Source organism: Pelobates fuscus, chromosome 10 (assembly GCF_036172605.1).
Source record: "Pelobates fuscus isolate aPelFus1 chromosome 10, aPelFus1.pri, whole genome shotgun sequence".
In the NCBI taxonomy this organism is placed as follows: domain Eukaryota; kingdom Metazoa; phylum Chordata; class Amphibia; order Anura; family Pelobatidae; genus Pelobates; species Pelobates fuscus.
Window position 1 is genome coordinate 32,975,737 of NC_086326.1, and position 1,153,433 is coordinate 34,129,169.

The following is a 1,153,433-nucleotide window of genomic DNA, read 5'->3' on the forward strand; positions in this document are numbered from 1 at the left end:
GTTTGTGAATAGATTTCCACACAATGGTTTGTATTGGCCCCGAATATATTTGTATAATGTTATCATATCCCCTCTCAGGCGACGTTTTTCTAAACTAAATAGGTTTAAATTTGTTAACCTTTCTTCATAGCTGATATGTTCTATTCCTTTTATTAATTTTGTAGCCCGCCTCTGCACTTTTTCTAGTGCCATGATATCCTTCTTTAGAACAGGTGCCCAAAATTGCACAGCATATTCAATATGTGGTCTTACCAGTGATTTATAGAGAGGCAAAATGATATTCTCGTCCCGAGAATGAATGCCCTTTTTCATGCATGACAATACCTTACTGGCCTTGGCCACTGCTGATTGACATTGCACATTGTTGCATAGTTTGTTGTCTATAACAATTCCCAAGTCCTTTTCGTGTGTTGTTATCCCTAATTCGCTTCCATTAAGGGTATACGTTGCTTGTGTATTCTTTACGCCGAAGTGCATAACTTTGCATTTTTCAACATTAAATTTCATCTGCCATTTGAGTGCCCAGTCCTCCAGTCTATCTAAATCCCTCTGCAGCAAAGTAATATCTTGCTCACATTGTATTATTTTACAAAGTTTTGTGTCATCTGCAAACACTGAAACATGACTTTCAATGCTGTCTTCAAGATCATTTATAAAAATGTTAAATAGAAGGGGTCCCAGAACAGACCCCTGAGGGACACCACTTGCCACCTCTGTCCAGCTTGAAAATTTACCATTAACGACAACTCTTTGTATTCTGTTTTTAAGCCAATGTTCTACCCAAGAACAAGCATTTTCATCGAGACCGAGTTCCTTGAGTTTGAACACTAATCTTTTGTGTGGAACTGTATCAAATGCCTTGGCAAAATCCAAATAGATCACATCCACTGCAACACCCTGATCTATACTTCTACTTACTTCTTCGTAGAACGCAATCAAGTTAGTTTGACATGACCTGTGCTTCATAAAACCGTGCTGATTTTTGCTGATAACCATATTCTTCTCAAGGAATTCTTGAATATTATCCCTTAATAACCTTTCAAATATTTTACCAGCCACAGAAGTTAAGCTCACAGGTCTATAATTTCCAGGCAAGGATTTTGAACCCTTTTTGAATATAGGAACCACATCTGCCTTTCTCCAATCCTCCGGAACACTTCCTGAAAGAAAAGAATCTTGAAAGATTAAAAACAGAGGTTCACTTATTTCTACACTTAGTTCCTTAAGTACACGTGGATGGATACCGTCAGGCCCTGGAGCTTTGTTTATATTAACTTTCTTTAGTTGCTGCAGCACATTGTCTTGAGTTAACCAATTACAATTATTCTGCAAGTTTTTAGTAGCAATAATTTGCACATCTATTGCCATGGGTTCTTCTTTAATATATACGGAGGAGAAATAGTTATTTAGAATTCCTGCCTTTTCTTGGTCTTCATTAACTAACACCCCCGTTTCAGTTTTAAGTGTACCTATACTTTCATTTTTGTTTTTTTTGGAATTTATGTACTTAAAAAATGCTTTGGGGTTGGTTTTGCTCTCTTTAGCTATCATTTTTTCATTTTGAAGTTTAGCAAGTTTAATTGCCTTTTTGCACGCATTATTTGCTTTCTTATATCTTTTATAAGATGCATCTGATTTGTCTGATTTAAATGCTTTAAATGCCCTTTTCTTATTTTTAATCTCTTGTTTTACTTCTCTACTAAGCCACATTGGTTTTAATTTGTTTCTTTTATACTTATTTCCCAATGGTACATACTGAGAAATGTACCTTTCTAATATTTGTTGGAAGATGATCCATTTATCCTCAGTGTTCTTTTCACTAAAGAGTTTATGCCAGTCAATATATTGTAAAGCTTCCCTTATCTTATTGAAATTGGCCTTTTTAAAATTATATGTTTTAGTATACCCCATGTGCTTTTGTTTTTTTGAGTTTATTTCAAAGGACACTATATTGTGATCACTATTTCCCAAGTGCTCACCTACTTGAATGTTGGTCAAAAGATCAACGTTGTTTGTTAAAACCAGGTCCAGACAAGCGTCCATTCTAGTTGGTGCTTGTACAAGTTGTGACATGAAGTTGTCATTTAACAAGTTTAAAAACCTAATTCCCTTTGCTGAGCTACTAGTCCCTATGTCCCAATTTATGTCTGGGTAATTAAAATCTCCAATAATTAAAGTGTTACCAAGATTTGCAGCTTTCTCAATTTGCTCAAACAGCTGTTGTTCCTCGTCAATATTAACATTAGGTGGTTTATAACATATCCCAACCAATAGTTGGTTTCCCTTCTTTTCCCCCAAGCAGATATTTACCCATAAAGCTTCCACATTTTCCTCATCGCATTCAATTTGCTTAAGGTTTGGCTTTAAATCATGGTTGACATACCCCACCACCCTTCTTGTTTTTCCTATCCTTCCTAAATAATGTGTACCCATTTAAGTTAACTGCCCAGTCATGTGTCTCATCCCACCATGTTTCAGTTATGCCTATTATATCATATTGTTTAGTGTATGCTAATGCCTCTAGTTCCCCCATTTTGTTATTTAGGCTCCTTGCATTAGTAAGCATACATTTAATATCATGCGTCTCTTGTTTATTTTGTGAATTACCAACATTACATAGCTTCTCTGTTCTGAGCTTGCCCCTCCCCCGTCTCCACCCTCCTTATACTGTTCTAAAGCCCATCTCCTTTCTGTCCTATCTCCATTTTGTAGATTGCTATGACCCTCCCCCCCTACTACTAGTTTAAAATCTCCTCCAACCTTCTAGCCATCCTATCCCCCAGCACTGCAGACCCCCTTCCGTTTAGGTGCAATCCATCACTACTATATAGGTTGTACCCAATCGCAAAGTCGGCCCAGTGCTCTAAAAACCCAAAACCCTCCTTCCTGCACCAAGACTTCAGCCACGCATTAACCTCTCTAATCTCCCGCTGCCTTTCCACTGTAGCACGTGGCACAGGTAATATCTCAGAGAATACCACCTTGGAGGTCCTTTTCTTGAGTTTGCTACCTAATTCCCTGAAATCATTCTTTAGGACCTTCCATCTTACTCTTACTTTGTCAATGGTACCAACATGGACCATGACCGCTGGGTCATCCCCAGCCCCTCCCAATAATCCATCCACTCTGTCAGCAACATGCCGGACCCGAGCACCCGGGAGACAGCAAACTGTCCAGTTGAGCCGATCAGAGTGGCAGATTGCCCTATCTGCTCTCCTAATGATAGAGTCCCCTACCACCACAACCTGTCTTGCCTTCCTTACATTTTGATCCCCACCCGTACTAGAGGGGCTGTCACCTCGGCTGTTAGAAGTAACAGCTTCCTCTAATACAGCTACTCCTGAGCTGATGCTCCCAACATCTTCCCTCAAACGGGCAAATCTGCTAGGTTGCACCAAATCAGGACTAGCTAGCCCTTTCCTCTTCCCTCCCCCCCTGCTTCCTCACCCCACTGTCACCCAGCTACATGCCTGTTCCCCATCTGTCATATCTCCTCCCTCTCCACTACCTGTCCCCACTAAACTCTGCTGAGTCAGCAGCAGACTCCTCTCAAGATTGTCGATCTCCCTCAAAGTTGCGATTTGCTTCTCAAGATTTCCAATCTGAGCTTCCAGAGAAGCCACTCGCACACAACCATCACAGAGGTATGGACCATGGACGGGTACATCCAGGCATCCATACATGCAACAAGATGTGCATTGAGTTAAACTAACAATCTTGCTAACACTCATTTCCCCAGATACAGATAAAATATATATATATGTCCTGACGAAAGCTTGAGGGGATCAAGCTGAAACGTTGACACCTTTGATGTTTTAGTGAGAAAAATAAAAGTTACATTTTATTAAGTCCCTGGAGTGCTATCTTTGAATTGTTCGTTGAATTTTGGCTGACAAGCACCGGGCATTGGACTACGGATCAGGTGGAGTGCAAGATTATTTGGTTTTTTTTTTTTTTTGTTTTTTTTTTATATATATATATATATATATATAAAATTAAAAATTAAAAATTACCTTGATAGTTTAAACCCCTAGTTAGTTCCTGGTTTTCTACTCCTGGTTTTCTAACTCCTACTTGAAAGAGTCTACTTAATAGAGTCTGCTTCCAAATAATGTGAGCAAGCTCAGTGAGTTAGGGGTGTGCCTTTATAGGGATACAAATCCCACACAGGTGCAATTAACCCCTTAACGACGCAGGACGGTTCAGGACCGTCATCGGCATTTTTGCATTGCCGACCGACGACGGTCCTGAACCGTCCTAAATTTAAAATGTACTTACCCGATCGCCGTCGTTCCCCCGGCGGCGATCGGCGGTGCTCCCGTTGTGGGGAGACTGCCTGCAGCCCAGACAGTCTCCCCATGGCGGTTTAGGACCCCTGGGGCCATGTGATCGCCCAACAGGGCGACCACATGGTCACAATAGGTGTCCTAGACTCTGCCTGCAGGGGGACTGTCTGTGCTGACAGGCAGTCTCCCTGCAACTGTAAAATCAAAAAAAAAATTAAAGTTATAGTTAATAAAAAAATATATATTATTATATATGTGTATATATATGATATATAGACATATATTATACCTATATAATATATGTCTATATATCATATATATAATGTCATGCTAAGTGTATTTTTATATTAATATGTACATATATTAATATAAAAATACACTTATAATTAATTTGCACACGTATATATATAATATATATAATAACTATATATATTGTATATATATATTATTATAAAATACGAATAATAAATAATTTAAATTAAATTAAAAAAATTAAAAATAATAATAAAAAATTGAAAAAAAATTATATATCTATACGAAATTTTATTCTAACTGTATTTTGATATTAATATATATATATTTATATCAAAATACACTTAGAATGAAATTGTATATATATCTATGTATATTTAAATAAATAAAAAGAATGCGAACTATTCATATGTCGATATACAAAATTACATAAATAATTATATAAATATACACGTAGACTTCAAATATATAAATATGCATATATATTTAAATTCTACGTGCGTATTTAGGTAATATTTTTACATAATTAAGTTATTTTATTGATTGCAATTTAAGGGACCTGCCTGCCAACCCAGGCCGAAAGACCAGAGAATTTAATTTGATATCACTGTATTTTACCCTGTAACGTTCTACGACACCCTAAAACATGTACATGGGGGGTACTGTTTTACTCGGGAGACTTCGCTGAACACAAATATTAGTGATTCAAAACAGTAAAACATATCACAGCGATGATATTGTCAGTGAAAGTGACTTTTTTTGCATTTTTCACACACAAACAGCACTTTTACTGATGATATAATTGTTGTGATACATTTTCCAGTTTTGAAACACTAATATTTGTGTTCAGCAAAGTCTCCTGAGTAGAACAGGACCCCCCATGTACAGGTTTTATAGCGTTTTTGAAAGTTACAGGGTCAAATATATAGGTCAAATATTTTTACATTGAAAATGGCCAGGTTGGTTACGTTGCCTTTGAGAGCATATGGTAGCCCAGGAATGAGAATTACCCCCATGATGGCATACCATTTGCAAAAGAAGACAACCCAAGGTATTGCAAATGGGGTAAGTCCAGTCGTTTTTAGTAACCACTTAGTCACAAACACTGGCCAAAATTAGCGTTCAATTTAGTTTTTTACTTTTTTCACACACAAACAAATATGAACGCTAACTTTGGCCAGTGTTTGCGACTAAGTGGCTACTAAAAAAGTCTGGACATACCCCATATTGAATACCCTGGGTTGTCTACTTTTAAAAAAATATGTACATGTGGGGTGTTATTTAGCAATTTATGACAGATAACAGTGTTACAATGTCACTATTGATACATTTTAAAAATGTATGTTTTGAAACCGCAATATCCTACTTGTACTTATAGCCCTATAACATGCAAAAAAAAAGCAAAAAGCATGTAAACACTGGGTATTTTTGAACTCAGGACAACATTTTGAATCTATTTAGCAGTTTTTTTCATTCGCTTTTGTAGATGAGTAAAAGATTTTTCACATAAAATTCAAAAAACGTGTATTTTTTTCAATTTTTCATCATATTTTTTCATTTTTTTTAAATTAAATTAGATGAGATTATATAAATAATGGTATGTAAAGAAAGCCCCTTTTGTCCTGAAAAAAACAATATATAATTTGTATGGGAACAGTAAATGAGAGAGCGGAAAATTACAGCTAAACACAAACACCACAAAAGTGTCAAAAAGATGCCTGGTCGCAAATGTACAACATCGCAAAAAAAGTCCAGTCCTTAAGGGGTTAATGAACACTCCCTCCAATCAATCAAGCAGCACAAAAGAATTCATTAGAATTTTCAATCTCTCTCTCTCCTCTGGCACATTTCCTCTACCCTTCAAACATGCAACCGTAAACGGGATTCTGAAAAAGCCCAATCTTGACCCTAATTCCCTGTCGAACTACCGCCCTATCTCGCTACTGCCGTTTGTCTTCAAGATGAGAGTTGTGTATGCAAAATTGACAGACTTCCTCAAATCCATCTCTCTGCTTGACTCGCTTCAATTTGGATTCCACACTCATCACTCTGTTGAAACAGATCAAACAGATCAAATGATCTTATCACTGCAAAATCCAATGGCCACTACTCTATCCTAAATCTCCTCGACCTTCCTAAGAAAATACAACATTTTGGGGAGGATTGTCATCTTAATAGACGCAATCCTCCTCAACCATGAGAGCTCCATCCCGACCCAACTCTCCATCTCTCTTTGTAGGACCGGCCACGCTTTCCCCAGGTTATGGGTATTCATATTTACTAGGTTTTTGCATAAATTGATGCCTAGGTATTCCAGAGATTAGTTTCTCCAATCAAATAAATACAATCTCTTAAGTATTCCAGTATCATTTATATGCGGAAGAAAGCTCCAATTTATCTGTCCTCCCCTCATTTCTCACCACCCCTCTTGACTCGTGTCTCTGGATGCCTCTCTGCTATTTCTAACTGGATGGCTGCTAATTTCCTTAAACTGAACCTGTCCAAAACAGAACTTCTGGTCTTCCCTCCCTCAAGTCTTGCTACACCCTTGTTTATGTCCCTCCAAGTCAATGGCGCTACCATCTATACTGCTATACTGCGAGTAGGGGCATGTCTATTAAACTGCTCACTGCACAAAAAAAAGCCGCCTGAGTGGGGGCTTCTAACCTGAAGGGGGGACCTATTGCCCCACCCGGCACCCACCCCTAAGCGGCAGGTGGGGACCCTAAAGAAGAATAAGGGGGGGGACCTATTGTCCTCCCCCTGGCCCTTACCCCTGAGCGGTGGGTGGGGGCCCTAAGTTAGAATAAGGGGGAGGACCTATTGTCCTCCCCCCTCCCCGGCCCCCACCCCTGAGCTAAGCACCTTGTTTGTGAAAGACAGTGTGTGAAACCCCTTGATTCTGCAGAAGAAGAACCCAATGGCTAACTTAACCAATCACCAGTAAAGCACAGTGCATGGCAGTGGCATTGGCATGGTCACTGCCTTCTATCCCAACAACAACCATATTTTCTACCATTGACATGAATATCTGATTTCTCTCTACTCCCATGGTCTGTGTCAAAAAAATATTGTTTTTATATTGTTTTCGTATTATTTCCTATTACTGTTTCTTTTGGCCATAGTGCTAATTTTTGTTTGGACTTTTAATTAAAATTACATGTGTAAAAATCTGTAAGTGTTTCATACTTTAAACTGTTATACCTTTCAAAATGGTACAAAATAGAAAAAATGAAAAACATTAAAAACATTATTATAGACCCCAAACAATAGGTCTATAAAAAGCTTAAAAAAAACTTCTCTTATACAAGACTTATGCGTGCTAGCACTTTAATTTGGCACGCATTCAGGTTAATTATTCAAACATTTTCTAAAATCAATGCATAAATAATTTGGTTAGGAATATCAGAAAAGCTGCCTGCCTTTAAAGCTGTCTCAGATTGCTCAAAGGTTTTTTTCCTCAAATTGTAGTTAAAAAAAAGAAAAGCAGATTAGTAAAACGCACACCCCTTCCTAGCAATTATTTGTTTGGGCTATTAATTTAGATCGTCCTGATAGGAATTAACACATTTGATTTAAAATAAATGTCCAGCCCACATTATAACATCAAATTCATGTTTTATTTACCGAAATTCATTGTGATATGGGCTTAATTAACAGAATTCTTCATACAATTATGAAGGATTACAAATCAACTCGGTGATACATTCCAAAATGAAATTCAATATATTTGTCAGCAATGCCCAAATGCACTGAACTTGGAGTCCTGCTTCTGCCAACACATCTGATACTCACGCAGGCTATTTGTTGCCCATACACATATACATCCACACATCTGTCAGAATGGCAAAATGCCCACACAAGCTGGCATGCAGCATGCCAGTTCCATTCAGGCACATTTGCCAAATAAAGAAGAATCATGATGGACGGTCAAATTGACTTTTCCTGAGACAGGATATGTCTCTTTTAGAAATCTGGATAAACCGCTAATGAAGCCTCAAGCAAGGGGGACATTAACCTACACCTGTTGATATATTGCTGCCAAAATACAATGATTTTACAAGCAATAAAATGAGGAGGACATGGGATTTACTTGGTGAGGATGGGAAGGATTTATTTAGTAACACGAAAACTGGACATATTTCCAAACAATATATTGACTAACACGGAAATGAAAGCAAGTGTTACAAAATATCAGTGAATATACCATTTAGCCCATGATTTCAATGTGACGAAATCACCAGTGAAGATTTTAAGTTTACTGTTCTTCACATGATTGATTCGGTGAACAAATGAAAGTTTTTTTTTTTTTTTTTTTTAAAAACAACAACATTTTTTAATTGGTTTTGTTTTGCCAAATTTGAGGTTTGAACCAATTTCTTAATTTTTTTGTCTTTACTGAAATATAAGAGGTTTGCAAGCAGATTGTACGAACGTTAACATGCATTTTCATGGTGGCAATTGTCTTCTCACTTGTTCAAAGAATGAAAGGAGCATTTGATAATAAGACACTTTTATATAAAAGAGATATGTCCCAACCTCTTTTCTGACAATTTGCAATCATCCTATCATCTTATGAATTGTAATATTCCATAGCATCAGTGCAGAATAATTTAATGGTGGCCGGTATCATGATCTAATAGACATGTTCCTTATGAATAAAATAAGAGGAGGAATTGCTCATAGTGTTTTTTATTCAAAATAGATGCCTATTACTTACTATTCAGAAATCTGACTGTAGTGCATGTGCTCTGTGTTTTGCTTAATGTGTTTTTTTTGGTCATACTAAGGACAAAATACACAAAGATTCCTTTATGGGCCTTGAAATGATTCATGGTTGATGTTCCACGGGTAAGCCTACTAATGGTGTCTGAATGGGCTTGAATAAAGATGTCCAGTTGAATTTATTACTGATTTGTAGGTGGAAGAGAAAGAATATGCCTAGATAAATTTATCACTGGTTACTGGATGTGCCTGAATGAAGATGCCAAGATTTCTTTATTCCAGTTTTTTTGGATGAACTTGAGGTACCTATATAAACCAGTTATTGAATTAAAAAACTTCCACTAGTTGTTCTTGATAGAATGCATATTGATCTAGATATGTTTAATTTCTCCTGATCAGCATTCTCTTGTTGCATCTATCCTCTGCCTATGTCTCTAAACTCGGAAGTACAAACATTCTGTCTTATTTTTTCTACAATCTTTCACACTCAATGGAACACTGGTGCCCTTTTTGTCTACCTTCCCACATATCTGTCCCAGCAATTCGGTCTTCTCACCTTCTCGGTCAGAAAGACGTTTTTCAGTATTTCTGACCAACTATTCAACCTCTCTGTCATACCACCCCTTATTATAGTCTGTTGGTTTCCTCCCTCTTTCTTGTTACTTGCATTACCCTGTCTCTCCTACCAGTCACTTACTTCATCATTTATGACCAAAGTATCTAACACCCCTTCCACCTGGTCATGCTATATTGATCACATTGTGCTAAGCTTAACACTACATCAAAGTAATCCAATACAGATGAAAACTAATCTAATTGTTACTTCAATTTTTGCTTCACTTGCTCAGTAAGACTTTTCTACCATTTATATGCTTTTAAGGACAGTTATAATGGGACATAAGTGTGCATATCAGTGTTAAGCAGGACAACTGTGCTGCTTAATCGAAAGGGTATGATCATAACTCTAATTATACAAATAAAACAGCAGGAATGGAGAGCACCTCCAATTTCCTACCATTTTATCAACACTTTCCAAACCATGTTTTAGTAAAACATATTGAAAATTGAAAAAATATATAAATGTAAAATTGGATATTATAAAATTTTAAGTTTATGTATATATTTTTCATGTTATATTATTTAATTTTTATATATTTTGTATTAATGAAATAATTTAATCACTAGTAACTGTACATTATATATATATATATATATATATATATATATAGAGAGAGAGAGAGAGAGAGAGAGAGAGAGAGAGGTTGAATTCTATGTCGAGGCAGGTGCTGCAACACTTTTGCAAATGTGTATATATATATATATTTGGAGATTTTCTTTTAACCCCTTAAGGGCACATGACATGTGTGACATGTCATGATTCCCTTTTATTCCAGAAGTTTGGTCCTTAAGGGGTTAAAATGAACAAGTGTAATGTATTTACATTAAGCAATGGTCATGCGTTACAGACATTTACTTGGCTCCAATATTCTGACCCCTATCATATGGAGCAGAATTAATCATTTGGGCCAGTAAGTCTATCTACACTATTAAGCTGCTACTGGGATCAATAGAACCGATAACAAGGTCACGAAAGGCCCATGCAGCTCCTTACCATTAGCTGTTATATTGTGATATATGATTACTAATGAGCTGTAATATGTTGTTTGTTGATATAAAGGATCCTGGCATAATGAGTTCAGCCACATATTTCATCTTGATCGGGCCTCGCTTCCTTCTCTAGTTGCCTTCTGCCAGGGTTACTTGGAAATTAGAAGGAATGAAATATTTTATGTTGCATTTCTCATCTCTCTGAGTAACTAGCAAGGTGAGTAAAACTGCAGGCTCTTTCTTTGTGGAATAATAATGAACTATCTGCATACTATGCTGCGAGCTAGGCTTGGAAAAAGCTATCTCTGATCTTATAATCTTGTTACCTCATGCCCTGCACACTTAGGGAGACAAGAAGATGACATTTTGGCTTAATCCCTCAACATCAGAACCTTGATACACTAAGTGTTTTCCTGGTGAAACTCCTCTAACCTAAACACATCAAATTTGGGGCACTGGGTTACACTCCTGGTACCCGGTAAAACCATCCTGTAAATTACGCACATCCGCGTATATAAGCACACTGTATATAAGGTTATGCACACTGTATATAAGGTAAATACATTCTTACCAGAACATTGGATACTGAAACGATTCCTACAATCTGGGTACCCTATGTGCTTTTTTAAAATTAAATATCCATATCCCATGCTGCAAGCTAGGATTGGCAACTCAATCTCTGATTTTATAATCCTGTTACTTCTTATCCTGTACACTCAGTGAGATAAGGAAATGCTTGTTTGGTTTAATCCTTTGACATCCGAACCTTAATTTTCTGAGTGTTTTCATTATTTATTCCTTTGGTTTTTGGTGTGTATAAACTTGACATATCACAGTCGGGACACATTCCTACACTCCTGGTAGAAATATTCTATAAATTGTCCCATAACATAATTTTCAAAATGGACACGTAGTTGAAATCTCCATTCTGAAAGCTAAAAAAAAGATTCCTGTAATTATCGCCGAGCGCTAGAGTCAGGTGTATTTAAAATAGTCATGGTTTTTGTCATTACAGGTTTTGACTTTTCATCTATAGGAATAATGCCAGCACAAATGGGATTTGGTTGGTTAGCAATAATTCTCGTGTAGTGTAGTTATCCAAAAGGAAAAAAAGGCCCTCGACAAGCCTTACAAGTAGGTTTGCCAAATCCACCATGTTTTTCTAGGCTCACAAACATGCATGATGTTGACTGTCAGGACACACTACCCAGTAATACGCAGGAGTTTAAAAAAAAAAAAGAGTATAATGCACACACTAAAAAAGGGGGAATACTTCCTACAAGGTGCTCCAGAAAGGGAGGGCCAATCCCTGAAGACCGTCAAATGGCACACCCGAGGTTTTTATTTGAAATGAGAAAATGTAGACAATGTTTCGGTTCCTCTCTGAGCCTTTATCAAGGGGTGCAGGATGCATGTGCTACTTATTGACTAATAATCTTATTTACTACCTTCAGCATTTGACTTCTATATACTACAGGACAGCACTTTCTTTCAATCTGTATAACTGATATGTATCCTGTAATTCTTATTGGATATGGTACATTACTTACAAGATGCACTTTCTATTCCCACAACCACCTCTGTATCCATCATCCAGAAAATAGACATTTCATTTTGCAGAAGAATTGGTATCGTTAAACAATGCCACAATTTTGGGAGTTTCCGGAACTGATCAATTATTTATCCTTCTTTTACAATACTTGCAATTTTTTACCATTACCACCATTCACGTAAATAAATATAGAAATTCTCCATATATCAATAATTTATAATGTGTATTTTCTTCTGTATGCCCACATTTAAATGCCAATGACAGGTCTCCTGTGAAATGTTTTGTGTGTACTGTTAGTAGCCTAACAACCTATGAAGGGCTATAAGTGGGCCATCTGTTTCACATTTTGTGTAACATATAACTATAGAATTAAGGCACCCCTAATTTTAGAACACTGGGGGTGCGTTTTGTATCTGATGTTGACCTTCAAACAATGCTGCAACCATAAAAAAAGTTGTCATTCCAAAAATTAATCATGTTGTTGCACAGATCAGCCATCTAATTCAAAATATATATCTGTTTATTATCCTGTAGAAAGATTTGAAATACTGAAAATATATTTATAGACAAGAAGGGCATTTCAAAAACAGAACAGAGAGAAACAGTAAATGAGCTATTATTTTGTCTGAGCGCTGTGCCTTCTTCTCCCATAAACTTGTTCCAAGTCCTAAAATGAAATTGCATTCTCTTTAAATACATTACAAAACTGTACCTTTGGGTATCAATTTTTTTCCCTATTTAAAGTTCAAACACTTTGCAAACTCCTGGTCCCTTTAATGCAATATATATCATATAATATGTATGAATAACATCTGCAAGACTGATCAGGGAGTGTAGCCAGTGCATCCGATTGTGTGTTTTGCAGAGAGCTGATTGATTGAGAAGTAAGTGAGTTTTCTGTTGACAGCTTAAATATGAAACTTTATTAGCCATACCAACAATAAATGCTAATTTCCAGCCCTGCACTATGTAATTCACTTTCTCCGCAGTGTGTAAACAATACAGGGTTATGGAAAAGCTATACATTTGGAAAACATTATACACCTTGCAGAAGTTGTATCTACATAGTGACACCTAGTGGTCAAATTAATGGAGTGTGAAACGTGAAGGCATATGAATAATCTTACTATCATGTCATGATCGAGTACACAAGGTCAGTGGAACAATGTTGCTGCTAACGTGGCATAATATATAAATAAGTAAAATAATCTTTATTTTATAAGCCAGATGTAGTCACGGAGAGTAAACAAACAAGTACTGTGTCCCTGATGTAGCTTAAGTAGGTTTCTCAAACTGCACTTATAAAAGATTGAATAATACAGGTTTTAAAGATAGTTGTGTTTTGCCTCTGTTGGAACAATCTAAATAAACACATCTACAGTTCAAATACGTTGGTGACCAAGCCTGGAGCGTGATGCTAAACTCCTGGGTCAAGACCTAAAATTGGAGACGAGTGCTATTTTAGTAAATCCACATTGGTTGTAACAGGTTGATCATATTTATCTAGAACCCAGGTTGCTGTTCATACAATAAAGACTATAATTAAGTTGATATTTTTAAATTACATTTTAGTATTTATTATTCTAAAATTTAGCAGCCCTTTTTAAAATGCATTCCAATGATCATTTTTTCACACAAACATGGATAATGTGTTTTTTGCATGAAAATACAGATTTAATTTAAAATGGGAAAGAGAATTTGTTTTTCTTCCATACAGTTCTCTTAATTATGCACATAATGAGCAGTCTATATCCATACTACGGAAGCCATCCATACTTCTCACAGTAGTGAAAAGTAGACTTGGAAATTTGATTTAGTATGGGCTGCAATCCACCCATATGTGGGCTGATCGAGTGTCGAATTCCACTAATGTACCAGAATCATGAATCAACAAAAATGCCAATTGCCAAACATGTTTGTATCGGTTTGTGATTCTGAATTCTGCCTATGGTGCCAAAAAAAAGAAGATTGATGCAGAAAAAGATGACTGATGGTTAGGGAACAGTCACAAAATAATGATTTTATTCACAGATCACGTGAGAAGGGCACAATCAATGGAAAAAAGGAGGAACACACCGATTGGCCCATTTGCACACCCTTTTTTGTTTATGTCTGCTAGCCAGCAAGGGTGGAAAAACAATCATCCTAATAAAGATGACCTTAAGATCAGCTCCGCTCCAAAACTAAAATCCACATTGGTGAGATGTTCTATTTCGGGAGTGCTGAAAATGTTGATCCCAGATGTTTTAAAACTACAGCTTCCATGATGCCTTGTCATTGTAAAGGCATTATAAAGGCATGCAAAGCATCCATGGGTGAAGTATCTCTAAAATATCTGGGGTTCTACCTTTTGTGCAGCCTTGCTCTATGTAATACATTTCTGAATTGATCAAAAATCAACTCATCCACTAAAAATATTCAGAGATCACACGTGAGCAAAATTTCTTATTGCTAAAGCAGGAGATTGAGTGCACAAAGCACTGCTTAGGAATATTAATATAAATAACATATAGTTTACTTATAAGCTTACTATATACACTATAGTCACCAAAACAACTTTAGCTTAATGAAGCAGTTTTGGTGTATAGATCGTGGCTCTGCAGTCTCACTGCTCAATTCTCTGCCATTCAGGAGTTAAATCACTTTGTTTATACAGCCCTAGCCACACCTTTTTGCATGTGACTTGCACAGCCTTCCTAAAAACTTCCTATAAAGAGTCATCTAACGTTTACACTTCCTTTACAGGTGGTCCTCATTTTGCGACCTACCTACCTGTTTTACGATGGCTGTCACTTACAACCAGCTCTCTCATCGGGTGGTAAGTGCGAGCTGTTGTGGGAATTAGAGGGAGTCCATGCTTGGCTTCATTTGTCTATGTTCAGGGAAATTTCCCCAAACATATACAAGCGCACCAGAGCAGGGAATCCCTTAGCTCCTCACTTACCAACCAATTCGTTCTATGACCAGGTCACAGGAACTGAACCTGGTCGTTAAGTGAGGAGTACTTATATTGCAAATTCTGATTAACTTAGCAATGTTTATCTCCTGCTCTGTTAATAGCTTGCTGGACCCTGCTGGAGCCTCCTGTATGTATTTAAAGTTAAATTTACAGAACAGTAGATAAACATTTTTAAAGTATGTTACATCTGATGCAGAATGTGTCAGTCACAGCCAGGGAAGTTGTGGCTAGGACTGCATAAACAGAAACAAATATAACAGAGGTGAGATTTCAGAGGCCTGATGTATACACCACATCTGCTTCATTAAGCTAAAGTTGTTTTAGTGACTATAGTGTCCCTTTAAATTGGTATCACCATCAATGATACTGCCAGTCATGAAATGTAACAATGGGTCACAAGCCAATGTTACAACTAAACAATGGGTCTCCGAGCTAATATCATGCACATAGTTTGTGTTTCTGTAAAAAAAAAAAAAAGATTAAAAACCACTGGTTTATAACATAAAGGGGAGATTTATCATGGCAAACTAGTTATACTCTGGAAGCAAAGGGCTAAACATTGAGATGCTCTAATGGTTCCCATGGAGATTGTCCCTTACTTAACACTGCCCCCAATATCACCTGTTACATAAAATATCTCCTTCCACCAATTGATCAATGTGTTAAGCCACAAACATACGGAAGTTGATAAAAAATGTATATTTTGCTTGTTGTAGCACCATTACTGTCATTCCCACAGGAGCATTGACATAAGCCTTCACTCTGAATCACTGCAAACTTGTATCATGTGTTTTTACTGTGTTGGACTCCACATGAATAATTACTCACTTAGATTTACTGAAGTATAAACCCTTGCTTTTTTGTTCCTTGGGTATTCATGTTAAAATTAAGGAATATTTCTTATGTACCAGTTTGTAATGAATTACAAACCAGACTGCAAAATGAAGCCAAAAATAGCTGATTTGTAACATTCTCTAACTCTGTTTAGAATAAGGTGAACCCAAATGTTGCAAATCAAAATTCAAGTCACTAGAATCCTCTGTTTAGTTAATTAACACTGAGCATTTGTACATTTTGAAAACGAGTGACTCATAATTCAACTGTCAGTAGTAGGAAACATTTTTAGCTCAGAAACTAAACACACAAAAAAAAAAAAAAAAAAAAAACTAAAGAAGGATTAAAACTGTCCTTTTCAAATTTTATGGCAGGACAGGAGGCTTCATATTTGCTTTACCTTCTTTACTGAAACCTCCAGCAGCAAAGAAACAGTTAACAGAACTTTTCAAAACAACCAATCAGAACAAAGCAACAGTAGTATAAAACCCCTAAGCAGGCTCTTCCACTTCCTCTTTCTTTGCTGCTGCCTCCAGGTGAGCACTCACCAACTCAGAGTTGTCTCTGCTCTGGGTTGTTTTTTATCCTACATGCTGCTTGCTTATTTGAACAGTCTGTTTAATCAGTCTATTTCATAGGTTTGTTTAAGCAGTTTAATTGCTGGGTTTATTTAGGCAGGTTTCTTGCTGAATTTATTTTAACAGTTTGTCTGCTGTGTTTATCTAGGCAGTCTATTGCTGGCTTTATCTAGGCAGTCTATTGCTGTGTTTAGCTAGGCAGTCTATTGCTGTGTTTAGCTAGGCAGTCTATTGCTGGCTTTCTTTAGGCAGTCTATTGCTGTGTTTATCTAGGCAGTCTATTGCTGGCTTTCTCTAGGCAGTCTATTGCTGTGTTTAGCTAGGCAGTCTATTGCTGGCTTTCTTTAGGCAGTCTATTGCTGTGTTTATCTAGGCAGTCTATTGCTGGCTTTCTTTAGGCAGTCTATTGCTGTGTTTAGCTAGGCAGTCTATTGCTGGCTTTCTCTAGGCAGTCTATTGCTGTGTTTAGCTAGGCAGTTTATTCTGTTATTTCCTATACCACTCCATGCTATGTAGCATGCAGTTTTCTCTCTCTGCTGCATGGGGACTGGATGTCCCTGCTTTAATGCTTTTACTCTGCCTGTACTCTGTTTCTCCTCCCTGGGTCCCCCTGCTGGGCTCTGTCGCCTATACCCTTTCTCCCTTATTCCCCGCGGCCCCTGGCCGCTTGCTGAGCGACTTTTTCAACCGTGGCAGCGCCGCGCTAGGCCTTTTGTGGCCGCGGCAGCCATTTTGTTGGAGCCGCATGGGCTCCATGCGTCGCATACAGCCCGGTCTCACCCACCGAGCTGCCCTTCTGCCTGCTGGCCATGTGGCCAGCCTTCCCTCTCCCTATACAAGGGGAGATGGCCCAATTTTTCAGCTATCCCCCTACTTACTGTGCCTGTCTTACATGCTGCATATGTGACAGATCCTGGATAGCAGGATCTGTCCCAGGCACTCTCTCAGCTCACACTGCAGCTTACTATGATGACTGATGCAATGTGACTAGGTTCTCTATCCTAGCAGTAAACTTGCCACACCTTTTGCTACTAAGGAGAATTTTAGATTTACAGGGGTATTACTGCTCAAATAAATATCTTTGTTTAAAAATCATTGTGTAACAAGACTATGCCACATGTAATATATGCTACTCAAGCCTTTCTCCCAACAAACATTATATGGTCTGTTTTCAGCACCTAGCTCCCCTGCCAAGGTTTTGCTGCCCTTCCTGCAAGGGACTTAAATTTTCCACTATACATACACTTCAAATGTATCCTAATATTATTATGCCTGTGTGGTCTGTAGCTGTGCATCAGCTTCTAGCTGTATGGACCCTTCTACCCCTCAGGGGGGCTAACCGACCCCACATACAGTCCTGTCATAACCGTAATGAGAGTGACCCCCTCTCGCTGACCGCACTACTGGGTGTACAGACCTCTATGATACCACCCTGAGGGTGACCCCCTCTTACCTACAGCTCTGCTGGATCTGCAATGCCCGGTTATGGTTATATGAGGGTGACCCCCTCCTGCCGGCTGCACTGCTGGACTGGCAATGTCTGGCTACTTTTATTTTACAGCTAACCACTATGGCACTACTGTACCTACAGTGTCCGATTATGCTCAGACTGAGGGTGACCCCCTCCCCTGCTGGCCTATACTGCATAGTGTGCTTGTTGGGTGACCCCCTCTTGCACGCTGGGTGACCCCCAGCTGGCCGCACCAGGTATCACTCAGACAGTGTTACCTCTATAGCAGTTATGCAATCATGTCTGAAGGCTAACCACTACGGCACTACTGTACCTACAGTGTCCGATTATGTTCAGACTGAGGGTGACCCCCTCCCCTGCTGGCCTACACTGCATAGTATGCTTGTGCTTGTTGGGTGACCCCCTCCTGCACGCTGGGTGACCCCCAGCTGGCCGCACCAGGTATCACTCAGACAGTGTTACCTCTATGGCAGTTATGCAATCACGTCTGAAGGCCAACCACTACGGCACTACTGTACCTACAGTGTCCGATTATATTCAGACTGAGGGTGACCCCCTCCTCTGTTGGCCTATACTGCATAGTATGCTTGTGCTTGTTGGGTGACCCCCTCTTGCACGCTGGGTGACCCCCAGCTGGCCGCACCAGGTATCACTCAGACAGTGTTACCTCTATGGCAGTTATGCAATCACGTCTGAAGGCCAACCACTACGGCACTACTGTACCTACAGTGTCCGATTATATTCAGACTGAGGGTGACCCCCTCCTCTGTTGGCCTATACTGCATAATATGCTTGTGCTTGTTGGGTGACCCCCTCTTGCACGCTGGGCGACCCCCAGCTGGCCTCACCAGGTATCACTCCAACAGTGTTACCTCTATGACAGTTATGCAATCACGACTAAAGGACAAATCTCCCGTGCCCATAAGGTCACTTGTCCTGTCCTCATGCTACCCCGCTGACCTCACTGCCAGAAACCATCGGTACCCTACAGGGGACACTCCACCGGCCATCCTAGACGCTACACCGAGCACCCCTGGTACGCGTTGGCTAATGAATGGATTCATCTAGAGGATCAGTCTTCATGACAGGGTCCGGAAAGGTCCCCGCAGACACCTGATACAGGGTTTGCACTCTATCCGGGACTAACCACTGGATGTCGACGACACGCGGACACAGATGTTTCCTCGGGACAAATGGCGCGTTACAGCTTGGAAAGCGAATAATATTAAATTCCCTTTTGGAATGTACCTATATGACTTATAGGTATCGCCTAGTTGGTTTCTACCCCTGAGAGCCGCAAAACGGGGATCCTTGGACCGTTCCATGAGCAATACGCATGACCAAAAGAGGCGTCCATTCCGAAGTTGCCAGGCTGGGCGAAGTGTGCGGCGGAGTGGACTCCCGCCCCATTCCCATCCTACATGCTCCCAATGCATATGTCGCCTGTGGACACTTTGAGACGGAGGGCACTCATTCCCTCAGAGCTGCTCGGCGTGGATGATTGGTTCTCTCCCTCGACTGGACATGCGAGAAACCCACATGGATTTTGCCATCAACATAGACATATTGAATCTGACTCACTCCCAGTCAACCCAGTTTCTTGTCTTTCATAGGATATTCGGTCCAGGCAAGCTCCGCCACCCGAGGACCAAGATGTCTGTCTTCAAGGAAAATGCCAGGCATATGCTCCGCAACCTGCGGGTCACACTTAGGGGCCCAACCCGGTCGATTGACCAGTTGTTATTCGCCATCGAGGCCATACCTCCAGGTTCCGGTACTATCAGCCGCTCCAACATGACACTTTCTCGGGTCCTTGGCCTGGTATGGCCGAATCATGTGACCTTCGGACGAAGATCATCTAAAACTTAATTGATGACTCCGACATAGGGGGACCTGGCCTACCTAGGAGTTTCGGACCCCAACCAACTTCGGCCTGGACTCTGGAGTTCAAAGGAGGAACCTCTTCACGCCAACTGCATGGAACTACCTGCAGGTTTGTTCAACGTTTACAGCTTTCCCAGGGGAAGTGGTACTGCTCGCTACCTTCCGGCCTGGACTTATCACTGGTTGCCCACTTTGGACTGCAGTCGGATCTCACGTAGGATCGCTATCTATAGCGTCTGGACAAGTATTCGTCATTTGTGACAATGATTGGTTGCCTCACCCTCCGGGGTCTCGACTACTGGCATGATTAAATTCGGTGCGAACTGCCATACGGAGCGGTTCTCCAGCTGGCTGCTGGACCCTCAGCAAGGCGAGGGACGCGTTTTCCAAGCTTGGTCTCCTTCGGGGCGTACGCATCCTGTTTACTTCCAGGATACTTCGGGCTTTGCTTCAGACCGAATTCTTGGGAGTGTCGTTTCGCCTGGCCACACCACTTCGGAGGAGTCCTCCGTGCTTTCCCCTTTTGCTGGAGTTTGCCATGGGAAGGCAATCTACGTCTCCAGGTCCTGTGTGGGATCCACAGGGGTAGCCTGCCATGACTGGTGTCTGGAGAGATGTTTGGGTCCCTATGGCTGTCCCCATTGTCTGGCTGAGTTGCCCTCTCAGGGTAGGATCGTATGGGGCCATTCACGTCCTATGTCAGCTAGAGGACGACTCATGTGCGTTTTCGCAAGATTCTGGCATTGGTAAGGATCTCGTGGTCTGCAGTCTACCAAGAGGAGTATACCGTACAGGAGCCCTATCTCTTGCTATTCCTCAAGTCTAGTGGTATCGTGTGTTCTGCATTTCCTTGAGGAATGACCTGATGACAAGGACTTGCCTTGCGCCAGTTTTTCCGCTTACGGTTTTCCCCAGTACATCTTGTATTTCATGGCGTTCTGACGTCATGGTATCGACGTAGTGTCTTCTTCCTTCTTGCCGTTCAGTACATCGGTTTCTGCTCCACACATTTCATTTCTATTCGTCCTCTGTGTTGTACCCCTATTCTCCGGATAGGTCACGGCTCTGTTGTACACGACCATGTAGATCCAGGATCTGGTTCTTTCCTCCGTCTACTCATGGACAGCTGTTGATTTCTGCGTACGGACGCTTTGAACTGTTTCTGCATTTTCTATACACCGCTGCTTGGTTTAGGGAATGGGTTTTCCATTCTCCTTTCATTTCAGTCCTCTGTCATATTGCTTCTGGTTCTACTATTTGGGCGTTAAAATTGCAAATATGAAGCCTCCTGTCCTGCCATAAAATTAGGGATTATTATAGCCTCGGTGAGGAAATAATCTAAATTTTATTAAAGACAGGAGGCGAATATTTCCCCCCCCTTTTCTTACGTTCCCTCCCTGGATTTGGGTCTTATAATTAATTGGGGATATTGTTATGTTTTGTGAATGCATTGTTTTACATAATAAAGCTTATTTCTATTATTTAGCGATCGTCTGTGTGCATTTTTATTCATCATGTTTGTGTTGTAATTATGTTTCGTCAATGCCTTTTAGTTTAGGTACATACTAGGTCTTCATAAGATCGGTAGACTTTGTTTATTCATCAGGTATTATAATGTGCAAGTGATATTGTATGGATATGACATCTTGCCTTGACAGTTTACTTTCACGATGTTTTCCTTTTTCTTGCAGTGTAATCTATTTTCTCTCTGGGCTTGACGATTATTTCTCTGGATGTGTCTGCTACAAGGTGGATTCGTTGGTTTCCTTGCTCTCCTGCTCGACCTCATCAAAGAAAGAGGAAGTGGAAGAGCCTGCTTAGGGGTTTTATACTACTGTTGCTTTGTTCTGATTGGTTGTTTTGAAACGTTCTGTTAACTGTTTCTTTGCTGCTGGAGGTTTCAGTAAAGAAGGTAAAGCAAATATTCGCCTCCTGTCTTTAATAAAATTTAGATTATTTCCTCACCGAGGCTATAATAATCCCTAATTATAGTACAACACTGAACTTTTGTAAGAATAATCCAACTAAGCAGATGTATCCAAATAGTTTTGTCGATGTATTCTGTACAGAACAGCTATACATGTAATTCTCATAGCTAGATTTTCTGTGGAAATATGATAAACTCACAACTGTTGATTTAAATGAGCAAAAGTTGATATCTGAACATAATTCACATGCCTTCTGTCAATATCTGCTTATTTAGTGCTCTTTCCCTTAAATAAAAATGTTAACTGCTAAGTGTATTGTCTTGGATTTAATAAATTAGTAGCTATTCAATAAATATTGGCATTACCTAGCTCTGCCAGAAAGTGAACCTGAAATCGTGTAGTTTGAATATTTAATACAATTAGAGTCAGTTGAACTATTTCTTCAATTCAAAGTGCCAAATTATATCAAAGATAACCTAGTATGTGTGGATGTTAATTAGAAACATGTTATGCATAACTAGCATCACAATTAAACAGCAATTTTGCGTTTGGCTGGCCATTCGGGGATCCTATTGTATACCTGATTTTTTATTTTACATGTAAATTTTTCAGAAATATTAGGGAGAATAAAATGTTTTTCAAAATATACAGTATCATTTAAAACTGTCATACATTTTGGTGGAAGAGCAGCAATATATTTGTTTTACTTAGTTTTCACAAAAATAGGTAACTAAAAAAAATGTCAGTTACAGTGTTAATGTGTGTTTGCAAGAGAATTGATTTTCAGTATCCCTCAAAATAATGTCTGTATGTATAGGCAAAATGCCTATCGATAGTACAGTTTCACCACCTCTGTGACATTTTATAATCCCCGCTGCAGACTCAAAAAGGGGTAGAACAAAGACATTAAAGATAAATTTGCGCTTGGGAAAATAAGTGCTTTAAAGATTATGTGTGGAATTCTGGGCTAAATGTAGCTTTCAAATGCAATGTAAAAGGTAGCATAGCTATACATGTTGTTGGGGAGGAATAGGTTAATAATTGCATGCGGTGGTGTGTCGAGAACCAACTTTCGACATTTAGGCCAAGGTAGCAGAGTTGGAAAAAAAATTCAAAAAGTTTAAATTGTTGATGTCTTAATTTATCATAACTCACTGATGGCAGATAGAGATCATTATATGCTTTGTTGTTGTAGTCCCAGGAACTTGGATGTTAGGTGATGTGGGGAATTTAAATTTAGGGCATTTTAATAATGTGTTCAGTATTCAACTGGCTATTGGAACTAGTTTTTGAAAGAGGAAGATTACGGTGCTAAGTATGATGGTTTAATTGATTGGAAGAAGTTCCTTGGAATGTATTCTAACTAAAGATATTTCTTTGTTGTTGAAGAATGCCTGAAATTAGATCTTTCAATGCCAATCTCGACAGGTTTGATTGTAACTAAATACCAACGCTGCCCCCTCACATCCTGCTGAATAGCGAAAACAATATGACAACTAGATCTCAGGGAATTTTGTCAAAAATGAAATAGTGACTAAAAAAAGTTAAATAAAATTTTAAGACAAAGTGTCGCTGTCACTTCGAAGTTCTTCATAAAGATTATTTTCATATTTAATGCTTTTGAATTGAGCTGATATTTCAAAGCAATTAATTGTATGGGCTACTTTGTGTTTTATATTGTACATGACGCCTGATGGGAAAAAGTATCTTCTTGTGAGATGTACAGATATGCTTAAAACATCTTATTGAGAATATGCAAAAAGATGGGTCTCACAAACTCTTTCACAGACCCCAAATGTAGCACTGTTCTTGCACAGGTTTGGCTTCTACTTTTGTACATGCATAAGACTTCAAAAAAAAACAAAAAAAAACCAATCGTGGCATTGAGGGAGGAGAGCTTTAGGTAAGGGCAATTGCAATAAAAAATATTCAACCCCCATTAAAAATGAGGTATAGTGTCAATATTTACTGACTTTCAGCGGTTTGCAATGAACAAATCAAACAAAAGCAATTAAAATAGATCAACACAACAAATGCTTCAAGTGGTTTCCCCAAATTCGACTGAAAATGTATAACTTATACTGACTTCTCCAATTTCAATATTATTCAACCCTTTCATGGCAAGCATCTTTAGTACTTAGTAGAGCACCCTTTTGCTGTTATGACCTGCAACAAATGAGATGTATAGCCAGACACCAGCTTCTGGCAGCATTCCTGAGGAATCTTAGCCCATTGCTCATGAGCAATGGCCTTCAGTTCAGTAATATTCTTGGGGTTTCGTGGTGCAACCGATATATTCTATGGGGTTTAAGTCAGGTGACTGTGATGGCCACTGTACAATTGTTGGAAGGTCCAATTATGCCCAAGCTTCAGCTTTCTCACAGAAGGCATGCCTTTTTCTCCAAGGATTCCCCGATACTTCCATGAATCCATCTTTCCTTCCACACACTGCATGTTTCCATAGTCAGAAAATGCAAAGCAGCCTGAAGCATAAGCGAGCCACCACCATGCTTAACTGTAAGAAGAGTGTCCTTTTCAGCATATGCTTCATTCTTCTTCCTCCAGACATACTGCTGATCCATTGGGCAGAAAAGTTCCAGTTTTGTTTCGTTACTCCATAGAACAGAATCACAGACCTTCTGTGACTTATTTATATGATTTTGAGCATATTAGAGTCAACTTTTCCTGTGATTTTTGGTTGGTACTGGTGTATTTCTTGGAATTCTGGCATGGACACCTTCTGCATTTAGTACACGCCTTACTGTGCTCACTGAAACCTCAGTGCTTGTTGCCTCCAAGTCTTGTTGCAGGTCTTTTGTAGTCACTTGATGGTTTTTCACAACCTGCCTTCTCAGAAACATGGTTGCAACCATTAATAATTTCTTTTTTCTGCCCTGTCCAGGTAGTGTAAACACTGCTCCTTCAACTTTGAACTTGCAAACTATGCTTCCAATTAGTCTCTAGGAGCATTCAGTGTTTTCACTATAATTTTGTATCCTGTTCCTTATTTGAGAAGGTCAATGATCTCTCCTCTCAACTTCCATTCACTTCCAGGAAAATGCATAGGTAGCTGTCTTGCCTGTGCTTTTCTATTGATCTTAGTGTCTTTAAATTAAGGTGGGAATCTTTATATTTTTTTCAGTGTACAAAGATGTCATTATTAAGCATTTTATTTGCTGAATATCTTCATTTAATGTCCTCATATGCAATAAAACCAACTCCTTTCTGATTTTAGCAGAATACATACACGTTATTTGGCTATACTCTTTCAAAACCCTTTCTTTTTTGTTTGCTATTCCTATTACTCCAAGTCTGTAATATCTGATTCCCATGAAACAAAATTGTAAATGCGTGTTATTTCTCCATTCTATGTACAAGTAAGATTATATAATTGGTGACAGTGTGTATACAACAAGGTACTTTATACAGTGTGCTTGTATATATATTCTAATTCCAAATAACACAATGCAGTCTAACTCAAAAGGTCAGACCTTTCATTCAGTTTAAAAAAAATAATTTGATTTGATGAGCTGATCCAAAGATGATTCCTTGAAATTACAGTATACTTGTTATTTAAAATGCCAAGCAAAAAATAACTTAATCTGACTTTTAAAACGCTGGATGAAGTCAACTTTTGAGAACCTTTACATAGTTATACATTTACATAGCTGAAAAGAGACTTGCGTCCATCAAGTTCAGCCTTCCTCACATATGGTTTTGCTGTTGATCTAAAAGAAGGTAAAAAAACCAGTCTGAAGCGCTTCCAATTTTGCAACAAACTAGGAAAAAATTACTTCTTGACCCCAAAACGGCAGTCAGATATCTCCTTGGATCAAGCAGCTATTACCCCACTAATTAGAATTTCTATCCCTGTATGTTATGTTTTTGGAAGTATTTATCCAATTGCTGTTTAAACATCTGTATAGACTCTGATAAAACCACCACCCTTCAAACAGATAATTCCATATCCTTATTGCTCTTACTGTAAAAAAACTTTCCTTTGCCTTAGATTAAATCTCCTTTCTTCTAGCCTAAATGCGTAACCTTGTGTCCTACGTATAACCCTGTTTATGAATAGATTTCCAGATAATTGTTTCTACTGGCCCCGAATATATTTGTATAAATGTTATCATATCCCCTCTGAGGCACAGTTTTTCCAAACTAAACAGATTTAAATTTGTTAACCTTTCTTTGTCTCTGCACTTTTTCTAGTGCCATAATATCATTCTTTAGAACAGGTGCCCAAAATTGCACAACATATTCAAGGTGTGGTCTTACCAGCGATTTATAAAGAGGCAAAATTATATTTTCATCCTGAGAATTTATGCCCCTATTTAGACATGACAAAATCTTACTGGCCTTAGCAACTGCAGATTGACATTGCATATTGCTACCTAATTTGTTGTCTATAACAATTCCCAAATACTTCTCATCTGTGGTTATCCCTAAATCCGTACCATTTAGGGTGTAAGTTTCTTGCGCATTCTTGACCCCGAAGTGCATAACTTTGCATTTCTCTACATTAAATTTCATCTGCCATTTTAGTGCCCAGTCCCCCAATCTATCTAAATCCCTCTGCAGCAAAGCAATATCCTTCTCACATTTTATTAATTTACAAAGTTTTGTGTCATCTGCAAACACTAATTAAAGGGATGAGTGGTGAGTTTGGATATAAACACCCTTGATAAAGGCAGCCAGGTGGTGCCAAAACATTGGGGGGTTATTTTGGATTCGTGTTTCTGCCCTATTAGGCTTGTGAGAAATCTGGCAAACTATTATTGTTCATTATTTACATGTTGCCAATGTTTTTGTCACTCTATATGTTATTTGTATGCTTAAACCTATTGTTGGTTTATTAAACCAAGTTATATATTATTTGTGGTTTCTGGTGTGCATTCTCCTTTTTTGTCTATCTGCAAAATCTAAAACATGGCTTCCAATGCCTATTGCAAGATCATTTATAAATATGTTAAATAAAAGCCGTCCTGAAACAGAACCCTGAGAGATACCACTTACCACTTTTGTCTCGCTTGAAAATTTACCAAAATGTACTGATCTGATTGGTCGACCAATACTACACCTAGTTGTCCAACTAAAATAAGTATGCACTTGGTGCAAATCAGTATAAAAATCATGCAAGGGAGAGAAAGAAAATACCTAAAGGGTTACTCCAAGTGCCAGGGTACTCCTCACATCATAACCATAACAATGAGCTGTAGTGCTTATCATGGTTGGAGAAATTCTTTAAAATAAATCAACTGATTCATATGTGGTAAAAAAAAAAAAAAACCTCTAAAATTCCTCTACACTGTGGATACCTTTAACCACAAGTGTTTTTGTAAAGGAATGGTAAAAGAGGTATATCTCAGGCTACCTACATATGGATAATGAGGTCCTGTTTCCATAAATCCATGAGTTAGAAAATAGGCCATTGGTAATTTATAGGAGATACATGTGGATGTTCCCTTCATTATCCCGTTCTACTGATTCTTGGATAGGGGTATAATATGTGCCCCAATAATCTCTGAGGCCTGCCCTGTGGTCCACCCTGTAAAGCACTGAACAAGCGTATACCCTTTCTTTTGGTCCATAAAAGTGCCAAACCTTCTCAATCATCCAAGTGTCTGAAGGATACTTTTGTAAAAACTAGTTTACCCCCTATCTCTTTTTATTATATCAGGAGTCATGGTAATTAAATGTTAAGGCTCCTAACATCTCCTATGATGTATAGAAATTAACCAAAGCCTACTGAAAGTGGAAAATAACAACAGGTGCAGGATTAAATTAAGCATGAACAAAATTGTCATTTATAACATGGCCAAACAATGTCATTGCATTTTCATCTACTGACCCCTGAAATTGCAACTCTTAAATAAATCCATTTAGAACCTTAATGCAACATTCCAAGCATCACAATGTAGCGGTACTTACCCTCTCCAGGGGCCGGCCGGGGTCCTCTGTTCTCACCGCGCGGTCCTGCTTCTGCACGACCCGCGCGCGGCTCATCCAACGGCGAAATCAGGAAGGCGGGCAGTGACCGCGAGAAGCGGTCACGTGTCCTGCCTGACTCTAAGAGTGCACCGCGTGTCGCGGGCGCGCTTTTGAAGGGACAGTGGGAGCCGAAATTGGAAACGGTCTCCAATTGGCCCCTGTCATGCCACATTCCCCATACACTCACGTTTTGGGGGCGTGGATATGACAGGGGCAAATCAAAGTGAAGTCTAGGGTATTTATACTCACCTGTTCCTTAGTACCTTGCCCTATCGTGGTTTTTGTTCAGTTCCCTTTAGTGCTTGTATCGTTCAGTTGGTTTTTTGGTGCTAGATCTTGGCTTTGTTCCTGACTCCGCTTTCTCCTTATCCTTGCTTGTCTTGTTCGCCGGTTTGCTCTCCTGTGTACCAGTCCTTGGCTTGTTCTAGTTTTCACTGTCTCTCTGTCCCCTTGACCTCGGCTTGTTCTGGACTCTGTCTTTTCTTGTCCTCGTCTAGTCCGGCTATTTTAAGGTCCGGTAAGACGTATCTTATTTTCTTGCCTCTAGACTATCTGGACTATTCTTGCGTGTTGGGGTATATTACCGTGACACACAATCAATATAGTGTTTATGTTGCCAGTAGTCCACTGCCCCCTTATTGTAAGTAGTCAAACCATTTTAAAACAATTTACTTTCTCCTAACAGGAGCTTCCATTAGCTCCTCTGAGTTAGCCCTGCTGTGCAGGTGTAGATCATTGGGTGAGAGTATCGGCTGATTGCTCTAAGCACTGACCGCTTCAAGCTGTATGGGAGTCTGAAGTGGTTATAGTGTTTGGAGTATTACTATAATCAAACGATCACAAACAAAAATAATGATGACTAGCTGTTGACCAGTTTTAAGTGAATTCTGAAGCTGTGCAATTACCAAAAATCATGAACACCACGATTATTAGAAATGTAAATAGCCATAGAAAATACATTTTAAACAAGTCTCATTTATTTTAGTAACTGGTTATAAATGAAATCGCTTCCTTTTGTCTTATATTATAAAGACAAATCTCTCATGTTGCAAATCATCAAATATTTGCACTATGTCTAAATGCCAAAATTACAACTTTGCCTTAATTTAAACTCCTATTCAATTCTATTTATCAGTCCAGGAGATTAGTTTGACAAAATCCATGTTTCATTAAACTCATGTTGATTTGTAAAACCTATTTTTACACCATGTACTGCAGCATCACACCCATTATTATCCTTTCAAACATTGCCCTCGCTTTTGTCATCTATAATTCCCCAGATTGCATTCGTAATTGCATTTTAAATAATTGCTCCTCATTCATTTTTCTTGTGTAACTAAAGCAGAGGAAATGGGAATATTAAAATTTAGGGATATGAAAAAAGTATTTCTGTATGAAAAAAAGTTCTGCAATTTCTCAAAACAAAAAACAAAAAGGGACACTATAGTAACCAGAACAACTACAGCTTATTGTATTTGTTCCGGTGAGTAGAATCATTCCCTTCAGGCTTTTTGCAGTAAACACAGTCTTTTTTAGAGAAATGGCAGTGTTTACATTACAGCCTAGTGATAACTCCACTGACCACTCCTCAGATGGCTACTAGAGGTGCTTCCTGGGGCAGTGCTTTATGTAACATATAAAATAAAACATATAACTATATATAAAAAAGTTTTAAAATATTAAACTATTTTTTGTAATATTAAATAATTTAAAACGTTTATCAAAACATATTATATAATTTGAAAGCCTTATCCAAAAATATAGAAATATAAAAAAAAATAAGTAGTGAAACTGAGACCTGGGAACTGTTAGGAATTAGCAATGAGTGCTAAATGTTCCAACTTCCTGGTTGAAAATGGAGGGGTATAATGAATAGGACAACAGAGGGCAGGTTAAGAGTTTGTAAAAATCACTAACCAACAAACAGATTGTTTTTGATTTGAGGAGATCCAGTAAGATGAGTTGATTGTAATTGAATTCAGTCTAAGACTTGTAAAGTTAAGCTACTACCATACATACGTATGGGCATAATTACAATTACATTATTTTTATAGTGTCCACATACACGCACAATACAATAGATAAACAAGACATTACAATAGTTTCCACTTGTAATAACTTGTCCCCTTTAAATTAATATTAACTCAACAAGTTTACAGGAAAATAGCTTGGCATGTGTTTAATTTGGCACACTTTAAAATGTATCGCACTGATTGTCCTTTAATAAAGTTCAAGAGTTGGATGATGAATTCATACATTCATGTAGAGAATTACAAGAATCTTGTAAAATGAAGTCTTGAGTTTACCTGAAGTTGACTACCCTGAAGACCCGAAGACTAATATGCAACAAGGAAGGGATCTTAATGCATGTGCATATACCCAGCTCCTCCAGGCATGTATTTGATCATGGGACCTTCAGGGAACTGTTAGAATGATGGGCTCTTTCATTCGTGCATTTTCGAAAGCTGCACCAACATATCCTCCATGAGATGCTGACAACATTTTTTTCTAAAATAATAATAAAAAAACAGCAGCATAACTTATCCTTAAATAGCTACTAGCAGTTCTTTTTTACAGCACATTTTTGTTCTATAGAAAAGTACATGTGGAAAACAACTTATTGAAAAATGTGAGTAATTCTGGTCATCAGGGGACAATTTATTGCATTATGTCAAATCTGTACCATAATTTTTTTCTAACTTTTTCAGATTCTTTCTTAGTACATGCAATGCACTAATTTCTTAAAATAATGAAACACAGTTACTTTTCTTGATAAAATGTTATAAGCATGCATAAGGTATTCTGGAAATTGAACATATGGCTGCAATAGAACTAGCTATTAACAGCTTCAGACTCCCTTTAACAGTCTCACGTAACTGTTGTTACTAACCAAAGTTGAGTATTAAGCAACCGAGTGCATCGTCAAGATGAAATACAGCGCCAGAGACAGTTAATAATAATAAAACGTACAGTATCGGTGTAGCTGGGTGAGATATGGATTTGGAGGAGAAATAAGATGATGTTCGCAGTAACAATTCTCATAAATTGCAAGTGACAAAAGCGTGGCTCATACCAGCATATAAGGTAAAAGGATATTATAAGGTACTACGATGAATGGGGAAATATATTAGCATTATAACTGAAAAATACAGAATAAAACTTTTACCTAAGCATACTGTAAGTGTCTATGGAAATAATACAAAAAAAAATCCAATCCTTTTTCAAAACTACTGAAAAACATAGTCCAAAATCATCTGTAAAAAAGTATCATTGGGTTGAAGCCTCTAATCTTTTTAACTCTACACAATGCCTCTGATTTCAAGATATTTACAATAATTTAGTGTAGGATTGTATATGGTGGTTTGCATTTTTTGGGGGTTTGTTTTTTAGTTTAATACATTGTGTTATTTTGTTTTGTGATTAGTTTGATTTTCACATGATAAATCTGGAAAATAAATGCTGGAGGAATTGACTTTAGTTCTTATTTGTTGTATTGTTTTCTCTGTATAGAAAAGACTGATTGTTTTATATTTTTCCCTCTTTGGTTTATACTTGTATATGCTATGTAACTTTGAAAACAACTTAATAAAATGTCAATTTACAAAAACAATAAAAGTAGCTCTGAATAAAAGATGCAATTATTGATGATTTTTGTTTCTTGCAATTAGTTTCTAGAAGAGTATACTAAAGTGAACGAAAATATATACATAAAGGTGGCAAATAACCTTTTTTCCCTTGTAAATTTGATGAATTTGGTTGAAAGTCACTGCATTTTCTATCAACAAAAATAAAGGAAAATTGACAGAAAAAAGCATGAATTAAAGAAAATGTGTACTGGTTTTACCTAACAATTGACCATAATGATCCCAAATTGCAGGTGAATTGGTCAGAAATTGTTCAGAAAATAAATCATGAACAATGTGTAAATTAAATAAATAAATAATGCAGTTGACTAGCTGCGTCAACTTGGGCTGCTACAGTGTAAAACACATACATAAAATAATCCCAAAACAATGTTGTGTTTGTCAAAAGGACCACAATCAACAAAACAGTTCTCATGAAACAACATGGAATGGTTCCTACCACTTACCACAAAATGGGCAATTTATGAAGGGTACAAATGTGCCACTTTTATTGAACCTGACCCGAATGTGCAAAGGAAAAGAGAAGCCGTTGAAAAACACAGTGTTGGGGTTCCCAGGAACTTCCCAGGATACTTGTGGGATGGAGGGATTTAATCAATAAATGAAAGGTGTCCCTATTCCTCTTATGAAGTAGAAAAAAAAAATTCAAGCTTGAAAAAGCCAATGTGGGGGTCAAAGCATTCCTTGTCATTTTTCTCCAATAAATCTGCATATTTGGTTATCCTTGAGTGCCTGAATCATTTTCTACTTCGTAGACTACAAAGTGAGGTTTTGCCTACCTCAGGCCCGGTCACACCTTGAGAACCAAGGGAGAGCGGTGTCTCATGCACTATTGAACCTCTTCCTCTTATAATACACGATGCCTCAAGTTCCCACACAACACATATACGATATGAGGAGTCAGAAAAATGGAATAGGCTCTTGTGCAGCTGTCTAACCAAACAGGTGAAAGAATAGACACCACTCTGCCTCTGTATATAGCACTGGGTAGTATAAGAACACATGTTTTGGTTCCATTGATCCTTTTCTTTAACAATAAATACCAGTTAAAGAATATACACCTTCCTAACAATGTGCAAAGTATGGGGTAGTATAAAATGGCATATCTGAGTTCTCCTATTTTTTTTTCTACCTCTTTAATAACTGCATGTCCTTTTTACCTGTAATAGTAACATTACCCACCTGGCATAAGGATAAACATGCAGGAGGATCACTACATTTATTAAATAACACCATTATTAAAACACATGATAGTGAAACCATGGGTGGTCTAATCCCTAACACAGTCCAATCTCAACAGTAGTGTAGTTGCCAAAAAATAAAAAAGCCTTTATTGAAATCTATTAAAAACCTGGGTTATCAGTGATGGACAGAATAATATAGGGAGAAATATGTATGGTAGGAACAGGGCTAGTCAAGAGCCTAATAGCCAAAAGGAACCCTCACAAAAAACAGAGAGGGGATAGAAGGCAATATGTACCCCCATACATAACTCAGGTAACAAAGCAGTAGGAGAGAACAGGGAAAGGGAGAAACACACACTCCCAACCAAACAGTAGTGCTATGCTAATACCCTATCTCCTATAAAACACCTTCGTGGGTGTTCTAATCTAAATGCTGTCATAACTCTTAAAACGGGGATAGGGGAAGGGGGGGAGTGGAAACAAGAAGGGTAATCATAGATAGGGAAAGAAAGAAAGAGATTGTTTAGTCCCCATGCTATGTTGTACTAGTAGGATGGAGAATACTAAAGTGGATTGGAGGTAAATCAAAGTACACCATATTGCAAGACGGGTTATTGATTGGTTTCCATAACGGACTCCCAGTTATACCAAAGCTATAGGAAAGTGGCCATGTTGCCCCTTTGTGCCCATTCTTTTTCATGGATGTAGGTGGCATTGACTCTGTTTATCACCTCCTGAACAGTGGGACATGTTGCGCTTTTCCAGTGGGCGGCAATACTAATCTTCGCCGCCACAAGGATGTTCAATACCACCGCTCTTGAAGGGAATCTACCTAGATCTGATATTAAATGAAGGAAATAGGTAGCTGGTGAGAGCAAGAGATTATGGTCGCTAATTGAGTTGATTAAATGTTGTATTTTTAACCAGTAATTTTGCAGGGACTCACAGTCCCAGAATATATGCTTTAGTGTACCGTTGGGTTTGGTACATCTCCAGCAGTCCGTAGTTAATCCAGGATATAGTTTTCCAAGCCTAAACGGGGTCATATACCATCTCATTAATATTTTGAAGTATGCTTCCCAGTGAGTAACACACTTTTCCCAGTCTGAAATGGGAAAATTGTTGTCTAGGTCCTTTTCCCAACGAAGCATATAGGGCAATTTGTCATTATCTTTGTTTAACCCCTTAAGGACCAAACTTCCGGAATAAAAGGGAATCATGACATGTCACACATGTCATGTGTCCTTAAGGGGTTAATGACAGGGTTAAGTAGCAAAATGATAGGGATTTTATGGAGGGGGAAGTTTTGTGAGCTATGAAGCAGATATGTCCCAGTTTGCTCAATGGTAAGGGGTTGATATAGTCTATTGACCTGGATTGTAATATGTGTTTTACCCTTAAGTATAAGAAAATGTCTCGTGGTGATAACTTAAAAAGTGCTCTAAGATTTGGGAAAGGAAGTAAACCAGTATTGGAATATAGTGAATAAACATGGGATATACCTTTGGATATCCATTGTTGTATTGGTAAGTCTGGTGAGATAGTCGTGAGGGCTTGTAGTAGTGCTGTGAAAAGCAACTCTTTTTGAGGACTTAATGATGAGCTCCAGGACAACCAAGATTTTAGTAAAAATTTAGTGGTGGACAGCATAACCGATGATGTGGGAACCGATACAGACCAAAGATTGTTATGTAACGATTGTAAGTTCCCGCACTTCTTTTCTAATTGAAGCCACACTGGAGTGGATTTATGTGTTATAATGTCAATTCCTTGAGCCAATACTGTTGTTTTATAGTAATTTTTAATATTAGGAATGTTAAGACCCCCCTTTTTCATGGGGTACCAAAGGGAATGAAAATAAACTCTCGGGGGTTTCCTCTTCCATACATGGGCATTTAAAACCATCTGGAAACGTTTTAGAAGTACGTTCAGAAGAGCGATAGGTAACGTTCTAAACAAATACAATATGTCAGGCATGATCATCATTTTAAGGGAATTGATCCTGCCCAACCAAGAAGCATTTGCTTTATCCCAAGAATCAATTTGTTTTGAAATATTCGATTAGACTACTTCGTGGTTTTCCAGAATAGTTTGTTTTGGGGAGTAGTATTTTAACGCCCAGATAGGAGATTGAGGTTTTACGCCATTCAAATGGGTATTGGATTTTTAGATTGTTTATTGTCTCTGAATTGAGATTGATGTGAAGAATTTGTGTGAAGAATTTGTGAATTGTTTCAATTGGAGCATGATCAGACCATGTACGTTGTCCTATCGTTTGGCTAATTAAATGTGGTAGTGTAGATTTGTCTATTATGCAGAGGTCTATTCGTGTGTAAGTAGTGTGGACTTGTGAAAAATAGGTATAATCTTTTGCCGTAGGATATAAATTTCTCCGGGAGTCATACAAGTCATGTGAGTGAATCAGGTGAGAGAACAGTTTACCTGTGTGTTCGGAGTTTTTACTGGGAGGTTTATTGTGTATATGTTGCGTGTCCAGCTGTGGGTCCAACGTGCAGTTATAATCACCACAAATTATTAGATGACCTTGTTTTATATGTAAGATTTTATTGATGGCTTTTTTTATAAATGAGTATTGGGCTTCATTTGGTGCGTAAAGGGAGGCTAGTGTTAAAGTAATACCATTCAGGTCGCCTACTAGAATCAGCAACCTACCTGCCTGGTCTGCATATTGTTTATGTAAAGTGAAAATCCAGTCTGAGTGTAAAAGTATGGCAACACCTTTAGTTTTATTAGGCACATATGCATGGTACCCTATGGGATAACGTGTCGATTGTAATTTGGGTGCGTTCGTATTAAGAAAATGAGTTTCTTGTAAGCAAACTATTGCTGCATTAGAAGCGTACATATCTTTCAACACTTGTCGTCTTTTGTAAGGGCTATTAAGGCCTTTAACATTGAGAGACAACATTTTCATTGTATTATGCGTCATGATATTGGTCGCGTAGTAACGCGTATGGGATGGTCATTTACTAACATGGGAAAAGGTGATAAAGTATCTGTCCATACAGTGTTCTATACAGCCTTGTGTACTGCTTTCGTTCTTATTATCAGCGATGTGCAATTTTACTAAGTGTATTCCACTGTGAATATCTGTTACCTTCCTTGTTTTGTCGGGTTCAGGAAACGGGACTCTATGGGAATATAGGGGTAAGGAGAAAGATTTTGGGGGAACAAAAAACTAAAGTTTTTCACCTTTGAGGAGATGAAATTCGGTCATTTAGAGAACACTGAGTAGTGAACTCAAGAGGTGACCTGGGATGAGGGAAAAATGTGGAGTTCCTATTGTCCTGATAGTGTATAACCCAAATACAGCCAGATGTGAGAATATGTATACAAATGAAAAATTAAAAATCAACATAACAGAACATAAATTCCGGCTCAGAAATCAGCAATTATGATAATAATAGTTTGATCCTTGGCGTATTTTCAGTAACTTGATGACAAACTAACATGTTAATAGTCTGTGTCCTCGCTGTTGGCGATATTAAACTAGAGTTAACACGTACTTGCCAGGTCGGTGGTTACTAGAAAGGTAAGTAAAAGAAGTTATGACCATACGGTCTAACCTTCCATCTGAACCTTATAAATGCGATGCCACCTATTTGGGAAGCGTGGGGGAGTTTACTGATTAACATATGTCCCTATGTTGTGGGGTAAGATGTACTTCGTGGAAGAGCTTTACTAAACAGCAATCTCAACTTATAGGGAAAAAAAATCTCTGCCTGGCGGAGAATGATGCGCTAATTTGCCCACGTTAATAGATGCGAGGACGTAATACCATTCATGCACCGATTTACAATATGATTTAGCCTTATTCCAGGATCTATAGATTAGCGTATATATGTGTATAAATTACGCACTATAGAGGTGAGCACATCAGCCAAACTAAGTTAAAAAAAATATATATATATATATATTATATGAGAACGAGTTGTTGTGAAACATAACTGAAGTTCAAACGTAACAGTAATCTGGGGAGAAAAACACGGGGAAGTTCAATCTAGTCAAAGTGATAAGTATAAACTATTGTAAGCTTGACCCTACTTATGCTATTACATAGCTGAATGACCTCCTAACAACATGGAACCATGTAGGAATTTGTAAAGCTAAGATAACGCCAACCTATATGACTAATATCAACAGCCAGCTATCTTACCCATACTGCCATTTAGGTTAAGGCATGGATGTCTGCATGAGTTCATTTCTTTTTTTTCTGCGCTCCTGCCATTTGCCAGTCAGCCTGGATTTTCTTCGGGGAGACGTCCATGGAGTCGACTTGATGTTCCCCTGTGTTGCACCATAAACCCCACACAGAGAGTCATTTCAATCCTTCAGTAGGATCACTTATTACTCGGGTTGTACCTTGTCGCCAAATTACCAGTTTAGTCGGGTATCCCCACTTGTAATTCACGTTGTTATTCCGCAGAGTTTTAATAATGGTGATAAATTATCTGTGCTTTGCCATGGTGGCAGCTGATAAATCCGCAAATAATGCGATTTTGTCATGCGGGTCGGGAAGCGTTGAAGTTTTTCTTGCTGCCGACAGTAGTGCATCTTTATGTGCATAATAATGAAATTTGACGATCACATCTCTGGGTACTCCGTTAGTCAGTCGTGACGGTCGTGGAAGACTATGCATTCGGTTGTACGCCCAAGCAGAATCGGGTAGATCAGGGACTAGGGCTTTACATATGGAAAGAATATAGGCTGGGAGAGCGTCCTGGCAGACATCATCAGGAATACCTCGGAATCGGATGTTTTGTCTCCTCGATCTGTCCTCCAGGTCAGCCAATTTTAATTTTCAGATATCGTTTTCTTCTGTTAACTTTTGAAGTTTATCCACTTCATTGTGGGCATTGCATAATTCACCAGTCTTGTTTTCAAGATGGCTAGTTCTTTCACCCATGCTTGCTATTTCTTTTCTGAGGTCACCATCTATGCGGTGGAAGTCTGCTTTTATTGTTGCTCTCAGCTCCTGTAACATCTTAATGAGACTCCTCTCCATAATTGGGGAATCTGAGTATTTAGAAGAAGTCGAGTCCTGGTCAGAAATGCCGTCCAACATATTTTCTAACTCGTCGTCGCCATCTTGGATGTGCTTATGGTGGTCTCTTTTCTTCGATTTGGTCGACTCCGGGGCTTTGAGCTGCTTGGAAGGTGACATCTTATAGCTTTGTTCCATCCGCAGAGTAAAGGGTAGTCTTTCTTTTGAGTTACCGCTATGTGTTGCTTGTTTGTAGCTTATCAGGACGATATATCGCCGGAGCTCCTAATCCATGAGACTGAACGCACCCGAAGCCAGACACGCCCCCATGTTAGAATGTTTCTAATAGTGTTTAAACTACAGCCTCTGTACCCACCAATAAACATGCTTATCATAGAGAAGTACTGAATCATAATGTTGTGTGATAACATCAAATGTGAATACCTTTTATTTTCAAAGGGCTTCAATAAGAAAGTGCCTGTACTTTATGTCAGTTTTTAGACACTAGAGACATAGTTTGGGACAAATCTAGACTTTGCCATTTCTTAGATGGTAGTGTTTTACAATGTCTGAAAAATTGACAAGATCTATGTACCAAAACCACTTCATTAAGGTGAAGTAGTTTTGGAACTAGAGTGTCTCTTTAAATATAATGGATAAGTAAACAAAATATTAAAAATTACTAGTGATTGTCCCTCCTTAAAAATTTCAGTTTCTGAAAGTAGCTTTTTCGGTGCCCTTATTTTACATTTTAAAGGAAAATTTGTAATTTTTTGGTATTTGCAACCAAATCATCAGACATGACTTTAAATGCAATAAGGTTTAGACTGGCAATTGCTTTGCTTTACTAAATTATCTCAGGACTTGTTGCGTTGTCTTCAGTCTCATATTGTTAGACGGGTTGCATTTCTTTATTACAATGTAGTTAAGAGAAAGAGATACAGTTTGTAAGGCAGACTTGGCCCGCAAATGATATGCAGTCTTTGGATTTTAATTTTGTGCTGTTCTGCAACATTTTCATTACAATTTGGAGCGCTTGCCTGGCAACATCTTTTTCTGTGACAGCTTCTCAAGGTACTAGTGACAGCTGGACTGGAAAAATTGAACTGGCCCTGGGGTCTTTCATGTTATTAAGCTGCTAATGATGTGTTGGACAGAGCAAGGGTTTCTGGGAACAGAGCCTTGTAAACTTAAACCATTTTCAGTCTACACAAAATCCCAGTTGCTTGATAGAGCAAAATCTGCATCCTTGTCATTTTTAGATATTTTGCAGCCTTTTTGTTTTCTTGATATAAATCTTTTTTTTTGTCCACGCAAAGGTTCCAACCGTCCTGCAGCAGCTGCTGCTGCCAAATGCACTTCATTACATTCCACAATTAAGCAAAGTATCATATTCATTTTTATTCAGCGGGGGCAAATATTGCTGTATCTCAGTCTTCCTGCAAAGTAAAATTAAAAAGAAATATTCATTTTTCAAACTGAGCAAACAAAAGAGATGAGTCTGGTGGTAAATAAAAATGGACCACAATATGTTCGCTGGCAGCCAGTATGTTACATAGATCATACTCTGCGAGTGTTTCAGCATAAACAGATATGAGACCAGTCAAAGCACAAATACAGATTTAAGTCTCGCTATGTTGCAGTTTTATTTTTTAGAATAATACTCTAATATTGCTATTTGGTGTATTAAACCGGATTTTATTTCGCCACAGGTTTTCTTTACACAGATCAGTTTAAAATATTATTTCTGTGAGAGTCATTTTTTTCCTCTATCCAATTTCTAGTTAATTTGTCTGTTATTACACCTTGAAAATATGGCAGATATTTGTAATAAGGTAATTTTTCTATTATATATGTGAATTACATTGTGGTAAACCACTAAATATAATATATATATATATATATATATATATATATATATATATATATATATATATATATATATATTGAAGGGGTTAAAGTACCTTGACCACTTCAGTGATTTTGCTATCAAATGCTGCACATACAAAGATTTGCTCTTATGCTTCCAGATGTCTCCACCTACATCAGCCTTACAGTGGCTTGCTAATATCAATTCTGTGCAAAATTAACGTCTGGCATCAGCACCAGAAAGCCAATGGTGGCATGGCTATGCATCCATGCTGTCCCTGTCCTACCCTCCGTCCACTTCGAAAAGGGGAGTGACATAAGTGAAGGATTCGGAGAGAATTTGGCCTCCATGCTGCAAAAAGGTAGTAATACCTATCGCCTATGGGACACTATAGTCACCAGTAAAACTACAGCTTATTGTATTTTTTTTTTTTTTGGTGAGTAGAGTAATTATTTTCAGAGAAAATGTTTACATTACAATCTAGGGATAACTCCACTGGCTGAAAAAGAGGTTCAGAGCTACTTTCTTTGGGATCCCCTTGTTTCAAGGGTCTCCTCATTGTATTTATTATTGTTTGGGTTACCCCCTATTTTGTAGCTCTGAGGTAGGCTATTATAAGATAGACTCTACAACTTCCCATGTTTTTGTGACATTGTGGCTCTACCTTGTATCTCTTTTTCATTTTTTATTATCTAGGTGTTATTGCACCATTTAGCCTACCACCATTGTACCCAGTCTTTTTTCGTATCATTAGGTTCCTGTGTATCAACATTTCTAATGGCAGGTTTTCTGTTCAATAAAATGAATGCCCAACAGTGGTGTATAGATGCTGACGTTGTTTTCTCCAATAGTACTTCCTTGCCATCTTCCTTTTCTCCCAATATACATACAAGTTTTAATAAGTTAACCAGGACTTTTAAAAAACAAATTAAGACCAGTTGGGAAATTTCAACACTAAATACGTATATTACTAAAAAAATTATTCCAAGGGGACTAAGAGTTCTTGTACCCCCCTCTAGGAATATAGCAATTTAAGGTTTTAATAAGGAATGGGAGGAGGCAGCATCTAAATGGTCAACCACATTTATGTCCATCATTTGCCAATATGAGAATTTACAACTTACCAAGATACAGCAGGAGTTAGACACTGAAATAGAGGCAGTCCAAAAATTTAATACAGACCCTCTGTTCCAGAGTCTTGAAGTTAAGCTTAAAAACAATCTTGATAAATTATCATACCAAATTAAGACCAAAAAGCACCAGAAATTTTTAAGAGACTGTACTGACTTTGAGAAAAAGAGACTTTTAAAAAAAGAGTAAGGACGGACTCTGACCGATTTAGTACTTCAGAGTATGAGTCAACTGACAATGAGGAGCATGACTTAGCTACCTCCTCAAGCCAAATTCCTTAATCTTCAGCCCCTAAAAGTATATTACGTAAAGGGGTGGATTTCTTAGGCCTAAGACAGGCCGAGGAACTCAAAGGTCCAAATACCAGGCAGTCCCAAAAGAGCAGGGGCCAACGGAGGTACCGAAATTAGGTCCTGACGATTTGAAAATTGTAAATATTTAATCTTTCACTCTATCAGACACAGAAATTTCAGTTCTGCAGAAAGGTCTTACTTTTGTACCTATCCCTCCATTTAACAAATTTATTTGGATCAAGGACTTACATATTTTTGCCCGCAAATTGGCCCTATTCAAATATCACACTATTAGGAAAGAACAGAAACCACAACATTTAGGGTTGACTGTTAAAGATCTGGACTGTCTGGATATGTTGATAGAGTTATTACAATGTAATGAGGATGCGAGACCAGCCAATGTGCCCTTAACAGATTTAAAGCCTAAGAGCACATTTACTCCTCACTTCAAGGATTACAAAAGTGTGGAAGTATTTTTGGAAATGGTATGTAGGGACATTGAACAAAAAAAATCTCAAGATGATCTAGACTTTAAGTCCAATGGAAAAGAAAGCGCTAAAATCCCTACGTACCAATACGAATATAATCATCAAACCCTCCGATAAGGGAGGAAATATAGTTGTAATGGACCGCCCTCATTATATATCCATGGTTGATTGCCTTTTGAGCGATACCAAGACATACCAAACTTTACAGAATGATCCCACCAGTGAATACATTATCGAAGTGAAAAGCTTACTATCTCAAGCACTCAATAATAAACTCATCACTAAAGATGAGTTTGAATTTATGTTCACAAGACATCCTATGACATCCACCTTTTACAGTCTCCCAAAAATTCACAAGTCCATGACTGACCTTGCTGGGTGACCAATAGTCTCTGTAACAGGCAATTTAACTCAAAATATGAGCATATATCTTGACAAGATAATGGGCCCACTTGTGTCAACACTCCCCTCTTTTGTAAGGGATACAAAACAAATTGTACACCTTATGGAGAGCACTACTGCACCCAAAGAGGCACTATTGTGTAGTCTTGATGTAGAAGCTCTCTATAGTTCTATCCCGCACACTTTAGGGATTGAGAACCTTAGACTTATTCTACAACTACAGTCTAAATTTTCTCCAGAGTACATAGACTTCGCCTGTAAAATTCTGAGATTTGTACTTACCAAAAATGTTTTTCTTTTCAATGGTGTGATTTACCATCAGATTATGGGTACGGCAATGGGCACCTCATGCACCCCCTCATATGCAAATCTGTACTTGGGCACATGGGAAAGTAACCTCCAAATTGATGAGCGTTTGGCCCAATATTTGATAAAAATACACTGTTGGAAACGTTACATCGATGATGTGCTCATAGTGTGGCTGGGTTCAGAAGATGACTTTAACGAGTTTGTACGGCTGTTGAATGTGAACAAACTGAATCTACACTTTACCAGCGAGGTTGGGGGTAAACACCTAAACTTTCTGGACATTACCCTGTCACTACAAGAGGATGGTCAAAAACACTGTACCGTAAAAAAACAGCTACAAATAGCTTTCTTAATTGGCACGGTTACCATCCTTACCACTCTAAAGCAGGTATCCCGATTGGGCAATATCTGCGGTTGTGCAGAAATTGCTCAAACCTTGAAGATTTCAAAATAAGCCTACAGAAATCTTTCAAGGATAAAGGGTACCCCAACAGAGTGTTAAAAAGGGCATAGTCTAGGGCACTGAATTCAGATAGAGTGAACCTTCTTCAGGATAAACCTTTACTCCCAAGTCATCAGATTCGATGCATTGGGACATATGACGCAGGTTAGCATACAATGTTGTCAATCCTTGGCAGATATTGGTCAATCCTGACATCAGATGTCCATATCAAGTCAGTGATTTCACCATTACCCTCTGCTACAGCACGAAGAGGGAAGAATTTTAAATATCTATTGCTACCCAGTCATTTTGGTCCCCCCAGTACTTCTCCCAAACTATATTTACCTAAAGGCACATACAGGTGTGGCCATTGTAGTGCCTGCCAACATGTAGCCAGGGAAACTAGGACCTTCTCTGATAGTTTGAACCAGGACTCTCACTCAGTACAGTCCTTCTTCAACTGCCGTACAGAGGGAGTAATCTACCTTTTGATATGTTCCTGCGGAATTAAGTATGTCGGAAAGACCTTCCGTCCTTTTAAGTTCCGTATTAGGGAACATGTAAATTCAGTCAGAAGGAAATTGGAAACTCCCATCTCAAGGCATCTCAAAGCACATCATGCCAATTCATCCCGTAGGATACGCTTTATGGGCATAGAACTCATAAACCAAACCCAACGTAAAGGGGATTGGGTCCGCAAGTTAAAGCAAAGAGAATCTTACTGGATATACAAGTTGAAAACACTTTCACCACAGGGACTAAACAAAGGTTTTTCGTTTACATCATTTCTATAGACTCATAGGTTTTTCCATCAACAGAAAATATGTCTATCCATCTGTCCAACCTCATTTTATTTGCTGTCTGTAAATATGTTTATATGTAAATAATTAAAGTTTTTTTTTTTTTAATTCTTTATTTTTGCAGTGCATATATCACTCACAGGCATGCATTTGGTACCCCAACGGCAATCCATATGCAGGTTCCAAGACATTAGTTACAGTGGGGAATAGACAAACAATGCACTTCTTTTTTTTTTTTTTTTTTTTTTAAAGAGACATATGGTTTGACATCAGGTTGGATATAAACATGGCTTAGGAATAACTTGCTCATTCTTGCAATATGATATGCTAGAATAATTATGAATTTAACTTTGAGAATCAAAGATTGAGCAAACTGTCGCACATAGTGAAAATTGCAAGTCACTTGTAATACATAGGAAGAAAAAATAATAACAAAAGGGGAAATAGCAAAATAGTCAAATGTATGTTTGTGACCAGTTTAAGCTAGAGACATTGACAGTGAGAGCCCATTAGCAGTTCAGGTATGCATATCGCCGATAATCGTAGACTAATATGACCTGCTAAGTTGAGCATGCTTAGGACCATTGGGTCTGCCTGATAATAGGGTGTAACGACTGACCTAACTGGCGATAAGTAGTTATGCTGTGACATAGCTTCAGGTACACTGCCCGTTTTAAAATACCGTTTATGATTAATGCTGCCTAGTTACGACATCATGAATAGGTCTAAATAGCTAGGAGACTTCAGTAAATTACACTAAGCATGTTATCACATGTAGTTGACAGGCTATGGATCTTCAGTGGTTAATCTTTAGGTGTGAGTATGCTAGGCTAGATATTCACGCTACTTTAGTACGCTTAAACGTTATGAGAGTTAAGCTAAGGCTAGGGCACATTATAGGGTATACAAAGAAAGATGATAAGGTTAAATAAAATTTGCACAACGTTATACCCCACATGTATCCAGACTGCTTTATGCGATTCAGCTTATTCCCATGCGGGTCCCACAGCCAAAAAGTCCCAGTCATTATGTGAATAACGCAAAATGTCACAGTGGGACAATAAGTCTTCAACGGAGAGATATGTGCATACATATATAGGCTGGTAGTGGCCTGAGAAGAGTGACCCGATCAGCCGACTCCATCCATTGGTATAGAGCTGCCCCGTCTGGAAGCCCTCAGGGTTCCCCTTTCTGTGCTAGGCTGCAGTGGGGTACCTCGGTCACAGTCTTTGTGTCTTGCGGCGTCCTCTGTTCTCTTTTCAGTCTGCTTGGGGGTCTGTCTCTGGATAATGTGAGTGTGAGCCTCCAATGGGGTCGGGGTCTTCTTCCTCCATGGTCCGTGGGAGTCTCGGGTTGCCTTGTACTGGTTTTGAGTATTTGGTTTTCGTCGCCGTATCTTAGGCAGCGCGGCAGTTTGTTTTGTCTGCTTTGTCTTCGGGCGCCTCGTGGGTTGCTTGACTGTAGGCCAGCTTGGGTCTGCGACTGGTTGTGTGTTATTTTGAGTAATTTTTGCTGTGGTATGCTGCGTTGCACCCCACTGGGTCAGTTCCCGGAATTTTTCCCAGAATGTGTCAAATGCTTGTGCGATGCTGTCTTGCGTGGCTCCCTTCCTGGGAGTTTGGGTGAAGCTGGGTCTCGGTGCGGCGGCCATCTTGGCTCGCGCCACGTGGGATTCCGATTCTGCAGAGCCTCTCCAGTGGATGCTGGACGGGTATGTCTGCCCTTTGGGGGGGACCGGGATGACCCCTGCCGGTCCATAGGGGGGGGTTGGAGCGCTTTTGGTCTCCATAGTCGACCTTAGTGCAGGAAGAGCGGCCGTCTCTCCCCGCCTCGGTCACCAACAGGCATGGCTGCGTCGTCCTGGAGCCGCAGGCTACCGGCAGAATCGCCACAGGCAACATGGTCCCGGGTTGCTCACGGGTGTCCAGCAGGAGTATGAAGCCGTAATTTGTCGTTTTTGGCTCGTTAATTAGTCGATTTGTAGGTCTCGGGCCCGGAGCTCGGGCAGCCTGCGACCATCCACTTCAGCAGTCAGGCTCCGCCCCCCGTTTTTTTGTTTTTTTACTAAATAATTGCATAAATCTCCACCGGCTCTGACCTGATTATATGGCTGATCTAATTGGCTGTCATTATCTAAGACCATAACATTAATATCCTTACCTAAACCCTAATGGTGGTCCTCTTTATATTCTTCTATACTCTGTTGAAGCAAACTATTATATTGTAAATCTTCTCCCCCTTTTTTTTGTCTCACTCTGTATAGTGTGAGTCACATTTAGTCTCGAATTTGGTAATCAATTGATGTCAGTATATATAATACTATATAGGATTCACTATACATAAATCCTTCATTTATATTGGCACATGAATACCTATACAGAGTGACCTTTGGATGGTGGAAGCCTTAGATTGTCTGGCTTCTCACCATCCTAAGTCTAAATGTTTAGGGAACAGTACCTATAGTGTTCTGACAGTAGAGGGTATTTCCATTGTTGCATAGAAGATCTGTGATATGATGGGGTTAAAGCTCTTAACCCCTAACTTTTTCATCACCTTAGGTTTTTACTTTCATTTAGTCTATTTTATGCTCTGGATATTAGTGCTTGGCGAGATGGTTGTGTTTACAACATGTCAATCATCTTTGTGCTAGCCGCGATGTTGAGGGGAGGGATGTTTGACCGTGCACCCTCCCCCTGCAGTGATTGACTCCGCTGTACTCGAATAGCTACATACTTCAAGCTTTGATGTGGCAAGGGGGCGTGGCGACTTCATGTCACTCACCCATCCCCCTCCACACGTCGGATCAGCATTGATTGATTTCGCTGTACTCCAATGGCTACACACTATAAGCTATGACACGGCAAGGGGGCGTGGTGACTTCACGTCATTCACCCACCCCTCTCAACACGTCCGATCAGCTGGAGGGACTTTCTCCCTGATTGAACAGGTACTTAACCGTCATAGTGGGATAGACATGTGTAATTGCTCCTGACGACGGCGTGTATTCACGCTGAAACGTGCGTCGAGCGCTTTCTTTATATATATATATATATATATATTATTTTCACATTAGGTAGCACTTAGGTAGTCAGTATGCTGGGATAAGTTAGTTAGTTTACCAGATTGTTCAGGATTTTTAGGTAGGCAGCTTTAGTCCTGTGTGGTGTTTCTAGACCTTGTATAGGGTTATTTATCTTAGGTCTGTTTAACCCATTTGTCTACAGGATTTCCAGTCTGCCTTATGATAGTGGGGACTCTTCACTTTTTCTTGGGTTATCAGCCCTTATTTAGTCCTTATTTAAGGAACTGTGGGAGGCAGAGGGTGGAGATAGGATTTTTTTCTGTTTACTCCCTTCCACCCTTTCAATCCCTTTACTCATTTATATGTGACTCCCCTCTCTCTTCCTTCTTGTTTTCCTTTCATTATCTGGTACTACATATGTACTTTCTGTGTTCAGAGCTACTTTCTTTGGGATCCCCTTGTTTCAAGGGTCTCCTCGTTGTATGTATAACTCCACTGGCCACTCCCCAAATGGCTACTAGAGGTGCTTCCTGGGGCAGTGACATTCAGTGTCTTCTCCCTCTGCATGGAGACACTGAACTTTCCTCATAGAGTTGCATGTCTATGATTAAATGCATGTCTATGAGGAGATGCTGATTGGCCAGGGCTGTGTTTGGCATGTGCTGACTCTGCCCCTGATCTGCCTCCTTGACAGTCTTAGCCAATTCAGTGCTTTCCTATGGGAAAGCATTGTGATTGGCTTTGATCAACACTTCTGATTATGTCAGGCAAGCAGGCAGATCTGGGGCAGAGCCAACAGCAGCCGACAGCAATAAAGATAAAATGTCACTATATTTAGAGGGGAAAGGGAAGGGAAGGGAAGGGCAGGGGAGGCTAGATTGTGTTTTTAACACTATAGGGTCAGGAATATGTTTGTGTTCCTGACACTATAGTGTTCCTTTAACCCCTTAAGGACCAAACTTCTGGAATAAAAGGGAATCACGACATGTCACACATGTCATGTGTCCTTAAGGGTTTAAGGTTCTAAAATTGCATCTTTTGTAAAACTCTTACTCTCTCTATTCAGAACCATGTAATCTGTTTTGATTAATGGTTATCACAAGTGAAGATAAGCCATAACTTCGGCAAGACTGCAAATGAGTCATTGCAATACACAAGATACTAAAGACACAGTAATGGAATAAAACATTCCCTGTCAGCCTCCTGTATCGATGCATAGCATTTGTTTGTTATGTAAATACAAATAATACAAATAAAACAACTTAATGTAAATCCATATGTTAAAGAAAATACTTTCGCAGTGATCACAATCTTCTCTTTAGTGGTTCCTGAATATCATTTATTTTCTGGTGCTAATTTTGTTTAAGCGGCACTTAGAAAAAAGTGTCAACTCTTGCAAAGAATGGTTAAATAACGGAAAGGAGTAGGGTAGCTATGTAGCAAGCAGTAGTGTCATATTAGAGCGTTCAACTGTGACCCCGAGATTTTCTTCTTATTCTTCTTATTTTATTATTTATATAGCGCCAGCAAATTGCATAGTGCTGTACAATGGGTGGACTAACAGACACGTAATTGTAACCAGACAACTGGACGTACAGGAACAGGGGCCCTGCTCAATGAGCTTACATGCTAGAGGGAGTGGGCTATAGTGACACAAAGGGTATAGGTAGGGGTAACGAAATAGGTTGCTAGAAAAGTTTTCACTGAGAGATTAGTAGGTTATTTTTGACAGTTGCAGGAGAGGAGTCATGGGGGAGGGGGATGAAAACCTGCTGGCAGTATAATTGACACTTTTCTTAGTATATAACATCTAAAATGGTTTGCATGTAGATGGTAGGGAAGTGTAAATGTTGTAATCAAATAAGATCCTTAAGGAGAAAGTAGTTAGAGAAACACTAAAGTGTTATAAATACAAACCGGTATTCCAAGTGTTTTAGTGTCACTGTCCCAGGTAAAATACAGGTCCCACCATAAAAATGAATAACATGAATTATTTTTTAACCTTTTTCATGTGCTGCTTACCTCCCCACCTCCTGAAATGTCATGAAAGAGACATGGATCCTCATAGGGGACATGTTGCCCTCGTATGGGGGCTCCCACATCATGTGACCAAGTTTTACTTGGTCTGATCCACAGAAACGCTTCTAGGGCCTCAGTGTGACAGTAACTAGAGGAGTATTTAAAAAACTTAAAAAAAACTGTTTCTAAAAAACTTTAGGACCACTGACTCCAGGATACCATGTCTGACTTTAGTGGTCTTTTAAGGGCAGTTTATCATTTTGTTTTTTTTAATAGAACTAAGTTGACATATATATATATATATATATATATATATATATATATATATATATATATATATATATATATTAGATGTGCTGCCATTTAAGAATCTCATTTCTACAAAAAAAAAGTTTCAAAACAGTACCCTTGAGGTGAGCATTTAAGCATTTTTTAGCTATTTTATGTGTATAATGCATATTTTTTCCCCAGAATATTTCTGTGATGAATAAATGGTTGGAAGGATTACTTTTCAAGACATAGAGAACCAACACGAAGGGAAAATCTTTGCAGTGAAATGGTTGAGTGCCGCTATGTCACACGTTACTAGACGAGTCAGTTCCATTTCTAATTTAACACACAGCAATAGATACGAGGTGTGTTAACCCAAAGGTTACATCTTTTTAATTACTCTAGTGTATTGATAGAAAGGAGGAGATGTGTTAAATATTTCATTACCAACAGCAATAAAACATTCATTTTGATTTCACAATTAATCCATAATGCATTTATCTTTACCCATGAATTTTAATCATTTATCATTTTTGATTATTTTTACGGTAACCAGACTTCATGAACATTCTTAAATTTTCTGTGTAAGGTCTTGTATTTAAATTCAGTTAATTACATTTCATTTCATAATCTCTCTGGTATCATTTTCTTCTCTTTTTTTTATATTAGTTTTATTTTAAAACCCAATCTCATTATGGAGTGAGCCATCTAAGATTGTTAAATAATGGCAAACAATCAATAGGAGTATTGTGAATTTTAATTAACATAATATACAGGTCACAATTTTTTTTTATTATTATTCGTTTGATCAGTTGGATTGCTTTTCTGAATTCTCATGGGGAATGCAAAAAAAAGATTGCATCTACTGTACTTTTAATTATCAACCATTTCATATTAAAAGCAGATCATTAATCAAAATATATAAGTGCAAAAGCTTTGCATAAGTGCATGTGAATGGGAGATATTCACTTTAGCCAATACTTCATATTTGCTTAGAACCCTAAGACAACTCTTTCTCTAAGTGCCAATTTTCCTCCTCCGGTAATTATACCACATAGGGTAAGCCTGCAGGTGCCAATGAATAATTTTGTAAGTTTATGTTTAAATCTAAATGTTCATAGAAAATATTGATATTAGGGCTATTAGTTTTATGGAAAGTTGTAATTAAGGGTACTTGACTGATAGCATCTTTGCAAGTGGTACTTGGTTGGAAAGAAGTTAAGAGACACTTCGATAAGCAACTGCGCAAACATGCAATTATTACTCTCATCCAAGATGACCCAGCTTCTCTGTCATATTGCCATTCTATCTCCTTGCTCACTTTTACTTGACTCCCTTTCATTTTACTTTGTCTTTAACTTATGTTCAGCTCTGAAACTACTCTTTTAAAGTGACCAGTGATTCCATGGATGTTGACATTCAGTCTACGTTGAGTGCTAAGCAGTATTGAGGTGGGACTATCCCGTAGAGGACTGCGTTAAATCTCATGTCCGTAGGCAGAAAATACAAAAGTTCGTTGCCACCCATCTCACTGTAAAAATATTGAAACAACTATTTAAAAAAATAAAAAGAAATTATGTGATATATAAAATGTATAACATTATCAGCCACAACAAAACAAAAATCAAGTGGATGAACTCCGCTAATCCACAGGCCAAGACACATCAAAAGGGAAAGAAGTACTATGTTCTGAATAGATAGTTATACTTGAAAAAATAGAAAAAATATTTTGCCAAAATAACACTAAGCGGTCGGGTTATGTATACACACGATTAAGACCATTGGGTAATCTTGTATACCAGGTGTCTGTGAGTATGAATAAAATATTTTTACTGCAGACCTTCTATGAGAATGTATTTCTTTTATTTTTAGTAGAAGTCTATTGGGAGAAGGTCCATAGAGGTCCAGATCCATATTTCCTACTCCAATAAAACAAGAGTGGTGCTCATCTACAGACCTACTAGAATATTGACCAGTTCCTAAACAAAAGTGAGAAGGGATTTTATGTGATTGAATGCAAGCTTATGGCAGCTAATTCCTCAATACTTCTGTACCAGTATAAATGTTTCTTATATGTAGAACATGCTGGTGTTATACAAAAAAAATAGGTATTACTTATTTATTTTATTGTTAATGAAGCTAGCATCGTTTCCTAATTTGTATTGTAACTTATGTCTTTTCATGTTGGGATCAATTAATTATCTTTACCTTTTTTTTTTGTTGAATCTGTTTAACGCTGTTACAGCACATTAATAATAAGGAAAGTGAATGAAGAGTTGCACAGTTATTGCATGCATTTAAATGAGAGCTGGACTTCTTTAGTATGCCAAAAGTCAAACATCACTATGTTTATTTACTAAAGTGTGTATTATGACAAAGAGAAAGATCAATCTACAAACTTTAGATAGGGTAGCTAAAATATAAATATTTATGTCAGTTATTCAACTAACATGGCTATTTAAAGTTGTTTTTTCTTCTGCAGAAATGATCATATAATAACAAAGTAACCAGGAAAGGTACATTCAGATTACTCTGGTTTTCAAGTACCCTAACCCAACATCCAGGAGTTGTTACTATTACCAAATTTAATGGGTAATAGAAAGGCTGAATCAACCTTGCCAGGATTTGAACCTGCAACCCAAGGGTTGAACAGATTTTACTGATGATGCATTAACCCACTGAGCTATCTCACCGGCCATTTAGGTAGAATAGAAATTAATATTTAATCCAGCTAATTACTGGAGGTCATCTGAATGCTAACATTACTACTGTCCCAAGTTTGCACAATATTCATTTTAATTTATGTGTCTTTTTCCATCTTTATACTGCACGTTAATTTAAAACCACAAAGTTATGTCCAAATGAAGACAGGATAAAGTGGATCTATTCAAATGTTGAGGTCTCCTCCCTAAAAGTTAAGTCAAAGTACTAACATGAATTAAGACAATTATCTACAAGCATATTGCACGTAGCACGGTCAGTGCTACATTCATGGTAAGTAAATGCATGATCAGGAAGGTAGTTGGAAGAGCAATGTATTTGGTGCATTGCCACATGCTAGTTTGGAGGTTGAAAACATTTAAGGTAATCAATGCACAGTGGGATATAATAATGCACCTGTTTGGTCAACTGTGAATTTTGGCATGTCTGCTGGGCTAAACATATATTCAAAAAGGGGGGTACTATGAAGCTCCATGTGGATGCTACTAGGTACACCTGACATGGAATAGTATGGCACTATCAATATGTTCTGTTGCATGTGAAATAATCTCTGTAGGACAAAGAATGTATATGTTCTGATGGGTGAATTATTTTACTTAAATATAACCACGTTACTCTAAAGGATCTACTTTCAGCTTTCATTCATGAATACACATTACGCAACTACCCTCAATCTCTAAACAAAAAAATTAAATACTTTATTGTTCGGGCTAACAAAGTAAAACTGGGTAGAATTTAAACAAAATAGATGAAATAGACCTTGACATTGTAAAAGTGCAAGGTTGACATCCATCTGTTCTTATTATGGCTTATTGTAAATCCACTGTCCTCAGGCCACACATTAGACATGCGCACACATTTTCTCCGTCGAGATTGTCCAATTCGAATGCCTTTTAATCCATACAGGAATGAATCGTTTCATCCAGGATTTACCTGTGGAGTCTTATTCATAGAACGAGACTTGACAGGCAAATCCCAGATGAAAGATTCATTCTGGCGTGGATTAAAAGACATTTGATTTGGACGAACTGGCCAGAAATATATTTTGCACGAGTCTACTACTCATCAATTCAAAATCACAGAGATCAATGAATGAAAAACTTGTTGCTTGATGCTGAAAAATAGTATTATAATTGTTTCCAACATATTATGTTCTCCTTAGATAGGATAGCTGGCGTGCAAGTAGTATTGGAAGAACAGTTGTTGCTGTGCTGCATTTCATATCAGCCAATTTAATATAATGAAATTGTTATGTGCTTCACTAATAGAGAACAGCAGCATCACTCAGAAATCTGACAAATCACGTCTTTTATCTGAATTAGTCTTCGTCTCTCTTTTCCTGATTCAGCATCACTCACCTCATACAATACAGACTTGGGCTGGCAGCAGGAGGGAGAATTGAGCGCCAGTGAAACGGTACCAACTTCACAGCTCAAACAGTGATTTATCCCATGCCCATTTCGGGATCCTCCTGAAGACAAATCAGTTTCTATTAGACTGATCTTTGCCTGGAATGTGGATCGATAGTTTATTTAAAAATGAAAACGTTGGCTGTGGATGAATATACTTTGTAAACAGCAGCTGTGACAAAGGAGGAAACAAACGCTCAGGGTGACAATTGTGAATGAGGGATCAGAATACAATATCCCTTGAAGGTCGAACACATGATGATTTATGGAAGCAGTACTGAGATATTAACATTGCCTTAGATAGAGCCATATGTATACAGCTCTATCTAAGGCAATGTTACTATATATATATATATATATATATATATATATATATACACACACATATATATATATAAATAGTATTATTGCATTTTTTTAATTTAACGCATGTTTAGCTCACTATTTATTGCTAGTATTTTCACCAATTAACCCTTTTGGTTTCAGCTTGTATCTACAGTGCCAGATTAAGAGCTCCCATGGGCTCAGGGAATTGTAAATAATCATCCATGATGACACAACCCAAAAAGCGCAAAGGAAGACTCGGTGCTGGAGATAAGGTGAATAATTTGTATGTTTTTTATTTAACATAGGGGGCATCAGATATGTATTCTTAAAGTTGAAGTGTTCTTTTAATTAGATTGTGTGCATCTTGAAAAAAAATCTTTGTCTGGGTGTTTGTTCCCATGTTTTTTAATTACTCCTACCTATTGATCCTTTACTAACAGAGAAAAAAGGTAATTAGGGAGCACACTCAGAACATGCAGTAGTAGAGGTGTGTCTGTAAAGACAAAGAAAAATATAATTTACATATTAAGGGAGCAGACAATACAAAATAATGCATATCATTTAAATCATATCATTCTACTTAAAATCACCTATTTTGGTAAATAAATATAGGGATTTGGTCTTACCATATGGCCATATAATGTTAAAGGGACAGTATAGTCACCTGAACAACTTTAGCTAAATGAAGCAGTTTTGGTGTATAGAACATGCCCCTGCAGCCTCATTGCTCAATCCTCTGTCATTTAGGAGTTACATCTCTTTGTTTATGAACCCTAGTCACACCTCCCTGCATGTGACTTGCACAGCCTTCCATAAACACTTCCTGTAAAGAGAGCCCTATTTAGGCTTTCTTTATTGCAAGTTCTGTTTAATTAAGATTTTCTTATCCCCTGCTTTGTTAATAGCTTGCTAGACCATACAAGAGCCTCCTGTATGTGATTAAAGTTCAATTTAGAGATTGAGATACAAATTTAGGTAAATTACATCTGTTTAAGGTAAATTACATCTGTTTGAAAGTGAAACCAGTTTTTTTTTTCATGCAGGCTCTGTCAATCATAGCCAGGGGAGGTGTGGCTAGGGCTGCATAAACAGAAACAAAGTGATCTAACTCCTAAATGACAGTGAGTTGAGCAGTGAAATTGCAGGGGATGATCTATACACTAAAACTGCTTTATTTAGCTAAAGTAATTTAGGTGACTATAGTGTTCCTTTAAGTCCAACACTAAGGCACAGTACACCAAAATCAGGAGGTTCACACTAATTTTAACATGGGAGATGAACATACTAACTGCAATACTAAATGTTGAAACAGATTCCAGAGACTTTTTTTAGTGGTCATTTCAAAGGGACACCTATAGTGGATTAGAAGAGTGCTCAACACAAAAGATATCTGGTCAAGATTCCACATATACATAGAAAAAAGTGTATTGGGAGGCACACCTGGAACATGTATTTCTCAGTAGTGAAGCTAATTTGGCTCATTGGTTCTCAACCAAAACAAAACCTAGAATTTGAGCTGTATATCTGTGTAATCATAATTTACTTCATTCACTTTAAGTGCATCCACACTTATTATATATAATTTTGTTGAGGAGAAATAGGGATTGAATTTCCCATCAAATATGTATATATGAAACATAATTTAAAATAAATAAAATCTAAAAAAAAAAGTGTGAGAAATAAAGAACATTTGCTATTTTCCAAGTTCTGTGAATGTCACAATACCGTCAGCTTTCACTGCAATAAAATATACATATATGTCTTCACAAGTCCCACGAGTATGACTCTACCCCTCATGTACGTGTTTTATGGGGTTTTGGAAAGTTACAGGGTCAAATATGCTTTCCCCTTTTCAGTTTACACACATTGACATTTTCCAAATTGGCTCAAAGGACCTATGTTGCCTTTAAAAAATGTATGTCAGCAAAGGAATGAAACGTACTTCCATCATGGCATAACATTTGCAAATGTAGAAAACCCATAGTATTCAAACTGGGTTATGTCTAGCATTTTTAGTAGCTACTTCGTCACCCTCTGGCCAAAGATAGTGTTCATATTATTTTTTGCCATTTTTCACACACAATCTGCCATTTCACTGATTAGATCATCATCATTATACAGTTTACTGCTCTAAAACACTCATATCTGTGTTCAGCTATGTCTTACAGTTACAACAATACCCCCCATGTACAGGTTGTATGGCGTTTGGAAAGTTATAGGGTCAAATATATAGCTTGCAAATTAAACTTTCTGGACTTTCTGCCTGGGTTGTCATGCAGGTCCCTCAATATATAATTCATAAAATCATATTAATAGAGAATAATAGGTCAGTTGCAGCAATATATACAGACCCTTCTATGATGAGTTACGTTTTCATTTCCATTGCAAACTTAAATATGTGTGGTTGCTGTATGTACAGGTTGCAATATAGAGACATTTAAACTTTATACATTGGTGTCATCTATTTCTAGTCAATGAGAGCATGCCCCTTTCTCGACGTTAACTGATGCGGTTTATATAGAATTTAGAACATTCTTATTTTGTAACAATAATTCTGTTGCATCTTGAGACAGATACATAAGTCTTAAATAGTCTAATGTCCACAATGTAGGATAGTGATTGTTTACTGCCTTTATCTCTGTAAAGAAGACAGAAAAGGGGCATTTTGCCATGCTGCGATGAAAGCTCTTTTTTCATGGATATCGGAAACCATATAAAAATGAAGCTGAAAGTGATTTTGAATGATTTGTACAGCGCTACGGAATTTGATGGCGCTATATAAATAATAAAATTAAAATAAATAATAATAATAATTTGCAGCCTGCTATTTGCATTGATCAAATACCGAAATACTGTATGAATAAATTGATAATTTGGTAATTTATACTAACAATGTATCAGTACTATTTTGATCTTAAATTCTTACAAATGTGTCTCTGTAGTCTTGAAATTAAATACCAGATTTTATTGTAAAGTGTTTGTACAATTACAAGGCATTATTCATGTTTTACAAACTGTTAGTTTAGTGATAATAGAACCAAGTAAGGGCATTTAACACTTTCTGTGTATCCTTTCTGTTCTGCTATGAATGAGGGTAGTGATTAGATGGATTGCTGAGGGTTTCACTTGCTGGTTGATTACGAGCTGATTGAGAGGCGCAGTGAAATCTGCTGTCGCAACAGAAAGCTTAATTTAGTTTAGAAACACAGATCTGTCATGTATAATAAGGTCATTAAAATATAATCAGGTTACAGCATGTTATGTCACAGTACATTATCACTTCGATCGTCAGGGTGGGGTTGGGCAAATTCCACAGGCACCTAACTAGCAAAGGAGAAACAGTTTCACTTCGAACCTGAATTTCAGCAAAATCTTGTAAATAATGGTACGTAAGTTTCCTGATATAATGTAACAAAGGCACTGGACTCCATTAGTGTTCCTTCATAATTTACTACTATTTCTAGTATCTGGGTGAAGTTCAAAGCACTTCTTATGCAGTTAGATGACCAATGGGTAGCTCTGACTCCAACTCAAACTGAAAAGTATAGATCAAAACAAAACGTAAACAAAACTTGGAATTTGCGCTACATGTTGTTCAACCATAATTCACCTCTTTCATATTAAATGCACCCACACTTATTATATATAATTGTGTTCAGGAGAAACAGTGCTTTCCTTTCACATCAGATATTTATATATTAAACATAATTAAATGAGAAAAAAATATAAAAAATGTGAGAAATTAAGATTTTTTTTAGTTCTGCATGGCATTTTAACTGTGAATGTCATAATACTGTTAGCTGTTACTGCAATAAAGTACACGTATTTGAATTCAGTGATGTCTTCTGAGTACAAAGTATCCACCATGTACAGGTTTTATGGTGTTTTGGAAAGTTACAGAGTCAAATATAGCACATTACATTTTTTAGTTTAAACACATTGAAATTTGCCAGACTGGTCATGTTACCTTTGAGACCATATGGTAGCCCAGATATGAAAATTACCCACATGATAGCACACCATTTGCAAAAGAAGACAACCCAAGGTATTACAAATGGGGTATGCCCAGTCTTTTTTAGTAGCCACTTCATTACAAACACTGGCAAAAGTTAGTGTTCATATTTGTGTGTGAAAACGCAGAAAACAGATTTTCACTGACGATGTCATTGTTGTGATACATTTTACTGTTTTGAAACACTAATATTTGTATTCAGTGAAGTCTCCCGAATAAAACAGTCCCCCCCCCCCCCCATAAATCAATATATTTGTAAAATTTAAAAATAGATGTATAAATATTCAACTACTTGTCTAAGCAATTACCTTTGAGGAATAACCAGCTCATTTTATGTATATATTTCTCTCCCTTTGACCCTTACCCTCCCCCCCTTTTTTTTGGTTTGATTATGTGTTACCTATTAAGAGCTGGATACTATCCTAGCTTTTTTACTAATGTATTAAAAGTTAGTTTTTAACTCTATAACAGGCCACTGGACAGAATATTTCTCTCTTGTTTCTCATTTACTTCTAAGGGTTATCCCCTATTGTCTCTGTCCTATTTACACCTTACATGCTTCTATCACTCCTAGTTCATACATTCCAAATAAGTTTGGGATGTTTGTGTAATTTCACCTCCATTTTAGGTACTTTCTGGCAATTGCCTTTATCCAGGATGGCTACTGTAACTTGTATTCCCATAATCCAAGTCATTGGTATTGGGCTGTTTAAAGCACAAACTGTACATGTGCGGGCGTCTTCCAAGTGCATTTGCCGTTTAGAGACTGGGGAGAGAGCTCGGTCTACAGCATAAATGGCCCCTGAACACCCAGGGAACTGGGAATAAATCACTGGGACCAACAGGAAGCATAAGAAATAAAGTAAAAGTGCCTGCAAGGTGAGTTAAACCAGAGTTTAAATAACCAGAGTTAAAAGGCACCACTGCATAAAGGCATCACAGCATAAGGCACAGCTGCATAATGCATCACAGTTTAATGTCATCACAGTTTAAAGGCATCAGAGTGTAAAAGTACCATAGTATAAAAACACCACAGTATAATGGCACCACAGAATAAAGGCACCCTAAAATAGCAAAAACAAATAAAATAATGAAGAGAAAAAACATACATTTCCATAAGTGAAGGGAGCAAAATGCTCACACATTAAAGGAAAAAAGACTATGGGACCTATGCAGGGATACTCCTTTTTTTATTCTTTATTTTTGTTGTGCAAGTTATAACAAACGAGCCCATGTTGCCACAACAGCAGTCACAAGTGTAATATCATTGTACATTGTCAAACATGACAAGGATAAAGTCTGTACACTTTTAGAATGTTAATACTCGAGTGTCGGTCTGATAGGGTATGCGTGTCAGAATAGAACATGCTGTAGTCAAAAAGTAACTGTAACACACGGAGAGTATAAAGATAGGTACACCTAAGGGTCTTCAGGCTGCGTACAGTTAAATATTATAAACACATTTATTTGTCTATTATAATATTAACCTAAAACATAATAATATAGACATGAATAATGTGAGATAAAACAGTTATAGTACTTGTCTAGCTAGGAGGCATATGAGTGGAAGTATAAGCAAGCAATTAACTTAATACAACGATATAGACGTCACTTGATAGACATTTGTATGACAGTGCTGTAAAAAGCAGGGAGATTAATGCTTCAGTGGGGCTTGCTTAGAGTGCATATTCTGATACAGGATACAATGACTCTGTATGTGAAGGAGAGTAAAATAAACATGCTTAACCGAATTAAAAAAAAACTAATAATAACAGGCTCCAACAGGATGGTATACTTTATGACTAGAGGGAAGCACCTCTATCAGCTGAAAGGGGAGGAACTAACCCATATATATATATATATATATATATATATATATATATATATGCTGCCATGACATTAATAGACGTGTTTTGAGTTATTTTGAGGGGACAGCAAATTTACACTGTTATACAGGCTGCACACTTGCTACTTTACATTGTAGCAGAATGCAATTTCTTCACTGTCACATGAAAAGATATAATAGAATATTTACAAAAATGTTAAGGGTGTACTCACGTTTGTGAGATACTGTATAAATAAAGTACTTTTTATTTAATTTAAAAACTGTTTTATAACTTTATTTAACTTTAAAAAACGTTTTTACAGGCATGAGGGGGACAGCCTGAGAGTTCAGGCAGTCCTCCTGCAGGCACTGCATAAGCCAGCTATGCCGGCCATGTGATCGCGAGGACCCTGCAATCACATGGCCCAGGATTGCAACTATTGGCGTGGGATCTGCAGAGACCTGGTAAGTGCCCCAGTAAATGCCCGCTGTCCTTAAGGGGTTTAAATGGGTGTGTTATTGTTCAAGACAAGGGGACCTCCTTAATATAGTTTTCAAAATTGCTAAGCAAACAATGTCATTGCACAAGTCTTTCATTCTATGCATTCATTATACTCATTTAATAGCATTTAATTAAATTCTTTATAATTGAAGTATGTTAACAAAACTTTTAATAAGACTCGTAATTTTGTTGTTGAATGGGAAAGAAGGGAATACAACGGTATCAAGGATTTGATTATCATTGGGTAGTTGGGTGGGGAGATAATATTCCCAAAGTTGGTTGGTTTTGCAATGGCCTGGAGATTTCCACCTGTGTGTTCTGCAAAGGGAATAAAGGCTGGAGCCCTGGACAAAAGTTAAGGAATCTGGTTAAAATTGGAAATATTAGACTCAACATTAATTATTTACAAAGGTGGATTGGGTAAAGGGGGACTGGGCAATGGGCAGAGCTAAAAAACAGATATGTTCCAGAGTCAGTGTGTGTAAGACCCTGAGTAAGTTTATAGTTGAGAAATTGACAGACATGGGAACATATTTGCCAAAACGCTGCTGTTTTTATAACTCTGCATCCAAGTCTACAATTTTTTTAATAGATGGAAGAGCACATGCTCCCACTTGCCATACAAAGGGCTTTCAGGCCAGGGACAAAATTCAGCAAATTAGCAACAAATTAGCAAATTAAATGCTTGATAAAGGCTCCATCTGGAGCTGAAACGTTGCATGGACTATTCCAAGAAATCTGCCTGACACCCATCTTTATGCGCCCAGTGCATTTTCTTAATTTGTTTAAAATCCCATGTTACTAAGGGTGGCAAAAATAAGAAAATTATAGCTCATAATGTGATCGATGTTTTGTAAAAGGTGTTATTTTTTTTTCCTTAGCTCCTTTAATCACATTTGAAGTCCAATGACAAGAACACGTTTTAAGAAACAGAAAAGACAATCAATAAATAATGGTTTAGATGAGAATGCTTTTATTTTCCTAGTATAATGATCGAAAATCAAGATTTTATTAAAGATAGCAGCAAATAATATGTTTATCTAACCAATATAGAAAACAGTTAGGGAAACCAAGCGTGTTACTGCAGAAAACATGCAAAACCTTACAAGGCTCACTCCAAAACAGTCTATAAATTATCCTCACCATATTCAGTATTTCTCTTTATTTGACTTGCAAACAGGGATGCAACTTTTCCAAGAATAATCTTTTTTTACATTTTTTTCTCATTTATTGTTTGTCAAGAAAAAAATTATAGTTTATTAAATATGTATAATAAACATTGTTTTCACCAAGACGTATTCAAATGCAATACATAATTAAAGTTTTTTTTTAGTAATCCTGTAAAATTATTAATAAAGATAATGGTCCAATGTATCAAAACTAGAAATTATATCAATGGCTTTAATAAACTCTTGGCATGACACATAGAAAATCCACCAATTTTAATTAACGTAATTAAAGTCTGGGGGCTTGTATTACTCTAGTTTACGTTTGATTGATTACCAGTGTTGAATTATGTTCAATTGGTTTAAAATTAATGTCTTGAAGGGAGGTTTTTGAGACCAATCATCTGTTTTTTTTTCTTAACAGCTATTTTATTATTATTATTATTGTTAATAATAATTATTATTATATATTCCATTAATCCATCTAGCTCAGTGGTTTCCAAACCAGTCCTCATGACTCACCAACAGTCCATGATTGATGTATTTCATATTTTTATTTAAATAGGGATACTGACAAAACCTTGACTGTTGCTGGGTCATAAGGACTTGTTCGGGAACCACTGATCTAACCAAGTCAGCTGAGAACATTTCCCTTTACATTTTAGTTTTGAAATAAATAAAAAACCATCTCTTAGTTTCCTGTGTTCATATTTTTCAGACAATTAAAAGCCAATAGATTTAGCTTACATTGACAATAAGAGTTAAATAAAGACTTCACTTTATATTATCTAATGCGTTGTCTGTAATAACGTTTCATGATCTATTGCCTGTAATAGTAGACACATAAATTGTCTTTTACTGTATCACCAATCAAATCGAACAAACTATTGATTCTCCAAACACACTAGAATCTTTAGGTATGGGACCTGAACATTTATTTTTCACATCAAATCTGCTTATGACAGCAGATCCTCCTGATAGTGGATATCTTTATAAAATGTAAACCTTCACCTTTATTATATGCCTCAATTCCTCCCCTGTTTTTTCCACTAGCAATAGATTGCTGATTTAGATGAATAATTGAAACTTACTTGACTAATTGCTGTAGAAAATATACTGTTTGGAGCAAGAGGATATATTTGATGTGCATAAAATTCTATTTGATTCGCCAGATCTGTCTGTAGAATCCTGCATCCAGGGTATCTATTTTTAACTCACAGATGAAAATAAAGGGGAGTTTGCAGCTATCGGTTTCAGGGAATAAAACCTAATCTTGGTTCTGCTGTTTAACTTTTAAAACAATTTTGCAACTCTTAGAAGATCTCCATGGATATTGGGTTGGTAACCTTGAGAGGTATCCCAATAATTATGGTGCTACTTAAAATGCCCTAGTAGAAAATATTCTCCACATAGAGAAATAGAACATTATTAGCATTTGTGAAAACAAAACAGTAATACATCTTATTAAAACCTTCTTGAATTCTTAAACCTGTTGCCTCAGCGTAGAGCTCTTGGTCAGTTCTTAACTAAGTAATGTCCTTTGTTCAAAGTTGTGAAATTTGCATTGTCCGTTATAACCATTGCTCTTTCATTTCAATATGGTAAAATGATCAGTAAAGCTATTTCTAACTATTGCCTCCTTCTCTACAAACAGTAGAATTTTATTAGTGGGCCAAGTTTGTATTTTCTTTTCTGAAGATATCTAATTTGTTGCATGTGGATGTCTTATTTTCTTATTTGTAAAGGAAGAGTTAAATGATACACCAGATGAATGAATTCAAATTTTCCAGCCTTATTTACGCCTTGATTTGTTAAAGGAAAACCTACGTCTTAGGAATACAAAGATGTATTCCTAACACTAATGGGTCCCACTGGCCCTATCTCCCCTGCTCCCCAAGATGGCAAGTAAAGGGTTAAATAACCATTTTTTATCTTAACCAATTCCAGCTCCGATGTCGGGCTTCTCCTCCGTTGACGTCAGCCGATCTTTAGGAACTAATGCACATGATTGGCAAGCACTGCGCATGCATTAGGCCTTCCCCATAGGAAAGCATTGAGTGAATCCTTTCCTGTGGGGCTTTAAAAGATGCTGGACATCCTTATCCAAAGCGTGAGGATGTCCAACATTGTTTCACTAAGTCAAAGACAGCTACTAGAGGGTCTGAAATTGCAATGTTTTCAGCTGCAGGGCATAGGGAACAGGGACAAAGCACCCAGCCCACTTCAATGAGGTGAAGTGTTCTGAGCGTTAATGGTGTCCCTTTAAGTTATTATTATTATTATTATTATTATTATTATTATTATTATTGTTGTTGTGAAACATTATTCCAAAAGAGAAAGTTATTGATATATAACCACAATTGTGAATAAATGTTCTGTATTTATTATCAGATGCATTTGGGCTGTGAAGAGTAAAATGGTCAGCCAAAGAAGTAGCAATGGCCTTTTGTTACCATACCTTGACATTTTGGTATATTAAACAATTGTTCTTTCCCTTGATTGTTCTGGCCTTACCTATTAGTTTAGCATGCAGGAAATTAATTTACCCTCCTTTCTAATATTTGATTTTTTTTTTTAGAATATTCCTACTTCTGAAGGAATTCCACAAATCAAGCTGTAAAAAGACCATATGTAGGTGTACTTTCTGTGAGTAACAATGTTTATTTTTACCATTATGCATGGTAACAGCTTGTTGATGAAATGAGAAAAAGGAATGTTTTTTTTTTTTTGTGTGTGTGGTACAAAATGTAAATTATTTAATTTTGAGGTTGTCAAATTATTATGGACTAAAAGTAGAAACAGATGTTTGAATGGTTAAACTTGATGCACTGGAATTTTTTAAAATTACATTTTACCCAGAAACTCTTGCACACAAATGTATATTAATTACTCACAAACCTACACTTTTTTACTTCCACATATTAGATCATTCATTTATTCATTCATTCATTCATTCCAAACTGGTTATACATGTTCTTACAACTTAAAAATATATTTTTTGCTATTACTAAAGTTATCTGACCCCAGAAATAGCATGCAGCATGCTCGGAGAGAGAGAATTTTTGAGCTAAACAGGCCTTATAAGTCTGGACAAAGCGAATGACTCACTTGAGTGTCATTTATTTCCTGTTTCCTACTTTTTCTGGTGATTTTACAACAAGTGTTCAATGAACTAGAAGTAGTTATCCATTTATGGCACACAATGGAGTGTGCTGAAAACATCATGCTTTTCCAAGTGTAAATAAAATGTATTCAGTAGTTTTATTTATCCGTTGTATACATTGGTTAAATAAATGAAATTTTTATACACCTGTATCACTCAGTATTAAACAACTTACAAATTACATTGTTATCTAAATCCATTAACTTTTAAAGCAAACCTTTATAAAGAAAACAATGATGCTATTCCATGTTCTACATTTTCCTTTTTTTATGTTTTTTATTTTTGTTTTGCAGTTACAAAAGCAAAAATATGTACACGGCATCAGGAGAAACACATAAGAGATATTGTTCGATATAGTATACGTGTCAGCAAAAGGGCAAATGTGCATTTTATAAGTAAAGTTGAAGAAATGCACAATGTAAATAAATTATATTATGTACAAACTAGTGTACTTAGATGTCGGAAAACAAGCAAGTATTCTTTAAAATTTAAAATAGACTAACGTGTTTCACCAAATAACCGGCTTTATCAAAACTTTGATAAAGCCTGTTATTTGGCGAAATGCGTTAGTCTGTTTTATAGTTTTCATTTCTAATAAAAGTAATATATTTTTTACTCATTCTTGACCCTCCTGAAATTTACTTAGAAGATTTTATCAAGTGGACTCCTTCAGCAATATCCTTGGTGGGGAACATAGCACCTATGCAATTGGGATTGGGCAAAAAACCTTTTTGCTCTCTCTTTGTGAGTACCTCTTCTTTAATTTTATTTAATTTATGTTTTTTTTACCAGTAAGCACAATTTGCTGTTGTATTCTTTTACATAAACATCTATAACAGTGATTTTCTGCTCCCAAGTTTGGACACTTACACACCGCTACTGTGATCAGATCCAGACACACCATCTGCCAAGGCCCCATTGGACCAACATATCCACAGATGGGGATTGTACCACCCAAGCGCTATCATCTGGAACTGATCTGTAACTCTGTGATTTCCTGTCCTCTTCTTTTACATATCTACTGACTACCATCTGGACGTGAGGACATCTCCTTTTCTACCATATCGAACTATCTTATCTAATGCCTATGTGTAGGATAGGTTGTGTTTTGTCAGTAGCTGCAGTGGGAGTATACACCTGCCAGAAAGCCCAGCAGCATTACTAGAGAGCACATGAGACACCTCTCTGGTACATCATTGCCATCTAGTGGTGACATTTAGTGTGAGCCTGTTCAGAAGAAGCTTCTATCAAGCTTGCTAAAAGGTCAGCTGGTCACTGTAGTACTGATTAGTTCCCACTCTCTGTATACTAATTTGCTTATGTTTTCTCTTCATATAAACAGTATGAACCTTGCAAAGACTCCTCACTGTCTGCTGTTGCAACAACCAAAAGTCTGTTCTGTTTGTAGAAAAAATGCAGGCAATAAAGGACATGAGTCAAACAGGGGGGATAAAGGTTGCGCCAGAAATAATAAAAAAACAGAGTTGTTTAATAACATATATATATATATATATATATATATATATATATATATATATAAAAAATAAAATATATATATAAAAATATATATAGATATATATAGATAGAGATAGATAGAGATAGATAGAGATAGATAGAGATAGGTAGAGATAGGTAGAGATAGGTAGGTAGAGATAGATAGATAGATAGATAGATAGATATAGATAGATAGATATAGATAGATAGATATAGATAGATATAGATAGATAGATATAGATATATATATATATATATATATATATATATATAGAGAGAGAGAGAGAGAGAGAGAGAGAGAGAGAGAGAGAGATATATATATAGATATATGGAGGAAAAAATAGAATGATCAAATAAACAGCAAAACAATATGAATTCACCTGTGTGCAGACAGCAAACACACTTAGTGGGTATTAGGTGAAACAAACACACAAATTACCCTTAGTTAGCTGTATTGTAGATAAAGGATTCCTCTTATATCCTCAAGGCAATAACAACAAAACACCAAAAAATGGCAATCTACAATACAGAAATAATAGAGAGGGACATAGCGCAATATTGTCACAGAGAATAGAAATAAATAATATAGAGGATTGCACTCACAAACATAGTTTGATTGAAGGCATATCAAATATAATGGTGTGGAAACTTCAGGACTGGTTGGACATCAATTTCATGCATAGGAGGAAAAAGAGAAATAATAGTGCAGAGTATCCAAGTAAAAAAGTTACACACTTTATTCACAAATACACTTACAAAATGGAAGTGTCAAACAGGCACATCAGGTTCAGATGGAATAACGAATCCCAATGGAAGAATCCAATGGAGCAGGAAAGCCAGATGTACAAATAAAATAAAATAAATCCCCACTTATAGGATCCCCACTTACAATCCCCACTTATAGGATAAGTGAGATGGTGTAGGTAGGCAGATGTATCACCGGTATGAAGATCATAAAAAATATAAAAGAGACAGCAATAGTGCTCACAGTATAAAAGGTACTAGGAGTAAAGAATAAAGAAAAGGTACTCACATTCAATTGGGCAGACTAACTGCTCAATGTGTAGGCGTAAGTGGTATAATCCTCACTGTGGATTCCTTTGGAGTAGTCCTCACTGGAACTTAAAATCGGAAGCCAGGTAGAAAATAATAAAAAAGTAAAATGGCACACTCACAGTGGAAAGAGGCCAAAATACCTTTATTAAAATACAATTTAAAACAAACAGTTAAAATTTCCACAACGCGTTTCACCAAAGTGGCTTTCTCAAGTGGAGGTAGAAAAATCAAACCTAGCAGGCATAGGTTTGTATAGGGTGTGTGGGTGTGGTTTCTTTACATTTGGTGCCTAAATGACATCATAATTGATTTTATCACATTTTTTTTTAAAGATGAAATAAAGGTCTAGAATGATAGTAGACCAATTTAGGGACTGGTGTATAAAACATGGAAGCAAAAGTACGCTTCTAAAGGGGAGAAAATTACAAAAATAGCAGGTCACGTCAGCAAAATAAAGGATATGCACGTGATCTCACGACTGTCCTGGTCCCACTGTGTCTCTTTTGGTAGTCACCATTTTAAAGTCATCTCAGTTAGATGAAGAAAGGTGTCCATTTTGCTCTGGGCTTGAGTGGACCCTCAGGGTCAGATTACCCTTACCAGCCCAAGTAAATATGAATGCTGAGTGTTAAAGATGTGCAATGTACATGTATGTACTTTTATTAGGACTCACTAACTCTAACACATCCACATAAAAGTATATATTTAAAAAAATGTAGACAAATTTAAACTAAGTATTTATCTTGACTTTTCTGACAATTTCCATGCTTTTTATCAGTAGCATCTCCTCAAAAATGCAGTAAAATCGTGGGCAACCACCATACAATAAGGGACCTTTGCCAATGAATACACAGTCACCAGTGAATATAAAAATTATATACAATTAGAAAGCAGCAACTTAGGCCATTAAATGTACATGTAGTGACACTGTAGTGATAATCACTGTTGAATAAATATCAACGTTTGCATGAAAACCTTAACAGCTCTGCCTTCAGCAGCAGAGTGGGTGGTCCTCCCACGGATATAGCAGCACAGCAAAGTACACATTTCAACAACTTAGGACGCAATCCTATACTGCCAAACACTTTAAAATATTCCAATCTTTATTGAAAAAAATTATGAAAACATCCATTGAATAGCAGTAACATATCTGCTCCGACCATTTATGTGCCAGATGAAAATAGCGAGTCTACGCATTATGTGGGACTGAATCACTTTCTGAAGACCCCAATGTAAAAATGATAATCAAAAAAGATGGAGAAAAGTCTAGAAAAAGTATGGGAATAGGTTTTGCTTTATACATATGCTAGCAATTCTATTGGCTTAATACAAATTATATTGGCTTGTGGTACATTTTAATGTCCTTCTTGGATGGAAAGTATTTCTGCAATTCTGGAACACCATACCATCTGTCAGTAGTATGTAAAAGAAAACAGCATTATTAAAGTTTCTATAAATTCACTAAAAGTACAAATGTGTGATTAAAAGTGACAGGAAGATATGCGATGTGCAACATATGTTTCCAAGTGATTTATTTCTGGTACTACATTAAATAGTTAATATGTCCATCACATATTTAAAGTCATATGATTTCTTCTAACGTCAGTCTGTTGAGATTGTTACTTACAGTAAAGGATAATTGAATTATTTACTTTGCTTTCTGCTACATCTTTTAAGTGCTTTCTGAAGAGTCAACAGGACATATTTTTGTCTCAGAGGAAAAGCTTTGTGGTTATATAGATTTCACCAATACCAATTCACAGCTTCTTTATTTCAGGACACTAATGTTGTGTAGTGATATAATAAGAAGAAAATATTTTAGTTATTTATAAGCTTTTCCCTAGACTTTTCCATTTTCTGATGTTAAGAGTTTTTTTCATGTATGCAAATCAGTTTGCATTCAAAACCGCAGATTCACATTATCCGGGCAACATCGAACCATGACACAAATAACTTATTTGAGATCCTGACGGGGATTTTCCAATTACTAGAACTTGACTTCTCTCTGTATTTACAATCAAACATCCACAGAACATATGATTTAGCTTGTATTTTTAAATTTTCTTCTACAATTTAAAGATTTCTGTGATATGTTTCTTTGGAATTCGTTCTGCCAAACTTAGACTTTTTTTTATTTATTTATTTATTTATTTATTTTTTTTTATTATGTGTAAGTTTATAACATTCGCATGTGAGGTACCCCAAAGGCAATCCTCCAGCGCATGAAAACAGTCAGACAGAGGTATATGTTAAAACAAGCACATTTTTTTTTTGATTAAGCCATAATAATTAAGCCATTTTTTTCATTTTATTGATTTGTCCCTTTATTCACTAGGTCCTTAATTGTTACACTCTGTTGAGTTCATTGTTAAGAGCTGAGAAATAAGCCTAAGGTTCATAAATATCATATTATTGATACTTATGGTTCTAATAAAGAACCATTTTTCATAGGGTATCTACCATCAGTGATTGCTTTGCTTGTTACATTATTAAATGAACTGCAAATAAATGCATAAGAAAAATACCCCAGAAGAAAAGTATTTTGTTATTTTGTTGTTATCTGCACATGTTCTCTACACCTTGCCTTGCATATACAGGATTCATATCAATATCTAGGTCAATGGAAACCCTTCCAAGGCTTTTTATGCAGCAATTATGCTAGGAAATCCACAGCAAATGACATAGGCACCTTATGTTATGTAGACCAAAACCTATCAAATACCCTCTAGGTGTGTTGGAGCTCGGAGTGTCCCTTAAAGGCAACAGGATGCTGATGTCGACATTGCATGGGGATGAGCTTTAGCTACTTGTATGAGCAATCCATGAGTTTATTATTGGTCTTTCTAAATCCATGAAAAATTAATTGGCCATAGGTAGTATATCTGTGTAACTTGGTCAGTTGACTTTGCTTGTTATCTAGTTAGCTAGATGTCCATCACAGAAAGGTTACAAAAAAACATGCTGTCCATACTTCACCATTGCTTTACATGGAAACTGTATTGTATTTATAACGAAAAATATCAAGTCTTATGTATCTTATGTGTTTTCCTCTGCTTGACAATACCTTTAAAAATGAAGAGCTACTTTTGTCAAATGTTTTCACTTCCCTCAGCCGTCACTAGCGATGCCTGGGTGAATGAAGCGTTGCCTTGATGATTGTGAGATAATAACAATGGAGGCACCCGTGGTCTTGCGGTATCCTCCAAAGACATCTGCGCTAAACTCTCATGTATGCATGAGAGTACATTACTGACATTGTCTCCTGGCAGATGAAGCACTACAAGCTGAAAAAGACTCACCTGATGCTGATGGTGGCAATCCTGAGAGACAGGTTCAGGTGAGTAAAGCTAAGTTTCCACTGCACCCCGCAACCACCAGACTCCAAAATGTGACAGAGCCACTTTAATCTGTTTTTCCATTGCCACAAGGTCTTAAGATCTTATCTAAGTTATATGGTATAATATATTAGGCTTTTCATGTTGTAGACTAAATATTTAGACTCACCACTCCAACATTGAGCTGCCTGATTCCTATATTATATTATATACTATATACTTAAAGGGACACTATAGTCACCAGAACAACTACAGCTTAATTTAGTTTGTCTAGTGAGTATAGTCAGTCCCTGCAAGCTTTTTAATGTAAACACTGCCTTTTAACCCCTTAAGGACCGGCCTGTTTTTGCGATGTTTGTACATTAAGGACCAGAGCAGTTTTAACACTTTTGTGGTGTTTGTGTTTAGCTGTAATTTTCCGCTCTCTCATTTACGGTTCCCATACAAGTTATATATTGTTTTTTTCAGGACAAAAGGGGCTTTCTTTACATACCATTATTTGTATTATGTCATATATTGTATTAAAAAAAAAAAAAATATGGTGAAATTTTTTTTTAAAAAAAACATGTTTTTGGACTTTTACTTGAAAAATCTTTTACTTATCTACAAAAGCTAATGAAAAAAACTGCTAAATAGATTCAAAATTTTGTCCCGAGTTTAAAAACACCCAGTGTTTACATGCTTTATTGCTTTTTTTTGCAAGTTATAGGCCTATAAATACAAGTAGGAAATTGCTGTTTCAATATATATATATTTTAAATGTATCAATAGTGACATTGTAACATAACACACGTTATCTGTCATAAATCCCCGAAACACACCTAACATGTACATCATTTTTTTTAAAGTAGACAACCCAGGGTATTCAAAATTGGGTATGTCCAGTTTTTTTTAGTAGCCACCTAGTCACAAACACTGGCCAAAGTTAGCATTTATATTTGTTTGTGTGTTTAAAATGCAAGAAACGCTAACTTTGGCCGGTGTTTTTGACTAAGTGGCTACTAAAATAGGCTGAACATACCCCATTTGCAATACCTTGGGTTGTCTTCTTTTGCAAATGGTATGCCATCATGGGGCTAATTCTCATTCCTTGGCTACCATACGCTCTCAAAGGCAACCTAGCCAATCCGACAAATTTCAATAAAAAAAAAAAAAGTAAAATCAAGCCTTATATTTGACCCTGTAACTTTCACAAACACTATAAAACCTCTACATGTGGGGTACTGTTATACTCAGGAGACTTCGCTGAACACAAATATTAGTGTATCAGAACAGTAAAATGTATCACAGCAATAATATCCTCGGTGAAAGTGCTGTTTGTGTGTGAAAAATGCAAAAAACTTCAGTTTCACTGACAATATCATCGCTGTGATATGTTTTACTGTTTTCAAACACTAATATTTGTGTTCAGCGAAGTCTCTCGAGTAAAACAGTACCCCCATGTACAGGTTTTAGGGTGTCATAGAAAGTTACAGGGTTAAACACAGTGATAGCAAATTAAATTATCTGGACTTTTGGCCCGGGTTAGCAGGCAGGTCCCTCAAATTGCAATCATTAAAATTACTTAATTAGGTAAAAATATTACATAAATACGCACGTAGAATTTTAATATATATACATATTCATATATTTGACGTCTACGTGTATATTTATGAAATTATTTATGTAATTATGTATATGAACATATGTATATTTCGTATTGTTTTTATTTATTTATTTATTTATACATAGATATATATATCATTACATTCTGAGTGTATTTTGATATAAATATATATATATCAATATCAAAATACTGTTAGAATAAAATTGCAGATATATATATATTTTTTTATATTTATTAAAAATTATTTTTATTTTTGTTATTTATTTTTATTAACATATTATTTGTATTTTATAATAATATATATATACCATATATATAGTAATTATATATATTGTATATATTTGTGTGTAATTTAAATATAAGTGTATTTTTATATTAATATACGTATATATAAATATAAAAATACACTTACTATGACATTATATATATATATGATACATATACATATATTATATATAGGTATATATAGATATAATACATGTATATATATCATATATATATACACACATTATTATTTTTTTACACTGATTGCTCTATTTTTTTACTTTATTTTTGATTTTTCACTTGCAGGGAGACTGCCTGTCAGCACAGACAGTCCTCCTGCAGGCAGACACATGGACCCCTATTACGGTCATGTGATCGAGTGATCACGTGGCCGTGGGGTCCTGATCTGCCGAGGGGGGACTGCCCGGGCAGACAGGCAGTCCTCCTGGACCGGGTGGAGCACTGATCGCCGCCGTTGGACCGACGGCGATCAGGTAAGTAGCCCAAGACCGTTATGACGGTTCAGGACCGTCAGCGGTCCAAACGCACGTTTTACCGCTGACGGTCCTGAACCGTCAGCGGTCCTGAAGGGGTTAAAAGAGCAGGCAGTGTTTACATTACAGCCTAGAAAACTCTCAGCCAGTAGAGTGTGTAGCACTGATGTTCAGTGTCTCTTACACTCTGCATGGAGCCACTGAACTTTCCCTATTGGTTCAATGCATCTCTATGAATAGTTGCTGATTGTCCAGGACTGCATTTGACTCCACCGCTACCTCAACCCACCTCAGAATTTACTTTTTCCTATGGAAAAGAATTATGATTGGCTGAGGAGGCAGATCAGGGGCAGGGCCAGACAAAAGGAGTCCTGTGCGGCTCTGGACAAAAGTGATGAAATAACCTTTCTAGCCCCAGGTAAAGCGGTTGAACATAAATGGTGGTTTTAGAACTATATCAGCGGTATATACGTTTTTGTTCCTGACCACTATAGTTCTAAAACTTTTAACCACTGCTAAAATCTGAATAAACTATTTGCCAATATTTGGATTTGTTTTGTTATTCAGCTGAACTTCTACACTGTGTGCATAGTTTCTAAATAAAACTATGTATACACAAATACCACATTTAATTCTGGTGTGATACAAAAATATCTTTCTATGATGCAATTTCCAAGACTTTTCCAGTTTCACTACACCAGGGGTAGGCAACCTTCGGCACTCCAGATGTTGTGCACTACTTCTTCCCTGATGCTTTGCCCGCATTATGGCTGAAGGAGTGTTAAGGGAGACGTAGTCCATAACATCTGGAGTGCGAAGGTTGCCTACCCCTGTCCTATATCAATTAACCTTAAATATAAATTTCTTACAAAACCATATAAGAACGATTGCAAAGAACTTCCACATGCACCGGCATGGGAAAGTCTGTCATACTTCATTTACAATTAAAACTTTGGAAAGCATTTCTATGTTTTAAATGGGAGTTTTGTGCCATTGCTTATTACTCTTTCTGTTCTTGCTTTTTTCAATTTTTGCCCCCCGTTCTGTATATTTCATATTCTCCCGAAATCAACCAAGTAAAAATATTTTGCCCAAATTACTGATCAGATGCTGTTAACATACAAATGTTCAAAATTCTCCTACTGTTTTACATGTTTCAATTGTTACAGTGCGTAAGATACATTTGCAGATACACAGTTTATATGTTATACTGTTGGAAAGGACCTCTACTTCTGTTGATTTTTGATGAGTGGTATAGTTAATCTTTAGTTCAGAGATCTGAAAATAGAGATCTATAATTTACTCAGATATTGTGAACACAAAGGATATATAGTATGCAGTGTTTGACCAATTTCACATAAAGGTAAGTTATTAGAAAAGTAAACTACATAATTGGAATGATTACAGTGAAATAAATCTTTTTTTTTAAATGTAATCTCAGAGGCGTCCAGTGCAATATATCTTTCTCCTGCTGTGAAATAGATAATTAGATTGTAAGTGCATTTAACTGTCATGTGCTGATCACTGGGCATTGCAATGCAGTAAAGCATTTGAAAGTGTCACAAAAAAAAAAAACAGAAGCCACATTCTCTTAATGTTTCCTCTAAATCTTAGGTACATTGCAAATCTTCCTTAACCTTGCCTGCACCCACCAGGAATATAAAAAAGATGGATTAATCTGAGTCAGCCAAAAAGGTACTCTGTGTTGTAATTCATGCCCATATGCAGGGAGGGACATAAAGATGCAGAGAGAAACATAAAGACAGTTTTAATAAAGAACCTTAGCTTGTACTTTGTCTCGTCTCTTTGTTTCATTAAATATAAAGCAACATCTCCTTTGGGATTTTAATTGCAGAATGACACAGCAATGGACAGCTGGCACTGTGCACAACCGAGGTTACTCAGACACCAGAGGGGAATTTACTTAAAAGAACACCATAGTTTTAGGAATACTAAGCTGTATTCCTAAAACTATAGTGTCACTCTGCCTCCTCCCTCTGTCAACACCCTAAACTTCCCGTGGCAAATAAAGGTCTGAAAACCTTTTAAACACTTACCCTCCACTGACATCAACTGATGGGGCGAACCTAATGGTCATGTGTGGCGAGTGATTCAATGGTCTCCTATGGGCATTTAGAAGATGCTGGACATCCTCCTACAAAGTTTCATGGAGTCAAACTTTATGAAAGGTCAGGAAGTGGCACTGATAGCTGTCTGGTAGACAACCACTAGAGGCATGCTTAACCCTGCAATGTAAACATGCATCTGCAAGGCTAAAATGACAGCGATCAATGAGATGAAGAGGTATGTGTGCCTATGGTGTCCTTTTAACGCACTTCTCTACAACCAAAAAATATATAATTATGCTCCATACTAGCATCTGCTATTTATAATACATAAACTTAGATACTGAATGGTACTATGAGATTTTATTTCTCAAAGTCATATTTTTAAAAAGATTTTAAATAAACATTGGCATATTTTAAAACAAAATGAAAATGTAAACATGTACATTGGAGAAAAACCTAAAGTAATATACAGAGGAGGAACTAATCTTAAACGGTGTTTCAAAAGAAAAAATGCATGAAAAATACATTTTGGTACAGAATTAAAAGGTTTTTATAATTATGGGCAATGCAAATATTACATTTAAAGAAATACAAAAACAATTCCTCAAAAGTCACCAATAGAGACTATAATATTAAATATTTTATACTGTGAAATACTAGTTATGTGATATATCTTTAAACACGTGCATATGGTCTACAATATATTAGGAGAACCACAAGGCCACTTAAGATTAGAATGAGTGAACTATCGGAAACATCAAAAATAAGGTTTTAAATCACTGTGTCTCTGCCCATTTAAATCAGGTCCATAATGGAAATGTCAGGTTACTTCATTTTATTGGAACAAAAAAATGGACAAGCATTTGAGGGGGAGGGGACCATTCCCCTTTAATTTTTTATGACATTACTTTTTACTTTTGGTGATTTTCCAAAATGGGCGGCGGATATATTTCGGTGGAATTCAGAATTTAAGGGTGAGTAATTGGGAGGACTAATATGGCCGAGGTGTAGTATGGTGAAGCTACACATCCAGTGAAAGAGGACCGGAATCGTGTCATAGCAGTGCAGTTGTAAGACGGGTGACAAAATTATGAACTACACCCTTGCAAGCAATATGGCTCCCGAGAGTTGTACAACAACAGAAAGCAGAGCCAGACATAATCTGCAAGAGGGGTACAAGAGGGGGCAGGGTTTAGTGAAATTTGGCACAAAAGTTGGCATTTAAAAACTTTGACAGTACCTTATAGATGTATGCGCCTGAGGAAGACATCTGGATGTTGAAACGCGTTGTGCAATACCACTGTTGTGGACTTATACTGTGGCACCTTATTAACCTAAATGTAAGATTTTGTATACTTTGTTTAAATAAATGCTATAATTTGTATCCTAATTTGTGATGCTTTTCTACCATCCACCCTTGAGGAACAAGCTACAATAAATTCCCTACTGGGACATCTTGATCACACTCATACACTCAAGCTGATTTACATAAGCCAGTTTGAAACAGGCTCAATAAGATGTGAGTGTGATTTTACTTGAAGTGCTTTTACCTATATTTATATATTTTATATATCAATTATATTGTGATATGAGAGTATCTGTTTTTTTTTTCCAGTGATATCTCAAGACCATTTACTAAGTACATTTATATATCTGTTCTATATCACTCACCTTATCTCGCAGTGCATGTCAGGTTGTGATTAGGGTTCCATACAAATAGATATATCAACTCTTGTCTATAGAATACTCAGTGAATGCAGCAGCTCACTGGGAGGAAGAAAACTAACTTGGATCAAACACGTTAATATTGTTTATACTAAAGGGTTTATACTGTAAAGCAGAACACATTAACTTAGATCACATCATATCAAAATAAGAATTTTTAATGAGATTACCTCTACAATAAGGCTCTTAAAATAGTCTCTATCTTATGGATTCTAGAAGAAAGCTTGGATTCATCAAAAGACTCATGAACTAGTCGTAATCAAAACATATCCAGAACTCAAAGACATCAATTATATTTTGGTCATTGTAACTTACACAAATCATCAAAAAAAAGAATAAGTGCTTATTAAAAAGAAAATATGTTTTCTTCAGTAAAATACAGTCATTATTTGGATCTCAAAGTTCTGTTTGAGGTCAATTGTCTGTATCCGCTGTAATGTTTGTAGCACAGTTGGGCAAATTGTTTTTTTTGTTTTTTTTTTACTGTAAATTGCTCATGAAAATGAGGCAGAAATGACCAGTCAGTTTGTTTATGTAAGATTTATTACATTGTAATAGATTCCTAGTGAACCTCTTTCATGCAGGCCGGTCATCTAAACTACCAATTACTGCTCAGTATATAATGCTTTGAAAGTTTGATGCCAATCTTATTCCACAGTTTTCTGTAGTTACAGTCTTTCTATGATATGGATAAATAGCTATTAAAAAGGAAAGTAATATTTATATACAAAAACTATACTTAAAGGGACACTATAGTCACCTGAACAACTTTATCTTAATGAAGCAGTTTTGGTGTATAGAACATGCCCCTGCAGGCTCACTGCTCAATCCTCTGTCATTTAGGAGTTAAATCTCTTTGTTTATGAAACCTAGTCACACCTCCCTGCATGTGACTTGCACAGCCTTCCATAAACACTTCCTGTAAAAAGAACCCTATTTAGGATTTCTTTATTGCAAGTTCTGTTCAATTAAGATTTTCTTATTCCCTGCTATGTTAATAGCTTGCTAGACCCTGCAAGAGCCTCCTGTATGTGATTAATGTTCAATTTAGAGATTGAGATACAATTATTTAAGGTAAATTACATCTGTTTGAAAGTTAAACCAGTTTTTTGTTCATGCAGGCTCTGTCAATCATAGCAGCAAACAAAACAACACCGTAGTTTCAGTGCTAATATCGTATAAGTTACTTAGCTTCAATCAATCTGCAGCCTCCCAGGATCGTTATCCACAAAAACGATCTTTACATATGCATAGAACCACAGACAGAAATGGGATACGGCTGTACAGTTTAAGAGGGAACATACAAAGAAAAAACAATAGTGTGATACAGTATATACAGTGAATTGTGCGCTTTAAATGGATGCACTCACAAGATGGTAGAAATAGAAGAGCATTCAAGGTGCCTCCCCAGACAGTGTGGGGGGATGCTGGTTTCCTTTATTAATGTTGAGCAGCCAATGGAACACAGGACTCCAGGTAATTAGTAGTGAAAAAAATGTGATACTTTTATTTTCTTAAAAGGTAAAAAGACACCATAAGAATAAAATTTAAAAGTGCAGCAATAGGTCCAATGCGTTTCGTTCAGACAAGAACTTCATCAGGGACCGCACAGTAAAAGAAATCACAGACAATATCATAGATTGTAAAAAATACATCCTACTCTCCCCTTAACAAAATCATTATAAATAGGGCTTATCTCAGTGTCCCATTGGTCCGTAATGTGGGAGTGTCCAATAGCCAGCTCTTCATAGGTCCAAGGGTGGTGTCCTCCAGCTGATGATATTTTCGGCGTTTAGATGAATCAATTTGGGCGCGTTTGTTAGAGAAACCGGAACCGGAAGTGGACATCATCCTTCACTTCCGCGTTTCATTTGCGTTCCACGTGCGTTCCACGTGCGTTCCACGTGCGTTCCAAAATGCGTTCCACATACGTTCAGTGATGCCATCAATATAAATCATCAAGAAAGAATGACTAGAAGGTCAAAGCATGATTAATAAACCAAATACAGTTAATCTCTAAATAAAGAGAGAAAGGTAAATTAGTGAATGCAATAAACAACCACCTTATTATACTAGTTCCTGTAAAAGTTGAACTTATATTTCAAAAATATGTGTAACAATGTGATACATCATTACCAAATCTATTTAAAGTGACAGACACCTGCTTATTAGGTAGGAGAAAAAAACATGACAAAATTATTCCTGAAAATTTTCCCTCAATACCAGTGATTATAATTTCTAGTCTATAACTTAATTAGTACACATAACTCTATTATATAGAGCATATTTGTTTCATTTTTTAAAATTTTTTTTATTATTTTTTAAAGTTTTTTTGTTTTTTATTGTTTTTTTATACTTGGGTTTTATCCCCCAAAACATACCTCTTTTTCCCCATAGATTTACACTGGTGGTACTACTTATATTCCTAGAGATACAGATGGGAGAAAGAGGGGGGGGGGACACAAAGGTTAATCCAGGAAACACACCAAATCAATCCCAATATTCAAACCCTTTGGTTCAAGGGTCTTCAATTTGTGTATCCAAAAAGTTTCCCTTTGGGATAACTTTTTGACCCTATCACCTCCCCGCCAGTAGGGCAGGACATGTTCAATACCCATACATTTAAATTCTCTAAATGAAAAAAAAGGACAATTGTAGCAATGGGCAGAAACAGAATGGGTTGTAAGTCCCTTACGTATGTTGTTTAGATGTTCCAAAATTCTGACCTTCAGGATACGTTTCGTACGTCCCACGTACTGTTTGCCACATGGACATTGCAGTAAGTATACTACATGGTCCGTGTGGCAACCTATCAGTGATTTAATCTTAAAACTTTCCCCCGTAACAGAACTGATAAATTCCTTAGTTTTCCCCATACGGGCAGTATTGCAGGCTTTGCAGGTACTACATCCCCTGAAACAGCCTGAATCAGGGGGTCCATTAGATCTATTCATTTTGATAGCATAACTGGGAGCTAGCATGTTCTTTAAATTCTTATTCCGCTTGAAGATCACCATCGGACGTTCAGATAGAAAGTTACCCAGAATAGGGTCCTGTTGTAAAATGGGCCAAAACTCACTTAAACTCCTTTTTATCTTGAAATGATCAGTATTGTATTGGGTAACAAAGGAAGACCTAAAATTCCCATTCCCCACCGCCCCAGGGGCTTTATCCTCCAAGATTTTACTCCGCTCGAGGAGACCTATTGATCGAATTTCTTTTTCCAGAGTATTCTTCTTGTAGCCCCTTGCACATAATTTATTTTTTATATGGGCAGATTGGACCTGAAAATCATGAGGGCGAGAGCAATTGCGTCTCAATCTGGTGAATTGGCTCCGTGCTATACCCCTAAGCCAGGGTTTATGGTGACAGCTTCGTTGATGAACGAAGCCGTTAACATCCGTGGGTTTAAAAAAACATTTGGTTTGTATTTGACCCTAATCACAGAAGATCTCGAGATCCAAAAAATGGATCTCATTCTTATTCCACTCCGGGGTAAAAAAGAGATTATATAAATTGGAGTTAAGGTATTGAACATAATCAAAAAAACTAGTAGAGGACCCCTTCCAGATAATTATCACGTCATCAATATAACGCCGCCAGAGCACCAGGCTCTCCCTCCAGTCATGCCTTGACCACACAAACAGTTCCTCCCATCTCCGCATGTAGGTATTGGCATAACTGGGGGCGAACCTGGTGCCCATGGCAGTACCTGTTATCTGTAGGTAATATTGATCGTTAAAAAAGAAAAAATTATGTTCCAGAATAAATTTCACTGAGGTCAATATGAATTCCTTCAGACCTTGGGAAAGGTCCAAATGTCAATCATAGCTAGGGGAGGTGTGGCTAGGGCTGCATAAACAGAAACAAAGTGATTTAACTCCTAAATGACAGTGAATTGAGCAGTGAAATTGCAGGGGAATGATCTATTCACTAAAACTGCTTTATTTAGCTAAAGTAATTTAGGTGACTATAGTGTTCCTTTAATACATGAGTTCAATATACAAATTCCATTGCATAACTCCTATCCAGAAGCTAAATGCATGTTACCAAAATTTGTGCTGAAGATAAGAGTAAACTTAAATAATACAAATACCAGACTAACTAAATTCTAACTGTGACTGGAGACATAGAATTTGCAGCTACATAAGAATAATTTTATAAAATCTTCTTCTTCTTAATGCTGCTTTGGAAACACAAATACAAGGGTGAATTTAACTTGTGGTAGAGAGGGGCAGATATACCTATAATTAAATTCACACTAAACGTAGCTTGTGACATATTTTGCAATTTATAAGATTTTAAGACTACATCATACCATATTGAATGTATTTAAATTAATTCCCCAGTATTTGAGTGATTAAAAAAACAACTTCTGATATTCTCCTATAATGATATGCCTACATGCTACCTGTATCCTGGGAATAACTAGCCTTTGGAGGAGCTACTCTACAGGGAGTGCAGAATTATTATGCAAATGAGTATTTTGACCACATCATCCTCTTTATGCATGTTGTCTTACTCCAAGCTGTATAGGCTCGAAAGCCTACTACCAATTAAGCATATTAGTTGATGTGCATCTCTGTAATGAGAAGGGGTGTGGTCTAATGACATCAACACCCTATATCAGGTGTGCATAATTATTAGGCAACTTCCTTTCCTTTGGCAAAATGGGTCAAAAGAAGGACTTGACAGGCTCAGAAAAGTCAAAAATAGTGAGATATCTTGCAGAGGGATGCAGCACTCTTAAAATTGCAAAGCTTCTGAAGCGTGATCATCGAACAATCAAGCGTTTCATTCAAAATAGTCAACAGGGTCGCAAGAAGCGTGTGGAAAAACCAAGGCGCAAAATAACTGCCCATGAACTGAGAAAAGTGCAACATCACTGGAGTGCCCAAAAGCACAAGGTGTGCAATACTCAGAGACATGGCCAAGGTAAGAAAGGCTGAAAGACGACCACCACTGAACAAGACACACAAGCTGAAACGTCAAGACTGGGCCAAGAAATATCTCAAGACTGATTTTTCTAAGGTTTTATGGACTGATGAAATGAGAGTGAGTCTTGATGGGCCAGATGGATGGGCCCGTGGCTGGATTGGTAAAGGGCAGAGAGCTCCAGTCCGACTCAGACGCCAGCAAGGTGGAGGTGGAGTACTGGTTTGGGCTGGTATCATCAAAGATGAGCTTGTGGGGCCTTTTGGGTTGAGGATGGAGTCAAGCTCAACTCCCAGTCCTACTGCCAGTTTCTGGAAGACACCTTCTTCAAGCAGTTGTACAGGAAGAAGTCTGCATCCTTCAAGAAAAACATGATTTTCATGCAGGACAATGCTCCATCACACGCGTCCAAGTACTCCACAGCGTGGCTGGCAAGAAAGGGTATAAAAGAAGAAAATCTAATGACATGGCCTCCTTGTTCACCTGATCTGAACCCCATTGAGAACCTGTGGTCCATCATCAAATGTGAGATTTACAAGGAGGGAAAAGAGTACACCTCTCTGAACAGTGTCTGGGAGGCTGTGGTTGCTTCTGCACGCAATGTTGATGGTGAACAGATCAAAACACTGACAGAATCCATGGATGGCAGGCTTTTGAGTGTCCTTGCAAAGAAAGGTCACTGATTTGTTTTTGTTTTGTTTTTGAATGTCAGAAATGTATATTTGTGAATGTTGAGATGTTATATTGGTTTCACTGGTAAAAATAAATAATTGAAATGGGTATATATTTGTTTTTTGTTAAGTTGCCTGATAATTATGCACAGTAATAGTCACCTGCATACACAGATATCCCCCTAAAATAGCTCAAACTAAAAACAAACTAAAAACTACTTCCAAAAATATTCAGCTTTGATATTAATGAGTTTTTTGGGTTCATTGAGAACATGGTTGTTGTTCAATAATAAAATTAATCCTCAAAAATACAACTTGCCTAATAATTCTGCACTCCCTGTATATTATATCCCTGGTCGGGATGGTACGACTCAGGCGGTACCTGAGCAAGTGTATATTGCTCCATCAAATGTGAGTAGATTACTTTTACCTTTATAATTACAAGTAAACAGCTTTACAGAGAGCACTAGTTTTTGCCTTTTATATCTTCGTATATACCCACCGATATGCCGAGTGACTGACTCCTAGAACAACATATCCTTCAGTGGGGATTGTACCGCAGCACACTGTTACTCAGAGCTGGTTTTATTGCTCTACTTAATGTGAGTGCTACATCATAGACCTCTTTGTTGTTTGTTCTGCACTTGTTTCTAGATACCCTGCACCATTATCTTTCTTCTTTATTATATATACCTGCTACCATCAGAAGCCTGGACAATTTACAAGTAAAGAATACTCCACGCATCTTATATTCCATTGGACTTTTTATTTTGGGGCAACCTGTACATATATTTTGTATTATCTTGCTCTATATTAATCAGTATGGGGATGAGGGTATCCCTTACTACCAGTGTTCGCTTCCTGCTTACAATTCTATATATATATATTTTTGCCTTTTAGCGCTTATCTTATTTTCTATTATTTATTACTGACATTCTTGTGGAATTTTGAGGCATGTGCATTCCCCAAAAACCACCAGGTTTCTTCCAAAAACTGATAAGCAGAGAATTTACCATTTTCATTAATCTAATTTTTGTCACGCCTGCTGTAAGTGACCATATTATTGTTTTTACTTCTATTTTACTATTTCATTCCCTCTCAGAAATAGTGCAAGACAAAGGATACTTTACCCTGAAAATGTTATACTTAATTTGTAAGGAGTTGACAAACATATTCAAATGTGAAAAAGTGTAAAGATATACAATATTATTTTTAGGTATCCATGAACAGCAGCTTATTTGCAAAACTGCTTTGGATGTGCTAGCTATTTAGCCCATGTTTCAAAAAACTAGTCCATTATTTTTTTAAATGAAAATTTCTCTGCAATGAAAAAATTAAATTCTAAGCAGACACTACAGACAAAAGTTCAAGAAAGTCTGCCTGCCAAGCTGAATACGTGGAGGAAACTGTCAGCTACCAATGCTCTGATATATGGAGCGAAGAAAGAGGTGATATTTTTATATCTTACTCTTTACTCATTTTTATATTTTGCAAAGTACAATTCTTTAGCAATTCCCTCTAAGAGGAGCAAATTATTTTATACATAACATGTCCTTTTTTATAAAACGGTGTACTTACCTGAAAAATACTTGCCCTTCTCATGAAATCAAGCCTGAAATAGATGGATACTGGTAACTATTTTATGATGATTAAATATTTTTATTATTTATTCCTGCCTTTTGTAGAATATGCACATTCCTGCACGAGACATGTCAGGAGACAAACCATCAGTTGTCTCACTAGACACAGGAATCTTGAGGATATAAAATTCATGACAGCTCTGTCTTGCAGCTGTCACATACCGATTCTTTTTTCTTTTCTTACTTTTTTTATTATTTGATTATGTGTCCAGTGTCTTTTAGTGGTGAAATGACATTCTCTTGTTAAACAGATTATCTGTCACTGATTGAATAATGAGGAGGTTGTAAGCAAACATCCTATCCTCGGGTTGTTGAGCGATGTAGAGGAAAGCTTGAGCTATTACCTTTGTAAAAGCAGATATTACTACTATTAATGGCCCATCCCATTTATTATATTAGTGGTTTCATGAAAGGACAGAACTTTGCCACATAACATATTTGACTCTTTCTTGGTCAGTATTTTATTTTTTTATGGTTGCACTGTAGGGAAAACTATCTCCCGTGATCCACAATCTCTCCAAATGTTGACTATCTGTTTCGAAAAAAATCTAATCTCATTCAAAAGACAATCTAGCACCAATTTATTGTTATCTATAAGGTGATATTAGTCACTGAGTGGTCTCTCCAAGTTGCTGGTGATTTTCCCAGCAACCATAGCCAGCCCATCTTCCCCCACACTGGCAATTGCATCAAGTGAAATTTCATCCAACTTGGATGGCAATCCAGTCTGGCTAGCCTATCCACGGCACTCTCAACCTGTCATTGTCATCAATGTTAGATGGAATAACAATTTATATTGTGATAGTTTAGTGTGACAGAATAGAGGGTGAGCTATGGGTTCCATAGAGAGCCAGGATTTTGTTAAACTGCTGCAAAATGATTTGACAGTTACAGTTTTACTAAACTATAACTGCAACAATAAACTGGTTGTGGTTATGGAGCTTAGAGTATTTCTTTAACGTTGCTTAAGATTGGTTGTGCATGTGTTATATCATTATGTGTGTGATTAACATCTACCAAAACAACAATTCAGCTACTTAAGGAGAAATTTCAAAATGAGTCACCATGACAACCCACTATTTAAGGTATAGATCTGTTAGTTTTTACTTTATACACCAATTGAAGACAAATAAGATTTGTGTGAATAAGTTCATTTGAATATTGACAAATAAGTTACTTGGTATCATACATTTTCTCCAGATAGAGTAAGTGTTTTTATTATTCAATTCTTTACTCAGTTTGTTTGTTTTTTTAAAACTATGAATAACATATTCTCCAAAGTGTGTGAGATATGCATATTCTTATTGTTGTTGTCACATCTGCCTCAACAGAGAGGAACACTGTTCACCTATCCTACACCAGTGGGTTCTTTGTTTTTTGTGGAGACACCCTTTCTTAATTCATAGAAATTGCATGGTAAGCTTAATTTTCAGACATTTACAATATCTCATCATTACTGTATTGTTATTTTGTTACATTTACAATATCTCTTTTGACATAAAATCAGCTAGTGAGTTGGAATCCCAACACACCTTTGGTAGCTTTACTTGTGTATTCATTTTCAAACAAATTGCAATTTGTCCAAATTTTGGACGATTGGTTGGTCATCTGAATGTCACAACTTCAAACCTCGAAATGGATATATCACATAACAACCAAAACGGACAATGTGTGAACTACCTGTATTGTTTTGTGAGTTCAAGCACCAAAAAAGAGACAATTGATGGTGGTGATTGGTGGTTAAAGGACAGTTACTAAATGCTGATTTTATTCACAGATCAAGTGAAAAGTGACAAATAGGTGGAAATACGTCATTACACATGGACGGAAGTAGGAAATCCGGAAAGAAAGACGTTAATGTGAAGATATGGCGCCAAATTGAAATGCACTTTGAGAAAGACCAGACGGGTCGAAACACGTCAGTGCTACTATTTTATCTTTGTATGTACTCTAAATTTCCTTTTATATTATATTTTATTCCATTAAAGTTTTTTAACATGCCCACCCTATACCTGTGCTATTATCCTGCTGATTCCTGACACTAGCGGTGGTATCCTAAGGAGTGGAGGAGAGGAGAGAATACCTAAATAAGGAATTTTGAAGAGCCTTTATAGTCAGAGCCTACTATATTTGGCTCTGCAAAGTGTGAGTGTTAAATTGTCACCTTTCTATAATTTTATATAAAAAACAGTATTATGCTATTGATTTTTTTTATATATAGGTGGAATTCACTCCTCTGGATGATCATGTGTGAATAAGTATTTTTTTAATTTCTTATTGCACTTATTTCTGCGCCTGTATCTTTGTTTGTATCATTTTAATATGTGTCTTAAGAGTGGTTTTAGACATTGGGGAAGTCGCACCTATTTATATAACCATAGCGCCACTTTGAGCACCTTGTGTCACTTGTACTTTAGTGTTAAGTTATTTCTTTACAGAATTATTTTGTTTTGTGGTATTTAACCAGCAGTGACAGTTTTCCTGCTGGTAACAGGTCCAAGTATCATTATATACCTGGAAATCTCTCTTTGTCTGCTGGGCCAGAATTAGTGAGCACACCACTCACCTCTTTAAATGGGGCTTAAACCAGGGAAACCCAGGTACCAATCAATATCTGAGGCTCCCATCTGTCAGCTGTTGTTAAGTTGCCACAGACTGAATCATATATCACCAATCATAGGTCCTAGTTTTAAAAAATCATCCACAAGATTTGAGGAAAAATAAATCGTGTCATCCCGGGGGGTCTGTGTCCTTCGGTGGTCTCCAACTTACACATAACCCAAGAAACTCTGAATGTAAAGGTGGCGGTGTTGGGTTTCTCCTCTCCCCTCACTGCTTCTTTAAACCTCTTCCCACCCCCCCTTCCCTCTCTTTCCCGTCATTTGAAATACATTCAATTCGCCTTTTCAAACCCTTCTCTGCTAACATTGCTGTTATTTACCGTCCCCCTGGTTTCCCTCTTCTCTTCCTTGACCACTTTGCTACCCTATTTCCTCTCTTCTAACATTCCATCCCTAATACTCGGGGACTTTAATATTCCTATAAACCCACCTTTGACCTCTGCAGCCACTAAACTACTTTCAATTACTTCTTCCCTCGGGCTATCGCAGTGGGCAAATTCTCCCACCCATGTAGCTGGCAATACCCTTGACCTAATCTTCATTTATGCATGTACAGTATCTAATATCTGCAACACTCCATATCCACTCTCTGATCACCACCTCTTATCATTTGCTCTCGCGTACCCCCTCACCCAACAACCTCAGCCTAACCCCTCTCAACTCAGGAGGGACCTTAATTCTCTTGATCTCCAGCAATTGTCAGCTGACATTGATTCACGACTGCTGTCCATCCCTTCCCTCTCCTGTCCTTCACTGGCCATCTCCACATATAATTCTACTCTTACATCTGCCTTGAACGCTGCAGTGCCACTCCAAACAAGTACCTCGAGGAGGACTTGCCCCCAACCATGGCATACTAAATTAACGCGCTACCTGCAAAGATGCTCCCATTGTGCTGAACGCTCCTGGAGTAAGTCTCGCACCCAATCAGACTTTCTCCATTATAGATTCATATTGTGTTCATACAGTGCAGCCCTTGCCCTTGCCAAACAGTCCTATTTTTCCTCTCTCATTAGTTCATGTTCCCACAATCCCAGGCGTCTCTGTGACACCTTTAATTCTCTTCTTCGCCCTGCTGTGGCCACCCCCCAAACTAACCTTACTGCTGATAACTTTGCATGTTATTTCACTGACAAGATTGAACAACTAAGGAAAGAATTCTCCCCTCCTTGCCATTCTGTTTCTCAACCACACATAGATCATGCCTTTCCTACCCTTCAGACATTCTCCCCAGCTACTGACCAAGAGGTGCTTGCTCTTCTTTGCTCCTCTCGCCCCACCACTTGCCCACTCGATCCTGTCCCATCTCACCTTATCAGATCTCTCTACACTTGTCTCGTGCCTTCTCTAACACACATCTTCAACTGCTCGCTCTCTTCTGGCATCGTCCCTGCTGACCTTAAACATGCCACTGTAGTACCTATACTAAAAAAAACATCCCTCGACCCATCCACCCCCTCTAACTACCGTCCCATATCCCTGCTCCCTGCTCCCTTTTTCCTCAAAGCTGCTGGAAAGACTTGTCTTTACCCGTGTGTCTCATTTCCTCAATTCCAACTCTCTCCTTGACCCCCTTCAATCTGGCTTCCACCCTCTCCACTCTACAGAGACTGCCCTTATCAAAGTTACTAACGACCTAATCGCAGCTAAATCCAAAGGCCACTACTCCATACTAATTCTTCTTGACCTCTCAGCGGCCTTTGACACCATTGATCATGCTCTCCTTCTTCAAACTCTTAAATCGCTTTGTCTCTGTGACTCTGTCCTCTCGTGGTTTTCCTCTTATCTCTCCCAACGCTCATTCAGTGTCTCTTTTTCTAATGACACCTCCTCCCCTCGTCCTGTCTCGGTTGGAGTCCCCCAAAGCTCCGTCCTTGGCCCCCTTCTATTTTCTCTTTATTACCTCTTTTGGATTCCACTACCACCTGTACGCCGATAACACCCAGCTATATATCTCCTCCCCGGACCTCTCCCCTGCCGTCCTGCAACGTGTCACTGCTTGCCTTTCTTCCATCTCTGACTGGATGTCCTCCTGCTTTCTGAAACTCAATCTCTCAAAAACTGAGCTCCTTGTCTTTCCTCCTCCTAATACTGATCCTCCTCTTTCGCTCTTCCTTCAAGTTTGTGGTACCAACATCAGTCCATCCTTACAAGCGCGCTGTCTTGGCATCATACTTGACTCTGGTCTCACCTTTGAGCCTCACATCCAGCATGTTACCAAATCCTGTAGATTCCATCTTAAAAACATAGCCTGCATCCGCCCCTTTATTGCACCAGATACTACCAAGGAGCTTGTCCAGACTCTCCCCTAGTCTTGCATCTTTTAAGAAGTGCCTTAAAACCCATCTCTTTAGGAAAGCTTATGGTCTCCAAGACTAACCCCTAACTCACATACCTGTCTCTTGCCCTCTCCTAAAGGGCAGACCACCTTACTTGATTGCAAATTCCTGTCCTAATGTGTTTTACACCCTACCTCCTATAGAATGTAAGCTCGATTGAGCAGGGTCCTCTTCAACCTATTGTTCTTGTTTATTTGTAATTGTCCTATTTATAGTTAAATCCCCTCTCATAATATTGTAAAGCGCTATGGAATCTGTTGGCGCTATATAAATGGCAATAATAATAATAATAAATAATAATAGTTAAAAAGTTAATAAAGGTGTTCAATGCTTAATTCCTCATTACTCAAATTTCAATATGTTCAATAGCCATGAACCTGACAAGAGGTAATTAATTACCCTAAGGCCAATAAATACTTTGTTACTGATTTATATGATTTGTAATTATTCATCTGTATTCGTGTATCTCTACAATCCAGTAGAACAGTCCACATGGACACATGATGTTGTATATGACATGTCTCTTGATGTATAAACTTTATTTGAATGTGACTGGTTAACGATTTTGCCCATTATCATGTGACTACATGTCACACACCTGAGACATCAAAACAGGTGGGTATTTCTTATATTTACATAGAAACATAGAAACATAGAATGTGACGGCAGATAAGAACCATTCGGCCCATCTAGTCTGCCCAGTTTTCTAAATACTTTCATTAGTCCCTGGCCTTATCTTATAGTTAGGATAGCCTTATGCCTATCCCACGCATGCTTAAACTCCTTTACTGTGTTAACCTCTACCACTTCAGCTGGAAGGCTATTCCACTACCCTCTCAGTAAAGTAATACTTCCTGATATTATTTTTAAACCTTTGTCCCTCTAATTTAAGACTATGTCCTCTTGTTGTGGTAGTTTTTCTTCTTTTAAATATAGTCTCCTCCTTTACTGTGTTGATTCCCTTTATGTATTTAAATGTTTCTATCATATCCCCCCTGTCTTGTCTTTCCTCCAAGCTATACATGTTAAGATCCTTTAACCTTTCCTGGTAAGTTTTATCCTGCAATCCATGAACCAGTTTAGCAGCCCTTCTTTGAACTCTCTCTAAGGTATCAATATCCTTCTGAAGATAGGGTCTCCAGTACTGTGTACAGTACTCCAAGTGAGGTCTCACCAGTGTTCTGTACAATGGCATGAGCACTTCCCTCTTTCTACTGCTAATACCTCTCCCTATACAACCAAGCATTCTGCTAGCATTTCCTGCTGCTCTATTACATTGTCTGCCTACCTTTAAGTCATCAGAAATAATCAGCCCTAAATCCCTTTCCTCAGATGTTGAGGTTAATACTCTATCAAATATTCTGTACTCTGCCCTTGGGTTTTTACTTCCAAGATGCATTATCTTGCACTTATCCACTTATTTGCCTTACAAATCATTCTTTGGACAGGTGTTCAAATTAGGATTGCATTTTTATGCCAAAATCAAGGATGGGCTACACAACTGAGAAGACTTTTGTCTGGTATTCAATGTCTTTTCTTCCCTAGAGGCTCTATTAAAGATCTTTGTAAACATCTTGTCCTTAGATTCATTCTGCTACACATTCATGAGCCGATCTCTTACATGCACATCTCAATGTTTGATCCAAGGTACTTTTCTTATAATCTTGTTCTAGAATTTTTATCACATTTGTAGAATCTACACTTCCCCCATGTGCTGGATCATAGTTATTAAATAATACTCACATGATTTGTGAAATGCACAATGCTTTATTTCTGAGATGAAAGCTGCACACTTCGAGAAAACTATTGAGGTCAGTATCCTTCTGGTACAAACTTTTGGTCTTAAAATTAAAATGACATTTGAGTTGGCATTAGATCTGAAAGTAGAGTGGATATGAAGAATATGATTTAAAGAATTCAACAATCAAATCATACAATTATAGAAACTGGAATGTAAATTTCAGTCACTCACTATACTTGTAAAGCTAAGTTTAAAGATTACTTTGATTATACAAAATTGTGATGACATTCTTTTGAAGTATTACAATGGATCTTCCTTTTTATTTCCTAAAACATTCACGCATTTTGTTCCTCTTGTCTCAATAAACCTACAATAGCTATTGAGTTTCTATGACAAAAGTAACAGCAGAGACTCAAATGTTCTTTTATCTCTTATCAATATGCATTTTTATGGTCCTTGATTAATCCTACCATTCAATGCATTATAAATGCTCCAAGCAGTAATAAAACTATAAACAATAAAATGCCATCCAAACCCTGCTATACTTCATATGAAATGTATGGCCATATGGTGGAACTGAATCCCCATATTTGTTTGCCAAGATAGGTGATTTTAAGTAGCTTTATAAAATGTGAAATTGTATTTTTATGTGTGTGCTGTTCCTTAATCTGTATTATCTATACATTTTGTTCACTACGACAGCACCATTCTTACAAAATGCATGTTTTTTTATGTGCTCCCCCCCCTTTTTGTCTTTACTATATAGGTTTGGAATCCAGACCAATTCCTTTTGGGTTGAGCACTCCGCCCAGCCCCCCCAATTTCAGAGACCACTTTGGAGGTGACCACAGAAAGGTATATGTTTGAGGAGGTTTTGGATAGTATTGTCACTTTTATTATTATGATCATAGAGCAGATATATTATATGCATTGTGAGTATATACATCAAAGCACTATCACTTTAATTGACAGTGTAACAGGTTATATTCAGCAGGAAACAGAGGTAGTCTTTCCAAGCATTATCCAATCCTAATACAATCATCTATCTTATCTTAACATCTTAACCTATAGCAAGCTTGCAGGTGTATCTTCAGGTTCAGGCCTTGCACAAAGCTAAGTTTCCATATAACTACGCACTTAGAATCAATACGCACTTAGTATTAAATATATTAACTACGCAGTTCTAAATTACACATTACTAAGCAGTTATAATCAAAGGGAGATGAGGCCAACGACAGAAACACACAGGATATAACACCATTTACACAATGTTCTATAGCTCTTGTCTAGGGGTATATTCACTAAGCATTGTATATAGATAAAGTATATTATTTCAAATAGCTGACATGGTCCAAGTTAGCCAATTTTATACAGACTGAACATCCGGTCATCTGAAGCTTGAGCCTTGGGTCAGTATAGGCAAAGTCTATTATTCCCAACGTTGGCTTAACACAATATGACCATATGGTGGAACTGAACCCACATATTTGTTTGCCGAGATAGGTGATTTATATATTCCTTATAAAATGTTAAAAAATATTTTTATGTGTGTGCTGTTACTTAATCTGTATTATACTCTATAGTACTGCTATCATGTTAACCCCTTAAGGACCAAACTTCTGGAATAAAAGGGAATCATGACATGTCACACATGTCATCATGTGTCCTTAAGGGGTTAAACTGGTTACAACATCTTGGTATCTTCAATTTTTGTGCTATTCTGCGCTAAGACATTTTGTCATCAATATCCCTTTTTGGTTTGCACAACTTTTTTAGTCAAACAAAATAAAATACATGGTTTAAGTGGCTTTTTTTTAAGTGCCCCTTGGGGGCAGTTGGCCACACTACTCTTCAATGCTACGGATAAAGGATTCTGGTTTTCTAGGTACTTTGCATGAAATTATTCACCGAACTACCCTACAGATATTACATAATTCATTATTACTAAACAAAATTACATTGAAATGCGTATACTAATATTTATATAAAATCCAAGCTCTCTGATTTAACTGTGTATTTATCAACAAAAACAATATATATATATGTTTAGATATTTATTCCAAATGCAGAATGTTTTTATTGTTATAATTTCTACTTATACATAAATGAATATTGTTTATTGACAACTTAATGTATTGGATATTATTCCAAAATGTTCGTACTCATTGGGATTAAGGGTTCTCTGAGTCCCCTACATTTAACAATAGAAATAATCTACTATGGTTTTAGAATAGTGAATGAAAGATAGATGCTGTCACAGAAGAAAAGATTTTAATGCTTTAATACAAGTACCATATTTCATCAAACAGAATGAACACAGGGGAACTACTGTTCACTAGAGAAAAATAAAGGTACCTTTTACTACAACTAGGGCTGTGGAGTAAAGGGCCCAAGTGAACACATGAAACAAAAGCACAACATTCTTTGGCTATCTCATCATAAGGAATAATAGATGGAGATATATGTATATTATAATAATTGTTTTTGTATTTTGTGTTAGCCATTACCCTGGTAGAGGGTGGGGGTTTTGTATTGAGTTTCACTGAGAGTATTATTAAATGTTGTGTTTTTGTGTCTCTTTGCTTTTGCAATAATTGTAACATAACTGTCTTTCCAGCACTGACATGGTTAAAATGTCATGCTTGCAGTCCCTCTTGTTTCTCTCCCTCTCTCCTCCTACCCCTCCCTTTTTGCCTTCTGTGAGACAAGGGAGGGAGGAGGAGGGGGGGGGGTGTGGTTGCGACTCAGTGCGATTCAGATTTGTGTTCCGTAAAGTTATTCAGAACTTAGCAATGGAATTTTTGCTAGAAAATATTCTAATTGTGTATTTTGTTATTTCAATTGAAGTTGATAGGATCGTGTGGGAGACTAGCTCACAAGATTACATTCCACCTTTCTGAGGCTGTATTTCCTTTCGCGGTGCAAAGTATTTTCTCCAAGACTGGTGTACAAGATAGGGAGTCGGGGATGTAGCTCAGTGTTGACTACGAAGGTTAGGAAAGTGAATCTGATGCAGGAATAGAGAATTATTTGGACGAGTTAAAAATGTAAAGGCAAGTGTGATTTGTTGCAATACTATGCAATGTGGATAGAGGGAATATGCAAAGTTGTTAAGTGAGATTGTGAAGAGGAAAAGTGATTAATGGCTGTAGGTAAATTGTTTGAATCCCGTGAGTTTATTTTTTTTGCACCATGTTATTTCAAAGCTTCACGGGCTGTTAAATGTATAATGCTTTCATTTGTCAGCTGAAATGCCCTAAAAGAAATGGCCCCTAGAACAAAAGAAGGTTGTCCTTAAAGAGACACGTCAGTCCTGGCTCCTGCCCTCACTCTGCCCTTAGTGAGGTCATATCCGCCCATATATCGTGAATCCTACTATTAGTTTCCCTATATCAGGAAAGAGTCTGTGACAAGTAATGGTTAATATATATATATATATATAGAAAGAATATATATATATGTCTATCGATTCACGTATAAGTAACAAGTGTGTTTTAACTTTGTATACAAAATTGATAACATGCTGGAAGAGGGGTTATCTTAAAGAACATTTACTAAAAGAAAGTTCTAATAAACCAAGATTTCTTGAACAAATGGTAATACAATTAGGGATTGGTTTCAAAATGTTTTGATCGAATTGAAAAGGAACCAGTTAACATTATAAGCATAACTATTAACAAATGAATAAGCCAAGTTTAAAGACTGACTAACATAATTTTTGTTGTAAGCCCAGATATTTTATTATTGCATATGCATAGGAATTGAGACTTTGGGCATTATAGTATATTAATTCTAGATCTGTTACTAGCAGCAAGTGCCTATCCCACGCATGCTTAAACACTTCTACTGAGTTAACCTCTACCACTCCAGTTAGAAGGCTATTCCATGCATCCACTACCCTCTCAGTAATGTAATACTTCCTGATACTATTTTTAAACCTTTGACCCTCTATTTTTGAGACTATGTCCTCTTGTTATGGTAGTTTTCCTTCTTTTAAATATAGTCTCCACTTTTACTGTGTTGTTTCCCTTTATATATTTAAAATGCTTTTATCATATTTCCCCTGTCTCGTCTTTTCACCAAGCTATACCTGTTAAGATCCTTTAACCTTTCCTGGTGAATTTTACCCTGCAATCCATGAACCAGTTTAGTAGCCCTTCTTTGAACTCTCTCTAAGGTATCCATATCCTTCTGAAGATATGGTCTCCAGTACTGTATCCAGTACTCTAAGTGAGGTCTCACCAGTGTTCTGTACAATGGCATGAGCATTTCCCTCTTCCTACTGCTAATACCTCTCCCTATGCAACCAAGCATTCTGCTAGCATTTTCTGCTGCTCTATTACATTGTACATTGCCATTAACAGCCAGGAACTGGAGAACAAGAAATGTGAATTCAGGTATAGCTGTTTAACAATGCTTAACAAAATCTCCATTATCTTTTTCATTTATTTTGCAGAAGACAATGTTATTTGTCTATTTTGTATGTTTTAAATATACATTATCAGTGAAGAGTAGAATAAATTTTATCCCATTTGCGAGACATAAAATTGTGATAATGTATATTTGTGATATAAGTAGGAATTACATTTTGGGATGTTAGATATAAATTAATAAAATAAAGAATGAGAGTCAGGGATAGTGTCTGTCTCCACGGGCACAAGTCTGGTGTGGGAGATGTGGTGGGCTAGCCGCTGCGGGACACCCACGGAGTGAAACGTTCGAGGCTTGTGGAGACAAGATGAGCATGTTAGCCTTTTATTATTTTTCTCTAGGGAAAGCATAGGGCCAGTTAATAGTTGTTGTACATGGGCTATTTGCAGCCTCCATTGCATTTCTACCTAGTCTTGATTTCTGATGTACCCTCCATTGCTACATCACCTGTCTGCTCCCTTACCTGCCCACCCCTGCTTACTCCTCCCACCGATCCCTCCCCTTCATCTACAGTCCCCCACTTTCTCCTACTACTCCTCCCTCTACTCCACCTTTTCCTCCTCCTACTCCTTCTTCCTGCTCTTACTCCTCCCTCCTCTTCCTACTCCTCCCTCTACTCCACTTTTTCCTCCTACTCCTACCTCTACTCCACCTTCTCCTCTCTCCTCCTACTTCTCCTCTACTCCTCCTCCTACTCCTCCCTCTACTCCACCTTCTCCTCTTTCCTCCTACTTCTCCTCTACTCCTCCTCCTCCTTCCTCCTGCTCTTACTCCTCCCTCCTCTTCCTACTCCTCCCTCTATTTCTCCTTCTCCTCCTCCTACTCCTCCCTCTACTCCACCTTCTCCTCTTTCCTCCTACTTCTCCTCTACTCCTCCTCCTCCTTCCTCCTGCTCTTACTCCTCCCTCCTCTTCCTACTCCTCCCTCTATTTCTCCTTCTCCTCCTCCTACTCCTCCCTCTACTCCACTTTCTCCTTCTACTCCACCTTCTCCTCTATTCCTCCTTCTCCTCCTCCTACTCCTCCCTCTACTCCACCTTCTCCTCCTACTCCACCTTCTTCCCCTCTCACTCTATCCACTACTCATTCTTCCATCTCCCCACCACCATATCTATATCCTTTATATGCTTCCTCCCTTCTTATTCCTTACCAATTTCCTCCGCTCATAGACAACTCTGCCTCTACCTGACAACATTATATTTCGAAGAAAAGTTGCTCTGGCCACTCTTCCGCCACTTCCCAGGGGGGAATACCACACTAACGAAAAATTATTCAGACATGAAAGAACTGTTTTGGGCACTCTCAAGGAAATAGTGCGGTCCTGACCCAGATTCCCATGGAAGTAAGACACCTGTAAGGGAGGTGGCTGTCCCTCATGTTTTTTCTTCACTAAGTCCCCAGAAATCTCATGAAAGGAACCTGACTCATTAGAACAAAACATGAACAATCAATTCACAACTCTCTACAGAGGGGGGTCAGCAAGAGAACTGTAAATAGAAAGACAAATACCCCCCAATCTCACACAGAAATAGGTGAGGAAACCTCTTCTACTGCTCCTCATGGTTGTTTTGAACAGATGAAAGAAGAACCAAGACACCTTTCAACAGAGCATGCAGTAGCTTTACCAGATCCTGACTCCACTCTGTTTGCGGATAAAGAGGAAAGGTACCATACTGGATTTGCTGTTGCTACAGAAGATCAGGTACGTCAAGCATCTTCACTTTCCTCACCCACATCTGCTCAAGACGCTGAATTGACAGCCTTCTCAGTGGCATACAAAATGCCTGAAGGAAGACATGCCAATACCTACACTGACTCAAGATATGCCCTGGGTGCAGCACATTATTTTGGATCAATCTGGAAAATAAGAAGCACCACTCAGCTGACTAAAAGCTGCCAACCAAGCCACAAGTGCACCAAGGGAAGTGGACAGAATGGTGTCCGCTAAAGAAACTTCTATACTCACCATGTAGATCCTACCTGCAGATCTCAAGCTTCTGAAAGAATGACAAGCAGCTGCTGACCCTGAAGAAATACAAAGCTGGAAAAACAGAAAGGGGCAACCCTTGAAGACAGGCTGTACTCCAACACTCTCAAGCTCTGTTTACCCAAAAACATGTACTGGGCAGTGAGCCCATGGAACTTTATACCCATCCAAGACCCTCATGAACTCTCTGATCTCTAAATACTATAAAGTACCTAGAATTACTCCTCTAATCATCAGTTACTACCGATCCTGTGTTATTTGTGCCAAAGACAGCTCAGGCAGAAGAGGAGGAGAATCCTAAGCACCTAGCTAACTCTCACTATCCCTTTCAAGAATCCAGGTGACAAAGAGCTGCTGGGTCAAATATGCACTAGTTATAATATACATTTTGTCAGGATGGCCAGAAGCCTAGCCGGTCATCAATGTGACAACCAAGACCATATACCCAATAGTGCATTGTGAAAGTTGCAGAGATCACTCAGTGGATTCATTGTTCCAGATTCAAGACTCTCTCTCTCTCTGCAACATGAGAAGTGACATTTGTTGATTTTGACACACTTTTGACTCTAAAGAAAAAATGACTTGTTAATAAAAAAAAAAAAAAAAGATACCAACAAGTAGGTGTTTGATGGCCATAATAATGCCTGACCACCTGCCATCGATGGAAAGCCGAGGACCCCAAAAGGAGACCTCGTGAAGCTGAAGAGATCCAAACGCCAAGCTTCCTCAGGATTATTTGTCCATCCTGAGTTTGTGGTGATATTAATATTGACTAAATGATCCGAGTCCACCCACGCTGATGTAGCGTGGGACAGGTTTAATACTACAATGCATAAGCAAATGTGCCCTAGCCAAGGTTATTATGTCCATACACATAATACATGACAAGGTACTCTTGACACACCACATTCATGCTTCAGAACACAAAGAGGAGCACCGCTCTAAAAGGAAAAGTTTGAGTCCATTTTTTTTCCCAACCGTCACTGCTAATAATAATATTTTGATTCGCATTTATTATATCTATTGCAACCAATAACGTTTACCTGTCACCATGACTTGTTGTGCCTATACTCCAGATAACCCAGGTCCATATGATAATGTAAGTTTGTCTATTTATGATGTCCCTCTGAAGAACTAAGAAGACTTTAAGAACCGTTACTTCATAGGGTTTTGTGCCTTTGGGCTAACCTGTCTTCTGAGACTAACCAATAAAGTTTATCTTTTAGAATTTAACATTTCATAGGGGGGACTGATGTAGAATTATTAAAAATCTTTATTGAACTTGTACTGAATTATTGTACTAACTCCATTTTAACCTCACACTGTGACAAACCCTCCATTTTGTCCTCATTACCTGACAGATTCTCCATCTTAAACTACATTACATGACAGAATTTCCCAGTACATTTAATACAATGAACAGAGACTGTATTTTCTATAAAGACATAGCTGACTCCGGAATTATTGAATCTCCTGTAACATGCAACAAAGTATAACCAAGGCCAGAGCCAAGGCCATGAGAACACTGTACTAATGAAATGTTCTATTCATAAAAGAACCTTGCACCTGACCACAAGACCTGACATCACTGACTGTGTAAAATGACGCTCAAGCCCCCCTTTCCACCGAGTAAAACTCATGCTGGGAAAAATGGCGCCTGAGCCTTCTGTCCACACCCTTGTCCAGAACAATACCACCTCCTGGTGGGAGGACACCTAGCTAGTCACTCAAACCCCTGAGCCAATTAATAAAATTGATGGGTGGACACTGATATAGTCACATAACATTTAATCCAATTAATGATGTTTATTTGTTATTATCTGATATTCAATGATGATGTCATTTTGCATTTAAAAAGGTCTGCATAACTGTTTTCCAAGTAGATGCCATTAAATTTTCTGAAGTGCTTTTAACCTGAACTCCATGTGTCAGTGTGAGCTTACTTCTGCGTATACGCAATTTAATCATCTCAGATTTGGACAGGAACAGATAGACATTTAAACATATTTGTTTATTTCTAAATTAATCTACATCACTCCACTACATTAAAGGAAATATACCTGTAGAACAATGTTCTAGCTCTCATTTACTTCAACAATAAACAGTTCCAAAACTTTATCATATTAAGTATAAAAGACTCAAGAACTCTTTTCATTAGTTTAGAGAATTTTCTGCCTAGATTTAAAAAAGCTCCTATCTCTCTTCCGTACCCTAGGTAATGTTCTGAAAAAGGTCCCTCTGTTATCCAATGTGGCCAAAATAAATGCTGGTACCTTTTTAAATTTAGAAACAAACCTTTTTTTTCTCTCTTATACATTTTGTTAACATAATTTCCAAAGAGATACTATACCTTTATCCTTTTGATATGTGACTAATTCATGCTGTCTCCTAATATTTGATTTAAGTAGAGCTAAATAATATGTTGTGAATACATTTTCAAAATACTAATTCAATTTTTATTTTTTATTTTTTTTTGTAGTTGAAGTGGAGTCATTATTAAACATTGTCAGATTCCTGGATAAAATGTTCCTATCATTGGATTTGGAAAACATGTCAATTTTCTCTTTTCTAAAATATATCATGAATGTTTTCTATGCAACTTACAATTTTAAATATGACATTTCATAGCTCTCTTTTGCAGTGTAGTTAGGCAGATTACTGTGTTTAGCTAGATGACCATACTGCGGTGTGGTGTTGAAGACGGAATTTGTCTTACTAAATGCTGTAATCTCTCTTCTACAAGAATAATGAAAAAACTTTCTTACCATTTATTTATTTATTTATTATTGCCATTTATATAGCGCCAACAGATTCAGTAGCGCCATCTGAATAACACAAGGTAAAGACCATGTATTTCAATAAAATTAGGTTAAGACAGTCAGAATTGGAAAATGCTGCATATATATAGAAAACAAGAGATAAGAAGAACACTGTCTTTGACCAAAATGATTGTATTATAGGATAATTAATTTCACATTATTATTTTCTGTAAAAAGACTTTGATATTTTTAATAAAACACAGTGGCTCAGGACTAATTACACTTTTCAGATGAAATGAGCTTCTTTTGCTATAATTGGCATGATGCGCAAGAAACAGTTGGGAAATGTAGATATGAGATGTACAATTAAGAATAAATTTGGCTGTGGAGGATATCTGATATATAGAGTTCACAGCAGGTTGTTATACATTCGAGGTTGTTATTAGGGTTGAAGGAATATAGTAGACATGATTCAATAATTTTTAATTCAGTGTTGTGTTTTCCTTTGCACTTTTTTCCTCAGTACCAGAACATGGGATATGATTCATCAGAACCTTTGAGTTAAAAAAAAAAAAATTATTGTCTGGTTAAAAATGTCCAATAGATCATATATATATATTCCTGAGCACAGCAGTGAAAATGTAATTGGCACATTTTTATGGTTCATAAAATAAGCATCTCAGCACCTTTTCCTTTTTAGATCAAGGGATTTATACAGTGAGGGAAAAAAGTATTTGATCCCCTATTGATATTGAACGTTTGTCCATTGACAAGGAAATTATCAGTCTATAATTTTAATGGTAAGTGTATTTTCCATTTATCAGTTTATTAACGTTTTCGAATACGATAGGGGGTGGGGTGTACAGAAAGAAAAAAAAGGGGGAGGGGAGAAGCAGTGTAGTCCACATAATTGGTGACAGACAATCAGTATGCAAGTACAAACATTTAAGCACCCACATAGTTACAGTGCATAGGCATTTAACCAATCAACTATGGCCTCCACCCAGGTGGGTAAGAAGCTAAGAGGTTCCGTTTGTTGTATGAACAGGTATGTAGTTATAAGACTCCACTTACTCAGACAGGAGATGTTCAGGCCAATTTGCATTAGAGGTTAGTAACATAGTTTATCTCGGTTATTCCGATCTCCTGTTGCGCCAAAGCTCCCAAGCCTCCGCAACAGCTTGTGATGAAGGGAAAACCTTGCTGTAGCAAGTTTCATAAATTTGTTGGGTGTCTAAGTCTTGCAGGAGAGCCTTCATAGATGAGCCTTAGTAGATTTCCAGGCTCTTGCAATTGCACGTTGTGCTGTAAACAATATATGAAATATATTGTTTTAGTTTAGGTTTTGGGATCTTGCGAGTTATGCTCAGCAAGAGGCAAGAGAATGGTTCAAATGGTATAGTTATATTGGTGGTATGATTAATCAACTGGTGGACTGAATCCCCAAATTTTGATATTTGGCTACAGTTCCACCAGATGTAAAGTGTTGTGCCTTCTTCTGCTCCGCATCTCCAACACATAGGTGAGGAGTGGGGAAACATTTTGTGTATTTGAGTTGGTACCATATATCACCTATACAACATTTTTCTCTGTTGTTCTTTTAAGGTCACTGATTTAATCAGTTTCCTAGAGGAAGAGATAATATCTTCCCACTGTGCACGGGACAAACTGCATGGAAGGTACTGAGATCATTGTTGGCTGGGGAAGAGTCTGCAAAGTGTTCGTAAGTCTGTAGGAGCCAGTAGCGCCTGGAGAGTGGCTTACATCAGGGAGGAAGCGAACAATTGATACCAATTTCTTCCCATAACGTGGTCTCTTTCTGAATGTCATCTTGGGCGGGTACCCTTGCACTGTATTTGTGCAGGAATGACTGTAGTTGTGTGTAGGAAAATTGTGAGGTGGGGGCAGTTTGTAGTTATTTCTAAGGGTCGCAAAATCCATCAGTTTGCCTAGTTTGTAAAGGTGGTACAAATGTGTGGCTCGCTTTTCCCTCCACGGTGTGGTGTGGAACGTAGGTATACAATAGGTAATTACTTGTATTGTTGTCGCTAAGGACAAAAGGTCACTACTCTCCAAGTTTTTCCAAGTCCTCTCCCATATTTGTACGACTAGTTTTAATTGTGTCAGCATCAGTGATACTTGTGGTCTAAGATGTTTGGGTAGCCATAGTATGGCGGGAAGGTTAAATGGCTTTATAGCCTGTGTCTCCCAGTGTACCCATTGAGGCTGATTAGCCTGAAGAAAATGTTATTGAGGTCAAAACTACCACTTGGTAATATGCCTTAACAGCAGAGAACATCATGCGCCCCTGTTTCATTGGGGCATTCAACACTCTACTCGATACCCTTGTCCTACCATTCCCCCACACAAATATAACCAATTCATTATGGTTGGCAGTGAAATAGGATTGTGGCAATGGATAGGGAGTGTGCGGATTAAATATTGGAGCCTTCGAAGAATAGACATCTTGATCGCTACGGTAAGTCCTGCCCAAGTTAAGATTAGTGATCACCAAGTCTTTAAGGTGTGCTTACATTCGTTCCAAATTTTTTTATAATTGGCATGAAAAAGATCCTTTGCATTCCTAGTGAATATAAAGCCCAGGTATTTTAGGTATCTTTCCTCCATTGGAACAGGTAGTTTTTCCGGAGGTTTGCCATTATGTGGGGAGGGAGTCTTATGCCCAGCGCTTGCGTTTTGCTTGTGTTGAGAGAGTAGTAAGAAAACTTTAGCAGGTCTGAGTATCACAGCTTTGGGTAGAGGTATACCCCAGTCTTTCAACTTTTGGGTGCCTTGCTCCACGGTTGTGATAGTGTGGAGGGCATAGTGATGAATGACCTGGAGTTTAGCCGGGTAACACCACCTGTAGTTCATCTGATGTGATAAGGCTTTCCTAAACTGCAGTGTCTCTGCCGAAAGGTCCACAAATATTTTAATGTTATGGTACTGTTCTGGCATTTCTGTGTTCCTGCAAGCTCATACGATCTGTTCTTTGGTGTGGAAGAAATAGATCCTTACAATCACACCCCTGGCAGTGGGGATGGGAAGGTGTTTTGGTCTTCTAAGGAGGTGAGCCCTATCCAGAAGGAGCTGATCCGGATGTATCTCGGGGTGAGTGTTTTGAACATGTCCAGGAGGTATTTTAATACGTCTGACGTGTACAAGGCCTTTTTAGGGCCCTACATGATAGGAAGTCCCTCTGGTGGCCGTCTGAGTGACAGCCACTGGAGGTATTCCTATCAATCAACGTAAACACTGTATTTTCTCTGAAAATACAGTGTTTACATTAGATTGCCTGCAGGGGGCTATAGATCTCACCTGAACAAATACAATAAGCTGTAGTTGTTCAGGTGACTATAGTGTCCCTTTAATGAAATTACTGAGGTGACCGGAATCAATGGAAGGTGTCCCTGCCCCCTAAATAAATATATGGTGACAACATTAGGATTATTTGAACAAATGTAGCAGTACTTTGCTCCAGCTATGTTTTCATTGGTTAAGCCCACATTAAAAACTATTTTCTCTTTAAGGATTACACCATTTTAACAGTTTAAGAGATAGGATATATATTTTTTGCTGTCTTCACTCTTATTCACCACACTTTGATTATAATTGTAATATTAATTTTTAAGGACGTAATATCCATACATTCTGAACCAAGAACCAGATAGATGGAGAAGGCATCTAAATGGTGCCAACTTTTGACACCGCTGATCTCTTTTAATCTCCACATGGTTCACTATGTACGTTTCATTTTCATGTTGCTAATTAGGCTTATGTGACAGCTCATTTACATGGTTGTACTTAGCATCTTTCACAATAACAATTTTTTTAACCATGTTTAACACCTTATGATATTGGATGCATATGATGCAGTTAATCCATGTCTTTATACCAGTGGACCAGCAATCACTAAGTCTATATAGACTATCAAAACGAAACTGGTTCTGTAATAGATTGGAGCTAGGCTTCAATAAATAGTAATTTTGTCTCAAATCTCTAATAGTAACCATTGTGTGCTGTTACATATCCTTTAGACACTGGATACTATATATCATCTTACGCCCTTACAAACTTTACTGGTAATATGGCAACTCTGTATCCTGCTATACCGTTGGCCACTCTATATTGATGTTTCCATTTTTTTATTAATATGCAGGATCCCAGGGTCTAGACCCTCTGACCCTTAACTTGGGTGTTCCAGTTCTTTTGGTTTCAAGCTTTTTTGATTTCAAGCTCCTTCAATTGTACCTATTCAGCATCCATCCGCCTAACGTCATAAGACTAGGCGTGGTTACAACCAAATACAGTTTCGGAGGCGGATCCCACCCCTTTAAAAGACCAGGCAGACACCCAGCATGGAAACACTCTTGAAAAAGGCGCCTGAGAGCGCTGAAACACGCGTCGAGTTTACACGTTTTTTCTTTTAAACCAGGTTAGGTTCCTGATGCAGCCTTTTAGTCTTCTGTAGAACTTGGGGACAATTTCAGATAGTTACTTTGGCTTCAGTCTCTGAACTCTCAGCTCTAGGGTTTGGTTACTTAAAGGGACACTCCAGGCACCCAGACCACCTCTGCTCATTGGAGTGGTCTGGGTGCCAACTCCCACTACCCTTAACCCTGCAAGTGTAATTATTGCAGTTTTTCATGAACTGCAATAATTACATTGCAGGGTTAACTCCACCTCTAGTGGATGTCTACTAGACAGACACTAGAGGTCACTTCCTGGGTTCTAGCACAGGAAACCGGTGCTAGAGCATCGCTGGACGTCCTCACGCTGTGTGAGGACCTCCAGCGTCACTCAAAACCCCATAGGAAAGCATTGAAATGATTTTTCAATGCTTTCCTATGGGGAGACGTAATGCGCACGCGCGGCATTTCCACGCATGCGCATTAGGTCTCCTCGGCCGGTGGGCGAGATCAGTCTCGCCCACCGGCCGACGCAATCACAAGGAGGAGGGTCGCGGAGGAGGAGACAGCGGCGAGGGACATTGCCGCTGCCTCAGGTAAGTCACTGAAGGGGTTTTCACCCCTTCAGTAACCGGGGATTTGGGGGTGGGAGGGAGAGGGACCCTCCAGTGCCAGAAAAACTGATCGTTTTTCTGGCACTGGAGTTTCCCTTTAACTGGAGTTTCCCTTTAACTTTGAACAGCCTTTCAGATAAGATAGCTGTCATTTTACTGGCACTTGTACTCACAATAGTACTTATTTAGACAGGGTGGTTGTTATATCTCCCAGCATATTTAAACAGTTAGATAGTGTGTACCAAATGTTTTCTCAGTATCTACCTAGGCAGTTCACTTTTGCTTAACAGCTGTACCTGCAGTGTCTATTCAGATAGACTGACTGGGTCTGATTGTTACACCATCCCTTTGTATCCACTTAAGGAACTTGAATACCTTTTCAAATAGGATTTGACCTCCGGAAGGGATCTATGTTTACTTAGTACTATAATTTTTTTTCTCTATCTCTCCCAAGACTTTAAGCCCTATTTGGGACTATTACAGGTTTGGTACAACCTAGGGCAGTGTAACATTTTCAGCCTGCCTATACATCTCTCCCTAAATCTTTCAAGTGTATTTTCAAACAGACTAGGCTTTTAAGGTGTGTCTATTATATGATGAGGCTTCTTAAGGTTACATACTGGGTTACTGTATGTGTTAACTCTGAGGAATATTTATACATATTTTACATATTTATACATGTTTTCTGTCCTCAAATGTATGCTAGCTACAGTCACCCTAGTAAATCTGTCCTCTAAATAGCACTACCTGTCACCAATAAGCAGCAAGCAAGTTTAGCTTATTTTCATTTAGCTAAACCTTATGCTATCACTGACAATAACACGGTAAGAGAGAGACTGTTTGAATATAGTTCCTTCTACTTACTATAAGTTGAATATATACAGGTTACAATATCCTGAGCTCTTATCATATATTTAGAATCAGAGATTATTTAAACCAATTGTAATATATTGCCAGCTACTAGTTTTTGACTTAAATCCCCCAAGTAAGATATCTGACTATTATGTTGATCGCATAGACCAATTTATTAGTAGTGACTTACAGTTAGCTATATACAAGAGACTATTTAGGCTGCATCGAGCCTTTCCTTTTTAAATTCACTAGCACTGTGTGTTTCACTTATTTCACCATTTTTTGTCCTTAAAGATACCTGCGGGGAGTGTTAGAGGAAAGGCAGGTCGCCCTTCACTCTTTCACCCTCTGAGGCAGTTTTTCTCGGGTCTAGAAAGCTATTAACAGAGCAGGATATAAGACATTATAAATTAAGCAGAATGTGCAATAAAGGAAGTTTAAATATTAGATGTCTCTTTACAGGAAGTGATTAAGAAGGCTATGTAAGTCACAAGCAGTGTGACTAGGGCTGTATAAACAAAGTGATGTAACTTCTTCATGACAGCGAATTGTGCAGGGGCATGATCTATGCACCAAAACCATTTCATTAAGATAAAGTTGTTTTGCTGTTTATGGTGTCCATTTAACCAAACAAGCAGGGTGACAGTATTGTCTTTTAAATATGGTAAATTATTTAAAAAAATAATATGCTAATTTCAGAAAGTATATATCAATAAAAGTAAATGCAAATATAAATATAGTAATTCGAGCCATTTGGGATTATTCTGCATCGAAGCATTATGTTGTATTAAACAGCAACTAAGATATTTTCTTTCTTTTTTTTTTGGTGTGGTAAGTTTGCCTTGGGGACCAGAAAGAAGCCCAGAGTTGGCCCTACCTATTAGTAAATATTCAAACATATTTGTATCCAGAATGTGTGAACCGATCTTGATAAAATAAACACCATGGGTGTTAAACTGCTTTGTGTTGTCTCACATCCTGCATGTCATAAATTAAGTCATATTCTTACACTTAGACTCTCTAATGGAACTAGTATAGAGAGTATAAAGAGTTAAAGTGCATTGTGCAATAAATAGAAAATGATCTGAACATGAGAAAAAAAAGAAATCAGTACCAAATTGTTTGTGAGATTTAACAGCAGGTAGGAAAGAGACAGCTTGTCTGACAAAATCAGATCTCATGTGGCGATTTGCATCAGTAGACGGTTGGAATTGCTCCGTATTTCCCGCAGACAATGCAGATACTGTATAACAGTAAGTTCTATTTTCCAGCTATTTAGTTTCTGTGTTTTTCAATTCAGTTTTCTGACCATAAGTGGTGTGCAACAAACTCAAAACAGGGTTGCACATAAAAATCTCATGGTCATTTTCTTAGCTACAAAAGAAAATTGAGTTACAATAAAAAAATTAATTAAAAGACTGTACTCAATGGCTGCATATGTTTAGACTAATCTGTGTTCACATCTATGGTGATGGCCATGGGTTCTGAAGACCTCATAATGTACTAAAACAAACTACAAGACAAAATGTCTCACGAGATGGTGTTATCATTGTTATGTGCTTTTTATATTATTGGATTTTTATTTTATAAAATTAGGGACAGGGTTGGGGTGAATGCTAAGGTTCCTTTAATCTCAGGACAGCATTGGACATATGTGTCTGCCCTAGAATAATGGGAGTTACATTCTTAGGCAGCAGCTGCTTTTTGAAAAATCCTCTACTAAATCAGTTTCTCCCTGCTACTGGGGAACTTGCAAGAGAGAAAGACACTGGCTCTCCCACCACATCTGTGTTCTTTTTAACTTTAGATTAGAAGAGAGAGGTAGAAGTGATGTATGTCTTTTAAGAGAGATTTTTGTGATTAGAGTGCCCCGCTAAAATGAGTGAAGCTGCAGCGGCTTAACTTACAATAATCTCAGGTAGTTTGGGCATGACCTGATCTCATAAACATCATTTTTAATACATGTTTTTCTTTCACTTTTTTATTATATTATTGCTGTTTATCCAAAAATCAGTTATAGTGTTCACAAAGTTACAAAACATCAAAACATTTCCCTTGTATGAATGCAAAGATATAACCCATTCTTTGAATGAAAGCAATAAATATCTGTCCTCTGACAATCAAAAGCCATTTATCAGGTGCGGGTTGGATGGATACAGCACTATTAACGGCATTCCAGGTTGCACAACACATGTAATTCAGCAAGAACAACACCAATATCATTTTATATTGGGAGAGCAATGAACACACAAGCTGGAGTTATATTATTTTATTTTCATTGCTCTCTGTTACAATACACATTTCTAAATAAAAAAAAATTAAAAAGTGGTTCTCAGTAAAACCAGATTGTCATTGCTTCTAGAACACGCATAATTATATATATTACTTTTTGGGAAGCTATAAGAAGAAAAATGGTTCTTGTCTGAAACTCAACCAGCTGTGATTGTAGTTGTGCACACTGTGCAGCACTGGACTAGGAAGCATCTCTCATGGACGTATGAGTGACAGTCACTAGAGGTGCTACTAGGCAGCAATATAAACAATGTCTTTTCTCTGAATAAACAATGCACTACCATATTGTACAGAGTTAACTGATCCCTTTGGTGTCCACTATATTAACTAAGACTTGGTAGCTAAACCTGAGATATGAGTACTGGTCTATTTCCCAATTCCCTTGCATACATAATATCCAGCTTTACAGGCCATTCTGTAAAAAATATATTTGCCCTGGTGTTTGCCCTCTCTACATCCTCATTGAGTTAGCAGCCTATTTGCATGTAGAAATCTCAGGGGAACCTCTTTCTTGCTGGGTCAGATATAACACTGAGCTACTGTATTTCACTACGGCTACCAGGGCTATTAACGATTACCTAGGCTTTGCCACTAGGTTCAGCTGCTGTGTGCTCTGGTCATTCATGAAGTGACTGCCAATGTCAGTTTGACAGAGTTCCAGTATCACAGTCCTATGTATGATTAGACAAAGAACAAGTCATAGATTAGGCTTCTATTGTAATAGTGTGTAAGGAACTGCACTCACTCCCATCAGTCTTAGCCAGGGTGCTTTTTCTGTACCGGAACCAAAACACCAGATTCCCAAATTTGTAAAGAAATAGAGGTCCAGGCACTCCTTGGTTCAAAAATAGGCACTTCAATGGAACCACAGCAACGTTTCGACCATGAAGGTCTTTTTCAAGCAAGCTAGTTAGCTAGGTAGCTAGTTAGCTAGCTTGAAAAAGACCTTTATGGTCGAAGCGTTGCAGTGGTTCCATTAAAGTGCCTATTTTTGAACCAAGGGGTGCCCGGACCTCTATTTCTTTATAGATTAAGCTTCTAGTCATGAGACATGCATGTTAATCACAAAACTCTTCCTTTTTAAAGTTTAATAGTCTTGAAGATAATTTTTAGATTTATAGTTCAAAAACATGAGGGGGATCTCAGCTTGATATCAATACTTTAGTATAGCAAAATGATTTAATATCTACACAATGAATATTCAAAGTTGTTATTTGTCCAATCACACAAGCATACCCAAGGAACATTTTGTTCTGTAGACATTCAGGTGAAGGATACTTAGTGTAGCTGGCAGTAACTTCTGCAATGCTATTGACCTAAAATTAAGTAAGATACACTACAATTTCAATCATTTACTACCAGTTGTAATTGTTCAAATAGTTATGGTTGATGTAAAATTATTGTGTGGCTCACTTTGGTGTCAAACTTAAAAAAGAGTTTTGGACAGAGAGTTCCCCTTGTATTCTTCAATTTATTGATGACTTTTCTATAATGTGCAAAACAACACTTGTGTCTCATGTCTGCAGACGACACAATAATCTATGCGAGTAAAGCAAATATAACAACTTGAGGCTGTATTACAGGATGATTCTGCAGAGGTTGAAAGAGGAAATACTAAAAAATAACAGCTGTAAAAACATTACCAGATTTATTTAACCAATCATTATTATCAGGAGTAGTCCCAGAAGATTGGAAGTTAGCGAATGTTGTGCCCATTCGCAAGAAAGGTAGTAGGGAGGAGTTGTGCAACTATAGGCCAGTAAGCCTTACTTCAGCAGTGGAGAAAGTAATGGAAACCATGTTAAAGGACAGGAATGTTGAACATCTCAAATCACATGGATTTCAAGATCAGAGGCAACATAAGTTTACTTCACGGAGATCGTACCAAACTAATCTTATTGATTTTATTGATTGGGTAACTAAAATAATAGTTTGGTGTGGGGAAGTAGATATTGCTTACCTAGATTTTAGGTAAGGCTTTTGACACTGTTGCACAGTCAACAAACTACAAATCTTTAAGTTTGGATTCCAATATTGTTTGATTCGTAAGGCAATGGCTGAGTGACAGGCAACAGAGGGTTGTAGTCAATGGAGTATGTTCGAAGCATGGTCTTGTCACTAGTGGGGTACCTCAGGGATCTGTACTTGGACCTATTCTCTTTAATATTTGGATTAGTTATATTGCAGAATGTCTTGATGGTAAGGTATGTATTTTGCTGTTAATACTAAAATATGTAACAGGGTTGATGTTCCAGGAGGGATAAGCCAAATGACAAATGATTCAGGTAAACTAGAAAAATGGTCTAGTTTTGAGTTGTGGCAGCTGACATTTAATGTGGATAAGTGCAAGATAATGCATCTTGGACGTAAAAACCCAAGGGCAGAGTACAGAATATTTGATAGAGTTCTAACCTCAACATCTGAGGAAAGGGTTTTAGGGGTAATTATTTCATATGACTTAAAGGTAGGCAGACAATGTAATAGAGCAGCAGGAAATGCTAGCAGAATGCTTGGTTTTATAGAGAGAGGTATTAGCAGTAGAAAGAGGGAAGTGCTCATACCATTGTACAGAACACTGGTGAGACCTCACTTGGAGTATTGTACGCAGTACTGGAGACTGTATCTCCAGAAGGATATTGATACTTTAGAGAGTTAAGAGAAGGGCTACTAAACTGGTTCATGGATTGCAGGATAAAACTTACAAGGAAAGGTTAAAGGATCTTAACATCTTCAACTGCTCGCTCTCTTCTGGCATCGTCCCTGCTGACCTTAAACATGCCACTGTAGTACCTATACTAAAAAAAACATCCCTCGACCCATCCACCCCCTCTAACTACCGTCCCATATCCCTGCTCCCTTTTTCCTCAAAGCTTCTGGAAAGACTTGTCTTTACCCGTGTGTCTCATTTCCTCAATTCCAACTCTCTCCTTGACCCCCTTCAATCTGACTTCCGCCCTCTCCACTCTACAGAGACTGCCCTTATCAAAGTTACTAACGACCTAATCGCAGCTAAATCCAAAGGCCACTACTCCATACTAATTCTTCTTGACCTCTCAGCGGCCTTTGACACCGTTGATCATGCTCTCCTTCTTCAAACTCTTCAATCGCTTGGTCTCTGTGACTCTGTCCTCTCATGGTTTTCCTCTTATCTCTCCCAATGCTCATTCAGTGTCTCCTTTTCTAATGATACCTCCTCCCCTTGCCCTGTCTCAGTTGGCGTTCCCCAAGGCTCCGTCCTTGGTCCCCTTCTATTTTCTCTTTATACTGCCTCTCTTGGCAAACTTATTACCTCTTTTGGATTTCACTACCACCTGTACGCTGATGACACCCAGCTATATCTCTCCTCCCCGGACCTCTCCCCTGCCGTCCTGCAACGTGTCACTGCTTGCCTTTCTTCCATCTCTGACTGGATGTCCTCCCGCTTTCTGAAACTCAATCTCTCAAAAACTGAGCTCCTTGTCTTTCCTCCTCCTAATACTGATCCTCATCTTTCGCTCTCCCTCCAAGTTTGTGGTACCAACATTAGTCCATCCTTGCAAGCGCGCTGTCTTGGCGTCATACTTGACTCTGGTCTCACCTTTGAGCCTCACATCCAGCATGTTGCCAAATCCTGTAGATTCCATCTTAAAAACATAGCCCGCATCCGCCCCTTTCTTGCACCAGATACTACCAAGGAGCTTGTCCATGCTCTAGTAATTTCCCGCATGGATTATTGTAACCCTCTCCTGATTGGTCTTCCCAATAGCCGTACTGCACCCTTACAGTCCATAATGAATGCTGCTGCTAGATTGATTTTCCTCTCTAGTCGTTTCTCTCACACCTCACCCCTCTGCCAGTCCTTACATTGGCTTCCTGTATGCTATAGGAGTCAATTCAAGGTACTAACTCACACCTATAAAGCACTGAACAACTCTAGCCCCTCTTATATCTCCTCACAGATCCATAGGTATGTCCCTTCTCGGTCTCTCCGTTCTGCCCGTGACCACCTCCTGTCCGTTGTCCGCACTCGTACGGCCAACTCGCGCTTGCAGGACTTCTCACGGGCGGCTCCCTTCCTATGGAATAGCCTGCCTACCGCCATCAGACTCTCCCCTAGTCTTGCATCTTTTAAGAAGTGCCTTAAAACCCATCTCTTTAGGAAAGCTTATTGCCTCCAAGACTAACCCTTACCTCACATACCTGTCTCTTGCCCTCTCCTAAAGGGCAGCCCACCTTATTTGATCGTAAATTCCTGTCCTAATGTGTTTTACACCCCACCTCCTATAGAATGTAAGCTCGTTTGAGCAGGGTCCTCTTCAACCTATTGTTCCTGTAAGTTTATTTGTAATTGTCCTATTTATAGTTAAATCCCCCTCTCATAATATTGTAAAGCGCTACGGAATCTGTTGGCGCTATATAAATGGCAATAATAAATAAATAAATAAATAACATGTATCGCTTGGGGGAAAGACAAGACAGGGGGGATATGATAAACAGAAACATTTAGATACCTAAAAGGAATCAACATAGTAAAGGAGGAGACTTTGTTTAAAAGAAGAAAAACTACCACAACAGGAGGACATAGTCTTACATTACAGGGGCAACGGTTTAAAAATAATATCAGGAAGTATTACTTTACTGAGAGGGTAGTGGATGCATGGAATAGCCTTCCAGCTAAAATGGTAGAGGTAACACAGTAAAGGAGTTTAAGCATGCGTGGGATAGGCATAAGGCTATCCTAACTATAAGATAAGGCCAGGGACTAATGAAAGTATTTAGAAAATTGGGCAGACTAGATGGGCCGAATGCTTCTAATCTGCCATCACATTCTATGTTTCTATTTGTTTTTCTCTCCTTAAGTTTAAAGGGCAATCTAGAGGTCGACCCATTGCTCACGGTGATAAAAGACAAAATAGGAGGGGGTGCTATATATATGAAACCACAGTAATATACTTATATCTGTACATAGATAATTCTGTCAGAGATCTGCCGGATTGATCTAAGAAAAAATAATGTACATAGCATAATACTGTTTAGCAAAATGGTAAATAGATATGGTCTAGTATTGGGTCACTCACGATCTCCAAAGCCTATTATAGCAGGCTTAGACTGTAACGGCTCCTCATAAAGTCATGCAGACTATGTTGTTCAGTATACTCAGCTCTTCGGATTTTCCCCGATCACACCAAAAGCTCCAATAGCCAAGTGGATACGAATAAAGGGATTTATTGGGTAAAATTACAATTTAACAAAGTAATATAAAAAGTAGTATAAAAATACAGGGCACAACGCGTTTCGACTTTCATCTTCTTCCAAGGTGCATACAGTCCGAACGAATTCCATCTCTTTAAATAGGTCCGTTGAGTATACTGAACAACATAGTCTGCATGACTTTATGAGGAGCCGTTACAGTCTAAGCCTGCTATAATAGGCTTTGGAGATCGTGAGTGACCCAATACTAGACCATATCTATTTACCATTTTGCTAAACAGTATTATGCTATGTACATTATTTTTTCTTAGATCAATCCGGCAGATCTCTGACAGAATTATCTATGTACAGATATAAGTATATTACTGTGGTTTCATATATATAGCACCCCCCTCCTGTTTTGTCTTTTATCACTTTTTTGTATTTGTATAGTGCCTTTGGGTGATTTGTTTGGCACTTGGGGGTTGTTGCTGTTTTACATCATCTCTAATAGCGCCAATCCACCCGTATATTTCTTTAACCAGAAATAGTTCTTGTATTTTGCCATTGCTCATGGTGCCTAGAGGGATATTGGCTATACCTCAGTGGTGATACATTACAAGGCTGAAATGGTCATCTGGGGTTTCTGTATCTCTCGTGCAGAAGGAACTTGCTGGCATTTCGGATCTAGACTGCCCATACAGATATGTTCTCTTTAATGGCACAAGATGAGCTAAAATCAGCTTGAGATCTGTGTGGAAACCCACCAAAGGGCATACTAATTGAGCTGTTGTCCATTCTCATGTCTCTTGTTACTTGTTTTTCTCTGATATTTTAATAACCATACTTCTTTATTTTCACTTTAACTTCCAATAATCAATATAGTGTATACCAGGGGTGCCCAAAAGGTAGATCCCCAGATGTTTTAAAACAACAGCTTCCATGATACGTTGGCATTCTAAAGGCATTCCAAAGGAATGCATCGCATTATGAGAGTTATAGTTCTACAACATCTGGGGATCTACCTTTTTTGCACCCCTGGTGTATACAATATTGTTTAGTTATTTTCCAATGTTGTTACATATCTCACTATGTGTTCAATATATTATTTTTTGCAAATTATATTCTATATGCATTGTCTCACTCACATTTTTACAATAGTTTAGCTAAAGTCACATAAAAAAACAATGATCAAGAGCAGTTTATTTCTATAGTTATTTTTTTCAGAGATGGCTGCTTAGCATATGTCTTCTGAAAAATTGTCATTTATTCTAAATAAAAACTAATTTTAACATTGTTTCATTAACAAACAGCTTTTGGGTATTTAAATGTCAGACGCTTCATTTTTCTTTAGTTAGTCTTGCTACAATAAGAAAGGGATTTAAAAAAACTAATTATACATGAATTAAAGAAAAATCTCCCTTGCGCTTTGAACTACACCTCTGGCTATATTGTACTGTAAACGAATGGGGATTCCTATCTCATTAGTGGTTCTTCGGGTTATTGTAGCTAGTTTTAGACAGACGAAGCTGGTTACAGTAGACACGGATCACAGATTTATGGATATTGCTCTGGGAATTGTTTTAATTAGCATTGATTGAGTTTAAATAATTTGACTTTGACACTTATATGAATATGGTTAATGTTACTTAAACAGAGAATATTGTATGTGTACATTTCGCCATCTAAAATAAAATTACATTATATCATCGTTTTTTGACCCTACTCAAATTGCCGCTCTAAAGGAGCTTTTATTAAGGCTGGGAAGCTCATGAGGAAAATATGCATTTTACCTTTTATGGCTAGAATATGTCTTAGTACTGTTTTCTACATGTTTTTCAATGTAGAAATTCTTATCTTTAAATAACACATTTTTAAAAATGTTTATTATTATTATTATTTTATTTTTTTTAATGAAGATCAAGGAATTCAGTAACAAGATTGTATATATTTATACCTCAAATATTTTGTATTTATTTTAAAGCAGATCTCACACATTGCATGTAAAATAAAACAAGTAAAAATAGTTAAATACTTGTAGTATTTATAAGGTAAATTGATAATGATTGATATTTTTTGGCTTTGAAAAGAAGAAAAATATATAAAATATATATATACAGACATCATACTGTATTAAACATTCATCAGAACACTTTATTGACATTAAGTATAAGACAGCGGCCAAGCAAGAGTCATTCTTTTATCATCTTTTATTTTTTTCAGCTGGGGTTTCTGGGGAGAAGACTGCATTTAATCCTGAGACATGTCTTGTAGACACAGTCCTGGCAGAAGTACTCAATTCTGTTACAAATTCTTTGTATAGTGTTTCGCTTGTCAGATGGAGATCATCTAGAGCAAGACTTAAAGATATTTTAGGTTTATGTGACATCACTGAGTGATCTTCTTTCACTGTGTGTGGCAAGAAGCATTGGTTTCTGTGATAGACTTGAGTTATGCTGCTGCTGATATCCCCTCTTCGTTTTGTTGTTCTTCCTAACACAACCAGGTTAAGGAAGGCTATAAGTAGGACCATGCATTCTCACGCTCACTACTTAATTAATTTAATCCAGATTATTTTAGTTTCAAAGAGGTATTAATATTAGAGTGTGTCAAGCTCGCCACAATCATTTCTTTTTCTTTTTCTTTTTTAAAAAATTTAGATTACTCCACCAAATTTAAAAAAAAAAAAAAAAAACTCCTTAAGGATGATGAGGGACAGAATGGCATTGCATTAAATGAATTTGTTTTTCTGCAGATTGAAGAACAGCGGTGGAGCCAAGGGAAAGGTACGTTTGGCTTTACGTTTTCATTTCTTTGCATGTGATCAAATTTATCACATTTAAGAAAAGAAAGGATCAGAAGCAGCTAAATAAACTGTTATTTTTATATTTTGTCTTGTTTTTTTTTTTAAATGTCTTACAGGTTCATTTACTAAAGTGGGAATTCAAAGTGGATTTCAGATCTAAGATCAAATTAGCCAAACTGGAAAAATGATCTCTTTCAGGGAAACTTTCACTTAAAAAAAATGACTTAAAAATATAAATTTCCCTTTGAATTTGCACTTTAGTAAATACATCTGTTTTTATGATACTACAAAAGCAAACCACAAAAAGAGGAGAGATGGGATTATTGGCTTTTTTCACTTATACAAAGAAACATTATTCCCTAATTCACTTTTTTTTTGCATGCATTACAGATTTGTGTAGCAGGTGTATGCATTTATTACTCTAGGGACTCCTATATATAGCAAATTATCATTAAAGTAAAACGTTCTTGCTCCTTTTTTGATTATAGATATTAGAGGATTTGAATGATTGCAGAGAATGCATTCAGAACTAACCATTTATACTACTTTTCCTGATCTCTAACAGTGTAATATGGTGCAATTCAGGAATGTTTTCCATTAAGTTTCAGACCATGCAGTCTCCTTCATTAATGCATCAATGTAGATTCTCTCTACATACCCCCCAAATGTCCATGTTTATGGGACACAATCCCAATATTTTGTATATAACGTTCCTTTTTACTAGAAGTTCCAAATATCTGGTGCATCTGAGTGTACAACGTAACTTCACATCAATAAAACTCACACACTCAAACATTTCAAACTTAAATATTGTGGCTTATAATAAATTAAATCATAAATGGTTATCAATAGGTCACAAAGCCAATTAAATGGTCCAGAATAGGCCTCCATAAATTACCTCCAGTTCCACCCTCTAAAATAAATGTGTCCCTTTTAGGCCAAATTAAATGTTGAAAGAGAAGCATCTGATCAGATTAATAATTATTAAAAATGACTAGCATATATAATTCCGGTCAAGTTGCTGTGAAGCCAGGAATGCAATGGCATTCCAATGTAAATAGTCAAACCCTTTTAGAATGGTTTGCCTTCTTACAAATGGCCCATCAGGATCCGCTGCCACCTCCACTACAGCCTTTAGAAAACCATCTGAGCTACGTCTAGTAGATGCTCTTAGCCAATTATCCTGCCCTGCACTGCATGACATATCTCAGAGGAGCTGAACAAAGCTGTGCAAGTGGTTATGGCACATGAAGTGTTCCTTTAATCAAGAAATATATTGCTGTATGACTTTAACATCATCCAAACACTTATGTCAGTGTCTGTCTAACTCCGCCTAGCAAGCTCACACCTAAAACCAACAAAGCAGGCAAATAAATGTTTTGCAAAAATAGAGATTTTTTTTCAGTTGTTTCAAAGAAATCTCTCTTCAGGAGACAGGTTCATTTCTCTGTAGAGCACATTATTTCAATATCAGCAACATAAACTGCTATTTAAAGAAATTTTGAAATAATGCTAAAATATTCTGACTCAACCACCTGATTATTTTTCTGTAAAGGCCCTGTGCACCGCTTGTCAGTGATTAAAAGCCAGAGATAAAAGCAGCTCACATATGCTTTTCAGAGCTTCTCAGCCTGACAGACGAATCCTGTTTTTATGATTGTAATGAGGAAGTATGCTTAGCGAATACTTCCACGAAAAACTGATTGAAGTGCCTTTAAAAAGTATGGCCATTTTCCTGAGAGAGATACCATGGTAGAGCATTATCATGTAAAGTTATCTAATGGAAGATATATTAAGATTCACATAATAGAAGAAGAAAATGAAAAAAATAACTTTTGTGCATTCATTTTATCTTTAAGAATGTCATACAAAGTGGTCTTTTATAGTCCTTGTCATGACTTGAGTGCTGTCCTCTTATCTGTGGAAGAAAACATAGGTACCTCTCAGATAAAACTGTGTCAAAGAGTTGTGGGAGCTGTTCAGCAAACAGTGAATGTTAGTGATAACAAAACTTACTAGAAAATGAAAAAATGGAAAACAAAATAGCCACATTAGAAAGTAAATGACCACCACAATTGAATTGAAGATTTTATCCTAAAATTACAATTCAGGCTTTACATTTAAGTTATTATTTTCCTGCAAATCACTAGTTTGCTGATTAGTAAGCAAACATCTCCATCTGCTAAATGGAGAACACGAAAAATGTGTTAATAATGGCCCTATTTACTTGTGATTTGCTTTATCATGTTTGTACTTGTATTAGTGGAGATGTGGAATATTTAAAATATAAAGAATGTCACGATAGTTTCATCCCAAAAAAATACATCACAGAAGTTACCAAGAAAAAAATATTGTAAACAGGCCATGGAATTCAAAACTGCAAACATTTTCACACATTTAAAAGACTGGGACGAAAGACCAGTTTATATTCCAAATGCCACCGTGAAAATCTCGCCCTATACCCGCAACCAATGTTGAAATATCTATTTTGGCTTAATTAAGTTGTTTTTAGTTTACACAATACACAATCATGCTTTAACTTATTTAATGATAAAAACAAACCCAACTATCAGCAATGTTAATTTATAATCCCAAGAAGAAGTTAAGGAGAGGACAGCAAGGGACCATGTTCCCTAATACACCATAACAGTAGTGGCATGGACTCTCAGTCTTAGCGACTCTTCCTCTACCACTAGTACAGCTGACATCTCTTCAACTATGAGTATTGCGGAGATCTCTGCTGCCACTGCAGCCACCATCGCCACCACTACCAGAAGTGCCAGCACTAAAAATATTAGTCAGCCTCCGCATGGTTTGAAAAGCATATCTGTTACATCTCATTCACTACCTCTGAAGTGAATGTTTTTTTCTTGGACTTCAGTGTGGACAAAAAAAAAAAAACAATGCTCTAGCAACGTATAACTGTGTCTGCTCAGGTAGTAGGCATATAGTGGTTTTCCCTACCTGGAGTTTTGAAGATGGGAAGAGCCTTAAATTAAAATCCATGGGTTTTTCCATGCTGGAGAATGGCCCTTATGCTACGGACAGTATATATGTGATAGATTTGCTCTTATTTGGGTGGAAAGGGTGGTTGGGCCATTTTTGGAAAATCCCTTTTTTTTAAAAAAAATAAAGTTACTCCTGCTACTGCTGATACCCTTTTTTTACTTAATATAATTTTTATTTTTTTATTTTAACACAGATATGTCATCTAATTTGTCAACTCAGAATTGGCATTACAAAAATGGCTATTAGGATAGGAAATATTGTAGCTGTTATTTTTCTTTTTTTTACGCTACTGGTCATTTTGAATATTCTGAATATTTTGCATGTGTATTTATCTGAGCCAAACCACCACATGGATGAAGAGCGGATTGCCTGAACTAAAAAAAATTTTGGGACGAAAAGATTCTGCCAAACCAAATTGTTCAGCCATGTGCATTCCACAAGGTATTTACTTTAAAGAAACTTAATGGGTAACTTCATATAAACATGCATTTTAAGCACACCATTTCTATGCTCATCTTTGAGAAAAAGTATTAAAAATGTCAAAATAATTAGAATTATGACAAATTAATTAAAACAAAGTAAGCACTGTCCTGAGTTAGATTCCTTTGCAATGTAGTTATTCCTAGCAATTCTCATTGTTTTTTCATTTTTGGTTTGTCAGTCTACTATTTAGCATTGCTTTCACAATTTCAGATGTCCTCAACAACCATAAATGGTGGAATGGACATGGTCACTATCAGGGCCGGCCTTAGGCATTTAGACGCCCTGTGCGAAAAATCTTCACAGCGCCCCCCCGTCATCCATGTATGCTGTAATGTTTGTGTTGTCTGTGTATGTGATAGTAGGTGTGATGACTGTGTGTGATATGTATGCTATGTGTGATATTTGTAATGGGTGTATTAACAGTGTGTGATATGCGTGTATTGGTTGTATGTGACACACACAGTCAGACGGCCACACACACACACACACAGGCAGACAGTCAGTCATACACACAGACACAGACAGTAATACACACAGACACAAACAGAGGCAGTCAGTCATACAGACAGTAATACACACAGACACACACAGAGGCAGACAGTAATACACACAGACACACACACAGTCATACACACAGACACACACAGAGGCAGACAGTCATACACACACACACACACGCAGACAGTCATACACACAGACACACACAGGCAGACATAGGCGTGCGCAGCCTATTGCATTAGGGTGTGCACCCTAAAGCACAAACACACGCCGCGTGTATATGTGTGTGTATATATATATATATATATATATATATATATATATTTATTTATACACACACACACACACTGCTGTGTATGTGTGTGTGTGTGCGTGTAAGGGCGCTGTTTGTGTATGTGTGTGTGTGTGTAAGGGCGCTGTGTGTGTGCTGTGTGTGTGTGTGTGTGCTGTATGTGTGTGGGTGCTGTATGTGGGTGTGGGTGCTGTGTGTGTGCTGTATGTGTGCTGTGTGTGTGGGGGTGCTATATGTGTGTGTGGGTGCTGTATGTGTGTGTGCTGTATGTGTGTAGGTGCTGTGTGTGGGTGCTGTGTGTGTGTGTGCGCTGTGTGAGGGTGCTGTATGTGTGTAGGTGCTGTGTGTGTGGGTGCTGTATGTGTGTGTTTGCGCTGTGTGAGGGTGCTGTATGTGTGAGGGTGCTGTATGTGTGTGGGTGCTGTATGTGTGTGGGTGCTGTATGTGTGTGTGGGTGCTGTATGTGTGTGGGTGCTGTATGTGTGTGGGTGCTGTATGTGTGTGTGGGTGCTGTATGTGTATAGGTGCTGTGTGTGTGGGTGCTGTATGTGTGTAGGTCCTGTGTGTGTGTGTGTGTGTGCTGTATGTGTGTGCTGTATGTGTGAAGGTGCTGTATGTGTGTGTGTGCTGTGTGAGGGTGCTGTATGTGTGAAGGTGCTGTATGTGTGTGTGTGTGCTGTGTGAGGGTGCTGTATGTGTGAAGGTGCTGTATGTGTGTAGGTGTGTGTGCTGTATGTGTGTGGGTGATTGTGGGCTGCGGCAACGCTCAAATCTCGCGAGAGGAACCCGGCGGAGCTGCTGGCAAGAGCTCCGCCGGTCCTCTCCTGCCTCCCTCCCTGCCTGTGGGTCGGTGGGGAGGGAGGCTGAGAGCAGAGCCGGCGCTCGGATAGCGCCGGCTCTGCATGAGCCGACAGTGGAGATCCTGAGATCTCCCCTGCCGGTCTCAATACATAGGCGTGCTGCGGGGATTAGGGTGTGCCCAGGCACACCCGGCACACCCCGTGCGCACGCCTATGCAGGCAGACAGTCATACACACACACACAGACAGTAATACACACACAGAGGCAGACAGTCATACACACACACAGTAATACACACACAGAGGCAGACAGTCATACACACAGACACACACAGGCAGACAGGCATACACACAGACACACACAGGCAGACAGTCATACACAGACACACAGAGGCAGACAGTCATACACACACACACACACAGACAGTAATACACACAGGCAGAGAGTCACACTCACCTGACAATCACAGTTACCTGTGGAGTTCATTGTGGAGGCAGTGCAGCTCCTGGTGACTGTTTGGTGGGGAAGCAGGGACTCCTTCCTGCTTCCCCTGCATCAGTTTTCCGGCGCTTTTAGCTCCGCCCCCGCCGCACGGTAAGCTCCGCCCCCGCTGCAAATGTAAAAAAAAAAAAAATTTTTTTTTTTTTTTTTTTAAACCCGGCCGGCTGTGCGGCCGCACGGCGCCCCCTGCTCCATGGCGCCCTGTGCAGCCGCACAGCTCGCACACCCCTAAGGCCGGCCCTGGTCACTATGTGAGATCAAGAATCCGAGAATCAATTTTAGATTGCTGAGTCTCCTAAAGACTTTGAATCACTGATGCAGGAATTTACAGTCGTATGCAAAAGTTTGGGCACCGCAAACCACACAGCATATCTGTATCATGATATTTTTTCAGTGAAAATAAGTTAACATGACTTCCACGTGGAACAAATGCAAACTCAATATATATCTGTATATTTTAACGGGATACCCCAAACCCCTGAATTTCCTATTCTCTGTACTTTTTTTTTCCAAACCTCTCCCTCTACCTGTGGTCCACTATTAAACCGCACCTCTTACCTAATCACTGATTGATCTTTCGGGTACGTTTATCCATACCATTTATTGGTATGGATTTTCCCATGTACACATTTTCCAGTAGCAGCTAGCAGTAGTATTTTTTTATACATATTTGCAACATCTTTTGAAAATGTGAAGAATTTCTAAAAACTTCCTCTTATTCCAAAATATAGATAAACTTGTTGTGGTTTGTATGCTGTTGCTCTCTCTACTCACTACATTTTAGTGAGTCTAGTCATATTACACATAAAATTGATGTGCCTGCAAAATGTTTATATACAAGGTCTCTCTGGAAAAAGTCCAGCCATTGTTAATAGAGCTAGAATGTTTTGTGCAACATCAATGTAATCTGGCGGGCAAGGAGAGTGGACTGGAATGTGCATGCGTGTGCAATGACATGTACTAGTCAGTTGGGGTGCTAGACGCCATTGAGTGAGTATGTGTACTGTGTGGCCATCACATTCAAAATACCTGAGTGGGTACAGCAACTAATCTGCATCAACTTTTGCATTAAGCTTGAACTTTCTTCGGATGATTCAGAAGGTTTTTGGGGATGATACAATGAGTGCAGTGCAAAACAAAGTGTGGCACAAATTCTTTAAAGATGGTTGATGATCAGTTGATTTATTTATTATTGCCATTTATATAGCGCCAACAAATTCCATAGCGCTTTACAATATTATGAGAAGGAGGATTTAACTATAAATAGGACAATTACAAGAAAACTTACAGGAACGATAGGTTGAAGAGGACCCTGCTCAAACGAGCTTACAGTCTATAGGAGGTAGGGTATAAAACACATTAGGACAGGAAATAGCAATCAATTAAGGTGGGAGTGAAGCAGAGTTGGAGGAGAGAGTAAAGTGCTGTCCTTTAGGTTGGGCAAGATACAGGTATGTAAGGTAGAGGTTACTCTAGTGGGCCATAATCTAAATGTTTTTTAGATTAAAAAGTTTTAAGGCATTTTGTAAATGATTGAAGAATAGGGGAGAGTCTTATGGCGATAGGCAGGCTATTCCATAGAAAGACAGATGGGGAAAGGTAGTGCCACTAAAACAGAAAAATTAAAGAATAAATGGGTGGCAAAATATAACAAAATAAAATAGCAGAATAAATACACAATAATTAAAAAATTCCAAGATAGACAAGAAAAAGTCTATGAGGTAGGGATGTCCAAAGTTAGACCTGTCTATAGAAAGGTGGGCACAATCTTGATAGTAGGAGTATTCCTCACTGTGACATAGGTGAATCCTTGAAGTTCATATGAAATAGATAAGAGATAACAACTAATGGGGCAGTATGTCCCAGATAGGGGCTGGATAAAGTATAGAAGATCTATATGGTCCTACTCATGTTTAATAGAGCTATCTACCTAGCTCTAATGTGGATGGCGTACAGTTGTACAATCCCCACTTATAGGATACATGAAATAGTTGTAGTCTTGCTTGATGTAAGGACCTTATGAAAATATAAAAAAACCAGCAATAGTGCTTACAGTATAAAAACCAGAGATGAAATAATAAAATACCAAGTGGTTACTCACATTTGACTGAGCAGGCTGACTGTTCAATGAATACAGCTTGAGTGATATAATCCCCACCTAGGATTCTTTGGAGTAATATCCTCACTGGAAAATTCAAAAGATCTGCTACCAGGTAAAAAGGATGGTGATACTAACAAAAAAAAAAAAAAAAAAAAATTATAATATGATAAAAAAGTAAAATGGCTAACTCGCAGACAAAAAGTGTCCAAAGTACCTTTATTAAAAATACTGTTATATAAAGTACCACAACGTGTTTCACCCTTACACTTTTTCAAGTGGAGATCAGAAAGTATAACCTGGCAGACAGAAGTATATGTAGGGAATGTACATGTAATTATTTGAAAAAGGCACCAAAATTATGTAATTAATTAATATATAAGACACACAAAAGAATTTAGAAATGACATAAAAAAGTGTTACAGTACATGTAGAGGTTATGTATCACAATATTGTTTAAAAACGAGGCTTATTTACAGATAGAATAATAAAAGATTGCGGTCACTTGTTCACCAGCCGTATTTAATTACAGGCCGGGCCGTGTGATCTATCGCAATGGCTTTTGGGGCTTGTAGTAGTTACGTTTTCATAACGTGTGGCAAGATGCGAGTGGGAGACACGTCCCCACTGACGTGTTTAGGACATGACCGCTGAACGATTGGTCGCGTCCTGAGCACCTAAAATAGGATGCTAGGTTTGCTTTCCAGGGGTCTCATGCTATCTCATACTATGAACTGTTTTATTTAACTTATCCCTTTCTTTATTTGATTTTTTTTTCTTAATTATTTAAACCCTATACAGATCCTCTTGAATGCACTCATAAAACCTTGTGCAAGTATTATTTTACAATTTTAACAAGTGATATATGCATATTTATTTTTTATATACTTCTAATTCCTTATGTTTTCTTGTGACTTAACTTGTATAACTTTCCTTTTTTTCTATTATTTATCATAAGGCATTTCATTTTTCTATTAATGGGCACTACTTTTCCCCCATCTGTTTTCCTCTATTTATGTTATAGGGCCTGTGAGTGAGCTCATTTTTTAGGTGTGCTGCCGCTACCTTGATTTGTGTTGTCTAGATAGAGAGCACTGTTCCTTCTCTGTACTATATTCCATAGGAAGGGGGCGGCCCGTTAGAAGTCCTGCAAGCGTGAGTTAGCCATAGGGGTGCAAGTAGCAGACAGGAGAAGGTCACGGGTGTAGTGGAGTGACCGAGAAGGAGCATAACTATGAATCAGTGAAGAGATGTAGGTGTGTCTCTATTGTTCATATTGCATGGCTGGATACTTTCCAGACAGACCTTGTATATGTATATATGCACTTGCTGTTCCATTGTTTGCTTTGCCTTTCAAACTCAACATTGTTTTATTTACATTTTGTTTTACTCCAGTACAATACATCACATGTATTTTTTCAACATACAACAGTTCATCATTGAGGCTAGATAGATAGTGGACGTAACATTAATAGGGCAACAGAAATTAATCTTTTACTTAAATCCATTCTAACAATGGAAACAATCACTCCTCTGAAAACAAATCCATGTAATGAATCATATAAAGTCAACTAAGCATGCACTTTGCTTTTTCATATGATGCTCTGTTTTCTGTTAAATATATAGGAATGATTTTGTAAATGTTAACACAATCCAGTCCTTCCCTGGCACAGTCAAGGCACTGTACATTGGGAGGACAAACAAAAACATGTTTCAATGTATTCTCCTCTCTATGCTCTTTGATGCTAACGGGTAAAAATCAGTTTTTTGGGAGTTTTGTTTTGGTAAATGACAGCAAAGGACACAGCCCATAACACAAATTGACAGGGAGCCAAGATTCAGTGCCAGGGCATCTTATCTCAATCCAAGATAGAACAATATGGATTACTACATTTAATTTTATTATTCAGACCTCACAATCCCATATTTGTTACTATAGGGATCGAAGTCAGCTAACTCTAAAATCCTAGGAAGTAATATTCAGCATGTATTTTGGCATTCGGAATGGGTAGCTCACATGATACACACTGATACAGTATGCATATCTAAAGTGTTACTAACATTATGTTATTTGTCCCATTTTTAACCTCTTCAATTAGTTCCCGCATTGCAGCATGCTTATTGCGATTGATTTATTTCAATTAAGACTCTCTGTCTCAAGTGCAGTAATTAGCCTTTACCAGAGATCGTTCCTGTCTCCGTAGGGTTTATATACAACCACATGCTCACTTCTGTGCAGGTAGAAACACATCTAACGCAGATGGGAAACAGCAGGAGATCCAATTGCGATGGAATTCACTAGTAATGGAACCTTAAATTGCTCATTCAGAAACGGGATCTCTAACAATGTCACAAACCACCCTCCCTGAAAACAGGCTTCTCTCCAGCTGGTGTTAAACTGACAACTCTCACAAAACTGAATCAGTGAAAAAGCCAAGTGGAAAGGTATGAAAAGGTCTTTGGCTAGTTCAGATTTTTTTGTCTGATTCCGAGTTATCATTTAACAACAGCTGTATAGCTACATTTTGCAAAGGTGCTTCTCTGGAATTCTGTGATTTATGTTGCAAAACAATAAGATTCCACTAATGAAAGCATTGTGATATTTTATGATATCTCAATGTCCTTCTTAGAAACCAACCAGCTGTACAAGTTACTAGTGATGACAATGAAATCCTTTCTCAGTTTATATTGTACCATTTTACAGTCTTGGGGATTTTGCCAAACTCGAAATATCTCACTAAAGATACTGATGAAACAATTATGTTTCTCTGCTTAGTATTCATTTGTCCCGTGTAAACCTTCAAACAATGTTTCCACATGAAATTAACATCTGAATAACAAATTCCTTGTTGCAGCTTAATTAAAATAAGCAAAACAGATATGTCTATCAGATGTGTTGTTCATCTGTGTTTGCAATCAAGCATGAACAGGTACCAAAGGCCAGCACAAGTTATTACCCTTTACCAGAGAAGACATCTGCTGGCTGACAATATCGGGTTATATTGTTACACTTGGCTCTTCCCAAAAGACGTGGAATGATGAATCCAGACAGCATTAGAAGCAGCTGTGGGTTGTTGAAGATAAATTGCATTCCTGTTTTTTCAGCATATACAATGTCAGTTTTGACGAATATAAAAATGAACCGAAAATCCTCCACTATAGCTACAGAATGGGCGGCATGGTTTTTCCGAGTACAAGTACATATCTCAGAGTCATTTATTGGACCTATTCCTACAGATTTCCTCAGCAAATAAATGCTTACACAGCCACTAGGAATTCTGAGTCAACACATGGAACTCTTACTTACAAAGTTACATAGTAATCTAGGGTAATCTTTCACACTTTTGTTTATGTTGTTTATGGTTGCATTGCTTATCTTTAACCTTGGTATACATGTATAAAATTGATACTAAGGTTAAAAATAATACATTTAATTATTTACTTACCTTTTTCCATTGCTCTGCTCTTCACCTCTCAAACTGTCATAGTGGAAGCATGGAGTAGTGCTAGGAGGGAAATTTAGAGCCTAATGAGTATGCGCTTCGAGGCATAGATTGTGCATTGAAGCTTTCTGCAATTTTTACTTAAAAAGACAGGGCCACTGCACCCAGACCACTTCAGTGAGATGACATGATCTGGGTGACTATAGAGTCCATTTAAACAATGTATGTTTCTTTTTTTTAATGAGACATGTTGCGGCCAAAAACCCAAGTGTTCAAAAACAAAAGTCCAAACAGCCATGTATTTTTTAGATTTACATCTGGTTCTTTTCAGTACTTCCTACATATGACTTCATTTTATTTGCTTGCCTTAGAATAGAAATGATTGCATTCCGATAGTATTTTTTTTCTCTCCAGTTTATTAATCTACAGAAGTCTCAGTCAAAGCCTATAGGCTATATAGAATGGAATTATGTTTGACTCTGTTTCAAACAAATTAAATGAAGAATTTAGTTCTGAGATCATTCTCTTAAAAATAGGATGAAAATGTGTATCTACTCCTACTGGACTAGCCACTCCAACAACCTATTTACTTGAATTAATTGTACTTATTATTATATATTTTACATGAAAATGTTGCTAAATTCTGGTAGTATTTTTGGGAGCTTTCATTTCCAGAAATGCCACAGGTTCTTTACAATGTTTAAGAAAAAAAAAAAAAAAGTTTTACCTTCTATTGGGAAACTCAAATCGCCCGTAACATTTATTTTTAGACAAATCTATGTGGACAAAGCAAAATGTTCCACCATGCACAAGTCTACAGATGACTCTGCCTTTTACATCCCCATCCCACCTTCCAAGTATGTCCTATAAATCTCTGGTACCTGCATCTCAAAATATGAAGTGCTCTATATAGCATGATGTCTAGATTTTAGCAAATAAAGAACAGCTCTCATCTTGACATTTATAATAAAATTGCTATTTAGTTACCAGAGACCCATTTACCTCACATGCTTGCATGCGAAAAACCTACCTTAACAACTTTGTGATTAATCCATCCAATCTCTTACAACCGAAAGAGAAATTAAAGATACATGTATCTTTACAGACACACACCTGGAGACAAATTGTCAGGGGTGACTCCATTCCTCAATGTAAACTTAAGTAGAAGATCAGGTACTCCTGTTCCATCCAAAGCAGTTTATTTAACCCCTTAAGGACACAACTTCTAGAATAATAGGGAATCATGACGGAATATATCCGTCATCTGTCCTTAAGGGGTTAAAAACACAAACAATGCTTCAACTCTTTATAAATAAACTGCCCTGGAGAGAGATCTGTAGCACCTGGTCTTCTGATTGAATCCACCCAATCTCCAGACAATGGTCCAACACAAAAACACCTGCAGCTCTATACTAAATCATATTTAATTATTTCATGAAGTATCACAAAAGAGTTTGCTTTCCCCCATATAATGAAGCATGTGCAATGCGATGTCTTTTGATTTCATGCAGTGAATTGCTACCAGGCATCTAAAATTTCAGCAATCGATAAATGCTGCAGGGTATAATTAGCAGGGATTCATTGCTCGCCCTGGATAGTATATATTTCTACTTAGGATTGTTTATTAGAAAAGATTTCACTTGTGAGTTGAATTTATTCAATGTGCAAGTCAATTATTTTGAGTGTTCTTCTGCAAAGGATTGACTCATAATGAATTGGCAATTAGTTAGAACAGACACCTCGTTACTCCACATCTAAATATACATAAATGTAAATAGGATATTCAATAAGCAAATGGGAAACATTACCAAGCAATGACACTGAATGTGTGAGTAACTGTAATTCATCAGGCTTAAGTAACATGGCAGAGTAAATTAGTTTAGAGTGGTTTTACCCAAGCATTACTATGAGTATTCTACATCATTCTAAAAATTTACAAATAGACACTTTAAAAAAAAAGTTCTGAATTTAAGCTACTGGCTTCATGTTAGGGGTTTCAACCATGAATGTTTCCATGTTTATAATTTACAAAAACAAAATGTGATTTTCAGGATTATGATACAAAAATAAAAGATTTTATTATTACTTTCGTAGTGAGGGGTATTCACAAATACCAAATGTTAAAGTCAGTTAAAATAACCATATGTCAACTATGTCAGAATTTGCAATTTTCATATTTACTAAATTCAGAAGGCCAGTAATTTCGACCTTATCAGCACATCCCTTTATTTACCACCCAGTGTCTGGCTTGAAAACGTAACATTTTGCTGGCAAATCCTATAGCAAATATAGGATACACACATATATCAGACTTCATATTTATACCAGATCTTTCCAGAAATCAGTTAAATATGCTAAGTTAATTTGCTTGCATTTTGCATACAAATCGATTAAAATCTGTAATATTAACCTGCTATCAGCACTCTCATCCAGTGGGAAAATATTTAAAAAATAATAGCATATATGGATCATTATAGCTATCTAGTTAATACAATTATCCTTTATTACCCACTCAACAGCCTGCAGCTGCTCAACCATTACCACTCCATCCCATGAATATTGGGATGGGCTATTAATATAAAGTGAATTATATGAAACCAGAAGTAAATGTCATTATCTCCTCTTGCCACCTCCTGTGTGCAGATACTAGGGCCAAATAATAATGGCGTGGGGGATGAGGGGGGGAGTTGAAATATTATGAAGGTGACATGCCATGCCTTTTAGTCCCGGCTTTAAACACCCTAGTGAATGCCAAGACCACCTGGCACTTCTGAGCAAACTTATCTGTTTCCCTGCTTTGCAAGTATGTTTGCATCATCTTTGTAAATATAGACTTGCTGGTTAAACTTTGTCCTTAAAATCTGTCATCTGAAAATCGATGTCCTGAGCTTTAGCCCTTGGAACCTCTCTTCCATAACTAACATTCTGACCTGGATTTAGAGAAGTTCACAAATTATTCTACTGAGCTAAACAAAGTTCTACAACACATCCTAGCAAACCAACAAAGGTATCCTAATTTCCCTGGTAACACTACTGTGCTATACACTCTCAGATCCACCATGCCTCTCGCTTGTCTCATATTTCTTTAGATCCTCATCATAAAACCACCAAACCTGAAATATGAACACATGTGCAAGGGGAATCTTGACTTTATTATAACAATCATCTTAATTATACAAGAAACCATTGATTGTTATCATTTAGGGCTAGTTAATAAAGTGAGAAGTGTTGTGAATTCAAACTGAATTCAAAGTTAATGTTAAAGTTACAATCTTTTTGTAATGGTCTAAATACACAGTTCCCCTTTTTACAGGACTTTATGTCTAAAATATCTTTATTAGGAGTCTTTTACACTTTTGTTTCCTGTACTCTTTTTGGTTGAAACAGCTCCCGGATGATGGTGAATTTCATTGTTTAAACATCCTGCAGTGATAAATGTTTTAATGATTTATATTTCCACAAAGCTTTCATCTCGGGAAATGTTGTGACAACTTATGTGATTTGCCTGAAATAACCTTTTTTTTGTGTTAATATGCACAGCGAGTTTGTCTGCTGGTCCTTAGTGTCAATTTGGGGTTTTCACAGAGCTGCATGAGCCAAAATTACAACGGTTTAACAGTTCTTGGATAATGCAAAGTAATGATTATTGCAATGCACAATACACTAAGAACAGCTGATCAATTGTTACATTTGTACAGCAAGATCCATCTGTCTGTGCAGATGTTGCTAGCATTTCATTGTCAGTTTTTCTGAGAGGCCTTGACTCTGCGACACTAGACTAACAGGAAGACAGCAAGCTGTGATACAATATGGGCTGCTTACTACTCAGTTTGAAGCAACCCTGTCCTCACCCTCGCCGCAGGTTTAATGTAAAGGTTTCCCAGAACACCTTTTTGATGACTCCCAGTAGGCCCACAGTTTTACAGGATGATTTTGCCTCAAATGACTTCAAATAGGTGTTTTTTTTCCCCTGCAAATATCTTCAATGATGTGCTATAATTTAAAATAGTTAGACTGCTTTTAAGAAATATCAAATTTCCTTTAAATGTGCAATCAAACAATTGCTGTTGTGGAACAGGAAGGAACATAAAGAGCTTTGCAAATGGTATTCTCTCTACTTCTCAAGATTGCAGTGACATTCAGCTATAGGAATTTTAAACACTGGAAGTTCTATTAGTCAAAATGAGCACATTATGTTTGAAGTGAGTGGCTTATGAATTATATATTAGTGCATTTTGCACAAAAATTGTTGGTGTTTCAATGTAATTAATATGCATATGTATATGTATATATATATATATATATATATATATATATATATATATATATATATATATATATATATATATATATATATATATATATATACAGTGGGACCTCGGTTTACAAACGCCTCGGTTAACATAATTTTCGGTTTACAAATGAAAATCCATTGAAAATAATGCCTCGGTTTACAATTTTTTTTCGCAATACAAAGCAAGTTTCCCCAGGATGCATTGCACCTGGGAGGTTTATAGCACCGCCCCCTGCATGCTGGAGTCTGTGGGTAGCATGTGGCATCGAGTGTGGAGGTGTTGGAGCGGTTTTTGCATTGAGTTTTGCAGCCATTCTGGAAATAGTTTGCAGTTGTTTGGGGACTTTTTGGTGCATTTCTCAGGCTGTGGAAAGCTAGGGAGCTTGCATGCCTTTTATTGTGTGTTCTGCATTGTGGATTGTTTTCCATGCCAGCTCATTTAGATTTTTTTTCTGACTTCCAGAACGGATTCATTGGTTTTCAATGCATTCCTATGGGAAACCGCGTTTCGGTTTACAAATTTTTCGCAATAAGAAACCCGGAGAACGCATTAGATTTGTAAACCGAGGACCCACTGTATGTATATATATATACAATATTCAAAGTCTGGCACTCTACCCTAAAATGGATTCAAATGCAAAAAAGCCTCGGTGCTGCAGAGCGTGGACATATAGATAAAGACCTTAGGGTCGAAACGTTGATTTTCTTCACCGAATAAATAATTTTGTATAAAGACCTCTGGAGTGCTCTATCTGCTTCCTACACATATATATATATATATATATATATATATGTGTGTGTGGGGGGGAGGGGTGTCTGTATGTATGTGTGTGTGTTTATTGTGGTCTAAAAAAATCACATTATTGTGAATATTATAGCTGTGGGCTCATCAACAATATGGAGAAAAGAGGGACAGAGGTTTTTGACTATCCCTCCTAAATTGTTACATTTGGGAGGTATGTTGTTGAATTTGTGGTTAGGTTTGGCTTCATATTTTGAAGAGGCAATTTAAAACATGAATTAAAACATATATGATTTAGTCTGGGGCTCAAAATTCTACTCTGCTGGAGAGAAACATAGAAACATAGAAACATAGAATGTGACGGCAGATAAGAACCATTCGGCCCATCTAGTCTGCCCAGTTTTCTAAATACTTTCATGAGTCCCTGGCCTTATCTTATAGTTAGGATAGCCTTGTGCCTATCCCACGCATGCTTAAACTCCTTTACTGTGTTAACCTCTACCACTTCAGCTGGAAGGCTATTCCATGCATCCACTACCCTCTCAGTAAAGTAATACTTCCTGATATTATTTTTAAACCTTTGTCCCTCTAATTTAAGACTCTGTCCTCTTGTTGTGGTAGTTTTTCTTCTTTTAAATATAGTCTCCTCCTTTACTGTGTTGATTCCCTTTATGTATTTAGATGTTTCTATCATATCCTCCCTGTCCCGTCTTTCCTCCAAGCTATACATGTTAAGATCCTTTAACCTTTCCTGGTAAGTTTTATCCTGCAATCCATGAACCAGTTTAGTAGCCCTTCTTTGAACTCTCTCTAAGGTATCAATATCCTTCTGAAGATATGGTCTCCAGTACTGTGTACAGTACTCCAAGTGAGGTCTCACTAGTGTTCTGTACAATGGCATGAGCACTTCCCTCTTTCTACTGCTAATACCTTTCCCTATACAACCAAGCATTCTGCTAGCATTTCCTGTTGCTCTATTACATTGTCTGCCTACCTTTAAGTCATCAGAAATAATCACCCCTAAATCCATTTCCTCAGATGTTGAGGTTAATACTCTATCAAATATTCTGTACTCTGCCCTTGGGTTTTTACGTCCAAGATGCATTATCTTGCACTTATCCACATTAAATGTCAGTTGCCACAACTCTGATCATTTTTCTAGTTTACCTAAATCATTTGCCATTTGGCTTATCCCTCCTGGAACATCAACCCTGTTATATATCTTAGTATCATCTGCAAAAAGACACACCTTACCAACAAGACCTTCTGCAATATCACTAATAAAAATATTAAAGAGAATGGTTCCAAGTACAGATCCCTGAGGTACCCCACTGGTGACAAGCCCAAGCTTCGAATATACTCCATTGACTACAACCCTCTGTTGCCTGTCACTCAGCCACTGCCTTACCCATTCCACAATATTGGAATCCAAACTCAAAGATTGCAGTTTATTGATAAGCCTTCTATGTGCAACAGTGTCAAAAGCCTTACTGAAATCTATGTAAGCAATGTCTACTGCACCAACCTGATCTATAATTTTAGTTACCCAATCAACAAAATCAATAAGATTAGTTTGGCATGAACTCCCTGAAGTAAACCCATGTTGTCTCTGATCTTGAAATCCATGTGTTTTTAGATGTTCAACAATTCTATCCTTTAAAATGGTTTCCATCACTTTCCCCACTACTGAAGTAAGGCTTACTGGCCTATAGTTGCCCAACTCCTCCCTATTCCCTTTCTTGTGAATGGGCACAACATTCGCTAACTTCCAATCTTCTGGGACTATTCCTGTTAACAATGATTGGTTAAATAAATCTGTTAATGGTTTTGCTAGTACACCACTAAGCTCTTTTAATAGCTTTGGGTGTATTCCATCAGGTCCCATTGACTTATTTGTCAGTTGAAATAGAACCTCTTCCTCTGTAAACTCACATGTAATAAATTACTCATTTATCCTTTTTCTTAACTGAGGTCCCTTTCCTTCATTTTCATCTGTAAATACTGAACAAAAATATTCACTGAGGCAGTCAGCTAGACCTTTATCCTCATCTACATACTTCCGTTATTTTGTTTTTAATCTAACTAATCCTTGTTCTACTTTTCTTTTCTCATTTATGTATCTAAAAAAAGTTGTCCCCCTTTTTTACTAACTGTGCTATTTTCTCTTCTGTGTGTGATTTGGAAGCTCTTATAACTTGCTTAGCCTCTTTCTGCCTAATCTTATAGGTCATTCTGTCTTCCTCACTCTGTTTTTTTTTATAATTACTAAATGCTAACTCTTTGTTTTTTACTATTTTTGGCCACATCTGCGGAGTACCACAGTGGTTTCTAGAATTGTTTGCTTTTACTGACAAGCCTAATGCAATTTTCTGTTGCCTTCTGTAGTGCAACTTTTAAATAATCCCATTTCTCTTGGACTCCATTTAAATTGCTCCAGTCTGATAATGACTCCTTTACACATATACTAATTTTAGAAAAGTCTGTTTTTCTAAAGTCTAAAACTTTTGTTTTTGTGTGGTGTAACTCAGTCACTGTTCTTATATTAAGCCACACTGACTGATGATCCCTGGATCCTAAACTTTCACCTACAGTAATATCTGATACCAAATCTCCATTTGTTAACACTAAATCTAGTATGGCCTCTTTACGAGTTGGCTCCTCAACGACTTGTTTTAGAGACAATCCCAGTAGGGAGTTTAGAATATGTGTGCTCCTGGCACAAGTAGCTACTTTTGTTTTCCAATTTACATCAGGAAGATTAAAGTCACCCATGATGATAACTTCCCCCTTCATTGTCATTTTAGCTATTTCTTCAACTAGTAGATTATCTAACTCTTCAATTTGTCCTGGAGGCCTATAAATCACACCTACACGAGTAACTGTGTGATTACCAAATTCGAACGTAACCCAAACGGACTCTATGTTCGCCTCACTAACCTTTATTAGGCTAAATTTTATGCTATCCTTCAGATACAGGGCCACCCCTCCCCCTATCTTGCCTTCCCTGTCTTTTCTAGATAAAGAGTACCCTGGTATTGCTATGTCCCAGCCATTTTTCTCATTATACCATGTCTCAGTAACAGCGACTAAATCTACACTATCAGTTGCCATTATTGCCACAAGTTCTTTGATCTTATTCCCTAAACTGCGAGCATTTGTAGACATGACTTTAAGCTTATTTTTTAACACACTTGCTACAGGCACCTTCTGTCCTTGTTTTGGGGGGCAATTGGATTGATGTTGTATCACCCTTTTGCCCCCCCCTCCTAGTTTAAATACATCATAGCAAAACCTCTGAACTGCTCACTGAGAACATTTTTTCCCTTTTGAGAAAGATGCAAACCATCTTTTTTGTACAGTTTATTTCCATTCCAAACAGAGCTACCATGAGAAATAAAGCCAAATCTTTGCTCCCGACACCATTCACCAAGCCACAAGTTATGTCCCTAATATGCATCCGCATGTCATTCTGAGTGTTATGCACAGGCAGAACTTCAGAGAATGACAGTGTGGAAGCAACCTGCTGTATATCATTGGCAAAAACACTAAAAACATCCTTAAGCTCTGAAACCTCATTGCAAGCCAAGTCATTTGTCCCTAAATGGACAAGTACATCCAATTCCTCTTCCTGCTTTGCTTGCTTAAGAATATTACAGATACATCTCCTGTCTCTGTGAGTAGTAGCTCCGGGAAGACACCACACAAGACCACCATTGTCCATCTCCACACCTCTTATGATGGAATCCCCCAACAGCAACTGCATTCTATTAGGCCTCACCATAGTATTCAAGGCTCTCTGCACAACACCACTAGCCTCAGTGCCTCTCTGCACAACACATCTAGCCTCAGTGCCTCTCTGCACAACACCTCTAGCCTCAGTGCCTCTCTGCACAACACCACTAGCCTCAGTGCCTCTCTGCACAACACCTCTAGCCTCAGTGCCTCTCTGCACAACACCACTAGCCTCAGTGCCTCTCTGCACAACACCACTAGCCTCAGTGCCTCTCTCCACAACACCACTAGCCTCAATGCCTCTCTCAACAACACCACTAGCCTCAGTGCCTCTCTCCACAACACCTCTAGCCTCAGTGCCTCTCTCCACAACACCACTAGCCTCAATGCCTCTCTCCACAACACCTCTAGCCTTAGTGCCTCTCTGCACAACACCACTAGCCACAGTGCCTCTCTGCACAACACCACTAGCCTAAGTGCCTCTCTCCACAACACCACTACCCTCAGTGCCTGTCTCCATGACACCATTACACTCTGAAAGTGCAGAAAATGAATTATGTAGAGCAACAGACTGTGCAATATGCCTTTTATCCACAACTCTAAGTCTACCAGATCCTACAGTGATCCATCTGCCATTCCTAGTATGTCTCTGCAGCATTGGCTTTGCAGCAGTTCCAGCCTGAGTTTGTTTACCAGATAATTTACAAATCTCAGACTTCAAAAATACAATCTCCTGCCACAAGATAGAGAACTGTCTACAGATTAGACAACAACCAAACCTCCAAAAAGTGGAACGTGAAACAAATGCATAGCAACTATTACACTGAACTAAGTCTGCCATTCCAATGAGGTAAATAATTTAAATCAAACAAATCTTAACTTTTTATTTATCTTCCTGAATACCTCAGATTACCTCCAGTTTATCTCCAGAATATCTCCAACCACACACACTTAGAAGCAACACTCTCCAGAATATCTCCAACCACACACACTTAGAAGCAACACTCTCCAGAATATCTCCAACCACACACACTTAGAAGCAACACTCTCCAGAATATCTCCAACCACACACACTTAGAAGCAACACTCTCCAGAATATCTCCAACCACACACACTTAGAAGCAACACTTAGATGAAGCAATCAAGCTACATTAGCCAAGCTAATGACAACAACCCTTATATACTCCTAAAATCACCTCCCACTAGGAATGTTTAACACCTGGGTAGGCCTCTGCTTATTTGCAAACAATAGCTAATTTAAACAGCAATCAATAGCAAGTAGCTAACTAATCAAATCAAATGCCTTATAATTACCAACAGGAACTCAAACCTTGTGCAATCAGTAACCTTTTCCTACAGATGAATCTTACCTGTAACAGTAAAAAAGAAAACTCTTAGCACAAATCTTAGACAGTTGAAGCTTCTGTAAAACTCTCCAGAATATCTCCAACCACTCACATATGAAGAAACACTTAGATGAAGCAACCAAGCAACCAAGAGGCTTCAAAGTAACTCACCATTGCAAGACTGAAGGGTCCAATGCTCCCACCAAGAGTGTTTCTTATGTCCAAGGCTGAATTTGTACTCACCAGTTGCTAATTGGCAAGTGGATATTCTGGTTTTAATTTAACCGATTGATAAAATGTTTAACAGCTTAATTTTGTTTTAAGTCTAAAAGTAAAGCAATAGTTATAGATAGTTGAAATATTATGTCTGATTTTATTTTTTGTAAATCTAAGAAACAATATATTTCTTTGAAAGACTAATCCTTTTCAACTGCCCCAAGTTGCTTGTATGAGCAAAAAGAAAACAAAACAAAGTTGTTTTTTTATGTTGATATGAACTGCTTCTGTTTGGAAAGGCTGCAGGGTAATAGACCTACAAATGATTAGAAACATTACAGCAGAGATCTGTATTACACAAGACTTTTGGCTCCATCTCTAAACTATTTACCCAACATCACAACGTTCTATATTTCTTTTTTCAGCCTAAAATGTATTTTATGTCTTTTAATTTTTTCAAATTCCTATAGAATATGATCTCTAGATGAAAGTCTCTTGCCGAGGTGTGCGGAACTGCTCTGTGAGATCACCAGATGTTAAATTACTTTCAAAGTAGGAAAATGAAACACCTTAAATTTAGGAGCAAGAAATATAAACGATAAGTTCTTGTGAGATTCAATATTGTTTTGTGGCAATTTTTCTGAAAGGTGTACAACCTTAAGAGTTTCTGCTGTATCTTTTTCTTAAATCTGAATTTATAACATATAGTTATCATATAGGCGTTAAAAAAAGAAAAATGGTTAATTGTCACAAAACTAAAACTTTTCCACCTTTTCCATTTTCATATTATTGTAATTTTTTTTATAATTTTATAGGTATTCCATGAAGAATATATTTTAATCTTACTAGACCTTTACTGATAAACATTGTTACTTGGTTATTGTTATTGGTTGCAGACAGTTGAGCCTGATATTCTGCTTTTTCCCAATGGTAAGCTGCCTATTCCCCTCTTCACCTTGAGATTTAGAAAAAAAATTATTACTCTCTGTTACAAAGATCATATGTGTACTAGTAATCTCAGTTGGCATGCATTGGTTTCAGAAACAATTGAACATAAAGGAAACTCAATGACCTACACTAACGGAGAGGTGGAGATGTGTCTTGACATATCCACACTTTTCTATGTCTTATGTCCTCTTGTCTCTACCCATGAACATCATGCTGCTGATGCTCTCTGTTATTTCAAAAAAGCAATGTGAGGGCACCTACCTCTTCCCCTAGGTAGCCTGAGAAAGCACTGACAGAGCACTGTACTACAAATATCTATTTTTTAATTGTTGGCAGAAGCTATCTGATGTAAAATAAAAAATAAAAAAGAACTTTTCAGCTTACTTACATTGCTTAAATTAAGTTCAAAATGTAATTCCAGCAAAGGAATGTTAGACTACCACACTAATCGGATTTATTGGGGACCAAAAAAAAAGCATATAGGGTTGCTTTTTCACTTGCGCAGAAAAGGCTTGCCTATCATGTCGTCAGTTCTGGATTTTCCATGTAGGTGAAATACAATCTGATGTGCTAATATCATTGAAAAAGTCCTTCTGGGTGAAACACAAATGGTGCAGTTTCCTGAAGCTCGTTTGCATTATTTTAATGTTATATGTATTATTTTGAGTGGTTCTATTGATTGTTGTTACTTACTTTTAAAGCTACTGGTAATATATTATTAACAGGTTATTTTTTTTATTCATATAATTATATTATTTGTCCCAAGACCCAAAAAGTCTAGTTTTGCGCTAACATCCAGATGATTAATCCTGCAATCATGATAATCCACTCGATCTCCATAAATAGATGTCTATTTATCTAGAGATGTCCCAAATAGTTCACTGGCGAATAGTTCCTGGCGAACAAAGCTTGTTCGCGTTCGCCATGGCGGGCGAACATATGCGATGTTCAGTCCGCCCCCTATTCGTCATCATTGAGTAAACTTTTACCCTGTACCTCACAGTAAGCAAACACATTCCAGCCAATCAGCAGCAGACCCTCCCTCCCAGACCCTCCCACCTCCTGGACAGCATCCATTTTCGATTCATTCGGAAGCTGCATTCTTTTTTTTTTTTATTCTTTTTTTTTGAAGTGCAGTGAACATACACGTAGTGACAATGACATATGGTGCAATGCAAAATGTTGGAATACAGACTTAGAGTTAGGAAACAAAATGTCAAGAGGAACTGCACATTTTTAAAATATAAAACAATCATGCTAGGTAAACTTGTCTTGATATAAGTGAAAAGCATGGCATAGGGAAATCGTCAGACATGTTGAGAGTGTTCGTAAGTTTGAATACACATGCTTGAACTGAAGAGGGGTAAGGGGACTAACACCACCAGTTATAGATCAACATGTGTGAATCAGAATATCAAAACTAGAAATAAGTAGACTAAATAACCTCTTAGTGAGTGCTGTTAAATGCTAGACAACTTACAGCCCGAACGACCAACAGCGCAACTTTTTACACAAAGTTCTTAGCAAAATACCAATAGAGGAGACGACCCCCATGATCATATGTGGAGATCTCAATCACACCATGGATTCACGGGCAGACTCAACAATACCTAGCGACTCTGCCAGACATCCTAAATTGAAAAATGCTAACAAAGCCCTGATCAAACTCACGCAAGAATACGGCCTCTATGACACATGGCGAACAATACACCCTACAGCCAGAGAATACACATTCTTCTCACAACCACACAAAACATACTCCAGAATTGACCATATATTTATATCAGGCACACTACTCCCACAAGTGGAAGATTGCACCATAGGGAACATAGTATGGTCTGACCATGCCCCAGTGACCTTATCTGTGCATAACCAATACCAACACAGGGGAAAACCACCATGGCGTCTCAACGACACACTTCTGTACGACAAATCGTACGTAACGAAGCTAGCGGAAAGCCTGGAGACCTATTTCCAGCTAAACGACACCACGGAAACCTCCATACTCTCTATCTGGCAAGCCCACAAGACAGTCATAAGAGGTCAACTGATCAGCCGCGCCTCATATCTCCACCGCCAACATAACATCTCATACCTGAACCTGCTCAGGAGGCTGAGAGACACCACAACGGCACATCTTCTCAAACCGACGGACACGCATGCAGAAACTATCAAAGATCTCACCACGCAACTCAACACCAGGGCGCTTGAAAAGACGGCCCACACCCTCAGGAAACTGAGATTGAAATCCTATACACAAGGCAACAAAGCGGGGAAACACTTAGCCAACATGCTTAGGAAAAAACAGGCACACTCAAAAATCCCATTCCTGCTTACGCACTCAGGCTTGAAGCTACATAACCCACAAGACATTAATGACACAATGGCAGACTATTACCATGGCCTTTACAACCTCAATACAGACCCAACACTCCACCAACCCGAGGCACGAGAGATAGCTGACTTCCTCACATCTACTAGGCTGCCTGCCCTTACGGCCGACCAACGAACAACCCTTGACAATCCCATAACTGTAAAAGAAATACTAGATACCATCGACTCCCTACCACCAGGAAAGTCACCGGGCCCTGACGGACTGACTAACCTCTATTACAAACAATTTGCCCCCAACATAGCCCCCTACCTACAAAGAGTCTTCCACCACGCTCTGCAAGAAGGGACACTACCAACTGAGATGCTTATGGCACATGTCGCCACCCTCCCCAAGCCAGGGAAACCACCGAACAAATATCAGAACCTAAGACCTATATCCCTGTTAAATACGGACATAAAAATATTAGCAAAAATCTTCTCCAACAGACTCACACATATAATCCCCACGATAATAGGAAGCGACCAAGTGGGATTTGTGGGGGGCCGCCAGGGAGCAGATGGCACAAGAAAGACTCTAAACCTACTATATGAGATGCAAAATAACAAAAGCCCTGGGGTTTTGCTTTCACTAGATGCAGAGAAAGCCTTTGATAGGCTACACTGGCCCTTCCTGCTCGCAGTCCTGCGAAAATTCGACTTCCCAGACCAATTTTTATCACTGGTGGAAGCACTGTACTCAGCACCAACAGCCCGGGTAGTAAATGGGGGTTTTATATCAAAGCCATTTACTATCTCCAATGGCTCCAGGCAAGGCTGCCCACTCTCCCCGTTACTCTACATATTGGCACTAGAACCCCTAGCACACCTCATACGGGAACACCCTGCCATTCATGGGATTAAGGTGGGAGCACGGGAATACAAAATGTCCCTGTTTGCTGATGACATTCTTTTAACACTTACGCACCCACACATATCACTGTCCAACTTCCACAAACTCCTTGCCCAATACAGCAAATGCTCCTACTATAAGCTAAATATTACAAAAACCCTAGCACTCGGCATCAACATCCGACACACAGACCTGACAACCCTGAAAAGGGATTTCACTTATGACTGGAGAAAAGAACACATCAAGTTTCTAGGGATAAACTTCACTCCTAAGACAAACGCGTTACATGCAGCAAACTATACCAAACTAAAAACAGAGGTTCACAACATTCTGCAAAGCTGGAGAGGCAAATACATTTCATGGACAGGCCGTATAGCATCGGTGAAAATGGTTATTCTGCCGAAAATCCAATATTTATTCCGCACCCTGCCAATCAAACTCTCCAAACAATACCTCCTAGACATGCAAAACACTATAAACAACTATGTCTGGGACTACAAAAAACCAAGAGTTGCCAAGACAACCTTGTACAAACCGCCTGCCCAGGGCGGAATGGGACTTCCAAACATTACAGGATATTATAATGCTGCCCACGTTACTCCTTTGGTAATGATCTCCAACCGACCAGAACCTGCAGCTTGGGTCGAAATAGAAAGAAACCATACACAAGGGATACCACTCCCGACCCTGGCATGGCTACCCAAATCCCACAGACCAAAATCTTCAGACCTATTACCAACAACAGCATTGACCCTTGCGACTTGGGACAAATTTCGGAAGAAAATGGGAACAACAGAAACGCTCTCAACAGCACTTCCAATAGACGCGTTTCAGGTATTGATACCGGATTTTAATCATTCACTATGGAGAAGACATGGTGTGCACACTGTCTCCCAAATCATGCGAAACAATATACTTAAACCATTACAAGACCTCCAGACAGAATTCAAACTCTCGGGCACGGCAACCTTCTCTTACAGACAGCTGAGCTCATGGATACGCGCCCAACCACCCTCACAGCCATTGCTACCACCAAACGCACAATGGACAACAATAATTAACTTTTGTACAAAAACGAAACCTGCTGCGAAATTAATCTCCACAACATACGCCTCTGAACACACGCAACCACAAGCCTCACCACCCACTTTCATCAAAGCCTGGGAACGAGATATAGGCCGTCAGCTGACCGCAGAGCACTGGCAATCAATCTATAACGCCAACAAACGAATGACCCTCTCTACGACACATATGGAGCTATCCCGCAAAATTCTATACAGATGGTACCTGGTACCTACCAGACTAAAACATAGCCTCCCAAACGAGTCAGAAACATGCTGGAGATGCACGGCGAACAGGGGAACCATGATACATATATGGTGGCATTGCCCGTCACTTACACATTTCTGGTCACAAATCTCCACACTAATAGTCCAATGCACAGGTGTGCAACTACCGAACACACCAGAAACATTCCTACTCCTCCTGTTCCCGCAGTCACCGAGCATGCACAAACGGTACTTAATATACCACATAGTCATAGCAGCCCTCACCATCATTAGTAGACACTGGAAGAAAGCAACCTCTCCCACAATAAACCAATGTATAGAAGCAATAGACACAACCAAAACATATGAACTCCTGGCAAGAAAACCACAGCGAGGAAGACCCTACTGGATCGAAGCATGGGAACTATGGGACACAACCCAACACAGCTGCCCAAACACGATAGACACGTATAAGTCACAACCATAAGTTATACACTGCAAGATACTCCCCCGAGAGGAGAACCACATCATAGACGACACGACCATATAGGGACCTGTGCAGAGACACCCGCAAACACAGCACATTGCAACAATGACTACACTCCCAGCTTCCCTTTTACTCCCCGCCATTCCCCTTCAACCCCCCCTCTACACTACCACCCCGTCCCCACCCCACGCAAGAACCACAAGTACCAGTTGCTGAAAGCCTGCACAATACCCATCCCACTTCCAAACGCACCCATCATTGCCACACTTATATGGACACAAATCTACGTGTCTCACGGGTGCCAGGGCACTGGGAAAATTTAAAATTTATAATTGTCAATTGGTTAAACGACTGTATTCTCACCTGCATGTTTGGTATGTGCAACACCTAATATCTGATGATAGAATCCACTGTGTAACATGTTCATGTCATATTAAACATTGTTCCCTCACCCTTTTCTCTTCTGTACCCCCCCTCATATTTTTCCTTTACGAAAATAAAAATTGTCAAATTAAAAAAAAAAATGCTAGACAACTGACTACACCTCATAACAAGGGCATTTTAGATTCTCAGCAGCAGAGATGTTTTAGACAATTCCTCTGACATGCTTCAGAGAGTGGTCGTCTCTACTCGCATCCATGTGCCGCTTAGTAGTGCTTCCACCGCCTGCCGGGTGCACCAGAGGATCGCTCAGACCACGAGGGTCAGCAGGTCGGCGCATCAGCACCCTTGCTACCCGAGCCCAGTCCACTGTGGAAGAAGATGCCTGGTCACCTCCCAGCCCTCCAGCTTCAGTATAAGTAACCTGTGAGGTTCTGGGATCGGTCCTGTTCAGTTGTGGGCGGCTTGTCGGCGTGCCATCCCCCCTGGCTCTCTGTTCCGAAGGAGAGCACAATGCTCTCCATCCTAGGTGAGGTGAGTAGCAAAGCCCTCTGCCGTGATTCAATCCGATTCCAGAAGGCTGCACAGAGAGCATCAAAGGCTGCATGGAACTTAGCTTCCCAGTGTGGGCTTGATTGCTCTGTCGGAGTGGCAGCCATCTTAGCTGTGACACGATGGCTCGTTTTGTCAGGGTGAGTAGTGGCCATTTAGCCTTGTGGGTTACTTTAGCCTTTCCCTGGTGGGGACCGGGATAACCCCAACCGGTCCAGAGGGGGGGGAAGGGGGCTGTAGATATGAGGTGCAGACAAGATGAGAGCTCCAGGCCGGGAGATCGGCCGCTTCTCCCTGCCACAGAACCCCCAGAGCAGATAGGCCGCAGGACAGTGCGTAGTCATAGGCTGCTACAAACTTGATCGGGTAAGCTCCCTGGTGTTCAGCAACAGGTAAGTGTTCAGTGAGCAACCTCCAAAGGTATTATTCCCTCTGTGGGTCTCACTTTGCAGGCTGTATGCAGGGAGCTCACTTCATGCACGTCCGTCCGCCATGCTGGCCAGGCCCCGCCCCCCCGGAAGCTGCATTCTTAGTGAGAGGAAGGACAGTGTAGCTGCTGCTGATTTAATAGGGAAATCGATAGCTAGGCTTGTGTTTTCAGTGTCCACTACAGTCCTGAAGGACTCATCTGTTCTCTGCTGTAAGGACAGCACCACGAAAAGCCCTTTTTAGGGCTAGAACATCAGTCTGCTTTTTTTTTTTCAGTTGCAGTTATTGCAGTTGCCTGTCTGCCAGCGTGTGTGTCAGGCTCACAGCGTATACTGTGCCCACTTGCCCAGTGCCACCACTCATATCTGGTGTCACAATAGCTTGCATTTAAAAAAATCAAAACTTTTTTGACTGTAATATAATAGCAGTCAGTTTCCTTCACATGTGTGCGTTTCAGGGCCTGCCAGGGCACAGTGTCACAATAGTGCAACTCATATCTGATGTAACAGTAGTGTACATTAAAAAAAAATAAAAAAACTAAATTTGACTGTGAAATAATAGCAGCCAGTTTCCTTCACACATGTGCGTTTCAGGGCCTGTCAGGGCACAGTGTCACACCAGTGCAACTCATATCTGGTGTAACAGTAGTGTACATTTAAAAAAAAAAAAAAAAAACTTTTTTGACTGTGAAATAATAGCAGTCAGTTTCCTTCATGCGTGTGCATTTCAGGGCCTGCCAGGGCACAGTGTCACACCAGTGCAACTCATATCTGGTGTAACAGTAGTGTACATTAAAAAAAAACCTAGAAATTTGACTGTGAAATAATAGCAGTCAGTTTCCTTCACACGTATGCGTTTCAGGGACTGCCAGGGCACAGTGTCACACCAGTGCAACTCATATCTGGTGTAACAGTAGTGTACATTTAAAAAAAATACAATTTTGACTGTAATAGATTGAATAGCAGGTAGTTGTCTGCAAGCGTGTGTGTCAGGCCTACAGCGTCTACTCTGCCAACTTCTGCCAGTGCACAGTGCCACTCATATCTGTTGTCACAGTAGCTTGCACGCATAGTACCACTAATCGAAAAAAGAGGCAGGCCACCCCGCAGGGGCCGTCGTGGTCGTGGTGCTGTGATTCCCTTAGGCCCTAGAATAATGCCCAGTGTTCAGAGGCCACGTACCCTGAACTCGAAAAGTTCTGAGGACATAGTTGACTGGCTAACACAGGACACCCAATCTTCTACAGCTTCCGCTCGGAACCTTGATGCACCATCCTCCTCCAGCTTAGCTTCGGGCACCTCTCAAGTTACCACTCGCCCGCCTGCCGCCACCACCAACACTGGCACCACAGCCGCTTGATGCGCAACCATTATTGCCAGAGGATGTAGATAACAGGGATATGTCTCAGTCAGGCAGCATTACACACATGGACGTACGGTGTGATGATGATGATGTTGTACCCGCTGCTGCTTTCTTTGCTAAGTTGTCAGATACAAGTGAAGCGGTTGATGATGACGATGCGTCCGTGGATGTCACGTGGGTGCCCGCTAAAAGAGAAGAACAGGGGAAAAGTTCAGATGGGGAGACAGAGAGGAGGAGGAGGGGGCGAGTTGGAAGCAGGGGGAGGTCGTCGCAAGGAGCTAGTGGCACAGTCAGACAGCATGCATTGGCACCCGGGGTCAGCCAGAGAGCACGCCAATCAACGCATGCTGTTGCCACCACCAGAATGCCATCATTGCAGAGCTCAGCAGTGTGGCATTTTTTTGTGTGTCTGCCTCTGACAACAGAGATGCCATTTGCAACCTGTGCCAAAAGAAACAGAGTCGTGGGAAGTCCAACACCCACCTAGGTACAACTGCTTTGCGAAGGCACATGATCGCACATCACAAACGCCTATGGGATCAACACATGAGTACAAGCAGCACACAAACTCAAAGCCGCCATCCTCCTCCTGGTCCAGCATCTTCAGCCACGTTAACCACTGCTGTCCTCCTTGCCCCCTCTCAACCATCCGCCCGTCCATCTCTCGCCTTGAGCAGTTCCTGCTCATCTGCCCACAGTCAGGTGTCTGTCAAGGACATGTTTGAGCGTAAGAAGCCAATGTCACAAAGTCATCCCCTTGCCCGGCATCTGACAGCTGGCTTGACTATACTCTTAGCCCGCCAGCTTTTACCATACAAGCTGGTGGAGTCTGAGTCGTTCAAAAATTTGTAGCTATTGGGACACCGCAGTGGAAGGTACCTGGCCGAAATTTCTTTGCACAAAAGGCAATCCCCAACCTGTTCTCGATTGTGCAAAAGGAAGTAATGGCATGTCTTGCACACAGTGTTGGGGCAAGGGTCCATCTGACCACTGATACCTGGTCTGCAAAGCATGGTCAGAGCAGGTATATACAGGTATATCACCTACACTGCGTATTGGGTAAACCTGCTGACGGCTGCCAAGCATGGAATGCGTGGCTCTGCAGAGGAGTTGGTGACACCGCCACGACTTGCAGGCATACCATTTGTTTTCTTCCTGGAGCGTGCCCTGTGAAGAGTGCTGGATCAGGCCATAGATGAGCGTGAAGAGGAAGAGGAAGAGGTGTGGTCACCATCACCACCAGAAACAGCCTTATCAGCATCGCTTGCTGGACCTGCGGTAACGCTGGAAGAGGATTGTGAGGAAGAGGAGTCAGAGGAGGAATGTGGCTTTGAGGAGGAGGAGGAAGACCAACCATAGCAGGTGCTCGTTGTCACCTAGCTTGTACCTGTGGTGTTGTACTTGGCTGGGGGGAAGAACATACCTTCAGTGAGATCACTGAGGACGAGGAATGGGACATGAGTAGCTCGGCATCCAAGCTTGTGCAAATGGGGTCTTTCATGCTGTCGTGCCTGTTGAGGGACCCTCGTATAAAAAGGCTGAAGGAGAACGACCCGTACTGGATGTCCACGCTACTAGACCCCCGGTATAAGCAGAAAGTGCCTGAAATGTTACCAAATTACCGCAAGTCGGAAAGGATGCAGCAGTTTCAAAATAAATGAAAAAGTATGCTTTACACAGCGTATAAGGGTGATGTCACAGCACAACAGGAATCTAACAGGGGAAGAGGTGAAAGTAATCCTCCTCCTCCCACGACCACGCTGGCAAGGACAGGACGCTTTACAGACATGTTGTTGATGGAGGACATGCAGAGCTTTTTAAGTCCTACGCATCGCCACAGCCCTTCGAGGTCCACCCTCAAAGAACGACTCGACCGGTAGCAGACTACCTTGACTTAACTGCAGATATCAACACTCTGAGGAGCGATGAACTCCTTGACTACTGGGTGTGCAGGCTTGACCTGTGGCCTGAGCTATCCCAATTTGCGATAGAACTTCTGGCCTGCCCCGCTTCAAGTGTCCTGTCAGAAAGGACCTTCAGTGCAGCAGGAGGTATTGTCACTGAGAAGAGAAGTCGCCTAGGTCAAACAAGTCTAGATTACCTCACCTTTATTAAGATGAATGAGGGATGGATCCCAAAGGGACTGACAGTGGGCGATACATTCGACTAAAAAATGCCTGATGAGGGGTACGTAACAGAGATTAAACTGATAAGAATAGTACTACTTAACACACCACTCCTATCTGGCGTCACATTAGATTGCACGCGCAGTGCCCCAAATTTGAAGTAGGAGGACCGACCAAGCATCTTTTTCCATCTCCCGGTTCCTAAAATTGATGCCATATACACGTCCCCTGATAGGGGACGTAACAGGGACTAAACTGATAAGAATAGTACTACTTAACACACCACTCCTATCTGTTGGCACATTAGATTACACGCGCAGTGCCCCAAATTTGAAGTAGGAGGACCAACCAAGCATCTTTTTCCATCTCCCAGTTCCTAAAATTGATGCCATATACATGTCCCCTGATAGGGGACGTAACAGGGATTAAACTGATAAGAATAGTCTTACTTAACACACCACTCCTATCTGGTGGCACATTAGATTGCACGCGCAGTGCCCCAAATTTGAAGTAGGAAGACCGACCAAGCATCTTTTTCCATCTCCCTGTTCCTAAAATCGATGCCATATACACGTCCCCTGATAGGGTACGTAACAGGGATTAAACTGATAGGAATAGTACTACTTAACACACCACTCCTATCTGGCGTCACATTAGATTGCACGCGCAGTGCCCCAAATTTGAAGTAGGAGGACCAACCAAGCATCTTTTTCCATCTCCCAGTTCCTAAAATTGATGCCATATACACGTCCCCTGATAGGGGACGTAACAGGGATTAAACTGATAAGAATAGTCTTACTTAACACACCACTCCTATCTGGTGGCAAATTAGATTGCACGCGCAGTGCCCCAAATTTGAAGTAGGAAGACCGACCAAGCATCTTTTACCATCTCCCTGTTCCTGAAATCGATGCCATATACACGTCACCTGATAGGGTACGTAACCGGGATTAAACTGATAGGAATAGTACTACTTAACACACCTTATAATAACACAGAGAGAGGCAACGCAGAGAGAGGAGTCTGAAGAAGAGGAGTCAGAGGAGGAAGGTGGCTTTGAGGAGGTGGAAGACCAAACACAGCAGGCGTCCCAGGGGGCTTGTTGTCACCTTTCGGGGACCCTTGGTGTTGTACGTGGCTGGGTGGCGGAAAAGACCTTCAATGACATCAGTGAGGACAAGGAACGGGACATGGCTAGCTTGGTATCCAACCTTGTGGAAATGGGGAGTTTGCGGTTGTGCAAATGGACTGTTTGCGGTTGTTTGCAGTGCGTTAAACGGGGAGTTTGGTCTGTCACTGTGAAGCGGGCGTAACCCTTACACTACCTGATCGATACAATATCATACCTGATGTTTTAAAGCACATTATTCCAAACAATTTAGGAATGTTAGGTGATTTATGCCCTTTATGGATTAAAACCTGACTCTGCATCAACTATGTAATTTTCCATGGGAGTTTTGCCATGGATCCCCCTCCAGCATGCCACAGTCCAGATGTTAGTCCCCTTGAAACAACTTTTCCATCACTATTGTGGCCAGAAAGAGTCCCTGTGGGTTTTAAAATTTTCCTGCCTATTGAAGTCTATGGCGGTTCGCCCGTTCGCGAACATTTGCGGAAATTCGCGTTCGCCGTTTGCGAACGGAAAATTTTATGTTCGCGACATCTCTATATTTATCAAGATACTGGGACACTCAGACTTAGGAATCTGTCCATTTCCCCTTATACTCCAGAATCTTTCTATGTAGCTTAGTTCCCTAAAAATACTCAAAATAGCCCAATTATAGATATCCCATATATTGGTCGATTAAAAAGTAGACAAAATGATCTCTAGATAAAAATTACTTGCCAAAGTATACAGAAATGTTTTCTGAGATGAACAAATGTTAAATTACTTTCAAAGTAGAAAAAAATGAAACAACTTAAATTTATGAGCAAACAGTAAAAATCAATATAGTCTTTGAGAGTTAATATTCTTTTGTTTCAACTTTTCTCAAAGTAGCCCGACCTTAAGAGTTTCTGCTGTATCTTATTCTTAAAATTTAGTGTTACCTCGAGAATCTGAACATTCTTTGCATTCATTTTGAGGTCCTAAAAAATGTCTACTCACCCTAAAACTCTTTCCTTCATCCCTCAAAATCTGTCAATTCACCCTGATAGTCAGCCTATTTGTTCAGATAAAATATTTGCCATCCAAATCGGATTATTTTCCCTGAGCATGTATTCATTTTCTTTTCCAGATAGACTACTCACTCAGAGAATCTTCCCCTTCTCACCATGAGAAAACACTGTAGACTTGTATCTTTCCAATATGTCACGTTGTCCTGCATTCTAATGTGATTTACCGGCTTGCTTTAACATCTTCTCAGCGTGATTTTCCTTCAGCTCTAAATAAATAGCATGAAAGATTATTTCCAAGATATATATGTATGGGAGGATATCAATTGTGCATGAATTTAACTGGGATTTGCATAGAGGAATACGATTTATAGATCTAGTCACTTTCTGGAAGTCTGCACTCCCCCCCTTACTCATTTAGGCCACACAAAACAGATGCAAAAAGAAATAAGAAGACAATTTCCTGAGAAAAAAAAAATATGCGCTGAGAGATGATTATCCCTCCTGCAGAATTCAGCGTATAACTAATATTCTGTCAGTAATGACAAACTGCTCACAGACCTTGTTGTATATGAAAATTAAATGGAGCATTGTGTTTTATTGAATAGGGTACCATCACTGTCTCTGACTTGCAGAAATCTGCAGATGTTACAAAGATTAGACAAATGATTCCATAGGGTAAAGTATCTGAGTTTATACAGTATGAACAAAGAGAAGGAAAATCTAAAATTCATAGCTTTTCAAGTGATACATATTATAAGAGGAAAGTAGTAATTTGACATTTTAATTCTCTAGTTTAGTCTAGCTCAGCTTTTATATATTTAGCCATACCTGATAGTATACAGTTTGTGCATTGTACTTTTAAATTATTTTCATGTTTTATTTAAAAACTATAAGCATTTTCATCATTTCAGGGGCAACCATGAGGGGAGTATGTCAAGTATAGATGCATTTTAGACAGGACCTTTTAACCCATCATGACATAATCATGACATCATCATAGTCATACTTTAACCTTATAGCAGGAAGCAGAGTGATGTCAACATGAGAACTGTGTGAGTCAGCTGACACTCTGACATCACCAATAGTTGTTAAATACACTTCCTGTTGATGGACATTTTAAAGTAAAGCAATTGGTAATAAAAATTGAGTATTAGAAAGAAGTAAAACAAATAGGTGAGATAAGATGAGAGCTAAATAAATAAAAATGTCTGTGTATCTGTCTGTGTGTATTTGTGTGTCTATGTATTTGTATGTGTCAGTCGTATCTGTGTAACTGGTATAAGAGGAACAATTGCAAACCACCAAAAATAAAAGGTTAATGCAAACACAAATATATTAAAATAACTTAACTTATAGGTACAAACAGCATCCCACGGTTGCCTCCCAGTTGGTAACCATATAATATAGATATCTCAGAAGATAGGGTTTTGGGATGTCGCTGAAATGCCTATAACGAAAGATAGAAAACGTAGTGCAATATTGTTTGAAACCAAATCAAGTTGTAAGGTGTGACAATACACTCACAAATTCCAAGCGTTTTTAGAGCATATCAAAGGTGCCTCTCCACAGTAGAGATGGGGGTTGGAATAGAAGGCCTCCTTAGATAATGACCGCAGGGTGCCCGGTTGCTAGGACATACCAGCCTCACCAAACAGCTCCCAAAAAAACGGTTTTAATTGATAAATAAAATCAAATACAATACAAAATAACAAATTGATTCAATATGAGAATAAAAAATGGAATAAAAAGTCCACAGGTCCATTTTTTATTCTCATATTGAATCAATTTGTTATTTTGTATTGTATTTGATTTTATTTATCAATTAAAACCGTTTTTGGGAGCTGTTTGGTGAGGCTGGATACTTGCTATGTCCTCGCAACCGGGCACCCTGCGGTCATTATCTAAGGAGGCCTTCTATTCCAACCCCCATCTCTACTGTGGAGAGGCACCTTTGATATGCTCTAAAAACGCTTGGAATTTGTGAGTGTACTGTCACACCTTACAACTTGATTTGGTTTCAAACAATATTGCACTACGTTTTCTAGCTTTCATTATAGGCATTTCAGCGACATCCCAAAACCCTATCTTCTGATGTATCTGTGTAACTGCAAGTATTTCAGTGTGTGTGTCTTTAACTGTATGTGTGTCAGTGTGTGTATCTGTGTGTCTGTGTATCTGTCATACCTTGGACTGCTGCATGACACATTTGGCTTCCAGGGGGTAGCGGCCACGATGTTTCCAGTCCTGCATCCTGTCTCCTTACGAGGCTGCCAGAACGTTAGGGCAGCCTTGCATGTTATAAAAAAAACTATAAATACAGGACCCTGTGTGTGTAGGTTTTTTATGACATTAAATTGACAGGTCATAATATTGGTACACATCATATGCCCCTCACAGATCAACAGATCACACCCTTTTGTGTGATTTGGTACAGGGTGATGATGCTGTTCAATAGGATTGTGGTTTTCCCTATTTCAGCTCCCCTCTTTTTGAGGATCATTGCCCTGTCGTGGTTTATTCTACCCCAGAGTGTGCACTGTGTAGTTGTTGTTTGTTATTCTATTACTGATCCAGCTTTGTATTTGACTTTTCTGGTTTTCTGGGTGCCTGACTTTGGCTTGTTTATTCATTATTGAGTACCTCTGTCGTATTTGACATTGGCTTTCTATTTTTGACACTGTATTTTCGCCAATCTAGGGCAAAAATGAACCCGGCCACTCTAAGGTCCTGTATATGTACCTTTCTCTCTCTATTTCCTTTAGTCTGGTTTCTGTTTCCTTATACTCTGTGTGGGGGTTATCCAATTTTGTCAGTATCTGTCTGTGCAAGTGTGTGTGACTAAAACAATCTCGCCACATTGCATTGGAGGAGCCTGGTCGCCCGCCTGCTGCCTTTGGATTATGGACCGGCAGCTAAAGGGTTAATTTTACTGTGCAGAAGGATTTATTTCTCCCTTTCTGCACAACCGTTCGGTAGATTCTATCTACCGAACAAACAGCCTGTTTGCAACCTTCCCAGAGCCGTGGGAAGCCGGCCGGCGCCGTTAATTAGCCACCCAGGAGCTGGAGTGTGCTGCCAATTTACCTCCCTGAAGCTGCAGTTAACCGCAGCTTAATTGATTGTTACTGGGTGGCCGCTGTTACACTTAGCGGCCGCTAGGTGGCGGTGTTCTGAGCTCCCCGGGCAGCCAGCGCTTTTCTGCCCGGCTTTCATGCACCAAAATCGGACACTTTTACGTGCAGGCATCGCTGAACCTCCAGCCCCTGGTTCTAATTCGTATGGATTTGGTGAATGCATGGAAATTCGGTATTTTATGTTGGAGGAATGTTTTAACCCAGATAGCCATGCCATGGAGCATATTAGTGTAATTAAAGACTTTGGCTCCATGGCAATTAAACTGTATTCGTGTGGTCTGAGTGCCATTCACCTAATAATGTGCACTCAGACCTGAGCTATCTGGGGATATGTGACATGTCTGTGTTTTATGTATAAAATGTGTCTTTGTGTATTTTAAAGTGATAGTCTGTCTTTGTGTCCCCACATGTGTAATTAAGTTTTTCCTTTGTCCTGGGAGATAATTGAATTACTTCTCCAGGGCAGAGGGGGGGAAGCCAGGATGCATTGTGGGGATGTCTTACTGCTGTATGTCTGTAATTGGTACTTGTCTGTCCATTGTTACAGTCTTCCATTTGGTCCCCTAGGGGAGTGTCCACCAGGTGGGAGACCTGCATAAATACAGGGGCAGGAGGCCCTCAATAAACAGACCACTGCTTGACCCTCAACACGGAGCCTTGTCTCGTTCTTGGGGGGATTCACTGTATGCTGTTGGAGACTGATTGCTAGGAGTGTAAGCTGATGTATGCTTTTCCTGTTCGTCTGCTAGCAGCTATTCGTGAGGTTCCAGTTTGGAGTGCTACCTTATTCCCTTGTATGCAGTTTGAGAGTTTGGTGCATTCACTTATATCCAATTCGTGAGTTTTGGTGATTTTACAGTAGCTGTGCCTGTCTGTGAAAAGGGGATTATCGCCTAAACGGATTTTAACACCGTGTCTGCTGAAACGGTCCGTTACAGTGTGTGTATCTGTATGTGTGTCAGTGTTTGTATTGTGTCTGTGTATCTGCATGTATGTCAGTGTGTCTGTCTATGTGTAAGTGTGTGTATCTGTATTTGTGTCAGTCTGTCTGTGTATCTGCATGTGTGCATCTGTGTGTCTGTGTATATGTCTGTGTGTATTTGTTTGTTTATACAAAAACATGTTTACATTCAAACAGACAGACACTGCTCAGCGACTAAATACAACCCTGCAAGGGTAGGCATATGGTAGAACCCAGCTGGCAAAATATTGTGGCAGTTGTACAACAGATGGAAATCTACCTTCTGGTCATTCTTGCGATAAGAAAGTCCCAAAAAAATTCTTGAACTATGGTCCTCCTATTTCAAGAAATATACACATGTATAGTTATTTTTTAATGTTAAATATTTTTACAGATCAAGGACTGAATGTGGTGCTAGATTATTGAAGGAACTGCGTATGGTGCTATACACTTGTGGGTGCTGTCAGTTTTGTCAAACTGCTTCAGAACTCATTGGACACTCATACCTCACCCCTCTTTAGTCACTCTGGTAATGTAATATCACTGCGTTCAACCTGGAGATAAGTGATCATAAAGGTTGTACAGTATTCTATCTGGTAATATGTAATTGTTGGTTCTGAATGATCAATAATTTAATATCAAACCTGGAGGAGGAGCTGGTTGTAAGTGCAAGGAGAGCCCTGTTTTTATCAAACCATTCTGAAACAGTTTAACAAAAAAAAACCAAGGAACAACACCACAGTTGTATAGCACCATAACCCGTATTCTGCACTGTAGTGATGTGATGCTTATTTAATGTATAAAAGCCAAGTATGATTTAATTTGTCATCAAATAACAAAATACAATTTAGAAGACTGTAAACTTTGAAGTAGTGTTTAATATGTAAACTTTGTAAAGTATACTGTAAATTTTGGCGACCAGTATGCCTCCGTATTTATATTTAATGAAATGATTACTAAGTTTCAGAAATAGTACTGTGAATAAACATTAGTGCCTACTAACTAGAAAAGAAAATCACAAATCGTATTTTCTTATTTCCCGAAAATTACACACTTCAATTTATGCAAAGCACTTTGCAGAGAAAGAACGGTAAAATGGTTTCTTCAAAGACAAAAGAGAGTTGGTTTGGACGGATATTTTCATTTACTGTTTCATTATGGCTTTTCCACTTATAATTCATTTCTAGAAATTATTTTTTAAAAAAACACACATTATAAGTCTTTGGGTTAATGAACAGCATGTCCCAATGTGGAGCACTGTGGAATATAGTTGTGTTTTAATAACATATATGCTAATGTTCTGTACAGATTTCTAGTGTTCAATAATCAGAATCAAGTTGCTGTGATATATCCATGATCCATGAAGCACTGCTTCATATAAAAGTACTGTAATTGCTAAATTGTGAGTTCATAGGCAGGATGATCTGTTTCTTTTGTACCAGTTTGCTCACATTATATGTCTGTATTTCCTGAATTGTACTGAGCTGAGGTGTACGTTGGCACTATATAAATACTAGAAACTAATGATTGTAATGTGAATGAAGTTATATATAAAACTCAAATAAAAAAGCATGCACCTTATTCAAAAATAATGAATAAAAACATACCATATCATTTAATCGAATAGTTCTGGTTCCAGCCTAGAATACTTTTATTCCATAGTAATTTTGGTCTTTTGTCTCACTATTATCTCAGTCTGTGGTGTAACAATGAAATGCTACTTTAGATTTTCACCCAGTCTCAATTCCTTCAGAAAAATCATTAAAAACACACTTCTTCAGGAAAAGATATCAATTAAACTGTTAATAGCTTTCCCGCCCCGCACCTTGCTTCCTCTCACGCAACTGAAATCCAAAAAAACTAAACATTGTTTAATTCTTGCTCTAGTAACCTACTTTTCTACCCCACCCTTGTCTGTTGTGTTACAATAACTCGCTCACCCTAGAATGTAACCTTGTGTGAGCAGAGCCCTCAACTCCCTCAGTTCCTGTGCATCCAACTCGTCTGGTAAAATTACTTGTCTGTTAGTCCAGCCGTTGAACAGCGCTGCTGATGTTGTTGACTCTTTATAAATAATAATAATAATATATTTAATTTTCTAGTTGTATTTGTGTGTTCTGGTAATCGCCTCGTGCATTATTCCGTTTTTTCCTGTCTTGTCCACTTTCTAATTTACAGACATTCCCGACCTCCCCACCCCTCATTATTCCGTAGCTATCTTACCATAAACAGACTGCAAGTCACCAAACTAAGTATATGATCTTTGTCCAAGAATCTACGTCTGATCCCTGCTATAACCAGTTCCACTTCACAGATACCAACATACCTCTACTCCACACACTTAATATTTTCATGAAGGATGATTTCTAAAAAATATAATATTTTGTTTATTTGTTTTAGGAAGATAATTTGATTTGTTCTTTTCTTTGCTAGCCTTCAAACCTTCAGTTGACTTGCCAGGATTTATTGCAGTAACAATTAGTCAGGATTAACTTTGATTGGTTGTTATAAAATTAACCAAATCCCTTTATCTCCTTTTCTAATGACACCTCCTCCCTTCGTCCTGTCTCTGTTGGAGTCCCCAAAGGCTCTGTACTTTGTCCCCTTCTATTTTCTCTTTATACTGCCTCTCTTAGTAAACTTATTACCTTGTTTGGATCCCAATACCACCTGTACGCTGATGACACTCAGATATATCTCTCCTCCTTGGCCGTCCTGCAACGTGTTACTGCTTGCCTTCCTTCCATCTCTGATTGGATTTCCTCCCACTTTTTGAAACTCAATCTCTCTAAAACTGAGCTCATTGTCTTTCCTCCTCCTAAAACTGATCCTCCTCTTTCGCTCTCCCTTCAAGTGAGTGGTACCCACATCAGTCCATCCTTGCAAGCACGCTGTCTTGGCGTTATACTTGATTGTGGCCTCACATTTGAGCCTCACATCCAGTCTGTTACCAAATCCTGTAGATTCCACCTGAAAAACATCCGCCCCTTTCTTACACAAGATGCTATTAAGGAGCTTGTCCATGCTCTAGTAATCTCTCACATGCATTATTGTAACTCTCTCATAATAGGTCTTCCCACAAGTCGTATTGCCCCGCTACAGTCTGTAATGAATGCTGCAGCTATATTGATTTTCCTCTCCTGTTGCTCCCCTCCCCTCTGTCAGTCTTTGGCTTCCTGTATCTTATAGGAGTCAATTCAAGGTACTAATCCACACCTATAAAGCACTGACCAATTCTAGCCCCTCCTATATTTCTTCACTGATCCGCAGGTATGCCCCTTGTCGGTCTCTCTGCTCTGCCCATGACCATCTCCTGTCTGCTGCTCTCACCCATACAGTCAACTCACGCTTGCAAGACTTCTCGCGGGTGGCTACTTTCCTTTGGAATAGTCTGCCTATGACCATCAAGCTCTCCCCTAGTCTTCAATCATTTATAAAGTGCCTCAAAACCCATCTCTTTAGGAAAGCTTATGGCCTCCCAGAGTAACCTCTACTTTACATACCTGTCCCTTGCTCTTTCCTATAGGGCAGCACTCTATTCTTTCCTCCAGCTCTGCTTCACTCCACCTTGTTTGAGTGCTACCTCCTGTCCTGTTGGAATATTTTACGCCACACCTCCTATAGACTGCAAGCTAATTTGAGCAGGGCCCTCTTCAACCTATTGTTCATGTAAGTTTTTGTAATTGTCCCATTTATTGTTAAATCTCCCCCTTTGATAATATTGTAAAGCGCTATGGAATATGCAGGCGCTATATAAATACCAGTAATAATAATAATAATAATACCCTTTCCAAATTCTCAGTACTTACTACAAAATGACCAGTTACGCTTTGGTTAGAGTGTTATTAAAAATATATGGTGCCATAATAAATGGCATTTTAGCTAAGAATTGTGAGAGAGCAACACTGGATTCACTGTTATCTGTTTATGTACCTGACATACTATAACTAAATTTAAAACTCAACAATTGCCTTGCAGAGAATATTGTTAAGCTCACAGCTAGTAATGAATAGCTCTCACGGATAATACATCACACAGATTTTGATTAAAAAGAGACTTGTTGCCTATTTAAAGATTTTTTTAGATAGTGTTATTGAAGTCAATAGTAGGGAAATGAATCACTGAATAAATTTAATTAAGTTTATTTATCTAAGCCTGGAAAAGTAACACTGAGATTAATCCATAGTCATATTTTGTGTGAATGGTCTATTCAATTTAGATTTTCTTTTTTCTTTATTGCTATCGATTATTTTAAAGCAGACTTGGTTGATCTCAAGCAAGCATCACAAAGCTTTAAAAACAATTAATCTGATGTTCCTTTTATAATTAGAGGGTGTATGTCTCTGAATCAAGAAGTCAGATATTCATATCACATCTCTTATCGGTCAGAGGGTTTGTTCTGTATTGCTTGCAGTTGAAAGGAGCACTTCAAATCTCTGAGGTACTTCATCTTGCTGAAGTGCTTAAGCGGTTCAGAGTTTTAAAACCACAAATTAAAATAGAAAGCTGCACTTTTATGAAAGTGCAAAGCTGTCAATCACAGGGTGCTATTCCTGATTGTTTTGCTAAGATACAAAGTGGAAGTAAATGCTCCCTACAGAGGAGCATTGGGTTTAATACTTGTACATGAGAAGCACTACTGACACAATGCGACAATTCTCAACTAATAGCATTCTATTGGCCTAAAAACAATCAGTCTACGGTGGGCAGAATGGAACTTTGGCAAGTGACCATCTGACTGCTTGATTTGAGGGAAGTTACGGCTTTTTTTAAGCAGACAGGCAAAGTAGACCAAGGAGATACAGCAACACTCCGGCATTATGGGTAAATATATTTATTCATAATCCTGGAGTATTACTTCAACTCTTGGACTTCTAAAATGGTCATGACTATGGCAGTCACAGAGCTAGGCATCTAGGCACATCTTTTAATACTGGTGTTTTTTTTTTTAAATCTGATAGGGCAGAAACACGAATAAAAATAAACCCCCCAACGTTTCGGCACCTCCTGGATACCTTTATCAAGGGCGTTTATGGGTACTTATAACAGGTCCTCTCAGGTTATTTGGGCATCCTATGGACCTTCCAGACATCTGTAATGGTGTTGTGTTTTGTTATATACATGTGTATCGGTATCTGTGTGTGTGGTTTTTCAATGCTACTGGACTGCTGGCTGCATTAACAAGGGGGTTATATTTTAGAGAGAGTTTTGCTGTTCTGTTTCCTTGTTACAAAGTTTAAAATTAATAAAAACACATTTTAAAAAGGAACAGTTTTTCTTTTTGTTCTATTCATTACTCATTTTTGTGACTTTTCTATTTTTAATCTCTCAAAACTGAAAAATGTTTTTTTTTATTATTGGAGCACACTATGCAGAGACATTTTTATTAAGCCATGCTTTTAATTGACGATTGTAGAATAATATTCTCTTTTTCTTCATCCAGATAAACATTTTCTAGCCCTTTCAACTTTCATAACTCTACATTTAAGCCTGCGATCTATGTTTTTCTGCTATCCAAAGCTTGTATATTTTATACACCACTGACTTTCAGAGGTCAGACCAGAGACTTATTGTACCAGTATATTATATGCTCGAAGGCGACAGAATAGTAATTAAATTATAAATAATGTATATCCCATCTATAATACAATTCAGCATTGGATAAATAAATGTGGTAGGAAAACCATGAAGTTTCTCCCCGTACAAACTACAACACCTATGAAAAAAATATCACAATTTGTAAATAGAGTTTGTGACACATCTATAAATGAGTGCATCGTGAATACTAATAGAAATAGAGGAATGGTGTCCTTGTGTTCCTCCAAATAAATTAGAAATCTAGTATAATTTAGTTTGCTTCTAAATGTTAATGGCCATTATGAAAGACTTCATGGCAATAAACTAGAAGAGTCGGCAAAAGAATGGAATGATTTTGCTACATTCTTTTTTTTTTTTGCATAAACTCATGGTACAGATATTACTGTTTTGTCTACATAGAATATTGAGAAGTAACAATTATCTGTATTCGTCAAATACATAGAAAACAAGAATTTGTTGATAAAAATTGTCTGTATGGTTTGTGAAACAAGATGTGTGTAAGTAAATACAAAAACAAGGAACAAAGATAACCCTGGTAGAATGGTATGTAGTGTATGTTGGAAGTTTTCCCCTTCGGTTAGCTTGCCCATGCTATTGTGTCTTGCCCAAGGATGCGTGTGGGATCCCCCCTCATGGGGAATGCTGAAGGTACGTGCACATTCTTATGTTGCCAAGATCTAAAAGACAAAAATGGTGATGGAACGTCATCTTACTCGACATGCTATAATCTGCTAACCATATTTTTAAACTGGAAGTCAAGTAATGGAAAATAGACATAATTATATAGATATCCATAATAAAGTCATATGAGGATGAATTTGTGCTGCATTTATATATAATGTTTATGCACAATAGGCTGAAAAATGCTGGGTATTAGGGAGGCTTTCCATACTATGAGTTCACATTGATTATATCCTCACATCTAGTTCTGTCCAAATAGTTCACCATGGGACATGTCTATATTATAGAATAATATCAAATGATTTAGTTTGCAGATTTTCAACATATTTCACTAATTTTCTAATCAATATTTGCTAGATGATGTGAAACAATGAATGATTACAAAGATGACATACAAAATGTACTGTGTGATTGCAGCATGATAGGGAGATTTGCCTCTCATGCTGCAGCTCTAGGACCTATGATCACTGCTGGGTAGCTGGCAAAGTCCAGCACTAATCACTGTGCAAAGGGACATGCAGGGAGACATTACTAGGGGTCTCTGTGATACTGGGGGCATACTCATAATCATTGTGCCTGAACATGATTATTCAGCCACAATGTTTAAATTAGTTCAAACTGCTGTGTGCAACAGTCACTTTGAGCGCTGCACATCGCTCATCTGTCAGTCTGGCCCCAATTGTGGTCCTAATAAATTGATATCAAGAAACCTGTGGCTCCCTGTTTTTAACTATTAGCAGGCAGGGCACACTCAGCATTTCCGTGCCTGAGCGAGATCGCTTAGCTGCAAAAATGTAAAAGAATTTAGAGTGATATGCTCATCTGTCAGTTACTTTTAATGCATGGTTGTATATGCCGTCAACAGGTTTTAAAGCACTGCACCGCATTACGGCATAGACCGTCATGCGGTCATTAGGGACGAAGGTTAAAACTCTGAATTTATCCAATTATCTATGTTTTCCTAAATTTTGCATGTTGGCAGTAAACACATCACAATGCAGTAGAAATGTTTTCATTTATCCTACAGCTATAAATAATGTATGATGGAGAATTATGTGACACAGTTTGTAGAAGCTTATCATGTGACTTGTAGAATGTTTCCAAAAATAGTTTAACCTTTAACTAGCATAGTTCCAATAATAACAACATTTTTTTTAAATCTTCTTTTTAAAAGATAATTCCCAGATTGTTATCTCATATCAAAGAAGATGCAGACTAAATGCTAAAATAATTATTTCTTCTGAAATATTATCAGTAGTTGTGAAGAATGTTCAAGGTTTTCCAGTGAACATAAAAGAACCACACTGTCACAAATATCGCTGTATAACTAAAGGACACTGGATGGTATGAAGATTATGAATATTTTTAAAGTAATGTTAAAGAAAACGCAATTCAGTACAAAACCTCTGTTGGTTTATTGCAAGCAGGGACCAAGTCTCCTAGAGATTATAGTACAAGGTCCACTTAAAAAGAATAATACTACTTAGGTGGTCTAGGAGGAAAAGGCAAACCCCAAAGACACACTGGAAAATGACAAACAAGCCCAGGCTTGACAAAGGTTCATTTGAGAGTTGAAACGTTGTGATGCATTGTTCCTGAATAAAGTCTGCCTCATTAAAGAAACTTCTGTGTGTGCCTGGCCTTTTTTAATTTCCCAACAGATTACAGAACTGGTTTAGGATGATTGAGTCCCTACTGATGACAGCAGCTCCATCTGAATATGTACATAGTGATTCCCCACCACTGTCTGGTTAAACCTCAATCTTCATAAAAACAAACTTTAAGATGCATAGTTAAAATAGAGGAGAAACTTAATGAATCTGATCTCATCAATGACTAGATTTGGAGAAAAAAAATCATTTCCACCTGAATAAAAGATCATATTTTAGTTCATAATTGGCTAGTCAGTTATCACAACAGGAAAAACTGTATATTAAAAGACATGGCATACAAGTTGCAGCAGATTTAGTTACCTGCAGTCTTCCTGTAGTCTAGCAGCACATGCCATTTACATAACAATCCAGAACCAAATGACCCTTTGGTAACCCATTAAAATATTTTTTTAATTATGTCATACAATATATTCAAATATGAGAGAGAGAGAGAGAGAGAGAGAGAGAGAGAGAGAGAGAGAGAGTGTGTGTGTGTGTGTGTGTTTTGTCCTGTTTGTGAAAAGTATAACTTAACTTCATATACATGTATTGGATGTTAAATAAAACACAACACTTTTATGAACACAAAGAGCAACTGAAAAGGCCTTTCTAATTTAAAAAATGATGGAACCAACCATGTTATTAATAATTTATAATAACTCCTCTTCCCAAAATGTTTGAATAAATATTTCATAGATGTATTGAATAGCTATGCAGGTTTTAATAACTTAGGATACTTGATTTGAGATGTAGTAAAAATGTAAGGATTTTTTAAAAAGTATGTAAAGACTTTCCTGTTTTTATGTGTTATGCTGTTGGATCTTGAAGTTATAGACAATATATTTCATTCAGGGATTGTAACATTTATAACATTAACACATTTTTAGCCGTTTTGACAGATATTATCAATAATGTAAGTAATGATTTTGGAATATTTTACAACTAAAGCATTGATCATTACATTTCTGACTTATAATTTGCATTCACTTATGTAATTATTTTCTTAGGGTTTACTCGTCGTTATTTCTATATTAGGAAAAATTGCATCTGTCTTATTGTAACAGATTGTAACAGCCTGGTCTTTGACTTTGGATTGAGACTCAAACCTTCATCAGTTTTGTCTCCTTGACTCCAGGGACCTCCAGGAGTTACCACAGTAACCTAATACCTTATGGCTACACTCCGAGTAGCCTGAACTTATTCAGTGGTATCGCCCAACCATCAACCAGATACTTGATAAAGTGGTGCATTGCTCTTCCCACCTTTTACCCAAACACTAGAAAATATTGAGTAGAGTCAAAACCATACTGGTTTATTGCACACTAGGCAGTTTGCAGTGTATAGTACAAACATGTAAGATGACTTTGTGGGAGACTGCAGTGACACAGTGGGAACCAGAGTGATGGGCAGATATACACCCCTGGTGCCAGTATACTTGGGCTAAGCTCAGCAAATGGCTAAGTGGGAAGGAAGCAAGTTCCTATGTGTATATGAGGGGGCTAACTAATGGAAGGGGGACTAGAGAGGAGGGTAGTGGAGAGGAGCTACCTGACCCTAAGGACACCAGTTGATAGATTATGTCCTTAGCTACCTTGCTGTAAAGGACAAGTATTTCAATCAACAAGGGTCAGACCAACACGCTCCGGAACATTAGCAGTTCTCGCACTACGCTTTATAGAGGTTTTATGAAATAATCATACAGCATATGTCTTATATGGGACACACTGAGAAAGGATCCAATATAAATATTGTAATATCACTCTATGTAAAGACCTAGGAATTAATCTACCTATGAAAATGTAAGACACAACAAAGTCTATTTAACCCCTTAAGGACAGAGCTTCAGAAGCTTGTCTTTCACTTAATGACACAAGCATTTTTTGCATTTTTTTGCTGTTTGCGTTCAACTGCAATTTGCATTTTACTAATTTATTGCACCGACGCATATTATATGCCGTTTTTTAAAGGACAGAAAGGGCTTTAATTTGATGTAACATATATTTACATAAATGCTTATTTATTATTAAAAAATACAGAAAAATGCAAAAAAAATGAAAAATCTTGATTTTTTTAACAGTTTTTGCAATAATAATGTGTGCACAATTAGTGCAGGTTAAGGAAAGTAATTAAACATAAATTCATTTAGTTGTTCTGATTTACAGAATATATAATGTGTCTGGGATTTTAAGTTTTTTTTGGTAGTTACAGGTCACAAAGCACAAGGAGTAAAATAAACTTTTAATGTGGAGCGATTTTAGAATTTGGTATGTTTGTCTTGTAAGCTTAATAGCCATAAAAGAAAACAAAATTGCCACACAAAAGTATATATTTATATAAAGTAGACTCCACAGGCTATTTACCTAAGGTTGTTTTGACACTTTCTACGTAGCCATTTTACCGCCAACCTCTGCTAAATATTGGAGTAAAATTGTGTTTTTTGGGGGTTTTCGCACACAAACTTATAACAAAGAACTTCTCATGTGTATTTTGTAAAGTTGGTGTGTGCTATTCCTGTACAAAGTTTTATTATGTGTTCAGTTACTTCTGCTGAGTAAAAGGACACCCCCATTGTATGTCTATGGCACTATTTTGTGAAGCTACAGTGCCATATTGGAGACCAAGCCATATCAGTTTTTACAGAACTTTGGATTTTGACGCTGGGCCTATGTGCAATTTCCAAGCATCTTCGCAGGTTTTACATTCAAACTACCCCACAAAGGCCTACCATTTCTTAAAGTAGACACCCCAGGGTATTTCAAAAGGCATATTTTGAACCTTAGCGTGGGATAATTTTTCCGCTAGCTTGTACCAGGTGTAGTGGTAATAAGCGTTTTTTCTGCCTTTTTGACACACAAAGTGAGTTTGCACAGTATATTTTGCAAACCTTATGTGTGCTACGACTGTATAATACTTCATATGTTGCTCAGCTATGTCAGCTGAGTACAAAAATACCCCCGTATGTACCTCTGCCAGGTATATGTGGACATCAGAGGGGCACATTTGGGACATAGTCATTCCAGTTTTTTTCAAACTTTAAATTTTTACGCTGTGCCCATGTCCCATTTTAGAGTATTTTACCAGGCTATATAATCCAAATACCCCATAGAGCCATACCATTTCTTAAAGAAGACATCCCAGGGTATTTCAAAAGGCATATTTTGAACCTTAGCGTGGGATCATTTTTCCGCTAGCTTGTACCAGGTGTAGTGGTAATAAACGTTTTTTCTGCCTTTTTGACACACAAAGTGAGTTTGCACAGTATATTTTGCAAACCTTATGTGTACCACCACTCTATAATACTTTATATGTTGCTCAGCTATGTCGGCTGAGTACAAAAATACCCCCGTATTTACCTTTGCCAGGTAAATGTGGACATCGGAGGGGCACATTTGGGACACAGCCATTCTATTTTTTTCAAACTTTACATTTTTACGCTGTGCCCATGTCCCATTTTAGAGTATTATACCAGGCTATATAATCCAAATACCCCATAAAGCCATACCATTTCTTAAAGAAGACATCCCAGGGTATTTCAAAAGGCATATTTTAAACCTTAGCGTGGGATCATTTTTCCGCTAGCTTGTACCAGGTGTAGTGGTAATAAGCGTTTTTTCTGCCTTTTTGACACACAAAGTGAGTTTGCACAGTATATTTTGCAAACCTTATGTGTACCACCACTCTATAATACTTTATATGTTGCTCAGCTATGTCGGCTGAGTACAAAAATACCCCCGTATTTACCTTTGCCAGGTAAATGTGGACATCGGAGGGGCACATTTGGGACACAGCCATTCTATTTTTTTCAAACTTTACATTTTTACGCTGTGCCCATGTCCCATTTTAGAGTATTATACCAGGCTATATAATCCAAATACCCCATAAAGCCATACCATTTCTTAAAGAAGACATCCCAGGGTATTTCAAAAGGCATATTTTAAACCTTAGCGTGGGATCATTTTTCCGCTAGCTTGTACCAGGTGTAGTGGTAATGAGCGTTATTAAATGTATTTTTTTAACTTTTTAAAACTTTTTTAACTTTTTAAAACTATTTTTTAAACTTTTGTTATGCTTATTAATTTTTTTAAAGTTTCTTAAACTTTCGTAAAACTTTTTTTTACAGATTTAAAATTTTTCTAAGCTTTTTTTTTACCGTTAACCCCTAACTAGCAGTAAGCAGCACTAACAGTAAATTCCCCATTTTCCCATAACTCCCACCCACCCCAGCTAGCAAAATATTTAATTATACAATATTTAAATTAGTTAATTAAATAAATTTAACCCCTGAGGGTTAAAAAATAAATAAAAGTTAATCGTCAGGGGTTAAAAAAACTTTGATCACAGTATAATACTGTGATCTGTATTTTGATCACTGTAGGCAGTGATCGACTGGCAGGGAAGGGGTTAATTTTTATTTGGACTGGGTAAAGGGTTTATTTTTTTTAAAAATTTTTTACTTAAACGTTATTAAAACTTTTTTTAACTTAATTTCATAACTTTTTAAAGCTTATTTTAAAACTTTTTTAACGTTAACCCCTAGTTAGCCTAACACTAAATCCCCCAATTCCCCACTAACTTCCACCCTCCCCAGCTAGCTAAATTTATAATTTTAAAATATTTAAATTAATTAATAAAATAAATTTAACTCCTGAGGGTTAAAAAAAAAGAATTAACCCTCAGGGGTTAAAAAAAAAAATCAGATCATATTAAAATGTAATCCCTGCCAATTGATCACTGTAGTCAGTGATCAATTGGCAGGGAAGGGGTTAATTTTTTATTAAAATGGGTAAAGGGGGGTGGGATTTTAAATTTACTTTTTTTTTTTACACTAGGGGGCAGGATCAGCACTGATCCGTCTCCCTGCACTTCACAGTGAACCCGGAAGTGCAGGGAGGCGGAAGGTAAGTATACACAGCACATGTGCTCGCTCTGACATGCTGTCAGAGCGGGTACATGTGCTGGGGCAGCCCGATCCGGTGCTCCCGGTCTGCCTCTAATACAGAGGCAGACCGGGAGCACCATTAACCCCATGATTGCCGCGATTGCGGCGATCTGGGGTTAATTTTACCGCGTGACGGACGAGGTCCGTCACCCGTCGTTAAGGGTATTCCCTGGATGACGGACCTCGTCCGTCACCCGTCCTGAAGGGGTTAAACAATATTACAGACAAGTCCAGAGAAGGACAAAATTGAGAGTAGATGACATAATGAGAGTAGGACAGGATTTAACAGTAGTTCCCTTTCATACAGAAGCATTTTATCCTACAGAAAGAATGAAATATAATCTGTACATATGCTTGATACACGCCTTGTAATTATGATATGCTATTAAACACATCATTAACACAGTCACGCTGCTTATTAGCGGTACCATAAACACGTATATTGTTTTTGATGATAATGCTAATGATTTTTAATCCACTTACAAAGTATGTTGATAAAAAAAATGGATGTATTATTTTAATTAGTTGCCATCATAATTGAACCACCAATTATTTTAGAGTAGAACCTAAATTCACCATTTTTTTTTGTATCTTCATATAGACTAAAGGTCTCTCTGCAAAATTGGGCAAATCTTTAATACGAGTCAAATGCTCCTGTCCTCTTTATCATCATTTTTCGAGGCCAGACCAGTATGGTGACGTAATGTATGTAATGAAGTTCCCAATTCTACATGTCTTGCTCTCTTTCTTGCCAAATAACATACTTTCACTCTCTCTTTTTTTCCCTCGCAATCGTTTTCGCTATATCATTATCTGTCCTCTGAATTCTTTTCACTATTTTCTCCTTTGGTGGTCTCTCTTTATTTCTCGAGATTGCAAACTCTGTTGCATTATTGACTTTTTTTCTCTCTATGCTCTTCTGTTTCATTACTAAGCCCTCTTTCTAATGCTCTTTATTTTTTGGTTATATCTGTTTCCCTCACTCCTTTTCGTCTTTATCTCCAAAATTATATTTTAATATCAAGGTGCATACGGAAATAATTAGAAATCAACTGTCGATTTCTCTAATTTTAGAATCCTAGTAACTCATCTAGCAGAGAAAATCTGTTTTTCTGCTCCACAAATTTAATCCCACAGAGTACCAGAGCAGAAAGTAATATGTCCACCAAGAACAAAAACTGCTAAGGGGAAAATCTTTTAAATGCTGCCAATGCCTTAGTATACATGCCTTATATATGAAATAGGAAACCGTGAGAAGTTATAGGATTTGACTGCCTGTTATCATTGTTAAAAATCTCTGCAATTTCGGAAAGGTAGTTAACAGTTAACACGAGTTGCGGAGTCATGTACGAAAAACACTGTGGTTTTCTGTTTGGCTACTTTGTGTCCTCGCCAAATTCCTAATTCCTGCAGCAATATAACTGAACATAAGCAAAGTCTATAACATTTTCAAAAGGTAATTCAGGATGAAAGACTTAATAAAATGAAACTTTTCATACATCCAAAATTGTATTTTCATTATAAAGCAAGCTATATTCAGGTAGTTGGGCACTTCTGAAAACAGAATCAGAGCTCCATCCATAGGTAGACACAGTGGAACAACACTGGAATACAAATGAATGGTACCAAGAGACTGCACCTGACTGTACATCAAGTAACATTATGTTACCAATTTCATTAAAGGACTCTTAATCATACCAATTAAAGGAGACTTAATAAACCTAACATACTTAATACTGACCTATACATTATAAAGTACACTGCATTGTATTGCTACGTTATATATCGTTTGCACATAATTACAAAACTAAAAGAAAAGACAAGTTCATAGAAATCATTTAAATTTCACTGCATTTGGATTTTTTGGCTATAAATAATTCTATCCTTTGCTAAGCATCAGAAAAGCTATGAATTATGAGCTTTTCATCAAAAGACATGAAGGGATCAATAGGAACTATATCTATGTACGCACATTTAGTAATTACTGCTTAGAAGTCCATCAATCACTTTAAAAGCGCACTTCAGATTTTTTTTTTAAACTTTTTTTTTTCTAAACTATACTGTATGTATATATTTTTTTCAAGATTTATTAACCTAATGGTAAATTTCCTTCTCTTCCATTACATCCTTTTTAAGGAAAATTAATTTAATCTTCAAAAGAAGTTATATAAATATCAATTTAGCATAACTGACACGCGCACATTTATTTTTAAGAGCATGAATCAATCATTTGGTTACTGTTCATTCATCTCCCTCTAATTGTGTGTGAACTCTTTGAAATAATCAATGCCTACTGACAGCCCAGGAACAAACACAGGTTTAAACATGTCATCTACAGTTGAATTCACTCTAATGAGTTTGAAATTAATTGTCTATTATATTTTCTATTACTAAGTTAGTGAAATTTGATTGCATGAGCTTCTTTAGCTCAATTAATTTTTTTTATTTTTTATTTTAATTATATACAATAGATATATCAATATTAAACTACTTAGATATTGTTTGGTATAATTAAATGGTATATATTTATTGTAGAGCCATGTTTTAAAGCAGTATGTTTGTTGAAAGACATAAGTATATATTTATAAAATAGACTATATGTAGACATTTTTTTCTGGCTAAGTTTTCCACTACCTAGATTCCACTATAATGTTTTTTTATAATTCAAAATAAAGGTCACACAAATATTAAATAAAATGTTATATACAATTATTCTTTTTGCATAAATATAACATTTACAGAAAGAAAAAAAATTTTTTTGGTTTTACTTAAGACAGTGAAGACTTTCACCACAGTGTCATTCGTATTCATTATTAAGAGAAACAACATGATCTGATAGAGTACTTAACATTCCCTTGCATTCGATCTGCATATGTGATACAGAATGACTGTTATCACGCCAACACAGCTCCAAAGGTGCCTCCCCTCCGATTGTTGGGTTGGTATATCCAAGTCTCCCTCTCCACTGTTGATATCATCACCACATAATGGAAGATCGGACTCAGGAAATCATAAAAAGTATAATATGCTATATTATAAAGGTTTAAGAAGTAAGATAAACCATAAAGGAGGTCCTACGCGTTTTGTCTTATGAAAAACCTTCTCAGGGACCTAGTGATAATACTAATACAAACATAAAAGCAGTCCTTCAATAAGGACAAAAACAGCAATGTAATTGTTTGTTCCTTCTATATATTATCGGTATCCTGGCCTGATAAGAATAGGAACAAGCTGTCTAGAGCAGTGTTCCCCAACCCAATCCTCCCCCAGTTCCAACAGCAGTCCAAGTTTTGTCAGTATCTCTACTGGAATTAGACAGGGAAATAGATGAATGGTGAACCATAAGGACTGGGTTAGGGAACACTGCTCCAAACAACTGACCCATAAATGTTGTTTGGTACAACAATTAACTCTGGTTTCATATTTGCTGTAGCTGGAGAAGCCTTATTGTATCTGAAGCTTCCACTTGATATTGTATCCATTTTAATTTGGAATTCTTTACTTATCGAACACAGCACAGGTACAACGCAATTAAACTAAACTTATATTTAATAATTATTCGTCTACCGATAAATGGGATGCCTCTTTTCATAGGCAGCTGCTTTTCATGCTGAATGTTGCTCTGCTGCCAAACCTTGCACAAAAGTACAACTCTGCAGCATTCCCATATTGAAGCACTTGTGGCTTGTAATTAAATACAACACGTCTGACAAGCTGTTTTATTCTTTCCCAGCATTCAAAGGAAATCACGCAGACCCCCAATGAGTCCTAAATACTGCTCCACATAAACAGAAGTACATAACTGTCCAGTCAAACCTAGCTTCAAATTGTCCTAATTTCACGTGGGTAATGAGTGAATCTATGGTTTTGCTTGGTTGCTTTGAAAATCTCAATGTGGCCTTTCTTGCAAACATCAGATGTCCCTCGGTGCATCTGATTGCTAGTTGCCTGCCAAGTACATATGTTAATCGCCTTATTTCAAGCTTTTTATTTTTTTTATATTGTGCATGGTGGAACGTAAATATTCAGACAAGACCCTTTTAAAATATCTAAACGAGGTTTATTTTGAAGAACAATAAAGCAAGATATATTTTTCATTTTTTCTGCTTTCTTAAAGTAATATAGATCTCAGCCGATCCAGCATGCTGATTGCCCCTCATGCAAGCATAATTACAAGTAGAATATCCAAAAGCTGTATTTGTGGTATATTGTTTCTTTTTACAGCTGTTGCATTAAGAAATGCATAGTATTTTTATTCGAAGTACGAAATATTTAGTGGTAGACCTTAACCCCTTAATATTCCATGAGCTCCTCCTTGCCTATTCCCCTTTGTACGTGTGTCTCCTGCCATTTCCCCTGGTTTGTTTACCTCTCCTGCCATATCTCCCTGTTTTGTATGTATTTGTGTATATCTTCCCAGTTTGATTGGCATCCATCCTCCCTGTCTTATCTGTGCCATATTGCTCCCAAGTTGAATGTCTACTCACACCCTGAGAATGGTAGAATTACAGAGAGAAGAAGAGAGAGGAAGAGAGAGAGAGAGGGAAAGAGAGAGAGAGAGAGAGAGAAAGAAAGAGAAAGAAATAAAATGTGCAGAATTTGGAATTTGTATCAAAGCTGAACTATTTTTAGAAGATGCATTCATTATAAGATTTCTCTGTTCCTTTAAAACAAGGTTCTGGCAATGGCAAATACATCCATTCTTCTCTAGAATGCTGGCTGGTGTGGCATAGCCACATGGCTTGCTGTGCACTGAACTGAATATAAACTTGTCTTCCAAAATATCATAGATGCTCATCTGCCTTTACTGGACCTGGCAGGGAGTCTGGGTTGAACGCAAATTGCTTATTTCATGGTCAGCTATGGTGTAATCAACATTTGACATCTGTAGAAGTCTAAATGGTTCTAGGCCACTGGAGCACACATGTAATGGAGGCTGTTGATGAACAGTCACAGTTGCTAGTTATGCTGTGAAAATGGTGTAACAGGTAATATGTATGTGTTCAGTATTTGGAAACCTCAATACACTGAATCAGGACATTGACCTATTTTTTTTTTTCTCTTTGTGACTTGTAAAATCACGCACATCTTTCTAAGCATGGCTGTTATGCACTGTAAATCTTGAAGAGGCTATTTATAAATCTGGGAACAAGAGTATGTTAAATGTTTACTTATTCTGACATGTTCTCAAAATTGTACTGGGTGTATACTTTTTCAGAAATTCAAGATAAAAAGGTGCTTCAAGATATTTAACAATCATCCTCTTCTTGTGTAATAATATAATAAAGTACAATACTTATTCATGATCCCTCCACAAAAAATACATGCCTACGATTAGCTGAATATAAGGTAACAATCAACTTCTCCGGCACAAATACCCTTAATAATTATTTGCCTTAGCACTATATCGCCAAACACCTTACTGGGCAGGCAATGGTCCACCACAATTCACTATAATTAACACTTTAATATCACTGGGTTCCAAAATAACCAGGTTCTCTAAATAGTAGGACAGCTTTGCAAATACTTTTATGGAGCATTTACACACCGACAAGTATGCCCACTTTATAACAAAGCAAAAATACATCCACTTCACTTCACTAAACCTTCTCCCTCTCATACACAGGGATTTGGTACCGGGAAGAGGTTCACTTTTCCCATAGACAATAACGAATGATTGCCCTCTTCACCATTAAACTACCGCACATTAATTGAGAGGATATGCGAGAAAACAGAAGCAATGGACATACATTGCACGATTTGCATGCATGGCAACATATGATCAAATGGTTAACGTAAGACTTCCAGGTCATTCTAAAAAAAAATAAAAAAAAAATAAAAAACAACTACACATTAAGTACCACATTCAAAAATATTCAAGATGTGTATTTGCATTATTTTTTTAAAGTTGATTTAAACAAATTACAAAATTTTACAAAGATTTCCTAAACTTTTTAAACATCCACATAATTAAACATTTAAGCGAATGCTCTACAATAAAAAAAAAAAAATACAAAACATTGTTTTGGGTGACAAACATAAGCAGGGCCGGATTAACATAGGGGCTGATGGATCTGCAGCTCCAGGCCCAGGCCCATGGAATAGGCCCATTTAAAAAAAAAAAAAAAAAATGAACTTTTTTTTTTTTTTTTTTTTTTACACACTACTCTTAGGTTTGCCAACTGACTGGTATTTTAAGGCACAGCCTGTAATTGAGGCTGCCTGGCCATCATGGTATTGCAGTAATACCGGCAATACTAATGCAAATATTTTTCTCAGTATAGACGGAGATTACTCTGCAATACCAGCACCGGCCAGTAGGGGTCACTGTGTATGGAGAGAGGCAGGGATGGAAAGGTACAGCATATCCCTGCCTCTCTCTACTCACTGATCCACGGGGGAGCAGCTACACAGCACAGAGAGTTCAGACAGCAGCTCCCAGCCTGCAAAGACAGCCTACAGCTCAGGGAAGTGAGGGATGAGGGGAAAGGCATCAGGGAGACATGGGGACACTGAGACACTAGGGGACACATGGTGACACAAGTCACTAGGGCACACTGGGAGACGTGGGGCACTGAGACACTAGGGGACTCTGTGAGACATGGGGACACTGAGACACATGGGGACGCTGTGAGACATAGGTAGACACATTGGGACACAGAGACAATAGGGACACAGTGTCTCCATGTCTCCCATATGTCTGTGTCCCCAAGTCTCCCAGCCGGTGTCTGTGTCCCCATGTCTCCCAGTGTCCCTATGTCTACCAGCCAGTGTCCCTAGTGTCCCCATGTCTCCCAGTATCTGTGTCCCCATGTCACCCAATGTCTACGTCCACATGTCTCTGTGTCCCTAGTGTCTGTGACCCCATTTCTCCCAGTGTCCCCAAATGTCTGTGTCCCCATGTCTCCCAGTGTCCCCATGTCTGTATCCACAAGTGCCCTCATGTCTCCCAGTCTCCCCAAGTGTCTCAGTGCCCCCATGCCTCTCAGTGTCTCTGTGTCCCCATGTCTCTGTGTCTCCTAGTATCCTAGTGACATGGGACACATAGACATGGGGACACTGGGAGAAATGGGGACACAGACACTAGGGGACTGGGCAACATGGGGACACTGACACTGTGATGCATAGGGACACTGATGCCAGGCTGGCCTTCCAATTCTTTGGACAGACATACCCCGTTTTGGGGCATGTTCGACCCTTTTGGCAGTTCTGGTCATGTTATTCACATCAGTGGCATACTCTTTTACCCCGCCCATTGGCTTCCTGCTTCACTGGAAACTGCTGTTGGTATGTGTAATGGATCACCTGGCACCCCGAGTGGGTACCTCCGTTGATGGATGCTCTTAGCGCTTCCTGAGGGCTCCAAGCACTCCAGCCGACACCATAACCACCGTAGACTCCTCCAGAGAGCAAGGCAGGAACAAGCTCTTACAAGAGCTTAGTAGTGATTTAGCAAGGGAGTATGACAAGCATAGCAATCCCTTGTAGCAGATTCCCCCAAAAAGAGACGGCACTCCAAATTGAGGGTGAAGTACAACTGAACTTTTAATCAAACACTCTGCTTTTATGCCCATTCTACAAACATAGTAACGCCCACAGGGTTTTGCAGAACAACCAATCCATACGTACAATACCCACAGACACTCCCACACAAAATCCTCCCCTCTGCCTGTGATATAATTACTGAACACAATGGGTTAATGTAATTATCACAGGCAGAGAAATACAGTTTTTACACATGTACTATAACTTTAAAAATATACATTCAATCTTCATAAATTACATATTCAAACTCAGCACACTTTAATTATAAACATAGTCAAAATTCAGCCAATTCCATCCAGGGGTTAAAAAGTTAGCTGGAAGTCCTTTTATGACCGACCGCAAGCACATTTTCATGCCCAAAACAGTTCCATAGATTTGGGCTGTGCGGTCAGTCAATTTCACACTGAAAAAATGACTAAGTCCAATTCGAACATGCATTCGTCTCTGCAGCTGAAAATTCAGTGTAGGAGAAGGTAAGGGTCAGCGGTGTTCGTGGAACTGTGTAACCGATTTCAGTTCCATGAATTTGTTTCCACACACCGCTGACCGCATTTGAATGAACAAAAGATGGCGCCGCCACGTGTTCGTTTGTGCGAACGGCGGCCCCCCAGCGGTCAGCAATTTACCTACAGCAGGCTTCCAGCCTGGGAGGTAAATTGCCTGCACACTTCCACTTCTGGGTGGTCTGCCTGTGTGGTAGTTGGTTCAGTAAGCCCCATTTACTGAACCAAGTGGGAAAAGGGTACAAACAAAGTATATTAGGGGGACAGGGGACAGAGTCTTAAAGGGGCATTGATCCTTCCCAAAAGTCACAGTATGTCCCCAGATGGTTCTTAAAGGGCTAGCAGCAGCATAATAAAATACAATATGCCCAAATAGTGTATTTAAAGGACCAAATCTCCCAGGGGCCATAGTCAGGCAGGAGGCTGGCAAACAGGCTTCTCCAATGCCCAGTGACGAGGTTGGTTTCGACACAGTATGGATTTACTTGAAAGATGAAAGCATAAATTAGATAAAGAGATTAGCATAAAGTATGTGTTTTCTTATAGCTGCATCCTTTGAGTTTCCCTCAAACACCATTTCCATCAGATACATGATGCTTGGGAGGTATGACTTTTTTAGTGTTTTTCGTTGATAAGATTCTGTAATTAGGCCCATCATAATTGTCAGCACCAGGCCCACTGGGCTCTTAATCCGGCCCTGAACATAAGGCAGCTATTTTTGACTGCAGATGACATATGGAATGATGAGAACAAGGCAATGAATGACAGACCATATTTATCAAATCTATTATATTTATCATAACGGTAAATATAACCACTACAGTTACTGCTACCTTTAAATGAGCAATCTTCAGGTTTCTTCTCTAGTTTTGCTACATGACTCCTACTCATTTGGTCATCCATAACGTGGGTCAGGTAAATATTTAATAGATAACATTTGAAGGGACATTGCAGGTACCAACATTTGTTTGGTGGAATGTGTAGATTAGTTATGTGGGTGTTTTTTCTTCCTTTGTTTAAAAAACAATATTTCGACAAATTGGTATGTTTATCAGTTCTAGTCTGATGCATGCCCTAATAATAAATCCAAAGAATTAGGGCACATTCAACATGTGTTTTACAGACACCAGATCTTGTTATGTACAAATCTTTGTTTGAGGTGTACAGGGAATGGGAGAACTAGCCTTTCCTGTGTTGTATGATTAGAACAGAGGACCCCTAGGGATCCCTCAATCAGTCTAAAATCCCATGTGGATGTTGACAAGTTAAGCATCATTTATAGCTCTCTATCTGTGTGTTCTTTTTCCATTGGTGTAAATAATTTGCAAATACATTTTCTGTGTGTACTGTTTTTTTTTTGTTTGTTTTTTAAGAAAGCTTAGAGCTCAGAAAAAGTAGATTCTACAAAGCTGCCTGTAAGAAGCATGTGTCTTATATCTTTGCTGAGGTCTTTCTGGAATCCATGAAAGAAATCTATGACAAGGAACCATATTCATTGAAGTCTATTGCCAGTGAGTCAAGCTAGTTAGTAGCCAGTGAAACAAGCTAGTTAGTATACTCTGTAACAGCCGGAACATAAAACCACAATATATCCTGGATTTCTGGTGAGTCCGCTACCAAGCAAACGTAACCTTGGGGCTTTGTTGAGCCATTAGTTTTGCAGGTAAGGCAAAGAAACCCATGGATGACAGTAGACCTGAACTGGTACATCTTTGGAGTTTCCTTTTTTATTGCAAATGTACTGGTATTTATAATGGCAGGATATATGTTCCTGAATTTTGTTGCTTGAACAACAGTTCTTAAAAATTGCCCATGTTGTGTCATATTATATGGAGTATAAATATGAACAAGTCACTTTTTGATTTGATGAACGCTCATTGCAAATCCTGCATAGTCTAGAGTTTTCTAGAAAATAAAATGACTTAAACTCTGGGTAAGAACATACCCAAAGCATCAGGGAGAGTTTAGTTTGCTTTGGACACAGATGTGCTGTGAAGGTGCATGTGTTTTTATATGTATCTCTGCGACAGACATCACCCTTTTTAATTGGGTGAGGGGATAAGGAACTTTCACTTTCAAAGAAGTGACGATTCAAGGAAAATAAGTTTTATGTTCCCATATGCCCAACATCTGTTGTACTATTTCCATTCTATAGATTTATGATATGATTACACACTCTTAGTAACTACTTTGTATCTTTAAAAGTCAAGACAGTTTATAGCTTCTGTACTGCCTGCATCACACCTACATACCTGAACATTTCTATGAGACAAAGGTAACTAGCAAAGATCACGTCTGTGAGGGTCATTCATAAACGTTTCCTACATAAACAAAATTTCAAAATAAACTAATGGAGTGCCAGAGATATGAAATACAGGCAATAAGTATAATTGAATATTAATATTACTATGGTTTATCCTCTACTTAATAAATATAATTATTCTAATTACTATTAATAGTAATATATTCTAAGAAACCAATTTGGGGAAATTGAATGTTTTATCAATACTCAGTATGTCTGAATCCTTCTTTTTATAAATCACTTGCAATTTCTGCTTGAAGTATTTTTTCTTTAGTTCCATATATAAGCTCTCTTTGCAGTGAATCTTACAGCGTTAGTGGATTTAAAATAAAGAAGCCTTTCTTTTGTTGCAGGTGATTTTTTTTTTGTGCTTTAATCTCAAATGTTGAAGGTATTTCATCCGTATATCTTGCAAGATGAAAAGCTCCTAGGAGAACTCATTGTACTGACCTTGAATATATTTGTATAAAGTAACCATTTGCCTTTACTGGTATCAACATTGTCTGAATTATTTCTTGCCACAAAAGGCTATTTTATTTTTTTTATTCAATTTATTAAAAATCAGTCAACATCCGATTTTCCTCTTATTAATTTTCACAGTTTAAGTTAGTAAAAATTATGATGACCTTAATCTTCAGCATTCGATCATCTAGTCAGATTTCTTGTTTGCTTGTTAATATATGTGAGCATGCATCATGTTTCTCTAGTTTTAATTTTAACTTTATTATAGCTTTAGTTATAACTTTTCCTCTTGAATTTTCTGGTCATGTATATTATTCATATGATATGAATCAAGAAACTACTGTTTTTTTATAGATTTATAACATACATGTGTATAGATATATATATATATATATATATTGCTTGTGTTGAATGGAAATTGAGCCCAATATATATATATATATATATATATATATATATATATATATATATATATATATATATATATATATATATATTGGGCTCAATTTCCATTCAACACAAGCAATTGGTGAGCACAAATTTTGCCCTGGGGAAAAAAAAATTACCCCTGAAAAATTTGCTTTGTCCCTCCATGCCTACAGTGGTTAGGGCTTGGCTAGTATCATAGGACTTGAAAGGTTAAGGCCTAAAGAAAAAAAAATATATATATATATAGTTCAAGTAGAGATTGTAGCCATATTAGTCCAGTGACGTTGATGTAAAAAACAGATAAAATGTGTATCTTGTAATACCTGTTTTATTGGACTAACAGAATTTTTTAATGACAAGCTTTCCGGAGAACCTCCCTTTCTAAAGTCTAAAGCATTTCTGAGCAAGACGCACATAGTATTGAAAGTTGAGTTGTGATACAGGGGTTAAAGCGACATGAGTACAGATATGACACAGGTTTGAATGAAAATAGACACCATTCTTGCAGAGGGTCGTAAATATCTTGTGTTAAGATCACAGAGTAAGGGGGGAGAAAGAGAAAAAAACTCATGGGTGGCGGTCCGGGTCTGGGACCCCTGTATGTCTGATGATGGTAGGAGTTACAGTACGTAAATGAACAGTCAGGATCTGGTGCAGGGTAACCACATGCCCCCTAGATTTGAGCACCAGGGTTTGTGCGGCCATATACCAGGGCCCTGATGCAGCTTCTGCGTATCCTAGGAGCTAGAGATTATGCAGATATGTATCCAGTACTAGAAACAAGGCAAGACTAGAATAGGCACCAAACAAGATAACAAGACAAGACTAGAAGAACCCAGAACCAGAGAAGGACAAAAAACAGAACCCAGAACATGTAAACAAGACATGAGGGAAACAAGAACAGGACATGGACAAGGCAGGACAGAACTGTACATGAACTGGGAATACAAGACAAATATAAAACAAGACAAGATATACAAGGCAAAAGAAGAGGAAAAAATAACTAAGTACTATATATGTAATATACATTGGAGTTTTAGACATGCATAAATGGCCAAGATGTATGCAGCCTACCACTGCACCAAAGTACTCCAATTACAGTGGGTCCTAACTGCTGGATATGCATGACTGAAAGTACAACAATAAAACACACACAGTACTTACCTGCAAGGAAAGGAGCAGAGGAATGAGACCACTGCTAGCAAGAACGCACTGAAACAAAAAGATAAATGGCAACTGGTGTGGCAACAAAAAAACAAACATTTAAAGGAATCCAGGAGATTGGAAATTCTGGGAAAGAAATAAAGGAATGAACCCAGAAAACCCAGCATAAAGAAAAATAGACATAGAATAGATAACCAGAAAAAAACAGAAAAACTAAACAAGAATTGTAAAGAGTACTGGATACCAGAAGCCATGACCAGAAATATCTGCAAAATGTAACAGGACAAAAACCAAGTGCAGAGGATGATACTATATCTTCTGCACTGTTTGCTTGTTTTTTTTCTTTCTCTCCCCCCTCTGCAAGAATGGTGTCTATTTTTATTCAAACCTGTGTCATATCTGCACTCATGTCGCTTTAACCCCTGCATCACAACTCAACTTTGAAATCTATGTGACGTCTTGCTCAGAAATGCTTTAGATTTTAGAAAGGGAGGTTCTCCCAAAAGCTTGTCATTCAAAAATTCTGTTAGTCCAATAAAAAAGGTATTACAAGATACGAATTGTATCTGTTTTTTACATATATATATATATATATATATATATATATATATAAACAGAAGGTCGACCTTGAGAAAGACCCGAATGGGTCGAAACGTCGGCTATTTTTTTATGTTATACCTAATGGAATAAATTACCCCTTTTCTTTAATTACCAAGTCCTTGGAGTGCATCTCTTTATTTCTGTTTATATATTTTCAACGTGGGATTGCACCCAGGTGAAATTGAACTATATACATGAAAGGGTGAGTGCCAAGAAATACTTTTTGTATATATATATATATATATATATATATATATGAGTATGCATTATCTTACCTAGTCAGACAACTTGATAATAATTGTAAACTACTGCTAACTACCACAAATTACCAATTACTGTAATTTCCACAAATTACCACAACTTATCCCAATATACAAACAATGTTCGCAAATAACCACAACTTACAAATTAGCATAATTATTTGTAGGATTGTGATACTTTGCAAACGTACTTTATGACGATTTTGGATAGTATAGTAATAGATACTGATACTTTATACTAATGTCAGCTAGTGGTAGTAACCAAATTAGTTTAACCAAACCAGCTAGTGGTAGTTAGCAAATTTGTATTTGTGGTAAATGATGGTAGTTTGTGACAATTGTGATAATGTGTGGTAACTAGGAAGGTAACCAAATAAAAAAACATGTACCTCTTCATCGATAAAACAATGTCTAGTTTTGTTTCATTGGAGACGCCAACATTATTTAATGGAATCCTGAAGCTCAATGATAATATAGTGGTCAGTGATTTTTCAAATGAATTAAAGAATAATTTAGCTTGGATGTTTAAGTGGCATATTCATTGCTCAGCGGTGAGAAATTGAAGTAGCATGATGAATTATACATTTTAATGTATACACAGGTCAAAACAATACATTATTTAGCAATGTATTATTCAAATTGGTAATCTATTTGTAATTTGGGATTTGTAATCTAATGTTGGTCTATTTTTTTTAATTTTAACATGTTCAGTCTAGATAAATTAAAATATACATAATCAATTTTAATGACACATATCAGCGGTCTAATGTCAACATATTCAATACAGCAACTCACCCATTTGTATAAAATAATCAAAAGTTGCTTCACAAAGCTATGAACAAAATAGAGCTTAATTATTTAACAGGTTGTCTCTCGCAGAGCTGCAGTGCTGTGTTATAAGATCGGGTCAATGATTTGGTGTGGTGATTGGACCTGATCAAGTGCTGGTCCATATTTAAACACCTCGCACTTCCTGTAGTACTGATTTGGGAAATTAATCAGACAGACCAAAACAGCACAAATATGGGGAAATCAGTGAATTGCTAAATATATGCATGATATAAATATGATGTATATAGTGTGCAAAAGACTAGTGGGTACATTTTGCCACTATATGGTTCACAAATCAAGAGAGACATGTATATTTATTAAATATATGAAATATATATATATATATAACTTTAAAAATATAATATTTTTTACTGCTTCTCCTTTTTTTCCATCTATTGCTCATTTCTCACTTGATCTCTGAATAAAATAAACATTTAGGTACTACCTCCTTGCCATCAATAATTTTTCCCTTCATCAATCATCCTTTTTCTAGAATTTAGAATCACAAATCAAATGAACATGCTCTGCCATTGCGTGTTTCAGTTGGTTTGTGATTTGACTACATTCTGGCTCAGAGTTTGGGAATTTGATCGATCACCCGATTGGCCCAAATTTAGACAAACTGTAACTCAAAAACAAAAATGTATTCCGAAGTCAAATATCTATCACTGATTACTGTATGCTGATATACATATTTTTTGTAACTCATTCAATAACATATATAAAGTAATTTGATCTAACCGACAAACTCTAAAAGTCGGACATTTCTGTAGAAGTTCTCATGTATGCAAGTGCTTATTGGTTCTGTCTAACCAATAAAAGAACAAGAAATAATAATTTATTTAAATATCAAGGCTATCTTTGCTCTAAAAGAACAATTGAGCTCTGTATTACAAAACAAATCATGCCATGCACAAATTATTACTCATTATGTAACTTAATGATTCTACCACGTACTCTAGCAGAACATATAAACAGGGCACGCAGAAAACCTGCTCTTTAAAATGGATCCTTCATTATATCCCCTAATTAAATTATATTAATTAAACTCTATTTTGTATTTTTGCAAGGAGTTGTATTTATAAATAATAAAGGAGGCAGAAGCAGAGACACAGGGCCTGCATGTACTCTATTACCTTTTGCACATAACATACATAGTTATAGTAGATGACGAGTTCCTGTGTCCAAGCAAATTCCGGTCCTTGCATCTATTAGCAGTTGCAGCTATTTCTGTCTCTTGCTAGGGAGTCGTTGACCCAAGTGGGCTGCTAAAAAGCCAGATTTAGTTATTTTCCTTTGTTAGCCCTGCATCTCCTGAAAATCTGCAGTTGGAGGTGTTATTTCTCAGTTATTTGATCGGTATTTGTAGGTACTCCAAATGCATATTTTCAAATTATTATTATTATTTTTTTAATAAGAATTTACAAATAACTCCTTCTTCTGATTCTAAACTATAAATTAAATAATTATGTAATGATTTAGTATACTAGTGGAAGAGTTGTGAAAAGCAAATAATTCAAGGGTTAAAGCGACCATAACATATTTTACCCTTTGCTAAAGACCTGTTTGTTTTTTTGCTACATAAAAAAAAATCTCTTCATTCCAGCTTATATTTTTGGTAACTGCATCATATAAAATGTTATAGTTGGTTAACCGCAATTTGAGAAATCTAAGCTTTGCTGGCAATATAGATGAGTTTGTAAGTTTATTATTTTTTTATTACTATACCACATTGTATAGTGAATACAACTAGTGATCAATGGAAGGCCAACTCTCTAATGACATGGTGGTGAGTTGTAAGACACTTATTTAGAGACTCATCAAATATATCCATCAGAAAGGGTAGCCCGTAAAATAAAATAATTTTTACATTTACACAATCATAAAAACCTGAAAACAAAAAACATTAGGGAAAAGATAATGCAACATGTAGAATTATTCGGAATATATTTATAATGCAAAATAAAGATAAGCAGTAGTCTGCAATGATCTGTAAGGAGAAGATTAGTGGTTCTTATGCCAACCCTCAAAAAACATTCATTCTAATGGATTTACCTTTTCTGCTGTTGTGTCTTGAAGACTGGTTTGGTAACCACTGGTATAGATGCCTATGCACATATACTTATTGCATGCTTTATTATTACTTCCTGGTGGTATTTTTAGGAATCTACATTCCTAAAATTTCTACATACTCATAATATCCAAATATATTAAATACCCCACTATTTCTATAGCCGATAAATAATTACCATAATTACAATTGTATAACTAGACATCATTTTGATCTTTGTATGTTTAGGTATTCCTTCGACAACACACTGTATGAAATAGCTGATGTTGACTTTATTTAGTTATGTTCTAAGTATTCATCCCATGGTTTCAATAACAGCTTCGTTTTTGTTTTGTTTTTTAAACAAAAGTGACTCTGTGGTGAAGGAATAATCCTTTGTTCAAATTCTATTTCTAGATTCATAGCTTGACCTAATCAAGCCATCAGACCTGAACATGTTTGGAGTCAAAGAAAGGATTCCTTTCTATTACCTTTTCACCTCCGATATTTTTGCTCTCAGTGCTGCAGCATGTGTGACTCTAAGCAGAAAAATCATCACTAGAACATTAACTGTCACCTGTTATCACACGCATGAATAAAACATTTTTGACCGCATGTGCTATAAGTGAAAACTATAAAAAAGGAAACATCAATCTATTTTCCTTTCTTTAGCCATAACATATATTCTCCAGCAGACTAGCACATTTTGCTTCTTTAACTAGTGCTTTGAGAACATTGTTTTTAAATATCTTCTACAAGCAACACAGTTTATGTTCTGCAGAAATAAATTACAGACAAGAAAATGTATCAGGTTTAATTTATGAAATATTTTGTTTACATATTGTAAACATGATGGTTCTCTCTAAATTGTAGTGGTAGTTAAAGGGGTAGTGTATTTCCCTACAAAAAATTTCCATTCAAAATCTGTGACTCTCACAAAAACAATGCCTTAATGATGGGTTATAGTCCTGGCATATAGTGGACTATCTAGGTGATTTAACTATGCATCCATGAAGTTCAGTCTGAGCTGTCTGATGGCACTTCATTATACATCATCCAATCATAGGAAAAATTTTATGTGAAAATTACAAAAGAAAACAATCCCTATTTTAATGATATGTAAATTGCATCTGCCCCTCCCCCCAAAACAAATTTATAGAATATGCAAAAAATCTGTTAATTATTTTTTTTTGTTTAAGCATCATTGCATAATTAACAGGGTGCTAAACCTGTAATCAAACAGGGGTTTTATCGACCGCAGCAAAAAATGTTTGCCCCCAGGAAGGGATTAACTGTCTGCAATTTTATTATTTAATAAAGTAGAACATTAGTCTAAGCATCAAATATTATGAAAAAAGAATTAAATGATTTATAAAGAAAATATGAGCAAAGTAGTGAAAAAGAGCTTGTATATCCTCTTGAAGAATGATGACAAGAGGATAAAACTTTTATTTTAAGTTTAGGTTGGAATGCTACCATCATCGTCCTTATATATGTTATATGTATATGTAAAGAAAGCCTTTGCTTTGTTTTACTTGGATATGTGAATTATCAGCAAAATTAAGTGTAACAGAGCTTCCTGTACTCCGGTTGGGTACCTCCGTTGACAGATACTCCTAGTACTCACCGAGGGCTCCAAGCACTCCACCAGACACCATAAGCACTGCAGTCCCCACAACCGCCGCAGCTTGGTTGGGGTCTCACCGTCTCCTACCCACCCTGGACCTACGACAAAGCTCCAGGTTCCAGTGGGTGAACCTCTCTTCCTCCAGAGAGTCAAGCAGGAATAGCTCTTACAAGAGCTCAGATAATCCAAGGGAGTATAGTGATTATAGCAATCCCTTGTAGTGATATAGCAGTTTCCCCCTAATAAGAGACAAGACTCTAGACTGAGGGTGAAGTAAGTCTGTTTAATGGAAGTCACAGCTGGCCTTTTATGCAGGTTTCCCAACAAGGATGACGCCCAGGTGTACCTTGTTGGGCACAGGTTCACAAAGTGTACAAACCAAAGAAAACAATGGGACAATGAATGACACTCCCACATACAGTACACAATCCCTCCCCTCTGCCTGTGATATAATTAAGGCAGATCATTCATTAACTTAATTATCCCCAGGCAGAAAAAACACACATTTTTACAAAGTCCAATAAGTACCCCAAAACATATCCCCTGATAGCCCCGATCTGAGTAAACAACATATCCAAAAATCACCCAGATCAGTTCAGGGGTGCAAGAATTTCCTGCAAGTCATGGTTTTGACCGACCGTGCACATGGTCCGATGCCCAAAACAGTTCCAGGGAATTAGGGCCAGCGGTTGGTCTCTCTTTATGGAGTACAAAAGTACTTACATTACATGAATGGAGCCTTTTAAAGTGTATTGGGCAAGGTATATTGCAGGGCCCATAGTCACAGGGTAGGTGGCAAGCAAACAGGCCCCTCGAAAAAACAGTGGCCACTTTCACTACACAAAGTTTTGCACATTTAAAAAAAAAAAGTATGTTCTGCATTTTAAATGAAAAAATAAATAAATAAGTATACTTAAAAAATGTACCAAGTTGAACATTAAAAATGCTAGCAAAGATGTGCACGGTTTCTCTGAAAGACTTACAGCTGAGTTCCACATTTTTAGATCATTTTGCAAATGTTTTCCTAGCACAGACATGATTAAAGGTAACATCTCCTGAGGGAGGAAATATTAAACACGTATACCCTGCTTCCAGGGATCCTGCCAATTATCTCAGGACAGGGAGTGGAAAACACAATTTCAAGGCACAAATAGAAGCTGAAATTAAATACGGCATTTAACGGATAAAGCAATCATTTTAGTTCAGAGACCGCACACATAAAACACATTTCAGCAACACTGCACAATCTGAAGCATTGCCATCAGAAAACTTCTGGTTCTTCCTAAAGACGAATGAAGGTAACATAAAAGAGCGACCAAGCAGAAAAACATGCAATGTTATGTTCATGGAATTAATCATTCGTTTTGACGTCCATTTTCCTTCTGTGCAATTTGCTCCCTATGTTTCTACTGCCACTTATATTATCTGTTAGGTCTCCCTCACCATTGCCTATTCCTGTTTTCATGGTAGACCGTCTTTCTATGTTTAGGCTGTAAAAGTAAATGGTCAACTATGTTCTTGTGGTTTTGTCCATCCCTATAAAGACAGTCTTGTAGTCAGATAACTGGGCCCAGCAACTATAATTTTTTGGGGCCTACATTTTCTGGATTTCCAGGTTCAGAGCAAATCCCTCCAGGATTCGTGTGTGAGGCAAAAGTAAGTGGAAAGAACCAATAACAGCCTCTCACACAGAAAATACAATGCAGGAGGGTTGGGGACAGCACTGAGTGATGTACATTGTATAACGGCTCCTGTATCTCTCCTACCAATCATAGATGGATGATTAATTTGCAAATAACTATTCAAACTCCATTTCCTAGCCTTAAATGTAACTCTCCCAGCCCTAAATTTAACCAGCACTACGTTTTTCACAGCCCTAATTTAACCTATCTCAAAACTTAAACAAACCCTTACCATGGTCCCAAATTTGAACACTCAAGGCCTAAACGTGAAACAAAACCCCTTGTCTTCAAACTAGGTTTAATGACTCTTAAAAATAAAAAAACAGATCACATTACCCAAAAATTCTAAACATGTCTTAGACCACAACTACAATCCCTCTCTAACCTTAAACCCACCTTTACCTTAACCACTTGTAACAGTATTTTTAGGCCTACATGCATTTAAACAGCTCCATTTATAGAAACATAGAATGTGACGGCAGATAAGAATCATTCGGCCCATCTAGTCTGCCCAATATATGCACATATTAAAACACAATACAAGTAGAAATAAATATGCACATCAATACATATATACATATTAATTAAACCTGTGTTAACTGCTTTTTTTGGTTGGGTGGCAGGGGACACCTTAGAATTCTGTGCCAACAGACACCTGGCATGTTTTGCACCTGACCATTTGCCATGAGAAACATTTTATCAAGGTACGCTATTTCTGTTAAAGACCAATTTAACAATGCTAAAGGAACATGTCTCCGGAACTAGCCATTCTTACAGTAATCATGCACCCCCACTTACTTTAACAACTCTGGTATCTAAACCTTTCAGTCCTGGTCAGTGCCCAAAGTGTTTAGACAAATACATTAATACTATGTAAGAATATCGAGCTAGATGAGCTGGTACCATGTTGCTGGTAGGGACATTGGCAAAGTAAAAATCGCCTTCTAACAAAGGCTACAAGTCCTCAATTTTCATAATACTGTGCCTATAATTTGCTGTGCCATTTTGAGCCCAACATGTGGAAGTATCACAGGAAGTCTGGTCTTTGATTAACAGACAATTACATCATTAAACCTTGATGAATCTGAAGATTTCACTGGGTACAATTGTAGTTCTTGCTATATGGCTAAGCCAAAAAACTTCCATTCTGAAACTCATGAGAAGATTGTCTTTATTTTCTCACATGTCCCTTGTGACCTAGATTATTTGTTACCTATCCAGTCCTGAACGCACACCAATAGTTCACATTTTTGACAGTGTTCCTTAGGAGCAGAATTGGGAGAAGTCTACATTTTGGACTATGGGTGTGCCTTTAAAACCAAGTTGGGAACCACCTAAATATTATATTAAATGGAAAAGAAAACAAAAATCACAAATTCAAAGAGTGTCTATTTCTGCCATGAATTGGTGAGTGTAGAGCTATGGTAAATAAGGATGGTTAAGGAGATCCTATATGCATCCCAAATGATAAACTAACACATTAATAATGCAGATGTGTATGTCCTTGGAGGGGCCTTTAACTAAATGCTATGAAGATATATGCTAATGTAATGCTGCTCTTACAGTAAGATATCACAATTAAACGAAGAGCAAAATTAATCCTGTCACTTTAGCAACAAGTTATTTTTTTTCATAACAAACTTTCTTATGATATTGTACATTTGATTAGCTTGAGCTGTTCCTAGTACCAATATGCCATAAATCAAGTGGGTTGAAACAGTTTGTGTTACATGCTTTGTTTCTAAGTAAACCTGAAATATATCTCATAGATCAAATTTAGATTGTTCTGATGAGTTCTAATATTATTGGAAATTATAAACAATAAAACATATAAAACTAATAGATTAGAAAAAAATATTAGACGTGCACAGGTGAATTTTTTTGTTTCGTACAAATGATTTCGTACAAAATAAAAATGTAATTCGTGAATCCTGAATTTCGTTCGTAAACCATAAGTTTTCAAATGAAATTCAGTAAAATAAAATGTGTTTTCATCGGTTAGGATGAAAATAGCACTGCGGATGCGCAGCCCCAAAAAAACAAGGAGGATGCCGGCAGTGCTACCAGCTTCCTCCTTGTTGTAAACCATTCTTACCACCCCCCTGCATTCAAATCTGTGGGGGGTCTGTATGACCCCCAAATTAATAAAAGGGAGGTTAAATCCTCCCCCATGCTCCTACTCGTGGCATACCACAAGTAGCGGCATGTCGCCTAAACACATTTTAAACTACTAGTGACTGGGCAGCTAATGCTGCCCAGTCACTAGTGCAATAAGGGGGGGGGGGGCTGGCACAGGTTAAATACTGCCCCATGCCCCTACCTGTGCCAGGTCCCCCATGTGGCCAGTGGCTGCTCGCTGTCATTTAAAACTGGATATAAAAATCAATATCTTACAAAGAAGTGATAGAGAGCTATGGTAAGAGTATGTGTAACCAATAGTTATTGCAAAAACAATAACAATGCTGGAATATGAAAAAGTAGCTTTTAAATCAGTAACACAATAAGGCTGTGCTTCTGATCAAAATAGCTACTTTTTACACGTACTTTTACTGTACTCCTTTACACTTCTATACAAGATAAATTTTTATCCAGTTTTAAAAGGCAGCGAGCAGCCAGTGGTTGCTCACTGTCATTTAAAACTACTAGTGATAGGGAAGCTATTGCAGTCCAGTTACTAGTGCAATAAGGGGTCCTGATACAGGTCCCCCCATCCCCCCCCATGGTGGAGAACTCAAATAACTAAAGTGTGGGGACATAGTGCCCCACCCCAGGCTCCCACCCGTGACCTGCGGGTGGGGGCTATTAATATAAACGGGAGGACCTAGTGTCCCCCCCGTGCCCAGACCCATGACTGTCAGGTTGGGACCTTAATTAAATAAATAATGGGGGGGACCTAATGTCCCTCCCCAGGGCCCCACCCATGACTGTCGGGTGGGGATCTTAATTAAATAAATAATGGGGGAGACCTAATGTCCCCCTCAGGTCCCCACCCATGAGCGGCAGGGGGATACCCTAATTAATTAAAGAGGGGACCTAATGTCCCACCTGGTCCACACTCATGAGCGACGAGTGGGGACCCTAAATAAATAAATAATGGGGGGGACCTAATGTCCCCCTTCAGGTCCCCACCCATGAGCGGCAGATGGGGACCCTAATTAATTAAAGGGGGGACCTAATGTCCCCCCTGGTCCCCACTTATGAGCATGGGTAGGGACCCTAAATAAATAAATAAGGGGTGGACCTAATCCTCCCCTGGCCTCCACCCATGAGTGGTGTTTGGGGACCACTAATAAATAAATAATGGGGGGACTTAATGTCCTCCCCAGGTCCCCACCCACGATCAGCGGGTGGGGACCACAAATAATTAAATAATTGGGTGGAACTAATGTCCCCCCCAGGTCCCCATCCATGACCAGTGGGTGGGGAGCACAAATAATAAAGTGGCTAGGGGTCCCCAAGCCCCTAGTCACTCCCCCCAATAAAAATGCCCTACCTACCCCCCTCACCCTAATAATAGTGACGGGGGCAATAAACTAACCCTGTAAAATAAAATTTCTCTTCATTTACCTGTCAGAGAACTCTGATTGGTAGGCTTGGAATCAACCAATCAGAGGGCTCTAAGTCAAATTGCCACTCATAGGTGGGGACCAGGGGGTACATTAGGTACCCCCTTTAATTATTAGGGTCCACACCCGCGGCTCATGGGTGGGGACCAGGGTGGAACACTAAGTCTCCCCATTTATATTAATAGCCCCCACCTGCAGGTCACGGGTGGGAGCTGGGGGGCACTATGTCCCTCCCATTTTAATTATTTGGGTTTCCCACCATAGGGCACTCGTGCACTAGTGACCCTTCCCCTACCCCTAACCCTACCCCTAACCCTACTCCTAACCATAACCCCTAACCCTAACCAACACAACCCATTACAGATCTAGGTTTAGGGTTAGGGGAAGGGTTAGGGGTAGGGTTTGGGGTTGGGTTAGGGCTAGGAGTAGGGTTAGAGTTAGATTCCTGTTCATTCATGTAATTTTCCCTCCCTCTCTTGTTTTGCTTCTTTTCCGAAATCCGAAGCATATCGGCACTTCTGAAATTTGGCATTTCGGCAATTCAGTTTGGTTCGGCACTTTGGAAATTCGGCACTTTGGCAATTCGTTAATTCGGCAATTTGGCAATTCGGTTCGGTACTCCTGAAATTCGTCAAAAACTTCGGCATTTCGGAAATTTGGACATTTGGAAGCATTTGAATGTCCGAATTGCTGAAATTTGTCCGAATTTACATTCGGAACGAAACGAATTTCAAATGTTTAACTGATACCACTCCATTCAGACACTGACAGGATGGCAACAATTCCAATTTGTTGGCATCACATAGGAGGTTTGCTTCTCCATGATATTGACACAATTTGTTCCCTGCAAATCAGAGCCATTCACATATTTTGTGAATAGCATATTAAATGTAACTAATGTTTAAAGTAAATAAATATATTTTTCTCTCTTCTGTAAAATGGGCCAGTCATCTTTTTAAATGCTCATTTTATTAGCGCGTTGACCTATTTTGCATAATTAGTCTTCCATATTGACATAATGCCATAGAGGTTGAGAATGGGATGTTTTGAAGACATAAAATGGCCCCCAGCTAATAAGACTTATTTTTCCATTACAATCAAACTGAGGCAAAAATTAAAACACTAGTCTCTTAAGGTAAATGTAATGAGAAAACAATCTCAAACTTCACACTTCTCTATTTTTCTTATTTTTTTTATTTCATCACCGATTTTCAGTTTTGTTCTAATAACACCAGAGGTCAGATGGGTATTTATCAAGTGCCACAGCTGTTCAGAAGTTATTAATAACAGTTAATTAGCATATGGTAAACATGCTCATATAATATGCCTGCTTTTTAACAAGATTGCTAATTCCTATTGGAATCTAGTAAAACATCTCAAGTAATTGCTCAGCTCTCCCTGCATTCATTTGTTCTAGTTTTTTGGTCAATGCTTGAACAGATCTGTTTGGGGTCATGTGAATTTTGTGCAGAATTCTCATACAATACAATGCAATCTAATGTGTATCAAGCACACTTGTAATTAATCATCCCATTTAAATAACTGACGTGCTTCTTAAAACTCAACTGCAAATTTTGGGCAAAAATATCCAAAAGATAAAAAAAAAAAAAATAATTCCTACTCAATAAAAAATTTATTCAATGCCCAACCGTAAGTAATTTCCAGTGTCCTCTTCAATGGGGAATGATCCCCTCTCCTCCAGTATAAGGTAACTATGTATAAAGGTAAAAAACAGTATGGTCCGTGGCGCTGAAAAAAACGGCTAGAACACACTTAATGGGAATAATCACTAAATCCCACAACACAAAGTGAATACAAACAGAAATAGTGTGCAGCGCTGATTAGTAATACCACAAAGTAAAATATAATACATGCACTGTGGTGGTGTATATACCCAATCAAAACACACATAAATATACCCCAAGTATATACAGGATCAGATGGTAGCCAGAAGTCAAATATTGTAAAATTCAGTAGTACATCCCATTTCTGAAAATCTGTATTGGGTGATGGTGTTTATAGATGGTAATCCCAAGGGTATTCCTCTGTGTGAAGCTTCTTGCTCAAAGTAAGCTTGTTCCTTCAAATGCATATAAATAAAAAATAGCATGGGAAACGGGTACCTCCAACCCGCCCCCTTTGCCCAACAATGGATTTGCTCGTTCTTCTTTGATCCTATCTGGTTACTGTAGTCGCGGCTGTTTTACTTCCGGTTTTCGGTACTTCGTGTTTCACTTCCGGGTTTTGTGCGTTCCACGGATGGCCAATCATGTTCTCTATGCGTTCCACAGGTCGCGAATACAGTCTCTGGATGCGAAAACTGTGACATTCACAGCTCAATCCATATATGTCCATAATAAAAGGTCCATGAATTAAATAAAAGGGAAACAAATATATGTATAGTAATTATAAAAATAGACACATGTATAAAACAAGAGTATCAAATACCTATATAGTATGGATGTAGAAAGGATCTTAAAGTTAGATATAATTATACATATCAAAATCGATATTTAACCCCTGGGGAGAGATGGTTTCCAAATCGAAGATCCATCTAATTTCTGTTTTATTGAGGATCTTCAAATGGTCACCCTCTCTCCAAGGTTTTAGAACCTTCTGAATTCCCATAAAATGCAATGCTTTTCTGTCTCCATTATATTTTTGGTGTATATGAGCAGATACAGGATGGGTTAAAACCCCATTCTGTATATTTCTTAAATGTTCGACAATTCTAATTTTCAATGGTCGGATAGTTCGCCCCACGTATTGCAAACCACATATACACGTTAATAGATAGACAATATTGTTGGAACTACAGGTTATAAATTCTTTAACACTATATTCCTTTTTAGTTGTGTTAGACTGGAATTTTTCTGTTTTTCTAGTTAAAATTCTGCTGGTTTTGCAAGTCCTGCAATTTCCACAATTATATAAACCTCTTAGGGTATTTCCATGCACATCTTTATTTGACCCCATTTCCTTGGGTATATAGCTATGGGTTAAAATATTTTTAAAATTATTAGCGCCCCTGTATATTACCCGTGGTTTATCTCCTATAAAGCAGTACAAGTCCTCATTTTGTTTTAAAATGTGCCAATGCTTTTTTAAAATTTTATGAAAAGAATGGCTCTGGGAGTTAAAATCACAAATAAAAGAGACCTTTTCTTCTCTAGTATCCGTATCCCTCTTTTTATAGGTTAAAAATTCTTATCTGGGCTTAGTGTATACTACTTTAAATTGTTCTTATATGGCATCTTTCTTGTAACTTTTTTCAATAAACTGTTTTTTAAAAAATTCATATTGATCTTAAAACGTATCTTCCTCAGTGCAATTCCGTTTAAGTCTAATGAATTGACCCTTAGGGACATTAGAAAGCCACGGCTTAAAATGACAGCTGTCACAGTTAATATAGCTGTTAACGTCGACAGTTTTGAAATAAGTGCCTGTCATAATCTTATTATTTTTAATAAAAATCCTTAAATCCAAAAAATGGACTTCTTGGTTAATGATCTCAGAGGTAAGTTTAATGCCCCAAGAATTAGCGTTAAGATGGGCCAAAAAATCATTAAGGGAGGGTAGGTCACCCTTCCAAATAAGGAAAATATTGTCTATGTACCGCCTATAGAGGATCAAGTTCGCACTCCAGCCATGCTCTGCATAAATGTAAGAATCTTCCCAATATGCCATAAACAAATTAGCATAGCTGGGCGCGAACTTGGTCCCCATGGTGGTACCCCTCCTTTGAATATAAAAATTATCCTCAAACCCAAAAAAAAAGTATTTTGTAAAATCATTAAAATGCCCCCAATAATTAATTCAATCTGTTGTTCCTTAAAGGATTCAGATTTCCTCAAGAAAAATTCTACTGCTTCACAACCTTTCTGATGTTCAATAATAGTGTATAAATTACTCACATCACTGGTCACTAAAAAATATTCCTCTGACCAAGTGATCTCCTGTAGTGTTTGAAGAACATGAATAGAATATTTCAAGTATGCATGAGTGCTGACAACTATAGGTTGTAAAAAAAGTATCAATATAGTGGGACAGAGGTGAAAGAAGTGAATTCACCCCTGCCACTATAGGTCGACCTGGGGGATGTACTGGGTCTTTGTGCATCTTGGGGAGGATATAAATGACTGGGATAATAGACTTATCCATATTTAAGAATTTATATTTGTCCTGGTTCAAGACACCTTCCTCCAATCCATGGTTCAAAAATGTAATAAGAGCTTTTTTAATATTAGGTTCTGGATTAGTCGTAAGTTTGCCATATGTGGTCTCTTCTTGATTAAAAATTTCCTCTAAATAAAATTCCCTGTTCATGATAACCACACCCCCTCCCTTATCTGCCGGTTTGATAATAATTGTATCGTCCTTCCTAAGGTCCTCTAGGGCCTTTCTCTCGCCACATGTGAGATTTTGTTGGAACTTAGAGAGTGGTTTAATTTTTTTCAGGTCAATAATACATGCTTTTTCAAAAGCTTTCATACTGGCTGTTTTTAAATAATGAGGGAAGAAGGAAGATTTAGGTCTTAGATCAGTATGTTTGAATCCTTCTAACTCCAATGCAACGGGTCCTTGATCTCCTTTAGTGGCAACATTAATTTTCTGATACTCTTGTTTTATACATGTGTCTATTTTTATAATTACTATACATATATTTTTTTCCCTTTTATTTAATTCATGGACCTTTTATTATGGACATATATGGATTGAGCTGTGAATGTCACAGTTTTCGCATTCAGAGACTGTATTCGCGACCTTTGGAACGCATAGAGAACATGATTGGCCATCCGTGGAACGCACAAAACCCGGAAGTGAAACGCAAAGTACAGAAAAAACAGAAGTAAAACAGCCGCGACTACAGTAACCGGATAGGATCAAAGAAGAACGAGCAAATCCATTGCCGATTGGTTGTTGGGCAAAGGGGGCGGGTTTGAAGTACCCGTTTCCCGTGCTATTTTTTATTTATATGCATTTGAAGCTTGTAATTTATTGTTGCACCTGAGGAAGACGAGCCAGTTCGTCGAAACGCGTTGTGCTTATGGTATCTACCTGTGTACGGCATCATTATTACTTTAATGGAAGATTTTTATATTTTTCTACAAATAAATGCTTTTACTTGATTTCTAATTTGTGTGCCTGTTCTACACCATTTACTTTGAGGAACAAGCTTCACACAGAGGAATACCCTTGGGATTATCATCTATAAACACCATCACCCAATACAGATTTTCAGAAATGGGATGTACTACTGAATTTTACAATATTTGACTTCTGGCTACCATCTGATCCTGTATATACTTGGGGTATATTTATGTGTGTTTTGATTGGTTATATACACCACCACAGTGCATGTATTATATTTTACTTTGTGGTATTACTAATCAGCGCTGCACACTATTTCTGTTTGTATTCACTTAAGTTAACTATGTGCATCCTAGTTAAATAGGAAATAGGATAAGTGCCACAGGACTTCAGGATTGGCAAATTATGGTTACCGAATGTGATGCTGGGTACACAAGCAAAGGATTGTAAGGCAGCCTTCATTAATGAGAGATGTTACTAAAATTTAAACAGTGGCAAGACTTTCTGAAGTCAATAGGGTTTTGAAGTAGGAAAAAAAATAATTTTGAAATTCAGATCCCTGAAATTAAGGTGACTGGAATGGCACTGGAATAGTAGTCTGCTGGGTGGTTTGTTTGGAAAGGAATCAAGTGCCCCCTCTAGTGGTTCTCGAGCAGACTACAAACAATACAAGAACACAATCAAAACTGGAAGTAGAGATTTCAGAAACATGATGTATAACTAATGATAATGATAAAAACATTATCCACAGTCATATATAATTCTTTATTACAGTAGCTTCAAGACTCCCTACAACATTTTGACTGCTGTATGCTGTGGAGGGTTCTCTTGATGATACTGGCTTGAAGTGCTTCTCTGCATAACAATTATGTATGCAGTGTATGACATCATCTCTGATGCCATACTGAAATATGTTTTTTTTTTTATCAAGTCAATTAAATCACTACATCACTTAGCACAAAAACATGAAGTCAGATATGAAACTTTGCAGCACAAAATGCAACATGGAGATTGCAATTTGGTTTTCTCTTGCAGCTTGCACATATGTGGCAATATTTTCCAGAACTTTTCTCCTTCCTAGATATTTTTTTAGGCACTGCATGGATTGATCCCTACAGAAACCTGTACTGTGCTGAAGGGAGGAAAGAGAGATGGTACACACAGCTTCCCTTTTTTCTGTTGATGGTTTGGTGGATGGAAGCAGGAGTGAAGTTCAAAACACAGTTAGATGATTGTATTTACTGCTAGGATGGGAAAGGTTGAAGAAAGAGAGGAGTTGAGTAAAGTATAAAATTGTTGCATACAGGTGAAAAGTTTACCAACCAAATTCTATCACCCACAATATTAATACCTGCATTTACATAAAATATCTGTGAAATACATTCACTGAAAATTACTGCAGGTACATGAAATTGTAGTGGTAAACTACAGGTAAAGATGGTAACATTATCACACAAAAATTAAATTCAGTCCGGAACCAAAATGATAATAGTCCACAAGTAGCTTGAACACCAATACGGAGTCTCTCTTTTCCGATCAGAAAAGAGAGACTCCGTATTGGTGTTCAAGCTACTTGGGTATCCTCATAAAAAATAAACAAATAAAAATTGTATATGGTGAAGTATGTAGAGCTATTAAGCAAGGGTAGGTAAAAACTATAAAATGTACACTCACGTGTAATGGAGCCGTAATACCTGGCTCCTCTGATAGCAATTGAAGTGGTATGATCCCCACTCAAGGATACAGGTGTAAATATAAATTTTTCTGTGCGTGTATATGTGGAAATAAACAAAGAGAACCACAATAGTGTACACCGTAAAAAGGAGTGTAAGCAGAAATAAATAAGTTAAACCTACTCCCATTCTAAAGAGCAAGTTCTAGTTTCCTTAATTCAAAGCGCTTGGGTGGTATGATCCCAACCAGGAATATAGCTGAAAACAATCCAGCAGCAGCAAAGTTACGTCCAATGAAACAAGTACTTTAATATTAAAAAATATTAAAAGTAATACAATATATAATAAAATAAAATAGTGATAAAAAGTTATAAACAATATACTTAACGCGTTTCTCCTTGGAAAACACTTTTGATAAAGCCTATCCAAGGAGAAATGCATTGTGTATTGTTTACATGTGAGTGTACATTTTATAGTTTTTACCTACCCTTGCTTCATAGCTCTACATACTTCACCATATACAATTTGTATTTGTTTATTTTTTGTGAGGATACCCCCAACCACACCTATAATTTGAAGAATTACCTCTGCACTTGATCCATGGGTGGGGATTATATCACCCATGCATGTACACTGGAGCTATATTGAAGCTCCAGGAAAGTGTGAGTGCACATCTTTTATCTTACCTATCACCACTACAGTTCTAGAATGCCAAAGGTTGCCTATGCCTGGTCTAGTGGATGGACAATACAATAGTGCCATCTTTAGTCAGTGACATTATATTTGTAAATTAGTGGTTATTTGATGTTATAGTATTACTTAACCCCTTAAGGACTGAGCCAAATGTACACGTTGTGAACGAAACAAAATGTAAACAAAACCTGGCATTTGCGCTATATGTCTGTCCAACCGTAATTCACCTCTTTCATATTAAATGCACCCCCCTTATTATATATCATTTTATTCAGAGGAAACAGGGCTTTCATTTAATATCAAATATTTAGCTATGAAACAAAATTTAATATGAAAACAATGGGAGAAATTTTTTTTAGTTCCACATGACATTTTAACTGTCAATGTCATAATACTGTTTGCTTTTACTGCAATTAAATACACATATTTGTATTCAGCAAAGTCTCACGTGTAAAACAGTACCCCCTATGTACAGGTTTTATGGTGTTTTGGGAAGTTACAGTGTCAAATATAGCGTGTTACATTTGAAATTGAAATTCGCCAGATTGGTTACGTTGCTTTTGAGACTGTATAGTAGCCCAGGAAATAAATTTACATCCATAATGGCATACCATTAGCAATAGTAGACAACCCAAGGTATTGCAAATGGGGTATGTCCAGTCTTTTTTAGTAGCCATTTGGTCACAAACACTGGCCAAAGTTAGCATTAGTATTTGTTTGTGTGTGAAAAATGCAAAAAACGCCAATTTTGGCCAGTGTTTGTGACTAAGTGGATACTAAAAAAGACTGGACATACGCCATTTGCAATAGCTTGGGTTGTCTACTATTGCAAATAGCATGCCATCATAGGGGTAATTTTCATTCTTGGGCTACCATAGGGTCATAAAGGCAACGTAAGCAATCTGGCGAATTTTAATGTGGAAAAAAATGAAACACAAGCCTTGTATTTGACGCTGTAATTTTTGAAAACACCATAAAACCTGTACATGAGGGGTACTGTTGTACTCGGGAGACTTCGCTGAACACAAATATTTGTGTTTCAAAACAGTAAAAAGTATTGCAGCAATAATATCGTCCGTGTAAGTGCTGTTTGTGCGTGAAAAATGCAAAAAAAGTCACTTTTACTGGCGATATCATCGTTGTAATACATTTTACTGTTTTGAAACACTAATATTTGTGTTCAGCGAAGTCTCCCGAGTAAAACAGTTCCCCCCATGTACAGGTTTTATGGTGTCTTGGAAAATTATAGGGTTAAATATAGTGCTAGCAAATTAAATTCCCTATACTTTCGGCATGGGTTGTCAGGTAGGTCCCGCTAATTGTAATTAATTAGGATACCTAATTATGTAAAAAAAATTACATAAATATATGTGTAGAATTAATATATGTATATATATACATATGTGTATATATACGTATATATATATATAATTTTTTTTAAAATATTTGAATTTATATATAGGTATATATATATAGTGATATATACGTATATATTTATGTATATAGATATATATAGATATTATTTCGTTCTACGTGTATTTTTATATAAATATATATATATATATATTAATATCACAATACAGTTAGAACGAAATAAAACACATTTATATATTTTTTTATATTTTATTTTTAATTATTTTTTTATTTTATTTTTTTACGTATTTACATATTTTTTTATATTATATATAAATATATATAACAATAATTATATATATATTTAATCAGTATCAGTCTACGTGTAATTTGATATTAATATATATATATATATATATATATATATATATATATATATATATATAATTATATATATTAATATTAAAATACACCTAGACAGTGTATGTGTGTGTGTGTGTATGTGTATATATATACTTAGATCATATATATATAATATATATATATAATCTAAATATACATTTTTTTTTTTACACTTATTTAACTTATTTTAATTTTATTTCCAGCCAGCAGGGGGACTGTCATTACAGTTAGTCCCCCTGCTGGCATTGCTGCAGCCAGCTATCCCGGCCATGTGATTGTGAGGTCCTCGCAAGGACCTCACTCTCACATGGCCCGGGGGGGCTGAAGAGGACGGAGGTGCCGCGGGGGGCTCCCTTGGAGTCCCCCCAACCGCGTTCGCAGACGTGGGATCGCCGGCGACCAGGTAAGTAACAAAAAAACGGAGGGCATACAATTACGTCCTGCGGCGTTTAGAGCCGCTTTTAAAAGGACGTAATTGTACGCCCTCCGGTCTTAAGGGGTTAAGAAGCTTTTGTAAGTAGAATCCTATTTACCTCTTGTATCTGATAACATTTATTTTGTCTGTCAAGTTGTCAGTTACTTGCTGGTATATATCCACTGCATAATACATTGATTAATAACAATAATAAAAATGTTGGTAATATTTCTATGTGCTTATTAATATCTCAATTGGTTAATAATCCCCCAACAAAGATATATAAGATATACAAGAAAAATCAAATAAAATACAGAAAGTGTAAAACTACTGAAAATCTTCAAAAATACTATAACGGCAGCTGTAACTTAAAATGATTATCCCAATAAACCAACAGATAATAGATAAAAAAGAAAAAATGTCAGTGCTTAGAGAATATCAATATAGAACACAAATCTAAAACTGCATCAAATATTAGTCACTCCAGAAAGACTGTCCATTCATTTTTCTACACAGTCTCTTGAGGTATTCTGACTCTAATAAACGGATGCAGCTTTGTGTCTGGGTATGTGCAAGATGTGTATCCACTCTGATATGCAACAAAGTGTCACCTTAAATACAAGAGATGTAGTGCAAAGTGTAATACTGAATATTTATTAAGCAAGCATAAAACACAAATTTAACCTCTTACACAAAATAAATGGGAGGCTTGTTCCTAAGCTCACAAAACAGCAGTTATGGTGATATGTTCCCAATGCCTGTTACCGCTCTCCTCCGCACAGAAAGTTGTCCAGTCTCTGTGTTTGGAGATAGGAACTGCAGTTTCTGCGAGACACTATCTGATAAAGTCCTTAAGTCTAGAACAACCACCGCGCCATCACTCCCTTCAACCCGTTACTGTAAACAACTTTCGTAATACTGATATTTGATGTATTTTTAGATGTGTTCTCTATATTGATATTTTTTTGTTTAAGTTATATATGACACAAGATAAGTTTGTCCTCTACACTAAACATTAATTTGAAATTACACACAGCATACTAAAACTCTATAACACACATAAATATATATACGATATTTACATTACATGCAAACAGCCCCTTGACTTACAAAGACAACACTAAACTATGTAACAACCTCCCCCATTAACTATAGTGCATTCTAATCTCCAATAGCTGCCCCCAATAGCTGCCCACAAAGTACACAGTCATTGGGACAAGATGGAGAGGTCTGGTCAGCACAAAGCATGAAACAGAGAGAGATTGAACCAAAGAGTTACATACTGTGAACCTGAGTAGATGTGTCTCTATGTAGGAAATGTACACTGTATGTACGATGGCTATTTATACACAATTTGAGTCAGTCTAGATACAAATGGTTTGCAGCAATGTCACAATAATGATAAGCGATAGTCTTAATGCCGTGGTTAGTTTCATTGAGTGGAAAAAAAGTCTTATTTATCAATTGAATTTCGTAAAAACACTAAAAGCAAATTCAATTTCAGCAATGTTAAGTTGTGTATTAATTAATTCTATCAATCATCTATTGATTGGGTTAAAAACTGAGAAAGTGCACTAAAGTACTTCACGCCTCCTTGGTGACTCAAAACATTTTCAATGGAGGAAGTAAAAGTTTGCAGAACAAATTCAAAGTTCCAGTTACGTAGAAACAGGATCTATGCACACCCTTAATGGGAGCACATTGAACACACACCCATCTGTCGTAACAGCCCTGTGCTGAGCCTACCCAAACCCTTGTCTTAGTATTTATAACAAAAATAGTGACGCAGTCATAATCTTACTTTACTTCTGTTCTGTTTAATTCTGTTCTGCCACATGGTCTCTGGATTGAGAAAATTAAATATATGAACTCAAATCTAGAACCTTTTAGCTTCATGAAAGCTTTTATAAGTAGTATAATATATGTGCAGTTATAACATGTAAAACAGACAATAGCAAGTCACGTCAATAAATCCACCAATATATTTAACGCACACATTCATGATCTATGATATGGGATTATTACATGTTTGTCTCTCGGTAACACAAAATATAGTCTCAAAGCTCCAAGACTTGATAAGAAGAATGGAAGATATTTTGTCTGACATAATAACTATACACAGCTGTATTCCGATTGCAAGGATTGATTTCACAGATTTCTTCAATACGTCTAAATTTAAAAAAGGAAAGAAAATAAATGGGATATAAAAGGAACTCATTTGCTACTTTGTATCCACCAAGTCAGACAGATTCTGCTTATTTATAATCCTTTCTTGTTTTAATATAGGATTGCAATAAAACAAATGCCATGTTCACTGATATTTATATTAGCCAAAAGTTCAATCATTTAATGCATTTTGTCCAAGCCAAAAATAGAGAAATAGCTCATCTATGGGTTATAGACATAACCTGTTTAAAACCTATTTTTAACTATTAGTTCATTTTGTACATGAAGTTTGAAAAGGCCAACAGTGTAGATCCAATCCTTTCAAGGATGTTCTTCCAGTTGTCTAAATTCTCTAAATAACAGGAGTAGTCAGGCCCAGAGGCATGTGAGTAGTACTACCCTTGAATGATCCAATTTTTATTTATTTAAGATGATTCTATAACATTTTTAATCAGCAGTCTCAAATAGTGACAGTGACAACATTTAACATATACAATGCAGATATTAAATAGTGTTTGCTCTCTGTGTCTTTTACATTATCCTCCAATAAGATGTAAATCCTGTTGCCTTTGTTAAAGGACAAATGTCACTTGAAAACTATTTTTAAAATAATAATCCTATAATCAATTTTTAAAAAGGAAAAGATTTTTTTCCACGCACCTAGGGTCAGACAGTGTTTGAAAACCGAATTAGTCTCTATAATCTTCCCTGCTTCTGTGCAAGTAGTGAAGCAGGGAAGACCATAGAGACTAACTGTTGCTTTCTAATCGCTGTCCTAACCATGGTGCGTGTATATGGCTCATGAATCCAGTCATATACTAACATAGGCATGACTTCATTTTTTGAAAAACAAAATCGATTTTAATTCAAAAATTGATGAAAGGGTTATTATTTTAAAAATAGTTTTGAGATGAGAAGTGTTATATTTACCTAGCTAATGTGCATATACTCTAATAGAGACATTAGTACCAAATACTGGGGGGGCTTTATTAATCTGATGGACAAAGAATGTACGTGGGAACTCCTAACTCCATGACCATCACATTTACTCCTACATTATTCAGGACCAGACTCCGTTACTTGGCCTTTAATCAAACGTTACCTTTATTCTTTGGCCTCTATTTGGCTAGTTTTTACCTGTTTAAGTAATACATTTACAGAATTTATAATTGAACAATAAATATATGGATACATTTATATAATTTAATTATTTTGCAAGAGGATGAAACAGTGTAAAAACCTATTACAAAAATTGTATTTTTCTAATTCTAGCATTGTCTCTATATGTTCTAGTTTTAAAGATAGCTGACATCATAACTACCCTAGTATAAGGCTGTAACCAGATTAAAGTGACACGAAAGTCACATAGACAGCTTCATCTCAAAGAAGTGGTCTTGGTGCAATAGTCCTGTCATTTTAACCCTTCAATGTAAAACATTGCCATTTTATATAAACTGCAATGTTTGATTTGTATAGTAAAATACACCTCAGTTGGCTGTCTTCCTGACAGCCACTTGAGGCTATTCTCTAGAACCAAATTAAACTTGGTATCACAGGAGCATTTGTTTAGAGGAGCATGACATTAAGCCACACATGACATTAAGCCACACATATGAGGAGCATTGGATATCATATAACGTTTCACCTGTATGTAACAATTGTATACTTTACTCAACTCCTCTCTTTCTTCAACCTTGCCCATCCTAGCAGTAAATACAATCATCTAACTGTGTTTTAATCTTCACTCCTGTTTCCATCCACCAAACCATCAACAGAAAAAAGGTATCATGAAATATCATGAAAGACACCAACAGACATATTGATATCTTCGGAAGCATAGCGGGCCCCTCAGTGGACTCTTCTCAGGGCTGGAAATGAGGTGAGTATATGTATTTTAACTTTATTTCTTATTGTCAAAGAGGGATGGTCAGCAGACATACTGCAATCTTTGGAGCGGACCCTTCAGTGGACAAGTCTCAGGGCTGGAAATGAGGTCAGTATATGTATTTTTTTTTAAATTCTTTATTTTTGAGTGCAGTGTTAAATTTACATTTCAGCATTATCACATAGCTTCAGAGGTAGAGTAACAATGTATCAGTTAACGTCATCATGGTGTGCTGCACTTTTTTTTGTTTTTAGTACATAAGTTATAGCAGTTTACAAACAGGCGTACCAGCAAACATGCTGAACAAAATATGAGGGTAAAGATTGAAATGAGTTTGTAATTTAGTGTTTGTAGTGTTTAGTTTCAGTGTTTGTAGTTTAGATTAAGTTAATAGTTAGATGAGTAGCGTGCAGTTCTTCTATTAGCGTAGACATCAATATATTGTGTAACATAAGGAGCTGTGTTGGGGTTTGAAGATGTTGTGTGCATACAGGTGAGTGTCTTCTAGTAAGAAGAGTAATGTTATTCAGGCTAAGCATGCTATCTATGAACATATTCCTTCAGGCATGACAATGGTTAGACAGACATGTGAAAACAGAGGACATAATACTTCTCATTTTGTTTGTCATGGAAACCATTAAAATAACTCAAGAGTAAAGCTACAAAAAACAATAACAACAACAAGGATAATGGTTTCTTGTTTCAGGACTATGGTATGTGTGGACCTCGTATGAGCAGGCTGTAGTGTAGCGATATGTTGTTAGTGTGTAGGCTAGGGTGCATGAGAAATGCAGGCTAGTAACACAGTTATGGTATCCATACATTCTGAGTGTTGTGTGTGACTGTCATAAGGCAATTACAGCGTGGGTTAAAGTGTGCATAAAGCATTTGTCAGTATGGTATCACTTATAACTTTGCTTATCTGCAGGTTAGTGAGTCCGTGGCAGTTCAGCATTAGGCATGTCAGCCATGTAGATAAAATGCAACAGGCGTCTCAATGAAGGGTACAGCAGGCGTGAGACACATGTAGCTAGTCCACTCCCGGCCCTTAACCTTCGCCAGTTCTCGAGGCCTGTCGCCTGGCAGCAAGGTTCTGTTCGGCAGTATGGAGTATCCAGCCGTCTCGCGGGAAGCAGGAGGTCATGTTGGCAGCGGTGTCAGAGCTCCGTTCTCCGCCATAGCCCCTAAACTGGACATCTCTGCTGCGGAGGTCTGCTCCGGTGTTGCTGTGCGGGGTGTGTATCCTTTCTGCCTTCTGTGTTGCGGCGTTGGCCGGGAGGGTTTGAAGCTTGCTGCGTTGGGTGCCGGGGTTTTGGTCGATGGGAATACTCGTGTGCTTGGGTTGTTTAAAGATCCTGGTGTCGCTTGCTTGTGGATTGTAGCGTGCTCCCCAGAGGTATGGCACCCTTTCCCGCCTCAAGGCCCGCTGGAGTCTGCGTTGCCGGATGGCCTTCCTGGAGGCTCGTGGTATTTGCACGTAGTGGCTACGTCTCGTTGCCGGTCTTATCCACGAGGCCACCATGGTGTTCGCTTGGTGGGGGGTTGCTCCACGGCTCTGCAGAGCATCCCTGAAGCTCGCGCAGAGCCGATCGAAGAGCTCCAGAGGGGACATGGGTGGCTGGGTGTGGGTTTTCCGCCCTCTTGGTTTGTGCCGAGCGGCCATTTTGGCTGTGCCCCATGTGCCTGGCGTTACAGCGTTTCTTGTAGCTGGCGTCCCTGCTTTCCAGTCTGGTCGGTATGTCCAGTGGGGACCGGGATGACCCCCACCGGTCCAGAGGGGGGAGGGGTAGGCTGAGTCCATTTTGCTTGAGGGCTCTTGCGCCGAGGAGAGCGGCCGTCTCCCCCCGGCTTCAGCCCCAGTAGGCCGCATTTGGATCTCTGCTTTCCTGGTCCTGACGGGCCTCGGGATGGTATCGTTAGGTGCAGTGGGGCACTCCCTACATGGGTGGTGCACCCTCAGGCGTCTTTGGGCTTTAAAACTGCCGCTTATGTCCCGAAATCTGCCCGCCAGGCAGGAGCTCATGTCAGACACGTCTGCACGGCTCAGTGGTCAGGCTCCGCCCCCCAGTATATGTATTTTAACTTTGTTTTTTATTGTCAAAGGGGGATGGACAGTGGGCACAGTGATAGAAGAAACCTATAGTCCCAAAAATTATTGACTGATTACTTATTTTCAAATGAATGCATACTCATGTACATACTAGACTACACACTATGGCTAAATACTTACCTTCCAGTTTTGAGGAATGTTCCCTCTCAGGGCCGGCGCTACCATAAGGCGGCCCAGGCGGCCGCCTTAGGGCGCACCGGCCCTGGGGGCGCACAATTGGGCTGACCGGAAGGAGGGAAGCGCACTGTGCTTCCCTCCAACCGACGACCTAATGTAGCGTGGCCGAGCGCCCGGTTCTGCGGGCGCGCGAGGGAGCACTCTCCCATGTGTGCTTCCTCTTCAGCTCCCTCGCGCGCCGCATACTGATACCGGAGCCGGAAGATGACGTCATCTTCCGGCGCCGGCATCCCTACGCGGTGCGCGAGGGAGTTGAAGAGGAAGCACACATGGGAGAGTGCTCCCTCGCGCGCGCGTGCCCGCCAGCCAGCCAGCCTGCCAGCCAGCCTGCCTACCCGCCAGCCAGCCAGCCTGCCTACCCGCCAGCCAGCCAGCCTGCCTACCCGCCCGCCCAGGAGCCCAGCAGCACCACTGGACCGCAGGGAATCCCTTCAGCACTCCAAAAGGTAAGGAGGCTGGGGGATTAAATTTTAAAAAAAAAATGTGTTAGTGTGTGTGTGTGTGTGTGTCTGCTAGTGTCAGTGTGTGTGTGTCTGCTTGTGAGTGTCAGTGTGTGTGTCTGCTAGTGTCAGTGAGTGTGTCTGCTAGTGTCAGTGTGTGTGTGTCTGCTAGTGAGTGTCAGTGTGTGTGTCTGCTAGTGAGTGTCAGTGTGTGTGTGTCTGCTAGTGTCAGTGTGTGTGTGTGTCTGCTAGTGAGTGTCAGTGTGTGTGTCTGCTAGTGTCAGTGAGTGTCTCTGCTAGTGAGTGTCAGTGAGTGTGTCTGCTAGTGTCAGTGTGTGTGTGTCTGCTAGTGTGTCAGTGTGTGTGTCTGCTAGTGTGTCAGTGTGTGTGTCTGCTAGTGTGTCAGTGTGTGTGTCTGCAAGTGTCAGTGTGTGTGTGTCTGCTAGTGTGTCAGTGAGTGTGTCTGCTAGTGAGTGTCAGTGAGTGTGTTACTGTGTGTCTCTTACGGAGTGTTGTGGCAAACCTAGCCACTGTGGAACTATAATCTGGGAAGGTTGTCTGGAGGCTGTATTATGTGCCATATATATTTGCTGTGTATGTGTTATGTTATGGTGATTCGCATGCTGGCAGCCGTAAGCTACCAGCATACAAGTACTTCGTTCGACGAACAGCGGTGACTTAAGCCGTTCGCCGAACGAATAAGGGCTCCCCTGATAGACCACACACTTAGGGTCGTGTGGCAATTGTTAACCGATTGCAACAATGTTGCAATCGGTAATTATAGACTATTCTGGGTGGCCGTCGTTCGACTACCGACCATGCGGCGGTCGGCCATCTTGGATTCGTCCATTTGGCAGCGGTGCTGGGTCGTCGAGTGCCTGGAACCAAAAACGGCTACTCGATGATGCGAGCACCGCTGCACTTCCAAGCCATTCGGGAGCCCGGTTTTCGGTAGAATCGTTCCCCTGGATATGTTCGACAGATTGAGGGGAACTTCTATGTAAAGTTATATTTGTGCGGCGTTCGGTCAATTCCGCCGGGATCTGAGCGGTATTCTCACGAAAGGTGCGCTCAGACCCCAGCTACCTGCCGAACGTTCGGTCATTGAAATCTACCGAATAAAATGTGAAAACCGTATTTTAATATAGATTGTCAGTTCTGCTGCACGAGGGGATAATCCACTTAATCGTCCATTTTAGTGGGAGTATCCTTCTCGTGCAGCACAGCCTGTTGGGAAAGTTACAATGTATGATGGGAGAAATCCCCTGGATTTACTGTCTGGAAACCCCTTGCATGGGGAACTGTATAAATATGCCAGCTGTGAATAAAACGAGTTAGTTGACTCCCAAACTGTGTTTCGTCCGGTTATTGGGAGGATTTGGGGATTTGTCTTACCTTTCAGCGCTGACTGTGGATGTACTCGTGGAACCAGCGGAGATTGTGGTCTTTAATACCTGCCCTCCGCTACAATTGGTGGCAGCGGTGGGATCCGACCTTACAGCCGAAAGAGCGCAATTCGTGCAAATCGTAACTGCCGAAGGAGAACAAGGGAATGGCAAGCAGAACCCAACGAAAGAACCGACTACCGAAGTGAATGGAGACGGATTATTCTAAATTAAAGAAACAGACACTAAAAGATCTACTGGAAGCCAGGGGTAAAGTAGCCAGCAGCAAACCTAAGGCTGTACTAATTGCCGAGCTGATGGAGGGAGACCAAGCCCGCAGCGCTACACCCCCAGTAGTCATGGAAGAAACGCTCTATGAGAAAGAAATGAGGACCAGGCTGGCATTTTTACCACAGCCTATATCAGCGGACATGATGAACCTAGTAATGGCGAATGTGCAGGAGTACGTGATGGCACACAGCCCACAGTATGCAACCCCTCGGACCGGGACCACGACCGAGTCATCACACAGCCAGGTACCACCCAAAGTTCCTTATCAAGCATTTAAAGTATTTTGCGAGGAGAAGGAGGAAATCGATGGGTTTTTACAAGATTTTGAGAGGCTGTGTGATTTACATGACTTGGCACGACCCACATGGGTCCCCCTGCTGGCAAGCAGACTAGCAGGGCGGGCAGCCGATGCATACCGCGCTGTACCCAGCGAGGACAGCAAGGACTATGAGAAAGTAAAACGAGCGATATTAGACCGGTATGCCATCACCCCAGAAGCCTACCGGCGAAAATTTAGAGACCTAAAGAAACCAGAGAAAGACTCACATGCCGAGTGGGCACACAAGTTAGACCAAGCATCCAAAGGGTGGATACAAGCGAGCCAAGCCACGACCATGGAAGGATTGCGGCAGTTACTACTGCTGGAGCAATTTTTTGATGGACTAGCTCCAATGACCCAAGAATGGGTAAGAGACAGGAAACCTCTCACCCTAACCGAGGCAGCACAATTGGCCGACCAGCATTTTGACGCAAGGAGACACCAGGTAACCCTCTCCAAGGGCTACCCACGACCCACGGGGTCACCCAGCACTCCCATTACCCCAAGTCCCACTACAACCCCTTTTCGCACGGCCCCAGGGAATGTACCACCGGCTTCCCGGTACAACGGCCGTGCCAATATCCAGTGCCACTCTTGCAAACAGTGGGGGCATATAGCCCGGGAATGCACCCAAAACCGGGGCAGACCCACCTGGAACCAAGCCCGACCAAACCCAGCCCCAAGGGCTGCAGCCCACTATTATCAGCGGGAACCAGCGGCCCAAGAACTGTGGAGTGTACAACCGGAGGAACCACTAGGAGTATTACATGAGGTGATGTCGGTCAGAGCTACTGACAACAGACAACATCATCGGCAGCTGGTAACGCTGGAGGGGAAAGAGTTGCAGGGGCTTCGCGATTCCGGAGCCACCCTCACTTTGATTGCACCCCACCTAGTTTCCGGGACCGCTCACACTGGGGGATCAGTGGCCGTGAGGGTAGCAGGGGGAGCAGTGTACCGTTTGCCCACTGCTAAAGTACATTTGAATTGGGGTGTGGGGGAGGGAGTTGTAGAAGTAGGTCTCATGCAAAACCTACCTGCGGATGTGGTACTGGGGAATGACCTAGGACAGATGACCTCTGCTTTTGTTCCCCAAGCTCCCTACCAAGAGGCACAACCAGTCACCACCCGGCAACAAGCCCGCACCACGGCTCCACCTACACACTCTGAGGCTCAGGTAAGAGACCAAGACCCTCACCCGATACGTATGTCCTGGGATACCCCAGCTAAGTTTGAAGCCGAGGTAAAAGCAGATCCCACATTACAGGTGTATAGGGACAGGGTACGCAATGACCAAGCGGGGACAGAGGGGGAGCGGTATATGTGGGAAAAAGGGCTACTATATCGCATTGCAGAACGAGGAGTGGGGGGGTCCGCCACAGTGTCTACCAAACAGTTAGTGGTTCCCCAAAAGTACCGGCCCGAGCTACTTAAGATTGCGCACGATATTCCCTTATCCGGACATCTAGGGGTGACTCGCACCCGATATAGATTGACACATGCATTTTTCTGGCCAGGGATTTCTAAAGATGTGAGACACTACTGCACGTCCTGTGATATATGTCAGCGAGTAGGCAAAAGAGGTGACCGCCACAAAGCGAAATTATGTCCCCTCCCGATCATTTCCGAACCGTTCAGTAGAGTGGCCGTAGACATAGTGGGGCCACTATCCAAACCCAGTCCCTCCGGTAAAAAGTATATCTTGACGGTAGTGGACTATGCCACCCGATACCGCGAGGCCGTAGCTATCTCAAATATCCATGCCGAGACAGTAGCCGAGGCATTGATGAAAATATTCTCCCGGGTAGGGTTTCCCCAAGAAATAATATCTGATAGGGGCACCCAATTCACCGCCGAGGTCACTCAGCAACTATGGAAAATATGTGGCATTAAGCCCATAATAAATTCCGCATACCATCCCCAGTCCAATGGTTTATGCGAAAGATTTAATGGTACGTTAAAGCAAATGCTCCGTACGTTTGGGGAGGCACATCGAGACTGGGAACGTTTTCTACCCCATTTACTTTTCGCCTATAGAGAGGTACCCCAAGAGTCCACCGGATTTTCCCCGTTTGAATTAGTGTTCGGGAGGAGGGTGAGGGGACCATTAGATCTCATTAGAGAGCATTGGGAGGGAGAGAGTAGCCCCGATGGAACCCCTATCGTATCCTACGTGCTGGAATTCAGGGACCGTCTGGAGGCGCTGACTCAGGAGGTGCGCACCAACCTTCAGGCGGCCCAGCAACGCCAGCGCCGTTGGTACGATAAGGGAGCCAGGGACCGCAGCTTTCAGGTGGGACAGAAGGTTTTGATTTTAAAACCTGTCCGCACAGACAAGCTGCAGGCCATCTGGCAAGGCCCATACCAGGTGGTGGAACAGAAGTGTGACACCACCTACGTGATTGGCCCCTGCTCAGGGGTAGGGAAGAGACGCATGCTCCATGTGAACATGCTCAAACCCTACCATGAGAGGATAGAGGACGTGGCGGCGATATGCGCCTCAGCCTCGGAGGATCAGGAGAATTTACCCCTACCCGACCTATTGGAACCGGAGGAGCAGACCGAGCCCTCCAAGGGGGTTCAGCTGGGGGAGCGGCTAAGCCCACAAGAGCGTGCCCAGGTACAAGAGTTGATCGTAGCGAAAGGGGCTACCTTCTCCAATTTACCAGGGTACACTCAGCTGGCCACCCACCGAGTTGAAACCCCAGGACAGCTACCCATGCGGCAGACTCCGTACCGCATTCCTGAAGCCGTCAGGGCTCACATGGAAAAGGAAATAGCGGAAATGTTACAGCTAGGGGTGATCGAGCATTCAGATAGCCCCTGGGCATCGCCGGTAGTGTTGGTACCCAAAAAGGACGGCACGACACGTTTCTGTGTCGACTACCGGAGGCTAAATGACAAAACGGTGTCTGATGCCTACCCGATGCCCCGGATAGACGAGCTGCTGGATAAAATGGCACGGGGTCAGTATCTCACTACCATAGATCTATGCAAAGGATACTGGCAGATTCCACTAGCCGAGGATGCCATCCCTAAGTCGGCGTTTGTCACCCCGTTTGGCTTGTACCAATTTAGGGTCATGCCATTCGGGATGAAAAACGCTCCGGCAACCTTCCAGCGGATGGTAGATCGGCTACTGGATGGATTCCAGGAATACGCCTGTGCCTATTTAGACGATATAGCTATATTCAGTCAGACCTGGGCCGAACATCTACAACACATAGGGGCCATTCTCGATCGCATTGGAGAGGCAGGATTGACGCTGAAACCCAGTAAATGCCATATAGGGATGGCAGAGGTGCAGTACTTGGGCCACAGGGTGGGAAGCGGGCGACAGAAACCCGAACCCGCTAAAGTAGAAGCGGTAGCTAAATGGCCAACCCCTAGAACGAAAACCCAGGTGTTAGCATTTCTAGGTACCGCCGGGTACTATAGAAAGTTTGTACCCAATTATAGCGCCCTGGCCAAACCCCTGACTGACTTGACCCGTAAAAATCTTCCTCGACAGGTTATCTGGGCCCCAGAGTGTGACCAGGCCTTCCAACAACTAAAAACGGCACTAATCAATGCTCCAGTACTGAATGCTCCTGATCCAACTAAACGATTTCTTGTCCACACAGACGCTTCAATGTTTGGATTGGGGGCAGTGCTGAGCCAAGTTGGAACTGATGGCGGCGAACACCCCGTAGCATACTTGAGCCGAAAGCTATTACCACGCGAAGTAAGCTACGCCGCCATTGAGAAGGAGTGCCTGGCCGTGGTGTGGGCCCTTAAGAAATTACAGCCCTATTTGTACGGACAACCTTTCTCCCTACTCACAGATCACAACCCGTTGGTGTGGCTTAACCGTGTAGCAGGAGACAACGGCCGGCTGCTGCGCTGGAGTTTGGCGCTGCAGCCCTTTGACTTTACGATACACTATCGCCCAGGGAAGCAAAACGGTAACGCCGACGGGTTATCTAGACAAACTGAACTTGAAAAGTGATCTGTGAGTATTTTCCCGGACCTCCCCAAGCCGATCCGTTGGGATCAGACTGTGTATGCCGGCTTGATTTTGGGGGAGCATTGTGGCAAACCTAGCCACTGTGGAACTATAATCTGGGAAGGTTGTCTGGAGGCTGTATTATGTGCCATATATATTTGCTGTGTATGTGTTATGTTATGGTGATTCGCATGCTGGCAGCCGTAAGCTACCAGCATACAAGTACTTCGTTCGACGAACAGCGGTGACTTAAGCCGTTCGCCGAACGAATAAGGGCTCCCCTGATAGACCACACACTTAGGGTCGTGTGGCAATTGTTAACCGATTGCAACAATGTTGCAATCGGTAATTATAGACTATTCTGGGTGGCCGTCGTTCGACTACCGACCATGCGGCGGTCGGCCATCTTGGATTCGTCCATTTGGCAGCGGTGCTGGGTCGTCGAGTGCCTGGAACCAAAAACGGCTACTCGATGATGCGAGCACCGCTGCACTTCCAAGCCATTCGGGAGCCCGGTTTTCGGTAGAATCGTTCCCCTGGATATGTTCGACAGATTGAGGGGAACTTCTATGTAAAGTTATATTTGTGCGGCGTTCGGTCAATTCCGCCGGGATCTGAGCGGTATTCTCACGAAAGGTGCGCTCAGACCCCAGCTACCTGCCGAACGTTCGGTCATTGAAATCTACCGAATAAAATGTGAAAACCGTATTTTAATATAGATTGTCAGTTCTGCTGCACGAGGGGATAATCCACTTAATCGTCCATTTTAGTGGGAGTATCCTTCTCGTGCAGCACAGCCTGTTGGGAAAGTTACAATGTATGATGGGAGAAATCCCCTGGATTTACTGTCTGGAAACCCCTTGCATGGGGAACTGTATAAATATGCCAGCTGTGAATAAAACGAGTTAGTTGACTCCCAAACTGTGTTTCGTCCGGTTATTGGGAGGATTTGGGGATTTGTCTTACCTTTCAGCGCTGACTGTGGATGTACTCGTGGAACCAGCGGAGATTGTGGTCTTTAATACCTGCCCTCCGCTACAAGTGTGTTTGTGTGTGTATTAGTGAGTCTGTTTAATGTCTGTTAGTGAGTGTGTGTTTGTCAGTGAGAGTGTATGTTTTGTAAGTGAGTGTGTGTGTATGTCTGTCGCTGAGTGTGTCTGTCAGTAAATGTGTGTGTCTGTTAGCTGGTGTGTATCGATCTGTTCGTGAGAGTGTGTGTGTGTCTTCAGCACTTACCTTTCTCTAGCGCCGGACTCCCTTGGCGCTGGGGAGCCTCTCAGCTCCGAATGCTCTTGCCGCGCACGCATTCAAACCGCCCATAGGAAAGCATTACTCAATGCTTTCCTATGGACGTTCAGTGTTTTAGAATAGCGGAAGCTCCTCTAGCAGCTGTCAGTGAGACATCCACTAGAGGCTGGATTAACCCTTGGTGAAACATAGCAGTTTCTCTGAAACTGCTATGTTTTCAGCTGCAGGGTTAAAACTAGAGGGACCTGACACCCAGACCACTTCATTGAGCTGATGTGATCTGGGTGTCTGTAGTGGTCCTTTAAGTGTGTGTGCATCTGCATGCACTGGCGTACATACCGCGGTCGCAGGGGTCACAGCCCTGCAACCCCTGCGACCAGGTGCCCGCCGCCATGTGTTGGAGGGGGCGAGGATATGAATGACATCATATCCCTGCTCCCTGTGTACCACACAGCGCAGCTGGCGCCCTGTGATGGGGCTGGGCTGCAGGACAGGACTCCAAGGAGCCAGACAGCATGCATCCAGGGGACAAGATTGAACTGATGTAAGTATGTAATTGTGTATGTCTCTGTATGTATGTACGTATGTATGTCTCTGTATGTATGTATGTATGCATGTAGGTCTCTGTATGCCTGTATGTCTTTGTATGTATGTTTCTGTATGCCTGTATGTCTCTGTATGCCTGTATATCTCTGTACAAAATGTATGTGTCTGTATGTTTCTGTATGCCTGTATGTCTCTGTATGTACAAATGTATGTGTCCGTATGCCTGTATGTCTCTGTATGTACAAATGTATGTGTCTGTATGCCTGTATGTCTTTGTACGTATGTGTCTGTATGCCTGTATGTCTCTGTATACCTGTATATATGTATGTGTCTGTATGACGGTATGTCTCTGTATGCCTGGATGTCTCTGTATGTCTATGTATGTATGTATGTATGTGTCTGTATGACGGTATGCCTCTGTATGTATGTCTTTATATGCCTGCATGTCTCTGTATGCATGTATGTCTCTGTCTGTGTCTGTATGTCTCTGTATGATTATTTCTGTGTTTGTATGAACCTTATTTTAAACGAGGGTGGGGGGCACCAAAATGCATCTTCGCCTGTGTAACTAAAAATCCTAGCACCGGTCCTGTTCCCTCTAGCAGATAAAGTACTCTCAGTAATAGTGACACTGGTAAAATGCCAATAGAATCCTTACATACAAAATTTAAAATTGTGTAAACTTAATTTTTTCCCCATTTCCAGCTATCATTGAATAGTGATTTCGATATCAAAATTATTTTGTCCTGCTATATTTTTATTCTAGTGATACATTTCAAGTGTACATTTTACTAAAAATACAAATTATAAAGATTAGTGGAGGGGTTATTGATGCTTAACGATGCCCTCCGTGTTTACAGAAGTTCAGGAAACTTTGGAATTCTTATATGCTTTTTTTTTTTTAAACTAAACTATGTTGTTTTTTTATCCCTGTATTTAAAAAAAGCATGCATTTGTGGGAGAGGATAGATAAAATGAAATGTAGAACTCCATAATTGGTTATCCTGCAACTGGTTGTCTCCATCCTAGCTACCTGACAATGATTGTTATAAGCTCTGTCCTTTCCACATGGCAGTCAGCGTATAGAAAACATACCAAAAAATTTGAAATAAAACAACGTTGCTATTTCTCCTCTGTATTTGCATTGTTATTAGTGATTTTCAATGTTTCATTCAATGTAATACATTTGCATTCATTTGTTAAAACTTGCCAGACTTTTCTTCGAATAATAATTTGATTTCCCCTATATTTATCTCAAAACAGTGTATTGCATTAAATTCTGTAAATGTTTATTATAAAAAATGTAAGAAAAGTGTAGCGGTAATAATGTGTATAACACACACCTTATACATCCAGCAGCTCTCTCCAACGATTGTAAAAATGGAATATGTGCAAACAGAAAATGCAAAAGAAAAATAATATAAAGTATAAATAAAGTATGATATAACTCTGTTTAAATATAAATTAATGTATATGAAAGTAGTTTTTCAAATTATAACATGCCACTTTGATTAACATACATTAAAAACAAACTTAAAAATCAATGCTGCTTACAAAAGCTGGTGGTGAGTATACACGTCTTTCATGCCGCTGCTCACAAATGCATTTTACCACTGTACAGTGCTACGGAATCTGATGGCGCTATATAAATAATAAAATAATAATAAAAATAATAATAATAGCAGTCAATATTGTAACGTGCTACAGAATTTTGTTGGCACTATGTAAATGCCAATAATAATAATAATAATAATAATAATAATAATAATAATAATAATAATAATAATAAAAAGCTCTGTTTCCAACCTAGAGCATTCTAAGTCCACTGCCGCTCTGCTTGCTTCCATGTACAAGTCTCCTCATTTTTTACTGTGCCAGGTGTCAGTGTCATGGGTTTGTTGAGCTCTTACTGCCGTATGGCGGCACTGTTATGTCAACGCATTTCTCCGGCTACGTCCTTGGGTATATAAGGGTATCTGTTACTACACCCAAGAGATCACTTTCCAAATGTTCATTTACATAATCCATATTGAGTCCATCACCAAGTGCATTAATGAGTCTATTGCATTATATATAAAATATCTATTTGAATTGTTTTTTTTTATAATTATAATGTATCTGTTTCTTCAAAAGGTAGAGATTTGTATCCTTTTTTATATGCCTTTTTTAGCGTTCCTTTCAGCGCGCACATCAATTTTGTGAGGACACAACTTCTGGAATGAAATGGAATCATGACGGAATATTTCCATCATGTGTCCCTTTGCTACCATGTTTGCACATTTGTACATGTTTGAAAACAAAATATATAATATATATTTTTTTTAAAACCATAGATGTTATTCAGAATGTGTACATGTATTAGTATACATATAAACTATTATATACAGGGTTATTCACTTAAGTAAGAATTCAAAGTGAATTTCAAATGTCAGGTCAAAATAGCCAAATTGAAAAAGTTGATTGGTCAGCTATGCTTTTAGTTACCCTGGCCTTCAATTAGAATTTAACTTTGAATTCTTACTTTGGTGAACAACCCTGTGAGATATAAAAAAAACAACAATAATTGTATGTCAACATAAACTTTTGTAAATTTAGTAAATTTACAAAAACAAATGCTGTTTACAACAATATTTTTAATCCTTTCCAAAAATAATTGGGGAAAAAAAGTTTTAGAGTATATGTGGTATCCCTTATCTTGAAGTATCTCTGTTAGTGTCTAAAATATTAGTATAAAACAAAAATATAATTTTCGCTACATAAAGTATGGAAAAATTGCTGAAAAAAAAATTAAATGGACAAATAATCTGTGTATGTGTGTTTGTTACCATGGTCAGCCTTAGAGCTTATGGGATACCCTGTGCACAAATTCTCAGTGGAGACCCCATCATCCCTGGTATTCACCCAGTTATCATTACTGAAGACTATTATAAATTCCCCTTATGATAAATGATGATAAGGAATTATGGTCAGATGAACACTGAAGTAGGTACCCCAGAGGTATGCCAGAGACAAGTCACAAAAAAACACAGCATTGCGCTTTAGAGGCAGCCTATTTTCTATGCAAGAGCTCTTTCACAGAGCTCTGCACATGGGCTGCCCTGGAAGAGCATTGAAGTAACATTTTCGTTTTAGGGGGATTTGCTTGTCATTATTATTTTTATTATTATTTTCTTATATATAGCACCAGCAAATTCTGTAGCAATGCACAATGATACAATATGTCAGGCTCCACCACCCACCCAGTGGGCTTCTCAGATTCAACTTTTTTTTCACAGTCCGGCCCTGCAGGTCAGCCACTAACACCACTGACTGAGCTGAACTACTATACACAAAGCTGAGATGACATTCAGGTCGACAGATTGTAAAGGTACATCTACCTGTCTATCTTTTGATTTTCTGTCTGCAGCTCATTGTTTTTAAGAGCATTCATTGTATATTACAAGCCTATAATAGCAAAGTAATCTGCATTAGATAAAATTAGATAATGTATACTTATTGTCTCTCTTACTGTCTTCAGCTTGACTGTGATTTAAATGATCTCAAAGTATAGTACAGTACACCTTCATTATAACCATGATCCTTGATATTGTTACAGGTGCATGGGTAAAGTCTATACAATATAATTGCTACAATGACTATAATTTGTGCTTTGAATGAAACAGCTTCGATGTATGTTACAATTAAGCACAGAAGGGCATCCACATGGAACAAATATTACACCCCATGTAATATCTGAGTGTATCACAGTATGGGTAGAAATTTGGGGTTTACTGTTTTTTGTCTTGCTCAGTGTTCTAGCGTTCTGGACAAAAGCTTATCGTGCAATTAACTGGACTAGCTGTAGAAAAGCAACTTTGAAGATTTTTTTTTTAAACAAGGTATTTAGAAGATCTGTATTAGACTTGTTCATTTAGTTTTTCCATAGGTTCGTAGTTTCGCAACACAAAATTTATATTAGGCATATATTTTATAGTATATTAATAGGTGCATTTTCGTGCAATTTTTTTCTTGAATTTTTGTTCAAAAAAATATTATATAGACGTAATTCATCCCAAACAAAACATCACATGGACAAAACTTGATACACCCAAAACCAAGAAATTTTTCCAGATTAATCGATTTGTGCAAACCTAATTTTTTCACTATGTACAAATAGTGCAATAAATATATGCCTCTGCAGACCTAGGGCCACTACTTGTTTTTATAGTGAAGAGGGGGCTTCGGAAGAGATGTAACATGGAGTCCCCTGCATCCATCACACACACACTTCATCCACTATACACACACTATGCAGCCACTATACATACACTGCATCCACTACACTCATTGCATCTACCACACTCACTACATTCACTATACACACACTCTGCATCCACTGTACACACTGCATCCACTATACACCGTGCATCCACCACGCACACTGCATGCATTATACACACACTCTGCATCCACTACACACACTACATCTACTACACACATTGCATCCACTATATATATAGTGGATAGATATATATATATATATATATATATATATATATATATATATATATATATATATATATATATACACTGCATCCATTATATACACACTCTGTATCCACTATGCACATGTTGTAATGTCCTCCCTCTCTGGTCACAGGTAAGAGGCAGGGAGGGAGGAATCATTTTTTTTTTTCTTTCTAATTTAGAAAAAATGCTCTTTGGTAAAGAAGACTGATTCTATCCCACAAATTTACATATATGCTCTGCATCTATTATATAAATACACACTCAATACACATCCACTACACTCTGAATCCACTATTCACACAAAATGCATCCTTGTGGGTGGATTTGTGGAGGATCCTGTGGGTGGATTAGGGAGTTGGCCATTAGGTCCCAGAACTTGAGCTGTATAAAGGGCCTCAATATTTCTGATGGTAGGACTTTTTTTATTTATTTTTTGCCAAAAAAATATTTTTAGTTCACTTGAACATGCATTTTAGTTAGGTTATCTATAATGCTAATTAACCAATCCAAAATTACAATTGTCCCAATTCAATTTCAAGTTATTTTGGGCTGATTATTGGGTGTACTGAGAGCTAATCATTTTCTGAAGGATAATACAGATATCTCAAGCAGTTAATGCAGGAAGTTCCATTGTCACGTAGCAGACAATGCAGGAACTTGAATCACAAACCAACAGTTGATGCAGGAAGTTGACCTGCATGCATGGGCAGTTCATGTAGAAAGTCGGAGGCCCAACTGGTGGTTGTTTTAAAACTATTGTTTTTTCATTCAAAGGTTTGTAGAAAATAAAACTAGAACCTAGTGATTGAATTACATTTGCATAGAAAACAGACATCTTACAGTGAAAAAGAAAGTGTTTTGAAACACAGTAGCGTTGTCTTCTGTTGCCTTTTATATCCATGATAAGGCTGAAGAAAGAATGTTTTGAAATAAGCTTCCAGATTCTTGTATTTCCCTCTGTGCCTAGCCCTGCCCGCTCAGTGAAGACCAACGCACTCCGCGGTGGCTTGTGCTGTTAACCTTTGACAGTCTTCAGCTTTTGAAGAAAAAGCTTTTCAAAAAACCAGATCTGCACATTAATACACTGGCCAGCTCTCTCACTTCATTCAGTGAACATATTCCAGCCTGAGCAATATCTAAAAGGTCACTGCACAGTACGCTTGGAAAACGGACAAACTGTTTAGCAACAGGGGGCCTTGATGTCTGACTTTTAAGAGAACACAGTTAAAGCAAGGGAATAATTATCTTGGATGAGACTGTCATTACCCCTGCTCACTTCCACCCTTAATAATAATAAGCTTGTTTCATATTTAAAACCTTAATGTTGCAGCAAAAAATTCTGAGCCGTAGCAGATTAATATTTCCCATTAATGCTTAGGGTTTTCCCTTGGAAGATGTCTGCATCTTATCAACATGGAAATGTAAAGCCTGTTTGAACCAGAGCTTTCTGTAAATCTGCTTTTTTTTTTTTTTTTAAGTTAGCTTGAGATCCAGATAAGCAGCATCTGCTCTTTATATCCAGTGCTGGGCACATAGGACTGAAACGAGATCAAAATGTTCCCAACTCCATCTGTCAACTTAAGCGCTAGATAGGATTAAAGGATGGTTAAATACTATGAAAGAAATGAATGTGACGAAGAGTTCCGCTTGTCACCTTCAGAGTGCTTATAGTTTCTATATGGCAATAGGCTCCCTCCCTACTGCAGGTGACATTCCAAGCTCTGGGAAAGCATTTATCTTGTGAAATAACATGCAAATGGAAAAAGATGAAACACGGGGGTGGTTTGCCTTCGCTAAACAGTTATAGTACAAATTAACAGGGTCATTTTCCATAGTGAGAATTGAAAGTGAATTTCAAATTGAAAGGGACACACCACTGCCTAAATACAAACCAAAATAACACTAAAATTCACTGCATAGTAGATATAACCCCAATGAAAATATCCAAGCATTTAATTCTAAAAGAATGTAAAAAAAAATAAAGTACTGGGATAACCCCAAAGAATGCTCTCGCCAAACAACTAAGGACAACTATAGTGATGTCCCGGACGGTTCGCGGGCGAATAGTTCCTGGCGAACTCCCTCCAGACACTCTGTATTACTGCAGATACTCCCCCAGACACTCTGTATTACTGCAGATACTCCCTCCAGACACTCTGTGTTACTGCAGATACTCCCTCCAGACACTCTGTGTTACTGCAGATACTCCCTCCAGACACTCTGTGTTACTGCAGATACTCCCCCCAGGCACTCTGTGTTACTGCAGATACTCCCTTCAGACACTCTGTGTTACTGCAGATACTCCCTCCAGACACTCTGTGTTACTGCAGATACTCCCCCCAGACACTCTGTGTTACTGCAGATACTCCCTCCAGACACCCTGTGTTACTGCATATACTCCCTCCTGACACCCTGTGTTACTTCAGATACTCCCTCCAGACACTCTGTATCACTGCAGATACTCCCCAACAGACACTGACACAGAGCAAAATAGGGACTGTTCCTCCTACATAGGGTAACTTGGCAGATATGGATTGACACCTATCTTAAGAATCCCTGATACACAAAGACACAGAGCAGAATATGGACTGTTCCCCCTACATAGGGTCACTTGGCAGATATGGATTGACACCTATCCTAAGGATCCCTGATACATACTGACACAGAGCAGAATAGGGACTGTTCCCCCTACATAGGGTCACTTGGCAGATATGGATTGACACCTATCCTAAGGATCCCTGATACACACTGACACAGAGCAGAATAGGGACTGTTACCCCAACATAGGGTCACTTGGCAGATATGGATTGACACCTATCCTAAGAATCCCTGATACACACTGACACAGAGCAAAATAGGGACTGTTCCCCCTACATAGGGTCACTTGGCAGATATGGATTGACACCTATCCTAAGGATCCCTGATACACACTGACACATAGCAGAATAGGGACTGTTACCCCTACATATGGTCACTTGGCAGATATGGATTGACACCTATCCTAAGGATCTCTGATACACACTGACACAGAGCAGAATAGGGACTGTTCCCCCTACATAGGGTCACTTGGCAGATATGGATTGACACCTATCCTAAGGATCCCTGATACACACTGACACAGAGCAGAATAGGGACTGTTACCCCAACATAGGGTCACTTGGCAGATATGGATTGACACCTATCCTAAGAATCCCTGATACACACTGACACAGAGCAAAATAGGGACTGTTCCCCCTACATAGGGTCACTTGGCAGATATGGATTGACACCTATGCTAAGGATCCCTGATACACACTGACACATAGCAGAATAGGGACTGTTACCCCTACATATGGTCACTTGGCAGATATGGATTGACACCTATCCTAAGGATCTCTGATACACACTGACACAGAGCAGAATAGGGACTGTTCCCCCTACATAGGGTGGGTGGGTGGGGGCCATAAATCACAATGGGGGGACCTACTGTCCTCCCCACACCCCCACCCCGGCGCGGTGGGTGGGGACCATAAAAATAATGAGGGGGGACCGACTGTCCTCACCCCCCATCCCCCACCCCTGCGCGGTGGGTGAGGGCCATAAAAATAATGAGGGGGGGACTTACTGTCCTCCCCCCGGCCCCCACCCCTACGCGGTGGGTGGGGGCCATAAATCACAATGGGGGGAACTACTGTCCTCCCCCCGCCCCCACCCCTGCGCGGTGGGGGGTGGGGGCCATAAAAATAATGAGGGGGGACCTACTGTCCTCCCCCTGGCCCCCACCGCGCAGGGGGGGCGAGGGGGAGGACAGTAGGTCACCTGCCTCATTATTTTTATGGCCCCCATCCACCGCGCAGGGGTGGGGGCGGGGTGGAGGACAGTAGGTCCCCCCCAGTGTGTATCAGGGTCCCTGAGGACAGGTGTCAATCAAAATCTGCCAAGTGACCCTATGTAGGGGGAACAGTCCCTATTCTGCTCTGTGTCAGTGTGTATCAGGGATCCTTAGGATAGGTGTCAATCCATATCTGCCAAGTGACCCTATGTAGGGGGAACAGTCCCTATTCTGCTCTGTGTCTTTATGTATCAGGGATCCTTAGGATAGGTGTCAATCCATATCTGCCAAGTGACCCTATGTAGGGGGAACAGTCCCTATTCTGCTCTGTGCCAGTGTGTATCAGGGATCCTTAGGATAGGTGTCAATCCATATCTGCCAAGTGACCCTGTGTAGGGGGAACAGTCCCTATTCTGCTCTGTGTCAGTGTGTATCAGGGTCTCGGAGGACAGGTGTCAATCCATATGTCAAGGTGTCAATATGTCATATGTCAGGTGTCAATCCATATCTGCCAAGTGACCCTATGTAGGGGGAACAGTCCCTATTCTTCTCTGTGTCAGTGTGTATCAGGGTCTCTGAGGACAGGTGTCAATCCATATGTCAAGGTGTCAATATGTCATATGTCAGGTGTCAATCCTTATCTGCCAAGTGATCCTATGTAGGGGGAACAGTCCCTATTCTGCTCTGTGTCAGTGTGCATCAGGGATCCTTAGGATAGGTGTCAATCCATATCTGCCAAGTGACCCTATGTAGGGGGAACAGTCCCTATTCTGCTCTGTGTCAGTGTGTATCAGGGATCCTTAGGATAGGTGTCAATCCATATCTGCCAAGTGACCCTATGCAGGGGGAACAGTCCCTATTCTGCTCTGTGTCTTTGTGTATCAGGGATCCTTAGGATAGGTGTCAATCCATATCTGCCAAGTGACCCTATGTAGGGGGAACAGTCCCTATTCTGCTCTGTGTCAGTGTGTATCAGGGATCCTTAGGATAGGTGTCAATCCATATCTGCCAAGTGACCCTATGTAGGGGGAACAGTCCCTATTCTGCTCTGTGTCAGTGTGTATCAGGGTCTCTGAGGACAGGTGTCAATCCATATGTCAAGGTGTCAATATGTCATATGTCAGGTGTCAATCCATATCCATTGTGATTTAGGAATGTTAGGTGATTTATGCCCTTTATGGATTAAAACCAGACTCTGCATCAACTGTGTAATTTTCCATGGGAGTTTTGTGGCCAGAAAGAGTCCCTGTGGGTTTTAAAATTTGCCTGCCCATTGAAGTCTATGGCGGTTCGCCCGGTTCGCCGGTTCACGAATGTTTGCGGAAGTTCGCGTTCGCCGTTCGCGAACCGGAAATTTTATGTTCGCGACATCACTAGTCAACTATCAAAACCCAGCAAAGTGTATATAAAGAAAAACAACAAATAGCTGTGGAAAGGCTATAAAACTAATAATGTGAGAAAATTCACACTATAAAACCTACCATTGCTGGGTAAGGTGATTATCCAATATAGAGCAGATTTAAATGATCTTCAATATTTTTAATTGGATTGAAAACAGAATAAAAAGATACATAGTGTAAAACTGCAAAAAAAAAACAAATACATTAAGTTACAAAAGAAAAAGTGCTAGTAATTGTAACAGCACTAACAAGGCATGAGGATAAATTAAATTTGGCAGTGAGGCAGTATTCCTCCATGAAGTATACAGGTCCTGATCAAAATACTATAGAAACGTGGTTTGCTTCAGCCATCAATCTTAAGCGAAGGTAGTAAAAAAATTATCTGGAAGTTCACTACTGCTAGTAATAGAGATGATTGTGCAGAGCTAGCGCCGACCGGTTTAGTCACAAGTGACTTTTTCAAGGAGTGGTGCATAATTAAGTTCTTCACCCTTCTCCTTCCCCTCTTCTAATTCCACAACTCTAATCAGTTGTGTCCGAAACTATAAAGATGACCGTCAAGATCCCATCATGAGCGATAACAAATGTCGAGCATGCACCCTAATTGTCTTGCCTCTGGGCCACACATCAGTTTGTATTTCTGTATCATGTTTATCCTTGTCTTGTCTCCTGCACTGGGGGCTGGATTTTACCTGGGGCTGCTCCTATCAATCTCAGCCCACCTGAAGCTGATGCCCAATTAGCCATGTATAAGACACTGCCTCTCCCTGAGGGCAGTGTCAGTTCATGGACTCTGGTTCCTGTGTTTGTGTTTGTGATCTAGTGTTCTCCAGTCAGCTCCTGACATTGGCTTATTCTTATTGTGTGTCCTGACCTCTAGCATCCTCTGACTTTGGCTTACCCTTGTTTATCCTGACTTCTGGCACCCTCTGACTTTTGGTTGGTTCCTTATATGGTCACCTTGGTCTGTGTTTATTTGCAAGGGTGAGTATATATCTCTGCATACCGGACTCCCAACTAAGGTAATCCCTGACATTAAGCACATGGAATACTCCATATTTAAGGCTTCCTTTGTCCATGGCACACATAGCCTATTTATTAATTTACAATGATAAGTCTTAAACATGGAGTATATGTAAAATTATTTTGCCCATGATGGGATCTTGGTGTAACGGATCACCTGGCACCCCGACTGAGTACCTCCGTTAAAGGATGCTCCTAGTGTTTCCTGAGGACTCCAAGCACTCTGGCAGACACCACAACCACCGAATCGGAGAAGCATATGAATGCTCTCAGGCATATGAATGCTGTATGCTGCCGAATAGGAAAAACCATGCGAATAGGTTTACACTCCTAGCAGTCAAACTGGAACAGCATACAATAAATCCTCCCCCAATAATGAGACGACACTTCACTTTGAGGGTTAAGCAGGAACTCAGGCTGGCACTCCCAGCCTGGTTTTTATTACAGTTGTTGAGAATACAGGACCGCCCACAGGGAGGGACAAAACAACCAATCAATCTGTACAATACACACAGACACTCCCACACAAAATCCTCCCCTCTGCCTGTAATAGGATTACTGAACACAATGGGTAATCTCATTATCACAGGCAGAAGAATACAGTTTTATGAAACATATCACAGGGGCCCCAAAACATGCAATAACCCCACATAAAGTGTATCCTCAGAACCAGGGGATCTGGGTGAACCACATATCCAAAATTCACCCAGATCCATTCAGTAGTTTGGAAGATACATTTTAATGCAGATTCCGCAGAACATATACAGATTATATAAAAAATAATTACTGTATAATGTGTCCCCTGTTGTATAGTTTAAAACTACTGCACAATGTCGTTGTGTACCAAATACCGGCGAGATGGCACCGTGTAGAAAAGTCACAACAATGTCTGTGAGTTAAAATGGCCGCCATCCATTGTTCTCACCATGTGCTTCATCCATTGTTCTCACCATGTGCCTCCGATACATGAAATGGTGGCCACCCAGTAACTCCACAGTATGTCCCCAGATGGTTTTTAAAGGGCCTGCAGCAGCACCATACAAATCCAATATGCCCAAATATTGTACTTGAAGGGCCAAATAACCCAGGGGCCATAGTCAGCAGGTAGGAGGCGGGTAAACAGGCTTCTCCAATGCCCAGTGGCGAGGTCGGTTTCGCCACACTTGGCTCTAATCTTTATGGTTCCAGACGCAGCTGATCGGAGTTGTGGACTTAGAAGAGGGGATTTTTACGGGCAGAGTAAGGAACAGAATTATGCAGCTCTCTATTAAAAAAATGTTTTAGACTAAATAGGTCGGAGGTAAGTCTACACCAGTGGTAGTCAACCTTTTTCTACCTACCGCCCACTAATGCATCTTTCTTGATGGAAAAATTTCCTTACCGTCCACCAGTTTTCACGCAAGTGCGGAATATTTTTTAAAAAGGAGGGTGTTTTAAAAAGACACACACATACAGACACACACACAAGGCACACATACAAAGACACATACAGACAAACAGACAGGCACACATACATACATACATACATACACACATACAGACACACACACACAAGACACACAAGACACATACATACAAACAGACAGGCACACATACATACAAATACACACACACATACAGATACACACACACAAGACACATACAAACAGACAGGCACACATACATACAGACACACACACACACACATACAGGCACACACATACAAAGACACACACATAAGACATCCATAGACACATACACACATACATAAGACACAAGACACACATACAAAGACACATACATAAGACACACATACATACAAAAACATCCACACACAACACATACATACAAAGACAAGACACACACATACACACATATATACAGACAGACACATACACACACACACACAAGACATACATACATACAAAGACACACACACACACATACAGACACACACAAGACATACAAAGACACACACAAGACATACATACAAAGACACATACACACAATCAAACACATACAAAATATTTTAGTTATCCTCCTGTTTCCTACCTTTTAGGTGCAGGGGGATGACATTCCCTGGGGTCCAGTGGTGACTCAGGTGCATAGGAGTCAGAGTTCCCACTCTGACTCCCTCTGCTTCCTCCCGCGCGGTCTGTGTGTGAGCTGGGAGGAGTGACGTGCAGTCACTTCCTCCCAGCTCTGTTATGTATTCACCGGGGGCCCAGTCGAGCTGTTAAAGCGCCCAGCGCTGAACGGGCGCCCTTACAATCCACATCTATCGAGTGGCCCTGACAGCATGGGTCACCTGATGGACCCCTTGGACGGCGGCCCCGGCCCCCGTGACGGCAGTACCCGGTCGCAGGGGTACCGCCAGCTCGCACCCGCCCGCCCAGTCTCTCAAAATGAGGAAATCCCTACCGCCCACCTGGAATCCTGAAACGCCCACTAGTGGGCGGTAGGAACAGGTTGACGACCCATGGTCTACACAATCATCTCTATTACTTGCTGCTGTGAACTTGTGGTGGATATTTGACTTCCTTCGCTTGGGAATGCTTGCTGGAGCAAACTCTGTGTCTATTGTTTTAGGATTCAGACCTGTACACTTCATAGACTTCATAGAGGAATACTAATTGTCTGCCAGCTGGAGGGAGTTTATTTATCCACATGCCTTGTTAGTGCTGGTACGATTACCAGTGCTTTTTATTTTGTTATTTGGTTACCATTATAACTTTAAATCCAGAATTTGAAAGGTAAGTTTAACAGTGTAAATACATACAATAGGTAGATTCATCATTCATTGTGCACCGTGCAGAGCTGGTGCAGAGCTGGCTGAGTCTTAGTGAGCGCAGGGTTATCTCTATTCTCCATGCTTTGGTAAGCACTCTCAGTGCATTTTTTTCCACGGCCCTCACCACTGTATACTTACCTAATAACCACGTTCCCACGGCACACCACTTCATCACATGACCTTCTGCAATCACCTCCGGGTCTGCACTGTACGGGAGAGGTTCACTTACTATTGATTCATCTAAAGTGTTCCACCTATTGTATGTATTTATTTTGTTATTAAGAGTGGGATACTTGTTATTTGTTATTAAGAGTGGGTTCCCTACTTTTTTGTGATACATTGTACTAAGTTCAACAGTGTGCCTATTCTCACCTGTTATTGATTTTTTGGATTTCCCACAACTATCTCTATCATCAACCAAAAAAGAAGATTCTCTGTTAGAACCTCACTGTGTCTTTTTGGCAATCATACAAACCCCAGTAATGACATAGTAACTGTGTCACGTGAATTGGTCAAAGGTAGTGCCAGCTACAATCACTGAAGTGGTTATGGTGTTTAAGGCAGCCCTTTAAGTCCTTAGTCTTTTTTAATGCATATTGAAGGTGACAAAGACGACTAGTGAAATAAATAACATTTTGGAGTGACAAGCAGTGACATGATAGGATTTTTAGCAAAATTACAGAAAAAAGTCCACTTTTCCATAATTCCATATTTATTTCCCGATCTCTTTAGTTGCTTGTTTATAAATTTCCTAAAGTCCTAATGCAGGTTGGGTGGTGCAATGCATAAAATCCAGGTTTCACATCTAGTTTGGAAACAATTAAATGAAACAATTTGCAGCCCACGACGCTGAGATAATAACCTCAAGCAACACATCTGTGAGGGGCCTTCAGTGCACTAATGGCGTTGCAGCGATTTAAATAGTATCCCTCTGCTTCAAAAGCATTTTCTGTCCATGGCACTAATGACTTGCTTTTGCTGAACTGAGAAAATATTCACTGTACTCCCAGTGTCTCGCTACCTCCACGCACTGTAGCTACATGAATATTTTACATGAACTGGTTTTATTCGAATGATCTCATGAAAGATATGCCAAGGTCTCATTTTCATAATATAAAACATTACCTGTTTTGCTATTTTGCCAAACTTCGAAATGGAAGTGTGCTGACAATTCCTTATACCTATTAATCCTACACCTCATCCAAAATGCAAGTGTAGCCCCTAACTAACTTGGATAATTCTTTAACCCAAAACTGGAGACTAAAGTTAATGGGGTTTCTTGCTTCTAATGCCATATACTCATAATAGCTACAATGCACCCATTTTTAAAGCACAATTTTAATTTGAATGGATAGCATTTTAAGTCATGGAGGGCATTTGAGTGGTGGAATTTAAAGAGTGGAGATTGTTGCCGTATTAGTCCAGTGATGCAGACATGGAATAAATTAAATATGTTTCTTGTGTGGAGTATGGATTGTCATTATTTAATGTATACATATAAAAACTGTGTATATATAATAAAGACTAATGTCATTTTAAAAGGTTAACTGAGCAATGGAATGGCTGTAGGCTTAAGTTAGCACTAAACCACATGTGCCTGTCAATCAAAATATAAACAAGACACAATTTCACTTAACCTTGAAGATAACTATAGACAATGCTAAGTAAAGTACCTGCTGATACAACTATTCAATACATTATACAGTGAGGCAAAAAAAAAGTATTTGATCCCCTGCTGATTTTGAACGTGTGCCCACTGACAAAGAAATCATCAGTCTATAATTTTTATAGTAGGTGTATTTCAATAGTGAGAGACAGAATAACAAAAGAAAAAGAAAAATGCATGTCAAAAATGTTATCAATTGATTTGCATGTCAATGAGTGAAATAAGTATTTGAACTCTTCAACTTAGAACTTGGTGGCAAAACCCTTGTTGGCAATCACAGATGTTTCTTGCAGTTGGCCACCAGGTTTGCACACATCTCAAGAGGGATTTTGTCCCACTCCTCTTTGCAGAACCTCTCTAGGTCATTAAGGTTTCGAGGATGACGTTTGGCAACTTGAACCTTCAGCTCCCTCCACAGATTTTCTATGGTATTAAGGCTGGCTAGGCCACTCGAGGACCTTAATGTGCTTCTTCTTGAGCAACTCGTTTGTTGCCTTGGCTATAATTGTCATGCTGGAATACTCATCCATCACCCATTTTCAATGCCCTGGCCGTAGGAAGGAGGTTCTCACCCAAGATTTGATGGTACATGACCACGTGCGTTCTCCCTTCGATGTGGTGCCGTTGTCCTAGTCCCTTAGCAGAAAAACATGCCAAAAGCATAATATTTCCACCTCCATGTTTGACGGTGGGGATGGTGTTCTTGGCCATGTTTGACGGTGGGGATGGTGTTCTTAGGGTCATAGGCAGCATTCCTCCTCCTCCAAACAAAGCAAGTTAAGTTGATACCAAAGAGCTCGATTTTGGTCTCATCTGACCACAATACTTCCACCCAGTTCTCCTCTGAATCATTCAGATGTTCATTGGCAAACTTCAGATGGGCCTGTACATGTGCTTTCTTGAGCAGGGGGACAGTGCGGGAGCCGCAGGATTTCAGTCCTTCACGGCATAGTGTGTTACCGATTGTTTTCTTCAGTAACATTGAGACCATTAACAAGATCCTCCTGTGTAGTTCTGGGCTGATTCCTCACCGTTCTCATGATCATTGAAAAACTACGAGGTGAGATCTTGCATTGAGCACCAGACCGAGGGAGACTGACAGTTATTTTGTGTTTCTTCCATTTGCGAATAATCGCACCAAACGTTGTCACCTTCTCACCAAGCTACTTGGCAGTGGTCTTGTAGCCCATTCCAGCCTTGTGTAGGTCTACAATCTTCTTCCTGACATCCTTGGACAGCTTGGTCTTGGTCATGGTGGAGAGTTTGGAATCTGATTGATTGCTTCTGTGGACAGGTGTCTTTTATACAGGTAATGAGCTGAGATTAGGAGCACTCCCTTTAAGAGAATGCTCCTAATCTCAGCTCGTTACCTGTATAAAAGACACCTGGGAGCCAGAAACCTTGCTGATTGATAGGTAAAATCCCTCCTGAGATGTGTGCAAACCAGCTACAAGAAACGTCTGACCTCTGTGATTGACAACAAGGCTTTTGCCACCAAGTACTAAGTTAAAGGACCACTATAGTGCCAGGAAAACACCCTCAGGGACCCCCTCCCGCCGGGCTGGATGGAGAGTAAAGGGTTACAACTTACCTTTATTCCAGCACCGGGCGGGGAGCTCTCCTCCTCCTCTCCGCCTCCGATCCTCCCTTTCGGCTGAATGTGCATGCGGGGCAAGAGCTGCGCGCGCATTCAGCCGTTCTCATAGGAAAGCATTTTCAATGCTTTCCTACGGACGCTTGCGTGCTCTCACTGTGATTTTCACAGTGAGAATCACACAAGCGCCTCTAGCGGCTGTCAGTGAGACAGCCACTAGAGGATTTGGAGGCTGGATTAACCCATTTATAAACATAGCAGTTAATGAGCAGAATAATAGCAGAATAATGAGCTAAAACAGTTTATAAAAATATACTTGCATTGGGATCTCTGATTCCTTTAAGCTATAAATGTTATAAAATACTATAAAACATGATAAGCTATGAATGATTGGGAATCAGGCGTTCTGTCGGTAAACGTCAAAATCATACCCGAAGAGAGCCATAGTGACCAACATCATAATATCCTCTTTGTATTTTACTAACAGAATTTTAGAATGACACATTTTTGGGAGAACCTCCCTTTTTCAAGTCTAAAGCATTTCTGATCCAAAAGAAAAAAAAAGATCACGTAGATTTAAAAATACTAAAATTCTGTTAATTCAATAAAAAAGGATTACAAGATACTAATTTAATCTGTTATTTAAACCTAGAGAATAGTAAGAGGAAAATCACAAAGGAGGCAAGTCATGTTGTGATTTCTTAAATGGCAAAACCAGTCACAGGAACCGCACTCACCCCCAGCGGCAACAGGTGCTCCAGAACAGGACCAGCAATCCCAACATGTTAAGGCAGCAAAAAAGATTCCCAGGCACCAAAAGTGTGAAAGCCGCAGGCAGATTTATTGTAACAAAACAGACAGCAATGTTTCGACCTACCAAGAGGTCTTTGTCAAGCTTGACAAAGTTAATTTATAAAAGTGCCAATTTCTGTTGGTAAAATTTCCACGTAAAGTTCCACGTAAAGCATTTCAGCAAGCTAAGTGTCTGGAGTGTTCCTTAAAGAGACAAGTCAGCACAATCAGATGAAATGCCTGCTAGTTTACTAAAAAAAAAGATGTTCAAGGGGGCGTGGCTTAGCGTGGCAAGCTAATGGATGCATGCATGCTGAGCTCCGCACAGACTTGGGCTAAATAAGCAGATCCCAGTGTTCAACCTACCCGATGGCCGGCAAGAAGACACAGGCAGCACTGGGGGGGGGGGACCCCAGCACAAACATCAGTGGCTTCCAATAAATCCATGCAGAGATTCTTGGTGGATATGGCTGATCCCACTAAGTCCCACAAAATGGTGCCGCTCAGTAGCTCCCCAGCGAGTCCCACGAGGTCTGACGCCTCCCTGGAGGAGACGGGGCTGCAGTCAGATATTGCAGGTATGCTGTCCAGATTAGAAAAAAGCTTTGGGGAAAAGCTTCAAACCCTGTGCACAGAAGTGCTACAAATAGGGGTTAGGGTGCATATACTGGAGGAGGAGGGGGAGACTGCAGTCATATAGAGAATATCAGAACAGAAGGCTTTGCAGGCCCACAATGAGGCCTTTCTTTTACGGCAATGGAAAATGGATGACTTTGATAACAGAGGCAGGAGACACAATCTCTGGGTGCACAGAGTACCTGAACAGCATGGGGAAGATGCAGATAATGTAATAGTAATGCCCACCAAACTCTTCAATACAGTGCTTCGCAGAGACTGTGCTACTAAAATTACATTTTACCGGGCGCATAGAGCACTGAGGCCTTGCCCCGGATAAACCCAGAGATATTATCTACAGGATCCACAATATTTTGCTGAAAGAAGAGATTTTACAGGCAGAATTACAAAAAAGATGGAGAAGAATGAGTTGTTGATGGACAGGTAAAATATTAAATGATCTAATGATACATTTAAATATGCATTTACCACACAATATAATGTGGACCATCAACTAAAAAAAAAGAGGTCTGCAAAAACACTGGTCAATTTTGCTGCCCCCGTATTGTGAAATTTTCTGCCCGAACACGATACACTCATCTATAGGAAAAATAGTAATTTCAAAAATCTTCCAGCCCCAAGTTATGCTTTCAAAACTGATATAACAAAAGAAATAGTACATAGTACTATTAGTACAAAGGCTTTAGGGGGTGTAATCCATGCAAAGCTTGCTCTACTATTTACTTTGAAAGAACAGATACTTTTTCTAGTTTCTCTACAGGGGAAATCTACAACATGAAATCAGAGGAGGGTTGCCTCACAGACTTTGTAGTTTATCTGCTGCAGTGTCCGTGTGGCAAACAATATGTTGGTTGTACCAAGATGCCTTTATAAATACGCATCTTGGAACATATCAATAACATAAGAAAAGGGTTTTTATCACATTCAGTCCCCGTACATTGTGATTCATGCCCCTCTTTTACATTCAAACGTTTTAAATGTATTAGAATTGAAAGAGTACTACCAAATTGGAGGGAGCAGGGGGGGGGGGGGGTGATAGGCTATTCCAGCGAGAAAACCTATTGGATTTATGAATTGTGAACACTGGAACCTAGGGGACTGATTGTTTATATAGACCTGGTCTGTTTTTGTAAATAGCTTTGTGTTTGTTTTGTAAATAGCCATTTGTACATTATTTTTTTGAGAATTTGTTACAGATTTTTTCAGTTGATAACAACTCTTATAAGGATCATGGGGATACATGGAGACTTCATAGAATTAGCTATCCCTCATTACATTACATTATTTCATAACATCATTATCAATACCCATTTGGGTGAAATATTTGTGAACCATGTTGATTGTAAATGGGTATGTGCGGCACCCACAATTTGTTATAAGATATATGAATTCATTGTCCATTTAAAGGACCACTATAGTGCCAGGAAAACAAACTTGTTTTCCTGGTACTATAGTGTTAATAAGTCCCCCCACCCTCATGGCTCCCCTCCCGCCGGGCTGAAGTGGGAGGAAGGGGTTAAAATCTTACCTTTCTCCAGCGCCGGGGACTCTCCTCCTCCTTCTGACATCATCGGCTGAATGCGCATGCGCGGCAAGAGCCGCACACGCATTCAGTCAGTCCATAGGAAAGCATTTCTCAATGCTTTCCTATAGACGCTGACGTCTTCTCACTGTAAAAATCCCAGTGAGAAGCGCGGAAGCGCCTCTAGCGGCTGTCAATGAGACAGCCACTAGAGGCTGGATTAACCCATTTGTAAACATTGAAGTTTCTCTGAACCCTAACCCTAACCCTAACCCTAAATGGACCTGGCACCCAGACCACTTCATTAAGCTGTAGTGGTATGGGTGCCTATAGTGGTCCTTTAAGATAATTATGTGATTGGAGAATAAACTAATTGTGTAGCTTTACACTTTAAATCAATTGTTGCACATTTAAAGTTTATAACTACGATAACTATGAACATCATATATTGTCATATACATATATTGCACTTTTTTATTGCAAATTTATTTCACATATTTTAATTATTATTTAAGAGAATTGACACTTGAAACTTTTAGCTTTCTTCTCCTAGAGGTTGGATTCTCCTCACCAGAGCATGATAAACTAATGTATTTTTCCATCTGTCGAATTGGTTATCTAATTACAGGGGGAAAGCATATCACTTTCCCTGATCCACGGTGGAACGCACGGCCATTTTGGATTACTAGATCAGTTAGAACACACGGAAGTGTTTGTTGGAAAGCATGGAAGTGTGTCTCTGACATCACTTCCTGCTTCTGCCGATAGGATGAAGCTGAATCAGCTGAGAGAGGGGATGCTCGTTATAACATACTATAACATACTGACTTACAGGTGAAGTGGAGAGTGGACCCCCCAATGGTATTGAAAAGAAGACACCCACTGGAGCACCAATGAACTTGAGGGACTAGCCCTATTTTAAGGGACTCATGGGAGGGTGGGATTAGGCTGCATTTGTGATTTGTCACTGCTTTTATTTATAATTTGGTCTCTGAGGAAACCCTTTTTTTATACCAAATACACCATATTTTATATGCCTACCTACCTTTCAGAGTCCTGTTTGGTTCCTGAATAACGGTGATACCTGATCCCGATAAGAATTATTAACGCCCCCCACCTACTTCGGGGGAGGCACCTTTGGAGCACTTCTTATTTAAACGGTTTTACACTATGTTCTGTTTGTTAATTTTTCTTTAGCGATACAAGCTGAATCCCACGTGTGTTTGTATATTTCTTTGATATGACCTATGTAATGACATTGAAGAATTTTGCAATAAAACCAAATTAAATAAAACAATTAAAAGATGTTCAATAATAAGACATTTTAAAGATGTATAAGATAACTTTTTTCCATCAACAGTTTTACCTCTAATAAAAACAAGTTTACAGACCTGGCATGAACTAGAATAAATCACTAATGCCATTACGCCTGAAATGTTTAGCAGAACACAGTTTTCAAACCAGTTAGACAACACACAAACTGAAATAAACAGCAGGAGATTGACTTGACTCTTGCTAGGCATTTCAGTGATTTGCCACAAGCATTACAAGGTCATTTCTGAGATTTAACAGCTGCAGAGGTTGGTTTTATATAGGCTCACAGGAGCAAGATAAAGGTAAACAATGTTGCAAAATCCACATCATATTCTCACATCAATTAACAAGGACTTCCTTGAAGCTACAATACCTTTATATAACCCTGTGCGAGAAACTTCTCATAAAAGCTTAAATGGTCTGTCTTTGTTTAGAGACTAAAGCAAAATGCAAGTCTGACATTAATATAACGAGTCAGTAATGTTCACAGGTCTTAATGGTCTCAGGGATTACGGATCTTTAAATATTGAACATGAACTGAGCACTGAAATCAAAGGGAAATAGATTAAAGTTGTCATAACGTGAGTACCACCGACAAGCTGGCGAACACAACTAATGCCGCCTAATGAACTATGGGAAAGAGGGAATTGGAAGCTGAGCTCTACTTCAACTTCATGATAAGGCGATTCGTTCCCTGTATACTCGTTGCAAAAGGAATTATTACAAGAAAAGATGCTGCTTATGGGAAAAATATCCTTACACCGGTGCTTTCTAGAACATAGATATTTCTTAGCCATTAATGTATTCAGTTTGTGTGGGCTTGGCATTACTTCTAAACTTTTCAAAAGTAAAAAAGGTACTATTATAGGAATAAAGGTTGGATTAAAGAAACACAATAACACAAACATATTCCAGACACTATGGGGTTAAATGACTATTTCGGTCCACGGCCACCTCTCTTTACTTTAAAAAGGTGATTTTACTCACATTTTTCCAGGTCTTGCCACAGCTGGCCCCACCTCACCAAGTCTCCATGGCTGAGTTCATCAACTTTGTCGATCTCAGCCAATCCAATGCTTTCCAGTAGGAAAGCATTGGTAGGATATTGCACATGTGCGACAAAACACTGTGTTGCACCAATCAGCATCACCTTATAGAGATACATTGAATCAATGCATCTATATGATGAGCGTTCAGTGTCTCCATGCAGAGCGTGGAGATGTTGAACGCTATGCAGCACTGACACAGAAAACACCTCTCTTGGCCATCTGAGTGACTGCCACTAGAGGTTACTAGGCAGTGCAGTGAAAAGGCAGTGTTTACAGTGCTCATCCTGCAGGGACAGGCAATATACATCAAAACAACTAAATTAAGCTGTTTGCTACATATAGACCAATCACCATGGAAATATATAGAATGTCTCTCAAAATTTAACAATTAGCACACACAATAGCATTTGTTTGCCTTGACATATCTTCCCCATTATGTAAATAGCATCAGACAGTTGCAAAGCTGCAATCTGTAGATAGATAACTTATGAATAGGGAGAACAGAACATGCTCATGTAAACTCGAGAATTGTAACATGTAACTTTGAGTGAGTGGCAAACAATATTGGCAATGGACACATGCTGGGGTTATGTCTAATAAATGAGCATTGAGCTAGTTTAGTGAATGATCACTTATGAATAAGATATTTTACTTAATTTAATATGATGATATGGTCAACATGGTCAAGCCCTTTGCGAAATAACCTACCTTTAATAAGTTTACCTTGTTATGTCAACTCTGAATATTATTAAGTAGAATCAGATTATGATATAGTTGGTAAATCCAGGAGAGTTTTATGAGATTTCAATAGTACAGGGAGGAAAGACATACATCTCTCATGACATACATAGCTTTGATCTCCATCTGTGTGGACCAGTACAGCTGTTAAATGTTGGGTTTATAAACAATAAATGGATTATGAGATGGGAAGTATTTTCACTGTTGCATCACAGTCTGACTGCTCTATTAGAATGTTGTCTGAGAAGTGCCAGCTTCCTCATTCTCAAATATGTAATTCCTATGGATGTGGCACGTCCAACAAAGAGGTTATCAAAAGTATCCAATGGGCAAAGAACAAAATATAAAAAGAGTCAAAAAGCAAAACATAAATCAGCTTATGTTTCTTTTCATCCAACACTGGTATATGTGAGAACTTATCGAAATACTAGCAGGTGTCTTACATCTACCTATAAACAGGGCATGTGACAATTCATACTTTAGTATAACACCTATTGGGGGTAGGCAACCTTAAGCACTACAGATGTTGTGAACTACATCCAGCACTATTTAATGTCTTGTAATGTTCTGAAGAGCAAACTCAGGGAAATTCAATACTTTTTATCATGAAACCTAGCTTATTTGAACAACTCCCATTAGCAAAACCTAAACAATTACCTCATTGTAGAATATCGAAACGGGTGGATGTACCAGCGCTAATGATAAACTTGATATACACCAATTTAATATAAATAAGCTGCTAAAACACCAAAATCTTATCTTGAACAGAAGGAGTGAAATACAGGGTGATGGTGAAGCGCTATATTTAGATATAATATTGGAAAATAGAGATAATAATGGAAATAAGTTAATATACCTGAATATAATCTCTTATCTTGAAACCTTAACCTTGATGTAAGATTCCTTAAAAGTATAAGCACAAAAAATATATCATAGTATAAAATTGTAAAATACACGATAAAATATGTACAAGAGATTATTCCCACTCACACTATATAGAGCCAAAAGATTTTAGCTCAGTTCTTGCGCATGTAGGGTCCGTAAAGGCGACCCTCTCCCTTCTTGGGAACCTTTATTCTTCTTATTTTCAATCTAGGGTATAGAACATATATAGTGCAGTACCTTTGGTAAATATCTTGTAAATAGTAAAGTTCAACATGGGGTACTCACAAACCCAGAGCCTTCAAAATAGGCTCAATGGAACAGCATATGTGGTTAAGGACCACAATCCTTCTTTCTTGTAGCAGGAAAAAAATTGCCAATAGTGTATCAGTTAAAAGATAACTTTATTAAACTATAACTGTAAAAGTATAAAATATATCTATACATATATTCACTATATAGGCAAATAAAAAGAGTCCAATAATTACAGTCTTTTCATAATGTCTCCAGGACGCGTTTCGCCGAATAGGCTTCCTCAGCTGGATCAAAAAAAGTCTTTGTTTTACGCAATACGTTGCTGACGCTACATTTACTGTGCAAGAGTGATTTTGAACTTAGTCTACAATATAATTCTGTGTATCATTGCACCAGCATATGCCCAATACTTTTGACCAAAAATATAGAATTTCCTTTTCTTTAAACAAAAATATTGTTATTTAGTGCAGTCTTAATGACAAGTCTTCCCAATTATTCCGCTACATTAACTCACTCTCCGCACAATCGTCTGCGGTTGAAATAAAGAGAACTTTCGTTGTAGCCAGCCTAACAGAGAATACACAATAACATTAATTTATTGTATAATGAAGACAGCAAAACACAATGTATTAACCCGGACGTATTATGAAATGTAAGTATTATTTTTTTTTTATTTTTTTTTTAGAAAAACATCATTTTTCAACTTGCTCAAGGATACAGTAGTTATTGCACAGTTATAATGGAACAGGCAAGATAACAGAATTCAAATTGGCCAGTGGTGTATCTATCACCCATGCATGAAACAAAAGCTTGCTCAGTTAGTCATTTTAAATAATACAAAGTAATGTGTAATAGCTGGAATTGTGCATGTAGAGAAGATAAATGAGCAGGAGGAACACAAACTAATTTGTACTGTTGTAAAGTACTGTCTTTATGTAAATTCTGCATATATTAACTCTCGTTGTGCCGAGTTGAAGCGCATAGCGGAACAATCCTGTTATTCTATGAAATATTATCGTATCTCAAGCTATGCTTAACCCTTCTATTACACATGAGTGCACAATGAAAATTAAATCAAAAGAGCCTCTTTTATCTTCACCAGCAACAATGGCACTCACCTAGAAGAGAAATATAACTCTCAGAAATGGCTTACTAACCCCCTCTGCATCTCTGCAGAAATTCAATATCAACAAGTTATGTAGAAGCTTTGCAAAAATAAAATAAAGGGTGTATCATAGGTGTATCCCCCTTCACCATACAAGAATAGAGAAATATAAACAAAGTGGTACACTTTAAGTGAAAACATATATGTAATACCTATGGACATGTTCCGACAAGACAGGATAACCTACAAACTATAAAAACAACACATAGTGCTTTCTATATAAATATAAAATGTGGAAAATGCCAATGAAATAAAACTCACACAGTATTGAGCTGTATCAGGCTCTATAACAGAAGTTCCAGGGTGCCTGTGCAGACTTCGGTAAAAATATCCTCCTAATAGGGTATCCAGATGAGGACTTGAAAAGGAGGCTCCAAGGTAAGTATAAACAACTTTATTGCAAGTAAATAAAATAAAAAGTAATGGGGACAATAATCAGCAGTGTATATATAAAACAGAGAAATCACTGCAAAATTACTTATAAGGTAAACTCCCAAGGTCCAAGGTCAAAGATAGTACATATTGCACTATGTACTGTTTAGTTTTTCTTTTACAGCTGTAACTCAATTGTTGTGTGAGTATATATGGTTCTAAAAGAGGTTGCCACCCGGGAGGTATCTGTGGGAAGCTGTACAATCATATTTAGTAAAAAAAGGTATATATTTGGTTTTTCACTTCACTTGGGTTTTTGTAGGTGAAGGTATTTATATCAGTATCTGAAATAGCAGTGTAAAATGCAGAATTTTTTATTTTTTTAAATGGTTTAACCAAATCGAATTGTCTCATCTTACACAAGTCTAATAACCATAATGTAATAATAATGTTTGCAAGTGGTTATATGTACTATATAAAGACAAATAAGCATGTCCAGACTCGGCTCCTTGCATATAGTCAACCATGTACTTTAAGACTCAAATGTTTCTGTACAGCAGAGGTGCCCAAAAGGTAGAGCCCCAGATGTTTTTTTTTCCACATTTGTAGTTTATTGTTTTATAGAAAAAAATAGGGGTACAGAAAAGAAAAAAAAACAGAGGGGGTTACAGGTATAAATCTCCAGCATAGTAATACATTTCCTCTAAACATCAACATTCCTGATATTGTTATGACATTCCAAATGGGTAGCCTGTTGACTTCGGTGTAACTGCTCTAATTAGGCCCTGTCACCTGAGCCCTTAATGGAGGCAGGGGCGTATGGTTCTAATTCGAAAGGATCAGATATAAGGCTGGGGTGAGAGTGTGAGCCTCTTAAGTATGCCCTTGTGTCTCCAAAGTAATATACCTTGATGTGTGGGACTCCACAGACATTTTTTCATATAGGTAGTATTGTATTGTTGCAATGAGTTCTGTTTCAGAGGGGCAGTAGGGTTGTTTCCATCTAGTCGCTATCAAGTTTCTAGCAACTAGGATGATTAAGGCTGCAACAATTTTTGATTCTAGAGCCCCTGTCTTAGGGAACAGTAGGAGCAATCCCATTTTGGGTTGAATAGGGAGCTCTGCAATTTTGAGCTCTTGAAGCAATCTCTGCACAATCTCCTAAAGGGGCTTTACACTCGGGCATTCCCACCATATGTGCATCATGTTGCCATTATGTATACCACATCTCCAGCATAGTGGTTTTACGTTTGGATGCATTTTGTTTAACCAGTATGGTGTGAAGTACCAGTGGTACACTATTTTTTGTGAGCCTCTATATTGGAGTAGCATGACGTCATTCCCTTGAGAACGTTTAATGATTGTAGCCATTGCTCATTAGTAAGGCTGCTCATTCCCTCGATCCCCAAAAGGATTATGAGGCATGCAAAGCATCATAGGAGTTTTAGTTCTGCAACATCTGGGGATCTACCTTTTGGACACCCCTGCTGTACAGGGTATAATAATGTATATAGCCCATAATTTACATACAATCTGTGCTATACAAAGAGCTGACTCAAGCACTGGTGGAGACATTATTTTCTACACCTGGAGAAGACTAGCGCTGGAGCAAAGAAAACAACTTTTTTTTTTTTTTTTTTTTTTTCATTGCTTTATTTTACAACAATATGTGGCCTCACTGGTTATATGTATGATTAATAAATGTGTTATTTTAAATATGTAGTGTTGTATTATCAATTCAAACAGATATCTGTTTATTATATTGTATGGGGCTAAAGTGACTCCCAGAAAGTTCGTAATTGACAAATACCAAGAAAGTAACTGAGGCCGCAACATCAATTTGAATCATTAAAAGGGACACTATAGTCACCTGAACAGCTTTAGCTTAATGAAGCAGTTTTGGTGTATAGAACATGCCCCTGCAGCCTCACTGCTCAATCCTCTGCCATTTAGGAGTTAAATCCCTTTGTTTATGAACCCTAGTCACACCTTCCTGCATGTGACTTGCACAGCCTTCCATAAACACTTCCTGTAAAGAGAGCCCTATTTAGGCTTACTTTATTTCAAGTTTATATGTTTATATGTTTATAGCTTGCTGGACCCTGCAAGAGCCTCCTGTATGTGATTAAAGTTCAATTTAGAGATTGAGATACAATTATTTAGGGTAAATTACATCTGTTTGAAAGTGAAACCAGTTTTTTTTTTCAAGCAGGCTCTGTCACTCATAGCCAGGGGAGGTGTGGCTAGGGCTGCATAAACCGAAACAAAGTGATTTAACTCCTAAATGACAGTGAATTGAGCAGTGAAATTGCAGGGGAATGATCTATACACTAAAACTGCTTTATTTAGCTAAAGTAATTTAGGTGACTATAGGAAGTGCCATTTATTCTTCTAGATAAAAGAACTCAGATAATTACATGCCTGTTTCAAGACATCCAATAAAGGATGCATGCACATATGTAATGGGCAATTTCATATTAAGGGTAGATTCCGTAAACAATGAACTGTGGATGAGTAAGTTTAAAGGACCACTATAGTGCCAGGAAAACATACTAGTTTTCCTGGCACTATAGTGCCCTGAGGGTGCCCCCACCCTCAGGGTCACCCTCCCGCCGGGCTGGATGGTGAGGAAGGGGTTAAAACTTACCTTTATTCCAGCGCCGGGCGGGGAGCTCTCTCCGCCTCCGATCCTCCCTTTCGGCTGAATGCGCATGCGCGGCAAAAGCTGCGCGCGCATTCAGCCGGTCTCATAGGAAAGCATTTACAATGCTTTCCTATGGACGCTTGCATGCTCTCACTGTGATTTTCACAGTGAAACTGCTATGTTCATAAAAAAGGGTTAATCCTAGAGGGACCTGGCACCCAGACCACTCATACACACACAGCATTCATACACACACTGCACTCATACACACACTGCATTCATACACACACTGCATTCATACACACACTGCACTCACACACACACACTGCACTCATATACACACACTGCACTCATATACACACACTGCACTCATTCACACACTGCACTCATACACACTGAACACATACACACACTGCACTCATACACACTGCACTCATACACACTGCACTCATACACACACACTGCACTCATACACACACTGCATTCATACACACACTGCACTCATACACACACTGCATTCATACACACACTGCACTCATACACACACACTGCACTCATACACACACTGCATTTATACACACACACTGCATTCATACACACACACTGCATTCATACACACACACTGCATTCATTATATACACACACTGTAAATAAATATTCAATTAATATAATTTTTTTAGGATCTTATTTTATTTAGAAATGTACCAGTAGCTGCTGCATTTCCCACCCTAGTCTTATACTCGAGTCAATATGTTTTCCCAGTTTTTTGGGGTAAAATTAGGGGCCTCGGCTTATATTCAGGTCGGCTTATACTCGAGTATCTAAGGTTAATAGAATTTGCATAATAATTTGGAACAGGGTGTAAAAATAAAAATATTTAGAAGAGTCACTTAAGATCACATGCTCCTCATCTGTCATCGATTTGAGAGTTAAATTAGTTACTATGGAGCTACTTGATCCACGCACACCATACCAGCCTTTCTACTTAATGTTATTTACCTGCCCACATAATAAATTTCATGTCCATCATAAAACCACTTGTTACCATGCATTGTCTGTTTGTACTGTAGACATGTTCCTTTTTCTCCTGTTTTCCTTTAAAGGGACACTATAGTCACCAGAACAACTACAGCTTATTGTTTTTGTTCTGGTGAGTATAATCATTCCCCTCAGGCTTTTTGCAGTAAACGCTGTCTTTTCAGAGAAAATGCAGTGTTTACATTACAGCCTAGTGAAAACTCCACTGGCCACTCCTCAGATGGCTACTAGAAGTGTTCCTGGGGCAGTGCTGCGCATTGTGCAGTACTGCCATTCAGTGTCTCCACCCTCTGCATGCAGACACAGAACTTTCTTCATAGCGATGCATTGATTCAATACATCACAATGAGGAGATGCTGATTGGCCAGGGGTGTGTTTGACTTGTGCTGGCTTTGCCTCTGATCTGACTCCTTGACAGTTTTATCCAATCCTATGGGAAATCATTGATATTGGCTCACAGAATCACTTCTGATGATTTCAACAGAAAGCAGACAGTTTAGGGGCAGAGGCAGCAGCTGCAGACTTGAAGATTATACTATATTTAGGGAGGCAAGGAGGAGCCAGGGGGGTCTAGATAGTGTTTTTAACACTATAGGGTCAGGTATACATTTTTGTGTTCCTGACCTTATAGTGTTCCTTTAAAAAAAAAAAAATAGTTACATTTCTTTACACGCCATGTCTAAGTAACTATATGTTTGATTTTTCATAATTATCTATGCTATCTTGGCAACACTGGCATATCTGTCATTATTTGCACTGCAAAAATAAAGAATTAAACAATTCACACTGACACAGTTTAATGACCATTATATATATCGTACACCTGCAGTTACACCTATGTACATGAGCATCTCTTTGTGTAAGCTTTTTCAACTTTAGGTTTGTTTCATTTGATTTATAATAAAATGTATTTATTTTCTTTATTTGTGACATCCGAGTCTGGAAGACAGCTGGCATCCTCCGTATGAGTATATTGTATATCCCAGTTCCCCTAAGGTACACTACTCCCTTTTTATACTTAGTGCCCAACATTAGAAGAGGAGTTATCGTTAATATATTTTGCCCTCTAGGCCATTTCTGGGTGCTACAAATCTCTGCACCATATTTGCACAAATCAGGCAATTACCATATTGCACTATTTTCCTTTTATTTATTTTCTACTTGGTGTATGCTTAATATTGGGAAAACAGCTGGGATTTGTAAGGTGGATGGAGGTTGCTACACAAAAATGACATCCTCACTTCTGATTTAAAGGAGTGTTAATTAATGTAATGCAAAAAAGACTGAAAATCATTATAAGCTCATCATAGAACATACTAAATCCATTAACACAAGTGTTCCCTTGTCAAACACAAGAAAAGAAACTGTAAAGGAAATAAAATACGTCCAACTCACACCAAAGTGTTAGTTACACAAAAATACAGCCTGAATTGATTGTATAGGAGATTCTGGATAATTAGTTTAATATTTATTACTATACTTTTAAAAAAAAAACTTAGATAGCATATTAATTTAGATTACACAAAAATACAGTCTGACTATTTAGAGCATGAATTGAGAATACCTGCTGGAAATGCTTTGAAATGCAACACATTATCAAACATTCTTTGAAAGACTTATGATACATTTTTTATATTTTTTTTCTCCTCTATACTTTGATCTATATTACATTGATTCATAGCATATATGTAGGGTTTAATACATTTGTTCAGCATCTTTAACTTTTTTTAATAGTTGGATTGTTCTCCATTCTTACATTTTTGTTATCTTTCATTTTAGAAAAGGTTCTTTTTAAAAATGTTTACTAACCCTTGTTCATCAATGTGTTTTACTTAATTTCATCTCTAAGCAGAAAAAGACAAAAACAAAACAAACAAAACAGAAAACTGACAATGAAGCCAAAATATTAGATATTAGAAGCATATTTTGCATTTTCAATGAATGATCTCTATAATGTCTATAACTTGAATCAATTCCAACTGGAATGCCCTTCATAACCCTAGCTAATTTATCTTCAAGCACATTCACGTAATGCCACCTGTTCTCCAGGAATAACCCTAGTCCTTGATGATGTAAAATTTATTTTAAAAAAGCATGTTTTTTCAAAAGAATAAGAATAAAGCTAAACTTGGCAAAAGGCATGTTTTTTTTTTTTGTTTTTTTTTTTAAACAAACTTAGATTGAAATATCATTAACCAAAGTGTGAATTACTGGAAACCCAAAGTGAATTTAACCCCTTAAGGACCAAACGTCTGGAATAAAAGGGAACCATGACATGTCACACATGTCATGTGTCCTTAAGGGGTTAAAGTTCATTTAAAATTATAGGACAAAAAGCTAGGTTTAAAAAATTACCCAAGCCACCTATGACTTCAGTTTGGAAATTTTGATCTAAATAACCATATTATGTTCCTTCCTCCCAATAGTATGTTCCATCTGTTGTCATTATTTTATTTTTCTAACCGGAAGAAAATCTAATCTTCTGATTTTACATATATCTATTATTAGCTGTTCAGTAATTATCTCTGCTTTTATGAAATATAATCACTTGAAGATATGTACAGTGCACTGGCTAAAATCACTACTAAAAGCAGCCTCTATAAGATAAAATAATGTTTACCTCTCAATGTTGGGCTAGTTTTTATAGAATTCTCTAATCTGTTTAAAAAAAAAAATGCAATTTGTCCAAATTGTGAACAATTGGTAGGTTGTTTGAATTCCGTAACTCCGAATAATCATATGACTGAATCACAAAACAAACAAAACGGACAATGGGTGAGCTAAAAAAAGATATGGGAAAAGTGGTTATTGATATTTACCAAAGTAGGGGAAAAAAACATTATGTATTAATTATATATAAAATAAATAATTGTATAGAGGATTTATTTTGCTCCTCCTATTCTGTCAATCTGTTACTTTTTGTCATGATCTATTGATCTGTGAACACAATGTCAGTACACTACTTCCGGGTAGCGGCATACTGGCGCATGCGCAGTAGTGGCGGATGGACGCCGAGGAGGAGAGACATCCTTACAGGTGGTGAGTGTTTTATTGATTAAATGTTAAGTTTGACTAGCTATATAAGCATGCCAATTGTAATGTGTATTTGAGCTGTAAAGATCCTGATGAAAGCCACGGATGTTGGCTGAAACGTCGATCATATTTTAAAAGGAATGAAATAAAAAGGAAATTTTTTAAAGAAACAAAGACCATGAGTGCAAGCCTCTATTTCAATATTTGTATATTATGGCATTGGCTGAAATGAAGCAGGCAATATTGCATTGAAGTATGTGTGCAAGGATACAAAGGGACATTATATATATATATATATATATATATATATACATATATATATATATATATATATATATATATATATATATATATATATATATATATATATTGCAATACACTGATTTGCCTACTTTTTTAAACTTTTTTTATTTGTCCCAATAATCTAATTATTTGCATGCGTGAAGCCGTAATGAAAGAATTTCGGACTACCCGAACGAAAAGTTTTCGGACCAATTGATTCGGTTAAACCAAATTTTTTTCATATGCACAAGTCTAGTTTCATGCTTTTCAGTGAAAACTAGTTGTTATGCAATGCAAATACCAAGAAACAGTAGATGCTGGCAGCTAAAATATATTCACTGGTTGTGAGAGTTGAAACATGCATACATGCAGAGTTGATACATGTATTTAACATGTTCACGTTACCTCGAATGACACTAACCAAAACTTAGCATTTACCATTATGCAAACTGCATTTACACTAGGAAAAAGATACATTTACAATTAATTGGCTCAGAAACTACACAAAGACACAATAAAGGTTGCTCAAACACTTCCATGACAACTATCTGACCAAGTTACCCATGCTGTTTACATATGTAAAACTTGTCTAATTCCCAGATATATATTGAAAACTACCACTGTCTATGCAATAAAATGACTTTAGTGCTTAAAAGTAGTTTTTTTATGAAGGATGTCCAGAAACATTATAGATTTAATCAATATTTTCAATATAAAATGCAATTGTAAGAATTGTTAAAAGAATGGTACTTCAATCACCTGAGTGAATCGCTCAAAACACACAAATAAAGTGCAAAATATAATCAATAAACAGTGAGCGTACGCAACAAATTCAAATATTAACACTATCTGTATATACAGGAGATACTCGAAAAATTAGAATATCGTGCAAAAGTTCATTTATTTCAGTAATGCAACGTAAAAGGGGAAATATTATATAATATATGAGATAGACAAATTACATGCAAAGCAAGATAGATCAAGCTGTGATTTGCCATAAGTGCGATGATTATGGCTTACAGCTCATGAAAACCCCAAATCCACAATCTCAGTAAATTAGAATATTACATACAATCAATAAAACAAGGAGTGTACATAGAACAATATCAGACCTCTGAAAAGTATAAACATGCATATGGACTCAGTAATTTGTTTGGGCCCCTTTTGCAGCAATTACTGCCTCAATGCGGCGTGGCATGGAAGCTATCAGCCTGTGGCACTGCTAAGGTGTTATGGAAGACCAGGATGCTTCAATAGCGGCCTTCAGCTCTTCTGCATTGTTCGGTCTCATGTCTCTCATCTTTCTCTTGGCAATGCCCCATAGATTCTCTATGGGGTTCAGGTCAGGCGAGTTTGCTGGCCAATCAAGCACAGTAATCCCATGGTCATTGAACCAGGCTTTGATGCTTTTGGCAATGTGGGCAGGTGCCAAGTCTTGCTTGAAAATGAAGTCAGCATCCCCATAAAACTCGTCTGTGGAAGGAATCATGAAGTGCTGCAAAATCTCCTGGTAGACGGCTGCGTTGACCCTGGACTTAATGAAGCACAGTGGACCAACACCAGCAGATGACATGGCTCCCCAAATCAACACAAACTTTGGAAACTTCACACTGGATTTCAAGCATCTTGCAGTGTGTGCCTCTCCATTCTTCCTCCAGACTCTGGGTGCTTGTTTTCCAAATGAGATTAAAGTTATCATAAGAAAAGAGGACTTTGGACCACTGAGCAACAGACCAGGTCTGTTTTTCTTTAGCCCAGGTAAGATGCTTCTGAAGTTGTTTGTTGTTCAGGAGCGGCTTGACAAGGAATACGACATCTGAAGCCCATGTCCAGGATCCGTCTGTGTGTGGTGGCTCTTGATGCACTGACTCCAGCCTCAGTCCACTCCTTGTGAAATTCCCCAACACATTTGAATGGCCTTTTCCTGACAATGCTCTCCAGGTTGCTGTCATCCCTGCTGCTTTTGCACCTTTTTCTTCCACACTTTTCCCTTCCACATAACTTTCTATTAATGTGCTTTGATACAGCACTTTGGGAACATCCAACTTCCTTCGCAATTACCTTTTGAGGCTTTCCCTCCTTATGGAGGGCATCAATGATGGTTTTATGCACAACTGTCAGGTCAGCAGTCTTCCCCATGATTGTGATTCCTACTGAACCAGACTGAGAGACAATTTAAAGGCTCAGAATCCCTTTGCAGGTGTTATGGCTTACTTAGCTGATTAGAGTGGGACACTGTGAGCCTAGAATATTGAAACTTTTCACAATATTCTAATTTACTGAGATTGTGGATTTGGGGTTTTCATCGCACTTATGACAAATCACGGCTTGAACTATCTTGCTTTGCATGTAATGTGACTATCTCATATATTAGTTTCCCCTTTTACATTGCCTTACTGAAATAAATGAACTTTTGCACAATATTCTAATTTTTCGAGTATCACCTGTACAATAGTGGAATCTGGAAGTAAGTGTAGGTGGACGAGTTGTTTTTTTAAGAGATCTGATTAATATGCATTTGTGTTCCATTTAATACAGATTCTTTTCACCTATATCCTGCATCCTGGATTTTATTTGGTGGAATACCTGCAAAGCAGAGGTTGGGAACACAGTATCCAGATCCTAAACGAGTATCCACCATATCCTCCAGTTGAAGGTTTTAGTCTTAGCCAGCTTATTTAGTGAATCAGAACCACGTGAGTGGGACCAATAGTGTATATTAGTATATAGTAATTTAAACTGTATTACCCTATGGTATTTTTTTTTTTTTTAATTTCCAGATTCCACTATTGTATTTACAGATCGTTGTAATATTTGTATTTGTTGCATGCTCTCACTGTTTTTAATTTTTTTTAAAACATATTTTCAATAGTTAACAATTATCAAGCTTTAAACATTACAATTTGCAGAATGGACATTATCAGTAATGCCCTAATTTGGAATATTAAGTATATGTTCTTTGGGGGCTTTTTCTCTGGTGTTCCCCCAAAAAAACAACAACAAGATGGTAGGACTGGGATCCAAAATTGTGACAGATTTTTCCTGGATATAGGAAACTTGTGTTGTATGTAGAAATGTTGCAAATACATTTTGCCTAACCTGTTACTATCTGTTTTCTCAGTCTTTTTTTAAAGATGAATTATACTTAAATATACTTATATTTAATACTTCCAATTGTCATCAAGACTGGTTGGGGCTATTTAGATGTTGGGGAAGAAGAGCGGTTGACAGGGGGTACCTGTTGCAAACATTAGACTTTGCAAGTTTCATTCATAACTTTTTTTTTTCTCAATACAGCTGTTCTGACAGCAGTTGCAAATAATAGCTTGCCTTTGTTCTGAAAGTCTCAAGGAAAATTATTCTCTTTCTTGTGAAAAACAAAGTCCTCAGTAAAAACGAAATGTCAGTTTGATTTTCAAGAGCAAATGTCAAAGTGATTTTCGTAAAGCAAGGAGGCATTATCCTCCTACCCTTTTCATAATTGAATGTATCCTTTGCATCATCTTAAGATGACTGTGTGTAATCGCTCTGCACACCCCTCTTGATACATTACCCCCATCCTTTATCACACGTCTTTTTATATCATCTAAACTTTGGTGCTAGTGTGACTCTGACATCTGAGTGCTCTACAAGTGGACCTGGGGCAGAAAAGTGTTATTTTATTAACTCGTGTCAAAAGGAACATTACAGCAAAATGAAAAGTTTACAGGCTCCTAGGCAGGGTGACACAGAGCATTAAAAGGTGTCTGCTTTAAAATAAACCTTTCTGATTAATAGGCATAGGATACTTTCACTAATGCATACTATGTCTAATGCATATCTCTGAAAATTGGAGAAATATGCTTGTGTTTCTGAAAGTTCTAATTTCCCCAGTAGGGTAGAATAGAATAGAATAGAATAGCATAGGATAGAAAGTGTAGGGGAAATGTCAGTCCAATTAGTTGAGGGCACAGTATGCCTTTGAGGAAAAGATAAACAAGGTGTTAAAACAATGCATTTATTGGTTAAGGAAAAGGTAATTTCTTGCAAGATTTTAGAAAACCCTACATCAGCCTTTTTGTTAAAGGAACACTATAGTCACCTAAATTACTTTAGCTAAATAAAGCAGTTTTAGTGTATAGATCATTCCCCTGCAATTTCACTGCTCAATTCACTGTCATTTAGGAGTTAAATCACTTTGTTTCTGTTTATGCAGCCCTAGCCACACCTCCCCTGGCTAGGATTGATAGAGCCTGCATGAAAAAACCTAAGAGATACAAAGGGAGACCAAAGGTGCAAACTAAAAACTAAAAAATAAAAAACATACAATGAAAGAAAACTAAAATGCACTCACAAACAAAGGTATAAAAGGCAGGGTATGGACAGTCTTCTTCAAATGCTTCTTCTCCTCTCAGTATAGAGATGAATGAAACAAAAGTATAAAAGGCAGGGTATGATCAGTCTTCTTCAAATGCTTCTTCTCTTCTCAATATAGAGATGAATGCTTAAAACAAAGCACAAAGACAAACCATAGTGCATAGCTGTATGGTATTGAAAAAGTAGCTTTATTGAATACACTTACAAAATAACAGAAGTAAAAGGGCTCTTCAAATCAAACTCGATGTCTTCCACCAAAGATAAATATAACCATATGTAGCCATGATGTATCTTCTCTTCCTGGAGCGCATTTGCGTTCCAAAATTTAGAGACTGAGGTTACTTTTTTGTAGAAGAAGTGGAACGCATTTACGTTCCAATACATACTTGGTTGCCGTGTTCGGAGGAAATGGAACTCATCTGCGTTCCAATTTAGACTGTTTTTTTCTTGTTTCCGGATGGAGTGGAACGCATTTGCGTTCCAGATATAGATTCACTGCCACTTCCGGTATTCCGAAAACGAGGCATGGAACGCAAGCGCTTAGTCGAAGCGCGAAAAGACAGTGAAGTCTGATGGAAGAGATCACTCTCAGGTGGTTCGTTTTGAAGAATCTCCCAGGATTGGCTACGTTTTTTAAGGCAGGGTATTTAAGTGTATGAGTGTATGTATTATGTGTATATTGTTGCCACAAGCCCCTGACAAAGTCATTTAGACGAAACGCATAGGATGGCAAACTTTATCTCATATTTTTTTATTGTGGATCTCTCCATCTTCCTTGTCTCCATATCTCTCCATATCATGATGGTTATATTTATCTTTGGTGGAAGACATCGAGTTTGATTTGAAGAGCCCTTTTACTTCTGTTATTTTGTAAGTGTATTCAATAAAGCTACTTTTTCAATACCATACAGCTATGCACTATGGTTTGTCTTTGTGCTTTGTTTTAAGCATTCATCATATTGAGAAGAGAAGAAGCATTTGAAGAAGACTGTCCATACCCTGCCTTTTATACCTTTGTTTGTGAGTGCATTTTAGTTTTCTTTTATTGTATGTTTTTTATTTTTTATTTTTTAGTTTGCACCTTTGGTCTCCCTTTGTATCTCTAGGTTGTGCTTTTTAGTGTTTTATATTTGTGATATTGAAGACATTGAGGAGTCTTTTGCACTTCCTAATTTGGGGTATTTATATTTATTATATTTTTTTCCCCTTCTGATAGCCACAAGGGTTGTTTTTTTGCATTTTTGCAAATCATTATTTTTTAGTTCTAAGTTTAGATGACCATTTTTTTTTGTTTGGAGTTTGTACAGCAGTTACCAGATTGGTGGAACAGGGTTATCCAGGAGAGTTGCAATTAATAGGAAAGTTTTTTAAGTCCAGGTAGGTTAGGTCCAAAGCACTAAGGAATAATTAGGAAACAAAGTCCAGTCTGAAATAAAGCCTGTTGTTTGGAAGAATCAGGATGGATCAAAGGTAATGAGATCTAAGCAGGTTGTCAGGTATCAGAATGAGCCAGGAGCAGATGTTTCGTCTGTATTATACCATAAACAACTATCAATACAAAGGCCCTTAGGTTAGTATGGTGTTGTCAGGGTACCTGTAGTCTCTACCTCAGAGGAGGTGAGAGACTTAGACGTTTATCCTCCCAGAGGGGTTGTTTCTTCCATTCCTCGCGGTCCCCTCGGCCATTTACAAGCCGACCGCGAGGGATCCACTTCCTTATATGACGCGACGCTCAGTAGTCGACGTCATGACGCCAACCCGGGACGACCTGTCAGTCAAGTCCCGAGCACTAATCAGGACTCGTCGGGGGCGTGATTACCCTCTAGAATCAAGGTATAAAGAAAGGCTTTCGGAATCTGCTCATTGCCCTGTCGTGGTTCTAGCCTGTCTAGTCACTCAGTGCTCTTGTATTCTAGTTGTCTCTTTGGTTCTGACCCGGTTTGTTTGTACTACCCTGTTTATCTCTGTTACTCTTTGACTCGGCTTGTCTCTCGCTTACCTGTCCTCTCGTTCCCTCGACCTCGGCTTGTTCCTAGACCATTCTCTACTTACTCCTTACGTTAAGTCCGGCCATTCTAAGGTCCGGTATACGTACCTACCACCTGTTTGTACTCTGCGTGTTGGATCCCTGTCCCGATCCTGACATTACGACAGGGCCAATGGATCCTGCAGGTACAAACACTCAGGTTGGTCCTTCTGACTCTAGGTTCGACGCCATGGATCACAGAATGGACCAGATGGCTCTAGCACTACAGGCGTTACTATCTCGTTCTAGTAATCAACCAGAAGAGATGCGTAATACTTCTATCTCCCCTGTGAGTTCAGGTCTAGAGGTAGCCACTGTAGGTGCTTCTTCCCGTATTACTCCACCTGTACGTTATGGTGGTTCTCCAGAGAAGTGTCGTGGTTTCTTAAACCAAATAGGTATCCATTTCGAATTACAACCCCGCTCCTATCCTACAGATAGGGCGAAGGTTGGATTTATTATCACATTACTTGTTGAGAAAGCTCTGAGATGGGCCAATCCATTGTGGGAAAATGATAATCCGTTAGTATATAATTATAATGCCTTTGTAGCTGCTTTCAGAAGAACTTTTGACCCTCCAGGTAGAAAGGTCAATGCAGCTAGATTACTGTTGCGCCTTAGACAAGATAACCGAACACTTGTGGATTATGCACTAGAGTTCATGTCCTTGGCGGCAGAAGTTAAGTGGAATGAACAGGCTTATATAGATGTATTTTTAAACGGGTTATCAGACGTAATCCTTGACGAGGTTGCTACTAGAGAGCTTCCTGAAAATTTGGAGGATTTAATTTCTTTTATTTCTCGCATTGATGAACGTTTAAGAGAGAGGCAGAACACTCGAGAGAGAAACCGTAGACCTTCCTTTAAACTAGCTCCTTCATTTCAGAGTTCTGAATCCACAACCTCACTTTTTCCAGAACCTATGCAGATAGGCAATACTCGCCTCTCAGAAGAGGAGAGACAGTACAGGAGAAGGGAGGGGTTGTGTATGTACTGTGGAGTCAGAGGTCATTTACGCCTAAATTGTCCTAATCGCTCGGGAAACGCTCGCACCTAAGTTTCTCTAGAGGACAGGCCTTGGGTGTTTCTATTTTGTCCTCTAATCATAATTATAAAGATCACAGGCTTCTGCTACCCGTTTCTTTAACTTGGGAGAAGGGAGTACTAGAAACTATGGCATTGATAGATTCTGGAGCTGCTGAGAGCTTTATCGACCAAGTTTTTGTTACCAAACACGCTATCCCATCCCAGTTAAGGGAAACACCCTTGGCCGTTGAGGCCATAGATGGTAGACCTTTAGTTGAGCCTGTTATTTTTCGTGAAACAATACCCGTTATGGGCACTATGAATACACAGTAATGCCTTTTGGTCTCTGTAATGCACCGGCAGTATTTCAGGACCTGATCAATGAAGTTCTTAGGGAATTTCAACATGACTGCGTTATTGTATATCTGGATGATATACTTATACACTCTAGAGAGATTGAGACTCACCACAGACAAGTCAGAAGGGTATTGCGCAAGCTTCTTCAACATGGCCTGTACTGCAAATTGGAGAAATGCAGCTTTGACCAATCCCAGATAAACTTTCTTGGTTATGTGGTTTCTGGGGAAGGGTTTAAGATGGACCCGGATAAGCTCCAGTCCATTTTAGATTGGCCTTTACCCAAGGGCCTCAAGGCCATTCAGAGGTTTATCGGATTCTCCAACTATTATAGGCGCTTCATTAAGGGATACTCTTCAATTATAGCTCCTATTACCAATATGACCAGACAGGGGGCTGACACTAAGAACTGGTCTACTGAAGCCCTTCTTGCCTTCAAAACACTCAAGGAACTCTTTGCTTCTGCACCAATTTTAGTTCACCCTGATACGACTCTGCCTTTCCTACTCGAGGTAGATGCCTCAGAGACAGGTATAGGTGCTATCCTGTCCCAAAGGTTAGGTGTGGATAAGCCCTAACATCCATGTGGTTTTTTTTCCAAGAAACTATCAGGTCCTGGGAGCAGATATGACATTGGTGACAGGGAACTACTAGCAGTTATCATGGCTTTGAAGGAGTGGAGACATTTATTGGAGGGCACCTTACATCCTGTTACTATTTTGACAGACCACAAGAACTTGTCCTATATTGGGGAGGCCAAGCGCTTGTCCTCCAGGCAAGCTCGTTGGTCTTTATTCCTCACGCATTTCAATTACGTGCTCACTTATAGACCTGGTTCTAAGAATTCTAAAGCCGATGCTTTGTCTCGCCAATATGAACCTTCTGCGATATCTGAGCCGGTTTTGTCTTCTATAGTACCCAGGTGCAATATTATCGCCAACACGAGTCTCAAGATTCACTCTCCGTTGCTTGGCCAGATCATGAAGTTGCAGCATCTGGCTCCTAGACAGACTCCTGGGGCAAGGCATTTCGTTCCTCCTGAACTCCAACTGGAACTCTTACAGTGTTTTCACAACAGTAAGGCAGCTGGGCATCCGGGTATTCGCAAGACATGTTCCTTGATCTCTAAAGATTTCTGGTGGCCTTCTTTACGGAAGGATATTAGGGATTTCATCGGAGCATGTGAGGTCTGTATGAAGACTAAGCAACCTCATACGCTTCCATGTGGTTTGTTACATCCCTTGAACATTCCAGAGAGACCATGGTCCTGTTTGGCTATGGACTTCATTGTAGATTTGCCTGTTTCTAAAAAACAGACTGTGATCCTCATGGTGGTTGATAGGTTTACTAAGATGGCTCATTTCGTGCCCTTAACTAAACTCCCGACTTCTCCTGAATTGTCGGAGATATTCGCGAGAGAGATTTTTCGCTTACACGGGATACCTTCCAAAATTATTTCCGATAGAGGTTCCCAATTTGTTTCACGTTTTTGGAGATCCTTCTGTTCTCAACTGGGCATCAAATTGAATTTTTCTTCTGCCTATCACCCTCAGTCTAACGGAGCTGCTGAACGTACCAATCAAAAGATTGAACAATATTTGCGTTGTTTTGTTTCTGAACACCAGGACGATTGGGTCGGTTTGATTCCTTGGGCGGAGTTTGCACACAATAATCTCGTTTGTGATTCTACTCGTTCCAGTCCCTTTTTCATGAATTATGGCTTTCATCCTTCCATTCTTCCCTCGGTCTCTCCTTCCCAAGGGTTACCGTCGGTTGATGTTCATGTTGCCAATTTGAGGAAGTTGTGGGATCAGACTCGACAAATTCTCCTACATAATTCCATGTTGTTCAAGAAACACGCTGATAAGCACAGAAGGGCGGCTCCGGTTTTTGTTCCAGGTGATAGGGTATGGTTGAGTACAAGAAACATTCGTTTAAAGGTTCCTTCTATGAAATTCGCTCCTCGTTACATTGGTCCTTACAGGGTTCTGACTCGAATTAACCCAGTTGCGTATCGCTTAGCTAGTCCAGCTGCCTTACGCATCCCTAACTCCTTTCATGTTTCCCTACTGAAACCGCTAGTCTGTAACAGATTTTCCTCCACTATATCCTCTCCTCGCTCTGTTCAGGTTGAGGGTCAGGAGGAGTATGAAATCTACTCCATCATCGATTCTCGAATCTCCCGGGGGAAGTTACAATATCTTATTGACTGGAAGGGATATGGTCCTGAGGAGAGGACTTGGGTACCTCAGGAGGATGTACATGCTCCTCGCCTCCGCAGGGCTTTTCACTCCCGTTTTCCATCTCGCCCCGGTTCCTTCCGCCCGGTGGGCGTTTCTGAGAGGGGGGGGTACTGTCAGGGTACCTGTAGTCTCTACCTCAGAGGAGGTGAGAGACTTAGACGTTTATCCTCCCAGAGGGGTTGTTTCTTCCGTTCCTCGCGGTCCCCTCGGCCATTTACAAGCCGACCGCGAGGGATCCACTTCCTTATATGACGCGATGCTCAGTAGTCGACGTCATGACGCCAACCCGGGACGACCTGTCAGTCAAGTCCCGAGCACTAATCAGGACTCGTCGGGGGCGTGATTACCCTCTAGAATCAAGGTATAAAGTAAGGCTTTCGGCATCTGCTCATTGCCCTGTCGTGGTTCTAGCCTGTCTAGTCACTCAGTGCTCTTGTATTCTAGTTGTCTCTTTGGTTCTGACCCGGCTTGTTTGTACTACCCTGTTTATCTCTGTTACTCTTTGACTCGGCTTGTCTCTCGCTTACCTGTCCTCTCGTTCCCTCGACCTCGGCTTGTTCCTAGACCATTCTCTACTTACTCCTTACATTAAGTCCGGCCATTCTAAGGTCCGGTATACGTACCTACCACCTGTTTGTACTCTGCGTGTTGGATCCCTGTCCCGATCCTGACAGGTGTGGCCTCTTATAGCACAATTCAGATGATCATCATAGGCAGGTGTGGGAGATTGAGCTTAGACTAGTGGTTAGGGAGGCCACTAGTGGTGGAAAACAGGTATTGGAGTAAATAAAACAGCGGAAAAGAAATATGTTTGGTTGTCAAGATAGGGTCCTGACACTAGGTTACGGGGCAAGCAGTTTGACCTATTACCAAGAATCAGGCCAGGGTGCTCCTGGCATCTTACATATTACACTAGACTTTTATAGTACTTAGAGTACCCCTTAGGATGGAACAGTTGTTTTTTGCAGAAAGTGATCAAAACATTCCTAGATTTTTTTTAGGGGAATATGTACATTTTTCTCTGGCTAATATTGGTATCCCAAGATCTTCAGAATTATAAAGTTATATGCAGCAAATGCCTTTGAATAAGCTAAATGCCTGCAGAAAATAAACATAACTCAAAATTTACAACCTCCAAAACCCCGAATTCCTACCAATTTGAAATTTAGCAGAACAGTTCTGTGACGCTTGCATTCCTTTCTGATGCAAGCTGTGACATTGTTTACTCTAAATAGATTTAGCTCCAAAGCTCCAGGTTCGGCAAAATTCAAATTTATATAAGAGGATTTAAAAAATATCTTATCTGATATATAAATCTTATTTGCTACACTTTTTATTTAATCAGTGTAGCGTTAATCATCAAAAATATTCCCACTGTAATCACTGAAGTGTTACCAAATTGGAATCTGTCTGCTATCAGTTATATTATTACAATAGTCAAATACCATTCTAAAGAATTACAGAAATGATTAAGAAGGTTACAGATAAGATCATATCATTATTGAAATTATGGAAACATTATAGTATTCATTTCTATTCAAGTGCTGGTTCTGTCTAAAACATTGCTTCTGTTGCAATCTCAGCATACGTTATTGCCTGTTCTGATATCTGCATATTCAGTGGATTTTAAGCAGAAGGAATAAGAATGATTTTGATATCTAGATAAAAACATGAAGGTGAAAAGATGAGAAGGCTTTTGGAACCATGGTGAATCTCCATTTTTTAAATAAATCACTCTATTGAACATTCCATATAACTGATTAGTGAGCTATGAATTATAGATTGAGGACAGTACCTATGCTGGTATTATTTGGACTCCATGCAAAGTTTTCAGCAACAATTTAGAAATGTATTTAAATGTACAGTATGTTATTTTGTGAAATGCAAGCATGTTATAGCAAGATGCAGCTAAGGCAAACTTCACTGCATTGACCAGACTGTGTTTGAAGGACCACTGTAGGCACCCAGACCACTTCAGCTTAATGAAGTGGTCTGGGTGCCTGGTCCAGCTAGGTTTAACCCTTTTTGCTGTAAACATAGCAGTTTCCGAAAAAACTGCTATGTTTACCTATGGGTCAATCCAGCCTCTAGTGGCTGTCTCATTGACAGCCGCTAGAGACGCTTCCGTGCTTCTCACTGTGATTTTCACAGTGAGAAAACGCTTGCGTCCATAGGAAAGCATTGAGAAAGCATTGAGAACCTATGGACTGGCTGAATGCGCGCGCGGCTCTTGCTGTGCATGCGCATTCAGCCGGTGACGGAAGAAGAGGGAGGAGAGTCCCAGCTCCAAGGGAGCCCGGCGGGGGAAAAAGGGTAAGGGATTAACCCCTTCCTCCCCCTTCAGCGCCACAGGAGGGGGGCCCTGAGAGTGGGGGCACCCTCAGGACACTATAGTGCCAGGGAAACTAGTGTGTTTTCCTAGCACTATTGTGGTCCTTTAATGCAAATAAAAAGTATCACACATGTTTGTATAGGTGCTATACAAACCAGTCTGACTAGATTCCTATGGATATAACATAATTCCAGGCACTCAGGATTGCTGCAGGTAGGCAGGTTTATTGCAACAAAAACTGCAATGTTTCAGCTTACTCAGATGCCGGAATGTTGCACTTTTTGTTCCAATAAATCTGCCTTCCTGCAGCAATCCTGAGTGCCTGGACATAATTTATTTTATCTACTAACCTGGATTTTTCCAACCCTGGCTCTTATAAGCACCTGGATTCCTAAGTGTGAGCGCGGTATCCGCCGTTTGTGATGTACTAGATTTCTATGGAGGACCAGATTCATCCAACTATGTATTTATTTATATTTACGTTTATATCAAACATATCATTATCATAAGCATCATTTTTAACATGGCATATACAAAGAGAAACCTTAGAATATACCCAGAAAAAAGTAATATCAAGCAGTATACTCCACTATCAGCAAGTCCTAACAGTGCAGGAAAATTAATTACATTCTAGCTATTACGTATTTTACATGAGTTAACCTATAAAGTTCAATCTTTCAATTAATTTCATATATTTTATATTGCCACTTTGATTCGATGTCAGGGGAAAAAATGCAATACCATTTACAATTTCAGGTGAGGGCCTCAATTTAATATTTTTGAATACACTTTTTAAATTATTGAATATTTTTGGATTACGTTTTAAAATGATTTAATATTTAGAAAAATATTTTTTTTAATATACCGATATATTTCTTTCGTATGATATATATATATATATATTTTATATTTTAACATTTTTAATAAATAATTTTAAAAGTTTATCCAAAACTATGAAATCGAAGCCGTAGTGAATGAATTGGATTGTGCAAAGTGAAATTAAAGAAAAGAGCAAAAAAACTAAACAAAACTCTTTTGGCTATAAATGTGTATGTGTATATATTATTTGTTAACAGTTAAAACATTTTTGTTGCAGGTACATATTTTAACTGAGGCTTGGGAAATGCATCATGGGTAATTTCATTTAGGAACAACGAGTAAAAATAGTGGAATTTTATTTTCAAAATGGCAGGTCCATTATTTTGACTCAAAGAGCTTACAAGGAATTCCCAGATTAACTGGCTGCCCCATTCACCCGATTTCTTTTGAAGTAACCGGTTTTCCAGAAAAAAAGTTTGTTTGGAATCTTGGAGGCATGACTACTTTGAGAACTGCATTATGAAACTCTTTTGTCAAAGCTAATTATGTTGTAAGAAACAAGGCCCTATCACAAGAAATAACCTCCGTCCCCTGGTGCGGTGCAATACAAAGTAACAGGCCGTTTGTGTTTTGCAAGGCATTGTTCATTTCCTTTGGAAGTTCGGAGTTAATCCCTCATTTTGCATTGGCTTTTAATTCTACCTCTGGTCCATAATGTAATATTTCATGTCAAGGAACCAAGGTCTTTGTTTCACTTCAGACTCAGCAAAACCTGGAAGATAAGTACAGAAGAAAATCCTTTTAGCTGTTTTCCTCATTTGTGCTGACATGCAGATAGTGCATCCAATCAACTTGTCATGTAACTGAGCACCTTTCTTTCCACTGAGCTGGGAAGCTCGGTGGCGCAGCAATTATACTACAGAAATGTATGTTTTTAGAAAAGGCTAAAATGTTCTAAATGGGAATTTCGGAGCATGGCTTTCTTTTCTAGCATAATAAAAAAGCTGTGAATTTTAAAAAATATTTTATTTTCCCTTTTTTCATGATTCAGCTTCTCTTTTTAATACCAAGGCATTATAGGTAGTTTTGTATTGCTCTAGGTTTAAAAATAACTATAAATAATTGTATTCATTGATAGCATATTATTATATTTCCTTGATTCAATGTGTATTTCATAAGCCTTACAAACAGCACTGAGATACACGGGTGTCACGGGTTCCCAAGGTCCAGTGGCGTACACATGACCCATGGGGCCCCGGTGCGAAAATTGATCCGTGCCCCCCCCCCCCTCGCGCTTACTCTGCGCGGGCTGGGGCAGCAGCACATGGCGGCGGGCACCTGGTCGCAGGGGTTGCAGGGCTGCGATCGCGGTATGTACGCCAGTGCATGCAGATGCACACACACTTAAAGGACCACTACAGACACCCAGATCACATCAGCTCAATGAAGTGGTCTGGGTGTCAGGTCCCTCTAGTTTTAACCCTGCAGCTGAAAGCATAGGAGTTTCAGAGAAACTGTTATGTTTCACTGAGGGTTAATCCAGCATCTAGTGGCTGTCTCACTGACAGCCGCTAGAGGCACTTCCGCCATTTTAAGACACTGAATGTCCATAGGAAAGCATTGAGTAATGCTTTCCTATGGGCGGTTTGAATGCGTGCGCGACTCTTGCCGTGCATGCGCATTCGGAGCTGAGAGGCGGAGGGATCCCCAGCGCCATGGGAGTCCGGTGCTGGAGAAAGGTAAGTGCTGAAGACACACACACACACTCTCACGAACAAATGCATACACACTAGATAACAGACACACACATTTACTGACAGAGACACACTCAGCGGCAGACATACATACACACTCACTTACAAAACATACACTCTCACTGACAAACACACACTCACTAACAGACATCAAACAGACTCACTAACACACACACACAAACACACTCAGTAACAGACACACACAGTAACACACTCACTGACACTCACTAGCAGACACACACACTCTAACACAAACACCAACACTCACACTAACACACACACACACACACACACTAACACTCACACACACACACACTCACACTAACACTCACACACACTCACACACTCACACACACACTAACACTCACCACACACACTAACACTCACTCACACACACACTAACACTCACTCACTCACACACACTAACACTCACTCACACACACACTCACTAACACTCACTCACACACACACTCACTAACACTCACTCACACACACTAACACTCACTCACACACACTAACACTCACTCACACACACTAAAACTCACTCACACACACTAACACTCACTCACACACACTAACACTCACACACACTAACACTCACACACACTAACACACACACACACACTAACACTCACACTAACTCACACACACTAACACTCACACACACACTCACTCACACACACTAACACTCACACTAACTCACACACACACACTCACTCACTCACACACACTAACACTCACACTAACTCACACACACTAACACTCACTCACACACACTAACACTCACTCACACACACTAACACTCACTCACACACTAACACTCACACACACACTAACACACACACACACACACTAACACTCACACTAACTCACACACACTAACACTCACACACACTAACACACACTAACACTCACACTAACTCACACACACACTCACTCACACACACTAACACTCACACTAACTCACACACACTAACACTCACACACACTAACACTCGAAATAACTCACACACACTAACACTCACACACACACTAACACTCACACTAACTCACACACACTAACACTCACACACACACTAACACTCACTCACACACACTAACTCACACACACACACACACACACACACTCACTCACACACACTAACACTCACACACACACTCACACACACTAACACTCACACTAACTCACACACACTAACACTCACACACACTAACACTCACACACACACACACTCACACACACTAACACTCACACACACTTACACATGTTTTTTTTTTAAATTTAATCCCCCCAGCCTCCCTACCTTTTGGAGTGCTGAGGGGATTCCCTGGGGTCCAGTGGTGCTGCTGGGCTCATGGGGGGCGGTCACCCAGCGGGCAGTCAGGCTGGCCGGTGCGCGAGGGAGCACTCTCCCCTGAGTGCTTCCTCTTCAGCTCCCTCGCGCGCCGCGTAGGGATGCCGGCGCCGGAAGATGACGTCATCTTCCGGCTCCGGTATCAGTGCGGTGCGCGAGGGAGCTGAAGAGGAAGCACTCAGGGGAGAGTGCTCCCTCGCGCACCGGCCAGCCTGACTGCCCGCCGGGTGTAAGCAGGGCCAGCCTCGGGGGGCCCGGAGGTGGCCGGCTTCAGGGCCCCCCAGGAGAAGAGGCTGGCCCAGAGCGTACATACAGGGTCGAAGGGCGGCCGGGCCCCCTGGTGGGCCGGGCCCGGTCGCAGCCGCGACCCCTACGACCCTGGTATGTACACCACTGCCAAGGTCTCTTAGTGTCCCTTGGTTGCCACTTCTCTAATCCTCCAATTGTCCTGGATTCAGCTAAAACATATAGTGATTCTAGCCCTCAAAATTCCCCAATAAAGTGGACGCAACCAGTCTTATTGGGTAAAACAAGAGTACTGTTACTGTTGTGTAGAGTTTCCCCAATATAATGGACACAACCAGTCATATTGGGTAAAAGAAGCAATCTGTTTACTTCAGAGAAAAACACATGCACTTATGCACAGCCCCCATGCAAGGGGTTTTCAACCGAACTCCCCAGGGCAATCCCTCCCATGATCCGCTTTGTCTGAGAGACAATTCAGTCCCCTCTCAGTTACAGAGAAATCCTTTACAGAAAAAAATATCGACACTCTAAAAATACATTTACAAAAGGGGCTAATTTGATTGCATGGTCGGTCAGAGTTTACAGTCCAAATACCTCTTTGAACCTGGGACCTTCAGGGGTCCCTTCAGAGCAATCTCTGGTTACATCCACACAGCCCTTTTTTCCAGCAGATAGACTTGCTGGCTCCCACAGCAGGGGGGCACTCACCGTGCAGCATCTTGATTAACACACAGAATACATTTTACATCTACTATAACCTACAGTGTATAGAGCTGCTGCCCCCCCTTTGTTGACCGACAGCTGCATACACAGATACACACACTGCTCCATTTACAGGCACACAACACAGCGACATCTAGACACATGGAAAACAGTCACAACAATGGTGCTGCAAACTTGTGGCTTGCGCCAAACAAATCAGGCCATCCAGGGAATGCTTGTTTAGTTGTTAACAGCCAGGGGTGTCAGTGATTACAAGGTGTTAACAAGGGGAAGCACACAGAATCTGTTCAGTAATAGAACATTGGGGACCAATTCCATTTGAATGCAGGGAAACATTAAATGATACAAAGTACACTTAAGGGAACACATACAAGGAGTCCCATCTCCCGTGACAACAAGGAATTCCGTATGTTTGTTAGTGAGCAGTTTGTATAATTTTCTAATTTTAAAAAATGAATTCTTTAAGTGTTCATGGTTTTACAGTTCATGACTAATAACCAAACCTGAAAAACAACATATTTTGTATGACAAAACCTGAAAACGAAACCTACATATCAAAACTGGATAATGGGGCCAACTCCAGAAGAGACTATGTATATATATATGTAAAAAATTCCCATTGAAGTGACCAAAATCCTTAGACTGGTAATGCCTTCTGGCTAACAAGCTATAGTACTGCACTCCACAAAGGGATGTTCTACATCTGTGAATAACTTTATTTAAACAATGCAGCTAGGAGATAAAACCGGGCAGGGCCAAGATTAAAAAAGCTTTATGCAATTAAAACTCTAGTAGTTCTCTTATATGCAATCTGTTAAAGTAGTAATAATATATATATATATATATATATATATATATATATATATATATATATATATATATATATATATATATATTGTAACTTTAAAGGCACAGAGCCTCACTCTATTTACTGTCAAGGCAGAATGATCTTAGCAAGAAAAGACAAAGTAAACGACTTGCATCTTAGCTTACCGAGCTAATCACCTGTAAAACTACCAAATTGCCTCAATGAAATGAGACTGAAGGATAAAACAGCAGGACAGATCTAATGTCTATTAAATGACACTCTGCAGTTTCGGTGTTTTAGCATCGAAGCTTTGACCCGAGGAATGCCATATTCCCAGAATCCTTAGTGGTAGTGTGCAACACTGGAAATCGAACAGCAGCAGTGAAATATTTTTTTTATGTCACAAATCAGAACAAGAGAGAGATAAATTAAGATTCAAAGTCCTCAGTGTGACTAGTGACCTGCTTTTTATTCCTTCCCCAAAAGCCAAGGCGCTACTTCATGTAAGATAATGCTTAGCATTTTGTTATATTGCTTTTAAATTGAAATAGATTGCGAGCCATTACAATTCAATTTACTGGACTAACTCCTTCTCAAGGAGATGGTGAAGGATATAGGAAGCATGGGAACTGCACAAAAGATAGCAGAACAGGATAAGAATTTCCAGCTCCCACAGAACAGCCTTTATACATAGGACAACTGTCATCATATATTTAATAACATGCTGTGAGCTACTACTGTCCATCATAACCGGGCTCTCCTCGCATTTAGCATTAAAATACTCAAAGAGCTTTAAAATTCATTAAATTGCTGTAATGTTTCACTTTATATATTTGCTAAGCTTCCATTTGCAACAAACAAAACAAAAAACACCATAGTATATTTATAAACCTTGATTTTCCATGTATGTGTATTATTTAACGTATGTGTGAAACTATGTTTTGTACGTGTAATAAGAAAGAAAGAAAAAATACAGAGATCAGCATTGTTCCCAGAACTGTGTTAGAATTGATTGTCATCTGTGCAGGAATGTAAAATCCATCCTACATTTATCCCGTAATTATAGTTTGATGAAAGTTTATTAAAAAGATTTTACCATCTAATTTCATGTATTATCGGACAGAATAAACAGGCTTCCTCACCTATTGTCAGACATAAATATATTTTGCTTATTATGCAGGCTTGACCCTCTAATTTTGTATACTGTCATCAGGCTTACTATACAACAAATTATATCCACCAATTCCTTGTAAAGTTAGTAGGTGTAGTATACACCTAATTTCATGCATGCAGCTTTTAGATTAATTATACAGACATTTCAACCCTTTTTCTTGCATGCATTTTGGGTCTATTATACAAGTGTTACCATATAGTAAAATACATTATACAGCATGTAATTGAATGCATATAGTTATTGAGTTTGTTATACACCTACTTTCATGAATACAGTTGTGGGATTTATTATACACCTAATTTCATGCCTTCAGCTTAGAGATGTCCCGAATAGTTCCCGGCGAACATAGCTTGTTCGCGTTCGCCACAGCGGGCGAACATATGCGATGTTCGGTCCGCCCCCTATTCATCTTCATTGAGTTAACTTTGACCCTGTACCTCACAGTCAGCAGACACATTCCAGCCAATCAGCAGCAGACCCTCCCTCCCAGACCCTCCCACCTCCTGTACAGCATCTGTTTTAGATTCATTCGGAAGCTGCATTCTTTTTTTTTATTCTTTATTTTTGAAGTGCAGTGAACATACATGTAGTGACAATGACATATGGTGCAATGCAAAACGTTGGAATACAGACTTAGAGTTATGAAACAAAATGCCCAGAGGAACAACACATTTTTAAAATATAAAACAATCATGCTAGGTAAACTTGTCTTGATATAAGTGAAAAGCATGGCATAGGGAAATCGTCAGACATGTTGAGAGTGTTCGTAAGTTTGAATACACATGCTTGAACTGAAGAGGGGTGAGGGGATTAACACCACCAGTTATAGATCAACATGTGTGAATCAGAATATCAAAACTAAAAATAAGTAGACTAAATAACCTCTTAGTGAGTGCTGTTAAATGCTAGACAACTGACTACACCTCATAACAAGGGCATTTTAGATTCTCAGCAGCAGAGATGTTTTAGCCAATTCCTCTGACATGCTTCAGAGAGTGGTCGTCTCTACTCGCATCCATGTGCCGCTTAGTAGTGCTTCCACCACCTGCCGGGTGCACCAGAGGATCACTCAGACCACGAGGGTCAGCAGGTCAATGCATCAGCACCCTTGCTCCCCGAGCCCAGTCCACTGAGGAAGAAGATGCCTGGTCGCCCCCCAGCCCTCCAGCTTCAGTATAAGTAACCTGTGAGGTTCTGGGATCGGTGCTGTTCAGTCGTGGGCGGCTGGTTGGCGTGCCATCCCCCCTGGCTCTCTGTTCTGAAGGAGAGCACAATGCTGGGGCACCTCTGGAGATCTCTTCCATCCTAGGTGAGGTGAGTAGCAAAGCCCTCTGCCGTGATTCAATCCGATTCCAGAAGGCTGCACGCAGAGCATCAAAGGCTGCATGGAACTTAGCTTCCCAGTGTGGGCTTGATTGCTCTGTCAGAGTGGCGGCCATCTTAGCTGTGACACGATGGCTCGTTTTGTCAGGGTGAGTAGTGGCCATTTAGCCTTGTGGGTTACTTTAGCCTCTCCCTGGTTGGGACCGGAATAACCCCAACGGTCCAGAGGGGGGGGAAACGGGGCTGTAGACATGAGGTGCAGACACGATGAGAGCTCCAGGCCGGGAGATCGGCCGCTTCTCCCTGCCACAGAACCCCCAGAGCAGATAGGCCGCAGGACAGTGCGTAGTCATAGGCTGCTACAAACTTGATCGGGTAAGCTCCCTGGTGTTCAGGAACAGGTAAGTGTTCAGTGAGCAACCTCCAAAGGTATTATTCCGTCTGTGGGTCTCACTTTGCAGGCTGTATGCAGGGAGCTCACTTCATGCACGTCTGTCCGCCATGCTGGCCAGGCCCCGCCCCCCCCCAGAAGCTGCATTCTTAGTGAGAGGAGGGACAGTGTAGCTGCTGCTGATTTAATAGGGAAATCGATAGCTAGGCTAGTGTATTCAGTGTCCACTACAGTCCTGAAGGACTCATCTGATCTCTGCTGTAAGGACAGCACCCCAAAAAGCCCTTTTTAGGGCTAGAACATCAGTTTCCTTTTTCTTTTGTTTTTCCTGTGTAATCTAATTGCAGGTGCCTGCCTGCCAGCATGTGTGTCAGGCTCACAGCGTATACTGTGCCCACTTGCCCAGTGCCAACACTCATATCTGGTGTCACAATAGCTTGCATTTAAAGAAAAAAAAAACTTTTTTGAATGTAATATAATAGCAGTCAGTTTCCTTCACACGTGTGCGTTTCAGGGCCTGCCAGGGTACAGTGTCACACCAGTGCAACTCATATCTGGTGTAACAGTAGTGTACATTAAAAAAAAAAATAGAAATTTGACTGTGAAATAATAGCAGTCAGTTTCCTTCACGCGTGTGCATTTCAGGGCCTGCCAGGGCACAGTGTCACACCAGTGCAACTCATATCTGGTGTAACAGTAGTGTACATTTAAAAAAAAAAATTTGACTGTAATAGATTGAATAGCAGTTAGTTGTCTGCAAGCGTGTGTGTCAGGCCTACAGCATCTACTCTGTCAACTTCTGCCACTCATATCTGTTGTCACAGTAGCTTGCACGTATAGTACCACTAATCGAAAAAAAAATGACAGGCATAGGCAGGCCACCCCGCAGGGGCCGACGTGGTCGTGGTGCTGGGATTCCCTTTGGCCCTAGAATAATGCCCAGTGTTCAGAGGCCACGTACCCTGAACTCGAAAAGTTCTGAGGACATAGTTGACTGGCTAACACAGGACACCCAATCTTCTACAGCTTCCGCTCGGAACCTTGATGCACCATCCTCCTCCAGCTTTGCTTCAGGCACCTCTCAAGTTACCACTCGCCCGCCTGCCGCCACCACCAACACTAGCACCACAGCCGCTTCACTTGATCTGTCAGAGGAGTTATTTACACATCAGTTGGAAGAAATGAGTGATGCGCAACCATTATTGCCAGAGGATGTAGATAACAGGGATATGTCTCAGTCAGGCAGCATTACACACATGGACGTACGGTGTGATGATGATGATGTTGTACCCGCTGCTGCTTTCTTTGCTAAGTTGTCAGATACAAGTGAAGCGGTTGATGATGACGATGCGTCCGTGGATGTCACGTGGGTTCCCGCTAGAAAAGAAGAAGAACAGGGAGAAAGTTCAGATGGGGAGACAGAGAGAAGGAGGAGACGAGTTGGAAGCAGGGGGAGGTCGTCGCAAGGAGCTAGTGGCAAAGTCAGACAGCATGCATCGGCACCCAGGGTCAGCCAGACAGCACGCCAATCAACACATGCTGTTGCCACCACCAGAATGCCGTCATTGCAGAGCTCAGCAGTGTGGCATTTTTTTTGTGTGTCTGCCTCTGACAACAACGATGCCATTTGCAACCTGTGCCAAAAGAAACTGAGTCATGAGAAGTCCAACACCCACCTAGGTACAACTGCTTTGCGAAGGCACATGATCGCACATCACAAACGCCTATGGGATCAACACATGAGTACAAGCAGCACGCCTACTCTAAGCCGCCATCCTCCTCCTGGTCCAGCACACAGTGTTGGGGCAAGGGTCCATCTGACCACTGATACCTGGTCTGCAAAGCATGGTCAGGGCATGTATATCACCTACCCTGCACATTGGGTAAACCTGCTGACGGCTGCCAAGCATGGAATGCGTGGCTCTACAGAGGAGTTGGTGACACCGCCACTACTTGCAGGCAGGCCTGCTGCCACCTCCTCTACTCCTCCTACTCCATCCTCTTCCATAACCTCCTTGGCTGAGTCCTCTTCTGCTGCTGTGACTTGCTCCACATCAACGGCACCCCCCAGCTCCCCAGGTACTATTCCACATCCCGGATACAGCAGTCTTGGGGTTGACTTGCCTGAAAGCAGAGAGTCAAACCGGACCAGCACTCCTGTCCGCCCTGAACGCACAGGTGGATCAGTGGCTGACTCCGCACCAACTGGAGATCGGCAAAGGGGTTTGTGACAACGGAAGAAATTTGTTGGCAGCATTGAATTTGGGCAAGTTGACACATGTGCCGTGCATGGCACATGTGTGTAATCTGATCGTAAAACGCTTTGTGCAAAAGTACCCAGGCTTACAGGACGTCCTGAAGCAGGCCAGGAAGGTGTGTGGCCATTTCAGGCGTTCCTACACGGCCATGGCGCACTTTTCAGATATCCAGCGGTGAAACAACATGCCAGTGAGGCGCTTGATTTGCGACAGCCCGACACGTTGGAATTCAACACTCCTAATGTTCGACCGCCTGCTCCAACAAGAAAAAGCCATTAACGACTATTTGTATGACCGGGTTGCTAGGACAGCCTCTGCGGAGCTGGGAATTTTTTTGCCACGTTACTTGGTGCTCATGCGCAATGCCTGTAGGCTCATGCATCCTTTTGAGGAGGTGACAAACCTAGTCAGTCGCACCGAAGGCACCATCAGCGACATCATACCATTTGTTTTCTTCCTTGAGCGTGCCCTGCGAAGAGTGCTGGATCAGGCCATAGATGAGCGTGAAGAGGAAGAGGAAGAGTTGTGGTCACCATCACCACCAGAAACAGCCTTATCAGCATCGCTTGCTGGACCTGCGGCAACGCTGGAAGAGGATTGTGAGGAAGAGGAGTCAGAGGAGGAATGTGGCTTTGAGGAGGAGGAAGAAGACCAACCACAACAGGCATCCCAGGGTGCTCGTTGTCACCTATCTGGTACCCGTGGTGTTGAACGTGGCTGGGGGGGAAGAACATACCTTCAGTGAGATCATTGAGGACGAGGAACGGGACATGAGTAGCTCGGCATCCAACCTTGTGCAAATGGGATCTTTCATGCTGTCGTGCCTGTTGAGGGACCCTCGTATAAAAAGGCTGAAGGAGAACGACCTGTACTGGGTGTCCACACTACCAGACCCCTGGTATAAGCAGAAAGTGCCTGAAATGTTACCGAATTACCGCAAGTCGGAAAGGATGCAGCAGTTCCAAAATCAATTAAAAAGTATGCTTTACACAGCGTATAAGGGTGATGTCACAGCACAACGGGAATCTAACAGGGGAAGAGGTGAAAGTAATCCTCCTCCCACGACCACGCCGGCAAGGACAGGACTCTTTACAGACGTGTTGTTGATGGAGGACATACAGAGCTTTTTAAGTCCTACGCATCACCACAGCCCTTCGGGGTCCACCCTCAGAGAATGATTCGACCGACAGGTAGCAGACTACCTTGCCTTAACTGCAGATATCGACACTCTGAGGAGCGATGAACCCCTTGACTACTGGGTGTGCAGGCTTGACCTGTGGCCTGAGCTATCCCAATTTGCGATAGAACTTCTGGCCTGCCCCGCTTCAAGTGTCCTGTCAGAAAGGACCTTCAGTGCAGCAGGAGGTATTGTCACAGAGAAGAGAAGTCGCCTAGGTCAAAAAAGTCTAGATTATCTCACCTTTATTAAGATGAATGAGGGATGGATCCCGAAGGGACTGACAGTGGGCGATACATTTGACTAAAAAAGGCCTGATGAGGGGGACGTAACAGGGATTAAACTGATAAGAATAGTACTACTTAACACACCACTCCTATCTGGTGGCACATTAGATTGCACACGCAGTGCCCCAAATTTGAAGTAGGAGGACCAACCAAGCATCTTTTTCCATCTCCCGGTTCCTAAAATTGGTGCCATATACACTTCCCCTGATAGGGGATGTAACAGGGATTAAACTGATAGGAATAGTACTACTTAACACACCTTATAATAATGCAGAGAGAGGCAACGCAGAGAGAGGAGTCTGAAGAAGAGGAGTCAGAGGAGGAAGGTGGCTTTGAGGAGGTGGAAGACCAAACACAGCAGGCATCCCAGGGGGCTTGTTGTCACCTTTCAGGGACCCTTGGTGTTGTACGTGGCTGGGTGGAGGAAGAGACCTGTAATGACATCAGTGAGGACAAGGAACAGGACATGGCTAGCTTGGTATCCAACCTTGTGCAAATGGGGAGTTTGCGGTTGTGCAAATGGACTGTTTGCGGTTGTCTGCGGTGCATTAAACGTTGAGTTTGGTCTGTCACTGTGAAGCGAGCGTAACCCTTACACTACCTGATCGATACAACATCATACCTGATGTTTTAAAGCACGTTTTTCCAAACAATTTAGGAATGTTAGGTGATTTATGCCCTTTATGGATTAAAACCAGACTCTGCATCAACTATGTAATTTTCCATGGGAGTTTTGCCATGGATCCCCCTCCGGCATGCCACAGTCCAGGCGTTAGTCCCCTTGAAACAACTTTTCCATTACTATTGTGGCCAGAAAGAGTCCCTGTGGGTTTTAAAATTTGCCTGCCTATTGAAGTCTATGGCGGTCGCCCTGTTCGCCCGTTCGTGAACATTTGCGGAAATTCGTGTTCGCCGTTTGCGAACGGAAAATTTTATGTTTGCGACATCTCTACTACAGTTATTGAATTGATTATACACCTAATTTCATGCATACAGGTATTGTGTTTATTATACACCTAATTTCATGCATACATTCAGGTTTATTATACACCTAATTTCATGCATACAGTTATTTTGCTTATTATACACCTAATTTCATACATACAGTCAGGTTTATTATACACCTAATTTCATGCATACAGTTATTGGGTTTATTATACACTTAATTTCATACATACAGGTATTGGGTTTATTGTACACCTAATTTCATGCATGCAATTAGTGAGTTTTTTTATACACCTAATTTCATGCATACCGGTATTGGACATATTGTACAGGCAACACCACAGATATCATGAGCTCTCATTGAATTGCCTTGCTCTTGAGCTGAGCTATTGTTTTACCAATATGATTTGTATCATGAGATTTCTTTGCTGCCCGTTCGGCTATGCTAGCCTGCAGCCCCAGGAGTTTACATTGCTCCTTACATTGTCAGTTTTAATAGTATTTCATATGGGATTTATGCAGTCTGTCTGCTAGTTATATAGATACTGCTGTATTCCACATGTCATCTAGACACTGCTTTGTCTCTTGTGATTATTTCCTCACTTACTGCCTGCTCTGGGTTTACACGTTCTCCAGGAGATATTTCACTGGAACTGTTATGTTGATGCAGTTTAGTGAATTCTGGAACACATTTAAGAGTACAATTGCCAGCTAGAAGCTACAGTTAGTTTTGCACGTTCCCTCTCTTGCAAATATAGATTGTGCTTTTTTTTCCCACTGCATTATTTTATTACGGCTTTACTAAATATAATATTAATATATTTTGCATGTAATTAATTTGTGTATTTTTATATCACAATTGTAAATTTGTGTGAAATAGGTTTCACTATCTTTAATTAATATTATTATTGCCGTTTATATAGCGCCAACAGATTCCATAGCGCTTTACAATATTATGAGAGGGAGATTTAACTATAATAGAACAATTTCAAGAAAACTTACAAGAACGATAGGTTGAAGAGGACCCTGATCAAACGAGCTTACAGTCTGTAATAACATGCTATGTTATTATAGATAGTGAAAACATATTACATATAAAAACATATTGTGCAATTAACTAATGTATTATTATTGTTATTAAATTAAAATAATAATAATAATATCATACAGCTCTGCTTCATAATTTTCCTATTGATGTATCATATATCTAACATTCCTATAATTATTGATTTATTTATTTGATACTAATTATGCTTCATCATCTGTTTTTAAGTTTTCGGTAGATTGTTTATGAGCATGTAACTCTATAATCCCAGGTGGCCGTATAATGCAAATTAGGAAGTTAAGAAGTTTTTCCAAGAGTTCTGCTACAGAGACAGATTCAATACACATTAAACAATATGTTAGCAGTTTAAATTGATACTTACAAATTGTTTGAACAAATAAACTTTACTGGGTTAAATAAACAGAAATAAATATTCAAAAATAGATACATTAATAAAATGAACTCAATAAAAAGCAGCCTGTAATATGTTGTAAAGAGAGTTCTACATTACCTGCAGAACCAATTGAACTAATTTTACTAATCACATTTGTTTTAACAATGACTACTCAAGTGAAAAGATATCAATATTTCCTGTCTATAAAAATAATTTAAAGAGTGCACACAAATGCCCACATTTATCCCCATGCTGGGTCATTCACTAAAGAAAGAACTGAGCTGCTTTTCAAAATGTAGGCCAAAATAGCTGAATTTGAAAACTTATTAAAGACAGGTAAGCTCTAAGTTCAACACGTTTGGCCTAAGATTTTAATTTAATTTTTAATTCACTTTGAATTCCCTAAAGTTCTCTCTTTAGTAAATAACCCTTTAATTAACAAACATTCTCAACAGCTGTAGCCTCCATTACATATCCTTTTCAGACCACTCTTCTATACCTCTATAATGTCTTAATTAGCTAATACAACCAATCTTAATCCCTCTTCTATACTTATATATCTCTATAATGTCTTAATTACCTAATACAACCAATCTCAATCCTTCTTCTATACCTATAAATGTCTTTATTAGCCAATACAACAGATCGTAATCCCTCTTCTATACCTCTCTAATGGCTTAATTAGCTAATACAACCAATCTTAATCATTCTTCTATACTTCTATACCTCTATAATGTCTTAATTAGCTAATACAGCCAATCTCAATCCTTCTTCTATACCTCTAAACGTCTTTATTAGCCAATACAACAAATCTTAATCCCTCTTCTATACCTCTCTAATGGCTTAATTAGCTAATACAACCAATCTTAATCCCTCTTCTATACTTCTACACCTCTATAATGTCTTAATTAGCTAATACAGCCAATCTCAATCCTTCTGCTATACCTCTAAATGTCTTTACTAGTCAATAGAACAAATCTTAATCCCTCTTCTATACCTCTCTAATGGCTTAATTAGCTAATACAACCAATCTTAATCCCTCTTCTATACCTCTATAATGTCTTAATTAGCTAAAACAACCAATCAGAATCTATCTTCTATGCTTCTACGCCTCTATAATGTCTTAATTAGCTAATACAGCCAATCTCAATCCTTCTTCTATACCTCTAAATGTCTTAATTAGCTAATACAACCAATCTCAATCCCTCTTCTATACTTCCATAATGTCAGCTTTGACTGTCTTCTGGCCTGTTTTGTAGCTCTTACTCTCAAACTTTTCTTTCTTTCTTCTGTTACAAGACTCTTGCCAATGGAATGCATAGATAAAATTGACAATGCTCCCAATGAATTTGACTATGTTTGTTATAAGAGAATCACTTCTTTAATACTTATCCAGGATGAGATATAAACTGCTAACATGAACTAATTCCGGTAATGTAACTTTAGTAGTAAGTAAACTGGACAGAATACTTGTTAATTCAAAGACTTCCTCCCCGGCCCATTGCCCACGCCCCCGAGGGAATTTCTGCATCACAGAGATTACTCTGCAGCCACGAAAAAGCCTTGCTTCTCATGTTGTCTGAATTTGTGGGATATATTTAGCCCACGGTGAAATCCCAGCTGAGGTAGCATTCTTTGTAAATGTAACCTATTTGTCATTTTAGATTTGTGAATTGGGAAACAAGACTGCACGCTCGATCACACATTCTGCTTGGATTAATAATTCAGTTAAGAGAATGAAAAGTCAGCACTAGCGAGGTACAGCAGACGCTGCTCCGTCCTACAAACACTTTTTTGCCAAAGTTTTCACTTTTTATTTGCAAATCTGACAAATGAAAAAAAATATATATTTTGCTTTGTGTAGCACATTTTGCATATCTACTGGGATACAATAAGGCAAGTAAGCAACTACTTGTGTTTTTATGATCTATTTTAAATGTTATTGTGCCATATTTACAGTGCTGTGTTCTTTGTCATTCGTTTATACAGCTGTACTTACTTTCGTTGCTCTGCTAGCATCCAGTCTCACGGCCGAACGTACCTGCCTTATTGCAATCTACTTGAAAAACTGCTACACACTACGTTTTGGTAAAATATATCGAGTCTACTACGGTACAGGAATTATGTATCATAATGTAATTAAAGAAAAACACTCCACCAGAGTCAACACTTTTGTAATGCTCTGAGGTTTATTCACCAAACAGTAAATTGAAAAATTCAATATTTGAGTCAAAATAGCTGAGTATGGGGAAATAATAATAATCCACTGTATTATTAATAAACTCACAACCTGGCCATCTAGCCTGAGGTTTGCAAATCAGTTTTTTTTTAATTTACTTACATTAAGGACTTCATTCGGTGTGAATGTTTATTACTAGTATTTTATTATTTTATCTGTGTTTTATGTCTTCAATTTGTCTGTAACGTTAACTTCTGTACAACTTTGCGTATTAAAGGGACACTCGTCACAAAAGCACTTATGCTCCTCAAGTAGGTTATGATGTTCCTGTCTTCCTTCATTATATTCATTAGCATGGCAACTATACGTATAAATTATACATAATATAAAAGTAGCTGACTGGATGGCGACTTTGTCTTTTGAGAAGTTCATTTTTTTTCTAATGAGTCACCACAGGGTCTGCCACAGGCAGAATATACATAATCAAAAGGATCACTGTGATTGACTTTTGACCTCTGCTGATTCTTAGAATTTGCTACAAACAATAATTATTATTATTTTTATTTTTTATAGGCAGGCATATCTGTTAAACAGAGTATAATTTTTTTTTTTTTTTGTAAAACTCGAAAAGATTCACACTTTTATTGAAATTAAGACTTTAAGTACAAAGGAATAATTAAACAAAGAAAAACAGCCCTCTATCTACCAGGTACTCAAGGAGACTGCTGATCAGAGTGCAAAACCTCCCACAAACAAAAACATTGCTTTTATTAAAAAAAAAGTATTTTTTTCCCTTTCTCTCGTATGAAAGGAAATATAAAACAGTTCATTAGAAAAAGGATGCCCCCTTAGCCCCATTTGGTGTCTGAGGAATAGTGGATTAATCCTTTGAGTGACTGGAAGGTGTGGAAAGCAATGAACACTCAGTTGCACTCACAGAATTAAAGGCATGCATATTCTACCGAGAGTTAAACATCTCTCTGTGAAAGAATCATGCAATCAATTTTCCCCATGCTACAGGGACATTTTACCCATCTGCCCAATAACCTATACAGGTTATCTTATCACTAACTAGAATGTTGACAATCGCTGAATTTGTCAATCCTATTCTGCAGAGAGACAAGTATTTTTTGACAACTGCATCTCTGAAGACCCTGCAGTACATTTTTTTTAACCAAAGAAATAACAGTGTACATATCTAGTGTCAGGTCTAGTGCTAACTAGGGTAAAGTAGTAGATGTGGTGGATACGAACATATTTAGAAAGTGCCACCCTCGGCATCTCCCTGGATATATGTGGAACATAACGTACAAAGTATAAGATAACATGACTATGGACGTTTGATCTAGCTGATATGGGATGTGTGAATAGAAGAAGCAATAGCTCTTTATGTGAAGCCTTATTCTTCCATACCAAACCAAACCAAAAAAATAAGTGCGCTAAATATTTATAGAGTGCAGATTAAACTCACTCTATCAAAAAAGTGCAAGCAGTTAATACCACTTTAGTGCAAATGTACAAATGCTGCATGCACAAAACTTATAACACTCTTAATCAGTGCAATGTAAAAGAAACTCCTTAATACCAAGTTAGTAAAGTGACCTAGTATATTCAAATCAAATTAGGTACACTTACTACAATATGCTTGGTTCCTTGGTTTCAAGTGTTGATACATAAAAAGAATATATAAAACATATATAGTGAAATATTGCTATTTACAATAATATAACATATGTGTAAAAGTTCCACTCACAAGCAGAGAGCAGATGAGCCTGCTCTACTATTGACAGCTCCAAGTGCAGACAAATTCACTGCAGCCAATAAAGTAAAACAATTTATTTCCAATTTAAAATACAGCATTCATTCCAGATCCCTTTGCAAGACTGTCCTGTTGTGGGTTCTTACATCCGCTGGCTAGATAGTCAGTCCGTGCGCCCGCACGATCGGCAAAGTCTGCAGGGTACTTCCGGGAGGCGTGGCGTACGTGGTGACGTCACGTGGCCAATCAGATAACGCGTTTCGCCGAGAGGTCGGCTTCTTCAGATCTGCCTCTTTCCTAGCTTAGCAGTCCTTTTATACCGCCCATCTGGGCGTGATTCATTACACAATTATTACTTTATTGGCTATTAGAACATGAAGATAAAACGAACAATATTTTCAGCATTACTGCTGTTTATACAATTCAAACAATTTAAGACAATTAGCCTCTATAGGCTCCCTATATGTTCTTAGACAATATATTATTATCCCAACATCTAAAAATGCCACATTATAACATATTGTATTTAAAGTGACAATGTACAGCATAAAAAGGAGAACATTCCATATAGGAAAAAAAAGAAACTGAAAACATTTAAAGTGACAATCACAATATATTAACCATAACAACTATATTGCAGAGAACATCCTAGATGCATGTAGAAACAAATAAAAATTACATTATAAGGACTATCTTTATTAAAAAAAGGAAACAATACCTAATATTTGAAGATATTTAACCTGCTCAGGAAGAATAATAAAAAAATAAAATTACCATAAACATAGTAGAAAATTCATTAAAAAAAGTTAAAAAGGTCGAATTCTATATTGAGTCCTTTTGGCTCTAAAGTATCCAATTTATAAACCCATTTCATCTCTTCTCTTACTATATTCTCTTCCGTATTCTTCCATACATCAGGAGCTCTCAGGTCTTGTGTCCTTCTGCCATCAAGGTCCCGCCACCCCAAATTATTATTATTTTTATTCATAAAGCACCAGCCGTATCCACACCACTGTACATTTTATACATTACAAATTTAATCTAACACTCTCAGCCAACTAGTGGGCAGTCATTGAGGCTGTCTATCACCAGCCAATCAACTAACCTTGTCTCACATTGTACTGCAGAGAGATAGTAAACTGGGATATGGAAGTCCCACCTACGGGTTTAAATAGTTGGACCTCTAAAGGTCAGAAGGTGCTTGGATATTCCGGCCCCTATAACTACCTAAATGAACTTATGTGATGTGTAAAAAAAAAAAATTACAAAATTAAAATTACATGCAGAATTTAACACACACCTGTGTAGAAACTAATTCCTTCATCTTGGCTCCCTGTCAATCATTGTTATAATCTCAACTCTTTTCTGTTATTGAGCAAAGTATGTGGAGGTTGAAAAAAATGGTTCATTTGTTGATGAATTGGAATGTGTGCCCTAGTTGTGCCTGGGCTCAACTGGATTGCAGCATCAATTGAGAAATCTTTAAAATACATATAAAATAAAAAAAGAGTTAACACCAGATATTGGCGATTTCCAATGCCTAGAGATATAGTTTTGAGAAAAGTTACAGTACCAACTTGAGTGTTATGTAATGTGTTATTTAAAAAACATGTTTCCAGCTGTGTTCTCTCTTTGCAACATAACATTTATATTCGGTTCACCAGTTCTTTTTAGCCCAAACTTCCTTTATAAAAATCAAACAAGATGCAGTGTTTAGAAACGGCTTCCTACATCTTTTACATAGTGAGCAGCTAAAATAACTGAAACAACATCAAACAAGCCTTCATGTACCATTCCTGGGTACTCCAGAGATATTATCTAAACTCACAAGGGCTGGACATACTGCTTTTCTATCACCCTAGTGATGAAGGTCCTCACTGTGCCTCTACTATATACTTAGTGTTATTGTTTTGTGTAAGTGGATTTATTATAGTTGTACAGTTAATGGATTTTCTAGGCACGTGGTGATTCCTAAGGGGTCCAGATAGTTGGCTTCGTGTAATTCCAGTAAAACTGTGAAGTATGAGACAATCTATTAGCTATCCTTAAATGGGGGCTCCAGGCTAGATCTAGCACTGTTTCTTTTTAAATGCATTTAGTGAAGAGGCAATTTACAAATAAAATAAAAAAACAATAAACTAAAAGAAAAAGGGTTTTGGGGTGTTCTACTTAAATTGTCACCTTTCTGCTCCAACTTTCAGATTGCAAAGTCATGGCCTCATGTACAGTAGAACATTTGGAACAAAAATAGAAACAGTGTAGGAAAGGGAAGAAAGGGTGGGCTTATCGAGCCAAACTATTAGTAAAATGTATTGAGAAAAAAAAGAGGAAAAAAAGCATAACTAACCTTACTTAGTAGAAGTGTGTACCCTCACCTAGTAGTTTGCATAACCTCACCTAGTAGTGCCTCACCAATTCAGTTTGTAAGGTGTATCAATGGTCCAAGTGTTGTTTATATCCCCATTAGAACAGGATTAAATCCTTGGAAATTGGTGTTCTTTGAGGACTGGGTTAGATACCACTGACATAACCTACACATTGCTTATAATATCTGAAGGCACCCATAATTACCTCTAATGATTTCAATGTAACTGATATTTATCGACCGTTGAAGCCAAGCTGACAGACAGGAAATGTCTAGGACAGACATTGATCTTTAGCTTCAGAAGCTATCATCTAGCACTGAACAGGACTCAATTCACTGGACAAAACTTAACACATGAACTTTGTCTTCGACTTCTCAGGGGTAAATGAATTACACTAAGCTTCACAGTATGTTTTATATCCAAAGTGAAAACTGTTTACTCATTACAGAGAATATTCAAAATACATATTTAATCCAGTCAGACGGGAACTTCTATCATACACAACTAGTACACAGTTTGACTCAGACATTGCAGCTACTTGTGTTACAGCCCATTTATTGTATAATAACAATTAGCAGCTGAGCAAATTGAGTCTAAGTAATCCGCACTAGTGAAATAACTCTGTATGAACTAATTTAACTGCAATGTGGAAATCGGGGAAAAAATAGGTCAAGTGTGTCTTTTATTGGCCTTTCCAACTGTAGAATAGTATTATTTACCCTGGGAGAATAAGCTTGATGTTTCGAGATTCAATGCACACACCTGGGATAGATAAGATAGCACTTGCCTTGTGTAAAGTTTTCTGTGTTTGGGAACACTGGTTGTTATCTTATATATTCTGATCAGAGACAACAGTCATGATATGGCTGCAATTCTATTTTCCCTGTATGAATTTGGGAAAGCCAAGGAAGTGTGAATAGCTGGACTACCCCATACGCAAATGCTTAATGATAAATACATCCTTGTTTTCTCTGTATTGGAAGCTCTTCCAAACAAAGCACTTAGATTTTTAATGTAACAATTTATATGGTGTATACACTGTTTGAACAACACTGCAATATGGGTTGGCATATTGTCAATAAATATATTATAATCCTATTTATTTTGCGTACTATTGGCAGAACACTGTTGGAGAAAAAAAAAAGCAGACTAACTAAATGCCACCACGGAGAGAAAAAGAAAATCTAAAAATGTATTTTTTTCAAGAATACCCACCATTACTGCCAATTAAAAACACCCATCCACCATTGAAATTTACAGAAAAAAATAAAAAGCCACAGAGGGACAGCAGTAAAATTCACCATTTATTAAACTTACCATCTGTGTGATGCTGTTGTCTTACTCTTATACACAGTCCATAGAGTATGTGAGCTGAACAATGACACCACTCTCAATCCACTTTGTGTACTATACTCTCAGGAGGTCTGGTCTTTGTGATACTGGCTGTGACTACCTTTGCTGCTCTCTCTGTTTCTACAGGCTCACTATAAAAGGCCAGTTGACTATAAAGGCTGGTAGGCCTCCTTCATGGGTCCAAGAGGGAACTAAATATGTAGATGTGGCAAGTTAACCTTTTACTAAATTAACTTACTCCACCAGTTGTATCTTCTCAACACTCCATTCAGGTGAGCGAGTCAATCCTGTGTGTCCAACTTGTCTGGTTACAAATATGTGTCTGTTAGTCCACCCATTGTAGAGTGATGTGGAATTTGTTGGCGTTTTATAAATAATAATAATAATATGAAATTGGGTATTTTAAATATAAGCCTATCTCTAATTTGTAGCTAGAGAATGCATTGTTAGATCAGACCACAGTATAACATATTCCTCCTCACCTTGCAGTCTCTGCACCCAGCGGCCGTGTGTCTGTATGACTGACACTAGCGGCATGTTAATGGACACAGACCGCAGCGGATCCAGGGCAAAATATACCCCCACGTCACGCATGCGCAGCACACGTTTTGGGGGCAAAGAGCGATTTCAGCCAATCAGAATAGTAAAGCAGGTATTTAAACCAAAAAATACCTTCCTTCATTGCCCTGTCGTGGTTTCCCTAGTGGTTGTCTGAGAGCGGGTTCCTTATTCTGGTTATTCTGGTTATTTGACTGTGGCATTGATTTTGACTTCCCTGTCTTCTGGTATCCCTGACCTCTGGCTTTCCTTTATCGTTGTGTCCCTTTCTGGGTCCTCTGACTTCGGCTATTCCTGACTATTCTTTGGTACGCGAGTCTGGCCATTCTAAGGCCCGATATACATTACCTATTAGTCTCCTGTTTTACATAGTTCTACGTGCTGGATCATACTGTAATCCTGACACACAGTCAATTTGGGTATAACAAGTTAAAATTTAAATACATTAGAGTTAGTTATATCTCATCTTCATCTGTTTGGTCATTATTGTTTTCATTAACTAAAATCATACAAACTGTGAGCTGTATGGCATTGTAAGAAAACAGTCTGTTGTTGCCAAAACGAATCATGTAACACTAATTACATCAGAATTTAATACATTTGATGTTTTTCAGAAGATCATCTGTTAAGCAATAATTCTTACTGTGTATGTGTGAGTTTTGGAGAATGTATACAATATGTTGAAGAATATGCGTGTGTGGGAAGGAGTGATGTAAGGTATGAAGAAGAGTGATGGGCTTTGTTGGTTTATCTTTTCAATATATATTCCCTGATCTTTGGAAAAGACACCACTAATTATATTCCCTAATACAACGATGAAGTTTAATGAGCTTATTGGAGAGAAACTTTTTTTTTCTCAAACAAAATAATCAAGTCCACAGTTTGAATTCATGTGGCATAGCTGTGCATGGGGTGAACGATTAAGGTCACCAAGGGCAATGTGCATCCAAACCAGCTGTTCAGCTAAACAGCATCTACTTTACAAAATGTGCTGTCTTTTAAAAGAGAAAAAAATGTCAATTTAGCTAAATAATAAAAATTTTCACTGTGTTTAACCCCTTAAGGACACATGACATGTGTGACATGTCATGATTCCCTTTTATTCCAGAAGTTTGGTCCTTAAGGGGTTAAACAGTCAGTTAAAAGCACAGAGGAGTTTCATTTTAAAAAAAATGAATTTTGTGGCCTTAAAACTGACTTAAAATAGCAAAAAATGTCACACAATTACACATAAAGAAAAAAGCAACTAAATTGGACATTCGTAAAAAATATCATAAATCATTTTCAACAACTTGAATCCTATTTACTATTTTGTGTCATGGTTTCATAAAAAAAAACATTCATTTTAAAAGCGGCTTGTGTTTAATAATAATTACTCATTCAAATTTTCAAGATTAATTCACTACATAAATTATGGTGGGAACCTGTCCCTTTACAACCAGTTCTTACATCGCCAACTTTTGTAATTGCAGGACAATTAAAGGGACACTTTAGTTATCAGAACAACTACAGCTTATTGCATTTGTTCTGGTGAGTAGAATCATTCCCTTCAGGCATTTTACAGTAAACATTGTCTTTTCAGAGAAAATGCAGTGTTTGCATTACAGCCTTGTGATAACTCTACTGGGCACTCCTCGGGTGGCTGCTAGAGGTGCTTCCTGTGGCAGTGCTGCACAATGAGCATCACTGCTATTTAGTGTCTCCACCCTCTGCATACAGACACTAAACTTTCCTCATGTAGATACTTTGATTTAATTAATCTCTATGAGGAGATGCTGCTGGCCAGGGCTGTGTTTGACTTGTGCTGGCTCTGATCCTGATCTGCCTTCTTAACAGTCTCAGCCAATCCTATGGGGGAGCATTGTGATTGGCTCAGACCACCACTTCTGATGATGTCAGTAGACATCAGGCAGTTTCAGATGCAGACAGGGGCAGATCCAGCAGCTGCAGACTTGAATACAAGTAATATTTTACTATATTTAGGGAGGCAAGAGGGGGCCAGGAGGGCTTGATGGTGGTTTTAACACTGTAGGGTCAGGAATACATGCTTGTGTTTCTGACCCTATAGTGTTCATTTCATAAAAAAAATAAAATTGGGGGGAGTGTTTCCAGTCACCCCACTCACTGATGATTTAAAAGACTCTAATATGTACTATATGAATGGATACATATATATATATATATATATATATATATATATATATATCTGCATCAGGTTTGCACCTCGTGGCAACTGCAAAACAATACACAGATATCAATTATAGTTATCCCTACAACAACAAAAATTATGCTATCAACAGAAACTAAAGGAAATGACTTTATCCATTATTTGTCTATCACTTTACTAAACTTATAGTCATAATAACCTCAGGTACAAAACACACATAACTAACTTAAGAAGCTAAGAAATGTCCAAAAAAAGGAAAAGCAGAAAAGTCACGATACTATAAGCCGAGATCAATTAGTGAATAAGTCAGATAAACAAGATAACAAGAATAGGACAAAGAACAGATAAGTCAGGCAAATAAAAGGAAGAAGCTGGGGTCAATACTAGAAAGAGAAAATACATGCAAGGTATGCTATTAACCATACCACTACAGGACAAGTGACTATGTGGTATGATCAGGGCCGTACTAGGTTCATCAAACTTGATGATCTAAGCCAACCCAATGCTTTCCCATAGAAAAGGAATGGGAGGCTATTGCACATACATGGCAAAACGATGTGCTGCACCAATCAGCATGTCCTCATGCATTGAATCAATACATCTCTATGGAGACCTTTGAACACCTCCACGAAGAGTGTGGAGATGCTCAATATAGGTGATGCACACTGTCTGGGTGACTGCCACTAGAGGTGCTTCTAGGCAGCAATGTAAACACTGCCTTTTCTCAGAAAAGGCAGCATTTACAGTGCTTAGCCTGCAGTGATACGCTATAGACAAAATAAATATTACTGCATACTGCACTGGTTCTGGTGAGTATAGTGTTTCTTTTACAAGACGAGTTTCTCTCACCTGTCAATTAAACCCCTCTTGTGTGTCTCTTACAACATCTCTTTGTGTATCTTTTACTTCCTCCTGGACTCTTTGTGTGTCTCTTTTTCCCCTTCTCCAGCTCCTCTGTATGTCTCTTTCTCCCAAGTCCCGTCTGTGTGTCTTTCTTTTCTGAGTCCCTTTTGTGTGTCTCTTAGCCCCAGCTCCTTTGTCTCTTTCTCCCCTTACCCAGCCCTTCTGTGTGTCTCTTTTTTCGGCCCCAGTACCTCCTTGTGTCTCTTTCCCAACAGCTCCTCTGTGTGTCTCAATCTCACCTTCCCACAGCCACTTTGTGTTCGCCTTCCTCAGCCCCTCTATGTGTCTCTTGTTCCCCTTTTCCAGCACCTCTGCATGTGTCTATCTCCTCCCCAGGGTTTTTCCCCCCAAACACTTTGTGTCTCCCCCCACCCGTCTGCGTGTCTCTTCTTTCTGCCAACCCCTCCTTGTGTCTCATTCCTTCCTTCAGCCTCGCAATTTATCTCATTCCCCCAGCCTTTCCATGTATCTCTTTCCCCCATCCCCTCCATGTGTACCATCCCCCCTAGCAATTCCATTTGTCTTCTTCCCCCAACCCCTACCATGTGTTTCATTCACCCGGACCACCAGGAAATTTCACGGTATCCCAGTGAGCCAGTCCGGCTCTGTTTATGATCATTTAACATACAGTAATGATTTCCTGTATACTCAGAAAGTGCAGGAATATGACTAATATTGATATAGTTTACGCCTTAGATTCAGAATAGGAGAGTTGGAGAGTGTTGAGTACATCCAAAATGAAATCAGAATGACAAATGAAGTAACCAGGGCTATACCTGTAAAGCCATTGCCTTAATAGCTTGTTGTTGTGTAGAAGAAAGGGGGTAGGGAAGAAGCACTGTACGGGGGACCTCTACTTCAAAGTCAGAGTGGTCCATAAAGCAAGAGGACAGGATACGGAATATAGTGTAGTATATTTATAATGTTGGTGAGCAAAAGAAATGCCTTTACAATTTTTGGAACTGATAATTAGCTCCAAATATATGCACCTGGGCAGTATAATCCCCGCCTGTGGGAAACAGCACTGACAAAGTGTAGTATATTAGGTACACTAAATGGCAGTGACTATAATTTATTTTGAGCCTATTGTTGGCTGTCTGTGGCAAGCTTATAAAGAAGTGGTCCATGCTCTTGGATATTCAGGAGTTCCCACTTTTTGATGTACAGAAGTATAACAGCAAAATATCACTGCTGGAGAGTAAAAGAGGTTTTTCTCAATCCATTTGGCATGGGTGGTAGGTTACCCACGAAGGAAATCAATGTACCAGTCTTCTGGATAAAATCAGGAAAACATATTAAAATACTATTTTGTTTTTTAAAATAAAATCTAAATCCATAATAAGGGTAACGCACTGACATGTCTCATCTAATTAACGGGCTGTTTCAATATGTTCAGCTTCTAATGTAAGATGTAAATGATTTTGGGCAGAAGCTTTATAATTAGATCAACATGTACACCTATGATATGAGTATGGTTAAGGGAGTGATAGTATAAAATGTGTAAATCATTTTCCTTTTAATTATTTTCACCAAAGTATCTCATATGCATTTTTAAAAAGGTAAATAAACCACCAGCAATTGTTCTCAAACTGTACAGGAATAAACAGTTAATTAAGATGTACTATTTTCAACCAATAGTGGCCTCGGTGGGGTGTCTCTGTTCTTTTATCCCCGCAATGTAAAACTTTGCAGTTTATTATATCCATCGCTAGTGACTGTTATACTGAGAGCTACTAGAAGTGATTCCACCATAGTGATCAATTAAAACTCAGATAAGTGACAAAAAATACCCATAGAAAATCATTGAATACAATGTTCGCCTATGGAGAAGCTAGGATTCGCGCATAGCACTCACTGATTATGTGTATCATGAGGAAAATTGGATGGGACTATCGGGCAGGAGGCCATGCTTCCTCCATGATGCCATTAGAGGCGTAGAAGTGAACAGCACCAATGGAAAAATGTAATTAAACTCTGATTTTATTATATATTACTGTACATTGAGTGGCAACTTATACAGACTTATCGACAGGGACATTATAGAGTTAGGAACACAGGTTTGTATTCTTAACGCTATAGTGTTCCTTTAAGACAATGAAATAGAATCCATGAACCCTGCATCTCATTTTGCTGAACCTATAGAATAATGATCAGACTCATTTTTATTTAGAAAACAAACATGCATCCAAGGAGAGAGACTTGGATATGTTAATAAAACTTTATTAGGCCTCATTAGCTGGGATCCAATATTATATGAAGAAAATGAAAAACCTAATATTCTTTGTATTATGAGAAAGATGATGCGATTACAGATTTAGTTATTTTCCTTTAATCAGGAAGGATTGTTATAATTAATAATATCCTTGGCTCAAAGGCAACTAGGCATTTTAAAATAGTTTAACACTATTAGCTAATGAGATGTATCCTAGTCTCACCCTGGCATATGAAGGGCATTCTTGATACTGTTAGCTAATTAATGATAATTCTGGCTTATACACAATATCCACAGAGTTAGGTATTTCGGTTAGGTATTAGCTAGCTGATCACTCTCCAAGTTGTTATCTCTTCACTTTTTTATATTTTTCAAAGGATCAATAGAGTTTAAAGGATCACTATAGGGTCAGGAACACAAACATGTATTCCTGACCCTATAGTGTTAACACCACAATCTAGCCCCCCTGGGTCACTCATGCCTCCATAAATATAGTAAAAATCTTACTGTATTCAAGCCTGAAGCTGTAAATCTACATGCAGTTAGACTCAGAAAAACAAGCAGTCTGCTGACATTTGGTAGCCTGATCCAATCACAGTGTTTCCCCATAGGATTGGCTGAGACTGACAAAGAGGCAGATCAGGGGCAGAGCCAGCATGATTCAAACACAGCCCTGGCCAATCAGCATCTCCTCATAGAGATGGATTGAATCAATGAATCTCTATGAGGAAAGTTCAGTGTCTGCATGCAGAGGGAGGAGATACTGAATCACAGGATGCTGTGCACAGTGCTGCCCTGTGCTCTGCTGACAGCAGATCTGAGTGGATGGAAGCATATTATGCCTCCATCAACTCCGAAGTCCCTCTGGTTCACTCTGAGTGACTGCAACTGGAGGTGTTCCTAGCTTTCAATGTAAACACTGTATTTTCTCAACGAGAGGCTGCATGGAGGTATAGTTCTCACCTGAACAACCTCATTAAGCTGAAGTTGTTCAGGTGACTATAGTGTCCCTTTAAGGTTTTGCAGAAGCGAACTCATCATTCTCTGAAAAATTTTACAAATATGTATTAAATTAATGTCTCTTCTGTATGAGTCATTGTAACAAAGTAATAGTTAAAGTCATTTTAAATGCCGGTCTGCAATAACTTTTTCCAAAAATTCTAGTTTAATTATTTGCGTCATTCCTGTACCTTGAGCTTTACAACATAAAAAAATCATTCTTGAATAATGGCAAAACATCTGAAGGGCTGAGATCTCAATGTTCGATTACCTTGCCCAATCACGCAATCTTTCAACTTACTTCCACCAAACTTTATTAGTTTCATTAAACATTTCCCAACATTTTGCAGAAAATGGATCAATTCCAGCCATGAAAGATTGCCTAATTATGTTGGTAAACACTGTGGGACAGAGTTAATTGGATAAGGAGGGGAGGGTTCTGTGTACAATGCAATATGGACAATCTGTTCTCCAAACCTCCACATTCTAAAATAATTCCTCAGCTCAGTAAACAGGGGGTAGAAATGATAAAACAAGGTTGTTGTTTTCTTGGCAATTCTCCTCTTGTCTCCAGGTGGTAACGCTTTGTGTCACCTTCTGTTAAATGACTTCTCTCTCTCCGACAAATTAAAGAATAAGCAGTTAGTGAGTGATACAAAGTGCAAAACCTGCCTACTGGAGCAGGTAAGATTCCAAGCTTTAAAACTGAGGACCCCAAAGGATTGTAGCTTTTAATTTGTTTTCCATTAGCTTTGTTCATTAAATGCCATGAAATGTCAGAACTGAGACCTGTGTTTGGATAAGAAGGGAATAATAGGTGCATTAGATGAGCTTTTATTTTCTCATTAGGAAAGTAACCTTTTCTATGCTGGTGTTGGAGATGGAATATGCGATTTAAAAAAAAAATCCAACATACTCACTTTGTAATTTGATACTGCACTGTTTTCCTGCTTTTAAGAGTTTAAATCACTTACTTTGGAATGATATTTTAATTGTGAGTATAATTGAATGCATTTTGCAATTATACTGTCAGATTTTAGTGATAACGAGCAGATTAGATATTCTTTAATGATGCCTGAAAGACTACATTTTTGCAAAGTTTTAAAACTTTAAATGGAATTATATGACTCCTATAGCAGTGTTCTCAAGATTGTTTAATTCTCCTTACGTTCCTGGCCACATATCATACTTGTTGGGCAATATCATCCTATAAATGCCCCTCTACGGTATGTGCTATAGACGGCATGCAATAAGTCAATTAGTTAACCCTTTCAAATTACTTCTCAGGTACTGTAAGAGCCAATCTTGAACTATTAGGTGAAGTTCAAAATGTGACATGTTTTAAGAGACATGATGCAATGTACAGTAAGTTCATAGGAACAATATGTAGAACAAGATATATACAATGTATGAGACATGAGTATTGAAGCTTGTATTACTTTGACAAGGGTGCCTTTTATATCAGACTAACCAAGATTTGAACCATTGCTGGATTTTCATTGGTTGGACTCAAGAAGCCAATCAAAGCATAGCTTTAATATCCATGTACAGTATAGTTATGCTTGATACAGTCTCTTCTTGCACTTGGAATGCTTGTCGGTATAATTCATGCTAACACATTTTTGTTTTTTAAAGAAACGTGTCTGATTTATCATGTTGTATTTAGCTCTCGCAATTTGTCTTGCTTATTACAGCTCTGTTGTACAATCTCCTGATCTTTTTGGCGTTAAACAGTTTGCAAACTGATAAAATGTAAGGAACACAAACATAGGGAGAGAAATAAGAGCAGAGACCTGGAAGAAAAAAGTTCAAGAGGCTACACAAGAGACTGAAAAGGTAAGCAATATTGCATAGGGGACTAAGCAGTTGAAATAAGATTTCAACTGTTTACAATTTAAAATGACAAAAAAGTTGGAGGGATTCTACAGTTAAAACTTGTATTCTGTCCCAGTATTGATTTTTTATGTCATCCTCCCACAAACTACTGATTTCAGTATAGCTGGCCCTACTTATGTGAATGCATGCATAACATGGACTTGACATATTGTATCTCACTGCAATGTCTTCCAGTATGATTTGTGCCGTATAACATTCATTCATTGAGATTAGTATATTTTAAGTGACAATAAACAATGACAAGAAACATATATTATGAACGGGATAAATATTGTCTCATCATACCCATTAGTCACTCGGGAACACCTCCAGATACATCATGCATACACACCACAGTCTGGCAGCTTATTTGGCCACTATAATATAATAAGTATTACTTAAGGAATAATATAGTTCTCCTGAAGATATCCAAGTGGGCTAGTCCAGACCAGCAGAACATTGATGTTATAGACTACAAACCCATGGGCAAACATACAGCAGGGCTCCCAAGAGTCCCTCTTTTTATGGTCCAGTCCTGCCATCCCAATATAGTTCCCATGTGTCCAGCATCTGAGGTCCACAGGGAACTGCCCTTGGGCAGCACAGCATAAGCATATAATTAGACATGTCCATGCTGTGTCGCATGAACTAGGATCATACTTAGAATACTTGAGAATTTAATTTCTATAATATAGTCGGATTTACAGAGTGCAAGTATAGAGGCAAAAAATGGTGCATTTTAGATGTTAACTGCATGTACTAGGGAAGTAATGCATGCTGAATATCAGAGCAGCATTAATGTAATGGGCCTCCTGTACAGTCATATTGCTTCTAAGTACCATAAAAGGAAAACTGGGTATGACTAGGTAGTTAACATCAACTGGATCTGTTTTTTTTTTGTGTGGACATTTTAGGGTAAAGTATATGTATTGATTTGTATTGGTGACTTTATGAGGTTACTTGTATTTTATTATTGGTCCCTGAAGAAGTTCCTTATTGGAACGAACTCATAGGACCTGGACCTATTGTATATTTTATTACATTTTATTTTATATCAATAAATCAATTTGTTACCTACCATTCGCATCCCGTTTGGTTTCTGGCTGGAAGTGGTAACTTCAAGGAGGTTACAGCCACCCATCAACATCAGTGGATGCACCTTGATAACGCCTGAAAGTCCATATGTTTGTGAGTGCAATCCATAGTCTGAACGGAGAAGCAAAAGAGTATGGGGGGAAAAAAAGGGACAAATCACACTCATTATTTGACTGTCTCTCCATAATAGCATTGGAGAAATGTCTCCTATTGGACTAAAAGACCAAGAACATATCATGGTGGGTTATGTAAGACACTTTTCTCTTTGTGTAGTATAAGATTTTTAATTTATTAGTGCATATGTCCTGCTTAATTCAAATGTCATAAAATGTATTCCATGGAACCGAAGAGATGGAAAATCAATATAACCATCAGAATTACTATTCACAAGGACACAACCTAACGGCTGAATAATTAATACACAATTACACTGGCAAACACGGAAGCTCACTGAATTCTGGAGATTGTATAACATAAATCCTTTTGTCTTTCAATATGATTATTACCTGGTTTCTAATTAACTTTGACAGTCGTACTGTTCTGTCTTCTTTAAATCAGGAACATGATCGTCGATGGGGTTTAGAAGACATGGTTTTTACATCAGAGGGCACTGCTGCTGTGAATTATAAATCTTATATAACTTTCATGTTGCCTGATGACACATTACATTTTATTTTAGAAAGCATTTATTTTCCTTCCCCTGCTGGGAAAAGGGTCATTGAAATGGACAGTAGATATTGCTAATAAAAATAAAATGCAGCAAAGTAGGATGTGAGCATAGCCAAAATAATAAATAACGTGTTTTGTATCATTCTGCCTTCCTAAAGTCTCAATCAGTGAATTACGGTCAATCTGAAAAGGTCACTGCTAAAATCTACCACCCTTCCACTCTTCTCCTGTTCCACCTAAACTACAATCTAGCACTGGTCTTCACCTAGCAGAGCGAAGTCAAGTCTTCATTTTGTCCTTCTGCATTTCTGCAGAGGGACTTTAAATGTACACTTAAATAAAAAATAAAAATAAACTATTTATATAATCTTGCTGTAGCATTACATCTCATGATAAACAGACAGAATATGTAAAATAGAGGACTGTCAGTACCACATCCCTATTCTTAATACCAATTTTACTCATATAAGCTATTAAATTATATATATATAGCGAAAGTAACCTCGCCACTGATTCTTGGAGGGGCCTGCTTGCCAGCCTCTTGCCCCAGGACTATGGCCCATGTATTAAACCTTGGTTCAGGACTGTGGAAAGGTTTTGTTCGTGCCTTTTCCCTGTTATGGTTCGGTATATGGGGCTTACTGAACGGATTGTACTTATTCTGTTCGGTTACCTAACAGTTGAACCACCCAGAACAGGAGTGTGTAGCCCATTAAACTCCCTAACTTAAGTTTAGCTGCAACGTTCTAAGCGGTTAGCTGGGGGGCCGTCGTTCGTATGTGCGAACACGTGGTGGCAGCCATCTTTAGTCGCAAACACATACAGCTGTGTTTGGTCGTCGAGTGCATGCAACTATAATCGTACAGGCAACAGCGCGAACACCGCTGGGACTTCCATCTCTTCGTATGTTCAACTGGATTCACTTGAGAAGAGCGGCGTTCGGTGGAAACACGCTCCCGAACAAGAGATGCAGACTAAGTATACATACTAACTGGTTGCATTCATATTTCTGTTATATTGTGAACTACTAAACTAGATCGACTGCAAGCCCTGATTCTCTGGAACTGTTTTGGGCATGGAACCATGCGTGTTGTAGGTTATACTATGACTTCCAGGAAATTCCTGAACCCCTGAACCTAGGTGACTTTTGGATATGTTGGTCACCCAGATTGAGGCTATCAGGGGATATAACTTTTGTGGGGGGATTGTGTGTTTAAATGTATTTTTGGGGTTTTGCAAAAAATTTATGTTTTCTGTGCTTGGAGATAATTGAGTTTACTACAGTGGATGACTTAATTAACTCCCAGGCACATGGGAGGGATTAACTTATTATGTATGGGAATGTCCTGGATCTGAGAGACAATGTAATTGTGTATTTGTTTCTACTGTGGTTTACTCTCAAGTCCTGGGGGGGAGGGGGGGGGGCTGGTGTCCCTTGCATGGGTAACTGCATATAAGGCCAGTTGTGGCTACCATTAAACAAGTTCCTGCCTACCCTTAACATAGAGTCTCATCTCATGTGTGGGGGAGGAAACAGCTGTATCTGTTCTGGAAACTGCTATATCACGATACTCCCCTGGGCTATAATCACTAGCTCTTGTAAGAGCTACACTGCTATACCTGCTATACTCTCTTGGAGGAGAGGTCTTCTCACTGGAAACTGGATCCAGAAGTTTGGCCCAGGGTGAGAAGGGACGGCGAGACCCCAGCCAAGCTGCGGCGGCTAATGGGCTATGGTGCTTATGGTGTCCGGTGCAGTGCTCATAGTACTCAGTGACAGCGTGGAAGCAGCGATTGGTGGGGTTTCGCCATCCCTTCTCACCTTTTATATTTCACTGCATACCTGAATATATATCACTTAACATCGATTGGTCAACATAGCTGTGTAGTAGTCTAGGTTGAAAAAAGACTAGAGTTCATTAAGTTGAACCTTAGCTGGCTTGCAAAGTTCCAAGCTACTAATTCCGTGTCTTAAATTCACTCCTTTCAAACCCATGTTATAAACAGAATTGAATTAACCATCAGTCTTATCTCTATGTCTGTTATGGACTGCATAATTAAACAACAGATACCCTTTTCTAAGGAAATACATAATGAGGGTTATTCATTAAACTGTGAGACATGAGATGATGGACATTATATTTGGAGGAACCTGAGCCTATTCTGGATTAAATGGTGTGATTATAAATTATCTATAATTCTCTGTTTTGTGATTAAATCCTTGAAATGTCTGATCAGATTGTAAGAACACAAACTATCTCTATATTCTGACTGGTTGGCTTTCAAAGATCCAAGCTACTTACCCCAGACTCAAAGTACACAAACTAACGTAAACATTTCCTGTTATCTCTGCCTATATGTGGGGTTCATTCTCTAAACTGGAGATATGAAGAATTTACAAGAAAATCACAAATTTTATTTCAAAATAGCCACATGGTTAAAAAAAAAAAAATCTTAAATTAATTTTATATTCCTGCTCAGCTATTTAGCCTGTAATTGCAGTTAATTTCCTAATTCTCCACTAATTACGTTTCTGGTTTACTTTAACCCCTTAAAGACCAAACTTCTGGAATAAAAGGGAATCATGACATGTCACACATATCATGAGTCCTTAGGGGGTTAAGGGGCACTCCAGATCCGTAAAGCACTTTAGCTTGTGAAAAGCTTTATGTTTGTTCTCAACAGAAATTGGCACTTTTATAAAGTAACCCGGTTACACGCCCTTGGCTTTCAAGTAGACAGCAGGTAATGTTACTCCCTGGTTTCATTAGCTCAGAGGGACTAAACTCAAGAGGCAGCAATTGCTCAGAGCATCTGCCTTGCAAAGACTTCTCATTGAGCTGCATTAGGAAGTCTGTGATTGGACAGCCACAGAAAGTCTGGGCAGGGATAGAAGGGGAGGGATTGCAAAGGCAGCAGACAATATAACTGCAGGTTTTGCAAGCTGATTTTAGAGATACCCCCAATGAAAAGCAGCATAATTAAATGCATGCAAGTTTTTATTTGCAAGTTTTTATTTGGGGTATAATACTAAACAGTGATTTTTATTTATTTTGTATTTGGGCAGTGGAGTGTCCTTTTAATAAAACCATCTAATTTTACATTCTCAAACATATCTTACTTACGACTTGCCAAAGGATCTGGCAATATTTATGCAGAATTAATTAGCACTGTTTTCCATAAAAGCTGAGGCTCGGTGTTAATGAAGTGGATTAGGACAGAGTTATGATGTCTTCTGAGAGAGAATTTATTTCAAGGGATCTATTATCCTCAATAAATTAAAAGTAGAACAGCTTGTTTGTAGAGTGCTAGCATGCAGGAGCAAGTGTAATACTGTAACATTCTTGGTAGGATTTGTGCAAGGACAAAAAACTGTAAATGGAGAATACTCTGTCTCCAAAAATGCAGATTTGAAATTCACACATAGCCTCATAATTCTGCACAGGTCATTTTAGTCAATGAAGCTGAATGTAAGGATATATTGTCACATCGCCATCGTGTGTACATCAAGAGACCAAAATCTTCTTGTTTTTAATGATTACAGATGATGTAATCAATTGAATGATCTTGGATAACTAAAAAAAAAATATCACTTTTTATTTAAATTTTATTATTTTGATTGGTAAAACTTTTTAAAACTTAAAGGGAGAATCTACCACCTAAATAAAAAATAAATAAAATTCACTGTTTAGTAGATATAACCGCAATAAAAACATGCATACATATAATTATCTATTTTTTTTCATTGGGGCTATTTCTAAAAATAGCTTGCATATGGATTCACTTGAGAAGAGCGGCGTTCGGTGGAAACACACTCCCGAACAAGAGACGCAGACTAAGTATACATACTAACTGGTTGGATTCTCATTTCTGTTTTTTTGTAAACTACCAAACTAGATCGACCGCAAGCCCTGATTCTCTGGAACTGTTTTGGGCATTAAACCATGCGTGTTGTAGGTTATCCTATGACTTCCAGGACATTCCTGAACCCCTGAACCGATCTAGGTGACTTTTGGATATGTTGGTCACCCAGATCGAGGCTATCAGGGAATGTAACTTTTGTGGGGGGTTTGTGTGTTTAAATGTATTTTTGGGGTTTTGCAAAAAAATGATGTTTTCTGTGCTTGGAGATAATTGAGTTTACTACAGTGAATAACTTAATTATCTCCCAGGCACTGGGGAGGGATTATCTTATTATGTATGGGAGTGTCCTGGATCTGAGAGCCAATGTAATTGTGTATTTGTTTCTACTGTTGTTTACTCTCGGGTCCTGGGGGGGCTGGTGCCCCTTGCATGGAGACCTGCAAATAAGGCCAGTTGTGGCTACCATTAAACGAGTTCCTGCCTACCCTTAACATAGAGTTTCATCTCATGTGTGGGGGGAAACAGCTGTATCTGTAAATAAATTCTCTCTCAGAAGACATCATAACTCTATCCTAATCCACTTCATTAACACAGAGCCTCAGCTTTTATGGAAAACAGTGCTAATTACAGATACAGCTTACAGATACAGATACAAATAGCTTGCAAATACTGCATTTCTCTTGTCTGAAGCCTTTTTGAGCCCTCCCCTTCTAACCCCACCCCGACTTTCTGTGTCTGTCCAATCACAGACTTCCCAATGCAGCTCAATAAGAAGTCTTTGCAAGGCAGGTGCTCTGGGCAGTTGCTACCTCTTAAGTTGAGCTCCACTGAGCTAAAGAAACCAAGAAGTAACAGGACTGCTGTCTGATTGACAGCCAGGGGGTATAACAGAGTTATTTATAAAAGTGAAAATTCCCATTTAAATCTACTCTTTGTGTAAAATTAAAAAGAGGACCCATCTTCATACATAAGCACTTGAGCAAGCTGAAGTGCTTTATGGGACCCTTTAAGTAGGAATTTCTGAAAAATGTCCAGAAATACAATAAACATAACAGCATATTTAAATGTCATAAAAAGGTTGTTCTGAAGTAGCTGAATAGGGCAAAATATGTCACATGGACTGGCACTGAAAGGCAAAGACACTGCTATTTTTTTAAAGAATCAATAGCTCTCTTTTAAAGGAAAACTGTAGGCATTTTAACAGCTTCATCTTATTGAAGTTATTATAGTATAAAACAAATAAAAAAAAGTTACTTGTACACTGTCCCAACTCCCTATGCACATTTAAATAACTGGAGGCTTTTTAGTATCACTCCAATGGCCAATCACTCAGGCAGGGAAATGAAAATGGGTTGTGGATGAGTATTCCTGCATTACAATGACCCAAAACACACAGCAAAGGCAACAAAGGAGTGACTCAAGAAGAAGCACATTAAGGTCCTAGAGTGTCCTAGCCAGTCTTCAGAACTTAATCCCATAGAAAATCTGGGGAGGGAACTGAAGGTTCGAGTTGCCATGCGTCAGCCTCGAAACCTTAATGACTTGGAGAGGATCTGCAAAGAGGAGTGGGAGAAAATCCCTCCTGAGAGGTGTGCAAACCTGGTGGTCAACTACAAGAAACATCTGACCTCTGTGATTGCCAACAAGGGTTTTGCCACCAAGTACTACGTCGAAGGGGTCAAACACTCTTTCACTTATTGACATGCAAATCAATATATTTTTTTTAAATGCATTTTTCTGGATTTTGTTTTTGTTATTCTGTCTCTCACTGTTAAAATACACCTACAATTAAAATATTAAACTGATCATTTCTTTGTCAGTGGCCAAACGTTCAAAATCAGCAGGGGATCAAATACTTTTTTCCCTCACTGTATGTATTCCTTACTTTACACTGTTTCTTTAAAGTCTGCCCGAGTCTTTAGTATGTAAAAAAAAAAAATATGCATCAGCTAACTGCAATATTGGAGCAACATTGAGTGCTTTGTGATCACCATGATGCTATTCCAGCCGAAACACAACTTCTGATGATGCGCCACTGAGTTCCGAAACCCAGTAACGTCTTCTGTGCAGTGTGGACTGCTGTGTCCTTGCCTAGTGAAGCAGTTTTACCTATGGGGAATAAAGGTATTTACATGTTTGTAACCAGTCAGAGTCAGCAATAACTTTTAGCCTTGTTATTATTCTTTAAATGTATATATTTTCATAGCTGCCTTTCCCTTATACTTACATGATTTATCATGCTATGTGTGACTGCTCTGTGTATCAGGTAAGCAGAGGACACCACTGAATCCTCTTGTGCTGATATCAGCTCATAGCTTAAACATAAAGTCGTTTTTGTTCTGGCGGCCGAGAGTGATATAGTTTAGAATGATACATCTGTGTAACATTAAATGCATATTCTGTAACTGATAGTATCCTCTAATGAAGTTCCGAGTGACATTATTAATCCAATATGCTATTAATGATCTTTACTTCATGTTTGCATTTTAATTGAAATTGTGTTATGATGTGCCTCAAGTGAATTCAGCTTAACTCGAGCTTCGTGTCAGTGTACATTAAACTCTTCATAGAATATCTGGTGACAAACTTAGCAGAAATGATCTGTTGTTAACCCATGCATTGCCAAGTTGTTTAGCTTAAAACAAATGGGAATAGCACTAGTAGAACGCCCATATCAGATTCAGCACAGGCAATTAGTGACTTATAGAGGATGCAAAATTGTACAAGACCTTTTTGGGGCAACCATCTTACAATAATGCCTTTTTTGCTCTATTTTACAGGAACATGTCGTACAGAGTTTCACTTTTTGAAACTCTGTTTAGAAGACTGTTACTTGGACAGAGTTTTCTTATTGCTATATTCATTTTCTTTTGACTAATGAAAATCCACCAGCCCTGGGTCACTGGAAGTGGTCTTTGGGCACAAATGTCACAGAAGAGCAAAGGTCAAAAATGGTCACCCAGGCAAATCAGAGCAGTTTATGCTTAAGATATCACCCTAAAACAAAGAAACTATGGGAGATACTGCTAGGTATGTTCCAGGGCCATCCTGAGACCTGCAGCAGGTGCCAGACGGGAATACACACTATAGTTTGCAATCAGTGGAGTCCTGAACAATTGTTGGATACATTTACATAGGATATTAACTATTACTGGAATGCGTATTCCGTTCCATAATTAATCCTGAAAACTCCAACTCCTCTCATACCTTACCCTCCTGCTAGCCCTTGCACTGGCTCCCTATACATACCCAGATAACGTTCTTACCTGCAAAGCAATACGCAAGAGTGTGAAAACATTGAAAACATACATATCCTCCCTTATAAATAATAATGATCCATTCCAGCTTTTCCCCTTTTATGATGATTTTTGTCTTTCCCCAGTTCACATCGCCATTATCACTAACTACTGATTTGAAGACTTCTTTAGGGCTACACCTTTCTTTTGGAATTTCCTTCCTCAGTCATTTAGGCTGGAATTTATACAATACAATCTCGTTCTAATTTGGACAGATTGTACTCTACAATTACCTGTAATGTTACCCCATATCCATCAGATTGTAAGATTATTTGAGTAGGATCTACATTTTTTTCATGCGCGTCAAACGTATATTTTATATTATAGCGTAGTTTGGTGCCCTTAAAGGCAAACTATAGTGTTAGGAATACAAACAGATATTCTATATTTTAAATATACCTTTTCTCCATTGCAGAGCTGGGTTTGTCATTTCTGGCTGGCCCCACCTCCATGGCTGGGATTATCAATCTTGATGATCTCAGCCAATCCAATGCTATTCCATAAGAAAGCATTGGGAGGCTATTGCACATGCGCAGCAAATTCCCACACTGAGTCAATCAGCATCTCTTCTATGAGGAGTGTCCAGTGTCTCCATGCAGAGTGTGGAGATGATAAACCAGGTTCTGCACCAAGTGCAGCACTGAATTTGGAAACACCTCTAGAGATGTTACTTGGAAGGAATGTAAATACTTCCTGCTCTCTGTAAAGGCAGCATTTGCATTGAACGCCTGCAGGAAAATGCTATAGACACCAGAACCTCTACGAGTTGTATTGGTTCTGGTGACTATAGTGTCCTTTTAAATAAGTCAATCCCACAAAAGGGTACCAATTTTATTAAGGAGCTATCTGCTAAGCACCTTTCTTAATTTTAGTCTCTCAGCTTTCTAACCGATTCCATAATTTGGTATCCTTAAGGATAATAATCCCATATAAGGGTACCTAATTAGGGACATATCTACTAAAAAGCTGAAAGCCCAATTTTTTACAAATAAATAAATCTATTTTTAATTTTAATATTCAGCTGTTTATTGGATAACTCCCTAATTATTTGGCATGCTTGTGTGGGATTGCCTTATCTAAGGGTAATAAACTATATAGCTGTTTATTATATAGATATAAGCACACGCTATTAAATGTTTAAATCCCACAGAAGGATAACAAATTAGGGATCTATCTACTAAACAACTGAAATACCAAAATTAAGAAAAGGGCTTTTGTTAATTTTAATATTTCTAATATCCATTACATATTTAAAATTTAATGATAACTCCCTAATTTTGGATCCTATGTGGAATTGACATATTTAGAGACACCAATATAGGGAGCTATCTACTAAAGACAGCTCACTCTATTTTGGTACTGTTAAGTATGACAATCCCACACAAGGGCACCAGATTAGGGATTTAGGGGTCTACGTATATGCCTATCTATACTTACCACTAAAGGATTTGAAAACAAACGACCTAATGGACAAAACAAAATTTATTTTTGGCCAAATGCACAAGTCTAGCAATCACTGACTTAGGGTAAATGAATTTTGACAATCAAAGAAATTGGTTCTCTGACTAGGCAATAAACTTCATTGTGTCTAAGTCATCTTACACCCCTCAGTTTAATATTTATTTAGGCCGTCACAAAGTTTAACCCCTTAAGGACCAAACTTCTGTAATAAAAGTGTCATGTGTCCTTAAGGGGTTAAACTAATAAACATTTTGTTCAGAATTCAAATCTAGCGGAATTAGAAATTCTCATACCAGACTTGTTTCCAACTCTGATATTTTTGTCTAAAATTTGCAATTCCCAACTGAATTACCTATAATCCCACTTCAGCTTACTAAATAAACGTGTCCTTATAAAAACTATAAAAAGACATACTTTTGTTTTGTATAGAGAAAGAGATATAAGCACAAGCTACTTAAAAAATATTGAAATGTTACACTCGCATGAAGCATAGTGGCTGAATTGTTAAAAATAATGTAATAATAATTTAGACTTTTTTAAAGTTGAGTGATACACATTTTATACTAGAAACAGACTGAAAGGTGTGTTAAGTGCCCATGTTGCCCTAGAGTAACACGTTACAATAAAACTTTGAAGCAATCTACGATATTTATTTTTACAAAGTACACTGTGCCTTTCAGCCGGCTCTGTAAGTCCTTGAGCATAGAAAATATCTATGCATTTTACAATCGTGAATAAGATATTCAATTTGAGATTAGTTAAGTGGCTATTTGGCTGAAAGGGATTTGACGAATCAGATCTATTTGTATTGCAGTTCGTCGTGTGAAAGAAATATTCAGTAAAATTTAATTACTGACTGAATTCTCCTTGGCGGTGATCCAGCATTAACCTGCAGACATTTGCAATGTTAATTAAAAAAATCTGCAGGTTAATAAAGATAAAAGATGGGTCTAATTCAAAATTGCAATGATGAGCTAAAATGCATCTGAACGAGCCTGAAGTGTGTTTTGATTTTAAAGGGGATAACTACGTTTTCTCGTTTTCTCATTTTTCTTTTTCAATTTTATTTACCTTTCCATTTTAGAAAATGTTTTGGTTACTTTCAAAACAAGGTCACGTACCTGTGAATCATCTCCCTTATTCAAACCATTGGGGTCATTATACTAGCAGGTGTTAAAACCACCATAACCCGTAAGATTAATTATGTATATATGTCAGAGTTGATACAGTTCAGATTTTCTAAATTTGTCAGTTCTGAAGAATTTAAGTCAACAAAAAATTTCGGTTTGATTTTGATTGAGAAATAAAGAGCATTCATTGTAAAATTCTTAATATGAACAACTGCCCTCATCCTCAAGTTAATTTGTTTGGACTAGCATTCATTTCAAATGATTGCAATCTGTTAGAAAAAAACCTTTTCAAATGATTTATCAATATATTTCACCATTAAAGGGGCACTATAGTCACCAGAACAACTACAGCGTAATGTAGTTGCTCTGGTGAGTATAGTAGCTCCCTTCAGGCATTTTCATGTAAACACTGCCTTTTCAGAGAAAAGGCAGTGTTTACATTGCCCCTAGGGAGACGTCCAAGTGGCCACTGGAGGGGCTTCCTGGCTCAGGGCTGCACAGTAAGCAGCCCTGCTGTTCAGCGTCCCCACATTCAGGTCCTAATTGGCCAAAACAGCATTTGGCCTCGCACCATGCTGATTTTAGCCAATCCAATGCTTTCCCTATGGGAAACTGATGATGTCACAAAGGGGGCGGAGCCAGCGCAGGCAGACCCACGCGACGCTGTAAATAAGGTGAGTTTTAAACTTTTATAGGGGGGCTAAGTGGGGGGAAAGCCACCTATATAGTGGGTTTAGCACTATAGGGTCAGGAATACATGTTTGTGTTCCTGACCCTATAGTGATCCTTTAAAGTCTAGGGGAAATTTTTGTAGAGCATTTAAAACCAATTGTGATCATTTAAAATGCGAATAAAAGCAAATTAAATTGAGGAGCATGTTTGTTTGCAAGAGTGAATTACAATCTAGTTCATTCTAAAGAGCCCATGTGCCATACTTTTTTAAAGAAATCTTCCAAATGTTTTAGCCATGCCTTGTTTTACCAACTTGGAAGTTCTCTCACTTGACATTAATAAATAGATCCAAGAGTCATATTGTTAGATGACTAAACAGGAGGAAGATTGGATAAGTAAGGAATAATTGACGACAGGCCGTTGAATTATTAGTAAAATAATGCACACCCGAGGTGGTAATGCAGTCACAACGCGAAGCGGAGTGGCCGTGACACCTCGGGTGTGCATTATTTTTTTCTAATAATTCAACGGCATGGAGTCAATTATTCTGCTTATACTACAGTTACCACACCTCGAAACATTGTTCAGATGATGTATTTCAAGACGTTTGTCAAGTTTTTGTCATTAAAAAGCTCTTGTATTTAGGACTAATTTCTTACACAACTGTAATGCGGTCAAGACCTGTCTGGAAGTACTTTAGCTGTGAGTCTCCCTGAAAATAATGCACACCTTAGAACGTTCATCAACCAATCAGATTGAAGCATTTAACAGCCCTGTAGTATAACTTTAAAGAAATAGTACCCATTTGAATAGCAATTTCATTTTACATTTTCCAAGGTAGTCTTAAATATTAGTCATGAGTTGTCAGTGTATTCTAGAGGAAGTGATATCTTCTAAAAATATAAACTGTTTTTTTTTTATTTGCAGTGTACCTGAAAAAATTATATTGTTATGAGAAAGGGGATTTTTTTTTTTAAAGAACAAGAACACTTCTTAACCTTAATTTACTTGTTTCTTTCTAATGAAATAATTGACTTCTTTAAAATATAAAAATGCTGTGTATTGTCAGGCACGATGTGAAAATGTCATAATTAAACCATTGCCTTGTCATAGTTTGATGCAGAAATTGTTGCTATGCTCAAAGTAATGGATGTTTAGTAAGCCGAAGCATACCAGAGAAAATTAAAAAATGTCCAAGCAGATCATCAGCTGGATTCAATATCCCTGGGAACTGAGGTGAAAGATTACACAGTAAGAAGTCGTCAATATGTCAGTGAGCAGGGCCGCCATCAGACATTGTGGGGCCCCTAACGCAGCTCAAGGTCTGGGCCCCCTTGTGCCCGCCTCTAAGCCCCGCCTCCAAATCCCGCCCACAGGAATACACACACATAGACACAAAAGGACACACACACAGAAAGATACACACATACTAATAGACACAAATACTGAAACAGACATACACAGATACACACACACACACACACACTGACGTACATACATACTCACATACTGACACACACACATACAGACATACATACATATTGACAAACAAACATACATACAAACTGACATACAGACATACATACACATAAATACATACTGACATACATACATACATAATGGCATACATACACATACATACTGATATACATACATACAGACATACAGACACACAGACATATATACATACTGACAAACACACACATACACACAGACATACTGACATACACACAGACAGACATACATACATACTTGCAGACACATACACAGACATACACACTGACAAACAGACATATATACAGACATATATACATACTGACACACACACACGTACAGATAGACACATACACACACAGACATACATACTGACATACACGCATACTGACAAACATACATACACACACAGACATACATACTGACATACACACAGACACAGACACAGACATACATACTGAAATACACACAGACATATACATACTGACACACACACAGCCAGACATACATACTGACACACAGACAGACATACACAGACAGACATACATGCACACACAGACATACATACTGACATACACAGAGAGACATACATACTGACACACACACAGACATACATACACAGACAGACATATATACATACACAGACAGACATACATACTGACACACACACACACACACACAGAAATACATACTGACACACACACAGACATACATACATAGACAGACATATATACATACACAGACAGACATACATACTGACACACACAAAGACAGACATACATACTGACATACTGACACACAGACAGACATACATACTGACATACACAGAGAGACATACATACTGACACACACACAGACATACATACTGACATACACAGAGAGACATACATACTGACACACACACAGACATACATACTGACACACAGACAGACATACATAATTGCAGACACATACACACACACCTCATTTATCAGCCACCCTCCTCTTACCTTTAAGTTGCAGGAGGGTGGCTGGGGATGATGGGAGTGGATGCCTCTGCCCTCTGGTGTCCTCTTCTCCGCTCTCCTTCTGCTCTGCCTCTCCCCCCACGCGGAGTAAGCTGGGAGGAAATGACTTCCTCCCAGCAGCCCTTACGGTTTGGCCGCTATTTTTTTTTTTAAAAGGGGCCCGGTCGCGCAATTACCCGGCCGCAGCGCTGACCGGGCCCCTGAAGATTATAGGGCCCATCGGGTGGCCCTAAATGCTTGGGCCACCTGCCCAGGTGCAGATGCACCTGCGCCCAGTTTTAACGCTCCACGTGGGGCCCGGGCGGCTGGGCCCCCCAGGGCCGCCGGGACCTTGACAACCATTATGGTTGTCACCCCCTGATGGCGGCCCTGTCAGTGAGCAGACAAAATTGTATCAAATTGTATTAACCATTTCACTATCATTGCATTGAATAACTGAGTTCATTGCTCCAGATTATAACCTAGCACTCCATTTGAACTGTAGTGGTTAACACTATAGTCACCACACAACAACAGCTTAATGTCATTTGTTCTGCTGAGTATAATCATTAACTGCAGACATTTTCATGCAAACACTGCCTTTTCAGAGAAAAGGCACAGTTTACATTGCCCCTAGGGACACATCCACTCCTCAGACAGCCACTGGAGGTGCTTCATGGAGCAGTGCTGCATAGTGTGCAGCAATGCCATTCAGCGTCCCCACGCTCTGCATAAAGACACTGAATTTACCTCATATAGATGCATTGATTCATTGCATCTTTATGAGGAGGTGCTGATAGTCCAAGCTGATGTTTAGTTCTATCCCTGTCCTGCCTCCTTGCCAAAATCATAAATTCTGATGATGTCAGCAAGGAGGCAAATCTGGGGAGGGGCCAGCACCGGCAGATCTGCATAGCGCTGGAAAAGAGGTAAGTTTTATTACCCTTTAAGGGAGTTAACAAGGGACAAGCCATCTAAATGGTGGTTTTAACACTATAGGGTCCGGAATACATGTTTGTGTTCCTGACCCTATAGTGTTCCTTTAACTTTCATGAGCTAAGCCCTATCCAGTCGCATGCTTATACATGGGATTGGTTGTCAAAATCGTGTATCTATCATTGACAAAATAATAACAAGTAAACATTATTTCTTATAATACTACATTTTCTCCAAAACGAATTCTTGGCATACCAAGCCAATTAAATAGTTGCAATCTTAACTTTTTTAAACAATATTATAAAGATTAATTTGACATTTCTGCATTTTATCAATGCATTGATGTGTTGAAAAAAAAAGTGTATAGCTTGCACAGCCTATTTTCTGTTTAGAGAGACAGATAGCATATGCTTCAGGAAAAAAACTTGTCTTGCAAAATACTTTGCTCTATTTGCTCAGACTCACACACTTGACTCTCATTTTTTTATTCTCATACCTATCCAGCTATCGGGTTCCTTCTCCCTTCTCTAAATCATAACTGTGAACAATGTATTAATTTCCCTGTATACACATTGGTGAATGTCGTACATTAGGCAACTTTATGGCTAGGGTTGATGTTAGGGCTATGTTTAGGGTTTGTAGACTAGCATAGGTACATCAATGTCTCAGACTGCCGGAGCCTGGTGGCAGTTATCCTCTGCCACCGATAATCCAGCTTCTCCTCCAATAATGATATGACATGCCAGAGAAGGAGCTGTTTCTGTCACCTCTGTCTTCTAAACTCCACGTAAAACATCCATTTCAATGGGAAAAGCTGAAATAAAATGCGGGAAAAGCAAAATAAAAAAACAGCCGCAAATAGCAGCTGCTGGCTGGAAACATAACATAACCAGTAATCTAAGGCAGCAGCAAGTTTCAGTGCTACCCTGAGATTAAAATGACACTCTATGAAATCGTTTTAGTATGCAATCCATGCCTCTGCAGTTTCACTGTTCAATTTCTAACAGTTACACCACTTTTGTTACTGTTTATGCAACCCTAGCCACGTCTTCGTGGTTATGATTAACAGTAAAAATCGTAGGGATTCTTGCAGTAGTGAGAGCACTTTTAAAGTGAGATTTCTGTAGTAAATGCAAGTCTTATGACTTGCCTGGTGTGTGTATATGTGTTTAACATTGCATTCATCCACACTTTTTTCCCCCACCTCAACTTATTTGGTATGTACTAAACAAGTAACGCCAAGCCTTCATAGCAAGCCAGTAACCAACCTCATGCTGAAGAGTTGACAATAACAACGAAACAGCTGTCCATGAGTGGTTCACTGGCATTGCTCCTCTTCCTTAGTTGTGTTTCAAAGCTGTTGTATACAGCAAACACACACTCCAAGGAATCCATGTATAAAGTGCAATTATAAAGGCAAAAATGCGGTTCTTTGTTGAGCTCATTTGCGTACGCCTACCCAGAATCCCTTGCTGTAGTGAGAGCACTGTTAAAGTGAGATTTCTGTGGGAAAAGCAAATCTTATGGCTTGCCTGGTGTGTGTATTTTTGTTTAACATTGCATTATATATCATATATATATATATATATATATATATATATCAACAATCATTACAAAGTATAAAATAGAAATAAATCCAACAAGCATTAATATTTTGAGAGATTAGATTCAAAATACTTTCTTTTCATATGGCAACGCAGCACTCTGACTAGTTTTAATGCAAACAGAACCACATTCAAAACGGCATTGTTTATTTAGATTCAACTGTATCAAAGACTTTGAAAAAAGATTTTATAGTTTTTTTTTCAGCGTTAGACAGAGAACAGTATCTTGAATTTTTTAAATAGTTGCTATTAGAAAAGATTCATCCCAAATGAATTTCAGTTATTACTAAGGGTCAAGGATAAATTACAGAGAGGAGCCATGTTCTAGAAGAAATACAGATGAGTTAGGGAATGCCAGGTATATTCTTTCCTCACAAGAGTTGGAAGAGCAATCCACAGTCTTAAGACTTGAAAAAAGATCAAAATAGATCCATGTATTTTACAGACACTTCAGAGTTTTCACATAATGTTTTATGACGCACTTCAACTGTACTTAGACCCAAGACTTTTTAAACTGTCAGTTTCAGACAAAGATTGTAGCACACACTAAAAAAAGAAAAATAAGAATGAGGCTCCTTTATATTTTAAGGTTTAAACAGTAACCTGGTTCTACTTATACGATGTAAATATTAAGCAGAGCACCATTTTCATGCAATATGGGGAAGAAATAGGATCTCTCTGCTGCCGAAAAGAGTGAAATAGTTCAATGCCTTGGACGAGGTATGAAAACATTAGATATTTCATGAAAACTTAAGCGTGATCATCGCACTATTAAGAGATTTGTGGTTGATTCAGAGCACAGACGGGTTCGTGCAGATAAAGGCACATTGAGGAAGATTTCTGCCAGATCCATGCCTCGGATCAAGAGAGCAGCTGCTAAAATACCATTACATAGCAGCAAACAGATATTTGAAGCTGCTGGTGCCTCTGGAGTCACACGGATATCAAGGTGTAGAGTCCTCCAGAGACAAGCAGAAACGGCTGCATTGGGCAGAAAAATACATGAAGGCTAATTTTCAAACAGTCCTGTTCACTGATGAGTGCCATGCAACCCTGGATGGTCCAGATGGATGGAGTAGTGGATGGTTGGTGGACGGCCACCCTGTTCCAACAAGGCTGCAATGTCAGCAAGACGGTGGTGGAGTCATGTTTTGGGCCTGAATCATGGGAAGAGAGCTGGTCGGCCCCTTTAGGGTCCCCGAAGGTGTGAAGATGACCTCTGCAAAGTATGTGGAGTTTCTGACTGACCACTTTCTTCCCTGGTACAGAAGGAAAAGAACTATGCTTTCTGTAATAAAATCATCTTCATGCATGACAATTCACCATCTCATGCTGCAAAGAATACCTCTGCATAAATGGCTGCTATGGGGATAAAAGGAGAGAAAGTCATGGTGTGGCCTCCATCCTCCTCTGACCTCAATCCTATTGAGAACCTTTGGAGCATCCTCAAGCAAAAGATCTATGAGGGTGGGAGGCAGTTTACATCCAAACAGCAGTTCTGGGAGGCTATTCTGACATCTTGCAAACAAATTCAAGCAGAAACTGTCCAAAAACTCACAAGTTCAATGGATGTAAGACTTGTGAAGCTGCTATCAAATAAGGGGTCCTTTGTGAAAATGTAACGTGACCTGTTAAAATGTTTAAAAAGTTAAAATGTTGTTATCAGTTTGATTGAAATAGCTTTTGATTTCAGTAAATATGCTGCAAACACAACAAATGACAATTTTCAGTTCTTTACAACTTATAAAGTGTTTTGAAACTTACTGTGCGTAATAATGTGGAACAGTGCATTGTAAGTTTTTTATGTTTAAAAAAATACTGTTATCATTAGGAGGTTTGTTCAATAAAATTTGAATTGTACTCTTAATAGTTGATAACATGAGAATTATGCTGACTGTTATTTACATCAATTATTTAGTTAAATGAGAAAAATATAATTTGCATAATAATTTGGAACAGGGTGTAGTTAACAGTTCCCAATTTCATCAGGAAAATTTTTAGATAGGAGAAAAATGTCAATGTACCTTGCCGTCTCTCATAAGTCCCCAGCGTAGCTTCCAAAGTTGATGAAGCCCTTAAGAAAAGCTTGTCAGTAAGAATACTCATACATATAGACGACACTCATGGTAAGTTACTTGTGCCATCAACAGTTCAGCTGTTAGGGAGATTGGACTATCTAATCACTTATAAAAATCCAAGTCAATACTCCATTAAGGAGCATGGAATGTCAAAGCTTAATGAGATGCATACAGGCTTCAACTTCACTCCATCGGTTTAGCAAACTTACTTGCTCAATGTGCCCACACTGCTCTCCTCCTTAGGCTGCATGAGCCAAACACTCCTTGCAACAGTGCTACTCCCCTACTCAGGTCTCAGAACAATCATTTCTCTTGTCTACATGATCTTAAAAAAGAAGTTATGAATCTCTGAACCCACCATTCGATGCCGGTTAACCGCTCCTCCTCCTGAACTGAATAAAACACAGTCACTGCTTATCTGCATTCATTCGGACACTATTCACTTGAATGGCACATCCTTGTATATATTTTATGTCATGATTGCACTTGAAGGGACACTCCACTACCCAAATACATAATAAATAAAAATCACTGTTTAGAGCATTTACCTGAAATTAAAACTTGCATGCATTTTATTATGCATTTTTTTCATTGGAGTTATATCTAAAAACAACTTGTTAAATCTGCAGTTCTCTGTCTGCTGCCTTTCCAAGCCCTCCCCTTCTAACCATGCCCAGACTTTCCAATCACAGGCTTCCCAATGCAGTTCAACAAGACGTCTTTGCAATGCAGGTGCTCTAGGCTCGCTCCATTGAGCTAACCAAAACAGGAAGTAAAACTACCTGTTGTCTACTTGAAAGCCAATGGGGTGTAACCAGTTTAATTTATAAAAGTGTCAGTTTCTGTTGAAATCTGCATTTTTTGCAAAATGAAAAAAATGAGGATACACTCTTCACACACCAAGCTTTTCTGCAAGCTAACATTGTTTAAGGGTCTGGAGTGATCCTTTAAAGTGACCACATCATGTAGGCGACCCCATTATCAATAATTTTGGAGTTGCAGAGATACCCAATCAGAACATGTGTAAGCCTCTGTAATGCTAATTTGGGCTCTTATTCAGTGTCCTATAGTGGTTTCTGTCTTGATATATGTTTAGCGCTTATAGTAAGTCTCTCTTGATATTTTGATATTGACCTTGGCTTGTATTTGACTTTGAGTATTTCTGGAATCTTGATCCAGCTTGTTTATTCATGTGTCCGCATTACTGGAATCCTGACTTTGGCTACTACTGACTTAATCTTTATCTTTTTTACGTTAAGTCCAGCTATTCTAAGTCCCATTTATATGACTATTTAGAACCTCTGTTTGTGGGATTGCCATTTTCTGTTGGGGTACCACTCTGTGACATTTGGCAACAAAAAATAAATAATTTTTTGTTTGCAAAATGAAATCAGAAAGATTTTAAATAAAGTTATGCTATCTATATGAAATTCATCAAGGATTGCAAGGATGTTGTCATTATTTGCCATTTTATCCAGCAGAGTTATTTTTTAAGGAAAGGTTGGGTCTTTGAATCACAGTGAGTTGAGAAGATAATTCTAAATGATTTCCCAACATAGTCTACTTAAAAAATACAAATAAACAGACCATATTTAGAGTCTAAATTGTGTATTATAGTATTGTGGTAACAATTAAAAAATATAGGGCGTACATGATGAATTAAATACTTATTCAACTTTACTTAATTTTTTTTTACCTCAGATGCATTAACGGCTGAACTGACAGTGGATGTAATCAAATTTGAAATTCCAAAGTTTGACCAGATGTTGAATATACAACAGAAGGAGCACTAACTTAGAAATGTTCTAAGCCAATATGTTTATGCATTTGTGTGCTGAAAGGGGAATTCTCACAACTGATAGTCCATAGTCTCTGGGAAACAGTTTAGGATCAGTTTGACAAAAAATATCTCTCACTGGACACCACCCTTTTCTAAACTGGTAATGTGGAATTTTCACTTGCTCATTATCATTGTCTATTTCATCCAACTTGGATGCCAGTGACTGGCTGACAGCACTGGAGCAGATTATCTCAGCATTCTCAGCCTATCATTGCAGTCCTGACTCATCTGACATTGAAAATGTAAACATGTGTAAATTCTACATTATCGGTGCAGCTCAGGAGAGGGTAATATCTGTATGCCATTCAGTCTTCCATTTAAAAAAAAAACTGCTTCTAAATGATTTGTCAAAATGGTGGGGGATGGTGCCAATCAGAAGCATTTACAGGAGATGCTGGGTAGGTCCTTGAGCCTATAGCAATGTGCCCTGATCGCCTAGGTTAGTCTTGGAGTCAGCTAGGAGTGGAAGTATTGCAATTAGAGAGACACACAGGGAATATAAGGCAGTGTCATATGCCCTATTTGCCTCTATCACTGCGCTAATTTCACTGACCATTGAGTCTAACTGAGTAGACCATGGGTGGTTGGCAGTGAGAGCAGAGCCACAGCCTAGCAGCAGAGGAGACTACGGAGGGTGGCAGACCCTGAAGTGCAGGGAAAGCAGCATGCTACCTGAGTGCTCTCCCTACAGGAGGTGTCTGGCTGCCAGCCCTCATGAAACAATCTGTGTATATGTTCCTGTATGTGCTTTTATTTTATTTTTTAAATTTAATATATATATATATATATATATATATATATATATATGTTGTATGTGCTTTTCTATGTCTGTGTGTACCCATCTGTGTCTTTGCATGTGTGTACTGGTTGGTGCCCATGGTTGCCTGTGTATGCTGCTCTGTGTTTGTGTGTATGTGTGTCTCTGCCTGGATGTGCCTGTCTGTGTCTGTGCCTGTTTATTCCTGTGTGTGTGTGTGTGTGTGTGTTTGTGCGTGTGTGTCTGTGTCTGTGTCTATGTGTCTGCATATGTGTATTATTGTGTGTGTCTGTAAGTAGCCATGAGTGTGCATGGTTTTCCATCTTACCATTGAAATTGGGAAAGGAAGTAGTATTTGGGGAGGAATCATCAAATTATGTTTGGGCTCAAAACCTGGGTGCTTTTCGACCATAGCAATGCTATTGTTGCTAATAGAATACTAGCAAGGTAACCATTACACTGAGCTGTGCTGATTGTGTTATTTAGAGTGCCCCTTTAAGGCATTTGGGTGATTTTTGGGAAGTCAAAATGGTGCAGAAAGTACGTTAGAAAATAAAAGCCAAGTAGCTTATTCAATGTATCATTAAACTGACCTTGCTGTATGTCACTAGTTAAACGCTTTATGAAATGCCCTATTTTCAAAAGAGAAATGTTTTGGGTTCTAATGAGCTGACATAGCACCTTGGAACAGTTAATGACCGTTCTTTTTTTCATGTGCACAATACATGCATAGCAGAAAACATTGTCTCTTTTTTTCCTTCATCTTTTCAATGCAATTTATTGTAACTTTTTTTTTTTTTTTTTAAAGGGTTAAAAGATATTATTAGACAGAGCATAAAGTATAAGAAATTTGCTTTCAGCCCACCGGCTTATAGATTTGATTACAACCGTAAGTCAACATTAAATAACAACATCAGCATACAACTCAAACAGAGAGATTGGTCTTTTCTCTCCTTTAGGGATAGGACGGCAGCCTGGAAAATTGGATTGCAGGTTAAATTGTGTTGGATGCTTTCTTAGAAATACGACTACTGACTCACCCCCAAATCATTTATAGCGGAACACAGAAAGCCCCTTGGGTTGTAAACTACTCCCGTTTGTATATTTTATGGCTTTTTATAATATTTGGAGCCCATTGACTGATTCAGCTATGCTAATCACATATATTTCACTGCTTACAAATAGGTTTATTTATTTTTTTACCACCTATACTTGTCCTCCTCCTGTGCGTCTAACATTAAAGGCATTCTTATAATAGCTTTCAAATGCTTTCTGTGTTTTTGTAATGTATATTGCTGTGTGAATTATACACCATGGAAATACAAGTTTGAATTTGCCTCTCTCCTTTAAATTCTTTGATACATTTAATGGAATTTTTAATATTTTTTTCAATACCATGGAGTACATGTTATAGGGGTCATGAAAAGCTGTAAATGGGTTAACTGCAGGAGGTTTGTTTATGAATGGCTCCAGTTCTGATGTATTTACGTATCAATCTCCATGTATTTTTTTTTTCCCTTCATCTTCAATTTTTTTATTTAGAAGAATTATTCTCTAAACAATGAATTGAGAACTCATGATAACAGAATTAAAAATAAAGATCAAAAAAAGTATTGCTGCTAACATGTTTTCAATGTTATTATCAGTGTGTTCAACAGTCTTTAAAAGTTGGGGATGGAGAAAAAAAATCCTTCATAGAAATAAAAGAAAAACTGTTTTTTTTTTTTTTTACATTTTTTTGTTTTTTTAATTTAACAATTTTTATTGTTTTTCCAATTTCCAAAACAGCTCAAAACATGATCCATCATTTTTTTTTTTTGAGTCTCCTGCTTCGAGCATCAATCATTTTTTTCAGTAGGTGTTACACTTGCGGCAAGGCCTTGACTGCAGCCTTTGCAAGCCCTCCCCTTCTTCCCTGGAAGAGACTTTCAGTCTTATTATGTTAACCAACCAATCAGAGGCTTCTCACTAAGAAGCCTCTGAATCTCTGTCCATTGCTCATGAAGGATGCTGGTCTTAGATGAGGTCTATGAAGGGAAATGGAGGTGGGGATGCAGGCACACCCATTTAGAGCACTGCACCATTTCTATTCACTTGAGAGAAGGTGGAAATAAACGTTTCTAGCTGTTTGATTGACTGCTGGGAAGTGCTTTATGATTACAGTTATAAAAGTGGCAATTTCTCATGGAAATCATTACTTTTATAATGTGCAAATAAAATAGGATACTCCATGCATATAAAGCACTTCAAGAAGCTAAATCCAAGCAGGGATGACACCAAGAGGCATAATGTAGAGATGGAATTTAAAGGAAAACATGTATTCCTAATGCTATAGTGTCCCTGTTCATTAAATGAATTCTATAGTTCCAGGAAACCAAAGCCATTTTCCTGGCATTGTAGAATTCTACAGTGCCCACCACCCTCGCGCCACCCCTTAAAACTCCTTCAGACACTTACCTGAATCCAGTGCAAATGTCCCTCGGCGTTGGGTCAGGCTCCGCCCATGCTCTTCCCTTGTTTACATCAGCCGGCAAGGGAGACCTAATGCGCAATGGCCGTGCTTGCATTAGGATTTCCCCATAAGAAAGCATTATTCAATGCTTTCCTATGGGGAAAATTCTGACGCTGGAGGTCTTCGTGCATAGCATGAGGACGTCCAGCATCAGATAACGGACCAAAGATCCGTTTTAATTCCGGACGTTTCTGGTAGACAGCCACTAGAGGAGGAGTTAACCCTCAGAGGTAATTATTGCAGTTTCTCAGTGTAGGGACCATGGACATTGCACCCAGGTGACTTCAATGAGCTGAAGTGGTCTGTGTGCCTACATTGTTACTGTAAGGTGTTTGCAGCTGTTATGCAAAGGGGGCAGGAGCTCTGCACGCAGATGATTTAAACAGGAATACGTTGTATTTGTCATAAAAGGTACCCTTTATCTAATGTAATCTCATCATTTGTTACCATTTTATTTTAAAAGCGTTACTATACATATATAATTGTAAATAACAATATTTAACATGTTTAATTTGTTAATATTGGTGCAATATATTTTCCTCTATTCCTAATGGTTTATTTAAGTAGTTGAACCAAAGAAAATGTAGCAATCGCCTGTTTAGCAAATCCGATTTTTAGCCTGGCACACTGCAATATTTATAAAGTATGAATTAACAAAGAACACCCCTGGTCTGTGTTTCTTTTTTTTCTGATTTTCTCATAATTTGACTTGTGATTCCCAGCTGTCTCTGAGCAGGCAATTTCTAGTTCACGGTTTAATTAAAGATGCTCTTTGGCGGTAACTATACCAAGTGAATGTATTTGTGAGATACTCTTTCACTAGCCCCCAGTCTGTTTAATCAGGTCACTACATTTCTGGATAACTTGGGGCACATATTGGCGTGCGTTTAACGACCCGACAGAAGCAGCGCTCTTCTTGCATCCTAATCATTATGGATTCCTGCTGTGAATGGAGGTTCTGTTGTTACTGATACACTCTGTGGCTCTCCTGAGTATCGTTGAAATTCTTTATTACTAACTGTCGTTCCCTTGGGGAGTGCTCTTCCCAGTTCAGCTTACTGAGAAAAAAAAATCAAGGTTCTGCTTCATTTTTAATACAATTCTTCAGAGACTCTTCTTTCTCTCTTCTTAAAGAGTCTGCCAGTCTGCCAGCAAAATTCAAATTACACTGTCAAGAACATAACAAGAATGACAGGTTTCATTCCCCTTTACGTTAGTAGCACAAACAGCTCAGGTGGATAATGGATTTTCTTGATGGAAATATATACGTGTATTTTCAAACTGTAAAACAATGGTGCGTCGATGTGCTAAAGACTGTTTACTGATGATTGGATAGCAGATAGCAGAAGCCATTACAGACAATCCGTTATATGTCTGTAGTTTGAAGCATGCCTTTTTCTTTCTACTACGTGGTTAGGCGTTGCCCTCCAGTGCATTGTGTTCATGGTGATGTGGCCCTTTAAGATTTTGAATGAGGTACTGAGACGAGTAAGTGTATTTCTGTTACCTCATTGTTAAAAAAAATACATTTGTCAACTAAATCAATTAAAAATATTTTATTGTGTTTTTAAATCAAATGATGCTTGCAAAATGATGAGACAAACCTTGTACAATATAAACAGTTTAAATCGAAGTAAAAAAATTTTACCGACAAAAAACAAACATATAAACAAAAATAACAAAAATTAAGATTTTTAAATGGATATAAAGGTTTTCAGGAGACAAAATGTGTTGGTCTTCATAGCCAATAGATGGCGATCTACTTGTATTGTGGTATATTGTTTTCATAATGGCATTAGAAAATTAACAAATGAAGATAACAGACCGCTATAACCCTTAAAAGTGTATGTCTTTCTTTTAGAGAAATTGCAAAGAAAGGCATAGTGTGAGTGCAAATTCCTACAACATCAAAATTCACCCAGAAATTGAAGTCTGAAAGGAAGAGTTCTGACAAACCCAAAGTAACAAGAGAACCAGAGCTTCAAGCTTAGTTTAAAAGACGACTGACATTTTAACTAATCATTTACAAACAATTTGAAAAAAATTAAAAACAAACTAAAAAGAATAAATAAATTATACATAAAAAATTGTTTTTTAAAATGATTAGTTAAAATGTCAGTTGTCTTTATATACAATTAATGCAACTTAATCATATTTTTATTAAATGATACTTTTTGGTGGAAGAATATTTCACTTTTTATGTCTCCTACGTTGTAACTCAACTGCTAACTGGCCAACTGCTGCTCAACCTAACTTGCCTGCCACTGCAGTTCCAAACAGAGCACACTAAGCAGCAGCAGGCGAGTTAGGTTGAGCAGCAGTTGGTCAGATACCAGAAAAAAAACTGACCCAACGTGGCTGTTTAGCTAAATGGTAATAACATTTTATTTTTTTTTTTTACATAAAATCAATATACATAATTTAATGCATATCATTAAGTTTCATTAAATTTAATGATAAAAATAAGAAGTTAAAATTTGATGACAATTGTCCTTTAACACTGAATTTCAGTTGTGATGAGAAGACGTGACATTTAAGAAGGTCTAGAATGCTATTGATAAAATACCAATATAAGAAAAAGAAACTGCCCGGGCTATTAAATAGCAGCAGTTAACTACTAGATACTGCAAGTTTTTATGGACAGATAGTAAAAAGGCAAAGCCACATGAAAATATCTAACATTTAGCCACATTTATTATAATCATATTATTCATTTGAACTCATGTGATAGCTGCATGCTAACGGTGAGATTTTGTCACCTGCGTCATATACATTTAAGTTTGAGACAAATAAATAATACCACAAGGTTCTTTATAATAAATTGTTTATATTGTATATATAAATTGTACTAGAAATAAATCAACCCATACACTAATGCATTTTATTTAAGAATTTATTTTTCTACAAATTTGCAAATTAAAGAGAAACCAGCACAGAATTGCACATTAAACAAAACATATATTTTGCATTCCTATAAGAAAAAAACTGTATACTTTTCTTTGCTTAACCATTTCAACTGTTTGATTCTCTTTTATTTTCCTTTAGACTCAGATTATAACTTATTTCAATTTTTGAGTTTCCAGGTAGATTTATCAAACTGAGAATTCAAATAAAATGTCATATGTCTATTAAAGCATGGCCACTGAGATGTGATTGGGGTTTAAAAATTAATAAAAAATTTTTACCTTTGTTTATATAAATGTGGCAAACTTCAGTCAAAACATAAGGACACATGATGTAAATATTCCGTCATGATTCCCTTTTATTTCTGAAACTGTGTCCTTAAGGGGTTATGATGTAACAAATATGCTTACATTTTGTTTTAGCTATTATGCATCGCACATGCCAAGTTTATTAACCATTAGTACATATCTCTTTCATACTTAATGCAAAATACATTTCTAAAGACCTATCCTGGTTGACAAAATTTACAAAAGTATAAATATATACTTTTTAATGTATTGCAATACAGTAATTTGTAGGATTAAGAAACCTGAGTTCAAAATTGTCTTAGTATCACTTAATTAAAAAAAAAACATAACTAAATTCTCTCCAATTGCAATCCAGATAATGCCTAAAAATAAATTGAGGGTTTATTCACAAAACCAAAAATTGTGGAGAATTGACAAGAGGATTAAACAATTTTAAAGTGGGTCTGTCATTTTGTTTTGTTTTTTGCATATTTTGCTAAGACCTTCAAAAGTGACAGATCCAGTTAGGGTCCAGTAGCCATGGGGTGCAGGGGAAAGCATGTTTTATTTGCATTAAGCTGTTCCTCGTGGCTACTGATGTCTTTTTGTTTTTGTAGACCCTCTTCATCTCATGGTGCCTTACCTGGCAGGAGCACATTAGTGCTGTACTCTTTTGTGTGCATGAAAGTACAACACTGATCTCGATGGAGAATCCTGTGAGACCAAAAGAGCCTCCATAAATCGATGCTTGAATCCCACAGCCAACACCTGGACACAAGCTTTGATGTCTTTGATGACTTTTCAAGTCAGCATGAGTACTTAAAAAAGTTTTCATCTTTAGGGAGTACTGATAAGTGACAGTGCAACTTTTTAGTAAATACTCAGTAAATATTACAGCTTAGCTAGTCAGGCCTACAATCTTCAATTTTTTTTTGTCAATTCCCCATAATCTTTATTGGAGGATAAATTTCAAATATAGGTTATAAATTGGAACGTGAAAAAATACTCAGTTTGATAAATCTACATGTTAAAATGATCCTTCTAAAATTTATCCTGGAATGCTGCTATGTTAAGTTTTAAAGAAAAATACAAATTAAGCAAATTAACAATAAGTGCGTTCAGTATCAAAACAATTAAACAATCAAAAAATTAAAAAGCAAAGTAATACAACAAAATTTTAAAAAAACAAGAAGAATAAGAAATAAATCAGGAGGGTTTGTTCTTAGTTCTATATATGGGACATATAGTTGATCATTATTTTTAACCTAGATATGACCTGTTTTATGTTCAGTTGTTTGTTGTGCATCTGCCTGACACAAAAATTCTGAAATTTTCTAATCCAAATTCAAAATAATAAAAAGTGATAATACAATTGGTTTAAATAAATTAAGGGGAATGGTAGTCCCCAGAAGTTATTGAGAGGCAGCTTCACCCTGTTAAACATGTTAAGTTGTACATTGTAATTGAGATATTAATGCTGTGCCAAGTATCAAAGAAGAGCAATGGATGGAGACTGCATCATGATGGAACACTGGCATGCCTTTGATAAAACACAGTGTGAATACAGGAAGTAAGTGTACATAGTAAATGAGAATTATGACTTTCCTTTAAATGAATGCCTTACTGAAATCACAAGATGAGCAGAGTATTGCGAGAATGTGGATCATATTTCTTAAGGCATAGATGGGGCAATTCTAGTCTAAAGTAGTACTATACTTGTACTAAAGAACACTAAAGTGTTAGGAATACAAATATATATTCCGGACGCTATAGTGACTTACCTTTCTTACCTCACCGTGCTAGTCTCCTCAACTCCTCATAAAAAAAACTAAGGAAATACCATAGTGTCATGCTATTGTAATAAAACCTTGAAGGAATTATGAATAGATACACTCACGTGGGATGAGCCTAAACACTCCATCCATCCCAGGTGAGTGTATCCATTTGTTATTGTTTTAAGGTAGTATTACAACAGCTTTATGCTGTAATGTTGTTTTGAGAGGCATTGTGAAGTGGATATTTAAACAGGTGAAACATACCTTTCATTGAGGGGGTGGCTGGCTTTTGTGGCCAAGATGCGATCATAGTGAGGATAGCTTAGTAGCTCATGTTTATTTAAGTGTGCAATATACCTATTTCAATTTGGGAGTTATTGTCATATTGTCATATCATATTGAGTTGTGTATTTTCTTTTTTTCTTTTTCGTTTTGAGTTTGGAATTATTGACCATAATGTGATACAAGTTTAGTGATAAGTTTATGCACCTTAGGATGTTTTTTTTTAATATTACAGCACCCCACTTCACTATTACAAATGGCGTTTTAGGTGTGTTGTGTTATTAATTGGAGTGCACACAAAGTGTGGAAACAGCTATCGCTAAATCACTTTTAACTAAAGATATTTCAAGTTGCGGAACACATATAGCACTGAAGCACAATTTGCTCTTTCTCATCTTTTCCCCGCTACATTTTCTTGCAATTCCTTTTTTAATCTCCTCCTGAGCTGTGGAACTCATATTACCACTTATACTGAACTCTCATCTACCAGTAGATATACTGTGTATTTTCTGTTGGTTTATGTGACCTGTGTAGTTTTATGCCTACCTTGATCTATTTTTCGTTATCCGTGTTTTCTATTGTGACCTTGTGTTATATTTAAAAAATGTGTTTTAAAAAATCGGATTATGGGGGGCGGGGCTAGGTCCAGACACGAGCAGTCGCAAGCCCGCGAGCTAAAAAAGCACAAATAACGACTGGTCAAGGGACACCCCAACCTGTTACAACCTGTTACAAAGTCCATAGGAATGTACTACCAGATGGGGAGAAAGAATAAATAAAAAAATAATAAAGACTTGATCATCCCAGGTTTACCGCCGATATTGGGGACTTACTGCTGAGGCCTCTTGGGGAAAGCGTGCCCAATATTTTGCGGTCCTCGATGGGTTTTGAGATTACTTGGGCGACTTGCTCCTCCACAGTATGGACACACAGTATGGACGATCTAGGCTACAAAGGTCCATCCAAGCCTTCCCCCTAAAAGAGGTCACCTCTGCTCCTTTCACAACAGCTATACTCACCAGTTTTCTGGCAGAGCTCAGGAATTCACTTGGAACACACCACAGACACCCATAGCATGCAGATAACAGAGCTGCAGAAACAGGTTCAAAACCTTACCACAGCCCAAGTTCTCCTAACCCACCAACTGGCAGCGCAGGAAGATAGGTGAGGGTGGAAACAACCTCAAGATTGGGGGCATATCAGAAAGTATCACTATGGCAGAAATGCCATATCTCCTATACAGGCTGTTTCCAGCTATACTACCCCCAAAAGAAGCAAAGGGCATAACACTTAATGGCATGTTCCGACTCCCCAAACCTCAGCCGAGCTTGGCAGCAGCTTCTAGCGATCTACTGGTAAAATTGCAGAATGGGCAAGATAAAGCCACTTTCCTGAACGCAACTAGGGGAAAGACGCCCTATCAATTTGAAGAGATTGATCTTACTTTCTTCTCTTATCTCTACAGCACTACCCTGCAGAGGAGAAAGACTCTCTGACCTCTCATATCAATCCTAACTGCTACCTTACCATCCTGCACCAGGACACAGAGCAGAAGGTGTCAGATGCCTCAGAGATGGATGCTATCCTGTCTAAACTGGGCCTCGGCATCGGCACCCAGCCTACCACCACCACCGTCTGGGACCCTGCTAAAGTCATTCATTTTGTCCCGGCAACCCATAGCACAATGAGTGCAGCAATTACGTGACTCTCTGTTTTGTCATATTTCCCTTTCTTTTTTTGATATTGCCCTATGTTTGTATATTGTTTTCCCAGTTTGCAACTTTCTAGATGCTCTATTGTCTCTGCTCTTTGCCAAGGCCATGATTAGTGGGATGACCTAAGTCGAGATAACCCCAGCTATTCTAGCTCTGATTATTACCAACACCCCCCAGCTCCAATCATTTTATACACCACACTACCCAAACCTGTGGAGCTTTCTTTCATACTATGTCCTCCTTTCCAATGTATTCTCATATTCTGTAAGACTCTACCTGAACCTCTACTGTTGTATTTTAAACACTCTCAACTATCAAATGTCTGCACACAATTGATGTTTACTATTGTGTTCATCTTTGTCTGACTGTGGGATAAATAAAGAATAAAAAATAAAAAACCCGATTACAACCCCCCCCCCCCCCCAAAAAAAAAACTGATTTCTCTTAATCTCTTTAATTCTACGTAACCAAATAACTAATGTTATCTTTCCTTAAAGGGGAACTGTCCCTTCCCAGAATTTCTTTAATAGAAATGTAACTTTTTTCTAAATGTAATGCATATGTGTTTGGAACAAGTGAAAAATAAAATGTAAAAATCCACAACTTTATCTTGCAACTGGGTGCACACATCTTAGCTCCCTGTCAATCGTTCTTATACGCTCTGTTTTTGGCACCTGGCACTCAGCATAGAGAAAACATAAAAGGAAGAGGAAAAAAATAAACACTGCTTGTATTTATTTTCTCCATCAGCATAATTTGCCCTGGCTTCACCTTATCTGAACTGGAAGGTGAGGTAATTTGCTAAATCTTTCATATAAATGGCCATTGGAGCAACTAAATGACCTCCATTTGTCTAAATATACATAGGGATTAAGGAAAAAGCGCAAGTAACATTTTCTTTTCTTTGGTTTTTACTATATATTGGGGCTGATGTGTGTTGTAGTCCTTGCTGCTTTAGCGCAGGACTTCTCTTTTTGTATTTGTATTTACTTTGTATCACACAGCCTGGTTACAATGCTGCTACCCATCCCATGTGTTCCCTATTAAGGGTTAATAAGTAAAGGGGTGTATATAAAAAATACCCCTTTCTGTCTCATTAGAGATATCTTTGCCAGAAGCTCAAGGAAGCAGGCTGAAGGGTCAGTGTTAGGACCCGCTTAGGGGGGGTCTGCCTTGACGTTGGCAGGCGGGCATCCCTCCAATGGCCATTGGAGCAACTAAATGACCTCCATTTGTCTAAATATACATAGGGATTAAGGAAAAAGCGCAAGTAACATTTTCTTTTCTTTGGTTTTTACTATATATTGGGGCTGATGTGTGTTGTAGTCCTTGCTGCTTTAGCGCAGGACTTCTCTTTTTGTATTTGTATTTACTTTGTATCACACAGCCTGGTTACAATGCTGCTACCCATCCCATGTGTTCCCTATTAAGGGTTAATAAGTAAAGGGGTGTATATAAAAAATACCCCTTTCTGTCTCATTAGAGATATCTTTGCCAGAAGCTCAAGGAAGCAGGCTGAAGGGTCAGTGTTAGGACCCGCTTAGGGGGGGTCTGCCTTGACGTTGGCAGGCGGGCATCCCTCCAATGGCCATTGGAGCAACTAAATGACCTCCATTTGTCTAAATATACATAGGGATTAAGGAAAAAGCGCAAGTAACATTTTCTTTTCTTTGGTTTTTACTATATATTGGGGCTGATGTGTGTTGTAGTCCTTGCTGCTTTAGCGCAGGACTTCTCTTTTTGTATTTGTATTTACTTTGTATCACACAGCCTGGTTACAATGCTGCTACCCATCCCATGTGTTCCCTATTAAGGGTTAATAAGTAAAGGGGTGTATATAAAAAATACCCCTTTCTGTCTCATTAGAGATATCTTTGCCAGAAGCTCAAGGAAGCAGGCTGAAGGGTCAGTGTTAGGACCCGCTTAGGGGGGGTCTGCCTTGACGTTGGCAGGCGGGCATCCCTCCAATGGCCATTGGAGCAACTAAATGACCTCCATTTGTCTAAATATACATAGGGATTAAGGAAAAAGCGCAAGTAACATTTTCTTTTCTTTGGTTTTTACTATATATTGGGGCTGATGTGTGTTGTAGTCCTTGCTGCTTTAGCGCAGGACTTCTCTTTTTGTATTTGTATTTACTTTGTATCACACAGCCTGGTTACAATGCTGCTACCCATCCCATGTGTTCCCTATTAAGGGTTAATAAGTAAAGGGGTGTATATAAAAAATACCCCTTTCTGTCTCATTAGAGATATCTTTGCCAGAAGCTCAAGGAAGCAGGCTGAAGGGTCAGTGTTAGGACCCGCTTAGGGGGGGTCTGCCTTGACGTTGGCAGGCGGGCATCCCTCCAATGGCCATTGGAGCAACTAAATGACCTCCATTTGTCTAAATATACATAGGGATTAAGGAAAAAGCGCAAGTAACATTTTCTTTTCTTTGGTTTTTACTATATATTGGGGTTGATGTGTGTTGTAGTCCTTGCTGCTTTAGCGCAGGACTTCTCTTTTTGTATATAAATGTAAAAGAAAATGAGCACCTCATGAATACGTTTAACACAAGTGTAGGTGATTTATTCGAAAGCGTAGTTTCAAGAGAAGTAATAGTTCCCCTTTCATTTTTACATTACATAGTCAATTCACATTAACTCACTTCTGTGAAAACAGCCCACAAAGGTAATTAAAGGGACACTCTAGACACTATATGTACTACATTTTACTGCAGTGTGGTTCCAGGAGTCCAAAAGCAGTCAAATGACACGCCAAATAATACCAGTTAAACCTGACATGAGTTTATATGATAATGTAGACTAACTCAGACAGGAAGAACCAAAGATGGTAAGAGTCAAACAATAGATAACGGTTTGACAGCTTACCAGCAGATGGCACCTGGGGACTCCTGACACCATAACCACTATAGTATGTTGGATATGGTGCCTAGAGTATCTCTTTAAATTCTACTCTCATCCTTTTAATTAAAAACAAAAACAAAAAAACAAACTACATTTTTTTCCAACAAGCATTTATTTAGACCTAATCCAAAGTTAGACTACGGTGTGTAGGGTTCAGCCTTGTACATGAACTTTGGGGCAGACAGTGTTTGAAAACCGACGGTAAGTTTCTATGGTCTTCTCTGCTTTACTCTCCACACAGAAGCAGGGAATACTATGGAGACTTCAAATTTGAAACACTGTCTGACCCAAGGTGCATGAATATGGCTGATGGGTCATGTCATATACTAAAGGTATTTATATATATTTTTATATACCGTATTTTTCGCTCCATAAGACGCACTTTTTTTCCCCTCAAAAGTGAGGGGAAATGTCTGTGCGTCTTATGGAGCGAATATGAAGCTTTACTTACCTGTCTTGCAGCGTTGGCCGGCAGCACAGGGCGCACCGCGGTAGTGGAACTTGAATTTCATGTTCCGGTTTCCGGCGGGACTGAAAGGAAGTGCGCACAAGCTGAGTGCGCACTTCCTTTCAGTCCCGCCGGAAACCGGAACATGAAATTCAAGTTCCACTACCGCGGTGCGCCCTGTGTTGCCGGCCAACGCTGCAAGACAGGTAAGTAATTATAGGACAAGGGGAGGGGGACAGTATGGGAGGGGGATGAAGTCTATGGGGAGGGAGGGGGATGAAGTCTATGGGGAGGGGGGGTGGAAGTCTGTGGGGAGGGGGGGGTGGAAGTCTGTGGGGAGGGGGGGGTGGAAGTCTGTGGGGAGGGGGGGGTGGAAGTCTGTGGGGAGGGGGGGGTGGAAGTCTGTGGGGAGGGGTGGTGGAAGTCTGTGGGGAGGGGGGGGGTGGAAGTCTGTGGGGAGGGGGGGAGATGAAGTCTGTGGGGAGGGGGGGAGATGAAGTCTGTGGGGAGGGGGGGAGATGAAGTCTGTGGGGAGGGGGGGAGATGAAGTCTATGGGGAGGGGGGGAGATGAAGTCTATGGGAGAGAGGAGAAGACTATGGAAGGGGGGGACACTATGGGACAGGGGAGAAAAAAAATATTCTGTACAAACTGTCCCATAGTAAGAAACACTATGGGACAGTTTGTTCAGAATATTTTTTTTCTGGGTTTCTTCCTCTAAAAACTAGGTGCGTCTTATGGTGAGGTGCGTCTTATGGAGCGAAAAATACGGTATTTATATGTTTCATTTAAAATATATATATATTTCCTCTTAAAACTTGATTAAAGTATTATTATATTTAAAAAAATATTTTGACATGACAGATGTCCTTTACAATCCCCTGCAGGAAACATAAATATGACTAATTTAGCTCCTTCTGTGTAAACTGTAAAAGTAGAAAATAAAAATGAAAAGTGTTATGATGACACACATTTTAAATTTCCGAAATTTGCCTGTAATTTAAATATTTGTCAGTCGAATAGTTTGGTATTAAGTCGAAACCATCTAATCTAATCAAGTCCTCCAAACCAGTGACATTTAATCTTGGTAGATATTTTGTTAGAAAGATTACACAGAAACATTGCATTTGGCATATTATCCTTTTAATACCAAGTGTATTCTTTTTTGAGTGTATAATTCAAAGTATTTACAAACAATACAAAACTCTGGATTTATTACAACGAGCCTCATTTTTGATCAAATCAAGGATTTCTGAGGCTGAAAAGGTTGCAGCAAATTTGGCCAAAATTATTTGAACCAATTCAAACTCTGAAATTTAGGTGAAATTCATTAACATTTTACATTAATCCAGTGCAGTGGGACGTATATAGAATTCATATGCTGCAGAAGGAAAATAAAAGAATCGATTTAGGAGTAATCAAAGTAGCTGCCTTGATTAGTTAATCAATTTCTCTCTTACAGCATTTGTTTACTATATACCACATATCAGCCATGTCCAATTCAACAGCTCGAAAAGACGATATGTTCTAGTATCCCAACTCTGAAAGAATCTTAACTGAATCTCCTTCTAATGTATCTGAATTAACTTTGATTACTGGAAAAATAATTCAAAAAAAATGTTCAAATTAAATATTAAATACATTCAGTCTATTGGGGCAACACAACCAACATTGTTATAGACTGAACAACATGTAAATCGAGGAATTATATATTATATATAACAGCTCCCTTATTGATTGTTCTTAAAAATGCAAACATTTCAAACCAAAATTAAAGAGTACATTAAAAAAATGCTCTATGTTATCTAAGATTTTGACATTTCAGGTGTTTTTCTAATTCACTGGATCTTTGTTGCAAGGCATGTAGCAAGCCAATATTTGTAAGTGTTGTAACTTCTTACTTTGCAATAATCTACAGTGTTTTATATAATGTATCCCTTTACTATTAGTAACTGAAATAAAATGGGGTGCTTAGCCCCAAACCCTAGTCCAGTCGCACACAGACCATTTTGTTAATACAGAAGGGGGTCTTTTTAATTGAGTCAATGTTGTTTATTTTATATATTTTTGTACATTTCTAAAGGTTTATATTTTATTCCATGCTTATACTAAGAAATTAAGATACGTGGGCACCATTTAACTACACTGAGTATGGAATGAAAAGTTTTTTTATAATAGTCTCCAACAGGGGAAACTTTGGGAAGACATCCTATTCATAGTCCTACAATATTTTTTAGGGGTTTAAATTATTATTAATTTTCTACTGACCACATAGCTCTGAATTGAGGGAACTCCATGACACACTAATGAAAAGAAGTTGGTTGGCACTATTAATGTTAGGGAACATCTGGGCACCTACTTGGTGGTCTACTTTGTGTGGGGGTTTCATAGGGAAGGAGAAGGAAGGCACATATGTAAGCCACTTTCTTTAATGCATTTACATTCTTAGGAGTTGGTGTCTTGTGAACCCTTGGCTTATCCACATCCCGATGTGTATTGAGGGTGCTAATAGGAGGCAATTGCACTAATTCCATTCTGTTCAGGAGCTATGGGAACCTCTAAATTATTGAAATCACCCTTGTCGTATCTATGTTCTCCACCTGGGATCCCTTGTTTTTCCTTTACCTCTTGTAACTTTTTTAATATTATATTATTATATCAACATTATTTAAAAAGAGTGGGGGTTACCAATCCTGTTTTTCTGAAGACTATTAAAGTTTATGTGGTGGGTTAAAGAGACCTTTTTACAGGTTTTATGTAAGCCAGTGGGATTTTGGGGAAACTTTAAAGGCTATTTATTTAAGCCAATGGACAACATTACTGATTTATTTGTGATTCAGTTAAAACAAAGAACAATGAGCTGGACTCCCCAGTCTGAAAATGATTTGACACATTTTGAGTTGATTCAGATTCTGTTCAGTATTTCAGGATAACCTAAACTGGAATGGAAATTGATTACTTAGGGGTTTACATTTCAGTTCTTACTTGTCATTTTGTGCATTCAACTTTTTATTTGTAAATATTGAAATATTATATCCAAATTGTGCAATTTGTAGGCACGTTTGAAATACAGTAAACAACCCAACTCCATAGATTAATATAGAAAATTACATTTAAATGAGTTTATCCTGATGATTGTGATGTCTCGAAACCTTGTAAATTTGCCCCAAACCACATTTTTTTTTCCGACAAGTCAAAAATAATACTAAAAGCAAGCATTAGAATGAACGTTCAGATGTACAAAGTGTTTCTGCTGGTTTGAGGAGTGATTGCTTGTATTCAACCATTATACAAGATGTTTTGTTTAAATTACAATAGTCAAGGACATTGACAGAATCAACTTTGATTAAAGAGCATAGTGCAGATGGTTATAGCATAGAGAATAATGAAGCAATGGTTGGATAAATGACGACATTCATTTTCAGTATTTTAGCATCTGGTGCAGGGTCAGAGAATGGTTTTATAGTGTGAAAAGTTGTGTAGTGTGTCTTAGTATTATGGTGCTGTATACTAATTATACCAAACTCCAAGATCTAACCTACTCTTTTTTTAGCCTGAATAAAATAACTAAATATAACCAAAATTATCATTCCATTATATAATGCTGGCTAAGTAAAGACTTCAGTTTAGTAAGCTTTCCAAATGATTCAATAATGTTAAAAGAAAATTCCAACTGATTTATCTTCAAGCATTCCCATAAACGTTAATAGTGTTATTTACTAATGTGAATTAAAACTTAATTCAAAGCGAATTATAAATGTAATCTCAAAATAGTTGAAACAGACACAATCAGCTATGCTTTCAGGTTGACTACATTGGCTTTAAATTTTAAATTCTCTTTAAAATCCCTTCTCATTTTAGTAAATAAACATATAAAGGTGACTTTCGTATTGAATCATTTGGAATGCTTATTAAATGTGTTAAGATAAGTTTTTTTAAATGATTGAATAATTTTGGATAACGTTTTAAAATAATTGAATATTATTAAAAATATAAAAATGTTGTAATATTATTATATTTATTATTTATTGATATATTTTTAATATGTAATATATTGTTATATTTTATTATTTTTTTAAAGTAATTTTAAAAATGTATCAAAAATATTTAATCATTTGAAAAGCTTATCTAGCAATATTAAATTGAGGCCTACGCTGGAAAAATAATCACATTTTCAAATTTTCAAATATTTTGGCACAGGCCTATGTTCAATGTTCCTGATTTTCGGTATGGTTCATGTCGCAGCTGACATGGTATCGATCACATGGTGCTAAGCTTGTGACTGTAACATTTTACGTCCTGCCACAAATTACCATAGATTAGTGATCCTTTAAGTGTCAGAAAAAGTGTGTAACCCTCGCTTGTAGTACTGTGAGGAACATATTGAATGCGTGGAAGAAAATGCATTGACATTGTCCGCAAGGTCTATTGTCTGCGATGTAGTAATTGATGTCCATTTTGACCAGATACAATGAATCTTTTTAATGATTTATACATTTTCTTACAAAGGATTATGTACAAGCATTTTTTCCTGCCCTCCCCCCTTGCCCCGGCAAAAGGTTAATTTAAACAGTATGTTCTGTTTAATCCTTTTCTTGTTGCACGTCTATACAGCAGGGAATGTGTTAAACCGCCCAATGAACTTGTTATTTGTTTTAACCCCTAAAGCGTCATTTGGTCTGAGCTCTCTCTGCTTTGGCACTAAAGGGGTTAAACTACCAGAGAAGCTCAACCTGCAGTATTGCCAAGAATAATTAACTAATTTACCACATGGGGGCCAGAGAATATTGCTCCGGCACCCCTCGGCTGGAGTTGGGGATCATAACATGCAAATTATTGTTTCAGGAAATTCATTGTTTACAAACACAAGTGAATTGAAAAGAAGGTAGACTTGTCCCTTAAAATATAGAACCTGTACATATTCCGGTGCGTCCTCTTGAACAGGTTTAAAGCTATAAACCATAATTTTTAGAAGAGTTCAAACAGCAGGACGTCTTCGGTTCAAACATTTACATAGGTTGGATTCTCGTTTGTGCTCTGGTTTTCAGCAACTGTGGAAATACTTCCTGGGAGGAATAAAAACAGTGCATTAAATGTGCAATAGGTACTTTTAAACAGATGAGTGAAAATGTGCAATGTGGATATATCAATAGAAGGAGAGGCTGACTTTTGACCCAGCTGGTGCAGGGGTAGCCAGGAAGTAGCCTTAAATCTGTTGTAGACCTGCGATTCCCATGTTTCTTTGGTGGCCTGTAGGCAAAGCATCATGGGAATATTAGTTCTATGACAGAATGAGGGCTACCTGTTGGATACTCTGACCGAGAGTCATTGGTTAGCCACTTGGAGAATGTTACATATAAGCACATACATACCTATATAAAACAGACAAAGGTCAACAAGCAGGAAAGAAGTACAACATGCAAAGGCAGAGGAAATTAAGGTACAAAAATGCTAAATTCCTGTTTTACTTCAATTTATAGATAATTTAGGATGCTTCTACTTAAAACCTTTAGCATGTCTGTGCTTCCTGTCAACATTTTATGGGTAAACATTCAAATAAGGTTTAGCTGAAAAATTATTTAATTGCTTTGTGGTCACAAGCTACAGAAGAAGTAATTAATGGCTTGTGATCACTCTCTAGTAGGAAAGTGATATTATACCATCAATGGCTACCTCTTTGGACTGTGACCACATAGGTAAGAAAGCAATTGTTTGAGTTTTGTACAAATGCACAGAGCATTGTATAATCTATAATTAATCATTTATGTTTCTCACTGTGTTGTATTTGCGCACTTATTTTACCAAACGTTTGCCCAAAGTTTTTTATTAATTTGGATTATGGATTATGGGCAATGGCTTGGATTATGTGGCACTGGGCATTAACATATCAATGCTCCTTTCAGCATCATATGTATGATCTGCATTAAGAAGGTTATTGTAAGAATAAAGCATACAGTGGACTTAACACATTTGTCTAAAGTTGAATTGCATTCAGTCACATTATCTTCATTTGTATATTACATATTATTATCTAATTCTATGATGATCAAGAATTTAGTCTAAAGGTCATGTTTGTGCTGCCCTCCATATGTACAGATGTATGTGGATATCAAGTTGGTGATCTGTCCAGATTGATAACTTTTTAAAGTTTTCCTTTCTAAACCAACTTGATGAATATATTGTAATTGTATATGGAAATAAGCCCATACCCAAAGACACCTGCAGATGACCCTAGGAAAACTGTCTTTTGGCCATATATCCAGTGATTGTCCAATCCAGCATGAATTAAAATACGCTGACTGTTTGCTGCCCATCTTGCCACCACTTCCCAGTGGAGCTTATTCCAAAGCCTCTATGACATTCTTCCACAGAATGGTCACTTGAACGTATCTCCAAATATCTGGACTGGGTTGTATGAATACGATAATTATTATATCCTAGGAAAAGAATATATCCTGACCATGAGTGATCTGTAGATATTTTGTGTTTTGACCAGTTAGAAAACGAGAAGTTTACCAATCAATCGAATGGAATTCAGTGGTCAATAGACTTGTGTACAAATCCTATTCACCTGCATTGAACAGATCAGATTCCTGTTAATCTATGCCCACATTAGGTGACCTGTCACATAAATTCCTGGACAGATAGATTAGTTTGGTGTAGATTATCAGAATTTTCTTTTTAATTCAGCACATGTGAAAAGGATTTATGCACAAGTCTATTGGTCAATGTGAATATTTGAATTACTCGGGTAAAGTGGAGTGAAATGCGTATTTAAATGGAGACACATAATTTGTGAAATTGTGATAATTATCAAAACATCAAATGTTTTTAAATGACATCTACGCAGTCTTTTTTTCTGTCTTTATACATGCGTTAGGTGTCTGGTTACAATTGCAGAATCTACTATCGAGGTTATTTATAGTAATTTCTCAAATGGCTTTGACCACTAGAGACCTATTGCATGGACAATAAATCTTTTTTTTGTTTCTTAGTCCAAATGTGTGTCATGGGCTGTTTGTTGCAATGTGTATGTTAATTATAACGCTGTGTGTGTTTATTCATCATCCAGGTTATTTATCTTGGCTATTAATTATCCAGGGACACTCAGCAGAATTTTAGTGTGTGCACCATGCAATCTGAATTCTTTTGTTGAGATTTTATGTTCTGTGTGTTTCAGAAAACATGAGATTATCACAGTAGGAACCCCATGCCAATGGCTACAGGCTGTTTTTTGGAGCAAATTGTCTGAATTCATTCCCTGCAAAGCAGCTAGGATTTGGATGATTATGGAACGAGCTGTTTGAGCATTCTAAGGTAGATTCCTGAAAGTGTAACCATTACAGACAATTGTGTACTGCCAAGGAAGTATAATTATAATTAATGGAAACAAAATGCTAAAGAGCTCAACACAAACAAATCATTGTATGTATCAGTTTTACAATTAATCAACACAGATTTTAAAGTTTACAACCTAAAATTAATTATGTTTGACAAATTCAGATGACAGACAAATACAAGATAAAGTTAATGTTTTGGAGAGTGATAAACGTATATGTAATATTTTCTACAAAATCTAATAATGAGAAACAAACAGTCTAATATTATGTCATTGTACCACAATCATTTCTGATATTGGTTGTGTATTGTGCAAGGCAGTAATGATTTGCCTAGGATCCAAATATATTTCTCAACTACATTTCCAATCGTGGTGGAAATTATGATGTACTACATAAACAAAGAGCTTGTGTACTGAATTACAATGCCGAGTTTTAAAACTGTTATATATTCACCTTCCTCGTTCTAATCACAACTATTAATCAAGTTACACAAGAAAGGTAACCAATGTGATTCTGATATTACAACTAGGAGTATTTATCCATATCTACACAACAGAAACTTTAAAATGGGACAGAATACAAAACTATTAAAGCAAAACAAAAACTATATATACTCAGCTATCGATAAAGAATAAATTATGTTAAAAACAAAAATATCAGAGAGAACTTTTAAAACTATCTCTCAAATGTTTTGGTATATTGAAAATATAAATATTAAATGCATTTTATTATGATTTGTTTTGTATAATTAATCTATGGAAATCATAATGCACACAGAGTAATAAAAAAAATTCCCAAAGTAAGCCCATCGATCAAAAACACTCATGTCTTTTCTGACTAATATACTTAACAAATGGTTCTAAAAATAAATCCTACCTTTAAAACAAAACTCATCAATTTATGTGCTTTGTTTTATAAGCACTAATCACTTCTAATGACTAATGATATGCTGGTTAATTAATGATGCCTATTTGTCAAAAACCTAAAATGTCAGGCGATGTAGTCAATGGTAATATCAAGTGTAAAAGAGAAAACCTTTGATTAATATACATGTTAGGGGATTTGCACCATGTAGGTCTAAGAAGAACTCTCTTAGTTTCCATGGTCACAGGATTGTGCTGTGTTTTTCCTGAGGAGGCTGACTCACCTCAAGACTGGAATGGGGACTGCTTGGAGACCACTTAGTATCTATAGAAGTGTAACTGCTTATGCTTAGGTGTTGAGGTATGCTCGAGTGAATTAAATGTGAATGTCAGGAGCTCTGTTGACAGTAATGGGTATGTGTATTATCATAGTTGTAACAGTTTGACCTGCAGTTTTGTAGAGAATGTTAATGAGGATTGGACGAGGGTGGTAGATTGGAGAGCAAAAGGCATATTTATTTTTGGGATTTTGAGGGTCTTGAATCCAAATGGGCCTTTGGATAGTTTCTAAAATCACAGTCTATCTTGGGTTACAGAATTCTTGACAAGGCTGCTCATTTCCACTTTCACAGAAAAAGACTGGCAATGGAGGCCTTGAAGAGCAATCAAATGGCATTATTTTCAGTATAACATTTTAAATAACACTTGGTATACTGATGACTTGACCAGTCAGAGACCTGGCTACCAGTTCTGCTCAATAAAAAAATAATGAGTAAGCTAGCAACACCAATGTAATTCTGCATCAATGTCATTGCACATTGGACATGGACATGAAGAAAGGTAGAAGTGGTCCATGGGATATCTATCTCTTCTGGAGATATTAGCCATATGAAATCCCCTCTGACCGATGCTTACACTTTATCTGAGATGCCTAGAAAGTATTTTATGCTAAATTAGATTATAAAAACATCACAAAGCTTTATGTATTTCTGAAAATATATCTATGCAATATGTGGTTTTAAATGTGTATGTACCCTGAAAATGTGGCAGGTTTATGAAATGTATGATCATATTGTAAAACTAAACCCTCATTATTTTTGCCTAGGTTGGGTAATTAAAACAAAATAAAAATGATTACATTCTGTGAACTGATGTGGACCGTAGTTAACTTTGAGAGCTCCAGGAGGAAGTATTTCCCAAGTAAGTAGGTTATTCTCATAATAGCAGACATAAGGTTGCTAGGATAGGACCTGCCAAAAACGGGGCACACTGGTGTTGTGCCAGGCTTATGCAATGTATCATCATATACTGTAACTAAGCTCCCAATATTTTTGCCTAGCTTAGGTGTTTTTAGATTTTTTTTATAGATACAATGTATTTATGGTCATTTGTTTATGTTCTCTAGAATTATTGTCGCTAATGGAAATGTTGCAATGTTGTCTTCAATCATTACTTTGTGATGCATACAAACTACTAATATATAACTACTTGTATAATACCATGTTTTATCAGTATACGTTTTTGCCTTTCCATTCTACACATAGACAAACTGAAGGACAGAAAAAGACAGACTGGCTGATGGACGGACAGACAGATGAGCATGAAGACATCCAGACAGACAGATTGACATACAGAGATAGTGAAAGAAATGATGACGTCAACATCCTGTGATTCTTATAATTTTAAAATATTTCTATATTATCTGCAAACTATTGTGACTAATATAGTGATTCAGAAAGTGCTTAATGACATTTGGGTGCGGCAGCTTTAACAGTTAGATAGTCAAAGAGGCTGAAAAAGATTCATATAAATCAAGTTCAGCCTCTTAAAGTTTGCATTGGTGGTGTAGACAATGACCTCATATATCTTGCGATAAGCGTACATGGATTTATCCTGCTACAGAATATAGGGCATTAGGAGTTCTACATCCAAATAAAAATAAATCCATGGTAACATTGTATTGTATTAATTATATAGTAGATTAATCAAAATAAATACATGCATTTTTTTTCCATCAGCTACGTTAGTTTTGCATGTTATTTATTTTTATTTGTTTCTTTATAATGTGTTCCTGATGGTAATTGTTCGAGAATTTTTTTACAGTAAAGTCATATTCTGAAGATAATTATGTTTTCACTGGAAATATAAATCCTAGATGATAAGCACATTTTTTGAGAAAACAATTTGTGAACCTCAGTGAAGCTTACAAAATAAGCATACATTTAACACATGATCTTATATTATAGGAACATAATGGCATCAAAGGGTGTTTAAAGTCATGTGTTAATGCATGTCCCAATAATTTTACCTCTTATAGCTTTTTAAATTCTACACTCAAGAACTTATATTGAGCAAAGGTGAGTGCTGTACTTAATTCTATATATTTTATTTGTTGTGTCTCTTTATATAAAGGTTTACAATTTCCACTAGGCACTGGCAAGTGAAACGTACGCCCTAAGACAGGCATAGGCAACCTTCGCACTTCAGATGTTTTGGACTACACCTCCCATGATGCTTTGCCAGCATTATGGCTGTAAGAGCATTATAGGGACTGTAATCCATAACATCTGGAGTGCCGAAGGTTGCCTATCCCTGCCCTAAGATATTCTATGGCCGGTAGCAACTTGTAAGGCCTGGCTAGTAGCATAGGGCTACACATTTTAAGCACACACATATACACACACATAATGGTTTATGAGTGCCTAATCTTCCCAGAGGTTCCTAATCTTATACCCCGAGTAGTAAGAAATAAACTGATCCCTATATTACAAAAGCACACATTAGACTGCAAGAGAAACACACCTCTTGATGACCAACCATGATTTTACTAAAAAAATGTCTTAAGACAAACTAGAGAGTCATTTGAAAACTGATTTGAAAAGACTGATGCAGTTGTGCACACAGCATGAGCATACCCCACAAGCATGATAAGGCATCTATACATGATACATATTTATCATGATACATACATGATACATATTTATTATATGTATCTATAGAGATGGATTTGGCAGTACATATGGAAGGCAGCTATCACAAGCATATCTCAAATATTAGGTTTATTCTGCTTACTGAATAGAAATTTTCCAAATAAATTCAATGGAGGAATTACTATTCAGTAATCAGAGTAAGACGGTTCTCTGTCAAGTCAATCCAGTTAATTGTGTCTACCTAATATTAATGTGCATTTCTTAACAACATTACCTGCTCCTGACCTAAAGTAAGTGAGGCAGGAGAAGGTACATTGACTCCTCAATAATACCTGGCTCCCTCTTAGGGTCCTATATAAGAGAGAGGCCTGTGGTCATTTATTGGAACGATTGGAACCAGTTACACACTTTGCAGATGGCTTCAATGACTGAACAAATATAATATGTGAATGCGATAATGTCATTGCTAATAAGATCACCCATTCTAAAAAAATAAATATATATATATATATGTGTATATTTATATAAATTTATTTTTCTAATATAGTGTATTTATTTTAGCAGAAATTTAAAGCTGCCTTTTAAATTGTTCCTACACACACGTGTAAATGTAAATCCAACCAGGCATATATGTGTTCTCTCCATTCTGGTACCCGAGGAATGTTCTTAGTAAAAATGTATATGCCTGTATGTTCTAATGCATGAAAATAAAAGTGAAATTCACGATAGATCCTGTTGGCGTAAACTTGCTACTTCCTGACTTGCTATATTATCTTTAATCTCATCATGTTATTCACTAAGGCAGAGAACTGACAAGTTAAGTTACAAAACCAGTCTGTGTTGAGAGCTTATCTGCTTGTTTCATGCCTTCCAGCAAGGTAGGAAGTGAGATGAAAGCTGACCTAAATATCTCAGGGTTAGTTAAGACAGGGATAGGATGAAAAAAGTAAAATATATTAGAGAACGCTCACACAAAAAGAGAGCAGGGAGGAAAGGTTATACAGAGCGCTCAGTACACAGTCACTCCGACAAATATGGCTACTCAGGTGGGTTCCTGTACAGCCATTCAGGACTAGCTGCTTGGAATTTATTTACCTATAGGCTGTGTTTCCACCTTGCCCTCTAACAGCTGCTCAGGACCCACCGGCTGAATGTGAGTGAGTATGGGTGACATTGTTTCACTTTGAGTGCCTGGACTGACCATCGCTCGGTCTTTCTCATTCTGCATCTGTGCATAAACATTAATTCCAGGAATTTTCCTAAAAACATCAACAGAAACCATAATTGCTGTTAAAAGTGAGTGCTCACGTGTTGGTTACACCTCCAAGTAGGAACAGGACTGTGATTACCTTTTAAACTTATAGATGACAAAGACTGCCAGTCCCACAAAGACCACCGATAAGAGCATCAGCATTGCAGAGCCACTGTGACTCGGAGTCAGGTCCACCAGAGGGGCTAGAAAGAGCAAAGGAGCTAGGATTATCCATCGACCGTATGCATGATAGCTGTACCGACACCACGTTTCAGCCACAGTATATGCTTTCTAAATAATGGCTTCCCTAAATCTTCACATGAGAGATGTGCAACCCTGGGTTTCCAGCTCTTTGCTGAACTATGCTTTAGAGAATTTTGTAAACCTTAATTCCACCATTGCTGAAGCACCACAGAGCAAGACCGAGTACCAATGATGTAGATAGTTAATGAATATGATAATATGGTAGATATATAATTCATATATTGCTTTATGGCTACTTCTGGTCCTTACCTTTGTTACCTTTCTATGAGCTGCCTCATGAATCAAATCTATTTTTCTAAGGCATGCAATTTCTTCAAATACCTCTAAGACCTCCTATGTGACCTTCTTGCGCTCTTGTTAAACAGTTAACAAACCAAATTTTACATTAAGATAATGTTTTTTCTCCTTTTACAAAGCTGAAAATTCTTACATACCTTAAAAAAATTGTATGTTTATTCCTTGATACAATAAATTCACATTTCTATTACTTTTATTAACCATTTATATAATCTTCAAACATCTATGACATTCACGATAAAATCGAGATCACCAGCCTGTTTCATCCTTAATTAATCCAGAAAACAACATATGTAAATAATACATTTTCAACCTTATGTATACTTGAGGTTTATTTACTATGTAAGAGTAGAAGGGAACTGTGGACTTTAACCCCTTAACGACCGCTGACGGTTCAGGACCGTCAGCGGTAAAACGTGCGTTTGGACCGCTGACGGTCCTGAACCGTCATAACGGTTTTGGGCTACTTACCTGATCGCCGTCGGTCCCACGGCGGCGATCAGTGCTCCACCCGGTCCAGGGGGGTTGCCTGTCTGCCCAGGCAGTCCCCCTTCGGCAGATCAGGACCCCACGGCCATGTGATCACTCGATCACATGACCGCAATAGGTGTCCATGTGTCTGCCTGCAGGGGGACTGTCTGTGCTGACAGGCAGTCTCCCTGCAAGTGAAAAATCCAAAATAAAGTGTAAAAAAAAAATCTGTGTAAAAAAAAAAAAATAATATGTGTATATATATGCTATATATACATGTATTATATCTATATATACCTATATATAATATATGTATATATATCATATATATAATGTCACACTAAGTGTATTTTTATATTTATATATACGTATATAATTATAAAAATACACTTATATTTAAATTACACACGAATATATACAATATATATAATAACTATATATATGGTATATATATATTATTATAAAATACAAATAATATGTTAATAAAAATAAATAACAAAAAATAAAAATAATTTTTAATAATTAAAAAAAAATTATATATATATATTCAGTTTTATTCTAACAGTATTTTGATATTGATATATATATATTTATATCAAAATATACTTAGAATGTAATGATATATATATCTATGTATAAATAAATAAATAAAAATATACATATGTCCACATACATAATTACATACATAATTACATAAATAATTTCATAAATATACACGTAGACGTCAAATATATAAATATGTATATATATTAAAATTCTACGTGCATATTTATGTAATATTTTTACCTAATTAAGTAATTTTAATGATTGCAATTTGAGGGACCTGCCTGCCAACCCAGGCCAAAAGTCCAGATAATTTAATTTGCTAGCACTGTGTTTAACCCTGTAACTTTCTATGACACCCTAAATCCTGTACATGGGGGTACTGTTTTACTCGGGAGACTTCGCTGAACACAAATATTAGTGTTTCAAAACAGTAAAACATATCACAGCGATGATATTGTCAGTGAAAGTGAAGTTTTTTGCATTTTTCACACACAAACAGCTCTTTCACTGAGGATATTATTGCTGTGATATATTTTACTGTTCTGATACACTAATATTTGTGTTCAGCGAAGTCTCCTGAGTATAACAGTACCCCACATGTAGAGGTTTTATAGTGTTTGTGAAAGTTACAGGGTCAAATATAAGGCTTGATTTTACTTTTTTTTTTTTTATTGAAATTTGTCAGATTGGTTAGGTTGCCTTTGAGAGCGTATGGTAGCCAAGGAATGAGAATTAGCCCCATGATGGCATACCATTTGCGAAAGAAGACAACCCAAGGTATTGCAAATGGGGTATGTTCAGCTTTTTTTAGTAGCCACTTAGTCACAAACACCGGCCAAAGTTAGCGTTTTTTGCATTTTTAACACACAAACAAATATAAATGCTAACTTTGGCCAGTGTTTGTGACTAGGTGGCTACTAAAAAAAACTGGACATACCCCATTTTGAATCCCCTGGGTTGTCTACTTTAAAAAATATGTACATGTTAGGTGTGTTTCGGGGATTTATGACAGATAACGGTGTAACAATGTCACTATTGATACATTTAAAATATATATATATTGAAACAGCAATTTCCTACTTGTATTTATAGGCCTATAACTTGCAAAAAAAAGCAATAAAGCATGTAAACACTGGGTGTTTTTAAACTCGGGACAAAATTTTGAATCTATTTAGCAGTTTTTTTCATTAGCTTTTGTAGATAAGTAAAAGATTTTTCAAGTAAAAGTCCAAAAACATGTTTTTTTTTTTATTTTTCACCATATTTTATTATTTTTTTTAAATACAATATATGACATAACATATATACTGGTATGTAAAGAAAGCCCTTCTTGTCGTGAAAAAAACAGTATATAACTTGTATGGGAACCGTAAATGAGAGAGCGGAAAATTACAGCTAAACACAAACACCACAAAAGTGTTAAAACTGCTCTGGTCCTTAACGTACAAACATCGCAAAAACAGGCCGGTCCTGAAGGGGTTAAGCTCATATAGGCAAGTTGGAAACATATTTATAGAATTTTTTTATTTTGGCTTTTTTGACCTAAAATTTAGCAATTTACCTGTCTATTCTCCATAAGTTTCCATTCAACAAATTAATTTCTAATGATTTATCATTTGCATTTTTTTTTAAATTATTATTAGTTACCAAACTAAAATTTGCAGGTCTGGTTTCTTTCCAATCTCCTACATCCTCTTTACAATCCAGCCAATATGCAATATTAGATTACTTAGATGTCTATTTGCTAAACAGAGAGCTGTGGTGGGGTGATAGCTAGACTTGTGCATTCATTATCAGCTAGATTGCAGTTTGTCCATATTTATGCTGATTGCTGGGAGGTCTGAACACCATAGTTCTGAAGCGCTACACGGACATGTAACCGAGCAGACAACTTGTGCAATAGATGAGCATGTTCATTTGATTTGTAATTCCAATCATGGCACCAAAAAATAGAGATGGAAAATTATAAATGTTTAATTTGCTTCACCTCTTTTTCACGTATACTGCCTCCATCAGTATACTGCAAATATGTACATATTAATACTATTATATATAGATATTTTTGCAATACGCTGATTGGCCCATTTCTACACTGTTTTTTTCTTTCCGAATTGTGTTCCAGAATATTTTTTATTGACAATATTCAGACAAGCAGAACTACCCCATGGACGACTATCGCACCCAAAAAACAAAGTTTTATTTTTGGACAAAGTGATTGGGCCAAACTGAATTTTTCCACAGTGCACAAGTCTAATGATTATTGACTATATAAAAAAAAAATAGGATACATTGCAAAGTTAGAAAAAAACAGAAGCTCCAAAATTGGTTTGTACTTTTTTTCTTCTGTCACAATGATATTGTTTAGTGAGCAGGCTGGTAGTGCAAAATATCGATAGAAAAAGTAAGCTAGTAGATTAGAAACATAGATTGAGCTAGCAGATAAAGACATGTTCTATATAGATTGTTTAGAAACCATCAGAGAAAGTGATTTTACTGATTTGTTCTTTAGTGGTTTGATCCTTGCTCATTCTAGCTGTTTCACATTTCCTTTAATGTGTTAGCCATTACAACATTTACTAAAAGGCTATTTCAGGTAGATTGCATTTTTATATCACTTTCTATATAACTGTTAGCCTTTGTTATATCAACTACAAGGCTATTCCTTGTATCTACCGTCATTCTATAACGTAGTATTTTCATACAATTCCTATTACAGTGAACCTGTTATGACAGATATAAGTTTGCAGTTTTCTAACAATCTGTCTTGATCTGTATTATACAATTAAGTGTTTCTTCCTTTAACACTGTTAACATCTCATATTTTAATTTATTTTCATTACACCTATCTCCTGCTGAGATCATCAATCATGTTTTAGTGGGTGTTACATTTGTTGTTAGACACATTTCTCATTATACCCCCGTTTGGGGAGCACAGACGCTGTCCAACGCTGCTGTAATAAATCTTTCTGGCTGCTTATCTCCTCTCTCTGTGCTTGCTTGTGGAGCGTGCCTTTCCCCCTACTTCTCCATGGAGGCATTGCTTTCCCTTAGGCTGAATTCAAGCATCGGAAATGCGCAGAGCAGGGATTTCCTGTCTGATAACAGACATGTAGAACACAGCCTTCTTATCTCTGTGCCAATCGGCACAGACTGAACTGACTGAGAGGAGGAAGAAAGGGCTATATTTTAACCTTTGATTGTATTAAAATCTAGAAATGTGTTAGTAATTCTGCTTGCACAATATAGAGACAAAATGTGATACTCTATTATTTAAGATTAAATCACATTTGTCATGATATGTACCCTTTGACTTTCTAAATCTTCAAATCATTCCCTTTTTCTGTCCCTTTTCTCTGTTTCTTTCTTTCTTCTTTTTTTTACAGGTTGATGCTAATTTTATTATTATTTTTTCAATGTTTTTATTGTTTCAAGACAATATTAAGTGGGGGGTACAGAAAGAAAAGGGGGTAAGGCAGTACACATGTTACATCATCTGATCTGGTAAGTATATAAGTGTAGAGGAAAGAATACATATTTCACATGTCTCTGCTCCACCCACCCCAGTATGAATAGTGTCAGAGAGACTACCTGCTAAACCCATTGTGAAGGAACTTTCTACCAGGAACACCATTCGTGACAAAATTTAGGGTTCTGGGTGCGCAGTGCACGCGTGTGTTGCAGTCATCTGTGACAATAGAGCAGTCATTCGGGGTGTGTTGGGCATTCTATCCCTCTGTCCGATGGGTCTTTTCCTCTGTTTCATTCTTTAACTTTATTTAAATTGACACTATAGACATGTTTCTGAAGTCTCACTGCTCAATTCACTGCCACTTAGGAGTTAAATCTCTTTTGTTTCTGCCCATGCTGCCCTAGCCACACCTCCCCTGACTGTGACTGACACCGCCTGTTTAAAAAAATGGTTTAATTTCCAATCAGATGTTACTTTAAAATCTCCTGCTCTGTAAATTGAACTTTAATGACACACAGGAGGCTCCTGAAAGGTCTAGCAAGCAATGAACAGAGCAGGAGATAAGAAATTCTAAATTAAACCACCTGTGCAATGAAGGAAGTGTAAACATTTCTCCTTATAGGAAGTGTACTTAAGGGCTGTATTAGTTAAAGTGCCATTTTTAATGTATGCATCTTGTATGCATCCATTAAAATGCTGACTTGCTATATAAAGCAATTGTGGCCTGAATTTTTTTTATGAGGTTCAGCAAGCCACTGGCATGCCTTACCATAAAATTGCACTAGATGTATATTTTAGATCTCACCAGCCTCAGACAGAATCTCACTGTGCATGCTGGATGTAGCTACTGCTGACTGTGTGACAGCCACTGGGAGAAATTGGGAAGACTGTCCACTGTCTGGAGTTAGGATGCTAGACATGCTAGACACAAAAGAAAATGCACAAAATTGATATTTCCAACCAGAAATTGTATGTTCCAGCTGGCTGCTTGACAGCCTGGGGAGTCATCCTTAAACACCCAAAAAATATAAATAACTTTTATCTTCCATGAAGAAATATTTTATAAAGAAAGTCTGCCGAAAGATGAAGGGTTTAGAGTGATTAGAGAGACCCTTTAAGGTTCAAATGTTTCCTGGTTTGAAGAACTGGTATGCTATGTTTTACAACTTAAAGGAGCACTTTAAGCACTATTAACCACTGACTTTCTCTAGTGATTATGGTACCAAGAGTCTCCCCAATTGTAAGCAGTCAAACCATCTCTATTGCCAGGCTTAGCTTGTGAGAGTTAACATAGTGTCTGGCTCTTGTTTGATGGTAGTGGATTCCAGCAAAAAAGTCAAACTATTTGAAAATGCTTTGACTTCTTGCAATGGGAGGGGCATGGCACACCTAGCACCATAAACCTTGCAATGCGCTCTAGAGGTTGGATTGCTTGGGGTGGTCCTTTAAGCACAGTTCAAATGTTGAACCCCTTAAAGACACAACTTCAGGAATAAAATGGAATCATGACTGAATATTTCCATCATATGTCCTTAAGGGGTTAAATATGGTATGTCATGAATGTTATAATATTGTGTAACAATTTTAGTACAAGAGATAATTTGTTTTGTGTATTCTATGGTATAGAGGAATGCTTTTTATTTATGACAGGTTAGCTGTGTGCCTTTTGGTGATGAGTAGGCTATTTAGATAACTGAGCACTAAATTTGAATTGTGATATAATAGTGATATTATATACCTAAACAGCAGTTGTATCATTTCCATTTTTTTCTATAAATGAGATAGTGAGACACTAATTAAGTAGTAGCATAGTAGATAAAGTTCCTCCCAGCCTGAGGAGATAGCAACACCCATGTAACACTTCGGAATGTTTCTTAACTTTTAGCCACCCCACCCCCGTGGAATACTCATGTCTACATATAGGCAATTATAGGAGGAATACAACCAGAAATCAATATCAAAGGAAACAGTGCACCTGTTAAAGACATGGTACCAATGTCCAATGAAGGGAAGGGCCTCACTGGCACTCATGATCAAAGAGGAAATGAATGTGTGCCTTCTAACATCGTGGGACCGTGTGCCTCTTAAACAAGTCATGTCTTAATAGCACTTCACATAACTGACTATGGGAGGTTGAGTGCTACCAAGGATTGCCAGTGAGACACACTAACACAGAATTTGGCATTTACCTGAATTTGACATTTATCTGGGCACTTTGAAGAGAAAATGTACCCACAACTGGAACGCATACCTGGCTGCTTACTCAAGGGACATTTATGAAAAGGCACAATCTAGAAAGTAGCATACTCTTCATTAGTGATGTCCCGAACTGTTCGCCAGCGAACATCACTTGTCAGTTTCCTTCACTAGTGTGCGTTTCAGGGCCTGCCCAGTGCCACCACTCACTCACTGGTGTCACAATAGCTTGCATTTAACAAAAAAAAACTTTTTGGACTGTAATATAATAGCAGTCAGTTTCCTTCACTAGTGTGTGTTTCAGGGCCTGCCCAGTGCCACCACTCACTCACTGGTGTCACAATAGCTTGCATTTAACAAAAAAAAACTTTTTGGACTGTAATATAATAGCAGTCAGTTTCCTTCACTAGTGTGTGTTTCAGGGCCTGCCAGGGCACAGTGTCACACCAGTGCAACTCATATCTGGTGTAACAGTAGTGTACATTTAAAAAAAAAAATACAATTGTGACTGTAATAGATTGAATAGCAGTTAGTTGTCTGCCAGCGTGTGTGTCAGGCTCACAGCGTATACTGTGCCCACTTGCCCAGTGCCACCACTCACTCACTGGTGTCCCAATAGCTTGCATTTAAAAAAACCTAAACTTTTTTGACTGTAATGAAATAGCAGTCAGTTTCCTTCACTAGTGTGCGTTTCAGGACCTGCCCAGTGCCACCACTCATTCATATCTGGTGTCCCAATAGCTTGCATTTAAAAAAAACAAAACTTTTTGGACTGTAATATAATAGCAGTCAGTTTCCTTCACGAGTGTGCGTTTCAGGGCCTGCAAGGGCACAGTGTCACACCAGTGCAACTCATATCTAGTGTAACAGTAGTGTACATTTTTTAAAAGAAATACAATTTTGACTGTAATAGATTGAATAGCAGTTAGTTGTCTGCCAGCGTGTGTGTCAGGCTCACAGCGTATACTGTGCCCACTTGCCCAGTGCCACCACTCATATCTGGTGTCCCAATAGCTTGCATTTAAAAAAAACTAAACTTTTTGGACTGTAATATAATAGCAGTCAGTTTCCTTCACGAGTGTGCGTTTCAGGGCCTGCCCAGTGCCACCACTCACTCATATCTGGTGTCCCAATAGCTTGCATTTAAAAAGAACTAAACTTTTTGGACTATAATATAATAGCAGTCAGTTTCCTTCACGAGTGTGCATTTCAGGGCCTGCCAGGGCACAGTGTCACACCAGTGCCACTCATATCTGTTGTCACAGTAGCTTGCACGCATGGTACCACTCATCGAAAAAAATGACAGGCAGAGGCAGGCCACCCCGCAGGGGCCGTCGTGGTCGTGGTGCTGTGATTCCCTTTGGCCCTACAATAATGCCCAGTGTTCAGAGGCCACGTACCCTGAACTTGAAAAGTTCTGAGGACATAGTTGACTGGCTAACACAGGACACCCAATCTTCTACAGCTTCCGCTCGGAACCTTGACGCACCATCCTCCTCCAGCTTAGCTTCGGGCACCTCTCAAGTTACCACTCGCCCGCCTGCTGCCACCACCAACACTAGCACCACAGCCGCTTCACTTGATCTGTCAGAGGAATTATTTACACATCAGTTGGAAGAAATGAGTGATGCGCAACCATTATTGACAGAGAATGTAGATAACAGGGATATGTCTCAGTCAGGCAGCATTACACACGTACGGTGTGATGATGATGTTGTACCCGCTGCTGCTTCCTTTGCTGAGTTGTCAGATACAAGTGAAGTGGTTGATGATGACGATGCGTCTGTGGATGTCATGTGGGTGCCCGCTAGAAGAGAAGAAGAACAGGGGGGAAAGTTTAGATGGGGAGACAGAGAGGAGGAGGAGACAAGTTGGAAGCAGGGGGAGGTCGTCGCAAGGAGCTAGTGGCACAGTCAGACAGCATGCATCGGCACCCGGGGTCAGCCCGACAGCACGCCAATCAACGCATGCTGTTGCCACCACCAGAATGCCATCATTGCAGAGCTCAGCAGTGTGGAATTTTTTTTGTGTGTCTGCCTCTGACAACAGCGATGCCATTTGCAACCTGTGCCAAAAGAAACTGAGTTGTGGGAAGTCCAACACCCACCTAGGTACAACTGCTTTGCGAAGGCACATGATCGCATATCACAAACGCCTATGGGATCAACACATGAGTACAAGCAGCAGACAAACTTAAAGCCCCCATCCTCCTCCTGGTCCAGCATCTTCAGCCACGTTAACCACTGCTGTCCTTGCCCCCTCTCAACCATCCGCCCCTCCGTCTCTCGCCTTGAGCAGTTCCTGCTCATCTGCCCAAAGTCAGGTGTCTGTCAAGGACATGTTTGAGAGTAAGAAGCCAATGTCACAAAGTCACCCCCTTGCCCAGCGTCTGACAGCTTGATTGACTGAACTCTTAGCCCGACAGCTTTTACCATACAAGCTGGTGGAGTCTGAGGCATTCAAAAAATTTGTAGCTGTTGGGACACCGCAGTGGAAGGTACCCAGTCGAAATTTCTTTGCACAAAAGGCAATCCCCAACCTGTACTCGATTGTGCAAAAGGAAGTAATGGCATGTCTGGCACACAGTGTTGGGGCAAGGGTCCATCTGACCACTGATACCTGGTCTGCAAAGCATGGTCAGGGCAGGTATATCACCTACACTGCGCATTAGGTAAACCTGCTGACGGCTGCCAAGCATGGAATGCGTGGCTCTGTAGAGGAGTTGGTGACACTGCCACGACTTGCAGGCAGGCCTGCTGCCCCCTCCTCTACTCCTCCTACTCCATCCTCTTCCATAACCTCCTCAGCTGAGTCCTCTTCTGCTGCTGCGTCTTGCTCCACATCAACGCCCCCCCCCCAGCTCCCCAGGTACTGTTCCACATCCCGGATACGGCAGTGTCACGCCGTCTTGGGGTTGACTTGCCTGAAAGCAGAGAGTCACACCGGACCAGCACTCCTGTCCGCCCTGAACGCACAGGTGGATCAGTGGCTGACTCCACACCAACTGGAGATCGGAAAAGTGGTTTGTGACAACGGAAGAAATATGTTGGCGGCATTGCATTTGGGCAAGTTGACACATGTGCCGTGCATGGCACATGTGTATAATCTGATCGTACAACGCTTTGTGCATAAGTACCCAGGCTTACAGGACACCCTTAAGCAGGCCAGGAAGGTGTGTGGCCATTTCAGGCGTTCCTACACAGCCATGGCGCACTTTTCCTATATCCAGCGGCGAAACAACATGCCAGTGAGGCGTCTGATTTGCGACAGCCCGACACGTTGGAATTCAGCACTCCTAATGTTCGACCGCCTTCTCCAACAAGAGAAAGCCGTTAACGAGTATTTGTATGACCGGGGTGCTAGGACAGCCTCTGCGGAGCTGGGATTTTTTTGCCACGTTACTGGACGCTCATGCGCAATGCCTGTAGGCTCATGCGTCCTTTTGAGGAGGTGACAAACCTAGACAGTCGCACCGAAGGCACCATCAGTGACATCATACCATTTGTTTTCTTCCTGGAGCATGCCCTGCGAAGAGTGCTGGATCAGGCCGTAGATGAGCGTGAAGAGGAAGAGTTGTGGTCACCATCACCACCAGAAACAGCCTTATCAGCATCGCTTGCTGGACCTGCGGCAACGCTGGAAGAGGATTGTGAGGAAGAGGAGTCAGAGGAGGAATGTGGCTTTGAGGAGGAGGAGGGAGACCAACCACAACAGGCATCCCAGGGTGCTCGTTGTCACCTATCTGGTACCCGTGGTGTTGTACGTGGCTGGGGGGAAGAACATGCCTTCAGGGAGCATCCTTCGGCATCCAACCTTGTGCAAATGGGGTCTTTCATGCTGTCGTGCCTGTTGAGGGACCCTCGTATAAAAAGGCTGAAGGAGAACGACCTGTACTGGGTGTCCACGCTACTAGACCCCCGGTATAAGCAAAAAGTGCCTGCAATGTTACCGAATTACGGCAAGTCGGAAAGGATGCAGCAGTTCCAAAATCAATTAAAAAGTATGCTTTACACAGCGTATAAGGGTAATGTCACAGCACAACGGGAATCTAACAGGGGAAGAGGTGAAAGTAATCCTCCTCCTCCCACGACCACGCCAGCAAGGACAGGACGCTTTACAGACGTGTTGTTGATGGAGGATATGCGGAGCTTTTTAAGTCCTACGCATCGCCACGGCCCTTCGGGGTCCACCCTCAGAGAACGACTCGACCGACAGGTAGCAGACTACCTCGCTGTAACGGATCACCTGGCACCCCGACTTGGTACCTCCGTTAATGGATGCTCCTAGTGCTTCCTGAGGACTCCAAGCACTCTGGCAGACACCATAATCACCGAATCCGAGAAACCTTTTGAATTCTCCCAAGCATATGAATGCTGTAGACCATTGAATAGGAACCATACGAATAGGCTTGTACTCCTAGCAGTCAACTGGAACAGCATGCAATAAATCCTTCCCCCCAATAATGAGACGACACATCACTTTGAGGGTAAAACAGGAACTCTGGACTGGCTCATCCAGCCTGGCTTTTATTACACTAATCCACATACAGGCCACACCCAGGGGGAGGCATAAAATAACCAATCACATACATGGTTCAGCCCACACATCCCCTCCCCTCAGATAACATTAAACTCAATTATCCGGTACCCTTTTTCAGCCAAGTTCTGGATGTACCCCAAAACCCGGGGGTACACCTTTAAATCCAGCATCGCTGGATAGCCCTTATTCAGGGGGACAACATATCCAAAATTCAAGTAATTCGGATGAATGGTTCGTGAGATATGGGGTTCCAAAGATTTGACCGACCGCATGGGTAAAGTATCCGAAAACAGTTCCATGCATTTTGGCCCTGCGGTCGGTCACAAACAAGGGAATGAAAACAGGCGAATTGCCTGTGTTATAGAGCCTGGAGAGGGTTTGAATGAATTCCCTTGTTTATGGGGCTCTTTCTACCGAACGGCGGGTCATTCGGTAGTTTCCATACGAATTTCTGGAAGTATGGAGGTCTCAGCGGTGTTTGCCTAGTCAAGTGTCCGATTTTAGTTCCAGACGCTCGACGGCAAAACACCGCTGTTCGGTAGTTTAAGATGGCCGCCGCCACGTGTTTGTTTCCCGAATGGCGGCCACCCAGAGGACAAAGACCACACTGCACTGATTGCCAATTACCTGTTTGCAACATTGTTGCAAACGGTAATTGGAGGCACACTCATTCCTGGGTGGTCTGGTTGTTCGGTAGTTTCACTGAATATACTGAATGGAGTGATTCTACCGAACAATCAGATGAATGTTGCATACAAATCACCCAGGATAAACTTAACACATCTATAAATACATATATAATATTACAGGCAGTACACTCGAATATGCTTCACAGTCTTAAAGGGACAGTAGTCCCAAAAGTCCCAATATGTCCATAGATGCTGTTAAAAGGGCCAGTAGCAGCAATATACAGTACAATATGCCCCAAATGACCCAGGGGCCATAGTCAGTAGGTAGGAGGCTAGCAAACAGGCTTCTCCAGGGCCCAGTGGCGAGGTTGGTTTCGCCACATTTCTCCCCTTTTCCAAACAGACTAACAGGGTACCTGACCTCTTGCCGGTCAGTGCCCTTGTTAGTCCAGCAGCCCACCCACAAAACAGAAACAGCAGTACAGCCCACCCACAATAAATGGTTACTACACCTGAGTAATGGAAAAACTTGTCCAGGTCCAGGTGCCTCACCCCGGCTGTGTGGGGGACTGGTAGGCTGTTTTGGTGGGTTGCTGAGTGGGCAGAGACCCGCGGTACTCTGCCCTGGTGCCAGCACTACTACAGGAGTAGTCTGGTTGGAGCCTGGTTGCTGGAGACCGACTGTCTCCCCTTTAGCTGCGCAGCTCTGCTGCTGGAGACCGACTGTCTCCCCTTGAGTTACACCGCTCTGCTGCTGGAGACCGACTGTCTCCCCTTGAGTTACACAGCTCTGCTGCTGGAGACCGACTGTCTCCCCTTTAGTTACACAGCTCTGCTGCTGGAGACAGACTGTCTCCCCTTTGGCTAAACAGCCCTGTTGTGGGGGGGCAGGACCGACCGTCCCTACCCCCTGTGCTGGAAGTGCAGAGACCACGGTCCCATCTGCACAGGTGTGGGGCTTACAGTCTCCCCCTGGTACATTAAGCTGCCACTGGGGAGAGGTGGTAACCAGCTCCTCTCCCATTAGAACACTCTGCCCATTGATGATCTGCCGCTGGGGAGAGGTGGTAACAATCTCCTCTCCCATTAGAACACTCTGCCCATTGATGATCTGCCGCTGGGGAGAGGAGGTAACAATCTCCTCTCCCATGCCTACTTTCAGTCTTTGTGGAGGGAGACCGACTGTCTCTCCTCCCAATTCAGTGTCCTGCTGCTGGGGAATAGAGACTGGGCTCTCTATTCCCAAAAAATCACGCTGCTGCTGGGGGGTAGGACCAACTACCTCTGCCCCCTGTAACTCAGCCTTCCGCTGGGGAGGGAGGACGCTGCTCTCCTCTCCCTGCACTTCACACTGCCTTCCCGGCATATCACTCTGCTGCTGGGGGGTAGGACCAACTACCTCTGCCCCCTGTAACTCAGCCTGCCGCTGGGGAATGGAGACTGGGCTCCCAATTCCCAACAAATCACACTGCCGCTGGGGAGGGAGGACGGCCCCTTCAGCTCCCTGTAGCTTGGGCACAGAGACCACGGTCCCATCTGCGCTGGTGTGGGGCTTACTGTCTCCCCTTGGTGTGCTAAGCTGCCGCTGGGGAGAGGGGGTAACAAACTCCTCTCCCTTACACACTTTCAGCCGCTGGGGAGCAGGGCTGACCCTCTGTACCCCCTGTAGGCAGGGCGTAGAGACCACGGTCCCATCTGCGCTGGTGAGGGGCTTACTGTCTCCCCTTGGTGAGCTGTGCTGCCGCTGGGGAGAGGGAATAATAAACTCCTCTCCCTTACACACCTTCAACCGCTGGGGAGAGGGAATAACAGGCTCCTCTCCCTGCACCGTAGACTGCCGCTGGGGAGCAAGAACGGCACCTTCAGCTCCCTGTAACGCACACTGCCGCTGGGGATCTGGGCCGACTGCCCAGCATCCCTGTAGGGCCGGTAGAGAGACCGCAGTCCCATCTCCACCTGCCATCGGTGGGTCTTCCCAGGACCAATCCGTGAGGCCCCTCAACATTTGTGAGTAAGGGCCACCTGCTTCCCCACCTGGCAACTCTGGCTGCTGCTGGGGATCTGGGCCGGCTGCCCAGCATCCCGGTGGAGTGACCTTGGTCCCATCTCTACCTGCCTGTTGTGGTTCCTCACAGGACCAGTCTATGAGGACCCCCACTTCGGGTTCCTCCCGCCGCCTCAGGGAAAGACGGCTAACCTCCTCGGATGCAGCCTCTACCCGGCTGCTGTAACGCTCCTGCTGCTGAGCATACTTCCTCTCTTTTGCCAACCGGAATTCTCGGTCCAGCCTTGTGTTTCGCTCGGCCATGACCTGGTTCCAGATCACCCGGCGTGTCTCCATGGGTATATCATCCCCATACTCAGCCACTCGCTGCCTCACCTCGGCCAGCCAATCATCTCCAGAGCCAGAACCTTCCATACTTGTCTGCTCCCAGGGGCGCTGCACGACTGCTAGCGTTGCCCTCAATTTGTAAATCCAAACGAACTGTGTCTCCGAGCTGCTTTACCTCACACTAGGACGCCATCCCACCGCTTGCCACCAATGTAACGGATCACCTGGCACCCCGACTTGGTACCTCCGTTAATGGATGCTCCTAGTGCTTCCTGAGGACTCCAAGCACTCTGGCAGACACCATAATCACCGAATCCGAGAAACCTTTTGAATTCTCCCAAGCATATGAATGCTGTAGACCATTGAATAGGAACCATACGAATAGGCTTGTACTCCTAGCAGTCAACTGGAACAGCATGCAATAAATCCTTCCCCCCAATAATGAGACGACACATCACTTTGAGGGTAAAACAGGAACTCTGGACTGGCTCATCCAGCCTGGCTTTTATTACACTAATCCACATACAGGCCACACCCAGGGGGAGGCATAAAATAACCAATCACATACATGGTTCAGCCCACACATCCCCTCCCCTCAGATAACATTAAACTCAATTATCCGGTACCCTTTTTCAGCCAAGTTCTGGATGTACCCCAAAACCCGGGGGTACACCTTTAAATCCAGCATCGCTGGATAGCCCTTATTCAGGGGGACAACATATCCAAAATTCAAGTAATTCGGATGAATGGTTCGTGAGATATGGGGTTCCAAAGATTTGACCGACCGCATGGGTAAAGTATCCGAAAACAGTTCCATGCATTTTGGCCCTGCGGTCGGTCACAAACAAGGGAATGAAAACAGGCGAATTGCCTGTGTTATAGAGCCTGGAGAGGGTTTGAATGAATTCCCTTGTTTATGGGGCTCTTTCTACCGAACGGCGGGTCATTCGGTAGTTTCCATACGAATTTCTGGAAGTATGGAGGTCTCAGCGGTGTTTGCCTAGTCAAGTGTCCGATTTTAGTTCCAGACGCTCGACGGCAAAACACCGCTGTTCGGTAGTTTAAGATGGCCGCCGCCACGTGTTTGTTTCCCGAATGGCGGCCACCCAGAGGACAAAGACCACACTGCACTGATTGCCAATTACCTGTTTGCAACATTGTTGCAAACGGTAATTGGAGGCACACTCATTCCTGGGTGGTCTGGTTGTTCGGTAGTTTCACTGAATATACTGAATGGAGTGATTCTACCGAACAATCAGATGAATGTTGCATACAAATCACCCAGGATAAACTTAACACATCTATAAATACATATATAATATTACAGGCAGTACACTCGAATATGCTTCACAGTCTTAAAGGGACAGTAGTCCCAAAAGTCCCAATATGTCCATAGATGCTGTTAAAAGGGCCAGTAGCAGCAATATACAGTACAATATGCCCCAAATGACCCAGGGGCCATAGTCAGTAGGTAGGAGGCTAGCAAACAGGCTTCTCCAGGGCCCAGTGGCGAGGTTGGTTTCGCCACACTCGCCTTAACTGCAGATATCGACACTCTGAGGAGCGATGAACCCCTTGACTACTGGGTGTGCAGGCTTGACCTGTGGCCTGAGCTATCACAATTTGTGATAGAACTTCTGGCCTGCCCTGCTTCAAGTGTCCTGTCAGAAAGGACCTTCAGTGCAGCAGGAGGTATTTTTACTGAGAAGAGAAGTTGCCTAGGTCAAAAAAGTCTAGATTACCTCACCTTAATTAAGATGAATGAGGGATGGATCCCGAAGGGACTGACAGTGGGCGATACATTCGACTAAAAAAGGCCTGATGAGGGGGACGTAACAGGGTGTCGCGGCTGCCGGCCCGTCGCGTGATATTTAAATCCCTAGCTCACCCCAGTACCTTGCCCTGTCGTGGTTTCCTGTTCCTGGTTTCCTGAGAGCGCTTTATCATTGTGAATCTGATTTCCTGCATCTTTTTCCATCTCCCGGTTCCTAAAATCGATGCCTTATATACACGTCCCCTGATAGGGGACGTAAAAGGGATTAAACTGATAAGAATAGTACTACTTAACACACCACTCCTATCTGGTGGCACATTATATTGCACACGCAGTGCCCCAAATTTGAAGTAGGAGGACCGACCAAGCATCTTTTTCCATCTCCCGGTTCCTAAAATCAATGCCTTATATACACGTCCCCTAATAGGGGACGTAACAGGAATTAAACTGATAAGAATAGTACTACTTAACACACTACTCCTATCTGGTGGCACATTAGATTACACGCGCAGTGCCCCAAATTTGAATTAGGAGGACCGACCAAGCATCTTTTTCCATCTCCCGCTTCCTGCGTGGAGGAAGAGAGACCTTCAATGACATCAGTGAGGACAAGGAACGGGACATGACTTGCTTGGTATCCAACCTTGTGCAAATGGGGAGTTTGCGGTTGTGCAAATGGACTGTTTGCGGTTGTTCGCGGTTGTTTGCGGTGCGTTAAACGGGGAGTTTGGTCTGTCACTGTGAAGCGGGCGTACCCCTTACACTACCTGATCGATACAACATTATACCTGATGTTTTAAAGCAGGCTATTCCAAACAATTTAGGAATTTTAGGTGATTTATGCCCTTTATGGATTAAAACCAGACTCTGCATCAACTATGTAATTTTCCATGGGAGTTTTGCCATGGATCCCCCTATGGCATGCCACAGTCCAGGTGTTAGTCCCCTTGAAACAACTTTTCCATCACTATTGTGACCAGAAAGAGTCCCTGTGGTTTTTAAAATTCGCCTGCCCATTGAAGTCTATGGCGGTTCGCCCATTCGCGAACATTTGCGGAAGTTCGCGTTCGCCGTTCGTGAACCGAAAATTTTATGTTCGTGACATCACTACTCTTCATGTTTTATTTGAGCTTTTCTCTGAGCAATGTTAGCTTGTGCATGTTGTATTGCAGAGTAAAGACAAACCCAATTGAACAACATTGCCCATGCACTCCTCAATCAGCCCCAGAGCTATATAGGAATTAGTAGGGGACAACAGATGTCTTCATATGGGAAACACATTAGTTCACTAAGAGCTTTGTGGAATACAGATTAATCCTGAGAGGAAGAAACACAACTGAGGTTTTGAGAGTATTGGCTTGATAAGGAGAAGCATGCTGAAATGTTGCATTATGGGTGTTTCTACGTTCTTTCTCTCATATGTCGCTGTGGATTCTCACCATCCAAGGAAGAAAAAAATATATGTTTTGTAAAATAGCGAAAACCAAGAGGTTTGAATAGATTCTTATTGATCAAAGTCCATATTTTAATTGTATGTATTTAGTTCATAAATATTTAATAGAACAGATGGTGAGAAAAAAAAATCTGCTTGACTTATAGTTCATTGTGACCAAGGAATAAATGCATATTCTAATTTCACAAAAGCAAGGAATAAAACCACTTTGCCGTGTTCATTATATTACGAAATACTCTTAGAAAGTTCAAAAGCCATGTTGAATAGAGTCATCTCCTAAAAGCAAAGTGGAGAAGTTTGCTAATTACTCAGAAGACAACTTCACCTGCAGTTTAATTTCCTTCCTGCCTTATGCCGGTCATACTGAGATTAATTGTGCCCCACATTCATAACAAGGGCTGGTCGAACATCTGCTTAGTAGTTAATAGGATGCAAGAGCATGATTTGATATTCCCTTGCACCTTATTAACAATCTTGCTAGCAAGACATGAGATGTTACATACAGCGGATGTTCTTATCTGCATCCGTTGCTTCTTTAGCAGAGGAAATCTCTTGAGAATATCATTGCCTTTTTGTGTTCTCTACTACATATGTTATCCCAAATAGAAATCCTCTTGTTCGCATTGTTCATTGTAATTAGAAAGAGGATTCAACGTTTGAAATAATGGCATAAAAGGCAGCATTTTTAGTGGCTTATCAAAATTATTACCATGACTCATGTCAAAAAAAGGGAAGTAACATTGTCAGTGGGAACTAGAACATTAAAGGTACAGTCTTTAATTTTAAAAGTGTTGTAATATAAAAAATATGTTCCTGAGATCTACAGAAAAAAATTATAAATAAAAAAAATAATATCAAACAGTTGAATTTTGAGGTTGTTCTAAAGATCTAGCTAGATACGACAACTCTTCTTTGAAATGTAAACACTTACAAGATTATTCGCTTAACATAACATTTTAGCAAATTCTATCCAAACAGCTAAATTAAGGCTGGAATTACTGACCTAAAAAAAAAATAACCAAGTCAGTTGTGTTCACAGCTTGGCTATTTCAGTCTCAAATTTCATTTGGATTTTATTTTCTAAAATTCACTGTTTAGTGTAGAAAGTAGCTTTTGCATCTACAACAGGCAGACTGCAGTACAGATTGCATGAAAGACCGGGCCATATTAACACAGAGACTAATGGAGTTGCAGATCCATGTAACACGCCCATCTTTAATACTCTGTATTTAGTGGACCTATGTTGAATGGCCGACTATAAAACATTTATTGTTTAGCTAACTTTGCACACTGTGCAAATGTCAGGGTACCTGTGGTCTCTACCTCCAAAAGAGGTAGAGACTTAGCTGTTCCACCATTCAGACGGTCTGATGACTCCCTTCCCCGCGGTCTATCCGGTCATGCAAGGCCGGCCACAAGGGAGTGACTGCCTTTTACACCATCTAGGCAGGAAGTCATCATCAGGACACTCCCCCGGATCGACCTGTCAGTCAATTGCTGCAGGACCAATCAGGACGTCTCGGAGGTGTCGTTACTGCTCTGAACAGGGTATTTAACAGAGCTTCCTTCATTAGCTCATTGCCCTGTCGTGGTTCTAGCTTGTTCTAGTCACTCAGTGCTTGTGTATTCTATTATCCCTTTTGGTTTTGACCCGGCTTGTTTACCTTACTCTGCTTATCTCTGTTACCCTTGATTCGGCTTGTCTCTCGCTTACCTGTCTTCTGTTACCCTCGACCTCGGCTTGTCTTTGACCATTCTATACTGTACTACTTACGTTAGTCCGGCCATTCTAAGGTCCGGTATACGTATCTGGCTACTGTTTGTACTCTGCGTGTTGGATCCCTGTCCCGATCCTGACATTACGACAGGGCCAATGGATCCTGCAAGTACAAACAGTCAGCTGGCTTCTCCTGATCCTAGGTTTGAAGCCATGGATCACAGAATGGATCAGATGGCGCTTGCGCTACAGGTTCTATTATCTCATGCCAATAACCCACCAGAGGAGATACGTAATACCCCTGTTTCTCCTGTCAGTTTAGGTCTAGAGGTAGCCACAGTGGGTGCTTCTTCTCGCATTACCCCTCCAGTACGCTATGGTGGGGCTCCTGAGAAGTGTCATGGTTTTTTAAACCAAATTAGTATCCACTTTGAATTGCAACCCCGCTCTTATCCTACAGATAGGGCAAAGGTAGGATTTATTATCACCCTACTTATTGAGCAAGCTCTGAGATGGGCCAACCCACTATGGGAGAACGATAACCCATTAGTGTATAACTATAACGCATTTGTAGCTGCTTTTAGAAGAACATTTGATCCTCCAGGTAGAAAGGTTAATGCAGCCAGATTACTGTTGCGCCTGAGACAGGAGAACCGAACACTGGTGGATTATGCACTAGAGTTCAGGTCTCTGGCGTCAGAAGTCAAGTGGAATGAGCAGGCGTATATGGATGTATTTTTGAATGGCCTATCTGAAGTAATCCTTGATGAGGTTGCTACCAGAGAACTCCCTGAGAATTTAGAAGATTTAATTTCGTTCATCTCTCGTATAGATGAACGTTTAAGAGAGAGACAGAACACTCGAGAGAGGAACCGGAGACCTTCTTTTAGGTTAGCCCCCGCTTTTCCAAGTCCTGACTCCACGGTATCTTTGCTTCCTGAACCTATGCAGATAGGTTATACCCGCCTCTCTGAGGAGGAAAGACAGTACAGGAGAAGAGAGGGTTTGTGTATGTATTGTGGAGCCAAGGGTCATTTACTCTCGAACTGTCCTAACCGTCCGGGAAACGCTCGCACCTAAGTCTCTCTAGAGGACAAGCCTTGGGTGTTTCTATTTTGTCCTCTACTCCTAATTATAAAGATCACAGGCTTCTGCTACCAGTTTCCTTAACTTGGGAGAAGGAAGTAGTAAGGGCTATGGCATTGATAGATTCCGGTGCTGCTGAGAATTTTATCGACCAAGCCTTTGCTATTAAGAACAATTTCCCATCCCAGCTAAGGGAGACACCCTTGGCCATTGAGGCCATAGATGGTAGACCACTACTAGACCCTGTTATCTTTCGTGAAACCATACCCATTAGTTTAAATGTTGGTATCCTACACGTGGAGAATTTATCTCTTTTGCTCATTTCATCCCCTTCCGTTCCCATAGTTCTGGGGTACCCATGGTTGAAGAAACATAACCCTATTATCGATTGGGAGTTAGGGGAGATACTCTCGTGGGGCCAGGGTTGCCAGGATAGGTGTTTATGCAAGGTTTCTCCATTAGCTAATGTTAACATACCTGAGACTCCTATTCAGTCCACAGAAAGACAGATACCAGACCTTTACCTAGACTTAAAGGCAGTATTTGACAAGAAGAATGCCGATTCTTTGCCGCCACACAGGCCATTTGATTGTAAAATTAAGCTCCTACCTGGGACTATGCCTCCGAGGGGCCATGTATATCCTTTGTCTGTTCAGGAAAACTTGGTTCTAGAGGAGTATATTCGGGAGAACTTAGAAAAGGGATTCATTAGGAGGTCTTCTTCCCCGGCCGGGGCTGGGTTCTTTTTCGTTAAGAAAAAGGATGGCACGCTGAGACCTTGTGTCGATTACCGAGGCTTGAATAAAATAACTGTCAGAAATGCCTATCCTATTCCACTTATTACCGAGTTATTTGATCGTCTTAAGGGCTCCAAAATCTTCACCAAGTTAGATCTCAGAGGGGCATATAATTTGGTGAGAGTCCAGCAGGGACACGAGTGGATGACGGCGTTCAATACTCGGTACGGTCACTATGAATACACAGTTATGCCGTTTGGACTTTGCAATGCTCCTGCAGTATTTCAGGATCTGATTAATGAGGTACTTAGGGAGTTTCAACATGATTGTGTCATTGTCTACCTAGACGACATACTGATACACTCTAGGGAGATTGAAACTCACCATAGACAGGTCAGAGCGGTATTACAGAAACTTCTGCAACATGGTCTATACTGTAAATTGGAAAAATGCAGCTTTGATCAGTCTCAGATAGATTTTCTTGGTTATGTGATTTCTGGGGAAGGTTTTGAGATGGACCCTGACAAACTCCAGTCTATTTTAGATTGGCCATTACCTAAGGGACTTAAGGCTATTCAGAGGTTTATTGGTTTCTCCAATTATTATAGGCGCTTCATTAAGGGTTACTCGTCTATTATTGCGCCCATTACCAATATGACCAAACAGGGGGCAGAAACTAAGACGTGGTCTCCTGAAGCTCTCGCTGCTTTCAAGAGGCTCAAAGAACTTTTTGCTTCTGCTCCAATATTAGTCCATCCTGATACGACTTTGCCGTTTCTACTCGAGGTCGATGCCTCTGAGACAGGAGTAGGTGCGGTTCTGTCACAAAGATTAGCAGTAGATAAACCATTACACCCGTGTGGTTTTTTTTCCAGGAAACTTTCTGGGGCTGAGAGCAGATATGACATCGGAGACAGGGAACTGTTAGCAGTCATTAAAGCCTTAAAGGAGTGGAGACATTTGTTGGAGGGGACCCTACACCCTATTACGATTTTGACAGACCACAAAAACTTGTCATATATTGGGGAGGCTAAGCGCTTATCCTCTAGACAAGCTCGTTGGTCCTTATTCCTGACTCACTTCAATTATGTACTGACTTACAGACCTGGTTCTAAAAACTCTAAAGCCGATGCATTATCTCGCCAATATGAACCTTCTACTGTACCTGAACCAGTTCTTTCTTCTATAGTTCCGAAGTGCAATATCATTGCTAATACGAATCTCAGGATTCATTCTCCATTACTGGCCGAGATCATTAAGTTGCAACATCTCGCACCTAAACAGACCCCTGCGGGTCGTCATTTCGTTCCTCCTGCTTTTCAACTGGAACTTTTACAGTGTTTACATAATAGCAAGATGGCGGGACATCCTGGTATTCGCAAAACTTACGCCTTGATCTCTAAGGACTTCTGGTGGTCTACTTTACGGAGGGATGTTGAGGAGTTCATCGCTGCATGTGAAGTTTGTACTAAAACCAAACAACCCCATACGCTTCCATGTGGACTCCTGCAACCCTTGGAGGTGCCAGAGAAACCATGGTCCTGTTTGGCCATGGACTTTATTGTCGATCTACCTATCTCTAAAAGACAGACTGTTATCCTTACAGTGGTTGACAGGTTTACTAGGATGGCACACTTCATTCCCCTGCCTAAACTTCCATCTTCTCCCGAATTGGCAGAGATATTCGCCAAGGAGATTTTTCGCCTACATGGGATACCCTCTCAAATTGTATCGGACAGAGGCTCCCAATTTGTTTCCCGCTTTTGGAGGTCCTTCTGTTCTCAACTTGGTATTAAATTAAACTTTTATTCTGCCTATCATCCTCAGTCTAACGGAGCTGCTGAACGTACCAACCAGAAAATTGAACAATATTTACGATGCTTTGTTTCTGAACACCAGGATGATTGGGTCGGTTTGATTCCTTGGGCGGAGTTTGCACACAACAATCTCGTTTGCGATTCTACTCATTCAAGCCCCTTCTTCATGAATTATGGTTTTCATCCGTCTATTCTTCCTTCGGATTCTCCTTCCCAGGGGGTGCCGTCGGTTGATGTTCATGTTGCCAATTTGAGGAAGTTGTGGGATCAAACTCGACAAATCCTTGTGCACAACTCTATGTTGGTCAAGAAACACGCTGATAAACGTAGAAGGGCGGCTCCGGTCTTTGTTCCAGGTGATAGGGTATGGCTGAGCATGAGGAACATCCGTTTAAAAGTGCCCTTCATGAAGTTCGCTCCTCGGTATATTGGACCCTACAGGGTGCTGACCCGTATCAATCCGGTTGCGTATCGTTTAGCTCTTCCTAATGCCTTACGCATTCCGAACTCGTTTCACGTTTCATTGCTGAAACCACTCATATGTAACAGATTTTCCTCCACAATAGCCCCTCCTCGCTCCGTTCAGGTGGAGGGTCAGGAGGAGTATGAGGTCAACTCTATTATTGATTCTCGAATCTCCCGGGGGAGAGTACAATATCTGGTTGATTGGAAGGGATATGGTCCTGAGGAGAGGAGTTGGGTACCTCAGGAGGATGTTCATGCTCCCCGTCTCCGCAGGGCGTATCACTCTCGCTTCCCATCTCGTCCCGGTTCATTCCGCCCGGTGGGCGTATCTGAGAGGGGGGGTACTGTCAGGGTACCTGTGGTCTCTACCTCCAAAAGAGGTAGAGACTTAGCTGTTCCACCATTCAGACGGTCTGATGACTCCCTTCCCCGCGGTCTATCCGGTCATGCAAGGCTGGCCGCGAGGGAGTGACTGCCTTTTACACCATCTAGGCAGGAAGTCATCATCAGGACACTCACCCGGATCGACCTGTCAGTCAATTGCTGCAGGACCAATCAGGACGTCTCGGAGGTGTGGTTACTGCTCTGAACAGGGTATTTAACAGAGCTTCCTTCATTAGCTCATTGCCCTGTCGTGGTTCTAGCTTGTTCTAGTCACTCAGTGCTTGTGTATTCTATTATCCCTTTTGGTTTTGACCCGGCTTGTTTACCTTACTCTGCTTATCTCTGTTACCCTTGATTCGGCTTGTCTCTCGCTTACCTGTCTTCTGTTACCCTCGACCTCGGCTTGTCTTTGACCATTCTATACGGTACTACTTACGTTAGTCCGGCCATTCTAAGGTCCAGTATACGTATCTGGCTACTGTTTGTACTCTGCGTGTTGGATCCCTGTCCCGATCCTGACAGCAAATGCTCTTGCTGCGCCTATGTCTCTAACAGCCCAACATCCTCGTATCATCATGTATCAGTGTGGCATGTCCTCTTCCACTACACTCACTACATCCACCTGTCTCTCTGTGCCAGGCTGCATTTCAGGAACACTGAAAGTGTCGGACTGAAAACTGCTGGTTTAGGATATTTTACTAATTCAGCTCTCCTGGTCTAAGACAGAACAAGCATTGCATATGAGAGGAGAAGTAAAAACATAGTTTCATATACTGTCTCTCTGCTGGCTGACAGGTAAAAATGACAAAGCTTATAGCAATGATTGGCAGGAAGCGGAGATGGAGGTGCCCAGTTGCAGGATAAATAGGTGTGGAGTTCTACATTCAACAATTGTTAAATATACGGGGCAGGTAAATATAGTATAAAATTCAGTGGGACGTGGTAGTTCCCCTTTCATTAAAAATAAATTTAAACAACTACATAAAAAATACTGTCTACTTTCTCTGTTTGTATACACTGTACAGCTCATACACACATAAAAACTTAGCGATGAATTCGTTAGAAATATTTCGTGTGCCGAATGTTTTTGTGCTGCGGATAGATATTGTATGTTCAAATTTGTTTTCATTAAAAATTATATTTTATATATTTAGTGATAAGAAAATCAACCATTATTTCATGATATAATAATGAATTGTTTGTTTCCTCTCTCACAATTCTATTTAGATCTGAGAAAGTGCCATAAGAAATTAGGACAAATAGAAATCAAATACAGCGAGTTCAATTTAATTTCACTTAATTCCCACTCCGACTCCAAGCTCAGTGACACGGGGACGTTGTCCCTAATGTTCCATGTGGACGTTATATCTATTATATTAGATGAATATCTACTAAACATGCTGTACCGTCATCTATAAAGTGCTAGATACACCGTTAGCTCTTTATAAATGACACTTCAATCCACCTCTTAACTACTGCACCTACTGTACCCCCTTCAGCTGTAATATTATCAGTAAAGTGCCAAAAATGCTGTAATTTTATAACATGACAGGAGGCTTCGTATTTGCTTAAGTCTCTCTTTACTAGAACTCCACAGCAGCACAGAAAAACAACCAATCAGAAAAAAGTTAGGTACTATAAAACTCCCCTCCTCACGCATCATTTCCTCTTTCTTTGCTGCTCTGCAGACAGTACAGGTCAGAGTACCACTGCCTCCTGCTTATTGTGGGTGGCTTTGGGATTTAATATGACTTATTTAGGGTTTATATTTGGTATCATATTATATTTGTTGTTTATATTTTATGTGTTTAGTTATTTATTCATTCTCTTATGGTATTGTTTTATTTATTATTTATATTTTAGGTATACTGTATTTAGTTATGTATTCATTATATTTAGTATATATTATATTTCTTATTTATTTTTATGCATACTGTAGATATACTTTGGTTATGTTTTATATATTATTTTCTTTTTATATATTTTATATTTATATGGGGTTCAGCCTTTTCCTTTATCAGGCTTCCAGTTTGGGGCTTACTATCCTGATTCTCTCCTTCCCCTGTACCCCCGGGGATTTTTTCCCTTCACGTGGTGGTTCTTGGGGATCCCTTTTGTTGCTTCCCCTCCACCCACCCTCTAACACCATGCGTTCCGCCAGGATTGCGCTGGCTACAGTGTGCGCTCGGGGTGTCAGGAGACTAGCCGTCTGGCTGCCTCCTCTGACTCCCCGAGCTCCTTCATGTGTGTCTCGGCGGCCGGCCCGCTCGAGCACGTGGCTTCCTTCCGCGATCAGCTCCCTCTAGAGCCGCGGGTGTCCGACCAGGTAGAGGAGGGTGCTCCTGCTCGCGGCCCCTCCTCCACCCACGGTGGTCGGATCTCGGCTGGCGCTACCATGCGGTCTGCGCCGGCTGATTTCATCTGGAGCTTCCTCTCTGAGAGGACAGCTCATGCGGATCACTGTTTCCTATGACAGTGCATCTATATCTAGTATAAGGTATATGTCCCAGCTTGCTGTGCACGTTAGGCAGATTTTCTCCTCAGTTTGCTGGTTTTTTCTATACAGGGTAGATGGCACAGCTTGCTGTGGGTGCTTATGGCAGTTTTCTTCACAGATCACTGTGTTCCCTATATATATATATATATATCAGAGATTGCTGTGTCTATTACTGACTGTGTATATTTCACAGATTCTGTGTCTTTTACTAACTGTGTATATTTTGCAGTTTCTGTATCTTTCGCTGACTGTGTACTACACAGATTCTGTGTCTTTTCTGACTGTGTATTACACAGATTGTGTGTCTTTTACTGGCTGTGTATTACACAGATTCTGTGTCTTTTACTGGCTGTGTATTACACAGATTCTGTGTCTTTTACTGACTGTGTATTACACAGATTCTGTGTCTTTTACTGGCTGTGCATTGCATAGATTCCGTGTCTTTTGCTGACTGTATGTTGCACAGATTCTGTGTCTTTTACTGTCAATGTGTATTTCACAGATTCTGTGAGTTTGCGGTGTATATCACAGATTGCTGGGTGTTTACTGACGGTGTGTATCTAGATCTAGTCTTGCTGTCCGTGTATGTCACAGATGGCTGTGAGTTACAGATATTTCTGAACTCTGTTATACAAACTCCGTACAGGGTGTATACGGTGTCAGTTGGACAATACCCTTCAGGTGGCATGATGATGGTAATCTATAATAATGATAAGAATTTTAAACAGATCTGTGTGAACATGGGCATACCAACTCACAGTTTCAGGTGAGTATTGTTCAGTGGATCTTACACTCATGGACATGATGGTAACTGGAACAATTTCCGCTTATACCCGGTACTACTGGAATACCACTATTTTCCTGCTGGGCATTTAGGGACTGCCAGTCCCGGTTCAGGCTATTCACACGGCATTACGCTGTCTAAAAGGGTTGTTTGTCTAAGAGTCCTATGTCACAAGATGACCTGAGGATCTACAATTTTTAGGGACCTCTACCCGAACTCAGAGGTCCTCGTTACGCATTCAATACCCACCGTAAAGCGCTACGGAATTGGAGGGCGCTATATAAATACGTGTTAATAATGATATTATGGTAATACACAACCCATTGATTGGCCTGCTATGTCTGTGCCCCATTGATTGGCCTGCTATGTCTGTGCCCCATTGATTGGCCTGCTTTGTCTGTGCCCATAAGAACGGCCTGCTATGTCTGTGCCCATAAGATCGGCCTGCTACGTCTGTGCCCATAAGAATGGCCTGCTACGTCTGTACCCAAAAGAGTGGCCTGCTATGTCTGTGCCCATAAGATTGGCCTGCTATGTCTGTGCCCATAAGATTGGCCTGCTATGTCTGTGCCCATAAGATTGGCCTGCTATGTCTGTGCCCATAAGATTGGCCTGCTATGTCTGTGCCCACAAGATTGGCCTGCTATGTCTGTGCCCATAAGAATGGCCTGCTGTGTCTGTGCCCATAAGATTGGCCTGCTATGTCTGTGCCCATAAGAATGGCCTGCTATGCCCGTGCCCATACACGGCCTGCTATGCCTGTGCCCCGTTGATTGGCCTGCTATGTCTGTGCCCCATTGAATAGCCTGCTATGTCGGTGCCTACTTAAAGGGCCGGCTATGTCTGTGACGATTTGCTTGGCTAACCTTTCTGTGTCCATTCGTTTGGCCTGCTGGGCCTATGCCTTCTGACGGGCCTACACTATTGGTACCGAACCCCTTTTGACCATGGGCCTGTGGTAATATCACTGAGGAAAACCCAGTGCGCACCAGTGACATGGAGATAGGCAGGTGTCCAGACAAACACCATTGCCATAGTGTTCAAGAGGACACCAGTATACGGTCGTCTGACTATGGTGGGAAGGGTGAAGGCCCTAAACCTCAGGCCTGAAGGGCAAAGTTCTTATGAAGACCCCGGACACATCCACGGTTTACTCCAAACCGGCGACGGCACATCTCAAAGGAAAACTTCGCACAGACAAGGACCGGTACTCAGACTCCTCCAGAAGAAAGCAGTGTTTTTTCCTTGTCTTTACCAGCTACTCCGTATCTGCCTCCCGGAATCCTTATAGGTTCGGTAGTTTTTTCCTGCGTTAGGTTAGCTCCTGGCCCTGTCCAGTGGGACTCACTTTTCTTACCTTCCGGCCTGCTGCTTGCCTTCTATCCGAGATAGAATCGGTTTATTTTTCTCTTATCTGTTAATTGTTGCTTTTTGTTTTTTCATTTTTTCCTTTTCCTTTTCGCTCGGGTCGTCGTGAGGCCTGACTTGGCCTCCTCCGACCTCCCGGGCACTCGTGGATTGCGGAGAACGTCTCCAGCTTTCCTCGGACTACCAACGGTCTACCTGGACCCCGCGCGCGCGCACGGGATCCGGATAGTCGGTTGATAGTTTTTCCATCGTTGTTTCCCAGATTGCCCTCAGCCTTATGCTGGCATTTATAATTGGTGCGCCCTACAGTTTGGTCACCCTGAATCTCTAGGGACTCTAGTTTGCACCACAGGAGGGTGCGGCCCTCCATCACCTCGGTCCGAGTATATTTATTTTCAGGAACAGAGGGCGAACCCTCTCATACAGAACCGGATACTGATTTGTTATTAGAGGGCGCAGCCCCTCACTCGTCCTCGACCAGATACTGGGCTGGATACAGAGGACAGGTTGGGTGGACCCATTCTCATAGAGAGAACCGATCATGGATGTAGACTCTGCGGTTGGTTACTAACAGGTGCGGCCCGCTCAGGCTAACAGCCGGACGCTCTCACGGTATGCGATCACAGTAGTAGAGAGCGGCTCTCTCATAGACTCGAAGCTCTACAGTACCGGCCATTTGTTCATCACACAGGCTTGTGCCTGTGCGAGACATTGAGGTCTACATAGAGGGGCGTCCCTCCTGCATTCAATTAGAACTGACATCCACACTATTAACCTCGTTCTAGAGGACAGCCTTGTCATGCAAGAATTACATGTTTAGACTAGATCCCTCTATTTTATCTCCTGTGATGGATCTACTGGAGCCGGACTGCTGTAAATCACGCGAGAAATACTCAGAGGTATAACGGGGGGAGTTATTTACACACACTCCTGGAGATGGTACGGCTAACGGATGGTCCTCCGGTATTATGAGAGTGCAGGTTTTTGGCATATTCTGCACCATATAATACAGAGATTGCTTTCTGTTTTGGATATCCAGACCATTACGTACAAACTGCACAGACAGTTTCTCCCATGTCAAGATGTCAGAAGATACGGAGACCTTCATGGAGCAAACGGACACTGCCTTGCTCGGGTAACATGATTAAGGAAGGCCTATTATCCGGTCTGAAGGTAAAACCGTACGTAGGGGTCACAGGATAAGACCAGAAACCCCAGTTGTCTTGACCTCCCTGGTCATTACGACCTTGGGATAAGATGGCAGGACTGCCCCATCTCCTCAGAGCGCATACCTGGTGAACAGGGTTCGGAGATGGTGGGTCCTCCGTCTATACTCTATTTATCCCTCACGGGAGCCGTTTTGTTTTTGGATTTGCGCCAACCTACTTTTCGACTACAGTCAAGGAGACCTACGAGACCTTATGGGGATACCTGGTGTACCCCGAATCCTACACAGACATCTTTCACGCTTAGACGGGGACATATCTGGATGGAATTCTGCACTCCGGTTTGCATTTCCCAGAATAGTCGACCACCGTTCCTCCTCATGAGTTCAATTCGGAACCCTGAATGGACGTCCTTTTGGAGTCTTTCCCCTACCGCATCCGAGGATTACACAGTCCACTTGGAATATTGGAATCACTTCGGATACGGCTAGTTTGACCACACTCTGGCGTGCATTAGAAATGTATTCTCGGATGAGACATCTCACCGGGTAGGCCAGGAGGGAACGAAAGATCCTACTTGGTTCTATTGCGATTTGGTGGTGGACTTAGGCGCATTCCTTGAGATTCAAGATCTACCTGCAAGGCCGCGTTGCCGGGTGACCCTGGCACGATCGGTGGAGCAACCTTACACATCAAGAGTTGAGACATGGTGGCAGTGTCTTATCGCGGCCCTAAGTCCGCATATGACTTTCAAAATGTTTTCACTGCAGGGAAATGGCTAATAGGGCGGCTTGTCAGCTCATGGACCAGCTGGTAGGCAACAGGTTGCATCCCCACGTACAATGGATCTGTCAACGGACGTTGTTTTTTCAGTTTTTGGGATACTTCTTCAGCTGGCGTCTCCATCGATCGGTGTATTGTCATCTATCGCAGTTGGAAAGTCCATTTAGGATTGCTCGGGTAGCTCCGAGAATAGGTACCAGCGAAACAAACAGCGTTGGATTTGTTGTCTGAGCGTTGAAACAGCAAATACGAAGCCTCCTGTCATGTTATAAAATTGTAGATTATGCTAGCTTTAGTGTACCTATAATCTTAATTTTATTAATGACAGGAGGCGAGTATTTCCCACCCATTCTTTTCCCACCCTTGTTTTATGTTAAAAAATTGGATTAATCAGGTACGTATGCAACTCTGTTTGTTGTCTCTGCTACCTGTCGCCTGTTCTTCTATCTATTTTTATTTTCATAAGTAGGGTTGGGATATCTTCGTTTTAAGGTAATTTTGGTTGTTACATTGGGTGCACACATGTTTATTCAGAATACTTTTCATTGGATAATCAACCTGTTTGGTTCTGTTTCTTACTCTCGTTTCAGTTTACAGTCCATCAACACTATCTGGTTTGGCAGTTCTTCTCGGATGGTGGACATCGTTGTATTCATCGTATCTAGGACTTCGTTTCTCCCCATTATGTTTTCTGTTTTTTGTTCTGTTTTTGTCGCAGCTTGAAAGAGGAAATGATGCGTGAGGAGGGGAGTTTTATAGTACCTAACTTTTTTCTGATTGGTTGTTTTTCTGTGCTGCTGTGGAGTTCTAGTAAAGAGAGACTTAAGCAAATACTCGCCTCCTGTCATTAATAAAATTAAGATTATAGGTACACTAAAGCTAGCATAATCTACAATTATAACATGAACACATTGTATCACTAATGTACCTCATATCTTCTATAATTCTATCCATGCTAAGTACAGTGGCTACAATTTACAAATAAAATATGCATACACTTCATACCTTCTGCACTTACTGTACCTCCTTCTAATGCAAGCTATAAACTGCTATAAACTATATATATATATATATATATATATATATATATATATATATATATATATATATACACTCTATAATTACTGCACTTACCGTGTCTCCACCTCTACTGCAATGTAACCTGTAAAGTACTAAGTATACTAATTTGTGATATATATATATATATATATATATATATACTATGCAACTACTGCACTCACTGTATCCTTACTCTACTGTAATGTAACCTGTAAAGTGCTAAGTATACTTGTTTGTGATATATAAATAAATATACACTATGTAACTACTGCCCTCACCGTACTTCAACTCTACTGTGATGTAACCTGTAAAGTGCTAAGTATACTTGTTTGTGATATATAAACACATACTATGTAACTACTGCACTTACTGTATTGCTACTCTACTGTAATGTAACCTGTAAAGTGCTAAGCATACTTGTTTGATATATAAATAAACATATACTATGTAACTACTGCCCTCACTCTATCGCTCCTCTACTGTAATGTAGCCTGTAAAGTGATATATATATGTATACTTAGTATTAGTGCATACAGTGTACCTCCCACTGATGTAAGGTAAACTGTAAAGTGCTAAGTGCATCTATTAAGGCTATATGAAAAATATACCCATACGCCATATTACTTCTGCAATAAATGTACCTCTCTGTCCTGCAATGTAACGTGTAAAGTGCTAAGTACGCTGTAGTTAGGACTATATAGACATATATGTATATATTCCAAGGCAAACTGTTTCTTGGCATAAATACATTTTTGTCTAGAATCTTTAAGATGGAAAGATAGAGAAAGAAATATAAAAATACAATTTATCTAGCATATTAAAAGGCATGCTTCAACACTTTCCTTAGATTTTTCTTATAAAAATGGCATTCTGTTCTCCATATTTACCTAAATGTATCAGCCTGGAGGCATTCTGTATGGCTCAGAACTATATATTGTACCAGCATATGTAAGGATTCTTACAGCCAGTGTTATATAATTATGAAGGAAACATGCAATTCTATAATAAGAAGAATGTTCCTCTGTGTGCCTTTGATTAAATATAGAGCTGAATGCCAAGATAATTTGCCCCATAATCCATTCCATTGTAGAATGCCAAGATAATTTGCCCCATAATCCATTCCATTGTAGAAATGAATATATGTTTTGAAACATTCTAAGCACGCAGAGGAAAAAAAAAAGGATTCAATGGTTTTATTGCTGGTTTTTCATTCTTTCATTTTTAGTTTAAATTATTGTATTACTAAATGGAAAGGTACTCAGGGGCGATCTTAGAGGTCTATTTACTAAACAGTTAATATTCGTTGTTTATACTCAAATATAAATCCCTTTTATTCATTTAAAAATGAAGGTGGGAGGGTCTGGGAGGGAGGGTTTGCTGCTGATTGGCTGGAATGTGTCTGCTGACTGTGAGGTACAGGGTCAAAGTTTACTCAATGGTGACGAATAGGGGGCGGACCGAACATCGCATATGTTCGCCCGCTGTGGCGAACGCGAACAAGCTATGTTCGCCGGCGAACAGTTCCTGGTGAACTGTTCGGGACATCTCTACTAGGGAATTAAGATATAGCAGTTTATTTTAAAACATCAAATTGTATCAAATTTAAAAAAAACACTACATATTCGTCTACATATGTGACTACATATGAGGAGGAGGACTTGTCAGTTTTGCCATTCTAAGTTCAGTTCAGTACAAATTAGTGTTTAGTAGACTTATGCGTGGTGAACAAATTTGCTTCGGCCAAATGTCTTTGTCCAAAAATAAAATTTAGTTCATGTAGTCCAATAGACGTTTATGTGATGGCAGAACTGTCACATGGATGTTTGGACTAAGCCAACTAAATGTTATTTTTGGATGAAGTGATTTGATTAAACCATTTACTTCCACCATACACAAATCTAATTATTAGTATGTAGACAAGATATATTTCCGAGAGCACCATTTCACTTGTGAGTCAATAAATACTTTACTAAATATGCAGATTTTTACTACTTTGATAAACTATCCAAGCAACAACTCTAACAAAATCTCTAAAATTTACAGTAGATGCGATTAAAAAAAAAAAAAAACGAGTTGAGAACTACAAAGCAGAAAGTAATTTATCTAATTGTATCTGAAAAAAATAGTCAAAAAGCCAAGTAATTATTCCATTCATATGCTTAATTGTTTAATTATTTTTTTTCAATAAAGGTACACATTGCATCGAAATAAACAAACAATGAAACACTTATATTGGAACAAATGGAGGCTTCAATTACTTAACGGTTTGATGTAGGAAAAGAGTTATCAACTTGTGCTACTATAACAACATCTGGACTCTTTGGTTAAAAAAAAAAATGATGTGACTTGTTACAAAATCAAAACCAGTTTCTTCATTTCAATTGATTTTAGACATAATTTTATTATCGGTAACATGTGGCTGTACCTCCTGCCTTCAGCCCCCATAAAGAGCCTGAGGTATGAAACAACATATAATTCATTAAATACATGCACTTGAAAGCAATAATATGTTTTTGTTTTTTAATCAAGTAATGTATAGATCGTCCATTTGATAGAACATGAAGACAAATCCTGATTAATTATGTTATCTTTCATTTTGCTTAAGAAAAAAATTGTTTGTAATATTAGTTGCAAAAGCATCATTTTGCTAAGAAGATGAATACAGAAAAGGAAGAAAATCATTTTGTTAACAAATCTCCTTTACTTAGAATGCTTAGGGTGAGTGTATATCATTAAAACAATCTACATTCAAAGGCAGAATGGATTTTTAATTTAAGCTATTATTTTCAAACTATTGCATTTGATCAGAAGTAATAAGCCAATAGGATTCTTGCTTCCTTGAACTGACACATTTAGATGAAATTGGACCAATTGGATTGCTGCTTCCCCAATCTACTATATTTGATTAGTATGGATGAGCCAATAGGATTTTTACTTCTAGTAACTCTTTTGTTTGAGCGAAATTAATTGACAAATTGGATTCTGACTTCCTGTAACTGCTGTGTTCATCAGAATGGGTAATTTACATGGTATATGTGCTGCCCCTAAAACACTGGCTGCTCACATAGACTATACAAATAAAATTGGATATAACTTTCAAACCAAAATAATCACCAGTGCAAATTATTTTCCTTGAATTTATATCATTGTGCACTGATAAGAAATGTTGTTACATGATGGAAGAGGTGCAAGAAATGATTATTTCTGCATGGTCAGAATGTTTGTACAAGTCAAATTCTTACTTTTATTTATAGTTTGTGCTTCTATGTCACTGACTACTTTTATCACAGAAAGTATATATGATGTGTACCCTCTTTGTTCTAGTCTAACACTTTAGAATATTTCATTCCTGGTTGATAGATAAATGAATCTCAAACATTTAATATCAGATTATTGACCCATCTCCAGCCCTGCATCAAGGATATCATTTGTGATTATATTTACCTGCTGTTAAATGTGCTGCATGGACAAGAATTCGGACCCCTGGTTTTAGCTCAAAATGGACCATGTCTTGGTTGAGCTTGTTGATGAATAGGTCACAAATCTATTAAAGAAACAAAAAATATTACATATGTAAATGTAGCAATACATATTCTACAAGCTGAAAGCAATGCCTCAGTGCATTATCTTTTAATAGATAAACGAATATTTTTACGTATCTGTCTTTTTTTTTCTTTATGATAATGGTCCATTTTGCTCCCTCTCTTGAACTCTGTCTACAATTTACTCTCTTTAGCAATCACTCTTTTCTGTTCATTCTCCCTATCCCACTCTACTTTCTCCTCCATCTCTGTCCTTTCCACTTCTGTTGTATTTCCCTTTCATATCTGCCACCATTATATTTTCTGTCTATGTTCCCTACGTTTTCCTCTTTCTTTCCTATTTCTTCTCTTGTTCCCTTCATTCTTGCTGTTCCTGCCCTCTTACCCTTCTCTTCTCTTCTATCCCTATTTCTGATTCCCGTCTCTGTCTCACTCCTTTCTTATAATCCTCTCTCGTGCCTCTTTTCTTCCTTGCTCACTTTCACTGTTGACCAACAACTCATTTAGCTTCCCTATGATGAGCTGTGGATCTTCTTTTTGTTATGTCTTTTTTCTTTTTGGGGCTCCCAGCATTATATTTTGCTGCATTCAAGGTAATTAATTCTGTATCTAGATATAGAAAAACTGGCAGAACAGTCTGCCCAAGTTATTGATGGCGAACCTCTTGGTAAGAAAGGTGAAGATCTAGATATTTAGTAACAGAGTTGGACAGATTTGTTTTTCTTACCCCAAAAATCTCAAAATAATCAAGCTGTGCACTAAAAGCAAAAACAAATCGTAGGACGCAATCCTTATGCATGACAAGACAATGTTATTGCTTTAAATGTTGCTTCTAATTTTTTACTTTTGTTAGCATTCCACATTTTTATTCTACATTTTTGCTTTCTACTTAGCCATTTCTGCAGTACCTGCATCTGTGACTGAACCATAATTTCTAAAGCTATATGATAATATTTTCATTTTCTATGTCTTAAGTGGTGATTGTAATAAAATAAACTATAACAAATGGTCTAATTTCTGCTGAATTTAGGAATAACTGGAGTATTAGATGTACCACTTAATGCAATTTGGTAAAAGTAATTTGCTATGTCTATCCCAAAACTACCAGAAATGACCGCTACTGAAAGTACATGCCTCTAATTTTATGCCATTTTCCCTGCATTTATCATTTTGTGTCAAAACTATTTACTTTAGTATAGATCCTAAGATCAGATTATACCTCATTAGATTATCAATCTTTATTTGCAGTTGCATATATTTCATAGTTTAATGATGTCTGCTAGACTCAGGCATAAGATGTTCACTTTGGCCTGCTCTCAGAAGGAAAAGCACTTGGTTCTTCAATCAATTTGGCTAAATACCTCTTTCGTGTAGACATTTTACATTAGCGTTCGGTTTAGTGGCATAGGAATGTCTACAGAAAGATATTTTTATTTGCAGAAAACATATATTAAGCAAAATAAATATGCCAATGCTGTCTATTTTAATAAAACCGCCGAAATGTTTTGGCATCATAAAATTGACTCTGCACTTAACCCTTTCAGTGTAGAAGCAGTAAGTAAAACCTTGCAAAGCCTCCAGATTTATTTACTAAAACATTTTAACAAGGGTGACGGGAGCTGGATTCTACCCACCTATGGTTGATAAAAAATAAGGAAATCCTACAGAGTATAACATTACTTATAATGACAAAATAATATCATAGGTAGAATCTATAAGAAAAATAAGAGTAGACGAAAACTCAACAGCTTGATTTAGCACCTGCTCAGGTCTCTTAAATTGTAATGTTATTGAATAATTACAGAGGGAGTCCGTAGGAGCAGTCCAGACACTTTCACTCTACACAAATTATAAACAAATCGGGACTTAAAATAATAAACACAAGTGCAATGCAACATATATATATATATATATATATATATATATATATATATATATATATATATATATATATATATATATATATATATATATATATATATATATATATATATATATATATATATCCATGTAAGAAAGATCCAGACCAAAAATTGACTTGGTTACTTTTTTTTTCTGGGTGGAAATCATTTAGAAAATTTTGTCTTTGTGAATTGCAAGAAGGTAAGCATTTCTACGGCGTGCTATGAGTTAATATAACCAATGCGGCTAACTCAGGTAGGCTGTTAACACAGCTGTGTTACAACAAGAAGCCGGCTGTAAACCATCTGCGGAATACAATGTTCATCTGGAAAGTTGCTCAACAGAATACGCACAATATAATGTAATACGATTATGTAAACATACAAACAAGCCCGGTTTATTGGTGTTTGGGTCTAAAGCATTTACCCATCTGCACTATTAAATCCCAAAAGAAATCTAATGACTTTTTTTTCCATCAAATCAACAAAATGTAGATTTAACAAGTAATTTCCTGGGAGGAACTAAAAAAACAATCAGGCTTCTTCAATATTTTTTTGATTTTTTTGTTTTAATAGTTTAGAGGTTTCTTTTTTTTTTATGTATAGTAAAATATTACTAATATCGTGTAAAACTCCTGCATAGCAAACATGACTAAGACTAATATTGTATTGTATGTACCTGTGTGTTGAATCGTAATTCCCTTATTTTGTGGACTGGGCTTTATTTGGTTGCTATTTACCAATACTTGCATTCTGTGATGCTAGGACACCTCATGGCATTCTCTTCATGAACTTATGTCAATGAATGTAACTTATCACATTCATGTCACATGCTTGTGCTAATAGATGTTCAGGGACATGTCCTCCCACCACGTCCTTGTGCCACAAACCCTCTGCATTGATCCTGAGCACATCCTAAGATAATCCTGATGATGGGATACTGTGTATTATCAGTTCCTTCGCTGAAATGTTGTCTTGCCTTCCAGTCTAGAAAGCTCTAGACTTGCTTTGAATGTCCATTTCTAAACTGCCTTATGGGTATCAATCTCCCACACTTTCTAGGAATTTATTACACTCAAAGGGATTAAGAAGATCTTTTGAAAGAAAATCAATTTAATAAAAATATGCTTCTGGTTGGATTGATTTAATTGCTTCCCAGTGGCTTTTACACTTGTATATGAAAATATAGTTCATTAAGTTGATTTAATAAAAAAACATCTTAAGACATTTTCAAATGATGTTGAATGTACTCATGGTGATTTATGGCTTTTAACTATTGCTGCTTAACAAATGGTTTAGATTACACCCAGACCTCTCTTTAACCGCAACTTCCTTTTACAGAATAAATTGTAGCAATTGGCACTACTAATGGTAATATCTAAGATTTGGGCTGTATATGCAGGTTAATATATATGTATCCATGTGAAGTTAATTGTGCCAAAAGCCCTCTAGAAGATCTCCTCCTCTTACTCACAAACATGCAGGATCAAAAGTTGCTTAGGTCCAAGGCATTCATAGCTTCTAAATTTCTTGATCCTCTAAATCTCTTAGGTGTCACTTTAGTGTCTTTTCTAACCTATTCTGCCCATGTAAACATTGGTTGAAATACATACAGGGTTATTCACAAAAGGGAAAATTAGTGAATTCAAAGTGAATTTCAAATTTAAGGTCCAAGTAGCCAAACTGGAAGAATAACTGAATTAGAGAATGTTTCCAAGTTGATATTTTTATTAGAGCCATTTTGTATGATTTGATGTTACATTTTTAAAGGTTTTCTAGAGATAATAAAAAAATTCTCATTGTTATTGCTTAATATTATGGAAAATACAAATGACAAAAGTGTCTTGTGGCTTATCAGGCAGTGAAGGCTCACCCATATGGGCACTTTGGCCAGAACAGATGGTAAGCCAAAAACATATGGGAAAAATTCTGAGAGGTTTCAGTTCTCTGGGCCCCCTCTCCCTTGATTAGAGGCTGTCTGGAGATGCTTTCTTGAGAGCATCTAGGCATCTCAAAAATGGGGCTGGTCTCCTCCAATAGCCCCAGTGATGGCTTGAGGGCTAATTAAGCAAGGAAATGTACTCAAATTTACCTCCTTAGCTCGCTTTCTCTCTCTATATCTATATCTATATATATATATATATATATATATATATATATAGAGAGAGAGAGAGAGAGAGAGCAAAGGAAGCCCATCGGTGACAAGGGGAGGGGGGCATTTCTGACATAGAGTGTTGCCTGTCACTAATAGTTTTAATAATGCTTACTGCACATTCCCACCATTCTCTGTGGCTAATTGAAAAGTTGTGAAGCTTCAAACTTCAGGATTGGGGCTGTGACTCTGAGGACTGATCTGATTCTGATTTCCATCTGTTTTAATATGTAATAATTATTGCTTCTGGTAACAATGACAGCTTTTTCCTTGCTCCATATTATGACTGCAGACTAATTATATTGCCAGCTGCAAAAGTAATAAGGAGTCTTTCAATATTCTGCTGCTTTAAACCTGTGTTCACTTTGTACTGAGATCTGATAGCTGACACGTTTGGAGTCTATCCAAATTTTGATGTTTTACCCATGTGCACACTGTATGCTGAGAGCTAATGGAGTAGTGACATGTTTTATAACAGCAGAAGCAATATTTAGTATAAAGCTAAAGTTATCATGGCAGGAACACTATTGTACATGATACAATGTATGGGAGAGCTAAGTGAGGGTTATAAAGATGGACAGAGAGAGAAAGAGAAATTTAGCATTATGCAGAGATGTACTGTATAAGGATCACTGTATTGCAGCTCTGTGAGCCTGGTTGTGAGAGCTAGTTATGAGTATCTCCTTATTGAGCCTCTTGGTGTTATTTTTTCCGTATTTTACTCAGTTCTGCCTGTTGTATAGGTATCTATGTAGTCTACCAGCTCTGTGTATTGCATGAGTATCTTTATTGTCTGTGTTGTGTGTTGTATCTCTACTTTTTCCCCAACTTTATTAACCCCTTAAGGACACATGACATGTCTGACACGTCATGATTCCCTTTTATTCCAGAAGTTTGGTCCTTAAGGGGTTAAAACAGTTCCACTATTCTACACAAGATATAAAACCTATACAAGTAATGGGCAATCTGTAGTACTGCAGTAACCTTACTCTGAGCAAACCACCTGATGGCTTGTGGTTATGGTAGTTATTTTTACTACCTTTAGAGAAAAAAAAAGTTGCCCAGATGTGCCGCAGATGAACGTGAGATTAGAAACAATAGTTTCAGCTACTGATGCACATTATATCATATATGAACTGGTCATGCGATTATATTTCAGATTATTCCACAGGACTGATTTATCAAACAGTGACCTTTCAACAGCTACTTTGATAAATCATCCCTTTGGAAATAAATGTAGGGTTTGCACAGATTTCATGTCCTTCTAATTCATATTTCTTGATGACAGGTCCAACCCATACAGTATGTGCCTCTACACTGCCTTTATTATGTATTGTGTTTGTGAGAGGGTTTACTGTCCTTTTAAGGAATAATAACATTATTCAACAAGGAGAAATGTAATAGATTGTGTAAATACAAACTCTTTGAAATGAAGGAAAAGATATAAAATTAATGAATAAAAAATCGGAATTGACTATATATGTGCATAATAATGTTCTTATCAGATTCCTAATTAAACACATTAATATTGCCATTCTATCCAAATCTCGTTAAGATATTGCAAAACACAGATTTGGGATTACTGTGTGAAATTTATATTAAAGTGTGATTATCATTAAAATGGAGAGAATGATTTAGTCTTGCTCTCTGATACATTTTATAATAATTTGTCATTACCGGAACCCTTTCATTTTTATTTATACATTAGTGCGGAAAATATATTTTAGAAGCTCAAGGAGAGACTTTTATAATATTTTGAAAGATAATAATAGCAAATTTGCTCACAACTCTCTGTTTACTCAAGTTTGATTTTATTTTTCTAATGAAAATGAAAGCTATTAACGACTTCACTACAACGTGGTTTGAAAAAAAAACAACAACCTAAGAATCCAAGTATTTTGGGTGTTCTATAAAGTAATGTTTAATTGCATTTTTCGTTTCAGTATGCATACATAGCACATTATTTAATGGAAGCAAAAACAAACATTTGGATAGAAAAACTTTTTTTAAAAGCATGCACCAAATAATATTACAAAAAAGAAAGCAGTATCGTAAAAATATAACATGTAACAATGTCCCTACATTGCCATGATATTGTCCATACCATATCACCCTTGCTGCCATTTTGCTACTTTGGACAAACACACACACAAATACACACACATACTCACAATAATACACACGTGCATGTATACATTCTGATACAGAGTTGTGTTTATGTCATAAGGGGTTTCTGTGTGATTAAAAGAGTTACTGTCTGTGAGAAGGATTGCTTGACGGTGATTGACTGTGATTGTGTGTTTATGAGGGTGAATGTGACAAGGCAACTGTGACAGAGTTAGTGTGACAGGATGTGTGTGGGTTGTGTTATTTTGACAGGTTGACTTTGCTTGACAGGGTAACTGTGTGTGAGGGTTGAGTGTGGAGGGATGATTGTGCCAATGTGACTGGGGGGACTGATGTGACAAGGTGAGTGGGGAGCAAATTATGTGTCAAGAAGTTGTATTTGTCTGTCCAGCCACCCTACATTTTTTAATTAATTATTTATTTTATTCAGTTCTGTCTCCCTCCTGCAGGGGGCTCTAATCTTGATTTTTAATGGTCCACTGGTTTATGGTCCATGGTGGTCTGGAAAATTGCTAGGCTGATCTGCACCTCGGGATGAGTACAGTTCCCAGTCTGACTGGGAGGGAGCATCTGCAGGAAGCTGTTCTCGGCCAAAGGTGCCTCCTGCACGGACAGGCATTGGGCAGGCTGTTTGTATAGTCTGTAAACTTGACATTGTGGTCACACACTGTATCTCTATTTTTAGATCTCCCACCAACCCGGCTATTTTTAGATCTCCCACCAACCCATACTGCTGTGGGGGAGACTCAGGAGAGCCAGTGTTTTTCAATAAGTGAACTTCATTTGCAATGGTTGCATTTCTGTATACACGATTGTGGGGTATGGCTACAAACCCTGGCAGTCATTTATATACAATTGGCAGCATGAATGGTGTTATTGTTGATAAAAATATTTCCAAGATTGCTCTCATACTGTGATGAAGCTGATGCATATCACAGAAAGACTGACAATGCATATTTTTGTTTCATGTGCATGCTATACACAATGTTTAAACTCAATGGAATCTTATCTCTGAGCCCAAGGAAACTGGTCCATGACGAAAATAAAAACTCTTTGAATTACAAATCAATATTGACCTATATACTGCAGAGATACAGTGTGTGACCACAATGTCAAGTTTACAGACTATACAAACAGCCTGCCCAATGCCTGGTGAAGGGACCATCTTGCAAAAAAATGATTCATGTCTGTTATTCACGGAAGGCCGTTTAGTTTCCAAATTTCAAATTTTCACCACTTTGCCCTGGTCAGTTGCAGTTGAAGTAACACAGCCAGTATTAGTTATCATACCAGGAGTGCCCTAGTATTGTCCTACAGTAAATTGTTAAAAACATTTTAGTAAGACTTGACAACTTACCTCGATCCTCCAGGCACCCTTGCCACAGCCACGCTTTTTCTGCAAAGTTTAGCCGGGCCAGTGCAGGACTGCACTCATTGGTCCAGAGCTTATGCTCTAAGCGAATGAACACAGTCCTGCTCAGGTGGTAGAGCTAAGTAGATTTTCTTACAGAAAAAAAAGACCAGAAGCAGGGGCTGTAGGTGCCCAGTGAAATTTAGGTAAGTTATCAAACTACTAAAATGATTTAACTGCTTACCATACAATGGTACTGGTGCACTCTTGGCACCATAACCACCACAGTGTGTTGTAGTGGTTATAGTGCTTTGACAATAGAAAGTAAATGCATTAGAGAGTTTAATTTACAACTGAACCTGTCATGATGTACCCCTTTTTTTACAACTTTGTTTAAAATAATTTTTACTCAAACTCACTATCTGCTAAGTTTCAGCAGCTAGATCAGTCGATAAAAGGTTCATTTGCAGTGAAGGCTTCTGAAGTGATGGCAGGCGTCAATTGATAATACCTATGAACTACTAGTTAATAGAGATTAACTTTTTACACAAAATATAATAGTTAAACCACTACAATGCTGAAAGCAAAAAAAAAAAAAAAAAAAGCTATGGTCACTCTAACAGTAATGGTAAAGACTTAAATATATTCAACATTATCCTAAACTATCTTCTTGGTAGGTGGGTTATTGAGTGGCTTCAAGTCCAACTGCCTTCTGTTATTAAGCATATCTTGGTGATCCTGTTGCTAAACAGAGAGAGAATTTAGTTTCCCCTGTTCCCCTGCAGAGAGGCAACATAAGTTCAGGTAATCTGTGTGTTATAGTAATAGGTCTCTGGCCTGCCTAAGGACAAACACCTGGCCTTGACATTTTGTCTCTTTGGCAGGGGATTTCAGAATGGTGGGATCCGGAGCGATAATATAAAGGTCTTGCTGAGATTCTGTTGATCAGGAACCAGCAGAAGGAATAGACTAGCTCCATGCCTTGGAATCAGGATAAGCGTATGCTAAACAAGAAACTGCAGGAGAAGGACGACGGCATAGATAAAGAACTGTTATAGGAACGATAAATACAAGCCTCGCCAATATGGACGCAGGAATAACAATTATACGTGTCGCAGGCAGCTAGCCTAAGGGTATACATCTCATCACATAACTGCTAAACAGAAAGATTCCTATAGTGAGAACCTAGAGTTTAATGCCATCTGTTCACAGCGAGAATAAAAAAAATATTTTTATAGAATAAAAAATGTGAATAATTTCCTGAAACGCTTGTTTTTCTTTTATCCCAATATGGTAACAATGTATCATGTAAACATATTTATTAAATCAGAATGTTATTGAATGTCCAACTGATTATCTATGAATAATAAAGCATATTCGTTTACGTAAAGCTTGCAACAGGACAAAGATACTTTTAGAGAACATATATGAATAATTGACCTGAATGGAAGGAGTGAAATATTATCCTTGCGTACTAATGTTTAATATTAGATAATGTTACCTCTGGCAAAACATGTAGAAACATAGAAACATAGAAACATAGAATGTGACGGCAGATAAGAACCATTCGGCCCATCTAGTCTGCCCAGTTTTCTAAATACTTTCATTAGTCCCTGGCCTTATCTTATAGTTAGGATAGCCTATCCCACACATGCTTAAACTCCTTTACTGTGTTAACCTCTACCACTTCAGCTGGAAGGCTATTCCATGCATCCACTACCCTCTCAGTAAAGTAATACTTCCTGATATTATTTTTAAACTTTTGTTCCTCTAATTTAAGACTATGTCCTCTTGTTGTGGTAGTTTTTCTTCTTTTAAATATAGTCTCCTCATTTACTGTGTTGATTCCCTTTATGTATTTAAATGTTTCTATCATATCCCCCCTGTCTCGTCTTTCCTCCAAGCTATACATGTTAAGATCCTTTAACCTTTCCTGGTAAGTTTTATCCTGCAATCCATGAACCAGTTTAGTAGCCCTTCTTTGAATTATCTCTAAGGTATCAATATCCTTCTGAAGATATGGTCTCCAGTACTGTGTACAGTACTCCAAGTGAGGTCTCACCAGTGTTCTGTACAATGGCATGAGCACTTCCCTCTTTCTACTGCTAATACCTCTCCCTATACAACCAAGCATTCTGCTAGCATTTCCTGCTGCTCTATTACATTGTCTGCCTACCTTTAAGTCATCAGAAATAATCACCTCTAAATCCCTTTCCTCAGATGTTGAGGTTAGGACTCTATCAAATATTCTGTACTCTGCCCTTGGGTTTTTACGTCCAAGATGCATTATCTTGCACTTATCCACATTAAATGTCAGTTGCCACAACTCTGACCATTTTTCTAGTTTACCTTAATAATTTGCCATTTGGCTTATCCCTCCTGGAACATCAACCCTGTTACATATCTTAGTATCATCCGCAAAAAGACACACCTTACCATCAAGACCTTCTGCAATATCACTAATAAAAATATTAAAGAGAATGGGTCCAAGTACAGATCCCTGAGGTACCCCACTGGTGACAAGCCCAAGCTTCGAATATACTCCATTGACTAGCACCCTATGTTGCCTGTCACTCAGCCACTGCCTTACCCATTCAACAATATTGGAATCCAAACTCAAAGATTGCAGTTTATTGATAAGCCTTCTATGTGCAACAGTGTCAAAAGCCTTACTGAAATCTATGTAAGCAATGTCTACTGCACCACCCTGATCTATAATTTTAGTTACCCAATCAAAAAAATCAATAAGATTAGTTTGGCATGATCTCCCTGAAGTAAACCCATGTTGTCTCTGATCTTGAAATCCATGTGTTTTTAGATGTTCAACAATCCTATCCTTTAACATGGTTTCCATCACTTTCCCCACAACTGAAGTAAGGCTTACTGGCCTATAGTTGCCCAACTCCTCCCTATTACCTTTCTTGTGAATGGGCACAACATTCTCTAACTTCCAATCTTCTGGGACTACTCCTGTTAACAATGATTGGTTAAATAAATCTGTTAATGGTTTTGCTAGTACACCACTAATAGCTTTGGGTGTATTCCATCAGGTCCCATTGACTTGTTTGTCTTTACTTTTGACAGTTGAAATAGAACCTCTTCCTCTGTAAACTTACGTGTAATAAATGACTCATTTATCCTTTTTCTTAACTGAGGTCCCTTTCCTTCATTTTCATCTGTAAATACCGAACAAAATTATTCATTGAGGCAGTCAGCTAGACCTTTATCCTCATCTACATACCTTCCTTCTTATGTTTTTAATCTAACTAATCCTTGTTTTACTTTTCTTTTCTCATTTATGTCTAAAAAAGTTTTGTCCCCCTTTTTTACTGACTGTGCTATTTTCTCTTCTGTGTGTGATTTGGAAGCTCTTATAACTTGCTTAGCCTCTTTCTGCCTAATCTTATAGGTAATTCTGTCTTCCTCACTCTGGTTTTTTTTATAATTACTAAATGCTAACTTTTTGTTTTTTATTATTTTGGCCACATCTGCGGAGTACCACAGTGGTTTCTTGAATATTTTGCTTTTCCTGACAAGCCTAATGCAATTTTCTGTTGCCTTCAGTAGTGCAACTTTTAAATAATCCCATTTCTTTTGGACTCCATTTAAATTGCTCCAGTATGATAATGACTCCTATAGACATATTCTAATTTTAGAAAAGTCTGTTTTTCTAAAGTCTAAAAAACTTTTGTTTTTGTGTGGTGCGACTCAGTCACTGTTCTTATATTAAACCACACTGACTGATGATCACTGGATCCTAAACTTTCACCTACAGTAATATCTGATAACAAATCTCCATTTGTTAACACTAAATCTAGTATGGGCTCTTTACGAGTTGGCTCCTCAACGACTTGTTTTAGAGACAATCCCAGTATCGAGTTTAGAATATGTGTGCTCCTGGCACAAGTAGCTATTTTTGTTTTCCAATTCACATCAGGAAGATTAAAGTCACCCATGATGATAACTTCCCCCTTCATTGTCATTTTAGCTATTTCTTCAACTAGTAGATTATCTAACTCTTCAATGTGTCCTGGGGGCCTATAAATCACACCCACACAAGTTACTGTGTGATTATCAAATTCTAACGTAACCCAAACTGACTCTATGTTCGCCTCACTAACCTTTATTAGGCTAGATGTTATGCTATCCTTCACATAGAGGGTCACCCATCCCCCTTTCTTGCCTACCCTGTCTTTTCTATATAAAGAGTACCCTGGTATTGCTATGTCCCAGTCATTTTTCTCATTATACCATGTCTCAGTAACAGCGACTAAATCTACACTATCAGTTGCCATTATTGCCACAAGTTCATGGATCTTAAGCTTATCATTTTTAACACACTTGCTACAGGCACCTTCTATCCTTGTTTTGGGGGACAATTGGATTGATGTTTTATCACCCTTTTGCCCCCCCTCCTAGTTTAAATACATCCTAGCAAAACCTCTGAACTGCTCACTGAGAACATTTGCTCCCTTTTGAGAAAGATGCAAACCATCTTTTTTGTACAGTTTATTTCCATTCCAAACAGAGCTACCATGAGAAATAAAGCCAAATCCTTGCTCCCGACACCATTTACCAAGCCACAAGTTACAGTCCCTAATACTCATCCGCCTGTCGTTCTGAGTGTTATGCACAGGCAGAACTTTAGAGAATGACAGTGTGGAAGCAACCTGCTGTATATCATTGGCAAAAACACTAAAAACTTCCTTAACCTCTGAAACCTCATTGCAAGCCAAGCCAAGCCAAGACAAGTACATCCAATTCCCCTTCCTGCTTTGCTTGCTTAACAATATTACAGATACGTCTCCTGTCTGTGAGCAGTAGCTCCGGGAAGACACCTCACAAGACCATCATTGTCCATCTCCACACGTCTTATGATGGAATCCCCCAACAACAACTGCTTTCTATTAGGCCTCACCATAGTCTTCAAGCCTCTCTGCACAACACCACTAGCCTCAGTGCCTCTCTCCACAACACCACTTTCCTCAGTGCCTGTCTCCATGACACCATTACACTCTGAAAGTGCAGAAAATGAATTATGTAGAGCAACAGACTGTGCAATATGCCTTTTATCCACAACTCTAAGTCTACCAGATCCTACAGTAATCCATCTGCCATTCCTAGTATGTCTCTTTGGCAGTGGCTTTGCAGCAGTTCCAGCCTGAGTTTGTTTACCAGATAATTTACAAACCTCCGACTTCAAAAATACAATCTCCTGCCACAAGATAGAGAACTGTCTACAGATTAGACAACAACCAAACCTCCAAAAAGTGGAACACGAAACAAATGCATAGCAACTATTACACTGAACTAAGTCTGCCATTCCAACGAGGTAAATAATTTAAATCAAACGAATCTTAACTTTTTATTTATCCTCCTGAATACCTCAGATTACCTCCAGTTTATCTCCAGAATATCTCCAACCACACACACTTAGAAGCAACACTCTCCAGAATATCTCCAACCACACACACTTAGAAGCAACACTCTCCAGAATATCTCCAACCACACACACACTTAGAAGCAACACTTAGATGAAGCAACCAAGCTATATTAGCCAAGCTAATGACAACAACCCTTATATACTCCTAAAATCACCTCCCACTAGGAATGTTTAACACCTGGGTAGGCCTCTGCTTATTTGCAAACAATAACTAATTTAAACAGCAATCAATAGCAAGTAGCTAACTAATCAAATCAAATGCCTTATAATTACCAACAGGAAATCAAACCTTGTGCAATCAGTAACCTTTTCCTACAGATGAATCTTACCTGTAACAGTTAAAAAAGAAAACTCTTAGCACAACTCTTAGACAGTTGAAGCTTCTGTAAAACTCTCCAGAATATCTCCAACCACACACACTTAGAAGCAACACTTAGATGAAGCAACCGAGCTATATATTTATTGGTTCAAATGTGTATCTGCCGGATTTTTAACTGTTACTGACTATCCATGAGCCATGTAGAGGAAATATGCATAATGGACGTGCCATTCGAAGGACTTGTCACTAAATAGTGACAAAACCTGAATTTAATACTTAGGCAAGAACTCTGCAGAATTGAAAAGTTTGATGAGTGGTCTAGAAGTAATGACTTTGCAATTTGCTATCACAATGTTAAAGGATCACTATAGTGTCAGGAAAACAAAGTGGTTTTCCTGACATTATAGTGCCCTGAGTGTGCCCCCACCCTCAGGGTCCCCCTCTCATGGCGCTGAAGGTTAAAACCCCTTCAGCAGTTTACCTTCATCCAGCACCGGGCTCCCTTGGCGCTGGTGACCTCTCCTCCCCCACCGACGTCAGCTCCCCCATCCAACGTGCTGTGCGCGCATTCAAAGTGTCCATAGGAAAGCATTTCTCAATGCTTTCCTATGGACGCTCTGCGCGATGGATGCGAAATGTGCCTCCAGCATCACAGATGTGCCTCTAGTGGCTGTCCGGAAGACATCCACTAGAGGCTGGATTAACCCCAAATGTAAACATAGCAGTTTCTCTGAAACTGCTGTTTGCATCTGAAGGGTTAAAACCTGAGGGACCTGGCACCCAGACCACTTCATTGAGCTGAAGTGGTCTGGGTGACTATAGTGTCCCTTTAAGTGAAAAAGCAGTTATGGGGAAAAATGTGCATGCCTAGTATTCACTTAAGGTATTAGTTTACTTATATACATGTATCTAACTGATATACACTAAACTGCAATGCATGTAGCACATCTTATTAATTTGTTGGATTCAGATAATATATGTTTTTAATATTATGCCAAATGGGAGCTCAAGTTATTTCCTCATCATCTCATAGATGATTTTTGCCTGTTCTCAAAACTTCTGATTGTGGCTTCTGTACATGTGCTTAGAGTCTCCATAACTTAAAAGGGTAATCAAAACTTGGAGCCCTTCTTCAATATTTTTAGAAGGGTTTCAGTTACACTTCACTGACATCATTGATTCTTATACAGAGTAAACTTGAATGGGATCAGTATGTGCCTCTGGTAAGGCGTCTGTAGTGTAATCTGTAGAAAAACAATAAAGACGCAACACCAAAGATAAATTGAAAGAGATTATTCCACCTGTTTAGAACCCGGAATGGTTATATCCATCATGATCTTTGTCAAGCTTGTAGTTGGGTCAAAACGTTGCCGATTCCACACAACTGGAATACATCGCTTTCACTTTATCTTTGGTGTTGCATCTTCTTTGTTGTTTTTCTGCTCTAGTGAGGTGACTGGAAGGAACCCTTTTGAAGTATTGTACCCAATCTTTAACTAGAGGAGTGCTGTCCCTCTTTATTGTTTGTATATGTAGTGTAAGCTTGTCTATGGTGATCTCATTACTGTTCTTGTTCATTATGAATATGACTTTTGGAAAGGTCATCAGACCTTTTTACAGAGTTCCACTTTTGGAATCAGTTTGTTTCTTTATCTTGCTCTACTGTTACTATCAGTTCTGTAGGCAAGATTCCCCACGCATTTGACCCATTGATTGATTGATTCTATTCACGGTAGTGAATTTTTACTTTGTAAGTTTACATATCTCTACAGCACTTTTTACCCGAGTAAACTCCTTTAGTAGCATTTACTATACTCAGTAAAAGGGAACCTTCCCCATCCACAGAAGTGGCAATCCCTTCTAAAGCAATTGTTTACATAAAAGGTTGCAAACAAAACAAAATAGAGGCAAAAGTGGGAATTAACCAACCGACACATCATCACTTGAAGGCAATAGCACAGGACCAATCTGTTTGAATAATATATATATTTTTTAATTCTTTATTTTTGATATGCAGACAGGTTCAAATAGTCCTGCAATGCCACAACAGGCTCATTCAAGTCAAACATGGCACATTCAAGTCAAACATGGTATTAACATAGGTGCGGCATTGCAGAGAATGGAACAGCTTTTATAATAAAAATAATATTTAAGAAGACAAAACATGTTGTAGCAGTAGGCTAGCAAGTAGGAGAGTAAGTAGTGTAAGGCAGATAGAAATGAAAGTGACATTGGAAGGGCGCCATTGGGTCACAAGTTACTTTCTAGATGATGCACAGTGTCAAAGACAGCTCATAGTTTTGCAATATTAATAAACAGATGCATTAGAAATATTAACATTTTGTTAGTTATAGCAACGTGGCATTAGTCAGAGACAGAAGTGTGGTGCCTTGGGTAGTTACGTTTGACTAGCCAATTCCCAAGCCTGAGATTTCCCTGGTGTAAACAACTGCATGTAAGCAAGTAGGGTGCATCAACATAAGAGAACTATAAATAAATAAAAAAAAATAGACATTTGCATGGTTAACATCATGCACTGCAACATCTGCAATAGAACAGCCAAACTGCAGGTAAAGTTTGGGGGCCACTCAGCAGATAGTCTCAGCTTCCACCACTGTAAGCTAATCCGATGGGGCCTCTTCACCAAGCCTGAGCTCCCAGACTAGTCATCTCCAAGATGTAATCTCAGCATTTGGCTAGAGCTCGTAACAGCGGTCTCATGGCTCTGTGAACCCAGTGACGCGAGTTGCAGACCTCTGGATCCAGCAGGCTGTGTTGGGAATGAAGATCTGCAGTTGGGATAAGTAGGTGCATAGCTCCACACAGCTCTCCACAGAGGAACAGTGAGCTGGAGTGGCCGCTGTAGGCTGTGAAGTGACAGGCGCATGAAGAGTGTGGGATCTGCTGGATTTCCCGTCCCAGAACTCCTGGCACAGCTTATCAAATCTATTTTTGTAGTATTCCACCCAGTTAAGGTGCTCTGGATCTGCTTGGCTTAGTGGTTGCTTTGGCGCAGCAGTCATTTTTTATTTACCACACTGTCTCGGGATCAGCAGGCAGTAATTCTGCAAATGCAACAAAGTAAGTAATCCCAGTGGAACCAGGATATCCCCCACTGGTCCAAAGGGGGTTTTCAGTGCTTCAGTAGATTCTCTTCAGGACGCGTGGTCCCTGGCAGGAGATCAGCCACCTCTGATCTAATATCAGGAAGTATTACTTTACTGAGAGGTTAACACCATGAGGGAGTTTAAGCATGTGTGGGATAGGCATAAGGCTATCCTAACTATAAGATAAGGCCAGAGACTAATTAAAAGTAATTAGAAAATTGGGCAGACTAGATGGGCCGAATGGTTCTTTCTATGTTTCTTTTGCATCTTGGGCGTAAAAACCCAAGGGCAGAGTATAGAATATTTAATACTCTCCCAGAAACAAACCAGCAAACCCGATAGGCCAGACAGTATAAGTGCTTGCCCAAACAATTTTTCAGAACTAATTATTGTCATTGTAGGATGAAAAATTAGACTTGCCTCATTTTGGAAAACGTCAACAAAATGACAGTGCTTTGTGTTTTTTATATTGCATTTTGTGTGTGTTTTGATGTTCTGTGTCATAGTTTAATTTCTCAAAGATTATTATCAACACAAGATTCAGATGTGTAATATTGTGTTCCCACAATGCTATTCTACTACATTCACCTAGATAAGACTTAAACTGTTATATTTGTTGACCGTTTCTTTTTGCTCTTTTTTTCTATCTTAAGAAACAGAGCTCTAGGGATGAAAGCGTTTCCAGTACTTTTTGCATCTCCTGGAAGGTTAACACTATATGACACTATTCAGAGTAGATTTTGCCGAGCAGGGAACAGAGCAGCAGAGGTTACATATTCTATTACCCTCCTTTTCCTAGCAAACTTCCAGTGCTGTTTCTTCCCATGAGTAGACATGCATCAGTTAAACTCTTTATTGCTGACTTTTTCAGTTAAAAATAAAATGTCTAATATTTATTTAAAACATAGTATGATCGCACTAGGGTCAACATCAATTCTCAACAGAGTTTGCTGTTCAATGGTGCCTAAAACAGTTTGTTAATGTATTCCTTCATCCTGTAAAGAAATATTAGGGTAATGTAAACAATTTGTTGAATTTGACATTTTAACATAAGAACAAAAAAAAGAAAGAAAAGCTAATTATTGGTCTCATTTGTAAAAAAAACAAGCAAAAAAAAACAGGCAGTGCTGAATTTTCCATTAAGCAAAGTGGGCACCTGCCTACAGCCGCCTATCCTGTAAGGGATGCCTATTTACAGAAATTATAATGTGCCTTTTTGGAGCTTAGGTGGGCTGGTGAGGGGAGATAAGTAGGGGAGTAAGCCTTGGTCAGTGTCCTTTGAAATTGTGTCAGCCACGTATGCTTGATAGCAGAGCTGCAGGAACAGTTATAAGGGGTGTAAGGCTTTGTGCTATCCCAGTTCCTCCAGTACCTGTGGGTGGGGCTGGACAGGAAGAGGAAGGTATCACTTTCCATCTGCCCACTAACAGCCTCTCACACAGGAAATGACCTGCAGGAGGAGAAGGGCCAACACTGAGTGATTCACACTGTATAACAGCTCCTACAGTTCTCTTATTAAGCATACTTTGAAAAAAAACCTTTACCATAACGCCTTTAGCCCTATATGAAACCCCTCCTAAAATCTATACAAAATTTATTTTATTGGGCCCAAATTTAAGCACTCAAAGCCCAAACCTGAAATAAAACCCTTTTATATCTTAATCCTAAATTTAAGTACACTTAAAAATTAAACATCATGTACTGAATGCTAAATTTACTCCCACTATAAAACTAAACAAAATAAGTGTAAACCCCTATTATACCATAACTATAACCTCTCTAAGGCTTACAATCCTCTGAAAACGAAACACTCTGTGTAATCTAACTGTCTTTAGCCCCTTTCCAACTCTACCACCCCTTTTACCCTAATCATGTCTAACTTTATATTCTATTTTGTATGTATTTACACAGATGCATACACTCATAGACTCACAGATTCCAACACAATACAATACATGTTAAAATATGCAGATACATACATATACTCATATGACGTTGTCGAATGTAAATATATACATTTTGGATAGTTTTTTATGCATGTATTGCCCAAAAAAATAAATTCAATAAATTCACTTTAACTGCTTTTTTTGGGGGTGTGGGCACAGGAGCTCCTTAGAATTTAGTGCTTAGGCACCTGACATGAAAATCTGGGCCCTGGCATTAGGCTGCACTACCTATAAACTGTAATTACAGTTGCCTGCCTGCCAGCCTGTGTGTCAGGCTCACAGCATATACTGTGCCCACTTGCCCAGTGCCACCACTCACTCACTGGTGTCACAATAGCTTGCATTTAAAAAAAACAAAACTTTTTGGACTGTAATATAATAGCAGTCAGTTTCCTTCACTAGTGTGCGTTTCAGGGCCTGCCAGGCACAGTGTCACACCAGTGCAACTCATATCTGGTGTAACAGTAGTGTACATTTTAAAAACAAAATACAATTTTGACTGTAATAGATTGAATAGCAGTTAGTTGTCTGCAAGCGTGTGTGTCAGGCCTACAGCCTCTACTCTGCCAACTTCTGCCACTGCACAGTGCCACTCATATCTGTTGTCACAGTAGCTTGCACGCATAGTACGCACATCACAAACGCCTATGGGATCAACACATGAGTACAAGAAGCACACAAACTCAAAGCCGCCATCCTCCTCCTGGTCCAGCATCTTCAGCCACGTTAACCACTGCTGTCTTCCTTGCCCCCTCTCAACCATCCACCCCTCCATCTCTCGCCTTGAGCAGTTCCTGCTCATCTGGCCACAGTCAGGTGTATGTCAAGGACATGTTTGAGTGTAAGAAGCCAACGTCACAAAGTCACCCCCTTGCCCGGAGTCTGACAGCTGGCTTGACTGAACTCTTAGCCCGCCAGCTTTTACCATACAAGCTGGTGGAGTCTGAGGCGTTCAAAAATTTTTTAGCTGTTGGGACACCGTAGTGGAAGGTACCCGGCCGAAATGTCTTTGCACAAAAGGCAATCCCCAACCTGTACTCGATTGTGCAAAAGGAAGTAATGGCATGTCTGGCACACAGTGTTGGGGCAAGGGTCCATCTGACCACTGATACCTGGTCTGCAAAGCATGGTCAGGGCAGGTATATCACCTACACTGCACATTGGGTAAACCTGCTGACGGCTGCCAAGCATGGAATGCGTGGCTCTGCAGAGGAGTTGGTGACACCGCCACGATTTGCAGGCAGGCCTGCTGCCACCTCCTCCACTCCTCCTACTCCATCCTCTTCCATAACCTCCTCGGCTGAGTCCTCTTCTGCTGCTGCATCTTGCTCCACATCAACGGCACCCCCCAGCTCCCCAGGTACTATTCCACATCCCGGATACGGCAGTGTCACGCCGTCTTGGGGTTGACTTGCCTGAAAACAGAGAGTCACACCAGACCAGCACTCCTGTCCGCCCTGAACGCACAGGTAGATCAGTGGCTGACTCCGCACCAACTGGAGATCGGCAAAGTGGTTTGTGACAACGGAAGAAATTTGTTGGCGGCATTGCATTTGGGCAAGTTGACACATGTGCCGTGCATGGCACATGTGTGTAATCTGATTGTACAACGCTTTGTGCATAAGTACCCAGGCTTCCTTAAGCAGGCCAGGAAGGTGTGTGGCCATTTCAGGCGTTCCTACACGGCCATGGCGCACTTTTCCGATATCCAGTGGCGAAACAACATGCCAGTGAGGTGCTTGATTTGTTCGACCGCCTGCTTCAACAATACTCATTAACGAGTATTTGTATGACCGGGGTGCTAGGACAGCCTCTGCAGAGCTGGGAATTTTTTTGCCACGTTACTGGACGCTCATGCGCAATGCCTCTAGGCTCATGCGTCCTTTTGAGGAGGTGACAAACCTAGACAGTCGCACCGAAGGCACCATCAGTGACATCATACCATTTGTTTTCTTCCTGGAGCATGCCCTGCGAAGAGTGCTGGATCAGGCCGTAGATGAGCGTGAAGAGGAAGAGTTGTGGTCACCATCACCACCAGAAACAGCCTTATCAGCATCGCTTGCTGGACCTGCGGCAACGCTGGAAGAGGATTGTGAGGAAGAGGAGTCAGAGGAGGAATGTTGCTTTGAGGAGGAGGAGGAAGACCAACCACAACAGGCATCCCAGGGTGCTCGTTGTCACCTATCTGGTACCCGTGGTGTTGTATGTGGCTGGGGGTAGAACATACCTTCAGGAGATCACTGAGGACGAGGAACAGGACATGAGTTGCTCGGTATCCAACCTTGTGCAAATGGGGTCTTTCATGCTGTCCTGCCTGTTGAGGGACCCTCATATAAAAAGGCTGAAGGAGAACGACCTGTACTGGGTGTCCACGCTACTAGACCCCCGGTATAAGCAGAATGTGCCTGAAATGTTACCGGTTTACAGCAAGTCGGAAAGGATGCAGCAGTTCCAAAATCAATTAAAAAGTATGCTTTACACAGCGTATAAGGGTGATGTCACAGCACAACGGGAATCTAACAGGGGAAGAGGTGAAAGTAATCCTCCTCCTCCCACGACCACGCCAGCAAGGACAGGACGCTTTACAGACGTGTTGTTGATGGAGGACTTGTGGAGCTTTTTAAGTCCTACGCATCGCCACAGCCCTTCGGGGTCCACCCTCAGAGAGCGACTCGACCGACAGGTAGCAGACTACCTCGCCTTAACTGCAGATATCAACACTCTGAGGAGCGATGAACCCCTTGACTACTGGGTGTGCAGGCTTGACCTGTGGCCTGAGCTATCCCAATTTGCGATAGAACTTCTGGCCTGCCCCGCTTCAAGTGTCCTGTCAGAAAGGACCTTCAGTGGAGCAGGAGGTATTGTCACTAAGAAGAGAAGTCGCCTAGGTCAAAAAAGTCTAGACTACCTCACCTTAATTAAGATGAATGAGGGATGGATGCTGAAGGGACTGACAGTGGGCGATACATTAGACTAAAAAAGGCCTGATGAGGTGGACGTAACAGGGTGTCGCGGCTGCCGGCCCGTCGCGTGATATTTAAATCCCTAGCTCACCCCAGTACCTTGCCCTGTCGTGGTTTCCTGTTCCTGGTTTCCTGAGAGTGCTTTATCATTGTGAATCTGATTTCCTGGTATCCTGATCTTGGCTTTTCCCTGGTTATTCTGAATTCTGGTTTCCCTGAGTTAGCTTGTGTAAACGGTATTGTGTATTTTATGGCTTTCCCTTTGACCATTCTCTGTCTCTAGCATATTAGTCCGGCCATTCTAAGGTCTGGTTTACGCTCTGTCCTTTTATTTTCCTTTTCTTGCCTATGTATATGTTTCTGCATGCTCGACCACACTAGTACTCGTGACATTGGGATTAAACTGATAAGAATAGTACTACTTAACACACCATTTCTATCTGGTGGCAAATTAGATTGCACGCGCAGTGCCCCAAATTTGAAGTAGGAGGACCGACCAAGCATCTTTTCCCATCTCCCGGTTCCTAAAATCGATTCCTTATATACACATTCCCTGATAGGGGATGTAACAGGGATTAAACTGATAAGAATAGTACTACTTAACACACCACTCCTATCTGGTGGCACATTAGATTGCACGCGCAGTGCCCCAAATTTGAAGTAGAAGGACCGACCAAGCATCTTTTTCCATCTCCCGGTTTCTAAAATCGATGCCTTATATACACGTCCCCTGATAGGGTACGTAACCGGGATTAAACTGATAGGAATAGTACTACTTAACACACCTTATAATAACGCAGAGAGAGGCAACGCAGAGAGAGGAGTCTGAAGAAGAGGAGTCAGAGGAGGAAGGTGGCTTTGAGGAGGTGGAAGACCAAACACAGCAGGTGTCCCAGGGGGCTTGTTGTCACCTTTCGGGGACCCTTGGTGTTGTACGTGGCTGGGTGGAGTAAGAGAGACATTCAATGACATCAGTGAGGACAAGGAACGGGACATGGCTAGCTTGGTATCCAACCTTGTGCAAATGGGGAGTTTGTGGTTGTGCAAATGGACTGTTTCCAGTTGTTTGCGGTGCATTAAACGGGGAGTTTGGTCTGTCACTGTGAAGCGGGCGTAACCCTTACACTACCTGATCGATACAACATCATACCTGATGTTTTAAAGCACGTTATTCCAAACAATTTAGGAATGTTAGGTGATTTATGCCCTTCATGGATTAAAACCAGACTCTGCATCAACTATGTAATTTTCCATGGGAGTTTTGCCATGGATCCCCCTCCGGCATGCCACAGTCCAGTTAGTCCCCTTGAAACAACTTTTCCATCACTATTGTGGCCAGAAAGAGTCCCTGTGGGTTTTAAAATTCGCCTGCCTATTGAAGTCTATGGCGGTTCGCCAGGTTCGCCCGTTCGAAAATTTTATGTTTGCGACATCACTATGTGTAATCACTATTTTATTTTATAGAAGGGTACAAGGGTTCAGAGGTAAAGGTTAAAGATGAATAGTTATGTCTCAAAGTTGAATTTTACTACGCATTTTATACAATTTTTAGCATAGATGGGGCACTTGATATAAATGTAAAATTAAAGACAAATTCTGAAATAATGTATGATTAAATTACAATTTCCAATCTGCAGTGTCTGATGGCACCTTTGGAAAATTAAGGGAATGGGTAAGTTATTGCTGGAAAACAGAGAAGGTTCAAGATCCCATGGGGCTCATCACTCTTCCACCTTTTCCCAGTGATGGGGAATGTGATCAACCAAATTCATGTTTCTGGGATCGCAGTCTAACCCCTCATTCCTTTGTGTGTGTCCAAGAAACAAGAGTAATGTGACAATTTAACTATAACTTAGGGTTATATGAAATGTAAATTAAATAATTTTCTTGGCTTTTTTCAGAAGGTGATTGTAATAACAACAGTGTAATATTAATCAAATGTTCTGATATACTCAAACGATTTTACATATCCGAGTGTCCCTTTAATTTTAACAATTTGCATAGCAGTATTGATTAATTAATGATTGTGGTGCTGAAAGTAATAAGTTAGTAGTTATTAAATGGCATCCACTGATACTGTTGAACTACAGCTCTCATAATTGTTTTGTAGTCTGTTACTCTAGTTATGACATTTGTACTTAAATAGCAGCTGAGTAGGCATGGTTCAATTTCTAATCCTAAATTTACAAAGGGTGAGGAATAACATGGCTCTCCCCATTTTACTCAAATTGTAAGATTGTTATTGAGCCAGCTGGGTTATAACACCCAGAATTCTAAGCCAAACAAATACTTTGCTTTCTGTCATTGGAGAAGCATTTTAAAAGTGAGTCTGTTGAATGACATACTTTTGAACTTTAATTCCCAGTGCCTAATGGCACAGATTTAGACATACAGGGTGTCCAACCTTGCCCAAAATAATTAGAAGTCGGGATATTTAAGGTTTGTAAGTCTTCTCCAAAGACTGGAGCTAAATGTGTTATCTTAAGCAGAAATAATCCTTTAATACGGATCATTTTCATAACTCATTTTTCACCAATGACATGAAATGAATAGTAACAGCTAATTAGCAAGAATGATTAATATTCCTGCGATTAGTGATAGGCACATCTGATTTAGGTCAATTGTAAGTGGGAGTCAAGCAGGACACGCTAAGTCAGCATTTACATGGTAAATGATTTGTTCGGCGCAGTCTACGGAGACGCTAATCCACATTCTCCACCTGATTCACTGGAGCATTTAAATTTCCTTATTAAGCAGGAATGAGGTCAAAGGTATGAAATAAAAATCACGCAATAGTTTATTGCCGACAGGGAATGCATCCAATTTCAGGCGTAATAATTCAGAAGGAAAAGAAAAAAAAAACTTTTCAAGGTTCTTTCTTTCTACAGTTTGTGTCTGTTCTATAAATGCCATAAAATGACACAATAGTTAATGAAAATCCGATGTTGATGTATTTCTACTTTCATATCAATTATCAAGTGTGTAATCCCCCCTAAACATGTACCACTTAAATACAACATCTCATACCTGCTGTAACAGACAAACAAACAAAAAGAAAATGCTGACGAGCAAGAAATAACACAAGAAACCTGACCATTAAAATAGTCTACATATATAAGACAAATCACAGGTGTATACACAGCACTGGAGTTGTGATCTAAGACTAGATGTAAAAAATATTCTATAAATAAAGAAGTGATCACAGAGTTACAAGAATGTTCACACTGGACAAAAAAATTCAAGGAATTGAAAAAAAATTATAACATTGAAATATGCCAATTGTACACCAAGAGCATATATGAAAAAAAATATTTGGAGTCCACTACAGTGGACTGTAGTGGTTTTAATGATTGGAGTAGCCCTTTACGTTTCCTGCCTGATGATGGGGGCAGACAGGAAACTTAAAGAGCTACTCTAATCATTATAACCACTACAGTCCACTGTAGTGTTTATGATGTGAGGTGTATCCTATAACCCGGTTACTTGGTAGCTGAGCAAACCATTTAGCAATGACTGGATGATGGCGCCTTAATGATGCTTATAGAGGTGGTGTTACACCAGCAAATCACAGTAGTGGTCATGGTGCTTGGAGTAACCCTTTAACTAACGGATTAGAACACACGTGCATAGGATTCACAATTTTGGTAACTATTATTATTATGTATTAATTTAAGAGACTCGGTTATGTGCATGTGACAGCATTGGTGCTGCGTAATCCTGACAATATACCTAATTAGAAGAGTGCTAAATGCAATGAGTAAAGCATTAGATGATCTTCTCAGGAATGGAGAAAAAGTGTCCCTGCTCATTATGTTAAACCCACATACCACTACCTATAGGACATTGGGAATAGGGGCACATGGAACATAATCCACCTTGTTAATAGCATATCTGGGAGAGATCCATGTATTGCAGAAAAACTCCATAACCCAAGAACCAAAGAATGAGGAAAGGTTCAGAAGAGACTGTCAGTAACAGACAAATAATGGTTACATTTCACTTTAAATGTCCTATCAGTTATATCTAAACCCTATCTTCAATCCCTGAATGTCATTCTGTAGGTAACAGAGGATGCATTTCGCTACAAGTAACATGACTGACAGTTAGACAGCTGCTTTGTTTCACACGACCATGGCTTCGCTTAACCTTTTGTTCCTCGGCGATAGGAAACAAAAATAAATATCTCAACATGATCCATTAACACAAGTATTGAAAGAAAAATAATACAAGTATTACACTTAAATAGTGCAAGTAATTAACTATTTAGATCAAAGAGAAATGAGAACATGCATTCCATGAACTGCCTGATACATTGTTACATACCGATTTCTGCTAAATAAAGATAAAAACGATCTACCCATCCAACAGATCTAACACTGTCTTATATTACCATATACATGCTATATATAGAATATATACAGTAATGTAATTTGCACTATTTCTGAAACTTCACAATGTAGCACAATGTAGCACAATATCAATATAGCACAGCAATACGTGACATTATTACACATACTTACTAAACATAATATATTTAGCTATTAATAACTACATCGTACTGTGTGGATTAATATAATCAATATGCACCATTATTATAGCAACAATGTATATGTTAATGTTAATTAAGGATACTTAATGTTACTATTTTATAGCATTGATATATAAAACCTATGCTTAACAACATTAGCATATTCAATATTTATGTTTGTAATGTTACTATATACAGCATTATTATATATTGATCATTACTATATAAAACATTATTATATGCAGACACATCATTGCTTAACATATATCTATGTGTATGTTATATCTGTTATATTTCTTCATATGTAGTTAAATGGTGGGTGTTGTATGAGAGTACGAGATGCCTTGTATGTAATTTGGGATTTTGTGGATGAGGTTTTGGGGACGTGGCATATGATGCCTGGTATCTAAATGTTGGGACGGACCTTTGATATTTGTGAGACTCTGCTAATATGTAATAGTTATCCACAGTAAGATTAAACATAAGGCAACCTTCGAAGGTCACTTACGACCCAGGGGTTACACAGGGGTTCAAGAACCATAAATATGCTTGGCCCCACTCACCATCCCTATGTGAAGAAAGAAAATGGTCCACAAGGCAGTAATCTGCCAAGGGCAATGTGGGATCTTAATACTTCCCAGTGGGTGGAGATTGATGCTATCGATTGGCTAGAGTGCTAAACATGACACTTATGGGCATGTAATGCATTGTACTTCAGCTTCCATGCACACATGGTCACCATGACAACGTTCATTACCTCTATATAAATGAAAAAATCTCAGGCACTCACTGTGATCACTTCCAGGCAGTTTATTGCAATGTTTCGACCTGTAACCAGGTCTTTATCAAGCCTTTACCTTTTCTCCTTATAACGTTCATTACCTCTGATTTCTAAGATTCTAAATAAAGCCTTGTATGTTGCACTGCTATGCACATTACATGATATATCATTTATGGTTAAAACTCGTAAAACTAAATTAGTAATAAATGTACATTACCTGCCCCAAATCTTCTGACTTCTTCTTACTTCCCCCCGGGCTTTCCTGGTACGGCAGAATGAAGAGGTCAGCAGACGTAGGTAGACCAGGAAGGACAGCTACCAGAATCTGTTTGCTGTTCACTCCAGTGGCCTAAATACAATACATATGTAAGAACACATATAACTAATGAGGGAATAATAAAAGTTATTTAAATACATTTTTAACCATTTAAACTCTAGAAGCATCCTGTATACCAGTACCAGTTGGGTTAAATCAATTGACATTGCTAGCTGACTAAATACCAGGGACTCCAACTGCATATATTAACCTAAGCCCTCCTAAAACCAACCCTATACCGCATCCTAAGTCCAACCCTAAACCCTAATGTGTTCTATAAATCATGTTGTGGCAAAATTAAGAATATTACATAAATATTTATACTAACAATTATTACTACACTCTCATTATTACAGGGAACACAGATCTAACAATTAATTAATGCCAAAGTTAGACCTTGGACTCTTCAGCAACCCTTCTGGTGCTTCACATCCTGTCTTCCTGGGCTAAGGTTTTATCTATTTCAAAGATATTTTTCAATTCACTGTATCTAGAACCTGAGAGCCTAAACAACTGAGACAAAACATAGCAGATATTGTGAGGTATAATTGATTATGGTTACATTGTGAATGGACCCTTGTATGCCTATAAGCAGGTTATGAATGGCCAAGTTAACAGTGGTGATTAGCCTAATGAATAGGTGTAAGTAGTTGAGTTGTAGGAATTGACTAGTCAATCACTAAGAAAGATTAACTCATGCTGGTCTCCCTCTGAAAAATACTCTGAAGACAGAAAATGTATATTACAGAGGAACTCTGAGCACAATTACCGCCTGTGCTACTTATAGTGCAAAGTATTTGTAGCTACCCGTCCCCTAGTGTTTGAGCAGTTTGACAAAACACGTTGCTCTCTTCATACCACAAGCTAATTTTATGTATTAGTCATCCAACCTTGGATGTCAGTGACATGATGAGAGGGTATTTTTGGTAGATTATCCCATGACTTTAAGCCTTAGACATGTGCAATTCATTTCAGTCCAAATTTAAATTCTGAATAATTTTGGCAATTCGGATTCTTCAGAATGTCCGAATTGCCGAACTGCTGAATTGCCGAATTTCCGAAGTGCTGAACCAAACTAAATTGCAGAAGTGCTGAATTGCCGAAGTGTCGAATATCAGAAGTGCCGAACCGACTTGCCAAAGTGCCGAATTTCAGAAGTGCCGAAGTGCTTCGGATTTCTGACAAGTGTCAAAACAGGAGAGGGAGGGAAAATTAAGGGAATTATGACAGGAATCTAACCCTAAACCTAACCCTACTCCTATCCTTACCCCTAACCCTACTCCTAACTCTACCCCTAACCCTACCCCTAACCCTTACCCCAACCATCCATTAACCCTAACCTAGTAGGGTTAAGGTTAGGGGTAGGGTTAGGGATAGGGTTAGGGGTAGAGTTAGGATTAGGGGTAGGGTTAGGGTTGGGGAATTTCCGAAGTCCCGAATTTCCGAAGTCCCGAAGTGCCGAATTTCTGAAGTGTCGAACCAAAACGAAGTGCCAAACTGCTGAAGTCCCGAACCAAATCAAACTGCCAAAGTCCCTAATTGCCTAAGTTCTGAATTTCTGAAGTTCCGAACCAAACAAAACTTTTTGCCCATGCACATCCCTTCTAAGCCTATCATTGTCCTCCAAGGTCAGAGGAAAATGGATAGCTCACTTCTGCATTAACAAAGTCACAGCAGAAAAATAAGAAATAGAAGCTCAAAAATAGGTTGACACAAACCCGTGGCCAAGCACTAAACAGAAGGACAATTTCTGTACATTACTGTAATAGGCAGATATCAGCTTCTGGGATTACAGATCATTCTTAAATTCAGCAACAATGTATTTGATAAAATGTATCTCTGTCCACATTGCCATTCTTCCATCCAATCTCTTTTAAATGTGTTGATCTTGGGTTGAACTGGCTTTACTGTGAAACTAGTTTGTATAAGCATTGATTGCTACCAGATACGAGTAGATTGAGATGGGATAAGCATGGGTTGAGTATCGTAGAATTTTAGGCTTAGATGAGATGAGTATGAGTCCAGTCAGATTACTAATGATTTTAGCTTATGTCATAGATCAGGCTAGGTGGTAGCCTATTAGGCTACATAACAATGTCCTTATGGCACCTGTGACAAAACGCTGTCACTGAGTGCCATGCCCATATTTGCCCACTGTTTATTCATGTGTTTTCCCCTGCGTATTGTACGTTTTCCCCATGTATTTCTATGTATTTTGTGGAAAATGCCCTGTTGATAGTTCGGGAGCGATCATGCAAACAGAACGCGTTTGTCTTCCGAACGTGGACCACCCCGGTACCCCATTAGAATGTTCACACCAATCAATCAGAACATTTGCACAAGACTTAAAATTATGATGAGTTAGGTGTCAAATCTTACTCCAATTTGCAGGCAGAGTTCTCCCTTTCGAATAAAGAGTTTTTTTTTTTCTTATTTGAGGATTAAGAACGTTTTGTTAGAAAACAAGGTGTCAGAATTAGATAAAGCCTAGTTTGACTTGGTTTGGCAAATTCTGCTTGAGCCCTAATATGGCGAGTAAACGTCTATCAATGTGTTATAAAACCCTTTTATATGTAAATAGAGAAGACAAGCTGCCATATATGTTATTATGGGAAAGAGACATGTTAAACACTTTTGATTTATCTGATTGGCATCAAACTATAAAATGTACTAAACACATATCACATAGTCTTACCCACTGGGTAGCCAATAGTAAAATATTAATGCGTTGGTATTTAGTTCCCGCAAAAGTGGCGCAAATGTATGAAGGCATTTCTGACATATACTGGAGGTGCCAAAGGAATAAGGGAACCTTACTACATATTTTCTGGGAGTGCCCTAATATTGCACAATTTTGGAATAATATTAAATCAATAATTCAAACTTTAATGTGTACATCGATACTTAATTACCCTGAGTTTTATCTTTTACATATACATGAAGACTGGTGTCGAATAAAAAACAACTTACCGTGTATACTCGAGTATAAGCCGACCCAAATATAAGCCGAGGCCCCTAATTTTACCCCAAAAAACTGGGAAAAATTATTGACTCGAGTACAAGACTAGGGTGGGAAATGCAGCAGCTACTGGTAAATTTATAAATAAAATTAGATCCTAAAAAAATTATATTAATTGAATATTTATTTACAGTGTGTGTATATAATGAATGCAGTGTGTGTGTATGAATGCAGTGTGTGTGTATGAGTGCAGCGTGTGTGTATGAGTGCAGCATGTGTGTATGAGTGCAGCGTGTGTGTATGAATGCAGTGTGTGTGTATGAGTGCAGTGTGTGTATATGAGTGCAGTGTGTATGAATGCAGTGTGTGTATGAGTGCAGTGTGTGTATATGAGTGCAGTGTGTATGAATGCAGTGTGTGTATGAATGCAGTGTGTGTATGAATGCAGTGTGTGTGTATGAGTGATGCGTGTGTGTATGAGTGCAGCGTGTGTGTATGAGTGCAGCGTGTGTATATGAGTGCAGTGTGTGTATTAATGCAGCGTGTGTGTATGAATGCAGCGTGTGTGTATCAGTGCAGCGTGTGTGTATGAGTGCAGCGTGTGTGTATGAGTGCAGTGTGTGTATATGAGTGCAGTGTGTGTATGAATGCAGTGTGTGTATGAATGCAGTGTGTGTGTGTGTATGAGTGCAGTGTGTGTGTATGAGTGCAGTGTGTATGAGTGCAGTGTGTATGAATGCAGTGTGTGTGTGTGGGGGGGAATGTGTGCAGTGTGTGTGTGAGTATGTGTGCAGTGTGTGTATGAGTATGTGTGCAGTGTGTGTATATGAGTGCAGTGTGTGTGTGTGTGTGTGTGTGTGTTGCAGAGCCTTGGTGGGGGGTGGGCAATTTTATTATTATTTTTAATTATTTTAATATTTTATTTTATTATTTTTTATTATTTTATTTTATTTAATTATTATTATTTTTTATTATTTTAATATTTTTGTATTGTTATTTTTTATTATTTTATTTTATTTGTAATATTATTATTTTTTTTACTTATTAATATTTTATTATTTAGATTTTTTTTTTCGGCCCCCCTGCTTGATACATGGCAGGGAGGGGGGCTCTCCTTCCCTGGTGGTCCAGTGGCATTGGCAGTTCAGTGGGGGGGCTGTGGGGGCTGCAGAGATCTTACTTACCTTTCCTGCAGCTCCTGTCAGCTCTCTTCTCCTCCGCGCCGTCCATTCAGCTCTTCTGTCAGCTCACACTGTAAGTCTTACAGTAAGACTTACAGTGGGAGCTGACCGAGGTGCTGAACGGACGGCGTGGAGGAGATGGGAGCTGACAGGAGCTGCAGGAGAGGTAAGTAAGATCTCTGCAGCCCCTACTGCCCCCTGTCTGTATTATGGCAATGCAAATTGCCATAATACAGACACTGACTCGAGTATAAGCCGAGTTGGGGTATTTCAGCCCAAAAAATGTGCTGAAAAACTCGGCTTATACTCGAGTATATACGGTAGTAATTATACATTTACTACTAGCTGCTAAAATAGGTATTGCTCAAAACTGGAAAAAAAACAACTGCACCGAATATTTTGGAAGTGCAAGTAAGAGTAGATAAGACGTGCCAACATGAGAGAACAGCAAATAAAATAGAAGGCAGAGAATCCCATCATGAAAAAAAGTGGCAAGATTGGTTAGAATACAGGAGAAAGGTATCAACAGATATCTAAATAAATTGGATAAGGGTAGATTGGGATTAAAAGAAAATTGAAAAATTAATGGATGTGTTAGACGGCTTGAAACTAACTTAATGCACCTTATCCAATGAAGGTGAATTTTTGTTTGATTTCTAGATAGAAAGTTATGTTAAGTTAATAAGAGAATATTAAAATTGATATGAGGTTTATGCTTGGGGTAACTTGACGAAGTGGTGTTATTGCAAATTTTGTATATTAATGATTATTGTTTGCACCAAGAGAAGTATAATTAAGGTTTCAAAGCAACTATTTGATAAATTAAACAGAATAAGCTGTGCGTCCCATCTGGGTGTTTTGTGTTACCTCCCCCTTTTTTATGTATGATTATGATTATTGCAAAAGGCTCATAGTCAATGACAACTAGTTACAAATTAACATATTTCAAGTACCGAACAAATTGATCACAAAATTGTGTGTATGCAAATTGCAAAACTGTGTAAAAAAAAAAGAAGGAAAAAAGAAAAAGAAAATAAAGAATTATTTATGTTAGTTTATTATATTTCATTTTTTTCCCCTTCACCTTGTCTTTTTTCTGTATCCCTTTTGTTGTTCATTTTCCTATGAAATGTCTTTTAAAAAAAATACGGACAAAAAAAAAGAACGTTCGAACCTGCAAGATAAATGTGAAACTCCAAGGAAAGTAATTAATGAGTGCTCCCCTGGGTGGCCGCCATTTTTTATAGGCGAACGCCACCTGGGGGGCTGTCTTATTCTTGAAAGGATACGCTACTCTTGCAGGGTCTTCACACCGAAACTCCACGAACTGGTCCCTAAGGTTGGTGTAGACACTGTTGGGGTACTGGCGGTTCTGATCGCCTAACTGCTTCTAACGGAGCTATAATCACTGCTTTCCCCTCCCTGGAGCTGTGAGGCCAGACTCGTTGCTACCCAAGCAGCACTCTCCCCGAAGCTACCTAAGTGGAGGTAGCTACCAGAGAGAGGCGCGATCCCCAGTGGAATCCCTGGAGCTTTGAGTTGGCTTCACAACCACAGAGGCCCCGCTGGCCATCTGGAAGTAAGTGCCGACCAATCGGAGAAGAAGCACCCATTTAAACGAATTTCGCTCCCTTTCTCATTGGACGGTCAAACCCCTTTCCTCCCTGAGCACTGATTTGTGCAAACTGGTTTTGCGCCTTTCGCCAGATTAGTTGTTGCTTGGTTTAGGCATGAAGTTTGAAATCACCGACGTAAGCCAAGCAAAACCATGGAACTTATTTTGGGGATGTACAGAGCCTCGAGCCCAGACTTTGTACAAGGGTTTCTCAGGCTCTGTACATCCGATAGCCCCAGCTATTTGCAGGGATCCTAATTGGGACCAAGGGCTATCCAGTGATATATGTGTTACATTTGTGACGCTGAGTCCCTAAATTACCCCCCCCACCATGTGTAATATGTTTTAATGTATGTAACTGTGTCCTGTTGGTATCTCCCAGAGTGGGAGATGGTTATCTGTAACCCAGCCCCTCTCCTGCCTGGGACAAAGGAATTGTATTGAAAGAGTGGAGACCCCCTGCGGGGGTCTGTGAATAAAAGCTGTGTTTACCAATAAAGGATTGTTAGAGTTGTACCCTTCATCTAGTCTCAACTGATGTTTGAGGCAGGGATCGCTGAACCGCTGAGTTTACTTGTATGCTGTACTTTGATTCCTAGGAACGTAGGAAACAGCGCCCGAACTGCGAGCTATAATCACAAAATACCTAGCAGTTCGGGAGGAACCAAACGAACGGGAAATGGAATACCAGCGTTCATTACAACACCCCAAAAATACTACCTTTTGTTAAGCTACAGTTTTCCCTACAGCTCCCTTTCCCACAACTTGAGTCTACAAAATATATTATTTCCTATATAAATTGGTGTCATATTAAATGGGGGGACACCAAAGAACTGAATATTAAAATTTAATGTAGATACCATGTAACCTGGTCCTGGAGGATTGCCAGATATATTCCAGATCATTGCAAATTTCTGCAACATCTGCAAATGTGTTATAGGAAGGAAATTACATATTTTTCCAGCTCTCGGACAAGCAAAATATAAGTTGAAAAGTTTTCTTTGGAAGGGTTAATAAAATGCAGCATGCAGCCAGAGAGACATTGAAAAATACATTTGCATTCCTATTGCTAGAGTGAAACTGCAGTGGACAGGGAGCAAGCAGCTACCAACTGTGCACTTTGAATACTGCTGCCTCTATCCTGAGCACTTTAATTAGCAGACGGTTCTCAGGTTTAAACACAGCTGGCATTGGCGTGCCGCTCTCTGCACCTGGTCTCTAGGGGAACAGCCATGGGAGCAGGAGGAAGAAGGCATTTTGCAGAACTCATGCTGGTTGATTAATTGCCAGCACCAGCATGGATGAGCATATAGACTGCCTCTAGCTACTTCTGCATAACCATGGCTATTGCTTGAGGTTCTTCTGCTGTCGACAAAGTTGCTATTTAGTAACAGTGTTTAAAATAAAATGGGACTATCCCTTTACCAGTCTTCCCAGAAGTGTTTAAATAATATATTAAGGTACTTTAAAAACGTTAGAAAAAAAGTAAACCTGTGGTGTCCTGCAGACTACAAAGCAATAATGTAAGGGGCTAAACAGATGGTCCTTAGTGCATCAAGGCAAACAGAGGCCAATGTAACATGATTTTGAATCTTCATTGAGGTGAAATCAACTGGAAGAACACAACATTTACAGCACAGAAAGCACTTGTTAGTACTTGACTTTCTTAGCAAAATATTTCCCCTTTGATATAATGACTATACAGAAAGGGCTATCCATTAGCATGAGGCCAGCATGAACTTATAGATAAACCAGATGGCCATTTCCATGCATGTGAAATATCATAAAGAGCACTGGAAGGGAATTAGATGCTTACACATTCCAGGGTTTAGGGTTTATATATCAGCTAGTTAGAGCTGTGGTAGCATCACTGCCATAGAACTGGGAAACCAAGGTTTGTATCCAAGTAACCCCATCTTACCAGGAAGAGTCCTTATGAAAGACACCATCAAAATATATCAACCTACCACAAATCCCCATAAATTCTATGCTTGTTTGCATAGGGCTTTGCACACCTATAAATATCCTCTAATAATACTCTAGGAAAAGGACTGGTGCAAGACTATTTCGTGCCCTAGGTGAGACCAGCTACTTGCTCTCCCACCCAAAACAAAAAAAGCCAACTTTGTGTGTCTCTTTCTTTCCCTGACCCTTTTTGTGTCTCTTTCTCCCCAACTCATTTCTGTGTCTCTGTTTCCTCTTCCCCAGCCAGTCTGTGTGTCTTCCCCTGACACCATTGTGGGTCTCCCCCCCCCCCCCCCAACCTCTGGTTGTGACTCTTTCTCCCCCTTCAGCCCCTCTGTGTGTGCCTTTGTTATCCCCCCAGCTACTCTGTGCATCTCTTTGACCCCCAGCCCCTTTGTGTGTTTTTTTGTCCCCCTCACACTTTCTGTGTGCTGTTTTTATCTCCCCACCCCTTGTGTGTCTCTTTACCCCATCTTCTGTGTGTATTTATTTTCCCCAAGACCACCTGTGTGTCTCATTGCATACCCCCTAGCCCCTCTGTGTGTCTCTTTGCATCCCACCTAGCCCCTCTGTGTGTCTCTAGGTCTGCCTAGCCCCTCTGTGTGTCTCTTTGTCCCCCCAGCCCCTCTGTGTGTCTTTGTACCCTCAACCACTGTGTGTCTTTTTGTCATCCCCCCAAGCTCCTGTGGGTGCCTCTTTGTTATCCCCCCTGCTCTCTGTGTGCCTTTTTATCCCCCTGTTCCTTTGTGGTCTCCCCATGTCACTTTATGGTCTCTCCCCCCCAAGTCCCTTTGTGGTTTCTTGCCCACCCCCTCTGTGCCAGCTCACCTCCATCCTGTAGCATAGCCAAGGAGCTTCTGTTTCATCTACCTGGTCTGACAGTACACTGTTTGGCATTCTCACTAAGCACTTCCTGTCAGACTGGGCAGAGGATGCAGAAGCTCCTCTACCCCAGTTTGCTGTGCACTCCCTCCTGCTGATCACTCAGAAACTGCACCCCCTGGGCTGGTGCACTCTAGGTGACTGCCTAGTTCTCCTAGCAGTCATGCCAGCCCTGTCTTGGACAATAGTCAGAATGAGATGCAAACAAAACTCAATTTTGATCTAAGCCAACTTATCTTGCCCTCATTGCCCTCTTAGTAGTGAGAATTACATGTGACTGTTAACATTATATGGTGTAGTGTTCGCCAGTCATTCTGAAACTGCACAGCATTAATACTTAGTAAAGCAACACAATGATTATAGTTTCACGTATTTCGATCGATTTAGTGATCCGACAATCTTTATTAATGTTTTAAGTTGCATTAATTGCATTAGCTGTTTAGTAATGCAGTTTATATAAATGGACATACACTACCTTAATATGAATAGTATTTCCTAGTATAAAATGCAAAAATGTGCAAAATTCTAAAAGTGACACAACCGCCATGGAATGGTCCTCCCCATTACACTTACAGTACTCACTCCCAGATTAAAGGAACACTTTCGTGTCAGGAATACAATGAAATACAATGCAATACATGTATTCCTGACAAAATAGTGCTGGTGTGGCTGCTTAGGTCCCCTGCCTCCTCCTCTGTGGAGTAAAACAAGTATTTTTACTCACCTTTCTCCCACACAGTGTCAGTCTCGCCGTGGCTGGTCATGATTGGCTCCACCTCCATGGCTGACATCATCAATATTGATGATCTCAGTCAATCCAATGCTTTCCCGTAGAGATGCATGAAATCAATGCATCTGTATGTGGAACTTCAGCTCCTCCGTACAGGGGATGGAAACACTGTGTAGCACTGGACTAAGAAGCCTCTCTACTGACTGTCTAAGCAGCAATAGAAACACTGCTTTTTTTCTGAAAAGGTAACATTTACATTAAAAAGACTGCCGGAACAGGCTATAGACACCAGAACCACTACATTAAGCTATAGTTGCTCTGGTGACTATAGTGTCCCTTTAATCATAGTGATAAACATTGGAATCCAACCTACTATATGCTTCACATTAAGCTAAATTGTTATCACAGATGGTGTTATACATAAAGGTTAGCAATATACATATGTGCCAATGCTAAAGATCAGTTCAAAATCACCTTTCTATATATCAGTATATGCTTGGCAATAAAATACATTTTTGCCTATTTAGAATGATTGGGAGGCATGCAGTGAGACACTTAAAGAGTAAATGCTTTCAATATTATACATTCTACTATTTTAGGTATACTCTGCTCCATGCATTTTGTCACTTACATACATGAGGGCTCTTTTAATCACTCGACTGATGTCTCTTCTCCACTCTGGGATATCGGGATTGTATTCGTCCAGGTTTGGTGAGAAAGACAGGCGTAGAGATTGAAATTGCTCTGGAACATTTAGAATACAAAGAATAATAGAGCATAAAATAACATCATGTTGTTGTCATGTCTGTTTGCAAACTCTGAAGAAGAATTGGTCCCAGATACAAGACCTAAAATTCTGCAATACAAGTGAGCGCAACAGACCCACCATGGCAAACGTTCAAAGCAATTCAAAATGCTATCTGTTCCTCAAAATTATTTTCATTTATACTTGACATAAGGAGCACTTGCATTTGTTTTTAAACAGGCTTCTTACATTTTTAGATATGTAATATTAAAAAAGTAAACATTTTAGTGTATTATATTAATTTTCTCACAGATGAAATCTGTACAGTAACTCTATCCTCTCTGGAACTGACTTCTGCAATCTCCTTTTTGAGATTCCTCCTGCTATTTAAACCCCTAAAATAAGTTTGATCAACGAGGGATTACATTGAACTAGAAGACAATAATATGAATTATGGTGCCACCCAGAGGACAGAGTGGGAAACTACAGAAACAGCTCCCCTGAAGGTGTGTAATTGCATTTTTAATGCATAAATGCTTCTGAAGTAGAAAGTGCTAATGATGGAAAGGAAAGTCCTTGTACTTAGCTCTGACAATGAGACTAGTTTAACCTTCACTGTCACTTGACCCTGCTCAAATATGAGGTCTCCACTACCAGAAGGAGGCCACAGACAGCCCATCCTACTCCAACCCGGTTACTGGTAGTGTGGAACACCCTCATTGTCTCACACAAATAATGGACCATGGACCTATTCCATTCTTTAGAGGAAAATGAGTGATCCCAAGCACATGGATGTACAATAGGTGATAGGACAGAACCATCTTCTACTTGGAAATAAGAAAGCCTAGAAGACTCTACCCCTCACCACTTTTTATTGATTTCACCTACATCAAAGCTCACCCGATAGGACATGGGAAAGGAAAATATATGTTACTGCCAATAATTATTTACCTTTGGTAAGGGATATCATGATTTGAGCCTCCCTGTTGAATATGCACATGTCCAAGGTTAGAGGTACTCTTAGAGACTTCAGACCTACCAACTCCTCTTTACAAACATGTTTTGGGTTTTTGTTGTTCACAGTTTATCATTTTGGTAATTAGTTGTATCACTACTTAATAGTTAATCAGCATCAAGAATGTTTTTGTGGTCTGTTCAAAAAGGCATGAGCTGACTTTTTTAAAGTTGGGGCTTACATCAGTAAATACTTTTTCATTTCTTTGCTATAAGGTTGAAGACTTGAACATATCTAAAATGATAGTATACAACCACATTTCCGTTGAATGCCGATTGGAATGCTGTGTTCTAATGATTAGACCCCTCAGTATTTCCCAATTTAGGATGAATGAGTTCTTTAAGGCAGTGGATTAGGTGTTTGTGACAAGTCAATTTAGTTTTGTAAGCAGCAAATTGATGTAATAATATGGAGATCAAGCCATAAACAAAAGGGATTATGCAGTATTACAAACAGAAACACATTGGCCTCTACAATTACAGAATCGAGCAAAGCCTTATTTCTCTCACCTGCTATGCAATTATTCAGTTACGAGAAAATTGTGCAAGTTAAATTGTAGGTATTGCCATACCTAATGGAAAGTTGCAGGCTCAAAATACAAATTAGAATCTGCAGTGACTGTACGGGAATGTTTCATTAACACGCAGACTGCTTTCAATTGTAACTGATTAACAGGAAACAGATACCAACAACGGGCAGAGCTGCTACTGCTGAGATGTTTATATATGAGGCTTTAAACAAAATGAAATAGATTTGGACCACCTTGTGGCTGTGCTTTACGGGAACTGGACATATATTTTCTTGGCTTTGGAGTAAAAAGAGTTTATTGTAATGTAGCAAAACACGTCAAACATACACTAATAAGCTTTTGTACAATTATGCATGGATAGCAAAATATGGGGGGAGGTAAAAAAAAAAAATATATATATTTAAATCAAATTACCCTGCATACATTGTAAACTATTGAGACATTGTCTATTTGTTTTTTATACCTTCAATAAAGTTATTTTCAATCTTTTTAATTTAATTTTTTTATGCAGCCCAGGTTTATTTACCTACTAGCTTAATTTATACTATTACATTTGTCTTGTACATGGGTTCAAGCCCAATCCTTTAGGGTTGCAGATTTAGTGACTACCATCCGTTATTTTTTCATATGCTTTACTATAATGTTGACATATTTTTTTTGTTTTATTTTGTTGTAAAATAGATTCATGTAGGAAATATTGCAATTTATAGTTCCAAGTTGGTTCAGCGGAAAATATGACTTATAACAAAGTTATTGTGTGCAATGCTATACAACTATGGAATTCACTTCCCAGTGGATTAACCCACCATTAAAAAGATAACAGTCATCACATTTTTACTTCTCTCTTTTTCAAAGTTTATTACATTTAATGAAGCTTAATGATATATATTTTTGTATTATGTATATTGATTTTTTTTAAGGAAACTTTTACTCCTGTGTCTGGCTGAACAGCCATGTTGGGTGAGACTTTACTGTTATCTAACCAGCTACTGTGAAACCTAACTTGCCTTCGGCCTCAGGGTTCACACATAGTAATAGAGCAACCACAGCATCAGACAAGTTTGTCTGATCAGCAGTTGGTTGGTCCGATAACTGTAAAGTCTTATATATAATGTATCTTTTTAAATATATACTTTATATTAAAAGTATATATATATATATATATACACTTTTAAATCATCAATATGCGTTATTAAAAAAAAGTTATTATGTTTCATTAAATGTAATAAACTTTTTTTTTAAAAACGAGGAGTGAACATTTGATGACACTTGTCCTATAACTGACTTCTTCTCTCCATAAACTTTAAAAAAATGGTCTAATTGTATCTAGCAAATTAAGAGATAAAAAAGCAGGGCTTATGCAAGAAAAGCTAATTAATATTTTGACAGAGCCTTAAATAACTTTTAGTAAGGACACATTAAATATATTAAATTTCTTTAAAATTCCGTGTATATTGGTAAAGGAATACTAAATCACATAATATTGGAACTTATTCTTGCATGTGTAAGTCATGCCCTTGTGTTTGTACATAGTGTTTAATAACCTATCTCTATTGTTACATGTAGATATTCCTAACTTATCTCCCTAAGCCATTGTCTATATAAATTATTTTTCCTTGCTGCTATATTGAGAATAGCCCAAACATAGAAACAGTGATTACTAACCACCGTGTTTCATAGTATTAAAACCTCAATGTGGTGACTTGATGTAATGGAACACATCCCAGCTACAATGCACATCATTACGAGCTTACAATCTATGAGTAGTTGAGGTTGGTGGATATATATCATTAGTTATATTGGGTGTCTTCCTAGTTCTAAGGCAGTGACATTACTACTGCTCAAACCAGCTGATAGATATTTTAATAAATATTTTTATTTTTTATTCGAAAGACCAAAATGACAAGCCCATCCTAAAAGAACACTCCAAAGACCGAAAGCACTATAGCTTACTGAAGTTCTTTAGGGGTTAACAGAGTGTCCCCTATATTTTACTTCATAAAAAAAATGACAATTTCAATAGAAATCAACACTTTTATAAAACTCTGGGTTTGTACCCATCCGGCTGTCTGATTGACAGGCATAAATCCCCTATGTAAACTGGGGCTCAAGAACACATTCCATAAACCCCTATCAGGAGTTTATGAGGAAATATCAGAACCTACAGACCAAAATGAGAATGTCCTGATGGTGGAGTCTCTTCGTAGCTTCTGCACTTGTACAAGCAAGCATCTGTAAGCTCGTTTCAGGAGAGTCCTCATCTACCTATTGTTCCTGTAACATTTCGTTATTGTCTCATTTGTAAAATTCCCCTTTTAATATAAAGCACTGCGGAATAAGCTGGCTCTATATAAATACCAATAATAATAATATGTAAGGGTAAGTATTTTTATTTTATTTTATTTATTATATAATGCATTAAACTACAATGATGACTCCCTGCTTGAAGAGTCCCTGTAAACTTATCCGCATATGCACATTTAAAAATATGTTTAAAATTACAGTGCTATTATAAACGTTTAATTGATTAATGTGACTGGTGTATTCATAGACAGCTCCAGTTTAATATAACATTTTACAATTAATGACTTTCCCAGTTATGTCTGTATATATGTAGATATTTAACGGTATAGGCCACATGTTACAAGACAAAAGAAATGATTCATTTCCCAAGGGTATTTAATAGGGAAATGAGGTCCTGCTTCTTGTACAACATTTTTAATCACATAATGTGTAATAATAATTTCTTGTTCTAATGAAAATGTAGACCTCACCTCGTTATTCTCTTTTACATTTATATCAGGAACAGAAAATATATTCTACACAAATTCATTTCTCCCCCATTATTGTCTAGAAAATGGTAATTGGCAAGCAATTAGTTGGAAAAAAAGAGATGATTTTTATAAACCAATGGCCTTTACTAATATATATTTTTTCAATGTGAAAAAAGATCAGTCAGATACCATTGTAATAGGAAATTAGTTATAAAAATATGTAAAGAAATGTTTGCACCTTTGATGCTTTATCTAAATATACCCTAGCAACCTAATGCCTGCTCTTTTGAGATTAAACCACTTACTCTGGAGATTCCTCCTCCTTTGACTCTCTCCAGTGCAAGGTTAAAATAGGACCCTGGAATTAGACACCTGTGAAAGGGAGGGTAAAAAAACCCTGCATGAATGAATGTTTAATAAATGAGTGAGTGTGTTGGATCTTGTATGTTGTAGAAATTGGCTCCAGCAGCACCCTTATAATGTGTGCATTTTCAGGTGCGTGCAGGCCTCTTGGTTTCATTTATATATTTGGGAGTCCAAGCCAAATCCCCTGCACCCCTCCCTGTAACAGGTGCCTCATTCCAAGGCCCTATTTAACCTTGACCTGCAGAGAGTCCCAGGAGCAGGGATTTCCCAAGTAAGTGGATTAACCTCATGAGAGCAGGCATTAAGTTGCTAGGGTAGTACCTGCTAAGAATGGGGTACATTGATGTTGTGGTAGGCTTATATATACCAGAGGTACAGAAATGATCCCTTGATTGTGGACAGGAATGATCCACATAATTTTCTGGAAGATATGGTCACTGCTTTGAACTCTTTACACCTGTGCAACTAACTTACAAATGCAGCAATGAATCAATTGTATTTCTTGACTTGCACATCATTATGGAGCAATGATTGTAATACTTATTTGCAAGCAGAGACCTTTCATTCAGGATCTGCTGCATTCAACTTATTCCCAGAAAGTGGTCATGACATCAGCTGTGAACCTCTCAGAGATTTTTTTACTTTCTGAAGGTCTTTATCTTGTCCCTATGAGCCTGATTTATTTTTATGTGGGAAGTGGAGCAGCTTCCCAAATATCACATGCTCAAACATATCAATGTCTTGACATAATTCTGATAGACACTTTATACAAAAATATTTCTTATACCCTCACATCTGCTTTGAAGGAAAGAATCATTGATTCCTAGATGACAGAACTGTTGCCGTTGCAGCCATGATGCCCAACCTATTAAAAACTGCTCAGCGTTCATAACAAATGTCAGAAGTCAAAGTCAAAAGTGACAGACTAATCATGTTGGTTGTTGGTAGATTTTGGGAGACAATTGACAAATGGCTGGATTCGTTATACAAAACTATTGTTCTATCTTTACCTACATAAAACTAAAGATATAGCTACTGTGATCGAGAGAGTCAAAATCATAATTATTATTATTTCGCAATTATTGATTTTGTACTTACTTTGATGGAAATGTGTCTGGTTCTAAAGTATGTAAAGTATGAGGAACCATATTACCTCTAAGTGACATAAATGGGGCAATAGTACATTTACACAGTTTATGCCAATGTTTAAATGTGCACGTAGAAAATAACATACCTCCTTCTTAAGTTTGTCAGTTCATCACTTGGGATTAAGGCTCAGCACACAGAGGGAATCTGAGATCCTGATTGTGTGATGAAATGTGAGACTCTTCTGTTAAGATTAGTTAGCAAACCTACTGGTTTGCTGGACCTGGCTCCTTAATCCCACATTATGCTTGAGAAACTGAATCCTGGGCTAAATTTTTGGAAAATTCACTCGTCACACTTGATTGTCGGTCCCTTTTCTTTATGCAACCCCATATCACACTTGAGACCCGTTATATCTACTAAATCTTGGGCCTCGCATTAGACCTGCAGACCTGATTTGTCTTGAGTCCTCATCAGACAAAATAAAAATCAGACTATAGAACTCAGACTTACTAATCTAATTATTATCGGGTCCTCTTTTTTTCTACGTTGAATCCCTTCAGCCTTGTGCCATGTCTTCCTAAAGTTACTTATCAACTTGAGCTTCTGTCTGTCTGCTGAATCCTGTGCCCTGTCTTCCTAGTTAATTAAAATAATTCAAATAGATTTGAGACTACATATTACTGTTTAGATTTAGACACTCTCCTCTATCACCAGACTTGAGACCCTATCTGCTTTGGCTTGAGGACTCTTTTAAGGGGAACTCTTCGAGTTTAGCACAAAAAAGTTGAGAAATGTTCCATTCTTGTTTTTTTTTCATCTGTTTATTTTTTTCTAGTTCCCTACATTTCACCTTTATTAAATACCTAATAAAATGCTTAACAATTTAATAACAGATGCCCCAATACAAACTACACAGTCTTACTTTTTAGAGGATTTTCCTAACAGTTTGGTGAAACCATTTTTGGTTTGAGTGAAAAGCAAGGAAGAAAGCAATGCTAAAATTTAAGTCACCGGATGATATTTATAGAAAATCTATCGTCTGCATGGAAATATCAAAGTCTTGAAATGTCCTTTGCATGTAGGGATGCCTCTGGCACAGAACAAGACCTTAGTAGTGAAGATGACACTCTAATCAGTATTACGTTTATTATGTGTGATAGGGCATGTAGTAACTAAATGCACTTGCAACAGAATGTCAAAGAACTCACCATATACAGCAATAGTTTTTGTGTCTTGGAGAATTGTATTCCCAGCAGTGACTTGTACAGTTATGCTATTCATTCCTTCGGCGGCAAATGTGAACGAAATGCTTCCATCCAATGAGATAAGGGGCTACAACATTAACAAAGAACAGGGATATGAAATTAGAACAATGCTATGGTAATAATGATACATTTTTGCAAATGATACTTGATTTCTCATGTATTAATATAGTGAATTATACTGGTTTAACCCCTTAAGGACAGACGCAATAGTCCAAGTTCTGAACCAAAGCAAAATGTGAGCTATACATCTGTTCATCCGTAATCTCCCTCTTCCATATTGAGTGCACCTACACTTAATATTTATCATTTTGTTCAGAAGAAAAAGGGCTTGGATTTCACATCAAATATTCATATATGGAACACAGTTTAATATGAGTAAAAATTTTAAAAGTGCAAGAAATAAAGACATTTTATTATCCAAGTTCTGCATGGCATTTTAACTGTGAATGTCACAATACACTTTTCCACAATAAAACACACATATTTGTATGCGTTGATGTCCCACGAGTACAACAATGTCCTTATGTGCAGGCTTTATGGTATTTTGGAAAGTTACCAGGTCATATATGGTGCTTCCCATTTCAGTTTTTACACAAATTTTCCAGATTGGTTCGCTTGGCCTATGTTGCTTTTGAGACTGTGTGGCAGCCCAGGAATTAAATTTACCCCCATTATGGCATACCATTTGCAAAGGTTCACACCCCAGGATGTTCAAAATGGGCTATGTCCAGTCATTTTTAGTAGACACTTAGTCACAAACCAAGGCTAAAGTGAGTGTTCATATTTGTTTTTTTCACACCCAAACTGCAGTTTCACCGATGATATCATCATCGGTATAGGTTTTACTGCTTTAAAAGACTCACATTTGTGTTCAGCAATTTCTCACAAGTACAACAATATCCCAGTGTACAGGTTTTATGGTGTGTGTGTGTGTGTGTGTGCACATAGCTAATCTGTCAATCATACCAATCACATGACTCACATGACCCAGATCAGTGGGATTTGCTCAGTCGTCAGATCTGTGTGCTTTTGGGCTGTAGGGAGGGCCCATGCTATGCTGCCCTAACGGCGTTAAAGCCCTACTTTTGTAGGATGGCATAGCATGCCCTAATGTCAAGAAGGAGTTAATCATCTTCTACAAGACACCAGCTAAGCATGAAGCCTAGAGGCATCAGGAAAATAAAATGCAAGGTTACTGGACTAGGAAAATAATAGAAAGCAAAGGAACGTCAACATATTCCGGTAGATAATATTTGTTGTGTGTATCTTGTCATGGCTCGCACTGAAAGCAGGAGCAATAGTTCCAGAACGGAATTATGAGTATCTATGCTAGGGTCTGCAAGAGAAACAAATGTACTCAAACCATGCAGATATGATAAATCATTGTAAAACGGGAACAGTGAGTCTCGTACTGGTAATTGTATGGAAAATATAAATGATATAAGAACTGTGATTTATTATTTTCCTTAATAAGTCTCCAAAATATAAGGCTGAGCTCTCGCTACAATGATTGTCTGTAAAATGTAGCCATTAAGCAATAAAATTACTGACAATCACTACTGACAATTGTGCCTCAAAAATACCCACAGTTAAATCTAACCACTGAACGCTGCTCATATCTTCTTCAACTGATACTGTTCTCATGGACATAAATTAGGAAAAAGGAATAAGCTGTAAAGATTCTCTCAGTACATGCACACTGCCCCTTCAGTCATAGTTATGATATTAGATACACCAGACCAGCCTCATGTTCGTCAATGGGAATTGGGAAACTCACAATCGTCCATCACACTTTTACCATCAGCGAGATTACACAAACACAATATGAATTAGTAAATTTGGAGGCAGTTGTTTGCGTAGTCACAGTGTTGGAACCAGTGAGAAGTTCTATCCATGGAGAATAATGGGTGCTATTAGTAGCTGCTTTTTAGTAGCCGCTTTTTGATAACTCCCTGTCATTACTTGTGAAATTGGCGCATATTAAACAAGCAGCAGCTGGCTTTTAAAAATTAGCGACAGCTATGGAGATATGCCAGCCCTATGCCTGCCTAGATCAGACATAGGATTTCTGCCATAAATGTTTACGCACGTAAGTTGCTTAGTCTATCTGATGAGTACCAATCCACATTGCAATTTATATTTCTCTATCGGAGTTTCTCGACTAGTTTGGAGAGTTTTGTGCAACAATGTAACAGATTAGATACGGACACTGGTAATACCATTTTAGAAAAAAGTCTACTTTTTACCCGGTGCTAAAAAGCAGACTTGGAGATTTCTGACTTTGGGTCGGTCAGTTGATTCCCTTAATTCCAGACCTCTGAGCGGAAATGTCCCTGGACCAACCAAACCACATAATGCCAAATATGATCAGTTCACGGTCATGATTCTGTTTTCCACCCATGACACCTAAAAATGAGATGACTGGTGGGATTAAATGATGGCTAGTCACTAAATGTTGACTTTATTCACTGATCGAGTGAGGAGTGAGCAAAAGAGGGTAAAACACAGGAGTAGTAATAGCATCTATATTTATAAATGAAATATATAAATAATAAAATATAGCAATTTTTTTTTTTTGCTACTCTTCCTGTTTTTCCCTATATTAGGAGTAAAAGGTATTATTGCATAATTGTCTACATGACTAATACAGCTAATCCGATCTCTTTTTTGTTTTTCTCAATTGGTTCCCGAACTGGAATCTCAGTTCCTGAATTTCCGCAAAGCTAAAACAATGTTTGGCTATAATTTGGATGTGCTGAATTTCTATTTCTTTTTGTAATAAATGACTCGGCCAGGCCGAATTTTCTTGCCGTACAGTTTTAATGCTGACCTCCACGAAATTGAGGAGTAAGTGTATTTTATATAACATGATATTTTTAGAATAGACCTATGAGGTTAATCATTAAAGTCTGAATGACCTCGTACCAAATGGGGCAAAACCAGCTGCATATGGGGCCATTCGGACTGCAAAATCCAGAGTTAATTATATTAAAAAATGTCTGGATTTTGCATATTAAGCCCAAAAGCGTGCCTAAAATTGATCCAGATTTCAACCAGTTGCCAAACAGCATTCCTGCAGCATTACAAGGGTTAATTATGTGCACTGTTACTGCTTAATTCTCTGCCATTTAGAAGTTAAATCACGTGTTTACACATCCCTAGTCACACCTCCCTGCATGCAAATTACACAGCCTTCCTAAACACTTCCTGTAAAGAGTCATCTAATGTTTACACTTTCTTTAATTGCAAATTTTGTTTACTAAAGAATTGTTTATCTCCTGCTCTGCTAATAGCTTGCTAGACTCTTCAGCAAGCATACAGGATCCTCCTGTATGTAATTAAACCTCCATTTACAGAGCAGGAGGTACAATCTTTTAAAGTAAGTTACATCAAATTGAAAATGAAACCATTTTGCTTTTGCACAGACTGTGTCAGTCACAGCCAAGGGAGGTGTGGCTAGGGCTGGATAAACAGAAACAAAAAGTGATTTAACTTCTTAATGGCAGATAATTGAGCAGTGAAACTGCAGGGGCATGGTATACACACCAAAACTGCTTTATTAAACTAAAGTTGTTTTGGTTACTATAGTGTCCCTTTAAGCTTAGATTAAAAGAATATCACAAGGGAGAGGCATTAGCAGTAGAAAGAAGGAAGTGCTCATGCCATTGTACAGAACACTGGTGAGACCTCACTTGGAGTATTGTACGCAGTACTGGAGACCGTATCTTCAGAAGGATATTGATACCTTAGAGAGAGTTCAGAGAAGGACTACTAAGCTGGTTCATGGATTGCAGGATAAAACTATTAGGAAAGGTTAAAGGATCTTAACATGTATAGCTTGGAGGAAAGACGAGACAGGAGGGATATGATAGAAACATTTAAATACATAAAGGGAATCAACACAGTAAAGGAGGAGACTATATTTAAAATAAGAAAAACTACCACAACAAGAGGACATAGTCTTAAATTAGAGGGACAAAGGTTTAAAAATAATATCAGGAAGTATTACTTTACTGAGAGGGTAGTGGATGCATGGAATAGCCTTCCAGCTGAAGTGGTAGAGGTTAACACAGTAAAGGAGTTTAAGCATGCGTGGGATAGGCATAAGGCTATCCTAATTATAAGATAAGGCCAGGGACTAATGAAAGTATTTAGAAAACTGGGCAGACTAGATGGGCCGAATGGTTCTTATCTGCCGTCACATTCTATGTTTCTATGTTTCTATGTTTCTACATAACAGAAAATGGCAGAAGTGTAAGAAACAGGAAACCAAAAGAGAAATAGAGGAAGAGGGATAACAAACAGGGTTATGTTTGAATTGCTCAGTATATTGTTAAAGGTAAGTTAATTAATTTGTCAACCATTCACAATGCACAGTTTAGCGAATACGACTAGTCTTCTTGACATAATACACTATCTAGGTACATGTAGATACAGGCAGACAGACAGTTGAGTATATATAAGTAAAAACAGTAGTTATTTGTGTAGTTTATACTGGAGTGTGGGTGGCTGATGGAAATTGGTGCCACTGATTGACAGGTTGACTTCTGTAGACTCACAGGTCATCAATCCTCAACAGCCACCCTCGAGCACTGAAATAACAACTTGTATTATACCACTGGTTCAGAAAACCACAAGTTTTGCTCCTGTAACTTTCAAGAAATCAAAATATGATTTAACAGTAAAGCAGACAATGAATGCACCTCACTATTGTTTCCAAGCCACCAGACATAAGTAACGGTTCCCACGTGACTTGGCCACAGGATCACTGAAGCATTCACCTCCTTATTCTTGGTGGTCACAAAAGGCAGAACTAGATGTATATGTTCCAGAGGTGCTGCAGAGAGAGAACATGTCACGGATCAGGGAATTCCAAAATGGCTTGAAATCAATCACTCTAAGCTTACAAGGACTGGCATTTTTCGTAAAACATGGATTCTTTATTGCTAAATAATATTTGGCAAACACTATAAACAAATAGGACTAAAATGAGTTCTAGCACCTTTTATTTTATTAATCTATGTTAATACCAGGATTAAATTGAAAAGACCTATACTTGCATTGGTGCAATACCATTTCCAGAAATATTGGTGTGACATCTACAAGAAAGTATCATTTATTGCTAATACCAAACAAAAGGCTTGTTCTATTTTGCAATATGCTAGAAAATCTGGAAAACACTGTATTGTTTTGAAGATTAGTAGCCGGTTGCTTTGTATGATTTTTTAACTATGGCTAAAGTGTTGGGAAAAGTTTACGAGAAAAGTATTGTTGAACTGTATCGGTACTATTGGATGGTGATTGCTTTGACATGGTTAACAGCTCGTCTGCATCTGTTAACATGTCTGTAATTGTCTAACAATAAATTGTGACTGACCCCTAAATCAAACATCATTTTATTTTCACACATTGGATCATACTTTTAATATCAACACTGATTTCTGCACTGATTCGGAGGTGATTACCAGGGGATCTTTAATTAATCTTAACTTGATGAAATTAAAGGCACACTATAGCATTACAAATACAAACCAAATTCCTAACACTGTAGTGCCCTTGTCCCTTGTTGTATTAAAGTTTCACACACCTTCACCCCTTCCCCAATTGCCATAAAAATTAAGAAAATAAAGTTTTCCTCACCTTTTTCCAGCAAAGAGGCTACCTGGGTCCTGCTATCCTCCCCATCTCTTCTGACATCATTGGGGAGGCATGGCCTCCATGATTCCATTTAATGATCATCATGAAGGAGCATTGGGGACCTAATGTGCATGCACTGTCAATGCTATGCGTGCATTCAAGCTTCCCCATAGGGATGCATTGTACTCAGTGCTATCCTATGGGCATCTTCGACAGGTGACAGTGTAGCAGAAGCACTTCTAGTGGCTGTCAGTATGAAAAGGGACAGCTTAGCACCTTAAGGCACCATAACAACTTTATCTAAATTAAGTTATTGTGGTGCCAGGAGGCCCCCAGCGCACCCTGAACCCAAGGGTTTAAACCATTCTTGAATGGTTTAACACCGAAGTTGCCTCCAGTGCTGATTCCCACTCTCCCCAAGCAGCATCCGGTTTCTGATATTTCACTTTCAAGAGGTGCGTAATGCCACCGGGAAGGGGAGCCGCTGATTGACTGAGAGCAATCAGCTGATCAAATTAGCCAATCAGTGACTCCCCATTCACAAAACTGGTTTGGAAAATGTATGTTTCTTTCCAAGCCTGTTTTGTGAATGGGGAGTCACTGATTGGCTAAGTGTGCCAGCTTACCGCTCCCAGCTAATCAGCGACACCCCTGCCCGGTGGTACTCCGCACCTCTTGAAAGTGAAATGTCAGAAGCCAGATGCTTGGGGAGAGTGGGTATCAGCACTGGAAGTGAAACTTCCGAAGACGGATGATACCTGTGAGGAGTGGAGACTGGCACTCGAGACAACTCTGGAGTTAAACCATTCGAGAACGGTTTAACCCCTGAATGTGAGAGTGTCTGTGGGCCTCCTGACACCATAACAACTTTACTTAAATTAATTTGTTATGGAGTGTTCATTAAACCCTTCAACTGTAAAATGAGATGAAGTGGTTTGTGTGACTAAAGTGTCCCTTTAAGAAAAAAAAAAAAAAGAGAACTGGTGGCCACACTCAGAAAATGCATTAGTTAATAGTGGTGCTACTGAAATACCAAAATGTATGTAAAATACATAGAAAGGGAACAGCACACAGAAATACAATTTTACATGTTACATGATAACTTAAAATCGCATATCTTAACAAATAAGCATGGAGATTTAATCTCACAATATGGGCAAACTGTGTTTAACCCCACCGCTGCTTCAAATTACCCCTAATATTGATATATTGAAACCAGTGTAGAATCTAGTAATATCATGGAACAATAAAGCAGTTCTGGGCTTAAACACATTATGGCAATATGAAGTGGTCTTGGTGCACTAACTTCCCATACTTATTTGTTAAGACAATTGATTTTTAGTAACCTTCTCAGATTTATAACTGTATCTTTGTTTGTGCACTGTTAACAAAGGTAAACTTACTAGAATCAACCACAAAACATATTGTTTTCTCCTTAACAGTATTTGTTCAAGTTAGAAGTTATCCACTTATTGTTCTCTTAGATAAATTTCAGCATTATGCAGACAATGGCGTATTTTATTTCCCTTTATTTTATCATTTATACTTTTGTACAGGTTACTGCAGTGAGCACTTATTATACCAACCAGACTGTATTGTCTGTTCATCTCTGAAATGTGTTAGATGTGTTACATTAGCACCCTCTGCTGCCAAAAGGGAGAATCACAAATATGGTTCACATTTAATGCATTTATTTATTTATTTTCTGTTTTAACGTCCTTTTTCTTTAACTCATTTAAGAATATTTTTTGCCAATATATTTTCATTGACACAGCAATAAAAGAGAATGAGGATACCCTGGATACATGCAAATGTACCTGTTAGTTTAAAAAAACGTTAAGTAAGCAGTGAGTGTGAGCATTTGGGGGAATATTGTGGCAATACACAGCTAGCAGAGGTATTTACTAAAGTGGGAATTCAAAGTGAATGTCAAATTAAACGTCAAAACAGCCAGACCAGAAATATTATTTAAGTAAATTCAGCAATACTTTCGGTTTGGCTACCCTGACCTTCAATTTGGAATTCAAAAGGAACAGTCATAATTTGGCATCAGTTGATGTCTGCGTCAATTCAGCATCTTTTGATAAAATTACGAAAACATTCTAAAAAAAAAAAAAAAAATTAAAAAAAACATCATAACCGGCATTGTGTCAATATTTATATAAGTAAACATAAATAAAAATTAATCAAACACTAAACCCACATAAGCTAAACTTGGCATTCTTTTCTGAACTGCATCACAAACGATTCATTGAAATTGAAAGAGCTGGCAAAGTTTCAACAACTGCAGTTCCATCCGTTTTATTCCCACATACTTCTATTTTCTTTCCATTATATTTTCCTCCTGAATGCCACAATGACAACTCACTAGAAATCCTCATCACAGTAAAAAAAAAAAAATGGAATTGCCTTATAGAAATTATAGCAGTTGAAAATAAAGGACACCTAAGGTGTCTACTTAATGGATGGGTATAAATAGTTCAGCGGGACAGAACCCTGCAGTGTAAAAGATTAATACATAGAGAAGCACAAAGAATATTGTGGGAAGAGCAAGCTGCGACTGTGTGATGAATTATTAATTTTGAACAGTAGGTGGCACTGCGTTGCTCCAAATGTGACTCTCCTTAACTACAGCTCCAGCACAATATGCTGTTTTTACACTTTTTGAAAACTTCTGCAGTAATGCAGTACTGTAAGTGATAGAGAGACAGATACCTAGGTTCTGGGGACACGGATACTGTGGCCATAACAGCATTCATATTATGAACAATAGAAAGCTTTACTTGTACAATAGCAACTTAAATGATGCATGCCAATATTTCTGCAAATAAACTTTAATTAACTCTTTTTTGCTGTGTAAATACAATCGCCATAATTATGTTTTGACAATCTCTCCGATATTTTATTTCTGCCGGTTCGAAGGGAACTGTCGCAGTTGAGACTAAGCTATTTTTGTATTCTTTTTTTTCTTCATTGATTGATTTTATAAATTCCTCATTTTTAAATATTTTGATTAATAAAACTTTCATGAAAACTGTTGAGTAAAGTGTTGCTAACAACACAATGCTTTTGGTTATGAAGAGGTAAAAAAATGTATCAGCTTGTTTTCTAGGGGATGGGGCGTTTTTTTCCAGTAGGTTATAAACAAACACGAAAAATATCATATTATATAAATGGACTGTGATGTTAGGTACATACATGTGATGTGCAAGTAGAGTGTTGCACTATCAGATCCGAGGTTGTTATCCACTTGAATCAACACTCGAAAGATTCCAACATTCTGGTAGACATGTTTAATGCCATCTTCCGTGGCACTGAGATTGGCATACGAAGCTGCTATTCCATCTCCAAAATCCACTTGAATGTTAGTCCTTTGGATATCACCCTATGAAAAGAAACAAAACAGATAGTTGGTTTGTTAAAATGTATGATAATGACTATGGAGTACATAGACGGTGAAAAGACCAATGGCTCAAATTTTCACTGCACTCACTCACTAAATACTACTCACTACTAAAATGGATTATTTATTTTAGTTAAGAAGAACAGGAGAGTTAGATATGCAAGGGACAGCGCTGGACAGGTTTTGGCCATAAGGTACTCCCCCAACAACTAGACAAGGTGATGAAACTGCATAAAACTTGACGTTCCAGATGGCCCTTCAATCTCTATTTATCTGAGGACCAAAAAAGTATGATACATGCTCAATGGACTTATCAACCTTAATACCTGTATAGTGTTTCATGTATATAATGCGCTTTCCCTTTAGAATGGATGTAATTGTACACACCGAAGTAGTTACTGTCACTCATGTTTAAAGGTCATTTAAAATTGGATTATGTTTATTGGAAAAAGCAAAGCCTTGATGATTACCATTGTGAACTGAAAACTAGGAATCGCAAGATGCAAAGTGTAAAGTGGTTATTTATTTATATTAATTATTATTAATATTGGCCTACCACTCGCCTTGCCCAAGAAAATAAGGTCTTTCCTATAGCACAAGAGATTTGCTATGTTAATTTGTTTATTTGATATTTTTTAATTGCTGAGTAACTGCTGCAATGCTCACCAACTAGGTTCAAGAGCCAGTTACCAAAAAATAGTAAATGAAATGTATCTTATTAATGGAGGACATCCTAAATAGGTCCCGCACCAATAGTATACAAACCAAACGTTATCATTGTTGGAGAACTTTACTGATTGACCAGCCTCAAGTATTGACACGGACACACATTCTTTATGCCTCTGTGAAGCCTGATCCACTGTCAGGTGGTGGTTTTGTAAACAGTGTATGTCTACATAAATAATCTGTTAAGGTATTTCATCTTATTGAAGTGGTCTGGGTGCAGTGACCCTGGCCCCTTAGCCCTACAATGTAAGACATTGTAGTTTCAGAGAAACTGCAAGGTTTATGTTACGTGGCTAAGTCCACCTCTAATGGATGTCTACCAGACAACCACTAGAGCCATGTCTTGCTCCCTAATGGAGTTTTACTCCATGAAATAGGATGAGGATATCTAACATCTTCAAATTCGCCCCAAGAAAGCAATGATTCAATGCTTTCCTACGACAAGCTTTAATGTCTGTGTGGTGCTCGCTGTGAATGCACATTAGGTCCTCCCATCATCCCCCCTTTGAAGAAGGATTCCTAGCCAGCACCAAGGGAGTCTCAGATCTGTAAAAAAGAATTTGTAAAAAGGTATTTTAACCCTTCATGCCCAGAGGTGCGGGACCTAATAAATTAGGCTCAGGCAAACTATATAGTTAGCAATACATGTTTGTGCTCTTAACATTCTAGTATTCCATTAAGTATTAGTAATAGTTTATCAAATAGAAGAGTCTGGGGAGGAGTACGCACAGTCTGTAAATGATATGTTATGTTGTAAGAGTTGTGGTATGAAATATCAAATGTAAGTCACCTACAGATTCCATACATAGCATGAGCACTTCCCTCTTACTACTGCTAATACCTCTCTTAAAACCTGCACTTTTATTTGCCGATATCTCTACTTGTGCTAATATGTTGTACTTTCTCGTGTGAAAATAACAGACTCACTCATTACAGAATCCATTAACTATTCATGTAGTGGTACCATATACATGTTATATACTTTGCAGGGTTAAAGGGCATTGCAGTTGCTTGCTCAAGATATCTAAAATAGTCTAAGGTAATATATCAGAATATACATAACCAATAGCAGTTTACCCTGTGGACAGGTTGAAAAATATTGTCGAATAAAAATGGTGTTAAATAATGTACACAATTTTATGTCAGACGAATTATAAAACGGTATGCTAAACAGGGGTATAATTAAATGGGCTGGAGATATTAATTGCTGAAAAATCTTTTAACCTCGTGAAACCTTGAGCAAGCAAGTCAAGGACATCTTTTTAGTGTTTAATTCTGCAAATCTTTGTTTTTAATTGAAGAATATATGTTGTCTTATAACTTCATTACTACCTCTAGCATTCACTTATAATTTTGCCAGAGTGGCAAAAATTTTATTTTAGGGGGGGATCCATGATGCTTCTGAGTTACATTACCCATGACGCCATGCCAACCTCAAGGCTGGCTCTGCATCATAGTGTACGCAATTCAGAAACAATAGAATTGTGCAATGTTAATTAGCACTGTACTAAATGTTCTGTGCAATAAAAGAGAAAATAGCAACACTTGCTCCATCTAGAGTTTCCATAGCAGAATACAAATGCATTGAAAACAAAGTATTAAAAACTAAGGGCTACTTTTCATTGCTGTTTGCACATATCTGCTGTATAAACCAGTAGATATTTGTGGCCACAGGTTTCCAATTTTCTGATCCAGGTTTTGTTGCCTACCATTAATAATGTCAGTTATACAGATATCATTCAACTTTTACCATCATCCTATTATCAATAGATGCATAAACCCCTAAAATATCCACCGTCTTCATCTTTCATAAAGCAACCACAATTGGACAGTATAAAAGGAGCTCCCCATCACAGCTGCAGTAGAGACTACAACTTCCTGCAAAAGCCCCATTAACTCTTCCCACAGTGACCCCATCACTGCCTCCACCAAATCCTTATTGACCCCTTAGTTTACTAGAAGACTATGGACAAATGTATGTGTAAGGGAGGTCCTTGTACCACGTCTGAGTACCTCAGCCAAGGACCACTTCCTAGCTGGAACAAACAGCACTTCTGCCTCCCAGTTGCCGTGACTTGATTGGGGTCCTGGAACCTCTTCATCCTGGAGCAGGCTAGGGGACTTGCTCTATCCACTCCCAGGGACTTAACGACACACAGTCCTGGGAGCTGGAGTCCTTACAAGGACTTTCCCGCTGAATCCTCCACGCTGAAACAAGCTGGAACAGTGATTAGCCCTTTCCCCTCCCAGTAACCAGATGACACATAGTTCTGGGAGTACAAACTGGAATGTTTTTATATATTATATATTTTATACAATAGCCCCTACAAGGGATTTCCTACACAAAACAACAGGGAAATCCCTCCCAGGATCCTCTGTGCCTGACAGATAATTACATGAGCAAACACTTATAAGTTAATTATCTCTCAGGGACAAAAAATATAACAATTTGTAAAACACCCCAAAATACACATAAAATACATGAAAACATATTTCCTTGATAGCCCCGATCTAGGTAACCAACATATCCAAAAATCACCCCGATCGGTTCAGGGTTTTGGGTTTTTCCATGGAAGTTCCATTTTTGACCGACTGCACATGTGGCTTAAGCCCAAAATAGTTCCATGAAATCAGTACTAGCGGTTGGTCACCTTCTGTAACATAAAAAGGAATAAAATACAGAATGTAGCCTCTATTTGAACTGTGGAGCTTGTTCCCCTCCTTCAGGAGCTCATGGCAAACTCACATGGGGAGTTTGTCACAGTATGGACCTACTTTCTATCCATCTCCCCTATCTACAGTACTTGTGCATCCAATCTATGGCACACAAAGAGACAGTCTTCACATGGAGGAGTGCAGCATGCAAATTGGACGGCTGCAGGAGCAGATGACCCTGCACTAGAGCCAGATGTGCATAAGTGTCCGGTGCCAGGATTGCAAACTGCCGAGATGTCTTGCTTAGCCTGTCCTTAACTCCTTATGCTACCTTCTCCACAGGGTTTATGGTCATCCAAAAACATGTGTCCATATCCCTCCACTGGCTCAGAAAACAGGTTCCATACCTTTCCGCCTCCAAACACATCACCCTTTTGATCCCAAGCCCAAGTAGAGCCCAGGTATTCTATGTTTCAGCTTTATTTTCATCATCATACTGTCATTTTTTAATGTATTTTTTGTCATCGTTATGTTTTAAAGAAATGCTACTTTTTTCAAACTGAAAGACATTCATGCTATTTATTATAATAGTGTCATTTAATATGCATGTGCACACAAAGGGTATTGATAGGTGTCATGTTATTAACTCTGACACATTACTTCAGTATGGCAATTACTGTGTCACTCATATGTACCAGTCTGTTTTCTAAAATGAACGTTTACAGATTAAACTAGCAATTGAAATGCACAGTCTGCTGATGTGATAGGAGGTCACTTGACAGCGTTAAATAAATTATTTGTGCAAATGGTCAAATTTTACCTTAATGAAGGAGAATTGCAATAGCTCGCAAGTGCAGATCTCAACTTATTTGTAGACATTTTGTATGAAATTATGCTATGAAGTCTCTTTAGATATCTTGCACTTAGTCTTTTTTTTTTTCATTTCTGCAGCTTATGGTTCATTTGAAATTATTCTACAATGTACTGGCTCATGCCACTCCAATCTGTAATCTGCATGTGTGAAAAATGGCCATTCCCTTAAGTTACATAGTTACATAGTTAAAAGAGACTTGTGTCCATCAAGTTCAGCCTTCCTCGCATATGTTTTTGCTGTTGATCCAAAAGAAGGCAAAAAAACCTAGTCTGAAGCGCTTCCAATTTTGCAACAAACTAGGAAAAAAAATCCTTCTTGACCCCAAAATAGCAGTCAGATGTCTCCTTGGATCAAGCATTTTTTAACCTTTCTTCGTAACTAAAATGCTCCATTCCTTTTATCAATTTTGTAGCTCGTCTCTGCACTTTTTCCAGTGTCATAATATCTTTCTTTAGAACAGGTGTCCAAAATTGCACAGCATATTCAAGGTGTGGTCTTAACAGCGATTTATAAAGAGGCAAAATTATATTTTCATCCCGAGAATTTATGCCCCTATTTATACATGACAAAACCTTACTGGCTTTAGCAACCTCAGATTGACATTGCATATTGCCGCCTAATTTGTGGTCTATACCAATTCCCAAATCCTTCTTGTGTGTGGTTTTTCCTAGTTCACTACCATTTAGGGTGCAAGTTGCTTGTGCATTCTTAACCCCGAAGTGCATAACTTTGCTAAATTTAATCTGCCATTTTAGTGCCCAGTCCCCCAATCTATCTAAATCCCTCTGCAGCAGGTCATCTACTGTATCTCACAACCATAATCCAATAATTCTAAATAGCATGATATCAGCAGCTTCGTATTCTCTCTGGGTCATAATATGTTTTAATATATATCACATATGTTCAGCTCTGTGTCCCCTTATCTGCAGGGACCATTGTGGTCTGCACCTCTTCTGAGTTCAGATCACTTTAACCTCCCTGGCATTCTGATTATGTCAGTATTTTTAAATGTTAAAGTGGTACATTGTATTTAGCGTGGCTCGGGGTTACTGCTTTTGGTACTGAAAATTAACCCCGAGCCACGCTCGGGATTATCGCCATGGAGGTTAAGAGCTCCCTAAACATCCCTCGGCACTTCTCAATGATTCAGAGTGCTGCAACCAGTACTCTTAGTCATTGACATACTGTTGGGACTGAGAGGGGGCAATTAATGTCCTCTGAACCCATTAGAGGTGCTGAAAACAATGCTTCTCCAACAACAAACCACCGAGGATACAGCTCATCAGCATGCCTTCATTGGACCACCAAAGAATCTGTATAGAATTGCCACCACTGGACCAACAGAATTACATCACCTTCTGCCAAAAGGTGAGTGGGGGTTGGCACATTGAAAAAATTGCCACAAACACTCAGACACTATACAGGCACAATGCCACCACACAACCCACACACCCGCACAATCACCTTCCCCCATACAATTCTCAGCCTTTCTCACACACATAAAACACCACATAGACATAACACGTACAAAAAAAAAAAGCCCAGGAAACTCGGAGCTTGCCCTAAACGGGCATCCTGCCTAGAACCCTGGGCAATCTTAATCTGGTTCTGACAATGTTCCATTGAGCTTCTTTTAACATTCTTTTTGCTATTATAAACAAGATATTTAAACGCCCCCTGTAAAATTTTCTCCTCTCTCACATTTTATCTTTATTCCTTTGTATTTGGTATTTTTTTTTTTTTGAGTGAAAGAAACTGTTAAATATTTGAATGCCAACTATCTTCACCATTTCATGCTGCGGCAAAGGGATATTTTATATGTTTGCAGTAGAAATAAAAGTAATTTCTACACATGAATGTCAATATCAAATAACAAGTTCCAACTTTTATTATTGGTAATACACTCTGGTAATTTTTTTCCTATTTCCCACAAATGAGAGGTGTTTTAATTAACTTGTACGTGTGAAAAGAAATCTTTATTGAACATAAAAAATATAGATTTGTTCTTTTGTGATTGTATTGATTATAATATTTCATGGAGCCTTTTTTATTTCAGTTTAAGCCAAGTAACGTCTGTTTGAAAAACTACTTCTTTTGATGAAGTCTGCTTAATGTCTGTCTGTCTATCTATGTACAGAGCTTTAATTTTGTGACTGTCTGTCCATCTTTCCATTCCATTTTATATTTAGTACAAGAGTGACCAAAATGTAGATCCCCAGATGTTGTAGAACTACTACTCCCATAATGCTTTGCATGCCTTTAGAATGCTGTAGGATGACAAAGCATCATGGAAGCTGTAGTTCTAAAACATCTGGGGATCTACCTTTTGAGCACCCCTGATTTAGTACATCCCATTCGTGCAGACTTTTTCGTATTTCCTCAATACATATAGAGGTGAGCAGTTGAGGGAATCTTTGGAGATTCAGCAAAGGATTGGGCTACCAAGCAGAATATTAAGAGCATTACAAATTTGTCGTAAATAGAAGTTGCAAGCTATTACTATTACCGACAGCTGGCAGCTTGTAGCAACTACAAATTAACTCCTGGTTGACACCTTTATTCCTAAATTTAAAGGATCATCATAGTGTCAGGAAAACAAACTCATTTTCCTTGGGGGACCCTCACCCTCAGGGTCCCCCTCCCGCTGGGCTGAAAGGGGTTAAAACCTTAATCAAGCGTCCGGCTCCCTCAGCGCTGGTGACCTCTATTCCCCCGCTGACGTCAGCTCCCGAGTGCAGCAGAATGCGCATGCACAGCAAGAGCCGCACGCGCATTCTAACAGTCCATAGGACAGCATTTCTCAATGCTTTCCTATTGACGTTCTGCACGCTGGATGCAAATTTTGCATCCAGCGTCGCAGAAGCACCTCTAGCGGCTGTCGAGAAGGCAGCCACTAGAGGTTGGATTAACCCTGCTATGTAAACATAGCAGTTTCTCTTAAACTGTTATGTTTACATGTGAAGGGTTAAAACTTGAGGGACCTGGCAGCCAGACCACTTCATTGAGCTGAATTGGTCTGGGTGACTATAGTTTCCATTTAACTAGGCTATCATTAATTACACAGCTGTCGCTATAGATACAAATCACTTCTGTTTGTGGCTTTCTGGCAAAGCACAGACACACACAGGTGAGCATGCACACTTCACCATGTGTGTCTAGTAAAGACAGGCAACCTAGCAACAGGTTTGGAACAAACCTATTTTTTTTTTCAATGTGATGAATATAGATTGAACTGTTGCTAATGTCTTTCCACCAGAAGCAGTTTTTTGGGGGGTTAGCATTAGCTGGTAATAAGTAGCAACAGGTTTGTAAACCAGTCAGAAAGCAGTCACTTAGTAGTGGCTAGCGATTCACAAATAACAGCAGCTCTTTACTGACAAGGATGTAAGCCAGCACTAAATGTTTAGACAGTTAGCACGAATGGTTTTATTCAGTGGAAAAAAGGTGAGTTTCAGATTGAATGTATAATATATCCTCAAACTATTTCACTGATTCAATAATATATATGTTGGGGGGGGGGGGACGACTAGAAAATGTATATATAAGCCACACTTTGTTTCTGCTGGCCATCTCTGTATGACAAGGAGAACACAAAGTGACACACTTTTGTCGTTTTAATATAATTGAGTAGAAGACTTCTCTTGTATTTTTCACAGTTTAATAAAAAGAAATTACTTTAACTATTGATCTCAAATTATATTTAGAAAGCGAACAACCCAAACGGCTGTTATTGTCTGCAACCAAGATAAAGGTAAAATATAACAGGCAAGGAAGAGGAGCGTTTGTCTAGAAAAGAAAAGACATTTTGATAAATATGGAGAAGATGAGTTTCAGCGTCAAACAAATGAGGGCCCCAGGCTTTCAATGCTGGAAAATGAAATTCCTTAATTCCAAACATCTCTGCTACTCTCTGATTCATTATCGATTTCTTTAAGTGGAAGATGTGCCTAAGCCTCAACTCACAATATATGTTTATTGATTGCAAAGCAAAGAGAAGAGTTTGATATCAACCACCTTTAATGGAGAAACCATGGAATTTCTCAGTTATCCCACCTAATTTCTAGAATGCAAGTCCTTGTGAAGATGGTAAGGTTATGAAACTGAAAAATGAGTGTTGCTAGTAAGTATTACTAAGTATTACTAGTATTATACATTATATATATATATATATATATTATATTGACATTTTAAGTTATATAATTTAAAAGATTGCCTACAGTCTCCACTTTGATTGTATATAATAACCTACATAATTAATATCCTACCTTTTGAAGCACTTAAATAATCAATGCATATGCCCATTTCCCCCATACCTTTATAATTTTACTTCCTGACACTTTTATAAACTGTGCAGTGCAAGTTATGGGGGCATGTAGTTGTTTTCACAAAACACAAATGACTCTTCTATCTATCATTGGTTGCCAAATTTAGCTTTATGCCCAATTCATGTTACTTTATGAGATATGTGTAAGTCCAAAATCCCCTGGTGTTGTGCTACTTACCCGAGCGATGCGCTGCTCTGACTTTGCTGAGCGCGCTGTGCATGTCATTCGTGAAAGAACCACCTCCAGGTTCACAATTGTCTTCCCGATTAGGAGGCGAATGCATTGAAGCTGGCTGATAGAGGGACACTGCATGCACGCGATACTCATATCAATATGATACCTGGCGTAATTTCCTGTTCTGGCAGTGCCCGGTCATCACTGCAACCCGCACTTTTCTGCATTGCGGGGCTGACATGGACCAGTGTATACCTCACTGTTTAAATAAAGTTTTAGCCCCATTGTCATAGCCCTTTTGGTTCCTCATATAGTTCCCTGCATAGTGTGTAAAGTTTTAGCCCCATTGTCATAGCCATTTTGGTTTGTCATATAGTTCCTTGCATAGTGTGTAAAGTTTTAGCCCCATTGTCATAGCCCTCTTGGTTCCTCGTATAGTACGTTTTATGTTCCCTGATTTTCTGGTTATTCAATGTTGGCTTGTTCAGTGACTCTTCTGACCCTCGTAATCCTGACCTTGCTAGTTATATTGTATTTCCCTATTTCTGGTATCTTGATCTTTGTTAGTTTTATGTTTATACTTTCTCTATTTTTTATGTTAAACCCAGACATTCTAAGGTCATATAAAATATTTCTGGCCTCTACTTGTAAGTTGAGCAGTGTAACCGTGACATCTTGCTCCTATGGCTTAAACTGTTCATACCTCCTCCAGTTGTAATGTAAATGTAACATTGTGTCCTTGTTCTGCCATTAATTTTCCATCCACCGTGGTGATGCGAAGGCCGTGGGGAGCTTTGCCAGGACATTGCTGAGGCTTAGCTGTATACCGCTCTCTCACCCCATCGGTACAGTTATTGGATACTACCTTTCGGTAACTGAAACAATGTAAAACTCTAGATTAATAACTCTCTTTTTATACACCCATATTCTGTATAATTAATACACAATTCAATCGATTTATTCAGAACATTATAATAACTCCACTTGATCTAAACCGTGGAGTTGCAAAGCTGTGAAAATTCATCTACACAAAATGGACCTATTAATTTATCAGTGAGGTCATAACAAAAAATGCTTTAAATAGCAACATATTTAGTTAACATACCCAGTGCTATTCAGGTAACTCTGGCCAAGGCTGCAGTCCTTCGATAAAGAAGATGGGTTGTACCAAAATGCAGGTAAACATTGCCCATTACTGTGACGCTCATAACCATAATCACTGAAAGATTAAGGAAATGCCATTTAATTAACACAGACAGTTGAAAGAGATACAATGTTAAAGAAATATTCATAACTGTAAAGACATAACAATGCAGCAATAGTGATTTCCAACAGCAGAAATATTATTTGGTATTTATTGTAAGATTAATGAGAACTGTTCTTTCTTGATAGCTGAAAACTTTAATGAGATATGACCAATATTTGTTCATAAGAGCTGGCTACCAACCTCCCATCCAACTTGGAACACTTTGAAAAAAAACTTTTGTAAGAGTCAACATGTAAGAATTTACAAGATCTAGATCTCTAACTTTCAATCAGTCTGGAACACCAACCAAGAATATTTTGGGAAATGTGGTTAATAACATGTCATGTCCCTGGAGCTATCAACATTTCATCATATTAACATCAGCCAACCACATGTTTAGACAACTGTGGTCTTTGGATATATTGTTCCATATGCAAAGTAACACATTAATATGGAACAATCTAACCAAAGTTTCCTATATGTGTGCCTGGCTGGTGTTAATATTATGTGTATGATGCTGTGCTAGGTCTTTACTTTTTCATGTAATATTTCAGCTTTAAAAAGCAACACATTATTTGGAGTTGTCTACATTGCAGGTTTTCAAAGGAAAATTGTATAAAGGTGGTTTTGGATGCTGTAAACGTTAGTCATGTCTATCCAGATCGTGCATTACTGTGTTTCAGAGGACGTGGTGACAGGGGGAATTTCTTTCACATGCCGTGGAATGGCTCATTGTCTATGCGTTTTGACCCATTTAATGAGGTTCTATTATCCATCTTGCACCTGTTCTCTGTTGGCTTTATTAAATGGGCACCACCATACAAACTCTTATGTTACATCTTTAGCACAAGATCTGTACCGCCGCTAGATTTTGAATTGCAAGTTGCAACTCCTCTCCCATTACAGTGCTTTTAACTACAGTAACATGTAGCTATATAGGTATGCAAGACATGATAACTAGGCTAATCAAAGGGGAAAATACTGTTTTACGTTTGATTTCAAACTTCTATTCGGGCTTTGGTGCTGACCCTTGGTTCTGTTGCTCCTAAGTCTATATATGGATTGACTTTTGAACTAGGCTTATCAACTCTCTTGAGACACACAGTAGAGTCTGGCACTATCGGCAAGTTTATCTTGTTTCCCGGATTTCTCCTTAAACTGTTTTTGGAGGACCCATCTGGATTTTGCTTCTGATTCTATTGGTAAGTTCTTAGACCTCATTCTTAGACATTGTTTACCTCCCTTTTCTTCTTTTCTCTTTCTGAACTATTCTCTCCTCCTACCTCACTTCTTCCCCACCTTATTTTTTTCCTTTGTTTTCTAGTTTTTGCCACTGTCTTACTCTATATAAATATTATTTATCATTTTAATACAATTCCTTTCTTGAGTGGTTTAGGAAATAATTGTGTATTTTCCTGTGGATCTTCCAATTTTATTTACTTATTTTTTCTTATTTTCTTAACTCTGTATTTATCTAATTTAGTTCTCATTTTAATAGAATTGTACATTTTCAATTTTGTTCTCCATAATTGCTTGAAAAGTGTACTTTTGCCATTCTATAATGCTCTTGTGTTGAATATTTTTGTCATTTACAAAATGTTATTTGTACATTATTAACCCTTTTCTTAACCTGCCTTATTTAGTCTCTGGTACCTTTTTACCCTATAATACAATTATATATATATGGAAATGCAATTTGCCCTTTGTAATTATTATTATTTCTTTACAGAAACAGAGTCTAGGACTGCAGAAACTCACTTACTTTAATAATGAAAACATGACATACAAGCAAATTAAATTACATATCTCCTAATTGTCGTAGCTCCATCAGGAAAACCCACTTTTGGAACACATATTACTTACAGTTCTCTAGGATACAGAAGAAAATTACAGAGTGCATTCACAGTTTTCACCATGGTTTGCCAAAGAGGTTTTGGAGAGTCTCTGAGTATGTTATAGAGTGGGGCTAGGCAACTTTGGCACACCATATGTTATGGACATAGGCGTGCGCACGGGGTGTGCCGGGTGTGCCTGGGCACACCCTAATCCCCGCGGCACGCCTATGGATTGAGTCCTGCAGGAACGGAGTTCCTGCACTTTTTTTGTGCAGGAACGCCGTTCCTGCAGGCACTCAGCGCCCCCTTCCTCCCCCCATGTCCCCCCTGTCATGGATGGGAGGGGGGGCAAGAGGTTATGGTCCCTGGGGTCCAGTGGGTTGGGCGGCTCTCTCAATATCAGCCGCGGCGAGGGAGCTGTGAGCTTTCTGCTCCCTCTCGCCGCGCGCTGCTTGCTGATGCTGGGAGCCGGAATATGACGTCATATTCCGGCTCCCAGCTACAGCAGACAGCCCACGCGGCGAGAGGGAGCAGAAAGCTCACAGCTCCCTCGCCGCGGCTGATATTGAGAGAGCCGCCCAACCCACTGGACCCCAGGGACAAGTCCACGCCAGCACTCCAGGTAGGGAGGCTGGGTGGACATTTTTTTAATTAAATGTGAATGTGTGTGTGTATGTGAATATGTGTGTGTCTGTGAATGTGTGTGTGTGTGTGTGTGTCTGTGAATGTGTGTATGTGTATCTGTGAATGTGTGTCTGTGAATGTGTATGTGTGTCAGTGTATGTGAATATGTGTGTCTGTGAATGTATGAGTGTGTCTGTGAATGTGTGTGTCTATGAATGTATGAGTGTGTGTGTGTGTCTGTGAGTGTATGTGTGTGTGTTTGAGTATGCGTGTCAGTGTGTGTGTATATATATATATATATATATATATATACACATATACATACACACACTGGAGTGTATATTATTTTTTTGGGGGGGTGGGAATCTTGGTTCCCACACTTTATTCCCCAGGACTTTATTCTCCCCTGTCGGCTCACGCAGAACCGGCGCTGAGTGTCGGCTCTGCTCTAAGCCTCCATGGGCCGGCGGGGAGATCAAAGATCTACCTCACCAGCCCACAGCAGCATGAAGGGAGGCAGGAGAGGACCCGGGGAGCTCTAGACAGCAGCTCCGCCAGGTTCCTCTGGCGAGATCTGAGCGTTGCCGCGGCAACGCTCAGATCTCACGAGAGTTAACTCTAGCCCCGCAGGCTAGAGTTCACTCTCCACTGGACCACCAGGGATGGCACATGGCAGCAAGGATCCCCCCTCCCTACATAAGGTAAGAAGGGAGGGGGGATATTTACTAATCTGCTCCCACCTCCACAATCTGTCCAAACATACAGCACACACACACATACAGCACCCACACACAAAAAGCACCTACAGACATACAGCACCCTCACACACACAGCACCCAAACAGCACCCACACACATACAGTACACATACAGCACCCTCACACACACAGTACACTAACCGCACCCTCACAAACACACACAGCACCTTTACAAACACACAACACCCTCACACACAGCACACTAACAACACCCTTGCAAACACACACACAAACAACACCCTCAGAAATACACGACACCCACACACATCACACAAACAGCACCCTCACACACACAGCACCATCACACACACATCACACAAACAGCACCCTCACACACACAGCACCCTCACACAGCACACTAACAGGACCCTAACACACACACACAAACACCCTCACACACACACACACACACACACACAAACACCCTCACCCACATAGCACACTACCAGCACCCTCACACATACACACACACAGCAGCACCCTTACACACACCACCCTCACACAGCACACTAACAGCACACACACACACACACACACACACACACACACACACACAGCAGTGTATGTATATATGTGTGTGTGTATATATATATATATATATATATATATATACATATACATGCGGCGTGTGTTTGTGCTTTAGGGTGCACACCCTAATGCAATAGGCTGCGCACGCCTATGGTTATGGACTACATCTCCAATAATTCTCTTAATGCATCAATGGAGATGTAGTCCACGAAATCTGGCGTGCCAAAGAATGCTTGCTCCTGTTACAGAATGCAGTCATTCTATGCAGAATAGTGCTCCAACAGGTTACTTAAAGGGACACTATAGGCACGCAGACCACTTTAGCTCATTGAAGTCATCTGGGTACTGTGTCCCTTTTGTACTTAGTGCTGCAACGTAAAACATTGCAGTTTCAGAGAACGGCAATGTTTATATTGCAGCTCTAAGTCTGCCCTCAGTGGCTCTCTACCAGACAGCCATTAGAGGGCTTCCGGAATCGAAATGGACCTCTGTATGAGGACCTCAAGCTTCAGGTTTTTCCCCATAGGAAAGAAATCCTAATGTGAGCGCGGCTATTGCCGCATTAGATCTCCCCCGCCGTCTGACGTCGGCAAGGGAGGAGTGGTGGCATAGCCTGACCCAGCACCGAGGAACATCAGTGCTGGATTCAGGTAAGTGACTGAAGGTTTTTTAACTCCTTTAGTGCTGAGGGAGGGTGGTGCGAGGGAGGGGGGGATGTTAGAAACTTATAGTGACAGGACAAAAGCTTTGTTTTCCTGGCACTATAGGGCCCCTTTAATGGGAGGTGGTATTCCATCCAGGGTACTATCAGAAGGGTGCTGAGAAACAGAATTTTGCTGCACAACTCTCTATTAGTTAGGTAGCGTGGCAAGATTACATTGGCCGTCCAGCATGCGCTTGTTTCTGGCTCTACTTTAATTGAGATCCCAACATCTCAGCACACTGTGCATCAATGGTACACTGTTAATGGGTAGAGAGGAGGGGACATAACATAGAAAGACAGGGATATGTCATGACGTATCCATATCTCTCTGTTAGTGAAGGGCTCATAGTGTTTTTTTTAGGGCTCAAGCCCCGGGTGTTTATGGAACGTTACAACACCCTTTTATAGAGTGTCCTCACAGATAACTGCACATGCATAGCACTAGTTGGGTAATTAAATGTGCGCTTCCATACCGTGCTGTGAAACAGAAGGCCCCAGGGGTGGACTGAGCATTCAGGCAAATCGGTCATGGACCGAGGGCCCGAGGCTCTGGGGGCCCGCCCGGTGCAGTGCAGTAATGGCTGAGCTGGGGAGTTAAACAATCTGCACTCAGTAAGGGGCCCGCACAGCCGTCCGCGGCCCCCTGCTGCTAAAAATATAATCCTCCGTGCAGGGCACACTGAGGGACAGCTAAGGGGCCTTCCAAAGACCCCACTAGGCTGCCCCTAAGTGTGCCTGTCTCAGTGTGAATTCGGCAGAGGCTCCAGGAGCAGAGCCTCTGCCAGAAGAGGAGCACAGCCACACTGAGCTCGTGGGCTGGCTGTTAGTAACACTGCTCAGGGCAGCTCCGTGTGGCTGGTTCTGCAGGAAGTTAGATCATGCCATGCGGAGCTGCCCTGATCAGTGTTACAGGCAGCACGAGGCACATGAAGCATCCCCCCCCAGGATAAAGATTCATCCCTCCCTGGCCAAAGGTAAGACTCAGGGAGAGGGGAATATATATCCTTTAAATCTTTTTTTTTTTTTAAATTAATAATGTTTTTAGCATTTATCCCCCACTACTGCCCCTTAACAGCTCCTATACTTCTCCCCCTCATCAACCACAGCCTCACTACCCCTCTACACCCCATGTACCCCTGATCCATCTACAACTCCTATTACCCCCAGGTAACCACTACTACTGCTTATCACCCACTGCAGCCCCCTACACCCTCTTGCACCCACTACAACACCTACACCCTGCATCCACCACATCCCCTACACCCTTGTACCCATCACAACCCCTGCACCCACTACATCCCATACCCCCATACCCCCTCTAGATCCCCATACCCCCTGTACCCAATACAGCCCCTTCCACCCTGCACATACTACAGCCAATACCATCCTTGCCCCCTCTACAGCCCCTAATATCCCATGCCCCCACTACAGCACCTTATACCCACTACAGCCTCTACACCCATTACAGTCCCTACCCCTAGGCACCCTCTAGGTCCCCATTCCCCCTGCACCCACTACAGCCATTACCCCACTTGCCTCTTCTACAGCCCCTATCATTCCATACCCCACTACAGCCCCCTGCACCCACTACAACTCCTACTCTCAGACACCCTATAGATGCTCTATACCCCCTGCACCCACTACAGCCCCTGTACTTAATACATCCCCTTCACCCATTACAGCCCCTACCCCCTGCATCCATTACAGCCCCTACCCCACTACAGCCCCTACCCCAAGCACCATCTAGATCCCTATACCCCGTGCACCTGTTACCCCTACCACCCTGCACATACTACAACCAATACCCCCCCTTTTATCCTCTACAGCCCCTATTATCCCATGCTCCCACTACAGCCCCCTATACCCACTACTGCCCCTAACTCCAGGCACCCTCTTAATTCTTATACCCCTTGCACCCACTACAGCCCCTACCAACCTGCACATATTACAGCCAATACCTCTTTGCTCCCTGTAAAGCACCTATTTTCCCATTCCTATACTACATTCCCCTATACCCTCTGCACCCACTACAGCCTCCACCCTCTGCAGCCCATACTCCCCTTACCCCTTAAAGTCATTATTAAACCCTTGCCCCCTCTACAGCCCCTCCCAAGCATCCACTACAGCACCCACCGCTCTGCACCCACTACAGCTCCTACCCCCAGGCACCCTCTAGATCCCCTATACCCCCACTACAGCTCCTACCCCCAGGCACCCTCTAGATCCCCTATACCCACTACAGCCCCTACCCCAGTGCACACTTTACAGACCCTACCCCCATGCACCCTCTAGATCCCCTATACCCCTTTGCACCCACTACAGCTCCTATTAACCCCTGCACCAAATACAGGTCCTTCCACCAGGCACCTTCTAGATCCCCTATACTCCATGCACCCACTACAGCCCATACCCACTCTACAGTCCCTATTAACCCCAGCCCCCTATATCCACTACAGCCTTAGTGGTGGTTATTGTTATTGTATTTACAATAACTCCCCTGCATTCAAGCACATTCACTCTCCGTACAAATACACCGCTGCATTTACAGACTGTGCACACACATGACCCAGGATTCATAAACATATATCCATATGTTCACGTACTCTGACCCTGCACACATACAAATTATTGATTCAATGCATCTCTATGAGGAGATGCTGATTGGCGCAGCATGGCATTTTGCTGCTCATGTGCAATTTCCTTCCAATGATTTCCTATGGGAAAGTATTGGATTGTATGAGATCTAATTCGATGATCTCAGGCATGGAGAACACCCAGGCTGCACCTTTTTAACGGGGGAGAGAAGGGGGGCTGGGACCTAAACGTCTATTTTTAAACCTATAGTGTCAGGAATACACGTTTCTATTTTTTGACACTATAGTGTTCCTCGTAACGGTTAACACCTGATTTGTAATTGAAGACGCAAAATTTGGAGGCCTGCATACCCTTTTATACATATTGCCATGCTACGTAAACACACATAAAAAATACTACCCTATTTAAAAAGAAAAAAAAACAAAACATGTATTTAACTATACTCTGAAGACTTACAACAGAGCTCACAGTGAATATGCACACAGAAACATTAATTCACTTTACATGCACATACAATCAAATACACGGTACATCTACACCAACATTTATATTGGTCTACAGGGGGCCCAGGTCCTAATTTTGCCCAGGGGCCCTGACCACTGGAAGGCCCATGAACAATTGCACTCACATAGCAGAGAGGGTGCAACAATTAGTTCACTCTGATCTAGTGACTATGATTAATAGTCTACTATGACTATGACTTACATTCTAGCAATAATCTGATTGGCTGAAAACCCAATGAAGACAATCAAGATGCAGCAAATACTAATGTGCTTTTATTTACTTGTTATTCTTCAAACGTGCAGGTTTTTTTTTTTTTTACACACCCATTTATAATTCACTTACAGGGTTTTTCACCAAGCTCTACAATTTAGCAAATTAACTACAAATTCTAAAACTAAGGTTGAAATAGCCAAGCTGTGTCTCAAGATAAGTTGGAGATTTTTTTTGCACAAATTTTACAATTTGGATTTAATTTGCTAAGCTTCTGTCATTAGCGATTAACCCGGTGTCACTAAATGTTATAGAAAGACCATTTGTTATAACAACATAACTGCCTTTTAAAGCATGAAGCTTGCACCTTTGGCCAAGGCTGTATATTCTCAACTTCCGCATTTGTAACTTGTGCACCTGGTATCCTCATAAGAAAGCATGCACGTTTTTTGTTTTTTTAAAACGCAGTAACCATCCTATAATTGTAGGGTCTCAAATACATTCAACATCTGAAGCTAAAACAGGGAATTTCTTTAGCTCAACTTCAATTTAATGTGCTATCAAAAAAAACGTTACCCCTGTGAGGTAAACAATGACCTCTCTTGCTGCTGCTATTAGGTAATCACCTCTGTGTCTCAAAGGGTTAAGCTATCAGCAATAGGAGATGCTATTTGTAGGCTGATTTTAATATTCAGTTTATTTCTTCCTCAAACATTTATTATTCATCTTATTCAGACAGCTCCTCAGTAAAATAGGCTTCAGATTGCAGTGACAGGTCAATCAGAAATGATTCCCTTGGTGTAATTTAACCATTAACCTTCCACAGGGTATGGAACCACAATGCAATCATTGTATCAAGGGTGTATAGAGGGATTATTTATTAAGGTTGAGACAAGCCACAGGCCTGGAAAGAAGGTTATTTGTCAATCAACCATGGTTTGCTACAAGGCATATACCCATTGATTTCAATATCTCAGGAAAACTTTCAATCTGTTACACACTCACCTATGGTAAACTTGCACATGTTTCTGGGATAAATTGGGTCAGGCTGGCATTGATCCACCCAAATAAAATTATATCCTAGGACTTAGTTTTTCTCTACATAGTTTTTTCTGCCTTTTGTTCTGTTTTGTCGCAGCTTGAAAGAGGAAGTAATGTGTGGGGAGGGGAGTTTTATTGTACCTAACTCTTTTTCTGATTGGTTGTTTTTTCTCTGTGTTAATGTGCTGCTGTGGAGTTCTAGTAAAGCAAATATTTGCCTCTTGTCATTAATAAAATTAAGCTTATAGGTACACTAAAACTAGCATAATCTACAATTGACGGTTGTGATTGACTTAGATTATAGAGACAATCTAGTCTAGTCAATCAAGTTTGATACAAATTAAAGAACTACCCCAACCACCATGACCACCAGGATATACTTGACGTTGTATTAACTTGTAATTTAGGCTTGGGTCTGAAACCTAGAAAAATTGTAAAGATGTAGAACAGGAACTAACACTCTTGACACCATGACCACTTCAATAGATTTAATTGGTTGTGGTGCCCGGGTCCTGCATCCCTACTAAACCATGAGTAACGGTTTAGTAGAAATTCTCTGTCCACATAGTCCTGAAACATAACTCTGCCTCCACCGTATCATCATTGGAGGCCAAGTTTCAGTCTGTCAGGGTCCGATAATCTCTCCAAAGTGGTGAGTAAACCATTTAGTATTAATGACAGACCCGGCACCCACAGTCTCTAGCCACCATAACCACTTCAATCAGTAGAAGTGTTTATAGCTCCTATTGTGTCCCTTAAATTATTATTTCCTTACTGATACACAATGATTGACACACACTTTTATGTTATTTCATGAATATACATACTAAAACACTGATACATGCGCACACATTGTTGCATTTCATCACACACAGTATTGATTATTGTAGCAGCTATTCTGAGCAATGTTAAAATATGCGTTCCTATATGCTGAGCTCACCACTCAAAGTCAGCCTCCGTGCATACACAGGGTTCCGAAGACATTGCGCCTGCATATTTTCCCTGCATACATTTACGCTCTGATCTTCGTTTCTTGTACGTTCGTTTTGCTCCCATTATACATGCTTGTCCCTGGAACAGAGAAAGGAATAAAATGTATATATACGGTAAAATTGATATAATCTGTCAAAGAATTGCACGGTAAAATCAGCAGTTTAAACAACGATACCGGAGGCATAAAAATCTTACTACACAATACGTTTTTTAACTGTGTCAATATGTGTGTTTATAAACCTATTTGGAAAGTAATTATATATGTGTGCAAGTGCAAGTATAACAGGCGTCAGTTCTTAACCCCTTAATGACACAACTTCTGGAATAAAAGGGAATCATGACGGAATATATCCGTCGTCTGTCCTTAAGAGGTTAAACAATACAATATATTCAAAAAGTGTTTTCATTTACAAATCTTCATGGTTAAGAACGGTTTAAAAATTTGAGACTGCGGATATGTTGCCATACTCTAGTGGCAGCTGAAACAAACAAGCACAAATAGTTTGCCATATTTTTTTTTTCTTATATATTTTATTTTAGCAATTTAAATTCCACAAAACACAAAATATTTTTTACACAGAAACCATCAATTCCTGTTTGAATTTCATTTTTATATGGGGAAAAAAATGCTCTTACAAAAGTGCTACATTTTACTTTTTTGCCAAAAATCGAATAAATAAGAAAAAAAATCATTTGAAACAAAATGGTGGTAAAACTTGCATTTCATTAAGACATCACATTGAATAAGACATTGTTGATCCATTGCTATTCACCAAACCACCTTCTGTCTGTATATACTTTTTTTAGCTCCTGTTTTTGATTAGAATCTATTTTTTACTTTAAATAACATCTTTCCAATAGCTGCAGCTCAGATATGCACAGCTAGTCATTGCCATTAATCTTCATCACATTGCACATTGCAATGGATTAAAAGAGCATGTGACATGTGGTAGTCGAGAGACACAGTTCAGGGACAATTATTTCCCTCACAGAGAACTAAAATATTTAACCCTTTTAGTGTCAGTTCATTACACCCCACTTAATGTTTAAATAATAGTTCAAAACAGAAAGCTTATTCATCGTGTAATCAGTTAACATCACTGAATTTTCCCACAAAAGATTCTCTCTACAGTAAAACAGTTTACTTTTTTTTTTTACAGTTTAATAAATCTAAAAAAAAAATCTAAATTGGGCTGTGGTATTTCTTTTACACCCCACAGAGAGTAGGAGTGCTCATTATTTGTCCTTTTAATAGTTTATAGATCCCTACTAGTTCGCAAATGTTTATTCCCTGTGCATTTTAAATTAACACGTGCAATTTGTCCAATTTTATAAGTAAATCAAGGTTTACTTTTTCGTGCAGAACTTTAAATTAAGCAGACTTGCCTGAAATTTTTTTTTTTTTAATTATGCTCTTCCTAATTGCATGACTATGAAAAAAAAGAAGATTTATTGGATACAAAATAAATGGTGTTGAATCCTCAGGACATAATTGGGGGGAGGGGGGGAATAAACTTTCTAAATTTATAGAACAATATCCTAGGTTAACAAGGCAGACAGCAGCCTGGGCAATGTACAACTCCCTGTGGCTAACACACACTTGTACATGTTAAACTTTCCCATTATAAATCTTCAAAATGTAACATGAAACCATTTTGTTATTTTCTAAGACACCTCTATGATCCATCACTGGCAGGCTGTACAATATTAGGTCTGACGGTAGCCTCAAGCAGCTGACAAGTTGGAATCAAAATCTGACAAGATGTGCTCTAGCTGAATGTGTAGATGTCAGGCTTGGCTGCAGAAAACACGAGTAAAAGATGGGACTCATACAGAAAACAATTCTCAGCCGTCAACGGTGCAATCAGAGCCGTGAAAATAATACTTTGCCTCAAAATCCAAAGAGGCAGCAAAATATCAAATTGTTAAAAAGGTTTTCCTGTTACATGTATGAATCGCAACCAACGCGTTTCACTATTTCGAAATATAGGCATTGGATTCAAATGTCTAACGAGATTATGATAGATCTTGATTATTATAGATCATTAAAATCATATTTCTTACTCAACATAAATTTTAAATCTTTTTAATTGGTTTTTGAAAATAAATGAATAGGTCATGGAAAAAAATTAGATTACGATTCTTAAAAATTTTGCAAAATAATAATTTCCATTTGCAAACATGAAAATGTGTATGTATTCACTGGATAGGATGCATTTATGACCACATACTAAATCTGTCTTTCATTTTGAGACCACCTGGTACTTGTTTCTGGGACGACATTTTCAAACATGCAAAACATGCAATGTTGTTAGTGAATAATCCATTGGTATCAGATTATAAGGGACAAATTATTGTATCAATATACTTATTGAATGCTAATGACTCAAATTCACTTGTAAGTGGCAAAGAAAAGTTATCAAGAAATATTTTTTCATTGTGTGACACACAATTGCTTTGAGAAACACTATTTGTTATTAAATTTAGTCCGGTTGACAGGTGCCTCTAATTATTTATGATTAACTAACACCATCTAATTCATTTTCAATTAAACATCTGTAAGCAAAAGGTAGATGGTTGTAAACGTCTTAAAAGACGACATTTAAAGGAGAGATAATGGCGCTCTGTTGATTTTTGAAACATAATGCATTGCAGCTTGTATTTCCTATGCACGCATTGTATTTATCTGATGCATTTAAATACCTATCACATTGTACTTGGCGTTAAATTTCAAAAAGGTATAATACTGTTAATATGGAAGGTGATAAAAAAATAAACATTCAAGCGAGATCATTGATTTTTCAATGACTTTTTCAAATACATTTTGAACATGGTCTATTGCAATATTTCTACAAAAAAATCATTAATTAATTATTATTGAAGACAATGCAAGTCTTCCCTGGTTTTTCTTCTATCAGAGCCTTCCCTGTTTTTTTGTAGGGGAGCGCCAACACTATAATTAGATTTAGTTTAAGCCAATGGAAAGAATGAGGCTATAGATATTTTAAAGCCCTGCTACATACATTCATTGGATGTTAAAGGTAATATACAATATGTGTATTATTTATTAAACCTTTTCACACAGGTGATTGCCTTGCCTCAGACAGAAACTTTGCCACCTAAGAACAAAAATAAACCCCGGAAAAAAAATATTACACACTATATAATGCAGATTGGTGAAATCTCTAGCCAACAAAAAAAAATCACTGTGTGTTTATAGATCAGAACAGTCAAGCAGCCTGTATCCAAGAGAGGCTTCTATCTGGAAAAAAACTACTCACTCTCAAAAAGCAATAATCCCAAACTTCGCCCTTCTATTCTCAATTAATGAAGTGTTTAATAACAAAAGTGAATCAAGCCAAGAATTTGTCCTCACAAAGCACTAGGGGGTGATGAGAAATCAGGACATGCAGCATTCTAGCAAAGATTATTCCGTTATTCTGGACATTCAAACTCTTCTCTGATTTAATTAACTGAAGATTTCTTTCAGTGGCTATATTTTCTATCCATGTGAGCACTGATCGAATGTGACCTGTGAACTGAGTCTGTAATACTCTTTACTATACAGTATGAAGAAGAGTACGTGCAATTTAAGGCTTACAGTTTAATCTAGAGTGTGAGATATGCATCATGCAAGCAGTAATTTTACTGCTACTATGTCCAATGTGTCTGAGTGCCAATAACACTTTTATAAGAGCATAATAATTCATGTACTTGGTTGCAGTAAAAAATGAATAGCTGGTAAAAGTCATTTAAATCTGTGAAGCATTCTGTGGTCTTAAACAAAAAATGTGACAATGCTTTGTGCACTACAAGAGTTCTTGAGTTTTAGAAGTGGCCAATTTGAAGCCTACAAGAGGATAAAGTCAATATATTTTTCTTTACCTTTGTTAACAAAACCAGGGTAATTACTGGTAGCTTAACAAACTCCATCCCATGCAAGGCCTTGAGTGTTAATATTTAGGAGAAATTGTTAGCTCAATGTTATTATAGCAGAACAAAATATATTGACGCGGTATAAAGTATGTATTCACAATGTGTGGTATTAATATAACGTGCAAAGAAGGAACAAATGGTAGGGAAAATAAAAAAGAAAGAAATAAGAACAGAAATCAAGCCAAATGGATATGGTGGTAATTGGATTTGTACCTTTTACCCTAACTATTTATACTCCTTTATTTACAGTCGGATAAAAGGTTAACCCTTTACTATTTTAACACATAATTTATAATTGCCAACAGTGACCTTGGTTTGTAACATGTAAGGGCTTCATTTTGGAGGTCATGGAGGACACATTGGCCAGTTGCTTTAGCCCTGCACTGGGCATATTTTTAAAGAGCTTAAATGTGTTCATTGTCAGAGTTATTGTGTAAGACTGAAACTAAATGATGCTGTAAAGTCACTACTTAGCAGATGTGACTCCATTTTGCAGCCTGCTAGTAGCAGAAAATAAAAAGACCCATTGTTGTTTTCTTTTTTGCTCAATTCTGTGCCTGCTCCTAAACTGTGGAATGTAACGAATGTAAACACTCTGGCCAGAGATAAGACATATCTTAGTAGAAAGTGTTAGGAAGAAAGGAGGGGGGTGAGAAAGCCCAAGCCCACATATGTATACTTTGCTATATAATTAAGTTTAATTATATATAAAATAGTTCTAAATTAATAATTTTAATAAATTCATAGATAAAATCCTAATGAATAAATATCATTATTATTAAACTAGCATTAGCTAGAGGTGTGTAAAAAGACATTTATACATAATATGTTATGACATATGACTAACAGAGACACGCATAGCCCCATACAATAGAGCAGTGTAACTGGAAAACCAGACAGATACAAAATTGACAAGAAGACATACTCCTTAACAATAATTAATTAAAAGTGTGAGAGAAGTCTATAATAATAGGATTTCTACAAGATGCCATTGTAGGACTGTGTTGAACTAAAGTCCAGATTCATCAAATAAAATGGCAGCTAGCTGTCTAGTTAGAAGCTACCAGGATCCTTTGTAACGTGACAGCCATTTATGACTGATTGGCTATAAAGATAACGGTTTTCCACTTCTTTTCCTCATGGATTTCAATTACCCCTTAGACAAAGTGGTTATTGGAATTAGTGATACAAATATTAATGGAGAACTGGTACCATCCTCTGGTCATAATCTATAAAAGCAATCATAACAATAAGGTACATCCATCTAATCCCATTGGTCACTTTAAAAAGATGATGCGAAAAACATAGAGAAATGGAGTTCCTTGAAAGTGAAAAGAGTCAAGAAAACATTCAAAAGAAACAGACCCTTAAAGGATTACACTCCTGGGAATCACACTCTTGCATCACACTCTTGGGAATACTTACTCTAACACATTATTATTTCCATCTGGAATTCTTGGGACTCTGAATTTCTTTGTTAGACAGAGAAAAAAACAAGTAAATAGAGAGGTGAGAATGGGCAACAACTCAATTAGCCTGCCCTTCGGTAGGTCCCCGCTCAGATCTCAAGCTGACTTTAGCTCAACTTGTGCCATTACAAAGAGAACATATCTGAAGCATATCAGACTGGTCTCACCTGTATGGGCAGTCCAGATCAAAAATGCCAGCCAATTCCCTCTGCACAAGAGATATGGCAACCCCAGACAATCGTTTCAACCTTGTAAGGTATCATCAGTGAGGTATAGCCAATATCCCTCTAGGCACCTTAAGCAAGGGGTCCATGTCTAGATTGCCCTTTAAACTTAAGGAGAGACAAAACAAGTAGCAAGAGAGGTGAGAATGGGTAACAGCTCAATTAGCTTGCCCTTTGGTTTGTCCCTGCTCAGATCTCAAGCTGGTTTTAGCTCAACTTGTGCCATTACAGAGAGAACATATCTGAGGCATATCAGACTGGTCTCACCTGTATGGGCAGTCCAGATCCAAAATGCCAGCAAATTCCCTCTGCACGAGAGATACGGCAACCCCAGATGATCCTTTCAACCTTGCAAGGTATCATCGGTGAGGTATAGCCAATATCCCTCTAGGCACCTTAAGCAAGGGGTCCACGTCTGGATTGCCCTTTAAACTGAAGGAGAGACAAAACAAGTAGCAAGAAAGGTGAGAATGGTTAACAGCTCAATTAGCTTTCCCTTTGGTGGGTCCCCGCTCAGATCTCAAGCTGGTTTTAGCTCAATGTGTGCCAATACAGAGAAAACATATCTGAAGCATATCAAACTGGTCCCACCCGTACGGGCAGTCCAGATCCGAAATGCCAGCAAATTCCCTCTGCACGAGAGATATCAAGGGGAAACCGTGGCAAAATATTGATTTTTTTAATATTAATAAAAATTATTATTTAATTTTGATAGTTTTTATAAAAAATTATGTTTAATATTTATTATCCCATAAATATGTTCACATCATTATATGCTTACTTACAGAGATTATTTTCATATGCTAGTGGCATTTTTAAAAGACTGCATTTTAAGAAATGCCACCAGTCCCTTACAGCATGCCAACCATTTGACTATGTTTATTTACCTTTTAGGTCATGTTTACTAAATGTAGTATCAAGACTCTAGATAGAGACTGCACTTGCCAATAAATCTCTTGAACAGAGTACTCAATGGCTAGTATCCCAGCAGTAATCATGCGATTACGGAATTGAGAAGCTGTCATGTATTCATCCGCACATAAAATTGTGGTTAATGGAATTTACCGTCCTGACAGGAAAAGTTGTACCGAGCAGCATTACCATCCTGACAGGAAAAATTGTGCTGAGCAGCAATCATGCACATGGAAACCTGGTAATTGCTTTGGGGGTTAAAGGCCGGTTACGGCCAATCGGATCCACAGGAGGGGTATTTAAACCCAATTCTCCTTTTGCTCATTGCCCAGTCATGGTTTCATCCTGATGGTAATCCAAGAGTGCGTTCCTGATCTTGATTTTCTGGTGTTTGACTTTTGGCTTTCCCTCATCGTTGTGTCTGATTCTGTGTTCCTGACCTCGGCAAGTATTTTGACTATTCTTGGATACGTTAAGTCCGGCCATTCTAAGGACAGGCTGGATCAACTTGTAATCCTGACAGAAACTCTCAAAAATGGATAATAAATGGAACTTGGATATGGTCTTTCCATTCACTTTATTCCTACTGATTGCTACATTGTATTTATTTTTCTACTATATCGCTTCTAAAACTTTTCCATCTCGAAATATTACCCTTGTATAAACAAATAAAAAATATAATAAAATGGTTTATTAACATCATTTCAGTTTTTAGTGTCCATAAACTGCAATTTATAAAGGAAAATTCTATTGGTTCTAAAATGCATTTAATGTTTCAAATCGATTTTATTCTTATTAACTTGACAATGAATTGGCTAGTAGATAACAACTTGGTCATAACAATGCATTCTGGCATGGGGTGGCAGGACATTATTCATCAGGACCCGATCTTGTGTTAAGACCTATATGATTGGGTGGGATGCATTTTTATTGCTTCTCTCCAAGATTCAACATTGGTGGAGAAAAGAGAGGATACAAAATCAAATGTAGTATATGTATCACTCTTGCGAATACAGTAAGATGAGGGATGAGGTGAAAGGCAATTCTCAAGGTATTCACTCTCTTTATTTATTGATTGATTGGTTTCCTTTTCTTGTTTCCTTTCCACAATTGTTGCTAATATTTTTTTACACAAACTAACCATGCACATTTTAGCACAATTTGGGAATAAAAAACAGTATTTGCAATTTACTAAATTATTAATTTGCTTTTTTTTAGTTTGACTTTTTTTACCCAATTTGTGTAATTCTGTTAAAATTTCAGAGATACGAACTTTACCCTCAAAACCTTGATAATTTGATTTCCAGATCAATATGATGACTTCCAAGAAGACCACATTTTCCATTAATAATTTGATTTATTTTCCAGTTTTCAAAGCTTAATAATTAACTTTATCCACCACTGCTTGTTTTGTGCAACGTTTAATCCCAGGTAAAGGGACAAAAACCAAGCAAAGCCCTTTTCAACTCACAATATGCTATCGTAAGTGGAATGCAACAAGCTTGAATTAGAATATAATTACGTAGTTCACAACGGGTTTTGCTCAAAGGAAATTATAATCATGCATGCATTGACCCAAACATATGATTTATTTCACATGCATTTCTTGAAAAAAAAATGTATATCTAGAATCTAATGCTAAACCCTGTAATGTTATAATCTATTATGGATTATATACACATTGAAATAAGAGTTTGAAATATAAATTCACAGGCATCATTTATTGAATATGTGTGCGTGGGTGTATGTATCTCCCTCTCTTTCATATATTGCACCAAATGTTATATAACATATGAAATTTAAATTATTTTACAATACTTTGTTCTCTTATCTGATTATTTTCTTAATGTATTAGAATTCTCATTTTTTAAGTATAATAATTCTGTATACATATGGTTTATAAGCTTATATGTACATATATATATATATATATATATATATACATTCTTGTTTAACATTTGTCTAGTTTTACATTTTATTATTTATTTCATATACTTTTAAACATTGTAATAAAGTTAGATACTCTTTGTATACATGTTTTTAATTATATCCTTTAAACCCTCATCTTATACCTCTTTTTCTTCTATATATTCATGGACTAATTTCTATGGACTTCGAAGTTGCTATCTAACCGGGCTGTGGAACACAGTTGACACGCAAGCGTCATTGCGTCTATGACGCGATGACGTCAGCGAACATCTCTATGAAACAAGGAAGTTTCTTCAACCTGGAATAAGTGGAATGCAAGTATGGAACGCATGACATCATCATGCATTGACGCATTGACGTCAAATGAGGTGAAACCTGGAAGATATTTAAATCCAGTTGAAAAAATGAAGGACCAATAAGAATACTACATAGAAGATCAAGATGGGTATTTAAAGATGGGGATAGAAAGGGGGTTTGTTGTGGTCACTTTTGAACTTTGTATACACTGCAAAGACTGTCCATGAGGAAGTCCCATTAGGGTTGAAACTCGTAGGACTTGTGATAATACTGCACACTTGTTATTATTAACCTTAATGTAAATGAACAAATCTTTTTCTGTACTTCACTTGGTTTTTTATTCACTTTGTTGATGCTAATTGATTTACCAACCGGAGACCTAGGAAGCCACCTGAGGATATACACCACTCTGAAGGTATCCCTACAGTCCAGAGATTTGGAGGTCTGAGAAGACTTATGTTATTCGGAAGGCACATTTTCTTTTAGCAATAGTGAGTTGCCAATTGTACCAAAATGCTTTTCAATTGCATAAACATTCTGCACTATGTTGTGCAACTTTTATTTCCCTTTAGCAGGATGACCCCTATGGTTTTTATATTTTTCCTATTTTCACAGGTCAGTAGCAATCCTTCTTAGAGTGGACAGTAGCTGGATGAAGCAAGAAGCAAGAGAGTAGGCAAGAACTGCCTGGCACCAGATTATCAACTTCAGGGTTCCACTGTTCAAAGATGGTTTAACCTTTAAAAGTAAAATTGTCCCTAGACACTCTTGACCCAATCACTGCTTCATTGAAGTTGTTATGTGAATGGTAGTTTTGCTTTCACTTTGAAACATGTGCTGTTCAAGATATTGTTTCACATACATATAGTAAACTTCCTAACTTTGAGGAGAGGTGCAATATTGCAACAGCTAAAACAAAAATATAGAATGGTACTTTCATATCACACAAGCTTTCATTTTCTGACATCATCGATAGTCTTCCTGCCATTATTCACATCAAAATATCAACCAAACTTTGGTTTAATTTATTTTCTACCAATACATTTTTGTATATACCTTGGTTTATTTCTCATTTTTTTTTCTACCAACATATTTATTAGGTCCTAGGATATTTTACTGCACTTTAATTGCATATTTTCTTTGGTGTATTTTCATGTATACACATTACTGTAGCTAAAGGCTACCACTAGCTATTGCAGATTGTGCAATGATTTAGTGCAGATATTACTAGACAATGGTCTGTAACACTCCAAAATAGGATCTATTTTAGCCCTATACTTTATTAAAGCGTCTATAGGGTTCTCCAACATATTCTCTGATTGACAAGTTATTAATTAGAGAATATATATACATTGGTTTCTCACTATATCTACGAATATTAGAATGCATTTACTTTAGTATATCAATTAGAGCATATACATACATTGGTTTATCATTATACCCATGAATATTATCATATATATATATATTTTAGTTGATTATTATTTCTAGGTATATTATTTATATTAAGTTATTCTCACTAGATTTTAGTATTATCATTAAAAGTTATATTTTAATTAGTTAGGACACTCATTTCTGCTTTTGTTTATCTCTTCAGTCCATGGGTTAACCCCTTAACGAGTGTTCCTCAAGCTTCATTCTTTCTGTTTTGTGCTTTTTAGAATCTGAATCAAGATATATAATCAACACTATGTATTGTAATCTTAAAAAAAAAAAAAATGCTAACAAGCATTCAGTGACAGCGATGATCAGAAATAGTCCAATGAGTTTGAATGTGATTATTCAACATGGAATTTGCCTGCCCAAATAACCCTTTTACCATTGAGGTTAGCTTTTGAACTCTAACATAAAACAAATTATATTTTTCATTGAGTGCAAAGCTTTGACATGTTGAGAAAAACTACTTCCTAATCATAGTACGAGCAGGGTACAAGACAAAAAAGTGAAAACAGTAAGGCATGTCAGTATTTAAAATTCTGTACCTTCCAACAGCTCTGTATCCGGTGGTGACATCATGAGCTTGGGGCCTAATCCATGGACCCAGGTTAGTTCCCTGGATACTGGGGAAATGTCCTCATCAAGCACATAATTGCACACCATACCATACCAGGCTATAAACCCCCACTTCTGTCAGACAATGCATTTTTGACCTGACCTTCCCCTTTCTCAGGCAGGCTTACTACCTTGTCACTGCTTTTTTCCTAGCCTATACCCCCAGTCCCTGATCCTCACATGGGACATTTTAGAGGTAGTATGGTATTCAGAAATAATGCTTAACATGATACAAGAAGGTGATGCTACAAGATGATTCAGGGAGTGAAGACTAGCCAGAATTCCTAAGCAAAATGTGACAGATACATCTATTAGCAAAAAACGAGTATGGCGTTGCGACAATAAATATACAGCACAATGCTAGCAGGACAGCTGGAGGTTTGAACAGCTGATTTTGATAATTTAATAAATAAGTGACAAAAAGGGAAATATGCAACAATTACTTGGCTGGGTAAAAGCATGGTGCTCATTTGTTACCCATTTAATGTTGACCAGAAAGATTGTTGAAGAGTGATAGGAAGGCAGTTAAAAGTCAATGTATTAAATGCATAATAATAGTTATAATATGTCCATAATTATGACAATTCATAAACTGTACCTGACTATGAAGTTGCCAAGGAAGGTAATCTTCTGGGGTACACCGTCTATCAAATATTGACTTGTAGTCCACTTTAACTAGTTGCCACTCTGACCGGTGACCGAAATGCCCAAAGACTCTGTATAAGAAGGAATCAGATGCAGTCAGACTATATTTTATAGGTATTTGTATAGCAAAGATAGCATATGGAAAAAATCAAAAGGAAGGAGATCATGGGGCAATTCCAAGGTACAAAAATGTGCAATCTATCCTGGATCTCCATTGTAGAGCTGATATCTGGCCAAGCTTCTTGCAGGAATTAAGGAACATCTACCATAGTTTGGTTTTACTAGTATAAATTCTCATTAACAAACACATTTGAATGTAAGAATTTGTAGACCAGTAATTCTTAAAAGTAAGGCTATGTGTTAAAAAATGGATTTTTGACAAAAAGAACCACTGACCTAGAGGACCCATGTGATTCTTCTTCTTTTGAGAATCACATGAACTCATTACAAGATTTACAAGGTGAGTTATAATATTTTTGCCAAAAATGATTAGAATACACATTTGATATACATTCCAGGAACAGATCCTCCATTGATAAATAGATTGTGTTCTGCAAAACCTCCTTACTCTCTTCTACATGCCATATGCTGTTTGTTAATAGAGTCATAGATGAATCAATAATATTAAATATTAAAAATACTATTATGAAATGATGTCTACATTTTAAGGCCTATCAGCAATTTGTAATTATTTCTGTGAGTAGATGAAAAATTATACTTTAAACACATTTCTCTAGGGGTGTATACATCAACGGCAACAGTGGAAAAACATAAATCAAGAGATAGGAAGGTGTAGCTGTGGACTTAATGCCCCAAAGACATTTGTGCTTAAAAACCTTTTCAAAATGTTAAACAATAGGAAAACAAATATTCTGGTGATCATTTTGTTTTGGTCTTTTTCAAAAAGTTTGTTCTATTAATGGCCATACTTACGTCATAATTAGCGTCTCTTCTCCTGGTTCTCCAAGAACACCATCCACAAACAGGGGGTTTGATGTGAAAGTATATTTACTCCATGATCTACCTTCATCAAAACTTAGCCTGCAGCAAATTTAAAAAAAAATGTCAATACCAGCATTAATCTTATCATCTTCAGCATCAAACATAGATAATTTCTGCTTTATCCAAAACATTCTACAGTGACACTACATCTGAGTGCACTCGTTATTCTATAAAAAAAAAAGGTTGAACATTATTTTCAGGCATTAGTCAAAATTCAACTAATTAAAACCCACATATTTCTACATTTAATTACGAAGGATGTGTGTGATAAAAATAAAGGGTTTTATATAGGTCTTGAAATGTTTATTTACTTAATAATTTAATTTCACATTTGCCAAAATTTGGGATATTAATTTTGTGAAAGACATGCTCTTACACGCAATCACGAAAGGAAAACACGACAACAAATTTTAAGGCACAGCCACTAAGTTTCTATTGCTTTTTCTGTTTTTATTAATTATGCTATTGCTATGCATTTGGTTGCAGTTCCATATGTAAATCTGCAGATCAATTAAACTGTGACCTTTCCACAGTATAATATATAAAATATATAATGAAACATGTCTGGATCTTGCTACAGATATTAAATCAACTCAAGGTTATTAACCCCAGCTTATAAGGTTAAATTTAACTTTCAAACGGCAAACATAAATTGATGAATTCTAATATTCAATGCACAACAGAATAAACGAGTTTGGCAATCTACTGTGATTAAAGGTCAAATATTGCAATGCAACTTTCCTATATATTCTGTAACATATGGGACATAAGAAGAACATGTTGAAGTATTTACACTCAATAAAACCTATTTTTATTATTTAGTGTAAATTTATGTAAATGTTTTGTGGAAACATTTGGCCTCCTGATAGAAATCTAGAACCAAGACGTTGTGAATTAATTATTCATCTCTAAATTCTACACATTTGAATACTCATTCTTTTCATTAAAAGTGCAGTCTTAATACACTGGTTTTGGTGCATGGACGCTGTGTCCTTTCTCTGAAAATATCGAATATTACCATTATTAAGAAAATGTTTTGCATTGCAAGAGATGGAGTCGACAACATCTGGAGTGCTGATGGTTGCCTATACCTACTTTAGTGGCTGTCTGGCAGCCACTAGAGGTGCTTCCTCCTTCAAGATATGTTTTTCAAATGTCTTTACATTCAGTCTATTATACACAGCATGACAAAGCAGATTGAGTCTAATATTTCTCATGTACAAGCACTGGATTCAATTATTCTCTAAAAGAACCAATAGATTAGGTCCACAATAATTATCCATTATTGTTCATCAAGCTTCCGCAAGGAGACTGTCTCCGAAATAGGGTATGGGCATGTGTATGGCTTTTTCACATTTTATTTTCTTTAACATTATTCAAAACATTATTTTTCAAGCATTAAAAACAGTGTGATGTGTACATATTAATATAAAAGCATTCACAATTAAATACATATGAAGCATATATATTTAATTTAAAGAGTATATTTAGTTTTGTAAGTTCCCAAGTACTCATGGGTTCTGAGTGTTGTAATTACTTGGCATTATCTTCCTCACTTTATTGACCTCATAAGGATCAACGGCTAAGCTGATTATTGGGTCACTTTTTTTTTTTTTAAATATTACCATAAAGTTTTTCACTCAAAAGCAAATATTTTCATTTGAGGCAGAAAATGTGTTAAATAAGTACTTTGGGGGGGGCGGGGCCGGACCGCCAAGCAGAGCAGACCCATGGCACTATAGCTCCTGCTATGTTCAGGCAATTTGGTCCCAAAAACACAACTTCTGGAGCTGAGTCACGACAGGCAACTGCAATGAGAAGTGCCAGTACTGGAGAACAATCAGCGACATGATTCTGGGCCCCCTTTTGGGGGGAACACGGAACCCTAAGACCGAGGCCTAGTCAAGCCTATCCAGGTGGTGAGTAGGGTGGACGGCCGCCGCCCTGCTATCCTGCCTGGCTGCAGAATGGGGGTCCCCTAACTCAGTGAGGTGATGGCCCTGCTTCCCCCCCTTTGGGCCGGTGGGGGTCATCCCGCCCTACCCTGGGGCTCTTACCCGAACGGAGACTTCACCTCGGAGACATCACCTAAGATGGCGTCTGGGCCTGACCGGCGCGCTATGGAGGAAGAGGCCCCTCCTTGGGGCTCTTGGCGCTCAGCGGGCTACTCAGAGAGAAATAATTTGAGCAACCTACCTAACCTGAGACCCGACCTGGAGTGCTCCAATCGACACCGAGGACCTTGAGCGGAGACCAGCTGACTGGCAAAGCGGCTCCAAGGGTACTCAGGCTGCAAGCTGGCACGATCTGGTGAAGCCGAGCCACACACACGATGGCCGCGGTTCACTATGAAGACCTCACACATACCCAGCTCCCAACCGCAACCGACTGATACCGCCTGACAAGCTACACACACAGCTTAATTATTCACAGATGGAGCTGAGAAACACAGAACTGTGACCTGCCAGTGATGGGAGTTGGCTGCTCTCTGCACAGGGACTGGGGCTGCCTACTTTCTGCCTCCTGTATAACCACAATCAGGATCACGTCCACCTCTCCTCAGGGAGGAGAGGCTCTGTCCGGGGACCCAGGGTTCTTTAACCACGGTGGCATAAATTTTCCTTCTTTTTTTTTTTTTTTTTTTCAAGCAACACTAACCATGCCATCTTGCCTAGCAAACCTGTCTCTCTCACTCAATCTATATTAATCATGATTTCAGTTTTAGCCTGCACTTCCATCTCTCCAGCCTGTTAATTTAGCTAATATGTCTAAACAGATTTACAATTAACCTACTCAGACAAATAACTGTACTGCATGTATACAATCTGTTAGCTCTTGACGCAAAATGCTAATAATATGCTCAGATAGTGCAGTGATGTGACCTTATGTACCAAGCAAGTCTCAGCTATGTCCAGCTAGCATGTTAATCCCCATAGGCTGCATGATTGACCAGTTTACTGGATTACTAAATATTGAGACAGGCGGATCTTTTGTGCAACCATGATTCAATGTTTAACCTCTAACATGTTTCCCATCCTGAATATAAAAAAAAACCTGTGCTTTGTATTTTAATGCCATACCTATGTTAATGTATGTTTCCGTATCTGCTTGCACCAGCTATCGTAGCAGTGCAAACATGATTGTTCACGCTAAGCACAAATAAAATAAAGAATAATAAAAAAAATATGTACTTTGATTGCTGAACAGAACGTGACATATAGTTATTCTATCTCATACCCAATGAGGCAGCACCGATGTATCAACATTTGCAATTTTTCATACGTGTCAAAAAATTCTAAATTGAATAACTGGTGGAAGGTGTGGACAGGCTTTATTAGAAGCATTGTGGTATGACCTCTCTATGAGTGGCTTCTTTTTCTACAGAACGCCTACACAATAAGAATTCACTTTAGTTGTCAGATAATAATAAAAAAAACAACAGTTGGCACGATTCACTGCACTTTTTGAACACCTCAGAGAAGCAATTTTATTATTATCTTCTTATAATAGATTAGGTATTTGATTAGATTACAATGCACACAGGAGCACCCTGGAGGCATTCCTCACCATTTTCCAAGATCTGTATTGCTTTCTTCGTGTCATGCAAAATGAATTTTTTTTAACAAAGTATAACTTGACAAACTTAGCACAAAACAAATGTTCACCCAAGTAACACTGTTCTTAGATGACATAATTTTTTGTAAAATCCAAGTAATATTTTTCTAGTCATTTTTTTAACCCATCAAATAGATGTTTTTTTGTTTTGTTTTATCCTTGTTTATAACCTAGATCTAGAACTTCTGAAAATTAAAGTCTTTGTGGCATCTTTAGCCAAAGATTGAGTTTCCAAAATAAATATCAACTGTAAATAATCTTGGCTCAGTGCGTGTCAGTATCTTCCTAAAGCAATACAACAATTTAGAGGGAAACTATAGTGCCAGGAAAAGTGCCCCATCCCTTCCCGTGGTACAGAAGGGGTTAGAAACCTCTTCTGCTACTTACCTTAGTCCAGCGTCTCATTGAACTCATTTCCATATGAACATACTCCTTTGCGGTAGACTGGTGTGTGCAGATCTGTGTTTAAAGGGAAACTATAGCGCTAGGAAAACAAAGTTGTTAAAAGCCCCTTCTGTCACTTACCTAATTCCCTCTATGCTGGCTTGGACTCCGTCTCTGCTCCTCCCCCACCGACATCAGCCAGAAGGGGAGACCTAACGCGCATGTGCAGCAATGGCCACGCTCGCATTAGGACTTGCCCCATAGGAAACATTATACATGGGGTTTCGGGTGACGCTGGATGTCCTCATGCAAAGCGTGAGGACATCCAGCATCAGTTAGGCAATTAAAAGTCACCTAATGACCCAGAAGTCCTTCTAGTGGTTATCTGGTAGGCAGCCAATAGAGGTGTAATTAACCCACAAAGGTATTTATTGCAGCTTATTACAAACTGCAATAATTACCTTTGCAGGGTCAAGGGACCTGGGAATGTGCACCCAGAACACTGCAATGAGCTGAAGATGTCTGGGTGCTTATAGTGTCCCTTTAGTAATGCATTTCTGTAGTAGAAGGAAAGAATAATAATTTTAAGAGTAAGTTATTCAACATTATTCAGAAGGACTGCCCCCCCACACAAACACTTTAGGAATCTGCATAGACTACCAAGTGTATAGTAATTGTTCCATAATGGCATCCAAGGAGTGGAAAAGTTAGAGAAAGCTTAGGGTAAAAAAGAGCAAAATATTTATGTCTAATTTTGGAAAGGCAACTATATGCCAATAACATAAACATTATACCAACTTACTCTCATGCTTGCATTTTGCTGACATTTGGGGAATGTCCATATCCTAGATGTCATCAGGTTTCTTAGAAATATTTATTGATGGGGTATATTGCAATTTTTATTTATGACACATGTTCTGTATGTTACAAAAATTAAATTTTAAGGCAATCGTTGTATTTTTTTTTTTTTTTTATGATCCTGTAGGAAACATTGCATAACAAGGACAATAATAATTCCCTTCACCCTTTAAGCTAAGGAGAATAAATAAATGCATCATTAAAATTGCACATATACCTACTTTAGGTGTTCCTAAACAATAATCTTTTCATAGAACAGACCTATACTAATTTTTATTAAAAACATGTTTGTCAATTAGAGATAAAGCAACTTTATGCTAGGCACTACTCAACTGTGGAATGTTACCCCTGACAAGTGTTTTGTAAAACATAATGTTAACTATAATTCTCTTTGCAATTTTCGCACTTCCTATTGATTTAGCAAGAAGCATTTTAGATGTTAATATTAAATGAACCAAGTGACTGAAGATCATCAGATTGAAGACAGTTTTCTAAAAAGACCATTTCTCTCCATAGTAACTATATGCATTTTGGCAGCATAATGATCAGCCAAAAAAACACTCTCATATCCAACAGAGTATTTAACATCACAGATATACCAATCCTAGTGCTTTGAGCAGTTTAGCAAAAATGCGCTTTCCTAGTGCCACTCCACTCTGTTGCCATTCACCTTATTCAGAAGTTAACTTCCATACTAGCACGTCCAACTTTCATTTCCTATGAAGGTTGACTACAGTCCTTCAACCAAGTAGATATTGTTACTGGATAACTGCATTTGGAACTTTGGGCTTTTGGCCAATGGGCCATTGTATGACATGCTTAGAAGTCACACAAAATTGTGGTTTAAAAATTGTGGTAGCTCCAAGCTACCTGAGTTGCCACTAGGCTCCAATGCTCCATATAAGCCCAGTGATACATTTCCAGCTACAAACATCACACTTCATTGGCTGAGAGCATCAGCTGACCGCTCTCAGTCCATGACTGTCATTCTGTGCCATGAAAGTTGCACAGAATTGGCATTAGCCAGCCTAGTTCTGGGCTGGCTGATGACTACCCTATGATGCTGCTGAAGTTGGAGTTATACCTCCGGCAAGAGAGGGGTTAATGTCTGTATGAGCATCCTTTCAAACACTGCATTTACAGACTACAGGCACCACGACCACTTCAAATCACTGAAGTGGTCATGGTGCTTGTTAACCCTTTAAAGTTCACTTGTGGCTGTTGCCTTACTCCAAATCATTTGAATTTGGGTTATTGTTTGGCTGTGGCAATGGACATGGAGGTGGTATGGCCATAAACAGTTGTAATAATAATAATACATACAATAAACAAGTTACACAATTATAAAATGCAGAAAATAAATAAATAATGCATGATTTGTTTTATATTTTTTCCAACATAAAGCATAAATATAATGAGTCAAATGCAAACTGTAGATGATGAATGTTCTGAGATTCTCCACAACGTCATTTATTATTTAACAATCAAAATCTATTTGATTGTGCACATTTTAATGAACAGATTTATTTTGACTGAAATTTTGTTTGTCGTTCCCACTGGAAGATGAACATCTTATGCTGTTTAAATTAAGTTAATTAACAATTCTCTATTTCTTCCTCCATAGACTCTTTAACTCAATACATGTTTTTATTAAAGTAAGCTATGCCAACAAATAAAGTTAAGGCCATATTTATGTGTTTTTAAAGTGTGCATGTAAATCTGTGTTCTGGTGTACGCACATTTTATTGTTAATATTTGGTTACATGCATTCCCTTGTTCTATTTTTTGTTTGTTTTTTACAGTTTTATGGTGACTATATAGGGAAGCTTTTGTAGGTGTTAATATTTTAGCTGTATACAACAGCTTTAAAACACAACTCTGGATGATATGCAAAGCCAGTGATCCACTCCTCGACATCTGTTTTGTTGTTAATGCAACTCATCAACATGATGTTGGTTGCTGGCTTGCCGTTGAGGTTTGGCGTTACTTGGGGAGCACAAACCAAGAAAGTTAAGTTGGGTGAAAAAGTGATTTAAAAACACTTCCACCTAAAGTAAGGGTATAGTCTATATATTGTTAAACACAGATCTGCGCACACCAGTCAAGCTATAATACTTGCATTGCCCTCAGAAATCTCAAATATGCAGTGATGTTACTATGTAATAATGAGGCAAAAAGTTGATTCTTTGTTGAACTTATTTGTATATGCCCACCCAGAATCCCTTGCAGTAGTAACAGCATTGCAAATGTAAGATTTCAGTAGGAAAAAACAAGTCATATGGCTTGACTAGTGTTTCTGTATTTTTTAATATGCAACACCACTTCCCCTGATACTTTCTGAGTTCACAATCATATTGATAATTAGATTTATACAACTAAAGTGAAAAAAAAAACAAATCAATAATTACTGTTACACAAAACACTGTGTAGTTTTGAAAATACATTTTCTAGTTTGGCTGGTTCGTACATGTATCTCATATTGGGTTGTCATTCAGGAGAACTATTATGTTTTTGTGTGCTATGTACTGTGAAGGTTTGCCATCTATGTGCAAGATGTTAAATCTTTCAGACAGTTCTCTTAGAGGGTGAAACATACTCATTCATTTGGAAAGAACAACACTATTGCATATTATTTGTTTGTAACATTGTGTTTTAGGAATTGGTTCGTGGACTGCTTTGCTTCTCGACTGGCTCAGAATGTTACCCATGACAAAAAATATAGTGTCATGGGTGTAAAATGTAGTGTCAACTATACTTCTTTTAGTATTCTTGGCACTTGTTATGAGTTTGAGCTAGTAATACAGCAAGCAACATTATAGAAGTAAGAATTAAATGAGCCAAATGACTGAGATTCAAATCATCACCTTGGAGATAGATTTGCTTTAAAGAGACAATTTCTCTCCATAGTAACCAGATGCGTTTTGGCAGCATAATGATCAGCCAAAAATAACTCTCAGATATTTAACAGAGTATTTTATATCCTAGTGCTTTGAAACAGCAAATGCTATATGAGGTAGATGTATACGAACAGGACAGGACATGTTAGATATACAGACACTTGTGTAGAACATGTTATATATATTACATAATGTGTAGCCTATATATGCACAGAGGAGATTTGTAAATTAATATATATCATTGAAATAATTGGCATCTGTGTAAAGAACATACAATGTTTTAGTGACATATTCCCACTTCTCTCCCCTCACTTACTATTAGAAAGCAGAAATAGCATGTGTCCTTCAAATCGTCTTTGCCTTAGAGGGGTAGGTAAGAGTTGAGGCCATTTTTAATAATTATGCAAAGATGCAGAGGGATAGAATAGAGCCCTGGCATATAAGTGTGTTTCTATATAGGGGGAAATGCAGTATTGGACCAAAGAGGGAGTTTAAAGGGGATATATGGGCTAAGAAATAAAGAGAATTTAACCTGTGTACACATTTTAATTGAATGATGAGATTAAATGATTAAACATGAGTTTAATATAAAAATATAAAAAGTGTTGAGGTAATAATAGCTAGTGAAAATGTGTCATTAATTTGTGAAAAATGTTAATTATATTAGCAAGAATGCTGAATATAAATTGTTTTGGAATATAATGCAGAATATAAATTGTGTTGGAAAAGCAAGCATTATGTGAGATGCCTATATTCATGCAAAAATGCTCGCACAAGGCATGGAGGTGTGAAAACAATTTGATTGTGGAGGACAGCAGAAACATAGAATGTGATGGCAGATAAGAACCATTTGGCACATCTGGTCTGCCCAATTTTCAAAATACTCTCATTAGGTCCCTGGCCTTATCTTATAGCTAGGATAGCCTTATGCCTATCCAACGAATGCTTAAACTCCTTCACTGTGTTAACCTCTACCACTTTAGCTGGAAGGCTATTCCATGCATCCACTACCCTCTCAGTAAAGTAATACTTCCTGATATTATTTTTAAACCTTCAGGTCCAATTCTTTAATCATCATAGCAGATCATTAGAGTCTTGCCTGGTGAGTACAGTAAATAAAACTATACACAAATAATACAATATTTTTTTTTACCATAAGTGTCGAATTGGTAGAGAGGTATGTTTCATGGCAACCAGTACACCACCTTGGTCCAGGTACAAAACACTGTGCTCCTCTTCAAAAATCTGTATGGGAACAAAAGCAAATCCTAAGCATGATCCTGTTGTAGACACTGAGCACTGAGATTTTCTAAAAGCACCCTGAGGTGGAATATTGAAGGTTAACTGAGTCAGAAAGAGATACAAAGGGGAGGAGATGAGTCATACAGGAAGTGGAGGGAAGAAGGAGATACCAGGAACAGTGAGAGTGATTGAGAAACAACAGATGAGAAGGGAAAGACTGCTTGATACATGGGAGAGGAGAAGATTTATAAAATAAACTTTTGAAAGGCACTCTGTTAAAGTCTTAATGAAACTGACTCTGTTAAAAGACAAAAGAAGGGTGAGAAGGAAAAGTAAAAGTGGATTAGTACATTTTATAATGAAGGAGGTGTGAAAGGTTAGGGAGTGTTGGACAAAACAGTGGAATAAAAAGAGAAAATATGGGGGGGGCAACTGTGGAACAGAGCAGACACGTTTCCCTGAGCTCCGAGCCTGGCTCACTCAGAAAATGAATTTAACCATGAAAACGGGCACCTACCTGAGCAAACTGCCCAACACCAATGGTGGGATGGAGGAATGGGGATGAAAAACAAAAAAACAAAGGCCCGACAAGCTGAGAGATCGGTGAACTGTTGCGGGGTCCCACAGAGTTGCATGGGACAAGATGGCACTGGGAGAGGAGTCCTCATGCTCCTCGGAGAATATCCCATTCAATTTGGGAGAAGGGACACCCAGCATCCCACCAACGAGATCTACAACTAGGCAACTTACCTCTGCCGAACCGGTCATGGCTGTCCAGCTGAAAGACATGCTTGTTGAGTACAGAGCCAATATCATGGCAGACATGGCCTACTTTAAAACTGCCATTGAAAGCGCAACCTCTCGAATCACTGTTCTGGAGTCCTCCTCGAGCACCCAAGACTCCAGACTAACCTCAGTGGAAAACAAAATCACTGACATCCAAAAGTTACAAATGGCCACCAATGCCAGAGTGGACGCAATAGAGGACCAAAAACGGGGCTATAACCTTAAACTACATGGAATCCCGGACTCAATAGGTCTCTCCAACTTACCACATTATGTCCGAAGACTGCTCAACATTCTGTTGCCGCCTAAGCAAACCAAAGCAGTCAAGTTGGATGGCATGTTCCATCTGCCAAAATCTCCCACAGCGCCAACAGCGGCTTACGCAGACCTTACTATCAGATTTTAATCGCTGTCTAACAAGGTCCTTCTGCTCACAGCTGCCCAGGGAATACCCCACTATACTTTGAGAACTCATCTCTGACACTGTCCCCTGATCTTACCCGCAGCACCATTCAATGGTGCAGGTCACTACAACCACTACTACAGCTCCTTTAATCAAAGGAAATCTCGTGCCGATGGGGGATACCAAAGCAGCTCTTATTCACCCACACAGGAACCACCTACCACGCATGGAACTATGCAGAACTGAAATCCCATCTAAAAAAGATGGGCCTTAGAGAGTCACAGAGAGTGGCCAGCCCGGCACTGGCACACCTGGACCCCTCTTCTATTGACAAATTCACCCCCCGCATGGCTCTACGCCCGGCACCAGCGAGAGTTACCTGAAGGCTGTGCACCGGCAGGTCGCCTTCCCTACACCTGAGTGACCGCCAGATTCCCTCTATCTTCACCACCTGAGATCCAGTTTTGACTTTTTCTGTTTCTCTGTTCCTATAAAGTTTATTTTTGTTTTTCCGTATTTTTTGTTGTTGCTATTTTATTGGTACTTGTCTGGGATAATGAATGCCTAGACCTATGCAGCTATTATAAGTGACAGGGTTTATAACTCTGCCACGATTGCCCCTAGGAAGCCACGTGTCGGGACATAATGTAAACCCCCCTCCTCCTGACCCCAGTAATAATGCAAAGACGGATACTTACTAGTGGTAATGGGAGGGAGTTAATTCCCTATAGGGTGGAATAGACCTAACGACCCAACTTCCCTTTGATACCTCTCACACACCCTTAGGATAATACTAGTTAGTCTAACATAGACCTTTTTATGCCTTACTTTTCTAGTTTTATGTATTTTTTTATGTTTTGTTTGTTTAAAACAGATGCCTAAAATTGTATGCCACATAAGCTCAGCCAGCTCCTCAATCATATAAGATGTCCCCCTTTCTGTCCAGATAATAGGCGCAATCGACAGTACCTTGTGAAGATAGGACATGCAGGCTGGGATAACTAATTGTTATGCTCATATGTGTTCTTACTTTAAACATAAAATAACAGTGGAGTATGTTTTGACTTCTTCTGCAAACTATAATGTATATTATCAATGTACCCATGCTTACTCATGCCAATAGTGCACTGTCAAAAATAAAGAATTAAAAAATAAAATAAAATAAAAATAAAGAGAAAATACAGGTCTGGAAGTGGAAATTGGAAAAAAAAATCAATGCAATACTTTTTGCTCATTATTGTCCAAGCTGACACATGAAGATGCCACATGCAAACACAAACATCCAACTTCCTCCGGAATTTAAAGGGACACTATCATCATTTTTTTTAAACTTTATTCCTGAATCTTTGTGAGTTGATTTATCACCTATCCTTTTTTTAGTTATTGTCCTATGTTCTCACCACAGCTGGTGCGGTCTAGTTCCTCAGCTAAGAACCAATATTAGCCCAGCCTTTTATTAGTCCTAAATCCCATTTTCTTGGCTTGTTGCAATGTGTATACAGTCTGCTCCTGGCAATCTGTGATTCTGTATGATCAAACTGGCAATTTATTGATTAGCAGCATCAGTGTCTAGCTCTGACCTACCTAAAATTGAAACAATTCTAAAGTGCTAATTTTTTAGATATATGAAAAAATTCGTTTTAAGTGAATAAAATCAATTGTAAAAATGGGGCTTGTTCATAAAATAACTGAATTGCCCAAATTAAAATATTTTTTCAGACAATTTGGTTAGTTTATGAATCAACCAGATTTATGAAATTGATTATTTTGACAATTACCAGAGATTTTTAGTCAGAGAATATCTTAAAATGTATTTTTGCACATGTCTACTATTATTTCTTTTATATTTTTGTATTCCACTATAACCAACTAGTTACCTCACAGCAATAGTTATGTTACAACGTCTGCTATATATTCACCTTCATTAAATATCCAGCCTCTGATTAGCTTCCAGAAGGGAAGCATCATTGTATGAGTGGATTTCAAAGTATAATCTACTGAAAATGTTCAGACTCCATAACTTATTTCTTGAATGTGGTGCCACCATTAACGAAAACAAACATTGCAAGCTGAAATCTGCATTGAGAAGATCAGTTCTTGACCACTCAGAAAACAACAGAAGAAAGTTCTCTAGCCAAAGTCAACACGAGTTGCCTTGAGTTCTCAAAGATCTACATTTCACCAAACTCCAAGTCTGTTACAGTGTGTTGGAGAATATAGAAGAAAGAAACAAATTGCAATCTCTCCTTTGCCTGACAGTTAAAATATGCAAGCTGTAGCCACAAGAGAGAACTATATCAAACTCCAAATCAACACGCTACACATGCTTCTGACCATCTAAGAGTTAACACATTGAACATATTTAGAAGCAGTTAGACAAGAGGAAGAATCAAAGAGTTCAATGTTTCTTGGGATTATTCAAAGTTACAAGTTACATTTTCCTTTTATAATCCATATGATCTTCTCGAGCAGCAGCTATAACATGGAGAAGAAATCTGTGATAGCCTCGGGCAAAAAGCCCTATTTAACACAATAACAATCAGCTAACACTTCTCTGCACATGAATAGTAAAGCCAAGCTGGGATTTTCAGAAGCCTTTGTTTCGTGATTAAGATCTAACATGTTGCAGTTCTTCCTTCTAGTGGAAAATGCGATAACTTTGCATGTTTCTGGTCTCACTTATGGGAATTAGTGGCTTCTACTTAGATTATATTGATATCTTTTTTAAGTAAACTATATTGAAATTTAAATATTTATAAGTAGGCACAACATGTAGTCTCCAATACAATATATATATTGATATTCCAGTTTAATTCATTCAATTTCCTACAAAAAGCATGAAAAATTGCAGTACCTATATCAATAAAGATTTAATGGAATCTCTAATGTGGTTCGGAAATGAAACACAGCTGGTAATGCAACAGAGAATTAATACAGTTTTCTTGTATGTATTGTTGATAATGATTGGAATAAAGTGCTAAAGGAAAATATGAGGAATTACCACTATATCAAGTAATACAAGCAGGTGATAGAATGGTGTTAATTTACCCAATTTGAAGAGTTTTGACTGGTTTGTGTCTGCCTTTAAATTTAATTTGTTTCCATAAATTTATCATTTAGTGACATTGAAAAAATTAGGATTTAATGGCAGGGTCTGCTGCTCGGCTCGCCAAATGTTAGTTTCATTAATTTATATATTGTAAGACGACTTCATGAACAGGGGCAAATGGGTACCAATGGTTCAAAGCCTTTACAATCTTACACACTTACAACAACCAAGTAAAAAGTTGCTTTTTTAGGGATAATTTGAAAAGAATACTATCTGTTTATATGCCAAGTACCCCAGAGCAGCAATCACCAAGAACATTCCAATGGACTCCATGGTCATTGCTCAATGTTTAGTACCGCAGTTGGTCTTTTATATAAATTTCTATAGAATTCAGACACACCCCAGGGCCATTCTGAGTATGCATTAATATAATAGATAATTGGGCACAGGCTATCTTCTCTTCCAGATAAAAATGCACAGTTAAATGAAACAGGAGGATCATTTATTGGACAGAGGTAGTTAGGCTTCTCCTGATGGGGTAATTTGTAGACATGGATGGATGTGATATAAAATACATTCTAACGAGCTCTGTAGTCAGCATTTATAATTTTGATGGTTCCTTGCTCTACTGCTTCTATGTCTTTAAATTATGTATTAAAGATTCTCTAACTTTAAGGTGGGAAGACATTTACTCCAGTCTGGTATTAGCTTTGTTCTATACCAGTGGATTCTAGGGTAGAATTCCCCTGCCCCAGCTTATGGTCTTCACTTTGACCTTGCTAATGCTTAAACCAAAGAGTGTATGTCAACAAAGCAACTATGCACATCTCAGCTTTTCTAGTAGATCAATGTATTAATTTAGCCATCAATATTCTCTATATGCTATTACTTATCTCATATTATACCTACCTGTCTCCAAGTGTTGCCAGCATCGGATGATATGAACATACTCAGCTCAGTTTCTGTCAGTTCAGACCCAATATTCCCTGAAAGAGATAACCGAAAATGAATACAATCTGGTGGTCGCTTAGTGTTGTGTTTATTTTTAATACACTGCTCAAAAAAATAAAGGGAACACTTAAACAACACAATGTAACTCCAAATCAATCACACTTCGGTTAAATCAAACGGTCCACTTAGGAAGCAACACTGAGTGACAATCAATTCCACATGCTGTTGTGCAAATGGGATAGACAACAGGTAGAAATCATAGGCAATTAGCAAGACACCCCCAATAAAGGAGTGGTTCTGCAGGTGGTGACCACAGACAACTTCTCAGTTCTTATGCTTCCTGGCTGATGTTTTGGTCACTTTTGAATGCTGGCGGTGCTTTCACTCTAGTGGCAGCATGAGACAGAGTCTACAACCCACACAAGTGGCTCAGGTAGTTCAGCTCATCCAGGATGGCACATCAATGCGAGCTGTGGCAAGAAGGTTTGCTGTGCCTGTCAGCTTATTGTCCAGAGCATGGAGGCGCTACCAGGAGACAGGCCAGTACATCAGGAGACGTGGAGGAGGCCATAGGAGGGCAGCAACCCAGCAGCAGAACCGCTACCTCCACCTTTGTGCAACAGGAGGAGCACTGCCAGAGCCCTGCAAAATGACCTCCAGCAGGCCACAAATGTGCATGTGTCTTCTCAAACGGTCAGAAACAGACTCCATGAGGGTGGTATGAGGGCCCGACGTCCACAGGTGGGGGTTGTGCTTACAGCCCAACACTGTGCAGGACATTTGGCATTTGCCAGAGAACACCAAGATTGGCAAATTCGCCACTGGCACCCCGTGCTCTTCACAGATGAAAACAGGTTCACACTGAGAACATGTGACAGGCGTGACAGAGTCTGGAGATGCCGTGGAGAATGTTCTGCTGCCTGCAACATCCTCCAGCATGACCGGTTTGGCAGTGGGTCAGTAATGGTGTGGGGTATTTCTCTGGGGTGACGCACAGCCCTCCATGTGCTTGCCAGAGGTAGCCTGACTGCCATTAGGTACCGAGATGAGATCCTCAGACCCCTTGTGAGACCATATGCTGGTGCGGTTGGCCCTAGGTTCCTCCTAATGCAAGACAATGCTAGACCTCATGTGGCTGGAGTGTGTCAGCAGTTCCTGCAAGACGAAGACATTGATGCTATGGACTGGTCCGCCCGTTCCCCAGACCTGAATCTAATTGAGCACATCTGGGGCATCATGTCTTGCTCCATCCACCAACGTCAAGTTGCACCACAGACTGTCCAGGTGTTGGCAGATGCTTTAGTCCAGGTCTAGGAGGAGATCCCTCAGGAGACCATCCGCCACCTCATCAAGAGAATGCACAGGCGTTGTAGGGAAGTCATACAGGCACGTGGAGGCCACACACACTACTGAACCTCATTTTGACTTGTTTTAAGGACATTACATCAAAGTTGGATCAGCCTGTATTGTGTTTTTCCACTTTAATTTTGAGTGTGACTCCAAATCAAGACCTCCATGGGTTGAAAAATTTGGTTTCAATTTTTTTTAAATTTTGTGTGAATTTGTTGTCAGCACATTCAACTATGTAAAGAACAAAGTATTTCAGAAGATTATTTAATTCATTCAGATCTAGGATGTGTTATTTTTGTGTTCCCTTTATTTTTTTGAGCAGTGTATATAATGTATAACACATTTATTTACTAGCCAATAATCAGTCACTTGGTCAAGCTTGCCTTTGGTTATTGATATTGAGCCATTAACCACTATCATGCAAGTGGTGGAATAAGGCAGATAGTGAAACTACCTGACAGTAAGATACCAATAACTAGTATACTAGTTACTAGTATACCGACAGTTTTATGTAGAGTATGTATGTGTGTGTGTAAACGTTACAGATGGGCATTAGTAAAGTATTGATCAATACTAAATAATAATAAATCACACATTTGTCATTCTTGTTTGGCTGATCTATATGAAATACATTATTTAGTGACAAAAAAAATTGTAAAATAAGCATAATTTTTCCGAGTTAAGTTTCTCTCAAAATACATTAAATGGAAACATTAGGTGGATGAAAAGAAGCACATATTTGGATGGTAAAATAAAACGAGTCAACTAATTCTCAATCTGCACAACACAAATCACACTTATATATTTCTTCAGAATCTGATACATTCATATTTTTCTTGGTAGATATGTATTTCCTTATATTACACCAAAAATGTATCCCTTAAGTTTAGGCCTTTTTCGATCTATCTTCCTCTCTAGTTCTACTTTTATACTCATATTCATACTCTGTCTCTGTTTAGAGCTATACATAGTGGTACTGGTAGTAGTAGCATAGTGGTACTGTAGACATTTTCATGTAAACACTGCCTTTTCAATGAAAAGGCGGTGTGTACATTACTGTACACAGTCACTCAGATGGCCACTAAAGGGTCTTCCTGGGTCAGTGCTGCAACACTGACTTCCAGCGTGAAGATTCTAAACTTTCCTCATAGAGATGCATTGATTTAATGAGGAGGTGCTGATTTTCCAACATGGTGTTTGGCTCTGTTCCCCGACCCCTACCCCTTGCCCAGTCTCCTTGGCTGAGATCATCAGAATTTACAATATCAGCCAATCCAATGCAGCCAAAGAGGCAAGGCAGGGAGCAGAGCTAGCACCGGTGGACCTGTGCGGCACTAGACTAAAGGTGAGTTTTAAGACTATTTAAGGGAGGCTGGGGTGATAATGTGTTTTTTAACACTATAGGGTCAGGAATACATGTTTGTATTCCTGAACCTATAGTGTTCCTTTAAAACAAGCTAGAATTTTACATATAAAATTCTACCACCTGCAGTAAAAAAACAACTTTAATGGGGTTGTAGTTAGTGTTATCATTTTGTATCCCCTCTTTTTCAGTGAAATATTCAAAATCCATAAAAAAATAAAATCACTGGAGTTTTTTTTTTAAGTATGTGTTCTTTGCTACTAAATTACTTTCTAGGTTTAAAGAAAATAAATAAAATGCTCAAGAAAATATATGGAACAGATTATAGATAAGACAAGCCAGCTGTACTTTAGGACAAGACTCTAGATATATTCTTATTAAAAGCGTAGACTAACATAAGAGGCAAATTGAAAGTTTTGACCTTCCGTAAAATAGACCTGATTTTATTGGAACATTTACTATTTACAGTCAGTAACAGGTCATTTAGTCATTACATTAATCTTGTGTTATACGATGAACATAAAATACAGAATCGTATACCTGAAGCCACAATGATCCCAGGCGCAGTGTCTCTGCTTGCTATGTTGCCTGTCGTATATGGGTTCTCTGAGACCTTTAAGTGAAGGTGTAGGGAGCAGTATGGCTGAAAAAGAGAACAATGTTTACTTATTGAACCCCAATGATCACCTTGGATTAAGCAGTTAGTTCTAGCCAGACTGACTTACCAAACATCCCAAAGCATAAAACTTGCTTTATCATTACAATTATTTTAACTTAGAAAACAAACACTATTTTTAAGTGAAAATATCAGGAGCATTTGATTTAATATCAACTTGAACAATCAAAAACGCTCAACTTTGTGAGTCAATCAAAAACTCTCAACTTTATGGTTTCTAGCTTGCTTTGCATGTTTAACAAGCCACCTGATCAACTTATCTTACAAAACCTGTCTCAAGTCATGTTTAGGGAACAACCAACTTGGAGGTTTGAAATAGAATACTGTGGAAAAGTGTGTTCAGTAAATATGCAATCCTTTGTATTAACTAAATATGAAAGTGGGTTGATTTGCTCAAGCATGATTGAACTTCAGAATTGCTCAATTGAGAAAAGGTTAGAGTTTGATCCTAAATAGCAATACAGTGTATCCACCAAAGGTAAATTCTGAATTTAACAATTCAGAGCAATTCTATGTTTGTTAATAAAAAAAATGCCATAAAAGTGTTCATATTTCAGGCAGGGTTGCACACTTACGAACACTGGATTTACAGCACATTGACGTATCACAAAAGTAGGTTTTTGTTCTGATTGGTTGGGGGCATGCTTCCCTCATAACATGGGTGCTAATGTAAATGTATGATAAAAGGTATCTACCGGGTCAAATATTTTGTTTTACCCATAACAAATTGAAATAGGGCGGGCTATATCAAGAGGACTCCATTTTCATTTAATTGGTCCAGCTTCATTTGGGATAATTCAGTTATTCTTGAGCAGCTTTTGTGTTAGTTCGCCTAATCTAGGGTGTATTTAAACAATATTCATTACCAGTTCCAGACGTTTTAGAACATCCAAAAATGTTAGATGGCACGCAAATAATTATATGTAAAGCATACACTAACTTCTTACTTCTCTCTTAATTCCCCGTCAGCACCAGAAGCTTAATTCTATGGTGAAACATATTATGGGTTGTGACAGCTTCAGGTAGTTTAGATACAGAATTACTACACTTCAATATGGTTATGTTTAGGGAATCAAAATTCTATCTTAGGTTCAAGACACCTGTCATGAACCTCCAGTAACTATGTGCAACCATTTGATCTAAATTTAGGAAAGGGATTGTTGACAGCAGATATACAAGTGAAAGCAAATTCCAGATAGACAACCAGATATTCGTGGGGGTAAAATAAAAAGAGATTTTTAGTCAATGCCAATTGCATGCCAGGATTAAGGTATGTCAGCATTATATTTTAATCCTGTAAAGTTTACACCTCAATAGTTACTCCGAGCATCAAGACCACCCAAGTGATTTGAATTGGTCATGTTGTTTAGAGTCTGTAAGTGCAGTGCTCCGATCTGAGATTGCGATGATCCTCTTAGCTGTAGGAATTATAGCTCTACCTCCGGCAGCTCATAAACCAGCCTAGAACAATATTCTGGGCGACTACTGTCAATTTTTCCCCAAATTGGCATCTGAAACCAACATGCACAGCAAATATTGATGCACAATAGGCTAATGGGATCACATCAGCCAGGAAGGATCTGACTGAGGAAAGAGCTTGGACTTAGAGATAAAATGGACATCCATTTTAGCTTTTCTTTTTTTAAAGTTTGAGGGGGCAGACCACCTCATAAATGATTGCTCTAACCAAAACAAGTGTTTTATTAAAATGCATTTTTTTTTTATTAGAGCAACCCTCTATCAATAGTTTTGTGTCTTAGACGTAAGATATTGAGTACAATAGATACGCAAGACTCCACAGTAAGACAACTAATTATTTAAATTGCATGTGTGTCTTATATATTTCTAATCACATACTGTCATGGATTACTTGTATAATCATTAATCATTAATATAGGAAAATGAAGATCTAATTGTATTCCACTGAATCATACTTAATCAGCACCCACTATCAGATACTGGAGGGGGCGATGTATATTGCCATATTAATTACGTGATGCAGTAAAGGTACGGTTATAATGTTATATTATAATTTCATGCCTGGGCCTAAGGAATACTGTATAACAAAAGCTGTAATTATGTTGCATGAAATATGCATTAATGCCAGCCTTTCGTATGTTGAGGTATTTCGACTGAAGCTGTGCAACCTAGAAATATTGTCTGATTATAATTATTATACAGAATACTAACATTATATGTCCTTTTACAACGGGTAATATAATCAATCACATACATTTAGGCAAACATTGATGAGGAATAATTGAAGTAAATCGTGATATATCTTAAATGAACAATCCAAGCACAATAATATCTACAGTGGATTGTAGTGGTTATGGTGCCAGTAGCTCCCTAGTACCTCGCCAAAGTAATGGCTCAAACTGTTTTAGAATGTATATAAATAAAGTTAAATTTACAGAGCAGGAGATAATAACTTATAAAGTCAGTAACATCAGACGGAAAATGAAACCATTTTTTTTCATACATACTCTGTCAGTCACACCCAGAATAGATGTGGCTAGTGCTGCATATACAGAAACAAAATATATTTAACTCCTAAATGGCAGTGAATTGAACAGTGAGACCAAAACCGCTTCATTTTGCTAAAGTTGTTTTGGTGACTATAGTGTTCCTTTAAAAAAGTAACCATAAACGTTAACAGAAGGAAGAGTTTAGGACAGATGCTCACTTTCTTTGCACTCATACAATCTGTAACATTTAGTAAAATATAGTAATACACAGAATTGTATAATATAATAATCTATGTACATTTGATGCCATGCTATTGTCATTGGATTTAAACCTTAAAATATCAGTGAGAGATACAAAGCAGAAAGCAGCACATACAGACTCATTCTCTAAAATCACATGTGAGCATTAATCTATAGCTTCATTTTCTCAAACAGATTTTGTTTGACCAGGCAGAACTTTACACAAGAACAATCAGATCTAGTTCATTCTTGATAACAATGTAGAAAGAAACCTGCAGCTTCTATAGCAGTTTCTGAGCCCCATCTAGTGTTGATGTTTAGAACTACATGTTCATTTAATTTCTTCCAGAAATGCTGCACAAATATTTCAAACATAGAGTTAGTTAGTTTCATATTACTTTCTTTCATTACAAAAAAACAAGTCATGCGCTCACTCCCATCACTCCTGGGGGCAGCAACGACCATGGTACACATCAGCCCCAATACATACAGTAAAAACCAAAGAAAAAGTAACCTGCGCTCTCTCCTAAATCCCTATGTATGTTTAAACAAATGGAGGTCATTTAGTTACTCCAATGGCCAATCCTATTTCCAAACTCTCATACCGTAACATATTTGGACGTCAATCATGGTCTGCCATAGAGAATCATTGTATTTAGTGATTCTCTATGGAAGAATCTTAGATGCAGTGGCGTACTAAGAGGGGGGGAGGGCGGGGAACACTTTCACAGAAACTAGGGGGGGCAATTTCTTATGTAAAGGGACCGGCCTCTTACGTGAGTTTCCTATCCAGCAGCAGCAAGGTCCTCTGTTCTCGCGATCCGCGAGAGCATTGCCGCAGGTTGCTATGGTAACCCGCGGCAACGCTCTCGCGGATCGCGAGAACAGAGGACCCTGTTGCTGCTGCTGGATCGGAAATGAGCATGGAGAGTTGTTTTGGTGTGTCTGTGTATCTGTATGTAGGTGTCTGTATGTGTGCCTGTGTGTCTCTCTGTGTGTCTGTATGTGTGTTTGTATCTGTATGTGTGTCAGTATTTGTCTGTGTCTGTGTATGACTGTGTTTCTATGTAACTGCATGTGTGTACCTATGTGTCTGTGTATCTGTATGTGTGCCAGTGTGTGTATATGTGAGTATATGTGTGTATGTGCATACATCTCAGCATTTCGCTTAAACTACACACAAATACAACCCTGCATCCAAATGTCAACACTACATATAAACACACCACCATATTCAAAAAGTACACTACAGAAAAATGCACGCCTGCATTCAAATGCCAATACGTGCAAACACACCCGTACATTCACTCACACATACTCCATACAAAAACATGCTTACATTTAAAATATACAAACACTGCTCAGTGCTAAATACATTTAAAAAAATTGTGGTTGTTTTTTACATTTTAAGTTGGGGGGGGAGGGGTGCCAAATAAAGCATCCGCACCGGGTGCCAAATGCTCCAGGTACGTCCCTGCTTAGGTGCATCAAGGCAAAAGCTGTGAATGCATCTAAGGTCCCCAATACTCTTCTTTGAGGAGCATTGAATTGGACCCGCATGCTGGTGGAACGCCTCCAGGATGATGTCTCACCAGGAGAAGGTCACGGCAGCGCAGATGGAGACCCAGCACTGGAGCAAAGGTGAGTAATTCCTTTTATTTATTTATTTAATTAATAAACCTGGAGGGCCATAAATTAAACAACATCAGGACTGGAGTGTTGAGAATACAGATATGTACTAGTCTCCAATATTTTTGCATGTTCAATAAAAGAGTGGCAGCAAACTGCCACTTTGCAAAAAAACTGTATCCTAGCCCTACTTGGGTTATGTGAAGAAGAAAATTAATAACAGGAAGAAGCAGGAAAGACAAATGCAGATTGGAATATATTCCACTAATTTGCAGTAAATTTAGGGAGAAAAAAATAATAAGCAAAACAATATCACAAGAATATCTGGGCAATGTAGACATTTCATTTTCCACAAAACTGCAATGTTTTAGATAGCAGGGTTAAAATGCCAGGACCTGACCTGACCACTTCATTGAGATGAAGTGACCTGCGTAACTTTAGTGGTCCTTTATTAGTGTTGCCCTACATTCTGTAAATCAATTAGTGAAATCTCTAGCCAGCAAAATGTTTAATCTGTGGATGACTAAAATGCATGCTGTGCAGTGATTTGTACATTGTACTTTATTATAAGAAAAAGTAGAAGGAGAAATACTGTAATATACAGACTACTCACATAGATAATACAAATGGAGAGTCTCCAACAGACCATGTCTATAGTTTAATTTTCCTGTTTGAGTAAAATAATACATCGTATACATCTATTCATACAGAATGTATCAGTCCTACAATAGTTTCATAGACACTGGAATGTGCCAATTAATGGAAATGTGACATTTAATTAGCTAATTTAGACTAATTAGCATCCATTTTCTCTAGTCATTATTCAGATGTCTATTGATCTCTATGGTATCAGTTTCATTATTAAAGATACAGTTGCAAGAAAAAGTGTGCAAACTCTTTGGAATCAGTTTGTTTAATGCACGAATTGGTCATAAAATGTCATCTCATCTTCATCAAAGTCACAAGTATAGTCAAACACAATGTGCTTAAGTTAACAATACACAAACAATTACAATCTTTCATGTGTTTATTGAACACATCTAATTAAGCATTCACAGTGCTGTGATAGAAGTAAGTCAACACTTGAATTTAATAGCTAAGAGCTAAGGTAATCATTGCAGGGTTGAATGGACAATGACACTGCACCCAGACCACTTCATTGAGATGAAGTGGTTGATGTGTCTAATGTGACCCTAAACCCATTGGGATAATATTTTCATGTTGGTATGTCATGCCGTATTTGCACCATAGACAGTGCTGTGTGTTCTTCCCAAACAACTCAACCTTCATTTCATCAGTCCACAAACCATATTCCCAGTAGCAACAACTCTTAATTGCAGGTCTTCTGATACCTATTTTTTGCGGGACATGGTTTACATCAACAGATAGTTTTTGGAAATAGCTAATTTAAAATGTTTGAGTGTTTTATATAAGTCTAAGAAGCTCTAACACACACCTCCAATCTCATGTCATTAAATGGACACCAGGATTGCCAAGTCCAACTCTAACTAGCTTTTGTTAAAAGTCATTATCCTAGGGTTTCACATACTTTATCCAACCTACACTGTGAATGTTTGAATGATATATTCAATATGCACAAGAACAATACAACAATTTGTGTGTTATTAGTAAAAACAGATTTGTTTGTTCATTACTGTAACTTAGATGAACATAAAACCAGATTTTAAGACAGTTTTATACATAAATGTAGTAATTTCTAAAGGGTTCACATAATTGCCAATGATTAGATGGGATTCAGCATCTACAACTATGATAATATATCGGGGCCAAACTAATGATTATAGTTATAGTTTATTTGTATTTTATTACGTGCAATGGGGGATATTTATCAATATCTTCTGACTACAATTTCAGGATAGGTAACCCCAGCTACTAGCAAGTAAGCTATTAATGAAATTCATTGTTCATTTTAGCCTCTATCTCCACATCCAAATGCCCTAACATATCTGACTCACTGGGAGACATTAACAGGCCTATTTACAAGAGAAATCATTGGTTTGTTCTTTATATCACTACTCTTTTATATGACAATTTTATATATCTTCCCTAGTGTTATAGATTCACACAATTATTACCGAGCTTCTTGATTGCCTTTAGGCTACTGTGTTATGCTGACTTCACTTAAGAATCTCTTCACAAGCTGACCTTGATATGTACCCTTATTTAATCCATAAACTTTCAGTTGAGTAATTAGTGGTCAATGGAATGTATTTAAAGTCTCTACTCACTAGTTATAACTGGCATGGTATTGAGTTAGAAATGGCTGGTAATTGGTTGTGTTGAAAATAATGGTAGCTGTACTACGAAGGCCCTCTCTTATCAATCCTTGGTTTACATACAATGACATTCCAAAAGGAGAGATTAAAATCGTAATGGCAATTATTATATCTTGCTAACCATTACAACTACCCACAATGAGCATGTAGCCCTCCTTTTAAATTTTCCAAAGCTTAATTTTGTCATTTGTATAGTAAACGGGCAGTTAAACATGACAGTGAAAGTTAATTTACAGCCAAAGCTTAGACGTTTAACACCCTATAATGAAACAATCTAACAAGAAAATAATAATTTTTGCTCTTTATTTTGTTTCCTTAATATTTTTTGAAAATGTTTACTTTCATTTACTTTCTACACTGGGCTAGTTTACTGTCACTACTGGAAGCAACTAAAAGTGTTGTAACATTTCTAATAATGCCTACAATGCTTCTCAAAACAAAACTTTGAACAATAACATTTGCATTGTCCTTGTGATAACATCTTGAATAGCTCTGCTTTACATAGTCACATAGTACCAGGGTCACACCGGGCCAACATTTTGCTGGCGCCTTGATACCTGAGTGGGGGACCTCGGGAGGCTGGTTGCTGCAATAATAGGTGTGTGCATGTCTCTGGTGCACAATCGTGTCTCTCACTCTTGCCATGAGACGTTCAATACATTGTAACAGCAAGACCACCAAACCAGAAGGGAAACAACATTATGAAACCTCTGAAAGTGCAGAGCCTAAGGGTTATCCTGCATCATACAATAGTAAGATAGTAGTTCAGATATCTTTGTTGCTGTTGTCTATTAAAAAAAAGGCTAAAAGCCGTCTAAATGAAACCAGGGAAAAAAACATTCTAAACTCTAAAATTTCTATTTCATTTCGATTAAATGTCTCCACATTCCAACATGAGCTTCAAAATAAAGCCCTTCTGAAACTTATAAATTTATGTCAACAAAATTATAAAATTTTCTTTGGCCAGAAAGAATGGCTGGAGAAATTTAAACTTTGCTCGCCAAAGTGTAAAAACAATCTGTGGAGAAGAAGTTTTCCTCTCCTGGTGTTGCAGTTCCAAATCTCAAAACGACTGAATTGCAAAAATAAGTGATCACACATTTAAGGTTAATGACAACGACAGTTCCCCAGACTTCACTTACTAGTAGGCAGTTGACGGAGTTCCCTCTCAGATCACTGTCAGGAGCCTGTAGCAGATGCCAGTCTCTCCCTTTATTGTACGTGATGAAAGTTTTCACTTGGCTGTCAGTCTTCTTGTTAGCTAAGAACATTCCCTTGATCCCTGCTACCTAGGAAAAATGGATGCAGCTGAAAAACAGATCAATTTTTGACAGGCTTTTAAGCATGTCAACCAAGTACTGTTTCTTGTCTTGGCACTGATAGAATTGGTCAGGTGTCGATATACAAGCAATTTGAGAAATTGATGTGTTTCAGATGTACAGGGAAAAAGTATATTGGAAAGAGAACTGGGTTATTAAGTTGTAATCATATTTTATTCAGCTTTTCATAACTCTACTGCTTATCACACGGTGGAAAAAATAAGTGATATTTGATGGAAATAATTAATTTGTCATTTATTATCAATAAGAGTGGAATGCATAATTAAACATACGGTTTTCCAAATTATCCATGTGGTGCCAAATCAAATAACATTCAGGTGAAAATAATATTTATAATCCTACTATTAAGTATGCTTTATACCTCAAAGATTTTCAAAACATTTTAATGAAAGAATACATAAATATATGGTGCATTAAAAGAAGAGACAAACCACACTATTGACAGACAAACTACAGACAGACAAAATATTATATTTTCTATCTCTTTACAATATATCTATATATAATGTAAAAAGACAGAAAATAATGTACAAAGTAATGTATAAAGCATGTGCTGCTGTAACATTATTTTACAATTCCATATGCTGTATCTATTCACCTGCCTAGCTTTGGGGATAGCAGTGAATGGATTTAGAGCATAATCATATGGTTTTGTACCCATTATAGCTTATAACACCATATGCTCTGTTCATTCTTTAATGTCCCTTGAGCCTCTCCAGTCTTGTGAGAGGCAACATTTCCTGCAGGAGCCTCACCTCCAGATGGTATATTTGACAAATGCTAATTGAACTGGAGCCAGGTCACGGCTCCACCATATGTGAGTGAGATTGTTCACTTGTATTAACTTCACCCATCTAGTATTTTGTATGCTTAGCTGTGCCTGTGTGTGCTGTTTATTTTGGTGTATATAATTCTCTATCTAAATCACTGACCCAAAAGTCATGCATTTTAATCTTTAGGGGTGATGTCAGGATATCTGTCAGTCTATCTCTCCATTACCAAAAATAATTGAAGGTGCAATGACCTGGTTGTCAGTGGAGCGAGTATAACAAAAGTAATAGAGTTCGAAAAAGTTTTTTTTTAAAATAGACAAAGCTTCAAACCTGTGTTTTTGTTTGGAAATTGAATTTCTGGCTAGTATCTGCCATCACAGACAAACATTATATGAAAAGGTGATCCTAATGATCTATCTATCGATCGGTCTGTCTGTCTGTCTGTCTGTCTGTCTGTCTGTATGTCTGTCTGTATGTCTGTCTGTCTGTTTTATCAAAGGGTATCCTGCTTTCCTTATATTTTGATCCCTGTGAGTCTATAATAACTAACTGAAAATATGTTATAATTGTGTTGTTAAAACGACTGCATGTGATAGCCTCTATATAACGTGTTGCAGGCCCACAAGAGTTGACTATCTGATCTAAAACAAATTACCCAGGATGTTCACTTATTTACCCTGAACTAGGCTCCTAAATAAAGAACAGACATTAAAAAAATGGAACTTGGGGCTATATTATATTCAAATATTGACAATAGTATTGGGTAAACATTTAACTCAGTAAAACAATTTTCTAATATTACATCATGCATTATAAGGGCATTATTAACATTTCACCCATGATGGATACAATATTTTGCTCTGAAGCTTTTTTTAATCTGTATTTTAACTGGATGGATAATACTCTGTGAATGTTCAGCTTTTAGGGAGAACAAAATATTTTTGAATGTGCAGATTCTCTGGGTTTCAGGAATTATTCAAAATATATTGTAAATGTCAGGTTTAGTTGGTACTTATTTTACATTTGCATGATGCCAAGGTAAATGATCAGATTTGAGGTTGTCAGTATGTATGACAAGTGACAAGGTTCCAATTCAGATGTTTAGGTTGTTAAGGTGAATGGGTAGATTCTCATAGTAAATGAGTAGGCACTCATGTGTTAGTGGCACATTCTATAATGGAATGACAGATTCTCAAGATTTAAATTGGATATATTGTCATGGCCTTATGGTGAAAAGGCAGATTTATATGGTGAACGGGCATAGTAACCATATTAGTGTTTCAAAATGGTAACTTGTATTACAACAATAATATCGTCAGCAAAAGTGCAGTTCATGTGTGAAAAATGCAAAAAACGTAACTTTTACTAAACATATCATGGTTGTAATACAAGTTACCATTTTGAAACACTAATATTTGTGTTTAGCGAAATCTCCCGAGTAAAACAGTACCCCCCCATGTACAGGTTTTATAGCGTCTTGGAAAGTTACAGGGTTAAATATAGTGCTTGCAATTCAAATTCTCTGCATTTTTTGCCTGGGTTGTCAGGCATGTCAATCAAATTTTAACTAATTAAATCACATAACTATGTTAAAATATTACTTAAATATACACGTAGAATTGTAATATATATACCGTATATACTCGGGTATAAGCCGACCCGAAAATAAGCCGAGGCCCCTAATTTTACCCCAAAAAACTGGGAAAACTTATTGACTCGAGTATAAGACTAGGGTGAGAAATGCAGCAGCTACTGGTAAATTTCTAAATAAAATTAGATCCTAAAAAAAATATATTAATTGAATATTTATTTACAGTGTGTGTATAATGAATGCAGTGTGTGTGTATGAATGCAGTGTGAGTGTATGAGTGCAGCGTGTGTATGAGTGCAGCGTGTGTATGAGTGCAGCGTGTGTATGAGTGCAGCGTGTGTATGAGTGCAGTGTGTGTATGAGTGCAGCGTGTGTATGAGTGCAGCGTGTGTGTGAGTGCAGCGTGTGTGTGAGTGCAGCGTGTGTATGAGTGCAGCGTGTGTATGAGTGCAGTGTGAGTGTATGAGTGCAGTGTGAGTGTGAGTGCAGTGTGAGTGTATGAGTGCAGTGTGAGTGTGAGAGTGTAAGAGTGTGAGAGTTGCAGAGCCTTGGTGGGGGGTGGGTTTTTTTTTATTATTTAAATTTTTATTATTTAATGTTTTTTATTATTAATTATTATTTTTATTTATTTAATTATTATTATTATTGTATTATTATGTATTATTTAATTATTATTTTTTTATTATTCATTATTTTTTTTTCGTCCCCCCTCCCTGCTTGATAAATGGCAGGGAGGGGGGCTCTCCTTCCCTGGTGGTCCAGTGGCATTGGCAGTTCAGTGGGGGGAAGGGGGGGGGCTGGCAGAGCTGTAACTTACCTGTCCTGCAGCTCCTGTCAGCTCTCTCCTCCTCCGCGCCGTCCGTTCAGCACCTCGGTCAGCTCCCAGTGTAAATCTCGCGAGAGCCGCGGCTCTCGCGAGACTTACACTGTGAGCTGACAGAGGGAGCTGCACGGACGGCGCGGAGGAGGAGAGCTGACAGGAGCTGCAGGACAGGTAAGTTACAGCTCTGCCAGCCCCCCTCTCCCCCAGTCTGTATTATGGCAATGCAAAAAATGTGCTAAAAAACTCGGCTTATACTCGAGTATATACGGTACATATATATGTATTTAAAGTCTATGTGTACACGTATGTAGTTATTTAAGTAATTATATATATATTTATATATGTATATATGTATATATATATATATATATATATATATATTCAGATAAATATATATATTTTTTTGCGGTTATTTGTATTTTATATACAGATAGATAGATATAGAATGTCATTCTAAGTGTATTTTGTTACCAATATATATATATATATATTAATAACAAAATACAGTTAGAATGAAATTACATATGTATATATAATTTATTTACATTTTCACATTTCAGACAATCCCCCTGCTGGCAGATCCAGAACCAGCTATAGGGGGCCATGTGATCGCTCTTTAAGGCCTCATTTGCCTCATTTGCCGGGGAGGGCTGCCTGGGCTGTCAAGTAGTCCTCCAGAAGAGGATCGCGGCGGAGGTAAGTCAATCTGACCTCCTGGGGCTGAAAGCCGTTACGGCGTTCCATGCTGCCGCAACGGCTTTAACGCCCATTTAATGCGGGACGGCATAGAACGCTGTAACGGCGTTAAGGGGTTAACATCAATTTATTATTTCGTGAATAAATCTTGTATGAAAAATTATGACGGCAACCCTACCACTCATAAGGTTAAACACAGTGGCAGGTAGAATCCACTGAAGTGTAATTTATAGACCCTGACACACAGCGATTAAGTGTAATCACTCTGAGCTTTGTGCCGTGAAGCAGAGATTGTTGACGGTTTCTGGAAATCCTCATTAACTACCCTGTGCATCCAAAACATTGGGGCGAGAGGCTTCTCTCCACTTTTCTGTCCAGGTCACATGTATAGACAAGTGCATAATGAGATAGCTTTTAATTAGTTAATTATTATCAATGGGTATTGATATTAATGAATTAATTAATTAATATCAATAACCATTGATAACATTTATAGGTTAGAGCCGGAGTACACAAAAGGTAGATCTCAGATGTTGGAAAACGACAACTCCCATGATGCTTTGCATGCCTTTAGAATGCTTTAGAATGACAAAGCATCATGGAAGCTGTAGTTCTACAACATCTGGGGGATCTACCATTTGGGCACCCATGGGTTAGAGGATATTGTGTCAGTGCACTGATATCACAGTTTTGTTAAATTTCATTCCTTCTTCATGTTTGAGTCATGTTTAAAAAAGGAAGAGAATTGTTTGATATTTTGGTGTACTTTTCTAACTTTCCTACTTTTAGTAAAGTATTGGCTTATTATGAAGATCAAATTCCATTGTTGAGACACCACAAGGCTTTGATATCAAGGTATTTTTATCATGTCATGTGAGTGCATACAATTCTATACATTATTTACGTGTATTTTAGTTTTTTTTTTTTTTTTTGTTATGTTTTCTGTGGTTTGACATATCAGGCAAGGGAAGTCTCAAGGGAGCCATTCTACCTTACAAACTGTTATGTATAATCGTAGCACATTTTATAAGAATTACATATTCACAATAACAATTTTGTGCTTTATATTACCGTATATACTCGAGTATAAGCCGACCCGAATATAAGCCGAGGCCCCTAATTTTACCCCAAAAAACTGGGAAAACGTATTGACTCGAGTATAAGACTAGGGTGGGAAATGCAGCAGCTACTGGTAAATTTCTAAATAAAATTAGATCCTCAAAAAATTATATTAATTGAATATTTATTTACAGTGTGTGTATATAATGAATGCAGTGTGTGCGTATGAATGCAGTGTGTGCGTATGAATGCAGTGTGTGCGTATGAATGCAGTGTGCGTATGAGTGCAGTGTGCGTATGAGTGCAGTGTGCGTATGAGTGCAGTGTGCGTATGAGTGCAGTGTGCGAGTGCAGTGTGTGTGTATGAGTGCAGTGTGTGCGCAGTGCAGTGTGTGTGCAGTGCAGTGTGTGTGTGCAGTGTGTGTGTATGAGTGCAGTGTGTGTGTATGAGTGCAGTGTGTGTGTATGAGTGCAGTGTGTGTGTATGAGTGCAGTGTGTGTGTATGAGTGCAGTGTGTGTGTGTGAGTGCGGTGTGTGTGCGTATATATTAATTGAATATTTATTTTCAGTGTGTGTATATAATGAATGCAGTGTGTGTGTATGAGTGCTGTGTGTATGAGTGCTGTGTGTATGAGTGCTGTGTGTATGAGTGCTGTGTGTATGAGTGCTGTGTGTATGAGTGCTGTGTGTATGAGTGCTGTGTGTATGAGTGCTGTGTGTGTGAGTGCGCAGTGTGTGTGTGAGTGCGCAGTGTGTGTGTGAGTGCGCAGTGTGTGTGTGAGTGCGCAGTGTGTGTGTGAGTGCGCAGTGTGTGTGTGAGTGCAGTGTGTGTGTGAGTGCAGTGTGTGTGTGAGTGCAGTGTGTGTGTGAGTGCAGTGTGTGTGTGAGTGCAGTGTGTGTGTGAGTGCAGTGTGTGTGTGAGTGCAGTGTGTGTGTGAGTGCAGTGTGTGTGTGAGTGCAGTGTGTGTGTGTGAGTGCAGTGTGTGTGTGAGTGCAGTGTGTGTGTGAGTGCAGTGTGTGTGTGAGTGCAGTGTGTGTGTGAGTGTGCAGTGTGTGTGAGTGCGCAGTGTGTGTGAGTGTGCAGTGTGTGTGAGTGCGCAGTGTGTGTGAGTGTGCAGTGTGTGTGAGTGCGCAGTGTGTGTGTGTGCGCAGTGTGTGTGTGAGTGCGCAGTGTGTGTGTGAGTGCGCAGTGTGTGTGTGAGTGCGCAGTGTGTGTGTGAGTGCGCAGTGTGTGTGTGAGTGCAGTGTGTGTGTGAGTGCAGTGTGTGTGTGAGTGCAGTGTGTGTGTGAGTGCAGTGTGTGTGTGAGTGCAGTGTGTGTGTGAGTGCAGTGTGTGTGTGAGTGCAGTGTGTGTGTGAGTGCAGTGTGTGTGTGAGTGCAGTGTGTGTGTGTGAGTGCAGTGTGTGTGTGAGTGCAGTGTGTGTGTGAGTGCAGTGTGTGTGTGAGTGCAGTGTGTGTGTGAGTGCAGTGTGTGTGTGAGTGCAGTGTGTTTGTGAGTGCAGTGTGTGTATATGAATGAAGTGTGATGCAGTGTGTGTTTGTGTATGTGTTGGTGGGGGTGGGCATTTGATATATTATTAATTATTTTATTTTTTTATTTTTTTTATATTATTATTTTTTTATTATTATTATTTATTATTTAATTATTATTATTTATTTATTTTTAATTGGGTTTTTTTTCGTCCCCCCTCCCTGCTTGCTAGCTGGCCAGGGAGGGGGGCTCCTTCCCTGGTGGTCCAGTGTCATTGGTAGTTCAGTGGGGGGAGAGGGGTGCTGGCAGAGCTGTACTTACCTTTCCTGCAGCTCCTGTCAGCTCTCTCCTCCTCCGCGCGGTCTGTGCAGCTCCCTCTGTCAGCTCCCAGTGTAAGTCTCGCGAGAGCCGCGGCTCTCGCGAGACTTACACTGGGAGCTGACCGAGGTGCTGAACATACGGCGCGGAGGAGGAGAGAGCTGACAGGAGCTGCAGGAAAGGTAAGTACAGCTCTGCCAGCACCCCTCTCCCCCCAGTCTGTATTATGGCAATGCAAATTGCCATAATACAGACTCTGACTCGAGTATAAGCCGAGTTGGGGTTTTTCAGCACAAAAAATGTGCTGAAAAACTCGGCTTAAACTCGAGTATATACGGTATATGGATTTTTAAATTTTATTTACAGTCACTATTACATTTTAAAATGAACAAACTGGTTTAGCATTTACCACAATGTTTGTATTTTTATATATATATATATATATATATATATATATATATATATATATATATATATATATATATATATATATTTGGGTACAGTGATTACAAAATAAGTCAATGTACTGATGGGCCATTTTTCAAATCATGAAAACACTAACTGTTATGTTGGTGGTGGAATAATTATAAATATTATCCTTTGTGTGAACATGTAATATTATAACAAGGAATATAACAATCTACGACTTCTGTCAAGGACATTGCATTGTAAACAAATGAAAAGAAAATGTTTACAAATGATCTACAATTTTTAAATGTTCAGGAGAAAAATAAATGCGTACACTTACCTAATGAAATTTTATATTACACCGTAATGTTTAATTTTGTTAATGTCAAAGTTTTCGGCTACTGGAATAAAAGAGTAAGAGATGTATCTAGTGTCCGGAATATGTCAAGGTGACAGTACTTGCTCTGTGGCTCAGACTAAGCTCACTAACAGACCTCTGTTTCCATCCCTACGTGACAGCTGTCGCTGGGTCTATGTGAGCAGTTACCAAGAAAATCCTCTGCAGTCACAAGACACATTCTCACACTGGTTCGTGCTTTGGATCCGGCTAAATTGAATGCTCTATTAAATGGCCTACGTGGTGACATATGACATTGAAATATATTAGAGTTTATAAGGTCGTATCCATCATGCAACCTCAAGCTCTATAGATTATTTCATGAATACAAATCTTGGGAGAGGGTAGCCTCCCTCATTATCACATCTCCACTTGTTTTTAATAACGAATACACATGCCTGTAAATTACTTATTGTGAAGCTGTAAGGCAATAACGCAAAGTCTTAAAGGGACACTTGTAATCACTCTCTGTCAATATCTTATATATAGAAGGCTTTATCGATAGGCACACGTGTATCAAGCCAAAAGTCAATCTGAGCATTTAAAAACCCTTAAAAAAGTGCAGTTGTGATGGTTACATAAAGTGACGTGTGCTTATAGTTGCAAGACATCTATTCAAGTATCTAAGAAGAAAACAGAAAAAGAGAACTCCTAGTGCAATACAGTACAAAAATTGTATATGAGAAAAATATTGCTCTTTAAGTAGCTCACTCACTCACAAAATCAGTGGTTAAAGCACCACTCACAGCTATAGCGCTCAGGGAGGATCAGCCCCTGGTGTGCGTGGAATCCGTATATTACACAGATGACCAGGATGTCGGGTATGTGCAAACTTTATTCCAATGTCGCAATTAAAAACATATCATCTGTGCAGTCCATCAACATCTCAACAGCTCTTGGCAAAGCATGGTGATAGCTTGTAAAACCGTTCAGCCCGTTGCTTTGCTGGGCTGCTTTCACCAATGAACGTCCACAGTGCAGGAATCCTTTCTGGTCCGTGATGCGTTTAACAAAGCCCCAAGGGTAGGGGCGAAATGCGTCACGGACCAGGAAGCGGAAAGTACTGTGGAAGTTCATCGGTGAAAGCAGCCCAGCACAGCGACGAGCAAAATTGTTTTACAAGCTATCACCATCTGTTGCCAAGAGCTGGTGAGCTGTCGATGGACTGCACAGATTATGTTTTTAATTGTGACATTGGGAAAAAAAGTTTGCACATACCTGACATCCTGGTCGTATGTGTATTGTAGGGATCCCACGCACACCAGGGGCTGATCCTTCTTGAGTTCTATAGCTGCGAGTGGTGCTTTAACCACTCTTATTTTGTGAGTGAGCTACTTAAAGAGCAATATTTTTCTCATATACAATTGTTGTACTGGATTGCACTAGGAGTTCTCTCTTTCTGTTTTCTTCTTAGATACTTGAATTGATACCTCAGAAGTATAAGCACATGTCACTTTATATAACCATCACAACTGCACTTTTTTAATGGTTTTTAAACAGTGAGATTGCAGTTTGGTTTGATACATGTGTGCTTATTGATAAAGCCTTCTACATATAAGATATTGACAGTGAGTGATTATAAGACACTGCCCACAAGCACTTTTATGTGTTTGTTCTGTTTAATCTTATTACCAAGATTTTTGTTGGTTGCTGCATTTTTTAAAATTAATCTTACGTTTTGCGCCAACCTATTCACACACACACACATATATAAATATATATATATATATATATATATATATATATATATATATATATATATATATATATTAAAGGGACACTTCACTTCCCAAAATAAGTAGAACTCCCTGTTTAATAAATATATTCCCAATGAATACGTGCATACATTTTTCGTTCACATATTTATTGGGAGTATAAATTTATTGATAGTATAGAAACATAGAAACATAGAATGTGACGGCAGATAAGAACCATTCGGCCCATCTAGTCTGCCCAATTTTCTAAATACTTTCAATAGTCCCTTGCCTTATCTTATAGTTAGGATAGCCTTATGCCTATCCCAAGCATGCTTAAACTCCTTTACTGTGTTAACCTCTACCACTTCAGCTGGAAGGCTGTTTCACTACCCTCTCAGTAAAGTAATACTTTCTGATATTGTTTTTAAACCTTTGTCCTTCTTTTAAATATAGTCTCCTCCTTTACTGTGTTGATTCCCTTTATTTATTTAAATGTTTCTATCATATCCACCCTGTCTCGTCTTTCCTCCAAGCTATACATGTTAAGATCCTTTAACCTTTCCTGGTAAGTTTTATCCTGCAATCCATGAACAAGTTTAGTAGCCCTTCTCTGAACTCTCTCTAAGGTATCAATATCCTTCTGAAGATACGGTCTCCAGTACTGTGTACAGTACTCCAAGTGAGGTCTCACCAGTGTTCTGTACAATGGCACGAGCACTTCCCTCTTTCTACTGCTAATGCCTCACCCTATACAACCAAGCATTCTGCTAGCATTTCCTGCTGCTCTATTACATTGTCTGCCTACCTTTAAGTCATCAGAAATAATCACCCCTAAATCCCTTTCCTCAGATGTTGAGGTTAGGACTCTATCAAATATTATGTACTCTGCCCTTGGGTTTTTACGTCCAAGATGCATTATCTTGCACTTATCCACATTAAATATCAGTTGCCACAACTCTGACCATTTTTCTAGTTTACCTAAATCATTAGCCATTTGGCTTATCCCTCCTGGAACATCAATCCTATTACATATCTTAATATCATCAGCAAAAAGACATACCTTACCATCAAGACCTTCTGCAATATCACTAATAAAATATTAAAGAGAATGGGTCCAAGTACAGATCCCTGAGGTACTCCACTGGTGACAAGCCCAAGCTTCGAATATACTCCATTGACTACAACCCTCTGTTGCCTGTCACTCAGCCACTGCATTACCCATTCAACAATATTGGAATCCAAACTTAAATATTGCAGTTTATTGATAAGTCTTCTATGTGCAACAGTGTCAAAAGCCTTACTGAAATCTAGGTAAGCAATGTCTACTGCACCACCCTGATCTATAATTTTAGTTACCCAATCCAAAAAATCAATAAGATTAGTTTGGCATGATCTCCCTGAAGTAAATCCATGTTGTCTCTGATTTTGAAATCCATGTGTTTTTAGATGTAAAATAGTGATGTCCCGAACAGTTCGCTGGGAACTGTTCGCCAGCGAACATAGCGTGTTCGTGGCGAACGCGGCGGGCGAACATATGCGATGTTCGGTCCGCCCCCTATTCGTCATCATTGAGTAAACTTTGACCCTGTACCTCACAGTCAGCAGACACATTCCAGCCAATCAGCAGCAGCCCCTCCCTCCCAGACCCTCCCACCTCCATGACGAATAGAGGGCGGACCGAACATCGCATATGTTCGCCCGCCGCGTTCGCCACGAACACGCTATGTTCGCTGGCGAACATTTCCCGGCGAACTGTTCGGGACTTCTCTAATGTTCAACAATCCTATCCTTTAACATGGTTTCCATCACTTTCCCCACTACTGAAGTAAGACTTACTGGCCTATAGTTGCCCGACTCCTCCCTATTACCTTTCTTGTGAATGGGTACAACATTTGCCAACGTCCAATCTTCTGGGACTACTCCTGTTATCAATGATTGGTTAAATAAATCTGCTAATGGTTTTGCTAGTACACCACTAAGCTCTTTAATAGCTTTGGGTGTATTCCATCAGGTCCCATTGACTTATTTGTCTTTACTTTTGAGAGTTGAAATAGAACCTCTTCCTCTGTAAACTCATGTGTAATAAATTACTCATTTATCCTTTTTCTTAACTGAGGTCCCTTTCCTTCATTTTCATCTGTAAATACCGAACAAAAATAGTAATTGAGGCAGTCAGCTAGACCTTTATCCTCTTCTACATACCTTCCTTCTTTTGTTTTTAATCTAACTAATCCTTGTTTTATATTTTCTTTTCTCATTTATGTATCTAAAAAAAGTATTCTTATGAACAGCGGTCTTTCCAACCCCCTTTTCCCCCATTTTCTCCCAGAAGAGACTAACAATCAATTAACCAGGAAATTAACTGGAAAATAGCTTATCTTCTCATTTAGAAGCCTCAACCACGCACACCCATGAACGCACTGCTCAGCTTTCTGTTCTGAGAAGCAGGTATGCTGGGGGAGTCAGGTATACCCAAGTAGAGCCCACATTCCAATTCCGTTAGCTCAGTGGAGTTAATAGAAGCAGGGAGAAATCTCCCCGGCTGTTTGATTGACAGCCAGGAGGGTGTTTCATTAATTAATCATTAATTAATTAAATAATAATCATTGGTCATAAAAAACATATTAATTAATGGGATATACCTCACACATAGAGCACTCCAGAAAACTGAAATGTTTTATGGGTGCGGAGTGGTCTTTTAAGGAATGATTTCACAAAAACTTAAAATGTATGTGTTTACAGGGATCGATTGTAGTGACAAAGTAGGGGGTGCCGTTCCACTATTATATTTTGAGAAGAAATGGCCTGCTGCCAGGAATGTGTATTTTTAAATTGCATTTTTTTAGCCATCTTTGGCTACTTGGTGCAGCATAGCTTTGCTATGATCATGACTGGAATTAATGCTATCAATGCTCAAGGTTTCCCTGCCCTCACACAGCAGCCTGGGAAAATATGATACTTTATTGCTTCCTCGCAGAATCTTTAAGGTGTTGAACAGAACAGAAGATATCATTGGAGCTGTTACCAATTGCTCCCCCACCAGACACCAATGCAGCTAAATCACCCTTTCTGTAGGGAAAAGGTAAATTGGTTATAAATAAATATAATGTATTTATTACAGCAAAAACATGTGAGTAACTGAAAGGATGTAAGTGTGTGTGTGTGGAGTGAGAAACTGTGTGTGAAGTTGGAAGTGATGAAGTGTGTGTAGAAGGTATGGAACTGTATGTTAGGAAGTTTGGAACTGTGGGTGTCTCTGTGTGTGCTTCTTGGATACTGTACTTCAAGCCATAGGAAAGGGTCACCAGGAAAGGGTCACCAGAACATACCTCGTAGAGGTCAATCATTATGTTGCCCTCAGGTCCTCTGCTGCTCTTCACATTCTCCAGAGCCAGGGTAAAGAATATCCCCCGTGTATCCGAGATATAAAGGTTATACGTTTCATTCTGATTCCACTCTTGAATGGCAACAAACACTTGATTTTCATCAGTGCTGATAACATGCATGTCCTAAGAAAAGAAAAAAACAGCTCCAAATTAGAATTCTTTGTTTTTCTCTTATTAGTCTTGCCTGGATACCCCCTTTTTTCATTCCACTCTCTTTCCTCTCTATCATTCTACTGTAACTTACTAATCTTTACAATGTAATTCTTTCATTCTAAATACCCTACTTTATTTGCCACCTCCTTTTCTTCCTCGATACCCTTATTTTCTACATAACTTAATATAGTATTTTTCCTCTCTCCCACAAGTTAATAAAATTATTTGTACACTCTTGTCTCCCTTATTTCTTAATATTACTATATAATTACTATTTTAATATTCAATTCTACTGGAGTTCTTTGTGAACACCAACAACCGTGATGTCCAAGTTTCGTGTGAAAGTTAGGTATTCTTCTAAAATTGAAGATATTTTAATTGAAATATAAGACTTTGCTGTTAAAGTGTGTGTTTTTAAAAGTTCTTGTCACTTGTCACTGGAACAATATATTACATGTTTTTAAACTAAAAAATAAAATACACAATACCTATAACCTCTTTTTATTATAAATATTTTGTAATGCTGGCTTATCTATATATCTATCTTTCTATCTATCTATATCTAATGCAGGGGTCCTCAAACTCCGGCCCCCCGGATGTTGCTGAACTACAACTCCCATGATTCTCTGGCTATCTATGTAATTAAAAGAATCATGGGAGTTGTAGTTCAGCAACATCCGGGGGCGGAGTTTGAGGACCCCTGATCTAATGTATATGTCTGTCTGTGTATATATATATATATATATATATATATATATATATAAAACCACACATATTGGAGGAAAGCACAACATTAGACATCTCAAACTTATAGTGGTAACTACCGCAGGGGATTATGGGTGGGCATATGCAAATTAGTTAAACAAATAATTACCTTTTAGGGTCATTATTCCATTTTTAACATGGCTTCTTGAAGTTTAAGTTTTCTGTATGCAACAGTTTTGAAACATAACTCATGAAGAGATACAAATCCAGTGAACCACTCATGGACAGCTGTTCCATTGTTAATGCCACTCATCAACATAAGGTTGGTTACTGGCTTGCTATTGAGGCTTGGCGTTACTTGCGGAGCACAAATCAAGAAAGCTATGGTGGGGAAAAAAGTGATTGAACACATATTCCACCTGAATTCAACCTAATGCTGATGAATTGCTTTAACAATGAATTAGTTGTCCATGAGTGGTTCACTGACTTGGAAGCATCCCCAAAAATAATCCAGTATGCTTTCAGTCATTTCTGGACACCATTAAACGTATCACTTTGGTTTCATGTAACCGTTCACCATAGCAGGCTGGTCCCATCCTCTTGATCACTCCATTATTTAATAAATATTCTTTCATATAGAGTGTTAGTGACTATAACTGTGCATTTAGCTAAAGTACTGGAGTGGTTTAAATAATATTCATGTTATATAAATTGTTCTACATAACATTTTAGCAAAAATCTACAACAGATATTTTGGAAGGAGCTTGAAAGTTTTTACACCACTAATTATGTAACTAAAAATTACTGTACTGAAATTACAACATGAATTGATAGAAATTATTATTATTTTTTTGGGACTGAACATTTATAAAGGGAGTATTGCTTCAGAAGACACTTACATCATGCTTGCTATATATAATAGATTTAAAATATATAATATATAAAATGTCAAGAGAATGCAAGATAGGGCATACTAAGAAATATCAGACTGGACTGGCCCATAATGTTGTACTTAAATGAAAATTAAAATGGTCTTAAAGATAGCCACTAGAGGTGCTTCCTGGCCTTTGCATGACTAAGTCCAGCATCTTCCAAATGCCCAGAGAAAAGCATTGATTCAATGCTTTCCTATTGCTAAGGCCAATTGCGCAAAAGTCACCCTCACCGAGCATGTGCATTAGTTTTCCCCCTTTGGCTCACGTCAAATTAGGAGGAGACAGACCAATTGCCAAGGGACCTTGGCACTGTACTCAGGCAGGTTTGAGTGAACAGGAAAATGAGTCTCATTGCCACATTCATTATAGACTGTAATGGAGAAAGTTAGGAACCTGAAAGACCACTGAGAAGTTAATTGCAGTAGTCAAGGTGAGAAAGGATAGTGGCATGGACCAGCACCTTAACCGCTTATGGCATTAAATATGGTCCGATACATTTGAGATGAAAGTGACAGGATTTGGTGATTGACTGGACATGAAGGATGAAGGAAAGGTCAGAGTCAAAGAGAAGACCTAGGCAGCAAACCTGCTAGGTAGAGCTGATGGTAGCACCGTTGACTTGGAAGTTTTCATAAGTTCATAGAGCAAGCAGAATGTGCTTGTTATAGTTTGTTGATTAATTAAGTTTGTAGGTGATTTTTCATGCTTGTTCAAATGCATGAAAGTTTGTAAAGGGTATTGCTTTAGAAGAGCATGCTGGCTATATACAAAAGATGTTATATATGGTAGATGCTGACTATGTATAATAGATCTAAACTATAGAAATGTCGCCAGAATGCAAGATAGGGCATACAAAGCAATATCAGAGAGAGTTTTAAAAGCTGAGTGAGATGTATTTAATGTATTGAGATTGAATGACATTTGGTCTCACTGGGACTTGCTACAAGGTCATAAAATATAGAATGTAACCCTCTCACTTTTACCACAATTACCCAGAAACTAACTACAGTTGTGAATGTTGTATAACATGGTCTCCAAAGCAGACATCATGATGGCCAGTCAGCATTATATTAACCTTTAAGCTGTGAGACTGATTGTACAACTCCCATTAACCCCTTACTGTTTTAAAGCCTAGAAAGTCACCAGCAATTAGTTATTGTGAAGACGATGTGACTGTATAATTGCATTGTTGATTTATAGTGGATGTTTACCTTTACACAATGTCAGGGTGCATGATGTCATTGTGCAGATATAAAGAAGGTGTGCCTGTATGATGGCAGGGTGAGAATGTATGAACGTGGTTGTGATCAAAACTTCCATTCTCTTTTGGAGGATGTTGTTGTAGCCACTTGTGCCAGGGTCCCAAAGACAAATGACACTGTGTCATTGTCACTCACCTACAAGCCCTAGAAGACTGTATGACATGCATAGAGACTTTGAGACTAGCCTCTTGTCTGGACACTATGGGCCCTTTTGATATGGGCTTGAACAAACCTCTGTGATTCTGACTTTGGATCTTATAACTGCTCATTGAGGAAAAGTACCTATGCACTGTTTGGCCAACCTATGACTTTAGCTAAACAAGTGTTTATTGTGTGTGTGTGTACTTTCCACCCTCTCCTAGTGTGCTTTTAGATGAGTGTGCCTCTGTTGCTCCTTTAGAGGGCTGTCAGATCAGTAAGTCTCCAATCAGGTCCACCTCCATTGTCGATGTCTATTTCCCTTTATATAAACACTGTGATATGATCAGTCCATCGAACGAGAAAAGTGTCTTGATTGCATTAAGCTCTGTCTCATGTCTGTGGAAGATGGAGAAAATAATACCTGCTGATAACCTACCTGCTATGAAGATACAAGTATTGATGTGGTGGTTCCTCTACGGAAAAAGAGAGAAACAGCATAACAGGGGCTCAAGTTGGGGGCCATCCCTGCTGTTCTTGTTCCAGTGGTGTAAATGATAGCAGTGAGCTACATAATGGCAATGTGGCTCTATAATGGTGGTGTAGTAGTATGATGCTGAAGTAACTGTATGATTATTTTCATAATTGTTTCAGTGCTGGGGAGTTCATGAAAAGTATTTTAAGGTAACAATGTCTGATGCACAGTTTTGCCTTTTTTTTTGTCTGTCTTCCTGCCATTATGACATTTTTGCCGTCATAGTGAATTATCGAGACATGAAAACACCTATCTGATTTTAGAAATGCAATCTGAAGCATCACATAACATAATATGTTTTCTCATAAATACATGTTACAGTACCCACACATCAAATTACAGATAATTATACACTCCGAACCACAAAGCAAATTGCTTGCTTTTGTTTCAGATCCCAGATGTGATAGAGGAATGAACATCTGTCGGATTGTCCTTTGTATATTTTAATTAAATTTCTTTCTTTAAGAAGATTATACTCTTGTAAACACAAGTTTATAAACTCACTTCCTAGCTAAAGAATCAAATATATTGTCACTTTGTAACTGCTTAAATGCCTGTTGTCACTTTACAGAGGACACTCTCGTATTTGACATCTGCACTGGAACCACACAAAATCTCAGTGCTTGTTATTGGCACAGGAAATTGTGATTCTCTGTCATAATGGATATAATGAGAGCTTTCCTGAACAAACGCTTTACAGGATGATAGTAATTAAAAAGGGTTTGATCACTGTTGCCTAAGGAAATATTTCAGTACAGAAACATGTTTTATTTAATTAGCTTGCATGATAAAATGTCTATGCTGATAAAGGACATAATAAAGTTTCTAAAAAAAAAAAAAAGAAATATATATATATATATATATATATATATGTATGTATATATATGTATGTATATGTATATATAAATGTATGTATATATATACATATATATTATTTATTTATAAAAAAAAATAACACCCTTGAATGAAAATCTTATTGATAAATAAATATGTAGGGACAATGTTACTGATATCAAGTAAATATGTCTCATCTTATAATTATACCTTGTAAAAGCAATATGTTACCTTATACCTTGTAAAAGCAATATATATCATACCATATAGGTAGATGCTGTTGTAGAAAACATAAAAAGAAATTTAATATGAATTTCACTAGATCTCAAATTGAAAACAGTTGTCTAGTTAGACTTTAGGTATTGATTTATGCCTTTTTCATATCTGATTGCCTCCCCTATTCATTCTCTTTATGGGCCGTGAGCTAATACAAGGCAAGTGGACAAACAACTGCCCACTTCATGCATCCTATGTTGGATAGAGTTTAATGAACACATGGTGGATTTAATGAAGGCAGGTGTTCCCCTTGACCCTTCAATGACCAAGAAGAAACCTTAGCAAATTGCATTGACCCTTTAGCAGTATCAATCTTTTTCTTTCAAGCCTAGGGTCCATTTCTTTGCACATCCAGTTAACTGTGAAGGCCTGTTTTTGGTTTATAGTTGTATTTATCCTTCAATTGCTGGTTGTAGTAGTTAAAATTCCATCTAACTTCCAAAAATATTTTTTAAATTGTATTTATTATAACAAGATGTACAAATTTGAGGGCCAAAGACAATGATACCAAAATATAGCTTGGCTGTCTGGTAAGAATTAAAAAAGAATTAAAATGTATTTTACATGTTATTTTATTTCTTTAAAAAAAAGAAAAAGAAAATAGGTTGACACCTCCAAGGGTTCTCTTGTCGATACCATTTGTATAATCCTCACCTATCCTTATCTGGATCTTGTCATAACTAATAATGTTGACTTATTTTCAAACATTCAATTAAGGGAGCAATTGGGAAATAGTGACCATAATATGGTATCATTTAAGATTAACTTAAAAAACAAACAAATCTATATAGCATCTACAAAAACACTTAATTTTTAAAAGTTTGAATTCCATAGAATAAGAGGATATTTACAACTAACTGACTGGCAGAAAATATTCACTGGCAAACTCACAGATGATAAATAGAAGGTATTTTAATGACTACTACAAAAGTAAATTTCTTAATACATACGAACGGAAAACTAATATAAATGTTAAAATGTGGCTTAATACAAGTGTCAGCCAAATAATAAAAGATACAAAAGGGCATTCAAACATTTAAATCAGAGGGGTTGACTGAACCCTATAACAAATATAAGCATGTTAATTGAACTTTCAAAAGAGTGACTAGATGGGCTAAACTTGAAAATGAAATACAATGACGTGGGATGTCCTTCCTTAAACCTAGACCTCTTCATTGCCCCATATAGACTCTAGGTTACAAAACCTCCTTTGAAGCTCCACAGCATATCTCCTCCTCACAATGACTTTATTACCATTCTTCATCCCTCTTTTTCTTCTGCTTAGCATTTTTTCCAAATGTGAAAAATTGTCATTTACAAGCTGTTTTTTTGATTTGTGTTATTTTTTTTAGTTTTCAGATGTTAGCTTTGTTAGCATTTTTGTATATTTACTCATATTTTTCTTGCTTGTATAACAAATTTCAGCAACAATTTAATGCCTCACGGGGAATACAACCCTCAATTATCTCCTTGTTTTACATTTTCCTACCGTGCTCTAATTCTGAGATCCTTCAAATGCCAGAAATATTCATTTAGATATTCAAAAGGCAATCCCTTGTCCCTATTCAGTTCTATAAACAAGATTGCAAGGCAAGAAACCTCAGGCAAATTATTTATAATCCAATATTCATTGCTGAATATTGATCACAATATTGATTATTGCATATACATTAAATGTATGACCCTTTAGTTTAGTCTAATGTGTCTGTCACATGTAAGGTTAATTATGCTAATAATTTATTATTTTTATTCTAATAATTTCCTTCCTTTGCATTTCTTCGTTCTCTTGATCCATACGTACATACCTATACACTAATTTTCCTAAGCAGCTAACTTCAAATTGTTGCAATATCATCTGCAAGAAATTGAGTTAAGTTACCTTCAATAAGGCCAGTAAAACACCACACTGGTTGTATCGTTCTTCCTTAATACATACCTCCTGAATCAGGGGTGCCCAAAAGGTAGATCCCCAGATGTTTGTAGAACTAGAAACATAGAAACATAGAATGTGATGGCAGATAAGAACCATTCCGCCCATCTAGGCTGCCCAATATTTCTAAATACTTTTAATTAGTCCCTGGCCTTATCTTAAGTCTAGAATAGCCTTATGCCTATCCCACGCATGCTTAAACTCCCTCACTTTGTTAACCTCTAGCACATCAGCTGGAAGGCTATTCCATGCATCCACTACCCTCTCAGTAAAGTAATACTTCCTGATATTATTTTTAAACTTTTGCCCCTCTAATTTAAGGCTATGTCCTCTTGTTGTGGTAGTTGTTCTTCTTTTAAATATAGTCTCTTCCTTTACTGTGTTGACTCCCTTTATGTATTTAAATGTTTCTATCATATCCCCCCTGTCTCGTCTTTCCTCCAAGCTATACATGTTAAGATCCTTTAACCTTTCCTGGTAAGTTTTATCCTGCAATCCATGAACCAGTTTAGTAACCCTTCTCTGAACTCTCTCTAAAGTATCAATATCCTTCTGAAGATACGGTCTCCAGTACTGCGTACAATACTCCAAGTGAGGTCTCACCAGTGTTCTGTACAATGGCATGAACACTTCTCTCTTTCTATTGCTAATACCTCTTCCTATACTGTCACAAACGCACGTGAGAGTGTGCCAAGACAGAGTCACTGGGAGAGAGGGCAGAGTGAGTGTGTGTATCAGTCTGTGCCAGAACCAAACTTGTCTGTGGTACCCTGTGAGGATGTGCCAAGTGCAAATCACGAGGAGGGGGAGACAGAGGTTTCCACTGTAGCTGTGGTAACCCGGCAGCGGTCTTACCCGAGTAGGGAGCAGGGCCTGCCACAGCCTGCAGACTCAGGGCGTATGTCAACAGGAGGGCACCCATATGGGGGAACCAGGGAGTCTCACACCTTGTTACCATCCCTTCCTGTAGTCCAGGGGCAGGAATCTGTGTCCGAGCCCCCTATTGACTCTGAGACCGAGGCGCGGTGTCCTGAATTCCAGGAATGAAGTCCTCAGAGCGCACTAGCTCTGGACGCACAAGAGTCACATCTGCCCCAGTGTCCCTGAGTCCCACAGTTACCTTCTCTCCCACTGTAACAGGCTGCAGGTTCACATTATTGTTGCCCTCTGACTTGGTCACGAACAACACAGAAGATGGGGCTCTTGCAGGTTGAACCCCTCCGGATGAGGGTGCTGGCCTCCTTTTCTCTGGGCAGGTATTACTCAAGTGCCCCATTGGGTTGCAAATAAAACATCTGCGACTATCTCCTTGCACAGACATGGCACTAGCTCCCCCTCTCCCTGAGGTAGGAACTGAAACAAAAGATGGCCCACTAGGCCTGGTGATGGGGAGTCGTGGTTGTGTGGTCCTCCAGCTGGATGTTCCCTTGGCAAAACCTCTGCTCTGGTCCACTGTTGCTCGATTGGCAGTGTGGAAATCTGCCAGCTCACCCGCCTCCAATGCCGTTTTGGGGTTCCGGTCCAGCAACCATTCCTGTACATCGGCTGGGCAGAGCTGCAAAAACTGTTCTTTTATTAACAAGTCTTGCAGACTTTCCAAAGTGGTAATCTCCAGCCCTGTAGTCCACTGTCGGAATGCTGTCACCAGGTGCCCCACAACTGCTGCATAACATTCTGTGGGATGCTTTTGCAAAGTCCTGAATTTCTTTCGGTACACCTCAGGAGTAAGGTTGTACCGTTTTTGCAAGGCAGCCCTAATCACATCATAGTCCTGGTCAAATTCTGCTGGAAGCGCAGCAAATGCTTCCAGTGCAGGACCTCTGAGACCGGGGGTGAGGTATTTTGCCCACTGGCCTTTGGTAGCTGGTACTGCCTGCAAACTTTTTCAAAACTGCGCAGAAAAACATCCAAATCACCATCTTTGTCCAAAGTTGGAAAATTCTCTGCACGTGGTTTGGGTGCAGAAGAGTCTCTTGAATTGATACTTATAGGGGAGGCAGTCAACCTCTCCAACTCAGCCATTTTTAGTTCATGCTCTCTGGCAGCTTGGCGCTCTGCAGCCTCTCTCTCCCTCTCAGCTTGGCGCTCTCTCTCCGCTTGGCGCTCAGCAGCCTCCTGATATTTAAGGATAAGCTGTAGTCTTTGGTTTGTATCTGCTGAGTCCACATATTTCAACACAGTTTGTAAGTAAGCATCCAAAGGATCTCCAGATATCGGTACATCACTGACAAAGGCTGCCGGTATCTCCTCGGCAGTGTTTGAGGCATCATTTTGCATCATTTTGGTTGTTGCATATCATAGTCCACCAGTGCTTGTAATAGTTCCTCTTTTGTTTTTCCCTGACAGGGAATAGATCTCTCCCGGCAAAGCTGGTCTAGCGCTGCCTTGGATTGCGCCTGGTACTCCATTTGGTAAATAAAAGATAGCAAAGAAAAACAGAGAGTGGGGGGGGGGGCTGTTGAGGTGTAAATATATTATATATGCACTGAGTTCAGCCTTTGGAAATCGAGACACAATTTCTTTTAGTGCCTGGATTAACCAACAAATCCAGCAACACTAAAATCTGGTATAAAAAGATGAAAAATCTTTTAGTTATCCCACCGCTGCCACCAATTTGTCACGAACGCACCCTACTCCAAGAGTGTGCGTGACTTAGTTGTGGTGGTGAAAGGGTTAAAGTACACTATTTGTCTGCACTAGACCGGAAATAATGACAAAATCCCCCTTTTAACACCACCCACACTTAAACATAATAATATAACTATTACTATCTTAACGCTGCCACCACAAGACAATTTATAAATGGGGTGCCTTGGTCCCCCAGGTAAATCAACAATAAAACCCACCAAATATTACTTAGCACAATATCTATGTAATTACAAAAATACTAACTAGTCTCTTCAGGTAACGTGATTCTTAACCAGACAAAGGTAGAACTTAATAAATGAATGTTTATTATGAGCAAAAATAGTCACAGTGCATATAACAATATATAAGAAACAAATTATTTACACCAACAGCATTTAAAAACAAAAGGGATAAAATAACAGAAGTCCTAATTACTCACTTAGGTTTTCAAAGTACAACTTCTGTCCAGGGGGTCTCTGGCAAGGAAGGATGATGGTGACTCACTCAAAATTAGATCTTGGCCCCAAGCAAGTACACTACCACCCTTCAGGATCACAGGAGATATACCCTGTGGAATTATCACACCCCACCCAGGGGCGTACCTATAGTGCTTCTAAGTGAACACCTCCTTTGTTCCAGAAACAACAAGCCAAATATAACCTTTTGGGTTTTATCTCCTCTACTGTACTTGCCACAGAAATAATAATTGCCTCTATGAATTTGTTATTATTTTTCCCATTCCATAGACATGTTGCACGCCCCACCTGCGATCCAATAGGACAGACATCACAATTCCTGCCACACGGTTTAAGTTGTGCAACTCATGTTTAGGCTTAATTAAAAGATTGGGCTTGTCCCATTCCAAATATAATAAAAATGAGGCTTTATTATTATTCTGTGGGGTAAATATGAATGTTTTTGTCCTTCCTTTGGGTATGATACTGGAGCAAAGCTAATGGCATTTACATATCAAAGAGATTTACTCAGCACTTAATGGTACAAGCCAAATGGATGAAGAGACATTCAGACTTTTCCCAAGTGTAGAACTTCACACCTTACAGAGCCTTGATTACTTCACATCCATATTAGTAAAATCCTTTCAACATTGCTATGCCATCCACACTTCCCCTTCTGTCATCCGACCTCTGTGGGGGTCGCAGCTTCAAAAGATGGAACCCCTGTTGACCTCAGCAATAGCATCCTTTTGTGCCATTTACTACACAAATGGCATTAAAGGATAATATTTCATAGTGTAATAATAAATTATGCACCCTTGCCGTGACATATACAACCAAGCATTCTGCCCATTCTCCCATGAAGCTTTGCATGTCTTTAGAATGTGTTTGAATGACAAGGCATCATGGAAGCCACAATATCTGGGGATCTATCTTTTAGGCATCCCTGTCCTAAGTGTCCCCCATTTAAGAGGAACAGTCCCATTTTTGGGCACAAATGCATCTGTCCCTCTTTTCTGGGAGTTCCATATTGTTGGTTTGTCTAAGTGTTTACCAGAGCTCCATAGCAATAATACACAGAATAATAAATTGCAATAAATGTGTTTAGAAATCAGTCTGTAAATAAGATAGATTCTTCTTGTTCTAAATTACAAATCAGTTTGATACATTATTGTTAGAACGTCTGTTAATATTTTGCAGAACAGCCCCTCCCATGGCCACACCAGCCCCTACCATGGCCACACCTAAAATTAAGTATCCCTTTCTGTCCATTTGAAATTTTGAGAGACAGGTCAATAGCCTCCTTTACTTTTACAACTATTAGTATAGATTGTAACTATAGCTTGTAACTGATACTTTTATATTATGTATGCATCTGCGTTATTTATTTTTATGGGGCTATAATTTATAGATAGAATAGATAGAATGTTTCAGTTTGACCCAAATGGTATACATCCCATCCTCCTTCTCTGCCTACAGCTTCTCCCTATTTCTCCACAGAAGGGCATGTTTGTGGATTCCTTGGCAATCAACTTCAAAATGTTAAGTCAAACTCCCACCTACCCTTGTTGTTCCTTTTTATTATAGCATGTTCCTTCAGCTGACTTACTATGTAACTACCTCATAAGCTATTCAGTATTTACATATGTTCCCAGATCTCTGGCCATCATCTTCAAACACCCTCTACAACCTCATGTCACAACTCCACATTATTACCTTTAGATTGTAAACTCATGAGTCATCTTGTACTTTGTGTAAAAGTACCATCATTGCTAGATTTCAGAGATTTGTTTTGTTACAAACTACTATATATCCAAATTTAGGCCAATTGGGTGATTGGTTGAATGCCTGAACTCTGATGTTATTGACCTTTTGACTTATTTAGCTAAATTTGGCCGAGCTGAAACACCATATGGTTGAAATTCGGCAGTCGTGAACATATTTTTTTTTACCATGCAGAAGTCTAGTAATGTTAAATAGATGTTAAGCTCAAGAACAACGGCCTCTGTTCCTTTTGTATCAATGTGCATATATTGCAGGTCTGTATTCTGTATAATTACTGATGTCCACATTGCAACTGAACTTCCAACATTATCTAAGTGTCTATTCCAGTGTAACATTGCATTTGTCTATATCTGTCTTTAAATAAACACTGTTAGAAAACCATTCTGTATATCTCTTCACTCTATATTGCTATTCTAAGTAATCAGCTGAAACACCATTACTGAAATGTGTTGTGAGAGCTAATGCAAAGTATTGAGTCTCACATACAAAAGTATTTTTAAATCATTTTATTGACATTTTATGTTTTTAATATATTTTTCCTGTTAAAAAATTATATTTTTAACATACATATTTTTATATTATTTCAAACAATTGTAAAGCAATTAAGAGCACTACATATGAGCTGTTAGATAAATAAATACTATTTAAAAAGTTGACATGAATTGAAATATATAATATATAGTTCAGTTTATGTCCAGCTTTTCTAAAATTCTATAACTAAAAAAATGACCTCTTGCTTTGTAGTCAATCAGTTAAAAAAATTGAAAAAGCAGTGATGATCGTAAAACATTGGGATTATTGTAATATACGAAAGCAACATAAAAGTTTTTATTACCTGGGGGCAGGGCCAAGCCATCAAGCTGAGTAGTCGCAGAAAAGCTGGGCTCCCGCTGTGTTTGCCAATTTCTTGTTAAAAACTCGCTAAATTGAAGCCTAAAGAATCCGGGATAAGCCACCTACAACAGGGGTGACCCGGCAGCAAACCTGAAACCCTTATTGAGGGCTGACGGATCAGACACCCAGAATGGAAAGCCGCGGCCTGCGGGGGATGGGAACGGGGAGAGGCGGCCGCTCTCCTCGCCCAGACACTGGAGGCACGGCCCAACAGATGCCCTGCTCCCCCCCCAGGACCAGCGGGGGTTATCCCGGTCCAACGCAAAGAAGCAACCTACCCACAACTGCGCCAGCTGAGACGCATGGCGAGCAGTGGAGCGACATGAAGCGAGACAACATGGCCGCCGCCACGTGCACCTGGCCCTCAAGGAATGCGGAGCTTGAAGCTAAACTGGACGAGCTGTTCGCCAAGTTCTGGACGAAGCTGGCGTCCAGGGAGCAACTGGCAGGCACAAACATACCTGCAAAGCAGCTGACACTCACCCGCACAGAGCCGGCACCACCGCGAGCTCCAGCGACACACAAGGTGAGCCACAGCCAGCAGACACGTGGAGTCTACGGGCCGAAGCGACAGCAACTGCCAACAACAGTGGCAAACCACGAAACCCACCCGGCGAACTCTACTCAACGTCCAAAGCACCCACAGATGACGCTGAGGAGACAGCACATCATCACAGACAGGAATGGGAGGCGGCTGAAGCTACCTGCACGGGCCGTGCCAAAACCCATATGCCGAAGACACACGGCACCTGGACGACGGGCTCCCAGGATGTACGGGGGGAGAGCTGCAACGCGGGGAGCAGAGACACACCTGCTCCTGCCACTGCACCGCACACAGAGAGAGCAGGTGGGGGAAACCGAGACTGGTCTCAGGCGTCCTCACTGTACTTGGACTTTAAGTGGCATAGGCTAAACGCCATAAACAGACTCACACCAGACCCAGTATAACCAGGGTAACAGCCAGTTATAATCTACCAACATGATTTAACGTTGTCTACATTACGTTTTCTTTTTGTTGTTTGTTTTTTATTCTTCATTTATATATTGCCCATGTTGAAACTAGCAATCATACTGTTTTACGCCCTAATCCTACCACAACACACACAGTATTTCTTGGCTCAGCCTGTGGTCAACTTGGCATGTTTCTGCCATGTGAGAGTATTGCATGTGTTAGAGGCTTATGTACCTTATTTACGCTCTAATACTACAGACCCTAACCACATTAACATGTTTAAATACCTAGCATAGTATACCCTCGGTACCTGTAATGCTACCAGACCAGCTTAGGTGATACTGCGACAATTGTACCTAACAATTATGACTGTGTTGAAAATTTACTTAAACTACTGGATAAACAAGCCCTCAGATACGCTTATGGGCAGCAGACCCGATTGAGCCTTGATTTTTCTATGTTATAAAAATATAGTTCATGCAGACAGCACGCAACCGTATAGACATACTTACCCAGATTACCACTCTTGCTAGCTACCGCATGCTTAGACTGCACACCCATACGCATCAACGTTGTTCACCATATCAAGAAGCCTGGTAAAGCCTGGTAAATGACTACCCACAATGCAGGCTCGGTTTCACCACCCATGTGTATGTTTAACCTGGGGTAATTTCCTTTTGGTGTAATAGCTTGCACCCAAATGGGTCTGAGGACCCATTGCTTGTAATCCCACTATATACCATTGTATAGTTATACATACTTACTGACAGTCTACTTTGGGTGCAATAGATGGTTTCATTGTTTAAATGTTCAATGTAGATCTAGCCTACCCTAGATTTCACGTCTTGACCACAACAATCTCCTAGACGTACAGCAGGTTATGCAGTAGGGTTAGCCTGATAGCGCAGTAAGCTTAGCCTGCAATATCACGACGTCATAGACACCGCATGTCCTGTGTCCCACAGAATATGCTAAACGTTAGACGAGCCTACGACACCTAGTGAGACACCACGACACTAGATACACTGGAAAGGCCGCACCCGTTATACTGCATCTTACCACAACTTGTTTAAAATATGTGTCTGTTCAACGACTTTAAAGAATAAAAAATGGGGCATTCATAATCCGGAGATGTAAATAACACTGTTATTCGCTGTGATAACCCTTTTTTGTGGAATACCCTTGCATTTCCCTTTCTTTATTCTGTACCCTTCATGTATGCCTTAATAAAATAAAGATTGACAAAAAAAAAAAAAAAAAGTTTTTATTACCTATCCTGCATCAATATCTTTGCAAAGTATGTCTAATAGATTACATCATCATTACAAAGGGCCAAACTGTGCTCTCTTCAGAAGAAGGAGTTAGTAAACTCCAATGGTTTTATGTGAGTCCTGGGATATGAAGAGTTTAATAGACATATTTTTGTCAGAAACTGTCACAAAGTTAGATTATTTTTTTTAAATAAATTGGAGAGCTCTATAAATTATAAAACAAAATATAAAAGTTGATATTCTTTTGCTCTCTGAATATTGCCTAAAATATAGGCACATCTATCACTTAGAATTTAATTTGTTAATTAACCTATAATGAATCCCCAATTGTCCCTGTGATTTTGTTTCCTATTGCTAATCATGCTTGACAGCAGAGTGTGCAAAGGAATTCAGTAAAAAAACACACATCTCTTCAGAGAGCAAGGTTGTATCAACTGCATAACAATTTGATTCCAATATATTTATTAAAGTCAGGCAGCATTACTGCAAAAAGCAGTACATATAACAACAAAAGAAAAGAGTGGAATAGTCAGTGCATCATAAACAATGACTTAAAATTCAAAATCAGATTTTCATACATCCAAGCATTCTTCATCCCAAATGGAATAACCATGAATTGATACAGGCCAAATGGGGTGATGAATGCTAACTTAGGAATAGCATCAGGCTCCAAGGGGATCTGCCAATACCCTTTGCACAAGTCTATAGTGGTGAAATAATTCCCTCCTGCGATCCGGTCTAATAGCTCATCTACCCTGGGTAACCGACTGGTCGGTGAGCTTGTGGTAGTCATTACAGAAGCAGGTCATACGCTCCCGCTTAGGCACCTAAATCACGGGGAAGCCCAAGGACTCTGGGAAGGTTCTATTACCTCTAATTTTAGTATGTTCTGGATTTCTTTGTGCATGCTCTTCCTAACTTCTTTGGGGATGTGATACGGTTGTTGCCGGAGAGCTACCTGACCTGGGGTTTCTACTCGGTGTATCGCCAGTGCCGTGTACAGCAGTAGGGCAGAAAACATATCACAGAATTCCTCTAGCAGTTGGAAGGCTTGCTGCTTTACAGAGGGGCTTAAGTCAGTTCCTAGACTGACTTGCTCTACCCAAACAGGGTTGGTAGAAAGCATATCAGGTAAGGGAAGACCTTCGCGGTCCTCGAAGGCTGGGGTGCAAACTGCGGATCCCCCTTCTGTCCATTCTAGATACAGCTTAATCATGTTCACATGAAAGGACCTTCTGATCCTCTCATCCGAGCATTTCACCACTATATAGGTGGTGTCGCTTACCCTCTCGACTACCTTGAAGGTACTCTGCCAGGCTGCTTGGAGCTTATCTGCTTTAGTGGGCCTTAGCATTAACACTTTTTGCCCAGCCTCTAGAATGCGATCTCTAGCCCCACGGTCATACCAATGTTTCTGGCACTGCTGGACCGCCCGCAAGTTCTCTCGAATGGACTTAGTTAGGGCTTGCAGCCGGTCCCGCAACTCCAGCACATAAAGCCCTATAGGGGTACCTGCTTCCCCATATCTCCCTCCCAATGCTCTTGTACAAGGTCCAGGGGTCTCATAAATCTACATACAATAGTTCAAAGGGGGAGAATCCGGTCGACTCCTGGCGTACTTCCCAGTATGCGAACAGTAGATGGGGAAGAATCTTTTCCCAGTTTCGGCAGGACTCTGTGATCGTTCGTAGCATCTGTTTAAGCATGCCATTGAATTGCTCACAAAGCCCTTATATCTGTGATAAGGGGAGCATAATATGGGTTTCACCTCACAGCTCTGCCAGAGCTGTTAAGTAAATGCCGCTGTGAACTGGGTCCCCTGATTGGATACAATTTCCCAGGGATATCCTACTCGAGTGAAGACCTGCACCAGGGCCTCCACTACGGTCTCTGCATGAATATTGGAGAGGGCTATGGCTTCAGGGTACAGCATAGCTTAGTCCATGACCATAAGAATATACTTCGTCCCTGATGGACTAGACTTGCTAAAGGGTCTACCAGGTCTACCGCTACCCGGATTGAAGGGTTCTTCTACTATAGGGAATGGTATAAGTTTATCCGTAGAATGGTCACCCCTTTTTCCTATCCTTTGACACACATTGCATGTCCTACAATATTGCTGTAAGTCCCTGGTGACTCAGAGCCAAAAAAAACACTTGAGTTAACGGGTCCTTAGTCTTCCTTATGCCTAAGTGGCCTGCTAAGGGTATATCATGACTGAGTCTGAGTAGCTCAGCACAGTATTTACGGGGTACCACTAACTGTCCCTTGGTCACTTGGATCACTCCCACCTCTGTTCCTCAGTGCTGCTCATGTCTGCATTACTGGTTCGGTCGCTCTCCACCAGTTCGGCAATTATTGTGGCTTTCGGATTGTTACTTGCCACTATGCTTAGAGCTTCCAGCAAATCCTTAAAGTTGTTTGTTTGAGACGTTTGTGTTGCTGGGCCATTCACTTTTCCTTTTGGTTCAGGACATCCGTTCGGGAGACGAATCCTGCCGCTTGCCACTCCGACTGAGTATATCAGTTTTAAATCTCCCGAGTCCCATGTGCAGTAGTGATTATAGCCCAAGTTCCCCAAACATCAGCCTAGACTTGATGAAGAGTAGAAATTAATGTTTTTAATCTTGCCAACTGGCACACTTATATACAAAATAGGGAGGCAGGAAAACACGCCCAGAACACTCACACAAAATGGCTACAAATTACAGTGTGAACATGACTAGGCATAAATTACATAAAATATGAAAACACATAAAAATACATAATAAAGATATAGGAACCCCCACAAATGTTACATCTCCAGATAGCCTGGATCTGAGCACCCAAGTTGTACAAATAGTGCTCAGATTCCACGAATACAGACGAATCGCACCGTGCTGAAGTTTTGACCGACCGCTCATGAGACGTATGCCCAAAACAGTTCCAGAGTTTTTGTGGTAGCAGTCGGTCAATTTCGGGAGTTCCATACCAATAAACTGTTGAATGGTTTCCCTGACTCATAGGTAGCGTTTGTTCATCTTGTCCATACGAAGAAACCTATCAAACAGTACTCTCCTGGCTTGTCGCGGAAAGAAGCAGGCGTTTGCATGGTTTTACCGATGTTCGTGTGGTCAAGTGTCCGACTTAGAGTTCCAGATACTCAATGACCAAGTCCCGCTGCCTGCGTTCATTCGACAAGATGGCCGCCGCTTTCTCCAGCATGTGGCGTTCGGTTACACAAAGAGCAGACACACAGAGAGAGCACTTAATCATTTGTTTTTTTGTAGTAAATGAGCAAGGGGTGGTCGGTGTTCGGTAGATTTAACTACCGAATGCGGGGACAAACATGAATGAAGTTCAGGAACCTGTTAGTGACTTTAGGAGGAGGATATCTCCTATGCAGACAAAATAGTGGATTTTTTCACAAGAGCATTACGGGGGATGTAGTTCACAACATCTGAAGTTCCAAAGGGTACCTATCCCTGCTCTACACCATGCTGACATGTTCCTTTTAATGGGAAAGAGCACCGATTTCTAAAATGGCCATGTTTATTTCGGGTGTCATCAGTTTTGCTAGTTGTGCCAACGGCGACCCCGCTGGGAGTCCTGCGCATCTGTCTCAATGTTGGGGCGGAATGTAGAGAGCATTTTTATGAGAGTTAAAAATGGTGTACTTTTAGATGCTCTACAGGTGTAATTAAATCACTGTAATTTTCACTGCTGGCAATTTTTAATCCCTATAGATGGGATGTTTGATAAGAACTTTCCCTTTTTTAGGCTGACATTGTCTTACTTTGTAAAAATGTTCTATAATAATACTCATAGTAATGTGGAAAAACAAGCAATCATTTTCTTTATTTAACAGTGATCATTATGGTAACAAAGCAAAAACTATTAAATTATTGTTAAATATAACCTTATTTGTTGCAAGGAACATGGATTTTGTTAACACAGCAATTTTCTTTCAATATTACGTTATGACAAACCATTAAGTGATTTATGTGTCCCTGAAAATAATGGTTCACAGCTAAACCATGCTAATAAAAACTAATGGGGGCTTTTATACATTTATTTTGTCTTTTTTTTTTTTTTTTTTTCCTAAATAATATTGTATTTATAATAAGAAATATAGTTATAAGGAAAATGTATTTTAAAAACATACAGGATTTATTTAAAATAAATTCCAATATAAAATTCTGTCATGAAATTGCTTTTCTACACATAAACCATTCATCAAAGGGGAAAACCTATTTTTCTAATGAAGGGGTATATGTTTTCTTAAAGCAACACTGAAACCACTGTGACCCTATCCTAACAAGGTTCCATGTTCCTGTCTCCCACCATTTTGTATTGCGGAATAATGGTGAGTTTTCAATGTAGTGAATGCAGTCTAATTTTTCATTTTAAATAATTAGCAAAATATAGACAGATATATACATCTTAGAATTAACTGATCATTTGCAGCCTATTTTTTTTTTATTTCTTATGAAGAACAATATTTTCAGCAAATAATCCATTTCATCTTTTCTTTGTCTGTTTCAATCTCTATGTGCTTATGTCTATCTCATATCCTCCACAATTGTACACTTAATTTGTTCCTTTATGTTTATCTCTTTTTATCTCTCTGCTCCTCAACGTTCATTCTGCCCTGACCAAAAAATAAATAAATGGTATTTGAGTATTTGAGTTCCTATCTCACTAGCTCACTTTTTCTATCAGTAATGGAAAGGTAGCAAGATAATTAATATTATTAGTTATTAGTCATTATCACCATTGACAAATTATTAGTATGTTTGGCAGATGAGACACTAGGTGCAGCTCTGGCAAGTATATATATATAGTTATATAATTATGTTTTATTTTTTGAATTTTTGTGTCTTACTGTGCAGTTTTAAATAAATGCTTTGGTAATGACACAGAACATGCCATAAGATAAGTATAGATAAGTATGAGCAGTTAAGATTTGCTGCACCATTTTTTGCTTGAAAGAAAATTAATAATAAATATAATCTAAGTAAATAAGAAATATAAATACCAAGCTAAACATGCATATCCAGTCCTAGCTGGTATTGAGTGCTTGCACTGGAGTTAAATTGCTAAATATGGAGATACCTCATAATAATGTATAATCATAATAACATTCCGGGTAGGAAGAGTAAAAAAAGTTTAGGTACCGCTGGGTATCAGGGACAATAAAGAGATGTAGCACTGAGATCAAAGCAATGCATAAACAAGTAAAAGAACTGGTGAAAGCAGGGCATTGCTTATGCCACAAACATTATGCATCAGTTAAAAGTCACCCAATTCCAATATTCGACTACAGTAGGAAGACAGTCTCTTTTGCACCTTATGGCTGGATCGCAGACCCTCAGGAACTCCAAATCATGGAGAGCCCTCTAGGTAACTGGACGTCGGGTCAGATGGAGCTCAGAATGAGCCCCCAGCTCAGAAGAAGAGCAATGTGCCAGCAGCGGACTGCAATGGTGGATGTGCAGTGGTGTGGGAGAGTGGAGACTTAGTTGCAATCCTGTGCAAGAATGCTTGGCATAGCTTGTCAAATTTAGCTTCAAAGAGGTCCATCCATGCCTGACCTCCCTGTGTCTCTTGGCTGTGTGAAAGCTTTAACGCGGTAGCCATCTTAAACCATCCATGCAGTCTTTATCTGGATATGAGCCCAACAGTGCAGGGTAAGTAGCTGTCCCAATGGGGACCGGGATATCCCCCATCGGTCCAAAGTGGGGGGTGCAGAATTTCCGCAGAGTTGTAAGCCCTGAGCCAGGAGATCAGACACCTCTCCCAGCTGCTATTGGCCGTAGATCAATTTGTGGTAAGTGCCTATCAAAACGGTGCAAACTGTACAGATTGTACAATGCAGACTGTAGTTAGGTAGGTCAACTGCTGTTGGTAGTGAATTTCCGAGGGTTTTATGCACATTTAAATGCCTCCAGGTTTCTCTTGTATTTTCATGCCTCTCTAATTCTAACTCTGAAAGTTTTTTTTCCTATATTGCTTGTTTTGCTCTATTTGTACCTTGCTATTGCTGTTCAACAATCATAACAAACAGGGATCTCATTCCTGGCAGTCTAGTAGCAGACATCTCACTGTTAACACATTATCAGAGCTTATTACATTACTGAACCAGATGACAATCATAAACTGCAATCCAAGGTCCTTCGACATATTGCTTTCATTCATCTGTGACCCCCTTACATTTGAGTTAATACTGCAACTGATACTGGACTGGATGCAACTAAACAAAACGATTTCTGTCCCATCCCTATCATGCTGAGTAACTTAGAGACTACTTTCAAATATATTTACACATGTATTCACGATGAGAGCTGCTAAACTCTAACTGCTAAGGCTTTTGATATTGTTAGTGAGAACAAAGCATCTGTTTCAACAAACAGACAGACATCCTTGCATGATGGATGGTGTTTACTTGTTGTTTAAGTGTTTGTTTTCATGTTTCGAGGAGAACAACCAAAGTCCAAGATGTATTACCTATTTGAAAGTACTTTATTTTAAGTAGTGCAATTTGTTTAGTTTTCTATTATTTCTATTTATCTTTATTCTTTACTTTAGAGAGGCTGTATACAAGCGTTCATTAATGCATACACTAGTAAATTAAAAAAAAAAAAATAAAGAAGGAATTATTTATCATATTGCACCCAATGCTAACATTATGGAGGTATTCACGTATTAGAAAGTGGTGATAATAAAGTGAGCAGGAAGAGGCACTATCATTGTTTTCTGAGTAACCAGAAATACCACAAATTTCAGTATATTTCTAAGCCAGAGGTAGTCAACATTTGGCACACTTTATGTTGTGGACTACATCTCCCCTGATGCTTTGCCAACGTTATGACTGTAGTAGCAATATGGAAAAATGTAGTCCACAACATCTGAAGTGCCAAAATTTGCCTTCTATGTCATTGTTGTCAAAATAAACCTCTAACTCTGTTTCCTCATGATATCATAATGGGCTCTTGAAGAGATATTGTAGGCACTATATCTGCTTCATCTCATTGAAGTAGTTATAGTGTCTGGAATCCCCTGGCTCCATCCTTCATTTAGCAATAAACCATTTTTTATTTTTTATTACTAACCAAGAGTCCCCGTGCGGAAGCATTAGCAAGAGCAGAAATGGGTGGCCGTGCTTTAAGCGTAACACATCGACAATTGCTGGTATGAATTGGCACGGCTAGAAGGAAGTGTGTAATCTCTGCCTTAGCCATACCTCCAGTTGGGGTCAGGATGTGGGTGGCCAAGAACCCTTATTTAGTGTTAAACTGCTTAAAAATGGTTTAACATTGAATAGAAGGACAGTGTCAGGGGACTCCAAGCACTATAACCACTTCAATGACATGAAAAGGTTGTAGTGCCTACAGTGTTCCTTTGAATTCAGAATAAAAGGAGAGTGTGACCTAAAATTCTTGCTATAAACAATCACCCTGGGTCAATTTTATTGCTCTCTTACAAGTCAATACTTAGTAAATTATCAATTTATTATACACATTAGAAAATTGTGAGTCAGTTGCAATTGTTGATTTTGCAATCTTCTTGCCTTAAGTGAACTTGATAATCTTCTCCTTGAAAGGTATTTCACACAACATTTTACAACTGGGTTGCAAACTCAGTTCTGTGTGACCCGCTGTGAACAGGTCCCTTATTTTTTTAAAGCATTAAAACATATCTTTTTGCAATGCTTTTATAGAAATAGATTAAAGGGAATTTGTAGATATATACAATGTTGCTGCTGGTTCTTTGAAAATAAATTTTTTTCCATTGCTTTAATAGGATAGAACTGCTTTGATAATGACCTTATGTTGCTGTACTTCTTCTGCTATTAAATTCTCACAAGGAAACTATCTGAGCATTGTCTGAAGATATAAGGGAATGATTAAAACTGCTGGGTATATAGTGGAAGAAATGAGCCAACGGGACACATAGCGATATTCATTATCCTTGACTTAATGCAGACTGAATGCTCAAAGATTGTCTTCTCTGGTTTCAACCCGTCTATATACTGTTCTCTTTTGTAGAAAATATTACCAACTGGTTAATTCTTGTGAATTATCATGATAGAAAGTGTTCAGCCTGATCTGTCTCATTGATTGTGAAATGTACAAAACAAAGTGCCTAGCAATGAAGAGTTGGGTTCTAGCCTCTAGTGCTAAACAATTAGATAACATGGCATGGCATCAGGTGACATCTTCCCTTTCAATATCTTTGATCCAGAAGCCCTCCCATCTAATTTATTCCAGTATTGCTTTTACTTTCTTGCTCTTCTCTTACAAGTATATAATGATAGGCCCCAGGCTACCGTAGCTCGTTCACATGATCTGACTTAAGTGTAATAAAATAATATTGGCATGTTATTTCTACATTAGTGCATTTAACCCCAAAATTACTTTTTTTCTTATTGTCTTTTTGTGGTCCTAATTTTTGTTTTAAGCAAGCATTTCCCATAAACACATTATTTTCTTCTTTACAGTACTTGAAGGGCATGCAGTTTTTGGTGCCTCTTTTGAATATTATGTTTTTGCAGGTATGTATCCAATTGGTGTTTAAACATTTATATAGACTCTGATAAAACAACATCTTCAAGCAGAGGATTCCACATCCTTATTCCTCTTACAGTAAAAAAAAAAAAAAAAAAAAAATTTCCTTTGCCTTAAACTAATAATAGTAATAATTGTAATTGTAACAGACCCTGGCAGATACAAACATTGCCAGGTCCACTCTTTTAATAGTGGGATAACATCACTAGATGTTTCAAAGGTGTATGGCTACATACATTCTTTGCATTTAAAGGAACTAGGACAGAGACTCTTTGAAGAAGAAGCAAGAAAATGATTTACAAAATGAGTGAGTGTTTTTTTTTTAATATATGTTAGTTGGACCCAAAATGTATGTATAATAGTGTCAGCCCCTGTGATGGGAAGATGCTCTCATAAAGCCTTTTTTATATGTAAATATAACTATTTGCTCTACTGGCTCTCAAAGGGTGTACTACTAGATCAACCCCTATAGAAATGAGCTTTCTTAATCCAGATCTAATTGACTTCTGAAACATTCAGATTTGGAAAAACAAACTGCAAAACAAACCAAAACAAAAAATAAACACATCGACAACCAAGATATCCATTTATTTTGTAGGTATCGCTACAAAAATAATTACAGAAATGGAGGTTATGATGTAGTTTTATGACTTTCTGTTCATGGATTAAAATACATCAATCAACAACAAATTCGTGTTTGACGAGAACACATTTTCTTGACAAGCAATGCAAATGTCAGCTATGCAATTAAATGTGTTTTTGTGACTGTGCTCTGCCGTGTATCAAGCACAGCTGATAAATACACACAGAGCCTCTCATCCTGCCCTCTCATTAAGACTTTGGTTTATTTTAAGAAAAGACACAAATTATTTCCTTGCAAGGATAAATGTGCCGCTTGTCTGTGCTTTTGATATCTCATGTTTTAACATGTGACGGACATTCTCAGTCAGTAAAGAAAAACACTGTAGATACTGCTAAAACATTTTTTTTTTTTTAAATATCTACAAAAACAAGACTAAAATTGATCTTTATTCAAAATGTAATAGCTCTATGATAAATATTAAGGCATAGGTTCTAAAAATGTAAGTGTGAGAAATAAATGAAAATGTAAGAATCATTTAGAATATTGTTTTTTTTTTATTGAAAATTTACTGAAATTAATTTAAAAAAATATTTGCAAAGTCTTGGCCAAAAAAGCTGATCTGTAAAAAAAAAAAAAACTGGACTGCCAGGAATGAGATTCCTGTTAATAGAGTAATCTGAAAATCTAACTATTATTTTTATTATTATTATTATTGGCATTTTTATAGTGCCAACAAATTCCTTAACGCTTTACAATAAGACAATTACAAAATATAACAGGAATGATAGGTTGAAGAGGAATCTAGAGGAGGTGGAGTATAAAACACAATAGGAGGAGATAGCTATCAAACAAGGTGGAAGTGAAGCAGGAGGAGAGAGTAGAGTGCTGCCCTTAGGAAAAAGCAAGGGACAGGTATTTGAGGTAGAGTTTACTCTGGGAGGCCATAAGCTTTCCTGAATAGATGGATTTTAAGGCATTTCTTAAATGATTGAAGACTACAGGAATGTCTGATGGTGGTAGGAAAGCTATTCCAAAGAAAAGGAGACACCCGGGAGAAGTCCTGTAAACGTTGGCAGTACGGGTGCAAGCAGTGGACAGGCGAAGGTCATGGAGAAAGTGTCGAGACCTAGAAGGGGCATACTTGTAGATCAGGGAAGAGATATAAGAGGGGCTAGAACCGTTCAGAGCTTTATAGGTATGGATTAGTACTTTGAATTGACTCCTATAGAATACAGGAAGCCAATGTAAGGACTGATAGAGGGTGTAGGTAATTACAGATTTTAGGCAAAAATAGCTAATTTGGAAATGTTCCACTAATTTACGATCACAGTCAGACTTTTCTAGTCTTAATCTTGCAATTAAGTTTTTAGTTCATCACCATTAATGGGACAATGTACTGCTCAAATATAAAGCAATAAATAAAATATCCCTATTTGGTTGATATACTAATAAAGCTTATATGCTTTTAATTATACATTTTTTTCATTGGGGGTATATCCATAGGCGTGCTCACGGGGTGTGCCGGGTGTGCCTGGGCACACCCTAATCCCCGCGGCACGCCTATGTATTGAGACCGGCAGGGGAGATCTCACTATCCCCCCTGTCGGCTCATGCAGAGCCGGTGCTATCCAAACGCCGGCTTTGCTCTCAGCCTCCCTCCCCACCAACCACAGGCAGTGAGGGAGGCAGGAGAGGACCGGCAGAGCTCTTGCCAGCAGCTCCGCCGGGTTCCTCTCGCGAGATCTGAGCGTTGCCGCGGCAAGGCTCAGATCTCGTGAGAATGAACTCTAGCCCCACAGGCTAGAGTTCACTCACCACTGGACCACCAGGGAAGGATGGCAGAACAAGGATCCCCCCTCCCAGGCATAAGGTAACAAGGGAGGGGGGATATTAACTGATCTGCCCCCACCTCCACTGGACCACCAGGGAATGTAGCAAGGAACAAGAATCCCCCTCCCCACATAAAGTAAGAAGAGAGGGGGGATATTGAGTAATGTACCCCCACCTCCACCCCCCACAATCACCCACACACATACAGCACCCACACACATAAAGCACCTACACACATAAAGCACCTACAGACATACAGCACCCACAGACATACACAGCATCCACACACACATACAGCACCCACACACAGCACACACACACATACAGCACCCACACACATACAGCACCCACAGACATACACAGCACCCACAGACATACACAGCACCCACAGACATACACAGCACCCACACACATACAGCACCCACATACATACACAGCACCTACACACATGCAGCGCCCACAGACATACACAGAACCAACACACATACAGCACCTACACACATACAGCACCTACAGACATACACAGCACCCACACACATACAGCACGCACACACATACAGCACCCACAGACATACACAGCACCTACACACATACAGCACCCACAGACATACACAGCACCCACAAACATACAGCACCCACACACATACACAGCACCCACACACATACACAGCACCAACACACATACAGCACCCACAGACATACACAGCACATACACACATACAGCACCCACAGACATACACAGCACCCACAGACATACAGCACCTACAGACATACAGCACCCAAAGACATACACAGCACCCAAAGACATACACAGCACCTACACACATACAGCACACACACATACAGCACCCTCACAAAAACACACAGCACCCTTAAACACATTACACAAACAGCACCCTAACACACAGCACACAAACAGTACCCTCACAAACACAAACAGGACCCTAACAAACGCACACAGCACACTACCAGTACCCTCACACACAGTACATTAACAGCACCCTCACAAGTGCACACACACACAAACAGCACCCTCACACACAGTACATTAACAGCACCCTCACAAGCGCGCACACACAAACACCCTCACCCACATAGTACACTACCAGCACCCTCACACACACATCACACTAACAGCACACACACACACGGCAGTGTATGTGTGTGTGTGTATATATGTGTATATACATACATACATATATACATACATATATATACGCGGCGTGTGCTTGTGCTTTAGGGTGCACACCCTAATGCAATAGGCTGCGCACGCCTATGGGTATATCTAAAAACAGCTTGTGAAAGCAGGGGATCTTTTTTTCTGTGTCACGTCCTGCTCTGTTCTGTGGAGATGTCTGGCCTTGGCTTCTAGTATCCAGTACTCTTGTTACAATTCTTGTTTAGTTTTTCTTGGTTTTTGTTTTTCTATTCTATGTCTGGTTTTCTTTATGCTGGGATTTCTGGGTTCATTCCTGTAATCCATCCCTGGGATTCCCAGTCTCCAGGTTTCATTTAAATGTTTGTTTTATGTTGCCCCACCCGTTTGTTTTCCATCATTCACTCTGTTTCAGTGTTCCTGCAGGTAGCTCCTCAAGGCTTCTGCCCTTTCTTGCAGTTAAGTGCTATATATGTATTTTGGTTGTTTTAGCATACATTAGGCAGTGTAGGACCTGCCAGATATGGGGTACATTGGCGTTGTTGGCAGGCTTATGCAATGTATGATCATATAGTGTGACTAAATCCCCATAATTTCCATATGTAGTACTTAGTTATTTCTCCTCTTCTTTTGCCTATGTTAACTTGTCTTGTTTTAGTTTGTATACCCAGTCCATGTACAGTCCTGTCCAGTCTTGTCCAAGTTATGTTCATGTTTTCCTCATGTCTTGTGTATATGTTCTGGGTTTAGCTTACTATCCTTCTCTGGTTCTAGGTTATACTAGTTCTGTCTTGTTTTCATGTTTGGTGCCTATCTCTAGTCTTGCCTTGTTTCTAGTACTGGATACAATCTTGCTGCAGAGCCTCCCTATTAAGCTCCTGGGAGGTCTGCTTAATTTCCAAGTTCCTAGTTCCCGGTATCCGCTGAAGCTGATTCAGGGTCTTGGTATGTGGCTGCACAAACGCTGGTGCTCAACACCAGGGGGCATGCGGTTACCCTGCACCAGACCCTGCTAATCCACCTCCACACTGTGACTCCTACTCTGAACATCTGGCATACTGGGTCCCGTTCCTGCTCCGCCGCCTGGACACTGTGTCTGGGTTCCGGACACCGGACCGCCACCCTGACAGTCTGAAACCTTTGCAACTCCTACCCCTTCTAACCCCGCCCAGACTTTCTGTGGCTGTCCAATCACAGACTTCCCAATGCATCTCAATGAGAAGTATTTTCAAGGTAGGAGCTCTGGGCAATTGCTGCCTCTTGAGTTTAGGTTCCACTGAGCTAACCAAACCAGGAAGTAACAGAACCGGTTCCATTGAAAGTAATTTTAGGGGTCTGGAGTGTTCCTTTAACTGTTTAGTAACTGTTTAGTGACTAAACTCTAATTCATTAAAATATCTATCCACCATAATTAACACTATTATTTTACATATACTTACATATTTATAATCCATTTTTTTTATTTGCACAAGATGACATACAATAATTATTAATCATGTCATCATGTTACATTTTAGCAATTTCCATAGTGAATGTTGGAAGCCATCCCAAACATTTTACTTTTGTTCTCTAATCTCAAACATGCAACATAAGAGATATAAAAAAAAGTCACTGAGTGCCACATTGGTGCATAATTCACAGAGCATTGCTGTAACTCTGGAATATGAGAGAACATTTTAACTCTCAATCCCCATTTAGCCTCTTTGGCTGAACTCATATTGAATGCAAAACCCAATGGATTTATTATATCACCCAGGGAGGGCAGAACAGTCAAGAGAGATTCTAGTTTAATTACATAGCTTTTTTGCAGGCTGCAATAGCAACCAACATGCATTATACAAATATTTTCACAAATAAAAAAATTAGATATTACATAATACCCCATATATAAATTATCTTAATATGCCAATGTCATTTATGTGAAGCTACATTGCAAAGATCCCAATAAGAGTAGATCTATTTTTAATCAAATATATAGATATTATGAAAAAACAATTAAATGAATGAAAAGAAAGCAATATTATTTTTAACAATTCTTAATTTGCTGTAAATCCAAAGGCTTTGCTGCTTCTGCAGTGATCTGTAGCTATATGAGGAACTGACTCAATCATGATGCTCACTATACTCTATATAGAGGTGATGACCTTATCCTGACTTTCTGTGGCTTCACAATCACAAACTTCCCAATGCAGCCCAATACAGTCGTCTTTACAAGGCAGTTATTCTGAACAATTGCTGCCTCTTGAGTTTAGCAGTTCAATTGACACCTGCACTTGTATAAAATGAAAAAAAATGAGGACACAGTCTTCACACATAAATCACTTCACTACACCAAAGTGCTTTAGGGGTCCCTTTAACTGTTTAGTGAATAAACTATAAATCATTAAAACAAATATGATTTAATTTTGAGTAAGGGGACAGTATATCATGAACAAACAAGGGTTCCTGTAATTAGTTTAATTGTCAGATTAATGAACAAACTAACAATATAGTTTCTATGAGTATAACACAACAAGAGGACATAGTCTTTGAGGGACATAGTCTTAGAAGAGGGGCAAAGGTTTAAAAACACTATCAGGAAGTATTACTTTACGGAGAGGGTAGTGGACACATGGAATAGCCTTCCAGCTGAAGTGGTAGTAGTTAACACAGTAAAGGAGTTTAAGCATACGTGGGATAGGCATAAGGCTACCGTAGATATAAGATAAGGCCAGGGACCTGTGGCGTACACATGACCTATGGGGCCCTGGTGCGAAAATTGATCCGTGGCCCCCCCCCCCCCGCACGCTTACTCTGCGCGGGCCGGGCCCGCAACACATGGCGGCGGGCACCTGGTCGCAGGGGATGCAGGGCTGCAACCCCTGCGACCGCGGTATGTACACCAGTGCATGCAGATGCACACACACTTAAAGGACCACTACAGACACCCAGATCACATCAGCTCAATGAAGTGGTCTGGGTGTCAGGTCCCTCTAGTTTTAACCCTGCAGCTGAAAGCATAGCAGTTCGAGAGAAACTGCTATGTTTCACTGAGGGTTAATCCAGCCTCTAGTGGCTGTCTCACTGACAGCCGCTAGAGGAGCTTCCGCGATTCTCAGACACTGAACGTCCATAGAAAAGCATTGAGTAATGCTTTCCTATGGGCGGTTTGAATGCGCGCATGGCTCTTGCTGTGCATGCGCATTCAGAGCTGAGAGGCGGAGGGATCCCCAGCGCCAAGGGAGTCCGGCGCTGGAGAAAGGTAAGTGCTGAAGACACGCACATACACACTCTCACGAACAGACGCATACACACTAGCTAACACACACATTTACTGACAGAGACACACTCAGCGACAGACAAACATACACTCACTAACAGACATCAAACAGACTCACTAATACAAACACACTCAGTAACAGACACACACAGTAACACACTCACTGACACTCACTAGCAGACACACTCAACAGACACTCACACTAACTCACAGTAACACTAACACACACAGTAACACACACTAACACTCACAGTAACACTAACACACACACTAACACTCACAGTAAAACACACACTAACACTCACAGTAACACTAACACACACACTAACACTCACAGTAACACACACTAACACTAACACACACACTAACACTCACAGTAACACACACACTAACACTCACAGTAACACTAACACACTGAGTGTTAGTGTGTGTGTTAGTGTTACTATGAGTGTTAGTGTGTGTGTTAGTGTTACTGTGAGTGTTAGTGTGTAACACTAACACACACACTAACACACACACTAACACTAACACACACACTAACACTCACAGTAACACTAACACACACACTAACACACCCACTAACACTCACAGTAAAACACACACTAACACACACAGTAACACTAACACACACAATAACACTAACACACACACACACACACACTAACACATTTTTTTTTTAAATTTAATCCCCCCAGCCTCCTTGCCTTTTGGAGTGCTGAGGGGATTCCCTGGGGTCCAGTGGTGCTGCTGGGCTCCTGGGGGGCCGGTCACCCGGCGGGCAGGCAAGCAGGCGGGCGCGCAAGGGAGCACTCTCCCCTGAGTGCTTCCTCTTCAGCTCCCTCGCGCGCCGCGTACTGATACCTGCGCCGGAAGATGACGTCATCTTCCGGCTCCGGTATCATTGCGGTGCGCGAGGGAGCTGAAGAGGAAGCACTCAGGGGAGAGTGCTCCCTCGCGCGCCCGCAGGACCGGCCAGCCGGGTGACAGCAGGGCCAGCCTCGGGGGGCCCGGAGGTGGCCGGCTCCTGGGCCCCCAGGAGAAGAGGCTGGCCAAGTGACATACATACCGGGTCGCAGGGGCGGCCGGGCCCCCTGGTGGGCCGGGCCCGGTCGCAGCCGCGACCCCTGCGACCCTGGTATGTACGCCACTGCCAGGGACTAATGAAAGTATTTAGAAAATTGTGCGGACTAGATGGGCCGAGTGGTTTCTATGTTTCTATGTTTATATTAGGAAAGGTTAACTTATATTTTCTCATTCAATGGATATATAATTCATCATAAAATACACGAAACATACCATTGCTATAGGAGCTATCAATTAATATTATATTATATATAATATTAATACTAGTTGTGACATTCAGCATTTTTTTCTCCTAGCTTCCATCCAACCTTCTATCGCCCACCTACATTCTACCCAATTGGCCTTTATTGGGAAGCATTATGCTAATCAGACAGAAGGTGGGTGGGCGTGCGAAGGTTGGGTGGATTGATGTGACATACTGAATTCACTGTCAGTGCATTTGGTGATGATATTTTGTTTAGCATTTACATATAATATATGTAATAATCTTGAATTACATTTAATGTTAAACATGCAGGCCAACCTTAGGTTCATAATATAGGTTCAAATACCCTTTTTTTTAAATTGCTAGATAACTGTATCTGACAAAATAGCATCCATGTACCTATGTTAATATTTTGTCTATTATGTTACAAGATATGGGATATTGAATAAGCTCTAATAATTTTTATCACCCCCTCCCTTCTGTTAATTACATTTGTGCATTACAGATGTCCCTTGTTGCTGGTTCAGGCTCCGCTTCAGCTCCTCCTCTGCCTATGTCAGCCGGCGGGGGGGACATAATGCGCATACACAGTGATCGCATTAGGACTTTCCCCATAGAAAATCATTGTATAATGGTTTCTCATGGGGTTTTGGGTGATGCTAGATGTTATGATGCATAGAGTGAGGACGTCCAGTGTCAGTTTGGCAACGGAAAGTCGCCAAACCACCTGGAAGTTCCTCTAGTGTCTTTCTGGTAGACAGCTACTAGTGGTTGAGATAACCCTGCAAGGTAATTACTGCAGTTTATCAAAAACTGCAATAATTCAAATTTCAGGGTTAAGGGGACTGGGATACTGCACCCAGACCACTTCAATGAAAATTTACATTAAGTACATGTTTAGGTACCATGTGCAGCAAAAAATGTCCAACATTGTTACTTTGGTGAAGATCTAGCCATTTACTCCAGATTTTTAATAAATGTTAGAAGCTTCTATTTTTTAGTAATTTGGTAGTGAAGAAATTATCATAAATATCGTTTAGGAGTCTCATGGTTAAGTTTGTGAACACAGAGGATTTAAAAGACTGAATTTGAACATCTAATGAACTTGATCAAATGGTTGTACTGCTAATTAAACGGTGGTTTATTTTAGTACTTTTAATTAAAGAAACACTTACAGATCAATTTATTAGCTGCTGGAAAAAACGTGTGTATCTGCAAAAAGTCAGAAAAATAGTTCATGGTATTTTAGGCATAGTTCATTGGCAGACTGAAGAGAATAACTCAACTATTTAACTGTATCACGTTCTAGTGATGTAAGTCCAAATTTTGCATAGTGCTGGGAAAATATATTGTGATAAATGGCAATTATCAGCTATAAAACGGTAAAAAAAGATTTGCTGTTTATTTCTGCAATAACTACATCTCTATTAAAAAGCATGCCGGAGTCTGTGAGACCACAGCATGTAACGTAACAGAGCCAGTTGGCTCTCCCTCATCCTAAGAAACAGAAAAAATAAACCAAAGGGGTCTTGTAGACCAGACGAGACATAATATTAACCAGACAAAGCCCAAACGACTATTTCACACTTTTATTGCTCTCCTTCGCCCTCTTGTCCCCCTCCTCCTACCACCCTGTCTGCCTCAAACTTTGCAACTTACTTCACTGAGAAAATTTCTACAATCAGGGATTCTCTAACCTCTCTCCCTCCCCTTCCAATACATCACCCAACCAGGGGCGTCTTTAATATGGATTGGACCCTGGGCAAACATTTGCTTGGGGCCCCTGAACCCTGTCGTCCCCCCAACCCAACGCAGAGGCGGACGTAAAGTAGAGAGGGCTCTGGTGCATGAATTATTTTGGGCAAGAGGGGCAAAAGGTAGATCCCCATCTGTCATGCAACTCCAGCAATGCTTTGACAGCTGGGGCGCTACCATTTTCCCATGCATGCAGGGTTGTATTTAGCACTGAGCAGTATGTGTAGTGTTGGTTTATGAATACACTGGTGTGTTTATATATAATTTTGTTGTTTAAAAAAAGAAGTGTGTTTATATGTAGTGTTGAAGTTTGAATGCAGGTGTGTATTTGCGTGTAGTGTTGAATGCTGAGATGTATGCACAAATACACATGCACTGTCACAAACACACACATACACACATAGAAACACTTGCAGATACACAGATATACACAATCATACAGATGCAGCTATACAGACACATTTACACACACACACATACATACACACAACCTGGCGCACATGCAGACACACAGATGCACACATGCAGATACACTGACAACATACAGATACACAGACACACACAATGACAACATACAGACACACAGATACATAACCTGACAAATGCAGATACAAACACTGACACACATGCAGATACACACATTGGCTACATACAGATAAATGCACAGGTATACACACTGGCACACACACACAGATACATACATACTGGCAACATACAGATACACACTGACACACACACACACACACACAGACACTGTGACAGACATACTGACACTGTGACAGACATACATACTGACCAGGGGCGGACTGACCGGTCGGGCACTTCGGACATGGTCCGAGGGCCCGGCCGGGAGGGGGGCCCGCCATCAGGGGGCCCGGCCGCCCCTTTAAATGCTGCAGCCGCCTGAGCACTCTCTTAAGAGCGTTCAGGCGGCTGCAGCTTCTCACCTCCCCTCCCCGTAGCGTGGCCGAGCTGCTCTGCGTCCGCGGTGCCGGCCGGAGTGATAGGAAGGTGCACACACACTGAGTGTGCACCTTCCTGTCAGTCCGGCCGGGTACAGGAAACAGAAACTCCTGTTCCGCGCGGAACAGGAGTTTCTGTTTCCTGTACCCGGCCGGACTGACAGGAAGGTGCACACTGAGTGTGCACCTTCCTATCACTCCGGCCGGCAACGCGGACTGGAGTGCAGCTCGGCCACGCTACAGGTGGGGGTGGGGGGCAAAAACAGAAGGGGAGGGGGCAAAAACAGAAGGGAAGGGGAGGGGAGGGGGGCAAAAACAGAAGGGGAGGGGGGCAAAAAGAGGAGGGGAGGGGGGCAAAAAGAGGAGGGGAGGGGGGCAAAAAGAGGAGGGGAGGGGGGGCAAAAAGAGAAGGAGGGGGGGCAAAAAGAGGAGGGGAGGGGGGCAAAAAGAGGAGGGGAGGGGGGGCAAAAAGAGAAGGGGGGGGGGGCAAAAAGGGGAGGGGAGGGTGGGCAAAAAGAGAAGGGGAGGGGGGCAAAAAGAGAAGGGGAGGGGGGCAAAAAGAGAAGGGGAGGGGGGGCAAAAAGAGAAGGGGAGGGGGGGCAAAAAGAGAAGGAGGGGAGGGGGGGGCAAAAAGAGAAAGGGAGGGGAGGGGGGCAAAAAGAGAAAGGGAGGGGAGGGGGGGCAAAACGAGAAGGTGAGGGGAGGGGGCAAAAAGAGAAAGGGAGGGGGGCAAAAAGAAAAAGGGAGGGGAGGGAGTAAAAAGAAAGGGGGGGTAAAAAGAAAGGGAGGGGGGTAAAAAAAAAGGGAGGGGGGTAAAATGAGAGGGAGGGGGAGTAAGAAGAGAGAGAGGGGGTAGGAAGAGAGGAGGGGGGAGTAAGAAGGGGGTAGGGGGAGGGGGGAGTAAGAAGGGGGTAAGAAGAGGGGGAGGGAAGAGTAAGAAGAGGGGAGGAGGGTAAGAAGAGGGGGGAGGGGGGTAAGAAGGGGTAATAAGAGGGGGAGGGGGGAGTAAGAAGAGGGGGAGGAAGTAACAAGAGGTGGGAGTAAGCAGAGGGGGAGGGGGGTAAGAAGAGGGGGGAGGGGGGTAAGAAGAGAGGGGGCGGGAGTAAGAAGGGGTAAGAAGAGGGGAAGGGGGGAGTAAGAAGAGGGGGAGGGAGTAAGAAGAGGGGGAGGGAGTAAGAAGAGGGGGAGGAAGTAACAAGAGGTGGGAGTAAGCAGAGGGGGAGGGGGGTAAGAAGAGGGGGAGGGGGGAGTAAGAGGAGGGCAATTGCCCCCTCCCCTGTCCGCAGGCACCGTGCGGGCAGCCGGCAGGGGAGGGAGGAAGATAGGACCCGGGAGCTCAGCCTGCAGCTCCTCTGGGTCCTTCTTGCACGAGCACAGATCGTTACCGCGGTTACCACGGCAACGTTACAGCTCTGGCGAAAGTAAACTCTAGCCCTGGAGCTACGGGCTAGAGTTCACTCTCAACACTGTGACCACCAGGGATTCCTGGTGGTTGCAGTGGTGAGAGTGAACTCTAGCCCCATAAACACACTACCCCACACAGCATACACATTCACACACTGCCCCCCATACACACACACTGCCCCCACACACACCATACACATTTACACACATTGCCTCACACACACACATACACTGCCCACCCATACACACACAGCCCCCCATACTAACATTGCCACACACATACACAGCCCCCTCATACACACATTGACCCACACACCCTACACATTCACACACTACACCCCCTCACACACACTGAACCTTTCACACACACTGCACCCCTTACACATTGCACCACTGCTCCTATACCCTACAACAGCCTCATATCCCAGCAGACCCCAGGTAAGTTGTCAAACTGTTCTTAAACGGTTTGACTACTTACTCTGGGAGGGGGGCCCGGCCCTCCTGGCACCATAACGACTACACAGAGCAGTAGTGGTTATTGTGCATGGATTATTTATTTAAATAATCTCCAAGTGCCCCAGTAGCCAGCAAGCCAGCCAGCCCACAGGCCGGCCAGCCAGCCAGCCCACAGGCCACCAGTTAGGCTTACAGCCAGCAAGCCCACAGCCTGCCAAACGCAGCCAGCAAACCACTTCCTGCCAGCCAGCAAGCCACAGCCAGCAAGCCAACAGCCTGCTAGCCGCAGCCAGCAAGCCCACAGCCTGCCGGCAGTAGCCAGCAAGCCCACAGCCTGCCAGCAAGCCCACAGCCTGCCAGCCGCAGCCAGTAAGCCCACAGCCTTCCAGCAAGCCCACAGACTGCCAGCCAACAACAGTAATTAAGGTAAGAGGAGCCAACTTGGCCTAGGTATCAGCAAGCTATGTTGTGTTGCTATATTGTGAATAGAAACCAGAGTGTTGGAGAGACCCCCCTCCAGGCCCCATTAGACTCCATTGTAGTCTCTAAAGGGACCTGGAGGAAATTCTTTCTAACACACTCTCTAAAGGACACTGAGATAGCCTCTGCTAGAATACTCCCCCCCTCCACGGCCCATTAGCCCTCAATTGTAGTCTCTACTGGGGCCTGGAGATGACTGTTTCCAGCAGGGACACTGAGATGGCCTCTGTTAGAAAGAACCCCTTCCAAGCCTATTAGACTCCATTGTAGTCTCTAATAGGGCCTGGAGGGGATTCTTTCTAGCACACTCTCTAAAGGACACTGAGATAGCCTCTGCTAGAAAGACCCCCCTCCATGGCCCATTAGCCCTCAATTGTAGTCTCTACTGGGGCCTTGAAAGGAATAATTGCACTTTTGTTCCTTGTGTCTAAAGATTGTGTAGGGTGTGGCTGGAGGCGGTGCATGGAGGCGGGACATGGGTGGCGCTTGCTGCGGAGTATGGGTGGGGCCTGTAAGGGGGCCCTTGATTTATTTTGCCCGGGGGCCCTGAGGGTTCTCAGTCCGCCCCTGATACTGACCCATACACAGACATACTGACTGGCACACCGACATACATACATACATACACACAAACTGACATACACACAGACGTACTGACATACACACAGACATACATACTAACAAACACACAGACATACAAACTGACGCACAGACATATACTGACTGACACATACATACTGACACATACACAGACATACATACATACTGACACACACAAAGACATACATACTGACACACACACACAGACATACAAACTGACACACAGACATATACTGACTGACACATACTGACACACACACAGACATACAAACTGACACACAGACATATACTGACTGACACATACATACTGACACATACACAGACATACATACATACTGACACACACACAGACATACATACTGACACACACAAAGACATACATACATACTGACACACACACGGACATACATACTGACACACACACAGACATACTGACAGACAGACATGCTGACACACAGACAAACATACTGACACACATACAAACATACTGACACACACACACACATGCTGACACACACACAGACATACACACATACACACATACACATACACATACATACTGACACACAGACAGACATACTGACACACAGACAGACATACTGACACACAGAAAAACATACTGACACACAGACAGACACACAGACACTCTTCAGTTTCCTACCTTTGAAAGAGGCTTCCTTCCCTGGGGTCCAGTGTGCTGGCTGGGGTAGTTGGGAGTTGGGGGTCTGGCTCTCCTTGCTCCCCCTCCTCACTAGATGCTGGCTCAGCAGCCTCCTGCGCGGCCCGATGTCTTTGAGGTGGGAGGAAGTGATTCGCGGACGTCACTTCCTCCCATGCAGCCGTTAAGCAAGGGCCCGGTCGTGCTGTTAAAGGGCCACAGCGCCGACCGGACCCCTGCTGGAACATGCTCACTGGGTGGCCCTAAGGGTATGGGCCACCCGGTGGGCCCCCTTAGTGTGCGGGCCCCGGTGCAGCCGCAATACTAGCACCGCGGGCCCATTAGGTAGGGAAATAATTAAAAAAATAAATAAATGTATTGCAGGCAGCGGGGCCCACGGGGCAGCTGCTTTGGGCCCCCCATGAGTAACTGGGCCCAGGGCAGCTGCCCCGTTTGCCCCTCCTTAAAGACGGCCCTGCACCCAACCTCACAACAGAAGAGGTTTCTGCTCTGTTCCGGTCCTCCTGCCCCACCACCTTTTCCCTCGAACCTATTTCCTCATATCTCATCCGCACTCTCTCTCCCTCTCTTACTCTTCCTCTCACTAAAATTTTCAATCTCTCCCTTTCCTCCAGCACATTTCCTTCACCCTCAAGCAGGCAACCATAACGCCGATTCTGAAAAAGCCCAACCTCAACCCCAACTCTCCATCCAACTACTGCCCTATATCGCTACTGCCGTTTGCCTCCAAGATCCTTGAGAGAGTTGTGTATGCGAGATTGACTCTTTGCTTGACCTGCTTTAACCCCTTAAGGACCAAACTTCTGGAATAAAAGGGAATCATGACATGTCACACATGTCATGTGTCCTTAAGGGCTTAATCTGGATTCCGCGCTCGTCACTCTGTTGAAACAGCTGTGACCAAAGTATCCAACGATTTAATCACTGCTAAATCTCACGGCCATTACTCTATCCTAATTCTCCTTGATCTTTCTGCCGACTTTGACATTGTTGATCATCAACAGCTTCTTCTCATTCTCTGTAATCTCGGTCTAGGGCATACTGCTCTCTCATGGTGCTCCTCCTACCTCTCCTAGCACTTTTTCAGTGTATCTTTCTCTGGCTCTGCCTCTTCTCCCCAACGTCTCCCCTACTGTTCTCTATCTATATTGCCTCCCTTGGTAAACTCATCAGCTCCTTTGGCTTCTATAATAATTTATATGCACGCAAATCTACCAGTCCTCTCCTGATCTCTCTCCGCCCATCTTGACTCCTGTTTCTGACTGTGATTTCTAACTGGGTGGCTGCTCACTTACTTAACCCCTTAAGGACACATGCCGTGTGTGACATGTCATGATTCCCTTTTGTTCCAGAAGTTTGGTCCTTAAGGGGTTAAACTCAACCTGTCCAAAACAGAACTTTTGGTTCTGTTCCGTGTCTGTCTCCCTCCAAGTTAACGTCACCACCATCACCTCTACCTCGCAGGCTCGCAGCCTAGTTATTCTCTTTGACTCTGACCTCTCCTTTACCCCTCATGTCCATTTGATCCCAAATCCTGCCACTTCCATCTCAAAAACATAGCTCGCATCCGCCCTATTTTAACACCAGACGCGGCTAATGTGCTGGTCCATGCCTTTGTCCGTTATCACCTTGACTACTGCAATCCCCTTCTCAGTGGTCTTACGTGTTTCCAGATTGCACTGCTGCAATCTATAATGAATGCGGCAGCAAGGCTCATTTTCCTGTCCTTCTGCAACTCCCACGCCTCCCCACTCTGTCAGTCGCTGCACTGGCTTCCAGTTAGATATAGGGCTCAATTTAAGATTCTGGTCCTTTCTTATAAGTCCCTTCATAATGCTGCTCCAACCTACCTATCCTCCCTAATTCACAAGTATGTCCTGTTGAGGCCCCTGTGCTCTGCCGAAGACCTACGTCTATCCTCTGTCCGTACTTCCACATCTGATACTCTCTCCAAGACCTCTCCAGGGCTGCATCATTTCTATGAAACTCCCTTCCCTTCTCCTTTAGACTTTCATCCAGTCTCCACTCCTTCAAAAAATCTTTGAAAACACACTTTTTCCAGAAAGCATATCAATTAAACTGTTAGCAGGTTTTCACCTCCCCCCCATGACTGCTCTCCTGCAACTGTCAAAAATAACCTACTAAGTTCTCAGTGAATACTTTTCTAGCAACTTATTTTATTAGCCCGACTTATACCCTTTGTGTCACTATAGCCCACTCCCTCTAGCATGTAAGCTCATTGAGCAGGGCCCTCAACCCCTCTGTTCCTGTGCATCCATTTGTCTGGTTACAATTACGTGTCTGTTAGTCCACCCATTGTACAGCGCTATGGAATTTGCTGGTGCTATATAAATAATAAAATAATAATAATAAAAATAATAATAAAGAAAATGTAGGACCAAATTATTTTAGGAAGGTGCTAACATTCCGCTATGCTGACACGTGCAACTCAAATATCATGACTAGTGAAAAGAAAACATTAATAATACAGTCTGTGCCATGATGCAGAGTGCCGAAAGAAATAGTTCATATTAAAGGTCAGGTTTTTAAAGTCAAAATAATAAGCAATTGTTTTTCTTCAACATGTTAAAACCGAACTGATCCAGTTCTTTTGCATGCCTACTGTGCAGGTCTGTTATTTCAGCGATTATTGCCTCTACTATGACAGTTTTACAGATTCCCTCGGAATGTGCATACATTGCTAATCTTATACGCTGACCTTTGCAATGATAAAGACTAGCCATATAAAGATCCTCATGTAGTTTTAGATACCTCACTCTCACCACTTTTTTTTCAGATGTATGTTTAATTGCGCCCTCCTCTGTCTATGTTGCCCTAGATTATTTCTGGGAAAAATCACAGGATAAACAAGCATCATTTTACTTGCTGCTCATTTGTTGCTTTCTGCTACATAACCAATCATCCCACCTCACATAATTTTCCCATATCCCACCCACCCATTCTAATGTGCTCACTTATCTCATTCCCTTGTTACTTGGTCTCTTCCTTCAATCTCTGTACCACCAACCAACTCCACTCCATTTCCATGTGACATGCCCGCTTACCATCCCATAACAACTGCAGCTTTTTCTCCGCCACTTGCCCACCCCTCTTCATTCCAATGATAATCATCAACTCCATTATGTCACATTATTATGTTATTTCCCTACTTGACTCCACTCGTATGTCTCTAGTCTTGTCTACTGCCTTCAATTTCCATTTTACTTGTCTACCCCTCTCTCATTTCCTTTAGCCACAAGCCTGACCTTTTTCCACTTTTGTGGCAGCCATAATGTTTTGTCTGATAGTAAGTTTGTCTGCTTAGCATGAAAACAAATAGCTTCTTAACATTGAGCAATTTCATTAATATCTGTAGGAAATAGTAAAACATTCTGCAGGAGATGATTACCAGTCATTAAACATGACTTCTTGTAGTTTAGAAACAGCTTATAATCACTAACAATAGAGGCAGCCATTTTAGTGATTACCAATTTCTTGCAAAATTAATGGGACAAAATGGAGACAAACACTTAGTCAGTCATGTTTCTTGTCTTTCACTCCACACACCAGTTCTCACTCCCTTATCTGATTTTCATGTTGCTTGTCTTTTTTCTTCTGTAAGATAGACTATATATTGAATTGTATTTTGCAACCCACAGACATTATTTGGAAGCAGCAGAGATATTTGTATTTTATTTATTATATATGCATATTGCTCAAATGGCAGAGTTTGATACAACTCTGAAACGTCAATAAACAAAATAAGTTGAGTTAATTAAAACAGAGTTCCGACAGATATGTGAAGGCATGTGAAGTTATTAATATAGATCAGCTCATGTGTTAGCAGCTAGTTTGTTCCAGTACACATAAAGTATGGTGAGGATTATGTTACTGTATGCCTCTTGGTGCTTAATTTCACAATGTTGGACCCTGAGGCACTTAGAGATGAAGTCTCTCACTCAATGTCACGAGAACCTGACAAGAATTCAAGTATTGCAGTCAATTTTCTCCCCAAATGATATATAACACTGTCCCTCTTTGTGGAAAATTAGATTTGCAGTGTAAGCATATTTGGCCTTCCTATATCAAAATAGATTCATGTACTTTTGTAATGTCAGTTATAAATCCAATAAACTTTACTAATTGTGTTGCAAAGAATTTTATTACAAAAAAAAAAGTATCTCAAAAATTTGAAATCCTGTTAACTAAAGATTAAAAAAAAAAAAAAAAAAAACTTGCAAAATCTCACCCTGGATATATTCACAACTATTTTTTATGGATTAAGGACTTAAAGCAGATCTTTGTTTTCACAGGGATTACATCTCAGATTACAACATGCAAAGTTCTTAATTTCAGTCTCTTAATCTTAATCCAGTCTTTGCTATTCATTCTTGGTTTCATTTGCCATAGCAAAGCAATGTTTAAAAAAAAAAAACGTAAAAAAAAAAACACTTTCCTCTACTAGGGCTTCAGTGAGTTCCTGTGCATCATGCAGAGCAGCAATAAACAAGCCAGCACTGCTTGATTGATAATCAGATGGATGAATAGTTAGGTTCTCATTTTCAATACCTTGTGTAGTATAGAATCCTTGGGTTAGCCAGGCAACTCTAGTAACTTTATATGGATAGTATGTCAGCACATAGATATAATGTAATAAGTAACACATTCTGTAAAGGTAGATAATTCTAACCTTTTAGGTACCCTTGAATGATAATCTATGCATTGCTTTTCTGTCTGTTCTAATTTCATGTACTAACTTTTCAACACTTCATTTATGTTTATGGCTTAATTTCCTAGTGATGTTAAAGCACTTCTTAAGCACCACTAATAGTGGAAGCCAATTTCAATGGTTTAAAGGGAAGATATTTGAGTAAGTCATGCAGTGTGACTAAAATACTGTATTGAATGATAATTCATGTGTACTGGTGGAAAGATTGAGTACAAAGTACTTAATGTGCAAAAGACTACAGTACAGTATCACTGAGTGCGGACTAGGACTGTGCCAGACAAAACATTACTACTAAAGGTATAACATTCCATAGAACGTGTGAGGGACAAGCTAAAAGCACATGTGTGGCACAGAACACCTATATTGTTGTAGGGGAAAAATATTTAAAAATAAAAAAATATATATTTATCCAAACTTAGTTAATATGTTAACTAAGTAAGGCATACTCTGTGCTTGTTTCAAACTGAGTACTATAACAACAGATGTTGAGGGAGGTCAGAGCAGTGGTCATTTTTCAACCTTAGAACCAGGAAATCAGGTTCTAATTTTGCACAGCATATCGATATGCAATTCTTCCATCTTTCTGTCTATCAATGGAATAAAAACGACTTTCATGGAATGAATTCCAGTTCTGCCACTAGATAGCAGTAACACCCAGGTAAATGAGGATACGTGGACACAAAATCATGATTAAAAATGGTCACTACCTTTGGCAAAGCATACTTTGGCAATTTCATCTGTGCAAATGGTTCTCTCTTGTAGGACACATAGTAGTGTGGCCGACCTCCTGATGTTAACTGCAAAAGAAATTGTTTGAAGTCACTGGTTAGAAAACTGCTCCGGGAATTAACGAGATAGAGAGAAAAGTGTGCAGTCATTCCCACAATAAACTGCAATATTAACACAACTATCTGACACATTCACAAGGTACAAAAACATATTCTATTACAGAGTTCATTCAACAGATAGTATACCATGTTTCTGTAGTGTTACAAATATTTTGAGGTTTGTCCACTAAACCTTTACTCTTTAATTACTTTTGACAGCAAGTCAACAAGTTCAGGCTGTTTTGTTCCTGTTGCTTGAAGCCAACCTATAATAATGTTATTCATTAAAAGTTAAACATGGCAAAAAAAATGGACCAACGTAAGTTGTCTTGGAAAATAAATTACATTGGCTAACTTGAACTAGTACTGATAACTCCCGGATGCTGACTGTCTGTTATACAAACAACAGTGCTTCATATTAACTAGACAAGGCTGATACTGTGACCTTTCCAGTGGAGAATTGGTGTATGTGTTATGAAATGGGAGGGTTAAGGGCATACGTGGGTCGTAATGTATCATTAGAGGTCTTCCTCTAGCTGCCTAATAAATACATTATTTCACTTTCCTACATCCCCTGCACATGTCAGGAAATAAAATCTTAAATTATGTATTTCTATATCTTTAACAATCATATATTTTTTTAGAAAGAAAATCTCTACAAAAACCTTTCATAGCTTACCGAATATCCAGTAGAACATTTTTAAAGGGACACTATAGTCCCCAAAACAACTTTAGCTTAATGAATCAGCTTTGGTGTATAGATCATGCCTCTGAAGTTTCACTGCTCAATTCTCTGCCATTTAGAATTTAAATCACGTTTTGTTCCTACTTATGCAGCCCTATCCAAACATCCTCTGGCTGTGACTGACACATCCTGAATGAAAATAAATGGTTTTATTTTCAATCAGATGTAACTTGCATTCAAAGTTTTTATCTCCTGCTCTGTAAAGTGATCTTTAAAAACACACAGGATGCTCCTGCAGGGTCTAGCAAGCTATTAAAGGGACACTCCAGGCACCCAGACTACTTCTGCCCATTGGAGTGGTCTGGGTGCCAACTCCCACTACCCTGAACCCTACTACTGTAAATATTGCAATTTTTATAAACTGCAATATTTACATTGCAGGGTTAACTCCTCCTCTAGTTGCTACTAGACAGCCACTAGAGGGCACTTACTGGTTTATAGCACAGATCTTCTGTGCTATAGCGTCGCTGGACATCCTCACGCTATGTGAGGACTGTGACGAGACCAATATCGCCGCATTGCATTGGAGGAGCCTGGTTGCCCGCCTGTTGCCTCTGGACTATGGCCCCATGTTAAAAAGCTTGATTTTCCCCTGCAAATACATGAAAGCCGGGTCATTCTGTGCTTGCCCTGTTTGAGCGGTGATACCCCAGATAGCTATGCCATGGAGCCCATTCGTATAATGAAAGACTATGGGAAAGACTTTGGCTCCATGGTAATTGAACTGTATCTGATCTGAGCTATCTGGGGATATGTTGAATGTACCTGTTTTATGCAATGGCTGCACAGTTATATATTTTTATGTATTTTATTGTCTTTTGCTGCCATGTGTTCAATGGAGTTTTGCCTCTGTCCTTGGAGATAATTGGATTACTTCCGAATTATCTCCAGGATAGAAGACTCTGTGGAACTGGTTTTGGGCAGAAAAGCCATGCTTCATTTGGTCACAAAGGACTATCTTTTGAACCACTGGACCAATTTGTATGATTTTGACATATGTTTGTATTTGGAGTATGCTGATTCTGAAAATGTGAATGTGATGCATACTTTTTAAGTTATGAATAATGTGGAAAAACTGTATTTCTCTGCTTGTGATAATTACATTACCCATTGTGTAAGGTAATTGTATCACAGGCAGAGGGGAGGATTTTGTGTGGGAGTGTCTGAGTGTATTGTACGTGTTTATTGGTTGTTTTCCAAAACCCTGTGGGTGGTACTAATGTGTATATAAGAACAATAAACCCACACCTCTGTCTGTTCACTGCTTGACCCCCAACACTGAGCTTTGTCTTGTTCTTGGGGGCATATACTGTATGCTGTTCCAGTTTGACTGCTAGGAGTGTAAACCTATTCGTATGGTTTTTCCTATTCGGCTGTTTACAGCATTCGTATGGTTCCGGTTCAGCTGCTTATGGCATTCATATGCTTCTCCGGTTTGGTGGATTGGTGTCTACAGTAGCTGCCTGTATATCTGGAAGGGGAAGATCTACTAAACGGCTGTTAACTCCTTTTATGCTGGGGGTTCTGGTTCCTACAGCCAGAAGGACAGCTACAGGAGACACCATTTGTTTGGATTTACAAGTTGAGGGCAACACATGTCCCAGTACAGAGACCCTGACAGCACCAGGATGGAACCAGCAGTGGAGTACAGATGTTCTCTGAGAGAGTATGACCATATGGTGTGGTTCCGGCTAAGCTTCTTCGGACCCGATCCACTGGAGAGATCTGTGCAGTTCGTGAGGAACTCAGTGTTCGCGATTATGCTAGACAGGGCAGAGAGAGAGGGCCAGCTGGCACGTTGGGAGGAACTCCAGCGGCAGGTACAGTTATGGGAAGAGGAGAGCAGAGTCTCCATTCCCCAGCAGCAGTGCGACATGCAGGGAATTGGGAGCCCAGTCTCCATTCCCCAGCGGCAGTGTGACATGCAGGGAATTGGGAGCCCAGTCTCCATTCCCCAGCGGCAGTGTGATATGCAGGGAATTGGGAGCCCAGTCTCCATTCCCCAGCAGCAGTGTAATGTATTGGGAATTGGGAGCCCAGTCTCCATTCCCCAGCGGCAGGCTGAGTTACAGGGGACATAGATAGTTGCTCCTGTCCCCCAGCAGCGGAGTAAATTGCAGGGAATTGGGAGCCCAGTCTCCATTCCCCAGCGGGAGATACAGCAGGGAATTGGGAGCCCAGTCTCCATTCCCCAGTGGGAGATACACCAGGGAATTGGGAGCCCTGTCTGAGTTACAGGGGGCAGAGAGTTACAGGGGGCAGAGATAGTTGGTCCTGGCCCCCAGCAGCAGTGTGTGTTACAGGGAATTGGGAGCACAGTCTCCATTCCCCAGCGGCAGAGTTTCCTACAGGGAATAGAGAGCCCAGTCTCCTTTCCCCAGCAACAGGACTCTGTATTGGGAGCGGAGACAGTCGGTCTCCCTCCCCCGCAACTGGAAGTATGTATGGGAGAGGAGCTTGGTACCCCCTCTCTCCAGCAGCAGCTTAATGTACCAGGGGGAGACAGTAAGCCCCACAACCGTGCAGATGGGACCGTGGTCTCTGCACTCACAGCACAGGGGGTAGGGACGGTCGGTCCTGCCCCCCAACGACAGGGCTGTTTAGCCAAAGGGGAGACAGTCGGTCTCCCCCTGCAGCAGCAGAACTGTGTATCTAAAGGGGAGACAGTCGGTCTCCAGCAGTAGAGCTGTGTATCTAAAGGGGAGACAGTCGTCCTCCCCCTCCCACAACCAGGCTCCAACCAGGCTACTTCCACGGTGGCGCTGGCACCCGAACAGAGTACCGCTTGCCCACTCAGCAACCCACCAAGTCAACCTACTAGTCCCCTGCACAGATGTGGTGAGGCACCTGGACATGGACAAAGTTCTTCTCTACCCAGGTGTAGTAACCAGTTATTGTGGGTGGGCTGTATTACTGATTGTGTTTTGTGGGTGGGCTGCTGGACTAACCAGGGCACTGACCGGCAGGAGGTCAGATACCCTGTTAGTCTGTTTGGAAAAGGGGAGAGATATGACGAGACCAATCTCGCCGCATTGCATTGGAGGAGCCTGGTTGCCCGCCTGTTGCCTCTGGACTATGGCCTCATGTTAAAAAGCTTGATTTTCCCCTGCAAAGACACGAAAGCCGGGTCATTCTGTGCTTGCCCTGTTGGAGCGGTGATACCCCAGATAGCTATGCCATGGAGCCCATTCATATAATGAAAGACTATGGGAAAGACTTTGGCTCCATGGTAAGTAGCTGCCTGTATATCTGGAAGGGAATATCTCCTAAACGACTTTTAACCCCCTTTTATGCCTGGGGGTGCCGTTACAAGGACCTCCAGCATTGCTGAAATCCCCATAGGAAAGCATTGAAAGCATCTTTCAATGCTTTCCTATGGGGAGGTCTAATGATCCTGTGTGGCATTGTCGCACATGTGCATTAGGTCTCCCCCACCGATGGCTGCGCATGCTCAATAGGTCTCCCCTGCCGGATGACGTCGGTGGGGGAGGAGCGTGGGCAGACCCTGAACCAGCGCTGAGGGACATCGGCAGTAGATAAAGGTAAGTCACTGAAGGGGTTTTAACCCCTTCAGCAATCTGCGATGGGGGTGGGAGGGAGAGGGGATCTGCAGAGCCAGGAAAACGGATTGTTTTCCTGGCACGGGAGTGTCCCTTTAACAGAGCAGGGGATATGAACTTGTAAATTCAACATGATTTGCAGGAATGGAAGTATAAACATTAGATGACTCTTTACAGGAAATGTTTAGGAAGACTGTCTTTTCCTTAATATGTATTTTGCAACTATTTTTAAATCTATTTCAATATTTATTAGACAAAAATACAAATTTTTATTATATTACAAAATGTATTTGTGTTTGTTTCAGTGCTAAAATAGAAAGGGTTTGATTTTGTACTAACTAGTTGGGTCAGTGAGATTGTAGGGAATTATAGAGAAGGTTAGAGACAAACAAGATAGGGCAAACATTTTCGGTTAGTTTCTATTTTAAATATTTTTGCAGCTGACATGCTGATTTTAGCGACAGTTATGTGTCTTGGCAAAGATAATTAAAATACAGAACTCTGTGCAATTTCATTTTTCAGGCATTTTGTTGTGACCATGAAATTAATTCCCCTCTTGGGGGGTTTGGAATCAGGGTCTCGCCTTCTGATTTATAAGTCAATGTCAGTTCTTTTTTAATACCCGGATTTGTACCAACTTCTTCATTTATAAACAGATAGAACATTTTTTAGACCTTCCCAATGCAATTCTTCAACCAACACAATTATCTAAACTTTCAGCCGCTCCATTCGCTGAGAAATACTCAAGGGAAACAATTAGAGCAACAGAGATAAGCTAATTTAATCCAGAAAACCATAATTAGTCTTAAATGTCAGTACCCAAAAAAATTTGGAAAACCTACAAACTTTTATTTTGTCAACAGGGTCCAAACTCTCTCGGAGCAAGCCCAGCAGACAATAAGGTAATTTTACGACCTATTAACTTTAATGCAACATTGAAAATGCCTTCACTTTAATAATTAGAAAGAAGATTCCTGGCAGAAAAATAATAATGTTTGTTTCTTCCAAATAAGGTTTCACTGTGACATGTACCAAATGAGAAGACTGCAGAGACTCAGGTTTAATTCATACAGCACAAGTAATATAGGTACAAATTGCAATATATTGAAATGATTAGTTGTTTTTTAATAGAAATTGGCACATCTGAATTGCGACAATTTTTTGCAATCACCAGACATAAGTAGCAATGACTAAATTCATTTATTTATTTTTAATACATCTCCTTTTTAAATTTGTATTTAGATACACGTCGCTTTGATGTCACATTAATCTTTTGAACAAGACACAAACACAGAATTCCTCCTTTCCATTAAATTGAGCTCATAAGTGTCAGTGCCAGTAGGGATTGACAAATTTTGTTCAATCACTGAGCTCCCATACACGTCAATGGGATTTAAGTACGTGCAAACACATGATCACAAGTAAAAACTCACTAGCTGTGCTCATTAGATAATCCTGAAGTCACCGGTGAGAGCTCAAGAGCCAAAATGGCGGTCCTCACTATGTGGCTATGGTGGTGGAGTAATCTGTATTTTTATAAATAATATAAAATATTTTATTTTGCTAAAACAACTTTAGCTTAATGAAGTGGATTTGGTGTATAGATTATGCCCCTGAAATCAAACTGCATAGTTCTCTGCCATTTAGGAGTTAAATCACTTTGTTTATGCAGCTCTAGCCACAGCTCCCAGCATGTGACCTACACAGTCTACTTACACACTTCCTGTAAACAGAGATCTAATGTTTGCACTTCCTTCACTGCACAGTCTGTTTAATTTAGAATTTTTAGCCTCCGCCTCTGTTAAAAGCCTGCTGAAGCCTGCCTGAGCCTCCTGTGTGTGTTTAGATTTTAATTAAGAGTGCAGGAGATAAAGGCATTTCAAAATGAATACAGTGTGCTGATTGAAATTGTAACTATTTTTCCATTAAGGCTTTATGGGTCACCGCCAGGGGAGGTGTGGTCAGGACTGCCTTAACAGACACAAATGTGATTTAACTTCAAAATAGCTAGAGAGAAGAATACATTCTGGGGTCCAAGATGAGAAATAATTAAATCAAATTGAATCACTAGAGCAGAAATCTCAAACTCTGTCCACCAGATGTTGTTGAACAAGTTCAAATATTCTCTGGCCATCTATTGCATTTAGACAATTTTGAGAGTTGCTGGCTATCAGCATCTGGGGTGTGGGCAGAGTTTGAGATTCATGAACTAGAGTACAAGGCAATATATTGCTGTAATTATCACGTTCGCCTTAAATTTTTGCGTAAAACACAGATATCTCATGCTTTCCAGTGAAGGAGATAGACAGTTTCAATTACTTATCAGAAAAAAAAATCAGTACAATCTAACAATTGTGTCTCACCTGAACAAAGACATACTCATCTTGGACAATGAGAGAGTTGGTGTCAATATTTCCTGGGAAAGGCTTGGTCCTCACTGTCTCTGAACAATTGTGCATTCGACAAACTATATATTGGGAATCTAAGTAAACAAACAAACAAGAAAATGTAACAGATCACATGAGAAAAAAACGGATACTACTTGAAATTATACATACAAGATCAATACACCCAGTTCTTTCTTAAAAATATAACAATGATAAAAATAAAAAAAAATTCACCAGTATCATCAATGCTGTTATAAAGACACTAGTATGAGCAACAAAAAGACTAGGAATATTGTCAATTTTACCATCCTTAGGTGTTTTAAAAGAATAGATCATACATTATGTTTACGGGCAAAAAGTAAATATACTGTAACAATGATTATGCGTTCCACGAATATCAACTACTGAATTTCCCCTAAAACATAAATATCTGATACAATCTCAAAATAAGTGTTCATTTGAAGTACAATTTGTATTTTATTACTGAATGTTAAATGTACCATTTCTTGCAGAACATGACTTAATATTATTATAACTTTTGGAAATGGAAGTTTATATAAATATTTATTATGGTATTAGTTTATGCATGTTTAAGCTATCTTGGAGAGTTTGGCTATGTATATTAAATAAAATTATAGAGTGATGGATGCAGTTCTATTTATTAATAAAGAAAAATATGCAAAACTTATTTTTTAATGTAAATCTCAAATAAATCACAGTATATCACCACATGCCACAGTATAAAATATGTTTCAGCTCTGAAAGATAGTGTTTTGACATCTCTAATGTTGCCATGAGCAATATAAAAATGATCATATTTTGTCACGTTTTAGCTTTCCAGCCCTTGTTCCTGAAGGTTTTGCATAAAAAGCACAAACAGGTTCCCTCATTGCTTTTTTGAGATAATAGTCCGATGTAAGGTAAATGAACAAGTTCTCAGATAAATTAGATATTTTTCCATGCCAAGTTGGAACTGATCTGTATGCAACAGAATTTTTACTGTAAAATTGTTTCCTGCTAAATATTCCTCTTCTCAGAATTTAGGACACCGTTAGACTTCATGCGTGGGTGGGAAGCTCTCACTGATGGTCGATAGGCATTTAGCGCTGTTTATTTGGCAATATCTCTTTCCAGGATCCGTTCAGCTTAAAATTGGGAAGAGTACTACAAACAGATGGAAGATTCATAGCCCTGACCTCCCAGCAAGGGATTCAGACATGATAAATGTTCTTGCAAGTACCACAGTCAGACTTGCTAACACCAACGAAGAGGCAGACAGCCTATATGTTCTTTTTTTCTGCCTATACTGATGAAGAATACACAACATTTACTTTAACAGTTTGAGAACCAATTGCAAGGGTAATATATTTTCCACTGTTGACATTGAAGAGTTAATCTGTGATAAATCTGTACAGAAATGTACAAATGCTTGCCAGACTTGTGTAGGTTCCTTCCCAACGCTAAACACTAACTTGCACAAAACAACACAGCAACTGAGTTGCAAACCATGGCCAACACCAATGATCTAGTGCAGTGCAGAATTAATAAGCTTACTTCTATAAATGATGGGGTATGTAGTGTTATGTGCTCAAAATGAGAACTGAGAAATAAATATAATATAGTGTAGTATGTTGATAATAATGAGTAGTGCAGTAAAGCAAAAAGGCTACCCTCACACAGAATAGAGTCTAGCTGGGAAAGACTCAGATCTCTCAGGTGGATGTGTACTATGATGGCACAATACCTTTTCAATCCTTCAACCAGAAAAGCTAAAATGAAGAACCAAAATTGATTAATTGAGTGTGATACATCTGGTATTAAATAAAGTAAAAACTGGTCACCTTAAAACAGAGCCTTCCTAAACCTAGGTGGAAACACACGTGTCTGTAAGGTGAGCAGGTTTCAGGTTCCTGGTCTATATCTCTTATGTTGCTATATCATAGCTTACGGTTCAAACTTTATACCTAGTTGACAGCTGTTAAAAATCACTTAACATTTATGCATCTTTAAAGGGACTAATAAACAGGCAAAAGGAAAAAAAAACTCATGGTCTCCAACTAATACTTTTAAGATAGCAAAAGCAATGAGAAGAATCCCAGCATGGAATCCATGCTGGCAGATGGATAGGCTGTACATTCTTCTGATGAATGTGCAATTCAAAACAGTTAACTGATTTAAAAGGGTATCATGTTAACTAGGAAATTAAAGCAGATGTTGAATGACAAAGAAAAATGGAGTGTCTTTGCAGGAGACTGGAAACCATGATAGCTGGCCAAGATTGCTGATCTACTGAGTCTAGACTGCAGGTATAGAAGCAAAGGGAGAATGTGTGAGTAGACTAATTGAAGGCTCCATGTATTGTAGGGTGTCTGTATTTTGTATTCCCTCTATTTGTATCCAATATAATGTTTTCCAGGACGCTGATGATCCACCCCAGACACATTCTAAGCAGAACAAGAGTTCAGCTGTGAAATATTAGGACCTGCAAATTTTCAGAATGGCAATGCCAAATCACGAGGGACTAATTGTGAAAATATCATCTGTCTTTGGTTGTAACACTCACTGCTGAGATCCAAACTACCTCTGGAAGCAACATCAGCACGATAACAGTTCATTGATGGTTTCATAGAATTTGTTAACATGCCCAGCAGCCCCATAAAAGCTTATGAACTCCGACACTATGCCAAGCATTAACGCTGGACTAATGTATCTCACTCCATCTGGCTAGTAACTTCCTGTCTATGTAGTATCAATACAGTCTGGAAGAGGAAGAATAAGACACAAGGGCTTTTTTTGGGGGTTCTTCATTATAGCGAAGCGACTAGATAAAGAAGATTCTTGTAAAAACCTGGTTATACAGGTATATGCACACTTATCCTTGCCAGGTATGAATGATTAAATGTACAAACCCATTCCTTTTTATCCTTAAACTGGGTGCAGCTATCTGACAAAGTCAGTTTTCTATCCTTTTTACCTGGTGGTAAGCATTGAGATAATTCAGTAAATAATCTTCCTATATCTCCTACTCAATTGCAATTTGCTCCCTAATACTAATTATTAATGAAAATAATTAATAATAATAATTACTGTATGTTCACAGGATTTATTTTTTTCTACAGTGAGCTTAGTGCAGACTGGGATATAGCTGACAGGTGTCAATCCTAACGTCCCAATGTTTGAAAAACAAGTAAGTGTTTAAAAATCCTAACGTCCATATAACCGACTGTGGAGGTGGGTTTACAGCAGAAGTTGTTTTTACAGGTGAACAGTGAAAGGGGACCTACCCACACAAGTTCTTGTATTACACGCACATGCACTTGGGAACACACAAATACACAAACAGACACACTTCATCTTTACCTTTTGCAATAACTACGCAAAAACAAACAAAAAAGGCATACCAATTGGTATTTCTGGTAATTGGCAATCCAGATATTAATGTATAGTTGTGAAATGCTCTGACTCTTTGATACAGAAGCTATAATTACTGGTAATTACTGTGGAATACATCTTACGCAAAAATGTATTTAAAACATAAAGGAATGTGGAAAAGGAAAACAGAGTTCACATGTTTCGAACTTTTTTGTTGCTAATTTAATTTATAATGCTAAATATATAACAAACTGTAAGGAATAAACCTTTCAAACAGAGATACTATTGTCCTCTCCATGGCACGGTGTCTTGGCAGAGATCTACGCCTGACAGATGGTGTTTCTCCTCGTTCCTCTCATAACTACCAAATTAGTTTAGTTCCAAAGCCAAAAAATGCACAAATTCCTAAGCACACTCCGGGAATTCATACAAATGTGAAGAACTTTGCTACAACTTTCCAACAAAATAGCACATTCAATTATATGTTGATGTTAAAGGTGCAAAATTAATATCTGTGCAGACTTAGTTAATATGAGTTTTAAGCTGCAAAAATAAGAGAAACCTGCTGATTATGAAAAGCAAACACCATTGGTAAATATGGGCCACCTGTGGTGATATGTATATAAGTGAATGCCAGGCATAGTTAAAAGTAAACACATTAATGAAAGAGGGGAACATGGATGGTAGGTTATTGGTACTTTATTGATGATCTGCCGACATGCACAGAAGAGCAAGTCTAGAGGTGGTGCTATCATACATTATTTTTAAGGACCCTCGATGAACCATGTAGCATCTCATTGTGAGCCAAGAAGAAAGACATTTTAATAATTGTGACACTTTTGTGGTTACTCGCTGAACTTCACATTTTTACATTGTAAGTCAAAATTGCTGAACTATACATTTTCCATGTTAGCTATGTCTTCAGTTCAGTTACTTTGGCTGGAGGGAATACTCCACGCACCATAACCACTACAGTAAGTTGTAGTGTTATAATACCAGTACTGCCCTTCCCAGCCCCTCCCCCCCCCCCCCATTGTAAGCAGTCTAACTATTTTACAGTGGCCTTACTTCTTACCTTATATTTTACAGTAGCTTACTTCTTACCTCGTTATACCCACTATTACTTCAGTCAAAGACGAGAGCTCCAAAACTTCTATTTGCTTGCCTGCACTAAGTACTGCACTACAGGGCAAGCTCATTGGCTGGGAGCATCAGCCGATCCCTCTCACACAATCAGATAAACCCTGACATACCAGGCTTATCTCAGACAGCCAGAACATTTGTCTGAAGTAGTAGAGGAAGGGAGTGGCCTCTTGCAGAACTTGGGTTAGATGTCAAAGTTTTCTAAAACAGTTTGACTACTTACAATGTCTCCATGTCACTTCACCGAGCTACTGCACACTACAGTGGTTATGGTGTGTAGTTTGTTAATTTAACATTTTCAATGTTCTCTGATTATTGTATTACCAAATGTAATTATTTAAATTCTTTGCTGAAAATGGCAAGTTTTATTGTGTAATTTAGATTTGTAAATTGCTTGTGAACGGCACCTAAAGTTTACTTGCATTCTCTCTTAAAATAAATATGGTTTACCTACATAAGCCAATTGCTGGGAATTTAATAAGAAGTTAAACTTAAGTTAAAATAACTAAACTGAAAAAAAATAGTCTTTACAGATTTTTCCAATTCAGCTATTCTGACTTTTTTCAATTATCAATAATTTCTGGAATAGTGAATAACTATATAAAATAAATAAAGCTTAAATATGTTTAGCATTATTTAAACTACATTTAACATAAGGTCAAGTTTTTATTTTATGATTCTTTTAAACTATGCCATAGTTGAGGAGGAGATAGTTTTGGAGACTTTTTCTGATTATCCCAGCATCAGATGGCTGGAACGTACACCCTTCGAACCATGTAGCAGCTTAATAGACAGTTTCATATAGGATTAAGGATTTAATTGTTGTTGTCACATTGGGGAAGAATAAGAGAATATCTACAATAAACCAATGCATAACTGTTTTATTAAATAGTTTTTCTTCATCCAATTCTAATTAATACATCTGAAATTAGCATACTGTTACTTGTACATACAGGAAGGATTTAATGAGAGTGATGTTTGACTTTAGAGATGTCCCGAACAGTTCGCCAGGAACTATTCGCCAGCGAACATAGCTTGTTTGCGGTCGCCGCGGTGGGTGAACATATGCGATGTTCGGTCCGCCCCCTATTCGTCATGGAGGTGAGAGGGTCTGGGAGAGAGGGTCTGCTGCTGATTGGCTGGAATGTGTATGCTGACTGTGAGGTACAGGGTCAAAGTTTACTCAATGACGACGAATAGGTGGCGGACCGAACATCGCATATGTTTGCCTGCCGCGCGACCGCGAACAAGCTATGTTCGCCGGCGAACTGTTCGGGACATCTCTATTTGACTTCTGTACTTTTGCAGAAAACAGTTATTTAAGTTTCACAGTTAAATGTTTAATTTAACATCAGAAATGATTAAGATTCTTGAGCCAAGTTAAAAAAAGGAGAATGATTTTAGAGCGTAACTATACACATTGCAAGAGTCCTTAATGTCAAATTTAGTTATTAAAATTTAACTCTTTAAGTAGATGGTTCTGTCTGTTGACTTTCTGTGTATTTTATAGCATATATAAATATACATACATACATATACACCTGCTATATGCATGGAGATTGACGTTAATTATGATTTCTGGATGGATATTGTTACTACTTAAATATTGTGGAAAATATACGTAGGCACAGAATATGGTAAACAGAAATTCTGCATGAAATATTCATTAAGATGTCAAAGTATTGTTCACTTTTAACGCAAGTTTTTCTTGGAGGAGAAAATTCTGACCCATTGGAGTTGAAATATTTGGGGTATTTTTTGTTATTCTCCAATAATTGGAAAGCATGTACTTTATTAGACTTGTCCAGAAACAGTGACTTGTAATGAGTTGACAACTGAAAATATTATTTAACTCGGTCTACATTTTGATAATTTGTTGTCATATCACTGTTTGGTGAACAAGACCCATTGGCTTTTTTTATGGCATGTCATGTGCATGAATACTTGAAATTAGATTTGGAGACACATTTGTTAGAACATTCAAAACACGGGGTAATATACTATATAGTGAATTGTAGTAACTATAAAGATATATTCCAAGTCCAATAACAAATACAGCCAGCTGTAGTGGTTATAGTGTGACCTGCTGCCTTCCCAGAGTAAGAAGTCAAACTATTTGAGGACAATTTGACAACTTACCTGCAAGGGGGTTCTAATAGCTCCCCTGAGCTAAGACAAGCCTGACTCATTGGCTAAGAGAGCCAGATACGAACCTTCAGCCAATGACTGCCCCTCTGCACCACTGTGCAGGTACTTCCAGGGGCAGAGAAGAATGCAGCCCACTACTGATGTGCCCTAGGTAAAATATTGATTTACAAAATGAAAAAAGCAGACTCTGCATGTGCCTGTCCATCTCAACATGTTCTCCTAACATCCCTGTGATTGACAGCAGGTATGCAATATTTAGTTAAGTTACCTTTCCCTGTGCTCTAATGAATAAACTTGACCTCAACCAATATCAACCAGGTCTTGACACCCATGGTCATCAGCTCTTATCTTGGCCATATAAAATAATAACCATATAAAATAAATCAAGCGTGGCATGTTTATTTTTCCAGCTGGTATATGATGACTGATAGGGCAAGGAAATATGTGTTTATGGCTTGTATCTAGTTCTTGACATTGAGCTGGACTTCAGGACCTGTCTGACTCTCTGGAGGTACTTGGATGTTGCTATCCTCCTTACTTCTACTTAGTTGCCATGTGTTTGTGGCACTCCCCAGGTACTTGTAGCTATTCTCTACATTTCTCATTTGACCTTCTGATACTTGAACTCCTTCTGTCCTGATTATCTTTCCTCTTTTTGCTATCATCCACCCACACTTATCTAGTCCTAAAGAAATTCTGATGCCCTTGCTGTAGATTCTAGTTAGGTGGATCAGTCAATGTACCACTTACTCTCGGCATACAGTTTGACATCTTCCATGCAGAGTAGATGGCTGATGGTAGCTCCACTCTTGAACCTGAATCTGTATCCATGCTTCATGACTATCTGGCCTATGAAGAATAGCATCGGGGATAGCACATCACCTTGGTATATACCACACTTGATGTTTACTTGTATAATTGTCCTGTAATTGGCTTTTAGTGTTGTTTCCCATTGTTATTTTTATTTATTATTATTATTATTATTATTATTATTTATTATTGTTACTCTAAAATTCGATTACCAGTGAGACACAGTTCCTGTTACTTGTGTTTAAAATAGCAATGCGTGTCTCATTTGTTTTTCAAAACCAGATTATGTCAGATGAAAGAAGAAAAGAAAGAAAGAAAGAAAGAAAGAACGAAAAAGAAAGAAAAGAGAAAAAGAAACTGCATTTCAAACTTTAATTCTTTGGACATAATTTCAACATATCTCTGTGCTCTCTTCCCCTTGAGATACAAAGTACATATTGCAAGTCATTTCTCAAAAATCATTCTTCGTCTGCCAAAGCTTTGATTAAACTGAAAACCACTGCAATTTCTTTACTCCCACAAAACCAAGCGTTTCTTATGAAATCAGGTAATATGTGTTGAAATATCAATAACTGCACACTTCCAATAAGATTCTAGTAAATATATGCTATTCCACATGACTGCTTCCAGGTATGATTTTCTCTGTGTATGAACTTGTGAAATAAGAACAATTCAATGTGACAATCAGCACCAGGTCTGCAATTATCTTTGTTAGCGATAATTGGTCGTGGGAGTGTGGTGATGTATAACTTCAGCCCTTTCTCTCTATCATTAACCCACATCAACAAAGTCCATGTTTCAGACAGCAATCATTTCATGAGATGCTAAGGGATCTCAAGCAAATCCTGTTGCACCCCTTCCACGTTTATTATATTGAATCCTCGTTAGCGGTGTGGAAGCTGTTCTAGGGTAGAGAGTCTAGCTATGGTAATCATCACAATTTACTGCCCTTCATTAAATCTGTTGCACGTGATATCAATACAAACTACTTCTTAGAATAAAAGATAACTTTAGCATCTAAATATAGAAAAATACTTTATTTCTGCTTGTAGTAATAGAATTTTTTATTCCTTGTAGTAATTAGCTGGTACCAAATAAAAGTCACCCCAGAATTCTAGACTATTTTATCTCTCATTCTCATATACTAGAGCAGGCATAGGCAACCCTCGTCACTCCAGATGTTTTGGACAACACCTCCCATGATGCTTTGCCAGCATTATGGGTGTAAGATCATTATGGGGGATGTAGTCCACAACATCTGGAGTGTCGAAGCTTGCCTATCCCTGTACTAGAGTGTCAGACTCAGATAAATCCAGCCCATCTTCCGCTTATAATGCCCATAGCATTTCACAGAAAGTGTCAGGAATGGCATAGCTCTCTTGCACTGATTATGCCATTACTTCCCTAGGTTACCGATGCCTAGTCCAGCCTTAAAGACTACACCATGGACTAAAACTTGGAAAACAATATACCATAACATTTATTCACACAACAATCTTAAAGTGACACTCTCTTCATCTTAATAAAGTCATTTTGGTGCACAATCATGTTCCTTCAGAAAAAAAAGCAGTGTTTACATTGTCCCCTAGGGACACCTCCAGTGGCCACTCCTCAAATGGCTCCTGGAGGTGCTTCTTGAGGCAGTGCTGCACAGTAGAAAGTACTGCCATTCAGCGTCTCTGCATGGGGACACTGTTTTTTTCTCATAGAGATGCATTGATTTAACGCATTTCTAAGAGGAGGTGCTGATTGGCCAAAACGGTGTTTCCTTCCAGATATTAGCCAATCCAATGCTTTTCCTAAGGATCAGAATTGCCAACTCTTTCCCTAAGGATCAGAATTGCCATTTTTTTGCCAATCCAATTCCCCTAAGGGAAAGCATTGGATTGGCTAAAAATGGGCAATTCTGATCATGTCACCAAGAAGGCAGATCGGGACAGGGAGTGTATAACAGAACTCCACAACAATAATATTCACAGTAAAATGTCTATAAGCTACAATACTATTTACATATATATTGGCACTCTCCCATCTCTAATGGTGACGGTATCAAGGTAGCCCTCAAACACACCTTGAATTAATGTAATAACAATATGTGATACCGCATACCTTCAGAAGGCCTTCAAAGGCATGGTTGAGGTCCCGAACATGCAGCCCAGGCATCCCTTACAGCAGCTTCCAGGCACACAACGCTCAGGCATCCCCTGCAAATTTCAGTCATAACGGACTATATACAAGGAAGACACTTCAACTGAAAGGGGTGAGAGCTTTTGAATTTTGATTTTTGTTTCTTTTTGGCATTTGTAGTGTGTACATACTGGGACTTATTTTTTGGGGGACATTTATTTTTTTCCCCTTTTTTATTGTAATTTTTTTTTCATTTATCAATATGTTTTTGGTATCTCTGCATTAAGATACTGCAAACCCATATGGGTTGAATATAATACAGCATCATATACTGTGTTACTCAGCATTATAGGAGACATACTAATAAGGGTTTTTTTTTATCACTGTTCCATGTGTTGAATATGTAAATAACTATATCTATATACTCTAGTGGATTTTGCAATTTACCAATCCTTTAATATGTCATTTTGCCTTTTGTTCATTACTTTGTAGTAAAGCTATTGTATGCCCATATTGTTCTCTTTCAGAGTAGAGGATTGCAAAAGCACTTGCTATTGCAGCACCTATATTAAAAGTTTAAACTACAATACATGTTTTTAGAAATCAGTCCGATTGTTTTTGGTGAAAATTACATTTACGTTGCAAATATTTCAATCCATAAGTCACCTAAAATTTCCTGAACAACCCATGCGCTGGCCCGAACCTATTACACACACCTCTAAAACCAAAGTCCCCTTCTTTGTCCATTTCACAATTTGGTAAGAATGTGTTTTGGAATCCCTTCAGATGAAACAAATCTTTGAATAGAAAAGATGGTACATATAGAAAATCTAGTCGGACAGAACTGATGTAGACTCAAATTTAAAAATAAGGGGGGATCATTTTATAATAAATACTCTATGGTAGAGAAGAATACTGTGCAACATTGTATGTATGTCTGGTGTGTAATAATGATAGATTTTCATTTTGTCTATATCATGTCTAAAAACTGAATAAAGAATTAAAAAAATAAAAATAAAAATTTGGGAGGGATGAGAGAGATGAGAAAGGCAGCTAGGTACACAGATGGTCTCTAAAAACATGTATTTTTTTGTTGAAGAAGTCCCATATACTTATGTAAATCCTACTTTAAAACTGGTAGCATCTGTTTTGTGTTTTACAGCTTTTTAAGTGACGTTCATTTGTTTTGGTGTACTGTACTTGTTAATAATAACAATATTGCACATTATTTATTTAAACCAAATACATGATAAATGATTAATTCTAAGGTTCAATTTACCAGCTATGTCATCTGTCAGCTGTCATATCTCCTTGTAGCAGCCAAAATAGAATGCTCATGTAAAATTCTCCACTTATACTACCAGAACTCAGACAAATAATAATGATCGCCAAGGGCTGGATGGATGCTTTATTATTGAGCTTTAAATCTGTTGTCCTAGTTTTAATTTGAATACAAATCTGCCCCCACCTTATTTATTTTTATTTTAATTGAAGTTAATATCTGTCATGCAGTATTTTAAATTAGAAGATTTTTAATAGAGCAACGAGCATAATCGAAATCTATCCTAGAATAGAGAAACGCTCAAGAGAGTGAAAAAGGTTCACATAAATGATTTGAAATACTACGATTATCATAAAAATAGATAAGGGATGATTTGCATTGAAACGGCACAGAGCACGGAGAGAGGGTCTTAATGCAAAATGGCAAATTTAATTGTGTTTTGCAACTGAGAATAAGTCACAATTGCTTGGAAGTGATTCACAGATGAAATTGGAAAACTAAACAACTAGAAGCAATTCACATAGGAAGGGAATATTTTAATTTGCACCAGGGACATGAAGTTTTTAGCGAGCATTTCATACTGTGAGCAATTACAAGGACTTATTTAAAACTGAATTTCTCCAGATTCTTTATCATGTCCCTTGTTGCATTCAATTATTGCATATTATGAAATGAACACCATATTGCAAATGTAATCACCTGGGACCATGTTTATCAACGTGAATATGGAACATTTCTCCAACCCGGGTGGCAGTATTTGGCTTAGTTTACCCTTATATGAAGAAAGTGTAAACTATCAATGTCTCTGCATGCTGAGGAGATCTTCATTCTTTGTCAAATGCTCCCGAAATGTTTGATGGGTACCATAGACTCATTTAGGCATTCAAAAACTCTAAACTGTAGTGGTTATTTTGGATTGAGTGTCTCTTTAAGCAGTAAACTTTAGATGAGTTATGCACATATTCTTTATCAAATTAATGTATGTTTATTGTAGAATGATACTTAAAGGACCACTATAGTGCCAGAAAAACATACTCGTTTTCCTGGCACAATAGTGCACTGAGGGTGCCCCCACCCTCAGGGTCCCCCTCCCGCCGGGCTCTAGGGGGAGGAAGGGGTTAAACTTACCTCTTTCTCCAACGCCGGGCGGGAAACTCTCCTCCTCCTTTCCTCCTCCATAGCGACGTCATCGGCTGAATACGCATACGCGGTAGGAGCCGCGCGTGCATTCAGCCAGTCCATCGGAAAGCATTATCAATGCTTTCCTATGGACACTGGTGTCTTCTCACTGTGAAAATCACAGTGAGAAGCGCGGAAGCGCCTCTAGCGGCTGTCAATGAGATGGCCACTAGAGGCTGGATCAACCCTATTATAAACATAGCAGTTTCTCTGAAACTGCTATGTTTATAGAAGAAAGGGTTAATCCTAGCTGTACCTGGTACCCAGACCACTTCATTAAGCTGCAGTGGTCTGGTTGCCTATAGTGGTCCTTTAAATGGACACTATAGGCACCTGCACCACTTCAGCTCATTGAAGTGGTCTGGGTGCAGTGTCCCAGCACCCTACACCCTGCAATATTTACCTTTAAGGGCTAACTCCTCCTCTAGTGGCTGTCTACCAGACAGCCACTGGAGGGACTTCCAGATCATTAGGTGACGCTAGACGTCCTTACGCTATGTATTAGGACATCCAACGTCACCGTAATCCTCATAGGAAAGCATTGAAAAATACTTAATACTTAAATCTTAATGCTAGTGCGGCCATAGAGCGGAGGCAGTTATTTAACCCCTTCTGCACCATGGGCGGAGGCGGCTGGGCATTATAGGAAAAAAGCATTGTTTTCCTGGCACTATAGTTTCCCTTTAATGAATGTACTATGGGACTATATTTTTCTATATCTAAGAACATGGGAGCGCATAAAGCTACTCTGTTCGAATAATATGGAAAAATATGAGACTTTACAATAAGAACGCATCAAAACATGCTACTCAAGCCTCTGAATATGACAACATATGTGTTCTAGTCTAGACTAACTATGGACTAGAAACCTGAAAACATTGTTGACTTTAGCTAGAGCAAGTGTTAACAACATTCAGAACTCCAGATGTTGTAGACTACATGTCCCATCATACTCTTACAGCCATAATCCTGGCAAAACATCCTGAGAGATGTAGTCCACAACATCTGGAGTGCCGAAGCTTGCCAACCCTTGGTCTATCCTTTGTATGTGGTAACATTTAAGATTCTAGGAATATTAACTATACATGGATTTAACCTAGTAATATGGAGAGGTATGTGGTTCTAGATTAAAAATTGTATATACTGAAAAACTGTTAAAATTAAAAAAAATATTTAACATTTTAACTTTTAGATATACAGTCCAATGTTTCTCTGTGAGTCATGTAAATATAAAGCATACATGTCATACAGCTCTAACGGATAAGAGATAAATTGCTAGCAGGCAAATTCCAGTGAGACAGCTTTGATCTTATTTTTTTTTTAACTTCCCATAAGTTGACTTAAATTATTAGGTTCATTTGGTACCCCCACCCCCTCCCCAATTGCTGATCTTAAGGATTTAAAAAATACAGATGTTATTTTAAAAAAACAAATTGCAAATTCATTTTTTTTTCCTTCCACTTGGACAGATACTTTCGTTGACAAATTTTCCTCTACAGCAGGTGTTAGTATTCAAAAAGAATAAATCTAGCAGAAAACAAGACTCTTTTTTTTAGTTGTAAATGGGTATTTGATAAATAGGCTTGGTTTGATAACAGGCATACTGAATGATTGCTCTAAGTGCTTTTTTTTTTTAAACAATACCTGTGAGACTTTTTGTGAACTGAGACATTAACCAGAAAGATATTTTTCTTTTTAACTTGCCTACATGCTACCTCTATTTTATGGGCTCTATTTATTTAGCAGGAAGCTGAGATGGCTTGGGAGAAAACTTGCAGAACGTAGGTGTCATGGGTTGGCAAGGTCTCTTAATGTCCCTTGGTCACCCCTTCTCTAATCCTCTGCTGGTCCTGGATTCATCTACAGCATACAGTGATCATAGCCCTCTGGAACCTTGTAAAATCCCCAAATATTGTGAACAAGACCAGTCGTATCGGGTAAAATAAGAGAACTGTTAATTTCAGGGTCTTCAGCCAGAACAATGCAAACCACTCCCTTGTGTCTTGGTGTCTGGGACATAATTAGGTCAAGACATGATAACTTGATTTCCTGCTGGACACCAAGAAACATTGCACAATAGCTGTTACATAGTATAATTAACTCAATATCTTCCATTCATTTCAACATTTTACAAAACAACTTGACAATTATACAATGTATCTTCACATCCTATATATGATTTTAAAGTCTGTGACCAGGCCTATAGTCTGTGGGCAGGAGGCTAGCTGTTATGCCTCTCCAGCAGGCTGTGGCACGGGATCTTCTGTGACAGTAGGGCCACAATTATTTATTATAAAAAAATCCCTACCACAACTTGTATTACATTTTATAATTTTGGCATGTTGATCTATGTTTTGCAAACCTGTTCTTAAGGGAACACTATAGCGTAGTGGAATAGCTGTAGTACTAACACTATAATGTTTTCCTATTTATTTAAATTCAGGGCTCCTCACTAAATCTAAATAAAAATTAAGAAGAAAACATTTTCCAAGATTGACTCCCTCATCAGTTGTTTGAACTGCCTCAAACAATGTCACACTGACATTTCTATATGTGCAACCTAATTCTCCTCATAAAGGCACATTGATGATGGAAAATGTATGCGCGTTGTTACCCTCTTACTTGAGGTTATCTTTCAGAACCATGATTGACTCGGTTCTCACAGCAAAAGCGAACAGAGGCATATTTAACCCTAACTAAGCCTAACTAACCTTTACTAAATAGCAATGTGTAACATTGCAAAGTTAAAACTAAAGAAAACCTCTGTACTCAGATGAGGTTATCTGGGTGTCTTTAGTGGCCTAGTAGCCCTTTATGATTATGAGTACCTTTTTGATTATAGTTTTGCTGGATTCTGAACACCACTTGCTAGAACCAATAAATAGGAAAAATAAATACAAAAGGATCTTTGCACTCTCCTACAGAAGTTTTTGGAAGAAATAATGAACAGTCATAAGCAGCTATCAATCCACATTAAGACTTCCTAGGGGGTGTTCTTAACTATAAATGAGGACAGAACCGATTCTTTCATTGTTGGTGTTTTTTGTTTTGTTTACTGCCAACATGCTGAGTTGAATTCCGGTACAGGTGTATTATTAATTTTGTTTATGTTAACACCATTCCACATTCAAAAGATACAATTTTTGTTACTTAATTCCTGACTGTGACGAGCACCCCTGGTATAAAGGGGTCTATTTCGGCAGAGACGTCCTCTTCCCTTAGTAGGAGCAGGGCTGCAGGATTCGCCAGTAGATCTTCCAGCCGACCAAGGATCCAATAATGTTGTGCAGCTCTTACAAGAGCTAGCGATATAGCTGTGCAGCAGATTCCCTACAATCACGAGCCCAGGCTATGTGTTAAGGGTTAAGCAGGAATGATTTTAATGGCAGCCACACTGGCCTTTTATGCAAGTCCCCAAGCAAGCTTGACACCCACATGGACCTTGTTGGGGACAGGGAAACAAATCTATGCACCAATCATAATAGCATTACAATAAGAGGCACTCCCACATTTGGCATACAATCCTTCCCCTCTGCTTGGGAGATAATTGAGTTAATTACTGTATCAACTCAATTATCTCCAGACAAAAAAGAACATATTTTATACACTTTCTGGAAATACCCCAAAATCACAAAAAATATATCCCCTGATAGCCCCGATCTGGGTGAGCAACATATTAAAAAAATCACCCATATCGGTCAATTGACGGCACACGACTGCTTTGGGTGGTTAAAAAGTTTTGTAAAACGTTTGGTATACGAACCAGCTAGGGTAAAGTCTGTTTGTTTTGGTTCGTATACCGCTTAGACGAATGGAATTACAAATAAGGCTTAGAATGGCAACAAAACATAACTCCAGAGAACAGGGCATCTGTTACACTGACAAATGATTGGTTTTGTAGTGAAATGCAAAATCATCTCTACCTTTTGTTTCCCTTTTAACAAATGGAGGAGAGACAAAAACTAAATGGAATTATACACCTCTAAATTTGCTAAAAAACATTATCCACTGATTTCTAGCAAAGTGAATTTCTAATTTTAAATCAAAATAGCCAAACTGGAAAACCATGTTTCCAGTGTGATTATTATATGCTAAAATGTCAAATTCACTTTGAATTTCAAACAATCTGCGTTTTAGTGAATAGTCTTGTCCACAATGTGAAAAATAATAATGTAGCAAATAAGTATGTCCTCGACAAAATACATTTGCTATGCTGGATGATACCACATAAAAGTAGTATGAGAGATCTGCTAGGTGAAAAACAAATAAAGTAATAGAAACATTTTTTTAAAGTCAACTGATAAAAAAGCAAAGGATCTTTGATTTACAACATACCAAAAATAAATAATCAGACAACACAAGACATTCCTCATTATTGGGTCCTCTACCAGAGGCCTGGGAGTTTGAGGGTTCTGCGCAGTATCTTAGCTGTTCCTAGAACTGCACTCTTCTGGACAACGATCTCAGATGTCCCACCTGGAATCTGTTGAAGCCACTCCCTCAACTTGGGAGTCACAGCCTTGAGTGCTCCTATCACAACTGAGACTAATACTACCTTCACTTTCCACATCCTTTCTAGCTCTTCTTTCAGTCCTTGGTATTTTGCTTTCCTGATGCTATAGTCACTAGGTACTGCCACATCCACCACGACTGCAGTCTTTCATTCCTTGTCTACCACCACGATGTCTGGTTGGTTGGCCAGCACTTGCTTGTCTGTCTGGATCTTGAAGCAGTCAGATGTCTCCTCAGATCAAGAAGCTACTACCCCTCTAATTAAATATCCTTCTTTAGAACAGGAGCCCAAAACTGCATAGCATATTCAAGGTGTGGTCTTACCATTGATTTATAAAATAAAAAAATATATATATTGTCATCCCAAGAATAAATGCCCCTATTTATACAGGACAATACTTTACTGGCCTTAGAAACTGCTGATTGACATTGAACATTGTTGCCAAATTTTTTGTCTATAGCAATTACCAAATCCTTCTTGTGTATTGTTATCCCTTCTTCACTACTGTTTAGGGTAGGGGCAGGCAACCTTTGGCACTTTAGATGTTTTGGACTACACCACCAATTATTCTTTGCCAGCATTAAAACTGTAAGAGCATTAAGGGAGATGTAGTCCACAACATCTGGAGTGCTGAAGGTTGCCTACCCTGGTTTAGGGTGTAAGCTGATTGTGCATCCTTTACCCCTAAGTGCATCAATTTACATTTTTCTTCATTTTATTTAATTTGCCATTTGAGTGCCCAGTCCCTCAATCTATCTAAATCCCTCTGCAGCAAAGTAATATCCTTCTCATATTGTATTACTTTACAGAGTTTTGTGTCATCTGCAAACACTGAAACATGACTTTTAATGCCTATTTTAAGATTATCTCTAAATATGTTAAATAGAAGCGGTCCAAGAACAGAACCCTGAGGGACACCTTTTACTACTTTTGTCCAGCTTTAAAATGTATCATTAATGACAACTCTCTGTACTCTATCTTGAAGCCAATGTTCTACCCAAGAACAAGAACACCCTGATCTATACTTCTACTTTTTTGAACACAATTAGGTTAGTTTGACATGACCTATGTTTCATAAAACCATGCAGATTTTTGCTAACAACAATGTTCTTCTCAATAAATTCCCGAATATTATCCCTTAATAACCTTTCAAATACTTTCCCAGCCACGGAAGTTAATAATTTCCAAGATTTTAAAATCCTTTTTGAATATAGGAAACACATCTGCCTTCCTCCAATTCTCTGGTACAATTCTTGAAATAAAAGAATCCTGAAAGATTAAAACCAGAGATTTCCATACTTAGCTCCTTAAAGTGACACTCCAGACCCCTAATGCACTTTAGCTTGCTGAAAAACTTTATGTCTGAAGAGTGTGTCCTCTTAACATTTTGGAAATAGTGCAGATTTCAATAGAAATTGACACTTTTAGAAATTACTGGTTACAAGCCCCCCTGGCTTTTCAAGCAGGCAACAGGTCTTGTTTCTTCCTGGTTTGGTTAGCTTATGTCCCTTTAAGAACTCGTGGGTGAATATCATCAGGTCCTGGAGTTTTGTTTACATTAACTTTCTTTAGTTGCTGCAGCACTTGTGTTTTGAGTCATCCAATCACAATTGTTCTGCAAGTTTCTTGCAGCAATAATGTGAATATCTCGTCATAGGTTTCTCCTTAATATATATACAGAGGAAAGGGATGGATGTCCATTATGGCTGGATGTGTTGCTCAGTAGCTCCTTCACAAACAGAGCAAAATCTCGACTATTTGCACTATAAGCCTATTGAACAAGCCTATTTCACGTTACAGCTTACTCTAGCAGTGGTATATCACCCATGGGCTCGAACAGCATACTTCCAAACTAAATTTTTGTTCAGAAACTAGGACACTAAGGCCTAACGGACAGCTGGCCTGTAGTAGGGAGAGACAGCTGCTCTCCCAGCTTGGTTAGTGCAGCCTGTCACAATTCCATCGGAAAGCGGCCCTGTCCGCCCGCCTCTGGACCAGCGGGGGATATCCTGGTCCCCACTGGGAAAACTACTTACCTGGCACTATTCGCCTACACTCCAGTTATTTCAGAGGGCTTTGTGACTGAGCTAAGATGGCCGCCACGCTGAAGCTTGCACAAAGCCAGGAGGCTTTTTATTTTTATTTTTTATTTTTATTTTTATTTTTATTTTTACTTTTATATTCATTTATTTGTATTTGTATTTTTGATTTTCATTCTAATTTTATTTTCACTTTTATTTTTATTTTTTTATTTTATTTTCATTATTATTCACTCATTACTTTATTTCGAATTTCTGTTTTTTATTTTAGCGTCTTATTCATTTAGTTTCATATTTATTTTATTTTTATTTTTTATTTCTATTTTTATTTTTACTTTTATTCTAATTTTATTTTTATGTCCATTTTTTCATTTTTATTTTTATTTTTCATTTTTATCCATTTTTATTTTTTCATTTAAAGATATATATTCATTCTATTTATCTTTAAGGAGAAAGAGACAAAAGTGCAATATAAAAGGGTTTCACCAACTATGCCATTATTTATATATATACTTATATAACGTTTATTGCATCATAATTATACAAGATGTTAAATTATATCACCACCTATGCACCTTGTGAAAATTCTTTTTCCGTATATGTTGTATAAATTGTGTGAATAGTTTGTAAATGGGATATATATATATATACATGTCTATCATCACAGATCACAATGTGAATATACAATTATTCCGATTTTACTTTATTTTATTTTGTTACTGTAGTGCCACCCAGAGAATTATTTTAATTGCTATCTCCTCCCCTTCTCTGTTTTGTCCATCCATTTATATATGTCCTGAGTCAATGTATCAGAACAAGAAAGACAGACCAGCGATCGCGACCCACTTCCGGGTCTGTGGAACGCAAGGTGGAACGCACGCGACGCACGCGACGCACGCGATGACATCATCCAGTTCCTTACCGCCAAATGAAAATCGAACAACAGCTGAAAGACTTTCAACACTAAATGGGGATGTATAAAAAGACTGTGGGAGGGATAGTTTTAATTGCTCTTATTATTTTTTATTGCACTTTACTTCACCAAGTCCCTGAGGAAGTCCAATCCAAGGACGAAACGCGTAGGACGCTTTATGGTGACATGCTGTTTGTTTTAAACTTGAATGTAAGTCATTAAATTATATTTTTTATTATACTCTGGAAGTGCACTACATTTTTGTATATATTCTTCTCTTTTGAGACATATATACCTATTCGCTGATGAATATGTAAGGATGGACAACATATTGGACACTGAAGGAAAATATACCACTCCAATGCTGTTTTAACTCTACAAATTTGTGAGTGACCAATTGTGATTGCATTTCAGTGCCAGTCCCCACACAGTTATACGCTATGTTTTTTTATTTCATTTGTATTTAGCAGATTGTCCCCTATTCTATTCGTACAAAGCCAGGAGGCACAGGGAAGCCTGACGTGAAGGGAGCTCTTTGAAACCAAATTTGATAAGATATGCAGAGCATTCTGGCTCCATATCAAAAATCCACCTTGACTCTCTCCCGCTGTAAACAGACAGTCAACACAGCCCACTGCTCGGGCATCTGACTCCCCTTCTGGGCTTCACCCGACCCACCATCCAGCTGCCCGGAGAGCTCTTCATGCTCCAGGGCACCTGAAGGTCCATGATCTTGCCAATAGGTGCAAGGGGATCCTTGGATGCAAGGGAACAGCTCCCGCTAAGGCCTGGGCTCAGGGAGGTAAGAAGCTGCAACTGTCATACCTACCATCATACCGCACTGCCACCCTTCCAGCTAACCAAGGGAGGTCAAAGAGGAACCGCGGCTCCCAAATATATTACATAGGATACCTCTGATTTAGCTGATTTAAATGCTTTAAATGCCCTTTTCTTATTTTTTTATGTCTTGGTTTACTTTCCCACTAAGCCACTTTTTTTTTTAATGGTACATAGTATGCTGTTTTGGTTACAATGGTACAGAAATGCACCTTTCTAATATTTGTTTGAATATATTCCAATTGTCCTTAGTGTTCTGTTCACTAAAGAGTTAGTGATTTATTTTCTTACTGTTTATTTTTTTTTTTCTTTTATAAATTCTTCTTAAAAATATGGAGTTAATATGGACTTAAGCAACATGTATAAGATGCAGAAATTTTACTCACCAACATCAATCCTCACCAAGAACATTTGGATTTGGTGGTGAATTTAGCTAAATTCAAACAACTCTTTTGACATGTAATCGATTAGCTAAGTGATAAGTAATGGTTTCCTCTTTCTAGTCTGAGCCTTAAAATAATCGTATTAATGTTTGGGCTTTGCCTTGTCTATTAGCTAGAGTTCCAGTGCGTTAATTTCTCTATTGATTAAACATAATTAAACAGTCACTTGCTCCGAGAGTAGAGGTATAAGGTTAAATGGGCATTGGTTGAGAAGTTATTATTAATCATTAAAATAAATAGTAGTCTGGTTTTACTGATAATATATAATTAAAATTGAATGCCTTGTAACCTCCGGTATTTGATTGGATTTTGTACATCCCATCCCGCTCAAAATCAGCAGGCTTGTGTTCCTAAATTTTGGAAATTCAACTTTTTTAAAATCTGCTTATTCCTAGAATTTGAGCCCAGAATATGATGTAGTCCCAGTATCTGTATCTAGCTGTATGCTCTTTAATGCATCATGTTTATTCTTGTGAAAAACTTATCGTTGGATCTTGAATGTTACCACATCTGCAGTGTTCCTTGTCATACCTCATTTATGATTGTCTTGTACCTGCTCTGACCTTGTCACTGTTTTTTATTCTGGTGCCCTTTTATGTCCCTATAGACTCTTTTCATACTTCAGTCATATTTGATTCTCAATCCATCTGTTCGAGAGAATGCCACGGAGCACCTATTACAATCCCAAATGGTAAACTTATTTAAATGTTGTGCCGACACAGTATGGGTTCATGGCTTGTGAGAGAAAATGCGTATGTTAGATTCTCACAAAAAGCCAATGATTTAATGTTCCTTGCTATCATTATTGTAAAGCCGAACTTTGCAATATTAAAAAAGACCAATAATTAATATTTTTTCTGTCCACTATTGTCCGTTTTGTTGAACATTGCAGTGTCTTCCGTGACTGCAAATTTCAGCATGTTTTATTCTAGAAGAAGAGAAAATCATCCAGTTCTCACTCCTTCTTCAGGTATGCTCATACTTTGGAAGGATAAACTCTAACATAGGGGGCACAAACCTTTTTATGTTGGTGGAAATAAAAAACACATTTTCACTATAATGTTCATGTCAACTATTGATTGCTCTGGGTCCTATGATGAAACCCATTTAAAAAATGTATATCACACCAGTAGAACATGCACGTTATATATATCTAATCCTACAGATCCTTGTGATGCACGTAAATAAACAATACATCTCAGTAAAGCTCTGTGATTCAGTCATATACACTGCACTTTATTTTTATTTTTTTATTACTTGTATTTATAAAGTGCCAACAGATTCCGCAGCGCTGTACAATCAGTGGAGAACATACAATATACACAGAAAAATACAAAAGGTAGATAGCTACTATACTATAGAGCTATGTAAGGCTGTCAAATGCAATGCTCGTTACTGTGAAACACTGTGATATTCCCATACTATTTGATCATTACTACTTAGTTTGACACTAGAGATGGTTCAGATTTACTGTACATTACTTTAGAACTATGTGATGCACTCAGATTCACTTTACGTTACTGTATAGTTCTATAAAACACTCACCGTACATTGCCATAGCGTTCTATGATACATTCATATTCTGCGCAATATGAGAGAGCTCTAATATCATATGTGAGGAAGGCTGAACTTGATGAACGCAAAGTCTCTTTTCAGCTATGTAACTATGTATTATATACTCAGATATAGCACACAGTATTGTACAGCACTGAGATACATTCAGATATACTGCATATTACTGTACAGCTCTGTCATACACTCAGATATACTACCTGGGACCTGGGATGCTAAACTTTGTAATCTTGCATTATAGTTGTATGTATAGATGGCAATATTGCTATTTTTTATTTATTTTTTATGAATAAAGTTTTGTTTCAATTAATTTATGTATCCTATAATCCTTATCTGTATACTGTATGTTTGATTTGAGATGGGGGTATGTGTTTGCTCCCAGGTTTTCTTACCCTTTTGGGTTAATTACCTTTTCCTGATGTTGTTGTTTCCTCATTTAAAAACTTTTCAGGAAATAATATTTGAAAACAATTATCTATTTAATAAATTTTGTTTTGAGTTGGCATTAACCAGATTCATATGAAATATGAAAATTCAGTAACTGTCAATAAACTTACGTCCTTCTAGGGTCTTGGTCTCCAGGTGCACCAGATCAGCATCTCGATTAGAAATAGTCACAGTCCTGTAAACAAACATCATTTACACAGTTAACCTTGGAATTACCATATACACACTATAACTCACATAGTGTTCTTCACTAAACTTGAAATATTAACAAATTAAGGCCTTGGTTTAATATTGTTGGATAGGTTTTCCAAATAATTTAATTATGGATAAACATATAAAAAGATTTAATATTTGCATTTTGTATTTTTTTTTGGTAATTTTTGATATAAATATAAATATATTGATATGTTTTGTTATGTTTAATATTTTTTTTATATTTTAATATTTAAAAAAACTATATTTCTAAAAGTTTATCCAAAAATATTAAATCATTTCACTTATCCAACCATATCTAATCAAGGTCTAAATTTGAAAGGCAAAACTGAGGTTAAAATAGCTGATTCGGAAAAAATCATAACTATTAGAGAAAAACTTTGCAATCAGGCAAGCCTGTGTTTTGTTTTTGTTACACGCAGTAACTCTGATCCAATTTTAATTTTAAATCCGAAAAAAATAAATTCACATCAGGAATGGGTTAAATTGCTTAAAAAAAAAAAAGCTAGTAGCTTTTTTTTACACCATGAATTAATACAAAACCCACAAATATTAAAAAAAAAAAACACTTTACATAGCATGATTATTAGAGCACACTTTGTGTCATTGTTATATGTAATTAAATAGCACTTATGTAGTAAGGCAATGTTAGCTGTATGCAAAAACAAGCTGTATGTTCTCCCCTTAGTCTTAAACACTATTTGAAGATAAAGATGTGCTTAGTGTACCTTTAAGATGAATCATGTATTTTGTCTTTTCTTGTTGGCAATGATTGAGATATACATAAACATCATTACAATATTGCTCATTCGTGCGTATACCACATGCTGTTAATGCATACATTAGACTATCTTCTGAAGATCTGATGTTACTTTTTACCTCTTATGAAAGGATTCAGAGGAACAGCTCAGTTGGTAAAACATTCTGACTAATGTAATTACACCCACATGAGATAAATCTGTACACTTTACACTTTACAGCAAGTTCGTTGCTACCACTGAAAATGAATATTCATATTAAAGAACACTGAACATGTATTGGGCTTTTTTCAGACACCAGTTATGATGCCCCTTTGGCAGTGTGGGGGCTAAGCCTAGAAACTTGGTCATACCTAAAATGAAACAAGGTTATTCATTAAACACTAGATTTGTGCACTGGTTTCAATCTAATTTTGATTCGTCCAATTTCGTCCAAGATGAGATTCGTCCATGTTTTGCAACTCTGAGACACAATTTATGAAGCAAACCAAGTTGGTAATGAATTAGCCGATTTGTTTGCTTCATAATTTTGAGTTTCATCCTTGGTGCCCCAAAAAACTTGATTGAAGGAAAAAAAAAGATAGGGGACAGCCTCTACATTTTATTCACAGATCACATGAGAAGAAGTAATTATTAGAGGGAAGAATAGGAAGAGCAGTAAAAAAAAAAAAAAAAAAATATCTAACTTTATATTATATATTTAATAACTATTTTTACATTTTTGTACTGGTCCTCCCATTGGTTACTTTTTCTCACTGGATCCATGAACCAAATGGTGCAAAAATGTGTCTATCAGTGAAATATATGTACATAACATTGTTCCGAAACATGTAAGGAAAATTTTTTGGGGGGGCTTTTGTTTTCCCCTATTTGCTTATGTACCTGGTGGAATAAACCTTTCCTTTTGGATCGGAAACCCTTGCTTTTCCTGGCATTATTATTTTTTATTTTTTGCTTTTTCTTTGCATATAATTTGCCATACACTAATACGTGCATTTTCACACCATTTAGTTCACCAAATACTTTCTCTTATAATGTTATCATTGACAATTTTTTTCCAAAATTAAATGTTACATGGACAAAACCCAATTCACACAGATTAATCAAAATAGGCTAAGCTGCATTTCCTAAAATTCTGTATTTAGTAACTAACCCTGAAAATGGTGAATTGTAGGGAATTTAAGTTGAATTAGAAGCTAATTTAAATGTTAGACAAGAATAGGAAAATTAAACAAAATGAAACTTTGGCTATTATGTACTGAGATTTTCTTTACAATTCACATCAGTAAAGACGCCTTTATATACATTTTATATAGACAATAAGAACAATGTTTGTAATAGTTTTGCATGTTAAAAAGGACCAATTAATTTAATGATTTACTTTTTGCAATATAAATAGCCCTAAAACTAAATAAATAGCTGCAAGTTTTATAAGCCCTGGGTATAAAGAGTCTCGATCCCTGGATATATTTACCGTAGTGAATGTTTCTTATCATATTGACCTACAACAGAACTAGGCTTAGCGTGCTCTGTGCTTGCATGTTGGGTGTTCTGAGAGGATATAGTTAGCTTAACGTTCTGTGCAGTAAATTTTCATATTTATACTCAAAATATATTGAAGCCCCATAAAGCTGAATTTGTGTTCCTTACAACTGCCTTGTTTCTTTACTCTGTGTCTTTTAAGTTCCTTAATACGCAGTTCTATGGTTCCAATGAACATAACTTTTTTTTTTGCTTTGTTTTGCTTCTTAGCTTCAGTCCCTAAAGAGAACAGCAACTCCACATAAATAATAAGCTGAGGGAAACTCGTTAGACTCCTCTACCCATTGTTGAGCACAAAGACGAGCCTGCAGATGCATCTCGGCTTCTGAACAGTACAAGCCCTCCTGGCAGGCAGATGATCCCTGGAGTAGCACTCGAGCCAGCTTTTTAATTTGAACAGTGGAAACTGGTAGTATTAGTCTGAATCCCAGCCCAAATCCATATCTACCATGTGTAACAACTCTGTTATTTCACTCTGCAGCCCTAGCAAGGCTTTAATTACCGCCTCAGATTGCAGTAACAGATTCTGGACCAGGTCGCATTAACTCTTTGGGTGTTATCTAAATAAGAACATGTCATTCAACTTCTTAAACACTTTGTAACAAAAATATTTTCAAGATTGCGTGTATTTGTGACGGAGGTTCTTTTGGAACCCGTGTATATTCCACCATAATTTAATACTTTCTGTTAAAGTGCACCTATGCATAATATATATTTTTTTGTCTTATATTTTTATAGGATATATGTTTTTTCTTTTTTTCTATTTTAGAGTTTTTGTCTGATACACTATTTGAATTCATTACACATAATTAAGTATGAATGTAATATCAGAAATATATTAATTTTTACAGTTTTGCTTATCACAGCTTTGACACAACCTTTGCAACTACAAAAATATCTAAAAATATTTTTTAACTTATTACTTCTGATTGTTAAATGATTCATATGTCCACAATTTTAATTATTATGTGGAAATTATAGGACAGCAAGGCAGCAAGAAATAAAATAATGGTTTAAAAAAATTAACCTTAGTAAAGTTTGATCTACTAAGATTATAACTTGGAAAGCTATCAGAGAATCATAAACCAGACTACACAAATGTATATATCTGTAGAAAGTAGACCTTGAGTAATTAAGATCATTTTGACACTTTTTAATTAACCATTGTAACACCAACATCTACCAAATATGCTGGTTATATTTAACAACTTGTGATTTTCACACACATTTAACGGTTTCAAATACTTCAAAACCCCACCACATACAGATCTTTGTCAGCTGTTTGATAGGTAATATATGAAATTACATGGGGCACACTGACCATACAAAGTACACAACAAAGAGAGCCCTTTACACATATTATACCTGAAATAGTTTCCTATACACAAACACAATCCCACAAGCAGCCACCAAGCACATATATGACCACAATTGCCTCCCTCCCACATGTACTCTTTACAAGACCACCCACAAATGCAATGTGTCATTCCATTTTCTTTATATCATTATTCTAAAAAGGGGGTGGGGATGGTTGCTAGCATAATCAAACCTAAAGCCATGTTTTATTAAAACACTGTTGTTGTTTGGAGTAGCCCCTTAAATATAACCCTGAATACGGGTCCTGTGCGTGTGGGACTCATGACTGTGCAGCTCTTATACAGCCAAGAGCTGGGCAGTGAGCTCATAATATCTGTTTGAGGGGCTGAATACAGGGGGGGGAGAAAATGGTGAGCAGTGTGAAGTAAGGGACGACAAAATGCATCTTCACCTTTGCAGCCAAAAAATCTTTGCACCAGGAGGGGGGTACTTTATCTCTTTTTGCCCTAGGAATTGGGAGCCCCATGAATTGTCAGTTGACCCCTGGAAATACCAGACATGTCATTTTCAGTTTTCAAGTTTACAAATTTAAATTTCAAATTTCAGCAGCCCCCACTTGCACTGCAAAATAAAGTATTAAGGGGAATTTTGAGTGTGTTTAGCTGGCCATTCATCGCTAATTCCTACTGAATTTAGCAGGTTTTCTCCTGATTGAATGTCACAAACATTCCATAAGTATGATCCAGTGCTATACTATATTATTTTAGGGCTTAGATTTACTCTGGAATCAGTAAACGTGATCCATGTTCCATGTAAGTTGTACGTGTTTATTTATTAAACAAAAAAAATACTACAAACTGAACGAAAACCGAATCGAAAATAAGGAAAAATTAGGCGATATGGAAAGACAGTTCAAGACAGCTATAATTACAGCTTAGCTAGTTTGCAGGAATTATAAAACCAAAGAGCCAGTTCAATAAAGGGCAATGATTAGGCTTGCATACCAAGTTCTGATAAGAATTGGATAAGAATTGGAAAGTAACCAAAATCTTTACTTGTTCGGAATTCTGATCATCAGTACTATGCAATGCCAAATAGACATATTGGGGAATTCAGCAATTCCCATCATAAATAAAAATTAATAATGATTTATTTTAATGCTCAGTTTTACTGGCTTTGGTGTGACAATTATTGGGAAATGCTGTAACAATATAAATGTTGACATTTGTTGCCTTAAATTGCTCGTCCTGGCAATAACTGGAAATTCTATCTGTAAACGTGGGTAGAAAAAGGAAATAGTTGAGCATTCAAAAAGTACTAGTCAGGTTCGTTGTGAGAATATTCTGGATGTACAGAAGGAGACACAGATGCTCCTCTCTGGTTTACAACCTTCCAGCTGGCCTCGATGTAACACAGCTGTACAGCATGGCCAATTCTGCCCCCAGGACATCATGACTGGTACATATTCTTCTGGCTGTATGAACTAGCTGTTGTTTCTCATAGCATTAAAATGGTATGAGGTTAACTAGGAACCAGTTTGTGAAAGACAATGTTTTCCCTGCTTTTTATAATCTTTGTTCTTGTTAACTTGTACTACACCAGAGATGATTGAGTGAAGATATTAACAACGACATGATCACAAATTAATGATCTTTCACAGTAGGGTGGCTTAAAATAAATATTCACAATAGTATAGGACGCAAGCACTCATAGACATATGCAGAACATTGTAAAAATAAGTGCACGTAGATGATACAGAAAAAGGGAGAGGAACAGAGAGAGAGAGATTGTGACTGTACATACACATCACAGATTGTACTGATGCTATGGACTGGAATTGGTCCTTAAATGGACATTGTAGGCAACCAGACCACTTCAGCTCATTTAAGTGGTCTGGGTGAAGTATCCCTTTTGCCCTTAGTGCTGCATTGTAAAACATTCTAAGTCTGCCCACAGTGACTGTCTACCCAATAGCCAATAGAGGGCTTCCTGAATCAAATCTGACCTTTGGTCTGGTATCTGACGCTGGACATCCTTACCCTCTGCATGAAGACATCCAGCATAAGATATTTCCCCACAGGAAAACATTCATTTAATGCTTTCCTATGGAGAGGTCTAATGTGGGTGCCGCATTTGCCGCGCATGCGCATTAGCACCCGCTCGTCATGAGCTGTCAAAGGGGGCGGAGCGTTGCCCACCACCTAGGGACATCGGCACTGGGAAAAGTTAAGTAAATAATAAATGGTTTTTACACTTTTTTTTAACCAGGCAGGGGGCCTGAGGGAGGTGGGAGACAGAGGGAGCTATAGTGCCAGAAATACAGCTTTGTATTCCTGGCACTAGTATCCTTTTAGGTATTTAGTAGACTCATCAGAGTTTGACAGAGATAATTTTTCAGTACCAAGGATAGCTCCATTATTAACTATATACAGAAATGTCTTTGTACTGCTTACAAAGGAATGTATCCCTGTTTTATTTTTTTATTTTATTTTTTATTATGTATGAATGCATACATTATCTTGAATATATCTATAGAAAGGGAAGGTTCGTTCATGGATGACAATACTGAAATGCTATAATTGTGCAAGAAACAAGCCATTTACATGTGTCATTAATAAGACAGAGACTATTATCTCTGCATCAAGAACAGACTCGGCTAAGAACAAGCAGATCCCGTGGAGAAAATCACAGAGTGATTACTACTCTATGAAAGCGTAGATTTAAATAGATCTACAAAATTGTACAAGAAAAACAAACCAGCAGCAAAAATAAGCACAACAGAAAAAATATGAAGCAAAAGCGCTTAATGTAAAATACATAATGAAATCAAATTAAATTAAATTTATAAACAATAAATATTGACAGAGTTCCCATTTGGTTGATTTAAATGGACACTTCAGACCCAATTTATTTTTAATACATGGTGGTGATGAAATCTTAAACAATGTATTATTAATGAATGCGATAAAAGATAAAAAAGATACTTACCTCTGAATTTTAATACACTTGAGAAAGTATATAAGACTATAATAAGGGGAGTTCCCAACAAATTATTACTCATATAATATGTAGAAAATTAGGGTGTATTATCGCATACATGATATATTTTGCAAAATTTCTCTCTCTCTTAATACCACACTGTATTTTGTGCTCAGGCTGTCAAACATCTCTCGTTAAACTAATACAATACTTTTCATTCCAGCAAAGTGCTTTAAAACTGAACCACCTACTTTTCGCTCACTTGTACTAATGTATCAATTAAGATGTCAATCATGTCTTCTAAGATATGTACAAGCTGCAAACAGGTTATGAGATTTAGTTTAAAGGCTAATACCCAAGGATAAAGCTGCAAATCAGTGATATGACACGTTGTAAAGTGCTTGTGCAAATTCTTAAGAACAAGGCATTTGTTCATTGCATACTTTCTTGAGCGGGGCTTTTTTACTCAGTGTAGGAGCTCAAGATTGGCCCCTAACCTTAAATCAATAAATCCATTAATAGAATTTAATGGCATGAAATAAAATAAAAATTCCAGTCTCTGTTTAACATTGACATTGGTTGGATGAGTTGAAGAAAGCAACACATCATCCATTATTCAGCAGTCCAGTTATAGATAAAAAAAAAAATGCTGCTTTTTTGGAAGTGCAGTATAATGCCCGTTCCTTATCTGCAATGTGCATCTACCAAATAACTATACAGGAAGTGCATGAAGGTTGTTAGAATGAGTTCCCTCAAATACATAACTGGAATTCTTGGAGAAAGGAAAGACTCAACTCTGCAAACCTTGTGGCTGCATTTTACCCCTCCACGTTTTGCTTGGTCCACACCTTTTCCATGGGATGGGGATATGAGAAGGGACACAAACAGATTTCATTGTGGGCATCAAGTGTTCTATACATTCAACACAATCTATATTATATAAAGCAACAATTCCTTAAACAAAACTACATTTCACAGCATTCTCCAATCCCAATAGCCACATGTCATGCGTCAGCTGGAACCTGTATGGTAAGTATAAGGTAAGAGTAAGGTATAAAAGCCATGCAAACCATATAATTTACGGTTTCATTTTTAATCTGCAAAGGAGATGTTTTGTCAATTAAGATTTACACATTAAGCCTCTTAATATACATGTGAGTATTCTTTTCTGGTGTGTTGCAAAATTGGAAACACTTCAAACATTTTTTTTTTATTTCTTTGGATCAACAAAAACAGAAGTGAGAAAGGCTGAACTTGATGGGCACATGTCTCTTTTCAGCTATGTAACTATGTAACTATGCAACTTTATCAATGCATACAAAAACACAGAAGCAAACTGACAGAGTGAGTGAGAAAGTCAGATGGACAGATAAACAAACAGACAGACGGACAGGGGATAGGAGGAATGGATGGGTGGATGGGTAGATAGATAGATAGATAGATAGATAGAATGGACAGGCAGATAACTGTATAAAAAAAGAAACACTGTCTCTCACATTACTAGCTAATTGTTAATGAAGGATTCATTAATCATTGTTTTCAATGATTCACCATACAAAAGCAGACTTATAATAGAATATTATGGTTCTTAACCTCGAGTGGCGCATCCTTGTTGTAAAACAAAATGAATGCTCTCACAGAAATGGGGAAAAAAAAGGTAAAAAAAACGAATTCTGTAGTTTGTTAAAGACATCATCACTTTGCAAACTGCTGACACTATCTACAGAGTTAAAACCCCATAAAAATAATCACAATGAGAGTGCGTGTTCACAGGACCAGTAACCCAATCACAGGATGGGCATGAATACTTTAGCAAACATTATCGTGTCAAAATACAGCCATAACATCCCTCTATTCAGCACATGATAATGGTTTTGTAATTCACTTATAAGTAGCATAACTATTGGGGGATTTTTCATCTGCAAATGTTTCCTCCATTGTATGTGTGATATCATAAATCGTATGGCCAGAATAAGATTAAGCCAGCAAATGCTCTCGTCTGAAGGTGCAGATTTTTGCTATAATGTACATTTTGATCCTGTGGGTAATCTAGTTGGCTTTTTGTTTTGCACACAGGATTAACGGTGCCTTTCTAAGTGGTCACGACTCAGTGAATTACACAAGTTTTAATTGAAATTCTCGAAAAGTTTCCTTAATGTAATTTCTTTTGTTCTGGGAGCAGAGATCTAAACAAGTTCCGCAGGACATCTGCTGGATAAGATTACACCCCAGGGTCTAGTTATCATGCTTTATGGCATGTTAGACACACTGCTGGAAAATAATCACTGAAAATCAGCCTGGTGTGTAAAGCAAGCCTACCAACTAATGCCCTAAGAAATGTAGTTTTGTTTAACCCCTTAGTGACCAGACCGCTTTTCAAATGTACCATTTGGAACCAGGGCTGTTTTTACATTTCTGCAGTGTTTGGGGTTAGCTGTAATTTTCCTCTTACTCATTTACTGTACCCACACATATTGTATACCGTTTTCTCGCCATTAATAGGTCTATCTAAAGATACCATTATTTTCATCATATGATACAATTTACTATAAAAAGAATTGTAAAATATGATGACATTTTTTTTTTAAAAAAGCACGCTTCTTCGAACTTTGACCCCCAAAATCTGTTACGCATCTACAACAACTAGAAAACACCTGTGCTAAATAGTTTCTAAATTTTGTCCCGAGTTTAGAAATACTAAATGTTAACATGTACTTAGCTTTTTTTGGAAAGTTATAGGGCTAGAAGTACAAGTAGCACTTTGTTATTTCCAAACCATTTTTTTTTTCAAAATTAACGCGTTACATTGTAACACTGATATCTGTCAGGAATCCCTGAATAACCCTTCAAAAGTATATATTTTTTTAAAAGAAGACAACCTAAGGTATTAAACCTGGGATATTTTGACTCTTTTCATGCAATCATTTTACTACCAATCTAGTATTTTGACTCTTTTCATGCAATCATTTTACTACCAATCTATGTAAAATAAAAAAAATAAAAAATTGGTGATTTTTTTGATACACAAATTTGAGAATACATGTACTGAGAACCCAATACCTTGGGTTGTCTTCTTTTGTAAATGGTATGCCATCATTGGGGTAATTCTCATTCCTGGGTCACCATATGCTCTCAAAGGCAACATAATCAATCTGGCAAATTTCAATGTGAAAAAATGGCCTTATATTTGACCCTGTAACTTTCAAAAACATTATAAAACCTTTACATGGGGGGTACTGTTATACTCGGGAGACTTCGATGAAAACAAATATTAGTGTTTCAAAACAGTGAAACATATCACAACAATTATATAATCAGTGAAATTGCCATTTGTGTCTGAAAAATGCAAAACACCTCACTTTCACTGACAATATCATCGCTGTGATATGTTTTACTGTTTTAAAACACTAATATTTGTGTTCAGCAAAGTCTACCGAGTAAAACAGTACCCCCCATGTAAAGGTTTTAGAGTGTCTTGGAAAGTAACAGGGTTAAATATAGTGCTAGCAAATTAAATTCTGCAATAAATAAAAAAAACTTAATTATGTAAAAATATTACATAAACATGCTGGTAAAATTTATATATATATACATATTTATATATTTGAAGTCTACGTGTATATTTATGAAATTATTTATGTAATTATGTATATGGATATATGTATATTTCATATTATTTTTATTTATTTATTTTTATTTATTTATTTATTTTTATTTATTTATTTATTTATGTAGTTATTTTTATTTATTTATATATTATTTGTGTCTAGTGAAGTCTCCCGAGAATAACAGTACCCCCCATGTACAGGTTTTATGGTGTTTTGGAAAGTTAGAGAGTCACATATAAGGCTTGCATTTCATTTTTTTCAAATTGAAATTTGCCAGATTGGTTATGTTGCCTTTGAGAGCGTATGGTAGCCCAGGAATGAGAATTACCCCCATGATGGCATACCATTTGCAAAAGTAGACAACCCGAGGTATTGCAAGTGGGGTATGTCCAGTCTTTCTTAGTAGCCACTTAGTCACAAACACTGGCCAAATATTTGTTTTTTGCTTTTTTCACACAAAAACAAATATGAACGCTAACTTCGGCCAGTATTTGTGACTAAGTGGCTACTAAAAAAGACTAAACATACCCCACTTTCAATACCTTGGCTTGTCTACTTTTTTAAATGGTATGCCATTATGGGGGTAATTCTCATTTCTGGGCTACCACACCTTCTCAAAGGTAACATTACTAATCTGGCAAATTTCAATTTGAAAATGGAACGTTCTATATTTGACCCTGTAACTTTCCAAAACACCATAAAACCTGTTAATGGGGGGTACTGTTGTACTCGTGAGACATCTCTGATTACAAATATGTGCATTTTTGCAGTAAAACAGTATTATGACATTCACAGCTAAAATGTCAGACGGAAATCCAAATTTAAAAAAAAATCTTATTTTCTCAAATTCTTTTACATTTTATTCATAATAAATTATGTTCTATATATGAATAGTTATTAATAAATTAAATCCCTGTTTCTCCTGAACAAAATGATATATAATAAGTGTGGGTGCACTTAATGTGACAGCGGTGAATTACGGTTGAACAGACATATAGCGCAAATTCCAGTTTTTGTTTACGTTTTGTTTTGATCAGAACGTGCACTATTGACTCCGTCCTGAAGGGGTTAACAACCAAGTTTGATTCGGTTCTTAACATAAATATGCCTATTGTAGCTGCCTAGAAACATTGAGATACATTCTTTAAATTTGACTATTTGAATCAAAACGGCACTGTCATGTTAAACTTACCACTTCCCAATTGCTTCCTCTTCTCTTCCTCTCTCAGAATCTTTTCTTCTTTTCTTTATTTCTGATCTAGTTTTCTTTTAAAACATAAGGCAAAGTTGGGACTACTTTGTCTTATGTATATTTCCTACACCTGACTTTCTCTGACACAAGGAGGAGTTTAAGTCCGCTCCATCTCCTGTGACCCTCCTTTGTGTTCTTGTGATGCCTAAATTTGCCATTACCAAACATCCTGTAATGCAGACAAGGGTGGACAGCTTTTCCTTTCTTATTCGAGCGAAATTCTGACATTATTTCAGCCAACCAATCAGAGCACTGAGATAAATTGCTCAGCATGGGAAGGTTTTATAAGCCTTTCCCCACCATCCAAAGCTCACAGTCTGCACAGAGCTCCTGTCCGGTAAAGATGGCTTTGTATTTATTAACAGGGTTTTTTTAGGAGTGTTTTTTTTGCATCTTTTTAATTTTAATTAGTTAGAGGGACTTTATGGATTTGGCCTTTTGGGGGCTGAAAAGAAAATAGTTAGGTGGGTTGAGGACCCCTATCACTGGGTGGGTTGTTTTTTTTACAATTAGCCCTCACTTGCCCCAATGGATGTGGGATGGGTGGGAAATGTATGTCACCCATTATTACTTATGGCTCCCACCCAACACTCACGGATAGGGCTGGGGGATGACAATATGTCACCTTGAGGGGCTGTGGGATAATGAGACACATGGAGGGGCAGGGGAGTAAAAAGACACACAGAGAGTCTGTGGAGAAAAAAGACACGGAGAGGTCTGGGGAGAAAGAGACAGAAGGGCTAAGAAAGACGAACAAAAATACACACAGAGGGACTGGGGAAGGGGAGACTGTGACACACACAGGAGCTGTGGTGAAAGAGACACACTGTCATGCCCCAACTACCGGTAATTCCTTGTCTCTTCCAGGTTGACGGAGTTTAGCCACACCCCCTCTCTGACGCGGTCTCGCCACGTTACATAATGCGACCGCGCCAGATACAAGACGCTGGATTATTGAACAGCGTTACCGCAATATCAAACCGGCTGAAAGTTTCTCTGCAAACCTACCTGTGTACCGAACCGGACTGGAACTCGAACTAACCTCCTTCTCCTCTCCTCGACCACGGCTAGTATCTAGACTTCTCTCATCCTGTCTCAGAAAGAACCTCCCCGGAGGAGAACTCCGGAACCTGATTTTTCACCCTCCGGAAGCTAAGTCAATTGTTTCATCTGTGATAAGAGCTTTCCTTCTCTCAAGCCTGCTGAGCATTCCTTTCATAGTCTGCTCTCAAGTTTTCCAAGCATTTCTGCTACAGCCTGCTCTCAAACCCGTTAAGCATTCAGGCACCAGCTGCTCCCTGACCTGCTATCTCTAAACCCAAAACTAATCTCTCCTGTTACAACTTCATTTATAGCTTTCTACATTACCCTAAAACTTGCAAACACCAAATGTGCTAGATTGCATGTATATAGGAAGCTGCTTACTCCAATTAAACCAACAGCAAAGTAATTAAAGATACAGTACCTGTATTTTCCTATATTGAATAGACAGTTCCTATTTTATTCTCTAATTTCCTAATCAACAATTTAAGTCCTAAGAAATCTGCAGTTGCGCTCCATATCAATCTATGTAAACGTGACACACACAGAGGTGCTGGGACCTGGGAAAGAGACTAACAGAAAGGCTGAGGAAGGGAAGAATGAAACACAGAGAGGAGCTGTGGGGAAAGAGACACACAGAGGTGCTGTGGCCTGGGAAAGAGACTAACGGAAGGGCTGGGAAATGGGAGAAGGAGACAAAGGGGCTGGGGCTAAGATACACATGAAAGGGGCTTGGGGGAGAAAGACACAAACACAGTGCATCTTCACTTGTGTCTCCTGCTCTCCCTGTAATTTAGAGTTGACGGGTGAGAGAAAGACTTTGTATTAAAGGGACACTATAGTCATCAGAACTTGTACAGTTTAATGTAGTGGTTCTGGTGTCAATAGCCTGTCCCTGTAGGCTGAGCACTGTAAATGCTACCTTTTCAGAGAAAAGGCAGTGTTTACATTGCTGGCTAGGAACATCTCTAGTGACAGTCACTCAGACGGCCACTAGAGCTACTTCCTAGTCCAGTGCTTCACACTGCCTGCATGGAGGCGCTGAACGCTTCCCGTAGAGATGCATTGATGCAATGCATCTCTATGAAGAGATGATGATTGGTGCGGTGAAGCACTGTGTTTTGCCACACATGCGCAATAGCCTCCCAATGCTTTCCTATGGGAATTGAATAGGCATTGGCTGAGATCATCCAGTTGTCAGCCAAAGTCAAGAGCACACTCTTGCTACTTCAAAATGAGCAAGATAACATAATTTTTACTGCTGTGCAATAGCATACATTCACAATTTCAGTCCAATTATGAAACTTTCCTTAATATGTCAAGGCAGTTGTACTGAAACATTGATTATATGCTTTCTTTTATGTTTGAGTGATAGTTTTCAGTTTTCGTTTTTTTTTTCCGTTTTCATATCTGCACACCATGCTGGCGCGATGCATTATGGGGCTGGTATAGAATTTTTCCAGGGCTGCTTTTCATTCCCAATCCGGCCCTGCCTTTTAGGTGCAAGAGAGTTGTGTCCCTAGGGTCCAGTAGAATCCTGCTGCTTGCTAAGGCTGTTGAGAGTCTGAGGCTGGAACAAGGGCTCTCCATCCTCAGCCCCCTGCTGTCTATGCCTCGTCTCTCCCTCCATGCTTTGCTCTCTTAGTACTGCTGTTTTTACAGTAGTCCGGTGTGCACCAGGCCCCTAATCAGATATGCTCATCTGGTGGTCCTAAGTATGTGGGCCACCAGATGGGCCATTTTGCAATTTGCAGGCCCTGGTGCTACCACACCGCCTGCACAGATGGTAGTTTACTACTGTTCAGACCCCCCTGAAAAATATTGCTGGAACCAATTGTTAGTCTGGGGTAGTTTTGGATAATCCAGGCCCTGCAAGGTATGAAACTAACATAGAATGATGAATACAGCTCATAAACATCTATAGTGCCATGTTTACATTAACTGAGTTAAAGCTACCTTATATAACATCAGCATGTAGCAAATCCATGCTAAGGCATTGTGTTCAACAAATTGTATTTGACAAGACTGTTGATGAACTTGGCAATCAACATCTCTGGATCAGCAAAAAGAAACATGGGATTTGCGATTTGTTGTTCTGGTAGAAGTCTGCAGTTATTTCCAAGTCTATTTAATCAAGAAGATTTTTCTATTTTATTTTTGTTATTATTTCCATAGCAACATTTATATTTTAATGTATTTGTTCAACAAGTTTAGTCGCGTATCACATTCAAACTGAAAATGGAAAAATATTTCCACGTTTTCACTAATGCATGAAATAGCATGTAAATGTAAAATGATGGATGCCAACATATTATATCTACAGGGACTGCTGTATCTTTCAATTCTTTCAACATTTAAAGTCACTTTGATGATCTAAAGAGGGCGCGTTGCCTGGAGTCTGAATGCAACGCGTTTCGCTATGAAACCTTGCACATGCTCAGTTTAACCCCTTAGCTGCTGGATTTGCAACTGTAGTGACTGTGATGCTTGCAGTAACCCTCTAACAAGTAAGAGCACCTGTGATTTAATCGGTCACCTCCTAGAATGTTTTGAATTAATATTATACGCAGACTGCACAAGACAAGCTGATCAAAGTGATTTTCTGCCAGATTATTCATTATTTCCCACAAGTATCCTTCCAATCATAAAAACGTAGAACAATTAAAAATTATATAATTCAAATATCATCATTGCACCCCTATGGCAGGATATTTACTTAAAAGCATACTAATGATCTATATTGGGTGTATGTAGTACAAACAGGGATGTGTGTATACATTTTTATTTCTATAAAGTAAAGTATTCTAACTCATTTAGCCCAATATTCTTTTGTGGTAAAATTAGAACCACAAGGAATAAAGTTGTTACAGTAGAGAGATATTCATTTATCACAATGTGTAAATTATTATTTTATTTTTTGTTTTATGTGCACGCTATGAACACTGCTAAGCTGATGCAGTGAGAACATGTGTTAATTAGCTAATTAGTAAGCTAATTAATCTGTTTAGCATCTGCTATACAGGTTTGTTTCATTTCACAAAATGTAAAAGTTTCACCAATCTTTCATTGAAAATCATCTTTTTTTTCCTGAGGACATTTGTTTTTTTCTTTTTTATTTATTTTAATAAAATAGTTATAAAAAAAGTAATATATATGTTTATATAATTACCAATAAAATCTGTTGGGTGCAACAGTCTCACTGAGAAGGAGCCAACGCCTGCCAAATTCTGAAGAGCTGAACAGCTGGAAGAAAAAAAAAAATATATTTTTTTTACAAATACAGAAATAAATGCCATTTTATTTCAAATTGCGCATGTCTGATGATCATGCTAGTGTGTAAAGGTAAAGCTATTACATGCCACTATTTACAATGTGTACATCCCATCTTTCCTGAAGTTAAAACCATTTTTTCACTTAACTAATTTCAGCGCTGGTTTCCCTCTGCACTGATTGGTCACCTCTGCCGGTGTAACTGTGACACATGCACGATGAGTGCCACACACACATTAGGACTTCACCATAGGAAAGAATTTAATCAATGCTCTAAAGTGGGATTTTTTAAGATGCTGGACGTCCTCATGCAAGGACGTCCAACATTGTTTCACGGAGTTAAACCCGGTGAAACTGCAGGAAGTAGCCAATCTTAACCCTGCACTGTAAACATTACAGTTTCTCTGAAACTCCAAGGTTTTACATTGCAGGGTTAAGCGGACAGGGACACTGCATTCAGACCACTACAATGAGATGAATTAAACTGGGTGGCTATGGTGTACTAGTATGCTATAATTTCAAAGAAACACCCATTATATACTGTGGATCTATCTCATCTCTTTTTGTCTAAGAAGTTGAAACCTGGTGTTAATATAAAAAAAGAGCTATGAAAAACAGACACCATTGTCCTCATTAGAGGTGTTTCCACCGTCATTGAATTTTTTGTACCTATGAGCAAAGCAACAATGTTTCCAATGCATGCCCTGACTAATCTAGATGATGATATAAATTGCTAAATATTCAATATAAATGTGAAACAAAATATAACATCTTATGAAAAAAGCTTAACACGAGTTATAAGTGAATTTTAAAGTTTTGTTCTATGGTCTAATTTGAAGTGAAGTGACAGTGCCCCTAAAAGCATAGTAAATATAGAATAGACTGTTTTATACCATGCTGGCATTTAAACTAAGAAAATCCTAACTTGAGCAGAGATAACTCAATCTAATGGCTTTTCTGCTGACTGTTACACCTGTACTCATGTAGGATAATCCTTAAGTCCTTACCTGAACCGAAAGAGATATTGAGTTTTAGTGATTTTCCTGCCAGTTGCATTGTAACTCCAGAAACAGCTAGGCATTTGGTGCTTTATAATTCCTCTCACTTAAAATATAATTCCCTTAATATATCTTCATCTTAACCACATCTCAAATCAATCACAGCACATCGAACATGGCGCCTGAATTCCCTGTAGCTGACAACTCAATCAAATTGTTTATCACAAGAAACTATTTCTACAGAATCTGTAGCCAAGAGGTCAGCAATATCTCACGGCTTTATTTGGGTATACAGAAAACAATATCAAGTGAGTAAAATATATGGAAAAATATATACGTGAAAGAAAATCCCTAAGTGTACTTAAAAAAAAAAAAGAAAAGTTACAAAGAAAAGAAAGTGGGAAAAAACAAACAAATATAAATACAATACAAACTGGAAAAATCTGGAAATATTCCAATATGTATTAAAAGATAGAAACATAGCGTAATACGGTAAAAGAAAAAAAAAACAGTGTATAGTAAGTAGAACACTGACAAACATATAGGTAATTCAGACTTAACACCCTGCCAGGGTACAGAAAAACCAGGAATCCAATGTAGAAAATCTATTTGGGGCCCCAGAGATTTCAAGCTATGACAAAATATACCAAATATCATTTCGTAACAGTACATTCAATCTCTGTACTCAAGAGACACATTATCAGTAAATTATCTCTAATTAACAAAAATATTAAAAATCAATTTTGCATACCACAGAATAAAACATGCGTCTCTTAATGGCTGACATTTACATTATACTTTTCATCTGCAGAGTCCTAATTAAATTAAAAATAATGACAGACCACTATATCATAGACATGTGCATTCAGTTCCAAATTATTTACGATTCGTCCGAGTTTTGGGCAATCGTCAATTTGCACAAACAAATGAAACAGGCAATGGAAAAGCAGTTTTTTTTCATGATTCTGAGTACCATCTGTGATGCCAAAAAGAAACATGAAATGTTGATTTTATTCACAAATCAAGTGAGAAGTTAACAATAGAGGGAAAAACTATAGCAGTAAAAAAAATATATATATTTATATATTATATTTATAAATAATATGGTATATAAATAAAGATTGTTTAGTGCTACTTTAATTTGAATAAATTATGAGTATACCAGACAAGTGGCAGATGAGATGCACTGTAGATACATGCAACGTTGTGCATTTTGGGATGGAAAGGTAACACACAAGCAACACAAACTCTAAATTGTGTTGAGTTGGGGATAATTGTAAAAGGGAAGGACTTGGAAATACTAATAGACAGCTTGGTAGGCAACAATGTGCAATGTCAGTCAGCAGTTGCAAAAGCCAGTAAAATACTGTTGTGCCTAAGACAGGTTATACGTTAATGTGATGAAACCACTGTTTTGCCTTTATATGCAACCATAGTAAGAACTCAACTTGAACATGTGGTGCGTGTCAGTTAAGCGTCAGTTTTATAATCGGATATTTAGATATTAAAAATAAATGCAGAGGGGAATGGATGATTTTAGTCATAGACAGAGGATGGAAACATGGCAATTACTTACTAATGGAAAAGGCATCACAGAGGGTAAAAGGTAGCTCTATACAAATATACAGGGGCAGTACAACAGTTCTCTGGTAACCTCTTCATTAACAGGACTGTACAAAGGGCAATAGGTCATCATTTTTCGCTTGAAGAAAGGAGATTTCACTTACAGTATAGTAAAAAGTTCTTTACAGTAAGAACCATAATTTTTTTTTTTTACTTTTCTGGTGAAAGAGATAAGTTTATCAGATTTTAAATATCAGGTGGTTGTATTTTGGAAATACAAATATTGCCAAATATAATTGTCAATGCTGGTTGTAACAGCTTTTTGATCTAAGGAGATATCTGCATTTTTATATATAGGGATCAAAAGTTATTTTTCTCCTGCTTATGGAACAATTGGAAATTGCTTCAAATTTGTTTTGTTTTTTTGCCATCTTTTAGATCAAACACTGAACTTTATTTGCCTAAATCGTTTTTTTTTCAGCCTAAATTGCCATGTTACTATGTTAGTATCATCCGTAATCTCACATGTGCTCATTTCTAATTACAAAATGCTATCTAACAAAATGCAGAGCTTCTTGCAGTACTGCAATGTGCAACAGTCAATCACCATCACTCTTATATAGATATTTACATTCCAAATAGCCTATGAGTAGATATGTAGACTACACAATGTCTCTCCCAGTGAGCTTTTACATATACAATCTATTAATACTAAGGTATTGCTGACACTTTCAATGTATCTCGGGTCATTAGGCTATGATTATAGCTAAATGTTACCTCTGATATTTGGAATGAATAGTTATTTCTCTTCATTGGATCTTGTCAGCTGGCTTGTTATATAGAATATTAAATATGTTTAGGATTGATCACAGTAACTAGATCCATTTGTATAGTGTAACAAACAGGCGCATTAATAGAATATTCTGTGATACAAATCAATATCATCTTTAGAATCGCTGCCTGCATAAAGGATTTAATCCTTTGTATTACACGCTGATAAGAAACAGTTTGACAAGTAATTGTGATTGTTCAACCTTCCCCAGTTTGACAAGTAATGGTTCAAGCACCCCTCTTGCCAATATAAAGGGCACATCATACTATAATAAAGAAAATGTGTTATTCCTGAAAAAATACATGTTTAAGTTTCTTGCTTTTGTTCTCTGATCCGTTTTGTATTCAACTTCCTTTTTAAAAATGTCTACCCGATCAACTATCCAAAGTTTAGAGATACAATTCTTAAAGGGACTGTTGGAAAAATGTTTTATAAAATTAAGAGAACCTCTACATTATCATATGTCTTCTCATTATTTTTTAACTTATGGAAATTGAAAATTGTACAGCACTGTGGAACTTGTTGGCACTTTATAAATAATAATATTAATAATAATAATGCAGTACAGTAGTGCACTAACATTTCTCCCACTTCTTCTACCCTAAGCTTAATTTTTACACCCACTTCTTCAACTCTAAACAGGGCTCTCCCATTATCATTATAGTACAAGAAGATGCCAACTCTTTCTGCCCAGGTCAGAGACATACCTAGATATTTTGGCAACCAGGGAGGATTTTTCCATTGACACTGTAAGTACTACAGCCAACATGGGTTATTGTAGTCATTATGGTGTAAGCTAACTATGGGTTCCAAAGCCCACCCACACTGACTGGTATACTATTCTGTCCATTATGTCCCCCATAATTTGTTTGTTCACCCCATTTTTGTTATGTCACCCCAAACCTCCCATTTTCTCTGTCCACCATTCTCTGTAATTTCACCCCTCATTCTGTTTGTCCACCCCCCTTTTTCAGTCTGTCCTCTTTCATTCTCTTTTTGTCCTCTCCCATACTGTCTGTCCACCCCACCATTTTTAACTTGTCCCCCCCCCACACCCATATTGTCTGTTTGTCTCCCATTCTCTCTCTGTTCATGTTCTATTGTCACTTTAACTCACATTCTGTCTCTGTCCACCCCCGCCTATTCTCTGAATATCAACGTTCCCCTCCTCTGCCTTCTGCAATTAAACTACCTTAATTGTAGTGTGGCTGAGAGGCACTGAAGAAGGCAGAATTCATGCACTTCTGCCTAGTGTCTTATTTAAGTGTGCAGCATGAGGCGTGCGTGGTTAGTGGATGGGATATAGGTTTAAGTTCCAGCCCCCTCCACTTGCATGCACAAGCCACTTTGACAGACCAGGCACTCAGCTGTAAAGCATTTTGAGAAGTGATAGATTATTATGAGCAAAGGATATGGATCAAATTAAAAAATAAATTAAAAAAAATCATTTTAATGAGTGCTATTATTCTATGATTATAATTATTTTCATTTTAGCACAATGGATGCCAACTGTATTGAATGGCATACGGGGAGGTAGAACTGAATATGTTTGATAGATGGCACACAGATAAAATGAGAATGAGAAAGCCCTTGTACCTGCGGATGAACATTCCTTTGGGCTTCTTCAATACTGTTGCTTGGAGTATGCTTGGGGTGGTTTGGCGGGTCAGCAAGCTTTTTTCTCTGACACACTAAGAGTTGTAACAGGAGAGATCCTGTGACCTCCTTATGATTAGATTGTGGATATTTTGCCTTTTCCATCCCTTTCTTATACTTTCACACCACAGGATTAAGGACTCACTGCAAGAAGCTAATAAGCTCATCCTGCAATCATAATTTTTCAAGGCTCTGCAGTTTTTGTTTTTTTTAATCTTACAGAAATCATAAGCTCATTTTAATGTTAATTATTGATTTTAGCATTAGAAGACCCATGCAGTGCAGAGCATATTGAAATAACCATAAAGACTCATGTAATAATGGAACAAGTCTGCAGTCGGCTGCAGTGTGGGATTCCCCCGGTAACCGAGTAACATTTGCAATGTATTCTAGATGAATACACACAGTGCATAGCCATGATCCAGAATGCTGATTAAGTCATAACATGCCCATGAGTGGACTTGAAATGTACACACATTTTCAAGCCCCTATAGTCCTGGACATTCTTTGAATCATAAACGAATAAGAGCCCGACTGCAATATTCTTCAATAGAGAGTAATATTTTTTGGATTAAATGGACATATTGTTAGATGGGACACTTAAAGGAAAATTGCCAGCATTTTTGTTTTATTATTATTTGAAATAAAATATTACATGGAAAAGTTATCAAGACAAAATTGATGCTATTTTGCTGGTATTCCGTTTGTTTCCATAGTAATTGCTCATTGTGTAACACTTTACTCTGCATAAGCACCAATTTTTCCTTGATAGTTCTGCCCCCACATGCAGGGCCAGTGCAAGGATTTTTGCTGCCTTAGGCAAAACATTGTTTGCCCCACCCACCCTCCAATGTAGTGACATCACCCCTGAGGGACTGCTTCTACAAAGTTGGGCCGACTGGCCAGTATTAACTCTCTTTGCTGGGTCTGCCTGGGCAGCTTGTTTGTCCAGAGCCTGGTAAAGCCGCCATATGCTGCACATAGGCATGCTCAGTCCATTTTATTAGGGTCTGCACCAGGAAATGCTTCCCCTATGCTATTTCTTTATTGTTATGTAACGTGAATATTTAAAAAAAATGTTGAGTGGGTGTGTGTATTGTGTAGAGTGGCTGAAAGTGTTGTAGCTATGTGTGAAGTGTATGTTGTGGCTTTCTGTGTGTGTTGTATAAGACTGTGAGTGTCTGCGTATGGGTATTTGTGAGTGATATTTGGAGCAGTGTGAGAAGCTGTGAGTGATGTGTTTGGGCCGCTGTGAGTGTTTAGTATGGCAATGGGTGATGCATGGGAAATTTATGTAAGAAGTAGTGGGATTTCCAATTAAGTACAAGATGAGAATGGAGATTCAAGTTAGCTCCCCTTCAGCCCAATATAGCTAGGGTGGGGGGGTTTAGATGTTGTAGTGAGGGTTTAAGAGCAGCAGTCAGGATAAGGGACTGTAATGATGGATAGGGGCAGTAGTGGATGTTAGGGGCAGTAGGGTGATAGGTGCTGCAGTGGGGGGATGGGGGCTGCAGTGGGGGTGTAGTTGGGGAGTTAAGGGGCGTACTGGGGTTTTAGGAGGTGTATTAGGCGGCCAGAGGAAAAAATAAGGGGTTAGAAGCAGTAGTGGAAGGTTAGGGGCTGCAGTGAGGGTTTAGAGGCTAAAATGGTAGATTAGGACCTACAGTGGGGGGGGGGGGGTCAAGGGGTTAAGTGGGGTGAAGCAGTAGTGGGTGGTTAGGGGCAATAGTAGGGAATTAGGGGCAGTAGTGGGTGGTTATGGCAATAGTAGGGGTGAGGGGCAGTAGTGGGTGGTTAGGGGCAATAGTAGAGTGTTAAGGGCAATAGTAGAGAGTTAGGGGCAGTAGTGGGTGATAAGGAGCAGTAGGTGGTTAGGGCATTAGTGGGAGTTAGGACTTTAGGGGGCTCAAAAGGGGGTAAGGATATATATAAATATACATTTTTTTTAAATATCCGATTCCATGTCTGCAAATACGGGGCCCTGCAATACAAATGGTAGGCACTCCTGGTGCCCACACCTCTTCTCTTCATGCCGTGTGCCAACACTGCCACCGTGGCACTTCTGTGAAGCAGCATGCACTGGGGGCCAATTCCAAAGATGCGCCATAGGCCGGCGCCCACTTCGCCTATAGGTGGTACCGGCCCAGCCCACATGTATAAAACATCCTCTTTATCTTTTTATAATGCATACATATAACCACATAAAACCAAACCAGGGATTATCCTGATCAAATGTTAAAAATATGCAATTAAATGCTCAAAAGTAATCAAATGCCTGGAATTGCAAATATTGACAGATTGTGGACCGAATTTGAAAGGCAAAATATTATTCTATTTGTTCTGAATTTGGTTGATGAATGCCAAATGGAATAAGAATAATCACTGTACTGCAAAATATATATGCATATAAATCTCTCTCTTGAATCATTTGCATGGTTGAAAACAAGCCTAACTGCACATCAACAAAATTAGACATGCCAAATTTAAAAATAATTATTGGTCAAATTTATTTGGTTGAAGCTAATTTTTCTAACACGTTCAAGACTACTGGACATCTTAAGCACATGGTATATGTTCAGAAAAGTGCTTCTGACAAAAGAAGACTTTAAGATAGCTTCTCATATAGCAGAAGAATAAGTCAATGAACTGAAAAGTATATACAGTGAGGGAAAAAAAGTATTTGATCCCCTGCTGATTTTGAACGTTTGTCCTCTGACAAAGAAATGATCAGTTTATGATTTTAGTGGCAGGTGTATTTGAACAATGAGAGACACAATAAAAAAAAAAAATCCAGAAAAACGCATGTCAAAAAAGATATAAATTGATTTGCATGTCATTGAGTGAAATAAGTATTTGACCCCTTCAACTTAGTACTTTGTGGCAAAACCCTTGTCAATGATGTCAGACATTTCTTGTAGTTGGCAACCAGGTTTGCACACATCTCAGGAGAGATTTTGTCCACTCCTCTTTACAGATCCTCTCCTAGTCATTAAGGTTTTGAGGCTGATGTTTGGCAACTCAATCCTTCAGCTCCCTCCACAGATTTTCTATGGCATTAAAGTCTGAAGTGGCTAGGCCACTTCAGGACCTTAATTTCTATTTGAGCCACTCCTTTGTTGCCTTGGCTGTGTGTTTTGGGTCATTGTCATCCTGGAATACCCATTCACAACTCATTTTCAAAGCCCTGGCTGAGGAAAGGAGGTTCTCACCCAAGATATGATAGTACATGGCCCTGACCATTGTCCATTTGATGTAGTGCAGTTGTCCTCTCCCCTTAGCAGAAAAACACCCCCAAAGCATAATGTTTCCACCTCCATGTTTGACAGTGGGGATGGTGTTCTTGGGGTCATTGGCAACATACCTCCTCCTCCAAACACGGCGAGTTGAGTTGATGCCAAAGAGCATGATTTTGGTCTAATCTGTCAACAAACTTTTCACCCAGTTCTTCTCTGAGTTATTCAGATGTTCATTGGCAAACTTCAGACGGCCTGTACATGTGCTTTCTTGAGCAGGGCGACCTTGCGGGCGCTGCAGGATTTCAGTCCTTCACGTCGTAGTGTGTTACCAATTGTTTTCTTGGTGACTATGGTCCCAGCTGCCTTGAGATCATTAACAAGATCCTGTGTAGTTCTGGGCTGTAGTTCCTCACCATTCTCATGATCATTGAAACTCCGCGAGGTGAGATCTTACATGGAGTACCAGACCGAGTGAGACTGACAGTTATTTTGTGTTCCTTCAATTTGCGAATAATCGCACCAACTGTTGTCACCTTCTCACCAAGCTGCTTGGCAATGGTCTTGTAGCCCATTCCAGCCTTGTGTAGGTCTACAATCTTGTCCCTGTCATCCTTGGACAGCACTTTGGTCTTGGCCATGGTGGAGAGTTTGGAATTTGATTGATTGATTGCTTTTCTGGACAGGAATTTTTTATACAGGTAACAAGCTGAGATTAGGAGCACTTTAAGAGAGTACTCCTAATATCAGCTTATTACCTGTATAAAAGACATCTGGGAGCCAGAAATCTTGCTGAGTGATAGGGCATCAAATACTTATTTCACTCGTTGACATGCAAATCAATGTATAACTTTTTTAACATGCATTTTTCTGGATTTCTTTTTGTTATTCTGTCTCTCATTGTTAAAATACACCTACCATTAAATGTATAGATTGATCTTTTTACTGCATACATACAAGGTAATATACATATAGGATGAAATGCATACCATCCTTAACTGTAATAACAATAAAAAATATTACTTTAACCCCTTAAGGACCAAACTTCTGGAATAAAAGGGAATCATGACATGTCATACATGTCATGTGTCCTTAAACCAAACATTTCAAAACATGTTGGAATTAATTTCATTATTTTCTGCCTAAATGCCACCTACCTTATCTCATATCCTGCCTCCAATCTTCTTTGTGACAAATATACATTACAGCACACACACAGCACTCCAGTCTGGAAAATGTACACTTACCTTTTGATCTTGACTGTAGGCAAGAATCCAATCCTCCTGTTTGGGGTGAAAGAGGAGACTTTGTATATAAAAATTCAGCCTATATTTCTGGTAAGTGGCTCCTTCATCTGAGCTGATCATTAAGCTGCTCTCGATCTCTGGATCCGTCAACAGCATGATCTAGACAGGAAATATGAGATTGCACGTTCTATTATTCAACCACATATTGAACACCAGCAAATAGTTACAAAGACAATTTTTTTAAATAGGCTCATTCTGAATAGACTGTTGTTGATTCACTTCTTTGATAGTAAAACATATGAGCAATCATTTTAATGTTTTCCTTTTTTCTACAGAAATTCCCAAGTAGGACTTTCAGTGACAACCCATCATTTGAGAGTCCGATGGCAGCACAAAGCTTTGGTATAGATTGTACTTGTTTCAGAATGTTTAAGCATAAATTATGCATGGGATGAGCAGAGGCTGTGAGAAAAGTTACCTTCCCTTCTTAATGAACAAACAGCATAGGTAATTCAATTATTAGAGATGAAATATACAATTATTATTATAATGACATTTATTATTATTTACAAACCACCAGTATTTTTCAAAGCACTGTATTATCGGTAAATTAACCAAAAGTAGGGAGTGATCAAAACTCATCTAAAAGAAAGAAGAATCTTATCAGCGAGCCAAAATCTAACATGTAGTAAGTTTTAGAGAGTGCTGAGTGAAATCACCTATGAGCTTAGACTGTTCGGCCACAATATTAAAACCACTGACAGGTAAAGTGACATTGATATTGTTATACTGGCACCTGTCATGGGGTGGGATATATTAGGCAGCAAGTGAACAGTCAGTTCTTGAATCTCATGTGTTGGAAACTGAAAAATGGGCTAGTGAAACGATCTGATTTACTATGACAAGGGAAAACTAATGATGGCTAGATGACTGGATCACATTATCTCCAAAACAGCGATTCTTGTGAGGCTTCTCTGGTATGCAGTGATTAGTATCTGCCAATCCACCAGTGGTGCAAAGAAGGGCAGCTGGTAACAGGCATCAGGGTAATGGGTGCCCAAGGCATATTGAAGCATGTGGGGAGAGGACGCTAGCCTGTCTGGTCCAATCATACAGAAGAGCTGCTGTAGCTCAAACTACTGAAAAATGTAATATTGGTCATGAGAGAGAGTTGTCAGAACACACAGTGCATTGCAGTTTGCTACACATCTGGCTGTGTAGTTGAACGTCGATCAGAGTGACTATAATGAGCCCTGCCCACCATAAAAAATGCCTTCAATGGAGTTGTGAGCATCAGAACTGGTCCATGGAACAATGGAAGAAGGTTAACTGGCCTGATGAATCACATTTTCTATTAGATCAAATAAATTGTGATCTAGTGTGTAGATCGTGCTGGGTTATCCAAGTATGTGTGTGCCATTTACCTGGGTAAGAGATGGCAGCAGGCTACACTATGGGAAGAAGGCAGGCTGCGTTATGCTTTGGGCAATGTTCTGCTGGGAACCTTGGGTCCTGGCATTCATGTGGATATTACCTTTACGCATACCACCTTTCTAGAGATTGTTGCAGACCACATACACCCCTTCATGGAAATGTTATTCCCAGATGGCAGTGGTCTCTTTCAGCAGGATGATGCACTCTGCCACACTGCAAACATTGTTCAGGAATGGTTTGAGGAACATGACTAAGAGTAAAAGTTGCTCGAGGGGTACATACATAATTTCAGGCAGATGATTTTAATGTTGTGGCTTATTATTGTATGGAGACAATGAGGTGTGAGATGAAAGGAAGTAGAGATAGCTTTCAATCCAATCTGCAAGATGGAAAGGAATTCTTAATAAACCTCCAGTGAACCCCACGATGGGATCCCTCAGCAATTTGTTGAGTTCACCAAAATGTGTGTGTGTGTATATATGTATAGCTGATGAAATGGGATTAATCATCCAATATTTTTAATTTAATGAAATTATCCACCCATCAGGCAATTCCTTCTATATATTCATAAAGTTGTTCCCACGCTGTGACTGATGTCTCTCTATTGATGTCTCTCTGAGGTCTCTATTGATTTAAGCATTGATTTAAGACAGCAGTTGGAGGTAGACTAAGCATAGTGTGAATTGTAGTTTGTTACAGAAGGGACACCAGCAAATGTATACTAGGTGGTGAACCCAACAGCATATTTTTGTTCGAAAACCTCTACTAATAAAAAAAAATAGCATTTTACCACAAAGATTCCTATGCTCCTATTTATAGAGAAAATAAAATAGCATCATCTGATGCATTTATCTGCTTACAATGAGCATTCATGTAACATGTTTAGCCTCCGAGTAATAAACTATACGAAAGTGAGATATCTGAGCCCATTAAACATGTTCTACATTATTTGTTGGGTGACCCAAGTGTTTCAGGTTACACTATCTATAAACTAGAATGCCTTCATTAAATCCGAGAAGGTCTTTTAGCAGGGTGATAAAAAACCTTTTTAAGCTGGAGTACCGTAGCATGACAGGCTCTGGCGAGATTACAATGAAGTGCTAGCAGTGTACTATTCACAATAAACAAGAATTTTGATGATTAGATAGAGCACAATGTGATAACTCGAGCTGTTAACAAGTCCTCATATTGATATTTATGTAATACACAAACAACTGGGTTTTCTTACCAAGATAATTTTTTTTTTTTTTCTGTGTGCTTTTGAAAGCTGTTACATCATTTGGATACCTTAGAAACAAAGAGTGAACATGGAGATTGTGGTCCAAAGTTCACACAATTGACTTTTTTTTTTTTTTTTTCTGGTATCATTATTCAGTATCATTATTCTTAAAGGGGAACTGTGACTTAAGATCTTTAGCTTTATGTTCACTTAGCTATTTTTAACAAATTAAATGAAGGAATATGCACCACTGTAACTACTTATATCCTCTGAATGAGTGCCTACATCTTAACTGTCTGTTACATTACATTTTAAGTTAGGAGATGAGGAGTCCCTGGGCACCATCATACCATACAAAGCTAATCCGTTTTCAAATGTTTTAACACCAAAGACACCAGAGTAGAGTCTCCAGGTACCCATCATGCTGCCTTCTCTGTCTTTTCCACAGCTTCTCTGCTATTAGGGAAGCATTGGATTGGTGGCCAATGATTGGCTGAGAGGGTCAGCTGGTGCTCCCAGCCCATCATTGACTGCTTAATGTGAGTGGTAAGTACAGTACCCAGCCTTGGTATGGGGCTGAAATGACTCTTTAAACATAAGTGTCTGTTTCTCTAATGCACTAAGCACTGTCTGTGCCAGGATTTAACTGGATTGCAATACCAAATGATAAAAAAGGAAAACAATGCATCATATATGCAAAGCTTAACACAAGTTATAGGTGATTTTCAATGTTGTATTGAAAGGTGTCATTTCCAGAGACATGGTGGATCCCCTATAAATTGGACTATTTTCCTGTGACACAAGGCAAAGGTTAAAATAAAAGCGGAACTTATCATGTTATTTTAAATCCATCGTGTCTGTAAATCTTTAAGAGAAAAGTCATTTTCAAGTAGAGCACATTCGTGAGTCTAGCTAATAAAATAATTTATTATGTGTGCTATTTTTTTTATACATATATTTATTGATTACATAATGTGACTGTGTTTTCAGTGTGTAGATGATGGTGATGGGGGGGGAGAGGGGGGGGGGCTGTATTGATCTCCTCGTTGTCATTGATACTTCCAATTCAGGAACTGAGAGAAATCAGGAATCCAGGTAAGTACAATTTATTTATTTTCCATTTTATTGTGCCAAAAAGACAAATGGTATAAATAATATTAAAAATATATCATACAGCCCAGGTCCTACGCGTTTCGTTCCCATATGAACTTCATCAGGGACCTCAAATTATATAAAACAAATATAATAATATCAAAATACAATAAAAACTTGTATGTAAGTACGGTATGTATTTATTTGCTCCACTTTTATTATTTTATACAAGTTTGTAATGCTCTTGCTAGTCAGGAGACCAATCAGATCCCTTTACAAACATTTAGTCATTCATGAAAATTATCTATTCATTTATAGGATTGGAAATATGTCTGCTGTTTCCTTTTCACCCTAATAAATGTACTTTGGAGGGAAATGTTTGTCTTTTTTGTTGCATTGAAAGATTTAGTTCCATGTAGTGGTTGAGACATTGTGTCGGGGTCACTAAGCGTTTCACTATTAACATTCTATTCTGAGTAGAATCGATTGCCAGAGGAAAAATGCATAAGAATAAAAACAAACTAAACACTTATTACATCTTGATTTCAGTTGGCAGATTTGTTCACAGCACAGATTACCAAAATGCTGCTGTGAAATCTCTCTGCTAGATTGCTTCCTATTACAATGTAATAATATCAAACCAGAATAACAGAGTGTGAGAGCAAAAAAGGAAGTATTTATTTTTTTCCTTTGCTTTTTACGTCATCCTTACACATTCTATATTTTGTCAGGTCCTGTAAACTGCCTTAGATTGATTAATCGCTTTTCATAGCAAGTCAATATATTTGACACAGAACCCTGAAACAAAACTCAAAGAAGCAATTTGTCATGTTCCATAGAAACAGGAAGAAACTTTATTTGCTCTGCTTTCCCTTTTGATAAATGATCTCAAAATTCTATTTTATAGATCTAGAGTGTTTTATACCAGATGGGGCTGGCTGTACCACGTATAAAATAAATATGGTGTTTACTTATACCGTTAGCGACCTTTTTCCCACCTCCTCAACAATGTATTTTTTTCCCTTAAAGTCATTGTTAATAATTTTCTCTAATTTATTGTAAGTCAATTGCAGCCTTCTGACTTTTAAACAAAGGTCACCAGCATTTGCAATTTCCTGATTATCCGTAATGTTGCCAGAAATGTTATTAGATATGTTACAATTATATGCATTTGGTATATCAGGTCAAAACAAATTATAAATAGCAGTATATATGAACGTAAAAGTGAATCTATAATTTGCAAAATGCGTGGGAGAACAAATTTATCATCTGATGGATATACCAATTTAATTTCTACTCTCACCAATTGTTCATATTAAAGTTGTTGCGGTCACCGGCCCGCCGAGCCTCACGGTCGTGCCCGACCGGCACGACCGCTCCGACTACACGAGCTTACCTGCTCGTCGGCGAGCCGGGAACCGCGCGTGTAGTTCTTCCGGGCATCACGCCCGAATCCAATATGGCGCCGACCACGTGGTCGCGTCTAAGGATAGCCCCGCCCCCGAGAATTATACTAACGTGTGCGTGACGTCACGACGTCAACGCACACGCACGTTCTGGGGTCAGAGGTCGCCCTCTGACCAATCATAGCTTAGAGAGGGGTATTTAAACCCCTAATTCACCCTAGTACTTTGCCATGTCGTGGTTTCAGTTTCCTGGTTTCCTGAGAGTGCTGATTCTGTGTTTCTGATTTCCTGGTATCCTGATCCTTGGCGTTTCCCTGGTTATTCTGATCTCTGGTTTCCCTGACTTGGCTTGTTTTATCGGTATTGAGTATTTTCTGGCTTCCTTGACCTCGGCTTTCCCTTTGACCATTCTCTGTCTCTAGCGTATTAGTCCGGCCATTCTAAGGTCCGGTTTACGCTCTATCCTATTATTTTCCTTTTCTTACTTATGTATATGTTTACATAAGTTCTGCGTGCTGGACCACATTACTAGTCGTGACATTACGACATGGCCATGGATCCTGCAGAACTATGCAAGCATATGATCGCATGTGAGAGTAGGGTGGAGGATATGGACCACAGGTTAGACCAATTTGCCCAGGCATTTCAGACCTTGCTCCAGAGGACTGCCTATTTAGAGGTTCCTCCGGTACCACCTGTGGTTCCGCCACCTGTAGTGGTTCCCGTACCACATAAACCACCGTCCATAACCTTGTCACCGCCCCCTCGCTATGGAGGTGATTCCAAGGAATTCAGAGGTTTTTTAAACCAAATTGAATACCACTTTGAGGCCTCCCCAGGTTCATTCCCAACAGATAGATCTAAAATAGGCTATCTGATGAACCAATTAACAGGAAAGGCCTTAACCTGGGCTAACCCCTTATGGGAAAGTGGTGACGCAGTAGCCCGTGATTACAATACGTTTCTTACGGCCTTTAAGGCTACGTTTGAACCTAAAGGCAGGGAGAAGAACGCTGCCAAAGCCCTTATGAGAATCAAGCAAGGCAGTCGTTCTGTAGCCGATTATGCAATAGAGTTCAGGACATTAGCATCTGAGGTTGATTGGACCAATAGTGGTCTGGTGGCTGCTTTCTCTGAGGGTCTAGCTGAGAGTATACAAGATGAGACTGCAGCTAGAGACCTTCCGGTTAATCTTAACGAATTTATTGCATACATGATAGACATTGATAACCGGCTCAGAGAGAGAGAGAAAAACAAACAACGTAACAGACGTTCTAATTTGTCCATAGCCCCTCGTTTCTCTAACCCAGTGGTGAGTAGCCAAACGCCTCTTCCGGAACCTGAACCCATGCAATTGGGTAGCGCTAAACTCACTGAGGCAGAGAGACAACACAGACGTAACGAGGGGTTATGTATGTATTGTGGCAAGAAGGGACATCTAAGATCGTCATGCCCGGTTCGGCCGGAAAACTTGCACACCTAAGGCACGTACGGGGACCGACCTTAGGTGTGATGTATATGTCCCCTAAATTGACTAAGAACCGTTTCCTGGTCAAAGTAACCTTATCTTTCGAGAACACTACTGTTCAGTGTGAGGCTATGATTGACTCTGGGGCAGCGGAGAATTTCCTAGACAAAGAGTTCTCTGCTAAACATCTCCTGCCCTTAAGACATAAAGAGAAACCTATAGCAGTCGAGGCCATTGATGGAAGGCCTCTTACCCAGCCTTTCATCACACACGAAACTCTGCCAATCACTGTTTCAGTGGGTATTCTCCACTCTGAAGAAATTACCTTTCAAATCATATCTTCACCTACAGTTCCGATAATACTCGGTTTCCCTTGGCTCCTGAAACACAATCCACGTTTAGATTGGATTGAAGGAGAGATTGTGAGTTGGGGTGAGAGATGCAAAGGTGTTTGCTTTAAGCAAATCCCACAACCTATTGGCACCATTAATGTTCCTGTTACACCTCCCTTGACCACACAAATTCCTCAGCAGTATATGGATTTGAAAGAGGTATTTAACAAGGTCCAGTCAGAAGGGTTACCTCCTCATAGACCTTATGACTGTACTATAAACTTGTTACCAGGGACTATGCCTCCCAAGGGAGGAGTCTATGCCTTGTCCCCCCAGGAAAATCTTTGTTTGGAGGAATATTTTAAGGATGCTCTCAGAAAGGGTCATATCCGTAGGTCCTCCTCACCAGCCGGGGCTGGATTCTTCTTTGTCTCTAAAAAAGAAGGAGACCTACGCCCTTGTATTGATTATAGGGGTTTGAATAGGATTACCATAAAAAATGCCTACCCTATTCCCCTTATATCAGAGCTATTCGACAGATTAAAGGGAGCTCGAGTCTTTACCAAGCTCGATCTCCGAAGTGCCTACAATCTAGTCAGAATTAAGGACGGTCACGAATGGAAGACCGCATTTAACACCAGAATGGGACATTACGAATACCTGGTTATGCCGTTTGGATTATGTAACGCTCCAGCGGTATTCCAGGATTTTATCAACGATGTCCTAAGAGAGTACCTTCACATGTTCGTTCTAGTGTATTTGGACGACATTCTCATCTATTCCCCAGACCTAGAGACACATCACGAACATGTGAGAATTGTACTGAAAACCCTGTTACAGAACGGCCTTTACTGTAAACTGGAGAAATGCCAGTTTGACCAAACGGAGATACAATTCCTTGGATACGTTATATCTCCGTCTGGTTTCCAGATGGATCCTCGTAAACTGGAGGCAGTCTTACAGTGGCCATTACCCAAGGGCCTTAAAGCTACTCAACGCTTTATAGGTTTTGCGAATTACTACCGCAAATTCATAAGGGGATTTTCCTCCGTGATTTCCCCTATAACCAATTTAACAAAAAAAGGAGCAAATTGTATATCGTGGCCCAAAGAAGCAAGAGAGGCATTTGAACGATTAAAATCTTTATTTTCCTCAGCACCTGTCCTGACCCATCCTGATCCATCCAAACCATTTATCCTAGAGGTGGATGCATCAGAGACAGGAGTTGGAGCCATTCTGTCTCAAAGAGAGAGTCCTGATACGCCTTTACATCCCTGTGGATTTTACTCTCGCAAACTCACACCTGCAGAGAGGAATTACGACATAGGGAATAGGGAACTTTTGGCCATTGTACTTGCCCTTAAGGAATGGAGGCATCTCTTGGAAGGTTCCAAAGAGCCACTTTTGATCTTTACTGATCATAAGAATTTGGCTTATATTGGGGACGCTAAGAGACTGTCCTCTCGTCAGGCTAGGTGGTCATTGTTCCTCTCCCGATTCAATTTCGTAATTACATACAGACCTGGTACTAAAAACACCAAGGCAGATGCACTTTCTCGGCAGTTTGAGACAGATGAAGTTCCGGAACAGGTGATATATCCTATTGTACCTCCTGAATGCCTCATTGCCACTACAGTTTCCGAAGTGTCTTCTCCACTCTTCTGTGCCATAATAGCAGATCAAACTCAGGCACCTGTGGGAAAACCTCCGGACAAACTGTATGTGTCACCTCAGTTTCAAAAGAAGGTACTAGATTTGTTCCATGACAGCCTCACAGCGGGCCATCCTGGAGTCCATAAAACTCTCTCTGCCATCTCCAGGAGATTTTGGTGGCCTGCTCTTAGAAACGATGTCAAAGATTATGTTGGGGCATGTCAAATATGTGCTGTTTCTAAAGTTCCTCCCAGGTCACCTCCTGGACTATTACAACCACTGCCCATACCTAGTGCTCCATGGACCCACTTGGCCATGGATTTCATTGTGGATCTACCCAGTTCAAACGGGTTTAATACAGTCCTTATGGTCATTGATAGATTCACGAAGATGGCACATTTCGTCCCACTTAAAAAATTACCATCTGCTCAAGATCTAGTTCAAATATTCTTGAGAGAGATCTTTCGGTTGCACGGTGTACCCAAAAGCATAGTATCTGACAGAGGTACCCAGTTTGTTTCTAGGTTTTGGCGTTCCTTTTGCAAACAATTGGGCGTCGAACTCTCCTTTTCGTCAGCATATCACCCTCAAACAAATGGAGCAGCAGAGAGGGCGAATCAGTCTTTAGAAGCCTATTTACGTTGCTTTATAAATGCCAATAAATCTAACTGGTACGAGCTCTTACCCATGGCTGAGTTCGCCAGAAACAACGCCACTCATGAATCTTCTAATCACAGTCCATTCTTTGTTAATCAGGGTTATCACCCCACTGTTTTTCCTTCTGCATTCTCAGACACAGAAATCCCCGCTTTGAACACCCGTTTAGATTCGATTCATGATACTTGGGATTCCGTCCATTCAGCTCTGCAAAAAGCCTCATTACGAGCGAAGGTCCAAGCTGACAAGAAACGGGGCGCTAATCCTGTCTATATTCCAGGTGACAGGGTGTGGCTCTCCACAAGACATATCAAGCTTAAGGTCCCATCCATGAAATTTGCCCCTCGGTATATTGGTCCCTTTCGAGTTACCCAACGTATTAATCCAGTGACCTATACTTTGGCACTACCGGCTCATATGAGAATAGCGAATACTTTCCATGTGTCTTTGCTCAAGCCCCTTACTTGCAATCGCTACACAAGGGTATCCACTCCTCCTCCGCCCTTGGTAGTGGGTGATCAAGAGGAATACGAAGTCCGTTCTATCATGGACTCCAAATTATCCAGAGGTGTCTTGTCCTATCTCGTTGACTGGAAGGGTTATGGTCCCGAGGAACGTTGTTGGGTTCCTGCTGACCGGGTCCATGCGCCCCGTCTTATCCGGTCATTTCACAACCGCTTTCCTCTTAAGCCGGGTCCTTCCCGCTCGGTGCGCGGTCTTCGAGTGGGGGGTACTGTTGCGGTCACCGGCCCGCCGAGCCTCACGGTCGTGCCCGACCGGCACGACCGCTCCGACTACACGAGCTTACCTGCTCGTCGGCGAGCCGGGAACCGCGCGTGTAGTTCTTCCGGGCATCACGCCCGAATCCAATATGGCGCCGACCACGTGGTCGCGTCTAAGGATAGCCCCGCCCCCGAGAATTATACTAACGTGTGCGTGACGTCACGACGTCAACGCACACGCACGTTCTGGGGTCAGAGGTCGCCCTCTGACCAATCATAGCTTAGAGAGGGGTATTTAAACCCCTAATTCACCCTAGTACTTTGCCATGTCGTGGTTTCAGTTTCCTGGTTTCCTGAGAGTGCTGATTCTGTGTTTCTGATTTCCTGGTATCCTGATCCTTGGCGTTTCCCTGGTTATTCTGATCTCTGGTTTCCCTGACTTGGCTTGTTTTATCGGTATTGAGTATTTTCTGGCTTCCTTGACCTCGGCTTTCCCTTTGACCATTCTCTGTCTCTAGCGTATTAGTCCGGCCATTCTAAGGTCCGGTTTACGCTCTATCCTATTATTTTCCTTTTCTTACTTATGTATATGTTTACATAAGTTCTGCGTGCTGGACCACATTACTAGTCGTGACAAAAGTTCAGTGGCTGTTGGTAAAGGCTGCAGGAGCTGTGAATTAGGCAAGTGCAAAGTTTGTTTTGGCCATAAACAAATAGATTGTGTCTGAATCAAACATCTTATGATCCAATGAATGGATTCATCTGAGAAATAAATGGACGAATAGATTTGGCTTATGATTCAAATTAAACCATTTATTTATGGACAAATACATTGTTGCACATGTCCATAAATGCTGTCATTTACAGAAAATAACATTCGACCTACTTCATGCTAGCCAAATTTCTAACAAATGTATATAGTCACAAAGTTAATCTAGGTTAATAAAAGACACAAGTCCAGCAAGTCCAACCTTTGAAACCTATTTCTTTATGCTGTCGCTCTAAATCAAGTTGAAAAAAAAAAAAAAAACAATTTAATCCATTTTCATTTTTAACCAAAATTGAAAAAAAAAAAAAAAATGGCAGTCAGATTAATTCTGGGATCAACAACCTGTTAACACACAGATATTATAACTATACCCTTGTATTTCTTTTTTTTTTTTTAAAAACACATCCAGTCATTTTTAAAAATGATCTGTAGTAGAGGTAGGCAAAATTCAGCACTCAATATTTTGTGGACTGAATCACCTTTGATGTTCTGCCTGAATTATGTCTGCAAGACCATTATGGGAGATGGACTCCACAATATCTGAAGTGCCAAAGGTTGCCTAACCCTGATTTATGGAATCTGAAAAGAACAACCTCTTCAGGCAGATAATTCCACAACTTTAAGAACATTTTTTTCTGCTATAAGTGAAAATTAATTACCTATTAAAATTGTATATTCCTGCTAAAAAACAGGTTAGCACATACTGGTTTGTTCTGACCCTATTATATATTTCATATAGCAGCAAATTAGATTTCTAGCGCTTGATCCTTATATGTACAGAAGCTGAACCTTCCCAAACCAGAGTCTCTTCTTTCTGGTCGTAGATACAAATAGAACGGGGAATGTAAGGAAGCAGCGCTTAACAAATAAAATCTTTGTGTGGAATCCAATGGAGCCAATATAAAAGAGAAAACAAAATGGGACAGGAATACTAATCTAGTGTAGTATGTCTATAAAAGCAGAGGCAAAATATAAAGAAAAATATTGCACTCACACTTTTCTGGAGCTAAAGATCAACTACAGAGCACAGTGTATGGACAGCACAATCCCCGTCTAAGTGTCCTTTGAAAAATCCTTTTGTATAGGTGAAACGCATTAATATGTTACTTATTTTCTTTTAATTTGTTTAATGACACTTTGAAAAAGCCTTTTGTATAGGTGAAACGTGTTAGTGTGTTACTTATTTTCTTTTCCTTTGTTTTATAAAATGTATTTGTATTTTACCTTCGGATCTCCACTAAACATATTTTATTGGAGAAGCTGTATCTCACATTCCTGGGTGTGGAACAAACCACCCATGCTGTTAAGGACTGAACAATTTCCATTGAGCATCATCCTGAATACATCACGTGGATTATTGGAATAAGGATACGATACCAGAGGGAATCAAGACCATCCTGATATGCATAGACGGGGATTGTACCGCCCATACGCTGTGATCTGGAGCTGATCTTTAGCTCCAGAAAAGTGTGAGTGCAATATTTTTTCTTTATATTTTGCCTCTGCTTTTATAGACATACTATACTATATTATTATTCCTGTTCAATTTTGTTTTCTCCCGTATATTGGCTCCATTGGTTTCCACACAAGGATTTTAATTGTTAAGTGCTGCTTCCCTTCATTCCCCGTTCTATTATATACTTGTATAGTGCTATCATATCCCAACACATAACTTGCAATGGTCACTTTAAGATCACTTTAAGATAATTTATAACCACTTTTGTATAGTTTGAACATGTTTCATTTACAACTACTCCATGAGTACTATCTTTAACCCAATGTTCTATCCAAGAACAAGCTTTTTCATTTAAACCAACTGATTTAAATTTTAATAGCAGTATTTTGGTGGAACTGTATCGAATGTCTTATTAAAATCCAAATAGATCACATCTACTTGCTCACCCTAGTCTATATTGCTATAACTTCTTCATTGAATGAAATTCAATTTGTTTGGCATGACATGTGTTTCAAAAAACCATGTTTACTTCTACTAATGATATTGTTGTTTAAAATTATTTTTTTTAAATATTATCCATTAACAGTCCTCCAAATAATTGTCCCAACCACAGATGTTTAGCTCACAGTTTCAAAGTTGAACTTTTGAAACATTTTTAAATATATACCACATCTGCCTTTCTTCAACCCTCCAGAAAGAAAGAAATAATGAAACAGTAGTATGGATATTTCTACACTAATCTCCCAACATATGTGCGAGTTAATACCTGGATCTGGGGCTTTATTTGCATTAACACTATTTAATTGCTGTTCGATTTTATCCTGTGTTAACCAATTATATGTTTTAAAGATTACTTCGAATTTCTGCCTTGTCTTTATCCTCCTTGGTTAACTCACCCATTTCACTTTCCAAAACCATCTCTCTTAACCTTTTTGGCACTATTGTACTTAAAGAAAAACTATTTGGGGTTGGTCTTTGTGATGACCCTGAGTGACATCACATGCTGACACAGTTTTTAATTGCTTTTATCACATTAATTGTGCATCACATATACTCACAATGCTCTTACAAAAGATGAATTAAATACGCTTTAGTTTATTTAGCACTAGCACTCTTTAATTTGTCTCCCACATGTTATTATTATAGTGTAGGGCCCTCTGATATATGGGGTACTGTTAAGTAGTGGTGGGCCCAACCCAATATGGCCATATGGTGGAACTGAATCCCCATATATGTTTGCTGAGAGAGGCGATTTTAAGTAGCCTTATAAGAATTAAAATGTATTTGTATGTGTGTGATGTATCTTATTCTGTATGGTCACTATGGCAGCACCATTTCTACAAAAGAATGAGATGTATGGGTGTTATTAAGGAAGTCACTGAAGAACTGACTTGTATGCTCCCATTGTGCCTGTCACTAAAATAAATGATAAAGTTTGCATTTGTAAGGATTTAAAACACTCAAATGAGGCAGCACAGAAAGGGGGCAGGGCCATGACTGGGGAAACTTATTTTTTTTCACGTTAAGCTCTGCAATACATGTTGAAACCAGCTCACTGTGTTACATGCATTGCATGGCAGTCTTGCACTCTTTGGCATTGAGTATTTCATTTTCTAATTTACACCATCCAACTGCCTTTTTGTGAGTTCTGTTGGCATACTAATATTTGATACAGCATGCTATTGACCCATCTAATTTAAATGTTTTGAATGCCATGTTCTTACTGTTTATTACTTGACTTAAACATTTTACTGTTCATTGGTTTTAATTTGCTTCTTTTATATTTGCTTTCCAATTATGTATTGAGAAATGTGCTACTGTAGAATTTATTTAAAGATCCTCTGTTTATCCTTTGTACTTTTGCTATTGCATGGGTTCTGCCAGTCAATTTGTTAAAGATGCCCTTATCCTATTGAAACACATCATTTTAAATTAAGCTTTTTTGTAAACCCCACATACCCCACAGACAAGCATACGTTTAAGTTGGTGCTTCTACTAATTGAGACATGAAAGTGTGAAAAACTGTTTCACTTAACTGTACTACTAGTCCCTTTGGCACAGTTAAGGTCGGGATAATTAAAATCTTCATTGATTAGCAAATTACCCAGCTGTGCAGTTTCTCTTCAACATCATTATTAATGTTTGGGGATCTGTAACATATTCCTATTATTCAACTAATGAACTCCTATGCTATTATATTTTTTCTGTCCTTCCTAAATAATGTATATTCCTTTAAATTAATAGCCCAATAGAGTGTTTCATCCCATCGATTCTCAATAATTCCAATTATGTCATACTGTTCCTTGTATGCCAGTATATCAGGCTCCCCCATTTTGCTACACAAGTTTCAAGCATTAGAAATGTAAAGTTAAGGGGACACTGTAGGCAGCTAATTGAAGTGGTATGGGTGCAGTGCCCCTTTTGCATTGTTTACATTGCAGCTCTAAGTCTGCCCTCAGTGGCTGTCTACCACACAGCCACTAGAGGGCTTCCTGAATTGTAATGGACCTTTGGTCCAGTATCTAAAGCTGGACATCCTCACACTCTGAGTTTTTAACCCTGTATTGACCAGAGGGGGAGGGGGAGGGGCTTTGTATTCCTGACACAACGGTATCCCTTTAACATTTTTTTTAACTTTATTTGAAAAAGAAGTTTCAATCTTATGAGTCTTCCCATCTCCACCATCCTGGACTTTAGCTGAATTCCATATCCTTTCTGTTCAAACTACCACATTTATCCTTGTTCCAACAGTGCTCTAGAAATCCCAAACCCTCCTTCCTACACCAAGACGTTAGCCATGCAGAGACCTCTATAATTTCCTGTTGCATTCCCACTGTAGCATGCGGCACAGGTAGTATTTCAGAAAATACCACCGTGAAGGTCTTCTTCTTAAGTTTGCTTCCTAATTCCCTGAACTCATTCTTTAGGACACTCCATCTTCCTTTGACTTTGTCATTGGTACCAATATGGACCATAACAGCCAGATCATCCCCACTTCTCCCAATTATCTGTTCACACTGTTGTGACATGCCGAACCCAAGCACCTGGGAGACAGCAAGCTGTCTAGTTGAAGCAATCAGAGCAATAGATTATGCTATCTACTCTTTTAATATTAGAATCTCATAGCACAACAACCTGCCTACCTTTTCTCCATACTTGATTCCAGCCATACTATAGGAGCTGTTCCCTCAGCTGTTAGGAGGAGCAGCTTCCTCCAGAACTACTCTTAAGTTGATACTCTTAACATGTTGACTCAAATGAGCAAATCTGCTGGGGCATACAAAATCAGCCTTCCTCTTCCCTCCCCCTCGACTACCAGAATTCACTGTCACCCAGCTACCTGTCCATTCCCCAACTGGCTCATCTTCTCGTACTCCACTAGCTGCCTCCAATAAACTCTGCTCAGTGAGTGGTATTCCCTTTTCAAAGTTGTCAATCTCAGTGTTGAAATTTGATTCTCCAAAGCTCCAGTCTTAGTTTCTAGAGCAGCAATTCACTCACATTTATCACAGAGGTATGTACATTGGAACGACTCTTCCAGGCATGCATACCAACAAACAGTCTGGTCATGCTACTAACTTGCTACTGTTCATTAGTGATGTCGCGAACACAAAATTTTCGGTTCACGAACGGCAGACGCGACTTCAATGGGCAGGCGAATTTTAAAACCCACAGGGACTCTTTCTGGCCACAAAAGTGATGGAAAAGTTGTTTCAAGGGGACTAACACCTGGACTGTGGCATGCCGAAGGCAAAACTCCCATGGAAAATTACACAGTTGATGCAGAGTCTGGTTTTAATCCATTAAGGGCATAAATCACCTAACATTCCTAAATCACAATGGATATGGATTGACACCTGACATATGACATATTGACACCTTGACATATGGATTGACACCTGTCCTCAGAGATCCTGATACACACTGACACAGAGCAGAATAGTGACTATTCCCCCTACATAGGGTCACTTGGCAGATATGGATTGACACCTATCCTAAGGATCCCTGATACACACTGACACAGAGAAAAATAGGGACTGTTCCCCCTTCATAGGGTCACTTGGCAGATATGGATTGACACCTGTCCTCAGAGACCATGATACACACTGACACAGAGCAGAATAGAGACTGTTCCTCCTACATAGGGTCACTTGGCAGATATGGATTGACACCTGTCCTCAGAGACCATGACACAGAGCAGAATAGAGACTGTTCCCCCTACATGGGGTCACTTGGCAGATATGGATTGATACCTGTTCTCAGTGCCCCTGATACACACTGACACAGAGCAGAATAGAGACTGTTCCCCCTACATAGGGTCACTTGGCAGATATGGATTGACACCTGTCCTCAGAGATCATGATACACACTGACACAGAGCAGAATAGAGACTGTTCCCCCTACATAGGGTCACTTGGCAGATATGGATTGACACCTGTCCTCAGAGCACCTTATACACACTGACACAGAGCAGAATAGGGACTGTTCCACCTACATAGGGTCACTTGGCAGATATGGATTGACACCTGTCCACAGAGATCATGATACACACTAACACAGAGCAGAATAGAGACTGTTCCCCCTACATAGGGTCACTTGGCAGATATGGATTGACACCTGTCCTCAGAGCCCCTCATACACACTGACACAGAGCAGAATAGAGACTGTTCACCCTACATAGGGTCACTTGGCAGATATAGATTGACACCTGTTCTCAGAACATCTGATACACATTGACACAGAGCAGAATAGGGACTGTTCCCCCTACATAGGGTCACTTGGCAGATATGGATTGACACCTGTCCTCATAGATCATGATACACACTGACACAGAGCAGAATAGAGACTGTTCACCCTACATAGGGTCACTTGGCAGATATTGATTGACACCTATCCTAAGGATCCCTGATACACACTGACACAGAGCAGAATAGAGACTGTTCCCCCTACATAGGGTCACTTGGCAGATATGGATTGACACCTGTCCTCAGAGACCATGATACACACTGACACAGAGCAGAATAGAGACTGTTCCCCCTACATAGGGTCACTTGGCAGATATGGATTGACACCTGTCCTCAGACCATGATACACACTGACACAGAGCAGAATAGAGACTGTTCCCCCTACATAGGGTCACTTGGCAGATATGGATTGACACCTGTCCTCAGAGTCCCTGATACACACTGACACAGAGCAGAATAGGAACTGTTCCCCCTACATAGGGTCACTTGGCAGATATGGATTGACTCCTATCCTAAGGATCCCTGATACACACTGACACAGAGCAGAATAGGGACTGTTCCACCTACATAGGGTCACTTGGCAGATATGAATTGACACCTGTCCTCAGAGACCTAATTGTGTAATAATGGTAATACTATTACCTATTATATAATATTGGCAGGGGCAAGGAAATTCCCTCTAAATAGATGGGTATAGGCAGAGAGTATGGAGACCGCAGTGATAAAGTGTCAATAAGGTGATATAAAGTTAAATGTATCACAGACACACAGCCACCCTTTCTCTTAGCTAGTTTCCAGAAATGCTGGATAGGTAGAAGGGCTATAAAGACTCAGAGAGGACTAAGAAGAATCCTCTAAACTAGCCCGAATCTCCTTAAACACCTTCAAGGATGTTCTAAGCTAAAACTCAATCTAAACGTTTAGATGACTGCCTGATTTCCCATCACAGATGCTGGCTAGGAATAACAGTGTGCAAGACAAAGAGTGGGTCTAAGTGCCCATAGTGCAGTAAAGTGTCCCTAGTGAAGTGAAAAAGAGAATAACGAGCTGGCGCCTAAGAGAATAACGAGCTGGCGCCCTATCAGGGGACGTGTATATGGCATCGATTTTAGGAACCGGGAGATGGAAAAAGATGTTCGGTCTGTCCTCCTACTTCAAATTTGGGGCACTGTGCGTGCAATCTAATGTGCCACCAGATAGGAGTGGTGTGTTAAGTAGTACTATTCCTATCAGTTTAATCCCTGTTATGTGCCTTTTTTTTTTGTTTGGTTTTTGAAGCCACAGTGCAGCACCAGAGAGCCGACAAATTAGGCATGTACACATGCCTGAAAAATTAGATATTGTTGCAGCCGCTGCTGTAGCAGCGGCCATAAAAATTTATGTTTGTTTCCCAGACAGAAGTGTCCTAAAACATTGCGGCTTGAACCCTAGTTGGTGGCGGATAAGTCACGCAAGTCAACCGGCATTCAGAGCTAAAATACAGCAGCGTGTGGACCATTTTTAGCCCAAGGCAGCTCATCTCATCAGGCCTTTTTTAGTCGAATGTATCGCCCAGTGTCAGTCCCTTCGGGATCCATCCCTCATTCATCTTAATAAAGGTGAGGTAATCTAGACTTTTTTGACCTAGGCGACTTCTCTTCTCAGTGACAATACCTCCTGCTGCACTGAAGGTCCTTTCTGACAGGACACTTGAAGTGGGGCAGGCCAGAAGTTCTATCGCAAATTACGATAGTTTAGGCCACAGGTCAAGCCTGCACACCCAGTAGTCAAGGGGTTCATCGCTCATCAGAGTGTCGATATCTGCAGTTAAGGCGAGGTAGTCTGCTACCTGTCGGTCGAGTCATTCTCTGAGGGTGGATCCAGAAGGGCTGTGGCGATGCGTAGGACTTAAAAAGCTCCGCATGTCCTCCATCAACAACACGTCTTTAAAGCATCCTGTCCTTGCCGGCGTGGTTGTGGGAGGAGGAGGATGACTTTCACCTCTTCCCCTGTTAGATTCCCATTGTGCTGTGACATCACCCTTATACGCTGTGTAAAGCATACTTTTTAATTTATTTTGCAAATGCTGCATCCTTTCCGACTTGTTGTAATTTGGTAACATTTCCGCCACTTTCTGCTTATACCGGGGGTCTAGTAGCGTGGACGCCCAGCACAGGTCGTTCTCCTTCAGCCTTTTTATACGAGGGTCCCTCAACAGGCACGACAGCATGAAAGACCCCATTTGCACAAGGTTGGATGCCGAGCTACTCATTTCCCTTTCCTCCTCCTCAGTGATCTCAATGAAGGTATGTTCTTCCCCCCAGCCACGTACAACACCACAGGTACCAGATAGGTGACAACGAGCACCCTGGGATGCCTGTTGTGGTTGGTCTTCCTCCTCCTCAAAGCCACATTCCTCCTCTGACTCCTCTTCCTCACAATCCTCTTCCAGCGTTGCCGCAGGTCCTGCAACGATGCTGATGAGGCTGTTTCTGGTGGTGATGGTGACCACAACTCTTCCTCTTCACGCTGATCTACGGCCTGATCCAGCACTCTTCGCAGGGCACGCTCCAGGAAGAAAACAAATGGAATGATGTCGCTGATGGTTCCTTCGGTTAGACTAACTAGGTTTGTCACCTCCTCAAAAGGAAGCATGAGCCTACAGTCATTGCGCATGAGCGTCCAGTAATGTGGCAAAAAAATTCCCAGCTCCCCAGAGGCTGTCCTAGCACCCCGGTCATACAAATATTCATTAACTGCTTTTTCTTGTTGGAGCAGGCGGTTGAACATTAGGAGTGCTGAATTCCAACGTGTCTAGCGCCTCACTGGCATGTTGTTTCGCCGCTGGATATCTGCAAAGTGCGCCATGGCCGTGTAGGAACGCCTGAAATGGCCACACACCTTCCTGGCCTGCTTCAGGACGTCCTGTAAGCCTGTGTACTTATGGACAAAGCGTTGTACGATCATATTACACACATGTGCCATGCACGGCACATGTGTCAACTTGCCCAACTTCAATGCCGCCAACAAATTTGTTCCGTTGTCACAAACCACTTTGCCGATATCCAGTTGCTGCGGAGTCGGTCACTTTTCCACCTGTGCGTTCAGGGCGGACAGGAGTGCTTGTCCGGTGTGACTCTCTGCTTTCAAGCAAGTCAACCCCAAGACGTCGTGACACTGCTGTATCCGGGATGTGGAATAGTACCTGGGGAGCTGGGGGGGTGCCGTTGATGTGGAGCAAGACGCAGCAGCAGAAGAGGACTCAGCCGAGGAGGTTATGGAAGAGGATGGAGTAGGAGGAGTAGAGGAGGTGGCAGCAGGCCTGCCTGCAAGTCGTTGCGGTGTCACCAACTCCTCTGCAGTGCTACGCATTCCATGCTTGGCAGCCGTCAGCAGGTTTACCCAATGCGCAGTGTAGGTGGTATACCTGCCCTGACCATGCTTTGCAGATAGGTATCAGTGGTCAGATGGACCCTTGCCCCAACACTGTGTGCCAGACATGCCATTACTTCCTTTTGCACAATCGAGTGCAGGTTGGGGATTGCCTTTTGTGAAAAGAAATTTTGTCCGGGTACCTTCCACTGCGGTGTCCCAATAGCTACAAATTTTTTGAACGCCTTAGACTCCATCAGCTTGTATTGTAAAAGCTGGCGGGCTAAGAGTTCAGACAAGCCAGCTGTCAGACGCTGGGCAAGGGGGTGACTTTCTGACATTAGCTTCTTACGCTCAAACATGTCCTTGACAGACACCTGACTGTGGGCAGATGAGCGGGAACTGCTCAAGGCGAGAGACGGAGTGGCGGATGGTTGAGAGGGGGCAAGGAGGACAGCAGTGGTTGACGTGGCTGAAGATGCTGGACCAGTAGGAGGATGGCGGCTTTGAGTTTGTGTGCTGCTTGTACTCATGTGTTGATCCCATAGGCGTTTGTGATGTGCGATCATGTGCCTACGCAAAGCAGTTGTACCTAGGTGGCTGTTGGACTTCCCACGACTCAGTTTCTTTTGGCACAGGTTGCAAATGGCATCGCTGTTGTCAGTGGCAGACACACACAAAAAATACCACACTGCTGAGCTCTGCAATGACGGCATTCTAGTGGTTGACACAGCATGCGTTGATTGGCGTGCTGTCGGGCTGACCCCAGGTGCCGATGCATGCTGTCTGACTGTGCCACTAGCTCCTTGCGACGACCTCCCCCTGCTTCCAACTCGTCTCCTCCTCCTCCTCTGTGTTTCCCCATCTGAACTTTCGCCCTGTTCTTCTTCTTGCCGAGCGGGCACCCACGTAACATCCATGGACGCATCGTCATCATCAACCGCTTCACTTTTATCTGACAACTCAGCAAAGGAAGCAGCAGCGGGTACAACATCATCATCATAACACCGTACGTCCATGTGTGTAATGCTGCCTGCCTCAGATATATCCCTGTTATCTACATCCTCTGGCAATAATGGTTGCGCATCACTCATTTCTTCAAACGGATGTGTAAATACCAAGTGAAGTGGCTGTGGTGCTAGTGTTGGTGGTGGCGGCAGACGGGTGAGTGGTATCTTGAGAGGTGCCCGAAGCTAAGCTGGAGGAGGATGGTACGTCAAGGTTCCGAGCGGAAGCTGTAGAAGATTGGGTGTCCTGTGTTAGCCGGTCAACTATGTCCTCAGAACTTCAGGGTACATGGCCTCTGAAAACTGCGCATTATTCTAGGGCAAAAGGGAATCACAGCACCACGACCACGATGGCCCCTGCGGGGTGGCCTGCCTCTGCCTGTCATTTTTTTGGGGATTAGTGGTACTATGCGTGCAAGCTACTGTGCGACCAGATATGAGTGGCACTGTGCAGTGGCAGAGGTTGGCAGAGTAAACGCTGTAGGCCTGACACACCCGCTTGAAGACAACTAACTGCTATTCAATCTATAACAGTGAAAATATTTTTTTTGTTTTTAAATCAACGCTATTGTGACACCAAATATGAGTGGCAATGTGCACTTGCAGAGGTTGGCAGAGTAAACGCTGAAGGCCTGGCACCTGCTTTAAGGACACTGACTGCTATTAGCTTACAGTGAAAAACTTTTTATATTTTTAAAGGCACGCTATAGAGACACCAGATATGAGTGGCAAAGTACACAGCAGTCCTTACAGCAGAGATCAGATGAGTCCTTCAGGACTGTATTGGACACTGAATACCCTAGCCTAGCTATCAATTTCCCTATCAAATGAGCAGCAGCTACACTTTCCCTCCTCTATCTAAGAATGCAGCTTCAGAATGAATCTAAAATGGATGCTGTACAGGAGGTGGGAGGATCTGAAAGGGAGGGTCTGCTGCTAATTTGATGGAATGTGTCTGCTGACCGTGAGGCACAGGGTCAAAGTTTACTCAATGATGACAAATAGGGGGCGGATCGAACCGCGCATGTGTTCGCCCGCCGTGGCGAACGCGAACACGCTATGTTCGCCAGGAACTATTCGCCGGCGAACAGTTCGGTACATCACTACTGTTCATACGTAACAAAATAAATAAATAAAATAAAAACAAATAATTTACATATATTTATTAATGTAATTCACAAACCAATTTTTAGAGTAATAGCCTTTAACTCATTAAACCTGTATGCCACTTCTCCATCCGATGTGTCAATGACTGTATGTGTGTACACTAGGCATTGTAGATACCTCAAGCATCATTGGCGAACCTCACAGCCATCTAATTTATTGTAATAGCCATCTTGGTAGAGTAATTAGAGATGACACATTTTGAAGGTGTTTCCTCAGAATGCTGGCATAGTTTAAGTATATACTTACTGGATTTGTCACCTGTATCAGGAAGAGAAAGAATCCTTAAGGATGAAAAAATTAAACTACAGACTCTGTTTAAAGTGACTTGAAGAATGGCAATTGTATAGTCAGTTAGGAAACACTTAAATATTTGCATGAGATTAATAATTTATAGATTCAAAGTATCTGGAACAGTAAAGGGATTGTTAAAGGCACCTAAAGTATAATGAGATGTAATTTAAATGCCTAAGAGAGTCTGGAGAAGAATATACCAATAGAAAATAACTATGAGGCCCTTCAAGAGAATTAGCAAGTATTTTTCTCTCAAGAAGATAAAAGAAAAGCATCTGTAACAAAGTGAACAAAGTTAAAATAAAAAAATACTAAGAACTAAGCTATTGTAGGATCACCGGTATGTGAATGTTGCTTTTATTGTTTGAAGCATAATGATAGTTCGCACAATAAAGTGAAATATGATATAGAGTCTTCATGGTGTGTTAACAGATGAATAATAGCATGTCACTGGAGATCACAAGAGATATTGACACAACCAGCATATGGAATATAAATATACATTAATATAAATGCAATGTACATGTTCACATGCTTGACTTTCAATGGCATTAGATAGATGTGACATTATGACAATCCTGTGTCAAATTTATACAGTCTTCCCCCACACATACATTTCTACATAGTTTGTTGTTTATTATGATTCATTGCACTGGTTGGCTGGTACGGTAACTTAGAAACTAAGAACTTTGGTAATCTAAATCTAATCTAAAGTTCTCTCTGGCATTATTCTAAGGATACCAAATGCAAGAGTTCATCCAGGTACATTACTCCCAGTGGTGTATTTTGGATTTGTGCTGTCCTAGGCACGACTAAATTCGGGCAATTCGTGTCAAGGCCATTTTTTTGACTGACAGACACATGCCCTCATTGATACATGCACTGATATACACTTGCTGACAGATACGCAGTCATTGGCACACACTGTTTCACCAACACACCCATTCTCACTCACAGACACACACTGACAGCTACACACACTCACTCACAGTAAGGTGGACAGCCCCAGAACACGGGACAAACAAGGCATTTGTCTGGGAGCTTGGGGTGAGCTTGGGGTGGCATTTTTGCCCCCCCCCCACCCCCACCGAAAGTGCCTTGTTTGCCTTGTAGTAAATATATCCCTGATTACTCCTTCAGCACTGCAAGTGAAAATATACTTTTTCTATAGGTGCCTCTCAGTGTGGGTTCATGTATTATTTCAAATCTTTTCTCTGCCTTCTCTGTTGTAAATGTGCACGATTATTATTTATTGTCGACTGTGTGAGGAATGTAGTTTTGAAAACCCAACGGTTTGTTTCGGGACTGTAAGGTTTAGCAGAAGGAGCCCACAATGCTGCAGAAAACTGGATAGAAAAATATCAAGGTTGCAGAACAGCTAAGGGTCAGGAACGCAGAAGGTCAGATCAGGCAGCACTACATAGGACTGCTCCTTTCCCTTTAAGAGAGCACTGCTTCAGTAGCAAGTGCCTAATGAAGCTGGTCATCCCTGAGTCTCCTCCCAACTGCTTCGCCACAATGAAGGAGGCTCTCCACTCTGACTCCAGAGCCACAAAAGGGACGCTGCAACTCTTCGAGTGACGAGCAGGTTAGGTAAGGAGACCAGTGAGGCATGTATCTGCATAGTGTCTCCATAAGTAGAGGGGAAGATGCAACGAAGGAGCACAAACTAAAGATATGGGAGAGAGGGGGCTTCACAGGGGCATTTTAAATTACCCAAGTCAGAAAAGAAGACAGGGACGTCAGCATCAAAAGGGCAGCTAGATTTTCACCTTTGAATCAATTTTGTTCAAATGCTTGAAAGAAACTGTACATATATCATTTATACATGCTGCTAATATGCTCCACAGTAAATAGCACAAGGTATGAGATCTATACTTTACTTAAAATTGACTTGTTGGCATCATTCTCTTACACAAACGGTGTGATATTTGTGGACTTGTGTCTGCTGGTGCAAAAATTAAACAATAAATATTGTTTTCCCTGTAATATTTGAGTAGGTTCTAATAAAGGTAACCTAATCAGTACAACCAGTTGGAGGAAGGCTTGAAATTGTCAGGCTACAGAATGGCACAGAGTATAGTCAGTTGCCCATGAAGATGATTGTCCTAGGCTACAACGCAGACAAAAGTTAATGAAACAAGTGTCAGCTGGAGTCCTTCCGCACAGCTCTAACAACAAAGTCATAAATCAGATCAGAGAATAATGAGAAGTTTCAGTAAAATAATGTGTGTAATGAAAAGAATAGTTTGTTGATATATCGAGGGTCCCACTCAAAAAGCACTTTACAATCTAAAACGGAAAATAATATTAAAGAGAAAAAAGGTTTAAAAAATAATCTATCCAGACTTGAGACATCCAGCAATAAAAGCATTGCAGACAGAGGGGTTTAACTATATACCTGACTCTTGATCGTAAGTAAAAAAAAAAGTAAAAAAAACGATGACGTGGAAATATATGGAACAGCTTTATAAAATGTGCCCTTTGCATGAAATTCCTTTCACTACCACAGTGTTTTTCACCATAAATTAAACTCCTCCTATTAGTCTTTTTAGTCCTTAGAAATATTTTGATTTAATAAAACGATTATATGTATAGTTACTACTCATTCAGGTAATAATGTGTTTTTCTATTAATTTGCCAACTCTTTGAATAGATAGTGTAAAATATCAGTGATTACTAGGTGTACATCATTCAAAAGGCGAAACGTATAGTAAAATCACTGGATATGCTCCGAAATTGGCAATATGGAGATATATTGAATTGTAATCTGTTAGACATCTGGTGATTTGTTCCAAATGGATACAATCCAGCATCTGTTTTACAATCTGTAAATATCATACATAAAGCCTGTATAAAAGTATATGACTCACATATCTACCAAACGTCCAATTTCTACCAGACTTGGAACCAAACAAGTCCACAAATTAGATCTACATATTTAAATCCAGACTATATTCTTAAGTTAAAGGGACACTATTGTCCCCTCAAAATAACTCAACACACAGTCATTAATGTCTAAACCATTGGCAACAAAAGTGAGTACATCCCTAAGTGGAAATGTCCAAATTGGGCCCAATTAGCAATTTCGCCTCCCCGATGTCATGTGACTCATGAGTGTTTCAAGGTCTCAGGTGTGAATGGGCAGCAGGTGTGTTAAATTCGGTGTTATCGCTCTCACACTCTCTCATGCTGGTCACTGGAAGTTCAACATGGCACCTCATAGCAAAGAACTCTCTGAGGATCTGAAAAAAAGAGCCGTTGCTCTACATAAATATGGTCTAGGCTATAAGAAAAATGCCAGGAACCTGAAACTGAGCTGCAGCACTATGGGCAAGACCATACAGCGGTTTCACAGGACAAGTTCCACTCAGAACAGGCCTCGCCATGGTCGACCAAAAAAGTTGAGTACACATGCTCAACATCATATCCAGAGGTTGTTTTTGGGAAATAGGTGTATGAGTGCTGCCAGCATTACTGCAGAGGATGGAGGGATGGGTGGTCAGCCTGTCAGTGCTCAGACCACTGCACACTGCATCAAATTGGTCTGCATGGTTGTCGTCCCAGAAGAAAGCCTCTTCTACAGATGATGCACAAGAAAGTCCACAAACAGTTTGCTGAAGACAAGCAGACTAAGGACATGGATTACTGGAACCATGTCCTTTGCTCCGATGAGACCAGGATAAACTTATTTGGTTCAGATGATGTCAAGCATGTGTGGCAGCCAGGTGAGGATTACTAAGACAAGTGTGCCTTGCCTACAGTCAAACATGGTGGTGGGAGTGTCATGGTCTGGACCTGCATGAGTGTTGCCGGCACTGGGGAGCTACAGTTCATTGAGGGAACCATGAATGTCAACATGTACTGTGACTTACTGAAGCAGAGCATGATCCACTCCTTTCGGAGACTGGGCCACAGGGAAGTATTCCAATATGATAATGACCCCAAACCTACCTGCAAGATGACCACTGCCTTGCTAAAGAAGCTGAAGGTAAAGGTGATGGACTGGTCAAGCATGTCTCCAGACCTAAACCCTATTGAGCATCTGTGGGGCATCATCAAACCAAAGGTGGGGGAGCGCAAGGTCTCTAACATCCACCAGCTCTGGGTGTCATCATGGAGGAGTGGTAAAGGACTCTAGTGGCAACCTGTGATTCTCTGGTGAACTCCATGCCCATGAGGGTTAAGACAGTGCTGGAAAATAATGGTGGCCACACAAAATATTGACACTTTGGGCCCAATTTGGACATTTCCACTTAGGGGTGTACTCACTTTTGTTGCCAATTGTTTAGACATTAATGACTGTGTGTTGAGTTATTTTGAGGGGACAGCAAATTTACACTGTTATGCAGGCTGTACACTTAGTACTTTACATTGTAGCAGAGTGTCATTTCTTTAGTGTTGTCACATGAAAAGATATAAAAATATTTACAAAAATGTGAGGGGTGCACTCACTTTTGTGAGATACTGTATATATACAGTACTTATATAGAGGGAGGGATATTATATATATATATATATATATATATATATATATATATATAGAGAGAGAGAGAGAGAGAGAGAGAGAGAGAGAGAGAGATTGCTGTGAAGTATATGTATGATTTTTATTTTTCATCTTTTTTAATTATCTAATTTTAATTTTAACTATTTTTTGTGATAATATTAATTTATGTATGATTATATTTACTATTCACCCCAGTATACAAATATTTCAAATGCAACTCTTTTATACACATTTGTGCACATCTTAAGATTTAAAGTACATTGTTAATACATAAAGTGTTAAGCCACTGAGCCCGTGGCAAATCCTTTCAGGACGGAACAGTGAAGGTATCTAAAATGTACACAGTTTTAGATCTAAGCATGTGAAGGAAGAACCTATCAATGTATCATTGTGTTTTCCTCATTCAGGGAATATGATTCTCTGAATATACATTAGTGGGGTTATATCTCGGTTATCTGTCAGTTATTCCCCAGATTTAGATCTTTACAAGAACGTTGATGCTACAGTTGCAGGGCTGGATACATGGTTTCTAATGGCTGTCCGGTCAGCTAGCAGAAACTGCAAATGCTTCACACTCTTTAAAATAGACTTGACAATTCTTCGATGAATCTGTGCTATTCTAGACTGCCCAACCCAAGCCACAAGGTAAATTTGCTGGCTGATATGTAAGAGATGGAATGTTTCCTACCAAAGAGTTGCTGTCATGTCAAGTCGTAATAGGTCTTCCAGCTATGCTTTAGTCACATGGGTGATATACTGTACATCACAAGAAAATACAAAGGAAGGATATCTCAAATGAGTCTAGAATACGCACACAGTTCCCTCACATTCTAAACCAACACACAAGAAGCTGTCAGTGCGTGCTAGAGAGTTGTAAAGGTGTTGTGGCATGGCAAATAAGATATTGTGGTTTAAAAATAAAAAAAATTGCTACAGTTTCATTTTCTCTCACTGAATGTGTGATTTCATGCATGCCATATATTAGGAGACCAGCCCACTCACTAAGTCCGTGATCCATGCGTGTTTATGACAGTGTGCGCTCACTGAGTGTGTGATTCAATTCATGCTTTTTATCAGATCAATATACTTACACAAAGTCTATGATTTCACGTCTTCCATGCCAGTATATGCTCACTGAGCTTTGAGTACATAAATGCCCTGCAGCAGGATTGTAGTGAACACCCACCAAGTCTTTGAAGCCATGATAGGTTTTCTCGTATTGTCATAGGTGAATCTACCAATGTCTTCATCTTTATAGCAAATAACCCTTCGTGATTTCAAGATTCCCTATTGTGATCATGTGAAACAGCTGCAACTATATGTTCCCAATACAAGCATTATTGACCAGTCCATAATCTGAAGTATTTATTGGAGATGTTTAATGTATTCCTCAGCACACCTGCCATCAAAACACGGTAACACATCTTGGTTTATTCTTTTATTCAAAGAAGGCACAATTTAAACCTACAAATTTTGGGATGAAATGGACTTAATTCATGTGGTTTTTTTTTTTTTAAAGTGTGTTTCCACTTTTGTCAGAAAACAGCTTCCTTCTTTGCACAGAGACACATAGAAACAGGAATGTTCACTATAGTGAGAATTCAAAGTGAATCCAAAGTTAATTCCAAATTGAATGTCAAAATAGCCAAAACAGTTGAGCTACTTTAGCTTAAATGGAAAATGCCACTTCATATGTCTGGGTTCCGAAATTGGAACCAAGTCAAAACGTCTCAAATGGCCATAGATGAGCCACAGACAGCTCAACTACGGCTCCGGATATACAGACAAAATTATATATAAACTACGTGCAAACATCTAGCAAACAAATATTTCAAATACACAAATAAACCAGGATTTTTACAGCGATATAGGCGATATATATCTTGTTGCCTCCTATTATGGGCAGTGGTACACGAGCTGCCCTTCTATCCCTTTCTCCATTCTCTGAACTGGTACATATGGGTAAATGTATTTTAAAAATGTGTCCTACTAGACCCTCTTGATTATTGGGGACCAACTCAGCCTCTCTTCCTCTCCTCACCCTCTGTGTGGTGGGTGAAGAATTAACATCTAGCTTAGATATGCCAGGTGCCCCTGACTATAGGCAGATCAGGATTAACCATAAAGCAACCCTTGGCTGTCTAGGACTAAGGGGTTAGACAGGAACCCCAGAAACATGATTTTTCTTGGCCCAAATTACTCATCCCTATGTGAAGAATGAAGGAGGGTGGGGGGTATAACTGGCAACCTACCTGGGGCCACGTAGGATCTTCATCCTTCTGTAATTACAGGTGGGATAGGGTGGGGGGACTGATAAATGGTTAATGCTAGACTCTAAGTCCGTTGTAATCTGACTTTCTTTTTACTATGATTGTTTCTAACAAACTAGTTGATTGAATCTGTTTGCTTATTTCCTTTTGTTCAAAATTTTCATGGAATTTGAGTAAGACAATTTCCCCACTAAAGTAAAACATGTTATCTGAATTCTATTATTACTTTCTCCCTGTGATTCTGGTCTGAAAGATCTGTAGCACCACAGAAAATACACATTGTTTTTTTTTTTTGCTTTGTTTTTAGAACTGCGACAAGACCCACTTAATAATTACGGCAGTGGGTGACCATCAAGCGGAACACAATCCTTGTGGTCTCGCTCGGTAAACTCTATTAACTAGAAAAAGCAGAGCAGTGTGCAGTGAATCCATTCTCATATTGATTTGCAGCTCCCCAAATGGCATTGCTATAAAACAGCATTAAAACCATTATAAATATTACAGCCTGATAAATAAGAATGTGATTGAAAGAAAATATAAACATGTGCAATTAAAGATAAATCAGTCCATTTAAAACCACGCTATGGATTATGTAACACTCACTGCCTCCCTGGCGTCTTCATTCCATTTGCTGCTCAGCATGGGGGCTCTTCATCTAACAGCCTAATGTCCAGTTTAGAAATAAATAAAAATCACTTTAGAGTTTATATAATGCAGATATTGTCATGTCTTGAAAAGGTCAGAGTACTAGATTGCTTGAAAACCATTTCATATAAAAATTAAGTGAAATTCAAATTTATACGCTATTTATTCACACCTTATTTTATGGCATGTATTTTTTGTTGTTATAAAAACATGAGATGCCGTCTGTTTTGCATGTGATGACCAATTTACTAACGTCTTCTCCATTTACATTATGTGGTGTCAGGCTTCTTTGGTGAGGGCAAAATGTCTATCAGATCTCTGCAGTGTTCCCTCCTGCACATTCAAATATATGAGTAAAACTGTGTTTTGAGATTTGCCAATAATAAAACGTCTGCAGAAAATTCTGCTTTGTGAAAAAAAGGCTGTTGGAAAAAAATTACAAAAGGAAATATCCCATTTGAAATGAATGCTGCATTTTGATTGGCTGCTTGGATTGTTTTTAGCTATTCAGAATGCAGCTGCAATTTATATAAATTTTAGTTATCTGCAGTTTAAGGGTAAACTAATGGGAGCTACAAATGTGTGGCAAAATAAAAATGTCCTTGGATTAATTTAACTAACGAAATGCAAGTTTATAGAACTTGGAATATTTTCTCAATCTCTATCCTATTATTATTATTATTATTATTATTATTATCATTAGTAGTAGTAGTGGTATTTAGAAAAGTGCCAATAGATTGAAGAAACTATAATCTGGAATACTTGCTACTGACACCCTTGAAGCAAAATGTTCTTAACCTATGGTGCACTCTAGAGTACCTTTGAAGAACACCGAAATATATATATATTTTTTTTAATTCTTATTTTTTTTTTGTGCAAAAGAGGTACATACATGCTGATAATGCCATAACAGCAAAGACTTTGGCAATTCAAAGTAGACAATAGCATGGCATACAAGAAGACAGCACAATTTTTATAATAAACATGCGTATACAAAGTATGTCAGTAGATAGGTGAGGGTGAATAGAGAGCAAGTCATGATATGTAAACTGACATTTTGTTGGTCACAAGAGAATGAAATAGACAAGATTATGAGACAGGGACGTGTAATATAGCAGGATAATTCTTTTTGGAGGCACCCAGCTGGTTAAAGACAAAGCAATAAGTAAATTATAAACTAAGGAAAACTCAAAGACTGGAATATGAGACAGTGACTCAGGTATAGAAAACAACAAAAATACAGGGTGCGCTAGGGAATGGGAAGAAGTACAACAGGTAAGTCTCTGAAAATATACAAGGAGGTCCTGAGTTGGTCTTCCTAGGTTCTTGATGAGGTCCTCAGTGGTTGATATGAAAACCAAAATAAAATACCAATAGTGCACAACCGTTAAGGATGGTGTCACGAACAACACAGAGGAGAAAAATGCCAACTCACAATCGGTAGAGCTATGCCCAGCTCTAGGTAAAACAGCATACAGTGGTATTTGAAACTCACCACATGTAGGATATAGCTGGACAGTAGATGATTCTTCAATATATTGTACAACGACTCAAATGCATGTCAGCATATAAAAGACATAAAGGAGAAAAAGCGGACCAATGGTACAATAGCGTATGGCACCTGCAACTACAGACAAACACTGAAGTCCTGAGAGTACTAACTTACAGTAAAAAGAGCTATAACCAGCTCTAAGTAAAACAGCATACAGTGGTATTTAAACTCCCCACATGTAGGGTTGAGAACATCATGGTTTCGTGTGAGCACATTGCTGCAGACACAGGACCTGCCACGATCCAGTACTACAAAGAAATCCTTAGGTGGGGATTGTTCCATTCACGCCTGGTTTATAGAGCAGTGTGGCTGCTCTATACATTAAGGATATCCTACATTTGGGGAGTTTAAATACCACTGTATGCTGTTTTACTTAGAGCTGGTTATAGCTCTTTTTACTGATATGCGCTGTTGATATTCTTGATTAGTGTGGATGCGCTGTTGATATTCTTGATAGCTCATTTGGCTGCACTCCGGGTGAGAGCAGGGCAGCCTCCCAGGAATAAACTGGGATCACCCCCGATCCAACGATGTGGGTAGAAATGTGCCAGTGTGGTGCCAATTGCCGCCGGGCAGCACCGGCCTGGAGTTCGGCCACCTCTCCCATCCGTTGCACACTAGGCCGCAAGATTTAAGCTGTGCAGCAGATGTGCTCCTGGTGCTTCTCAGACCTCTTTGATGCGCTACAAGTATGGCACAGATCGGGTGAGTCGTTATGTGCAATTGGAAATAAGCTTTTTGGGGGCTGAAAATCATTTTTATTAGCTGTATAGGAGAGGAACTCATGCAGAACACATCTCTCCACCATGATGGTCAGGACCTGTCCCTCCGTAATATAGGTTTAGCTTCTATGTGTAACCATGTCACAAATAGCTTATTGCATATGCTGCGTTTTCGATTGTGGTTATTGGGGAACTTTGTCTTTCCAATAGTTATATAGAATTCACACCCATATATATTTTAATTGCCCATATATATTACACCAATTACACCCATATATATTTTTAATTGCCATATCTGCATTTTATTAAATTACATACTGTTGAGGGTTATTCATTAATTAAAGGGAAATTATAGTGCCAGGAAAACAAACTCCTTTTCCTAGCACTATAGCTTCCCCTTCCGGCAATCCTCGCGTCCCCCCCCCCCCCCCCCCCATGGTGCAGAAAACCCCTTCTGGCACTTACCTGGGTCCAGCGCCGATGTCACTTGACACTGGCTTAGGTCTGCCTTTGGCTGTCGTTGGCAGGGGAGAGCTAATGTGCATGCAATGGCCATGCTCACATTATGATTTTCCCATAGGGAAGCATTATTCAATGAGCTGTCCCCTCATATAATATATATTTATATGGAATTATAAAACAAAGCAGTTATATATTTACGTACTTGCAAATTCCTGCACACAGGCTTTAATGTCCCTTAAGTTGCTGGGTGCCAAACTGCTGGGCTCCAAAATGTATACACACAATGAAGGTTAGTGTGTATACAGTACGTAAATATATAACTGCTTTCAGAATATACAACAGAAAATATGCACAACGTGGAAGTAGGTATAGTGTACTAGCTCAAAAACACATGTAAAGTGGTATCCCCTACACCACTTAAAACATAGAATTATACATACATAAAACAAGTGGAGTTTTTGAATTTCAGCAGGCGTTCTGTAAAAGTAAAATACATACAGAAAATAGTGCAATATGTCTATAAAACACTATATAGAAAAGGGTTAAAAGATTTGTCAAACTCACAAGCCTGGAGTCATAACCTCATATGACTCTGGTGGTATAAGCCTCTGGACCATTTGGGGGTTGTCCAAACCCTTCTTTACGAGCGTGCTGGGTGTTGAGTAATTTCTTTGGTGCCTTTTTGACTGGTTTCCAAAATAGGAGTAAGTACCCATTGTGTCAGGATTTAAAAAACGATTTATTCCAAAGAAATATAAAAACAAGATATATATAATAAAAAATACTTATCCCAGGTAATACTGGGTAGACTCAATAGTCTCAAGTTCAAGTAGATAGTCCAAAACGCGTTTCGCCTTCTCATAAGGCTTCCTCAGTTGGCTGTTCTGTGTTCCGTCTGTTCCAGTGGCTTTTTAAATGCCTTGTTTGCCGGTTTCACTAATTTTGTATTTTACTTCCGTGTTTCGTCACTTCCGGTTTCGTCACTTCCGGTTTGCGTCCTTTTGGAACGCAACGTGCGTTCCAACATCAGTTTTGTCGTTGGACTTCCGTGTGTGGGCAATTCAACAAGCTTTATTGACAAAAGGAAGTGTCCATGTGCGAGAAATACTTCATATAGGAATAATTTAAGTAGAGAAGTTCGCATATTCATAAAATTAGTACAGTATGGACTCATACATATAATATAATATTCATACTAATAAAAAATTAATTTAAAAGGTGGTTCTTTGCATTTTCGATAAGTGGACAAGCTGGGTCTACTAAAAACAAGATACACATATAAAGGAGGTAAAAGCATAATAAATATTAAAATGCATATCAATTCATAAAGTGACATAGTTCAAAATCTTTGTTTAGCCCATATGGTATCATAGTATTAAAATTGAAGATACATTTCATTTCCTCCTTCCCTAGCTTTCTAATATAGTCTCCTCCTCTCCAATCTTTTGATACTTGCTTTATTGCACTAAAGAACATTCCTTCAGGGTTTTTTTGGTGTATGATTCTGAAGTGATTGGAGACGCTATGTGACTCCAATCCATTTTTAATGTTTCTTGTGTGTTCAGCCACCCTAATATTAAGGCTTCGAATTGTACGGCCTATGTAGAGGAGGTTGCAGGGACATTTTAAAACGTAAATCACCCCCTTAGAGTGGCACGTGAGGTGATCTTTTATGGTAAATTTCCTATTAATAAAGGGTTCTAGATCTGTTATGTGTCTTTTTTTATTTTTAGTGTTCTTGCACGCTAGGCATTGCCCGCATCCATAGAATCCTTTATTCATTGTGAAAAAGTGTTTCTTTATTTTTGTTTCTCTATTGCAACTTTGTACTAAGGTATTTTTTAGATTCTTGGCTCCCCTGAAAATTATTTTTGGTTTATCGGGCAGGATATTCTTGAGGACTGGATCGTCTCGTAAGATATGCCAGTGCTTATTTGTAATTTTATTAATTTTCTTGTTGTTACCATTAAAATTACATATAAAAGGAATGTTATTACTACTCCATTTAGGGTCTTTCTTTTTGTTTTTGTATACCAGAAGTTCCTTCCTCGGTATTTCTAGGACATTTTCTAGGGCTGCCTGTAGTGAAGAATCCTCATAGCCTTTTTGTAAAAATTGAATTTTGATCTTATTGGCTTGTCTTAAATAATCTTGGTCATTCGAACAGTTCCTTCTAATTCTTAGGAACTGTCCTCTGGGTGCATTGGTTAACCAAGGAGTGTGGTGACAACTTTCCTTGCGAATGTAGCCGTTCGCATCTACTTCTTTAAAGTGATTTTTGGTTGCAATCTTCATGTCTGTTATATGAATATCTAGATCTAAAAAATTGATGTGTTGAGTGTTGATCTGTGCGGTCAGAACCACGTTCCATTCGTTAGTGTTTAAATAGGAAATGAAGGAGTTGAGGTCCATAGCATTTCCTGTCCAGATAAAAAATATGTCGTCTATATAACGGCGATAGTTCACCAAGTTCGATCCCCATGGGTGTCCTTGATATACGTACTGTTCTTCCCAATAAGCCATGAACAGGTTCGCATAGCTGGGGGCGAACTTGGTGCCCATCGCCGTCCGCCTAACTTGTAGGTAAAAAACTTCATTGAAGCAAAAAAAATTGTTGGTTAAAATAAGGTGTATGCCTTCTAAAATAAATAAAACTTGTTCTTTTTTAAAATTGTGTTTTTCTAAAAAATATTGCACGGCTTCCAATCCCTTTTCGTGAGGTATTATGCTGTATAACGAAGTCACATCACATGTGACTAAAAAATTCCCTTCCTTCCAAGGTGTCTCCTCTAAAATTTGTAAAATATGGATAGTGTCTTTTAAATAAGCGGGATTTTGGATGACTAGAGGTTGCAATAGATGGTCTAAATATTCAGAGATTTTAGCAGAGATAGAGTCTATTCCAGATATAATGGGCCTCCCTGTGGGATTGTCTCTATTCTTGTGTATTTTGGGGAGGTGGTAATATACAGGGATTTTGGGGTAAATAGTTTGCTTCTTGTTCGGTCAATATTTCCTTTTCTAAACCTTTCTTGATGAACTCATCAAATTTCTTTTTAATGTCCTCACTAGGGTTCTTGTCCAATATTTTATATGTCTCTGGGTCTGACAATATTCTTTCTGCTTCTTGCAGATACTTACTCTTTGTAGTGACAACTACCCCTCCCCCTTTGTCCGCTGGTTTAATAACAATTTCTTTGTTGTGTTGTAATTGTTCTACTGCTTTTCTTTCTTTGATAGACAAATTCTGGGAATATTTATTCAATGGTTTTATTTTCTTAATTTCTTTCATTACCATTATTTCAAACGTTTTTATTTCATCCGAAATTAGGTATTTAGGAAAGAATTCTGATTTTGTTTTGAGGTTAGTGTGTATGTACTCTGATATTGCCTCCTCATCTGATTTATTCTCTTTGTCAGAGAAGAATTTTTTTAGGCAGAGATGCCTGATGAATTTGTTGATGTCTATATAGAAATCAAACTTATTGAGGTCTGCAGTAGGGGCAAACTTGAGCCCCCTCTGTAAGACCTCAATATCCTCCTTTGGTAGTTCCGTCCCTGTTAAATTAAAGATACCATTAAATTCTACCTCTTTCCTCTCTTCTCCTTGTGTCTGTCTTCTTCTTCTTCTTCTGCTGCTTCTCTTTCTTTTGTTGTTGACCTCTGTCGTTTGCCAGGGGACTCCCATATCTTGATTTGGCGTGTTTCCTTCAATCTCTCGTGGATGGGGTCCTTCCCATAAAAACTCGGTGCCACTTGTCCCTGTTTTGATGTACCTGGTTCTTCTTCTATTACGGCAAATTCCTTATTCTGGGCTATGGTGGAGTATCTATCTTCTAGCTTCCTTCTCTCCTTCTCATCTCGCGTTGAGTGTCTCCTTTCTCTTCTCTCTGGGAGGTTTGATCGTACGACTTGACTGTAGCTTCTATAGTGGGTTGGCTTTGATGGAGAGAAGTTCTTCCTTTCTACCCTATCTGGAGGTTTTGGTCGTGTCCCAATAGCACATACTCCTCCCCTCCAAAATCCACTAATCACAGGAACTTCAGCCAAGGGACACGACCAAAACCTCCAGATAGGGTAGAAAGGAAGAACTTCTCTCCATCAAAGCCAACCCACTATAGAAGCTACAGTCAAGTCGTACGATCAAACCTCCCAGAGAGAAGAGAAAGGAGACACTCAACGCGAGATGAGAAGGAGAGAAGGAAGCTAGAAGATAGATACTCCACCATAGCCCAGAATAAGGAATTTGCCGTAATAGAAGAAGAACCAGGTACATCAAAACAGGGACAAGTGGCACCGAGTTTTTTTCGGAAGGACCCCATCCACGAGAGATTGAAGGAAACACGCCAAATCAAGATATGGGAGTCCCCTGGCAAACGACAGAGGTCAACAACAAAAGAAAGAGAAGCAGCAGAAGAAGAAGAAGAAGACAGACACAAGGAGAAGAGAGGAAAGAGGTAGAATTTAATGGTATCTTTAATTTAACAGGGACGGAACTACCAAAGGAGGATATTGAGGTCTTACAGAGGGGGCTCAAGTTTGCCCCTACTGCAGACCTCAATAAGTTTGATTTCTATATAGACATCAACAAATTCATCAGGCATCTCTGCCTAAAAAAATTCTTCTCTGACAAAGAGAATAAATCAGATGAGGAGGCAATATCAGAGTACATACACACTAACCTCAAAACAAAATCAGAATTCTTTCCTAAATACCTAATTTCGGATGAAATAAAAACGTTTGAAATAATGGTAATGAAAGAAATTAAGAAAATAAAACCATTGAATAAATATTCCCAGAATTTGTCTATCAAAGAAAGAAAAGCAGTAGAACAATTACAACACAACAAAGAAATTGTTATTAAACCAGCGGACAAAGGGGGAGGGGTAGTTGTCACTACAAAGAGTAAGTATCTGCAAGAAGCAGAAAGAATATTGTCAGACCCAGAGACATATAAAATATTGGACAAGAACCCTAGTGAGGACATTAAAAAGAAATTTGATGAGTTCATCAAGAAAGGTTTAGAAAAGGAAATATTGACCGAACAAGAAGCAGACTATTTATCCACCCCATACCCCAAAATCCCTGTATATTACCACCTCCCCAAAATACACAAGAATAGAGACAATCCCAAAGGGAGGCCCATTATATCTGGAATAGACTCCATCTCTGCTAAAATCTCTGAATATTTAGACCATCTATTGCAACCTCTAGTCATCCAAAATCCCGCTTATTTAAAAGACACTATCCATATTTTACAAATTTTAGAGGAGACACCTTGGAAGGAAGGGAATTTTTTAGTCACATGTGATGTGACTTCGTTATACAGCATAATACCTCACGAAAAGGGATTGGAAGCCGTGCAATATTTTTTAGAAAAACACAATTTTAAAAAAGAACAAGTTTTATTTATTTTAGAAGGCAAACACCTTATTTTAACCAACAATTTTTTTTGCTTCAATGAAGTTTTTTACCTACAAGTTAGGCGGACGGCGATGGGCACCAAGTTCGCCCCCAGCTATGCGAACCTGTTCATGGCTTATTGGGAAGAACAGTACGTATATCAAGGACACCCATGGGGATCGAACTTGGTGAACTATCACCGTTATATAGACGACATATTTTTTATCTGGACAGGAAATGCTATGGACCTCAACTCCTTCATTTCCTATTTAAACACTAACGAATGGAACTTAGTTCTGACCGCACAGATCAACACTAGACACATCAATTTTTTAGATCTAGATATTCATATAACAGACATGAAGATTGCAACCAAAAATCACTTTAAAGAAGTAGATGCGAACGGCTACATTCGCAAGGAAAGTTGTCACCACACTCCTTGGTTAACCAATGCACCCAGAGGACAGTTCCTAAGAATTAGAAGGAACTGTTCGAATGACCAAGATTATTTAAGACAAGCCAATAAGATCAAAATTCAATTTTTACAAAAAGGCTATGAGGATTCTTCACTACAGGCAGCCCTAGAAAATGTCCTAGAAATACCGAGGAAGGAACTTCTGGTATACAAAAACAAAAAGAAAGACCCTAAATGGAGTAGTAATAACATTCCTTTTATATGTAATTTTAATGGTAACAACAATAAAATTACAAATAAGCACTGGCATATCTTACGAGACGATCCAGTCCTCAAGAATATCCTGCCCGATAAACCAAAAATAATTTTCAGGGGAGCCAAGAATCTAAAAAATACCTTAGTACAAAGTTGCAATAGAGAAACAAAAATAAAGAAAAACTTTTTCACAATGAATAAAGGATTCTATGGATGCGGGCAATGCCTAGCGTGCAAGAACACTAAAAATAAAAAAGACACATAACAGACCTAGAACCCTTTATTAATTGGAAATTTACCATAAAAGATCACCTTACGTGCCACTCTAAGGGGGTGATTTACGTTTTAAAATGTCCCTGCAACCTCCTCTACATAGGCCGTACAATTCGAAGCCTTAATATTAGGGTGGCTGAACACACAAGAAACATTAAAAATGGATTGGAGTCACATAGCGTCTCCAATCACTTCAGAATCATACACCAAAAAAACCCTGAAGGAATGTTCTTTAGTGCAATAAAGCAAGTATCAAAAGATTGGAGAGGAGGAGACTATATTAGAAAGCTAGGGAAGGAGGAAATGAAATGTATCTTCAATTTTAATACTATGATACCATATGGGCTAAACAAAGATTTTGAACTATGTCACTTTATGAATTGATATGCATTTTAATATTTATTATGCTTTTACCTCCTTTATATGTGTATCTTGTTTTTAGTAGACCCAGCTTGTCCACTTATCGAAAATGCAAAGAACCACCTTTTAAATTAATTTTTTATTAGTATGAATATTATATTATATGTATGAGTCCATACTGTACTAATTTTATGAATATGCGAACTTCTCTACTTAAATTATTCCTATATGAAGTATTTCTCGCACATGGACACTTCCTTTTGTCAATAAAGCTTGTTGAATTGCCCACACACGGAAGTCCAACGACGAAACTGATGTTGGAACGCACGTTGCGTTCCAAAAGGACGCAAACCGGAAGTGACGAAACCGGAAGTGCCGAAACACGGAAGTAAAAGACGAAATTAATGAAACCGGCAAACAAGGCATTTAAAAAGCCACTGGAACAGACGGAACACAGAACAGCCAACTGAGGAAGCCTTATGAGAAGGCGAAACGCGTTTTGGACTATCTACTTGAACTTGAGACTATTGAGTCTACCCAGTATTACCTGGGATAAGTATTTTTTATTATATATATCTTGTTTTTATATTTCTTTGGAATAAATCATTTTTTAAATCCTGACACACTGGGTACTTACTCCTATTTTGGAAACCAGTCAAAAAGGCACCAAAGAAATTACTCAACACCCAGCATGCTGCTAAAGAAGGGTTTGGACAACCCCCAAATGGTCCAGAGGCTTATACCACCAGAGTCATATGAGGTTATGACTCCAGGCTTGTGAGTTTGACAAATCTTTTAACCATTTACTATATAGTGTGTTATAGACATATTGCACTATTTTCTGTATGTATTTTACTTTTACAGAACGCCTGCTGAAATCCAAAAGCTCCACTTGTTTTATGTATGTATAATATAACTGCTTTGTTTTATAATTCCATATAAATATATATATATATATATATATATATATATATATATATATATTTATATATATTTATATATAATATATATTTATATGGAATTATAAAACAAAGCAGTTATATATTTACGTACTTGCAAATTCCTGCACACAGGCTTTAATGTCCCTTAAATTGCTGGGTGCCAAACTGCTGGGCTCCAAAATGTATACACACAATGAAGGTTAGTATAAATTATAAAAAAAAGTGTAGATATAATATATATTTATATGGATATATAAAACAAAGCAGTTTTGGGACTTTCAAGTGGGGCCCCACATGGTTTGACGGTTTGATTTGATTATTATCATGTTTATGTTAATCTTTTTGTTTGTACTCCTTTGTTTATATGTTTGATTAGTTAATATTAGTAAATATTATGAGTTATACAATTTAAAGGACCACTATAGTGCCCCCACCCGCAGGGTCCAACTCCCGCCGGGCTGAAGTTGGAGGAAGTGGTTAAACACTTACCTTTCTCCAGCGCCGGGCTCCCTCGGCGCTGGGGACTCTCCTCCTCCTTTGGACGTCATCGGCTGAATGTGCATGCGTGGCAAGAGCCATGCGCACATTCAGTCAGTCCATAGGAAAGTATTCTCAATGTTTTCCTTTGGACGCTGGTGTCTTCTCACTGTGAAAATCACAGTGAGAAGCACGTAAGCACCTCTAGCGGCTGTCAATGAGACAGCCACTAGAGACTGGATTAACCCAATTGTAAACATAGCAGTTTCTTTGAAACTGCTATGTTTACATCAGGCAGGGTTAAGCCTAGAGGGACTTGGCACCCAGACCACTTCATTTTGCTGAAGTGGTCTGGCTGACTAAAGTGGTCCTTTAATACCATTTGTGAGTTGTTAGGCACACCCATCCAACCTTTGTTGTCTTTGATTGTTAAATATTCAGAAGCTCAGTGTGGGTTTCTGCCAATTTATATTTTTTATTTAACTTTTATGCACAGAGATAGATTTTGAGTGCTTTCTTTTTTGCAACAATTATTTACAGGCCAGAGATACACATTGGCTAATCTAAACGTGGATCCTCTGGGTGCAGGGCTTTTGCAATATGCTATCTATCTATCTATCTATCTATCTATCTGTCTATCTGTCTATTTGTCTCTATAACTCAAAGTATTGTAATATAAGACATACTGCACTATCATTTCAATTGGATCAATAAAATAGATTGGTTCTTGAAGTACTGGAAGAGCTAAGCCATAATGGTAAGTGGTAGCTCTGTGTTGGCTCTTAATTGCACCACTGGGACAGGACATAGGACATTTTTATACATAAAAGGGTCAAAGCTCTTTATGGGAACAATAGCATTTTGATCCACAGAAGTAGGCACAAGGCTGGAGGTGCCGTCAGTCGCCTCCTTTCATTGTTTCCAAGGAATGTCATTAGTGGAAGTGACTCAGAGCCGAGGACTTGCACATCACACACTGAAGGCAATGACAGAAGATTCTATCGTAGGTAGAAAAAAAAATCTTTGTGTTTTCTACAACCCATTTTAAGTGTTCCGTGCTCATCTCTGGGATAAAAGCTTTCTCTGAGATTATTCTGTTCTCCAGTTCTTCCTGGGGTTTGAATGGAATAATCATGCTCAATCATCTACTTAATCTCCATTGTTAGAGCACTTGCCCTCCTAATGCACATCTACTGTGTAGCCTTTTTATATTTTTGTATTTATTTATTTTTTATTTAGAAGAAGCCTTTAAGGCTCATTGGTATAAGTTGATTGTGAGGGACACAATTTCAGCGGTTTAAGGACTGCAATCCTATCATGTTCATCCAATCTATTAGCCAATAGTTTGCTAGGTATACCGGTGAGATAGCTCATTTGGTTAATTCAGCAGCTGTAGACCCTGCTTTTACATCAGGATCATTGTTTCAAATGTCAGCAATTATCAGATCATCCTTTCATAATTTTTACATTTATATTCCACCCCTGGCTGAATTTGCAAGTGAACTAAATAACTTCTGCTGGTGAATTCCAAATCATAAAATGTTCAATATGATATATGAATACTTTAGAAGAGAAAAACTTGATTTATTTATAGGGTTATAAAGTGAATTGTTTCAGTGACTTTGATCTGTGGTGTTTTGCTCTTATAAAATTCTTGCATTGACAGTGACAGTAACTTTAACATTTCAGAAGAGATCTCTCCCGGTGCAGGCTGTAAAAAGATTTCACTATGTTTTCTAAAAATGTCTTTGATTTTGAAAAAGTCATTGGTACAGGACATATTTTATATGCCACTCAACACAAGCTTTACCTTTCTAGTGAAATGTCTTAATGTGACACAAGTTAGATCTTATGACATTGTAAAAACAAGAAGCACAGCTCACAGTTACTTACTTAGAGTCAAGTCTGGCCTATGATGTTAACTCCCTCACTGTGTTTTTAATAGAAGACGTTAAAATTAAACAGAGATTTCGTAGACAGGAATCAAAGCCCTTTAATCTATACATACATTGATCAGTCACAACAATTAAAACCACCTTCCTAATATCGTGTAGGTTCCCCCTCATGCTGCCAAAACAGCTCTGATGCATCAAGGCATGGAGTTCACAATACTTTTAAATGTGCCCTCTGGTATCTGGCACTAAGACATTCAGGGCTGGCCCATCCATAGGACGGTGTGGGGGAATGGCCCCAGGTGACTCTTGGACAGGGGTGGCATTTTGTCACACATTGGCACCACTTAAAGGAGACAAATGAACAGGCCCGGGTGCAATGAGGTGGGGGCGCCGTGTGGGCCAATCTCTGTGACGGGGACCCAAGAGGTGGATAAAGGGTGCCCCCAGAGCGGCGCCTATTAAGCAAGGCAGAGTAGGCACCTGCTTACCCCCACAGGGCAGGTGCCTACTCTGCCAATACATAACTAGCCATGGGGACAGGGAGGCAGCCGACAGCGAGAGAGCTCTCTCAACTTTGAGGTTCTTCCAGCTCCTCTCGGCTCGCTCGTGCACCCCCTGTGATGATGCTCGGTGCCGGAATTTGATGTAATTCTGGCCCCGCATCACTAAACAGCACATGGGAGGAGAGAAGACCAGGAAGAACATCGAAGCAACTGGACCCCAGGTAGTGCACTCCTGAAGGTAGGGAGGCCTGATGACCTAAAAAATAAATAAATATATCAACAAAAAATTTAATTAATTTGTGAGTGTGTCTGCAAGAATGAGTAAATGTGTGAGTGTGTCTGTCATTGAGAGTTTGTCGGTAAGTAAGAGTAAGTGTGTCTGTCAGTAAGTGTGTGTCTGTCATTGTGTGCCTGCCAGTGTGAGTGTGTGACAGTTAGAGTAATTGTGTCTGTCAGTGAGAGTGTATGGTTGTCAGTGACAGTGTGTGCATCTGTCAGTGTGTGTACCTGTCAGTGATTGTGTCTGTCAGTGTATCAAATCAATGAGCGTGTGTGTGTGTGTCTGTCAGTGAGTATGTGTGTGTGTGTGTGTGTGTGTCTGTGTCTGTCTTTAAATTAGTGTGTCTCTATCAGTCAGTGAGTGTGTGTGTCAAGTCAGTAGTTGTGCGTCTGTCTGTCAGATTTTTTAATTCTTCTATTTTCCAGATTTTTAGTATTTTTAGTCATCCAATCCAGTGTATATTTGCAATATTTTATAAAATTTATAATATTTTTTTTTATTTTTTTAGCACTGTTTGGCTTATCATCCTTTTTTAATGGTGAATTGATTTTTATTTATATATTCCCTTACACATATTGGTTAATTATTATGTTTTCTGCCTATAAGTTGAGATAATCCACCATTGTTTATATATTTTATGAATTGATTTAGAAAATCTACCCCTATATATATTTTTATATATTTTTATGAGCCTTAATATGAGATTGTTCAGTCTGTCATAATTATTTTACTTTACATTATATACTATCTATTTGGTTGTTTTTTAACATCTTAGGAAATCAACACTGAGGGGGAGTGTTTATGGAATAAACAATGTGTTTTCTACTTTAGTATCTATACTCTTTTTTTTCTGTTCCCATCTTGTTGCTATGTTTGCAGCTTTTCTTTTGGCAGTTCATGATTTATTTAAACTATTTTTTGCCACCTATTATGTATATGCAATATATATCAAGTAGATTTGATAACTAAGAGTTTTAACACTTTTGCCTTATCAATTAGGATAATTGTGAGTAATGTGGAACAATGTCCGTTTGAATCCTAATAGACATATGCTTGTTTTTTCGATTATTAATTATGAAATGCCAAGAGACTCTTTTAAGACTCTACATTCCCCTTAATACAATATTTTTGTTTTAGAATTTTAAATTGGATCGTAATCGCTCGCAAATAAAACGTGAAGGGAAGTGGGAGGATACACAATTCGTTTGACAAAACCTCAAGAGGAGGGGTGAAACGCGTCAATGATCAGGATCCAAGAAGTGTTTTGAAATGCACATCGGCAGAACCAGCCATGGACAGGGACGCGAAAGACTGTTTAGCACGCTGGAATTGACTTTTTTTTCGTTTCTAAGGGCTGGTGAGCTGATAGTGGATTCTATATACCTGCACATGTTTTTATCATGTTGCTAAAATAAAGAATATACTTAACTGACATCCTGGCCGCAAGTGTATCTTACGGATCCCACGCATGCTAGTGGCTGATCCTCCCTGAGCGCTATAGCTACGAGTGGTGCTTTTACCACTCCTATCTTGTGAGTGAGATACTTAAAGAGCCATATTATTTTATTATACATATTTTATACTGTATTGCACTAGGAGTTATCTCTTTTTGTCTCTTTCTCAGATACCAGAATTGCTACTTTGCAAGTATATGTACATGTCACTTTGTTGATGACATATATAACAATTGCAAAAATTGATGGTTGTAATACACCCAGACTGCACCTAGGTTTGTGACACATGTGTTTACTGTAAATTGCATATAATATTGTTACGGTTGCCTCCAGGCTGGCTGGAAGTTGGACCGTAGAAAAGGATGCTCCTAGTGCTCACCAAAGGATCATCAGCACCGTAGATACCATAACTACTGCGTAGCCACCATAAGCACTGCAGACTCTACGAACCACCGCTGCTGGGCTGGTATCTCGCCGTCTGCTCTTCGCCCTGGACCTACGACCAGGCTCCAGTAGGTGAGCCTCTTCCTTCTGTCGAGCGAAGCAGGATCAGGAACAAGAGCTCTTACAAGAGCTCAGTAGCTAAGGGAGTATGAAGAGCATAGCAATCCCTGTAGTGATTATAGCTGTCCCCTACAAACATGAGTCAAGGCTACAAGTTAGAGGGTCAGAAGAGGTCTCAGGTGCTGGAACACCCAGCCTGGTTTTTATTGAGGTTACATTCAAACAGGACACTCCCAGGGGGAGGCATAAAATCACCAATCACACATCTGGTGCAACCCACACATCCCCTCCCCTCAGATAAACAGTTAAACCAATTATTACATACAATAAAAATACAGTTTTCACACACACACTGTAACTTTAAAACCATACATTCAATTTCCATAAAAGTTACATATTCAGACTCAGCATACATCAAACATAAACACTTCCAAAAATCAGCCAAATCCCTCCAGTGGATCAAAAGTTAGCTGGAGGTCCCTTTATGACCGACCGCAAGCACAATTTCCTGCCCAAAACAGTTCCATAGATTTGGGCTGTGCGGTCGGTCAATTTCATGCCGAAAAACGACTAAGTCCCATTTCGAACGGGACTTAGTCTCTGGAGCTGAAAAACGAAGTGTAGGAGAAGGTAAGGGTCAGCGGTGTTAGGTAAAATGTTTAGCCGATTTCAGTTCCACAGAATCTTTAGCATACACCGCTGACCGCATTCGAATGAACCAAGATGGCCGCCGCCATGTGCAATTAACCTGCAGTAACCTCACAGCCTGGGAGGTAAATTGCCTGCATACTTTGACTTCTGGGTGGTCCGCCTGTGTGGTACTTGGTTCAGTAAGCCCTATTTACTGAACTAAGTGGGAGAGAGCCAGGGGCAAGTTATTTTACAGGTCTGGGGACATAGTCTTAAAGGGGCATTGTTCAGCAAAGTCACAATATGTCCCCAGACAGTTCTTAAAGGGCCATACACACCCAATAAAAGTGAATACGTTTTTCAGGGGCACAATCTTCCAGGGGCCATAGTCATGAGGAAGGAGGCTGGCAAATAGGCTTCTCCACAATCCAGGGAAGCAGGGCAATTTTCCATTTAAAGGGCCAGTTACAAATAGCCATTTGTAACAAATATTTTAGAAGATTTTTATCCACTTCTTTATTAAGATATCCACACAGAGTAGTTTGCTTATTATTGCGGACCATCACTTTTTTTGTTTCAGTGTGTGTGTTTCTGTCTATGAGTGTCTGTTTAGGTACTAGTTCCCATCCAATCGCGTGTGAAACCTTTTTATCTAGGCCATGCCGGTCTTGTAATTGCTGGCCCCGCCTCCATGGCTGAGCTCAATCAATCGTGATGATCTTAGCCAAGCCAATGATTTCCCAAAGGAAAAAACATGAGTGGAAATACACCTGCTGCATCAATCAGCGTCTCCTTAAGAGATGCATTGAATCAATGCATCTCTATAGGGAATGTTCAGCATCTCCAGCATGGAGACACTGAATTTAGATGATGCATATTGTTGCACTGAACTAGGAAGCACCTCTAATGGCCATCTGAGTGACTGCCACTAGAGGTATTACTAGGTAGCAATGTAAACACTGACTTTTCTCTGAAAAGACAGTGTTTACATTGAAAAGCCTGCAGAAACAGGCTGTAGACAACCGAACCGCTACATTAATCTATAATGGTTCTGATGACTAGAGTGTCCCTTTAAACCAGGGAAGCTAAATATTGTGGAACCATAGCCCCCCGATGCTGGAAGAGACCACTGCAAAGCAGGGACTGACATTACCATGAAGGGGTGTACATGGTATGCAACAATTTCTAAGTAGGTGGAACGTGACAAAGCAACATCAATATGAATGCCCAGACCCAAGGTTTCCCAGCAAAACACTGGCCAGATCATAACATTGTCTCCGCCGGCCGTCCTGCCTTCTTCCCATAATGGATCCTGTTGTCATGTCTTCCCAGGTAAATGACACACACACCTGGACATCCACCTGATCTAAAATAAAATGTGATTTATCAGACCATACAACCTTCTTCCATTGCTTTATAGCCCAGTTCTAAAGTTCACATCCCCAATGAAGGCACTTTCGGTGATGGACATTTGTTATCATAGGCATTCTGATCTGCCTGCGGCTACACAGCCCTATACTTAGCAAAAAAGAAAGAGAGATGCTAATCTCAATCTAAAACAAGACATGAGACCCCGTGCATCGCCTGGATATAAATATAGCCACGTAGGAGACTGATATGAGAATAAATATGAGCTAAATTAACCCACAAAAGATGAGGCCAAATAAACAATAAAAATAAATATATCATGAATAAATAAAGTATATACAGGTGTGACTAATACATACTATACCTTTAAGGTAGATATAAGGAAAAGACACTGCTAAATAGCCAGAGGGTTCTACTACACTAAAATAAAGCTTTATTGGGAAACGGCTAGAATGTAAGTATCAATCCCCCCAGTGACCCCTATATCTAAACAAAACTCTACCACGCAACTGGCTAGATCCTACAGGAGTATTAAGTCTCCAATCAAAACTGTACAAGGTACCAAAAAAAACCTATGGAGCCCTAACAATTGGACTCCTAATGGGGGATGGAATCCCTAGATATAAGAGTAGTCTAGGGATACTGCTAGTCAGAGCAAAGCAATAGATAGATAGATAGGAGAGAGAATAAAATGACTGTTTAAAATAAACTGACAATGTATTTTATAAAGCCTCTCTCCCTGTAAAACTATCTAGACAGGTATAGTGGTAAAAAGGTAGAGTAAAGAATTATATTCAAAGCATATTTTAACTTAAGAGTGCTTAGATCAAAAAGTGCCCCGTGCCCATATTGAACAAAAAATAAAAAATGAAAAGCGCCTGACGCGCGTTTCCGTGCTTGTATGCTGCACCTTTATCAGCGGCCCCTGATGAAGGTGCAGCATACAAGCATGGAAACGCGCGTCGGGCGTTTTTCATTTTTTCTAATTTTGTCAATTTAAGATGCCGATTATTGCATACAGTTAGTCAATTCATTAAATTACTTTACAAGTTTGTTCACAGATGAATTTAGTTTATTAACTTTCTTGAATTGACAGCAATTATTTCTACCAATACATTCTCCTGCTGTTTGTGCAGACAAGGTGACTTACTCTGCATATTGAAGAAAAACGATTGGGGCGTAATTATGCAATTTCAATATTGTGTGATTTTGCATCTTGACATGCATGCAAAGTCTCTTTGCACTTAAATGAACTGCTGTCAGTATTTCCCAAAATTCAGTACTTCACTGCAAACAAATAATGCCAGTCCTCATTGAGAGTTCCCTCCAAAGGCATTAACAGAAAAACGTTTTGCTTTCCTGGAAGGAAGCTTCCAGCACTGCAAGCATCAGCCTCCATTGACCTCACAATGCCAGACAGTGCTGTGCTTAGAATTTCTCTGTATAATACAGGTCTGTTTGTGTATAATATCCCGGGACAGTCAGTGCTCCCTGTATAGTGCTGCTCTCTGTATAATACATGTATAATACCCACAGATTCCAGGAACTAGAGGAATCAGAAGCAGTGGAGTGGTGACTGAAGTCTCAATTGGAGACATTTAACATGTTGAATTGGTGGCATGAAAATGGGCTAATGAAATATGTGCATATGTTTTCCTTTTGCTCCTATTTCTCTCTTTAATTTCTGCAGACCATTCCCTACCGTGCTCTGACTTACTGTACATGAGCCTGCATTCAAGTGGGCAGGCGGATTCAGTAGGAGGGTTGTGAGCATAATTTTGGGCATACTTGCAGACCTAATTTATCTGTTTTAACATATAAACATATATCATCCTCATATAGACATTTCTGTTACTTTTTAGAGGTATTTTTGGGAACCTGCATTCCCAAAAAACTGCAACCAGTTTGCGTGAAAATATATGTAAGTAGTATATGTGTCATTTTTTATTTGTATTGTTTGGTATCTGTACTCCATGTGACAAGAGCAGCTAGCACTTACATGCAAAGTATAGGGAAACAGACTGAAAAACTTGAAAGATAAGGGAAACTTTATATGACTGTATAAGAGGTGTTCTTCCCAAGATATTTGGAAAATGTGAATTTAATAAATTACTGTTCATTTTTTAGGAATCCCTGACTAGCATTTTATACACAAAATGACCCTTTTTGTACTAAATATGCTAGTTATAACTCCCAGATAGACCTATGCATTCAGTTTGAAAAAAGAGCGATTTGTCTGATTTATGGGCAATTCATCCATAATCTACAACTATAGAACACCATATGGACATGTCATGAAACAAATTAAAAGGGCAAAGGATGCGTTTCATGATTGGGATGTGGTGGTTGGCCAGCAAGCCAAATTAAACTGTAAAAAAAAAAAGTCTATGCTAGTCAATTCAATTGCCATATTTGTGTAAGGAAGGTTTAATATTGTCCTTATTGCCCCATTCACCATGCTGGGCAGATCTACTAAACAGTGACCAGCCAGTGGCTACACACTGTAAGGAAATCTTGCAACTGGGCAGCTATTGCTGCCAAGTCACTATCAAAATACCAGGGTTAACTAACACAGGTAACCCTGTGCCCCCACCTATGGGCATCGAATGTGGGAAGAAATAAAAATAACAGGAGGTAGACAGGTCTATAAAAAAAGCCATGGAGGGACCTGATCAAGTCCCCCTTGCCCCTACACACAGGTGGGGTCAATTTACATTATACATGTGAAGGCTTGGCCTGCAGTTGTGGGAGGGGCATGGTCCCAGATTTAAGCCCACTACTCACCTCCACCTGTCCCGTTCGTTCCTTAGCGCTGCTTGACTGATGCTGGTTCTGTTCGCCTCACTCCATTCCTGGTCCTCGTGGCTTTCCTTGCCTCGACGCCGTCCACCGCTCTGTCGCTGCCTGTGTTCTGTTTGGGCTCCGTTTTTCCCGGCTCTCCTGTCACCCCAAACCGCTGCCATACGTCCTGTCGACTCCACTGGACCGTAAAATACTTACCCTGCCGTCGCGCCATGGTCGCGGTCCATCGGCGTCATCTGGTTTGGGTCTATCCCCTGCACTGTATTTCGTTTTCTATTCCCACGCGTTTGTCCGTTTACCTCCCGAACGGGGCTGGCCATTCGGGAGTTTTTTCTCCTTTCGCTGATTTCCTGTTCAACTTGACGTTTGTATGGTTCGCCTACTTCTTTTACTGACCCCTAGTGGTGGTTTTCGCTATTGTTTCACATTTCAATAAAAAAAAAAAAAAAAGATTAATTAAATGTAATTTTAAAAAATGTGATACTGCTTTAAAGTAGGGGTTTTCCTCATTTAATTAGCAAAAGACAAAAAAAAAATTACAATATGGAGTGATACAACCTAATAGGTATGTCAGTGTGTTTTTTCTACTTTCTGGAGTTAGTGTGTCCCTTCTGTGGTTGTTCTTCTTGCTCATCTGGTTTTTGTCCCTGCTTTCATTTTATCATCATGGCTTTGTCTAATCTGTGTTCTTTTTCAGGTTTTAGTACGCAGCTTCGCTGGGCTGCGTTCTTGCCCTCCTATTTCTCGTGCTACTCCACTTCCTGGGAGGTACGTTTTTCAGTGTTTTTTTTTTCTGTTTCTGGGTCTACGCTGTGGCCCATACAGGCCCCGCACGGCCATACACCAATACACCTTTCTATTACCTATTTCCAGGCACCCTCTGTACGGCCTGACCACCTGGTCTCTGACGTGCTTACTCTGCACTCCAGATACGGTCTGCCTTGCGTTGCTGCCTCGTACCTCCCCTATGTTTTTGTTGCACGTTTTTCCCAGGTATGTCCTGTCTTGCACTTCTACTCCACCTAGTCTAGACGTGGCTGGCTGTCAGGGTCTTAGGCGTCCAATAGTGGTAATCTCCGTTGGCTTTCTTCGTCTTAGGTTAGTGGTCCCGCGAGGCCAACACCCATCCTCATACTCGATGGTACTACGCCCCTCAGGCCAAATCATAGTTAGTCGCCTCAAACGTGGCATAGAGAGGGCCTTACCTGTCACTACCATTCTATCTTATGCTTTACTGGTCACGAGAGGCCGACACCTCACCACAACGTTTGGGTGGCCACGGAATCCCCTCGCGCCAGCACATAGCTAGAGCCTCTCAAGCCGTTTGGCATCTAGCAGGGCCTCATCTGTCACCAACCTAGTTTAATAGCGGCACTAGCTAGTTAGCCAGCTCTCACTGGTCCTACATTTAAGCTGGTCCTTTCTCTTGCTCTAATTTATTGCTTCTTTCTTTTAGCATGGATCAAGTTCCAGAAGGTGGCGAAGTATTGTTTCTGCCTGGCTCTCCTGCTAGGTCTGGTACACCTTCTTGCAGGGGAGATTCAGCTACACCTGCCTCCTTCAGATCCTGGTCTGTTCCTCACCTCGTGGTGGAACTTCAGAGACATCAGATCCCGTTCTCTGCATCAGCTAGGAAGGCCGAACTGTTCCGGCTGCTGCATTCCTCCTCAGCCCACGCGGACGCTGGAGAAGGCCCTAGTGGCGCTGACCCCTCTGATGTGCACTCCATGTTGTCTTCTCTCATGGCATCCATAGGGCAAATCAACCAAAGGTTGTCACTGAGTTTGTCCTGGCGTTTGGGCTATTCAGGGACATCTTGTGCTCAGTCTACCCTTCTAGGAGGAAGGAGTTTTATTTCCCAGCAAACACAGCTTCATGTCTTCATACCAGATCAAATCCGTACTTAGAGGTATTCAGAAAACTGGTTCATAATATGTCTATGTAATTCATGCTTTTCCTTTTGTTAATTGTAATACATTTTAATATAACCACAACTTTATGGGCAATGGATGGGACATTCCACTGTCCCCCTCAGCCAACATCCATGGGAAAGCAGATGTGGCTATCTGAAAATAAAGATGGGTTGGACTTGCTGGCTGCTATGGGTCCCCAAGCATCTAGCCACACCCACAATAAAACCCCAATAATAGTGTAGGCTATTATTTGACTTGACTCTACCTACCTGCATGGATGCACAGGGTCCTAGTCTTTTGGCTGACTGGTAACTGATTGTTAACCCCACATATGTGCATATTTGAGACATTTCAGTCCATCAGAATAGTTTTTTCATGATACAACTGCATCAATGAAATTCATCAGAACTGAAAATGTTACTTCTATGAAAACCTCAAGTACTGACTATAAAAAAAAAAACTGTATTAAGAAAAGCAAATTAAAATCAATATTTTAGGTTCTTTTAAATCAATGGGGGAAAGAAAAAGATACATTGACAAATCCTGAAATAATTCTTCCAATTCTGAAAACAAGGTGTGGAGTTTCCGAATTAAGCTTTATATACATCAAGCAAAAGTAAATATAGTAATTAGGTTTTTCTACAGTAGTTGGAGAAGAAGTAAAGGCAGCTATAAAAGGAAACATTAATATACCGTCTAAAATGTCCATAAACACAACATAACATATATTTACTCTGCCTGTGCACTTGTTTGATGCAGAGGAAAGGGCATATGAAAGAATCTCCGCGTGAGTTTCAGTCATTTTAAAATCACCTCTCCTAATTGCCCCTTAATATTTTTCTGCATAACCAAACATTTAAAACATATTACTGACGTTTATATACTCCATCCAGGCAATTTAGTCAATTATAACTTAGCCTCTTATTGTTCTTAAAGTGATGAACTTTGACTTTTGGCACCAATTAAATTCCCTTGACTTCCACCCACAGCCCTGTACAATAATTGGGAGAGCTTTATCATAGCAGAAAGGTTCGTAGAATAAAGATTTTTTTTTTTTTTCTGAGACAGAAATGAGCTGCCTGCAGAGAAGCTGGTGAAAAAGGAATTAATCGAGAGTCTGAAAATGGTAAAGAAATTCAGTACAGCAGGGCGGTTCACACACATACATTAAAGAACAAACACATGTATAGGGCATGCACATTAAGTATAATGCATGACGTGATCCTGCATTAAATCAACTTATTTAAGTATTTCTCTGGCAACAAGAAGAACACACATTCTGTCACAGAAATACAATGATTAAATAAAATGATTTAATGCAAGTGAGATGAACTTCATCTTTAATGCATGAAGTTGAGTGCCCTGGCAACCTCCAACTGTAAGCAGTGAAATCAGGGGTCAAGACCTGGGGGAAAAAGTGTGGAAACTCGCCCAAGATCCACCTCCTACCCCCAAAAAAATGTATACGCTAGTCCTACCACCGTGACCACTTCAAGATGAAGTGGTCATGGTGGCTGCAATAATCCTTTAATAATACACTTCTGATGCTCTGAATACCAGAGGCTGAATACTAGAGATTAAACCAAGCATGGCAGCTCAGGACCCGGAATACGGGACAGCTAAGATGTATGGGAAATGGTGCACTGTCCAGGCAGGCCAGATCTCCCATCAGTCAGTGTGGGCAGTGCTTTCTCCCTTTCTGTCAGTAGCAGGGAGGGGGTCTTTCTGTGCACACTGAGCTCAGGTATCTTTATCTAAAAAGTCAGTGACTTTAAAGACCCCCGGGCTGCCGGAAGCTCCTGGTTCCGGGCAGGGAGAGCCTTGCTGGACTGTGCCTTTACTCCTTCTCTTGGAGGCGGACATGCTGCCCAGCGAATCACATGCAGTTTTGGAAAATAAACTGTAAATGATTCAACTTCTCATTCAGTCACTTCCACCTCAATACTAGAGAACAGTACACTCACCCCATAGCTCTCTAATTAAAATACATTTTCTGAAGACAATTTCAATGCAAATTAGTTGCAGTTCACTTTTCTCTAACTTCTCTTTTTTTATTATTAAGCATCGGATGCACCAATCACCCATTTCAGACACTATTTGCCCTCTGTCTCCAGACTAATGCTAGTTAACCCCGGGTGCTCCATAATTTGTGAAGTGCCCACCTCCCTCTCTCCCACACAATACTAAGCCAGTCAGGGGCTCATTTAACATCATGAGAAACATATACATACACAACATATGAAGTGCCACAAGTCCCAGATAACTGTTTAAAAATGAAAAATAATGAAATGATGTCCACCTGCAGCAGCCCAGCTCACATTGCTCTGGTATTAAGGTATGTCATTCCCTCACACAGAATATGTCTCCCCCTGCCCCTCATTACTACCTATTTCAACTCCAACTTCCTCAAGCTCCAGAAAATGAGTCTTCTACTCCCAGCTGCATCCACGCCTCCTCCACTTCTCACTCAGCATTGAATGTCGCAATTATCACGCTCCTAACACCTTTTGCAATATTCCAACCAATCGCAGATCATCTTTCATGAGCTTCGCCGCTAATACTTACTAAGAAGCGAACGGTGATTGGATATAGTCGAAGAGTCTGGTTGGCATGTGGATGGCAAATATAATTGTGGGCGATGCTTAGTGTAGCACAGTAATGGCTCTGCATTAGTCCTGCCTGGTTTACATACATGTACGTGCATGAATAATACACATGTAAACCTGCTTGTCTATGTAAACTGAGTGGTCATTCTAATGCCATTGCAAATTCATTGTTGTGCACAAAGGGCAGGTCCTGCAGGACTACTAATGGGAACAGCATTCCTGCTGTGGAAAAAGTGCAGAAACGCTGTTCCCCCGCATTCCTGAAGGACTCGAGACCTGAGTGAAATCCTTTAAAAATGGTATGACAAAATACCTGGGGTTTGTTTGGTGCCTGCCACCTGAGCTGCCTGCCTAGATGTTCCCCAGCTAGGCATGGCAGAGCAAGGCTGTGCTCATAGACTGAGGGCAATTAGTTATTGCTCACAGCCAAAGAGCTGGACCTACAAAACAGGGTACAGCTCAGTGAAGCTAGTGGAAACTACTTGCAAAGTCCAGGAGAGGTGGTAAGAGGCTTCCTGCCTACACCAAGTGAGTTGTTAAACAGTTATTATATTGGGAGGGTGCCAATGGACCTCCTAGCACCACAACCACTACTGTAGACAGTAGTAGTTAAGGTGTTTGAAGTGTTGTTTTAACATGCTTGAATTATTTATTTTATCTTGAATACATACAAAAGATGGTAAATCACACTTCCGGATATGTCTGTAAAAAATAAATATAACACACACAATAGTGTAATAGAGTTTGTATAGCTGAACAGTGCAGAATTCTCAAATGAGGTACTCACAAACGTGGAGCCAATGACGTGTGGCTCTCACTGGTATCGCCTTGGGACGTTTTTTGGGAAGGATGTCCCTCTCCTGACTGGCTCTCTCCTCCCACTTGATTTCCAGATGATTTCCAGATGGGTAAAAGTTGTCAATTTCCCAGGAAAAATATATAGGTAAATCAAGCTCTTAAATGTATAGAGAGTGGCATAAATAGCCAATTAATTTATTTGTTAAAAAGCAGATTATAAAAACACTCAATGTAAAAATAACATATAAAATAATGCAAAGCTTTTAGCTAAAAACTGCTAAAAGAATAAATAGCCCAATGGCCAAAAAGTCCGAAACGCGTTTCGCCCCTGTGTGGGGCTTTGTCAATCGGTAATGCAGTCCAAAATCTTCTCTGGCGGCTTTTTCTTCCATTGCGTCCTTTTACTTCCGGGTTCCGGCTGGATTTCGTTGTGGAACGCACTGTGCGTTCCAAATCACTTCCGGGTTCGGGGTTTTTTCCATTTGGAACGCATTGTTGCGTTCCACTTCATTCGCTACGTCACTTCCTGGCCCCAGAAGTCAATCTTTCGCAGCACTTAATGCCTGTTCCTCATATACGAAATAGTCTTTTGTTATAGTATAGTGGAAACAGTATCTTTATAGCCTCAATTAGATAGATAAATCGCATTAGTAATTTTATCTTCAAAAAATGTGTACTGATCTTCTATTAAACCGGAGTGAAGGAAGGAAGAAAGGAATAGCTTTAAAATGTGTGAAGAATAACCACTAAAATGTGCCAAAACCATCTATTTTCTGACTAATAGGTATACAATGAAGAAAAGTCTTTTAACTACTATTCACTTTTAAAGGGGCAATGCTTCACACCCCTTGCATTCTGTAGAGGCTTATAACGACATGCAAATCAGAACACATTTTTCATGCATCTAAAAAAAGTGGCACACCTCAAAATCAGAATTCAGACCGTGGGGTGCAAGAGTATTAAAATTATATATGAATTGCATCTCTTCTTTCCCTATTTTTTGGTTAAAATCGCCTCCCCTCCAATCTCTTTTAACTGTTTTCAGAGGACAAAAGAACAAATTATCTGGATTTTTTTGGTGATATCTCTTAAAATGATTGGACACACTGTGCGTTTCTACCCCATTTTTAATATTTCGTATGTGTTCTGAAATTCTTATGTGCAGGCATCTTATGGTCCTCCCTATGTATAGTAATTTGCAGGGACATTGTAGTACATAGATCACTCCCTTCGAAAAACATGTTAGCTGGTCCCTAATATTAAAATCCTTATTAATGTGCTCTTTCAGGTCAATTAGGTGTCTTTTCTTACTTTTAGTGCTCCTGCATGCTAAACACGTTCCGCATCCGTAAAAACCTTTGTTTTGATTTAAAAAGTGTGTGCTCTTAGTTGGACCATCACTACTGTGGACCAAGGCTCTTTTAAAGTTTGCCGCACCCCTATAAATTATATTTGGTCGGATAGGTAAAATATTTTTTAAAATGGGATCTTCATGTAGAACGTGCCAATATTTCTTTATAACCTTATTTATACCTCTATGATTACCATTGAAATTACAGATGAAGGGAATTTCTTTGGAGTGTGTTTGTTTGTTAGATTTTGGTTTATATGTCAGAAGTTTTTTTCTTGTTATTTTTTTGACATCTTCTATGTCTTTCTCCAAAGTTGTTTTCTCGTACCCTTTATCTTCAAACTGTACTTTTATTCTTTCTGCCTGTGCTATATAATCATCCTCGTTGGTGCAATTCCGTCTGATTCTGAGGAATTGCCCTTTTGGTGCATTGTTTAACCAAGGCCTGTGGTGGCAACTCGATTTCTCTATATACCCGTTTGCGTCCACTTCTTTAAAATAATTTCTAGTTTTAATCTGGGCATCTTCTATAAAAATTTGTAAGTCTAAAAATTGTATTTCTGTCTGGTTGTGGCTAGTGGTTAGTAAAATCCCCCATTCATTATCGTTGAGATAAAATATAAAATTCTCTAAAAACTCTGCAGGGCCATCCCAAATGAACAAGATGTCGTCGATGTATCGATGGTATGACACCAAATTCGACACCCAGGGTTGGCATGAAAAAATAAAATGTTCCTCCCAATATGCCATAAAAAGGTTCGCATAACTGGGTGCGAATTTGGTGCCCATAGCTGTGCCTCGGACTTGGAGATAAAAAGTTTCATTGTACCAAAAAAAATTATTTGTTAAAATGAGGTAGATTCCTTCCATAATAAAATCTATTTGTTCTCTCTTAAAATCGGCTTTAATTAAAAAGTATTCAACTGCTTTTATCCCTTTCTCATGCGGAATCACAGTATATAATGACGTGACATCACTTGTGGCTAAACGGTAGCCATCTTTCCATTGTATTGATTCCAAAATTTGCAAGGTGTGAATGGTATCTTTCAGATGAGCTTGTGTTTTGATAACTATGGGTTGTAGTAGTATGTCGATGTATTCGGAAATACGTGAGGATATTGAATCTATACCGGAGATAATAGGGCGGCCTGGGGGGTTAACTGGATTCTTATGTACCTTTGGCAAATAATAGAAAACTGGGATTTTTGGATGGGTTATTGTTAAGTATTTGCCCTCTTTCTCCGTAAGGATATTCTCTGCAACTCCTTTTTTAATGTACTTATCGAATAATTCCTTTACTCTCTCAGTGGGATTAGAATTTAATTTTCTATATGTCGTTGTGTCAGATAGGATTCTCTCGGATTCCTTCATATATTCTACTTTTGACAGTACCACTATCCCTCCCCCTTTGTCCGCTGGTTTTATTACCAGTTCTTTGTTCTTCTGTAGTTTTTCCAGTATTTTCTTTTCTTTTATCGACATGTTGTGCTGAAGTTTGTTCAACTTTTTCATTTTGTTAATTTCTCCCATCACCATAGTCTCAAAGGTTTTCATCTTGTCTGAAGTCATGTGTTTTGGGTAGAAAGTGGATTTCTCTTTCAAATCAGTTTGTACGTACCTTGTACTTTTGTCTATTTCTTCCACACTGGTAGTGCTATATTCTTTTTCATTAAAAAACTTTTTAAGACATAGACTCCTCATAAATTTGTTCATATCTATGTAAAAGTTAAATTTGTTCATTTCAGCGGTTGGAGCAAACTTAAGTCCTTTTTGTAGGACTTGTATTTCTCCTTCTGATAGTGGACTATTTGTGAGGTTGTAGATTCCACTGGAATCTACATTCGTCCCCTCTTTTCTTTGTTTCCCCCTGTTCCTTCCTCCGGTTCTAGTTCTCTTGATCTCTGGCGTTTCCCTGGAGATTCCCACAATATGGGTTCTTCTTGCCATTTGAGTGTTTCTATTGTGGGGTCCTTCTGAAAAACCGGTGGGCATTCTTGTCTTCTCTTGGTGTGTCGTTGTTCTAAAGGGGGTTCTCTTCTGTCTCTACCTCTCTCTTGTAGTGTGTCTACTCTTCTTCCTTCTTCTTTCTCCTGTCTTTGCTGGTCATGTTTCCTATCTCTAGTTACCTGTTTGGGACTGTTGCTTCTACTTTTTCTTTCTTTTCTTCTCCAATCTATTGGTAATTGTCTTTCTCTTCTGTATTTCTGAGTGTCATGTGGTTTTTGGGGGGATTCATCCTGTATCATCCGCCTGCCTTCTTTCACAACATCTCTATAACTCCTATTAGGGTGGTAGTATGTTGAGGTGGATGCTTTTTGGGACTGATGGTATTCTCTGTTGTTGTCCCTATTATACTGGCTACTTATTCTTTGTTCGGAAAGAAATTCCCTTCATCTGTAATTTCAATGGTAATCATAGAGGTATAAATAAGGTTATAAAGAAATATTGGCACGTTCTACATGAAGATCCCATTTTAAAAAATATTTTACCTATCCGACCAAATATAATTTATAGGGGTGCGGCAAACTTTAAAAGAGCCTTGGTCCACAGTAGTGATGGTCCAACTAAGAGCACACACTTTTTAAATCAAAACAAAGGTTTTTACGGATGCGGAACGTGTTTAGCATGCAGGAGCACTAAAAGTAAGAAAAGACACCTAATTGACCTGAAAGAGCACATTAATAAGGATTTTAATATTAGGGACCAGCTAACATGTTTTTCGAAGGGAGTGATCTATGTACTACAATGTCCCTGCAAATTACTATACATAGGGAGGACCATAAGATGCCTGCACATAAGAATTTCAGAACACATACGAAATATTAAAAATGGGGTAGAAACGCACAGTGTGTCCAATCATTTTAAGAGATATCACCAAAAAAATCCAGATAATTTGTTCTTTTGTCCTCTGAAAACAGTTAAAAGAGATTGGAGGGGAGGCGATTTTAACCAAAAAATAGGGAAAGAAGAGATGCAATTCATATATAATTTTAATACTCTTGCACCCCACGGTCTGAATTCTGATTTTGAGGTGTGCCACTTTTTTTAGATGCATGAAAAATGTGTTCTGATTTGCATGTCGTTATAAGCCTCTACAGAATGCAAGGGGTGTGAAGCATTGCCCCTTTAAAAGTGAATAGTAGTTAAAAGACTTTTCTTCATTGTATACCTATTAGTCAGAAAATAGATGGTTTTGGCACATTTTAGTGGTTATTCTTCACACATTTTAAAGCTATTCCTTTCTTCCTTCCTTCACTCCGGTTTAATAGAAGATCAGTACACATTTTTTGAAGATAAAATTACTAATGCGATTTATCTATCTAATTGAGGCTATAAAGATACTGTTTCCACTATACTATAACAAAAGACTATTTCGTATATGAGGAACAGGCATTAAGTCCTGCGAAAGATTGACTTCTGGGGCCAGGAAGTGACGTAGCGAATGAAGTGGAACGCAACAATGCGTTCCAAATGGAAAAAACCCCGAACCCGGAAGTGATTTGGAACGCACAGTGCGTTCCACAACGAAATCCAGCCGGAACCCGGAAGTAAAAGGACGCAATGGAAGAAAAAGCCGCCAGAGAAGATTTTGGACTGCATTACCGATTGACAAAGCCCCACACAGGGGCGAAACGCGTTTCGGACTTTTTGGCCATTGGGCTATTTATTCTTTTAGCAGTTTTTAGCTAAAAGCTTTGCATTATTTGATATGTTATTTTTACATTGAGTGTTTTTATAATCTGCTTTTTAACAAATAAATTAATTGGCTATTTATGCCACTCTCTATACATTTAAGAGCTTGATTTACCTATATATTTTTCCTGGGAAATTGACAACTTTTACCCATCTGGAAATCATCTGGAAATCAAGTGGGAGGAGAGAGCCAGTCAGGAGAGGGACATCCTTCCCAAAAAACGTCCCAAGGCGATACCAGTGAGAGCCACACGTCATTGGCTCCACGTTTGTGAGTACCTCATTTGAGAATTCTGCACTGTTCAGCTATACAAACTCTATTACACTATTGTGTGTGTTATATTTATTTTTTACAGACATATCCGGAAGTGTGATTTACCATCTTTTGTATGTATTCATTTATGTTATATTGAGTGGTGTGAGGGGTTTTCCCACTCAGGTGGTTTGTAGCACTTCAGCTACCACACTTGTTTTCATTGTTTATACCGTATACTTTCTCTATTTATACTACATTACTTTAATTCCCCTCTGTATACATTAACAATGTCATATTTAGAAGATAGGAACTATACAGTTAATAACATAGACCACATGTTTTCTGAAAATGAAGCAGCTACCCCCAGTACAGAATATATCAATTCTGATAAATGTAAGATTAATTTGGAAAAATCCCTTATACGGGAGATGAAGATTAAATGGGAGGTAGCAACCCTAAAGAAATATGTGAAAGAACGGATCACCCCGAGAGGGTTGAGGTTCGAAAAAGACCCTACATTTGATAGGGAAAACGAAAATTTTATGTCAGGATGGAATAAATTACTTGAAGGTTTCTCCTTCAGTGTAATTGGATACATAGTGTCCAGAAGAGAGGAAACACTGTTACAGCTAGATGAAGAAGTTAATATGTGGAAACAGAAACTTAGCGACACCTCCAGTCCAGATACTTTTAATCAAACTGTAAAAGAAATTAAAATAAAAGTAGAAAGAGCTGAAAAAGAAACAGTTGCCATTAAAAGAAAAAAATATCTAAGAGATACTAACGATTATAAAACAGGGAATATCAGGTTTCCAAAAAGAAAAAATAATAGACACAATTATAGTGACCGAAAAAATGAGAACCCCAATCTCTATAAAAGTGCTCCAAAACACAACAGAGAGTATAAAACTCAGGAAGGACAAAACAGACAAAATAGACAGCCAATAGACGACAATATCATGAACAGAAGGACCGAACAAAGAATAAGTAGCCAGTATAATAGGGACAACAACAGAGAATACCATCAGTCCCAAAAAGCATCCACCTCAACATACTACCACCCTAATAGGAGTTATAGAGATGTTGTGAAAGAAGGCAGGCGGATGATACAGGATGAATCCCCCCAAAAACCACATGACACTCAGAAATACAGAAGAGAAAGACAATTACCAATAGATTGGAGAAGAAAAGAAAGAAAAAGTAGAAGCAACAGTCCCAAACAGGTAACTAGAGATAGGAAACATGACCAGCAAAGACAGGAGAAAGAAGAAGGAAGAAGAGTAGACACACTACAAGAGAGAGGTAGAGACAGAAGAGAACCCCCTTTAGAACAACGACACACCAAGAGAAGACAAGAATGCCCACCGGTTTTTCAGAAGGACCCCACAATAGAAACACTCAAATGGCAAGAAGAACCCATATTGTGGGAATCTCCAGGGAAACGCCAGAGATCAAGAGAACTAGAACCGGAGGAAGGAACAGGGGGAAACAAAGAAAAGAGGGGACGAATGTAGATTCCAGTGGAATCTACAACCTCACAAATAGTCCACTATCAGAAGGAGAAATACAAGTCCTACAAAAAGGACTTAAGTTTGCTCCAACCGCTGAAATGAACAAATTTAACTTTTACATAGATATGAACAAATTTATGAGGAGTCTATGTCTTAAAAAGTTTTTTAATGAAAAAGAATATAGCACTACCAGTGTGGAAGAAATAGACAAAAGTACAAGGTACGTACAAACTGATTTGAAAGAGAAATCCACTTTCTACCCAAAACACATGACTTCAGACAAGATGAAAACCTTTGAGACTATGGTGATGGGAGAAATTAACAAAATGAAAAAGTTGAACAAATTTCAGCACAACATGTCGATAAAAGAAAAGAAAATACTGGAAAAACTACAGAAGAACAAAGAACTGGTAATAAAACCAGCGGACAAAGGGGGAGGGATAGTGGTACTGTCGAAAGTAGAATATATGAAGGAATCCGAGAGAATCCTATCTGACACAACGACATATAGAAAATTAAATTCTAATCCCACTGAGAGAGTAAAGGAATTATTCGATAAGTACATTAAAAAAGGAGTTGCAGAGAATATCCTTACGGAGAAAGAGGGCAAATACTTAACAATAACCCATCCAAAAATCCCAGTTTTCTATTATTTGCCAAAGGTACATAAGAATCCAGTTAACCCCCCAGGCCGCCCTATTATCTCCGGTATAGATTCAATATCCTCACGTATTTCCAAAACATCGACATACTACTACAACCCATAGTTATCAAAACACAAGCTCATCTGAAAGATACCATTCACACCTTGCAAATTTTGGAATCAATACAATGGAAAGATGGCTACCGTTTAGCCACAAGTGATGTCACGTCATTATATACTGTGATTCCGCATGAGAAAGGGATAAAAGCAGTTGAATACTTTTTAATTAAAGCCGATTTTAAGAGAGAACAAATAGATTTTATTATGGAAGGAATCTACCTCATTTTAACAAATAATTTTTTTTGGTACAATGAAACTTTTTATCTCCAAGTCCGAGGCACAGCTATGGGCACCAAATTCGCACCCAGTTATGCGAACCTTTTTATGGCATATTGGGAGGAACATTTTATTTTTTCATGCCAACCCTGGGTGTCGAATTTGGTGTCATACCATCGATACATCGACGACATCTTGTTCATTTGGGATGGCCCTGCAGAGTTTTTAGAGAATTTTATATTTTATCTCAACGATAATGAATGGGGGATTTTACTAACCACTAGCCACAACCAGACAGAAATACAATTTTTAGACTTACAAATTTTTATAGAAGATGCCCAGATTAAAACTAGAAATTATTTTAAAGAAGTGGACGCAAACGGGTATATAGAGAAATCGAGTTGCCACCACAGGCCTTGGTTAAACAATGCACCAAAAGGGCAATTCCTCAGAATCAGACGGAATTGCACCAACGAGGATGATTATATAGCACAGGCAGAAAGAATAAAAGTACAGTTTGAAGATAAAGGGTATGAGAAAACAACTTTGGAGAAAGACATAGAAGATGTCAAAAAAATAACAAGAAAAAAACTTCTGACATATAAACCAAAATCTAACAAACAAACACACTCCAAAGAAATTCCCTTCATCTGTAATTTCAATGGTAATCATAGAGGTATAAATAAGGTTATAAAGAAATATTGGCACGTTCTACATGAAGATCCCATTTTAAAAAATATTTTACCTATCCGACCAAATATAATTTATAGGGGTGCGGCAAACTTTAAAAGAGCCTTGGTCCACAGTAGTGATGGTCCAACTAAGAGCACACACTTTTTAAATCAAAACAAAGGTTTTTACGGATGCGGAACGTGTTTAGCATGCAGGAGCACTAAAAGTAAGAAAAGACACCTAATTGACCTGAAAGAGCACATTAATAAGGATTTTAATATTAGGGACCAGCTAACATGTTTTTCGAAGGGAGTGATCTATGTACTACAATGTCCCTGCAAATTACTATACATAGGGAGGACCATAAGATGCCTGCACATAAGAATTTCAGAACACATACGAAATATTAAAAATGGGGTAGAAACGCACAGTGTGTCCAATCATTTTAAGAGATATCACCAAAAAAATCCAGATAATTTGTTCTTTTGTCCTCTGAAAACAGTTAAAAGAGATTGGAGGGGAGGCGATTTTAACCAAAAAATAGGGAAAGAAGAGATGCAATTCATATATAATTTTAATACTCTTGCACCCCACGGTCTGAATTCTGATTTTGAGGTGTGCCACTTTTTTTAGATGCATGAAAAATGTGTTCTGATTTGCATGTCGTTATAAGCCTCTACAGAATGCAAGGGGTGTGAAGCATTGCCCCTTTAAAAGTGAATAGTAGTTAAAAGACTTTTCTTCATTGTATACCTATTAGTCAGAAAATAGATGGTTTTGGCACATTTTAGTGGTTATTCTTCACACATTTTAAAGCTATTCCTTTCTTCCTTCCTTCACTCCGGTTTAATAGAAGATCAGTACACATTTTTTGAAGATAAAATTACTAATGCGATTTATCTATCTAATTGAGGCTATAAAGATACTGTTTCCACTATACTATAACAAAAGACTATTTCGTATATGAGGAACAGGCATTAAGTGCTGCGAAAGATTGACTTCTGGGGCCAGGAAGTGACGTAGCGAATGAAGTGGAACGCAACAATGCGTTCCAAATGGAAAAAACCCCGAACCCGGAAGTGATTTGGAACGCACAGTGCGTTCCACAACGAAATCCAGCCGGAACCCGGAAGTAAAAGGACGCAATGGAAGAAAAAGCCGCCAGAGAAGATTTTGGACTGCATTACCGATTGACAAAGCCCCACACAGGGGCGAAACGCGTTTCGGACTTTTTGGCCATTGGGCTATTTATTCTTTTAGCAGTTTTTAGCTAAAAGCTTTGCATTATTTTATATGTTATTTTTACATTGAGTGTTTTTATAATCTGCTTTTTAACAAATAAATTAATTGGCTATTTATGCCACTCTCTATACATTTAAGAGCTTGATTTACCTATATATTTTTCCTGGGAAATTGACAACTTTTACCCATCTGGAAATCATCTGGAAATCAAGTGGGAGGAGAGAGCCAGTCAGGAGAGGGACATCCTTCCCAAAAAACGTCCCAAGGCGATACCAGTGAGAGCCACACGTCATTGGCTCCACGTTTGTGAGTACCTCATTTGAGAATTCTGCACTGTTCAGCTATACAAACTCTATTACACTATTGTGTGTGTTATATTTATTTTTTACAGACATATCCGGAAGTGTGATTTACCATCTTTTGTATGTATTCATTTATGTTATATTGAGTGGTGTGAGGGGTTTTCCCACTCAGGTGGTTTGTAGCACTTCAGCTACCACACTTGTTTTCATTGTTTATACCGTATACTTTCTCTATTTATACTACATTTATTTTATCTTATTTAGATATTTTGTTCCCCTTAATTATGTATCTACTCCATCAATTCACTTTTACATGCCTTTTCTGAATTTGACCAGTGGTGTGCACTAACATGCCAATGATTTACATAGAATCAAAGTAGTTATAATCCAAAAACCTATGCATGCCCATTGTTGATAACTCTGGAATAGACCATTCAGTATCCTTTCAATTGTCATACAGTCAATCCCGGATATATCTTCCTGTCTCTTAGGTGTTGCTGGACCTGGGGCTTTAGGTCCTAAAAACCCCAGGTGAATGTCTCTTTCCAAAATTTCTCCTCAGTTGATGGAGACTAGCAGGTGTTTATTAGTGTATTTTTTATTTATTTTTTAATTTTATAATCAGGTAGCTGCTTCTTAATGCAACCACCAATTGTAAAAAGAATGATGAATACTATGATGATTAGGTGGATTGGGTGAAGTCGCCCAGGTGGCTCTCAGTAAGGGGTGCTCGTGAACAGCGCTTTGCATACAACACTCTCACAGGTAGTGTGGTGAGAGTGCATTAAATACCAGTCTGCATGACATGTGCTTGTTCCCAGCTTTAGTTTAGATCACGGAGAGCTTCAGCAGTATGCTGTTCATGGGTTAAGAGGAGGAGACATAACATAGAAAGGTGGTGATATATCCTGAGATATCCACATCTCTCTGTTAGTGTAAGGGGTCATCAGTTTTCCTTTGGGCTTAAACCCCAGATGGTTTTGGAACCTAGCAACAACCCTGCCCTGTCTTAATATTTTATTGTTTATTGATGATTTTTTGCACTTTTAACGTTGGTAATAGGTTCTAAGGATGTTTTTGATCATACCATAAAACCGACAGATCATTTCAATGTCCACAAAGTCATTGGAACAATAATTCATTAATCTTAAATCAAGCTCTAAGAAAACCAAATACATTTTTGGAAATAAAAGGTCAGCTATTCTATTTATATTTAGCAAAAGTAAGCAAACATGTCTCATCTGATTTGAGAGTAATTCATAATATTTAAAACTTATATTTCAGCATTTATATGCATGCTTCTTTTTTTTACATACCCAGTTCTATAATTTTATATAGTTAGATTTACGTAATTTCACTCTGACATCTGAAATGTCTTCTGAAAAAAACACAGTCAGAGCATTTAATGGAAATGAATGTTCATTTGCCAATGATCATCTTGTTTCCTCACAAGTTGGCAGAGGGATACATTAGAACAAAAGGAATCATGGGAAAATTAAGTGAATTTGCATAAACAGCAAAGAAATTTCAAGATCAATAATGCAAACTCTCAGAGAGCATTACTCAGTTAGTTGATGTGAGTTTCCTTTTAATGGATACAATTTTGTTTTTTATTTCACAAAATTATATACCTCCACAAAGTTCTACCTAGTTTTTTGTTATAAAGTACTTTTGATTTTGAATTGTTATTAATGTAAATATAAGTATCCTGCAATATATTTATCAGAAAAGAGAAGATTTTAGCAGTTGGTTATTTAAAGACAGAAGAAAAAAAGGAGGAAAGAGAAAAAAAGTTGAGGTGAGAAAATTGCAGATTTCTCAAAGGTGGTTATTAGCCATCACAGGTTGTGTGATGAAGGGAGAGACAGGACATATTGTTTCAATCTTTAAAAAATAAGTTATTATTAAATAATTTGTGTAACCCATAGAAACTCAAGCAATCCATGTAAATTGTTCTTCTCAAACACATTGTAAACTCTCAATGGAAGGTCATGGGTAACATAGTTGAGAGGGTTATGCTGAAGTCTAGTATGGTAGAATCTGATGCCAAACATTCAGTGGCTTTGCTTTGTGAACGGGTGGCATGGTCTGTATACCAGACAGACAGAACAGAGATGCCAGAGAGATAGAAATGCCAGCTTGCCCAACTTTAACCCATAGTTTTTTGGCGGATGTAGCTGTCAGGGTACTCACCTGTGAGACAGACGGCCAGACGTGGTCGCCCCTGGAATTCCCAACAGGGGACTTGAACCGGGGTACTTATCCATCCCAGTCCTGCTCTCTGCCTCTGAGCCACAGCAGCTTTTCCAGAGACTACTGATTCCGGTCTTGTTATTCCTGGCTTGGCTACTACACCGGGGGCTGCACCTTGACTGGTCTGTATCTCACCTGACTCTGATCTTCATCAGCAGGGTATTTAAACCCAGCCTCGCCCTGCACTCATTGTCAAGTCTTTGATCTTTGTTCCTGTGTCGTACCAGTGTTCCTGTTTATTCTGCTTCGTGTATTTGACCTCGGCTTGTGACTCGTTTATTCTACCTCTGGCATCCTTTGACCTCGGCTATCCCTCGACTATCCTGCTGGTTCTGTCCTTGCCTGTCCTGCGAATTTGGTACTGCATCCTGCACAGCCCCCGTGCACAGACCCACAGGCCAGGTGAATTCTTACCTGACCACCTCGGTCTGTGGCTATCTGCAAGGGTGAGCGTCATATCTGCGCTACAGACTCCCAACTCAGGTAAGACCCTGACAAAAGACTTGACCAATATGGAGTCCGCAGAAATGTGCTCACCCTCACTCCAGCAAGTGTCCAGCCTGGCCCAGATTGTTTCGGAGTTGCAGCAGGAACTTTTATCTCTTAAAGGCGCAGTACATCCAGCTCCGGAACCCTTTGTCATCATGCCCGACAGATTTGATGGTAACTACACGTCCTTCCAGTCATTCAGGATGGATTGCGAGGTATTGTTCTCTTTAAAGCCTCGAACTTACGCCACGGATTTCATCAGGGTCAGAGCGGCTATCAACCTGTTGTCTGGACGCATTAAAGCTTGGTCTTACCAAATGTTGCAGAGGAAGAGTCCTGTCCTTGTCAGCTGGGAGTCCTTTATTATTGCTTTGGACTCACAATGCAGGATCACTAAGCCCAAGCCAGCTCCACCTACTAAAAAATCGCGGAGTCTACGTCACCACACCCCAGTGATACCCTCTTATGATCCAGTTCCCAGGAGAACTCCAGAGGTATCCTGTGTTCAACTTGATCCTGAGGAGCCTATGCAAATTGGACGTGTCCACTGCAAAGTCACACCGGGAGAGAGGGACCGAAGGAGAAGCCATGGTCTGTGCTTTTACTGTGGAGAAGGTGGACACTTCATCACGCTTTGTCCTGTTCGCCCTCCTAGACCTCCTGCTCCAGAGTCGTCTGCCTTTACTACCAAAGTTGCTTCCTGTATTACCACCACTACTTCCTGCCCACTTGAAAAGGATTTACCTAAGGATTGTGTCATTGCTTCTAATGGCACTACGGTCTGTAAAAAAGACTTGGAAGTGTTCGAAAAAGCACTGCTAGCTGCGAGCACTGTCCCTCCCGAAGTTGTGGAAGTTTTTGTCACCCCTACCCGGAACCTAGACCGATCGTCAGCTGTACCAGAAGCTGGTACTGGGAAATCCCGAGCTAATCAGGGATCCCATACTGAGGACTTTCACTATGGGGACTCGACGGATTCTGAGAGTGACTCTGGTGAGACGGATTACTTCAATGAGGAGCCCGCTTACGCCCAGAGGTCGTTTTTGAAGGGGGAGGTACTGTCAGGGTACTCACCTGTGAGACAGACGGCCAGACGTGGTCGCCCCTGGAATTCCCAACAGGGGACTTGAACCGGGGTACTTATCCATCCCAGTCCTGCTCTCTGCCTCTGAGCCACAGCAGCTTTTCCAGAGACTACTGATTCCGGTCTTGTTATTCCTGGCTTGGCTACTACACCGGGGGCTGCACCTTGACTGGTCTGTATCTCACCTGACTCTGATCTTCATCAGCAGGGTATTTAAACCCAGCCTCGCCCTGCACTCATTGTCAAGTCTTTGATCTTTGTTCCTGTGTCGTACCAGTGTTCCTGTTTATTCTGCTTCGTGTATTTGACCTCGGCTTGTGACTCGTTTATTCTACCTCTGGCATCCTTTGACCTCGGCTATCCCTCGACTATCCTGCTGGTTCTGTCCTTGCCTGTCCTGCGAATTTGGTACTGCATCCTGCACAGCCCCCGTGCACAGACCCACAGGCCAGGTGAATTCTTACCTGACCACCTCGGTCTGTGGCTATCTGCAAGGGTGAGCGTCATATCTGCGCTACAGACTCCCAACTCAGGTAAGACCCTGACAGTAGCATACCATTCCAAAATCCAGAAGATAGTCAGAGAGCCAGTCCACTTTAAAGAATTAAATTTAAGCCCACTTCTGAACAGGAAATGGCTTGTCATGGGTTGTGAAGAATGAAGGAAGCAAAGAGATCTGCAAAGTATAACGCTAATAAAAAATCATAGGATGAATATACATCTTTATGACACTCATACTTTCCAGCCACAAGACATGTAGAAGTGCCCAAGTGGGCAATTATCTTTATCCATGCAAACCAATAGAATATTTCAAATGTATTGCATTTTCCTAGAATTGCTTATGTTTTAGTTTGATAAATCTGCTCGTTAATTTGTTTAGTGTTATTTTACAAGCTTCCTGAGGATGCGGCCATATGGTTAGAGCATCAGAGCTCAAGTCAAATTCAGACCAGGTGTGCACATTAAGGAGGAAGATAAGCACAGTCCTCCTATATGACTGTGATGACCTCTGTAAACAGATTGCAAGTACATTAATACTGAATCTCCCAGAACTAAATTACTCTCTTACCAGAAAGCAGAAGATTTTGCTACTTAGTATAACTACAACTTCATGGGGATGGTGTGTCCAATGATCTGCAACTGTAGGAGTTAAATAAACTTCCTAGAGGCACAATTACCTGTTTCTGTTTGGTACCATGCAAATTATTGAGCAATAAACACTTGACTCCTTACCTAGTAAGGCATTTTCTACTAGATAAACATGGCCAGAGCTTGAAACTGTATTTTGGAGGGAGTAGCAAGATAATTTACTATTATTTTTAATGCATTTTGTTAACAAAGATGCTCTCACAGCTTATATTGTCTACAGCTACCGGCAATTAACAAAATCAAACTAGAGACACTGTGGAAGAAGGATAGAATGCATCTAAGTGAAGTTGGTTTCCGTATGCTGCCCTATGCCCCCTCCTTCGTGCGTTCTACATTCATGAGTGGTTAAAGTGGCACTGTCATGCCGAACCCACCTTTCTCCTATTATTTCCTATTCTCTTCCTTCTCAGAATCTGTTCTTTTTCATTTCTGATCTAGTTTTCTTTAAAACATAAGACAAAGTTGGGACTACTTTGTCTGAAGTATTTTTCCTATGCTTGACTTTCTTTGACCAAAGGAGGAATTAAGCTCCTGATTGGGTCAGAGAAAGTCAGGCGTAGGAAAAATACATAAGACAGAGTAGTCCCTACTTTGTCTTATGTTTTAACCCCTTAAGGACCAAACTTCTGGAATAAAATGGAATCATGACGTGTCACACAGTCATGTGTCCTTAAGGGGTTAAAGTACACTAGGTCAGAAATAAAAAAAGGACCGATTGTGAAAGAGAAAGAGAAGAGCAAACAATAGGAGAAAGGTAAATTTGGTATGACAGTGCAGCGTTAAAGGGACACTATAGTCACCAAAACAAGTTCAGCTTTATGAAGCAGTTTTGGTGTATAGATCATGCCTCTGCAGGCTCACAGCTCAATTATCCACCATTTAGGAGTTAAATCACTTTGTTTATGCAGCCCTAGCCACACCTCCCTGCATGTGACTTACACAGCCTTCCTAAACACTTCCTGTAAAGTGACATCTAGTGTTTATACTTCCTTTATTGCAAATTCTGTTTAATTTAGAATTTATTATCTCCTGCTCTGTTAATAGCTTGCTACGCAATGTATGAGCTTTCTGTGTGTGCATAAAGTTCAAATTTTAGAGCAGGAGATAAAAACTTTAAAAGTAAGTTACATCTGATTGAAAATGAAACCTTGTTTTTTTTCATGCAGGCTGTGTCAGTCACAGCCAGGGGAGATGTGGCTGGGGCTGCATAAACAGTAACAAACATGATTTAACTCCAGAATTGAGCAGTGGGACTTCAGAGGCATGATCCATACACTAAAACTGCTTCATTAAGCTAACGTTGTTTTGGCGACTATAGTGTCCCTTTAAGTGTGGGAGAAAGCAGTTCCAAGGGGAAGAGGAGGGGGTTGTTCATGAATCTGAGGCTTAGGGAGTATACATTGTGGCTGGACTAAGGGAAACAGATATAACAAGTCTTGTTGCATGAGGGTTGTTATTTTTCAGTACAAGATTCCTTATTGCTAAATTAAAGTAATGAAAAATATCACTTTATAACCTAAAAGATCAACCATGTTCCTTTTTGGAATCACTAAATCTATACGAGCCATTTTAACATTTTAGGATTGTGATTTTGGCAGTGCAACCTATTTCAATGGAACAAAAACTAAAATGTACTAAGTCATAAATATCTAACGCAAACCAAAATCTATAATCCTAAACATATTCCGAAGCATCGAAACTGTCCCAAAAAAAAGAATTTCATGGTTGCCGAAGACTACAATATACAGCCTCATTATTGCCTTAAGTGAACAGATAGGGATATGGACCAGAAAGCTAGTGTTCAAAAGCTATGATAAAAACCATGTGAAATATAATTTATTCCTGTATTTAAAAAAGAATAATGCAGCTATGATTTGGAAATGTAGATTAAGTGTTCTTGTTTTTGTTGTTTTCTTTCAAATCAACGTACTTTTTTATTTCTAGAACACAAAGATCTATTCATTCATGAATTCATTATTTAACTGTGGCAGGGCAGCATGACACCTTCCAACAGACAATGCACAATCCCACGTATCTGATGCTATTGTATTATGTATTGTTTGCAAGGTACTTGACTGTATAGCTGTGTTTCAGGGCTTGGGAGACCAGCATACGAGAGCTTGATTTATTATCCCTACGATTGTAATCAAAACACTCGGATGAAAAGAGCACATTAGGCTGTGTGATGTAAAGTATATCGAATATATATAATTTTCATGTGAAGGAAATGTGTCAGGAGGCACATAGACAATGCTGTTCACAAATACAACTTAAATCGTACAACCAATTAACATTCAGTGTGTCGTGATTACATGGAAATGATTTCCTGGAGATTTAAGACAATGATCCCACTAAATAATTCAGTTCTTTTCATTTATTTCTGTATATTATTAATAAATATAATTACATATTGCAAACAAAAATATACATTTATTAAACATTTTTGAAATATTTTGTAAGTCCAAACAAATTATACTTAAGAGATGGTTTTGTTTAAAGGGCACTCCAATTTTAGGAGGTCAAATACATATTTCTAACATTAGAGTTAACTCCTGCCAATGTAGATTAACAGACCCCACTGCCAGAGTAAATTAGAGAACTTTTACGTACCGACAATGCCATGCTGTGCCAGTCTTGCCTCAGACCACTTCATCCCTGGCTGAGATCATCATTATTGATGATCTTAGTGTCATGCTGTAATACCCTAACATGCAGGATTCAGGACAGCAAGGGACAAGACAGGCAAAAACCATATAACTGGGCCTTAGAATGGATGGACTTAACGTAAGACAAGAAAAAGCATAGTCAGGAATGACTTCCGAGGTCACGGTATCAGAGAGACAGTGAAAATGAAAACTAGCTAGGTTAAGGAACACGGTAATCAGTCAGACAGGCAAACAACACAGGAGAGGGCTAAAGATAAACACATATAATACAAAATCTCCAGGAACGCACTAAAGGGTACTGGGACAGAAACCACAATAGGTCACAGTGTGTACTAGGCAAGTTTAAATACCCTATCTTTAACTTGAGATTGGTCCACGTCATGCCTACAACCCCAAAACATGTGTGAATGACCTGAACCAATGGGAGCCTGAAACTATTTATGGCTCCTATTTCCCCTTTAAGAGCGTGCTCGAGCCTCGAGCTGCAGTCTTAATTACACATGGTGAGCCGCGCAGCCATTCATTACAGTTGGCACATGCGGCATGCTCAGAATGCACAGTGATCAAGCTACACTCAGCTCCTGTAGATGCAGGTGTGCTTGAGCCGCACGCAGCTAGAGCAGAGGACCCCGACTGGCTCAGGGCACAGGTAAGTACCGCTACACTTAGCAATCCAATCCTTTTCCATAGAGAAGGGGGACTTCCTGTGTATGTTTTGCCAAACACTGCTCTGCACCAATCAGCATCTCCTCAAACATATGCTTTATTTCAATGCATCTCTGTATAGTGCGTTTAGTGTCTTCATGCTAAGTGTGAGGAGGACGAATGTGGTTCCTGCAAACAGGAAATTCGTATAGTGGCTCTTTGGCTAACAGTCACTGGAGGTGTCCTTGGGGACACAGCCACACACTGTGCACACTGTGTGAAAAGGCAGTGCATACAGTGTTGGGACTGAAGAAATTCCTGGGCAGCCACCACTAGTTGTGCCTGCTGTCCTTAAATCAACACCTCGCCCTTTAGTGATATGCCAATAATGGAATTGGGGAGAGAGAAGTGTTCTCCCTGGACATGGAAGCACTTGAAGCTGTCTTAGATTAGGAGCACCACACTTATAGCCCCAATCACAACATGCAACCCTCTTTTAAAGCATTTCTCACTGTGCAGTACAGGAATTGATGTGCCTGTTGAAATAATATTCAGATAAAGTAATATATGTATGTGTGGTGAAAGCCACTCCACCACTGGGGTTTGGAAGGGACTACATGCCAGCCTTCTGTGACTATGGCCCATTTAATTTATTGTGGTTGGTTGAACTCCTAAACAGTAGAAGTGGCCTCCATTCGACATTCGAACACGTGGTGGCAGCCATCTTGCTTGCATGGACCAAAACCGTGAATAGACTTCAGGGGGACTTAGCCGCGAATGCCCTGGAACTATTTTCGGCATGAAAACCCAGTGGTTCCCGGTCAGTCCTTAGCCGCAATTCTATAGAACTGTTTTGGGCATGAAATCCTGCGTTCGCCTGGGCAAAACTATGACTGAATTTTTGAACATCTGATCTGGGTGATTTTTGGATATGCTGGTCACCCAGATCAGGGCTATCACGGGATGTAAGATGGGGATATGTTGTGTTTTGGGGTACTTATTGGACTTAAATAAAAATGTGTGTTTTTTCTGCCTGGGGATAATTAAGTTAATGCTTTATCTGCCTTAATTATATCACATGAAGAGGGGAGGGAGTGTGTACTGTATGTGGGAGTGTCATTCATTGTTATATTGTTTTTATTGGCTTGTACACTTTGTGTCCCTGTGCCAAAAAGGTCCACCTGGGCGTCACCCTTTTGGGAAACTTGCATAAAAGGCCAGTGTGCCTCCATTAAAATTGAGTTCCTGCATGACCCTCAACACGTAGTTTTGTCTCGTGATTGGAGGGGAACTTCTATAATCACACTGGGGATTGCTATACTCTATATACTCCCCTGGGTTCTAATCACTTAGCTCTTTTAAGAGCTGTTCCTGTTACGCTCTCCTGAAGGAGAGGTCTTTCCCACACGGTCCTGGATGTCAGAGGTTTATCCAGGGTGGAAGGAAGATGGCGAGATTCCAGTTAAGCTACGGCGGTTGTGGAGTCTGCGGTGGTTGTGGTGCCCTGTGCGGTGCTTATGATCCTCGGCGTCAGCTAGTAAGCATCCGTTAAAAGAGGTACCCAGTCAGGGTGCCAGGTGATCCATTATGTTACAAATATACTCATACATTGTAAACTATGTACATACTGTGTTTGTGTATTATTTTCTGCATAAAAAATAATTTTAAAAAAATGAAAAAAATAAATGCATAAAAAAATACACATTCAGAGTAAGAAAGAAATTAAATGATGATAGATGTGATGTGTAGAGTGTTTCCTGGAAAAAGAAGAAGCTGAATGTAAATGATGCTGGCCAGCAATGTCAGGCATCTGACCATGATAAATAACATCAGGTTAGGGAGGCAGGAGAATGCGTTTCAGTAGTAATGTGCTGATTTCTCTGTATCTGCAGAGTGAGAAGTCAATCTGTGTCAGAATCACACTTCGTCAATCCCCTGTAAACATCCACAAGTGAGAAGACTAAGCTGGTAATCCATTTATAGTCCCTGAAAACAAATGTAAAACGTGATTCTTACCGTCAGGACGTTTAACGTTTATTCAATTATTTTAATTCAAGAACGAATCCTCATTTTCGTCTTTTTTTAGGGTAATTTTAATGTACTGCAGTGTCATTTTATCATATCTTGTTTATTGTAATATCTATTGCATTTAAAATTTTATATTTTCTGACTCTAAAAAGTCAGCTGCATATAGAGATACAAAGCTATTTTTTCTGCAATTTTTCACAGGCACAACGACAACATAAGCTAAATGATATCCTTTTTGTACCAATAATACATCATTTAAATGAGTGCCATGAAAATACTTAGACAAGTTTGGCCCAGTTTACAATTCCTTGCCCACTCATTTATCCGTCTCTGGGTGCCAAGTTTAATTCCCATTAACATTTCATTCACTCTCAGAAAAATCAAGTTGATTGTGGTTTATTTACATAAGGGAGTATTTTTAGTGGGTTTTTTTATGCTTTTTGTTTTGTTTTGTTTTTTAACAGAGGCAGCTAAATATGGTACAATATTGCACAATATCTATTAAGCATTTATATGAACCACAATTTATGGAGCTATTCACAATGGGACAATGGTACAACTTGAGACAGACTTTTTAAAAATCGTTTAAATTAGCCCAAAAAAAATCTCCATGGGCAAATCTGTACGCTCTAGTATAGAAAGGTTTAGAAAGGTTGTCAGCAAAGTTGGTGAATTAAGGATGTTCCAGGCTTCAAATTTCCACCAATATAACTGCCAATCTTCGTCTGCCATTGGATTTTAACGTCTCCCATGAAAGAGTAACACTAAGTAATTCCAGGTTTCTATCCTAGATGGAAAAAAATACCATCCATTTCGATGGAGTCCCTAATTAAATCAAGTCTGCATTGGCTTTACCTGGTTATTCACTATATGTCAACGTGGATATATTTGTTTTATTGTGTGTGCTTGCATCTTATTTAGACTGTGTGTCATTTACAGGAAGATGGTGCAAAGAAAATGCTATCGAATATGTGATTACAACTACATGAAACTCACCGGTCACAATTAAAAATAACACCAATGTAAAAGTGACATGATGATAACCCCCAGATAAAATCTGCCATGTTGGAGTGGGACGGGACTGCTGTGGATTTATTGATATGACTAGTTTGACCTGCCAGAGTTTCAGTTCATGATGCTAGTGAACTTGCCTGATCATTCATCATGTAGGTTTTTCTCTTATATGAATTTACAGCACACACCAGCTAAATATGATATGTGTAGTTTTAGCAGAATAACGTGCTAACACAAAATAACAAAATAACAGGAAGCAGTTGACTAGCCCCGGAAATATTTCCCCAAGAGACCATCTCGATAGACACATAACATCAAACTTGGCTCTGCTGTACACAGATCAGGATCATAATAGGGGAACGACCGAACAACACGTCCCCGACCACCTGACATGAAATAGAGCCAAAGTGTTGGACACTTGGAAGGTGACCAGGCTTTGGCCATAAGTACATACATTCCCACTGACCTGGAAAGGGTATAAAGCGGGCACACAAGTAGGATAATGAGCTTATCTGACTATTACTTAAATGTCATGTACTAGAACTACCTACTGACAATAGTTATGACACATATATCCCAAACTCACATCCAACCATAACCCTAGTAATTGCAATTATATAACCCAACACACAGGACTTAAGGCAACTCATATTTCCAAGTGGTAGTGACAGATATGAAGTATACAGCATATTATCAGTCCTATGGTTGGCTGGACTTAATACATTGCCATTAATAAGGTGATGCATGCCTACAAACAGGAGAAGAATAGTGAAGGATAAGTTGAGATTTAGGGTAACAGAATGGCAAAATGCCAAAGTCTAGGAAAGCAGAAATTTGAAGTTAAGTATGAGCAAAATCCAAACCCACAATCATTATGAAATAAAAAAGCATACTCGGGTAAACAAGGACCAAGACAGGGCAATTAATCATCTAAGTAGTGCATTTAAATAGACATTACAGAAAGCTTAAAAACTACTGTAAAAATTGGGATCTTCGAATGTGTGGTCACAGTGTCATACCAATGACGTTGCAATGGGCTTTTTTGGAATTGATGTACAGCCTGTGGTTCTTAAGGTTTGCAGAAGTGTAGAATCTGACATCAGAACTGTCAAAGAATTTAATATGCACAGTCACACCGGACCAGACAAAGACATGGATCAGAAATATGTTGTTAATTAAGTAAGGTTGTTGGTAAGTGTTGTGATCCTATCTTGTAATTTGTGAGAAGACTCAATTGATACGTCCTTTCAAAGGATAACTAAATAACTAAATTCACTTGGGGGCAGTCATCAAGTGTTAGATACTTTTTTCCAACAGAGGTAATTATTACTAATTGTTTTTATTTCATCTTCACTTTCAATCAAGGCAAACCAACACATTGGGAGAAACAAAAACAAATTTTGTAGAATATATATATATATATATATATATATATATATATATATATTTTTTTTTTTTTTATTTGGACTCAATTGACTTTTTAAAGAGTTACTTCAACCATCATAACCACTAGAACATGCTGTAGCGGTTATGATGTGAGGTGTACCCTGCCGCTGTTCAGCGATAATGGAACAAATCACTGAAGTGGCCATGGTGCCTAGAGTAACCCTTTAATAAAAGAGAAAATAGCATGAATTCATACCAATAAGCATAAGTAAAGTCCCACTGTGCAAAATACCTTTTCCCTTAAAGTCTAAAATCTTAAAATCGCATGGCTCCTTGCATGCGTCAATAGGGAAATAAATGAAAGGGGATCAGATGCAGCACTAAAGGAACACATTTTCAACCATTTCATAAGAAGAGCACTAAAAGTGGAGGTTTATTAGTGACTAAGTGATTAGAATTGGGATGTGTGTGGGTTGAAGGACCAGGAAGAGCAACATTTAAATGCTAATGGGGGTGTGGAGTTGAGCTTTTCATGATTATAATGCATTTATACTGTGCTTTCTGTATAAAAAAAAATGCATTTGAAGTTGTGTTATAAACATCAGCAACATAAATGTATAGAACAAACCTAGTACATGGCAATTTTCTTTGATATCTTTCTTTGATCATTTATTCTTTTGGTGAATTGCAGTATATTTAAGTCTTTATTTATTCAAAAATAAAGTGATAATGATAAAAGAGGAGAGCTTTTCTTGCTGTTCTCTCTGAGGATAGCTGTCTTCTGAACTTTCAGGGTTATTTTTTGAAGTATGAATTGCTGGCTGTTTAAAGTGAATTTTTAGGCCAACATAGACAAATGACAAACTGACCTAGAATATGGCACAAGGGTATAAAGCGGGCACACAAGTAGGATGATGAGCTTACCTGACTATTACTTGAACATCATGTACTAGAACTACCTACTGACAATAGTTATGACACATGTATCCCAAACTCGCTTCCAACCATAACCCTAGTAATTGCGGGAGGTATTACGCAGAAGACAGTTTAAGCATAGAATTAGGCGTGAGAGGGCATGAGAAGGCTAATGTTTGGATATAGGCTATTTATTAAGGAAATGGAACTCTCCAGCCTAAACCTACACTAACAAATCGGTGGGGTGCCGCAGACCAGCGACTTAAGAATGGCGAGCATAACTTAATGTAATAACTGTTAGACAGGCAGAAGGTAGGGACAACTCATACTGTTGTTTAATACTTAAACATGAACCTCAACATACTCATACCAAATTGTTTCTCTGACCCAACGTATACCGAGTTTAATGCTGACGAGTTTAATGCTATTTCTATATACATGTAGAAGCTTGCTGTGCCCTTTAACACACTGTGCCCAACGGAAGGTGCAACTCTACGATTTTGCATGGGATAACAGAGATTTGTACAATGAAAAATAAAGATAGTCAAAAAATATATAAATAAACAACTTGGTTAAAGGGATGATGGGGGAGGGGAGCAACAGTTGAGGGACTTATTGATAACAGCCTTACCACAGAAGATATGACGATACAATTCAAACTTATTGTGTATATTATTTAGACATGAGTTTGTGACCATTTCTTAAGATATGATTTTTTTCTTTTTTTTTTCTTAAAGGTATACACAACATTGGATGTTCAAGGATATGTAAAAATATGGTATAAATATATATTCCTTGTTTGCACTATTAAGTTTTGTGCAAATATTTAAGCACTTCACTGATTTTGGTACAAAAAAAATCTGTCTTTGATGGGATTTTTTGGAGATTAACTTTTTTAGCACAGTCAATCGATATAACACTTGCACCTTAATAAGTGCTCATATACATCAACTGTGTCAGTTCTTCTGATAGTTTACAATGTACAACAAAAAGAAAAAAAGAGCAAATAAAGATTGTCAAAAAAGAAATAGAAAAGGAAAAGGGCAAGGGTAGGCTTACTATAAAGTTGAATTACATCTAACACCCATTTATTATGCTCTGTTCGTATTTTCTGTTAACCCTATTGCCCAATATTTCATATTATTGACTTCCTTTCTGTACGGAATGTGAGAAAATGAAATTGAACTGTTGAGAACTGTTGCATACTGTAACAAAATAAAGATTGTCAAACAATAAAAGAATGTTGCAAACTGGGCAACAAGGGGAATTTAAGCAGGAATATAGTACAAGATTAGACAGCGTCCTTTTCAAATGATAGAACCCCCAACTCTATTATCCATTGTACTAGATAGTTAATAGGGCTAATTTATTAATAGAGTTTGTAGTAGAGTTAAAAGCCTTATTTAATAAAGTGTTCATGTTTATCAAACCGTTTACAAAATATATGTGCAAATTGGTGAAAAAGCTATGTTAAAAAACGTATTTTTCCTAAACTTCCTAAGTCCATTTTTTTTTTACTGATTTATTAGCTAACCTAGCATTGTGGAGACAATCACTACATGAGTAAAAGCAAGTCAGGATAATTCATGTGGCTGTAAATAAGGTAACAAATGCATACCTTGTGTACAGGTATTTTATTCTAGTAGTTAAGTCTTCACTGATATATTTGCCTAGGAACCCCAGGGTTTGGGAATATGCTGTATTTACCAGATGTGACAAAACCATGTTATTAATGTTTCATTCTACAGCTCATGAGTCAGGATCTTAAGCTGATTTTTAATGTTACGTTCCACAAATGCTGATCTATCATGTCATAATAGCAAAATTAACTTCCTTGTGCTGTGATCCATTTATGTGAAGCTAAGTAAGATTACTTGCCTTTTTATATTATTATTATTTTTTTATACTAAAACCTCTTCATGCAGCATTTGCAGCATTGCAAGCTGAATTTGCTTTCTAGACTACTTAAAGGAATACCCCAAATGTGCTGTAGTGGTTTAGTTGTCAGAAGTGCTAATGATTTGACTTCTTACCTGTGGTACGCTGAGCCAGGAACTCCTGCTAGGATTTTCTTTTAGCTTTCTTATGCTAAGCCCTGCCCTGCAGGGTCAGTTTATTGGCTTAGAGCATCAACTGATAGTTTTTAGCTAATAAGATAAGACTTGCAATGCTACGCTTAGTGCAAAGCCGAGAGCTTCTGGTTCTCATTGAGGCAGGAATGGTGCCACAATCATATTCCTTTTAATACTTACCCCAAAAAATAGACTTGTTTAGGATGTATCTGTGTCGTCTTACTCATTGAATAAGACTTTACAGGTAAATCCTAGACAAATCAATTTTGGGGGTATGGATTAAAAGGAATTTGATTGGTCCAAACAAATATTTACACTAGTCTACTATTTACCCTAAAAGTGATGTATTTTTGTAACAAGGAATCACAGAGGTAAATTATCAGGGCTCCACATTTTCATCTGCCACTAGACATTGCAGAGTGAAAGTTCAGCCCTGGCAAGTAGCACACTCACCTTCCTGTTGAGTGTGTCATGGACTCTTCATACTTGCAGTGGCAGGTAACTTTTAAGGTCTGGCTAGTAGCTTTGGACTAGACATTTTAGGCCATGAAATATTTTAACAATATTTGCTTTATTAAATTCTATAAATGATTATTTTGCCTTTTTACTTTCTTAAATGGTCATTAACTTTGTAATTAGTCGTTGTTAGGTCATGTAGATCAAATATCTTGTGGGACAATTTCAATTTATAATTCAAGTCTTTCCATTGGTCAATTAATCTCTGTTCTGCTTCCTTTCAGTCAATAAGTGAACCAAAAAATATATAAAACGTGAATTATATTTCAGCAAGCACAAGAGCAATGTAAAACATGATGCGCCTGTGAAACTGCTTTTACAATGCTATGAACATGTTCAGCACTATCTTAAAGTCAGGTTTTATGTTTGTTCCACCATACAATTGCAATGGAGTCATGTGCTTCCTTGAAAACCCCTCTTCAAAAACTTCACATGCTGGATTTATACATGTACAGTAATAACTAGACATTGAACTATATTAGCTCATAAACTATAAGTCTCAAGAAAAGTGACCTCAAGTCTCCAACTATTGCTTCCACACCCATGTTCAATTTTTTTATATTTTCCTTAGATCCTGAAGTGACCATGCCTGATCCCTCTTTTCAGTAAAAGATGATAGAAATCAAGGTAAAATGAAGTTTACCACCCTGTGCAAGTATTTTCATAGTTCAATGCAACAAGGGTAGGAGACGCAGAACTAGAGAGCTCATCTAATTTTCAAAAAGGGAGCAAAACAAGGCCAAGGGAATCATTGTAAAATATAAACATAAAAACAGGAACTCTAGTGTAACTCACAGCAACAAATATACTTTGTATAGACAAAGACATAAACAGGTATTCACTAAAGTCTGAATGTCCATAAAGTCTGAATGTCCACTGAACAGGGCAAAGCAATCCGGTGCTGTACGGAGCTATTGGGACTACAAAAGCCAGACATTGTTCTCTCGATTTAACAACTGTCTGAGTTTTGCACTGCAGGCTCTTAAGGAACTTGAATCTGGTCTAGATTTCAGATGAACCGAACGCTGCTGGATGGTTTAAATCTGGGCCTGGATTTTAAATATCTGAACTATTTGTCGATGGTAAGTATTGAGAGAAGTAAGACTTACCCGTAAGGGTTATCTTTGCATGTTTACCTGTATGGCTTCTGTAATTTGCAAGATTACAAGCAAACCAATCAGTGCACTCTAATGTGTATTTAAAGCTTAGTATTATGGTTTTTTATTTGGCCTTTTTTGGTGCTGAAGAAAAGAAGATTTACAAGAAAAAAAAAGCCTTTAAGATTTTAAGAATATATATATATATATATATATATATATATATATATAGATATATGTATATATGTATATATCTATATATATATATATATATATATATATATATATATATATATATATATATATATATATTACAGGTATTAGTTTAAATGTCCCCCTTATTAGTGTTACAATATTTAAAGCAGGGTGGCTAGGGGATTGAGGACTGCTAACCACCAGGATCTATAATAGGCATCACCAGACATTAATGGGTGGGGCTGAGTTTTTAAGTAAGTCATTTTTACCCAATTCCAATGGGTGGGACTTAGAGAGCCCAGAGTACCCACCAATTTAATAACCAGTCTGAGCCTGATGCTCACAGGTATGAACAAGAGGGGGGGGGGGGGGAGAGAGATCTGTCTACTCCCCAGTTTTAATTTAAAGTCCCTCACCCAATGTCCATGGGTTGGAGGAGCGAGAGACTATGTCCCCATGTTAACTTACAGGTCTTGATCCCATGGAGCCTTTCTAATGACTGGGCAGCAATGGCTGTCCAGTCAGTAGGTTATATGTTTAGAAGAGATGCCCCCACCTTCACACCTTCAACATGGGAGGTGGGGAAATAATAGAGGTTTGTGTAGACTTTTTATTATACATTAGGCTTTTTATCATGATTACAATGTTTTTTTTACTGCTAGCAAGCTGTCACAGTTAGTTCTCAAATTGCTGAAGGTCATTTAACTATTTGGCTTCTGGCTGCTAGTACTGTAAGAAGACCAATAGTACTTGAAATTATTATAGGCATGCAAAGTATCATGGGAGTTGTAGTTCTACAACATCTGAGGATCTACCTTTTTGTTACCCCTGGTCTATACTGTACTGTCTATTTTCACCAGGTGTACAGCATTGTGCAATATGTTGTCTCTTTTCAAATACTAGTTATAATAATAATAATAATCTCAATACATCTGGTCACTTGTTCATATTTACTAAGACCAAATCCAGAGTAAATCTGATAGGTCCGACCAGATTTGGCTTTAATAAATAGGAAAGTTGCCATTACGGTTGGAATTTGGCCATTTTCACCAGGTTTTGTCCTGATGGAGCTTAGTGAATTACACTGACAGAGTCCTCAGTAATCTTCAAAATGATTAGCACAAGGGATAGAAGCTGAATGTTTGCGTCCAGCTGAATAATAGGAAAGGTCAGATAAGAAGTTGGCTTGCAAGGAATGTTTTAAAGAGGTATTTCCAGCAAAATCTGTCAAAGTGATTAATTGTTTTGATTAAATTGGCTAGTAGGAAGAGAAACTGTGTATTAGCATCCTTGAGGACTCGTGTTATAGACCATTGGAACAGCTGCAAGAATAGGTTGCTTCCTTTAGAGTCAGCATGTTTCAAAATAACTCGTTTTTTTTCTTAATCTTTGCTTAATTCTACCAGGCACGGAGAATTTGCTGGCATGTTTAATTTCTGCTTTAGGTAAAAGGTATCTAAATCTATTGTGCAGGATCATGGAATGAAGGATGGTGGTAATATTGATCTGTGCCACTTGATTAAGAAGGAGATTAATCTATACCTTCACATCAGTTAAATGAATTTCATGTCTCATTACCTGCACATCAACTCTGAGTAAAGGGATACTCGTGTATCAGCCGTTAGCAACACAGATCAGTTACATGTACATTGTGATCAGTGGCTACGAAGAACATAGGTTTATCTTGGTCGAGAACAGTGTCATGACCCATTAAGGGAGACACAGATTATCTCAGCTATATTAAACAAGATTCTTTTATAGCTGAGTGCCTTGGCCTTTTTCTGCTCAATAAAACAAATTGGTAATGCAGCGCCTTGCATAAGTATTCACCCCCTTGGGATTTTTCACATTTTGTAGTGTTACAATCAGGAACTAAAACATTGTATTGTGTTTTTTTTTTTTTTTATCTAGCATACTATTTTGTAGTTGCTAAATATTTTGTATTGTGATGCAAAAAAATTATTTAAAAAACGGAAATTTCTCTATACAGCCGTGAGGTTTTTTTTTTTTTTTTTTTTAAAGTAAGTCTCTACTAGTTTTAACTATCTGTATCCAGTAATGTTTGCTCATTCTTCTTTTGATGAATAGCAGTCTTTTTAAAATTCTCTATTGAATTGAGGTCTTGGTTTTAAACCATTCCAGAGTATTTTTGGCTGTGTGTTTAGGATAATTATTCTGCTGGAAGTTGAACCCGAAGTGTCTCAAAATAGGGTTGCCTCTAGAATTGCTTTGGGTTGGGCACAATCCACCTTGCCTTCAGTCCCGACCAGTTTCGAAATCCCTGCCAATTAAAAACATTCCCACAACCTGACACTACCACCACCATGATTTTCAAAATATGGTATGGGTGCAGTTAGAGTGATGAACATTGTTTACTTTGTCCCACACACAGCTAATTTCCATGATTGTTGTAATCATTTAATGTCAAGTCAGTAATCATGAAATTGACTGTCATTAATGTTTAGTGCCTATTAATTAGAAGCTACTAAAAAGATTAACGTCTCTCTGTTAAATTAATTTGATAAACTTTAAATAGCACCTGGTTTACTTGCTAAATGTTAGACATTACTGCCTTGTTACCGAAGAACAGGAACTGCACTCCTCCACATCCAACACACAAGGTGCGTACCGAGGTCAGCACAACCTCTATATACTTTTAGATATAGTAAGGATGGTCAAGGCACTCAAGCTTGACAAAGACCTCGGTTTGAGGTTGAAATGCTGTTACTTGGGAGAATTTCATTAATTCAACCTAATGTCTAATATTTAACCTTTGAGTTCCTTACTATTTCTACAAACATTACTGCCTTGTCAGATGCTGTTGCTCATTCAACAACATGTAAGTCTAAAGAAAGAGTAATGTGTATTTAGGTGAAATAAAGCACAGAAGAACGTGTATTTATCTATTTAATATCAGAATTTAATATTTTTTGTCATTTTTTTAAATTTCATTTTATACATACAGTCAGATGTATGCAAACACTAAGGGTAACGTTTCTCTATGGTAGGTTCAAAAGACAAACTAAATACTAATTATCAATAAAATATATATTACTAACAAGGCCAGAGATTATTTTTTTTAAAACTCGCTGGAGTCAATCACAGGTTAAGTGCACAGGTGCTATCTGCAGCCTTTTATAGTATCCTGAAAGAGTTGTTATGGTAACTAACTCAAAAGCTTGTCATTTCCCAACGTATGTCTGAATTGCAGACAGGAAGAATTTAAATACCATAAACACTTAAACATGCTGTAGTGGTTTTGGTGCTAGCATGGTCCTGGCATCCTCCAGGATAAACAAAAAATCTAACTATTTGCAAATACTTGAGGTCTGTCATTTGCCAGTAAAAGCCTCCAGGAGAGTTTTCATTAGCTCTCCTAAGTTTAGCCCTGCATTGACCACAAGACACAAAATCGTGTCCATTACAAATATGAACAAGACATTAGACATAGTTGCATATAACAGGCCTTTGGAGAACTTTCCAATGTAATAGCTTGTATATCAGTCAGGAATACAGGGTAAGCTCATTGGCTGATAGCGTTCGCTGAGCACTCTTGGCCAATGAGCTAAGTCCTGCACTGCCAGCCTTAGCTCAATGCAGAAAGCTATCTGAACCCAGATAAGTTGTCAAACCATTTTTAAAATATTGGACTGCTTACTCTGGGAGGCTGACAGAACACTCCCCATGGTATAACCACTGCAGTGCACTGTAGAGGTTATTGTGCATCACCCACTCCTTAAATCTGTTTGCCATAATTCATGCTATTGTGTATGACTCATAGGCAGACAGTAAAGGAACACAATAGCGTTAGGAATACAGAACTGTTTTAACCCTGTCTGAACTCTTAAATGTAAAAACATTTTCATTTCTATGAAATGGCAATGTTGACATTGTAGGGTTAAGGGGACAGGAGCACTTCACCAAGACTGCTCTGGGTGCCTATAGTGTCCCTTTAACCCCTTAAGGACACATGACATGTGTGACATGTCAGGATTCCCTTTTATTCCAGATGTTTGGTCCTTAAGGGGTTAAACTCATGATTAAACTATGAAAAGATATAATTAGAATGGAGCTCTAATTGCGTTGTATTTGGCAGCACTTTAAGTGGTTAATTTCTTGTTCATGGTATAAGCAAGCCCATAATGCTTTGAAATAAGGGCCAACAAGTTTAGCTTCTAAATGACCTGTGGATTTCTCCAGATGTCCTCCTTACCTGGTCACTGATTTCTGGTGGATGACCTTCTCTAGGCATGGCTCCTTATTTTACCTGAAACTGTTTGCTTAGATCAGCTTAGTCTGCAGCCTTCCATATGTTTTCATACAGCAGATGTCACTTTGTATACAGGTGGTTTCCATTCAACTAATAAAGTGGCTTCTAAATGGAACTGGTAATACTAGAGATTATTAACCAATATCATAACAAAGAAGTAACTAGTTATTCAATCAACCAATGCGGCTCAATATAGTTAATTAACTTGTTTCTCATTATAACTACCTTACATTTTGTTTTATAAAAGCAATTGGTAGTGAGCTGGTAAACAAATGTTACCCCCACGATAGCTACAGAAGTAATAATTTTGGAAAATGAATTAGGTAAAGCCATCCATATGTTTTTCATATCGGTTTGTTTTATCAGATGGTAATGAATTCAGTTTCACCCACAGAGATCAAGAAAATATCTATGCTATGAAGGGACTGGTACAGAGAAGTTTTGTTGTCTAGAATTGACTGGTGTGATTTTCAAATTTGAGGGATTAGACATCACTCTGTGTTTAGTTGGTAACCTCAAAAGGTAACCTATATGTAAATATTTAAATATAGTCTATAAACCTTGAAGTTAGGTTTATGTAATGAAGTATATCAGTGAGGCACAACACTTTGCAATTTCTCCAGGGTGATTTATGTAATAAGTTTGAGGCAGAAATACATTCATACCAACATCAGGCATCAGCTCGACTGATTAAGATACTTCCCCAGGTGTTGACCTTTTAAGATCGCAGTTCTGTAAACAATCTATGGAACTAATGGAATGATATCCCATTGTGACTTACTAAATTGCATAATATAACATTTGCAGAAAGTATGCTTCAAAGTCAAGCTGTATTCCGATGTGATGTTTGGAATTTCCCTGTCAAATGGCATTGAGATATGACCTTTCAAGCCCCATTTATCGTCAGATCAGTTCTAAGAGATATTCTGTAACATCAAAAGCCTGAATACACATTTCCAAAATGTTTAGCTCTCTGGGTGTATAATTGTTTTTAGAAGTGAGAATGAAAACAACAAATGTTAGTACAGACATGTGCATGCTGATCATGTGCACACTGTATTATCTTGTGTGCATGATTTGGTAGACCGTGCACACACAATAGTTAACTTGTACATGCTTTAACTATTTTGTATAGTTAAAGGACCACTCTAGTGCCAGGAAAACATACTCGTTTTCCTGGCACTAGAGTGCCCTGAGGGTGCCCCCACCCTCAGGGACCCACTCCCGCCGGGCTCTGGGGGGAGGAAGGGGTTAAACTTACCTCTTTCTCCAGCGCCGGGCGGGGAGCTCTACTCCTCCTCTCCTTCTTCCTTGCGACGTCATCGGCTGAATGCGCATGCTTTCCTATGGACGCTTGCGTGCTCTCACTGTGATTTTCACAGTGAGAAGCACGCAAGCGCCTCTAGCGGCTGTCAATGAGACAGCCACTAGAGGATTTGGAGGCTGGATTAACCCTCAGTATAAACATAGCAGTTTCTCTGAAACTGCTATGTTTATAAAAAAAAAAGGGTTAATCCTAGAGGGACCTGGCACCCAGACCACCTCATTAAGCTGAAGTGGTCCTGGGTGCCTAGAGTGGTCCTTTAATTGTGCCCATGAGATAACTAAACACGTACCTCACTCCCTGCTCCAATTCCTGGCTGGGCTTCACAATGGCGGTGAAGTTGACTGGCCCCTCCAATGGTATCACTGGACAGGCTGGCTGACCCCACCACATTTCTGAGACTGGAGCAGGCAGATGCAGCAGAGAGTGAGGTCGGTGCTTACGCATACACCATTCCTGCTACCTATGATACTGTTACCTCATGCACACAATTAGTAGATTGTAGTTAGCTCTATTGTGCACATACAATAGTTTAAGTGTGCATATTTGTTAACTATCTCATGGAAATGATGCACTGAATTGCATGGATAAGATAGCACACACTTTGCAAAACAAAACAAAATAAAAAAAATGTTGAGGCTCCATATATTATGAAGGTTCAAATAGTTCATTTGAGTACAAAAAGTTTTGCTAATGATAAGTGTCTACAATGTGTCAATAACTAGCTCTATTTCTTCTCCATGATGCATGTAAATCTCTCTCTGTATCTTAATTTAAAACCTTAATCACATTTTAATGAATTCTGTAATAAACTTAGTGACTGCAGATCAAACTTAAAATAAGCCCTATGCCCACTGCCCTCCCCTTACCACTTCAAGCTTCAGTTAACACTTGGGATGACAACAAATTCATAGTCATCAGTTAAATATTTAATAGGTCAAAAAAACAACTCCGCAGAGTCCAAAAAAAAAATGAAGACACTCTTTTTTATGTAATAGAGTGTCACGGCAAAGGAGGTAACCTCCAAAAAAACATATATTTATAGCTCCACTTTGAAATTCCTAACGAGCCGTTCTATCAGCAAAGAAGAAATGACTGTGAGGCAAACAGAATTGCTTTCATGTCCATTTGTTTCCTTGACTTTTTTTCCCTACAGCCATAAGACTTGTGTCAACAGTAATAGACTTGAGAACAGAAAAGGTTATTCAAGCAAAGGAGCCCTAAATTACAGGATATTTAGGAGACAGGCTTACCTTGCGTTTATTTGTAGGGCAGACATAAAGATAGCTTAGGATTGTCTTCAATCCCACTTTCTCATTTAGCTTCTCGTACGTTGTCCCATAATCTGTGGACCTGAAATACAAATAAACAATATATTTTGTAAAAATAAGGTTAATGTGAAAATATTCAGTGGTCAATTCGCTAATCCTAAATTGGTAATTGATAATTACCAGCTGTTCATAAATGATTGGCTTACACATTCAAAAATCTAAACTCACCTGGTTTATCATTGTCTATGTATGTGAATTCTCACTCACTCTGTCCTGAGTCAGAATTTTATGGGAAGTAAAAAAAAATGTTTATTTATTACCAAGGTATTTATTTACGTATTTAATTTTCAAGTAACATGGTATCAAAGTAATTTGTTATTTTGATTTAAATTGCGATCTATCTATAAGGCAGTGTAGGTAGATCTTCTAGTAGGTCTGACACAACTGTTCATTACCTAACAACATAATGCAAGACTGCTGATTTTAGAGAGACGGAGCTGATGAAGGATACAGATAATATAAAAATATCTGAAATGGTGAGGAAGATATATACTTTAGGCTTTAATTTAATATTATTAGATAAGCTTTGTAAACCATTTAATATTTTTGGATAAGCTTTTAAAATAATTTCATATTTTAAAACAGATTTTAATATATTGCTATTTTTTATTTATTATTTTTATTATTTTATTATTATTTTATTATTTATATAGCGCCAGCAAATTGCGTAGCGCTGTACAATGGGTGGATTAACAGACACGTAAATGTAACCTGACAAAGACGTGGGCGGACTGGAGCCTTGCCGCCACATTCATTATAGATTGCAGCAGTGCAATCTGGGAACATGTAAGACCACTGCGAAGGGCAGTAGTCAAGGCAAGAAAAAACAATGGCATGAACCAGCACTGTAGTCGCATCTGGTGTTAAATAGGGGCGGATGCGAGCTATGTTTTTGAGATGGAAGCGGCAGGATTTGGCGATCGACTGGAAATGAGGGGTGAAGGAGAGGTTGGAGTCAAAGAAAACACCCAGGCAGCAAGCCTGCGAGGTAGAGGTGATGGTGGTGCCATTGACTTCGAGGGAGACAGACACGGGAGTAGCAACACTTGAGGGAGGAAAGATCAGAAGTTCTGTTTTGGACAGGTTGAGTTTAAGGATGTAAGCAGCCATCCAGTTGGAAATCGCAGAGAGGCATTCAGAGACACGAGTCAAGGTGGGTAGAGAGAGATCAGAAGAGGACAGGTAGATTTGTGTGTCATCTGCATATACATGATAATGGGCCAATGGAGCTGATGAGTCTACCAAGGGACACAGTATAGCTGGAGAAGAGTAGGGGACCAAGGACAGAACCTTGGGGAATGCCAACAGAGAGGGTTTGGGGAGAAGAGGCAGAGCCAGAGAAAGAAACAATGAAAAAGCGCTGGGAGAGGTAGAAGGAGCACCAGGAGAGAGCACTATCTCATAGACCGAGATTACGGAGAATGAGAAGAAGCTGTTGATGATCAACACTGTCAAATGCAGCAGACAGGTCAAGGAGAATTAGGAGAGAGTAATGGCCAGAAGATTTAGCAGCGATTAAATTGTTGGATACTTTGGTCACAGCTGTTTCAACAGAGTGACGAGTGCGGAATCCAGCCTGAAGCGGGTCAACCAGAGAGTTGGATTTGAGGAAGTCTGTCAATCTCACATGCAAAACTCTCTTAAGGATCTTGGAGGTAAAAGGCAGTAGCGATATAGGGCGGTAGTTGGATGGGGAGTTGGGTTCAATTTGGGGCTTTTTCAGAATTGGCATTATGGTTGCATGCTTGAAGGGTGAAGGAACGGTGCCGGAGGATACCTTTGTATATATTATGTATTTTTGCTAATTGATTTTTTTTTTCATAGTTTATTTAAAAATATTAAATCAAGGTCGTAGTTGTATCAATAGGGAATTAACACAATTGATATTTTTTATGTATTGACATATTTGTATATATTATGTATTTTTGATAATTTAATATTTTGAAAATATTTATTTCAATAGTTTATTTAAAAATTAATGTCATAGTTGGATCAATAGTGAAGGGACAAAATCAAACATGCCTAACAAAGGCAACAAAGCATACTTCAATTGCTCATGGAACCTAGTTAACATAAGGCTGAAATCCATATGTAGAACTTGTTTGTAGATGAGATCCATGCCTTGTGCAATGTTATTTTTATCATTGTTTATTATCATCAGTGGAAAAAAAGGTTTGTATGGTTTGATACCTTGACATTGCAATGACTTTCAAAAACTGGGCCATCTAAATATTGGGTATGTTTTTCAAATCACAACTTTCAGGTTAGATATTTGTAATCTGCTAACCTAAACAAATATACAATAAAAAGAAATGTAAGCTTTAGGCAAGAAACAGCTTGACATACGTATATAAATACATGTTAGCAAGTATGTCTCTTGACTCGTTTTAAACTGGGAACAAGTTTGGAAGTAGGTTAAAAAAAAAGTCCCCAGGCCTTTACTAACATAGTATTCCACTGACTGGTGAACTAAATTAAAGTAATGCATACATAGAATATATAAATAAAACAAATGTAATTAAATACAATATGAGAAATGAATAAATAAAAGGTGTTGATTAAAAGCTTTCACAAACCAGAGTAGATAATTGTTCTGCAAATGGAACTGGTGGTGCAATCACCGTGCATCTTATGTTTCTCAACGGGATTTAAATCAATTAAAACTGTATAGGATGGTGCACAGCCAATAGCTTATAAACTTTTATAGCAATTTTATTAAAGCACAGTCAATTAAAAACTCAGATTTAGAGCTCCAATGAGCCTGGAACAGCCTGTGATTCAGAACACAATCCAATAAAAGAACTTGAAAATCTAAGTAGTGCAGAGTTACAGTAGACTGATTAGCAATGTGACTGCTTATTCTTTGTTTCAAGTAAAACTCCACCCAACGCATTTCACCATGCTCAGCAACCATTCGTAGTGGCCTCTTTAAAATAATTGCCTATGCCATAAATTTCAGATTCGTGCCATTTCCCAATTGCCTATTTCAGATCATATAGTGTAATTTTTCTGTGTTTCTGGTAAAAGGGAGTGAACTCATTTAGTTGTATTTTTCCCACTGCCTCCAACATAAGTGAAAGGATAAATGAGACTGCCCGACAACATTGATGGTTTGTAGTATGTTATGGAGGTTTTCAACTATTTTATTTTCAGTGTGTAGATATTAAGGTTGCAAGACTTTAGTGACTACACTGAATAGGGCAAATATTAAAAGATTTACAGTAAGTTCAACGGATAAGCAAAATACTGTTGATGCCCAAAAATATGTATCTGTATGAGGATACATTAATGTATTTTTTTAATAATTTAAGGCACTCTTATAAGAGAGATAGATCCTCCTAGAATTGAATGTAGTGGGGAGTGTAACGTTTAAAAATTTTAACACCAAAGATAACTAAATAGAAGATCTAGCACATAATAGGCTCATGATATTGAGAACATTGACACCACTGCTCACTTAGACACCCTGCCTTTAGATAAGCTTGAAATTAAGGTTGTGCTTTGCAGTTCCTGGATAGATATGAATTCTCTCAAATTCTTTGGTGGTTCCCAAGAGAAGGCTAGATGTTTAGATGTTCAATTTGATCATCCTTTTTTATTTTTTAAAGATAAGTACTAGGATAGGCCTGTAAGTTATCAGACTATCCAAATAGAACTGCCCAGACAGTAGCAACAGGATATCATGCCACTACAAAACAGAGGAGTCAGCACCTACCACAACTACTATATTAATCATTAGAAAGGATAATCACAGCATAATGCACTCTAGGTATTTGAAAGTCTCAAACCATGGGACTTTTTATTTTCAGCATTTTTTTTATGTGGCATATATCATATTTTATTACATTTCATTTTGGCCTTTTGAAATACACAGAATAAGAAGATGCATTTAATCTAAGGTTGTGTTAATTGGATGTTTATGCATTTCTCTAAATTTATGCCCCGATTAACATTTTATAAATTTGCTAACTATAAATGTATCCATTTTTTATGTTTTCGATTTATTTGTATAAAACATGAAAGCACCAACAATCTCTAACATTAACAAAGTAGCGCAATAGAAATTGAAATATAATTTATGCTAAATCTTGCTAATATTGTCTTAACTCACCTTTATTCTCTAGCTGACATATATGTGCCACTTTTTTTCTCTTGTCAGTAAGGTTTACTCTAATAAAATTCTGCATAGCAGAATATTACCTTTTTTTTCAGTAAGAATAGATGAAATATTACCAGAAGCAATTCTATTATAATAACTAGTCACGGTATTACCTATAGTCCGTAAGCAAACTTTTATTAAAAAATCGTTAGCAGCAATTCACTCTGTGAATACAATTATCTATTAATGCCAAGCAGAATATGCACCCAAGGTTAACCATAACAATGGAATGATGATGTGCTACAGTGTTATTCCACAGAATATTTCTCGGAGATGTTTGTAAGGAAACGTATATTTAAATTAATTCATTATAAGGCAATGATGGCTTTACCATTTGTGGTATAAATTGTATTTCTGTAGCGGTAATCTCCCAAGCTCTGCTTAAGTAAAGTCCCAGAATTCTATTAATCCCTCACTATACACAAAGAGCGCTGAGTGCGGATAGAAAAATGTTTCAATAATAGAAAAAGAACAGAGTTGCATTGCTTTCTGGAGTCTTAAAAGGGTCCATTAGATCTGCTTTTGGTCATGGTTGCCATATGAACTAAATTAAAATAGTTTTATTCTTCTAAGAAATCCATGCTTTTATTTAGTGTGAGCTGGGAGGTGAAATTAGGATAGAAATGGTTATTATGACTATGTAAGAAAATCCTATGTAAATAAAAAAGGTATTTGTGATTCCATTCTTGTAATGGTTTAAATGTTCCATAAGATGCCACATTACCATCATTTTCTATTTTTTGGAGTTATTTAACTCCAGCTGATGAATCATTGTTTGCCATTACAGCACGTTGTATAATATAATTTAATTTAGCACAAGTTTTCCAGCACTCCTGGGTTTATGTGGTTTTGTAGATCAGTTTTGTTTATGTGTGTATATCTATAATGCATTACTTGCTGGGATAATGTATTCAAAACACAAAATGAACTCAAAAGGAATTAAACTTTACAAGGATAAAGAAAACAAACAAGAATTATATCCAGAATAGAAGAATAAAAACAGAGCTGAAAATGTAGTGTCAGACATGGACATGGAGTGTCAGGTAGCATAATAGAGAATCAATTAACAGTAAGTCATGCCGACTGCTAGGTTATACTTTTCCTTTTTTTAAATTGTATGAACTTGCTAACGATCAGGTAGAATTTGTCAGTTGCACTCATTGTGTGTGATGACTGATACTGCTGCTCAGACATTCCGATGACTGGTTCTTTTCGAGGAGACTGTTGGTATGCAATGTAGTTCTATACAAATGAATCATATTAATGCCAAAATTTCTCCAGTGCATTGAGTCAGCAGAGGCTGGGCTATAGGGGTAGGTGGGACAGCACCCCCTCGAAGTTTTTGTTGCTAAAACAAAAAAAAATCTAATTGGTTGGCATTATTGGGACTACTGATAAATGGAAAGATTTAGCCTGTAGGCAGAGCCTGAAGTTGTGGGAAGGGTTACCCAGCCTATAAATACACAGTCCATCCTCCCCTTCCTCTGGGCTGAACCTTTTAGGTTCAGCCCACCCACCGCTCCCTTTAACAAGCCATTCAGTTTTGGTGACCCTCCTTTTACATGCCTAACCGAATGTCGGTTACTGCACACCACCGCCGACTTATACCACCACTACTATAACTCGGCTTATTACCCCTGACCACAAGTATGTGTTAGATAAATGCGTCTGTCTTGCTTATATCAACATGTTCCATTCTCCCCTTTATTGATGCCTGTAAATGCAGCTGGTAGAGCCCAACAAATCAGAGGGGCAGCGAGCCCCCGTCTTTAAACTTCACCAGCCTCCATTGCATCAAGCAACGTTTATTAAGATAAAACCAAGCTATAGATGTACGCTGGGATGTATCATGTCAATCAGTTTTACACTTTCACTACTAGTTTATATTATTGCAAAGAAAATGAAATAACATTTTATTTCAAAGATGAGTGCATAGCTATTACAATAATGTAGGTTAACATTGCAATTTTCTGTATGCATAGCAGTTTAATAACAAATAATGTAATTCAACATTATTGAATTTCTTTTTCATTTATTTGTTCATATACTGAAATAGTGTGGGGGGGTGCAAATAGTTTTGTAGATTATATTGTATCCTTTTCTTGCAATATTTCAGAAAGGGAGTATAGTTTTTGCAAAGACGCACGAGAAGCATTTTTTTGTGGCAAACTGAAGGTATGGTAAAAATCGATGAATAAAAATGGTAAAAGATCTTAAAATCGGTAAGGAATTTGTGCAAACGTAATCAGAAAGGAAAAGTAATGCCTATCAGAAATCATACACACATATTGATCAGATGCCTTGGACAGTATTGCAGACTATTGCTGGACTGATTCACTTGCTTTGATCAGTGATCACTGAGCTTCCAAGATATTTAAATGGCTACTGTACCCTGCATGTTGGCCATCATGTATTTGTAACGGTGACATATAGGGTACAGTTCCCATCACAAAAGGGGTTAATTTATAAAATAAATAAAATAAATGTATCTATATTTTTTCCGAGCTTTATTAATAAGGAGTGAAACAGATTAATGATTGCAATAATTGGGTTTGGATTGACGTTCTTGATAAGGTAAGGTTTTTCAAATGTTACTGGCTCACTCTAAACTGAGACATTTAGCAGAAAAAGGAAACTAATCCATACATGATTTATTTGCTATAACTCCGTTGCAGAAATAATACACAGGGAAAGGCACTCAATTTCTCAAAACATGAGAGTGTTAAGACAATTTGGAAACATTGGAAATAAAAATGAGAAACATTCTGTCCAACTGCACTGTAAATCATTTTCAGGTTAGTATTGCAACCGTTTTATATTCATGGGTATCTAGGGTATAGATAAACGTTGGAAACAGGGCAGTTTTGAGGAAAAAACTTTTTTACTAAGATATGTTTTTTTAATATGCCATCTTAAAATCCATATGAATAGATATGTTCACATTTTGTCATTTTATTAACCTCTAAATAACAATCGAAACTCACTCACATCATCTGTCACGCACTCTGGTTCACACCCGCAGAGAAAAAAAATATTTTTATATAACAGACAGGCTCTGTATAACTAGAAGAATATATTATCATACTGTAAAATCAGCCAGCAATGCTCTTCAAGCAAAGATGTCTAGTTGTAGCCTCTGTGCTTATTAGATGTATTTACTAAGCGCATATATAGATATCATGTTTACACACTGCTGGCGTTTAAGGAATATGTATTTCCAAAAATGTAAGCAGATTCCTTACATATACTTGTGAGCAGGATATTTAATCATTTTAACGTATATAGTCCCACATGTTGCACATTAACTGAGTTATACTTTCTCTACTGTACTACGTTTTATGACGCTTTCAGGATTGCCATTCTAGGGATAACATACATTTTCTAAGAATCCTCCCTACAATCTCCGCAAAGGATTAATGAATCAACAAATAAGCAAAGATATATTTCTGAATCACTGAAGTAATGTATACCTAATATTGATGTTTTCCTTAATTTCCTGTTCTTGCTATATAGTATCAGATTGCATGAGTAACTGTTTAGATGGTGGTGTCCTTCTCTCCTATTCATTGAAATGGGTGACAAACCCATTGGGTGGCCCATTGATTGAATCAAGAAGAGACAACCAAAACACAGAAATGGTGTTATGAGCTGAGCTTCAATAAACAGAAGATGTGGAGCAACACTTAATTTGAATTAATGTTCAGCAAGATCTGTGTATTCTGACTAACAGCAGATTGTTATTCCTTCAAATAAGTATCCAAAGATATGAAATCCTTCATAGAACACACAGACTCTGCGTGTTATATGAAGAGTTATTGAGCTCTCTGCTGCCTTCAACAATTCTCCAAATGTCTACCAGTAGAAGCTTTCATAGAATTTGAGGTCCAACTGGATCTGGGCCATTACAGCTGATCACTACAAAGAGAAATGCAAAGAATTCCTGAAATTATTTTTCTAATAACATCGGGTATGTTTCCTTTTCCTACTGTCAGAGATTTAAGAACCATGATCAGAAGGTGAATTATTTAGAAGAAGTGAATAGATATTAAAGAGAATAGATGACAACTAGGCTCTGGTGGGGGAGGGCATGGGTTAGTATTCTTTTAATAAAATTAACTCTGTATGCACCGAGCAGCCGCAGATGTGAAAGCACCCAGTGGAATTCCAAGTGTTTAGATGATGATGTTATTCTGATGAATGACCCTGATGAGCTGCAAACACATACAACATTTTTATATCATTCTAAAGTTCAAGGTTTACATAAGGGAGCATTTCATATCACAGCAGGGCAGTGTTATCTCAACCTTTACTAGTTTATACAATCTTAGAACCCTTGATTAATCTGTTTCTTTCTGCAATAAACCTACAGAGATCTAGAAAAGAGCAAGCAGGGTCACCAAAGTCTAATGGGGCAGAAACACAGATTGAAAGACCAGGAGATACTTTTGATTAGCTCTCACATCATGTTGTTTAGTGGCAGACTGAGCTGGATGCCTGGTTCGGATATTATATTGCTTCCAATATTGATTCTTATCCTCGTGTCAGGTGATAAATATTTCTAGGCACATTGGTGTCTAGCAAATCATACTAATTACTATACAATTACAGTTTTAATATTTAATTAGTAAAACCTGAGTAGCAGTCCCATTGCACTGAACATTGTGCACTATAAATATTTCTAGAAAATCCATACGTTTTAAGGGAGTGCGTATTTTGATGATCTGTTAGAATTTACATGTTTAGAAGTGTAATAAAACTTGGTGAATGTGTCTTTGTTGAGTAGAAGTTGTTAAAATATTTGGCATATTACTAGTTAAAGTTTTTGCATTTCTGCATTGTTTCTGCTCTTCTATGAACAGGTGAGTGCACTTCTCCTTTCCTCTTGCTCAACCACTAGTTTGCTTGATCCCATCACATCTCACCTTATTAGATTTCTCTCCTTGTCTTTTGGTGTCCTTAACACATATCTTCAACTGCTCTCTTTCTTCTGGCATTATCCCTGCTCCTCTTAAACATGCTAATTTCTTGATCGTTCTTCTCCTTCTTACTACAGTCCCATATCTCTGCTCCCTTTTTCTCAAAGCACCTTGAATGACTTGTCTTTATCTGTCTGTCATGCTTTCTCAATTTCAACTCTCCCCTCAATCCCTTTTAGCTTGTCTTTCTCCCCCTCCATTCTTCTGAGGCTGCTCTGAGTAAAGTGACTGTTCTTGTGCCCCCTTTACTTTGTATTTATACTGCCTCTCTTGTTAACATATTAATTCCATGGATTATGCTACCACCGGTACGCCGATGATACCTAGATATATCTCTCCTACCCTGATCTCTTCTCTGCTGTCCTAAAAGGCATTACTGGTTGCCTTTCTTCCATCTCTGATTGGATGTCCTCCCCCTTTTTGAAACTCAATCTCTCTGAAACTGAGCTTCTTATTTTTTATCCTCATAATACTAATTGTCCTCTTACACTCTGCCTGCACGTTGATGGTACCCACATCAGCCCATCCTTGCAAGCACACTGTATTGGCGTCATCTATGACTCTGGCTTCTCTTGTATGCCTCACATCTAGTCTGTTGCCAAATCATGCCATTTCCACCTTTAAAAAAAGATGCTGCCAAGGAGTTTGTCCATGATCTCGTAATTTATTTAATTGATTACTGTAAGTTTCTCCTAATTGGACTTCCCAGAAACTGTACTGCCTCGCTATAGTCTGAAATTAATGTTGCTGCTAGGCTGATTGGTCTCTCCCATTGCTCCTCTCACACCTCATCCCTCTGTCAATCCTTACATTGGCTTCCTGTACCCTATAGGAGTCAATTCCAAATACTAATCCTTACCTATAAAGGGTAAAGGAATACGATTTCTAGCACTTGGGAAGTATCTATGTGGCAGCTTGACCTTCCTTCTGGCCGTGGATGGATATATAAATGAAATGTAATGAAGCAGCGCCTTCAATAACATCCTCAAATCCAATTACAGATGGAGTAATATGAAAAATAATGCTGTAGTATTTTTCTAGGTTAAATCTTCAATGATCAAATCAGGAAGGTCCAAATGTGATTTAAAAAAAAAAGTTTAGATTGAAAACTAAATAATAAAACCAATAGTACAATGTAAAACACAAATTAAACACTAACGCGTTTCACCCACAATAACGTTTTTTCAAAGTGTCGAATTTGGACCTCCGCGATTTTATCATTGAAGATTTTTACATGGAGGATTTATACTTGAATTTGTTAGGTGGGGAAGATACCACCTAAGCTGTATAGGATTGAGTGATACTTTATATTTCTCTCCTTTTATCTTTTTATTACTCTTTTAATAACACAGAGACCACTAATTTCTGTTTTATTTTCATTTTATTTGCCTGTAAATTCCTACTGCTGTAATACGGCAAAATGAAAGAGAACATTTCTATTAATGCTAACCACTACACATCGCAGACTGTCCTAAAGTAACCCTCAAACACAGGACCAGGGCCGGGACCAGGATCAGCACATCCATAGACAGGGATTATACCGTCCATACCTGAGCTGAGTTTAAGTTAAGTTTTAAGTTACGTTATTACCGTATATACTCGAGTATAAGTCGAGTTTTTCAGCACATTTTTTTGTGCTGAAAAACCCCAATGTAACTTATACTCGAGTCAATGTCTGTATTATGGCAACTTACATTGCCATAATACAGACAAGGGGCTGTTGGTGGCTGGAAGCGAGCTGTTACTTACCTTTCCTGCAGCTCCTGTTAGCTCCCTCCTCCTCCACGCCGGTCCGGTAAGCTCCCCTGTCAGCTCCCACTGTAAGTCTCGCGAGAGCCGCGGCTGCAAGACTTACAGTGGGACTTGACTGAGGAGCTGACCGGACCGGCGCCGAGGAGGAGGGAGCTGACAGGAGCTGCAGGAAAGGTAAGTAACAGCACTCTGCCAGTCCCCCTCCTACAAAGCCAATCCACTGGACCACCAGAGAATGAGAGCCCCCCTCCCTGCCATGTATCAAGCAGGGAGGGGGGACAAAAATAAATAAATAAAAATGTAAATAATAAAATAAAATATTAATAATAAAAAATAATAATAAAAAACATATCACAAATAAAACAAAAAAATAATAATATTAAAATAATAATAATTAAAAAATAATAATAAAAATGCCCACACCGCACCAAGGCTCTGCATCACCCTCTGCATCACACACAAACACACTCTACATCACACACACACACTGCACTCATACACACACTGCATTCATACACACACTGCACTCATACACACACTGCATTCATACACACACTGCACTCATACACACACTGCATTCATACACACACACACACACTGCATTCATACACACACTGCATTCATACACACACACACACACTGCATTCATGCACACACACTGCATTCATACACACACTGCACTCATGCACACAAACTGCATTCGACTTATATTCGGGTCGATTTATACTTGAGTATATACGGTATGTCATTTCTGGTATTTCCACTCAGTTTTATTTTCATCACTGTAGCTGAATTGCTGTTTTTGTTTCTTCTACAAAGCAGTTTAAGATGATAGTAGTGTCCAACATTTTCACTATCTTCATGTCTCTTACCCTTTCATCCAGTGACTTGTAATCCTGACCATCCACCACAAAAAGGCACTAACAACTTTGTATTTAACTATTAAATTTAGTCAACAGCATGTAATATCTTCTGCTTCACTCAATCCACTTACAATGATATAATTAAGAATATGTCAGGGTACACTCATCTATGTAGCCATCAAAAATCTATGCATTGGAAATCCTCGCCATAGATTACTGACAGACGGACCATTGGCTGGCTTAAGAAAGAAAGGAAGAAAGAAAGAAAGACAGAAAGAAAGAAGAAAGAAAAAAAGAAAGAAAGAAAGAAAGAAAAAAGAGGTTGCACTCATGTCCCATTGTACAAATGTGGATCAAACACACAATTCATCATCTCTCCAACCGCACATCATTTTGAAATAGTATGTTAGACTGTGACTAAAATATTGATATATATCTGCAAATCCAGAGCTGCTGTATATTTAATTGTATTTGTTACGGTTGATTATTCAGTCTACCTAGAAGCTGACATGATCTAATAATTTACATGTATAGAATACTTGAATGGGCAACCTGTCTTGCTTCAATAGACAATATATATATATATATATATATATATATATATATATATATATATATATATATATATATATATATATAATATATAAGGCTTAAATGGGCCATATAATAAAAGTAAATGTATGTAGTGTTTATATTATGATTTGGCACATCTACTGCCTAAGCTAAAATATTAAACTTTTACAACAAATTTTCTTTAGCATTAGAAGACAATAAACTCAAAAAGTTTTTGTAGAAGATAAACTCAAATCCTAATGTTTTGTAAATACACAGTTACAAAGGTGAAATCTTACATATACTTTTAGGTTCCTATCATCCTTTACTTTCTTATTTAACAATGAATTGTAATTGTATTTTTTTTTTAATTATACAAAGTTGGCATTACATCACTCAAAGTTTCAGCAGAAATAAATTTATTGACCACAAGTAAAACCTACAGAGTAAACCTTAAACTGCACACTGTAGTGTTAAAAATCTGTGTCAACAAAAAAAAAAATGGACTGTGTTTTGTTTAAACTCTCTGCATCTTTTTTTTGTGTCCTCTCTCCACCTGCTATTGCCAAGAGCAGCAGTTTTCGTATTGGAATGGAAACAAATTAGCTGTCAGTGACTTAAAATGACAGGGATAATCTAGTGTTGCTTCTAAACATACCTTGCACCCATGGCATTTTAGTATTTCGTTATGAATAATTCAGCAGAATGCTACTTCATCGTTTTTTGATTTCGTATATCAACCAAGCTTGCAAAAAAAAAAAAGAGAGAATTATGCACCAGTATATTTTCTTATAGGATAGATGTATTTATCACTCCGTGTCGGGGGATCATCTGAGCTATAAAGCATGCTATGTACAGCCACATTCAGAATAAGAATGAGCACTAGTAATGTCTTCCCTTGACATTTAACCTTTGGCCAGGATTATAAAAAAGAGCTTTGCTAGGCCGCTCTGCAAAATGAACACAAATATTAATTGCCATATCTCAAAGTCACTGTTAAGACCTTTCATATCAACGTGGATTTTCAGAAATCTGCAATAACAAAGAAAAGCTCTAGAAGAATGACATATTCATTGATTGAGCTCATTCTATTAATTGTATTATTAGGAGTTTCTAATTTTCTCTGAGATTAGTGGATGATCAATTTTTACTTTCTCTATGATGTAATGGACTTCTGCCCCACATGGTAGTAGGTGGTATCACTGTCTGAAAGAAGAGCGTTTTTAAATTTGAATAATTTGAAATATAGTTGTACAAGTAATACGTAATACACAACCTTCACGTTTCTAGGAATAAAAGCATAGTACACAGTTTTTACCATTTAATAAATGTAGCTGTTTTAAATTACAATGTCTTTCTTTCATGTTGAAAGTATAATTACTGATATAATGTTTATTGCACTATAAAATTAGCGTAGGCATTCCCACCAGAAGCCTCTCCTATTTTCTCTTATTTTCTACCTTTTGTTCCCTAGCAAAAAGCAATAACTCGGGCTGACTCTGAAATTGTTTAGAATTTTTGATACTGTTTGTGAATGCTTAGTACTTAAAAAGTCAAAATGGAGCATTTACTACAACCCACAGTGTTCATGATTCAGGAAGAAATCATATTTCTGTGGAAGCAGAGTTAATTTATTCAGGAACTGTTCAGAGTCCAACCTCCTCTCAACCAGCTTTTGAAATAAATTGAGTTGGAAACAAAAAAAATTCAAGGTACATTTTAAGCCAAGTATGAGAAAACAAAATCAGCGATCTATAAACTAAATAGGATACATAATTGCCAATTCAATATTTTTATTACTATATTTTATTTACACCCCAACGTTTCAGTGGCAGCAACATCCTGACTCCAGGCACGTCACAGCCCACGTGTTTGTCATGTATGCAGTCTCGTTTTACCTGTTGATGTGCTCTAGCTGCACTCATCATGACCTCTTTATGGACCTCTCCCTGGAAGGTTCAAATATTCCTCTACAAAGTGTAAGTCTTTCTTCCAGCCCTTCACCATCACTATTCATGAAGGAAGACCAGCCATGGGATTACAGACTTTAGTCATGTAGTCTGGGACATTCCAAATCAATTTCATCTCTCTATTATCCCATTGGAACTATGTTCAGCTGACAGACACATTTAGAAATCTAGGCACCTTTTAGAATGTACCCTTTAAGAAATTAAAGTTTTTTATGTATTGTGTTGTTGTGATTATACTAATTTATGCTTGCTTGTTTGTTTGTTTGTTTGCTTGTTTTTTGTCTAGAGTATCATCTCTATCAGCATACAAGTCCTCTTGACAGGCTTTTTTTTTTCCCTTTATTTTATTTGTGGTAGAAGATGCTGTGTTACTGGTTCAGTAAAAGAAAAGGTGGTTTAGTGGTGTGGTCCCCAAAGCTGTATTTTTTGTTTGTTTGTTTTTGTATCTGTAGAAAAAGACACATCAGGATACACTTATCAGCTTTCAATTGATGAACTTGCATAGGTTATTTGTTTCCAGAATCCATTTAATGCTGTAATTTTATTGCTGCCAGAATAATAACACAACCTATTTAGTGCGAAAGTGGCATATTAATGCATGTTAATCTGTCCTTTAACTCAATGATTTATTTGCCCTTTAGTAAATAATCTTCAGTAAGACTCAGATCAAAAGTGTCTCCTTCACGTAAATGTCATGATGTTATCGGCAGTTTCACTGTTTAGATAAAACACTGTTATTGTCAGGTTATTATTTCATAACAAACATTCCTGAGAATAGCTCAATTAGCAATTAAACCGGTTACAATAATTTCCTTACAATTTCCTGCCATTTATTCAAGGATATACTATGCAAATGTAATACAGAATTACAAGCAAGGTTGGTTGGAAACTTTTCTCTAACTCTAACTGCAAAGATAGAAAAAACTAATAAGTCTTTAATCTGTGGGGAGCAAGAAAAAAATGTTCTCCGTCTCTATCTCACTCTTTTTTTCTTATACCTTAAAAATGTTGTAACCTTTACCCATGGGCTAATACAATGTCTAGTTATCTATACTTGCACATGGGCAGATGCCTTCATAATGATCCCTAAGCACATGGTAAAGCATATGTTACACAATAGTTAAAGGGAAATCCAAGCGTCATAACAACCAATGCATTTTGCATAGGTTTTGGAAGAAGGTGCTCCTTTGTCATTGTGTCCATGATACTGCTGGATCCTCCACAGACACAGCCTTTTTCCTTCAGCTGCCACCAGTAACATCTGGGGGTTTGACAAAATGTGGCATAAGTTAACTCTGCCATCTTGTCAAGCTTGTGAGGAGTAGCAAAAACAGTACGGCAAAGCAGTCTCTACTTTGTCATAGTATATCTTTTGACTAAATTGAAATTTCAGTGAAATTCAAACACAGTCCCAATATGAGCATTTCATAAATATTTTATCTTTATGAAGCACTCATTTTGAAGGTAGGGAGCTGATACTACTGCTTTAAAGCAGAAGTCTGCAAACCCTGAAAATCTATCTATCAATCTATCTATCTATCTATCTATCTATCTATCTATCTATCTCTATGAGATCTGTCTGTCTATCTATTTTTTATTTCATATATTCACATGTTGTTTTAAATGTGTCAAATTTGTAATCATAAAACTCTATTGCTAATGTAAAAAACGCATTCACATCAAAATCCAGAGCATCTCTTCAGTGATCTCAGCAGAGGTTCCACATTACATCAAACACCTTCTGGCAACAATCCTACACCATGCTGTAGTGAAGAAACTAGCCATTAATGGGGTGTACTGTCTACCAAGCTATACTCACCTAAAGCCAACTGTGGTCTGAGATGTGATCCTTCATTGTACTAATGTACAAGACAAGATCCACATTATGTCAGCACTGAAAGGCAAAACTCTTTTGAAATTTGAGAACTCTCCTCTTACTTTTTACCAGGATCTCATGAGAACTACTCTTTTGTGCTGTAAGTCCTCTAGTCCTGTCACTACTCAACTGTGCATTGCAGGGATGGCCTACATATAGGGCTCTCTGGAGGTGACCTAAACATGTTTTAACATCTATGTAGGACACCTCCACCTTACTGTCAAACCTAGCTCTGACTGATCCAAACATAACCTCGAATGTGAGGTGAAACTGGAGTCTTGGGATCCAGCTACTATTACCCTTGTATCTCAAGTGCCAGTGGCTCGCAAACTCCAGTACCATGACTATGGGTGAAGTCTGCTTCAATTGAGTGCTATTCCTCAGCTGGCCTCAGCCGGCCCTGCTATATATGTTGCTAACGCAAATGCTTTGTTTTTATTATTTTGGTTTCTGTGATTCTATTCATGTATTTTTTTTTTCCCTTATATGTCTTGCCGATTTCTAGGGCATCTTTTGTTTTGCCTCAGAAAAGAAATGCCCAGTTTGAATATAGGAGTTTGGGATGTGTACACCCTTATTTCCACACCCTGTGTATTTTACATTCTCCCTCCACAGGCCCTTTGGTTAGCGGTTTCCACTTTTGGTGCATAACTCCCAGTCTCGGTCTCCCATTAGAAGTACTTCACAATGTTACCAGTGCCTTTCACAAGCTTGTTAGTCTGCTTACCCATTTTTGTTCCTGCAATTTATTCATCTCTAAAATACTATTTGTTTCTCTCATAATCATATGTGCTGTTCAGTATCTGATTTCACTTTTATAGTTCAGTGATATTAGTCTCAGCATATTCCTTTATTAACCCCCAGGAACAGTAGACCACCTGATGTCATCAATAGTATCTGTGTCAATTTTACGTTCTGTTGTTCCCTGCTCCACAAATTTTTATTTTCTTTACAAATGGTGCACTTACCTTATACTGTAAAACTTGAATTTACTGCTTAATATATCCTTTTTCGTTTTGTCAAATGTTAACGATTTGAATGCAATGCACCACAAAAATAAAGATTTTAAAAATAAATAAATAAGTTCAGTTATGAATAAAACATGGTGATTGTAAATCTATGCATGGAGATTACATTCCTCACTCCTTCACATCCTCACATTTCCAGAACTACAGCCACATCCTCTCTGTTATTGCTGATCTAATGGAGATCGAGACCAAGTCCATGAGTCTGTACACTAACGAGCCCGGTGTATCCATCATTGATGATTAATGGTGATTGTGCTATGAAACACTGTTATCCAGCAACAAGCGTGGCTGAAGAATGCTTGCACTTGTCCATTCTACAAGAACTCACGGATAATATTTTATAATGCTTGGAGTTTCTTTTATGGTTTAGTTTGTTGTCTGAGCACTTCTAGCAAGTGTTATAAATTCAGTGCAATAAACTGGTGGTTTCAAAAATTTCCACTGGTTATTTCTTTCCCTGTAATCTTCCCTTTTTTTGCATGATAACTGAAAAAAATGGCAGTCAATTCCAGTCATCATAGTCACTGGCATTTACTAATTATACTCTTGTCAATCATTGTTACTGGCATTTACTAATTATACTCTTGTCACAACCATTATAATCATCATTATAAATTCTGTATATTTTTGGTATTTGTGTTCCTTGGAACATTTTTTGATTTCTTATTATTTATTCTTACAGCATACTAAACTGTTGGTCAATGTGTGTTGGTCAACTGCCTGTCATCTAAAGATTCTGGAAGCATGTCATGTTGAGATTTCCAACTGCCTACTTCCACAAACAGTTGCAGACGCTCAATTGGGTGGGCTTGGATTTTTGTTTTGTATACATTCAGGAAAATACGGAATATCCACTGACAGTTTACAATGCAATTATATTGAAAGGGTTACTCCAAGCATTGTAACCACTACTGTTTGTGATGCCATGAGTAATATGATGCTGTTCCCTTAAAAGGGGAGAACTATTTGCAAAGATCTGCCTTCTTACCAAGGTCTTGCTGGTCACAAAGCCTTCTCTAATGCCATGTGATGTAAATCCAGCTTCTACAGAGCTGCAGAAGCCAGTTGCGGATCCCACCGGTCATTCATTGGTTGAGAGCAAGAGCTAAACCAAGGAATGAACCCTAGTACAAAGAATACGCATATAATTAATATTAGCCAGCCCTGAAGTGCCCACTGTGCCTTAAGTAACCCTTTAAAGCCCCCTCCCTCTCCCCCATCAGTCTCACCGTATTAAAACTTATGGGCAGGAATAAAGGTTTCATGCAACACTCTTTGGTTGAGTGAGGCACCATGAGTCCATCTAAAATTATCGCTTCTTGTGTCTCCAAACCTGATTAAATCTGATTTCCCAAATACATTAAAGGAAAGTAAGTAAAATTATTTTACAGCAAGAAAGTTCTTCACATTCATTGGAAAGGTGTTAGTTTCATTGTGATGTTAGATAAACTTGTAGGATAAAGATTTTATCTAATCTACTCCTACCTAAGCCCTCTTAATTGTCTTCTCCCTGTTATTGAAAAGAACATTTCAAGTAAACATAATGTATGCAAAATAAAGCTAAACTACACCAATTAGCCCTCCCACACATTTAATTCCCAGCATGCTGTGTTTTTACAGCACTTCCAGTCTCCAGGTGCAAATTAGAACACTCAGCTTAGCCATTATGTATCATTTTCCATCTATTTGCATGTGTTCTTATGTAAATGAATCCACTATTTAGCACATAGTGTGTTACATAAGGAAAGGCAAAGAGACACAACCATATGATATCTGTCAGTACAGAGGCAGTCAATCAATGATACCAAGTAAACCAGCAGATAACTTAACCATCAGGATGTGGCTGGTAATTGCACTAGCCCTCTCTTTTTATCTCAGACACTTTTATTAGTTGTAGTTGTGCTATTGTTATCTTTGTATTGTCTACCTCTTTGTGCATACTCTTCAATTTGCTCAGGACACCCCACCCACTGTGTTCTCTAGACATAATTCACTTACACAAATTCATGCACATTATATGAAAATGCTATACAATTAAAATGTTTTCAGTAAGAAAACGAGTCGTTAGTCAATGAAGAATCCAGCAGCATTTGAATTATACAAACTGCAGTGAAGTGGTTGATAACCGTCAATCCGATATGTTTTTGGAATACCTCAAATGTAAATTAGGAAATTTCATGGATTTATTTGTTTATTCTTTGCAAAAGAAGTTGAGCGGTTATAAAGCTTTCTAGATTATATAACTCAATAGTCTTGCAATACGTGGGATAGGCTGAACATAGGAATACAAAAGATAATAGTATAACAAGCATTAGGTAACAAATATAATAAACATTTTCAAATACATTATGGATTCATGTTTGTGTATTGATTCTGTTCTTATTACAAATGCATATTTTCAAAATGACATGATAAAGTAAGCATGAACACTGAATGTTGACATATAGTAAATACAGTTGCCTAGATATAACTAGGCATCTGTACTTCAAAGGGCATTGCAGGATGTTGTTGCAGTCTGCACTTATGCTCCCATATGTTTCTAGAGACCTAATTCTTCCTCTCCATGCCTGATATATGCATTACTGTACAGATTAAGCTCTCTAGGTCCAGAACAACTGATCAAACCCTGGTGGAGGATGAGGACGTATTTTGAAACACTTCAACAATTAAGTGAAGCTTTATTTAGATAATTTACAATTATTCGGCAATGTGATCTAAGATAAAACTCATGTAAACTTGTTGTTTGTATCAAAGTGGTAAAAAAAAACAAAAGCTAATAACACACTTGATTTTTGACTTGAATTTAATATATACGTCAAGCAGTTTATAGGTTAAATTTATAAACTCCAAAATAGTTCTAGTGCAATCTGCCCAGAAGCAATAGATGAATACTTAAGTGTAAGGCACCTTATCTATCTCTTTTTTCATTTTTTAAATTTATGAGGCTCATTATGTCCAATTTCAATTTCCATTAATACTAACTGCAAGCAATGAGCATTTAAATGAATGTAATCACGTCTAACAGACAGCACCTCACTTAGAAGTGGTTGTGCTTACTTTTTGTAGAAAATGTCAGCTGCTAATATTTGAAAGTGCAATTTATACCTTCCTAATTATCTCTTTCTTCTCTTAGAGAAGCATTTTGTATGTTGAGTATTACAAAGTAGAGACCCAAAAAGAATTCTCACTTTCTTCGAATCTAGTGAAAGGGTCTTTGCAAAACTATAGATTTTTTTTATTATTCTTTCAGACATATGTCAAATTAAGTCAAGGTTTTTTTTTTTCCCAACGATATCAATTTAAAATTCCAATTCAGCAGTGATTTTTTTTAATGTAGACAGAATCATAAACGTATCTTTAAAAATATTTCTGGATTTTAGCTACAAAGCATCTACAGTGTTTATTTTTAGAGATGTAAATTACACTTTTTTATTATGTTTTAAAAAAGCATATATCAGTGTCATTCAATTTATGTGAATAGAATTAAGGTTGGTTTGCAAACAAATTTGGAAAATGTAACCGTAAATATTGAAATTCCATGGTACTAGAGTGACAGTGTTTCTAAATCAATCCAACGCTAGCAGGTCATGAAATAAAGTGACACTTCAAAGTGAATTTTAAATTAAGTTTAATCTAGTCAAACTGGAAAAATTATTTAAGTCAACTATGTTTTCGATTCATCTACATTGTACTTAAATTTGATTTTTTGGGGGTTCACTTTTATTTATCACTTTATTACATAACCCTGCAAATATCTATTAGGGTTGAATTTAGTTCGGTATGTGTCTTTACATAAATTAGCCAAGTAGTGAGTTCCTAACTAATAGAGTATGCACAAAGCAATGTATACATTTGAAATGATACTCAGGAGGTTGTGTGTTTCCAAAATCACAGGAGACTCCTGCATCCACCAACATTTAAAGCCTTCTTGATGTTCGACAGGTTCTTGAAACAGAAGATGTGGATGTACAAATATAGAATATTTCTACTAAACATGTTGCTCAAAAGCACATGCCAAGAAGCATAGACTACTGCATAGGCTATAGTGCTATAGTTCCTTTCCTATAGTTTTGCAAATGAGGACCTGTGTTGTATCCTCATATATGTATGGCTGTTAATACCTCAGGCTTCAACAACCTGGAACAACAACTACAAAGTTGCAAAAAGTCAGACGACGGCATATAACCTTCCCCCTACGAAGATATGACTGCGTTCAGCCATTCCTGAATTTTAGAACACAGAAGCAACTTGTCTTACAAATAGAGATGTCCCGAAAGGTTCGCTGGCGAATAGTTCCTGGCGAACATATGCGATGTTCGGTCCGCCTCCTATTCGTCATCATTGATTAAACTTTGACCCTGTGTTCGGTCATTAGTTCGTGCGGTCAAAATGGCCGCGACCCATTGTTCTCCCCACGTGGCTGTGTGTATGGTACAGTTCCAGGATGTAGATAACAGGGATATGTCTCAGTCAGGCAGCAGTACACACATGGACGTATGGTGTGATGATGATGATGTTGTTCCCGCTGCTGCTTCCTTTGCTGAGTTGTCAGATACAAGTGAAGTGGTTGATGATGAAGATGAGTCCATGGATTTCACATGGGTGCCCGCTAGAAGAGAAGAAGAACAGGGGGAAAGTTCAGATGGGGAGACAGAGAGGAGGAGGAGACGAGTTGGAAGCAGGGGGAGGTCATCGCAAGGAGCTAGTGGCACAGTCAGACAGCATGCATCGGCACCCGGGGTCAGCCAGACAGCACGCCAATCAACGCATGCTGTTGCCACCACCAGATTGCCGTCATTGTAGAGCTCAGCAGTGTGGCATTTTTTTTGTGTGTCTGCCTCTGACAACAGCGATGCCATTTGCAACCTGTGCCAAAAGAAACTGAGTCGTGGGAAGTCTAACACCCACCTAGGTACAACTGCTTTGCGAAGGCACAGGATCGCACATCACAAATGGGATCAACACATGAGTACAAGCAGCACACAAACTCAAAGCCACCATCCTCCTCCTGGTCCAGCATCTTCAGCCACGTCAACCACTGCTGTGCTCCTGGCCCCCTCTCAACCATCCGCCACTCCGTCTCTCGCCTTGAGCAGTTCCTGCTCATCTGCCCACAGTCAGGTGTCTGTCAAGGACATGTTTGAGCATAAGAAGCCAATGTCACAAAGTCACCCCCTTGCCAGGCATCTGACAGCTGGCTTGTCTGAACTCTTAGCCTGTTAGCTTTTACCATACAAGCTGGCGGAGTCTGAGGCATTCCAATAATTTGTAGCTATTGGGACACCGCAGTGGAAGGTACCCGGCCGAAATTTATTTGCACAAAAGGCAATCCCCAACCAGTACTTGATTGTGCAAAAGGAAGTAATGGCATGTCTGGCACACAGTGTTGGGGCAAGGGTCCATCTGACCACTGATACCTGGTCTGCAAAGCATGGTCAGGGCAGGTATATCACCTACACTGCGCATTGGGTAAACCTGCTGACAGCTACCAAGCATGGAATGCGTGGCTCTGCAGAGGAGTTGGTGACACCGCCATGACTTGCAGGCAGGCCTGCTGCCACCTCCTCTACTCCTCCTACTCCATCCTCTTCCATAACCTCCTCGGCTGAGTCCTCTTCTGCTGCTGCATCTTGCTCCACATCAACGGCACCCCCCAGCTCCCCAGGTACTATTCCACATCCCGGATACAGCAGTGTCACGCCGTCTTGGGGTTGACTTGCCTGAAAGCAGAGAGTCACGCCGGACCAGCACTCCTGTCCGCCCTGAACGCACAGGTGGATCAGTGGCTGACTCCGCACCAACTGGAGATCGGCAAAGTGGTTTGTGACAACGGAAGAAATTTGTTGGCGGCATTGAATTTGGGCACGTTGACACATGTGCCGTGCATGGCACATGTGTGTAATCTGATCGTACAACGCTTTGTGCATAAGTACCCAGGCTTACAGGACGTCCTGAAGCAGACCAGAAAAGTGTGTGGCCATTTCAGGCGTTCCTACACGGCCATGGCACACTTTTCAGATATCCAGCGGCGAAACAACATGCCAGTGAGGCGCTTGATTTGCGAAAGCCCGACACGTTGGAATTCAACACTCCTAATGTTCGACCGCCTGCTCCAACAAGAAGAGGGCATTAACGACTATTTGTATGACCGGGGTGCTAGGACAGCCTCTGCGGAGCTGGGAATTTTTTTGCCACGTTACTGGACGATCATGTGCAATGCCTGTAGGCTCATGCGTCCTTTTGAGGAGGTGACAAACCTAGTCAGTCGCACCGAAGGCACCATCAGTGACATCATACCATTTGTTTTCTTCCTGGAGCGTGCCCTGCAAAGAGTGCTGGATCAGGCCGTAGATGAGCGTGAAGAGGAAGAGTTGTGGTCACCATCACAACCAGAAACAGCCTTATCAGCATCGCTTGCTGGACCTGCGGCAACACTGGAAGAGGATTGTGAGGAAGAGGAGTCAGAGGAGGAATGTGGTTTTGAGGAAGACCAACCACAACAGGTATCCCAGGGTGCTGACCCCCTACTAGACCCCCGGTATAAGCAGAAAGTGCCTGAAATTTTACTAAATTACCGCAAGTCGGAAAGGATGCAGCAGTTCCAAAATAAAAAAAAATTAAAAACTATGCTTTACACAGCATATAAGGGTGATGTCACAGCACAATGGGAATCTAACAGGGGAAGAGGTGAAAGTAATCCTCCTCCTCCCACGACCACGCCGGCAAGGACAGGACGCTTTACAGACGTGTTGTTGATGGAGGACATGCAGAGCTTTTTAAGTCCTACGCATCGCCATAGCCCTTCGAGGTCCACCCTCAGAGAACGACATGACCGACAGGTAGCAGACTACCTCGCCTTAACTGCAGATATCGACACTCTGAGGAGCGATGAACCCCTTGACTACTGGGTGTGCAGGCTTGACCTGTGGCCTGAGCTATCCCAATTTGCGATAGAACTTCTGGCCTGCCTCGCTTCAAGTGTCCTGTCAGAAAGGACCAGTGCAGCAGGAGGTATTGTCACTGAGAAGAGAAGTCGCTTAGGTCAAAAAAGTCTAGATTACCTCACCTTTATTAAGATGAATGAGGGATGGATCCCAAAGGGACTGACAGTGGGCGATACATTCGACTAAAAAAGGCCTGATGAGAGGGACTACTTAACACACCACTCCTATCTGGTGGCACATTAGATTGCACACGCAGTGCCCTAAATTTGAAGTAGGAGGACCGACCAAGCATCTTTTTCCATCTCCCGGTTCCTAAAATCGATGCCATATACACCTCCCCTGATAGGGGACGTAACAGGGATTAAACTGATAGGAATAGTACTACTTAACACACCTTATAATAATGCAGAGAGAGGCAACGCAGAGAGAGGAATCTGAAGAAGAGGAGTCAGAGGAGGAAGGTGGCTTTGAGGAGGTGGAAGACCAAACACAGCAGGCGTCCCAGAGGGCTTATTGTCACCTTTCCGGGACCCTTGGTGCTGTACGTGGCTGGGTGGAGGAAGAGACCTTCAATGACATCAGTGAGGACAAGGAACGGGACATGGCTAGCTTGGTATCCAACCTTGTGCAAATGGGGAGTTTGCGGTTGTGCAAATGGACTGTTTGCGGTTGTTTGCAGTGCGTTAAATGGGGAGTTTGGTCTGTCACTGTGAAGCGGGCGTAACCCTTACACTACCTGATCGATACAACATCATACCTGATGTTTTAAAGCACGTTATTCCAAACAATTTAGGAATGTTAGGTGATTTATGCCCTTTATGGATTAAAACCAGACTCTGCATCAACTATGTAATTTTCCATGGGAGTTTTGCATGCCACAGTCCAGGTGTTAGTCCCCTTGAAACAACTTTTCCATCACTATTGTGGCCAGAAAGAGGCCCTGTGGGTTTTAAAATTTGCCTGCCTATTGAAGTCTATGGTGGGTCGCCCGGTTCGCCTGTTCGCGAACATTTGCGGAAGTTCGCGTTCGCCGTTTGCGAATGGAAAATTTACTCTACTTACAAATGTTTTCAAATAGTAAAAAATCAAGTAAAAAATATTTAATTATATATATATATATATAAACAATTATATAAAATATTATTATCTTGTCATTGTTCACAGAATCATTTTATTTAATTATACATATATGCAATTATATAAAATATTATTATCTTGTCATTGTTCACAGAATCATTCTATAGAATATTAAAGATGCCTACTCATAATACAATATAGCATTGATCACTATTCAATCCATACACACTTTATACATGCATATTAAAATGATTATTACTGATTCATAGTTAATATGGAAATTGTCTACCAGCAGTATCTTGTGAGGAAAAGTGAATTTTAATTGCCTATTTAGAATTATCCTTAACATCCACCTTTTATTTTATATACTGTTTTTCTATGTTAAACAAAAATATAAATTGTAAAACTAAAAAATGCAAAAAAACAAAAGATAACATGTAATTAAGTATAGTTGTGTGACTTCTGCATTTATTTTTTATTATGATGTTAGTATATTGTAATAATTTATTTTAGAGGAATTGATTATCTAAGCGACAGTTATGACCAACGGGACAATTTTATTTTATTTTTTTGTGCTTGTACTGGACTCTTACGATGAACTTCAATTTGTAAATGTATGATAATCCAATTTCTGGAATTTGCACACTGATTTTCCCTGAATGGAATTTGAATTTTAGGACCAATCTCTGAACGTGCATCCAAATGTCTTTTACTAAATTAACCAAATTGCAATTTATCACCAAATTTCAAAATTATATCTGAATTTCACACTTTTAATATACATTTTTTTGCTAAATAAATTATACTCATATGTCTCATTGCAATGTCAATTTTTTTTTCTGACCATATGGTTTTAAGTAACATATGAATCCTATGATCCTCCTTAGGGACATGTATTAAAATGACCACAAGATTTTCAGTCATGCCAAAAATCCATAGATATCTATAGCTAACAGCCCTATTCACCTATTCACTAAAGTGTTAACTGCTGCAATTTCAAAGGGAATTCAAAAATTATTTAAAATTTAAATCAAAATAGCCAAACTGAGAACAATTTTTACTGGAAGATTTTTCAGTTTGGTTATTTCAGCATACAATCTAAAATTCACCTTGAATGAACATTTTAATTAAAGGGACACTCCAGGCACCCAGACCACTTCTGCCCATTGGAGTGGTCTGGGTGCAAACTCCCACTACTCTTAACCCTGCAACTGTAAATATTGCAGTTTTCATAAACTGCAATATTTACATTGCAGGGTTAACTCCCCTTCTAGTGGCTGTCTACTAGACAGCCACTAGAGGGCACTTCCTGGTTTATAGCACAGATTTTCTGTGCAATAGCGTCGCTGGATGTCCTCACGCTGGACGTCCTCACGCAGCTTTGCCACGCATGCGCAATAGGTCTCCCCCGCTGGATGACGTCAGCGGGGGAGGAGCGTGGGCGGACCCTGACCCAGCGCCGAGGGACATCGGCGCTGGATACAGGTAAGTCACTGAATGGGTTTTAACCCCTTCAGCAACTTGGGATGGGGGGTGGGAGGGAGAGGGGACCTGCAGTGCCAGGAAAACGATTTGTTTTCCTGGCACTGGGGAGTCCCTTTAATAGCCTGCATATTCTGTCAGCAGACTATGGACTTTATACATTCTCATATTATGTACAACATTATACTTTGTGTTTGGACGAATGGTAAGACATTGTAACGCACAGAATGCAGGGAAAATGCAGAAATACTTATTGCAACCATGAATTATAAGGATCTGTAAAAATCACATAGGGATATAGCCAAGTAATATGGCTTTATGTTAGAAATCCCCCATATGTATTTATTTAACATTCTTTGTATAGCGCCCATAACTCTGCACCCACTAGTGCTTATGTAAAAGGAATTGTAATTATGCACAGGATATTCTACAATACTTTAAACTCAAAGTTCCACCTCCTTTAAATTATGCATTCTTATAACATAGAAAGCATAAAAAGTTCACATGTTAAACATTAGTAATGAGAAAATTTAGTATACATGCGTGCTTATGAAAATTAAATGTTCATTTATGGAAATTCATACCTTATATACCCGGTAAACTTGCATCATATAATAGTTATGGACCTCATTTTTGTTACAAGTCTGAATAGGTATACATTTAAAATGTTGCCTTTAAAAAGGTGAGTTTTAAATTTTCACTTTTGCAGTTATGTTGAAGCATTTATAAGACAGAATCATTATGTCATTGTTAACAATGGTGATGTTTAAACCCTTAAGGACACATGACAAACATATTCCGTCATGATTCCCTTTTATTTCAGAAGTTGTGTCCTTAAGGGGTTAAATAATGCTTACTACATGGAAGAGTATTACAAGGTTTGGTTTTGGCATAGGTTAAAATGAGGGTAGCCAGCATCACTAGAGGTAGTTAGATTAACATTATGTAATCTGTATTTACAAATCAACATAATTAAAACAAGCCTCTCAATTTTAATCAATATTTATCTCACATTTTTTTTTACTGCAAAGCAATTTCTCCACCGCTATAGGTGAAATCTCTTTTCTTCAAGTTTTAGTTTACCTCTTGTACTTTTAGTAATGAACAGCTCATGAGGAAGCTGTTTATGTTAACCTGAATAGATTATGCTCTCACTGCACAGGGATGTTGTTTTAGCACATGTAAGCTGTGCCTAATGCATTATGAACACAACTTTGTGCTAAGGACATTTAAGGTAATGATAAGATGTCTGAACACCAACAATTCTGGGAGAGAGCTGCCGTTATCATTAATATCTAACCCTCCTACCTACTGAGAAAGGATAGGTTAAACAACAAAGTTATATAACTGCAAAAATGCGACACAATTACTGGGGAAGTTGTAAGTAGCACTTTAAGTGAAAAAAGAATACGGCAACAATATAAAATATACTTCTGGTTTTTTTTGTTAGTTTTTTTACATCATAATATGGTATTTGCTGTTTCATTCATCGAATAGTCATAGTTGAAGTTATCAAATACCAAATCATCATATGTATTGTTTAATCTCTCTTTCTCTGTCTCTTATCTAATTACTTTTCGATAATTAAAATATGCTTCTGTGTTCCACATATGAGTTATTTTTTGTTTATTTCAATTTTATAGTGATGTAGTTAGAAATTTAAAAGAACATTTTTAAAAGAAGAACTGGACTGGAATTATGTATATTGCATTCAAGAATTCTACTAGGGATAGTCTTTCATTTATTGAAAATACTTAGATAAAGATCAAACAAAAAAGTTTGTAATATATTTATTTTTCCATTTAATATAATATGCATCCTCCTGCTGAAATAGCAGGGTTGCAGGTATGAATTCCAAGTGTTGCAGTATTGACTCAAAACTAGCCATGTTTTGTTTTTGCTATGAGAACTCTCTTTATTTTTCATTTTATTTCCAGCATTTTGAACAGCAAAGTTACATTGCAATATATGTTATACACTTGGATAATAAGTGAGATGTGGTGAAATAAAAATATCACCTTCCTTCTTCACTATGTTTTATACAATGTTAAGACAATCGATTTTGCAGTAGCTGGCCTTTCTTATTGCATTTCATATTGTATAGGTAATGAAAAATTATTTATAATTTCATATTTACTCATTCGCAAGTCATGATTTAACAAATATATTGCTTCTGGTAGCTCATATGTGATCCATTGGTGGACTATTGACACATATGCTCTTTCTCTGCCTCTTATTAAAATATTTAGTCTGTCCCTTTTCTCTGGTGTCTTTAATGGTATCATCAAGCATGCACCTATAACTCCAATCCTAAATAAGTCAAAACTTGACACAAACTCCTCTTCAAATATTGCCCTTTCTCCTTACAACCATTTTCCTCCGAGCTACTTGACAACGTCTTGAATATCAGACTTACTAACATCCTCCAATTTGACTTTTTACTTGACCTACATCATTCTGGTTTCTGTACTCATCAATCTACTAAAAGAGCTTTAAAAATGCTAGAAGAACAAACTGGAGATTAAATGACAATATTCTTTTTAGTAAAGGAAATAGAGAATATATTGAGGAGATGACAGAGAGGTTTTTCCAAGAAAATGAGGGCGGAGAAGTTTCACTCCCAATAGTATGGAATGCATACAAATGCGTTATAAGAGGCTATTTAATTAAATTGGGTACAATAGATAAAAAAAAAAGAAGGGGAAATCCCTTAGAGATCTTTATGTAGATTTTTACAAATTATCTAAAGAAAATAAAGCCTCACCAACCCAGGATATAAGTAAAAAAATGCTATTAATGCAAACTGGTATAAATGAACTATTAATGGAGGAGTCAAATAGAAATTTACAATCATTAAAGATAAACTGGTATTATAAGAGCAATAGGGCAGACAGACTGCTTTCAAATAAATTGAAAAATAAAAAAACAATTAAGGAGGATCCATAAAATTGACACCGAAAAGGAAAGGCTATTGTGCCCAAAGAAAATTGGGTCAGCCTTTAACGATTATTATAGTCGATTATATAATTTGGAACCTGTAGGACAACAACTGCCCTCATCAGAATGTTTTAAAAATAAAAAAATACCGAAAATAACTAGAGAACAACTTATGGAGATAAATAAACCAATAACCTCTGATAATATAAAAGTAGCAATCAATAAGTTACAGTTAAGTAAAGCTCCCGGCCCAGACGGCTACTCAAAATTTTTTTATAAGATATTTAGGGATACTCTTTCTGAGCGGCTGGCTAGGACATTTAATGAGATAGTGGAGAATCGTACATTTTCTAAGGAGATGCTTCAAGCAAACATTGTCCCAATCTTGAAACCGGATAAAGATCCAGCCAAATTAGCGAATTATCGCCCAATATCTCTCCTTAATGGAGATGTAAAGACTTATGCTTCGATTTTAGCTGATCGCTTAAAAACCTGTATTCCCGCTCTGATACATCAAGATCAAGCCGGGTTTATACCTGGCAGAGCAGCCTCTGGTGGCCTTAGAAGGATATTGGATGTTCATGATGCTGCGATAAGGAAGAATGTCCCCCTTCTGACCCTGTCACTGGATGCTGAGAAAGCGTTTGACAGGGTCAGATGGGATTTTTTGGGGAATGCACTCAAGTCGTATGGCATTGTGGGAGCGGTTTACGACGCTATCATGGCATTATACACTAGGCCCTCTGCTAGGACCATAGGACCAGGAATAGAGGCAGACTGGTTTAATATTAAGAATAGTACTAGGCAGGGCTGCCCTCTGTCCCCGCTACTCTATGTTTTAACCATAGAGCCTCTTGCAGAAGATATTAGGATAAATGAGAAGATTAAGGGATTTAGGCTCAATAATGTAGAACATAAGATCAACCTATACGCAGATGATGTTATGCTTATGATCCAGAATCCTAGATCCTCGTTACCGGAATTGATAAAAATATTGGCCCAATATAGTGAATACTCAAATTATAAATTAAACACTAACAAGACTACAATAATGACAACTAATTTATCTAATGAAGAAAAGAACTTTATTAAAATGTCTTATGATTTTGTTTGGGTAAAGGATAATACTATCTTTCTTGGTATTAAAATTCCAAGAAATATAAAAAAATATTATAGAGGTTAACTTTCTTCCACTTATAAAATCTACAAATAAGATCCTAAAAGAATGGGTCAGTAGAGAGATTTCCTGAATAGGACGTATAAACACCATTCGCTCATGCATTCTGCCTAAGTGGAATTATCTTTTTAGAATGATACCAATACAAGTTCCAACTCCATGGTTAAAAATGATACAATCAGCTTTCTCCAAATTCATTTGAAAGGGGAAAAAACCTAGAATAAGCTTACAGTTATTATCTAAGAAGAGAAAAGATGGAGGCCTTGCCGCCCCTAATATAATAGAATATCATAATGCCTGTATGCTGGCACATGTTGCTAACACCTTAAGTAGTGATCAAAAAGATCAAGCTTGGTATCAAATAGAGCAATCTTTAGTAGAGACAAATAACTTACCTGCTTTATTTTGGACAACAAGGAAGCAGGAAAATAAGAACAACTTAGTACACCCAGAACACTCTACTATTATAGATAATATCCTGAGATATTGGCACAACACTAAGAAGAAACTTAAAATAGAATATCGATTGTTTCCCTTTTTACCCTTAGAGGTAATTAAGGGGAACATTGAGGATATTGATATAAGGGGATGGACACAAAAGGGAATTACGAATATACAAGAGATCATAGATAAAAAGGAAATTAAGTCATTTAATCAGTTACAATCAGAGTTTGGGATTGATAGTAAGGAGATATTCACATATTTAAGAATTAAGTTTTATTTGATGAAAATCTTGGATTTCCAGCTTAATAAAAATATTAGTAATTTAAAAAAGATTCTGGAAACTCATAGAGTCAAAGGCCATATTTCTAGATGCTATGAGTTTTTAGGGGACTCTCAGAAGTTTTCTGCTTGGAAATCTAAAATAATGTGGGAAAAAGATTTACATATTGCAATCCCTGAGCAAGACATGATAGGTGCGATTGTTAAGGTCAATAAATCGGTACACTGTCTAAATATAGTAGAGAATTTTTATAAACTTACGAACAGATGGTATATGGTGCCAGAAAAGTTGGCTAAAATATATAAAGATCAGAATCATCTTTTTTGGCGATGTGATGATGGGAAAGGAGATTACCTCCCTATATGGTGGCAATGTGGGTCTTTGGGTGGTATATGGAAGTTTATATACCAACAGATTTACAGTGTTTGCCAGATACAGTGTCACGCCTCAAAGTTTTCTGTTACACCAGGGATGGCCCTCCATGCCTACTGAGAAAGTCATGCTGATAATACATATGTTGATGGCAACTAAGATAGTTCTAGCCAGATATTGGAAAAGTAATAAAGCTCCAGACTGGATTGAAATTAAAAAGCAAGCAATATATTAATGTAAAATGGAAAGTGGAATAATCCAAGGAAACTCGGTTGGTTTGAAGAAATCCTGTAATTGGGATAAAATGGTGGATAAGTTTATCGCTAGTAATTAAATTTGTAATTTAGAAGGTTGGTGTAGCCCCCAGTGCGTGTCTGATCCTGGAGTGATACTAGCAAAACGTATTTATCAATGTAGGAAAGTAATAAGGGGATGGAAATACGCTAGTTCCACGGGATGGTATGTGTGAATGGTGTGAATGTTGTTTTTAATGTTTCCTCTTTTTTGATATTCATGGTTTCCATAGATATGATTACTTTGAACTGAGGTACTCTGGCATAGTTATAGAAGTATATTCTTGGGTATAAGTATGTAAGATATATACATGTATTTACTGTATTAGTGTTTTTCATTAATTCTTGTACTTTGTTTAAAATGGAAACACCTTTAGGAGTAATCTTGAAATGTCTAGAGAGGAATTGTATGTATGCTTTTGTAATTCTTATATGGAAAAAACTTTTGAAGAAATAAAAATATATTAAAAAAAAAAAAGAGCTTTAAATAAAGTGACCAATTAATTAAAAGCTTCTAAAATACAATGGTCACTTCTATCTTGTAATTTTTCTTGACTTTTCCATTGCTTTCAACACTGTTGACCATCACCTTCATAATGGTTCTGCTCTTTCATGGTTCTCCTCTAACCTCTTGCAGTGTTCCTTCCATGTTTTCTTTCCTTGTTCATCCTCCATCCTCAAACCCTCTCTGTTTGTGCCCCTCAATGGTATATACTCAATTCATGGAGAAACTTGTTTTTAACCAGGTCTTTTGGATTCCAGAATTACATTTATGCTGACAATGTATAGATTTATCTGCCGTTTCCTAATCATTCTACTTCCCCCTTGAATCCTGTCTCCACCTGCATCTCTACCATTTCTGACTGGATGACAGCTTAATTTCTTAAAATAATTCACTACAAAACAAAATGTCTTATCTTTCCTTCTGCAAGCACTACCACCCCCGTGCTGGTCTCCCTTCAGGTCAATGGCACTGATATCAAATCTACAACCACACTGCCTTGGTATTCTCTTTCATTTGATACTCTAGTCCATTTTAACATTGAGTCAATCAGTAAATCCCATGACTTCCATCTGAAAACCATAGTTAGCCTCTGCCCCTCACTAACACAAGATGCAGCTAAGGTGCTTATCCATGAAACATTATATTCCATTTTGATGAAAGAAATCTTCTCCTCTCTGATGTTACACAATTCTTTCTCATTACATTCAATAATAAATGTTACACAGTTCTTGTTCATTACATTCAATAATAAATGTTGCATCAGCTGCACATCACCTATCTGTCAGTCTGTACATTCGTTTCCTATAAGATTTAGGGTCTAATTACTTAAAAATCATATCATAACAATGCCCCTATCTACCTATCAGTATTATAAGTAATGTCCCATCCACATCCCTCTGCTCTGCAATAGACTTGCATATGTCTTCTGCTCACGCCTTCAAGACTTCTCTGGAACGTGACTTGTTCCAACTACTTGCGTGTTAGTCCATCTGTTATACACCACTGCTAAATTTGTTGAGTTTTTATAAACAACAGCAGCAACAATAGTCATAATGGGGTAATGGACACACATTTCCAATGTAAACCTAACATTTGCTGCAAATATCCACTCCTTCTCATCCTCCAGACATAATCTGGAGAGGTACCACCCTCCTAAGTTAGAAGCACTCATCGCAATAGAATGTTTAGTTGTTGAAATAAATATTAAACATGAATAAAATAGTCTGCCAAATAAAACAATCCATGTGATTGGAAGTTGACTCATTTATCATTATTGATTAAGAATTGGCAAAGAATGAAAACAAAATGCAGTGGTAGAATAAAAGGCATCAATGAAAACAGCTGCATTCTCTATAAATTCTTATGATAAATTGTATTAAATGCACAGCAGAACATCTGCTGCCATCTGTTTAAGGCATAAACATGTACATTCCAGCAATTCAGGACTGTTTTATCTCTTGTGGATTTTTTTTTAATCTCCAAAATGCTGAAAACATCCAAGAAAACTACTAGACAAGAAGCATTGACATTGCTTTTCTTGTCAGTGTTTTGTTGAGTCCTGTTTAATATGAGGTCATGAGATTTTGATGACAGAATGGATGCAGCTAGTGTAGATAAATGTATAATGAATGGGTCTATTGTTTTTACTCAATAAGAAAATGAACATAATCACATACTTATGAATTTGTATAAAACAAAATGTCTCTGATTTACAATCATGGTTCTTAAACTGGGAATAATCTATAAGCTGTGTAGCTATAGCACTGAAAGTCTCAGATAACCTAACAGTGTAGACATCTGTTTAATTTCATAAGGATACACTTAAAACATAGCTAGGTGCAAAGATGGAATTGGAGCTGACTCTTGTTTTGTTTTTTTGTTTTTTGTCATGCGGTGTTAGAGTGGTTTGACAAAAGCAAGGATCTCCCCAGCACTCATATCATGCCCCCTCTTAAGCCACACTTGTCATAACACAGAAATAATATGTCTGCATTTCAGGATGTACTGAGACACAACATGCAATACTTAAGTTAACAGTTAAACTAAACCAAAGGACTTTAAATATAATAAAACATATTGCAAGGCCTTAAAATGGCAAGCTTAACACTATTTAGAATAGTAATAGACAAGCTGAGGTCAGGGACTCAGAATGAGACAAAGTGTGATTAGACAATTCAAAGGTCAAAGGATACAGAAAGAAAAGTAGTCATACACAAGCCAAGGTCAGAAAATCTAATAATACAAACAAGATAAACAAGTTCTTTGATAACCATAAAATGAAAACCACGACAGGGCACAGTACAAAACCAAACATGGTAAACACAACAGCGTCTAGTCAGTTATACAGTTATATACCTGTAAACCCCCAAGTGACACCAGAACATGCATGGGCATCGCTGGCATGACATCATACGCACATCGCTGGCGTAACATCACACGTACTTTTGCATTATAACTATTACATCCAACGTGCAGTGGTTGACGTCTGCAAGGACACCAGTGGGGGAAGCAGCCAGAGATAATTGTGGATGGTGCCAGTAGATGGTGCCAGTAGAGAGCACACAGAGCTCACCATAACGTACCCCAGATACCTGCACCAGGTGGGTGCCGCGATACTGCATTAGTTATATTAGTACAATTCCATTTACCCTGGATGGCAATTCTATGCTAAGAAGGCAATGCTAACCCATTTTTCTTCTCTTCCATTTGATAAAGCCTTATGGTGAAAATGTGTATATGGATGTTATCACTCTGATTTTGATTTAATTAAAGGATTTTTTGTTAAAACGTCCCCTTGTGTTTTATACCAACTGTCTTTTAATCTTATAAACTACCTGGCATTTTATATTTCCTTATCATTGCTCCTATCATCTCCAAAGAATCCTAGATGGGGATCATTCCACCAGTGCGTGATTCATATATCAGTTGGTCTGCTCTACCTTTGTGAATATATCTCTTTTTATGTTACTTTTAGAAGTTTTTCTATCATACAGTGAACATTATCTGTTGCATTTTATCTTTACTTTTGGGTTTCTGGAATTTTCTATACTGACACCCACACCATATCCTGTAAGTGGAGATTAGACTACTGCACGCTATATACGCTGGAGCTGGCTATAGCTCCATCAAATGTGAGTACCTTTTTATATTATATATGGATTGCATCACAGAACTTTGAACATCTTCTGGACAAGATTTTTCTTCTTTGACCCTCTGATTACTTGATGTTACCATTGTACAAGAGGGTACTCTTTCACTGAAGACTTCTTTTACCTGGACATTTTATTGTTGTTTATTATACACTGTAGGCGCAGACCTTAGTCCTGTGTTCTATGCTCATCCATTGCAGCAAACCTGTCACGAAGTACACAAACATAGTTATTTGCTAAAAGGAGAATTCAAATTGAATCCAAATTGAATATCAAACTTAAAGGTAAAGTAACTGTTGGTAGCTGAAATAATCGTTCACTTAGAGAAGATTTCCAGTTTGACTATTTTTGTGCAATTGTTCCAAAATGGCTTATAGCACCATAACTACTAAAAAAAAGATGTGATTGTGGTGCTAGAGAACCTCTTATGTTTTCCAGTTCAGATAGGTTGCATTTAGAGTTTTAGCCCCAATGTGTGTTTAACCTCTAATGCACATAAAATAAAAATCATTTGAATGATGTAGTCTGCAATGAAATTGTATTCCTCAATGAAGATAGTCATATAGAGGCCAAAATTGAACCAAAACAGATCGAGCAACAACAAATTACAAGGAACGCTGCATTAGCAACAGTGGAGCAGGTTTAGAGAAGAGCAAAGATTTACACAGTGTAAAGATGGTGTCAAACGGATGCTAACAGTCTACATCTGTTGGACATCCAGATGCATCTAGCCAGCTTGTACAGATGTTTCATCTACTGGATGTGTCACACTTTAGTGTTTTGCCAGCTTGTCCAGATGTTGCATCTAGTCATGGTGTCTAGGTGTTTTATCTAGTTGCATACATATGTATCTAGACACTGTTTCCAGATACTTCAACTATTTGTACAGCCAGATGTTATAACTAGCTATGTGTTTAGAAGTTGCCCTCAGGCAATATGTACAGATGTTTAATCTTATCCTGTCCAGTTGTATCGTGTTCATGTATCTAGATGTTGCCTAAACCTTTTTACATCCAGATGTTGCATCTGGCCATTGTGTCCAGATGTTCCATTTAGTCTCTATTCCTAAAGGTTGCATCTAGCCATTGTGTTCAAATGTGTATTCTGCCCAAGTGTCTAGTTGTTGCTTCTTAACCAACAACTAGACATTTGGCTTTTGTGTCCATATTTTTCAAATATCTCCAGTGATTGCATTTAGTAATTGCATCCAGATGTTGCTTCTAGTCAGTGTTTTGAAGTCTTGCATCTAGTCAGTGTGCCTTCAGCCAGTATGCTTAGCTGTGAGGCCAAATGTTATGTAACTTCATCATCTATCCCAATACAATACAATCACAAGGCTAGCAAGAAAGCAAGAATATAGACCAGAAAAAAAACTGTATTCCCATAGTCAAGGTAGCTCTTTTACAGCATAAAGGTCTCTCTTATATTTAGAATGCTTAGAATTTTTAGTTTAGATTTATTATACTTTATCTTTGGTAGCTAAACATTGACTTTGCTCAGATGTGATCTCTTTTCTCTTTTCTTCCTAATCCTCTTATCCCTCATATTAGGAGCTTGTGTGTTGGTCAGTGAGCTTTTCTGTAGTGATCCTGTCTGTAGTGATCTTGTGTGAGCGTGTGTGTATCAGCCAACTGTCTGTAGTGAGTTTGTGTGTCTCAATGATCTTGTCTGTAATGAGCTTCTATGTATGTTTTAGTGAGCATGTGTAGGTCAGAGAGGTTCAGTGCGTGTCAATGAACTTGTCTGCTTGTGTGTGTATACTATTGTGTTTACCTGTAGTCAACTTGTGTGTGTCAGAGAGCCTGCCTGCAATAAGTTTGAGCGAATGCCAGTGAGCTTGTCTGCGTGTCAGTGAGCTTTCCTGATTTATTCATGCAGAACAAGCTTGTTAATATATACATTTGCCACACTCATGCTATTTCTGCACTGATGCCAATATGCTGATATTGGCATGAGCATGGGTGATTGCCCAGCTAAGGAAGGTGTTTCCAACCAGGGACAATTACAAAAGACAAGGGGTGGCCTGGAGTGTGAGTGTTGCAGCACTGCTACACCCATAGATCATCTGAAGTGAGGCGCTGATGGTAACAATATAACATCTCCCAAATAAAAAAAAATATTTAATTTATCAATTTGATAATTCATATATTTAGTGCCTTGGGAGTTGTAGATTAATATATGTACACACGCTATGTGCAACATCTATAGAATGTAAGCTCGATCGAGCAGGGTCCTCTTCAACCTATTATTCCTGTAAGTTTATTTGTAATTGTCCTATCTATAGTTAAATCCCTTCTCATAATATTGTAAAGCGCTACGGAATCTGTTGGCGCTATATAAATTGCAATAATAATAATAATAATAATAATAATAATAATGATCAATTATAGAGCTGCAATAATTGTTGTCCAATGCTGCTTTGTGTTTCCAGCCTGGCCCTGCTTAGAAAGCATTCAATAGACAAAGACCAATCGCTCAATGAAGTTAAATTTGCCTGGATGCCAAAATCTAATTGCCTAAAAAAAAGTCTGAAAATAGCTCAGATTTCATAATGAGACTGGCATGCAGCTAGAGATTAAGCCCTTCCTTATTACTTTTGTACTAACTATATATGCAACATCTTTAATGTACGATATATCTATTTATTTTTGTTGCAGTCAAACTTGGCTTTCATCTTCCCTATTAGTGACAGAGATAGGATCATAAATAAAGAGGCTCTGACTTTGATTGCCCTTTAAAAGAAAACTGCTACATTTATAAATATATATATATCTTTTTGCAATATATACGTTTATGTGAAATAGGATACAGAAAGAAAAAAATGTTAAGTGGTTTGTATTTTTATTGGAAATAATAAGATAAAGCAACTTATGAAATGTATTTATGGTCGGAATTCAAATCTAATGAACAATTCCACACTTATGGCTTGTAGCATTATAAAGCACATGTAAGATAGAAAAAAATGAGGTTAGAAGAAAATTAAGCTCACTACAGACATGTTCACTGACAGAAACACACACACGCTAACAAAAGACAAGATCAGTGGTACACACATGCTCACTGCCAACAAGCTCATTAACACACACACACACACAAGGTGACCACAAACAAGTTCACTGGCACACACAGGCTCACTACAGGCGGGGGGGGGGGGGTAACTGCCATGAAGAGCAGATGTGCCTTGGCTTCTCCATTGTATTTTGCATAATCTCTCTTTACTAACTCCACAGCAGCAAAGAAACACATAGAAAAAAATGAACCAATCACAAGAGAGTAGGATGTGCATAAGGCATAGTGACCTCATCACTTCCTCTTTCAGAAAGCGACATCAAGCAGAAGCAAACATATAACAAGCAGTAACAATAACTCCTAAATCCAACCTCCGAGGGAGCAAACTTCCTGTGAATTCCACACAAACAAACAAACAAAATGTCTTCAGGGACAAATCAAACTTAAAAGAGAATGTGTGACAGGTTTAGACACATAGTCATGAACATTGAAATCCAAGTAACACATAGTATACCTCATTCCATAGTAGTAATTTGTAAACTACAATCTGATAACTGAACAATCGTATCAATGGAAATAAAATCATCCATGTAAACACAAAACATTAAGAGCCCAACCTACCTTAGACCAGTGATATATATAAAGAAAGTGAAGAGAAAGGATAGGATAGCAAAGCAGGGTGGAAAAATACTCACCTCCTGTCATTACTAAAAGTAAGATTATTAGTACACTAAAGCTAGTATAATCTTCAATTTTACAACATGACAGGAGGCTTCATATTTTGTCATTTTAACAATGAGAAAGAAATAAAAAACTAATGAAGAATCCAAATAGTGCAACGAGAGACATAGACCATTGAGAAATAAGTAAATACATCCACGTGAAACGCCCAAACATCCGATACATGACAGAAAAACACCAGACCAAGCATAAAAGTACATTAGTAGATGTATGAACCCTTCAGTGCAGGCCACAGCCCTGATAGAGAGCACTAACCTGTACTCAAACAGTTAAGTCAAGGTTATGTCTCCACTCAATAGCAGGGGGTTCACCCCAAGTGCACAGCATATGAACCCTTGAGTGCTGGCCACAGCTCAGACAGAGATCACTAATCCATGCTCAAACAGTTAATTCAAGGTTATGGGAGAATGGGAGATAGTCCTTTAAGGAGTATGTCCTGGAAATCCTGCCCAGCAGTTAACAGGGGCTGCAACAGCATGCCTCCATTCAGTAGCACAGCGCAGTCAAAAATACAGTAGGGGGCTCACCTCTTGAGTGCAGGCCACAGTCCTGACAGAGAGCAATAATCCGTGCTCTAATAGTTCATACAAGGTTATGCGTGAAATCCCTTTAAACAGCTTATATAAATGGCCTAATTTAACATTACCTTGCAACCCCAGTAAGACCCAAAGCCCCTCAAGCCACAGAGAAGTAAGAGCAAGAAGGGGAGAGGGCAGAACCCAAGAATAAGGTAGAAACACAATAAATCACATGGAAAAAACACAGCTGCACATAGTACAGAAGCACAGCAAGAAAAAACAGCAAAGTATATAAAAAAATATAATACAGAAAAAACCTCATAAAAGGCAATAGAAACAGTAATGGAGAAGAGTAATATGCTGACCTGTCTGCTTGATGGAGCAGCAAAGAAAGATGAAGTAATTAGGTCATTATACCTCATGTACATCCTACTCTCTTATGATTGGTTCTTTTTTTTTATGTGTTTCTTTGCTGCTGTGGAGCTACTAAAGAGAGATTATGCAAAATACAAAGCCTCCTGTCATGTTGTAAAATTTATTATTTCAAGTACTATTTTCTCCTGACAGTGCTAGCAGCAAGCATCAGCCATGCAAGAGTTAATAATTATGAGGTGGCTGGCCAGTGCAAGCTAGACAGCCGCCTCATCAAAAAAGTAAAAAATAAATAAAATAAAAAAAAGCTTTAAAAAAAGCCTATGGGATCAAGAAGATCCACATATCAATGTAAGGGAGGTTTTAAACATATCTTTGCCCCCACTTGACACGGGGGGGGGGGGGGGCAATAGGATGTCCCCCAATTTTCTTATATTAAGTTGCCCCCGAATGCTTGCAATCTGTGGGGGGAGAGGAGTGGAGTGGACAGTGATCCGTATCCCCATGGGTGGGGGCATTGGGGGACTGTTGCTGCCCAGCTGCTTTTTCCAGCATTTAGTAGATATGCCCCCCATCACATGGGATTCCATGCCTCCGGGGGAAGTAGAGGAGGTTGGCCATGCCAGCCTCAATTGCCTCATTTGCAGCTGGATATTTTGCCCCATTCTTTACAAGACAATTCAGACTTTAGTAAATAACCCTGAATGTTTCTGTTTCTCCTACTCCAAATAAATGTCTGCCCTGGCTGAACCTGGACTGGACGGGAGTGTGATGTCAATTGCTAAATGCCCCAAGAACAAGCAGGAACCGAAGACAGTTGCAGTAGAGGCCTGGCAGAGCATCACCAGGGATGAAACCCAGCGTCTGGTGATGTCTATGCGTTCCAGACTTCAGGCTGTAAGTGACTGCAAAGGATTTGCAACCATGTATTAAAAAGTGAAAGTTTGATTTATGACTTTTAATCTGTCCCATTACTTTTGGTCCCTTGAAAAGTGGGAGGCACAAATACAAACTGTTGTAATTCCTACACCTTTCACCTGCTTTGGATGTAAATACCCTCAAACTAAAGCTGAAAGTCTGCAGTTAAAGCATCTTGTCTATTTCATTTCAAATCCATTATGGTGGTGTATAGAGCCAAAAAGATTAGAATTGTGTCGATGTCCCAATATTTATGGACCTGACTGTATATTTAAAGGAAAACAGATATTTATATATAGGAGGATAACACAAGTTATAGATGATTTTCCATGGTTTACTCAATGGTATTATTCCCAGTCATATGCATTGTCTTGTGTGATGCAGTATTGTTCAATGTCCAAGATAAAGTGCTTAAACCTTCTTTGCAACATATTTGGCTTTGTTCCAACAAACCTAATTACTCTAGCCTCATTAGGAATAGAGTAGTCCTCATTTAGGTTTTGGAATCTACAAAAAGTAAGGTTTAAGATACTGGATGTTAATCTAAAAAACTTAATGTGGACAAATTAATCTACTCTACCTACTTACAATTTTTTTTTTTTTTAAATAATGCATACAGGACCAAAAAAAGGTAAATTAAAGTCCAACCTTTGACATACAGTATATTCAAAACACCTACCAAAAATCTAAACAAGTAGTAAAGAAAATCTTACTTTATTGGCTGAGACTTTGAAAAAGCAAAATGGCCATGATGACGTCTTTTATAGATAATCTGGAACTCAAATTCCAGATGACTTTGGACAGAGGCAACACATTTCTATATAATTAAAATATTGTGTCGGTGCATCACTGCCAACTTTCAAAATTACATATTTATCCTCTAATACGTCTTATTAAAGAAAAGATAGACACTTCAATTTAAATATCTATTTCTATTAAAACAATTGCAGTTCTTGCCATTTGTTTGTTTATAGATGACAGATCACCTTGAAAAATAAATAAATAAAATTAATGTAAAAAAAAACGAATTTCAGACTTTAAAAAAAAAATGTTTAGTAGAAATCTGTGTAATGCAAAAATATACAATAGTAAAATACATCTTAATTAGAATTGTCACCTCCCAATTGCCCCTGTATCCCCCAGATCTTTCTTCTACTAAAGAAATGTATTGAGCTCACATGTATGCATATGTCCCAAACTCCCTAAGACTTCTTGACTTCTTAACTTGTCCTTATACAACTTGGATGATCTCCTCCCTTTTAATGGTATAAAAATCCCATAATTCCAAAAATCCGTAGCAAGTAGATATTCAGTGAAACATTGTTACATTTTAAGAAAACACCTACAGCTCTTGAAAACACCTACAGCTCTTAATAATATTAGCAAATGTAACTATTTTGCAATAAATACCCTAATTAATCTAGCCTCATTAGGAAATCAGTTGTCCTCAAATCACTTGTCCTTATTCAGTTGTCCTCAATTAAACTACAAAGAGTAGGTTTGCATGCACTCGGGGCTAATGTACAAAATAGAATGTGGTCAAATTCTTTTGCATTATCCTTTAACAATTCAATAAGAAAAAAATCAAACAAAATTTCCAATAATGGAATATATATACATATATTAAAAACAATTACAAAACAATCTGATCAAAATTTAAAATGGTCCTTACTTTATGGATTGATACATTGAAAGAATGAGATGCCCATATTATGATGACATATCTAATAGATAATTTTATAGATAATCTGCAATTGGAAATCCAGAAGACTTTGGACATAGGTAACACATTTACATAATATTGTATAAGTCTGCAAAATCTGTAAGATTGGGTGGGTGCATCACTGCCAACCTTGGAAACGACATAGTAGTTCTTAATGAAACATTGTCTTGTCTCAATAGCGCTAATATTGATTATTTAATATGGCTTGTTAAAAAAAAAATATTAATGATCACTTCCCTCAAATTAAGTATATCATCGAGCCCAGATAGTATTTGCAATGCATGATATAAAAGCTTTAAATCCATTCTGGCTTCACCATAACATAGTCTTTTAAATGACTTTGAATAATATTGGAAAACATCCCAAAAGAAATGTTGCAAGTTACTATTATCAGTGTGTCTGTACAAGATAAGTGACCTCATTTTTTTAACAGTTGCTCTACTCAATTTAGAACAAACTTTTAACATCTATCCTGAAATCTTGCTTCGTAATAAAGAAATGACCTTAGATACAGGAGGAAGTCTACTGAAAAAAATAAGACATGTAATACACTTCATTCTTATCATTAAAGGAACTCTGTAGACACTTTAATAACTTCATCTTATTGAAGTTACTATAATTCCTGCAGTCCTTAACCCCTCTTCTGCCTTTCAAAACTATTTATTTAAAAAATCTGAAGGCTTTGGAAACACGACTTCAAGAATGCCTCCAAGCCCTCTTGGTATGAGGATTAGGTAATGGAATGTTACTTCCCTATGCCATAAAATACTATGATGTCACTAGCATTCACAGTCTGCAATATAGAATCATTGTATTGAATAGTTCTCTATGGCATATTCTTAGACACATTGCAGCAAGCACCTAAGGTCCGAAACACTCCTCTTTCCACTCAAGGAGGAAGTTGAGGTAGCATCGAGTGAGACTCAGCTCAAGTGAGATATTTGTTCTATTTTAATTTATTTATTGTTAACCTGGGTAGGGGGAAATAAATTAAACAACTACATCAGGAGTGAAGCGTTACGAATGCAGATATGTAATGCTAATGCTACAATGTTTCTTTAATATTCTAAATTGCAACATCTATTACAAATCTTTTCATATTTTAAACCAACCAATAAAGATTTAGACTAACCACACAAAAATAGATAAAAATTGCCGGTTAAGCATAATTTCCAATATAAAAGAAATAATATATATCTATATATACATATATATACACGTATGTATATATATATATATATATATATGATGTAGAATTATTAAAAAAATCTTATTGTATTTATATTGAATTGCTGCTCTAACTCTGTATTAACCTGATACTGTGACAAATCCTCCATTTTGTCCTCATAACCTGACTTCTTCATATGAAAACTACATTACATGACAGTATTTCTCAGCACATCTAATACAATAGACAAGGACTGTATTCTCCATAAGGATATGACTAACCCAGGAACTGTTGAATTTCCCCTAACTCGCAACATAGTATAATTTAAAGGCCATGAGAACACAGTAGTAATGAAATGTTCTATTCATAAGAGACCTTGCACCTAACCACGAGATTTGACATCACCGACCGAGTAAAATGACGCTCAAGACCCCTTGTCCCCCACCCGTGTCCGAAAAAGTACCACCTCTTGGTGGGTGGACACGGAACTAACCACTTAGCTTTTGATCCAATTAATTATATTGATAGGTGGACACTAACCCAGACACTTAACAATTAATCCAATTAATGATGTTTATTCACTGATATCTTGATAATCAATGATGACGAAAATGTCTCTTAAAAGGGCCTGCGCGCCCGCTGATTCTGCACTTGCCAATAAATTTCCTCGAAGTTATTTTAACCTGAACTCCGTGTGTCAGACTGAATTACTTCAGCGTATATACGCAATTCAATTCTCTTTAATTTGGACAGGAACAGATAGACACTTAAACATTTTGGTTTACTGAAAAAGTACCATAACAACTTTGGCGCCCGAACAGGGACTCCGGGCTATGTCTGGCCGGTGAGCCGTCCTAAGGAAGACAAGGGTGGACGGAGGAATCCAGGGGGAAGGAAGGGAGACTGATCACCTCCAGGTACACGGTAGAGACTTCTGCAGAGCCACCGGTATGTTCCGGCCCCTTTGATTGACCCGTCCACGTGTCTGTGACTGCTTCCCGGGAGGACATCAAAGACAGGTAATATCTTGCCCGGAGTCTTATTACCCATTTGTTACCTGCATTTAGTCTATCTGTTGCCTGGGTGTGTCTAGTTTGGTTGCCCGGGCTGAATGTTTATTTGTTTCCCCTTTTTGGGATAAAGGGGGGGGGGTGGACCAGTGGTAGTTTGCTTGAGGGTCCTGTGTTTGTCTGTTTTCCCCTTTTTGGGATAAAGGGGGGGGTGGACCCGGGGGATTTGCCTGGAGTCCTGTTGCCTGTTTTACTCCTTTTAGGAGCCACGTGTTTGTGGCTGTAGGGAAAAAGGGGGGTTGACCTGTGGATGTGTTCCTGGGGGTCTTCTTTGCCTGTTTACTTCTTTTAGGAGCCTCGTGGCTGTGGCTGTAAGGAAAAAGAAGTTTGTGGAATTGTGGGATCTGTGTAGAATCATAGTTTCCTGTGATCCAATTTTGTGTCACTTTGATAGCCTAGCTAGCTTCACTGTGCGCTTTCGGACCATCCAGCTCTAGTTGAGTTGGGGACGTCCTGACCCGGACCATCCAGCTCTAGTTGAGTTGGGGACGTCCTGACCCGGACCCTTCGGCTCTAGTTGAGTTGAAGGTCCACTGATTATTTTAACTGTGGTAGGAGACTTAGCCTTGTGGCAGGGGACTCAGTTTCCTGGGGGGATTCAGGCAGGCATTGCTTGTTTTCCGCATCACGTGGTAGTGAGACTTATAGAGTGGGTTTTATAAGGGCACTACGGGAGTGAGGGTGGCGTGGCCACTTTAAGTGGACTGCTGTAACGAGGGAGGCTAGAAAGGATTTCGGACCGGTGTTAGCTGTTATCCTTGGCCGCTGGTAGTGAGACTTGAGGAAGTCACTCTCCGAGCGGGGACACTACGAGGTTGAGAAAGGTGACTTTGGAGTAAGCACATGTAGAAGGAAAGGGATTACTGTTGATTTCATTTGAACTGTGATGCATGCACTGTATTTCAACTGTACTGTTGTCTTGTTTGTTTAATGTGGAGTCATTTAAACTCCTGTATCTGTCTCTAAGGATTTTTCTTCCCTTACTCTTTACCTTTTCTACACTTCCTGTACTATTGTACTATCCACTCCCATTCCTCTTAATAGAGAAGTGATTGGTCACACACTTCTCACCTCGCTCCAATCCGTGTCTACCACCCCGGGTAGGCGGATTCAGTGACTAGTCTACGTTTTGGGAAGACGCACTTGAGAAAGACCCACGATTCTCAGGTGGCAGTCGAGCATTGTAGACGTTCCGGTTCAATTTTCCTTATCTTTCCCTATATCTGGGACGCTGGTGTAGGGGAGAAGGGATCATGGGGCAGGATTTAAGTAAGCCCAGTAAGGGCTGGTTAGCATGTGATTTAGTTGATGACAGAGAGGGTGAGGAGATGGTTAAAGGTGTTGAAAAGATTGCAAAAGTTTGTAAAATAGCTGTGCCGACATGTGGTAGATTACAACCAGAAAGTTGGCGTAGATTGTTGATGGAAAAGAAAGGCAAGCTTGCAAATTATGATTTATTAAAAACAGCTGAAGCATGGTACAGAGTAGCAAAGGCTATTCAGCAAGAAGGTTGGGTTGAAGAAGAAATAATTCACAAGGGTGTGAAAATGTTTGTGTATCATAATAATTGTGTTGCTGGGGCTCTTCCTCAGCCAGCGCCCCAAAATGGCGCCCGGGGGATGTCTATCCCAAAGATCCAGTCAGTAATGGGAGATTGCCAGCTGATTAATCCTCCCAATCCTCATCCCGTCACCTCTCCCGTTTGCCCGGTCCTAAATTCTGATGGATCCTACTTTTCCCCTTCTCCCTCCCTAACATTCCCATCATCCTCATCCATCCCCAAGCCACCTTCTGAGTCTAATGCTAACATCTCATCTGCCATTCCTTCCTCACACTTTGTCTCCGTAGATAATCCTACCCTCCCATCTGCATCTGCCCAGTTCACTAACCCCTCCTCTCCTGCCACTGTCAATCTTGCTGATCCCACTCCGGCTCCTCCTCCTTCAGGCACCTTTACTGACTCTTCCCCACCCTCTCCCTCGCCCGCCCCGACCACAGCCCAGTTTCCCACCCCCTCTGCTAATCCCTCCCCAACCTCACTGCCCACTCCAGGTTCCGCCCCAACTCCCACCCAAATGGCCTGGCCATACCCCTTCCCATACCCCTATCCTCACTGGCCATACCCCTTTCCCCAAGTCACTCCCCAGGTTCCGGTCATGCCCAGTCCGGTTCAGTCTGCCCCGGATGTGCCCACATCCAACATGGCCGCCACGTCTTCCCTTAACCCCAATGCAACTTCCTTCCCCGCCTCCAATATGGCGGCCCCCAGCCATTCAGCACCCCTGATGCCGGTGCTTCCCGGTGATTACCGGTCCCAAGGTTATGACCCAATGGCAACTCCCGCCTCCGGAGCTCCCTCCTATCCCCCGGCCCTGTCTCCTCAGGTGTTCCCCTCACGCAGAAGGTCCCAGATAATAGAGCTAGATGAGGAAGAGGATGACAGGCTGTCCCAGGGTTCAATGGAGGCTGCGAGAGCCCACCGTTCTATTGAAGATCCCTTCGGCCATCAGGGTCGGGGAGAACAGGCCCCTCCTAAATATGTTGCTTTTAACCCCACACAAGCTAGTGCTTTAATGAAATCTCTCCCTGACCCAGAGAAACAGCCTATGCCTTTTTACCGAGGGATAGTTCAGATACAAAAGACTTATTCCGCCGCCTGGCGTGACCTACTGAGCATTTGTGCTATTAAAGCAGGGGATGCATATTGGCCCAGCATGGCCCGCCACCTCAGTACAGATCTGCTTACAAGTGATGTTGATTATCCCTCCGGAGTAACCTTTTGCAATCAATTGAGAGATTGGGCTAAGGATAAACTTGCAGATCAAGCTGCTGGCCTTACTGATGTTGTGCAAGACAAAGGAGAATCAGTGGAAAGGTTTCATGCAAGATTATATCAAATGTTTACAGATTTGGGATTTGATCTCACTGACAAAATTCATTCACAAATGCTATCAGGTGCGTTTGTCCAAGGTGTTAAAGATTCCATACGCAAGGGAATCATTGCTGCACGCCCTGAATACAAGGTTGTTCCCCTAGATACGTTACTCCTAGTTGCTAGAGGTTTGGAATCTGCCCAAACCCCCAGAAGACCCAATTCAGCTCCTCTCATGGTGGCCCGTGCCACCCCCATCACCCCTGGCACCAAGGGTGTCAAGTTAGAGGACGTAACATGTTTTAATTGTGGGGCTAAGGGACACTACAGAAGTGACTGTCCAGAACCCAAAAGGGAACCGGGGGAGCCCAAAAAGTTTCCTACAGGGGAGCCCAAAAAGTTTCCCAAGCCTGCCCCGGCCCCTAAGACCATGAAAACGGTTCCAATTGTTGAGGAACCAGATGATGATTAGGAAATTGGCAAACCTGTGTCATTAACCCCTGTCATGGCAGTGTTTACAGGGGATAAGGGGGGGGGGCCACTTGCCACAGTGACTTTACCCATTGAAGGCCAACCTACCACATTTCTTATCGACACAGGCGCAGCCCGAAGTGTTCTCAGAGAACAAGACCTGCCAGACCCATCTTTCTTGTCAAGTATTGATGTCTCCTGTGTTGGAGTGGATGGCCAACCGAGACACAGTCCTCTAACAACCCCTCTGCGGGTTGGCACAAGCTTACTTGCTCGTTTTGTAGTTTCCTCCACATGCCCAATTAACCTGTTAGGCGCTGATGTCCTTTCACGCCTGCAGGCGTCTATAACCTTCACTCCAGATGGACAGGTAGAAATGTCTACACCTCTATCTGTTTCTGACACTTCAGCCCTGTGCTCCTTACCTTTGATGCTGCAATTAGATATATCCAATGAGCAAGCAGCAGAACCTAGGTCCAATTTCCCAGATGAGTTAAAAACTCAGGTGCCTGCTAAGTTATGGTCCTCAGGCCCAGAGGATATAGGTCATCTAAATGTCCCACCTGTGGTGGTTAAGCTTATCCCAGGAGCTAAGTTACCAAGGAAACCACAATATCCTCTAAAACCAGCACAGGCTGCAGCCATTTCTATTCACATCAAAGCGCTCCTGGAAAAGGGTGCTTTAGTGGAGTGTAAATCAGAATGTAATACTCCATTATTTCCTGTGAAGAAGAAGACTCTAAAAGGTGAGCCAGTAAAGTACAGGATGGTTCAGGATCTCCGTGCGGTCAATGAAGCCACTGTCCTGGACACCCCTCTTGTACCAAACCCCCATACCCTGCTCTCTGGCGTCCCACCTTCTGCAAAGTATTTCACAGTCATTGATCTAGCTAATGCCTTTTTCAGTGTTCCACTAGATCCATCCTGTCAATACCTGTTCGCTTTCACCCATGAAATGCAACAATATACATGGACTGTCATGCCCCAAGGGGCACAAAATTCTCCAAGTCAATTTGCCAAAGCCATGTGTACTATTCTTGACCCATGGCAAGCTGAACACCCAGAAGTTGTTTTACTCCAGTATGTGGATGATTTGTTGCTCTGTGGAGATGATATACCCACTACTGAAAAATGTTCAATTAGTCTGCTTTGCTATTTGGCAGAACAAGGATGTAAAGCTTCGCTTCTCAAGCTGCAATTCTGTCAACCCTCTGTGATTTTCCTTGGACATTGCCTATCTCAAGGTACCAGACATCTCACTCGGGACCGAGTCAGAACAATTCTGGACATTCAACCCCCAAGGACTTCAAAATCTCTTCATGCCTTCTTAGGCCTCATTTCCTACTGCAGAGCATGGATCCCAGAGGCCTCTCTGCTTATGCAACCTCTCTACGATGCACTCAAGTCAGATCCATTCGGCCTGACCAACGAAGCTCTGGACAATTTCAAATCTCTTAAACGTGCCATTGTCTCTGCTCCTGCCTTGGGCCTACCAGACTATACCAAGCCTTTCAAATTATTTGTCTCTGAAAGACTAGGTCATGCTACAGGAGTTCTTACCCAAACTAATGACTTAAAAGGCCGCCAGAGGCCTATTGGATACTTTTCATGCCAACTGGACATTGTGGCTAGAGGGACCCCTTCCTGCCTTAGGGCTGTTTTTGCTGCAAGAGAACTTATTGAAAGAACTTCAGACCTGGTCCTTGGCCACCCGTTGGTTGTTTTGGCCCCTCATGACATCTCTGCCATTATCAACCAAGTCCAGCTCAAGCACGTGTCTCCCGCTAGACACCTACGTCTGCAATGTCATCTTCTTCTGCCTGACAACATTTCTATACAAAGGTGTCAAGTTCTTAACCCATCCACTCTTCTTCCACTCCCTGAGGGGGGTATCTACTATGGGTTTGTCACAGATGAAACCTACATTTACCTTCTCTGTGGATGTATCAAGAAGATGCATCCACATTTAACTTTTCACGAGGACAAGACACCTCTCTGTGAAGGTCCAGATTACGCCTTCTGTACCATGTGGTACAAGCCAGACATTACTCCTGAACCTTGCTATGAAGATGAGCTCTACCACTGGTTTGAAGTAAAGCTCACTGCCCAAGATTTCTATTGTGACTCGGAAGGCAACAGCATGGTCCTGATCCAACTGCCCCCAGAACTCAATTACCTATACCATCATTGGGATACTGCTATTCCACATATTCCTGTTACCAAGTTAAAGACAAGATCATGGAATGACCTTGGGCCCATGGCAAAATTATGGGCCACCATGGATGAATCACAACTACAGGAAAATGGCATTGCCAAATACCCAGCAACTGACCTTCTTGAAGCATGGCCACGACATTTCCTGGAAAAAGAATTTAAAGACCTAGTTATAACAAATGACTATGACCCAGAAACTCCTCATGACTGTTTCGAACAGATGAAAATGGAAACAGTACACTTACCAACTGTGCATGAGAATCCATTACCGGATCCGGATTTTACTCTGTTTGTGGACGGTTCAAGGTATGCTGATGAAGAAGGAAAATACCATACAGGATATGCCGTAACCACAACAGGGGAAGTTCTCAAGTCATCACCTCTACCGCCAGCAATGTCTGCGCAAGAAGCTGAATTGCAAGCCCTGACTTCAGCATGCAAGATTTCCAAGGGAAAGCGTGCCAACATCTATACAGATTCAAGATATGCTCTGGGTGTGGCACATGACTTCGGTCTCATTTGGAAGACAAGAGGATTTCTTACCACTGCCGGTACACCAGTCAAACACAGCTCTGCAATCAAGGAACTAATGGATGCCCTCCTACTCCCTGAAGAAGTGGCCGTTTTGAAAGTAAAGGCACATGGGAAATTGGATTCAGATGAAGCAAAGGGCAACCATTTGGCCGATCAGGCTGCTAAGCAAGCAGCCAGAGATTTGCAGGAAGTGGATGAAGAAGTGTCCGGTCAAGAAGAAGAAGTTCCTATCTTTACCTTACAAACTCTTCCTACTGACCTAAGAATTCTACGAGAACAACAAGCTATAATTACCCCTGAAGAAATCCAGAAATGGAAGAAGAAAGGAGCTGTCCTAAAGGACGGAATTTACTACAACAATTCTAAATTTTGCCTTCCAAGAAACTTATACCCAGCAGTTGTCCAATGGGCCCATGGGCCTGCACATCTGTCAAAAGACCTAATGGCCGCCCTCATTCAAAAATATTATGAAGCACCTGGAATCACAACCCTGATCAACAGCTTCTGCAGGGCCTGTGTCATTTGTGCAAAATGTAATCCAGGAAGACCAATCAAGGTGCCTGCAAAGCACCTAGCAAAACCCATGTACCCATTCCAGAGAATTCAAATTGATCATATCCAAATGCCCAAGAGTGGGTCTCATGAATATGCACTAGTAATGGTGGATATGTTCTCAGGCTGGCCAGAAGCCTACCCTGTAGCCAATATCACTGCAAAAACAACCGCAAGACGCCTACTTACAGACATTGTATGTAGATTTGGACTTCCAGAAGTCATTGAAAGTGATCAAGGCCCAGCCTTTACAGCAACAGTGACTAAAGAAATTTGGACTGCTCTGGGAGTGACCCTAGCCTTCCACACCCCTTACCACCCACAAAGTAGTGGTAAAGTAGAGCGCATGAATGGCACTCTAAAAGCCAGAATGTTAAAAATGTCACAAGAAACAAAAATGCCCTGGCCAGAAAGTCTGTCAATAGCTTTGTTCAGCGTTAGGCACACACCTAGAGGGAAACACTCGTTATCCCCATATGAAATTCTATTTGGGACAGCACCCAGGCTAGGTTGTTATTATCCACAGCAGTTACAGCTTCAATCAGATGTTTTAGTAGACTATGTAACTGAACTTGCAAGTGCCTTGAACAAAATACATGCCCAAGTTTTCTCTTCAATTCCAGATCCTGATCTGAACACAGGTACCCATAACCTGCTTCCCGGAGATTGGGTTCTGGTTAAGAAGTTCGTGCGGAAAAGCACCCTGGAACCAAGATTTGACGGGCCATTCCAAGTTCTCCTGATCACCGCAACTTCCGTCAAATTGGCCGGCAGGCCACATTGGATCCACGCTTCCCACTGCAAGAAGTCTCCTGCCCCAGAGGAAGCAGATACCGCACAACCATGTACCTCTGGTACATTGTCTCCTTAATTAGTTTAATTAAGGCCCAGCAAGTAGCCATCACTAAAGATGCTAGTGGGTACACCTTCTGGTATAATTCATCATGTACCCGTGTGGCTACCTATACCTTTGATTATTGTGACATCGTAGAATGCCCATTCACTACAACACAAATCCAGAATATCTATAGAGATATCCCTCATGTAAAAGATCCATATGTTTGTGTAGTTGACAAACAATGGGGGCATAATTGTGGCCATTGGGGGGCGGCGGGATGGAATGCCGGACCTTCCTGGGGCTACAAGCCAAAAAGTGCCTTATCTAAAGTAGATGATCATGGTAGGTCCCTCCTTCAAAGAATGACTCTGAGAAAGCCTGGAGGAGGCACACCAATGAAATTAATTCTTAATGTTGAGCATCCAAGCCCAACAGATGCAGACCAGTATGTATTGGGAATGTACTGGAAAAAGGGTTCCTATACTAAATTAGGGCATTTCTACCTATAAGATATGTGTAATTCCCCTGAGTGGCAAGGAGCTACTCATATGGTCACAAACCCATTAAAACCACACATCCAGTCCTTTAAGGACATGATGGCCATTGCTAACCCCACCTTTGAAGATACTATGGCCGCTGAAACAGGTTTTAATGATGTTAACCTATGGTTAGAATGGATGAAATATAATGCCAACAAACATAACCGAACCGCATGCTATGTGTGTGGTGGTGCCCGGCCTCATCTGGGCACTGTACCTTTAACCCTGCCAGTAGATGAAGAAAAATGCATTTTAAGTCTTTTTGCCTACCAATATAATTTCAACAGGTCTCAATGTCAAGCATGGACAGCGGAGTATCCTCTTATAGCCAAAAATGTAAGACCTCCTCATGGTGTTACCGTATATAAAGGTAATTACACTTGCTATGTCAAACATGATGGGATTGGTAAATTTGTGGGTAACTTTCCCGCAGGTTATTGTACTACATATAGAACTGTTCCTGTACGTTTGCTGCAGCAGCACACTAGGTCACTGGGAGATATTTACTGGTTGTGTGGGGATTTACAGTTAAGATCCAGAATGGACACAGAGTGGTGGGGGGAGTGTACATTGGCCAAGGCCATTATGCCTATACACATTATTTCTGACACACACACCAACACCCATGAGTCCAGCCACACTAAGGCCAAGCGTGAAGCCCCAGTAAAAGGAAGTTTTGACCCTCACATTTACATTGATGCCATTGGGGTGCCTAGGGGGGTACCCAATGAATTTAAAGCAAGAGATGAAGTTGCTGCAGGATTTGAATCAATTTTTACCATAGTTACTGCAAACAAGAACTTAAATTGGATAAACTACATTTATTACAATCAACAGCGTTTCGTTAATTACACCAGAGATGCCCTCCAGGGATTAGCCGAACAATTGCAGGCAACATCCCAAATGGCCTTCCAAAATAGAATAGCCCTGGATATGATCCTAGCCGAAAAAGGAGGGGTATGTAAAATTTTGCCCGACACCATGACATGTTGTACCTACATCCCAGAAAACACAGGTCCTAATGGTAAAGTTACATTAGCCATAGCAAAATTAAATGACCTCTCAGAAGAATTAAAAAGGAATTCCGGGATAAAAGATCCCTGGGACAGATGGTTTGGTTGGATGACGGGTTGGAAAAAGGCTTTAATGCATATTGGTATGGCAATACTAATTTCTTTTTTTATCTTTGCTCTTCTCTTTTGTTGTGTCTTCCCCTGCCTGAGGAAAGCTCTCACGAAGACTATTGACCAAGCGGCACCCACTTTCACACTACTTGATGTTGATGACCAAGATTTCCAGGATCTCAACTCACCCTGTTTGCCGCTGCAATCCATCCCTTTTGATGATAAAGTGCGAGAGTTCTAGGAAGGGACCACCTTAGGGACAGCATCTGTCGGTGAATGGTAAAGGCCCCATGTGGAGAAGTGGTGGGTTAGCTGCCATGGGATACCCTTGGGTGTGAAGTGTTCGAGAGCCATACTGACAGATGAGCTAGCCTAGTAGGGTCAGAAAATAGGGACAGACTTGCACTTTGCATTAACACCTAGCTAGCGGCCACGGGGTTTCTGTGCCTTTGGGCTAACACGTCTTCTGGTATTAACAAATAAAGTTTTTATCTCTTAGAATCTAACATTTCATAGGGGGGACTGATGTAGAATTATTAAAAAAATCTTATTGTATTTATATTGAATTGCTGCTCTAACTCTGTATTAACCTGATACTGTGACAAATCCTCCATTTTGTCCTCATAACCTGACTTCTTCATATGAAAACTACATTACATGACAGTATTTCTCAGCACATCTAATACAATAGACAAGGACTGTATTCTCCATAAGGATATGACTAACCCAGGAACTGTTGAATTTCCCCTAACTCGCAACATAGTATAATTTAAAGGCCATGAGAACACAGTAGTAATGAAATGTTCTATTCATAAGAGACCTTGCACCTAACCACGAGATTTGACATCACCGACCGAGTAAAATGACGCTCAAGACCCCTTGTCCCCCACCCGTGTCCGAAAAAGTACCACCTCTTGGTGGGTGGACACGGAACTAACCACTTAGCTTTTGATCCAATTAATTATATTGATAGGTGGACACTAACCCAGACACTTAACAATTAATCCAATTAATGATGTTTATTCACTGATATCTTGATAATCAATGATGACGAAAATGTCTCTTAAAAGGGCCTGCGCGCCCGCTGATTCTGCACTTGCCAATAAATTTCCTCGAAGTTATTTTAACCTGAACTCCGTGTGTCAGACTGAATTACTTCAGCGTATATACGCAATTCAATTCTCTTTAATTTGGACAGGAACAGATAGACACTTAAACATTTTGGTTTACTGAAAAAGTACCATAACATATATATATATATATATATATATATACATACAGTATCTTCTTCTGTCCCTTTAAGAGTGAGTACATTTGAAAAATGGCCTACAAGTAGCTATAGATATGGCAAAAAAAATTCTGGTGGGGTATCCCTGCTTTATTTGTTTGTGTTTTAAGTGCTGTCAGTGTTATTCAAAGGGCTCTTATGTTTTTGTTTTTGACTCCAAGTGAATGGCAATGATTTCTCCAGGGGGAAGAGATATAGAAGGGAACCCCGTGGATTGCAGTCCAAGAGTCTCTCTATGAACCTTCTTAATTAGTTGTCTCTGTCTAATCTGACTGTTTTATGCTATTAATTAAACAACGGGAAAAGCATGCAACAGCTTTAAATAATTAGCAAGGAGTACAGTATGTTTGTTTTTCCTTAGGCTGACAGACTCAGCAGGAGTTACTGGAATATAAGGAGTAGTGCAAGTCGAGAACGCAGTATCTCAGACAAATGCATTTTTAATCACATTTTAATTACGATGGTGTTCACAACACAAGTTAGTAAAGCAATATTCACATTAGTTAAACTGCAAACTTTAAAAGTTCCTAAGTCAATGTGGCATTTAATCTTCCCTCTCTGCTACTTGGAGTTTCTCTATAAAAGTGTTAATGGCCATTATTTTATTAATGGAACAAGGCAATTAAATGGAAAAGCAATAATTTACACTGTTCATAGCTACACTTTTAAAAAGAAGTCACCAATTATGGAAAATGGCACAGAATTCATTACTTGCTGTAAATTGTGAAGATATGGTGCAAGCGTGCTGTGTAGCATACTCTGTAATTGCTAAAATTATGTTGGGTCTGGTGAGTAGACAGTAGGTTTGTTGGCATGCTGTACTCCAACCCTGCACAGATCTGGGCTATTTTGTTGATTAATGTCCATTGTCTAGCTCAACGCAAGCACCAGAGAAATTTCAAACTGGTTACAGAATGGACATCCAAGTAAACAGCAGATAGAGCATGACTGACATAGTGGTGAGTTGGCCTTTAGAACACCTTTTCCTGCTGTCAACTCGCTGAGACACAAATGGACACTCTGGGAGGAGGATACTGCAGTTCATCAATGTAATTCCAGTCATGTGTTCTAAAGAAGAACTTTTTACAATACATAATCGTCTTTCATTTGTGACTTTGGAGATAAGTTTTGACACTGCCATCATCATGATTTAGAGAGATCTAGGTGATCATTAAGTAAAGTTGATGTGAAGGCATTTTTTTTTAGTTTTTCGGTTTACTATTCTTACCTGTTGGGCTCACACAAGCGGTGAAGTCAGTGCAAGAAAACATGCGATCACTTGCCAGTACTCTATAGAACCTTGTTGGATTCTAGAATAATTCTTCTATTGCTAGCACAGAGTGAAACTGTAGCAATGGAGTTAAGTTAAGTTTTGTAGCATTTAAATAGCCTGGTGTTGCTGATTTAAGCAACAACCATTTTAGGGATGATCACATTCTTAGCAACTGATTACGACAAGCATAGAATGAGTCCATGGTTGCAAGGAACGAGTTAACTTTATTTAGATGCCTCTTAAAAAATCAGGTAGCTCAGTCAGAACATCTTTATTTGGTGCTAAATCGGTTAAATATGGTTCAGATCCCATTTACAACCTCTATAAAACCTCCAATTTCTTTCAGTGTTTAATACATATTCCTGAATACACGTAACATTGTTATAAAGCCCAGTTGGGAAATTATGAATAGTTCAGTGCATCTCCCCAAGCTGTTTTTTAAGCTATAAAATAAAAACCAATTGATCATTCTAATAAGCACTAAAAATTACTAAATCAACGACTATTAAAAGAGTTTTGACACAGAGCTTCCTTCCAATGCCAACATGTAAACTCTGCCAATTCGCAGCGTGTACAGAGAGAGTTTATTTATTTATTTGTATTCTTATAGAGCATATTTTTTTGGTTGTATATATTTTTTTCTTGGTGATGGAAAAAAACATTTGATTTATGCTAATGTGGTCTTGAATTTGGCTTTGAACTTTGCTGCTTTTTTTCTTCTCTCCCCTTTGGATCTGTAAGTTTAACTGATTGTCTCTGCTTGTACTTTTAACAAACTAAAATATATTTGAGTCTTTTTTTTTCAAGGGATAAACACATTCTGATTAATGATGCTGTCAAACCTGTGTTGGCATTCTGTCCTTTCCTCCTTTCCTGATACTTCGGCAGGCTGATATCTATGTGCTGCAGAGTTTTGCCCGTTTAATGGGTGTTTGACAGATTTAATTAACGTTACGCGAGTTAGAGTCTAATCTCATCACTAATGATACCTTGCATGTCCTTCTATATCATTCATTTGAATTGTTATATGTATAAAAAATAGGACAATGATATTGTTTATGGTATTTATTTGTTAAAAAATATGGTTTGTGTAAATCCACGTTCTCTGGGGAAGAAAGACAGAGATTAGAAACAATTTTTCATTTCTGGAGAAGAAAAAAATGCAAGAAGCATCCTGTGTTCATGGTTTTTAGGACAAATTAATTTTATTTCAATGACCAGATGTAGATTTATACGCGTTGAACTTTTGTAAGTTAACAGCTGACTTGAAAAAAAGCCCAAAACAATTGAGTTGGAAAACCAAGCGAACTCTAACTGAATTTTTTTTATTTTTGACCTGTTAAGTAAATTCTTGTGAAATCTCTAAAGTGTAAGCATGAAGAACTTTGATTATGTGCAAAAGAGCATCAGGGTTGCAAGTGCCATGACCCAACAGCAGTTATCTTCCTTGGGTCTGCTCCAGTGTTGGATTATGAGCATAATGAGACTGATGATGATGATGATTATGACAGCCTATATATGTAGAGCTAAGTATGAGCTAGTAAATACTAAATAGCAATACATCCAACGTATTTTGAATTTGGTGTCACAGTCTACATTTGGGATCTATACATCAACATGGGTTGTTTCTTCAGTATCCTGCGTCTCATTGAAACCTGAGAAAATCTGATGCCTCCCAACCTTTGTCCCCATGAAACTGTTATGTAAAAAGTTTACAGAAGGTGTATTAGTGATGAAACCTGCCTCAGAGGTGGTATAGTACTTGCATATGTAGACGTTATTGACATAAAAAATGTATTAGATTGGAATGCTAATCTCATAGGACTGGATTCTTGCCTTGGTTATAGTTTTTATATGGATGAAGTCATTTTTTATTGTACATGCTGCTGAGAAGTTGTCACGGGAGTCGTACCCCAACACACAGGAAAGAGGAAACCCACAAAAGGTGGATCCGAAAGGCATATTACCGAGCCTTAGAATGGGCAGACTTAACGTATAAATACAACAAGAAACAGGGTTAAGATAAATCAAGGACAGGAATAACAGAAAAACTTAGAGTCAAGACAAAGCCGGGGTCAGGATACCAGAAATCAGAAGTCAAATACTAAGCCGGGGTCAAACACAGGAAATCACAAGGAAATCACCAGGAGCAGTAAATGAGGATACAAACAGAAACCACAATAGGGCAAAGAATGGAGGCTAAAACATGCCTTATATAGGCTCAAAAGAGTTCCTATTGGTCCATGTCATCTCTGCGACGTGGTCCTTTTAACGTAATGACATTGTTGTAGAATTATTAGGCCCCTTTAAATCTATATTCTTATATTCCTTTCTCATGCTCTCATAGTCTTATAAGAATGCTTTGTTCATAGAAATCGTGTGTCAGCAGGAAATGTTAGGTTCCTGCTGAATGAAACATTGTAGCAGCTAGTCTTAATAAAATGTGAAGTTACTAAAAGCCTTGAGAACTAACCTTGAGAGACTAACGTGCCAACTACTCAAAATGGCTGCCAAAGCCCCCCTCCCATCGAGTGAACTCCTCGTGCTAGCAAGATGGCGCTGAAATCTGGAGGAGAAATTCATGACGACAGTTGTGACACTAGATATAACACCCAGCAGGGAGGGCATTTAACTAACCACTTAACACCTAAACCAATTAATGATGTTTACTTGTTGTTATCTTGGATTTCTTTAGTGATGTAATTATGCCTTTATAAGGGTCTGCGCACCCACTTTTTAACAGATGCCATTAAATTTCCTGAAGTTCTTTCATTTAACCTGAACCTCGTGTCAGTGTGAATTTACTTCTGCGTGCACGCAACTTTATTATTTCTAATTTGGACAGGAACAGATAGTCATTCAAACTTATTGGTTTGCAAAAATTAATCTATTACATTTTTTAACATAATGACATCATGGCTTTAAATTTTATTTATAGGAGTTGGAGTTCATCCCACGAGCCATTTGCGGGACCAAAGGTAAGTATATTATTCAGGTAAGTATATTATAAACTGCACACTTTTTCCAAGTATAATAATATGTTATTTTGCTTTTTAGCTGTCAAGTTAGAAAGTGTCCAGGAGGGAAGCATCACCTAGGGTAAACTAAGTGCATGTGAGTTTTACCAATCTGCTGTTTTTATTGCTGATTGGAATAAAGTCCAAGTACCTTTACCACAGTCCTTGGCATATTATTTGGAGTGAATATAGTTAGAGCAGATTGCATTGCTCTGTGTCTGTGAGTGCTTCTCCTTACTTTATTTATGACTTCATGTGAACTGGCAATATTGCCCTATTGTGTTTCTTTTCTTTTTCACATGTGAGCCTAATTTATTGTATGTGGATATATACATGTAAGTGGATTGTTGCACTTTACACGTTTCAGTTTACACTGTTTTTGCACAGTTAATTATAGCACGTTGTTGTATTATTTGCACATTATTGCTTTACCACTATTGGTATAGTACATTTCAATAGGTATTGTTTGCATTTTATTCATATGCACTAATTTTTGTGAAATTAAGTGGCTTGAACATCACATTGCCCTATTTGTGTATTATCTATCGTCCTAAAACAGGCTTCCCTAAACTCCGGCCCTCCAGATGTTGCTGAACTACAACTCCCATGATTCTCAGTCTATCTATTTCATTCATAGAATCATGGGAGTTGTAGTTCAGCAACATCTGGAGGGTCGGAGTTTGGGGAAGTCTGTCCTAAAGGAACACTATAGGGATAGGAACCAAACCATGTATTTCTGACCCTATAGTGTTCAAAACACCATCTAGCCCCCCTGACTCCCCTTGACACCCTAGATCCTACCTTTATTGCAGACTGCTGCTGCTGGCCCTGCCCTGCCCCTGATTTGCCTGCTTGGCTGACATCATCAGACGTGGTGTTCACATTGGATTGGATGAGACTGGGTCAGCACAAGTCAAACACAACCCTGGCCAATCAGCATATCCTCATAGAGATACATTAAATCAATGTATCTCTATGAGGAATGTTCAGTTTCTGCATGCAGAGGGTGGAGACACTGAATGGCAGTGCTGTACTGTGCAGCACGACCTGAGGAAGCACCTCTAGTAGCCCTATTAGGAGTGGCCAGTGGAGGTACGTATCCCTAGGCTGTAATGTAAACACTGCATTTTCTAAAAAAAAGTACAGTGTGTACTGCAAAAAGCCGGAAGGGAAGGATTCTACGCACCAGAACAAATAAAATAAGCTTTAGTTGTTCTGGTGACCATAGTGTCCCTTTAAAGACACAGCACACCTTCATATTGCTTAACTTGTATGTAAGTGTTAAAAGCTTGTACACTGGTGATATGCAGCTTTTTTAAGTTATAGTTTAATTTTTTCTTCATATTTAATTTTTCAGCATTTTTTTTTACTTGTAAAGTTTATATACATGCTTTTTAAATGTTTCCCAAAAAAATTAGAAAATTAGTTGTTAGTGTGAAGAATACACCTGCTGGAAACAAGCATATAGATAAAAAGAGGACTGCAAATACATTTTGTGTTTTTAATTTCTGAAATGATTCAAACAATTAACATCTTGCAAAGTATCCCAGAGCAAAATAAATTGATAATTATTTTAACACATACATTTTTTTTAATTCATAACCCCGCAGGCATCATATTTATGATTGAGCTACAAGTTAATGTATCTTTCTTATAATTCAGTTTAATATTTCAAAATCTATGTATTTTATGCCATCAAATACATGTACAATATTATTCACTAAAGTGAGAATTCAGAGTCAATTCAAAATGAATTTCTAATTTAAGGTCAAAATATCTGGAATTGAAAAATGAAAATATATATTTGAAATTCACTTTTATGTTCACCTTAGTAAATAATTCTGTAAGAGATCTCTGATGAATGTTTACAAGCTTTGGTCTTTAAAGTCTAAGTGGAAGTGCTTGATGAGCACAAACTCAACAAATTGTCTTTAGAAGTGAGAACTGAAAGGGTTACTTCAACTCTCTTTAAATACTTACATATTTTTTGTAATTAATTACCTGTTGGGTACTTGTCACTTGGTCCCTGTCCACTTTTTGTTTATCTGAATAATTGTTAAATAAGCTTAAAACTTACGTTGAATCTAGCACTTGGGCCACGTTTCCCAAGATCTTGTTCCTGCAATTTACGTGGGCACACCACATAACATGTTTCCTCTCCGATGTCAAATCAAATGCTTCTCATTAAGCTGAAACCCTGCACATATAGATTGATTGCTCCATGACGAAGCCTAAAAGCAGATTTGGCCATAGAGGTTGGAGTAACTCTTTGAATGGAGGTAGGGTCGAGGAAGTTCATATACAGAGCATGAGATGTCCTGAGGAGAGGGAGTTGATATAGAGGTGAGAGAAGCAGATATGTAAATAAAGCATAAATGTGTATATCAATGCGGGGACTGATTAGCAGAAATAGAGAGGAGAAGAAAGCAAAGGGACACAAATAAGAAGTAAAATCACAAATGAGGAGAGTGGACATAAAAAAAGAGATGCTGAAGTGATGAGAGGGTAAGTGAAAATTGTTCTTTCAGAAAACTGTTAAAGACTAATATGTAGTGTTTACCACTTATTATTCGCAGTTAAGCAACCAATAGCTAGTGTTTAACACTCCAAAATCAGCGTTAAGCACTCCATATTTAGTGTTTACCACTCTGCATCTGACATTTAGCACTCTATACCTGCTGTTTAGTACCCTGTGTTTAGTGTTTAGCATTCATTATCTAGAATTTAGCACTCCACGTTTAGATTTGAGCATCCCATGTCATGAGATTAGCACTCAATATCTGGAGTTTGTCAACAATTATCTAGTATTTAACACTCCATATATACTGCACGGCAGCTCCAAGCTACACTTCAACACCCTACATTTAGCACTGAATATCAGGAGCTTCACACTCCATATTTATATTTTAGCATGAATGTGTAGCATTTAAAACTCAATATTTGGAGTTTACCTAGCATTTAGCACCCTTATCTAATCTTATCGTCTCTAGTGTTTAGCACCCCATAACACTTGGTTAGCACCCAATGTCTGGAGCAGAGCACTCCTTATATAAAATCTAGCACAATTTTCATCCATTGTATGAAACTCCATGACTCTACGTTGGTGTCATTTAACATTTTGACATGCTCAAGAGCGAAACAAGCAAACTACATACCAATAACCTGTGTTTTTCCAAGGAAAGCTGGGCGTTTATAAATAGACCCTATTAATAATTTAAGTACACACGTAAGTGCGTTTCCTAAAAATGATAACTACGTACCAACGTTTTGCTGCAGGGGCATAAATGTAAAAATCTCAGCAGCGAGAAGAATTATATTCCAAGGATAATGTAGAATCTAGAGCACCTATAATATTTCCTAGCCGTGTAAACCCACTGCAGACAATTTTTGGTAATTATTGCTAAGAAATTAGCATTAAGCTGATGATGTTATTTTTCACGGCGTTGACTGTAAACGTACACCACCAATATAGTGCCTAATTGCCCTCCGCAACATTAGCGAGACTGCTAATATTAGAGCATGCTAACAAGCAGGACTGAACTTAAAGCATCTGACATGTATCCAGAGCTAATATAATCTGTGCTGTGCAAATGTCAATACGTGTGTTGGATAATTACCTTTAATTGCATGGCAAGCATATGCTGTTGAACTAATGCAAGCTTGACCGTACCGAGAATGAGATGTCCAACGTGCTTATTAGACAGTGGTTTGAAGACTCAAGCTGGATCTTTGAATTACTCATTAAATATTCAGAAGAATCAAAATAAGTTCTATAGATAGCCCAGAATTTGCATACTATCTTATTTTCTAGGGCTCTGTATTATTTGTCAGCATCTTCTGATAACCAGCCGATAGGGCAGATCTGATGCACTGGTAACTGACTGACCTAATTAAGTTTATAAAAAGTTGGAAAATAGACTTTTTTAATGAATTGTAAATTTTTTCACACTTATTTTTTCTTTAAAAAATTGTACAAGTACATCAACGTTTAGTGAATAAATGCCCAAATGCTCATGTGAAAAATACTTTATTTTCAGCCAATTTTTCTATTTGAACTTTTTTTTCATATACAGAATAGTTCCATTTAATAATGAAAGAAATCTCACAGGGGGGTAGTATAATTTAAATTGCCACTTGTTTAAAGCATGGAAGAATTAAAAAGAAAAAAACAATTTATTTCAATGAAGTTTAATGGCTATTAGGACAAATAGAAATATGGTGTGATTCAGAATGAGAAAAAAAAATGTGTAATTGCAAACTATGGAAAAGAAATATCAATAATTATAAACTATTTCTAAAAAATATTTAGCGGAGGCAGAAATAAGAAAAAATAATTTTAATATGATCAATGTCTTCAGAAGATATAAAAAATAACAAAAAAATACAGGTTAAATGATTAGTTATCCAGTTTCCCAAGCAAAGCTAACACTATGAAAAAAAATGAACAAACAAATACGCTCATAAATAATATGCATATACATGTATAACAAGTACATACTGATATAGTTAACAGCTCAATGCTTACATGAAAAACTAAAAGTTATTTATAACATATCCATATCTAATCTTTACAAAATATATACTACATAAACATTAGAATACCAATGTAGCCAGGTATTTAATGGTAAATGTAAATTGTTTAATGTTTTATTTTTCTTATTTGCTACTTGGTCATTGACCTCCTTTCTTTTGTATGACTCTATTATGTTCAAACAGCTACTAGATGCATACTTGCAAAACAGACTATTCAAGGATATAATCTTTCAATGTAGGGTAATAACTGCTTGATCCAAGGATAAATCGGACTGCCTTTCTGGGGTCAAGAAGGAACTTTTTTCCTAGCTTGTTGCAAATTTGGACGTGCTTCAAACAGTTTTTTTTTTTTTTTGCCTTTTTGCCTTCTTTTGGATCAACAGCAAAAAACAAATGTGAGGAAGACTGAACTTGATGGACGCAAGTTTCTTTTCAGCTATGTAACTATGTAACTATGGTATTTGTATTTTGATTTATAAATCTCTTAAGCTAGCACAAAATATATCTATATATCTCTTGTTTCTAGTTGTATTTTTTATATTTCTTCATTGTTCAATGTATTTGATAATTGGACACAATATTGTACTCTGTGCGAAAATCGAAAAATAAATGTTTAAAAAAAATGCTCTCCTATTTCGACTTTCAAATTCTTTACTTATCCGTGGGAATGACTTATTCTAGTGTCCAAATAAATGTTGCTTGGGGTACTAAGATGATTCTCAGCATTTCACTTTCTGCAATATAAATATATGCCTTAACGTTTCAGAATAAAAATACGTTAGGTTTGCAGAATTTGGTGATAAATTTTTATTGGACTAAGTTTCAAGAGATGCATTTTCAGAGAGGGATACCTCCATTTATGAGGTAAAAGGCACTAAGAAATGGCTAGCTAAGCCTTAGAGATTGTGAAAGATTCCAAAGAGACATGGAGCAAAATAAATTATACTAACTATGAGAGCATAATAATATAATAAACAGTTTAAGTACATAGTGTAGTTACTAAAATTTTGACACATTTCAATGTTATCTATTTCTTTACTCAATGTTTTTATTTCCTGGGGAGATGCACCAGTGTCTATCTTCTTTATTTCTACAACAGTTTATATCTCCTCATTTTCCTTGGGTAAGAGCGTATGGAATAACCTCCCTAAAAAGATATTCATCTGTTCTTGTCCCTAATCCCTGAAGAAAGATTCACTCATGTTTCCTTCTCTAATCTCTTGGAGATATATTCCCCAATGCCACTTTTCTCTAATCTCTCAGAAATTAATTCCCCAATGCCTTCCATCTGTAGTAGCCAAGAGAAAATTCACTGTCCAAGGTCCTGTATCTTTAAGCATTTCTATCTTCTGCATTTAGATAGAACTTCCTTACATTAATAACATGCTATAGATAACACAACCACATGAGCTCAATTCCTTACTTTTCAGCCAATAAAATTACTGTTGACAAGTTTAAATGTTAATAATATTTGGATATTATATTACACTGTGCTTTTTCCAGCACATATCCAACAATAAATATGTCGTATGTTATTTTTGCTTGCTCTTTGTACCTTAAAATAAAAAGGCAATGTATTCATTAGATTAGCAGAAACTATAAATCAATTATGCTGCTCTTTTATATCTGACTTTATTCCACTTAGTGTTAAAGAGCACTTTGGAATATTTGAGTGGTTTACATAAACCAAAGGAATAATGCTTTGGCACAGGATGCATCTGTATCAACTGACCTATTGCTTTAGTTCATTCCATCGAACTTTCAAGGTGCTCATGTTTGACTTTGATGGGCCGGTTGCCAGTGAATCAGTGGATTTTGGCTACTTTCTCTCACATGCCAATCAAGAGGATTCCAAGAGCTCCCGGTGCTCTCACTACCCCTCTCACTGTCTGTCTTCAACAATCAACTAAGACATTCCATTAATTTCTATGGAGATTTCATCACTTCTAGAACTCCAAAATAACACTTTATTCATTATATTTATTAATGAAGATGACAGTAATTGATGTTCTAACTATTGCCTTAAATGCTTTACAAGATCAGGGATAAAAGTATAATATCTTGGTTTGTGATGATATATCTAGTCAAACATAGATTTTTGTATTTTTTTTATTTGGAGTTTCTTTGTTTAGTCTATAAACTAACAAAATAGAAGTGATTAATTTTATTAGTCTGCTTATTTGTCTTACTTTTTTTTTTTTTTTTTTATAATTTAGTTTACCAAGAAATTATATTCTCTAAATGTTTTAATTCTCAAATATTTATTGGGGACATTTAAAGGCAGGGTTATTTACTAAAGTCCAACACAGGCTCCAAATGAGTCTGAATTAGGTACTTGAAATCGAGGTCCGGATGCTAGAAATCCAGGTAAATTTTTAGATATCTGAACTATTTCCCCACTTGCCGCACTAGCAACCAGTGGGCAAATAGTTAACCAAAAAAATAATGTGGAGGCAGTCAAGCACTTGCTAGCCAGCTTCCACATTAAAATATAAAAATTCAAAAGCGATCGGGCTTCAATATTGGGGTATTAAGAAAATATATAATGGGGGTGGACATGCCGATGTCCAACCCCCAAATAATTGCCAAACATTTCCCCCCACTGCCAGATGGCTCAGAGTCTCCAAATCCCAAGCTACCCTCTCTTAAAATAACCCTACCTACCACCTCACCGTAACAATAGCGAGTGGTGCATAAAACTATTACGTGTAAAATAAAAATTATATACTGAAAATCAAAAGACTTCTTTCTACTATATCTTTTTTTCTTCAGCTTTTAAAAAGGATAAATCAATATCAATAATAACACAATGGAACTGTTGAAAAAAAACAAGCAATAAAAATGACAAAAAAAATCAAAAACCCAACGCAACAAAAATTTTTTTATTAATATTTGCACCTCGAGTGCTTTCTACAAAATGAGCTTCAAGGCAGAAAACGTATTTCTAAAGGCTTTCCTACACTTTGAATTTTTGTTGGTTGTCTCTTAGTGCAACAATCAAAGTGACAGGTAGGTGTCAAAAAATATTAGGTACATTATTACTTAAATATTAGACACCATATAACATAAACTGTAGTCTTGCAGTTCAGTGTCAAATTATATATGTTGTAAAAATAAAAAGTAAGCAAATATTTGGAATGCAGAATCTGGACACTGAACTCAGGATCTATCGGTGTCTGGAATTTGCAACATATTCTCCAAGTTAAATCTTAAATCCAGGAACAAATGATGGAAATACACAACCGAATGCACAGATTCAGCAAAATTGGACTTATCTGCCTGCAAGTTTGGTTTAACTGAATTTATGATAGATAGTGGCCAATTCTAACACATTGCAAAAATGATAACATGCACGTCTACTTTATACAATGCTAATCCTAGCCAGGGGTTAAATATTATGGATTTCCATACACAAAACAAGTAAATTAATTTTCAAAATGTGCTTTGTCTCAGATTTGTTCAGAGTGAATTCAGATAAAATTAAGTATTTGATAGATATTTGGATACTATGTTTTCTAGGATTTACATGTGAGAATGATTGATTTTGGGATGTGATCATTTGATTGAAATAACCAAATTCCAGCTTTATTTATTTGTGTAAAACATGGAAATTGCTAATTTGGTTGCAATTTAGTTAAACTGAAGTAAACTGAATTGTGTTGATCCTGAACAAATTTAGCTAATAACTATTTGCTTTTTACCTGTCACACTGACTAAATGTTTATAATAAATATTATATTATTGATTTTCATTGTTAGGAACCCTATTCAGAAATACTCTAAAAAAAAAAAAAAACTATTTAAAAAACATTATATATTTTTTTCAGACTGTTTGAATTTTTAGACTTATGTTCCAGGCTATTCCAAACAAATGACTATGACCTCTGCTGTAGGAATCCATCCATGGATAAATCAGATTGAAGTAGTATATTTCGTATCTTGCATTAGTCAGATATTCATTTTAAAAATTACATATGGGTAAAAAGTCGGTGATGTACATTTTACCATTTAACATAAAAACCTAATCATAGAGCACCCTGTCATTCATTAAAATTTCATCACCGCTAAGTAATTTTCATAAAAAAATAGCATGGCATTTATAGCACGGTATTTATTTGAAACATGAGACAAGGACATCGCATTTAAACATACCTACTGGTGATTTAATAGAACAGACACCGCAAGAAAGTTATACCAAATATATAAATTTATACCTGTCATAACTTTGCTGCGATGCCAATTTGGAAAAGATTCCTACCTTGAATAAACAAAACAACATATTTACTATAAAACACTGTGATTTCACAAGCTGAGGAAAAAACATTTTAGTAGCTTAAATGTTACATTGTGTAAGGCCAGGTTCTGATGTCACTAGAGACCTGCATAAAGTCTGTGATAAGCCCGTAATCAATCACGGGGTGGTGGGGGGGAGGAAGGAGAATGACTTTTTGTTTTCAACTGTATTCTTTTTTTCTTTTTTATTTAAGTAGTTTTATTTATTTCACTGTAGTTGGGGTAGACTTTTTTGGGGGGTTGGCTAAAATGACACCAGTTAGAAGAACGAACATCTTCAATCAAGACTTTGACAGGTAGGTATAAAGCATTTTTATACCTAAAATACCTCGTTTTATCTCCCCCCCTGGCTGTATGTCACTACACCGAAGAGGACACTCACCACATATCCCATAAGCGGGGATCATACCACTGCAAGCTATTCATACCAGAGCGGGATTAAGCTCTACAAAAAGTGAGTATAATCTCTTCTATTTTAATTGGATACCTTTTGGATCACCCTGTACCACTATTATTTTCATCACTCATCACCCTCCTTCATATACCTGCAAGGAGCGAAACTCTACAACTTCAGAGACCAACATAGGACCTAAGTTCCATTATACTGGACTCTATTTCATTATTACTACCTCAAAGGACTTTAATATTATTTACTTTCCTTACCGGCGCAGTCCCATCCTTTTGTTTGTTTGCCTTCCTTATTTATTTCAAGGACACGTGAGGGAGTCCTTGTTTGGGATTGCTGCCTTTTGTACTTCTTTCTGATATACTAGCGCTGACTCTATTCTCTGTTTTTCGATAAAGCATTTTTTACAGATAAATTATTTTACAGATAATATTTTTTTTTAGGAGACTTGTGACTCCTTTACTATTAACCATTAGTAAGATGTGGTAGGTAGGCCCAATTATTAGGGCAGTGACTTAGGGCTTAGAGACTTATAGCCACTTATGAGGATAACCTTTCAGGGTAGAATTGATGGCTCAGGAGAACACATATGTTAATGATTTTGTGTATCTGTGTATACAAGATGGGGGTCTCATGGACTCCGCGTGTAATTTTTAAACAATTGGATTGCTTATGGCTGCAGGCAGAGACAGCATATGTAGATATACAGATTTAAAATGTATCCTGCAGATGGAATAAATGGAGAGATATTTTATTTTTTTATCAAAATCGCTGACGAATCAAAAAGAAAGTTAATCAAGGATTACTAGGCAACGTTTAATTTTTTACCCATTAATGTAATGTATTATCCAAATGCATATTCCACAATAAACACCGCTTGCAAAATTAGGGGAAAACAGTTAGCTTTTATTTTGGTTCAATTAAAATCTATACGCAGGACAAAAAGCCAACAGGCAACATTCCACAAAAATCAAGCTTGGCCGACCACGTGGCGTGGCACTATACCCACACGTCACGTGATCAGTCTTTTGCAAACATAAATAACACATTTTATTACACATTACTCTTGCTGTATTTTAAAATGTATTTTATATTGTATGTGCTAATCCTCTGTTCAATGCTAATGACATCATTTTGGTGCGAAATTTGAAATTGTAATAGAGTGTACTGCCTATAAATACCCCCATGTACCAGGTTATCTGATTTTATCACCATTTGGTTGCTTTTAAACTTCTAATTTGTGTTATTAACCCCTTAAGGACCAAACTTCTGGAATAAAAGGGAATCATGACATGTCACACATGTCATGTGTCCTTAAGGGGTTAAAGGAATATTGGCCATTTTACCCTTCTTGTGCCATAGACCTTTCTTTTATTTTTTCTTTTATTTTTTTTTATTATTTTAACCTGGTCACCAATAATCTTAAAGATCCACTCACTAAAGAATCCCAGGTAGGGATTATACTACCTACGCCTAGAGAATTGAGCAGTATTTCCTGCTCACACAAATGTGAATATAAGACCTTAAATATGAATATTTTAAGCAGTTTTAAACAGAGAGCACTATTTTTGCCTTTTTTTTATTTTTTTCCTTGCCGAGACATCTTTACCCTGAGAAAACTACCTATAATACCATCACCTATATCCTACCAGTAGGGGATCAACATCATTGAATGTGAGTTACACAATAAGTGCTTATTGTGCCAGTGCACTCCAGATATTAAAACAAAAGGGGAAATTTTATACTTGCAATATGCAGGGTTCAGCATGAAAGAGAGAAAAAAAAATGGCATTATATTGTCTGGATAATAAATCTCACTCACAAACAAGGAGCAGGTACAAGACTGCTCAGGCTATATGCACTTCCAATATATCTCCTCCCTTGTTTGTAGGGAAACGATGGATAGTCGAGATCCAATATAAACAAACTTCATTTTCATAAAATTAAGTGCAAAACCAATATGTGCAAACAAGTAAAACTTAAAGTGCTTATTGTGCCAGTGCGCTCCAGATATAAAAAAAAAAAAAAAAAAAAGGAGAAATATTATACTTGCAGAGTTTAACATGTTGTTTAGGCACTTTCTTTGTGAAATGAATACACAAAATTGAAGCCACGATTTAAAGGCACAGTGCACTTTATTTTTTCTGATTTGGATAATACTGGTCTATGTTTGCTACCTTCTATATCTCAACAAAGTGTTGCTTGCATGGAAAGAACAGAAACTGTGATATACAATAATAATTGTATTTTATAATAAATGTATGTATATCATTATACTTTAATATTTGTGTTTGTGCTTGTTTAATCTCAATAGTATTTTGGGGTAAGTGGGTAGAACGTACATAAAGTATCAGCGTGAAGACATTGTTCACCATCCCACATGGCAGTGTGCTTTTGTCAAATATCTCTGAACTCACTCAAGAATTAAAATTTATATAGAAAAATTAGATTGTACAGATGTTCACTTTATGGGAAAAAATTTAAAGGGGAAGGATCTAAAATATTGTGCTGACATGAAGCAGTTAAAAAAAACACTTTATGAATATTATATAATTCAATGCCATAAGAGCGTTGCCACTGATATTTGTCATTTCACCAACTCCATAAGGGATCAGACATCAAAAAGAGACTGTTAAGTGAAGGGATAGCAATGAACAAGTTTTAGGAATTTATCCAACTAGAGTCAGCAAGTTTCCTCAATTAAATACCGTAGGAGGAATGCTTACTGCACAGACTGCAAGAAGAATGGGGGAAATTATGCGTTCAATAAAATTGTTCACTCAACTGTAAAATTAATGGTGGGGGGGTTAATGATTAAATTAATGTAACGCCTTTGCTGCTCAGGGCACTAATTAATTACAGTTGTGAGCAAATCCCTGGAAGAACAATCCTGATATATATATTTTTTTTTTCCAAGAGAGCAAAGCCCTATCTGCTTCAATGCATTAGACACACCATGACTGTAGGAAGTCGTTCCCAATTTGACATGTTAAACCTTTTGTATGCTTAATCTTCTCTGGATATACTTTATCTGTTTACAGGTGGCAAGTAAGTCAACCTATAGAGTTTGATACTAAAGTGTCCACAATTCTAAAGTGTCCACAATAACAAAGTTGGGCAGACATCCTTGTGTAATTCATAATACAATGTGGTCCATCTAGTCTAAATTGATGGGTTCATGAACTGCCCACAATACATTTAGAAACATAACAATTGTATATATTGCAATGTTTTTTAGTAAAAGGAGGACTTATACAGTTTTCTAAGTGAGTAATGAAGATAATATTTAAGAGATTTTATGTTATTTTATTTACACGCTATAACGTTATAAAAAATTTGAATAATTTATGTTGATACATTTTAAATCTGATTTTTTTAAATAAAATAAATCTATTTCTAATATAATTGATGTGTGTGCACTTAGTATCACAATGCACTGCCTGCAGAATAAAATGTTGGCAACTAATTATTTAATTTAGAGAAATATCAGGGCCTGATTTGCCGCCTGTAAAACAAGTTCTAGTCTAGACGGCTTTTTTGCATCAGTAAATTTCTGTGGGTTTTTAAAGTCCACTTCAGATAAGAATTACAATGTATATTTTATGTTGCACTAGCAATATTCCCAGTGTACCTATAGATTAAACCATAAATTTCAACCAAACTTGCTTCGGTTTTCCAGAGATCCATATTCCATATCACAGTGAGATGTATCTACAGCCACATAATGAAATGATTAAAAGTATATTTTGCGAATAATGTGAGTTAATTGTGGGATAAACTCTCAAACAAATAGATTTGCATAAAAGGAAATATTTTTTTCAAAATGGCTGAACATATGCACATCAGACATCAGCTGTATTTGGTTATGAATAGTATTTAGCTTGTTTTTTTAATTAATTAAAATATATCTGTTAGGTTTACTGAAATAATTACACTATAAAATATACAAATGCGACAGCTTTATTTAAGTATGATGGGAGTTTCAGTGCACCGACAGAATTAGAGTGTCATCATCCATGAATTAATTCTATCCTAAAATGATGTAAGCGGCCACCTCTTGAGAAAGCTTCTCTCTTGCTGTGTTCTTGAAGTGATTAAAGTTTCCTTCAAAGCAATCAACTCTTGTTTTGCTGGAAAATTTGACACACAGATTCCGAAGTTACAGAAACAGCTTCCTCCTAGTGTTTATCATTCATTCCCTTTTTCTCTCATCCGTATCTTTCACATTCCCTTTGGGATCCCAGAAGTTCACAGATGAAGCAGCATTACCAGTAAGCATTTGAAGTAAAACTTGAAACTAAGATCACTTCTTTATTCTGATTCGAAAAAAATGCAAAAAAATCTCCTGAATCCAGTAAAAAATAAAAATGCCAGGAAAAGGCTTTTTAAGTATAATTCTTTCTTATACAGTAACATAAAACACCATTAGATGAAGCAAATATTTTAAGCAGGGCTCTTAAATATAAAATATAAGCTTTTAACTGAAGTCATGGCATTATATCAAACATTTTAAAAACTTTTTTAAGGGAGCTCTTTCACCTAAATAGTAATTGCAGTGTGACAGGTTTAACGTTTCAGTGGATTATTCACTAAAGTGAATATAAAGTGAATTTCAAACTTAAGTCCAAAGTAGGTGAACTTGAAGGTTTGCTCAATTAGAGGATTTTTCCAGTGCGTTTTTTTTTTTGACCATTTTAAAATTCACTTTCAATTCATTTCGAATTCTCACTTCAGTGAATAAACTTGTTACTACACCGATCCAACACACATAAATACATACTGGGATTATAATACTAATATAAGTATCTCTTAAAGTGTCCAGCGGATCTCACAGCAAGATTGTTTGTGAGACAGAAAAATGTCTGCAAGTGTATACTGTATGAGTGTTATAGAGTTAGTTCAAGCACCATGACTTCAGTTTTCTGTCTTTATGTGCAACATTACCAGGGAGCATCATAACCACTACCCTTTAATAATATCTTTGCACTTGTCAATTTATTAGTGTTCAGGACCCTGTGGGTGCAATAATTGTGCTCTTTTATGAGGTTTATAAGGATGCTCAGAATATCGGTAAACTTTAGTTGAAGATGCAGTTTTTTAATAAGCTCGTGCAAACATACAGCATGGAAGCTGTCCTTCGGCAGCAAACAGGAACTGGCAACATTGACAGTTATTTTGATTGACAGGTGTTCGTGACTTATGCTAATTAAGCAAGCATTTCTGACAGGTGATTGGTTTAAAACAAATACGAGAATACTACACTGGGTAGACCTCTTTCTCTCTTTAAACTTGTCAAGGAAAGGAAGGGAAAATAAGGTCTGTTCTATCATAGGATGGCTGACTCTTGACTGTAACCGAGTCAGCTACTGAATGAAAAATAATGAATAAAAACTCAGCTATACAGCTGGCTACAGCAAGAGTAACTTGGTAAAAGTTTATGATGGGCATAGAAAGAAGAAAATTCCAAGTTAACTGGGGAAGACTGAATCACAATCGAGCAAGCTGTTATTAAATGCCAAGTTAACTGGGGAATACTGAACCACAATCGAGCAAGGTGTGTGTGAGTGTGTGTGTGTGTGTGTGTGTAAAAGACAAGTTATTTGTGTAGATAATTATTTGTGTAGATAACATGTGGCAGGAGAAATAATTACAGTAAGAACAATAAGGGTATAAAATTATCTGAAGAACTGGTTTCATCAGTGTCTGTACAGATGTTTAAAAAACAATTGTGTGAATACTTGCAAAAACATAATATTCAGGCATATCATTTTTAATTAGAGGGGTAATAGCTTCTTGATCAAATTAAAGATCAGACTCTTATTCTGAGGTCAAGTAAGATTTTTTTTCCTAGTTTGGATCAACAGCAAAAACACATGTGAGAAAGGCTGAACTTGATGGACTATGTAACAATGTAACTATATAACTATGTAACATGGTAGTTACATGCACAGTTACATAGTTATATAGGCTGTAAAAAAGACTTGCGTCCTTCAAGTAAAGAAATCTTTAAAGTAAAGTGGGAAAATATTTCTACTCGACTCCAAAATGTCAATCAGACCTCTTCTTGACTTAAGAAGTTGTAACCCAGATATTAATTATTATAACAATTAATATTATGTTTTTGCTAGTCTTCAATCCAGTTGCTGTTTAAAAATCTGTAGATAAAAAATGTGAATTCCATAGATATTGGGCAAAATCTATGAAACAAGTGTTTTCTTATATAAATAGGTCAGATTAGTCTGTTCAACGTCCCCTTTCATTTTGAATATTTCTTGAAGACGAATGAAGAATATTGTCTGATTAACTTTGCCATCCTCCTAGTGGCTGAGCAGAAGGTCAAGGCTTCAATAAAAGCAGTACTGAATTTGGGGCTTTTTGTGCCCAAAACTAAAAAAATAGGATTTGTGTGTCTAGTTCTCATCTGCCTGTCCTCAGTCTGCAACTAGATTTTACCGCCATGTTTACCATAACTACACGCATTAATCATGTAGTTCCTTTAAAGGTCTCTGGACTATCATATAATAATTCAACTGAACATTCTAACTAGTCAACAGCTGTTAAAAAATGTTGCCAAATTCCATTGTATCCTGGGAAAAGGAGATATATCTATAATGTGGAATTATAAAGTCGTTTTTCCTCGCACAGTGAAAACTAACGACAAGCTAACCCTTTTGATTTATTGAATAATTATTCTGCTTTATAAACAGCCTGCATCCAGTAGTTACAGAATTATATATTGATAATATTAATCAGCATTAAAATTTGCAGTTCTCATTTCCATATTTGCTTTAAGATGTTTGTAAAATGAATGCTTGATTTACAAGGCTGGTTCATTAGCTTTCAGAGCTCAGTGTAGTGAATAGCTTTTTACTTGTGCTGCTTATTTTAAAATGCACGTCCTCATTAGCGCTGAATGCATGCACTTGTGAGCAGATTAGGCAATATTTAAAAGTTATCAAAGTCTACAAAACTGGCGGCAGATTAAAAAGTTTCCAGGGTCTGTAGATCAAGAGGTATTTATCTTTAAACTGTTGTTAAATGTTATGTTATGTGTCTCAATAAATACTGTATAAATATTTCGTAAATGCGTAGCTTGAAATTGTGTTTGTTTATATATTAATATGAAGTTTTACACTAAAATGTCTTCTGTCCATGTACAAAATGATATGCAATAATCAGTGCCGCACATTAAATATAATGCATAATATAGTATCTAATATAGTACATGTAATACAATTACACAAACGGTTTCCAGAACAGAAAATGGGGCGGATGATTTCAGTGACTTGTTGGCATCTCCATTCTTTCTCTTTTGTACATTTCTTTAACATATTCCTTTGTCTTCTGTCATTTAAATACTTCACCAAATTTGTATCCAAAATTTTTTCATTAGGTCTATTAAAGGATATTATACCGGTACGTGATGCTACGTAACTACAGCACATATATCACAGAGATATATTAAAATAGCTAAACAATAAGTCTTGTCTGGTTCAAATGTGTTTATTATGAATATTTTCCTCAGTAGATGTGCAGAATGCTCACTTAAGCTGTCTTCGTCATCTACAGCCTACACTACCTAAGCAACCTTCTCATGAAAGCTTCCCACCTAATCCGTAACTGATACTTATTGACAAGTATGCTCACTCCACATCCATGCAACTATTTTACTTACAAAACTGAGAACTAAAGTAGTAATGCATTGACTCTTCCTAACTGGAGCGCTTTTACCTCACACATCCTAAAGACTATGCTCACTTCACACCCACCTATAATCCACACTACCTGAGGAGCACACTCACTGCAGCTCCCCACACCTCATCTCTTTATTTTATTGTTTTAGCCATTTGACTTTCAGAAACATGACCAGAATGTTGTGTGAAGTGTGAGTGGCTGAAGGATTAAACATATGATTACGTATTACTTGGTGTACAGGAAATTGCTTAGGTTAATGACGTACAATATTCCTGCTCTAACACGATAAATGATGTAACATGATAAATGTAAATTATTACATGTTTCAACACAGAAACATCCAATTGAAAAAAGAAGAATTGAGGATACAGGACTATGTGATAAAAGAACTGTACTGGGAAACCTACAAAGGCAATTCCAAAATCTTAATTTGTAATGTATTAAAGTAGTTTTGTTGTTGATTTTGTGATGTGCTTGGAACATTGTCCTGTTGGAACATGTAGCCCATTTGTAGCATTAGTTTCTTCACTGACTCGAGGTAGTGAGTTACAGGATTTATTGATATTTCGTACAAACCCATCTTCACTCTACCTTTAAACTATTTCCTGTGCTGCAGGCACCCACACTGTCCAAATGTATAGTAGATCCACCTTATCCTTAACATTTGTGTTCTTTTCTTTAAATCCTTCTTTTTCTCTTTCTCAAAACATAACATTTGTGACTTAAACCAATATTTAACTGATTTTACTGCGGTGCTTTGCTTATTAAGCTTTCTGATAAGATTGCAGTTAAAGTTACCTTCTGTTGACCCTTTAATGCAAATCATGGGCATATTTTTCCAAAGTGGACTGATGCACAACTGGTACAGCGAGTCAGTGAAACATACAAAGAATGTAGAAATCTTTTCAACTATTCCCTGCTTTATCATCTTTAGTTTCTGACCCACCATCAGCTGCTTAGAGTAATTACATTTTATTTCACTGTAATGAAATATGAAAGGCGCTAATTGGATTGGTGAAATGCATCATTGTGTGATTGGGTGATGTAGGAATTTCTTGATTTAGAAGGTTTAAGTATAATTTCATAGCCAGACGTGTATTACTTGTACTATACACTGATCAGCCATAATATTTAAAGCACTGTAAAATTAAGTGAATAATATTGATTATATCATTATGATGGCACCTGTCAAAAGGTGGGATATATCAGGCAGCAAGTGATCAGTCAGTTTTTGAGTTTTATGTGTTGCAAGCATGAAAAATGGGAAATTCAAAAGGGCTGAGTGATTCTGACAAGGGCCAAATAGTGATGGCTAGACGACTGGGTAAGAGTATCTCCTGTGGGTGCACAAGGCTCATTGATGCACATTAGGAGGGAAAGCTAACCCATATTGTCCAATCATGCAGCTCAAATTGCTGAAAAATGTAAAGCTGGTCATGATTGAAAGGTGTCAGAACATGCAGTGTTTCGCAGTTTGATGTGTATGGGGCTGTGTAGCTGCAAAGTGCCCATGATTACTCATGTCCACCACCCAAAGTATCTTCAATGAGGACATGAGCATCGGAACTGGACCATGAAGCAATGGACGAAGGTTGCCTGGTCTGATAAATCACTTCATGTGAAGCCCCAACTCTCAACTTGTACGGCTTAAAGGATATGCTGCTAACGTTTTGTTGCATGAGGTGGACATCCACAATATTCGGCAGATGTTTTTATGATCGGTGTATATGCAGTGAAGGAGTCCTGCAGGAGTTCTCTGTGAAAGTTGTGATGGTATAAGGACATAGTTCACAGTTTGACCACATAATTATTACTCTCCTGGTAATATAATATACGATTAGAAGGAGACCTGTAATATCACCTTTTTAATATATTTTTCTTAACCACTCTGTAAGTGTACACCTGTAGCAGAATTTTCATGAGATCCCCTTCGATCATTGTGGACCATTCTCTAAATATATGTAATTTAGTGTCTGAAATATTGTTCATTATTAGTAGTTTAAACTCTTACAAGGTACACGTAAGTTTTAGTAGTACAAAATGTCAGTTGATCTTCAATTCAGGTCCAAAAGAGTAAACCAGATTTTTAATATGACTCCAAGTCTTATTTAGAAAAAAAAATTAGTGATGTATTGTTTTTTTTTTTTTCCCATACTGTTTTGCTTTATTTTATAAGTTATGCCAAGTATCCTTTCTCTTTAAACACATGACATCTTTATTTCATACTCATCCTCAGTCTAACCTTTTCTTTTTTTATGCTGGCCGTTCCTTCCACGGCATTTTCTCTGTTACAAATTGCAATTGCTATTTAAGACGTGTAAATGTCTCAGGCGCCTGATCTCATTTGCCATCTTCTGCTCGCTCGGGCTCAGAAGCTTTAATCCTCTGCAAAGGTAGATTGTGATGTCAAAGATTGCGATTTCTAAATGCAGAACAGCAGGCAGGCAGCATGCCGCCACTGCGCCTCACTCCTCGTAGTGCTGTAAAGTTAAGCCGTCAGAACGAGAGCAGAACGTGCGACGACAGACATCGTGAAAGGGCATGCCTGATTACTCAGATTATTCCAATCCATTAAGTATCAGCATTGAAGTGTTTTTTATTTAAAAAAAATATAGTTTAAAAAAAAGTTAACTTTCTGCAACAACAAAGTTAAACTTGGTAAAGAAGTTTCACTGTCTTCTCGGATCCATTTGAAGAGGCAGATGATTACGTTTTAGTTTAGATGAATTACAAACTTTTATCACCATTATGGTATAAGCATTACTTGGGGTGTTACTCGCTAAGCAGAGAACTGTGACCTCTGCCATTAGGCATTTAGACTGAAATAGCTATGATAGAAAATAAGTCGAAACATAATGGCTGATGTGCATATAAATAATAAATATTCAGAGAATGTGACAGCCATGACCAGTTTGGTACTGCTACATACTTAAAATCATTATTAAAATGATATATACCCCAAATTAATACATGCATGCATTTTTCACATGATGGCAGCATATGGCAGCATTGGGGGTATATCTTAAAGGGTTAAAGCACTATAAGAGAGCGCAACTAAAATGGTAAAATATAATAAATACTGCTTAGGCTAAAAAAATAAATATATTAAGCTGCTAGACACAATAAAACCTTTCCAAGTTTCACAGACATACAATACTCAAAAAATAGGGCCAGCGCTTTGTGGATATTCTCCCTGATAGATTTCTACTGCAGCACCACAAAACAAATGCCAAAGTTAGAGTGTCAGTTTTAGATAAGGTTGGAAGGAAATCACCATTAATAAATGACTAGCTGGGCTGTATAGTAACAGTTCAAATTTCCTATGCACTGTAGTTACTTCTGTATCGACTCAAGGTCTCTCTGTTTCAACCTTAAAAATCAGAGAAAATAGAAACATAGTATAATACTGATAATTTATTTAATGCCCCTGTTTCCCTTATTGGAACTCTTACAAAATTAAGATGTGGTGCTTGTTTCCAAGTCCCACTAATAAGGCACAAAGTACTATTCAGTGTAAAGTGACATCTGGAGGTTACCTCTCCATTGGTGTAGTAATGCCGACCAATCTGTGCACTCGAGCCAGGTTGAGCCACTCACTCTCTGGAGAAACGCAAACACCTCTTGCTGCTGAAAAACAATTCCTTGTACCTGAAGCCGAAAGTTAAAGTATCGTACAGGCACTATCAACGCGTTTCGCTCTTTGTTTTCCGCAGGAGACACAGGGAAATAACCATTGAGAAGACTCTGAATGCTTACAGAAGTGAACGCCCCTGTCTGTTTGACTAACAGCTGGGGGGGTGTTCCAAAATCTACTTATAAAAGTGCCAATTTTACATTTGTATCATCATAGGACTTACTCAGACTTTACTAAGTATGAGTCTAATTGATAATAATTTGTGATATTTCATAATATTGACAGACCTGCAATGTGCAAATGTGTATTTCTCCTGTATCTTCCTTCATATTATATTATATCAGGGATCAAAATTTCCACTCGCTACTAGCCATTATTGAGTGAAAATATTGCACTGCTGAGTAGAAAGTCATTCCTAGTGAATATGCCGTGTCTTGCAATAGCAAGTAACTTTTTATGGCATAGAATATCAAATTGTAAGGCTTGTATCATATCACCCGGCCATATTGGCCCATTTTCACAATTTTCCTTTCTTTGTGCTAGGGTTGAGGTCTATCTTTTCCTGTAAGAACTAAAGACGTTATTGATCTATACTTTACATTTGGAACTCAACTGGTAAAGTGTAATGGACCTTTTTGACACCCTAGCTCTCAAAACTATATTTAAAGGGACACTTTGGTCACCAGAACAACTACAGCTCAATGCAGTTGTTCTGGTGAACAAAGTCAGTCCTTGTAGGCTTTTTGCAGTAAACACTGTTTTTTTTCACTGTTTTTTTTTTTTCAAAGAACTGGCAATGTTTACATTACAGGCTAGAGACACCTCCAGATGGCTTCCTGGGGCAATGCTGCACAGTGTGCAGCACTGACATTCAGTGACTCCACCCTCTGCATGCAGACATTGAACTTTCCTCATAGAGGTGCATTAATTAATTGCATCTCTCTGAGGAGATGCTGATTGGCCAGGGCAGAATTTGGCTTCATCTACTGCCCACCTTCTTGGCAATTTTAGCCTATGGGAAAGCATTATGATTGTCTGAGATCATCACTTCTGATGATGTCAGTCAAGGAGACAGATCAAGGGCAGATCCAGCACCAGCAGACTCATAAAAAGGTAAGATTTTACTATGTTTATGGAGGCAAAGGTGGGTTTCATAGTCATATTGTTTTAACGCTGTAGGGTCAGGAATACATGTTTGTGTTCCTGACTCTATAGTGTTCCTTTTCTGCTCCAATGTTAGTTTAAAAAAAATCTATTACAGAATGGAGAAAAGCTGAATTTGACATCATTTACAAATAACCCATCAGAAAATATGCCCTTTGACATATTAAACATATAAAACCGTCATTCTCTCCTATCTAAGTTTTTTCAGATCCATGTTACATAAAATAACACATTCAGTTAGAAAAATCAAATGTTTGTGTAAATGTTATGGAATGCGTGAAGCCAAGAAGAAGCTTAGAAGCCAGTCTGAAAACTGCCATGATTATAAATATGTAAGTAGGCAATATGTCTCTCCTGTCTCTTCCATCCCCTTCTTTACCGCTTTCTCTAAAATATGGGGCTTTTAGCAGTAGTAAAACACATAATGGAACTCTCTTAGTTTGATCATTTATTTTATACCCATTTAAATTGTGACATTATCAGTAGGCAGTGCAAGTGTAGCCAGACGGAGAAGGTTTTATTGTTAACGTGTTGACTCTCCTGTTCACAGTGTTAAAATAAAGAATTATATCGTAGGCACTCATTTCATTATATATTCTGAATATAGCCTGCATTTGCAGAATATATATTTTATGAACTAAAGGATATATGGCTGGTAGATATAACCTGGGTCTGGCTGTTAGACAGTTTCTGTCTGGCGGGATTTATTGCATCAATTAAAACATAAAATAAACAATAGATATTCCAAACAAGCAATAAATTGTATCAAAAACAACAGAATGTTTGTCGTCCGTGGATCACTGTTGTTTATGAAAAGGTCTATTTTATCTTTATGTTTTCATTTTCATTTTTTTTTTTACACGACTGATACAGTTAGCGCAGTAAGTTGCGATACTGTAAGAAAAACAACCTAAGCTGATTTACTGCAGGTGTTGTGAATCCTGAAAGTTTATTTGGGATTTGTAGTTACTGCCGAAGCTGGTTAAACACTACAGGACTCTGTAGGAAATCAATGAACTCAGCATAAAGGGATCATTATCTTAGCAGCAGACTTGCAGTTAACTCAGCAGGACTCAGCATTTTATTAGAGAACCATACAGGTTTTAGTTTGAAGGTGAAAATATATTTATTTATATATATTTAGAAATGTAACAAACTGCAGGCTTAACTATCCCAAACAACTATTTATTTACAGCATGCCACAGTAGAGCAAATTGGTATCTACAACGGCACAAGTGGATTTGTTGTTGGAGTTTTAAGTATTACCCTTTTTAAGGTAATATTATTTTCATGTGCTACTATTTGTGCTTCTTTTGTTTTATTATTTGCTGTTCTAGGATTTACATGCTATTCATAGTTTTTGCAATATCAGTGGGTAGGAGAATTACAGACATAAAGGGACACTCTACTGCCCGAATACAAAATAAATAAAAATCAATGTTTAGTAGATATACCCCAAATGTGAACTGTAATTCATCAAAAAACAGCTTGCTAAACATTGTCATGCTGCCTTTGCAAGCTTTCCCTTTCTAACTCCGCCCAGACATTCTGTGACTGTCCAATCACAGATCTCCCAATGCAGTTCAAAGAGAAGTCTTTGCAAGGCAATTGCTCTGGGCAGTTGCCACCTCTTCAGTTTAGCTCCACTGAGCTAACCAAACCAGGAAGTGACATTATATGTTGTCTGCTTAAAAGCCAAGGAGGTGTAACCATTTTGATTTAGAAAAGTGTCAATTTCTTTTGAAATCTGCACTTTTTGCAAAATGAAACAAAGAAGACACTCTTCACACATAAATCTTTACAACAAAATAGAGTGCATTAGGGGTATGGAGTGTCTTTAACAAATACATATTTTACATGTAAATACTTGTATGCCAATTGAAATGGGGGCAATGCCAACATATTCTATCTTTGTGATCATTTAAGAGAATTAATATTTAATCTGCCTCCAAAGATTATTATATTATGATAAGTAGTCCATATACAAAAGCTGCTTGAGTACTGACTGAACTATTATCTCCTATAGCCCCAGTTCACTGGGTAGACTTGTTGTCAGTATGTACACTAGTCAATTCACACAAAGTATAGAAAACGTATGGCTAGACAAACTCCCAATTCAAGATCCAACTCCATTCTATGGAACAAACTGCAAAAGTGCAACCGTTTTCTCTAAGAAATATTATATACTACAACATACAGAATATTCTGATCTATTTAGAATAAGAAAGTGTAGGATAAAAACATACAACAATAAACGAATGTGAATGCATAACAGATAATCGACTTGGAGGACTTTAATATCATATTGTATGTTTTGACTAGTACGCAACATTTCCCATATTTTAAAGGCAAACAGTTTAAAATAGTTGGAGCTTATCAGCTAGGTCCTGGGTAATTACACCCCTGGCTGCACATGGGGTTTGCTGTATTTCAGCTCTGAACAAGTCAGTAAAGTCTTATTACTAAATATAAGAAGAGACAATGTACATAGCCCTAGGAGAGCTGTCATAAGCTATCCCACATGTCCAATTAGACACCATAAAACGACCTCTGACACAGAATTCATGTTTAAGCAACTCAGCAATTAGAAGCTCAATTTATCTACTCACCTCCATAGCGAGCTCTCTGTAATGCTTCCCAAGTTATAATCGTACAACTTTGTCAGGATTAGAATCACCTGAAGGCAGAAGAGAGGGAGAAAAAGCAAAGTCCCAGTTAGTCTGAAATGATTACCGTCTAGGTAGAGTAAAACAGAACCGACCCTGGGGAAGAGTTAGCATTTGGTTAATGGACATTTAGTACACATAAAGCGTGCATAAAGACTTGGTGTGAACTGACACATACAGCAATATCTGGAGACAGAGTGGTCACTTCTATTTAAATATTAGTCCTATTAGATGGAGGAAATTAATGCAACATTTTGAAACTAAAACCCCCTTCGTTAAAAATAATGAAGTAGAATTTTACTGCTCACAGTTACAGAATAAATAATATGAACATGATAAGAATACTTTGTTTAATAATGCTTTTATAGGCTGAATAAAAGATATTTGACTGTTAGTCAACAAAAAACCTTAACATGAATCACTCCTGAGTTTTTTTTACATATTTTTAAATTTTTTGAAATGAATCCAGAACCTATAATTTATGATTAATGCTTATTTGTGTTGTGTCCAACATGTTCTGCTGCACTAACTAATAATTTACAATATCAAGAAATGGAGACATTAGATTTGTTTCGGTGCGAGTTACAGTTCGGCCGAATGCAGACAGATTGGGTCATGAGCAGAATTTCCGAACCTAGAGAAAAATGTACCTCAATCCCCGACCTACCAAACCACACATTGCCAAACATATGTGATTTATAGATAGATTCTTAGAAAAATAATTTATGAATTGCTAACAGGTGACACATTTGCAGGTGACGCCATTTGCTAATGCAATTTGTCTGATGGAAGTCAGCCTCTAATGGTAAATTCAGAAGCAATTTAATTTTTGGCCTCTGACTTAATCCACTTCCTTGTAATCACCTAGCAGCAGCACGTAGAGGGGCTGAACTCCAGCTGCCCCTTTGTTACACAAACACTAATGTACTCAGGTGCTTTGCAGTAAGTGATTTTTCTCTGCAAAACATGATGTACATTACACTCCCAGTCTGCAAACACAGTCATGTTTTGGAGTATGTGAGCCTGATGCCTCCGGAATATTAATAGGTTCAACTTATCAAGTGGATTGCATGCAAAATGTCTCTCACAATGATAGGTTCAATAAGTATTTGTAAAGGTTTTTCATTTTTTTTTTGGCAGAATGAAAGGTTTAGAGAACATAGAAGCGCTCAGCTAATGTCAACACAGAAACACAAAGTCTATTGTCCAAAACATAGGTTAGCTCCTGATTTATCTTATCTCCTCTATTAATGCCAGGATTCAATGGTAATGTCACTAAATTCACAGATATTGTCATAAATGCCCCTGTTTTCTCTCTAGCAGGATACACATTGAATAAAAACTGTAATTTGTTTTTCAAAATAAAATCAAAGACATTTTATGGCCTGCCTGTGTATTATGATTTTAAGCATACATGGACGTGAAGAACTCAAAAAGGCTTATTGACCCAAGACCTGAGCAGGAAATCAAGAGCTAACATTTGTTCATAAAACTTGACATTATGCATAAGCACCATGCATCTCAGAAATGTACTCTGGTATGGGTTGAGACCTTAAAGATCTTAAAACTTTCACTGTCACACCACTTTCATAAATACTAATTTTGACTGTTTTGGATTTTCACTGAAATTCCAACCCAGTCAATAGATATACTGAGGCAAAGTAAGGACTATTTCCTTGGCTTGACACTTCTAGACACTGGACGGAGCTACCGCCATCTCAAGCTCCCCAACCATCACCAGCCGTCCTATTAAGAATCCTCAAAAAACCTCAATGCTGCGCCCTCATGCATGCAGAGGAAAGCACAGCAGTGACATCGGCTCCTGTCTATGATGCTCCAGGAGCTGAAGAGGATCCCCTGTATGAAGAAGGGACAAGTTAAAGTAAGTAGAACTCACCTCTACCTGTCCCCCTTTCCACCTTTGCCATCCCCATGGCAATGTCACAGTCTGTGGTCCTTGTGAATTCTGCAAAGTCCCCAGACAGTGACAGTGCCACTTTAATAACTTTTATTTAAAAAAAATATATTTATTGCTGTAATGGATCCCCTATACTCAGACTGAGTATAATCGTTGAAGTCTCCTGGGTCCCGATGTGAAGCAGTGATTATAACTCTGAGCTACCCAGAACATCAGCCTAGACTTAATGAAGGGTACAAATGAACTCTTTTATTATGGCCAAGTTACCTGCTTGTATACACAGCCCCCAGCAGGGTGTCTCTACACAATACAATGCAAGCTCCACCCAAAATTCTCTCTGCCTGTGAAATAATTGCGTTAAAGACCGGTAAACAAATTATCTCCCAGGAACAGAGAGGCAAACATAAAAATATTGAACATAACAATACCCCAAAACATGCTAAAAAATATATAAATAACCCCACAAAAATACAATCCTAAATAGCCCTGATCTTAGCACCCAAGTTCTCCAAGCAGCGCTCAGATCCATGCAGTGTAGGGGAAAGGCCACTGTGTTAAAGTTCTGACTGGCCGCACATGTGGTCCAATGCCCAAAACAGTTCCAGGGCATTTGGTGCTTTTGCCAGTCAACTTTCAGGTGCTCCTGCGGCCCGCAATATGGGGTGCTATGTCTGGCTTTCAGGTAGCATTTGTCGCCCTTAGTCTCAGACACCTACCCTCCAAAAAGCGAAAAAGCGCTCTCCTGCCGGATTTCAAAGTGGTTCAAAACCGCAAACCAAGTTGTCCGGGAATCGCACGGTCACCTCATGCTGAAAACAGTCCCATAACATTCGCAGCTAAGGCCCACTGAGGTGACCAGAAACCCACAAAGTCTTCATACCTAATTTAGTTCCATAACGATTGTGGCTAAGTACAGCTGAGGACAATTCGTGGGTTTGGTTCATGCGATCGGCCGCCAGAGAGCCAGCTTTCGGTTCAATTCGCATGAAGGGAAAGTGCCAAACCAGGGGCACCTAGGGCAAGGTATTAATGGCGGCTGTGGAGATTTAACTTCCGAACAGGATCTTTGTATATGGCCCATAGTCCTGGGGCAGGAGGCTAGCTAGCAGGCTCCTCCAGGAGCTTGTGGCATGGGCACATTTGCCACAATTGCAAATATATGTATTAAGACTAGCTTTATTTTTTTATTTATGATTAAAAATGATAGCCAATTAACTTTAAATATAAAGTGACCAATAAAGGAAAACGTGACTAATTTAAAAATCCTTAGATGGTAAAGATATAATTCTATCCTTGTATAAGGATCATGTAATGGGGCATTCAGAATCATGGTTACACAGCTATATTCCACAATGGGCAATTTCATCCATGCATTATTTTCTGTAATACACGGAGACTGACATTGTGCAATGATTCACGCTCCTATCAAGCAGCAATGAGACATGTCTGAAAACTAATGGGAGTTACAGTACTGGTTAGCAGCTGCTGTTCAAATTTACCTTAAATTAGCTCTCTACCAAAAATTGCTCATCAGCTGCAGCCCACAAGTATAATTCTTATACATCTTGGGCAGACTATATGCCCCAGTGCTCCCCAAAGATTAAATAAATTACTCTAATCTGAACTCAAGTCCTAACTCTAATCTCACCCCTCATACATGATGTTGAAGAGTGTATAATGGAAAGCAATAACATCTGTGTATTCGAGATATTCAAAGACTCAATCTTTCTTATGATGTCTCCAGAAATCCTCAGTTTCATTATCTTCAATTATTATTGGTTTACTTGTGTAGATCCTCTCTATATACATATACAAAATACATGATCGTAAGACATAAGGAGGCACTAACAAAAAATGATTTTCTCTACGGAGTGAAATACATCACTAGAGTAATGGATAAATTAAGCAGAACTATATGGGCTATGTTTTGCTAATAACACGAGGATAAAAAAATGGAACTAACGTGTTAAAATACAGAATTATGGAAGTTGCACTGAATCTGTTAAATGCCAAATCAAATGATTGGACCTTATGCTGAACTAAATACTAAATCGTAATAAAACTATAAATGCCAAATAGAATGAAATTGGCTGTCAACAGAATAAAATATTAGTAATTATACCATTTCAATGCTTCTTTTTTAGTATTTATTTACATTTTATGAGTAAATGATGTAAAAATGTCATCTTAAATTTGTGTAACCTGCCTGCTCAACATGAGAAATCTTTATATCAATGACATTTGGAGATATTTTTTAAGGCTGCAATTAAATTAGATTGAACTGCTTAATCATTCAGCACAAATTTAATTTTTCATCACATGACTCTAAAGACATTTTAATTTTCAGTAAAAAAAAAATCAAGTTTTGCAAGCTCTGCGAGCCTTGATAGAGTTGACTGTAATTCCTGTGATCATTTTTTGTGTGCTTTCTGTACAAGGTGATTGTGAGATGTTTCAAAACATTAACCATTCAATAGTCGGCCACATATATTATATGTATTAATTTGCCATCTGCTGTTAATACATATTTTTCTAATGCTAGTGGTGATAAAAACTTTCAAGTGATACTCCAAGCACCATGACCACTACAACATGTCATAGTAGTTAGGGTGTCAAGAATATCTGGTTCGCCCCATACCCAATGTAAGGAGTCAAATTATTTGCTAAGAGTTTGGCTTCTACCTGGGGACCACTGGGTAGCAATCTCTGCCTCTCTAACAACTGGAATCTCTCTTCCTGAGCTAAACTCCACAGACTCAGCTAATTCTCTCAGCCAATGAACTGGCTCTGCAAGGCTGGGCTTAGCTCAGGAGAGGTAAAGGAATCTCCTTGCAAAAACGTTCATCTCTCACTGGAAGAATGGACCAGTGATCAGCAGACCACAGATAAGAAGTAATACCATTAGCAAGCTGATTGACTAAAAACACTGGGTGGGGGGAGGAGGGGTGCCAGGGCACTCAACCACTATAGCACAATATAGTGGTTTTGGTGCTTTGAGTGTCCCTCTAACTTTCCAGCATTTAAAGATAATTTCAACAAGTCAGAAAGGAACATGTTTATTTCAGTAATAAAGTATCGGGAGACGGGAGTATCAAATTATCAAATTCATCTATCAAATGTATCTTCATTTATTATCAAATATATCTAAATATGTCTACAATATAAGGGAGACAGTTCCAAAATGTGTGTTTTTGAGAATCTGCCCATTCACTCTGAAATCTGCCTATTCCTTCCTTCATTCATTCATACATCCACCTGTCTGTCCATCTATCAGTTAATTCATCCATCCATCCACCCACCTATGTGTCCATCCATTCTTGTATCTATCCTCATCCATCCTTCTCATTTTTAACATCTTCAAATATATTTGGCAACAAATACCATTATGTCTTGTCAATATGAGAACAAGGTCTCAGAAAGCACATAAATAATCCTTAAACCTGTTCAGCGATCATGCAAGACCTGATCTATTTAGCAAAATATAATCAGGGAGAGGAATAAGCTGTTTTATCTTTCATTTTTTGAGAGCTAAGTGCTTGAAGGAATTACAATATGTATAATAATTACTAAGCAGGAGATCAGCAGAAGTGATAATACCAATACATGGAGATGAATATGGCAACTAAAGTGAACATTTCTCATTGTACGAAGATGCCAAGCTAGCTTAAAACACAATTACAAAATGCATTAGAAACACTTGAAACACAATGCAAATGCTCACTAATTTGTTTACCACTTGATGTACAATGATCTAAGGAATTTATAGAATACACATACTGATTTACACATACTGGTGGCCAGTGAAGTAGTGGCCAGTGAAGTTATCACTAGGCTGTAATGTAAACACTGCCTTTTCTCTGAAAAGACAGTGCTTACAGCAAAAAACCTGAAGGTAATGATTCTACTCACCAGAACAAATTCAATAAGCTGTAGTTGTTCTGGTGACTATAGTGTCATTTTAAACAAAGGGGTGCAGCACACCAAAAACCCCTTGCACTATAAGCAATACGATATGCTATAATTGTTAGGGTGCTTAGAGCAAGGGCATTGCTAGGTGTCCAAAATGTCAGGGGCTTCGGTACAACAGCAAATCTGTATATATTGACTTAACATTCTAAAACCAGCACTACGCTATTGCCCTAAGGCCAACCCTGAAGTCTAATGTATATACTACTAATTTGAAGAAAATGCAGGGTTTGGAAAATATTGAGAACATTCATGTATACATAAGATGTCCTTAATTAATTAGATTATTACTTCCTGAGTAATCAAAGAAGATATATAAAAAAAATCTAAAAACAGGACACAAAATGTAAACTTTATAAACTGCCATATGAAATCTGAAACAATTACACATAAATTAGCATGTTTAAGACTTGTATTAATTATCTAAGCTAATTTCCCTATGACATTGTTAATGATTGATGTTGCTGTGAAGCCCGTCCAAGTTACATCCAGTTTATTAGTTCATAGATACTGTTCATACAAAGCAGAAGGGCTATTATAATTTTGCAACATGGTTAAAATCAACGTTATAAATTGTGGTTGCACCAACCTCAGGTCTTGACCTATAACATTTATTCATTGCTAAAAATTCATAGGACAAAGCTGAAGTTAAAACATTTATGCAACAGCGTTTTGGCAGAGGCGTTCAACCAGAATTAATGCTGCATATAAAAACCTCACTCTTGCTTATTCCACATCTTACTACAGCACGCAAAGTCATGAATTAGTATGGAATGAATAATTTATGTTAACACTTTTTGTGTTGTTTAAACAAATCACTTCCATGCAAGCAGAGTGTACCACAGCAATAAATCATGGTTTAGTACTCTGTCACGGAGAAGAGATATCACTTGACAGAATTATTGAATGGCGTGCATGACCGCATAGCCAGTACAAGGAAGATAAGAGTGCTGTCCTTGAATAATGGACTATTTTCTGCACATGTGCATAAGATAGAGCATCTGGGAAGAGAATAGAAAAAAAAAAAAAAAACTTCGTACTTTACTAGCAAAACAAATCTCTGTATTTCTTTGAACTTTTTTTGTATATTTATGATTATTAGTTATTGAGTTTATTCATGATTCATTCCAAATAAAATTGAAGATCACTGTAATGTATCTTCATTACATTTTTCTGTTTCTAATTCGAGCTGTAAGGCCATTGATTGATTGGCCAGTGATCAAAGTGGATCATGGTTGTCAGATAATCAATCTTGCCGGATAATCGATCTCATGAGATCTCACATAATCATCCACCATTTGGATTGATTAACCAGTATACCAGTGGTTAATCCATCTCCAACGGCAAATGATGCATCTTTAGAAATTGATTTTATTCTGAAATATTCTAATGTGCATTAACGCCTTCTTGGTAATGCAGTACAGCAGAAAGTAGACTGTCAGATAATTACCATTCTACTACAGTTTAAATTTGAATAAAAAGCTATCTGGAAACAACAAGCTATCCAGGGCAGTGGCAGTGGTTTGAGAAGTCTATTATTGAAATGAGATCACAGAAACTGTGTTTGATACCCAAAGATTCTCTTAAAATTAATGTATTCTTAAACACAAATAGGTATTTTTCAGTAGTATTGTCACCAAGAATCAGTAAACCTTTAACCGCTTCATAAAAATTCAGTGTGTTTGGTTTAGGAAAAATAAACAAGTCACATTTTGTTTATGATTTCTAAACAACTAGTTCAATCAAAGGAAGAAAAAAAAATAAAAAAAAAATAAAGTGCTGTATACAGTATGTCTAGGATTTCAAATACTTTTTGGAAGATAGAAGACAAAAATTGCAGGCAGTGAATAACAGTTTTAAAGATAACCTTTTACAAAATGTATTCTGCTCAGGCTATAAATTTAAGAAGAATCACAGAATCAGAAAGGTAGATAGACAGAGAGACAAACAGACAACTGTATCTCTTTTCTAATAAAGGGCATTGCATGGATTAACCCCTTAACGCCGTTACGGCGTTCTATGCCGTCCCGCTTTAAGTGGGCTTTAAAGCCGTTGCGGCGGCATAGAACGCCGTAACGGCTTTGAGCCCTGGAGCGCCCGGTATACTTACCTTACCGGCGCTCCGCTTCGGGAGGACTGCCTCACAGCCCAGGCAGCCCCCCCATGGCAAAAGAAGCCCCCGGGGGCCATGTGATCGCTCTCAAAGAGCGATCACATGCCCCCCTATAGCTGGCTGTGGATCTGCCAGCAGGGGGACTGTCTGAAATGTCAGACAGTACCCCTGCTGGTGGGATCTGTAAAAAAAAAATATTAGACATGTGTAAAATTAAATTAAATGTATTATCATACATAGTGTATTTTAATACCAATATAAGTACATATATTAGTATTAAAATACACTTAGAATGACGTTACATATATATAATATACATATATTAATAGTGTTGTCGCGAACCCGAAATTTTCGGTTCGCGAACGGCGAACGCGAACTTCCGCAAATGTTCGCGAACCGGCGAACCGCGCGAACCGCCATTGACTTTTAAAAACAACAGGGACTCTTTCTGGCCACAATAGTGATGGAAAAGTTGTTTCAAGGGGACTAACACCTGGACTGTGGCATGCCAGAGGGGGATCCATGGCAAAACTCCCATGGAAAATTGCACAGTTGATGCAGAGTCTGCTTTTAATCCATAAAGGGCAGAAATCACCTAACATTGACACCTGTCCTCAAAGCCCAGCCCTGATACACACTGACACAGATCAGAATAGAGACTGTTCCCTGTCCACAGAGACCATGATACACACTGACACAGAGCAGAATAGGGACTGTTCCTCCTACATAGGGTCACTTGGCAGATATGGATTGACACCTGTCCTCAAAACCCCTGATACACACTGACACAGAGCAGAATAGGGACTGTTCCCCCTACATAGGGTCACTTGGCAGATATGGATTGACACCTGTCCTCAAAACACCTGATACACACTGACACAGAGCAGAATAGGGACTGTTCCCCCTACATAGGGTCACTTGGCAGATATGGATTGACACCTGTCCTCAAAACCCCTGATACACACTGACACAGAGCAGAATAGAGACTGTTCCCCCTACATAGGGTCACTTGGCAGATATGGATTGACACCTGTCCTCAAAACCCCTGATACACACTGACACAGAGCAGAATAGAGACTGTTCCCCCTACATAGGGTCACTTGGGAGATATGGATTGACACCTGTCCTCAAAACCCCTGATACACACTGACACGGAGCAGAATAGAGACTGTTCCCTGTCCACAGAGACCATGATACACACTGACACAGAGCAGAATAGGGACTGTTACCCCTACATAGGGTCACTTGGCAGATATGGATTGACAAATCCCTGACAAACAGCTACCACATGCAAGGAAGGCAGCAGGGGCGCAAATGACCCACTCCCGACGCGGGAAGGTAGTGACGACAAATAACAATACAGGACTCTTTAGAGGCCCTGTAATTGTAATCAGTCCACTTGAAATCCTTTAACTTTGATCAATTGGAGGGAAGTCTGGTGCAGAGCCACTGACCCATGCGCAGGGCCAGCCTTAGGCCTTTGGGCGCCCTGTGCAAGAAATCTTCACCCTGTCACACCCATGTGCAAGAAATCTTCACCCTGTCACACACACACACACACAGGCAGACAGCCATACACACGCACACACACAACTGCGACTGACTAGGTTTGTCACCTCCTCAAAAGGACGCATGAGCCTACAGGCATTGCGCATGAGCGTCCAGTAACGTGGCAAAAAAATTCCCAGCTCCCCAGAGGCTGTCCTAGCACCCCGGTCATACAAATATTCATTAACAGCTTTTTCTTGTTGGAGCAGGCGGTCGAACATTAGGAGTGTTGAATTCCAACGTGTAGGGCTGTTGCAAATCAAGCGCCTCACTGGCATGTTGTTTCGCCGCTGGATATCGGCAAAGTGAGCCATGGCCGTGTAGGAACGCCTGAAATGGCCACACACCTTCCTGGCCTGCTTCAGGACGTCCTGTAAGCCTGTGTACTTATGCACAAAGCGTTGTACGATCAGATTACACACATGTGCCATGCACGGCACATGTGTCAACTTGCCCTACTTCAATGCCGCTATCAAATTTTTTCCGTTGTCACACACCACTTTGCCGATATCCAGTTGCTGCGGAGTCAGCCACTTTTCCACCTGTGTGTTCAGGGCGGACAGGAGTGCTTGTCCGGTGTGACTCTCTGCTTTCAAGCAAGTCAAACCCAAGACGGCGTGACACTGCCGTATCCGGGATGTGGAATATTACCTGGGGAGCTGGGGGGGTGCCGTTGATGTGGAGCAAGAAGCAGCGGCACAAGAGGACTCAGCCGAGGAGGTTATGGAAGAGGATGGAGTAGGAGGAGTAGAGGAGGTGGCAGCAGGACTGCCTGCAATTCGTGGCGGTGTCACCAACTCCTCTGCAATGCCACGCATTCCTTGCTTGTCAGCCGTCAGCAGGTTTACCCAATGCGCAGTGTAGGTGATATACCTGCCCTGACCATGCTTTGCAGACCAGGTATCAGTGGTCAGATGGACCCTTGCCCCAACACTGTGTGCCAGACATGCCATGACTTCCTTTTGCACAATCGAGTACAAGTTGGGGATTGCCTTTTGTGAAAAGAAATTCCGGCCGGGTACCTTCCACTGCGGTGTCCCAATAGCTACAAATTTTTTGAACGCCTCAGACTCAACCAGATTGTATGGTAAAAGCTGGCGGGCTAATAGTTCGGACAAGCCAGCCATCAGACGCTGGGCAAGGGGGTGACTTGGTGACATTGGCTTCTTACGCTCAAACATGTCCTTGACAGAAACACATGACTGTGGGCAGATGAGCGGGAACTGCTCAAGGCAGGAGACGGAGTGGCGGATGGTTGAGAGGGGGCAAGAAGGACAGCAGTGGTTGACGTGGCTGAAGATGCTGGACCAGGAGGAGGATGGCGGCTTAAAATAGGCGTGCTGCTTGTACTCATGTGTTGATCCCATAGGCGTTTGTGATGTGAGATCATGTGCCTACGCAAAGCAGTTGTACCTAGGTGGGTGTTGGACCTCCCACGACTCAGTTTCCTTTGGCACAGGTTGCAAATGGCATCGCTGTTGTCAGAGGCAGACACACAAAAAAAATGCCACACTGCTGAGCTCTGCAATGACGGCATTCTGGTGGTGGACACAGCATGCATTGATTGGCGTGCTGTCGGGCTGACCCCGGGTGCCGATGCATGCTGTCTGACTGTGCCACTAGCTCCTTTGCGACGACCCCCCCCTGCTTCCAACTCGTCTCCTCCTCCTCCTCTCTGTCTCCCCAACTGAACTTTCGCCCTGTTCTTCTTCTTGCCGAGCAGGCACCCACGTGACATCCGTGGACGCATCGTCATCATCAACCGCTTCGCTTGTATCTGACAACTCAGAAAAGGAAGCAGCAGCGGGTACAACATCATCATCATCACACCGTACCTCCATGTGTTTAATGCTGCCTGCCTGAGACATATCCCTGTTATCTACATCCTCTAGCAATAATGGTTGCGTATCACTCATTTCTTCAAACGGGTGTGTGAATAACTCCTCTGACATACCAAGTAAAGCGTCTGTGGTGCTAGTTTTGGTGGTGGCGACAGGCGGGTGAGTGCTATCTTGAGAGGTGCCTGAAGCTAAGCTGGAGGAGGATGGTGCGTCAAGGTTCCGAGCGGAGGCTGTGCAAGATTGGGTGTCCTGTGTTAGCCAGTCAACTAAGTCCTCAGAACTTTTCAAGTTCAGGGTACGTGGCTTCTGAAAACTGGGCATTATTCTAGGGCAAAAGGGAATCACAGCACCACGACCACGACGGCCCCTGCGGGGTGGCCTGCCTCTGCCTGTCATTTTTTGGGGGATTAGTGGTACTATGCGTGCAAGCTACTGTGAGACCAGATATGATTGGCAATGTGCACTGGAACAGTTCTGCAGAGCACACGCTGAAGGAAGGACTGACAGAGCCGCTTTAAGACAAGTAACTGCTATTCAATCTATAACAGTGAAAAACAAATTTTGGTTTTAAAAGCACGCTATAGAGACACCAGATATGATTGGCAATGTGCACTAGAACAGGTCTGCAGAGCACACACTGTAGGCCTGAGACACCCGCTTGAAGACAAGTAACTGCTATTCAATCTATAACAGTGAAAAACAAATTTTGGTTTTAAAAGCACGCTATAGAGACACCAAATATGATTGGCAACTGTCAAAGCACGCTGGCACAGGTCTGCAGAGCACACGCTGAAGTAGGCCTGACACCCAGACGCTTGCAGACAACTAACTGATCTTCTATTACAGTGAAAAAAAATTATTTCTTTAAAATCTAAAGCTTAACCAATTGTTAAAACAGATATGAGTGGTGGCACTGGGCAAGTAGGCACAGTATCCAATGTGAACCTCACACAGAAGCTGGCAAGCAGGCAACTGCTCTTCTATTACAGTGGAAACAAAATTTTGGTTGTAAAAGCACGCTATAGAGACACCAGCTATGATTGGCAACTGTCAAAGCACGCTGGCACAGGTCTGCAGAGCACACGCTGAAGTAGGCCTGACACCCAGATGCTTGCAGACAACTAACTGATCTTCTATTACAGTGAAAAAAAATGATTTCTTTAAAATCTAAAGCTTAAGCTATTGTTAAAACAGATATGAGTGGTGGCACTGACTGTGCAAATGGGCAAGGCATCCAACCTGACACAGAAGCTGGCAGGCAGGCAACTGCTCTTCTATTACAGTGAAAAAAAATATTTATTTTAAATCTAAAGCTTAACCAATTGTTAAAACAGATATGAGTGGTGGCACTGGGCTAGTGGGCACAGTATCCAATGTGAACCTCACACAGAAGCTGGCAGGCAGGCAACTGCTCTTCTATTACAGTGGAAACAAAATTGTGGTTGTAAAAGCACGCTATAGAGACACAAGATATGAGTGGCAACTGTCAAAGCACGCTGGCAGGGTTGTGCAGGGCACACGCTGAAGGAAGGCCTGACAGAGCCGCTTGAAGGACACTGACTGTCTGCTATTAGCTTACACTGGAAACCTTTTTTCTTTGTAAAAGCATGCTAAAGAGACACCAGATATGATTGGCAACTGTCAAAGCACGCTGGCACAGGTCTGCAGAGCACACGCTGAAGTAGGCCTGACACCCAGACGCTTGCAGACAACTAACTGATCTTCTATTACAGTGAAAAAAAATGATTTCTTTAAAATCTAAAGCTTAAGCTATTGTTAAAACAGATATGAGTGGTGGCACTGACTGTGCAAATGGGCAAGGTATCCAACCTGACACAGAAGCTGGCAGGCAGGCAACTGCTCTTCTATTACAGTGAAAAAAATGTATTTATTTTAAATCTAAAGCTTAACCAATTGTTAAAACAGATATGAGTGGTGGCACTGGGCTAGTGGGCACAGTATCCAATGTGAACCTCACACAGAAGCTGGCAGGCAGGCAACTGCTCTTCTATTACAGTGAAAAAAATTATTTATTTTAAATCTAAAGCTTAACCAATTGTTAAAACAGATATGAGTGGTGGCACTGACTGTGCAAATGGACAAGGCATCCAACCTGACACAGAAGCTGGCAGGCAGGCAACTGCTCTTCTATTACAGTGAAAAAAAATAATTTATTTTAAATCTAAAGCTTAACCAATTGTTAAAACAGATATGAGTGGTGGCACTGGGCTAGTGGGCACAGTATCCAATGTGAACCTCACACAGAAGCTGGCAGGCAGGCAACTGCTCTTCTATTACAGTGAAAAAAAATATTTATTTTAAATGTAAAGCTTAACCTATTGTTAAAACAGATATGAGTGGTGGCACTGGGCAAATAGGCACAGTATCCAATGTGAACCTCACACAGAAGCTGGCAGGCAGGCACCTGCAATTACATTACACAGGAAAAAAAAAAAAAAAAAAAAACAGCCTGATGTTCTAGCCCTAAAAAGGGCTTTTTGGGGTGCTGTCCTTACAGCAGAGATCAGATGAGTCCTTCAGGATTGTAGTGGACACTGAATACCCTAGCCTAGCTATCAATTTCCCTATCTAATCAGCAGCAGCTAAACTTTCCCTCCTCTCACTAAGCATGCATCTTCCGAATGAATCGAAAATGGATGCTGGGAGGGAGGTTGGAGGGTGTGGAAGGGAGGGAGTGCTGCTGATTGGCTGGAATGTGTCTGCTGACCGAGAGGCACAGGGTCAAAGTTTGCCCAATGATGACGAATAGGGGGCGGATCGAACTGCGCATGTGTCCGCCCGCCGCGGCGAACGCGAACACGCTAATTTCGCCGGGAACTGTTCGCCGGCGGACAGTTCGGTACATCACTGTATATTATATATATAATAGATATATACACATATATTACATATATAAATACGTATAATTACAATAATAAATAAATAAAATAATACAATTAATAAATAAAATATTGAAACAAAATGTAATATAAATTATATATACATATGTAATTTCATTCTAACTGTATTTTGTTATTAATATATGTATATTGGTAACAAAATACACTTAGAATGACATTCTATATATATCTATATATATATATATATATATATAAAATGCAAATAACCGCAAATATATATATATATAGATAAATACATATAATTACATAAAAGATTACATTAGTATACACGTAGAATTTAAATACCTATAAATGCATATATATTAAAATTCTACATGTATATTTAAGTAATCTTTTAACATAATTAGGTGATTTGATTAATTAAAATTTGATTGACATACCTGACAACACAGGGAGAAAGTGCAGAGAATGTAATTCGCAAGCACTATATTTGACCCTGTAACTCTCCAAGACAACATAAAACCTGTACATGGGGGGTACTGTTTTACTCAGGAGACTTCGCTGAACTCAAATATTAGTGTTTCAAATTGGTAAATTGTATTACAACAATGATATTTTAAGTAAAAGTATAGCTTTTTGCATTTTTTACAAACGAACGGCACTTTTATGGACTATATTATTGTTGTAATATGTTTTACTGTTTTAAAACACTAATATTTGTGTTTAGTGAAGTCTCCCGAGAATAACAGTACCCCCCATGTACAGGTTTCATGGTGTTTTGGAAAGTTAGAGAGTCACATATAAGGCTTGCATTTCATTTTTTTGACATTGAAATTTGCCAGATTGGTTATGTTGCCTTTGAGAGTGTATGGTAGCCCAGGAATGAGAATTACCCCCATGATGGCATACCATTTGCAAAAGTAGACAACCAAAGGTATTGCAAGTGGGATATGTCCAGTCTTTCTTAGTAGCCACTTAGTCACAAACACTGGCCAAATATTAGTTTTTTGCTTTTTTAACACAAAAACAAATATGAACGCTAGCTTTGGACAGTGTTTGTGACTAAGTGGCTACTAAAAAAGACTAAACATACCCCACTTTCAATACCTTTGGTTGTCTACTTTTTCAAATGGTATGCCATTATGGGGGTAATTCTCATTGCTGGGTTACCACACCGTCTCAAAGGTAACATTACTAATCTGGCAAATTTCTATTTGAAAATGGAACGTTCTATATTTGACCCTGTAACTTTCCAAAACACCATAAAACCTGTTAATGGGGGATACTGTTGTACTCGTGAGACATCGCTGATTACAAATATGTGCATTTTTGTGCAGTAAAACCTAACAGTCTTATGACATTTACAGCTAAGATGTCAGACGGAAATACAAATTTAAAAAAAAATCTTATTTTATCACATTTTTTTTAATTTTATTTATAATGAATTATGTTCCATATATGAATAGTTAATGATAAATTAAAGCCCTGTTTCACCTGAACAAAATGATATATAATAAGTGTGGGTGCATATAATATAAAAGAGGGGAACTACGGGTGAACAGACATATAGCGCAGATTCCAGTTTTTGTTTATGTTTTGTTTTGATCAGAACGTGCACTATTGACTCCGTCCTGAAGGGGTTAACCCCTTAAGGACCGCTGACGGTTCAGGACCGTCAGCGGTAAAACGTGCGTTTAGACCGCTGACGGTCCTGAACCGTCATAACGGTTTTGAGCAACTTACCTGATCGCCGTCGGTCCCACGGCGGCGATCAGCTCTCCTCCCGGTCCAGGGGGACTGCCTGTCTGCCCGGGCAGTCCCCCCTCGGCAGATCAGGACCCCACGGCCATGTGATCACTCGATCACATGACCGCAATAGGGGTCTTTGTATCTGCCTGCAGGGGGACTGTCTGTGCTGACAGGCAGTCTCCCTGCAAGTAAAAAATCATAAAATAAAGTGTAAAAAAAAAAGAAATCAGTGTAAAAAAAATAATAATATGTGTATATATATATATGATATATATACATGTATTATATCTATATATACCTATATATAATATATGTATATATATATAATATATATAATGTCACACTAAGTGTATTTTTATATTTATATATACGTATATTAATATAAAAATACACTTATATTTAAATTACACACGAATATATACAATATATATAATAACTATATATATATGGTATATATATATTATTATAAAATACAAATAATATGTTAATAAAAATAAATAACAAAAAATAAAAATAATTTTTAATAATTTAAAAAAAATTATATATATATATTCAATTTTATTCTAACAGTATTTTGATATTGATATATATATATATTTATATCAAAATACACTTAGAATGTAATGATATATATATCTATGTATAAATAAATAAATAAAAATAATACGAAATATACATATGTGCACATACAAAATTACATTAATAATTTCATAAATATACACGTAGACGTCAAATATATAAATATGTATATATATTAAAATTCTATGTGCATATTTATGTAATATTTTTACTGAAATTTGTCAGATTGGTTAGGTTGCCTTTGAGAGCGTATGGTAGCCAAGGAATGAGAATTAGCCCCATGATGGCATACCATTTGCAAAAGAAGACAACCCAAGGTATTGCAAATGGGGTATGTTCAACCTTTTTTAGTAGCCACTTAGTCACAAACACCGGCCAAAGTTAGCGTTTTTTGCATTTTTAACACACAAACAAATATAAATGCTAACTTTGGCCAGTGTTTGTGACTAGGTGGCTACTAAAAAAGACTGGACATACCCCATTTTAAATACCCTGGGTTGTCTACTTTAAAAAATATGTACATGTTAGGTGTGTTTCGGGGATTTATGACAGATAACGGTGTAACAATGTCACTATTGATACATTTAAAATATATATATATTGAAACAGCAATTTCCTACTTGTATTTATAGGCCTATAACTTGCAAAAAAAAGCAATAAAGCATGTAAACACTGGGTGTTTTTAAACTCGGGACAAAATTTTTAATCTATTTAGCAGTTTTTTTCATTAGCTTTTGTAGATAAGTAAAAGATTTTTCAAGTAAAAGTCCAAAAACATGTTTTTTTTTTTTTTCACCATATTTTATTATTTTTTTTAAATACAATATATGACATAATATAAATACTGGTATGTAAAGAAAGCCCTTCTTGTCGTGAAAAAAACAATATATAACTTGTATGGGAACCGTAAATGAGAGAGCGGAAAATTACAGCTAAACACAAACACCACAAAAGTGTTAAAACTGCTCTGGTCCTTAACGTACAAACATCGCAAAAACAGGCCGGTCCTGAAGGGGTTAAGGAAATCGCTGGAATTGTTTTTTTTGTTTTTGTTTTTTGTATTTTTTTTTTATGGATTTGCTTGTGTTTTCTAATACTGTACGTATATAAAAACTATACATATTTTAAAATTGATTTTGTTCTATTCTGTTTATAGATTCGTTTATGTCTGTCATGTTTAATCACCGTCCAATACAATAGATAAGCATGTATTTTGGTTTAAGACTTGAGGTGCCTTTTATACTAAGTTATTAGAAGTAAAGCCTTTGGTGTATGGGTTTATTTGTTAAACATTGAATTGTAGTGAATTGAAAGCAAAAATTCTCCAACTCAGCTAAAGAAACAGATTGTCTATTTTAGCCTACATTTTGCCAGGTGGTTTTGAAAACTAACTGGTGGCATTAAAGCTTACAGGTTTTGCTGATGTTTTGTAGAATGTCCTATAGAACCGCGGCCACCTTTATGTCAATGTTTTTGTCATATCCATTGGAAAAAAAAATCTCAGGCACTCGCTGTGATACGTTAAGCGGCTTTAATGGATACCGCAACGTTTCGACCTGTACCCAGGTTTTTATCAAGCTCATATTGTCATATCCATTGCCAGAAATATTGCTCCATAAAACAGTTTTAAAATGATATGGTATTCCTTACCTTGCACTATTGCTGGTAAAATATCAGCATAAACACAAATATCCATATTTGTCATATGTATTAGCTATTTGTAAGGAACCTGAATGAAATCATTAGAATGTAAAATAACAAATTGATGTGGGCATAAATTATCTCTTTGTCTCCTTTCCTAATTGTAGTTTTAGCTGTAGTGAGTCCACATCTGCACAGAACATTGATTTTCTATCTATCCATCCATCCATCCATCCATCCGTCTGTCTGTGTGTGTGTCTGTCTATCTATCTATCTGTCTATCTATCCATCCACTCATCCGTCTATCTATATATATATGTCTGTCTGTCTGTATGCCTGTCCGTCAGTCCATCCGTCCGTCCGCCCGTCTGTCTGCCTGTCCGTCCGATCTAATCTATCTAATCTATCTAATCTATATGTATATCTAATCTATCTGCATATCTAATCTATCTGTCTATCTATCACTAAAATACATTATTTTCATCGCTATGGGAGAAGAAAGAAGATTGACAAAATTACCAGCCACCTGTCAGAGAAATGGACTTGCATTTGCTGGAAATTCACAAGAGGAATGCTAGATAAATAGTGTACATGCTTGATTTTACTTTCGTACAGATTTACAAATACATTAAATGTATTATACTGAGCTCAGCCTAGTCTGTGATACTGAGAATCTCTGTTAGGCCAGTAGGTAGTCATACACTTGTCTCTCCATCTCCACCATAAAAACAAAAAAAGAGGGCAGGTGACTCATGTTTTTTGTTTGTCCTTTTTTGTTTTACTTAGTTTGATTCATTGTACAATCTTTGTTTTTTGTCTAAAGGCCTGTTCTTTTATTCCTTCTCCCCATGCAGTTGTTTTAGGGGAAATGTAGTGTTTTACTTTGTATCTGAATGCAAATTACCCGGAGAATGAGAAAAATTAGGTCTCATCCAGCTCTGAAATTGTACAAAAAATAACAAGTTGTGTAACTGTGATCAGGAAACATCCCTTGCATAAACCTGAAAGATTTTTTCTGAGCTCAGATTTAACTGCTAAAAACAGAGGGGAACAAATGAAAACAAAGTGCAAATGAGAATGTGCTGGGTTTATATTTAAAGAGTGACAGCGGGTAATTGTCTTCATTTAACTTGTTGCCTATAGCAACAAAATAACTGTGGTTTGACTGAAGCAAATGTAGAACTTGATACATTATAAGGATTGACTTGTTCTGTTCTGTCAGATTCACATTGACCAGAGTCTGTAGAATTGGAGGATTTTTGGTAAAGGCTCTTTATGATTATTTTGTCAATTTTTGTTGCTAAAAAAAAGCACAGCATTTGCCGTTTAAGCAAAGCAGCGCATTGCAGATTTTGAAACATAGTTATATAGTGTGATATCTACTAATAAATATACTCGCCTATAAATTCCAATATATTTTATGTGTGCATTGATCCTTATTGTACATTTTTCCAAACCGTTGAATTCAGACATTTGAGTAGGTATGAGGAGGTAAATACTTAACTTCATTTTAGTAAAAGTGCAAAACTTTGGATAAATAAGAGTGTGTAACACTTTATTTTGTGTCTACAAATCATGTGTGTGTATATATATATATAATCCACTACAAGGATGATCCATTGGTCAATGACACCCAGGTGGTAGATGATTAGGTGTTCCCTCTAAATGTAATTTACCTCCTACCCAAACACTACCCTACACATCTTTTATATGCTTCCATTTTCCAGTAAAGGTTGACTGAACATCTACTTATCATGATTAATCTGAAAATATACCATTTTTGTGGACCTTCCACAATGTTAAACCAGCTGGAAAAATATGGAAGGTGTGAGTTTCATTTATGAATAAAAAGCTGGAAGGTGTGAGTTTCATTTGTGAATATAATTTCATATTTAATGATGATGTATATGTTTGGGTGCAAATTAACTGTGCGTTATACATACCTGGTTTAGAGCATGTCCTGCAATCTCTTACAGGGGTAAGTTGGGAAAGAGCAGCCTAGAGGGAAGGCACTAGACTAATCGGATCTGCAATGCAGAACCCACCTCTCAGAATATTTAAATATTAATTCTGTAGCAAGTGCTGCAGAGAATGTAAATCCACCTTCCTTGCGGGCAGTGTGTTCTATGCATCAACTTTATCTCATCTTTAATCCACTGTTTCTCATGTCACCTACCTACTTACTACTTCAGTACTAGCCTGCCCTGCATGTTAAGAGCAAATACAACTGCTATGTGAGAGCATCTGATATACGTACACGTGGGTATGACATTGTCTAAATAATAAAACATATATCGGTACACAATGAAAATTTCCTATGAAAGTAAAGAGGCTTCAAAAACAAAAAACGACATTACTAAACATGAAACCTCTTGAAGAGGCTTATTTATTCTCTGTGTTACAATCAATTCAATTCTGTTTTTATAATCTAAACCAGAACCAGAAAATATCATTTTATTACAGCAACATTTATTACAACTGCACCTGTTCTAAAGAAAGCGCTAGGGAAAACAAAGTCCCCGTTTAAGATAACAAAAAGTCAGTTTTTATTTGTAAACTTCACTGCGGCGGTCATAGCTCGAGACACACAAAGGGATATTAATATCCCGACAAGCCTACTCAACTGCAGCAATTCCAGGTGGAATTTCGTATTCTGTCTACACTTGTTCTTCTAACATATTCCTCTAGCAGCTGTCTCTGCAAAGTCAGGAGTGGCTTGGGACTAATTGGAGCAGGAAAGGTCATATTTTATGGTGTTTTTTATACGTAGTAATTTGTAAGATTTAGGTGTCACACTCTGTCAATAACTGGAAATCACAGTCATCCGATTTCTTTCCTGCGTTGACTAGAATCTCTTGTCCCATATGGGCTGTAAACCTTCTTTCATTTTTCAATGACTGGTTGAACTATAGAACGAGAAGGTTTCATTCATTTTCAGAAAAAAAAAAAAGATCAGGTGGCTACTTTTAAAATAATCCTCTAACAAGTGTCTTGGGACGTTGAGCCGACACTGATTCTTTACTTTATTTTTTTCTATAATTAGAATACATTTCCAGCACAGTTGTTTATTTGGCAAAGAGAAATACATGAGGCAAGGTCAAGCAAATTACTTACATTTCGCCTACAGTATTGGGGCAGTTATTGCAGATTCTTTGAAAATAATAATACAGTAAGTATGCAAGCTTGGCTCTCCCATCAGACCCATCACAGAATAAAATAGACAAAGTGTTTCCCTGTATAAGAACCATCACATCAATAAAAACAGAACTATTTTCTTCCTCTCTCAGTAATGAGATCCCAAACCTTTTCCACCCATTTGAACTATCTATTTATTATTACCATAATAAGAGCATGAGAACATCCATCTCATCAGACTCGTTAATTCAATTGCCAAATGCAATTTTTGAACTGTTGCCTATCCAAATTTAAGTTATATATATTACCTTTTTTGAAAAACATAATTGTAATACAATATTAAGTATTATTATTATTTTAAAAAAAAATGTCTTACAGCTAAGCTCTCCATGGTTGGAAACGGATGGTTTGTGCCTAGACGTCATCAATAATTTGAAGACAGATTAATCATTAAATCAGTTCAGCATGATTCTAACCTGGAATGTTTACATAACTCTAAGGCTTCTTTTCGTTCTCAGTTAAACATTAAAAAAATCTATCATTGTCAGACCTACAGTAACACAAATCTTCAAAGGTCAAGATCAAGTTTTAAAGGAGCACTCCAGGAACCAGAAAGACCATGTTAGTATGGTTTTACAAATAACCTTATTTCCATTGGGCACCTGCAACTACCCCATCTTCTCTTTTCCAGCAGTAAACACAATATTGTTCTATAGAGTAAAGCAGGACCATGCAAAAGAACGCTTACTGGTGTAAAGCATCAGCTGGATGCTCTCATCAAATGAGGATGGTCCCGCATCAGCTGTACTTTACTCTATAGCAGTGGTTACTAAACCAGTCCACGATTTTTGGATTACCCAGTTGTTTCTAAGGTATGATTAACCCTTTAAGACCGGAGGGCATACTATTACGCCCTATTTAGATTGGCTCTAAATGCCGCCGGGCGTAATAGTACGCCCTCCGTTTTTTTCTTACTTACCCGGTCGCCGGCGATCCCACGCCGGCGATCACGGTTGGGGGGACTCCTAGGGAGCCCCCCGCGGCAGATCCTCTCTCCTGGGGGCCCCCCGGCCATGTGAGAGTGAGGTCCTTGCGAGGACCTCACAATCACATGGCCGGGTTAGCTGCCTGCTGCATTGCCAGCAGGGGGACTGCTTGTAATGATAAGTAGTCTCCCTGCTGGCTGGAAATAAAATTAAATAAGTGTAAAAAAATAATATACTTAGATCATATATATATGTTATATATATATATATATATATGATCTAAGTATATATACACATATACATACACACACATACATTGTCTAGGTGTATTTTACAATTAATATATATATAATTATATATATATATATATATATATATATATATATATATATATATATTAATATCAAATTACACGTAGACTGATACTGATTATATATATATATATATATATATATATATATGTATATATATATATATATATATATATATATATATAATTATTGTTATATATATATATATATATATATTTATATATAATATAAAAAATAAATATGTAAATAAGTAAAAAATAAAATTAAAAAAATTATTAAAAATAAATAAAAAAAATATATAGATGTGTGTTATTTCGTTCTAACTGTATTGTGATATTAATATATATATCAAAATACATGTAGAACGAAATAATATATATATATATATATCTATATACATAAATAGATACGTATATCACTATAAATATACCTATATATAAATAAAAATATTAAAAAAAAAAACTATATATATATACATATGTATACACATATGTATATATATACATATATTAATTCTACACATATATTTATGTAATATTTTTACATAATTAGGTATCCTAATTAATTAAAATTAGCGGGACCTGCCTGACAACCCATGCCGAAAGTATAGGGAATTTAATTTGCTTGCACTATATTTAACCCTATAACTTTCCAAGACACCATAAAACCTGTACATGGGGGGTACTGTTTTACTCAGGAGACGTCGCTGAACACAAATATTAGTGTTTCAAAACAGTAAAATGTATTACAACGATGATATCGCCAGTAAAAGTGACTTTTTTTGCATTTTTCACGCACAAACAGCACTTACACGGGCGATATTATTTCTGTGATACTTTTTACTGTTTTGAAACACAAATATTTGTGTTCAGCGAAGTCTCTCGAGTACAACAGTACCCCTCATGTACAGGTTTTATGGGGTTTTCAAAAGGTACAGCGTCAAATATAAGGCTTGTGTTTAATTTTTTTCACATTAAAATTCGCCAGATTGCTTACGTTGCCTTTGTGACACTATGGTAGCCCAAGAATGAAAATTACCCCTATGATGGCATACCATTTTCAATAGTAGACAACCCAAGGTATTGCAAGTGGGGTATGCCCAGTCTTTTTTAGTAGCCACTTAGTCACAAACACTGGCCAAAATTGGAATTTTTGAATTTTTCACACACAAACAAATACTAACGCTAACTTTGGTCAGTGTTTGTGACCAAATGGCTACTAAAAAAGACTGGACATACCCCATTTGCAATACCTTGGGTTGTCTACTGTTGCAAATGGTATGCCATTATGGGTGTAAATTTAATTCCTGGGCTACTATACAGTCTCAAAGGCAACGTAACCAATCTGGCGAATTTCAATTTCAAATGTAACGTGCTATATTTGACCCTGTAACATCCCAAAACACCATAAAACCTGTACATAGGGGGTACTGTTTTACACTTGAGACTTTGCTGAATACAAATATGTGTATTTTATTGCAGTAAAAGCAAACAGTATTATGACATTGACAGTTAAAATGTCATGTAGAACCAAAACATAACAAAATTTCTTATTTTCTCCCATTTTTTTCACATTAAATTATGCTTCATAAAGCCCTTTTCCCCTGAATAAAATGATATATAATAAGGTGGGTTGCATTTAATATGAAAGAGGTGAATTAGGTTGGACAGACATATAGCGCAAATGCCAGGTTTTGTTTACGTTTTGTTCTGTTCACAACGTGTACATTTGGCTCAGTCCTTAAGGGGTTAAGAAAACAAAAGCACCTTAGAAACAACTGGGTAATCCATACATCCTGGACAGGGGGGGTGTGGTGGGCGTGAAGACTGTTTTTGCAATCACTGCTCTATATAGACATTTGGCTTGTCTTGCTAGAGAAGACTGATGAGGCACATGTACCCATTTGTTTCTCCAGCAGGTAAGTTGGCAATTTGTGCTAAAGCAATATCATATATTTTCCTAGAACAGCTTAAGGACACTCCTGGCACCATAACCACTGTAGTAGTGATGGTGCTTGAAATGTTCGTTAAACCAAATAATGTCATTCAGGGAATCGCCATCAATGTAATGTTCCTCAAAACATAATATTTGAAGTGGAGATCCCCATCACCCCCCATTACCACTATCTTAGAAAACGTTCCACTAATAGTGAGTCAAGACTCAATTTTCAATCCAAAAAGTAAACCATCATTACATTTAAACGTCTCTTGTGTCTAGATATTTTAGTACCAATGTATTTCATGTTATGATTGTACTTATGTGCACTTTAACTATTATGCAAACAGATGCATACCCTATATTAGTAAATGCTAAATAAGAAATTATATGATTCCTACCAGTTTTGATCATCACCATGTTTTTACCCAAAAAGCAATTAAGCAATGTATTAATATATCATATAATGTGATTGATTGCTCAAAGGTGGAAAACAATGATTTTTTTTTAAATATAAAGAAAACTCAAATAGAATTAAACAAATATATACTAAAATACATTATGGAGCCTAGGAACGTGTTCTTGTGACCTCACAACTGCTCTAGTATAACTTTTTTTAGTAAAATTAGTATAGAGTAGTTCAATAATTTAAAGGGCAATGCCAACCAAATACTGTATTTAAATAAAACAATGTTTTGGTGGCAGTAGCCTTTGCTGGCATGGACTACCCTTTAAAACTACCGCTTTCTGAAACTCAATCTCTCAAAAACTGAGCTCCTTGTCTTTCCTCCTCCTAATACTGATCCTCCTCTTTCGCTCTCCCTTCAAGTTTGTGGTACCAACATCAGTCCATCCTTGCAAGCGCGCTGTCTTGGCGTCATACTTGACTCTGGTCTCACCTTTGAGCCTCACATCCAGCATGTTGCCAAATCCTGTAGATTCCATCTTAAAAACATAGCCCGCATCCGCCCCTTTCTTGCACCAGATACTACCAAGGAGCTTGTCCATGCTCTAGTAATTTCCCGCATGGATTACTGTAACCCTCTCCTGATTGGTCTTCCCAAAAGCCGTACTGCACCCCTACAGTCCGTAATGAACGCTGCTGCTAGACTGATTTTCCTCTCTAGTCGTTTCTCTCACACCTCACCCCTCTGCCAGTCCTTACATTGGCTTCCTGTATGCTATAGGAGTCAATTCAAGGTACTAACTCACACCTATAAATCACTGAACAACTCTAGCCCCTCTTATATCTCCTCACAGATCCATAGGTATGTCCCTTCTCGGTCTCTCCGCTCTGCCCGTGACCACCTCCTGTCCGTTGTCCGCACTCGTACGGCCAACTCGTGCTTGCAGGACTTCTCGCGGGCGGCTCCCTTCCTATGGAATAGCCTGCCTACCGCCATCAGACTCTCCCCTAGTCTTGCATCTTTTAAAAAGTGCCTTAAAACCCATCTCTTTAGGAAAGCTTATGGCCTCCAAGACTAACCAATACCTCACATACCTGTCTCTTGCCCTCTCCTAAAGGGCAGTCCACCTTATTTGATTGCAAATTCCTGTCCTAATGTGTTTTACACCCCACCTCCTATAGAATGTAAGCTCGATCGAGCAGGGTCCTCTTCAACCTATTGTTCCTGTAAGTTTATCTGTAATTGTCCTATTTATAGTTAAATCCCCTCCCATAATATTGTAAAGCGCTACGGAATCTGTTGGCGCTATATAAATTGCAGTAATAATAATAATAATAATAAAAACAAGTGAAAAAAAAAAGAAAGAAAAAAAAAAGCTTACCTACAGTATCACGCTGGTTCTCCCTGCTGCAAGACCCTCATTTGGTCACTTGACCCCCACTGACTGCAGGGGTGATACATACAAAGGTCAGGAAGGAGGGGGGGAAGGGGGGGTTGGCAAGGTGCTATTGGTCATCAATCACCAGCCAATGCTAGATACATTTTATGCATGGTACTGACATTAGCAGCTTTGGAACTCTTGTTTTGGACCACTAGTGATATTGCAGAGGTGGAGTTAAACCTACCTATAGTGAAACTCTGCACTTACATACTCTAAGCATCATGGCCATTTCAAATCACTGAAGGTCACGATGCTTAAATGAACCATTTAATAATAACAAACAGTAAAAACGATTCCTCAGCATAATGATTCCAAGTCTCCCTAGCTCTCGGTAAGATTCAGAAAATATTTTTTCACTCCGAAAATCCACAAAGACATTCCACCAGCCACAGATAAATAATTCATTCACCAACAGATTTGTTAACAATGAGGCTACACTGAGGAAGCGAAAAACCATATTTCAATACCTGAGGCCTGTGATTGTCAATTTTCAACTTGCCTCAGGCTTTCAAACAGCAGACTGAAACTCCCCATGAAAATAAAACATTGACATTGTAAATATCTCTAAATAGATAATTATCTGGTCTTTCCGTGCTGTGGGAAATTGTAATATTACCGGAGGCAGATTACATTCCTATAGGGTGTGTAGCTGTGTGGCTTAGAATTACTTTAATTATGATGAGAGAGTAAGCAAAAGAGAGGCGGAATTTGATGGAATGAGAAAGAAAAGAAACGAGACAAAAAATTAGAGTGAGCAAAATATTGATGATGTGGATGAAATAGATTATTGACAGTATGATAGATAGATAGATACCGTATATACTCGAGTATAAGTCGAGTTTTTCAGCACATTTTTTGTCCTGAAAAACCCCAACTCGACTTATACTCGAGTCAACGTCTGTATTATGGCAATTTACATTGCCATAATACAGACAATGGGGCTGTATAGGAGGGGGGCTGGCAGAGAGCGTTTACTTACCTCTCCTGCAGCTCCTGTCAGCTCCCTTCTCCTCCGCGCCGGTCAGCTCCCCTGTCAGCTCCCAGTGTAAGTCTCGCGAGAGCGGCAGGTCATAGCGCGGCCGCGAGACTTACACTGGGAGCTGACCGGACCGGCGCGGAGGAGAAGGGAGCTGACAGGAGCTGCAGGAGAGGTAAGTAAACGCTCTCTGCCAGCCCCCCTCCACTGAACTGCCAATGCCACTGGACTACCAGGGAGTGAGAGCCCCCCTCCCTGCCATGTATCAAGCAGGGAGGGGGGATGAAAAAAATATAAATAATAATAAAATAATAATAAAAATGCCCACCCCCCACCAAGGCTCTGCATCACACTCTGCAACACATACACAAACACAGCCTGCATCACACACACACACACTGCATTCATACACACACACTGCATTCATACACACACACTGCACTCATACACACACACTGCATTCATACACACACAGTGCATTCGTTATATACACACACTGTAAATAAATATTCAATTAATATAATTTATTTAGGATCTAATTTTATTTAGAAATTTACCAGTAGCTGCTGCATTTCCCACCCTAGTCTTATACTCGAGTCAATAAGTTTTCCCATTTTTTGGGGGTAAAATTAGGGGCCTCGGCTTATATTCGGGTCGGCTTATACTCGAGTATATACGGTAGATAGATAGACTTAATAGTCCTCAACAAAGCTCTCGTTGTCAGTTCAAGACAGCTCAAGCTTTTTTTTTTCTATTCAGCTTCAAAAGACAATCTGAAACCCATACCCATATATGCTCCTGTCATAGGCTATGAGACAATCCAATAAACTAATAGTGACTGGTGAACAACATATCCCATATCCTGTTGAAGGAAAGCAGGGCTATTGCTTATGCAGAATGCTACTACTAAAAAAAATAGAGAACATGTTTTGGCTCAGAAAATGGTGGCTTCTTCTTCTTTACCTTCTTTATTTTATATCAATATATCAGGGGTCTCTTTTTTCCCTTACTCTTTTTTCTCTCCTTCTCTTTCCTTTACTCATTGTCCTTCTTCCTTTCTTTTATTTTATAAGATAACAAAACTTAACTTGCCAAAACATGAGCCCTGCTAAACACTGCTTTCACTCCTTTATTTTATCCCCTTTTTTCTATTTTTCTTCCCTTTTTTAATTTTTTTTTGATCTTTTACTTTTTATCTCCTTTTTTTTTCCAAATGCTTTTATTTTACCTTCCTTATGGCAATGTCCAAAAGTAAGGCTGAGCTAGTTAGCCCACTTATTATTATTAGCCAACAACAATTCTCTCCTTCTCCTGCCTATAACCTTTCTTTCTCCTATTTTACAGGTCCTCTGCACTGCTTCTGCCTGTCCCTGCTATCGTGCATCAGCTCCCACTCCTCCCCTTCCTCTTCCCACATGTTACACTCGCTCATGTTGGCGTTCTCTTGTTCGCGTGCACGCATTCTCTTGTTCTCACGAGTTTGCGCGCTTACGTACGCGTTCATGCGTGTTTGTGCACTGGCGCCCGCCCACTCTCTCGATGGAAGGAGGATTCAGATTGTTGTGCTACCGAACACCCTAACGTCCACCTGGAATCCTGAAACAACCAATAGTGGGCGGTAGGGACCAGGTTGACGACCCATGCTATAAAGCACTGAAAACTATGGGAAAAAGTGTCTGTTCCAGCCTGGAAGATACCTTTGGGTCTTACCTAAACTTGACAGAGGACTTTAGTGACTAGAAACTTGCGTGTTCTTAAAGTAATATTTGTCCAAGTGCAAAACTATTTCAAGAACTTTCTGAAGGAATATAATGCAACTAATGGAGGAATAAATGTAAATGTTATCATATTTCTTGAATTGTCAAATAAATTGAAAACATGCTTTCTGTACATGCATAAATGTTAGTTTTCAGATATCACTGAGTGTCAATCTAGACATAGCTTTTTATCAAGACCTATGCATTTAATTTTTTTATTTCCTAGCATTAACCCCTTAAGGACCAAACTTCTGGAATAAAAGGGAATCATGACATGTCACACATGTCATGTGTCCTTAAGGGGTTAAAGAGGTTATCACCTAAACATTGACAAAAGCCCCACTTTTCTAAGCTTGTTTAAAATGTACATTTGTATATAGGGACAAAAAGCTATCAAAATGTAAACAAATCCAAGAATTTGCCGTGTACTAATCATGATTTCTTAAAATCTTAATTTATTATCCCTACACCCCCAATTATGGAAAAAAAAAAAAAAACTTTAGCGTTAATTAATTGAAGGTTGTTGAAGGTTTGAAAATCAAATCCCTTAGTACAGAATGATTTTGATAATTGTGCCTCAAACGCATACTCAGTGACAGAACAGCAAACAAGTGACAGCTGGTGTGATTTCAGGACTCGTAGAATGTGTTCTCCAGACAGACAGGTATAGTAGTCTGGCACTATACTGATTACACACATTTTGTGAATATGTATACCACTCAGAACCGTTTTATTCAGCAACATGCTTTAGGCCTTTTATTTATATTAATTTTCCAGCTGTTCTAAACCACGGTCCATTAGTAAACTACATTTGGCATGTTTGATCCTGGGGCATAACCCTCAGCTGCCATGAATTACTTGCTCTGGACTGATTTGACAAAGAGCGATGCTCTCCCATTTGTCAGGTAGCAGGTCTGTAATGCATCTTTTGATGATGTTCTGTCACATTGTGCATTAAAGCCCTCAGCATTCCAAACTCTTTGCATGTCCTTGTTCTTACGAACCAAGTCCTGATTTCCTGAAATATGATGTTTACTACATTTGTGTTTTTAGGCATCAGCAATATAAATGATTAATAAAGCTTCACCCAGACTTTTCTAAATAATAACACGTCTATAATTGTGGAGACTATTGGGGACCAAGAGGAAGTTGTGTTTCTGATGGTATGTATCGAGCATTTTGCTTCAGGATAAAATACGAGCCAAGCAGGGATGTTATCACAACTCAGTACACATATTTCTTCTACATGAGTAACTGGGACATTTAACAGACACTAGGAACAGGCTAGTAAACCAGACTTTGTGACATGTTTTCAGGGTCAGCGTCTACAAATACAGAAGGAAAATATCTGTCTTGAAAATACTGGATTTTAGATCAGGCAATGATTGCAAAAAATATTGTGTGCATCTATGTTTTAAAGGGACACTTAACTGGATTTGCATCACTTTGAGACAACCATCTCATGCAAAAGCTTTAGGTTTGAATGATACAGTGGCCTTACTCTACACACTGTAAAAAAGGTAAATATTATTTTTAATTATGTTTACCTGCTTCTTTTTTTATTATGCTTTCCACACCCATGCAATGGGTGACACTAATCTAACCAATCAGTGTCCTATCCCTAGGAATGCTGGAAAGTGCATTGGGCATGCCTGACATATTTACACATATACAGTTAGAAAATCACTTTGCCTTGCAACATCTTGACACGGATAGAAGAGAGGGAATCTGATCAGTGTGATCATGCAGAGCAGGCACAATGATACCATGCTTCTGCCATTAGTAGACTGATCTTAAACGGAGATGCGTGGGTAAGAGGGAAGGGAGGAGGTTGAAGCAACTCCCCTAGCTTAGAGGAGTGCCTAACAATGCAAACTGCCAAAGTTTATAGTAAGTTTATAAATGTTTATTACATACTTTTCAGTTTTTCTTGATTTGTTTTTGGTTTGCATATTTGTTTAAAAGTGTTTGCTTGCTAGTTTAAAAAAAATAAAAAAAATAAAAAAACTTGTCAAGCTATGAATTTCCCTTTAAGGTGAACAGAGCCTTAATAATTAACCATTTAATTGTTGTAGCATAGAAAGCAAAATGGATAAAGTGATGTTTGCTGGGATCTGTGAGACACCAGCATCTAATCCGAGACAGCCAATAGGCTTCCCCAAAAAGAGAAATGATTATCACTCTTGAACAGACACACACACATGTATATATATAAATTGCCAAGAGGCTTGCACTCCAGGAAAAATCATGCCCGGTGCAGGTCTGGCACAATCAACAGTAAACAAAAAGTGGACTGCACTCCAGGGACTTCAAAAAATAATTAACTTGTTATGTTAATGCTAATGAAAGCTCTTGGTATGGAGCTGAAACGTTGACATGTTTTAGCATTAACATAAATAAAAGTACATTTTTATCAACCCCTGGAGTGCACTCAAGACTTTGTTTCAAAATGTAAGTACTAAAACTGATTCTCTTTAAACTGACATCTGACACTAACTGATTTACACTCCATTACTGCTCTTTACACCACGTGAATTGAAGTGAAAGCTTTAAAAAAAAAAACAACACTCACATCACACCATTTGTTTCACAGTTCAAGAAAAAGGATGACCTTCACTCTGGAATTTACACGATTGAATAAAACGTTGAAAACCACCAAGAACTTATATCAATATTGAATTTTAGTAACTGACATAACAATCCAGTTCAGTGTAGGCGCAGCAAATGTATTGCTTTGTAAGAAAAGGAAGCCAACACTATTTGTATTGTTTTGTTTTTTCTATATATTTTATTTTCATAAAAGTTTTTCATAACAATACAAATAAACATGCTTTTCAACCAAGCATTGAATATACATCATTACTACCTCATAGGTGGAGTTACAAGTTACAGTGTGAAAGAACAATTGTGTATTACAAATCTTTGGTTAGAACGTAAGTGCTGAGGTCTATCCATGCATCTTATTATCATAAATGATTCATAGTTTGGTTTACTGTCTGTTTGTACATCTCTGTGGTAAAATCATTTCCTCAGTACAACCTAATTGTACCAGAGTAGCAGAGATTTGTCTAAACACTTCGATCATATGCCTAGTCCACGGTCTAGACTTCAACTGAATAACTATATACATATATCAAAGTTTAAAAGTTTAAAAGCATATACATTATGAAATTCAATGTAATTTATTGAAAGACCTGAAACATAGTGTAAGAGAATGTGATGCAGGACGACATTTTGGGCGAGCATGCGTCTGGGAAGAGCCCCTACTTGGTGGTGGTCCTGTTGGGTATCTAAACCCACCCATCCTTATCGCCTATTTTTCGCTTTCAAATATTGTACCCAGGGTCCCCATATAGCTGCGAAGTTGTGGTATTTACCAAGGGCAGTCATCCTCAACTCCTCCAGTTTGTGGATGTTGTCTACATTTTGGTACCATTCCCTCTTAGATAGTCAAGTGGACGATTTTCAATGTCCAGCTACCACCGATTTAGCTGCTGTCAGCAAGAAATAAAGTAGAGAATTGTTTAATTTTTTCGGTGAGAGTGAGATGTGAAAGAACAGGATCATCTCTGGACTAAAGGTTGCTTTTATGTTGCTTAGTTGCCTGTAATACACGTAACCTCCCTCCAGAATCCCCCTATACTCGAGCAAGACCACCATATATGTTGGTAGGTTCCTCTCTCTTTCTCACATCTCCAGCAGAGTATAGAGTTTTGGGGACTGAACCTTTGAGCTTGTATTAGGGTTACATATTTAGAGGAATTTGTCACTTGTTTCTTACTAGAGTATGCTGGATTGTGATCTCATCGTTTTTGTAAATATGTGTACCCAATCCCTATCTTCCACCTGTTGTGAGAACCAATCTGTCCCTGCCCTTCTGAAGTATGGCAGGCGCTTGCCTGTTTGGGATTGTTTTAGGTGGTAGCATTGAGATGTCCCTTTTTTGTTAGTGGGTGTCGTGCACATTTTCTCGAGCATTGTTTCCTCTCTAGGTGACCAATTTAGAAATCCTACAGCACTAATATAGTGCTTTAATTGGTGATATTGGAATGTCTGGGCTAGTGTGGGGTTGACTTTGTCATTTCTTGCAGTGGTTTCAGTCCCCCTCCTGTCACCATGCTACCTAACGGCATGCTGGTCACATTTTCCATTGTGGGGTCAGTTTGTAGTAGTAGTCCTCTTTTTCCCACAGGGAATAAATTATTGTGGGAGATTGGGTATTTAGATGAGGAAGTTGGTGTGATTTCTGGAAGTTTTCTTCCATACTTTGACTGTGGTTGTGATAGTAGGAAGGTCCGGGAGAGTCCTGTCCCTACCTCTCAAATGTGTCTCTTGCTCAAAGACCACATCAGCCCTTTGTCTGGTGAACTCACTGAGTGACATACACCTTTTTTCTGGTGTGTTGAGGCCCCGAACATTATAGGAAAGAATATTAAGTGAGCCCATCTCGTTTTAGATTAAGGGCCCCTACTCTGCAAGCACGTGATACCTTGTGCTGGGAACAGATAAATCCATGTATCTATGTTCAGGTATATTACAATATTAGCAGTTTTAATGTTATAAGAGTTGTAGAATGAAAATAATAAGACAGAACAAATAAACAAAAACGATAACAAGTATATACAATGTCCCTTTTGGCGTTTTAGCCTTGGAGGAATCAATAGCGTGATAATAACAATAGAAGACGTTGACTCTGTGGGTGTTAAACCATCTAGTGTCTCCTATCTTAGTCTCCCGTCTACTATTCCCTGTGTGTATCCAGCTATTAGAACTGGAATAGGATGTACGGAATAAAGAAACTGGTGTGTCAAGTAAAAGTACCGCTCTGGGCCTAATCGGTCCCAGGGATAGTGGTGGTGGGGGGTGGTGAATGATTTGGAGAGTTACTTTGTTGTGTACGTAAGTGCAACTGTACACCTAAAATAGCGGATAAGTGTCTTTGTGTACATGAGAGCCAAATATTTGCTAGGCTCCACTATATCCCTTCGGGATTACAGTCTTGCAATCCCTTGAGAGGTACAAGAAGAAATCTGCTCCTAAACGGTGGATTCAAGCCCGGCCAGCATGGCAGCTATGTCATCTTTCAAAGGTAGTTTGTGAAGGATCTCCTTGATATCTGACATTCTGAATGTGGAAGATTGTTTGGAGGGTGTCGGGCTGTGAGGTGGAGAGTTGCGTTGATAAGGTGGCGTCACTAGACTGTCGTCTGTATCCGCCACGAGTACTCTCACCTTGTCTTTAAAATATTTGTCCATATCTCTGGCTTTTTTGTTCGCTCAAGGTTCCAGAGGGTCCAGAGGAGCTACAGATGTATTTTTTTTGCCAATTTGGGTAAGTTGAGGTAGTCTTTCGGCTATCTTAGATTCTGCTATCGGGGAGCCCTCAAGGGATGCGACTGCTCACATGAAAAGTCAGGCCAAACCCCCACTATTTGTGTTTTACCTCCTCAATCTCAGGTGTAAAAAAGGAGATAAGTTAACATAATATTATTAATGCTTTTAACAGAACGCAAAGAAAACACATCAAAATAGAAAATCTAAATTCTGATTATTAACTGCAACAAAAATACCAACTATACCTATACTATATTATATTATTAGCAGTAGTAGCAGTTTATTTTGTTAATAGTTCACAGTAGGTAGAGCACAACCATCCACTTACTGTGAACTATTATCAATTATTTAGCCAGGACAAGGGACTGTTGGCAGGTTTGTATTACATCTTCTTGTTTGTTTTGTATTGCTTATTTTATTTCATGTATTTTTATGCTTCCATTTGCATATCTCATGAAATTAGAATGTAACCAAAAATATAATCCTATTTTTTAGTTACCGTATATACTCGAGTATAAGACGAGTTTTTCAGCACATTTTTTGTGCTGAAAAACACTCACTCGTCTTATACTCGAGTCAGTTGTCTGTATTATGGCAATTTTCATTGCCATAATACAGACAAGGACCGGGGGCTGTCAGGAAGCTGTAACTTACCTTCACCGCAGCTCCGGTCAGCTCCCTTCTCTCTCCTCCGTCCGTGCAGCTCCCAGGTCAGCTTCCTCTGCAACTCTCGCGAGAGCCGCGGGGTCAGAGCGTTGTCACGGGTTACCGTGGCCAGTGGTGTATCCTGGTTTTGTGCTGCCCTAGGCAGGACAAAACTCAGGCGCCCCCCCTCCCTCCGCGCCACCCCCACCCAACCTTTCCCCCCGCCCCGCATTCTAAATACACACACACACATTCACTGACAGATACGCATACACTAGCTAACAGAAACACACACTCGCTAACAGAAACACACACACACTAACAGACACACTCACACTCAGTAACAGACAAACACTCACTAACAGACACACACTAACAGACACACACTCACTCACTAGCAGACACAAACTAGCAGACACACACACTCACTAACATACACACACACTCACAGGCAAACACACACTAACAGACACACACACACTAACAGCCACACACAGTCAGACACACACACACACACTAACAGACACACACACACTAACAGACACACACACACACTAACATACACACACACTAACAGACACACACACTAACAGACACACACACTAACAGACACACACACTAACAGACACAGACACACACACTAACAGACAGAAACACTAACAGACACACACTAACAGACACAAACACTAACAGACACACACACTGACACACACACTAACAGACACAAACACTAACAGACACACTAACAGACACACACACACTAACAGACACAAACACTAACAGACACACACTAACACACACACACACACACTAACAGACACAGACACACACTCACCCACCCACATTAACACATTTTTTTTAACACATTTTTTTACATTTATTTTTAACACATTTTTTAAAATTTATTTTTCACACATTTTTTTTAAATTTATTTTTCACACATTTTTTTTTATTTATTTTTCTATTTTTCACACATTTTTTTTAAATTTATTTTTCACACATTTTTTGTTAATTTATTTTTCACACATTTTTTTTTATTTAACACCCCCCCCTCCAGCCTCCTTACCTTTGGGAATGCTGGGGAGGGGGGGTGTCTCTTCCTCCCTGGTGGTCCAGTGGCTGCTGGGTGATCGGGCGGCACTGCCTGGCGGACGGGCGGCCGGCCGGCGAGGGAGCACTTCCCCTGAGCTGTCTGCTCAGCTCCCTCGCGCGCCTCAGAGTGAGGCTGGGAGCCGGAATATGACGTCATATTCCGGCTCCGCCTCCCAGCCTCACTCTGCGGCTGGCGAGGGAGCTGAGCAGACAGCTCAGGGGAAGTGCTCCCTCGCCGGCCGCCCGCCCGCCCACCAGGCAGTGCCGCCCGATCGCCCAGCAGCCCGCCGGCATGTCTGTTAGCCGCAAGGCTAACAAGACATTTGCCTTGGGCATTTGGGGCGGCTTTTTTTGCCGCCCCCTGGAAAATGCCGCCCAAGGCAAATGCCTTGTTTGCCTCGCGGCTAATACGCCCCTGACCGTGGCAACGCTCCGCGCGGCCGCGAGAGTTGCAGAGGAAGCTGACCTGGGAGCTGCACGGACGGAGGAGAGAGAAGGGAGCTGACAGGAGCTGCGGTGAAGGTAAGTTACAGCTTCCTGACAGCCCCCTCCTACAGCCCATCCACTGGACCACCAGGGAGTGAGAGCCCCCCTCCCTGGCCAGCTAACAAGCAGGGAGGGGGGACGAAAAAATAAAAATATTAATAAGAAAACAAATAATAATAAGAAAAAAAATATTAAAATAATAACATCAAAAATAATACAATTAATAATAAAAGAAAAAAAATAGTTACCTAAAAAAAATAATAACATTAAAAAAAATATTAAAATAATAATTAATTAATAAAATGCCCACCCCCACCAATGCTCTGCACACTCACACACACACTGCACACACACATACACACACTGCACTGCATTCATTCTAAACACACTGCATTCATACATACACACTGCACTCATATACACACACTGCACTGCATTCATTATACACACACTGCATACACACTGCACTCATACACACACACTGCACTCATACACACACTGCATACACACTGCACTCATACACACACTGCACTGCATTCATTATATACACACTGCATTCATACACACACTGCATTCACACACACACACACACACTGCACTCACACACACTGCACTCATACACACACACTGCACTCATACATGCACTGCATTCATTATATACACACTGCATTCATACACACACACACTGCACTCACACACACACTGCACTCACACACACACACTGCACTCATACACACACACTGCACTGCATTCATTACACTCACTGCACTCATACACACACACTGCACTCATACACACACACTGCACTCCATTCATTATATACACACTGCACTCATACACACACTGCACTCCATTCATTATATACACACTGCACTCATACACACACTGCATACACACACACTACATTCATATACATTTTATTTAGAAATGTACCAGTAGCTGCTGCATTTCCCACCCTAGTCTTATACTCGAGTCAATACGTTTTCCCAGTTTTTTTGGGTAAAATTAGGGGCCTCGGCTTATATTCGGGTCGGCTTATACTCGAGTATATACGGTATATGAAATTTGCTCATTGCATTCTTCTGAGATTGTGAAAATATTTCTACAAATAACATGCATAGTTAACATAAAAAGTTCCCCCTCCGAAAATAAACAAACCAACAAACAATGAATTTTACTCTTCAAATTGCATTTTGTCACATTGCCCAATTAACTTAGTATTCATAAGGAAGCCTGGTGATACAATAATATAATTTATTTCTAAGTTATTATTATTATGTTAGAATGAACTTTCATGCTGATAGGAAAAGTGTTTTTTTTTTTTAAATAAAAAAATGACATTGCATGGTCTAATTAAATATATTCACATGACACTAGTAGAAGAGAGAAAGTTCAAAAATAGATTGACCTGCAATCTTGTTTCATGACTTCTAAGTACAGTTTAAAATCAAATTAAATGATTATCATGCTTCACATAATTTGATTAGAGGATTTACAATATTCTTCTCTCTTTCTGTCAGCAAAAAAAGAAAAAAGAAAAGAAAAAATAGACTCTTTGAGGTTTCTTGAGTGTTTATTCCTTAGTCAAACTCCAATAACATGTAAATCCTTATCTCCTCTTTGAAACATTTCCCTAGGATGTAAGTATCATTGACCTGTTTGTTGAATATGTTGCATTAATGCATGTAGGGAAATGACATTCAATTTTGGGATTCAGGATTAGCTATAAAAGATGGGGTTCATGTTTAAGTGCAGTAATTCTCCCACGTCCTAGGGATGACTTATAGCAAAATTTAGACACACTAAGAATTTCTTCACAGTTTTTGCTGATCCTTAGCTTTAGAAAATTACGTGTGTTGAATGTGTAAGCATCATTCCTACAGGTGACAGGCAGAGAAAATACACCAAGGAATTTCCCCAACTGATTTGTGCAATACTTGAGGATTTTGACATTTAGGGTAAAATATCCAATTTAACTGTTAACCAAAGGCAAGACAGGCAAAAAGTAACCTATTGCAACCACCGTGCATAGCGCAGATGAAAAAACTAAAATAAAACAAAAACAAAACAGAAACAAACAAAGGAAACATGTAGCACTAGAAAAATATATCTTTAGCTAATTGATGGGATTAATATTTTATGCACTGTTAGCAAGCCATTAACCCCTTAAGACCGCAGGACGTACTATGCCGTCCTTATTTGGGCGGCTCTAAACGCCGCAGGACGGCATAGTACGTCCTGGGCGGTCTTCAGCCCCACGTGGCCGGCGGAACATGGCCGCTGCAGATCGCGGTCGGGGGGCATGCCTGGCCCCCCAGGCAGCCCCCCTGTGCCTGGGGACCGCGGTCTGCAGCTTCCGATCGCAGTGACAGGCTGTCACTGCGATCGGTATTTACCATGTGTCAGCCGATTTTAAAATCGGCTGACACATGGAGCCGGCCGCATTTTAAATCTGCAGATCGCGGTCGGGGGACATGCCTGGCCCCCCAGGCAGTCCCCCTGCGGTCAGTGACCGCGATCTGCAGAGTCTGATCGCAGGGAGAGGCTGTCTCTGCGATCTGAATGCAGAGACAGCCTCTCCCTGCGATCTGATCGCAGTGACAGCCTGTCACTGCGATCAGAGTTACTATGTGTCAGCCTATTGGCTGACCCATAGTAACTTCAGGCAGGATCCCCCTGCAGATCACGGTGGGGGGCATGCCTGGCCATCCAGGCACTCCCCCTGTGGCCAATTACCGTGATCTGCAGGAGGTGATCACAGTGACAGCCTGTCACTGTGATCACTGATCCTGTGTGTCAGCCAGTGATGTAAAATCACTGGCTGACACTGTCTCTGCCCCTCTCTTCCCTTCTTAACCCCTTAAAGTAAAAAATAAATAAAAAATAAAATATACTTAGATAATTTATATATATATATTATATATATGATCTAAGTGTATATATATATATATATATATAGACACACACATTTACACATACACTAAGTGTATTTTAATATTTATATATATAATTATATATATATTAATATCAAAATACACGTAGAAGGATATTGATTAAATATATACATAATTATAATTATATATATATATATATATATATATTTTATAATAAAAAAAATATAAATACGTTAAAAAAAATAAATAAAACAATTAAAAAAAATAATTAAAAATATATATATGTGTGTAATTTCGTTCTAACTGTATTTTGATATTAATATATATATATATTGATATCAAAATACTCGTAGAACGAAATAATATATATATGTATATACCTAAGTATATACGTATACATCACTATATGTATACCTATATATAAATAAAAATAATTGTAAAAAAATTATATACATATATATATATACATATATATATCCACACACGTGTATATATAATAATTTTACATATATATTTATGTAATAATTTTACATAATTAGGTATCCTAATTAATTACAATTAGCGGGACCTGCCTAACAACCCAGGCCGAAAGTATAGGGAATTTATTTTGCTAGCACTATATTTAACCCTATAACTTTCCAAGACACCATAAAACCTGTACATGGGGGGTACTGTTTTACTCGGGAGACTTCGCTGAACACAAATATTTGTGTTTCAAAACCGTAAAATGTATTACAACAATGATATCGTCAGGGAAAGTGAAATTTATTGCATTTTTCGCACACAAACGGCACTTACACTGACAATATTTTTGCTGTAATACTTTTTACTGTTTTGAAACACAAATATTTGTGTTCAGCAAAGTCTCCTGAGTATAACAGTACCCAACATGTACAGGTTTTAGGGTGTTTTCAAAAGTTACAGAGTCAAACATAAGGCTTGCGTTTCATTTTTTTCACAATGAAATTCGCCAGATTGGTTACGTTGGCTTTGAGACCGTATAGTAGCCCAGAAATAAGAATTACCTCCATAATGGCATACCATTTGCAAAAGTAAACAACCCAAGGTATTGCAAATGGGGTATGTTCAGTCTTTTTTAGTAGCCACTTAGTCACAAACACTGGCCAAAATTGGCTTTCAAATTAGTTTTTTGCATTTTTCACACACAAACAAATATTAACGTTAACTTTGGCTAGTGTTTGTGACCAAGTGGCTACTAAAAACGACTGGACATACCCCATTTGCAATACCTTGGGTTGTCTACTTTTGCAAATGGTATGCAATCATGGGGGTAATTCTCATTCCTGGGCTACCATACAGTCTCAAAGGCAACGTAACCAAACTGGCAAATTTCAATGTGAAAAAACTGAAAAGTGTAACATGCTTTATTTGACCCTGTAACTTCCCAAAACACCATAAAACCTGTACATAGGGGGTACTGTTTTACACGTGAGACATCGCTGAATACAAATATGTGTATTTTATTGCAGTAAAAGCAAACAGTATTATGACATTCACAGTTAGAATGTCACATAGAACTAAGAAAATTTAAAAAATCTTATTTTCTCTCATTTTTTTATATTGTATTCATATTAATTTATGTTCCATACCTAAATATTTGATGTTAAATGAAAGCCCTGTTTCCCCTGAATAAAATTATATATAATAAGTGTGGGTGCATTTAATATGAAAGAGGTGAATTACGGTTGGACAGACATATAGCGCAAATGCCAGGTTTTGTTTACGTTTTTTTTGGATCACAACTTGTACATTTGGCTGCGGTCTTAAGGGGTTAATGTGGTTAAAATATTAACCCGTACTGTCATAAAGAGGGTGAATACCATTTGACATGCCTCCCTTGTTTATACCTCTCTACTGGCCGCTCTCAGTGTCGAAAGTTGGAAGACAGTTGCAGTTTTTTTTTAATTTAATTGCAGGTTTTTTTTCTTCATCTATTATATTGAACAGTGCAGGTTGACACCTTTTTTAATCATAATAAGTAATGGAAACATAATAAATAAATATGAAGATCTGTAAAATGCCATAAATCATCAATTTATATATAACAATTATAATAGAACTCATGCACATTTTTGTATTAGTTAATGTTCAAAACATCTTTAGTACATCTGAGCGGTGGGTGGGGGCCCTAAATACTAAAAAGGGGGGAATCTAAGGTCCGGACCCCACCCCTGAGTGGTGGGTGGGGGCCCTAAAAACTAATAAGGGGGACCTAATGTCGTACCCCCTGGCCCCCACCCCTGAGTTCATAAACTGGACTAAACATAGGACACAAGGCTATGAATTTAGAAGGGAAGAAAGGAGATTTAGTGTAAGGCAAAATTAATTTTTTACATTAAGAACAATAAGGATGTGAAATTCTCCAGCTGGAGAGGTGGTGTTATCAGAGTCTATACAGATGTTTAAACAGCAATTGGATAAATACTTGTTAAAACATAATATACAGGGATATGATTTTTAAATATTGGAGGTAATAGCTTCATGATCCAAGGAGATATCTAACTGCCATTCTGGGGTCAAGAGGATTTTTTTTCTTGTTTGTTGCAAAATTAGAAGCGCTTCAGAGTGTTTTTTTTTTCCTTCTTTTAGATCAAAAGCAAAAACAAATGTGAGAAAGGCTGAACTTGATGGAAGCATGTCTCTTTTTAGCTATGTAACTATGTAACAATGGAAGAAAATGGAAAGCGGGACAGAAGTAATTTGCAGTGGCAAAGCTGAATAGTATTTACTCTCAAAATTCAAAACACAAAAGCCATGGGATGGGTTAAACAATGGCAGACCGGATGATAATACAATAGAAAATAACACCTTTGTTGATTTATTAAGTGAAAAGAAGTTAATGTTGCCTCTCCAGGGCTAATTATTGAAAAAAACAAAAACATACTGTAAATATGGACATATGCAAATGTGACATATGCAAAGGTTTGGTCATCCTAGTACTGCTTTTGACAGAAACCAAAGCTTCTAAAAAATTCTTGCAGCCACCTAACAGTCTTTCAAATCTTACTTTATGAAGTTTGTCAGACTCTTCCTTACATAATAATTCTAATTCAGAAATATTATTTTGGTTCTCATGTGCTGAATTTAAATCAACTTGGATTTTTCCAGTAGCATTTACATCTGGGGCTGGAAAGGTTATTCCATATGAGAAAGCCAAAACAATTATGAACATGGAAATGCTATAGAAGAAGTTATGGAAAACTTACATGTGATAGAAGATAAAAAAAACAAAAACAAGCCTTCTAAGTCAGATAAATGCCTTGACCCAGATACGTGTCAAAAGTTATACTAGATTATCAGGATTCCCAACAGTCCTTTCAGTGGGACAGTCATAATTTTGTGGTCCTGTACCAATATCCAGCTTTAGTACCCTGGTGTTCTGAATCTGGACAATATGGAACTGTTTTGGCACAGTGCAGTGGGCACTAAGACCATGCAGGGGTTATTTCAGTTATGCTTCTTACGTGGTCCTGAATGCTTGGGACTGGCCATGCAGCCAGTCAGTGCGTGGATTGCCCCTTTTCTGAGTGTGCCTGCCCATTATAGGCATTGTCATTGATGGACATTCACGTCCCCCAAAAACTATCCCGATTTCCCCATAAGGATTGTTGTTAAGTATGAAATATACTAAGAACAAATAAACTGTTCAATACAACAGAAGAAAGAATATTTAAGCGTTAAAAGAAATGAGAAATAAGAAAGAGCTTTAAAGATCAAGAGGACAAAAAGTAAAAGAAAGGAAACGGGATGTTTTTGCAGTAGAAAGTCAGGACATCTAAAAAAAGCCAGCAATTGATGTACAAGGCGGGTATACATTTTATAAAAGTATTTACGTGCATTTTTCAATGTATAGAAATACAAAGAAGTAGATAAAACCATAAAAGGGCTGGTGCAAATGACTGTTTCTGAAATATTTCTTAAAAATTATTTGATGATAAATGAAAGAGTCGGAGTATAGGTTGCTGCACTTTTCCAGGCGATGAAAAACTAACAGCCATTAATCTTTGATAATTCATAGAAGGATAATTAATCTAACATTTCATCGGGGCAAGTTAACATTTACAATAGCATCATTAAAAACAGAGACAGCATCATGTAACCACCTGTGATCAGAGGATTCCTAGCTAGAGCTTGTGTTTTTCTTTCTAAAAAGGGTTTATCTTTCAGAACTAGACTGAAGTGAGCCGTGACTACCTTCCAGGCAATAAAGGCATACAAGGTTAAAATTACTAAATTCAATTGAGGTAATTATGGGTGACTGAACATAGTGGGAGTATAATTCCTAAATGAAAAAAACAAGATGTTAAGCGCTAAGTGAATAAACCCCTTATTTGGCAAGCAGGTTTCACTATGGACAAATGGTGAAGGAAGTCCATATAATATTGTATGACAATTACGTATTTATCGGCGTATAACACGCACCGGCGTATAACACGCACCTCATTTTTAGAAAGAAATTCCAGGAAATTTCCCCCCCTCCCATAGTATTCCCCCCCCTCATCCCATAGTATTCCCCCCTCATCCCATAGTATTCCCCCCTCATCCCATAGTGTTCCCCCCTCATCCCATAGTGTGTCCCCCCTTTCCATAGTATTCTCCCCCTCCCATAGTATTCTCCCCCCCCTCCCCTCCCATAGTATTCTCCCCCCTCCCCTCCCATAGTATTCCCCCCCCCTCCCCTCCCATAGTATTCTCCCCCCCTCCCTTCCCATAGTATTTCCCCCCCCTCCCATAGTATTTCCCCCCTCCCCTCCCATAGTATTTCCCCCCCTCCCCTCCCATAGTATTTCCCCCCTCCCCTCCCATAGTATTTCCCCCCCTCCTCCCATAGTGTACTTCCCACCTCTCCCCTCCCATAGTGTACTTCCCCCCTCTCCCCTCCCATAGTGTACTTTCCTCCCCCTCCCCTCCAATAGTGTACTTCCCCCCTCTCCCCTCCCATAGTGTACTTCCCCCCCCCCTCCCCTCCCATAGTGTACTTTCCTCCCCCTCCCCTCCCATAGTGTACTTCCCCCCTCCCCTCCCATAGTGTACTTTCCTCCCCCTCCCCTCCCACAGTGTACTCCCCCCCCTCCCCTCCCATAGTGTACTTCCCCCCTCCCCTCCCATAGTGTACTTTCCTCCCCCTCCCCTCCCATAGTGTACTTCCCCCCCCTCCCCTCCCATAGTTTACTTCCCCCCCTCCCCTCCCATAGTGTACTTTCCTCCCCCTCCCCTCCCATAGTGTACTTCCCCCCCTCCCCTCCCAGATTGTACTCCCCCCCCTCCCCTCCCATAGTGTACTTTCCTCCCCCTCCCCTCCCATAGTGTACTTTCCTCCCCCTCCCCTCCCATAGTGTACTTCCCCCCCCTCCCCTCCCATAGTGTACTTTCCTCCCCCTCCCCTCCCCTCCCATAGTGTACTTTCCCCCCCATCCCCTCCCATAGTGTACTTCCCCCCCTCCCCTCCCATAGTGTACTTTCCTCCCCCTCCCCTCCCATAGTGTACTTTCCTCCCCCTCCCCTCCCATAGTGTACTTTCCTCCCCCTCCACTCCCCTCCCATAGTGTACTTTCCTCCCCCTCCCCTCCCCTCCCATAGTGTACTCCCCCCCATCCCCTCCCATAGTGTACTTCCCCCCCTCCCCTCCCATAGTGTACTTTCCTCCCCCTCCCCTCCCATAGTGTACTTTCCTCCCCCTCCCCTCCCATAGTGTACTTTCCTCCCCCTCCCCTCCCATAGTGTACTTTCCTCCCCCTCCACTCCCCTCCCATAGTGTACTTTCCTCCCCCTCCCCTCCCCTCCCATAGTGTACTTTCCTCCCCTCCCATAATTACTTACCTGTCCTGAAGCGTGGGCCGGCTTCACAGCGCGCACCGCGGTACAGGAAATTTAATTTCAGGTTCCGGTTTCCGGCGGGACTGAAAGGAAGTGTGCACAATAGTGTGCACACTTCCTTTCAGTCCCGCCGGAAACCGGAACCTGAAATTAAAGTTCCTGTACCGCGGTGCGCGCTGTGAAGCCGGCCCACGCTTCAGGACAGGTAAGTAATTATGGGATATCGGCGTATAACACGCACCCACGATTTTTCCCCTATTTTCAGGGGAAAAAAGTGCGTGTTATACGCCGATAAATACGGTACTGATGTAAATTAACCAGCATAATAGGTGAAAAAAACACACGCAAGGGGGGGGGAAGAGACAATGCCTGCGACAAAATCCTCCTTCAGGTGATGTACCTTTAAATATAGAAAGAAAAATACATAGCGTGATACCGTAAAATATATATTGGTTTATTAACAATCTGTGGCCCCCAAATTAAAAACTCTTACAAGAGATATATGTGGTTCTTGTCTCCAAGTCCCACACAACAGCTTGTCTGTTTTACAACAACAAAATGATACCGCACTCTATATAAATACTGCTGTAAAGCTCATTCTTGCAGAAATAGATTTATTAAATATCTAAAGATAATAGAATATCAAAAAAGTATAATTGATGGCAAAATATATCTACAATCTTACCATGACACCTAAACAATGATAAATATATACAGTAAGCCCCCAATATAAACCGAAATTGATAATCAAGTAAAGTGCACAGAGGCACTAAATGATAGAGAGCCCTCTATCTGCTATATACACTGTACACAAAAATTCATCAATAATATAGAAAAAGTATATGTGGAAAATAGCAAAATGTCCAAAAAGTGAAAAAGGAAAAAGAAAAAAATGAAAAAGATGAAAAAAGTATTTACAGTCCAAATATGTGTACACTGATGATTGTATGTAGCTATTGCTCCAAATGCTTAATGGTTAGATCTCACCACAGTTAGAAGCCAGAGGATTCCCTGTATCATCTGTTAGTTGTAACTGCGTCTGAGGGATTATCTCCGGTCTGTGCCAGGATAGAGGAACATCCAGTGGAGGACTCACTGGAGGACTCACTGGATGTTCCTCTATCCTGGCACAGACCGGAGATAATCCCTCAGACGCAGATACAACTAACAGATGATACAGGGAATCCTCTGGCTTCTAACTGTGGTGAGATCTAACCATTAAGCATTTGGAGCAATAGCTACATACAATCATCAGTGTACACATATTTGGACTGTAAATACTTTTTTCATCTTTTTAATTTTTTTCTTTTTCCTTTTTCACTTTTTGGACATTTTGCTATTTTCCACATTTACTTTTTCTATATTATTGATGAATTTTTGTGTACAGTGTATATAGCAGATAGAGGGCTCTCTATCATTTAGTGCCTCTGTGCACTTTACTTGATTATCAATTTCGGTTTATATTGGGGGCTTACTGTATATATTTATCATTGTTTAGGTGTCATGGTAAGATTGTAGATATATTTTGCCATCAATTATACTTTTTTGATATTCTATTATCTTTAGATATTTAATAAATCTATTTTTGCAAGAATGAGCTTTACAGCAGTATTTATATAGAGTGCAGTATCATTTTGTTGTTGTATATATTATTGGGAGGTACCAGGAGTGGGTTACCCAGATATCCAGCAACCATTTAGATGGAAGAGTGCCTGTACACTTCTCTTTATAGCTTGTCTGTTTTAGCCCAGCGGCTCTTTAAAACACGTTACCGATCCCAGTCGTCTGCAGTTGATGTTTAAAGTCCTGTGCACTCGGACAAGTTGTTTATCAATGCAGGTAAATACTGGAATCTCGGTTTAAATGTTCGGCTTACTGGTGTCTTTAGTAAGTTGATTTCATCAATTTCATCTACGCGTTACGCCTGCTAGAACCCAGGCTTTTTCAAGATGTCTTGAAGATAATTCCTAAATGCCTTCAAGGAAACATTTATCCATTCCTCATGAAGGCACTGTACATATGTATGGTATCATAATTGTTGGCATATTGACATTTTTTTCAACTTGTCATCAGCTGTGCAGTGTAGGGCCTACCTAAGAGGTCTGCCTTGATGTGGCAGGTGGGCATTCCCTCCAATGGCCATTGGAAAAACGAAATGACCTCTATTTCTTTAAATATATATAAGGATTTGGGAAAGAGCGCCGGAAACTTTTTTTCTTTGGCTTTTACTGTATGTATTGGGGCTGATGTGTACTGTGGTTGTTACTGCTGCCCAAGAGTAGTGAGAGTTTGAGCAGAGGACTTGTTTTTTTGTATTTGTTTCAACTGTGCATGTTCGCAGTTGAAAGTAAATATGGTGAGCAAATCATGTATTTTCCTAACTCTGATCAGTCTGTGGATAAAGAGGGATCATTTTCGAGGTTCCCTAAAACTGCAACATTTCTGTGTCTTGCTTAGTATTCCAGTTTCCATCATCAAGGGTATAACAAGATGACATTTAATATGCGATGTATATATTTTGCCAATTGTTAAAGGAGCACTACAAAAGCTTAACTAACTTCAGCTTGCGGAAGTGCTTTATGTGTCAAGAATGTGTCCTCATTTTTCATTTTACAAAAGTGCTGATTTCAATAGACATTGGCAGTTTTATGAACAAATCTTGTAACACCTCCCTGTCCAGACAGCCAGTCCTGTTACTCCCTGGCAGTTTAGCTCTGAGGAGATAAACTCAAAAGGCAGGCAATTACTCAGGGCATCTGCCTTGCACAGACTCCTCAATGGAAAAGTTGTTTCAAGGGGACTAACACGTGGACTGTGGCATGACGGAGGGGGATCCATGGCAAAACTCCCATGGAAAATTACATAGTTGATGCAGTCTGGTTTTAATCCATAAAGGGCATAAATCACCTAACATTCCTAAATTGTTTGGAATAACGTGCTTTAAAACATCAGGTATGATGTTGTATCGATCAGGTAGTGTAAGGGTTACGCCCGCTTCAAAGTGACAGACCAAACTCGTTTAACGCTGAGTCGTGGCACTGGGCAAGTGGGCACAGTATACGCTGTGAGCCTGACACACACGCTTGCAGACAACTAACTGCTATTCAATCTATTACAGTCAAAATTGTATTTTTTTTTTTAAATGTACACTACTGTTACACCAGATATGAGTTGCACTGGTGTGACACTGTGCCCTGGCAGGCCCTGAAATGCACACGTGTGAAGGAAACTGACTGCTATTATATTACAGTCAAAAAAGTTTTTTTTTGTTAAATGCAAGCTATTGTGACACCAGACATGTGTGGAGGCACTGGGCAAGTGGGCACAGTATACGCTGTGAGCCTGACACACACGCTTGCAGACAACTAACTGCTATTCAATCTATTACAGTCAAAATTGTATTTTTTTTTTAAATGTACACTACTGTTACACCAGATATGAGTTGCACTGGTGTGACACTGTGCCCTGGCAGGCCCTGAAATGCACACGTGTGAAGGAAACTGACTGCTATTATATTACAGTCCAAAAAGTTTTTTTTTGTTAAATGCAAGCTATTGTGACACAAGATATGAGTGGTAGCACTGGGCAAGTGGGCACAGTATACGTTGTGAGCCTGACACACACGCTGGCAGACAACTAACTGCTATTCAATCTATTACAGTCAAAACATTTTTTTTTTAAATGTACACTACTGTTACATCAAATATGAGTTGCACTGGTGTGACACTGTGCCCTGGCAGGCCCTGAAACGCACGCGTGTGAAGGAAACTGACTGCTATTATATTACAGTCAAAAAAGTTTTCTTTTTTTTTAAATGCAAGCTATTGTGATACCAGATATGAGTGGTCGCACTGGGCAAGTGGGCACAGTATACGCTGTGAGCCTGACACACACGCTTGCAGACAACTAACTGCTATTCAATCTATTACAGTCAAAATTGTATTTTTTTTTACATGTACACTACTGTTTCACCAGATATGAGTTGCACTGGTGTGACACTGTGCCCTGGCAGGCCCTGAAACGCACATGTGTGAAGGAAACTGACTGCTATTATATTACAGTCAAAAAAGTTTTCTTTATTTTAAATGCAAGCTATTGTGACACCAGATATGAGTGGTGGCACTGGGCAAGTGGGCACAGTATACGCTGTGAGCCTGACACACACACTTGCAGACAACTAACTGCTATTCAATCTATTACAGTCAAAATTGTATTTTTTTTTTACATGTACACTACTGTTACACCAGATATGAGTTGCACTGGTGTGACACTGTGCCCTGGCAGGCTCTGAAACGCACATGTGTGAAGGAAACTGACTGCTATTATATTACAGTCAAAAAAGTTTTTTGTTTTTTTAAATGCAAGCTATTGTGACACCAGATATGAGTGGTGGCACTGGGCAAGTGGGCACAGTATACGCTGTGAGCCTGACACACACGCTTGCAGACAACTAACTGCTATTCAATCTATTACAGTCAAAATTGTATTTTTTTTTAAATGTACACTACTGTTACACCAGATATGAGTTGCACTGGTGTGACACTGTGCCCTGGCACGCCCTGAAACGCACACATGTGAAGGAAAATGACTGCTATTATATTACAGTCCAAAAAGTTTTTTTTTGTTAAATGCAAGCTATTGTGACACAAGATATGAGTGGCAGCATTGGGCAAGTGGGCACAGTATACGCTGTGAGCCTGACACACATGCTGGCAGACAACTAACTGCTATTCAATCTATTACAGTCAAAACATTTTTTTTAAAAAATGTACACTACTGTTACATCAAATATGAGTTGCACTGGTGTGACACTGTGCCCTGGCAGGCCCTGAAACGCACGCGTGTGAAGGAAACTGACTGCTATTATATTACAGTCAAAAAAGTTTTCTTTTTTTTTAAATGCAAGCTATTGTGATACCAGATATGAGTGGTCGCACTGGGCAAGTGGGCACAGTATACGCTGTGAGCCTGACACACACGCTTGCAGACAACTAACTGCTATTCAATCTATTACAGTCAAAATTGTATTTTTTTTTACATGTACACTACTGTTACACCAGATATGAGTTGCACTGGTGTGACACTGTGCCCTGGCAGGCCCTGAAACGCACATGTGTGAAGGAAACTGACTGCTATTATATTACAGTCAAAAAAGTTTTCTTTATTTTAAATGCAAGCTATTGTGACACCAGATATGAGTGGTGGCACTGGGCAAGTGGGCACAGTATACGCTGTGAGCCTGACACACACGCTTGCAGACAACTAACTGCTATTCAATCTATTACAGTCAAAATTGTATTTTTTTTTACATGTACACTACTGTTACACCAGATATGAGTTGCACTGGTGTGACACTGTGCCCTGGCAGGCTCTGAAACGCACATGTGTGAAGGAAACTGACTGCTATTATATTACAGTCAAAAAAGTTTTTTGTTTTTTTAAATGCAAGCTATTGTGACACCAGATATGAGTGGTGGCACTGGGCAAGTGGGCACAGTATACGCTGTGAGCCTGACACACACGCTTGCAGACAACTAACTGCTATTCAATCTATTACAGTCAAAATTGTATTTTTTTTTTAAATGTACACTACTGTTACACCAGATATGAGTTGCACTGGTGTGACACTGTGCCCTGGCACGCCCTGAAACGCACACGTGTGAAGGAAAATGACTGCTATTATATTACAGTCCAAAAAGTTTTTTTTTGTTAAATGCAAGCTATTGTGACACAAGATACGAGTGGCAGCACTGGGCAAGTGGGCACAGTATACGCTGTGAGCCTGACACACACGCTGGCAGACAACTAACTGCTATTCAATCTATTACAGTCAAAACATTTTTTTAAAAAAAATGTACACTACTGTTACACCAGATATGAGTTGCACTGGTGTGACACTGTGCCCTGGCAGGCCCTGAAACGCACACGTGTGAAGGAAACTGACTGCTATTATATTACAGTCAAAAAAGTTTTCTTTTTTTTAAATGAAAGCTATTGTGACACCAGATATGAGTGGTGGCACTGGGCAAGTGGGCACAGTATACGCTGTGAGCCTGACACACACGCTTGAAGACAACTAACTGCTATTCAATCTATTACAGTCAAAATTTTTTTTTTTTTACATGTACACTACTGTTACACCAGATATGAGTTGCACTGGTGTGACAATGTGCCCTGGCAGGCCCTGAAACGCACATGTGTGAAGGAAACTGACTGCTATTATATTACAGTCAAAAAAATTTTCTTTTTTTTAAATGCAAGCTATTGTGACACCAGATATGAGTGGTGGCACTGGGCAAGTGGGCACAGTATACGCTGTGAGCCTGACACACACGCTTGCAGACAACTAACTACTATTTAATCTATTACAGTCAAAACATTATTTTTGTTAAATGTACACTACTGTTACACCAGATATGAGTTGCACTGGTGTGACACTGTGCCCTGGCAGGCCCTGAAACGCACACGTGTGAAGGAAACTGACTGCTATTATATTACAGTCAAAAAAGTTTTTTTTTTTGTTAAAGGCAAGCTATTGTGACACCAGATATGAGTGGTGGCACTGGGCAAGTGGGCACAGTATACACTGTGAGCCTGACACACGCTGGCAGACAACTAACTGCTATTCAATCTATTACAGTCACAATTGTATTTTTTTTTAATGTACACTACTGTTACACCAGATATGAGTTGCACTGGTGTGACACTGTGCCCTGGCAGGCCCTGAAACGCACACGTGTGAAGGAAACTGACTGCTATTATATTACAGTCAAAAAAGTTTATCTTATTTTTCCCCATATTTTTTTTATATTTTATTCATATTAAATTATTTTTCATTCCTAAATATATGATGTTAAATAAAAGCCCTGTTTCCCCTGAATAAAATGATATATAATAAGTGTGGGTGCATTTAATATGAAAGAGGTGAATTACGGTTGGACAGACATATAGCGCAAATGCCAGGTTTTGTTTACGTTTTGTTTACATTTTGTTTTGATCACAACTTGTACATTTGGCTGCGGTCTTAAGGGGTTAATCATAGGCATGTTAGTTCTTAGTCACAGGCTGTGTTTACCAAGATAACCTGGCCCTTTCATTGAAAACATTTCACCATTACCCTGAACTGTTATTTTGCCTGAAGTGGTTACCCCTCCTCCAATTATAATGCTTCTCTTGTACAAACAGAAGGTGTAGAGAGTATTTGTATGCCCTTTATATATGTGCTATAGTTTTTATCATAGCTGGGGTAGAGCTGTAAAATGTTGATGAAATAAGTGAATGCAGAGACCTGATGGGGCTGTGTTGATTTATGTCAAGTTAGTGCTCGGTACAGCGTGCTGATAATGTGTTGACAAAATATGCTGTACCAGTAATTGCTTATATTACACATTTACACGTACTCAGTCAAACAGTGAGGAGGAAATTACATTTCTATCAAAGAGAGACATTGGTGGAAAAATTAGGAAGATTGGAAATAACATTTAAAAAAAACCAAAAAAAAACCCTTCTCTTTTAACGGATATATTTCTTTCTTTTCTGGAAATGGTCACTATCTGGAAATTACGCCATTGTATAACTTGTGTAAGCATTTTATCATGGAATGCCTAATTTTCTTATTAATGCACATTAAAGATTTAGCAATTGATATCACATGTCGGGCTACACACACTGTACCAAAGCAGATGAAACAGACACATTATTTCAGTTTCTCTACCTCCATTTACTATATTAAATAAAGGAATAGGGTAGAACTTATAACAGTGATTGACAGGGGATAAAGCAAATTACGGCAGCGTGGAGTTCTACATTAAATGTTATTTTACAGACTCTAAAAAGCATGTTTGTTAAAGGGGATGTGAACACACAATATGACAAATTGTGAGATATTACATTTTTTTTGTAATGTCTATATACTCTACACCAGGCATAGGCAACCTTCGGCACTCCAGATGTTTTGGACTACACCTCTCATGACGCTTTGCCAGCATTATGGGTGTAAGAACATTATGGGGGATGTAGTCCATAACATCTGGAGTGCCGAAGATGTTATGGACTACCCCTGCTCTAGACTATGAAAATTACAGATATTTACTATACATTGCATTTTATGTTGCAGTTGTATACTGTCCTAAGTATATTACATGTATACACCTGTATACTGTGTTGTAGACTTTTACATAACACTGTTTAAATGTTTTAGATCAGGGGTGGCCAAAAGGTAGATCCCCAGATGTTGTGGAACTACAAATCCAATGATGCTTTGTGTGCCTTTGGAATGCCTTTAGAATGACAAAGCATCATGGTAGCTGTAGTTTTAAAATATCTGGGCATCTACCTTTTGGGTACCCCTGTTGTAGATGTTACTGCTATCCTATTCTCATTACAGAAACAACACTATATCATGCTTGTTGGTCTCTACGTATTACAGATTCCATATTCTATATGATATACCGTATATACTCGAGTATAAGACGAGTTTTTCAGCACATTTTTTGTGCTGAAAAACTCCCACTCGTCTTATACTCGAGTGAGTGTCTGTATTATGGCAATTTTCATTGCCATAATACAGACTGGGGGGAGAGGGGGGCTGGCAGAGCTGTAACTTACCTTCACAGCAGCTCCTGTCAGCTCCCTTCTCTCTCCTCCGTCCGTGCAGCTCCCAGGTCAGCTTCCTCTGCAACTCTCGCGAGAGCCGCGGGGTCAGAGCGTTGCCACGGGTTACCGTGGCAACGCTCCGCGCGGCCGCGAGAGTTGCAGAGGAAGCTGACCTGGGAGCTGCACGGACGGAGGAGAGAGAAGGGAGCTGACAGGAGCTGCGGTGAAGGTAAGTTACAGCTTCCTGACAGCCCCCCTCCTACAGCCCATCCACTGGACCACCAGGGAGTGAGAGCCCCCCTCCCTGGCCAGCTAACAGGAAGGGAGGGGGGACGAAAAAATAAAAATATTAATAAAACAAATAATAAGAAAAAAAATATAAAAATAATAATAACAAAAAAATAATACAATTAATAATAAAATAAAAAAATAATTACCTAAAAAAAATAACAACAAAAAAAATATTAAGATAATAATTAATAAAATGCCCAACCCCCACCAATGCTCTGCACACACACACACTGCATTCATACACACACTGCACTGCATTCATTATATACACACTGCATTCATACACACTGCACTCATACACACACACTGCACTGCATTCATTATATACACACACACTGCACTCACACATACACACTGCATTCATCATTCATTATATACACACTGCACTCATATACACACTGCACTCATATACACACACTGCACTGCATTCATTATACACACTCATATACACACTGCACTCATATACACACACTACACTCATACACACACTGCATACACACTGCACTCATACACACACTGCACTGCATTCATTATATACACACTGCATTCATACACACACACACACACTGCACTCATACATACACACTGCACTCATACACACACTGCACTGCATTCATTATACACACACTGCACTCATATACACACACTGCACTCCATTCATTATATACACACTGCACTCATACACACTGCATACACACACACTGCATTCATATACACACTGCATTCATTATATACACACGCTGTAAATAAATATTCAGTTAATATAATTTTTTTAGGATCTAATTTTATTTAGAAATTTACCAGTAGCTGCTTCATTTCCCACCCTAGTCTTATACTCGAGTCAATACGTTTTCCCAATTTTTGGGGGTAAAATTAGGGGCCTCGGCTTATATTCGGGTCGGCTTATACTCGAGTATATACGGTAAATGCCGGTTTTACTGACAAATTGTCGTTCTTTTCTAAACAATTCACTGTGATTGTTATTGAGTTTATACTATAGCCTCTAAATATAATACATAACTACATTGAAACGTAATGACTGTATTAACGTGTTGTTATTAATTGTTATATCATTTGTTATCTATGTAAAGCATCATGGATAAGAGTGCTATAAAAGAATTGTTATTATTACGGTGCTTTAATACGAGAAATACGATTTCTCATTGTAAATCTGTAATGATGTCAGCATGCTATCCCTTATATATAGGTTTTAATTTCTGCTTCGGTCCATACTAGTGATGCCAGATTTGTTTGATATTTATTTGTTACTATGCAGGGACATTAAAGTTATACTGAAAACTGAAGGTATTTTGCAAGAAAAAGGCAATTTATTTTCACCCTTTCCCCATGCAGCAAATGATAAGGTGTAGGTGGTGTTAATTTGTGCTCTGAAAGAGATCTGCCTTCAATGTATAAAACAGAATGGTGTCAAATTATGCCAATTATTATTGTTAAAAGGATTTATTACATTCTAAGCCTAGCGATCCTGTCATTTAGATGTGGCACCAGCTGAGGTCAGGCATTATACTCTGAATATACACTATTTCGATCAATTGTCCTCTGCTGGCTTCCATAATAGGCTTGACGTTCGCTAATTTACATTTCAAGTGATAACATTATCCAAAGCCTCTCCTGTGATTATTTAAATAGCTCCTATCAAGTAATTTGTCACTTCATCAAAAATGACTGAATATGACGACATTATTAACAAGCGATATCAGCCAGTAGACCATTATACCTACTTTCTAGGCTCAGGTTTAAGAAAATTCAAAGACTCAGGCTTGAGGTCTGTTTCTAGTAATGATTCCCATATCCCAACTCTTTGCTTGCAAAAATATTAGCAGGGCCTCTGTTTGAAACGTATAATGCATAGTTAGCACATAAACATATGATACCGTAAAAAATGTGTGCATTCAGTGCTGAGAAAGAAATTACCATAAAAACTAAAATGATATAAATTGTCCACATTTACTTTGTATATATTCATTTAAACTTTATAGGAATATTTTAGGAATGAATTGCTTTAGGCAGCTCATAGTGCCCTTTTTCTTGCAATATTTCACACATGGGCTCACATTTTCACAAAAAAGCATAATGCCATTTTTCTCACATACATACATACACTGATGACATAACTCGCTTACTAAAAATGACAGCAGAATTGAAAAAAGAATTTCTGCATTTGAGCATATTGCTCACATTCACTAAGTACAATTAAATCATATGTTTCTAAAAAAAAAAAAGTAGTTAAAATTGCAATCTGTCTCAATCTTAATATTGTAATGAGAGATCTCATGCACATCTGTCCCCTTGCTGATTAAAGAAATAGAATGATTTGAAGCTACATTTACAGTATGAAAGTGGGGATGTCATTTACACACCTTATTTTTGGTTGTGAGTTCTTAACATTATAGTGTTGGACAAGCTAGTTAGATCCCTCCCCCTGTCCCCCTCCCCCACACACCTCAGAATGGAGGTAAAAAGGTTTTCAAATGTATCTTTTCTCCATTGCCACATTGAATCAATGCATCTCTATGGGGAGCATTCAGCGTCTCCTTGCAGAGCGTGGAGATGCTGAATGTAGGTCCTGCACGTAGTGCAGCACTGACCCAGGAAGCACCTCTAGTGGCCATCTGAGTGTTACTAGCAAGCAATGTAAAGTAATGTTATAATTGCTGAGCCTGTAGCTACATGCTATAGACATTATGATCACTACTATACTATCCCTTTAACATTGAATTGGAACAAACTGAAATTTGGATTATAAAAGTTAGACTGAAATAACTAATTTGGACACTAATCCACGTCCACTACTCTCAAAGCATGACTATTTTTGCCTCAATTTTCCATTTACTGTTCAATTCACTAATCAGTTCAGTATTTAGTGGGTAAACGCTACTGTGTTGGAAGACAAAGACATGTAGTAACTAAAATAAGAAAGGCAAAGCTGTACTTCTATAACCATGTGTACAAAACCATTTTACAGGCCCTTGTGGAATGTCAAATTCATAGCAATCCCAGTCACTGGAAGCATTGGTAAAGTTGTAAACCTGTTTTCCACATTTGTGCAGCTTCGAGAAACTGTTTGGCTAAATGTTGCAAAGCAGCTATTGATCTATTTATCTCCCTTCCAGGTCAAGGAGGCAACCCTCACAACCAGAACTTAAGCTCCAGGACTTGGCTCAAACATAGGTGGCTGTAAAAATCTCAATAACAACTTCAAATTTTAAAAAATAAAACAAGAGAGACACCATGCTATACTGATATAAAATTATGTTGACTAGATGGGGCAAATCATTTTCATGACCAGTTTTATCATTTCTGGTTCTATGTGTAACGTTATGTTCATGTAGGCTTCTAAGAGAATCACCATAAACGCAAAGGGATTTAACTAAAACCATGCATCACAGCTGTTCTCTGGTTTAGAAGAATTTCTTAAAATGGAGTGATCTCGGTTTATATTGTTTTGTTTTATTTTGTTTCTGTGGACAGCATGAGTTTGTTACATTGTTCTAAAAGTAGTATTTGATAATGTTCCATGCTGTCTTTTGCCCTGCAGCTTGCCTTGTGCTGGAAGTTAGCTCCTGTAGGGCTCTGCCTAAAGCAAATATACTTTGTGCAGTAGATCATTTTGTGGATGAACTTCTCATTCCTTTGGAGAGAAAGCTTGATGTTATTTAAAATAACTATGTCACTTAAACAAGCATCTTGATTTTTGGTTGTTGAGTCAATTGTTTTACTTTAGAAGTAACAAGCATTGTATGTCTTTACAAAATTCTCTCAGCACTTTACAACAATCTTCTAGTACTCCAGTCTACGTACCCTCGAAGCTCAACAAGTTTCAATGCCAGGTCTTCTGCTTTATTGATAACAATAGATAAGGCAGGCAATAAATAAGGCAACACGAGCCCAGGTTGTTACACCAACACTACGATTCTGGCATTTCTGACTTTATGACGTAGAACATTATTTAGAATATTATTTAGAACTTAAACTGACATTATTTAGAACTATGTTCTATGTCATAAAGTGGGAAATGCCAGATTCACAGTGCTGGTGTAAGAACCTGAGCTGGCTAGTGTTGCCCTTATCATTTGTTATCAATAGAGCAGAAGTTGTTGAGCTTTGATGGCATGTAGAGCATTTAAAATAGAAATGTGTTGGGGGCACAGTTATTTTTTGTTTTGTTTTTTATTTTTTGTAAATGTACAAAATATTTGTGTCTCTGAAAAGTTTGTAATTTCCCAATGTTCCAACAACAGAAAATAGGACTACCCTACTCGGCTCAGTTTATTTCACTAGTGCTTTCTTGGTAATATTGTGCCAAGAGGGACCAGGGTCACTCTGTATAAGACAACAGCAGCGTTTATGTTTAGTAATGTTTTTAAACATTGATGTTGCCCATTCTTTTTTCTGATTTTCTGCTTTATCAATCTTTTGCTTGTACCACTATTGCCAAATGAGGCCTCTCGTTGATTACTCCAATCTTATGGCCTGAACTTCTACATGCTGATAGAGGAACCCCCTAGCCTGCATTCACATGGGATATTCATATAATTTCACTTCTTGATTAATCCTTTTCTCTTTAATTCATAACCTGTATCAAAGTAACATAGTGGGATGAGAAAAATTCAAGTCCATCGATTTCATTCTTTTACATATCTCATTTTATTTCCTGTTTATGAAGATAAAAGTGAAAAACCCAATTTAAAGCAATTTGTGACTTTTCTACAAAATGTAAAAAAAAAATGCCTTCTGAGTTTCACTTAACACAACTCTCTGCCTATTGATCTCTAACCATATTTCACTTTCTTTCTCTGCAGTTTCAATACATCAACAAAATGTTCTGGATACAAATTGCAAGCCAGGATTTAGGCAATTCTAGCTCTGTTCCAGTTGGGAAGATTACCAAAATGTGGACCATTGATGTGCCTTAAGGACTAGATTGGAAACCACTCCTTTGCATTATAAGCTCATTTTAGCAGGCCTTTTCATCTACACCTGATCCTGTTTTTCAATCTAATAATTTTGTTATGTTCATATATTTGTTTTAGTCACTGTAATAATTCTTATTATAATATTAGTAAAATAATTATAAGCTAATATGTTCACCCGCTAGTTTTAGTGCATGACCTTTATACCAACATTTTTTTTCCTTCATTAAATATAATTCCCTCCTGTACTTTGCTGAATCTCTTTATGTATCTGAATGTTTTTATCATCTTTCCATCTTTCTTGTCTTTGATTCATAGCGAGATCCTTTAGGCTTTCCTGACATGTTTCATCTGGCACATAAAACATGCTTTTAAAGAACTGTTTCTGTTATTTTATAACTTTCTGGAAATGAGGTATCCAGTATTGCATTAGGTTATCTATTATACATCGGCATGACTATGTTTTTATAATATTAATAAATCTCCAGTTACAATCTATGATTCGACACGCATCTTCCACTTTTTTCTTATACTGCCATTATAGATTTATGTAAGAAAAAAGTTTCTTCGAGTTCTCTGTTCTGCGTTAACCAATAGTTGTTAGGAAGACTGGGAGTTTATTCTTGAATTAGGTGCGTGTATGTCTCTGTAAGACTTGACCAGATGCCCATGGCTCCAAAAGAGGTGATAAAAAAGTTAACCAGTCTTTATTAGATTATATCATACATTCTGCTGAACTTGACCAGCATATCAATTCACTACCAACGTTTTACTAACTATGAAAACTTTAGGGGTGTTTTACTAAGTAGGAAATTGTGGTGGTGTGGGAATAAGAAATTGCAAAATGTATGCCAAAAAAACATAACCTGGAAATTTTGTTGGATCATTTTATTGTTTCTTGAGAATTTTGGATGAAATTATGCAATTCCTTCATCAAGTCCTCCAAAATTTCTTGCTTGGTGAATCATATTCCTGCCATAATGCACCCAAACCCACAATGACAGGCAGCTCTGTAACAGAAGATATCTTCCCCGCTGCCGAACGTTCCAGAGAGAGAGAGAGAGAGAGAGGCACAGCTGAGAACTTGGAGCTTAAATAATTTTCTAACACAATCCATTGGAGTCTGAACTTTTCTTTGACCTAACACTGCTAATGATTACTTTCCTTAAGGCTCATTCAAACGCCCATAAACTACGTTACTGAAATTGTTTAATCGTAGTTGACATTGTGACAATATCCGATGTTTAATGGCTTGTGATCTACAATAGATGTGCAGCTGCAGCAGCGAGCAGGGAAATTGGCTAAACAATGATTCCTCTAGATGAATGAGCAGAATTGTTACTCTGTGCACATTATGCTCCACTGGATGAAAATAAAGGAAGGAACATTTCCCGAATTCTAAAATGTTAACATGATCATATCAGATAGGCTATATTCCATGTACACATGTAAGTCACAGGGAATGGGCTAAGTGAATTAATCTAGCAGAAATCTAAATTTCTTTGTGTCCAAAATGTGTTTTACATGTGATACAATGTCTGATGTGTATTTATAAATTTGTATAATAGACTGACCGTCAAGCAGTACACCTGTTTTTAAAGATTTGTGATTACTAGGTGGTAGGGTACTGTATTTCTGGGATGTTGTCTATGAAGTGATACAATTTGTTTAAATGCAATCTAGTAGGTTTAGTATATCTGGGGATAGATCTTACAATTTTGCCATAAAGCTATGGAAATGTATTATTTAAATGCTCAAATGACTGCAGTTCTTATGGGTATCCTTGTGTGTTTTCACTGTTAGTTGTGGAAGTAGTGGAATTAATGCATTGAAAGCCACAAGCAGAGGTCACGACAAGTGGTGTCACATGGACAGCAGGATGAATTTGATATAAACTCTTCTTTAGTAACAACTAGGTGTCCAAATATGTTCCTTAGATTTCACAACAATGTTACTAGGGAATGCAATTCTCTCTACAACTATGTACTAGAAAATCAGTTTTTCGTGACTGAGGGGAAAAAAAAGTCAGTTAGCGGCTTTACCCTGGCATTACCTAAAAGTAAAGTATCATGTAAATGTGTTTGTATTTGCATATCTAGACAAGTGCACATTATGTTACATGTGAGAGTACACACACACAGAAGTGTAGAGTAGCTGGAGATATCCTTACAAATATTTATCAGTTACAATTTACCCTTGCTATGGTTACTATTTAGTCAAGGTTTAACTGTCAGGATTAGGGTAGGAACCAAAGAACACAAACCCAGAACAAAATAAGGAAGAATTTATCTGTGTACCAGTCCTTAGAATGGCCAGGCTTATGGAGTACAGAGTCAGAGAAATAGCTACGGTCAAGTAGAGGAATGAACAGGATAAACAGAATTTAAGCCAAGTCAAGGAGTACAGAAGTGAGAATAAATGTAAACAAAAAAAAACAAGAGTCAAATACCAAATGAGCAGAGAATACAAGAACACACTATTGGGCTAACAAAAACTACAATAAGACAATTATGACTGGGGGGATAGGTGAGTATAAATAGGTAGGACTTTTTTCCTATTGGAGGATGTCATTTTAGAGTTTTAAATGACTTGTGGGAGGTAGAAAACCGTGTCAGCCCGATCCGTGACATCATTTTTGTGTGCCCAATACGGTTCGGCAAATGTGTGATTTGGATGTTAATTCAGAAGCAAATGCAGGCATGAATAAGAGGATGTTTTTAGAGAGCATGCAGCGCCCGGAAGAATGCAGGACAAAGTAAAACCCAATGCCAATATTGACATTAACAAGTTTATTGTAAAAAACTACTTTAAAGTAGAGATATACACAATATGTTTTTAAATGTAAGTGCCTAAATCACCATGATTTTATACAGACCTGTATAGCTTTGCATTGGACTACAGAAAGCAGGCCTACATTAATCAAGTAGTCGTTCCACTTTATATTGTATAGCTGAATGTTCTCATCATTGCTGTAAAATGTACACCTACCAAAGCTAAGTATTAACAATTATTTCACTGCAATCTATGTCATTTCTTGTTGAAACAATTATTGTAATACTAATGGTGATTGTTTATGAATCAGTTTGTGGTGGTGTGCTTTTGGTTTGTATTGAACTTAACATCATATTGAATTTAACATGATATTTCTTACCACATAATGGACTGGAATACCAAAATATTTGTAATTTGTATCATTGTTATTACATTACACTGATTGCCTTAATTCTAGTCAGTTCATACTCAATACAATTGGCACTGTGAACAGGAGTCACTTGATTATTGGACAAAGTATTCCTTATGTCTTGTTTTTACTAATAATTGGTGCTTCGTTTAGCAAATAAGATGTTTTCTTTGTTCAAAGAGATGCTAAGAATCTATGAAAGGTCTAAGTAAGGAATCATTTCTGAGTGGGCTAGTGTTGGTTCTCTGTTGCTCAAGAGTTGATTGAATAAGTCACTCCTACATATCCTGAGACCAGGACAGAGGTTAAATCTGAGTGTGAATGGCAAAAGGAAGTCATGCTGGATGGCTCATTATACAGGCAGTACAGAGAGCAACATTTAGATTTGGAAAAGATGTTGCAAACAAGACTCTGGTATTTAGGGGTAGATACTCTAATATATATTTACACACACATACATACACATATATATATATATATTATATGTGTGTATATATATATATATATATATATATATATATATATATATATATATATATATATATATATATATATATACACATGCACACATGTATTATATATATAATATAAATTGGAAAAAACATTTATAAAAAAAAAAAAAAAACTAACTTTGGCCAGCGTTTGTGACAGGTGGCTACTACAAAAGACTGGATATACCACATTTGAATACCCTGGGTTGTCTACATTTGAAAATGGTATGCCATGATGGGGTTATTTTACATTCCTGGACTGCCATATGGTCTCAAAAAGCAACACAGACTCAGAAAACCAATCTGACAAACTGAATAGGGCAGGCCCTATATTGACGCTATAACTTTTCAAAGCACCATAAAACCTGTACATGGGGGGTATTGTTATACTCGGGAGTCTTCGCTGACCACAAATATCAGTGTTTAAAACAGTAAAACTTATCACAATGATGGAATCACCAGTAAAAGTGCAGTTTTTGTGTAAGAATATGCAAAAAAACAAATATGAATGCTAACTTTGGCCAAGCGTTTGTTCCCAATTTTGTTCCCAAATTGCGTGTCAAAAAAATCACCAATTATTATTATTATTATTATTTTTTTATTTGGCATAGATTGGTGGTAAATAGTTGCATGAAAAGATTGAAAATACCCCAAGTTGTCTTCTTTTAAAAAGATATATACATGTGAAGGGTTCAAACAACAAAGAAATGGTGATTTGGCGCTTAACCAAGACTAAGCAACTACCCCCAGTGCCTAAAATCATTAAACGGCACTCAAAACACAGTGAAATAAAACAGTATAAGGGGGGTGCAGAGAAAATTTACACAGATATGGTATACTTAGTTGGATGAATGAAAACACCTCCTGAATGTCCTACAATAAAAACATATACATAGTATAATACTGTTTTAAAAGGAACATAAATAAATGGAGGGTAATGGGTCACTCACAGTATGCAGAGCCACATAGAGCTGGCTCTGACTACAAAGGCAGATGAATAATAAGCTTATTAAGGCTTTCAGACTCCCCACCAGGATGACTTCTTTCCAGCCTTTAAATAATCCAGGATATCCAATTGGTAAAGGTAAAACAAAACTTTACTGGACAAAATACAAGGATAAAATAAGCTAAAATAACATGAATTGTGAAAAAGTCCAACACTAACGCGTTTCGACCTCCAGGTCTTTATCAAAGTGTGTAGTTCATGCTGCTCCTCTTTCTCTTAAGTAGTGTTCCGATCTTTGAAGTTGGCGCCGTTTTCGCCTGCGTTTTTCATCACTTCCGGGTTCGCCAAACATCCGCGTCACATGATTTTTGGTCCGGTCACATGATCCGGACGTCATCTTTAGTGATGTCATTTCCGGTCTCAGTAATAGCCTTATTCCACTTCACACAGGTCATAGGAACTGGCGTTTTCACCATATTGGAAGTGGGAAAGAAAGGGGGAACCACTACATACAGAAAATTAAAGATACATATAAACTATATCAATGCATTATAATTCCCACTTTGAAATTCAAGATGTTGGGAAATATACATATTTTAAAAACAACTAATAATAAATTAAACAACATATTTATACAAAAATAGTAATGGCTATGCATCAATGAAACACATTGTATATCATTACAGAAGATATGTTCAAAACACATGTCTATAATATAAGGAGGACAAACCCCTTAGAGTGAAATACACTTATAATGGGGAATAATAATTTGTATAAAATAATGAAGGGAAACATTTCTGAACAAAAGGTAAAATACCTAATAAATTGTAGAAAAAGGGAAGATGAGAAAAAGGGAGACAAAGGGAGATTTGTCTCCCTTTTTCTCATCTTCCCTTTTTCTACGATTTATTAGGTATTTTACCTTTTGTTCAGAAATGTTTCCCTTCATTATTTTATACAAATTATTATTCCCCATTATAAGTGTATTTCACTCTAAGGGGTTTGTCCTCCTTATATTATAGACATGTGTTTTGAACATATCTTCTGTAATGATATACAATGTGTTTCATTGATGCATAGCCATTACTATTTTTGTATAAATATGTTGTTTAATTTATTATTAGTTGTTTTTAAAATATGTATATTTCCCAACATCTTGAATTTCAAAGTGGGAATTATAATGCATTGATATAGTTTATATGTATCTTTAATTTTCTGTATGTAGTGGTTCCCCCTTTCTTTCCCACTTCCAATATGGTGAAAACGCCAGTTCCTATGACCTGTGTGAAGTGGAATAAGGCTATTACTGAGACCGGAAATGACATCACTAAAGATGACGTCCGGATCATGTGACCGGACCAAAAATCATGTGACGCGGATGTTTGGCGAACCCGGAAGTGATGAAAAACGCAGGCGAAAACGGCGCCAACTTCAAAGATCGGAACACTACTTAAGAGAAAGAGGAGCAGCATGAACTACACACTTTGATAAAGACCTGGAGGTCGAAACGCGTTAGTGTTGGACTTTTTCACAATTCATGTTATTTTAGCTTATTTTATCCTTGTATTTTGTCCAGTAAAGTTTTGTTTTACCTTTACCAATTGGATATCCTGTATTATTTAAAGGCTGGAAAGAAGTTATCCTGGTGGGGAGTCTGAAAGCCTGAATAAGCTTATTATTCATCTGCCTTTGTAGTCAGAGCCAGCTCTATGTGGCTCTGCATACTGTGAGTGACCCATTACCCTCCATTTATTTATGTTCCTTTTAAAACAGTATTATACTATGTATATGTTTTTATTGTAGGACATTCAGGAGGTGTTTTCATTCATCCAACTAAGTATACCATATCTGTGTATATTTTCTCTGCACCACCTTATACTGTTTTCTTTCACATGTGAAGGGTTATTCAGGAATTCCTGACAGATATCAGTGTTACAATGTTAATTTTGAAAAAAAACGGTTTGAAAATTGCAAAATGCTACTTGTACTTATAGCCCTATAACTTTGCAAAAAAAGCTAAGAACATGTTAACATTGGGCATTTCTAAACTCAGGACAAAATTTAGAAACTATTTAGCATGGGTGTTTTTTGGCGGTTGTAGATGCATAACAGATTTCAGGGGTCAAAGTTAGAAAAAGTGTGTCATATTTTATCATTTTTGTTATAGTAAATTATATGATATGATGAAAACAATGGTATCTTAAGAAAGACCATTTAATGGCGAGAAAATTGGTATATAATATGTGTGGGTACAGTAAATGAGTAAAAGGAAAATTACAGCTAAACGCAAACACAGCAGAAATGTAAAAAGAGCCCTGGTCCTTAACGGTAAGAAAATTGAAAAACGGTCTGGCCACTAAGGGGTCAATAGGGTCAGCTCTATGGTATTTCAGGTGAAGATAAATATCAGAAATAATAAACTGGGTTATATATAGTATCAGCGGTCACAGACATTACCAGACAGAAAATGACCAAGGTCACAAAAATGAATTCATAGTTTTTCCTCCCTGATTCAATAAATGACATTCTTCAACCGACAAAGCTTCATTCTAGAATATAATACAGATACAAAATAATATGCCCGTCTACAGTGAATTACATTAACAACTACCTTAGAGCAATCACTGCTATTATCCAAGAACTATCCTTTATACCTAAACCATGTCAATGATGTCACGGTACGACGGACTGGTGTAGTGAACAAATGCAGTGTCTGGACAGAAAGTTCTAATTTCTCCACAGACACTGAATATTGATATGTCCTAATTGTTACAGCCACTCTGTCTCTCCATGCAGCAAAGCTTCATCACTTCATCCTACATTAACTGGGTTAGATTGATGAAAAAAGCAAAATCTCCCTCTTGCTAAGATCCAAAGGAACAACCTGTAAATCACTTTTTTTTTTCCAACAAATATAAATGTGAAGGTCTCCATGAAATGTATTCTTGTCCCCACTGAATCTTAAGTTCTCACTGATCAAAATTCCGACTCGGACATGCAGCAGACAGAGCTCCGTTAAATATGTTGGCATTGGACACATTGTACGTCTTGTCTTTTCTTTTGTGCTGCAAAATTGCAAATTGCTTTGGATGTGTTTTGTCCATTAAATGGTATGAGCAACAAGACAGTAAACAGAGAGAACATTAGATAATGTAATAAAAAGTACAGCATTCCTCCCATAGAAACTATGAAACAATGGAGAGCTCTAACTAATGTTCTACAAAGACAAAACTAGCAACAAAGACAATGTCTCAATAAGACACCTATTTCAGTGACTAGTGACTATAAAATAAGAATGCTGCAGGTTCTTTTATTCAGCGAACTCTAGGAGTCTTGGTTGATGCTGCTTTTAATCCTGTGTCTATATTACATGTCCTTTTCCTCTATTTAATCAAACAATTGCTGCAGTGAATGTTAAGTTTCAATGAATTCATATTAAGGTCTTTTTTTGTGTAAAATAAATGTTATTTGTTTTACGGAAAGTCATCTTCAAAGCTAATTAAAGTTTTGCCATTAACCATTTGAGTGGAATTGTAGACAATAGTGTCCTTGCTGTTTGATTCAATGTGATTCTTGTTGAAAATTACAGTTAATTTAATATGCTCAATGCACTACACACAACTACTTATTGTCACATCCTGTTCTGTTCTGCGGAGATGTCTGGCCTTGGCTTCTGATATACAGTACTCTTTTTACAATTCTTGTTTAGTTTTTTTTTGGTTTTTCTGGTTTTCTATTTTGTGTCTTGTTTTCTTTATGCTGGGTTTTCTGGGTGCATTCCTTTATTCCGTTCCTGGACTTCCCAGTCTCCTGGATTCCTTTATATGTTTGTTTTATGTTGCCACACCCTTTCCTTTTCCATTAATCCCTTTGTTTCAGTTGGTTCCTGCAAGCAGTGGCTTCATGTCCTCTGCCCCTTTCTTTGCAGGTAAGTGCTGTGTGTTTTATAATTGTTTATTTAGTAATGCATATCTAGGCAGTTAGGACCCACCGTAATTGGAGTATTTTGGCGCAGTGGTGGGCTGCATACATTTTGGCCATTTATGTATGTCTAAATCTTCAATGTTTTACATATATATTACTTAGTAATGTCTCCTCTTGTTTTGCCTTGTATCTCTTGTCTTGTTTTATTTTGTCTTGTATTCCCAGTTCATGCACAGTCCTGTCCTGCCCTGTTCATGTCTTCCTCATGTCTTGTGTGCATGTTCTGGGTTTTGCTTTCTGTCCTGCTCCGGTTCTGGGTTATTCTAGTTTTGTCTTGTTTTCTTGTTAGGTGCCTGTTCCAGTCTTGCCTTGTTTCTGTACTGGATACATATTTGCTGCAGAGCCTCCCTATCCAGTTACTGGAAGCTCTGCATATCATCAAGCTCCTAGCGCTTGGGATCCGCAGTAGCTGCATCAGGGCCCCGGTATGTGGCCACACAGATGCTAGTGCTCAATGCCAGGGTGGGTGTGGTCACCCTGCACCAGGCCCTGATGGTCCATTTCCACGGTGAGACTCCCATCATCATCAGGCAGTCATGGGTCCTGGTCTCTGTATCGCCACTTATTTCCTTAGACATAGCTCATTCCCTCCCAACCCATATACAGACAGATTCACTTTGCTTCACAAAGTGATATTTATATACAACTCTATTCTGGCACCCTGCATTTCTATGACAGAATTTGTTAGTAAAGAAGTAAAGTGGACTTATATGAATACTTAACGTGTGTTGACTTATTACATAATGAAAGGGTACGTTATAAAGAATGATTGATTGCTGGGACCAAGGTAATTGGCTAAACCATTTCTAGAATTATTGTATATAGAATAATTACGGAGAGCAGTCAGTTCTTGGAGAAGACAAAATGTGTAAAAATAATGATTTTCTTCTAGACGACCAGAATTGAAACAGAGAGGCAATGGCAGGGGTGCCATTTTGACTCTATTTACTATGATTTAATGGGATTGTAATCTCGTGGATTTTAAAGAGAGATTGCAATCTCTCCAAGCAACCCTACTTCTTTACCTCTATTTCAATGTAGGAAACTGTAAAATCCACTCCAGATTTGCATAATCTATATGGATTGGAAGTCACATTAATTAAAGGGGATTGTCAATTCTTGGAAGCTATTGAATAAAACACTGAAAGTCACCTAAAAAAGAGCAAACATTGCAAAGGAGAAGGAGTCTTCTTCAATTGAATAATTGGTATTCTTAAAATCCTCATTTTTATACATACAAGACAAAAAAGGGGGAATAGAGGAATAATGTGAGAATCACATCTACAGTGATATGTTTTTGATTATGTAGATAGGTTATGAGGTTTCTTCCTATCAAGGAACTACTGCTATATTTTTTTGACTTTTACAATTAGGGGCTACTTTCAAAAGATTTGGCTTTACTACCAGTCTCTATTTCTGTGAACTTAAGTTCATTGAGATCACAAGATATCGGGGTATGAAACATATATATGTAGTACGATGAAGCTCTACACTAGATGACGATCTTCTGTTTCTTTTAATCATCTAATAAAAGTAGGCATTCACAATCAAGAAACTCGTTATACATATATTTTTGGGAACGTGATGAAGATTTTGTTCCACAAAATAATCTGCAATATATGTCCAAGAAGTTGTCTTCAAAACAACATCTGAGACTAGATCAACATTAACAATCTTGACATTATAAATAATATATCCTTTTCAGATAGGACTGATGGGCCTCCATCATTCATTTTCATATTTTTCACTAATGTTAAGCAGGTTTATTTGATTCTTTTCAGCATTACAAATTTCAAGAACAGTGGAGAAAATAAAACATTATTATTATTATGTAAAAATATATAATATTGAACATAGCAATGTAAACGGCTGTATTTTCATATCGCACATGGAAGCTTTAGTTTATAGGTTACATTGCAGTTGAGGGAGGTAAATAAAGTGCAGAAGATATACAGTGTATGCATATTGTATATTTCATTTTGTTTACATAGCGCTAACAGTAGTTATACAGTATAAGTATATTTTAGTTTTATAGTGCTGACAGGTGCAGTTTAGCACTTTACTGTTTAAATTACAGTAATAGAGAGGTAAAGTAAGTGTAGTAGGTTTTTAAAGGTAAATCGATGGTAAATAGACAGACATAGAGGCAGACAGAGAGACAGACAGACAGACAGACAGATAGATAGATAGATAGATAGATAGATATATAGATAGATAGATAGATAGATAGATAGATAGATAGATAGAAACAGACAGATAGATAGATAGATAGCGTCCAGTAAATTTTAAGAAAGGTTTCCCTTTGACTTTGATTCCCATTGAGATGGAAGTAAAATTGTGAGATTCATTTTAGAAATCTATTCATTAACCACATATCTTCAAGTAGACAGATAGGCCTGGTGCATTCCATCTCGTTAGACAGCTTTAAAGCCAGCTGCTAAGGGATACATGGATGAGCAGGGGTGTGGGAGGTAACCTAGAACATGAGGCTCTATCATTTAAATCACCAAAATAACAATCCTTAGAATTTTATCCTTGTCTGTCTCCTGCTGTGCGTTTAAAGACTTGAAGCATGTTTTCACTGTACTGGAAGAAATTGCTAAAAATTTCTTCCACTATAATTTAATCTGTTACTGTATTTCGTGTTTAGTTAAATTGGCCATATCCCCATCCAATTTATTCTTCAATGTTCCTGTCATTTCCTATACAATGAATTATGCCCCGTGTTTAATACATTTTGTTTGGCAAATGAAGCCTATCATCTATTACCCGGATCAGCCCTGAGTAAAGCCACTATGGTTGGAAATGCTTTCCAACTTAAAGTTCTATGTCTCTAAGGTTTTCAGTGCCAAGAGGGGGAAATGGAAGTTACAAGGAAATCTCCTTACTTCGATGTTGAGTGAGGATATTTTGCTCTATACATAAAAGAGCCAGAGGTCTACCTGACTGGGTCAATTACGTGTGATTTAGTGAGTTTTAACTCCTAATACATGGAAAAGTTTTCCGAACTAGGTGAGATATAAAAAACTTGATAGCTACAAGTGTATGTAATTGGTACAAGTGTAATGAACAACATTAACAATAAGTAATTGGTAGAATTATAGGAGCAACATTAAGAATTTTAAATAATGTTTTTTTTTAAGATAATCTTATGACAGTTAATGGAATATACCTCTTAGAATGGATCTGTAGATTCCAAAAAGGCACCTGTGGATGAATCATGATTCATTTTAAGCCAAATGCACAAGTGTAGTGTCCTTTAGAGTTATTAATTCAGGAGTACATATACTAGGTCCGATAACATGATTACCAAAATTGTCTTTAAGATACAAAACCACTTGCTGAAAATAAACTGAGATGATGAGATTGAAAGCATCTTGTAGTATGCTACATGGAACATCAAATTAGAGCAGTTTAAACTCTTAGATATTAAACTAGAAGCAATTTGGGGCCAAATCACCTAGTGTGCATTTATTACTACCATAAACATTACCAGTCAAGACGGGGGAATGGAAATTGCTTGTATTGATTTAAAATAATCATTATTGATGCTTCTCTATGTATACTACTGAGGCATTATTGATCAAATTGGAGCTACAACAAGATGATGTCTCAATTACATTATTACTATAATATTGGAATACCATCATTTTCACTCTGGAGTACTTAATTACTTGTGGTTTTTCTTCCCACTAGAGACTGATCATGGTGAATTGAGTGACAATACTAAAAACTATTCAAGGTTTCACCAAAGGCCACCCAGATTACTTCATCTCAGTTGATGTGGTCTGGGTGAAGTGGCCCTGTAGTTTTAACGTTCCAATGTAAAACATTGCAGTTATGTTCAATTTGCGATGTTTCCATTGCAGGTTTAAACACATCTCTAATGGCTGTTTTGCACACAAATCATTGCATTCAATGCTTTCCTATGTGAAGCATTTGGATGTGCATGCGGTGTTTGCCACACATGCATGTTAGTCTCCAATGCTTCTCTATGAGGAGCATTGGATTGGCCATTGGCAAGTGAGCCAGATCATGTCTCACAAGGAGATACAGGAGGTCTGGGCACTGATGAAAAGGTGAGTCGAAAGCTTTGTTTTAGCTATTTAACCCATTCGGGTCAGGGAGCTTAGAACTAACTTGGCACTTGGACACTATAGCATTAGAAGTACAGGTTTATATTTATAACGATATAGTGTTACTTTAAGTATCTGGGAGGTCTATTCCAGCAGGTTCTAAGGATGCATTTGCTGGTTTCACTCTAGGATTATTACAAGGGTATAGTTAACTTTTTATGTACATTAATATAGAATAAGTGAACCATTTTATTTATTTATTTATTCTATGTGTTTTTATTCAATTTCCACCAATACGATACTGGAAACAACAATGTTTCTAATTCCAGGTTAGAATGGTTAGATATTAGCATTTTGCTTGGGTGGATCTAGTGTATGTGATTCATCTTCACAGAGTTTACATTCTAGCCACTTGTTTTGTGTGTAGTGAATAAAAACTGCAGCATGGTGTAATTAAGTGGGATGTATAATGTAATGAAGAGTAATGATATAGGAGTACATCTCATATTATATAACATTTTGTGTTACTGTGATTCTAACATGAGAGTCTATTGCCTTATAAATGTTTCATTTAAAGCCAAGTATAAATATAATTTTAGTAATAGTCATATTGTTCATCCAAATATGTGGAACATGTACTGTGACCTCCAACAGTTGGATAGGTAGAACACTTTTTACAATATATTTTAATTAAGACTATGACAAAGGAAGATAACTTACCTCCACTGCTAAATTATCCTTTTTTAATTTCACCCAATGCCTGTCAGTTGATTAAATTGTATCATGTATTCAGAGTAACAGAATACTATGTTGGCACAGAGAACTCTCCTTATTTTAATCAGTAGGTTAACAGGAATATTGATACCCAGATGCCATCTTCATATTATCAATCAGCTCTTTCACGGAACACCCTACACATTCTCCACCCTTGTATTAGTTACGGAGAACTGGGCCATCGATCATTCTAGATCTCTCTCTGTTATCAAATCAGTTAACACACAGCAATAGACAGCTGAGCCATATCTGGCCATGGTTTATTCCATAAAAGTCACCTCGCGCCCTTTTCTTCTACTGGCATCTATTATCCAGCATGAATTGATAGATAAATTGATTAAACTTTAATTTCGTGCGTTAAATTGTGTTCTCCAAACCGTATTTGGGAACTAGGTTGTAACATCTGACATACAGAGCAGAAGTTAAGCTGCCAACATAAGCTACAACCACAAAGGTCAGGGAGATGTGGCTAACCTTTTCACTGAGCAATTAAATACTTTTGGGCATGATTTCAGCCTGTGTTTGTTCCCAGACTTGCTCTGGAGGTTTCTGTTCGCACTCTTTGCATGGCGTAGTTGGGTTGTCTGCTGTCTGTCAGGATACGCCATGCTCCATCGTGTTCGGAATTTATGATGGGAAAATTTGACTTTTCAGAGGACACCATTCCCAAATAAAAAAAAAAGCAAAACAAATGATACAGATGGAAAAAAAAAACAGCTCCCGCAAAGCTGATGACTTGCTGTATCCGAAAAAATAAATAATAGCAAGCTTCTCTTTGCTTTGCAATGTGTTGCACAGGCTAGACGGGTGATGAATCCTGCTGTTATTGTGATTTAAAGAAAACTCAAAACTCCATCCCATTTTCATTGCGTTCTCTACAAATTAATATAGTTATTCATTTCCACTAGAAATAATTCACATTTTTTATTCTATTTTTTCAATAAATTTTCATATGAAATAACTGTTTATTGTTTATTTTCCATTTTTGTAAAACAGTGAACAATATGTTTACTTTTCATATGCAATTGAGTTTGCATATTTCATCCATTTAGGAGATATCCATGCATGTATATCACATTGTTTTGTGAATTGGAGGAAATCAGTGATCATTGCTCCAATGGAGGTGTCTGACACCAGGGGTTCAGAGTGGGTTATTTTAAAACGCACCTTGGGGCATAATTATTTGCATATGGAGCTCATTTTTATAAACTTCTACTATTTCAAAATATCCATCTATTTTTAACTATTTTTTGTAGGATATGTTGTAGGATCTTATAAGATATAATGTTATAACTGTAATATATATATATATATATATATATATATATATATATATTTTGTTTTTATATATTTTTTATATTTTCCATCCTGCTAAGCTCTATATTATCTTTATTATGTATTATGAATTTGTGTGTAATATTAGTTTAATTTTAAGAGTGTTATTTTATTGTATTTCTTTATATTGCCAGCTTCTTCAGTTAAGTATTTACAAGCCTACAGAGAATTGTATACTTCATTTTAAGGGCAGAATTGCCCATTTGCAATATGGACATTTTGGACACTTCCTATAATAGAGATAGATGACTAATATGAACCCGGAGGTAACGTCACAATGATGCCGGCCCACGCACGCACGCAACCGGAATTGTCATGTGGATCGACGGGCGGGTGACTTTGGCAATCAATTATGCATATAAAAGGAAGGATACTTACATTGATAAGCATTGCACTGAAGAAGACTTTTGCTGCACTGTTATATTAGGACTTTATTGCAGTAGTGTATATTATTGTTTCTACACACTGCTTATATATATGCCCTGTTTTTTTATTGTAATTTTTTTCAAATAAATACATTGGAATTATCCGTGCTTGCCTGCCTTGCCTGCCTTGCCTGCCTTGCCTGCCTTGCCTGTGGACAACATTCCAAGCCAGTATTGGCACCCTGAAGCTGACAATATAGAGCCTGGCTCGGCTCTACACTTATGAGTGTAATCATACATCTGTTTACATTTTTTTTTTTTTACAGGTTATGCTATGTATTGTTTTACTCAGTGTTACAGATTCAAATACCTTGTACCCTTACCAACAGTGGGACATTTTCTGTGTTCATACTGTAAAGTATATTTATACATCGTTATCCTCTTATATTTGCATTTGGGTGTTGTGTGTATTTAATAGTGGTTTTACCTCTATTTTTTTTTCTTGTCTAAGCTTTAAGGTGATAGGGGAAACACCTTTTTTATACATACACCTACTACTAAATATTTTTGGAAGGCCTATACATCTACTGGTACCCAGTATATATTCTTTTCAATAGGTAGGTGAGGGCCCTGCTCAAACAAGCTTACAGTCTAGAGGAGGTGGGGTACAAATACACAACAGGGCAGCAAGGGTGACAGTCACCAAACAAGGTGGAAAAGAAGCAGTACTGGAGGTGAGAGTGGAGTATTTAGGAGAGTGAGAGACGGATTTGGATAAGTATAAATAAGTTATTCTGGGAGGCCATAAGCATTTCTGAACAGATGTATTTTGAGGGACTTCTTAAATAATTGACTAGGGGAGAGACAGATGGGGGTAGGCAGGCTATTTCAAAAGAAGGGAGCCACCCGCAATAAGTTCTGCAAGCGCCAGTTAGCAGTAAGGGTGTGAACAGCGAACAGGAGAAGGTCACCGTTAGAGTGGAGAGACCGAGAAGGGGCAGGGGGAAAGAGGAAGAAATGTAAGAGGGGCTAGAGTTGGTTAGAGTTGGTTAGAGCTTTATAGGTAATGGTTAGTATTTTGAATTGACACTTATAGGATACAGGAAGCAAGTGTAAGCATCGAACGAGGGGCGAGGTATGGGATGAGCGACGGGTGAGAAAGATCAGCCTGATGGCAGCATTTATTACCGATTGTAACAGGGCAGTTCGGCTTTTGAGGACACCAACTAGGAGAGAATTACAGTAGTCCTTGAGATTACCAGAGCATGAACAAGCTCCTTGGCAGCATCTTGTGTGAGAATGGGGCGGATGCGGGCGATATTTTAAGGTGGAATCGACATGTTTTAGCAACATACTGGATATGTGGTGCAAAGGTGAGGCCAGGATCAAAGATTACACCAAGACGACGAGCTTGCAAGGATCAACTTGCAGGTAGAGTGAAGGAGGAGGATCAGCATTATGAGGGAGGGGGGGAGCTCGGTTTTAGAGATGTTGAGTTTCAGAAAACGGGAGGACATCCAATAAAAGATTGAAGAAAGACAAGCAGTGACACGTTGCAGGATCGCGGAGGAAAGATCAGAGGAGGAGAGATATATCTGGGTGTCGTTGACATACAGATGCTAGCAGAATCCAAAGAAGTTAATGAGTTTGCCAAAAGAGGCAGTATAAAGAGAGAGCAGAAGGGGACCAAGAACAGATCCTTGGGGGACTCCAACCGAGACAGGGTGAGAGGAGGAGGTGTCTTTGCAAAAGGAGACACAGATCAAATGTTGGGAGAGATAGGAAGAGAACCACGAGAGGACAGTGTCACAGAGGCCGAGGGATTGAAGAGTTTGGAGAAGGAGGGCATGATCAACAGTGTCAAAGGCAGCAGAGAGGTCAAGAAGAATTAGTATGGCGTAGTGGCCTTTAGATTTAGATGTGATTAGATCATCTGTAACTTTAATAAGAGCAGTCTCAGTAGAGTGGAGGGGGCGAAAGCCAGATTGAAGAGCACCAAGAAGGGAGTTGGAATTTAGGAAGTGAGCCATAAGAGTAAAGACAAGTCTGTCTAGAGGTTTTGAAGAAAAAGGAAGCAGGGATATGGGATGATAGTTGGAAGGGGAAAACGGGTCTAGGGATGGCTTTTTTCATGATGAGTACCACAGGAGTATGCTTAAGGGGAGCAGGAACAACAACAGATGAAAGAGAGCAGTTTAGGATGCGTACAAGACAAGGAGAGAGAGATATGATAAGGTGGGAAGGTACTGGATCAAGTGGACAGGTGGTGGGACGAGAGGAGAGGAGAAGCAAAGCCCCCTCCTGTTCTGTAGCCAGGGAGAAGGCCTGTAGGATAGGGAAGGTACGGTCCATGTGTTGAGAGAGGGAGAAGCAAAGGGGAGAGAATTCTTTCCTTAACTGTTCAACCTTGTTGGTAAAGTAGCATGCAAGGCTATCTGCTGAAAGGTCAGTTTGAGGGGTGGCTTGAAGTGGACGAAGGAGAGAGTTGGAGGTATTAAAGTGATGCCTGGGATTGCATGAGCATGAACTAACAAGAGAAGAAAAGTAGGATTGTTTAGCAAGGGTGAGGGTTTGTTCTCACTTCATCCCAGCACCATGGCTTCTCACAGACCAGGGGGCAGTGTTAAAGGTGCAATGTGCCTGACTGGGCCCCTGATCAAAGATGGGGCCCTAATTGCATGTACCAGCCGATGGCCCCCCCGAAGCTTGCACCGGCTGCACCACTGTTAGTTCCGCCACTATGTTTTAGATATATGCTGGGTTTTTTTTTTAGGTTTTTTTTTATTAAAACACTTTGATAAGTCAATTGCCCTTTCATTAGTAACTACATGATATTCTGTCGTCCAAGCCATCATTAAAAAGATCACACCGGACTTCTTGGTCTTAGTCCTTATAAACAGGGTAACAATGGATACATTTATATTTATAAATTTCATGCAGGCAATATGCATATTCACATGTGAATTGCATAAATGAAATCAACATAATTTTTCATGTTCTACTCTTGTCCTTGCAAAATCTACTTCTAATTATTCTCTCACATCATATAAATCTAAATACATTAGAGCCAAAACATGGTTTGAATGACTGAAACTCAAAGTAACAATAAATCAAAATTAATGCTCTATGTATCATCTGAACACTGACCAGTGTAATAATAAAAAAGTATCACAATTTAGAGGATACAATATTTCTATCACATTTACAGTACGTTGTGTTGTAATTTATACATTTACGCCGCGGACTGCTTTAAACATGAGTTTAAAAAGTGTATACGAAAAAACAGCTGCTTCATCCGAATGCATCTTGTTAGTGCAGAGATGACTCTTGTTTATTTTGTTGGATCCTTGTACTTGTTTTTTTTTTTTTATACAGCTTCCCATTGTTAGAATTCTATATAGCTTTACCACGTGGCTACCTACTTGGAGATGATCCAGATTAATATCTTCTTTTGCCAACAGTATATCTTACCACCGTATGCAATATGTTTATATATCCTTGCCCTACAACTATCAGACAGATGTGATAAGATGTCGTTAACAATTATCTCTTATAACAAATTGATGGCTACATCACTCTCAATCAGTTTGTGTATTGAATGAGAGAAGTGAAAGTTTAACCAAGAAGAACATACATTCATAGTGTAATGCACGAATAGTAATTAACACCACAAACATGTAATAACTATCATATTAATGACAGTGGGAAATATATTACCTAAACAAATAAAAATTGAGATTTGATTTCTGAACTAGTATTTGTATAGTATTCATTTTTATTCTTAGATTCACCGTTAACGATAAGTTAAAGCAAAGTTATAGATTATATCAATAAGGTACAAGTTCTCACATTTTATTAAGCACCTCTCTGGTGTGGAGATACTTATAAATGTCCATCTGTATGCGGAACATTGTAAACATGTAACTAATCACCTACCAAGTCTATTTCTTAAGACATGTTTCATTCGTCCTGTGTGCAATGAGATCACGCACCCATGCTACATTTTCCGGGAAAGTAAAATGAAAAATACATGAGAATGTTTTATCAGAGCTGCCCGTATCGTCATGTTGATTTAGTCTTATTAAAAATTCCATGGACGGACTTTTTAATTCATTGGATTTCATTTATATATCGCCATACGAGTCCTTAGACATATAATGTTTAAGACTGTGTCTGTCAATTGGTTGTGTACAATCAAATCTGGGCTATAAGTTATGAGTTAATCTTTGTTCTGTATCCAGATCACTGCAGGGAAATATGCAATGCTTATTGCTGCAGAATGTGATAGAGAGGACAGAGAATTGACAGAATAAGTGTAAGATTTACTGTATCTAGCTCAATGATACTCCTCGCACACAGCCATAGGAGCAATGATATAAATCTTATGTATCATAAAAATTAACTCACTGCAATCTTTGAGGGGCAAAAGGTAAATCGAGGGGGAGGGAGAGTGCCAAGTTTGCATTTAGATAGTTTCTTCTAGTCCGAAGACTGAATAAAGATTGAAGGCTAAGATTCATTACTAGTCTAAATATATGTATATTCTTTTTTAATGAGACCTTGAAAATCTACAAAGATAGATAAAAAAAAATAACAATCTGCAAATCAGAAATTCTATTAATGGAGAGAATTGTAAAAAAGAAACTTACTACAACAGACAAAATCTTCCTCTGAATGAATTCCATTTGTTAGACTGTGTTAGTTCTGGGATTTAACTAAAATCTAATTAGCAAAGATATGCAAATGGTTTCAGTGAATCGAGAATGCACATAAATGTGTTGATCTTGATTTTAGATGAATGTTCTCTGTATATCCTTGATCCATTTAAAATTGCTGAACAATGTAAATAAATTGTTCGTTAATGCTGTGGGCTTGCCGGGTAACATGCCGAGTATGTGTCAGACGACCAAGCTGAAAAGACTGAAGGCAATTTTATACACGCATACTGTATCAAGTGAAAGTTTGAGTACAAATGCTTGCCAATGTCACTGTGGTTGCTTTTCTACTAACAGATTTGGTGATCATCAACACGTTTATGGCAAGTTCAACCAGCATAGATTGTATTTTATGTATCAGAGACAACCTTTGACAATTGTGAATACCTGGGCATTACCTTAATTAATAACCTAAAAAAAAAAAAAAAAAAACAAAGCTGTGCAAGAACATTTTCTCTAAAATTGTATCCTGTACATGTTTTATGTTATCGAGGTTCGGAGGTCTAGCTGGCCATGTCAATAGATCAAGTTGACCTCATTCCTTCACCAGATTGTTTTAATGCTCCCTGTGTTTAGTTGTGTACTTTGTAACATCTTCCATTTTCAAGTGCAGTAAGAAGGTTTTGTGTTGTAAAATATATTAATTTAAGTATTAATCTGGAAGGTTATTATGTAAATTGTAAACTGGAATTTCAAGTTAATTTCAAATAGCAGCCAAACTGAATACATATAGGACATGGAGACTTTTTCCTATTCACCCCAAAAAAAAATTAAATTCAAATTTAATTCAATTCAATGGCGATTTACACTTTAGTGACACCCTGTTATGGCATGTAACAGAGTAGCTATTAATTAGATACTAAGATGCTAATTAAGACTTGTAATGATCATTGTTCTGTAATTCTTTTGTTGTTTTAGTAAATAAAAGATGGTTTAACCCCTTAAGGACAAAGGTAATTGAACGCGTCCTGATCAAAACAAAACATTAACAAAGCCTAGAATATTAGCTATATGCCTGTTCAACCACAATTCCCCTCTTTCATATAAAAGACACCTACACGTATTATATATCATTTTGTTTAGGAGAAACAGGACTTTCATTTTACATCAAATATGTCTATATGAAACATATCAGTCTTCCAACAAAATGCTGGGTCAACTTTTTGCTGAAATATTTGATATTTGATCATCCAGAAAACTAGTTGTCATGTCTCTGTATAATTGGACCACCAAAACTTCCCATACATTTTTTATCTGCCTCTGCTGCTGTATTCACACAAGTAAATGCTAAAATAGCATTTGCTTGTGTGAAGGAACAGTATTTTTTTCTGGAATTGACAGTTCCTCCGTAAAGTGTACATATCATGGTAGTATCTGTCAGAAATGTCCCCCTATGTTACTCCATGCTCACAAAGATAAGTTGGTATGGAAGACAGTACGATAGCATCATAGGGGAAGTGTGCCTTGTTTTGGGAAGACTTCTGAAGCAAGGCCTGGTATTTAAGAGAAGGAAGAGAGATAGACAAGTGGTTAGTACTAGTTCTTACTTAAAACAATTATATATTTATTAATCTTTATAGATATATATATATATATATATATATATATATATATATATATATATATATATATATATATATATATACAATGTCCTCCACTGATATTGGCACCCTTGGTAAATATGAGCAAAGAAGGCTGTGAAAATGTGTCTTTATTGTTTAACCTTTTGTTAAACAAATACACAAAATAAAAATATACAAAAACACTTGCATGGATATCAAACAATTGCAAACACAACGCAGGTTTATATAAAAGAAAATATTTGCTAACTATCCATGTGGTACAATTATTGTCACCCTTTTAGTCAATACTTTGTGATACCTCCCTTTGCCAAGATAGCAGCTCTGAGTCTTTGCTTATAATGCATGATGAGGTTGGAGAATACATGGCAAGGGATCTGAGACCATTCCTCCATACAGAATCTCTCTAGATCCTTCAAGATTTGAGGTTAATGCTGGTGGAATTTCCTGTTCACCCCACAGGTTTTCTATGGTGTTCAAGTCAGGGGACTGAGATGGTCATGGCAGAACCTTGATTTTGTGGTCAGTAAACCATTTTTGTGTTGGTTTTGATGTATGTTTTAGATAATTGTCCTTCTGAAACATCCAATCATGGCCCATTATAAGCTTTTTTTGGCAAAGGTAGCCAGGTGTTCATTTATGATCTGCTTATTTTTGTTATAGTTCATGATGCCATGTATTCTAACAAAATGTACAGGTCCTCTGGCAGAAACCAGCCCCAAAACACTAAAGAACTACACTTATATTTAACTGTGGGCATGAAGTACTTTTTAATATGGCTACCTCTCTGTGTGTGCCAACCTCACCTCTGGTGTCTACTGTCATAAATGTTTTATTTATGTTTCATCTGACCATAGAACCCAATCCAATTTGAATTTCCAGTAGTATCTGGTAAACTGGAGATGTTTGAGCTTGTTTTTGGCTGAGAGTAAAGGCTTTTTTCTTGAAACTCTTTTAACCCCTTAAGGACACATGACATGTCTGACATGTCATGATTCCCTTTTATTTCAGAAGTTTGGTCCTTAAGGGGTTAAACAACTTTGATGATGTAGGTGGTGTCGGATTGTAGTTTTGGAAACGTTTTGACACCAAGACTAACTTTTGCAATTCTACAGATGTGATCATTTGAGATTTTTGACCATCCTCTTATCAGTGCATTGAGACATTATAGATATATGTCCTATTCAGGTTGATTCATATCATTTCCAGTTCCCTGGAACTTCTTAATAATTGTCTTGGTAGTGGACATGGGAATTTTCAATGTTTTTGCTATTTTCCTAAAGCCACTCACTATTTTGTGAATCTCAACAACCTTTTGCTTTACATCATAACTATATTCCATGGTCTTACCCATTGTGATGAATGGCTAAGGGAATTTGGCCCATGTGTTACCTCATATTTATACCCCTGGGAAACAGGAAGTCATGGTTGAACAATTTCCTGTTACGAGTCACCCAGGTGTACTAAAAATTGTAAAATAACAATGGGAATATAATTATATTATTATTTTGCTCATGTAAATTTATAGGGGTGCTAATAAATGTGCCACTCATATATTTAACAAAGATTTGTTTTGTAGGTGGTATAAACCTGTGTTGTATTTGCAATTGTTTGATATTCATGAGAGCTGAATATTTTAAGTATGAACAAATGATAAAAAGATGAAATAATAAAAAAACAAAAATCACAGCTTTCTTTGCTCATATTGATCAAGTGTGTTAAGATTAGTGTAATGCACTGTATATATATATATATATATATATATATATATATATATATATATATATATATATATATATATATTCTCACCAAATATATGTGCTTTGGTGGTAAACTCTGGCCTCAAAATATAAAAACTTGATGGAGAGCACACAATGTTTTTTCTAGATGTCTTACTATAGCAGGATCAATGGTTCAGTCCACTTATGGGATTTATCAGCATAGATCATATCCCACCCCTCCATCATGGAGGTGGTAGAGATGAGGAGTTATTGAAATGTGAAAAATTCTGGATTTTCGAGTAAGTTTTTTTTTTTATGATACATTTATTCTTCATTGGATTCTACTTTATCTTTTGTGTGTGACTGTTGTTTTGTTGTTGTTTTTTTATTCTACTTCTCAAACATTTGTAAGTGGTCATCACACTTCATATTTCTTCTCTTTTGTGATTATCTTTTATTTCTTTACTCTTTTACTTTATTGTTATTGATTGCATGGAACACTTGATAGATTTTTTACTTTTTATCAAATCTATGATGTCACCCTGAAGTCACAGCTATAATTGTGTGTCTGTAAATTCAACAGATATGCACTTGGTGAATATATTCAATTCCGCTGGAGAAAAATGGCATTCAACTGGCACGTTATATCTTCTATGGGAACTCTCAACAACAAACACTATACTCTATGTTTATTATGTGTTTATATATTTTGATTATTATAATTAGGATTAGGCCTTTTTTACAACTTGTGGTGAATCCTGTATGATCAAGACAGGCAATGGAATAGAAATTCACTCATTAGTTTTACAGCTATTTTTTTCAACAAAAAAGAGATGAGATATAGTTCATTAAGCTGCAGAATATGTTTGTTGTTTATTTTAATATAAAAAATTTTTTAGCGAAATAAATGAATTAAGTAAACAATCAAACCAAACCAGCTCTAAAAAAGTAAAATTTAAAATGAGTTAGCGAGTTCTGATTGGAAAACAAGCCAAAATGGGTGCTTTAAATTCTTTAAAGTAGGTTAGAGATTTTTGCCATGAGGTTTTTTGGCGTCCATCCTGTATCAATTATTTAAAGCCAAGTGATGATTAATTAATCAAGCCCCTATTGTATAAAAAGAATAGAACAAGGCACTGAATATGAGCAGGATTGATATTAACCCATTCACTACCATAGTGATGTGAAATCCCTTGTTATCCAGTGTGTTGCAGGATGTTCGAGCTACGAAGCCGTGCAGAGGGTGGGAGAGGAGCATGTATAAGTACTGCCCATTTTTACTGCAGTGAAGCCTGTTAGACGATAAAAGGCTTTGCTGTGGCAGGGCAATGACATATTTCTTACAACTGACACAAGCCTTCCATGCAAGGAAGTATTGATCGCATTAAAAATGTATGATTCTCCTAAATTTTGCTGCCCGCTGTGCAAGGAGATATTTTCCAGTGTGGCGTATTGTAGAACATAGTGTTCAGGCCATGAATGAAAAGCTTCCTTTAAGGAAAAAAAAGACATTTGAAGAACACAGAGAAAGATGGATATCTCATTCTGTCAAGATCCTGCTTGAACACTTCCATTGTGAAGTGTTCCTACTTCTACCACAGCTTATTGAATTTTCAATTCTTTATTCTTAAAGGAGAATTCTAAGCTCCATAAACTCTAAAGTTCAGTCTATATGTGCGGATCCCCCCTTTTTCGTCACTGTGAGTGAGTGATTTTAGGAAAACTGTCTTTATTGTCACCCGCGGCCCTCTACCGACACTGTAATAATGCATCCAAAGCCTCTCATTGCTATCCAGGTTGGACAGCATTTATATTAATAATGCAGTTGTAAAAATTATGAATTACCATGATGACTAAAGAGGGATCCTGGTTTTTGTCAAAATACTTTTTAAATTGTTTGACAAAAAAATAGTCTCCAGGACCTCTTTGCACCAAGCCACTGTTTTGAGCTTGTAGTGGTTATGGTATATACACTGCCCATTTAATCACATGTTTTAGTACTCAGTGCTATCTAATATTATATTCAAAATACTCCTGCCAGGCTTTTGAGAGACTGCCTTACTGCTTCTTATAGCTTCATTGAATGTAGCAGATGCCTGTCATTAATATCAATTTTAAAATTCCTCAGAGTAATAACTACATAGAACTGTACGCACTGACGTGTAAACACCAGTTAAACAAAATGCCTTCAATAGAGTATGTGATTAGGAGAAATATTAACAAGTATGCAGTAAATGTCAGCTATGCGTTTTTTTGTTTTTTTGTATGATTATATCCCTTTAAAGATTCAGCAATGACGGACTGGTTTACATTTTTAGTAAACTCTATAAGACTTTATTTTGATTATAGCATCAGTGATAGAGTTGCATAGATTATGCATGATCATGGTTAACTTTTAAGCTTTTCATAGTTGCTCGAACATTCCACAGAGGAAAAACAGGCTTCCATCTCTCAGGTGACATGGGGATACTATAAATGGCACACTACTCTTATCCATAGCTCAGTACCGTTCTCATCAATACACAAGTGATGCATGGCACAAATGTGCAGACAGATAAAGAGTTCTGCTTTTGTGAGATTACAACGTGAAGATTATTGTCTTTACACTACCTTGGCAGTGTTATCAGAAAGCATCAGAGTTTTAATGTCCTTGGTGATTAAGTCAACCTTAAACCCACTCAAGCCCCAAATAACATTATAACAGAGCAGAATTTGGATTCAGAAAGATTAATTCAGTTTCACCAAATATATGCATATTCAAAATATGACATGTCATGACCATCTGTCGGTCTTTTTTTATCTATCTATCTCTCTATCTCTTTATCTATCTCTCTATCTCTCTATCTATCAATCTATCTGTCTGTCTGATCTTTGCATTAGAAGTTCCAGACAATTAGATGATACTTGAAGACTCTGAATTGACTCTGAATTGAAGAGAGTTGACAATGCATCTTAATTAGTGCTGTCGCGAACATACAATTTTCGGTTCGCGAACCGCGAACGCGAACTTCCGCAAATGTTCGCGAACCGGGTGAACCGGGCGAACCGCCATAGACTTCAATAGGCAGGCGAATTTTAAAACCCACAGGGACTCTTTCTGGCCACAATAGTGATTGAAGGGGGGGAGGAGACCTACTGTCCTACATAAAGATAATGAGGGGGGGACCTACTATCCTCCCCCTCTCTGGCCCCCACCCCTGGGCGGCGGGTGGGGGCCATAATGGTAATGAGGGGGGACCTACTGTCCTCCCCCCCGACCCCCACCCCAGGGTGGCGGGTGGGGGCCATACAGATAATGAGGGGGGGACCTACTGTCCTCCCCCTGTCTGGCCCACACCCCTGTGTGGCGGGTTGGGGCCCTAAAAATAACAATAAGGGGGGGACCTACTGTCCCCCCTGGCCCCCACCCCTGAGCGGTGGGTGGGGCCCTAAAAATAACAATAAGTGGGGGACCTATTTTCCCCCCCGGCCCCCACCCCTGAGCGGTGGGTGGGGGCCCTAAAAAGGACAATAAGGGGGTGACCTACTGTCCCCCCCGGCCCCCACCCCTGAGCGGTGGGTGGGGGCCCTAAAAATAACACTAAGGGGGGGCCTACTGTCCCCCCCGGCCCCACCCCTGAGCGGTGGGTGGGGGCCCTAAATACAAAGGGGGGGACCCTTGTCACCCCCTCCCCCCAAAAATAAATTATCCCCCTACCTACCCCCCTCACCCTAAAAATAATGAGGGGGGGACCTTTAACTAAAAACCTGTAAAAAAAAATTAGATAAAAACAACTTACCATTTGATGTTTTCTTTCTTCTAAAATCTTCTTTTTTCAGCCCCAAAAACGGCCAAACAAAAAACCATAATAACCGAAGCAATAAAAAAAAAAAAAACGAACGCAAAAAAAATTATCCATCTTCACCCATGGAGGGCTCTGCGCAGACTGAGCTCTGCAGGGCGGGGGAAGGCTTATAAAGCCTCGCCATGCCCTGCAATTAGGCTAAGAACACTCTGATTGGCTGGTTTAAGCCAATCAGAGTGCTCTGTGTCATTTTACACAGCGTGGGAAAGTTATTTGGAATTTTCCCACGCTGTGTAAAATGACAAAGAGCACTCTGATTGGTAGGCTGGAAATCCATCCAATCACAGTGCTCTGTGTCATTTTACACAGCGTGGGAAAATTCCAAAGAACTTTCCCACGCTGTGTAAAATGACACAGAGCACTGTGATTGGATGGATTTCAAGCCATCCCATCACAGTGCTCTGTGTCATTTTACACAGCGTGGGAAAGTTATTTGGAATTTTCCCACGCTGTGTAAAATAACAAAGAGCACTCTGATTGGTGAGCTTCAAATCCATCCAATCACAGTGCTCTGTGTCATTTTACACAGCGTGGGAAAATTCCAAAGAACTTTCCCACGCTGTGTAAAATGACAAAGAGCACTCTGATTGGTGGGCTTGAAATCCAACCAATCACAGTGCTCTGTGTCATTTTACACAGCATGGGAAAATTCCAAAGAACTTTCCCACGCTGTGTAAAATGACACAGAGCACTGTGATTGGATGGATTTCAAGCCATCCAATCACAGTGCTCTGTGTCATTTTACTCAGCGTGGGAAATTTCTTTGGAATTTTCCCACGCTGTGTAAAATGACAAAGAGCACTCTGATTGGCTTAAACCAGCCAATCAGAGTGTTCTTAGCCTAATTGCAGGATGTGGTAAGGCTTTATAAGCCTTCCCCCACCCTGCAGAGCTCAGTCTGCGTGGAGCCCTCCATGGGTGAAGATGGATTCTTTTTTTTTGCGCTCGTTTTTTTTTTTTTTTTTAATTGCATCGGTTATTATGTTTTTTTATTTGGCCTTTTTTGGGGCTGAAAAAAGAAGATTTTAGAAGAAAGTAAACATCAAATGGTAAGTTGTTTTTATCTAATTTTTTTTACAGGTTTTTAGTTAAAGGTCCCCCCTCATTATTTTTAGGGTGAGGGGGGTAGGTAGCTGGATATTATTTTTTGGGGGGAGAGGGGGTGACTAGGTTCCCCCCTCCTTTGTATTTAGGACCCCCACCCACCGCTCAGGGGTGGGGGCCGGGGGGGACAATAGGTCCCCCATTATTTTTATTTTTAGGGCCCCCACCCACCGCTCAGGGGTGGAGGCCGGGGGGGGGGGGACAATAGGTCCCCCACTTATTGTAATTTTTAGGACCCCCACCCACCGCTCAGGGGTGGGAGCCGGGGGGGACAGTAGGTCCCCCTTATTGTTATTTTTAGGGCCCCCACCCACTGCTCAGGGGTGGGGGCCAGGGGGGACAGTAGGTCCCCCCCCTTATTGTTATTTTTAGGGCCCCCACCCACTGCTCAGGGGTGGGGGCCAGGGGGGACAGTAGGTCCCCCCCCTTATTGTTATTTTTAGGGCCCCCACCCACTGCTCAGGGGTGGGGGCCAGGGGGGACAGTAGGTCCCCCCTTATTGTCATTTTTAGTGCCCCCACCTGCCGCTCAGGGGTGGGGGCTGGGGGGAGGATAATAGGTCCCCCCTTATTGGTATTTAGGGCCCCCACCAACCACTCAGGGGTGGGGGCCAGGGGGGAGGACAATAGGTCATCCCCCCTTTTTTTACTTTAGGGCCCCCACCCGCTCAGGGAGGGGGGACTGCTCACTGTTTAATAGGCATGCGGTATTGAGAGTAGGGGCACAATTTACTAATACTAAGTAATTTGGCTGAAAGACCACAAAAAAAAATAGGGGGCGGACCGAACATCGCATATGTTCGCCGTCCGTGGCGAACGCAAACATGCTATGTTCGCCAGGAACTATTCGCCAGCAAACCGTTCGGGACATCACTAATCTTACTGTGTAAAGGTACAGATTATTTCCTAGAAATTTGGACCCTGTTAATCCCTAAAATTCCTATGATGGTGCCTGGTGGGGGGTCTTGGGGAAGTCACAAAATACCTTATTAGCTTGCAATCAGAAATTGTTGTATTGGCTAATGTCAGTGTTTATGAGCCAATCACGAGGAAAACCCCTTCAAGATTGTGTAAATGGCAGTACACAATAAGGACACAATGACTGTCCAAGAATCATATTGCCCCTCTTTTAATCTGCTGCAAAGTGAGGCAATGTGCTCAATTCTGCTGGTGAAAATAAGGTTGTCCATCTGTAGTCTAAAGTCTAGCAGAATTAGGAATCATACACCATGAGATTGATTTAAACCACACAAGATGTCCTATTTTGAAATGGTTAAAGCAGGAGATATTGTTGTGGGATGGCTAAGTCAGAGTCCCCACCTTAACCACAAAACAATGCCTCATGTTCCATGCCTTCTTAGATTGTCAGGTGTCAATGCTCTTTGACATCAAAGTATGTGCCACTTTACTGGCTGCAACAGAGCTGCTCTCTCTCTCAGCTTAGGGTAAATCTATCACTATAGCACTCATATTAAGCACAGGTCATAACAAATTGGCATGACCAAATGTCTGTGTTTAGCCACAACTTTGTGGCATCATCAGTGCTAATCACTGCATTAATGAGACAGAAATTTGCAGGTTAAATGTTCACTCGAGACCCTAACGCACATTAGTTTGCTGAAGTGCTTTATGTGTATAAAGTGTTTTGTCTTCTTTTCATTTTACAAAAAGTGCAGATTTCAATAGAAATTGGGTCTTTTTTAAATTAACCTTGTTACACCCCCTGGCTATAAATCAGAAAACAGATCCTGTAACTTCCTGCTTGGTCAGCTCAGTGGAACTAAACTCAAGAGGCAGAAATTGCCCAGAGCACCTGCCTTGCACAGACTTCCCATTAAGCCGCATTGTCTAGTCTGTGGTTGGACAGCTGCAAAAAGTCTGGGTAGGGTTAGAAGAGGAGCGCTTGCAAATGCTCCAGACAAGATATTTGCATCTTTTGCAAGCTGTATTTAGATATACCTTCAATGAAAATGCATAATTAAATGTATGCATGGTTTCATTTGGGATATATCTACTTAACAGTGATTTTTGTAAATATTTGAGCAGAAGAGTGTCTCTTTCAGAAAATACCCCAATTGGGTCTCCTTGCATGGCTCATAAGTGATTGCAGCTCGGCTCTGCAGAGAGTAGGTTGCTAATCATTGTGTGTGGTTTAGCAGGAAAAAACAGAGAATCACATTGTGACAGCCTGTCACAATATAATTCACCAACAGAAAGGGATGTATAGTATATCATGCTGCAATCAGCACTCACAGAATGCTATGTGCTACGTACGCTGGGGATATCCCTCGGCTAATGTCAGCAATTATGTATTAGACTCTCATTACTAAAGATTGTCTGAATTTCTCATCAAAAAGCCAAACATGCAATATTTCATTTTACAAAACATGTTCCTTACAGGACAAAATAAACTGAATTTCATTTATTTTATTTTAAACAGCATCCCTACAATTTTGCACAAGATGGTGCAGTTTCTAATGATATCACTAGAGTAAAGATTACTCTAGAGGACAAATGCACTTAAATTGATATGAGTATTAAAGGGAAACTCCAGTGCCAGGAAAACAATCAGTTTTCCTGGTACTGGAGGGTCCCTCTCCCTCCCACCCCCCAATCCCCGGTTACTGAAGGGGTGAAAACCCCTTCAGTCACTTACCTCAGGCAGCGACATGTCCCACGTCGCTGCCTGCTCCTCCCCCGCTGCTCCACCTTCTTCCTCCGTCGGCCGGTGGGCGAGACTGATCCCGCCCGCCGGCCGAGGAGTCCCAATGCGCATGCGCGGCAATGCCGCGCATGCGCATTGGCGCACCCCATAGGAAAGCATTGAAAATGAATTTCAATGCTTCCCTATGGGGAATAGAGCGACGCTGGAGGTCCTCACACAGCGTGAGGACGTCCAGCGATGCTCTAGCACAGATAATCTGTGCTAGGGACCAGGAAGTTCCCTCTAGTGGCTGTCTAGTAGACAGCCACTAGGGGAGGACTTAACCCTGCAAGGTAATTATTGCAGTTTATAAAAAACTGCAATAATTACACTTGCAGGGTTAAGGGTAGTGGGAGTTGGCACCCAGACCACTCCAATGAGCAGAAGTGGTCTGGGTGCCTGGAGTGTCCCTTTAACTCCCATCAATTTTATTCACTTGTAATCAAGTCTGAGAATGATGGTAGCTACAATCCAGCAGAGTTGGATAAGATTACAGTGCATGTTACTACTTTACCCCTCACTCTAAATACACAGACCATTATGTATGCCTCTACATTCATTCTGCGCTCTTACCAGTGTTGCTACTATGAAACCTGACATTTTTACCCTTTTTTAAAAGTTATTAAATTGGAATTGTCCCTCCTCGGTAATTTACACCGTTGAATAAAACATTAAACCTATAACATTGTGCTCCATTTTCTTCTAAATTTATATTAAACGTTTTTTAGAAAAATATTGAAAATGAAGATTCCAAATAGAAACATGGTTTAATTTCTCCTTGTCTCTGTATGCTTTCCCTGTGCTGACTGTCACATGTAAAGAACGGAGCTTATAATAATGATTGACAGGGAGTTAAGACACAGGTACCAGCTAAAGGATAAAGAGATGTAGAAAAGGTAAATCTAATATTAAAAAGCCTCGACAGTGACAGTTTCCCTTTAATGTCATTGCTATTTCGGACAAGGCAAGACTGATCAGTTCATAGTGGTCTATATTCTTGGACTGAATTATGTACAATTTTTTAATAATATTATTATTATGAGAGTTGTATTGATTAGTTGAATTGCCTTACAAACCATATCGATCGAGACGCTGCGGATCACGTGCAGGTAGAAGATCACCCGCAGGCTAAGGAAAGCATTACTTTTATCTCAGCAAATGAAAGACTTTGAGCTAATTTTCTTACAAAGTGTTTAAGCTCTGCACCTGTATGTATTGAATGAAGCTGCATTATAGCAGCACAAAGCACATTATTCTAACAATGAATCTAATAATGCGAAAATAAGGAACATATGGCAAAGTAGGGCTTTTACATTGTAACAGTAATGCTTTATTTACAGCACTAGATAAACAGAACCGCATACTACATTGTCGCTAAAGTCAGGTTGACAGCTTAATAACAGGCATATAAACGCCAATAGTGCAAACAGAGAACAAACAGATATACAAATAAACAAAATAAAAAAGACAAACAAGCCATTTCGGCTGCCTAAGGAGAATGAACCATGACTGCTTTACATAAGGGACATGATGATGATTAAACTGTGGATTCGGACGAATTTGGGCTGATCAGCTGAATTCAGTATCTCCAAAGCACCAAAAGAACATATACTCAAACAAACAACTAGCGCAGTGGCCAAACATTTGGTATTCAGAGTTCCACCCATGACGGGAAAAAAGAAGATGATTTATGGGAAAAAGGATGTTTAATGACTGGGGGTAGCCACTAATTACTGATCTCATTCACAAAGCAAGTGAAAAGTGACAATTAAAGGGAAAAAAAGAAGGAGCTGTAAAACAAGAATCTGTATCTATCTATCTATCTATCTATCTATCTGTCTGTCTGTCTATCTATCTATCAATATCTATATTTTCTCACATGGTCTGTAACTCAAATAGAGAGAAAATTGGGGAAAATAGAGGGGAAATTGTCTATACACTGATCACCTACAACAGTGGTTCCCGACCCAGTCCTCAAGTACCCCCTACTGGTCCAGGATTTAGGGATTACCGTGTTGTGTCTAAAGTGCTTTTTTTTTTTTTTTCTAAAAACACCTTAGATACAACTTGGCAATCCCTAAATCCTGGACTGTTAGGGGGTACTTGAGGATTGGGTTGTGAACCACTGACCTACAACATTAAAACCACTGACAGGTAAAGTGAATTACTTTGGTTATATTGTTACAATGTCACCTGTCGATGGGTGGGACACATTAGGCAGCAAGTGAACAGTCAGTTCTTGAATCTCAAGTGTTGGAAGTAGAAAAATCGAGCAAGCAAAAAGATCTGAGTGACTTTGACAAGGGCCATATAATGATGGCTAGACAACTGGGTCAAAGCCTCTGCAAAACGACAAGTCTTGTAGGATGTTCTTGGCATACAGAGGTTAGTACCAATAAAGGGACAGCACTAAGATCATTTACTAGAAAACACAATAATAATATTGGGAGGCAGCAAACCCCAAAAGAAGGAATCCCTCCTAATGGAAACAAAGTACAAAGTAAAAACAACCCCTACCCCTTCTATTGTTTTTACTTTGTACACAGTGGTTAGTACCTACCAAAAGTGCTGCAAGGAAACAACCGGTGAACCAGCATCAGGGACCGGGGGACGAAGGCTCAAAGAGGAATAAGTATTGCTATTTCTAATGCTCATATGGATATGATAGAAACATTTCTATAGAAACATTTAAATACATAAAGGGAATCAACACAGTAAAGGAGGAGACTATATTTAAAAGAAGAAAAACTACCACAACAAGAGGACATAGTCTTAAATTAGAGGGACAAAGGTTTAAAAATAATATCAGGAATTATTACTTTACTGAGAGGGTAGTGGATGCATGGAATAGCCTTCCAGCTGAAGTGGTAGAGGTTAACACAGTGAGGGAGTTTAAGCATGTGTGGGATAGGCATAAGGCTATCCAAGCTACAAGATAAGGCCAGGGACTAATGAAAGTATTTAGAAATTTGGGCAGACTAGATGGGCCGAATGGTTCTTATCTGCCGTCACATTCTATGTTTCTATGTTTCCAGACTGCACTGTGCTGTGATATCATTTGATAAATCTCTACTGTAAATTTACATTTAACATTTAATTTAAAACATTTTACGCAAGTTGAGATTGTAAAAATGTTATTTAATGACAGTCCCCCTTTTTAACATAAGAGTTTCCTAATAACATAGGTGTGTTATGCAGCTTATAATTAAACATATATTTAGACTCTAACATTATAGCATAGCATTCCGTTGGCATTATATCAGTTTGTAGCAGTTTTTGTGGGATATTTTTTTAAATGGACCTTTTATAAATTAAGACTAGCTTTGAAATAGTCTAACCTCCTCATTTCACCCCAGAGGTCCCGTCTTTCCCTCCTGTGTTTAGAAAGTTAGTTAAAAAAGAAACTTGTTCGTAAAACACTGCTTATCTGTGTTTCTGCGTTTGAAATTAATCTCATAACGGGTTTGCAGATAGCAGAATGCTTGGTGTTTTGGGGAAACCTTTATGATATTTTTATGGCTGGCAATGCAATGTGTTATGCTCGTTTAATGCCTCCGTAAAGACCACATTAATTTAAACAAGCCGAAGTGTAAATACTGGAGTTATCCAGCATAACATAATGTGACGGCAAATCACATTCATTATGCTTTATGGTTTTGTGTGCTGTCAGTCTACCCTATATCAATCCAACAGCCGGGAGAGAGAATTGAGGCACGAGAGGCAATCTTGGTGGAGTTTTATTGTTCATTTCACTAGATCAATGACGTGTAAAGTTATTGATTGAAAAGCCTTGCAGCCTCCTCTCTGTTAGGTTCCCATAAATGTCACCGAGAAGCGTTTTTCTCAAATGCTGTCCTTATAGTGTCCTTCCTTTAGTTTCATTTGTAGCCTCTATCATTTAGTCATACAAGAAGCATTAATTATCTGCTCTCTCTCCCACGTGGGGCATTCGAGTTGACCTCAGTGCTTACTCTTCTCTATTATAAGTCGTTTGGGACCCACATTTGGCCGATTTATCACAGGACTGAGGAAAACAATTACCAACTTCGTAATGACTAGAAATTGGACAGGCAGAAAAATAGATGCTTATTCTACACAGAGCAAAGATGATTCCTCAATAGTTTAGTGAGGACAGAATAATAAGCCGTGGGTATTTTTTTGCGAAATAATTGGCATTGATGCAGCTATCGTAACACGTTATGCCATTTCATGGTGTTAAATATTAATGAATTGTGTGAGAGATGGAACTATTGAGATCTAAGGTGACATTAACCTCTGTTATCAAGCATTTGGCATGAAGCTACAAACTAAAATGTGCTTGTCAAGTTTCCCGCAACAAGTCCTTTGTAAAACAACCTAGAACAAATTGTGCCTCTAGGTCCTTTTAGTTTGTTAATATGCAGATTTTATCTCAGTTTAAAGGGACAATCTAAGCTCCAAAAATGTTTTAGCTTAATGAAGCTGGTATAGTGCACAGATCATGCCTTTGCATCTAACTCCTCAATTCTCTCATACAACCTCCCTACACACATCCTGAAAAATAATCTAAATTGTGCATCTTCCCTTATTGCACAGTGTGTTTAATTTAGAATTTCTTATCTCCTGCTCTGTCACTAGCCTGCTAGAACTTTCAACAACCTTCTGTGTGTGATTCAAGTGTAGTATAAGAAACATACTGTGCTGTGCTGTAAGATCAAATTGAAAATTAAATCTTTATTTTTATCATATAGGCTGTGTTAGTCACAGCCAGGAAGGAGGGCTGCATAAACAGATACAAAGATGATTTAACACCTAAATGGCATAGAATTAAGCAACACAACGTCTTTGTTAAGCTAAATTTGTTTTGGTAAAGCTATGATATAAAATAATATGCTACAGGTATGGTAAGAGCCGTAAAGCCCACATGTGGATGCATAACATAACTTGTGTAGGGCTGTCATAGACACCATCTACCTAGTGGATGCTTGTAAGGAATTCTTACACAAGTGGCTTCCAAACCAGTCCACATGGCTCAGCACTATTATAATAGAGATACTGACAAAACTTAGACTTTTGCTGTGTCATGAGAACGGGTTTGGGTACCACTGCCTTACATTTAACAATAGAAATGACTCTTAGCTCAATACAGAGCAGTATGCTGTCATTCCTTAAAAAACAAAAAACAACATTTGTGTTGCCCAATTGAATACCTTCTCTGCCAAATCACGAAACCTTATTTTTACTCCCTTTTCCTGATACATTTTGTGCTCCAAAGCTTTACAATATCTCCTAACCAATCCAGATATTTTTGTAACCTCCATCACTCTGATGGTTCTTCTTAGTGCCAGATTTAATATTCAATTTTACCTGCAGAAAAAAATAATGTATATCTTTTCCAAGCAACGTCAAAAACAACAGCACAAAAAACAAAACAAATGACGGTGTAAAATCCTAAAATTATACAGGTTGGTCATGAACAGGTTAATTGTATCATATAATAACACATATTCTGTGACTGGGAGCACTGGCGAAGAAAATGTATTGTGTCCTTCTAAATTATAGAAATGCCCAGTGGCTGGGAGCACTGGCGAAGAAAATGTATCGTGTCCTTCTAAATTATAGAAATGCCCAATTATGGAAATAGTGATATTAAAAAAATAGTCCTCCTTGTCACCTGAGTGTATACATAAAACATATACGTACATTACACAGGATCATTTTATTAACCCCTTAAGGACCAAACTTCTGGAATAAAAGGGAATCATGACATGTCACACATGTCATGTGTCCTTAAGGAGTTAAGTGGAATTCACATGTAAGACATAGAATATTGTTTCTGCTTCAATCTTTGAAAAGGAAATGGGAACATATTGCTACCTATATCTATTTAAAACTGCATTTTGGATGACAGTCTAAATATACAGACCAATCAGTTTACTCAATACCAATCCTGACAATTAATTTCTTTATGGGCCTCGCTGTTGTGCGTGGGACATTGTTATGCTAAAACATGAAACAAGTTATTCCTCAAGCTGGCGCCAGAACCTGGAAGTGGAGGACCATTTATAATGATGTGGTATGTTCTTGAAAGATGCCCTTTATTTGAACTAAGGGGCTAGTCTGAATTATGATAAGCCATGGTCCATTATAGTTCACACACCAATGTTCACAGTTATTACTATACAGTCAGGCAAGTAATATTCTCATGGAATTCTCAAACTACAGGAGAGCACGTTATTGTAGATAATGCTGGCCTTATTCTCATTACTAAGGTGGGCTAGCAATTGGGACCAGAGTTTTTGTAATTTGCTCTATTAACTGAGCATTCTAAGCACCATAATCAATACATCACATTGTAGCTGTTATGGTACAAAGGGTATTTCGGCTCATCCTTGTTACTGTCAAGCGCTTTTCAAATTGTTTGACAAAAACAGAGGCTATCCCACCCTCAGTACTCTCAACCTCAGAAAATCAATGTCAATATTCCAAGGTTAGTCTTCATTCCACCATTTCAAGTGGATAAATCTGATGTTGCTGAGTTATTATAATCAAGAATGAAGACTGTGGCCCAATTATACAAACCAAATCTTGTAGGTATTTTTCCTTTTATTAGTTTGTTTATGTATGAGGTTTGGATGGGCGTCAAAAGGTATGCTTGCTTACTACACAACAGCACAACAAGGTTATTGCTGGCATGTGACCAGCTTTCTATTAGTTGAAAGTGTTTAAAGAAAACAAAATTTTCTCAATTTCGTAAATCAGATTTCAAGCTTGCACAAACTCACAAACAATATTCAGTTATTACATCGGACTCATGTGCAGTGTAATTTTTTTTAAATAATCACAAACATTTTCTGAGTTTTTGTCTATTCAATAAAAAGTCCTCAGCGTTTCAGGTAGTAGTGTCACCTCCAACAACAATTCGGATCTCCAGGATTGACAAAGCATGACAAAGACCCCCTGAGTTCTGAGACCACCAGATATAATGAATAAAGGATATTCCCTTTAGCAATTTAGTCTACTACTGACTACATTATTTTCAAACAGATTTTAATTTTCTGGTTATATAATATATTGGTCCACTAACGGAAATCTTTGACTCTCAGTTGAGGTCTCCATGACTGCAAATGGTCCAGCAGAGGGTTATCCAATTTTATGTCAATGGGGACATCACGGAAATCTGTATCACTGCTATTGTTGGAAGGGAATTACTGCTACACAGGTTAATAGAATGTGAGGTGAGAGAAAGGATTCAACTCGCTAATAGATGCTAATATGTTGGGATCCTACTGAAAGAAATGGATGTTAGTTTTAATGGCAAATAATTTTATAGAATTTGTACTGTTTTCGTATGTATAACAATGCATTTTCATGATTGATATTGTCATTAGAGTAGTATTGGATCTTAGGAGGGATTATTTTATAAACAGATAAAGCAATAAAATTACACCTAAATGTAGGCTCCTAGTAAGGACTTAATTCAATAGGGGGACTCATTTACACAGCCGCAGGATTCCTGTGGTACAAATAAAACTTGAATTAGAAATATCGGATACATAAATAAAGTCTATGATACAAAACAGACTAAGAGCAGATGCGCCAAACTGCTTATTAAACCACTTTCGCAAGTGAAATTATAGACTCAACTGGCCCACGGCAGTTTGAAAAGTTATTTTTTTTTTTATGAAGTTATATAAAGCTTATTTTTTGTTGCTTTTATGATTTTTTTTTCTGTATCTCTGTGTTAAAATGTAGCAATTACCATCCTTATCCCAGCACTGCATATGAATTGCCTTCTTTAGTTAATGCAATCGACGGATCCTCCAGGGCAAGTATTTAGCATTGGAGATGGTTTGGTCTGGGATGAACAAAACCTTTATATCTTGGGGTGAGAATAATGCATAAAAAAAAATGTTTTACAAAGTACATTTTTAATAATAATGCTAGCATTTTGGGATAAAACCATACAAGCTTGAGTTAGAAACCACTGCAAATTGCCTGTACCTTGCATTTCACATTCCATGTTAAGATTACACCGATGTTGCACAGAATTGTCAATCTATTTAGGAGTGGTAGTAATTTATTCACCTACAGTTTATACAATTCAGGTTTATTTTCTTGAGCAAAGTACTGGCATGCAGAGAAATTCATTGGGGCAATGTAGCTCTCTCGCATAATAAGCAGGAAACAGCAAAACGGCATTGTGTAACGTGTAAAGGCAGTCAAAATTAAAAAGTTTAGCTAGGAATTGTAATACATGGTACGCTAAAATGGCACTTGGTACACTGCCACAAAAATTGGATTCTATAGCAAACAAAGTTGTCAAAAACAAGACTTAATAGTACACTTTGTAAAGGAAGCGGGAACGACCATAAATGCCTACATTATAATCTGACATCAATAACCCCTTTACTACCATTTTGTAACTTTTAGCCAATGTCATATGACAGCAATCAATGTGATCACAATCCGAATTTCACAAACCATTCGTCTGCTGGTAAAGGAAAAAATATTAGCATCATAATACAAAACCTAATCACAAAATAAAAAGAAGAAACGAGGGCAGTGCTAGCAATTGCAAGTGTGCACACCAAGTGCTACAAAAAGATTTATTTGAAGGACAGCAAGTACAATGCAAACATTTCGGGTTCTCCCCTTCCTCAATGCAAACATTTTGGGTTCTCCCCTTCCTGAATGCAAACGTTTTGGGTTCTCCCCATCCTCAATGCACTCTGCATGGAGACTCTTATCGATCCTCATAGGCATTCATTGATTCAATGCACCTCTATGAGATGTTGATTGGCACAGCTAGGAGTTTTGCAGAACATGTGCCATAGAATCCCAATACGTTCCTATGCGAAAGCATTGGATTGGCTGAGATCAACAAGATTGATGATCTCAGCCATTGAGGCTAGACAAGCAGAGCAATGAAGAACATGTAAGTTAAATAACTTTTAACTCTATTCTGCTGTGGGCTGGACATGTAAATAAGAACCCCAGCACTATAGTGTTAGGAATACATGTACTACAGTGTTTCTGTAAACTAATTAGGTTCTTGCATAACCTCATTCTATATCAAACAATGGTCTCATATGTGAAGCTTTGTTTCCTTAATTTTAATTATGTTCCTCTTGTTAAAAAAGGGTTTCTTTAGATTTCTTTATCCTTAACTTTGTGCTGATAATTTGTGCTAATACATAAACTGTGTTTACGTACCCCAGTAACCAAGCAAAATATCCAGTTTAATATATTAGTGTTTGTAAATCAACTCCTCTATTTTATATACTGAAATGTTAACTTCTAGCAATGGACCACCACACTCTGAATGCAGTCAGACTTTTCAAATAAAGTTTTATTTTCCAATGACATTTTCCCTCTAATGAAATGCGTGAAAATTGTTGGAAATGTTTTATGCTATGCTAATTTCTAGCAATGGACCACCACACTCATTAGAATGCAGTGAGAATGTTTACATAATGTTTAAGTTCCCAATACAATTTCCCCTCTAAAAAACACTTAACCACTTTTATGTTTTAAACATTTAAATGCTTATTTAAAAAAAATAAATAAAAAAAAAAAAATATATATATATATATATATGTATATATATATATATATATATATGCATTTTAATTGCTTTTAGAAGGGACATTTTCTATAGGTCAGAGATTTTGCATAACCCGTAATCAGAGGGCACTATATTTATGAAAAGCCTTCACTCATGCCTACTTATAACCTCCTTATTAATTAACAGTTTATCACAGTTCAAATATTAACTCCTGAACATGTTCCTTTATTTGGTAGTTATAGGATATTATAAAATTGTATATATAAACAAATTTTTCTTTTTATATATGTTTTGTTCTAATATTTTATTATATTTAGTATAGTCCTACATAACTTCTTGTTTTTTTTTTAACTACCTTACTCATTCCCTATGTCAAATTCACTGGCCTGTAATTCCCAGCTTTGGTTCTTGATCCTTTTATAATTAACTGTACCACACTGACATCCTTTCCTTCCAGAATCACTCAACCAAAGGAAATTGAGTCCCGGAAGACTGAAAATAAAAATCTGACACTTGATGTATGAAGCTCTTGAAATATGATAGTGGAAAAGAATGTACAGGCAAACCTCTGTTCAGTCGTCAAGACTGTTTAAAGACTGAGGTTTAAAGTTTTAGGAAAAAAAAAACTTTCGCTAAAACCAAGCAACTGCAATAGGTAAATGAACCCCAAGAGATATACCCCAAGATATAACCCCACTGATATTCTGAGTCAATAAGTCTCACTTCCCTTTATTCATTTTTAATGTATGATTTCTTTGAGAACCTGAAGTTTTTATAGTAACAGTCACATGTGTTCAGCTAATAATTAACACGTTTTCAATCTATCCTCACATGTCCCTGAGCCTTTGCACTGCTCTCTTCCTAAGATGTTTGCCAACTCGTGTATTTGTCATGTTTAAGAAAGACTCCAGTTTTCATTTAGCTTCTTGCTCTTCTGTGCATGTGGAGATCATTTTTTTAGTCAGATCTATGTCACCTAACTCTTATCATGTAAAGATTTCAAGATGAAGATCTACATCAGAGCTTAAAATTTGAAGTTCAATGCTACTAGCCAGGAATTAAAAATTACTTGCCACTGTTAGCGATATCATACTCACCAAAGGTGAATTTCTACTCACTAGGGCTCAATTTTCACTCGATGATGGCTAAAGGCAAATGGAAATTGTGTACCCTGATCTACATGATGCATTTGCTATTGACATAGAAGCCCACCTTGCTATTGACATAGAAGCCCACCTTTTAACGTGAACTATTTTGTCAATGTAATCTCTTCTGAGTGTTTCAAGGTTTACAGGTGGACTGTGCAAACTCTGTACATCATCCATCAGCTGTATATATCCATTTGTTATTTACTTAACTGAGAACTAGCTAAAGCAACTTGAGAACTGAAAAGTCCAAATTTACAAAATGGGAAAAATGGTTGATAGGCACGCTGTAGTGGATATGGTGCGTGGAGTGTTATTTTAACTGATATAATTATATATACCGTACTTATCGGCGTATAACACGCACTTTTTCTGCCTGAAAATAGGGGGAAAATGATGGGTGCGCGTTATACGCCGATATACCATATTTACTTACCTGTCTTGAAGCGTGGGCTGGTGTTCAGCGTGCACCGCGGTACTGGAACTTCAATTTCAGGTTCCGGTTTCCGGCGGGACTGAAAGGAAGTGTGCACACTTCCTTTCAGTCCCGCCGGAAACCGGAACCTGAAATTGAAGTTCCAGTACTGTGGTGCACGCTGTGAAGCCGGCCCACGCTTCAAGACAGGTAAGTAAATATGGGACAAGGGGAGGGAAAGTGCACTAGGCGACACTATGGTAGGGGGGGCGGACGCTATGGGAGGGGGGAACACTATGGGAGGGGGGAGGAGAATACTATGGGAGGGGGGAATACTATGGAAAGGGGGGAACACTATGGGATGAGGGGGGGAACACTATGGGAGGGGGTGGAGAATACTATGGGAGGGGGTGAAGAATACTATGGAAAGGGGGGGGACACTATGGGATGAGGGGGGGAACACTATGGGAGGGGGTGGAGAATACTATGGGAGGGGGTGGAGAATACTATGGAAAGGGGGGACACTATGGGATGAGGGGGGAACACTATGGGAGGGGGTGGAGAATAGTATGGGAGGGGGGGAGAATACTATGGGAGGGGGTGGAGAATACTATGGAAAGGGGGGGGAACACTATGGGATGAGGGGGGGAATACTATGGGAGGGGGGGAAATTTCCTGGAATTTCCTTCTTAAAATGAGGTGCGTGTTATACGCGGTGCGTGTTATACGCCGATAAATACGATATATATATGAGTTCAAGAATATATACGTATATACGATTAGCAGCAATCGCCAACTCCACAAAAAAAGAACAAAACATTTCTTCACCGTTAAAGGACCACTCTAGGCACCCAGACCACTTCAGCTTAATGAAGTGGTCTGGGTGCCAGGTCCCTCTAGGATTAACCCTTTTTTTTTTATAAACATAGCAGTTTCAGAGAAACTGCTATGTTTATAATAGGGTATCCAGCCTCCAAATCCTCTAGTGGCTGTCTCACTGACAGCCGCTAGAGGCACTTGCGTGATTCTCACTGTGAAAATTACAGTGAGAGCATGCAAGCGTCCATAGGAAAGTATTGTAAATTGTAAATGCTTTCCTATGAGACCGGCTGAATGCGCGCGCAGCTCTTGCCGTGCATGCGCATTCAGCCGAAAGGGAGGAGAGGAGGCGGAGAGGAGGAGCTCCCCTCCCAGTGCTGGAATAAAGTTTTAACCCTTTTCTCTCCATCCAGCCCCACGGGAGGGGGTCCCTGAGGGTGGGGGCACACTCAGGACACTATTGTGCCAGGAAAATGAGTATTTTTTCCTGGCACTATAGTGGTCCTTTAATTACTCTCCATTCAGAGGGTATGTTTTATTTGTAATGTAAATTAGAGCATCATATGAATTTATTTCCTGCAGTCTGCAGTCTAATGAATGTTAAGGTATTATGGCCTCCTCCTGTGTTTGTAAAACATGTATTTTAGCATCATTATGTGTATATATACCCTTTGAACTTTACTCGGCTGATTGTAGAATTTTGATATTTACATTAAAAAAGAAAATTGTGTGAATTGATCTTGTGAAGATCTCTTGAGGGTAAAATGCTATGAAATTGTTGGCAATACTTGCAATGTTATTTATAACATTTTTTTTACCAAAAATAAAATCAGTTATTGTCCGTTCCAACCATTCCAGGTTTGTATTAAATTTACTGAACTAAATTTACTTCTTGTCATTGGACACAGTTTCACCCTGGATGAGTTAATAGAACATTTTGATATAAAAACTCGGCAGTAAATTTTATCTTAGGGAATTGGATTCTCGTAAGTGAGACAGGAGATTCACGTTCCTGATCTCACTTTATTGTAATCCATGGTGCATTTTATTTATTTGTGATATGACATGTAAAAATAAAATGAAAGGTTCTGGATAGTGCAGATTTGTGCCTATTATCTGCAAATTGCCCATGAAAATAACCCTCGTTCCTTAGAGATATGCAATATGTTTTGCTTTTGTTTTGATTTGTTAATTTTCTAATTTTGATTCCAAAATTCTGAAAACATCAATTCGGCTGAATTTAAACCAAAATGTAATTAAATTTGTGACCCTTTTGCTGCCTATGGGGAACGAATGAAGGTGGAAGTCACAAAGTTATAAAGTACCACCTTGCAAGCTAAACTGCTGAAAGATCAAAATTAAGAAAAGTATTTTTCTTAATTTTGATCTTTTGGCTGTTTAGTAGATAAGTAGTAAATTATTAGTAGATAATTCCCTATTTTTTTATTCTTATGTAGTATTTCTGTATGGATATAAGAATGAGAGCTACCTGCTAAACTCTGCCATAATTGAATATCTTTAAATATGGCGATCCCACGTAAGGGAAGTTATCTGTTAAATGCCGAAAGATCAGAATTAAGAAGAGCCCTTTTCTCTTGTTTAGTAGATAGATCCCTATTTTAGGGGCTTTTCTTAATTTTGATCTTCTAGCTGTCTAGTAGATTACTATTTTTATCAAAAAGAATGGATCAAAAACGAATCATATCAATTCTTTATGGATCCGTTCGTCTTTGTTTCGTCTTCATATTCCATTGTTCTATGTATGAGTTACATTCTGTCCAAGTGCATCTCTGAAGAAAGAATGGAATGTTAGCTCCCTCTTCCCAACTACCTCACAGTGAGTAAGCTTGAATTAGAAATTTTATTGTTGATTTTTAACAGTCTGGAACACAGTAAAAGAGGAGAGTATATTTAAAACATGTAAAACTACCACAACAAGAGGACATAGTCTTAATTTAGAGGGACAAAGGTTTAAAAATAATATCAGGAAGTATTACTTTACTGAGAGGGTAGTGGATGCATGGAATGGCCTTCCAGCTGAAGTGGTAGAGGGTAACAGAGTGAGGGAGTTTGAGCATGTGTGGGATAGGCATAAGGCTATCCTAACTACAAGATAAGGCCAGGGACTAATTAAAGTATTTAGAAAATTGGGCAGACTAGATGGGCCGCATGGTTCTTATTTGCCAAAACATTCTATGTTTCTATGTTTCTAAAGGAAGATTTAGAGAAAAGCTATCAAAACGGAAGAAATAGTAATTGTAATGTATGTGTGTGCTGTGCCAAGACAAAATATAATTTTACTAAATTTGCTGGTATTTTTAGGAAGCTACACACCTAAATATGCCATTATGTTCCTTAGTAACCCATAAACAGAGTAATCTACAATTTTTGATTATCTATTTTGTAAGATCTACTGTCTATGGAATTAATGTTATTCCAGCTTCTAGACTCAGCCTGGAATAAAGGATAGCACATAATACCTGTAACTATGTATCCCTATAATATTTCTGTTAAATAGCATACTCTAGTGGTACCAGAAGTGCACTCACACCATCTCCCCACTGTAAGTAGTCAAACCATATTAGAATAATTTGACTTCTTACCTGCCTGACAGACCACAGGTAAGAAATCAAACTATTTTAAAGTGGTCTGAGTACTTACAATAGAATGGGGTGCCAGGGCACTCCTGGCACCATAACCACAGGACCTTGTAGTGGTTATGGTGCTCAGAGTGTTCCTTTAAAAGATTACTCCGTGCACCATAACAACTTCAGAAATTTGAAGTGACCATGGTGCTAGCAGTCTGCATGTGCAATGTTTCAGAAGCAATATATTTAATTATGTTGACTGAGGTATAAGTCCAACTCCAACTACGCCATTAGTACACCATTATCCAGCATGGAACAAGAATTCCAGAATCTATGCACAGATATTCATTGGGTGAGAGCATCCAGCTGATGCTCTCAGCCAAATAACGAGTGGCCAAAGCCAGATGCAGTTCAGCTGCCATTGAAGGACCCTTAGCGTCTGGCAAGTCCTAAGTAAGTGGGCAAACCATTTCAAAACAGTTTGTCCCATTACGGATGAATGGTGCCAATGTTCTTCTGGTATCATCACTAATACAGCGGTAACCCTTTAAAGGGACATTCCGGGCACACAGACCATTCTGCCCATTGGAGCGGTCTGGTTGCCAACCCTTTCCCCTGCAAGTGTAATTATTACAGTTTTTATAAATTGCAATATTTACCTTGCAGGGTTAAGTCCTGCTCTAGTGGATGTCTATCAGATAGCCACTCACGCTATGCATGAGGACCTCCAGCGTCACCAGAATCCCCATAGGAAAGCATTGAATAATGCGTTCCTATGGGGAGGTCTAATGTCAGCCGGCGGGTGAGGAGCATGGGCAGAGCCTGACCCAGCTCCAAGGGACATTGGCGCTAGATTCAGGTAAGTCACTGAAGGGGTTTTAACAGGTTTGTTTTCCTGGCACTGGAGAGTCCCTTTAAGGATGAAAAAATCACTGAAAATTTAGTTATTTAAATATGCATAATGTTTCTCAGAATTGCAATCTGTATACAAAATTTCTGCCTTATCTTACATTTATGTATCTGCTAAGCATTCCGTGTTTCAACACATCTTATACTAAAACATTTAACACAAGAAGTGCTTACTAGAGGGGTAACAAGTCAAATAATAAAATTATACCAGCAATCGATTCTTATAGTTTTAAAAAATATGCTTGTGAGATTCACTAAATGTTTTTGGCATTTTATCCTTACCCATTTAAGGCATGTTGTTCCTCTAATATACTCATATAGTTAAAAATCTGGCTTAATTTGATCAGATTGCAGTATTGTTGATGGGTTACAATTATTTTAGTTACAGAGACTACTTTTACCGTCCCAGTTTCCCTTTGTTCCGGTCTACATTATATGGAAGATTATTTTACTGTACTAAAAGGTAATAATATTCTTCTGTACTCATCTCTGTACAGAATGTTACTTTGCAACTTTCATAAAAGCCAAAAGTGCTTTTTTCACAAGCATTACTTTTGGTTTATTACATGGTTTATATCAGACATATGCACAGTTAAAAAAACTTTTTGAAAAACCATTATGTTTTTTTCAACCCGGCCCGTTAGACTCATGGAGATCACAAAAAAAAGTAAGTATGATTTGGAAATTCTTCTCTTATCGAAGGAATCCTTTTGTGCAATAAATGCTGGGGTAGCTGATTTAAACATGCTCTAGTTATATAATCTCATCTAATTTTCTCTTGAGCTTCTTAATGCAAGGATCATGGACCAAAATATAGTGTCCATTATAATATGTATACTCTTGCTAAGTCCATTCCAGTGGCAAAAAATGATTTGCAATCAAAAGCACTCAAAGAAACATGAAATTAGTGTGTCGGCTTAAAGGGACTCTATAGGCATCAAAACAACTTTAGCTTAATAAAGCAGTTTTGGTGTATAGATCATGCTACTGCAATCTTACTGCTCAATTCTCTGCCAATTATGAGTTAAATCACTTTTTGTTTCTGTTTATGCCCCTACCTGTGACTTACACAGCCTGCATGAAACAAAGGGTTTCATTTTCAATCAGATTTTAAAATAATTAATACATTTCTATTCCCAGCTCTTTATTCACACACAGGAGGTTCTAGAAGACTATTAAGAGCAGGAGATAATACATTTTAAATTAGACAGACCGTGTAATAAAGGTGTGAACATTAGATGACTCTTTACAGGAAGTGTTTAGGAGGGCTGTGCAAGTCACATGCAGGTGTGACTAGAGCTGCATAAACAAAGTGATTTAACTCTGAAATGCCAGAGAATTGAGCTGTGACACTGCAGGAGTATGATCTACACACAAAAACTGCTTAATTAAGCTAAAGTTTTTTTGGTGCCTATAGTGTCCCTTTAAGGACTTGTGGATTTTAAGAATATCTGAAGCAATTACATTACAATTATGTTAATGTTAAGTGTGAGAAGTGTTGATACATTTCTGAAAACTTCACATAGTTTCTAGTGAAGGTTGTGATGACCTTAAGTAAGATGGAGCAGAAGGGTATAACCCAACACACATGGCTTGACCCTATGCTATCCAGATATATAGGAAATGCCTCTGGCAATGCTGGGACATCTTATGATAAAAGTACATAGGAGGGTAGAAAGAAAAACAAGAAGCAGGTATTGGAGGTCATTTATCAGCCTCAAAATTCATGCTAGAATTATGTGAATGCTGGAATGGGCATTGACATAAACATGATGTGAGGGACTGCAAGAGGAACATAGAGCCACTGGTAACCTTACAGACATTAAGGCTTTTAACAGATACCTGGTTGCATCTGTAGCGTAACATGCAAAGCCAGTAGGAGAAAACGGTGCGAACTGACAGAATCTCACAAATACTGAGCTTTAATAAAGTGCACAAGGGTGAAATATTCCACAGAAAAAGATCAGCTAGAATATGAGGTCACGCTCTCAATATTGAAGGGGAACGGGGTCGCAGAGCAAAAGCAATCTTGTTAGAAAATAAAAGGATGTGCCTGTGAGATGGACATGTTTTTATCAAGATAATAGATAGACTTATGCTAAAATCACAAATCAAAATTATTGAAAATGAAAGTATTGAACTTTCATCACGTACTTTGTATGTCTATGTTAAATTGCAGAACATTAAACAATGCCTCTCACCAATCGGAATGGGGTAAATTTGAAAAGGTGGGCTGGGGGTCCTATCAGTGAAGCCCACTGATAGGCTGCTATTCCCGATCAATTTTATGTATAAAATCAATTCTGGAAACATGTATGACTGCTCTCCATGTAGGATAAAGGGGGAGACAGTTAAGGTTTTTTTCACCAAACACCAAATAGTATTACACTGAAAAATAATTGCAAAATCTAAGCAATATTAGCCAACTTAGCGATATAATCACAGCTTGGCTATTTTTGTCTAAATGTTCCAATTAGTGTTAATCTCTACAGTTCATATAGTGAATAAACCATTAAGCCTCTAAAATGTAGAAATCCAAGTCTTTCCTGGAAGTTACATTTGTAAGAATTGGTATTGAACCAGTAATTAAAAGTATTTTCATGTTAGAACATCTACGGAAAATCTGGATTTGCATGCATGTCAATTCTGAATACCGATAAACAGAGAAACTCATGCACAACATTATTCGTGGATCTCGCTACAGGAGATTTCAATTAGTCCTGCATCCTAGTGGAATTATGAATGGATGATACATTGAATTATTTACATTCATCAAGCTCCAAGAATAGATGACATGACCGTGAATTACTCATGTAATGGGATCATGCAGAGGTAACATCCCGAATGAAACCTGGGAGGATTTGAGGCCGAATGCATTATTAGGGTCACTAACTTCCTCTCACAAATTACTCCTCAATTAAGACTTATCCTTACATATTGCATGCACAACCTGTTACCTCTCCATCTCCTGACAGTATCTATCCAAGGTCATGTTTGATGAACTCTCATTAAGTTCTTTTGCTCATAGCATATCCCTGCCAATCGTATATATATTTTTTTTTTAAATAGTGTGCTCTCAATTACCTTTAATTGCAGGGCAATTCACAGTTTTAATTAAATATAGGTGAATGCTCTCATTAACAATTATTACCTTCAGAAATCACTTACTCGGTAAGGAAAGCGATTTAATGGGCAAGCCGGCAAATATTTCATTGGGGCTCTTTGGGTTGGAAGGAAGTATTAATGGCTGAGGAGCTGGCAATCAATTTTTTTTCAGTTGATTGCAGTTTTTCCACACTACTTTTTTTAAATTGATAAAGTGAAATATTATTTCATAAATGTCTAAGCACTCATTTTTAAAATACCAAGACTTAGCAATCGCTTAGAGGCAAATTACACTAACATTGTACATTACAGTCTAGAACCAAGGGCAAACATTATCAACATTGATTGTATTTTGGTTACTTTAATTAAGAACATAAATGTTTTTACTCAAAGCCAAAGCACCATTAACCCCTTTTACTAGCAATGTGTTTTTTTTTTTTTTAATTTAGACAAAGATTCAAAACATTTATTTGAAACATGAGATACACAGATTGCATATAAGCAGGTGTTATATTTTATTTACAGATTGCTGTTCGGGGTTGTCTAAACATGTAAAATAAATGTACGCAATGTTTATCAATTACTCGTTTATTCTTTACAGGAATATTTAAGGACTAAACAATCTTACAAGCTATATGGTGTCCATTATGTTGCAACCTTTCAGACAGAGTGTAATATATTAGCATAGACTGACAAATCAATTTTTTTGTATTATGAACAAACACCCTTTTTGAGGTAAACGAAACTGGTCAAATTTCTTGCTTACTCATTGTACTTAATGTGTTTCACACAAATACCTCATTATGCTGCTGTAATGTCTGCTCTCAGAGTACATTGGATAGAGTGGATGGGGGTTGTCACCATTTACAGTCTTCCATGGAGATGAAGAGGGGCAGAATGGACCATAGCACAGAACCTTTTTTCTGTACTGGGCTAATTACAGTTCTAGAGAAAAGTAGAAGTGATTTCATTCTAAGTGTATTTTGATGTTAATATAAATAATTATAGATTATAATGATTATATATCGGAGACCTGTTTGACAACCCAAGCAGTCCCCCTGAAGCCAATCCAGACAAAGTCATGTGATCGTGGTGTTGTCGGGTTGTCAGACAGGTTCCCCAATCGTAATCTGCACAGGTGGTAAGAATTCAGGATGGAGGGAGGGCCAGATTGTTAAGGTGTGCTATGCACTCCTTTTGATTGTATAAATATAGAGCAAGAACCACATGTGCACTTTCCAAAAACAGAGACTGCATCCATCCACAGACTACTGTTCTCTACCTTTTAACTGATTAAGGCAAACACAGAGTGATCAGAGTAGTTTAGCATTGATGTAGGCCCCAACAACAGGTTTATGCTTATGGCCTCAACTTCTAAAATCTCTCTCAAATCCTATTGCAATAACAAATAGACAAAGCTAATTCATTAACAAACCCTACAGCACCACACCTAAAATTGCTATTTTATCACCAATATATTCACTGCGACATGTATACACAGCCTACTCAGTTCAGATTGCTATGCCATGACATGTATACACAGCCTACTCATTTCAGATCGCTATGCCATGACATGTATACACAGTCTACTCATTTCAGATCGCTATGCCATGACATGTATACACAGCCTACTCATTTCAGATCGCTATGCCATGACATGTATACACAGCCTACTCATTTCAGATCACTATTCCATTACATGTATACATAGCCTACTCATTTCAGATTGCTATGCCATGACATATATACACAGCCTACTCAATTCAGATCACTATGCCATGCCATGTATACATAGCTTACTCATTTCAGATCGCTATGCCATGACATGTATACACAGCCTACTCATTTCAGATCGCTATGCCATGACATGTATACACAGCCTACTCATTTCAGATCGCTATGCCATGACATGTATACACAGCCTACTCATTTCAGATCGCTATGCCATGGCATGTATACACAGCCTAGGAGTTTCAGATCACTATGCCACAACATGTATATAAATGTCTCTGTTTCCCATTCAAATGTCATGTAACATTGGATTTATCTAGGCTACTTAATATCTGCATTAAAAGTAAGTATGCAAGTACATTTTATTTTCTCCCTTATTACTACTGGTGGCAATGCTGAATGTATTAACACCAACACCAGATAAATAAATATTTCGCATTTTAGACATTTGCATGAGTGCTTTTAAATATTGTTTGATGTCTCAACAAAAAAATTAAAAAATTTAAATCAAAGATACATGTCTCGCTGCTTCGTCCAGAAGTGAAAAGAAATACAGCAGTTTAGATAAAAAAAGGCTTTTCAAGTCAGCAAATCTTGATTAAAGGAATCTCAGATGTGTTGTGGGAAGAACAGATGGATTCTGTATGTATGATACCCGTTGGACAGCATCTCGCCTTTCATATGAGATACCATCAGTCATTTAGTGCTATTCTCTATAGCAAGAGGGGCTATTGATCAAACTAACATTAGGAGGACATCTGCTGAAATCATAGCAAAGGCCATGAATAACTGAAAACCCCCACTGGCATTTATTATCTGACCTGCATACCCAACAGCGGGATTACATTTCACTGTGTCACATTTATGAAGAGAAAGAAAGAGCTAAGCACAGGTATATTTTAATATTAATACTCAAAAAACAATTGTGACATCCAAACAATCTTTATGTTATTTCTTTGGTGATCGGCAGTCTAAAATGGAATCCAATAAAACTTATAGCATTAGAGATTTGACATAAAAACATTGTAATTTTGCCAAAATGACACAATAAACACTCAGCAAATTTTGTCCCGTCAATTAGCTAAAATTTGAAAATTCAGAATTCTAAATGAAGTGCTACATTGGACAAAACCAGTGGAGTCTGACGGATGTATATCATGCGAAGTGGATGTAGCTAAATATACATTATACCGAACCAGGTCCCTGCTTGGGTTTTATTATGAGGTAATAATTTAATCTATGGAATCTTGTCATACAAAGAGGATACTGTTTACAGGAATATTTTGTATTTATTACTGGCATTTATAAAGCGCCCAAATATATTCCACAGTGCTGTACAATTGGGAAAAAAAACAACCAACACAACAGGACGGGAACTTACAATCTAAAGGTTAAAATGGGGAAATGAGACAAGAGGTAGCATAGGAATTTTTTTGTGATGGCAAAAAGAGTTAACTGTATAATTGCTGTAATAAATAACAAGTAGAGTTTTTAGTGCTTGTATAAAGGTGGATAGACAGCTGGAACAACTTAGACCAGAGTCTCTTCCTTCTGGTGGTGGATACAAAAATGAGTGGTGGAAGGGTAGCAGTGCAATTTTCTGGAACTTCTAAAAGGAGCTCCAGAGTATAATTGCTGTAACTGATAGCATGTGAATGGAATGAGGAGGTGATTGACTGTGGTTCCAAAAAGCTGGAAGAGCATACTATGTAGTCAGAAGGAAACATGATTTGTAGGAGGAGAGGCAGGTGGTTGGGTAGAGCTGAGTAAAATGAAATGGCCTTGTTGCAGGGATGGATGTCAGATTGGACCTAAAGAAGAGCGATACGCAGTTATTAAAAGGAATATAGATTGGTGCATATTGTAAAGATAATAGAGTGATATGTGAGGGACTCTAAGTTAAGGATTTTATCTGGACAATCAACATTCACAATTCAGAATAAAATCAGACAACAGTTTTTGTTTTGTTTCTTTTCAGAATGGCAGAAATCAAAAACTTAGCAGGTGACAATCACAGTAGCATGCAGTGGTCATAAAGCAGATAAAGATGTATAAATGAGCTTACAAATTTGGTGAATACCATCCAGGATAATTTTAGTGTGATTGACGAACATTAGTGGCCATAGGGAATGTAACGTTCTTCTAGGGTAATCATTTTTTTTTTCATTAAGGGAAGATGAGAAGCATGCACAGTGTTCATAAAGTAAATGCGAAAAGTCCATGGTGTTTTCAGTATTAACAAATATAAGCACTAGGACAGGATTTTCCAATTATTTTGATCTAATTCACTTATTGACAGAGTCTAATTGATATATATATATTGTACTTCAGTTTAAAACAGTGTCCATTGCTAAGGGTATTAACAGAATGAAGTCTGAAACACAATGCCTGCCTGTGCTCATTTTCATATCAAGCTGGGAACCCTGGGGTCACTGTGGAAACATGATTTCTTAAGTTCCTGTGCACTAGAAGAACTTCTCAAAGTCCAACTTGAGATATGCATTGTATACATACCAGTCTTTTCTCTCTCCTTTCTCTCTGTATCTCTCCTCTCTCTATCTATACATATATATAATGTGATATTAAAAATTGAAACATTGATTGATTTTCTCACCCCTCTTGGGTGTATATATATATATATTGTGTGTACTCCTCTGTTTTAGGTCCCAGAGGTTCTGTACAATATCTTAGCTTTTCCTAAAATCACTATCTCCCTTTCTCTATGTATATATAGTATAGTTCATAAATACCACAACAATAATGTTTATTTTTTTAATGGCTACTACGCTTAATATTTTCACTATATAAGATAAAATTGTACCTTCAAAGACATAAAATAAACTGCAAATTACATGACAGAACTAATTTTTATTGATCGTCCTCTGAATATCTTAATACCAGCTAAAGCAGGCTAGAACGCAGTACCTTTGCTGGGAACCTCCTGGTATTCCCCTAAAAAAAAAAAAAAAACTAATAAGAACTAGAATCACAGAATGTTACTTTGGGTAATAATCACAATGAATTAATTAAAATGCATTAAAACTATTTCTATTTTCCATGTGACTGGGATTTTCGTTGCAGTTGAAATTTATTGCAGAATTCTAGCCAAGGTGTCAATAAACGCCAAAGATCCATATGTTTCTGCCTCAACTTAATTAAAAATAAATTAAACCTTTCTGTAGGACTGATTTACAACACGAGTAGCAGCAGCAGGCCTGTAAAATCTTATTTTTTTTTCTTATATCTTGAATCCAGGGTAAACTAATACCGACATGAGATTATTATAGTCTGCAAGGTGACCTTCATTTTTCAAAGAGTGATTTAAATGGAATGTATCACAAAGAGGAATGCTTTTGTGATGTGTATCCTACATCATATGATAGTGTAGTTCAGTATTATAGAAAATGCAAGTGCCATATATGTAAGGCTTTTTAACATTTTATTGATTGGTAATTTTCCATGTAGGAAGTCATTCTAAAGAGAGGCATTCTAAAGAATTTGTCCGTAGTATAATACGCGTTTAGCTTAGTTCTGGGATGACAAAACCCATTCAAACTTGTGTTTTGTTAAACAGATTGTCTGGTGGAACTTCTGTGATGTTCTTTCTCTAAACCTCTAACTCAAGTCATGGTCTCCATGTATGGACACAGTTGACTATTAAAAGGTAAGTTTCTTCTGGTCGGGTAATTGGCCAATTCAATTTTAAGAATTAAATGACCAAATTAGTAGAGGAAAAGAAAAATCATGTTTACTTATCTAAAACTAGAAATTATGTCAAAACTGTTGAATATATATGAGCTATAAAAGAGATATGAAGAAGTCATGTAAAAAATAATCAGATGGTGAAGATATAGAGCATAGCACATCAAGCCACTAAGAGATGAACTCCAAAACTTGCCCAGCAACAAAGCTATTTACAGACTTTGTACGAATGTGTACAAGCACCGTCACACCAGCCTCATGAATTAAACAGAAACCACTCCAAATATTTCTTGGTCTTATAAATGATGATATTGCCAAAGCCAAAAGCATCTTTTCACGGACGTCAGTCTTTGAATAATCTAAAAATGTAATAATTACATAAAAGCCAGGTGGATAGTAAGAACATAAAATAATTAAGACACCTAACATATATGATGCCAAATGGCAAAGTGAATTGCAGGGCTCGAATTAGCCAACAATCTACAAACAAAATTGTTGTCTTATCTTACTGTTGAGTGCTCACTGTACTTCCCAGTATCTCATATGCTTATATATTTAAAACAAAAATGTATTTATTAGTATTGATGTTGTTAAAGAAAGCTAAACACGTATGTTCACCAAGAAATATGAAATGCATTGATGATGATATTCTCTCTCTTTAAAGAATCGTATTCTTAATTTGCAAAATGGTAAAAGTGAGTAACGGATATTTCATAGATGCTTCTAAAATGCATCATGTTGGTTTTCAAAAGAAATATATCTAACCTCAGATTCTTTCTGTGATTCAGAGTTGCTCCGCTGTCTCCAATTTATCTTTAATTTCCAAACTATGATTGGAAAATCACACACATATGTGTTTAGGTGTTAACATATAGAACGAAAAACTGAACAGGCGGATACATAATAGCAACGTGTGCATTACAGAAAAATAATGCCATTGAGGGATCATATAGAAAGAAGATGGAGTGGTTTCTAGATTGCCTTTAAAATGCCAAGATGCCTCTAGCCCATCAACATGCCATTTTTTTGACACACTTCACCAATGACAATTGTTTCATTACATGATAGTTCAGAGATGGTTTCGGGCTAGAGTTAGGGTTAATATTGGGGTTAGTGTAAGAGTCAGGGGTAGTGGCAATATCTAGTAGTGGCACATTGTGCCTTTTTACCAATTAATTGTGGAAATAATTGCATGAATGACATCACCATCCATTCACAATAATATTTCAGAATAATTGCATGAATAACATCACCATCCATTCACTATAATATTTCAATAGATGTTCTGCATTTTTATTGTTATTATGGCAGTCATTTTGAACTGTTGTTAAAAGTAAATAATCTGGTTTTATTTAGGTAATTTGGAAACTGTTTAGATATCAGTATACTGCAAGAAAAAAAATGTATCTGATGAAAATGCAACAAATTTTTCATATTGTCATCCGTAGCATTGGTGGAAAAGACAAGGTGCTGACCGTCTGTATTTTGGGGTTATTGCTTCAAAATGATTTCATACCAACTTGTATTTTGTTTCGACCAGAAATTAAACTTAACCATACATTGTATTCATTTCCTGCAATCTTCTATTCTCACCTTAAAACCAATCCACCATTAAATTAATCTTCTGTCACTTAAAGTCAATCTCATTACGAAAGAAGAAGTTTTAAATTGCTGCTCTACAGCCTTTGCTAATGTCACCGTCATTTCTGAAGAAATGATGTCCACACAAAACCAACTAAATTTGTACATTTCTTTGAAAGTTTTGCCTCATTAGTCTAGAGGTCTCTTAGACTTGGAAGAAGGTTTAACAGATAGAGAAATCAATACATTTCTGTCAGCAGTTTCAAGCCAAACAGCAAATCAAATGTCTGTGCTGCCTTTTTGCAGCTCTAATCTGTGTTGGTTTATTGACTGCATTTGTATTATTAATTGGCAACCAGAAAATTCATTCATATTTGGGTGCAAAACCAACACAGGCTTCTGACTTGGATCTACTTAGGACACTCCAAACCTACACCAGCTGCAGACAATGACTAATGGTGTCCTCGGCAATTAGAATGTTGCAGTGGGTTTCCAAAGCAATGCTCTGATTGGTCGGAGCTTGTGATATCAGTGATTGGTCAAATTCCAAAATGTGCAATGGCCAATGTTCGTTTTGATTTGTGATTTTAGGTTCTGCCTGTGGTGCCAAAAAAGAGATGATTAATGGAAAAAAAAAAGATAATCGATGGCTAGGGGACGGGGCAGTCACTAAATCGTATTGCTCTTCCTCTTTTACCTCTACCTTTACTTTTTCTCACTTAATCTGTGAACTAAATGGTGGGAATATACTCTTATTAGTGTACTGCAAAATATGTAACTAATATTTATATTATGTACATATATATTTTGCAGTACACTAATATACCCATTTTTTGGGCCATTTTGTTTTGTTTGATTCTTTTCCTGGATAATCTTTTCCTTACTAAAATCCTACCGAAAAGAAGCAGTTAATGGTCGAAATTCAGCGGCACCAAAATCATACGTCTATCAAGTTCACTATGTTTATGTTATTACAGTACTCGTTATATTTGATTCAAGTGATTAGTGAGGTATTGTTAGTTCAAGATGTGTGATGTTGCTCCAACTCATTATCAATTTAGGGATGCATACTGTCTGATTGAGTGCATATAGCAATATGTGTATCCTGTGTCTAGGTGTGTGTGTATGATAGTGTGTCAATGTGTATTTACTGTTTGTTGTGTATATATTGTTTGATTGAGTATGTGTAACAGTATGTGTTTAGTGTGTCTGAATGTGTGTGTATAGTAGTGTGTCATTTTCTGTAAACTTTGTCTAAGTGTGTTTGTAGCAGTGTGTGTAAATGTCATCTAAATGTGTGTGTATGTGAGTGTGTGTCATTGTGTGCATATGACAATGAGTGTACCGGCCAAATAGAGGTGGATATTATGGCTCTATTTCTCTCCCCACTCTCACAGAGTCTAGTCGGAGAAAAATACAAGCTTTTGCATTGCGGTATGTTTGAAATTCCAGTACCGGTCAGAGAACTTCAAATACCGGCTGTGCCAGTAAACTACCAGCCACGTGATAACCGTAACTTCAGTAGACATCACAGATCTACAGAGCAAACACTACACACACTTACACACTACACATGTTTAACATGCATCATATTCTATGCATGCAATGCTGACATTACAATCAACACATGCATATCACACATCCTAAAACAAACACATCAAAACACACACACACACAAATATTTGCGGTACCTGAGCCAGCTACCTGCCCTAGACAATTACACACTACACCCCCTGCTCATGCAGGCATGCCTACAAATACACAATACAGAATGATTTTTTTTGTTGCTAAGTACTTGCAGCACAATCTAGCTTTTGCTGTACTTTATCTTTGTCAAAATGTGGAGCATTTCTTCTTAGAAGAAAAGGAAATATAAAGGAATTTGGAGTCTGCTACCGCTTCGGGCTGGAATATTTCATCACTGATGTCAAAAATGGGTTTAAAACTGTTTTACAGCTGAAAGTGACAGAGAACAGTGAGTAAGCTCCTCTAAATACAATCAAAGTTACACAGATATCTGCTCTATGCCAGAAAAAAAAAAAAAGAACTCTGTACGGCAGGAAAGGGTAGTTTGAAGTGTATGTTCACCCAGGACATAATTATTTTGCACATGCAGCCCTGAATAGAATATATCTCTTTGCATCTTCCTAAATGAGGCAAGGTTGAAATGTAAGTCACGCTGTGACATAAAGCATCAATGCACCCGACTCGTAGAACTATGGCTCATCTAACCTTTGCAGTCTAAAGATAATATTTTCTAGCGTTATTACAATAAGGCGATATATTTGATTAGACAGTTAAATGCTCATTTTTCATTAGAGGTTCTAAGCAGCAATATTCTAAAGGAACATAATGTACATCCTTCAAACTTGTTAAATGTCCTTCTTTTTAAATTTCTAAATAATCAAAATAGACCTCTGGTAATGTGCTGAATAGATTTGTATTGTTGTTCAGACACAGAGGGAATATAAAACCTTGGAAGGACATTATTCATGACTATTGTCAAGGTTTGAGCCATGGCAATGGAGTTATTAATGTTGAAAACATCGGTGTCAAAGTTCTAAAAGTTTCGAAATCAGCAGGCATAGTCCATTGGTATCTATGGTGTTTTCTTTGTCAGCTTTGATGCAGACTCACTAACTGTTTTCATTTTTATTATTACTGATCAATCCACCATTTATAAAGCACCAATATATTTTGCAGTGTTCTACAATATCAAAATGAGAATCCAACAGTAAATGAGAGATAAATTATTGCAACTGTTAACAGGAAGTTAAGAGCCTAATGAGAGCCCTACTCCAACAAGCTTACAATTTAGAGGAAGAACAATGGGTGGGACACAGTTTGTGTGGAAGTCTGGCATCTAGAAAAATGTAGGAAAAGCATACGAAAGAAGTAGGGTGTAGGAAAGCTGATGGGATCATGATAGAGTGATATGAAGTGAGATGGTCCATTAATTATGTAAGGAGAGGAAGAGTAGAGAGGTTTGAAGTATGATAATTGCACAGGGAGATGTTATGTTTGTCCAAAAAGATGCATGTTAAAGTTCTTCTTGAAGAATTGGAGGCTAAATGTAGGCTCTTATGGAAGCAGAGTGTCTGCCTTTGAGAAGTCCTGCAAGTGAGAATTTGCAGTAGGTGATGGAGTATGGGTGTATTTTAGAATTATTAAAGAAAATTTAAAGAGGATGTAGTTTTTAAGAGCTTTGTGGCTGTTTGTGTTACAAACCAGAATAATTAGTATTAGCTGTGCAACATTATAATACATTTTGATGGTTTGTTCTATTACCTGGGGTTCAGTCCCTGCCTCCTCTCTGCCAGACGCTGTAGGACTTAGCTAATTCATTGAGAGGGATCGGATCACCATATAAGCCAATAGAATGTCTCAACATTTATAGAGACAATCCAGATGGTTTGCTAAAAAGCTTTATGTGTGAAGAATGTTTCCAATTTTTACATTTTGCTAAAAGTGCATATTTCAACTTTTATAAATCTCCTTCCTTACTCCGACTTTCAAGCAAACAACAGGACATGTTACTTCCTGGTTTGGTTAGCTCAGTTGAGCTAAACTCAAGAGGCAGCAATTGCCTGAAGCACCTGCCTTGCAAAGACTTCTGATTGAGCTCCACTGGGAAATCTGTGATTGGACAGCCACAGAAAGTCTGGGCGGAGTTAGAAGGAAAGGGCTTTTAAAGGCTGCAGACAAGAGAACTGCAGATTTTGCAAGATGTTTTTAGATATAATGTCAAAGAAAAAATGTTTTCATTTGGAGCATATGAAATAATCAGTGATTTTGTATTTGGGCAGTGTCCCTTTAACATTTTGCCACAGAAACATTTCAGTTTTGTCTTAATAAATGCAGTGCTATCTTTCCAGTAAGGTGTTGAATGTGAACATACTCATAATGTTATATATCCATTATATAAAATAAAGGTATAAAAAAGGGATAACCAGAAGTGTTGCTAGATTGCAAAAAGATCAGGAGCTTCAGCCAAAGGTTAATGCAGGGCTTCCCAAAATCTCACCCTTGTACTATCCTCTGCGTCCAGTCCTAAGAGATAGAAATAAGGACTGGGCACTTGTGTGAAGTCCATGGCAGATGTATTGGGCCAGGTGCAGCAACATTTCTGCTCCAAACAGAGTCTTTTTCAAGGTAATAACATTCAGTAACACAGCAGTATTGTAGCAAATAACAAAAGCCGCACAAAAGCAGTGTTGCATGTAATTGCAATCAAGGTCATGTACGAAATCACTGAATTATGTGCAAAACAAGCAAGTCACATCATATTAAACATTAGCACAATTGAATTTCAGATCTTGTGTATGATAGAAAAATACAAAAAGTCCTAAATCCTAACGTTCTATGAGTCACATTATGATTCCAAACCTTTAAATGAATTTAGAGTGCTTTATAAACCTATATATTTTAAACTCCATACCTCATGCTAACCCCAAGTCACACTATAACCTGTATACCGACCCCATGATGTAACCTGCAACCCTAACCGTTCTGTAATTCTTTAATGACAACATTAACTCTAAAGTTGCAGAATTAAAGGGACACTATAGTCACCTGAACAACTTTAGCTTAATGAAGCAGTTTTGGTGTATAGAACATGCCCCTGCAGCCTCACTGCTCAATCCTCTGCCATTTAGGAGTTAAATCCCTTTGTTTATGAACCCTAGTCACACCTCCCTGCATGTGAGTTGCACAGCCTTCCATAAACACTTCCTGTAAAGAAAGCCCTATTTGGGCTTTCTTTATTTCAAGTTCTATTTAATTAAGATTTTCTTATCCCCTGCTATGTAAATAGCTTGCTGGACCCTGCAAGAGCCTCCTGTATGTGATTAAAGTTCAATTTAGAGATTGAGATACAATTATTTAAGGTAAATTACATCTGTTTGAAAGTGAAACCATTTTTTTTTTTCATGCAGGCTCTGTCAATCATAGCCAGGGGAGGTGTGGCTAGGGCTGCATAAACAGAAACAAAGTGATTTAACTCCTAAATGACAGTGAACTGAGCAGTGAAATTGCAGGGGAATGATCTATACACTAAAACTGCTTTATTTAGCTAAAGTAATTTAGGTGACTATAGTGTTCCTTTAACCTTACACTCACTGCATTAACCCCTTAAGGACAAATGACATGTGTGACATGTCATGATTCCCTTTTATTCCAGAAGTTTGATCCTTAAGGGGTTAAACACATACACCCACAGTAATACCCCCACACTGTGTCTTTTATTTACCTCTAAATATGGAGCATTAAAGTGGTACTGTCACTCTAATTGGGGATGCTATTTACCTCTATATAATATTATGGCAATCTGAATAGTGCGTGTTTAAAATAGCACTACCAAATGTACGCAGTTACAAGCATCAATACAGTAAGTCTGCTATATAAATGCCCTATAAAACAATCAAGACCTGCATAGTGTAAACTTGTTTGTACTAAATGAAGGTAAACATTAATATACATTCACTAAACGCGCTGAATAGATCAAATATTTTTTTTCAAATTTTAGGTCAAACTTATGAAGCAAATCTATTGCAATTCTCTTTGTCAATTCTCCGTGTTTGCTAATGTAAAGAATACACCCTATTGTGTCACTGACAAATTAGCTACCTTGTTCAAAGATGAAGCCCCTTTGTTCATGCCAAGTACATGTATCGACATAAAGTATATATTTTTTTCCTATAGTACTTTTTGTTATGTATTTGAATTAAATATCACATATATGTATATATATATATATATATATAGGAAGATATTAGCATTTTATTATCAAAGCATTTCATGTTATAAAGTATGCATACATTATTGCTAATATCTAATGTAAGATGTTTGCTCTGCCTCCATGCTTGTTATGTATGCTAGATAGAAACGTTATCTACTAAGTTGTACAAAAAATAGCTACAGATTCAAGACAAATGTCTATCTCTGATGCTCAAACAGGCTGGGAAGGTAATCAAGGATTAACCCAAATTGAATATTTCCTGAAAACAAATGAAGATGAGTCCTAACTATGGGGCCAGACTTCAAAAAAATGACCACCAATATATGTTTATTCCTTTTGGTAAATACAAATCTAAATAAAAAAGCAATTACTTTTAGAAAATAATTAATATTAGGATATTATTAAGTGATAACTGTGTTGTTGTTAGAATTCCAGTTATTTTGTGTTAATACACTGCCACATTTACTTGGGACTCACTACGACTTGTTGCTACAGGTGCTTATAATACAAAAACTGTGCCTCCTACTTTTTAAGATTTAATGTTTTACTATATTTAAGACTCTCTAAGTCTGTATAATTAATATAACATATTTTCTTTCTAAGACACTGATTATGATAACTAATCACAATTAATTATCTGATATTTATATCAGAAATATATTTTTGATAAAGTAATTATCCACAAGAAGACTATATATATATTTTTTTTAATTTTTTTTTTTAAGACTTTCTCTTTTTTTAGTCTGATTTTTTTAGCACCGATTCTGCATTAAATAAGGGCTGCTTTGATCGAATGTAATCTTGTTTGAGATACTGTAATAGAAAACATACATTGTGTGGCTGAAGATGTCTGTTACAAAATTATAAGGAGGAAGCACTGCAAACTGTAACATTAATGAAATAATCTAACACTACACATTAGTGAAGTGATAATTCGGATACTCCTGTTTCTTGACCTAATGATTCCCTTTCTAAACCACATTTAATCACTTTTGCACATTCCACTTTCTGATTTGATCCACACTATGTGTGTTTGTCGATTTGATCCACACTATGTGTGTTTGTTGATTTGATCCACACTATGTGTGTTTGTTGATTTGATCCACACTATGTGTGTTTGTCGATTTGATCCACACTATGTGTGTTTGTTGATTTGATCCACACTATGTGTGTTTTTTGATTTGATCCACACTATGTGTGTTTGTTGATTTGATCCACACTATGTGTGTTTGTTGATTTGATCCACACTATGTGTGTTTGTTGATCTGATCCACACTATGTGTGTTTGTTGACTGTCTTCTTAGTTGTCTTTTCATTTTTGTATTTTTTTTTATTAATAAGGACTCGAAGTCATTGCTTTTTATTTACCAACAGGAATGAGAATACATTGGTGGTAATTTTTTGAAGTCCGGCCCCATAGTTGGGACTGGCCTTCATTTATTTTCTTGACCTAATAATTTTTATTGATGAAATGAACATTGCTGCCTTCTTTGAGTCCAGTGTTCCCATCTAAATTTATGCATACATGGTTTTTAAGGGATTTGGTTCCATTTAATGCTGCACTGTCATGCCAAACTTACCTTTCTCCTATTGTTTCCTCTTCTCCTCCTCTCTCAGAATCTGTTCTTCTTTTCTTCATTTATGATCTAGTTTTCTTTAACACATAAGACAAAGCATGAACTATGTTTTATATATTTTTCCTACGTTTGACTTTCTTTGACCAAAGGAGGAGTTTGAATCCGGTCCATTTCTTGTGTCAAGAAGGGTGAGTACTTTCTCTTACAAAGAAAAAGGAGCAAAATTTTGCAAAAAGCAACAATAGAAGCATTTGGATATAAACTAGGAGAGTTTTCACCAAGACTACAAAAAATGAACAGCACATTATTTGAAACGCTGCAATACTAAGAATAATTATTCATATAATTGTCCGATAAGAGAGCCCTATAATTTAAGAGGTCACATTGGAAAATAGTGGTGTACTGAGTTATACTAATGTTACAATATCTTCTTAAATGTAAGAATGTCACAAAACAAGAACATATGGAACATATTACAATTTTCTCTTGTCAATATTAGACCATCTTGTATATGAAGTGTTAACCGACACTGAATCACCAATATTCTAGTGATCTAAAATAGTTCAAGTGTATTAATAATCCTGAATGATCTCTCCTGATTTCTAGAGAGCAGGTGTCTCCCTGACTGTAATATGGACTTTCTCCCCCCACACCGCCAACCCCCTGAGCCAAGAATAGTTAATGCTGAAAAGTATGTTTCTACGCCCAAGATTTGTCACCGTTTACTAATGTAAGAGAGGACATCTGACTTAAAGTGATCATGAGCCAAGAAAGAAGCGAGACTGCCTTGCCATAAATCATTTTTGTATTACATTATCAGTTCGACTGAACAAGGTAGAAAGGATGGGGATGGGGAGGGGATCAATAAATGCACACAGAGGTGGGTATAATGCTGTCTGGTTTTATTATCATAAAACATTATGGGATTACTTAAAAGTAATTTTGTAAAAAAAAAAAAAAAAACATGAAAGCTAAGCATTCAATATAAATATACAGTGTTGTATTCAATCTATGGATGTGTTACAGAATACATCGGGCACACTGCAAAGCGCAGAATGACTTCAAGGTCATCCAGAATTAATCTATTGTCCAGAGATAAAGCATTTATTCAAGACAGTGACCCAATATTTGTGAAATGTCCTGGAGTGAATTTTCTGTCTTGGTATTACTGATTGAACATTAGATTGACCCTTTGCACATTTACTTACGTAGGCTTCGGAAAAGGTAGATCAACCCCAAATCTTCTCAGCCAGCCTTTGGGCCACATATAAATTATGCCATTGGATCTAAATCTTCATGGGGTTAATTTCTAAGGGAGCTAGGGCCATCTTGGCACTGCAGTCTGCCAATGTTAATGGGCATTTACCATGATGTTTAACCAGCTTAAAGCCATCACGGTATCAAATGAGTGTCATGCATATACAGTCCTAGACCGCTTACCGCATCGGTTTTGCATGGCTGAGTTTTGCTGTCATTTTTTTAATAGTTATTGTAAACAGGAGCAAACATAGTAATCTATCATAGCCCCCAGAATGGTACAAAACTGTATAAAGGTAAGTATCTATAAGTTACAAAACAGAAGTGTGATGATTCCTATAAACTCTAGTACAACAGGTCTACGACAGCAGTGACCCAGCACCATTTAATGGAGAAGATTGAGTGAATACAGTTCATTCCAACTACCATAGACCAGAGATGATATCAATGTATCATCAGGCTCTTCATAATGTGCTGAGCTAAGACTGCACTCCAAAGATTCTGGCCTTGTACACTCTTCCATACAATATTGTGTAATTTCCCTAAGGCAAACCTAGCAACATCCAAGCTAGTGATTCAATATATTCTTATGTACAAACACACAAACTACACTTAATGTTGCCATTGTAAAAAAAAAAAAAAAAGCCAAGCATATTTATTTCTGGGCAAATATTGCCACGAAGGAGCTTTTTCTTTCTTTCTTTCTTTTTTTTTTTTTTTTTCAATCACAGGAAAAGACTGAAATCAGCATTTTTCAAGCATTTCCATAATGACTGCAGAACTGAAGGGAAAGGTTGAAAAATGGGTGTTTGATGTGACTACTGCCAATATATTGGTGGATTAAACTAGAATCACATTGTGGAATAAATGTCTGGGGAAATCAAGATATTTTGTCTGTCTATGTGTGTGTGTGTGCGTGTGTGTGTGTGTGTGTGTGCGAGCGAAAATTTAGCCTAATGAATAACACTGGGCTTTGCTGCCTTATGTGTAATTAAGTTCTTAAAGAAGAATTGTTACATGTTGCCATTTTGCATGAAACAAAAACTAGGTAACGCTAACTACGAACAGTGCTATTTTTGTTTTTTTTAGTTCACAACATTCTTTATATTTTAATTTACACAGTATTCTTGGCTGTCTTGTTCCAGCACAAGTGTACTATGCAAATTCATTTAACCCTGTACATGCAGGCATATGTTCTTGTGCGTCAGTACAGAAGGAATCCACATGCATGTCCATGGCACTTTGGATGGAATGCTCAAGATGCCAGTAAACCTTTCAATAGCATTTAATTATGTGTATATTTTTATACACACACACGCACATATAAAAGTGGTGCATAATCCACAGTGGACATTATGGCAGTTCCCCACCAGATAATTGCTAACTGTAAAAAAAATCATTCCAGTGATATAAGTTTAATGAACTGGCATTGTTTGCCTGGGGGGTAAGGATTGGTTTGCAAATTCCAATTAAAAATGGTACACCATGCAGTATTACAGTACTATATTTTCCCCTCCCCTTCGTCCGCCACGTCACAGACTGACCTACTGATAATGATTCATGTTCAGCTAGATACGCTGCTGAGAATAGCCTGGTATGTGCACAAATGAAGTCGTTTGTAAAAAAAATATTTTTTTTAAAAAGGCCCAATTTGCACTCAAAACATCCGCTTGCCAGAAGTAAGTATAATAGCTGAAAAGTCTTACGAACTTCTAAGAATTAGCTACTCAATAAGCAGCCTAGGTGTTGAGAAAGAGGTCTGTAGTGTAAAGGTTATGAGTTTAGTCCTTTAAAGGTATATTTTTTTTTTTGTTCAGTCATGTTGCTAATTTCAGTTACAATTATTGTATCGTAAGTTGCAAATTTATGATACTATTTTGCTATTTATTAATACATTGTGTGAATGCTGTTATTACTAATTTTTACAGTTATTGAGTTTCTGAATAGAACATGGGTTTTGAATGAGTTTACTTACTTAAATGGGTCCAAGTAGCATGATATATTCATTACACACATTGCAAATAATTTGTTGTTTTTGCCTGATTTACCAAAAAAAAATATATATATATATATATATATATATATATATATATATATATATATATATTCTGTGTTTATAGTAGGAATTAAACACTGGCCACAAGAATGAAACAGAATACTCCAAGAATCAGATACAATACCTGAACAGTATGTCTGCTGAAAATGTGTCCCCAGTAAAGCACTGTATGTGTCTGCTGAAAATGTGTCCCCAGTAACAGCACTGTATGTGTCTGCTGGAAATGTGTCCCCAGTAAAGCACTGTATGTGTCTGCTAAAAATGTGTCCAAAGTAACAGCACTGTATGTGTCTGCTGAAAATGTGTCCCCAGTAACAGCACTGTATGTGTCTGCTGGAAATGTGTCCCCAGTAAAGCACTGTATGTGTCTGCTGAAAATGTGTCCCCAGTAACAGCACTGTATGTGTCTGCTGAAAATGTGTCCCCAGTAAAGCACTGTATGTGTCTGCCGAAAATGTGTCCCCAGTAACAACACTGTATGTGTCTGCTGAAAATGTGTCCCCAGTAACAGCACTGTATGTGTCTGCTGAAAATGTGTCCCCAGTAAAGCACTGTATGTGTCTGCCGAAAATGTGTCCCCAGTAACAACACTGTATGTGTCTGCTGAAAATGTGTCCCCAGTAACAGCACTGTATGTGTCTGCTGGAAATGTGTCCCCAGTAACAGCACTGTATGTGTCTGCTGGAAATGTGTCCCCAGTAACAGCACTGTATGTGTCTGCTGGAAATGTGTCCCCAGTAAAGCACTGTATGTGTCTGCTGAAAATGTGTCCCCAGTAACAGCACTGTATGTGTCTGCTGAAAATGTGTCCCCAGTAACAGCACTGTATGTGTCTGCTGAAAATGTGTCCCCAGTAAAGCACTGTATGTGTCTGCCGAAAATGTGTCCCCAGTAACAACACTGTATGTGTCTGCTGAAAATGTGTCCCCAGTAACAGCACTGTATGTGTCTGCTGGAAATGTGTCCCCAGTAACAGCACTGTATGTGTCTGCTGGAAATGTGTCCCCAGTAACAGCACTGTATGTGTCTGCTGGAAATGTGTCCCCAGTAAAGCACTGTATGTGTCTGCTGAAAATGTGTCCCCAGTAACAGCACTGTATGTGTCTGCTGGAAATGTGTCCCCAGTAACAGCACTGTATGTGTCTGCTGGAAATGTGTCCCCAGTAACAGCACTGTATGTGTCTGCTGGAAATGTGTCCCCAGTAACAGCACTGTATGTGTCTGCTGAAAATGTGTCCCCAGTAACAGCACTGTATGTGTCTGCTGGAAATGTGTCCCCAGTAACAGCACTGTATGTGTCTGCTAAAAATGTGTCCCCAGTAAAGCACTGTATGTGTCTGCCGAAAATGTGTCCCCAGTAACAACACTGTATGTGTCTGCTGAAAATGTGTCCCCAGTAACAGCACTGTATGTGTCTGCTGGAAATGTGTCCCCAGTAACAGCACTGTATGTGTCTGCTGGAAATGTGTCCCCAGTAACAGCACTGTATGTGTCTGCTGAAAATGTGTCCCCAGTAACAGCACTGTATGTGTCTGCTGGAAATGTGTCCCCAGTAACAGCACTGTATGTGTCTGCTGAAAATGTGTCCCCAGTAACAGCACTGTATGTGTCTGCTGGAAATGTGTCCCCAGTAACAGCACTGTATGTGTCTGCTGGAAATGTGTCCCCAGTAACAGCACTGTATGTGTCTGCTGAAAATGTGTCCCCAGTAACAGCACTGTATGTGTCTGCTGGAAATGTGTCCCCAGTAACAGCACTGTATGTGTCTGCTGAAAATGTGTCCCCAGTAACAGCACTGTATGTGTCTGCTGAAAATGTGTCCCCAGTAAAGCACTGTATGTGTCTGCTGGAAATGTGTCCCCAGTAAAGCACTGTATGTGTCTGCTAAAAATGTGTCCAAAGTAACAGCACTGTATGTGTCTGCTGGAAATGTGTCCCCAGTAACAGCACTGTATGTGTCTGCTGGAAATGTGTCCCCAGTAACAGCACTGTATGTGTCTGCTGGAAATGTGTCCCCTGTACAATCACTGTATGTGTCTGCTAAAAATGTGTCCTCTGTACCAATACTGTATATATCTTGTGGAAAATGTATCCCAGTGCCAGCACTGTATGTGTCTGCTGAAAATGTGTCCTCAATACCAGCAATTTGTCTGCTGAAAATGTGTCCTCAATACCAGCACTTTATGTCCGCTGAAAATGTGTCTGCAATACAGAAACTGCAAGGTTTCAGCATGTCAAAAAAAAAGCACAGGGTCTATGCACCAAAACCACTTTAATGTGAAATTGCTTTGGTGCCTGGAGTGTCAAATTAAAGAGCAGATTAAATAACTGTTTTAATCAACCTCATCTTTCCAATCTCCACGTCCATTTCAGATCATGTGAACAGGTGTTGAACAAAATATATATATTGACATACACAAAACCATTTCATACATGGAGGTATGGAACTGCAGGGAGATTTGGCAGGAAGCCGTTTGTTATTAGGGATGATACAAGTGGCAGCAGGGAGATGAATGCATATATTTAAAAGACATATTTAACAAACTGTTTTATACACAAGAAAAATATAATTATCATAATTTATTTCACATTTTATATTTTTGTATGATGGAGATAATGATGTTTAGGGTTAAATGTGTGCATACATCTGTCACCTTTATATGTAAACCATAAGTTATATTGTGTGCATTTGTTTATTCCACACATTTGCAGTTGTATTATGTGAATGTACATATAGATATGTGTATGTGTGATATATTATGCATGATTATGTGCAAGAAAAAAAGTAAAATAGAGGAAAATTATCCCTTTTTATGTGCATTGTCTGTGAATCTGAATAGACGTGCTCCAGAATCTTTATAGTATTTTACACATCCGTAGCACTGACAAAACAGAGAAACAAGGAGAGAAAAGGACAAGCACACTTGAAAAAGATAAGGTAATGAAATAAACACATCAACAAATATAAACCTAGGACAGCCAGCGTTTAACAAGCATTTACATTATGCATTGATCTGGGATTGATAGTCAACACATTATTTTTATTTATGTTGAGTTTCAAAGTAGATTTTTAATGTGTGTAAATTCTATAATTAGTTTTGTGAGCTCATTTACGGGAATGATTGCCCAATATATATTTATGTTTTGGATTGCCAACAAGATATTGAAAGTACACAATCCTTAGAATACTTTGTTTCTGATATTCTATACTCCATGCAATTTACACGGTATAGTTTCTAATGTATAGTCCACAGTCTTTATATTCTATGCTCTACTCAATAAATATATACTATATGCACTTACTTATGATCAGTAGTCTCTACATTCTATACTATCCACACTATACATTCCACAGCCCCCACTCTTTACATCCTATACACCCTAAAATATAATTTTTGTATTACCCATGTTATACATACTATAGCCGCTATTTACACAGGCATTCAGCATACTTTGTGGCTGTCGTGTTGCTGCAGAGTGACGGAGGTACAACCATCAATTACAATTGCAATATAATCTTTAATCAATACATTCCACTGCTACACTATATATGTTATAAAAATATATACTCATGTAGACACTCAAATCTCTCTATTTTCTCCATTAAGGTTATACAATACACAATATACACACTATTATCCCTGCTCAATGCTTTATAATTTACCCTCACTATATATTTTAAACCCCCTCTCTATTATATCTGATCTGAGCTTCTAACTTGAAGTACTGTTTTTTTTTCCTTATCATTTGTACCATTGTGGACATCCCTTGCTCGATAGTCTTATTGCCCACATTTTAAACATCATACAGGACATAATTTCCCAGCAATGTGCAGCAATGTTTTAATATATATTTTAAAAAATACTTTATACATAACAATATGGATGAGCACTAAGCTAAACAACAGGGACTAAAAGGCAGCAAACACTAGTGATAAAAGAGGAACTCCTAATAGTATAACCAAATAAAACATCAATAAAACAACAGGTTGCACTAAATACCAGATACAAAAGAAAATAGTCCAACTAGGTATAGTCCACAGTTTCCTTGTATCCATTATTCTGAAATCCAGTAGGATGGGGCATAGGTCCACAGTTGCATATAAAAAAGAGAAAATAAAGTCAATAGTGGCAAAGTGGCAATATAGAATCTGCACTTAGTGAATGCTCACTCCCATGTGTTAGAGCTTATAACCATCTGCAGTATTTGTAGCATGCAGTGAATATATCCAACAGCAGATAAATTTTTCTTGTGATTGCCAACCGCTGGGCCAACAGCGCATAATACACAGGTAGTAAAAATAAAAGTAACATGCAATAGTGATGTCGCGAACATAACATTTTTGGTTCGCGAACCGCGAGCGGGAATTTCCGCAAATGTTCGCGAACCGGGCGAACCGGGCGAACTGCCATAGACTTCAATAGGCAGGCGAATTTTAAAACCCACAGGGACTCTTTCTGGCCACAATAGTGATTGAGGGGGGGAGACCTACTCTCCTTCCCCCCAAGGCCCCCACCCCTGTGCGGCGGGTGGGGGGCCATAAAGATAATGAGGAGGGGGGGACCTACTGTCCTCTCCCTCAGGCCCCCACCCCTGTGCGGCGGGTGGGGGCCATAATGATAATGAGGGGGGGGACCTACTGTCCTCCCCCCCAGCCCCCACCCATGGGCGGCGGGTGGGGGCCATAAAGATAATGAGGGAGGGACCTACTGTCCTCCCCCTCTCCGGCCCCCACCCCTGGATGGCGGGTGGGGGCCATAAATATAATGAGGGGGGACCTGATGTCCTCCACCTCTCCAGCCCCCACCCCTGGGCGGCGGGTGGGGGCCATAATGATAATGATGGGGGGGACCTACTGTCCTCCCCCCGGCCCCCACCCCTGGGCGGTGGGTGGGGGCCATGAAGATTATGAAGGGGGGACCTACTGTCCGCCCCCCAGGCTCCCACTCCTGTGTGGCGGGTGGGGGCCATAAAGATAATGAGGAGGGGGGGACCTACTGTCCTCCCCCCCAGGCCCCCACCCCTGTGCGGCGGGTGGGGGCCATAATGATAATGAGGGGGGGCTTACTGTCCTCCCCCCCAGGCCCCCACCCCTGTGCGGCGGGTGGGGGCCATAATGATAATGAGGGGCGGGGACCTACTGTCCCCCCCCCTGGCCTCCACCCCTGGGCGGCGGGTGGGGGCCATAAAGATAATGAGGGGGGACCTACTGTCCTCCCCCTCTCTGGCCCCGACCCCTGTGCGGCGGGTGGGGGCCCTAAAAAAAAAAAGGGGGGACCTACTGTCCCCCCCCGGCCCCCACCCCTGAGCGGTGGGTGGGGGCCCTAAAAAAAACAATAAGGGGGGTACCTACTGTCCCCCCCTGGCCCCCACCCCTGAGCGGTGGGTGGGGGCCCTAAATACTAATAAGGGGGGGACCTAATGTCCTCCCCCTGGCCCCCACCCCTGAGCGGCGGGTGGGGGCCCTAAATACAAATGGGGGGACCCTAGTCACCCCCCTCCAAAAAAATATCCCCCTACTTATCCCACTCACCCTAAAAATAATGAGGGGGGGACCTTTAACAAAGAACCTGTAAAAAAAAAAATTACCATTCGATGTTTTCTTTCTTCTAAAATCTTCTTTTTTCAGCCCCAAAAAAGGCCAAATAAAAAACCATAATAACCGATGCAATAAAAAAAAAAATTAATCCATCTTCACCCATGGAGGGCTCCGCGCAGACTGAGCTCTGCAGGGTGGGGGAAGGCTTATAAAGCCTTGCCACGCCCTGCAATTAGGCTAAGAACACTCTGATAGGCCAGTTTAAGACAATCAGAGTGCTCTTTGTCATTTTACACAGCGTGGGGAAATTCCAAAGAACATTCCCACGCTGTGTAAAATGACACAGAGCACTGTGATTGGATGGCTTGAAATCCATCCAATCACAGTGCTCTGTGTCATTTTACACAACGTGGGAAAGTTCTTTGGAATTTTCCCATGCTGTGTAAAATGACACAGAGCACTGTGATTGGATGGATTGCAAGCCCACCAATCAGAGTGCTCTGTGTCATTTTACACAGCGTGGGAAAATTCCAAAGAACTTTCCCACGCTGTGTAAAATGGCACAGAGCACTGTGATTGGATGGATTTTAAGCCATCCAATCAGAGTGCGCTGTGTCATTTTACACAGCGTGGGAAAGTTCTTTGGAATTTTCCCACGCTGTGTAAAATGACAAAGAGCACTGTGATTGGATGGATTTCAAGCCATCTAATCACAGTGCTCTGTGTCATTTTACACAGCGTGGGAAAGTTATTTGGAATTTTCCCACGCTGTGTAAAATGACAAAGAGCACTCTGATTGGCTTAAACCAGCCAATCAGAGTGTTCTTAGCCTAATTGCAGGGTGTGGCAAGGCTTTATAAGCCTTCCCCCACCCTGCAGAGCTCAATCTGCGAGGAGCCCTCCATGGGTGAGGATGGATTCTTTTTTTATTTTTTTTTTATTGCGTCGGTTATTATGTTTTTTTATTTGGCCTTTTTGGGGGCTGAAAAAAGAAGATTTTAGAAGAAAGAAAACATTGAATGGTACGTTTTGGGGTTTTTTTTTGACAGGTTTTTAGTTAAAGGTCCCCCCCTCATTATTTTTAGGGTGAGAGGGTTAGGTAGGGGGATAATTGTTTTTTTGGGGGAGGGGGTGACTAGGGTCCCCCCCATTTGTATTTAGGGCCCCCACCCGCCGCTCAGGGGTGGGGGCCAGGGGGGAGGACATTAGGTCCCCCCCTTATTAGTATTTAGGGCCCCCACCCACCACTCAGGGGTGGGGGCCAGGGGGGGACAAGAGTTCCCCCCTTATTGTTTTTATAGGGCCCCCACCCACCGCTCAGGGGTGGGGGCCAGGGGGGACAGTAGGTTCCCCCCTTATTGTTTTTTTTTAGGGCCCCCACCCAACGCTCAGGGGTGGGGGCCGGGGGGGACAGCAGGCCCCCCCTTATTTTTTTTTAGGGCCCCCACCCACCACTCAGGGGTGGGAGCCGGGGGGGAGAGTAGGTCCCCCCCTTATTGTGTTTTTTTTAGGGCCCCCACCCACCGCTCAGGGGTGGGGGCCGGGGGGGACAGTAGGTCTCCCCATTGTGATTTATGGCCCCCACCCACCAGGCAGGGGTGGGGGTGGGGGGGACAGTAGTTCCCCCTTATTGTTTTTTTTAGGGCCCCCACCCACCGTTCAGGGGTGGGGGCTGGGGGGGACACAGTAGGTCCCCCCCATAGTGATTAATGGCCCCCACCCACTGCTCAGGGGTGGGGGCTGGGGGGGACAGTAGGTCCCCCCTTATTGTTTTTTTAGGGCCCCCACCCACCACTCAGGGGTGGGGCCGGGGGGGGGACAGTAGGTCCCCCCCTTTTTGTTTTTTTAGGGCCCCCACCCACCGCTCAAGGTTGGAAGCTGGGGGGGGACAGTAGGTCCCCCCCTTTGTGGTTTATGGCCCCCACCCACCGCGCAGGGGTGGGTGCCGGGGAGGGACATTAGTCCCCCCATTGTGATTTATGGCCCCCACCCACCGCGCAGGGGAGGGGGCCGGGGAGGACAGTAGGTCCCCCCCCTCATAATTTTTGTGGCCCCCAGCCAACACTCACGGGTGGGAGCGGGGGGAGGACAGTAGGGCTCCCTGCATTGTGATTTATGGCCTCCACCCACCGCGCAGGGGTTGGGGCCAGGGGGGGACAGTAGGTCTCCGGGGTGGATCGAACATCGCATGTGTTCGCCCGCGGTGGCGAACGCGAACATGCTATGTTCGTTGGGAACTATTCGCTGGCGAATAGTTCAGGACATCACTAACAGGCAATGGTGTAATACGGTGAGTATATATAGGTGTAGTAAAAATATAAGAAATGCATTCACAATAAAAGAGCCTGTTACAGAAGCTCAATGTATCAGGAATCTGGTGGTATGATCAACACGAATATCAACTTGACAGAGATCATACCACCAGAGAGAGAACTGATATGTTGAGCTTGTGTAATGGGCTCCTTCATTGTGAGTTTATTTCTTATACTTTTAATACATTTATATATTCTTACAGTATGACACTACTGCCTGCTACTTTTCTTTTGAGAACCTGTGTTTTATTAACTGTTGGCACCGAGGTTGGCACAAGAAATATTCACCTGCTGTTGGATATATTTCACTGTATGTTGTAAATACTAGAACTGGTTATAAGCTCTAACAAATGTGAGTGAGCAATCTGCACTATTGTCATTCTTTTCTCTTTTTTTATATATAGACCTAAGTTCCATCCTACTGGATTTCAGAATACCAGCTACAAGTAAACAATGGACTAATCCTAGTTGGACTATTTTATTTTTCATCTGGTATATGACTCAACCTGTTGTCTTATTAATGTTTTGCAAGTAGCTGTTATATTAGGTTCCATATCTAAGTAATCATTAAGCTCAGTGAGTTAACTGATACAAGGTATTCTCCAATATACTTACTATTAAAGTAAATATATTCTTCTTGCTGCGACTAGCTACTGTAATCTATCTGAACAATAAACTCTGATTCAGCTAGTGACCCATTTTGCATTATAAGTTAGGAATACCTCATTCAGACATTTCTAAATCTGAAAGTGGACGTTTTGGGCCTTTAGCAAATTGGTTGAAACAATGGAATGGTAGTCACATGCACTATTTTTTATAAAGAAAAAGCGTTCAAAGTTGTGCCATCTCTCTAACATAAAACTTGTTCTCTCTTTGAAAATATTCTTCTCTTCTTTTTCATGCAACTTGTATATCATTCACAACTCATTTCCTTTGCTTACCCACATTGTACAGTTATCCAGGAGAGATATATTACAATGGGTTTTACAGAATTCACACTGCTCAATACATCAATTTGAATATTGTGTTAATGGAGCTTCAATCTTTTCGACATTGTACATTTTCTGAATTTAAATGAGTTATGGCTTTGCTCACTTTGAAATGGAAGGCAAGGGTTGTTGTTTTTTTGTTCTGGAAAAGTAGAACTGATCTTTATACATTTTTTATTTGTTATTGCTTACAGTACATTATAATTACTCTATAGGATGCTACGGTACACGGTATAGAGTTGAATTATTTTTCTGTAAAAGAGTAAGACGCGTGAGTTGCTCAAGCCGTAGGACTAAATGAAAATACGCTCGATAACTTATTGCCATTTATTTATACCACACACAGTTTTTCAGCTTTTTCCAGGTGCTCAACAGTTTCTCGATACACGATAAACATAGAGCAGAGGTTTCTGGGAACAAAGTCAAAAAAGCAAAACTAGAACATCGACAGGCAAGTTCAATATAAAATCCAATTGCTTCACTTAATTTATGCTGCAGTTTTATGGAACTCACAATATAAAAATGTAAGAAGCTAAACATAGCTTTCCCATAAAGTGAGGGTGAAAAAAAACAGTTGCATGTTAATAAGACGACGTGCTTCCAATGAAAATAAGAAAATTGCTTTCCATTGAATTTTTTTTATATGATCGTTAATGTGGAATTCTGCAAAATTACAGATTTAGGACAGCCTGTGGTGCAAAGAAAATTTGCTGCATCTGTCATGACTATAAAGGCAGTTTTTGCTTTTTTTTTGTTTTTGTTTGTCTGCTTCATTGTGTTTTTTTATGGTATAAATTGTGAGGTGGGAAAAAATGACTAGTTTTTAGGACAAAACAAGTAGCTCAGTGGTTTAAATAATAGGGACTTTGTCAAATTGTGAGGAGAACAATTGTACTGAAAGCTAGTGTTACCGTCAAAAAGGCCAGAGACATGTGATGGGTTTTTCAGACAATGCACAAGGATGACAGAAAGGACCAATGTTTCGTTCGAGCACCTTATCCTTCATTGTGAAGAGAACCACCTGCAAGTCTCTGCAGAGTAATGGCTATAGTGGAGCTCTGCAGGGTGACACGACACTGTTTTGTTGAGGATACTGGACGAGTTTCAGGTTTCTCGACCTGCATTTACAGCCTTAACTTAATGGTTGTCAGATGATATTGTATGTTTGTAATTGCCATAACCCAGAAAAAACAAGAGTAGACAGTCCACACGCTCTACGTTTATGACATTTTTGATCCATGATGTTTGGGGTATTGTCACTTTTTATTGAGTATTTCAAAAAGGAGGGGGTTCTCACAGCATTTTTAGTCATAGGGATCAATGAGCTTTCTCAATGTAAATAAGTGGAACTGAATAAATTTGTGTCCAGCACATTAGTATTAATGTGTGACCAGAAATATAGTTAGGGGAGTTAAGGTTTTATTGGCAGCCTGGGATATTCAGCTACACATGATACGTTACAGGAATTTTAATTTTTTTTGGAAGCTATGTACACTTGTAATCTCTTGATTACAGAGGCTAAGGCTACCCAGGTGCCAACCAAAAAGTTTAAATAATGCAAACATACAGCAGTCTCAGAGGTGCTGCTATCCCCCCAACATGTGGCTCCTGCAGTGGGTGCTTATAGACACAAAAAGAAAAAAGGAGGGAAGTGCTCCAATAAATTGGACATCAAGTGCTACCACATTTTTTTTCAAGAACAAGAAAATACAGCAGACATTTTGGGCAACAAGCCCTTTCTCAAGATGCATTGAAGACAAGATGCATTGAGAAAGGGCTTGTTGCCCGAAACGTCTGCTGTATTTTCTTGTTCTTCAATAAATGTAGTAGCACTTGACGCACGATTTATCGGAACACTTCCCTCCTTTTTTTCTTTTTGTGTCTATATACATAGCACTAGGTGTTCTAGTGAAGATGATTGCTGTTTACTTTTAATTAGAAATGTTTTGCTTTCGTTCATTTTGATTGCTGTAGAAGACGAACAGGTCGCATTAAAGGTCATGATATTGACCCATGAATATATTTGTTCATTATAATTTGATCTTCTTTTCAAATTGTAAACAAATGTTATTAGTCACAACCGATGGTTTTGTGCCTCCAGGCTCTTTATTGATTTTCTTGCTTATCAAATTCAGTGATGACGTATTTTTTATTTTTTTGTAGTAATTTCTGCTCTAAACTCTAGCCCAAATGCAAGATGAGTCCTAAATAAAGTTTATACTAGGGATATCAAGCCATCATTCTGCCAGCATATGCGAATATCACTACTGGTCACTATTATTAACACTTATTATAACAAACCAAGTTGGGTCATTGTGCCACCAGACAAAGCATGCCTATATCAGTATAAATAGACAACATCGATTAAGGTTTTTTAGAACAAATCTCATCATCCTTATTGAACCCATTCTGAAAAATAAACTTTTTTGGCAGGACACCTCTGATATGTGAAGAATGACCAACCCCCTTCACCAACTCTCCGTCAAGGAATCTATCTAACGACAATCCCTCAAACCAAGTCCTTCACACTTCTACATATACACTTATGACATAAGTTTAAGGGGCACTATACTGCCCAAATAAATAAATATAGAAATAAATCACTATTTATTAGATACACCCCCAATGGAAATGTGCATGCATAATTACACATTTGTTAATTGGAGGTATATCAAAAAACAGTATGCAATAGCTACAGGTCTCTATACAGGTCTTTATACAGAGACTCATAAAGGGGGGGATATCAGATTATCTTTGTTTATTTGTTATAATTGTTTTTTATTGTTGTAATATTACTGCTATTTGGTCCCTGAGGAAGTTCCACTGTTGGAACGAAACACGTAGGACCTACATTCCTCAATTTTATATTCAAAGCTGATGGTGATTGTTCACCTTTTTACAATAAAGCTGCTGATACTTTTTTCAACTTATACCTACTGTCATTTCCATCAGAGTGTCTACATCTTTTCCACCGGAGTGGAAGTGGGAGATAAAGCCATCCAACAACATCGGGGGAGGCACCCTAATTACTTTAGCATAAACTCACTCTGTACTAAACTGAAGCATCACAACGTAACTATAAAGATTTTGGTTTACTTCACAGGCCAGCCACCACATGGTTAACCTTCGCTCCATTGAGGTGTTCAGTTTGGCCAAATGAATTTTCACCACCACATTTTAACCCCTTAAGGACACATGACATGTGTGACATGTCATGATTCCCTTTTATTCCAGAAGTTTGGTCCTTAAGGGGTTAAACAAACCAAATGTCAGATATTGCAAATCAAAAAGCTTATGGCTTACTTTCAACAATTACTGTTTAAACCACGAGTTAGACTCACTTCACAGAAGACTAGCCTTCCTTATGAAAACTGAGATCTTGTCACTGAAATGACATGTGAAAATATTAAGGAAGGCTAGTCTTCTCTGAAGTCAGTTGAACTAGTACCCTCATCATTTCAAGTGTAGAGCCATATTTTTTGTAGACTAGTTTTAGAAGATGGTTATACTACTATAGTCTATTACTGCACAGGGGTTTCTAGGAAACATACAATTAAGGTTGATTGAGTCTGTAGTCCACACACTCTTTGCACCATAACCACTACAATGATCTTTGATGATAGAATGAGCTATAATAGTACAGTGGTTTTGGTGCTGAAAGTACCATTTTAAACTAAAAATATGAAAAAAGGGTGAAAATGGGTCATAATCAGAAAAAAAATACAATAGGACATGCAAATAATATATAGTTATAGCAATCTTATCAACGACCTAAAAAGGTTCTATTTACAATGAAAAATAAAAATCCCTCAAATAAAAGGGCCTGTGAATTTGGCTGACAAAACAGAAGCTGTTTATCCAAATAAATAAATAAAAAGTGATTTTTTTTTTTCCTCCTCATGATAAACCACATTCCTTGCCAGTTGAAAAAGTAACACATGATAATTAACTCACTGGGCTGTGCCAAATTGAATCTGCCGTATCAAATTATTTAATGTGATATGGAGAATGTAGCTAAATATTTAATTTGGCTACTAAACACACGAGAGTAAAACATTTACCAATAAAGTACCTTAATAAAATACACAATCTGAACTATATAATCTGCGCTAAACAAATAATTGTATACGTCATTTGACCTGTTCTAACATTACATATCATATAAGTGTTTAAGAAGTAGACTAGTGATCGGAGAAAAAAATTGGTACATCCAAATTGATTTTGCTGAAAAACAAAAAAAAACTATTTAATGTCATCCATGCGATTGTGAAAGCAATTTAATAAATGGATCCAGAAGAACCAAAATGGCGTGAAAATTGGCCAATCTGTGTACTGCAAAATATATACATAATATAAATATGGCACATTTTTAGGCTCATTGGTTCACCAATCATGTAAGAAGTAAGCAACAGATGGGACAAATAGTGGAACAATAAAACAAATAATCTGTATTTATATATAAATATTATAGAAAGAGGGATACATATATTTTTTCCCCTCTTTTGATGTCTCTAGATCTCTTCTCATTTGACCTTCCTTATCATCAATCATCTTTTTTTCCATCAATCATCTTTTTTTTGTAGAGTCACAGATGGAAGAAAACAAACAAAACTTTTCGTTGCCTGTTTTGTTAATTTTGTGACCCTTTTTTATTTTTGGAGTTTGGGATTTTGGACCAATCACAGAACAATCAAAATTCAGAGGAATCACAATTTGTTTGATACCAAAAGAACAAGTCTATAAAGAAGAACAACTTCTAAAAGTATCATTCGGGTCACAACATAATATGCCTTTTTCCCAACAAACTGTAAGCTGTTTAGAGGTTCGAACTATTACTATGTCTTAGAATGCTGCATCTTATGGATGATATCAAGAGTTTGTTTAAAATGATATTCACATGCACATCAGTGGTTACCATAGAACTTCAGCGCCTCATTTAAGAGTGATTCATATATTCTCTGTCACTCATTCTCAGTGCTAATGATCTTTTGGACTGAGAGTAATGTATATTGACACTTGGTTAAGGGCTGATGTTGACGAAGAAAGCAGATTCATAACTGAAAATGGAATTATTGGGCTAGATGGCATTGAGTGAGCATAAGGATGGTGGTTATCACCCGTGGAGTGACTAAGAATGACTGTTTGGCAGCAGAACAAGTAGCAACAAACAATGTTATGTGAGATAGAAATATGTTATTTTCCAAGCTTCTGCATTGGGTAAAGGATATGTCATTTCTTCCGTATATACAAGGCATAGAGAGGAAAGTCTACGTTAGATTCCCCATGCTGCCTCTTTGAGTAAAAGCATTAAAGACAGGAAGACGGTTCGGGCAGATCTAGATATACTGTATCCAGATGGGTTCTGTGACGTCATAATCTAGCTCTTATTTCCAAGAGCTGTTATAACTACTTAGAATAATGGGACAACTTTAATATGTCATTCTATATTTTTTACTCACTGCTTGTTTAATTAAATAAAATTAATTCATGCACCTGACACCTATAATTACATTAGTTTTCAGTATCGGTATCAGTATATCAATATGCACTTGTATACCAACATATGTAAAAATACATTTATTAATGTGTTTAGAATTCCAGGCTATGATTGCGTTTCATACTCTCCCACTCATTATATATTACTTTGAGTTTTATTGCTGAAGTGCTTTGTTGATATATTCAGACTTTGCTTTAGTTTTATGACTGTGGAGTTCTATGATACACTCATACACATCAGTTCTTGGATGTTTATTTTCAATTTTAATTGCAACATATATCATGTTCTTTGTTTGGGCAGAGGATGGAGAGGATATTAAAAAGTAACTATGAAATGTAGAAATTGAGTAAAAAAAAGAAAGAAACAGTCAATAGAATGGACTGAAATTATGACATAATCATAATCAAGAAATGTAAGAAATATATATAATACCATTAGTACTTTTCATTAGTAAATGGACCAAGTTGCATTTCATTAAGCCGTGTAGTGTAAAAGGCAGCTGTGAGGCAAGGTTCCAAAAATGGAGCAATTAGCAAGGACCTTCCTTTCGTTCCCATGGTGATAGCTCCTATTTATCACTTTGCTCCCGGATACATATGGCCTATCGTAATATAAAACTCATAAGAATTGTATACAAAATGATTATTTACACCTATATTAAGAAGAATTATTCTCCTTGTCATCACTTGATAAATACATTCCTTTCTTACTTGACAATGACATTAAGCTGTATGTGTGATGACTAACTATATAAATGCATTTTGTGACCCCCGAATCTCACAAACGGCTCCCCTCCTTCGTCTACATTAATCGACTGGCTGTACACAGTTGAGCACCACATAAAACATAAATTATTATTATTTCCAGAAAGTCTGAATTGAGTCCTCTTAAGTGGTTCATTCACATCCTACGGGGAATCATTTAAAAGACAGCCTTAGAGCCAAGCAAAACACTTTGAAACTTAGTAGAAGAGAAAGTTCTACAAAGGCAGCTTTTTGCACATTATCTGTCATATAAACCATTATGGAACCAACCCTCATAATATCGAGGTTAAGATATTCTACAAGACCAGCATGTTTGATGGCCTCAAGGCACATTGCTAAGTCAGAAATGATGGCTTAAAAACACATTACTTAAAGATGCTGCAAAGTCATCCAATTGCTACTGCAGCAGTCATTTCAAATGCATTTTTATAAAAGATGTAATGGCATTCAAGGTTTAACTGTTTAGGCACTTAAAGGCTTTGCAAAACATTGTTCCTGACACTGATTGGGGTAATTTGGATAAAGGGAATTGTATCACCTGAAAGGAAACCATCTTCAAAAATGAACTTTTAATATTGTAAAAAAGATTGATGCATACTACTTTCCAAAGTTGTACTATCATTGCCATTTACTTTAGAAGATACTATGTTTCTATCCGACATCTAGCTACCCTCAGCTAGACTTTACTGAGGACATCACTGAATTTTCTTTTTCTTTAAGGACGGAAGCAATTGTCCAAGTTCTGAGCAAAAACAAAACCTAGAATTTGCGCTACGTGTTTGTACAACCATAATTTGAGGATTTCTCCTTAAGTGCCCCATACATATTATATGTTGCTTCTTAGAGTACTGAAAATGTTTTATTTGAAGGTACTATATGTATACCTAACACAACATTAATGTGAATAAAATGTTAGAAATGTGAAAAAAAGGAGGAAAAACTAATTTTTTTGCTCATAATAATTTTTACACATCCAATGAAAATAAACAAAAAGAGCTCAAAATATATACATGTTTCAGTCCTGCTTGCTAAATGCATCATATGGCTAGGATCTAAATTATTTTTTGGAAGTTAATACTAACAATATACCTAGAGCCGATCCTGGGTGGATGCGGACCACCCAGGTGTACTGTAGATGTGCAGTGCTGGGCTCTTCCCCCTCAGGTAGATCATGCCCTCTCATGTTAGGCCCCACCCTGCATGGGCTGCACCTGGAAGAGGAGGGGCTAATGAGAGGGGGTGGGATCTACATGGGGTGGAGTCTAGCACTGCACACCCCACCTATCTACAGAGCACATGAGCATTCCACATTCCCCCAGGATCAGCTCTGCCTATACCAGCTGCAAAGTCAGCCGCTCCTAACACTATACCACCCTACCCTGGCCCTGTGCTTACATGAATTAACTGTGTACCTGTGCTAAGCATACCACTAGACTTAACCCTACACTATCCCTAATCCTAAAATGGCATTAAACATGTATTCCTAATGCTATAATTTGAATCTACCTATTTTGGTGTCCCACTGGTGAGGTGAGGGCCGACAGATAAGTAATACTCACCTTTCAAAACATCACATGGCGATGTGATGTTTTGAAAGGTGAGTATTACTTATCTGTCGGCCCTCACCACAGCATTCTCTATGATACGCTCTCCACCACTTTAGTTGAGATCAATGTTGATGATCTCTATTCCAATCCAACGTTTCACCATAGGGAACCCTTGGGAGGCTAGTGAGCATGCACAGCAAAACACAGTGCTTAGCCAATGATTCTGATTGAATAAGAAGGGAAAGAAACTCCTCAAGTGGCTGTCTGGAAGACAGCTACTAGAACCCTGCAATGTAAACATTGCCATATCTTCTTAACAGGTGCAAGGTTAGAAAGACTGGGGCATGGCACCCAGACCACATAATTGAGATCAAGTGTTCTGACCCTAACACTAATCCTACACAAAACCTAACCCTACAACTAATCCTAACCCTACCGTAACAATAAATCTAAGCCTACTGTAATACTAACCCTACCCCTAACTCTAACCCTAAACCTGTCTATAGCCTTAAACCTAATGAAAACATCTGCTAAAATCAGTACTAATATCCGCAGAAGGGTCTCCTAGTTAAAATAGGAGAGAGTGCCATCTACTGGCTTTTTTCAACATTACAATGATATACCTGTAAAGCTAAAAATCAGACTTGCCGATTACACTGTGATGAGTCCTGGACAGCTGGAAAAGTCCAGCACCAATTACAAGCAGCATGGGGCCATTCTTTTCAGACCCTGTGGGTATCCCTTGTGCACCTGCCAGCCATGAATTAGCTTTGCTGAGCAAAATTGCTAAGCAGAGGAGTTCTCAAAGGATTTGAGAGGTTATATGCAGGACTTACTTTAAACGCATACAACTCATCAGTAAGCTGACAGAGGGGAGCCCCAGACATCGATTATTATCTGGCTCTCCCTGGTGTGAACAGGGATTTAACCCTGCTCAACCACATTGCAGTCAATGAAGATTTAAAGGACTGTGTGCAGCTCTTGGTTTTATTACTGCATACAGATCATCTGACAGTCTGGGTCCACAAAAAATGGCCCCAGCCGAAAGACAAGAGAGCCAGTTATCGTTTGATTTTACCGTGCTCACACCAAAACCTTAGGACACGCCAATACGTCCTAACAGTGTTAAAGTAATGATACGTCCTAACTTGTGAAGTGGCTAATTGAAAATTAGCATTTCCTTTTGTCTGCCCAGCCCATGTCAGGTTGCTGTCAGAGTTCCATTCAGTTAGCCTGACTGTTGGCTACAGAATACTCAGGAAACACAACGGCTCACACTGGAGGGAGGCAAATAGCCAAACAAACTGCTTTGGCCATTGCAAACAAGCCTACATTAAAATGTCTTGGACATGTAAAAAGTTATAATTGTTTGTTCCCCTTATTAATAACTTTCTGGTATAAAACATGTCTACAGGGATAAGATAATTTAAGTGGCTGCCAATAAGAGCATTGGCAACTGATTTAATTACAAACAAAATGGATGAAATCCCAGAATGTAGTTGGATTCTAGAAAGTATGGCTGAATAGTAGTAACTTTGAGGCAGCTATAGAATTCTAGTTACAAATTTTTAAGCAAAGCATAGAATACGGTAAAAAGAATCCTCAGTCGGAGTCAGGGCAGGCAGTTAAAGCAGGGTTCAAGCATGGAATACAAGCTAAGATCAGGGCAGACTGTGCATTGCTGCAAATCAATACAAGGTCAGAAGACAAGTGCAAACTAAAAAAAGAGAATGCACAACCACTTTATGGTTTTACCAGAAGACCAATAAAATGAGGAAATGTAAAGTAAAGAAATACAATCCAAAATACAAGAAACTATCTGAATGACTTAAGTAGGATTTGTGAAGTACGGTTTAGTTTTGACTTTACTCTCTCTTTAGTTGTGACGCTGGCAAAACACTATGTCCAGGGGCGGACTGAGAACCCTCAGGGCCCCCGGGCAAAATAAATCAAGGGCCCCCTTACAGGCCCCACCCATGCTCCGCAGCAAGCCCCACCCTTGTCCCACCTCCAGCCACATCTTACACAATCTTTAGACACAAGGAGTCTGTGGGCTTTCTGGCTACGCCCGGAAGGCTGTGGGCTTGCTGGCTACTGCAGGCAGGCTGTGGACTTGATCGCTACTGCCGGCAGGCTGTGGGCTTGCTGGCTACTGCCGGCAGGCTGTGGGCTTGTTGGCTGTAAGCCTGTGGCTTGCTGTAGGCCTTTGGGCTGGCTGCTGGCCTGGCTGGTAACCTGTGGATTGGCTGGCTGGCTTGTGGCCTGTGAGCTGGCTGGCTACTGGCCTGTGGGCTGGCTGGCTACTGGCCTGACTGGCCTGTGAGCTGGCTGCCTGTGGGCTGGCTGGCTACTGGCCTGGCTGGCCTGTGGCCTGGCTGGCTACTGGCCTGTGGCCTGGCTGGCTACTGGCCTGGCTGGCCTGTGGCCTGGCTGGCCTGTGGGCTGGCTAGCTACTGGCCTGGCTGGCCTGTGGGCTGGCTGGCTACTGGCCTGCCTGGCCTGTGAGCTGGCTTGCCTCTGAAGATGGCCGACAAATGTGTGTCCGAGCCCAGTTTTTTGGGCTTTGTAAGGCAGTGTGCAGAATCCTACCGCACACTGTTTGCCTTACAATGAAATCCGGATCGTGCAGGCGGCGCCCGTTGACATCATCGCGTCGACGTCACGCAGTGTGGTGAATGGGGCATAGATAGAGATTTTGCTGCCTCACTCAGCCGAACCTTATCACTAAATAGAGGGAGCAGGAATATAAGGCAATTCACATCTCTATGGCATGCTGAAGAGCCGATGGGCTGGACGGAGATGCTGGCGGAGTTTGGACACACTACATGGGAGGTCGTCGCAAGGAGCTAGTGGCACAGTCAGACAGCATGCATCGGCACCCGGGGTCAACCCGACAGCACGCCAATCAACGCATGCTGTGTCCACCACCAGAATGCCGTCATTGCAGAGCTCAGCAGTGTGGCATTTTTTTTGTGTGTCTGCCTCTGACGATGCCATTTGCAACCTGTGCCAAAAGAAACTGAGTCGTGGGAAGTCCAACACCCACCTAGGTACAACTGCTTTGCGTAGGCACATGATCGCACATCACAAATGCCTATGGGATCAACACATGAGTACAAGCAGCACACAAACTCAAAGCCACCATCCTCCTCCTGGTCCAGCATCTTCAGCCATGTCAACCACTGCTGTCCTCCTTGCCCCCTCTCAACCATCCGCCACTCTGTCTCTCGCCTTGAGCAGTTCCCGCTCATCTGCCCACAGTCAGGTGTCTGTCAAGGACATGTTTGAGCGTAAGAAGCCAATGTCACAAAGTCACCCCCTTGCCCAGCGTCTGACAGCTGGCTTGTCTGAACTATTAGCTCGCCAGCTTTTACCATACAAGCTGGTGGAGTCTGAGGCATTCAAAAAATGTGTGGCTATTGGGATACCGCAGTGGAAGGTACCCGGACAAAATTTCTTTGCACAAAAGGCAATCCCCAACCTGTACTCGATTGTGCAAAAGGAAGTAATGGCATGTCTGGCCCACAGTGTTGGGGCAAGGGTCCATCTGACCACTGATACCTGGTCTGCAAAGCATGGTCAGGGCAGGTATATCACCTACACTGCGCACTGGGTAAACCTGCTGACGGCTGCCAAGCATGGAATGCATGGCACTGCAGAGGAGTTGGTGACACCGCCACGACTTGCAGGCAGGCCTGCTGCTACCTCCTCTACTCCTCCTACTCCATCCTCTTCCATAACCTCCTCGGCTGAGTCCTCTTCTGCTGCTGCGTCTTGCTCCACATCAACGGCACCCCCCCAGCTCCCCAGGTACTGTTCCACATCCCGGATACGGCAGTGTCACGCCGTCTTGGGTTTTACTTGCTTGAAAGCAGAGAGTCACACCGGACAAGCACTCCTGTCCGCCCTGAACGCACAGGTGGAAAAGTGGCTGACTCCGCAGCAACTGGATATCGGCAAAGTGGTTTGTGACAACGGAACAAATTTGTTGGCGGCATTGAAGTTGGGCAAGTTGACACATGTGCCGTGCATGGCACATGTGTGTAATCTAATCGTACAACGCTTTGTGCATAAGTACACAGGCTTACAGGACGTCCTGAAGCAGGCCAGGAAGGTGTGTGGCCATTTCAGGCGTTCCTACACAGCCATGGCGCACTCTGCAGATATCCAGCGGCGAAACAACATGCCAGTGAGGCGCTTGATTTGCAACAGCCCGACACGTTGAAATTCAACACTCCTAATGTTCGACCGCCTGCTCCAACAAGAAAAAGCTGTTAATGAATATTTGTATGACCGGGGTGCTAGGACAGCCTCTGGGGAGCTGGGAAATTTTTTCCACGTTACTGGACGCTCATGCGCAATGCCTGTAGGCTCATGCATCCTTTTGAGGAGGTGACAAACCTAGTCAGTCGCACCGAAGGCACCATCAGTGACATCATACCATTTGTTTTCTTCCTGGAGCGTGCCCTGCGAAGACTGCTGGATCAGGCCGTAGATGAGCGTGAAGAGGAAGAGTTGTGGTCACCATCACCACCAGAAACAGCCTTATCAGCATTGCTTGCTGGACCTGCGGCAACGCTGGAAGAGGATTGTGAGGAAGAGGAGTCAGAGGAGGAATGTGGCTTTGAGGAGGAGAAGGAAAACCAACCACAACAGGCATCCCAGGGTGCTCATTGTCACCTATCTGGTACCCGTGGTGTTGTACGTGGCTGGGGGGAAGAACATACCTTCATTGAGATCACTGAGGAGGAGGAACGGGAAATGAGTAGCTCGGCATCCAACCTTGTGCAAATGGGGTCTTTCATGCTGTCGTGCCTCTTGAGGGACCCTCGTATAAAAAGGCTGAAGGAGAACGACCTGTACTGTGTGTCCACGCTACTAGACCCCCGGTATAAGCAGAAAGTGGCGGAAATGTTACCAAATTAGAAGTCGGAAAGGATGCAGCATTTGCAAAATAAATTAAAAAGTATGCTTTCATCCTCCTCCTCCCACGACCACGCCGGCAAGGATAGGACGCTTTAAAGACGTGTTGTTGATGGAGGACATGCGGAGCATACTGCTCTGACAGTGTGAGTGATAAGAAAGCTGGAGTGTACATACTGCTCAGTGAGTGCAAGTAGTAAGAAAGCTGGAGTGTGCATACTGCTCTGAGAGTGCAAGTAGTAAGAAAGCTGGAGTGTCCATACTGCTCTGAGAGTGCAAGTAGTAAGAAAGCTGGAGTATGCATACTGCTCAGTGAGTGTGAGTGATAAGGAAGATGGAGTATGCATACTGCTCAATGAGTGTGAGTGATAAGAAAGCTGGAGTGTGCATACTGCTCAGTGATTGCGAGTAGTAAGAAAACTGGAGTGTGCAAACTGCATAGTGAGTGTGAGTGATAAGGAAGCTGGAGTGTGCATAATGTTTAGGGAATGCAAGTTATAGGAGAGCTGGAGTGAGCCTACTGCTCAGTGAGTGCGAGTAGTAAGAAAACTGGAGTGTGCAAACTGCTTAGTGAGTGTGAGTGATAAGGAAGCTGGAGTGTGCATAATGTTTAGGGAATGCAAGTTATAGGAGAGCTGGAGTGAGCATTCTGCTCAGTGAGTGTGAGTAATAAGAAAGCTGTAGTGTGCATACTGCTCAGGGAGTATAAATTGTAGGAGAGTAGAAAAAGTACATACGGCTCAGGGAGTGCAAGTTATAGGAGAGCTGAATCGAGCGTAGTGCAGGGGAGTGTGAGCTATAGGAGAGCTGGAGTGAGCATACTGGGAATGTGGGTTATTGGTGGGCTGAAGGGAGCACACAGAGTGTGGGTTGTAGGAGGAGTGGGGAGATAGAGTGAGCATGCTGCTCCAGGAATGTGAATTATAGATGTGGATTGTTTAGTGAGCATGCTGCTAAGGAAATGTGGGTAATATGAGAGTTGGACTGAGCATGGTGCTAATGTAGTGTAGGTAATAATAGAGTTGGAGTGAGCGTGGTGCTAAGGGAGTGTGGGTAATAGGAGAGTTGGACTGAGCATGCTGCTAAGGGAGTGTGGGTAATAGGAGAGTTGGAGTAAACATGCTGCTAAGGGAGTGTGGGTAATAGGAGAGTTGGACTGAACATGCTGCTAAGGGAGTGTGGGTAATAGGAGTGTTGGAGTGAGCATGCTGCTATGGGAGTGTGGGTAAAAGGAGAGTTGGACTGAGCATGCTGCTAAGGGAGTGTGGGTAATAGAAGTGTTGGAGTTAGCATGTTGCTAAGGGAGTGTGGATAATAGGAGAGTTGGACTGAGCATGCTGGTAAGGGAGTGTCGGTAATAGGAGAGTTGGAGTGAACATGCTGGTAAGGGAGTGTGGGTAATAGGAGAGTTGGACTGAGCATGCTGGTAAGGGAGTTAGGGTAATAGGCGAGTTGGAGTGAGCATGCTGCTATCGGAGTGTGGGTAATAGGAGAGTTGGAGTGAACATGCTGCTAAGGGAGTGTGGGTAATAGGTGAGTTGGAGTGAGCATGCTGGTAAGGGAGTGTGGTGTAACAGGAGAGTTGGAGTGAGCATGCTGGTAAGGGAGTGTGGGTAATACGAGAGTTGGAGTGAGCATGCTGCTAAGGGAGTGTGGGTAACAGGAGAGTTGGAGTGAGCATGCTGGTAAGGGAGTGTGGGTAATAGGAGTGTTGGAGTCAGCATGCTTCTATGGGAGTGTGGGTAATAGGAGTGTTGGAGTGAACATGCTGCTAAGAGAGTGTGGGTAATAGGAGTGTTGCGGTGAGCATGCTGCTATGGTTTTATGGTAGATTTGCAGAAAAGTGTTTATAAAGTGGTTATAAAGTAATCAATATAGGTGGAAAGTATACTTGGATTTGAGCATTTCTCAGATTAGTTTTCATTTTATTTACATTACAAAAAGTTCCATAATAACTGACTGAGTGTTGAGTTTACGGAGAATGATTTCTGGCACAGATTCACACACTGCATCCCCAGAGTGAGTGACTGGCATTAGCATTTGTTAAGCAATCTGTTACCTTACCAGGGGATTTAAACAGTGGACAGGAAACAGAGTGCTCAGGTTTTGATTTACATCGTGCAGGTGCTAAACACTATACATCACTCAAACGCTACTGAAGACACTAACCAGCTGCAACTAAAAAATAAAAATAATCATAAAAATCTGCTGTTTTACGAAATGAGCTGCATTCTGTTTTGCTATACCGTGAGTATATTTGTGCAATCATAAATGACCTGGAAAAAGATTAGTAACTTTTTGTCGTCATCTATTTAGTTTTTATTGGGATTTACTAACATTTTCCTCCCTTTGAAGTAGACTTGGGTGCCGCTAAAATTTTCATTTAGTCTGAATGCATTTGTATAAAAAAAAAAAACAATGTTCGTTTCGTTCGAGACAAATTTTGTGTTCATTCTTTTTCGGATGAAATTCTGATCTGTGCCGCAGCTCCATCTTGCAGCTGTTTAGTAGATAACCCCCATAATTGGTACCCTTGTGACCCTTGTGGGATTGCCATATTTAAGGGTACCAAATTAGGGAGCTGTGTTTAGCTCCTTTTTGGCATCCTTATAGCAATCCCACAAGGATTAGGCAGCTATGTACTAAGAAGCTGAAAGACAAAAATAAAGAAAAGGAAGGACTTTTCATAATTTTGGTATTTCAGACAACTATACTAATACTATGTAAAAAATATTTTTCATTAGCAAGCGAGGGAGGTTAAATCCTCCCTCCTACCCCCACCCATCAATCTGCAAATAGTGGCTGCTCACTGCTATAAAAAAAGACTAGCAACTGGTCAGCTATTGCTGCCAAGTCACTAATCCAATAAAGGGTGACCTAGCAAAGCGCCCCTTGCTTCCATGTTTGGGTAACTATTTATATAATTAACTGGGGGGACCATTATGTCATCCGAAAACGAACACTCAAGTCTACTTTGAAGCAAAGCAAAAATATACTGTAGAATGCACGTGTATCTATAATACATGTTCTTATTCTAGAATGTCGAGAAATGTTGCATATATAAAAAAGACGAAAAAAAGCTAAAGTTGATGGTGTAAACTGTTTCATCCATGTATTATACTTAATAATGCAGAACAATGATGAGAGATGAATGTGCCAACCACTTACAATATTCTGATATATATGAAGTCAAAAGCACTGTGTTTTTTTTGGTTGTCCTGAAGAAATATCCTGTGAATCTCAACGGATTAAATAAATATTTGATTTAAAGACCCAGAGTGTCATTATTGTTTTGTAATGCATATATTAACAGGAAATATCTTGAGGTCAGAGTGCAGGGTACTTTTTGGATTTGTGTATATATAAATTGCTCTGAATGAGCTTCCAGTTTTTAAATGAATCCATAGCTTTCTTCCTAATGAGGGTTATGGGAATAGACAGCACAGCAGTAGCAGTTGTTTTTTCTTGTAAACAGAACTCAGCTTCAATGTAGAACCATACACTTACGGAGAAAAAAAAGCCAGAATTAAATAAATTAAAAGCATGTATGGTTTATTTAAAAACACATAAAAATGCTTACTTGTAAGCAGGCATTCTTATGTAGAATACAAACAGACAGAACTGCAGGAAAAGCATTCCATTTTTCGAGTAATCTATCGGAGCCGCATGGATCCTTACGTCCTCCAACTCATGTAGGTCTTCCAAATCTTAAGTGATCATATCATGAACTATGATCATGCAGCTGTGCATGTATGTGGCCACAACTCCTCTACAGCAAACTGTGGGGGAATCTTTCATTGTTGGTGGGGAGGATATAGAATCCACATGCCCAAAGAACTCATGCTGTATGAGTACTTCTGATTGAAGAAAATGAAATAAATATAAGCATGAACCACAGTTTGGTGAGAAAAAAAATACCAACACACTGTAAGCCAGATAAACTTAACTTTAAAAAGACTCCTTCAAACAACTTTAGAGTGAGTTTTGCGTTTTACAGAGCGGAGAAGATGACAAGAGTGAACAGAAAAGGCTTTGAAATTAATAGAAGAGAACGTTATGGAATGAGCCACAGGCCATATGCACACGTGGAACAGCTCTGTGTAAGGAAGAGTGCAGGGAAAGAGCTACTGGAAGGTTGTTTATTATTAGCAAAAGGCAAAAGGTGTAAAAAGATCACAAGGTATTTTGCTAAGGTCATACATCAGGGTTTGCTCGCCAAATGAAATGTGTAAAGAATTTTAGACAAAATGAGTGAGATTGGAATAATTCTCAATACCAACTGTTTTTCCAGCCCAGTCATTTTGGCTTATTGTACATAGTTCATTTTATAGGTTCTCTTAAATTTCCAGTATATTCCACAGGGATTCACCTTTTAACATTTCCACATTATCTTTTCTAATTATTTGAAATTAAAAAAAAATTGGATTAATAATGTTAAAATATCTACCAGAGTTTCTAGAACCAGGCATTATAAGAACATCAATGTGAAACTTTGAAAGTGCCAAACATTTTATTGTGACTAAATGTTAAATTAAACAAAAGAAGCAACATGGAAAATTCATAATTTATTGGTTGTGTCCATGTCTTTGGTGACAGTTACAACTTTCATTACATTCTTCTTTGTAATATGACTCCAGCTCTTACAGACTCAATTTAAATTATATATGGACAATGATTCTCAATCAAGGTCATTTACCCGTTCTCTAATGAAGGAAATCGACTGCACTAATTTATGGTGGCACCACCATCTATCACCACAACGATGTATTCTTCACCATGAGCAGTGCTTGGATCTGGTGACCACTAAAAAGAAGTGAAAGTTTCACTTCATGCCACTAGTAACATTTTTTCCATGTGTTTGCAATTTCTTCTGCATGCATTCTGGCAAAATCCAAAATGGCGTCCATAAACTCAATGTTCTAATCTACTATTTTCCAAATTTGATTAAGTATTTCCAAGGTTTCCTTTACATTTAATTTGTATAATGAAATTACTGTTTGTTTGTATGTGAATGTTTTTTCCGGAAAAATACATTCAGGAAGGGCTGAGATGGGAACACATGCAAATGCCATATACTTATTATGGTCTGAATTTAATATTTTTGGATAAATTTTTCAAATGATTTAATATTGTTTTGGTACATTTTAAAAATGATGTCATATTTTTAAAAATATTTAAATATTTAAAAATGTGTATATATATTTTTAAAGATTTTTTAATATTTTGCAAAAATAATTGTAAAAGTTAATCAAAAAATATGAAATCATTTTAAAAGCTTATCCAAACAATATTAAACCGTGGCTTATACTAGCAATAACAAGTCTATTTCCATACGTGTGACTACTGACATATCACTTAATCAATAGTGAAAATCAGTTGGCTGGCACTTGTGATGCATACCAGATTCAAGTGGGACTTACAGCCTAGAAAGGCCATCCTCCAATGTAGCACAGCAGAACTCGTTTTCTTGTTAGACTTCTTCCATGGGTCTAGCAACTGTTCATATCCCATATCTCTATATCAACCTTAGCCTGCACACAATGCAGTAGGAAAGAGATATGGCGGGTCAACTCTGGTTCAAGTATTCTACAAAAAGAATGCCAGTAGGAGGATATAGGCAAATATATTGCCATTGGCTGGAAATACCCAGGCTTGGGAACAGTTAGACATTCTCTTTGGTAGTACTAATTTCAGCTTCAGAATGCTATCAGCTACATACAGCTACCAGAATTCTAAATCTTGAGATCATATGCAACAGTATTTCCTGAAAACTATGCAGGATGGAACAGAAAGGCACAATGGGTGAGAATAGGGAACCAACTAATAATTATGTAAACATATAAGGGATACTATAGGTATCAAAATAACCTTAGGTTAATGAAGTAGTTATAGTGTATAGATCATGCCCCTGCAGTCCCACTGCTTAATTCTCTGCCATTTAGGCGTTAAATCACCTTTGTTTCTGTTTATGCAGCCCTAGCCACACCTCCCCTTGTGGTGGCTCACACAGCCTGCATGAAAACATTGTAATTTTTCATTTTCAATCAGATGTAAACTTACTTTAGAAGTTTGTAGTTCCAAAGGTAGTGTTGCACTCAGGGAACCCAATAGAGTCTGGTACATGTACATGACGCCGAAACATTGTATATAATTGTGTCCTCTGATCCTGAATAAAACTCCTTCCTATTTGTACTACTCTGTAAAGTCTTTGGAATTAGATTTTGATTACTTAAGAATTTTTTATCTCTGTAAATTGAACTTTAATCACATACAGAAGGCTCCTTTAAGGTCTAGAAGGCTATTAACAGCAGGAGACAAGAAATTCTAAATTAAACAGACTGGGCAATTTAACTTTTAACTGGCCGATAATTGAGCAGTGGGACTGCAGGGGCCAGATCTATACACCAAAACTGTTTCATTTCGATAAATTTGAATTGGGGCTTATAGGGTCCCTTTAATATAAAGAAAACCAAGCATAACTAGTGATAATGTTACCAAACATGCAAGGGAGCATTGAATGTCCCTTTAAAATTATTCAGCAATATATTAAACAGGGTTATATGTTCCTGGCACTTAACAGTATAAGGCAGCATCCAAGGAGCCCTTTAATTCCAAAATAGGCAGGTTCATATTTTAACAGATCATTTACTATTGTACAGATATTTTAACAATATGTAAGGTCAGTTATAAATATTCCTGAATTAATATGTCTAAAGACAATAAGGTTCAGTGTAGTAACAGGAAATTAGCTATTTAAAAAGCGATCACACAATACAGTGACATATTTTATCGTCTTTTAAGATGAAGGTATTTGAGAAATCCTTTTGTATTAAATATGTTAACAATGAGAATGTCTAACATTGTCCCTCCACACTTTAATGAGGTTAACTATTCCCATATCTCAATAGGGTTGGTATATGGTATTGTAGGGGTTAACTATACGAACAGACTCAGCATGTACAGTGTTATATTATTTCAGGTAAATCACATGAGGACGGCATTAAATGGACTATCCAGGCTTAAATTGACCCACATTTTTTAACGCAGTATATGAATAATGTATTCCAGAGCATGCAAAAAATAAAGTTTGAAATAAAATATATTTACCTTCAAAGTTCGTGAAGCTGCAGCAAGCGGCAGAAGCAGTGATATCAACAAAATGTTCTTTCATGCATGAGCCTCTGTCAAAATATTCTTATTTTATCCCATGAGCTCCTGTATACAGCTCTGCACCAAACAGTAGTTATATGCCTCACCTCTGTCAACATTTATTTCAGTCTGGTTAATGGGACTATGTACAGCATTCTTCAAATCTGTGGATTGGGTGTTAATCATTGTGGGGGGCATGTACCCACACACAGGGTTGGATTTCCAATTAGGTAGAGTAGACACCTACCTACTGGGAAAAAACAAGGTGATACAAACTCACACAGTCAATTCAGTGGAGCACTGTGACAAAAGGTATGGTAAACTCTTACCCCTTACCAATGTTGGGGTACTTCAGACAAAGTGCTGAAAATAAAACAAATAAAATGTATAGTGTAGTATAGTGTGATCATGGGAAATTGGGGGGGAGGGGAGTCAGGTGTATACACTCACATAATGCAAAGCCTCTAATGAATAGGCTCAGATCTCCAGCACTCATATGTACTAAGGTGACACAAAACCTCTTAAATTTTGTATCAAGAACAAGCTCCAGAAAAACAATGATGTAAAATATAGTGAAGCAGTTACTTCAACTCAGTGGCGTACACACAACTCATGGGGCCCCGGTGCGAAAACTGATCCGTGGGCCCCCCCGCGTGCGCACTTACTCTGCGCGGGCTGGGGCCGCAACACATGGTGTGTACGCCAGTGCATGCATAAACACATACACTTAAAGGTCCACTACAGACACCCAGATCACATCAGCTCAATGAAGTGGTCTGGGTGCCAGGTCTCTAGTTTTAAAGGGAAACTCCAGTGCCAGGAAAACGATCAGTTTTCCTGGCACTGGAGGGTCCCTCTCCCTCCCACCCCCCAATCCCCAGTTGCTGAAGGGGTGAAAGTCCCTTCAGTGACTTACCTGAGGCAGCGACATGTCCCAAGTCGCTGCCCGCTCCTCCCCCGTCGCTCCACCTTCTTCCTCTGTCGGCCGGTGGGCGAGACTGATCCCGCCCACCGGCCGAGGAGACCTAATGCGCATGCTTCCCTATGGGGAATAGAGCGACGCTGGAGGTCCTCACACAGCGTGAGGATGTCCAGCGACGCTCTAGCACAGATAATCTGTGCTAGGGACCAGGAAGTTCCCTCTAGTGGCTGTCTAATAGACAGCCACTAGGGGAGGACTTAACCCTGCAAGGTAATTATTGCAGTTTAAAAAAAAACTGCAATAATTACACTTGCAGGGTTAAGGGTAGTGGGAGTTGGCACCCAGACCACTCCAATGAGCAGAAGTGGTCTGGGTGCCTGGAGTGTCCCTTTAACCCTGCAGCTGAAAACATAGCAGTTTCAGAGAAACTGCTATGTTTCACTGAGTGTTAATCCAGCCTCTAGTGGCTGTCTCATTGACAGCCGCTAGAGGATTTTCTGCGATTCTCACTGTGAAAATCACAGTGAGAAGATGCTGACCGTCCATAGGAAAGCATTGAGTATTGCTTTCCTATGGGCGGTTTGAATGCGCGCGTGGCTCTTGCCACGCATGCGCATTCGGAGCTGAGAGGCGGATCGGGGCGGAGAGATTCCCAGCGCCAAGGGAGTCCAGCGCTGGAGAAAGGTAAGTGCTTAAGACACACACACACTCTCATGAACAGACGCACACATTTACTGACAGACACACACTCAGTGACAGACATACATACACACTCACTAACAGACGCACACAAACATACTCAGTAACAGAAACACACACTAACACACTCACTAACACACACTCACACACACATTAACATACACTCACACACACTCTAAGACTAACACACACTAGCACACACTCACACTCTAACACACACTCACACTAACACACACTCTAACACTAACACACACTCTAACACTAACACACACTCACACCCACTAACATACACTCACACTCTAACACACACTCACACTCACAAACACACACTCACACTCACACTCACAAACACACACACTAACATTTTTTTTAATCCCCCCAGCCTCCTCTAACACACACTCACACTCACAAACACACACTAACATATTTTTTTTTAATCCCCCCAGCCTCCTTACCTGTGGGAGAGCTGAGGGGATTCCCTGGGGTCCAGTGGTGTTGCTGGGTCTGCTGTCACCCGGCTGGCCGGTCCTGCGGGCGCGCAAGGGAGCACTGTCTCCTGAGTGCTTCCTCTTCAGCTCCCTCGCGCGCCGCGTACTGATGCCGGAGCCGGAAGATGACGTCATCTTCCGGCTCCGGTATCAGTGCGGTGCGCGAGGGAGCTGAAGAGGAAGCACTCAGGGGAGAGTGCTCCCTCGCGCGCCCGCAGGACCAGCCAGCCGGGTGACAGCAGGGCCAGCCTCGGGGGGCCTTGAGGTGGCCGGCTCCTGGGCCCCCCAGGAGAAGAGGCTGGCCCAGTGACATACATACCTGGGTCGCAGGGCGGCCGGGCCCCCTGGTGGGCCGGGCCCGGTCGCAGCCGCGACCCCTGCGACCCCGGTATGTACGCCACTGCTTCAACTAATGGTGCAAAGGAAATAATAATAGAACTGATCACCCACTGGCACATGTGTTTGTAAAGGGAGACACATCTCTTTTTGGAAATTGGACTCAACAGTAATATTGGCAAAATAAAATTACTATTTAATGTAAAAAATTCAATAAGTAAGAATCATGAGCTCATTGCAATTTGTTTGCAAGAATGCTAGCAGAAAAGGCTTGAGCATCTGATATAGCTATAGATATTTGTGTGATCTGTCCCATTCTATACAATGAAAAAGAATTATTGCATTCTCCTGCGGCAAACACACAAGCAATCGTTACCCCTATTACCGGGAAAAAGATCCTCAGGGAAAAGAAGTAGTTTATAGGTAATTATAAAACAATTCCCAGCAGTAAGTTATTAACTCCATACCGCTAGTCAGTTAGTGCACAAACATGCCGATACCAGAAGATCCAATACAATATATGCAGATTAATAAGGTTAGATTTATGGGGTGAGCATGAGCGAGGTAATGTGATTATCGGATAAGCATTTCAAGGCAAGAATAATTAATTGGCGCGGTTTCAACAGTTGCAATGTCTGCCAGCTACTGGAAACAATTAGTTTGTTACTTTATTATAATTATGAAATATGAATAGCAACATCTTTTGAAATAAATTATTAATAAGGAATGTTGAAACAATAGGTAGAACGTTCCGAAAATCCTTGGTAATCTTATGGAGCCATGCCGAAGGTCATGTGAAAGTGAATTAGCGTAGGTAGGGAGGGTTGTATATTTTTCACAATAAAGTGGATGAATAAGCATTAGATGCGTGTGGTTTTCAACATTTATTATATACCGGAAATGGCGCTGATTAGGAGTTGCTAAATGCGTACATAGTTATAGAATCTAGAACAGTTCATCTCAATTTTCTTTAATCACACCAAAATAAATTTGCAATTTTGTTACTAATACTAGTAAAAAACAAATTTGAAAAAAATGCAAATTCAAATTCCCTGCATTTATTTGAATAAAAATAAAAAGTTATATCGGCAAGCACAGCTTACAGATTACTCAATACTGAGGCTGTAAAACGCTGTGAGTTATGTTCCATATTGTTATATTAAAGAGGTTGTGATTCTGTCATTTGTCTGCCTATAATAGTTCTTCTTTTGCTAACCGCAATAAGCACTGTAGCAGGGTTATTTACCAAAGTGAGAATTGAGTGAATTCAGAGTGAATTTCAAATTTAAGGCCAGAGTAGCCTAAATAAAAGCATGGCTGACTTTTTTTTCCAGTTCAGCTATTTTGAGCTTAAATTCTAAATGCTCTTTGAATTCACTTTAAATTCTCATTTTAGTGAATAACCATGACAATATTTACACGGGTGAGGTAAGTAGTGGAGGTAAGTATTGTATGTTCAACGCATGTGTTGCAGAAAGTTGGTATAGCCTTGTACCCAATTTTCCCATGGTTCCTGTGTTGCAGGCAAAATCATTGGCTATGTCAGTGTCGGGCCCTGGTGCAAGAAAATTTTTGCCACCCGCACGCACAAGAATGGACAAAATGGAGATCGCCATCTGTCGTTTGGGAGTTTAAATGTAAGCCTCATTGGAAAGTGTTTATTAATAGCTTTTCTAAGGGGAAGTCCTTATGCGCCCACCACACGTGCCCCTTAGGTCTCCCACATCGGCTGATGTAGGAGGAGAAGGCGCAGAGTCAAAGCCTGACATAGCACTGAGGGACATGGGGGCTGGAATCAGGTAAGCTTTTAACCCTTTACCAGCTGTGTGGAGACTGTGGGAGACAGGTGTGGGGGGGAGGGAGGGACAGATGGTACTATAGTGCCAGGAATACAACTTTGCATTACTAGAGTTTCCCTTTAATAAGGCTGCATTCATCAGGTAAGTGCTTTCATATGATGCCTGACAGCATAAAGAACCTCTACCCAGGCCTGTCCTTGGACAAAAGAAGGTTGGACCCCCGCAGAAGGCGACACTTTTAGTGACTGTATAGTAAATCTCAGTGCTCCTTATAAGCCATATAGACATTTCTGCTGGGAATGTCCATTTTAAGGGATATACTTTGGCACACACACAGGGTTGTTCAGTAAATTGAGAATTGCTGAGAATTCAAATTAAACTCAAAGTGAATGTCAAATTTAAGCCCATAATAGAAAAAAATATATAACAATATATATAAAACAGAATTGAGTTGTAGAAGTTTTCTAATTGAGCTCTCTTTGCCTAAATTTTGAAATTGACTTTGGATCGAACTGTTGACCACAGTCCTTGAAGATACATACTTCCTTTCTTGCTTAACTTAGCAGATTGCTATAAGATGTTAGATTTATGCAATCACAAATAAAGAAGGAAAACATAATTGTATTAAAAATAGCATTTATCTAAACTAAAAAAAAGGCAGATTTCAAGCAGTGGAATGCCTGCCTTAAATCCAAATTATATGATTTCATTGTAAGAGTGCCAATGTGATGTAATGACATACTTTTTTTTCAGAATGTGTCTTTGATTGCTTGCTCTATAAATGATGGGTAGGCGTTCTGAAAAAAAAATAAAATAAAAAAAAAGTAGGAAAAATAAATGAACAATGAGGGTATTTATAAAGTTTCACATATGGAAAACAAAGGCGCAAGTGAAGTGAAAATACAACAAAGAATGAAGTAAAAAATATTTGATGGTACTTTTTCTGGTTTTTAGAAACATAAAAAAAAATATTTGCCCTAATCAATGTGTTATATCGCTATTCTTATGTTTGATTAAAATATTTGTATTGTAGAGCATTTTTTTTTATTTAAAGCAAAATCTTTCATTTTTTGGTTCTATGGTTCTATACAGACAACTACAACTGACTATATAGATATTGTTATTAAAGCCATGATATCATATGATGGTTGCAGAAAAGTATGACAACAACATTTTAAATATATGTACTGAAAAAAAAAATGCATTTTTTCCTAATTTCTATTTTTTGTAGTAGTAAAGAAATGGGGGTCTACCCTGCTACCCAACAAACCGTTTTTAAGTGTATATCATGACATGTAGAGTATGATTTAGTGTAATATTCTGGAGGATATTCGTTACGGAGTTACTGTTACACTTTTTCGTGCCCTCACCCCAGTAAACCCTGTTAAAGCAATAAATGGAATAGAGCAGTAGAATTAAGGGGGGGGGGGTGCATTTTGCATTTACTTCTACTGAACTTCTGTGTTCAAGGAGTCTTGGTCACCCCACGATGCCACGGGCACAATAATATGTATTTAGGTATCTTCACAGAACTGTGATACAAGTGTATGCACATTCAATTACCTCCCATAGTGCCCTTCTTGTGCTTGGGGATATATGTACGGCACTGTGAGAGGTAAACTAATTTGCATGTCTACGTTGGCTGTGCCCATAAAGCTTGGATATCTCATGCAAATTAAAAAATAAAAATTTGTAAAAATTGTGTAGTACAAATATTACGCAAGAGTTCAATTTCTAAACAATGCAAGAACAAAAATAAAAATATGTATATGTTCTGTAGCTTGGTAACAAAAGTCATTATTTTGTGGCTTGAACAACTCTTTTACAAATGTCGTGCTAATTTTGCCATTTATATTGAGCAAATGTTGCAAAACATCTGGTTAAAAACAAACCTTGACTCAACGTAAAGTCTGAACACCAATTTCTAACAATAAATGAAAAGGCACATTAAAATGTATTTTTTTTCCCCCCACTCCACGAATTGGCTGTAAATAAAAAAATGTTGCTCATCAGACTGCGTCTATGGAGACCTTGATTGCAGTGTAAAATAAACAGTTTACAAATAATGTGTGACTTTCCTCCGTAAATGACACAAAGCTATATCACATTCACATCAAGTGCCTTGCAGTCTTGTTTTACACCATGCAGATAATTCAGTGGCCAGTGTGTGAATCTCTGCATAATTGGCTGGTGAGATTCGCAGCAATGTTATTAAATGCCCAAGAAAATAATAGTTTTCATTATTTAAAGATAAATTGGACACGAGGAACTGCAAAAGAAACTGCGTGAAGCCAAATTGCTGAGGGGGTTTGGCTGGTTGAAATGTAAAACTCATAGATGAGAATGAAAGCCAGTTCATCATGTAGGCAGGTTGTAGAGTCTTTGGAACAATGAGGGTTGTGTATGAAGAGCACAGGGTGATAAATACCAGTAGGATGTGAATAAAAATGAAAATATGTATATGTTCTGTAGCTTGGTAACAAAAGTCATTATTTTGTGGCTTGAACAACTCTTTTACAAATGTCGTGCTAATTTTGCCATTTATATTGAGCAAATGTTGCAAAACATCTGGTTAAAAACAAACCTTGACTCAACGTAAAGTCTGAACACCAATTTCTAACAATAAATGAAAAGGCACATTAAAATGTATTTTTTTTCCCCCCACTCCACGAATTGGCTGTAAATAAAAAAATGTTGCTCATCAGACTGCGTCTATGGAGACCTTGATTGCAGTGTAAAATAAACAGTTTACAAATAATGTGTGACTTTCCTCCGTAAATGACACAAAGCTATATCACATTCACATCAAGTGCCTTGCAGTCTTGTTTTACACCATGCAGATAATTCAGTGGCCAGTGTGTGAATCTCTGCATAATTGGCTGGTGAGATTCGCAGCAATGTTATTAAATGCCCAAGAAAATAATAGTTTTCATTATTTAAAGATAAATTGGACACGAGGAACTGCAAAAGAAACTGCGTGAAGCCAAATTGCTGAGGGGGTTTGGCTGGTTGAAATGTAAAACTCATAGATGAGAATGAAAGCCAGTTCATCATGTAGGCAGGTTGTAGAGTCTTTGGAACAATGAGGGTTGTGTATGAAGAGCACAGGGTGATAAATACCAGTAGGATGTGAATGTCAGCGGGGGAGTGTTTTGCTGCCGTGCATAGATATTAATATTCTGCTTACACACAGAGCTAGATTATCACGTTTAGATCCCTAAGTGCAAATCCCAGGCAAACTCCACACAGGGGGTCTAATGATCTTCTGGGTGTGGTGATAGCAACAATGTATTTACTAAATAATTCTGTACTGGGAAATGGCAAACATTTTCATTGGCTATGACTCAAAGGTGCAGAAACAGCCAATCAGATAGGGGTTCTAAGGGTTCCAAGAACAGAAAAGTTTTCTGAGAGTGTCGTTAGCAGCCATGCGCAAAAAAAGATAAAGTTAAATATGAACACCTACAGCGTCATTCAATAAACTCTGAATTCTAACAAATGAAAATCCAAATGACAATTCTTAGACTTAAATAGACGATGTGGAGAAATTATCCAGCATTCCTCTAGTCACAGGTTGACTATTTATGCCTTAATATTGCCTTTCAGATTCTAACACGCCGCATTTCACAGTTTAGTGAATAAGCCCACCAATGTTTAATGTGCGGCATCGAGATCAAGTAGAAATAAATTCAACTTCACTGGAGATTCCCAGTGACTAAACCGTGCTATTAGAATTTTATGGTAATGCATAGTGATTAACAGAGCAATTTACATTTCCATCACAGCCTTGCATTGATACAAGTGAAAAATAAACAGATTTTTTTAACTAAAATTTAAATTGTAGAGAAATGAGAATGGAAAAAAAAAATAAAGTCCAAATTGCTGAACTGGAAACATCTATAAACCGGGTTTTATCGTGTCCTGGAATTTGAAGTTCTGTACAATTCCCGACTTAGTGAATATATCTTGAGTATTTTTTTCTTTGTTTTCAAGAAAAATCGTCGATCAATAGTTATTTTACTTGGAATGTGCCTCTCCACCACAGTGACAGTTATTCCTTAAGTACCAATTGTTTTTATGCAAACCATCCAGGGAGATTGTCTAAAGATTCATTTTGTAACTATTCCAGTGCTGATTTACTCCATAACAAAGACTTAGAGGGAATTCCTGCAGTGAAGACTCAGCTTGGTACACATGATTAAATACAAATAATACAGGAGTTTTTCAAATTGGATGCTGTACTTAACCACAATCATCGGTTTTGCGTGATTAAATGAATTACTTGTCATTTAGTCATGCATAGGCAAACATTTCTCTAACCTTACTAAAGCATAAATATCAGTTACAACAGCTTCACAGAACCCATACTTTTGGAGAGGAGGTTAATTTATTAAAGCGGAAATTGAACAACTTTGAAGAAAGACCATTGATCTTTTTTATTAGTTTACCCAGTTTAGAGCCCCGTTTATTGGTTTTACTTATATTACACTCCCTGAGTATTTGTATAATTAAAAATAATAATATTAAATATGTATATATTTTTTCTTTGTTTGTTTGTTTTTACTCCTCTCGTGCACTTCAAAAGCTGGAAATAATTGATTTTCTACTTTTTAAGTTGCACACAAGGTTTAGCAAATGAATGAACATTCTTCAGAAATCAGAGTAGATGGACCCTCTACTCTTCTAAGAAGAAGAGCAGCGAGTTGCAATACTAGGTACATTGTACATAATTTAAAAAAAGATTGGATCCAGCTAAACACTCATTTGAAACAGAATCCATGGAGAGCTCCCATCTTACACACTTCATCCATATTGGTCTTTATCACATAACTCCCAACATTGAGCGTTACTGGGTAAACATACCTGAAAAAGGGGTGGGGACATTTAAAAAGGAAGCGTGTCAGCCCAGCATGAATGCATGCCCAGCTGACATGGAGATACTTTAGTCGGTCCTACTAATGGTGGCCCACACATAGAGCATTTATGAAGCATGCCAAGCATTGCCTGAGTGCCTGAAGGGTCATTTACACAGTGTGCTCAAGTCTATTTGTGCACTCACACTGCACTTGCTGATGTCCACAGATACCTGAACCTCAAACTGTGACTGCCCTGCTAAATTCGGGACTGTTGGGAGGTATGTAATCAAAGATAAGAGAACTAGCATCAGCTGGAAATTAAACTGAGCAGGTAGACATCAAACTACCAACAGGAAAAAAGAAAGGAAGCACAAAATTCTCGCTATACCTATTGGCCTGGAGGATATCTAGCTGCATGGTAAACTAACCATGAAAGCACCAATTAGCTATGCAACTAACCCTTGTAGTGCTTAAAGGGACACAATAGTCACCAGAACAACCACAGCTTTTTGCATTTGTTCTGGTGAATAGAATCATTACCTTTAGGCTTTTTGCTGTACACACTGTCTTTTCAGAGAAAATGCAGTGTTTACATTACAGCCTAGGGATACCTCCACTGGCCACTCCTCAGATGGCTGCTAGAGGTGCATCCTGATGCAGTGCTTCACAGTGTGCAGCACTGACATTCAGTGTCTCCATCCTCTGCATGGAGACACTGAACTTTCTTCATAGAGATGCATCGGTTCAATGCATCTCTTTGAGGAGATGCTGATTGGCCAGGGCTGTGACCTGATCTGCCTCTTTGACAATTTCAGCCAATTCAATGCTTTCCTATGTGAAAGCATTTTCATTGGCTCAGATTAACACTTCTGATGATGTCAGCCAAGCAGGCAGATCAGGAAAAGAGCCAGCACCAGCAAAGTGCAATAAATATAAGCTTTGACTATATTTAGGGGGGCAAGGGAGGGCAGGGGGCATTGGTGGTGTGTTTAACACTATAGGGTCATGGATACATGTTTGTGTTCCCGACCGTATAGTGTTCTTTTAATAAATGAAACAGTAAGAAAACCACACAATATAAAATAAAAGAGTAAAGTTCACACAAATACAGAAAATATAAGAAAGTTAAAAAAAAACTAAGAGAAAATATATGAAGAAAATAAAGAGAACTTTAAAGGGCAACTCCAACCACCAGGACAACTTCTGCTTTTAGAAGTGGTCATGGTACAAGTAGCCTGTGTATGAAGAGTTTCAGCTTGAAATGCTGTCTATACAGGGATAGTCCTACTTTTTACCAGAGTGTTGTTACATCCCCAGCACACTTGATCTAGCCAGTTCAGAACATTGTTCAGGACTGATGAATGTAAATTCCGTATTTAAAAAAAAATTATTTCGCAGCACACACAACGTGCTGGACAAGAAGAAGAAACAAGAGAATTATACAGGTATAATATAAAGAAAAGCATTTTTCTACACTGTCCAATGCACTCTATCTAAAGCTCAGTCCCTCCTCTCTGCTCTTGGATTGGGAGATAGGGGCTCATTAGAGGCAAGATGTCACTCAACTCATCTAGCCATTCAGGAATGATGATATCATGTGCATGCATGGTGTAGCGCTCACTATTTCTGATAGAGAAGAATTTGATTCAGCCTGATCTGATTGGACAGTCATGGCGCTTGTTATGCATACACCCTAGGTCCAAGAATGCTTCTCTCTGAGAAGCATTTTATGTAACCTCGGACCAAGAAATGATGACGCAGTCTGAGACGGATCTAGGTCGAGAGAGTTTTAGGGAAAACTTAGTCCCACTGCTTGATTGAAGGTTAATTTTTGCCTTTTATTTAGTTTCTTTATTCAAACACTAAGTCCCACTGATAAGCTAGTGCAAAAAGGACAAATAAGCGTTAGTAAATTGTAGGCTTGGAGTAATCCTTTAACATAATATAATCATATGAAATTCAGTTTTTCTGAACTGCACACTATCTTTGTAAAGCTGGATATGATGCCGTTGACACACAGCTCATAGTTACAGCTACCAGTGAAAACATATGAAAATCCAACATGCAACAGAGAGAACCACCCCAAGGAAGCCTAGCTGCTAAAGTGGAATTAATGTAAAAGTCCATAAGACAAAAACGTATCAAAAGCTTAAACGAAAGTTACATATTTACATTCTATAAAACATTAACATGTAAGCTCATTGAGCAGGGCCCTCAACCCCTCTGTTCCTGTGTGTCCAACTTGTCTGGTTACAACTACATGTCTGTTCGTCCACCCATTGTAAAGCGTTGTGGAATTTGACGGCGCTCTATAAATATCATAATAATAATAATAATAATAATAATAATAATAATAATAATAAGTAACATAGCTAACATTTAATCATGTAAACTAATATACAGTTAGTACAGGATTTTATAGGAAAAATCATTACGTACAAGTGCTTATCAGTGTGCATCAGCCATCAGGTCACATGGCATGGTAAGTGTGATACAGAGAGCCCCAGCCATTGAGAACCAGTATGAATCCAAGTGTTTTTTGTTGTTGTCATTGTGTAACAAGAGCCAACACAACTAGTTCAGGCAGACAGGTGTGAGACAATAATGTAAAGTTATATAATCTGATGACTTTGTATTGTTTCAAAGTTTAGATAAAGATGCTTTATACGGTTAAATAAACTATTCATCTGCACTGTTTTAACAACGTGGACATTTTAGCTGAAAATTTTATTAGATGTCAACTCGCACAGTTCACAATTTAGTGAATAACCCCTTCAGAAAATACACCAGACGCATCAAAATTTACACTCTATAAGTAAATGATCCTGAGCTATAAATTTTTTTTTTTTTTTTTTTAGATAACAGAATCACATCTCATTGCAGCTCAGATATTTGTGTTTGTTTTCTTAATGCAAAGACGGCGGTTAATAAATAATATATTACTTGCGGCATGCAAATAATGAAAAGAAAATTCTGAAGCTCTGTGTGAACATATTTACTGCAATAGGGAACGTATTAAAATGTCGGCTTCACCCTTTAGCATGCACTGTGTGTCTAATTCTTCAATGTCGCTGTGAATTTGTTCAGTGACAAGAATCCAAAGATATGTGTAAACATTTTCACCACTAACGAAAGACTCTCCTTGACCCTCAGTGTGGAGATCAATTAAAGTTATATTGATTCCTCGGTGATGTGAGACAAGCATAATTAAAACATAGTGATTGGCAGTCATTTTACACTCTCAACACTCTCAGCCAGACAGGATAATCTGACATGGCACAGCACTTATAATGTTGAGAACTGCTACATTGTTATACTATATATATATATATATAAATATATCTCATTTATTTATTTTAATTATTATTATTATTTTTTGTTTAATTACTGTATTTTTTTTCTTTATATCTAATACCAGGCTTTTAAATCTGTCATCTTGATAGAACCAGGACAGATGTAAGGTTCCCCCTATCGGTATATGTGAGTAAGATACAAGGATATTGTATAATTGATCCATGAATCAATTTCAGTAAAGCTAAGTCTAATGAAAATAACATTAAATTATATATTGCAGAATGTTTCCTGCTAAACAAAACGGGATCCCAACATAGAAATGGATTTCCAATTCCCTCTACATGGAACGGTGTTTATTTACTAAACTAAGAATAAAGAATTTACAATAAAATGAAAATTTAAGCCGAAGCAACTAGCTAGAAAAAAAAAAAAATGCTGAATTGGGGATTTTTCACAGTTTTGCTTTTTTGACCAAGAATTTGCAATTCTCATGTCAGAACTCTATTAGTGAGTAGAACCGTTGTATTTTTGAGAAACGTGTGTGTGTGTGTGTGTGTGAACTAATTAAAAAGTGGATTTCAAGTTGAAGTTAAAAATAGCCAAACAGGATCATTTCTCATTTACTTCAGCTATGCATCTAGTTCGACTGCTCTGGCCTTAAATTTATAATTCCCCTTGACTTCTCACTTTATTTAATACCCTGTATATTTTAGCCTATTTAAACCCTATATACTTGAAGTCTCACAGACAATATTAGCAAACAGCGCCACCTCATACTGTAAAGGCTGAAGAGCTAACTGCAATTAGAAATCTATTAAAAAAAAAAAATAATAATAAATAAATAAACAAATACATTTCTATTTTGTTGATCTACAGTGGCTTTTGAATAAGGCTGCTCTTTGATTCTCATGGATGAACCTCTGTAACACGCAGCATGAAATAGCCCTCATTATTTTCTCATTTTTAAGAGGCTTTGTTAAAAGGAGTTTTAGAAACACTGACATAATATAAATGTTACATTCAATATCATTTTTATATTTTCTCTATTAATAACTCACATTATATGCTCAATTGAGCTGCAATTATAACAAGTGTAAAATACCTTGTTTATGTAGAATGACTATTTTATAAAACAGTGATGATGACATTTTGCCTCAATTACAGTATATTAATTATTAGTGATGTCCCGAACGGTTCGCTGGCGAATAGTTCCTGGCGAACATAGCTTGTTCGCGTTTGCCACGGACGGCGAACATATGCGATGTTCTGCCACCCCCTATTCGTCATCATTGAGGAAACTTTGACCCTGTACCTCACAGTCAGCACCTCACAGTCCCTCCCAGACCCACCACCTCCTGGACAGCATCCATTTTAGATTCATTCTGAAGCTGCATTCTTAGTGAGAGAAGGGACAGTGTGCTGCTGCTGATTTAATAGGGAAATTGATAGCTAGGCTAGGGTATTCAGTGTCCACTACAGTCCTGAAGGACTCATCTGATCTCTCCTGTAAGGACAGCACCCCAAAAAGCCCTTTTTAGGGCTGGAACATCAGTTTGCTTTTTTTTTATTTTCCTGTGTAATCTAATTGCAGTTGCCTGCCTGCCAGCGTGTGTGTCAGGCTCACAACGTATACTGTGCCCACTTGCCCAGTGCCACCACTCATATCTGGTGTCACAATAGCTTGCATTTAAAAAAAAAAAAAAAAACTTTTTTGACTGTAATATAAAAGCAGTCAGTTTCCTTCACACGTGTGCGTTTCAGGGCCTGCCAGGGCACAGTGTCACACCAGTGCAACTCATATCTGGTGTAACAGTAGTGTACATTTTTTTTAAAAAAATAAATAAAATTTTGACTGTAATAGATTGAATAGCAGTTAGTTGTCTGCCAGCGTGTGTGTCAGGCTCACAGCATATACTGTGCCCACTTGCCCAGTGCCACCACTCACTGGTGTCCCAATAGCTTGCATTAAAAAAAAACTAAACTTTTTGGACTGTAAAATAATAGCAGTCAGTTTCCTTCACGAGTGTGCGTTTCAGGGCCTGCCAGGGCACAGTGTCACACCAGTGCAACTCATATCTTGTGTAACAGTAGTGTACATTTAAAAAAAAAAATTGACTGTAATAGATTGAATAGCAGTTAGTTGTCTGCAAGCGTGTGTGTCAGGCCTGCAGCGTCTACTCTGCCAACTTCTGCCAGTGCACAGTGCCACTCATATCTGTTGTCAGAGTAGCTTGCACGCATAGTACCCCAAATCGAAAAAAAATGACAGGCAGAGGCAGGCCACCCCGCAGGGGCCATCGTCATCATGGTGCTGTGATTCCCTTTGGCCCTAGAATAATGCAAGTTGACACATGTGCCATGCATGGCACATGTGTGTAATCTGATCGTACAACGCTTTGTGCTTAAGTACCCAGGCTTACAGGACGTCCTGAAGCAGGCCAGGAAGGTGTGTGGCCATTTCAGGCATTCCTACACGGCCATGGCGCACTTTTCAGATATCCAGCGGCGAAACAACATGCCAGTGAGGCGCTTGATTTGCGACAGCCCGACACGTTGGAATTCAACACTCCTAATGTTCGACCGCCTGCTCCAACAAGAAAAAGCTGTTAACGAGTATTTGTATGACCGGGGTGCTAGGACAGCCTCTGCGGAGCTGGGAATTTTTTTGCCACGTTACTGGACGCTCATGCGTCCTTTTGAGGAGGTGACAACCTAGTCAGCGTACCGAAGGCACCATCAGCGACATCATACCATTTGTTTTCTTCCTGGAGTGTGCCCTTCGAAGAGTGCTGGATCAGGCCGTAGATGAGCGTGAAGAGGAAGAGGAAGAGTTGTGGTCACCATCACCACCAGAAACAGCCTTATCAGCATCGCTTGCTGGACCTGCGGCAATGCTGGAAGAGGATTGTGAGGAAGAGGAGTCAGAGGAGGAATGTGGCTTTGAGGAGGAGGAGGAAGACCAACCACAACAGGCATCCCAGAGTGCTTGTTGTCACCTATCTGGTACCCGTGGTGTTGTACGTGGCTGGGGGGAAGAACATACCTTCAGTGAGATCACTGAGGATGAGGAATGGGACATGAGTAGCTCGGCATCCAACCTTGTGCAAATAGGGTCTTTCATGCTGTCGTGCCTGTTGAGGGACCCTCGTATAAAAAAGCTGAAGGAGAACTACCTGTACTGGGTGTCCACGCTACTAGACCCCCGGTATAAGCAGAAAGTGGCTGAAATGTTATCAAATTACTGCAAGTCGGAAAGGATGCAGCAGTTCCAAAATCAATTAAAAAGTATGCTTTACACAGCGTATAGGGGTGATGTCACAGCACAACGGGAATCTAACAGGGGAAGAGGTGAAAGTAATCCTCCTCCTTCCACGACCACGCCGGCAAGGACAGGACGCTTTACAGACGTGTTGTTGATGGAGGACATGTGGAACTTTTTAAGTCCTACGCATCGCCACAGCCCTTCGGGGTCCACCCTCAGAGAACGACTCGACCGACAGGTAGCAGACTACCTCGCCTTAACTGCAGATATCGACACTCTGAGGAGCGATGAACCCCTTGACTACTGGGTGTGCAGGCTTGACCTGTGGCCTGAGCTATCCCAATTTGCGATAGAACTTCTGGCCTGCCCCGCTTCAAGTGTCCTGTCAGAAATGACCTTCAGTGCAGCAGGAGGTATTGTCACTGAGAAGAGAAGTCACCTAGGTCAAAAAAGTCTAGATTACCTCACCTTTATTACGATGAATGGATCGATGAATGGATGGATCCCGAAGGGACTGACAGTGGGCAATACATTCGACTAAAAAAGGCCTGATGAGGGGGACTACTTAACACACCACTCCTATCTGGTGGCACATTAGATTACACGCGCAGTGCCCCAAATTTGAAGTAGGAGGACCAACTGATAGGAATAGTACTACTTAACACACCATATAATAACGCAGAGAGAGGCAACGGAGGAGGAGTCTGAAGAAGAAGAGTCAGAGGAGGAAGGTGGCTTTGAGGAGGTGGAAGACCAAACACAGCAGGCGTCCCAAGGGGCTTGTTGTCACCTTTCGGGGACCCTTGGTTGTGTACGTGGCTGGGTGGAGGAAGAGACCTTCAATGACATCAGTGAGGACAATGAACGGGACATGGCTAGCTTGGTATCCAACCTTGTGGAAATGGGGAGTTTGTGGTTGTACAAATGGACTGTTTGCGGTTGTTTGCGGGGAGTTTGGTCTGTTACTGTGAAGCGGGCGTAACCCATACACTACCTGATCGATACAACATCATACCTGATGTTTTAAAGCACGTTATTCCAAACAATTTAGGAATGTTAGGTGATTTATGCCCTTTATGGATTAAAACCAGACTCTGCATCAACTATGTAATTTTCCATGGGAGTTTTGCCATGGATCCCCCTCTGGCATGCCACAGTCCAGGTGTTAGTCCCCTTGAAAGAACTTTTCCATCACTATTGTGGCCAGAAAGAGGGGGTTTTAAAATTCACCTGCCTATTGAAGTCTATGGCGGTTCGCCCGGTTCGCCCGTTCGCGAACATTTGCCGAAATTCACGTTTGCCGACATGTTTTATTAATTATCAGTGTTAGCTACAGTTGCCATTCTCCGTGCATTCTGATAGCATGCTGAGCTGCGGGTGCCTATAAGAAATAGTATGAGCTCCAACTGCTCATACTCCAACTCTCTGTATTCTGAGAGCATTCTACGTTGGTGGTGTTTGTAAATATGAAAATATCTGTGTGGGATCCACCTGCTATTCTACATGTGTCCTACTAGCATTATAAATTGGCTTTGTTTGTGTGTATATGAAACATCTGCCCTGCCCTGTCTCCCTGAATTCTGGGAGCATGCTGAACTATTTATGTTTACATTTACAGGAACATATATTTGTAAACTCCAACTCCCATACTCCCAGCATTCTGTGAGCAAGTGGTGAGAGCTCATTTTTAAATCAAGCTTGGGGTGGTTTGATGCATATATTATGCACCTGCAGTATCACAGCTCAATTCTTTGCCATTTACGTGTTAAATCACTTTGTTTATACAGCCCTAGTCACACCTCCTGGCATGTGACTTGCACTGCCTTCCTAAACACATCCTGTAAAGAGAGATCTAATGTTTATACTTCCTTTATTGCACAGTGTGTTTAATGTAGAATGTCTTATATCATGCCCTGTTAACAGCCTTCTCGACCCTGCAGGAGCCTCCTGTGTGTGAATAAAGTTCAATTTACAAAACAGGAGATAAAAACTTATAAAGCAAATTAACATCTCATTGAAAATGCAAAACATTGTTTCCATGCAGGCTGTGTGAGTCAACGTCAGGGGATGTGTGGATAGGGCTGCATAAACAGAAACAAAAATTATTTAACTCGTAAATGACAGAGAAATGAGCAGTGAGACTCCAGAGACATGATCTATACACCAAAATTGCTTCATAAAGCTAAAGTTGTTTTGGCTATAGTGTCCCTTTAAATATAGTAAAAGTGTATTATATTGTATTTTACACAACGTGCAATAGATGCAATAATAGATTTGTTTTATTTTCATTAATATTGTATGATACAGTAATGAACATGCTTGGCTTGGGGAGGACTATCAACTATCAAGCCCTTGCTGGATTTGAATTTCTCACAGTGCTCTTAGATTTGGACTAACTTAGCTCTTTTTCATTACAGAAAGTCATCATCCCAGTTATCAAAAAAAATAATTAAAAAAAAATGTACCAGTGTCTTTATTCCTTTCTTTCAAATAAAAAAAAATATACCAATCAATATCATGTACTAACCATAATGAATAGAAGATACATTGATTCCAAAATACATAAAGTTGGATCAACACCTGACTTCAAGGAGATCTCAACCATCATTATTTATAAACAAAGCTGAGATACCAGAGCTTTAAAAGCCTATTCTCAAGCATCTCAAACAGCTCAAATTCTAAAGATATCACATAAATGAGAGCTTCTCCTACATCTACTGATTGTTGCTGGATCCTAGACTCAGCCATGCTCAAGGAGGGAAATACAAACACCTGGGCTGACAGTGGTGCTTGAGAATAGATATAAAACGTATTCAGTATTTAAAGGGTGTATCACTACCTTAACCCCTGAATTGCCTGATACCATGCCATACCAGTGGCTTGCTTCCTGCCCTCTGTAGCAAAGACACAGGCAGCTTAATTCTCTCTCTAGTGTTACTATCAGTTAATTATCATCATTTCAACAGAATTGACTCAGACCATAAAGCAAGTAAAAGAATTGTAAAACCAAGTTCGCATTGCTCTGCTGGGGTTAGACTGGCTGTAGACTGTGCCTTCAATCCTATCTGTGAATATTTTTTCATTGAGAGCAGCACCAATCATCCATTCTATTTATTCCCCACGTGGGAAAGTCCTGATACAATAAATAGCTCTCCCCCATTCAGGGAGTTTGGGGCAGCACAGCTCCTCACAAATATAACCATGGCAAGAAGATTCCTAGAACTATAATACATTTATACAGGCTCATATAGTTTTGGAGATTTCTTAAATCAGGGGTGGCCAAACATTAGAATCCCATTCTTTTTTGAACTGCAAACTCACATTATCTTTTCTCTGTCTTAAAGCTGGCTGAGCGTTAAAGGAGTTGTAGTCCAATAATAAGGCTTGTCATTTTGGCCTCCCCTTCTCTAGACAGTAAAAGAGTAGATTTTGAGAACAGGATTGATTGACTGAAGTTAGAAAGTAAACCCCATTACATTGAGAAAACCACTGGCTGCATTTGGGAGTTGGAGTCCAGCAGCAAAAAAATAATGCAATACTACCCAGTGAGCAGAGGCACATTGTATAATACACAATACATTAAGCCAATATGATGGCTAAAGTGGTCCCTGGCAGTCATATTACCTGGTTGAGTCTCCTGCACAATGTATCGACTGTGTACATGGTTGGGATATCAATGTATTTATTATCTTATCACAACAATGCAGAAAATGACTCGAACTGTTGATACAGTGTCTGGTTTGTTCAGTAATCCATTGTACCATCCATCCCCAATGCTGCACAGTACGAGGATCTGATACAATGGATCATTGCAGGTGATACTCAGTACCGCTATTATGGTAACCTTTCTGTATACAATGTATCAATGGAGCTCGAGTAACGTTTACTATAAGAAAATACTCAACATTTCTATACACCACCCACCCCCACATGGCACATTGCTGGATCACTGATTGATGCTGCCTTCAGTTCTCATCATGTCTCACCAGCTCCTCTGGGTGATAGGAATTGCAGTCACTGCAGCAGGCAGCGCAATAAGTGATAATCTATGTTACTATAAACAATAACACACTATCACAACACTATATTAACTCCTCTGGCTCCCTGTCTGAAGCTGCGAGCACTTCCTATCATCCTCAGCCACCGCCTTGAGGATGATAGCATTTCTAGTCCCTGCAGCATAACACTGCTATGAGTAATACTCTGCACTGCTATATACATGCAATGTCACATCTTTCTATAGGGTAAGTGTGCATCCCTGACAATTGGCTGAGAATGATGGGAATTGCTGTGCCTGAGGCAGGCAGCCCAGTACTTAATATTATACTCTGCCATGCAATACACAAGGTTACACAAATACAAACTCCCCACCCCAGGCACCCTTCTGAGTATGATAGGAGTTGCAGTCCCCGGCACTACTCACACTGCTGTTGTGTCCCGACCAGTGCACCATGGCTTGATTGTGAGCCGAGTCTCCACTCAGTGAGAATGTGCTGCTGCTCAGTTTCAGCTCTTCCACTCTGAACCGGCTCACCCGATCCGGGTCACCTGCCCGGCGCCCCTCTGCGTCCCGCACCCTCCTGGCTCCCCTGTGCAGAGGGCTCCTGTGATCATCAATGGGGGGAGCATCTGCACCTAGAAACTGACTGCCTCTGTCACCCCCATACTGACCCCCACTCTCAACCCCATCACCCCAGTTATCATTAACACCACTCCCAGCACCTCCATCCTGATCACTTCTATCACTACCAGCAGAACCCAAAGAGTATCTAGCACTGTCACCCAAAGAACTCCAACTCCCAGCTCCCTCGTACAGGGAATCAGCATCCTCATCCCAGTCACCCCCATCCCTCCCCACCAGATTTCCCCCCCAGGACTCTTTATCTACTACCTGGTCCCTAGCCCCCCAATGCCCCTCTCTAGTGCCAGCTCCATCACTGTGGTCCTTCACAGCCCCTACATGTGCCCCCACCCATGGGGCAGTAAACTGGTCCTTACCCTGAGCACTGGTACCCAGACCATGATCACCTAAATCCCCCCATAATCCTTCTTCATTCACTTCATCACCTCTTGTGTTAGACCCCTGTTCCCCCCACCCACTCAGAGTGCCCCCCTGCATCCTGTGCACCATGTACCCCAAACCTGCCCCGCCTGAGCTCGCCCTTTGCTGCCCCTGAAGCTTGATATGGGGGTGACAGCTTGAGCAGGTCAGCTCCCCCATGCACCCCATCATCCTCAGGACGCTGATTAGTAGCAGTAGGAGCCCCCAGCCTGGGAGGACCCCCATCCCCAGAGCTCCTGTTCTGCGCCCCTCTCACTCCAACTCCATAGAAGTTTGTCAGCTCACAGGGTGAGAAAGGGCTTCTTCTTGCAGGGTTGATGCTGTCCTCGGGGTTTTGATGTAGAATCTGCCAGACAGGGGAGGAGCTCATAGGAGAGAGAGAGAGAGAATTTGAGAGAGGGGAGAGAAATGCAATGAGGAGAGAGTGGGAGGTAAGAACGGAGTGAGTGACAGACAAGGATTAGTAGAGCTGGAGTGCAAGTGAGAGGACTGAATGCAGGAGAGAAAGTGAGTGAGCTGACAGGGAACTGCAGAGAGGGCTCAGCTCAGCCCCTGCTACAAGCAGTATAATGCAGACAGTGTCACTGGGATGCTGTGTACAAACTATCTATCTATCTATCTATCTATCTATCTATCTATCTGTTTCTATTCTGTTGTATCTGTTTCTATTCTATTCTATTCTATTCTATCTATTTATCTATCATCTATCTATCTATCTGTTTCTATTCTATTGTATCTGTTTCTATTCTATTCTATCTATCTATCTATTTAGCTGTATCTATCTATCTATCTGTATCTATCTATCTATCTATCTATCTATCTTTGTATTTCATCTAATATATCTATATATATATATATCTGTATCTATCTATCTATCTATCTATCTATCTATCTATCTATCTATCTATCTATCTATCTATCTATCTATCTATTTCTCATATTTGCTATTTGTTTGGAATCAGTGTATTAATATATTTTGGGATAATGTATTGAACTGTAAAGCAAGTTGAGACATAAATCAACTGACACGGGTAGGTTCACTAAGCTCCAACTATTTCAAGGCAATGTTAAACAAATAAAACGGATTAATAAAACTGAAAGTAAAAAAAAAAAAAATGTTAAAAAAAGAAAGAAAATTCACAAAATGTGCTATTATCCAAATTGTGTGAGGTTATCATAAAATTATCTTAAATTGGCCCCTGATTCCCCCAACATATAACCATAATGTAATGAATTCACCAATAAATACATTCCATAGGTACTCCTTGTTACAAATAAAGTCTGCCACTTTGTTGCAATATATTTGTTTCTTTTCCCCCAAAATAAATCAAAAAAGAAATTCACTATCTCATTCGTATGAACGAATGACTGACCACCCGGCATATGGAGTGTGCAGCCTATTAACCGTCCAGAAGCTGCAGTTTACCTCGTTAACCTTTTTCACCTCCAAATCACCTAACAAAATACTGAACGACCGACCACCCTGTATGAGCAGTGTGCCACTTATTAGCCGCCCAGAAGCTGCGGTTTGCGGTTAACCGCAGCCTAATTGACGAATGGCTGTGTGGTCGTCATTCGTATCAACGAACATGTGGCGGCAGCCATCTTTAACTGCCTAACGCCTAGCAGGGTTTTGTCGTCGACCACATGTTTCCGGTCACTATTCTTCACGAACCCCGCTGGGATCTCCAGCCTTTCATCTGTTCGTGATATGTGGTTTTTGTTACAGTTTCAACTTAAGAATATTTCCTGTACCTGGAGATAATTAATTTACTACGGCCACTTAACCCCTTAAGGACACATGACATGTGTGACATGTCATGATTCCCTTTTATTCCAGAAGTTTGGTCCTTAAGGGGTTAAGCCAATTATCTCCAGGATTGAGGCGAGGGTTCAGAAAAATGCACTTTATTCTGATTGGTTTATGTTCCTTGTATCCATGTGTTCCATCAGGTCCAGAGGGGTGTGCCCCTGGCCTGAAAATGTGTATAAAAGAAATGCCTTTGTGCTCAATAAACCAGTCTTCTTACCCTCAACTCGCAGCCTCGACTCGTGTTGTAGGGAAATGCTAATCACTAGCTCTGTTCAGTGCTCCAGGATTATTCTACACTTCCAGGAATATCTGTAGTTGCTGAAGTGAAACTTTTCACTGCTCTCCAAGCTCGGGGACAAGGGCATCCAGGCGGTCCATCCCTCAGCTAGCCTGGGGCAACCGTAACACTCCTAAACCATTCTCTTAAAAAATAAAGAAAACAACAAAATGTCAGAGGCAATAAGGAGTCAAAAAGTGTCATTTTCTAAAGTTAATTTTTATATTTAAGGCCAGAGTAGGTAAACTGGTTCGTTAACAGTAGTAAAGGGTCAGCGCTGATAGAACAAACTGGGAAAGGTGAAATTAAGGCAGTTTTCTTCCAACAGGAAGGGAATCCCTCTATCCCTATAGTAGTGAGGCAAGTACAAAATATAAAAAAGTGTAGAGGATTAGCGCCACTCTAGAAAGACACTGGTGATATTATAACCAGCATAAGATGCCTTAAAAAACAAATAAATAGAAAATAAGATAAATAGAAAATACAATATTAAATATTAAATATAGGTCCAAAGATAGAAAGTCCAAAAAAAGATGATGGTATATACTTCCAGAGGAGCAATCGCAAATTTGTTCAAAGAAAATCTTCTTGTTGGTTTCTTAGTTTGACATTAAATTTAAAATTCACTTTGAATTCTCACTCTAGTATATAAACCTGAGAAAGCTAAAATATAAATAAATGACATTATCACAGCTTTAATGTGCCCACACTGTGTGTTACAGTGTGGGAATTTGTAAAAATGAATCTGTGTTCACCCTCCAGCTCCACTTTGTTAACCCTTACATTAAATCACACAGTTTATGGGAGCGGGCGAGAGATTTTCGTTTTGCCTGGCAAACTATTTTATAAGGTGACTGTAAGGATCTTCATTAAATATTATATTGAATTTGTTTTAATTAACCCAACACAATCTCCAAATGTGCGTTGGAATGTCCACATATTGAGGCAATTTCAGGTAAATCGAGTGTTTGATAAGTGTGTGATCTCTAAAGGTTTTTTTTATAATTCTTTATTTAGAAGTTTTGAACAGATTATACAATCATAGCCAATAGGGTAAAACATATTTTGCAATGTTGTCTTGGTACAAAACAGTGACATTTGCATAAAATAATGAACAGCCTTTTTCACTATTTATCCTTATGTTCTGTGAAGTTTGGGATGTGCGAGGGTGGCGGATTTGGGGGTTGGTTGGCCGATTTTGGGAGGTGGTTGTGTCATGTTGAGTGATGTGCTTTTCATCCTCTGTTTTCTGTGTGGTCTGTGGGGTGACATGGGTTGGGTGTGTAGACCTCTTGTTTAGCAGTGTTCAGTTATTGTCTAGTGGTGTTTCGGTTTCTGTTGGCGTAGCGGTGGTGTGGGCATTGGTCAGTCTCCTTGTCTTTGCTTTTCGGTGAGCTGTTTTTGCGTATCAGGGATGTTTGTGGTTAGGCTGGTGTGTGTAAGGTTGTGTGGTGGGGATATATGTAGGCTTGACCGAGGTCTGGTGTGGGTGGTGGTGTGTGTGTGTACGCGTGGTGTGGGGGGGTGGGTGGTGAAGACGCATGGGGTGGAGTTGTGTAAGTGTGCGGTGGGGCAGGTTTAGCTGGAGGGGTGGGGGGGACGATCTCCAACGGTTTTATCCACTAACGTGTGATTTGTTGGAAAACATAAATTCAAAGAGATTATTTCATTTTAGAAGAATTACCCTTAGTGTAAACATAACAGACTTGGGAAATTGTTCTTGTTCTGAAAATTTGGCCTAAAACTTGAAATCCACTTTGAATTATTTTTGACACACACCTCACATTTAAGTAAATAATCATGTGACATGTTGTATTGACATCAGACAATTAGTTGCCTAATTTTTTACTGATTTTTGTTTGAAAATGTATATCAACATTTCCTTGAAGGACCACTATAGGCACCAAGACCACTTCAGCTCAATGAAGTGGTCTGGGTACCAGGCCCCCCTAGTTTTAACCCTGCTGCTGAAAACATTGCAGTTTCAGAGAAACTGCTATGTTTACACTGCAGGGTTAATCCAGCCTCTAGGGGCTGTCTCCCTGACAGCCACTAGAGGCGCTTCCACAATTTACACTGAGTAAATCGTACTTATTTGACACTGGACGTCCTCATGGAGTCCAGTGTCAAAAAAGATCCCCATAAGAATTAATTGAGTAATGCTTTCCTATGGGTCGGGTTTGAATGCGCGCGCGAGTCTGGCCGTGCATGCGCATTCGGCTCCACTCGGGAGCTGACGTCGATGGAGGAGGAGAGGTCACCAGTGCCAAGGGAGCCCTGCGGTGGATAAAGGTAAGCAAATAAATGGTTAATTAACCATTTATTCGCCACGGAACGGGGTCTTGTCACCTAAATGGTGACTAGGGCTCTACAGTGTTAGGAATATATATTGATATTCCTAACGCTATAGTATTCGTTTAAATGTATAGTCAAATTGCACTTGTGAGTGATATAGTTAGATTTTTTTTTTTTAAATTTTGAAATTCTGATACACAATCTGGATAATCCCAGATATTGTTACATGACTGTGACAGGTATTAAAACTGTGCCTTGTAGAGAGTGAACAAGACCTGTGATCTTTCCCTGCTGTTACAATTTATAAATCAATTTATTTATTCAATTAACCTTATATTTCCTGTCAACACCCAAAGGGTTAATTGATAGTGTCAATCTTCGTTATTGTTGTGAAAAAAGCTGTTCAAGATATATTGCAATGTTTAGCATTCCCATTATCATCAGCAAGCCGGCTCGAACCCAAGTGCATTGCCCTCTCTGTGTCTGATCGCACCCTGGTGTTGAAGGGGTTACAGAAGTAAACATTATCTGCATGACTTAATGAGCAATATTTTTGATGTTCTCCAAAAAGTTAGAACCTTCCGTTGTTTGTTGATTTATGTAGGCTTGCAAGGAACGTATAGCCCTTTGGGGCCATAACTGATGTACCATAATATGATTCCAGAGATATATCAGCCATAACGGCGTCATATTTGCATTACTGCATGGGGACAAAGCTCCAAGCCAGCCGCTTTGGGTGTCCCTAGTTAAACATTGGTGCATTACCTTAAATAATTGCAACGTATTAATTGTTTTTAAGCACAGTATTGTTAGACATGTAGTAAGACATCATTGGCAAATGATAAATGGAACTTTCAGTACTACATCAGTTGGGGGATCTGATATTTCGTTTTTACACAGTCCGGTACCTGTCAAATAATTTAATATGAAGCAAATGGTTGGCCTCATGGCATTAAATCCCCTCCTCACCTCTGCTGGACTTTATTTCGGGGAATCTGCAGATTCAAGTAATTATTTTCATCTACTGACAATGCATTTTAAGGCAAGCTGTCATATTGCCTATTTTCAGGCTAGTTTTCTGCACTTGGCTGCAGCTCATGTGGGAGGTTGGCAGCAATCCTGCGTGCCTGTCTCCGTGCCTGCAGCACACAGCTGCCGCATACACACACAGCTGTCTATCATGGAGGGAAGTCATGTGCTAAGCTTTTTATCCCTTACCCCTCCAAAAACAGAACGCCTCTGTATTTCGCACTTTGCAAGTTTCTCTATTTTTCACAGCTGAATTAGATGCAGCCTTGCACATGCACTAGGTGTCTCACAATGATACAAATACATATTGTGATCATTTGTAATGTTCTGCAAGAGGCCTAACACAGGAAGTAACCTGTTTAAAACAGGGGTAAATAGAAGTTAGACCATAGCTCCCTTGAATTTCTAGAGCTGGAGGTCTACCTTTTCACAACATCTGGTCAAAAGGGCATTGTGAACTTATTTTGTTATATATATTTGTCATATCCAAGTTTTGTAAGATCCACAATGATTTCCTAAACATATATCAGATTTGCTTGTTGGGCTGTTCATGAAAAGTGTTGACATGTAGAATGTAGAATAATAAACAAAGAAAAGGGTTACTTTCGCATTATCCCAAATCCCTACGCACATTTAAATAACAGGAGGTTTTTAGTATCACACCAATGACTATTTAAGTGTATGCTCACCTGCCACGTCAAGCCAAACCTCTTATGTGAGTTTTACACTAACAATTCGCCTTGCTGCTTTCAGCTTCAGGTAAAAAAGAATCTCTAATGAGACCGAGAGGGTGTGTTCCCTATTTAGAGTTATTAAGTATGTAGGGGTTTATAAAAATACCCCTCTCTGTCTCATTAGAGATTTTTTGCCGGAAGCTGAAAGCAGCAAGGATAATTGTTAGCGTAGGACTCACCTAAGAGATTTGCCTTGACGTGGCAGGTGAGCTCACACTTAAGTGGCCACTGGAGTGATACTAAAAACCTCCAGTTATTTAAATGTGTAAAGAGATTTGTAATAGTGCACAAGTAACTTTTTTCTTAGTTTTTTTTATTGTATGTATTGAGGCTGATGTGTAATATAGTCATTGCTGCTGTCCAAAAGTAGTGGGAATTTGAGCATGTATACATGTAGAATCAGAGGCGTAATTAGAAACCATCGGGTCCCAGTCCAAAAATTATCTTGCAATGTGTCTCTTCCCCCCATCCTTTGTATATGTATCATTCTCTCCCCCACACAGCTCCTCCATGTGTCCCATTCCCAACCCATACCCCTAATGTGTCTCAATTTCCCCCAGGCCCTCCATGTGTCTCATCCCCCCTCCATTTGTCTCAATCTTCCCCCTCCCCCCTGCCACTCTGTAACGGACCGTTTCACTTACAAGAGGATAAAACCCAGTTTAGGCGATAATCCCCTTTCCAGATGCACAGGCAGCTACTGCAAACACCATTCTCCCGACTGGAACCACACGAACACTGGAACAGCTGAACAAGAAAAGCAGACATCGGCTTACACTCTTGGCAGTCAGCATACAATCCCATTCCCCCAAAGACCGAGACGACACATCGCTTTGAGGGTTAAGCAAGAACTCTGGACTGGGACACCCAGTCTGGCTTTTATTACAACCAAGTACATACAGGACACTCCCAGGGGGAGGATGAATTTAACCAATCACATGGATGTACCTCCCACACATTTCCTCCCCTTAGATTAGCACTTAACATAATTATACCGTACACCTTTTTCCCCAATTCCTGGATGTACCCCAAATACATATGCTACACCTCCAAAACAGGTATCCCCTGATAGCCCTTATTCAGGGGGACAACATATACAAGAATCAGGTCATTCGGATGAATGGTTCGGGAGATATGAGGTTCCAAAGATTTGACCGACCGCATGGGTAAAGTATCCGAAAACAGTTCCATGCATTTTGGCCCTGCGGTCGGTCACAAACAAGTGAATGAAACAGACGAATTACTTGGGTTATAGAGACTAAGGGGGATTCGCATGAATCCCCTAGTTCGTATGTTTCTTTCTACCGAACGGCGGGTCATTCGGTAGTTTCTATACGAATTTCTGGGAGTATGGAGGTCTCAGCGGTGTTTGCCTAGTCAAGTGTCCGATTTCAGTTCCAGACACTCGACGGCAAAACACCGCTGTTCGGTAGTTTAAGATGGCCGCCGCCACGTGTTTGTTTCCCGAATGGCGGCCACCCAGAGGACAAAGAATACATTACATGGATTGCCAATTACCTGTTTGCAACATTGTTGCCAACGGTAATTGGAGGCACACTTATTCCTGGGTGGTCTGGTTGTTCGGTAGTTTCACTCAATATAATGAATGGAGTGATTCTACCGAACAATCAGATGAATGCTGCATACATATCACCCAGGTTAAACTTAACACATGAATACATATACAATATACAGGCAGTACAATAGAATATGCTTCACAGTCTTAAAGGGACAGTAGTCCCAAAATGTCCATCACTGATTTTAAAGGGCCAGTAGCAGCAATATAAATTATTACATGCCCAAATATAGTTTTTAAAGTGCAACATGTCCAGGGGCCATAGTCAGCGGGCAGGAGGCTAGCAACCAGGCCTCTCCAGTTCACAGTGGCGAAGCTGGTTCGCCACACACTCCATGTGTCTAAATCCCCCCCAGACCCTCCATATGTCTCAACCCCCCATCCCAGCCCCTTCATGTGTTTCATTCTCCCCCCATGTGTCTCATTTCTCCCTTCCAGGTGTCTCAATTTCCCCTCAGTCCCTTCATGTGTCTCAATTCCCACCAGTTCCTTCCATGTGTCTCCAATCCCCCAGCCTCTTCCTTGTGTCAATTCCCCCCAGTAGCTTTATCCATGTGTATCTTCCCCCCCAATTCCCTTCCATGTGTCTCAATCCCATCCCTTCTCAGGAAAACAAAATATCAGTATAACTCACAAGTAAAAGTAAAAAAAGAGGACATACTCTTCACACATAAAGCACTTCAGCAAACCGACGTGTTTAGAGGTCTGGATTGTCCATTTATGGTCTGGATAGTATTGTATATATGCATTTTGTCTTTTTTCTCTCTGTGTATTTCCACTTCACACTATAGCAGGTGTAGTGGGCATTGGATTGCAAATGTATAAATGTGTCTTCATTTAAAGCTCTGCATCCTGCATTTGATCACATTGTGATATTGAGACCACAACAATGCTTGCATCCACTTTTACACCTCTGTGCATACTTGTCAATAAATACCTTCTCTGCATTTCAATTTGAGACATATTGAATTGTCCTAATACAGACAATATTCAGTGACTTTTCCCATGTATGATTTACAAAATCCATGTACAATGCATTGGTGGTCAGATAGCTTTTAGGAGTATTCATTTGTATTTAAGAGATGTGCATTTTCAAAGACCAATTTCAAAGGACCAATTTGAAAGACTTATATGAGCCAGGATTCACTGCTCTTTTATTTATGAGACAATGCTATGTAAGTGTGGAGCATTTCAGAAAGCCTCACAGACACATATTCCTCCTTGTCAGTCTATCTGGTGCTGTCTGGAGCTTGTAACTACTAGAGATGAGTGATTTATTTAGAGGGGATTTGTGATTTGCATGAGGACTCTGAAACCGGAATATTTTTGGACTGATTATGCATTTTCACAGTGTTACTTTGATTTGTTTTCTTGAGTTCAGTGTGGTGCTGATTTAAAGGGACACTGGAGGCACCATAACAACTTCAACAGATTGATGTGGCTATGGTGCCTTGAGTGCACCTGGGCCATGTCCTGTATCATTGCTAAACAGTTTATTAACTGTTTAGTAGAGATTCCTGGTCCCCAATGGCTTGCAACCCTCAGTCTATCCTCCAGGGACAAAATGGCAGAAGGGAAACCTCTATCTTACACTATAACAGGTGTAGTGGACAGTGATTGGCTGATAGCATCAGTTGCTAAATGTTGATTTTATTCCCAGATCAAGTGAGAAGTGACCAACAGAGGGAGCAGATTTTTTTTTAGAAATTATACATTTAATGAATATACAAAGTATAAATATATATAAGCAATTGAAAAAGCACACTCTTGTGAGATACCAAAGAACTGCTTTTATTACCAGCAGTTAAATGTACAAATACAGCATCAATGTTTCAGTCCATAACCCTGGTCTTTTCTCAAGACAAATGACAAAATAGTAAAGAACCACACTTAAATAATTATGCTAATTAAAAGATGGTGTGCATTCAGGCAGAGGGTGAATGAGTAATGTCACAGATGACATGGAACTAGAAGTGAGAGCGTAAACGAAAACATTCCTGAAGTAGCCAATCACGGTACCTAGATAGAAGAGCCATAAGGTACCAATAGAACAGAGAGAAAGTACAGAAGCTAGCAATATAGTAGCAATCATAAAAATATACACGTGAATAGATACAAAGTAGACACACAGAAATATACATTCTGTGCCAGAGTAAATCATGATACCATAACTTGTAATACTTAAAGTGAAGCATGCTTAGACTATGCAAAAGAAGGCAATAAACACAAAAATATAGCATCTTCAGACTAAAGTTCATGAAATATCCAGCGTGATGGAACACATCACTCACAGGATACGTAATCAGGACCGGTGCAAGGATTTCTGCCGCTCTAGGCAAAGATCCACTTTGCCTTCCCCTCATGTCACTTACTCACTGACCCACACACACTGGCAGATACACTCACTCACTGACAGACACACATACACACACACTCACTGACAGACATACACTCACTCACTGACAGACACACACACACACACAGACACTCACTGTCATACATACACTCACTCACTGGTAGACACACACACACACAGGCACTCACTTACTGATAGACACACACACACACACACACACACATAGAGACACTCACTGACAGACATACACTCACTCACTGACAGACACACACAGAAACACTCACTGACAGACAGACAGACATACACTCACTCACTGACAGACAAAAACACACACTCACTGACAGACACACACTCACTCATTGACAGACACACACACACAGACACTCACTGACATACATACACTCCCTCACTGACAGACACACACAGAAACACTCACTGACAGACAGACAGACATACACTCACTCACTGACAGACAAAAACACACACTCACTGACAGACACACACTCACTCATTGACAGACAGACAAACACACACAGACAATCACTGACATACATACACTCACTCACTGATAGACACACAAACACACACAGACACTCACTCATCGACAGACACACAGACACACACACTTACTGACAGACATACACTCATTCACTGACAGACTTACACTCACTCACTGACAGACACACACAGAGATACTCACTGATATACATACACTCACTCACTGACAGACTGACACACACACACACACACACACACAGACACTCATTGACATACATACACTAACTCACTGAAAGACATACACACACATAGGCAGACACTCACTGACATACACACACACACTCACTGACAGTAAAACACTCACCTCCCTGGGGTCCAGTGTGGGGCAGCTCCTCACTCTTCCTGCCCACTGTTTAATATGCTGGGGCCAGAATGACGTCTGCCTTACCTAACACAGCTTTGGGGGCTCCCTGAGGTGGCCAGATGGCCACCTCCTGCCCCCCCTGTGACAGGGCTCGTCTTGGCGCCCCCACCTTTGGGCACCTTGAGGATCGTCCCGGTGCTGGGGGCGGATCAAAAGATGCTCAACCAGCGCTGTGGCCCCAGACAGGGGCAGGCAGCCCACCAGGAAACATCCCGGTGGGTGCCCCCAGCAGGCCGGCGCCACCATTGGGTAAACTAGGGCCCTGTTCGTAATGTATGTATACATCACTTGTAACACACAAAAGGTCACGAGTTGGAAAAGGTTAATCTTTTATTCAAAAAATACTGAAGGGGATTAATTCAATTGAGCCCCCATGGAGAGAGCATATCAATTGTATATATCCAAAATACTTTTTTGTTTAGAAGCTTGTGGTCCCAGTCACCTTCATGGGGTGTTTATGACATGATCAGTGGCATAAATCTATTGACGGTAATGTGTGACATGCTTCCAGAAAGTAAAGTATCTGGCAACTGGGATATTGGATTTGCCTGGGTGTAGTACTTTTCTGATTGCAGATTGCAGATCTATGACCTGGTATTCTGTCTCTGATGTCAATAACTGACTTGCCCATGTATGCAAGCCCACAATGGGCACGGGGCCATTTGTATACCACTTGTGTGGTTGTGTAAGTGATGCAGTGTCTGATAGTAAATTGGTTTGCTTTGTGTGGATGGTGGAAAGTTCTCCACGGGATCATGTGGTGACAAAATGTACAACCCAGACATCTGTAGCACTCAGAGTTGGTATTCTTTCTACTGACTTTAATGAGGCTTTATTGACCCTATGTGTACCAGAATGGCTCTTGCGTTAGCATTTTGCCTAAAGTCGCTTAACAGGGATGGTTGGAAGATGGTAGGTAAGGTTGGATCTTTCTGACCTTCCAGTTGGCTATGATAGATATGGAGGTCTACATATTTTTTTTTTTTTTTAGTGTGCATGTTTTGTATACGTAGATATTGATGGTAAGGTTGAACTGATTTGTTAATAACTTGCACAAATAATCACCTAAGAAACTATTGCAAATTTGACTGGTCTGCATGGATTAGATCAGAAATTACCAACACCAGTCTATCATTTAAAATTTTGGAGAAAATGTTCATATCCAGATTTATAAGGGAGATTGGGCGATAGTTACTTATAAAATGTGGATCTTTCCCAGGTTTCAAAATTAGTGAGAGCAAATCTAACCAAAAACAGTTTTGAACAGGCTTATTTCCATAAAGAGTTTATAAATTAGTGGAGATATAACAGGTTACATAGTTACATAGTTGCATAGTTACATAGCTGAAAAGAGACTTGCATCCATCAAGTTCAGCCTTCCTCACATATGTTTTTGCTGTTGATCCAAAAGAAGAATGTTATCATATCCTCTTTGAGGTGCTGTTTTTGTCAAATCTAAAGAGATTTAAATTTATAAAGAGGCAAAATTATATTTTTATCCTGAGAATTTATGCCCCTTTTATTTATGACAAAACCTTATTGGCCTTAGCAACTGCAGATTGACATTGCTGCCTAATTTGTTGTCTATAACAATTCCCAAATACTTCTCATGTGTGGTTATCCCTAAGTCACTACCATTTAGGGTGTAAATTGCTTGTGCATTCTTGACCCCGAAGTGCATAACTTTTCATTTCTCTACATTAAATTTCATCTGCCATTTTAGTGCCCAGACCCCCAATCTATCTAAATCCCTCTGCAGCAAAGCAATATCCTGCTCACATTTTATTACTTTACAAAGTTTGTGTCATCTGCAAACACTAAAACATGGCGTTCAATGCCTTTTGCAAGATCATTTATAAATATGTTAAATAAAAGCGGTTCCAAAACAGAACTCTGAGTGCCACCACTTACCACGTTTGTCCAGCTTGAAAATTTACCATTAATGACAACTCGTACGCTATCCTTAAGCCAATGTTCTACCCAAGAACAAGAATATTCATCTAGACCAATTTCTTTTAGTTTGAAGACTAACCTTTTGTGAGGAACCGTATCAAATGCCTTGGCAAAATCCAAGTAGATCGCGTCCACTGCAACACCCTGTTCTATACTTCTACTTACTTCTTCGTAGAATGCAATTAGATTAGTTTGACATGACCTATGTTTCAAAAAACCATGCTGATTATTGCTAATAACAATGTTTTTCCCAAGGAATTCCTGAATAATATCCTTTAATAGCCCTTCAAAATGTTTCCCAGTCACAGAAGTTAAGCTCACAGGTCTATAGTTTCCTAGCAAGGGTTTTGAACCCTTTTTAAATATAGGAACAACATCTGCCTTCCTCCAATCCTCCGGTACGATACCTGAAACAAAATAATCTTGAAAGATTAAATACAGAGGTTCACTTATTTCCCCACTTACCTCCTTAAATACTAATGGGTGAATACCGTCAGGCCACAGAGCTTTATTTACATTAATTTACTTTAACTGCTGTAGCACCTTGTCTCGAGTCATCCAATCACAAGTTATCTGCAAGTGTTTTGCAGCAATCATTTGCATATCTCTTGCTATATGATCCTCATTAATACATACTGAAGAAAAATAGTTTTTTAATATTTCTGCCATTTCCTGATCTACATAACTAACAGCCCCATCTCTGTTTCCATTGTACCTACACTTTCATTTTTGTTTTTTTAGAATTGATGTACTTGAAAATTTAGGGTTGGTTTTGCATTCTTTGGCTATCAATTTCTCATTTTCGAGTTTAAAGGACCACTCTAGGCACCCAGACCACTTCAGCTTAATGAAGTGGTCTGGGTGCCAGGTCCTTCTAGGGTTAACCCATTTTTTCATAAACATAGCAGTTTTAGAGAAACTGCTATGTTTATGAATGGGTTAAGCCTTCCCCCTATGTCCTCTAGTGGCTGTCTCATTGACAGCCGCTAGAGGCGCTTGCGTGCTTCTCACTGTGATTTTCACAGTGAGAGCACGCCAGCGTCCATAGGAAAGCATTATGAATGCTTTCCTATGTGACCGGCTGAATGCGTGCGCAGCTCTTGCCGCGCGTGAGCATTCAGCCGACGGGGAGGAGAAGAGGAGGAGAGCAGGAGGAGAGCAGGAGGAGATCTCTCCGCCCAGCGCTGGAAAAAGGTAAGATTTAACTCCTTTCCCCTTTCCAGAGCCGGGCGGGAGGGGGTCCCTGAGGGTGGGGGCACCCTCAGGGCACTCTAGTGCCAGGAAAACGAGTATGCTTTCCTGGCACTAGAGTGGTCCTTTAACCACTTTAATTGCCTTTTTGCAAGCATTATTGTCTTCCCTATATCTTATATAGGATGCCTCTGATTTGTCTAATTTAAATGCTTTATATGCCATTTTCTTATTTTTAAGCTCTTGTTTTACTTCTCTACTAAGCCACATTGGTTTTGATTTTTTTTTTATATATATTTATTACCCAATGGCACATACTGTGTAATGTACCTTTCTAATATTTTTTTGAATAGTTTCCATTTATCCTCAGTGTTTTTTTCATTAAGGAGTTTATGCCAGTCGATATGTTGTAGAGCTGCCCTAAACTTATTAAAATGGGCTTTTTCTAAATTACACTTTTTGATATACTCCATGTGCTTTTGCTTTTTTGAGTTAATTTAAAAAATTACCATATTGTGATCACTATTTCCCAAATGCTCCCCTACTTGAATGTCAAAAGATCAACATTGTTTGTTATAACGAGATCAAGACAAGCATCCTTTCTAGTTGGTGCTTGTACCAGTTGTGACATGAAGGTGTCATTTAACACATTCAAAAACCTGATTCCCCATGCTGAAGTACTAGTCACTCTATCCCAATTTATGTCTGGGTAATTAAAATCTCCTATAACAGCTGTTCTTCCTCATTAATATTTACATTAGGTGGTTTATAACATATCCCAACCAATAATGGATTTCCCTTCATTTGCCCCAAGCAGATATCTACCCATGAAGCTTCCACATTTTCCTAGTCACACTCCACATGCCTAAAATTTTATTTTAACTCATGGTTGACATACAAACATACCCCACCACCCTTCTTGTTTTTCCTATCCTTCCTAAATAGCGTGTACCCATTTAAGTTAACTGCCCAGTCATGTGTCTCATTCCACCATGTTTCTGTTATGCCTATTATATCATATTGTTTAGTATATGCTATTGCCTCTAGTTCCCCCATTTTGTTATATAGGCTCCTTGCATTAGTAAGCATACATTTAATATTATCATGAGTCATTTGTACTTTTTGTGAATGATCAACATTACATACCTTCTCTGTTCTGAGCTTGCCCCTTCCCCATCTCCACCCCGCTTATACTGACCTAAAGCCCATCTCCTTTCTATCTTATCTCCATTTCAACATTGCTTTGACCCTCCCCCCCCCCACTACTATTTTAAAAGCTCTGGATAGATTCATCGCGGCATGCATACATGCAGCAGGATGTGCACTGAGTAAAACTTGCAGTCTTGCTAGCACTCATCCCGGGTAACCAAAAAAACACAAGTGAGCAGTAATAATAAAAGAACAATATTTACCCTCTTGGTATAAACTCACTTATAGTTTAAATTCATGTTGTTTCAACTCCTACTTAAAAGATACTACTTTAAATAGCCTACTTTCAAGCAAACTCCAGTGAGCAAGCTCTGTGAGTCAGTAGTGGGTTTATATTGGCAATACAAATCCCACACAGGTGGAAATTAAGGGGCACTACCCCTAATTAGCTAAGCAGCAGCACACACAAGGAGGGGAATAAAAACAGCGAAAGAAAGAGAAAGAGAAAAAAAGAGGGAAAAAGTTTTAAATAAAAACAGCAAGAAATACAAATATATATAAGAAAAAGTGAAAAAGTTTTAAATGAAAACAACAAGGAGAAAAATATAATAAAAAAGAGGGAAAAAGTTTTAAATAAAAACAGCAAAAAAAATAATATATATGAGAAAAAGGGAAAAAGGTTTTGAAATTAAAAATGGAAAGAGAAAAACATAAATAAAAAGGGACAACGTTTTAAATAAAATCAGCAAAGATTAAAAAATATCTATAAAAAGATATGGAAAAAAAGTTTTAAATAAAAAAATAAAAATAAATTAAACCTGCTTTTTCACTTTTAGCAGAGTCACTTGGTATTAACTAATACCAACCACAGTCAACAAATTCTCCAAGAGTTTCAACTCCTACTTAAAAGAGACTACTTTAAACAGCCTACTTTCAAAAGATGTATTAAAAAAATTATGTGTTACCATCGGGACCAGGAGCCTTCCCATTTTTTAGATTAAAAATTACCCTTTTCATTCCTTCAGAAGCTGTCGGTTTGTTTAAATTATTTCGTTTTTCTGGCTTTATTTGAGGTAAATTAATTTTTTTGAAGAATGACAAGTTCTGTTTCAGAGAATTTATCTGCAGGAACATTATATAAAGAAGGTATAAAAATTTGCAGAAGCTTTGCCTATACTGTGGGGGGAAAGGTAGATTGTATCTCCTTCCACAATTTTTTTTTACCTTGCCTATTAATTGGTTTAAGCCTATTTGGAAATATTGTTACTATTATACCATTTTTGTTTAAGAATCAAAGTCATTTTCATAACTCTATCCTCAAGTATTTCATTGATTTGTAGCTGTACTGATTTGAATTCATATTTAGTCAATATATTAGGATTATTTGTATTCCTATTTTCTAGTCTAGCCAGTTGTTTGTAAAGATTTGCTAGGTTTGCCACTTTACTCTTCCTAACTCTGGCCTCCAATTGGATTACATTTCCCCGCATTACACATTTAAATGTAGACCAGAGAGTTTTAGTGGACATGATCATTATTCAAAAAGAAATCTCTGGCCTTCCTATCAAGATAATCTTTATTTTCCTTAGGTTGAAGGATTGTTTCATTTAATCTCGATAATGGTCTATTTTTATAGGCTAGATTATTTTTGATAGTTACGTCAATATGAGCATTGTGGAACCAATATTAGAACTTTGAAAATTGTGGAGATTTGCTTCATCGGTTAAAAAAAATCTATTCTGGAATAACTATTGTGAACTCTAAAAAAAAAGTATAATCTTTATCAGTTGGGTGATGATCCCGCCAAATATCATTATACATATTTAATTTATTTTGTAGTCATATACTATTCCTTTAGTATCTTTTGTTTATTCTACTTGATCTACCTGAGTTTCTACCTATTCTTTTATCAATTACTGTGTTCCAATCTCCCCCTATTAGGAGGATTCTTTTTTTTTATTTGATCAATTTTAAGAAAAACATTTTTGAAGAAAGACTGTGCAAATTCGTTAGGGGCATTCAAATTTGTCAGAGTATATATTATGTCATTGAATCTACAAACAACGATTATATATCTTCCTGCCCTATCTTTCTCTATATGTATTAATTAAAACATATTTTTTTGCAGAACAGATAATAGCTACCCCTCTTTGCTTTTTATCAGGTAGAATAGCGCTTAATATTATTGGAAATTGTTCTTCCAATGGGTTTCTTGTAGGAAACAAATATACATTTTATCTTCCAATAAAATTCTATATAGTATACCTCTTTTAATAAGATTATTTAGACCCTGAGCATTTATATAAGTTTATAACAGGTAGATCAGGGAGCAATAATATACGGAAAATTTCAAAAATAGTAAAAACTTAAAAAATATTGTATTTTCTCAGTTTATATCTCTGTCAACACCGAAAAGGCATTCAACAGGGTTAACTGGAGATTTCTGTCAGAAACATTAATAGCCTTTGGTATTAAGGGAATATTTAGAGATCTGGTCTTGTCACTTCACTCTTCCCCGAAAACCAAAATTGTTGGTAGTGGGCTAAACTCCCAATTGTTTGACATTGGAAATGGTACACGACAGGGGTGCCCTTTAGCACCCCTGTTGTATGTGCTCTCAATAGAACCTTTAGCTGAATATATTAGACACTCTGTTAACATTCATGGTATTTTTCTGGGAAAACAGGAGCAAGAAACAACCCTCTATGTGGATGATTTAATTCTAACACTCATCCAGAAATTTCTATAGTTATTTTTCAAATTATAAAATTAATAGGCACAAAACTCAAATGGTTTATTATAATCTTATACCAGTTCAAAAAGAAACGTTAAGTCAAAACTTTAATTTTAATTGGTCTAATCATCCGATCCACTATTTGGGAATCAATATCAATTTTAAAATTGAAAATTGGATAGTTAATTATTATGGAGAACTTTTACAATACTTAAAAAGATCACTTATAACCTGGAATAAATTACAGATCACATGGATAGACAGAATAAATATTATCAGTGCAAATATTATGCCTAAAGTAAAATATTTTTTTGTACTCTACCTCTTAGAGTACCAAAGGGAATTCTGAACCAATTTCAGAGCTTATTTGTATCCTTTGTATGGTGAGAGAAAAGACCAAGGATCTCATGTCATATTATGTTCCTAAAACTCAACAAAGGTCCTTCCCCAACATTTTTCAGATACATAATATAGTGATGTTTTCCCACTTCTTAGAACGGGGAAAGGAAAACTCAAAATTGAATTCATGGTATAATCATGGAAAAGAAACATGTTGAAATATTGATCCCTATAATCTTTTTTTGGGTTGATTCAAAAACTTTTAAAAATCTTAGTATTAACTATCTAATAACATACCAGATCTTTAGATCAATTGAGCCTATACAAGTCCTCATTGAGTTTCAACATCTATTATCCAAACAAACTCCTTTAGAAACATTGAATTTTTTTATACAGGACATAAAAATGTCCACTTGGGTAGAAAAGGTCATAAACAAAATAGGACTCCAAGCTCGCTATAACTTGCCTTCTAAATAATTATTTTCCGACCTAAGAATTGTTAACTGTTTGAATAAAATTCAAACTATAGACCAGGCACCGCAATCCCACATTAATAAACTCAATACATTGTATAACTCGTTCTGCCGATTTGTGCTACAATGTAATTACAGGACCCACCATTGTGACATGCTAAAAGAACTAAACTGGCTGTCGCTGGAATCCAGACGCACCCTTCATCTTTCCAGCCTTGTGTTTAAGAGCTTTTCTGGGAAACTCCCACCCTACCTGAGCAGAATGCTCTCCTCAGCTTTTCCCACCTCTTATAACCTCCGATCCAGTACCAGCACTTTATTTAGTCTACCTCAATACAAAAAAAAAAGTGGCCCGATCCTTCTTCTCCTACAGAGTGCCGCAATTGTGGAACAACCTCCCGCACACTTTAAAATCTTCCCCAAGCCTAGAGTCCTTTAAGAGATCCCTCTCTACATATCTCAAAACAGAATACACATGCCATGGTTGATTATATATTTCCTATCTGTTCTATGTTATGTTTTGTATATATTGTGTATTAATATTGTTTTTGTATTTTATTGTACCCTAATGTAACAATGCAATGATTTGTGGACCCAGAACATACTTGAAAACAAGAGAAATCTCAATGTATCTTTCCTGGTAAAAATATTTTATAAATAAAATAAAATAATAAAATAAATTAGATAAGATTATTTATGGGACACCAAATAAAAATCATTGATGATTAGAAATATCATTACTAAATTTGCCCAAGATACAAAATCAAACTCTATTGCAAAATGGTAACATGATTTGGATATCACATTTCCATTACAATCTTGGCGTAAATCTTTTGAATTAGTAAGGAAAACAATACACTGTATAAATCTACATGAATCTTTCCTCAAACTTCTTAACCGCTGGTATTTGGTTCCCACCAGATTGTGTAAATTTCAACAATTAGTCTCTAACTGTTGCTGGAGATGTGAAAGTGAAATTGGATCTATAAAACACATCTGGTGGGACTGTAATAAGTTAAGTAAAATAAAAAATAATGTCCTACAACTTTTTAAAGACTTAAATGTTAATATGCCAGACTTAACTTAGAAACATAGAAACATAGAATGTGACGGCAGATAAGAACCATTCGGCCCATCTAGTCTGCCCAATTTACTAAATACTTTCATTAGTCCATGGCCTTATCTTATAGTTAGGATAGCCTTATGCCTATCCCACGCATGCTTAAACTCCTTTACTGTGTTAACCTCTACCACTTCAGATGGAAGGCTATTCCATGCATCCACTACCCTCTCAGTAAAGTAAGACTTCCTGATATTATTTTTAAACCTTTGTCCCTCTAATTTAAGACTATGCCCTCTCTTTGTGGTAGTTTTTCTTCTTTTAAATATAGTCTCCTCCTTTACTGTGTTGATTCCCTTTATGTATTTAAATGTTTCTATCATAACCCCCTTTGTCTCGTCTTTCCTCCAAGCTATACATGTTAAGATCCTTTAACCTTTCCTGGTAAGTTTTATCCTGCAATCCATGAACCAGTTTAGTAGCCCTTCTCTGAACTCTCTCTTAGGTAATAATATCCTTCTGAAGATACGGTCTCCAGTACTGCGTACAATACTCCAAGTGAGGCCTCACCAGTGTTCTGTACAATGGCATGAGCACTTCCCTCTTTCTACTGCTAATGCCTCTCCCTATAAAACCAAGCATTCTGCTAGCATTTCCTGTTGCTCCATTACATTGTCTGCCTACCTTTAAGTCATCAGAAATACTCACCCATAAATCCCTTTCCTCAGATGTTGAGGTTAGGACTCTATCAAATATTCTGTACTCTGCCCTTGGGTTTTTACATCCAAGATGCATTATCTTGCACTAATCCACATTAAATGTCAGTTGCCACAACTCTGACCATTTTTCTAGTTTACCTAAATCATTAGCCATTTGGCTTATCCCTCCTGGAACATCAACCCTGTTACATATCTTAGTATGATCAGCAAAAAGACATACCTTACCATCAAGACCTTCTGCAATATCACTAATAAAAATATTAAAGAGAATGGGTCCAAGTACAGATCCCTGAGGTACCCAACTGGTGACAAGCCCAAGCTTCGAATATACTCCATTGACTACAACCCTCTGTTGCCTGTCACTCAGCCACTGTCTTACCCATTCAACAATATTGGAATCCAAACTTAAAGATTGCAGTTTATTGATAAGCCTAAGCCTTCTATGTGCAACAGTGTCAAAAGCCTTACTGAAATCTAGGTAAGCAATGTCTACTGCACCACCCTGATCTATAATTTTAGTTACCCAATCAAAAAAATCAATAAGATTAGTTTGGCATGATCTCCCTGATGTAAATCCATGTTGTCTCTGATCTTGAAATCCATGTGTTTTTAGATGTTCAACAATCTTATCCTTTAACATGGTTTCCATCACTTTCCCCACCACTGAAGTAAGGCTTACTGGCCTAGAGTTGCCCGACTCCTCCCTATTACCTTTCTTGTGAATGGGCACAACATTTGCCAACTTCCAATCTTCTGGGACTACTCCTGTTATCAATGATTGGTTAAATAAATCTGTTAATGGTTTTGCTAGTACACCACTAAGCTCTTTTAATAGCTTTGGGTGTATTCCATCAGGTCCCATTGACTTATTTGTCTTTACTTTTGAGAGTTGAAATAGAACCTCTTCCTCTGTAAACTCACGTGTAATAAATGACTCATTTATCCTTTTTCTTAACTGAGGTCCCTTTCCTTCATTTTCATCTGTAAATACCAAACAAAAATAGTCCTCAAAAATAGTACAGATCCCTGAGGTACCCAACTGGTGACAAGCCCAAGCTTCGAATATACTCCATTGACTACAACCCTCTGTTGCCTGTCACTCAGCCACTGCCTTACCCATTCAACAATATTGGAATCCAAACTTAAAGATTGCAGTTTATTGATAAGCCTAAGCCTTCTATGTGCAACAGTGTCAAAAGCCTTACTGAAATCTAGGTAAGCAATGTCTACTGCACCACCCTGATCTATAATTTTAGTTACCCAATCAAAAAAATCAATAAGATTAGTTTGGCATGATCTCCCTGATGTAAATCCATGTTGTCTCTGATCTTGAAATCCATGTGTTTTTAGATGTTCAACAATCTTATCCTTTAACCCCTTAAGACCGCAGGACGTACCATGCCGTCCTTATTTGGGCGGCTCTAAACGCCGCAGGACGGCATGGTACGTCCTGGGCGGTCTTCAGCCCCACGTGGCCGGCGGCACATGGCCGCTGCAGATCGCGGTCGGGGGGCATGCCTGGCCCCCCAGGCAGCCCCCCTGTGCCTGGGGACCGCGGTCTGCGGCTTCCGATCACAGTGACAGGCTGCCACTGCGATCGGTATTTACCATGTGTCAGCCGATTTTAAAATCGGCTGACACATGGAGCCGGCCGCGTTTTCACTGTGCAGATCGCGGTCGGGGGACATGCCTGGCCCCCCAGGCAGTCCCCCTGCGGTCAGTGACCGCGATCTGCAGAGTCTGATCGCAGGGAGAGGCTGTCTCTGCGATCTGAATGCAGAGACAGCCTCTCCCTGCGATCTGATCGCAGTGACAGCCTGTCACTGCGATCAGAGTTACTATGTGTCAGCCTATTGGCTGACCCATAGTAACTCCAATCAGGATCCCCCTGCAGATCGCGGTGGGGGGCATGCCTGGCCACCCAGGCACTCCCCCTGTGGCCAATTACCGCGATCTGCAGGAGGTGATCACAGTGATAGCCTGTCACTGTGATCACTGATCCTGTGTGTCAGCCAGTGATGTAAAATCACTGGCTGACACTGTCTCTGCCCCTCTCCTCCCCTATTAACCCCTTAAAGTAAAATCAAAATAAAAATTAAAGTTAAAAATAAAATACACTTACATCATTTATATATATATTATATATATGATCTATATATAATATATATATATATACGCACACATTTACACATACACTAAGTGTATTTTAATATTTATATATATATATATATAATATATATATAATTATATATATATATATATATATATTAATATCAAAATACACGTAGAAGGATATTGATTAAATATATACATAATTATAATTATATATATATATATATATTATAATAAAAAATATGTAAATACGTAAAAAAAATAAATAAAATAAAAAATTAAAAATATATATGTGTGTAATTTCGTTCTAACTGTATTTTGATATTAATATATATATATATATATATATATCAAAATACACGTAGAACAAAATAATATATATATGTATATACCCAAGTATATACGTATACATCACTATATGTATAACTATATATAAATAAAAAATAATAGTAAAAAATTATATACATATATATACATATATATATACACACACACGTGTATATATAATAATTTTACATATATATTTATGTAATAATTTTACATAATTAGGTCCTTTTATTAATTACAATTTGCAGGACCTGCCTAACAACCCAGGCCGAAAGTATAGGGAATTTAATTTGCTAGCACTATATTTAACCCTATAACTTTCCAAGACACTATAAAACCTGTACATGGGGGGTACTGTTTTACTCGGGAGACATCGCTGAATACAAAATCAAAACCGTAAAATTTATTACAACAATGATATCGTCAGGGAAAGTGAAATTTATTGCATTTTTCGCACACAAACGGCACTTACACTGACGATATTTTTGCTGTCATACTTTTTACTGTTTTGAAACACAAATATTTGTGTTCAGCAAAGTCTCCTGAGTATAACAGTACCCCTCATGTACAGGTTTTATGGTGTTTTCAAAAGTTACAGAGTCAAATATAAGGCTTGCGTTTCAGTTTTTTCATAATGAAATTCGCCAGATTGGTTACATTGGCTTTGAAACCGTATAGTAGCCCAGAAATAAGAATTACCTCCATAATGGCATACCATTTGCAAAAGTAGACAACCCAAGGTATTGCAAATGGGGTATGTTCAGTCTTTTTTAGTAGCCACTTAGTCACAAACACTGGCCAAAATTGGCTTTCAAATTAGTTTTTTGCATTTTTCACACACAAACAAATATTAACGTTAACTTTGGCTAGTGTTTGTGACCAAGTGGCTACTAAAAAAGACTGGACATACCCCATTTGCAATACCTTGGGTTGTCTACTTTTGCAAATGGTATGCCATCATGGGGGTAATTTTCATTCCTGGGCTACCATACAGTCTCAAAGGCAACGTAACCAAACTGGCAAATTTCAATGTGAAAAAACTGAAAAGTGTAACATGCTATATTTGACCCTGTAACTTCCCAAAACACCATAAAACCTGTACATAGGGGGTACTGTTTTACACGTGAGACATCGCTGAATACAAATATGTGTATTTTATTGCAGTAAAAGCAAACAGTATTATGACATTCACAGTTAGAATGTCACATAGAACTAAGAAAATTAAAAAAAAAATCATATTTTCTCTCATTTTTTTATATTTTATTCATATTACGTTATGTTCCATACCTAAATATTTGATGTTAAATGAAAGCCCTGTTTCCCCTGAACAAAATGATATATAATAAGTGTGGGTGCATTTAATATGAAAGAGGTAAATTATTGTTGAACAGACATATAGTCAAAATCTGTGGTTTGTTTACATTTTTTTTGGTTCACAACTTGTACATTTGGCTGCGGTCTTAAGGGGTTAACATGGTTTCCATCACTTTCCCCACCACTGAAGTAAGGCTTACTGGCCTAGAGTTGCCCGACTCCTCCCTATTACCTTTCTTGTGAATGGGCACAACATTTGCCAACTTCCAATCTTCTGGGACTACTCCTGTTATCAATGATTGGTTAAATAAATCTGTTAATGGTTTTGCTAGTACACCACTAAGCTCTTTTAATAGCTTTGGGTGTATTCCATCAGGTCCCATTGACTTATTTGTCTTTACTTTTGAGAGTTGAAATAGAACCTCTTCCTCTGTAAACTCACGTGTAATAAATGACTCATTTATCCTTTTTCTTAACTGAGGTCCCTTTCCTTCATTTTCATCTGTAAATACCAAACAAAAATAGTCATTAAGGCAGTCAGCTAGACCTTTATCCTCTTCTACATATCTTCCTTCTTTTGTTTTTAATATAACTAATCCTTGTTTTACTTTTCTTTTCTCATTTATGTATCTAAAAAAAGTTTTGTCCCCATTTTTTACTGACTGTGCTATTTTCTCTTCTGTGTGTGATTTGGAAGCTCGTATAACTTGCTTAGCCTCTTTCTGCCTAATCTTATAGATCACTCTGTTTTTTTTATAATTACTAAATGCTAACAATGCTGTTTTTTACTATTTTGGCCACATCTGCGGAGTATCACAGTGGTTTCTTGAATTTTTTGCTTTTACTGACAAGCCTAATGCAATTTTCTGTTGCCTTCTGTAGGGCAACTTTTAAATAATCCCATTTCTCTTGGACTCAATTTAAATTGCTCCAGTCTGATAATGACTCCTTTACACATATTCTAATTTTAGAAAAGTCTGTTTTTCGAAAGTCTAAAACTTTTGTTTTTGTGTGGTGTGACTCAGTCACTGTTCTTATATTAAACCACACTGACTGATGATCACTGGATCCTAAACTTTCACCTACAGTAATATCGGATACTAAATCTCCATTTGTTAACACTAAATCTAGTATGGCCTCTTTACGAATTGGCTCCTCAACGACTTGTTTTAGAGACAATCCCAGTAGGGAGTTTAGAATATGTGTGCTCCTGGCACAAGCAGCTATTTTTTTTTTCCAATTCACATCAGGAAGATTAAAGTCAACCATGATGATAACGTCCCCCTTCATTGTCATTTTATCTATTTCCTCAACCAGTAGATTATCTAACTCTTCAATTTGTCCTGGGGGCCTATAAATCACACCTACACGAGTTACTGTTGGTTACCAAATTCTAACGTAACCCAAATGGACTCTATGTTCGCCTCACTAACTATTAGGCTAGATTTTATGCTATCCTTCACATACAGGGCCACCCCTCCCCCTTTCCTGCCTTCCCTGTCTTTTCTATATAAAGAGTACCCTGGTATTGCTATGTCCCAGTCATTTTTCTCATTATACCATGTCTCAGTAACAGCGACTAAATCTATACTATCAGTTGCCATTATTGCCACAAGTTCATGGATCTTATTCCCTAAACTGCGAGAATTTGTAGACATGACTCTAAGCTTATCATTTTTTAACACACTTGCTACAGGCACCTTCTGTCCTTGTTTTGGGGGACAATTGGATTGATGTGTTATCACCCTTTTGCACCCCCCTCCTAGTTTAAATACTGTAGCGGTACTTACCCTCTCCAGGGGCCGGCCGGGGTCCTCCCTTCTCGCCGCGCGCGGTCCTGCTCCTGCACGAGCCGCGCGCGGCTCAGCCAACGATGGGATCAGTCAGGCGGGCAGTGACCGCGAGAAGTGGTCACATGTCCCGCCCGACACTAAGAGCGCGCCGCGCGTCTCGGGCGCGCTCTTAAAAGGACAGTGGGAGACTAAATTAGAATCAGTCTCCCATTGGCCCCTGTCAGGCCACATTCCCCATACACTCACGTTTTGGGGGCGTGGATATGACAGGGGCCAATCAAAGTGAACCTTAAGGGTATTTATACTCACCTGTTTCCCTTGCTCTTTGCCCTATCGTGGTTTCTGTCCAGTTCCCTTTAGTGCTTGTATCGTTCAGTTGGTTTTTTGGTGCTTGACCTTGGCTTTGTTCCTGACTCCGCTCTCTCCTTATCCTTGCTTGCTTATCCGCTGTTTTGTCCTCTGTGTACCAGTCCTTGGCTTGTTCTACGTTACGCTGTCTCTCAGTTCCCTTGACCTCGGCCTGTTCTGACTCTGTCTTTCTCTCGTCCTAGTCCGGCCATTCTAAGGTCCGGTAAGACGAACTCTGTTTCTTGTCTCTTGACTGTGAACTATTCCTGCGTGTTGGGGTATATTACCGTGACATTACGATAGGGCCATGGACCCCGCAGGTTTAGGTCAACAGATGGCCACTCATGAGGCTAGATTCGCAGAACAGGATCACCGTATGGATCAAATGGCTCAAGCCATCCAGACACTGTTATCCAGATCTGTTCCGGTACCTGTACCTACGCCTCCTGTAAACCCTATACCGGACACAGCTAATATGTCTAATGCTTCTGCACATCTAACCCCGCCACCTAGGTATGGAGGGGACGCTAAGACATGTAGGGGATTCCTTAATCAAGTGGAATTCCACTTCGAAATGTACCCACGTTCATTTCCCACTGACAGATCTAAGGTGGGTTTTCTTATGCACCAGCTTACGGATAAGGCACTAGAATGGGCAAATCCTATTTGGGAGGCTAATGGGCCTATGGTACACGACTTCAATAGCTTCCTCACAGCGTTCCGTAGAACATTTGACACGACTAAAAGGTCAAAAAATGCCGCCAGGGCATTAATGAGAATAAAGCAAGGATCTAAATCTGTAGCCGATTATGCTATTCAGTTCCGGACCCTTGCCTCACAGGTAGATTGGACTAATAATGGCCTTACTACTGCCTTTATGGAAGGTCTGTCTGATACTATCTTAGATGAGGTAGCAGCTAAGGACCTCCCTGTACCCCTGGAGGACCTGATTGACTATCTTATCGATATAGATAACAGGATCCGTGACAGGTTATATACCAGGTCCAGAAATAGACATTTTGTTCCCTTTAACTCCCCTAGAGCTGAGATTCCCGAGGGATCTAAAGGTTCTGAGGAGGAACCTATGCAGTTAGGGGTTGCTAAACTTACCGACGCTGAAAAGCTTTATAGGAGAAAGGAGGGACTTTGTCTTTATTGTGGTAGGAGGGGTCATATGAGACAAGAATGTCCCGTGCGTCCGGGAAACTATCGCACCTAAGACCGTATAGAGGACTGGCCTTGGGTGTGACATCACAGTCCTCACATTTGCCTCTTAATAAGTTACTTCTTCCTGTTTCCCTGCACCTTGATAGTGACTGCATAGCAGGGAATATACTAGCCCTGGTTGATTCCGGAGCGGCCGAAAACTTTATTGATTCCAGTTTTGTCAAGGAGAATAACATACCCACCAGAGAGAAGGAGACACCCTTGGCCGTTGAGGCCATAGATGGTAGACCATTATGCTCTCCAATTATCACACATGAGACTGTTCCCCTACATATGTCTACAGGGGTGTTACACTCTGAGACCATTCGGTTTCAGATCATTACTTCTCCTTCCTCTCACCTCGTGTTAGGGTATCCTTGGTTACGTACTCATAATCCCACCATTGATTGGGAGTCAGGACAAATAGTTTCTTGGAGTGATTCTTGCCAAGAGTCTTGTGTTGTTAAAGTCACCCCTTTGAATTCTACTCATATTCCTCCCGTGCCTACGGTCATACCCTCTCAGTACCTGTCTCTTAAATCTGTTTTTGATAAAAGGGAGGCTGAAAGATTGCCACCTCACAGGCCTTACGATTGTGCAATTAATTTATTACCTGGTACGATGCCTCCCAAAGGGAGAATATATCCTTTATCTCCTCAGGAGAATCTGGTTATGGAGGAATATATCAAGGAATCTCTAGAGAAGGGATTTATAAGAAGATCCTCTTCCCCGGCAGGGGCTGGGTTCTTCTTTGTGTCTAAGAAAGATGGCGAATTAAGGCCTTGTATTGACTATAGGGGCCTTAATAAAATCACCGTCAAAAATGCGTACCCCATACCTTTGATCACAGAACTTTTTGATAGGCTTAAACAGGCCACAGTTTTTACTAAATTGGACCTTAGGGGTGCTTACAACCTCATACGTATCAAAAAGGATCACGAGTGGAAGACTGCTTTCAATACCAGGAGTGGCCACTACGAGTACACTGTGATGCCCTTTGGTCTTTGTAACGCCCCAGCAGTTTTTCAAGAATTTATTAATGATGTCCTACGTCAATTTATACATACATTCGTTATAGTATACTTGGACGACATATTAATTTATTCTAATGATTTACAGACTCATCACATGCATGTTAAATTAGTGTTGAGAACTCTTCTGGTTAACGGTCTCTATTGCAAACTGGAAAAATGTTCATTTGATCAATCTGAAGTCCAATTCTTGGGTTATATAATCTCTGCCAAGGGTTTTCGTATGGATCCCAAGAAACTGTCTGCCATTATGGAATGGCCTCTGCCCCAGGGTTTGAAAGCCATTCAGCGGTTTCTGGGGTTCTCTAATTATTATAGGCGTTTTATTAAAGGATTTTCTGCCATTGTAGCGCCTATAACCAGAATGACCAAGAAGGATGGTAATACTCATGTCTGGAAACCAGAAGCACTCGAGGCCTTTGAATTCTTGAAAGCTACATTTGCCTCTGCTCCTGTTTTACAGCATCCTGTCCCTTCACTGCCCTTTATTCTTGAGGTTGATGCTTCTGAGATAGGGGTAGGTGCTATCTTGTCTCAAAGAGATTCACCTGAAAAGCCGTTACACCCTTGTGGCTTCTTTTCCAGACAGATGTCCAAAGCAGAGAGGAATTATGATGTAGGCAATCGTGAACTCCTTGCTATCATTTTGGCGCTCAAGGAATGGAGACATCTGCTAGAGGGTACCAGGGATCCTATCCTCATTTTAACGGATCACAAAAACCTCTCATACCTTAGTGAAGCAAAAAGATTGTCTTCTAGGCAGGCCAGGTGGTCTCTCTTTTTGTCTCGTTTTAATTACATAATCACTTACAGACCGGGTGATCGTAATACTAAAGCTGACGCTCTGTCCAGACAATTCGAAACTACTGACAAACTCGAGGTCGATGTTACCCCTGTCATTCCGCCTGACAGAATAATAGCGACTACTGTTCTTTCTATTTCGTTTTCTCTCTTACAAACTATTCAGGCTAAACAAAACTTGGCTCCTGAGGAGAGGCCTGCTGATAAGCTATTCGTTGATATACCAGAGAGACGAGACATCTTGTCATTATATCATGACACTAGAACTGCTGGACACCCTGGTATTTCTAAGACAGTCTCAGCAGTTTCTAGATATTTCTGGTGGGCTTCCTTGCGCAAGGACGTCACCGATTACGTTAATGCCTGTAGCACTTGTGCCAGTATGAAGTCCTCCCACAGAGTTCCTTGTGGGTTGTTGCATCCGTTGCCCATACCCGAGAGGCCATGGTCCAATATATCCATGGATTTTATTGTTGAATTACCTCCCTCTAATGGTAAAACTGTCATCCTGATGATTGTGGATCGTTTTTCTAAGATGGCTCATTTTGTGTCTCTTCTCAAATTGCCATCATCCAAGGAACTTGCCTCTATCTTTGCCGGGGAGGTGTTTCGGTTGCATGGTATTCCCACTTCGATCGTGTCCGATAGGGGTAGCCAGTTTATTTCCAGATTCTGGAGAGCGTTTTGTGCAGAGATGGGTATCTCCCTCTCGTTTTCTTCAGCCTACCACCCCCAGTCTAATGGAGCTGCTGAACGTGCCAACCAATCTCTGGAGCAGTATCTTCGCTGTTTCGTGTCCCACCATCAGAACAATTGGGCTGACCTGCTTCCTTGGGCTGAGTTTGCTCGTAATAATGCTGCTCATGAATCCTCCGGTAACAGCCCTTTTTACGTTGTTTATGGCCGGCATCCCGTGGTTCTTCCAGCTGCATTCTCCTTACAGGGCATGCCAGCTCTGGACGAACATTTGGCTAGTCTACGTAATACTTGGGAGCAGGTTCAGTGTTCTTTGGTGGCCTCAGCTGCTCGCTAGAAGGTTCACGCTGACAAGCATCGCAGGGCGGCTCCATCCTATGCTGTGGGAGACCGGGTTTGGCTTTCTACTCGCAATATTCGTCTTCGTGTGCCTTCTATGAAGTTGGCCCCTCGTTTTATTGGTCCTTTTCGTATCTTGCATGTGGTTAATCCTGTCTCGTATGCATTGGATCTTCCAAAAAATTTACGCATTCCTAACGTGTTTCATACCTCCTTGTTAAAACCCCTCCTGTGCAACCGTTTTACTCGGCATGTCCCCCCTCCTCCTCCGGTTTCGGTGGAGGGCCATGAGGAGTTTGAAGTGGCGGCTGTAATTGACTCTCGCTTGCTTCGGGGTCGCCTCCAATATCTGGTACATTGGAAGGGCTATGGGCCTGAGGAACGCAGTTGGATTTCCGCTGACGCTGTTCACGCTCCTCGCCTTGTGCGTTCTTTCCACGCTCGTTTTCCTGCCAGGCCTGCTCCTCCCCGCCCGGTGGGCGTGTCTTCAGGGGGGGGTACTGTAGCGGTACTTACCCTCTCCAGGGGCCGGCCGGGGTCCTCCCTTCTCGCCGCGCGCGGTCCTGCTCCTGCACGAGCCGCGCGCGGCTCAGCCAACGATGGGATCAGTCAGGCGGGCAGTGACCGCGAGAAGCGGTCACATGTCCCGCCCGACACTAAGAGCGCGCCGCGTGTCTCGGGCGCGCTCTTAAAAGGACAGTGGGAGACTAAATTAGAATCAGTCTCCCATTGGCCCCTGTCAGGCCACATTCCCCATACACTCACGTTTTGGGGGCGTGGATATGACAGGGGCCAATCAAAGTGAACCTTAAGGGTATTTATACTCACCTGTTTCCCTTGCTCTTTGCCCTATCGTGGTTTCTGTCCAGTTCCCTTTAGTGCTTGTATCGTTCAGTTGGTTTTTTGGTGCTTGACCTTGGCTTTGTTCCTGACTCCGCTCTCTCCTTATCCTTGCTTGCTTATCCGCTGTTTTGTCCTCTGTGTACCAGTCCTCGGCTTGTTCTACGTTACGCTGTCTCTCAGTTCCCTTGACCTCGGCCTGTTCTGACTCTGTCTTTCTCTCGTCCTAGTCCGGCCATTCTAAGGTCCGGTAAGACGAACTCTGTTTCTTGTCTCTTGACTGTGAACTATTCCTGCGTGTTGGGGTATATTACCGTGACAAATACATCCTAGCAAAACCTCTGAACTGCTCACTGAGAAAATGTGTTCCCTTTTGAGAAAGATGCAAACCATCTTTTTTGTACAATTTATTTCCATTCCAAACAAAGCTACCATGAGAAATAAAGCCAAAGCCAACTTCTGAACTATTTATTTTTCATCTTGGATTCTTTAGAGTTCCAAAATTCACATTATGCTTGGTCATCCATATTCTGTTAGAGACAAAATTATGCCTACCTAGATATTGGAAATAAATGAAATAAAAACACAAATAAATTTTCAAGGCATTAGGGAAAGGGCATATTTTAATAATGGTAACTTAGAAACTTATAACAGAATATGGATCTCGTGGTTTGAATACTATAATCATACCTGATAGCGTTATTAGTTACATCCTTTATCTTTTTTTTCCCCTGGGCTATTTCGCTTATTTGTTTCTATTTAAGGAACATGAATTGTAAAATGATTTGTTTAGCGGGGTCCTTCTTTATCTCTGGTAACCTCCCCCAGTCCATAAATCTTTTAGATGCATAATAGATGCATCTTAGGTAAAATATAATTTATTCTAAACCTAAACATCTTCTCCCCCTATTATAGCACAAAAAATGGGTTATATTTATTACAAGAAATGTTACTCTATAGACCAAATGTAACCATTATTAAGTATATCCTTTGTCTTGTTGACTTGTATGACACCAAGTATGTAATTGTATTGAATGTATTGTTTATGTATAATTGTTTTATATTGAAAATGTAATAAATATATAAAGGGAAAAAAAAAATAAACTATTGTAAATTTGGCTTACTCATTGAAGGTAAAATATACAAATTACAGCTGCCCTGTGAGTGATAGGCTTCTCATTTATTTATTTTTTGGCTAGGACTATATTCACCCTCTTGTCTTCTCCTCACTTATAATCCAGTGAGAATGGGGTATGGATTTCCCACTTGGCCACGGAACAGCTCAGTAAGAAAGAGGTTAAATATTTTTCAAACCTTACTATCACTCATGATTACTGTGACTGATTTGAGATCTATTGATCTCTGTTTGACACAGTGAGGACAGCACAATGTTTTTTTTTTCCTATAGGGAGGGTTGGAAATGTTTATTACATTTAACTCTACACTTCTCTCTCATTACGTAAATGAGCAGGGACACTTGGATCCATAAATCAACCCATTTGTCATTTGAAGCATGTGCGGATAAACATGGCGTTATTAAAGGAACATTCAATTCACCATTACCACTATAGCTTGCTGCAATGTAAGGAGTAAGGAGTAAAGCCGTTTTTAGGAAAGCTCCTACTTACGTTACCCAGCACCAGGAAATCCCCAGGTAAAAAGTCAAAACATTCCAAAGCGGGTTAACTTATTACACTGAGGGTATGCCAGGGCACATTCTTGGCATTATAACCACTACTGCCAGTAGCAGTGGCTATGGTCCTTCAAGTGTTCCTTTAAAACTTTGCGTCTGCCAGCATTTTCCAACATATTATCACTCTGTGACCGAGATAGCAAGTACATGGCTGATTCCAAAAGTTCCTGTCCCACAGCCATTAGCGTCAACATTTACCCAAACAGCGAAAGGCCAGGAAAGACACTGAAACTCTAGGGACGTTTTTTTTTTTCAGATATGACATTCTCTGTGAAGAGGGTGAAATTCTTGATCATTTAGAGTGTCGACTGATAAAATTGCTGGAGGAACGACCTGCTGTTTCTTCATTCACCACATAGAGATTTAAAAGATAAACTTTTTTTTAACCTTAACGTTAACTTGATTTTTCTTTTGTCAATCTGTCTAAGAATAAAAAAATAACCACTGATTTCTTAATGCTTTTTGACAGCCAAATTGGAGATAATTGTATGACATAGACTGACTGAAACATCTCACACACTTTCCAGTGAGTACAGAAGCAGCATATATTTGAAGTAAACAAGAGAAATACTAAATTTTGAATTGTACATTTTTTTTGGTGGGGAGGTTATTCCGAACTCCCATATATTATTATTCTTGGTATAAAAAAATTCCAGGTAAGCATTAGGGAAGAAATTCACCTAAGTTTCATATATTGTCATTATTATTAATATTTTTACTTAGAGTTATTCCCTAAGCTCTGTTCTGACTCTCAAAAATGATGTGAACCCGTAATTCCCCCTATAATTGTAGAATTACAACTTGCAAGGCAAAGGGTATGGATGGCATAATGCTGTTAAATTTGTTGGCGCTATATAAATAATAATAATAATAATAATAATATAAAGACACCAATTATTTACACAGTTGTCTCCAAACTGGCAAAATTTGCGGCACATCTAGAGATTTCTGCTTACCTGCTTTTTGAAAGACGAATTAGAGAAATTTGCAATCTTTCTCAGGCGGCTGTGCAAGATAAATAAATAAATAATAAAACTAAAGTCCCCTGAACTTCTGTTTGCTCACACCACCAGTTATGGTGCAAGTATTATATATTGGATGGGCAACATTGGAAGTTTAACTAGAGGTTGGGTGAAGCAATTGGTGAGAAGCCATCGTGTGAGGACCTTGCAATGGGTTAGAATCAAGGAGTAGGTTCTTCCCTCAGATAGCTGCCCCCCCCCCTGACATTTAATTCTCACACTGCTATCTATTGTGTGAGGGAGCAGTGGGGCCACGTCACTGGGTTACTATGTTAACCACAACTATCTCAGAGTTCCCAGCTTGATGTACAAAGAAAGGCATCGTTTTCCAAACGTTATCCTGAATTTCTGCAATGGACACTGATATGATACTAATGACACTAATTTCTTAGCAATGGACAATTTTTTAACACTGCTTTTTTTAAAACCAAATCATGGGCTTGATACAAAAATTCAAGAGACTAGAAACCACCAATATACTGTACAGTTTCAAACCTTTGGTCCTCGGCAGCATTACACTAAATCTGGTCTGCAAATTTTAGTTATTTTGTAAGTAGATAGCTATGCCTAAGGCAGACTTTAAAAAGTACAATTTTGATAATATATAGACGATGCACTGCAATATTTTGTATCTGCTTCAAACTGTGGGGAATTTTATCTCCCAGACCAGAACTGATGCCATGCTGAAGCCATCCAAAGGGTCCAAACTGTACAGTCTATACCTGGTTTCTGGTACCAGGTCCTTTTATATCATACCCCTCGCTTTGGTTGCATGCAACCATCCATCCATTTCATAAATGCAAATTATTTGGGAACCAAGCAGTATACTGCAAAAATATAAATATTATGTATATATTTCGCAGTACACTGATAGACACATTTTCACGCTATTTGGTTTACAGATCAAGTTTGCAAAATTAACCAAACTCAGAAAAAAAGAGCAGTAAAAAAAATCTATATTTATATATTATATATTTATTAAATACTTACAGGGTTATTCACAAAAATTTTAGTTCAGAGCAAATTAAAAGTGAATTGCAAATTTAAAGGGACACTCCAGGCACCCAGACCACTTCTGCCCATTGGAGTGGTCTGGGTGCCAACTCCCACCACCCTTAACCCTGCAAGTGTAATTATTGCAGTGCGCATTAGGTTTCCCCAGCCGACGAGGAGCCTTGGCAGAGCTTGACCCAGCGCTGAGGGACATCGGTGCTGGATTCAGGTAAGTCACTGAAGGGGTTGTAACCCCTTCAGCAACATATGATGGGGGTGGGAGGGAGAGGTACACTCCAGGGTCCCGGATATGTTTTCCTGGCACTGGAGAGTCCCTTTAAGGTAAAAATTTTAAAACTTAAAAAATTCTCTAAGCCAGATATTCTTCCAGTTAGGATAGTTTAACCTTAAATTTAGAATTCACTTTGAATTCTCACTTTAGTGAACAACCTTGATAATATATAAATTATATAAATATAGATTTAGTTTACTGCTCCTCCTTAATTACCCTCTATAGCTCACTTGTCGCTTGATTTGTAAATGAAATCAACATTTAGTGGCTGCCCTTTAACAATAAATCATATTGCAGGGTGGGCGCCACAAACGGAACTCCGTATCGGGGAACAAACAAAATGTTTGTTTTCCATCACAGTTGCTTTGTGATTCTGTCGTATAGCATTTCGTAGTTTGGAATTTCTGACAAAATTCAATTTGGACAAAAATGCAAAAACGGAATGCACGAGTCTATATCTATATATAAACGCAAAAGAAAAAAAATCACTAAAAGCTCAAGAGACTCACTAATGTTTGTAACGTGATTCACACAAGTTGTATCCGTTTGTGAGATATCACATGTTTTGTTTGTTTGTTTTGTTTTTTAATCCATACTTTTAATTGCTAGTTAAAAATGGCTTGTATACTTTAGATAGGAATTTAAAACTGCCGGTAAATACATATATATTTAATTTACACCACCTCAGTGTTTGTATTTTAATTTCCTGTTCCATGTGTAAAGAATGTGGTACTTCCCATCATGCACTTGTAATCCACCTGATTAATTGTTGAATGTGCTTCTTGCTTCTCGTTTTATCGGCAATGTAGGTTAGAGATTAAGAGAGTTAGTGTTGCCTTCTCAATATCCCTATCATGATAAGAGAAATTTATTAGTAAGAATTTATGAAATGTTTCTAAACCATTTGAAAATAAATAATCTGACATGCACATAGAATTTTGCTGCTCTGCTGATTAATACGATCTGTGTGCATTATAGCAGAAACTCAGAAAGTATGCCATTATAAACATTTAGTGCAATAAAAAGCAATATCCATTTATTTATTCAAGGATTCAGATTAGTCTACTGCTGTTTTAAATGGTAGGTGCGTTTTCAATGTCCACTGAAACTATGGACTTAAAACACCATTGCGAAAGCAATTGCCGAACTAAACACGTTCAGCTTTTTAGTTCTGTATTGTCGTTAGACTATTTTTTGATACAGTAAGTATGCTATATTGTTTGTTTAGAAAACACCTTCCCAGCATTGCTTTGATTTGATCATTTCAGTAAGTAAACTCCCGTCAAAGGGATTCCTATTCTGTTTAAAGGGGAACACAACAGGATTTTTATTCTTAAGCTTACATATCCCTTATATTAAACAATTGCAGATAGAATTTAAAAGGGAATCTGTACTTTTTACCTGACCCTCTGCTCCTGCACCGCAATCTCCTTATGGGGGTGTGTATTGCACTTCTGTAACACCTACCTCCGGTCTATCATCAGCTCCTCCCGCAGTTTTCACTGATTTGCTATGCTTGGGAACACTTCCCTATAAGCAGGGCAAACTAACCCCATCATGCTGACACTCTGTCCCCACCTAAGGAGTTACCAAAACAATTACAGCACGTGTGCTGTGGTTGCTATGGGTAAAGAGCAGTAGGAAGGCCTGTGGGTGGCCCCCTGTTCAACTCTAAATATAGTAAAATCTTAGCTTTATTCCTGTCTGCTGGTGCTGGTGCTGATTTGCCTCTTTGGCTGACATCATTAAAAGTGGTGATCTGAGCCAATCACAATGCTTTTCCATAGGAGAGCATTGGATTGGCTGAGTTTATCAAAGAGGCAGATCAGGGGCCGGGCCAACAAAAGCCAAACACAGCCCTGGCCAATCAGCATCTTTTTGTAGAGATGCCTTGAATCCTCTATGAGGAAAGTTCAGTGTCTCCATAAAAAGGGTGGAGACACTGAATGTCACACTGCCACAGGAAGCAACGCTAGTAGCCATCTGAGGAGTGGTCAGTGGAGGTATCCATAGGCTGTAATGTAAACACTGCCTTTGCTCTGAAAAGACAGAGTTTCCTGCAAAAAGCCTGGCGAGAATGATTCAATGCAGATACTTTTAGACTCTGACAGACAGACAAGCATGCGCGTGCTATCACAGTCTGTCTGCCTCTGTGGAGTGACAGACAGGGAGCTGTTTCTGTTCCTAATTATAAAAGTGCTGATTTTTATTGACATTTGATTATAAACTGACAGACTTCAGCAAGCTGAAGTGTTTTATCAATGTGGAGTTTTCCTTTAATGCGTAATTACTTGAGGAATACTGCAAATAAATGAAAACCAGCACATAATCACAATTTCCTTTTCTTATACTTGGGGAAAAAAAGTTTTACACTGTCCCCTGTTGCAGCCTCTAAAGCTAGATGTTTAGTCATGATCTCAATATGACTTGTATTTTTCCTGTCCTGATGCTAGCATTTGCGAGAAAACACAATGAATAAAAAAAATGATATCTAGCGCTTCCGATAATGTTAGTAGGCAGCTAGGACAACCCAAGCCAGAGTCTCTTCTTTCTGGTAGTAGGAAAGATGCAAGATGAAGAAAGAGGGTCAAAGCGCTTTGTGAGTGTCTTCTGATCCAGATGGTGCTCAGTGCATGTAAAAGAACAGGAGACAATATAGTGTAGTAGGTTCTTATACTTGGTGAAGACAATATAGAAATGCACTTACAGTTTTTGTAGCTTCTAATCAGTTCCAAATAGTAGCGCTTGGGCGGTATGATCCCTGCCTGTGGATAAACTGGTGCAGCAACAATTTTCCAGGAAGTGTGTCAGGATCCAGATGCACTGTATGGGAGCCCTGGCGTGGGTAGTAGAAGCTCACCGATGCAGATGTGACATAAAAGGAATATAAATACATCCAATAGTGCTCATTGACAAAAAAAAAACAGTATTAAAGTAAAATCCAAACGAGAGGTACTCACAAAAAGGAGAACAAAAAATGTTTTTTGTTATTTTTATCTACTTTGGACCCTCCTAGTTGCTTTTAGAATATTTTATCCCCAGAACTATCCTTGGTGGGGATTATTCCTATGAGTATTATTCCACCTACACTATTTGAATTGAGCAAAACCATTTTTGCTCTCCTTTTGTGAGTACCCCTCTTTTTTATTTTACTTTAATACTGATTTTTCTTTTTATCAATGAGCACTATTGGTTGTTTTTATATTCCTTGTATGCCACATCTGCATCAGTGAGCTTCTACTACCCACACCAGGACTCCCATACAATGCATCTGTATCCTGACATAGTTCCTGGAAAATTGCACCAGTAGATCCGCAGGCGGGGATCATACCGCCCAAGTGCTACTATTTAGAGCTGATCAGACACTACAAAAAACAGTAAGTGCATTTCTATATTTTCTTCACTGCACTTTTACATGCACTGAACACCATCTGGATCAGACACTTACAATGAGCTGCAGCCCTCTTTCTTCATAATGTCGAGAAAATGACTGGCTTTCAGCATGTCTTGACATTAGTAGTGATCCCAACAGAACCTGCACCCTGTCTACCCTGTCACGAACAGTGACTACAACATAACCTACATACTGCCTTTCCTGATCGTAGAACTGACTATAACATAATCTGCATTTTGCATTCCCTGACAGTAGCATTGACTGTGACATAATTCACATTATGTCTGCCCTGACAGTAGCATTGACTTTAACACAACCTGCACTCTGCCTGCCCTGACAGTAGCATTTACTGTAACATAATACACACTCTGCCTGCCCTGACAGGAGCATTGGATGTAACATAATCCACACTCTGTCTGCCCTGACAGTAACATTGAATTTAACATAACCTGCACCTTGCCTATTCTGACATTAACACTGACTACAGTAGTTGAACCTACATGACATACAATTTGCCTGCCCTGACACTAACAGAGACTGCAAGAAGACCTATATTTTGCTTACACTAAAACTAATTGTGGCAAAACATGAAATCACCGCTATCTGCCTGGGAAAGAATACCCACCTCAATTTAGAGATTAAGACAAATATAGGTTCAATTTTCGCAGTGACACCAAAATTTATCAAGGATCCATTTTCAACACTGGACTTACAATCGAGGCGTCGTGAAGCTGCTTTAAGATGAACTTCAATGTATTTTATGAGAAAAGTGGATTCAGTTTGTAAAACTAAAAAAAAAAAAGCTAAAAAAACCTACAATACGCCTACAATAGCTTTGAATAATTCATTACTTATCTCATTAATTATTGATTATCATCTTAGGAATTATATGTATTTCACATTGAACAGATTTAAACAATGAAATACATAGAGAAATTCTTCTGTATTTTGGTCATTTATATTAGGCTTCATGGGGACGAATGTCAGCTCTTGAGAGTTTCATGATCAAACTCAACTCAATACAAGTTCAATCCAGGTGGCTAGATGCAATAACCTACACATGATGAAACTTTAACTGTCCGCTAAAGCAAACCATACAGTAAAAAGTCCTGCCATTTAAAGAATGCATGAAGGTAGAAAAATAACTCACAGATATATATAAAAAAAAAAATCTGACCTATTTTACTCTGATTGACTACTTTACAGTCAATTAAAATTCAAATTGCATTAAATGGGTAATGTAAGCACCATAACCAATTCAGCTTATTGTAGTGGTTATAGTACTGGCATGCTGTGGCACCTAAAACTATTTTCAAATGGATCAACCAAAGCTGAGGATCTCCATCATATGTATTGGACTAATCATCACTTACTTTATAGTTAAAACAGAGGATCCACTTCCACAGTAGCAATACCCATTTCATGTATATTTCGGCAATGCTGGTTTTAACCCTCTGGCATGTTTACAGATGGAAAAATGCTGTAAAATGGGCAGCTAAACAACATTTTAGTTTTGTGCAAAGTGCGTGGATTGTACAGCCATTCAAACAAAAAAAACATGACATAGTAAAATATTGCAAAGACTGTGACTGGAACATCTGAAAGCAAAGACAAACTGAAACATTACACCTGCCCCTTCTCCACCACGCCACCACCAAAGGGCAGTATGACATAATTCAATAATTCAGTAGACGTTTAGTAGCATTTGAAAATCAAATACTAAGAGAACGAGATCCAAGATCAATAAACACAGATTTCGTAAAGTGCCTGAAACGTAGTAATATGCTTTTATTTCATCTTTATGAATATATTAAAACTATTTGCATCTTGTAGACCCCGGGCATTATTAAACAGGAAGTTAAGCCCAGTAGTTAGCACGTATGTAACGATACATATCTCCTTTGTTTGGAACGATGAGATGCCTCACTGTTCTAGCTTCTGTAATCCTGTTCCATATGCATGAGCCGTCATTCTTATGGATAGAATCCAACTTGGGATAAGGTTATTCTTGCAGTGACAAACTAGTGGTTTGGAAATTGTGGTGCCTTGAGATTAGTAGAACGGCAAAACATATTGTAAACCATATTGTTTGGAGTGAGACAAGACAGGAATTATTGACTGTCCCCAAGCAGTTCCATTCAAGAAACATACTTATTGAAATAAAAACAGACTTGATACAATTCAACAGACAGCAGGGGAGATTGGCAAATTATTTATTTTCTGTGATTAAAATTTCTAAAAATGTGTGGCAGTACCAGTGAGATAGCAGATTAGTTAATGCTCCAGATGTATTATCTCAGGGCCCTAGGTTTATTCACAGCTTGCTTCGACCATTGTTCATCCTTCTCAGGTTGATACATTGAGCACCATTGAGTTTGGCAATTATACATTTAGTGTGCCCGAGGTTTATTTGGACATGTAAAACCTAAAATTTCCCAGCATATCATCATTGCTGCATGGTAAAAAAGTGGAACGTTTTAGTGGTCAAGAGCAAAAGCTCTAGGGAAAAATATGGGGTTCTTAAGACCTAAAATGTGACAGGGAAAAGTATCTCTAATCTGATTTTTCTGTTTATTAAAACAAAAGGATATGGTCTTTTTCATCCCAATATTTACTGTGTGAGTCCATTGAATAACCACATTGTATACAGAAGGTGGAGGTAATTATTATTTCTTAACATATAAATTTAATGTTTCATTTTCCTTCAGCACCATGGAAAGCAAAAAGCAAATCACACTACTCAAATGCTATGGAACTCAAAGGGTTAAAGGAAAATTCTAACCACTAGAGTCATTACGTCACAATGTACTAGTTTCGGTGCATAGATGCTGTCCTTTTACATGCACAATGTAAAACATTGCCATTTCTAAGGAACAGCAATGTACATATTTTTCCAAAACATGCATCTAGAAGCTGTGATACAGACAGCTATAAAAGGCTCCTCCTCCTTAAGGCTGCTATTTTCTTGGGAGCATTATTGATTAAATTAATTGTGTTTTACTATATACTGGTCTCTGACGAAGTCCCCTGGCTAACGAAACGCATAAGACCAATCCTTTTTTTATATTTTTTACCAATAAACCTCTTTTTCTACCTACCTATCTACCTGTCAGAGTCCTGCATGGTTCCTGATACTGGGTGATACCTGATCCAAAGAGGGAGACACTAGCCCCCCAAAACATCGGGGAAGGCACCAATAGAGTGCATACATTTCCAACATCCTGTGAGTGCAATCAATAGCAGGGAATATAACTTTTCCAAAACTGTATTATGCTATGTTTTATTTTATTTAATTTTAGATTCATCAGCTGAATCCCACACATATTGTATTTCTTGGCTTGTTCAGATATAACACTACTTGGGAGGTGTTCAGAGGAAAGCTGCTTTTCTGTTTTAACTGATAAGTATTCAATTCTGTTTTTTTTTTTTTATTTATTTTATTCTTATTGTTATTTCTCCTTAAGACCTTAGATTTTTCACATTCATCATCATAACACACAGCTTTGATGACATTGAATCTGACTAATGCGCCTAATGGAAAAATATTGGTTTCAATGCTTCTTTGTGTGAAGCATTTCAATGACTAAGTTCACCATAAAACACACGTGCATAGGTCTACACTAACCTGATTGGATCAGAGATCACCAGGGTGGATAATCTCACTAGAGAGCAGTTTGTCCTGGAACGGGGTAAGTATCCTGAGGATGTTTCATTGCTCTTTTTAACTATTTAAAAAAAACAAATTGGACCCAGTAATTTAAACTAAGAAAGGAACAAGGAGTATATGTTACTTTGCGACTGCTGCCTGTAAGATATGCAGGGAATACAGCAGCTCTCACTGCAGGGGGGACAATTGTCCAAACAACATAATTTATTTTACATTGACCAATATAACAATGAAAATTAAATCAATAAGAGAAAACCTAGCGAGCTCCAGTTGTCCACCAGGATCTATACTAGCAAACAGCAGCTAGTCTCCTTCAATGTTAGTGACTGATAGCACAGGGGATACCAGAGACAGTGTTTCACTCCTCTGAATCCCAGTGTTCGAAAGGGTCAGCACCCAGTGCTGCTTTTTTTTTCCAACTTACATTATACACTGATCAGTCACAACAATAAAACCACCTGCCTAATGTCATTTAGGTCCACCTCGTCCCGCCAAAACAGAACTGACGTGTCAAGGAATGGACTCCACAAGACCTTTGATATCTTGCACCAAGACATTAGCAGCAGATCCCTTAAGTTCTGCAAGTTGCAAGGTGGGGCCTCCATGGATCAGATCTGTTGTTTCAGCACATCCAACAGATGTTTAATAGGATTGAGATCTTTGCAATTTGGAGGCCAAGGAAACACCTTGAACTTTTTGTCATATTCCTCAAACCATTCGTGAACAATTTTTGCAGTGTGGCAGGGTGCATTATCCTGCTGAAAGGGGCCACTACCATCAGGGAACACCATTACCATGAAGGGGTGTACATGGTCTGTAACAACCTCTAGGTAGGTGGTACATGTCAAAGTAACATCCACATGAATGTCGGGACCCAATGTTTCCCAGCAAAACATTGCCTTCTTCTCAAAAGAAGACATGATTCATCAGGCCAGGCAACCTTCTTCCATTAATTCATGGTCCAGTTCTGACACTCACGTCCCCATTGAAGGTGCATTTGGCGGTGGACAGGGCTCGTCATGACCATTGTATTTGTCAGGGAATTCAACTATACAAATTCATCTTTATTTTTTTATGGGACAAACAAACACAAAGTACATTTTCTTATAACGGTTACCCCTTAGTTAAATTCCACCTGGTGTAGAAAACAGATTTGCCGTTATTTTTTTTTTTTATAATTGTATAATTGACACTGAAGTAGGTAATCATTTTATTTATTGAGATGAGTCTGTAGCACAATGTATCAGAGCTGGAGAGAGAAGAGGGTTCACTTCTCTGGGTTTCTAATATTATCTTTACTGATCCCTGTTTTTAAAACATATGTATTTCTAAAGTGTGAAAAATAAAATTAAATATAGATATCCACACCTCTTCATTTTGTACCTTGGCAACTCTATCTTATCTCCATTCCAATCATTGTTATAAGCTCTGTCCTTGCACATGTCCATCAGTATAGAGCATAGGTATCGAACCTTCAATCTTCCAAAAAGTTGTAGACTACATCTTCCCTGATGCTCTACCAGTATTATGACTGTAAGAGCATTATCGGAGATGTAGTCCACATCATTTGGAGTGCTGAAGGTTGCCTACCCTTGGTATAAAGAATGCATACAGAGAAGAGATTAAGCAAAATGTATTTTTATCGTCCTCATTTGCAACGTGTCATATGGCTTATGTTGTGTGCATTGTACCGTGACATAGCTTTTCAAAAGTTTAATATAAATTTAAAAGAACACAGTGCATCATATGAAAGAGAGCCTAACCAAAGTTCCGGTGATTTTCCATGTTTTATTCAGTTGTGTGATTTCCAGTGAAATGACAGTTCCCCTTTAAATGTTGCAAATTATAGAGATAGTTTTCCAGTTTTTTAAGAGTTTGAGATAAATGACACTTTTTGTCACATTGCATCTTATTGCTATTTTTAATTCCCCGAGGAACTAATTACAAGTTCTTTGGACACCAATCAAGATAATTATGTGGCATTTTTTTGCAATGAAGGCAAAACTGCAGCAACAGCGTGGCCAGGAATGAGAAGAGAAATGCGTCTCCTGTTTATTGTTAATTTTACTTTACAGGGCTACAGGGGAGAAGATCATAGCAAGTTTATGGAGAAAACTCAGTACATCAAAATCCCTTTGTAGCAAAGTCACTTCTGATTTATAGCCACGTACTTAAAAGAGTCATTTATTTTGTGCAGAATTAGAAAGTACTGATTTACAACTTACAGATTGGATGTTTCCTGGTTTTAAACCCCTGGTGCACTGAGAGGGTGCTAATGTATTACAAAGTAATGAGTCTTCAATTTTCAAAATTCCAGGGATTAAAATTGCGAAATTAATGCATTTCATGTATTTGCAAATCAGGTAAGAATTTGAGGACATCAAAGAAGATAGGTGGACCTTGTACAGTATTCCCTCCTTAGTCCAGCAATAGTTAATATAATCCAGCAATAGTTAATATAATCCAGCAATAGTTAATATGATCTTTTCTTAACTAATTAAGTGCATAGGGGTAACATCTACATCCTTACAAAGAACTGTACCTGGTAAATCAATTAATATTTATTTATGTTTAAAAAAGAATTATTATTTTGAGCTTTGAGTCTGTCAATGCTTATTTAGAAAACAAGCTGGGATTCTGTATTTTTCATAAACACAATATGCTGTATTTATATATAAACTATATTTTTTTGTGATATTTTAAGGTGTACATCATGTTTGTCATAATATATGAACTCTCATAAAGCATTTCTTTCATTAATATTTCAAAAAACTTTTTTTTCTCACTTTTAACCCCTTAAGGACACATGACGTGTGTGACATGTCATGATTCCCTTTTATTCCAGAAGTGTGGTCCTTAAGGGGTTAAAGTCATTTTGAGATACAAGCTTGGATGCTTTAGCATAAGTAAAGATGTCAATAGCCTATAAAAGACCTGGACTTAATTGGTCTATAGCACATGCTTGAGGATGAAGGTAAGAACCTATCCAGGGATGACAAAATCATGATATTATCATAATATTAAATCACTCTAATGCATTTATTTAGTAAAAACATGAAACTTGGCTTGTTCTTTCTTACTGTCTGGATGACTAATTCTTTCACTTTAAGTTAGTGACTGTCTTGCCTGATTTTTTGTTCTCACTTACATTTAAAAATCTTGTGCCACTATTGAAAGCAAAGAAATATAATTTGGAGTTTATACCCAGAACATGCATTTGTTAATTGTGGTTCAACTGAAAATAAATAAATGTATACAAAATGTACAATACTGGAATATACACATACTTCAAATCACATATGTTATATAAAAAGTGTGGAGATTTAGTCACTGTAACGGTACTTACCCGGTCCTCGTGCCGGCCGTGGGCTCTCCTGACGAGCCGCGTGCGGCTCAAACACTCCTGGCGGGCCACTCGCACCAAATGGTCGAATCAGACGCATGGCCTGTACAGTATTAAGAATGCTCTTAAAGGGGAAATGGGAGCCTAACCTTGCGGCCGGCTCCCATTGGCCAACGTCATTCTGGCGCCCCCATTCACACATGTTTTGGGGCACAGGCATGACGTGGACCAGTCAAATGAAACAAATGATTATTTAAACTTACCTGGCCCTAGATACTGTGCCCTATTGTGGTTTCTGTTCCCAGTACCCTTTAGTGCATTCCTTGAGTTATTGTATTATATTATGGTATTGACCTTGGTTTTGTTTCCTGACTGTGAGTTTCTCTTTAACCCTTGTCTGTCTTGTTTGCCCATCTGATTTACCGCCTACCTGATTTTAGCTAGTTCTCGTTTTCACTGTCTCTCCATTACACAGACCTCGGCTTGTATTTTGACTACTCTTTATTCTGTCTAACGTTTAGTCCGGCCACTGTTAGTCCCGGTAAGATGTTTAGATTTCTTTTGTCTGTTCCTTGCTATCTTAGACTCTGAGTGTTAGGGTAATACTTCGTGACAGTCACACCATATGGCTTCAAAATATATAAGACTGCTACTACACAAAGTAGCCCAATATAATTGTGTGTCACACTTATTATAGCAAGGAAGATAGAGTGTTATGTATATTATAACATGCAGGTTCTCTACCACAGGAATCTACCCATTCACCTTGAGATCATGAAAAGACACAACACAGATTTTTCATAGCAGAGTTCTCTCTTATCACAAAAACATTTGCGGGCACTCTTTATATTGAATATGAATATTGAATTTTATGTGTGAATATTTGTGAATATATTTGTAAAGTACAACTTTACAGTCAGTCTTTTCTGAAAAAAGTAACATTCAACAGTATTAGATTTAACTGTTTAGAACATTGACAGCCTGTTTAGAACCTTAACCGCAGTGTGATGGATTAGCTTATTGCTTTAGAAAGGAAAAAAAATAGTAGCAACATAAGTGGTGTAACGTATATTATATTAGACATATGTTACATCTGATGTGAGTTTTCAGTAACTAGTCTGCATGCAGGCACTGTTATCAATACACAATAAAATATATATTGCCCCAATATGACATTTCATTCTTTCTATACAGATAAACTAAACAAAAATAAAGAAATTAAAAAAAATAAAACATTTCCTATTCTAAACAATCTGTCAAAATCTAAGAAAGAGAATTCCCCCACCTTCGCTTTATCATGTTCTGCTCTACTTTAGACAATAATCTTATTGGCTTTTTCTTGCCATCAATAACATAATGTTATTTAGGACTGATTCGATAATCCAGCCAAGCTTCTATATATGTAAATCTAAATGTATTAAATACAGTTTTGCAGCTTTTCCATGCAGAAGTAATCAGCTTGTTCCATCAGACTCTCGTTCTGACACAGGGTTTATTAAATTTGGTCTGATGAATAGAAATGACATTGTAGCCACGGTATCATATCTTTTTATCGTCTCATGGCTCAGTTTATTGCGTTAGGCGGAGTCATTGCCGTATCCTTGTAACTTCTTATTCTGTGGCTAATGTCCCTTACAATAAAAATCACACCGGTGAGGGAGGCTGGGCACAAAATCTTCCGACCGCAGAGTTCATTTCTAGAGTTCTTATCAGGAGTTTGATAATTAGAAATGTAAGGGGTCGATAGCGTTACTGTCCATGTTAAAAATCTTCACTTGCGGTTCATTTCAAGTATTAACACTTCCTATAGATTGTCTGAAATACATCTTCAGGCTGTTGAGGGTGCTTCTAAACAATTTATCTCCCACACCAGTTGACATGTTTCTGTCTGCCTGTTTTAACCCCTTAAGGACCAAACTTCTGGAATAAAAGGGAATCATGACATGTCACACATGTCATGTGTCCCTAAGGGGTTAAACTAACTCTAGTTTAAACTTCAGGCAGCTTTTCCTAAACAGTTAAATTTTAAGCTTTGAGGGGTATTTATACTACAATTTATAATCATAAACAAGAGGCCGTCTTGGTGCCCCCCCCCCCCTACCCCCCCTTATATTGTGGGGCCGAATTGTCTTCTTGTAGAGTGGTAGGCCCTTTTGCCACTTGAATTTGGGTTATTGGGTATTTAAATAAATAAATTCATGACTATACACTTGGTTGTGACTAGAGAAGACTATTGTATTTTATACTTCATCTATATAGCAACACAGAGAGAAGAAACACAAACCAATATCTGTCTATCTAATAAATATTTCAATTGTGTTATGTATGTAGTTACATCATTTATTGTTATATTTTTTGAGAGCTACAGAGTCCAGTATTCAGTTAATGGAGCGGCCTACAAAACCTGTAGCATTCATTGATCATCCTATCTCCAGTTTATAGTGTATCGTAGGGTACACAGCTAAATCTAACAAAAGCTATGGAGTGCAATATCACATCACAGAAAGTTTAAGTGTTTGGGCTATGGAAATCTGCAGAAATCTATGTTAAGTCTATGAGGACCTAGATGTTTAATGTTAAATATATGGAGAGCTAGAGGATTCAATGGTATATAGCGAGGCCCAATGTTATCTGGAGGGTTCAGTATCATGAAAGCTGTAAAATTCACTACATCATCTTTGGCACCAACCAGCCAGGATTTATTGATTTATAAAATATTTTACCAGGAAGTATACATTGAGATTTCTCTTGATTTCAAGTATGTCCTGGGCCCACAAACATAGCATTGTTACAATACGGTACAGTATAATATTAAAGATACAAAGTAGGGGGGTACGGCCCGGGGAGTGTGGCCTGAGCTTCATGTCAGCTAGACACAGTTTGCATGAGCTCCTCGACAGAATCGCAAATTTGGCAAGTTTTCTGTACTCTTTAAACCAAATTTGCATTACCTCTCGTTGGAACCAGATGGGGTGCTGGGGACAGGTGCCATATAGAGCATGTCGCTGAAGCTTACTGAATCTACCTTGCGGCCTAGTAAGAATGCTGGATGGGAGAGGCGGCCAATCTACCGAGCCCACGTGGTGATGGCATGTGCTGTGTTTTTTTGAGGTCCCTTGTCCCCATCCACCTGGGCAGGGGATATCCCTGCCAACCACTGAGCTGCTTAGCACCCATACTCACCTCAGTCTACTGATCCAATCTGTGTTTTAGATGCAACTTCACTCCTAAATATGCCGACCGTGCTATTCATGCAAGGGAGAGGTCTAACGTTGACCCAGAAGGCTGATACTGGAAAGGCATGCGGCTACTACTCTATGCAGAGTGAATGAAAAAGCAAGCAACAAGAGGGGGCTGAAGGCCACAAGGGTCAAGATCTCGAAGCATTGCCCATGCCAGCGGGAGATCATCATCCTCAAGACTGGGCTCCTCTGCTATTCCCTATATGGGAGAGACTTGGGCTCTGAGATTCACTGAGTCCGTGGCCTAAAGATGCCATCCTATCTATTAGCCTGGAGTTATGCAGGGGGCAAAACTGTTCCATGGATGTCATCTGCTGCCCTCCAGCGTACTCCTGGTGGTTTCCAACCTTGGAGGTTGGCTGAAGGATAAACACCTATACTGTTACAGGCTTGTTCTAACCTCTTGTCACTTGATATGTTTGTTTTAGTTTTCGTATTTTATTTATTCTTTTGAGACTGCAGGGAAAGGGCAGTAATGGCAATATTGGTGGTTACCTAATGCATAATAGCATTGTAGTATTCATCTTGTTCTTCTTGTTTTATTATTTTCATAAAGAGTGCACCATACCTGACATGCCATGTACTGTACTTGTAGCTTCTCATGTTATATATACTTTTGTGGATATGTCATTATATGCTTGTGTGACTATCTCTGCACTATAACAATAAAGAATGTAAAAACAAACAAAAATACAAAGTAATATTAAAATAAGCTTATATACATTTAACACAGAACAGGTAAGAAATCAACAATAATTGCAGGTGCATTCTGTACTGAGATTTGTTGACAGAGATCTCTGAAATGATTTTAAACTGGAGGAACATTTGTTTGTGTCCAAGAGGTTATTACATAATTGCAGTGCACTGTAGTAAAATGAGCCACTTTCTTGTTGTATTGAGGTAGGCTAACTAAAGTGCTGGTACTGGACCAGAGGTTATAGATGGTGGGAACGGCTGGGGAGAGCATTATACTCAAAAAGGGTGGGAGTTTCCTAGAAAAGTTTTTAAGCACAAGGCTGGAAAGAAGAAGGGTGCGTCTTGATTCCAGCAGTAGCCAGTTTAGCTTTTTTTAACATGTCACAATCGTGGGTCATGTAATTACATTGTAGCACAAAGCTGCAGAAGGAGTTACACAACATAGTAAGTTTATGAAGGTGGACTTGAGGTGCCGGTCCATACACTACATACCCATATTCAATGACCGCAATACACTGCAACTCTTTGTCTTTTATTGGTGTAACTGGAAAATGCCCTAGACTAATTTCTAGAGCAAGGATAAGCAACCTTTGGCACTCCAGATGTTTTGGACTACTTCCCCCACAACGCTTTTACACCCATAATGCTGACAAAGCATCATGGGAAGTGTAGTCCAAAACATCTGTAGTGCCGAAGGTTGCCTATGCCTGCGAGTCTAGAGGGTGAATGTGGGATTGTTTTTATAGCAATTATGTATAGTTACTTATAACATTCTCATCAACCCACTGAATAATGTTAGAATAGATTTCCTCTTTAAAAAAAAAAAACTTGTTTATTTTCCATTGCTGTATGACTGTGTTTCCATGGTTTAGCGAATTAGTAGTTCAGTTTATGCTGTGTTGATAAAAGAAAATGCCAATATTTGGTGCCATTTTCTACATAAAAAAAAACACACACAAAAGTACCTGTTGGATAAAGTAATTAAGTGATAACTGCTTCTAAAGTCCTTAGCAAAGTTGGCACATATTTAAAGATATGTAAAGGATAGTGCTCTGTTCTAGACTGGCATGTGAACAATGTATCAGGTTAGGATCAATGTGAAAAAAAGAATTAAATCAAATGAGAAAGCATGAAGATTAAAGAGGCTGTGAGTCATAAAGGGGGATATGGTAAGCTATTTGAGCTGAGTTATAAAAGCAATTTAAGGACAAGAGCACCTTGAAGGAGAAAAAAGGAAATTTCTCAAGAATGTGATGGTTTTCTGTGTAACTATTGAACAGGTTTAAAGAGAAGATGTAACAGCTGGTATAGTCGATGGAAAGATGAATAGTTTGAATAATGCACAGTTACAATGTGATTTATGAAGGTCAGAGAGACTTATGGGACAACAGTATTTTCAGGAGATAATGATACCTAGAGTGAGTATTGTAATTGTAGACAGATAATTGAAGAACAATAAACAAAATATAACAAAAATGTACTGTATAGAACCCAAAGAGACCAGAGAAAATTGCTAAAACCCCAAAGTGTACCTCACTTACACCAGTATAATATGCAAAAAACCAAACAAATCTATACAACGTTACAAGAGTGAGAGTATAGATCGAAAAAAGGGGTAGCACACAAATATACAGAAAATACAACCTGTATATAGCAAGAAATTATCTGGGAGGGATCTAAAGAATAAAAAAATCACACAATAGTGAAGTATGCAAAGACAAGTGACTCAATCCTGGAGGTAGAGAACTTACAAGAGCCACTGGTGATCTGCGCTTATCTCCCCTTATTTCTTGCGGGGTGTCCTGGGAAGTGCTTGTCTCTCTTAGACAGAGAATCTTGCGAAATAAGTAAGGATGCTCTTGATGTATCAGGTCATCAAAGGAAAATAAACCATATAGAGCAGTACTGTTAAAAGAAATTACACTTTATTCAAACTTCTGCGTTCCACCTTGGAACACATATTGGGTCGGCCCGGGCCGATATGCGTTCCAAGGTGGAACGCGGAAGTTCTTTTAGTCTACATTGGGAGTGTAGACACTAACGTGTGCGTTCCAGGGTGGAACGCGGAAGTACCGAATACCCGTGTCATCAATGCGGATGTCATTGCAACTGCCCAATGGGGACCAAATGTTGACGGGACCCGGAAGTGGGCATTTTCGCGGCAAAATCAAACACCACCTATTTTACGAATATATAAGGAAGATACGCACTAAGTCATCTGACATCCCTGAAGAAGTCTGTATAAGACAAAACACGTTGGATTTAGGACCTGGACGTAGTGTTTCCAATTTTATTTATTTCTATATGTATTTTTATGCCTATTTATTTTCTGTGGCTAGCTGACTGCTGTTCCACTTGCTGCTGTTTATGGACTTTTCCACACAGTTCCACTTGCTAGTGGAGATATGCTGACTGACTGCAGTTTGAATGTAAGTGCAATCAGTGCAATAAAGTGTAATTTCTTTTAACAGTACTGCTCTATATGGTTTCTTTTCCTTTGAGGATCTGATACATCAAGAGCATCCTTACTTATTTCGCAAGATTCTCTGTCTAAGAGAGACAAGCACTTCCCAGGACACCCCGCAAGAAATAAGGGGAGATAAGCGCCGATCACCAGTGGCTCTTGTAAGTTCTCTACCTCCGGGATTGAGTCACTTGTCTTTGCATACTTCACTATTGCGTGATGTTTTTAGTCTTTAGATCCCTCCCAGATCATTTCTTGCTATTTACAGCTTGTATTTTCTGTATATTTGTGTGCTACCCCTTTTTTCGATCTATACTCTCACTCTTGTGACGTTGTATAGATTCATTTGGTTTTTTGCAGATAATTGAAGAGTTATAGACCATGGGGTTGGGACATATTGCCAGGATTATACACTAGTCTAGGAAACATGGGAATGTGTGAACGTTGAGTAAATAAATTAGCCTACATCAATTGTATCTCAAATATGTCTAGATTGGTGATTCTAAAACAAGTCCTCAAGGCACAATAATAGTCTGTTTTTTGCCAAATGTTCTGCTGTGTAGAACTATGAGATACCTATATGCTGGACTTTTCATTGCAGCTTGAGGTGAGGTTTGAACATCACTTGTTTAGATTCTAATATATTTCTTGCCTTCTACGGTAAATTTGAAGGCATCAATAGACCGCGATAAATTAAATGTTGCATAGGGAGATTAGACGGGAGCAGACATTTTCAGAGGTCTAAGAAGAACCCAGTCAATGTAAATAATTAGGAGTTTATTGACATAAAACGTGACATGACAATAATGAGAGGTTTGATGAGAACATTGAAATGTTTCTGTGGGAACGATGCGTAGGTAGCTTGCTTTAAGTTAATAATATTCCACGTGTGCAGGTTTATTTGTATCATCCATCTGTTTACCTGTAATCTAGCAGAAAGTGTTCTTCATTCATTAACTAAAGGAGAAAAAGGTGATTTAATATTTTTAATTAAGCAGTAGGTAGTATCCTTTTACCGAGAATCATTGACCCACCCGATCTTCATTAACCAAATTACTTAGGTCAGCTAGAGATATCACATCAGAAAAGTTAAATATGTTTTTTAAACATCACAATCTGGTTAAATTTCCCCTGATTTAACAAAATAATAATACAACTAAAAATAAGGAACCATTAAACAAGATACAAAAATAATTAATGGAAGTAGTTAAGTACAATTATTTATCTCAAATCAGCAAGAAGGTGGTAGAACATTTGTGAATTATTGCATTTTGGAAATTCTCATTTAGAAAAATGCATTTTATAGATAAACAGATGGTGATGTGGAAATAAATTAATAACCAGCACAAATGTGAGAATTATTTATTTATCACACACAGGATTTTTATTATTAATAATATTTTATTATTATTAATATTATTTAAAAAGGTGCCAACATAGACCTTGACTTAATAAGCTTTCCAAATTATTCAATACTATAGATAGTCTGGTATAGTTACACAAGATATTTCATACACAGTAAAAGGTGGTTGTCTGTAAAGTGTAAAAGAAAATATGATCTTCAGCATTATATGATGTAACTGAAGGGGAGGACGTGTAGAGGAATAGTTGAGTGTGTGGAAGGGGAGAGTAGGAAATATATTAACAGTTTAATTGATATCCCATCTTGAAGAAGTAGGTTTTTGGTATTTTTGCTAAGGAGTAGAGACTAGTATTTTTTAAGAAAGTAGTTGGATGATTGTTCCATATGAACAGTTTAGTCTAAGAGTAATCTTGAACATTAGAGTCGAAAGAGTAAGTATGAGCACAGGGCAGACACAAGTCCTTTGCGGAGTGGAGGGATCTGGTAGCACACATTTATTAGTGAGGATAAGTAGAAAGATTGCTTTAAAATGTAAAATTAAGATTTAAAATGTAACCCTAACTCTTGTAAAGAGTGGCAGAGGTGTGATTTGTGTAACGTGTAAGAGGGCAGGAAGGTCAAGCTGGCTGAAGCACTCACTAATGATTGTAATGGGGTGAGATGGAAATGTGAAGCATGAGTGCCTCTGTGGTTATCAGGAAGACAGTTACAAGAGGTGGATTTAACACTGCAATGTAAATAATGCAGTTTCTAAAAGAGTGCAATGTTTTACATTGCAGAGTTTAAACTAAAGGACCGCTGCACCCAGACCACTTCATTCAGATGAAGTGATCTTGGTGACTTTAAATTTCATGCATGAATGTTGGCATGCTGGCATGACATTCACTCTCAATTAATTCTGCTCATTCAACTTTCACTAAATTTATTGGGAATTTAGTTGTGAACATTAGATACCAATCGGTAGTCCTTTGGTCTTGTTTAAAGATGGAGACTAGTAATCGAGAGTGGGTCCTGTGGTGGCAATCCCAATAATTCTAGATCCCATCTTTGGTAAACCATGCTGTTACCCTAAAATAGTTTAAAATAAGTTCTTCCTTGTGATATTTAATTTGTTACAAGAGAAAACAAAAAAAAGGAGTGAATCAGCGTGATACATATACAGGCTTGTACTTGGTATAATGATCCAAATCCAAGCGTAACTTTTTGTATCTGGGAAACCCTCCTGCCTTTTTATACATATATAAAAAATAAAAAATAAAAAAACAACAGAAAACAACCACAATTCCCAAAAAGAAAAAATTAAGTAGAACGTGTTCTGTACTTTGATAAATGAATAGCCCTGTCTAAGATCTAGAAAGTCTCTAGCTGCAGGGTGAGCCTTTTGGGTTCTGTCCAGTGAAATCATGTATCTGACAGTCACCTGTTCACACAACCAATTTAATAAGGGCAATTGGGAGAATGCATGTGAGCAAAGTGCAAAGAAAGCAAGCAGTCAGAAAAAACTCAAGAAATAAAGATAAGGGATTGGAAAGCATATTCTGGGTAGCAGCCAAAATCATCTGTTTTACATATTTTTTACACAAGAAGAATTAGACTTGGGCAGGTGTATTTATAGAGGTAGAAGTGCCTCTAAGGCAACGCATGCTACTGAATAAGAAAAGATTTAATTATTTACCTAAGAGTGATTACGAAATGGCATTCTGCCTAAATTGATCATAATAACATGTTTTGCGTTCTACATTCAAAGTTGACCCTCATGAAGGCAACATCATAGCTTAGAAATAAATGAATAAATATAAAATGTTTTTTTTTTGTATTTATCATATTTATTCAAGAAGTTTCAACAAATACATAAAATCACATTTGTTTATACCATATAGCCTCATCGCTCCAAGTGCATCATACTTATAACAATAAATAATAATGTCATATATTAATATACTCATACAATATAAGTGATAATATCTATCGAAATATTCAAAATATTTAAATTATATATAAACATTAAACATTAAAAATAATAAAAGAAAATAATAATAATAAAAAAAAAAAAAGAAAAGGGGGGGAAGGCCCGTGGAGAGAGGAAAGAACAGTCTGGAGATATGGTTAAATCATACTTGAGTATTTGGAAGTCCAGAGGGACCAAACCTTTTCATTTTTCCTAGGTTGCGAGTTAAAAACATAACTCGTCTCCATTTTATGCTGAAATTCAATTTGAGCCATCATTTCTATCCATTCAGGAGGTATAGGGGATTTCCAACATCTAGCAATGTTAATTTTGACTGCAGAGAAAACATGGGTCAAAAGTCTACTTAAATTGTTGTCCTGTGTAGGGAGGCCGATATTAAATAGAAACATTTGTGGGCTAATTTCATTTATATCATGGTATAAGGATTTTACCAAATCGAACAACTGTGTTTTCAAATTGTTTAGTCTAGGGAAATATAAAATGTTTTATTCACCAAATGCCAAATTGTAGTGAACAAAATAATTACAAAATTGCAGAAAGTATAAAGGGAATGATCAGCAGACACTGGGGTCATGAATTTAGAATTTCGAGTAAAGGTGAAAACAAACTAAGTAGCAATGATAAATTTGAGAAATATGCTACATTACACTCTAGAAATGTTAACTGTGAAAGGTTAACAGAAGGCCGATATTCTATATATAGCCCATGCTCAGGTATGCTCAATGAATGAAAAGTCTGCCAAATTATGCAAGTCCTATATAAAAAGGACAAATTATAGTGTAAGGTCCTCCATGATACATGGTGTTATCGGAGGTGGAGTCAATAACAGTTTGTTAAGGACCAATACAGGAGCATACTTCAATAAACATTGAAGTGAAGAATAAATGCTTGAGTACATTTTCTCCAGTTTTTATTTGGCCACCCCCCCTCAAAAACAATTGGTGCAAATTACAATAATTAAATAACCTTGCCAGAAAAGGAGAAAGAAAGGAATATCTTAAAACTAATCCTGCATCATTTTAAGTGCAAAGCAAAGACATATTTATTATACATAGATTTAAGATATTATTAAAAAGCAATTTACAAGTATCAACAGTAATTGGAACCAGGGCACAGATGTCCTTTAGTCTTATATATTTTGTTCCTAAAAATGAAATTTTCTTGGGGTATCCGAAATTTTCATAATATATGCCAATAAAATGTGATACAACCATCCTGCACTTTTTTAAATTCCCATCTTTATCCTCATTAGATGTATGTAAATAGTCAGGAAGTACTTACAGAATCACGATATAGGGCATGGGGTTGTATACAGGTGAAATGCAGTACACATCTTTGGCTTTTGTAAGGTCTTCTGGGTCCATGGTAATCACGGATCGCTTTGCAACTGGGGCAAACTGCTTTGCAATAGTTAAGCTCTTACATGGGCCCACGCTGTTTGCCGAAGGTCCTCCTGTGGTCAGTAATGATATTTGACTTCTGCAGAGCAGGCCTTTTATTGGCTGAGAGCACCAGATGACCTCTCTTAGCCAGTGAATGTCATATGGTGCATAGGAATATGCATATAATTGACATTAGCCAACCCGTAACTCTTGTTCAAGGCAGTCTAATGACACCCCAATGATGTGGCCCCCCGAGATGGAGTTACATCTCCAGCAACAGAGGCTTAAACTCCATATATGCAATGTTTTAAAATTAAATGATGTACATACAGACTCCAGACACCATTACCACTTCAAATAACATAACCCTTGTCCTGAGTCCATAAATTCAAATTATATAGACAGGACAGAGCGGCTCTTGTTTTGCTTTCTTAAGTAGGCCAAACTGAAGGATTATGATTCCTCGTTCAACAACAAATTAACTGTAAAAGTGAGTATCTTATCTTATATCATTTTGGATCAGTTTTCATAGTTTCTAGTGTATCAGCTATGCAGTGCATTGAGAGATAGAAGCCTGGGATGCTGCTTTACTCAGGGAATTATCACATCTTTAGAAATAACACCATTGAATATAACACATGTGGTAATTCATTTTCTTTTCAAATTATATTAGCCCCTTCAATACCAAAATCGAGTATAAACTGTTTTAAATTTTCATTTGTTTTGCAGTATGAAATCTAGTCCATAAATCATTGCTCGCCCTCGTTTATACTCTAGTTATGATTACCAGCCTGTAGAGGAACAGATGTGTCTGATAGAAGCTTCTAGTCACCGCTATAATGAATGTGCTAACTATGTCAGCTCACCTCCTGCTTTCAAACAGTACAGGAAGTGTCACTGGGTGATACCATTATCACTGTCAAAGGGGGGGAGGGGTTGAATGGACTGTACCATTTCACTGAGAGCATTACATTAGTATTCCAGAGATACCTATAGATTGCTAAAGTAGTTTTAAATGCTTTTATTTTAGAATTATTTTATGTAACTGTATATACTGTATGTGGGCATTATGCTCAAATGTAAACTTTATTTTTTTATACTCCGTTGCCAATTTTTAATAAACTGCACTGCTAGTAATGCCTTCAGGGTTCTTACAAATACCTAAAAGCAAGGATTTTGACTATTTTTATTTATATAGTTTTGTCACACCTACTGTTTTTAGCTCTTATAATAACATTTGAGACTCTTTGTGAAATATTGCAAGATAAAATAATACTGTACACCGTCTAAAGCTTTTCACTTCCAAATAATAAATAAAATGAAAATTGTGTAAATGTATATATTTTTACTTTTTAAGTTTTTCTGCAAAGCAACCTATACATAAATACACCGTGTTATGATATGTTTATATTCTAGCCATGCATCCCTTGCTTCAAATAAGATGCTATTTTTTCAATCAAAACATACTCTGCAGTGAAAGGGTTAAAGATATAGCACATACCATCACAAAACAGTTCCGTCCAGGCACAACCAGGGCACTTACTGCAAATGAGGAAAAAAATAGAAATAGTTTTTAATTTCTCCTCTTCTCTGTATTGTTTATTCATGCAATCTGTCAAAGAACACAGTTTACATATATTTGTTAGACATAATACCTAAATGTGTTATTGGAAGTCCTAGCAATCAAAAGTTCCCCTTTATTAATATCTATGCATACATAAGTGAAACCTGGAAGCCGGAGTTTAGTGACTCTTACACTCGGGTGCAGTAAGAAAATTCTGTTTGGTTGAACTATTTTTTCAGAAAACATGAAATATTTTGAGATGTCCCAATCACAGCCATATGTCAGTTTGGCTCAGGAGAATTTCAGTCCTGAAAACCTGGTTGGGAAACCAAATCAGATGAACCAAAAGGGTGTGAAAATGCTCCAGTAAGTGTACTGTGAAATATATATTGTTATGTTATTATTTATATAGCGCCAACAAATTCCATAGCGCTTGGGGTGGACGAACAAACATGTAGTTGTAACCAGACAAGCTGGACACACAGGAACAGAGGGGTTAAGGGCCCTGCTCAATGAGCTTACATGCTAGAGGGAGTGGGGTAAAGTGACACAAAAGGTAAGGATAGTATTAGACTAATGACAGTTGCAAGAGAGGAATCAGTCGGGAGCACAGACTTTCTTACAGCAGTATTGAGGCTTAATAGTTTTGAAGTCAGGCTTTGCTTATTGCAGACGATCAGCTGATAGAGCACAGACTTTCTTACAGCAGTATCTGGCTTGATAGTTTTGAAATCAGGCTGTTGAATCTAGATTTGTAAGGGTCAGATAGGCTTGCAATAAAGCTGAAGGAAAGGATATGTATTTAGGCATAGAGATGGTTATTCAAATAAAAACAAACATATCAATAAAAGAAGGGAGGGGTCAGAGGTCAGTCAGAAATCAGAGGGAAAATAGAGGAATGCATATAGGTGACTAAAACAATTACCGTATATACTCGAGTATAAGCCGACCCGAATATAAGCCAAGGCCCCTAATTTTACCCCCAAACCCTATAAGACTAGGTTGGGAAATGCAGCAGCTACTGGTAAATTTCTAAATAAAATTAGATCCTAAAAAAATTATATTAATTGAATATTTATTTACAGTGTGTGTATATAATGAATGCAGTGTGTGTGTATGAATGCAGTGTGTGTGTATGAGTGCAGTGTGTGTATGTATGGATGCAGTGTGTGTATGTATGAGTGCAGTGTGTATGTATGAGTGCAGTGTGTGTGTATGAGTGCAGTGTGTGTATGAGTGCAGTGTGTGTGTATGAATGCAATGTGTGTATGAGTGCAGTGTGTGTATGAGTGCAGTGTGTGTATGAATGCAGTGTGTGTATCAATGCAGTGTGTGTGTATGAGTGCAGTGTGTGTGTATGAATGCAGTGTGTGTGGTGTATGAGTGCAGTGTGTGTCTATGAATGCAGTGTGTGTATGAGTGCAGTGTGTGTATGAGTGCAGTGTGTGTGTGTATGAATGCAGTGTGTGTGTATGAATGCAGTGTGTGTGTGTGTGTGTGTGTATGAATGCAGTGTGTGTATGAGTGCAGTGTGTGTGTATGAATGCAGTGTGTGTGTATGAGTGCAGTGTGTGTCTATGAGTGCAGTGTGTATATGAGTGCAGTGTGTGTGTGTGTGTATGAATGCAGTGTGTGTGTGTGATGCAGTGTGTGTTTGTGTATGTGTTGCAGAGCCTTGGTGGGGGATGGGCATTTTTATTATTATTTTTTTAATTATTATTTTAATTTTTTTTGTTAAATTAATTTTTCAATATTATTATTTTTAAAATATTATTATTTTTATATTTTTTCGTCTCCCCTCCCTGCTTGATACATGGCAGGGAGGGGGGCTCTCACTCCCTGGTGATCCAGTGGCATTGGCAGTTCAGTGGAGGGGGCTGGCAGAGAGCATTTACTTACCTCTCCTGCAGCTCCTGTCAGCTCCCTTCTCCTCTGCGCCGGTCTGAGCACTGACTTTCTTACAGCAGTATTGGGGCTTGATAGCTTTGAAATCAGGCTTTGCTTATTGCAGTGGGTCAGCTGATGTAGCACAGCCTTTCTTACAGCAGTATTGGGGCTTGATAGTTTGGAAATCAGGCTTTGCTTATTGCAGATGATCAGCTGATGGAGCACTGACTTTCTTACAGCAGTATTGGGGCTTCATAGTTTTGAAATCAGGCTTTGCTTATTGCAGACGATCAGCTGATGGAGCGATGACTTTCTTACAGCAGTATTGGGGCTTCATAGTTTTGAAATCAGGCTTTGCTTATTGCAGACGATCAGCTGATGGAGCACAGCCTTTCTTACAGCAGTATTGGTGCTTGATAGTTTGGAAATCAGGCTTTGCTTATTGCAGACGATCAGCTGATGGAGCACTGACTTTCTTACAGCATTATTGGGGCTTGATAGTTCTGAAATCAGGCTTTGCTTATTGCAGACGATCATCTGATGGAGCACTGACTTTCTTGCAGCATTATTGGGGCTTGTTAGTTTTGAAATCAAGCTGTTGAATATGTTATATATATATTTTCACAGATCAAGTGAGAAAAAGTAACCAATAGAGGAAAAAATGGAGAAACAATAAAAAAATTCTATATTGATACATATATTAAATATGTTTTAAATATATAAAATATAAAGATAATTTTTATTTTTACTGTTCCTCCATTCTTTTCCCTCTATTGCTCACATCTCACTTCAAACTTATTGGCTGTCCCCTAGTCAACATTCATCTTTCCTATCATCGTCTCTTTTTTTTTGGCACTCATGATGTGATCCATCGTCACAAACCAAAACGCACATGCTCGACCATTGTGTGTTCATTTGATTCATGATTCAGTAGATTTCATCTCAGCGTTCATGAATTTAACCGAATACCTGATCGGTTATGTGACGAGAGCAATCTCACTACATTGCATTGGAGAAGCCTGGTTGCCCGCCTGCTGCCTTTGAACTATGGACCAGACTTTAAAAGACTTTATTTTCCCAGCAGAAAGGCTTATTCGTGCCTTTCTGCCGGGGTGTTCGGTAGATTTTATCTACCGAACAAACTGTCGAAGGAGCGACCACCTGGGAGCTGGAGTGTGCCGCCAATTTACCTCCCTGAAGCTGCGGTTAACTGCAGCTTAATTGACGAATACAGGGTGGTCTTTGTTCGTTTACCGAACACGTGGCGGCAGCCATTTTAAAAGTCCCGAGCGGCCAGCGGTGTTCAGCGCTTACACCATGGATCTAAAAACGGACACTTATTTGCACGAACACCGCTGAGCCGCCCGCCTCCTGGTTCTTATTCGTACCGATTGAACCGAACACAGGTTCATCCAATACTTTTGTTATGTGAATGTGTTAACCCAGATAGCTATGCCATGGAGCCTATTCATGTAATTAAAGACTTTGGCTCCAGGGCAACTGTGTGAATAGGATCTGAGCGCTATTCGGTAGTATTGTGCGCTCAGATCCCAACTTTCTGGGGATATGTGACATGTCTGTGTTTTATGTATGAAATGTGACTTTGTGTATTTTAAAGTATTTTAATGCTTTGTGCTCACCACGTGCATAATGGAGTCTTGCCTCTGTCCTGGGAGATAATTTAATTACTTCTCAATTATCTCCAGGGCAGAAGGGAGGAAGCCAGGATGCATTGTGGGAAAGTATTGTGACTGTATGTCCTAAACTGATACCTGTCTGTCTTTTGTTACAGTCTCCCATTTGGTCCCCTAGGAGAGTGTCCACCAAGTTGGAGACCTGCATAAATACTGGGCGGGTAGCCCATAATAAACCAGACCACTGCTTGACCGTCAACACGGAGCCTTGTCTCATTCTTGGGGGGATTCACTGTATGCTGTTAGAGACTGATTGTCAGGAGTGTAAGCCGCTTGGGAGCTTTTCCTGTTCGTCTGCTAGCAGCTATTCATGAGGTTCCGGTTCGGGAGTTTGGAGTGCTACCTTATTCCCTTGTATGCAGTTTGGGAGTTTGGTGCATTCACTTGTATTCAATTCGGGAGTTTGGTGTTCTGCAGTAGCTGTGCCTGTATCTCTGGAAGGGGTAGATCTACTAAACGGCGGTTTAACCCCTTTATGCCTGGGGGTGCCGTTACAGGTTATAACTTGATAACCAAATTCGAATGAATTACAGTTCGGAACGAAGAGAATCTTCAAGTGTAGAGACTCCATATCTGATAAACGATGTGACACCTGGAAACGGCAAAGGTTGCTTTTGCTTCAGCAATGAAAACACAATAAATATATTTTAAATATTAAATAACAGCCCTTATTAGTACTAAATACATTATTGTTAACATTGTATCTGTCCCTTAGACAGAACGCAGTGTTTGTAGGACAAAAAACATTATCCTTCATTACTGCCTGCAAAATATCAGCTCAATTCCTAATTATTTCCAGCTGAGAAAAAATATTTATAAGTTTTACAATTAACTTTTTTAATGAAGTATTACAGTAAGCAGCCTTTTAAATATTTTATTCTTGTGCAAGGCTTTTTTTTTTTTTAACCGGGATGCAGATTTAATATTCAGCATGGCAGGACTAGGGAAGAGAATTATGTTGACTTTATCTTCTAGCAATTTTACAAATTAGAGCAGAGAAAATAACTCAAATAACGAGGCCACTTACTGAATACGAGAGGGTTTGTTTAGAATCAGCATCAAGTTCTAATTAAAATGCCTGCTTGTGTTTTACGCAGTCATTACTCAAAGTATTTTAACTCAAAAAGCAATAGATCCCTTATTAGTTGGGCATGGAGCATCTGCCATTATGGAGCTGTGCTACATGCAACTAAAATCTGTATTCTTCTCAAATCACAATAAGACACAGATATATATAGGTTAAATCTAGCCAACCTGTAAATGCCCTGAGGATGTTGGTCTATTAACCGATGTCCTTTAAAAAGTTTGCATCTGAGTAGATGATTTTGAGGAACAAATCTGGCAATTAACAGGGTTTTCTTTTTCTAAGTGAGTTAATCTTCATCTCTCAGGAATAGATTTTAAACTTGATGCAATCTCTTAGAAGCCTGGACTGCAGGCAGAATTTAGTGTTAAGTCAAGGAACGGCTCCCGGGTATATTATATTATTAGGAACAGGGCTCGGAATTTCAAGTCATTTGCTACTAAACTAAAGTAAAAATTATTGTCCACTGCAAGTCCGGAGGATCCATGTCATATTGACCAGAGGTTAATTTCTACTCGTCAAGGCTACATTTGCACGTGCCTTTGACTATTAGGCAAGTAGATATCTTAAATGTTGATTATGGATAGAAACAAGATATAATATTTCAATGTTAAGTCTAGGAATAGCTGCCGGGTTCAGTGATCAGTGTGCGCAGTATTGCAGGGTTCGGTGATCAGTGTGGGGAGTATTGCAGCGTTCAGTGTTTAGTATGCAGAGTATTACAGCGTTCAGTGTTTAGTATGCATAGTATTGCAGGGTTCAGTGTTTAGTATGCAGAGTATTGCAGGGTTTAGTGTTTAGTATGCAGAGTATTGTAGGGTTCAGTGTGCGGAGTATTGCAGGGTTAAGTGTTCAGTGTTTAGTATGCGGATTATTGCAGGGTTCAGGGTTCAGTGTGCAGAGTATTGCAGGGTTCAGTGTGCAGAGTATTGCAGAGTTCAATGTGCGTAGTATTGCAGGGTTCAGTGTTCAGTGTTTAGTATGCGGATTATTGCAGGGTTCAGGGTTCAGTGTGCGGAATAGTGCAGGGTTCAGTGTTTAGTATGCAGAGTATTACAGGGTTCAGTGTTTAGTATGTAGAGTATTGCAGAGTTCAGTGTTTAGTATGCAGAGTATTGCAGGGTTCAGTGTTTAGTATGCAGAGTATTGCAGAGTTCAGTGTTTAGTATGCAGAGTATTGCAGGGTTTAGTGTTTAGTATGCAGAGTATTGTAGGGTTCAGTGTGCGGAGTATTGCAGGGTTCAGGGTTCAGTGTTTAGTATGCAGAGTATTGCAGGGTTTAGTGTTTAGTATGCAGAGTATTGTAGGGTTCAGTGTGCAGAGTATTGCAGGGTTCAGTGTTCAGTGTTTAGTATGCAGATTATTGCAGGGTTCAGGGTTCAGTGTGCAGAGTATTGCAGGGTTCAGTGTGCAGAGTATTGCAGAGTTCAGTGTGCGGAGTATTGCAGGGTTCAGTGTTTAGTATGCAGAGTATTGCAGAGTTCAGTGTTTAGTATGCGGATTATTGCAGGGTTCAGGGTTCAGTGTGCGGAATAGTGCAGGGTTCAGTGTTTAGTATGCAGAGTATTGCAGGGTTCAGTGTTTAGTATGCAGAGTATTGCAGAGTTAAGTGTTTAGTATGCGGATTATTGCAGGGTTCAGGGTTCAGTGTGCGGAATAGTGCAGGGTTCAGTGTTTAGTATGCAGTGTATTGCAGAGTTCAGTGTTTAGTATGTAGAGTATTGCAGAGTTCACTGTTTAGTATGCAGAGTATTGCAGGGTTCAGTGCTTAGTATGCAGAGTATTGCAGGGTTCAGTGTTTAGTATGCAGAGTATTGCATGGTTCAGTGTTTAGTATGCAGAGTATTGCAGGGTTCAGTGTTTAGTATGCAGAGTATTGCATGGTTCATGGTTCAGTGTGCAGAGTACTGCAGGGTTCAGTGATCAGTGTGTGGAGTAATGCAGCGTTCAGTGTTTAGAATGCAGAGTATTGCAGGGATCAGTGTTTAGTATGCAGAGTATTGTAGGGTTCAGGGTTCAGTGTGCGGAGTATTGCAGGGTTCAGTGTGTGGAGTATTGCAGGGTTCAGTGTGTGGAGTATTGCAGGGTTCAGTGTGTGGAGTATTGCAGGGTTCAGTGTTCAGTGTTTAGTATGCAGATTATTGCAGGGTTCAGTGTTTAGTATGCAGATGTGACAAGACCAATCTCGCCACATTGCATTGGAGGAGCCTGTTGCCTTGGGATTATGGACCCTGGGAGATTTGGCCCGTTCAATTCAGTATGATAGGAGTTATGTATTTTTGTATCCTTTTGTGTTTTACTGGTAACATGTGCTCAATGGAGTCTGCCTCTATCCCTGGATATATATATTTTCCCCATTGTCTCCAGGATAGAGGGCTCTGTAAAACCGGTTTGGGCCAGATAGCCATGCTGCCAGCCAGGCCCCAAAAGATACTTTACTAACTTCTGAACCCCTGGTCTGATTCAATGTATTTTTTAAAATGTTGTTCCCCTGAATGGATTGATTGTGAATATATAATTTTTATGTGAATGTGATGTATAATTTAGAAGTTATGAATATGCTGTAAAAACTGTATTTTTCCTTCCTGTGATAAATTACATTAACCCATTGTGTTCAGTAATTATATCACAGGCAGAGGGGAGGATTTTATGTGTTTGTGCTGGGTGTGTTTTATGTTTTACTGTACGGGATTGGTTACATGTTGTCCCCCCCTGTGGGATGTCCCCTTGCATGGGGACTTGCATAAAAGTCTGTGAGTGTTAATTAAAACAGACCACTGCTTGACCCTCAACACGGAGCCTTGTCTCGTTCTTGGGGGGATTCACTGTATGCTGTTAGAGACTGATTGCCAGGAGTGTAAGCTGATTATCTGCTTTTCTTGTTCGTCTGCTAACAGCTATTTGTGAGGTTCCAGTTCGGGAGGTAGAATGCTATTTTGTATCCAGTTCAGGAGTTTGGTGTTCTGCAGTAGCTGTGCCTGTATCTCTGGGAGGGGAAGATCTCCTAAACGGCAGTTTAACCCCTTTATGCCTGGGGATGCCGTTACAATAGGTGGCAAGTGGTGGGATCGTTCCTACAGCCAGAAAGACAGCTACAGGAGACACCATTTCTTTGGATTTACAAGTTAAGGGCAACGCATGTCCCAGTACAGCGACCCTAAAAGCAACAGAATGGAACCAGCAGTGGAGTACAGATACTCTGAAGAGGAATTTGACCGTATGATGTGGTTGCGGCTGAACTTCTTCGGACCCAATCCACCTGAGAAATCCGTGAAGTTCTTGAGGAGTCTAATGTTCAAGACCCTGCTATACCGGGCAGAAGGTGACGGTCAGCTGCCACGTTGGGTGGACCTCCACCGGCAACTACAGTTGCGGGACAGAGAGAGCCCAGTCTCCTCTCCCCAGCAGCAGATACAGCAGGGAATTGGGAGCCCAGTTTCCATTCCCCAGTGGCAGATACAGCAGGGAATTGGGAGCCCAGTCTCCATTCCCCAGCGGCAGTGTGATATGCCGGGAATATGGAGCCCAGCCTCTATTCCCCAGCGGCAGTATGAAGTGCAGGGAGAGGAGAGCAGCGTCCTCCCTCCCCAGCGGCAGGCTGAGTTACAGGGGGCAGAGGTAGTTGTTCCTGCCCTCCCCGCAGCAGAGTGGTATGCCGGGAAGGCAGTGTGAAGTGCAGGGAGAGGAGAGCAGCGCCCTCCCTCCCCAGCGGCAGTGTGATCTGCAGGGAATTGGGAGCACAGTCTCCATTCCCCAGCGGCAGTGTCATCTGCAGGGAATTGGGAGCCCAGTCTCCATTCCCCAGTGGCAGGCTGAGTTACAGGGGGCAGAGGTAGTTGTTCCTGCCCTCCAGCAGCAGAGTGATATGCCGGGAATTGGGAGCCCAGTCTCCATTCCCCAGCGGCAGTGTGAAGTGCAGGGAGAGGAGAGCAGCGTCCTCCCTCCCCAGGGGCAGGCTGAGTTACAGGGGGCAGAGGTAGTTGATCCTGCCCTCCGGCAGCAGCGTGATTTTTTGGGAATTAGGAGCCCAGTCCCCATTCCCCAGCGGCCGTGTGATTTATTGGGAATTAGGAGCCCAGTCTCCATTCCCCAGCGGCATAGTGATGTATTGGGAATTGGGAGCCCAGTCTCCATTCCCCAACGGGAGATACAGGAGGGAATTGGTAGCCCAGTCTCCATTCCCCAGCGGCAGAGTATCCTACAGGGAATAGAGAGCCCAGTCTACTTTCCCCAGCAGCAGGACTCTGTATTGGGAGCAGAGACAGTCGGTCTCCCTCCCCCGCGGCTGGAAGTATATATGGGAGAGGAGCTTGTTACCCCCTCTCCCCAGCGGCAGCTTAACATACCAGGGGGAGACAGTAAGCCCCACAACTGTGCAGATGGGACCGTGGTCTCTGCACCTACAGCACAGGGTGTAAGGACAGTCAGTCCTATTCCCCAATGACTGGGCTGTTTAGCCAAAGGGGAGACAGCCGGTCTCCCCCTCCAGCAGCAGAGCTGGGTATCCAAAGGGGAGACAGTTGGTCTCCCCCTCCGGCAGCAGAGCTGTGCATCTAAAGTGGAGACAGTCGGTCTCCAGCAACCAGGCTCCAACAAGACTACTTCCGTGGTAGTGCTGGCACCAGGGCAGAGTACCGCTGGTCTCTGCCCAATCAGCAACCCACCAAGGCAACCTGCCAGCCCCCCGCACCGATGTGGTGAGGCACCTGAACCTGGACAAAGTTTTCCTCTACCCAGGTGTAGTAACCATTTATTGTGGGTGGGCTGTACTGCTGATTGTGTTTTGCGGGTGGGCTGCTGGACTGCTGGAAAAGGGGAGAGATGTGACGAGATCAATCTCGCCACATTGCATTGGAGGAGCCTGGTTGCCCGCCTGTTGCCTTGGGATTATGGACCTTGGGAGATTTGGCCCGTTCAATTCAGTATGATAGGAGTTATGTATTTTTGTATCCTTTTGTGTTTTACTGGTAACATGTGCTCAATTGAGTCTGCCTCTATCCCTGGATATAATTGGATTATTTTCCCCATTGTCTCCAGGATAGAGGGCTCTGTAAAACCGGTATGGGCCAGACAGCCATGCTGCCAGTCAGGCCCCAAAATATATTTTACTAACTTCTGAACCCCTGGTCTGATTCATGCCATTTTTTGATATGTTGTTCCCCTGAATGGATTGATTGTGAATATATAATGTGTATGTGAATGTGATGTATATTTTAGAAGTTATGAATATGCTGTAAAAACTGTATTTTCCTGCCTTTGATAAATTGCATTAACCCATTGTGTTCAGTAATTATATCACAGGCAGAGGGGAGGATTTTATGTGTTTGTGCTGGGTGTGTTTTATGTTTTACTGTACGGGATTGGTTACATGTTGTCCCCCCCTGTGGGATGTCCCCTTGCATGGGGACTTGCATAAAAGTCTGTGAGTGTTAATTAAAACAGACCACTGCTTGACCCTCAACATGGAGCCGTGTCTCATTCTTGGGGGGATTCACTGTATGCTGTTAGAGACTGATTGCCAGGAGTGTAAGCTGATTATCTGCTTTTCTTGTTCGTCTGCTAACAGCTATTTGTGAGGTTCCAGTTCGGGAGGTAGAGTGCTATTTTGTATCCAGTTCGGGAGTTTGGTGTTCTGCAGTAGCTGTGCCTGTATCTCTGGAAGGGGAAGATCTCCTAAATGGCGGTTTAACCCCTTTATGTCTGGGGGTGCCGTTACAGCAGAGTATTGCAGGTTTCAGTGTTTAGTATGCAGAGTATTGCAGAGTTCAGTGTTTAGTATGTAGAGTATTGCAGAGTTCAGTGTTTAGTATGCAGAGTATTGCAGGGTTCAGTGTTTAGTATGCAGAGTATTGCAGGGTTCAGTGTTTAGTATGCAGAGTATTGCAGAGTTCAGTGTTTAGTATGCAGAGTATTGCAGGGTTTAGTGTTTAGTATCTAGAGAATTGTAGGGTTCAGGGTTCAGTATGTGGAGTACTGCAGGGTTCAGTGTTTAGAATGCAGAGTATTGCAGGGTTCAGTGTTTAGTATGCAGAGTATTGTAGGGTTCAGGGTTCAGTGTGTGCAGTATTGCAGGGTTCAGTGTGCACAGTATTGCAGGGTTCAGTGTTCAGTGTTTAGTATGCAGAGAATTGTAGGGTTCAGCGTGCGGAGTATTGCAGAGTTCAGTGTGTGGTGTATTGCAAGGTTCAGTGTTTCGTATGCAGAATATTGCAGGGTTCATGGTTCAGTGTGCAGAGTACTGCAGGGTTCAGTGATCAGTGTGTGGAGTATTGCAGGGTTCAGTGTTTAGTATGCAGAGTATTGCAGGGTTCAGTGTTCAGTGTGCGGAGCATTGCAGGGTTCAGTGTGCAGAGTATTACAATGTTCATTACGTGGAGTATTGCAGGGTTCAGTGTTTAGTATGCAGAATATTGCAGTGTTCAGTGTTCAGTGTGCAGAGTATTACAATGTTCATTATGTGGAGTATTGCAGGGTTCAGTGTTTAGTATGCAGAGTATTGCAGTGTTCAGTGTTCAGTGTGCGGAGTATTGCAAGGTTCAGTGTTCAGTGTGCGGAGTATTGCAGGGTTCAGTGTGCAGAGTATTACAATGTTCATTATGTGGAGTATTGCAGGGTTCAGTGTTTAGTATGCAGAGTATTGCAGGGTTCAGTGCTTAGTATGCAGAGTATTGCAGGGTTCAATTATCTGTGTTTTTTTTTTAGAAAGCTACATCATACAGCAGCAGGATTCTGTTTCCAGCGTATGGAGAGCTAGATAGTTCACTGCTATGATTATAGAGACGTGTATTACCCAGATTTCAATCAGAGAGGGCTTCAGAGTTCAGTGTTAAATCAATATAAGGTTGCAAGGTTCAGGGTTAATTTAATGAGCATTGCCCAATTATTTGAACTTTGCGTTACTTATCTTTTCATGCTTTTTTGATAAATATCTTCCCATATCTCTCTGTGATTGGACAATTCAAATACTCTTTGACATACTGCCAAATATTAATTTTATGGTAAACGCATTATGCTATAAACCCATTATAGCATGGGAAAAAGAAGGTATTAAAACTATTTAATGCTCATTTAGAATCATATAAATATTGGCAGATTCAATATATATAGATTTATTTAAACAAATGCATTTAAGTGGCCACGCAAATCAAATTTAGTCTTAGGGATTACAATGCTAGAAACATTATTATTAATAAAACTGTATAATTAGTTCATCATGAGCTGTATTCTCGTTAAGCACTTTTTCAAACCTCCAAAGTTGAAAAGTAACATTCTGTAATTTTATTTTACGATGCTCTGCAATGTTCCAAAGTTACTGCACAAAGCACACCACATGTCAACAAGTCTGTTTTTAAAATAACACTATTACACCTCTTAAAAGAGAGAAATCTATTGTTCTCGATAAATACTTTCTAAATAACGTGTTCTCTTTAGTTTCAACAAATATATTTAAAAATATACTTCTTGACATTTTGCACACAAAAGCAAAAAGAAAATACACAAGTTTTATTGAAGAAAAAAACTAGAGTTAAAAAGCTTGAAATTCTAGAATGTTTTTGTCACAGCTGTGTTAATGTCTCTGCTTCTCAGCCTCCAGCTCGACTGCATATCAATTCTGATGGAGGTTTGCAGCTGCATTACATTGTCAGTAACACCAGCATGGGGCAGTACCAGATTGGGGTGTTATTTTAGCATTTAATGGGGGTGATGGATTCTGCTCACCTGCGTCTAATTATCAGTGTAATTAAGCAATGTTACTCCATCCGCAGAAGTGGAATTGAACTGCTAATGGTTAGTCAGATGGATAAAAGCGTTCATGTTAGAATTTGAGTGGGAAAGGTTACACAAGGGAATTTAGTAAACTGAAATCCCATTATTTCTCGGTTGATGATTCTTATCAATAACATTTATCCTGTTTTCATGTTCTCATTGACAGAGAGGTTCTTAGATCTCGTACAGTTGTGCCTAAAATTCTTCTTATGATTAAAGCTCCACCCCTTTAACATAATTACAAAATATAACATTAAATATTTCCTGGGAAGCAAGTGATGCTTGTATGTACCTGAAAATTCTTATTGTAGGCTGAATTCTAATTCATTAATTAATACACTTACATTTGATAAGTTAAGAGCAGATCCACTGATGTCCATGCCTATTTCTTACAACAGAGTTGAGGTCTATATCAGAAGTTCTGAGAGTTGGTCATAAATGCATAATATTACATTATTTTTTCCTGGGAAAGAGATTCTGCTCCAAACACTTTTTCGAAGGAACTGCAGTACAAAGGTCCAACAAGTTTCAAAGTTTTTCAATTCAATTTTAATCATGAAAGTTACAGCATGTTCTCCTGTAGTTAGCACACTGGATTTAAAAAAAAAATGCTTGTGTCTATAAGTTTCTCTAACAAAGACTTTTATTAATACTTATAAAGTGTCAATAAATTCCATAGCGCTATGTAGTTGGTGGTCTTACATTCAAGTATTTGCAACAAAACAAGTTGGGCGTACAGGAACAAAATGTGCTAAGGCTACAAAATTCTATGTAGAAAGAGTAGGAAGTACTCACTCTGTCAAAAGAGCACAGACCCTGGTTCCACTAGAATCAACTAATGCGAGTAAAAAGGAATACATGATTCAGTACAAGATCAAAAAGCTACACATTTAACCCCTTAAGGACACAGGACATGTGTGACATGACATGATTCCCTTTTATTCCAGAAGTTTGGTCCTTAAGGGGTTAAGGTCACATTTGAGAACATTATTTACTAGAGGTTGGACTGCACTATTTATCACTTTTGAAAATTCTTGGACCCACCAGTTTTGTGCGACAAGTTTCTTGTTACATGGTGAAAAGTGAATGAGCTAAGAAATGCATGTGAATTGCACATGTCCATAACTAGTGGTAAATCAGACACTAGAAATCAAATACAATCCAAAACCTTTGTGAGAAAAAAAAAATACTATTACATATTAAGTTAGCAGTTTCTTGAACAAAAAAAACCTTTCCACCTTGTAACGGTGGCACTGATAATGCATGGCTCCAAGGTGTGTTTGATAAATGGTTGTGTTAGTTTAGGTCATTTTGCGATTGTCCTAGTTATTTACTTTTTTAGAGGTTAAGTGGAAACTCTTCTGAAGTCAGTTTTTTTTTGTGTTGAAATGCTTCTTGACAAAACAAGAACAAGCAATAATTACCTAAATATAACCTTTTCAGTTTCCGTGAGGTAACTGGTGAAGAGACTTCAGGTAGCCTATGAAGATGCCCAATTTAAATATATATCCTTCTCAATAGCAGATCAGAGTACAGCAAGGCATCACATGGAACCTCTAATGATTAAAAAGGAAGTGTTGAGGAAGGAGCCAAGTTCTCAGTTACAAAATGGTTAACTGTAACTAAAGAACGAACCTTTTTTAAATCTTTGTTGCATTACTGCTTACTTTTTTGTCATAAAATAGTTTGATTGGCAGAAAAAATGAACAAAGTATTTCTTTAGGAGTCTCTGCAGGAGTTGTCTACATATTATTGATCACCTGGCTCTATGCATTATACATTAAACTGTGAAAGCCTAGGGTTCTGGATGTTTATTTTTCCCTATTCCCTGGCTAATCTATAATTATCCACACATCCACTATCATGTTTCTGGAAAATTACTCTATTGACAGATGTGCTATCTTTTTTTGCTGATATTCCATCACACTGCAGGTAACCTAGCTCCAAAATACTGATTGCTTTAATGGGCTGGTACGTGTTGGGACTTGCAAGTTCTTGCCTGATGGATTGGGTAGTTAAAGAGATTGGCAGACTTCATTTAATCTATGAATAGCAGTTTTTACACAGATTCCTTGCAGCTACTAAGAGGATGTCATATGACCTTTTTGCAGGAAGAATCAGATCATTGAGAGGTCTCTGTGGGTTTGGGCCAGATTGGAGTGTAAAATGAGGCCAAAATACAAGAGTTACGAAATGACTTTAAACACGTTCTATTAACTTTGGCTGCTGTGCAAGCCAGACAGCGTTCAGATGAGGGACAGCTTCAACGTGGCCTCAGGTAACAATTGTTGAAATTTCCTTAGTTCTGCTGACTGGATACTTTCTAATAAACAGTAACAAGGATGTATCGTATCCCCTTCAAGGTCATGACCACAATGGGGGGAATGTATGAATATGTTCCTGTCATAGACCTAGCATAGTTTATTAGTGGTATAGTTCAAGGCCACCAAAACTGCAATTTCTACGACCAACAAAAAGACTTTAATTTGATAGACATACTTACAAGAATAAAACATAAGCTCACATCGCAGTTATTGTACTAAACAGTGAGCTGTAGTATATTTAAAACTTAATTTGTGAAATATCTGTCGGAATCTTTTGTTGTCTGTTTCTTACCATGGCTAGTTATTTGGATCTAAATGTTGATAACTGGTTTTCACTTGGTCGCAATTCGCTGTCCAGTAGAGAGATCCTTCGATGTTTAAAATTATGCCTTTATACAGTCCATCAAGTGTACTGGGACCAATAGAAGAAAATATACTATTTTTACTATCATTTGTAAATAAATAGACTATATTTTCTACAGCTCTCATTACCTTGGGTAAAGTGAATAGCAGAGATGCTACATTTCACAGTAAATATAAATTAAAATACATAGAGGAGTCAGGATGCTATGCAGAGATACAAAAAAATGCAATTGTAATGACGTTATATATTAGACTGCACACAGAGGAAGGTTGCTATGTGGGGGACAATGTCATAACGAGGTAAATAAATATAGGAGAGAGGGCTACTATAGAGCAGCATTTCCCAATTGGAGTTCCGCCAAAAGTTTAAAAAATAAAATGGCCACGGGAGGGATGGAGCAGTGAGCAGTGATCTATCACAGCAGTGAGGCTGGAGCCGGAATATGACGTCACTCCAGCTCTGGCATCACTAAGAGTGGCACAAGGAATCTGAGCAGAGAGATCACTGCTACCTCGCCGCCCGCACACCAGCTGCTCAACAGCCACTCTGGACCCTAGGGACTGCACGCTCAGCACGCCAGCCACTCAGCAGTCCCACTGGACCCCAGGGACTCCATGCCCGCATTCCTAAAGGTAGGGTGCTGGGTGGATGAAAAATGTAAAAAATAAATAAATTGTATGTGTGTCTGTTAGGGAGTTTGTATGTGTTTGTGTGTCTGTCAAAGAGTGTTTGTCAGTGAGAGTGAATGTGTGCTTGTCAGTGAGAGTGTATCTGTGTGTTATGGTGTGTGTCAGTGTGTATATGTGTGCCACTATGTGCCAGTGTGTGTGTGTGTGTATGTGACACAGAGATACACACACTGGCGCATAAAACACAGATATACACACCTTGACATACACCGGCACATACAAACAGAGATACACACTTTGAAACATAGATACACACACCTTGACACACAGATACATACACACACACATACAGATACACACTGTGTGTCAAGGTGTGTGTATCTGTGTGTCAGTGTGTGTATCTGTGTGCCACTATGTGCCAGTGTGTCAGTGTGTGTATATATCTGTGTGTCAGACACACACACACACACACACACACACAGATACACACACTGGCACATACAAGCACAGATATACACACTGGCCTATACAAAAAATTGCGCCATTATTCATTTTTTTCCGGGGTGAGGAAGGGGGGTTTCCACGATGTTGATACATTATGTCAAAGGGTTCCATGGGAAAAATTAATTGGGAACCCCTGCTATATAGATTAACAGTAAAAAAAAAGAAACTTGATGTTATATGGGTGTCCAATAAATATAGGAGATCAGGGCTGGATTATCTTCACAGAGATCTGGGTACAGAATTTCCAGGTTCCCAAACCCCTTCCCCTCAAACAAAATAAAAAATCCACCCTTCTGTTAATTGTGCCATGTTTTGTAGGATGTGCATAAGAGTCTGAAAGTACATTCCTCCACAAATAAAAATATAGAAAAAAAGAATGCTGTACAGTGTTTAGGAAATGACATTTTCTACAGAGTGTTATAAACACAGGACTCATGCTGATGTACAGTAACGCGGGAAAAACACAGCCCATAACATTGTAAAGAGGTGCAATAAGTACAGGAGACATTATGTTATAGAGGCGGCATAGGAAATATAGGTGATATGACAATAGCAAAGTTGGAGAATAGAATAAAAACACCAATATCTTTTACTCCAAGTGAGTAGGACCATTGTAACTTTGCCAAGTAGTGTATATTAATACATTGCAACATATCAAAAGTGGTATTTTTTCTCATCCTGAAAAATGTAACGGAGCGCCTGGCACCCCGACTGGGTACCTCTGTTATCGGATGATCCTAGCGCTTCCAGAGGGTTCCAAGCACTCCGCCAGACACCACAACCACCGCATACGCTACGAACCGCCGTAGCTTGGTTGGGGTCTCGCCATCTCCTACCCACCCTGGACCTACGACAAGGCTCCAGGCTCCAGTGGGTGAACCTCTCCTCCAAGAGAGGGAAACAGGAACAAGCTCTTAAAAGATCTTAGAAGTGATTATCCAAGGGAGCATGCAGAGCATAGCAATCCCTTGTAGTGATATAGCTGGTTACCCCCATTAAGAGACAGGACTCTAGATTAAGGGTGAAGAAGAACTAGCTCCAATGAGCGTTTATTCCTGCTTATATACAACTTTCCCAGCAAGGTTACCACCCACGTGGACTTTGTGGGGCACTGGAACTGTAAATTTAACAACCAATAAAATAAAGGTACATGGATAAGCACACCCACTTTTTACAATGAGAATCCTCCCCTCTGCTTGGGAGATAATTGAGTTAATTACTGCATCAACTCAATTATCTCCAAGCTAAAAAAACATAGTTTTATGCCATTTTTGTTACTTTGTGAGTTTACATGCAATATCAATAAAACTTATATTTTAATAACCAGCATAATTTGGGGACACACATATCCAATATTCACATGAATCGGTGAAGTGGTTCAGGAGATAGGTGGAAGTCATATTTTGACCGAGGAGGGACAAAGCAGCCAGTTCCAACTGGTCTGGCAGTGTCCCTGGGACTACGCCCTGCTGGAGAACAATGGGACAGGGGGAGGGGAAGAGGCACACCTTTTCATGGATTTAAAGGGGCAAGGAAAGTGTCCCAAAAGTTTCAATATTTCCATATACTGTTTTTAAAGGGCCAGCACTAGTTCAAATAAAAGTCCATAAGATCAAGTAATGGTTTTAAAGGGCCATACACCCCAGCGTCATAGTCATGTGGCAAGAGGCTGGCAAGCAGGCTTCTCCATAAGCCAGGGAAGCAGAGCAGTTTGGCACATAGAAAGCCAGTGGCAAATGGCAGTTTGTTACATGCTTGCTAATCAGTGGCGTACACACAATCCATGGGACCCTGGTGCGAAACTGATCCATGGCAACTCCCTCCCTCCCTTCCTGCACCCTTCACCCCCCCCCTCGACAGTCACACACATACAGACACACATACATACAGACACACATACATACACACAGACACATACATACAGACACACAAACATAGACACATACAGACAGACAGATGCATACAGACACATACACACATACATACACACATACAGACCCACACAAGACACAAATACATACATGCATACATACATACAGACACACACACACACACACACACACATACAGACAGACACACACATACACATGGACACACATACATACACACAGACAGACACACACACAGATACATACAGACGTACACACAGGCACATACATACAGACAGACATACAGACACACTTGAGCTTGCTATACCGGTAATCTTTATCGAGTGCAGGTACTGTAACCAGGTTACTGATTCCTTCGCAATGATACTGTATCAACCTGTCCATTTTGATTCTCTAACTGAAAGCACCTTTAAATATCCTTCATCACAGACATGCCACACGGGGCACTTGGAAGAAAACAGAGAAGGCATTCAACACATTATAGCCCCCAAGACAGCCATTACACCTGATAATCAATCAAGGTTTAGAAAGGAGTCTTTCAAACAGATGTCTTGGTCCAGTTTTAATGATGGTGATTAATAAGGACTATCATTTATTGAATGGAGAAGGCACCCCAAGAGAAACATCTAATTTGCAAGCAATTTCTGTTTCATATTATCAAAACAACATAAAATAGCTAAGGAGACTGCGACAGGTGAAATTAACATGCCTGCCATGCAATTCAACAGATCTCATGAAACAGTTGATGTAAAACCTGATAAGAGTTTATTCAGTATCTATCATCTATCTGTCTGTCTGTCTGTCTGTCTGTCCGTCCATCCGTCCATCTGTCTATCTATCTATCTAACTACTGTATTTCACCGCATAATAGTTGCAGATTTTCTGCCTAATTCCCTTCTTTAAAAATGGGGGTGTGACTATATTACAAGGTTTGCGATCATTATTATCATTGATGTAAAACTTGATAAGAGTTTAAGCAGTATCTATCTGTCTATCTATCGTGCGACTATTATGAGGTTTGCAACCATTATGTGAAGCTTTCCTTTTTGCAATATTATTTGTGACCATTATGTAAAGCTCTGGGTTTTTTTTAACAGTTTTTTTTAACAGTTGCTGGTAGCATAACATAGTAGCTGAACACACGCATATTTGTTAATGCATTACATAAACTCTGATCCTCCTGATGTTTTATCTAAGAGCATGCACAATTTTTTAAATGGATTACATATATAAAATGCACTAGAATATAATACACTGATAGGTAATTAATATTTTCTAAAGTACAAGAGCAGTAGGATGTTCGACATCAGTTTTCAAGAATAAGAATGTCTCACATCAAAAACAATAATGGCCAATTATGCAACTATTACGTGATGAATTGGATTTTAACCATTTTTTTAACTTAAAAACCAGAGTGCGACGGTTATGTGGTGGCAACTATTATGTGGTGAAATACAGTTTCTATCTATCTATCTATCTATCTATCTATCTATCTATCTATCTATCTATCTATCTATCTATCTATCCCTCTGTCTCTCTATCTCTCTCTCTGTTAATCCATGCAACTATGGATTTATGTAGCGTAAAAACAGTACAAGCCTGCTTCTCTGATCTAGGAATCTATAAAAAAAAAAAAACCATTCAGACAAACAGTGGTAGAGTTAAAGGAAATTAAGTAAAAGTGTTGCAATGATAGGTTATTGCTGAGAGAAGAAGATATTGTCAAAAAGCGATGTTTTCAATTTCTTCAGAAATGTGGGGTGGTCAAGAGATCACAGAGATCTGGACTAAAAAAAAAAAAGATTGATAGCTCCAAAATAGAAAACTGCACAGCTCTATTGTCTGAAAATAGAAGAATACAAATTAGCTGAAACAACATAAAATGCACCAAATATAAGCCACAGGTGACAACAGATAACATCGATAAATAATAGAGAAATAGTAGTGTAGTGATTACAATTGTCACTCCAGAAATGTATCTTTTGGAACTGCTAACTAACCCAACGGAAATTAACTTTTAAATCTTTAGTAAAGGGAAAGGAATGCAAAAATGATATTGTAATGTCTAAAATATTAATAATTCCAATCAAAAAGCAAAATCAACAAAAGGAACCAAAAATGTCAGAACTAGCAGCAAAGGATGGGTCTTACAAGCTCAGCGCATAATAGTCCACAGAGATTTAATAAAGAGATTTCACATAGCAAAGTACTGTCCATTGCACATTAGAATGCACACAGATACTCAGCAATAATTCTCTTAATTTTAAAAACTGAACAAAACAACCCTGTTATAAATGCCCTGTTTAATAATTTCACTCAGATTTTAGGAAGGACCACCTGCTATACTATCCTGCAAATAATGATTACCTGCTAAATTTATTTTAACGAGGAATGCATCAAAGTTGTTTTATTCTACATATGCATTTAACAAAATAATTTAATATTGAAATATTATGTTTTTCAGCTTAGTCTAAACTGTTGCAGTTTTACTCCTACGGGATTTTATCAGAAATGTTTTTTAAAAGCAGTTTCTGCCTTTGGGGAAAAAATGGTAAAAAAACAAACAAACTGGAAAGTCCAGTAATCTTTGAATGGCCAGAGGTCAACACATGTTTACACTTCTGCAAATTGCCACATAAAATCTGGATTTACAGCTCAGCGTTTGCAGTGACCCAGATTTGGCGAGGTAATTACGCAGCGCTATTTTATGAGAAACTCTTTATGTGCGTTTGGCAGTATATCACTTGGAACTCATTAGATAGTCCTGAAGACTGCATTTTTAATGGTAAAATTAAACATTCAACAATTTAATGCAGTATAGAAACTGCATTAATAAAGCATGATTCTGGTGTGAGACGATACCAACAATAAAATAGCTGTAAACCATAATGTTATATTTGCAACCCTGATTAGCTCAATAAATATTTGCTGATGAATGCATGAAAGTCTCTGCAGTTTTGGGTAAAGAGGGGGCACACTTCCCATGATTAATTTTGCCATATATTCTAATTTGGCTTTAAGCAAAGATAAAAAAAGCTACAAAGCTCTTTTTTTCTCCGTACTGAATTTCCAGTCACTAAAAGTGAAATATTTGAGAATAGTGTATTTTGTATTCTATTATGTATAAATGGGTTCTCTTACTTTTACTCAGAATGTATGGGATTCAGAATGTTTTTGAATATATTTTTGTTAATAAACTGTAATTTAACCAATGTTTTTTTTAGGAATTCCAGAACTACTTATTGGGCAAGTTATAAAATTTCACTCTATTTTCAGAAGGAAGAATAGAACTTAATAGCAAGTATCGTAGCGAGCTAGAAACTACATAAGATGGAGTACCTAAAATCAGGGCCGGAATGGCAAAAAAAAATGTCCTGTGTATTTTTTAATCACAGCGGCCCCCTAAGAAGGGGGCAGGGCAGAGAGAGTGTGTTTTGTCATCATCAATGATAAGCACACCCCCTCTCAAACTGAGAATGTTGGTTCAATGCTCTTCCAGGGCAGACCATGCGCAGAGCTCTGCTGAAGAGCTCGAGCATGAGAAAAAGGCCCTGTATTTGTGTTACACAGCGCAAGCAAATTTAATAACATGCTTGCGCTGTGTTTCCTTGCAGCTTGTCTCTGGTGTCTCTATAAATGGGATACCAGGAGACAAAAGGACCAGGAAAGAGTATTGTGCATGTGTTTGGAGCCCGCTTGTGGGATTGCGTGTGTGTAGAGTGAGCTGATTGTGGTGTGGTATTGTGTAATAAGGTCAGTTTTAGTTGTGTTGTGTTTGTGGTGTAATGTAATGCATGGGTGGCTAGCGGCTGTAGAGAGTGTGTGTATAGGGGATGTAGCAATTGTGTGCATATGGGCTATAGTGTGTGTGTGTATATAGCGCATATGCAAATATCCTTTTGCACATATTTGTTTGAAGCTACAAGCTGCATCTTGCTGGCCAAGATCACCTTGTCCTCATTCAACTATTTTTACCATTTTCCCAAACATTCTAAGCATCAAACTAGCATTCTAAAGTATTTTTTAAACTGAGAACTGTGAAGGAATCTACAAGGAAATGTAGGCAATAATAGTCAGGCATTTTTTTTCAAATTGGCTATATAATTGGTTATTAGACTTGCGCATTTGTTTTCTGGTGAATTGCAATTCATCTGAATTTAGGCCACTTGGTGGGTCGTCAGAATTCCATAACTCCGAAGCTCCATATGGACGTGTACCTAAACAAAAAACTCATGGTATCGACAAGGTATGTTGGTTTAATTTGTGACTCGTAGTTCTGTTCATGGATGCAACAAAAAAGAGATGATTGATTAAAAATATAACACTGGCCAAACTAAATTTTAGTTTTGGATAAAATGATTTGGCAAAACCAAACTTTTTACGCAGTGCACAAGTCTATTGCTTATTAATCCTTTTCTGTCTTACTGATAACCATAGATTTGCATTAATATATTTTGTTGAAAAGAATAAACATTTTTGACCATATTAAAAATGATTTTACCTAGCAGGAAGCATGTCATATATTAGATGGTTATAATCTCACATTATAAACAGCATGACAAATATATTAATTTATACAGCAATAACACAGCAGGTGAACTGGAATCAATGCAATTAAATCTATTGATCTTTTTGTTTGTAAAATAATATCTGGATGTTTCTAACAGTAATGAATCTGTAGTGTTTGAGGATAACTAAAAAACAACTATTTCAAAAGAAATGCAGTAGGGACATATTTGACAAAGGTTGCCCAGAACTAGGTGTTTTTTAATCATTGTTGCTCTAGCACACTCCCAGGATTATTTATGTGCCATGCACTTTGCAATGTTCCAAAGTGGTTTTGGTGCTTAGAATAACTTTTTAAAGTAAACCAACCTCCTTATTGTTTAAATGCTATGGAGCTTATTTCTTATAGTTATAGTGACTTAAAGGAACACTATAGTGTTAGGAAGGCAAACACTGTAGTGGTCCACTACCTATTTAGGTGTTTCCCAGAGTTTGAAACGTGAGTCATTTTTTACCTTTCAGTCATCGCATTGGTCACAGCTCCATTTCCCCGGATGAGATCATCATAACTAATGATCATAGAAAATCCAATGCTTCCCCAAAAGGTAACACTTTCATGCTAGTGTGCATGCGCAGAATATCAATGTGCTGCACCAATCAAATGCTTTCTAGGAACAGCATGTGTTTAAGATCTGAATCTGACTTGGTTCTCACAGGAAAAATGCCTCTAGTGGTGATCAGAAAGACAGCCACTAGAGGTGTATTGAAACCTTGCAAAGAAAATATATTGGTTTCTACAAAACTGTAATGCTTTACATTTCTGTGTTAAAACTAAAGGGTCACTGTCACAGCAAGGGTACATAATTCATTGTTGCACTATAGAATATTGCTATTTAATATAACTTGTGTAGTACATCAATAATTTGACCCCTGGGTAGAGAACAAATGGCAAAAATTTTAAGAAATTGCTCTTTTGATCAAAAGGGGTTTCTGCAAGGCGTGAAAAGTATTGCCCTTTTGATCTATCAAGGCCCTGCAAGGTGAGACATTTTACACTTAAGCCGCCAGTATGTATAGTTTCAATGTAAACTAACTGACTTTTACCATATGGCCTGAAACTCTCAATTGATAGTTCAATCCTTTGATATGGTACTGGTATTAGTTTCATGAAGATCCTTGTTTTCTAGTATCATATGCAAGAGAAACATTAATACTTACTACATATTGTGGCTACATATTGTTTCTGTAGATACGCCTTATCTCCGCTTCTAGGGCCAGGCTTGGAAACTTGAGATGAATCCAGAGAGTATATAACAAATTATACTGGGTTGTCTTGTGTACTTGCTTGGGGCCAAGATCTAATTTTGAGTGAGTCACACCTTGCCAGAGACCCCCTGGGCAGAAGTTTTACTTTGAAAACCTAAGTGAGTAATTAGGACTTCTGTTAATTTATCCTTTTTATTTTTATCTGTTGTTGGTGTAAATAATGTATTTATCATATAGTTTTGTATGTACCATGACTTTTTTTGCTCATAATAAACATTCATTTATTAAGTTCTGCCTTTGTCTGGTTAAGAATCACGTTGCCTGAAGAGACTAATTAGCGTTTTGCATTTACATAGATATTGTGCTAAGTAATATTTGGTGGGTTTTTATTATTGATATACCTGGGGGACCAAGGTACCCCATTTATAAATTGTCTTGGTGCTGGCAGCGTTAAAATAGTAACAGTTATATTATTATGTTTAAGTGTGGGTGGTGTTATTATTTCCGGTTTAGTGCATATAAATAGTGAACTTTAACCCTTTCACCACCACAACTACGTCACACACACTCTTGAAGTAGGGTGCGTTCGCGACAGTCACTGCACCATGTAGTTGACATAAAGTGGTCTGGGTGCCTTTAGTGGTCCGTTAACAAGTTTGCAAGATTTAGGCCAATGCCACAGAGTTGTAAAAAGTTTCTAACTGGGCTGAAAGGAAGAATTTTTACAACTTGGCTATTTTTGCCTAGGTTTGCCACTGTTTAGGCTCAAGGAGGTATATATGCATTGTGTAAACACTAAAACATTTCGACAAAGGTTAACACAATGACAATACATACATTTTACTCATGTCTTTTTTACTCTCCATCGATGAATGTGAAATCCACTTAACAGGATAGTAAGCCATACAGATTTTTGATAAATCCAGGGTTGAGTTTTACTGTTATTCATTTGGATTGCTCTCTTCCTGTCAGCAGCACTGAAGAGCCAATGCCATCCAACTCTCAGAGCTCCCAGGGCAAAGCATTGGAGTCTCCGTAGCACGGCACAGACCTCAATAGTCGTTTTAATGTTTGATGTTCCCAGGGAACGTGTCTCAGCATTCAAACTGCTCCTTGATGAGGTGGTTAAGGCTCTGCCAGATGTGCCCGGAGTTTGTATATTACTACTTAACCCACAAACTGCTGGAAGAAGAGGAAGGTTCATATTAATTAAAAATAAAATAAGAGATACTATTTTTCACAAAATCAGAAAATAACATGAATATTATTTTAATATTAACTTATATTAAAAAAAAGATATTATTTAAGGATGATATTTTGTGAGTTAGAATTCCATCTCATGGATATGACTCTGCTTCTGTCTAAGCTATTAGCCGACTTTCCAGAGAATGAAGCTAAGCTGTTACCGTACATCCCTCCAAGATATAAAACTGTTAAGCTGCCTTTCTCAAGGATGTGTAGTTGTGTACCTCCAACATGTGAAACCTCCACCCTACCTACCACTATGGTGTGCAACTGCTATCCAGTCTACCTCCAAGATGTGAAGGTCTGACCCTACCTACCACCAAGATGTTATGTCACATTTCAACATGACATACAGGTGTTAATCTGCATTCCTCTAAGATTATAAATCTGTTACATTACAGAACATCCGAGTCTGAAGTGATTTCATATCTTCCCCTTGGATAGAATGTGTTATAACCAACATTTATGGAGTTGCACATCAAGGTCAAATGGTACAGAAGTATTTTAGTCCAAACCCGAGGAAAAACCAATCTCCAACATTCCTAGTAAAAATGGCTAAGGACTAGGGACCCAGAAGAACCATTGATGAATTTACAAAATCCTGTCTTTTCATCTTGATAACTAAGGCTTCTCAAAAAAAAATATCTGAGAAGTTTCCACTTTTTATCATGAAATTGGTCTAATTAGGTCTTTCCTTCCAAGGTTACCTATGAGAATTATTTAGACTGCTAGGTCAAACCCTTAAATACCTCATTGTTAAAATGAAGTAAACTTAACTCCTTATTCTTTTTTCATGCCACCCCTTTTGTTTTATTCTCTGCCTACAGTGAAACTAGGGGAAGATTTGGGGTAGCATGTGCCCTGGACACCTGATGCTGTGGGTGTCAAACTCCCACTGAAGCAGCAGCTACAGGAACTTGTTCAGCTGGCCTATTCTCAGCAATGCCTTATTTTAAACAGCAGGGACATGATACACAAGGGAATATGCTTCAGCCTACGCTCCATCCCCACCACCCATGCACATAAAGGTAGGACCCAGGAGACAGTTTTAGTGGCTATGTGATTGCCAGTAACTGTGTGTGTGCACATGTAATTGTGTGTGTTTAACTGTGACTGTGTGTGTGTGTTTATGTGTACCTATGATTGCATGTGACTGTGACCTGTGTGTGACTATAACTGTGTGTGGCTGTAATTGTGTGTTTTTGAGACTGTGTGTCCTTGTAACAGTGACTGTGACTATGTTTGTTACTGTGTATTTGTGATATGAATGGGGTCTGACTGTGTGTGTGTGTGTGTGTGTGTGTGACTGGAACTGTGTGTCCTTGTAACAAACATTTCTGGAGTGTCTGATGGTGCTTAGAAGGAGCACCATTTTGCCAATCACTGAGAACACTTATAGGCTGTCTTTGCTCTCCAAGCACCAAGAACTCAGCCCTTTGCAATTCTACAAGTAACGTAGAAACTTCGGCAACAATGGTTGAGAGCACAGAGCGCAGGTTGGCCTAACCCAATGAGTCCAACACATACACAATGACTACTGGGGTCTAATCACTAAATAGTGAATTGTGGTGTAGAGATTTGACCACAAATAACCAACAATACCTTTTTTAATCTAAATTTTTGTAAACATGTTTACCAATTTCAAAGAGTTCATTGGTTACTAAATAAGCTCTGACAACAACATAAAAATGTTAAAAGAGATCTTTCTGTGTTGTGTGACTGACAATCATTACCAGTGCATCCTCACAATGGTACGTGGAGTGTCTCTCAGCGTTACAAGGACACTTGTTTAAATTGTTTTATGCCAAAGCATTAATTAAGTATAAACTAATCAGTTCATTTGCCAGCAGTTGAGACAGATTTAATTCCTATTGCAATTCTTCAGGGACGGTGTTTCATTATTTCACAGCAATATTGATGTGCGCACTGCATATATTTATCTTTATGCACATTAGGCAGAGCGTGCAGCGTAGTCTGTAGCCGCGGTGTATTAATGAGAAGGCAAGCTGGCCGGTAGACTAGTAACGGCGAATAACAGGACAGAATTTCACTAAGAATTCTGCTAACAGATGGGACAGCGATCCAATGGCCTCTGTAACATAATTCGAGTATGTTTCATGTCTCTGCTGGAATTAATATGGTCACTTTCCAAGTCTTAGCTGAGTTACAGGCAGTAAAAAGATTAAATGCAAATCAATATCCAGAGAAGTCACTCATGTAGAACTAAATCCAAAGTTGATATATCGACTCTTCTCCATATTGATATTCCCTTTACTTTGATTGAGATGCATTGCTCATGATCTTTGAGCATTTACGTAATAAATGAACAATTTAAGTCCCCTTTGTGTATCTATCTGTCTGTCTCTCTTCTGTCTGTCTCTGTCTGTCTCTGTCTATCTATCTATCTATCTATCTACAGGCACCCGTAACTTTGTGTGCATATGCCTGTGCGTGTTTGCGTGTGTAACTTTATGTTACATAATATATATGTCTGACTGTGTTTACCTGACTACTGTGCGAATGTGTTCTTCTGACTCTGTGATCTGGTTATGTGCCATTGAGTCATCCAAGAAGGCACCTATAACTTTGTGTGCATATGTCTGTGCGTGTATGTGTGTGTAACTGTATGTTACATAATATGTTACAAAAATATATCTATCTATTTATCATCTATCTATCCATCTCTGTCTGTCTGACTGTCTGTCTATTTTCTAACTATGTCTGTCCACCTACAGTACAGTGAAAATGTCCTTTTTAATTTTTTTTCTATTTTTGCACATTTGTCACACTGTAGTGTAAATAATTGGCCCCTCAGCTACTCAATTAACCCATTAACCAAATGTAATTGATGATTATAGATACACCCAATGTGAATCTAAAAAATACTTACGTAGAACTTTGCCATCAGTGTGAAGTCAGCATCATGGTCTCAGCACACAGCAAACATATGCACCAGTGAAATTTCCGTTTTGCATGAATAATTTCATACAAAATAAAAAATTTGTTTTCGTACGAAATTAGTTAAAAAATAATTTGTTTTCGTCCATCAGGACGAAAACAGCACTGTGCATAGTGACCCTCATAATGATTTATATTTAGTGTTAAATGACAGCGAGTAGCCACTGGCTGCTCGCTCTTTAGGGACATGCCCCTACGAGGCATGCGGTTGGATTTAACCTCCCTTTTATTAAAATGGGGGTTATAGTGACCCCCAGAAGTTTCATTGCAGAGGTGGGGGGGGGAGTGGTTGGAATTAATATTTATTACAAGGAGGGAACTGTTAGCGTAAATCGCATTCGGACGAAAACGAATGCACATGTCTATCAGACAGCACATTAGGCTGCAATGAAAAGCAACTATGCAAGAGACTTAGTCAATCTTGAAACAACGGGACTCTTGCAAACTACAGTGAGATGCATAATATCCAATATCTTCCTATGAGTGGCTAATCTACCAAAATTCAGCCAAAGACACAGCATCGAGTCATCCAGGAAGTCGTAAAACAACGCAGGACAACATAAGTACATTACACCATTATATCAGCATTACAACAAGATGGAGGTAGTGTGATGGTATAAGGAGGCTTCATTGCCACAGGACCTTGAAAATTCGTCGTCACTGTAAGAACCTTGAATTCTGATCTCTGCAAGAGATAGTCCAATTATTTGTCAGTGATCGGAAGCTAAAGTCTAACTGGATTATGTATCAGGACAATGATCCACCTTGGGATGACTCAGAAGAACAAAATGAATGCTTTGGAATTAACTAAACAAAATTCTACCTTGAACCCTCCTGAGATGCTGTGACAGGACCTCAAACAAGCAGTTCATGCTTGAAAACTGCCCAATGAAGTTGAATTACAGCAATTCCACAAATAAGTGTGGGTGATAGGAAAGACTGAGCTCCAATTACAGGAAACGCTTAGTTGCAGTTGTTCCAGTTAAAGGTGATACAAACAGTTATTAAGTGTGTGTGGGTGGCAATATTTCACAAATGTCCATTGGGTTCAACTAACATGTGTCATTAAATAAATACAATTATCATTGAAAACTGGATTTTGTGTTTATTCAGATCTTTTCTTATATTACATTCTTATATTACATTTTGTATGAATACCATTTAGAGCAGGAGTACCCAATAGATAGCCCCCCAGATGTTGTAGAATGACAACTCCCGTGATATTTTACATGCCTTTAGAATGACACTGCATCATGGAAGCTGTAGTTTTAAAACATCTAGGGATCTACTTTTTGGGCACTTCTGAATTAGAGAGATAAACATGCAAAAATTAAAGGAAATCTGGAAGGGGATACATACTTTTACAAAACTATATCTATTAAAGAAAGGGCTGTCACAGATTTTAACATCAGCAGGATAGCAGATGTTACACGGAATGCTGACAGCAAAAAACTAAAGTAAATTTTAACCATTTATTACAGAGTTATATACTTACATTACTATGTCTCCATTTTACAGAAAAATATATATATATTTTTATTTTTTTATTTACCAGAACAGAAAACTTAAACATTTAATTTTTTGTTTGGTGTTAAATGTCCTTCAATATTTTAATCTATACATTTTTTTTTCCAGAAAATTCACAAATGTATGAATTGAAATTTTACATTAAACAGTATGAAAGCATTTTACCAGGAAATGTACATTTAGTTTTGGATAGTGTTCAAGCAGATCCTAGAACTATTATGCTATATATACATTGCTCATGTTCTCGAAGTTGTTGACAATCGTACTCGGAAAACCCATTTTTTTCTTCAGTTCAACCTTAACTTCTGGTTATTGTATGGATAGACTGCATACAGCTACTGGTTTGCGCAAGATTTTTCCAGTATTTCCAACCACTTCCTTTACATAAAGGAACACCTCATTAGATTTTGTTAGGAGTTCAGCTTATGAGCTGGCAGCAAGAATACTTAAAAGTGGGGATGTTACACTAAAATCCAATATGAAGTTCAACCAGGGGAAAAGGTACTCCCTTAAAAGCTTTAAGTCCTTGGGAGGAGGGCACTCTGAAGTATTCTTTTAACTTCTAGGAATTCTTGCATACAGAGTGTAAGGTTCTGATCATTGACTTACAGCATGGCACAGGAGAACCATCTTCTTTTTGTTGTCTTTTTCCTACATCAATCGAAGAAGAAGATGAAGAAGAAGATGAAGATGAAGACGAAGAAGTAGAAGAAGAAGAAGAAGAAGAAGAAGAAGAAGAAGAAGAAGAAGAAGAAATAAAGTTAGGTTAGTTTGGTTCCATCTACTTATAAATGTCACATTATTCACTTTCTAAAATCTCATTATTTGTATATAACATGTATGGAAATGTAAAGCTTTTGACCTGAGGCTTGTGTGTGATAACCTAAGAATTGTATATAGTGACTTTTAAGAAAACACTTAATGAATTCAGGTTAACCTTTGTGAAATATTTCTTTTAAAATAATCATAACATTTACTGCATAAATAACTCACATTGCACAAAACACAAAGTGCAAGGTACCTATTACCCTGTTGTGTGTAATATTTGTTGACTTATTATCGAGCACTTAAGGCTTCCCTGCCAGAGTCATTCTGTTTTCTGATTTTTGCTTAACAAAACATGCCCCCCAGTCATCTGAAGTAACAAAGGAGTCCAAGAGGTATTACCATTTAAACACACCAAAAACAAAGTTCACAAGCCATTGGGGAAAGAACATTGAAATCATGAATCATGACGGTTGACCTAGCAATAACGTTTTACTCTTTGAAAGTTTATAAATTATTTGAAAGTTTATAAATTATTATTATGAAAGAGTATAAAGTATTTTATCATCAGGAAAATAAACTCTTTGCGTAACCCGTCGTAATGTGTATACAAAGATCTAAACTTGCTAAACAAAGTAATAAAGAAAGATGACACGGTCTTCTGTTTTTACAGTTTTGTAGTTTTACATGCGCACAGACATTCTCACAGCAGTTTCAAAGAATAGGTCAGTTTGACACACTATTCCTGCAACTGTCCTGTAGTGATCAAATATTTCCAGACAAACAGTAGCACGATTAGACATGTACAGTTCATTGCCCCTTGCAGGAAATCTGTCAGGTATGGGATCTGAGTGGCAGCTTTAGAAATTTTTGAACATAGGACCTAAGAGCAATGATTTGGTTTGATAATACAATTATGATTACACAAGCATGTCCGTGTAGGCCCCTACACTCTGCCAAAGACCTACGTTGTACTCCCATCTTCGATGCTCGCCTTCAAGACTTCTCTAGGGCTGCACCGTTCCTGTGAAACTCCCTTCCCTGCTCCGTTAGACCTTCACCGAGTCTCTATTCCTTCAAATAAATAATTGTAAGCACACTTCTTCAGGAAAGCATATCAATTGAACTGTTAATAGCTTAGCCCCCACACCCTGATTCCTCTTGTGCAACTGTCATATAGTGAATACTTTTATAGCAATCTACTTTTCTACTCCATCCTTTCCTTTTGTGTCACTATACCTGACTCCCTCCAGCATGTAAGCAACCCCTCTGTTCTCTGTGCGTCCAGCTCGTCTGGTTACAATTACGTGTTTGTCGTTCACCCATTGTACAATGCTGCGGAATTAGTTGGTGCTTTATAAATAGTAATAATTATAATAATAATAATAATAATAATAATAAAATTAGATGGTTTGGAGCAGTTGGAGGCTTATTCAATGTTTGGCCATATCTTGTAGCAATGATTCCCATTATTTTTTACTGTTATACGTTATTTTCAAAAACGTATAAACTTTAGAGCTAGTTTAAAAAGTGATGCCTTGTATATATAAATATAAAGAAGAGAGAGAAGAGATAAAAAAGAGGGTACATATAGATATAGAAATACATAGATACTGAGATATAATTTGATAAATGCTGCCACACGATCAAGATATCTCTCTTATAAGTGTTTTTTTTACTGTGACTTTTTCACATTTCTATCAACGAGTTTCAGGGAGGAGGGAATTATAAGCACTCTCAGATCATAAATATGCAGATTTTTTACTTTCTAGCTTTTTTTACGCTTTCCATTTTTGCTGGTTGCATTCAGCGCAGAACAAGAGCTTTAATCATCTCCATCACTGTGTTTCGAGCCTGTGATTATGCACGTGCACTTAATAAAGGGTAAGATGCCATTCCAGCCCAGGCTGATTCTCTGAGAAATTAATAGAGTGAATTGAATTTTATTATAGCTGCTTAAGGAAGAGATTTAGGTGCCAGTGTAATATTGTTACGTTACAATATGCCAACTCCCTAGATGAGAAACTAATAAGTTTTAAAAAAAAAAATGCCTTTGGCTTCAAGCAGCTGAGCTTGACTAAGACACGCACTCAAAGTGCTATAATATAACAGCGGAATTATAAGATATATAGTAAAGAAACTGTTAGAATGCTGGCAATTCCCCAGAAAACGCACCATGGATGGAGCATATAAATGATCTATGGTACTTATCCCAAGAAATGGTTTAGAAAGTGTTCAGTCCAACACTGTTTTTTATTCAACATAACCAACTCAAGAAACTTTATTGAACAGTAAGCTGATATACGTTAGTCATGTGGCATTTTGAGTTACGTTTATTCTATATATATATATATACAGGGAGTGCAGAATTATTAGGCAAGTTGTATTTTTGAGGATTAATTTTATTATTGAACAACAACCATGTTCTCAATGAACCCAAAAAACTCATTAATATCAAAGCTGAATATTTTTGGAAGTAGTTTTTAGTTTGTTTTTAGTTTTAGCTATTTTAGGGGGATATCTGTGTGTGCAGGTGACTATTACTGTGCATAATTATTAGGCAACTTAGCAAAAAACAAATATATACCCATTTCAATTATTTATTTTTACCAGTGAAACCAATATAACATCTCAACATTCACAAATATACATTTCTGACATTCAAAAACAAAACGAAAACAAATCAGTGACCAATATAGCCACCTTTCTTTGCAAGGACACTCAAAAGCCTGCCATCCATGGATTATGTCAGTGTTTTGATCTGTTCACCATCAACATTGCGTGCAGAATCAACCACAGCCTCCCAGACACTGTTCAGAGAGGTGTACTGTTTTCCCTCCTTGTAAATCTCACATTTGATGATGGACCACAGGTTCTCAATGGGGTTCAGATCAGGTGAACAAGGAGGCCATGTCATTAGATTGTCTTCATTTATACCCTTTCTTGCCAGCCACGCTGTGGAGTACTTGGACGCGTGTGATGGAGCATTGTCCTGCATGAAAATCATGTTTTTCTTGAAGGATGCAGACTTCTTCCTGTACCACTGCTTGAAGAAGGTGTCTTCCAGAAACTGGCAGTAGGACTGGGAGTTGAGCTTGACTCCATCCTCAACCCGAAAAGGCCCCACAATCTCATCTTTGATGATACCAGCCCAAACCAGTACTCCACCTCCACCTTGCTGGCGTCTGAGTCGGACTGGAGCTCTCTGCCCTTTACCAATCCAGCCACGGGCCCATCCATCTGGCCCATCAAGACTCACTCTCATTTCATCAGTCCATAAAACCTTAGAAAAATCAGTCTTGAGATATTTCTTGGCCCAGTCTTGACGTTTCAGCTTGTGTGTCTTGTTCAGTGGTGGTCGTCTTTCAGCCTTTCTTACCTTGGCCATGTCTCTGAGTATTGCACACCTTGTGCTTTTGGGCACTCCAGTGATGTTGCAGCTCTGAAATATGGCCAAACTGGTGGCAAGTGGCATCTTGGCAGCTGCACGCTTGACTTTTCTCAGTTCATGGGCAGTTATTTTGCGCCTTGGTTTTTCCACACGCTTCTTGCGACCCTGTTGACTATTTTGAATGAAACGCTTGATTGTTCGATGATCACGCTTCAGAAGCTTTGCAATTTTAAGAGTGCTGCATCCCTCTGCAAGATATCTCACTATTTTTGACTTTTCTGAGCCTGTCCAGTCCTTCTTTTGACCCATTTTGCCAAAGGAAAGGAAGTTGCCTAATAATTATGCACACCTGATATAGGGTGTTGATGTCATTAGACCACACCCCTTCTCATTACAGAGATGCACATCACCTAATATGCTTAATTGGTAGTAGGCTTTCAAGCCTATACAGCTTGGAGTAAGACAACATGCATAAAGAGGATGATATGGTCAAAATACTCATTTGCCTAATAATTCTGCACTCCCTGTATATATATATAACAATATTGGATACAAATTTAAAAACTTTCAAAGTGAATTTCAAATTTAAGGCCAAAGTAGACGAACTGAAAGCATAACTGACTTTTGAGAATTTCTCTAGTTCAGCTAGTTTTATCTTAAAAGGTTACTCCCACTTTTTTTTTTGACAGTTTACGTTTTTTGGGCTTGCAATGTCCTATTGGGCGTTGCTAATAGCCCCACTCCCACCCTTAAAAGGTAAAACAAAACAAAAAAAAAGAGTTAAAAGTTACTTGTAAACTAGCGCCGACCAAAACTCCGGGCACCAACTTCCCTTCTCTGTCTCAAATAAGCAATGGACTTGTCTGGTCCAGTCAAAGGCTTCTTATAATGAAGCCTGTGATTTAAGTAATGGACGGAGATGGGAGGGACTGCACAGAGGGAGAGAGGGGAGAGTGATTTTCCACTTGCAGACGTGATGCCTGCAAGGGAGGAGATTGTTTCATTTGCTGCCAGCGTACAATATGTGTTGACGACTGACACACATTTTGCACATAACTGACACTTGGAAATCCAAAACAGAGTTCCTGGCTGCCAAAGTCACATGTGCCTGGCATGTAATTAGGTCCCCTGGACACAAGTGCAAATATCTCTGGATGTGCAGCACTTTTGCAGTGGTCATGTGGTTGGAGTAACCATTTAAATAAAACATTCACTTTGAATTCTCACTTTGGGAACAATGCTATATATGTTCCAAAAAAGATTAATAGATTGTCTCCATTTTAGTCTATTAATGCAAGACAACATGAAGGGAATGGCTTAACAAAAATTCTTCGAAAATAAGTCTTAGTTGATTTTTCCATCTCAATGGTCTATGTGTCTGCCTGCTTCTATAAATATATGGAAGAGATCCTTAGAGAAAATGAACATAAAAGCTATACAATACAGCTGTTTGCACACACATACATTTCTTCAGTCAAGCGTAAAATTAAATTACCAAGAGTTTGCAAGAAGAATCTCCTATCAGTCAGGTATGGAATTTTTAGGCAATCAGGATATAAAAAAGGCACCGCTGACATGATTAATTCATTGGAAATTAGAGTAAAATAGTGTAACTCTACTTCATGGTTGCCTGTTACATAGTCACATGTAGAGTTAGTGGATTGTCCGTAATATAAAAGGGACACTGTAAGCACCAAAACAACTGCTTAATTCTCTTTCATTTAGGAGTTAAAACATGTTTGTTTCTGTTTATGCAGCCCTAGCCATACATCCACTGGCTCGGACTCACATGAAAAAAGTAAGTTTTATTTTAAATCAGATGTGTCAGCACAGTGTGTTTACTTTAGAAGTTTTAACTCCTGCTCTGCTAATTAAACTTTAATTAGAAACTGGAGGCTCTTGCAGGGTCTAGGAGGCTTTTAACAGAGCAAGACAGACAAAATTCTCAATTAAACACAATGTGCAATAGAAGGAAGTGTAAATATTAGCGCTCTTTTTACAGGAAGTGTTTAGGAAGACTGTGTAGGTCACATGCAGGGAGATGTGACTAAGGCTGCATAAACAAAGTGATTTAAATCCTACATGGCAAGGAATTGAGCAGTGAGACTGTAGGGGCATGTTCTATACACCAAAACTGCTTCATTAAGCTAATGTTGTTTTGTTGCTTATAGTATCCCTGTAAGGTGACTTCAAGAGGAATTTAACATATTAGTGAAAAAACACCTAAATTGAAAACATAGACTTTTCATTTTTGACTATTCGTGCCTAGAATTTTAAATTCACTTTGAATTCCCAAATATTAGCAGTTAGTGCATATATCTGTTTGTTGTTATTTATTCAGTTACATTGTTAGATTGTAACAGTCTCACACCTACATTCACCTGGTTTAAGTCACATGCATACACACACACACACGCATACACATACACGCATACACACACACACACTAATATAAATGAATGAGAGCACTCATAGGTCTTGAAATATTTTTTATTGAAAAATCTGTATTTCTGTTGTAACTGAAAAATCATAATTTCATTACACACTCAAAGATAAATACATGTACACGTTAACACACACAAATACACACCTACATAAAGGTATACTGCCATACACAGACATATACACTATCATACACGTATTCACAGAGATACACAATGCCACATGCAGACCGAAACACACTGCCATTCATTAACTACAGAACACTCACAATAACATTAAAATACCGCAGTAACACTCCTGTTTGTCTATATTTTTGTTGCAGGAGGGTGGCTTTCCTGGTGTTTAGTGAGTACTGTTTATAGCGCTTTAAGGGCCTGCACCATTCAGTCCTGCATGGCTTCCCTAAGAGTTCTTTTTTTTTTTGGTGTCAATTATATTACAACACATTATCCTATTGCTGCCAAACAGGAGCTGAGAGGGGGCTGTCAGCAGAGTACGGCATCACACCCCCTACAGCAAACATTTAGTTAGTGGAAATAATTACAGGGCTGTATTAACAATGGAGTGGAGGGAGCTGTGCTATACTTTGCATCTTTGTGTGTGTTTTGCTGTGATGTGTTCTATGCATCTCTCGGTGTGTTTTGCTATGTATCTTTGAGTATGTTTTGCTGGGTTGTTATTTGTGTTTTTCTATGTATCTCTCAGTGTGTTTTGCTATGTTTCTCTTTATGTTTTGCTCGGAGGGTATCTGCATTTTGCTAGGTATCTCTTTGTGTATTTTCAGTGTCGGTATTGTGTTTTTTTCTGTATGGTTCTGGGTATCTGTTATTTGCTACATATCTCAGAGTTATTGTGTAAAGTGAGAATTGCATGAATTTCAAATTTGAGAGCAAAATAGCTAAACTGTAAAAATTCTCCCAATAAACTATGTGCCTGTGGTTTGCTAAAAATCTAACTTTGTGTTTTGCTGTGTAGTATCTGTGCTTTATTAGATGTGAGTGTATTTGAGTTTTGCCTTGTGTGTCTGTGTGCTTTCCTAATTGTGTGTCTGTGCTTTGCTTTGTCTGCCTATCTGGTTTGCTAGGTGTCTGCATGTGTTCTCACACTCACGGCCCACTGTCCCCTGTGCTCCACGTGGGTTGCAGCTTGCAGGGAAGGGAGTCGAACCTTGCCTGCCCTCCAGCCAACCTCCCCTCTGGGTTGTATAGTGCCTGTTTTTTTCTCCTGTTCTGCCTCATGTTTCCCCTAGGGTGTCAGAACCCTGGGGGATCCTTGGTATTGTGCTCAGTGGCAGTGTGGGGGAACAGCCGGTTAGGTGTACAAATGTACATAGTGTCCTGCCCACATAGGGGATGTGGACGCCTACCTGCATTAGAGGTGCCTCCTAATTATATAGGCCCAGACGCCATTCCCCATGGGAGGATCCCCACTCCCTTTCCCCTACTTAAGCAAAGACCACCCTGGGCTCTGTGCTCAGTTGTTTTGTGGACTTCTTAAAAGGTCACAATCCTTTAAGCCCGTTTCTGTCTTGGTTAACACCTTCACGTTTGTTCCTGCCTTGGTTAACCCGTTCAAGCCTGATCCCACCTTGGTTAATCCTTACAAGCCTATTCCTGCTTTGGTTAACCCTTAAGAACCTGTCTCTGCCTGGTTAATCCAGAACCAATTGTGGTTAACTCTCACCTGACTGATCCAATTATGGGCCATCTGGTAAAATCTTGTTTATTTGCTTAACCCATTTAAGACTTTATATTATACCTGATGAATCTACCAGAATTGTCAGTCAAGACTTTACTTTGTATGCTGGTCCTGATCCTGCCGCCTTTGATTTTGCACTGGGACTTTTCAGTTATACCGTTTTTGCCTTATCAGTGAAGAATTTAAAGGACCACTATAGTGGTATATGCTCGTTTTCCTGGCACTATAGTGCCCTGAGGGTGCCTCCACCCTCAGGGACCCCCTCCCGCCGGGCTGGATGGTGAGGAAGGGGTTAAAACTTACCTTTATTCCAGCGCCGGGCGGGGAGCTCTCCTCCTCCTCTCCGCCTCCGATCCTCCCTTTCGGCTGAATGCGCATGCGCGGCAAGAGCTGCGCGCGCATTCAGCCAGTCTCATAGGAAAGCATTCACAATGCTTTCCTATGGATGCTTGCGTGCTCTCACTGTGATTTTCACAGTGAGAATCACGCAAGCGCCTCTAGCGGCTGTCAGTGAGACAGCCACTAGAGGATTTGGAGGCTGGATTAACCCTATTATAAACATAGCAGCTTATCTGAAACTGCTATGTTTATTAAAAAAGGGTTAATCCTAGAGGGACCTGTCACCCAGACCACTTCATTAAGCTGAAGTGGTCTGGGTGCCTAGAATGGTCCTTTAAGTTTAGTGACTGTGCCTGTACTTATCTCTGCATAATGAGCCCATTCACCACAAAACCGTGGCAACGTGTAATAATTAAAATCACTTTCGCTTTTCCTATTCGCAAACATATTCTTTTTTCACAACAAAGTAATAAATGTTGTGAAAAAGTGTAATTTATATTATATGTGTTTTCTAAAAACTAAAGAAAGCATTCAAAGTCATTTCTTCTTGGTTTTTTTTTTTGCATCCTTGTGCACCCAGACCACATCATCTGGAATTGGAGATTACTGCTGACATGTATGTTGCTCTATTCAAGAAAAAAACTCTTTCCTTATTTTCTGGAAAAATAAATATCATTTCCTCAATACCATAAGCTAGTTGTGTCCATCATGTGTCTCTCGATGTCCAGCAGGTATCTGGAGGCGAAAGATCCCATGAGGCTGGCTAGTAACGGTATTGACTAACAACGTGTACAGTGATAGACAGAGCAAATGTGGATACGGAGGTCTTACTGTGTGAATGGGAGGAGTGAAAATGTCAGCAATTAACCCAGAAACAATGCCAGCAAGTCAGCTGCCACTAAAAATGCGAATTTTTAGAACACACTCCGAAGGCTTTTAAAATTACCCTGACAGAAACACAATGCTACCTGCTTCTATATTAATGATACCGCTCCGTGAGAAAACCCCTTAAATAACTTATGGATGCATAAACCATGGGGAACTATTCCAATGTACAGAACACCATTAAAAACAGGGGAAAAAAATATATTATATAGAATGTTTTAAACATTTTGCAGAAATGGAAACCATCCACCGAGGGCAGCTGAAAATCTTGTAAAATGCAGATTAATTCTAAGACGTATTTTAATCCGAAATCCATAGACACCTTGGGCAATGCCTGAAGCATTAACGTTACACAACCTTATCTTGTGACTGCGTTATTATATGCAAATTAAGGGGTTTATTTTCAATGTGTAGAATAACTGACTAATTCCATCCCTAAATAAGAATGAATCAGCTAAAACTCACATAAACTCTCCCTGAAGTAGAAATGAATGAATCAGAAATGCAACACAGAGTTAGACAGAGAGAGAAGTACTGAGCTAAGAATTATTACAGTTATGGGTGAGTGCAAAAATGATGTGATAATGAGTGCAAAGATAATGTGATATTAGTGATACAAAACTCCATAATGTTTTTTTACCACTTCACGGATCTGTTTCCTGTGTTTTCTTCTGTGGGAGGTGACTGATGAGGCAATAGTACAATGTACAATATATATTCAGATTGAAAAAGAGATATCAGCACTCCAAGGGTTTTCAAAGTAAACTGATATAATAAAAAAAAGTGTCAAACCAAGTCGACGTTTCAGTTCAAACAAGAACTTTTCCTGAGGAGAGTTCTTGTTTGAACTGAAACGTTGATTTGACACTTTTTTTTAATTAAATCATTTTACTTTGGAAACCCTTGGAATGCTAATACCTGATACCTCTTTTTCGATTTGTATATATTTTTGTGCTATCTAGCACCGGGTCACAAAAATTGTAAGTAGGAATGAATGCAAGGTCACCTTGTTGATTTGACATATATATATAGGCTGGAATTCCTTGCATTTGGGCTGCAAATAGACAAGGTGGTCAGGTGCACTACCGGGGCTCCAACATCCAATCTGTATGTAGACGGCTGCACTCACGGTCTTTCAATAAAAAAAATAACTTTTATTCCACATGGTTAAAAACAGGATCAACGTTTCAGTCCCAAACAGGGATCTATGATCCTGATGAAAGTCCCTATTTGGGACTGAAATGCTGATCCTGTTTTTAACCATTGTGGAATAAAAGTAATTTTTTATTGAAAGACCGTGAGTGCAGCCGTCTACATACAGATTATATATACATGTATTATGTATAATTGGGCTTATTAAGAAGTGCTTAAGTAGCACAAAAACACATAAGGCATGTAGAGTAGGATCATGGTAAACTTGTACTTGTTTTTTATATTTTCACTGTTTTTAATGTTTGTTTGTTTTTTTCTGTGTTATGGATTGATTTTGCCATACTACGAATACAGGAGGATATTTTTTACTTAAAGTGTCAACTATTGTATATTTCCTGGTTTCATATATAAATAAATATGCGGGAGTCTGGACCAGGTCTAGTTTGTTTGAAACACACACACACACACACAACACACACAAACATACAAACACGCACAGACTTAGAAATGCCTTGAGCTGTTCCATATTATCTAATTTAATCCGGCATTCACTTCACAGGAAAAAATAAGTTGCAATCATAATTCTTCATTATATGCTCTTTCACATATCTAATCAACTACGTAAATGTCTCATTGATTGAAACAACCTCTAAATTGCTCTTGGATTTAAAGTGCTCTTGAACTCTTTTGTGTAAATGTCATCTGAAGACACCTGTAGAGTCTTCCAAGTCTCCTGAAAAAAAAAAAAAAAATATATATATTCTCTGATTGCAAAACATGAAATGAAAAATATTTTTATTAAACAAAATGTTTTAACTAACAAAATATAAACACAGTTACAGGTAAATACAAGGTTGATCTTTACATTGCTTTATTTTCCAATTGCAAGAACATTAAAAATTAACAGGGTTACGTCCTAAAGTTGCTGGAAATTCAAAAGGTAATTTCAAATTGAAAGATAGAGTAGCCAAACTGAAAATAGATTTGGCTTGGTGAATTTCTCTAATTCAATAATAAAATAATATTTAAAGTCAATGAGTGAATAATAGCAGACCTTCCAATAGTCCCGCGGTACTGTTACAATTTCAGAGTCCTGTCCTACTTCAGTTCCTTGGTGTCCTGCATGTGGGGACACCAGGAAATTATCCCCAGGTAGCACAACACAAGTGCATGAGTAGATATGTTATATTTATATGTAAGATTGTCCCCAGGGAGCATAGCACAGGTGCATCATTAGATATGTTATATTTATATGTAAGATTGTCCCCAGGGAGCATAGCACAGGTGCATCATTAGATATGTTATATTTATATGTAAGATTGTCCCCGGGGAGCATAGCACAGGTGCATCATTAGATGTGTTATATTTATATGTAAGATTGTCCCTGGGGAGCACAGCACGGGTGCATCATTAGATATGTTATATTTATATGTAAGATTGTCCCCGGGGAGCATAGCACGGGTGCATCATTAGATATGTTATATTTATATGTACGATTGTCCCTGGGGAGCACAGCACGGGTGCATCATTAGATATGTTATATTTATATGTAAGATTGTCCCTGGGGAGCACAGCACGGGTGCATCATTAGATATGTTATAGTTATATGTAAGATTGTCCCTGGGGAGCACAGCACGGGTGCATCATTAGATATGTTATATTTATATGTAAGATTGTCCCTGGGGAGCACAGCACGGGTGCATCATTAGATATGTTATATTTATATGTAAGATTGTCCCTGGGGAGCACAGCACGGGTGCATCATTAGATATGTTATATTTATATGTAAGATTGTCTCCGGGTAGCACAGTGCGGGTGGATTATTAGATGCTCTTTAGCTGTAGGCACTAGAACCATGCCGGCAGAACTTCAGTAGCATTTATGTCATGATCTTGATGGCTGTCGGCTGGCCAGACAGCCTGTTGGTATGCTGGCCTGTCCATTTTCCAGTGGTTTCACCTATTGTGGTAGTCGACAGTGAAATGGGTTAAATCAGTGGTTACACTCCATCAGGGCCCCATAAACCACAATTCCATAACTTTCACTTTATGTAAGTTATATGTAAGATTATCTGTATCAAGTCATCTACAAAAATGGGAATACGTTCCTCTCCCAACAGGATAATGACCTGAAACGCACAAGCAAACTTACATTAGAGGTTTTGTTTTAAATAAGAACCTTAGGAATGACCAGCAAAAACTCAGATATCAGTTCAACCTGGAATCTGTAGAAGGATATTCACCAACCTCTCCGACCACCCTGAGCTACTTTGCCATGCAGATTAGTAAAGAATTGGAAGATCAAAATGTGAAAAGCTGGTATAGATATATCCCAAAAGACTCACAACTCTAACTGATTTACCAAGACACTGATTGTGACATTGTAGCTAGTAATGAAGGAATTATAATCCAATGACGTGGTAAAGAAGCAAGGAGATCCTCGCGAAGAGCAATGTAGCAAGTATCGGGCAACTTGTCAGTGCAGTAACTGAATGTCCCGAGTGTGGCAGGAAGTATGCTGCCTTTAGCGTGTGAGATACAGACCACAGCAGAACTTCGTTCTACACGTTTCGTCTGGAATGGACTTTGTCAAGACTATGCTGTGTGTTGCAGGAAACACTCCAATAAATCGGAGCTTAATTGTAATGTCCAGAAGGAACGTTTGTTATTAGCAGCAGTTGTTAGTGTTAAACATTAATGTTACAAATTAGCAATCAAATAGCAGAAGACTTTTGTATATGAAGCCAGAGTTACAATTTTACATGTTACTTGTAATACAGTGAAGGATGTTTTCCTTAAATATAATTCTGCTGATGGGAATTTCGAATCAGAGTGTCTGCTCGCTGCTTGCCATGTGACATCTCATAGGATATTAGAAATTTTAGTGCTAGCTCATGTTAACATGACTGATTATGTCTCCTACTAGGGATATTTAATATTCTTATATAGTTCTGACACTTTTAATATCCTGTTACATTATTCTTGGCTTGTAATTTGTCAGCCTCCTACTACATCACTGTTGCTAAGTTCATGATATCAGGTCCGGTTTCAGTAAGAGGAGATTGTAAGTAGAATTTTAAGTATCAGTTAGACTTATTAACTTTACATTAGGTTTCGGGATCCTTGACACCAGCTTGGGTGAGCACGGAGAAAACCAGAATCTGAAACGCTGTTTATCTGCTAGGGATCTATCCCGTGTTCTCATCTATTTCGTAAAAAGAGAAGAGCATTCAAGAGTAAGGCTTTAAAGGGAGACAAGGAAACGATGATGCTCAAAGAACGATAAAGCAATCCAATCTGGTGCAGATTGAATTTTCAAACAAGGTGGCAGGAATTCTGAGGCATAGTATGATAGGGGTTTTCAGAGATCAGATACTTGGCTCGAAAACGCGATATGGAATTATCGAGGCTTAGAGATTTAATAAAGGCTGGTGGCAGAAAGCTGGGCCTGTCCAGGGAATAAAGTCACTTTTTAATTTAATTTTAACACAGGAAGCAAATGGCATTATTTTAATGAAATGGTTCTGGAGAGCTGACCTTTTATGCATACGAGGAGAGTTGAAATCTTGAAGCATGTTAATATGAACAGGCACCAAATTGGTCGTGAATCACAATGAAAGCAAAAAATAGTATTTAATTCAGATTTTCAGCAGGCAGACGGAGCCAGACTTGTGTTTGTCAGTTGCCGCCTCTCTCTCTCTCTATTAATGGATGGATCTTTTATACTAAATGTAAGGGCTGGTCAGATTTCACATGCTGATGCTGTGCTGTTATATAGACACAAGACATTCAGCATTCCAGATGGACTAATGTATGACTTTTGTTAGAGGCATCCTGCTGTTTATCAATTTGACAAATTGCAGTGGAGTTATTGTTGCAACAGACAGTTTTCGTGTGTGCCAACTCCCAAAAAAGCAACATGAAATCATATATATATATCTATATATGTATATATATATAGATATATATATAAAATGTGATATATAAAGTAATATTAGAGATAGATAGATAGATAGATAGATAGATAGATAGATAGATAGACGGATAGATAGATAGATAGATAGACGGATAGATAGATAGATAGACGGATAGATAGATAGACGGATAGATAGATAGACGGATAGATAGATAGACGGATAGATAGATAGATATATAGATAGACGGATAGATATATATATAGATAGATATATAGATAGATAGATAGATAGATAGATAGACGGATAGACAGAAAGATAGAAAGATAGATAGATAGATAGATAGATAGATAGATAGATAGATAGATAGATAGATAGATAGATGGATAGACGGATAGACAGAAAGATAGAAAGATAGATAGATAGATAGATAGATAGATAGATATATAGATAGATGTGAGTGAGAAGTAAAGATTACTAAAATTAAAATTAGAACATATTTCCTAACCACCTCACTATCTACAACCTCGGAAGGGAAAGTGTACAATGTATTTGAAATTGGTGCGATTAAAATGATATAAGCAGCCAAACAGCAATTTTAGGCTCAGATTGCAATAGAAGTAAGCCAAAGCAAATTTAAAAAGAGTCCATACATATAATTATTCACTCATGGCCAATATAAAGAGCGGCATTCAAGGAACACTACAGCGTTAGGAGTTCAAATGTGTATTCCGAAAACTAAAATGCCCTAATCACTGTTTACAGGACTTGGCCCCTGCTGCCAGGTTTAAAAAGTGAAGCTACTTACGTTTTTCTCCTTGTAGCTCCAGTCTTTGACATGCAACTCCGCCTCTTTGGCAGAAATCATCGAGATTAATGACCTCAGCCAATACAATGCTTTTCCATGCGAAAGTATTGGGAGGCTTGTGCATATGCGCAGCAAAACGCAAAACTGCTCCAATCAGATAATATCTATGAGATCATCTGACTGATATTGTGGGGTTTTACTTAAAGGGACACTATAGTCACCTGAACAGCTTTAGCTTAATGAAGCAGTTTTGGTGCATAGAACATGCCCCCGCAGCCTCACTGCTCAACCCTCTGCCATTTAGGAGTTAAATCCCTTTGTTTATGAACCTTAGTCACACCTCCCTGCATGTGAATTGCACAGCCTTCCATAAACACTTCCTGTAAAGAGAGCCCTATTTAGGCTTTCTTTAATGCAAGTTCGGTTTAATTTAGATTTTCTTATCCCCTGCTATGTTAATAGCTTGCTAGACCCTGTAAGAGCCTCCTGTATGTGATTAAAGTTCAATTTAGAGATTGAGATACAATTATTTAAGGTAAATTACATCTGTTTGAAAGTGAAACCAGTTTTTTTTTTTTCATGCAGGCTCTGTCAATCATAGCCAGAGGAGGTGTGGCTAGGGCTGCATAAACAGAAACAAAGTGATTTAACTCCTAAATGACAGTGAATTTAGCTAAAGTAATTTAGGTGGCTATAGTGTTCTTTTAACTATTTCGGCAGAACGGCAACTAGTGGCAGGAACATCTTTGAATAAACAACAATGTTTTCAGTTTCTGGGATAAAATGGAAGGAGGGGGTGGACATGGTACCAAGACCACTTCATTGAGATAAAGTCGTCTGTGTTCCTATAAGGTCTCATTAAATATTATAGTGTATTTTATTCTTAATTTCTTCTACAAGTTAACCCCTTCATTACGAAAATATTTTTTTAAACAACATTTTTTTTTATATGAATCAAGCATAGCTCGCTCATGAATATATATAAGAAAACAGTAATTTTGAGAATGGATTCCTGGTAAAAGGTACTTAAACTGTTAAATTATATACATTTGATTTTAAAAAAGCTGTATTCATATTTATACAAATATTGTGGTGATAAACATTGTAAGAGTATATATAGATAAACTCCCTAAGCATATGTTTAGCATTCACTGATAATCATGGACAGTGAACTATTTATTAAATATGTCCAAATAAGATACACACAGACAGAAATGCATGAGTTGGTTCAGATTATTAAATATCCAATGTGTCATTTTTTTGCATCTCAGAAGACTCTATTGCAGCATAATGGAGAATTGGTATTCATTTGCAGATACATTATAAATTTATCTCACGTAATTGAATCGAGCCCTGGATGAGGTATATTTGTAAAGGCTGGTTTATCATATTCTGCAGAATATTACACATATCAAATATTCATTACACTCACAATGGAACAACTGTATCTCTTATGTATATTAAGTGTGCAGTGTCTGTGTGTTTGTCTGACTCCAATATAATCAATAATATTTAAATTGTCATTTGATTAATAAAAAATAAAACTCAGGTTGGAATAGAAACAATAAATGATTTTACAAAGTTCCAAATCCTATTGGAAGTGGTTCCTTACAATACTTTAATCACAAATGCTCAATTTTAAATGTTAGATAAATAGGTTAAATTATTTTTTCATAGATAGGTTAACATTTTATAACTATATACTTCTGACTGTGTGCACTGCACAAAGTTTTATTTATTATCTCCTAGATGCTGTAAAAATACTAAATAATAGCAACAAGCCATAATAATTTAGAGCATACCCTGCTGTAATGGTTACAGTCCATTAGTTTTAACCTCTTCTATTTTTACTCTGTCTATACAACATTTTATTTTCCGTACCTATGAAATACAAAATCAAATTTAACCCATGAGTTCCAATTATCCACCCTCCTGCTTCTGTACCAGTCTGTTCCCAACAAAGAATACATATTTCTAAGCCATGACTCAATTAATTTGGATAAAATAAAGGGCGAGGGAGGACTGTCTGCACATTGTTGGGCAATTTTCAGGCTGCAATAGCAACACCAAACAAATATATAGCTTTAGCTAGGAAACTCTACACACTGTAGGTAATATCGTGTTTATAGTTGCCTAAGGCTTTACAGGGACACTGTAGTCAGTTTTAGCTTAATCAAGCAGTTGTAGTGTATTGATCATACCCTGCATCCTCACTGCTGAATTCTCTGCCATTTAAAGTTAACTCACTTTGTTTATGCAGCCCTAGTCACACCTCCCTGCAGGTGACTTATGCATCCTTTCTAAACACTTCCTGTAAAGAGTAATCTAATGTTTATACTTCCTTTATTGCAAATTCTATTTAGTTTAAAAATCTGTAGAAATCTCCTGCTCTGTTAATAGCTAGCTAGATACTGTAGGAACCTCCTGTAAGTAATTACAGTTCAATTACAGAGCAGGAGATAAAACACTTAAAGTAAGTTACATCTGATTGAAAATGAAACCATTGGTTTTTCATGCAGGGTGTGTCAGTCACAGCCTGGGGATGTGTGACTAGAGCTGCATAAATGGAAACAAAATTATTTAACTCCTCAATGTCTGAGAATTGAGCAGTTAGACTTCAGAGGCATGATCTATACACCAACACTACTTCATTAAGCTAAGTTTTTTTATGACTATAGTGCCCCTTTAACTGTGCAAAAAAAGCTTTTAAAATCAAAATAAAACAACATTTGTATTCCATATATCCTGTATGCTCTGATAAGTTGTTCCCCATTATAATGCATTGTGCATATACTATAGTGCAATAGTACTTAGTACACAAAATCACTAATTAGCCAACGCTAACTCAGTAAAAGGGATATGCACTGAAAATGTTGGTGGTACTTGAAACCACCTTTAAGTAGAAGTGGTATATATTCATTTTTAAGTATTTATGACATAGGGTATTGATTAATTTAAATATAGAAAGGGTGTTTGTTTTTTATTTTAATTATTATTATTTTAAATATTATTTGCTCTTGGTAAGAAGAGATGATAAGGGGGTTTGTTTAAATATGCTTACAATCTAAATTCTCTATTCAGAGAGAAGGATAATTTAATAACAATAGAAAAAATACAAATATAACATGTTGTGTTTTAGGGGTTTTCTTAAAGGGAAACAACTACAGCTTATTGTATCTGTTCTGATGAGTATAATCATTCCCTTCAGGTTTTTTGCTGTAAACACTGTCTTCTCAGAGAAAATGTAGTGTTTACATTATAGCCTAGTGATAGCCCCACTGGTTACTCCTCAGATGACTGCTAGAGGTGCTTCTTGGGGCAGTGCTGCACATTGTGTGGCACTGTCATTAAGTGTCTCCACTCTCTGCATGCAGAGACTGAACTTTACTCATAGAGATGCATTGATTCAATTCATCTCAATGAGGAGATGCTAATTGGCCAGGGCTGTTTGTGACTTGTGCTGGCTCTGCCCCTGATCTGCCTCCTTGACAGTTTTAGCCAATCCTTTGGAGAAGCATTGTGATTGGCTCAGACCACCACTTCTGATTATGTCAGCAGGCAGCAGGCAGCAGGCAGGTCAGCGGCAGACAGGGGTAGAGCCAGCAGCTGCAGTCTTGAATACAAGTTACATTTTACTATATTTAGGGGGGCTAGATGGTTGTTTTAACACTATTGGGTCAGGAATACATTTTTGTGTTCCGGACCCTATTGTGTTCCTTTAAGTTCTGGTTATTATGGAAAAGGTCCACCTGGAAAGGGAAATAATTACTTAATGATAGGACTACCCTATGACTAGAAAAAACCCATAGGATAAAAAAAAAGAGTATAATATTTCTACCAATGAGATAAACTTTATTACATGATATTAAAAGCAAAGAAAACAAAACTGTATGTAGAACCTTTATCCTTCCCTATTAATTTAGTGATCTCCCTAAATCGTTTCCCTTTGCTAAATAGTCTCTTTCTTTCACCTACCTACAAGGCAAAAGTTGCTGGTTTTAGTGCGGATGTACGAATATGAGCTTACATTTTTCCCTTTAAGGCTGGGATAAACTGAGACTTCTTTTGCTCTTTGATTTATCCTGCAGACTCTCTCTTAAATTTCTGTTTTCTTTTTCTTTTTTATGAACTTGTCACACAATATCCTCTCGACTTCGTTGCTCCTCTTTTAGCGTAGTTATTGGCGTTCTGACCATTGTAGAATATATCATTCTTTCTAGGTCTTCTTGGAGCCTGCAAACATAAAACCATCCCCTTTGATTTATATTTTATTCCTCTAGCGATACATCCCCAACATTCTCTGCTTCAAATGGAACAAAAACAGATTTACACGAATCTAAGGGTGTCTGAAATACTTTTTCTAATAACATTTTGCACAATGGAGCTCATGCCTATCCACCAAGCAGAATGTTAGCCTTCTGTATTGCTAAGTATTTATCCTATATCTGTTTTCACTATATATATACACATTAAAGTGATAGCAGAGTTTTTCTTTAATTTTATTTGCAAATCCACCAGAATGCTGATATTTGAGGCTGCTTGAATTCAGGCAGGCAGGCAGATTTTGTTTTAAACTGCAATTATTTGGGATATTTTACAACTATTGCAAAAGAAAAGAAAAAAAAAAACAACATGAAAAAATGAAAAGTCCCCTTGGTCGTATCCTGGGAATCTCATGATATTATACATCATTTTGTTTCAGCCAAAAAGTGCATCACATGTAATTAATCTCTGCTATCACATACAAATCCCTCTGCTACCTCTTGTCTCATCTCCCCAGTTTAACCTTTAGATTGTAAGCTCACGGGCAGGGTCCTCTACCTGTTGTATCGGTCTGTTATTATTGTGTTTGTCTTTTTCCCAATTGTACAGCACTGCGGAATTTGTTGGCGCTTTATAAATGCCAGTAATAATAATAATAATAATAATAATAATAATAATAATAATAATAATTAAAGAGCTGAGAAATAACCTAGTATTAGATAATAGAAATGAGCCCTACTGAAAACTTTGATTTGTCCAAAAAATTTGGAAATTATCAATTCGGAATGAAATTAAAGCACCAGGTCTTGCTATCCAGTTTACTTACCATTTATTAGAGTTGTTATATCTCCTACAAGCTACAGCCCAAGCCCTAATTATAATATAGTGGCATTATGCTCCACCTAACGCCATACCATGGATAGCATTCAGTGATATGCTGAGAGCATCACCTGAGCTCTATTAGCCTATCATTGTCCCCAAAAAATAAAACAACAAACAAAATAAATTGATTCAAAGGAGCTTAGGCACCATAACCGCTTCAATCTGATAAAGTGGTTATGGTGACTACAGTGCCTCTTTAATGTATTGTTCAATAATATAATGTGCAGTTTTGCATTACAAAACTCATAAAACTCTACTTAGTCCACTTGGCTTCAGTGCATACTTTCACCCTGCCAATAACACCGCACAGCAAATGTTGTAGGTCAAATATAGTGGATACATTCTAGCAGGATAGGCTTTAGATTGGGGGGAGGGGGAAACAAAGGCATTCACCATCTATCCATCTACAGATTTCTGTGTTTTTAATACAGTCTCTCCAAGAACATCTTTTAGAAGACTGAAAAAATCTGGCTGGCCTTATTAAGTCAGATTCCAAAATGAAGCCCGTGCAGCTTTTGGGGTGGATCACCTAACGGCACATCAAATCAAATCTAGAAAATACAATGACTTACTCCAGGCAATACTTGAAAACAAGTGAGTTTAAAATATAAACCGTTCTGATTTTGTTATTATTCAGAGGGACAAATATCTTTTTATTTTTAGATTTTCAGCCTGTAGGGTTCAACTTCGCTAAGGGTATAATAGCCGCCTCATCTCCAACTGTAACATCCATATTTCACTGGGAGATAGCAAATTGTGCTGTGTACATACAGAATCTCCAGCCAGTGCCAATCAGATATGTGTAACTGTCACCGAGTACTTTATTTAACGTGGCATTGTTTATTTGTGCCACAAGGGACTGTCTAGAATAGGCTGGTATAGTAATTGTGATCTCCTTCTCATGCAAATTATTCGAATGGAAACAAGGCACATCAGAAAAACAAAAAAAACAAAAAAATATATATATATGTCTCTATGAGGCTTTGAGGTAGGTGGATATATATCATTCAATGTCTTGCTCAGCGACAATTACTTGTGAAATCTGACTAAGTTACCAAGAAAAGTTATGTAGAGCTTGGAAGAAAGACGAGATGGCATGACATGTTAAATACAAATACAAAGGGAATCAACACAGTAAAGCAGGAGACCATATTTAAAGAAGAAAAACTACCACAACAAGAGAACATAGTCTTAAATTAGAGGGGCAAAGGATTAAAAATAATTTCAGAAAGTATTACTTTACTGAGAGGATAGTGGATGCATGGAATAGCCTTCCAGCTGAAGTGGTAAAGGTTAACACAGTAAGGGAGTTTAAGCATATGTGGGATAGGCATTAGGCTATCCTCGCTATAAGATAAGGCCAGGGACTAATGAAAGTATTTAGACATATCTATCTATAGCTCTATCTATCTATCTATCTATCTATCTATCTGTCTGTCTGTCTGTCTCTTTGTCAGTCTATCAGTCTGTCTACTGAGATACATCCATGTCACCAATATCATAGAGAGGGAATCATACCACTTCATGCTAGTAAGGGAGTTTAAGCATGTGTGGGATAGGCATAAGGCTATCCTAGATATATATTGAGAAAGCCGCCAAAGCAGAGAAACACGTCTGGAGAGGTCCTGACTCCCACCACTACCAGCCATCATCTAGACTGTCCGGAGGACCATTACTTGAATTTTTAATAGCAATACCAAGCAGCTGTCTTGGGATGCTGAGAGATTCATGTAAGGTCTGGACTGCATATGACTTATATGTAATATGTGATTTGTAACAGACGGAAGTACGAATTGTATATGGGAAGTTTTTTTTATCGTTTTATCTTTTTATCTTTGTATCTTTTATAAGGAATATCTAAATAAAGTGTATTTTTTTAACCAGCTAAATTTGGAGTTTTAATTGAGGAGAATATTTGCTAAGATATCTCTTTCTCTGTTTTTTACATACATTTGGATCTACACGATGAAGTGAACTACTTAGGAGATTGACCTGGAAAATTTGACTTTCATATTTTTGCAATCTTATACTTTTGCAATCCTATTTTTATATAAGCTATAGTTATAGTTATAGTTGTATATAATTATTTAGGAGAGAAGGGTTAAAAGTGTTACTATGTATTGTATTGTATAGGTTGTTAGGTGTCCTATTTCTATACCCTATTCTCATCTATTTCTATTCTGGAATTCGGCGCTCCACTCTTGTGATCTTTTTATCTATCCTATATATAAGATAAGGTCAGGGACTAACAAGAGTATTTAGAAATATCTATCTATCTATCTATCTATCTATCTGTATGTCTGTCTATCTCTTTGTCAGTCTATCAGTCTGTCTACGGAGATACATCCATGTAACCAATATCATAGAGTGTGGATCATTCCACTTTTGTCTGTCTGTCTCTCTGTCTCTTTGTCAGTCTATCAGTCTGTCTACGGAGAAACATCCATGTCACCAACATCACAGAGGGGGGATCATACCACTTCATGCTATACCTGTGGAGACACTGATCAGACTCCAAAATATGTGAGTGCACATTTTTTTTGTCACTATATTGCTGCTATTTGACTGTACATACTGCACTACTGCTATATTATCATGATTGTCTTCCACATATCCATCACCAAGAGGATTATTCATGGATTCTTCACCAAATCACATCCCTAGGCAGGGATCGTTCCACTCAAGCCATCTATCTATTTTTCTATTTATGAAGCTATCCAGCCTACTTTTAATGTAATATACTTTATTCTGGGCTCCAGAATTTCATCCATGAAATGGTATTTTCAAGCCATACGAGTGAGTGGGAATCCCTGTTGCTGCCAATAACAATTCTGCAGTTCTAATATTGTTCTGTAACTTGCCACACCTCACTGCTTGATCGAATCGTGAACTGGTGGGTGATGTAGAGACTCTCTAGAGCAATCAGGATCTGTTCACACCAGCTGTTGCTTCTCCTTACAACACACCTGTCCCATGTATTTATAGTAATAGTTGTTTACTGTATAAAATGAGATGCTGAGCTTGGCTGAGCTCTGAGAAACAGGACTGAACACAGTGTAATACCCCGAACGCCACCTAAGCGGGCAAATGCAGTTAATTATGGAAAATGTGATTTTCTGGAACATTTTCCTTTCGCATAAAGATTTGTATTGCATCAAAATACTTTTAACATTTTAAAATCCTCCTTATTTTAGGAGCTCACGTGGGGGTTTATCTGTTAAATTGTAATCTCCAGTAAGTGAATAGTTAATTCACAAAATTTTGTCTAATTTAGTTGGATAAAATAAATACAACACAAACGTGAATGAGACTTTTTCTATTTTAATCATCATGCGGTTTTATACCAGGCTGGCTTTGCCACATTGTATTGTTTATTAAATAACCTCTTTAACATTTCTACCCTCATAACGGTATAAGCTTATTCAAGTTACCATGGGAACAGGATAATCTGTGTCAAGTGTCAATGAGCACCCTATCAATGAGCATTTATTGAGAAAAATGGTACATACTACGGGTGCCCATTGTAGGATGAGTGTATTATGGCTTAAGTTGTTATGGGAGTTGGTCGGAGTGTACCATTAATTTATTTGACGTAAGCAAATTATGATTTATTTAAAAATAAAGGAATTCATCGCCTATGAAATCACTAAATTCGAGTCTCTCTTGTCCAGTAAAAAATAGAAAAAACAGGGAAGTAGATGTAGGTGTGGTACCTAGGTAGTCCTGCGCAGTGATATCTCGGCACATAGCAGCCGCATTCAAGCATTGGAAACAACCGGGCAAACTATGGAGACACAAATTGAGGCCGCTAACCTCGCCATATTAAGACATGGCAATATGCTCTTAAAACTCAGACGGCAAAATGAAGATCTTGACAATAGAGGCCGCAGATCCAACATAAGAATCCGAATCTTGCCCGAACCTACTGGGGAAGAAAATATGGAGGCCACTCTAACGGCCCTCTTCCGTGAAATTGTCACAGCTGAAACTCTGGACCCCACTGAATTTGACCGTGCCCACAGAGCTGAAACTCCGGACCCCACTGAATTTGACCATGCCCACCACGCGCTTCTTGAAATAATTTGCTGTCTACACACCTACAAGGTGAAAGAAAAGATCATGGCTAAGGCCCAAGACCAACGTAGCGATTCTGAAGTGTGGAGGTGGCACTGCACCAAGATCTGTCCCCCCTTACACTTGAAGCCCTCAGTGCACGGAGGCCAATGACCCTACTGTTGAGGGAGTGTAACAACCCATATAAATGGGGATTTCCTTTTAGCCTCCTCTCTAGACAACACAACGAGGGGATTCCTTTTCGATGGCCGAGCTGCCACAAAATTAACTCATGCCTGTATCCCACACTCTTTGACCTGGTGAGGCCCTTTCGGAAGCTCACCGCAGGACGATGTCTCCAAAACCTCGGCAGATAAGTACCTTCCCTACTCCCGACCCACTCTGGCACACATACCCAATTAGGCCCTATGATGTCTGGATGCCTTCTCCAGACGGCAGGCCCTGAGTCACGAATTAGCTAGACCCGGTAATGACTGCCCATTCTACTAGCACCCCACTATCCCCCCTTCCCTGCCGCAAGCTGCGACAGATTACAGGAAAAACCAACCCAACCCCAAATGTTCCACACAGTCTTCCCTGACACCCAATGGAAGACTTCTTAACTTGGAACTCCTCTGCTTTTGATAGAGCATTTAAGCCTACCAAATGACTGAAGACAAATGCTTGGACTATGGCAGCCCAAATAGGGTCTTGGGGACACTTAGGGACATGGGAAGAGGGAGGGAAGAAGAGGGACTGTATATTTCCTCAAATTGCTCAAGTCGGGGAGGGGGGCTGCTAGAGGGGGGGACAACAATGCACCCTAACAAGTTTTTTTGACGTTTAGGGGTGTGAGGGAAGGGGCTCTGTGGGCAACCAACAGGGAGGGAGGGAAGAACCCTTCAAAGAAACTCACAAAAAAAGGAGGGGGGACAATAAATGTAAAAAAATAAAAAAAGGAACAATGTGTAATCACAGGGACCTCTGAACTACAATTTGTAGCGAAGGCGTTGGGAAGGGTTTGCTGCTATGTTTCGCATGAATATTGTTTTGCTGTATGTTGCATATGCACCCATTTGGGTATTGCCACAATTCACGCAATTACATACACCCCAGATGACTACCATCATGGTTATGAGAGCGAGTTTCCCAACCCATAAGCAGCGCCACGGACTTTGGCAACCGAAGGGTCACCCCCCCCACACACACTACAACTTATCCTCTAAAAGCCACCACTACACCGCAGAGCAGTGCTAGCCTATTGCCAATTAGCATTAGCATTGTGCCAGGAGGGAGCACATAATTTGCCTCTGACCCCAGCCGACCAGAGAACCAAAATAGCTGACAGAATCCAACCCTACCCCTACCATGACAGAGCCTAAACACCAGTCCCTAGACCCTGGACCAAAGCTGATTAGTACATAGTATTCTATTACTTTCAAGTGGATAAAGAGACTTTCTTCGATCCTTTATTTTTGTCCACTAACTTAACAAATACACGAGTGCCAAGCCTTTGGAGTCTTCCCTTTGTTGGGCTCTTGGCTGCGTTCCCGAACAGACCCCGTGTATACCTAGATTATTGGGGGAGCCAATGCTGTTGCCGCACCAGTTCAAACTAAGCAGTGGTACGGTTCTGGTTGTCCACTCAGTTACACGGGACTCCCTCACGTTGAGGGTACTTATATTGCCCTTCAGTGGGGGGGGCAACTTTGTGGCACCCTTATAGTACTATTAACCTCCATACCCTTTCTGCTTTTCCCTTTCCTAACCCATCTCTATTCTCTCCTGCAGCCTCTCTGGGTAGTTGCACATCAAGAACCTCAGGTGGGCCGCTGCTTGGCGACCCAGCTGAGCCTACTTGTACTGCATCTGTCTTTGGTTTTTCTTCTTGGTTCTCTGACTCACACCTAAACTCTTACACATCTCTATCTCATGCAGGCTTCGGCTCCTCTGTCTGCCGCCTATGTGAGATACGGTATAGGCGGTGGCCGGGTGACCCGATTACTATTCCTATACCAAAGACCCTTCCTCCAGACTACTTCTCTTTGGGTACGTGCAGGGGCCTCCTCTGCGCCTCCCTCCGAAGATCTACTTCGCCGGGACTAGACCCTACTGGATATCAAACGATCCACAAATGTCCCCAGTATGGCGTATGCTCCAGCTCGTTTCCTCATTAATACACAAAACTGCAGAGGATTGAATAGTCCTGAGAAATTATTGCATCTCCTATGGGAACTCAAAAAACAACACGTCTCCATAGCACTCCTACAAGAAACACAGCTACGAGCAGATGTGAACCCACTACTGAAAGACTGGAACTACCCAGTGAACTATTATAGCAACCATCAATCAGCTTGCAAGGCTGGGATAGCAATTCTCCTTTGCAGCATCCTTGCAATTCGTTCTCACCGAGACGCTTGAAGATCTGGACAGAAGGTATTTATTCATAAAAAGTGAAGTGGCAAAGGAACTCTATACATTTGCCTCGATTACGCCCCGAATTCTGAGCAAGCCAGCTTTATACGCAGAACACTAGTGAAACTCGCCAAATTCACAGAAGGTATCCTGATCCTTGGGGGAGACCTCAACGTTCCTCTGGACCCACGGGCTGATTCATTAACGGGAACGAGTAGTGTTCCGGATTCAACACTCTAAGACACATGGGGACACAGACTAGTACATCCGAAAATTCACACCAGAAGCCCTTACCTTGGTAGAAGCTAATGAACTGGAAGCCCCTATTTCTGGGGAAGAAATCCACGCGTCATTGAAATCAGCGAAGAATGGTAAAGCGCCTAGACCTGAAGGACTGCCCGCAGGGTATCTTAAGAAATTTGGCGAGATACTGATCCCGAAACTCACAAAGGCATTGAATCAACTAAGAGACGGAGACTAATTCCACATGGAGTCCATGGCAGCAACAACCCAAACCTGGCAAAAACCCTGAAAATTGTGGCAATTACCGCTTGATCTCCCTTCTCAACATGAACGTGAACATTTTCTCCAAGATTCTAGAAATGAGGATACAAACCTTCATGCCTTGACTCAGGCTTCATCGAGGACAGGGAGGCGAGAGATTGAACTCTGCAAACATTTTCGATTCAACACCTGGTGAAACGGGAGGGAAGGAAGTTGCTCCTTCTCTCCAATGACGCCGAGATGGCGTTTGACCGGGTGGACTGGCACTTCATGATGACAACACTACGGAAGACCAGATTAGGTGAAGGTATGCTTACCTGGATTAACTCACTCTATCAGAATCCAAGCGCTAGAGTCCTGGTCAATGGGGCGCTTACAGACAGCTTCAAAATTCGCAATGGCACCAGACAGGGATGCCCACTGTCACCCCTGCATTAGGCCTATGGGTGCTTGTCCAGCCTTAACTTATACCTCGCTAAGTGCGAGATACTGAATGTCACTATTCCGATGGCAGATTGCGCCCAACTTCAATAAAGATTCTCCTTCCATTGGTGTATGGATCACATGAGATATATGGGGCTATGGATCACGCGAGCAGCAAAGGATATCTACAGTCAAAATCACACACCTCTTCTAGACACTATCCTGGAGGATCTTAAAAAATGAAATTATAATCACCTTTCCTGGCAGGATCGTATAGCGGTAGTGAAAATTAATGTCCTACCAAGGATTTTAAACTTGTTCCATCCCTTGTACTATACCACAAACCTTCTTCACAACACTGAGATCAGCGATCCTCAAATTTATCTGGAAGGGAGATAGAGCTAGCATTTGCAATGCTAAACTTAGTCTACAGAGAGAATGCGGCGGATTGGCACTACCTGACTTCTGCAAATATTATCACGCAATGGTACTTCAGCGTACTTCATTACGTACTGCCTGGCCACAAAAGCTTTGGGTAACCCTTAGCAGAGCTGCTGCCACCATTTCCCTACAGGCTTTGGTTTGGCATTGGGAATCAGATGCTATGAATATTTCAAGGGAGGACTCACCTATAGCACAAACGATAAAGACATGGTCCACTCTCAGGAAGGAAAAATACATCTTCCCCAAACCGAGTCCCCTAATACCTATAACCCACAACTCAGACCTGGACTTGGACCCACAACCCAAACCTGGACTTCAACGGTCTGGCCTGTCACCAATGAGAAATGGTTTATCCCTCTACTAAGGGTGCTCAGCGGAATGGGGATGAGAGACCTACAAAATCTCCTTACGGAACAAGCGCCCACACTGATGCTCCGATTCCACTACGCTCAACTGAAACACTTCTACCATAACCTGCCACATAGGCACAAGGTTCATCGGGACCTGACCTGGTATGAAGACTTCTGCTTGCAGACGTCAGATGCAGAGTGTACAGTATCGCCATCTACTAACGCCTCATAGTGGGGCATCGGGTAAAAAATTATTTTTTTAAGAGGGAATGGGAAGACCTGATGGCCAGGACATTTTCTGATGACCAGTGGGAGAAAATACTCCTTCTGCAATATAAAAGCTCAGCATGCACACACTATCTACCGCACACCCCTCCGTCCTACACCACATCTTCCCGAGCATACCGGACACCTGCTGGAGATGTGACTCGGCTACTGGATCTATACACCACATATGGTGGGACTGTGAAAAGATAAATCCTTATTGGGACGAGATTAAAAGGGTGATACAGAAGATCCTAGGGGACCTGCCAAGCTTCGCCATTGAGAACGCCCTCCTTCATCACATGGATCTCATTTGCTGGCTCAATACAAAAAAATTATTCTGCAACATTTACTCAATGCAGCCAAATCTTTGATACCAGCACTCTTGAAGCGAACACTGCCTCCAACCATCAGCCAATGGTTACGGAAGGTGGAAGACATACACGGTGCCATAACACTGAAGCCAAAATAGCGGACTTGCTTGGGAGAAGGGACAAACACAGAGAGCAATGGAGACACTGGCATGTATTCATCGTACAGATGGATGAGGATGACTAGATGCGAGTGGAGGCCTGGGGAGGACCCAGGCATGCCCTGACTTCTTTTTCGCCCAAATCTCTCTTCTGATCTCTCCTACAAATTCTCTACTCATCTCACCCTTCCCCTGGGAGTCGCAGATTCCTATGTTACCTCCCTGAATGGTGGTTTGAAGTCTGCTTGCCTGTGGGGTGGAGCTTTACCCACATTCTCGGGACATGGCAGCCGTGTGGTTGGGTGTGGGAAGGGTGGGATATCCCTGGTATGGCACTAAGGGTTATGCAATGAGTCTACAATCATACGGTGAGGACGCATTACCCCAACTTACCCACCCTGACCTACGAGGACAGGGTCAGTCCCGCCTCGGAACTGGACGCACACAGACTGCAGACCTTGATGCTTCCCAACTACGCTATAGTAACCTTGACCTTTCAACACACAGACACCAACAGCCTACCCTGACCTAGGTCTTGCTGTACGCACAACTGACGAGATGCAGCGAACTGCCAGACCCGTGCAGCGGAGATAATGAAGGAGATTTAAATAAATTAAAAAAACAGGCATTTCCAAATACCGCTTTGAGGTTATGGGAAACTCCTAACTCTCATGTCCTGTTACTAATGCACCAAGCTCAAATATGCTAAGGGATAAAGTTACAGGCAGTAACTGGGTGGACTGGGTGGGAGGGTTCTAAGGATGAGTGTTGAGCCCCCATGCACTATACACCCAGTCTGAGTTAAAGACACCCAGAGTTTATAATTGGGTCTGGCACTAAAGCTGAATGCAAATACGATATCACAAACTTACTTAGGTAACTAAACATGCATGATGATGACTATTGCGAATAGGTCCTGTGTGGCAGAACGATTACTTCTGCATTGTAGATCTGCGTATCTCAGGTTGTTTTGATAACTTTTCATTTCTGTTCCCTTTTTTCAAAATAAAAATCTTGATATACAAAACAAAACAAAAAAAAAAACTAAAAATGTATAAAAAACAAAAGGGATACTTAACCCCTTAAGGACACATGACATGTCTGACATGTCATGATTCCCTTTTATTCCAGAAGTTTGGTCCTTAAGGGGTTAAAGCATGTGTGTGCAGTGTGTGCAGAGTGGGTGGTAATGATGATGTATGTCTTGCAATTCTTGTTTGTTAATTCTGCATTTAAACATATAATATACCAATGTTATTTTTACATATGTGACTCTAATTATGTATTATTTTAAATGCCAATAAAAGAAGTATTATGGGAAAACAAGCTTTAAAGGTTCAAAAATGTATTGCCAGTGACTCATAATCACCATAAATTTCCTCTATAGGAGGCATGTTCATGATCATTTAACTCTCTCAATGCCGAGCAATAAGTTAATTATATATTGAGATCAACAGCAAAAAACTAATGTGAGGAAGGCTGAACTTGATCAACACATGTCTCTTTTCAGCCTATGTAACTATGTAACTATATTTTGCTTTCGTGCTGGACCACGGAAATCGTTTATAAAGTCAGAAATAAAAAAAAAAAATACAACACTTTCCATCGGTTTAAAATTGTACTCCTGGTAGCTGCATCAGTTGTATTTGAAGCCCCACTTTGTAAGGAATGGCTGTTTTAAATAATTGATGTCATGATCATTAGGACACACAGAGCAGCTCTGGGGTCCTGATAGAAATGATTGAACTATGATAGGCGCAGTTCGCGGAGTCTCAGAAGGTGTCAGTGTTTTCAGCATGAGAAACTCTGACTCTGACAGCAAGATAATTATGTTCTTTCAGATTATGATGCTTTTCATAAAAGAAAAAAAAATACAGTAGTTTTAAAGGATATTACTTTTGCTATCAAATGTCATTTCCCCACAAGTTAATAACTTGATTTTTTTTATTTTGTTTTGTTTTAATATAGAAAGTGCTTCATCAAAGAATGTAGAAGTCTTGATTTTCATCAGCTAAACACTAAGATATAAATACATATTATTCCTTTATATAATGTGTTTTATGGGGATGATAATGATCATGATTTTGGGGATTCGGGAATCAAAGAAATCATTTTAATAATTATGCGTTAGACTTGTGCACTGTGAACAAATGTGGTTCATGCAAATTGATTCAGCTGAAGACAGAAATTTATTTTCGCATGCAACATTAAGTTATGACCAATTTAACTTGTACAATCGTTTCTGGAAAAACTATTTTGGCGAAACAAAATGGTGCAAAAATGGATCAATCAGTACAATAATTATTATGTATATATTTTGCAATACACTGCTAGAAATTTTTTTATGTCATATGGTTTACAGATCAAGTAAGAAGAGGGAAAAAGATAAAATAAACAAATATAACAATATAGATTTGTTTTTAATGACACACCTTTTTAACCCTGTTTTGATCACTTCTCACATGATCTGTTAATAAAATCAACATTTAGGGGCTGTACCCTAAGCATCAATCTTCTTTTTCCATCAAACATATGTTTTTTTGGCACCACGGACAGAACTCTGATTCACAAAACAAACAAAAAGGTTTGTCCATAGTCCTTTCGTTTAAAGATCAGGATTTCAGACAAAATCCATAAAATCTAAATTCTTCAAAATTCAATTACGAGGGATGTAGAAAGTAGCCAAGATTAAGGGAACAATTTCCACACATCCCACCTTAGACCCAATTTTATTAAAGCAAAAAGAATTGAGAAGAAGTTGCAACATTTTCAAACTTTTGACCAACATTGGTCTTTGTCAAGTATGACTTCACAAAGACGAGTTTTGGTCAAAATGTTGAAGAGTTTAATTTTGGTTATTAGGTGAAATTCTAATATAATTCATAGACCCTGGTAAAAGTGCAAATAACTATTATTTTTTTTGCCTAGATTAGGTGTTTTTAAAAAAAACTTTTACAAACTAATAAAATCTGTCAACATTGAAGTTGCTGTTTAGTAGATAGGAGAGTGCGCTGGATCTTGTGTATTGTTTATTGTATAATATGGCCCCCAGCAGCACCCCATTTAAGCATGTTCAGGTGAGTGCAACCATCCCCCATGTTTCATATATATATATATATATATTACAATAATGCAAAAAAGGACAATTAAACAAAAATCAGACAGAACAGAAGCCTACATTTTCAATCCTGTGTTATCAACACCAAAGGGTTAAAATGGTTCTGATATGTCAGATCCTTAACATGTTGCTGACTAAACGAAACATTAGTGAAGGTGAAATATTCATACCAAAAATGTTCTACATTTTAAAGTTTGATCAGTTTTTAAGGGAGAAGTAAACAGTACATGCACTTCAAAGAAGTATTTTTTTTAATTCCCAAAAGGTGTCAATTAATTTTTTTTTTTTTGTATTGTTTTGCTACCTTCTAATTAACGGTTTATGTGATTTTATTATGATATGTAATAGAATTTGAACAGTATTCTGATCTACTTAAAGTCAATGACTTTCTTCTGTAACTAAACACACATATAAAGCCTTTCCTTGTGACTCAGTCTCTAAAGGAATTTCTTTAATATCTCTTTAATCCTTAGCAACAATTGCAGCTCTAATTTACTTTAACATAAATATGATATTATTTTTATTTAATAGTCTTATCGTGGGAAATTATTGGCTGTTCTGCTTGAAAATTATATATTGAGGGCTGATTTATTACCAATTGCCTTTTTAAATATTACAGATACATTATTCCTGTACATTCTATATCAGGACTTGAAATTTCCACTTGCCCACTAGCCATTTGCAAGTGGAAATTCAGCTCTGGCAAGAAGAAATCACCTCTGGTGCGTATGTAATGGAGACTCCTGACTTGCAGTGGCAAGCAACTTTTAGCCCTGTCTTATAGTGTAGGAATTAAGATTTTGAGCAATGCTCTATCTGATATATTCAAAATTATTGAACGATTACTTAATGGGTGAATAGGGACTGTTTTGAATTATATGATATAAAGTTAATTCTCCCATTCTCTCCTTGTGAAGCACACCAGTGGGCATAGGTCAGTAAAGGCTCTCCAATGACAGACTGCAGTTGTCCAGACTCTTATTAGGATTAACAATCAAAAATCCCTTCAACAAGACATTCTGATATGAGTGTATAGTAGAATTCAAGCTCTTGGGATATAACTCCATTGATGGAATTTAATGAGAGATCTAATCATTGAGCACCAAGCCCAAAGAAACCTAAGTAGACCCTTTAATGCAGAAGAGGTAGTTATAGCAAGAGGTATACTAGAGTGGCAGAGCTCTAAATGTAATGAATAATACCCAGCAACAGGTAAATAGGTATAAACATGACACAAAGGAATGCTAAGAAAGCAACTCCAATAGTTATGTTAAATCAGGGAACTAGAGATCAGAACAGTCAAGTCATAAGCCACAGTCAAACCAGAGAACTTGATTAATAAGAAACTAAGCAAAAAAGAAATGCACACAATACAAGAAATTGCAAATTATGCAGTATTTAAGTATAGGTTTATTTCCTTAGTAGCTCTGAGTAGATTTAATGTGCAAACAATGATGTATGTGATAGTCCAGTTGTAGACAACCTTTGACGCTCCAGATGTTCTTATCCAGATTCAAGCAACTGCTCATTTCATTATGATGACAACTGTTGGCAAGCTACAAATTAACCAGATAAATTCTGACACATCATATCTGCACTCTGTTTATTCTCATCTCCATAATTTATAAGAGATTAAGTTGCTGCAGATTATTTTTTCAAGATTGTTTTCAGATTATATTTGATACAAGTACTACAATAGAATTGTATTTTATACTTTTTATCTGATTAATACAACTAATGCTGAATACTGAGTGGCACATGCCGTCAACCAATACTTGGCAAATAGTTATAGGAAATAGTATTCTGCCAGTGAGCATAATGGGAGAGCTTGGATTGGCACTCTCATTAGTAACTGAAACATTATATCCTGGAAGAGAGTTAATAAAGGCAGAATGTTAGACAAGGGCAAAAAAAGCATTGTTCATCAAGTGAAACACGGTTGTTACATCAGATTAAAATTTTTATTAGTAAAGCAAGTTTTATTGTTCTATGTGTGGTACAAAACTGTGCCGTAACTGAGAAAGAAGGATACATGAATTATGCATTTCACATTAAGAAGCACTTAGTCACAGGTGTCCACGTTTGTCTACTATGTGGACATGATTCTATATCCTGCAGGAAATAAATATAAAGCCTGAAGTAAGACTACATAAAGAGAAACTTATTTTGTTATTTTGCAGGAAAGTTATGTGGAATGGTCTTGTAAAGGCTACTATTAACACAATGTACCCAGGGCCACCATCAGAAATACAACTTAAAATCTGGGCCGCCTCCAAGCCAGCCCTCAGGGCCTGCCTCTAAATCCTGCCCACAGGACCCACCTCCAAATCCTCCCAAAAGGAAGTAGTGTGTAGAGTAGAGTAGAGTGGATACAGGGTGTGTTTTGTGGATGCAGTTTGTGTTTGTGTATTGGCTGCAGTGTGTGTTGGTGCATGTGTACTGGATGCAGTGTGTATATGTAGTGGATGTATGTGTGTGTGTGTGTGTGTGTGTGTGTGTGTGTGTGTGTGTGTGTATATATATATACATACATACACACATACACACAGACACAGACACACTGCATCCTCTACACATGCACCAACACACACTGCACTTTACACACACTGCCGCCAATACACAAACACATACTGCATATATGTATATATACACTTAACAAAATTACAAAACACTTTTGTTTTTGCCCCCATTTTTCATAAGCTGAACTCAAAGATCTAAAACTTTTTCTATGTACACAAAAGGCCTACTTCTCTCAAATATTGTTTACAAATCTGTCTAAATCTGTATTAGTGAGCACTTCTCCATTGCCGAGATAATCCATCCACCTCACAGGTGTAGCATATCACGATGCTGATTAGACAGCATGATTATTGCACAGGTGTGCCTTAGGCTGGTGACAATAAAGGGCCAAAATATGTATCTTGTAATACATTTTTTATTGGACTAACATAATTTTGTAATGACAAGCCTTCGGGAGAACCTCCCTTTCTCAAGTCTAAAGCATGAAGCCCAGAAATGCTTTAGACTTGAGAAACTGAGGTTCTCATGAAAGCTTGTTATTATAAAATTCTGTTAGTCCAATAAAAAAGGTATGACAAAATACAAATTGTATCTGTTTTTTACATCTATATCACTGGACTAATACGGCTACAATCTTTACTTGAAATATATATGTTTATACATACACATACACACAATTTGTGTTTGAAGATAAGCATGTTTTATATACACACACACACACAATTTGTGTTTGAATATAAGTATGGTTTTGTATGGAGTATGGAGACTGTTGCACATACTGACACACAGATACACACACACACACACACACATATACATATACCCACACAGACACACACAGAGATACACAGACACTCAAACATTTACACAGAATACAAACACAGACACAAACAGACAAAGATACACAGAGACATACTGACAAACACACATACATACTAACAGAGACACATACAGGCATACATACTGAAACAAATAAACAGACACACACACATACACGCATACTGATAAAAGCACTACGGAATATGTTGGCGCTATATAAATAATAATAAAAATAATTAGAAATAACACACATAAATACTGAAACACACACACCTACACATACATACTGATCCCTAAGGACCCCCAAAGGGACATGTATCCATGCTACTAGACTCTACTCAGCTTGATAATATTAGCACTGGACTGGTTACTAGGCATGTTACACTCTCCATGTGTGCTACACAAGCTAGCTCCCATTGTCAGGTTTTGCATCAGGTTAGACAAGAAACTTATGCCAGTGCTAAAGTTATGTTCTTTATTTTGAACTTTAAACATGGTTTGATAAGAAAATAATACTAATATCAAAAAGGAGGAGGGAAAAGGAAGCAATAGAGATGAAAGGAGATAATAGAAATTTAGGTTTAGGAAATATGCCCTAAGCAGGTTATCAGGATACAGGTTGTGAGAGAGAAGTAGAAGTAGAACCTATAAACAAAATTACAGGTGAGTACAAAGGAGAACCTATAAACGAAATTATAGGTGACTATGAAGGAGAACCTATAAACGAAATTATAGCTGAGTATGAAGGAGATGAGAAGGAAAACCTGTAATAGAAATAATAGTTTACATGATAATTATATACTAAAATAAAATAAACAATGTAACTAAACAACAGTATAAAGGAACAAGTAATACTATTAAGTTTGACGTTTAGAGGATCAGTCTCTTTGGTTTTGAAGGTTGTACAGCAGGTTTTAGATCCTTCAGGATGTTTGCAAATATAAGGAATGTTGTAATCTCCAGGTTAGTTCAGTACTGTAGAAATAAATCAGTATTTGTCCAGTATTTGAATAAATCTGGTAGGAACAGAAGATCAGGATATCCAGGTTGGTTAAATAGTTACCGGTAATTTGTAGGAACGAAGCAATAATGAAACAAAGTCCAGTATTGACTAAAGCTGGTAGGAATAGATGATCAGGATCTCCAGGTTGGTTAAGCAGTATTCAGTAAGTGAGGCAAGTTGAAAAGGATGAATTAGGATGGTTATGATAGTATCAGGATTTCAGAGTAGTAGCCAAGATAAGAAGTCTTCAATCAATGTAAAAAGCACCCTTTGACGTTGGGTGTGGCCTCTTATAGCATGTTTGGATGATAATGCTATTCAGGTGAGAGTGTTTTGGTTAGACTAGTGGCTAGTGAGGACACTAGTGTTGGAAAACAGGAATTGCTGCTGGAACTAATGGACTGAAAGATAAAGGTTTTGAATTTAATATTATTGAATATGACACTCATCCTATTACAACAAAGGATTGTAAAGACTGCTCTTTGTATGACATACATGCGCACTGACACACACACGCACACACACACGCACACATACAGACACACACACATACATACAGACACAAACACATACATGCATTCATACATACAGACACACACATACCTACATACATACATAATGACACACATACATAAATACAGACACACACATACATACCTTCACACATTCTGACAAATAAATACTGAGGCACATGTACATACATACTGACATAGACACACATACATACATGGGCATAGGATTCTGATGTTGAAAATGAGTAAAGCAATGACCACACATTGAGAATCTTCACATTTGTATTGAGAGATTACAAGGCACACAGGGCCCCTATCCATCTCAAAATCTTAATTTCCACAAATCTATATGGATACCCAATTTGGGGTAGAACTGAGAGTCATTAAACTTAAATAATCGTGCCAGAAGTGGCTTGGCAACCTACATTGTACGGTGGTTGCTGCTTCACTACTTCAGATTGAAAGCCAGAAGCTCTCTCTCTGAGCTAAGCCTTGATGCATGGAGTGTTCCTTTATGTTTTATTCCCAACATTATATTTTTCTGGGTTGAATAAAATATCATTAAGTCAAATAATAAAAATGTATGATAATACCCTATCTAGTTAAATTTGTTCATGTTACTATCATTTAAATTTGATTGAGCCCTTCCACATCTTTCATATAATTATCATAGTAATTGTTTATTATAATCATTATGTATCTACTGGTTTTGTAGTTAGAGAATGTATTATTACGTCCACATTTGTAAGACATTTTGAAAGAAAATAAAAAAAATCAATTAATTCAATAAGGAAAAAATAGAGAAACTATATTTACAAAGTTGTTTAATGCAGAAGGAGAAGTTATTTGTTTTGGAGGTTTAAGATCGTACATTGTAATAAAGAATGGATACCTTGTGAAAATTCTATACCTTGGTTCCCAACACTCCCAGAAAGCACTCCCTGGGCTGCAATATTACTGTATAACCTTAATTTGAAATGTGTCACATTCCTGGTGTATGAGCATGCCTGCACTATTCCGATGTATGGTAAGAACGGCAGAATAGAGCTCAGCTGTAGGCAACAACAGGCAGAATCTAAAATATATATCAATGTCGATATTAATATAATTATTCCTGTAGGAAAACAAACAAGTGATAGACAATAGTGTGTGTGTATGCGGGTGAACATTTTTATAGAAAGATGTCACAGAAACTGCATGCTAGGGAAATAGGATATATAAAGAAGCTTGAAAAATACAAAGAAATTTAAATTATCTTATTTTTGTCTATTTTTTCTTGGCAAAGCATGCATTGTGACGAGAGAGAGAGGAAGAAAAAAGGGAGTGAAAGAAAGTTATAGAAAAAAGAGAAAGCAAGAAAGAGATAAAGAAAGATAATTAAAGAGAGAGTGAGATAAAGTGAAAGAGAGAGAGAGATACAGTGAAAGAGGAAGAGAGGGAAAAAGACAAAAAATGAAAGAGAAAGAAAGAGAGAGAAAGAGAAAAAGAAACGGAAAATGAACGAGAGAGAGAGAGAAAGTGAAAAAGAGAGAGAAAGTGAAAGAGAGAGAAAGAGAGAAAGAGAGAAAAAATGAGTGAGAGAAAAAGAGAGAAAGTGAAAGAGAAACAGAGAGAGAGAGAAAGAGAGAGAGAGAGAGAGAGAGAGAAGAAGAGAGACAGTGAAAGAGGGAGAAATAGAAAGTGAAAAAGAAAGAGAGCGAGGGAGAGAAAAGAAAGAGAGAGATAGAAAGGGAAAGAGAAAGAGACAGAGAGAACATGAGAGAAAGAGAGAAAATGAGAGAGAGAAAGTAAGAAAGAGAAAGAGAGAAAGAAAAAGTGAAAGAGATAGAATGAGTGAAAGAAAAATAGAGAAAGTGAAAGAGAAACAGAGAGAGAGAAAGAGAGAGAAAGTGGAAGAGAAAGACGGAGACAGAGAAAAAAGTGAAAGAGAAAGAAAGAAAGAAAGAGAGAGAAAGTGAAAGATAGAAAGTGAAGAGAAAGAGACAGAGATAAAGAAAGAGAGAGAGAATGTGAAAGAAAAAGAGAGAAAATGAAAGAGAGAAAGATAGAAAAAGAGAGAAAATGAAAGAGAGAAATATAGAAAAAGAGAGAAATGAAAGAGAGAAAGATAGAAAAAGAGAGAAATGAAAGAGAGAAATATAGAAAAAGAGAGAAAATGAAAGAGAGAAAGATAGAAAAAGAGAGAAAGAGAGAAAGAGAAAGAGATAAAATGAAAATAAAAAAGTGAGAGAAAATGAAAGAAAAAGAGAAGAGAGAATGTGAAAGTGAAGGAAGGAGAAAGAGAAAGAGAGAGAGAAAGTGAGAGAGCAGAAATGAAAGAGAGAAAGAGAGAAAAAGAAAAAGTAAAAGAGAGAGAAAGATAAACAGAGAAAATGAAAGAGAAAGAGTGAAAGTGAGAGAGTGAGAAAAAGAAAGTGAAAGTGAAAGAGAAAGGGAGTGAGAAAATGCAAAAATGAAAGGAAATGAGCGAGAGAAAGTGAAAGAGAAATAAGAAAGTGAAAGAGAGAAAGAGAAAGTGAGAGAGAGAGAAAGAAAGAGAAAATAAAAGATAAAAATGAAAGAGAGAGAAAGTGAAAAAGAGAAAGAGAGAAAATGAAATTTCTCCCTGAAAGTCAGAGGAAGAAAGAAAAAGGGAAAGAGAGATAGAGAGAGAAAGTGAGAGACAGGGAGAAAGAGAAAGAAAAAGTAAAAGCGAAAGAGAAAACATGTATCTATCTCTCCATTAGTTTGTTTGTAATCTGTGTTTTTAATTAACTTTGTTTTTCTTACTTAACTAGCGATATTTCTAATAATGATAAGCTATTGAACCAAGCTATTATCCCTCTTTCATGTCTAGCAGAAACTTTTTAAAGGATTGAGGAAAGTCTCTCAAATGTCATCACTGGTAAGACATATGCTAAGCCACAAACATACATCCTCTAAAAGTACAATCATGTAAAAAAGTTCTATGTGTCTCAAATCTACACATACAAACAGCCACAGTATAAAATCATCATACATTTTTTTAAGATAGTTAATTTAATATTTAACTCTTAATTTTCTTTTATTTATCTAATTTAATTGAGTCAGAATTGTTTCCATGTCTGTGGTTATTGAGTCTTTATCTGAGTGCAATGGGCCCCTTGGGAAACAAAGTCACTGAGTAGAGGCACTATTTATTATAGGAATACTATAGGCATCAATACAACTACAGCTAAATTAAGTTGTCTGGGTGTATATATAATGCCTATAAAATCTCTGAAGTCTCACTTCAATTCTTTGAAATGTAGGAGTTAAACTACTTTTGTTTCTGTTTATGCAGCCCTAGCCACTTTTCTCTTGGCTGTGACTGACATTACTACATTAAAAAAAATGTTTTGTTTTCACTCAGAAGTTAACTTACTTTACAAGTGTTTTTCTCCTGTTCTGTAAATTGAACTTTAATCACATACAGGAGGCTCTTGCCACGTCTGGCAGTAACAGAGCAGGAGATAAGACATTTTAATTTAATCAGAATGTGTCATAAAGGAAGTTTAAACATTAGATCATTCTTTATATTAAGTATTTCATATGGGGCTTCTAAGATACGGAACTCGCCCGAATAGTCGAACGGCTCAAATTTGGTTGAATCAGAATTCGACCAGATCCAAATGCACAAGTCTAATGTTCAATGGCCAAAGCAAAGAGATACAGTCATTCAGAACTTGTATGCAAAAGGAATTTAAACAAGAAATCAAAGTAAGGATTGAAAAAGGGATGAATAGAACAGTTAAAGGAATCCTCAAAGCACCATAAAAACTACAGACCTCTGTAGTGGTTGTAGTGCTAGGAGCATCCTTCCTCTCCAGTGTAAGTACAATTAAAGCATAGTTTATCAACTTACCAGGGTTCCACCGACACCCACCACCACACTCACCTCCTCTTCAGATGTAAGTGCCATACAATGCTTAGTTCATTGGCTAAAAGTGCTCAGATGATGCAGTGCAGGGCTTAGTTCTGAGAAGCTGATTTATGTTCCTTGCAAGAGCTTCAATTGGAAGAGGCAGCAGTGGGTATCCAGCAGACCCTAGGTAAGTTGCCAAACTGTTGTTTGACTACTTACACTAGAAGGATGCCAGAGGACATAGATGTTGCAAGTCGTAGGGCTTTGGAGGCAGAAGCCCTGGATGTTAGGCACTTCTACTCTGGATCTTAACAGGTAGTGAGTGAGCAAGAAGATATTAGGGTATTTCTTTTCTTTTCTCAATTTTACTGCTAGATTAAAAAATAATAGTATAATAGTGTTCCACCAGGTTACTAAGGGGAAAGAAGTTGTGACCTCCAGGTGACTTTCTGCAGTGGGTGTTGGGGAACAGAACTGAGTTGCACACCTCTCTATAAATTATGTAGTGTGGTTGGATCACATTGAATACCTGGAGAGAGAAAAACGGGTCGCAAGAGTATTCTGAGAATGGACAGCAGCTGAAATAGCCTGCCCTTCGGTGGGTCCCCGCTCAGAACTCAAGCTGGTTTTAACTCATTTTGTGCCATTACAGAGAGAACATATCTGAAGCATATCAGACTGGTCCCACCCATACGGGCAGTCCAGATCCGAAATGCCAGCAAGTTCTCTCTGCACGAGAGATACAGCAACCCCAGACGATCGTTTCAGCCTTGTTAGGCATCATCAGTGAGGCATAGCTGATATCTCTCTAGGCACCGTGAGCAAGGGGTCCACATCTGGATTACCCTTTAAACTTATGGAGAGAAAAAAACGGGTCGCAAGAGTATTCTGAGAACGGACAGCAGCTGAAATAGCCTGCCCTTCGGTGGGTCCCCGCTCAGAACTCAAGCTGGTTTTAACTCATCTTGTGCCAGTATAGTTTTTTTTCAGGCAATGAGTTTCTTGAGATCACAGAGAGAATCAGCAGCATGCTGTTAAAGGGTATTTACCATACACAGAGAGGCGGAATTATGTCCTCACATCCCCACATCTCTGTTCGTGCTGAAGTCTTCAAATTTGTTCTAGGATCATGCTTCAGGTGGTTCTAGAAACTAGCATAACCACTACAGCTTTATACTTCTTTTATTGCAAATTATGTTTAATTTAAAATTTCTTATCCCTTGCTCCATTCACATCTTGCTAGACCCTGCAGGGGCCTCCTGTATGAGTAAAGTTCAATTTAGAGAGCAGGCAATAAAAACTTTTAAAGTAAGTTACATCTGGTTGAAAGAGAAACTAATGTTTTCATGCAGGCTGGGTGAGTCACAGCCAGGGGAGGTGTGGCTACAACTACATGGACAGAAACAAAAGGGATTTAACTCCTAAATGGCAGAGAATTGAGCAATGAAACATCAGAGGCATGATCTATACACCAAAGCTGCTTCATTAACCTATAGTTGCCTTGACCTTTAAGTTTAGCTGTGAAGCTTAGTCTAGTGAATAAAGGATTAATTACATTATATTCAGCTATTAACTGTCCCTTTAAAAACAAATATTGCAGTTGGATTCGTATTGAGTATGAAATATACAACTTTAAGCTTAAAGCCATGAGGGATTAGAATCCTTAATAAAATCATCATTGTTCCTTTTTTCCAGTTAATAACGGCTGTAACTTAGAGTCCCTACCCAGTAGCTCTGTTTTGACAGTAGACAAAATATTGTAATATTATTTTAAAAATCAATGCATGGATGGCCTTTATGTGGTTAATAGAGAAAGTAATCTTTATTTATTACATTTTATTAGTGCCTATAAAAGCTGTTTGTTTCTTTCTTTAATCCATTTCCTCCTGGTAGACTGCAGTGGAAACTTTCGCCATGTCTTACCACACTTGGCATTATTTACTAAGCATTGCACACAATATTTTATTGGAACGTTGAGTGGTATCTATTCCTGCTTTATGTAGTATAATGACTTAAAATATTTGGAAAGCATTACCCAGTAGCAAGAAGGCATGCCCATAACGTATTTTTCCTTATATAATTTTGATGAATTTGTAAGCCAATATTGGTAATGCACAAATACGATAGTTACCATAGAGCAGGGGTGCCCAAATGTTAGATCCCCTGATTTTTTTTTTAAACTACATCTTCCATGATGCTTTGCTATTCTAAATATATTCCAAAGGCATGCAAAGCATTATGGGACTTGTAGTTCTACAACATATGGGGATCTACTTTTTGAAACCCCCCCTGCCTTAGAATTTCCCACCTGAATCACTTCTTGCTGGATCTCTCTGCAACTGCCCTTTCCCACACTGGGATGAGATATTCCAATCTGGAGTGTTTCACTCTGATCTAAGGGGAACAGATCATATCCTATAACCTTTTAAAAGGATTAAGGAGAGTCTCTCAAATGATATCGCCCCAAAAGACAGATGCCAAACCTATATCCAATAAATGTACGATCAGGTAAAATAATTCTAAGTTACTCAAATCTACATATGCAAACAACTACGGTATAAAAACTGGAGGATATTATGGGAATAGTCATTTATACCCAAAATTAAGTTCAAATAATCATGTAGCCTGATCTGAATGGCTTTTTAAACTGGTAGTAACCATAGTAAGGATGCTATCAGTTTGTACACAGCTGGTTTACTGTCTAGTAGTGTGCTGTGCATATCTATTCCACAGCTCAACTCTGTAGACAGGACAGGGAGACAAAGCCTATTCTATTTTGCATGCAGCGTGCAAACACATTCCATGTACAACAAGGACATAATTTAAATAAGTAATCTAAAACGAATAATTCCAGGCTGCTTGATTGACAGCCCTGGTGGGCGGTCTTTAGCAGCAGTGACTCATAATGAGAAGGGGGTCAGGGTGTACCAAGCACTTTGCAATAATGCAAGGTTATTCTGGTTCTTAGATGGACCTTTTGGAGGTTTTACATATTTAACAGTGAGTTGGGATAAGTTTAAAATTGACTTACAATCTGAAGATAGAAAAAAAGTGTTAACAGAAATGGACAAATACAATATGATTGTCCATTTAAAAGGCAGAGTATATGATGTAAAGGAAGAATATTTATATAGAATTACAGTAGCATTTATATGCATACACACTACACATAAACAGAGAGGCACATTAGTTCATATAACACTTTTTTCTACATTAAAACTGCTTTTTTGTTTTTGGATAATGCTTCTACAGCACTACAGTTTTATCTTCCTTTCATAATTACAAAATAGGACATCGAAGGTTTGATGGAATTTAAGTCTCCTATAAAGCTCCAAAGCAAAGTCAACAAGGCCGAGTAAGCATAATGAACAAATACTGAGGAACCAAATAGAACCTTTAAATCCCTTAGACTAATTACACCTCTAGTGAGCTCTTCAACCAGTGTGTTTGATTTAAGTTATTAAATCACTTCTTACAAATGATTTATTTTTATTTTTTTTTAATTTTAATTTCTGCGATTAAACATAGTTAAATTAAAACATATGAATTACCAAAAAAAGTGCAAATGTGCAAAAACACATGAAAAAAATAAAGTGTATACAATCCAGTGTACTCACCAAACTAAACTACACAACTAAACCAAAATACCTCCCCAAAAATGGTGCAGATAGAAATATACTTAACAGATCATCTTCTTTAAAAGTTAAAATCTGTGAACAATAATACAAACACATATAGTGCAGACCATTCTTACCCAGAAACATATCCCCTCTGAAGGGGAGCCATTCGTACCCAGAGCTGTGGGGGGGCGGGGAGGTGTGAGGGCTCTGGTACATGTGAGTGAGACCCGTAGATACATGTTTTTCACAATATATATATATCTATGAGAAACAGACAGTCTACACTATATGTGTTTGTATTATATTTCACAGATTTTACTTTAAAGAAGATGATCTATTAAGTATTTTTCTGAGAGCACCATTGTTTTTTTAGTTATTTTAAATTAAGACATACCTTGACCGATAATGCAGTTACATGTTAGTTTGCTGGAAGCTTCTAACAGTGCTCTCAGATTTCTTACAAACCAGTAGCTAGTATTGTGAGATTAAAATAAAAAAAAAATGCAAAATATACGCACAATACATGTTTGAAAAGTTACAATGACCGGTATAGTCGATTGCTGGTATGTGAAGTCTTCCTTCAGTTGGACAATGAGAAGTCTGGAATTGTGGCTTGTCAGTATGTAATGGACATGTGCACAGCAAAAAAAAATGGGTTTGTCTGAGTCAATTCATCTGAAAAATGTTTGGTTTGGATGAACTGAGTTTCATTCATGGCGTGTTTCAATTTGTATGAATTTCATCCTTGCAATTATTTCTTTACTACAATGCAAAAAGGGTTACAATATTGCCTAGCCTAATGGCTACATAATATCAGGTATTTTTTACAATGACAGTTGTGAGTTGTCATAATTATATATCTGTATTAAAATAATTTTAAGTTAAAACTTTATACATTTTTACAATGATTGTTTTCCACTCAGTAAATAAACACATTTCTATTGTGTGTAAGACCAATAATATACTATAAATATAAGGTGCTTGTGCAATAAAAATCACCATATATCTTATTACTGTAATATATATGAAGTGCTATTAGGAACATAGAATATATGTAAACTCAACAGAAACATAGAAACATAGAATGTGACGGCAGATAAAAACCATTCGGCCCATCTAGTCTGCCCAATTTTATAAATACTTTTTTAGTGCCTGGCCTTATCTTATAGTTAGGATAGCGTTATGCCTATCCCACGCATGCTTAAACTCCTTTACTGTGTTAACCTCTACGACTTCAGCTGGAAGGCTATTCCATGCGTCCACTACCCTCTCTGTAAAGTAATACTTCCTGAAATTATTTTTAAACCTTTGCCTATCTAATTTAAGACTATGTCCTCTTGTTGTGATAGTTTTTCTTCTTTTAAATATAGTCTCCTCCTTTAATGTGTTGATACCCTTTATGTAATTAAATGTTTCTATCTTATCCCCCCTGTCTCGTCTTTCCTCCAAGCTATATGTTACGACACTCACCGCCTGGAGAGTGAAGCCGCCGTTTAGTCGATGATCCCCTTTCTCCAGAAATGCAATTCCAGTATAACCGATCATAAAACTCCCGAACGGAGCATACGAATGCGGTAACTCCCGATCAGCAATCCATCCGAAATCCTTCCACAGCTAGAAATAAACGAAAGCGCTGTCCCAATAGTCAATCCCTCCACAAACGAGACAAAGCTCTGTTTTGAAGGTCAAGCAGAATGTGTTTAATGGGGGCTACCTGCCCAGTATTTATGCAGGTCTCCACCAGGTAGACACTCCCCTAGGGGACCTGGTGGAAGACTGAAAAATATATTAAACAGTAGCCAATCACAGTGGCTATAACACAAGCCCTTCCCATTTTACCCATAATACATCTCTTCCTATCCTGGAGATAATTAGGGAGAAACCTAATTAACTCCGAGGATAGGAACCATCGCCATTTTAAACTCAAACACAAAAAATGCAATAAAATACATAAAATCAGAAGTACCGAATATATAGTGTTCGTGCCACGTATCCCCAGATAGCCTGGATCTGAGGGCATATTCCTACCGAATAGCGCTCAGGTCCGATGTACACAGTCCAATCGCCATGGAGTCAAAGTCTCTCATAAGTCCTTCGGTATACGAATGACTCCATGGGACGGCTATCTGGGTAAGTTCATACGGATGAAAGAAACTCCCGAACGGAACAGTGTTTGTATGCCTCCAAGGGAATAGAAGGGGAGACGGCCGTCTCCAGCGGTGTTCGGTAGATAAAGAGTCCGATTTTAGATCCATGGGTTTTGCACCGAACACCGCTGATTCGCCTCGTGTCCAAAATGGCCGCCGCCTCGTGTTCGGCATACGAACGACGACCACCCGTACGAAATGGAATGGAGAGGTGTTTGCGGTTAACCACAACGTTCTAATTTGTGGTCAAGGTGTTAATGAGCCGCACACTCCTCTCCTGGGTGGCCGATGTTCGGTAGTTCCAATCGGTACTTTAGAAAACGTACGAACAACAGCGTACGGACAGGAAATCCACGAATCCAATGAAAACAGACGAACCAGCAATACAGGTCTATGCAGCAGGGTTCGTCACACTATACATGTTAAGATCCTTTAACTTTTCCTTGTAAGTTTTATCCTGCAATCCATGAACCAGTTCTTCTCTAAACTCTCTCTAAAGTATCAATATCATTTTGGAGATACGGTCTCCAGTACTGCGTACAATACTCCAAGTGAGGCCTCACCAGTGTTCTGTACAATGGCATGAGCACTTCCCTCTTTCTACTGCTAATACCTCTCCCTATACAGCCAAGCATTCTGCTAGCATTTCCTGCTGCTCTATTACATTGTCTGCCTAACTTAAAGTCATCAGAAATAATTACCCCTAAATCCCTTTCCTCAGATGTTGAGTTAGGACTCTATCATATATTCTGTACTCTACCCTTGGGTTTTTACGTCCAAAATGCATTATCTTGCATTTATCCACACTAAATGTCAGTTGCCACAACTCTGACCATTTTTCTAGTTTGCCTAAATCCTTTGCCATTTGGCTTATCCCTCCTGGAACATCAACCCTGTTACATATCTTAGTATCATCAGCAAAAAGACATACATTATCATCAAGACCTTCTGCAATATCACTAATAAAAATATTAAAGAGAATGGGTACAGATCCCTGAGGTACCCCACTGGTGACAAGTCCATGCTTTGAATATACTCCATTGACTACAACCCTCTGTTGCCTGTCACTCAGTCACTGCCTAACCCATTCAACAATATTGGAATCCAAACTTAAGATTGCAGTTTATTGATAAGCATTCTATGTGCAACAGTGTCAACAGCCTTACTGAAATCTAGGTAAGCAATGTCTACTGCAACACCCCGATCTATTATTTTAGTTACCCAATCAAAAAAATCAATAAGATGTATTGATGAAGTAAACCCATGTTGTCTCTGATCTTGAAATCCATGTGATTTTAGATGTTCAACAATCCTATCCTTTAACATGGTTCCCATTACTTTCCCCACTACTGAAGTAAGGCTTACTGGCCTATAGTTGCCTGACTCCTCCCTACTACCTTTCTTGTGAATGAGCATGTCTTATTTTTATAATTAATGAAGTGCAATCCAATAAATAGTATTGTTTAATATAGAAATAAAGGGTGTATGTAAACTCAGCAAATGTCTTATTTTCACAATTAATAAACTAAATTCCAATAAAGAGCATATAACCAAAACAATATTATATAATAAAAATGTGCCACTATTTAATAGTGGGAAAAGCCTGTGTCACACACAATGAAACATAACTACAGGTACCAATCTTCTTCAGAGGTTTTGCGGAACCTCAAAAAAAACAACAACAAAAAAACACACAATAGTGCAGATAATCTAATCAAAGAGACACACTTAACATAACGTGTCCTTCAAAATGCCAACTCACATTGGATAGAGCCTAAATATTGGCTCTGTCAAAAACCTTAATGCTAGAATCAGTCAATGATTTAGTGCCACATATCTCCTGGTTCCCCTACTTCGAGTTACCATGTTTCTCAATGTGAATCAGTGTGACTTTTTAGTGTCATACCCGACACATTACCTGTGCATTCCTTTATAGCATTCCTTGTCTATGCAATCTTTTAGACATATGGTCTAATAGGTTATACATGCACACAAAATCATTGTCCCCTCATGGTTTCCCTTTTGTATCTGAGAGCATGTTTATTATATGATATTTTATATTTAACCCACTATTCCTTTAATATTCTGATCTCTGTTTTCCTCTTGACCTTGGCATGTTTTGTTGTTTCTGTGTATCATTTTTCCCATTGATCTTGACTTGTTCCTGACTATTCCAATCCGTGTTTACAGGTTTTGCAATTTCACCTCACCTTAAAGATTGCAGTAATGAAGGTAAGGCTTAACCAGAAACAAACCAAGTTCAGGAATACATAGAACCACACTAACAGCAAACAAGGCAATGGTCAAGGAGTACAGAAATTAGTTATAATGGGAACAAGCCAGGTCAAAACTCCAGAAGGTTTCAAAAGAAAAACAGAACTCCTCAATACTACTAGGGAAACCACGGTAGGGTACCTAGAAAACAGAGAACCAGGTACAATTAGGCACAAATTAGATATGACTGGTCAGTGTCATTACTGCAACCATAGAACATGCAAGTATTGAGTCACAGGAGTGGCGCATCATGGTCTGCGTATTTATGGAGAGAAGAATGCCTCATAAAAGTACGCAGAGCTACAGTGTCAAGCTTCAGTCATGATGTCAGAATGCTGCACGACATCACAGCGAGTGGCTGGGCAAAGTATAACAGGATGGATTACAGAAGGTATTGTCTTTTCTTTTTATCATACTTGTTATATTGTCACTAAGCTCTGAGTGTTGGCCCACCCATAATCCTAATTTTTAGAATAGAATCAATTAATTCCAGAATACATAAAACATCGGTAGAGTCAATTAATAAATGAAAAATAAAACAATAGAATATTTTTTATAAGAAATCAGTGTATTATATAATCAATAAATGAATGTCAAATTCAATCAAACACCTGAAGCAAATCAATGAGTCCATTCATCTGTTTCCAAATTATAGAATAAGTAACAATATGGCTGACAGATTTCACAGAAAATTCAAAGGGCATTTATGTATATTTATATACCCCCTGCTGGCTGTATGATAATTGTACAATTAATATAGATATAGTCTCACAGATCCATTGTGAGCCTGAGATGTTTGATGTAATGTTGTTTTATCAGTTAATTGGGGTTCCCCAGGATACTAACCAATATTAAATCACTTTGAAATATCTTCACTGTTATTATTCTGTTACACCTCATTAATTCAAGCTATTGCTACAACCTTGAGAAAGACAACCACAGTATTTCCATAGGCATGATACAAAAATATCTATTTTATTACATTAAAAAATGTTTTTTTATTATTATTATTATTATTATTATTATGATATTTAAATAGTGCCATCAAATTCCGCAGCGCTTTACAATGGGTGGACGAACAGACATGTAGTTGTAACCAGACAAGTTGGACACACAGGAACAGAGGGGTTGAGGGCCCTGCTCAATGAGCTTACATGCTAGAGGGGGTGGGGTAAAATGACACAAAAAGGTAAGGATAGTATTAGATTAGTGACAGTTGCAGAAGAGGAATCAGTCAGGAGCTATTAACACTTTAATTGATACGCTTTTATGAAGAAGTGGGTTTTTATAGATTTTTTGAAGGAGTGGAGACTGGGTGAGCATCTAACAGAGGAGGGAACCGAGTTCCACAGGAACGGTGCAGCCCTCGAGAAATCTTGAAGGCGAGCATCAGAGGTGGGAGTATGGACAGAAGATAGACATAAGTCTTCAGCAGATCGTAAGGACATGCTTTTGTATAAGGGAGGATAGATAGATAGATAGATGGGAGCAGCATTATGTAGAGATTTAAAAGCAAGAACCATAATTTTAAATTGAGCTCTATATTTTATAGGAAGCCAATGTAGGGACTGACAGACGGGTGAGGCATGGGAGGTGCGGGCGGACAGGAAGATGAACCTCGCTGCCGCATTCATTATGGACTGTAACGGCGCAAGTTGGGAGCACGTTAGACCACTAAGAAGCGGATTACAGTAGTCAAGGCGAGAAAGGACAATGGAATGGTCCAACACCTTAGTCGCATCTGACGTTAAGTAGGGGCGGATGCGCGCAATGTTTTTGAGATTGAAATTACAGGATTTGGCGATAGATTGAACATGAAGCTTGAAGGAGAGGTCGGAGTCAAAGAGAACACCTAGGCAGCGAGCCTGTGTTGTGGAGCTGATGGTAGCACCATTGTCTTGGAGGGAGGGAGACAAAGGAGTAACAACACTTGAGGGAGGAAAGACCAGAATTTCAGTATTGGTCAAGTTTAGTTTAAGGAAGTGGGCAGCCATCCAGTTAGAAATAGCAGAGAGGCAGTCAGAGACACTAGTCAAGAGGGACGGGTAGAGATCAGGAGAGGACAGGTAGATTTACGTGTCATCTGCATAGAAATGATATTGGAAGCCAAAGGAGCCAAAGGAGATTTTGCAGTGAGTAGATCATTTGATACTTTGGTCAGTGCTGTTTCCACAGAGTGCTTAGCGCGGAAACCAGACTGAAGTGGGTCTAGCAGAGAGTTGGACTCGAGGAAGTCTGTCAATCTCGCATACACAATTCTTTCAAGGATCTTGGATGCAAAAGGCAGTAGCGAAATAGGATGATAGTTGGATGGGGAGTTAGGGTCAAGATTTGGCTTCTTTAGAATTGGGGTTATAGTTGCATGTTTGAAGGGTGATGGAAATATACCAGAGGAGAGAGAGATATTGAGAATTTTAGTGAGAGGTGGAGAAAGAGAAGAAGACAGAGTACGGATGAGATGCCAGGGAATTGGATCTAGGGAGCAGGTGGTGGGGCGGGAGGACTGGAGCAGAGCAGAAACCTCTTCCAATGTAGCGGGTGCGAATGAACATAGAACAGCAGAGGCAGTGAAGTTAGGGGAAGTATTGTAAGGGGAAGAAGAAAGATGAGAGATCTCTTCTCTGATTGTAGAGATAATAGGTTTATATTCTATTCTGATATGGTCCCGTGGTCCAACTAAACTAAGAATCGTATCATGTTCTAGACCAAAAGTACTGCTGCACATTTGTTTTTAAAGAATGTATGTAAGTAAAGATATGTAATAGGGTTAGAGAAAATACATGGTGTTCTTTTCTAAACCTGGATATGTAGAAAATTGTATTTATGGCCAAAAGAGCCGGTAACATTCTCTAGCTTGGAATTGTGCAATTAGCAAAAACCTTTGCAAATTGTCCTCAATTGCCAACCTACCATCCTCTTTTACATTTGCTCCTGCTACTTTTTAAAGCATTAGTGGAATTAACATAAAAGCTGATTGAGTAGCTACTTCTAGCCTACATACACCAATTGGTCCATACCAGGGACTCAGAATTATTTTTTTTGTCACAATTTGTAAAAAAGTGAATTGTGAGATAGATAGACAGACAGACAGACAGGCAGACATACAGACAGGCAGGCAGGCACACAGACAGATATTCAGAGTGTGCCAATAACAATGAATGCTCAACATTTGGAGATTTGTTTGACTGTACGGAAGATGATATCTTATAATGAGCTAAATTTTCAGCCTCGCAAAGTCGGGCTCTTCCAATTGCATTGTTTATATCACTAGTTAACATCTAAAGGCTATGGCGCTCCGATTTCTCATTGTCCTTGAGCTGCTCACGTACACCCAGTCCCTTAGTTATCCTCACAGGAAGTAATCTGGAGCTGAAAGGTCGTGCAAACATGGCGGACAATTAATCTGGGAATTTCTTAAAATAATCTTAAATTTGAATCAAAATAATGGACATGTCATTTTGAAAATAAAATTAATCTATTTTACTCATTGTTTCTTGTAAAATTACCCATGATGAATCTCCAAAGACCCAGTTCTAATATTTTCCTGCAACAAAACATTTAAACTACTTACAAATAAGTTATATACCTGTCAAATCCTACTCTAAATTTTAGCTAGATAGATAGATAGATAGATAGATAGATTTAGAACTGGTCCTGGCTATTCATATTGGTCACAGAAACAAAACATGTGTGCTGATGTACCTCTTCTGATACTGTTGCTGTCCTCCACAGACGTAAGTTACTTTCTCTCAGCATAATCAACAGTTCCAGAAATCCTCCAATACATATTTTCTGTCAACAAAACACTTGTGTTCTGCTAAGACCATTTGTGTGTGATTGCATTCTGACTCAACAGTGCAAGTTATCATTAGTAATTTGTCAACAAGCTCACTTAACAAGTCAGAAACATTGATGATGACCCACACGTGCTAAGGCATTGAGGTAGCAGACAAGTTAAAGATGATTTGATGGCTGTTTTGATACACTCTGCATTTAATAGCCTGAGTTTGTAGAATTCATTTCTATAAGCCATTCTAGAAAGAGGTATTAACTTACAGAGTTGCATTATTGGTGTGGGCCCCAAAAATTATATGACCAAAATATTACTGGTATGTTTTCAGCTCACAATTCAGCTAGACAATTTAAGCAATGTTTCTACAGTAGACATTTACCATGTCTTCTTTGCAATCAGAGAATCGACTGAGTTGACTACTTCAAGAAAGACTTCAGAAAATACCACCATTGATAGGTAACCTTCAACTGACAACAATAAAGTCAAAATAAATGTTATGTGAATGCTTTTTTTTTCAGCAAAATGACTTATTGTCCTCTTCACTCTTCACAATGTCCACCCATTATCTGATATGTTTCCCACCCCTTTATTTCTGCTCAAGTTTTCTATTTCCACCATCTCCTCTTCCAGTATTTGTTGTCTAATAACCCAAAAGCTCATCTTATTTAATTCCCTACCCATTTATAGTGATGTCGCGAACATAAAATTTTCGGTTCGCGAATGGCGAACACGAACTTCCGCAAATGTTCGCGAACCGGCGAACCGAGCGAACCGCCATAGACTTCAATGGGCAGGCGAATTTTAAAACCCACAGGGACTCTTTCTGGCCACAATAGTGATGGAAAAGTTGTCTCAAAGGGACTAACACCTGGACTGTGGGATGCCAGAGGGGGATCCATGGCAAAACTCCCATGGAAAATTACACAGTTGATGCAGAGTCTGGTTTTAATCCATAAAGGGCATAAATCACCTAACATTCCTAAATCACAATGGATATGGATTGACACCTGACATATGACATATTGACACCTTGACATATGGATTGACACCTGTCCTCAGAGACCCTGATACACACTGACACAGAGCAGAATAGGGACTGTCCCCCCTACATAGGGACACTTGGCAGATATGGATTGACACCTGTCCTCAGGGACCCTGATACACACTAACACAGAGCAGAATAGGGACTGTTCCCCCTACATAGGGTCACTTGGCAGATATGGATTGACACCTGTCCTCAGGGACCCTGATACACACTGACACAGAGCAGTATAGGGACTGTTCCCCCTACATAGGGTCACTTGGCAGATATGGATTGACACCTGTCCTCAGCGACCCTGATACACACTGACACAGAGCAGAATAGGGACTGTTCCCCCTACATAGGGTCACTTGGCAGATATGGATTGACACCTATCCAAATGATCCCTGATACAAACTGACACAGCGCAGAATAGGGACTGTTCCCCCTAAATAGAGTCACTTGGCAGATATGGATTGACACCTGTCCTCAGAGACCCTGATACACACTGACAAAGAGCAGAATAGGGACTGTTCCCCCTACATAGGGTCACTTGGCAGATATGGATTGACACCTATCCTAATGATCCCTGATACACACTGACACAGAGCAGAATAGGGACTGTTCCCCCTACATAGGCTCACTTGGCAGATATGGATTGACACCTGTCATCAGGGACCCTGATACACACTGACACAGAGCAGAATAGGGACTGTTCCCCCTACATAAGGTCACTTGGCAGATATGGATTGACACCTATCCTAATGATCCCTGATACACACTGACACAGAGCAGAATAGGGACTGTTCCCCCTACATAGGGTCACTTGGCAGATATGGATTGACACCTGTCCTCAGGGACCCTGATACACACTGACACAGAGCAGAATAGGGACTGTTCCTCCTACATAGGGTCACTTGGCAGACATGGATTGACACCTATCCTAATGATCCCTGATACACACTGACAGAGAGCAGAATATGGACTGTTCCCCCTACATAGGGTCACTTGGCAGAAATGGATTGACACCTGTCCTCAGGGACCCTGATACACACTGAGACAGAGCAGAATAGGGACTGTTCCCCCTACATAGGGTCACTTGGCAGATATAGATTGACACCTGACCTCAGGGACCCTGATACACACTGACACAGAGCAGAATAGGGACTGTTCCCCCTACATAGGGTCACTTGGCAGATATGGATTGACACCTGTCCAAATGATCCCTGATACACACTGACACAGCGCAGAATAGGGACTGTTCCCCCTACATAGAGTCACTTGGCAGATATGGATTGATACCTGTCCTCAGAGACCCTGATACACACTGACACAGAGCAGAATAGGGACTGTTCCCCCTACATAAGGTCACTTGGCAGATATGGATTGACACCTATCCTAATGATCCCTGATACACACTGACACAGAGCAGAATAGGGACTGTTCCCCCTACATAGGGTCACTTGGCAGATATGGATTGACACCTGTCCTCAGGGACCCTGATACACACTGACACAGAGCAGAATAGGGACTGTTCCTCCTACATAGGGTCACTTGGCAGACATGGATTGACACCTATCCTAATGATCCCTGATACACACTGACAGAGAGCAGAATATGGACTGTTCCCCCTACATAGGGTCACTTGGCAGAAATGGATTGACACCTGTCCTCAGGGACCCTGATACACACTGAGACAGAGCAGAATAGGGACTGTTCCTCCTACATAGGCTCACTTGGCAGATATGGATTGATACCTGTCCTCAGGGACCCTGATACACACTGACACAGAGCAGAATAGGGACTGTTCCCCCTACATAGGGTCACTTGGCAGATATGGATTGACACCTGTCCTCAGAGACCCTGATACACACTGACACAGAGCAGAATAGGGACTGTTCCACCTACATGGGGTCACTTGGCAGATATGGATTGACACCTGTCCTCAGAGACCCTGATACACACTGACACAGAGCATAATAGGAACTGTTCCCCCTACATAGGGTCACTTGGCAGATATGGATTGACACCTGTCCTCAGAGACCCTGATACACACTGACACAGAGCAGAATAGGGACTGTTCCCCCTACATAGGGTCACTTGGCAGATATGGATTGACACCTATCCAAATGATCCCTGATACACACTGACACAGCGCAGAATAGGGACTGTTCCCCCTACATAGAGTCACTTGGCAGATATGGATTGACACCTGTCCTCAGAGACCCTGATACACACTGACACAGAGCAGAATAGGGACTGTTCCACCTACATGGGGTCACTTGGCAGATATGGATTGACACCTGTCCTCAGAGACCCTGATACACACTGACACAGAGCATAATAGGAACTGTTCCCCCTACATAGGGTCACTTGGCAGATATGGATTGACACCTGTCCTCAGAGACCCTGATACACACTGACACAGAGCAGAATAGGGACTGTTCCCCCTACATAGGGTCACTTGGCAGATATGGATTGACACCTATCCAAATGATCCCTGATACACACTGACACAGCGCAGAATAGGGACTGTTCCCCCTACATAGAGTCACTTGGCAGATATGGATTGACACCTGTCCTCAGAGACCCTGATACACACTGACACAGAGCATAATAGGGACTGTTCCCCCTACATAGGGTCACTTGGCAGATATGGATTGACACCTATCCTAATGATCCCTGATACACACTGACACAGAGCAGAATAGGGACTGTTCCTCCTACATAGGGTCACTTGGCAGACATGGATTGACACCTATCCTAATGATCCCTGATACACACTGACACAGAGCATAATAGGGACTGTTCCCCCTACATAGGGTCACTTGGCAGATATGGATTGACACCTGTCCTCGGAGACCCTGATACACACTGACAAAGAGCAGAATAGTGACTGTTCCCCCTACATAGGGTCCCTTGGCAGATATGGATTGACACCTATCTGTTCCTCCTACATAGGGTCACCATTTTTAGACCAAGGCAGCTCATCTCATCAGGCCTTTTTTAGTTGAATGTATCGCCCAATCTCAGTCCCTTCGGGATCCATCCCTCATTCATCTTAACCCCTTAACGCCGTTACGGCGTTCCATGCCGTCGCGCTTTAAATGGGCTTTAAAGCCGTTGCGGCGGCATGGAACGCCGTAACGGTTTAAGCCCCCAGGAGCCAGCAACTACTCACCTCCGCCGCGATCCTCTTCTGGGGGGCTGCCTGAGAGCCCAGGCAGCCCCCCTCCGGCAAATGAGGCCCCCGGGGGCCATGTGATCGCTCTCAAAGAGCGATCACATGGCCCCCCTATAGCTGGCTATGGATCTGCCAGCAGGGGGACTGTTTGAAATATCAGACAGTCCCCCTGCTGGTAGGAGGTGTAAAAAAATAAAAATAAACATGTTTAAAAATAAATTAAATATATTTTAATATATATGTAATATGTATATATATTATATATATAATATATATACATATTATATATATGTAACGTCATGCAAAGTGTATTTTAATATTAATATAAGTATATAAATTAATATTAAAATACACTTAGAATGACGTTACATATATATAATATGTATATATATTATATATATAATAGATGTACATATATATATTATATATAAATACGTATAATTAAAATAATAAATAAATAAAATAATAAAATAAATAAATAAAATATTGAAACAAAATTTAATATAAATTATATATGCATATGTAATTTCATTCTAACTGTATTTTGTTATTAATATATATATATCGGTAACAAAATACACTTAGAATGACATTCTATATATATCTATCTATGTATAAAATACAAATAACCGCAAATATATATATATAGATAAATACATATAATTACATAAAAGATTACATTAGTATACACGTAGAATTTAAATACCTATAAATGCATATATATTAAAATTCTACGTGTATATTTAAATAATCTTTTAATGTAATTATGTGATTTGATTAATTAAAATTTGATTGACATGCCTGACAACACAGGGAGAAAGTGCAGAGAATTTAATTCGCAAGCACTATATTTGACCCTGTAACTCTCCAAGACACCATAAAACCTGTACATAGGGGGTACTGTTTTACTCGGGAGACTTCACTGAACTCAAATATTAGTGTTTCAAACTGGTAAATTGTATTACAACAATGATATTTTAAGTAAAAGTGACGTTTTTCGCATTTTTTACAAGCGAACGGCACTTTTATGGTCTATATTATTGTTGTAATATGTTTTACGGTTTTAAAACACTAATATTTGTGTTTAGTGAAGTCTCCCGAGAATAACAGTACCCCCCATGTACAGGTTTTATGGTGTTTTGGAAAGTTAGAGAGTCACATATAAGGCTTGCATTTCATTTTTTTCACATTGAAATTTGCCAGATTGGTTATGTTGCCTTTGAGAGCGTATGGTAGCCCAGGAATGAGAATTACCCCCATGATGGCATACCATTTGCAAAAGTAGACAACCCGAGGTATTGCAAGTGGGGTATGTCCAGTCTTTCTTAGTAGCCACTTAGTCACAAACACTGGCCAAATATTCGTTTTTTGCTTTTTTCACACAAAAACAAATATGAACGCTAATTTTGGCCAGTGTTTGTGACTAAGTGGCTACTAAAAAAGACTAAACATACCCCACTTTCAATACCTTGGCTTGTCTAATTTTTCAAATGGTATGCCATTATGGGGGTAATTCTCTTTCCTGGGATACCACACCGTCTCAAAGGTAACATTACTAATCTGGAAAATTTCAATTTGAAAATGGACGTTCTATATTTGACCCTGTAACTTTCCAAAACACCATAAAACCTGTTAATGGGGGGTACTGTTGTACTCGTGAGACGTCGCTGATTACAAATATGTGCATTTTTTTGCAGTAAAACCTAACAGTATTATGACATTCACAGCTAAAATGGCAGACGGAAATACAAATTTAAAAAAAAATCTTATTTTCTCACCTTTTTTTTTATTTTATTCATAATAAATTATGTTCCATATATGAATAGTTAATGATAGATTAAAGCCCTGTTTCTCCTGAACAAAATGATATATAATAAGTGTGGGTGCATATAATTTGAAAGAGGGGAACTACGGTTGAACAGACATATAGCGCAAATTCCAGTTTTTGTTTACGTTTTGTTTTGATCAGAACGTGCACTATTGACTCCGTCCTGAAGGGGTTAATAAAGGTGAGGTAATCTAGACTTTTTTGACCTAGGCGACTTCTCTTCTCAGTGACAATACCTCCTGCTGCACTGAAGGTCCTTTCTGACAGGACACTTGAAGCGGGGCAGGCCAGAAGTTCTATCGGAAATTGGGATAGCTCAGGCCACAGGTCAAGCCTGCACACCCAGTAGTGAAGGGGTTCATCGCTCCTCAGAGTGTTGATATCTGCAGTTAAGGTGAGGTAGTCTGCTACCTGTCGGTCGAGTCATTCTCTGAGGGTGGATCCCGAAGGACTGTGGCGATGCATAGGACTTAAAAAGCTCTGCATGTCCTCCATCAACAACACGCCTTTAAAGCGTCCTGTCCTTGCCGGCGTGGTCGTGGGAGGAGGAGGATTACTTTCACCTCTTCCCCTGTTAGATTCCCGTTGTGCTGTGACATCACCCTTATACGCTGTGTAAAGCATACTTTTTAATTTATTTTGCAAATGCTGCATCCTTTCCGACTTGTTGTAATTTCATAACATTTCAGCCACTTTCTGCTTATACCGGGGGTCTAGTAGCGTGGACACCCAGTGCAGGTCGTTCTCCTTCAACCTTTTTATACGAGGGTCCCTCAACAGGCACGACAGCATGAAAGACCCCATTTGCACAAGGTTGGATGCCGAGCTACTCATTTCCCGTGCCTCCTCCTCAGTGATCTCAATGAAGGTATGTTCTTCCCCCCAGCCACGTACAACACCACGGGTACCAGATAGGTGACAACGAGCACCCTGGGATGCCTGTTGTGGTTGGTCTACCTCCTCCTCCTCAAAGCCACATTCCTCTTCTGACTCCTCTTCCTCACAATCCTCTTCCAGCGTTGCCGCAGGTCCAGCAAGCGATGCTGATAAGCCTGTTTCTGGTGGTAATGGTGACCACAACTCTTCCTCTTCCTCTTCACGCTCATCTACGGCCTGATCCAGCACTCTTCCCAGGGCACACTCCAGGAAGAAAAAAAATGGTATGATGTCGCTGATGGTGCCTTCGGTGCGACTGACTAGGTTTGTCACCTCCTCAAAAGGACGCATGAGCCTACAGGCATTGCGCATGAGCGTCCAGTAACGTGGCAAAAAAATTCCCAGCTCCCCAGAGGCTGTCCTAGCACCCCAGTCATACAAATATTCATTAACGGCATTTTCTTGTTGGAGCAGGCGGTCGAACATTAGGAGTGTTGAATTCCAACGTGTCGGGCTGTCGCAAATCAAGCGCCTCACTGGCATGATGTTTCGCCGCTGGATATCTGCAAAGTGCGTCATGGCCATGTAGGAACACCTGAAATGGCCACACACCTTCCTGGCCTGCTTCAGGACGTCCTGTAAGCCTTTGTACTTATGCACAAAGCGTTGTACGATCAGATTACACACATGTGCCATGCACGGCACATGTGTCAACTTGCCCAACTTCAATGCCGTCAACAAATTTGTTCCATTGTCACAAACAACTTTGCTGATAACCAGTTGCTGCAGAGTCAGCCACTTTTCCACTTGTGCGTTCAGGGCGGACAGGAGTGCTTGTCCGGTGTGACTCTCTGCTTTCAAGCAAGTCAAACCCAAGACGGCGTGACACTGCCATATCCGGGATGTGGAATAGTACCTGGGGAGCTGGGGGGTGCCATTGATGTGGAACAAGATGCAGCAGCAGAAGAGGACTCAGCCGAGGAGGTTATGGAAGAGGATGGAGTAGGAGGAGTAGAGGAGGTGGCAGCAGGCCTGCCTACAAGTCGTGGCGGTGTCACCAACTCCTCTGCAGAGCCACGCATTCCATGCTTGGCAGCCGTTAGCAGGTTTACCCAATGCGCAGTGTAGGTGATATACCTGCCCTGACCATGCTTTGCAGACCAGGTATCAGTGGTCAGATGGACCCTTGCCCCAACACTGTGTGCCAGATGTGCCATTACTTCCTTTTGCACAATCGAGTACAGGTTGGGGATGGCCTTTTGTGCAAAGAAATTTCGTACGGGTACCTTCCACTGTGGTATCCCAATAGCCACAAATTTTTTGAACGCCTCAGACTCCACCAGCTTGTATGGTAAAAGCTGGCAGGCTAATAGTTCAGACAAGCCAGCTGTCAGATGCTGGGCAAGGGGGTGACTTTCTGACATTGGCTTCTTACGCTCAAACATGTCCTTGACAGACACCTGACTGTGGGCAGATAAGCGGGAACTGCTCAAGGCGAGAGACGGAGTGGCGGATGGTTGAGAGGGGGCAAGGAGGACAGCAGTGGTTGACGTGGCTGAAGATGCTTGACCATGAGGAGGATGGCGGCTTTGAGTTTGTGTGCTGCTTGTACTCATGTGTTGATCCCATAGGAGTTTGTGATGTGCGATCATGTGCCTACGCAAAGCAGTTGTACCTAGGTGGGTGTTGGACTTCCCACGACTCAGTTTCTTTTGGCACAGGTTGCAAATGGCATCGCTGTTGTCAGAGGCAGACACACAAAAAAAATGTCATACTGCTGAGCTCTGCAATGATGGCATTCTGGTGGTGGACACAGCATGGGTTGATTGGCGTGCTGTCAGGCTGACCCCGGGTGCCGATGCATGCTGTCTTACTGTGCCACTAGCTCCTTGCGATGACCTCCCCCTGCTTCCAACTCGTCTCCTCCTCCTCTCTGTCTCCCCATCTGAACTTTCGCCCTGTTCTTCTTCTTGCTGAGTGGGCACCCACGTGAGATCCATGGACGCATCGTCATCATCAACCGCTTCAATTGTATCTGACAACTCAGCAAAGGAAGCAGCAGCGGGTACAACATCATCATCATCACACCGTACGTCCATGTGTGTAATGATGCCTGACTGAGACATATCCCTGTTATCTACATCCTCTGGCAATAATGGTTGTGCATCACTCATTTCTTCAAACGGATGTGTAAATAACTCCTCTGACAGATAAAGTGAAGCGGCTGTGGTGCTAGTGTTGGTGGTGGCGGCAGGCGGGTGAGTGGTATCTTGAGAGGTGCCCGAAGCTAAGCTGGAGGAGGATGGTGCGTGAAGGTTCCGAGTGGAAGCTGTAGAAGATTGGGTGCCCTGTGTTAGCTAGTCAACTATGTCCTCAGAACTTTTCAAGTTCAGGGTACGTGGCCTCTGAAAATTGGGCATTATTCTAGGGCAGAAGGGAATCACAGCACCACGACCACGACGGCCCCTGCGGGGTGGCCTGCCTCTGCCTGTCATTTTTTGGGGGGTTAGTGGTACTATGCGTGGAAGCTACTGTGAGACCAGATATAAGTGGCAATGTGAACTGGCAGAGGTTGGCAGAGTACACGCTTGAAGACAACTAACTGGTATTCAATCTATAAAAGTGAAAAAAGTTTTTTGGTTTTAAATGTATTGTGACACCAGATATGAGTGGCAATGTGCACTGGCAAAGGTTGGCAGAGTACACACTGTAGGCCTGACACACCCGCTTGAAGACAAGTAACTGCTATTCAATCTATAACAGTGAAAAAAGTTTTTGGGTTTTAAATGCACGCTATTGTGACACAAGATATTAGTGGCAATATGCACTTGCAGAGGTTGGCAGAGTACACGCTGTAGGCCTGACACTCCCACTTGCAGACAACTAACTGCTATTCAATCTATAACAGTGAAAAAAGTTTTTGGGTTTTAAATGCACGCTATTGTGACACCAGCTATGAGTGGCAATGTGCACTTGCAGAGGTTGGCAGAGTACACGCTGTAGGCCTGACACAACCGCTTGAAGACAAGTAACTACTATTCAATCTATAACAGTGAAAAAAGTTTTTTGTTTTTAAATGCACGCTATTGTGACACCAGATTTAAGTGGCAATGTGCACTTGCAGAGGTTGGCAGAGTACACGCTGTGGGCCTGACACACCCGCTTGAAGAAAACTAACTGTTATTCAATCTATAACAGTGAAAAAAGTTTTTTGGTTTTAAATGCACGCTATTGTGACACCAGATATGAGTGGCAATGTGCACTGGCAGAGGTTGGCAGAGTACACGCTGTTGGCCTGACACACCCACTTGAAGACAAGTAACTGCTATTCAATCTATAACAGTGAAAAACGTTTTTTGTTTTTAAATGTCAAGCTTAAGCTATTGTGACACCATATATGAGTGGTGGCACTGGGCAAGTGGGCACAGTATCCACTGAAAGCCTGACACACAGACGCTTGCAGACAACTAACTGCTATTCAGTCTATTACAGTGAAAAAAAAGTTGTTGGATTTTAAAATGCACGCTATTGTGCCACCAGATATGAGTGGCACGGTGCACTGGCAGAGTACACGCTTTTGGCCTGACACACAGACGCTTGCAGACAACTAACTGCTAATTTATCTATTACAGTGGAAAAAAATGTTTTGTTTTTAAATACACGCTATTGTGAAACCAGATGGGCACCAAGTGTGCACAGTATCCTCTGTGAGCCTGACACACAGACGCTTGCAGACAACTAACTGCTATTCAATCTATTACAGTGAAAACAAATTTTTGTTTTTAAATGCAAGCTATTGTGACACCAGATATGAGTGGTGGCACTGGGCAAGTGGGCACAGTATCCACTGTGAGCCTGACACACAGACGCTTGCAGACAACTAACTGCTATTCAATCTATTACAGTGAAAAAAACGGTTTGGGGTTTTTAAATGCAAGCTATTGTGACACCAGATATGAGTGGTGGCACTGGGCAAGTGGGCACAGTATCCACTGTGAGCCTGACACACAGACGCTTGCAGACAACTAACTGCTATTCAATCTATTACAGTGAAAACAGTTTTCAGGTTTTTAAATGCACGCTATTGTGCCACCAGATATGAGTGGCACTGTGCACTGGCAGAGTACACGCTCTTGGCCTGACACACAGACGCTTGCAGACAACTAAATGCTAATTAATCTATTACAGTGAAAAACATTTTTTTTGTTTTTAAATGCAAGCTATTGTGACACCAAATGAGTGGTGGCACTGGGCAAGTGGGCACAGTATCCTCTGTGAGCCTGACACACAGACGCTTGCAGACAACTAACTGCTATTCAATCTATTACAGTGAAAAAAAGGTTTTTGGGTTTTTAAATGAACGCTATTGTGCCACAAGATATGAGTGGCACTGTGCACTGGCAGAGTACACGCGGTTGGCCTGACACACAGATGCTTGCAGACAACTGCTAATTAATCTATTACAGTGAAAAAAAATTTTGTTTTTAAATGCAAGCTATTGTGACACCAGATAGGAGTGGTGGCACTGGGCAAGTGGGCACAGTATCCACTGTGAGCCTGACACACAGGCGCTTGCAGACAACTAACTGCTATTCAATCTATTACAGTGAAAACAGTTTTCAGGTTTTTAAATGCACGCTATTGTGCCACCAGATATGAGTGGCACTGTGCACTGGCAGAGTACACGCTGTTGGCCTGACACACAGACGCTTGCAGACAACTAACTGCTAATTAATCTATTACAGTAAAAAAAATATGTTTTTAAATGCAAGCTATTGTGACACCAGATATGAGTGGTGGCACTGGGCAAGTGGGCACAGTATCCACTGTGAGCCTGACACACAGACGCTTGCAGACAACTAACTGCTATTCAATCTATTACAGTGAAAACAGTTTTCAGGTTTTTAAATGCACGCTATTGTGCCACCAGATATGAGTGGCACTGTGCACTGGCAGAGTACACGCTGTTGGTCTGACACACAGACGCTTGCAGACAACTAACTGCTAATTAATCTATTACAGTGAAAACATTTTTTTTGTTTTTAAATGCAAGCTATTGTGACACCAGATATGAGTGGTGGCACTGGGCAAGTGGGCACAATATCCACTGTGAGCCTGACTCACAGACGCTTGCAGACAACTAACTGCTATTCAATCTATTAGAGTGAAAAAACGTTTTTGGGTGTTTAAATGCACGCTATTGTGCCACCAGATATGAGTGGCACTGTGCACTGGCAGAGTACACGCTGTTGGCCTGACACACAGATGCTTGCAGACAACTGCTAATTAATCTATTACAGTGAAAACATTTTTTTGTTTTTAAATGCAAGCTATTGTGACACCAGATATGAGTGGCACTGTGCATTGGCAGAGTACATGCTGTTGGCCTGACACACAGACGCTTGCAGACAACTAACTGCTAATTACTCTATTACAGTGAAAAAAAAATTTGTTTTTAAATGCAAGCTATTGTGACACCAGATATGAGTGGTGGCACTGGGCAAGTGGACACAGTATCCACTGTGAGCCTGACACACAGACGCTTGCAGACAACTAACTGCTATTCAATCTATTACAGTGAAAAAAAGTGTTTGGGTTTTTAAATGCACGCTATTGTGCCACCAGATATGAGTGGCACTGTGCACTGGCAGAGTACACGCTGTTGGCATGACACACAGACGCTTGCAGACAACTAACTGCCAATTAATCTATTACAGTGAAAAAATGTTTTGGGTTTTTAAATGCAAGCTATTGTGACACCAGATATGAGTGGTGGCACTGGGCAAGTGGGCACAGTATCCACTGTGAGCCTGACACACAGACGCTTGCAGACAACTAACTGCTGTAACAGATCCTTCCAACTTAGTCTTTTGTTCGTTTCATGCCTCTGTTCGCCTGATTTCGTGCGAAGTCCGTATGTGAAATATAGGTGGCCGCCATTTCGGGACTTTACACGTGTTCGCGGCCATCTTGTGTACGAACAGCGGTGTTTGCCTGTAACCGCATGGAACTAAAAACGGATACGCAAACAGGCGAACACCGCTGAGTCCTCCAGACCTCCATAAGTTCGCACAGAAACTACCGAACACTCCACCATTCGGTAGTTACACTCAGTCATCTATGGGGATTTCAGCGAACCCCGCGATTCGGATGGATGACAAGATTTTCATACCGTTTTACCGTGCGAACAGAGACCGACCGCAAGGCCAAAACTCATGGAACTATTTTCGGCTAGTTGGTCTGTGCGGTCGGTCAAAACTTTGAAACTCCGTAACTCCCGAACCGTTCATCCAATCGGGCTGATTTTTGGACAGAGTGTTCCCCTAACGAAGATCTCTCAAGCGGTGCCGGATTTAAAGGTGTACCCCCTGTTTTTGGGGTACATCCAGAACTGGGGTAAAATATTGTATGTTCTAATTGTGTTATGTGGTTATCTGAGGGGAGGAGACGTGGGGGTGTTACCCTGTGCATAATTGGTTGTTTTTATCCTCCCCCTGGGAGTGTCCTGTGTGTACCCTTTTCTAATAAAAAGCAGGCTGGGTGTCCCAGTCCTCAGTTCATCTTGACCCTTCATAACGTAGCCTCGTCTCGTTCTTGAAAGGGGATTATTTGGGAAGGTTATTCTGTTCCTGTTGCAGCTGAACCTGATTCTCGCTCTGGATATCGTGGATGGGATTACAGCAGCCTACTTCTCCACAGCAGCTTGCAGGGAAAAAGGACGTCTTCAACGGCAGAAACCCTCTCTCTATCTGGGTAGCCGTTACATTGGTGGCAGCGGTGGGATGGTCCTTTTATCCAAGGAGCAAGTGCTGAATGGAGTCTCAGTATGCCAAGCTGAAAAGACCCACACTAAAGGATTTATTGGAGAATCGTGGTAGAAGTGCCAGCAACAGACCACTGAGGGAGCTGATAGCTGACCTGCTGGAGCTGGACGAGATGGATAGGTCCATGGAGGTAACGGAACCCATGGCACCCAGCAGTGAGGACGATGTGATTACGGCAATTGTGCAGCGGAGATTAGCGTTGTATCCAGTCACGTCTACAGAGCTAATAACCCAACTGCTCCGGGAAACAAGGGAAGAGATCCAAACCAAGAGGGTACAAGAAATGGAACTGGTAAGAGCCAGACAGCTCACTACACAGACAGTTCCTACCCCGCTACCCACTACTACAGTAAAGAAAATTCCCTTCACTGCATTTAAAACCTTTGTGGAAAATGAAGAGGAAATTGATGGGTATTTGGCGGACTTTGAAAGACAGTGCTCGCTACATCAAATACCGCCAGAGCAATGGGTCACTATCCTGGCGGGAAAACTATCAGGAAAAGCTAGTGAGGCTTTTCGAGCGCTCACTACAGAGGAGATCACGCAGTACCAAACAGTAAAAGAGGCACTGCTCACCAGGTATGCGGTAACCCCAGAAGCATACCGTCGCCGCTTCCGGGAGTCCAAAAAGAAAGCTGTGGACTCCCACATGGAATGGGCCAACCGACTACAAAGAGTGGCATCACATTGGGTCCAAGGGTGTAAGGCCAACACCGGAGAGGAGATATTGCAATTGTTCTTAATGGAACATTTCTTCCAAAATTTGGCTGCGGACCTACAAGACTGGGTACGAGACCGGCGCCCCGCTAATTTAAATGAGGCGGCTCGGCTGGCCGATGAATACGCCGAGACAAGGAGAGTAAGCCAGGGTACTCCACGACCAGCTCATAAGATAGAGCCACGTACCCCAGCCGCTGTCTCACGCCCAGAGTTTCGAGCTCCAGTCCCACCAGGACCACCCCGTCCTCAGGGACCTACCAACTACCCCCGAGATTTGTCGAAAGTGACGTGCCATCACTGCGGCAACCTCGGACATATTGCTCGATATTGTCCCCTAAGATCCAATAGCAACAATTGGAGACGCACAACTCCCAACACAGAGGCCCCTGCATCACGACCCTCTGCGGCTCACTGTGTGGAAGCTGAAATGGGCCCTGAGGAATGCCTGGGGATTTTGTATGAAGCAGATCCCATACAAGCTGCTTCGCCCGATAACCGACAGCATCATCGGCAGGAAGTTCGGGTGAATGGACAAATAGCACAAGGCCTAAGAGACACCGGGGCTACCATCACGTTGATCCAAAAACACCTAGTAAAGCCAGAGAATGTGTCTACCCGCACTGTTGCTGTTCGGGTCGCAGGGGGCGCTGTTTTTCGCTTGCCCACTGCCCGAGTACACTTAGACTGGGGAGTCGGATCGGGAAAAACCACAGTTGGCATTATGGACAACTTGCCTGCCGAGGTCGTCTTGGGAAATGACATTGGCCCCTTGACCTCAGCATATTTGCCCACACCTGCTGCCGCTTGTCCCGTAACCACCCGCTCACAGGCCCGTGTCACAGATGACCCTAATACAGGCCGGGAGACCCAGGTAAGCCAAGCACCCACATGTAACCCCACTACAACAAGCAGGCCCATAGCTTGGGACACCCCAGAGGAGTTTGGGAGGGAAACTAGAGAGGACCCCACCCTCCAAAAGTATCGAGAATTAGCAGACAGTAGGGAGGGCAAACAGGAACGTTTTCTATGGGATGGGGACAGGTTGTACAGACTGACGGAAGGAAAAAAGAGAGGCTGTCCCCCTTCGCAGAAGCGCCAACTAGTGGTACCCAGAAAGTACCGGTTGGAGCTTCTCCGAATCGGCCACGACATTCCGTTGGCAGGGCATCTAGGGGGTAACCGTACCACCTTCCGGATCACCCAGACCTTCTTTTGGCCGGGGATCTCAAAGGATGTACGACGTTACTGCAGCACTTGTGACGTATGCCAACGGGTAGGGAAGAGAGGAGATCACCCTAAAGCTCGACTGTTACCTATGCCTGTGATCGAGGAACCATTTAGCAGGGTGGCAGTCGACCTAGTGGGACCCCTACCTAACCCCAGTCCCTCTGGTAAGAAATACATCCTTACCGTAGTGGACTATGCTACTCGCTACCCGGAAGCTGTCGCTCTGACGAATATCCAGGCTGACACTGTCGCCAGTGCTCTAGTCGGGATATTCACCCGAGTGGGATTTCCTCAGGAAATCTTGTCCGATAGAGGGACCCAGTTTACCGCAGACCTAACCCAGCAGCTATGGAAGGTTTGTAGTATTAAACCCCTACTTAGTTCCCCGTACCACCCTCAGACTAACGGTCTCTGTGAACGTTTTAACGGTACCCTAAAGCAATTACTACGGACCTTTACAGCGGAATACAAAGATTGGGAACGATTCTTGCCGCACCTCCTGTTCGCTTATCGGGAGGTGCCACAGGAATCCACAGGGTTCTCTCCTTTTGAACTGCTCTATGGCCGGAGAGTACGAGGCCCTCTCGACCTCATCCGAGAGCACTGGGAGGGAGAGACAGAACATGAGGGTGTCCCCATCGTGCCATATGTGCTAGAAATGCGGGACCGTATGGAACAGTTAGCCCGGATGGCACGGGACCATCTCCATGCGGCCCAGGGACGGCAGAAACGTTGGTACGATCAGGGCGCCCGCCAGCGAACGTTCCAAGTGGGCCAGAAGGTGCTGGTGCTTAGACCTGTCAAAGGGAATAAGCTCCAGACCTCCTGGCAGGGCCCTTACAAAGTGGTAGCACAGGTATGTGACACCACCTATGTAATTGCCAGCAGCAAAGATGAAAGGATTCGGAAGTCCTTTCACGTAAATTTATTAAAAGAATATCAAGAAAGGCCCGAGGATATAGCAGCCATATGTATACCAGCCACTGAAGACCCTGACAGCTTACCCATACCCGACCTTTTAGCTAACTCGGAACCTAAGACCCTGCTCAATACCATACAGCTAGGGGAGCGGTTAACCCCCGCTGAAAAGGGACAGATCCGACAACTGCTGACTGAAAAGAGGTTGACGTTTTCCCAAGAGCCCGGATACACCCCCTTAGCAACTCACTATGTAGAGACCCCAGGTCAAACTCCTCTCCGGCAAACTCCCTATAGGATCCCTGAGGCAGTAAAAGATGAGATGAGGAAGGAAATCCAGGAGATGCTAAGACTAGGAGTGATAGAGCCATCTGACAGCCCGTGGGCCTCACCGGTGGTCCTAGTCCCCAAAAAGGATGGGACTACCCGGTTCTGTGTCGATTATCGACGTCTCAATGACAAAACCCTGACAGACGCATATCCCATGCCCCGAGTAGACGAGCTATTAGATCGTATTGCCAGGGGACGTTATCTGACCACCATCGATTTGTGTAAAGGGTATTGGCAGATTCCCCTGGCCAAGGAGGCTATCCCTAAGTCGGCCTTTGTCACCCCATTTGGCTTGTACCAATTTAAGGTCATGCCATTTGGGATGAAAAACGCCCCGGCTACATTTCAGCGCTTAGTGGACCGCCTCCTTGATGGCTTCCAGGATTTCGCCTGCGCGTACCTGGATGACATTGCGATTTATAGCGAAACCTGGGGAGAGCACTTAAGGCATGTAGAGGCCGTACTGGATCAGATTCGGGCCGCAGGCTTGACTCTGAAACCAGAAAAGTGTAACTTCGGCATGGCAGAAGTCCAGTACCTGGGACATCGAGTGGGATGTGGGAAGCAGCGCCCAGAACCCGCTAAAATTGAAGCTGTAGCTAACTGGCCCACACCCCACACCAAAACTCAAGTATTAGCATTTTTGGGGACCGCAGGATATTATAGGAGGTTTGTCCCTGACTATAGTACCATCGCAAAACCCTTAACAGACCTAACCAAAAAGAACTTGCCTAGGATAGTCCTGTGGTCTCCCGCCTGTGAAACAGCCTTTCAGGCCCTAAAGAATGCTCTGATTCATGCACCTGTCCTGTCTGCCCCCGTCCCTAACAAAAGATTTGTCGTTCATACAGATGCATCCATGTATGGACTGGGGGCAGTTCTAAGCCAGGTCGGAGAAGATGGAGGCGAGCACCCTGTCGCGTATCTCAGTAGGAAACTGTTACCTAGAGAAGTGAGCTACGCGGCAGTGGAAAAGGAATGCTTAGCCCTGGTCTGGGCATTAAAGAAACTCACCCCATATTTGTACGGACAGGAATTTACACTAATCACCGACCATAACCCCCTGGTGTGGTTAAACAGAGTAGCTGGAGATAATGGACGCTTGTTGAGATGGAGCCTAGCACTGCAACCCTACAACTTCTCCATTCAATACCGCCCGGGCAGGTTTAACGGGAATGCCGATGGTCTGTCCAGACAAACAGAACTATTACCCTAACAAGGGACCGGACAGCCCCAAGTTGACCCGAAAAGGATCAATCCGGGTCTGCCGGAGTGTTCCACAAAAGGGGAGCAGTGTAACAGATCCTTCCAACTTAGTCTTTTGTTCGTTTCATGCCTCTGTTCGCCTGATTTCGTGCGAAGTCCGTATGTGAAATATAGGTGGCCGCCATTTCGGGACTTTACACGTGTTCGCGGCCATCTTGTGTACGAACAGCGGTGTTTGCCTGTAACCGCATGGAACTAAAAACGGATACGCAAACAGGCGAACACCGCTGAGTCCTCCAGACCTCCATAAGTTCGCACAGAAACTACCGAACACTCCACCATTCGGTAGTTACACTCAGTCATCTATGGGGATTTCAGCGAACCCCGCGATTCGGATGGATGACAAGATTTTCATACCGTTTTACCGTGCGAACAGAGACCGACCGCAAGGCCAAAACTCATGGAACTATTTTCGGCTAGTTGGTCTGTGCGGTCGGTCAAAACTTTGAAACTCCGTAACTCCCGAACCGTTCATCCAATCGGGCTGATTTTTGGACAGAGTGTTCCCCTAACGAAGATCTCTCAAGCGGTGCCGGATTTAAAGGTGTACCCCCTGTTTTTGGGGTACATCCAGAACTGGGGTAAAATATTGTATGTTCTAATTGTGTTATGTGGTTATCTGAGGGGAGGAGACGTGGGGGTGTTACCCTGTGCATAATTGGTTGTTTTTATCCTCCCCCTGGGAGTGTCCTGTGTGTACCCTTTTCTAATAAAAAGCAGGCTGGGTGTCCCAGTCCTCAGTTCATCTTGACCCTTCATAACGTAGCCTCGTCTCGTTCTTGAAAGGGGATTATTTGGGAAGGTTATTCTGTTCCTGTTGCAGCTGAACCTGATTCTCGCTCTGGATATCGTGGATGGGATTACAGCAGCCTACTTCTCCACAGCAGCTTGCAGGGAAAAAGGACGTCTTCAACGGCAGAAACCCTCTCTCTATCTGGGTAGCCGTTACAACTGCTATTCAATCTATTACAGTGAAAAAAAGTTTTGGGTTTTTTAAATGCATGCTATTGTGCCACCAGATATGAGTGGCATGGTGCACTGGCAGAGTACACGCTGTTGGCCTGACACACAGACGCTTGCAGACAACTAACTGCTAATTAATCTATTACAGTGAAAACATTTTTTTGTTTTTAAATGCAAGCTATTGTGACACCAAATATGAGTGGTGGCACTGGGCAAGTGGACATAGTATCCAGTGTGAGCCTGACACACAGACGCTTGCAGACAACTAACTGCTATTCAATCTATTACAGTGAAAAAAAAGGTTTTGTGTTTTTAAATGCACGCTATTGTGCCACCAGATATGAGTGGCACGGTGCACTGGCAGAGTACACGATGTTGGCCTGACACACAGATGCTTGCAGACAACTAACTGCTAATTAATCTATTACAGTGAACATTTTTTTTAAATGCAAGCTATTGTGACACCAGATATGAGTGGTGGCACTGGGCAAGTGGGCACAGTATCCACTGTGAGCCTGACACAGAAGCTGGCAGGCAGGCAGGCAACTGCAATTAGATTACACAAAAAAAAAGCAGACTGATGTTCTAGCCCTAAAAAGGGTTTTTTTGGGGTGCTGTCCTTACAGCAGAGATCAGATGAGTCCTTCAGGACTGTAGTGGACACTGAATACACTAGCCTAGCTATACATTTCCCTATCAAATGAGCAGCAGCTACACTTTCCCTCCTCTATCTAAGAATGCAGCTTCAGAATGAATCTAAAATTGATGCTGTACAGCAGGTGGGAGGGTCTGGAATGGATGGTCTGCTGCTGATTGGCTGGAATGTGTCTGCTGACTGTGAGGCACAGGGTCAAAGTTTAGTCAATGATGGCGAATAGGGGGCGGATCGAACTGCGCATGTTTTCACCCGCCGTGGCGAACGCGAACACGCTGTGTTCGCCGGGAACTATTCGCCAGCGAACAGTTCGGTACATCACTACCCATTTATTTTACACTCTCCAAATGTGAAATGTTATGGTGACAGATTTATTGGGCAGATGTCCTAAACTTTGCACATTACTGCTCAATTTATGGTAATACACCTGAATGCAAGTTTTTCAGTTTAAACTGAAAAAAACTGTCTAGTATTCTTTTCAAACTATTTTTATTGAACAGTATTTAAAAACAAAACTGATTTCACATTAATTTGACATATAAAGAAATCAACATTTAACAATAGAAACTAGTAGAAATAAGAAGGGAAGGTGAAAAAAATAATGATCAAAAAGAAATAGGAATAAAAAGAGAAGGGGATGGGTACTATCCAAATGTACAATAATAAAATAGTGGATTTGTTCCTGTCAAAATATGATACAGAGAGTAATATAACCACTTGTATGTCTAAATATATTGTATATCAATATGTAACAAGGCGTGTGGAATCGTCTACTGGAGAAACTCTTTACTTATATCATTTTCCCAAGCGTCCTCACTTTTTGAGGTGAGGGTTGCCTCAACGCCAGTTCCTACCCTTTGTTATCGAGCACTAAAATCACTGCTTGCTTAATTGATGGTAGACTAGTAGACTTCCTATAACAAGGAATGTCTTGGATTCTGACGTGTTTTTCTACAGCAGGTATAATGACTACATTTTTGAATACTCTATATGTTGAAAAACAGATAAAAGGCCAGTAGAGACAGCTGCAGAAATTTGGAAGTTGAATTCAGAAGTAAACTGTAGTGAAGAAAAATGTTTGGATCAAATACATAAAGAAGATTTTACTCAACATGTACCAGCAATTGCAGATAATGGAATATTAGAAGGACCAGAGTATGCTTTTTGAAGCACACCCAAGTTAAATTCAGCAAAAAGTATTTATTAAGGACCAGGTACAGGACCATCATCTGACATCAGCATTTTACTCAACGTGGTTTGGACAGTTAATCTCAAAAGCAAAACCACCACATGTCAGCTGGTTAGAGCAGTAGTAATGTAATTACCTTAGAACTCTGAAAACCAGGTCCACATTCTTGTCAGACCTGCTTACCAGTAAGTGTTCTTGGCCAAGACATCTAGTGATATAGATCTGTCTACCTAAAATCCTCATAGATTGTAAGCTTATTTGAGCAGGTCCTACATTACCTCTAAATACCCCTTTTCTATAATTGTAAGGTGCTATGCAATATACTACTGCCCAGTGTTCCTCACATTACTCTGTTATCCTACATTGATGACTGTGGTTAATGCCAGCCAGATATCTGCTTTTTACATAATCGAATACCATTTATTATAATGCACTCAATCTGCACCATTAGTCCTTCTCTATAAACCTTCACCTTTCTATGTAAAAATGCATTATAAAACTGCTACCGAGAATATATTTTCAGCATTACATCTGCTCACGGTACTATAGAATAAGGATGGATAAAAAATATATTTAAAAAACTTTTCATAGATTTTTATGGCAGCTGGAGCAGAAAGTATAACAATATGTCATGTTATATGTTTAAACACAAGAGGCTCTCTCTGACTCCTGTCCTGATACTGATGAGAGAGGTAGCACCAGACGTGAAGTGGAAGTAAAGTGGCTTATGGAACCCAACATGACCAAAGACATGGTGGAACAGCTACACGGCATGTTTTGAGTGATGACTGGCCTATTAGTGGCTATTTTATAATTTTAGCTCATAGATTCACAAGCCAAGACCATGAAGATAGATAATGTGAACATCCAGAACAAGCAAAATGGTTGATGAGATAAATACAATGGAATCGACAAACCAGGATAGAGAGGAAAAGTAGAAATCTGCCAAGCCAGGCCATTGACTAAAACATTGTTAAACAGAGCATATCAACACTATAGCAACAGTAATTAAAATGAACATCATCACTCAGTTTTTTTGGTTCTTAACAGTGGCTCTCCAGCTACGTGGTAGTGGCATCCATTAACAAAGGGCCACATGTAACCATTGATGAAAGATTCTGTGGACACATATGACCCATCAAGGTAGTGCAATAGGAAAGTAACCAGCATCAAAAATATCACTAGCACCAAGAGCAAAGTAAAGGGGTAAAGTACTCCCCCTGTTGCGTTTGCAAAGAGACAGGAATAATTTATTGCATAGTTAATTGGACAATAAAATGTGCATGTACCCCAATGTTAACTGAAAAAAATCAAAGGTCATTAAATAACTGCGACTTCCCCTTTTTAATGCTCTATCACATATTGTAGGGGCAGACTTTACTAGTCTCTCTTAATTGCAGGTGCAAAGGCAAATATTTAATATCTAGCTGCAGCTTAATAGCAAAATCAGCTGTGCTGTGAGATTTATACGGTGATAGAATTCTAGATAATAGATTTCATGAAAAAATATCTAAAAAACTGTTTTGATTTTTCCTTAACTTGGTGTTCTATTGCACATCTTGTTGTCTTGAATGCTAATAAATGGGTAACTGTGATTGTTTGGCAGTCTGATAAGGACGGATGAGAAGTCCAGTCTACAACGTGGTATAGGTCATGCCATTCTGAGCAGTAACAAGCATTTAAGATGATGTTTCCATTTTCACATGAGAAGTACATTCTTCAGCTTTCCTCTGGGAAATATACCAGCTGGCCAATTATTGCTAGACGTGGCAGATACTCTTTTCAATACCAGCGGGGTTTACATGGGCTGAAGATATTGTTTTCCTAAAGCAGGAAATATGAATAAATATTTGAATGATGTTTGGATGCTATCTTGCATGGCGTTAATAAAACAAACTGCTTTCTCTATAAGCAGATGGGTAGTTTGGTTAAACTAAAAATGATCAAGACGTTTTAGTGAGGAATAGAAAATGCTCTGATCATAATTGTTACTGGAGCAAGAAATGAAAACAAAACTGGGGACTTTATGGACACGACAATATCAAAGGTCTCTGCAATCGAGTAGCAGATATATCTCTCAGTTGATCAACAAAACAAAACGGCATGAATTATGCAAAATGTATATAAAATATTATATTATGTATATATTTAGCAGCACACTGATTAGCCTATGTTTGCGTTTGCACTTTGTTTTCAGTTACCAAATCAACATTCCGTCAAGCTGAACCAAAATCCAACAGAATTTTTGGTGTCCCCAAAATTTTCTATCTTCTCAAAAAAATTATAGTCTTGAACCAACATTTTTCCTGTGCACTAGTCTAATACTTATTTGTCAGAACTCTTGTGCTTAACGCCGATCTGTCACCAAAAAAAAAATTTCATCTAAACTGCTTCTATGTAGCTCCCTTTGTCGGACTCTCTTCAGGTTTTATTCCAAACATTCTAGTTTTCATGAAATCATACAGAAAAGTAGGAAATATTTTTCCTTCTATATAGCAACAAAGTTGACAAAACTTTCCAATAGGTGGAGCTTTTTAAAGCATTTTTTTTCTTTCAGTTGGCAATTAAAGTTACCCACAGTAACTTCAGTAAAATCAGAAGCACAGAAGGCAAACAGCATATATGTGGGGAGAGGATAACAAAGTGGTTGCTCCCAGTTATTGAGATCGGGCAAGAAAGAAAAGATAACACATATAAATAAAGGCAACTGGCAATGGGTGGAATATAATCATTAACATACAGAAGACATAATGAAAGGTAATCCAAAATAAAAATAAAAAATTGACTGGCCCGCTTTAAAGGTATAGATTTGAAGTTAACTCCAACAATACAGGACATGCAGACAGTAGGAATCCATAAATTATTGCTCCAAGAAGCAAAAATGCAGGAGTTGTTCCAAGTTACTCAGCAGTAGGCATGAGACTAAAAATTGCAGGTGCTCTCATGAAAAATGTCAAGTAAGAACTCATACCGTCCAAAAGCTTCCTTATACCCATGTCGCTCTGCTGAAGACTTACGTCTATCTTCTGCCCGTACTCCCACCTCTGATGCTCGCCTTCAAGATTTCTCTACGGCTGCACCGTTCCTGTGGAACTCGCTTCCCTCCTCCGTTAGATGCTCACCCAGTCTCCACTCCTTCAAAAAGTCATTAAAAACCCACTTCTTTATAAAAATGTATCAATTAAACTGTTAATAGCTCCAGACTGATTCCTCTCTTGCAGCTGTCCTTATTCTAATACTATCCTTACCTTTTGTGTCACTTTACCCCACTCCTTCTAGCATGTAAGCTCATTGAGCAGGGCCCTCAACCCCTCTGTTCTTGTGTGTCCAACTTGTCTGGTTACAATTACATGTCTGTTCGTCCACCCACTGTAAAGTGCTGCGGAATTTGTTAGCACTATATAAATAATAACATAATAATAATTATAATGTCATTAAGTCTTTATGGCCTTTTATTATGTGAATAAAGTCTTCATCAGTTAATGGTCCTTACCAGATTCCGTGTTTCCCTCTCAGTGGAAGCATTGTTTGCTATGTTATCGAGCCTCTTTGTTATCTCTCTTCAGAAAGTCAGGAGCCGAAGAGAGCAGAGGGAATAAATATTTATAATTCTTCTTACTTCCCAATGCTGCTTATTCCTGTACCACGAGAAACAACAATTTGTTCACAAATAAGAACACTTTTACAAGGGTTTTCAATTCAAACCAATGATATTACTTTAAAGTAAAGTAAATTTTTCTCTATGAAAAATCCAATAGCTTTTCATTGTTGTGCCTTTCACAGAGTAGCACTGTGCAAAGAATCAAACAATGCTGTCTCTGAAATGATCGTGATTTAAGAGGTGATGTATGATCTTGCAAAAGTAAACAGTATCTCAAATCTTAACTGAATAAGAACTCCATTAAATGAAGGATTCAATAAGCAGGTTATGCTTTACTTACTGTGCGCAGCACAGAAATATTCACCAGTTCATTGCAAATATTTTAACAGATCAATCTTATTGTGATCAAAATTTTACTCCAAGCTATTTTTTTTTTAAATATTCCATTACACATACAACAATATTGCAACTTTTCTTTTACTTTTTTCCATTTTGCCATACCAAAATAGTGAACAACAAAGAATGTTTCTGAAAGTCAAAAGGTAGAATGTCATTGATTTGGTTATTGGATATAATTGTAAAATGTACAGGGCTGTTGCAGGATTATTTTGCACCCTAGGCAAGACCAGCTTCTTGCACCACCCCACCAAAAACAAAAATTGCCAACTTTGTGTGTCTCTTTCTTCCATCAGCCGCTTGTGTGTCTCTTTCTCCCCAGCTCCTTTGTACGTCTCGTTCTCCCGACTAGCAACTTTGTGGTTCTCTTTCTCCCCACAGCCCTATGTGTGTCTCTTTGTTTATCTGTCCCTTTTTTGTCTCCCCATCCCTTTATGGTTTCTCACCCCCCTGTTCCTTTATGGTCTCTTTCCCCTGTTCTTTTGCAGTTTCTCTTCCACCCCAATGTCCCTTTATGGTCTTTCCCCCCTTTGTGGTTTCGCTTTTATAGTATAGTGTAGTATGGCTGAGTGGACTGCGGTAGGGGATCTTCTATTTCCTCTACCTAGTCTGACAGGAAACTGTTTGGCTTTCCCTCCCTAGCGGTCGCGCCCGCCCTGGAAATATTAAATAATATTTTGTACTGTAAAATAATTTCTGTGCTTTATTATATAATAACTACATTGTACCTCAGATAATAGATTGGGCTTTATTATATAATGGATAAAAAAATATGGTTTTCAAGTGAAAAAAAAAACAACAACATTAATAAATTAGTTGTCTGAGCTGACAATAAGTCTCATTTGTATCTAAGTGACAGGTGAGTGAATTGATGAGCTATGTTTCAGTGTTTCAGATGTGTAAATTTTGTACGGTTTCAAATTGATAATCAGGAAGCAGTTTTTGAGCAAATTGTATCCAAAAAGAGCAAAGGAGATGTGATTACATGAGTTTTCTTTTTTAATCCGGGAACTACGGAGAAGTGACAAGAGAATTTACATGAAAATAAACAAATTATTGATTGGTATGAGGATTATTCAAGCTTGTCTGTTTTGATTTAAAACCTACCAGCGAGGTTTCTTTGGAGACATAATTTCACTATGTGCACTGGACGGATACAATGGATGGATTTATGTAACCTTATAATATCAAAATGTGTCTTTGCCTGACATTAATGTATGATTCCACACCATAAATAAAGATTTACAAAAAAAAAACAAAAAAAACAAATTGCAAATCTCTTGTCATTGTCAGCAATTCCTAGTTTTTTGTTTTTTTTATGTTCAAACCACTCTATCACAATAATCAGGGACAAAAGACAATCCTTTTTTTAGTTTTGCATTATTTCTTAGTATTTTCTATTTTTTACAGCAAATTATCCCTTTACAGTTTTTCCATAAAAATGTTCGTTGGAACACAAAACTCTGGACCATTTTGATACAATATTGCAAATAAAACTGGAGAAGATTTGCCCATCTTTGAGAAGCACGTGCTAATAATTGGTTGCTGTGTATTTTTAGCCTGGCATGTAGAATACAAAGTCATTGATTAGCCCATTGTTTACATGAATGTCTCAGTTTGCTCCCAAAATTCTATATTATTTCATTTTATTTACTTATAAAGTACTTTATCACACTATTAATCAACTGCCAGCTCAGTTCAATAACAGAGAATGATGGCACCTGGGGAATGCTGGTGTCTAGTCGCATATTGCTGAGAGTATGCAGAAAGTTGTTAACCGACTGACATCAATTCAAATCCCCACCTTAATCACTCGTAGTCAATACTAAAAAAAATCAAAAAAAAAATCACAAAGACTTCTTACCCATCAATGAGTCTTTATTTCAGCCACCGAGGGGTAGTCTTTACAACATTTCGATTCTTTGGATAACTAAATATCCCTTGGAATAATGATTTTTTTCTTGATTTTTCTTTATTAATTATTTTAGTGAGAAAGACCAGAAATTTTACATTTTCTTGTCGGATATATATAAGGTTAAACATAAGGAAAAAAGAATGCTGAATGCACCATTTTGTAACCTTGTATAAAAATGAAACCTTTGTCAAATCGAACTGCAAACTATTGATGACTTTAGAAAGATTTAATAAAACGCGTCAGCAAAAGCACATTTAAAAACAATACTCTATGAGCTGTGATGGGTTCATGAATATAGGTTACTTTTTAGAATTCAAAAGTTTGAGGACAGAGACCAGGAAATCAATAATTTGATATGTAACAACACATATCCGCACTCTCTCCAGAGAGATGTTGTAATTTGCTTTCAGTGGAAATAGATGTTACATAAAAAAATAATGGAATGAAAGATGACTGAATAAGTTATTCTGGTGACTGGGTGGATTCTTAAGACAAATTGTGTTTATTTCCCCGCTGATACTGTGGTCTCCTCTACTTGAAATGTCAACCAAACTGTTTACTCATGTTTAAATAATGTGCAGAGAGCGTTCAGATCTCTTCATCACTAAATAGCAAACTCAGGGATAGTCAGAATTATTTGTCCCCTGCTGTGTCACAGAAACAAATCACTAAATGCATAGCTAATGCTGGCCAATTTATTCTCCTGCTGTACGAACAATATATAAAAGGTGACACCTTGCATACAGAACAAACAAAATAAAGAACAAATGTATTAAAGGGGCAGAGGTGTTGCACAATAATTCTGAAGAAAATAAAATATTTATTGTTGTGAATTCACTCAAATGGGCATTGTGGCTAATCCTTGAGGAAACTGCTAATTTAAGGCAAATATAGATGACCTCGAAAAGCTAGCTGGTTTGGAGAATTATCTCAATTTGGTTATATTTTGCCAAAAAATTCAATTTCCTTATCATTTTTTGAAATTAAGCCTATTTTTTTAAAGTAGGGATAGCCAGCAGGTATCTTACTTGTGTTGGGTGACGTATGGACTTGATTGGACACAAACCGACTGTCAAACAAAGCGGGACATGTAGGGAATGAGTAACTGACATGTTTGGACATATGTTGGATGGGACATAGACTTATTTAGACATAGGTGGGAAGCGGTATGGTCTTGTATGGACATGTGGGATTGGGTATGAACGTGTTTGGAAATATATGTGTTGGGATATAGACTTATTTACACATAGGTGGGATAGAGCATTGACCTGTTTGGACAGGATAGGGTATGGTCTTGTGTGGACATATCTGGGATGGGGCATGGACTTGTTTGTACACATGTGTGATGGGGTATGACCTTGTGTTGACATATGTGGCCTGGGACGTGGACTAGAGTAAAACAAATATGTTATTATTGTAACTGTGTCACATCTGCTTTTTTATTTCTTTGTTTCCTATCACTTAGTCATAGAAAGTATGGCTAAGTGATAGGTGCAATAAAGTTGTAAACGAGTATACCTACATTGTGTTATTAAAATGATCAACACATAGGTGGCTTTACTGTGGAGGAGTCAGCTTTAGTGTGGTTTGAAACCAAACATTTTTTGGTAGTATAAGTATAATTGATAATAATGATAATAATTTCTGACACACAGTCTACTGACTGAAACCTGTGTTTACTTGTTTATAATTTTCCTTGGTAACAATTTTTGCTCTCCTTGTTAGTTGCCAGGATTATTTGGAGACCTGCAAAATAAACAGAAAGTTATAAAATGTAGACATCCAGAACTGCAAATACAATATAACTATTTAACACTGGAGAAATATCTGGGCTGGGATTTTGCTAAGACAGGATGTAGAGTTTGTGTGCTTTGCTGAGCTGGGAGCATGCCAAGCTTTCATTTTTGTTTATTGTGTCAGGTGTACTGTGGGTTCTTCAAGAATCTGTTTATTAGCAGATAAATACAATCAGTCTGTCTCTCTATCTATATATCTAGTACATATGTCCATGAAAGGTTCTAGAGCAAATTATTTAAATTAGTAATTTGTTAAGACTAATGCAAAGTGTTATAGGAATCAATTTGGATCAAGTGTGGAAATTCTGGATGGGGAAATATATAGATTAGAAATAACTCTATTTTATCAAAATTGTAACAAATATTCTGAGTGATTCCTGATATACAATATAGCCAGTTAAATATATTATTTATTTATATAGAAAAAAAATGCAAAAAAACAAAAAGCATTACTTGGGTACATACAGAAGACTATAATTAAGTGCTCGCTTTGACAGCACAGATACTAAAACAATTACAAACAAAAGTCAAAAAGGTTAAGTTAATAATAACAGCCTCCTAACTTTCTTTATTTCCTTTCATGCAAAAGTAAACCTTAAGTACTTATTTCATTATTATACAAATTTGCCCTGCTAGTAAAAAATAGGACATTGAATGCAACAACGCTCGAGAGGACGCAATGCCACTATGTTCTACACAGACTTAGCAAGGAGTTCTGCGGTTAGTAGGGAACAAAGATTCTCAGACACAAAGGTTCAGAAGGTAAAACTTCTAAACTTCTCAAGACCCCTGACACATTGAAATGCAAATATAGAAACCTCAATCTTAATAAAGACATATCTGTCATAACATGTACACTCCCATCTAAATATAGAAATCTTTAACCCCTTAAGGACCAAACATCTGGAATAAAAGGGATTCATGACATGTCACACATGTCATGTGTCCTTAAGGGGTTAAATTAATGGATGTATTTCCATAAACATTATTTTATTGCATAAATCAGCATATTAAGATCTGAACTTGCATCCAATGTATGAATCCTTATATTTACATGCAGACTTTTTTCTCAAGGTCTAAAGTGATATCACAATATACCACTATCCACTTATGCTACTATCTTATTAAGATATAGTTTCCTATCTATAATTAATGTCTAATTTATAAATCTCCACGATAATATATAACCTCCATCTCAATCCATAAACCTTCATAATATTATAAAACTCCCTTCTCATCTTATAAACCTCCATTAAATGTAAATCCACCCGCTTCTCAATGCACAAGTCTTCATATTAATGTATAACCACCAGCTAAATTTATTAACCTTTATATTAATGTATATCGCTCTCAAATTAGAAATCTTTGTCTAAAAAGGGAACTGTTACACCTCAAATATTTTCATATTATACTTACTTAAAACTAGATATAACAAATATGTATTTGTGAGCGCTGACAATTTAAATTAAAAGGAAAAATTCAAATATGTTTATCATACAATTGGGGAAATCCACCTTAGTTTTCTACCAACTACCAATTATTGTTATAAGCTCTGTCCTTAGCAAACAGAAAGCATACAGAGAAGAGGAGAAATGCAACAATGTTTATTTTATTTTTTTTGCAATGTTTGCCCTAGGTTTCCTTTGTCTGTACAGGATTGTGGCGCCATTTGTTAAATATTTTATATAAATTTAAAAGAAAATCTGTCCCACTTAAAAATAATAGATATTTTAGAGGGAAATACAATAAAATCCTTCCCACAACTACAACAGTCCTTTACCCTTCCTCCAAACGAGATCTTCACTTGTTTAAGAGTAAAAAAAATGATCTGGCTTCACACCTGATAAAAAAAAACAGGGACACTTTAGTCACCAGAACAACTACAGCTTATTTTTTTTTTTTTTTTCTGGTGAGTAGAATTATTACCTTCAGGCTTTTTGCTGTAAACACTGTATTTTCAGAGAAAAGGCAGTGTTTACATTACAGCCTAGTGATAACTTCACTAGCCACTACTTCACTGGCCACTCCTCAGATCGCTGTTAGAGATCCTTCCTGGGTTATGGCTGCCTAAAATGCATCCAAACATTCAGTATCTCCTCCCTCTGCCTGCAGACACTGAACTTTCCTTATAGAGCTGCATTGATTCAATTATTCAATTCATCTCTATGAAGAGATGCTGATTGGCCAGGGCTGTGTTTGAACACCTAGACATGCCCTTGATCTAAGCACCCTAACAATTGTAGCATATCGTATTGCTTATAGTGCAAGGGGTTTTTGGTGTGCTGCACCCCTTTGTTTAAAGGGACACTATAGTCACCAGAACAACTACAGCTTATTGAATATGTTCTGGTGAGTAGAATCATTACCTTCAGGTTTTTTGCTGTAAACACTGTCTTTTCAGAGAAAATGCAGGGTTTACATTACAGCCTAGTGATAACTTCACTGGCCACTCCTCAGATAGCTGTTAGAGATCCTTCCTGGGTCATGGCTGCCTAAAATGCATCCAAACATTCAGTATCTCCTCCCTCTGCATGCAGACACTGAACTTTCCTCATAGAGATTCATTGATTCACTTATTCAATTCATCTCTATGAAGAGATGCTGATTGGCCAGGGCTGTGTTTGAATCACGCTGCCTCTGCCCCTGCCCCTGATCTGCCTCTTTGTCAGTCTCAGCCAATCCTAAGGCTAGCACTTCTGATGATGTCAGCATACTGCTTATTGTTTTTTTAGGCAAACAGCATGCAGATCTACAGCTTCTGGCTTGAGTACAGTAAGATTTTTCTATATTTAGGGAGGCATGAGGGGCCCAGGGGGGCTAGATGGGGTTTTTAATAGTATAGGGTCAGGAATACATGTTTGCATTCCTGACCCTATAGTGATTCTTTAAGTAAAAACAAAATAATGATTTATTTAAAAATAATGCTACATTTCGATCAATAGCATATTGCTATGATATAATGACCATTGGAGAGGTGGAAGTTAAGCCTAGAGCATGGAAAAGTTAAGACCAAGTAATTGGTTACATTACACAGCCTGATATGTGGTTTAAATCTATACAAGGAATAAAAAAATCAATTCACTGTCTAAATATTTTTGAACTCCGCTATAAGATAATGCATTAATGGCATCTGGCTCCAAATGTTTTAAATAAAATTCATTCTAATAAGTCAATGTTATGTTGGAGATGTCATCGTGCAGAGGGTAGTTCAAAGCATATTTAGTTGGACTGTGCATTGATTAGACCTTTATGGTCTATGGTAATAAAATAAATTTACTGTTTGGTTCTGGAGGACTGGAATCTTGATTTTATGACAGCTCTGTTTCATTTCAATTTGTCCAGATTTCCACTAACAATAAGATATCTAAAAATAGTCATGTCAAGGCATTGGTTACAACAAATTGTCTCTAGTTGGTCTCAGGTCCTTTCACAATTTAAATATCAATATAATATGGAAAGGGCCATTTATTTTCAATTAGGTGAAAGCTCTGTTTTTGATAAAAGGTGGCTCACCTGGATTGGGACCTTAATTGAATAGCCTTCTCATTACGACTCGTATTCTAGATATACGACATTCCAGGACAATTGATTAAATATAGTACTCCCCTTATAAATTACCCCACGACTTAGGTTGAGAATTGGTGTATCAAGTTCTAAGGAAATAAGCTTTTAAAAATTGTGCCCTCTGATCTCTACTAAACCATTGGTGACCCGCATCCAAACTATTTAGTCTGTGTCTAACGTTCTTTTTTTTAAATTCTGAATAACACAGCTAATATAAGAATTGTATGCCCTGTCTATAGACGTGTTTTGTTAATATGTCTTCATCTGTTGTCTTTTGTTGTTTACGTAACGTCTTAAAAAAAATTTAATTTTAATTTTTTTTTAAAAGAAATTAGAGTGTCATATTAAAGGGACTCTATAGTCTACATATAAAAGCAAGAAAGACAGGTCCCCCAGCCTTCCTTCTTGCTTTTATATGAACTTACATTTAATTAAAAAAAAATTCGAGGTGTTTTTAAATTAAAAACTTACCTCCGTTCCAGCGCCGAGCTCCCAGCCAGGCCGTGCCCCCTTTTTCGTCAAAATGACGAAATCGCGGGGCCCAATAGGACGCTTCTCTGAGAGAAGCGTCAGGGCGATGTGGTGCGCATGCGCGGCTTCGGGCTGCACCAATCGCGTTCTTCATAGAGCGGCATTGACAGCCGCCCTATGAAGAACCTGAGCGCTTTACCGCGCATGTGCGCGGAATGCGCGTTCGCGAGCTGAGCTGTCTGACTGACAGCTCAGCTCGCTTTCTAAAACTATATCAATAAGGGGGGACCTACTGTCCCCCCGGCCCCCACCCCTGAGCGGCGGGTGGGGGCCCTAATATTATCAATAAGGGGGGGGACCTACTGTCCCCCCCTGGCCCCCACCACTGAGCGGTGGGTGGGGGCCCTAAAATTCACAATAGGGGGGGACCTACTGCCCCCCCCGGCCCCCACCCCTGTGCGGCGGGTGGGGGCCCTAAAATAAAAAATAAGGGGGGGACCTACTGTCCCCCCCCGGCCCCCACCCCTGAGCGGTGGGTGGGGGCCCTAAAATTCACAATAGGGAAGGGACCTACTGTCCCCCCCCGGCCCCCACCCCTGTGCGGCGGGTGGGGGCCCTAAAATTCACAATAAGGGGGGGGGGCTACTGCCCCCCCCGGCCCCCACCCCTGAGCGGTGGGTGGGGGCCCTAAAATTCACAATAGGGGGGGGACCTACTGTCCCCCCCCGGCCCCCACCCCTGTGCGGCGGGTGGGGGCCCTAAAATTCACAATAAGGGGGGGACCTACTGCCCCCCCCCGGCCCCCACCCCTGTGCGGCGGGTGGGGGCCCTAAAATTCACAATAAGGGGGGGGACCTACTGCCCCCCCCCGGCCCCCACCCCTGAGCGGTGGGTGGGGGCCCTAAAATTATCAATAGGGGGGGACCTATTGTCCCCCTCCGGCCCCCAACCCTGAGCGGTGGGTGGGGGCCCTAAATACAAAGGGGGTGGGGACCCTAGTTAACCCTCTCCCCCCCCCCCCAAAAAAAAAAATATCTCCCTACCTACCCCCCTCACCCTAAAAATAATGAGTGGGGACCCTTTAACTAAAAACCTGTAAAGAAAAAAAATAAGATAAAAACAACTAACCATTCGATGTTTTCTTTCTTCTAAAATCTTCTTTCTTCAGCCCCAAAAAAGGCCAAATAAAAATCCATAATAACCGACGCAATAAAAAAACAAAAAAAAAACCCGAGCGCAAAAAAAATAATCCATCTTCACCCATGGAGGGCTCCGCGCAGACTGAGCTCCGCAATGCGGGGGAAGGCTTATAAAGCCTTGCCCCGCCCTGCAATTAGGCTAAGAACACTCTGATTAGTGGGTTTAAGCCAATCAGAGTGCTCTTTGTCATTTTACAAGCGTGGGAAAATTCCAAAGAACTTTCCCACGCTTGTAAAATGACAAAGAGCAATGTGATTGGATGGCTTGAAATCCATCCAATCACAGTGCTCTTTGTCATTTTACAAGCGTGGGAAAGTTCTTTGGAATTTTCCCACGCTTGTAAAATGACACAGAGCACTGTGATTGGATGGATTTCAAGCCATCCAATCACATTGCTCTGTGTCATTTTACAAGCGTGGGAAAATTCCAAAGAACTTTCCCACGCTTGTAAAATGACAAAGAGCACTGTGATTGGATGGCTTGAAATCCATCCAATCACAGTGCTCTGTGTCATTTTACAAGCGTGGGAAAATTCCAAAGAACTTTCCCACGCTTGTAAAATGACAAAGAGCACTGTGATTGGATGGCTTGAAATCCATCCAATCACAGTGCTCTGTGTCATTTTACAAGCGTGGGAAAATTCCAAAGAACTTTCCCACGCTTGTAAAATGACAAAGAGCACTGTGATTGGATGGCTTGAAATCCATCCAATCACAGTGCTCTTTGTAATTTTACAAGCGTGGGAAAGTTCTTTGGAATTTTCCCACGCTTGTAAAATGACACAGAGCACTGTGAATGGATGGATTTCAAGCCATCCAATCACATTGCTCTGTGTCATTTTACAAGCGTGGGAAAATTCCAAAGAACTTTCCCACGCTTGTAAAATGACAAAGAGCACTGTGATTGGATGGCTTGAAATCCATCCAATCACAGTGCTCTGTGTCATTTTACAAGCGTGGGAAAATTCCAAAGAACTTTCCCACGCTTGTAAAATGACAAAGAGCACTCTGATTGGCTTAAACCCACCAATCAAGTGTTCTTAGCCTAATTGCAGGGCGGGGCAAGGCTTTATAAGCCTTCCCCCGCATTGCGGAGCTCAGTCTGCGCGGAGCCCTCCATGGGTGAAGATGGATTTTTTTTTTTGCGCTCGGGTTTTTTTTTTTTTTTTTTTATTGCGTCGGTTATTATGGCTTTTTATTTGGCCTTTTTTGGGGCTGAAGAAAGAAGATTTTAGAAGAAAGAAAACATCGAATGGTAAGTTGTTTTTATCTTATTTTTTTTTCTTTACAGGTTTTTAGTTAAAGGGTCCCCCCTCATTATTTTTAGGGTGAGGGGGGTAGGTAGGGAGATAAGTTTTTTTTTGGGGGGGGGAGGGTTAACTAGGGTCCCCCCACCCACCGCTCAGGGGTGGGGGCCGGGGGGGACAATAGGTCCCCCCCTTATTGATAATTTTAGGGCCCCCACCCGCCGCTCAGGGGTGGGGGCCGGGGGGGACAATAGGTCCCCCCTTATTGATAATTTTAGGGCCCCCACCCGCCGCACAGGGGTGGGGGCCGGGGGGGGGGCAGTATGTCCCCCCCCCCTTATTTATTATTTTAGGGCCCTCACCCGCCGCACAGGGGTGGGGGCCGGGGGGGACAATAGGTCCCCCCTTATTGATAATTTTAGGGCCCCCACCCGCCGCTCAGGGGTGGGGGCCGGGGGGGACAATAGGTCCCCCCTTATTGATAATTTTAGGGCCCCCACCCGCCGCACAGGGGTGGGGGCCGGGGGGGCAGTATGTGCCCCCCTTATTTTTAGGACCCCCACCCACCGCTCAGGGGTGGGGGCCGGGGGGGGAGGAGAGTAGGTCCCCCCCCCCCCTTCAACCACTATTGTGGCCAGACAGCATCCCTGTGGGTTCGGGCTTCAGCTGTCAGCTGAAGCCACGCCCACAGCAGTGCTGACAGGCTGTCAGCACACAAAGCGCGTTCACAGTGCTTTGTGTGCTGATAGCCCGTCTGATGCATTCACCCAGAATGCATCGGACGAGAGGCCTTTTTAGGGCCTCTGAACTCGGAAGTCCCTCTGGTGGCCGTCTGATTGACTGCAACAAGAGGTGTTCCAAGCTTCCAATGTAAACACTGCATTTTCTCAGAAAATACAGTGCTTACAAGAAAAAGGCTCCGGGTAGCTGTAGCACTCACCTAAACAACCTCATTAAGCTGAAGTTGTTCAGGTGACTATAGTGTCCCTTTAACCAAAAGCTAATAAGTTATAGGTGATGAGATTTTCAATACTTTAATCAATTGTGAAGATTTTAGAAAAGTGACAGTTTCTTTTTAATGTACAGTGTGGACCAACATTCATAGTACTGTTTGAGGAGTCAATAACTTGTCTTATTAATGAATCAATTTCCTTGCTTTTACATACAATGAATGCTTAACATATGGAGATTTGTTTAAATAGGTACAGCAGATTACATCTTTTAAATGAGCTCCATTTGCCACCTCGAAAAGTCGGGTGCTTTTGATTGCATTGGTCATAACATTAGTTTATGTTTGAGGCTCTGCAGAGATATTCTCCTTGAGCCGCTCAAGTGCATGTGGTTTGTTCATGTACACCCAGTCTTTCAGATATCCCTACAGGAAGTAATCGGTAGCCGGAAGTTTGGGCAAACATTGCAGATAATTAAACTGGGAATTTCTTGGGTTATCCACTTACCAAACAGCTGTCTCAGTTTTGAAAATAAAAGTCCATTATTTTTACTTTTTGTTCTTTTGTGAAATTACCCATGATTACCCATGATGCATTTCCCAATATTTAGGTATAACATGTACCTGCAACAACAAAAAATGAACTACTAACAAGTAAGTTATTTACCTACCTGTCAAATCCTACTCTGAATGTTGGCCCTCTCATCTCAATAAATAAACCTTTATCTTAAAGATTAAATTTTTTAACCTTCATCTTGAATTACAAAACCTCCAAAGTAAAATTTCTGTGGGGAATTCACTTACAATTTTGGGCCAAAATAACAAAACTGAAACCATATCAGCATTGCAGGGTTTTCTTATTTAAATTTAAAATGAGGTTCAAATTTTGAAAATTTTGAATTCATTGCACAACTTGATTGAAAACCTAAAAACAAAACATTGTTTATCTCAGTGTGTAAACAACTCAAAATATAACTCTACATTTAACCATATAAGTCTACATCTTACCTTGCAAGCTTTCTTCTGAAAATTACATTTCTGTATGTAAACAAGTCTGGTGTGCATGTACTAACAAGACAACATTGAAATAATAATAATAAAAAATGAACATGTGTGAAGTAAGGAATAAATATTACTTACACAAAATAGAGTGATAAATAATACTATGCTAAATGTGTATTTGTTAACATGTTCAGCCAACATGTATAGTTAGATAGTAGGCTAAAAATTAGTTTGCACCAGTTTGTCTGAATTAAATTCCTTTTAAATCACCCCCCTAACAAGTTAACCCATCTGGAAGTTACCTGTGAAATCTTAGCTATTGAATAAGACTCCACAGAACAGACCATTTAATTTGGGTGTTGATTAAAAGGGATGTGATTTAGATGAACCAGTCCAAAGATATTTTTGATTAATAACAAGTACATCTAAAGTTTTGGAAGATCGCCAAATGGTGCTCTATATCCACAAAAATAATGTTTGTCATTATATGTAAATTGCAGCATTCCTTATCGAATTAGACTTATCCCCAAGGAGATCCCTAGACCTTTAAAAGGTTGTGATCGTTTCCATTTGTTATCCAAAAGAGAAATGTTTTGGGTTTTTACTCTCCAAACAAGAACTCCTAAAGGTTTAAACTTGGAGTAGGATGTTTTGTATTTTTATCAAGCTTTGGTCTTTTATTTTTATTATAATTTTTTTATATATATATATATATGTTTGTTAAGGTAGCTTGGTTTATACAGATAGGTATTACAGATTATTGTCCACATCACATTCTGGTGGATGCAAGCTGAGGTTGGAATGTGATCCTGTTGTCATCATGTGGACCCATATATCATCCATTTATCTTTTCCAGCCTTTTAAACTTTGGAAGCATTCTAGCATTTCGGCAACACTCCCCCTTTCATTGCTGGGATGGTCTGGATCATTAGAGATCAAGAGTTTGGGTCAGAAAGGTTTACTATGCTGGTTAGTTTTATACACATCCAATCACTTACTATACCATCTGGTGGGTAAAAACTACCCTTGCATATTTTTGTGACATCATCAAATGTGGCTAAGAGAATAACTATATGGTTAAGTATAGGATTGTGGATACTTCAAGGATTGATAGAGTTTAATGATAGATTTCCTGACTGATTTAGTCATGCATTCAATGGACTTGTTTGAATGCAGATGTATTTTCTTTTTTGTTTTCTCTTTTTGTCTCATTCTAGTTTTTTTTTTCTTCTTGTATGCTGGATACAATTGTATTCTGGTTGTATTGATGTTTTTTTGATTTACATATTGAGAGCCTTATCGTGCAATATATAATGTCCTATGTGGGAGCTCATTGTTTCTAGACAGGCAGATATATATATAGATATAGGCACTTTTAATTCCCTTCTCCGCCCTGCTGTGGCCACCCCCCAAACTAACCTTACAGCTGATAGCTTTGCATATTACTTTACTGACAAGATTGAACAGCTAAGGAAACAATTCTCCCCTCCTTGCCTTTCTCTTTCTCAACCACACATAAATCATGCTTTCCCTACCCTTCAGACTTTCTCCCCAGCTACTGAACAAGAGGTGGCTGCACTTCTCCATTCCTCTCGCCCCACCACTTGCCCACTTGATCCTGTCCCATCTCACCTCATCAGATCTCTCTCCCCTTGTCTTGTGCCTATCCTAACACACATCTTTAATTGCTCTCTCTCTTCTGGCACTGTTCCTGCTGACCTTAAACATGCCACTGTAATACCTATCCTGAAAAAAACATCTCTTGACCCGTCCTCCCCCTCTAACTATCGTCCCATATCCCTGCTCCCTTACTCATCAAAGCTTTTGGAAAGACTTGTCTTTACCCGTGTGTCTCACTTCCTTAATTCCAACTCTCTCCTTGACCCTCTTCAGTCTGGCTTCCGCCCTCTCCACTCTACTGAGACCGCTCTTATCAAAGTGACTAATGACCTAATCTCCGCTAAATCCAAAGGTCACTACTCCATATTAATTCTCCTTGACCTCTCTGCTGCCTTTGACACAGTTGATCATGCTCTCCTCCTTCAAACTCTTCAATCACTCGGTCTCTGTGACTCTGTCCTCTCTTGGTTTTCCTCCTATCTCTCCCAACGCTCATTTAGTGTCTCCTTTTCCAAGGATACCTCCTCCCCTCGCCCTGTCTCTGTTGGAGTTCCCCAAGGCTCTGTCCTTGGTCCCCTTCTATTTTCTCTTTATACTGCCTCTCTTGGAAAACTTATTGCCTCTTTTGGATTCAACTACCACCTGTACGCTGATGACACTCAGATATACCTCTCCTCACCGGACCTCTCCCCGGCCGTCCTGCAACGTGTCACTGCTTGCCTCTCTTCCATCTCTGACTGGATGTCGTCACGCTTTCTCAAACTTAACCTCTCAAAAACTGAACTCCTTGTCTTTCCTCCTCCTAATACTGATCCTCCTCTCTCACTCTCCCTTCAAGTCAGTGATATCCACATAAGTCCATCCCTACAAGCGCGCTGTCTTGGCGTCATACTTGACTCTGGTCTCACCTTTGAGTCTCACATCCAGTTTGTTGCCAAGTCCTGTAGGTTCCAACTCAAAAACATAGCCCGCATCCGCCCCTTTCTTACGCAAGATGCTACCAAGGAGCTTGTCCATGCTCTAGTAATTTCCCGCATGGATTACTGTAACCCTCTCCTGATTGGTCTCCCCAAAAGCCGTACTGCCCCGCTACAGTCTGTAATGAATGCTGCAGCTAGACTGATTTTCCTATCCAGTCGGTCCTCTCACACCTCGCCCCTCTGCCAGTCCTTACATTGGCTCCCTGTATCCTATAGGAGTCAATTCAAAGTGCTAACCCATACATTTAAAGCACTGAACAATTCCAGCCCCTCTTATATCTCTTCACTGATCCAGAGGTATGCCCCTCCTCGTACCCTCCGCTCTGCCCGCGACCACCTCCTGACCGCTGCTCGCACCCGTACGGCCAACTCACGCTTGCAGGATCTCTCACGGGCGGCTCCTCTCCTATGGAATAACTTGCCTACTGCCATCAGACTCTCCCCTAGTCTTCAATCATTTAAGAAGGGCCTTAAAACCCATCTCTTCAGGAAAGCATATGGCCTCCCAGAGTAATCTCTCCCTTACATACCTGTCGCTTGCTCTCCTATGGGATAGTGCTTTGCTCTCTCCTCCAGCTCTGCTTCACTCCTACTTGATATTTCCTATCCTAATGTTTCTAATACCCCACCTCCTATAGACTGTAAGCTCATTTGAGCAGGGTCCTCTTCAACCTATTATTCCTGTAAGTTTTCTTGTAATTGTCTTATTTATTGTTACATCCCCCCCTCTCAAAATATTGTAAAGCGCTACGGAATCTGTTGGCGCTATATAAATGGCAATAATAATAATAATAATAATATAGCTGCGCGAGGGTTTATTTAGTTCACATTGATTTGTCCGGGTCCTAACGAGTTGCTGTAGTTGAGCTTATCTGATCTACCCAGCTGGGTTATCCAGTGACTGGGCCACCTGCAGCCCCAAAACCTGTCCACAATTAAACTTGTGTACTTGTGAAAGTCCATTTTCTATGAAATACGTTAATCTTTGGTCGCCGACACCACATATTGGAATCGTTAAAGCCATTCATTGTTTGTCTTTTTGTGAAGAATTGTTTTTAACTCGATTAAGGAAATAAAGGAAATATATTTTTAACTGATTGGCAACAGCATATCATTGACATTAAGACATTACGTCGTTATTTATTTATTTTTGTCAAAGAAATTTGTGCGCATTTCTCTTAACTAATTCTAATTTGGACATTTATTTGTGAAGTTATGAACTTCACTAATAAATCACTATTTGGAGAATGCATTCCTACTAGTTCTAAATATATTCATCACGGGTAATGTCTAGTTATACTTTGCACTTTAGAAGGACACGCTTATCTATGCCTTTTGTGGAAACGGAATGTGATCTGTTCAACCCAATTTTTTTGTTAGAATTGTTGCTTTTTATCTTTTTGCAATTCGTGTTGTAAAGTTTCAACATTGTTTAATGAGAGTACCAAGACAAAAAAAAAAACATTTCACCAGAGTATTGTGCATTCATTAATTCTAAAACTAACGACAGAATTAATAAGGTGTTATTAACTAACAAGAGAATTTTTAGAGCGATTGTTCCCTAAGACATTGTAATAACTTAATTGCTAATTGCAATACCTTGTATGTTAATGATTTTGAGATGATACACGGGTGGTTATAAGGTACTCAGGATGGCATACTTTATAGCTTCAAGTTTGTTTTTTTTCTAAATAAATGTGTTTTTTTTTACGTTTTAAGAACAAGCACCATACATCAACCTTGGTATATTTATGAAGATAATTTCACAATCATAAAAACTTGAAGTGAGTTGAAGTGATAAACTAAGTAAGTTGATCCAGAATGAGCGAATGTAAGAACACAATTTTTCGGAGACATAAATATATCCCATTGTTCTGTTGGCCCTCATGGTCAACAGGTGAAATTTAAGTTTTAAAATTAAATTAAATAGTTTGACATCATTCTAAAAGAAGTAGAAACTAGAAGAATCAGTAGGAAAACGCATTTGATTTCCATCATTTATCTCAGTAATGCTTTTAGAAAATAGCTTAATTTTCTCTTTTCAAACCTTTTAGAAATGCCCTACAATTTTATATATTAAATATGCATAGATGGTTTCTATCTTGTGCTAACAGTAAAAATAAAGGTATTACTAACTATGTCCTCTATAACTATGGCTTTTAAAAAGATGTAATATTTTTGGACAAACTTTTAAATGGATTATTTCAAATTATGAAATTATCAAAAATTATATCACATATAAATATATATATCGATATATAAAACTATCAAAATATTAGAATATTAAAGCAATTTTCAAAATATTACATATTTTAAACGTTTATCCAAAAATATTCGTCTAACAACAAATAAGTAAAATGGAGTATATTGTTTGACCACTACTAATTACTCGACAAAAAAAAATATTTTATATGTTTTACTAATCTACTTTACATTCTATACACAAAAGCATTAAGACAATCAAAACAGAACTTTTCTAACAAACCAGGCATATTTTAGGATGCCTATACAACTACCAGAAATACTGAAATGAATGAATGTATCTAAAAGAACACTTACTATATGGAAGGATATTTTGTTAATTTTATTTTAATATTCTAAATATATTCTATGCTTTCCATTTTATATGCACAATAAATCTTTACTCGGGTGGACAGTTAAACAGAAATTGTAAAATCAGGATGTTGTAAAGAACTAAATGAACGACTCAGAATGTGAATAAATTCATTCTAACTGACCATTCCAGTTGTGCTAAACACAGGTTCCTAAACAAATTAATCACAAGGCACATCTCATATTCTCGTTTCCTAATTTTGCTAAAACTTGTATTCCTTTTACTCTCAAAGATAAGTACAAATTCCACCTCAGCTGTCTGGGATCCCTTAACAATGCTGTTTCCAGTCACTGCTAGTAACTGCATTAGACAATTTCAATAGTTGGTGCAGCAACCATACTGCTGGGTCTTGACTTCCAATTCAATGAAGATCCAAATTAGTCTAAAGTGTACTTTGTTTATTTCAACTTTCTTGAAGTAAATAATGACACAATGAGAAGGTCAGACAGAAAATGCCTCAAGATAATTTGGGGATTTACCCTTTCTTACCCTTCAATGTGTCATGAATTACTTTTTAAAAGCTGAATACCTCCACTGGCTACTCTTCAGATGGCTACTACAGGGGCTCCCTGGGGCAGTGCTGCACAGTGAGCAGCACTGACATTCAGTGTCTCCACCCTCTGCATGGAGACACTGAACTTTCCTCATAGAGATGCATTGAGGAGATGCTGATTGGCCAGGGCTGTGTTTGGCTTGTGCTGGCTCTGCCCCTGATCTGCCTCCTTGACAAGCTCAGCCAATCGAATGCTTTCTTTTGGGAAATCATTGTGACTGTCTAAGATCACCACTTCTGATGAAGTCAGCCAAGCAGGCAGATCAAGAGCAGGGCCAGCAGCAGCAGACTAGAAAAAAAGGGAAACTTTTAGTATATTTAGGGGTGCGCAAGGGGGCCAACCGGGCTACATAGTGTTTTAAACACAATAGGGTCAGGAATATGTGCTTGTGTTCCTGACCCTATAGTGATCCTTTAACCTTTTCAGACTTTATAGAGATCTTAGCCCTCTCCGACTATACACCATTGTTGTTAAACTTACAATTACAAATAATGCATTCAAGTTCTGCTATTATATTTCCATAAAATAATGTTTTCTTTTCAATTTCACTTAATCCTTTAATCTATCCAAACAGTGCATTTTTCAACTCTAAAAGAATCTAAAAAGTAACTCATCTAACCAGCACAGTAACAAAGCAGGAAATATTTCTTTCATCTCTAATTATGAACACGCAACTGTTTTTGCCTCTATGGAAAACAAAGAATGATGAAATTTAATTGCAATTCATTAACCGAAGAATTGAAGACAAAAAACAAACCATCTTTGTCCGGCAGGTGACTCCATCATAAGTTATTCTGGATGCAATAATTTTTAGAATAATGCTGCTTTAGCTGGGGAAATACCATTATCAGTGGTGTATGTCTGTAGCTAAGGTCACGAATCGGGTGATTGCTCATGTATAACCAAAAATCAGCAAGGCCCCCCAACTCCATGCCTGGCTGCATATAAGAATAAAAGTGTTTACCAAATATATGTAGTATAAACCTCATTGACTTCTCTAGCGTAGCTAGAACCCCTCATTCACCATGAAATGGGACAAGTAGTGTGAAGCACCTTGTTACCGAGCACACGGAAATGTTAATAAAAACTATAATAAAGAGTTAAGTGTAAAGCCAAAAATCTTATTATGCTTATTCTTATAATGAGTTATTGCTGAAATGATCTTCATAATAACATCACAATAATATCTGGAGAAACTACATTGTTGATGTTGTGTTTTGTTATTTTGCACATACTGGATCTATACATGTAATTAATAGTTGTGATAAATGCTTTTGTTATGAATTTGGGAGATCTGGTTTAGTAAAGATTGTCCACTATACATGCTGATTTATCCATTAGTGTGCTCTGGCACTATTTATTTTCCATTTGCGTTTTTAATTTGGGGTATTGTATTATATGTTTAATAATTTTCCTGTATTCTCAAGTGCTCTACTTAATAACTATTTCTGGGTGGAAAAAATCTACCCTGGATGAGTGGAAAAAATGGTTGATTTGGTCTCGAAGTCTGGTTTAATATGGTAGAGAGAAGTCCTCAACTGGTAAATGAGCTCCCCATTAGAGCTCTGAAACAATAAAACTTGGTGTAAGGGAAATGGACCCTAAACGTACCAGGAGATCTTCTAACCATATGTGGAAACAGCAGTATTGTTCCAAAAAATGAACCCAATATACAGATACCAAATAATATAGAAACAAAGATAAAGATAAAAATAATAAAATATAAAATGTATAAATAAATAAACTAAATATTTTCTATTTATGCACTAAGTTAAACTGGTGCAAATAAATGTTACCGTCTATGTGGACGTTTGCAACAAAGTACATTTGTGTTCAGCTACATTGATATATTATCTGTACTGCTGGGTCTGTATAATAACAAGCAGGCACAGGAGTATAATCTAATGGTCTGCAGTGAATATTACTGATCCGATATATAGTTACTGACATAAATCCAAACTGATAAAAATAGGTGTCCTCTTTGTAGTATCAACAAAACATCCGTTTTTTGTTGGTAAAAAATATATAAAATTTATTTGTACAGCATCATAAATGATAGAAAAAATACACGAAAACTTGATAGCATAGTCAATAAATAAAAACTCGATGGGTATATTTACAGAGTCCTATGAGATATGCAGAATCCAATTTGGAGTGGTTACTCTCTGAACCTCTGACCGGTCAAGAGGTAGCGGTGGAAAAAAACGGGAAATTAGGCTTCGAAAAATCTCCTCGTGCGTCTCACTCTGTATTGGTCTGCGTGCTCCTGGATCTCTATGAAGATGCGGCTCCGGCCGAAAGTTTGCCTTACGCGTTTCGTGACTAGTTACTGTCACTTCATCAGAGGCTTGTACAAGCCGATGATGAAGTGACAGTAACTAGTCACGAAACGCGTAAGGCAAACTTTCGGCCGGAGCCGCATCTTCATAGAGATCCAGGAGCACGCAGACCAATACAGAGTGAGACGCACGAGGAGATTTTTCGAAGCCTAATTTCCCGGTTTTTTCCACCGCTACCTCTTGACCGGTCAGAGGTTCAGAGAGTAACCACTCCAAATTGGATTCTGCATATCTCATAGGACTCTGTAAATATACCCATCGAGTTTTTATTTATTGACTATGCTATCAAGTTTTCGTGTATTTTTTCTATCATTTATGATGCTGTACAAATAAATTTTATATATTTTTTACCAACAAAAAACGGATGTTTTGTTGATACTACAAAGAGGACACCTATTTTTATCAGTTTGGATTTATGTCAGTAACTATATATCGGATCAGTAATATTCACTGCAGACCATTAGATTATACTCCTGTGCCTGCTTGTTATTATACAGACCCAGCAGTACAGATAATATATCAATGTAGCTGAACACAAATGTACTTTGTTGCAAACGTCCACATAGACGGTAACATTTATTTGCACCAGTTTAACTTAGTGCATAAATAGAAAATATTTAGTTTATTTATTTATACATTTTATATTTTATTATTTTTATCTTTATCTTTGTTTCTATATTATTTGGTATCTGTATATTGGGTTCATTTTTTGGAACAATACTGCTGTTTCCACATATGGTTAGAAGATCTCCTGGTACGTTTAGGGTCCATTTCCCTTACACCAAGTTTAATAACTATTTCTGATATAAAGTTATAGGATGCAGATGGCTTGTGACTTGGAGACATGTAAGCCTTTTGGGTAACTTGTCAATTTGAACCTTGGATTCCTTATTTTATTGGTGTAACATGCTGTTCAAGGAAGGAGTGAAACATCCAGAACTAATATATAGAATGATACAGTAAGATTATAGCCAAATAACACCACTGAGTCTCAGAGAGAGCCAAAGCTACACAAAAACACCTTGAATGAATATTTCACAGCCTGAAGCAGATTACACAATGATCGAATGAACCTCATGTAGAAAATAGAATATTGTCTTCTTAATAGTGTTTTTATATAAAATATTCATAATTAGTATGGTACATTTCGTCCTGTTCGAAAAAAAATATATTTTTCTCTCTGTTCTGTATCAATATATAACACAAGCACAGAGAGAGTGGCTTATTTAAATGTAAATTATTATTATTATTTTTTTTACCATTTTCTTAGTCTCATGATTCATTCACTATGTTTACAGATTCATGATTGCGTCCCATTGTGAGACGCATTCTTTCACATATGTAAGTTTCAAACATAGTCAGTGGTGGTGAGGAAAACAGTGCTGACAGTTTTGGACTTGCTGGATGTTGGCTCTAGGAAGATACATTTAACGAGTGGAAAAAAGTACTATAAGTTTATTTTAAATGTTGCGACACAAGCTTCATATAACAGTGAAAATTGAGTTGGACCTTGGGATGGACAGATGCAAAGTACAGTCCAACAAGACTTTGAGTGCAAATTACAAGCCCAGGAAGAAGTACAATTCTCCCCCCCCCCCCCCCTTGCCTCTTTTAAGATTTATGCTCACTGGTTGTTAGATCCACAGAGTAGCCTTAGGGATGTTTAATTATTCGGACGCTCTGTTTTAATTCTAAGCCAACCCAAACAGCTTGCAAGCGTTTCAGTACAGATCAAACTAACTTTAATCTTAATCAACACAATGATGGGTGAAATATCCCACACACAAAAACAACAACAAAAAACACAAGTATGCTACTTATTTTCGACTTCTGAAAGCGTTCGGGTTTTAACAATTTAATGCAAACTGCCTGTTATCAAGTTGTTGTGTTTTGCATCCATAAGTAGAATATGAGAAGCGGTGATAAGACAGATGCTTTTCTATTCTATTTTTATTTATGTGTTAAACTTTTTAACATTGGTAGAAAAGGATGTTGGTATCAGGACGTTTTGTCAGTCTGTGCTTAAAATGGAGCATATAGTTAAAAAAAAAAGTGAAATGCAGGGTGATGGATATTGTATATATGTAATAGTATTGTATTTATCCAGCAAAATTCCAATTGTGTTTTTTTTTTGTTTGTTTTTTTAAACATTGACTATTTCAGATCACATAACCATTCTGTACTTGCTAAAGTTGTATTATGCAATCTATTTAAAAGTTTATGCAATATGCAATATTATCATCTATTTAGGGGTTATACACAGTCGATTTTAAGTAATGCTATCATATTTAGCAATTTAATTATTGAAATAAGCTGTACATTATCCTACGGTTCCCAATGTGTAATTATAGTATAGCAATGTTGTAGTTTAAATAGCATTCTTAGTTATATGACCTTCTCCCACCACATATTAGTATTGCAAATTATACATTATCTTGAATTACATCAAATATAATTATTATTGGTCTTGATTTAATATTTTTGGATTTTTTTAAAAATTATGTAATGGTTTGAAAAATATTTGAATATTACGATATGATATATATGATAGATTATTCTATATTTTTATATTTTGAAAAAGTATTTTAATAATTTCATATAAGATTTGAATTATGCACTATTTAACATACGTCAAACCTGAGCTACTTATGGTTTTAGGTCACATTATTTTTAAACATTTGGAAGCTGTACTTTTTCCTTTAAATGTATAAAGCAATATTCTGATTTCTGGAAGTATAGGAAATGTGAAAAACATTTCAATTCCCATCTCACCCTTGTGTTTGATAGGTATTTTCTGCTGTTTTTTTGTGACTGGATGTGTGAATGTGATGAGGTTTATAAGTAGGACATGGCTGGGAAAGGGTGTTGTGTGTGTCATTCTTGAGCCACAGTTGGAACTTTTCATCCATTGTCTGTTTCAGATGTGTTGTGTTTATTTATGTAGCATTTCTGAGTTTGTAATATTGGCTGGATCTCCAAATGCCCAAAATCGGATGTCCCCAGTTATGAGTCAGAACTGATAGATGTTGACAGATGTGTTGTAGAGTGGCACAGGTAAAGGGTAATAAGGTAGATGATAAAAAGTGTTTAAGACAAAAATAAAATAATTGAGACATTAAAAAAAGATATACTGAAAAAAAGATAAAGAATGAAAAGGTAATAGAAAGACAATTTGAGGGAAAGGAAGGAGTAGATAGAGGGGTAAAAATAGAAAGTGAAATATGGAGACATTGGAAAATACTAGACAAAGAGAGTAGAATATAAAGATATTAAGCTTGATAAACAAACTTGTGGTTGGATGAGAATAAATAATCTTTAATACTCCAAGGTAATTTTTTCTTTATAAATTTGGGGTTCATGCCCGCCTATACCAACAGAGTCCTAATTTGTTGGACCTTAGGATTTTGGTTGTGCTGATTCCTAAGTCCTTCCTATCTTTTTTTCTTCTAAAAGACAGATGGTTTGTAAAGAAAAAGAAAAGTAGTTTTGTGGCCTCTTTTCAATAACCCATAGTGTTTTTTTTAGCGTAGTTTGATGGTAGCAATACAGGGAATTCTATAAGAGGACAAACAGGACATTTCTGGGTACACCAGAAGTACACCAGAAGTATTCTGCAGTATCCACATTTCCTTACATCTTAGTCACTAAATAGTTAGTTGCAAGTTGGAGAATCTACATTAATAACATGAAGCTAAGCAAGTTTAGTCTATATCTGAATAGTTCCTTGTAAAGGAAAAAATAAATAATAAGACTCAAGAGTCTTCCCCCACATGCTGTGTGTCCAAGTAAATGCATGCCATGATCCATCTAAAATATTAATAATGGTGCTCTATAGTGGTTTCTGTCTTTTTATTTTTATGTATTTGCTTTCCTTAAAATATATATATATTTTTTTACAATTTAAGACGTGGGCCAGATCTGATTTGGCTGTAGCTTGTTTTACGGAGATATCCCACATAATACAAACAGACATTGAATTATTGATTGTCCAAATCTCTATTTGAATGCATGGATACAGTATCTGAGAACATCATTTATTATTAGAAGCTGCTTGACCTGTATGGTTGGAACATTTCTGTTTTGGGAAATTAAAACAGAACAACCTTTGCTGTTAACATTCTAGTCCATCAACTAATTTTCAACGTAAGATAACAAAGTATATTAATCAGACAAAACTAGTAATGAAACTAACAGTAAAATAACTGGGAATCATATAAGAGAAGGAATTTAGTTCAGTGTTGATTAAGGGTTACTCCTTGATTACATGTGTTTAGCGCCCCTTGCATACAAATAAGTAAAATAAGTACTATTTAGTTGTGTAATAATATATTATATTCACAGGGCGTGTTTCAAAATGAAAAAAATCTAAATGTATCTTACTCAGTAACAATGTTGATTATTATTAGAATTACTATAAATCACTATGGTTTATGTCCTAAATAATGACTTTTACAGACAAATGTCGAAATACATTTTTCAAATGAACCTGTGTCACAACTTTCACTAATGGTCAAATATTTAAGCCAACTTTTTTTTTAAAGTCTGACTTATTTGAATTGGCTGTAAGAGCTCTATTGACTATTGACTATTGATTATCTTCTCAAACTCAGGAGTAAAGGAGCTACTCATCAACAAAAGTCTGATGAAGAAATATAAATTGTTGACAATGTAGAGCTATCAATGGCAAACAGTATAAGTTAAAGAATTAATGAGAAGAATGCAGCAGTGAAGCAGGATACTCATTCTTCAAACCATGTGTGGTGGTGTCGTGAGCAAAAAAAAAAAAAGTACAAATAGTCAGGGTCATGATTTGCCCTCAAAGTGCTGTGATACAAAGGAGAGAGAACCTCCCAGTGTGCTGTATTGTCATATTAATATGTTTACTGCTTGTTCATTGTACAGCTGTAATGATGAGGGAATCTCTGGAACATTCAACCTGGTATGTATGACTTTAACTACTGAACTTTTGGACCACCCAAGTAAAAAGATGTGGTCTAAAGGTTGAACTTGATGGACTTGAGTCTTTTTTTCAACCTAAATTACAATGTGACTGTAACCAGCTTGGTTTTCTGGACTCAGGTAAAAAGCAGTGTATAGTAAATATTGTTGATATAACTATATACTAGACCAGGCATAGACAAACGTCATCACTCCAGATGTTTTGGACTACACCTCCCAGTATTATCGGTGTAAGAGCATTATAAGGCATGAAGTTCACAACATCTGGAGTGCCAAAGGTTGCCTACCCCTGTACTAGACCAATCTAGGCAGTAGGTGACTTTGCAACCAAATTGCATTTATTTTTATTTTTTGTGAGGCAACCATACAAGTTTTTGCGAAGACAGTAGAATTAGACCTTTGGTGGATAGACCCCATAGTTTGTTTATTAACAATAATAATTAGTATTGGATAATACATCTCAATGTGGTCATATATATATATGTAAATAAAAAAAAATGATTTATTAACATTTTCAGAATTCTCGAAGAATTGTGGAAACATAACTTTGCGGAAATGTTATACCCAAAGGTAAACTTACCACTTAAGGTATAAAAATGATACACAACAACATACTTATTTATTTATCTTTATAAATAGGACTATACAGAGAACAGCAAACAGGGTTATTTGCAGCAAGAATAATTAAACTATGCGGGATAAAACTTACCAGGAAAGGTAAAGGATCTTAACATGTATAGCTTGGAGTAAAGACGAGACAGGGGGGATATGATAGAAACATTTAAATACATAAAGGGAATCAACACAGTAAAGGAGGAGACTATATTTAAAAGAAGAAAAACTACCGCAACAATAGGACATAGTCTTAAATTAGAGGGACAAAGGTTTAAAAATAATATCAGGAAGTATTACTTTACTGAGAGGGTAGTGGATGCATGGAATAGCCTTCCAGCTGAAGTGGTAGAGGTTAACACAGTAAAGGAGTTTAAGCATGCGTGGGATAGGCATAACTATAAGATAAGGCCAGGGACTAATGAAAGTATTTAGAAAACTGGGCAGACTAGATGGGCCGAATGGTTCTTATCTGTTGTCACATTCTATGTTTCTATGTTTCTATGTTTCTAAATCACTACCTAGAGTTTTTTTGCTGCCGAGGTAAATACCTCAAAAGTTATGAATGTATAGCTCACAATTTGCGGTATACGAAATTCTACATGTATAAATATTAGTAGTAGAACAGGTCTGTTTTTTTGGGAGAAATCGTGTGGTTAATAGTAGATTGTTACCTGTAACTATTTTGGAGAGTGTCTTCAACAGTATCACACATTTCTTTCAGTATATATGTTGCTACTTTATAGACAGGGTCAGGACTGTCTGCAAGTTCCAAAATGCACTTATCCAACTAAAAGTTCAGCCAAGGGTTACACCATTTTTTTTTTTTTTTGCATTTTCGGAAACATTTGCCCTAAAAAAGACACACTAATACTTGGAATTTAAATTAAAGGGCAAATATATAAAATATATGGTTTATGTGTTTTATTGCAGACATGTGGCCACTTTTAATTCATTATCTGTACATTTTAGAAGTGTCACCATGATATACATTCTACTAAACTCTGATTGGTTGAACACATCGAGAAGCCAATTAGAATATATTTTTTTCTCTTAAAATGTCTCAGTTTTCTTTCTTTTTATCTGTTTAGATTTCTTTGATTTCTTTCTCGAAATGCAATGTTTTCTTGCACCGGTGAAAAGCAAAACAGGCAAACCCACAATTTGTATACATAGTTGAACCTTTCTCACTGCGCTATTCTATGCAAAAAGAACCTTTAAATTAAAGCATTTAAAATAAACACCAGGGACTTTATATTTACGGTAACAGTTGGTCTTTTGATAGCATATGCTATGTACTTCACTTTCCTGGAAACCAGTTATTTTAAATTGAAAAATAAATTTTTTGTGATCTGCAGAGCAACACATATCACAGCAATTTTCAAAAAAATTGTTCAGTTGATATAACCTCCAATAAAGTTAATTACTCAAAAATACGTATATATATATATATATATATATATATATATATATATATATATATATATATATATATATATATTTATATATAGTTAAATAAAGTAAAGCAAGCTGCACTCACGGACTTTATGAATTCAAATGGTGTTTATTCCATCGAAGGTAGAAAAAAAGAAGATCGACGTTTCGGTCCACACAGGGACCTTCCTCAAGATCAAGTGATACAAACATTACATGAAAAACATCTCAAATATATAGGACATTACATTAATTAGAATAACTTACCCCAGGTGATGTGCTTACTCGCCGGCGTTCACCGCTGAACACCGCGCATGCGTGCACTGCCTTGTGACCCTACGTTACCCCCCGGTCCATGCGTAATAACGCAACGACTACGTCGCTGCCATAGCAACGTGTGTAGCCATTGCCATGGAACCGCTGTGAAAGCACAAATCAACAGTAACAGTGCCCGATCGTGAAAAAACTAAGAATGAAAAGAGAAATGAATTGAACTATATTCAATTAAATAATAAATAATGAAAAAAATGCCGACAGTTAGTTAAAAGCGTTCAAAGTTAAAATTTTCAAAAAAATTGTTCAGTTGATATAACCTCCAATAAAGTTCATTACCCAAAAATATGTATATATATATATATATATATCCGTATACATACAGTATATATACACAAGTTTTAAAATGTCTAAATTGTTCATCAAATATGTGTGCACAAAATTATTTGTAGTAATAAAATAAAATGATGTTCCATGTGCACCATGGTCCTCTGTAGTAGTTATGGTACTTGCAGTGTTTTTCTAACTTTTACTCAATCACTACAGACTGGAATTTTAAAGATCTTAACACATTTTTCATGTTTTGTACATTGTGAAGTGGGCTTTGCGATAGATCAATTTATAGGTAGGTACTGCCCTAAGGTAGGTGTATTAACTTCAGAAAGGTAACAGTAACTCTTCCTTACATAAAACACAATTCACAAAAAACACAACTTCAAAACAAATAACAGTAACCTGTTGCAGGAGGGAATAACTTAATGTGACGAACCCTGCTGCATAGACCTGTATTGCTGGTTCGTCTGTTTTCATTGGATTCGTGGATTTCCTGTCCGTACGCTGTTGTTCGTACGTTTTCTAAAGTACCGATTGAAACTACCGAACATCGACCACCCAGGAGAGGAGTGTGCGGCTCATTAACACCTTGACCACAAATTAGAACGTTGTGGTTAACCGTAAACACCTCTCCATTCCATTTCGTACGGGTGGTCGTCGTTCGTATGCCGAACACGAGGCGGCGGCCATTTTGGACACGAGGCGAATCAGCGGTGTTCGGTGCAAAACCCATGGATCTAAAAACGGACTCTTTATCTACCGAACACCGCTGGAGACGGGCGTCTCCCCTTCTATTCCCTGGGAGGCATACGAACACTGTTCCGTTCGGGAGTTTCTTTCATCCGTATGAACTTACCCAGATAGCCGTCCCATGGAGTCATTCGTATACCGAAGGACTTATGAGAGACTTTGACTCCATGGCGATTGGACTGTGTACATCGGACCTGAGCGCTATTCGGTAGGAATATGCCCTCAGATCCAGGCTATCTGGGGATACGTTGCACGAACACTATATATTCGGTACTTCTGATTTTATGTATTTTATTGCATTTTTTGTGTTTGGGTTTAAAATGGTGATGGTTCCTATCCTCGGAGTTAATTAGGTTTCTCCCTAATTATCTCCAGGATAGGAAGAGATGTATTATGGGTAAAATGGGAAGGGCTTGTGTTATAGCCACTGTGATTGGCTACTGTTTAATATATTTTACAGTCTTCCACCAGGTCCCCTAGGGGAGTGTCTACCTGGTGGAGACCTGCATAAATACTGGGCAGGTAGCCCCCATTAAACACATTCTGCTTGACCTTCAAAACGGAGCTTTGTCTCGTTTGTGGAGGGATTGACTATTGGGACAGCGCTTTCGTTTATTTCTAGCTGTGGAAGGATTTCGGATGGATTGCTGATCGGGAGTTACCGCATTCGTATGCTCCGTCCGGGAGTTTTATGATCGGTTATGCTGGAATTGCATTTCTGGAGAAAGGGGATTATCGACTAAATGGCAGCTTCACTCTCCAGGCGGTGAGTGTCGTAACACTTAAAAAAAATGTTCTACACAAAATGTTATAAATGAAATCAAAGCTCTTTAGTAAACAATAAAAATGGAAATGAATAAGAATTCTGAATGATTCTGTTTACTAAGTGCCCAAATGTGAAATCAATTCAGCTATTGACAAAAGAAGAATTTGTTGGGTTTTTTTAAGTCATATTTTAATATTTGTTTCACTGTCATTCAGTTAGCTGTTAAAATTAGGCCAATCTCTTTATATGTTTGCTAAATGTCTTTTCTCAAACAGCTGAAATGCTAACACAATGCAACAGACTTGTGTGTTGCTATTCTCCAGATAGAGTCCAGGGGATTTGGACACCTAAACGTAAGTCTATACAACTATGTCACCCTGAGAGAGCCCTATCTCCCCTATAGCCTATAATTAGACCCTGACTCTAAATCAACCCAATCCCTTTTCACAGTTTAGCAGCATCTTTTTTCTTCAGTCACAACATTGTCGCAACTAGGCTGAACTATATTCAAACAAATATCACTACAGCACCGAGAGCTATTTGAAAATAGTAGGGAACCGTTTGGCTCAATGTGGGTCAGTTCAAAGTACAGTAAATAAAGGGAAACTTTTAGTATCCGAATTGTTGAGAATCGAGTATGAAGTAACTGCATTTGTCATTCAGTGAAAAGATTCCAAAGACTTAAGGCATATTCTGAACATAAATATGTGTGCCCTATTTTTACACTTGAACGCTGAGCAGAGGGAATAAAGTAGACTTATGCAGCTGATGACATCTGAATAATGTTGGTATGTGTGTGGTGTGTGAAAAGGGAGTGACATTTTAGTGGGGTTGGTTAAGGTGTTATCCAGGCAATTGTACACCTTACATTTCTGTATGTTCATTTATATGCAAATGGTAATAATGTTTTTCTTATTTGTTCAATGGACAGCCTTTTCTCACCAGTGTCTTACACTTTAGATGTGATACTAGGTGAAATGTATAAAACGAAGTACCTAATATTCCTGAGACACAAAATCCACTTCTTCCTCAAAACAGAACACACTACCTCCTGAAACACAAAATATGCTACCTTCTGAAACACAGAAAAAAAACTACCACATAAAAAACAGAATATGTTACCTTCTGAAACACAGAACACACTACCCACTGAAACACAGAATATTCTACCTTGTGAAACACAGAAAAAACTACTTCCTGAAACATAGAATGTTCTACCTCCTGAAACACAGAATAAAATACCTTCTGAAACAGAGAACATGCTTCCTTCCCTGAAACACAGAACACACTACCTCCTGAAACACAGAATATTACTACCTTCTGAAACACAGAACACACTACCTCCTGAAACACAGAAAACACTACTTCCTGAAACACAGAATATGCTACCTTCTGAAACACAGAATAAAATGCCTTCTGAAAGAGAGAACACGCTTCCTTCCCTGAAACACAGAACACACTACCACCTGAAACACAGAATATTACTACCTTCTGAAACACAGATAACACTACTTCCTGAAACACAGAATATGCTACCTTCTAAAACACAGAACACACTACCTTCTGAAACACAGAACACACTGTGGTGTATTACCAAACTCTATAAATTATTATGTATGCATACATATATAAACTCTGGTCCGTCTACTTTAACAAATATTTATTCAGAGACAAAACAACAACAACATACAAATAATGACACACAATCTAACTAACTATACCAACAACAACAACAGCAACAACAACCTAACTAACAATAACAACTATATCTTATAAAATCACCAGATCCCACTCACAGTTCACTATGATAAAAAATAGCCCATGTCTGCTTGAGGGTCTGCTCAGTAGTACAGCCAAGAAGGAACAGGAAGGAATGGGGATAGGGGGAAGTGGTTATCTCTTTCCTGACCTGTAAAGGTATTGAATTACCCAATTATCATATAAAAGGTAAAGCTTATCCCACTGTGAGAAAGGCATACATGAGCTTGGTCACATGACCCCTGGTCACCATATTAGTTTGATGACAGAATGTCACCACACACACTACCTTCCTGAAACACACTCCGTCCTGAAACACAGAAATCACTACTTTCTGAAACACAGAAACACTACTTCCTTAAACACAGAATATGCTACTTTCTGAAACACAGAATAAAATACCTTCTAAAACACAGAACATGCTACCTTCTGAAACAGAGAACACACTTCCTTCCCTGAAACCCAGAACACACTACCTCCTGAAACACAGACATATTACTACCTTCTGAAACACAGATAACACTACTTCCTGAAACACAGAATATGCTACCTTCTGAAACACAGAACACACTATTTCCTGAAACACAGAATATGCTACCTTCTGAAAGAACACACTACCTTCTCAAACAAAGAACACACTACCTTCTGAAATACAGAATATGCTACCTTCTGAAACACAGAACACACTACCTTCTCAAACAAAGAACACACTATCTCCTGAAACACAGAATATGCTGCCTTCTGAATCACAGAACACACTACCTTCTCAAACAAAGAACACACTACCTCCTAAAACACAGAAAACAATACTTTCTGAAGCACAGAACAAAAGACTTTTGAAGACACAGAGGACACTAATTCCTAACTTCATCCTAAGGCATTAGGCCTACTATCTCCTGGAACACATAATACACTACCTCTGTGGAAGCAGGATACACTATCTGCTGAGAAATAGGAACTACTAAATATTTAAACACAGAACACTTACTTATTGGAACACTGAACCCACTATCTTCTAAGAAACAGGGCTTAATGCCTCCTTAGACATAGAACCCTTTGGCTCCTAAGATAGAGAACACACTACCTTCTGAGACACAGATTCCACTACATCCCCAGACATAGGACACACTACCTCCATATAAAAATGAAAAGTTTAGTGTACCAACATTTACATTTCATGTCCATGAATTTGTGGCTTAGTCAGATGTGGATTGGTTCACTGGGACCAGGGCCGGCGCTACCTGTTAGGTGGACTAGGCAGTTGCCTAGGGCGCCCCTTGGGAAGGGGCGCCGCCAGGAGCGCCGGCCCCCCTCATGCTGCAGCCGCCCGAGCGCTCTGCAGAGAGTCTCAGGTGGCTGCAGCTTTGCCCGGGCTGGTGCGTCTACAGGGAGGTGGGGGGAAGAATCTAACAGGGAGTTGGGGGGAAGAAACTAACGGGGGGAAACTAACAGGGAGGGGGGACAAAGAAATTGACAGGGGGGAAGACTTTGACAGGGAGGGAATTGACGGGGAGAGAGAAATTGACAGGGAGGGGGGAGTGACAGGGGAGGGAGGGGGGAGTGACAGGGGAGGGAGGGGGAATGAGAGTAACAAGGGAGGGGGGGAGAAGAGAGTGACAAGGGAGGGGGGAGAAGAGAGTGACAAGGGAGGGGGGAGAGATTGACATCCATCACACACACACACACACACACACAATCACACACAATGCACCCCTTACACGCAAAGACAATAAACCCCTTGCACACAGAAAAACACACAATGCATTACACACACAATGCAACCCTTACACACAATGCATCCCTTACACACAGAGAAACACACAATGCATTCCTTACACACACTCAATGCACCCCTTACACACACTCAAAGCACCCCTTACAGACTCACACACTTCATCCCTTACATACACAGAAACACACCTTGCAGCCCTTACACATACAAACACAGATTCACACAATGCATTCCTTACACACAAATCAGGACATCCCCTACACACTCCACCCCCTGTGAACAAACTCATTGGTGGAACATGAAGGTGGACCCTGGGACCCAGACCTTGAGCTGTGTAAAGGGCCCCAAAAAAATGGAGCTGCTTCCCGTTCTCCCAGAACATTGATTTTTGTGACCACAGTTACAAACAGCCTCCAGAGATCCTGTTCTACACCAGACCAGTGGAGCCAGACTGCAGCTAGAGGTCTTCATCGTCCTCATCTGGTTGTAAGTAGGCAATCTAGTATATTATTCGTGGCACTAATCTCTAATTTACCTCACATTAAAGAAACACTATAGTCCCCAGAACCACTGCAGCTTAATGTAGTGGTTCTGGTGTCTATAGCCTGTCCCTGCAGGCCTTTTAATGTAAACACGGCGGCACTGCAGCACTGCAGCACTAGCGTTAGTTAACATGGCAGGTCATATGGGTGGGGCATTGTGATGTCACGGGGGGGGGGGGGCAGCAAACTTTACTTTTGCCTAGGGCGGCAAAAATCATTGCACCGGCCCTGACTGGGACATTGCACCAATCATCCATGGTACAATCTCATTTTGTGGTACAGCTCCATCAAAAAAATGCAGTAATTGAAAACCTCTCTTACAGATCCAAGTTACTGATAATTTTAATGCTATGCTTACATTCCTTTTGTACAATAAACACTTTATCACAAACATCACATTCTCCAGAGTCCTTTAAATAATAAATCACAGATCCTGCATTTGTTTATTACAATGTGGACATTACTAAAAACAAAGCACAAGTCAGTTCTTTTTTTAAATAACACTTTTTATTTTTATTTTTAATTCTTTATTCATGCCCCCTCTGTGGTATGTCAGAAATGTTTTTTTTTTAATACATTTACAAATTCTGCTGAAACCCAAGTGAATCAACCTGCAAATTAGAATTGTCTAGTAATGTATCCAAGACTCAAATCATTGACAACTTGTTGCTGGAAATTATATTATTAATTCTGATTTCTATGCAGTCTTATCATCTGCCACACATTATTCTGCATAGACAAGTGAAAAACAAAAAAAACACTGAAAGACAGGAAAAATGACTATTAGGTTCTGCAGCTAAAGTACTATCACATAATACTCTGGGAATATATGGAATCTCATGATGTTTTCTACAAATAGAGTTTAGAGAAAAGGCCACATAAACATTTGATCAGTAAACATTTGATAAGATCAGTAACTTTGGCACTGCAAATATTAACTGGATCACAAACTAACAAAGCTCACCCAGCAGTACCAAAGTTATCCATAGATGTAAAGCTTAGACAGTATAAAGCATAACATTTTCCAGTGTCTGAAGAGGGAGGATGTAAAAAAATAAAAAAATAAAAAGGACTTTAGTTTAGCTCAACATAAAAAAAAATAATAATAAAACCTTATAATTAAAAGTGCAGTTAAAAAATATATATATTTTCTAGAGCTTAACAATTCTGTCTTTTATATTTAATCCATTAGAACAGACCAGGGAAGAGAAACAGATTACGGGAAATAAAATATGTTAAAAGTAGTACACATGAATGAAAAAATAATCTTTTTCTCTCAAATTTGACATTTACCTTTGGAAGGGTAGGCAAAGAAGCAAACCCATTGATGTTCAGAATGCGCTCATTGCTTTTGGCATTTCAAACACACTGATAGTAATAAACAAAATTCCACATCCTTGCCCCGAGATTGCTGGATCGGTACTCAAATCACGTTGTAACAAAAAAACTGTTGTGAGCAAACGTCAGAACAAACAGGGGAACAGAGGATTGTATAACCATTTAAACTTTGTGTCAATGATTAGTCCTTTTTAGAGTTTTGAGAAGTGCATGCCTTGGGTAGCTTTACTGCGCTATACGAGTTTGAAGAAGTAATACTGAAGGCTATTCTGAAAAAAAATGAATATTAAATTGGAAATGTTTCAAACATCATTGAAAAGAACAATAAAGACTAAAAATAAATAAATAAAAATAAAACAAGAAAAGAGTTATTGGAAAAATGTTACAGGATCTATCCAAAGTAAATTCCAACTGACTTACAAAATTAAGGCTAAATAGTTGATCAGTCCTCTCTGCCTAAAGGTTTAACATATCTGTTGCTACACAGTCAGCAATCAAAACCTATGTAGCTACTGAAGGTCAAGGGAATGCTGGCGGGTGGTTTTATTAAAAAATTAATTAAAAAAAGAAACATTCCTAAAATCTGGAGGTGAGCAAATCCATGACTAGCTTCAATACAGATAGTAAGCTCTTACTCTTCAACATGTTGTAGCCTCATCAAATGTAGCAGTGAAGGTTTTTATCAGAGAGGAACAAACCATAAGGTGACCATAAGGTTATGGTTAAGCCCTGGGGTCCAAGGATTAGACAGGGAACCTAGAATCATGAATTGGCTTGACCACATTCACCTTCACCAAGAACGACAATTCGACTTGGAGGTTCATCTCGGTCCAAACTGCAGTTCATCTAAATTTGGGCCGATCCGCTGATCAGTTTAACCAAAACGTACCTGAACCAACTGAAAGGCACAAATTATGAGCATGTGTGGTTAAATTTGTGATTCTGCCAGTGGCACTAAAAAAGAGATTAGTGATGGGAAAAAAAAGATAATTGATGGCTACGGGACCCTAAGCTAATATTTTGATTGTATTCACAGATCAAATGAGAAGTTTGCAACAGAGGTAAACAAAACAAAAAACTACTTTTTTTTCACTGCTCTATTGGGGAAAAAAAAGAGGAGAACCAAATGGTGGGAAAATGCTCCTTTTCATGTACTTCACAATAAACACATAATATTTATTATATTACACATTTTGCAGTACGCTGAATGGCCCATTTTGGCACCCTTAATAAAATTCTCCAGAGCCAAATTGATATATGACTGGAATTCCTGAAAATTCTTCTTTTCTTGCTGGATAAATGGTTTGGCCATGCTGAAATGTCTTGCTGTGCACAAGTCTACTTAAAAAAACACCTTAAAAAAGGTATTTAACAAAATGTGTCGACTTTGAATGTTATCTTTTTTATATATATATATATATATATATTTGTTGATCTTAATGCGTCATGGGGTAAGACGTTGGATTTTTGCTGTTTGCAAGATCATATGTTTATTCTCTATATGAAGGTCATCCCTTTTGGACACCAGAGTCGGTTTGCTTAAGCCTTACGTTAAGAGACTAGTGAGTGGGGTGAGTGGGGTGTATCGCTGTGTATAGTGAGCTGTTTGGGAAATTGTTATATGGTAGGAGGATTTATTCACTGAACTCCAAATTGTAGCAAATTGAAATCTGATTAGCAAAAAATAAATTAGATAAAATGTGATTATAGCTTAGTCAGGGATTTTTCCAGGTCAGTTATTTAAGACCTGAATTCTGCCATTCAGATAATAATTTCACTATAATTGAGACTTTAGTGAATATATCCAAAAGTGTAAGCTACCTAACACGATTATTTTATAACAGCTTTGGTTGTATACTTACTAACTTACATTTTAATTTCTGTAGCTTTCATTACTCTCCTGGGCTTCCTGTATCAAGATACCATGAGATTCACAAGCTTATTCTAATCTTCCGACAGCTTTACAGCTTTCCATATGCCTTCTTGACTAATTATAATCTGCTCATTTGATGAAATATACAGAGCATATAAACATTTGTAAGCTACAAGTTTAGTTTTGAGTATAATAAGTATATGTTTTAAAAGGGTTACATCATGCCCTGATTTCCCTGTTTCTGTCTTGTTGGCTGAGAATGATCACTTCACTGACATCTTAGTAGGTTTTAACCATGATTCTTTTTCTGTTGAGCATTGTATTGTGTTTTTATCAACTTGTGACTTTTTGACTATAAATTCTGTACTTTCAGGGGATCTATAATATTTACTATGTGTTCTCTTTTCTCAAAGAAACAACTTGCGAGACTCAGAAGTTGAAAAAGTATTAGGTACTGTGTAAGTATACACAAAGGAGAATGTTGGGAAGACCATCGTCGCATGAAGGAATTAGAGGTGACCCCATCTAGCTGATTAAAATAGGCATTAATTAATAGATTAGCAGTTTAGACTTAGACCATCCTTATGTCTTAACTCATTCTTCTCATGACTCAGGAGCTTGTATAATTAAATCTTGACATTAATTTCAAATATCCAGTCAGGTTAAATACATTTCTAAAGTTGCATTTTGCTGATGTACATATTTTTTTGCAGATAAAGGGCACATTTCAGCAACATTATTTAATGCTGATGTCTCTTACATGACCAGATTCCATAACAAATCATAGGGGACACAATGATAATATGGTCACAAGTTATAATGACATACATTGATCAATTCAAACCCATTTGAATTTTTTTTTATTTTACAAATAAATAGGTATAGTTTTTCTAGCTATAATAAATACTTATTAATCATAAATACTTTTATTAAACAAGGCAGATAATAGGAGACAAAGTTGTCCTTTTTGACATCCAGGTTGGTCCATTGGACTCAAGCAGCACTTTGGATAGTACGTGGATAATCCTCTCTCTGCTATATGATGGAGGAATACTGACTCTTGGAATGTTAGTTTATGGAATAAAGATGTATCTGTCACATAACTATGGTGAAGCAGTGTCTTAAAAGTATTCTTAAAATCCAATCAGACACATTCAATATGCAAAAGAGGGGTCAAAAACAAAATATGCTGTAGTATTTACAGTTAGTTGGTGAGATAAAAAAAGGAAAATACTTTTTTTGGAGCTAGTAATTAGCTCCAAATATATGCGCTCTGGTGGTATAATCTCCGCCTATGGATCTGTGACAAATCTTGAGTTTCAAAGTCTTAACGGTTGGCAGTTGTTTTGGTAGCTGGTGTTGTATGAGCTCTCTAGCCTCAAGGTATTCAGTATTTATGCTTGTCAGTGCACAGGAGTGTAGCCGCAAAGGGTAGTAAAATAAATATCGGAAATATAGGTAAAAAAAAAGAGATATTCTCACTAGTGAAGATTAAAAAACTGGTTTTGCTCAATTCTTATAGCTTAAGTGATATGTTTCTCACCAAGAAATATGATATCAGGATAACCTGAATAAAATCTTCTTGATAAAATGAAGAATGCCCAAATATGGTTAAAAAGAACTAGATTTATTGAAAATAAAGTTTAAAACCATAAAAGGAATACACACTTATTCATTTTGCCAAAGATTACAGGCTTTCTCAAAGACCCATTTTCCACACCATCCATGACCAGAAAGGAGAAACTCTGGTTTGGATTGTTCAAGCTGCCTACCTGCTCTACAAACAAGCACTAGAGCCCTCGCCTTTTGTACTATACATGACCATAGTGGCTTGACACCGTAAATATCAGTTTGTGGGTAGTGAAGTTTCCATCGCATAATGGTATGCTTACTGACACAGTGAATCGATGGATGTTATATTACATAAACAAGCTTTTCTAAGTGGTCATAAGATCTTTCCCAAATGGGATTTAAACTCTCCATCCAATTCCATCTGCTTATGATGCTTCTGCTTAATCCCATATATCCCATTCTAATACTGGTTAGACTAATATATAAGAGGATAACTATCAACTTTTCACTTTTCAGATTTGAACTATCGGTGAATAACTAAATTTCTTGGATTTACATTTATTTATACATTTCTAACTATTTATTACCTTCATTCACCATTTCTTCACTTTTTATCCACCTGAAACAAAACTCTTCCCAATATCATATAATGTTGCAGCTTTGAAATTCCATTTTTCTTCTCCAACTACCTCATGTGTGATCTTAATAAAACTGATTCAGCTGCATGATGTCAATTTAACTCTCATAATGTCAGTGCTATAATTACATGTATTATTCATTATAATAAAACAATATTAAAGCACCTGATCTAGTGAGATTCTATCGCATGAAATTGAACTTGTAATTAATAAAATAGTTCAAGAAGTTCAAAGTATTAATAAATCAATTGAGCTGTAAGAAATCCATTGAAATATTGACCTACCATCTGCCGCAAGTCACTGCCTGTGGACCCCATGGCTATTAATAGTCTGTAGTTTGAATATTAAGCAGTGATAAGATAGCACACTTGGTTAGTGCACGGACTGTAAAGCCAGTTGGTTCCACGGGGCTACTAGTTCAGTTTTTCATACATGGGATCTAGATATAAAATAAATGGTTAATTGGACATCTGTTGATTTTCAATTTGGTTAAGTCTGATGTGCATAAAATGTTTTAACTACCCACTGGTGATACATGTTAATATCATTGAAAGGCCTACTTTGTCATTAGCTAATAATGGGAATGGTCATAATCAGTTTCTCAATTACAGAGAGGTTTGACTTCTGATTAATTTTTCCTTTAACCCAATGCCACTTAAGAGCACACAACAATCTTTTTTGTTGAAAAATAGGAATTAAACAGTGTTGCTAGCCTCAGCCAATTTAGCTAGTAAATGTTCCACTCGTAGAACCACCAGGCACTAAACCAACCTCAACACTGACTTGTGGATATCCAGCAACCGGTTCCTGGCTCCTAATGGATCCCAATACCTTGCATCTCAGTTCTGATCCCCACTTAAACCAGCCTCTGATTTTCTTGATTTTTCTCTAAATTGTTGGTTCTCAGAATATCTTCAGATTTACAAGGTGCATCATTCACTCATTGATTATTGTCCTCCTGCAGGATGGTCCTCCTGTATGGTTACACATGACCTGATTACAAAGAGATTTAAGAAGGAAATAATTAATTATTTATTCATACAGTCATACTGAGCTTCATACCTAATGGTTATGTGATGACAGTTTTTGTTGGATATCTACTAATTTTCACAGCTAGTTATTAAAAACATCATGCCAGGTTATTTCTTGTTCTCCTGCCCAGTTATTAAGGACATAATACAACTACAATCTTAATGTGAAAAGTGTTAAAATGCTGCTAAAGCTATCAAATAAACCACAAAACTATAATTAATAGGATTCGCTGCGTGTGAAAAAATACCTTAATTTATGTTAGCTTTGAATTAGCTTTTTAATGCTTTAAGGGGGTTTATAAAGCCAGTAATTGTGTAAAGCATTAATCATCATGCTATTGCTATGATAATTATGAATTTTATAGCATGACAGGAGGCTTCATATTTGCTTAAGTCTCTCTTTACTAGAACTCCACAGCAGCACATTAACAGAGAGATAAACACCAAAGACAAAAACATAAGGTATCTATATAAGGCTCCTCCTAAGCCACCATTTCCTCTTTCTTTGCTGCTCTGCATCAGTACAGGTCAGAGTACCACTGCCTCCTGCTTCTAGTGGGTGGCTTTGGGATTTAGTGTGATTTATTTATGATTGTTATGAACTATGCTTGGTTGTGAGATTTATGTGCCTTTCTGGCTCTTTTATTTTCTTTGGGGAATGTTTCCTTTACAGTACTGATAGTTTTTTTCATGTGTTTATTTATACAGATTACTGATAGTTTGCCATGTGCTTATTTATACAGATTACTGATAGTTTGCCATGTGTTTATTTATACAGATTACTGATTGTTTGCCATGTGTTTAGTTATACAGATTACTGGTAGTTTGCCATGTGTTTAGTTATACAGATTACTGGTAGTTTGCCATGTGCTTAGTTATACAGATTACTGGTAGTTTGCCATGTGTTTAGTTATACAGATTACTGGTAGTTTGCCATGTGTTTAGTTATACAGATTACTGGTAGTTTGCCAGGTGTTTAGTTATACAGATTACTGGTAGTTTGCCAGGTGTTTAGTTATACAGATTACTGGTAGTTTGCCAGGTGTTTAGTTATACAGATTACTGGTAGTTTGCCAGGTGTTTAGTTATACAGATTACTGGTAGTTTGCCAGGTGTTTATTTCTTTGTGCCTGTTTTCTCCTTGGGAGTTTTGTTTTACCCTGTTGGCTTTATTGTTTGTTCTGTTTCCTCTGGCTTATTGGCCGTGGTGGTCGCCGGGACCGCGGAGAAAGACTCCTGCGGTCCCTCGTGTGTTGCCTTTGATTCCCGCCCACCGGCTTCGTCCGCCGAGCGGGAATCCCCGTTTTGTTCTTTACCCTGCCCGCGTCCCCACTCACTCGCTAACACTTGTCAGAGTGGGGACGGAGCAGGGATCTACTCATTTGCCGCGGGAGCCTCCGCTCCCGGTCACCGTCCCCGCGACCGCGTGGTCGGGCAGCGGGTGCGCGGCTCTCCACTGTGTTTGCCGCGCGCGTCACTGCCTTATTAATGGTACAGTGACTAGCTGGTCCGGTGTGTTTCCCCATCTCCTGGGTGGTTTGGGGGTGCGTATTTTTGGTGACAGCTTTCTTTTCTGTCCATGTGAGGCAGCTCTGTGAGCCCTTGCATCATAAATTATGCCCCATATATGAGGGTCGCAGATTCAATCCCCCTCACCTCTCCAAGTAACTAAGAATAGACTTTAGTTTTCGATTCTTTGCATGTGTGCTTGCCCTGCATGTTTTTCTATGGACATGGTTTTACGGTTTACTGGTTTTCCTGACTTCCACATGGCACTGCGTGCCTCCTGCAGGTGTCCCTGCCTGGTGTCCTTACCCACTTATTGAACTAGGACTGCTCTAATCAAGCCTCAGTTGCCTGATGGAGGTAGCACTGGCGTCCAAAGCCAGGGATTGTGGGTTCAGGCCCCATCTGGGTGGTTGAGCATGGCACTCGTATTTTGTGGCCTAATGGATTAGGCACAACCATATAAAAACTAAAGTGTTTCGCTATCTTGAAGAACCTTGCCTATAAGGACCCAGCTTCGTCTCTACCCTGCACCCTAATAGTCAAGATTCTACTACATGTCTAAAAGGATCTAGGTTTCCGCCTGCATTATACCTCTGGGTCGGTACCGCCCGTACCCTTATACTGGCCTGCCTTGTCTGTGCCTTTATAATTGGCCTGCTTTGTCTGTGCCCCTTGATTGGCCTGCTTTGTCTGTGCCCCTTGATTGGCCTGCTTTGTCTGTGCCCCATGATTGGCCTGCTTTGTCTGTGCCATACTATGCATGCTATTGGACTGGTGGCTCCATACCCTGGATAACGGTTTGTTGAGCCTGCATGCATTATTACTTGCCTCTGCCAACACTAGGGGTGCTGCCCCTTTTGCCTGATAATGATACCTGTTTTCTAGCTTTGTAGGTATCAAGTATCATAGACTCAGACTTTATGGACGCCTCTGCACAGGAGCAGAATTTGCAGGCTTTACTTAATGCGGCTGTGACCGCATCTGTTGAAATAGCCCTGGCTAGGGCCCTCCCTCAACCACATACGGACAGGGGTGTGTGTGGAACCCCTCAGTTGGCAGAAGACTCGGATGAGTCAGACTCTCAGGTGCGAGAGCAGGCAAGTGCGCAAATGCGCTATTGAAAGGGTGAAGACCCTGAACCACGCTCCCGGACGGGCAAGACTCCGGCGAAGTGACGTGGTTTGAGGTTGATAACCTCGCCGGCCAGGCGCCACCGCCTATCGGGCGCAGGGGAGGAGGCCTCCTTACCCCC

The 1,153,433-nt window shown here is 38.9% G+C and overlaps 1 protein-coding gene across 1 annotated transcript; it reads right to left on the reverse strand.

Moving 5' to 3' along the window:
• Positions 1-328,725: 328,725 nt before the first annotated feature.
• SORCS1 (sortilin related VPS10 domain containing receptor 1) lies at positions 328,726-944,596 on the reverse strand. The gene is made up of 27 exons (XM_063433805.1): positions 943,889-944,596; positions 768,772-768,839; positions 684,284-684,383; positions 594,118-594,276; positions 584,488-584,561; positions 568,719-568,783; positions 545,760-545,878; positions 538,972-539,061; positions 495,728-495,907; positions 482,967-483,113; positions 475,055-475,157; positions 471,760-471,836; positions 466,524-466,615; positions 457,548-457,655; positions 456,568-456,685; positions 445,098-445,228; positions 435,220-435,333; positions 434,818-434,989; positions 425,156-425,342; positions 421,024-421,157; positions 416,264-416,387; positions 409,169-409,281; positions 399,107-399,238; positions 372,174-372,273; positions 336,994-337,099; positions 336,740-336,903; positions 328,726-329,577 (listed from the first exon to the last, which is right to left on the reverse strand). Exons 1-27 carry the CDS (start codon positions 944,594-944,596, stop codon positions 329,513-329,515), a joined length of 3,750 nt encoding a protein of 1,249 aa, XP_063289875.1. The 3' UTR covers positions 328,726-329,512.
• Positions 944,597-1,153,433: the final 208,837 nt, after the last annotated feature.

What these genes read in the sequence shown, in the direction of transcription:
- SORCS1 (XM_063433805.1), bottom strand. Translation starts at nt 944,596, where the DNA reads ATGGTGCACAGGATGCAGGGGGGCACTCTGAGTGGGTGGGGGGAACAG. An exon ending in CCTACAGTCAAGATCAAAAG is followed by an intron (nt 584,562 to 594,117) that starts GTAAGTGTACAT and finishes TTTTTCTTCCAG; the next exon opens with CTGTTCAGCTCTTCAGAATT. An exon ending in ACGGAGGCTGACTTTGAGTG is followed by an intron (nt 435,334 to 445,097) that starts GTGAGCTCAGCA and finishes TTAATCTTTCAG; the next exon opens with TGATTATGGTTATGAGCGTC.